Raw genomic sequence first — 1,153,433 nt, 5'->3', positions numbered from 1 at the left:
CCCCTACCCCACCGTCTGTGCTGGTCTTTCTTATTCCTCCCCTGAGAACTGACCTTTCCTGTTGAAACTCCAGATTCTCTTCAGCTGGTAAGTCCTGCTTCCAGTCCTTGTGGTATCTATCAGTCCTGAGCTAATTTTGAGACTTAATTTATCTAATTGGTTGTGAGGGAGTGAGGACGTTCACTGAGTCGTGTGTTTCCTCTCCGCCATCTTGGCTCCGCCCCCCGTCTCTAGGTCTTCTTTCTAGAAAGAAATCTTTTCTAGATGACTTTCTAGAGCTGCAATCGAAAAAACATTCTTTTCTAGATCCTCTCTCTAGAAACAACTCTTTTCTAGATTCTTTTCTAGAGCCTCAATCTAGAAAACATACTTTTCTAGATTTTTTATGGATCTCACTAGAAACAAAGTTTTTGGAAATTCTTTTCTAGTGCCACCTTCTAGAAAATGATTTTCTAGATGATTTTCTATTTCTTCTTTCTAGAAACAAATCTTTTCTAGATGATTCTCTCGAGCTGAAATCTAAAAATCATTCTTTTCTGCATCCTCTCTCTAGAAACAACTATTTTCTAGATAATTTTGTAGAGCGTCAATCTACAAAAGTTACTATTCTTGATTCTTTTATGGATCATCTCTCTAGAAACAAAGTTTTTGTAGATTCTTCTCGAGTGCCTCATTCTAGAAAATGATTTTCTAGATAATTTCCTACGTCTTTTCTCTAGAAACAAATCTTTTCCAGTTGATTTTCTAGAGCTGCAATCTAAAAATCATTCTTTCCTGGATCCTCTCTCCAGAAACAACTATTTTCTAGATTATTTTCTAGAGCCTCAATCTAGAAAAGTTACTATTCTCGATTCTTTTCTGGATCATCTCTCTAGAAACAAAGTTTTTGTAGATTCTTTTCGAGTGCCTCCTTCTAGAAAATGATTTTCTAGAAACTTTTGTACGTTTTCTTGTTAGAAACAACCCTTTTCTAGATGATTTTCTAGAGCTGCAATCGAAAAAACATTCTTTTCTAGATCCTATATCTAGAAACAACTCTTTTCTAGATTCGTTTCTAGAGCCTCAATCTAGAAAATTTACTATTCTCGATTCTTTTATGGATCATCTCTCTAGAAACAAAGTTTTTCTAGATTCTTTTCGAGTGCCTCCTTCTAGAAAATGATTTTCTAGATAATTTTCTAGGTCTTCTTTCTAGAAAGAAATCTTTTCTAGATGACTTTCTAGAGCTGCAATCGAAAAAACATTCTTTACTAGATCCTCTCTCTAGAAACAACTCTTTTCTAGATTCTTTTCTAGAGCCTCAATCTAGAAAACATACTTTTCTACATTTTTTATGGATCTCTCTAGAAACAAAGTTTTTGTAGATTCTTTTCGAGTGCCTCATTCTAGAAAATGATTTTCTAGAAACTTTTCTACGTCTTCTTTCTAGAAAGAAATCTTTTCTAGATGACTTTCTAGAGCTGCAATCGAAAAAACATTCTTTTCTTGATCCTCTCTCTAGAAACAACTCTTTTCTAGATTCTTTTCTAGAGCCTCAATCTAGAAAACATACTTTTCTAGATTTTTTATAGATCTCTCTAGAAACAAAGTTTTTGTAAATTCTTTTCTAGTGCCACCTTCTTGAAATGATTTTCTAGAAACTTTTTTACGTCTTCTTTCTAGAAACAAATATTTTCCAGTTGATTTTCTAGATCTGCAATCGAAAAATCATTCTTTTCTGGATCCTCTCTCTAGAAACAACTCTTTTCTAGATTCTTTTCTAGAGCCTCAATCTAGAAAACATACTTTTCTCGATTCTTTTATGGATCATCTCTCAAGAAACAATGTTTTTATAGATTCTTTTCGAGTGCCTCCTTCTAGAAAATGATTTTCTAGATAATTTTCTAGGTCTTCTTTCTAGAAAGAAATCTTTTCTAGATGACTTTCTAGAACTGCAATCGAAAAAACATTCTTTTCTAGATCCTCTCTCTAGAAACAACTCTTTTCTAGATTCTTTTCTAGAGCCTCAATCTAGAAAACATACTTTTCTACATTTTTTATGGATCTCTCTAGAAACAAAGTTTTTGTAGATTCTTTTCGAGTGCCTCATTCTAGAAAATGATTTTCTAGAAACTTTTCTACGTCTTCTTTCTAGAAAAAAATCTTTTCTAGATGATTTTCTAGAGCTGCAATCGAAAAAACATTATTTTCTAGATCCTATCTCTAGAAACAACTCTTTTCTAGATTCTTTTCTAGAGCCTCAATCTAGAAAAGCTACTATTCTCGATTCTTTTATGGATCATCTCTCTAGAAACAAAGTTTTTGTAGATTCTTTTCGAGTGCCTCATTCTAGAAAATGATTTTCTAGAAACTTTTCTACGTCTTCTTTCTAGAAAAAAATCTTTTCTAGATGACTTTCTAGAGCTGCAATCGAAAAAACATTCTTTTCTAGATCCTCTCTCTAGAAACAACTCTTTTCTAGATTCTTTTCTAGAGCCTCAATCTAGAAAACATACTTTTCTAGATTTTTTATGGATCTCACTAGAAACAAAGTTTTTGGAAATTCTTTTCTAGTGCCACCTTCTAGAAAATGATTTTCTAGATGATTTTGTATTTCTTCTTTCTAGAAACAACTCTTTTCTAGATGATTCTCTCGAGCTGAAATCTAAAAATCATTCTTTTCTGCATCCTCTCTCTAGAAACAACTATTTTCTAGATAATTTTGTAGAGCGTCAATCTACAAAAGTTACTATTCTTGATTCTTTTATGGATCATCTCTCTAGAAACAAAGTTTTTGTAGATTCTTCTCGAGTGCCTCATTCTAGAAAATGATTTTCTAGATAATTTCCTACGTCTTTTCTCTAGAAACAAATCTTTTCCAGTTGATTTTCTAGAGCTGCAATCTAAAAATCATTCTTTCCTGGATCCTCTCTCCAGAAACAACTATTTTCTAGATTATTTTCTAGAGCCTCAATCTAGAAAAGTTACTATTCTCGATTCTTTTCTGGATCATCTCTCTAGAAACAAAGTTTTTGTAGATTCTTTTCGAGTGCCTCCTTCTAGAAAATGATTTTCTAGAAACTTTTGTACGTTTTCTTGTTAGAAACAACCCTTTTCTAGATGATTTTCTAGAGCTGCAATCGAAAAAACATTCTTTTCTAGATCCTATATCTAGAAACAACTCTTTTCTAGATTCGTTTCTAGAGCCTCAATCTAGAAAATTTACTATTCTCGATTCTTTTATGGATCATCTCTCTAGAAACAAAGTTTTTCTAGATTCTTTTCGAGTGCCTCCTTCTAGAAAATGATTTTCTAGATAATTTTCTAGGTCTTCTTTCTAGAAAGAAATCTTTTCTAGATGACTTTCTAGAGCTGCAATCGAAAAAACATTCTTTTCTAGATCCTCTCTCTAGAAACAACTCTTTTCTAGATTCTTTTCTAGAGCCTCAATCTAGAAAACATACTTTTCTACATTTTTTATGGATCTCTCTAGAAACAAAGTTTTTGTAGATTCTTTTCGAGTGCCTCATTCTAGAAAATGATTTTATAGAAACTTTTCTACGTCTTCTTTCTAGAAAGAAATCTTTTCTAGATGACTTTCTAGAGCTGCAATCGAAAAAACATTCTTTTCTAGATCCTCTCTCTAGAAACAACTCTTTTCTAGATTCTTTTCTAGAGCCTCAATCTAGAAAACATACTTTTCTAGATTTTTTATGGATCTCTCTAGAAACAAAGTTTTTGTAAATTCTTTTCTAGTGCCACCTTCTTGAAATGATTTTCTAGAAACTTTTTTACGTCTTCTTTCTAGAAACAAATATTTTCCAGTTGATTTTCTAGATCTGCAATCGAAAAATCATTCTTTTCTGGATCCTCTCTCTAGAAATAACTCTTTTCTAGATTACTTTCTAGAGCCTCAATCTAGAAAAGTTACTATTCTCGATTCTTTTATGGATCATCTCTCAAGAAACAATGTTTTTGTAGATTCTTTTCGAGTGCCTCATTCTAGAAAATGATTTTCTAGAAACTTTTCTACGTCTTCTTTCTAGAAAAAAATCTTTTCTAGATGATTTTATAGAGCTGCAATCGAAAAAAACATTCTTTTCTAGATCCTCTCTCTAGAAACAACTCTTTTCTAGATTCTTTTCTAGAGCCTCAATCTAGAAAACATACTTTTCTAGATTCTTTTATGGATCATCTCTCTAGAAACAAAGTTTGTGTACATTCTTTTCTAGTGTCACCTTCGAAAACATGATTTTCTAGATACTTTTCTTGGTCTTCTCTCTAGAAACAAATCTTTTCCAGTTGATTTTCTAGAGCTGCAATCTAAAAATCATTGTTTTCTGGATCCTCTCTCTAGAAACAACTATTTTCTAGATTATTTTCTAGAGCCTCAATCTAGAAAAGTTACTATTCTTGATTCTTTTATGGATCATCTCTCTAGAAACAAAGTTTTTGTAGATTCTTTTCGAGTGCCTCATTGTAGAAAAGGATTTTTTAGAAACTTTTCTACATCTTCTTTCTAGAAACAAATCTTTTCTAGATGATTTTCTAGAGCTGCAATCGAAATAACATTCTTTTCTAGATCCTCTCTCTAGAAACAACTCTTTTCTAGATTCTTTTCTAGAGCCTCAGTCTAGAAATTGTACTTTTCTAGATTCTTTTATGGATCATCTCTCTAGAAACACGGCTTTTCTAGATGATTTTTTAGAAACTCAATCTAGAACACGTACTTTTCTAGATTCTTTTATGCATCATCTCTTTTGAAAATACGATTTGGAGATTCTTTCCCAGAGCCCTATTCTCGATAAAATTTTTCTAGATCCTTTTCTTCATCATCTCTCTAGAAACAGCTCTTCTCCAGATTCTTTACTAGAACCCATTCAAGTAAATATTTTTCAAGATTCTTTTCTGGTTCTTCTCTTTAGGAACAGCCCTTCTCTAGATTCTTTTCTAGAGCCTCAATCTAGAAAACATACTTTTATAGATTTTTTATGGATCTCTCTAGAAACAAAGTTTTTGTAAATTCTTTTCTAGTGCCAGCTTCTAGAAAATGATTTTCTAGAAACTTTTCTACGTATTCTTTCTAGAAAGAAATCTTTTCCAGTTGATTTTCTAGAGCTGCAATCTAAAAATCATTCTTTTTTGGATCCTCTCTCTAGAAACAACTATTTTCTAGATTATTTTCTAGAGCCTCAATCTAGAAAAGTTACTATTCTCGATTCTTTTATGGATCATCTCTTTAGAAACAAAGTTTTGTACATTCTTTTTGAGTGCCTCATTCGAGAAAATGATTTTCTAGAAACTTTTCTACGTCTTCTTTCTAGAAACAACTCTTTTCTAGATGATTTTCTAGAGCTGCAATCGAAAAAAACATTGTTTTCTAGATCCTCTCTCTAGAAACAACTCTCTTTTAGATTCTTTTCTAGAGCCTCAATCTAGAAAACTTACTTTTCTAGATTCTTTTAGCGATCATCTCTCTATAAACAAATTTTTGTACATTCTTTTCTAGTGTCACCTTTAAAACATGATTTTCAAGATACTTTATTCGGTCTTCTCTCTAGAAAGAAATCTTTATCAGTTGAGTTTCTAGAGCTGCAAACTGAAATCATCCTTTTCTGGATCCTCTCTCTAGAAACAACTATTTTCTAGATTATTTTCTAGAGCCTCAATCTAGAAAAGTTACTATTCTCGATTCTTTTATGGATCATCTCTCTAGAAACAAAGTTTTGTACATTCTTTTTGAGTGCCTCATTTGAGAAAATGATTTTCTAGAAACTTTTCTACGTCTTCTTTCTAGAAACAACTCTTTTCTAGATGATTTTCTAGAGCTGCAATCGAAAAAAGCATTCTTTTCTAGATCCTCTCTCTAGAAACAACTCTCTTTTAGATTCTTTTCTAGAGCCTCAATCTAGAAAACTTACTTTTCTAGATTCTTTTAGCGATCATCTCTCGATAAACAAATTTTTGTACATTCTTTTCTAGTGTCACCTTTAAAACATGATTTTCTAGATACTTTTCTAGGTCTTCTCTCTAGAAACAAATCTTTTCCAGTTGATTTTCTAGAGCTGCAAACTGAAATCATTCTTTTCTGGATCATCTCTCTAGAAACAACTATTTTCTAGATTATTTTCTAGAGCCTCAATCTAGAAAAGTTACTATTCTCGATTCTTTTATGGATCATCTCTCTAGAAACAAAGTTTTGTACATTCTTTTTGAGTGCCTCATTCTAGAAAATGATTTTCTAGAAACTTTTCTACGTCTTCTTTCTAGAAATAACTCTTTTCTAGATGATTTTCTAGAGCTGCAATCGAAAAAAACATTCTTTTCTAGATCCTCTCTCTAGAAACAACTCTCTTTTAGATTCTTTTCTAGAGCCTCAATCTAGAAAACTTACTTTTCTAGATTCTTTTATGGATCATCTCTCTAGAAACAAAGTTTTTGTAGATTCTTTTCTAGTGTCACCTTCTAAAACATGATTTTCTAGATACTTTTCTAGGTATTCTCTCTAGAAACAAATCTTTTCCAGTTGATTTTCTAGAGCTGCAATCTAAAAATCATTCTTTTCTGGATCCTCTCTCTAGAAACAACTATTTTCTAGATTATTTTCTAGAGCTTCAATATAAAAAAGTTAATATTCTCGATTCTTTTATGGATCATCTCTCTAGAAACAAAGTTTTTGTAGATTCTTTTCGAGTGCCTCATTCTACAAAATGATTTTCTAGAAAGTTTTCCATGTCTTCCTTCTAGAAACAACTCTTTTCTAGATGATTTTCTAGAGCTGCAATCGAAAAAACATTCTTTTCTAGATCCTCTCTCTAGAAACAACTCTTTTCTAGATTCTTTTCTGGAGCCTCAATCTAGAAAACATACTTTTCTAGATTTTTTATGGATCTCTCTAGAAACAAAGTTTTTGTAAATTCTTTTCTAGTGCCACCTTCTTGAAATGATTTTCTAGAAACTTTTCTACGTCTTCTTTCTAGAAACAAATATTTCCAGTTGATTTTCTAGATTTGCAATCGAAAAATCATTCTTTTCTGCATCCTCTCTCTAGAAACAACTATTTTCTAGATAATTTTGTAGAGCGTCAATCTACAAAAGTTACTATTCTTGATTCTTTTATGGATCATCTCTCTAGAAACAAAGTTTTTGTAGATTCTTCTCGAGTGCCTCATTCTAGAAAATGATTTTCTAGATAATTTCCTACGTCTTTTCTCTAGAAACAAATCTTTTCCAGTTGATTTTCTAGAGCTGCAATCTAAAAATCATTCTTTCCTGGATCCTCTCTCCAGAAACAACTATTTTCTAGATTATTTTCTAGAGCCTCAATCTAGAAAAGTTGCTATTCTCGATTCTTTTCTGGATCATCTCTCTAGAAACAAAGTTTTTGTAGATTCTTTTCGAGTGCCTCCTTCTAGAAAATGATTTTCTAGAAACTTTTGTACGTTTTCTTGTTAGAAACAACCCTTTTCTAGATGATTTTCTAGAGCTGCAATCGAAAAAACATTCTTTTCTAGATCCTATATCTAGAAACAACTCTTTTCTAGATTCGTTTCTAGAGCCTCAATCTAGAAAATTTACTATTCTCGATTCTTTTATGGATCATCTCTCTAGAAACAAAGTTTTTCTAGATTCTTTTCGAGTGCCTCCTTCTAGAAAATGATTTTCTAGATAATTTTCTAGGTCTTCTTTCTAGAAAGAAATCTTTTCTAGATGACTTTCTAGAGCTGCAATCGAAAAAACATTCTTTTCTAGATCCTCTCTCTAGAAACAACTCTTTTCTAGATTCTTTTCTAGAGCCTCAATCTAGAAAACATACTTTTCTACATTTTTTATGGATCTCTCTAGAAACAAAGTTTTTGTAGATTCTTTTCGAGTGCCTCATTCTAGAAAATGATTTTATAGAAACTTTTCTACGTCTTCTTTCTAGAAAGAAATCTTTTCTAGATGACTTTCTAGAGCTGCAATCGAAAAAACATTCTTTTCTAGATCCTCTCTCTAGAAACAACTCTTTTCTAGATTCTTTTCTAGAGCCTCAATCTAGAAAACATACTTTTCTAGATTTTTTATGGATCTCTCTAGAAACAAAGTTTTTGTAAATTCTTTTCTAGTGCCACCTTCTTGAAATGATTTTCTAGAAACTTTTTTACGTCTTCTTTCTAGAAACAAATATTTTCCAGTTGATTTTCTAGATCTGCAATCGAAAAATCATTCTTTTCTGGATCCTCTCTCTAGAAATAACTCTTTTCTAGATTACTTTCTAGAGCCTCAATCTAGAAAAGTTACTATTCTCGATTCTTTTATGGATCATCTCTCAAGAAACAATGTTTTTGTAGATTCTTTTCGAGTGCCTCATTCTAGAAAATGATTTTCTAGAAACTTTTCTACGTCTTCTTTCTAGAAAAAAATCTTTTCTAGATGATTTTATAGAGCTGCAATCGAAAAAAACATTCTTTTCTAGATCCTCTCTCTAGAAACAACTCTTTTCTAGATTCTTTTCTAGAGCCTCAATCTAGAAAACATACTTTTCTAGATTCTTTTATGGATCATCTCTCTAGAAACAAAGTTTGTGTACATTCTTTTCTAGTGTCACCTTCGAAAACATGATTTTCTAGATACTTTTCTTGGTCTTCTCTCTAGAAACAAATCTTTTCCAGTTGATTTTCTAGAGCTGCAATCTAAAAATCATTGTTTTCTGGATCCTCTCTCTAGAAACAACTATTTTCTAGATTATTTTCTAGAGCCTCAATCTAGAAAAGTTACTATTCTTGATTCTTTTATGGATCATCTCTCTAGAAACAAAGTTTTTGTAGATTCTTTTCGAGTGCCTCATTGTAGAAAAGGATTTTTTAGAAACTTTTCTACATCTTCTTTCTAGAAACAAATCTTTTCTAGATGATTTTCTAGAGCTGCAATCGAAATAACATTCTTTTCTAGATCCTCTCTCTAGAAACAACTCTTTTCTAGATTCTTTTCTAGAGCCTCAGTCTAGAAATTGTACTTTTCTAGATTCTTTTATGGATCATCTCTCTAGAAACACGGCTTTTCTAGATGATTTTTTAGAAACTCAATCTAGAACACGTACTTTTCTAGATTCTTTTATGCATCATCTCTTTTGAAAATACGATTTGGAGATTCTTTCCCAGAGCCCTATTCTCGATAAAATTTTTCTAGATCCTTTTCTTCATCATCTCTCTAGAAACAGCTCTTCTCCAGATTCTTTACTAGAACCCATTCAAGTAAATATTTTTCAAGATTCTTTTCTGGTTCTTCTCTTTAGGAACAGCCCTTCTCTAGATTCTTTTCTAGAGCCTCAATCTAGAAAACATACTTTTATAGATTTTTTATGGATCTCTCTAGAAACAAAGTTTTTGTAAATTCTTTTCTAGTGCCAGCTTCTAGAAAATGATTTTCTAGAAACTTTTCTACGTATTCTTTCTAGAAAGAAATCTTTTCCAGTTGATTTTCTAGAGCTGCAATCTAAAAATCATTCTTTTTTGGATCCTCTCTCTAGAAACAACTATTTTCTAGATTATTTTCTAGAGCCTCAATCTAGAAAAGTTACTATTCTCGATTCTTTTATGGATCATCTCTTTAGAAACAAAGTTTTGTACATTCTTTTTGAGTGCCTCATTCGAGAAAATGATTTTCTAGAAACTTTTCTACGTCTTCTTTCTAGAAACAACTCTTTTCTAGATGATTTTCTAGAGCTGCAATCGAAAAAAACATTGTTTTCTAGATCCTCTCTCTAGAAACAACTCTCTTTTAGATTCTTTTCTAGAGCCTCAATCTAGAAAACTTACTTTTCTAGATTCTTTTAGCGATCATCTCTCTATAAACAAATTTTTGTACATTCTTTTCTAGTGTCACCTTTAAAACATGATTTTCAAGATACTTTATTCGGTCTTCTCTCTAGAAAGAAATCTTTATCAGTTGAGTTTCTAGAGCTGCAAACTGAAATCATCCTTTTCTGGATCCTTTCTCTAGAAACAACTATTTTCTAGATTATTTTCTAGAGCCTCAATCTAGAAAAGTTACTATTCTCGATTCTTTTATGGATCATCTCTCTAGAAACAAAGTTTTTGTAGATTCTTTTCGAGGGCCTCATTCTAGAAAATGATTTTCTAGAAACTTTTCTAGGTCTTCTCTCTAGAAACAAATCTTTTCCAGTTGATTTTCTAGAGCTGCAATCTAAAAATCAATCTTTTCTGGATCCTCCCTCTAAAAACAACTATTTTCTCGATTATTTTCTACAGCCTCAATCTAGAAAAGTTACTATTCTCGATTCTTTTATGGATCATCTCTCTAGAAACAAAGTTTTTGTAGATTCTTTTCGAGTGCCTCATTCTAGAAAATGATTTTCTAGAAACTTTTCTACGTCTTCTTTCTAGAAACAACTCTTTTCTAGATGATTTTCTAGAGCTGCAATCGAAAAAAACATTCTTTTCTAGATCCTCTCTCTAGAAACAACTCTCTTTTAGATTCTTTTCTAGAGCCTCAATCTAGAAAACTTACTTTTCTAGATTCTTTTAGCGATCATCTATCGATAAACAAATTTTTGTACATTCTTTTCTAGTGTCACCTTTAAAACATGATTTTCTAGATACTTTTCTAGGTCTTCTCTCTAGAAACAAATCTTTTCCAGTTGATTTTCTAGAGCTGCAAACTGAAATCATTCTTTTCTGGATCATCTCTCTAGAAACAACTATTTTCTAGATTATTTTCTAGAGCCTCAATCTAGAAAAGTTACTATTCTCGATTCTTTTATGGATCATCTCTCTAGAAACAAAGTTTTGTACATTCTTTTTGAGTGCCTCATTCTAGAAAATGATTTTCTAGAAACTTTTCTACGTCTTCTTTCTAGAAATAACTCTTTTCTAGATGATTTTCTAGAGCTGCAATCGAAAAAAACATTCTTTTCTAGATCCTCTCTCTAGAAACAACTCTCTTTTAGATTCTTTTCTAGAGCCTCAATCTAGAAAACTTACTTTTCTAGATTCTTTTATGGATCATCTCTCTAGAAACAAAGTTTTTGTAGATTCTTTTCTAGTGTCACCTTCTAAAACATGATTTTCTAGATACTTTTCTAGGTATTCTCTCTAGAAACAAATCTTTTCCAGTTGATTTTCTAGAGCTGCAATCTAAAAATCATTCTTTTCTGGATCCTCTCTCTAGAAACAACTATTTTCTAGATTATTTTCTAGAGCTTCAATATAAAAAAGTTAATATTCTCGATTCTTTTATGGATCATCTCTCTAGAAACAAAGTTTTTGTAGATTCTTTTCGAGTGCCTCATTCTACAAAATGATTTTCTAGAAAGTTTTCCATGTCTTCCTTCTAGAAACAACTCTTTTCTAGATGATTTTCTAGAGCTGCAATCGAAAAAACATTCTTTTCTAGATCCTCTCTCTAGAAACAACTCTTTTCTAGATTCTTTTCTGGAGCCTCAATCTAGAAAACATACTTTTCTAGATTTTTTATGGATCTCTCTAGAAACAAAGTTTTTGTAAATTCTTTTCTAGTGCCACCTTCTTGAAATGATTTTCTAGAAACTTTTCTACGTCTTCTTTCTAGAAACAAATATTTCCAGTTGATTTTCTAGATTTGCAATCGAAAAATCATTCTTTTCTGGATCCTCTCTCTAGAAACAACTCTTTTCTAGATTCTTTTCTAGAGCCTCAATCTAGAAAACTTACTATTCTCGATTCTTTTATGGATCATCTCTCAATAAACAAATTTTTGTACATTCTTTTCTAGTGTCACCTTCTAAAACATTATATTCTAGATACTTTTCTAGGTCTTCTCTCTAGAAAAAAATCTTTTCCAGTTGATTTTCTAGAGCTGCAATCTAAAAATCATTCTTTTCTGGATCCTCTCTCTAGAAACAACTATTTTCTAGATTATTTTCTAGAGCCTCAATCTAGAAAAGTTACTATTCTCGATTCTTTTATGGATCATCTCTCTAGAAACAAAGTTTTTGTAGATTCTTTTCGAGGGCCTCATTCTAGAAAATGATTTTCTAGAAACTTTTCTAGGTCTTCTCTCTAGAAACAAATCTTTTCCAGTTGATTTTCTAGAGCTGCAATCTAAAAATCAATCTTTTCTGGATCCTCCCTCTAAAAACAACTATTTTCTCGATTATTTTCTACAGCCTCAATCTAGAAAAGTTACTATTCTCGATTCTTTTATGGATCATCTCTCTAGAAACAAAGTTTTTGTAGATTCTTTTCGAGTGCCTCATTCTAGAAAATGATTTTCTAGAAATTTTTCTACATCTTCTTTCTAGAAACAAATCTTTTCTAGATGATTTTCTAGAGCTGCAATCGAAAAAACATTCTTTTCTAGATCCTCTCTCTAGAAACAACTCTTTTCTAGATTCTTTTCTAGAGCCTCAATCTAGAAAACATACTTTTCTAGATTCTTTTATGGATCATCTCTCTATAAACAAATTTTTGTACATTCTTTTCTAGTGTAACCTTCGAAAACATAATTTTCTAGATACTTTTCTTGGTCTTCTCTCTAGAAACAAATCTTTTCCAGTTGATTTTCTAGAGCTGCAATGTAAAAATCATTCTTTTCTGGATCCTCTCTCTAAAAACAACTATTTTCTAGATTATTTTCTACAGGCTCAATATAGAAAAGTTACTATTCTCGATTGTTTTATGGATCATCTCTCTAGAAACAATGTTTTTGTAGATTCTTTTCGAGTGCCTCATTCTAGAAAATGATTTTCTAGAAACTATTCTAGATCTTCTTTCTAGAAACAAATCTTTTCTAGATGATTTTCTAGAGCTGCAATCGAAAAAACATTCTTTTCTAGATCCTCTCTCTAGAAACAACTCTTTTCTAGATTCTTTTCTAGAGCTTCAATCTAGAAAACATACTTTTCTAGATTCGTTTATGGATCATCTTTCTATAAACAAATTTTTGTACATTCTTTTCTAGTGTCACCTTCGAAAACATGATTTTCTAGATACTTTTCTTGGTCTTCTCTCTAGAAACAAATCTTTTTTAGTTGATTTTCTAGAGCTGCAATCTAAAAATCATTCTTTTCTGGATCCTCTCTCTAGAAACAATTATTATCTAGATTATTTTCTAGAGCCTCAATCTAGAAAAGTTACTATTCTCGATTCTTTTCTGGATCATCTCTCTAGAAACAAAGTTTTTGTAAATTCTTTTCTAGTGCCACCTTCTTGAAATGATTTTCTAGAAACTATTCTACGTCTTCTTTCTAGAAACAAATATTTTCCAGTAGATTTTCTAGATCTGCAATCGAAAAATCATTCTTTTCTGGATCCTCTCTCTAGAAACAACTCTTTTCTAGATTCTTTTCTAGAGCTTCAATCTAGAAAACATACTTTTCTAGATTCGTTTATGGATCATCTCTCTATAAACAAATTTTTGTACATTCTTTTCTAGTGTCACCTTCTAAAACATGATATTCTAGATACTTTTCTAGGTCTTCTCTCTAGAAACAAATCTATTCCAGTTGATTCTCTAGAGCTGCAATCTAAAAATCATTCTTTTCTGGATCATCTCTCTAGAAACAACTCTTTTCTAGATGATTTTCTAGAGCTGCAATCGAAAAAAACATTCTTTTCTAGATCCTCTCTCTAGAAACAACTCTCTTTTAGATTCTTTTCTAGAGCCTCAATCTAGAAAATTACTATTCTCGATTCTTTTCTGGATCATCTCTCTAGAAACAAAGTTTGTGTACATTCTTTTCTAGTGTCACCTTCGAAAACATGATTTTCTAGATACTTTTCTTGGTCTTCTCTCTAGAAACAAATCTTTTCCAGTTGATTTTCTAGAGCTGCAATCTAAAAATCATTCTTTTCTGGATCCTCTCTCTAGAAACAACTATTTTCTAGATTATTTTCTAGAGCCTCAATCTAGAAAAGTTACTATTCTCGATTCTTTTATGGATCATCTCTCTAGAAACATAGTTTTTGTAGATCCTTTTCGAGTGCCTCATTCTAGAAAAGGATTTTTTAGAAACTTTTCTTCATATCTTTCTAGAAACAAATCTTTTCTAGATGATTTTCTAGAGCTGCAATCGAAATAACATTCTTTTCTAGATCCTCTCTCTAGAAACAACTCTTTTCTAGATTCTTTTCTAGAGCCTCAGTCTAGAAATTGTACTTTTCTAGATTCTTTTATGGATCATCTCTCTAGAAACACGGGTTTTCTAGATGATTTTTTAGAAACTCAATCTAGAACACGTACTTTTCTAGATTCTTTTATGCATCATCTCTTTTGAAAATACGATTTGGAGATTCTTTTCCAGAGCCCTATTCTCGATAAATTTTTTCTAGATCCTTTTCTTCATCATCTCTCTAGAAACAGCTCTTCTCCAGATTCTTTACTAGAACCCATTCAAGTAAACATTTTTCAAGATTCTTTTCTGGTTCTTCTCTTTAGGAACAGCCCTTCTCTAGATTCTTTTCTAGAGCCTCAAGCTAGAAAACATACTTTTATAGATTTTTTATGGATCTCTCTAGAAACAAAGTTTTTGTAAATTCTTTTCTAGTGCCAGCTTCTAGAAAATGATTTTCTAGAAACTTTTCTACGTCTTCTTTCTAGAAAGAAATCTTTTCCAGTGTATTTTCTAGAGCTGCAAACTGAAATCATTCCTTCTGGATCCTCTCTCTAGAAACAACTATTTTCTAGATTATTTTCTAGAGCCTCAATCTAGAAAAGTTACTATTCTCGATTCTTTTCTGGATCATCTCTCTAGAAATAAAGTTTGTGTAGATTCTTTTCTAGTGTCACCTTCTAAAACATGATTTTCTAGATACTTTTCTAGGTCTTCTCTCTAGAAACAACTCTTTTCCAGTTGATTTTCTAGAGCTGGAATCTAAAAAACATTCTTTTCTCGATCTTCTCTATAGAAACAACTATTTTCTAGATTATTTTCTAGAGCCTCAATCTAGAAAAGTTACTATTCTCGATTCTTTTATGGATCATCTCTCTAGAAACAAAGTTTTTGTAGATTCTTTTCGAGTGCCTCATTCTACAAAATGATTTTCTAGAAACTTTTCTACGTCTTCTTTCTAGAAACAAATATTTCCAGTTGATTTTCTAGATTTGCAATCGAAAAATCATTCTTTTCTGGATCCTCTCTCTAGAAACAACTCTTTTCTAGATTCTTTTCTAGAGCCTCAATCTAGAAAACTTACTATTCTCGATTCTTTTATGGATCATCTCTCAATAAACAAATTTTTGTACATTCTTTTCTAGTGTCACCTTCTAAAACATTATATTCTAGATACTTTTCTAGGTCTTCTCTCTAGAAACAAATCTTTTCCAGTTGATTTTCTAGAGCTGCAATCTAAAAATCATTCTTTTCTGGATCCTCTCTCTAGAAACAACTATTTTCTAGATTATTTTCTAGAGCCTCAATCTAGAAAAGTTACTATTCTCGATTCTTTTATGGATCATCTCTCTAGAAACAAAGTTTTTGTAGATTCTTTTCGAGGGCCTCATTCTAGAAAATGATTTTCTAGAAACTTTTCTACGTCTTCTCTCTAGAAACAAATCTTTTCCAGTTGATTTTCTAGAGCTGCAATCTAAAAATCAATCTTTTCTGGATCCTCCCTCTAAAAACAACTATTTTCTCGATTATTTTCTACAGCCTCAATCTAGAAAAGTTACTATTCTCGATTCTTTTATGGATCATCTCTCTAGAAACAAAGTTTTTGTAGATTCTTTTCGAGTGCCTCATTCTAGAAAATGATTTTCTAGAAATTTTTCTACATCTTCTTTCTAGAAACAAATCTTTTCTAGATGATTTTCTAGAGCTGCAATCGAAAAAACATTCTTTTCTAGATCCTCTCTCTAGAAACAACTCTTTTCTAGATTCTTTTCTAGAGCCTCAATCTAGAAAACATACTTTTCTAGATTCTTTTATGGATCATCTCTCTATAAACAAATTTTTGTACATTCTTTTCTAGTGTAACCTTCGAAAACATAATTTTCTAGATACTTTTCTTGGTCTTCTCTCTAGAAACAAATCTTTTCCAGTTGATTTTCTAGAGCTGCAATGTAAAAATCATTCTTTTCTGGATCCTCTCTCTAAAAACAACTATTTTCTAGATTATTTTCTACAGGCTCAATCTAGAAAAGTTACTATTCTCGATTGTTTTATGGATCATCTCTCTAGAAACAATGTTTTTGTAGATTCTTTTCGAGTGCCTCATTCTAGAAAATGATTTTCTAGAAACTATTCTAGATCTTCTTTCTAGAAACAAATCTTTTCTAGATGATTTTCTAGAGCTGCAATCGAAAAAACATTCTTTTCTAGATCCTCTCTCTAGAAACAACTCTTTTCTAGATTCTTTTCTAGAGCTTCAATCTAGAAAACATACTTTTCTAGATTCGTTTATGGATCATCTTTCTATAAACAAATTTTTGTACATTCTTTTCTAGTGTCACCTTCGAAAACATGATTTTCTAGATACTTTTCTTGGTCTTCTCTCTAGAAACAAATCTTTTTTAGTTGATTTTCTAGAGCTGCAATCTAAAAATCATTCTTTTCTGGATCCTCTCTCTAGAAACAATTATTATCTAGATTATTTTCTAGAGCCTCAATCTAGAAAAGTTACTATTCTCGATTCTTTTCTGGATCATCTCTCTAGAAACAAAGTTTTTGTAAATTCTTTTCTAGTGCCACCTTCTTGAAATGATTTTCTAGAAACTTTTCTACGTCTTCTTTCTAGAAACAAATATTTTCCAGTAGATTTTCTAGATCTGCAATCGAAAAATCATTCTTTTCTGGATCCTCTCTCTAGAAACAACTCTTTTCTAGATTCTTTTCTAGAGCTTCAATCTAGAAAACATACTTTTCTAGATTCGTTTATGGATCATCTCTCTATAAACAAATTTTTGTACATTCTTTTCTAGTGTCACCTTCTAAAACATGATATTCTAGATACTTTTCTAGGTCTTCTCTCTAGAAACAAATCTATTCCAGTTGATTCTCTAGAGCTGCAATCTAAAAATCATTCTTTTCTGGATCATCTCTCTAGAAACAACTCTTTTCTAGATGATTTTCTAGAGCTGCAATCGAAAAAAACATTCTTTTCTAGATCCTCTCTCTAGAAACAACTCTCTTTTAGATTCTTTTCTAGAGCCTCAATCTAGAAAATTACTATTCTCGATTCTTTTCTGGATCATCTCTCTAGAAACAAAGTTTGTGTACATTCTTTTCTAGTGTCACCTTCGAAAACATGATTTTCTAGATACTTTTCTTGGTCTTCTCTCTAGAAACAAATCTTTTCCAGTTGATTTTCTAGAGCTGCAATCTAAAAATCATTCTTTTCTGGATCCTCTCTCTAGAAACAACTATTTTCTAGATTATTTTCTAGAGCCTCAATCTAGAAAAGTTACTATTCTCGATTCTTTTCTGGATCATCTCTCTAGAAATAAAGTTTGTGTAGATTCTTTTCTAGTGTCACCTTCTAAAACATGATTTTCTAGATACTTTTCTAGGTCTTCTCTCTAGAAACAACTCTTTTCCAGTTGATTTTCTAGAGCTGGAATCTAAAAAACATTCTTTTCTCGATCTTCTCTATAGAAACAACTATTTTCTAGATTATTTTCTAGAGCCTCAATCTAGAAAAGTTACTATTCTCGATTCTTTTATGGATCATCTCTCTAGAAACAAAGTTTTTGTAGATTCTTTTCGAGTGCCTCATTCTACAAAATGATTTTCTAGAAACTTTTCTACGTCTTCTTTCTAGAAAGAAATCTTTTCCAGTTTATTTTCTAGAGCTGCAATCTAAAAATCATTCTTTTTTGGATCCTCTCTCTAGAAACAACTATTTTCTAGATTATTTTCTAGAGCCTCAATCTAGAAAAGTTACTATTCTCGATTCTTTTATGGATCATCTCTCTAGAAACAAAGTTTTGTACATTCTTTTTGGGTGCCTCATTCTAGAAAATGATTTTCTAGAAACTTTTCTACGTCTTCTTTCTAGAAACAACTCTTTTCTAGATGATTTTCTAGAGCTGCAATCGGAAAAACATTCTTTTCTAGATCCTCTCTCTAGAAACAACTCTCTTTTAGATTCTTTTCTAGAGCCTCAAACTAGAAAACTTACTTTTCTAGATTCTTTTAGCGATCATCTCTCTATAAACAAATTTTTGTACATTCTTTTCTAGTGTCACCTTTAAAACATGATTTTCTAGATACTTTATTCGGTCTTCTCTCTAGAAACAAATCTTTTCCAGTTGATTTTCTAGAGCTGCAAACTGAAATCATTCTTTTCTGGATCCTCTCTCTAGAAAAAACTATTTTCTAGATTATTTTCTACAGCCTCAATCTAGAAAAGTTACTATTCTCGATTCTTTTATGGATCATCTCTCTAGAAACAATGTTTTTGTAGATTCTTTTCGAGTTCCTCATTCTAGAAAATGATTTTCTAGAAACTATTCTAGATCTTCTTTGTAGAAACAAATCTTTTCTAGATGATTTTCTAGAGCTGCAATCGAAAAAATATTCTTTTCTAGATCCTCTCTCTAGAAACAACTCTTTTCTAGATTCTTTTCTAGAGCCTCAATCTAGAAAACTTACTTTTCTAGATTCTTTTATGGATCATCTCTATATAAACAAATTTTTGTACATTCTTTTCTAGTGTCACCTTCGAAAACATGATTTTCTAGATACTTTTCTTGGTCTTCTCTCTAGAAACAAATCTTTTCCAGTTGATTTTCTAGAGCTGCAATCTAAAAATCATTCTTTTCTGGATCCTCTCTCTAGAAACAACTATTTTCAAATTATTTTCTAGAGCCTCAATCTAGAAAAGTTACTATTCTCGATTCTTTTATGGATCATCTCTCTAGAAACATAGTTTTTGTAGATTCTTTTCGAGTGCCTCATTCTAGAAAAGGATTTTTTAGAAACTTTTCTACATCTTCTTTCTAGAAACAAATCTTTTCTAGATGATTTTCTAGAGCTGCAATCGAAATAACATTCTTTACTAGATCCTCTCTCTAGAAACAACTCTTTTCCAGATTCTTTTCTAGAGCCTCAGTCTAGAAATTGTACTTTTCTAGATTCTTTTATGGATCATCTCTCTAGAAACACGGCTTTTCTAGATGATTTTTTAGAAACTCAATCTAGAACATGTACTTTTCTAGATTCTTTTATGCATCATCTCTTTTGAAAATACGATTTGGAGATTCTTTCCCAGAGCCCTATTCTCGATAAAATTTTTCTAGATCCTTTTCTTCATCATCTCTCTAGAAACAGCTCTTCTACAGATTCTTTACTAGAACCCATTCAAGTAAATATTTTTCAAGATTCTTTTTTGGTTCTTCTCTTTAGGAACAGCTCTTCTCTAGATTCTTTTCTAGAGCCTCAATCTAGAAAACATACTGTTATAGAGTTTTTTTTATGGATCTCTCTAGAAACAAAGTTTTTGTAAATTCTTTTCTAGTGCCAGCTTCTAGAAAATGATTTTCTAGAAACTTTTCTACGTCTTCTTTCTAGAAAGAAATCTTTTCCAGTTGATTTTCTAGAGCTGCAATCTAAAAATCATTCTTTTTTGGATCCTCTCTCTAGAAACAACTATTTTCTAGATTATTTTCTAGAGCCTCAATCTAGAAAAGTTACTATTCTCGATTCTTTTATGGATCATCTCTCTAGAAACAAAGTTTTTGTAGATTCTTTTCGAGTGCCTCATTCTACAAAATGATTTTCTAGAAAGTTTTCTATGTCTTCCTTTTAGAAATAACTCTTTTCTAGATGATTTTCTAGAGCTGCAATCGAAAAAACATTCTTTTCTAGATCCTCTCTCTAGAAACAACTCTTTTCTAGATTCTTTTCTAGAGCCTCAATCTAGAAAACTTACTTTTATAGATTTTTTATGGATCTCTCTAGAAACAAAGTTTTTGTAAATTCTTTTCTAGTGCCAGCTTCTAGAAAATGATTTTCTAGAAACTTTTCTACGTCTTCTTTCTAGAAAGAAATCTTTTCCAGTTGATTTTCTAGAGCTGCAATCTAAAAATCAATCTTTCCTGGATCCTCTCTCTAGAAACAACTATTTTCTAGATTATTTTCTAGAGCCTCAATCTAGAAAACATACTTTTCTAGATTTTTTATGGATCTCTCTAGAAACAAAGTTTTTGTAAATTCTTTTCTAGTGCCACCTTCTAGACAATGATTTTCTAGATGATTTTCTATTTCTTCTTTCTAGAAACAAATCTTTTCTAGATGATTCTCTCGAGCTGAAATCTAAAAATCATTCTTTTCGGCATCCTCTCTCTAGAAACAACTATTTTCTAGATAATTTTCTAGAGCCTCAATCTAGAAAACATACTTTTCTAGATTCTTTTATGGATCATCTCTCTAGAAACAAAGTTTGTGTACATTCTTTTCTAGTGTCACCTTCGAAAACATGATTTTCTAGATACTTTTCTTGGTCTTCTCTCTAGAAACAAATCTTTTCCAGTTGATTTTCTAGAGCTGCAATCTAAAAATCATTCTTTTCTGGATCCTCTCTCTAGAAAGAACTATTTTCTAGATTATTTTCTAGAGCCTCAATCTAGAAAAGTTACTATTCTTGATTCTTTTATGGATCATCTCTCTAGAAAAATAGTTTTTGTAGATTCTTTTCGAATGCCTCATTCTACAAAATGATTTTCTAGAAAGTTTTCTATGTCTTCTTTCTAGAAACAAGTCTTTTCTAGATGATTTTCTAGAGCTGCAATCGAAAAAACATTCTTTTCTAGATCCTCTCTCTAGAAACAACTCTTTTCTAGATTCTTTTCTAGAGCCTCAATCTAGAAAACTTACTTTTATAGATTTTTTATGGATCTCTCTAGAAACAAAGTTTTTGTAAATTCTTTTCTAGTGCCAGCTTCTAGAAAATGATTTTCTAGAAACTTTTCTACGTCTTCTTTCTAGAAAGAAATCTTTTCCAGTTGATTTTCTAGAGCTGCAATCTAAAAATCAATCTTTCCTGGATCCTCTCTCTAGAAACAACTATTTTCTAGATTATTTTCTAGAGCCTCAATCTAGAAAACATACTTTTCTAGATTTTTTATGGATCTCTCTAGAAACAAAGTTTTTGTAAATTCTTTTCTAGTGCCACCTTCTAGACAATGATTTTCTAGATGATTTTCTATTTCTTCTTTCTAGAAACAAATCTTTTCTAGATGATTCTCTCGAGCTGAAATCTAAAAATCATTCTTTTCGGCATCCTCTCTCTAGAAACAACTATTTTCTAGATAATTTTGTAGAGCGTCAATCTACAAAAGTTACTATTCTCGATTCTTTTCTGGATCATCTTTCTAGAAACAAATTTTTTGTAGATTCTTCTCGAGTGCCTCATTCTAGAAAATGATTTTCTAGATAATTTTCTAGATCTTCTCTCTAGAAACAAATCTTTTCCAGTTGATTTTCTAGAGCTGCAATCTAAAAATCAATCTTTCCTGGATCCTCTCTCTAGAAACAACTATTTTCTAGATTATTTTCTGGAGCCTCAATCTAGAAAAGTTACTATTCTCGATTCTTTTCTGGATCATCTCTCTAGAAACAAAGTTTTTGTAGATTCTTTTCGAATGCCCCCTTCTAGAAAATGATTTTCTAGAAACTTTTCTGCGTCTTCTTTCTAGAAACAAATCTTTTCTAATTGATTTTATAGAGCTGCAATCGAAAAAACATTCTTTTCTAGATCCTATCTCTAGAAACAACTTTTTTCTAGATTCTTTTCTAGAGCCTCAATCTAGAAAAGTTATTATTCTCGATTATTTTATGGATCATCTCTCTAGAAACAAAGTTTTTCTAGATTCTTTTAGAGTGCCTCCTTCTAGAAAATGATTTTCTAGATAATTTTCTAGGTCTTCTTTCTAGAAAGAAATCTTTTCTAGATGACTTTCTAGAGCTGCAATCGAAAAAACATTCTTTTCTAGATCCTATCTCTAGAAACAACTCTTTTCTAGATTCTTTTCTAGAGCCTCATTCTAGAAAACATACTTTTCTACATTTTTTATGGATCTCTCTAGAAACAAAGTTTTTGTAGATTCTTTTCGAGTGCCTCATTCTAGAAAATGATTTTCTAGAAACTTTTCTACGTCTTCTTTCTAGAAAGAAATCTTTTCTAGATGATTTTATAGAGCTGCAATCGAAAAAACATTCTCTTCTAGATCCTCTCTCTAGAAACAACTCTTTTCTAGATTCTTTTCTAGAGCCTCAATCTAGAAAACTTACTTTTCTAGATTTTTTATGGATCTCTCTAGAATCAAAGTTTTTGGAAATTCTTTTCTAGTGCCACCTTCTAGAAAATGATTTTCTAGAAACTTTTCTACGTCTTCTTTCTAGAAAGAAATCTTTTCTAGATGACTTTCTAGAGCTGCAATTGAAAAAAACATTCTTTTCTAGATCCTCTCTGTAGAAACAACTCTTTTCTAGATTCTTTTCTAGAGCCTCAATCTAGAAAACATACTTTTCTAGATTTTTTATGGATCTCTCTAGAATCAACGTTTTTGGAAATTCTTTTCTAGTGCCACGTTCTAGAAAATGATTTTCTAGAAACTTTTCTACGTCTTCTTTCTAGAAACCAATCTTTTCTAGATGACTTTCTAGAGCTGCAATCGAAAAAACATTCTTTTCTAGATCCTCTTTCTAGAAACAACTCTTTTCTAGATTCTTTTCTAGAGCCTCAATCTAGAAAACTTACTCTTCTTGATTCTTTTATGGATCATCTCTCTATAAACAAATTTTTGTACCTTCTGTTCTAGTGTCACCTTCTAAAACATGATTTTGTAGATACTTTTCTAGGTCTTCTCTCTAGAAACAAATCTTTTCCAGTTGATTTTCTAGAGCTGCAATCTAAAAATCAATCTTTTCTGGATCCTCCCTCTAAAAACAACTATTTTCTCGATTATTTTCTACAGCCTCAATCTAGAAAAGTTACTATTCTCGATTCTATTATGGATCATCTCTCTAGAAACAAAGTTTTTGTAGATTCTTTTCGAGTGCCTCATTCTAGAAAATGATTTTCTAGAAATTTTTCTACATCTTCTTTCTAGAAACAAATCTTTTCTAGATGATTTTCTAGAGCTGCAATCGAAAAAACATTCTTTTCTAGATCCTCTCTCTAGAAACAACTCTTTTCTAGATTCTTTTCTAGAGCCTCAATCTAGAAAACATACTTTTCTAGATTCTTTTATGGATCATCTCTCTATAAACAAATTTTTGTACATTCTTTTCTAGTGTCACCTTCGAAAACATAATTTTCTAGATACTTTTCTTGGTCTTCTCTCTAGAAACAAATCTTTTCCAGTTGATTTTCTAGAGCTGCAATGTAAAAATCATTCTTTTCTGGATCCTCTCTCTAAAAACAACTATTTTCTAGATTATTTTCTACAGCCTCAATCTAGAAAAGTTACTATTCTCGATTGTTTTATGGATCATCTCTCTAGAAACAATGTTTTTGTAGATTCTTTTCGAGTGCCTCCTTCTAGAAAATGATTTTCTAGAAACTATTCTAGATCTTCTTTCTAGAAACAAATCTTTTCTAGATGATTTTCTAGAGCTGCAATCGAAAAAACATTCTTTTCTAGATCCTCTCTCTAGAAACAACTCTTTTCTAGATTTTTTTCTAGAGCCTCAATCTAGAAAAGTTACTTTTCTAGATTTTTTATGCATCTCTCTAGAATCAAAGTTTTTGGAAATTCTTTTCTAGTGCCTCATTCTAGAAAATGATTTTCTAGAAACTTTTCTACGTCTTCTTTCTGGAAAGAAATCTTTTCTAGATGACTTTCTAGAGCTGCAATCGAAAAAACATTCTTTTCTAGATCCTCTCTCTAGAAACAACTCTCTTCTAGATTCTTTTCTAGAGCCTCAATCTAGAAAACATACTTTTCTAGATTTTTTATGGATCTCTCAAGAAACAAAGTTTTTGTAAATTCTTTTCTAGTGCCACCTTCTAGAAAATGATTTTCTAGATGATTTTCTATTTCTTCTTTCTAGAAACAAATCTTTTCTAGATGATTCTCTCGAGCTGAAATCTAAAAATCATTCTTTTCTGCATCCTCTCTCTAGAAACAACTATTTTCCAGATAATTTTCTAGAGCGTCAATCTACAAAAGTTACTATTCTCGATTCTTTTCTGGATCATCTCTCTAGAAACAAATTTTTTGTAGATTCTTCTCGAGTGCCTCATTCTAGAAAATGATTTTCTAGATAATTTTCTAGGTCTTCTCTCTAGAAACAAATCTTTTCCAGTTGATTTTCTAGAGCTGCAATCTAAAAATCAATCTTTCCTGGATCCTCTCTCTAGAAACAACTATTTTCTAGATTATTTTCTAGAGCCTCAATCTAGAAAAGTTACTAATCTCGATTCTTTTCTGGATCATCTCTCTAGAAACAAAGTTTTTGTAGATTCTTTTCGAGTGCCCCCTTCTAGAAAATGATTTTCTAGAAACTTTTCTGCGTCTTCTTTCTAGAAACAAATCTTTTCTAGTTGATTTTATAGAGCTGCAATCGAAAAAACATTCTTTTCTAGATCCTATCTCTAGAAACAACTTTTTTCTAGATTCTTTTCTAGAGCCTCAATCTAGAAAAGTTATTATTCTCGATTCTTTTATGGATCATCTCTCTAGAAACAAAGTTTTTCTAGATTCTTTTAGAGTGCCTCCTTCTATAAAATGATTTTCTTGATAATTTTCTAGGTCTTCTTTCTAGAAAGAAATCTTTTCTAGATGACTTTCTAGAGCTGCAATCGAAAAAACATTCTTTTCTAGATCCTATCTCTAGAAACAACTCTTTTCTAGATTCTTTTCTAGAGCCTCATTCTAGAAAACATACTTTTCTACATTTTTTATGGATCTCTCTAGAAACAAAGTTTTTGTAGATTCTTTTCGAGTGCCTCATTCTAGAAAATGATTTTCTAGAAACTTTTCTACGTCTTCTTTCTAGAAAGAAATCTTTTCTAGATCATTTTATAGAGCTGCAATCGAAAAAACATTCTTTTCTAGATCCTCTCTCTAGAAACAACTCTTTTCTAGATTCTTTTCTAGAGCCTCAATCTAGAAAACTTACTTTTCTAGATTTTTTATGGATCTCTCTAGAATCAAAGTTTTTGGAAATTCTTTTCTAGTGCCACCTTCTAGAAAATGATTTTCTAGAAACTTTTCTACGTCTTCTTTCTAGAAAGAAATCTTTTCTAGATGACTTTCTAGAGCTGCAATCGAAAAAACATTCTTTTCTAGATCCTCTCTCTAGAAACAACTCTTTTCTAGATTCTTTTCTAGAGCCTCAATCTAGAAAACATACTTTTCTAGATTTTTTATGGATCTCTCTAGAATCAACGTTTTTGGAAATTCTTTTCTAGTGCCACGTTCTAGAAAATGATTTTCTAGAAACTTTTCTACGTCTTCTTTCTAGAAACCAATCTTTTCTAGATGACTTTCTAGAGCTGCAATCGAAAAAACATTCTTTTCTAGATCCTCTTTCTAGAAACAACTCTTTTCTAGATTCTTTTCTAGAGCCTCAATCTAGAAAACTTACTCTTCTTGATTCTTTTATGGATCATCTCTCTATAAACAAATTTTTGTACCTTCTGTTCTAGTGTCACCTTCTAAAACATGATTTTGTAGATACTTTTCTAGGTCTTCTCTCTAGAAACAAATCTTTTCCAGTTGATTTTCTAGAGCTGCAATCTAAAAATCAATCTTTTCTGGATCCTCCCTCTAAAAACAACTATTTTCTCGATTATTTTCTACAGCCATAATCTAGAAAAGTTACTATTCTCGATTCTTTTATGGATCATCTCTCTAGAAACAAAGTTTTTGTAGATTCTTTTCGAGTGCCTCATTCTAGAAAATGATTTTCTAGAAATTTTTCTACATCTTCTTTCTAGAAACAAATCTTTTCTAGATGATTTTCTAGAGCTGCAATCGAAAAAACATTCTTTTCTAGATCCTCTCTCTAGAAACAACTCTTTTCTAGATTCTTTTCTAGAGCCTCAATCTAGAAAACATACTTTTCTAGATTCTTTTATGGATCATCTCTCTATAAACAAATTTTTGTACATTCTTTTCTAGTGTCACCTTCGAAAACATAATTTTCTAGATACTTTTCTTGGTCTTCTCTCTAGAAACAAATCTTTTCCAGTTGATTTTCTAGAGCTGCAATGTAAAAATCATTCTTTTCTGGATCCTCTCTCTAAAAACAACTATTTTCTAGATTATTTTCTACAGCCTCAATCTAGAAAAGTTACTATTCTCGATTGTTTTATGGATCATCTCTCTAGAAACAATGTTTTTGTAGATTCTTTTCGAGTGCCTCATTCTAGAAAATGATTTTCTAGAAACTATTCTAGATCTTCTTTCTAGAAACAAATCTTTTCTAGATGATTTTCTAGAGCTGCAATCGAAAAAACATTCTTTTCTAGATCCTCTCTCTAGAAACAACTCTTTTCTAGATTTTTTTCTAGAGCCTCAATCTAGAAAAGTTACTTTTCTAGATTTTTTATGCATCTCTCTAGAATCAAAGTTTTTGGAAATTCTTTTCTAGTGCCTCATTCTAGAAAATGATTTTCTAGAAACTTTTCTACGTCTTCTTTCTGGAAAGAAATCTTTTCTAGATGACTTTCTAGAGCTGCAATCGAAAAAACATTCTTTTCTAGATCCTCTCTCTAGAAACAACTCTCTTCTAGATTCTTTTCTAGAGCCTCAATCTAGAAAACATACTTTTCTAGATTTTTTATGGATCTCTCAAGAAACAAAGTTTTTGTAAATTCTTTTCTAGTGCCACCTTCTAGAAAATGATTTTCTAGATGATTTTCTATTTCTTCTTTCTAGAAACAAATCTTTTCTAGATGATTCTCTCGAGCTGAAATCTAAAAATCATTCTTTTCTGCATCCTCTCTCTAGAAACAACTATTTTCCAGATAATTTTCTAGAGCGTCAATCTACAAAAGTTACTATTCTCGATTCTTTTCTGGATCATCTCTTTAGAAACAAATTTTTTGTAGATTCTTCTCGAGTGCCTCATTCTAGAAAATGATTTTCTAGATAATATTCTAGGTCTTCTCTCTAGAAACAAATCTTTTCCAGTTGATTTTCTAGAGCTGCAATCTAAAAATCATTCTTTCCTGGATCCTCTCTCTAGAAACAACTATTTTCTAGATTATTTTCTAGAGCCTCAATCTAGAAAAGTTACTATTCTCGATTCTTTTCTGGATCATCTCTCTAGAAACAAAGTTTTTGTAGATTCTTTTCGAGTGCCTCATTCTAGGAAATGATTTTCTAGAAACTTTTCTAGTTCTTCTTTCTAGAAACAACACTTTTCTAAATGATTTTCTGAAGCTGCAATCAAAAAAACATTCTTTTCTAGATCCTCTCTCTAGAAACAACTCTTTTCTAGATTCTTTTCTAGAGCCTCAATCTAGAAAACATACTTTTCTAGATTTTTTATGGATCTCTCTAGAATCAAAGTTTTTGGAAATTCTTTTCTAGTGCCACGTTCTAGAAAATGATTTTCTAGAAACTTTTCTACGTCTTCTTTCTAGAAAGAAATCTTTTCTAGATGACTTTCTAGAGCTGCAATCGAAAAAACATTCTTTTCTAGATCCTCTTTCTAGAAACAATTCTTTTCTAGATTCTTTTCTAGAGCCTCAATCTAGAAAACTTACTTTTCTCGATTCTTTTATGGATCATCTCTCTATAAACAAATTTTTGTATTTTCTGTTCTAGTGTCACCTTCTAAAACATGATTTTGTAGATACTTTTCTACGTCTTCTCTCTAGAAACAAATCTTTTCCTGTTGATTTTCTAGAGCTGCAATCTAAAAATCATTCTTTTCTGGATCCTCTCTCTGGAAACAACTATTTTCTAGATACTTTTCTAGAGCCTCAATCTAGAAAACATACTTTTCTAGATTTTTTATGGATCTCGCTAGAAACAAAGTTTTTGTAAATTCTTTTCTAGTGCCACCTTCTAGAAAATGATTTTCTAGATGATTTTCTATTTCTTCTTTCTAGAAACAAATCTTTTCTAGATGATTCTCTCGAGCTGAAATCTAAAAATCATTCTTTTCTGCATCCTCTCTCTAGAAATAACTATTTTCTAGATTATTTTCTAGAGCCTCAATCTAGAAAAGTTACTATTCTCGATTCTTTTCTGGATCATCTCTCTAGAAACAAAGTTTTTGTAGATTCTTTTCGAGTGCCACCTTCTAGAAAATGATTTTCTAGAAACTTTTCTGCGTCTTCTTTCTAGAAACAAATCTTTTCTAGTTGATTTTGTAGAGCTGCAATCGAAAAAACATTCTTTTCTAGATCCTATCTCTAGAAACAACTCTTTTCTAGATTCTTTTCTAGAGCCTCAATCTAGAAAAGTTACTATTCTCGATTCTTTTATGGATCATCTCTCTAGAAACAAAATTTTTGTAGATTCTTTTCGAGTGCCACCTTCTAGAAAATGATTTTCTAGATGATTTTCTATTTCTTCTTTCTAGAAACAAATCTTTTCTAGATGATTTTCTAGAGCTGCAATCGAAAAAACATTCTTTTCTAGATACTATCTCTACAAACAACTCTTTTCTAGATTCTTTTCTAGAGCCTCAACCTAGAAAACATACTTTTCTACATTTTTATGGATCTCCCTAGAAACAAAGTTTTTGTAGATTCTTTTCGAGTGCCTCATTCTAGAAAATGATTTTCTAGAAACTTTTCTACGTCTTCTTTTTAGAAAGAAATCTTTTCTAGATGATTTTATAGAGCTGCAATCGAAAAAACATTCTTTTCTAGATCCCCTCCCTAGAAACAACTCTTTTCTAGATTCTTTTCTAGAGCCTCAATCTAGAAAAGTTACTTTTCTAGATTTTTTATGGATCTCTCTAGAATCAAAGTTTTTGGAAATTCTTTTCAAGTGCCTCCTTCTAGAAAATGATTTTCTAGAAACTTTTCTACGTCTTCTTTCTAGAAAGAAATCTTTTCTAGATGACTTTCTAGAGCTGCAATCGAAAAAACATTTTTTCTAGATCCTCTCTCTAGAAACAACTCTTTTCTAGATTCTTTTCTAGAGCCTCAATCTAGAAAACATAGTTTTCTAGATTTTTTATGGATCTCGCTAGAAACAAAATTTTTGGAAATTCTTTTCTAGTGCCACCTTCTAGAAAATGATTTTCTAGATGATTTTCTATTTCTTCTTTCTAGAAACAAATCTTTTCTAGATGATTCTCTCGAGCTGAAATCTAAAAATCATTCTTTTCTGCATCCTCTCTCTAGAAACAACTATTTTCTAGATAATTTTGTAGAGCGTCAATCTACAAAAGTTACTATTCTCGATTCTTTTCTGGATCATCTCTCTAGAAACAAATTTTTTGTAGATTCTTCTCGAGTGCCTCATTCTAGAAAATGATTTTCTAGATAATTTTCTACGTCTTTTCTCTAGAAACAAATCTTTTCCAGTTGATTTTCTAGAGCAGCAATCTAAAAATCATTCTTTCCTGGATCCTCTCTCCAGAAACAACTATTTTCTAGATTATTTTCTAGAGCCTCAATCTAGAAAAGTTACTATTCTCGATTCTTTTCTGGATCATCTCTCTAGAAACAAAGTTTTTGTAGATTCTTTTCGAGTGCCTCATTCTAGAAAATGATTTTCTAGAAAATTTTCTACGTCTTCTTTCTAGAAACAACACTTTTCTAGATGATTTTCTAGAGCTGCAATCGAAAAAACATTCTTTTCTAGATCCTATCGCCAGAAACAACTCTTTTTAAGATTCTTTTCTAGAGCCTCAATCTAGAAAACATACTTTTCTAGATTTTTTATGGATCTCGGTAGAAACAAAGTTTTTGTAAATTATTTTCTAGTGCCACCTTCTAGAAAATGATTTTCTAGATGATTTTCTATTTCTTCTTTCTAGAAACAAATCTTTTCTAGATGATTCTCTCGAGCTGAAATCTAAAAATCATTCTTTTCGGCATCCTCTCTCTAGAAACAACTATTTTCTAGATAATTTTCTAGAGCGTCAATCTACAAAAGTTACTATTCTCGATTCTTTTCTGGATCATCTCTCTAGAAACAAATTTTTTGTAGATTCTTCTCGAGTGCCTCATTCTAGAAAATGATTTTCTAAATAATATTCTAGGTCTTCTCTCTAGAAACAAATCTTTTCCAGTTGATTTTCTAGAGCTGCAATCTAAAAATCATTCTTTCCTGGATCCTCTCTCTAGAAACAACTATTTTCTAGATTATTTTCTAGAACCTCAATCTAGAAAAGTTACTATTCTCGATTCTTTTCTGGATCATCTCTCTAGAAACAAAGTTTTTGTAGATTCTTTTCGAGTGCCTCCTTCTAGAAAATGATTTTCTAGAAACTTTTGTACGTTTTCTTGTTAGAAACAACCCTTTTCTAGATGATTTTCTAGAGCTGCAATCGAAAAAACATTCTTTTCTAGATCCTATATCTAGAAACAACTCTTTTCTAGATTCGTTTCTAGAGCCTCAATCTAGAAAATTTACTATTCTCGATACTTTTATGGATCATCTCTCTAGAAACAAAGTTTTTCTAGATTCTTTTCGAGTGCCTCCTTCTAGAAAATGATTTTCTAGATAATTTTCTAGGTCTTCTTTCTAGAAAGAAATCTTTTCTAGATGACTTTCTAGAGCTGCAATCGAAAAAACATTCTTTTCTAGATCCTCTCTCTAGAAACAACTCTTTTCTAGATTCTTTTCTAGAACCTCAATCTAGAAAACATACTTTTCTACATTTTTTATGGATCTCTCTAGAAACAAAGTTTTTGTAGATTCTTTTCGAGTGCCTCATTCTAGAAAATGATTTTCTAGAAACTTTTCTACGTCTTCTTTCTAGAAAAAAATCTTTTCTAGATGATTTTATAGAGCTGCAATCGAAAAAACATTATTTTCTAGATCCTATCTCTAGAAACAACTCTTTTCTAGATTCTTTTCTAGAGCCTCAATCTAGAAAAGTTACTATTCTCGATTCTTTTATGGATCATCTCTCTAGAAACAAAGTTTTTGTAGATTCTTTTCAAGTGCCTCCTTCTAGAAAATGATTTTCTAGAAACTTTTCTACGTCTTCTTTCTAGAAAGAAATCTTTTCTAGATGACTTTCTAGAGCTGCAATCGAAAAAACATTTTTTCTAGATCCTCTCTCTAGAAACAACTCTTTTCTAGATTCTTTTCTAGAGCCTCAATCTAGAAAACATAGTTTTCTAGATTTTTTATGGATCTCGCTAGAAACAAAATTTTTGGAAATTCTTTTCTAGTGCCACCTTCTAGAAAATGATTTTCTAGATGATTTTCTATTTCTTCTTTCTAGAAACAAATCTTTTCTAGATGATTCTCTCGAGCTGAAATCTAAAAATCATTCTTTTCTGCATCCTCTCTCTAGAAACAACTATTTTCTAGATAATTTTGTAGAGCGTCAATCTACAAAAGTTACTATTCTCGATTCTTTTCTGGATCATCTCTCTAGAAACAAATTTTTTGTAGATTCTTCTCGAGTGCCTCATTCTAGAAAATGATTTTCTAGATAATTTTCTACGTCTTTTCTCTAGAAACAAATCTTTTCCAGTTGATTTTCTAGAGCAGCAATCTAAAAATCATTCTTTCCTGGATCCTCTCTCCAGAAACAACTATTTTCTAGATTATTTTCTAGAGCCTCAATCTAGAAAAGTTACTATTCTCGATTCTTTTCTGGATCATCTCTCTAGAAACAAAGTTTTTGTAGATTCTTTTCGAGTGCCTCATTCTAGAAAATGATTTTCTAGAAAATTTTCTACGTCTTCTTTCTAGAAACAACACTTTTCTAGATGATTTTCTAGAGCTGCAATCGAAAAAACATTCTTTTCTAGATCCTATCTCTAGAAACAACTCTTTTCTAGATTCTTTTCTAGAGCCTCATTCTAGAAAACATACTTTTCTACATTTTTTATGGATCTCTCTAGAAACAAAGTTTTTGTAGATTCTTTTCGAGTGCCTCATTCTAGAAAATGATTTTCTAGAAACTTTTCTACGTCTTCTTTCTAGAAAGAAATCTTTTCTAGATGATTTTATAGAGCTGCAATCGAAAAAACATTCTCTTCTAGATCCTCTCTCTAGAAACAACTCTTTTCTAGATTCTTTTCTAGAGCCTCAATCTAGAAAACTTACTTTTCTAGATTTTTTATGGATCTCTCTAGAATCAAAGTTTTTGGAAATTCTTTTCTAGTGCCTCATTCTAGAAAATGATTTTCTAGAAACTTTTCTACGTCTTCTTTCTAGAAAGAAATCTTTTCTAGATGACTTTCTAGAGCTGCAATCGAAAAAAACATTCTTTTCTAGATCCTCTCTGTAGAAACAACTCTTTTCTAGATTCTTTTCTAGAGCCTCAATCTAGAAAACATACTTTTCTAGATTTTTTATGGATCTCTCTAGAATCAACGTTTTTGGAAATTCTTTTCTAGTGCCACGTTCTAGAAAATGATTTTCTAGAAACTTTTCTACGTCTTCTTTCTAGAAACCAATCTTTTCTAGATGACTTTCTAGAGCTGCAATCGAAAAAACATTCTTTTCTAGATCCTCTTTCTAGAAACAACTCTTTTCTAGATTCTTTTCTAGAGCCTCAATCTAGAAAACTTACTCTTCTTGATTCTTTTATGGATCATCTCTCTATAAACAAATTTTTGTACCTTCTGTTCTAGTGTCACCTTCTAAAACATGATTTTGTAGATACTTTTCTAGGTCTTCTCTCTAGAAACAAATCTTTTCCAGTTGATTTTCTAGAGCTGCAATCTAAAAATCAATCTTTTCTGGATCCTCCCTCTAAAAACAACTATTTTCTCGATTATTTTCTACAGCCTCAATCTAGAAAAGTTACTATTCTCGATTCTATTATGGATCATCTCTCTAGAAACAAAGTTTTTGTAGATTCTTTTCGAGTGCCTCATTCTAGAAAATGATTTTCTAGAAATTTTTCTACATCTTCTTTCTAGAAACAAATCTTTTCTAGATGATTTTCTAGAGCTGCAATCGAAAAAACATTCTTTTCTAGATCCTCTCTCTAGAAACAACTCTTTTCTAGATTCTTTTCTAGAGCCTCAATCTAGAAAACATACTTTTCTAGATTCTTTTATGGATCATCTCTCTATAAACAAATTTTTGTACATTCTTTTCTAGTGTCACCTTCGAAAACATAATTTTCTAGATACTTTTCTTGGTCTTCTCTCTAGAAACAAATCTTTTCCAGTTGATTTTCTAGAGCTGCAATGTAAAAATCATTCTTTTCTGGATCCTCTCTCTAAAAACAACTATTTTCTAGATTATTTTCTACAGCCTCAATCTAGAAAAGTTACTATTCTCGATTGTTTTATGGATCATCTCTCTAGAAACAATGTTTTTGTAGATTCTTTTCGAGTGCCTCCTTCTAGAAAATGATTTTCTAGAAACTATTCTAGATCTTCTTTCTAGAAACAAATCTTTTCTAGATGATTTTCTAGAGCTGCAATCGAAAAAACATTCTTTTCTAGATCCTCTCTCTAGAAACAACTCTTTTCTAGATTTTTTTCTAGAGCCTCAATCTAGAAAAGTTACTTTTCTAGATTTTTTATGGATCTCTCTAGAATCAAAGTTTTTGGAAATTCTTTTCTAGTGCCTCATTCTAGAAAATGATTTTCTAGAAACTTTTCTACGTCTTCTTTCTGGAAAGAAATCTTTTCTAGATGACTTTCTAGAGCTGCAATCGAAAAAACATTCTTTTCTAGATCCTCTCTCTAGAAACAACTCTCTTCTAGATTCTTTTCTAGAGCCTCAATCTAGAAAACATACTTTTCTAGATTTTTTATGGATCTCTCAAGAAACAAAGTTTTTGTAAATTCTTTTCTAGTGCCACCTTCTAGAAAATGATTTTCTAGATGATTTTCTATTTCTTCTTTCTAGAAACAAATCTTTTCTAGATGATTCTCTCGAGCTGAAATCTAAAAATCATTCTTTTCTGCATCCTCTCTCTAGAAACAACTATTTTCCAGATAATTTTCTAGAGCGTCAATCTACAAAAGTTACTATTCTCGATTCTTTTCTGGATCATCTCTCTAGAAACAAATTTTTTGTAGATTCTTCTCGAGTGCCTCATTCTAGAAAATGATTTTCTAGATAATTTTCTAGGTCTTCTCTCTAGAAACAAATCTTTTCCAGTTGATTTTCTAGAGCTGCAATCTAAAAATCAATCTTTCCTGGATCCTCTCTCTAGAAACAACTATTTTCTAGATTATTTTCTAGAGCCTCAATCTAGAAAAGTTACTAATCTCGATTCTTTTCTGGATCATCTCTCTAGAAACAAAGTTTTTGTAGATTCTTTTCGAGTGCCCCCTTCTAGAAAATGATTTTCTAGAAACTTTTCTGCGTCTTCTTTCTAGAAACAAATCTTTTCTAGTTGATTTTATAGAGCTGCAATCGAAAAAACATTCTTTTCTAGATCCTATCTCTAGAAACAACTTTTTTCTAGATTCTTTTCTAGAGCCTCAATCTAGAAAAGTTATTATTCTCGATTCTTTTATGGATCATCTCTCTAGAAACAAAGTTTTTCTAGATTCTTTTAGAGTGCCTCCTTCTATAAAATGATTTTCTTGATAATTTTCTAGGTCTTCTTTCTAGAAAAAAATCTTTTCTAGATGACTTTCTAGAGCTGCAATCGAAAAAACATTCTTTTCTAGATCCTATCTCTAGAAACAACTCTTTTCTAGATTCTTTTCTAGAGCCTCATTCTAGAAAACATACTTTTCTACATTTTTTATGGATCTCTCTAGAAACAAAGTTTTTGTAGATTCTTTTCGAGTGCCTCATTCTAGAAAATGATTTTCTAGAAACTTTTCTACGTCTTCTTTCTAGAAAGAAATCTTTTCTACATCATTTTATAGAGCTGCAATCGAAAAAACATTCTTTTCTAGATCCTCTCTCTAGAAACAACTCTTTTCTAGATTCTTTTCTAGAGCCTCAATCTAGAAAACTTACTTTTCTAGATTTTTTATGGATCTCTCTAGAATCAAAGTTTTTGGAAATTCTTTTCTAGTGCCACCTTCTAGAAAATGATTTTCTAGAAACTTTTCTACGTCTTCTTTCTAGAAAGAAATCTTTTCTAGATGACTTTCTAGAGCTGCAATCGAAAAAACATTCTTTTCTAGATCCTCTCTCTAGAAACAACTCTTTTCTAGATTCTTTTCTAGAGCCTCAATCTAGAAAACATACTTTTCTAGATTTTTTATGGATCTCTCTAGAATCAACGTTTTTGGAAATTCTTTTCTAGTGCCACGTTCTAGAAAATGATTTTCTAGAAACTTTTCTACGTCTTCTTTCTAGAAACCAATCTTTTCTAGATGACTTTCTAGAGCTGCAATCGAAAAAACATTCTTTTCTAGATCCTCTTTCTAGAAACAACTCTTTTCTAGATTCTTTTCTAGAGCCTCAATCTAGAAAACTTACTCTTCTTGATTCTTTTATGGATCATCTCTCTATAAACAAATTTTTGTACCTTCTGTTCTAGTGTCACCTTCTAAAACATGATTTTGTAGATACTTTTCTAGGTCTTCTCTCTAGAAACAAATCTTTTCCAGTTGATTTTCTAGAGCTGCAATCTAAAAATCAATCTTTTCTGGATCCTCCCTCTAAAAACAACTATTTTCTCGATTATTTTCTACAGCCATAATCTAGAAAAGTTACTATTCTCGATTCTTTTATGGATCATCTCTCTAGAAACAAAGTTTTTGTAGATTCTTTTCGAGTGCCTCATTCTAGAAAATGATTTTCTAGAAATTTTTCTACATCTTCTTTCTAGAAACAAATCTTTTCTAGATGATTTTCTAGAGCTGCAATCGAAAAAACATTCTTTTCTAGATCCTCTCTCTAGAAACAACTCTTTTCTAGATTCTTTTCTAGAGCCTCAATCTAGAAAACATACTTTTCTAGATTCTTTTATGGATCATCTCTCTATAAACAAATTTTTGTACATTCTTTTCTAGTGTCACCTTCGAAAACATAATTTTCTAGATACTTTTCTTGGTCTTCTCTCTAGAAACAAATCTTTTCCAGTTGATTTTCTAGAGCTGCAATGTAAAAATCATTCTTTTCTGGATCCTCTCTCTAAAAACAACTATTTTCTAGATTATTTTCTACAGCCTCAATCTAGAAAAGTTACTATTCTCGATTGTTTTATGGATCATCTCTCTAGAAACAATGTTTTTGTAGATTCTTTTCGAGTGCCTCATTCTAGAAAATGATTTTCTAGAAACTATTCTAGATCTTCTTTCTAGAAACAAATCTTTTCTAGATGATTTTCTAGAGCTGCAATCGAAAAAACATTCTTTTCTAGATCCTCTCTCTAGAAACAACTATTTTCCAGATAATTTTCTAGAGCGTCAATCTACAAAAGTTACTATTCTCGATTCTTTTCTGGATCATCTCTTTAGAAACAAATTTTTTGTAGATTCTTCTCGAGTGCCTCATTCTAGAAAATGATTTTCTAGATAATATTCTAGGTCTTCTCTCTAGAAACAAATCTTTTCCAGTTGATTTTCTAGAGCTGCAATCTAAAAATCATTCTTTCCTGGATCCTCTCTCTAGAAACAACTATTTTCTAGATTATTTTCTAGAGCCTCAATCTAGAAAAGTTACTATTCTCGATTCTTTTCTGGATCATCTCTCTAGAAACAAAGTTTTTGTAGATTCTTTTCGAGTGCCTCATTCTAGGAAATGATTTTCTAGAAACTTTTCTAGTTCTTCTTTCTAGAAACAACACTTTTCTAGATGATTTTCTGAAGCTGCAATCAAAAAAACATTCTTTTCTAGATCCTCTCTCTAGAAACAACTCTTTTCTAGATTCTTTTCTAGAGCCTCAATCTAGAAAACATACTTTTCTAGATTTTTTATGGATCTCTCTAGAATCAAAGTTTTTGGAAATTCTTTTCTAGTGCCACGTTCTAGAAAATGATTTTCTAGAAACTTTTCTACGTCTTCTTTCTAGAAAGAAATCTTTTCTAGATGACTTTCTAGAGCTGCAATCGAAAAAACATTCTTTTCTAGATCCTCTTTCTAGAAACAATTCTTTTCTAGATTCTTTTCTAGAGCCTCAATCTAGAAAACTTACTTTTCTCGATTCTTTTATGGATCATCTCTCTATAAACAAATTTTTGTATTTTCTGTTCTAGTGTCACCTTCTAAAACATGATTTTGTAGATACTTTTCTACGTCTTCTCTCTAGAAACAAATCTTTTCCTGTTGATTTTCTAGAGCTGCAATCTAAAAATTATTCTTTTCTGGATCCTCTCTCTGGAAACAACTATTTTCTAGATACTTTTCTAGAGCCTCAATCTAGAAAACATACTTTTCTAGATTTTTTATGGATCTCGCTAGAAACAAAGTTTTTGTAAATTCTTTTCTAGTGCCACCTTCTAGAAAATGATTTTCTAGATGATTTTCTATTTCTTCTTTCTAGAAACAAATCTTTTCTAGATGATTCTCTCGAGCTGAAATCTAAAAATCATTCTTTTCTGCATCCTCTCTCTAGAAATAACTATTTTCTAGATTATTTTCTAGAGCCTCAATCTAGAAAAGTTACTATTCTCGATTCTTTTCTGGATCATCTCTCTAGAAACAAAGTTTTTGTAGATTCTTTTCGAGTGCCACCTTCTAGAAAATGATTTTCTAGAAACTTTTCTGCGTCTTCTTTCTAGAAACAAATCTTTTCTAGTTGATTTTGTAGAGCTGAAATCGAAAAAACATTCTTTTCTAGATCCTATCTCTAGAAACAACTCTTTTCTAGATTCTTTTCTAGAGCCTCAATCTAGAAAAGTTACTATTCTCGATTCTTTTATGGATCATCTCTCTAGAAACAAAGTTTTTGTAGATTCTTTTCAAGTGCCTCCTTCTAGAAAATGATTTTCTAGAAACTTTTCTACGTCTTCTTTCTAGAAAGAAATCTTTTCTAGATGACTTTCTAGAGCTGCAATCGAAAAAACATTTTTTCTAGATCCTCTCTCTAGAAACAACTCTTTTCTAGATTCTTTTCTAGAGCCTCAATCTAGAAAACATAGTTTTCTAGATTTTTTATGGATCTCGCTAGAAACAAAATTTTTGGAAATTCTTTTCTAGTGCCACCTTCTAGAAAATGATTTTCTAGATGATTTTCTATTTCTTCTTTCTAGAAACAAATCTTTTCTAGATGATTCTCTCGAGCTGAAATCTAAAAATCATTCTTTTCTGCATCCTCTCTCTAGAAACAACTATTTTCTAGATAATTTTGTAGAGCGTCAATCTACAAAAGTTACTATTCTCGATTCTTTTCTGGATCATCTCTCTAGAAACAAATTTTTTGTAGATTCTTCTCGAGTGCCTCATTCTAGAAAATGATTTTCTAGATAATTTTCTACGTCTTTTCTCTAGAAACAAATCTTTTCCAGTTGATTTTCTAGAGCAGCAATCTAAAAATCATTCTTTCCTGGATCCTCTCTCCAGAAACAACTATTTTCTAGATTATTTTCTAGAGCCTCAATCTAGAAAAGTTACTATTCTCGATTCTTTTCTGGATCATCTCTCTAGAAACAAAGTTTTTGTAGATTCTTTTCGAGTGCCTCATTCTAGAAAATGATTTTCTAGAAAATTTTCTACGTCTTCTTTCTAGAAACAACACTTTTCTAGATGATTTTCTAGAGCTGCAATCGAAAAAACATTCTTTTCTAGATCCTATCGCCAGAAACAACTCTTTTTAAGATTCTTTTCTAGAGCCTCAATCTAGAAAACATACTTTTCTAGATTTTTTATGGATCTCGGTAGAAACAAAGTTTTTGTAAATTATTTTCTAGTGCCACCTTCTAGAAAATGATTTTCTAGATGATTTTCTATTTCTTCTTTCTAGAAACAAATCTTTTCTAGATGATTCTCTCGAGCTGAAATCTAAAAATCATTCTTTTCGGCATCCTCTCTCTAGAAACAACTATTTTCTAGATAATTTTCTAGAGCGTCAATCTACAAAAGTTACTATTCTCGATTCTTTTCTGGATCATCTCTCTAGAAACAAATTTTTTGTAGATTCTTCTCGAGTGCCTCATTCTAGAAAATGATTTTCTAAATAATATTCTAGGTCTTCTCTCTAGAAACAAATCTTTTCCAGTTGATTTTCTAGAGCTGCAATCTAAAAATCATTCTTTCCTGGATCCTCTCTCTAGAAACAACTATTTTCTAGATTATTTTCTAGAACCTCAATCTAGAAAAGTTACTATTCTCGATTCTTTTCTGGATCATCTCTCTAGAAACAAAGTTTTTGTAGATTCTTTTCGAGTGCCTCCTTCTAGAAAATGATTTTCTAGAAACTTTTGTACGTTTTCTTGTTAGAAACAACCCTTTTCTAGATGATTTTCTAGAGCTGCAATCGAAAAAACATTCTTTTCTAGATCCTATATCTAGAAACAACTCTTTTCTAGATTCGTTTCTAGAGCCTCAATCTAGAAAATTTACTATTCTCGATACTTTTATGGATCATCTCTCTAGAAACAAAGTTTTTCTAGATTCTTTTCGAGTGCCTCCTTCTAGAAAATGATTTTCTAGATAATTTTCTAGGTCTTCTTTCTAGAAAGAAATCTTTTCTAGATGACTTTCTAGAGCTGCAATCGAAAAAACATTCTTTTCTAGATCCTCTCTCTAGAAACAACTCTTTTCTAGATTCTTTTCTAGAACCTCAATCTAGAAAACATACTTTTCTACATTTTTTATGGATCTCTCTAGAAACAAAGTTTTTGTAGATTCTTTTCGAGTGCCTCATTCTAGAAAATGATTTTCTAGAAACTTTTCTACGTCTTCTTTCTAGAAAAAAATCTTTTCTAGATGATTTTATAGAGCTGCAATCGAAAAAACATTATTTTCTAGATCCTATCTCTAGAAACAACTCTTTTCTAGATTCTTTTCTAGAGCCTCAATCTAGAAAAGTTACTATTCTCGATTCTTTTATGGATCATCTCTCTAGAAACAAAGTTTTTGTAGATTCTTTTCAAGTGCCTCCTTCTAGAAAATGATTTTCTAGAAACTTTTCTACGTCTTCTTTCTAGAAAGAAATCTTTTCTAGATGACTTTCTAGAGCTGCAATCGAAAAAACATTTTTTCTAGATCCTCTCTCTAGAAACAACTCTTTTCTAGATTCTTTTCTAGAGCCTCAATCTAGAAAACATAGTTTTCTAGATTTTTTATGGATCTCGCTAGAAACAAAATTTTTGGAAATTCTTTTCTAGTGCCACCTTCTAGAAAATGATTTTCTAGATGATTTTCTATTTCTTCTTTCTAGAAACAAATCTTTTCTAGATGATTCTCTCGAGCTGAAATCTAAAAATCATTCTTTTCTGCATCCTCTCTCTAGAAACAACTATTTTCTAGATAATTTTGTAGAGCGTCAATCTACAAAAGTTACTATTCTCGATTCTTTTCTGGATCATCTCTCTAGAAACAAATTTTTTGTAGATTCTTCTCGAGTGCCTCATTCTAGAAAATGATTTTCTAGATAATTTTCTACGTCTTTTCTCTAGAAACAAATCTTTTCCAGTTGATTTTCTAGAGCAGCAATCTAAAAATCATTCTTTCCTGGATCCTCTCTCCAGAAACAACTATTTTCTAGATTATTTTCTAGAGCCTCAATCTAGAAAAGTTACTATTCTCGATTCTTTTCTGGATCATCTCTCTAGAAACAAAGTTTTTGTAGATTCTTTTCGAGTGCCTCATTCTAGAAAATGATTTTCTAGAAAATTTTCTACGTCTTCTTTCTAGAAACAACACTTTTCTAGATGATTTTCTAGAGCTGCAATCGAAAAAACATTCTTTTCTAGATCCTATCGCCAGAAACAACTCTTTTTAAGATTCTTTTCTAGAGCCTCAATCTAGAAAACATACTTTTCTATATTTTTTATGGATCTCGGTAGAAACAAAGTTTTTGTAAATTCTTTTCTAGTGCCACGTTCTAGAAAATGATTTTCTAGAAACTTTTCTACGTCTTCTTTCTAGAAACAAATCTTTTCTAGATGATTTTCTAGAGGTGCAATCGAAAAAACATTCTTTTCTAGATCCTCTTTCTAGAAACAACTCTTTTCTAGATTCTTTTCTAGAGCCTCAATCTAGAAAACATACTTTTCTAGATTTTTTATGGATCTCTCTAGAATCAAAGTTTTTGGAAATTCTTTTCTAGTGCCACCTTCTAGAAAATGATTTTCTAGAAAACTTTCTACGTCTTCTTTCAAGAAAGACATCTTTTCTAGAAGACTTTCTAGAGCTGCAAACGAAAAAACATTCTTTTCTAGATCCTCTCTCTAGAAACAACTCTTTTCTAGATTCTTTTCTAGAGCCTCAATCTAGAAAACATACTTTTCTAAATTTTTTATGGATCTCGCTAGAAACAAAGTTTTTGGAAATTCTTTTCTAGTGCCACCTTCTAGAAAATGATTTTCTAGATGATTTTCTATTTCTTCTTTCTAGAAACAAATCTTTTCTAGATGATTCTCTCGAGCTGAAATCTAAAAATCATTCTTTTCTGCATCCTCTCTCTAGAAACAACTATTTTCTAGATAATTTTCTAGAGCGTCAATCTACAAAAGTTACTATTCTCGATTCTTTTCTGGATCATCTCTCTAGAAACAAAGTTTTTGTAGATTCTCCTCGAGTGCCTCATTCTAGAAAATGATTTTCTAGATAATTTTCTAGGTCTTCTCTCTAGAAACAAATCTTTTCCAGTTGATTTTCTAGAGCTGCAATCTAAAAATCATTCTTTCCTGGATCCTCTCTCTAGAAACAACTATTTTCTAGATTATTTTCTAGAGCCTCAATCTAGAAAAGTTACTATTCTCGATTCTTTTATCGATCATCTCTCTAGAAACAAAGTTTTTGTAGATTCTTTTCTAGTGCCTCATTCTAGAAAATGATTTTCTAGAAACTTTTCTACGTCTTCTTTCTAGAAAGAAATCTTTTCTAGATGATTTTATAGAGCTGCAATCGAAAAAACATTCTTTTCTAGATCCTCTCTCTAGAAACAACTCTTTTCTAGATTCTTTTCTAGAGCCTCAATCTAGAAAAGTTACTTTTCTAAATTTTTTATGGATCTCGCTAGAAACAAAGTTTTTGTAAATTATTTTCTAGTGCCACCTTCTAGAAAATGATTTTCTAGATGATTTTCTATTTCTTCTTTCTAGAAACAAATCTTTTCTAGATGATTCTCTCGAGCTGAAATCTAAAAATCATTCTTTTCGGCATCCTCTCTCTAGAAACAACTATTTTCTAGATAATTTTCTAGAGCGTCAATCTACAAAAGTTACTATTCTCGATTCTTTTCTGGATCATCTCTCTAGAAACAAATTTTTTGTAGATTCTTCTCGAGTGCCTCATTCTAGAAAATGATTTTCTAAATAATATTCTAGGTCTTCTCTCTAGAAACAAATCTTTTCCAGTTGATTTTCTAGAGCTGCAATCTAAAAATCATTCTTTCCTGGATCCTCTCTCTAGAAACAACTATTTTCTAGATTATTTTCTAGAACCTCAATCTAGAAAAGTTACTATTCTCGATTCTTTTCTGGATCATCTCTCTAGAAACAAAGTTTTTGTAGATTCTTTTCGAGTGCCTCCTTCTAGAAAATGTTTTTCTAGAAACTTTTCTACGTTTTCTTGTTAGAAACAACCCTTTTCTAGATGATTTTCTAGAGCTGCAATCGAAAAAACATTCTTTTCTAGATCCTATATCTAGAAACAACTCTTTTCTAGATTCGTTTCTAGAGCCTCAATCTAGAAAATTTACTATTCTCGATACTTTTATGGATCATCTCTCTAGAAACAAAGTTTTTCTAGATTCTTTTCGAGTGCCTCCTTCTAGAAAATGATTTTCTAGATAATTTTCTAGGTCTTCTTTCTAGAAAGAAATCTTTTCTAGATGACTTTCTAGAGCTGCAATCGAAAAAACATTCTTTTCTAGATCCTCTCTCTAGAAACAACTCTTTTCTAGATTCTTTTCTAGAACCTCAATCTAGAAAACATACTTTTCTACATTTTTTATGGATCTCTCTAGAAACAAAGTTTTTGTAGATTCTTTTCGAGTGCCTCATTCTAGAAAATGATTTTCTAGAAACTTTTCTACGTCTTCTTTCTAGAAAAAAATCTTTTCTAGATGATTTTATAGAGCTGCAATCGAAAAAACATTATTTTCTAGATCCTATCTCTAGAAACAACTCTTTTCTAGATTCTTTTCTAGAGCCTCAATCTAGAAAAGTTACTATTCTCGATTCTTTTATGGATCATCTCTCTAGAAACAAAGTTTTTGTAGATTCTTTTCAAGTGCCTCCTTCTAGAAAATGATTTTCTAGAAACTTTTCTACGTCTTCTTTCTAGAAAGAAATCTTTTCTAGATGACTTTCTAGAGCTGCAATCGAAAAAACATTTTTTCTAGATCCTCTCTCTAGAAACAACTCTTTTCTAGATTCTTTTCTAGAGCCTCAATCTAGAAAACATAGTTTTCTAGATTTTTTATGGATCTCGCTAGAAACAAAATTTTTGGAAATTCTTTTCTAGTGCCACCTTCTAGAAAATGATTTTCTAGATGATTTTCTATTTCTTCTTTCTAGAAACAAATCTTTTCTAGATGATTCTCTCGAGCTGAAATCTAAAAATCATTCTTTTCTGCATCCTCTCTCTAGAAACAACTATTTTCTAGATAATTTTGTAGAGCGTCAATCTACAAAAGTTACTATTCTCGATTCTTTTCTGGATCATCTCTCTAGAAACAAATTTTTTGTAGATTCTTCTCGAGTGCCTCATTCTAGAAAATGATTTTCTAGATAATTTTCTACGTCTTTTCTCTAGAAACAAATCTTTTCCAGTTGATTTTCTAGAGCAGCAATCTAAAAATCATTCTTTCCTGGATCCTCTCTCCAGAAACAACTATTTTCTAGATTATTTTCTAGAGCCTCAATCTAGAAAAGTTACTATTCTCGATTCTTTTCTGGATCATCTCTCTAGAAACAAAGTTTTTGTAGATTCTTTTCGAGTGCCTCATTCTAGAAAATGATTTTCTAGAAAATTTTCTACGTCTTCTTTCTAGAAACAACACTTTTCTAGATGATTTTCTAGAGCTGCAATCGAAAAAACATTCTTTTCTAGATCCTATCGCCAGAAACAACTCTTTTTAAGATTCTTTTCTAGAGCCTCAATCTAGAAAACATACTTTTCTATATTTTTTATGGATCTCGGTAGAAACAAAGTTTTTGTAAATTCTTTTCTAGTGCCACGTTCTAGAAAATGATTTTCTAGAAACTTTTCTACGTCTTCTTTCTAGAAACAAATCTTTTCTAGATGATTTTCTAGAGGTGCAATCGAAAAAACATTCTTTTCTAGATCCTCTTTCTAGAAACAACTCTTTTCTAGATTCTTTTCTAGAGCCTCAATCTAGAAAACATACTTTTCTAGATTTTTTATGGATCTCTCTAGAATCAAAGTTTTTGGAAATTCTTTTCTAGTGCCACCTTCTAGAAAATGATTTTCTAGAAAACTTTCTACGTCTTCTTTCAAGAAAGACATCTTTTCTAGAAGACTTTCTAGAGCTGCAAACGAAAAAACATTCTTTTCTAGATCCTCTCTCTAGAAACAACTCTTTTCTAGATTCTTTTCTAGAGCCTCAATCTAGAAAACATACTTTTCTAAATTTTTTATGGATCTCGCTAGAAACAAAGTTTTTGGAAATTCTTTTCTAGTGCCACCTTCTAGAAAATGATTTTCTAGATGATTTTCTATTTCTTCTTTCTAGAAACAAATCTTTTCTAGATGATTCTCTCGAGCTGAAATCTAAAAATCATTCTTTTCTGCATCCTCTCTCTAGAAACAACTATTTTCTAGATAATTTTCTAGAGCGTCAATCTACAAAAGTTACTATTCTCGATTCTTTTCTGGATCATCTCTCTAGAAACAAAGTTTTTGTAGATTCTCCTCGAGTGCCTCATTCTAGAAAATGATTTTCTAGATAATTTTCTAGGTCTTCTCTCTAGAAACAAATCTTTTCCAGTTGATTTTCTAGAGCTGCAATCTAAAAATCATTCTTTCCTGGATCCTCTCTCTAGAAACAACTATTTTCTAGATTATTTTCTAGAGCCTCAATCTAGAAAAGTTACTATTCTCGATTCTTTTATCGATCATCTCTCTAGAAACAAAGTTTTTGTAGATTCTTTTCTAGTGCCTCATTCTAGAAAATGATTTTCTAGAAACTTTTCTACGTCTTCTTTCTAGAAAGAAATCTTTTCTAGATGATTTTATAGAGCTGCAATCGAAAAAACATTCTTTTCTAGATCCTCTCTCTAGAAACAACTCTTTTCTAGATTCTTTTCTAGAGCCTCAATCTAGAAAACTTACTTTTCTAGATTCTTTTATGGATCATCTCTCTATAAACAAATTTTTGTACCTTCTGTTCTAGTGTCACCTTCTAAAACATGATTTTGTAGATACTTTTCTAGGTCTTCTCTCTAGAAACAAATGTTTTCCAGGTGATTTTCTAGAGCTGCAATCTAAAAATCATTCTTTTCTGGATCCTCTCTCTAGAAACAACTCTTTTCTAGATTACTTTCTATAGCCTCAATCTAGAAAACATACTTTTCTAGATTTTTTGTGGATCTCGTTAGAAACAAAGTTTTTGTAAATTCTTTTCTAGTGCCACCTTATAGAAAATGATTTTCTAGATGATTTTCTATGTCTTCTTTCTAGAAAAAATCTTTTCTAGATGATTCTCTCGAGCTGAAATCTAAAAATCATTCTTTTCTGCCTCCTCTCTCTAGAAACAACTATTTTCTAGATAATTTTCTAGAGCGTCAATCTACAAAAGTTACTATTCTCGATTCTTTTCTGGATCATCTCTCTAGAAACAAATTTTTTGTAGATTCTTCTCGAGTGCCTCATTCTAGAAAATGATTTTCTAGATAATTTTCTAGGTCTTCTCTCTACAAAAAAATCTTTTCCAGTTGATTTTCTAGACCTGCAATCTAAAAATCATTCTTTCCTGGATCCTCTCTCTAGAAACAACTATTTTCTAGATTATTTTCTAGAGCCTCAATCTAGAAAAGTTACTATTCTCGATTCTTTTATCGATCATCTCTCTAGAAACAAAGTTTTTGTAGATTCTTTTCGAGTGCCTCATTCTAGAAAATGATTTTCTAGAAACTTTTCTACGTCTTTTTTTTAGAAACAAATCTTTTCTAGATGATTTTCTAGAGCTGCAATCGAAAAAACATTCTTTTCTAGATCCTCTCTCTAGAAACAACTCTTTTCTAGATTCTTTTCTAGAGCCTCAATCTAGAAAACATACTTTTCTAGATTTTTTATGGATCTCTCTACAATCAAAGTTTTTGTAAATTCTTTTCTAGTGCCACCTTCTAGAAAATGATTTTCTAGAAACTTTTCTACGTCTTCTTTCTAGAAAGAAATCTTTTCTAGATGACTTTCTAGAGCTGCAATCGAAAAAACATTCTTTTCTAGATCCTCTTTCTAGAAACAACTCTTTTCTAGATTCTTTTATAGAGCCTCAATCTAGAAAACATACTTTTCTAGATTTTTTATGGATCTCTCGAGAATCAACGTTTTTAGAAATTCTTTTCTAGTGCCACCTTCTAGAAAATGATTTTCTAGAAAATTTTCTACGTCTTCTTTCAAGAAAGAAATCTTTTCTTGATTACTTTCTAGAGCTGCAAACGAAAAAACATTCTTTTCTAGATCCTATCGCTAGAAACAACTCTTTTCTAGATTCTTTTCTAGAGCCTCAATCTAGAACACATACTTTTCTAGATTTTTTATGGATCATCTCTTTATAAGCAAATTTTTGTACAATCTTTTCTAGAGTCTCCTTCTAACACATGATTTTCTAGATACTTTTCTAGGTCTTCTCTTTAGAAACAAATGTTTTCCAGTTGATTTTCTAGAGCTGCAATCTAAAAATCATTCTTCCTGGATCCTCTCTCTAGAAACAACTCTTTTCTAGATTCTTTTCTAGAGCCTCAATCTAGAAAAGTTACTATTCTCGATTCTTTTATGGATCATCTCTGTAGAAACAAAGTTTTTGTAGATTATTTTCGAGTGCCTCATTCTAGAAAATGAATTTGTAGAAACTTTTCTACGTCTTCTTTCTAGAAACAACTCTTTTCTAGATGATTTTCTAGAGCTGCAATCGAAAAAACATTCTTTTCTAGATCCTCTCTCTAGAAACAACTCTTTTATAGATACTTTTCTAGAGCCTCAATCTAGAAAACTTACTTTTCTTGATTCTTTTATGGATCATCTCTCTAGAAACAAAGTTTTGTACATTCTTTTCGAGTGCCTCATTCTAGAAAATGATTTTCTAGAAACTTTTCTACGTCTTCTTTTTAGAAAGAAATCTTTTCTAGATGATTTTATAGAGCTGCAATCGAAAAAACATTCTTTTCTAGATCCCCTCCCTAGAAACAACTCTTTTCTAGATTCTTTTCTAGAGCCTCAATCTAGAAAAGTTACTTTTCTAGATTTTTTATGGATCTCTCTAGAATCAAAGTTTTTGGAAATTCTTTTCTAGTGCCACCTTCTAGAAAATGATTTTCTAGAAACTTTTCTACGTCTTCTTGCTAGAAAGAAATCTTTTCTAGATGACTTTCTAGAGCTGCAATCGAAAAAACATTCTTTTCTAGATCCTCTCTCTAGAAACAACTCTTTTCTAGATTCTTTTCTAGAGCCTCAATCTAGAAAACATACTTTTCTAGATTTTTTATGGATCTCTCTAGAAACAAAGTTTTTGTAAATTATTTTCTAGTGCCACCTTCTAGAAAATGATTTTCTAGATGATTTTCTATTTCTTCTTTCTAGAAACAAATCTTTTCTAGATGATTCTCTCGAGCTGAAATCTAAAAATCATTCTTTTCGGCATCCTCTCTCTAGAAACAACTATTTTCTAGATAATTTTCTAGAGCGTCAATCTACAAAAGTTACTATTCTCGATTCTTTTCTGGATCATCTCTCTAGAAACAAATTTTTTGTAGATTCTTCTCGAGTGCCTCATTCTAGAAAATGATTTTCTAAATAATATTCTAGGTCTTCTCTCTAGAAACAAATCTTTTCCAGTTGATTTTCTAGAGCTGCAATCTAAAAATCATTCTTTCCTGGATCCTCTCTCTAGAAACAACTATTTTCTAGATTATTTTCTAGAACCTCAATCTAGAAAAGTTACTATTCTCGATTCTTTTCTGGATCATCTCTCTAGAAACAAAGTTTTTGTAGATTCTTTTCGAGTGCCTCCTTCTAGAAAATGATTTTCTAGAAACTTTTGTACGTTTTCTTGTTAGAAACAACCCTTTTCTAGATGATTTTCTAGAGCTGCAATCGAAAAAACATTCTTTTCTAGATCCTATATCTAGAAACAACTCTTTTCTAGATTCGTTTCTAGAGCCTCAATCTAGAAAATTTACTATTCTCGATACTTTTATGGATCATCTCTCTAGAAACAAAGTTTTTCTAGATTCTTTTCGAGTGCCTCCTTCTAGAAAATGATTTTCTAGATAATTTTCTAGGTCTTCTTTCTAGAAAGAAATCTTTTCTAGATGACTTTCTAGAGCTGCAATCGAAAAAACATTCTTTTCTAGATCCTCTCTCTAGAAACAACTCTTTTCTAGATTCTTTTCTAGAACCTCAATCTAGAAAACATACTTTTCTACATTTTTTATGGATCTCTCTAGAAACAAAGTTTTTGTAGATTCTTTTCGAGTGCCTCATTCTAGAAAATGATTTTCTAGAAACTTTTCTACGTCTTCTTTCTAGAAAAAAATCTTTTCTAGATGATTTTATAGAGCTGCAATCGAAAAAACATTATTTTCTAGATCCTATCTCTAGAAACAACTCTTTTCTAGATTCTTTTCTAGAGCCTCAATCTAGAAAAGTTACTATTCTCGATTCTTTTATGGATCATCTCTCTAGAAACAAAGTTTTTGTAGATTCTTTTCAAGTGCCTCCTTCTAGAAAATGATTTTCTAGAAACTTTTCTACGTCTTCTTTCTAGAAAGAAATCTTTTCTAGATGACTTTCTAGAGCTGCAATCGAAAAAACATTTTTTCTAGATCCTCTCTCTAGAAACAACTCTTTTCTAGATTCTTTTCTAGAGCCTCAATCTAGAAAACATAGTTTTCTAGATTTTTTATGGATCTCGCTAGAAACAAAATTTTTGGAAATTCTTTTCTAGTGCCACCTTCTAGAAAATGATTTTCTAGATGATTTTCTATTTCTTCTTTCTAGAAACAAATCTTTTCTAGATGATTCTCTCGAGCTGAAATCTAAAAATCATTCTTTTCTGCATCCTCTCTCTAGAAACAACTATTTTCTAGATAATTTTGTAGAGCGTCAATCTACAAAAGTTACTATTCTCGATTCTTTTCTGGATCATCTCTCTAGAAACAAATTTTTTGTAGATTCTTCTCGAGTGCCTCATTCTAGAAAATGATTTTCTAGATAATTTTCTACGTCTTTTCTCTAGAAACAAATCTTTTCCAGTTGATTTTCTAGAGCAGCAATCTAAAAATCATTCTTTCCTGGATCCTCTCTCCAGAAACAACTATTTTCTAGATTATTTTCTAGAGCCTCAATCTAGAAAAGTTACTATTCTCGATTCTTTTCTGGATCATCTCTCTAGAAACAAAGTTTTTGTAGATTCTTTTCGAGTGCCTCATTCTAGAAAATGATTTTCTAGAAAATTTTCTACGTCTTCTTTCTAGAAACAACACTTTTCTAGATGATTTTCTAGAGCTGCAATCGAAAAAACATTCTTTTCTAGATCCTATCGCCAGAAACAACTCTTTTTAAGATTCTTTTCTAGAGCCTCAATCTAGAAAACATACTTTTCTATATTTTTTATGGATCTCGGTAGAAACAAAGTTTTTGTAAATTCTTTTCTAGTGCCACGTTCTAGAAAATGATTTTCTAGAAACTTTTCTACGTCTTCTTTCTAGAAACAAATCTTTTCTAGATGATTTTCTAGAGGTGCAATCGAAAAAACATTCTTTTCTAGATCCTCTTTCTAGAAACAACTCTTTTCTAGATTCTTTTCTAGAGCCTCAATCTAGAAAACATACTTTTCTAGATTTTTTATGGATCTCTCTAGAATCAAAGTTTTTGGAAATTCTTTTCTAGTGCCACCTTCTAGAAAATGATTTTCTAGAAAACTTTCTACGTCTTCTTTCAAGAAAGACATCTTTTCTAGAAGACTTTCTAGAGCTGCAAACGAAAAAACATTCTTTTCTAGATCCTCTCTCTAGAAACAACTCTTTTCTAGATTCTTTTCTAGAGCCTCAATCTAGAAAACATACTTTTCTAAATTTTTTATGGATCTCGCTAGAAACAAAGTTTTTGGAAATTCTTTTCTAGTGCCACCTTCTAGAAAATGATTTTCTAGATGATTTTCTATTTCTTCTTTCTAGAAACAAATCTTTTCTAGATGATTCTCTCGAGCTGAAATCTAAAAATCATTCTTTTCTGCATCCTCTCTCTAGAAACAACTATTTTCTAGATAATTTTCTAGAGCGTCAATCTACAAAAGTTACTATTCTCGATTCTTTTCTGGATCATCTCTCTAGAAACAAAGTTTTTGTAGATTCTCCTCGAGTGCCTCATTCTAGAAAATGATTTTCTAGATAATTTTCTAGGTCTTCTCTCTAGAAACAAATCTTTTCCAGTTGATTTTCTAGAGCTGCAATCTAAAAATCATTCTTTCCTGGATCCTCTCTCTAGAAACAACTCTTTTCTAGATTCTTTTCTAGAGCCTCAATCTAGAAAACTTACTTTTCTAGATTCTTTTATGGATCATCTCTCTATAAACAAATTTTTGTACCTTCTGTTCTAGTGTCACCTTCTAAAACATGATTTTGTAGATACTTTTCTAGGTCTTCTCTCTAGAAACAAATGTTTTCCAGGTGATTTTCTAGAGCTGCAATCTAAAAATCATTCTTTTCTGGATCCTCTCTCTAGAAACAACTCTTTTCTAGATTACTTTCTATAGCCTCAATCTAGAAAACATACTTTTCTAGATTTTTTGTGGATCTCGTTAGAAACAAAGTTTTTGTAAATTCTTTTCTAGTGCCACCTTATAGAAAATGATTTTCTAGATGATTTTCTATTTCTTCTTTCTAGAAAAAATCTTTTCTAGATGATTCTCTCGAGCTGAAATCTAAAAATCATTCTTTTCTGCCTCCTCTCTCTAGAAACAACTATTTTCTAGATAATTTTCTAGAGCGTCAATCTACAAAAGTTACTATTCTCGATTCTTTTCTGGATCATCTCTCTAGAAACAAATTTTTTGTAGATTCTTCTCGAGTGCCTCATTCTAGAAAATGATTTTCTAGATAATTTTCTAGGTCTTCTCTCTACAAAAAAATCTTTTCCAGTTGATTTTCTAGACCTGCAATCTAAAAATCATTCTTTCCTGGATCCTCTCTCTAGAAACAACTATTTTCTAGATTATTTTCTAGAGCCTCAATCTAGAAAAGTTACTATTCTCGATTCTTTTATCGATCATCTCTCTAGAAACAAAGTTTTTGTAGATTCTTTTCGAGTGCCTCATTCTAGAAAATGATTTTCTAGAAACTTTTCTACGTCTTTTTTTTAGAAACAAATCTTTTCTAGATGATTTTCTAGAGCTGCAATCGAAAAAACATTCTTTTCTAGATCCTCTCTCTAGAAACAACTCTTTTCTAGATTCTTTTCTAGAGCCTCAATCTAGAAAACATACTTTTCTAGATTTTTTATGGATCTCTCTACAATCAAAGTTTTTGTAAATTCTTTTCTAGTGCCACCTTCTAGAAAATGATTTTCTAGAAACTTTTCTACGTCTTCTTTCTAGAAAGAAATCTTTTCTAGATGACTTTCTAGAGCTGCAATCGAAAAAACATTCTTTTCTAGATCCTCTTTCTAGAAACAACTCTTTTCTAGATTCTTTTATAGAGCCTCAATCTAGAAAACATACTTTTCTAGATTTTTTATGGATCTCTCGAGAATCAACGTTTTTAGAAATTCTTTTCTAGTGCCACCTTCTAGAAAATGATTTTCTAGAAAATTTTCTACGTCTTCTTTCAAGAAAGAAATCTTTTCTTGATTACTTTCTAGAGCTGCAAACGAAAAAACATTCTTTTCTAGATCCTATCGCTAGAAACAACTCTTTTCTAGATTCTTTTCTAGAGCCTCAATCTAGAACACATACTTTTCTAGATTTTTTATGGATCATCTCTTTATAAGCAAATTTTTGTACATTCTTTTCTAGAGTCTCCTTCTAACACATGATTTTCTAGATACTTTTCTAGGTCTTCTCTTTAGAAACAAATGTTTTCCAGTTGATTTTCTAGAGCTGCAATCTAAAAATCATTCTTCCTGGATCCTCTCTCTAGAAACAACTCTTTTCTAGATTCTTTTCTAGAGCCTCAATCTAGAAAAGTTACTATTCTCGATTCTTTTATGGATCATCTCTGTAGAAACAAAGTTTTTGTAGATTATTTTCGAGTGCCTCATTCTAGAAAATGAATTTGTAGAAACTTTTCTACGTCTTCTTTCTAGAAACAACTCTTTTCTAGATGATTTTCTAGAGCTGCAATCGAAAAAACATTCTTTTCTAGATCCTCTCTCTAGAAACAACTCTTTTCTAGATACTTTTCTAGAGCCTCAATCTAGAAAACTTACTTATCTTGATTCTTTTATGGATCATCTCTCTAGAAACAAAGTTTTGTACATTCTTTTCGAGTGCCTCATTCTAGAAAATGATTTTCTAGAAACTTTTCTACGTCTTCTTTTTAGAAAGAAATCTTTTCTAGATGATTTTATAGAGCTGCAATCGAAAAAACATTCTTTTCTAGATCCCCTCCCTAGAAACAACTCTTTTCTAGATTCTTTTCTAGAGCCTCAATCTAGAAAAGTTACTTTTCTAGATTTTTTATGGATCTCTCTAGAATCAAAGTTTTTGGAAATTCTTTTCTAGTGCCACCTTCTAGAAAATGATTTTCTAGAAACTTTTCTACGTCTTCCTTCTAGAAAGAAATCTTTTCTAGATGACTTTCTAGAGCTGCAATCGAAAAAACATTCTTTTCTAGATCCTCTCTCTAGAAACAACTCTTTTCTAGATTCTTTTCTAGAGCCTCAATCTAGAAAACATACTTTTCTAGATTTTTTATGGATCTCTCTAGAAACAAAGTTTTTGTAAATTATTTTCTAGTGCCACATTCTAGAAAATGATTTTCTAGATGATTTTCTATTTCTTCTTTCTAGAAACAAATCTTTTCTAGATGATTCTCTCGAGCTGAAATCTAAAAATCATTCTTTTCGGCATCCTCTCTCTAGAAACAACTATTTTCTAGATAATTTTCTAGAGCGTCAATCTACAAAAGTTACTATTCTCGATTCTTTTCTGGATCATCTCTCTAGAAACAAATTTTTTGTAGATTCTTCTCGAGTGCCTCATTCTAGAAAATGATTTTCTAGATAATATTCTAGGTCTTCTCTCTAGAAACAAATCTTTTCCAGTTGATTTTCTAGAGCTGCAATCTAAAAATCATTCTTTCCTGGATCCTCTCTCTAGAAACAACTATTTTCTAGATTATTTTCTAGAACCTCAATCTAGAAAAGTTACTATTCTCGATTCTTTTCTGGATCATCTCTCTAGAAACAAAGTTTTTGTAGATTCTTTTCGAGTGCCTCCTTCTAGAAAATGATTTTCTAGAAACTTTTGTACGTTTTCTTGTTAGAAACAACCCTTTTCTAGATGATTTTCTAGAGCTGCAATCGAAAAAACATTCTTTTCTAGATCCTATATCTAGAAACAACTCTTTTCTAGATTCGTTTCTAGAGCCTCAATCTAGAAAATTTACTATTCTCGATACTTTTATGGATCATCTCTCTAGAAACAAAGTTTTTCTAGATTCTTTTCGAGTGCCTCCTTCTAGAAAATGATTTTCTAGATAATTTTCTAGGTCTTCTTTCTAGAAAGAAATCTTTTCTAGATGACTTTCTAGAGCTGCAATCGAAAAAACATTCTTTTCTAGATCCTCTCTCTAGAAACAACTCTTTTCTAGATTCTTTTCTAGAACCTCAATCTAGAAAACATACTTTTCTACATTTTTTATGGATCTCTCTAGAAACAAAGTTTTTGTAGATTCTTTTCGAGTGCCTCATTCTAGAAAATGATTTTCTAGAAACTTTTCTACGTCTTCTTTCTAGAAAAAAATCTTTTCTAGATGATTTTATAGAGCTGCAATCGAAAAAACATTATTTTCTAGATCCTATCTCTAGAAACAACTCTTTTCTAGATTCTTTTCTAGAGCCTCAATCTAGAAAAGTTACTATTCTCGATTCTTTTATGGATCATCTCTCTAGAAACAAAGTTTTTGTAGATTCTTTTCAAGTGCCTCCTTCTAGAAAATGATTTTCTAGAAACTTTTCTACGTCTTCTTTCTAGAAAGAAATCTTTTCTAGATGACTTTCTAGAGCTGCAATCGAAAAAACATTTTTTCTAGATCCTCTCTCTAGAAACAACTCTTTTCTAGATTCTTTTCTAGAGCCTCAATCTAGAAAACATAGTTTTCTAGATTTTTTATGGATCTCGCTAGAAACAAAATTTTTGGAAATTCTTTTCTAGTGCCACCTTCTAGAAAATGATTTTCTAGATGATTTTCTATTTCTTCTTTCTAGAAACAAATCTTTTCTAGATGATTCTCTCGAGCTGAAATCTAAAAATCATTCTTTTCTGCATCCTCTCTCTAGAAACAACTATTTTCTAGATAATTTTGTAGAGCGTCAATCTACAAAAGTTACTATTCTCGATTCTTTTCTGGATCATCTCTCTAGAAACAAATTTTTTGTAGATTCTTCTCGAGTGCCTCATTCTAGAAAATGATTTTCTAGATAATTTTCTACGTCTTTTCTCTAGAAACAAATCTTTTCCAGTTGATTTTCTAGAGCAGCAATCTAAAAATCATTCTTTCCTGGATCCTCTCTCCAGAAACAACTATTTTCTAGATTATTTTCTAGAGCCTCAATCTAGAAAAGTTACTATTCTCGATTCTTTTCTGGATCATCTCTCTAGAAACAAAGTTTTTGTAGATTCTTTTCGAGTGCCTCATTCTAGAAAATGATTTTCTAGAAAATTTTCTACGTCTTCTTTCTAGAAACAACACTTTTCTAGATGATTTTCTAGAGCTGCAATCGAAAAAACATTCTTTTCTAGATCCTATCGCCAGAAACAACTCTTTTTAAGATTCTTTTCTAGAGCCTCAATCTAGAAAACATACTTTTCTATATTTTTTATGGATCTCGGTAGAAACAAAGTTTTTGTAAATTCTTTTCTAGTGCCACGTTCTAGAAAATGATTTTCTAGAAACTTTTCTACGTCTTCTTTCTAGAAACAAATCTTTTCTAGATGATTTTCTAGAGGTGCAATCGAAAAAACATTCTTTTCTAGATCCTCTTTCTAGAAACAACTCTTTTCTAGATTCTTTTCTAGAGCCTCAATCTAGAAAACATACTTTTCTAGATTTTTTATGGATCTCTCTAGAATCAAAGTTTTTGGAAATTCTTTTCTAGTGCCACCTTCTAGAAAATGATTTTCTAGAAAACTTTCTACGTCTTCTTTCAAGAAAGACATCTTTTCTAGAAGACTTTCTAGAGCTGCAAACGAAAAAACATTCTTTTCTAGATCCTCTCTCTAGAAACAACTCTTTTCTAGATTCTTTTCTAGAGCCTCAATCTAGAAAACATACTTTTCTAAATTTTTTATGGATCTCGCTAGAAACAAAGTTTTTGGAAATTCTTTTCTAGTGCCACCTTCTAGAAAATGATTTTCTAGATGATTTTCTATTTCTTCTTTCTAGAAACAAATCTTTTCTAGATGATTCTCTCGAGCTGAAATCTAAAAATCATTCTTTTCTGCATCCTCTCTCTAGAAACAACTATTTTCTAGATAATTTTCTAGAGCGTCAATCTACAAAAGTTACTATTCTCGATTCTTTTCTGGATCATCTCTCTAGAAACAAAGTTTTTGTAGATTCTCCTCGAGTGCCTCATTCTAGAAAATGATTTTCTAGATAATTTTCTAGGTCTTCTCTCTAGAAACAAATCTTTTCCAGTTGATTTTCTAGAGCTGCAATCTAAAAATCATTCTTTCCTGGATCCTCTCTCTAGAAACAACTATTTTCTAGATTATTTTCTAGAGCCTCAATCTAGAAAAGTTACTATTCTCGATTCTTTTATCGATCATCTCTCTAGAAACAAAGTTTTTGTAGATTCTTTTCTAGTGCCTCATTCTAGAAAATGATTTTCTAGAAACTTTTCTACGTCTTCTTTCTAGAAAGAAATCTTTTCTAGATGATTTTATAGAGCTGCAATCGAAAAAACATTCTTTTCTAGATCCTCTCTCTAGAAACAACTCTTTTCTAGATTCTTTTCTAGAGCCTCAATCTAGAAAACTTACTTTTCTAGATTCTTTTATGGATCATCTCTCTATAAACAAATTTTTGTACCTTCTGTTCTAGTGTCACCTTCTAAAACATGATTTTGTAGATACTTTTCTAGGTCTTCTCTCTAGAAACAAATGTTTTCCAGGTGATTTTCTAGAGCTGCAATCTAAAAATCATTCTTTTCTGGATCCTCTCTCTAGAAACAACTCTTTTCTAGATTACTTTCTATAGCCTCAATCTAGAAAACATACTTTTCTAGATTTTTTGTGGATCTCGTTAGAAACAAAGTTTTTGTAAATTCTTTTCTAGTGCCACCTTATAGAAAATGATTTTCTAGATGATTTTCTATTTCTTCTTTCTAGAAAAAATCTTTTCTAGATGATTCTCTCGAGCTGAAATCTAAAAATCATTCTTTTCTGCCTCCTCTCTCTAGAAACAACTATTTTCTAGATAATTTTCTAGAGCGTCAATCTACAAAAGTTACTATTCTCGATTCTTTTCTGGATCATCTCTCTAGAAACAAATTTTTTGTAGATTCTTCTCGAGTGCCTCATTCTAGAAAATGATTTTCTAGATAATTTTCTAGGTCTTCTCTCTACAAAAAAATCTTTTCCAGTTGATTTTCTAGACCTGCAATCTAAAAATCATTCTTTCCTGGATCCTCTCTCTAGAAACAACTATTTTCTAGATTATTTTCTAGAGCCTCAATCTAGAAAAGTTACTATTCTCGATTCTTTTATCGATCATCTCTCTAGAAACAAAGTTTTTGTAGATTCTTTTCGAGTGCCTCATTCTAGAAAATGATTTTCTAGAAACTTTTCTACGTCTTTTTTTTAGAAACAAATCTTTTCTAGATGATTTTCTAGAGCTGCAATCGAAAAAACATTCTTTTCTAGATCCTCTCTCTAGAAACAACTCTTTTCTAGATTCTTTTCTAGAGCCTCAATCTAGAAAACATACTTTTCTAGATTTTTTATGGATCTCTCTACAATCAAAGTTTTTGTAAATTCTTTTCTAGTGCCACCTTCTAGAAAATGATTTTCTAGAAACTTTTCTACGTCTTCTTTCTAGAAAGAAATCTTTTCTAGATGACTTTCTAGAGCTGCAATCGAAAAAACATTCTTTTCTAGATCCTCTTTCTAGAAACAACTCTTTTCTAGATTCTTTTATAGAGCCTCAATCTAGAAAACATACTTTTCTAGATTTTTTATGGATCTCTCGAGAATCAACGTTTTTAGAAATTCTTTTCTAGTGCCACCTTCTAGAAAATGATTTTCTAGAAAATTTTCTACGTCTTCTTTCAAGAAAGAAATCTTTTCTTGATTACTTTCTAGAGCTGCAAACGAAAAAACATTCTTTTCTAGATCCTATCGCTAGAAACAACTCTTTTCTAGATTCTTTTCTAGAGCCTCAATCTAGAACACATACTTTTCTAGATTTTTTATGGATCATCTCTTTATAAGCAAATTTTTGTACAATCTTTTCTAGAGTCTCCTTCTAACACATGATTTTCTAGATACTTTTCTAGGTCTTCTCTTTAGAAACAAATGTTTTCCAGTTGATTTTCTAGAGCTGCAATCTAAAAATCATTCTTCCTGGATCCTCTCTCTAGAAACAACTCTTTTCTAGATTCTTTTCTAGAGCCTCAATCTAGAAAAGTTACTATTCTCGATTCTTTTATGGATCATCTCTGTAGAAACAAAGTTTTTGTAGATTATTTTCGAGTGCCTCATTCTAGAAAATGAATTTGTAGAAACTTTTCTACGTCTTCTTTCTAGAAACAACTCTTTTCTAGATGATTTTCTAGAGCTGCAATCGAAAAAACATTCTTTTCTAGATCCTCTCTCTAGAAACAACTCTTTTATAGATACTTTTCTAGAGCCTCAATCTAGAAAACTTACTTTTCTTGATTCTTTTATGGATCATCTCTCTAGAAACAAAGTTTTGTACATTCTTTTCGAGTGCCTCATTCTAGAAAATGATTTTCTAGAAACTTTTCTACGTCTTCTTTTTAGAAAGAAATCTTTTCTAGATGATTTTATAGAGCTGCAATCGAAAAAACATTCTTTTCTAGATCCCCTCCCTAGAAACAACTCTTTTCTAGATTCTTTTCTAGAGCCTCAATCTAGAAAAGTTACTTTTCTAGATTTTTTATGGATCTCTCTAGAATCAAAGTTTTTGGAAATTCTTTTCTAGTGCCACCTTCTAGAAAATGATTTTCTAGAAACTTTTCTACGTCTTCTTGCTAGAAAGAAATCTTTTCTAGATGACTTTCTAGAGCTGCAATCGAAAAAACATTCTTTTCTAGATCCTCTCTCTAGAAACAACTCTTTTCTAGATTCTTTTCTAGAGCCTCAATCTAGAAAACATACTTTTCTAGATTTTTTATGGATCTCTCTAGAAACAAAGTTTTTGTAAATTATTTTCTAGTGCCACCTTCTAGAAAATGATTTTCTAGATGATTTTCTATTTCTTCTTTCTAGAAACAAATCTTTTCTAGATGATTCTCTCGAGCTGAAATCTAAAAATCATTCTTTTCGGCATCCTCTCTCTAGAAACAACTATTTTCTAGATAATTTTCTAGAGCGTCAATCTACAAAAGTTACTATTCTCGATTCTTTTCTGGATCATCTCTCTAGAAACAAATTTTTTGTAGATTCTTCTCGAGTGCCTCATTCTAGAAAATGATTTTCTAAATAATATTCTAGGTCTTCTCTCTAGAAACAAATCTTTTCCAGTTGATTTTCTAGAGCTGCAATCTAAAAATCATTCTTTCCTGGATCCTCTCTCTAGAAACAACTATTTTCTAGATTATTTTCTAGAACCTCAATCTAGAAAAGTTACTATTCTCGATTCTTTTCTGGATCATCTCTCTAGAAACAAAGTTTTTGTAGATTCTTTTCGAGTGCCTCCTTCTAGAAAATGATTTTCTAGAAACTTTTGTACGTTTTCTTGTTAGAAACAACCCTTTTCTAGATGATTTTCTAGAGCTGCAATCGAAAAAACATTCTTTTCTAGATCCTATATCTAGAAACAACTCTTTTCTAGATTCGTTTCTAGAGCCTCAATCTAGAAAATTTACTATTCTCGATACTTTTATGGATCATCTCTCTAGAAACAAAGTTTTTCTAGATTCTTTTCGAGTGCCTCCTTCTAGAAAATGATTTTCTAGATAATTTTCTAGGTCTTCTTTCTAGAAAGAAATCTTTTCTAGATGACTTTCTAGAGCTGCAATCGAAAAAACATTCTTTTCTAGATCCTCTCTCTAGAAACAACTCTTTTCTAGATTCTTTTCTAGAACCTCAATCTAGAAAACATACTTTTCTACATTTTTTATGGATCTCTCTAGAAACAAAGTTTTTGTAGATTCTTTTCGAGTGCCTCATTCTAGAAAATGATTTTCTAGAAACTTTTCTACGTCTTCTTTCTAGAAAAAAATCTTTTCTAGATGATTTTATAGAGCTGCAATCGAAAAAACATTATTTTCTAGATCCTATCTCTAGAAACAACTCTTTTCTAGATTCTTTTCTAGAGCCTCAATCTAGAAAAGTTACTATTCTCGATTCTTTTATGGATCATCTCTCTAGAAACAAAGTTTTTGTAGATTCTTTTCAAGTGCCTCCTTCTAGAAAATGATTTTCTAGAAACTTTTCTACGTCTTCTTTCTAGAAAGAAATCTTTTCTAGATGACTTTCTAGAGCTGCAATCGAAAAAACATTTTTTCTAGATCCTCTCTCTAGAAACAACTCTTTTCTAGATTCTTTTCTAGAGCCTCAATCTAGAAAACATAGTTTTCTAGATTTTTTATGGATCTCGCTAGAAACAAAATTTTTGGAAATTCTTTTCTAGTGCCACCTTCTAGAAAATGATTTTCTAGATGATTTTCTATTTCTTCTTTCTAGAAACAAATCTTTTCTAGATGATTCTCTCGAGCTGAAATCTAAAAATCATTCTTTTCTGCATCCTCTCTCTAGAAACAACTATTTTCTAGATAATTTTGTAGAGCGTCAATCTACAAAAGTTACTATTCTCGATTCTTTTCTGGATCATCTCTCTAGAAACAAATTTTTTGTAGATTCTTCTCGAGTGCCTCATTCTAGAAAATGATTTTCTAGATAATTTTCTACGTCTTTTCTCTAGAAACAAATCTTTTCCAGTTGATTTTCTAGAGCAGCAATCTAAAAATCATTCTTTCCTGGATCCTCTCTCCAGAAACAACTATTTTCTAGATTATTTTCTAGAGCCTCAATCTAGAAAAGTTACTATTCTCGATTCTTTTCTGGATCATCTCTCTAGAAACAAAGTTTTTGTAGATTCTTTTCGAGTGCCTCATTCTAGAAAATGATTTTCTAGAAAATTTTCTACGTCTTCTTTCTAGAAACAACACTTTTCTAGATGATTTTCTAGAGCTGCAATCGAAAAAACATTCTTTTCTAGATCCTATCGCCAGAAACAACTCTTTTTAAGATTCTTTTCTAGAGCCTCAATCTAGAAAACATACTTTTCTATATTTTTTATGGATCTCGGTAGAAACAAAGTTTTTGTAAATTCTTTTCTAGTGCCACGTTCTAGAAAATGATTTTCTAGAAACTTTTCTACGTCTTCTTTCTAGAAACAAATCTTTTCTAGATGATTTTCTAGAGGTGCAATCGAAAAAACATTCTTTTCTAGATCCTCTTTCTAGAAACAACTCTTTTCTAGATTCTTTTCTAGAGCCTCAATCTAGAAAACATACTTTTCTAGATTTTTTATGGATCTCTCTAGAATCAAAGTTTTTGGAAATTCTTTTCTAGTGCCACCTTCTAGAAAATGATTTTCTAGAAAACTTTCTACGTCTTCTTTCAAGAAAGACATCTTTTCTAGAAGACTTTCTAGAGCTGCAAACGAAAAAACATTCTTTTCTAGATCCTCTCTCTAGAAACAACTCTTTTCTAGATTCTTTTCTAGAGCCTCAATCTAGAAAACATACTTTTCTAAATTTTTTATGGATCTCGCTAGAAACAAAGTTTTTGGAAATTCTTTTCTAGTGCCACCTTCTAGAAAATGATTTTCTAGATGATTTTCTATTTCTTCTTTCTAGAAACAAATCTTTTCTAGATGATTCTCTCGAGCTGAAATCTAAAAATCATTCTTTTCTGCATCCTCTCTCTAGAAACAACTATTTTCTAGATAATTTTCTAGAGCGTCAATCTACAAAAGTTACTATTCTCGATTCTTTTCTGGATCATCTCTCTAGAAACAAAGTTTTTGTAGATTCTCCTCGAGTGCCTCATTCTAGAAAATGATTTTCTAGATAATTTTCTAGGTCTTCTCTCTAGAAACAAATCTTTTCCAGTTGATTTTCTAGAGCTGCAATCTAAAAATCATTCTTTCCTGGATCCTCTCTCTAGAAACAACTCTTTTCTAGATTCTTTTCTAGAGCCTCAATCTAGAAAACTTACTTTTCTAGATTCTTTTATGGATCATCTCTCTATAAACAAATTTTTGTACCTTCTGTTCTAGTGTCACCTTCTAAAACATGATTTTGTAGATACTTTTCTAGGTCTTCTCTCTAGAAACAAATGTTTTCCAGGTGATTTTCTAGAGCTGCAATCTAAAAATCATTCTTTTCTGGATCCTCTCTCTAGAAACAACTCTTTTCTAGATTACTTTCTATAGCCTCAATCTAGAAAACATACTTTTCTAGATTTTTTGTGGATCTCGTTAGAAACAAAGTTTTTGTAAATTCTTTTCTAGTGCCACCTTATAGAAAATGATTTTCTAGATGATTTTCTATTTCTTCTTTCTAGAAAAAATCTTTTCTAGATGATTCTCTCGAGCTGAAATCTAAAAATCATTCTTTTCTGCCTCCTCTCTCTAGAAACAACTATTTTCTAGATAATTTTCTAGAGCGTCAATCTACAAAAGTTACTATTCTCGATTCTTTTCTGGATCATCTCTCTAGAAACAAATTTTTTGTAGATTCTTCTCGAGTGCCTCATTCTAGAAAATGATTTTCTAGATAATTTTCTAGGTCTTCTCTCTACAAAAAAATCTTTTCCAGTTGATTTTCTAGACCTGCAATCTAAAAATCATTCTTTCCTGGATCCTCTCTCTAGAAACAACTATTTTCTAGATTATTTTCTAGAGCCTCAATCTAGAAAAGTTACTATTCTCGATTCTTTTATCGATCATCTCTCTAGAAACAAAGTTTTTGTAGATTCTTTTCGAGTGCCTCATTCTAGAAAATGATTTTCTAGAAACTTTTCTACGTCTTTTTTTTAGAAACAAATCTTTTCTAGATGATTTTCTAGAGCTGCAATCGAAAAAACATTCTTTTCTAGATCCTCTCTCTAGAAACAACTCTTTTCTAGATTCTTTTCTAGAGCCTCAATCTAGAAAACATACTTTTCTAGATTTTTTATGGATCTCTCTACAATCAAAGTTTTTGTAAATTCTTTTCTAGTGCCACCTTCTAGAAAATGATTTTCTAGAAACTTTTCTACGTCTTCTTTCTAGAAAGAAATCTTTTCTAGATGACTTTCTAGAGCTGCAATCGAAAAAACATTCTTTTCTAGATCCTCTTTCTAGAAACAACTCTTTTCTAGATTCTTTTATAGAGCCTCAATCTAGAAAACATACTTTTCTAGATTTTTTATGGATCTCTCGAGAATCAACGTTTTTAGAAATTCTTTTCTAGTGCCACCTTCTAGAAAATGATTTTCTAGAAAATTTTCTACGTCTTCTTTCAAGAAAGAAATCTTTTCTTGATTACTTTCTAGAGCTGCAAACGAAAAAACATTCTTTTCTAGATCCTATCGCTAGAAACAACTCTTTTCTAGATTCTTTTCTAGAGCCTCAATCTAGAACACATACTTTTCTAGATTTTTTATGGATCATCTCTTTATAAGCAAATTTTTGTACATTCTTTTCTAGAGTCTCCTTCTAACACATGATTTTCTAGATACTTTTCTAGGTCTTCTCTTTAGAAACAAATGTTTTCCAGTTGATTTTCTAGAGCTGCAATCTAAAAATCATTCTTCCTGGATCCTCTCTCTAGAAACAACTCTTTTCTAGATTCTTTTCTAGAGCCTCAATCTAGAAAAGTTACTATTCTCGATTCTTTTATGGATCATCTCTGTAGAAACAAAGTTTTTGTAGATTATTTTCGAGTGCCTCATTCTAGAAAATGAATTTGTAGAAACTTTTCTACGTCTTCTTTCTAGAAACAACTCTTTTCTAGATGATTTTCTAGAGCTGCAATCGAAAAAACATTCTTTTCTAGATCCTCTCTCTAGAAACAACTCTTTTCTAGATACTTTTCTAGAGCCTCAATCTAGAAAACTTACTTATCTTGATTCTTTTATGGATCATCTCTCTAGAAACAAAGTTTTGTACATTCTTTTCGAGTGCCTCATTCTAGAAAATGATTTTCTAGAAACTTTTCTACGTCTTCTTTTTAGAAAGAAATCTTTTCTAGATGATTTTATAGAGCTGCAATCGAAAAAACATTCTTTTCTAGATCCCCTCCCTAGAAACAACTCTTTTCTAGATTCTTTTCTAGAGCCTCAATCTAGAAAAGTTACTTTTCTAGATTTTTTATGGATCTCTCTAGAATCAAAGTTTTTGGAAATTCTTTTCTAGTGCCACCTTCTAGAAAATGATTTTCTAGAAACTTTTCTACGTCTTCCTTCTAGAAAGAAATCTTTTCTAGATGACTTTCTAGAGCTGCAATCGAAAAAACATTCTTTTCTAGATCCTCTCTCTAGAAACAACTCTTTTCTAGATTCTTTTCTAGAGCCTCAATCTAGAAAACATACTTTTCTAGATTTTTTATGGATCTCTCTAGAAACAAAGTTTTTGTAAATTATTTTCTAGTGCCACATTCTAGAAAATGATTTTCTAGATGATTTTCTATTTCTTCTTTCTAGAAACAAATCTTTTCTAGATGATTCTCTCGAGCTGAAATCTAAAAATCATTCTTTTCGGCATCCTCTCTCTAGAAACAACTATTTTCTAGATAATTTTCTAGAGCGTCAATCTACAAAAGTTACTATTCTCGATTCTTTTCTGGATCATCTCTCTAGAAACAAATTTTTTGTAGATTCTTCTCGAGTGCCTCATTCTAGAAAATGATTTTCTAGATAATATTCTAGGTCTTCTCTCTAGAAACAAATCTTTTCCAGTTGATTTTCTAGAGCTGCAATCTAAAAATCATTCTTTCCTGGATCCTCTCTCTAGAAACAACTATTTTCTAGATTATTTTCTAGAACCTCAATCTAGAAAAGTTACTATTCTCGATTCTTTTCTGGATCATCTCTCTAGAAACAAAGTTTTTGTAGATTCTTTTCGAGTGCCTCCTTCTAGAAAATGATTTTCTAGAAACTTTTGTACGTTTTCTTGTTAGAAACAACCCTTTTCTAGATGATTTTCTAGAGCTGCAATCGAAAAAACATTCTTTTCTAGATCCTATATCTAGAAACAACTCTTTTCTAGATTCGTTTCTAGAGCCTCAATCTAGAAAATTTACTATTCTCGATACTTTTATGGATCATCTCTCTAGAAACAAAGTTTTTCTAGATTCTTTTCGAGTGCCTCCTTCTAGAAAATGATTTTCTAGATAATTTTCTAGGTCTTCTTTCTAGAAAGAAATCTTTTCTAGATGACTTTCTAGAGCTGCAATCGAAAAAACATTCTTTTCTAGATCCTCTCTCTAGAAACAACTCTTTTCTAGATTCTTTTCTAGAACCTCAATCTAGAAAACATACTTTTCTACATTTTTTATGGATCTCTCTAGAAACAAAGTTTTTGTAGATTCTTTTCGAGTGCCTCATTCTAGAAAATGATTTTCTAGAAACTTTTCTACGTCTTCTTTCTAGAAAAAAATCTTTTCTAGATGATTTTATAGAGCTGCAATCGAAAAAACATTATTTTCTAGATCCTATCTCTAGAAACAACTCTTTTCTAGATTCTTTTCTAGAGCCTCAATCTAGAAAAGTTACTATTCTCGATTCTTTTATGGATCATCTCTCTAGAAACAAAGTTTTTGTAGATTCTTTTCAAGTGCCTCCTTCTAGAAAATGATTTTCTAGAAACTTTTCTACGTCTTCTTTCTAGAAAGAAATCTTTTCTAGATGACTTTCTAGAGCTGCAATCGAAAAAACATTTTTTCTAGATCCTCTCTCTAGAAACAACTCTTTTCTAGATTCTTTTCTAGAGCCTCAATCTAGAAAACATAGTTTTCTAGATTTTTTATGGATCTCGCTAGAAACAAAATTTTTGGAAATTCTTTTCTAGTGCCACCTTCTAGAAAATGATTTTCTAGATGATTTTCTATTTCTTCTTTCTAGAAACAAATCTTTTCTAGATGATTCTCTCGAGCTGAAATCTAAAAATCATTCTTTTCTGCATCCTCTCTCTAGAAACAACTATTTTCTAGATAATTTTGTAGAGCGTCAATCTACAAAAGTTACTATTCTCGATTCTTTTCTGGATCATCTCTCTAGAAACAAATTTTTTGTAGATTCTTCTCGAGTGCCTCATTCTAGAAAATGATTTTCTAGATAATTTTCTACGTCTTTTCTCTAGAAACAAATCTTTTCCAGTTGATTTTCTAGAGCAGCAATCTAAAAATCATTCTTTCCTGGATCCTCTCTCCAGAAACAACTATTTTCTAGATTATTTTCTAGAGCCTCAATCTAGAAAAGTTACTATTCTCGATTCTTTTCTGGATCATCTCTCTAGAAACAAAGTTTTTGTAGATTCTTTTCGAGTGCCTCATTCTAGAAAATGATTTTCTAGAAAATTTTCTACGTCTTCTTTCTAGAAACAACACTTTTCTAGATGATTTTCTAGAGCTGCAATCGAAAAAACATTCTTTTCTAGATCCTATCGCCAGAAACAACTCTTTTTAAGATTCTTTTCTAGAGCCTCAATCTAGAAAACATACTTTTCTATATTTTTTATGGATCTCGGTAGAAACAAAGTTTTTGTAAATTCTTTTCTAGTGCCACGTTCTAGAAAATGATTTTCTAGAAACTTTTCTACGTCTTCTTTCTAGAAACAAATCTTTTCTAGATGATTTTCTAGAGGTGCAATCGAAAAAACATTCTTTTCTAGATCCTCTTTCTAGAAACAACTCTTTTCTAGATTCTTTTCTAGAGCCTCAATCTAGAAAACATACTTTTCTAGATTTTTTATGGATCTCTCTAGAATCAAAGTTTTTGGAAATTCTTTTCTAGTGCCACCTTCTAGAAAATGATTTTCTAGAAAACTTTCTACGTCTTCTTTCAAGAAAGACATCTTTTCTAGAAGACTTTCTAGAGCTGCAAACGAAAAAACATTCTTTTCTAGATCCTCTCTCTAGAAACAACTCTTTTCTAGATTCTTTTCTAGAGCCTCAATCTAGAAAACATACTTTTCTAAATTTTTTATGGATCTCGCTAGAAACAAAGTTTTTGGAAATTCTTTTCTAGTGCCACCTTCTAGAAAATGATTTTCTAGATGATTTTCTATTTCTTCTTTCTAGAAACAAATCTTTTCTAGATGATTCTCTCGAGCTGAAATCTAAAAATCATTCTTTTCTGCATCCTCTCTCTAGAAACAACTATTTTCTAGATAATTTTCTAGAGCGTCAATCTACAAAAGTTACTATTCTCGATTCTTTTCTGGATCATCTCTCTAGAAACAAAGTTTTTGTAGATTCTCCTCGAGTGCCTCATTCTAGAAAATGATTTTCTAGATAATTTTCTAGGTCTTCTCTCTAGAAACAAATCTTTTCCAGTTGATTTTCTAGAGCTGCAATCTAAAAATCATTCTTTCCTGGATCCTCTCTCTAGAAACAACTATTTTCTAGATTATTTTCTAGAGCCTCAATCTAGAAAAGTTACTATTCTCGATTCTTTTATCGATCATCTCTCTAGAAACAAAGTTTTTGTAGATTCTTTTCTAGTGCCTCATTCTAGAAAATGATTTTCTAGAAACTTTTCTACGTCTTCTTTCTAGAAAGAAATCTTTTCTAGATGATTTTATAGAGCTGCAATCGAAAAAACATTCTTTTCTAGATCCTCTCTCTAGAAACAACTCTTTTCTAGATTCTTTTCTAGAGCCTCAATCTAGAAAACTTACTTTTCTAGATTCTTTTATGGATCATCTCTCTATAAACAAATTTTTGTACCTTCTGTTCTAGTGTCACCTTCTAAAACATGATTTTGTAGATACTTTTCTAGGTCTTCTCTCTAGAAACAAATGTTTTCCAGGTGATTTTCTAGAGCTGCAATCTAAAAATCATTCTTTTCTGGATCCTCTCTCTAGAAACAACTCTTTTCTAGATTACTTTCTATAGCCTCAATCTAGAAAACATACTTTTCTAGATTTTTTGTGGATCTCGTTAGAAACAAAGTTTTTGTAAATTCTTTTCTAGTGCCACCTTATAGAAAATGATTTTCTAGATGATTTTCTATTTCTTCTTTCTAGAAAAAATCTTTTCTAGATGATTCTCTCGAGCTGAAATCTAAAAATCATTCTTTTCTGCCTCCTCTCTCTAGAAACAACTATTTTCTAGATAATTTTCTAGAGCGTCAATCTACAAAAGTTACTATTCTCGATTCTTTTCTGGATCATCTCTCTAGAAACAAATTTTTTGTAGATTCTTCTCGAGTGCCTCATTCTAGAAAATGATTTTCTAGATAATTTTCTAGGTCTTCTCTCTACAAAAAAATCTTTTCCAGTTGATTTTCTAGACCTGCAATCTAAAAATCATTCTTTCCTGGATCCTCTCTCTAGAAACAACTATTTTCTAGATTATTTTCTAGAGCCTCAATCTAGAAAAGTTACTATTCTCGATTCTTTTATCGATCATCTCTCTAGAAACAAAGTTTTTGTAGATTCTTTTCGAGTGCCTCATTCTAGAAAATGATTTTCTAGAAACTTTTCTACGTCTTTTTTTTAGAAACAAATCTTTTCTAGATGATTTTCTAGAGCTGCAATCGAAAAAACATTCTTTTCTAGATCCTCTCTCTAGAAACAACTCTTTTCTAGATTCTTTTCTAGAGCCTCAATCTAGAAAACATACTTTTCTAGATTTTTTATGGATCTCTCTACAATCAAAGTTTTTGTAAATTCTTTTCTAGTGCCACCTTCTAGAAAATGATTTTCTAGAAACTTTTCTACGTCTTCTTTCTAGAAAGAAATCTTTTCTAGATGACTTTCTAGAGCTGCAATCGAAAAAACATTCTTTTCTAGATCCTCTTTCTAGAAACAACTCTTTTCTAGATTCTTTTATAGAGCCTCAATCTAGAAAACATACTTTTCTAGATTTTTTATGGATCTCTCGAGAATCAACGTTTTTAGAAATTCTTTTCTAGTGCCACCTTCTAGAAAATGATTTTCTAGAAAATTTTCTACGTCTTCTTTCAAGAAAGAAATCTTTTCTTGATTACTTTCTAGAGCTGCAAACGAAAAAACATTCTTTTCTAGATCCTATCGCTAGAAACAACTCTTTTCTAGATTCTTTTCTAGAGCCTCAATCTAGAACACATACTTTTCTAGATTTTTTATGGATCATCTCTTTATAAGCAAATTTTTGTACATTCTTTTCTAGAGTCTCCTTCTAACACATGATTTTCTAGATACTTTTCTAGGTCTTCTCTTTAGAAACAAATGTTTTCCAGTTGATTTTCTAGAGCTGCAATCTAAAAATCATTCTTCCTGGATCCTCTCTCTAGAAACAACTCTTTTCTAGATTCTTTTCTAGAGCCTCAATCTAGAAAAGTTACTATTCTCGATTCTTTTATGGATCATCTCTGTAGAAACAAAGTTTTTGTAGATTATTTTCGAGTGCCTCATTCTAGAAAATGAATTTGTAGAAACTTTTCTACGTCTTCTTTCTAGAAACAACTCTTTTCTAGATGATTTTCTAGAGCTGCAATCGAAAAAACATTCTTTTCTAGATCCTCTCTCTAGAAACAACTCTTTTCTAGATACTTTTCTAGAGCCTCAATCTAGAAAACTTACTTTTCTTGATTCTTTTATGGATCATCTCTCTAGAAACAAAGTTTTGTACATTCTTTTCGAGTGCCTCATTCTAGAAAATGATTTTCTAGAAACTTTTCTACGTCTTTTTTCTAGAAACAACTCTTTTCTAGATGATTTTCTAGAGCTGCAATCGAAAAAAACATTCTTTTCTAGATCCTCTCTCTAGAAACAACTCTCTTTTAGATTCTTTTCTAGAGCCTCAATCTAGAAAACTTACTTTTTTAGATACTTTTATGTATCATCTCTCTTGAAACAAAGATTTGGAGATTCTTTCCTAGAAGCCCATTCTCGATAACATTTTTCTAGACATTTTTCTTCAACATCTCTCTAGAAACAGCTCTTTTCTAGCATCTTGACTAGAGCCTCATTCCAGAAAATATTTTTTAGATTCATTTCTGGATCCTCTCTCTAGGAACACCACTTTTCTAGATTCTTTTCTAGAGCCTCAATCTAGACAACTTACTTTTATAGATTTTTTTTATGGATCTCTCTAGAAACAAAGTTTCCATAAATTCTTTTCTAGTGCCACCTTCCAGAAAATGATTTTCTAGATGATTTTCTAGGTCTTCTTTCGGGAAACAGAACTTTTCTAGATGATTTTCTGGGGTTAAATGTAAAAAGCATTCTTTTCTGGATCCTTTCTCTAGAAAAACTCTTTTCTAGATTCTTTTCTAGAGCCTCAATCTAGAAATTGTACATTTCTAGCTTCTTTTATATATCATCTCTCTTGAAAAAAAGATTTGGAGTTTCTTTTCTAGAGCCCCATTCTCGATAACATTTTTCTAGATATTTTCCTTCATCATCACTCTAGAAACAAAGTTTGTGTAGATTCTTTTCTAGTGCCACCTTCTAGACAATGATTTTCTAGATGCTTTTCTAGCTCTTCTCTTTAGAAACAAATCTTTTCCAGATAATTTTGTAGAGCTGCAATCTAAAAATCATTCTTTCGTGGATCCTCTCTCTAGAAACAACTATTTTCTAGATTATTTTCCAGAGCCTCAATCTAGAAAATTTACCATTGTCGATTCTGTTATGGATCATCTCTCTAGAAACAAAGTTTGTGTAGATTCTTTTCTAGGGCCACCTTCTACAAAATGATTTTCTAGATGCTTTTCTAGCTCTTTATAAACAAATCTTTTCCAGATAATTTTCTAGAGCTGCAATCTAAAAATCATTCTTTAGTGGATCCTCCTCTCTCTATAAACAACTATTTCTAGATTACATTCTAGATCCTCAATCTAGAAAGTTATTATTGTCGATTCTTTTATGGATCATCACTCTAGAAACAAAGTTTTTGTAGATTCTTTTCGAGTGCCTCATTCTAGAAAATGATTTTCTAGAAACTTTTCTATGTCTTCTTTCTAGAAACAAATCTTTTCTAGATGATTTTCTAGAGCTGCAATCGAAAAAACATTCTTTCTAGATCCTCTCTCTAGGAACAACACTTTTCTAGATTCTTTTCTAGAACCTCAGTCTAAAAATTGTACTTTTCTACATTCTTTTATCGATCATCTCTCTAGAAACCCGGCTTTTCTAGATGATTTTTTAGAAACTCAATCTAGAACACGAACTTTCCTAGATTCTTTTATGCATCATCTCTTTTGAAACTATGATTTTGAGATTCTTTCCTAGGGCCCCATTCTCGATAACATTTTTCTAGATCCTTTTCTTCTTCATCTCTCTAGAAACAGCTCTTCTCCAGATTCTTTACTAGAACCCATTCAAGAAAACAATTTTTAAGATTCTTTTCTGGTTCTTCTCTCTAGGAACAGCTCTTCTCTAGATTCTTTTCTGGAGCCTCAATCTAGAAAACTTACTTTTCTAGATTCTTTTATGGATCATCTCTTTATAAACAAATTTTTGTACATTCTTTTCCAGAGTCACCTTATAAAACATGATTTTCTAGATACTTTTCTTGGTCTTCTCTCTAGAAACAAATCTTTTCCTGTTGATTTTCTAGAGCTGCAATCTAAAAATCATTCTTTCCTGGATCCTCTCTCTAGAAACAACTATTTTCTAGATTATTTTCTAGAGCCTCAATCTAGAAAAGTTACTATTCTCGATTCTTTTATGGATCATCTCTCTAGAAACAAAGTTTTTGTAGATTCTTTTCGAGTGCCTCATTCTAGAAAATGATTTTCTAGAAACTTTTCTATGTCTTCTTAGTAGAAACAACACTTTTCTAGATCATTTTCTAGAGCTGCAATCGAAAAAACATTCTTTCCTAGATCCTATCTCTAGACACAACTCTTTCCTAGATTCTTTTCTAGAGCCTCAATCTAGAAAACATACTTTTCTACATTTTTTAGGGATCTCGCTAGAAAGAAAGTTTTTGTAAATTCTTTTGGAGTGCCACCTTCTAGAAAATGATTTTCTAGAAATTTTTCTACGTCTTCTTTCTAGAAACAAATCTTTTCTAGATGATTTTCTAGAGCTGCAATCGAAAAAACATTCATTTCTAAATCCTCTTTCTAGAAACAACTCTTTTCTAGATTCTTTTCTAGAGCCTCAAGCTAGAAAACTTACTTTTCTAGATTCTTTTATGGATCATCTCTCTATAAACAAATTTTTGTACCTTCTGTTCTAGTGTCACCTTCTAAACCATGATTTTGTAGATGCTTTTCTAGGTCTTCTCTCTAGAAACAAATCTTTTCCAGTTGATTTTCTAGAGCTGCAATCTAAAAATCATTCTTTTCTGGAACCTATCTCTAGAAACAACGCTTTTCTAGATTCTTTTCTAGAGCCTCAATCTAGAAAACTTACTTTTCTAGATTTTTTATGCATCATCTCTGTATAAATAAATTTTTGTACATTCTTTTCTAGCGTCACCTTCTAAAACATGATTTTGTAGATACTTTTCTTGGTCTTCTCTCTAGAAACAAATCTTTTCCAGTTGAGTTTCTAGAGCTGCAATCTAAAAATCATTCTTTTCTGGATCCTCTCTCTAGAAACAACTATTTTCTAGATTATTTTCTAGAGCCTCAATCTAGAAAAGTTACTATTCTCGATTCTTTTATGGATCATCTCTCTAGAAACAAAGTTTTTGTAGATTCTTTTCGAGTGCCTCATTCTAGAAAATGATTTTCTAGAAACTTTTCTACGTCTTCTTTCTAGAAACAACACTTTTCTAGATGATTTCCTAGAGCTGCAATCGAAAAAACATTCTTTTCCAGATCCTCTCTCTAGAAACAACTCTTTTCTAGATTCTTTTCTAGAGCCTCAGTCTAGAAATTGTACTTTTAGAGATTTTTTTATGGATCATCTCTCTAGAAACACGGCTTTTCTAGATGATTTTCTAGAAAATCAATCTAGAACACGTACTTTTCTAGATTCTTTTATGCATCATCTCTTTTGAATCATCAATTTGGAGATTCTTTCCTAGAGCCCGATTCACGATAACATTTTTCTGGACCCTTTTCTTCATCACCTCTCTAGAAAAAACTCTTCTCCAGATTCTTTTTAGAACCCATTTAAGAAAACATTTTTCAAGATTCTTTTCTGGATCCTCTCTCAAGGAACACCTCTTTTCTAGATTCCTTCTGGAGCCTCAATCTAGAAAACTTACTTTTCTAGATTCTTTTATGGATCATCTCTCTATAAACACATTTTTGTACATTCTTTTCTACTGTCACCTTCTAAAACATGATTTTCTAGATACTTTTCTAGGTCTTCTCTCTAGAAACAAATCTTTTCCAGTTGATTTTCTAGAGCTGCAATCTAAAAATCATTCTTTTCTGGATCCTATCTCTAGAAACAACTCTTTTCTAGATTCTTTTCTAGAGCCTCAATCTAGAAAACATACTTTTCTACATTTTTTATGGATCTCGCTAGAAACAAAGTTTTTGTAAATTATTTTCGAGTTCCTCATTCTAGAAAATGATTTTCTAGAAACTTTTCTACGTCTTCTTTCTAGAAACAAATCTTTTCTAGATGATTTTCTAGAGCTGCAATCGAAATAACATTCTTTTCCAGATCCTCTCTCTAGAAACAACTCTTTTCTAGATTCTTTTCTAGAGCCTCAGTCTAGAAATTGTACTTTTAGAGATTCTTTTATGGATCATCTCTCTAGGAACACGCCTTTTCTAGATGATTTTCTAGAAACTCAATCTAGAACACGTACTTTTCTAGATTCTTTTATGCATCATCTCTTTTGAATCAACGATTTGGAGATTCTTTCCTAGAGCCCGATTCTCGATAACATTTTTCTGGATCCTTTTCTTCATCACCTCTCTAGAAACAACTCTTCTCCAGATTCTTTTTAGAACCCAATTAAGAAAACATTTTTCAAGATTCTTTTCTGGATCCTCTCTCAAGGAACACCTCTTTTCTAGATTCTTTTCTGGAGCCTCAATCTAGAAAACTTACTTTTCTAGATTCTTTTATGGATCATCTCTCTATAAACAAATATTTGTACATTCTTTTCTACTGTCACCTTCTAAAACATGATTTTCTAGATATTTTTCTAGGTCTTCTCTCTAGAAACAAATCTTTTCCAGTTGATTTTCTAGAGCTGCAATCTAAAAATCATTCTTTTCTGCATCCTCTCTCTGGAAACAACTCTGTTCTAGATACTTTTCTAGAGCCTCCATCTAGAAAACTTACTTTTCTAGATTTTTAAATGGATCTCACTAGAAACAAAGTTTCTGTAAATTCTTTTCTAGTGCCACCTTCCAGAAAATGATTTTCTAGATGATTTTCTAGGTCTTTCGGGAAACAACTCTTTTCTAGATGATTATCTAGAGCTGCAATCGAAATAACATTCTTTTCTAGATCCTCTCTCTAGAAACAACTCTTTTCTAGATTCTTTTCTAGAGCCTCAATCTAGAAAACATACTTTTCTACATTTTTTTATGGATCTCTCTAGAATCAAAGTTTTTGGAAATTCTTTTGTAGTGCCACCTTCTAGAAAATGATTTTCTAGATGATTTTCTATTTCTTCTTTCTAGAAACAAATCTTTTCTAGATGATTCTCTCGAGCTGAAATCTAAAAATCATTCTTTTCTGCATCCTCTCTCTTGAAACAACTATTTTCTAGATAATTTTCTAGAGCCTCAATCTAGAAAAGTTACTATTCTCGATTCTTTTCTGGATCATCTCTCTAGAAACAAAGTTTTTGTAGATTCTTCTCGAGTGCCTCATTCTAGAAAATGATTTTCTAGATAATTTTCTAGGTCTTCTCTCTAGAAACAAATCTTTTCCAGTTGATTTTATAGAGCTGCAATCTAAAAATCCTTCTTTCCTGGATCCTCTCTCTAGAAACAACTATTTTCTAGATTATTTTCTAGAGCCTCAATCTAGAAAAGTTACTATTCTCGATTCTTTTATGGATCATCTCTCAAGAAACAAAGTTTTTGTAGATTCTTTTCGAGTGCCTCATTCTAGAAAATGATTTTCTAGAAACTTTTCTATGTCTTCTTCTTAGAAACAACACTTTTCTAGATCATTTTCTAGAGCTGCAATCGAAAAAACATTCTTTCCTAGATCCTATCTCTAGACACAACTCTTTCCTAGATTCTTTTCTAGAGCCTCAATCTAGAAAACATACTTTTCTACATTTTTTAGGGATCTCGCTAGAAAAAAAGTTTTTGTAAATTCTTTTCGAGTGCCACCTTCTAGAAAATGATTTTCTAGAAATTTTTCTACGTCTTCTTTCTAGAAACAAATCTTTTCTAGATGATTTTCTAGAGCTGCAATCGAAAAAACATTCTTTTCTAAATCCTCTTTCTAGAAACAACTCTTTTCTAGATTCTTTTCTATAGCCTCAATCTAGAAAACTTACTTTTCTAGATTCTTTTTTGGATCATCTCTCTATAAACAAATTTTTGTACCTTTTGTTCTAGTGTCACCTTCTAAACCATGATTTTGTAGATGCTTTTCTAGGTCTTCTCTCTAGAAACAAATCTTTTCCAGTTGATTTTCTAGAGCTGCAATCTAAAAATCATTCTTTTCTGGATCCTATCTCTAGAAACAACTCTTTTCTAGATTCCTTCTGGAGCCTCAATCTAGAAAACTTACTTTTCTAGATTTTTTATGCATCATCTCTCTATAAACCAATTTTTGTACATTCTTTTTTAGCGTCACCTTCTAAATCATGATTTTCTAGATACTTTTCTTGGTCTTCTCTCTAGAAACAAATATTTTCTAGTTGAATTTCTAGAGCTGCAATCTAAAAATCATTCTTTTCTGGATCCTCTCTCTAGAAACAACTATTTTCTAGATTATTTTCTAGAGCCTCAATCTAGAAAAGTTACTATTCTCGATTCTTTTATGGATCATCTCTCTAGAAACAAAGTTTTTGTAGATTCTTTTCGAATGCCTCATTCTAGAAAATGATTTTCTAGAAACTTTTCTACGTCTTCTTTCTAGAAACAACACTTTTCTAGATGATTTCCTAGAGCTGCAATCGAAAAAACATTCTTTTCCAGATCCTCTCTCTAGAAACAACTCTTTTCTGGATTCTTTTCTAGAGCCTCAGTCTAGAAATTGTACTTTTCTAGATTCTTTTATGGATCATCTCTCTAGAAACACGGCTTTTCTAGATGATTTTCTAGAAAATCAATCTAGAACACGTACTTTTCTAGATTCTTTTATGCATCATCTCTTTTGAATCATCAATTTGGAGATTCTTTCCTAGAGCCCGATTCACGATAACATTTTTCTGGACCCTTTTCTTCATCACCTCTCTAGAAAAAACTCTTCTCCAGATTCTTTTTAGAACCCATTTAAGAAAACATTTTTCAAGATTCTTTTCTGGATCCTCTCTCAAGGAACACCTCTTTTCTAGATTCCTTCTGGAGCCTCAATCTAGAAAACTTACTTTTCTAGATTCTTTTATGGATCATCTCTCTATAAACAAATTTTTGTACATTCTTTTCTACTGTCACCTTCTAAAACATGATTTTCTAGATACTTTTCTAGGTCTTCTCTCTAGAAACAAATCTTTTCCAGTTGATTTTCTAGAGCTGCAATCTAAAAATCATTCTTTTCTGCATCCTCTCTCTAGAAACAACTCTTTTCTAGATTCTTTTCTAGAGCCTCAATCTAGAAAACTTACTTTTCTAGATTCTTTTATGGATCATCTCTTTATAAACAAATTTTTGTACATTCTTTTCTAGAGTCACCTTCTAAAACATGATTTTCTAGATACTTTTCTAGGTCTTCTCTATAGAAACACATCTTTTACAGTTGATTTTCTAGAGCTGCAATCTAAAAATCATTCTTTTCTGCATCCTCTCTCTAGAAACAACTCTTTTTTAGATACTTTTCTAGAGCCTCCATCTAGAAAACTTACTTTTCTAGATTTTTAAATGGATCTCACTAGAAACAAAGTTTCTGTAAATTCTTTTCTAGTGCCACCTTCCAGAAAATGATTTTCTAGATGATTTTCTAGGTCTTTCGGGAAACAAATCTTTGCTAGATGATTTTCTGGGCGTGATATCTAAAAAGCTTTCTTTTCTAGATCCTCTCTCTAGAAACAACTCTTTCCTAGATTCTTTTCTAGAGCCTCAATCTAGTAAATTACTTTTCTAGATTTTCTATGCATCATCTCTCTATAAACAAATTTTTGTACATTCTTTTCTAGCGTCACCTTCTAAAACATGATTTTCTAGATACTTTTCTTGGTCTTCTCTCTAGAAACAAATATTTTCCAGATGAATTTCTAGAGTTGCAATCTAAAAATCATTCTTTTCTGGATCCTCTCTCTAGAAACAACTATTTTCTAGATTATTTTCTAGAGCCTCAATCTAGAAAAGTTACTATTCTCGATTCTTTTATGGATCATCTCTCTAGAAACAAAGTTTTTGTAGATTCTTTTCGAGTGCTTCATTCTAAAACATGATTTTCTAGATACTATTCTTGGTCTTCTCTCTAGAAACAAATCTATTCCAGTTGATTCTCTAGAGCTGCAATCTAAGAATCATTCTTTTCTGGATCATCTCTCTAGAAACAACTATTTTCTAGATTATTTTCTAGAGCCTCAATCTAGAAAAGTTACTATTCTCGATTCTTTTATGGATCATCTCTCTAGAAACAAAGTTTTTGTAGATTCTTTTCGAGTAATTGTCCAATTGAGTTTTTATCTTCTATGGAATTTTTTTCCATTTTATCCATTTTATTTTTTAGAGAGCTGATTTCTTTTTCCAGCTCACTAATCCTGTTTTCCTTGGAGTTGTTTACCTTTTCCAGCTCACTAATCTTGTTTCTCAATGATTTGATTTCTTTATCCACTCTGTCTTTGAATGCATGGGATGACTTCTCCAGGCTCTCTTGCCAAGCTTCCCTTTCCTTTTCCCATTTCTCTTCCAGCTCTCTTGTGAGAGCCTTTTTGATTTCCTCTATGAGGTTCTTTTGTATTGAGGAGCAGCTTATATCCCTCCCAGGGGATACATCTGGGGACATTCTGTTCCTAGTCTCCTCAGCATTTGAAGTCTGCTCCCTCTCCACACAAAAGCTGTCAATGGTTAGAGCCCTTTTGAATTTTTTATTCATTTTGTCAGAATCAAAGAAAACAAACTGACAAGAGAAGCAATTGGTCTGTTTTGCGGGGGATAGGGCTGGATGTTATTAATGGGCTTCCTCTACAGACTGGGGATAGGGCAGCAGAGAGCCACTAACAGAACAGCAATGACTGTACTGAGTCTGCGCTCTGAGGCTCCGAGAACGCACCGAGTCAGTCCAGGTGGGGGTTGGGGGTGGCCGGGCTCTGAGAGACGCTGGCTTTCTGGGGTTTTAATCTTCACCTCCGGTGTTTACACCCTCTCTGCTGCTCCTGGCTTGCTGCCAAGACGGAGCATCCACACTGGGGCAAAAGCCCTTTCGCAGAAACTGCAGAGATCACACCCCTCCCCCTCCGGTCTGAGCTGTGTGAGCTGCCTGTCTTGCTCTGGCTGTCTGCCCTCAGTCTGCGCCCAGTCTGATTGACCCTCCCCCGAACAAACACAGACCTTTTCTGGCGACTTTCAAGGATGTCTTCTCTTGGTGATAATTTGTGGATTTCTTTCTGGGTCAAGCATTAAGTCAGAGGCTTGTCATGAAGAAAGTTCTGAGAGAAAGCGAGGAGCTCAAGCAGCTGTCTGCCTCCACGCCGCCATCTTAGCCGGAAATCAAGCCATTCTCCAATTGATAAATGGTCAAAGGATATGAACAGACAATTTTCAGATGATGAAATTAAAACTATTTCCACTCATATGAAAGAGTGTTCCAAATCACTATTGATCAGAGAAATACAAATTAAGACAACTCTGAGGTATCATTACACACCTGTCAGATTGGCTAAAATGACAGGAACAAATAACGATGAATGTTGGAGGGGCTGTGGGAAAACTGGGACACTGATGCATTGTTGGTGGAGTTGTGAAAGAATCCAACCATTCTGGAGAGCAATCTGGAATTATGCCCAAAAAGTTATCAAAATGTGCATACCCTTTGACCCAGCCATACTACTACTGGGCTTATACCCCAAGGAACTACTAGAGAAGGGAAAGGGTCCTGTATGTGCCAAAATGTTTGTGGCAGCCCTTTTCATAGTGGCTAGAAGCTGGAAGATGAATGGATGTCCATCAATTGGAGAATGGTTGGGTAAACTATGGTATATGAATGTTATGGAATATTACTGTTCTATAAGAAATGACCAACAGGAGAAATACAGAGAGGCTTGGAGAGACTTACATCAACTGATGCTGAGTGAAACGAGCAGAACCAGAAGATCATTATACACTTCAACAATGATACTGTACGAGGATGTATGCTGATGGAAGTGGATTTCTACAACATAGAGAAGAGCTAATCCAATTCCAATTGATTAATGATGGACAGAACCAGCTACATCCAGAAAAGGACTGGGAAATGAATGTAAACTGTTATTTTTACCTTCTGAATCCAATTCTTCCTGTGCAACAAAAAATTCGGTTCTACACACATATATTGTATCTAAATTATACTGTAATATATTTAACATATATAAGACTGTTTGCCATCAGGAAGGGGGGGTTGGGGGAGGAAGGGAAAAAATCTGAATAGAAGTAAGTGCAAGGGATAATGTTGTAAAAAATTACCCATGCATATGTACTGTCAAAAAATGTTATAATTATAAAATAAAATAAAAAATTAAAAAAAAAAACAAAAACAAAACAAAAAAAAAAAACAAAAAAAAAACAAAAAAAAAAAACAACTCTTTTCTAGATGATTTTCTAGAGCTGCAATCGAAAAAACATTCTTTTCTAGATCCACTCTCTAGAAACAACTCTTTTCTAGATTCTTTTCTAGAGCCTTCATCTAGAAAACATACTTTTCTAGATTTTTTATGGATCTCTCTAGAAACAAAGTTTTTGTAAATTCTTTTCTAGTGCCACCTTCTTGAAATGATTTTCTAGAAACTTTTCTACGTCTTCTTTCTAGAAACAAATATTTTCCAGTTGATTTTCTAGATCTGCAATCGAAAAATTATTCTTTTCTGGATCCTCTCTCTAGAAACAACTCTTTTCTAGATTATTTTCTAGAGCCTCAATCTAGAAAACTTACTATTCTCGATTCTTTATGGATCATCTCTCAATAAACAAATTTTTGTACATTCTTTTCTAGTGTCACCTTCTAAAACATGATATTCTAGATACTTTTCTAGGTCTTCTCTCTAGAAACAAATCTATTCCAGTTGATTCTCTAGAGCTGCAATCTAAGAATCATTCTTTTCTGGATCATCTCTCTAGAAACAACTATTTTCTAGATTATTTTCTAGAGCCTCAATCTAGAAAAGTTACTATTCTCAATTCTTTTATGGATCATCTCTCTAGAAACAAAGTTTTTCTAGATTCTTTTCGAGGGCCTCATTCTAGAAAATGATTTTCTAGAAACTTTTCCAGGTCTTCTTTCTAGAAACAACTCTTTTCTAGATGATTTTCTAATGCTGCAATCGAAAAAACATTCTTTTCTAGATCCTCTCTTTAGAATCAACTATTTTCTAGATTCTTTTCTAGAGCCTCAATCTAGAAAACATACTTTTCTAGATTCTTTTACGGATCATCTCTCTATAAACAAATTTTTGTACATTATTTTCTAGTGTCACCTTCTAAAACATGATTTTCTATATACTTTTCTAGGTCTTCTCTCTTGAAATAAATCTTTTCCAGTTGATTTTCTAGAGCTGCAATCTAAAAATCATTCTTTTTTGGATCCTCTCTCTAGAAACAACTATTCTAGATTATTTTCTAGAGCCTCAATCTAGAAAAGTTACTATTCTCGATTCTTTTATGGATCATCTCTCTAGAAACAAAGTTTTGTACATTCATTTTGAGTGCCTCATTCTAGAAAATGATTTTCTAGAAACTTTTCTACGTCTTTTTTCTAGAAACAACTCTTTTCTAGATGATTTTCTAGAGCTGCAATCGAAAAAAACATTCTTTTCTAGATCCTCTCTCTAGAAACAACTCTCTTTTAGATTCTTTTCTAGAGCCTCAATCTAGAAAACTTACTTTTTTAGATACTTTTATGGATCATCTCTCTATAAACAAATTTTTGTACATTCTTTTCTAGTGTCACCTTCTAAAACATGATTTTCTAGATACTTTTCTAGGTCTTCTCTCTAGAAACAAATCTTTTCCAGTTGATTTTCTAGAGCTGCAATCTAAAAATCATTCTTTTCTGGATCCTCTCTCTAGAAACAACTATTTTCTAGATTATTTTCTAGAGCTTCAATATAAAAAAGTTAATATTCTCGATTCTTTTATGGATCATCTCTCTAGAAACAAAGTTTTTGTAGATTCTTTTCGAGTGCCTCATTCTACAAAATGATTTTCTAGAAAGTTTTCTATGTCTTCCTTCTAGAAACAACTCTTTTCTAGGACTTCCGTCTAAGATGGCGGCGTGGAGGCAGACAGCTGCTTGAGCTCCTCGCTTTCTCTCAGAACTTACTTCATGACAAGCCTCTGACTTAATGCTTGACCCAGAAAGAAATCCACAAATTATCACCAAGAGAAGACATCCTTGAAAGTCGCCAGAAAAGGTCTGTGTTTGTTCGGGGGAGGGTCAATCAGACTGGGCGCAGACTGAGGGCAGACAGCCAGAGCAAGACAGGCAGCTCACACAGCTCAGACCGGAGGGGGAGGGGTGTGATCTCTGCAGTTTCTGCGAAAGGGCTTTTGCCCCAGTGTGGATGCTCCGTCTTGGCAGCAAGCCAGGAGCAGCAGAGAGGGTGTAAACACCGGAGGTGAAGATCAAAACCCCAGAAAGCCAGCGTCTCTCAGAGCCCGGCCACCCCCAACCCCCACCTGGACTGACTCGGTGCGTTCTCAGAGCCTCAGAGCGCAGACTCAGTACAGTCATTGCTGTTCTGTTAGTGGCTCTCTGCTGCCCTATCCCCAGTCTGTAGAGGAAGCCCATTAATAACATCCAGCCCTATCCCCCGCAAAACAGACCAATTGCTTCTCTTGTCAGTTTGTTTTCTTTGATTCTGACAAAATGAATAAAAAATTCAAAAGGGCTCTAACCATTGACAGCTTTTGTGTGGAGAGGGAGCAGACTTCAAATGCTGAGGAGACTAGGAACAGAATGTCCCCAGATGTATCCCCTGGGAGGGATATAAGCTGCTCCTCAATACAAAAGAACCTCATAGAGGAAATAAAAAAGGCTCTCACAAGAGAGCTGGAAGAGAAATGGGAAAAGGAAAGGGAAGCTTGGCAAGAGAGCCTGGAGAAGTCATCCCATGCATTCAAAGACAGAATGGATAAAGAAATCAAATCATTGAGAAACAAGATTAGTGAGCTGGAAAAGGTAAACAACTCCAAGGAAAACAGGATTAGTGAGCTGGAAAAAGAAATCAGCTCTCTAAAAAATAAAATGGATAAAATGGAAAAAAATTCCATAGAAGATAAAAACTCAATTGGACAATTACAAAGAGATATAAAAAAAGTGAGTGAAGAAAATACATCATTGAAAATTAGACTGGAACAAGTAGAAATGAATGACTCAAGGAGAAACCAAGAGGGAGTCAAGCAAAACCAGAGAAATGAGACAATTGAAAAGACTGTCAAGTACCTTACCAGAAGGACAACAGACCTGGAAAACAGATCCAGGAGAGACAATTTGAGAATAATCGGACTCCCTGAAAAATGGGAGGAAAAAAAGAGCTTGGACACCATTTTCGAGGAAATTATCAAAGAGAACTGCCCAGACGTTTTGGAAACAGAGGGTAAAATAGACATTGAGAAAATTCATCGATCACCTACTGAAAGGGACCCTAAAATCAAAACGCCAAGAAATATAGTGGCCAAGTTCAAGAACCATCAGACAAAGGAAAAGATATTGGAAGCTGCTAGAAAAAAACAATTCAGATATGGAGGATCCACAATAAGGATAACACAGGATCTAGCAGCGTCCACATTAAAAGAACGCAGGGCCTGGAACATGATATTCCGAAAGGCTAAGGAACTTGGTATGCAGCCAAGAATAACTTACCCAGCAAGAATGAGCATCGTTTTCCAGGGAAGAAGATGGACATTTAACGAAATAAATGAATTCCATCTATTTTTGATGAAAAAACCAGACCTACATAAGAGGTTTGATCTTCAAATACAGAACTCAAGAGACTTCTAAAAAAGGTAAAAAGAAACCTTGAGAACTATACTTCTGTCAAAAAAATATATAAAGAACATATGTACAATTTGTCTTAGAAAATAGAGGTGGAAAGGAGATTATATCATAAAAAAGTACAAAGTGGTGGTACTACATCTCATGAAGAGGCAAAGGTAACCTATTATATCTGAGAGAAAGAAAGGAGGGAGATGAACATAGCGTGTATCAATAGACATATTCGATTTATGGTGAAACTTCTTCCACTTCATTGAAAAGTGAAAGGGAAGGAGTAAGCTAAGGGGAAGGGAATACAGTAATTTCGAGGAAAAGGGGTAAAATAAGGGGAGGATCTTTAAGGTGGGGGAGGGATCCTAAAAAGGGAGGGCTGTGAAAAGCAAGTGGTGTTTACCAGTTTAATACTGGATAGGAGGGTAAAAGGGAAGGAAAGGGGAAAAGCATAAGCAGGGGTTAATAGGATGGCAAGCAATATAGAATTAGTCCTTCTAACCATAAATGTGAATGGGGCAAACTGCCTCATAAAGAGGAAGCAGTTAGCAGACTGGATTAAAAGTCAGAATCCTACTATATGTTGTTTACAGGAAACACACCTGAAACAGGATGAGACATTCAAACTAAAAGTAAAAGGGTGGAGCAGAATCTATTATGCTTCAGGCAAAACCAAAAAAGCAGGAGTAGCCATCCTCATCTCAGATCAAGCAAAAACAAAAATTGATCTAATTAAAAGAGATAAGGAAGGGCATTATATCCTGCTAAAGGGAAGCATCAATAGTGAAGCAGTATCAATATTAAACATGTATGCACCAAGTGGTGCAGCATCTAAATTCTTAAAAGAGAAATTAAGAGAGCTGCAAGAGGAAATAGATAGCAAAACTATAATAGCGGGAGATCTCAACCTTGCACTCTCAGAATTAGATAAATCAAACCACAAAATAAATAAGAAAGAAGTCAAAGAGGTAAATAGAATACTAGAAAAGTTTGATATGATAGATCTTTGGCGAAAGCTAAATGGAGACAGAAAGGAATATACTTTCTTCTCAGCAGTTCATGGAACCTATACAAAAATTGATCATATACTAGGGCATAAAAACCTCAAAATCAAATGCAGTAAGGCAGAAATAGTAAATGCATCCTTTTCAGACCATAATGCAATCAAAATAACATTTAATAAAAAGCCAGGGGAAAATAGACCAAAAAATAATTGGAAACTAAATAATCTTATACTAAAGAATGATTGGGTAAAACAGCAAATCATAGACATAATAAATAACTTCACCCAAGAAAATGACAATAATGAGACATCATACCAAAATGTGTGGGATACAGCCAAAGCAGTAATTAGGGGAAGTTTTATATCTCTACAGGCCTACCTGCATAAAATAGAGAAAGAGAGGGCCAACGAATTGGGTTTACAACTAAAATTGCTAGAAAAGGAACAAATTAAAAACCCCCAGACAAACACAAAACTTGAAATTCAAAAAATAAAAGGTGAGATTAATAAAATTGAAAGTAAAAAAACTATTGAATTAATTAATAAAACTAAGAGTTGGTTTTATAAAAAAACCAACAAAATAGACAAACCCTTAGTAAACCTGATTAAAAAAAGGAAAGAGAAAAAGCAAATTGATAGTCTTGAAAATGAAAAGGGTGAACTCACCACTAATGAAGAGGAAATTAGAACAATAGTTAGGAGCTACTTTGCTCAACTTTATGCCGATAAATTCGATAACTTAAATGAAATGGAAGAATACCTTCAAAAATATAGCTTGCCCAGATTAACAGAGGAAGAAGTAAGTAGTTTAAATAGTCCCATCTCAGAAAAAGAAATAGACCAAGCTATTAACCAACTTCCTAAGAAAAAGTCCCCAGGACCAGATGGATTTACAGGTGAATTCTACCAAACATTTAAAGAACAACTAACTCCAATGCTATGTAAACTATTTGAAAAAATAGGGATTGAAGGAGTCCTACCAAATTCCTTCTATGACACAGACATGGTACTGATACCTAAACCAGGTAGATCAAAAACTGAGAAAGAAAACTATAGACCAATTTCCTTAATGAATATTGATGCTAAAATCTTAAATAAGATATTAGCAAATAGACTTCAGAAAATCATCCCCAGGATAATACACTATGACCAAGTGGGATTTATACCAGGAATGCAGGGATGGTTTAATATTAGGAAAACTATTAGTATAATTGACCATATTAATAATCAAATTAATAAAAACCATATGATCATCTCAATAGATGCAGAAAAGGCATTTGATAAAATCCAACATCCATTCCTACTAAAAACGCTTGAGAGTATAGGAATAAATGGACTATTCCTTAAAATAATAAGGAGCATATATTTAAAACCTTCAGTAAACATCATATGTAATGGTGATAAGATCAGGAGTGAAACAAGGTTGCCCACTATCACCATTACTATTCAATATAGTACTAGAAACTCTAGCCTTGGCAATAAGAGCCGAGAAAGAGATCCAAGGAATTAGAGTAGGAAATGAAGAAATCAAATTGTCACTTTTCGCAGATGACATGATGGTATACTTAGAGAACCCCAAAGACTCTGCTAAAAAGCTATTAGAAATAATTCAGAATTTTAGCAAAGTCGCAGGATACAAAATAAATCCACATAAATCCTCAGGATTTTTATACATTACCAACACAATCCAACAGCAAGAGATACAAAGAGAAATTCCATTCAAAATAACAGTCGATAGTATCAAATATTTGGGAATATATCTACCAAAGGAGAGTCAGGAATTATATGAGCAAAATTACAAAACACTTGCCACAAAAATAAAGTCAGATTTAAATAATTGGAAACACATTCAGTGTTCTTGGATAGGCCGAGCGAATATAATAAAGATGACAATACTCCCCAAACTAATCTATTTATTTAGTGCTATACCAATCAGACTCCCAAGAAACTATTTTAATGACCTAGAAAAAAATAACAACAAAATTCATATGGAAGAATAAAAGGTCGAGAATTGCAAGGGAACTAATGAAAAAAAAGTCAGAGGAAGGTGGTCTAAGTGTACCTGATTTAAAGCTATATTATAAAGCAACAGTCACCAAAACCATTTGGTATTGGCTAAGAAATAGACTAGTTGATCAGTGGCATAGGTTAGGTTCACAGGACAAGATAGTGAATAAAAATAGCAATCTAATCTTTGACAAACCCAAAGATCCCAAATTTTGGGATAAGAATTCATTATTTAACAAAAACTGCTGGGAAAACTGGAAATTAGTATGGCAGAAACTAGGCATGGACCCACATTTAACACCACATACTAAGATTAGATCAAAATGGGTCCAAGATTTAGGCATAAAGAACGAAATCATAAATAAATTGGAGGAACATGGGATGGTTTACCTCTCAGACTTGTGGAGGAGGAAGGAGTTTGTGTCCAAGGGAGAACTAGAGACCATTATTGATCACAAAATAGAACATTTTGATTACACCAAATTAAAAAGTTTCTGCACAAACAAAACTAATGCAAACAAGATTAGAAGGGAAGTAACAAATTGGGAAAAAATTTTTACAGTTAAAGGTTCTGATAAAGGCCTCATCTCCAAAATATACAGAGAATTGACTTTAATTTATAAGAAATCAAGCCATTCTCCAATTGATAAATGGTCAAAGGATATGAACAGACAATTTTCAGATGATGAAATTAAAACTATTTCCACTCATATGAAAGAGTGTTCCAAATCACTATTGATCAGAGAAATGCAAATTAAGACAACTCTGAGGTATCATTACACACCTGTCAGATTGGCTAAAATGACAGGAACAAATAACGATGAATGTTGGAGGGGCTGTGGGAAAACTGGGACACTGATGCATTGTTGGTGGAGTTGTGAAAGAATCCAACCATTCTGGAGAGCAATCTGGAATTATGCCCAAAAAGTTATCAAAATGTGCATACCCTTTGACCCAGCCATACTACTACTGGGCTTATACCCCAAGGAACTACTAGAGAAGGGAAAGGGTCCTGTATGTGCCAAAATGTTTGTGGCAGCCCTTTTCATAGTGGCTAGAAGCTGGAAGATGAATGGATGTCCATCAATTGGAGAATGGTTGGGTAAACTATGGTATATGAATGTTATGGAATATTACTGTTCTATAAGAAATGACCAACAGGAGAAATACAGAGAGGCTTGGAGAGACTTACATCAACTGATGCTGAGTGAAACAAGCAGAACCAGAAGATCATTATACACTTCAACAATGATACTGTACGAGGATGTATGCTGATGGAAGTGGATTTCTACAACATAGAGAAGAGCTAATCCAATTCCAATTGATTAATGATGGACAGAACCAGCTACATCCAGAAAAGGACTGGGAAATGAATGTAAACTGTTATTTTTACCTTCTGAATCCAATTCTTCCTGTGCAACAAAAAATTCGGTTCTACACACATATATTGTATCTAAATTATACTGTAATATATTTAACATATATAAGACTGCTTGCCATCAGGGGGAGGGGGTGGGGGGAGGAAGGGAAAAAATCTGAATAGAAGTAAGTGCAAGGGATAATGTTGTAAAAAATTACCCATGCATATGTACTGTCAAAAAATGTTATAATTATAAAATAAAATAAAAAATTAAAAAAAAAACAAAAACAAAAAAAAAAAAAACAAAAAAAAAACAAAAAAAAAAACCAACTCTTTTCTAGATGATTTTCTAGAGCTGCAATCGAAAAAACATTCTTTTCTAGATCCACTCTCTAGAAACAACTCTTTTCTAGATTCTTTTCTAGAGCCTTCATCTAGAAAATATACTTTTCTAGATTTTTTATGGATCTCTCTAGAAACAAAGTTTTTGTAAATTCTTTTCTAGTGCCACCTTCTTGAAATGATTTTCTAGAAACTTTTCTACGTCTTCTTTCTAGAAACAAATATTTTCCAGTTGATTTTCTAGATCTGCAATCGAAAAATTATTCTTTTCTGGATCCTCTCTCTAGAAACAACTCTTTTCTAGATTATTTTCTAGAGCCTCAATCTAGAAAACTTACTATTCTCGATTCTTTATGGATCATCTCTCAATAAACAAATTTTTGTACATTCTTTTCTAGTGTCACCTTCTAAAACATGATATTCTAGATACTTTTCTAGGTCTTCTCTCTAGAAACAAATCTATTCCAGTTGATTCTCTAGAGCTGCAATCTAAGAATCATTCTTTTCTGGATCATCTCTCTAGAAACAACTATTTTCTAGATTATTTTCTAGAGCCTCAATCTAGAAAAGTTACTATTCTCAATTCTTTTATGGATCATCTCTCTAGAAACAAAGTTTTTGTAGATTCTTTTCGAGGGCCTCATTCTAGAAAATGATTTCCTAGAAACTTCTAGTTCTTCTTTCTAGAAACAACTCTTTTCTAGATGATTATCTAGAACTGCAATCGAAAAAACATTCTTTTCTAGATCCTCTCTTTAGAATCAACTCTTTTCTAGATTCTTTTCTAGAGCCTCAATCTAGAAAACATACTTTTCTAGATTCTTTTATGGATCATCTCTCTATAAACACATTTTTGTACATTCTTTTCTAGTGTCACCTTCGAAAACATAATTTTCTAGATACTTTTCTTGGTCTTCTCTCTAGAAACAAATCTTTTCCAGTTGATTTTCTAGAGCTGCAATCTAAAAATCAATCTTTTCTGGATCCTCCCTCTAAAAACAACTATTTTCTCGATTATTTTCTACAGCCTCAACCTAGAAAAGTTACTATTCTCGATTCTTTTATGGATCATCTCTCTAGAAACAAAGTTTTGTACATTCTTTTCGAGTGCCTCATTCTAGAAAATGATTTTCTAGAAACTTTTCTACGTCTTCTTTCTAGAAACAACTCTTTTCTAGATGATTTTCTAGAGCTGCAATCGAAAAAAAACATTCTTTTCTAGATCCTCTCTCTAGAAACAACTCTCTTTTAGATTCTTTTCTAGAGCCTCAATCTAGAAAACTTACTTTTTTAGATACTTTTATGGATCATCTCTCAATAAACAAATTTTTGTACATTCTTTTCTAGTGTCACCTTCTAAAACATGATTTTCTAGATACTTTTCTAGGTCTTCTCTCTAGAAACAAATCTTTTCCAGTTGATTTTCTAGAGCTGCAATCTAAAAATCATTCTTTTCTGGATCCTCTCTCTAGAAACAACTATTTTCTAGATTATTTTCTAGAGCTTCAATATAAAAAAGTTAATATTCTCGATTCTTTTATGGATCATCTCTCTAGAAACAAAGTTTTTGTAGATTCTTTTCGAGTGCCTCATTCTACAAAATGATTTTCTAGAAAGTTTTCTATGTCTTCCTTCTAGAAACAACTCTTTTCTAGATGATTTTCTAGAGCTGCAATCGAAAAAACATTCTTTTCTAGATCCTCTCTCTAGAAACAACTCTTTTCTAGATTCTTTTCTAGAGCCTTAATCTAGAAAACATACTATTCTAGATTTTTTATGGATCTCTCTAGAAACAAAGTTTTTGTAAATTCTTTTCTAGTGCCACCTTCTTGAAATGATTTTCTAGAAACTTTTCTACGTCTTCTTTCTAGAAACAAATATTTTCCAGTTGATTTTCTAGATCTGCAATCGAAAAATTATTCTTTTCTGGATCCTCTCTCTAGAAACAACTCTTTTCTAGATTATTTTCTAGAGCCTCAATCTAGAAAACTTACTATTCTCGATTCTTTTATGGATCATCTCTCAATAAACAAATTTTTGTACATTCTTTTGTAGTGTCACCTTCTAAAACATGATATTCTAGATACTTTTCTAGGTCTTCTCTCTAGAAACAAATCTATTCCAGTTGATTCTCTAGAGCTGCAATCTAAAAATCATTCTTTTCTGGATCATCTCTCTAGAAACAACTATTTTCTAGATTATTTTCTAGAGCCTCAATCTAGAAAAGTTACTATTCTCGATTGTTTTATGGATCATCTCTCTAGAAACAAAGTTTTTGTAGATTCTTTTCGAGGGCCTCATTCTAGAAAATGATTTTCTAGAAACTTTTCTAGTTCTTCTTTCTAGAAACAACTCTTTTCTAGATGATTATCTAGAGCTGCAATCGAAAAGACATTCTTTTCTAGATCCTCTCTCTAGAAACAACTCTTTTCTAGATCCTTTTCTAGAGCCTCAATCTAGAAAACATACTTTTCTAGATTCTTTTATGGATCATCTCTCTATAAACAAATTTTTGTACATTCTTTTCTAGTGTCACCTTCGAAAACATAATTTTCTAGATACTTTTCTTGGTCTTCTCTCTAGAAACAAATCTTTTCCAGTTGATTTTCTAGAGCTGCAATGTAAAAATCATTCTTTTCTGGATCCTCTATCTAAAAACAACTATTTTCTAGATTATTTTCTAGAGCCTCAATCTAGAAAAGTTACTATTCTCGATTCTTTTATGGATCATCTCTCTAGAAACAAAGTTTTGTACATTCTTTTTGAGTTCCTCATTCTAGAAAATGATTTTCTAGAAACTTTTCTACGTCTTCTTTCTAGAAACAACTCTTTTCTAGATGATTTTCTAGAGCTGAAATCGAAAAAAAACATTCTTTTCTAGATCCTCTCTCTAGAAACAATTCTCTTTTAGATTCTTTTCTAGAGCCTCAATCTAGAAAACTTACTTTTTTAGATACTTTTATGGATCATCTCTCTATAAACAAATTTTTGTACATTCTTTTCTAGTGTCACCTTCTAAAACATGATATTCTAGATACTTTTCTAGGTCTTCTCTCTAGAAACAAATCTATTCCAGTTGATTCTCTAGAGCTGCAATCTAAGAATCATTCTTTTCTGGATCCTCTCTCTAGAAACAACTCTTTTCTAGATTACTTTCTATAGCCTCAATCTAGAAAACATACTTTTCTAGATTTTTTGTGGATCTCGTTAGAAACAAAGTTTTTGTAAATTCTTTTCTAGTGCCACCTTATAGAAAATGATTTTCTAGATGATTTTCTATTTCTTCTTTCTAGAAAAAAATCTTTTCTAGATGATTCTCTCGAGCTGAAATCTAAAAATCATTCTTTTCTGCCTCCTCTCTCTAGAAACAACTATTTTCTAGATAATTTTCTAGAGCGTCAATCTACAAAAGTTACTATTCTCGATTCTTTTCTGGATCATCTCTCTAGAAACAAATTTTTTGTAGATTCTTCTCGAGTGCCTCATTCTAGAAAATGATTTTCTAGATAATTTTCTAGGTCTTCTCTCTACAAAAAAATCTTTTCCAGTTGATTTTCTAGACCTGCAATCTAAAAATCATTCTTTCCTGGATCCTCTCTCTAGAAACAACTATTTTCTAGATTATTTTCTAGAGCCTCAATCTAGAAAAGTTACTATTCTCGATTCTTTTATCGATCATCTCTCTAGAAACAAAGTTTTTGTAGATTCTTTTCGAGTGCCTCATTCTAGAAAATGATTTTCTAGAAACTTTTCTACGTCTTTTTTTTAGAAACAAATCTTTTCTAGATGATTTTCTAGAGCTGCAATCGAAAAAACATTCTTTTCTAGATCCTCTCTCTAGAAACAACTCTTTTCTAGATTCTTTTCTAGAGCCTCAATCTAGAAAACATACTTTTCTAGATTTTTTATGGATCTCTCTACAATCAAAGTTTTTGTAAATTCTTTTCTAGTGCCACCTTCTAGAAAATGATTTTCTAGAAACTTTTCTACGTCTTCTTTCTAGAAAGAAATCTTTTCTAGATGACTTTCTAGAGCTGCAATCGAAAAAACATTCTTTTCTAGATCCTCTTTCTAGAAACAACTCTTTTCTAGATTCTTTTATAGAGCCTCAATCTAGAAAACATACTTTTCTAGATTTTTTATGGATCTCTCGAGAATCAACGTTTTTAGAAATTCTTTTCTAGTGCCACCTTCTAGAAAATGATTTTCTAGAAAATTTTCTACGTCTTCTTTCAAGAAAGAAATCTTTTCTTGATTACTTTCTAGAGCTGCAAACGAAAAAACATTCTTTTCTAGATCCTATCGCTAGAAACAACTCTTTTCTAGATTCTTTTCTAGAGCCTCAATCTAGAACACATACTTTTCTAGATTTTTTATGGATCATCTCTTTATAAGCAAATTTTTGTACATTCTTTTCTAGAGTCTCCTTCTAACACATGATTTTCTAGATACTTTTCTAGGTCTTCTCTTTAGAAACAAATGTTTTCCAGTTGATTTTCTAGAGCTGCAATCTAAAAATCATTCTTCCTGGATCCTCTCTCTAGAAACAACTCTTTTCTAGATTCTTTTCTAGAGCCTCAATCTAGAAAAGTTACTATTCTCGATTCTTTTATGGATCATCTCTGTAGAAACAAAGTTTTTGTAGATTATTTTCGAGTGCCTCATTCTAGAAAATGAATTTGTAGAAACTTTTCTACGTCTTCTTTCTAGAAACAACTCTTTTCTAGATGATTTTCTAGAGCTGCAATCGAAAAAACATTCTTTTCTAGATCCTCTCTCTAGAAACAACTCTTTTCTAGATACTTTTCTAGAGCCTCAATCTAGAAAACTTACTTTTCTTGATTCTTTTATGGATCATCTCTCTAGAAACAAAGTTTTGTACATTCTTTTCGAGTGCCTCATTCTAGAAAATGATTTTCTAGAAACTTTTCTACGTCTTTTTTCTAGAAACAACTCTTTTCTAGATGATTTTCTAGAGCTGCAATCGAAAAAAACATTCTTTTCTAGATCCTCTCTCTAGAAACAACTCTCTTTTAGATTCTTTTCTAGAGCCTCAATCTAGAAAACTTACTTTTTTAGATACTTTTATGTATCATCTCTCTTGAAACAAAGATTTGGAGATTCTTTCCTAGAAGCCCATTCTCGATAACATTTTTCTAGACATTTTTCTTCAACATCTCTCTAGAAACAGCTCTTTTCTAGCATCTTGACTAGAGCCTCATTCCAGAAAATATTTTTTAGATTCATTTCTGGATCCTCTCTCTAGGAACACCACTTTTCTAGATTCTTTTCTAGAGCCTCAATCTAGACAACTTACTTTTATAGATTTTTTTTATGGATCTCTCTAGAAACAAAGTTTCCATAAATTCTTTTCTAGTGCCACCTTCCAGAAAATGATTTTCTAGATGATTTTCTAGGTCTTCTTTCGGGAAACAGAACTTTTCTAGATGATTTTCTGGGGTTAAATGTAAAAAGCATTCTTTTCTGGATCCTTTCTCTAGAAAAACTCTTTTCTAGATTCTTTTCTAGAGCCTCAATCTAGAAATTGTACATTTCTAGCTTCTTTTATATATCATCTCTCTTGAAAAAAAGATTTGGAGTTTCTTTTCTAGAGCCCCATTCTCGATAACATTTTTCTAGATATTTTCCTTCATCATCACTCTAGAAACAAAGTTTGTGTAGATTCTTTTCTAGTGCCACCTTCTAGACAATGATTTTCTAGATGCTTTTCTAGCTCTTCTCTTTAGAAACAAATCTTTTCCAGATAATTTTGTAGAGCTGCAATCTAAAAATCATTCTTTCGTGGATCCTCTCTCTAGAAACAACTATTTTCTAGATTATTTTCCAGAGCCTCAATCTAGAAAATTTACCATTGTCGATTCTGTTATGGATCATCTCTCTAGAAACAAAGTTTGTGTAGATTCTTTTCTAGGGCCACCTTCTACAAAATGATTTTCTAGATGCTTTTCTAGCTCTTTATAAACAAATCTTTTCCAGATAATTTTCTAGAGCTGCAATCTAAAAATCATTCTTTAGTGGATCCTCCTCTCTCTATAAACAACTATTTCTAGATTACATTCTAGATCCTCAATCTAGAAAGTTATTATTGTCGATTCTTTTATGGATCATCACTCTAGAAACAAAGTTTTTGTAGATTCTTTTCGAGTGCCTCATTCTAGAAAATGATTTTCTAGAAACTTTTCTATGTCTTCTTTCTAGAAACAAATCTTTTCTAGATGATTTTCTAGAGCTGCAATCGAAAAAACATTCTTTCTAGATCCTCTCTCTAGGAACAACACTTTTCTAGATTCTTTTCTAGAACCTCAGTCTAAAAATTGTACTTTTCTACATTCTTTTATCGATCATCTCTCTAGAAACCCGGCTTTTCTAGATGATTTTTTAGAAACTCAATCTAGAACACGAACTTTCCTAGATTCTTTTATGCATCATCTCTTTTGAAACTATGATTTTGAGATTCTTTCCTAGGGCCCCATTCTCGATAACATTTTTCTAGATCCTTTTCTTCTTCATCTCTCTAGAAACAGCTCTTCTCCAGATTCTTTACTAGAACCCATTCAAGAAAACAATTTTTAAGATTCTTTTCTGGTTCTTCTCTCTAGGAACAGCTCTTCTCTAGATTCTTTTCTGGAGCCTCAATCTAGAAAACTTACTTTTCTAGATTCTTTTATGGATCATCTCTTTATAAACAAATTTTTGTACATTCTTTTCCAGAGTCACCTTATAAAACATGATTTTCTAGATACTTTTCTTGGTCTTCTCTCTAGAAACAAATCTTTTCCTGTTGATTTTCTAGAGCTGCAATCTAAAAATCATTCTTTCCTGGATCCTCTCTCTAGAAACAACTATTTTCTAGATTATTTTCTAGAGCCTCAATCTAGAAAAGTTACTATTCTCGATTCTTTTATGGATCATCTCTCTAGAAACAAAGTTTTTGTAGATTCTTTTCGAGTGCCTCATTCTAGAAAATGATTTTCTAGAAACTTTTCTATGTCTTCTTAGTAGAAACAACACTTTTCTAGATCATTTTCTAGAGCTGCAATCGAAAAAACATTCTTTCCTAGATCCTATCTCTAGACACAACTCTTTCCTAGATTCTTTTCTAGAGCCTCAATCTAGAAAACATACTTTTCTACATTTTTTAGGGATCTCGCTAGAAAGAAAGTTTTTGTAAATTCTTTTGGAGTGCCACCTTCTAGAAAATGATTTTCTAGAAATTTTTCTACGTCTTCTTTCTAGAAACAAATCTTTTCTAGATGATTTTCTAGAGCTGCAATCGAAAAAACATTCATTTCTAAATCCTCTTTCTAGAAACAACTCTTTTCTAGATTCTTTTCTAGAGCCTCAAGCTAGAAAACTTACTTTTCTAGATTCTTTTATGGATCATCTCTCTATAAACAAATTTTTGTACCTTCTGTTCTAGTGTCACCTTCTAAACCATGATTTTGTAGATGCTTTTCTAGGTCTTCTCTCTAGAAACAAATCTTTTCCAGTTGATTTTCTAGAGCTGCAATCTAAAAATCATTCTTTTCTGGAACCTATCTCTAGAAACAACGCTTTTCTAGATTCTTTTCTAGAGCCTCAATCTAGAAAACTTACTTTTCTAGATTTTTTATGCATCATCTCTGTATAAATAAATTTTTGTACATTCTTTTCTAGCGTCACCTTCTAAAACATGATTTTGTAGATACTTTTCTTGGTCTTCTCTCTAGAAACAAATCTTTTCCAGTTGAGTTTCTAGAGCTGCAATCTAAAAATCATTCTTTTCTGGATCCTCTCTCTAGAAACAACTATTTTCTAGATTATTTTCTAGAGCCTCAATCTAGAAAAGTTACTATTCTCGATTCTTTTATGGATCATCTCTCTAGAAACAAAGTTTTTGTAGATTCTTTTCGAGTGCCTCATTCTAGAAAATGATTTTCTAGAAACTTTTCTACGTCTTCTTTCTAGAAACAACACTTTTCTAGATGATTTCCTAGAGCTGCAATCGAAAAAACATTCTTTTCCAGATCCTCTCTCTAGAAACAACTCTTTTCTAGATTCTTTTCTAGAGCCTCAGTCTAGAAATTGTACTTTTAGAGATTTTTTTATGGATCATCTCTCTAGAAACACGGCTTTTCTAGATGATTTTCTAGAAAATCAATCTAGAACACGTACTTTTCTAGATTCTTTTATGCATCATCTCTTTTGAATCATCAATTTGGAGATTCTTTCCTAGAGCCCGATTCACGATAACATTTTTCTGGACCCTTTTCTTCATCACCTCTCTAGAAAAAACTCTTCTCCAGATTCTTTTTAGAACCCATTTAAGAAAACATTTTTCAAGATTCTTTTCTGGATCCTCTCTCAAGGAACACCTCTTTTCTAGATTCCTTCTGGAGCCTCAATCTAGAAAACTTACTTTTCTAGATTCTTTTATGGATCATCTCTCTATAAACACATTTTTGTACATTCTTTTCTACTGTCACCTTCTAAAACATGATTTTCTAGATACTTTTCTAGGTCTTCTCTCTAGAAACAAATCTTTTCCAGTTGATTTTCTAGAGCTGCAATCTAAAAATCATTCTTTTCTGGATCCTATCTCTAGAAACAACTCTTTTCTAGATTCTTTTCTAGAGCCTCAATCTAGAAAACATACTTTTCTACATTTTTTATGGATCTCGCTAGAAACAAAGTTTTTGTAAATTATTTTCGAGTTCCTCATTCTAGAAAATGATTTTCTAGAAACTTTTCTACGTCTTCTTTCTAGAAACAAATCTTTTCTAGATGATTTTCTAGAGCTGCAATCGAAATAACATTCTTTTCCAGATCCTCTCTCTAGAAACAACTCTTTTCTAGATTCTTTTCTAGAGCCTCAGTCTAGAAATTGTACTTTTAGAGATTCTTTTATGGATCATCTCTCTAGGAACACGCCTTTTCTAGATGATTTTCTAGAAACTCAATCTAGAACACGTACTTTTCTAGATTCTTTTATGCATCATCTCTTTTGAATCAACGATTTGGAGATTCTTTCCTAGAGCCCGATTCTCGATAACATTTTTCTGGATCCTTTTCTTCATCACCTCTCTAGAAACAACTCTTCTCCAGATTCTTTTTAGAACCCAATTAAGAAAACATTTTTCAAGATTCTTTTCTGGATCCTCTCTCAAGGAACACCTCTTTTCTAGATTCTTTTCTGGAGCCTCAATCTAGAAAACTTACTTTTCTAGATTCTTTTATGGATCATCTCTCTATAAACAAATATTTGTACATTCTTTTCTACTGTCACCTTCTAAAACATGATTTTCTAGATATTTTTCTAGGTCTTCTCTCTAGAAACAAATCTTTTCCAGTTGATTTTCTAGAGCTGCAATCTAAAAATCATTCTTTTCTGCATCCTCTCTCTGGAAACAACTCTGTTCTAGATACTTTTCTAGAGCCTCCATCTAGAAAACTTACTTTTCTAGATTTTTAAATGGATCTCACTAGAAACAAAGTTTCTGTAAATTCTTTTCTAGTGCCACCTTCCAGAAAATGATTTTCTAGATGATTTTCTAGGTCTTTCGGGAAACAACTCTTTTCTAGATGATTATCTAGAGCTGCAATCGAAATAACATTCTTTTCTAGATCCTCTCTCTAGAAACAACTCTTTTCTAGATTCTTTTCTAGAGCCTCAATCTAGAAAACATACTTTTCTACATTTTTTTATGGATCTCTCTAGAATCAAAGTTTTTGGAAATTCTTTTGTAGTGCCACCTTCTAGAAAATGATTTTCTAGATGATTTTCTATTTCTTCTTTCTAGAAACAAATCTTTTCTAGATGATTCTCTCGAGCTGAAATCTAAAAATCATTCTTTTCTGCATCCTCTCTCTTGAAACAACTATTTTCTAGATAATTTTCTAGAGCCTCAATCTAGAAAAGTTACTATTCTCGATTCTTTTCTGGATCATCTCTCTAGAAACAAAGTTTTTGTAGATTCTTCTCGAGTGCCTCATTCTAGAAAATGATTTTCTAGATAATTTTCTAGGTCTTCTCTCTAGAAACAAATCTTTTCCAGTTGATTTTATAGAGCTGCAATCTAAAAATCCTTCTTTCCTGGATCCTCTCTCTAGAAACAACTATTTTCTAGATTATTTTCTAGAGCCTCAATCTAGAAAAGTTACTATTCTCGATTCTTTTATGGATCATCTCTCAAGAAACAAAGTTTTTGTAGATTCTTTTCGAGTGCCTCATTCTAGAAAATGATTTTCTAGAAACTTTTCTATGTCTTCTTCTTAGAAACAACACTTTTCTAGATCATTTTCTAGAGCTGCAATCGAAAAAACATTCTTTCCTAGATCCTATCTCTAGACACAACTCTTTCCTAGATTCTTTTCTAGAGCCTCAATCTAGAAAACATACTTTTCTACATTTTTTAGGGATCTCGCTAGAAAAAAAGTTTTTGTAAATTCTTTTCGAGTGCCACCTTCTAGAAAATGATTTTCTAGAAATTTTTCTACGTCTTCTTTCTAGAAACAAATCTTTTCTAGATGATTTTCTAGAGCTGCAATCGAAAAAACATTCTTTTCTAAATCCTCTTTCTAGAAACAACTCTTTTCTAGATTCTTTTCTATAGCCTCAATCTAGAAAACTTACTTTTCTAGATTCTTTTTTGGATCATCTCTCTATAAACAAATTTTTGTACCTTTTGTTCTAGTGTCACCTTCTAAACCATGATTTTGTAGATGCTTTTCTAGGTCTTCTCTCTAGAAACAAATCTTTTCCAGTTGATTTTCTAGAGCTGCAATCTAAAAATCATTCTTTTCTGGATCCTATCTCTAGAAACAACTCTTTTCTAGATTCCTTCTGGAGCCTCAATCTAGAAAACTTACTTTTCTAGATTTTTTATGCATCATCTCTCTATAAACCAATTTTTGTACATTCTTTTTTAGCGTCACCTTCTAAATCATGATTTTCTAGATACTTTTCTTGGTCTTCTCTCTAGAAACAAATATTTTCTAGTTGAATTTCTAGAGCTGCAATCTAAAAATCATTCTTTTCTGGATCCTCTCTCTAGAAACAACTATTTTCTAGATTATTTTCTAGAGCCTCAATCTAGAAAAGTTACTATTCTCGATTCTTTTATGGATCATCTCTCTAGAAACAAAGTTTTTGTAGATTCTTTTCGAATGCCTCATTCTAGAAAATGATTTTCTAGAAACTTTTCTACGTCTTCTTTCTAGAAACAACACTTTTCTAGATGATTTCCTAGAGCTGCAATCGAAAAAACATTCTTTTCCAGATCCTCTCTCTAGAAACAACTCTTTTCTGGATTCTTTTCTAGAGCCTCAGTCTAGAAATTGTACTTTTCTAGATTCTTTTATGGATCATCTCTCTAGAAACACGGCTTTTCTAGATGATTTTCTAGAAAATCAATCTAGAACACGTACTTTTCTAGATTCTTTTATGCATCATCTCTTTTGAATCATCAATTTGGAGATTCTTTCCTAGAGCCCGATTCACGATAACATTTTTCTGGACCCTTTTCTTCATCACCTCTCTAGAAAAAACTCTTCTCCAGATTCTTTTTAGAACCCATTTAAGAAAACATTTTTCAAGATTCTTTTCTGGATCCTCTCTCAAGGAACACCTCTTTTCTAGATTCCTTCTGGAGCCTCAATCTAGAAAACTTACTTTTCTAGATTCTTTTATGGATCATCTCTCTATAAACAAATTTTTGTACATTCTTTTCTACTGTCACCTTCTAAAACATGATTTTCTAGATACTTTTCTAGGTCTTCTCTCTAGAAACAAATCTTTTCCAGTTGATTTTCTAGAGCTGCAATCTAAAAATCATTCTTTTCTGCATCCTCTCTCTAGAAACAACTCTTTTCTAGATTCTTTTCTAGAGCCTCAATCTAGAAAACTTACTTTTCTAGATTCTTTTATGGATCATCTCTTTATAAACAAATTTTTGTACATTCTTTTCTAGAGTCACCTTCTAAAACATGATTTTCTAGATACTTTTCTAGGTCTTCTCTATAGAAACACATCTTTTACAGTTGATTTTCTAGAGCTGCAATCTAAAAATCATTCTTTTCTGCATCCTCTCTCTAGAAACAACTCTTTTTTAGATACTTTTCTAGAGCCTCCATCTAGAAAACTTACTTTTCTAGATTTTTAAATGGATCTCACTAGAAACAAAGTTTCTGTAAATTCTTTTCTAGTGCCACCTTCCAGAAAATGATTTTCTAGATGATTTTCTAGGTCTTTCGGGAAACAAATCTTTGCTAGATGATTTTCTGGGCGTGATATCTAAAAAGCTTTCTTTTCTAGATCCTCTCTCTAGAAACAACTCTTTCCTAGATTCTTTTCTAGAGCCTCAATCTAGTAAATTACTTTTCTAGATTTTCTATGCATCATCTCTCTATAAACAAATTTTTGTACATTCTTTTCTAGCGTCACCTTCTAAAACATGATTTTCTAGATACTTTTCTTGGTCTTCTCTCTAGAAACAAATATTTTCCAGATGAATTTCTAGAGTTGCAATCTAAAAATCATTCTTTTCTGGATCCTCTCTCTAGAAACAACTATTTTCTAGATTATTTTCTAGAGCCTCAATCTAGAAAAGTTACTATTCTCGATTCTTTTATGGATCATCTCTCTAGAAACAAAGTTTTTGTAGATTCTTTTCGAGTGCTTCATTCTAAAACATGATTTTCTAGATACTATTCTTGGTCTTCTCTCTAGAAACAAATCTATTCCAGTTGATTCTCTAGAGCTGCAATCTAAGAATCATTCTTTTCTGGATCATCTCTCTAGAAACAACTATTTTCTAGATTATTTTCTAGAGCCTCAATCTAGAAAAGTTACTATTCTCGATTCTTTTATGGATCATCTCTCTAGAAACAAAGTTTTTGTAGATTCTTTTCGAGTAATTGTCCAATTGAGTTTTTATCTTCTATGGAATTTTTTTCCATTTTATCCATTTTATTTTTTAGAGAGCTGATTTCTTTTTCCAGCTCACTAATCCTGTTTTCCTTGGAGTTGTTTACCTTTTCCAGCTCACTAATCTTGTTTCTCAATGATTTGATTTCTTTATCCACTCTGTCTTTGAATGCATGGGATGACTTCTCCAGGCTCTCTTGCCAAGCTTCCCTTTCCTTTTCCCATTTCTCTTCCAGCTCTCTTGTGAGAGCCTTTTTGATTTCCTCTATGAGGTTCTTTTGTATTGAGGAGCAGCTTATATCCCTCCCAGGGGATACATCTGGGGACATTCTGTTCCTAGTCTCCTCAGCATTTGAAGTCTGCTCCCTCTCCACACAAAAGCTGTCAATGGTTAGAGCCCTTTTGAATTTTTTATTCATTTTGTCAGAATCAAAGAAAACAAACTGACAAGAGAAGCAATTGGTCTGTTTTGCGGGGGATAGGGCTGGATGTTATTAATGGGCTTCCTCTACAGACTGGGGATAGGGCAGCAGAGAGCCACTAACAGAACAGCAATGACTGTACTGAGTCTGCGCTCTGAGGCTCCGAGAACGCACCGAGTCAGTCCAGGTGGGGGTTGGGGGTGGCCGGGCTCTGAGAGACGCTGGCTTTCTGGGGTTTTAATCTTCACCTCCGGTGTTTACACCCTCTCTGCTGCTCCTGGCTTGCTGCCAAGACGGAGCATCCACACTGGGGCAAAAGCCCTTTCGCAGAAACTGCAGAGATCACACCCCTCCCCCTCCGGTCTGAGCTGTGTGAGCTGCCTGTCTTGCTCTGGCTGTCTGCCCTCAGTCTGCGCCCAGTCTGATTGACCCTCCCCCGAACAAACACAGACCTTTTCTGGCGACTTTCAAGGATGTCTTCTCTTGGTGATAATTTGTGGATTTCTTTCTGGGTCAAGCATTAAGTCAGAGGCTTGTCATGAAGAAAGTTCTGAGAGAAAGCGAGGAGCTCAAGCAGCTGTCTGCCTCCACGCCGCCATCTTAGCCGGAAATCAAGCCATTCTCCAATTGATAAATGGTCAAAGGATATGAACAGACAATTTTCAGATGATGAAATTAAAACTATTTCCACTCATATGAAAGAGTGTTCCAAATCACTATTGATCAGAGAAATACAAATTAAGACAACTCTGAGGTATCATTACACACCTGTCAGATTGGCTAAAATGACAGGAACAAATAACGATGAATGTTGGAGGGGCTGTGGGAAAACTGGGACACTGATGCATTGTTGGTGGAGTTGTGAAAGAATCCAACCATTCTGGAGAGCAATCTGGAATTATGCCCAAAAAGTTATCAAAATGTGCATACCCTTTGACCCAGCCATACTACTACTGGGCTTATACCCCAAGGAACTACTAGAGAAGGGAAAGGGTCCTGTATGTGCCAAAATGTTTGTGGCAGCCCTTTTCATAGTGGCTAGAAGCTGGAAGATGAATGGATGTCCATCAATTGGAGAATGGTTGGGTAAACTATGGTATATGAATGTTATGGAATATTACTGTTCTATAAGAAATGACCAACAGGAGAAATACAGAGAGGCTTGGAGAGACTTACATCAACTGATGCTGAGTGAAACGAGCAGAACCAGAAGATCATTATACACTTCAACAATGATACTGTACGAGGATGTATGCTGATGGAAGTGGATTTCTACAACATAGAGAAGAGCTAATCCAATTCCAATTGATTAATGATGGACAGAACCAGCTACATCCAGAAAAGGACTGGGAAATGAATGTAAACTGTTATTTTTACCTTCTGAATCCAATTCTTCCTGTGCAACAAAAAATTCGGTTCTACACACATATATTGTATCTAAATTATACTGTAATATATTTAACATATATAAGACTGTTTGCCATCAGGAAGGGGGGGTTGGGGGAGGAAGGGAAAAAATCTGAATAGAAGTAAGTGCAAGGGATAATGTTGTAAAAAATTACCCATGCATATGTACTGTCAAAAAATGTTATAATTATAAAATAAAATAAAAAATTAAAAAAAAAAACAAAAACAAAACAAAAAAAAAAAACAAAAAAAAAACAAAAAAAAAAAACAACTCTTTTCTAGATGATTTTCTAGAGCTGCAATCGAAAAAACATTCTTTTCTAGATCCACTCTCTAGAAACAACTCTTTTCTAGATTCTTTTCTAGAGCCTTCATCTAGAAAACATACTTTTCTAGATTTTTTATGGATCTCTCTAGAAACAAAGTTTTTGTAAATTCTTTTCTAGTGCCACCTTCTTGAAATGATTTTCTAGAAACTTTTCTACGTCTTCTTTCTAGAAACAAATATTTTCCAGTTGATTTTCTAGATCTGCAATCGAAAAATTATTCTTTTCTGGATCCTCTCTCTAGAAACAACTCTTTTCTAGATTATTTTCTAGAGCCTCAATCTAGAAAACTTACTATTCTCGATTCTTTATGGATCATCTCTCAATAAACAAATTTTTGTACATTCTTTTCTAGTGTCACCTTCTAAAACATGATATTCTAGATACTTTTCTAGGTCTTCTCTCTAGAAACAAATCTATTCCAGTTGATTCTCTAGAGCTGCAATCTAAGAATCATTCTTTTCTGGATCATCTCTCTAGAAACAACTATTTTCTAGATTATTTTCTAGAGCCTCAATCTAGAAAAGTTACTATTCTCAATTCTTTTATGGATCATCTCTCTAGAAACAAAGTTTTTCTAGATTCTTTTCGAGGGCCTCATTCTAGAAAATGATTTTCTAGAAACTTTTCCAGGTCTTCTTTCTAGAAACAACTCTTTTCTAGATGATTTTCTAATGCTGCAATCGAAAAAACATTCTTTTCTAGATCCTCTCTTTAGAATCAACTATTTTCTAGATTCTTTTCTAGAGCCTCAATCTAGAAAACATACTTTTCTAGATTCTTTTACGGATCATCTCTCTATAAACAAATTTTTGTACATTATTTTCTAGTGTCACCTTCTAAAACATGATTTTCTATATACTTTTCTAGGTCTTCTCTCTTGAAATAAATCTTTTCCAGTTGATTTTCTAGAGCTGCAATCTAAAAATCATTCTTTTTTGGATCCTCTCTCTAGAAACAACTATTCTAGATTATTTTCTAGAGCCTCAATCTAGAAAAGTTACTATTCTCGATTCTTTTATGGATCATCTCTCTAGAAACAAAGTTTTGTACATTCATTTTGAGTGCCTCATTCTAGAAAATGATTTTCTAGAAACTTTTCTACGTCTTTTTTCTAGAAACAACTCTTTTCTAGATGATTTTCTAGAGCTGCAATCGAAAAAAACATTCTTTTCTAGATCCTCTCTCTAGAAACAACTCTCTTTTAGATTCTTTTCTAGAGCCTCAATCTAGAAAACTTACTTTTTTAGATACTTTTATGGATCATCTCTCTATAAACAAATTTTTGTACATTCTTTTCTAGTGTCACCTTCTAAAACATGATTTTCTAGATACTTTTCTAGGTCTTCTCTCTAGAAACAAATCTTTTCCAGTTGATTTTCTAGAGCTGCAATCTAAAAATCATTCTTTTCTGGATCCTCTCTCTAGAAACAACTATTTTCTAGATTATTTTCTAGAGCTTCAATATAAAAAAGTTAATATTCTCGATTCTTTTATGGATCATCTCTCTAGAAACAAAGTTTTTGTAGATTCTTTTCGAGTGCCTCATTCTACAAAATGATTTTCTAGAAAGTTTTCTATGTCTTCCTTCTAGAAACAACTCTTTTCTAGGACTTCCGTCTAAGATGGCGGCGTGGAGGCAGACAGCTGCTTGAGCTCCTCGCTTTCTCTCAGAACTTACTTCATGACAAGCCTCTGACTTAATGCTTGACCCAGAAAGAAATCCACAAATTATCACCAAGAGAAGACATCCTTGAAAGTCGCCAGAAAAGGTCTGTGTTTGTTCGGGGGAGGGTCAATCAGACTGGGCGCAGACTGAGGGCAGACAGCCAGAGCAAGACAGGCAGCTCACACAGCTCAGACCGGAGGGGGAGGGGTGTGATCTCTGCAGTTTCTGCGAAAGGGCTTTTGCCCCAGTGTGGATGCTCCGTCTTGGCAGCAAGCCAGGAGCAGCAGAGAGGGTGTAAACACCGGAGGTGAAGATCAAAACCCCAGAAAGCCAGCGTCTCTCAGAGCCCGGCCACCCCCAACCCCCACCTGGACTGACTCGGTGCGTTCTCAGAGCCTCAGAGCGCAGACTCAGTACAGTCATTGCTGTTCTGTTAGTGGCTCTCTGCTGCCCTATCCCCAGTCTGTAGAGGAAGCCCATTAATAACATCCAGCCCTATCCCCCGCAAAACAGACCAATTGCTTCTCTTGTCAGTTTGTTTTCTTTGATTCTGACAAAATGAATAAAAAATTCAAAAGGGCTCTAACCATTGACAGCTTTTGTGTGGAGAGGGAGCAGACTTCAAATGCTGAGGAGACTAGGAACAGAATGTCCCCAGATGTATCCCCTGGGAGGGATATAAGCTGCTCCTCAATACAAAAGAACCTCATAGAGGAAATAAAAAAGGCTCTCACAAGAGAGCTGGAAGAGAAATGGGAAAAGGAAAGGGAAGCTTGGCAAGAGAGCCTGGAGAAGTCATCCCATGCATTCAAAGACAGAATGGATAAAGAAATCAAATCATTGAGAAACAAGATTAGTGAGCTGGAAAAGGTAAACAACTCCAAGGAAAACAGGATTAGTGAGCTGGAAAAAGAAATCAGCTCTCTAAAAAATAAAATGGATAAAATGGAAAAAAATTCCATAGAAGATAAAAACTCAATTGGACAATTACAAAGAGATATAAAAAAAGTGAGTGAAGAAAATACATCATTGAAAATTAGACTGGAACAAGTAGAAATGAATGACTCAAGGAGAAACCAAGAGGGAGTCAAGCAAAACCAGAGAAATGAGACAATTGAAAAGACTGTCAAGTACCTTACCAGAAGGACAACAGACCTGGAAAACAGATCCAGGAGAGACAATTTGAGAATAATCGGACTCCCTGAAAAATGGGAGGAAAAAAAGAGCTTGGACACCATTTTCGAGGAAATTATCAAAGAGAACTGCCCAGACGTTTTGGAAACAGAGGGTAAAATAGACATTGAGAAAATTCATCGATCACCTACTGAAAGGGACCCTAAAATCAAAACGCCAAGAAATATAGTGGCCAAGTTCAAGAACCATCAGACAAAGGAAAAGATATTGGAAGCTGCTAGAAAAAAACAATTCAGATATGGAGGATCCACAATAAGGATAACACAGGATCTAGCAGCGTCCACATTAAAAGAACGCAGGGCCTGGAACATGATATTCCGAAAGGCTAAGGAACTTGGTATGCAGCCAAGAATAACTTACCCAGCAAGAATGAGCATCGTTTTCCAGGGAAGAAGATGGACATTTAACGAAATAAATGAATTCCATCTATTTTTGATGAAAAAACCAGACCTACATAAGAGGTTTGATCTTCAAATACAGAACTCAAGAGACTTCTAAAAAAGGTAAAAAGAAACCTTGAGAACTATACTTCTGTCAAAAAAATATATAAAGAACATATGTACAATTTGTCTTAGAAAATAGAGGTGGAAAGGAGATTATATCATAAAAAAGTACAAAGTGGTGGTACTACATCTCATGAAGAGGCAAAGGTAACCTATTATATCTGAGAGAAAGAAAGGAGGGAGATGAACATAGCGTGTATCAATAGACATATTCGATTTATGGTGAAACTTCTTCCACTTCATTGAAAAGTGAAAGGGAAGGAGTAAGCTAAGGGGAAGGGAATACAGTAATTTCGAGGAAAAGGGGTAAAATAAGGGGAGGATCTTTAAGGTGGGGGAGGGATCCTAAAAAGGGAGGGCTGTGAAAAGCAAGTGGTGTTTACCAGTTTAATACTGGATAGGAGGGTAAAAGGGAAGGAAAGGGGAAAAGCATAAGCAGGGGTTAATAGGATGGCAAGCAATATAGAATTAGTCCTTCTAACCATAAATGTGAATGGGGCAAACTGCCTCATAAAGAGGAAGCAGTTAGCAGACTGGATTAAAAGTCAGAATCCTACTATATGTTGTTTACAGGAAACACACCTGAAACAGGATGAGACATTCAAACTAAAAGTAAAAGGGTGGAGCAGAATCTATTATGCTTCAGGCAAAACCAAAAAAGCAGGAGTAGCCATCCTCATCTCAGATCAAGCAAAAACAAAAATTGATCTAATTAAAAGAGATAAGGAAGGGCATTATATCCTGCTAAAGGGAAGCATCAATAGTGAAGCAGTATCAATATTAAACATGTATGCACCAAGTGGTGCAGCATCTAAATTCTTAAAAGAGAAATTAAGAGAGCTGCAAGAGGAAATAGATAGCAAAACTATAATAGCGGGAGATCTCAACCTTGCACTCTCAGAATTAGATAAATCAAACCACAAAATAAATAAGAAAGAAGTCAAAGAGGTAAATAGAATACTAGAAAAGTTTGATATGATAGATCTTTGGCGAAAGCTAAATGGAGACAGAAAGGAATATACTTTCTTCTCAGCAGTTCATGGAACCTATACAAAAATTGATCATATACTAGGGCATAAAAACCTCAAAATCAAATGCAGTAAGGCAGAAATAGTAAATGCATCCTTTTCAGACCATAATGCAATCAAAATAACATTTAATAAAAAGCCAGGGGAAAATAGACCAAAAAATAATTGGAAACTAAATAATCTTATACTAAAGAATGATTGGGTAAAACAGCAAATCATAGACATAATAAATAACTTCACCCAAGAAAATGACAATAATGAGACATCATACCAAAATGTGTGGGATACAGCCAAAGCAGTAATTAGGGGAAGTTTTATATCTCTACAGGCCTACCTGCATAAAATAGAGAAAGAGAGGGCCAACGAATTGGGTTTACAACTAAAATTGCTAGAAAAGGAACAAATTAAAAACCCCCAGACAAACACAAAACTTGAAATTCAAAAAATAAAAGGTGAGATTAATAAAATTGAAAGTAAAAAAACTATTGAATTAATTAATAAAACTAAGAGTTGGTTTTATAAAAAAACCAACAAAATAGACAAACCCTTAGTAAACCTGATTAAAAAAAGGAAAGAGAAAAAGCAAATTGATAGTCTTGAAAATGAAAAGGGTGAACTCACCACTAATGAAGAGGAAATTAGAACAATAGTTAGGAGCTACTTTGCTCAACTTTATGCCGATAAATTCGATAACTTAAATGAAATGGAAGAATACCTTCAAAAATATAGCTTGCCCAGATTAACAGAGGAAGAAGTAAGTAGTTTAAATAGTCCCATCTCAGAAAAAGAAATAGACCAAGCTATTAACCAACTTCCTAAGAAAAAGTCCCCAGGACCAGATGGATTTACAGGTGAATTCTACCAAACATTTAAAGAACAACTAACTCCAATGCTATGTAAACTATTTGAAAAAATAGGGATTGAAGGAGTCCTACCAAATTCCTTCTATGACACAGACATGGTACTGATACCTAAACCAGGTAGATCAAAAACTGAGAAAGAAAACTATAGACCAATTTCCTTAATGAATATTGATGCTAAAATCTTAAATAAGATATTAGCAAATAGACTTCAGAAAATCATCCCCAGGATAATACACTATGACCAAGTGGGATTTATACCAGGAATGCAGGGATGGTTTAATATTAGGAAAACTATTAGTATAATTGACCATATTAATAATCAAATTAATAAAAACCATATGATCATCTCAATAGATGCAGAAAAGGCATTTGATAAAATCCAACATCCATTCCTACTAAAAACGCTTGAGAGTATAGGAATAAATGGACTATTCCTTAAAATAATAAGGAGCATATATTTAAAACCTTCAGTAAACATCATATGTAATGGTGATAAGATCAGGAGTGAAACAAGGTTGCCCACTATCACCATTACTATTCAATATAGTACTAGAAACTCTAGCCTTGGCAATAAGAGCCGAGAAAGAGATCCAAGGAATTAGAGTAGGAAATGAAGAAATCAAATTGTCACTTTTCGCAGATGACATGATGGTATACTTAGAGAACCCCAAAGACTCTGCTAAAAAGCTATTAGAAATAATTCAGAATTTTAGCAAAGTCGCAGGATACAAAATAAATCCACATAAATCCTCAGGATTTTTATACATTACCAACACAATCCAACAGCAAGAGATACAAAGAGAAATTCCATTCAAAATAACAGTCGATAGTATCAAATATTTGGGAATATATCTACCAAAGGAGAGTCAGGAATTATATGAGCAAAATTACAAAACACTTGCCACAAAAATAAAGTCAGATTTAAATAATTGGAAACACATTCAGTGTTCTTGGATAGGCCGAGCGAATATAATAAAGATGACAATACTCCCCAAACTAATCTATTTATTTAGTGCTATACCAATCAGACTCCCAAGAAACTATTTTAATGACCTAGAAAAAAATAACAACAAAATTCATATGGAAGAATAAAAGGTCGAGAATTGCAAGGGAACTAATGAAAAAAAAGTCAGAGGAAGGTGGTCTAAGTGTACCTGATTTAAAGCTATATTATAAAGCAACAGTCACCAAAACCATTTGGTATTGGCTAAGAAATAGACTAGTTGATCAGTGGCATAGGTTAGGTTCACAGGACAAGATAGTGAATAAAAATAGCAATCTAATCTTTGACAAACCCAAAGATCCCAAATTTTGGGATAAGAATTCATTATTTAACAAAAACTGCTGGGAAAACTGGAAATTAGTATGGCAGAAACTAGGCATGGACCCACATTTAACACCACATACTAAGATTAGATCAAAATGGGTCCAAGATTTAGGCATAAAGAACGAAATCATAAATAAATTGGAGGAACATGGGATGGTTTACCTCTCAGACTTGTGGAGGAGGAAGGAGTTTGTGTCCAAGGGAGAACTAGAGACCATTATTGATCACAAAATAGAACATTTTGATTACACCAAATTAAAAAGTTTCTGCACAAACAAAACTAATGCAAACAAGATTAGAAGGGAAGTAACAAATTGGGAAAAAATTTTTACAGTTAAAGGTTCTGATAAAGGCCTCATCTCCAAAATATACAGAGAATTGACTTTAATTTATAAGAAATCAAGCCATTCTCCAATTGATAAATGGTCAAAGGATATGAACAGACAATTTTCAGATGATGAAATTAAAACTATTTCCACTCATATGAAAGAGTGTTCCAAATCACTATTGATCAGAGAAATGCAAATTAAGACAACTCTGAGGTATCATTACACACCTGTCAGATTGGCTAAAATGACAGGAACAAATAACGATGAATGTTGGAGGGGCTGTGGGAAAACTGGGACACTGATGCATTGTTGGTGGAGTTGTGAAAGAATCCAACCATTCTGGAGAGCAATCTGGAATTATGCCCAAAAAGTTATCAAAATGTGCATACCCTTTGACCCAGCCATACTACTACTGGGCTTATACCCCAAGGAACTACTAGAGAAGGGAAAGGGTCCTGTATGTGCCAAAATGTTTGTGGCAGCCCTTTTCATAGTGGCTAGAAGCTGGAAGATGAATGGATGTCCATCAATTGGAGAATGGTTGGGTAAACTATGGTATATGAATGTTATGGAATATTACTGTTCTATAAGAAATGACCAACAGGAGAAATACAGAGAGGCTTGGAGAGACTTACATCAACTGATGCTGAGTGAAACAAGCAGAACCAGAAGATCATTATACACTTCAACAATGATACTGTACGAGGATGTATGCTGATGGAAGTGGATTTCTACAACATAGAGAAGAGCTAATCCAATTCCAATTGATTAATGATGGACAGAACCAGCTACATCCAGAAAAGGACTGGGAAATGAATGTAAACTGTTATTTTTACCTTCTGAATCCAATTCTTCCTGTGCAACAAAAAATTCGGTTCTACACACATATATTGTATCTAAATTATACTGTAATATATTTAACATATATAAGACTGCTTGCCATCAGGGGGAGGGGGTGGGGGGAGGAAGGGAAAAAATCTGAATAGAAGTAAGTGCAAGGGATAATGTTGTAAAAAATTACCCATGCATATGTACTGTCAAAAAATGTTATAATTATAAAATAAAATAAAAAATTAAAAAAAAAACAAAAACAAAAAAAAAAAAAAACAAAAAAAAAACAAAAAAAAAACCAACTCTTTTCTAGATGATTTTCTAGAGCTGCAATCGAAAAAACATTCTTTTCTAGATCCACTCTCTAGAAACAACTCTTTTCTAGATTCTTTTCTAGAGCCTTCATCTAGAAAATATACTTTTCTAGATTTTTTATGGATCTCTCTAGAAACAAAGTTTTTGTAAATTCTTTTCTAGTGCCACCTTCTTGAAATGATTTTCTAGAAACTTTTCTACGTCTTCTTTCTAGAAACAAATATTTTCCAGTTGATTTTCTAGATCTGCAATCGAAAAATTATTCTTTTCTGGATCCTCTCTCTAGAAACAACTCTTTTCTAGATTATTTTCTAGAGCCTCAATCTAGAAAACTTACTATTCTCGATTCTTTTATGGATCATCTCTCAATAAACAAATTTTTGTACATTCTTTTCTAGTGTCACCTTCTAAAACATGATATTCTAGATACTTTTCTAGGTCTTCTCTCTAGAAACAAATCTATTCCAGTTGATTCTCTAGAGCTGCAATCTAAGAATCATTCTTTTCTGGATCATCTCTCTAGAAACAACTATTTTCTAGATTATTTTCTAGAGCCTCAATCTAGAAAAGTTACTATTCTCAATTCTTTTATGGATCATCTCTCTAGAAACAAAGTTTTTGTAGATTCTTTTCGAGGGCCTCATTCTAGAAAATGATTTCCTAGAAACTTCTAGTTCTTCTTTCTAGAAACAACTCTTTTCTAGATGATTATCTAGAACTGCAATCGAAAAAACATTCTTTTCTAGATCCTCTCTTTAGAATCAACTCTTTTCTAGATTCTTTTCTAGAGCCTCAATCTAGAAAACATACTTTTCTAGATTCTTTTATGGATCATCTCTCTATAAACACATTTTTGTACATTCTTTTCTAGTGTCACCTTCGAAAACATAATTTTCTAGATACTTTTCTTGGTCTTCTCTCTAGAAACAAATCTTTTCCAGTTGATTTTCTAGAGCTGCAATCTAAAAATCAATCTTTTCTGGATCCTCCCTCTAAAAACAACTATTTTCTCGATTATTTTCTACAGCCTCAATCTAGAAAAGTTACTATTCTCGATTCTTTTATGGATCATCTCTCTAGAAACAAAGTTTTGTACATTCTTTTCGAGTGCCTCATTCTAGAAAATGATTTTCTAGAAACTTTTCTACGTCTTCTTTCTAGAAACAACTCTTTTCTAGATGATTTTCTAGAGCTGCAATCGAAAAAAAAACATTCTTTTCTAGATCCTCTCTCTAGAAACAACTCTCTTTTAGATTCTTTTCTAGAGCCTCAATCTAGAAAACTTACTTTTTTAGATACTTTTATGGATCATCTCTCAATAAACAAATTTTTGTACATTCTTTTCTAGTGTCACCTTCTAAAACATGATTTTCTAGATACTTTTCTAGGTCTTCTCTCTAGAAACAAATCTTTTCCAGTTGATTTTCTAGAGCTGCAATCTAAAAATCATTCTTTTCTGGATCCTCTCTCTAGAAACAACTATTTTCTAGATTATTTTCTAGAGCTTCAATATAAAAAAGTTAATATTCTCGATTCTTTTATGGATCATCTCTCTAGAAACAAAGTTTTTGTAGATTCTTTTCGAGTGCCTCATTCTACAAAATGATTTTCTAGAAAGTTTTCTATGTCTTCCTTCTAGAAACAACTCTTTTCTAGATGATTTTCTAGAGCTGCAATCGAAAAAACATTCTTTTCTAGATCCTCTCTCTAGAAACAACTCTTTTCTAGATTCTTTTCTAGAGCCTTAATCTAGAAAACATACTATTCTAGATTTTTTATGGATCTCTCTAGAAACAAAGTTTTTGTAAATTCTTTTCTAGTGCCACCTTCTTGAAATGATTTTCTAGAAACTTTTCTACGTCTTCTTTCTAGAAACAAATATTTTCCAGTTGATTTTCTAGATCTGCAATCGAAAAATTATTCTTTTCTGGATCCTCTCTCTAGAAACAACTCTTTTCTAGATTATTTTCTAGAGCCTCAATCTAGAAAACTTACTATTCTCGATTCTTTTATGGATCATCTCTCAATAAACAAATTTTTGTACATTCTTTTGTAGTGTCACCTTCTAAAACATGATATTCTAGATACTTTTCTAGGTCTTCTCTCTAGAAACAAATCTATTCCAGTTGATTCTCTAGAGCTGCAATCTAAAAATCATTCTTTTCTGGATCATCTCTCTAGAAACAACTATTTTCTAGATTATTTTCTAGAGCCTCAATCTAGAAAAGTTACTATTCTCGATTGTTTTATGGATCATCTCTCTAGAAACAAAGTTTTTGTAGATTCTTTTCGAGGGCCTCATTCTAGAAAATGATTTTCTAGAAACTTTTCTAGTTCTTCTTTCTAGAAACAACTCTTTTCTAGATGATTATCTAGAGCTGCAATCGAAAAGACATTCTTTTCTAGATCCTCTCTCTAGAAACAACTCTTTTCTAGATCCTTTTCTAGAGCCTCAATCTAGAAAACATACTTTTCTAGATTCTTTTATGGATCATCTCTCTATAAACAAATTTTTGTACATTCTTTTCTAGTGTCACCTTCGAAAACATAATTTTCTAGATACTTTTCTTGGTCTTCTCTCTAGAAACAAATCTTTTCCAGTTGATTTTCTAGAGCTGCAATGTAAAAATCATTCTTTTCTGGATCCTCTATCTAAAAACAACTATTTTCTAGATTATTTTCTAGAGCCTCAATCTAGAAAAGTTACTATTCTCGATTCTTTTATGGATCATCTCTCTAGAAACAAAGTTTTGTACATTCTTTTTGAGTTCCTCATTCTAGAAAATGATTTTCTAGAAACTTTTCTACGTCTTCTTTCTAGAAACAACTCTTTTCTAGATGATTTTCTAGAGCTGAAATCGAAAAAAAACATTCTTTTCTAGATCCTCTCTCTAGAAACAATTCTCTTTTAGATTCTTTTCTAGAGCCTCAATCTAGAAAACTTACTTTTTTAGATACTTTTATGGATCATCTCTCTATAAACAAATTTTTGTACATTCTTTTCTAGTGTCACCTTCTAAAACATGATATTCTAGATACTTTTCTAGGTCTTCTCTCTAGAAACAAATCTATTCCAGTTGATTCTCTAGAGCTGCAATCTAAAAATCATTCTTTTCTGGATCCTCTCTCTAGAAACAACTATTTTCTAGATTATTTTCTAGAGCTTCAATATAAAAAAGTTAATATTCTCGATTCTTTTATGGATCATCTCTCTAGAAACAAAGTTTTTGTAGATTCTTTTCGAGTGCCTCATTCTACAAAATGATTTTCTAGAAAGTTTTCTATGTCTTCCTTCTAGAAACAACTCTTTTCTAGATGATTTTCTAGAGCTGCAATCGAAAAAACATTCTTTTCTAGATCCTCTCTCTAGAAACAACTCTTTTCTAGATTCTTTTCTAGAGCCTTAATCTAGAAAACATACTTTTCTAGATTTTTTATGGATCTCTCTAGAAACAAAGTTTTTGTAAATTCTTTTCTAGTGCCACCTCCTTGAAATGATTTTCTAGAAACTTTTCTACGTCTTCTTTCTAGAAACAAATATTTTCCAGTTGATTTTCTAGATCTGCAATCGAAAAATTATTCTTTTCTGGATCCTCTCTCTAGAAACAACTCTTTTCTAGATTATTTTCTAGAGCCTCAATCTAGAAAACTTACTATTCTCGATTCTTTTATGGATCATCTCTCAATAAACAAATTTTTGTACATTCTTTTCTAGTGTCACCTTCTAAAACATGATATTCTAGATACTTTTCTAGGTCTTCTCTCTAGAAACAAATCTATTCCAGTTGATTCTCTAGAGCTGCAATCTAAAAATCATTCTTTTCTGGATCATCTCTCTAGAAACAACTATTTTCTAGATTATTTTCTAGAGCCTCAATCTAGAAAAGTTACTATTCTCGATTCTTTTATGGATCATCTCTCTAGAAACAAAGTTTTTGTAGATTCTTTTCGAGGGCCTCATTCTAGAAAATGATTTTCTAGAAACTTTTCTAGTTCTTCTTTCTAGAAACAACTCTTTTCTAGATGATTATCTAGAGCTGCAATCGAAAAAACATTCTTTTCTAGATCCTCTCTCTAGAAACAACTCTTTTCTAGATCCTTTTCTAGAGCCTCAATCTAGAAAACATACTTTTCTAGATTCTTTTATGGATCATCTCTCTATAAACAAATTTTTGTACATTCTTTTCTAGTGTCACCTTCGAAAACATAATTTTCTAGATACTTTTCTTGGTCTTCTCTCTAGAAACAAATCTTTTCCAGTTGATTTTCTAGAGCTGCAATCTAAAAATCAATCTTTTCTGGATCCTCCCTCTAAAAACAACTATTTTCTCGATTATTTTCTACAGCCTCAATCTAGAAAAGTTACTATTCTCGATTCTTTTATGGATTATCTCTCTAGAAACAAAGTTTTGTACATTCTTTTTGAGTTCCTCATTCTAGAAAATGATTTTCTAGAAACTTTTCTACGTCTTCTTTCTAGAAACAACTCTTTTCTAGATGATTTTCTAGAGCTGCAATCGAAAAAAACATTCTTTTCTAGATCCTCTCTCTAGAAACAACTCTCTTTTAGATTCTTTTCTAGAGGCTCAATCTAGAAAACTTACTTTTTTAGATACTTTTATGGATCATCTCTCTATAAACAAATTTTTGTACATTCTTTTCTAGTGTCTTCTTCTAAAACATGATTTTCTAGATACTTTTCTAGGTCTTCTCTCTAGAAACAAATCTTTTCCAGTTGATTTTCTAGAGCTGCAATCTAAAAATCATTCTTTTCTGGATCCTCTCTCTAGAAACAACTATTTTCTAGATTATTTTCTAGAGCTTCAATATAAAAAAGTTAATATTCTCGATTCTTTTATGGATCATCTCTCTAGAAACAAAGTTTTTGTAGATTCTTTTCGAGTGCCTCATTCTACAAAATGATTTTCTAGAAAGTTTTCTATGTCTTCCTTCTAGAAACAACTCTTTTCTAGATGATTTTCTAGAGCTGCAATCGAAAAAACATTCTTTTCTAGATCCTCTCTCTAGAAACAACTCTTTTCTAGATTCTTTTCTAGAGCCTTAATCTAGAAAACATACTTTTCTAGATTTTTTATGGATCTCTCTAGAAACAAAGTTTTTGTAAATTCTTTTCTAGTGCCACCTCCTTGAAATGATTTTCTAGAAACTTTTCTACGTCTTCTTTCTAGAAACAAATATTTTCCAGTTGATTTTCTAGATCTGCAATCGAAAAATTATTCTTTTCTGGATCCTCTCTCTAGAAACAACTCTTTTCTAGATTATTTTCTAGAGCCTCAATCTAGAAAACTTACTATTCTCGATTCTTTTATGGATCATCTCTCAATAAACAAATTTTTGTACATTCTTTTCTAGTGTCACCTTCTAAAACATGATATTCTAGATACTTTTCTAGGTCTTCTCTCTAGAAACAAATCTATTCCAGTTGATTCTCTAGAGCTGCAATCTAAAAATCATTCTTTTCTGGATCATCTCTCTAGAAACAACTATTTTCTAGATTATTTTCTAGAGCCTCAATCTAGAAAAGTTACTATTCTCGATTCTTTTATGGATCATCTCTCTAGAAACAAAGTTTTTGTAGATTCTTTTCGAGGGCCTCATTCTAGAAAATGATTTTCTAGAAACTTTTCTAGTGCTTCTTTCTAGAAACAACTCTTTTCTAGATGATTATCTAGAGCTGCAATCGAAAAGACATTCTTTTCTAGATCCTCTCTCTAGAAACAACTCTTTTCTAGATTCTTTTCTAGAGCCTCAATCTAGAAAACATACTTTTCTAGATTCTTTTATGGATCATCTCTCTATAAACAAATTTTTGTACATTCTTTTCTAGTGTCACCTTCGAAAACATAATTTTCTAGATACTTTTCTTGGTCTTCTCTATAGAAACAAATCTTTTCCAGTTGATTTTCTAGAGCTGCAATGTAAAAATCATTCTTTTCTGGATCCTCTATCTAAAAACAACTATTTTCTAGATTATTTTCTAGAGCCTCAATCTAGAAAAGTTACTATTCTCGATTCTTTTATGGATCATCTCTCTAGAAACAAAGTTTTTGTAGATTCTTTTCGAGGGCCTCATTCTAGAAAATGATTTTCTAGAAAGTTTTCTATGTCTTCCTTCTAGTAACAACTCTTTTCTAGATGATTTTCTAGAGCTGCAATCGAAAAAACATTCTTTTCTAGATCCTCTCTCTAGAAACAACTCTTTTCTAGATTCTTTTCTAGAGCCTTAATCTAGAAAACATACTTTTCTAGATTTTTTATGTATCTCTCTAGAAACAAAGTTTTTGTAAATTCTTTTCTAGTGCCACCTCCTTGAAATGATTTTCTAGAAACTTTTCTACGTCTTCTTTCTAGAAACAAATATTTTCCAGTTGATTTTCTAGATCTGCAATCGAAAAATTATTCTTTTCTGGATCCTCTCTCTAGAAACAACTCTTTTCTAGATTATTTTCTAGAGCCTCAATCTAGAAAACTTACTATTCTCTATTCTTTTATGGATCATCTCTCAATAAACAAATTTTTGTACATTCTTTTCTAGTGCCACCTTCTAAAACATGATATTCTAGATACTTTTCTACGTCTTCTCTCTAGAAACAAATCTATTCCAGTTGATTCTCTAGAGCTGCAATCTAAAAATCATTCTTTTCTGGATCATCTCTCTAGAAACAACTATTTTCTAGATTATTTTCTAGAGCCTCAATCTAGAAAAGTTACTATTCTCGATTCTTTTATGGATCATCTCTCTAGAAACAAAGTTTTTGTAGATTCTTTTCGAGGGCCTCATTCTAGAAAATGATTTTCTAGAAACTTTTCTAGTTCTTCTTTCTAGAAACAACTCTTTTCTAGATGATTATCTAGAGCTGCAATCGAAAAGACATTCTTTTCTAGATCCTCTCTCTAGAAACAACTCTTTTCTAGATTCTTTTCTAGAGCCTCAATCTAGAAAACATACTTTTCTAGATTCTTTTATGGATCATCTCTCTATAAACAAATTTTTGTACATTCTTTTCTAGTGTCACCTTCGAAAACATAATTTTCTAGATCCTTTTCTTGGTCTTCTCTCTAGAAACAAATCTTTTCCAGTTGATTTTCTAGAGCTGCAATGTAAAAATCATTCTTTTCTGGATCCTCTATCTAAAAACAACTATTTTCTAGATTATTTTCTAGAGCCTCAATCTAGAAAAGTTACTATTCTCGATTCTTTTATGGATCATCTCTCTAGAAACAAAGTTTTGTACATTCTTTTTGAGTGCCTCATTCTAGAAAATGATTTTCTAGAAACTTTTCTACGTCTTCTTTCTAGAAACAACTCTTTTCTAGATGATATTCTAGAGCTGCAATCGAAAAAAAACATTCTTTTCTAGATCCTCTCTCTAGAAACAACTCTCTTTTAGATTCTTTTCTAGAGCCTCAATCTAGAAAACTTACTTTTTTAGATACTTTTATGGATCATCTCTCTATAAACAAATTTTTGTACATTCTTTTCTAGTGTCACCTTCTAAAACATGATTTTCTAGATACTTTTCTAGGTCTTCTCTCTAGAAACAAATCTTTTCCAGTTGATTTTCTAGAGCTGCAATCTAAAAATCATTCTTTTCTGGATCCTCTCTCTAGAAACAACTATTTTCTAGATTATTTTCTAGAGCTTCAATATAAAAAAGTTAATATTCTCGATTCTTTTATGGATCATCTCTCTAGAAACAAAGTTTTTGTAGATTCTTTTCGAGTGCCTCATTCTACAAAATGATTTTCTAGAAAGTTTTCTATGTCTTCCTTCTAGAAACAACTCTTTTCTAGATGATTTTCTAGAGCTGCAATCGAAAAAACATTCTTTTCTAGATCCTCTCTCTAGAAACAACTCTTTTCTAGATTCTTTTCTAGAGCCTTAATCTAGAAAACATACTTTTCTAGATTTTTTATGGATCTCTCTAGAAACAAAGTTTTTGTAAATTCTTTTCTAGTGCCACCTCCTTGAAATGATTTTCTAGAAACTTTTCTACGTCTTCTTTCTAGAAACAAATATTTTCCAGTTGATTTTCTAGATCTGCAATCGAAAAATTATTCTTTTCTGGATCCTCTCTCTAGAAACAACTCTTTTCTAGATTATTTTCTAGAGCCTCAATCTAGAAAACTTACTATTCTCGATTCTTTTATGGATCATCTCTCAATAAACAAATTTTTGTACATTCTTTTCTAGTGTCACCTTCTAAAACATGATATTCTAGATACTTTTCTAGGTCTTCTCTCTAGAAACAAATCTATTCCAGTTGACTCTCTAGAGCTGCAATCTAAAAATCATTCTTTTCTGGATCATCTCTCTAGAAACAACTATTTTCTAGATTATTTTCTAGAGCCTCAATCTAGAAAAGTTACTATTCTTGATTCCTTTATGGATCATCTCTCTAGAAACAAAGTTTTTGTAGATTCTTTTCGAGGGCCTCATTCTAGAAAATGATTTTCTAGAAACTTTTCTAGTTCTTCTTTCTAGAAACAACTCTTTTCTAGATGATTATCTAGAGCTGCAATCGAAAAAACATTCTTTTCTAGATCCTCTCTCTAGAAACAACTCTTTTCTAGATCCTTTTCTAGAGCCTCAATCTAGAAAACATACTTTTCTAGATTCTTTTATGGATCATCTCTCTATAAACAAATTTTTGTACATTCTTTTCTAGAGTCACCTTCGAAAACATAATTTTCTAGATCCTTTTCTTGGTCTTCTCTCTAGAAACAAATCTTTTCCAGTTGATTTTCTAGAGCTGCAATCTAAAAATCAATCTTTTCTGGATCCTCCCTCTAAAAACAACTATTTTCTCGATTATTTTCTACAGCCTCAATCTAGAAAAGTTACTATTCTCGATTCTTTTATGGATCATCTCTCTAGAAACAAAGTTTTGTACATTCTTTTCGAGTGCCTCATTCTAGAAAATGATTTTCTAGAAACTTTTCTACGTCTTCTTTCTAGAAACAACTCTTTTCTAGATGATTTTCTAGAGCTGCAATCGAAAAAAAACATTCTTTTCTAGATCCTCTCTCTAGAAACAACTCTCTTTTAGATTCTTTTCTAGAGCCTCAATCTAGAAAACTTACTTTTTTAGATACTTTTACGGATCATCTCTCAATAAACAAATTTTTGTACATTCTTTTCTAGTGTCACCTTCTAAAACATGATTTTCTAGATACTTTTCTAGGTCTTCTCTCTAGAAACAAATCTTTTCCAGTTGATTTTCTAGAGCTGCAATCTAAAAATCATTCTTTTCTGGATCCTCTCTCTAGAAACAACTATTTTCTAGATTATTTTCTAGAGCTTCAATATAAAAAAGTTAATATTCTCGATTCTTTTATGGATCATCTCTCTAGAAACAAAGTTTTTGTAGATTCTTTTCGAGTGCCTCATTCTACAAAATGATTTTCTAGAAAGTTTTCTATGTCTTCCTTCTAGAAACAACTCTTTTCTAGATGATTTTCTAGAGCTGCAATCGAAAAAACATTCTTTTCTAGATCCTCTCTCTAGAAACAACTCTTTTCTAGATTCTTTTCTAGAGCCTTAATCTAGAAAACATACTTTTCTAGATTTTTTATGGATCTCTCTAGAAACAAAGTTTTTGTAAATTCTTTTCTAGTGCCACCTCCTTGAAATGATTTTCTAGAAACTTTTCTACATCTTCTTTCTAGAAACAAATATTTTCCAGTTGATTTTCTAGATCTGCAATCGAAAAATTATTCTTTTCTGGATCCTCTCTCTAGAAACAACTCTTTTCTAGATTATTTTCTAGAGCCTCAATCTAGAAAACTTACTATTCTCGATTCTTTTATGGATCATCTCTCAATAAACAAATTTTTGTACATTCTTTTCTAGTGTCACCTTCTAAAACATGATATTCTAGATACTTTTCTAGGTCTTCTCTCTAGAAACAAATCTATTCCAGTTGATTCTCTAGAGCTGCAATCTAAAAATCATTCTTTTCTGGATCATCTCTCTAGAAACAACTATTTTCTAGATTATTTTCTAGAGCCTCAATCTAGAAAAGTTACTATTCTCGATTGTTTTATGGATCATCTCTCTAGAAACAAAGTTTTTGTAGATTCTTTTCGAGGGCCTCATTCTAGAAAATGATTTTCTAGAAACTTTTCTAGTTCTTCTTTCTATAAACAACTCTTTTCTAGATGATTATCTAGAGCTGCAATGGAAAAGACATTCTTTTCTAGATCCTCTCTCTAGAAACAACTCTTTTCTAGATTCTTTTCTAGAGCCTCAATCTAGAAAACATACTTTTCTAGATTCTTTTATGGATCATCTCTCTATAAACAAATTTTTGTACATTCTTTTCTAGTGTCACCTTCGAAAACATAATTTTCTAGATCCTTTTCTTGGTCTTCTCTCTAGAAACAAATCTTTTCCAGTTGATTTTCTAGAGCTGCAATGTAAAAATCATTCTTTTCTGGATCCTCTATCTAAAAACAACTATTTTCTAGATTATTTTCTAGAGCCTCAATCTAGAAAAGTTACTATTCTCGATTCTTTTATGGATCATCTCTCTAGAAACAAAGTTTTGTACATTCTTTTTGAGTTCCTCATTCTAGAAAATGATTTTCTAGAAACTTTTCTACGTCTTCTTTCTAGAAACAACTCTTTTCTAGATGATATTCTAGAGCTGCAATCGAAAAAAAACATTCTTTTCTAGATCCTCTCTCTAGAAACAACTCTCTTTTAGATTCTTTTCTAGAGCCTCAATCTAGAAAACTTACTTTTTTAGATACTTTTATGGATCATCTCTCTATAAACAAATTTTTGTACATTCTTTTCTAGTGTCACCTTCTAAAACATGATTTTCTAGATACTTTTCTAGGTCTTCTCTCTAGAAACAAATCTTTTCCAGTTGATTTTCTAGAGCTGCAATCTAAAAATCATTCTTTTCTGGATCCTCTCTCTAGAAACAACTATTTTCTAGATTATTTTCTAGAGCTTCAATATAAAAAAGTTAATATTCTCGATTCTTTTATGGATCATCTCTCTAGAAACAAAGTTTTTGTAGATTCTTTTCGAGTGCCTCATTCTACAAAATGATTTTCTAGAAAGTTTTCTATGTCTTCCTTCTAGAAACAACTCTTTTCTAGATGATTTTCTAGAGCTGCAATCGAAAAAACATTCTTTTCTAGATCCTCTCTCTAGAAACAACTCTTTTCTAGATTCTTTTCTAGAGCCTTAATCTAGAAAACATACTTTTCTAGATTTTTTATGGATCTCTCTAGAAACAAAGTTTTTGTAAATTCTTTTCTAGTGCCACCTCCTTGAAATGATTTTCTAGAAACTTTTCTACGTCTTCTTTCTAGAAACAAATATTTTCCAGTTGATTTTCTAGATCTGCAATCGAAAAATTATTCTTTTCTGGATCCTCTCTCTAGAAACAACTCTTTTCTAGATTATTTTCTAGAGCCTCAATCTAGAAAACTTACTATTCTCGATTCTTTTATGGATCATCTCTCAATAAACAAATTTTTGTACATTCTTTTCTAGTGTCACCTTCTAAAACATGATATTCTAGATACTTTTCTAGGTCTTCTCTCTAGAAACAAATCTATTCCAGTTGATTCTCTAGAGCTGCAATCTAAAAATCATTCTTTTCTGGATCATCTCTCTAGAAACAACTATTTTCTAGATTATTTTCTAGAGCCTCAATCTAGAAAAGTTACTATTCTCGATTCCTTTATGGATCATCTCTCTAGAAACAAAGTTTTTGTAGATTCTTTTCGAGGGCCTCATTCTAGAAAATGATTTTCTAGAAACTTTTCTAGTGCTTCTTTCTAGAAACAACTCTTTTCTAGATGATTATCTAGAGCTGCAATCGAAAAGACATTCTTTTCTAGATCCTCTCTCTAGAAACAACTCTTTTCTAGATCCTTTTCTACAGCCTCAATCTAGAAAACATACTTTTCTAGATTCTTTTATGGATCATCTCTCTATAAACAAATTTTTGTACATTCTTTTCTAGTGTCACCTTCGAAAACATAATTTTCTAGATACTTTTCTTGGTCTTCTCTCTAGAAACAAATCTTTTCCAGTTGATTTTCTAGAGCTGCAATCTAAAAATCAATCTTTTCTGGATCCTCCCTCTAAAAACAACTATTTTCTCGATTATTTTCTACAGCCTCAATCTAGAAAAGTTACTATTCTCGATTCTTTTATGGATCATCTCTCTAGAAACAAAGTTTTGTACATTCTTTTCGAGTGCCTCATTCTAGAAAATGATTTTCTAGAAACTTTTCTACGTCTTCTTTCTAGAAACAACTCTTTTCTAGATGATTTTCTAGAGCTGCAATCGAAAAAAAACATTCTTTTCTAGATCCTCTCTCTAGAAACAACTCTCTTTTAGATTCTTTTCTAGAGCCTCAATCTAGAAAACTTACTTTTTTAGATACTTTTATGGATCATCTCTCAATAAACAAATTTTTGTACATTCTTTTCTAGTGTCACCTTCTAAAACATGATTTTCTAGATACTTTTCTAGGTCTTCTCTCTAGAAACAAATCTTTTCCAGTTGATTTTCTAGAGCTGCAATCTAAAAATCATTCTTTTCTGGATCCTCTCTCTAGAAACAACTATTTTCTAGATTATTTTCTAGAGCTTCAATATAAAAAAGTTAATATTCTCGATTCTTTTATGGATCATCTCTCTAGAAACAAAGTTTTTGTAGATTCTTTTCGAGTGCCTCATTCTACAAAATGATTTTCTAGAAAGTTTTCTATGTCTTCCTTCTAGAAACAACTCTTTTCTAGATGATTTTCTAGAGCTGCAATCGAAAAAACATTCTTTTCTAGATCCTCTCTCTAGAAACAACTCTTTTCTAGATTCTTTTCTAGAGCCTTAATCTAGAAAACATACTTTTCTAGATTTTTTATGGATCTCTCTAGAAACAAAGTTTTTGTAAATTCTTTTCTAGTGCCACCTCCTTGAAATGATTTTCTAGAAACTTTTCTACGTCTTCTTTCTAGAAACAAATATTTTCCAGTTGATTTTCTAGATCTGCAATCGAAAAATTATTCTTTTCTGGATCCTCTCTCTAGAAACAACTCTTTTCTAGATTATTTTCTAGAGCCTCAATCTAGAAAACTTACTATTCTCGATTCTTTTATGGATCATCTCTCAATAAACAAATTTTTGTACATTCTTTTCTAGTGTCACCTTCTAAAACATGATATTCTAGATACTTTTCTAGGTCTTCTCTCTAGAAACAAATCTATTCCAGTTGATTCTCTAGAGCTGCAATCTAAAAATCATTCTTTTCTGGATCATCTCTCTAGAAACAACTATTTTCTAGATTATTTTCTAGAGCCTCAATCTAGAAAAGTTACTATTCTTGATTCCTTTATGGATCATCTCTCTAGAAACAAAGTTTTTGTAGATTCTTTTCGAGGGCCTCATTCTAGAAAATGATTTTCTAGAAACTTTTCTAGTTCTTCTTTCTAGAAACAACTCTTTTCTAGATGATTATCTAGAGCTGCAATCGAAAAAACATTCTTTTCTAGATCCTCTCTCTAGAAACAACTCTTTTCTAGATCCTTTTCTAGAGCCTCAATCTAGAAAACATACTTTTCTAGATTCTTTTATGGATCATCTCTCTATAAACAAATTTTTGTACATTCTTTTCTAGTGTCACCTTCGAAAACATAATTTTCTAGATACTTTTCTTGGTCTTCTCTCTAGAAACAAATCTTTTCCAGTTGATTTTCTAGAGCTGCAATCTAAAAATCAATCTTTTCTGGATCCTCCCTCTAAAAACAACTATTTTCTCGATTATTTTCTACAGCCTCAATCTAGAAAAGTTACTATTCTCGATTCTTTTATGGATCATCTCTCTAGAAACAAAGTTTTGTGCATTCTTTTCGAGTGCCTCATTCTAGAAAATGATTTTCTAGAAACTTTTCTACGTCTTCTTTCTAGAAACAACTCTTTTCTAGATGATTTTCTAGAGCTGCAATCGAAAAAAAACATTCTTTTCTAGATCCTCTCTCTAGAAACAACTCTCTTTTAGATTCTTTTCTAGAGCCTCAATCTAGAAAACTTACTTTTTTAGATACTTTTATGGATCATCTCTCAATAAACAAATTTTTGTACATTCTTTTCTAGTGTCACCTTCTAAAACATGATTTTCTAGATACTTTTCTACGTCTTCTCTCTAGAAACAAATCTTTTCCAGTTGATTTTCTAGAGCTGCAATCTAAAAATCATTCTTTTCTGGATCCTCTCTTTAGAAACAACTATTTTCTAGATTATTTTCTAGAGCTTCAATATAAAAAAGTTAATATTCTCGATTCTTTTATGGATCATCTCTCTAGAAACAAAGTTTTTGTAGATTCTTTTCGAGTGCCTCATTCTACAAAATGATTTTCTAGAAAGTTTTCTATGTCTTCCTTCTAGAAACAACTCTTTTCTAGATGATTTTCTAGAGCTGCAATCGAAAAAACATTCTTTTCTAGATCCTCTCTCTAGAAACAACTCTTTTCTAGATTCTTTTCTAGAGCCTTAATCTAGAAAACATACTTTTCTAGATTTTTTATGGATCTCTCTAGAAACAAAGTTTTTGTAAATTCTTTTCTAGTGCCACCTCCTTGAAATGATTTTCTAGAAACTTTTCTACGTCTTCTTTCTAGAAACAAATATTTTCCAGTTGATTTTCTAGATCTGCAATCGAAAAATTATTCTTTTCTGGATCCTCTCTCTAGAAACAACTCTTTTCTAGATTATTTTCTAGAGCCTCAATCTAGAAAACTTACTATTCTCGATTCTTTTATGGATCATCTCTCAATAAACAAATTTTTGTACATTCTTTTCTAGTGTCACCTTCTAAAACATGATATTCTAGATACTTTTCTAGGTCTTCTCTCTAGAAACAAATCTATTCCAGTTGATTCTCTAGAGCTGCAATCTAAAAATCATTCTTTTCTGGATCATCTCTCTAGAAACAACTATTTTCTAGATTATTTTCTAGAGCCTCAATCTAGAAAAGTTACTATTCTCGATTGTTTTATGGATCATCTCTCTAGAAGCAAAGTTTTTGTAGATTCTTTTCGAGGGCCTCATTCTAGAAAATGATTTTCTAGAAACTTTTCTAGTTCTTCTTTCTAGAAACAACTCTTTTCTAGATGATTATCTAGAGCTGCAATCGAAAAGACATTCTTTTCTAGATCCTCTCTCTAGAAACAACTCTTTTCTAGATTCTTTTCTAGAGCCTCAATCTAGAAAACATACTTTTCTAGATTCTTTTATGGATCATCTCTCTATAAACAAATTTTTGTACATTCTTTTCTAGTGTCACCTTCGAAAACATAATTTTCTAGATCCTTTTCTTGGTCTTCTCTCTAGAAACAAATCTTTTCCAGTTGATTTTCTAGAGCTGCAATGTAAAAATCATTCTTTTCTGGATCCTCTATCTAAAAACAACTATTTTCTAGATTATTTTCTAGAGCCTCAATCTAGAAAAGTTACTATTCTCGATTCTTTTATGGATCATCTCTCTAGAAACAAAGTTTTGTACATTCTTTTTGAGTTCCTCATTCTAGAAAATGATTTTCTAGAAACTTTTCTACGTCTTCTTTCTAGAAACAACTCTTTTCTAGATGATTTTCTAGAGCTGCAATCGAAAAAAAACATTCTTTTCTAGATCCTCTCTCTAGAAACAACTCTCTTTTAGATTCTTTTCTAGAGCCTCAATCTAGAAAACTTACTTTTTTAGATACTTTTATGGATCATCTCTCTATAAACAAATTTTTGTACATTCTTTTCTAGTGTCACCTTCTAAAACATGATTTTCTAGATACTTTTCTAGGTCTTCTCTCTAGAAACAAATCTTTTCCAGTTGATTTTCTAGAGCTGCAATCTAAAAATCATTCTTTTCTGGATCCTCTCTCTAGAAACAACTATTTTCTAGATTATTTTCTAGAGCTTCAATATAAAAAAGTTAATATTCTCGATTCTTTTATGGATCATCTCTCTAGAAACAAAGTTTTTGTAGATTCTTTTCGAGTGCCTCATTCTACAAAATGATTTTCTAGAAAGTTTTCTATGTCTTCCTTCTAGAAACAACTCTTTTCTAGATGATTTTCTAGAGCTGCAATCGAAAAAACATTCTTTTCTAGATCCTCTCTCTAGAAACAACTCTTTTCTAGATTCTTTTCTAGAGCCTTAATCTAGAAAACATACTTTTCTAGATTTTTTATGGATCTCTCTAGAAACAAAGTTTTTGTAAATTCTTTTCTAGTGCCACCTCCTTGAAATGATTTTCTAGAAACTTTTCTACGTCTTCTTTCTAGAAACAAATATTTTCCAGTTGATTTTCTAGATCTGCAATCGAAAAATTATTCTTTTCTGGATCCTCTCTCTAGAAACAACTCTTTTCTAGATTATTTTCTAGAGCCTCAATCTAGAAAACTTACTATTCTCGATTCTTTTATGGATCATCTCTCAATAAACAAATTTTTGTACATTCTTTTCTAGTGTCACCTTCTAAAACATGATATTCTAGATACTTTTCTAGGTCTTCTCTCTAGAAACAAATCTATTCCAGTTGATTCTCTAGAGCTGCAATCTAAAAATCATTCTTTTCTGGATCATCTCTCTAGAAACAACTATTTTCTAGATTATTTTCTAGAGCCTCAATCTAGAAAAGTTACTATTCTCGATTCCTTTATGGATCATCTCTCTAGAAACAAAGTTTTTGTAGATTCTTTTCGAGGGCCTCATTCTAGAAAATGATTTTCTAGAAACTTTTCTAGTGCTTCTTTCTAGAAACAACTCTTTTCTAGATGATTATCTAGAGCTGCAATCGAAAAGACATTCTTTTCTAGATCCTCTCTCTAGAAACAACTCTTTTCTAGATCCTTTTCTACAGCCTCAATCTAGAAAACATACTTTTCTAGATTCTTTTATGGATCATCTCTCTATAAACAAATTTTTGTACATTCTTTTCTAGTGTCACCTTCGAAAACATAATTTTCTAGATACTTTTCTTGGTCTTCTCTCTAGAAACAAATCTTTTCCAGTTGATTTTCTAGAGCTGCAATCTAAAAATCAATCTTTTCTGGATCCTCCCTCTAAAAACAACTATTTTCTCGATTATTTTCTACAGCCTCAATCTAGAAAAGTTACTATTCTCGATTCTTTTATGGATCATCTCTCTAGAAACAAATTTTTGTACATTCTTTTCTAGTGTCACCTTCTAAAACATGATATTCTAGATACTTTTCTAGGTCTTCTCTCTAGAAACAAATCTATTCCAGTTGATTCTCTAGAGCTGCAATCTAAAAATCATTCTTTTCTGGATCATCTCTCTAGAAACAACTATTTTCTAGATTATTTTCTAGAGCCTCAATCTAGAAAAGTTACTATTCTCGATTCCTTTATGGATCATCTCTCTAGAAACAAAGTTTTTGTAGATTCTTTTCGAGGGCCTCATTCTAGAAAATGATTTTCTAGAAACTTTTCTACGTCTTCTTTCTAGAAACAACTCTTTTCTAGATGATTTTCTAGAGCTGCAATCGAAAAAAAACATTCTTTTCTAGATCCTCTCTCTAGAAACAACTCTCTTTTAGATTCTTTTCTAGAGCCTCAATCTAGAAAACTTACTTTTTTAGATACTTTTATGGATCATCTCTCAATAAACAAATTTTTGTACATTCTTTTCTAGTGTCACCTTCTAAAACATGATTTTCTAGATACTTTTCTAGGTCTTCTCTCTAGAAACAAATCTTTTCCAGTTGATTTTCTAGAGCTGCAATCTAAAAATCATTCTTTTCTGGATCCTCTCTCTAGAAACAACTATTTTCTAGATTATTTTCTAGAGCTTCAATATAAAAAAGTTAATATTCTCGATTCTTTTATGGATCATCTCTCTAGAAACAAAGTTTTTGTAGATTCTTTTCGAGTGCCTCATTCTACAAAATGATTTTCTAGAAAGTTTTCTATGTCTTCCTTCTAGAAACAACTCTTTTCTAGATGATTTTCTAGAGCTGCAATCGAAAAAACATTCTTTTCTAGATCCTCTCTCTAGAAACAACTCTTTTCTAGATTCTTTTCTAGAGCCTTAATCTAGAAAACATACTTTTCTAGATTTTTTATGGATCTCTCTAGAAACAAAGTTTTTGTAAATTCTTTTCTAGTGCCACCTCCTTGAAATGATTTTCTAGAAACTTTTCTACGTCTTCTTTCTAGAAACAAATATTTTCCAGTTGATTTTCTAGATCTGCAATCGAAAAATTATTCTTTTCTGGATCCTCTCTCTAGAAACAACTCTTTTCTAGATTATTTTCTAGAGCCTCAATCTAGAAAACTTACTATTCTCGATTCTTTTATGGATCATCTCTCAATAAACAAATTTTTGTACATTCTTTTCTAGTGTCACCTTCTAAAACATGATATTCTAGATACTTTTCTAGGTCTTCTCTCTAGAAACAAATCTATTCCAGTTGATTCTCTAGAGCTGCAATCTAAAAATCATTCTTTTCTGGATCATCTCTCTAGAAACAACTATTTTCTAGATTATTTTCTAGAGCCTCAATCTAGAAAAGTTACTATTCTCGATTGTTTTATGGATCATCTCTCTAGAAGCAAAGTTTTTGTAGATTCTTTTCGAGGGCCTCATTCTAGAAAATGATTTTCTAGAAACTTTTCTAGTTCTTCTTTCTAGAAACAACTCTTTTCTAGATGATTATCTAGAGCTGCAATCGAAAAGACATTCTTTTCTAGATCCTCTCTCTAGAAACAACTCTTTTCTAGATCCTTTTCTAGAGCCTCAATCTAGAAAACATACTTTTCTAGATTCTTTTATGGATCATCTCTCTATAAACAAATTTTTGTACATTCTTTTCTAGTGTCACCTTCGAAAACATAATTTTCTAGATCCTTTTCTTGGTCTTCTCTCTAGAAACAAATCTTTTCCAGTTGATTTTCTAGAGCTGCAATGTAAAAATCATTCTTTTCTGGATCCTCTATCTAAAAACAACTATTTTCTAGATTATTTTCTAGAGCCTCAATCTAGAAAAGTTACTATTCTCGATTCTTTTATGGATCATCTCTCTAGAAACAAAGTTTTGTACATTCTTTTTGAGTTCCTCATTCTAGAAAATGATTTTCTAGAAACTTTTCTACGTCTTCTTTCTAGAAACAACTCTTTTCTAGATGATTTTCTAGAGCTGCAATCGAAAAAAAACATTCTTTTCTAGATCCTCTCTCTAGAAACAACTCTCTTTTAGATTCTTTTCTAGAGCCTCAATCTAGAAAACTTACTTTTTTAGATACTTTTATGGATCATCTCTCTATAAACAAATTTTTGTACATTCTTTTCTAGTGTCACCTTCTAAAACATGATTTTCTAGATACTTTTCTAGGTCTTCTCTCTAGAAACAAATCTTTTCCAGTTGATTTTCTAGAGCTGCAATCTAAAAATCATTCTTTTCTGGATCCTCTCTCTAGAAACAACTATTTTCTAGATTATTTTCTAGAGCTTCAATATAAAAAAGTTAATATTCTCGATTCTTTTATGGATCATCTCTCTAGAAACAAAGTTTTTGTAGATTCTTTTCGAGTGCCTCATTCTACAAAATGATTTTCTAGAAAGTTTTCTATGTCTTCCTTCTAGAAACAACTCTTTTCTAGATGATTTTCTAGAGCTGCAATCGAAAAAACATTCTTTTCTAGATCCTCTCTCTAGAAACAACTCTTTTCTAGATTCTTTTCTAGAGCCTTAATCTAGAAAACATACTTTTCTAGATTTTTTATGGATCTCTCTAGAAACAAAGTTTTTGTAAATTCTTTTCTAGTGCCACCTCCTTGAAATGATTTTCTAGAAACTTTTCTACGTCTTCTTTCTAGAAACAAATATTTTCCAGTTGATTTTCTAGATCTGCAATCGAAAAATTATTCTTTTCTGGATCCTCTCTCTAGAAACAACTCTTTTCTAGATTATTTTCTAGAGCCTCAATCTAGAAAACTTACTATTCTCGATTCTTTTATGGATCATCTCTCAATAAACAAATTTTTGTACATTCTTTTCTAGTGTCACCTTCTAAAACATGATATTCTAGATACTTTTCTAGGTCTTCTCTCTAGAAACAAATCTATTCCAGTTGATTCTCTAGAGCTGCAATCTAAAAATCATTCTTTTCTGGATCATCTCTCTAGAAACAACTATTTTCTAGATTATTTTCTAGAGCCTCAATCTAGAAAAGTTACTATTCTTGATTCCTTTATGGATCATCTCTCTAGAAACAAAGTTTTTGTAGATTCTTTTCGAGGGCCTCATTCTAGAAAATGATTTTCTAGAAACTTTTCTAGTTCTTCTTTCTAGAAACAACTCTTTTCTAGATGATTATCTAGAGCTGCAATCGAAAAAACATTCTTTTCTAGATCCTCTCTCTAGAAACAACTCTTTTCTAGATCCTTTTCTAGAGCCTCAATCTAGAAAACATACTTTTCTAGATTCTTTTATGGATCATCTCTCTATAAACAAATTTTTGTACATTCTTTTCTAGTGTCACCTTCGAAAACATAATTTTCTAGATCCTTTTCTTTGTCTTCTCTCTAGAAACAAATCTTTTCCAGTTGATTTTCTAGAGCTGCAATCTAAAAATCAATCTTTTCTGGATCCTCCCTCTAAAAACAATTATTTTCTCGATTATTTTCTACAGCCTCAATCTAGAAAAGTTACTATTCTCGATTCTTTTATGGATCATCTCTCTAGAAACAAAGTTTTGTACATTCTTTTCGAGTGCCTCATTCTAGAAAATGATTTTCTAGAAACTTTTCTACGTCTTCTTTCTAGAAACAACTCTTTTCTAGATGATTTTCTAGAGCTGCAATCGAAAAAAAACATTCTTTTCTAGATCCTCTCTCTAGAAACAACTCTCTTTTAGATTCTTTTCTAGAGCCTCAATCTAGAAAACTTACTTTTTTAGATACTTTTATGGATCATCTCTCAATAAACAAATTTTTGTACATTCTTTTCTAGTGTCACCTTCTAAAACATGATTTTCTAGATACTTTTCTAGGTCTTCTCTCTAGAAACAAATCTTTTCCAGTTGATTTTCTAGAGCTGCAATCTAAAAATCATTCTTTTCTGGATCCTCTCTCTAGAAACAACTATTTTCTAGATTATTTTCTAGAGCTTCAATATAAAAAAGTTAATATTCTCGATTCTTTTATGGATCATCTCTCTAGAAACAAAGTTTTTGTAGATTCTTTTCGAGTGCCTCATTCTACAAAATGATTTTCTAGAAAGTTTTCTATGTCTTCCTTCTAGAAACAACTCTTTTCTAGATGATTTTCTAGAGCTGCAATCGAAAAAACATTCTTTTCTAGATCCTCTCTCTAGAAACAACTCTTTTCTAGATTCTTTTCTAGAGCCTTAATCTAGAAAACATACTTTTCTAGATTTTTTATGGATCTCTCTAGAAACAAAGTTTTTGTAAATTCTTTTCTAGTGCCACCTCCTTGAAATGATTTTCTAGAAACTTTTCTACGTCTTCTTTCTAGAAACAAATATTTTCCAGTTGATTTTCTAGATCTGCAATCGAAAAATTATTCTTTTCTGGATCCTCTCTCTAGAAACAACTCTTTTCTAGATTATTTTCTAGAGCCTCAATCTAGAAAACTTACTATTCTCGATTCTTTTATGGATCATCTCTCAATAAACAAATTTTTGTACATTCTTTTCTAGTGTCACCTTCTAAAACATGATATTCTAGATACTTTTCTAGGTCTTCTCTCTAGAAACAAATCTATTCCAGTTGATTCTCTAGAGCTGCAATCTAAAAATCATTCTTTTCTGGATCATCTCTCTAGAAACAACTATTTTCTAGATTATTTTCTAGAGCCTCAATCTAGAAAAGTTACTATTCTCGATTGTTTTATGGATCATCTCTCTAGAAACAAAGTTTTTGTAGATTCTTTTCGAGGGCCTCATTCTAGAAAATGATTTTCTAGAAACTTTTCTAGTTCTTCTTTCTAGAAACAACTCTTTTCTAGATGATTATCTAGAGCTGCAATCGAAAAGACATTCTTTTCTAGATCCTCTCTCTAGAAACAACTCTTTTCTAGATTCTTTTCTAGAGCCTCAATCTAGAAAACATACTTTTCTAGATTCTTTTATGGATCATCTCTCTATAAACAAATTTTTGTACATTCTTTTCTAGTGTCACCTTCGAAAACATAATTTTCTAGATCCTTTTCTTGGTCTTCTCTCTAGAAACAAATCTTTTCCAGTTGATTTTCTAGAGCTGCAATGTAAAAATCATTCTTTTCTGGATCCTCTATCTAAAAACAACTATTTTCTAGATTATTTTCTAGAGCCTCAATCTAGAAAAGTTACTATTCTCGATTCTTTTATGGATCATCTCTCTAGAAACAAAGTTTTGTACATTCTTTTTGAGTTCCTCATTCTAGAAAATGATTTTCTAGAAACTTTTCTACGTCTTCTTTCTAGAAACAACTCTTTTCTAGATGATATTCTAGAGCTGCAATCGAAAAAAAACATTCTTTTCTAGATCCTCTCTCTAGAAACAACTCTCTTTTAGATTCTTTTCTAGAGCCTCAATCTAGAAAACTTACTTTTTTAGATACTTTTATGGATCATCTCTCTATAAACAAATTTTTGTACATTCTTTTCTAGTGTCACCTTCTAAAACATGATTTTCTAGATACTTTTCTAGGTCTTCTCTCTAGAAACAAATCTTTTCCAGTTGATTTTCTAGAGCTGCAATCTAAAAATCATTCTTTTCTGGATCCTCTCTCTAGAAACAACTATTTTCTAGATTATTTTCTAGAGCTTCAATATAAAAAAGTTAATATTCTCGATTCTTTTATGGATCATCTCTCTAGAAACAAAGTTTTTGTAGATTCTTTTCGAGTGCCTCATTCTACAAAATGATTTTCTAGAAAGTTTTCTATGTCTTCCTTCTAGAAACAACTCTTTTCTAGATGATTTTCTAGAGCTGCAATCGAAAAAACATTCTTTTCTAGATCCTCTCTCTAGAAACAACTCTTTTCTAGATTCTTTTCTAGAGCCTTAATCTAGAAAACATACTTTTCTAGATTTTTTATGGATCTCTCTAGAAACAAAGTTTTTGTAAATTCTTTTCTAGTGCCACCTCCTTGAAATGATTTTCTAGAAACTTTTCTACGTCTTCTTTCTAGAAACAAATATTTTCCAGTTGATTTTCTAGATCTGCAATCGAAAAATTATTCTTTTCTGGATCCTCTCTCTAGAAACAACTCTTTTCTAGATTATTTTCTAGAGCCTCAATCTAGAAAACTTACTATTCTCGATTCTTTTATGGATCATCTCTCAATAAACAAATTTTTGTACATTCTTTTCTAGTGTCACCTTCTAAAACATGATATTCTAGATACTTTTCTAGGTCTTCTCTCTAGAAACAAATCTATTCCAGTTGATTCTCTAGAGCTGCAATCTAAAAATCATTCTTTTCTGGATCATCTCTCTAGAAACAACTATTTTCTAGATTATTTTCTAGAGCCTCAATCTAGAAAAGTTACTATTCTCGATTGTTTTATGGATCATCTCTCTAGAAACAAAGTTTTTGTAGATTCTTTTCGAGGGCCTCATTCTAGAAAATGATTTTCTAGAAACTTTTCTAGTTCTTCTTTCTAGAAACAACTCTTTTCTAGATGATTATCTAGAGCTGCAATCGAAAAGACATTCTTTTCTAGATCCTCTCTCTAGAAACAACTCTTTTCTAGATTCTTTTCTAGAGCCTCAATCTAGAAAACATACTTTTCTAGATTCTTTTATGGATCATCTCTCTATAAACAAATTTTTGTACATTCTTTTCTAGTGTCACCTTCGAAAACATAATTTTCTAGATCCTTTTCTTGGTCTTCTCTCTAGAAACAAATCTTTTCCAGTTGATTTTCTAGAGCTGCAATGTAAAAATCATTCTTTTCTGGATCCTCTATCTAAAAACAACTATTTTCTAGATTATTTTCTAGAGCCTCAATCTAGAAAAGTTACTATTCTCGATTCTTTTATGGATCATCTCTCTAGAAACAAAGTTTTGTACATTCTTTTTGAGTTCCTCATTCTAGAAAATGATTTTCTAGAAACTTTTCTACGTCTTCTTTCTAGAAACAACTCTTTTCTAGATGATATTCTAGAGCTGCAATCGAAAAAAAACATTCTTTTCTAGATCCTCTCTCTAGAAACAACTCTCTTTTAGATTCTTTTCTAGAGCCTCAATCTAGAAAACTTACTTTTTTAGATACTTTTATGGATCATCTCTCTATAAACAAATTTTTGTACATTCTTTTCTAGTGTCACCTTCTAAAACATGATTTTCTAGATACTTTTCTAGGTCTTCTCTCTAGAAACAAATCTTTTCCAGTTGATTTTCTAGAGCTGCAATCTAAAAATCATTCTTTTCTGGATCCTCTCTCTAGAAACAACTATTTTCTAGATTATTTTCTAGAGCTTCAATATAAAAAAGTTAATATTCTCGATTCTTTTATGGATCATCTCTCTAGAAACAAAGTTTTTGTAGATTCTTTTCGAGTGCCTCATTCTACAAAATGATTTTCTAGAAAGTTTTCTATGTCTTCCTTCTAGAAACAACTCTTTTCTAGATGATTTTCTAGAGCTGCAATCGAAAAAACATTCTTTTCTAGATCCTCTCTCTAGAAACAACTCTTTTCTAGATTCTTTTCTAGAGCCTTAATCTAGAAAACATACTTTTCTAGATTTTTTATGGATCTCTCTAGAAACAAAGTTTTTGTAAATTCTTTTCTAGTGCCACCTCCTTGAAATGATTTTCTAGAAACTTTTCTACGTCTTCTTTCTAGAAACAAATATTTTCCAGTTGATTTTCTAGATCTGCAATCGAAAAATTATTCTTTTCTGGATCCTCTCTCTAGAAACAACTCTTTTCTAGATTATTTTCTAGAGCCTCAATCTAGAAAACTTACTATTCTCGATTCTTTTATGGATCATCTCTCAATAAACAAATTTTTGTACATTCTTTTCTAGTGTCACCTTCTAAAACATGATATTCTAGATACTTTTCTAGGTCTTCTCTCTAGAAACAAATCTATTCCAGTTGATTCTCTAGAGCTGCAATCTAAAAATCATTCTTTTCTGGATCATCTCTCTAGAAACAACTATTTTCTAGATTATTTTCTAGAGCCTCAATCTAGAAAAGTTACTATTCTTGATTCCTTTATGGATCATCTCTCTAGAAACAAAGTTTTGTACATTCTTTTTGAGTTCCTCATTCTAGAAAATGATTTTCTAGAAACTTTTCTACGTCTTCTTTCTAGAAACAACTCTTTTCTAGATGATATTCTAGAGCTGCAATCGAAAAAAACATTCTTTTCTAGATCCTCTCTCTAGAAACAACTCTCTTTTAGATTCTTTTCTAGAGCCTCAATCTAGAAAACTTACTTTTTTAGATACTTTTATGGATCATCTCTCTATAAACAAATTTTTGTACATTCTTTTCTAGTGTCACCTTCTAAAACATGATTTTCTAGATACTTTTCTAGGTCTTCTCTCTAGAAACAAATCTTTTCCAGTTGATTTTCTAGAGCTGCAATCTAAAAATCATTCTTTTCTGGATCCTCTCTCTAGAAACAACTATTTTCTAGATTATTTTCTAGAGCTTCAATATAAAAAAGTTAATATTCTCGATTCTTTTATGGATCATCTCTCTAGAAACAAAGTTTTTGTAGATTCTTTTCGAGTGCCTCATTCTACAAAATGATTTTCTAGAAAGTTTTCTATGTCTTCCTTCTAGAAACAACTCTTTTCTAGATGATTTTCTAGAGCTGCAATCGAAAAAACATTCTTTTCTAGATCCTCTCTCTAGAAACAACTCTTTTCTAGATTCTTTTCTAGAGCCTTAATCTAGAAAACATACTTTTCTAGATTTTTTATGGATCTCTCTAGAAACAAAGTTTTTGTAAATTCTTTTCTAGTGCCACCTCCTTGAAATGATTTTCTAGAAACTTTTCTACGTCTTCTTTCTGGAAACAAATATTTTCCAGTTGATTTTCTAGATCTGCAATCGAAAAATTATTCTTTTCTGGATCCTCTCTCTAGAAACAACTCTTTTCTAGATTATTTTCTAGAGCCTCAATCTAGAAAACTTACTATTCTCGATTCTTTTATGGATCATCTCTCAATAAACAAATTTTTGTACATTCTTTTCTAGTGTCACCTTCTAAAACATGATATTCTAGATACTTTTCTAGGTCTTCTCTCTAGAAACAAATCTATTCCAGTTGATTCTCTAGAGCTGCAATCTAAAAATCATTCTTTTCTGGATCATCTCTCTAGAAACAACTATTTTCTAGATTATTTTCTAGAGCCTCAATCTAGAAAAGTTACTATTCTCGATTGTTTTATGGATCATCTCTCTAGAAACAAAGTTTTTGTAGATTCTTTTCGAGGGCCTCATTCTAGAAAATGATTTTCTAGAAACTTTTCTAGTTCTTCTTTCTAGAAACAACTCTTTTCTAGATGATTATCTAGAGCTGCAATCGAAAAGACATTCTTTTCTAGATCCTCTCTCTAGAAACAACTCTTTTCTAGATTCTTTTCTAGAGCCTCAATCTAGAAAACATACTTTTCTAGATTGTTTTATGGATCATCTCTCTATAAACAAATTTTTGTACATTCTTTTCTAGTGTCACCTTCGAAAACATAATTTTCTAGATCCTTTTCTTGGTCTTCTCTCTAGAAACAAATCTTTTCCAGTTGATTTTCTAGAGCTGCAATGTAAAAATCATTCTTTTCTGGATCCTCTATCTAAAAACAACTATTTTCTAGATTATTTTCTAGAGCCTCAATCTAGAAAAGTTACTATTCTCGATTCTTTTATGGATCATCTCTCTAGAAACAAAGTTTTGTACATTCTTTTTGAGTTCCTCATTCTAGAAAATGATTTTCTAGAAACTTTTCTACGTCTTCTTTCTAGAAACAACTCTTTTCTAGATGATATTCTAGAGCTGCAATCGAAAAAAAACATTCTTTTCTAGATCCTCTCTCTAGAAACAACTCTCTTTTAGATTCTTTTCTAGAGCCTCAATCTAGAAAACTTACTTTTTTAGATACTTTTATGGATCATCTCTCTATAAACAAATTTTTGTACATTCTTTTCTAGTGTCACCTTCTAAAACATGATTTTCTAGATACTTTTCTAGGTCTTCTCTCTAGAAACAAATCTTTTCCAGTTGATTTTCTAGAGCTGCAATCTAAAAATCATTCTTTTCTGGATCCTCTCTCTAGAAACAACTATTTTCTAGATTATTTTCTAGAGCTTCAATATAAAAAAGTTAATATTCTCGATTCTTTTATGGATCATCTCTCTAGAAACAAAGTTTTTGTAGATTCTTTTCGAGTGCCTCATTCTACAAAATGATTTTCTAGAAAGTTTTCTATGTCTTCCTTCTAGAAACAACTCTTTTCTAGATGATTTTCTAGAGCTGCAATCGAAAAAACATTCTTTTCTAGATCCTCTCTCTAGAAACAACTCTTTTCTAGATTCTTTTCTAGAGCCTTAATCTAGAAAACATACTTTTCTAGATTTTTTATGGATCTCTCTAGAAACAAAGTTTTTGTAAATTCTTTTCTAGTGCCACCTCCTTGAAATGATTTTCTAGAAACTTTTCTACGTCTTCTTTCTAGAAACAAATATTTTCCAGTTGATTTTCTAGATCTGCAATCGAAAAATTATTCTTTTCTGGATCCTCTCTCTAGAAACAACTCTTTTCTAGATTATTTTCTAGAGCCTCAATCTAGAAAACTTACTATTCTCGATTCTTTTATGGATCATCTCTCAATAAACAAATTTTTGTACATTCTTTTCTAGTGTCACCTTCTAAAACATGATATTCTAGATACTTTTCTAGGTCTTCTCTCTAGAAACAAATCTATTCCAGTTGATTCTCTAGAGCTGCAATCTAAAAATCATTCTTTTCTGGATCATCTCTCTAGAAACAACTATTTTCTAGATTATTTTCTAGAGCCTCAATCTAGAAAAGTTACTATTCTTGATTCCTTTATGGATCATCTCTCTAGAAACAAAGTTTTTGTAGATTCTTTTCGAGGGCCTCATTCTAGAAAATGATTTTCTAGAAACTTTTCTAGTTCTTCTTTCTAGAAACAACTCTTTTCTAGATGATTATCTAGAGCTGCAATCGAAAAAACATTCTTTTCTAGATCCTCTCTCTAGAAACAACTCTTTTCTAGATCCTTTTCTAGAGCCTCAATCTAGAAAACATACTTTTCTAGATTGTTTTATGGATCATCTCTCTATAAACAAATTTTTGTACATTCTTTTCTAGTGTCACCTTCGAAAACATAATTTTCTAGATCCTTTTCTTGGTCTTCTCTCTAGAAACAAATCTTTTCCAGTTGATTTTCTAGAGCTGCAATCTAAAAATCAATCTTTTCTGGATCCTCCCTCTAAAAACAACTATTTTCTCGATTATTTTCTACAGCCTCAATCTAGAAAAGTTACTATTCTCGATTCTTTTATGGATCATCTCTCTAGAAACAAAGTTTTGTACATTCTTTTCGAGTGCCTCATTCTAGAAAATGATTTTCTAGAAACTTTTCTACGTCTTCTTTCTAGAAACAACTCTTTTCTAGATGATTTTCTAGAGCTGCAATCGAAAAAAAACATTCTTTTCTAGATCCTCTCTCTAGAAACAACTCTCTTTTAGATTCTTTTCTAGAGCCTCAATCTAGAAAACTTACTTTTTTAGATACTTTTATGGATCATCTCTCAATAAACAAATTTTTGTACATTCTTTTCTAGTGTCACCTTCTAAAACATGATTTTCTAGATACTTTTCTAGGTCTTCTCTCTAGAAACAAATCTTTTCCAGTTGATTTTCTAGAGCTGCAATCTAAAAATCATTCTTTTCTGGATCCTCTCTTTAGAAACAACTATTTTCTAGATTATTTTCTAGAGCTTCAATATAAAAAAGTTAATATTCTCGATTCTTTTATGGATCATCTCTCTAGAAACAAAGTTTTTGTAGATTCTTTTCGAGTGCCTCATTCTACAAAATGATTTTCTAGAAAGTTTTCTATGTCTTCCTTCTAGAAACAACTCTTTTCTAGATGATTTTCTAGAGCTGCAATCGAAAAAACATTCTTTTCTAGATCCTCTCTCTAGAAACAACTCTTTTCTAGATTCTTTTCTAGAGCCTTAATCTAGAAAACATACTTTTCTAGATTTTTTATGGATCTCTCTAGAAACAAAGTTTTTGTAAATTCTTTTCTAGTGCCACCTCCTTGAAATGATTTTCTAGAAACTTTTCTACGTCTTCTTTCTAGAAACAAATATTTTCCAGTTGATTTTCTAGATCTGCAATCGAAAAATTATTCTTTTCTGGATCGTCTCTCTAGAAACAACTCTTTTCTAGATTATTTTCTAGAGCCTCAATCTAGAAAACTTACTATTCTCGATTCTTTTATGGATCATCTCTCAATAAACAAATTTTTGTACATTCTTTTCTAGTGTCACCTTCTAAAACATGATATTCTAGATACTTTTCTAGGTCTTCTCTCTAGAAACAAATCTATTCCAGTTGATTCTGTAGAGCTGCAATCTAAAAATCATTCTTTTCTGGATCATCTCTCTAGAAACAACTATTTTCTAGATTATTTTCTAGAGCCTCCATCTAGAAAAGTTACTATTCTCGATTGTTTTATGGATCATCTCTCTAGAAACAAAGTTTTTGTAGATTCTTTTCGAGGGCCTCATTCTAGAAAATGATTTTCTAGAAACTTTTCTAGTTCTTCTTTCTAGAAACAACTCTTTTCTAGATGATTATCTAGAGCTGCAATCGAAAAGACATTCTTTTCTAGATCCTCTCTCTAGAAACAACTCTTTTCTAGATTCTTTTCTAGAGCCTCAATCTAGAAAACATACTTTTCTAGATTCTTTTATGGATCATCTCTCTATAAACAAATTTTTGTACATTCTTTTCTAGTGTCACCTTCGAAAACATAATTTTCTAGATCCTTTTCTTGGTCTTCTCTCTAGAAACAAATCTTTTCCAGTTGATTTTCTAGAGCTGCAATGTAAAAATCATTCTTTTCTGGATCCTCTATCTAAAAACAACTATTTTCTAGATTATTTTCTAGAGCCTCAATCTAGAAAAGTTACTATTCTCGATTCTTTTATGGATCATCTCTCTAGAAACAAAGTTTTGTACATTCTTTTCGAGTGCCTCATTCTAGAAAATGATTTTCTAGAAACTTTTCTACGTCTTCTTTCTAGAAACAACTCTTTTCTAGATGATTTTCTAGAGCTGCAATCGAAAAAAAACATTCTTTTCTAGATCCTCTCTCTAGAAACAACTCTCTTTTAGATTCTTTTCTAGAGCCTCAATCTAGAAAACTTACTTTTTTAGATACTTTTATGGATCATCTCTCTATAAACAAATTTTTGTACATTCTTTTCTAGTGTCACCTTCTAAAACATGATTTTCTAGATACTTTTCTAGGTCTTCTCTCTAGAAACAAATCTTTTCCAGTTGATTTTCTAGAGCTGCAATCTAAAAATCATTCTTTTCTGGATCCTCTCTCTAGAAACAACTATTTTCTAGATTATTTTCTAGAGCTTCAATATAAAAAAGTTAATATTCTCGATTCTTTTATGGATCATCTCTCTAGAAACAAAGTTTTTGTAGATTCTTTTCGAGTGCCTCATTCTACAAAATGATTTTCTAGAAAGTTTTCTATGTCTTCCTTCTAGAAACAACTCTTTTCTAGATGATTTTCTAGAGCTGCAATCGAAAAAACATTCTTTTCTAGATCCTCTCTCTAGAAACAACTCTTTTCTAGATTCTTTTCTAGAGCCTTAATCTAGAAAACATACTTTTCTAGATTTTTTATGGATCTCTCTAGAAACAAAGTTTTTGTAAATTCTTTTCTAGTGCCACCTCCTTGAAATGATTTTCTAGAAACTTTTCTACGTCTTCTTTCTAGAAACAAATATTTTCCAGTTGATTTTCTAGATCTGCAATCGAAAAATTATTCTTTTCTGGATCGTCTCTCTAGAAACAACTCTTTTCTAGATTATTTTCTAGAGCCTCAATCTAGAAAACTTACTATTCTCGATTCTTTTATGGATCATCTCTCAATAAACAAATTTTTGTACATTCTTTTCTAGTGTCACCTTCTAAAACATGATATTCTAGATACTTTTCTAGGTCTTCTCTCTAGAAACAAATCTATTCCAGTTGATTCTCTAGAGCTGCAATCTAAAAATCATTCTTTTCTGGATCATCTCTCTAGAAACAACTATTTTCTAGATTATTTTCTAGAGCCTCCACTTAGAAAAGTTACTATTCTCGATTGTTTTATGGATCATCTCTCTAGAAACAAAGTTTTTGTAGATTCTTTTCGAGGGCCTCATTCTAGAAAATGATTTTCTAGAAACTTTTCTAGTTCTTCTTTCTAGAAACAACTCTTTTCTAGATGATTATCTAGAGCTGCAATCGAAAAGACATTCTTTTCTAGATCCTCTCTCTAGAAACAACTCTTTTCTAGATTCTTTTCTAGAGCCTCAATCTAGAAAACATACTTTTCTAGATTCTTTTATGGATCATCTCTCTATAAACAAATTTTTGTACATTCTTTTCTAGTGTCACCTTCGAAAACATAATTTTCTAGATACTTTTCTTGGTCTTCTCTCTAGAAACAAATCTTTTCCAGTTGATTTTCTAGAGCTGCAATGTAAAAATCATTCTTTTCTGGATCCTCTATCTAAAAACAACTATTTTCTAGATTATTTTCTAGAGCCTCAATCTAGAAAAGTTACTATTCTCGATTCTTTTATGGATCATCTCTCTAGAAACAAAGTTTTGTACATTCTTTTTGAGTTCCTCATTCTAGAAAATGATTTTCTAGAAACTTTTCTACGTCTTCTTTCTAGAAACAACTCTTTTCTAGATGATTTTCTAGAGCTGCAATCGAAAAAAAACATTCTTTTCTAGATCCTCTCTCTAGAAACAACTCTCTTTTAGATTCTTTTCTAGAGCCTCAATCTAGAAAACTTACTTTTTTAGATACTTTTATGGATCATCTCTCTATAAACAAATTTTTGTACATTCTTTTCTAGTGTCACCTTCTAAAACATGATTTTCTAGATACTTTTCTAGGTCTTCTCTCTAGAAACAAATCTTTTCCAGTTGATTTTCTAGAGCTGCAATCTAAAAATCATTCTTTTCTGGATCCTCTCTCTAGAAACAACTATTTTCTAGATTATTTTCTAGAGCTTCAATATAAAAAAGTTAATATTCTCGATTCTTTTATGGATCATCTCTCTAGAAACAAAGTTTTTGTAGATTCTTTTCGAGTGCCTCATTCTACAAAATGATTTTCTAGAAAGTTTTCTATGTCTTCCTTCTAGAAACAACTCTTTTCTAGATGATTTTCTAGAGCTGCAATCGAAAAAACATTCTTTTCTAGATCCTCTCTCTAGAAACAACTCTTTTCTAGATTCTTTTCTAGAGCCTTAATCTAGAAAACATACTTTTCTAGATTTTTTATGGATCTCTCTAGAAACAAAGTTTTTGTAAATTCTTTTCTAGTGCCACCTCCTTGAAATGATTTTCTAGAAACTTTTCTACGTCTTCTTTCTAGAAACAAATATTTTCCAGTTGATTTTCTAGATCTGCAATCGAAAAATTATTCTTTTCTGGATCCTCTCTCTAGAAACAACTCTTTTCTAGATTATTTTCTAGAGCCTCAATCTAGAAAACTTACTATTCTCGATTCTTTTATGGATCATCTCTCAATAAACAAATTTTTGTACATTCTTTTCTAGTGTCACCTTCTAAAACATGATATTCTAGATACTTTTCTAGGTCTTCTCTCTAGAAACAAATCTATTCCAGTTGATTCTCTAGAGCTGCAATCTAAAAATCATTCTTTTCTGGATCATCTCTCTAGAAACAACTATTTTCTAGATTATTTTCTAGAGCCTCAATCTAGAAAAGTTACTATTCTTGATTCCTTTATGGATCATCTCTCTAGAAACAAAGTTTTTGTAGATTCTTTTCGAGGGCCTCATTCTAGAAAATGATTTTCTAGAAACTTTTCTAGTTCTTCTTTCTAGAAACAACTCTTTTCTAGATGATTATCTAGAGCTGCAATCGAAATAACATTCTTTTCTAGATCCTCTCTCTAGAAACAACTCTTTTCTAGATCCTTTTCTAGAGCTTCAATCTAGAAAACATACTTTTCTAGATTCTTTTATGGATCATCTCTCTATAAACAAATTTTTGTACATTCTTTTCTAGTGTCACCTTCGAAAACATGATTTTCTAGATACTTTTCTTGGTCTTCTCTCTAGAAACAAATCTTTTCCAGTTGATTTTCTAGAGCTGCAATGTAAAAATCATTCTTTTCTGGATCCTCTCTCTAAAAACAACTATTTTCTAGATTATTTTCTACAGCCTCAATCTATAAAAGTTACTATTCTCGATTCTTTTATGGATCATCTCTCTAGAAACAATGTTTTTGTAGATTCTTTTCGAGTGCCTCATTCTAGAAAAAGATTTTCTAGAAATTTTTCTACATCTTCTTTCTAGAAACAAATCTTTTCTAGATGATTTTCTAGAGCTGCAATCGAAAAAACATTCTTTTCTAGATCCTCTCTCTAGAAACAACTCTTTTCTAGATTCTTTTCTAGAGCCTCAATCTAGAAAACATTCTTTTCTAGGTTCTTTTATGGATCATCTCTCTATAAACAAATTTTTGTACATTCTTTTCTAGTGTCACCTTCTAAAACATAATTTTCTAGATACTTTTTCTAGGTCTTCTCTCTAGAAACAAATCTTTTCCAGTTGATTTTCTAGAGCTGCAATCTAAAAATCATTCTTTTCTGGATCCTCTCTCTAAAAACAACTATTTTCTAGATTATTTTCTAGAGCCTCAATCTAGAAAAGTTACTATTCTCGTTTCTTTTATGGATCATCTCTCTAGAAACAATGTTTTTGTAGATTCTTTTCGAGTGCCTCATTCTACAAAATGATTTTCTAGAAAGTTTTCTATGTCTTCCTTCTAGAAACAACTCTTTTCTAGATGATTTTCTAGAGCTGCAATCGAAAAAACATTCTTTTCTAGATCCTTTCTCTAGAAACAACTCTTTTCTAGATTCTTTTCTAGAGCCTCAATCTAGAAAACATACTTTTCTAGATTTTTTATGGATCTCTCTAGAAATTTTTTGTAAATTCTTTTCTAGTGCTACCTTCTTGAAATGATTTTCTAGAAAATTTTCTAAGTCTTCTTTCTAGAAACAAATATTTTCCAGTTGATTTTCTAGATCTGCAATCGAAAAATCATTCTTTTCTGGATCCTCTCTCTAGAAACAACTCTTTTCTAGATTATTTTCTAGAGCCTCAATCTAGAAAACTTACTATTCTCAATTCTTTTATGGATCATCTCTCAATAAACAAAATTTTGTACATTCTTTTCTAGTGTCACCTTCTAAAACATGATATTCTAGATACTTTTCTAGGTCTTCTCTCTAGAAAGAAATCTATTCCAGTTGATTCTCTAGAGCTGCAATCTAAAAATCATTCTTATCTGGATCATCTCTCTAGAAACAATTATTTTCTAGATTATTTTCTACAGCCTCCATCTAGAAAAGTTACTATTCTCGATTCTTTTATGGATCATCTCTCTAGAAACAATGTTTTTGTAGATTCTTTTCGAGTGCCTCATTCTAGAAAATGATTTTCTAGAAATTTTTCTACATCTTCTTTCTAGAAACAAATCTTTTCTAGATGATTTTCTAGAGCTGCAATCGAAAAAACATTCTTTTCTAGATCCTCTCGCTAGAAACAACTTTTTTCTAGATTCTTTTCTAGAGCCTCAATCTAGAAAACATAATTTTCTAGATTCTTTTATGGATCATCTCTCTATAAACAAATTTTTGTACATTCTTTTCTAGTGTCACCTTCGAAAACATAATTTTCTAGATACTTTTCTTGGTCTTCTCTCTAGAAACAAATCTTTTCCAGTTGATTTTCTAGAGCTGCAATGTAAAAATCATTCTTTTCTGGATCCTCTCTCTAAAAACAACTATTTTCTATATTATTTTCTACAGCCTCAATGTAGAATAGTTACTATTCTCGATTCTTTTATGGATCATCTCTCTAGAAACAAATTTTTGTATATTCTTTTCTAGTGTCACCTTCGAAAACATGATTTTCTAGATACTTTTCTTGGTCTTCTCTCCAGAAACAAATCTTTTCCAGTTGATTTTCTAGAGCTGCAATCTAAAAATCATTCTTTTCTGGATCCTCTCTCTAGAAACAACTATTTTCTAGATAATTTTCTAGAGCCTCAATCTAGAAAAGTTACTATTCTCGATTCTTTTAGGGATCATCTCTCTAGAAACATAGTTTTTGTAGATTCTTTTCGAGTGCCTCATTCTAGAAAAGGATTTTTTAGAAACTTTTCTACATCTTCTTTCTAGAAACAAATCTTTTCTAGATGATTTTCTAGAGCTGCAATCGAAATAACATTCTTTTCTAGATCCTCTCTCTAGAAACAACTCTTTTCTAGATTCTTTTCTAGAGCCTCAGTCTAGAAATTGTACTTTTCTAGATTATTTTATGGATCATCTCTCTAGAAACACGGCTTTTCTAGATGATTTTTTAGAAACTCAATCTAGAACACGTACTTTTCTAGATTCTTTTATGCATCATCTCTTTTGAAAATACGATTTGGAGATTCTTTTCCAGAGCCCTATTCTTGATAAAATTTTTCTAGATCCTTTTCTTCATCATCTCTCTAGAAACAGCTCTTCTCCAGATTCTTTACTAGAACCCATTCAAGTAAACATTTTTCAAGATTCTTTTCTGGTTCTTCTCTTTAGGAACAGCCCTTCTCTAGATTCTTTTCTAGAGCCTCAATCTAGAAAACATACTTTTATAGAGTTTTTTTATGGATCTCTCTAGAAACAAAGTTTTTGTAAATTCTTTTCTAGTGCCAGCTTCTGGAAAATGATTTTCTAGAAACTTTTCTACGTCTTCTTTCTAGAAAGAAATCTTTTCCAGTTGATTTTCTAGAGCTGCAATCTAAAAATCATTCTTTTTTGGATCCTCTCTCTAGAAACAACTATTTTCTAGATTATTTTCTAGAGCCTCAATCTAGAAAAGTTACTATTCTCGATTCTTTTATGGATCATCTCTCTAGAAACAAAGTTTTGTACATTCTTTTTGAGTGCCTCATTCTAGAAAATGATTTTCTAGAAACTTTTCTACGTCTTCTTTCTAGAAACAACTCTTTTCTAGATGATTTTCTAGAGATGCAATCGAAAAAAACATTCTTTTCTAGATCCTCTCTCTAGAAACAACTCTCTTTTAGATTCTTTTCTAGAGCCTCAATCTAGAAAACATACTTTTCTAGATTTTTTATGGATCTCGCTAGAAACAAAATTTTTGTAAATTCTGTTCTAGTGCCACTTTCTAGAAAATGATTTTCTAGATGATTTTCTATTTCTTCTTTCTAGAAACAAATCTTTTCTAGATGATTCTCTCGAGCTGAAATCTAAAAATCATTCTTTTCTGCATCCTCTCTCTAGAAACAACTATTTTCTAGATAATTTTCTAGAGCGTCAATCTACAAAAGTTACTATTCTCGATTCTTTTCTGGATCATCTCTCTAGAAACAAATTTTTTGTAGATTCTTCTCGAGTGCCTCATTCTAGAAAATGATTTCCTAGATAATTTTCTAGGTCTTCTCTCTAGAAACAAATCTTTTCCAGTTGATTTTCTAGAGCTGCAATCTAAAAATCATTCTTTCCTGCATCCTCTCTCTAGAAACAACTATTTTCTAGATTATTTTCTGGAGCTTCAATCTAGAAAAGTTACTATTCTCGATTCTTTTATGGATCATCTCTCTAGAAAAAAAGTTTTTGTAGATTCTTTTCGAGTGCTACCTTCTAGAAAATGATTTTCTAGAAACGTTTCTACGTCTTCTTTCAAGAAACAAATCTTTTCTTGTGGATTTTATAGAGCTGCAATCGAAAAAACATTCTTTTCTAGATCCTATCTCTACAAACAACTCTTTTCTAGATTCTTTTCTAGAGCCTCAATCTAGAAAAGTTACTATTCTCGATTCTTTTATGGATCATCTCTCTAGAAAAAAAGTTTTTGTAGATTCTTTTCGAGTGCCTCCTTCTAGAAAATTATTTTCTAGAAACTTTTCTATCTCTTCTTTCTAGAAAGAAATCTTTTCTAGATGACTTTCTAGAGCTGCAATCGAAAAAACATTCTTTTCTAGATCCTCTCTCTAGAAACAACTCTTTTCTAGATTCTTATCTAGAGCCTCAATCTAGAAAAGTTACTATTCTCGATTCTTTTATGGATCATCTCTCTAGAAACAATGTTTTTGTAGATTCTTTTCGAGTGCCTCATTCTAGAAAATGATTTTCTAGAAATTTTTCTACATCTTCTTTCTAGAAACAAATCTTTTCTAGATGATTTTCTAGAGCTGCAATCGAAAAAACATTCTTTTCTAGATCCTCTCGCTAGAAACAACTTTTTTCTAGATTCTTTTCTAGAGCCTCAATCTAGAAAACATACTTTTCTAGATTTTTTATGGATCTCGCTAGAAACAAAATTTTTGTAAATTCTGTTCTAGTGCCACTTTCTAGAAAATGATTTTCTAGATGATTTTCTATTTCTTCTTTCTAGAAACAAATCTTTTCTAGATGATTCTCTCGAGCTGCAATCTAAAAATTATCCTTTTCTGCATCCTCTCTCTAGAAACAACTATTTTCTAGATAATTTTCTAGAGCGTCAATCTACAAAAGTTACTATTCTCGATTCTTTTCTGGATCATCTCTCTAGAAACAAATTTTTTGTAGATTCTTCTCGAGTGCCTCATTCTAGAAAATGATTTTCTAGATAATTTTCTAGGTCTTCTCTCTAGAAACAAATCTTTTCCAGTTGATTTTCTAGAGCTGCAATCTAAAAATCATTCTTTCCTGGATCCTCTCTCTAGAAACAACTATTTTCTAGATTATTTTCTAGAGCCTCAATCTAGAAAAGTTACTATTCTCGATTCTTTTATGGATCATCTCTCTAGAAACAAAGTTTTTGTAGATTCCTTTAGAGTGCCTCCTTCTAGAAAATGATTTTCTAGAAACTTTTCTGCATCTTCTTCCTAGAAAGAAATCTTTTCTAGATGACTTTCTAGAGCTGCAATCGAAAAAACATTCTTTTCTAGATCCTCTCTCTAGAAACAAATCTTTTCTAGATTCTTTTCTAGAGCCTCAATCTAGAAAACATACTTTTCTAGATTTTTTATGGATCTCTCTAGAAACAAAGTTTTTGTAAATTCTTTTCTAGTGCCACCTTCTAGAAAATGATTTTCTAGAAACTTTTCTACGTCTTCTTTCTAGAAAGAAATCTTTTCTAGATGACTTTCTAGAGCTGCAATCGAAAAAACATTCTTTTCTAGATCCTCAATCTAGAAACAACTCTTTTCTAGATTCTTTTCTAGAGCCTCAATCTAGAAACCATACTTTTCTAGATTTTTTATGTATCTCTCTAGAAACAAAGTTTTTGGAAATTTTTTTCCAGTGCCACCTTCTAGAAAATGATTTTCTAGAAACTTTTCTACGTCTTCTTTCTAGAAACAAATCTTTTCTAGAATATTTTATAGAGCGGCAATCGAAAAAACATTCTTTTCTAGATCCTCTCTCTAGAAACAACTCTTTTCTAGATTCTTTTCTAGAGCCTCAATCTAGAAAACATACTTTTCTACATTTTTTATGGATCTCTCTTGAATCAAAGTTTTTGGAAATTCTTTTCTAGTGCCACCTTCTAGAAAATGATTTTCTAGAAACTTTTCTACGTCTTCTTTCTAGAAAGAAATCTTTTCTAGATGACTTTCTAGAGCTGCAATCGAAAAAACATTCTTTTCTAGATCCTCTCTCTAGAAACAACTCTTTTCTAGATTCTTTTCTAGAGCCTCAATCTAGAAAACATACTTTTTTTAGATTTTTTATGGATCTCTCTAGAAACAAAGTTTTTGTAAATTCTTTTCTAGTGCCACCTTCTAGAAAATGATTTTCTAGATGATTTTATATTTCTTCTTTCTAGAAACAAATCTTTTCTAGATGATTCTCTCGACCTGAAATCTAAAAATCATTCTTTTCTGCATCCTCTCTCTAGAAACAACTATTTTCTAGATAATTTTCTAGAGCGTCAATCTACAAAAGTTACTATTCTCGATTCTTTTCTGGATCATCTCTCTAGAAACAAAGTTTTTGTAGATTCTTTTCGAGTGCCACCTTCTAGAAAATGATTTTCTAGAAACTTTTCTGCGTCTTCTTTCTAGAAACAAATCTTTTCTAGTTGATTTTATAGAGCTGCAATCGAAAAAACATTCTTTTCTAGATCCCATCTCTAGAAACAACTATTTTCTAGATTATTTTCTAGAGCCTCAAACTAGAAGAGTTACTATTCTCGATTCTTTTATGGATCATCTTTCTAGAAACAAAGTTTTTGGAAATTCTTTTCTAGTGCCACCTTCTAGAAAATGATTTTCTAGAAACTTTTCTACGTCTTCTTTCTAGAAAGAAATCTTTTCTAGATGACTTTGTAGAGCTGCAATCGAAAAAACATTCTTTTCTAGATCCCCTCTCTAGAAACAACTCTTTTCTAGATTCTTTTCTAGAGCCTCAATCTAGAAAACATACTTTTCTACATTTTTTATGGATCTCTCTAGAAACAAAGTTTTTGTAAATTCTTTTCTAGTGCCACCTTCTAGAAAATGATTTTCTTGATGATTTTCTATTTCTTCTTTCTAGAAACAAATCTTTTCTAGATGATTCTCTCGAGCTGAAATCTAAAAATCATGCTTTTCTGCATCCTCTCTCTAGAAACAACTATTTTCTAGATAATTTTCTAGAGCGTCAATCTACAAAAGTTACTATTCTCGATTCTTTTCTGGATCATCTCTCCAGAAACAAAGTTTTTGTAGATTCTTCTCGAGTGCCTCATTCTAGAAAATGATTTTCTAGATAATTTCCTAGGTCTTCTCTCTAGAAACAAATCTTTTCCAGTTGATTTTCTAGAGCTGCAATCTAAAAATCATTCTTTCCTGGATCCTCTCTCTAGAAACAACTATTTTCTAGATTATTTTCTAGAGCCTCAATCTAGAAAAGTTACTATTCTCGATTCTTTTATGGATCATCTCTCTAGAAACAAAGTTTTTGTAAATTCTTTTCTAGTGCCACCTTCTAGAAAATGATTTTCTTGATGATTTTCTATTTCTTCTTTCTAGAAACAAATCTTTTCTAGATGATTCTCTCGAGCTGAAATCTAAAAATCATTCTTTTCTGCATCCTCTCTCTAGAAACAATTATTTTCTAGATAATTTTCTAGAGCGTCAATCTACAAAAGTTACTATTCTCGATTCTTTTCTGGATCATCTCTCTAGAAACAAAGTTTTTGTAGATTCTTCTCGAGTGCCTCATTCGAGAAAATGATTTTCTAGATAATTTTCTAGGTCTTCTCTCTAGAAACAAATCTTTTCCAGTTGATTTTCTAGAGCTGCAATCTAAAAAACATTCTTTTCTAGATCCCATCTCTAGAAACAACTATTTTCTAGATTCTTTTCTAGAGCCTCAATCTAGAAAAGTTACTATTCTCGATTCTTTTATGGATTATCTCTCTAGAAACAAAGTTTTTGTACATTCTTTTCGAGTGCCTCATTCTAGAAAATGATTTTCTAGAAAGTTTTCTACGTCTTCTTTCTAGAAACAAATCTTTTCTAGACGACTTTCTAGAGCTGCAAACGAAAAAACATTCTTTTCTAGATCCTCTCTCTAGAAACAACTCTTTTCTAGATTCTTTTCTAGAGCCTCAATCTAGAAAACATACTTTTCTAGATTTTTTATGGATCTCTCTAGAAACAAAGTTTTTGGAAATTCTTTTCTAGTGCCACCTTCTAGAAAATGATTTTCTAGAAACTTTTCTACGTCTTCTTTCTAGAAACAAATCTTTTCTAGATGATTTTATAGAGCTGCAATCGAATAAACATTCTTTTCTAGATCCTCCCTCTAGAAACAACTCTTTTCTAGATTCTTTTCTAGAGCCTCAATCTAGAAAACATACTTTTCTAGATTTTTTATGGATGTCTCTAGAAACAAAGTTTTTGTAAATTCTTTTCTAGTGCCACCTTCTAGAAAATGATTTTCTTGATGATTTTCTATTTCTTCTTTCTAGAAACAAATCTTTTCTAGATGATTCTCTCGAGCTGAAATCTAAAAATCATTCTTTTCTGCATCCTCTCTCTAGAAACAACTATTTTCTAGATAATTTTCTAGAGCGTCAATCTACAAAAGTTACTATTCTCGATTCTTTTCTGGATCTTCTCTCTAGAAACAAATTTTTTGTAGATTCTTCTCGAGTGCCTCATTCTAGAAAATGATTTTCTAGATAATTTTCTAGGTCTTCTCTCTAGAAACAAATCTTTTCCAGTTGATTTTCTAGAGCTGCAATCTAAAAATCATTCTTTCCTGGATCCTCTCTCTAGAAACAACTATTTTCTAGATTATTTTCTAGAGCCTCAATCTAGAAAAGTTACTATTCTCGATTCTTTTATGGATCATCTCTCTAGAAACAAAGTTTTTGTAAATTCTTTTCTAGTGCCACCTTCTAGAAAATGATTTTCTTGATGATTTTCTATTTCTTCTTTCTAGAAACAAATCTTTTCTAGATGATTCTCTCGAGCTGAAATCTAAAAATCATTCTTTTCTGCATCCTCTCTCTAGAAACAATTATTTTCTAGATAATTTTCTAGAGCGTCAATCTACAAAAGTTACTATTCTCGATTCTTTTCTGGATCATCTCTCTAGAAACAAAGTTTTTGTAGATTCTTCTCGAGTGCCTCATTCGAGAAAATGATTTTCTAGATAATTTTCTAGGTCTTCTCTCTAGAAACAAATCTTTTCCAGTTGATTTTCTAGAGCTGCAATCTAAAAAACATTCTTTTCTAGATCCCATCTCTAGAAACAACTATTTTCTAGATTCTTTTCTAGAGCCTCAATCTAGAAAAGTTACTATTCTCGATTCTTTTATGGATCATCTCTCTATAAACAAAGTTTTTGTACATTCTTTTCGAGTGCCTCATTCTAGAAAATGATTTTCTAGAAAGTTTTCTACGTCTTCTTTCTAGAAACAAATCTTTTCTAGATGACTTTCTAGAGCTGCAATCGAAAAAACATTCTTTTCTAGATCCTCTTTCTAGAAACAACTCTTTTCTAGATTCTTTTCTAGAGCCTCAATCTAGAAAACATACTTTTCTCGATTTTTTATGGATCTCTCTAGAAGCAAAGTTTTTGGAAATTCTTTTCTAGTGCCACCTTCTAGAAAATGATTTTCTAGAAACTTTTCTACGTCTTCTTTCTAGAAACAAATCTTTTCTAGATGATTTTATAGAGCTGCAATCGAATAAACATTCTTTTCTAGATCCTCCCTCTAGAAACAACTCTTTTCTAGATTCTTTTCTAGAGCCTCAATCTAGAAAACATACTTTTCTCCATTTTTTATGGATCTCTCTAGAAACAAAGTTTTTGTAAATTCTTTTCTAGTGCCACCTTCTAGAAAATGATTTTCTTGATGATTTTCTATTTCTTCTTTCTAGAAACAAATCTTTTCTAGATGATTTTCTCGAGCTGAAATCTAAAAATCATTCTTTTCTGCATCCTCTCTCTAGAAACAACTATTTTCTAGATAATTTTCTAGAGCGTCAATCTACAAAAGTTACTATTCTCGATTCTTTTCTGGATCTTCTCTCTAGAAACAAATTTTTTGTAGATTCTTCTCGAGTGCATCATTCTAGAAAATGATTTTCTAGATAATTTTCTAGGTCTTCTCTCTAGAAACAAATCTTTTCCAGTTGATTTTCTAGAGCTGCAATCTAAAAATCATTCTTTCCTGGATCCTCTCTCTAGAAACAACTATTTTCTAGATTATTTTCTAGAGCCTCAATCTAGAAAAGTTACTATTCTCGATTCTTTTATGGATCATCTCTCTAGAAACAAAGTTTTTGTACATTCTTTTCGAGTGCCTCATTCTAGAAAATGATTTTCTAGAAACTTTTCTATGCCTTCTTTCTAGAAACACATCTTTTCTAGATGATTTTCTAGAGCTGCAATCGAAAAAACATTCTTTTCTAGATCCTCCCTCTAGAAACAACTCTTTTCTAGATAATTTTCTAGAGCGTCAATCTACAAAAGTTACTATTCTCGATTCTTTTCTGGATCATCTCTTTAGAAACAAAGTTTTTGGAAATTCTTTTCTAGTGCCACCTTCTAGAAAATGATTTTCTAGAAACTTTTCTACGTCTTCTTTCTAGAAACAAATCTTTTCTATATGATTTTCTAGAGCTGCAATCGAAAAAACATTCTTTTCTAGATCCTCTCTCTAGAAACAACTCTTTTCTAGATTCTTTTCAAGAGCCTCAATCTAGAAAACATACTTTTCTAGATTTTTTATGGATCTCTCTAGAAACAAAGTTTTTGTAAATTCTTTTCTAGTGCCACCTTCTAGAAAATGATTTTCTAGAAACTTTTCTACGTCTTCTTTCTAGAAAGAAATCTTTTCTAGATGACTTTGTAGAGCTGCAATCGAAAAAACATTCTTTTCTAGATCCCCTCTCTAGAAACAACTCTTTTCTAGATTCTTTTCTAGAGCCTCAATCTAGAAAACATACTTTTCTACATTTTTTATGGATCTCTCTAGAAACAAAGTTTTTGTAAATTCTTTTCTAGTGCCACCTTCTAGAAAATGATTTTCTTGATGATTTTCTATTTCTTCTTTCTAGAAACAAATCTTTTCTAGATGATTCTCTCGAGCTGAAATATAAAAATCATTCTTTTCTGCATCCTCTCTCTAGAAACAATTATTTTCTAGATAATTTTCTAGAGCGTCAATCTACAAAAGTTACTATTCTCGATTCTTTTCTGGATCATCTCTCTAGAAACAAAGTTTTTGTAGATTCTTCTCGAGTGCCTCATTCGAGAAAATGATTTTCTAGATAATTTTCTAGGTCTTCTCTCTAGAAACAAATCTTTTCCAGTTGATTTTCTAGAGCTGCAATCTAAAAAACATTCTTTTCTAGATCCCATCTCTAGAAACAACTATTTTCTAGATTCTTTTCTAGAGCCTCAATCTAGAAAAGTTACTATTCTCGATTCTTTTATGGATCATCTCTCTAGAAACAAAGTTTTTGTAAATTCTTTTCTAGTGCCACCTTCTAGAAAATGATTTTCTTGATGATTTTCTATTTCTTCTTTCTAGAAACAAATCTTTTCTAGATGATTCTCTCGAGCTGAAATCTAAAAATCATTCTTTTCTGCATCCTCTCTCTAGAAACAATTATTTTCTAGATAATTTTCTAGAGCGTCAATCTACAAAAGTTACTATTCTCGATTCTTTTCTAGATCATCTCTCTAGAAACAAAGTTTTTGTAGATTCTTCTCGAGTGCCTCATTCGAGAAAATGATTTTCTAGATAATTTTCTAGGTCTTCTCTCTAGAAACAAATCTTTTCCAGTTGATTTTCTAGAGCTGCAATCTAAAAAACATTCTTTTCTAGATCCCATCTCTAGAAACAACTATTTTCTAGATTCTTTTCTAGAGCCTCAATCTAGAAAAGTTACTATCCTCGATTCTTTTCTGGATCATCTCTCTAGAAACAAAGTTTTTGTAGATTCTTTTCGAGTGCCACCTTCTAGGAAATGATTTTCTAGAAACTTTTCTTCGTCTTCTCTCTAGAAACAAATCTTTTCCAGTTGATTTTCTACAGCTGCAATCTAAAAATCATTCTTTCCTGGATCCTCTCTCTAGAAACAACTCTTTTCTAGATTCTTTTCTAGAGCCTCAATCTAGAAAACATACTTTTCTAGATTTTTTATGGATCTCTCTAGAAACAAAGTTTTTGTACATTCTTTTCTAGTGTCACCTTTAAAACATGATTTTCTAGATACTTTATTCGGTCTTCTCTCTAGAAAGAAATCTTTATCAGTTGAGTTTCTAGAGCTGCAAACTGAAATCATTCTTTTCTGGATCCTCTCTCTAGAAACAACTATTTTCTAGATTATTTTCTAGAGCCTCAATCTAGAAAAGTTACTATTCTCGATTTTTTATGGATCATCTCTCTAGAAACAAAGTTTTGTACATTCTTTTTGAGTGCCTCATTCTAGAAAATGATTTTCTAGAAACTTTTCTACGTCTTCTTTCTAGAAACAACTCTTTTCTAGATGATTTTCTAGAGCTGCAATCGAAAAAAACATTCTTTTCTAGATCCTCTCTCTAGAAACAACTCTCTTTTAGATTCTTTTCTAGAGCCTCAATCTAGAAAACTTACTTTTCTAGATTCTTTTATGGATCATCTCTCTATAAACAAATTTTTGTACATTCTTTTCTAGTGTCACCTTCTAAAACATGATTTTCTAGATACTTTTCTAGGTCTTCTCTCTAGAAACAAATCTTTTCCAGTTTTTTTCTAGAGCTGCAATCTAAAAATCATTCTTTTCTGGATCCTCTCTCTGGAAACAACTATTTTCTAGATTATTTTCTAGAGCTTCAATATAAAAAAGTTAATATTCTCGATTCTTTTATGGATCATCTCTCTAGAAACAAAGTTTTTGTAGATTCTTTTCGAGTGCCTCATTCTACAAAATGATTTTATAGAAAGTTTTCTATGTCTTCCTTCTAGAAACAACTCTTTTCTAGATGATTTTCTAGAGCTGCAATCGAAAAAACATACTTTTCTAGATCCTCTCTCTAGAAACAACTCTTTTCTAGATTCTTTTCTAGAGCCTCAATCTAGAAAACATACTTTTCTAGATTTTTTATGGATCTCTCTAGAAACAAAGTTTTTGTAAATTCTTTTCTAGTGCCACCTTCTTGAAATGATTTTCTAGAAACTTTTTTACGTCTTGTTTCTAGAAACAAATATTTTCCAGTTGATTTTCTAGATCTGCAATCGAAAAATCATTCTTTTCTGGATCCTCTCTCTAGAAACAACTCTTTTCTAGATTATTTTCTAGAGCCTCAATCTAGAAAACTTACTATTCTCGATTCTTTTATGGATCATCTCTCAAGAAACAATGTTTTTGTAGATTCTTTTCGAGTGCCTCATTCTAGAAAATGATTTTCTAGAAACTTTTCTACGTCTTCTTTCTAGAAACTAATCTTTTCTAGATGATTTTCTAGAGCTGCAATCGAAAAAACATTCTTTTCTAGATCCTCTCTCTAGAAACAACTCTTTTCTAGATTCTTTTCTAGAGCCTCAATCTAGAAAACATACTTTTCTAGATTCTTTTATGGATCATCTCTCTAGAAACAAAGTTTGAGTACATTCTTTTCTAGTGTCACCTTCGAAAACATGATTTTCTAGATACTTTTCTTGGTCTTCTCTCTAGAAACAAATCTTTTCCAGTTGATTTTCTAGAGCTGCAATCTAAAAATCATTCTTTTCTGGATCCTCTCTCTAGAAACAACTATTTTCAAATTATTTTCTAGAGCCTCAATCTAGAAAAGTTACTATTCTCGATTCTTTTATGGATCATCTCTCTAGAAACATAGTTTTTGTAGATTCTTTTCGAGTGCCTCATTCTAGAAAAGGATTTTTTAGAAACTTTTCTACATCTTCTTTCTAGAAACAAATCTTTTCTAGATGATTTTCTAGAGCTGCAATCGAAATAACATTCTTTTCTAGATCCTCTCTCTAGAAACAACTCTTTTCCAGATTCTTTTCTAGAGCCTCAGTCTAGAAATTGTACTTTTCTAGATTCTTTTATGGATCATCTCTCTAGAAACACGGCTTTTCTAGATGATTTTTTAGAAACTCAATCTAGAACATGTACTTTTCTAGATTCTTTTATGCATCATCTCTTTTGAAAATACGATTTGGAGATTCTTTCCCAGAACCCTATTCTCGATAAAATTTTTCTAGATCCTTTTCTTCATCATCTCTCTAGAAACAGCTCTTCTACAGATTCTTTACTAGAACCCATTCAAGTAAATATTTTTCAAGATTCTTTTCTGGTTCTTCTCTTTAGGAACAGCTCTTCTCTAGATTCTTTTCTAGAGCCTCAATCTAGAAAACATACTTTTATAGAGTTTTTTTATGGATCTCTCTTGAAACAAAGTTTTTGTAAATTCTTTTCTAGTGCCAGCTTCTAGAAAATGATTTTCTAGAAACTTTTCTACGTCTTCTTTCTAGAAAGAAATCTTTTCCAGTTGATTTTCTAGAGCTGCAATCTAAAAATCATTCTTTTTTGGATCCTCTCTCCAGAAACAACTATTATCTAGATTATTTTTTAGAGCCTCAATCTAGAAAAGTTACTATTCTCGATTATTTTATGGATCATCTCTCTAGAAACATAGTTTTTGTAGATTCTTTTCGAGTGCCTCATTCTAGAAAAGGATTTTTTAGAATCTTTTCTACATCTTCTTTCTAGAAACAACTCGTTTCTAGATGATTTTCTAGAGCTGCAATCTAAAAATCAATCTTTTTTGGATCCTCTCTCTGGAAACAACTATTTTCTAGATTATTTTCTAGAGCTTCAATATAAAAAAGTTAATATTCTCGATTCTTTTATGGATCATCTCTCTAGAAACAAAGTTTTTGTAGATTCTTTTCGAGTGCCTCATTCTACAAAATGATTTTCTAGAAAGTTTTCTATGTCTTCCTTCTAGAAACAACTCTTTTCTAGATGATTTTCTAGAGCTGCAATCGAAAAAACATTCTTTTCTAGATCCTCTCTCTAGAAACAACTCTTCTCTAGATTCTTTTCTAGAGCCTCAATCTAGAAAACATACTTTTATAGATTTTTTATGCATCTCTCTAGAAACAAAGTTTTTGTAAATTCTTTTCTAGTGTCACCTTCGAAAACATGATTTTCTAGATACTTTTCTTGGTCTTCTCTCTAGAAACAAATCTTTTCCAGTTGATTTTCTAGAGCTGCAATCTAAAAATCATTCTTTTCTGGATCCTCTCTCTAGAAACAACTATTTTCTAGATTATTTTCTAGAGCCTCAATCTAGAAAAGTTACTATTCTCGATTCTTTTATGGATCATCTCTCTAGAAACAAAGTTTTGTACATTCTTTTTGAGTGCCTCATTCCAGAAAATGATTTTCTAGAAACTTTTCTACGTCTTCTTTCTAGAAACAACTCTTTTCCAGATGATTTTCTAGAGCTGCAATCGAAAAAAACATTCTTTTCTAGATCCTCTCTCTAGAAACAACTCTCTTTTAGATTCTTTTCTAGAGCCTCAATCTAGAAAACTTACTTTTCTAAATTCTTTTAGCGATCATCTCTCTATAAACAAATTTTTGTACATTCTTTTCTAGTGTCACCTTTAAAACATGATTTTCTAGATACTTTATTCGGTCTTCTCTCTAGAAACAAATCTTTTCCAGTTGATTTTCTAGAGCTGCAAACTGAAATCATTCTTTTCTGGATCATCTCTCTAGAAACAACTATTTTCTAGATTATTTTCTAGAGCCTCAATCTAGAAAAGTTATTATTCTCGATTCTTTTATGGATCATCTCTCTAGAAACAAAGTTTTGTACATTCTTTTTGAGTGCCTCATTCTAGAAAATGATTTTCTAGAAACTTTTCTACGTCTTCTTTCTAGAAATAACTCTTTTCTAGATGATTTTCTAGAGCTGCAATCGAAAAAAACATTCTTTTCTAGATCCTCTCTCTAGAAACAACTCTCTTTTAGATTCTTTTCTAGAGCCTCAATCTAGAAAACTTACTTTTCTAAATTCTTTTAGCGATCATCTCTCTATAAACAAATTTTTGTACATTCTTTTCTAGTGTCACCTTTAAAACATGATTTTCTAGATACTTTATTCGGTCTTCTCTCTAGAAACAAATCTTTTCCAGTTGATTTTCTAGAGCTGCAAACTGAAATCATTCTTTTCTGGATCATCTCTCTAGAAACAACTATTTTCTAGATTATTTTCTAGAGCCTCAATCTAGAAAAGTTACTATTCTCGATTCTTTTATGGATCATCTCTCTAGAAACAAAGTTTTGTACATTCTTTTTGAGTGCCTCATTCAAGAAAATGATTTTCTAGAAACTTTTCTACGTCTTCTTTCTAGAAATAACTCTTTTCTAGATGATTTTCTAGAGCTGCAATCGAAAAAAACATTCTTTTCTAGATCCTCTCTCTAGAAACAACTCTCTTTTAGATTCTTTTCTAGAGCCTCAATCTAGAAAACTTACTTTTCTAGATTCTTTTATGGATCATCTCTCAATAAACAAAGTTTTTGTAGATTCTTTTCTAGTGTCACCTTCTAAAACATGATTTTCTAGATACTTTTCTAGGTCTTCTCTCTAGAAACAAATCTTTTCCAGTTGATTTTCTAGAGCTGCAATCTAAAAATTATTCTTTTCTGGATCCTCTCTCTAGAAACAACTATTTTCTAGATTATTTTCTAGAGCTTCAATATAAAAAAGTTAATATTCTCGATTCTTTTATGGATCATCTCTCTAGAAACAAAGTTTTTGTAGATTCTTTTCGAGTGCCTCATTCTACAAAATGATTTTCTAGAAAGTTTTCTATGTCTTCCTTCTAGAAACAACTCTTTTCTAGATGATTTTCTAGAACTGCAATCTAAAAATCATTCTTTTTTGGATCCTCTCTCTAGAAACAACTATTTTCTAGATTATTTTCTAGAGCCTCAATCTAGAAAAGTTACTATTCTCGATTCTTTTATGGATCATCTCTCTAGAAACAAAGTTTTGTACATTCTTTTTGGGTGCCTCATTCTAGAAAATGATTTTCTAAAAACTTTTCTACGTCTTCTTTCTAGAAACAACTCTTTTCTACATGATTTTCTAGAGATGCAATCGGAAAAACATTCTTTTCTAGATCCTCTCTCTAGAAACAACTCTCTTTTAGATTCTTTTCTAGAGCCTCAAACTAGAAAACTTACTTTTCTAGATTCTTTTAGCGATCATCTCTGTATAAACAAATTTTTGTACATTCTTTTCTAGTGTCACCTTTAAAACATGATTTTCTAGATACTTTATTCGGTCTTCTCTCTAGAAACAAATCTTTTCCAGTTGATTTTCCAGAGCTGCAAACTGAAATCATTCTTTTCTGGATCCTCTCTCTAGAAAAAACTATTTTCTAGATTATTTTCTAGAGCCTCAATCTAGAAAAGTTACTATTCTCGATTCTTTTCTGGATCATCTCTCTAGAAACAAAGTTTGTGTAGATTCTTTTCTAGTGTCACCTTCTAAAACATGATTTTCTAGATACTTTTCTAGGTCTTCTCTCTAGAAACAAATCTTTTCCAGTTGATTTTCTAGAGCTGCAATCTAAAAATCATTCTTTTCTGGATCCTCTCTCTAGAAACAACTATTTTCTAGATTATTTTCTAGAGCCTCAATATAAAAAAGTTAATATTCTCGATTCTTTTATGGATCATCTCTCTAGAAACAAAGTTTTTGTAGATTCTTTTCGAGTGCCTCATTCTACAAAATGATTTTCTAGAAAGTTTTCTATGTCTTCCTTCTAGAAAGAAATCTTTTCTAGATGATTTTCTAGAGCTGCAATCGAAAAAACATTCTTTTCTGGATCCTCTCTCTAGAAACAACTCTTTTCTAGATTCTTTCTAGAGCCTCAATCTAGAAAACATACTTTTCTAGATTTTTTATGGATCTCTCTAGAAACAAAGTTTTTGTAAATTCTTTTCTAGTGCCACCTTCTTGAAATGATTTTCTAGAAACTTTTTTACGTCTTCTTTCTAGAAACAAATATTTTCCAGTTGATTTTCTAGATCTGCAATCGAAAAATCATTCTTTTCTGGATCCTCTCTCTAGAAACAACTCTTTTCTAGATTATTTTCTAGAGCCTCAATCTAGAAAATTTACTATTCTTGATTCTTTTATGGATCATCTCTCTAGAAAAATAGTTTTTGTAGATTCTTTTCGAGTGCCTCATTGTAGAAAAGGATTTTTTAGAAACTTTTCTACGTCTTCTTTCTAGAAACAACTCTTTTCCAGATGATTTTCTAGAGCTGCAATCGAAAAAAACATTCTTTTCTAGATCCTCTCTCTAGAAACAACTCTCTTTTAGATTCTTTTCTAGAGCCTCAATCTAGAAAACTTACTTTTCTAAATTCTTTTAGCGATCATCTCTCTATAAACAAATTTTTGTACATTCTTTTCTAGTGTCACCTTTAAAACATGATTTTCTAGATACTTTATTCAGTCTTCTCTCTAGAAACAAATCTTTTCCAGTTGATTTTCTAGAGCTGCAAACTGAAATCATTCTTTTCTGGATCATCTCTCTAGAAACAACTATTTTCTAGATTATTTTCTAGAGCCTCAATCTAGAAAAGTTACTATTCTCGATTCTTTTATGGATCATCTCTCTAGAAACAAAGTTTTGTACATTCTTTTTGAGTGCCTCATTCTAGAAAATGATTTTCTAGAAACTTTTCTACGTCTTCTTTCTAGAAATAACTCTTTTCTAGATGATTTTCTAGAGCTGCAATCGAAAAAAACATTCTTTTCTAGATCCTCTCTCTAGAAACAACTCTCTTTTAGATTCTTTTCTAGAGCCTCAATCTAGAAAACTTACTTTTCTAGATACTTTTATGGATCATCTCTCTAGAAATAAAGTTTTTGTAGATTCTTTTCTAGTGTCACCTTCTAAAACATGATTTTCTAGATACTTTTCTAGGTCTTCTCTCTAGAAACAAATCTTTTCCAGTTGATTTTCTAGAGCTGCAATCTAAAAATCATTCTTTTCTGGATCCTCTCTCTAGAAACAACTATTTTCTAGATTATTTTCTAGAGCTTCAATATAAAAAAGTTAATATTCTCGATTCTTTTATGGATCATCTTTCTAGAAACAAAGTTTTTGTAGATTCTTTTCGAGTGCCTCATTCTACATAATGATTTTCTAGAAAGTTTTCTATGTCTTCCTTCTAGAAACAACTCTTTTCTAGATGATTTTCTAGAGCTGCAATCGAAAAAACATTCATTTCTAGATCCTCTCTCTAGAAACAACTCTTTTCTAGATTCTTTTCTAGAGCCTCAATCTAGAAAACATACTTTTCTAGATTTTTTTATGGATCTCTCTAGAAACAAAGTTTTTGTAGATTCTTTTCGAGTGCCTCATTCTACAAAATGATTTTCTAGAAAGTTTTCTATGTCTTCCTTCTAGAAAGAAATCTTTTCTAGATGATTTTCTAGAGCTGCAATCGAAAAAACATTCTTTTCTGGATCCTCTCTCTAGAAACAACTCTTTTCTAGATTCTTTTCTAGAGCCTCAATCTAGAAAACTTACTATTCTCGATTCTTTTATGGATCATCTCTCAATAAACAAATTTTTGTACATTCTTTTCTAGTGTCACCTTCTAAAACATGATATTCTAGATAATTTTCTAGATCTTCTCTCTAGAAACAAATTTTTTCCAGTTGATTTTCTAGAGCTGCAATCTAAAAATCATTCTTTTCTGGATCTTCTCTCTAGAAACAACTATTTTCTAGATTATTTTCGAGAGCCTCAATCTAGAAAAGTTACTATTCTCGATTCTTTTGTGGATCATCTCTCTAGATACAAAGTTTTTGTAGATTCTTTTCGAGGGCCTCATTCTAGAAAATGATTTTCTAGAAACTTTTCTAGGTCTTCTCTCTAGAAACAAATCTTTTCCAGTTGATTTTCTAGAGCTGCAATCTAAAAATCAATCTTTTCTGGATCCTCCCTCTAAAAACAACTATTTTCTAGATTATTTTCTACAGCCTCAATCTAGAAAAGTTATTATTCTCGATTCTTTTATGGATCATCTCTCTAGAAACAAAGTTTTTGTAGATTCTTTTCGAGTGCCTCATTCTAGAAAATGATTTTCTAGAAATTTTTCTACATCTTCTTTCTAGAAACAAATCTTTTCTAGATGATTTTCTAGAGCTGCAATCGAAAAAACATTCTTTTCTAGATCCTCTCTCTAGAAACAACTCTTTTCTAGATTCTTTTCTAGAGCCTCAATCTAGAAAACATACTTTTCTAGATTCTTTTATGGAACATCTCTCCATAAACAAATTTTTGTACATTCTTTTCTAGTGTCACCTTCGAAAACATGATTTTCTAGATACCTTTCTTGGTCTTCTCTCTAGAAACAAATCTTTTCCAGTTGATTTTCTAGAGCTGCAATCTAAAAATCATTCTTTCCTGCATCCTCTCTCTAGAAACAACTATTTTCTAGATTATTTTCTAGAGCTTCAATATAAAAAAGTTAATATTCTCGATTCTTTTATGGATCATCTCTCTAGAAACAAAGTTTTTGTAGATTCTTTTCGAGTGCCTCATTCTACAAAATGATTTTCTAGAAAGTTTTCTATGTCTTCCTTCTAGAAACAACTCTTTTCTAGATGATTTTCTAGAGCTGCAATCTAAAAATCATTCTTTTTTGGATCCTCTCTCTAGAAACAACTATTTTCTAGATTATTTTCTAGAGCCTCAATCTAGAAAAGTTACTATTCTCGATTCTTTTATGGATCATCTCTCTAGAAAAAAAGTTTTGTACATTCTTTTTGGGTGCCTCATTCTAGAAAATGATTTTCTAAAAACTTTTCTACGTCTTCTTTCTAGGAACAACTCTTTTCTAGATGATTTTCTAGAGATGCAATCGGAAAAACATTCTTTTCTAGATCCTCTCTCTAGAAACAACTCTCTTTTAGATTCTTTTCTAGAGACTCAAACTAGAAAACTTACTTTTCTAGATTCTTTTAGCGATCATCTCTCTATAAACAAATTTTTGTACATTCTTTTCTAGTGTCACCTTTAAAACATGATTTTCTAGATACTTTATTCGGTCTTCTCTCTAGAAACAAATCTTTTCCAGTTGATTTTCCAGAGCTGCAAACTGAAATCATTCTTTTCTGGATCCTCTCTCTAGAAAAAACTATTTTCTAGATTATTTTCTAGAGCCTCAATCTAGAAAAGTTACTATTCTCGATTCTTTTCTGGATCATCTCTCTAGAAACAAAGTTTGTGTAGATTCTTTTCTAGTGTCACCTTCTAAAACATGATTTTCTAGATACTTTTCTAGGTCTTCTCTCTAGAAACAAATCTTTTCCAGTTGATTTTCTAGAGCTGCAATCTAAAAATCATTCTTTTCTGGATCCTCTCTCTAGAAACAACTATTTTCTAGATTATTTTCTAGAGCCTCAATATAAAAAAGTTAATATTCTCGATTCTTTTATGGATCATCTCTCTAGAAACAAAGTTTTTGTAGATTCTTTTCGAGTGCCTCATTCTACAAAATGATTTTCTAGAAAGTTTTCTATGTCTTCCTTCTAGAAAGAAATCTTTTCTAGATGATTTTCTAGAGCTGCAATTGAAAAAACATTCTTTTCTGGATCCTCTCTCTAGAAACAACTCTTTTCTAGATTCTTTTCTAGAGCCTCAATCTAGAAAACATACTTTTCTAGATTTTTTATGGATCTCTCTAGAAACAAAGTTTTTGTAAATTCTTTTCTAGTGCCACCTTCTTGAAATGATTTTCTAGAAACTTTTTTACATCTTCTTTCTAGAAACAAATATTTTCCAGTTGATTTTCTAGATCTGCAATCGAAAAATCATTCTTTTCTGGATCCTCTCTCTAGAAACAACTCTTTTCTAGATTATTTTCTAGAGCCTCAATCTAGAAAACTTACTATTCTTGATTCTTTTATGGATCATCTCTCTAGAAAAATAGTTTTTGTAGATTCTTTTCGAGTGCCTCATTGTAGAAAAGGATTTTTTAGAAACTTTTCTACGTCTTCTTTCTAGAAACAACTCTTTTCCAGATGATTTTCTAGAGCTGCAATCGAAAAAAACATTCTTTTCTAGATCCTCTCTCTAGAAACAACTCTCTTTTAGATTCTTTTCTAGAGCCTCAATCTAGAAAACTTACTTTTCTAAATTCTTTTAGCGATCATCTCTCTATAAACAAATTTTTGTACATTCTTTTCTAGTGTCACCTTTAAAACATGATTTTCTAGATACTTTATTCGGTCTTCTCTCTAGAAACAAATCTTTTCCAGTTGATTTTCTAGAGTTGCAAACTGAAATCATTCTTTTCTGGATCATCTCTCTAGAAACAACTATTTTCTAGATTATTTTCTAGAGCCTCAATCTAGAAAAGTTACTATTCTCGATTCTTTTATGGATCATCTCTCTAGAAACAAAGTTTTGTACATTCTTTTTGAGTGCCTCATTCTAGAAAATGATTTTCTAGAAACTTTTCTACGTCTTCTTTCTAGAAATAACTCTTTTCTAGATGATTTTCTAGAGCTGCAATCGAAAAAAACATTCTTTTCTAGATCCTCTCTCTAGAAACAACTCTCTTTTAGATTCTTTTCTAGAGCCTCAATCTAGAAAACTTACTTTTCTAGATACTTTTATGGATCATCTCTCTAGAAACAAAGTTTTTGTAGATTCTTTTCTAGTGTCACCTTCTAAAACATGATTTTCTAGATACTTTTCTAGGTCTTCTCTCTAGAAACAAATCTTTTCCAGTTGATTTTCTAGAGCTGCAATCTAAAAATCATTCTTTTCTGGATCCTCTCTCTAGAAACAACTATTTTCTAGATTATTTTCTAGAGCTTCAATATAAAAAAGTTAATATTCTCGATTCTTTTATGGATCATCTTTCTAGAAACAAAGTTTTTGTAGATTCTTTTCGAGTGCCTCATTCTACATAATGATTTTCTAGAAAGTTTTCTATGTCTTCCTTCTAGAAACAACTCTTTTCTAGATGATTTTCTAGAGCTGCAATCGAAAAAACATTCTTTTCTAGATCCTCTCTCTAGAAACAACTCTTTTCTAGATTCTTTTCTAGAGCCTCAATCTAGAAAACATACTTTTCTAGATTTTTTATGGATCTCTCTAGAAACAAAGTTTTTGTAAATTCTTTTCTAGTGCCACCTTCTTGAAATGATTTTCTAGAAACTTTTCTACGTCTTCTTTCTAGAAACAAATATTTTCCAGTTGAATTTCTAGATCTGCAATCGAAAAATCATTCTTTTCTGGATCCTCTCTCTAGAAACAACTCTTTTCTAGATTCTTTTCTAGAGCCTCAATCTAGAAAACTTACTATTCTCGATTCTTTTATGGATCATCTCTCAATAAACAAATTTTTGTACATTCTTTTCTAGTGTCACCTTCTAAAACATGATATTCTAGATAATTTTCTAGGTCTTCTCTCTAGAAACAAATTTTTTCCAGTTGATTTTCTAGAGCTGCAATCTAAAAATCATTCTTTTCTGGATCTTCTCTCTAGAAACAACTATTTTCTAGATTATTTTCTAGAGCCTCAATCTAGAAAAGTTACTATTCTCGATTCTTTTGTGGATCATCTCTCTAGAAACAAAGTTTTTGTAGATTCTTTTCGAGGGCCTCATTCTAGAAAATGATTTTCTAGAAACTTTTCTAGGTCTTCTCTCTAGAAACAAATCTTTTCCAGTTGATTTTCTAGAGCTGCAATCTAAAAATCATTCTTTTCTGGATCCTCTCTCTAGAAACAACTATTTTCTAGATTATTTTCTAGAGCCTCAATATAAAAAAGTTAATATTCTCGATTCTTTTATGGATCATCTCTCTAGAAACAAAGTTTTTGTAGATTCTTTTCGAGTGCCTCATTCTACAAAATGATTTTCTAGAAAGTTTTCTATGTCTTCCTTCTAGAAAGAAATCTTTTCTAGATGATTTTCTAGAGCTGCAATTGAAAAAACATTCTTTTCTGGATCCTCTCTCTAGAAACAACTCTTTTCTAGATTCTTTTCTAGAGCCTCAATCTAGAAAACATACTTTTCTAGATTTTTTATGGATCTCTCTAGAAACAAAGTTTTTGTAAATTCTTTTCTAGTGCCACCTTCTTGAAATGATTTTCTAGAAACTTTTTTACATCTTCTTTCTAGAAACAAATATTTTCCAGTTGATTTTCTAGATCTGCAATCGAAAAATCATTCTTTTCTGGATCCTCTCTCTAGAAACAACTCTTTTCTAGATTATTTTCTAGAGCCTCAATCTAGAAAACTTACTATTCTTGATTCTTTTATGGATCATCTCTCTAGAAAAATAGTTTTTGTAGATTCTTTTCGAGTGCCTCATTGTAGAAAAGGATTTTTTAGAAACTTTTCTACGTCTTCTTTCTAGAAACAACTCTTTTCCAGATGATTTTCTAGAGCTGCAATCGAAAAAAACATTCTTTTCTAGATCCTCTCTCTAGAAACAACTCTCTTTTAGATTCTTTTCTAGAGCCTCAATCTAGAAAACTTACTTTTCTAAATTCTTTTAGCGATCATCTCTCTATAAACAAATTTTTGTACATTCTTTTCTAGTGTCACCTTTAAAACATGATTTTCTAGATACTTTATTCGGTCTTCTCTCTAGAAACAAATCTTTTCCAGTTGATTTTCTAGAGTTGCAAACTGAAATCATTCTTTTCTGGATCATCTCTCTAGAAACAACTATTTTCTAGATTATTTTCTAGAGCCTCAATCTAGAAAAGTTACTATTCTCGATTCTTTTATGGATCATCTCTCTAGAAACAAAGTTTTGTACATTCTTTTTGAGTGCCTCATTCTAGAAAATGATTTTCTAGAAACTTTTCTACGTCTTCTTTCTAGAAATAACTCTTTTCTAGATGATTTTCTAGAGCTGCAATCGAAAAAAACATTCTTTTCTAGATCCTCTCTCTAGAAACAACTCTCTTTTAGATTCTTTTCTAGAGCCTCAATCTAGAAAACTTACTTTTCTAGATACTTTTATGGATCATCTCTCTAGAAACAAAGTTTTTGTAGATTCTTTTCTAGTGTCACCTTCTAAAACATGATTTTCTAGATACTTTTCTAGGTCTTCTCTCTAGAAACAAATCTTTTCCAGTTGATTTTCTAGAGCTGCAATCTAAAAATCATTCTTTTCTGGATCCTCTCTCTAGAAACAACTATTTTCTAGATTATTTTCTAGAGCTTCAATATAAAAAAGTTAATATTCTCGATTCTTTTATGGATCATCTTTCTAGAAACAAAGTTTTTGTAGATTCTTTTCGAGTGCCTCATTCTACATAATGATTTTCTAGAAAGTTTTCTATGTCTTCCTTCTAGAAACAACTCTTTTCTAGATGATTTTCTAGAGCTGCAATCGAAAAAACATTCTTTTCTAGATCCTCTCTCTAGAAACAACTCTTTTCTAGATTCTTTTCTAGAGCCTCAATCTAGAAAACATACTTTTCTAGATTTTTTATGGATCTCTCTAGAAACAAAGTTTTTGTAAATTCTTTTCTAGTGCCACCTTCTTGAAATGATTTTCTAGAAACTTTTCTACGTCTTCTTTCTAGAAACAAATATTTTCCAGTTGAATTTCTAGATCTGCAATCGAAAAATCATTCTTTTCTGGATCCTCTCTCTAGAAACAACTCTTTTCTAGATTCTTTTCTAGAGCCTCAATCTAGAAAACTTACTATTCTCGATTCTTTTATGGATCATCTCTCAATAAACAAATTTTTGTACATTCTTTTCTAGTGTCACCTTCTAAAACATGATATTCTAGATAATTTTCTAGGTCTTCTCTCTAGAAACAAATTTTTTCCAGTTGATTTTCTAGAGCTGCAATCTAAAAATCATTCTTTTCTGGATCTTCTCTCTAGAAACAACTATTTTCTAGATTATTTTCTAGAGCCTCAATCTAGAAAAGTTACTATTCTCGATTCTTTTGTGGATCATCTCTCTAGAAACAAAGTTTTTGTAGATTCTTTTCGAGGGCCTCATTCTAGAAAATGATTTTCTAGAAACTTTTCTAGGTCTTCTCTCTAGAAACAAATCTTTTCCAGTTGATTTTCTAGAGCTGCAATCTAAAAATCAATCTTTTCTGGATCCTCCCTCTAAAAACAACTATTTTCTAGATTATTTTCTACAGCCTCAATCTAGAAAAGTTATTATTCTCGATTCTTTTATGGATCATCTCTCTAGAAACAAAGTTTTTGTAGATTCTTTTCGAGTGCCTCATTCTAGAAAATGATTTTCTAGAAATTTTTCTACATCTTCTTTCTAGAAACAAATCTTTTCTAGATGATTTTCTAGAGCTGCAATCGAAAAAACATTCTTTTCTAGATCCTCTCTCTAGAAACAACTCTTTTCTAGATTCTTTTCTAGAGCCTCAATCTAGAAAACATACTTTTCTAGATTCTTTTATGGATCATCTCTCCATAAACAAATTTTTGTACATTCTTTTCTAGTGTCACCTTCGAAAACATGATTTCTAGATACCTTTCTTGGTCTTCTCTCTAGAAACAAATCTTTTCCAGTTGATTTTCTAGAGCTGCAATATAAAAATCATTCTTTCCTGCATCCTCTCTCTAGAAACAACTATTTTCTAGATTATTTTCTAGAGCCTCAATCTAGAAAAGTTACTATTCTCGATTCTTTTCTGGATCATCTCTCTAGAAACAAAGTTTTTGTAGATTCTTTTCGAGTGCCTCATTCTACAAAATGATTTTCTAGAAAGTTTTCTATGTCTTCCTTCTAGAAACAACTCTTTTCTAGATGATTTTCTAGAGTTGCAATCTAAAAATCATTCTTTTTTGGATCCTCTCTCTAGAAACAACTATTTTCTAGATTATTTTCTAGAGCCTCAATCTAGAAAAGTTACTATTCTCGATTCTTTTATGGATCATCTCTCTAGAAACAAAGTTTTGTACATTCTTTTTGGGTGCCTCATTCTAGAAAATGATTTTCTAAAAACTTTTCTACGTCTTCTTTCTAGGAACAACTCTTTTCTAGATGATTTTCTAGAGATGCAATCGGAAAAACATTCTTTTCTAGATCCTCTCTCTAGAAACAACTCTTTTAGATTCTTTTCTAGAGACTCAAACTAGAAAACTTACTTTTCTAGATTCTTTTAGCGATCATCTCTCTATAAACAAATTTTTGTACATTCTTTTCTAGTGTCACCTTTAAAACATGATTTTCTAGATACTTTATTGGGTCTTCTCTCTAGAAACAAATCTTTTCCAGTTGATTTTCCAGAGCTGCAAACTGGAATCATTCTTTTCTGGATCCTCTCTCTAGAAAAAACTATTTTCTAGATTATTTTCTAGAGCCTCAATCTAGAAAAGTTACTATTCTCGATTCTTTTCTGGATCATCTCTCTAGAAACAAAGTTTGTGTAGATTCTTTTCTAGTGTCACCTTCTAAAACATGATTTTCTAGATACTTTTCTAGGTCTTCTCTCTAGAAACAAATCTTTTCCAGTTGATTTTCTAGAGCTGCAATCTAAAAATCATTCTTTTCTGGATCCTCTCTCTAGAAACAACTATTTTCTAGATTATTTTCTAGAGCCTCAATATAAAAAAGTTAATATTCTCGATTCTTTTATGGATCATCTCTCTAGAAACAAAGTTTTTGTAGATTCTTTTCGAGTGCCTCATTCTACAAAATGATTTTCTAGAAAGTTTTCTATGTCTTCCTTCTAGAAAGAAATCTTTTCTAGATGATTTTCTAGAGCTGCAATCGAAAAAACATTCTTTTCTGGATCCTCTCTCTAGAAACAACTCTTTTCTAGATTCTTTTCTAGAGCCTCAATCTAGAAAACATACTTTTCTAGATTTTTTATGGATCTCTCTAGAAACAAAGTTTTTGTAAATTCTTTTCTAGTGCCACCTTCTTGAAATGATTTTCTAGAAACTTTTTTACGTCTTCTTTCTAGAAACAAATATTTTCCAGTTGATTTTCTAGATCTGCAATCGAAAAATCATTCTTTTCTGGATCCTCTCTCTAGAAACAACTCTTTTCTAGATTATTTTCTAGAGCCTCAATCTAGAAAATTTACTATTCTTGATTCTTTTATGGATCATCTCTCTAGAAAAATAGTTTTTGTAGATTCTTTTCGAGTGCCTCATTGTAGAAAAGGATTTTTTAGAAACTTTTCTACGTCTTCTTTCTAGAAACAACTCTTTTCCAGATGATTTTCTAGAGCTGCAATCGAAAAAAACATTCTTTTCTAGATCCTCTCTCTAGAAACAACTCTCTTTTAGATTCTTTTCTAGAGCCTCAATCTAGAAAACTTACTTTTCTAAATTCTTTTAGCGATCATCTCTCTATAAACAAATTTTTGTACATTCTTTTCTAGTGTCACCTTTAAAACATGATTTTCTAGATACTTTATTCGGTCTTCTCTCTAGAAACAAATCTTTTCCAGTTGATTTTCTAGAGTTGCAAACTGAAATCATTCTTTTCTGGATCATCTCTCTAGAAACAACTATTTTCTAGATTATTTTCTAGAGCCTCAATCTAGAAAAGTTACTATTCTCGATTCTTTTATGGATCATCTCTCTAGAAACAAAGTTTTGTACATTCTTTTTGAGTGCCTCATTCTAGAAAATGATTTTCTAGAAACTTTTCTACGTCTTCTTTCTAGAAATAACTCTTTTCTAGATGATTTTCTAGAGCTGCAATCGAAAAAAACATTCTTTTCTAGATCCTCTCTCTAGAAACAACTCTCTTTTAGATTCTTTTCTAGAGCCTCAATCTAGAAAACTTACTTTTCTAGATACTTTTATGGATCATCTCTCTAGAAACAAAGTTTTTGTAGATTCTTTTCTAGTGTCACCTTCTAAAACATGATTTTCTAGATACTTTTCTAGGTCTTCTCTCTAGAAACAAATCTTTTCCAGTTGATTTTCTAGAGCTGCAATCTAAAAATCATTCTTTTCTGGATCCTCTCTCTAGAAACAACTATTTTCTAGATTATTTTCTAGAGCTTCAATATAAAAAAGTTAATATTCTCGATTCTTTTATGGATCATCTTTCTAGAAACAAAGTTTTTGTAGATTCTTTTCGAGTGCCTCATTCTACATAATGATTTTCTAGAAAGTTTTCTATGTCTTCCTTCTAGAAACAACTCTTTTCTAGATGATTTTCTAGAGCTGCAATCGAAAAAACATTCTTTTCTAGATCCTCTCTCTAGAAACAACTCTTTTCTAGATTCTTTTCTAGAGCCTCAATCTAGAAAACATACTTTTCTAGATTTTTTATGGATCTCTCTAGAAACAAAGTTTTTGTAAATTCTTTTCTAGTGCCACCTTCTTGAAATGATTTTCTAGAAACTTTTCTACGTCTTCTTTCTAGAAACAAATATTTTCCAGTTGAATTTCTAGATCTGCAATCGAAAAATCATTCTTTTCTGGATCCTCTCTCTAGAAACAACTCTTTTCTAGATTCTTTTCTAGAGCCTCAATCTAGAAAACTTACTATTCTCGATTCTTTTATGGATCATCTCTCAATAAACAAATTTTTGTACATTCTTTTCTAGTGTCACCTTCTAAAACATGATATTCTAGATAATTTTCTAGGTCTTCTCTCTAGAAACAAATTTTTTCCAGTTGATTTTCTAGAGCTGCAATCTAAAAATCATTCTTTTCTGGATCTTCTCTCTAGAAACAACTATTTTCTAGATTATTTTCTAGAGCCTCAATCTAGAAAAGTTACTATTCTCGATTCTTTTGTGGATCATCTCTCTAGAAACAAAGTTTTTGTAGATTCTTTTCGAGGGCCTCATTCTAGAAAATGATTTTCTAGAAACTTTTCTAGGTCTTCTCTCTAGAAACAAATCTTTTCCAGTTGATTTTCTAGAGCTGCAATCTAAAAATCAATCTTTTCTGGATCCTCCCTCTAAAAACAACTATTTTCTAGATTATTTTCTACAGCCTCAATCTAGAAAAGTTATTATTCTCGATTCTTTTATGGATCATCTCTCTAGAAACAAAGTTTTTGTAGATTCTTTTCGAGTGCCTCATTCTAGAAAATGATTTTCTAGAAATTTTTCTACATCTTCTTTCTAGAAACAAATCTTTTCTAGATGATTTTCTAGAGCTGCAATCGAAAAAACATTCTTTTCTAGATCCTCTCTCTAGAAACAACTCTTTTCTAGATTCTTTTCTAGAGCCTCAATCTAGAAAACATACTTTTCTAGATTCTTTTATGGATCATCTCTCCATAAACAAATTTTTGTACATTCTTTTCTAGTGTCACCTTCGAAAACATGATTTCTAGATACCTTTCTTGGTCTTCTCTCTAGAAACAAATCTTTTCCAGTTGATTTTCTAGAGCTGCAATCTAAAAATCATTCTTTCCTGCATCCTCTCTCTAGAAACAACTATTTTCTAGATTATTTTCTAGAGCCTCAATCTAGAAAAGTTACTATTATCGATTCTTTTCTGGATCATCTCTCTAGAAACAAAGTTTTTGTAGATTCTTTTCGAGTGCCTCCTTCTAGAAAATGATTTTCTAGAAACTTTACTATGTCTTCTTTCTAGAAACAAATCTTTTCTAGATGATTTTCTAGAGTTGCAATCTAAAAAACATTCTTTTCTAGATCCTCTCTCTGGAAATAACTCTTTTCTAGATTCTTTTCTAGACCCTCAATCTAGAAAACATACTTTTCTACATTTTTTATGGATCTCGCTAGAAACAAAGTTTTTGTAAATTCTTTTCTAGTGCCACGTTCTAGAAAATGATTTTCTAGAAACTTTTCTACGTCTTCTTTCTAGAAAGAAATCTTTTCTAGATGACTTTCTAGAGCTGCAATCGAAAAAACATTCTTTTCTAGATCCTCTCTCTAGAAACAACTCTTTTCTAGATTCTTTTCTAGAGCCTCAATCTAGAAAACATACTTTTCTAGATTTTTTATGGATCTCTCTAGAAACAAAGTTTTTGTAAATTCTTTTCTAGTGCCACCTTCTTGAAATGATTTTCTAGAAACTTTTCTACGTCTTCTTTCTAGAAACAAATATTTTCCAGTTGAATTTCTAGATCTGCAATCGAAAAATCATTCTTTTCTGGATCCTCTCTCTAGAAACAACTCTTTTCTAGATTCTTTTCTAGAGCCTCAATCTAGAAAACTTACTATTCTCGATTCTTTTATGGATCATCTCTCAATAAACAAATTTTTGTACATTCTTTTCTAGTGTCACCTTCTAAAACATGATATTCTAGATAATTTTCTAGGTCTTCTCTCTAGAAACAAATTTTTTCCAGTTGATTTTCTAGAGCTGCAATCTAAAAATCATTCTTTTCTGGATCTTCTCTCTAGAAACAACTATTTTCTAGATTATTTTCTAGAGCCTCAATCTAGAAAAGTTACTATTCTCGATTCTTTTGTGGATCATCTCTCTAGAAACAAAGTTTTTGTAGATTCTTTTCGAGGGCCTCATTCTAGAAAATGATTTTCTAGAAACTTTTCTAGGTCTTCTCTCTAGAAACAAATCTTTTCCAGTTGATTTTCTAGAGCTGCAATCTAAAAATCAATGTTTTCTGGATCCTCCCTCTAAAAACAACTATTTTCTAGATTATTTTCTACAGCCTCAATCTAGAAAAGTTATTATTCTCGATTCTTTTATGGATCATCTCTCTAGAAACAAAGTTTTTGTAGATTCTTTTCGAGTGCCTCATTCTAGAAAATGATTTTCTAGAAATTTTTCTACATCTTCTTTCTAGAAACAAATCTTTTCTAGATGATTTTCTAGAGCTGCAATCGAAAAAACATTCTTTTCTAGATCCTCTCTCTAGAAACAACTCTTTTCTAGATTCTTTTCTAGAGCTTCAATCTAGAAAACATACTTTTCTAGATTCTTTTATGGATCATCTCTCCATAAACAAATTTTTGTACATTCTTTTCTAGTGTCACCTTCGAAAACATGATTTCTAGATACCTTTCTTGGTCTTCTCTCTAGAAACAAATCTTTTCCAGTTGATTTTCTAGAGCTGCAATCTAAAAATCATTCTTTCCTGCATCCTCTCTCTAGAAACAACTATTTTCTAGATTATTTTCTAGAGCCTCAATCTAGAAAAGTTACTATTATCGATTCTTTTCTGGATCATCTCTCTAGAAACAAAGTTTTTGTAGATTCTTCTCGAGTGCCTCATTCTAGAAAATGATTTTCTAGAAACTTTACTATGTCTTCTTTCTAGAAACAAATCTTTTCTAGATGATTTTCTAGAGTTGCAATCTAAAAAACATTCTTTTCTAGATCCTCTCTCTGGAAATAACTCTTTTCTAGATTCTTTTCTAGACCCTCAATCTAGAAAACATACTTTTCTACATTTTTTATGGATCTCGCTAGAAACAAAGTTTTTGTAAATTCTTTTCTAGTGCCACGTTCTAGAAAATGATTTTCTAGAAACTTTTCTACGTCTTCTTTCTAGAAAGAAATCTTCTCTAGATGACTTTCTAGAGCTGCAATCGAAAAAACATTCCTTTCTAGATCCTCTCTCTAGAAACAACTCTTTTCTAGATTCTTTTCTAGAGCCTCAATCTAGAAAACATACTTTTCTAGATTTTTTATGGATCTCTCTAGAAACAAAGTTTTTGTAAATTCTTTTCTAGTGCCACTTTCTAGAAAATGATTTTCTAGATGATTTTCTATTTCTGCTTTCTAGAAACAAATCTTTTCTAGATGATTCTCTCGAGCTGAAATCTAAAAATCATTCTTTTCTGCATCCTCTCTCTAGAAACAACTATTTTCTAGATAATTTTGTAGAGCGTCAATCTACAAAAGTTACTATTCTCGATTCTTTTCTGGATCATCTCTCTAGAAACAAATTTTTGTAGATTATTCTCGAGTGCCTCATTCTAGAAAATGATTTTCTAGATAATTTTCTAGGTCTTCTGTCTAGAAACAAATCTTTTCCAGTTGATTTTCTAGAGCTGCAATCTAAAAATCATTCTTTCCTGGATCCTCTCTCTAGAAACAACTATTTTCTAGATTATTTTCTAGAGCCTCAATCTAGAAAAGTTACTATTCTTGATTCTTTTCTGGATCATCTCTCTAGAAACAAAGTTTTTGTAGATTCTTTTCGAGTGCCACCTTCTAGAAAATGATTTTCTAGAAACTTTTCTGCGTCTTCTTTCTAGAAAAAAATCTTTTCTAGTTGAATTTATAGAGCTGCAATAGAAAAAACATTCTTTTCTAGATCCTATCTCTAGAAACAACTCTTTTCTAGATTCTTTTCTAGAGCCTCAATCTAGAAAACATACTTTTCTAGATTTTTTATGGATCTCTCTAGAAACAAAGTTTTTGTAAATTCTTTTTTAGTTCCACCTTCTAGAAAATGATTTTCTAGATGATTTTCTATTTCTTCCTTCTAGAAACAAATCTTTTCTAGATGATTCTCTCGAGCTGAAATCTAAAAATTATTCTTTTCGGCATCCTCTCTCTAGAAACAACTATTTTCTAGATAATTTTCTAGAGCGTCAATCTACAAAAGTTACTATTCTCGATTCTTTTCTGGATCATCTCTCTAGAAAAAAATTTTTTGTAGATTCTTCTCGAGTGCCTCATTCTAGAAAATGATTTTCTAGATAATTTTCTAGGTCTTCTCTCTAGAAACAAATCTTTTCCAGTTGATTTTCTAGAGCTGCAATCTAAAAATCATTCTTTCCTGCATCCTCTCTCTAGAAACAACTATTTTCTAGATTATTTTCTAGAGCCTCAATCTAGAAAAGTTACTATTCTCGATTCTTTTCTGGATCATCTCTCTAGAAACAAAGTTTTTGTAGATTCTTTTCGAGTGCCACCTTCTAGAAAATGATTTTCTAGAAACTTTTCTGCGTCTTCTTTCTAGAAACAAATCTTTTCTAGTTGATTTTATAGAGCTGCAATCGAAAAAACATTCTTTTCTAGATCCTCTCTCTAGAAACAACTCTATTCTAGATTCTTTTCTAGAGCCTCAATCTAGAAAAGTTATTATTCTCGATTCTTTTCTGGATCATCTCTCTAGAAACAAAGTTTTTGTAGATTCTTTTCGAGTGCCACCTTCTAGAAAATGATTTTCTAGAAACTTTTCTATGTCTTCTTTCTAGAAAGAAATCTTTTCTAGAAGACTTTCTAGAGCTGCAATCGAAAAAACATTCTTTTCTAGATCCTCTCTCTAGAAACAACTCTTTTCTAGATTCTTTTCTAGAGCCTCAATCTAGAAAACATACTTTTCTAGATTTTTTATGGATCTCTCTAGAAACAAAGTTTTTGTAAATTCTTTTTTAGTTCCACCTTCTAGAAAATGATTTTCTAGATGATTTTCTATTTCTTCCTTCTAGAAACAAATCTTTTCTAGATGATTCTCTCGAGCTGAAATCTAAAAATTATTCTTTTCGGCATCCTCTCTCTAGAAACAACTATTTTCTAGATAATTTTCTAGAGCGTCAATCTACAAAAGTTACTATTCTCGATTCTTTTCTGGATCATCTCTCTAGAAAAAAAATTTTGTAGATTCTTCTCGAGTGCCTCATTCTAGAAAATGATTTTCTAGATAATTTTCTAGGTCTTCTCTCTAGAAACAAATCTTTTCCAGTTGATTTTCTAGAACTGCAATCTAAAAATCAATCTTTTCTGGATCCTCCCTCTAAAAACAACTATTTTCTAGATTATTTTCTACAGCCTCAATCTAGAAAAGTTATTATTCTCGATTCTTTTATGGATCATCTCTCTAGAAACAAAGTTTTTGTAGATTCTTTTCGAGTGCCTCATTCTAGAAAATGATTTTCTAGAAATTTTTCTACATCTTCTTTCTAGAAACAAATCTTTTCTAGATGATTTTCTAGAGCTGCAATCGAAAAAACATTCTTTTCTAGATCCTCTCTCTAGAAACAACTCTTTTCTAGATTCTTTTCTAGAGCCTCAATCTAGAAAACATACTTTTCTAGATTCTTTTATGGATCATCTCTCCATAAACAAATTTTTGTACATTCTTTTCTAGTGTCACCTTCGAAAACATGATTTCTAGATACCTTTCTTGGTCTTCTCTCTAGAAACAAATCTTTTCCAGTTGATTTTCTAGAGCTGCAATCTAAAAATCATTCTTTCCTGCATCCTCTCTCTAGAAACAACTATTTTCTAGATTATTTTCTAGAGCCTCAATCTAGAAAAGTTACTATTATCGATTCTTTTCTGGATCATCTCTCTAGAAACAAAGTTTTTGTAGATTCTTTTCGAGTGCCTCCTTCTAGAAAATGATTTTCTAGAAACTTTACTATGTCTTCTTTCTAGAAACAAATCTTTTCTAGATGATTTTCTAGAGTTGCAATCTAAAAAACATTCTTTTCTAGATCCTCTCTCTGGAAATAACTCTTTTCTAGATTCTTTTCTAGACCCTCAATCTAGAAAACATACTTTTCTACATTTTTTATGGATCTCGCTAGAAACAAAGTTTTTGTAAATTCTTTTCTAGTGCCACGTTCTAGAAAATGATTTTCTAGAAACTTTTCTACGTCTTCTTTCTAGAAAGAAATCTTTTCTAGATGACTTTCTAGAGCTGCAATCGAAAAAACATTCCTTTCTAGATCCTCTCTCTAGAAACAACTCTTTTCTAGATTCTTTTCTAGAGCCTCAATCTAGAAAACATACTTTTCTAGATTTTTTATGGATCTCTCTAGAAACAAAGTTTTTGTAAATTCTTTTCTAGTGCCACTTTCTAGAAAATGATTTTCTAGATGATTTTCTATTTCTGCTTTCTAGAAACAAATCTTTTCTAGATGATTCTCTCGAGCTGAAATCTAAAAATCATTCTTTTCTGCATCCTCTCTCTAGAAACAACTATTTTCTAGATAATTTTGTAGAGCGTCAATCTACAAAAGTTACTATTCTCGATTCTTTTCTGGATCATCTCTCTAGAAACAAATTTTTGTAGATTATTCTCGAGTGCCTCATTCTAGAAAATGATTTTCTAGATAATTTTCTAGGTCTTCTGTCTAGAAACAAATCTTTTCCAGTTGATTTTCTAGAGCTGCAATCTAAAAATCATTCTTTCCTGGATCCTCTCTCTAGAAACAACTATTTTCTAGATTATTTTCTAGAGCCTCAATCTAGAAAAGTTACTATTCTCGATTCTTTTCTGGATCATCTCTCTAGAAAAAAAATTTTGTAGATTCTTCTCGAGTGCCTCATTCTAGAAAATGATTTTCTAGATAATTTTCTAGGTCTTCTCTCTAGAAACAAATCTTTTCCAGTTGATTTTCTAGAGCTGCAATCTAAAAATCAATCTTTTCTGGATCCTCCCTCTAAAAACAACTATTTTCTAGATTATTTTCTACAGCCTCAATCTAGAAAAGTTATTATTCTCGATTCTTTTATGGATCATCTCTCTAGAAACAAAGTTTTTGTAGATTCTTTTCGAGTGCCTCATTCTAGAAAATGATTTTCTAGAAATTTTTCTACATCTTCTTTCTAGAAACAAATCTTTTCTAGATGATTTTCTAGAGCTGCAATCGAAAAAACATTCTTTTCTAGATCCTCTCTCTAGAAACAACTCTTTTCTAGATTCTTTTCTAGAGCCTCAATCTAGAAAACATACTTTTCTAGATTCTTTTATGGATCATCTCTCCATAAACAAATTTTTGTACATTCTTTTCTAGTGTCACCTTCGAAAACATGATTTCTAGATACCTTTCTTGGTCTTCTCTCTAGAAACAAATCTTTTCCAGTTGATTTTCTAGAGCTGCAATCTAAAAATCATTCTTTCCTGCATCCTCTCTCTAGAAACAACTATTTTCTAGATAATTTTGTAGAGCGTCAATCTACAAAAGTTACTATTCTCGATTCTTTTCTGGATCATCTCTCTAGAAACAAATTTTTGTAGATTATTCTCGAGTGCCTCATTCTAGAAAATGATTTTCTAGATAATTTTCTAGGTCTTCTGTCTAGAAACAAATCTTTTCCAGTTGATTTTCTAGAGCTGCAATCTAAAAATCATTCTTTCCTGGATCCTCTCTCTAGAAACAACTATTTTCTAGATTATTTTCTAGAGCCTCAATCTAGAAAAGTTACTATTCTTGATTCTTTTCTGGATCATCTCTCTAGAAACAAAGTTTTTGTAGATTCTTTTCGAGTGCCACCTTCTAGAAAATGATTTTCTAGAAACTTTTCTGCGTCTTCTTTCTAGAAAAAAATCTTTTCTAGTTGATTTTATAGAGCTGCAATAGAAAAAACATTCTTTTCTAGATCCTATCTCTAGAAACAACTCTTTTCTAGATTCTTTTCTAGAGCCTCAATCTAGAAAACATACTTTTCTAGATTTTTTATGGATCTCTCTAGAAACAAAGTTTTTGGAAATTCTTTTCTAGTGCCACCTTCTAGAAAATGATTTTCTAGATGATTTTCTATTTCTTCTTTCTAGAAACAAATCTTTTCTAGATGATTCTCTCGAGCTGAAATCTAAAAATCATTCTTTTCTGCATCCTCTCTCTAGAAACAACTATTTTCTAGATAATTTTGTAGAGCGTCAATCTACAAAATTTACTATTCTCGATTCTTTTCTGGATCATCTCTCTAGAAACAAATTTTTTAGATTCTTCTCCAGTGCCTCATTCTACAAAATGATTTTCTAGATAATTTTCTAAGTCTTCTCTCTAGAAACAAATCTTTTCCAGTTGATTTTCTAGAGCTGCAATCTAAAAATCATTCTTTCCTGCATCCTCTCTCTAGAAACAACTATTTTCTAGATTATTTTCTAGATCCTCAATCTAGAAAAGTTACTATTTTCGATTCTTTTCTGGATCATCTCTCTAGAAACAAAGTTTTTGTAGATTGTTTTCGAGTGCCACCTTCTAGAAAATGATTTTCTAGAAACTTTTCTATGTCTTCTTTCTAGAAAGAAATCTTTTCTAGAAGACTTTCTAGAGCTGCAATCGAAAAAACATTCTTTTCTAGATCCTCTCTCTAGAAACAACTCTTTTCTAGATTCTTTTCTAGAGCCTCAATCTAGAAAACATACTTTTCTAGATTTTTTATGGATCTCTCTAGAAACAAAGTTTTTGTAAATTCTTTTTTAGTTCCACCTTCTAGAAAATGATTTTCTAGATGATTTTCTATTTCTTCCTTCTAGAAACAAATCTTTTCTAGATGATTCTCTCGAGCTGAAATCTAAAAATTATTCTTTTCGGCATCCTCTCTCTAGAAACAACTATTTTCTAGATAATTTTCTAGAGCGTCAATCTACAAAAGTTACTATTCTCGATTCTTTTCTGGATCACCTCTCTAGAAAAAAATTTTTTGTAGATTCTTCTCGAGTGCCTTATTCTAGAAAATGATTTTCTAGATAATTTTCTAGGTCTTCTCTCTAGAAACAAATCTTTTCCAGTTGATTTTCTAGAGCTGAAATCTAAAAATCAATCTTTCCTGCATCCTCTCTCTAGAAACAACTATTTTCTAGATTATTTTCTAGAGCCTCAATCTAGAAAAGTTACTATTCTCGATTCTTTTCTGGATCATCTCTCTAGAAACAAAGTTTTTGTAGATTCTTTTCGAGTGCCACCTTCTAGAAAATGATTTTCTAGAAACTTTTCTGCGTCTTCTTTCTAGAAACAAATCTTTTCTAGTTGATTTTATAGAGCTGCAATCGAAAAAACATTCTTTTCTAGATCCTCTCTCTAGAAACAACTCTATTCTAGATTCTTTTCTAGAGCCTCAATCTAGAAAAGTTATTATTCTCGATTCTTTTCTGGATCATCTCTCTAGAAACAAAGTTTTTGTAGATTCTTTTCGAGTGCCACCTTCTAGAAAATGATTTTCTAGAAACTTTTCTATGTCTTCTTTCTAGAAAGAAATCTTTTCTAGATGACTTTCTAGAGCTGCAATCGAAAAAACATTCTTTTCTAGATCCTCTCTCTAGAAACAACTCTTTTCTAGATTCTTTTCTAGAGCCTCAATCTAGAAAACATACTTTTCTAGATTTTTTATGGATCTCTCTAGAAACAAAGTTTTTGTAAATTCTTTTTTAGTTCCACCTTCTAGAAAATGATTTTCTAGATGATTTTCTATTTCTTCCTTCTAGAAACAAATCTTTTCTAGATGATTCTCTCGAGCTGAAATCTAAAAATTATTCTTTTCGGCATCCTCTCTCTAGAAACAACTATTTTCTAGATAATTTTCTAGAGCGTCAATCTACAAAAGTTACTATTCTCGATTCTTTTCTGGATCATCTCTCTAGAAAAAAAATTTTGTAGATTCTTCTCGAGTGCCTCATTCTAGAAAATGATTTTCTAGATAATTTTCTAGGTCTTCTCTCTAGAAACAAATCTTTTCCAGTTGATTTTCTAGAGCTGCAATCTAAAAATCAATCTTTTCTGGATCCTCCCTCTAAAAACAACTATTTTCTAGATTATTTTCTACAGCCTCAATCTAGAAAAGTTATTATTCTCGATTCTTTTATGGATCATCTCTCTAGAAACAAAGTTTTTGTAGATTCTTTTCGAGTGCCTCATTCTAGAAAATGATTTTCTAGAAATTTTTCTACATCTTCTTTCTAGAAACAAATCTTTTCTAGATGATTTTCTAGAGCTGCAATCGAAAAAACATTCTTTTCTAGATCCTCTCTCTAGAAACAACTCTTTTCTAGATTCTTTTCTAGAGCCTCAATCTAGAAAACATACTTTTCTAGATTCTTTTATGGATCATCTCTCCATAAACAAATTTTTGTACATTCTTTTCTAGTGTCACCTTCGAAAACATGATTTCTAGATACCTTTCTTGGTCTTCTCTCTAGAAACAAATCTTTTCCAGTTGATTTTCTAGAGCTGCAATCTAAAAATCATTCTTTCCTGCATCCTCTCTCTAGAAACAACTATTTTCTAGATTATTTTCTAGAGCCTCAATCTAGAAAAGTTACTATTATCGATTCTTTTCTGGATCATCTCTCTAGAAACAAAGTTTTTGTAGATTCTTTTCGAGTGCCTCCTTCTAGAAAATGATTTTCTAGAAACTTTACTATGTCTTCTTTCTAGAAACAAATCTTTTCTAGATGATTTTCTAGAGTTGCAATCTAAAAAACATTCTTTTCTAGATCCTCTCTCTGGAAATAACTCTTTTCTAGATTCTTTTCTAGACCCTCAATCTAGAAAACATACTTTTCTACATTTTTTATGGATCTCGCTAGAAACAAAGTTTTTGTAAATTCTTTTCTAGTGCCACGTTCTAGAAAATGATTTTCTAGAAACTTTTCTACGTCTTCTTTCTAGAAAGAAATCTTTTCTAGATGACTTTCTAGAGCTGCAATCGAAAAAACATTCTTTTCTAGATCCTCTCTCTAGAAACAACTCTTTTCTAGATTCTTTTCTAGAGCCTCAATCTAGAAAACATACTTTTCTAGATTTTTTATGGATCTCTCTAGAAACAAAGTTTTTGTAAATTCTTTTCTAGTGCCACTTTCTAGAAAATGATTTTCTAGATGATTTTCTATTTCTACTTTCTAGAAACAAATCTTTTCTAGATGATTCTCTCGAGCTGAAATCTAAAAATCATTCTTTTCTGCATCCTCTCTCTAGAAACAACTATTTTCTAGATAATTTTGTAGAGCGTCAATCTACAAAAGTTACTATTCTCGATTCTTTTCTGGATCATCTCTCTAGAAACAAATTTTTGTAGATTATTCTCGAGTGCCTCATTCTAGAAAATGATTTTCTAGATAATTTTCTAGGTCTTCTGTCTAGAAACAAATCTTTTCCAGTTGATTTTCTAGAGCTGCAATCTAAAAATCATTCTTTCCTGGATCCTCTCTCTAGAAACAACTATTTTCTAGATTATTTTCTAGAGCCTCAATCTAGAAAAGTTACTATTCTTGATTCTTTTCTGGATCATCTCTCTAGAAACAAAGTTTTTGTAGATTCTTTTCGAGTGCCACCTTCTAGAAAATGATTTTCTAGAAACTTTTCTGCGTCTTCTTTCTAGAAAAAAATCTTTTCTAGTTGATTTTATAGAGCTGCAATAGAAAAAACATTTTTTTCTAGATCCTATCTCTAGAAACAACTCTTTTCTAGATTCTTTTCTAGAGCCTCAATCTAGAAAACATACTTTTCTAGATTTTTTATGGATCTCTCTAGAAACAAAGTTTTTGGAAATTCTTTTCTAGTGCCACCTTCTAGAAAATGATTTTCTAGATGATTTTCTATTTCTTCTTTCTAGAAACAAATCTTTTCTAGATGATTCTCTCGAGCTGAAATCTAAAAATCATTCTTTTCTGCATCCTCTCTCTAGAAACAACTATTTTCTAGATAATTTTGTAGAGCGTCAATCTACAAAATTTACTATTCTCGATTCTTTTCTGGATCATCTCTCTAGAAACAAATTTTTTAGATTCTTCTCCAGTGCCTCATTCTACAAAATGATTTTCTAGATAATTTTCTAAGTCTTCTCTCTAGAAACAAATCTTTTCCAGTTGATTTTCGAGAGCTGCAGTCTAAAAATCATTCTTTCCTGCATCCTCTCTCTAGAAACAACTATTTTCTAGATTATTTTCTAGATCCTCAATCTAGAAAAGTTACTATTTTCGATTCTTTTCTGGATCATCTCTCTAGAAACAAAGTTTTTGTAGATTGTTTTCGAGTGCCACCTTCTAGAAAATGATTTTCTAGAAACTTTTCTATGTCTTCTTTCTAGAAAGAAATCTTTTCTAGAAGACTTTCTAGAGCTGCAATCGAAAAAACATTCTTTTCTAGATCCTCTCTCTAGAAACAACTCTTTTCTAGATTCTTTTCTAGAGCCTCAATCTAGAAAACATACTTTTCTAGATTTTTTATGGATCTCTCTAGAAACAAAGTTTTTATAAATTCTTTTTTAGTTCCACCTTCTAGAAAATGATTTTCTAGATGATTTTCTATTTCTTCCTTCTAGAAACAAATCTTTTCTAGATGATTCTCTCGAGCTGAAATCTAAAAATTATTCTTTTCGGCATCCTCTCTCTAGAAACAACTATTTTCTAGATAATTTTCTAGAGCGTCAATCTACAAAAGTTACTATTCTCGATTCTTTTCTGGATCATCTCTCTAGAAAAAAATTTTTTGTAGATTCTTCTCGAGTGCCTCATTCTAGAAAATGATTTTCTAGATAATTTTCTAGGTCTTCTCTCTAGAAACAAATCTTTTCCAGTTGATTTTCTAGAGCTGCAATCTAAAAATCAATCTTTTCTGGATCCTCCCTCTAAAAACAACTATTTTCTAGATTATTTTCTACAGCCTCAATCTAGAAAAGTTATTATTCTCGATTCTTTTATGGATCATCTCTCTAGAAACAAAGTTTTTGTAGATTCTTTTCGAGTGCCTCATTCTAGAAAATGATTTTCTAGAAATTTTTCTACATCTTCTTTCTAGAAACAAATCTTTTCTAGTTGATTTTATAGAGCTGCAATCGAAAAAACATTCTTTTCTAGATCCTCTCTCTAGAAACAACTCTATTCTAGATTCTTTTCTAGAGCCTCAATCTAGAAAAGTTATTATTCTCGATTCTTTTATGGATCATCTCTCTAGAAACAAAGTTTTTGTAGATTCTTTTCGAGTGCCACCTTCTAGAAAATGATTTTCTAGAAACTTTTCTATGTCTTCTTTCTAGAAAGAAATCTTTTCTAGATGACTTTCTAGAGCTGCAATCGAAAAAACATTCTTTTCTAGATCCTCTCTCTAGAAACAACTCTTTTCTAGATTCTTTTCTAGAGCCTCAATCTAGAAAACATACTTTTCTAGATTTTTTATGGATCTCTCTAGAAACAAAGTTTTTGTAAATTCTTTTCTAGTTCCACCTTCTAGAAAATGATTTTCTAGATGATTTTCTATTTCTTCCTTCTAGAAACAAATCTTTTCTAGATGATTCTCTCGAGCTGAAATCTAAAAATCATTCTTTTCGGCATCGTCTCTCTAGAAACAACTATTTTCTAGATAATTTTCTAGAGCGTCAATCTACAAAAGTTACTATTCTCGATTCTTTTCTGGATCATCTCTCTAGAAACAAATTTTTTGTAGATTCTTCTCGAGTGCCTCATTCTAGAAAATGATTTTCTAGATAATTTTCTAGGTCTTCTGTCTAGAAACAAATCTTTTCCAGTTGATTTTCTAGAGCTGCAATCTAAAAATCATTCTTTCCTGCATCCTCTCTCTAGAAACAACTATTTTCTAGATTATTTTCTAGAGCCTCAATCTAGAAAAGTTACTATTTTCGATTCTTTTATGGATCATCTCTCTAGAAACAAAGTTTTTGTAGATTCTTTTCGAGTGCCACCTTCTAGAAAATGATTTTCTAGAAACTTTTCTGCGTCTTCTTTCTAGAAACAAATCTTTTCTAGTTGATTTTATAGAGCTGCAATCGAAAAAACATTCTTTTCTAGATCCTCTCTCTAGAAACAACTCTATTCTAGATTCTTTTCTAGAGCCTCAATCTAGAAAAGTTATTATTCTCGATTCTTTTATGGATCATCTCTCTAGAAACAAAGTTTTTGTAGATTCTTTTCGAGTGCCTCCTTCTAGAAAATGATTTTCCAGAAACTTATCTATGTCTTCTTTCTAGAAAGAAATCTTTTCTAGATGACTTTCTAGAGCTGCAAAAGAAAAAACATTCTTTTCTAGATCCTTTCTCTAGAAACAACTCTTTTCTAGATTCTTTTCTAAAGCCTCAAACTAGAATACATACTTTTCTATATTTTTTATGGATCTCGGTAGAAACAAAGTTTTTGTAAATTCTTTTCTAGTGCCACCATCTAGAAAATGATTTTCTAGATGATTTTCTATTTCTTCTTTCTAGAAACAAATCTTTTCTAGATGATTCTCTCGAGCTGAAATCTAAAAATCATTCTTTTCTGCATCCTCTCTCTAGAAATAACTATTTTCTAGATAATTTTCTAGAGCGTCAATCTACAAAAGTTAGTATTCTCGATTCTTTTCTGGATCATCTCTCTAGAAACAAATTTTTGTAGATTCTTCTCGAGTGCCTCATTCTAGAAAATGATTTTCTAGATAATTTTTTAAGTCTTCTCTCTAGAAACAAATCTTTTCCATTTGATTTTCTAGAGTTGCAATCTAAAAATCATTCTTTCCTGCATCCTCTCTCTAGAAACAACTATTTTCTAGATTATTTTCCAGTGCCTCAATCTAGAAAAGTTACTATTCTCGATTCTTTTCTGGATCATCTCTCAAGAAACAAAGTTTTTGTAGATTCTTTTCGAGTGCCACCTTCTAGAAAATGATTTTCTAGAAACTTTTCTGCGTCTTCTCTCTAGAAACAAATCTTTTCCAGTTGATTTTCTAGAGCTGCAATCTAAAAATCATTCTTTCCTGCATCCTCTCTCTAGAAACAACTATTTTCTAGATTATTTTCTAGATCCTCAATCTAGAAAAGTTACTATTTTCGATTCTTTTCTGGATCATCTCTCTAGAAACAAAGTTTTTGTAGATTGTTTTCGAGTGCCACCTTCTAGAAAATGATTTTCTAGAAACTTTTCTATGTCTTCTTTCTAGAAAGAAATCTTTTCTAGAAGACTTTCTAGAGCTGCAATCGAAAAAACATTCTTTTCTAGATCCTCTCTCTAGAAACAACTCTTTTCTAGATTCTTTTCTAGAGCCTCAATCTAGAAAACATACTTTTCTAGATTTTTTATGGATCTCTCTAGAAACAAAGTTTTTTTAAATTCTTTTTTAGTTCCACCTTCTAGAAAATGATTTTCTAGATGATTTTCTATTTCTTCCTTCTAGAAACAAATCTTTTCTAGATGATTCTCTCGAGCTGAAATCTAAAAATTATTCTTTTCGGCATCCTCTCTCTAGAAACAACTATTTTCTAGATAATTTTCTAGAGCGTCAATCTACAAAAGTTACTATTCTCGATTCTTTTCTGGATCATCTCTCTAGAAAAAAATTTTTTGTAGATTCTTCTCGAGTGCCTCATTCTAGAAAATGATTTTCTAGATAATTTTCTAGGTCTTCTGTCTAGAAACAAATCTTTTCCAGTTGATTTTCTAGAGCTGCAATCTAAAAATCATTCTTTCCTGCATCCTCTCTCTAGAAACAACTATTTTCTAGATTATTTTCTAGAGCCTCAATCTAGAAAAGTTACTATTCTCGATTCTTTTCTGGATCATCTCTCTAGAAACAAAGTTTTTGTAGATTCTTTTCGAGTGCCACCTTCTAGAAAATGATTTTCTAGAAACTTTTCTGCGTCTTCTTTCTAGAAACAAATCTTTTCTAGTTGATTTTATAGAGCTGCAATCGAAAAAACATTCTTTTCTAGATCCTCTCTCTAGAAACAACTCTATTCTAGATTCTTTTCTAGAGCCTCAATCTAGAAAAGTTATTATTCTCGATTCTTTTCTGGATCATCTCTCTAGAAACAAAGTTTTTGTAGATTCTTTTCGAGTGCCACCTTCTAGAAAATGATTTTCTAGAAACTTTTCTATGTCTTCTTTCTAGAAAGAAATCTTTTCTAGATGACTTTCTAGAGCTGCAATCGAAAAAACATTCTTTTCTAGATCCTCTCTCTAGAAACAACTCTTTTCTAGATTCTTTTCTAGAGCCTCAATCTAGAAAACATACTTTTCTAGATTTTTTATGGATCTCTCTAGAAACAAAGTTTTTGTAAATTCTTTTTTAGTTCCACCTTCTAGAAAATGATTTTCTAGATGATTTTCTATTTCTTCCTTCTAGAAACAAATCTTTTCTAGATGATTCTCTCGAGCTGAAATCTAAAAATTATTCTTTTCGGCATCCTCTCTCTAGAAACAACTATTTTCTAGATAATTTTCTAGAGCGTCAATCTACAAAAGTTACTATTCTCGATTCTTTTCTGGATCATCTCTCTAGAAAAAAAATTTTGTAGATTCTTCTCGAGTGCCTCATTCTAGAAAATGATTTTCTAGATAATTTTCTAGGTCTTCTCTCTAGAAACAAATCTTTTCCAGTTGATTTTCTAGAGCTGCAATCTAAAAATCATTCTTTCCTGCATCCTCTCTCTAGAAACAACTATTTTCTAGATTATTTTCTAGAGCCTCAATCTAGAAAAGTTACTATTCTCGATTCTTTTCTGGATCATCTCTCTAGAAACAAAGTTTTTGTAGATTCTTTTCGAGTGCCACCTTCTAGAAAATGATTTTCTAGAAACTTTTCTGCGTCTTCTTTCTAGAAACAAATCTTTTCTAGTTGATTTTATAGAGCTGCAATCGAAAAAACATTCTTTTCTAGATCCTCTCTCTAGAAACAACTCTATTCTAGATTCTTTTCTAGAGCCTCAATCTAGAAAAGTTATTATTCTCGATTCTTTTATGGATCATCTCTCTAGAAACAAAGTTTTTGTAGATTCTTTTCGAGTGCCTCCTTCTAGAAAATGATTTTCCAGAAACTTTTCTATGTCTTCTTTCTAGAAAGAAATCTTTTCTAGATGACTTTCTAGAGCTGCAAAAGAAAAAACATTCTTTTCTAGATCCTTTCTCTAGAAACAACTCTTTTCTAGATTCTTTTCTAAAGCCTCAAACTAGAAAACATACTTTTCTATATTTTTTATGGATCTCGGTAGAAACAAAGTTTTTGTAAATTCTTTTCTAGTGCCACCATCTAGAAAATGATTTTCTAGATGATTTTCTATTTCTTCTTTCTAGAAACAAATCTTTTCTAGATGATTCTCTCGAGCTGAAATCTAAAAATCATTCTTTTCTGCATCCTCTCTCTAGAAATAACTATTTTCTAGATAATTTTCTAGAGCGTCAATCTACAAAAGTTAGTATTCTCGATTCTTTTCTGGATCATCTCTCTAGAAACAAATTTTTGTAGATTCTTCTCGAGTGCCTCATTCTAGAAAATGATTTTCTAGATAATTTTCTAAGTCTTCTCTCTAGAAACAAATCTTCTCCATTTGATTTTCTAGAGTTGCAATCTAAAAATCATTCTTTCCTGCATCCTCTCTCTAGAAACAACTATTTTCTAGATTATTTTCCAGAGCCTCAATCTAGAAAAGTTACTATTCTCGATTCTTTTCTGGATCATCTCTCAAGAAACAAAGTTTTTGTAGATTCTTTTCGAGTGCCACCTTCTAGAAAATGATTTTCTAGAAACTTTTCTGCGTCTTCTTTCTAGAAACAAATCTTTTCTAGTTGATTTTATAGAGCTGCAATCGAAAAAACATTCTTTTCTAGATCCTTTCTCTAGAAACAACTCTTTTCTAGATTCTTTTCTAGAGCCTCAATCTAGAAAACATACTTTTCTACATTTTTTATGGATCTCTCTAGAAACAAAGTTTTTGGAAATTCTTTTCTAATGCCACCTTCTAGAAAATTATTTTCTAGAAACTTTTCTACGTCTTCTTTCTAGAAACAAATCTTTTCTAGATGATTTTCTAGAGCTGCAATCGAAAAAAACATTCTTTTCTAGATCCTCTCTCTAGAAACAACTCTTTTCTAGATTCTTTTCTAGAGCCTCAATCTAGAAAACATACATTTCTAGATTTTTTATGGATCTCTCTAGAAACAAAGTTTTTGTAAATTCTTTTCTAGTGCCACCTTCTAGAAAATGATTTTCTAGATGATTTTCTATTTCTTCTTTCTAGAAACAAATCTTTTCTAGATGATTCTCTCGAGCTGAAATCTAAAAATCATTCTTTTCGGCATCCTCTCTCTAGAAACAACTATTTTCTAAATAATTTTGTAAAGCGTCAATCTACAAAAGTTACTATTCTCGATTCTTTTCTGGATCATCTCTCTAAAAACAAATTTTTTAGATTCTTCTCGAGTGCCTCATTCTAGAAAATGATTTTCTAGATAATTTTCTAAGTCTTCTCTCTAGAAACAAATCGTTTCCATTTGATTTTCTAAAGCTGCAATCTAAAAATCATTCTTTCCCGCATCCTCTCTCTAGAAACAACTATTTTCTAGATTATTTTCTAGAGCCTCAATCTAGAAAAGTTACTATTCTCGATTCTTTTCTGGATCATCTCTCTAGAAACAAAGTTTTTGTAGATTCTTTTCGAATGCCTCATTCTAGAAAATGATTTTCTAGAAACTTTTCTACGTCTTCTTTCTAGAAACAACACTTTTCTAGATGATTTTCTAGAGCTGCAATCGAAAAAACATTCTTTTCTAGATCCTCTCTCTAGAAACAACTCTTTTCTAGATTCTTTTCTAGACCCTCAATCTAGAAAATTTACTATTCTCGATTCTTTTATGGATCATCTCTCTAGAAACAAAGTTTTTCTAGATTCTTTTCGAGTGCCTCCTTCTAGAAAATGATTTTCTAGATAATTTTCTAGGTCTTCTTTCTAGAAAGAAATCTTTTCTAGATGACTTTCTAGAGCTGCAATCGAAAAAAACATTCTTTTCTAGATCCTCTCTCTAGAAACAACTCTTTTCTAGATTCTTTTCTAGAGCTTCAATCTAGAAAACATACTTTTCTACATTTTTTATGGATCTCTCTAGAAACAAAGTTTTTGGAAATTCTTTTCTAATGCCACCTTCTAGAAAATTATTTTCTAGAAACTTTTCTACGTCTTCTTTCTAGAAACAAATCTTTTCTAGATGATTTTCTAGAGCTGCAATCGAAAAAAACATTCTTTTCTAGATCCTCTCTCTAGAAACAACTCTTTTCTAGATTCTTTTCTAGAGCCTCAATCTAGAAAACATACATTTCTAGATTTTTTATGGATCTCTCTAGAAACAAAGTTTTTGTAAATTCTTTTCTAGTGCCACCTTCTAGAAAATGATTTTCTAGATGATTTTCTATTTCTTCTTTCTAGAAACAAATCTTTTCTAGATGATTCTCTCGAGCTGAAATCTAAAAATCATTCTTTTCTGCATCCTCTCTCTAGAAACAACTATTTTCTAAATAATTTTGTAAAGCGTCAATCTACAAAAGTTACTATTCTCGATTCTTTTCTGGATCATCTCTCTAGAAACAAATTTTTGTAGATTCTTCTCGAGTGCCTCATTCTAGAAAATGATTTTCTAGATAATTTTCTAAGTCTTCTCTCTAGAAACAAATCGTTTCCATTTGATTTTCTAAAGCTGCAATCTAAAAATCATTCTTTCCTGCATCCTCTCTCTAGAAACAACTATTTTCTAGATTATTTTCTAGAGCCTCAATCTAGAAAAGTTACTATTCTCGATTCTTTTCTGGATCATCTCTCTAGAAACAAAGTTTTTGTAGATTCTTTTCGAATGCCTCATTCTAGAAAATGATTTTCTAGAAACTTTTCTACGTCTTCTTTCTAGAAACAACACTTTTCTAGATGATTTTCTAGAGCTGCAATCGAAAAAACATTCTTTTCTAGATCCTCTCTCTAGAAACAACTCTTTTCTAGATTCTTTTCTAGACCCTCAATCTAGAAAACATACTTTTCTAGATTTTTTATGGATCTCTCTAGAATCAAAGTTTTTGGAAATTCTTTTCTAGTGCCACGTTCTAGAAAATGATTTTCTAGAAACTTTTCTACGTCTTCTTTCTAGAAAGAAATCTTTTCTAGATGACTTTCTAGAGCTGCAATCGAAAAAACATTCTTGTCTAGATCCTCTCTCTAGAAACAACTCTTTTCTAGATTCTTTTCTAGAGCCTCAATCTAGAAAACATACTTTTCTACATTTTTTATGGATCTCTCTAGAAACAAAGTTTTTGGAAATTCTTTTCTAGTGCCACCTTCTAGAAAATGATTTTCTATTTCTTCTTTCTAGAAACAAATCTTTTCTAGATGATTCTCTCGAGCTGAAATCTAAAAATCATTCTTTTCTGCATCCTCTCCCTAGAAACAACTATTTTCTAGATAATTTTCTAGAGCGTCAATCGACAAAAGTTACTATTCTCGATTCTTTTCTGGATCATCTCTCTAGAAACAAATTTTTTGTAGATTCTTCTCGAGTGCCTCATTGTAGAAAATGATTTTCTAGATAATATTCTAGGTCTTCTCTCTAGAAACAAATCTTTTCCAGTTGATTTTCTAGAGCTGCAATCTAAAAATCATTCTTTCCTGGATCCTCTCTCTAGAAACAACTATTTTCTAGATTATTTTCTAGAGCCTCAATCAAGAAAAGTTACTATTCTCGATTCTTTTCTGGATCATCTCTCTAGAAACAAAGTTTTTGTAGATTCTTTTCGAATGCCTCATTCTAGAAAATGATTTTCTAGAAACTTTTCTACGTCTTCTTTCTAGAAACAACACTTTTCTAGATGATTTTCTAGAGCTGCAATCGAAAAAACATTCTTTTCTAGATCCTCTCTCTAGAAACAACTCTTTTCTAGATTCTTTTCTAGACCCTCAATCTAGAAAACATACTTTTCTAGATTTTTTATGGATCTCTCTAGAATCAAAGTTTTTGGAAATTCTTTTCTAGTGCCACGTTCTAGAAAATGATTTTCTAGAAACTTTTCTACGTCTTCTTTCTAGAAAGAAATCTTTTCTAGATGACTTTCTAGAGCTGCAATCGAAAAAACATTCTTGTCTACATCCTCTCTCTAGAAACAACTCTTTTCTAGATTCTTTTCTAGAGCCTCAATCTAGAAAACATACTTTTCTACATTTTTTATGGATCTCTGTAGAAACAAAGTTTTTGGAAATTCTTTTCTAGTGCCACCTTCTAGAAAATGATTTTCTATTTCTTCTTTCTAGAAACAAATCTTTTCTAGATGATTCTCTCGAGCTGAAATCTAAAAATCATTCTTTTCTGCATCCTCTCTCTAGAAACAACTATTTTCTAGATTATTTTCTAGAGCCTCAATCTAGAAAAGTTACTATTCTCGATTCTTTTCTGGATCATCTCTCTAGAAACAAAGTTTTTGTAGATTCTTTTCGAGTGCCACCTTCTAGAAAATGATTTTCTAGAAACTTTTCTGCGTCTTCTTTCTAGAAACAAATCTTTTCTAGTTGATTTTATAGAGCTGCAATCGAAAAAACATTCTTTTCTAGATCCTATCTCTAGAAACAACTCTTTTCTAGATTCTTTTCTAGAGCCTCAATCTAGAAAATTTACTATTCTCGATTCTTTTATGGATCATCTCTCTAGAAACAAAGTTTTTCTAGATTCTTTTCGAGTGCCTCCTTCTAGAAAATGATTTTCTAGATAATTTTCTAGGTCTTCTTTCTAGAAAGAAATCTTTTCTAGATGACTTTCTAGAGCTGCAATCGAAAAAACATTCTTTTCTAGATCCTCTCTCTAGAAACAACTCTTTTCTAGATTCTTTTCTAGAGCCTCAATCTAGAAAACATACTTTTCTACATTTTTTATGGATCTCTCTAGAAACAAAATTTTTGTAGATTTTTTTCGAGTACCTTATTCTAGAAAATGATTTTCTAGAAACTTTTCTACGTCTTCTTTCTAGAAAGAAATCTTTTCTAGATGACTTTCTAGAGCTGCAATCGAAAAAACATTCTTTTCTAGATCCTCTCTCTAGAAACAACTCTTTTCTAGATTCTTTTCTAGAGCCTCAATCTAGAAAACATACTTTTCTACATTTTTTATGGATCAACTCTCTAGAAACAAAGTTTTTGTAGATTCTTTTCGAGTGCCTCCTTCTAGAAAATGATTTTCTAGAAACTTTTCTACGTCTTCTTTCTAGAAAGAAATCTTTTCTAGATGACTTTCTAGAGCTGCAATCGAAAAAACATTCTTTTCTAGATCCTCTCTCTAGAAACAACTCTCTTCTAGATTCTTTTCTAGAGCCTCAATCTAGAAAACATACTTTTCTAGATTTTTTATGGATCTCTCAAGAAACAAAGTTTTTGGAAATTCTTTTCTAGTGCCACCTTCTAGAAAATGATTTTCTAGATGATTTTCTATTTCTTCTTTCTAGAAACAAATCTTTTCTAGATGATTCTCTCGAGCTGAAATCTAAAAATCATTCTTTTCTGCATCCTCTCTCTAGAAACAACTATTTTCCAGATAATTTTCTAGAGCGTCAATCTACAAAAGTTACTATTCTCGATTCTTTTCTGGATCATCTCTCTAGAAACAAATTTTTTGTAGATTCTTCTCGAGTGCCTCATTCTAGAAAATGATTTTCTAGATAATATTCTAGGTCTTCTCTCTAGAAACAAATCTTTTCCAGTTGATTTTCTAGAGCTGCAATCTAAAAACCATTCTTTCCTGGATCCTCTCTCTAGAAACAACTATTTTCTAGATTATTTTCTAGAGCCTCAATCTAGAAAAGTTACTATTCTCGATTCTTTTCTGGATCATCTCTCTAGAAACAAATTTTTTGTAGATTCTTTTCGAATGCCTCATTCTAGGAAATGATTTTCTAGAAACTTTTCTACGTCTTCTTTCTAGAAACAACACTTTTCTAGATGATTTTCTGAAGCTGCAATCAAAAAAACATTCTTTTCTAGATCCTCTCTCTAGAAACAACTCTTTTCTAGATTCTTTTCTAGAGCCTCAATCTAGAAAACATACTTTTCTAGATTTTTTATGGATCTCTCTAGAATCAAAGTTTTTGGAAATTCTTTTCTAGTGCCACGTTCTAGAAAATGATTTTCTAGAAACTTTTCTACGTCTTCTTTCTAGAAAGAAATCTTTTCTAGATGACTTTCTAGAGCTGCAATTGAAAAAACATTCTTTTCTAGATCCTCTTTCTAGAAACAACTCTTTTCTAGATTCTTTTCTAGAGCCTCAATCTAGAAAACTTACTTTTCTCGATTCTTTTATGGATCATCTCTCTATAAACAAATTTTTGTATTTTCTGTTCTAGTGTCACCTTCTAAAACATGATTTTGTAGATACTTTTCTACGTCTTCTCTCTAGAAACAAATCTTTTCCTGTTGATTTTCTAGAGCTGCAATCTAAAAATCATTCTTTTCTGGATCCTCTCTCTAGAAACAACTCTTTTCTAGATTCTTTTCTTGAGCCTCAATCTAGAAAACATACTTTTCTAGATTTTTTATGGATCTCTCTAGAAACAAAGTTTTTGTAAATTCTTTTCTAGTGCCACCTTCTAGAAAATGATTTTCTAGATGATTTTCTATTTCTTCTTTCTAGAAACAAATCTTTTCTAGATGATTCTCTCGAGCTGAAATCTAAAAATCATTCTTTTCGGCATCCTCTCTCTAGAAACAACTATTTTCTAGATAATTTTCTAGAGCGTCAATCTACAAAAGTTACTATTCTCGATTCTTTTCTGGATCATCTCTCTAGAAACAAATTTTTTGTAGATTCTTCTCGAGTGCCTCATTCTAGAAAATGATTTTCTTGATAATTTTCTAGGTCTTCTCTCTAGAAACAAATCTTTTCCAGTTGATTTTCTAGAGCTGCAATCTAAAAATCATTCTTTCCTGGATCCTCTCTCTAGAAACAACTATTTTCTAGATTATTTTCTAGAGCCTCAATCTAGAAAAGTTACTATTCTCGATTCTTTTCTGGATCATCTCTCTAGAAACAAAGTTTTTGTAGATTCTTTTCGAGTGCCACCTTCTAGAAAATGATTTTCTAGAAACTTTTCTCCGTCTTCTTTCTAGAAACAAATCTTTTCTAGATGATTTTATAGAGCTGCAATCGAAAAAAACATTCTTTCTAGATCCTCTCTCTAGAAACAACTCTTTTCTAGATTCTTTTCTAGAGCCTCAATCTAGAAAAGTTACTTTTCTAGATTTTTTATGGATCTCTCTAGAATCAAAGTTTTTGGAAATTCTTTTCTAGTGCCTCATTCTAGAAAATGATTTTCTAGAAACTTTTCTACGTCTTCTGTCTGGAAAGAAATCTTTTCTAGATGACTTTCTAGAGCTGCAATCGAAAAAACATTCTTTTCTAGATCCTCTCTCTAGAAACAACTCTCTTCTAGATTCTTTTCTAGAGCCTCAATCTAGAAAACATACTTTTCTAGATTTTTTATGGATCTCTCAAGAAACAAAGTTTTTGGAAATTCTTTTCTAGTGCCACCTTCTAGAAAATGATTTTCTAGATGATTTTCTATTTCTTCTTTCTAGAAACAAATCTTTTCTAGATGATTCTCTCGAGCTGAAATCTAAAAATCATTCTTTTCTGCATCCTCTCTCTAGAAACAACTATTTTCCAGATAATTTTCTAGAGCGTCAATCTACAAAAGTTACTATTCTCGATTCTTTTCTGGATCATCTCTCTAGAAACAAATTTTTTGTAGATTCTTCTCGAGTGCCTCATTCTAGAAAATGATTTTCTAGATAATATTCTAGGTCTTCTCTCTAGAAACAAATCTTTTCCAGTTGATTTTCTAGAGCTGCAATCTAAAAACCATTCTTTCCTGGATCCTCTCTCTAGAAACAACTATTTTCTAGATTATTTTCTAGAGCCTCAATCTAGAAAAGTTACTATTCTCGATTCTTTTCTGGATCATCTCTCTAGAAACAAATTTTTTGTAGATTCTTTTCGAATGCCTCATTCTAGGAAATGATTTTCTAGAAACTTTTCTACGTCTTCTTTCTAGAAACAACACTTTTCTAGATGATTTTCTGAAGCTGCAATCAAAAAAACATTCTTTTCTACATCCTCTCTCTAGAAACAACTCTTTTCTAGATTCTTTTCTAGAGCCTCAATCTAGAAAACATACTTTTCTAGATTTTTTATGGATCTCTCTAGAATCAAAGTTTTTGGAAATACTTTTCTAGTGCCACGTTCTAGAAAATGATTTTCTAGAAACTTTTCTACGTCTTCTTTCTAGAAAGAAATCTTTTCTAGATGACTTTCTAGAGCTGCAATTGAAAAAACATTCTTTTCTAGATCCTCTTTCTAGAAACAACTCTTTTCTAGATTCTTTTCTAGAGCCTCAATCTAGAAAACTTACTTTTCTCGATTCTTTTATGGATCATCTCTCTATAAACAAATTTTTGTATTTTCTGTTCTAGTGTCACCTTCTAAAACATGATTTTGTAGATACTTTTCTACGTCTTCTCTCTAGAAACAAATCTTTTCCTGTTGATTTTCTAGAGCTGCAATCTAAAAATCATTCTTTTCTGGATCCTCTCTCTAGAAACAACTCTTTTCTAGATTCTTTTCTTGAGCCTCAATCTAGAAAACATACTTTTCTAGATTTTTTATGGATCTCTCTAGAAACAAAGTTTTTGTAAATTCTTTTCTAGTGCCACCTTCTAGAAAATGATTTTCTAGATGATTTTCTATTTCTTCTTTCTAGAAACAAATCTTTTCTAGATGATTCTCTCGAGCTGAAATCTAAAAATCATTCTTTTCGGCATCCTCTCTCTAGAAACAACTATTTTCTAGATAATTTTCTAGAGCGTCAATCTACAAAAGTTACTATTCTCGATTCTTTTCTGGATCATCTCTCTAGAAACAAATTTTTTGTAGATTCTTCTCGAGTGCCTCATTCTAGAAAATGATTTTCTTGATAATTTTCTAGGTCTTCTCTCTAGAAACAAATCTTTTCCAGTTGATTTTCTAGAGCTGCAATCTAAAAATCATTCTTTCCTGGATCCTCTCTCTAGAAACAACTATTTTCTAGATTATTTTCTAGAGCCTCAATCTAGAAAAGTTACTATTCTCGATTCTTTTCTGGATCATCTCTCTAGAAACAAAGTTTTTGTAGATTCTTTTCGAGTGCCACCTTCTAGAAAATGATTTTCTAGAAACTTTTCTCCGTCTTCTTTCTAGAAACAAATCTTTTCTAGATGATTTTATAGAGCTGCAATCGAAAAAAACATTCTTTCTAGATCCTCTCTCTAGAAACAACTCTTTTCTAGATTCTTTTCTAGAGCCTCAATCTAGAAAAGTTACTTTTCTAGATTTTTTATGGATCTCTCTAGAATCAAAGTTTTTGGAAATTCTTTTCTAGTGCCTCATTCTAGAAAATGATTTTCTAGAAACTTTTCTACGTTTTCTGTCTGGAAAGAAATCTTTTCTAGATGACTTTCTAGAGCTGCAATCGAAAAAACATTCTTTTCTAGATCCTCTCTCTAGAAACAACTCTCTTCTAGATTCTTTTCTAGAGCCTCAATCTAGAAAACATACTTTTCTAGATTTTTTATGGATCTCTCAAGAAACAAAGTTTTTGGAAATTCTTTTCTAGTGCCACCTTCTAGAAAATGATTTTCTAGATGATTTTCTATTTCTTCTTTCTAGAAACAAATCTTTTCTAGATGATTCTCTCGAGCTGAAATCTAAAAATCATTCTTTTCTGCATCCTCTCTCTAGAAACAACTATTTTCCAGATAATTTTCTAGAGCGTCAATCTACAAAAGTTACTATTCTCGATTCTTTTCTGGATCATCTCTCTAGAAACAAATTTTTTGTAGATTCTTCTCGAGTGCCTCATTCTAGAAAATGATTTTCTAGATAATATTCTAGGTCTTCTCTCTAGAAACAAATCTTTTCCAGTTGATTTTCTAGAGCTGCAATCTAAAAACCATTCTTTCCTGGATCCTCTCTCTAGAAACAACTATTTTCTAGATTATTTTCTAGAGCCTCAATCTAGAAAAGTTACTATTCTCGATTCTTTTCTGGATCATCTCTCTAGAAACAAATTTTTTGTAGATTCTTTTCGAATGCCTCATTCTAGGAAATGATTTTCTAGAAACTTTTCTACGTCTTCTTTCTAGAAACAACACTTTTCTAGATGATTTTCTGAAGCTGCAATCAAAAAAACATTCTTTTCTACATCCTCTCTCTAGAAACAACTCTTTTCTAGATTCTTTTCTAGAGCCTCAATCTAGAAAACATACTTTTCTAGATTTTTTATGGATCTCTCTAGAATCAAAGTTTTTGGAAATTCTTTTCTAGTGCCACGTTCTAGAAAATGATTTTCTAGAAACTTTTCTACGTCTTCTTTCTAGAAAGAAATCTTTTCTAGATGACTTTCTAGAGCTGCAATTGAAAAAACATTCTTTTCTAGATCCTCTTTCTAGAAACAACTCTTTTCTAGATTCTTTTCTAGAGCCTCAATCTAGAAAACTTACTTTTCTCGATGCTTTTATGGATCATCTCTCTATAAACAAATTTTTGTATTTTCTGTTCTAGTGTCACCTTCTAAAACATGATTTTGTAGATACTTTTCTACGTCTTCTCTCTAGAAACAAATCTTTTCCTGTTGATTTTCTAGAGCTGCAATCTAAAAATCATTCTTTTCTGGATCCTCTCTCTAGAAACAACTCTTTTCTAGATTCTTTTCTTGAGCCTCAATCTAGAAAACATACTTTTCTAGATTTTTTATGGATCTCTCTAGAAACAAAGTTTTTGTAAATTCTTTTCTAGTGCCACCTTCTAGAAAATGATTTTCTAGATGATTTTCTATTTCTTCTTTCTAGAAACAAATCTTTTCTAGATGATTCTCTCGAGCTGAAATCTAAAAATCATTCTTTTCGGCATCCTCTCTCTAGAAACAACTATTTTCTAGATAATTTTCTAGAGCGTCAATCTACAAAAGTTACTATTCTCGATTCTTTTCTGGATCATCTCTCTAGAAACAAATTTTTTGTAGATTCTTCTCGAGTGCCTCATTCTAGAAAATGATTTTCTTGATAATTTTCTAGGTCTTCTCTCTAGAAACAAATCTTTTCCAGTTGATTTTCTAGAGCTGCAATCTAAAAATCATTCTTTCCTGGATCCTCTCTCTAGAAACAACTATTTTCTAGATTATTTTCTAGAGCCTCAATCTAGAAAAGTTACTATTCTCGATTCTTTTCTGGATCATCTCTCTAGAAACAAAGTTTTTGTAGATTCTTTTCGAGTGCCTCATTCTAGAAAATGATTTTCTAGAAACTTTTCTATGTCTTCTTTCTAGAAAGAAATCTTTTCTAGATGACTTTCTAGAGCTGCAATCGAAAAAACATTCTTTTCTAGATCCTCTCTCTAGAAACAACTCTTTTCTAGATTCTTTTCTAGAGCCTCAATCTAGAAAACATACTTTTCTAGATTTTTTATGGATCTCGCTAGAAACAAAGTTTTTGGAAATTCTTTTCTAGTGCCACCTTCCAGAAAATGATTTTCTAGATGATTTTCTATTTCTTCTTTCTAGAAACAAATCTTTTCTAGATGATTCTCTCGAGCTGAAATCTAAAAATCATTCTTTTCTGCATCCTCTCTCTAGAAACAACTATTTTCTAGATAATTTTCTAGAGCGTCAATCTACAAAAGTTACTATTCTCGATTCTTTTCTGGATCATCTCTCTAGAAACAAATTTTTTGTAGATTCTTCTCGAGTGCCTCATTCTAGAAAATGATTTTCTAGATAATTTTCTAGGTCTTCTCTCTAGAAACAAATCTTTTCCAGTTGATTTTCTAGAGCTGCAATCTAAAAATCATTCTTTCCTGGATCCTCTCTTTAGAAACAACTATTTTCTAGATTATTTTCTAGAGCCTCAATCTAGAAAAGTTACTATTCTCGATTCTTTTCTGGATCATCTCTCTAGAAACAAAGTTTTTGTAGATTCTTTTCGAGTGCCACCTTCTAGAAAATGATTTTCTAGAAACTTTTCTCCGTCTTCTTTCTAGAAACAAATCTTTTCTAGTTGATTTTATAGAGCTGCAATCGAAAAAACCTTCTTTTCTAGATCCTATCTCTAGAAACAATTCTTTTCTAGATTCTTTTCTCGAGCGTCAATCTAGAAAAGTTACTTTTCTCGATTCTTTTATGGATCAACTCTCTAGAAACAAAGTTTTTGTAGATTCTTTTCGAGTGCCTCCTTCTAGAAAATGATTTTCTAGAAACTTTTCTACGTCTTCTTTCTAGAAAGAAATCTTTTCTAGATGACTTTCTAGAGCTGCAATCGAAAAAACATTCTTTTCTAGATCCTCTCTCTAGAAACAACTCTTTTCTAGATTCTTTTCTAGAGCCTCAATCTAGAAAACATACTTTTCTACATTTTTTATGGATCTCTCTAGAAACAAAGTTTTTGTAGATTCTTTTCGAGTGCCTCATTCTAGAAAATGATTTTCTAGAAACTTTTCTACGTCTTCTTTCTAGAAAGAAATCTTTTCTAGATGATTTTATAGAGCTGCAATCGAAAAAAACATTCTTTTCTAGATCCTCTCTCTAGAAACAACTCTTTTCTAGATTCTTTTCTAGAGCCTCAATCTAGAAAAGTTACTTTTCTAGATTTTTTATGGATCTCTCTAGAATCAAAGTTTTTGGAAATTCTTTTCTAGTGCCTCATTCTAGAAAATGATTTTCTAGAAACTTTTCTACGTCTTCTTTCTGGAAAGAAATCTTTTCTAGATGACTTTCTAGAGCTGCAATCGAAAAAACATTCTTTTCTAGATCCTCTCTCTAGAAACAACTCTTTTCTAGATTCTTTTCTAGAGCCTCAATCTAGAAAACATACTTTTCTAGATTTTTTATGGATCTCTCTAGAAACAAAGTTTTTGGAAATTCTTTTCTAGTGCCACCTTCTAGAAAATGATTTTCTAGATGATTTTCTATTTCTTCTTTCTAGAAACAAATCTTTTCTAGATGATTCTCTCGAGCTGAAATCTAAAAATCATTCTTTTCTGCATCCTCTCTCTAGAAACAACTATTTTCCACATAATTTTCTAGAGCGTCAATCTACAAAAGTTACTATTCTCGATTCTTTTCTGGATCATCTCTCTAGAAACAAATTTTTTGTAGATTCTTCTCGAGTGCCTCATTCTAGAAAATGATTTTCTAGATAATATTCTAGGTCTTCTCTCTAGAAACAAATCTTTTCCAGTTGATTTTCTAGAGCTGCAATCTAAAAACCATTCTTTCCTGGATCCTCTCTCTAGAAACAACTCTTTTCTAGATTCTTTTCTAGAGCCTCAATCTAGAAAACTTACTTTTCTCGATTCTTTTATGGATCATCTCTCTATAAACAAATTTTTGTATTTTCTGTTCTAGTGTCACCTTCTAAAACATGATTTTGTAGATACTTTTCTACGTCTTCTCTCTAGAAACAAATCTTTTCCTGTTGATTTTCTAGAGCTGCAATCTAAAAATCATTCTTTTCTGGATCCTCTCTCTAGAAACAACTCTTTTCTAGATTCTTTTCTAGAGCCTCAATCTAGAAAACATACTTTTCTAGATTTTTTATGGATCTCTCTAGAAACAAAGTTTTTGTAAATTCTTTTCTAGTGCCACCTTCTAGAAAATGATTTTCTAGATGATTTTCTATTTCTTCTTTCTAGAAACAAATCTTTTCTAGATGATTCTCTCGAGCTGAAATCTAAAAATCATTCTTTTCGGCATCCTCTCTCTAGAAACAACTATTTTCTAGATAATTTTCTAGAGCGTCAATCTACAAAAGTTACTATTCTCGATTCTTTCTGGATCATCTCTCTAGAAACAAATTTTTTGTAGATTCTTCTCGAGTGCCTCATTCTAGAAAATGATTTTCTAGATAATTTTCTAGGTCTTCTCTCTAGAAACAAATCTTTTCCAGTTGCTTTTCTAGAGCTGCAATCTAAAAATCATTCTTTCCTGGATCCTCTCTCTAGAAACAACTATTTTCTAGATTATTTTCTAGAGCCTCAATCTAGAAAAGTTACTATTCTCGATTCTTTTCTGGATCATCTCTCTAGAAACAAAGTTTTTGTAGATTCTTTTCGAGTGCCACCTTCTAGAAAATGATTTGCTAGAAACTTTTCTGCGTCTTCTTTCTAGAAACACATCTTTTCTAGTTGATTTTATAGATCTGCAATCGAAAAAACATTCTTTTCTAGATCCTATCTCTAGAAACAACTTTTTTCTAGATTCTTTTCTAGAGCCTCAATCTAGAAAAGTTATTATTCTCGATTCTTTTATGGATCATCTCTCTAGAAACAAAGTTTTTCTAGATTCTTTTCGAGTGCCTCCTTCTAGAAAATGATTTTCTAGATAATTTTCTAGGTCTTCTTTCTAGAAAGAAATCTTTTATAGATGACTTTCTAGAGCTGCAATCGAAAAAACATTCTTTTCTAGATCCTATCTCTAGAAACAACTCTTTTCTAGATTCTTTTCTAGAGCCTCATTCTAGAAAACATACTTTTCTATATTTTTTATGGATCTCTCTAGAAACAAAGTTTTTGTAGATTCTTTTCGAGTGCCTCATTCTAGAAAATGATTTTCTAGAAACTTTTCTACGTCTTCTTTCTAGAAAGAAATCTATTCTAGATGATTTTATAGAGCTGCAATCGAAAAAACATTCTTTTCTAGATCCTCTCTCTAGAAACAACTCTTTTCTAGATTCTTTTCTAGAGCCTCAATCTAGAAAACTTACTTTTCTAGATTTTTTATGGATCTCTCTAGAATCAAAGTTTTTGGAAATTCTTTTCTAGTGCCACGTTCTAGAAAATGATTTTCTAGAAACTTTTCTACGTCTTCTTTCTAGAAAGAAATCTTTTCTAGATGACTTTCTAGAGCTGCAATTGAAAAAACATTCTTTTCTAGATCCTCTTTCTAGAAACAACTCTTTTCTAGATTCTTTTCTAGAGCCTCAATCTAGAAAACTTACTTTTCTCGATTCTTTTATGGATCATCTCTCTATAAACAAATTTTTGTATTTTCTGTTCTAGTGTCACCTTCTAAAACATGATTTTGTAGATACTTTTCTACGTCTTCTCTCTAGAAACAAATCTTTTCCTGTTGATTTTCTAGAGCTGCAATCTAAAAATCATTCTTTTCTGGATCCTCTCTCTAGAAACAACTCTTTTCTAGATTCTTTTCTAGAGCCTCAATCTAGAAAACATACTTTTCTAGATTTTTTATGGATCTCTCTAGAAACAAAGTTTTTGTAAATTCTTTTCTAGTGCCACCTTCTAGAAAATGATTTTCTAGATGATTTTCTATTTCTTCTTTCTAGAAACAAATCTTTTCTAGATGATTCTCTCGAGCTGAAATCTAAAAATCATTCTTTTCGGCATCCTCTCTCTAGAAACAACTATTTTCTAGATAATTTTCTAGAGCGTCAATCTACAAAAGTTACTATTCTCGATTCTTTTCTGGATCATCTCTCTAGAAACAAATTTTTTGTAGATTCTTCTCGAGTGCCTCATTCTAGAAAATGATTTTCTTGATAATTTTCTAGGTCTTCTCTCTAGAAACAAATCTTTTCCAGTTGATTTTCTAGAGCTGCAATCTAAAAATCATTCTTTCCTGGATCCTCTCTCTAGAAACAACTATTTTCTAGATTATTTTCTAGAGCCTCAATCTAGAAAAGTTACTATTCTCGATTCTTTTCTGGATCATCTCTCTAGAAACAAAGTTTTTGTAGATTCTTTTCGAGTGCCACCTTCTAGAAAATGATTTTCTAGAAACTTTTCTCCGTCTTCTTTCTAGAAACAAATCTTTTCTAGATGATTTTATAGAGCTGCAATCGAAAAAAACATTCTTTCTAGATCCTCTCTCTAGAAACAACTCTTTTCTAGATTCTTTTCTAGAGCCTCAATCTAGAAAAGTTACTTTTCTAGATTTTTTATGGATCTCTCTAGAATCAAAGTTTTTGGAAATTCTTTTCTAGTGCCTCATTCTAGAAAATGATTTTCTAGAAACTTTTCTACGTCTTCTTTCTGGAAAGAAATCTTTTCTAGATGACTTTCTAGAGCTGCAATCGAAAAAACATTCTTTTCTAGATCCTCTCTCTAGAAACAACTCTCTTCTAGATTCTTTTCTAGAGCCTCAATCTAGAAAACATACTTTTCTAGATTTTTTATGGATCTCTCAAGAAACAAAGTTTTTGGAAATTCTTTTCTAGTGCCACCTTCTAGAAAATGATTTTCTAGATGATTTTCTATTTCTTCTTTCTAGAAACAAATCTTTTCTAGATGATTCTCTCGAGCTGAAATCTAAAAATCATTCTTTTCTGCATCCTCTCTCTAGAAACAACTATTTTCCAGATAATTTTCTAGAGCGTCAATCTACAAAAGTTACTATTCTCGATTCTTTTCTGGATCATCTCTCTAGAAACAAATTTTTTGTAGATTCTTCTCGAGTGCCTCATTCTAGAAAATGATTTTCTAGATAATATTCTAGGTCTTCTCTCTAGAAACAAATCTTTTCCAGTTGATTTTCTAGAGCTGCAATCTAAAAACCATTCTTTCCTGGATCCTCTCTCTAGAAACAACTATTTTCTAGATTATTTTCTAGAGCCTCAATCTAGAAAAGTTACTATTCTCGATTCTTTTCTGGATCATCTCTCTAGAAACAAATTTTTTGTAGATTCTTTTCGAATGCCTCATTCTAGGAAATGATTTTCTAGAAACTTTTCTACGTCTTCTTTCTAGAAACAACACTTTTCTAGATGATTTTCTGAAGCTGCAATCAAAAAAACATTCTTTTCTACATCCTCTCTCTAGAAACAACTCTTTTCTAGATTCTTTTCTAGAGCCTCAATCTAGAAAACATACTTTTCTAGATTTTTTATGGATCTCTCTAGAATCAAAGTTTTTGGAAATTCTTTTCTAGTGCCACGTTCTAGAAAATGATTTTCTAGAAACTTTTCTACGTCTTCTTTCTAGAAAGAAATCTTTTCTAGATGACTTTCTAGAGCTGCAATTGAAAAAACATTCTTTTCTAGATCCTCTTTCTAGAAACAACTCTTTTCTAGATTCTTTTCTAGAGCCTCAATCTAGAAAACTTACTTTTCTCGATTCTTTTATGGATCATCTCTCTATAAACAAATTTTTGTATTTTCTGTTCTAGTGTCACCTTCTAAAACATGATTTTGTAGATACTTTTCTACTTCTTCTCTCTAGAAACAAATCTTTTCCTGTTGATTTTCTAGAGCTGCAATCTAAAAATCATTCTTTTCTGGATCCTCTCTCTAGAAACAACTCTTTTCTAGATTCTTTTCTTGAGCCTCAATCTAGAAAACATACTTTTCTAGATTTTTTATGGATCTCTCTAGAAACAAAGTTTTTGTAAATTCTTTTCTAGTGCCACCTTCTAGAAAATGATTTTCTAGATGATTTTCTATTTCTTCTTTCTAGAAACAAATCTTTTCTAGATGATTCTCTCGAGCTGAAATCTAAAAATCATTCTTTTCGGCATCCTCTCTCTAGAAACAACTATTTTCTAGATAATTTTCTAGAGCGTCAATCTACAAAAGTTACTATTCTCGATTCTTTTCTGGATCATCTCTCTAGAAACAAATTTTTTGTAGATTCTTCTCGAGTGCCTCATTCTAGAAAATGATTTTCTTGATAATTTTCTAGGTCTTCTCTCTAGAAACAAATCTTTTCCAGTTGATTTTCTAGAGCTGCAATCTAAAAATCATTCTTTCCTGGATCCTCTCTCTAGAAACAACTATTTTCTAGATTATTTTCTAGAGCCTCAATCTAGAAAAGTTACTATTCTCGATTCTTTTCTGGATCATCTCTCTAGAAACAAAGTTTTTGTAGATTCTTTTCGAGTGCCACCTTCTAGAAAATGATTTTCTAGAAACTTTTCTCCGTCTTCTTTCTAGAAACAAATCTTTTCTAGATGATTTTATAGAGCTGCAATCGAAAAAAACATTCTTTCTAGATCCTCTCTCTAGAAACAACTCTTTTCTAGATTCTTTTCTAGAGCCTCAATCTAGAAAAGTTACTTTTCTAGATTTTTTATGGATCTCTCTAGAATCAAAGTTTTTGGAAATTCTTTTCTAGTGCCTCATTCTAGAAAATGATTTTCTAGAAACTTTTCTACGTCTTCTGTCTGGAAAGAAATCTTTTCTAGATGACTTTCTAGAGCTGCAATCGAAAAAACATTCTTTTCTAGATCCTCTCTCTAGAAACAACTCTCTTCTAGATTCTTTTCTAGAGCCTCAATCTAGAAAACATACTTTTCTAGATTTTTTATGGATCTCTCAAGAAACAAAGTTTTTGGAAATTCTTTTCTAGTGCCACCTTCTAGAAAATGATTTTCTAGATGATTTTCTATTTCTTCTTTCTAGAAACAAATCTTTTCTAGATGATTCTCTCGAGCTGAAATCTAAAAATCATTCTTTTCTGCATCCTCTCTCTAGAAACAACTATTTTCCAGATAATTTTCTAGAGCGTCAATCTACAAAAGTTACTATTCTCGATTCTTTTCTGGATCATCTCTCTAGAAACAAATTTTTTGTAGATTCTTCTCGAGTGCCTCATTCTAGAAAATGATTTTCTAGATAATATTCTAGGTCTTCTCTCTAGAAACAAATCTTTTCCAGTTGATTTTCTAGAGCTGCAATCTAAAAACCATTCTTTCCTGGATCCTCTCTCTAGAAACAACTATTTTCTAGATTATTTTCTAGAGCCTCAATCTAGAAAAGTTACTATTCTCGATTCTTTTCTGGATCATCTCTCTAGAAACAAATTTTTTGTAGATTCTTTTCGAATGCCTCATTCTAGGAAATGATTTTCTAGAAACTTTTCTACGTCTTCTTTCTAGAAACAACACTTTTCTAGATGATTTTCTGAAGCTGCAATCAAAATAACATTCTTTTCTACATCCTCTCTCTAGAAACAACTCTTTTCTAGATTCTTTTCTAGAGCCTCAATCTAGAAAACATACTTTTCTACATTTTTTATGGATCTCTCTAGAAACAAAGTTTTTGTAGATTCTTTTCGAGTGCCTCGTTCTAGAAAATGATTTTCTAGAAACTTTTCTACGTCTTCTTTCTAGAAAGAAATCTTTTCTAGATGACTTTCTAGAGCTGCAATTGAAAAAACATTCTTTTCTAGATCCTCTTTCTAGAAACAACTCTTTTCTAGATTCTTTTCTAGAGCCTCAATCTAGAAAACTTACTTTTCTCGATTCTTTTATGGATCATCTCTCTATAAACAAATTTTTGTATTTTCTGTTCTAGTGTCACCTTCTAAAACATGATTTTGTAGATACTTTTCTACGTCTTCTCTCTAGAAACAAATCTTTTCCTGTTGATTTTCTAGAGCTGCAATCTAAAAATCATTCTTTTCTGGATCCTCTCTCTAGAAACAACTCTTTTCTAGATTCTTTTCTTGAGCCTCAATCTAGAAAACATACTTTTCTAGATTTTTTATGGATCTCTCTAGAAACAAAGTTTTTGGAAATTCTTTTCTAGTGCCACCTTCCAGAAAATGATTTTCTAGATGATTTTCTATTTCTTCTTTCTAGAAACAAATCTTTTCTAGATGATTCTCTCGAGCTGAAATCTAAAAATCATTCTTTTCGGCATCCTCTCTCTAGAAACAACTATTTTCTAGATAATTTTCTAGAGCGTCAATCTACAAAAGTTACTATTCTCGATTCTTTTCTGGATCATCTCTCTAGAAACAAATTTTTTGTAGATTCTTCTCGAGTGCCTCATTCTAGAAAATGATTTTCTTGATAATTTTCTAGGTCTTCTCTCTAGAAACAAATCTTTTCCAGTTGATTTTCTAGAGCTGCAATCTAAAAATCATTCTTTCCTGGATCCTCTCTCTAGAAACAACTATTTTCTAGATTATTTTCTAGAGCCTCAATCTAGAAAAGTTACTATTCTCGATTCTTTTCTGGATCATCTCTCTAGAAACAAAGTTTTTGTAGATTCTTTTCGAGTGCCACCTTCTAGAAAATGATTTTCTAGAAACTTTTCTCCGTCTTCTTTCTAGAAACAAATCTTTTCTAGATGATTTTATAGAGCTGCAATCGAAAAAAACATTCTTTCTAGATCCTCTCTCTAGAAACAACTCTTTTCTAGATTCTTTTCTAGAGCCTCAATCTAGAAAAGTTACTTTTCTAGATTTTTTATGGATCTCTCTAGAATCAAAGTTTTTGGAAATTCTTTTCTAGTGCCTCATTCTAGAAAATGATTTTCTAGAAACTTTTCTACGTTTTCTGTCTGGAAAGAAATCTTTTCTAGATGACTTTCTAGAGCTGCAATCGAAAAAACATTCTTTTCTAGATCCTCTCTCTAGAAACAACTCTCTTCTAGATTCTTTTCTAGAGCCTCAATCTAGAAAACATACTTTTCTAGATTTTTTATGGATCTCTCAAGAAACAAAGTTTTTGGAAATTCTTTTCTAGTGCCACCTTCTAGAAAATGATTTTCTAGATGATTTTCTATTTCTTCTTTCTAGAAACAAATCTTTTCTAGATGATTCTCTCGAGCTGAAATCTAAAAATCATTCTTTTCTGCATCCTCTCTCTAGAAACAACTATTTTCCAGATAATTTTCTAGAGCGTCAATCTACAAAAGTTACTATTCTCGATTCTTTTCTGGATCATCTCTCTAGAAACAAATTTTTTGTAGATTCTTCTCGAGTGCCTCATTCTAGAAAATGATTTTCTAGATAATATTCTAGGTCTTCTCTCTAGAAACAAATCTTTTCCAGTTGATTTTCTAGAGCTGCAATCTAAAAACCATTCTTTCCTGGATCCTCTCTCTAGAAACAACTATTTTCTAGATTATTTTCTAGAGCCTCAATCTAGAAAAGTTACTATTCTCGATTCTTTTCTGGATCATCTCTCTAGAAACAAATTTTTTGTAGATTCTTTTCGAATGCCTCATTCTAGGAAATGATTTTCTAGAAACTTTTCTACGTCTTCTTTCTAGAAACAACACTTTTCTAGATGATTTTCTGAAGCTGCAATCAAAAAAACATTCTTTTCTACATCCTCTCTCTAGAAACAACTCTTTTCTAGATTCTTTTCTAGAGCCTCAATCTAGAAAACATACTTTTCTAGATTTTTTATGGATCTCTCTAGAATCAAAGTTTTTGGAAATTCTTTTCTAGTGCCACGTTCTAGAAAATGATTTTCTAGAAACTTTTCTACGTCTTCTTTCTAGAAAGAAATCTTTTCTAGATGACTTTCTAGAGCTGCAATTGAAAAAACATTCTTTTCTAGATCCTCTTTCTAGAAACAACTCTTTTCTAGATTCTTTTCTAGAGCCTCAATCTAGAAAACTTACTTTTCTCGATTCTTTTATGGATCATCTCTCTATAAACAAATTTTTGTATTTTCTGTTCTAGTGTCACCTTCTAAAACATGATTTTGTAGATACTTTTCTACGTCTTCTCTCTAGAAACAAATCTTTTCCTGTTGATTTTCTAGAGCTGCAATCTAAAAATCATTCTTTTCTGGATCCTCTCTCTAGAAACAACTCTTTTCTAGATTCTTTTCTTGAGCCTCAATCTAGAAAACATACTTTTCTAGATTTTTTATGGATCTCTCTAGAAACAAAGTTTTTGTAAATTCTTTTCTAGTGCCACCTTCTAGAAAATGATTTTCTAGATGATTTTCTATTTCTTCTTTCTAGAAACAAATCTTTTCTAGATGATTCTCTCGAGCTGAAATCTAAAAATCATTCTTTTCGGCATCCTCTCTCTAGAAACAACTATTTTCTAGATAATTTTCTAGAGCGTCAATCTACAAAAGTTACTATTCTCGATTCTTTTCTGGATCATCTCTCTAGAAACAAATTTTTTGTAGATTCTTCTCGAGTGCCTCATTCTAGAAAATGATTTTCTTGATAATTTTCTAGGTCTTCTCTCTAGAAACAAATCTTTTCCAGTTGATTTTCTAGAGCTGCAATCTAAAAATCATTCTTTCCTGGATCCTCTCTCTAGAAACAACTATTTTCTAGATTATTTTCTAGAGCCTCAATCTAGAAAAGTTACTATTCTCGATTCTTTTCTGGATCATCTCTCTAGAAACAAAGTTTTTGTAGATTCTTTTCGAGTGCCTCATTCTAGAAAATGATTTTCTAGAAACTTTTCTATGTCTTCTTTCTAGAAAGAAATCTTTTCTAGATGACTTTCTAGAGCTGCAATCGAAAAAACATTCTTTTCTAGATCCTCTCTCTAGAAACAACTCTTTTCTAGATTCTTTTCTAGAGCCTCAATCTAGAAAACATACTTTTCTAGATTTTTTATGGATCTCGCTAGAAACAAAGTTTTTGGAAATTCTTTTCTAGTGCCACCTTCCAGAAAATGATTTTCTAGATGATTTTCTATTTCTTCTTTCTAGAAACAAATCTTTTCTAGATGATTCTCTCGAGCTGAAATCTAAAAATCATTCTTTTCTGCATCCTCTCTCTAGAAACAACTATTTTCTAGATAATTTTCTAGAGCGTCAATCTACAAAAGTTACTATTCTCGATTCTTTTCTGGATCATCTCTCTAGAAACAAATTTTTTGTAGATTCTTCTCGAGTGCCTCATTCTAGAAAATGATTTTCTAGATAATTTTCTAGGTCTTCTCTCTAGAAACAAATCTTTTCCAGTTGATTTTCTAGAGCTGCAATCTAAAAATCATTCTTTCCTGGATCCTCTCTTTAGAAACAACTATTTTCTAGATTATTTTCTAGAGCCTCAATCTAGAAAAGTTACTATTCTCGATTCTTTTCTGGATCATCTCTCTAGAAACAAAGTTTTTGTAGATTCTTTTCGAGTGCCACCTTCTAGAAAATGATTTTCTAGAAACTTTTCTCCGTCTTCTTTCTAGAAACAAATCTTTTCTAGTTGATTTTATAGAGCTGCAATCGAAAAAACCTTCTTTTCTAGATCCTATCTCTAGAAACAACTCTTTTCTAGATTCTTTTCTCGAGCGTCAATCTAGAAAAGTTACTTTTCTCGATTCTTTTATGGATCAACTCTCTAGAAACAAAGTTTTTGTAGATTCTTTTCGAGTGCCTCCTTCTAGAAAATGATTTTCTAGAAACTTTTCTACGTCTTCTTTCTAGAAAGAAATCTTTTCTAGATGACTTTCTAGAGCTGCAATCGAAAAAACATTCTTTTCTAGATCCTCTCTCTAGAAACAACTCTTTTCTAGATTCTTTTCTAGAGCCTCAATCTAGAAAACATACTTTTCTACATTTTTTATGGATCTCTCTAGAAACAAAGTTTTTGTAGATTCTTTTCGAGTGCCTCATTCTAGAAAATGATTTTCTAGAAACTTTTCTACGTCTTCTTTCTAGAAAGAAATCTTTTCTAGATGATTTTATAGAGCTGCAATCGAAAAAAACATTCTTTTCTAGATCCTCTCTCTAGAAACAACTCTTTTCTAGATTCTTTTCTAGAGCCTCAATCTAGAAAAGTTACTTTTCTAGATTTTTTATGGATCTCTCTAGAATCAAAGTTTTTGGAAATTCTTTTCTAGTGCCTCATTCTAGAAAATGATTTTCTAGAAACTTTTCTACGTCTTCTTTCTGGAAAGAAATCTTTTCTAGATGACTTTCTAGAGCTGCAATCGAAAAAACATTCTTTTCTAGATCCTCTCTCTAGAAACAACTCTTTTCTAGATTCTTTTCTAGAGCCTCAATCTAGAAAACATACTTTTCTAGATTTTTTATGGATCTCTCTAGAAACAAAGTTTTTGTAAATTCTTTTCTAGTGCCACCTTCTAGAAAATGATTTTCTAGATGATTTTCTATTTCTTCTTTCTAGAAACAAATCTTTTCTAGATGATTCTCTCGAGCTGAAATCTAAAAATCATTCTTTTCGGCATCCTCTCTCTAGAAACAACTATTTTCTAGATAATTTTCTAGAGCGTCAATCTACAAAAGTTACTATTCTCGATTCTTTTCTGGATCATCTCTCTAGAAACAAATTTTTTGTAGATTCTTCTCGAGTGCCTCATTCTAGAAAATGATTTTCTTGATAATTTTCTAGGTCTTCTCTCTAGAAACAAATCTTTTCCAGTTGATTTTCTAGAGCTGCAATCTAAAAATCATTCTTTCCTGGATCCTCTCTCTAGAAACAACTATTTTCTAGATTATTTTCTAGAGCCTCAATCTAGAAAAGTTACTATTCTCGATTCTTTTCTGGATCATCTCTCTAGAAACAAAGTTTTTGTAGATTCTTTTCGAGTGCCTCATTCTAGAAAATGATTTTCTAGAAACTTTTCTATGTCTTCTTTCTAGAAAGAAATCTTTTCTAGATGACTTTCTAGAGCTGCAATCGAAAAAACATTCTTTTCTAGATCCTCTCTCTAGAAACAACTCTTTTCTAGATTCTTTTCTAGAGCCTCAATCTAGAAAACATACTTTTCTAGATTTTTTATGGATCTCGCTAGAAACAAAGTTTTTGGAAATTCTTTTCTAGTGCCACCTTCCAGAAAATGATTTTCTAGATGATTTTCTATTTCTTCTTTCTAGAAACAAATCTTTTCTAGATGATTCTCTCGAGCTGAAATCTAAAAATCATTCTTTTCTGCATCCTCTCTCTAGAAACAACTATTTTCTAGATAATTTTCTAGAGCGTCAATCTACAAAAGTTACTATTCTCGATTCTTTTCTGGATCATCTCTCTAGAAACAAATTTTTTGTAGATTCTTCTCGAGTGCCTCATTCTAGAAAATGATTTTCTAGATAATTTTCTAGGTCTTCTCTCTAGAAACAAATCTTTTCCAGTTGATTTTCTAGAGCTGCAATCTAAAAATCATTCTTTCCTGGATCCTCTCTTTAGAAACAACTATTTTCTAGATTATTTTCTAGAGCCTCAATCTAGAAAAGTTACTATTCTCGATTCTTTTCTGGATCATCTCTCTAGAAACAAAGTTTTTGTAGATTCTTTTCGAGTGCCACCTTCTAGAAAATGATTTTCTAGAAACTTTTCTCCGTCTTCTTTCTAGAAACAAATCTTTTCTAGTTGATTTTATAGAGCTGCAATCGAAAAAACCTTCTTTTCTAGATCCTATCTCTAGAAACAACTCTTTTCTAGATTCTTTTCTCGAGCGTCAATCTAGAAAAGTTACTTTTCTCGATTCTTTTATGGATCAACTCTCTAGAAACAAAGTTTTTGTAGATTCTTTTCGAGTGCCTCCTTCTAGAAAATGATTTTCTAGAAACTTTTCTACGTCTTCTTTCTAGAAAGAAATCTTTTCTAGATGACTTTCTAGAGCTGCAATCGAAAAAACATTCTTTTCTAGATCCTCTCTCTAGAAACAACTCTTTTCTAGATTCTTTTCTAGAGCCTCAATCTAGAAAACATACTTTTCTACATTTTTTATGGATCTCTCTAGAAACAAAGTTTTTGTAGATTCTTTTCGAGTGCCTCATTCTAGAAAATGATTTTCTAGAAACTTTTCTACGTCTTCTTTCTAGAAAGAAATCTTTTCTAGATGATTTTATAGAGCTGCAATCGAAAAAAACATTCTTTTCTAGATCCTCTCTCTAGAAACAACTCTTTTCTAGATTCTTTTCTAGAGCCTCAATCTAGAAAAGTTACTTTTCTAGATTTTTTATGGATCTCTCTAGAATCAAAGTTTTTGGAAATTCTTTTCTAGTGCCTCATTCTAGAAAATGATTTTCTAGAAACTTTTCTACGTCTTCTTTCTGGAAAGAAATCTTTTCTAGATGACTTTCTAGAGCTGCAATCGAAAAAACATTCTTTTCTAGATCCTCTCTCTAGAAACAACTCTTTTCTAGATTCTTTTCTAGAGCCTCAATCTAGAAAACATACTTTTCTAGATTTTTTATGGATCTCTCTAGAAACAAAGTTTTTGGAAATTCTTTTCTAGTGCCACCTTCTAGAAAATGATTTTCTAGATGATTTTCTATTTCTTCTTTCTAGAAACAAATCTTTTCTAGATGATTCTCTCGAGCTGAAATCTAAAAATCATTCTTTTCTGCATCCTCTCTCTAGAAACAACTATTTTCCACATAATTTTCTAGAGCGTCAATCTACAAAAGTTACTATTCTCGATTCTTTTCTGGATCATCTCTCTAGAAACAAATTTTTTGTAGATTCTTCTCGAGTGCCTCATTCTAGAAAATGATTTTCTAGATAATATTCTAGGTCTTCTCTCTAGAAACAAATCTTTTCCAGTTGATTTTCTAGAGCTGCAATCTAAAAACCATTCTTTCCTGGATCCTCTCTCTAGAAACAACTCTTTTCTAGATTCTTTTCTAGAGCCTCAATCTAGAAAACTTACTTTTCTCGATTCTTTTATGGATCATCTCTCTATAAACAAATTTTTGTATTTTCTGTTCTAGTGTCACCTTCTAAAACATGATTTTGTAGATACTTTTCTACGTCTTCTCTCTAGAAACAAATCTTTTCCTGTTGATTTTCTAGAGCTGCAATCTAAAAATCATTCTTTTCTGGATCCTCTCTCTAGAAACAACTCTTTTCTAGATTCTTTTCTAGAGCCTCAATCTAGAAAACATACTTTTCTAGATTTTTTATGGATCTCTCTAGAAACAAAGTTTTTGTAAATTCTTTTCTAGTGCCACCTTCTAGAAAATGATTTTCTAGATGATTTTCTATTTCTTCTTTCTAGAAACAAATCTTTTCTAGATGATTCTCTCGAGCTGAAATCTAAAAATCATTCTTTTCGGCATCCTCTCTCTAGAAACAACTATTTTCTAGATAATTTTCTAGAGCGTCAATCTACAAAAGTTACTATTCTCGATTCTTTCTGGATCATCTCTCTAGAAACAAATTTTTTGTAGATTCTTCTCGAGTGCCTCATTCTAGAAAATGATTTTCTAGATAATTTTCTAGGTCTTCTCTCTAGAAACAAATCTTTTCCAGTTGCTTTTCTAGAGCTGCAATCTAAAAATCATTCTTTCCTGGATCCTCTCTCTAGAAACAACTATTTTCTAGATTATTTTCTAGAGCCTCAATCTAGAAAAGTTACTATTCTCGATTCTTTTCTGGATCATCTCTCTAGAAACAAAGTTTTTGTAGATTCTTTTCGAGTGCCACCTTCTAGAAAATGATTTGCTAGAAACTTTTCTGCGTCTTCTTTCTAGAAACACATCTTTTCTAGTTGATTTTATAGATCTGCAATCGAAAAAACATTCTTTTCTAGATCCTATCTCTAGAAACAACTTTTTTCTAGATTCTTTTCTAGAGCCTCAATCTAGAAAAGTTATTATTCTCGATTCTTTTATGGATCATCTCTCTAGAAACAAAGTTTTTCTAGATTCTTTTCGAGTGCCTCCTTCTAGAAAATGATTTTCTAGATAATTTTCTAGGTCTTCTTTCTAGAAAGAAATCTTTTCTAGATGACTTTCTAGAGCTGCAATCGAAAAAACATTCTTTTCTAGATCCTATCTCTAGAAACAACTCTTTTCTAGATTCTTTTCTAGAGCCTCATTCTAGAAAACATACTTTTCTATATTTTTTATGGATCTCTCTAGAAACAAAGTTTTTGTAGATTCTTTTCGAGTGCCTCATTCTAGAAAATGATTTTCTAGAAACTTTTCTACGTCTTCTTTCTAGAAAGAAATCTTTTCTAGATGATTTTATAGAGCTGCAATCGAAAAAACATTCTTTTCTAGATCCTCTCTCTAGAAACAACTCTTTTCTAGATTCTTTTCTAGAGCCTCAATCTAGAAAACTTACTTTTCTAGATTTTTTATGGATCTCTCTAGAATCAAAGTTTTTGGAAATTCTTTTCTAGTGCCACCTTCTAGAAAATGATTTTCTAGAAACTTTTCTACGTCTTCTTTCTAGAAAGAAATCTTTTCTAAATGACTTTCTAGAGCTGCAATCGAAAAAAACATTCTTTTCTAGATCCTCTCTCTAGAAACAACTCTTTTCTAGATTCTTTTCTAGAGCCTCAATCTATAAAACATACTTTTCTAGATTTTTTATGGATCTCGCTAGAAACAAAGTTTTTGGAAATTATTTTCTAGTGCCACCTTCTAGAAAATGATTTTCTAGATGATTTTCTATTTCTTCTTTCTAGAAACAAATCTTTTCTAGATGATTCTCTCGAGCTGAAATCTAAAAATCATTCTTTTCTGCATCCTCTCTCTAGAAACAACTATTTTCTAGATAATTTTGTAGAGCGTCAATCTACAAAAGTTACTATTCTCGATTCTTTTCTGGATCATCTCTCTAGAAACAAATTTTTTGTAGATTCTTCTCGAGTGCCTCATTCTAGAAAATGATTTTCTAGATAATTTTCTACGTCTTTTCTCTAGAAACAAATCTTTTCCAGTTGATTTTCTAGAGCTGCAATCTAAAAATCATTCTTTCCTGGATCCTCTCTCCAGAAACAACTATTTTCTAGATTATTTTCTAGAGCCTCAATCTAGAAAAGTTACTATTCTCGATTCTTTTCTGGATCATCTCTCTAGAAACAAAGTTTTTGTAGATTCTTTTCGAGTGCCTCCTTCTAGAAAATGTTTTTTTTGAAACTTTTCTACGTCTTCTTTCTAGAAACAACACTTTTCTAGATGATTTTCTAGAGCTGCAATCGAAAAAACATTCTTTTCTAGATCCTATCGCCAGAAACATCTCTTTTTAAGATTCTTTTCTAGAGCCTCAATCTAGAAAACATAGTTTTCTATATTTTTTATGGATCTCTCTAGAATCAAAGTTTTTGGAAATTCTTTTCTAGTGCCACGTTCTAGAAAATGATTTTCTAGAAACTTTTCTACGTCTTCTTTCTAGAAACAAATCTTTTCTAGATGATTTTCTAGAGGTGCAATCGAAAAAACATTCTTTTCTACATCCTCTTTCTAGAAACAACTCTTTTCTAGATTCTTTTCTAGAGCCTCAATCTAGAAAACATACTTTTCTAGATTTTTTATGGATCTCTCTAGAATCAAAGTTTTTGGAAATTCTTTTCTAGTGCCACTTTCTAGAAAATGATTTTCTAGAAAACTTTCTACGTCTTCTTTCAAGAAAGACATCTTTTCTAGATGACTTTCTAGAGCTGCAAACGAAAAAACATTCTTTTCTAGATCCTCTCTCTAGAAACAACTCTTTTCTAGATTCTTTTCTAGAGCCTCAATCTAGAAAACATACTTTTCTAAATTTTTTATGGATCTCGCTAGAAACAAAGTTTTTGTAGATTCTCCTCGAGTGCCTCATTCAAGAAAATGATTTTCTAGATAATTTTCTAGGTCTTCTCTCTAGAAACAAATCTTTTCCAGTTGATTTTCTAGAGCTGCAATCTAAAAATCATTCTTTCCTGGATCCTCTCTCTAGAATCAACTATTTTCTAGATTATTTTCTAGAGCCTCAATCTAGAAAAGTTACTATTCTCGATTCTTTTATCGATCATCTCTCTAGAAACAAAGTTTTTGTAGATTCTTTTCGAGTGCCTCATTCTAGAAAATGATTTTCTAGAAACTTTTCTACGTCTTCTTTCTAGAAAGAAATCTTTTCTAGATGATTTTCTAGAGCTGCAATCGAAAAAACATTCTTTTCTAGATCCTCTCTCTAGAAACAACTCTTTTCTAGATTCTTTTCTAGAGCCTCAATCTAGAAAACTTACTTTTCTTGATTCTTTTATGGATCATCTCTCTATAAACAAATTTTTGTACCTTCTGTTCTAGTGTCACCTTCTAAAACATGATTTTGTAGATACTTTTCTAGGTCTTCTCTCTAGAAACAAATGTTTTCCAGGTGATTTTCTAGAGCTGCAATCTAAAAATCATTCTTTTCTGGATCCTCTCTCTAGAAACAACTCTTTTCTAGATTACTTTCTAGAGCCTCAATCTAGAAGACATACTTTTCTAGATTTTTTGTGGATCTCGTTAGAAACAAAGTTTTTGTAAATTCTTTTCTAGTGCCACCTTATAGAAAATGATTTTCTAGATGATTTTCTATTTCTTCTTTCTAGAAACAAATCTTTTCTAGATGATTCTCTCGAGCTGAAATCTTAAATCATTCTTTTCTGCATCCTCTCTCTAGAAACAACTATTTTCTAGATAATTTTCTAGAGCGTCAATCTACAAAAGTTACTATTCTCGATTCTTTTCTGGATCATCTCTCTAGAAACAAATTTTTTGTAGATTATTCTCGAGTGCCTCATTCTAGAAAATGATTTTCTAGATAATTTTCTAGGTCTTCTCTCTAGAAAAAAATCTCTTCCAGTTGATTTTCTAGACCTGCAATCTAAAAATCATTCTTTCCTGGATCCTCTCTCTAGAAACAACTATTTTCTAGATTATTTTCTAGAGCCTCAATCTAGAAAAGTTACTATTCTCGATTCTTTTCTGGATCATCTCTCTAGAAACAAAGTTTTTGTAGATTCTCCTCGAGTGCCTCATTCAAGAAAATGATTTTCTAGATAATTTTCTAGGTCTTCTCTCTAGAAACAAATCTTTTCCAGTTGATTTTCTAGAGCTGCAATCTAAAAATCATTCTTTCCTGGATCCTCTCTCTAGAATCAACTATTTTCTAGATTATTTTCTAGAGCCTCAATCTAGAAAAGTTACTATTCTCGATTCTTTTATCGATCATCTCTCTAGAAACAAAGTTTTTGTAGATTCTTTTCGAGTGCCTCATTCTAGAAAATGATTTTCTAGAAACTTTTCTACGTCTTCTTTCTAGAAAGAAATCTTTTCTAGATGATTTTCTAGAGCTGCAATCGAAAAAACATTCTTTTCTAGATCCTCTCTCTAGAAACAACTCTTTTCTAGATTCTTTTCTAGAGCCTCAATCTAGAAAACTTACTTTTCTTGATTCTTTTATGGATCATCTCTCTATAAACAAATTTTTGTACCTTCTGTTCTAGTGTCACCTTCTAAAACATGATTTTGTAGATACTTTTCTAGGTCTTCTCTCTAGAAACAAATGTTTTCCAGGTGATTTTCTAGAGCTGCAATCTAAAAATCATTCTTTTCTGGATCCTCTCTCTAGAAACAACTCTTTTCTAGATTACTTTCTAGAGCCTCAATCTAGAAGACATACTTTTCTAGATTTTTTGTGGATCTCGTTAGAAACAAAGTTTTTGTAAATTCTTTTCTAGTGCCACCTTATAGAAAATGATTTTCTAGATGATTTTCTATTTCTTCTTTCTAGAAACAAATCTTTTCTAGATGATTCTCTCGAGCTGAAATCTTAAATCATTCTTTTCTGCATCCTCTCTCTAGAAACAACTATTTTCTAGATAATTTTCTAGAGCGTCAATCTACAAAAGTTACTATTCTCGATTCTTTTCTGGATCATCTCTCTAGAAACAAATTTTTTGTAGATTATTCTCGAGTGCCTCATTCTAGAAAATGATTTTCTAGATAATTTTCTAGGTCTTCTCTCTAGAAAAAAATCTCTTCCAGTTGATTTTCTAGACCTGCAATCTAAAAATCATTCTTTCCTGGATCCTCTCTCTAGAAACAACTATTTTCTAGATTATTTTCTAGAGCCTCAATCTAGAAAAGTTACTATTCTCGATTCTTTTCTGGATCATCTCTCTAGAAACAAAGTTTTTGTAGATTCTTTTCGAGTGCCTCATTCTAGAAAATGATTTTCTAGAAACTTTTCTACGTCTTCTTTCAAGAAACAAATCTTTTCTAGATGATTTTCTAGAGCTGCAATCGAAAAAACATTCTTTTCTAGATCCTATCTCTAGACACAACTCTTTCCTAGATTCTTTTCTAGAGCCTCAATCTAGAAAACAAACTTTTCTACATTTTTTATGGATCTCTCTAGAATCAAAGTGTTTGTAAATTCTTTTCTAGTGCCACGTTCTAGAAAATGATTTTCTAGAAACTTTTCTACGTCTTCTTTCTAGAAAGAAATCTTTTCTAGATGACTTTCTAGAGCTGCAATCTAAAAATCATTCTTTCCTGGATCCTCTCTCTAGAAACAACTATTTTCTAGATTATTTTCTAGAGCCTCAATCTAGAAAAGTTACTATTCTCGATTCTTTCTGGATCATCTCTCTAGAAACAAAGTTTTTGTAGATTCTTTTCGAGTGCCTCATTCTAGAAAATGATTTTCTAGAAACTTTTCTACGTCTTCTTTCTAGAAACAACACTTTTCTAGATGATTTTCTAGAGCTGCAATCGAAAAAACATTCTTTTCTAGATCCTATCTCTAGTAACAACTCTTTTCTAGATTCTTTTCTAGAGCCTCAATCTAGAAAACATACTTTTCTACATTTTTTATGGATCTCTCTAGAATCAAAGTGTTTGTAAATTCTTTTCTAGTGCCACGTTCTAGAAAATGATTTTCTAGAAACTTTTCTACGTCTTCTTTCTAGAAAGAAATCTTTTCTAGATGACTTTCTAGAGCTGCAATCTAAAAATCATTCTTTCCTGGATCCTCTCTCTAGAAACAACTATTTTCTAGATTATTTTCTAGAGCCTCAATCTAGAAAAGTTACTATTCTCGATTCTTTTCTGGATCATCTCTCTAGAAACAAATTTTTTGTAGATTCTTCTCGAGTGCCTCATTCTAGAAAATGATTTTCTAGAAACTTTTCTACGTCTTTTTTTAGAAACAAATCTTTTCTAGATGATTTTCTAGAGCTGCAATCGAAAAAACATTGTTTTCTAGATCCTCTCTCTAGAAACAACTCTTTTCTAGATTCTTTTCTAGAGCCTCAATCTAGAAAACATACTTTTCTAGATTTTTTATGGATCTCTCTACAATCAAAGTTTTTGTAAATTCTTTTCTAGTGCCACCTTCTAGAAAATGATTTTCTAGAAACTTTTCTACGTCTTCTTTCTAGAAAGAAATCTTTTCTAGATGACTTTCTAGAGCTGCAATCGAAAAAACATTCTTTTCTATATCCTCTTTCTAGAAACAACTCTTTTCTAGATTCTTTTATAGAGCCTCAATCTAGAAAACATACTTTTCTAGATTTTTTATGGATCTCTCGAGAATCAACGTTTTTAGAAATTCTTTTCTAGTGCCACCTTCTAGAAAATGATTTTCTAGAAAATTTTCTACGTCTTCTTTCAAGAAAGAAATCTTTTCTTGATTACTTTCTAGAGCTGCAAACGAAAAAACATTCTTTTCTAGATCCTATCTCTAGAAACAACTCTTTTCTAGATTCTTTTCTAGAGCCTCAATCTAGAACACATACTTTTCTAGATTTTTTATGGATCATCTCTTTATAAGCAAATTTTTGTACATTCTTTTCTAGAGTCACCTTCTAAAACATGATTTTCTAGATACTTTTCTAGGTCTTCTCTCTAGAAACAAATGTTTTCCAGTTGATTTTCTAGAGCTGCAATCTAAAAATCATTCTTCCTGGATCCTCTCTCTAGAAACAACTCTTTTCTAGATTCTTTTCTAGAGCCTCAATCTAGAAAAGTTACTATTCTCGATTCTTTTATGGATCATCTCTGTAGAAACAAAGTTTTTGTAGATTCTTTTCGAGTGCCTCATTCTAGAAAATGAATTTGTAGAAACTTTTCTACGTCTTCTTTCTAGAAACAACTCTTTTCTAGATGATTTTCTAGAGCTGCAATCGCAAAAACATTCTTTTCTAGATCCTCTCTCTAGAAACAACTCTTTTCTAGATACTTTTCTAGAGCCTCAATCTAGAAAACTTACTTTTCTTGATTCTTTTATGGATCATGTCTCTATAAACAAATTTTTGTACCTTCTGTTCCAGTGTCACCTTCTAAAACATGATTTTCTAGATACTTTTCTAGGTCTTCTCTCTAGAAACAAATCTTTTCTAGATGATTTTCTAGAGCTGCAATCTAAAAATCATTCTTCCTGGATCCTCTCTCTAGAAACAACTCTTTTCTAGATTCTTTTCTAGAGCCTCAATCTAGAAAACATACTTTTCTAGATTTTTTATGGATCTCTCTAGAATCAAAGTTTTTGGAAATTCTTTTCTAGTGCCACGTTCTAGAAAATGATTTTCTAGAAACTTTTCTACGTCTTCTTTCTAGAAAGAAATCTTTTCTAGATGACTTTCTAGAGCTGCAATTGAAAAAACATTCTTTTCTAGATCCTCTTTCTAGAAACAACTCTTTTCTAGATTCTTTTCTAGAGCCTCAATCTAGAAAACTTACTTTTCTCGATTCTTTTATGGATCATCTCTCTATAAACAAATTTTTGTATTTTCTGTTCTAGTGTCACCTTCTAAAACATGATTTTGTAGATACTTTTCTACGTCTTCTCTCTAGAAACAAATCTTTTCCTGTTGATTTTCTAGAGCTGCAATCTAAAAATCATTCTTTTCTGGATCCTCTCTCTAGAAACAACTCTTTTCTAGATTCTTTTCTTGAGCCTCAATCTAGAAAACATACTTTTCTAGATTTTTTATGGATCTCTCTAGAAACAAAGTTTTTGTAAATTCTTTTCTAGTGCCACCTTCTAGAAAATGATTTTCTAGATGATTTTCTATTTCTTCTTTCTAGAAACAAATCTTTTCTAGATGATTCTCTCGAGCTGAAATCTAAAAATCATTCTTTTCGGCATCCTCTCTCTAGAAACAACTATTTTCTAGATAATTTTCTAGAGCGTCAATCTACAAAAGTTACTATTCTCGATTCTTTTCTGGATCATCTCTCTAGAAACAAATTTTTTGTAGATTCTTCTCGAGTGCCTCATTCTAGAAAATGATTTTCTTGATAATTTTCTAGGTCTTCTCTCTAGAAACAAATCTTTTCCAGTTGATTTTCTAGAGCTGCAATCTAAAAATCATTCTTTCCTGGATCCTCTCTCTAGAAACAACTATTTTCTAGATTATTTTCTAGAGCCTCAATCTAGAAAAGTTACTATTCTCGATTCTTTTCTGGATCATCTCTCTAGAAACAAATTTTTTGTAGATTCTTTTCGAATGCCTCATTCTAGGAAATGATTTTCTAGAAACTTTTCTACGTCTTCTTTCTAGAAACAACACTTTTCTAGATGATTTTCTGAAGCAGCAATCAAAAAAACATTCTTTTCTACATCCTCTCTCTAGAAACAACTCTTTTCTAGATTCTTTTCTAGAGCCTCAATCTAGAAAACATACTTTTCTAGATTTTTTATGGATCTCTCTAGAATCAAAGTTTTTGGAAATTCTTTTCTAGTGCCACGTTCTAGAAAATGATTTTCTAGAAACTTTTCTACGTCTTCTTTCTAGAAAGAAATCTTTTCTAGATGACTTTCTAGAGCTGCAATTGAAAAAACATTCTTTTCTAGATCCTCTTTCTAGAAACAACTCTTTTCTAGATTCTTTTCTAGAGCCTCAATCTAGAAAACTTACTTTTCTCGATTCTTTTATGGATCATCTCTCTATAAACAAATTTTTGTATTTTCTGTTCTAGTGTCACCTTCTAAAACATGATTTTGTAGATACTTTTCTACGTCTTCTCTCTAGAAACAAATCTTTTCCTGTTGATTTTCTAGAGCTGCAATCTAAAAATCATTCTTTTCTGGATCCTCTCTCTAGAAACAACTCTTTTCTAGATTCTTTTCTTGAGCCTCAATCTAGAAAACATACTTTTCTAGATTTTTTATGGATCTCTCTAGAAACAAAGTTTTTGTAAATTCTTTTCTAGTGCCACCTTCTAGAAAATGATTTTCTAGATGATTTTCTATTTCTTCTTTCTAGAAACAAATCTTTTCTAGATGATTCTCTCGAGCTGAAATCTAAAAATCATTCTTTTCGGCATCCTCTCTCTAGAAACAACTATTTTCTAGATAATTTTCTAGAGCGTCAATCTACAAAAGTTACTATTCTCGATTCTTTTCTGGATCATCTCTCTAGAAACAAATTTTTTGTAGATTCTTCTCGAGTGCCTCATTCTAGAAAATGATTTTCTTGATAATTTTCTAGGTCTTCTCTCTAGAAACAAATCTTTTCCAGTTGATTTTCTAGAGCTGCAATCTAAAAATCATTCTTTCCTGGATCCTCTCTCTAAAAACAACTATTTTCTAGATTATTTTCTAGAGCCTCAATCTAGAAAAGTTACTATTCTCGATTCTTTTCTGGATCATCTCTCTAGAAACAAAGTTTTTGTAGATTCTTTTCGAGTGCCACCTTCTAGAAAATGATTTTCTAGAAACTTTTCTCCGTCTTCTTTCTAGAAACAAATCTTTTCTAGATGATTTTATAGAGCTGCAATCGAAAAAAACATTCTTTCTAGATCCTCTCTCTAGAAACAACTCTTTTCTAGATTCTTTTCTAGAGCCTCAATCTAGAAAAGTTACTTTTCTAGATTTTTTATGGATCTCTCTAGAATCAAAGTTTTTGGAAATTCTTTTCTAGTGCCTCATTCTAGAAAATGATTTTCTAGAAACTTTTCTACGTTTTCTGTCTGGAAAGAAATCTTTTCTAGATGACTTTCTAGAGCTGCAATCGAAAAAACATTCTTTTCTAGATCCTCTCTCTAGAAACAACTCTCTTCTAGATTCTTTTCTAGAGCCTCAATCTAGAAAACATACTTTTCTAGATTTTTTATGGATCTCTCAAGAAACAAAGTTTTTGGAAATTCTTTTCTAGTGCCACCTTCTAGAAAATGATTTTCTAGATGATTTTCTATTTCTTCTTTCTAGAAACAAATCTTTTCTAGATGATTCTCTCGAGCTGAAATCTAAAAATCATTCTTTTCTGCATCCTCTCTCTAGAAACAACTATTTTCCAGATAATTTTCTAGAGCGTCAATCTACAAAAGTTACTATTCTCGATTCTTTTCTGGATCATCTCTCTAGAAACAAATTTTTTGTAGATTCTTCTCGAGTGCCTCATTCTAGAAAATGATTTTCTAGATAATATTCTAGGTCTTCTCTCTAGAAACAAATCTTTTCCAGTTGATTTTCTAGAGCTGCAATCTAAAAACCATTCTTTCCTGGATCCTCTCTCTAGAAACAACTATTTTCTAGATTATTTTCTAGAGCCTCAATCTAGAAAAGTTACTATTCTCGATTCTTTTCTGGATCATCTCTCTAGAAACAAATTTTTTGTAGATTCTTTTCGAATGCCTCATTCTAGGAAATGATTTTCTAGAAACTTTTCTACGTCTTCTTTCTAGAAACAACACTTTTCTAGATGATTTTCTGAAGCTGCAATCAAAAAAACATTCTTTTCTACATCCTCTCTCTAGAAACAACTCTTTTCTAGATTCTTTTCTAGAGCCTCAATCTAGAAAACATACTTTTCTAGATTTTTTATGGATCTCTCTAGAATCAAAGTTTTTGGAAATTCTTTTCTAGTGCCACGTTCTAGAAAATGATTTTCTAGAAACTTTTCTACGTCTTCTTTCTAGAAAGAAATCTTTTCTAGTTGATTTTATAGAGCTGCAATCGAAAAAACCTTCTTTTCTAGATCCTATCTCTAGAAACAATTCTTTTCTAGATTCTTTTCTCGAGCGTCAATCTAGAAAAGTTACTTTTCTCGATTCTTTTATGGATCAACTCTCTAGAAACAAAGTTTTTGTAGATTCTTTTCGAGTGCCTCCTTCTAGAAAATGATTTTCTAGAAACTTTTCTACGTCTTCTTTCTAGAAAGAAATCTTTTCTAGATGACTTTCTAGAGCTGCAATCGAAAAAACATTCTTTTCTAGATCCTCTCTCTAGAAACAACTCTTTTCTAGATTCTTTTCTAGAGCCTCAATCTAGAAAACATACTTTTCTACATTTTTTATGGATCTCTCTAGAAACAAAGTTTTTGTAGATTCTTTTCGAGTGCCTCATTCTAGAAAATGATTTTCTAGAAACTTTTCTATGTCTTCTTTCTAGAAAGAAATCTTTTCTAGATGATTTTATAGAGCTGCAATCGAAAAAAACATTCTTTTCTAGATCCTCTCTCTAGAAACAACTCTTTTCTAAATTCTTTTCTAGAGCCTCAATCTAGAAAAGTTACTTTTCTAGATTTTTTATGGATCTCTCTAGAATCAAAGTTTTTGGAAATTCTTTTCTAGTGCCTCATTCTAGAAAATGATTTTCTAGAAACTTTTCTACGTCTTCTTTCTGGAAAGAAATCTTTTCTAGATGACTTTCTAGAGCTGCAATCGAAAAAACATTCTTTTCTAGATCCTCTCTCTAGAAACAACTCTTTTCTAGATTCTTTTCTAGAGCCTCAATCTAGAAAACATACTTTTCTAGATTTTTTATGGATCTCTCTAGAAACAAAGTTTTTGGAAATTCTTTTCTAGTGCCACCTTCTAGAAAATGATTTTCTAGATGATTTTCTATTTCTTCTTTCTAGAAACAAATCTTTTCTAGATGATTCTCTCGAGCTGAAATCCAAAAATCATTCTTTTCTGCATCCTCTCTCTAGAAACAACTATTTTCCACATAATTTTCTAGAGCGTCAATCTACAAAAGTTACTATTCTCGATTCTTTTCTGGATCATCTCTCTAGAAACAAATTTTTTGTAGATTCTTCTCGAGTGCCTCATTCTAGAAAATGATTTTCTAGATAATATTCTAGGTCTTCTCTCTAGAAACAAATCTTTTCCAGTTGATTTTCTAGAGCTGCAATCTAAAAACCATTCTTTCCTGGATCCTCTCTCTAGAAACAACTCTTTTCTAGATTCTTTTCTAGAGCCTCAATCCAGAAAACTTACTTTTCTCGATTCTTTTATGGATCATCTCTCTATAAACAAATTTTTGTATTTTCTGTTCTAGTGTCACCTTCTAAAACATGATTTTGTAGATACTTTTCTATGTCTTCTCTCTAGAAACAAATCTTTTCCTGTTGATTTTCTAGAGCTGCAATCTAAATATCATTCTTTTCTGGATCCTCTCTCTAGAAACAACTCTTTTCTAGATTCTTTTCTAGAGCCTCAATCTAGAAAACATACTTTTCTAGATTTTTTATGGATCTCTCTAGAAACAAAGTTTTTGTAAATTCTTTTCTAGTGCCACCTTCTAGAAAATGATTTTCTAGATGATTTTCTATTTCTTCTTTCTAGAAACAAATCTTTTCTAGATGATTCTCTCGAGCTGAAATCTAAAAATCATTCTTTTCGGCATCCTCTCTCTAGAAACAACTATTTTCTAGATAATTTTCTAGAGCGTCAATCTACAAAAGTTACTATTCTCGATTCTTTCTGGATCATCTCTCTAGAAACAAATTTTTTGTAGATTCTTCTCGAGTGCCTCATTCTAGAAAATGATTTTCTAGATAATTTTCTAGGTCTTCTCTCTAGAAACAAATCTTTTCCAGTTGCTTTTCTAGAGCTGCAATCTAAAAATCATTCTTTCCTGGATCCTCTCTCTAGAAACAACTATTTTCTAGATTATTTTCTAGAGCCTCAATCTAGAAAAGTTACTATTCTCGATTCTTTTCTGGATCATCTCTCTAGAAACAAAGTTTTTGTAGATTCTTTTCGAGTGCCACCTTCTAGAAAATGATTTGCTAGAAACTTTTCTGCGTCTTCTTTCTAGAAACACATCTTTTCTAGTTGATTTTATAGATCTGCAATCGAAAAAACATTCTTTTCTAGATCCTATCTCTAGAAACAACTTTTTTCTAGATTCTTTTCTAGAGCCTCAATCTAGAAAAGTTATTATTCTCGATTCTTTTATGGATCATCTCTCTAGAAACAAAGTTTTTCTAGATTCTTTTCGAGTGCCTCCTTCTAGAAAATGATTTTCTAGATAATTTTCTAGGTCTTCTTTCTAGAAAGAAATCTTTTCTAGATGACTTTCTAGAGCTGCAATCGAAAAAACATTCTTTTCTAGATCCTATCTCTAGAAACAACTCTTTTCTAGATTCTTTTCTAGAGCCTCATTCTAGAAAACATACTTTTCTATATTTTTTATGGATCTCTCTAGAAACAAAGTTTTTGTAGATTCTTTTCGAGTGCCTCATTCTAGAAAATGATTTTCTAGAAATTTTTCTACGTCTTCTTTCTAGAAAGAAATCTTTTCTAGATGATTTTATAGAGCTGCAATCGAAAAAACATTCTTTTCTAGATCCTCTCTCTAGAAACAACTCTTTTCTAGATTCTTTTCTAGAGCCTCAATCTAGAAAACTTACTTTTCTAGATTTTTTATGGATCTCTCTAGAATCAAAGTTTTTGGAAATTCTTTTCTAGTGCCACCTTCTAGAAAATGATTTTCTAGAAACTTTTCTACGTCTTCTTTCTAGAAAGAAATCTTTTCTAGATGACTTTCTAGAGCTGCAATCGAAAAAAACATTCTTTTCTAGATCCTCTCTCTAGAAACAACTCTTTTCTAGATTCTTTTCTAGAGCCTCAATCTATAAAACATACTTTTCTAGATTTTTTATGGATCTCGCTAGAAACAAAGTTTTTGGAAATTATTTTCTAGTGCCACCTTCTAGAAAATGATTTTCTAGATGATTTTCTATTTCTTCTTTCTAGAAACAAATCTTTTCTAGATGATTCTCTCGAGCTGAAATCTAAAAATCATTCTTTTCTGCATCCTCTCTCTAGAAACAACTATTTTCTAGATAATTTTGTAGAGCGTCAATCTACAAAAGTTACTATTCTCGATTCTTTTCTGGATCATCTCTCTAGAAACAAATTTTTTGTAGATTCTTCTCGAGTGCCTCATTCTAGAAAATGATTTTCTAGATAATTTTCTACGTCTTTTCTCTAGAAACAAATCTTTTCCAGTTGATTTTCTAGAGCTGCAATCTAAAAATCATTCTTTCCTGGATCCTCTCTCCAGAAACAACTATTTTCTAGAATATTTTCTAGAGCCTCAATCTAGAAAAGTTACTATTCTCGATTCTTTTATGGATCATCTCTCTAGAAACAAAGTTTTTGTAGATTCTTTTCGAGTGCCTCCTTCTAGAAAATGTTTTTTTTGAAACTTTTCTACGTCTTCTTTCTAGAAACAACACTTTTCTAGATGATTTTCTAGAGCTGCAATCGAAAAAACATTCTTTTCTAGATCCTATCGCCAGAAACATCTCTTTTTAAGATTCTTTTCTAGAGCCTCAATCTAGAAAACATAGTTTTCTATATTTTTTATGGATCTCTCTAGAATCAAAGTTTTTGGAAATTCTTTTCTAGTGCCACGTTCTAGAAAATGATTTTCTAGAAACTTTTCTACGTCTTCTTTCTAGAAACAAATCTTTTCTAGATGATTTTCTAGAGGTGCAATCGAAAAAACATTCTTTTCTACATCCTCTTTCTAGAAACAACTCTTTTCTAGATTCTTTTCTAGAGCCTCAATCTAGAAAACATACTTTTCTAGATTTTTTATGGATCTCTCTAGAATCAAAGTTTTTGGAAATTCTTTTCTAGTGCCACCTTCTAGAAAATGATTTTCTAGAAAACTTTCTACGTCTTCTTTCAAGAAAGACATCTTTTCTAGATGACTTTCTAGAGCTGCAAACGAAAAAACATTCTTTTCTAGATCCTCTCTCTAGAAACAACTCTTTTCTAGATTCTTTTCTAGAGCCTCAATCTAGAAAACATACTTTTCTAAATTTTTTATGGATCTCGCTAGAAACAAAGTTTTTGTAGATTCTCCTCGAGTGCCTCATTCAAGAAAATGATTTTCTAGATAATTTTCTAGGTCTTCTCTCTAGAAACAAATCTTTTCCAGTTGATTTTCTAGAGCTGCAATCTAAAAATCATTCTTTCCTGGATCCTCTCTCTAGAATCAACTATTTTCTAGATTATTTTCTAGAGCCTCAATCTAGAAAAGTTACTATTCTCGATTCTTTTATCGATCATCTCTCTAGAAACAAAGTTTTTGTAGATTCTTTTCGAGTGCCTCATTCTAGAAAATGATTTTCTAGAAACTTTTCTACGTCTTCTTTCTAGAAAGAAATCTTTTCTAGATGATTTTCTAGAGCTGCAATCGAAAAAACATTCTTTTCTAGATCCTCTCTCTAGAAACAACTCTTTTCTAGATTCTTTTCTAGAGCCTCAATCTAGAAAACTTACTTTTCTTGATTCTTTTATGGATCATCTCTCTATAAACAAATTTTTGTACCTTCTGTTCTAGTGTCACCTTCTAAAACATGATTTTGTAGATACTTTTCTAGGTCTTCTCTCTAGAAACAAATGTTTTCCAGGTGATTTTCTAGAGCTGCAATCTAAAAATCATTCTTTTCTGGATCCTCTCTCTAGAAACAACTCTTTTCTAGATTACTTTCTAGAGCCTCAATCTAGAAGACATACTTTTCTAGATTTTTTGTGGATCTCGTTAGAAACAAAGTTTTTGTAAATTCTTTTCTAGTGCCACCTTATAGAAAATGATTTTCTAGATGATTTTCTATTTCTTCTTTCTAGAAACAAATCTTTTCTAGATGATTCTCTCGAGCTGAAATCTTAAATCATTCTTTTCTGCATCCTCTCTCTAGAAACAACTATTTTCTAGATTATTTTCTAGAGCCTCAATCTAGAAAAGTTACTATTCTCGATTCTTTTCTGGATCATCTCTCTAGAAACAAAGTTTTTGTAGATTCTTCTCGAGTGCCTCATTCTAGAAAATGATTTTCTAGAAACTTTTCTACGTCTTCTTTCTAGAAACAACACTTTTCTAGATGATTTTCTAGAGCTGCAATCGAAAAAACATTCTTTTCTAGATCCTATCTCTAGTAACAACTCTTTTCTAGATTCTTTTCTAGAGCCTCAATCTAGAAAACATACTTTTCTACATTTTTTATGGATCTCTCTAGAATCAAAGTGTTTGTAAATTCTTTTCTAGTGCCACGTTCTAGAAAATGATTTTCTAGAAACTTTTCTACGTCTTCTTTCTAGAAAGAAATCTTTTCTAGATGACTTTCTAGAGCTGCAATCTAAAAATCATTCTTTCCTGGATCCTCTCTCTAGAAACAACTATTTTCTAGATTATTTTCTAGAGCCTCAATCTAGAAAAGTTACTATTCTCGATTCTTTTCTGGATCATCTCTCTAGAAACAAATTTTTTGTAGATTCTTCTCGAGTGCCTCATTCTAGAAAATGATTTTCTAGAAACTTTTCTACGTCTTTTTTTAGAAACAAATCTTTTCTAGATGATTTTCTAGAGCTGCAATCGAAAAAACATTGTTTTCTAGATCCTCTCTCTAGAAACAACTCTTTTCTAGATTCTTTTCTAGAGCCTCAATCTAGAAAACATACTTTTCTAGATTTTTTATGGATCTCTCTACAATCAAAGTTTTTGTAAATTCTTTTCTAGTGCCACCTTCTAGAAAATGATTTTCTAGAAACTTTTCTACGTCTTCTTTCTAGAAAGAAATCTTTTCTAGATGACTTTCTAGAGCTGCAATCGAAAAAACATTCTTTTCTATATCCTCTTTCTAGAAACAACTCTTTTCTAGATTCTTTTATAGAGCCTCAATCTAGAAAACATACTTTTCTAGATTTTTTATGGATCTCTCGAGAATCAACGTTTTTAGAAATTCTTTTCTAGTGCCACCTTCTAGAAAATGATTTTCTAGAAAATTTTCTACGTCTTCTTTCAAGAAAGAAATCTTTTCTTGATTACTTTCTAGAGCTGCAAACGAAAAAACATTCTTTTCTAGATCCTATCTCTAGAAACAACTCTTTTCTAGATTCTTTTCTAGAGCCTCAATCTAGAACACTACTTTTCTAGATTTTTTATGGATCATCTCTTTATAAGCAAATTTTTGTACATTCTTTTCTAGAGTCACCTTCTAAAACATGATTTTCTAGATACTTTTCTAGGTCTTCTCTCTAGAAACAAATGTTTTCCAGTTGATTTTGTAGAGCTGCAATCTAAAAATCATTCTTCCTGGATCCTCTCTCTAGAAACAACTCTTTTCTAGATTCTTTTCTAGAGCCTCAATCTAGAAAAGTTACTATTCTCGATTCTTTTATGGATCATCTCTGTAGAAACAAAGTTTTTGTAGATTCTTTTCGAGTGCCTCATTCTAGAAAATGAATTTGTAGAAACTTTTCTACGTCTTCTTTCTAGAAACAACTCTTTTCTAGATGATTTTCTAGAGCTGCAATCGAAAAAACATTCTTTTCTAGATCCTCTCTCTAGAAACAACTCTTTTCTAGATACTTTTCTAGAGCCTCAATCTAGAAAACTTACTTTTCTTGATTCTTTTATGGATCATGTCTCTATAAACAAATTTTTGTACCTTCTGTTCTAGTGTCACCTTCTAAAACATGATTTTCTAGATACTTTTCTAGGTCTTCTCTCTAGAAACAAATCTTTTCTAGATGATTTTCTAGAGCTGCAATCTAAAAATCATTCTTCCTGGATCCTCTCTCTAGAAACAACTCTTTTCTAGATTCTTTTCTAGAGCCTCAATCTAGAAAACATACTTTTCTACATTTTTTTATGGATCTCATTAGAATCAAAGTTTTTGGAAATTCTTTTGTAGTGCCACCTTCTAGAAAATGATTTTCTAGATGATTTTCTATTTCTTCTTTCTAGAAACAAATCTTTTCTAGATGATTCTCTCGAGCTGAAATCTAAAAATCATTCTTTTCTGCATCCTCTCTCTTGAAACAACTATTTTCTAGATAATTTTCTAGAGCCTCAATCTAGAAAAGTTACTATTCTCGATTCTTTTCTGGATCATCTCTCTAGAAACAAAGTTTTTGTAGATTCTTCTCGAGTGCCTCATTCTAGAAAATGATTTTCTAGATAATTTTCTAGGTCTTCTCTCTAGAAACAAATCTTTTCCAGTTGATTTTATAGAGCTGCAATCTAAAAATCCTTCTTTCCTGGATCCTCTCTCTAGAAACAACTATTTTCTAGATTGTTTTCTAGAGCCTCAATCTAGAAAAGTTACTATTCTCGATTCTTTTATGGATCATCTCTCTAGAAACAAAGTTTTTGTAGATTCTTTTCGAGGGCCTCATTCTAGAAAATGATTTTCTAGAAACTTTTCTATGTCTTCTTCTTAGAAACAACACTTTTCTAGATCATTTTCTAGAGCTGCAATCGAAAAAACATTCTTTCCTAGATCCTATCTCTAGACACAACTCTTTCCTAGATTCTTTTCTAGAGCCTCAATCTAGAACACATAGTTTTCTAGATTTTTTATGGATCATCTCTTTATAAGCAAATTTTTGTACATTCTTTTCTAGAGTCACCTTCTAAAACATGATTTTCTAGATACTTTTCTAGGTCTTCTCTCTAGAAACAAATGTTTTCCAGTTGATTTTCTAGAGCTGCAATCTAAAAATCATTCTTCCTGGATCCTCTCTCTAGAAACAACTCTTTTCTAGATTCTTTTCTAGAGCCTCAATCTAGAAAAGTTACTATTCTCGATTCTTTTATGGATCATCTCTGTAGAAACAAAGTTTTTGTAGATTATTTTCGAGTGCCTCATTCTAGAAAATGAATTTGTAGAAACTTTTCTACGTCTTCTTTCTAGAAACAACTCTTTTCTAGATGATTTTCTAGAGCTGCAATCGAAAAAACATTCTTTTCTAGATCCTCTCTCTAGAAACAACTCTTTTCTAGATACTTTTCTAGAGCCTCAATCTAGAAAACTTACTTTTCTTGATTCTTTTATGGATCATGTCTCTATAAACAAATTTTTGTACCTTCTGTTCTAGTGTCACCTTCTAAAACATGATTTTCTAGATACTTTTCTAGGTCTTCTCTCTAGAAACAAATCTTTTCTAGATGATTTTCTAGAGCTGCAATCTAAAAATCATTCTTCGGGGGCGGAGCCAAGATGGCGGAGAGGAAACACACGACTCAGTGAACGTCCTCACTCCCTCACAACCAATTAGATAAATTAAGTCTCAAAATTAGCTCAGGACTGATAGATACCACAAGGACTGGAAGCACAACTTACCAGCTGAAGAGAATCTGGAGTTTCAACAGGAAAGGTCAGTTCTCAGGGGAGGAATAAGAAAGACCAGCACAGACGGTGGGGTAGGGGCACACTGCGCCCATTGCGCTGGGAGGGGCTCTGGGATCAGAGAAGCCACTGAGGTAAAGGAATCTGGCACAGGCTGTTAGCTCTTCTCTGCTAATTATTTAGCAGTTCAGAAGAGAAAGCCAAAATATTTTAAAACTCAGATTAGATTTTCCCCGATCCTGGGGGTGACTCAGGCACAGATCTCGGCACCAGGGGGTGTGGCCTCAGCTACCTCCTGAGAATAGTTAAGAGACTGACAAGTGGGTGGATACGGCCCAAGGCAACACACACAGCCTAGCTTAGCTGGAGGGAGTGGAACTCAGCTCCAGGAAGTCCCAGAGAAGCGGAACCTTTGAACTAGGGACCGCGGTTTCTGGCAGACACTTCCAGTTTGAGCACAGGGGCTTCTCACGTCACCTGCTGCAGACACCCACTCCCCACCCGGACACATAGGCTGAGCTTCTTGCTGTCTTCACTATTCTACGCCCTCGAAGCACAGCAGTGCTAATCACCTCTGAGGCACTTCCAGGGAGGGGGTGGGGAACTCTCTCCCAGAGCTCTATCTTAGCGCGGGCGCAGGGGCGGCTGCATCCATCCGGTCTGGGAGGAAGCTGGTAAAGAAGTAAATAATTTCCTACCCCAGGGACAGACCCCAAAACATTTTTTAAGTATGAGCAAAAAAGCTAGAAAAACTATAGATTCCTTCTATACAGAGAAAGAGCGGGTACCCAACCCCGAGGAAGTTAACAGCAAAGATTCAGAAGATAACAACCTAAAGGGGAACGATTCCTGCCCCCCATCACATAACTCTCTCCTAGAAGAAGCTCTTAAGAAATTGAGGGAGATCGAAGAAAAATGGGGAAAGGAAAGAGAAGTTATGATAGAGAATAACAATGTCCTGAAATTGGAGTTGGAAAAAATAAAGAATTCACAGGAGATGCAGGGAAACAAAATTAGTGAATTAGAAAAGGTTAAAAAAACACAGGAAAGTAGGATTTCTGAATTGGAAAAGATAAAAAAGTCTCAAGAAAATAGAATTTCTGAATTGGAAAAAGAAAATAATTCTCAAAAAAAAAAATTAGGGAAATGGAAAAAAACTCAATAGAGCAAAATAATTCATTTAAAAACGAAATTGGGCATTTACAAAAAGAACTAAAAACTGTGAAAGAAGAAAATAACTCCTTAAAAGTCAGGATGGAACAAATAGAAATGAATGATTCACAGAGAACCCAAGAATCATTCAAACAAAACAAAAAAAATGAGAAGCTGTAGAACAACGTCAAATACTTACTGGGAAAATCTATAGACCTGGAAAATAGATCTAGGAGAGATAATCTGCGGATTATTGGACTTCCAGAAAACTATGACCAAAAAAAGAGCCTAGATTCTATTTTACAGGAAATTATCAAAGAGAACTGTCCAGAGATAATAGAAACAGAAGGGAAAGTAGATGTGGAAAGAATTCATCGAACTCCTTCTGAAATAGACCCTAAAAAAAGAACACCACGGAATATTGTGGCTAAGCTGCAGAATTACCACACAAAGGAGAAAATCCTGCAAGCAGCTAGAAAAAAACAATTTAAATACCAAGGTGCCACAATAAGGGTCACCCAAGATCTGGCTGCCTCCACATTAAAAGATAGAAGGGCCTGGAACCTGATATTCCGAAAGGCAAAAGATCAAGGACTGCAACCAAGAATGAACTACCCAGCTAAGTTTAGCATCTTTTTCCATGGAAGAAGATGGTCATTCAATGAAACAGAGGAATTCTATATGTTTCTAAGAAAAAAACCAGACTTAAACAAAAAATTTGATCTACATCCACAAGACTGAAGAGAAACAGAAAAAGGTACACAGAACCCTTGAGAACTGTAACTCTGTTGTGGGTATATAAAAAATACTCAAGGATAATTTGATTTTACTGATATAAAAGAAAAAAAGGGGAGTGTGGTAAAGGGAAGGAGGTCGGTTCAGAAAAAGGGGAAGGAGTGATAAAAAGAGGGAAACTACATCCCAGGAAGAGACATAGAAAATACACCATATCTGAGGGAACTTAGTGAGGGGGAGAATCATTGTGTGAATCTTACTCTCATCAGAAGAGGCTCAAAGAGTAAATAATTAACATATTTGTTTTTCAGAGAATTTTCTCTCACCTCATTAAAAGGGGGGAGAGGAAAAGGGGAAAGGAAAAGGAGAACAAGTGAAGGGACTTGGAGGGAGGGGGGAGGGATCCTAAAAAAAAAAAAAAAAGAGGGAGGGTTGCGCGTCACAAGGGGGGTCTGTAAATTAAATATCGGGGAGGGGGGTCAGGGGGGTCAAGGGAAAAAAGTATAATCTGGGGATAATACGATGGCAGGAAATACAGAATTAGTAATTTTAACTGTAAATGTAAATGGGATGAACGATCCCATCAAACGGAGACGGATAGCAGATTGGATCAAAAAGCAGAACCCCACAATATGTTGTCTACAGGAAACACACTTAAAGCAGGGAGATACATACAGAGTAAAGGTAAAAGGTTGGAACAGAGCTTATTATGCTTCAGGTAAAGCCAAAAAAGCAGGGGTAGCTATCCTTATCTCAGATCAAGCAAAAGCAGAAGTAGATCTCGTTAAAAAAGATAAGGAAGGAAACTATATCCTGCTGAAAGGTAGCATAAATAATGAAGCCATATCAATACTAAACATATATGCATCAAGTGGTATAGCATCTAACTTTCTAAAGGAAAAGTTAAGAGAACTGCAAGAAGAAATAGACAGTAAAACTATAATAGTGGGAGATCTCAACCTTGCACTCTCAGATTTAGACAAATCAAACCACAAAACAAACAAGAAAGAAATTAAAAAAGTAAATAGAACATTAGAAAAACTAGGTATGATAGACCTTTGGAGAAAACTGAATGGCAATAGGAAGGAATATACTTTCTTCTCAGCAGTTCATGGATCCTATACAAAAATAGACCATATATTAGGACATAAAGATCTCAAAATTAAATGTAGGAAGGCAGAAATAATAAATGCCTTCTTCTCAGATCACAATGCAATAAAAGCTACATTCAGTAAAAAGTTAGGGGTAAATAGACCAAAAAGTAATTGGAAACTGAATAATCTCATCTTAAAGAATGATTTTCTAGATAATTTTCTAGGTCTTCTCTCTAGAAAAAAATCTCTTCCAGTTGATTTTCTAGACCTGCAATCTAAAAATCATTCTTTCCTGGATCCTCTCTCTAGAAACAACTATTTTCTAGATTATTTTCTAGAGCCTCAATCTAGAAAAGTTACTATTCTCGATTCTTTTCTGGATCATCTCTCTAGAAACAAAGTTTTTGTAGATTCTTTTCGAGTGCCTCATTCTAGAAAATGATTTTCTAGAAACTTTTTTACGTCTTCTTTCAAGAAACAAATCTTTTCTAGATGATTTTCTAGAGCTGCAATCGAAAAAACATTCTTTTCTAGATCCTATCTCTAGACACAACTCTTTTCTAGATTCTTTTCTAGAGCCTCAATCTAGAAAACATACTTTTCTACATTTTTTATGGATCTCGCTAGAAACAAAGTTTTTGTAAATTATTTTCGAGTGCTTCATTCTAGAAAATGATTTTCTAGAAACTTTTCTACGTCTTCCTTCTAGAAATAAATCTTTTCTAGATGATTTTCTAGAGCTGCAATCGAAATAACATTCTTTTCTAGATCTTCTCTCTAGAAACAACTCTTTTCTAGATTCTTTTCTAGAGCCTCAATCTAGAAACATACTTTTCTACATTTTTTTATGGTTCTCTCTAGAATCAAAGTTTTTGGAAATTCTTTTGTAGTGCCACCTTCTAGAAAATGATTTTCTAGATGATTTTCTATTTCTTCTTTCTAGAAACAAATCTTTTCTAGATGATTCTCTCGAGCTGAAATCTAAAAATCATTCTTTTCTGCATCCTCTCTCTAGAAACAACTATTTTCTAGATTATTTTCTAGAGCCTCAATCTAGAAAAGTTACTATTCTCGATTCTTTTCTGGATTATCTCTCTAGAAACAAATTTTTTGTAGATTCTTCTCGAGTGCCTCATTCTAGAAAATGATTTTCTAGATAATTTTCTAGGTCTTCTCTCTAGAAACAAATCTTTTCCAGTTGATTTTATAGAGCTGCAATCTAAAAATCATTCTTTCCTGGATCCTCTCTCCAGAAACAACTCTTTTCTAGAGCCTCAATCTAGAAATATTACTATTCTCGATTCTTTTATGGATCATCTCTCTAGAAACAAAGTTTTTGTAGATTCTTTTCGAGTGCCTCATTCTAGAAAATGATTTTCTAGAAACTTTTCTACGTCTTTTTTGTAGAAACAACTCTTTTCTAGATGATTTTCTAGAGCTGCAATCGAAAAAACCATTCTTTTCTAGATCCTCTCTCTAGAAACAACTCTTTTCTAGAATCATTTCTAGAGCCTAAATCTAGAAAACATACTTTTCTACATTTTTTATGGATCTCGCTAGAAACAAAGTTTTTGTAAATTCTTTTCTACTGCCACCTTCCAGAAATGATTTTCTAGAAACTTTTCTAAGTCTTCTTTCTAGAAACAAATCTTTTCTAGATGATTTTCTAGAGCTCCAATCGAAAAAACATTCTTTTCTAGATCCTCTCTTGAGAAACAAATCTTTTCTAGATTCTTTTCTAGAGCCTCAATCTAGAAAACTTACTTTTCTAGATTTTTTATGCATCATCTCTCTATAAACAAATTTTTGTACCTTCTGTTCTAGAGTCACCTTCTAAAGCATGTTTTTCTAGATACTTTTCTTGGTCTTCTCTCTAGAAACAAATCTTTTCCAGTTGATTTTTTAGAGCTACAATCTAAAAATCATTCTTTTCTGGATCCTCTTTCTAGAAACAACTATTTGCTAGATTATTTTCTAGAGCCTCAATCTAGAAAAGTTACTATTCTCGATTCTTTTAGGGATCATCTCTCTAGAAACAAAGTTTTTGTAGATTCTTTTCAAGTGCCTCATTCTAGAAAATTATTTTCTAGAAACTTTTCTACGTCTTCTTTCTAGAAACAACACTTTTCTAGATGATTTTCTGGGCGTGATATCTAAAAAGCATTCTTTTCTGGATCCTCTCTCTAGAAACAACTCTTTTCTAGATTCTTTTTTAGAGCCTCAGTCTAGAAATTGTACTTTTCTAGATTCTTTTATGGATAATCTCTCTAGAAACACGGCTTTTCTAGATGATTTTTTTAGAAACTCAATCTAGAACACGTACTTTTCTAGATTCTTTTATGCATCATCTCTTTTGAAACTACGATTTGGAGATTCCTTCCTAGAGCCCCATTCTCGATAACATTTTTCTAGATCCTTTTCTTCATCATCTCTCTAGAAACAGCTCTTCTCCAGATTCTTTACTAGAACCCATTCAAGAAAACATTTTTCAAGATTCTTTTTTGGTTCTTCTCTCTAGGAACAGCTCTTCTCTAGATTCTTTTCTAGAGCCTCAATCTAGAAAACATACTTTTCTAGATTTTCATGGATCTCTCTAGAATCAAGGTTTTTGTAAATTCTTTTCTAGTGCCACCTTCTAGAAAATGATTTTCTAGAAACTTTTCTACGTCTTCTTTCTAGAAACAAGTCTTTTCTAGGTGATTTTCTAGAGCTGCAATCGAAAAAAAAAACATTCTTTTCTAGATCCTCTCTCTAGAAACAACACTTTTCTAGATTCTTTTCTAGAGCCTCAATCTAGAAAACTTACTTTTCTAGATTCTTTTATGGATCATCTCTCTATAAACAAATTTTTGTACATTCTTTTGTAGTGTCACCATCTAAAACATGATTTTCTAGATACTTTTCTAGGTCTTCTCTATAGAAACAAATCTTTTCCAGTTGATTTTCTAGAGCTGCAATCTAAAAATCATTCTTTTCTGCATCCTCTCTCTAGAAACAACCCTTTTCTAGATTCTTTTCTAGAGCCTCATTCTAGAAAACTTACTTTTCTAGATTCTTTTATGGATCATCTCTTTATAAACAAATTTTTGTACATTCTTTTCCAGAATCACCTTATAAAACATGATTTTCTAGATACTTTTCTTGGTCTTCTCTCTAGAAACAAATCTCTTCCTGTTGATTTTCTAGAGCTGCAATCTAAAAATCATTTTTTCCTGGATCCTCTCTCTAGAAACAACTATTTTCTAGATTATTTTCTAGAGCCTCAATCTAGAAAAGTTACTATTCTCGATTCTTTTAGGGATCATCTCTCTAGAAACAAAGTTTTTGTAGATTTTTTTCGAGTGCCTCATTCTAGAAAATGATTTTCTAGAAACTTTTCTACGTCTTCTTTCTAGAAACAAATCTTTTCTAGATGATTTTCTAGAGCTACAATCGAAATAACATTCCTTTCTCGATCCTCTCTCAAGAAACAACTCTTTTCTAGATTCTTTTCTATAGCCTCAGTGTAGAAATTGTACTTTTCTAGATTCTTTTATGGATCATCTCTCTAGAAACACGGCTTTTTTAGATGATTTTTAGAAACTCAATCTAGAACACGTACTTTTCTAGATTCTTTTATGCGTCATCTCTTTTGAAACTACGATTTGGAGATTCTTTCCTAGAGCCCCATTCTCGATAACATTTTTCTAGATCCTTTTCTTCATCATCTCTCTAGAAACAGCTCTTCTCCAGATTCTTTACTAGAACCCATTCAAGAAAACAATTTTCAAGATTCTTTTCTGGTTCTTCTCTCTAGGAACAGCTCTTCTCTAGATTCTTTTCTAGAGCCTCAATCGAGAAAACATACTTTTCTAGATTTTTCATGGATCTCTCTAGAATCAAAGTTTTTGTAAATTCTTTTCTAGTGCCACCTTCTGTAAAATGATTTTCTAGAAACTTTTCTACGTCTTCTTTCTTGAAAGAAAACTTTTCTACATGATTTTCTAGAGCTGCAATCGAAAACACATTCTTTTCTAGATCCTCTCTCTAGAAACCACTCTTTTCTAGATTCTTTTCTAGATCCTCTCTCTAGAAACAACTCTTTTCTAGATCCTTTTCAAGAGCCTCAATCTAGAAAACTTACTTTTCTAGATTCTTTTATGGATCATCTCTGTATAAACAAATTTTTGTACATTCTTTTCTAGTGTCACCTTCTAAAACATGATTTTCTAGATACTTTGCTTGGTCTTATCTCTAGAAACAAATCTTTTCCAGTTGATTTTCTAGAGCTGCAATCTAAAACTCATTCTTTTCTGGATCCTCTCTCTAGAAACAACTCTTTTCTAGATTCTTTTCTAGAGCCTCAATCTAGAAAAGTTACTATTCTCGATTCTTTTATGGATCATCTCTCTAGAAACAAAGTTTTTGTAGATTCTTTTCGAGTGCCTCATTCTAGAAAATGATTTTCTAGAAACTTTTCTACGTCTTCTTTCTAGAAACAACACTTTTCTAGATGATTTTCTAGAGCTGCAATCGAAAAAACATTCTTTTCTAGATCCTCTCTCTAGAAACAACTCTTTTCTAGATTCTTTTCTAGAGCCTCAGTCTAGAAATTGTACTTTTCTAGATTCTTTTATGCATCATCTCTTTTGAATCAACGATTTGGAGATTCTTTCCTAGAGCCCGATTCTCGATAACATTTTTCTGGATCCTTTTCTTCATCACCTCTCTAGAAACAACTCTTCTCCAGATTCTTTTTAGAATCCATTTAAGAAAACATTTTTCAAGATTCTTTTCTGGATCCTATCTCAAGGAACACCTCTTTTCCAGATTCTTTTCTGGAGCCTCAATCTAGAAAACTTACTTTTCTAGATTCTTTTATGGATCATCTCTCTATAAACAAATTTTTGTACATTCTTTTCTAGTATCACCTTCTAAAACATGATTTTCTAGATACTTTTCTAGATCTTCTCTCTAGAAACAAATCTTTTCCAGTTGATTTTCTAGAGCTGCAATCTAAAAATCATTCTTTTCTGGATCCTATCTCTAGAAACAACTCTTTTCTAGATTCTTTTATAGAGCCTCAATCTAGAAAACATACTTTTCTACATTTTTTATGGATCTCGCTAGAAACAAAGTTTTTGTAAATTATTTTCTAGTGCCTCATTCTAGAAATTGATTTTCTAGAAACTTTTCTACGTCTTCTTTCTAGAAACAAATCTTTTCTAGATGATTTTCTAGAGCTGCAATCGAAATAACATTCTTTTCCAGATCCTCTCTCTAGAAACAACTCTTTTCTAGATTCTTTTCTAGAGCCTCAGTCTAGAAATTGTACTTTTCTAGATTCTTTTATCGATCATCTCTCTAGAAACACGCCTTTTCTAGATGATTTTCTAGAAACTCAATCTAGAACACGTACTTTTCTAGATTCTTTTATGCATCATCTCTTTTGAATCAACGATTTGGAGATTCTTTCCTAGAGCCCGATTCTCGATAACATTTTTCTGGATCCTTTTCTTCATCACCTCTCTAGAAACAACTCTTCTCCAGATTCTTTTTAGAATCCATTTAAGAAAACATTTTTCAAGATTCTTTTCTGGATCCTCTCTCAAGGAACACGTCTTTTCTAGATTCTTTTCTGGAGCCTCAATCTAGAAAACTTACTTTTCTAGATTCTTTTATGGATCATCTCTCTATAAACAAATTTTTGTACATTCTTTTCTAGTATCACCTTCTAAAACATGATTTTCTAGATACTTTTCTAGATCTTCTCTCTAGAAACAAATCTTTTCCAGTTGATTTTCTAGAGCTGCAATTTAAAAATCATTCTTTTCTGGATCGTATCTCTAGAAACAACTATTTTCTAGATTATTTTCTAGAGACCTCAATCTAGAAAAGTTACTATTCTCGATTCTTTTATGGATCATCTCTCTAGAAACAAAGTTTTCATAGATTATTTTCGAGTGCCTCATTCTAGAAAATGATTTTCTAGAAACTTTTCTACGTCTTCTTTCTAGAAACAACTCTTTTCTAGATGATTTTATAGAGCTGCAATCGAAAAAACATTCTTTTCTAGATCCTATCTCTAGAAACAACTCTTTTCTAGATTCTTTTCTAGAGCCTCAATCTAGAAAACATACTTTTCTACATTTTTTATGGATCTCGCTAGAAACAAAGTTTTTGTAAATTATTTTCGAGTGCCTCATTCTAGAAAATGATTTTCTAGAAACTTTTCTACGTCTTCCTTCTAGAAATAAATCTTTTCTAGATGATTTTCTAGAGCTGCAATCGAAATAACATTCTTTTCTAGATCTTCTCTCTAGAAACAACTCTTTTCTAGATTCTTTTCTAGAGCCTCAATCTAGAAACATACTTTTCTACATTTTTTTATGGTTCTCTCTAGAATCAAAGTTTTTTGAAATTCTTTTGTAGTGCCACCTTCTAGAAAATGATTTTCTAGATGATTTTCTATTTCTTCTTTCTAGAAACAAATCTTTTCTAGATGATTCTCTCGAGCTGAAATCTAAAAATCATTCTTTTCTGCATCCTCTCTCTAGAAACAACTATTTTCTAGATTATTTTCTAGAGCCTCAATCTAGAAAAGTTACTATTCTCGATTCTTTTAGGGATCATCTCTCTAGAAACAAAGTTTTTGTAGATTTTTTTCGAGTGCCTCATTCTAGAAAATGATTTTCTAGAAACTTTTCTACGTCTTCTTTCTAGAAACAAATCTTTTCTAGATGATTTTCTAGAGCTACAATCGAAATAACATTCCTTTCTCGATCCTCTCTCAAGAAACAACTCTTTTCTAGATTCTTTTCTATAGCCTCAGTGTAGAAATTGTACTTTTCTAGATTCTTTTATGGATCATCTCTCTAGAAACACGGCTTTTTTAGATGATTTTTAGAAACTCAATCTAGAACACGTACTTTTCTAGATTCTTTTATGCGTCATCTCTTTTGAAACTACGATTTGGAGATTCTTTCCTAGAGCCCCATTCTCGATAACATTTTTCTAGATCCTTTTCTTCATCATCTCTCTAGAAACAGCTCTTCTCCAGATTCTTTACTAGAACCCATTCAAGAAAACAATTTTCAAGATTCTTTTCTGGTTCTTCTCTCTAGGAACAGCTCTTCTCTAGATTCTTTTCTAGAGCCTCAATCGAGAAAACATACTTTTCTAGATTTTTCATGGATCTCTCTAGAATCAAAGTTTTTGTAAATTCTTTTCTAGTGCCACCTTCTGTAAAATGATTTTCTAGAAACTTTTCTACGTCTTCTTTCTTGAAAGAAAACTTTTCTACATGATTTTCTAGAGCTGCAATCGAAAACACATTCTTTTCTAGATCCTCTCTCTAGAAACCACTCTTTTCTAGATTCTTTTCTAGATCCTCTCTCTAGAAACAACTCTTTTCTAGATCCTTTTCAAGAGCCTCAATCTAGAAAACTTACTTTTCTAGATTCTTTTATGGATCATCTCTGTATAAACAAATTTTTGTACATTCTTTTCTAGTGTCACCTTCTAAAACATGATTTTCTAGATACTTTGCTTGGTCTTATCTCTAGAAACAAATCTTTTCCAGTTGATTTTCTAGAGCTGCAATCTAAAACTCATTCTTTTCTGGATCCTCTCTCTAGAAACAACTCTTTTCTAGATTCTTTTCTAGAGCCTCAATCTAGAAAAGTTACTATTCTCGATTCTTTTATGGATCATCTCTCTAGAAACAAAGTTTTTGTAGATTCTTTTCGAGTGCCTCATTCTAGAAAATGATTTTCTAGAAACTTTTCTACGTCTTCTTTCTAGAAACAACACTTTTCTAGATGATTTTCTAGAGCTGCAATCGAAAAAACATTCTTTTCTAGATCCTCTCTCTAGAAACAACTCTTTTCTAGATTCTTTTCTAGAGCCTCAGTCTAGAAATTGTACTTTTCTAGATTCTTTTATGCATCATCTCTTTTGAATCAACGATTTGGAGATTCTTTCCTAGAGCCCGATTCTCGATAACATTTTTCTGGATCCTTTTCTTCATCACCTCTCTAGAAACAACTCTTCTCCAGATTCTTTTTAGAATCCATTTAAGAAAACATTTTTCAAGATTCTTTTCTGGATCCTATCTCAAGGAACACCTCTTTTCCAGATTCTTTTCTGGAGCCTCAATCTAGAAAACTTACTTTTCTAGATTCTTTTATGGATCATCTCTCTATAAACAAATTTTTGTACATTCTTTTCTAGTATCACCTTCTAAAACATGATTTTCTAGATACTTTTCTAGATCTTCTCTCTAGAAACAAATCTTTTCCAGTTGATTTTCTAGAGCTGCAATCTAAAAATCATTCTTTTCTGGATCCTATCTCTAGAAACAACTCTTTTCTAGATTCTTTTATAGAGCCTCAATCTAGAAAACATACTTTTCTACATTTTTTATGGATCTCGCTAGAAACAAAGTTTTTGTAAATTATTTTCTAGTGCCTCATTCTAGAAATTGATTTTCTAGAAACTTTTCTACGTCTTCTTTCTAGAAACAAATCTTTTCTAGATGATTTTCTAGAGCTGCAATCGAAATAACATTCTTTTCCAGATCCTCTCTCTAGAAACAACTCTTTTCTAGATTCTTTTCTAGAGCCTCAGTCTAGAAATTGTACTTTTCTAGATTCTTTTATCGATCATCTCTCTAGAAACACGCCTTTTCTAGATGATTTTCTAGAAACTCAATCTAGAACACGTACTTTTCTAGATTCTTTTATGCATCATCTCTTTTGAATCAACGATTTGGAGATTCTTTCCTAGAGCCCGATTCTCGATAACATTTTTCTGGATCCTTTTCTTCATCACCTCTCTAGAAACAACTCTTCTCCAGATTCTTTTTAGAATCCATTTAAGAAAACATTTTTCAAGATTCTTTTCTGGATCCTCTCTCAAGGAACACGTCTTTTCTAGATTCTTTTCTGGAGCCTCAATCTAGAAAACTTACTTTTCTAGATTCTTTTATGGATCATCTCTCTATAAACAAATTTTTGTACATTCTTTTCTAGTATCACCTTCTAAAACATGATTTTCTAGATACTTTTCTAGATCTTCTCTCTAGAAACAAATCTTTTCCAGTTGATTTTCTAGAGCTGCAATTTAAAAATCATTCTTTTCTGGATCGTATCTCTAGAAACAACTATTTTCTAGATTATTTTCTAGAGACCTCAATCTAGAAAAGTTACTATTCTCGATTCTTTTATGGATCATCTCTCTAGAAACAAAGTTTTCATAGATTATTTTCGAGTGCCTCATTCTAGAAAATGATTTTCTAGAAACTTTTCTACGTCTTCTTTCTAGAAACAACTCTTTTCTAGATGATTTTATAGAGCTGCAATCGAAAAAACATTCTTTTCTAGATCCTATCTCTAGAAACAACTCTTTTCTAGATTCTTTTCTAGAGCCTCAATCTAGAAAACATACTTTTCTACATTTTTTATGGATCTCGCTAGAAACAAAGTTTTTGTAAATTATTTTCGAGTGCCTCATTCTAGAAAATGATTTTCTAGAAACTTTTCTACGTCTTCCTTCTAGAAATAAATCTTTTCTAGATGATTTTCTAGAGCTGCAATCGAAATAACATTCTTTTCTAGATCTTCTCTCTAGAAACAACTCTTTTCTAGATTCTTTTCTAGAGCCTCAATCTAGAAACATACTTTTCTACATTTTTTTATGGTTCTCTCTAGAATCAAAGTTTTTTGAAATTCTTTTGTAGTGCCACCTTCTAGAAAATGATTTTCTAGATGATTTTCTATTTCTTCTTTCTAGAAACAAATCTTTTCTAGATGATTCTCTCGAGCTGAAATCTAAAAATCATTCTTTTCTGCATCCTCTCTCTAGAAACAACTATTTTCTAGATTATTTTCTAGAGCCTCAATCTAGAAAAGTTACTATTCTCCATTCTTTTCTGGATTATCTCTCTAGAAACAAATTTTTTGTAGATTCTTCTCGAGTGCCTCATTCTAGAAAATGATTTTCTAGATAATTTTCTAGGTCTTCTCTCTAGAAACAAATCTTTTCCAGTTGATTTTATAGAGCTGCAATCTAAAAATCATTCTTTCCTGGATCCTCTCTCCAGAAACAACTCTTTTCTAGAGCCTCAATCTAGAAATATTACTATTCTCGATTCTTTTATGGATCATCTCTCTAGAAACAAAGTTTTTGTAGATTCTTTTCGAGTGCCTCATTCTAGAAAATGATTTTCTAGAAACTTTTCTACGTCTTTTTTGTAGAAACAACTCTTTTCTAGATGATTTTCTACAGCTGCAATCGAAAAAACCATTCTTTTCTAGATCCTCTCTCTAGAAACAACTCTTTTCTAGAATCATTTCTAGAGCCTAAATCTAGAAAACATACTTTTCTACATTTTTTATGGATCTCGCTAGAAACAAAGTTTTTGTAAATTCTTTTCTACTGCCACCTTCCAGAAATGATTTTCTAGAAACTTTTCTAAGTCTTCTTTCTAGAAACAAATCTTTTCTAGATGATTTTCTAGAGCTCCAATCGAAAAAACATTCTTTTCTAGATCCTCTCTCGAGAAACAAATCTTTTCTAGATTCTTTTCTAGAGCCTCAATCTAGAAAACTTACTTTTCTAGATTTTTTATGCATCATCTCTCTATAAACAAATTTTTGTACCTTCTGTTCTAGTGTCACCTTCTAAAACATGTTTTTCTAGATACTTTTCTTGGTCTTCTCTCTAGAAACAAATCTTTTCCAGTTGATTTTTTAGAGCTACAATCTAAAAATCATTCTTTTCTGGATCCTCTTTCTAGAAACAACTATTTGCTAGATTATTTTCTAGAGCCTCAATCTAGAAAAGTTACTATTCTCGATTCTTTTAGGGATCATCTCTCTAGAAACAAAGTTTTTGTAGATTCTTTTCAAGTGCCTCATTCTAGAAAATTATTTTCTAGAAACTTTTCTACGTCTTCTTTCTAGAAACAACACTTTTCTAGATGATTTTCTGGGCGTGATATCTAAAAAGCATTCTTTTCTGGATCCTCTCTCTAGAAACAACTCTTTTCTAGATTCTTTTTTAGAGCCTCAGTCTAGAAATTGTACTTTTCTAGATTCTTTTATGGATAATCTCTCTAGAAACACGGCTTTTCTAGATGATTTTTTAGAAACTCAATCTAGAACACGTACTTTTCTAGATTCTTTTATGCATCATCTCTTTTGAAACTACGATTTGGAGATTCCTTCCTAGAGCCCCATTCTCGATAACATTTTTCTAGATCCTTTTCTTCATCATCTCTCTAGAAACAGCTCTTCTCCAGATTCTTTACTAGAACCCATTCAAGAAAACATTTTTCAAGATTCTTTTTTGGTTCTTCTCTCTAGGAACAGCTCTTCTCTAGATTCTTTTCTAGAGCCTCAATCTAGAAAACATACTTTTCTAGATTTTCATGGATCTCTCTAGAATCAAGGTTTTTGTAAATTCTTTTCTAGTGCCACCTTCTAGAAAATGATTTTCTAGAAACTTTTCTACGTCTTCTTTCTAGAAACAAGTCTTTTCTAGGTGATTTTCTAGAGCTGCAATCGAAAAAAAAAAACATTCTTTTCTAGATCCTCTCTCTAGAAACAACACTTTTCTAGATTCTTTTCTAGAGCCTCAATCTAGAAAACTTACTTTTCTAGATTCTTTTATGGATCATCTCTCTATAAACAAATTTTTGTACATTCTTTTGTAGTGTCACCATCTAAAACATGATTTTCTAGATACTTTTCTAGGTCTTCTCTATAGAAACAAATCTTTTCCAGTTGATTTTCTAGAGCTGCAATCTAAAAATCATTCTTTTCTGCATCCTCTCTCTAGAAACAACCCTTTTCTAGATTCTTTTCTAGAGCCTCATTCTAGAAAACTTACTTTTCTAGATTCTTTTATGGATCATCTCTTTATAAACAAATTTTTGTACATTCTTTTCCAGAATCACCTTATAAAACATGATTTTCTAGATACTTTTCTTGGTCTTCTCTCTAGAAACAAATCTCTTCCTGTTGATTTTCTAGAGCTGCAATCTAAAAATCATTTTTTCCTGGATCCTCTCTCTAGAAACAACTATTTTCTAGATTATTTTCTAGAGCCTCAATCTAGAAAAGTTACTATTCTCGATTCTTTTAGGGATCATCTCTCTAGAAACAAAGTTTTTGTAGATTTTTTTCGAGTGCCTCATTCTAGAAAATGATTTTCTAGAAACTTTTCTACGTCTTCTTTCTAGAAACAAATCTTTTCTAGATGATTTTCTAGAGCTACAATCGAAATAACATTCCTTTCTCGATCCTCTCTCAAGAAACAACTCTTTTCTAGATTCTTTTCTATAGCCTCAGTGTAGAAATTGTACTTTTCTAGATTCTTTTATGGATCATCTCTCTAGAAACACGGCTTTTTTAGATGATTTTTAGAAACTCAATCTAGAACACGTACTTTTCTAGATTCTTTTATGCGTCATCTCTTTTGAAACTACGATTTGGAGATTCTTTCCTAGAGCCCCATTCTCGATAACATTTTTCTAGATCCTTTTCTTCATCATCTCTCTAGAAACAGCTCTTCTCCAGATTCTTTACTAGAACCCATTCAAGAAAACAATTTTCAAGATTCTTTTCTGGTTCTTCTCTCTAGGAACAGCTCTTCTCTAGATTCTTTTCTAGAGCCTCAATCGAGAAAACATACTTTTCTAGATTTTTCATGGATCTCTCTAGAATCAAAGTTTTTGTAAATTCTTTTCTAGTGCCACCTTCTGTAAAATGATTTTCTAGAAACTTTTCTACGTCTTCTTTCTTGAAAGAAAACTTTTCTACATGATTTTCTAGAGCTGCAATCGAAAACACATTCTTTTCTAGATCCTCTCTCTAGAAACCACTCTTTTCTAGATTCTTTTCTAGATCCTCTCTCTAGAAACAACTCTTTTCTAGATCCTTTTCAAGAGCCTCAATCTAGAAAACTTACTTTTCTAGATTCTTTTATGGATCATCTCTGTATAAACAAATTTTTGTACATTCTTTTCTAGTGTCACCTTCTAAAACATGATTTTCTAGATACTTTGCTTGGTCTTATCTCTAGAAACAAATCTTTTCCAGTTGATTTTCTAGAGCTGCAATCTAAAACTCATTCTTTTCTGGATCCTCTCTCTAGAAACAACTCTTTTCTAGATTCTTTTCTAGAGCCTCAATCTAGAAAAGTTACTATTCTCGATTCTTTTATGGATCATCTCTCTAGAAACAAAGTTTTTGTAGATTCTTTTCGAGTGCCTCATTCTAGAAAATGATTTTCTAGAAACTTTTCTACGTCTTCTTTCTAGAAACAACACTTTTCTAGATGATTTTCTAGAGCTGCAATCGAAAAAAAACATTCTTTTCTAGATCCTTTCTCTAGAACCAACTCTTTTCTAGATTCTTTTCAAGAGCCTCAATCTAGAAAACTTATTTTTCTAGATTCTTTTATGGATCATCTTCCTATAAACAAAGTTTTTGTAAATTCTTTTCTAGTGCCACCTTCTAGAAAATGATTTTCTAGATGATTTTCTTTTTCTTCTTTCTAGAAACAAATCTTTTCTAGAAGATTCTCTCGAGCTGAAATCTAAAAATCATTCTTTTCTGCATCCTCTCTCTAGAAACAACTATTTTCTAGATAATTTTCTAGAGAGTCAATCTACAAAAGTTACTATTCTCGATTGTTTTCTGGATCATCTCTCTAGAAACAATTTTTTTGTAGATTCTTCTCGAGTGCCTCATTCTAGAAAATGATTTTCTAGATAATTTTCTAGGTCTTCTCTCTAGAAACAAATCTTGTCCAGTTGATTTTCTAGAGCTGCAATCTAAAAATCATTCTTTCCTGGATCCTCTCTCTAGAAACAACTATTTTCTAGATTATTTTCTAGAGCCTCAATCTAGAAAAGATACTATTCTCGATTCTTTTCTGGATCATCTCTCTAGAAACAAAGTTTTTGTAGATTCTTTTCGAGTGCCTCATTCTAGAAAATGATTTTCTAGAAACTTTTCTACGTCTTTTTTCTAGAAACAAATCTTTTCTAGATGATTTTCTAGAGCTGCAATCGAAAAAACATTCTTTTCTAGATCCTCTCTCTAGAAACAACTCTTTTCTAGATTCTTTTCTAGAGCCTCAGTCTAGAAATTGTACTTTTCTAGATTCTTTTCTGGATCATCTCTCTAGAAACACGGCTTTTCTGGATGATTTTCTAGAAACTCAATCCAGAACACGTACTTTTCTCGATTCTTTTATGCATCATCTCTTTTGAAACTACGATTTGCAGATTCTTTCCTAGAGCCCCATTCTCGATAACATTTTTCTAGATCCTTTTCTTCATCATCTCTCTAGAAACAGATCTTTTCTAAATTCTTAACTAGAGCCCCATTCCAGAAAATATTTTTTTATTCTTTTCTGGATCCTCTCTATAGGAACAACACTTTTCTAGATTCTTTTCTAGAGCCTCAATCTAGAAAAACATACTTTTCTAGATTTTTTATGGATCTCTCTAGAAACAAAGTTTTTGTAAATTCTTTTCTAGTGCCATCTTCTAGAAAATGATTTTCTAGATGATTTTCTATTTCTTCTTTCTAGAAACAAATCTTTTCTAGATGATTCTCTCGAGCTGAAATCTAAAAATCATTCTTTCCTGCATCCTCTCCCTAGAAACAACTATTTCCTAGATAATTTTCTAGAGCGTCAATCTACAAAAGTTACTATTCTCGATTCTTTTCTGGATCATCTCCCTAGAAACAAAGTTTTTGTAGATTCTTCTCGAGTGCCTCATTCTAGAAAATGATTTTCTAGATACCTTTCTAGGTCTTTTCTCTAGAAACAAATCTTTTCCAGGTGATTTTCTAGATCTGCAATCTAAAAATCATTCTTTTCTGGATCCTCTCTCTAGAAACAACTATTTTCTAGATTATTTTCTAGAGCTTCAATCTAGAAAAGTTATTATTCTCGATTCTTTTATGGATCATCTCTCTAGAAACAAAGTTTTTCTAGATTCTTTTAGAGTGCCTCCTTCTAGAAAATGATTTTCTAGATAATTTTCTAGGTCTTCTTTCTAGAAAGAAATCTTTTCTAGATGACTTTCTAGAGCTGCAATCGAAAAAACATTCTTTTCTAGATCCTATCTCTAGAAACAACTCTTTTCTAGATTCTTTTCTAGAGCCTCATTCTAGAAAACATACTTTTCTACATTTTTATGGATCTCTCTAGAAACAAAGTTTTTGTAGATTCTTTTCGAGTGCCTCATTCTAGAAAATGATTTTCTAGAAACTTTTCTACGTCTTCTTTCTAGAAAGAAATCTTTTCTAGATGATTTTATAGAGCTGCAATCGAAAAAACATTCTTTTCTAGATCCTCTCTCTAGAAACAACTCTTTTCTAGATTCTTTTCTAGAGCCTCAATCTAGAAAACTTACTTTTCTAGATTTTTTATGGATCTCTCTAGAATCAAAGTTTTTGGAAATTCTTTTCTAGTGCCACGTTCTAGAAAATGATTTTCTAGAAACTTTTCTACGTCTTCTTTCTAGAAAGAAATCTTTTCTAGATGACTTTCTAGAGCTGCAATCGAAAAAACATTCTTTTCTAGATCCTCTCTCTAGAAACAACTCTTTTCTAGATTCTTTTCTAGAGCCTCAATCTAGAAAACATACTTTTCTAGATTTTTTATGGATCTCTCTAGAATCAACGTTTTTGGAAATTCTTTTCTAGTGCCACGTTCTAGAAAATGATTTTCTAGAAACTTTTCTACGTCTTCTTTCTAGAAACCAATCTTTTCTAGATGACTTTCTAGAGCTGCAATCGAAAAAACATTCTTTTCTAGATCCTCTTTCTAGAAACAACTCTTTTCTAGATTCTTTTCTAGAGCCTCAATCTAGAAAACTTACTCTTCTTGATTCTTTTATGGATCATCTCTCTATAAACAAATTTTTGTACCTTCTGTTCTAGTGTCACCTTCTAAAACATGATTTTGTAGATACTTTTCTAGGTCTTCTCTCTAGAAACAAATCTTTTCCAGTTGATTTTCTAGAGCTGCAATCTAAAAATCAATCTTTTCTGGATCCTCCCTCTAAAAACAACTATTTTCTCGATTATTTTCTACAGCCTCAATCTAGAAAAGTTACTATTCTCGATTCTTTTATGGATCATCTCTCTAGAAACAAAGTTTTTGTAGATTCTTTTCGAGTGCCTCATTCTAGAAAATGATTTTCTAGAAATTTTTCTACATCTTCTTTCTAGAAACAAATCTTTTCTAGATGATTTTCTAGAGCTGCAATCGAAAAAACATTCTTTTCTAGATCCTCTCTCTAGAAACAACTCTTTTCTAGATTCTTTTCTAGAGCCTCAATCTAGAAAACATACTTTTCTAGATTCTTTTATGGATCATCTCTCTATAAACAAATTTTTGTACATTCTTTTCTAGTGTCACCTTCGAAAACATAATTTTCTAGATACTTTTCTTGGTCTTCTCTCTAGAAACAAATCTTTTCCAGTTGATTTTCTAGAGCTGCAATGTAAAAATCATTCTTTTCTGGATCCTCTCTCTAAAAACAACTATTTTCTAGATTATTTTCTACAGCCTCAATCTAGAAAAGTTACTATTCTCGATTGTTTTATGGATCATCTCTCTAGAAACAATGTTTTTGTAGATTCTTTTCGAGTGCCTCATTCTAGAAAATGATTTTCTAGAAACTATTCTAGATCTTCTTTCTAGAAACAAATCTTTTCTAGATGATTTTCTAGAGCTGCAATCGAAAAAACATTCTTTTCTAGATCCTCTCTCTAGAAACAACTCTTTTCTAGATTTTTTTCTAGAGCCTCAATCTAGAAAAGTTACTTTTCTAGATTTTTTATGGATCTCTCTAGAATCAAAGTTTTTGGAAATTCTTTTCTAGTGCCTCATTCTAGAAAATGATTTTCTAGAAACTTTTCTATGTCTTCTTTCTGGAAAGAAATCTTTTCTAGATGACTTTCTAGAGCTGCAATCGAAAAAACATTCTTTTCTAGATCCTCTCTCTAGAAACAACTCTATTCTAGATTCTTTTCTAGAGCCTCAATCTAGAAAACATACTTTTCTAGATTTTTTATGGATCTCTCAAGAAACAAAGTTTTTGTAAATTCTTTTCTAGTGCCACCTTCTAGAAAATGATTTTCTAGATGATTTTCTATTTCTTCTTTCTAGAAACAAATCTTTTCTAGATGATTCTCTCGAGCTGAAATCTAAAAATCATTCTTTTCTGCATCCTCTCTCTAGAAACAACTATTTTCCAGATAATTTTCTAGAGCGTCAATCTACAAAAGTTACTATTCTCGATTCTTTTCTGGATCATCTCTTTAGAAACAAATTTTTTGTAGATTCTTCTCGAGTGCCTCATTCTAGAAAATGATTTTCTAGATAATATTCTAGGTCTTCTCTCTAGAAACAAATCTTTTCCAGTTGATTTTCTAGAGCTGCAATCTAAAAATCATTCTTTCCTGGATCCTCTCTCTAGAAACAACTATTTTCTAGATTATTTTCTAGAGCCTCAATCTAGAAAAGATACTATTCTCGATTCTTTTCTGGATCATCTCTCTAGAAACAAAGTTTTTGTAGATTCTTTTCGAGTGCCTCATTCTAGGAAATGATTTTCTAGAAACTTTTCTACGTCTTCTTTCTAGAAACAACACTTTTCTAGATGATTTTCTGAAGCTGCAATCAAAAAAACATTCTTTTCTAGATCCTCTCTCTAGAAACAACTCTTTTCTAGATTCTTTTCTAGAGCCTCAATCTAGAAAACATACTTTTCTAGATTTTTTATGGATCTCTCTAGAATCAAAGTTTTTGGAAATTCTTTTCTAGTGCCACGTTCTAGAAAATGATTTTCTAGAAACTTTTCTACGTCTTCTTTCTAGAAAGAAATCTTTTCTAGATGACTTTCTAGAGCTGCAATCGAAAAAACATTCTTTTCTAGATCCTCTCTCTAGAAACAACACTTTTCTAGATTCTTTTCTAGAGCCTCAATCTAGAAAACTTACTTTTCTAGATTCTTTTATGGATCATCTCTCTATAAACAAATTTTTGTACATTCTTTTGTAGTGTCACCATCTAAAACATGATTTTCTAGATACTTTTCTAGGTCTTCTCTATAGAAACAAATCTTTTCCAGTTGATTTTCTAGAGCTGCAATCTAAAAATCATTCTTTTCTGCATCCTCTCTCTAGAAACAACCCTTTTCTAGATTCTTTTCTAGAGCCTCATTCTAGAAAACTTACTTTTCTAGATTCTTTTATGGATCATCTCTTTATAAACAAATTTTTGTACATTCTTTTCCAGAATCACCTTATAAAACATGATTTTCTAGATACTTTTCTTGGTCTTCTCTCTAGAAACAAATCTCTTCCTGTTGATTTTCTAGAGCTGCAATCTAAAAATCATTTTTTCCTGGATCCTCTCTCTAGAAACAACTATTTTCTAGATTATTTTCTAGAGCCTCAATCTAGAAAAGTTACTATTCTCGATTCTTTTAGGGATCATCTCTCTAGAAACAAAGTTTTTGTAGATTTTTTTCGAGTGCCTCATTCTAGAAAATGATTTTCTAGAAACTTTTCTACGTCTTCTTTCTAGAAACAAATCTTTTCTAGATGATTTTCTAGAGCTACAATCGAAATAACATTCCTTTCTCGATCCTCTCTCAAGAAACAACTCTTTTCTAGATTCTTTTCTATAGCCTCAGTGTAGAAATTGTACTTTTCTAGATTCTTTTATGGATCATCTCTCTAGAAACACGGCTTTTTTAGATGATTTTTAGAAACTCAATCTAGAACACGTACTTTTCTAGATTCTTTTATGCGTCATCTCTTTTGAAACTACGATTTGGAGATTCTTTCCTAGAGCCCCATTCTCGATAACATTTTTCTAGATCCTTTTCTTCATCATCTCTCTAGAAACAGCTCTTCTCCAGATTCTTTACTAGAACCCATTCAAGAAAACAATTTTCAAGATTCTTTTCTGGTTCTTCTCTCTAGGAACAGCTCTTCTCTAGATTCTTTTCTAGAGCCTCAATCGAGAAAACATACTTTTCTAGATTTTTCATGGATCTCTCTAGAATCAAAGTTTTTGTAAATTCTTTTCTAGTGCCACCTTCTGTAAAATGATTTTCTAGAAACTTTTCTACGTCTTCTTTCTTGAAAGAAAACTTTTCTACATGATTTTCTAGAGCTGCAATCGAAAACACATTCTTTTCTAGATCCTCTCTCTAGAAACCACTCTTTTCTAGATTCTTTTCTAGATCCTCTCTCTAGAAACAACTCTTTTCTAGATCCTTTTCAAGAGCCTCAATCTAGAAAACTTACTTTTCTAGATTCTTTTATGGATCATCTCTGTATAAACAAATTTTTGTACATTCTTTTCTAGTGTCACCTTCTAAAACATGATTTTCTAGATACTTTGCTTGGTCTTATCTCTAGAAACAAATCTTTTCCAGTTGATTTTCTAGAGCTGCAATCTAAAACTCATTCTTTTCTGGATCCTCTCTCTAGAAACAACTCTTTTCTAGATTCTTTTCTAGAGCCTCAATCTAGAAAAGTTACTATTCTCGATTCTTTTATGGATCATCTCTCTAGAAACAAAGTTTTTGTAGATTCTTTTCGAGTGCCTCATTCTAGAAAATGATTTTCTAGAAACTTTTCTACGTCTTCTTTCTAGAAACAACACTTTTCTAGATGATTTTCTAGAGCTGCAATCGAAAAAACATTCTTTTCTAGATCCTCTCTCTAGAAACAACTCTTTTCTAGATTCTTTTCTAGAGCCTCAGTCTAGAAATTGTACTTTTCTAGATTCTTTTATGCATCATCTCTTTTGAATCAACGATTTGGAGATTCTTTCCTAGAGCCCGATTCTCGATAACATTTTTCTGGATCCTTTTCTTCATCACCTCTCTAGAAACAACTCTTCTCCAGATTCTTTTTAGAATCCATTTAAGAAAACATTTTTCAAGATTCTTTTCTGGATCCTATCTCAAGGAACACCTCTTTTCCAGATTCTTTTCTGGAGCCTCAATCTAGAAAACTTACTTTTCTAGATTCTTTTATGGATCATCTCTCTATAAACAAATTTTTGTACATTCTTTTCTAGTATCACCTTCTAAAACATGATTTTCTAGATACTTTTCTAGATCTTCTCTCTAGAAACAAATCTTTTCCAGTTGATTTTCTAGAGCTGCAATCTAAAAATCATTCTTTTCTGGATCCTATCTCTAGAAACAACTCTTTTCTAGATTCTTTTATAGAGCCTCAATCTAGAAAACATACTTTTCTACATTTTTTATGGATCTCGCTAGAAACAAAGTTTTTGTAAATTATTTTCTAGTGCCTCATTCTAGAAATTGATTTTCTAGAAACTTTTCTACGTCTTCTTTCTAGAAACAAATCTTTTCTAGATGATTTTCTAGAGCTGCAATCGAAATAACATTCTTTTCCAGATCCTCTCTCTAGAAACAACTCTTTTCTAGATTCTTTTCTAGAGCCTCAGTCTAGAAATTGTACTTTTCTAGATTCTTTTATCGATCATCTCTCTAGAAACACGCCTTTTCTAGATGATTTTCTAGAAACTCAATCTAGAACACGTACTTTTCTAGATTCTTTTATGCATCATCTCTTTTGAATCAACGATTTGGAGATTCTTTCCTAGAGCCCGATTCTCGATAACATTTTTCTGGATCCTTTTCTTCATCACCTCTCTAGAAACAACTCTTCTCCAGATTCTTTTTAGAATCCATTTAAGAAAACATTTTTCAAGATTCTTTTCTGGATCCTCTCTCAAGGAACACGTCTTTTCTAGATTCTTTTCTGGAGCCTCAATCTAGAAAACTTACTTTTCTAGATTCTTTTATGGATCATCTCTCTATAAACAAATTTTTGTACATTCTTTTCTAGTATCACCTTCTAAAACATGATTTTCTAGATACTTTTCTAGATCTTCTCTCTAGAAACAAATCTTTTCCAGTTGATTTTCTAGAGCTGCAATTTAAAAATCATTCTTTTCTGGATCGTATCTCTAGAAACAACTATTTTCTAGATTATTTTCTAGAGACCTCAATCTAGAAAAGTTACTATTCTCGATTCTTTTATGGATCATCTCTCTAGAAACAAAGTTTTCATAGATTATTTTCGAGTGCCTCATTCTAGAAAATGATTTTCTAGAAACTTTTCTACGTCTTCTTTCTAGAAACAACTCTTTTCTAGATGATTTTATAGAGCTGCAATCGAAAAAACATTCTTTTCTAGATCCTATCTCTAGAAACAACTCTTTTCTAGATTCTTTTCTAGAGCCTCAATCTAGAAAACATACTTTTCTACATTTTTTATGGATCTCGCTAGAAACAAAGTTTTTGTAAATTATTTTCGAGTGCCTCATTCTAGAAAATGATTTTCTAGAAACTTTTCTACGTCTTCCTTCTAGAAATAAATCTTTTCTAGATGATTTTCTAGAGCTGCAATCGAAATAACATTCTTTTCTAGATCTTCTCTCTAGAAACAACTCTTTTCTAGATTCTTTTCTAGAGCCTCAATCTAGAAACATACTTTTCTACATTTTTTTATGGTTCTCTCTAGAATCAAAGTTTTTTGAAATTCTTTTGTAGTGCCACCTTCTAGAAAATGATTTTCTAGATGATTTTCTATTTCTTCTTTCTAGAAACAAATCTTTTCTAGATGATTCTCTCGAGCTGAAATCTAAAAATCATTCTTTTCTGCATCCTCTCTCTAGAAACAACTATTTTCTAGATTATTTTCTAGAGCCTCAATCTAGAAAAGTTACTATTCTCGATTCTTTTCTGGATTATCTCTCTAGAAACAAATTTTTTGTAGATTCTTCTCGAGTGCCTCATTCTAGAAAATGATTTTCTAGATAATTTTCTAGGTCTTCTCTCTAGAAACAAATCTTTTCCAGTTGATTTTATAGAGCTGCAATCTAAAAATCATTCTTTCCTGGATCCTCTCTCCAGAAACAACTCTTTTCTAGAGCCTCAATCTAGAAATATTACTATTCTCGATTCTTTTATGGATCATCTCTCTAGAAACAAAGTTTTTGTAGATTCTTTTCGAGTGCCTCATTCTAGAAAATGATTTTCTAGAAACTTTTCTACGTCTTTTTTGTAGAAACAACTCTTTTCTAGATGATTTTCTAGAGCTGCAATCGAAAAAACCATTCTTTTCTAGATCCTCTCTCTAGAAACAACTCTTTTCTAGAATCATTTCTAGAGCCTAAATCTAGAAAACATACTTTTCTACATTTTTTATGGATCTCGCTAGAAACAAAGTTTTTGTAAATTCTTTTCTACTGCCACCTTCCAGAAATGATTTTCTAGAAACTTTTCTAAGTCTTCTTTCTAGAAACAAATCTTTTCTAGATGATTTTCTAGAGCTCCAATCGAAAAAACATTCTTTTCTAGATCCTCTCTCGAGAAACAAATCTTTTCTAGATTCTTTTCTAGAGCCTCAATCTAGAAAACTTACTTTTCTAGATTTTTTATGCATCATCTCTCTATAAACAAATTTTTGTACCTTCTGTTCTAGTGTCACCTTCTAAAACATGTTTTTCTAGATACTTTTCTTGGTCTTCTCTCTAGAAACAAATCTTTTCCAGTTGATTTTTTAGAGCTACAATCTAAAAATCATTCTTTTCTGGATCCTCTTTCTAGAAACAACTATTTGCTAGATTATTTTCTAGAGCCTCAATCTAGAAAAGTTACTATTCTCGATTCTTTTAGGGATCATCTCTCTAGAAACAAAGTTTTTGTAGATTCTTTTCAAGTGCCTCATTCTAGAAAATTATTTTCTAGAAACTTTTCTACGTCTTCTTTCTAGAAACAACACTTTTCTAGATGATTTTCTGGGCGTGATATCTAAAAAGCATTCTTTTCTGGATCCTCTCTCTAGAAACAACTCTTTTCTAGATTCTTTTTTAGAGCCTCAGTCTAGAAATTGTACTTTTCTAGATTCTTTTATGGATAATCTCTCTAGAAACACGGCTTTTCTAGATGATTTTTTAGAAACTCAATCTAGAACACGTACTTTTCTAGATTCTTTTATGCATCATCTCTTTTGAAACTACGATTTGGAGATTCCTTCCTAGAGCCCCATTCTCGATAACATTTTTCTAGATCCTTTTCTTCATCATCTCTCTAGAAACAGCTCTTCTCCAGATTCTTTACTAGAACCCATTCAAGAAAACATTTTTCAAGATTCTTTTTTGGTTCTTCTCTCTAGGAACAGCTCTTCTCTAGATTCTTTTCTAGAGCCTCAATCTAGAAAACATACTTTTCTAGATTTTCATGGATCTCTCTAGAATCAAGGTTTTTGTAAATTCTTTTCTAGTGCCACCTTCTAGAAAATGATTTTCTAGAAACTTTTCTACGTCTTCTTTCTAGAAACAAGTCTTTTCTAGGTGATTTTCTAGAGCTGCAATCGAAAAAAAAAAACATTCTTTTCTAGATCCTCTCTCTAGAAACAACACTTTTCTAGATTCTTTTCTAGAGCCTCAATCTAGAAAACTTACTTTTCTAGATTCTTTTATGGATCATCTCTCTATAAACAAATTTTTGTACATTCTTTTGTAGTGTCACCATCTAAAACATGATTTTCTAGATACTTTTCTAGGTCTTCTCTATAGAAACAAATCTTTTCCAGTTGATTTTCTAGAGCTGCAATCTAAAAATCATTCTTTTCTGCATCCTCTCTCTAGAAACAACCCTTTTCTAGATTCTTTTCTAGAGCCTCATTCTAGAAAACTTACTTTTCTAGATTCTTTTATGGATCATCTCTTTATAAACAAATTTTTGTACATTCTTTTCCAGAATCACCTTATAAAACATGATTTTCTAGATACTTTTCTTGGTCTTCTCTCTAGAAACAAATCTCTTCCTGTTGATTTTCTAGAGCTGCAATCTAAAAATCATTTTTTCCTGGATCCTCTCTCTAGAAACAACTATTTTCTAGATTATTTTCTAGAGCCTCAATCTAGAAAAGTTACTATTCTCGATTCTTTTAGGGATCATCTCTCTAGAAACAAAGTTTTTGTAGATTTTTTTCGAGTGCCTCATTCTAGAAAATGATTTTCTAGAAACTTTTCTACGTCTTCTTTCTAGAAACAAATCTTTTCTAGATGATTTTCTAGAGCTACAATCGAAATAACATTCCTTTCTCGATCCTCTCTCAAGAAACAACTCTTTTCTAGATTCTTTTCTATAGCCTCAGTGTAGAAATTGTACTTTTCTAGATTCTTTTATGGATCATCTCTCTAGAAACACGGCTTTTTTAGATGATTTTTAGAAACTCAATCTAGAACACGTACTTTTCTAGATTCTTTTATGCGTCATCTCTTTTGAAACTACGATTTGGAGATTCTTTCCTAGAGCCCCATTCTCGATAACATTTTTCTAGATCCTTTTCTTCATCATCTCTCTAGAAACAGCTCTTCTCCAGATTCTTTACTAGAACCCATTCAAGAAAACAATTTTCAAGATTCTTTTCTGGTTCTTCTCTCTAGGAACAGCTCTTCTCTAGATTCTTTTCTAGAGCCTCAATCGAGAAAACATACTTTTCTAGATTTTTCATGGATCTCTCTAGAATCAAAGTTTTTGTAAATTCTTTTCTAGTGCCACCTTCTGTAAAATGATTTTCTAGAAACTTTTCTACGTCTTCTTTCTTGAAAGAAAACTTTTCTACATGATTTTCTAGAGCTGCAATCGAAAACACATTCTTTTCTAGATCCTCTCTCTAGAAACCACTCTTTTCTAGATTCTTTTCTAGATCCTCTCTCTAGAAACAACTCTTTTCTAGATCCTTTTCAAGAGCCTCAATCTAGAAAACTTACTTTTCTAGATTCTTTTATGGATCATCTCTGTATAAACAAATTTTTGTACATTCTTTTCTAGTGTCACCTTCTAAAACATGATTTTCTAGATACTTTGCTTGGTCTTATCTCTAGAAACAAATCTTTTCCAGTTGATTTTCTAGAGCTGCAATCTAAAACTCATTCTTTTCTGGATCCTCTCTCTAGAAACAACTCTTTTCTAGATTCTTTTCTAGAGCCTCAATCTAGAAAAGTTACTATTCTCGATTCTTTTATGGATCATCTCTCTAGAAACAAAGTTTTTGTAGATTCTTTTCGAGTGCCTCATTCTAGAAAATGATTTTCTAGAAACTTTTCTACGTCTTCTTTCTAGAAACAACACTTTTCTAGATGATTTTCTAGAGCTGCAATCGAAAAAAAACATTCTTTTCTAGATCCTTTCTCTAGAACCAACTCTTTTCTAGATTCTTTTCAAGAGCCTCAATCTAGAAAACTTATTTTTCTAGATTCTTTTATGGATCATCTTCCTATAAACAAAGTTTTTGTAAATTCTTTTCTAGTGCCACCTTCTAGAAAATGATTTTCTAGATGATTTTCTTTTTCTTCTTTCTAGAAACAAATCTTTTCTAGAAGATTCTCTCGAGCTGAAATCTAAAAATCATTCTTTTCTGCATCCTCTCTCTAGAAACAACTATTTTCTAGATAATTTTCTAGAGAGTCAATCTACAAAAGTTACTATTCTCGATTGTTTTCTGGATCATCTCTCTAGAAACAATTTTTTTGTAGATTCTTCTCGAGTGCCTCATTCTAGAAAATGATTTTCTAGATAATTTTCTAGGTCTTCTCTCTAGAAACAAATCTTGTCCAGTTGATTTTCTAGAGCTGCAATCTAAAAATCATTCTTTCCTGGATCCTCTCTCTAGAAACAACTATTTTCTAGATTATTTTCTAGAGCCTCAATCTAGAAAACTTACTATTCTCTATTCTTTTCTGGATCATCTCTCTAGAAACAAAGTTTTTGTAGATTCTTTTCGAGTGCCTCATTCTAGAAAATGATTTTCTAGAAACTTTTCTACGTCTTTTTTCTAGAAACAAATCTTTTCTAGATGATTTTCTAGAGCTGCAATCGAAAAAACATTCTTTTCTAGATCCTCTCTCTAGAAACAACTCTTTTCTAGATTCTTTTCTAGAGCCTCAGTCTAGAAATTGTACTTTTCTAGATTCTTTTCTGGATCATCTCTCTAGAAACACGGCTTTTCTGGATGATTTTCTAGAAACTCAATCCAGAACACGTACTTTTCTCGATTCTTTTATGCATCATCTCTTTTGAAACTACGATTTGCAGATTCTTTCCTAGAGCCCCATTCTCGATAACATTTTTCTAGATCCTTTTCTTCATCATCTCTCTAGAAACAGATCTTTTCTAAATTCTTAACTAGAGCCCCATTCCAGAAAATATTTTTTTATTCTTTTCTGGATCCTCTCTATAGGAACAACACTTTTCTAGATTCTTTTCTAGAGCCTCAATCTAGAAAAACATACTTTTCTAGATTTTTTATGGATCTCTCTAGAAACAAAGTTTTTGTAAATTCTTTTCTAGTGCCATCTTCTAGAAAATGATTTTCTAGATGATTTTCTATTTCTTCTTTCTAGAAACAAATCTTTTCTAGATGATTCTCTCGAGCTGAAATCTAAAAATCATTCTTTCCTGCATCCTCTCCCTAGAAACAACTATTTCCTAGATAATTTTCTAGAGCGTCAATCTACAAAAGTTACTATTCTCGATTCTTTTCTGGATCATCTCCCTAGAAACAAAGTTTTTGTAGATTCTTCTCGAGTGCCTCATTCTAGAAAATGATTTTCTAGATACCTTTCTAGGTCTTTTCTCTAGAAACAAATCTTTTCCAGGTGATTTTCTAGATCTGCAATCTAAAAATCATTCTTTTCTGGATCCTCTCTCTAGAAACAACTATTTTCTAGATTATTTTCTAGAGCTTCAATCTAGAAAAGTTATTATTCTCGATTCTTTTATGGATCATCTCTCTAGAAACAAAGTTTTTCTAGATTCTTTTAGAGTGCCTCCTTCTAGAAAATGATTTTCTAGATAATTTTCTAGGTCTTCTTTCTAGAAAGAAATCTTTTCTAGATGACTTTCTAGAGCTGCAATCGAAAAAACATTCTTTTCTAGATCCTATCTCTAGAAACAACTCTTTTCTAGATTCTTTTCTAGAGCCTCATTCTAGAAAACATACTTTTCTACATTTTTATGGATCTCTCTAGAAACAAAGTTTTTGTAGATTCTTTTCGAGTGCCTCATTCTAGAAAATGATTTTCTAGAAACTTTTCTACGTCTTCTTTCTAGAAAGAAATCTTTTCTAGATGATTTTATAGAGCTGCAATCGAAAAAACATTCTTTTCTAGATCCTCTCTCTAGAAACAACTCTTTTCTAGATTCTTTTCTAGAGCCTCAATCTAGAAAACTTACTTTTCTAGATTTTTTATGGATCTCTCTAGAATCAAAGTTTTTGGAAATTCTTTTCTAGTGCCACGTTCTAGAAAATGATTTTCTAGAAACTTTTCTACGTCTTCTTTCTAGAAAGAAATCTTTTCTAGATGACTTTCTAGAGCTGCAATCGAAAAAACATTCTTTTCTAGATCCTCTCTCTAGAAACAACTCTTTTCTAGATTCTTTTCTAGAGCCTCAATCTAGAAAACATACTTTTCTAGATTTTTTATGGATCTCTCTAGAATCAACGTTTTTGGAAATTCTTTTCTAGTGCCACGTTCTAGAAAATGATTTTCTAGAAACTTTTCTACGTCTTCTTTCTAGAAACCAATCTTTTCTAGATGACTTTCTAGAGCTGCAATCGAAAAAACATTCTTTTCTAGATCCTCTTTCTAGAAACAACTCTTTTCTAGATTCTTTTCTAGAGCCTCAATCTAGAAAACTTACTCTTCTTGATTCTTTTATGGATCATCTCTCTATAAACAAATTTTTGTACCTTCTGTTCTAGTGTCACCTTCTAAAACATGATTTTGTAGATACTTTTCTAGGTCTTCTCTCTAGAAACAAATCTTTTCCAGTTGATTTTCTAGAGCTGCAATCTAAAAATCAATCTTTTCTGGATCCTCCCTCTAAAAACAACTATTTTCTCGATTATTTTCTACAGCCTCAATCTAGAAAAGTTACTATTCTCGATTCTTTTATGGATCATCTCTCTAGAAACAAAGTTTTTGTAGATTCTTTTCGAGTGCCTCATTCTAGAAAATGATTTTCTAGAAATTTTTCTACATCTTCTTTCTAGAAACAAATCTTTTCTAGATGATTTTCTAGAGCTGCAATCGAAAAAACATTCTTTTCTAGATCCTCTCTCTAGAAACAACTCTTTTCTAGATTCTTTTCTAGAGCCTCAATCTAGAAAACATACTTTTCTAGATTCTTTTATGGATCATCTCTCTATAAACAAATTTTTGTACATTCTTTTCTAGTGTCACCTTCGAAAACATAATTTTCTAGATACTTTTCTTGGTCTTCTCTCTAGAAACAAATCTTTTCCAGTTGATTTTCTAGAGCTGCAATGTAAAAATCATTCTTTTCTGGATCCTCTCTCTAAAAACAACTATTTTCTAGATTATTTTCTACAGCCTCAATCTAGAAAAGTTACTATTCTCGATTGTTTTATGGATCATCTCTCTAGAAACAATGTTTTTGTAGATTCTTTTCGAGTGCCTCATTCTAGAAAATGATTTTCTAGAAACTATTCTAGATCTTCTTTCTAGAAACAAATCTTTTCTAGATGATTTTCTAGAGCTGCAATCGAAAAAACATTCTTTTCTAGATCCTCTCTCTAGAAACAACTCTTTTCTAGATTTTTTTCTAGAGCCTCAATCTAGAAAAGTTACTTTTCTAGATTTTTTATGGATCTCTCTAGAATCAAAGTTTTTGGAAATTCTTTTCTAGTGCCTCATTCTAGAAAATGATTTTCTAGAAACTTTTCTATGTCTTCTTTCTGGAAAGAAATCTTTTCTAGATGACTTTCTAGAGCTGCAATCGAAAAAACATTCTTTTCTAGATCCTCTCTCTAGAAACAACTCTATTCTAGATTCTTTTCTAGAGCCTCAATCTAGAAAACATACTTTTCTAGATTTTTTATGGATCTCTCAAGAAACAAAGTTTTTGTAAATTCTTTTCTAGTGCCACCTTCTAGAAAATGATTTTCTAGATGATTTTCTATTTCTTCTTTCTAGAAACAAATCTTTTCTAGATGATTCTCTCGAGCTGAAATCTAAAAATCATTCTTTTCTGCATCCTCTCTCTAGAAACAACTATTTTCCAGATAATTTTCTAGAGCGTCAATCTACAAAAGTTACTATTCTCGATTCTTTTCTGGATCATCTCTTTAGAAACAAATTTTTTGTAGATTCTTCTCGAGTGCCTCATTCTAGAAAATGATTTTCTAGATAATATTCTAGGTCTTCTCTCTAGAAACAAATCTTTTCCAGTTGATTTTCTAGAGCTGCAATCTAAAAATCATTCTTTCCTGGATCCTCTCTCTAGAAACAACTATTTTCTAGATTATTTTCTAGAGCCTCAATCTAGAAAAGATACTATTCTCGATTCTTTTCTGGATCATCTCTCTAGAAACAAAGTTTTTGTAGATTCTTTTCGAGTGCCTCATTCTAGGAAATGATTTTCTAGAAACTTTTCTACGTCTTCTTTCTAGAAACAACACTTTTCTAGATGATTTTCTGAAGCTGCAATCAAAAAAACATTCTTTTCTAGATCCTCTCTCTAGAAACAACTCTTTTCTAGATTCTTTTCTAGAGCCTCAATCTAGAAAACATACTTTTCTAGATTTTTTATGGATCTCTCTAGAATCAAAGTTTTTGGAAATTCTTTTCTAGTGCCACGTTCTAGAAAATGATTTTCTAGAAACTTTTCTACGTCTTCTTTCTAGAAAGAAATCTTTTCTAGATGACTTTCTAGAGCTGCAATCGAAAAAACATTCTTTTCTAGATCCTCTTTCTAGAAACAACTCTTTTCTAGATTCTTTTCTAGAGCCTCAATCTAGAAAACTTACTTTTCTCGATTCTTTTATGGATCATCTCTCTATAAACAAATTTTTGTATTTTCTGTTCTAGTGTCACCTTCTAAAACATGATTTTGTAGATACTTTTCTACGTCTTCTCTCTAGAAACAAATCTTTTCCTGTTGATTTTCTAGAGCTGCAATCTAAAAATCATTCTTTTCTGGATCCTCTCTCTGGAAACAACTATTTTCTAGATTCTTTTCTAGAGCCTCAATCTAGAAAAGTTACTATTCTCGATTCTTTTCTGGATCATCTCTCTAGAAATAAAGTTTGTGTAGATTCCATTCAAAATAACAGTTGATAGTATCAAATATTTGGGAATATATCTACCAAAGGAGAGTCAGGAATTATATGAGCAAAATTACAAAACACTTGCCACAAAAATAAAGTCAGATTTAAATAATTGGAAAGACATTCAATGTTCTTGGATAGGCCGAGCGAATATAATAAAGATGACAATACTCCCCAAACTAATCTATTTATTTAGTGCTATACCAATCAGACTCCCAAGAAACTATTTTAATGACCTAGAAAAAATAACAACAAAATTCATATGGAAGAATAAAAGGTCGAGAATTGCAAGGGAACTAATGAAAAAAAAGTCAGAGGAAGGTGGTCTAAGTGTCCCTGATTTAAAGCTATATTATAAAGCAACAGTCACCAAAACCATTTGGTATTGGCTAAGAAATAGACTAGTTGATCAGTGGCATAGGTTAGGTTCACAGGACAAGATAGTGAATAAAAATAGCAATCTAATCTTTGACAAACCCAAAGATCCCAAATTTTGGGATAAGAATTCATTATTTAACAAAAACTGCTGGGAAAACTGGAAATTAGTATGGCAGAAACTAGGCATGGACCCACATTTAACACCACATACTAAGATTAGATCAAAATGGGTCCAAGATTTAGGCATAAAGAACGAAATCATAAATAAATTGGAGGAACATGGGATGGTTTACCTCTCAGACTTGTGGAGGAGGAAGGAGTTTGTATCCAAGGGAGAACTAGAGACCATTATTGATCACAAAATAGAACATTTTGATTACACCAAATTAAAAAGTTTCTGCACAAACAAAACTAATGCAAACAAGATTAGAAGGGAAGTAACAAATTGGGAAAAATTTTTACAGTTAAAGGTTCTGATAAAGGCCTCATCTCCAAAATATACAGAGAATTGACTTTAATTTATAAGAAATCAAGCCATTCTCCAATTGATAAATGGTCAAAGGATATGAACAGACAATTTTCAGATGATGAAATTAAAACTATTTCCACTCATATGAAAGAGTGTTCCAAATCACTATTGATCAGAGAAATACAAATTAAGACAACTCTGAGGTATCATTACACACCTGTCAGATTGGCTAAAATGACAGGAACAAATAACGATGAATGTTGGAGGGGCTGTGGGAAAACTGGGACACTGATGCATTGTTGGTGGAGTTGTGAAAGAATCCAGCCATTCTGGAGAGCAATCTGGAATTATGCCCAAAAAGTTATCAAAATGTGCATACCCTTTGACCCAGCCATACTACTACTGGGCTTATACCCCAAGGAACTACTAGAGAAGGGAAAGGGTCCTGTATGTGCCAAAATGTTTGTGGCAGCCCTTTTCATAGTGGCTAGAAGCTGGAAGATGAATGGATGTCCATCAATTGGAGAATGGTTGGGTAAACTATGGTATATGAATGTTATGGAATATTACTGTTCTATAAGAAATGACCAACAGGAGAAATACAGAGAGGCTTGGAGAGACTTACATCAACTGATGCTGAGTGAAACGAGCAGAACCAGAAGATCATTATACACTTCAACAATGATACTGTACGAGGATGTATGCTGATGGAAGTGGATTTCTTCAACATAGAGAAGAGCTAATCCAATTCCAATTGATTAATGATGGACAGAACCAGCTACATCCAGAAAAGGACTGGGAAATGAATGTAAACTGTTATTTTTACCTTCTGAATCCAATTCTTCCTGTGCAACAAAAAATTCGGTTCTACACACATATATTGTATCTAAATTATACTGTAATATATTTAACATATATAAGACTGCTTGCCATCAGGGGGAGGGGGTTGGGGGAGGAAGGGAAAAAATCTGAATAGAAGTAAGTGCAAGGGATAATGTTGTAAAAAATTACCCATGCATATGTACTGTCAAAAAATGTTATAATTATAAAATAAAATAAAAAATTAAAAAAAAAAAAAATCTTTCCTGGATCCTCTCTCTAGAAACAACTATTTTCTAGATTATTTTCTAGAGCCTCAATCTAGAAAAGTTACTATTCTCGATTCTTTTCTGGATCATCTCTCTAGAAACAAAGTTTTTGTAGATTCTTTTCGAGTGCCCCCTTCTAGAAAATGATTTTCTAGAAACTTTTCTGCGTCTTCTTTCTAGAAACAAATCTTTTCTAGTTGATTTTCTAGAGCTGCAATCGAAAAAACATTCTTTTCTAGATCCTATCTCTAGAAACAACTCTTTTCTAGATTCTTTTCTAGAGCCTCAATCTAGAAAAGTTACTATTCTCGATTCTTTTCTGGATCATCTCTCTAGAAACAAAGTTTTTGTAGATTCTTTTCGAGTGCCACCTTCTAGAAAATGATTTTCTAGAAACTTTTCTGCGTCTTCTTTCTAGAAACAAATCTTTTCTAGTTGATTTTGTAGAGCTGCAATCGAAAAAACATTCTTTTCTAGATCCTATCTCTAGAAACAACTCTTTTCTAGATTCTTTTCTAGAGCCTCAATCTAGAAAAGTTACTATTCTCGATTCTTTTATGGATCATCTCTCTAGAAACAAAGTTTTTGTAGATTCTTTTCGAGTGCCACCTTCTAGAAAATGATTTTCTAGATGATTTTCTATTTCTTCTTTCTAGAAACAAATCTTTTCTAGATGATTTTCTAGAGCTGCAATCGAAAAAACATTCTTTTCTAGATACTATCTCTACAAACAACTCTTTTCTAGATTCTTTTCTAGAGCCTCAACCTAGAAAACATACTTTTCTACATTTTTATGGATCTCCCTAGAAACAAAGTTTTTGTAGATTCTTTTCGAGTGCCTCATTCTAGAAAATGATTTTCTAGAAACTTTTCTACGTCTTCTATTTAGAAAGAAATCTTTTCTAGATGATTTTATAGAGCTGCAATCGAAATAACATTCTTTTCTAGATCACCTCCCTAGAAACAACTCTTTTCTAGATTCTTTTCTAGAGCCTCAATCTAGAAAAGTTACTTTTCTAGATTTTTTATGGATCTCTCTAGAATCAAAGTTTTTGGAAATTCTTTTCTAGTGCCACCTTCTAGAAAATGATTTTCTAGAAACTTTTCTACGTCTTCTTTCTAGAAAGAAATCTTTTCTAGATGACTTTCTAGAGCTGCAATCGAAAAAACATTCTTTTCTAGATCCTCTCTCTAGAAACAACTCTTTTCTAGATTCTTTTCTAGAGCCTCAATCTAGAAAACATACTTTTCTAGATTTTTTATGGATCTCTCTAGAAACAAAGTTTTTGTAAATTATTTTCTAGTGCCACCTTCTAGAAAATGATTTTCTAGATGATTTTCTATTTCTTCTTTCTAGAAACAAATCTTTTCTAGATGATTCTCTCGAGCTGAAATCTAAAAATCATTCTTTTCGGCATCCTCTCTCTAGAAACAACTATTTTCTAGATAATTTTCTAGAGCGTCAATCTAGAAAAGTTACTATTCTCGATTCTTTTCTGGATCATCTCTCTAGAAACAAATTTTTTGTAGATTCTTCTCGAGTGCCTCATTCTAGAAAATGATTTTCTAGATAATATTCTAGGTCTTCTCTCTAGAAACAAATCTTTTCCAGTTGATTTTCTAGAGCTGCAATCTAAAAATCATTCTTTCCTGGATCCTCTCTCTAGAAACAACTTTTTTCTAGATTCTTTTCTAGAGCCTCAATCTAGAAAAGCTATTATTCTCGATTCTTTTATGGATCATCTCTCTAGAAACAAAGTTTTTCTAGATTCTTTTCGAGTGCCTCCTTCTAGAAAATGATTTTCTAGATAATTTTCTAGGTTTTCTTTCTAGAAAGAAATCTTTTCTAGATGACTTTCTAGAGCTGCAATCGAAAAAACATTCTTTTCTAGATCCTATCTCTAGAAACAACTCTTTTCTAGATTCTTTTCTAGAGCCTCATTCTAGAAAACATACTTTTCTACATTTTTTATGGATCTCTCTAGAAACAAAGTTTTTGTAGATTCTTTTCGAGTGCCTCATTCTAGAAAATGATTTTCTAGAAACTTTTCTACGTCTTCTTTCTAGAAAGAAATCTTTTCTAGATGATTTTATAGAGCTGCAATCGAAAAAACATTCTTTTCTAGATCCTCTCTCTAGAAACAACTCTTTTCTAGATTCTTTTCTAGAGCCTCAATCTAGAAAACTTACTTTTCTAGATTTTTTATGGATCTCTCTAGAATCAAAGTTTTTGGAAATTCTTTTCTAGTGCCACCTTCTAGAAAATGATTTTCTAGAAACATTTCTACGTCTTCTTTCTAGAAAGAAATCTTTTCTAGATGACTTTCTAGAGCTGCAATCGAAAAAACATTCTTTTCTAGATCCTCTCTCTAGAAACAACTCTTTTCTAGATTCTTTTCTAGAGCCTCAATCTAGAAAACATACTTTTCTAGATTTTTTATGGATCTCTCTAGAATCAACGTTTTTGGAAATTCTTTTCTAGTGCCACGTTCTAGAAAATGATTTTCTAGAAACTTTTCTACGTCTTCTTTCTAGAAACCAATCTTTTCTAGATGACTTTCTAGAGCTACAATCGAAAAAACATTCTTTTCTAGATCCTCTTTCTAGAAACAACTCTTTTCTAGATTCTTTTCTAGAACCTCAATCTAGAAAACTTACTCTTCTTGATTCTTTTATGGATCATCTCTCTATAAACAAATTTTTGTACCTTCTGTTCTAGTGTCACCTTCTAAAACATGATTTTGTAGATACTTTTCTAGGTCTTCTCTCTAGAAACAAATCTTTTCCTGTTGATTTTCTAGAGCTGCAATCTAAAAATCATTCTTTTCTGGATCCTCTCTCTAGAAACAACTATTTTCTAGATACTTTTCTAGTGCCTCAATCTAGAAAACATACTTTTCTAGATTTTTTATGGATCTCGCTAGAAACAAAGTTTTTGTAAATTCTTTTCTAGTGCCACCTTCTAGAAAATGATTTTCTAGATGATTTTCTATTTCTTCTTTCTAGAAACAAATCTTTTCTAGATGATTCTCTCGAGCTGAAATCTAAAAATCATTCTTTTCTGCATCCTCTCTCTAGAAATAACTATTTTCTAGATTATTTTCTAGAGCCTCAATCTAGAAAAGTTACTATTCTCGATTCTTTTCTGGATCATCTCTCTAGAAACAAAGTTTTTGTAGATTCTTTTCGAGTGCCACCTTCTAGAAAATGATTTTCTAGAAACTTTTCTGCGTCTTCTTTCTAGAAACAAATCTTTTCTAGTTGATTTTGTAGAGCTGCAATCGAAAAAACATTCTTTTCTAGATCCTATCTCTAGAAACAACTCTTTTCTAGATTCTTTTCTAGAGCCTCAATCTAGAAAAGTTACTATTCTCGATTCTTTTATGGATCATCTCTCTAGAAACAAAGTTTTTGTAGATTCTTTTCGAGTTCCACCTTCTAGAAAATGATTTTCTAGATGATTTTCTATTTCTTCTTTCTAGAAACAAATCTTTTCTAGTTGATTTTCTAGAGCTGCAATCGAAAAAACATTCTTTTCTAGATACTATCTCTACAAACAACTCTTTTCTAGATTCTTTTCTAGAGCCTCAACCTAGAAAACATACTTTTCTACATTTTTATGGATCTCCCTAGAAACAAAGTTTTTGTAGATTCTTTTCGAGTGCCTCATTCTAGAAAATGATTTTCTAGAAACTTTTCTACGTCTTCTTTTTAGAAAGAAATCTTTTCTAGATGATTTTATAGAGCTGCAATCGAAAAAACATTCTTTTCTAGATCCCCTCCCTAGAAACAACTCTTTTCTAGATTCTTTTCTAGAGCCTCAATCTAGAAAAGTTACTTTTCTAGATTTTTTATGGATCTCTCTAGAATCAAAGTTTTTGGAAATTCTTTTCTAGTGCCACCTTCTAGAAAATGATTTTCTAGAAACATTTCTACGTCTTCTTTCTAGAAAGAAATCTTTTCTAGATGACTTTCTAGAGCTGCAATCGAAAAAACATTCTTTTCTAGATCCTCTCTCTAGAAACAACTCTTTTCTAGATTCTTTTCTAGAGCCTCAATCTAGAAAACATACTTTTCTAGATTTTTTATGGATCTCTCTAGAAACAAAGTTTTTGTAAATTATTTTCTAGTGCCACCTTCTAGAAAATGATTTTCTAGATGATTTTCTATTTCTTCTTTCTAGAAACAAATCTTTTCTAGATGATTCTCTCGAGGTGAAATCTAAAAATCATTCTTTTCGGCATCCTCACTCTAGAAACAACTATTTTCTAGATAATTTTCTAGAGCGTCAATCTACAAAAGTTACTATTCTCGATTCTTTTCTGGATCATCTCTCTAGAAACAAATTTTTTGTAGATTCTTCTCGAGTGCCTCATTCTAGAAAATGATTTTCTAGATAATATTCTAGGTCTTCTCTCTAGAAACAAATCTTTTCCAGTTGATTTTCTAGAGCTGCAATCTAAAAATCATTCTTTCCTGGATCCTCTCTCTAGAAACAACTATTTTCTAGATTATTTTCTAGAACCTCAATCTAGAAAAGTTACTATTCTCGATTCTTTTCTGGATCATCTCTCTAGAAACAAAGTTTTTGTAGATTCTTTTCGAATGCCTCATTCTAGAAAATGATTTTCTAGAAACTTTTCTACGTCTTCTTTCTAGAAACAACACTTTTCTAGATGACTTTTTAGAGCTGCAATCGAAAAACCATTCTTTTCTAGATCCTTTTTCTAGAAACAACTCTTTTCTAGATTCTTTTCTAGAGCCTCAATCTAGAAAACTTACTTTTCTTGATTCTTTTATGGATCATCTCTCTATAAACAAATTTTTGTACCTTCTGTTCTAGTGTCACCTTCTAAAACATGATTTTGTAGATACTTTTCTAGGTCTTCTCTCTAGAAACAAATGTTTTCCAGGTGATTTTCTAGAGCTGCAATCTAAAAATCATTCTTTTCTTTATCCTTTCTCTAGAAACAACTATTTTCTAGATTACTTTCTAGAGCCTCAATCTAGAAAACATACTTTTCTAGATTTTTTGTGGATCTCGCTAGAAACAAAGTTTTTGTAAATTCTTTTCTAGTGCCACCTTATAGAAAATGATTTTCTAGATGATTTTCTATTTCTTCTTTCTAGAAACAAATATTTTCTAGATGATTCTCTCGAGTTGAAATCTAAAAATCATTCTTTTCTGCATCCTCTCTCTAGAAACAACTATTTTCTAGATAATTTTATAGAGCGTCAATCTACAAAAGTTACTATTCTCGATTCTTTTCTCGATCATCTCTCTAGAAACAAAGTTTTTGTAGATTCTTCTCGAGTGCCTCATTCTAGAAAATGATTTTCTAGATAATTTCCTAGGTCTTCTCTCTAGAAACAAATCTTTTCCAGTTGATTTTCTAGAGCTGCAATCTAAAAATCATTCTTTCCTGGATCCTCTCTCTAGAAACAACTATTTTCTAGATTCTTTTCTAGAGCCTCAATCTAGAAAACTTACTTTTCTAGATTTTTTATGGATCTCTCTAGAATCAAAGTTTTTGGAAATTCTTTTCTAGTGCCACCTTCTAGAAAATGATTTTCTAGAAACTTTTCTGCGTCTTCTTTCTAGAGACAAATCTTTTCTAGTTGATTTTATAGAGCTGTAATCGAAAAAACATTCTTTTCTAGATCCTATATCTAGAAACAACTCTTTTCTAGATTCGTTTCTAGAGCCTCAATCTAGAAAATTTACTATTCTCGATTCTTTTATGGATCATCTCTCTAGAAACAAAGGTTTTCTAGATTCTTTTCGAGTGCCTCCTTCTAGAAAATGATTTTCTAGATAATTTTCTAGGTCTTCTTTCTAGAAAGAAATCTTTTCTAGATGACTTTCTAGAGCTGCAATCGAAAAAACATTCTTTTCTAGATCCTCTCTCTAGAAACAACTCTTTTCTAGATTCTTTTCTAGAGCCTCAATCTAGAAAACATACTTTTCTACATTTTTTATGGATCTCTCTAGAAACAAAGTTTTTGTAGATTCTTTTCGAGTGCCTCATTCTAGAAAATGATTTTCTAGAAACTTTTCTACGTCTTCTTTCTAGAAAAAAATCTTTTCTAGATGATTTTATAGAGCTGCAATCGAAAAAACATTATTTTCTAGATCCTATCTCTAGAAACAACTCTTTTCTAGATTCTTTTCTAGAGCCTCAATCTAGAAAAGTTACTATTCTCGATTCTTTTATGGATCATCTCTCTAGAAACAAAGTTTTTGTAGATTCTTTTCGAGTGCCTCCTTCTAGAAAATGATTTTCTAGAAACTTTTCTACGTCTTCTTTCTAGAAAGAAATCTTTTCTAGATGACTTTCTAGAGCTGCAATCGAAAAAACATTCTTTTCTAGATCCTCTCTCTAGAAACAACTCTTTTCTACATTCTTTTCTAGAGCCTCAATCTAGAAAACATACTTTTCTAGATTTTTTATGGATCTCGCTAGAAACAAAGTTTTTGGAAATTCTTTTCTTGTGCCACCTTCTAGAAAATGATTTTCTAGATGATTTTCTATTTCTTCTTTCTAGAAACAAATCTTTTCTAGATGATTCTCTCGAGCTGAAATCTAAAAATCATTCTTTTCTGCATCCTCTCTCTAGAAACAACTATTTTCTAGATAATTTTGTAGAGCGTCAATCTACAAAAGTTACTATTCTCGATTCTTTTCTGGATCATCTCTCTAGAAACAAATTTTTTGTAGATTCTTCTCGAGTGCCTCATTCTAGAAAATGATTTTCTAGATAATTTTCTACGTCTTTTCTCTAGAAACAAATCTTTTCCAGTTGATTTTCTAGAGCTGCAATCTAAAAATCATTCTTTCCTAAATCCTCTCTCCAGAAACAACTATTTTCTAGATTATTTTCTAGAGCCTCAATCTAGAAAAGTTACTATTCTCGATTCTTTTATGGATCATCTCTCTAGAAACAAAGTTTTTGTAGATTCTTTTCGAGTGCCTCCTTCTAGAAAATGATTTTCTAGAAACTTTTGTACGTTTTCTTGTTAGAAACAACCCTTTTCTAGATGATTTTCTAGAGCTGCAATCGAAAAAACATTCTTTTCTAGATCCTATATCTAGAAACAACTCTTTTCTAGATTCGTTTCTAGAGCCTCAATCTAGAAAATTTACTATTCTCGATTCTTTTATGGATCATCTCTCTAGAAACAAAGTTTTTCTAGATTCTTTTCGAGTGCCTCCTTCTAGAAAATGATTTTCTAGATAATTTTCTAGGTCTTCTTTCTAGAAAGAAATCTTTTCTAGATGACTTTCTAGAGCTGCAATCGAAAAAACATTCTTTACTAGATCCTCTCTCTAGAAACAACTCTTTTCTAGATTCTTTTCTAGAGCCTCAATCTAGAAAACATACTTTTCTACATTTTTTATGGATCTCTCTAGAAACAAAGTTTTTGTAGATTCTTTTCGAGTGCCTCATTCTAGAAAATGATTTTCTAGAAACTTTTCTACGTCTTCTTTCTAGAAAAAAATCTTTTCTAGATGATTTTATAGAGCTGCAATCGAAAAAACATTATTTTCTAGATCCTATCTCTAGAAACAACTCTTTTCTAGATTCTTTTCTAGAGCCTCAATCTAGAAAAGTTACTATTCTCGATTCTTTTATGGATCATCTCTCTAGAAACAAAGTTTTTGTAGATTCTTTTCGAGTGCCTCCTTCTAGAAAATGATTTTCTAGAAACTTTTCTACGTCTTCTTTCTAGAAAGAAATCTTTTCTAGATGACTTTCTAGAGCTGCAATCGAAAAAACATTCTTTTCTAGATCCTCTCTCTAGAAACAACTCTTTTCTACATTCTTTTCTAGAGCCTCAATCTAGAAAACATACTTTTCTAGATTTTTTATGGATCTCGCTAGAAACAAAGTTTTTAGAAATTCTTTTCTTGTGCCACCTTCTAGAAAATGATTTTCTAGATGATTTTCTATTTCTTCTTTCTAGAAACAAATCTTTTCTAGATGATTCTCTCGAGCTGAAATCTAAAAATCATTCTTTTCTGCATCCTCTCTCTAGAAACAACTATTTTCTAGATAATTTTGTAGAGCGTCAATCTACAAAAGTTACTATTCTCGATTCTTTTCTGGATCATCTCTCTAGAAACAAATTTTTTGTAGATTCTTCTCGAGTGCCTCATTATAGCAAATGATTTTCTAGATAATTTTCTACGTCTTTTCTCTAGAAACAAATCTTTTCCAGTTGATTTTCTAGAGCAGCAATCTAAAAATCATTCTTTCCTGGATCCTCTCTCCAGAAACAACTATTTTCTAGATTATTTTCTAGAGCCTCAATCTAGAAAAGTTACTATTCTCGATTCTTTTATGGATCATCTCTCTAGAAACAAAGTTTTTGTAGATTCTTTTCGAGTGCCTCCTTCTAGAAAATGATTTTCTAGAAAATTTTCTACGTCTTCTTTCTAGAAACAACACTTTTCTAGATGATTTTCTAGAGCTGCAATCGAAAAAAACATTCTTTTCTAGATCCTATCGCCAGAAACAACTCTTTTTAAGATTCTTTTCTAGAGCCTCAATCTAGAAAACATACTTTTCTATATTTTTTATGGATCTCGGTAGAAACAAAGTTTTTGTAAATTCTTTTCTAGTGCCACGTTCTAGAAAATGATTTTCTAGAAACTTTTCTACGTCTTCTTTCTAGAAACAAATCTTTTCTAGATGATTCTCTCGAGCTGAAATCTAAAAATCATTCTTTTCTGCATCCTCTCTCTAGAAACAACTATTTTCTAGATTCTTTTCTAGAGCCTCAATCTAGAAAACATACTTTTCTAGATTTTTTATGGATCTCTCTAGAATCAAAGTTTTTGGAAATTCTTTTCTAGTGCCACCTTCTAGAAAATGATTTTCTAGAAAACTTTCTACGTCTTCTTTCAAGAAAGACATCTTTTCTAGAAGACTTTCTAGAGCTGCAAACGAAAAAACATTCTTTTTTAGATCCTCTCTCTAGAAACAACTCTTTTCTAGATTCTTTTCTAGAGCCTCAATCTAGAAAACATACTTTTCTAAATTTTTTATGGATCTCGCTAGAAACAAAGTTTTTGGAAATTCTTTTCTAGTGCCACCTTCTAGAAAATGATTTTCTAGATGATTTTCTATTTCTTCTTTCTAGAAACAAATCTTTTCTAGATGATTCTCTCGAGCTGAAATCTAAAAATCATTCTTTTCTGCATCCTCTCTCTAGAAACAACTATTTTCTAGATAATTTTCTAGAGCGTCAATCTACAAAAGTTACTATTCTCGATTCTTTTCTGGATCATCTCTCTAGAAACAAAGTTTTTGTAGATTCTCCTCGAGTGCCTCATTCTAGAAAATGATTTTCTAGATAATTTTCTAGGTCTTCTCTCTAGAAACAAATCTTTTCCAGTTGATTTTCTAGAGCTGCAATCTAAAAATCATTCTTTCCTGGATCCTCTCTCTAGAAACAACTATTTTCTAGATTCTTTTCTAGACCCTCAATCTAGAAAACATACTTTTCTAGATTTTTTATGGATCTCTCTAGAATCAAAGTTTTTGGAAATTCTTTTCTAGTGCCACGTTCTAGAAAATGATTTTCTAGAAACTTTTCTACGTCTTCTTTCTAGAAAGAAATCTTTTCTAGATGATTTTCTAGAGCTGCAATCGAAAAAATATTGTTTTCTAGATCCTCTCTCTAGAAACAACTCTTTTCTAGATTCTTTTCTAGAGCCTCAATCTAGAAAACTTACTATTCTTGATTCTTTTATGGATCATCTCTCTATAAACAAATTTTTGTACCTTCTGTTCTAGTGTCACCTTCTAAAACATGATTTTGTAGATACTTTTCTAGGTCTTCTCTCTAGAAACAAATGTTTTCCAGGTGATTTTCTAGAGCTGCAATCTAAAAATCATTCTTTTCTGGATCCTCTCTCTAGAAACAACTCTTTTCTAGATTACTTTCTAGAGCCTCAATCTAGAAAACATACTTTTCTAGATTTTTTGTGGATCTCGTTAGAAACAAAGTTTTTGTAAATTCTTTTCTAGTGCCACCTTATAGAAAATGATTTTCTAGATGATTTTCTATTTCTTCTTTCTAGAAACAAATCTTTTCTAGATGATTCTCTCGAGCTGAAATCTAAAAATCATTCTTTTCTGCCTCCTCTCTCTAGAAACAACTATTTTCTAGATAATTTTCTAGAGCGTCAATCTACAAAAGTTACTATTCTCGATTCTTTTCTGGATCATCTCTCTAGAAACAAATTTTTTGTAGATTCTTCTCGAGTGCCTCATTCTAGAAAATGATTTTCTAGATAATTTTCTAGGTCTTCTCTCTAGAAACAAATCTTTTCCAGTTGATTTTCTAGACCTGCAATCTAAAAATCATTCTTTCCTGGATCCTCTCTCTAGAAACAACTATTTTCTAGATTATTTTCTAGAGCCTCAATCTAGAAAAGTTACTATTCTCGATTCTTTTCTGGATCATCTCTCTAGAAACAAAGTTTTTGTAAATTCTTTTCTAGTGCCACGTTCTAGAAAATGATTTTCTAGAAACTTTTCTACGTCTTCTTTCTAGAAAGAAATCTTTTCTAGATGACTTTCTAGAGCTGCAATCTAAAAATCATTCTTTCCTGGATCCTCTCTCTAGAAACAACTATATTCTAGATTATTTTCTAGAGCCTCAATCTAGAAAAGTTACTATTCTCGATTCTTTTATCGATCATCTCTCTAGAAACAAAGTTTTTGTAGATTCTTTTCGAGTGCCTCATTCTAGAAAATGATTTTCTAGAAACTTTTCTACGTCTTCTTTCTAGAAAGAAATCTTTTCTAGATGACTTTCTAGAGCTGCAATCGAAAAAACATTCTTTTCTAGGTCCTCTCTCTAGAAACAACTCTTTTCTAGATTCTTTTCTAGAGCCTCAATCTAGAAAACATACTTTTCTAGATTTTTTATGGATCTCTCTACAATCAAAGTTTTTGTAAATTCTTTTCTAGTGCCACCTTCTAGAAAATGATTTTCTAGAAACTTTTCTACGTCTTCTTTCTAGAAAGAAATCTTTTCTAGATGACTTTCTAGAGCTGCAATCGAAAAAACATTCTTTTCTAGATCCTCTTTCTAGAAACAACTCTTTTCTAGATTCTTTTATAGAGCCTCAATCTAGAAAACATACTTTTCTAGATTTTTTATGGATCTCTCGAGAATCAACGTTTTTAGAAATTCTTTTCTAGTGCCACCTTCTAGAAAATGATTTTCTAGAAAATTTTCTACGTCTTCTTTCAAGAAAGAAATCTTTTCTTGATTACTTTCTAGAGCTGCAAACGAAAAAACATTCTTTTCTAGATCCTATCGCTAGAAACAACTCTTTTCTAGATTCTTTTCTAGAGCCTCAATCTAGAACACATACTTTTCTAGATTTTTTATGGATCATCTCTTTATAAGCAAATTTTTGTACATTCTTTTCTAGAGTCTCCTTCTAACACATGATTTTCTAGATACTTTTCTAGGTCTTCTCTTTAGAAACAAATGTTTTCCAGTTGATTTTCTAGAGCTGCAATCTAAAAATCATTCTTCCTGGATCCTCTCTCTAGAAACAACTCTTTTCTAGATTCTTTTCTAGAGCCTCAATCTAGAAAAGTTACTATTCTCGATTCTTTTATGGATCATCTCTGTAGAAACAAAGTTTTTGTAGATTATTTTCGAGTGCCTCATTCTAGAAAATGAATTTGTAGAAACTTTTCTACGTCTTCTTTCTAGAAACAACTCTTTTCTAGATGATTTTCTAGAGCTGCAATCGAAAAAACATTCTTTTCTAGATCCTCTCTCTAGAAACAACTCTTTTCTAGATACTTTTCTAGAGCCTCAATCTAGAAAACTTACTTTTCTTGATTCTTTTATGGATCATCTCTCTAGAAACAAAGTTTTGTACATTCTTTTCGAGTGCCTCATTCTAGAAAATGATTTTCTAGAAACTTTTCTACGTCTTTTTTCTAGAAACAACTCTTTTCTAGATGATTTTCTAGAGCTGCAATCGAAAAAAACATTCTTTTCTAGATCCTGTCTCTAGAAACAACTCTCTTTTAGATTCTTTTCTAGAGCCTCAATCTAGAAAACTTACTTTTTTAGATACTTTTATGTATCATCTCTCTTGAAACAAAGATTTGGAGATTCTTCCCTAGAAGCCCATTCTCGATAACATTTTTCTAGACATTTTTCTTCAACATCTCTCTAGAAACAGCTCTTTTCTAGCATCTTGACTAGAGCCTCATTCCAGAAAATATTTTTTAGATTCATTTCTGGATCCTCTCTCTAGGAACACCACTTTTCTAGATTCTTTTCTAGAGCCTCAATCTAGACAACTTACTTTTATAGATTTTTTTTATGGATCTCTCTAGAAACAAAGTTTCCATAAATTCTTTTCTAGTGCCACCTTCCAGAAAATGATTTTCTTCTTTCGGGAAACAGAACTTTTCTAGATGATTTTCTGGGGTTAAATGTAAAAAGCATTCTTTTCTGGATCCTTTCTCTAGAAAAACTCTTTTCTAGATTCTTTTCTAGAGCCTCAATCTAGAAATTGTACATTTCTAGCTTCTTTTATATATCATCTCTCTTGAAAAAAAGATTTGGAGTTTCTTTTCTAGAGCCCCATTCTCGATAACATTTTTCTAGATATTTTCCTTCATCATCACTCTAGAAACAAAGTTTGTGTAGATTCTTTTCTAGTGCCACCTTCTAGACAATGATTTTCTAGATGCTTTTCTAGCTCTTCTCTTTAGAAACAAATCTTTTCCAGATAATTTTGTAGAGCTGCAATCTAAAAATCATTCTTTCGTGGATCCTCTCTCTAGAAACAACTATTTTCTAGATTATTTTCCAGAGCCTCAATCTAGAAAATTTACCATTGTCGATTCTGTTATGGATCATCTCTCTAGAAACAAAGTTTGTGTAGATTCTTTTCTAGGGCCACCTTCTACAAAATGATTTTCTAGATGCTTTTCTAGCTCTTTATAAACAAATCTTTTCCAGATAATTTTCTAGAGCTGCAATCTAAAAATCATTCTTTAGTGGATCCTCCTCTCTCTATAAACAACTATTTCTAGATTACATTCTAGATCCTCAATCTAGAAAGTTATTATTGTCGATTCTTTTATGGATCATCACTCTAGAAACAAAGTTTTTGTAGATTCTTTTCGAGTGCCTCATTCTAGAAAATGATTTTCTAGAAACTTTTCTATGTCTTCTTTCTAGAAACAAATCTTTTCTAGATGATTTTCTAGAGCTGCAATCGAAAAAACATTCTTTCTAGATCCTCTCTCTAGGAACAACACTTTTCTAGATTCTTTTCTAGAACCTCAGTCTAAAAATTGTACTTTTCTACATTCTTTTATCGATCATCTCTCTAGAAACCCGGCTTTTCTAGATGATTTTTTAGAAACTCAATCTAGAACACGAACTTTCCTAGATTCTTTTATGCATCATCTCTTTTGAAACTATGATTTTGAGATTCTTTCCTAGGGCCCCATTCTCGATAACATTTTTCTAGATCCTTTTCTTCATCATCTCTCTAGAAACAGCTCTTCTCCAGATTCTTTACTAGAACCCATTCAAGAAAACAATTTTTAAGATTCTTTTCTGGTTCTTCTCTCTAGGAACAGCTCTTCTCTAGATTCTTTTCTGGAGCCTCAATCTAGAAAACTTACTTTTCTAGATTCTTTTATGGATCATCTCTTTATAAACAAATTTTTGTACATTCTTTTCCAGAGTCACCTTATAAAACATGATTTTCTAGATACTTTTCTTGGTCTTCTCTCTAGAAACAAATCTTTTCCTGTTGATTTTCTAGAGCTGCAATCTAAAAATCATTCTTTCCTGGATCCTCTCTCTAGAAACAACTATTTTCTAGATTATTTTCTAGAGCCTCAATCTAGAAAAGTTACTATTCTCGATTCTTTTATGGATCATCTCTCTAGAAACAAAGTTTTTGTAGATTCTTTTCGAGTGCCTCATTCTAGAAAATGATTTTCTAGAAACTTTTCTATGTCTTCTTAGTAGAAACAACACTTTTCTAGATCATTTTCTAGAGCTGCAATCGAAAAAACATTCTTTCCTAGATCCTATCTCTAGACACAACTCTTTCCTAGATTCTTTTCTAGAGCCTCAATCTAGAAAACATACTTTTCTACATTTTTTAGGGATCTCGCTAGAAAGAAAGTTTTTGTAAATTCTTTTCGAGTGCCACCTTCTAGAAAATGATTTTCTAGAAATTTTTCTACGTCTTCTTTCTAGAAACAAATCTTTTCTAGATGATTTTCTAGAGCTGCAATCGAAAAAACATTCTTTTCTAAATCCTCTTTCTAGAAACAACTCTTTTCTAGATTCTTTTCTAGAGCCTCAATCTAGAAAACTTACTTTTCTAGATTCTTTTATGGATCATCTCTCTATAAACAAATTTTTGTACCTTCTGTTCTAGTGTCACCTTCTAAACCATGATTTTGTAGATGCTTTTCTAGGTCTTCTCTCTAGAAACAAATCTTTTCCAGTTGATTTTCTAGAGCTGCAATCTAAAAATCATTCTTTTCTGGATCCTCTCTCTAGAAACAACTCTTTTCTAGATTACTTTCTAGAGCCTCAATCTAGAAAACATACTTTTCTAGATTTTTTGTGGATCTCGTTAGAAACAAAGTTTTTGTAAATTCTTTTCTAGTGCCACCTTATAGAAAATGATTTTCTAGATGATTTTCTATTTCTTCTTTCTAGAAACAAATCTTTTCTAGATGATTCTCTCGAGCTGAAATCTAAAAATCATTCTTTTCTGCCTCCTCTCTCTAGAAACAACTATTTTCTAGATAATTTTCTAGAGCGTCAATCTACAAAAGTTACTATTCTCGATTCTTTTCTGGATCATCTCTCTAGAAACAAATTTTTTGTAGATTCTTCTCGAGTGCCTCATTCTAGAAAATGATTTTCTAGATAATTTTCTAGGTCTTCTCTCTAGAAACAAATCTTTTCCAGTTGATTTTCTAGACCTGCAATCTAAAAATCATTCTTTCCTGGATCCTCTCTCTAGAAACAACTATTTTCTAGATTATTTTCTAGAGCCTCAATCTAGAAAAGTTACTATTCTCGATTCTTTTCTGGATCATCTCTCTAGAAACAAAGTTTTTGTAAATTCTTTTCTAGTGCCACGTTCTAGAAAATGATTTTCTAGAAACTTTTCTACGTCTTCTTTCTAGAAAGAAATCTTTTCTAGATGACTTTCTAGAGCTGCAATCTAAAAATCATTCTTTCCTGGATCCTCTCTCTAGAAACAACTATTTTCTAGATTATTTTCTAGAGCCTCAATCTAGAAAAGTTACTATTCTCGATTCTTTTATCGATCATCTCTCTAGAAACAAAGTTTTTGTAGATTCTTTTCGAGTGCCTCATTCTAGAAAATGATTTTCTAGAAACTTTTCTACGTCTTCTTTCTAGAAAGAAATCTTTTCTAGATGACTTTCTAGAGCTGCAATCGAAAAAACATTCTTTTCTAGATCCTCTCTCTAGAAACAACTCTTTTCTAGATTCTTTTCTAGAGCCTCAATCTAGAAAACATACTTTTCTAGATTTTTTATGGATCTCTCTACAATCAAAGTTTTTGTAAATTCTTTTCTAGTGCCACCTTCTAGAAAATGATTTTCTAGAAACTTTTCTACGTCTTCTTTCTAGAAAGAAATCTTTTCTAGATGACTTTCTAGAGCTGCAATCGAAAAAACATTCTTTTCTAGATCCTCTTTCTAGAAACAACTCTTTTCTAGATTCTTTTATAGAGCCTCAATCTAGAAAACATACTTTTCTAGATTTTTTATGGATCTCTCGAGAATCAACGTTTTTAGAAATTCTTTTCTAGTGCCACCTTCTAGAAAATGATTTTCTAGAAAATTTTCTACGTCTTCTTTCAAGAAAGAAATCTTTTCTTGATTACTTTCTAGAGCTGCAAACGAAAAAACATTCTTTTCTAGATCCTATCGCTAGAAACAACTCTTTTCTAGATTCTTTTCTAGAGCCTCAATCTAGAACACATACTTTTCTAGATTTTTTATGGATCATCTCTTTATAAGCAAATTTTTGTACATTCTTTTCTAGAGTCTCCTTCTAACACATGATTTTCTAGATACTTTTCTAGGTCTTCTCTTTAGAAACAAATGTTTTCCAGTTGATTTTCTAGAGCTGCAATCTAAAAATCATTCTTCCTGGATCCTCTCTCTAGAAACAACTCTTTTCTAGATTCTTTTCTAGAGCCTCAATCTAGAAAAGTTACTATTCTCGATTCTTTTATGGATCATCTCTGTAGAAACAAAGTTTTTGTAGATTATTTTCGAGTGCCTCATTCTAGAAAATGAATTTGTAGAAACTTTTCTACGTCTTCTTTCTAGAAACAACTCTTTTCTAGATGATTTTCTAGAGCTGCAATCGAAAAAACATTCTTTTCTAGATCCTCTCTCTAGAAACAACTCTTTTCTAGATACTTTTCTAGAGCCTCAATCTAGAAAACTTACTTTTCTTGATTCTTTTATGGATCATCTCTCTAGAAACAAAGTTTTGTACATTCTTTTCGAGTGCCTCATTCTAGAAAATGATTTTCTAGAAACTTTTCTACGTCTTTTTTCTAGAAACAACTCTTTTCTAGATGATTTTCTAGAGCTGCAATCGAAAAAAACATTCTTTTCTAGATCCTGTCTCTAGAAACAACTCTCTTTTAGATTCTTTTCTAGAGCCTCAATCTAGAAAACTTACTTTTTTAGATACTTTTATGTATCATCTCTCTTGAAACAAAGATTTGGAGATTCTTCCCTAGAAGCCCATTCTCGATAACATTTTTCTAGACATTTTTCTTCAACATCTCTCTAGAAACAGCTCTTTTCTAGCATCTTGACTAGAGCCTCATTCCAGAAAATATTTTTTAGATTCATTTCTGGATCCTCTCTCTAGGAACACCACTTTTCTAGATTCTTTTCTAGAGCCTCAATCTAGACAACTTACTTTTATAGATTTTTTTTATGGATCTCTCTAGAAACAAAGTTTCCATAAATTCTTTTCTAGTGCCACCTTCCAGAAAATGATTTTCTTCTTTCGGGAAACAGAACTTTTCTAGATGATTTTCTGGGGTTAAATGTAAAAAGCATTCTTTTCTGGATCCTTTCTCTAGAAAAACTCTTTTCTAGATTCTTTTCTAGAGCCTCAATCTAGAAATTGTACATTTCTAGCTTCTTTTATATATCATCTCTCTTGAAAAAAAGATTTGGAGTTTCTTTTCTAGAGCCCCATTCTCGATAACATTTTTCTAGATATTTTCCTTCATCATCACTCTAGAAACAAAGTTTGTGTAGATTCTTTTCTAGTGCCACCTTCTAGACAATGATTTTCTAGATGCTTTTCTAGCTCTTCTCTTTAGAAACAAATCTTTTCCAGATAATTTTGTAGAGCTGCAATCTAAAAATCATTCTTTCGTGGATCCTCTCTCTAGAAACAACTATTTTCTAGATTATTTTCCAGAGCCTCAATCTAGAAAATTTACCATTGTCGATTCTGTTATGGATCATCTCTCTAGAAACAAAGTTTGTGTAGATTCTTTTCTAGGGCCACCTTCTACAAAATGATTTTCTAGATGCTTTTCTAGCTCTTTATAAACAAATCTTTTCCAGATAATTTTCTAGAGCTGCAATCTAAAAATCATTCTTTAGTGGATCCTCCTCTCTCTATAAACAACTATTTCTAGATTACATTCTAGATCCTCAATCTAGAAAGTTATTATTGTCGATTCTTTTATGGATCATCACTCTAGAAACAAAGTTTTTGTAGATTCTTTTCGAGTGCCTCATTCTAGAAAATGATTTTCTAGAAACTTTTCTATGTCTTCTTTCTAGAAACAAATCTTTTCTAGATGATTTTCTAGAGCTGCAATCGAAAAAACATTCTTTCTAGATCCTCTCTCTAGGAACAACACTTTTCTAGATTCTTTTCTAGAACCTCAGTCTAAAAATTGTACTTTTCTACATTCTTTTATCGATCATCTCTCTAGAAACCCGGCTTTTCTAGATGATTTTTTAGAAACTCAATCTAGAACACGAACTTTCCTAGATTCTTTTATGCATCATCTCTTTTGAAACTATGATTTTGAGATTCTTTCCTAGGGCCCCATTCTCGATAACATTTTTCTAGATCCTTTTCTTCATCATCTCTCTAGAAACAGCTCTTCTCCAGATTCTTTACTAGAACCCATTCAAGAAAACAATTTTTAAGATTCTTTTCTGGTTCTTCTCTCTAGGAACAGCTCTTCTCTAGATTCTTTTCTGGAGCCTCAATCTAGAAAACTTACTTTTCTAGATTCTTTTATGGATCATCTCTTTATAAACAAATTTTTGTACATTCTTTTCCAGAGTCACCTTATAAAACATGATTTTCTAGATACTTTTCTTGGTCTTCTCTCTAGAAACAAATCTTTTCCTGTTGATTTTCTAGAGCTGCAATCTAAAAATCATTCTTTCCTGGATCCTCTCTCTAGAAACAACTATTTTCTAGATTATTTTCTAGAGCCTCAATCTAGAAAAGTTACTATTCTCGATTCTTTTATGGATCATCTCTCTAGAAACAAAGTTTTTGTAGATTCTTTTCGAGTGCCTCATTCTAGAAAATGATTTTCTAGAAACTTTTCTATGTCTTCTTAGTAGAAACAACACTTTTCTAGATCATTTTCTAGAGCTGCAATCGAAAAAACATTCTTTCCTAGATCCTATCTCTAGACACAACTCTTTCCTAGATTCTTTTCTAGAGCCTCAATCTAGAAAACATACTTTTCTACATTTTTTAGGGATCTCGCTAGAAAGAAAGTTTTTGTAAATTCTTTTCGAGTGCCACCTTCTAGAAAATGATTTTCTAGAAATTTTTCTACGTCTTCTTTCTAGAAACAAATCTTTTCTAGATGATTTTCTAGAGCTGCAATCGAAAAAACATTCTTTTCTAAATCCTCTTTCTAGAAACAACTCTTTTCTAGATTCTTTTCTAGAGCCTCAATCTAGAAAACTTACTTTTCTAGATTCTTTTATGGATCATCTCTCTATAAACAAATTTTTGTACCTTCTGTTCTAGTGTCACCTTCTAAACCATGATTTTGTAGATGCTTTTCTAGGTCTTCTCTCTAGAAACAAATCTTTTCCAGTTGATTTTCTAGAGCTGCAATCTAAAAATCATTCTTTTCTGGAACCTATCTCTAGAAACAACGCTTTTCTAGATTCTTTTCTAGAGCCTCAATCTAGAAAACTTACTTTTCTAGATTTTTTATGCATCATCTCTGTATAAATAAATTTTTGTACATTCTTTTCTAGCGTCACCTTCTAAAACATGATTTTGTAGATACTTTTCTTGGTCTTCTCTCTAGAAACAAATCTTTTCCAGTTGAGTTTCTAGAGCTGCAATCTAAAAATCATTCTTTTCTGGATCCTCTCTCTAGAAACAACTATTTTCTAGATTATTTTCTAGAGCCTCAATCTAGAAAAGTTACTATTCTCGATTCTTTTATGGATCATCTCTCTAGAAACAAAGTTTTTGTAGATTCTTTTCGAGTGCCTCATTCTAGAAAATGATTTTCTACAAACTTTTCTACGTATTCTTTCTAGAAACAACACTTTTCTAGATGATTTCCTAGAGCTGCAATCGAAAAAACATTCTTTTCCAGATCCTCTCTCTAGAAACAACTCTTTTCTAGATTCTTTTCTAGAGCCTCAGTCTAGAAATTGTACTTTTAGAGATTTTTTTATGGATCATCTCTCTAGAAACACGGCTTTTCTAGATGATTTTCTAGAAAATCAATCTAGAACACGTACTTTTCTAGATTCTTTTATGCATCATCTCTTTTGAATCATCAATTTGGAGATTCTTTCCTAGAGCCCGATTCACGATAACATTTTTCTGGACCCTTTTCTTCATCACCTCTCTAGAAACAACTCTTCTCCAGATTCTTTTTAGAACCCAATTAAGAAAACATTTTTCAAGATTCTTTTCTGGATCCTCTCTCAAGGAACACCTCTTTTCTAGATTCCTTCTGGAGCCTCAATCTAGAAAACTTACTTTTCTAGATTCTTTTATGGATCATCTCTCTATAAACACATTTTTGTACATTCTTTTCTACTGTCACCTTCTAAAACATGATTTTCTAGATACTTTTCTAGGTCTTCTCTCTAGAAACAAATCTTTTCCAGTTGATTTTCTAGAGCTGCAATCTAAAAATCATTCTTTTCTGGATCCTATCTCTAGAAACAACTCTTTTCTAGATTCTTTTCTAGAGCCTCAATCTAGAAAACATACTTTTCTACATTTTTTATGGATCTCGCTAGAAACAAAGTTTTTGTAATTTATTTTCGAGTTCCTCATTCTAGAAAATGATTTTCTAGAAACTTTTCTACGTCTTCTTTCTAGAAACAAATCTTTTCTAGATGATTTTCTAGAGCTGCAATCGAAATAACATTCTTTTCCAGATCCTCTCTCTAGAAACAACTCTTTTCTAGATTCTTTTCTAGAGCCTCAGTCTAGAAATTGTACTTTTAGAGATTCTTTTATGGATCATCTCTCTAGGAACACGCCTTTTCTAGATGATTTTCTAGAAACTCAATCTAGAACACGTACTTTTCTAGATTCTTTTATGCATCATCTCTTTTGAATCAACGATTTGGAGATTCTTTCCTAGAGCCCGATTCTCGATAACATTTTTCTGGATCCTTTTCTTCATCACCTCTCTAGAAACAACTCTTCTCCAGATTCTTTTTAGAACCCAATTAAGAAAACATTTTTCAAGATTCTTTTCTGGATCCTCTCTCAAGGAACACCTCTTTTCTAGATTCTTTTCTGGAGCCTCAATCTAGAAAACTTACTTTTCTAGATTCTTTTATGGATCATCTCTCTATAAACAAATATTTGTACATTCTTTTCTACTGTCACCTTCTAAAACATGATTTTCTAGATATTTTTCTAGGTCTTCTCTCTAGAAACAAATCTTTTCCAGTTGATTTTCTAGAGCTGCAATCTAAAAATCATTCTTTTCTGCATCCTCTCTCTGGAAACAACTCTGTTCTAGATACTTTTCTAGAGCCTCCATCTAGAAAACTTACTTTTCTAGATTTTTAAATGGATCTCACTAGAAACAAAGTTTCTGTAAATTCTTTTCTAGTGCCACCTTCCAGAAAATGATTTTCTAGATGATTTTCTAGGTCTTTCGGGAAACAAATCTTTGCTAGATGATTTTCTGGGCGTGATATCTAAAAAGCTTTCTTTTCTAGATCCTCTCTCTAGAAACAACTCTTTTCTAGATTCTTTTCTAGAGCCTCAATCTAGAAAACTTACTTTTCTAGATTTTTTATGCATCATCTCTCTATAAACAAATTTTTGTACATTCTTTTCTAGCGTCACCTTCTAAAACATGATTTTCTAGATACTTTTCTTGGTCTTCTCTCTAGAAACAAATATTTTCCAGTTGAATTTCTAGAGCTGCAATCTAAAAATCATTCTTTTCTGGATCCTCTCTCTAGAAACAACTATTTTCTAGATTATTTTCTAGAGCCTCAATCTAGAAAAGTTACTATTCTCGATTCTTTTATGGATCATCTCTCTAGAAACAAAGTTTTTATAGATTATTTTCGAGTGCCTCATTCTAGAAAATGATTTTCTAGAAACTTTTCTACGTCTTCTTTCTAGAAACAACTCTTTTCTAGATGATTTTATAGAGCTGCAATCGAAAAAACATTCTTTTCTAGATCCTCTCTCTAGAAACAACTCTTTTCTAGATTCTTTTCTAGAGCCTCAATGTAGAAAACATACTTTTCTACATTTTTTATGGATCTCGCTAGAAACCAAGTTTTTGTAAATTATTTTCGAGTGCCTCATTCAAGAAAATGATTTTCTAGAAACTTTTCTACGTCTTCTTTCTAGAAACAAATCTTTTCTAGATGATTTTCTAGAGCTGCAATCGAAATAACATTCTTTTCTAGATCCTCTCTCTAGAAACAACTCTTTTCTAGATTCTTTTCTAGAGCCTCAATCTAGAAAACATACTTTTCTACATTTTTTTATGGATCTCTCTAGAATCAAAGTTTTTGGAAATTCTTTTGTAGTGCCACCTTCTAGAAAATGATTTTCGAGATGATTTTCTATTTCTTCTTTCTAGAAACAAATCTTTTCTAGATGATTCTCTCGAGCTGAAATCTAAATAACATTCTTTTCTAGATCCTCTCTCTAGAAACAACTCTTTTCTAGATTCTTTTTTAGAGCCTCAATCTAGAAAACATACTTTTCTACATTTTTTTATGGATCTCTCTAGAATCAAAGTTTTTGGAAATTCTTTTGTAGTGCCACCTTCTAGAAAATGATTTTCTAGATGATTTTCTATTTCTTCTTTCTAGAAACAAATCTTTTCTAGATGATTCTCTCGAGCTGAAATCTAAAAATCATTCTTTTCTGCATCCTCTCTCTTGAAACAACTATTTTATAGATAATTTTCTAGAGCCTCAATCTAGAAAAGTTACTATTCTCGATTCTTTTCTGGATCATCTCTCTAGAAACAAAGTTTTTGTAGATTCTTCTCGAGTGCCTCATTCTAGAAAATGATTTTCTAGATAATTTTCTAGGTCTTCTCTCTAGAAACAATTCTTTTCCAGTTGATTTTATAGAGCTGCAATCTAAAAATCCTTCTTTCCTGGATCCTCTCTCTAGAAACAACTATTTTCTAGATTATTTTCTAGAGCCTCAATCTAGAAAAGTTACTATTCTCGATTCTTTTATGGATCATCTCTCAAGAAACAAAGTTTTTGTAGATTCTTTTCGAGTGCCTCATTCTAGAAAATGATTTTCTAGAAACTTTTCTATGTCTTCTTCTTAGAAACAACACTTTTCTAGATCATTTTCTAGAGCTGCAATCGAAAAAACATTCTTTCCTAGATCCTATCTCTAGACACAACTCTTTCCTAGATTCTTTTCTAGAGCCTCAATCTAGAAAACATACTTTTCTACATTTTTTAGGGATCTCGCTAGAAAAAAAGTTTTTGTAAATTCTTTTCGAGTGCCACCTTCTAGAAAATGATTTTCTAGAAATTTTTCTACGTCTTCTTTCTAGAAACAAATCTTTTCTAGATGATTTTCTAGAGCTGCAATCGAAAAAACATTCTTTTCTAAATCCTCTTTCTAGAAACAACTCTTTTCTAGATTCTTTTCTATAGCCTCAATCTAGAAAACTTACTTTTCTAGATTCTTTTTTGGATCATCTCTCTATAAACAAATTTTTGTACCTTTTGTTCTAGTGTCACCTTCTAAACCATGATTTTGTAGATGCTTTTCTAGGTCTTCTCTCTAGAAACAAATCTTTTCCAGTTGATTTTCTAGAGCTGCAATCTAAAAATCATTCTTTTCTGGATCCTATCTCTAGAAACAACTCTTTTCTAGATTCCTTCTGGAGCCTCAATCTAGAAAACTTACTTTTCTAGATTTTTTATGCATCATCTCTCTATAAACACATTTTTGTACATTCTTTTTTAGCGTCACCTTCTAAATCATGATTTTCTAGATACTTTTCTTGGTCTTCTCTCTAGAAACAAATATTTTCCAGTTGAATTTCTAGAGCTGCAATCTAAAAATCATTCTTTTCTGGATCCTCTCTCTAGAAACAACTATTTTCTAGATTATTTTCTAGAGCCTCAATCTAGAAAAGTTACTATTCTCGATTCTTTTATGGATCATCTCTCTAGAAACAACGTTTTTGTAGATTCTTTTCGAATGCCTCATTCTAGAAAATGATTTTCTAGAAACTTTTCTACGTCTTCTTTCTAGAAACAACACTTTTCTAGATGATTTCCTAGAGCTGCAATCGAAAAAACATTCTTTTCCAGATCCTCTCTCTAGAAACAACTCTTTTCTGGATTCTTTTCTAGAGCCTCAGTCTAGAAATTGTACTTTTCTAGATTCTTTTATGGATCATCTCTCTAGAAACACGGCTTTTCTAGATGATTTTCTAGAAAATCAATCTAGAACACGTACTTTTCTAGATTCTTTTATGCATCATCTCTTTTGAATCATCAATTTGGAGATTCTTTCCTAGAGCCCGATTCACGATAACATTTTTCTGGACCCTTTTCTTCATCACCTCTCTAGAAAAAACTCTTCTCCAGATTCTTTTTAGAACCCATTTAAGAAAACATTTTTCAAGATTCTTTTCTGGATCCTCTCTCAAGGAACACCTCTTTTCTAGATTCCTTCTGGAGCCTCAATCTAGAAAACTTACTTTTCTAGATTCTTTTATGGATCATCTCTCTATAAACAAATTTTTGTACATTCTTTTCTACTGTCACCTTCTAAAACATGATTTTCTAGATACTTTTCTAGGTCTTCTCTCTAGAAACAAATCTTTTCCAGTTGATTTTCTAGAGCTGCAATCTAAAAATCATTCTTTTCTGCATCCTCTCTCTAGAAACAACTCTTTTCTAGATTCTTTTCTAGAGCCTCAATCTAGAAAACTTACTTTTCTAGATTCTTTTATGGATCATCTCTTTATAAACAAATTTTTGTACATTCTTTTCTAGAGTCACCTTCTAAAACATGATTTTCTAGATACTTTTCTAGGTCTTCTCTATAGAAACACATCTTTTCCAGTTGATTTTCTAGAGCTGCAATCTAAAAATCATTCTTTTCTGCATCCTCTCTCTAGAAACAACTCTTTTCTAGATACTTTTCTAGAGCCTCCATCTAGAAAACTTACTTTTCTAGATTTTTAAATGGATCTCACTAGAAACAAAGTTTCTGTAAATTCTTTTCTAGTGCCACCTTCCAGAAAATGATTTTCTAGATGATTTTCTAGGTCTTTCGGGAAACAAATCTTTGCTAGATGATTTTCTGGGCGTGATATCTAAAAAGCTTTCTTTTCTAGATCCTCTCTCTAGAAACAACTCTTTCCTAGATTCTTTTCTAGAGCCTCAATCTAGTAAATTACTTTTCTAGATTTTCTATGCATCATCTCTCTATAAACAAATTTTTGTACATTCTTTTCTAGCGTCACCTTCTAAAACATGATTTTTTAGATACTTTTCTTGGTCTTCTCTCTAGAAACAAATATTTTCCAGATGAATTTCTAGAGTTGCAATCTAAAAATCATTCTTTTCTGGATCCTCTCTCTAGAAACAACTATTTTCTAGATTATTTTCTAGAGCCTCAATCTAGAAAAGTTACTATTCTCGATTCTTTTATGGATCATCTCTCTAGAAACAAAGTTTTTGTAGATTCTTTTCGAGTGCTTCATTCTAAAACATGATTTTCTAGATACTATTCTTGGTCTTCTCTCTAGAAACAAATCTTTTCCAGTTGAGTTTCTAGAGCTGCAATCTAAAAGTCATTCTTTTCTGGATCCTCTCTCTAGAAACAACTATTTTCTAGATTATTTTCTAGAGCCTCAATCTAGAAAAGTTACTATTCTCGATTCTTTTATGGATCATCTCTCTAGAAACAAAGTTTTTGTAGATTCTTTTCGAGTAATTGTCCAATTGAGTTTTTATCTTCTATGGAATTTTTTTCCATTTTATCCATTTTATTTTTTAGAGAGCTGATTTCTTTTTCCAGCTCACTAATCCTGTTTTCCTTGGAGTTGTTTACCTTTTCCAGCTCACTAATCTTGTTTCTCAATGATTTGATTTCTTTATCCACTCTGTCTTTGAATGCATGGGATGACTTCTCCAGGCTCTCTTGCCAAGCTTCCCTTTCCTTTTCCCATTTCTCTTCCAGCTCTCTTGTGAGAGCCTTTTTGATTTCCTCTATGAGGTTCTTTTGTATTGAGGAGCAGCTTATATCCCTCCCAGGGGATACATCTGGGGACATTCTGTTCCTAGTCTCCTCAGCATTTGAAGTCTGCTCCCTCTCCACACAAAAGCTGTCAATGGTTAGAGCCCTTTTGAATTTTTTATTCATTTTGTCAGAATCAAAGAAAACAAACTGACAAGAGAAGCAATTGGTCTGTTTTGCGGGGGATAGGGCTGGATGTTATTAATGGGCTTCCTCTACAGACTGGGGATAGGGCAGCAGAGAGCCACTAACAGAACAGCAATGACTGTACTGAGTCTGCGCTCTGAGGCTCCGAGAACGCACCGAGTCAGTCCAGGTGGGGGTTGGGGGTGGCCGGGCTCTGAGAGACGCTGGCTTTCTGGGGTTTTAATCTTCACCTCCGGTGTTTACACCCTCTCTGCTGCTCCTGGCTTGCTGCCAAGACGGAGCATCCACACTGGGGCAAAAGCCCTTTCGCAGAAACTGCAGAGATCACACCCCTCCCCCTCCGGTCTGAGCTGTGTGAGCTGCCTGTCTTGCTCTGGCTGTCTGCCCTCAGTCTGCGCCCAGTCTGATTGACCCTCCCCCGAACAAACACAGACCTTTTCTGGCGACTTTCAAGGATGTCTTCTCTTGGTGATAATTTGTGGATTTCTTTCTGGGTCAAGCATTAAGTCAGAGGCTTGTCATGAAGAAAGTTCTGAGAGAAAGCGAGGAGCTCAAGCAGCTGTCTGCCTCCACGCCGCCATCTTAGCCGGAAATCAAGCCATTCTCCAATTGATAAATGGTCAAAGGATATGAACAGACAATTTTCAGATGATGAAATTAAAACTATTTCCACTCATATGAAAGAGTGTTCCAAATCACTATTGATCAGAGAAATACAAATTAAGACAACTCTGAGGTATCATTACACACCTGTCAGATTGGCTAAAATGACAGGAACAAATAACGATGAATGTTGGAGGGGCTGTGGGAAAACTGGGACACTGATGCATTGTTGGTGGAGTTGTGAAAGAATCCAACCATTCTGGAGAGCAATCTGGAATTATGCCCAAAAAGTTAGCAAAATGTGCATACCCTTTGACCCAGCCATACTACTACTGGGCTTATACCCCAAGGAACTACTAGAGAAGGGAAAGGGTCCTGTATGTGCCAAAATGTTTGTGGCAGCCCTTTTCATAGTGGCTAGAAGCTGGAAGATGAATGGATGTCCATCAATTGGAGAATGGTTGGGTAAACTATGGTATATGAATGTTATGGAATATTACTGTTCTATAAGAAATGACCAACAGGAGAAATACAGAGAGGCTTGGAGAGACTTACATCAACTGATGCTGAGTGAAACGAGCAGAACCAGAAGATCATTATACACTTCAACAATGATACTGTACGAGGATGTATGCTGATGGAAGTGGATTTCTACAACATAGAGAAGAGCTAATCCAATTCCAATTGATTAATGATGGACAGAACCAGCTACATCCAGAAAAGGACTGGGAAATGAATGTAAACTGTTATTTTTACCTTCTGAATCCAATTCTTCCTGTGCAACAAAAAATTCGGTTCTACACACATATATTGTATCTAAATTATACTGTAATATATTTAACATATATAAGACTGCTTGCCATCAGGGGGAGGGGGTTGGTGGAGGAAGGGAAAAAATCTGAATAGAAGTAAGTGCAAGGGATAATGTTGTAAAAAATTACCCATGCATATGTACTGTCAAAAAATGTTATAATTATAAAATAAAATAAAAAATTAAAAAAAAAAAAAAAGATTCTTTTCGAGTGCCTCATTCTAGAAAGTGATTTTCTAGAAACTTTTCTACGTCTTCTTTCTAGAAACAAATCTTTTCTAGATGATTTTCTAGAGCTTCAATCGAAATAACATTCTCTTCTAGATCCTCTCTCTAGAAACAACTCTTTTCTAGATTCTTTTCTAGAGCCTCAGTCTAGAAATTGTACTTTTCTAGATTCTTTTATGGATCATCTCTCTAGAAACACGGCTTTTCTAGATGATTTTCTAGAAAATCAATCTAGAACACCTACTTTTCTAGATTCTTTTATGCATCATCTCCTTTGAATCATCAATTTGGAGATTCTTTCCTAGAGCCCGATTCACGATAACATTTTTCTGGACCCTTTTCTTCATCACCTCTCTGGAAAAAACTCTTCTCCAGATTCTTTTTAGAAACCATTTAAGAAAACATTTTTCAAGATTCTTTTCTGGATCCTCTCTCAAGGAACACCTCTTTTCTAGATTCCTTCTGGAGCCTCAATCTAGAAAACTTACTTTTCTAGATTCTTTTATGGATCATCTCTCTATAAACAAATTTTTGTACATTCTTTTCTAGTGTCACCTTCTAAAACATGATTTTCTAGATACTTTTCTAGGTCTTCTCTCTAGAAACAAATCTTTTCCAGTTGATTTTCTAGAGCTGCAATCTAAAAATCATTCTTTTCTGGATCCTCTCTCTAGAAACAACTATTTTCTAGATTATTTTCTAGAGCTTCAATATAAAAAAGTTAATATTCTCGATTCTTTTATGGATCATCTCTCTAGAAACAAAGTTTTTGTAGATTCTTTTCGAGTGCCTCATTCTACAAAATGATTTTCTAGAAAGTTTTCTATGTCTTCCTTCTAGAAACAACTCTTTTCTAGATGATTTTCTAGAGCTGCAATCGAAAAAACATTCTTTTCTAGATCCTCTCTCTAGAAACAACTCTTTTCTAGATTCTTTTCTAGAGCCTCAATCTAGAAAACATACTTTTCTAGATTTTTTATGGATCTCTCTAGAAACAAAGTTTTTGTAAATTCTTTTCTAGTGCCACCTTCTTGAAATGATTTTCTAGAAACTTTTCTACGTCTTCTTTCTAGAAACAAATATTTTCCAGTTGATTTTCTAGATCTGCAATCGAAAAATCATTCTTTTCTGGATCCTCTCTCTAGAAACAACTCTTTTCTAGATTCTTTTCTAGAGCCTCAATCTAGAAAACTTACTATTCTCGATTCTTTTATGGATCATCTCTCAATAAACAAATTTTTGTACATTCTTTTCTAGTGTCACCTTCTAAAACATGATATTCTAGATACTTTTCTAGGTCTTCTCTCTAGAAACAAATCTTTTCCAGTTGATTTTCTAGAGCTGCAATCTAAAAATCATTCTTTTCTGGATCATCTCTCTAGAAACAACTATTTTCTAGATTATTTTCTAGAGCCTCAATCTAGAAAAGTTACTATTCTCGATTCTTTTATGGATCATCTCTCTAGAAACAAAGTTTTTGTAGATTCTTTTCGAGGGCCTCATTCTAGAAAATGATTTTCTAGAAACTTTTCTAGGTCTTCTCTCTAGAAACAAATCTTTTCCAGTTGATTTTCTAGAGCTGCAATCTAAAAATCAATCTTTTCTGGATCCTCCCTCTAAAAACAACTATTTTCTCGATTATTTTCTACAGCCTCAATCTAGAAAAGTTACTATTCTCGATTCTTTTATGGATCATCTCTCTAGAAACAAAGTTTTTGTAGATTCTTTTCGAGTGCCTCATTCTAGAAAATGATTTTCTAGAAACTTTTCTACGTCTTCTTTCTAGAAATAAATCTTTTCTAGATGATTTTCTAGACCTGCAATCGAAAAAACATTCTTTTCTAGATCCTCTCTCTAGAAAAACTCTTTTCTAGATTCTTTTCTAGAGCCTCAATCTAGAAAACATACTTTTCTAGATTCTTTTATGGATCATCTCTCTATAAACAAATTTTTGTACATTCTTTTCTAGTGTCACCTACGAAAACATAATTTTCTAGATACTTTTCTTGGTCTTCTCTCTAGAAACAAATCTTTTCCAGTTGATTTTCTAGAGCTGCAATGTAAAAATCATATTTTTCTGGATCCTCTCTCTAAAAACAACTATTTTCTAGATTATTTTCTACAGCCTCAATCTAGAAAAGTTACTATTCTCGATTCTTTTATGGATCATCTATCTAGAAACAATGTTTTTGTAGATTCTTTTCGAGTGCCTCATTCTAGAAAATGATTTTCTAGAAACTTTTCTACATCTTCTTTCTAGAAACAAATCTTTTCTAGATGATTTTCTAGAGCTGCAATTGAAAAAACATTCTTTTCTAGATCCTCTCTCTAGAAATAACTCTTTTTTAGATCCTTTTCTAGAGCCTCAATCTAGAAAACATACTTTTCTAGATTCTTTTATGGATCATCTCTCTAGAAACAAAGTTTGTGTAGATTCTTTTCTAGTGTCACCTTCGAAAACATGATTTTCTAGATACTTTTCTTGGTCTTCTCTCTAGAAACAAATCTTTTCCAGTTGATTTTCTAGAGCTGCAATCTAAAAATCATTCTTTTCTGGATCCTCTCTCTAGAAACAACTATTTTCTAGATTATTTTCTAGAGCCTCAATCTAGAAAAGTTACTATTCTTGATTCTTTTATGGATCATCTCTCTAGAAAAATAGTTTTTGTAGATTCTTTTCGAGTGCCTCATTGTAGAAAAGGATTTTTTAGAAACTTTTCTACATCTTCTTTCTAGAAACAAATCTTTTCTAGATGATTTTCTAGAGCTGCAATCGAAATAACATTCTTTTCTAGATCCTCTCTCTCGAAACAACTCTTTTCTAGATTCTTTTCTAGAGCCTCAATCTAGAAAAGTTATTATTCTCGATTCTTTTATGGATCGTCTCTCTAGAAACAAAGTTTTGTACATTCCTTTTGAGTGCCTCATTAGAGAAAATGATTTTCTAGAAACTTTTCTACGTCTTCTTTCTAGAAACAACTCTTTTCTAGATGATTTTCTAGAGCTGCAATCGAAAAAAACATTCTTTTCTAGATCCTCTCTCTAGAAACAACTCTCTTTTAGATTCTTTTCTAGAGCCTCAATCTAGAAAACTTACTTTTCTAGATTCTTTTAGCGATCATCTCTCTATAAACAAATTTTTGTACATTCTTTTCTAGTGTCACCTTTAAAACATGATTTTCTAGATACTTTATTCGGTCTTCTCTCTAGAAACAAATCTTTTCCAGTTGATTTTCTAGAGCTGCAAACTGAAATCATTCTTTTCTGGATCCTCTCTCTAGAAACAACTATTTTCTAGATTATTTTCTAGAGCCTCAATCTAGAAAAGTTACTATTCTCGATTCTTTTATGGATCATCTCTCTAGAAACAAAGTTTTGTACATTCTTTTTGAGTGCCTCATTCTAGAAAATGATTTTCTAGAAACTTTTCTACGTCTTCTTTCTAGAAACAACTGTTTTCTAGATGATTTTCTAGAGCTGCAATCTAAAAATCATTCTTTTCTGGATCCTCTCTATAGAAACAACTGTTTTTTAGATTATTTTCTAGAGCCTCAATCTAGAAAAGTTACTATTCTCGATTCTTTTATGGATCATCTCTCTAGAAACAAAGTTTTTGTAGATTCTTTTCTAGTGTCACCTTCTAAAACATGATTTTCTAGATACTTTTCTAGGTTTTCTCTCTAGAAACAAATCTTTTCCAGTTGATTTTCTAGAGCTGCAATCTAAAAATCATTCTTTTCTGGATCCTCTCTCTAGAAACAACTATTTTCTAGATTATTTTCTAGAGCCTCAATCTAGAAAAGTTACTATTCTCGATTCTGTTATGGATCCTCTCTCTAGAAACAAAGTTTTTGTAGATTCTTTTCGAGTGCCTCATTCTACAAAATGATTTTCTAGAAAGTTTTCTATGTCTTCCTTCTAGAAACAACTCTTTTCTAGATGATTTTCTAGGGCTGCAATCGAAAAAACATTCTTTTCTAGATCCTCTCTCTAGAAACAACTCTTTTCTAGATTCTTTTCTAGAGCATCAATCTAGAAAACATACTTTTCTAGATTTTTTATGTATCTCTCTAGAAACAAAGTTTTTGTAAATACTTTTCTAGTGCCACCTTCTTGAAATGATTTTCTAGAAACTTTTATACGTCTTGTTTCTAGAAACAAATATTTTCCAGTTGATTTTCTAGATCTGCAATCGAAAAATCATTCTTTTCTGGATCCTCTCTCTAGAAACAACTCTTTTCTAGATTCTTTTCTAGAGCCTCAATCTAGAAAAGTTACTATTCTTGATTCTTTTATGGATCATCTCTCTAGAAAAATAGTTTTTGTAGATTCTTTTCGAATGCCTCATTGTAGAAAAGGATTTTTTAGAAACTTTTCTACGTCTTCTTTATAGAAACAAATATTTTCCAGTTGATTTTCTAGATCTGCAATCGAAAAATCATTCTTTTCTGGATCCTCTCTCTAGACACAACTCTTTTCTAGATTATTTTCTAGAGCCTCAATCTAGAAAACTTACTATTCTCGATTCTTTTATGGATCATCTCTCAAGAAACAATGTTTTTGTAGATTCTTTTCGAGTGCCTCATTCTAGAAAATGATTTTCTAGAAACTTTTCTACGTCTTCTTTCTAGAAACAAATCTTTTCTAGCTGATTTTCTAGAGCTGCAATCGAAAAAACATTCTTTTCTAGATCCTCTCTCTAGAAACAACTCTTTTCTAGATTCTTTTCTAGAGCCTCAATCTAGAAAACATACTTTTCTAGATTCTTTTATGGATCATCTCTCCATAAACAAATTTTTGTACATTCTTTCCTAGTGTCACCTTTGAAAACATGATTTTCTAGATACTTTTCTTGGTCTTCTCAATAGAAACAAATCTTTTCCAGTTGATTTTCTAGAGCTGCAATCTAAAAATCATTCTTTTCTGGATCCTCTCTCTAGAAACAACTATTTTCTAGATTATTTTCTAGAGCCTCAATATAAAAAAGTTAATATTCTCGATTCTTTTATGGATCATCTCTCTAGAAACAAAGTTTTTGTAGATTCTTTTCGAGTGCCTCATTCTACAAAATGATTTTCTAGAAAGTTTTCTATGTCTTCCTTCTAGAAATAACTCTTTTCTAGATGATTTTCTAGAGCTGCAATCGAAAAAACATTCTTTTCTAGATCCTCTCTCTAGAAAAAACTCTTTTCTAGATTCTTTTCTAGAGCCTCAATCTAGAAAACATACTTTTCTAGATTTTTTATGGATCTCTCTAGAAACAAAGTTTTTGCAAATTCTTTTCTAGTGCCACCTTCTTGAAATGATTTTCTAGAAACTTTTTTACGTCTTCTTTCTAGAAACAAATCTTTTCCAGTTGATTTTCTAGATCTGCAATCGAAAAATCATTCTTTCCTGGATCCTCTCTTTAGAAACAACTATTTTCTAGATTATTTTCTAGAGCCTCAATCTAGAAAAGTTACTATTCTTGATTCTTTCCTGGATCATCTCTCTAGAAACAAAGTTTTTGTAGATTCTTTTCGAGTGCCACCTTCTAGAAAATGATTTTCTAGAAACTTTTCTGCGTCTTCTTTCTAGAAACAAATCTTTTCTAGTTGATTTTATAGAGCTGCAATCGAAAAAACATTCTTTTCTAGATCCTCTCTCTAGAAACAACTCTTTTCTAGATTCTTTTCTAGACCCTCAATCTAGAAAACATACTTTTCTAGATTTTTTATGGATCTCGCTAGAAACAAAGTTTTTGTAAATTCTTTTCTAGTGCCACGTTCTAGAAAATGATTTTCTAGAAACTTTTCTACGTCTTCTTTCTAGAAAGAAATATTTTCTAGATGACTTTCTAGAGCTGCAATCGAAAAAACATTCCTTTCTAGATCCTCTCTCTAGAAACAACTCTTTTCTAGATTCTTTTCTAGAGCCTCAATCTAGAAAACATACTTTTCTAGATTTTTTATGGATCTCTCTAGAAACAAAGTTTTTGTAAATTCTTTTCTAGTGCCACTTTCTAGAAAATGATTTTCTAGATGATTTTCTATTTCTACTTTCTAGAAACAAATCTTTTCTAGATGATTCTCTCGAGCTGAAATCTAAAAATCATTCTTTTCTGCATCCTCTCTCTAGAAACAACTATTTTCTAGATAATTTTCTAGAGCGTCAATTTACAAAAGTTACTATTCTCGATTCTTTTCTGGACCATCTCTCTAGAAACAAATTTTTGTAGATTCTTCTCGAGGGCCTCATTCTAGAAAATGATTTTCTAGATAATTTTCTAGGTCTTCTCTCTAGAAACAAATCTTTTCCAGTTGATTTTCTAGAGGTGCAATCTAAAAATCATTCTTTCCTGGATCCTCTCTTTAGAAACAACTATTTTCTAGATTATTTTCTAGAGCCTCAATCTAGAAAAGTTACTATTCTTGATTCTTTCCTGGATCATCTCTCTAGAAACAAAGTTTTTGTAGATTCTTTTCGAGTGCCACCTTCTAGAAAATGATTTTCTAGAAACTTTTCTGCGTCTTCTTTCTAGAAACAAATCTTTTCTAGTTGATTTTATAGAGCTGCAATCGAAAAAACATTCTTTTCTAGATCCTCTCTCTAGAAACAACTCTTTTCTAGATTCTTTTCTAGAGCCTCAATCTAGAAAATTTACTATTCTCGATTCTTTTATGCATCATCTCTATACAAACAAAGTTTTTCTAGATTCTTTTCGAGTGCCTCCTTCTAGAAAATGATTTTCTAGAAACTTTTCTATGTCTTCTTTCTAGAAAGAAATCTTTTCTAGATGACTTTCTAGAGCTGCAATCGAAAAAACATTCTTTTCTAGATCCTCTCTCTAGAAACAACTCTTTTCTAGATTACTTTCTAGAGCCTCAATCTAGAAAACATACTTTTCTAGATTTTTTGTGGATCTCGTTAGAAACAAAGTTTTTGTAAATTCTTTTCTAGTGCCACCTTCTAGAAAATGATTTTCTAGATGATTTTCTATTTCTTCCTTCTAGAAACAAACCTTTTCTAGATGATTCTCTCGAGCTGAAATCTAAAAATCATTCTTTTCGGCATCCTCTCTCTAGAAACAACTATTTTCAAGATAATTTTCTAGAGCGTCAATCTACTAAAGTTACTATTCTCGATTCTTTTCTGGATCATCTCTCTAGAAACAAATTTTTTGTAGATTCTTCTCGAGTGCCTCATTCTAGAAAATGATTTTCTAGATAATTTTCTAGGTCTTCTCTCTAGAAACAAATCTTTTCCAGTTGATTTTCTAGAGCTGCAATCTAAAAATCATTCTTTCCTGCATCCTCTCTCTAGAAACAACTATTTTCTAGATTATTTTCTAGAGCCTCAATCTAGAAAAGTTACTATTCTCGATTCTTTTCTGGATCATCTCTCTAGAAACAAAGTTTTTATAGATTCTTTTCGAGTGCCTTATTCTAGAAAATGATTTTCTAGAAACTTTTCTACGTCTTCTTTCTAGAAAGAAATCTTTTCTAGATGATTTTCTAGAGCTGCAATCGAAAAAACATTCTTTTCTAGATCCTCTCTCTAGAAACAACTCTTTTCTAGATTCTTTTCTAGAGCCTCAATCTAGAAAACTTACTTTTCTAGATTTTTTATGGATCTTGCTAGAATCAAAGTTTTTGGAAATTCTTTTCTAGTGCCACCTTCTAGAAAATGATTTTCTAGAATCTTTTCTACGTCTTCTTTCTGGGAAGAAATCTTTTCTAGATGACTTTCTAGAGCTGCAATCGAAAAAACATTCTTTTCTAGATCCTCTCTCTAGAAACAACTTTTTTCTAGATTCTTTTCTAGAGCCTCAATCTAGAAAACATACTTTTCTACATTTTTTATGGATCTCTCTAGAAACAAAGTTTTTGTAGATTCTTTTCGAGTGCCTCATTCTAGAAAATGATTTTCTAGAAACTTTTCTGCGTCTTCTTTCTAGAAACAAATCTTTTCTAGTTGATTTTATAGAGCTGCAATCGAAAAAACATTCTTTTCTACATCCTATCTCTAGAAACAACACTTTTCTAGATTCTTTTCTAGAGCCTCAATCTAGAAAACATATTTTCTACATTTTTTAAGGATCTCGCTAGAAACAAAGTTTTTGGAAATTCTTTTCTAATGCCACGTTCTAGAAAATTATTTTCTAGAAACTTTTCTACGTCTTCTTTCTAGAAACAAATCTTTTCTAGATGATTTTCTAGAGCTGCAATCGAAAAAACATTCTTTTCTAGATCCTCTCTCTAGAAACAACTCTTTTCTAGATTCTTTTCTAGAGCCTCAATCTAGAAAACATACTTTTCTAGATTTTTTATGGATCTCTCTAGAAACAAAGTTTTTGTAAATTCTTTTCTAGTGCCACCTTCTAGAAAATTATTTTCTAGATGATTTTCTATTTCTTCTTTCTAGAAACAAATCTTTTCTAGATGATTCTCTCGAGCTGAAAACTAAAAAACATTCTTTTCTGCATCCTCTCTCTAGAAACAACTATTTTCTAAATAATTTTGTAAAGCGTCAATCTACAAAAGTTACTATTCTCGATTCTTTTCTGGATCATCTCTCTAGAAACAAATTTTTGTAGATTCTTCTCGAGTGCCTCATTCTAGAAAATGATTTTCTAGATAATTTTCTAAGTCTTCTCTCTAGAAACAAATCTTTTCCATTTGATTTTCTAGAGCTGCAATCTAAAAATCATTCTTTCCTACATCCTCTCTCTAGAAACAACTATTTTCTAGATTATTTTCTAGAGCCTCAATCTAGAAAAGTTACTATTCTCGATTCTTTTCTGGATCATCTCTCTAGAAACAAAGTTTTTGTAGATTCTTTTCGAGTGCCACCTTCTAGAAAATGATTTTCTAGAAACTTTTCTGCGTCTTCTTTCTAGAAACAAATCTTTTCTAGTTGATTTTATAGAGCTGCAATCGAAAAAACATTCTTTTCTAGATCCCATCTCTAGAAACAACTATTTTCTAGATTATTTTTTAGAGCCTTAAACTAGAAGAGTTACTATTCTCGATTCTTTTATGGATCATCTCTCTAGAAACAAAGTTTTTGTAGATTCTTTTCGAGTGCCTCCTTCTAGAAAATGATTTTCTAGATAATTTTCTAGGTCTTCTTTCTAGAAAGAAATCTTTTCTAGATGACTTTCTAGAGCTGCAATCGAAAAAACATTCTTTTCTAGATCCTCTCTCTAGAAACAGCTCTTTTCTAGATTCTTTTCTAGAGCCTCAATCTAGAAAACATACTTTTCTACATTTTTTATGGATCTCTCTAGAAACAAAGTTTTTGTAGATTCTTTTCGAATGCCTTATTCTAGAAAATGATTTTCTAGAAACTTTTCTACGTCTTCTTTCTAGAAAGAAATCTTTTCTAGATGATTTTCTAGAGCTGCAATCGAAAAAACATTCTTTTCTAGATCCTCTCTCTAGAAACAACTCTTTTCTAGATTCTTTTCTAGAGCCTCAATCTAGAAAACTTACTTTTCTAGATTTTTTATGGATCTCTCTAGAATCAAAGTTTTTGGAAATTCTTTTCTAGTGCCACCTTCTAGAAAATGATTTTCTAGAATCTTTTCTACGTCTACTTTCTGGAAAGAAATCTTTTCTAGATGACTTTCTAGAGCTGCAATCGAAAAAACATTCTTTTCTAGATCCTCTCTCTAGAAACAACTTTTTTCTAGATTCTTTTCTAGAGCCTCAATCTAGAAAACATACTTTTCTAGATTTTTTATGAATCTCTCTAGAAACAAAGTTTTTGGAAATTCATTTCTAGTGCCACCTTCTAGAAAATGATTTTCTAGATGATTTTCTATTTCTTCTTTCTAGAAACAAATCTTTTCTAGATGATTCTCTCGAGCTGAAATCTAAAAATCATTCTTTTCTGCATCCTCTCCCTAGAAACAACTATTTCCTAGATAATTTTCTAGACCGTCAATCTACAAAAGTTACTATTCTCGATTCTTTTCTGGATCATCTCTCTAGAAACAAATTTTTTGTAGATTCTTCTCGAGTGCCTCATTCTAGAAAATGATTTTCTAGATAATATTCTAGGTCTTCTCTCTAGAAACCAATCTTTTCCAGTTGATTTTCTAGAGCTGCAATCTAAAAATCATTCTTTCCTGGATCCTCTCTCTAGAAACAACTATTTTCTAGATTATTTTCTGGAGCCTCAATCTAGAAAAGTTACTATTCTCGATTCTTTTCTGGATCATCTCTCTAGAAATAAAGTTTTTGTAGATTCTTTTCGAATGCCTCATTCTAGAAAATGATTTTCTAGAAACTTTTCTACGTCTTCTTTCTAGAAACAAATCTTTTCTAGATGATTTTCTAGAGCTGCAATCGAAAAAACATTCTTTTCTAGATCCTCTCTCTAGAAACAACTCTTTTCTAGATTCTTTTCTAGAGCCTCAATCTAGAAAACATACTTTTCTAGATTCTTTTATGGATCATCTCTCCATAAATAAATTTTTGTACATTCTTTCCTAGTGTCACCTTTGAAAACATGATTTTCTAGATACTTTTCTTGGTCTTCTCAATAGAAACAAATCTTTTCCAGTTGATTTTCTAGAGCTGAAATAGAAAAATCATTCTTTTCTGGATCCTCTCTTTAGAAACAACTATTTTCTAGATTATTTTCTAGAGCCTCAATATAAAAAAGTTAATATTCTCGATTCTTTTATGGATCATCTCTCTAGAAACAAAGTTTTTGTAGATTCTTTTCGAGTGCCTCATTCTACAAAATGATTTTCTAGAAAGTTTTCTATGTCTTCCTTCTAGAAATAACTCTTTTCTAGATGATTTTCTAGAGCTGCAATCGAAAAAACATTCTTTTCTAGATCCTCTCTCTAGAAACAACTCTTTTCTAGATTCTTTTCTAGAGCCTCAATCTAGAAAACATACTTTTCTAGATTTTTTATGGATCTCTCTAGAAACAAAGTTTTTGTAAATTCTTTTCTAGTGCCACCTTCTTGAAATGATTTTCTAGAAACTTTTTTACGTCTTCTTTCTAGAAACAAATATTTTCCAGTTGATTTTCTAGATCTGCAATAGAAAAATCATTCTTTTCTGGATCCTCTCTCTAGAAACAACTCTTTTCTAGATTATTTTCTAGAGCCTCAATCTAGAAAACTTACTATTCTCGATTCTTTTATGGATCATCTCTCAAGAAACAATGTTTTTGTAGATTCTTTTCTAGTGCCACCTTCTAGAAAATTATTTTCTAGATGATTTTCTATTTCTTCTTTCTAGAAACAAATCTTTTCTAGATGATTCTCTCGAGCTGAAATCTAAAAATCATTCTTTTCTGCATCCTCTCTCTAGAAACAACTATTTTCTAAATAATTTTGTAAAGCGTCAATCTACAAAAGTTACTATTCTCGATTCTTTTCTGGATCATCTCTCTAGAAACAAATTTTTGTAGATTCTTCTCGAGTGCCTCATTCTAGAAAATGATTTTCTAGATAATTTTCTAAGTCTTCTCTCTAGAAACAAATCTTTTCCATTTGATTTTCTAGAGCTGCAATCTAAAAATCATTCTTTCCTGCATCCTCTCTCTAGAAACAACTATTTTCTAGATTATTTTCTAGAGCCTCAATCTAGAAAAGTTACTATTCTCGATTCTTTTCTGGATCATCTCTCTAGAAACAAAGTTTTTGTAGATTCTTTTCGAGTGCCACCTTCTAGAAAATGATTTTCTAGAAACTTTTCTGCGTCTTCTTTCTAGAAACAAATCTTTTCTAGTTGATTTTATAGAGCTGCAATCGAAAAAACATTCTTTTCTAGATCCCATCTCTAGAAACAACTATTTTCTAGATTATTTTCTAGAGCCTCAAACTAGAAGAGTTACTATTCTCGATTCTTTTATGGATCATCTCTCTAGAAACAAAGTTTTTGTAGATTCTTTTCGAGTGCCTCCTTCTAAAAATGATTTTCTAGATAATTTTCTAGGTCTTCTTTCTAGAAAGAAATCTTTTCTAGATGACTTTCTAGAGTTGCAATCGAAAAAACATTCTTTTCTAGATCCTCTCTCTAGAAACAACTCTTTTCTAGATTCTTTTCTAGAGCCTCAATCTAGAAAACATACTTTTCTACATTTTTTATGGATCTCTCTAGAAACAAAGTTTTTGTAGATTCTTTTCGAGTGCCTTATTCTAGAAAATGATTTTCTAGAAACTTTTCTACGTCTTCTTTCTAGAAAGAAATCTTTTCTAGATGATTTTGTAGAGCTGCAATCGAAAAAACATTCTTTTCTAGATCCTCTCTCTAGAAACAACTCTTTTCTAGATTCTTTTCTAGAGCCTCAATCTAGAAAACTTACTTTTCTAGATTTTTTATGGATCTCTCTAGAATCAAAGTTTTTGGAAATTCTTTTCTAGTGCCACCTTCTAGAAAATGATTTTCTAGAATCTTTTCTACGTCTTCTTTCTGGAAAGAAATCTTTTCTAGATGACTTTCTAGAGCTGCAATCGAAAAAACATTCTTTTCTAGATCCTCTCTCTAGAAACAACTCTTTTCTAGATTCTTTTCTAGAGCCTCAATCTAGAAAACATACTTTTCTAGATTTTTTATGGATCTCTCTAGAAACAAAGTTTTTGGAAATTCTTTTCTAGTGCCACGTTCTAGAAAATGATTTTCTAGAAACTTTTCTACGTCTTCTTTCGAGAAAGAAATCTTTTCTAGATGATTTTGTAGAGCTGCAATCGAAAAAACATTCTTTTCTAGATCCTCTCTCTAGAAACAACTCTTTTCTAGATTCTTTTCTAGAGCCTCAATCTAGAAAACTTACTTTTCTAGATTTTTTATGGATCTCTCTAGAATCAAAGTTTTTGGAAATTCTTTTCTAGTGCCACCTTCTAGAAAATGATTTTCTAGAATCTTTTCTACGTCTTCTTTCTGGAAAGAAATCTTTTCTAGATGACTTTCTAGAGCTGCAATCGAAAAAACATTCTTTTCTAGATCCTCTCTCTAGAAACAACTTTTTTCTAGATTCTTTTCTAGAGCCTCAATCTAGAAAACATACTTTTCTACATTTTTTATGGATCTCTCTAGAAACAAAGTTTTTGTAGATTCTTTTCGAGTGCCTCATTCTAGAAAATGATTTTCTAGAAACTTTTCTGCGTCTTCTTTCTAGAAACAAATCTTTTCTAGTTGATTTTATAGAGCTGCAATCGAAAAAACATTCTTTTCTAGATCCCATCTCTAGAAACAACTATTTTCTAGATTATTTTCTAGAGCCTCAAACTAGAAGAGTTACTATTCTCGATTCTTTTATGGATCATCTCTCTAGAAACAAAGTTTTTGTAGATTCTTTTCGAGTGCCTCCTTCTAAAAATGATTTTCTAGATAATTTTCTAGGTCTTCTTTCTAGAAAGAAATCTTTTCTAGATGACTTTCTAGAGTTGCAATCGAAAAAACATTCTTTTCTAGATCCTCTCTCTAGAAACAACTCTTTTCTAGATTCTTTTCTAGAGCCTCAATCTAGAAAAGTTACTATTCTCGATTCTTTTCTGGATCATCTCTCTAGAAACAAAGTTTTTATAGATTCTTTTCGAGTGCCTTATTCTAGAAAATGATTTTCTAGAAACTTTTCTACGTCTTCTTTCTAGAAAGAAATCTTTTCTAGATGATTTTCTAGAGCTGCAATCGAAAAAACATTCTTTTCTAGATCCTCTCTCTAGAAACAACTCTTTTCTAGATTCTTTTCTAGAGCCTCAATCTAGAAAACTTACTTTTCTAGATTTTTTATGGATCTCTCTAGAATCAAAGTTTTTGGAAATTCTTTTCTAGTGCCACCTTCTAGAAAATGATTTTCTAGAATCTTTTCTACGTCTTCTTTCTGGAAAGAAATCTTTTCTAGATGACTTTCTAGAGCTGCAATCGAAAAAACATTCTTTTCTAGATCCTCTCTCTAGAAACAACTTTTTTCTAGATTCTTTTCTAGAGCCTCAATCTAGAAAACATACTTTTCTACATTTTTTATGGATCTCTCTAGAAACAAAGTTTTTGTAGATTCTTTTCGAGTGCCTCATTCTAGAAAATGATTTTCTAGAAACTTTTCTGCGTCTTCTTTCTAGAAACAAATCTTTTCTAGTTGATTTTATAGAGCTGCAATCGAAAAAACATTCTTTTCTAGATCCCATCTCTAGAAACAACTATTTTCTAGATTATTTTCTAGAGCCTCAAACTAGAAGAGTTACTATTCTCGATTCTTTTATGGATCATCTCTCTAGAAACAAAGTTTTTGTAGATTCTTTTCGAGTGCCTCCTTCTAAAAATGATTTTCTAGATAATTTTCTAGGTCTTCTTTCTAGAAAGAAATCTTTTCTAGATGACTTTCTAGAGTTGCAATCGAAAAAACATTCTTTTCTAGATCCTCTCTCTAGAAACAACTCTTTTCTAGATTCTTTTCTAGAGCCTCAATCTAGAAAAGTTACTATTCTCGATTCTTTTCTGGATCATCTCTCTAGAAACAAAGTTTTTATAGATTCTTTTCGAGTGCCTTATTCTAGAAAATGATTTTCTAGAAACTTTTCTACGTCTTCTTTCTAGAAAGAAATCTTTTCTAGATGATTTTCTAGAGCTGCAATCGAAAAAACATTCTTTTCTAGATCCTCTCTCTAGAAACAACTTTTTTCTAGATTCTTTTCTAGAGCCTCAATCTAGAAAACATACTTTTCTAGATTTTTTATGGATCTCTCTAGAAACAAAGTTTTTGGAAATTCTTTTCTAGTGCCACGTTCTAGAAAATGATTTTCTAGAAACTTTTCTACGTCTTCTTTCTAGAAAGAAATCTTTTCTAGATGATTTTGTAGAGCTGCAATCGAAAAAACATTCTTTTCTAGATCCTCTCTCTAGAAACAACTCTTTTCTAGATTCTTTTCTAGAGCCTCAATCTAGAAAACTTACTTTTCTAGATTTTTTATGGATCTCTCTAGAATCAAAGTTTTTGGAAATTCTTTTCTAGTGCCACCTTCTAGAAAATGATTTTCTAGAATCTTTTCTATGTCTTCTTTCTGGAAAGAAATCTTTTCTAGATGACTTTCTAGAGCTGCAATCGAAAAAACATTCTTTTCTAGATCCTCTCTCTAGAAACAACTTTTTTCTAGATTCTTTTCTAGAGCCTCAATCTAGAAAACATACTTTTCTACATTTTTTATGGATCTCTCTAGAAACAAAGTTTTTGTAGATTCTTTTCGAGTGCCTCATTCTAGAAAATGATTTTCTAGAAACTTTTCTGCGTCTTCTTTCTAGAAACAAATCTTTTCTAGTTGATTTTATAGAGCTGCAATCGAAAAAACATTCTTTTCTAGATCCCATCTCTAGAAACAACTATTTTCTAGATTATTTTCTAGAGCCTCAAACTAGAAGAGTTACTATTCTCGATTCTTTTATGGATCATCTCTCTAGAAACAAAGTTTTTGTAGATTCTTTTCGAGTGCCTCCTTCTAAAAATGATTTTCTAGATAATTTTCTAGGTCTTCTTTCTAGAAAGAAATCTTTTCTAGATGACTTTCTAGAGTTGCAATCGAAAAAACATTCTTTTCTAGATCCTCTCTCTAGAAACAACTCTTTTCTAGATTCTTTTCTAGAGCCTCAATCTAGAAAAGTTACTATTCTCGATTCTTTTCTGGATCATCTCTCTAGAAACAAAGTTTTTATAGATTCTTTTCGAGTGCCACCTTCTAGAAAATGATTTTCTAGAAACTTTTCTACGTCTTCTTTCTAGAAAGAAATCTTTTCTAGATGATTTTGTAGAGCTGCAATCGAAAAAACATTCTTTTCTAGATCCTCTCTCTAGAAACAACTCTTTTCTAGATTCTTTTCTAGAGCCTCAATCTAGAAAACTTACTTTTCTAGATTTTTTATGGATCTCTCTAGAATCAAAGTTTTTGGAAATTCTTTTCTAGTGCCACCTTCTAGAAAATGATTTTCTAGAATCTTTTCTACGTCTTCTTTCTGGAAAGAAATCTTTTCTAGATGACTTTCTAGAGCTGCAATCGAAAAAACATTCTTTTCTAGATCCTCTCTCTAGAAACAACTTTTTTCTAGATTCTTTTCTAGAGCCTCAATCTAGAAAACATACTTTTCTACATTTTTTATGGATCTCTCTAGAAACAAAGTTTTTGTAGATTCTTTTCGAGTGCCTCATTCTAGAAAATGATTTTCTAGAAACTTTTCTGCGTCTTCTTTCTAGAAACAAATCTTTTCTAGTTGATTTTATAGAGCTGCAATCGAAAAAACATTCTTTTCTAGATCCCATCTCTAGAAACAACTATTTTCTAGATTATTTTCTAGAGCCTCAAACTAGAAGAGTTACTATTCTCGATTCTTTTATGGATCATCTCTCTAGAAACAAAGTTTTTGTAGATTCTTTTCGAGTGCCTCCTTCTAAAAATGATTTTCTAGATAATTTTCTAGGTCTTCTTTCTAGAAAGAAATCTTTTCTAGATGACTTTCTAGAGTTGCAATCGAAAAAACATTCTTTTCTAGATCCTCTCTCTAGAAACAACTCTTTTCTAGATTCTTTTCTAGAGCCTCAATCTAGAAAACTTACTTTTCTAGATTTTTTATGGATCATCTCTCTAGAATCAAAGTTTTTGGAAATTCTTTTCTAGTGCCACCTTCTAGAAAATGATTTTCTAGAATCTTTTCTACGTCTTCTTTCTGGAAAGAAATCTTTTCTAGATGACTTTCTAGAGCTGCAATCGAAAAAACATTCTTTTCTAGATCCTCTCTCTAGAAACAACTCTTTTCTAGATTCTTTTCTAGAGCCTCAATCTAGAAAACTTACTTTTCTAGATTTTTTATGGATCTCTCTAGAATCAAAGTTTTTGGAAATTCTTTTCTAGTGCCACCTTCTAGAAAATGATTTTCTAGAATCTTTTCTACGTCTTCTTTCTGGAAAGAAATCTTTTCTAGATGACTTTCTAGAGCTGCAATCGAAAAAACATTCTTTTCTAGATCCTCTCTCTAGAAACAACTTTTTTCTAGATTCTTTTCTAGAGCCTCAATCTAGAAAACATACTTTTCTAGATTTTTTATGGATCTCTCTAGAAACAAAGTTTTTGTAGATTCTTTTCGAGTGCCTCATTCTAGAAAATGATTTTCTAGAAACTTTTCTGCGTCTTCTTTCTAGAAACAAATCTTTTCTAGTTGATTTTATAGAGCTGCAATCGAAAAAACATTCTTTTCTAGATCCCATCTCTAGAAACAACTATTTTCTAGATTATTTTCTAGAGCCTCAAACTAGAAGAGTTACTATTCTCGATTCTTTTATGGATCATCTCTCTAGAAACAAAGTTTTTGTAGATTCTTTTCGAGTGCCTCCTTCTAAAAATGATTTTCTAGATAATTTTCTAGGTCTTCTTTCTAGAAAGAAATCTTTTCTAGATGACTTTCTAGAGTTGCAATCGAAAAAACATTCTTTTCTAGATCCTCTCTCTAGAAACAACTCTTTTCTAGATTCTTTTCTAGAGCCTCAATCTAGAAAAGTTACTATTCTCGATTCTTTTCTGGATCATCTCTCTAGAAACAAAGTTTTTGTAAATTCTTTTCTAGTGCCACCTTCTAGAAAATTATTTTCTAGATGATTTTCTATTTCTTCTTTCTAGAAACAAATCTTTTCTAGATGATTCTCTCGAGCTGAAATCTAAAAATCATTCTTTTCTGCATCCTCTCCCTAGAAACAACTATTTCCTAGATAATTTTCTAGACCGTCAATCTACAAAAGTTACTATTCTCGATTCTTTTCTGGATCATCTCTCTAGAAACAAATTTTTTGTAGATTCTTCTCGAGTGCCTCATTCTAGAAAATGATTTTCTAGATAATATTCTAGGTCTTCTCTCTAGAAACAAATCTTTTCCAGTTGATTTTCTAGAGCTGCAATCTAAAAATCATTCTTTCCTGGATCCTCTCTCTAGAAACAACTATTTTCTAGATTATTTTCTGGAGCCTCAATCTAGAAAAGTTACTATTCTCGATTCTTTTCTGGATCATCTCTCTAGAAACAAAGTTTTTGTAGATTCTTTTCGAATGCCTCATTCTAGAAAATGATTTTCTAGAAACTTTTCTACGTCTTCTTTCTAGAAACAACACTTTTCTAGATGATTTTCTAGAGCTGCAATCGAAAAAACATTCTTTTCTAGATCCTCTCTCTAGAAACAACTCTTTTCTAGATTCTTTTCTAGACCCTCAATCTAGAAAACATACTTTTCTAGATTTTTTATGGATCTCTCTAGAATCAAAGTTTTTGGAAATTCTTTTCTAGTGCCACGTTCTAGAAAATGATTTTCTAGAAACTTTTCTACGTCTTCTTTCTAGAAAGAAATCTTTTCTAGATGACTTTCTAGAGCTGCAATCGAAAAAACATTCTTTTCTAGATCCTCTCTCTAGAAACAAGTCTTTTCTAGATTCTTTTCTAGAGCCTCAATCTAGAAAACATACTTTTCTACATTTTTTATGGATCTCTCTAGAAACAAAGTTTTTGGAAATTCTTTTCTAGTGCCACCTTCTAGAAAATGATTTTCTATTTCTTCTTTCTAGAAACAAATCTTTTCTAGATAATTTTGTAGAGCGTCAATCAACAAAAGTTACTATTCTCGATTCTTTTCTGGATCATCTCTCTAGAAACAAATTTTTTAGATTCTTCTCGAGTGCCTCATTCTAGAAAATGATTTTCTAGATAATTTTCTAAGTCTTCTCTCTAGAAACAAATCTTTTCCAGTTGATTCTCTAGAGGTGCAATCTAAAAATCATTCTTTCCTGCATCCTCTCTCTAGAAACAACTATTTTCTAGATTATTTTCTAGAGCCTCAATCTAGAAAAGTTACTATTCTCGATTCTTTTCTGGATCATCTCTCTAGAAACAAAGTTTTTGTAGATTCTTTTCGAGTGCCACCTTCTAGAAAATGATTTTCTAGAAACTTTTCTATGTTTTCTTTCTAGAAAGAAATCTTTTCTAGATGACTTTCTAGAGCTGCAATCGAAAAAACATTCTTTTCTAGATCCTCTCTCTAGAAACAACTCTTTTCTAGATTCTTTTCTAGAGCCTCAATCTAGAAAACATACTTTTCTAGATTTTTTATGGATCTCTCTAGAAACAAAGTTTTTGTAAATTCTTTTCTAGTGCCACCTTTTAGAAAATGATTTTCTAGATGATTTTCTATTTCTTCCTTCTAGAAACAAACCTTTTCTAGATGATTCTCTCGAGCTGAAATCTAAAAATCATTCTTTTCGGCATCCTCTCTCTAGAAACAACTATTTTCTAGATAATTTTCTAGAGCGTCAATCTACAAAAGTTACTATTCTCGATTCTTTTCTGGATCATCTCTCTAGAAACAAATTTTTTGTAAATTCTTCTCGAGTGCCTCATTCTAGAAAATGATTTTCTAGATAATTTTCTAGGTCTTCTCTCTAGAAACAAATCTTTTCCAGTTGATTTTCTAGAGCTGCAATCTAAAAATCATTCTTTCCTGCATCCTCTCTCTAGAAACAACTATTTTCTAGATTATTTTCTAGACCGTCAATCTACAAAAGTTACTATTCTCGATTCTTTTCTGGATCATCTCTCTAGAAACAAATTTTTTGTAGATTCTTTTCTAGTGCCACCTTTTAGAAAATGATTTTCTAGAAACTTTTCTGCGTCTTCTTTCTAGAAACAAATCTTTTCTAGTTGCTTTTATAGAGCTGCAATCGAAAAAACATTCTTTTCTAGATCCTATCTCTAGAAACAACTCTTTTCTAGATTCTTTTCTAGAGCCTCCATCTAGAAAACATACTTTTCCACATTTTTTATGGATCTCGCTAGAAAGAAAGTTTTTGTAAATTCTTTTCTAGTGCCACCTTCTAGAAAATTATTTTCTAGAAACTTTTCTACGTCTTCTTTCTAGAAACAAATCTTTTCTAGATGATTTTCTAGAGCTGCAATCGAAAAAATATTCTTTTCTAGATCCTCTCTCTAGAAACAACTCTTTTCTAGATTCTTTTCTAGAGCCTCAATCTAGAAAACATACTTTTCTAGATTTTTTATGGATCTCTCTAGAAACAAAGTTTTTGTAAATTCTTTTCTAGTGCCACCTTCTAGAAAATTATTTTCTAGATGATTTTCTATTTCTTCTTTCTAGAAACAAATCTTTTCTAGATGATTCTCTCGAGCTGAAATCTAAAAATCATTCTTTTCTGCATCCTCTCTCTAGAAACAACTATTTTCTAGATAATTTTGTAGAGCGTCAATCTACAAAAGTTACTATTCTCGATTCTTTTCTGGATCATCTCTCTAGAAACAAATTTTTTAGATTCTTCTCGAGTGCCTCATTCTAGAAAATGATTTTCTAGATAATTTTCTAAGTCTTCTCTCTAGAAACAAATCTTTTCCAGTTGATTTTCTAGAGCTGCAATCTAAAAATCATTCTTTCCTGCATCCTCTCTCTAGAAACAACTATTTTCTAGATTATTTTCTAGAGCCTCAATCTAGAAAAGTTACTATTTTCGATTCTTTTCTGGATCATCTCTCTAGAAACAAAGTTTTTGTAGATTCTTTTCTAGTGCCACCTTCTAGAAAATGATTTTCTAGAAACTTTTCTGCGTCTTCTTTCTAGAAACAAATCTTTTCTAGATGACTTTCTAGAGCTGCAATCGAAAAAAAACATTCTTTTCTAGATCCTCTCTCTAGAAACAACTCTTTTCTAGATTCTTTTCTAGACCCTCAATCTAGAAAACATACTTTTCTAGATTTTTTATGGATCTCGCTAGAAACAAAGTTTTTGTAAATTCTTTTCTAGTGCCACGTTCTAGAAAATGATTTTCTAGAAACTTTTCTACGTCTTCTTTCTAGAAAGAAATATTTTCTAGATGACTTTCTAGAGCTGCAATCGAAAAAACATTCCTTTCTAGATCCTCTCTCTAGAAACAACTCTTTTCTAGATTCTTTTCTAGAGCCTCAATCTAGAAAACATACTTTTCTAGATTTTTTATGGATCTCTCTAGAAACAAAGTTTTTGTAAATTCTTTTCTAGTGCCACTTTCTAGAAAATGATTTTCTAGATGATTTTCTATTTCTACTTTCTAGAAACAAATCTTTTCTAGATGATTCTCTCGAGCTGAAATCTAAAAATCATTCTTTTCTGCATCCTCTCTCTAGAAACAACTATTTTCTAGATAATTTTCTAGAGCGTCAATTTACAAAAGTTACTATTCTCGATTCTTTTCTGGACCATCTCTCTAGAAACAAATTTCTGTAGATTCTTCTCGAGGGCCTCATTCTAGAAAATGATTTTCTAGATAATTTTCTAGGTCTTCTCTCTAGAAACAAATCTTTTCCAGTTGATTTTCTAGAGGTGCAATCTAAAAATCATTCTTTCCTGGATCCTCTCTTTAGAAACAACTATTTTCTAGATTATTTTCTAGAGCCTCAATCTAGAAAAGTTACTATTCTTGATTCTTTCCTGGATCATCTCTCTAGAAACAAAGTTTTTGTAGATTCTTTTCGAGTGCCACCTTCTAGAAAATGATTTTCTAGAAACTTTTCTGCGTCTTCTTTCTAGAAACAAATCTTTTCTAGTTGATTTTATAGAGCTGCAATCGAAAAAACATTCTTTTCTAGATCCTCTCTCTAGAAACAACTCTTTTCTAGATTCTTTTCTAGAGCCTCAATCTAGAAAATTTACTATTCTCGATTCTTTTATGGATCATCTCTATACAAACAAAGTTTTTCTAGATTCTTTTCGAGTGCCTCCTTCTAGAAAATGATTTTCTAGAAACTTTTCTATGTCTTCTTTCTAGAAAGAAATCTTTTCTAGATGACTTTCTAGAGCTGCAATCGAAAAAACATTCTTTTCTAGATCCTCTCTCTAGAAACAACTCTTTTCTAGATTACTTTCTAGAGCCTCAATCTAGAAAACATACTTTTCTAGATTTTTTGTGGATCTCGTTAGAAACAAAGTTTTTGTAAATTCTTTTCTAGTGCCACCTTCTAGAAAATGATTTTCTAGATGATTTTCTATTTCTTCCTTCTAGAAACAAACCTTTTCTAGATGATTCTCTCGAGCTGAAATCTAAAAATCATTCTTTTCGGCATCCTCTCTCTAGAAACAACTATTTTCAAGATAATTTTCTAGAGCGTCAATCTACAAAAGTTACTATTCTCGATTCCTTTCTGGATCATCTCTCTAGAAACAAATTTTTTGTAGATTCTTCTCGAGTGCCTCATTCTAGAAAATGATTTTCTAGATAATTTTCTAGGTCTTCTCTCTAGAAACAAATCTTTTCCAGTTGATTTTCTAGAGCTGCAATCTAAAAATCATTCTTTCCTGCATCCTCTCTCTAGAAACAACTATTTTCTAGATTATTTTCTAGAGCCTCAATCTAGAAAAGTTACTATTCTCGATTCTTTTCTGGATCATCTCTCTAGATACAAAGTTTTTATAGATTCTTTTCGAGTGCCTTATTCTAGAAAATGATTTTCTAGAAACTTTTCTAAGTCTTCTTTCTAGAAAGAAATCTTTTCTAGATGATTTTCTAGAGCTGCAATCGAAAAAACATTCTTTTCTAGATCCTCTCTCTAGAAACAACTCTTTTCTAGATTCTTTTCTAGAGCCTCAATCTAGAAAACTTACTTTTCTAGATTTTTTATGGATCTTGCTAGAATCAAAGTTTTTGGAAATTCTTTTCTAGTGCCACCTTCTAGAAAATGATTTTCTAGAATCTTTTCTACGTCTTCTTTCTGGAAAGAAATCTTTTCTAGATGACTTTCTAGAGCTGCAATCGAAAAAACATTCTTTTCTAGATCCTCTCTCTAGAAACAACTTTTTTCTAGATTCTTTTCTAGAGCCTCAATCTAGAAAACATACTTTTCTACATTTTTTATGGATCTCTCTAGAAACAAAGTTTTTGTAGATTCTTTTCGAGTGCCTCATTCTAGAAAATGATTTTCTAGAAACTTTTCTGCGTCTTCTTTCTAGAAACAAATCTTTTCTAGTTGATTTTATAGAGCTGCAATCGAAAAAACATTCTTTTCTACATCCTATCTCTAGAAACAACTCTTTTCTAGATTCTTTTCTAGAGCCTCAATCTAGAAAACATACTTTTCTACATTTTTTAAGGATCTCGCTAGAAACAAAGTTTTTGGAAATTCTTTTCTAATGCCACGTTCTAGAAAATGATTTTCTAGAAACTTTTCTACGTCTTCTTTCTAGAAACAAATCTTTTCTAGATGATTTTCTAGAGCTGCAATCGAAAAAACATTCTTTTCTAGATCCTCTCTCTAGAAACAACTCTTTTCTAGATTCTTTTCTAGAGCCTCAATCTAGAAAACTTACTTTTCTAGATTTTTTATGGATCTCTCTAGAATCAAAGTTTTTGGAAATTCTTTTCTAGTGCCACCTTCTAGAAAATGATTTTCTAGAATCTTTTCTACGTCTACTTTCTGGAAAGAAATCTTTTCTAGATGACTTTCTAGAGCTGCAATCGAAAAAACATTCTTTTCTAGATCCTCTCTCTAGAAACAACTTTTTTCTAGATTCTTTTCTAGAGCCTCAATCTAGAAAACATACTTTTCTAGATTTTTTATGAATCTCTCTAGAAACAAAGTTTTTGGAAATTCTTTTCTAGTGCCACCTTCTAGAAAATGATTTTCTAGATGATTTTCTATTTCTTCTTTCTAGAAACAAATCTTTTCTAGATGATTCTCTCGAGCTGAAATCTAAAAATCATTCTTTTCTGCATCCTCTCCCTAGAAACAACTATTTCCTAAATAATTTTCTAGACCGTCAATCTACAAAAGTTACTATTCTCGATTCTTTTCTGGATCATCTCTCTAGAAACAAATTTTTTGTAGATTCTTCTCGAGTGCCTCATTCTAGAAAATGATTTTCTAGATAATATTCTAGGTCTTCTCTCTAGAAACCAATCTTTTCCAGTTGATTTTCTAGAGCTGCAATCTAAAAATCATTCTTTCCTGGATCCTCTCTCTAGAAACAACTATTTTCTAGATTATTTTCTGGAGCCTCAATCTAGGAAAGTTACTATTCTCGATTCTTTTCTGGATCATCTCTCTAGAAATAAAGTTTTTGTAGATTCTTTTCGAATGCCTCATTCTAGAAAATGATTTTCTAGAAATTTTCTACGTCTTCTTTCTAGAAACAAATCTTTTCTAGATGATTTTCTTGAGCTGCAATCGAAAAAACATTCTTTTCTAGATCCTCTCTCTAGAAACAACTCTTTTCTAGATTCTTTTCTAGAGCCTCAATCTAGAAAACATACTTTTCTAGATTTTTTATGGATCTCTCTAGAATCAAAGTTTTTGGAAATTCTTTTCTAGTGCCACGTTCTAGAAAATGATTTTCTAGAAACTTTTCTACGTCTTCTTTCTAGAAAGAAATCTTTTCTAGATGACTTTCTAGAGCTGCAATCGAAAAAACATTCTTTTCTAGATCCTCTCTCTAGAAACAACTCTTTTCTAGATTCTTTTCTAGAGCCTCAATCTAGAAAACATACTTTTCTAGATTTTTTATGGATCTCTCTAGAAACAAAGTTTTTGGAAATTCTTTTCTAGTGCCACCTTCTAGAAAATGATTTTCTATTTCTTCTTTCTAGAAACAAATCTTTTCTAGATAATTTTGTAGAGCGTCAATCAACAAAAGTTACTATTCTCGATTCTTTTCTGGATCATCTCTCTAGAAACAAATTTTTTAGATTCTTCTCGAGTGCCTCATTCTAGAAAATGATTTTCTAGATAATTTTCTAAGTCTTCTCTCTAGAAACAAATCTTTTCCAGTTGATTCTCTAGAGGTGCAATCTAAAAATCATTCTTTCCTGCATCCTCTCTCTAGAAAAAACTCTTTTCTAGATTCTTTTCTAGAGCCTCAATCTAGAAAAGTTACTATTCTCGATTCTTTTCTGGATCATCTCTCTAGAAACAAAGTTTTTGTAGATTCTTTTCGAGTGCCACCTTCTAGAAAATGATTTTCTAGAAACTTTTCTACGTCTTCTTTCTAGAAAGAAATCTTTTCTAGATGACTTTCTAGAGCTGCAATCGAAAAAACATTCTTTTCTAGATCCTCTCTCTAGAAACAACTCTTTTCTAGATTCTTTTCTAGAGCATCAATCTAGAAAACATACTTTTCTAGATTTTTTATGGATCTCTCTAGAAACAAAGTTTTTGTAAATTCTTTTCTAGTGCCACTTTCTAGAAAATGATTTTCTAGATGATTTTCTATTTCTACTTTCTAGAAACAAATCTTTTCTAGATGATTCTCTCGAGCTGAAATCTAAAAATCATTCTTTTCTGCATCCTCTCTCTAGAAACAACTATTTTCTAGATTATTTTCTAGAGCCTCAATCTAGAAAAGTTACTATTCTTGATTCTTTTCTGGATCATCTCTCTAGAAACAAAGTTTTTGTAGATTCTTTTCGAGTGCCACCTTCTAGAAAATGATTTTCTAGAAACTTTTCTGCGTCTTCTTTCTAGAAACAAATCTTTTCTAGTTGATTTTATAGAGCTGCAATCGAAAAAACATTCTTTTCTAGATCCTTTCTCTAGAAACAACTCTTTTCTAGATTCTTTTCTAGAGCCTCAATCTATTAAACATACTTTTCTACATTTTTTATGGATCTCGCTAGAAACAAAATATTTGGAAATTCTTTTCTAATGCCACCTTCTAGAAAATTATTTTCTAGAAACTTTTCTACGTCTTCTTTCTAGAAACAAATCTTTTCTAGATGATTTTCTAGAGCTGCAATCGAAAAAACATTCTTTTCTAGATCCTCTCTCTAGAAACAACTCTTTTCTAGATTCTTTTCTAGAGCCTCAATCTAGAAAACATACTTTTCTAGATTTTTTATGGATCTCTCTAGAAACAAAGTTTTTGTAAATTCTTTTCTAGTGCCACCTTCTAGAAAATTATTTTCTAGATGATTTTCTATTTCTTCTTTCTAGAAACAAATCTTTTCTAGATGATTCTCTCGAGCTGAAATCTAAAAATCATTCTTTTCTGCATCCTCTCTCTAGAAACAACTATTTTCTAGATAATTTTGTAGAGCGTCAATCTACAAAAGTTACTATTCTCGATTCTTTTCTGGATCATCTCTCTAGAAACAAATTTTTTAGATTCTTCTCGAGTGCCTCATTCTAGAAAATGATTTTCTTGATAATTTTCTAAGTCTTCTCTCTAGAAACAAATCTTTTCCAGTTGATTTTCTAGAGCTGCAATCTAAAAATCATTCTTTCCTGCATCCTCTCTCTAGAAACAGCTATTTTCTAGATTATTTTCTAGAGCCTCAATCTAGAAAAGTTACTATTTTCGATTCTTTTCTGGATCATCTCTCTAGAAACAAAGTTTTTTTAGATTCTTTTCTAGTGCCACCTTCTAGAAAATGATTTTCTAGAAACTTTTCTGCGTCTTCTTTCTAGAAACAAATCTTTTCTAGATGACTTTCTAGAGCTGCAATCGAAAAAAACATTCTTTTCTAGATCCTCTCTCTAGAAACAACTCTTTTCTAGATTCTTTTCTAGACCCTCAATCTAGAAAACATACTTTTCTAGATTTTTTATGGATCTCGCTAGAAACAAAGTTTTTGTAAATTCTTTTCTAGTGCCACGTTCTAGAAAATGATTTTCTAGAAACTTTTCTACGTCTTCTTTCTAGAAAGAAATCTTTTCTAGATGACTTTCTAGAGCTGCAATCGAAAAAACATTCCTTTCTAGATCCTCTCTCTAGAAACAACTGTTTTCTAGATTCTTTTCTAGAGCCTCAATCTAGAAAACATACTTTTCTAGATTTTTTATGGATCTCTCTAGAAACAAAGTTTTTGTAAATTCTTTTCTAGTGCCACTTTCTAGAAAATGATTTTCTAGATGATTTTCTATTTCTACTTTCTAGAAACAAATCTTTTCTAGATGATTCTCTCGAGCTGAAATCTAAAAATCATTCTTTTCTGCATCCTCTCTCTAGAAACAACTATTTTCTTTTTTTTTTTTTTTTTTTTTAGTATGTAAATTTGCTTTCATCTTTAATAAATGGTAAAATTATATGTATACTAAGAACTTTTTTTTTTTTTTTTAACTTTTTAACTTTATTTTTCTTGAGGGTTTTTTTTTTTTTATAAATTTTTTATTTTATTTTATAATTATAACATTTTTGACAGTACATATGCATGGGTAATTTTTTACAACATTATCCCTTGCACTTACTTCTATTCAGATTTTTTCCCTTCCTCCCCCAACCCCCTCCCCCAGATGGCAAGCAGTCTTATATATGTAAATATATTACAGTATAATTTAGATACAATATATGTGTGTAGAACCGAATTTTTTGTTGCACAGGAAGAATTGGATTCAGAAGGTAAAAATAACAGTTTACATTCATTTCCCAGTGTTCCTTTTCTGGATGTAGCTGGTTCTGTTCATCATTAATCATTGGAATTGGATTAGCTCTTCTCTATGTTGAAGAAATCCACTTCCATCAGCATACATCCTCGTACAGTATCATTGTTGAAGTGTATAATGATCTTCTGGTTCTGCTCGTTTCATTCAGCATCAGTTGATGTAAGTCTCTCCAAGCCTCTCTGTATTTCTCCTGTTGGTCATTTCTTATAGAACAATAATATTCCATAACATTCATATACCATAGTTTACCCAACCATTCTCCAATTGATGGACATCCATTCATCTTCCAGCTTCTAGCCACTATGAAAAGGGCTGCCACAAACATTTTGGCACATACAGGTCCCTTTCCCTTCTTTAGTAGTTCCTTGGGGTATAAGCCCAGTAGTAGTATGGCTGGGTCAAAGGGTATGCACATTTTGATAACTTTTTGGGCATAATTCCAGATTGCTCTCCAGAATGGTTGGATTCTTTCACAACTCCACCAACAATGCATCAGTGTCCCAGTTTTCCCACAGCCCCTCCAACATTCATCGTTATTTGTTCCTGTCATCTTAGCCAATCTGACAGGTGTGTAATGATACCTCAGAGTTGTCTTAATTTGCATTTCTCTGATCAATAGTGATTTGGAACACTCTTTCATGTGAGTGGAAATAGTTTTAATTTCATCATCTGAAAATTGTCTGTTCATATCCTTTGACCATTTATCAATTGGAGAATGGCTTGATTTCTTATAAATTAAAGTCAATTCTCTGTATATTTTGGAGATGAGGCCTTTATCAGAACCTTTAACTGTAAAAATTTTTTCCCAATATGTTACTTCCCTTCTAATCTTGTTTGCATTAGTTTTGTTTGTGCAGAAACTTTTTAATTTGGTGTAATCAAAATGTTCTATTTTGTGATCAATAATGGTCTCTAGTTCTCCCTTGGACACAAACTCCTTCCTCCTCCACAAGTCTGAGAGGTAAACCATCCCATGTTCCTCCAATTTATTTATGATTTCGTTCTTTATGCCTAAATCTTGGACCCATTTTGATCTAATCTTAGTATGTGGTGTTAAATGTGGGTCCATGCCTAATTTCTGCCATACTAATTTCCAGTTTTCCCAGCAGTTTTTGTCAAATAATGAATTCTTATCCCAAAATTTGGGATCTTTGGGTTTGTCAAACACTAGATTGCTATTTTTATTCACTATCTTGTCCTGTGAACCTAACCTATGCCACTGATCAACTAGTCTATTTCTTAGCCAATACCAAATGGTTTTGGTGACTGTTGCTTTATAATATAGCTTTAAATCAGGTACACTTAGACCACCTTCCTCTGACTTTTTTTTCATTAGTTCCCTTGCAATTCTCGACCTTTTATTCTTCCATATGAATTTTGTTGTTATTTTTTCTAGGTCATTAAAATAGTTTCTTGGGAGTCTGATTGGTATAGCACTAAATAAATAGATTAGTTTGGGGAGTATTGTCATCTTTATTATATTCGCTCGGCCTATCCAAGAACATTGAATGTCTTTCCAATTATTTAAATCTGACTTTATTTTTGTGGCAAGTGTTTTGTAATTTTGCTCATATAATTCCTGACTCTCCTTTGGTAGATATATTCCCAAATATTTTATACTATCGACTGTTATTTTGAATGGAACTTCTCTTTGTATCTCTTGCTGTTGGATTGTGTTGGTAATGTATAAAAATCCTGAGGATTTATGTGGATTTATTTTGTATCCTGCGACTTTGCTAAAATTCTGAATTATTTCTAATAGCTTTTTAGCAGAGTCTTTGGGGTTCTCTAAGTATACCATCATGTCATCTGCGAAAAGTGACAATTTGATTTCTTCATTTCCTACTCTAATTCCTTGGATCTCTTTCTCGGCTCTTATTGCCAAGGCTAGTTTCTAGTACTATATTGAATAGTAATGGTGATAATGGGCAACCTTGTTTCACTCCTGATCTTACAGGGAAAGGTTCTAGTTTATCACCATTACATATGATGTTTACTGAAGGTTTTAAATATATGCTCCTTATTATTTTAAGGAATAGTCCATTTATTCCTATACTCTCAAGCGTTTTTAGTAGGAATGGATGTTGGATTTTATCAAATGCCTTTTCTGCATCTATTGAGATGATCATATGGTTTTTATTAATTTGATTATTAATATGGTCAATTATACTAATAGTTTTCCTAATATTAAACCAGCCCTGCATTCCTGGTATAAATCCCACTTGGTCACAGTGTATTATCCTGGGGATGATTTTCTGAAGTCTATTTGCTAATATCTTATTTAAGATTTTAGCATCAATATTCATTAAGGAAATTGGTCTATAGTTTTCTTTCTCAGTTTTCGATCTACCTGGTTTAGGTATCAGTACCATGTCTGTGTCATAGAAGGAATTTGGTAGGACTCCTTCAATCCCTATTTTTTCAAATAGTTTACATAGCATTGGAGTTAGTTGTTCTTTAAATGTTTGGTAGAATTCACCTGTAAATCCATCTGGTCCTGGGGACTTTTTCTTAGGAAGTTGGTTAATAGCTTGGTCTATTTCTTTTTCTGAGATGGTACTATTTAGACTACTTACTTCTTCCTCTGTTAATCTGGGCAAGCTATATTTTTGAAGGTATTCTTCCATTTCATTTAAGTTATCGAATTTATCGGCATAAAGTTGAGCAAAGTAGCTCCTAACTATTGTTCTAATTTCCTCTTCATTAGTGGTGAGTTCACCCTTTTCATTTTCAAGACTATCAATTTGCTTTTTCTCTTTCCTTTTTTTAATCAGGTTTACTAAGGGTTTGTCTATTTTGTTGGTTTTTTCATAAAACCAACTCTTAGTTTTATTAATTAATTCAATAGTTTTTTTACTTTCAATTTTATTAATCTCACCTTTTATTTTTTGAATTTCAAGTTTTGTGTTTGTCTGGGGGTTTTTAATTTGTTCCTTTTCTAGCAATTTTAGTTGTAAGCCCAATTCATTGATCCTCTCTTTCTCTATTTTATGCAAGTAGGCCTGTAGAGATATAAAACTTCCCCTAATTACTGCTTTGGCTGTATCCCACACATTTTGGTATGATGTCTCATTATTGTCATTTTCTTGGGTGAAGTTATTTATTATGTCTATGATTTGCTGTTTTACCCAATCATTCTTTAGTATAAGATTATTTAGTTTCCAATTATTTTTTGGTCTATTTTCCCCTGGCTTTTTATTAAATGTTATTTTGATTGCATTATGGTCTGAAAAGGATGCATTTACTATTTCTGCCTTACTGCATTTGATTTTGAGGTTTTTATGCCCTAGTATATGATCAATTTTTGTATAGGTTCCATGAACTGCTGAGAAGAAAGTATATTCCTTTCTGTCTCCATTTAGCTTTCGCCAAAGATCTATCATATCAAACTTTTCTAGTATTCTATTTACCTCTTTGACTTCTTTCTTATTTATTTTGTGGTTTGATTTATCTAATTCTGAGAGTGCAAGGTTGAGATCTCCCGCTATTATAGTTTTGCTATCTATTTCCTCTTGCAGCTCTCTTAATTTCTCTTTTAAGAATTTAGATGCTGCACCACTTGGTGCATACATGTTTAATATTGATACTGCTTCACTATTGATGCTTCCCTTTAGCAGGATATAATGCCCTTCCTTATCTCTTTTAATTAGATCAATTTTTGTTTTTGCTTGATCTGAGATGAGGATGGCTACTCCTGCTTTTTTGGTTTTGCCTGAAGCATAATAGATTCTGCTCCACCCTTTTACTTTTAGTTTGAATGTCTCATCCTGTTTCAGGTGTGTTTCCTGTAAACAACATATAGTAGGATTCTGACTTTTAATCCAGTCTGCTAACTGCTTCCTCTTTATGAGGCAGTTTGCCCCATTCACATTTATGGTTAGAAGGACTAATTCTATATTGCTTGCCATCCTATTAACCCCTGCTTATGCTTTTCCCCTTTCCTTCCCTTTTACCCTCCTATCCAGTATTAAACTGGTAAACACCACTTGCTTTTCACAGCCCTCCCTTTTTAGGATCCCTCCCCCACCTTAAAGATCATCCCCTTATTTTACCCCTTTTCCTCGAAATTACTGTATTCCTTTCCCCTTAGTTTACTCCTTCCCTTTCACTTTTCAATGAAGTGGAAGAAGTTTCACCATAAATCGAATATGTCTATTGATACACGCTATGTTCATCTCTCTCCTTTCTTTCTCTCAGATATAATAGGTTACCTTTGCCTCTTCATGAGATGTAGTACCACCACTTTACACTTTTTTATGATATAATCTCCTTTCCACCTCTAATTTCTAAGACAAATTGTACATATGTTCTTTACATATTTTTTTGACAGAAGTATAGTTCTCAAGATTTCTTTTTACCTTTTTTAGAAGTCTCTTGAGTTCTGTATTTGAAGATCAAACCTCTTATGTAGGTCTGGTTTTTTCATCAAAAATAGATGGAATTCATTTATTTCGTTAAATGTCCATCTTCTTCCCTGGAAAACGATGCTCATTCTTGCTGGGTAAGTTATTCTTGGCTGCATACCAAGTTCCTTAGCCTTTCGGAATATCATGTTCCAGGCCCTGCGTTCTTTTAATGTGGACGCTGCTAGATCCTGTGTTATCCTTATTGTGGATCCTCCATATCTGAATTGTTTTTTTCTAGCAGCTTCCAATATCTTTTCCTTTGTCTGATGGTTCTTGAACTTGGCCACTATATTTCTTGGCGTTTTGATTTTAGGGTCCCTTTCAGTAGGTGATCGATGAATTTTCTCAATGTCTATTTTACCCTCTGTTTCCAAAACGTCTGGGCAGTTCTCTTTGATAACTTCCTCGAAAATGGTGTCCAAGCTCTTTTTTTCCTCCCATTTTTCAGGGAGTCCGATTATTCTCAAATTGTCTCTCCTGGATCTGTTTTCCAGGTCTGTTGTCTTTCTGGTAAGGTACTTGACAGTCTTTTCAATTGTTTCATTTCTCTGGTTTTGCTTGACTCCCTCTTGGTTTCTCCTTGAGTCATTCATTTCTACTTGTTCCAGTCTAATTTTCAATGATGTATTTTCTTCACTCACTTTTTTTATATCTCTTTGTAATTGTCCAATTGAGTTTTTATCTTCTATGGAATTTTTTTCCATTTTATCCATTTTATTTTTTAGAGAGCTGATTTCTTTTTCCAGCTCTCTAATCCTGTTTTCCTTGGAGTTGTTTACCTTTTCCAGCTCACTAATCCTGTTTTCCTTGGAGTTGTTTACCTTTTCCAGCTCACTAATCTTGTTTCTCAATGATTTGATTTCTTTATCCATTCTGTCTTTGAATGCATGGGATGACTTCTCCAGGCTCTCTTGCCAAGCTTCCCTTTCCTTTTCCCATTTCTCTTCCAGCTCTCTTGTGAGAGCCTTTTTGATTTCCTCTATGAGGTTCTTTTGTATTGAGGAGCAGCTTATATCCCTCCCAGGGGATACATCTGGGGACATTCTGTTCCTAGTCTCCTCAGCATTTGAAGTCTGCTCCCTCTCCACACAGAAGCTATCAATGGTTAGAGCCCTTTTGAATTTTTTGTTCATTTTGTCAGAGCAGGAATCAAAGAAAACAAACTGACAAGAGAAACAATTGGTCTGTTTTGCGGGGGATAGGGCTGGATGTTGTTAATGGGCTTCCTCTACAGACTGGGGGTAGGGCAGCAGAGAGCCACTAACAGAACAGCAATGACTGTACTGAGTCTGCGCTCTGAGGCTCTGAGAACGCACCGAGTCAGTCCAGGTGGGGATTGGGGGTGGCCGGGCTCTGAGAGACGCTGGCTTTCTGGGGTTTTAATCCTCACCTCCGGTGTTTACACCCTCTCTGCTGCTCCTGGCTTGCTGCCAAGACGGAGCATCCACACTGGGGCAAAAGCCCTTTCACAGAAACGGCAGAGATCACACCCCTCCCCCTCCGGTCTGAGCTGTGTGAGCTGCCTGTCTTGCTCTGGTTGTCTGCCCTCAGTCTGCGCCCAGTCTGATTGCCCCTCCCCCGAACAAACACAGACCTTTTCTGGCGACTTTCAAGGATGTCTTCTCTTGGTGATAATTTGTGGATTTCTTTCTGGGTCAAGCATTAAGTCAGAGGCTTGTCATGAAGTAAGTTCTGAGAGAAAACGAGGAGCTCAAGCAGCTGTCTGCCTCCACGCCGCCATCTTGGCCGGAAGTCCAGAAACAACTATTTTCTAGATAATTTTCTAGAGCGTCAATCTACAAAAGTTACTATTCTCGATTCTTTTCTGGATCATCTCTCTAGAAACAAATTTTTTAGATTCTTCTCGAGTGCCTCATTCTAGAAAATGATTTTCTACATAATTTTCTAAGTCTTCTCTCTAGAAACAAATCTTTTCCAGTTGATTTTCTAGAGCTGCAATCTAAAATTCATTCTTTCCTGCATCCTCTCTCTAGAAACAACTATTTTCTAGATTATTTTCTAGAGCCTCAATCTAGAAAAGTTACTATTTTCGATTCTTTTCTGGATCATCTCTCTAGAAACAAAGTTTTTTTAGATTCTTTTCTAGTGCCACCTTCTAGAAAATGATTTTCTAGAAACTTTTCTGCGTCTTCTTTCTAGAAACAAATCTTTTCTAGATGACTTTCTAGAGCTGCAATCGAAAAAAACATTCTTTTCTAGATCCTCTCTCTAGAAACAACTCTTTTCTAGATTCTTTTCTAGACCCTCAATCTAGAAAACATACTTTTCTAGATTTTTTATGGATCTCGCTAGAAACAAAGTTTTTGTAAATTCTTTTCTAGTGCCACGTTCTAGAAAATGATTTTCTAGAAACTTTTCTACGTCTTCTTTCTAGAAAGAAATCTTTTCTAGATGACTTTCTAGAGCTGCAATCGAAAAAACATTCCTTTCTAGATCCTCTCTCTAGAAACAACTCTTTTCTAGATTCGTTTCTAGAGCCTCAATCTAGAAAACATACTTTTCTAGATTTTTTATGGATCTCTCTAGAAACAAAGTTTTTGTAAATTCTTTTCTAGTGCCACTTTCTAGAAAATGATTTTCTAGATGATTTTCTATTTCTACTTTCTAGAAACAAATCTTTTCTAGATGATTCTCTCGAGCTGAAATCTAAAAATCATTCTTTTCTGTATCCTCTCTCTAGAAACAACTATTTTCTAGATAATTTTGTAGAGCGTCAATCTACAAAAGTTAATATTCTCGATTCTTTTCTGGATCATCTCTCTAGAAACAAATATTTGTAGATTCTTCTCGAGTGCCTCATTCTAGAAAATGATTTTCTAGATGATTTTCTATTTCTACTTTCTAGAAACAAATCTTTTCTAGATGATTCTCTCGAGCTGAAATCTAAAAATCATTCTTTTCTGCATCCTCTCTCTAGAAACAACTATTTTCTAGATAATTTTCTAGAGCGTCAATCTACAAAAGTTACTATTCTCGATTCTTTTCTGGATCATCTCTCTAGAAACAAATTTTTGTAGATTCTTCTCGAGGGCCTCATTCTTAAAAATGATTTTCTAGATAATTTTCTAGGTCTTCTCTCTAGAAACAAATCTTTTCCAGTTGATTTTCTAGAGGTGCAATCTAAAAATCATTCTTTCCTGGATCCTCTCTCTAGAAACAACTCTTTTCTAGATTCTTTTCTAGAGCCTCAATCTAGAAAATTTACTATTCTCGATTCTTTTATGGATCATCTCTATACAAACAAAGTTTTTCTAGATTCTTTTCGAGTGCCTCCTTCTAGAAAATGATTTTCTAGATAATTTTCTAGGTCTTCTTTCTAGAAAGAAATCTTTTCTAGATGACTTTCTAGAGCTGCAATCGAAAAAACATTCTTTTCTAGATCCTCTCTCTAGAAACAACTCTTTTCTAGATTCTTTTCTAGAGCCTCAATCTAGAAAACTTACTTTTCTAGATTTTTTATGGATCTTGCTAGAATCAAAGTTTTTGGAAATTCTTTTCTAGTGCCACCTTCTAGAAAATGATTTTCTAGAATCTTTTCTACGTCTTCTTTCTGGAAAGAAATCTTTTCTAGATGACTTTCTAGAGCTGCAATCGAAAAAACATTCTTTTCTAGATCCTCTCTCTAGAAACAACTTTTTTCTAGATTCTTTTCTAGAGCCTCAATCTAGAAAACATACTTTTCTACATTTTTTATGGATCTCTCTAGAAACAAAGTTTTTGTAGATTCTTTTCGAGTGCCTCATTCTAGAAAATGATTTTCTAGAAAATTTTCTGCGTCTTCTTTCTAGAAACAAATCTTTTCTAGTTGATTTTATAGAGCTGCAATCGAAAAAACATTCTTTTCTAGATCCTATCTCTAGAAACAACTCTTTTCTAGATTCTTTTCTAGAGCCTCAATCTAGAAAACATACTTTTCTACATTTTTTATGGATCTCGCTAGAAACAAAGTTTTTGGAAATTCTTTTCTAATGCCACGTTCTAGAAAATTATTTTCTAGAAACTTTTCTACGTCTTCTTTCTAGAAAGAAATCTTTTCTAGATGATTTTGTAGAGCTGCAATCGAAAAAACATTCTTTTCTAGATCCTCTCTCTAGAAACAACTCTTTTCTAGATTCTTTTCTAGAGCCCCAATCTAGAAAACATACTTTTCTAGATTTTTTATGGATCTCTCTAGAAACAAAGTTTTTGTAAATTCTTTTCTAGTGCCACCTTCTAGAAAATTATTTTCTAGATGATTTTCTATTTCTTCTTTCTAGAAACAAATCTTTTCTAGATGATTCTCTCGAGCTGAAATCTAAAAATCATTCTTTTCTGCATCCTCTCTCTAGAAACAACTATTTTCTAAATAATTTTGTAAAGCGTCAATCTACAAAAGTTACTCTTCTCGATTCTTTTCTGGATCATCTCTCTAGAAACAAATTTTTGTAGATTCTTCTCGAGTGCCTCATTCTAGAAAATGATTTTCTAGATAATTTTCTAAGTCTTCTCTCTAGAAACAAATCTTTTCCAGTTGATTTTCTAGAGCTGCAATCTAAAAATCATTCTTTCCTGGATCCTCTCTCTAGAAACAACTATTTTCTAGATTATTTTCTGGAGCCTCAATCTAGAACAGTTACTATTCTCGATTCTTTTCTGGATCATCTCTCTAGAAACAAAGTTTTTGTAGATTCTTTTCGAATGCCTCATTCTAGAAAATGATTTTCTAGAAACTTTTCTACGTCTTCTTTCTAGAAACAACACTTTTCTAGATGATTTTCTAGAGCTGCAATCGAAAAAACATTCTTTTCTAGATCCTCTCTCTAGAAACAACTCTTTTCTAGATTCTTTTCTAGAGCCTCAATCTAGAAAACATACTTTTCTACATTTTTTATGGATCTCTCTAGAATCAAAGTTTTTGGAAATTCTTTTCTAGTGCCACCTTCTAGAAAATGATTTTCTATTTCTTCTTTCTAGAAACAAATCTTTTCTAGATGATTCTCTCGAGCTGAAATCTAAAAATCATTCTTTCCTGCATCCTCTCTCTACAAACAACTATTTTCTAGATTATTTTCTAGAGCCTCAATCTAGAAAAGTTACTATTCTCGATTCTTTTCTGGATCATCTCTCTAGAAACAAAGTTTTTGTAGATTCTTTTCGAGTGCCACCTTCTAGAAAATGATTTTCTAGAAACTTTTCTATGTCTTCCTTCTAGAAAGAAATCTTTTCTAGATGACTTTCTAGAGCTGCAATCGAAAAATCATTCTTTTCTGCATCCTCTCCCTAGACACAACTATTTCCTAGATAATTTTCTAGACCGTCAATCTACAAAAGTTACTATTCTCGATTCTTTTCTGGATCATCTCTCTAGAAACAAATTTTTTGTATATTCTTCTCGAGTGCCTCATTCTAGAAAATGATTTTCTAGATAATATTCTAGGTCTTCTCTCTAGAAACAAATCTTTTCCAGTTGATTTTCTAGAGCTGCAATCTAAAAATCATTCTTTCCTGGATCCTCTCTCTAGAAACAACTATTTTCTAGATTATTTTCTGGAGCCTCAATCTAGAAAAGTTACTATTCTCGATTCTTTTCTGGATCATCTCTCTAGAAACAAAGTTTTTGTAGATTCTTTTCGAATGCCTCATTCTAGAAAATGATTTTCTAGAAATTTTCTACGTCTTCTTTCTAGAAACAACACTTTTCTAGATGATTTTCTAGAGCTGCAATCGAAAAAACATTCTTTTCTAGATCCTCTCTCTAGAAACAACTCTTTTCTAGATTCTTTTCTAGACCCTCAATCTAGAAAACATACTTTTCTAGATTTTTTATGGATCTCTCTAGAATCAAAGTTTTTGGAAATTCTTTTCTAGTGCCACGTTCTAGAAAATGATTTTCTAGAAACTTTTCTACGTCTTCTTTCTAGAAAGAAATCTTTTCTAGATGACTTTCTAGAGCTGCAATCGAAAAAACATTCTTTTCTAGATCCTCTCTCTAGAAACAACTCTTTTCTAGATTCTTTTCTAGAGCCTCAATCTAGAAAACATACTTTTCTACATTTTTTATGGATCTCTCTAGAAACAAAGTTTTTGGAAATTCTTTTCTAGTGCCACCTTCTAGAAAATGATTTTCTATTTCTTCTTTCTAGAAACAAATCTTTTCTAGATGATTCTCTCGAGCTGAAATCTAAAAATCATTCTTTTCTGCATCCTCTCCCTAGAAACAACTATTTTCTAGATAATTTTCTAGAGCGTCAATCTACAAAAGTTACTATTCTCGATTCTTTTCTGGATCATCTCTCTAGAAACAAATTTTTTGTAGATTCTTCTCGAGTGCCTCATTCTAGAAAATGATTTTCTAGATAATATTCTAGGTCTTCTCTCTAGAAACAAATCTTTTCCAGTTGATTTTCTAGAGCTGCAATCTAAAAATCATTCTTTCCTGGATCCTCTCTCTAGAAACAACTATTTTCTAGATTATTTTCTAGAGCCTCAATCAAGAAAAGTTACTATTCTCGATTCTTTTCTGGATCATCTCTCTAGAAACAAAGTTTTTGTAGATTCTTTTCGAATGCCTCATTCTAGAAAATGATTTTCTAGAAACTTTTCTACGTCTTCTTTCTAGAAACAACACTTTTCTAGATGATTTTCTAGAGCTGCAATCGAAAAAACATTCTTTTCTATATCCTCTCTCTAGAAACAACTCTTTTCTAGATTCTTTTCTAGAACCTCAATCTAGAAAACATACTTTTCTAGATTTTTTATCGATCTCTCTAGAATCAAAGTTTTTGGAAATTCTTTTCTAGTGCCACGTTCTAGAAAATGATTTTCTAGAAACTTTTCTACGTCTTCTTTCTAGAAAGAAATCTTTTCTAGGTGACTTTCTAGAGCTGCAATCGAAAAAACATTCTTTTCTAGATCCTCTCTCTAGAAACAACTCTTTTCCAGATTCTTTTCTAGAGCCTCAGTCTAGAAATTGTACTTTTCTAGATTCTTTTATGGATCATCTCTCTAGAAACACGGCTTTTCTAGATGATTTTTTAGAAACTCAATCTAGAACATGTACTTTTCTAGATTCTTTTATGCATCATCTCTTTTGAAAATACGATTTGGAGATTCTTTCCCAGAGCCCTATTCTCGATAAAATTTTTCAAGATCCTTTTCTTCATCATCTCTCTAGAAACAGCTCTTCTACAGATTCTTTACTAGAACCCATTTAAATAAATATTTTTCAAGATTCTTTTTTGGTTCTTCTCTTTAGGAACAGCTCTTCTCTAGATTCTTTTCTAGAGCCTCAATCTAGAAAACATACTTTTATAGAGTTTTTTTATGGATCTCTCTTGAAACAAAGTTTTTGTAAATTCTTTTCTAGTGCCAGCTTCTAGAAAATGATTTTCTAGAAACTTTTCTACGTCTTCTTTCTAGAAAGAAATCTTTTCCAGTTGATTTTCTAGAGCTGCAATCTAAAAATCATTCTTTTTTGGATCCTCTCTCCAGAAACAACTATTTTCTAGATTATTTTCTAGAGCCTCAATCTAGAAAAGTTACTATTCTCGATTCTTTTATGGATCATCTCTCTAGAAACAAAGTTTTGTACATTCTTTTTGAGTGCCTCATTCTAGAAAATGATTTTCTAGAAACTTTTCTATGTCTTCTTTCTAGAAACAACTCTTTTCTAGATGATTTTCTAGAGCTGCAATCAAAAAAAACATTCTTTTCTAGATCCTCTCTCTAGAAACAACTCTCTTTTAGATTCTTTTCTAGATCCTCAATCTAGAAAATTACTATTCTCGATTCTTTTCTGGATCATCTCTCTAGAAACAAAGTTTGTGTACATTCTTTTCTAGTGTCACCTTCGAAAACTTGATTTACTAGATACTTTTCTTGGTCTTCTCTCTAGAAACAAATCTTTTCCAGTTGATTTTCTAGAGCTGCAATCTAAAAATCATTCTTTTCTGGATCCTCTCTCTAGAAACAACTCTTTTCTAGATTCTTTTCTAGAGCCTCAATCTAGAAAACATACTTTTCTAGATTCTTTTATGGATCATCTCTCTATAAACAAATTTTTGTACATTCTTTTCTAGTGTCACCTTCTAAAACATGATTTTGTAGATACTTTTCTAGGTCTTCTCTCTAGAAACAACTCTTTTTCAGTTGATTTTCTAGAGCTGCAAACTGAAATCATTCTTTTCTGGATCCTCTCTCTAGAAAAAACTATTTTCTAGATTATTTTCTAGAGCCTCAATCTAGAAAACTTACTGTTCTCGATTCTTTTATGGATCATCTCTCAAGAAACAATGTTTTTGTAGATTCTTTTCGAGTGCCTCATTCTAGAAAATGATTTTCTAGAAACTATTCTAGATCTTCTTTCTAGAAACAAATCTTTTCTAGATGATTTTCTAGAGCTGCAATCGAAAAAACATTCTTTTCTAGATCCTCTCTCTAGAAACAACTCTTTTCTAGATTCTTTTCTAGAGCCTCAGTCTAGAAATTGTACTTTTCTAGATTCTTTTATGGATCATCTCTCTAGAAACACGGCTTTTCTAGATGATTTTTTAGAAACTCAATCTAGAACACGTACTTTTCTAGATTCTTTTATGCATCATCTCTTTTGAAAATACGATTTGGAGATTCTTTCCCAGAGCCCTATTCTCGATAAAATTTTTCTAGATCCTTTTCTTCATCATCTCTCTAGAAACAGCTCTTCTCCAGATTCTTTACTAGAACCCATTCAAGTAAACATTTTTCAAGATTCTTTTCTGGTTCTTCTCTTTAGGAACAGCTCTTCTCTAGATTCTTTTCTAGAGCCTCAATCTAGAAAACATACTTTTATAGATTTTTTTATGGATCTCTCTAGAAACAAAGTTTTTGTAAATTCTTTTGTAGTGCCAGCTTCTAGAAAATGATTTTCTAGAAACTTTTCTACGTCTTCTTTCTAGAAAGAAATCTTTTCCAGTTGATTTTCTAGAGCTGCAATCTAAAAATCATTCTTTTTTGGATCCTCTCTCTAGAAACAACTATTTTCTAGATTATTTTCTAGAGCCTCAATCTAGAAAAGTTACTATTCTCGATTCTTTTATGGATCATCTCTCTAGAAACAAAGTTTTGTACATTCTTTTTGAGTTCCTCATTCTAGAAAATGATTTTCTAGAAACTTTTCTACGTCTTCTTTCTAGAAACAACTCTTTTCTAGATGATTTTCTAGAGCTGCAATCGAAAAAAAACATTCTTTCCTAGATCCTCTCTCTAGAAACAACTCTCTTTTAGATTCTTTTCTAGAGCCTCAATCTAGAAAACTTACTTTTCTAGATTCTTTTATGGATCATCTCTCTATAAACAAATTTTTGTACATTCTTTTCTAGTGTCACCTTCTAAAACATAATTTTCTAGATAGTTTTCTAGGTCTTCTCTCTAGAAACAAATCTTTTCCAGTTGATTTTCTAGAGCTGCAATCTAAAAATCATTCTTTTCTGGATCCTCTCTCTAGAAACAACTATTTTCTAGATTATTTTCCAGAGCTTCAATATAAAAAAGTTAATATTCTCGATTCTTTTATGGATCATCTCTCTAGAAACAAAGTTTTTGTAGATTCTTTTCGAGTGCCTCATTCTACAAAATGATTTTCTAGAAAGTTTTCTATGGCTTCCTTCTAGAAACAACTCTTTTCTAGATGATTGTCTAGAGCTGCAATCGAAAAAACATTCTTTTCTAGATCCTCTCTCTAGAAACAACTCTTTTCTAGATTCTTTTCTAGAGCCTCAATCTAGTAAACATACTTTTCTAGATTTTTTATGGATCTCTCTAGAAACAAAGTTTTTGTAAATTCTTTTCTAGTGCCACCTTCTTGAAATGATTTTCTAGAAAATTTTCTACGTCTTCTTTCTAGAAACAAATATTTTCCAGTTGATTTTCTAGATCTGCAATCGAAAAATCATTCTTTTCTGGATCCTCTCTCTAGAAACAACTCTTTTCTAGATTATTTTCTAGAGCCTCAATCTAGAAAACTTACTATTCTCGATTCTTTTATGGATCATCTCTCTAGAAACAAATTTTTGTACATTCTTTTCTAGTGTCACCTTCTAAAACATGATATTCTAGATACTTTTCTAGGTCTTCTCTCTAGAAACAAATCTATTCCAGTTGATTCTCTAGAGCTGCAATCTAAAAATCATTCTTATCTGGATCCTCTCTCTAGAAACAACTATTTTCTAGATTATTTTCTAGAGCCTCAATCTAGAAAAGTTACTATTCTCGATTCTTTTATGGATCATCTCTCTAGAAACAAAGTTTTTCTAGATTCTTTTCGAGGGCCTCATTCTAGAAAATGATTTTCTAGAAACTTTTCCAGGTCTTCTTTCTAGAAACAACTCTTTTCTAGATGATTTTCTAATGCTGCAATCGAAAAAACATTCTTTTCTAGATCCTCTCTTTAGAATCAACTATTTTCTAGATTCTTTTCTAGAGCCTCAATCTAGAAAACATACTTTTCTAGATTCTTTTACGGATCATCTCTCTATAAACAAATTTTTGTACATTATTTTCTAGTGTCACCTTCTAAAACATGATTTTCTATATACTTTTCTAGGTCTTCTCTCTTGAAATAAATCTTTTCCAGTTGATTTTCTAGAGCTGCAATCTAAAAATCATTCTTTTTTGGATCCTCTCTCTAGAAACAACTATTTTCTAGATTATTTTCTAGAGCCTCAATCTAGAAAAGTTACTATTCTCGATTCTTTTATGGATCATCTCTCTAGAAACAAAGTTTTGTACATTCATTTTGAGTGCCTCATTCTAGAAAATGATTTTCTAGAAACTTTTCTACGTCTTTTTTCTAGAAACAACTCTTTTCTAGATGATTTTCTAGAGCTGCAATCGAAAAAAACATTCTTTTCTAGATCCTCTCTCTAGAAACAACTCTCTTTTAGATTCTTTTCTAGAGCCTCAATCTAGAAAACTTACTTTTTTAGATACTTTTATGGATCATCTCTCTATAAACAAATTTTTGTACATTCTTTTCTAGTGTCACCTTCTAAAACATGATTTTCTAGATACTTTTCTAGGTCTTCTCTCTAGAAACAAATCTTTTCCAGTTGATTTTCTAGAGCTGCAATCTAAAAATCATTCTTTTCTGGATCCTCTCTCTAGAAACAACTCTTTTCTAGATTATTTTCTAGAGCTTCAATATAAAAAAGTTAATATTCTCGATTCTTTTATGGATCATCTCTCTAGAAACAAAGTTTTTGTAGATTCTTTTCGAGTGCCTCATTCTACAAAATGATTTTCTAGAAAGTTTTCTATGTCTTCCTTCTAGAAACAACTCTTTTCTAGGACTTCCGGCTAAGATGGCGGCGTGGAGGCAGACAGCTGCTTGAGCTCCTCGCTTTCTCTCAGAACTTACTTCATGACAAGCCTCTGACTTAATGCTTGACCCAGAAAGAAATCCACAAATTATCACCAAGAGAAGACATCCTTGAAAGTCGCCAGAAAAGGTCTGTGTTTGTTCGGGGGAGGGTCAATCAGACTGGGCGCAGACTGAGGGCAGACAGCCAGAGCAAGACAGGCAGCTCACACAGCTCAGACCGGAGGGGGAGGGGTGTGATCTCTGCAGTTTCTGCGAAAGGGCTTTTGCCCCAGTGTGGATGCTCCGTCTTGGCAGCAAGCCAGGAGCAGCAGAGAGGGTGTAAACACCGGAGGTGAAGATTAAAACCCCAGAAAGCCAGCGTCTCTCAGAGCCCGGCCACCCCCAACCCCCACCTGGACTGACTCGGTGCGTTCTCAGAGCCTCAGAGCGCAGACTCAGTACAGTCATTGCTGTTCTGTTAGTGGCTCTCTGCTGCCCTATCCCCAGTCTGTAGAGGAAGCCCATTAATAACATCCAGCCCTATCCCCCGCAAAACAGACCAATTGCTTCTCTTGTCAGTTTGTTTTCTTTGATTCTGACAAAATGAATAAAAAATTCAAAAGGGCTCTAACCATTGACAGCTTTTGTGTGGAGAGGGAGCAGACTTCAAATGCTGAGGAGACTAGGAACAGAATGTCCCCAGATGTATCCCCTGGGAGGGATATAAGCTGCTCCTCAATACAAAAGAACCTCATAGAGGAAATCAAAAAGGCTCTCACAAGAGAGCTGGAAGAGAAATGGGAAAAGGAAAGGGAAGCTTGGCAAGAGAGCCTGGAGAAGTCATCCCATGCATTCAAAGACAGAATGGATAAAGAAATCAAATCATTGAGAAACAAGATTAGTGAGCTGGAAAAGGTAAACAACTCCAAGGAAAACAGGATTAGTGAGCTGGAAAAAGAAATCAGCTCTCTAAAAAATAAAATGGATAAAATGGAAAAAAATTCCATAGAAGATAAAAACTCAATTGGACAATTACAAAGAGATATAAAAAAAGTGAGTGAAGAAAATACATCATTGAAAATTAGACTGGAACAAGTAGAAATGAATGACTCAAGGAGAAACCAAGAGGGAGTCAAGCAAAACCAGAGAAATGAGACAATTGAAAAGACTGTCAAGTACCTTACCAGAAGGACAACAGACCTGGAAAACAGATCCAGGAGAGACAATTTGAGAATAATCGGACTCCCTGAAAAATGGGAGGAAAAAAAGAGCTTGGACACCATTTTCGAGGAAATTATCAAAGAGAACTGCCCAGACGTTTTGGAAACAGAGGGTAAAATAGACATTGAGAAAATTCATCGATCACCTACTGAAAGGGACCCTAAAATCAAAACGCCAAGAAATATAGTGGCCAAGTTCAAGAACCATCAGACAAAGGAAAAGATATTGGAAGCTGCTAGAAAAAAACAATTCAGATATGGAGGATCCACAATAAGGATAACACAGGATCTAGCAGCGTCCACATTAAAAGAACGCAGGGCCTGGAACATGATATTCCGAAAGGCTAAGGAACTTGGTATGCAGCCAAGAATAACTTACCCAGCAAGAATGAGCATCGTTTTCCAGGGAAGAAGATGGACATTTAACGAAATAAATGAATTCCATCTATTTTTGATGAAAAAACCAGACCTACATAAGAGGTTTGATCTTCAAATACAGAACTCAAGAGACTTCTAAAAAAGGTAAAAAGAAACCTTGAGAACTATACTTCTGTCAAAAAAATATATAAAGAACATATGTACAATTTGTCTTAGAAAATAGAGGTGGAAAGGAGATTATATCATAAAAAAGTACAAAGTGGTGGTACTACATCTCATGAAGAGGCAAAGGTAACCTATTATATCTGAGAGAAAGAAAGGAGGGAGATGAACATAGCGTGTATCAATAGACATATTCGATTTATGGTGAAACTTCTTCCACTTCATTGAAAAGTGAAAGGGAAGGAGTAAGCTAAGGGGAAGGGAATACAGTAATTTCGAGGAAAAGGGGTAAAATAAGGGGAGGATCTTTAAGGTGGGGGAGGGATCCTAAAAAGGGAGGGCTGTGAAAAGCAAGTGGTGTTTACCAGTTTAATACTGGATAGGAGGGTAAAAGGGAAGGAAAGGGGAAAAGCATAAGCAGGGGTTAATAGGATGGCAAGCAATATAGAATTAGTCCTTCTAACCATAAATGTGAATGGGGCAAACTGCCTCATAAAGAGGAAGCAGTTAGCAGACTGGATTAAAAGTCAGAATCCTACTATATGTTGTTTACAGGAAACACACCTGAAACAGGATGAGACATTCAAACTAAAAGTAAAAGGGTGGAGCAGAATCTATTATGCTTCAGGCAAAACCAAAAAAGCAGGAGTAGCCATCCTCATCTCAGATCAAGCAAAAACAAAAATTGATCTAATTAAAAGAGATAAGGAAGGGCATTATATCCTGCTAAAGGGAAGCATCAATAGTGAAGCAGTATCAATATTAAACATGTATGCACCAAGTGGTGCAGCATCTAAATTCTTAAAAGAGAAATTAAGAGAGCTGCAAGAGGAAATAGATAGCAAAACTATAATAGCGGGAGATCTCAACCTTGCACTCTCAGAATTAGATAAATCAAACCACAAAATAAATAAGAAAGAAGTCAAAGAGGTAAATAGAATACTAGAAAAGTTTGATATGATAGATCTTTGGCGAAAGCTAAATGGAGACAGAAAGGAATATACTTTCTTCTCAGCAGTTCATGGAACCTATACAAAAATTGATCATATACTAGGGCATAAAAACCTCAAAATCAAATGCAGTAAGGCAGAAATAGTAAATGCATCCTTTTCAGACCATAATGCAATCAAAATAACATTTAATAAAAAGCCAGGGGAAAATAGACCAAAAAATAATTGGAAACTAAATAATCTTATACTAAAGAATGATTGGGTAAAACAGCAAATCATAGACATAATTAATAACTTCACCCAAGAAAATGACAATAATGAGACATCATACCAAAATGTGTGGGATACAGCCAAAGCAGTAATTAGGGGAAGTTTTATATCTCTACAGGCCTACCTGCATAAAATAGAGAAAGAGAGGGCCAACGAATTGGGTTTACAACTAAAATTGCTAGAAAAGGAACAAATTAAAAACCCCCAGACAAACACAAAACTTGAAATTCAAAAAATAAAAGGTGAGATTAATAAAATTGAAAGTAAAAAAACTATTGAATTAATTAATAAAACTAAGAGTTGGTTTTATAAAAAAACCAACAAAATAGACAAACCCTTAGTAAACCTGATTAAAAAAAGGAAAGAGAAAAAGCAAATTGATAGTCTTGAAAATGAAAAGGGTGAACTCACCACTAATGAAGAGGAAATTAGAACAATAGTTAGGAGCTACTTTGCTCAACTTTATGCCGATAAATTCGATAACTTAAATGAAATGGAAGAATACCTTCAAAAATATAGCTTGCCCAGATTAACAGAGGAAGAAGTAAGTAGTTTAAATAGTCCCATCTCAGAAAAAGAAATAGACCAAGCTATTAACCAACTTCCTAAGAAAAAGTCCCCAGGACCAGATGGATTTACAGGTGAATTCTACCAAACATTTAAAGAACAACTAACTCCAATGCTATGTAAACTATTTGAAAAAATAGGGATTGAAGGAGTCCTACCAAATTCCTTCTATGACACAGACATGGTACTGATACCTAAACCAGGTAGATCAAAAACTGAGAAAGAAAACTATAGACCAATTTCCTTAATGAATATTGATGCTAAAATCTTAAATAAGATATTAGCAAATAGACTTCAGAAAATCATCCCCAGGATAATACACTATGACCAAGTGGGATTTATACCAGGAATGCAGGGATGGTTTAATATTAGGAAAACTATTAGTATAATTGACCATATTAATAATCAAATTAATAAAAACCATATGATCATCTCAATAGATGCAGAAAAGGCATTTGATAAAATCCAACATCCATTCCTACTAAAAACGCTTGAGAGTATAGGAATAAATGGACTATTCCTTAAAATAATAAGGAGCATATATTTAAAACCTTCAGTAAACATCATATGTAATGGTGATAAGATCAGGAGTGAAACAAGGTTGCCCACTATCACCATTACTATTCAATATAGTACTAGAAACTCTAGCCTTGGCAATAAGAGCCGAGAAAGAGATCCAAGGAATTAGAGTAGGAAATGAAGAAATCAAATTGTCACTTTTCGCAGATGACATGATGGTATACTTAGAGAACCCCAAAGACTCTGCTAAAAAGCTATTAGAAATAATTCAGAATTTTAGCAAAGTCGCAGGATACAAAATAAATCCACATAAATCCTCAGGATTTTTATACATTACCAACACAATCCAACAGCAAGAGATACAAAGAGAAATTCCATTCAAAATAACAGTCGATAGTATCAAATATTTGGGAATATATCTACCAAAGGAGAGTCAGGAATTATATGAGCAAAATTACAAAACACTTGCCACAAAAATAAAGTCAGATTTAAATAATTGGAAAGACATTCAGTGTTCTTGGATAGGCCGAGCGAATATAATAAAGATGACAATACTCCCCAAACTAATCTATTTATTTAGTGCTATACCAATCAGACTCCCAAGAAACTATTTTAATGACCTAGAAAAAAATAACAACAAAATTCATATGGAAGAATAAAAGGTCGAGAATTGCAAGGGAACTAATGAAAAAAAAGTCAGAGGAAGGTGGTCTAAGTGTACCTGATTTAAAGCTATATTATAAAGCAACAGTCACCAAAACCATTTGGTATTGGCTAAGAAATAGACTAGTTGATCAGTGGCATAGGTTAGGTTCACAGGACAAGATAGTGAATAAAAATAGCAATCTAATCTTTGACAAACCCAAAGATCCCAAATTTTGGGATAAGAATTCATTATTTGACAAAAACTGCTGGGAAAACTGGAAATTAGTATGGCAGAAACTAGGCATGGACCCACATTTAACACCACATACTAAGATTAGATCAAAATGGGTCCAAGATTTAGGCATAAAGAACGAAATCATAAATAAATTGGAGGAACATGGGATGGTTTACCTCTCAGACTTGTGGAGGAGGAAGGAGTTTGTGTCCAAGGGAGAACTAGAGACCATTATTGATCACAAAATAGAACATTTTGATTACACCAAATTAAAAAGTTTCTGCACAAACAAAACTAATGCAAACAAGATTAGAAGGGAAGTAACAAATTGGGAAAAAATTTTTACAGTTAAAGGTTCTGATAAAGGCCTCATCTCCAAAATATACAGAGAATTGACTTTAATTTATAAGAAATCAAGCCATTCTCCAATTGATAAATGGTCAAAGGATATGAACAGACAATTTTCAGATGATGAAATTAAAACTATTTCCACTCATATGAAAGAGTGTTCCAAATCACTATTGATCAGAGAAATGCAAATTAAGACAACTCTGAGGTATCATTACACACCTGTCAGATTGGCTAAAATGACAGGAACAAATAACGATGAATGTTGGAGGGGCTGTGGGAAAACTGGGACACTGATGCATTGTTGGTGGAGTTGTGAAAGAATCCAACCATTCTGGAGAGCAATCTGGAATTATGCCCAAAAAGTTATCAAAATGTGCATACCCTTTGACCCAGCCATACTACTACTGGGCTTATACCCCAAGGAACTACTAGAGAAGGGAAAGGGTCCTGTATGTGCCAAAATGTTTGTGGCTGCCCTTTTCATAGTGGCTAGAAGCTGGAAGATGAATGGATGTCCATCAATTGGAGAATGGTTGGGTAAACTATGGTATATGAATGTTATGGAATATTACTGTTCTATAAGAAATGACCAACAGGAGAAATACAGAGAGGCTTGGAGAGACTTACATCAACTGATGCTGAGTGAAACAAGCAGAACCAGAAGATCATTATACACTTCAACAATGATACTGTACGAGGATGTATGCTGATGGAAGTGGATTTCTACAACATAGAGAAGAGCTAATCCAATTCCAATTGATTAATGATGGACAGAACCAGCTACATCCAGAAAAGGACTGGGAAATGAATGTAAACTGTTATTTTTACCTTCTGAATCCAATTCTTCCTGTGCAACAAAAAATTCGGTTCTACACACATATATTGTATCTAAATTATACTGTAATATATTTAACATATATAAGACTGCTTGCCATCAGGGGGAGGGGGTGGGCGGAGGAAGGGAAAAAATCTGAATAGAAGTAAGTGCAAGGGATAATGTTGTAAAAAATTACCCATGCATATGTACTGTCAAAAAATGTTATAATTATAAAATAAAATAAAAAATTAAAAAAAAAACAAAAACAAAAAAAAAAAAAAACAAAAACAAAAAAAAAACAAAAAAAAAACAACTCTTTTCTAGATGATTTTCTAGAGCTGCAATCGAAAAAACATTCTTTTCTAGATCCACTCTCTAGAAACAACTCTTTTCTAGATTCTTTTCTAGAGCCTTCATCTAGAAAACATACTTTTCTAGATTTTTTATGGATCTCTCTAGAAACAAAGTTTTTGTAAATTCTTTTCTAGTGCCACCTTCTTGAAATGATTTTCTAGAAACTTTTCTACGTCTTCTTTCTAGAAACAAATATTTTCCAGTTGATTTTCTAGATCTGTAATCGAAAAATTATTCTTTTCTGGATCCTCTCTCTAGAAACAACTCTTTTCTAGATTATTTTCTAGAGCCTCAATCTAGAAAACTTACTATTCTCGATTCTTTATGGATCATCTCTCAATAAACAAATTTTTGTACATTCTTTTCTAGTGTCACCTTCTAAAACATGATATTCTAGATACTTTTCTAGGTCTTCTCTCTAGAAATAAATCTATTCCAGTTGATTCTCTAGAGCTGCAATCTAAGAATCATTCTTTTCTGGATCATCTCTCTAGAAACAACTATTTTCTAGATTATTTTCTAGAGCCTCAATCTAGAAAAGTTACTATTCTCAATTCTTTTATGGATCATCTCTCTAGAAACAAAGTTTTTGTAGATTCTTTTCGAGGGCCTCATTCTAGAAAATGATTTCCTAGAAACTTCTAGTTCTTCTTTCTAGAAACAACTCTTTTCTAGATGATTATCTAGAACTGCAATCGAAAAAACATTCTTTTCTAGATCCTCTCTTTAGAATCAACTCTTTTCTAGATTCTTTTCTAGAGCCTCAATCTAGAAAACATACTTTTCTAGATTCTTTTATGGATCATCTCTCTATAAACAAATTTTTGTACATTCTTTTCTAGTGTCACCTTCGAAAACATAATTTTCTAGATACTTTTCTTGGTCTTCTCTCTAGAAACAAATCTTTTCCAGTTGATTTTCTAGAGCTGCAATCTAAAAATCAATCTTTTCTGGATCCTCCCTCTAAAAACAACTATTTTCTCGATTATTTTCTACAGCCTCAATCTAGAAAAGTTACTATTCTCGATTCTTTTATGGATCATCTCTCTAGAAACAAAGTTTTGTACATTCTTTTCGAGTGCCTCATTCTAGAAAATGATTTTCTAGAAACTTTTCTACGTCTTATTTCTAGAAACAACTCTTTTCTAGATGATTTTCTAGAGCTGCAATCGAAAAAAAACATTCTTTTCTAGATCCTCTCTCTAGAAACAACTCTCTTTTAGATTCTTTTCTAGAGCCTCAATCTAGAAAACTTACTTTTTTAGATACTTTTATGGATCATCTCTCAATAAACAAATTTTTGTACATTCTTTTCTAGTGTCACCTTCTAAAACATGATTTTCTAGATACTTTTCTAGGTCTTCTCTCTAGAAACAAATCTTTTCCAGTTGATTTTCTAGAGCTGCAATCTAAAAATCATTCTTTTCTGGATCCTCTCTCTAGAAACAACTATTTTCTAGATTATTTTCTAGAGCTTCAATATAAAAAAGTTAATATTCTCGATTCTTTTATGGATCATCTCTCTAGAAACAAAGTTTTTGTAGATTCTTTTCGAGTGCCTCATTCTACAAAATGATTTTCTAGAAAGTTTTCTATGTCTTCCTTCTAGAAACAACTCTTTTCTAGATGATTTTCTAGAGCTGCAATCGAAAAAACATTCTTTTCTAGATCCTCTCTCTAGAAACAACTCTTTTCTAGATTCTTTTCTAGAGCCTTAATCTAGAAAACATACTTTTCTAGATTTTTTATGGATCTCTCTAGAAATAAAGTTTTTGTAAATTCTTTTCTAGTGCCACCTCCTTGAAATGATTTTCTAGAAACTTTTCTACGTCTTCTTTATAGAAACAAATATTTTCCAGTTGATTGTCTAGATCTGCAATCGAAAAATTATTCTTTTCTGGATCCTCTCTCTAGAAACAACTCTTTTCTAGATTATTTTCTAGAGCCTCAATCTAGAAAACTTACTATTCTCGATTCTTTTATGGATCATCTCTCAATAAACAAATTTTTGTACATTCTTTTCTAGTGTCACCTTCTAAAACATGATATTCTAGATACTTTTCTAGGTCTTCTCTCTAGAAACAAATCTATTCCAGTTGATTCTCTAGAGCTGCAATCTAAAAATCATTCTTTTCTGGATCATCTCTCTAGAAACAACTATTTTCTAGATTATTTTCTAGAGCCTCAATCTAGAAAAGTTACTATTCTCGATTCTTTTATGGATCATCTCTCTAGAAACAAAGTTTTTGTAGATTCTTTTCGAGGGCCTCATTCTAGAAAATGATTTTCTAGAAACTTTTCTAGTTCTTCTTTCTAGAAACAACTCTTTTCTAGATGATTATCTAGAGCTGCAATCGAAAAGACATTCTTTTCTAGATCCTCTCTCTAGAAACAACTCTTTTCTAGATTCTTTTCTAGAGCCTCAATCTAGAAAACATACTTTTCTAGATTCTTTTATGGATCATCTCTCTATAAACAAATTTTTGTACATTCTTTTCTAGTGTCACCTTCGAAAACATAATTTTCTAGATACTTTTCTTGGTCTTCTCTCTAGAAACAAATCTTTTCCAGTTGATTTTCTAGAGCTGCAATGTAAAAATCATTCTTTTCTGGATCCTCTATCTAAAAACAACTATTTTCTAGATTATTTTCTAGAGCCTCAATCTAGAAAAGTTACTATTCTCGATTCTTTTATGGATCATCTCTCTAGAAACAAAGTTTTGTACATTCTTTTTGAGTTCCTCATTCTAGAAAATGATTTTCTAGAAACTTTTCTACGTCTTCTTTCTAGAAACAACTCTTTTCTAGATGATTTTCTAGAGCTGCAATCGAAAAAAAACATTCTTTACTGCATCCTCTCTCTAGAAACAACTATTTTCTAGATAATTTTCTAGAGCGTCAATCTACAAAAGTTACTATTCTCGGTTCTTTTCTGGATCATCTCTCTAGAAACAAATTTTTGTAGATTCTTCTCGAGTGCCTCATTCTAGAAAATGATTTTCTAGATAATTTTCTAGGTCTTCTCTCTAGAAACAAATCTTTTCCAGTTGAATTTCTAGAGCTGCAATCTAAAAATCATTCTTTCCTGGATCCTCTTTCTAGAAACAACTATTTTCTAGATCATTTTCTAGAGCCTCAATCTAGAAAAGTTACTATTCTCGATTCTCTTCTGGATCATTTCTCTAGAAACAAAGTTTTTGTAGATTCTTTTCGAGTGCCACCTTCTAGAAAATGATTTTCTAGAAACTTTTCTGCGTCTTCTTTCTAGAAACAAATCTTTTCTAGTTGATTTTATAGAGCTGCAATCGAAAAAACATTCTTTTCTAGATCCTCTCTCTAGAAACAACTCTTTTCTAGATTCTTTTCTAGAGCCTCAATCTAGAAAACATACTTTTCTAGATTTTTTATGGATCTCTCTAGAAACAAAGTTTTTGTAAATTCTTTTTTAGTTCCACCTTCTAGAAAATGATTTTCTAGATGATTTTCTATTTCTTCCTTCTAGAAACAAATCTTCTCTAGATGATTCTCTTGAGCTGAAATCTAAAAATTATTCTTTTCGGCATCCTCTCTCTAGAAACAACTATTTTCTAGATAATTTTCTAGAGCGTCAATCTACAAAAGTTACTATTCTCGATTCTTTTCTGGATCATCTCTCTAGAAAAAAATTTTTTGTAGATTCTTCTCGAGTGCCTCATTCTAGAAAATGATTTTCTAGATAATTTTCTAGGTCTTCTCTCTAGAAACAAATCTTTTCCAGTTGATTTTCTAGAGCTGCAATCTAAAAATCATTCTTTCCTGCATCCTCTGTCTAGAAACAACTATTTTCTAGATTATTTTCTAGAGCCTCAATCTAGAAAAGTTACTATTCTCGATTCTTTTCTGGATCATCTCTCTAGAAACAAAGTTTTTGTAGATTCTTTTCGAGTGCCACCTTCTAGAAAATGATTTTCTAGAAACTTTTCTGCGTCTTCTTTCTAGAAACAAATCTTTTCTAGTTGATTTTATAGAGCTGCAATCGAAAAAACATTCTTTTCTAGATCCTCTCTCTAGAAACAACTCTATTCTAGATTCTTTTCTAGAGCCTCAATCTAGAAAAGTTATTATTCTCGATTCTTTTCTGGATCATCTCTCTAGAAACAAATTATTTGTAGATTCTTCTCGAGTGCCTCATTCTAGAAAATGATTTCCTAGATAATTTTCTAGGTCTTCTCTCTAGAAACCAATCTTTTCCAGTTGATTTTCTAGAGCTGCAATCGAAAAATCATTCTTTCCTGGATCCTCTCTCTAGAAACAACTATTTTCTAGATTATTTTCTAGAGCCTCAATCTACAAAAGTTACTATTCTCGATTCTTTTCTGGGTCATCCCTCTAGAAACAAAGTTTTTGTAGATTCTTTTCGAGTGCCTCATTCTAGAAAATGATTTTCTAGAAACGTTTGTACGTTTTCTTGTTAGAAACAACCCTTTTCTAGATGATTTTCTAGAGCTGCAATCGAAAAAACATTCTTTTCTAGATCCTCTCTCTAGAAACAACTCTTTTCTAGATTCTTTTCTAGAGCCTCAATCTAGAAAACATACTTTTCTAGATTTTTTATGGATCTCTCTAGAAACAAAGTTTTTGTAAATTCTTTTCTAGTGCCACCTTCTAGAAAATGATTTTCTAGATGATTTTCTATTTCTTCTTTCTAGAAACAAATCTTTTCTAGATGATTCTTTCGAGCTGAAATCTAAAAATCATTCTTTTCGGCATCCTCTCTCTAGAAACAACTATTTTCTAGATAATTTTCTAGAGCGTCAATCTACAAAAGTTACTATTCTCGGTTCTTTTCTGGATCATCTCTCTAGAAACAAATTTTTGTAGATTCTTCTCGAGTGCCTCATTCTAGAAAATGATTTTCTAGATAATTTTCTAGGTCTTCTCTCTAGAAACAAATCTTTTCCAGTTGAATTTCTAGAGCTGCAATCTAAAAATCATTCTTTCCTGCATCCTCTCTCTAGAAACAACTATTTTCTAGATTATTTTCTAGAGCCTCAATCTAGAAAAGTTACTATTCTCGATTCTTTTCTGGATCATCTCTCTAGAAACAAAGTTTTTGTAGATTCTTTTCGAGTGCCACCTTCTAGAAAATGATTTTCTAGAAACTTTTCTTCGTCTTCTTTCTAGAAACAAATCTTTTCTAGTTGATTTTATAGAGCTGCAATCGAAAAAACATTCTTTTCTAGATCCTCTCTCTAGAAACAACTCTATTCTAGATTCTTTTCTAGAGCCTCAATCTAGAAAAGTTATTATTCTCGATTCTTTTATGGATCATCTCTCTAGAAACAAAGTTTTTGTAGATTCTTTTCGAGTGCCACCTTCTAGAAAATGATTTTCTAGAAACTTTTCTATGTCTTCTTTCTAGAAAGAAATCTTTTCTAGATGACTTTCTAGAGCTGCAATCGAAAAAACATTCTTTTCTAGATCCTCTCTCTAGAAACAACTCTTTTCTAGATTATTTTCTAGAGCCTCAATCTAGAAAACATACTTTTCTAGATTTTTTATGGATCTCTCTAGAAACAAAGTTTTTGTAAATTCTTTTCTAGTTCCACCTTCTAGAAAATGATTTTCTAGATGATTTTCTATTTCTTCCTTCTAGAAACAAATCTTTTCTAGATGATTCTCTCGAGCTGAAATCTAAAAATCATTCTTTTCGGCATCCTCTCTCTAGAAACAACTATTTTCTAGATAATTTTCTAGAGCGTCAATCTACAAAAGTTATTATTCTCGATTCTTTTATGGATCATCTCTCTAGAAACAAAGTTTTTGTAGATTCTTTTCGAGTGCCTCCTTCTAGAAAATGATTTTCCAGAAACTTTTCTACGTCTTCTTTCTAGAAAGAAATCTTTTCTAGATGACTTTCTAGAGCTGCAAAAGAAAAAACATTATTTCTAGATCCTTTCTCTAGAAACAACTCTTTTCTAGATTCTTTTCTAAAGCCTCAAACTAGAAAACATACTTTTCTATATTTTTTATGGATCTCGGTAGAAACAAAGTTTTTGTAAATTCTTTTCTAGTGCCACCTTCTAGAAAATGATTTTCTAGATGATTTTCTATTTCTTCTTTCTAGAAACAAATCTTTTCTAGATGATTTTATAGAGCTGCAATCGAAAAAACATTCTTTTCTAGATCCTATCTCTAGAAACAACTCTTTTCTAGATTCTTTTCTAGAGCCTCAATCTAGAAAACATACTTTTCCACATTTTTTATGGATCTCGCTAGAAACAAAGTTTTTCTAAATTCTTTTCTAGTGCCACGTTCTAGAAAATTATTTTCTAGAAACTTTTCTACGTCTTCTTTCTAGAAACAAATCTTTTCTAGATGATTTTCTAGAGCTGCAATCGAAAAAACATTCTTTTCTAGATCCTCTCCCTAGAAACAACTCTTTTCTAGATTCTTTTCTAGAGCCTCAATCTAGAAAACATACTTTTCTAGATTTTTTATGGATCTCTCTAGAAACAAAGTTTTTGTAAATTCTTTTCTAGTGCCACTTTCTAGAAAATGATTTTCTAGATGATTTTCTATTTCTTCTTTCTAGAAACAAATCTTTTCTAGATGATTCTCTCGAGCTGAAATCTAAAAATCATTCTTTCCTGCATCCTCTCTCTAGAAACAACTATTTTCTAGATTATTTTCTAGAGCCTCAATCAGAAAAGTTACTATTCTCGATCCTTTTCTGGATCATCTCTCTAGAAACAAAGTTTTTGTAGATTCTTTTCGAGTGCCACCTTCTAGAAAATGATTTTTTAGAAACTTTTCTATGTCTTCTTTCTAGAAAGAAATCTTTTCTAGATGACTTTCTAGAGCTGCAATCGAAAAAACATTCTTTTCTAGATCCTCTCTCTAGAAACAAATCTTTTCTAGATTCTTTTCTAGACCCTCAATCTAGAAAACATACTTTTCTAGATTTTTTATGGATCTCGCTAGAAACAAAGTTTTTGTAAGTTCTTTTCTAGTGCCACGTTCTAGAAAATGATTTTCTAGAAACTTTTCTACGTCTTCTTTCTAGAAAGAAATCTTTTCTAGATGACTTTCTAGAGCTGCAATCGAAAAAACATTCCTTTCTAGATCCTCTCTCTAGAAACAACTCTTTTCTAGATTCTTTTCTAGAGCCTCAATCTAGAAAACATACTTTTCTAGATTTTTTATGGATCTCTCTAGAAACAAAGTTTTTGTAAATTCTTTTCTAGTGCCACCTTCTAGAAAATGATTTTCTAGATGATTTTCTATTTCTTCTTTCTAGAAACAAATCTTTTCTAGATGATTCTCTCGAGCTGAAATCTAAAAATCATTCTTTTCTGCATCCTCTCTCTAGAAACAACTATTTTCTAGATAATTTTCTAGAGCGTCAATCTACAAAAGTTACTATTCTCGATTCTTTTCTGGATCATCTCTCTAGAAACAAATTTTTGTAGATTCTTCTCGAGTGCCTCATTCTAGAAAATGATTTTCTAGATAATTTTCTAAGTCTTCTCTCTAGAAACAAATCTTTTCCATTTGATTTTCTAGAGATGCAATCTAAAAATCATTCTTTCCTGCATCCTCTCTCTAGAAACAACTATTTTCTAGATCATTTTCTAGAGCCTCAATCTAGAAAAGTTACTATTTTCGATTCTTTTCTGGATCATCTCTCTAGAAACAAAGTTTTTGTAGATTCTTTTCGAGTGCCACCTTCTAGAAAATGATTTTCTAGAAACTTTTCTATGTCTTCTTTCTAGAAAGAAATCTTTTCTAGATGACTTTCTAGAGCTGCAATCGAAAAAACATTCTTTTCTAGATCCTCTCTCTAGAAACAACTCTTTTCTAGATTCTTTTCTAGAGCCTCAATCTAGAAAACATACTTTTCTAGATTTTTTATGGATCTCTCTAGAAACAAAGTTTTTGTAAATTCTTTTTTAGTTCCACCTTCTAGAAAATGATTTTCTAGATGATTTTCTATTTCTTCCTTCTAGAAACAAATCTTTTCTAGATGATTCTCTCGAGCTGAAATCTAAAAATTATTCTTTTCGGCATCCTCTCTCTAGAAACAACTATTTTCTAGATAATTTTCTAGAGCGTCAATCTATAAAAGTTACTATTCTCGATTCTTTTATGGATCATCTCTCTAGAAACAAAGTTTTTGTAGATTCTTCTCGAGTGCCTCATTCTAGAAAATGATTTTCTAGATAATTTTCTAGGTCTTCTCTCTAGAAACAAATCTTTTCCAGTTGATTTTCTAGAGCTGCAATCTAAAAATCATTCTTTCCTGCATCCTCTCTCTAGAAACAACTATTTTCTAGATTATTTTCTAGAGCCTCAATCTAGAAAAGTTACTATTCTCGATTCTTTTCTGGATCATCTCTCTAGAAACAAAGTTTTTGTAGATTCTTTTCGAGTGCCACCTTCTAGAAAATGATTTTCTAGAAACTTTTCTGCGTCTTCTTTCTAGAAACAAATCTTTTCTAGTTGATTTTATAGAGCTGCAATCGAAAAAACATTCTTTTCTAGATCCTCTCTCTAGAAACAACTCTATTCTAGATTCTTTTCTAGAGCCTCAATCTAGAAAAGTTATTATTCTCGATTCTTTTCTGGATCATCTCTCTAGAAACAAAGTTTTTGTAGATTCTTTTCGAGTGCCACCTTCTAGAAAATGATTTTCTAGAAACTTTTCTATGTCTTCTTTCTAGAAAGAAATCTTTTCTAGATGACTTTCTAGAGCTGCAATCGAAAAAACATTCTTTTCTAGATCCTCTCTCTAGAAACAACTCTTTTCTAGATTCTTTTCTAGAGCCTCAATCTAGAAAACATACTTTTCTAGATTTTTTATGGATCTCTCTAGAAACAAAGTTTTTGTAAATTCTTTTTTAGTTCCACCTTCTAGAAAATGATTTTCTAGATGATTTTCTATTTCTTCCTTCTAGAAACAAATCTTTGCTAGATGATTCTCTCGAGCTGAAATCTAAAAATTATTCTTTTCGGCATCCTCTCTCTAGAAACAACTATTTTCTAGATAATTTTCTAGAGCGTCAATCTACAAAAGTTACTATTCTCGATTCTTTTCTGGATCATCTCTCTAGAAAAAAAATTTTTGTAGATTCTTCTCGAGTGCCTCATTCTAGAAAATGATTTTCTAGATAATTTTCTAGGTCTTCTCTTTAGAAACAAATCTTTTCCAGTTGATTTTCTAGAGCTGCAATCTAAAAATCATTCTTTCCTGCATCCTCTGTCTAGAAACAACTATTTTCTAGATTATTTTCTAGAGCCTCAATCTAGAAAAGTTACTATTCTCGATTCTTTTCTGGATCATCTCTCTAGAAACAAAGTTTTTGTAGATTCTTTTCGAGTGCCACCTTCTAGAAAATGATTTTCTAGAAACTTTTCTGCGTCTTCTTTCTAGAAACAAATCTTTTCTAGTTGATTTTATAGAGCTGCAATCGAAAAAACATTCTTTTCTAGATCCTCTCTCTAGAAACAACTCTATTCTAGATTCTTTTCTAGAGCCTCAATCTAGAAAAGTTATTATTCTCGATTCTTTTATGGATCATCTCTCTAGAAACAAAGTTTTTGTAGATTATTTTCGAGTGCCTCATTCTAGAAAATGATTTTCTAGAAACTTTTCTACGTCTTTTTTCTAGAAACAACTCTTTTCTAGATGATTTTCTAGAGCTGCAATCGAAAAAAACATTCTTTTCTAGATCCTGTCTCTAGAAACAACTCTCTTTTAGATTCTTTTCTAGAGCCTCAATCTAGAAAACTTACTTTTTTAGATACTTTTATGTATCATCTCTCTTGAAACAAAGATTTGGAGATTCTTCCCTAGAAGCCCATTCTCGATAACATTTTTCTAGACATTTTTCTTCAACATCTCTCTAGAAACAGCTCTTTTCTAGCATCTTGACTAGAGCCTCATTCCAGAAAATATTTTTTAGATTCATTTCTGGATCCTCTCTCTAGGAACACCACTTTTCTAGATTCTTTTCTAGAGCCTCAATCTAGACAACTTACTTTTATAGATTTTTTTTATGGATCTCTCTAGAAACAAAGTTTCCATAAATTCTTTTCTAGTGCCACCTTCCAGAAAATGATTTTCTTCTTTCGGGAAACAGAACTTTTCTAGATGATTTTCTGGGGTTAAATGTAAAAAGCATTCTTTTCTGGATCCTTTCTCTAGAAAAACTCTTTTCTAGATTCTTTTCTAGAGCCTCAATCTAGAAATTGTACATTTCTAGCTTCTTTTATATATCATCTCTCTTGAAAAAAAGATTTGGAGTTTCTTTTCTAGAGCCCCATTCTCGATAACATTTTTCTAGATATTTTCCTTCATCATCACTCTAGAAACAAAGTTTGTGTAGATTCTTTTCTAGTGCCACCTTCTAGACAATGATTTTCTAGATGCTTTTCTAGCTCTTCTCTTTAGAAACAAATCTTTTCCAGATAATTTTGTAGAGCTGCAATCTAAAAATCATTCTTTCGTGGATCCTCTCTCTAGAAACAACTATTTTCTAGATTATTTTCCAGAGCCTCAATCTAGAAAATTTACCATTGTCGATTCTGTTATGGATCATCTCTCTAGAAACAAAGTTTGTCTAGATTCTTTTCTAGGGCCACCTTCTACAAAATGATTTTCTAGATGCTTTTCTAGCTCTTTATAAACAAATCTTTTCCAGATAATTTTCTAGAGCTGCAATCTAAAAATCATTCTTTAGTGGATCCTCCTCTCTCTATAAACAACTATTTCTAGATTACATTCTAGATCCTCAATCTAGAAAGTTATTATTGTCGATTCTTTTATGGATCATCACTCTAGAAACAAAGTTTTTGTAGATTCTTTTCGAGTGCCTCATTCTAGAAAATGATTTTCTAGAAACTTTTCTATGTCTTCTTTCTAGAAACAAATCTTTTCTAGATGATTTTCTAGAGCTGCAATCGAAAAAACATTCTTTCTAGATCCTCTCTCTAGGAACAACACTTTTCTAGATTCTTTTCTAGAACCTCAGTCTAAAAATTGTACTTTTCTACATTCTTTTATCGATCATCTCTCTAGAAACCCGGCTTTTCTAGATGATTTTTTAGAAACTCAATCTAGAACACGAACTTTCCTAGATTCTTTTATGCATCATCTCTTTTGAAACTATGATTTTGAGATTCTTTCCTAGGGCCCCATTCTCGATAACATTTTTCTAGATCCTTTTCTTCATCATCTCTCTAGAAACAGCTCTTCTCCAGATTCTTTACTAGAACCCATTCAAGAAAACAATTTTTAAGATTCTTTTCTGGTTCTTCTCTCTAGGAACAGCTCTTCTCTAGATTCTTTTCTGGAGCCTCAATCTAGAAAACTTACTTTTCTAGATTCTTTTATGGATCATCTCTTTATAAACAAATTTTTGTACATTCTTTTCCAGAGTCACCTTATAAAACATGATTTTCTAGATACTTTTCTTGGTCTTCTCTCTAGAAACAAATCTTTTCCTGTTGATTTTCTAGAGCTGCAATCTAAAAATCATTCTTTCCTGGATCCTCTCTCTAGAAACAACTATTTTCTAGATTATTTTCTAGAGCCTCAATCTAGAAAAGTTACTATTCTCGATTCTTTTATGGATCATCTCTCTAGAAACAAAGTTTTTGTAGATTCTTTTCGAGTGCCTCATTCTAGAAAATGATTTTCTAGAAACTTTTCTATGTCTTCTTAGTAGAAACAACACTTTTCTAGATCATTTTCTAGAGCTGCAATCGAAAAAACATTCTTTCCTAGATCCTATCTCTAGACACAACTCTTTCCTAGATTCTTTTCTAGAGCCTCAATCTAGAAAACATACTTTTCTACATTTTTTAGGGATCTCGCTAGAAAGAAAGTTTTTGTAAATTCTTTTCGAGTGCCACCTTCTAGAAAATGATTTTCTAGAAATTTTTCTACGTCTTCTTTCTAGAAACAAATCTTTTCTAGATGATTTTCTAGAGCTGCAATCGAAAAAACATTCTTTTCTAAATCCTCTTTCTAGAAACAACTCTTTTCTAGATTCTTTTCTAGAGCCTCAATCTAGAAAACTTACTTTTCTAGATTCTTTTATGGATCATCTCTCTATAAACAAATTTTTGTACCTTCTGTTCTAGTGTCACCTTCTAAACCATGATTTTGTAGATGCTTTTCTAGGTCTTCTCTCTAGAAACAAATCTTTTCCAGTTGATTTTCTAGAGCTGCAATCTAAAAATCATTCTTTTCTGGAACCTATCTCTAGAAACAACGCTTTTCTAGATTCTTTTCTAGAGCCTCAATCTAGAAAACTTACTTTTCTAGATTTTTTATGCATCATCTCTGTATAAATAAATTTTTGTACATTCTTTTCTAGCGTCACCTTCTAAAACATGATTTTGTAGATACTTTTCTTGGTCTTCTCTCTAGAAACAAATCTTTTCCAGTTGAGTTTCTAGAGCTGCAATCTAAAAATCATTCTTTTCTGGATCCTCTCTCTAGAAACAACTATTTTCTAGATTATTTTCTAGAGCCTCAATCTAGAAAAGTTACTATTCTCGATTCTTTTATGGATCATCTCTCTAGAAACAAAGTTTTTGTAGATTCTTTTCGAGTGCCTCATTCTAGAAAATGATTTTCTACAAACTTTTCTATGTATTCTTTCTAGAAACAACACTTTTCTAGATGATTTCCTAGAGCTGCAATCGAAAAAACATTCTTTTCCAGATCCTCTCTCTAGAAACAACTCTTTTCTAGATTCTTTTCTAGAGCCTCAGTCTAGAAATTGTACTTTTAGAGATTTTTTTATGGATCATCTCTCTAGAAACACGGCTTTTCTAGATGATTTTCTAGAAAATCAATCTAGAACACGTACTTTTCTAGATTCTTTTATGCATCATCTCTTTTGAATCATCAATTTGGAGATTCTTTCCTAGAGCCCGATTCACGATAACATTTTTCTGGACCCTTTTCTTCATCACCTCTCTAGAAACAACTCTTCTCCAGATTCTTTTTAGAACCCAATTAAGAAAACATTTTTCAAGATTCTTTTCTGGATCCTCTCTCAAGGAACACCTCTTTTCTAGATTCCTTCTGGAGCCTCAATCTAGAAAACTTACTTTTCTAGATTCTTTTATGGATCATCTCTCTATAAACACATTTTTGTACATTCTTTTCTACTGTCACCTTCTAAAACATGATTTTCTAGATACTTTTCTAGGTCTTCTCTCTAGAAACAAATCTTTTCCAGTTGATTTTCTAGAGCTGCAATCTAAAAATCATTCTTTTCTGGATCCTATCTCTAGAAACAACTCTTTTCTAGATTCTTTTCTAGAGCCTCAATCTAGAAAACATACTTTTCTACATTTTTTATGGATCTCGCTAGAAACAAAGTTTTTGTAATTTATTTTCGAGTTCCTCATTCTAGAAAATGATTTTCTAGAAACTTTTCTACGTCTTCTTTCTAGAAACAAATCTTTTCTAGATGATTTTCTAGAGCTGCAATCGAAATAACATTCTTTTCCAGATCCTCTCTCTAGAAACAACTCTTTTCTAGATTCTTTTCTAGAGCCTCAGTCTAGAAATTGTACTTTTAGAGATTCTTTTATGGATCATCTCTCTAGGAACACGCCTTTTCTAGATGATTTTCTAGAAACTCAATCTAGAACACGTACTTTTCTAGATTCTTTTATGCATCATCTCTTTTGAATCAACGATTTGGAGATTCTTTCCTAGAGCCCGATTCTCGATAACATTTTTCTGGATCCTTTTCTTCATCACCTCTCTAGAAACAACTCTTCTCCAGATTCTTTTTAGAACCCAATTAAGAAAACATTTTTCAAGATTCTTTTCTGGATCCTCTCTCAAGGAACACCTCTTTTCTAGATTCTTTTCTGGAGCCTCAATCTAGAAAACTTACTTTTCTAGATTCTTTTATGGATCATCTCTCTATAAACAAATATTTGTACATTCTTTTCTACTGTCACCTTCTAAAACATGATTTTCTAGATATTTTTCTAGGTCTTCTCTCTAGAAACAAATCTTTTCCAGTTGATTTTCTAGAGCTGCAATCTAAAAATCATTCTTTTCTGCATCCTCTCTCTGGAAACAACTCTGTTCTAGATACTTTTCTAGAGCCTCCATCTAGAAAACTTACTTTTCTAGATTTTTAAATGGATCTCACTAGAAACAAAGTTTCTGTAAATTCTTTTCTAGTGCCACCTTCCAGAAAATGATTTTCTAGATGATTTTCTAGGTCTTTCGGGAAACAAATCTTTGCTAGATGATTTTCTGGGCGTGATATCTAAAAAGCTTTCTTTTCTAGATCCTCTCTCTAGAAACAACTCTTTTCTAGATTCTTTTCTAGAGCCTCAATCTAGAAAACTTACTTTTCTAGATTTTTTATGCATCATCTCTCTATAAACAAATTTTTGTACATTCTTTTCTAGCGTCACCTTCTAAAACATGATTTTCTAGATACTTTTCTTGGTCTTCTCTCTAGAAACAAATATTTTCCAGTTGAATTTCTAGAGCTGCAATCTAAAAATCATTCTTTTCTGGATCCTCTCTCTAGAAACAACTATTTTCTAGATTATTTTCTAGAGCCTCAATCTAGAAAAGTTACTATTCTCGATTCTTTTATGGATCATCTCTCTAGAAACAAAGTTTTTATAGATTATTTTCGAGTGCCTCATTCTAGAAAATGATTTTCTAGAAACTTTTCTACGTCTTCTTTCTAGAAACAACTCTTTTCTAGATGATTTTATAGAGCTGCAATCGAAAAAACATTCTTTTCTAGATCCTCTCTCTAGAAACAACTCTTTTCTAGATTCTTTTCTAGAGCCTCAATGTAGAAAACATACTTTTCTACATTTTTTATGGATCTCGCTAGAAACCAAGTTTTTGTAAATTATTTTCGAGTGCCTCATTCAAGAAAATGATTTTCTAGAAACTTTTCTACGTCTTCTTTCTAGAAACAAATCTTTTCTAGATGATTTTCTAGAGCTGCAATCGAAATAACATTCTTTTCTAGATCCTCTCTCTAGAAACAACTCTTTTCTAGATTCTTTTCTAGAGCCTCAATCTAGAAAACATACTTTTCTACATTTTTTTATGGATCTCTCTAGAATCAAAGTTTTTGGAAATTCTTTTGTAGTGCCACCTTCTAGAAAATGATTTTCGAGATGATTTTCTATTTCTTCTTTCTAGAAACAAATCTTTTCTAGATGATTCTCTCGAGCTGAAATCTAAATAACATTCTTTTCTAGATCCTCTCTCTAGAAACAACTCTTTTCTAGATTCTTTTTTAGAGCCTCAATCTAGAAAACATACTTTTCTACATTTTTTTATGGATCTCTCTAGAATCAAAGTTTTTGGAAATTCTTTTGTAGTGCCACCTTCTAGAAAATGATTTTCTAGATGATTTTCTATTTCTTCTTTCTAGAAACAAATCTTTTCTAGATGATTCTCTCGAGCTGAAATCTAAAAATCATTCTTTTCTGCATCCTCTCTCTTGAAACAACTATTTTCTAGATAATTTTCTAGAGCCTCAATCTAGAAAAGTTACTATTCTCGATTCTTTTCTGGATCATCTCTCTAGAAACAAAGTTTTTGTAGATTCTTCTCGAGTGCCTCATTCTAGAAAATGATTTTCTAGATAATTTTCTAGGTCTTCTCTCTAGAAACAATTCTTTTCCAGTTGATTTTATAGAGCTGCAATCTAAAAATCCTTCTTTCCTGGATCCTCTCTCTAGAAACAACTATTTTCTAGATTATTTTCTAGAGCCTCAATCTAGAAAAGTTACTATTCTCGATTCTTTTATGGATCATCTCTCAAGAAACAAAGTTTTTGTAGATTCTTTTCGAGTGCCTCATTCTAGAAAATGATTTTCTAGAAACTTTTCTATGTCTTCTTCTTAGAAACAACACTTTTCTAGATCATTTTCTAGAGCTGCAATCGAAAAAACATTCTTTCCTAGATCCTATCTCTAGACACAACTCTTTCCTAGATTCTTTTCTAGAGCCTCAATCTAGAAAACATACTTTTCTACATTTTTTAGGGATCTCGCTAGAAAAAAAGTTTTTGTAAATTCTTTTCGAGTGCCACCTTCTAGAAAATGATTTTCTAGAAATTTTTCTACGTCTTCTTTCTAGAAACAAATCTTTTCTAGATGATTTTCTAGAGCTGCAATCGAAAAAACATTCTTTTCTAAATCCTCTTTCTAGAAACAACTCTTTTCTAGATTCTTTTCTATAGCCTCAATCTAGAAAACTTACTTTTCTAGATTCTTTTTTGGATCATCTCTCTATAAACAAATTTTTGTACCTTTTGTTCTAGTGTCACCTTCTAAACCATGATTTTGTAGATGCTTTTCTAGGTCTTCTCTCTAGAAACAAATCTTTTCCAGTTGATTTTCTAGAGCTGCAATCTAAAAATCATTCTTTTCTGGATCCTATCTCTAGAAACAACTCTTTTCTAGATTCCTTCTGGAGCCTCAATCTAGAAAACTTACTTTTCTAGATTTTTTATGCATCATCTCTCTATAAACACATTTTTGTACATTCTTTTTTAGCGTCACCTTCTAAATCATGATTTTCTAGATACTTTTCTTGGTCTTCTCTCTAGAAACAAATATTTTCCAGTTGAATTTCTAGAGCTGCAATCTAAAAATCATTCTTTTCTGGATCCTCTCTCTAGAAACAACTATTTTCTAGATTATTTTCTAGAGCCTCAATCTAGAAAAGTTACTATTCTCGATTCTTTTATGGATCATCTCTCTAGAAACAACGTTTTTGTAGATTCTTTTCGAATGCCTCATTCTAGAAAATGATTTTCTAGAAACTTTTCTACGTCTTCTTTCTAGAAACAACACTTTTCTAGATGATTTCCTAGAGCTGCAATCGAAAAAACATTCTTTTCCAGATCCTCTCTCTAGAAACAACTCTTTTCTGGATTCTTTTCTAGAGCCTCAGTCTAGAAATTGTACTTTTCTAGATTCTTTTATGGATCATCTCTCTAGAAACACGGCTTTTCTAGATGATTTTCTAGAAAATCAATCTAGAACACGTACTTTTCTAGATTCTTTTATGCATCATCTCTTTTGAATCATCAATTTGGAGATTCTTTCCTAGAGCCCGATTCACGATAACATTTTTCTGGACCCTTTTCTTCATCACCTCTCTAGAAAAAACTCTTCTCCAGATTCTTTTTAGAACCCATTTAAGAAAACATTTTTCAAGATTCTTTTCTGGATCCTCTCTCAAGGAACACCTCTTTTCTAGATTCCTTCTGGAGCCTCAATCTAGAAAACTTACTTTTCTAGATTCTTTTATGGATCATCTCTCTATAAACAAATTTTTGTACATTCTTTTCTACTGTCACCTTCTAAAACATGATTTTCTAGATACTTTTCTAGGTCTTCTCTCTAGAAACAAATCTTTTCCAGTTGATTTTCTAGAGCTGCAATCTAAAAATCATTCTTTTCTGCATCCTCTCTCTAGAAACAACTCTTTTCTAGATTCTTTTCTAGAGCCTCAATCTAGAAAACTTACTTTTCTAGATTCTTTTATGGATCATCTCTTTATAAACAAATTTTTGTACATTCTTTTCTAGAGTCACCTTCTAAAACATGATTTTCTAGATACTTTTCTAGGTCTTCTCTATAGAAACACATCTTTTCCAGTTGATTTTCTAGAGCTGCAATCTAAAAATCATTCTTTTCTGCATCCTCTCTCTAGAAACAACTCTTTTCTAGATACTTTTCTAGAGCCTCCATCTAGAAAACTTACTTTTCTAGATTTTTAAATGGATCTCACTAGAAACAAAGTTTCTGTAAATTCTTTTCTAGTGCCACCTTCCAGAAAATGATTTTCTAGATGATTTTCTAGGTCTTTCGGGAAACAAATCTTTGCTAGATGATTTTCTGGGCGTGATATCTAAAAAGCTTTCTTTTCTAGATCCTCTCTCTAGAAACAACTCTTTCCTAGATTCTTTTCTAGAGCCTCAATCTAGTAAATTACTTTTCTAGATTTTCTATGCATCATCTCTCTATAAACAAATTTTTGTACATTCTTTTCTAGCGTCACCTTCTAAAACATGATTTTTTAGATACTTTTCTTGGTCTTCTCTCTAGAAACAAATATTTTCCAGATGAATTTCTAGAGTTGCAATCTAAAAATCATTCTTTTCTGGATCCTCTCTCTAGAAACAACTATTTTCTAGATTATTTTCTAGAGCCTCAATCTAGAAAAGTTACTATTCTCGATTCTTTTATGGATCATCTCTCTAGAAACAAAGTTTTTGTAGATTCTTTTCGAGTGCTTCATTCTAAAACATGATTTTCTAGATACTATTCTTGGTCTTCTCTCTAGAAACAAATCTTTTCCAGTTGAGTTTCTAGAGCTGCAATCTAAAAGTCATTCTTTTCTGGATCCTCTCTCTAGAAACAACTATTTTCTAGATTATTTTCTAGAGCCTCAATCTAGAAAAGTTACTATTCTCGATTCTTTTATGGATCATCTCTCTAGAAACAAAGTTTTTGTAGATTCTTTTCGAGTAATTGTCCAATTGAGTTTTTATCTTCTATGGAATTTTTTTCCATTTTATCCATTTTATTTTTTAGAGAGCTGATTTCTTTTTCCAGCTCACTAATCCTGTTTTCCTTGGAGTTGTTTACCTTTTCCAGCTCACTAATCTTGTTTCTCAATGATTTGATTTCTTTATCCACTCTGTCTTTGAATGCATGGGATGACTTCTCCAGGCTCTCTTGCCAAGCTTCCCTTTCCTTTTCCCATTTCTCTTCCAGCTCTCTTGTGAGAGCCTTTTTGATTTCCTCTATGAGGTTCTTTTGTATTGAGGAGCAGCTTATATCCCTCCCAGGGGATACATCTGGGGACATTCTGTTCCTAGTCTCCTCAGCATTTGAAGTCTGCTCCCTCTCCACACAAAAGCTGTCAATGGTTAGAGCCCTTTTGAATTTTTTATTCATTTTGTCAGAATCAAAGAAAACAAACTGACAAGAGAAGCAATTGGTCTGTTTTGCGGGGGATAGGGCTGGATGTTATTAATGGGCTTCCTCTACAGACTGGGGATAGGGCAGCAGAGAGCCACTAACAGAACAGCAATGACTGTACTGAGTCTGCGCTCTGAGGCTCCGAGAACGCACCGAGTCAGTCCAGGTGGGGGTTGGGGGTGGCCGGGCTCTGAGAGACGCTGGCTTTCTGGGGTTTTAATCTTCACCTCCGGTGTTTACACCCTCTCTGCTGCTCCTGGCTTGCTGCCAAGACGGAGCATCCACACTGGGGCAAAAGCCCTTTCGCAGAAACTGCAGAGATCACACCCCTCCCCCTCCGGTCTGAGCTGTGTGAGCTGCCTGTCTTGCTCTGGCTGTCTGCCCTCAGTCTGCGCCCAGTCTGATTGACCCTCCCCCGAACAAACACAGACCTTTTCTGGCGACTTTCAAGGATGTCTTCTCTTGGTGATAATTTGTGGATTTCTTTCTGGGTCAAGCATTAAGTCAGAGGCTTGTCATGAAGAAAGTTCTGAGAGAAAGCGAGGAGCTCAAGCAGCTGTCTGCCTCCACGCCGCCATCTTAGCCGGAAATCAAGCCATTCTCCAATTGATAAATGGTCAAAGGATATGAACAGACAATTTTCAGATGATGAAATTAAAACTATTTCCACTCATATGAAAGAGTGTTCCAAATCACTATTGATCAGAGAAATACAAATTAAGACAACTCTGAGGTATCATTACACACCTGTCAGATTGGCTAAAATGACAGGAACAAATAACGATGAATGTTGGAGGGGCTGTGGGAAAACTGGGACACTGATGCATTGTTGGTGGAGTTGTGAAAGAATCCAACCATTCTGGAGAGCAATCTGGAATTATGCCCAAAAAGTTAGCAAAATGTGCATACCCTTTGACCCAGCCATACTACTACTGGGCTTATACCCCAAGGAACTACTAGAGAAGGGAAAGGGTCCTGTATGTGCCAAAATGTTTGTGGCTGCCCTTTTCATAGTGGCTAGAAGCTGGAAGATGAATGGATGTCCATCAATTGGAGAATGGTTGGGTAAACTATGGTATATGAATGTTATGGAATATTACTGTTCTATAAGAAATGACCAACAGGAGAAATACAGAGAGGCTTGGAGAGACTTACATCAACTGATGCTGAGTGAAACGAGCAGAACCAGAAGATCATTATACACTTCAACAATGATACTGTACGAGGATGTATGCTGATGGAAGTGGATTTCTACAACATAGAGAAGAGCTAATCCAATTCCAATTGATTAATGATGGACAGAACCAGCTACATCCAGAAAAGGACTGGGAAATGAATGTAAACTGTTATTTTTACCTTCTGAATCCAATTCTTCCTGTGCAACAAAAAATTCGGTTCTACACACATATATTGTATCTAAATTATACTGTAATATATTTAACATATATAAGACTGCTTGCCATCAGGGGGAGGGGGTTGGTGGAGGAAGGGAAAAAATCTGAATAGAAGTAAGTGCAAGGGATAATGTTGTAAAAAATTACCCATGCATATGTACTGTCAAAAAATGTTATAATTATAAAATAAAATAAAAAATTAAAAAAAAAAAAAAAAAGATTCTTTTCGAGTGCCTCATTCTAGAAAGTGATTTTCTAGAAACTTTTCTACGTCTTCTTTCTAGAAACAAATCTTTTCTAGATGATTTTCTAGAGCTTCAATCGAAATAACATTCTCTTCTAGATCCTCTCTCTAGAAACAACTCTTTTCTAGATTCTTTTCTAGAGCCTCAGTCTAGAAATTGTACTTTTCTAGATTCTTTTATGGATCATCTCTCTAGAAACACGGCTTTTCTAGATGATTTTCTAGAAAATCAATCTAGAACACCTACTTTTCTAGATTCTTTTATGCATCATCTCCTTTGAATCATCAATTTGGAGATTCTTTCCTAGAGCCCGATTCACGATAACATTTTTCTGGACCCTTTTCTTCATCACCTCTCTGGAAAAAACTCTTCTCCAGATTCTTTTTAGAAACCATTTAAGAAAACATTTTTCAAGATTCTTTTCTGGATCCTCTCTCAAGGAACACCTCTTTTCTAGATTCCTTCTGGAGCCTCAATCTAGAAAACTTACTTTTCTAGATTCTTTTATGGATCATCTCTCTATAAACAAATTTTTGTACATTCTTTTCTAGTGTCACCTTCTAAAACATGATTTTCTAGATACTTTTCTAGGTCTTCTCTCTAGAAACAAATCTTTTCCAGTTGATTTTCTAGAGCTGCAATCTAAAAATCATTCTTTTCTGGATCCTCTCTCTAGAAACAACTATTTTCTAGATTATTTTCTAGAGCTTCAATATAAAAAAGTTAATATTCTCGATTCTTTTATGGGTCATCTCTCTAGAAACAAAGTTTTTGTAGATTCTTTTCGAGTGCCTCATTCTACAAAATGATTTTCTAGAAAGTTTTCTATGTCTTCCTTCTAGAAACAACTCTTTTCTAGATGATTTTCTAGAGCTGCAATCGAAAAAACATTCTTTTCTAGATCCTCTCTCTAGAAACAACTCTTTTCTAGATTCTTTTCTAGAGCCTCAATCTAGAAAACATACTTTTCTAGATTTTTTATGGATCTCTCTAGAAACAAAGTTTTTGTAAATTCTTTTCTAGTGCCACCTTCTTGAAATGATTTTCTAGAAACTTTTCTACGTCTTCTTTCTAGAAACAAATATTTTCCAGTTGATTTTCTAGATCTGCAATCGAAAAATCATTCTTTTCTGGATCCTCTCTCTAGAAACAACTCTTTTCTAGATTCTTTTCTAGAGCCTCAATCTAGAGAACTTACTATTCTCGATTCTTTTATGGATCATCTCTCAATAAACAAATTTTTGTACATTCTTTTCTAGTGTCACCTTCTAAAACATGATATTCTAGATACTTTTCTAGGTCTTCTCTCTAGAAACAAATCTTTTCCAGTTGATTTTCTAGAGCTGCAATCTAAAAATCATTCTTTTCTGGATCATCTCTCTAGAAACAACTATTTTCTAGATTATTTTCTAGAGCCTCAATCTAGAAAAGTTACTATTCTCGATTCTTTTATGGATCATCTCTCTAGAAACAAAGTTTTTGTAGATTCTTTTCGAGGGCCTCATTCTAGAAAATGATTTTCTAGAAACTTTTCTAGGTCTTCTCTCTAGAAACAAATCTTTTCCAGTTGATTTTCTAGAGCTGCAATCTAAAAATCAATCTTTTCTGGATCCTCCCTCTAAAAACAACTATTTTCTCGATTATTTTCTACAGCCTCAATCTAGAAAAGTTACTATTCTCGATTCTTTTATGGATCATCTCTCTAGAAACAAAGTTTTTGTAGATTCTTTTCGAGTGCCTCATTCTAGAAAATGATTTTCTAGAAACTTTTCTACGTCTTCTTTCTAGAAATAAATCTTTTCTAGATGATTTTCTAGACCTGCAATCGAAAAAACATTCTTTTCTAGATCCTCTCTCTAGAAAAACTCTTTTCTAGATTCTTTTCTAGAGCCTCAATCTAGAAAACATACTTTTCTAGATTCTTTTATGGATCATCTCTCTATAAACAAATTTTTGTACATTCTTTTCTAGTGTCACCTACGAAAACATAATTTTCTAGATACTTTTCTTGGTCTTCTCTCTAGAAACAAATCTTTTCCAGTTGATTTTCTAGAGCTGCAATGTAAAAATCATATTTTTCTGGATCCTCTCTCTAAAAACAACTATTTTCTAGATTATTTTCTACAGCCTCAATCTAGAAAAGTTACTATTCTCGATTCTTTTATGGATCATCTGTCTAGAAACAATGTTTTTGTAGATTCTTTTCGAGTGCCTCATTCTAGAAAATGATTTTCTAGAAACTTTTCTACATCTTCTTTCTAGAAACAAATCTTTTCTAGATGATTTTCTAGAGCTGCAATTGAAAAAACATTCTTTTCTAGATCCTCTCTCTAGAAATAACTCTTTTTTAGATCCTTTTCTAGAGCCTCAATCTAGAAAACATACTTTTCTAGATTCTTTTATGGATCATCTCTCTAGAAACAAAGTTTGTGTAGATTCTTTTCTAGTGTCACCTTCGAAAACATGATTTTCTAGATACTTTTCTTGGTCTTCTCTCTAGAAACAAATCTTTTCCAGTTGATTTTCTAGAGCTGCAATCTAAAAATCATTCTTTTCTGGATCCTCTCTCTAGAAACAACTATTTTCTAGATTATTTTCTAGAGCTTCAATATAAAAAAGTTAATATTCTCGATTCTTTTATGGATCATCTCTCTAGAAAAATAGTTTTTGTAGATTCTTTTCGAGTGCCTCATTGTAGAAAAGGATTTTTTAGAAACTTTTCTACATCTTCTTTCTAGAAACAAATCTTTTCTAGATGATTTTCTAGAGCTGCAATCGAAATAACATTCTTTTCTAGATCCTCTCTCTCGAAACAACTCTTTTCTAGATTCTTTTCTAGAGCCTCAATCTAGAAAAGTTATTATTCTCGATTCTTTTATGGATCGTCTCTCTAGAAACAAAGTTTTGTACATTCCTTTTGAGTGCCTCATTAGAGAAAATGATTTTCTAGAAACTTTTCTACGTCTTCTCTCTAGAAACAACTCTTTTCTAGATGATTTTCTAGAGCTGCAATCGAAAAAAACATTCTTTTCTAGATCCTCTCTCTAGAAACAACTCTCTTTTAGATTCTTTTCTAGAGCCTCAATCTAGAAAACTTACTTTTCTAGATTCTTTTAGCGATCATCTCTCTATAAACAAATTTTTGTACATTCTTTTCTAGTGTCACCTTTAAAACATGATTTTCTAGATACTTTATTCGGTCTTCTCTCTAGAAACAAATCTTTTCCAGTTGATTTTCTAGAGCTGCAAACTGAAATCATTCTTTTCTGGATCCTCTCTCTAGAAACAACTATTTTCTAGATTATTTTCTAGAGCCTCAATCTAGAAAAGTTACTATTCTCGATTCTTTTATGGATCATCTCTCTAGAAACAAAGTTTTGTACATTCTTTTTGAGTGCCTCATTCTAGAAAATGATTTTCTAGAAACTTTTCTACGTCTTCTTTCTAGAAACAACTGTTTTCTAGATGATTTTCTAGAGCTGCAATCTAAAAATCATTCTTTTCTGGATCCTCTCTATAGAAACAACTGTTTTTTAGATTATTTTCTAGAGCCTCAATCTAGAAAAGTTACTATTCTCGATTCTTTTATGGATCATCTCTCTAGAAACAAAGTTTTTGTAGATTCTTTTCTAGTGTCACCTTCTAAAACATGATTTTCTAGATACTTTTCTAGGTTTTCTCTCTAGAAACAAATCTTTTCCAGTTGATTTTCTAGAGCTGCAATCTAAAAATCATTCTTTTCTGGATCCTCTCTCTAGAAACAACTATTTTCTAGATTATTTTCTAGAGCCTCAATCTAGAAAAGTTACTATTCTCGATTCTGTTATGGATCCTCTCTCTAGAAACAAAGTTTTTGTAGATTCTTTTCGAGTGCCTCATTCTACAAAATGATTTTCTAGAAAGTTTTCTATGTCTTCCTTCTAGAAACAACTCTTTTCTAGATGATTTTCTAGGGCTGCAATCGAAAAAACATTCTTTTCTAGATCCTCTCTCTAGAAACAACTCTTTTCTAGATTCTTTTCTAGAGCATCAATCTAGAAAACATACTTTTCTAGATTTTTTATGTATCTCTCTAGAAACAAAGTTTTTGTAAATTCTTTTCTAGTGCCACCTTCTTGAAATGATTTTCTAGAAACTTTTATACGTCTTCTTTCTAGAAAGAAATATTTTCCAGTTGATTTTCTAGATCTGCAATCGAAAAATCATTCTTTTCTGGATCCTCTCTCTAGAAACAACTCTTTTCTAGATTCTTTTCTAGAGCCTCAATCTAGAAAAGTTACTATTCTTGATTCTTTTATGGATCATCTCTCTAGAAAAATAGTTTTTGTAGATTCTTTTCGAATGCCTCATTGTAGAAAAGGATTTTTTAGAAACTTTTCTACGTCTTCTTTATAGAAACAAATATTTTCCAGTTGATTTTCTAGATCTGCAATCGAAAAATCATTCTTTTCTGGATCCTCTCTCTAGACACAACTCTTTTCTAGATTATTTTCTAGAGCCTCAATCTAGAAAACTTACTATTCTCGATTCTTTTATGGATCATCTCTCAAGAAACAATGTTTTTGTAGATTCTTTTCGAGTGCCTCATTCTAGAAAATGATTTTCTAGAAACTTTTCTACGTCTTCTTTCTAGAAACAAATCTTTTCTAGCTGATTTTCTAGAGCTGCAATCGAAAAAACATTCTTTTCTAGATCCTCTCTCTAGAAACAACTCTTTTCTAGATTCTTTTCTAGAGCCTCAATCTAGAAAACATACTTTTCTAGATTCTTTTATGGATCATCTCTCCATAAACAAATTTTTGTACATTCTTTCCTAGTGTCACCTTTGAAAACATGATTTTCTAGATACTTTTCTTGGTCTTCTCAATAGAAACAAATCTTTTCCAGTTGATTTTCTAGAGCTGCAATCTAAAAATCATTCTTTTCTGGATCCTCTCTCTAGAAACAACTATTTTCTAGATTATTTTCTAGAGCCTCAATATAAAAAAGTTAATATTCTCGATTCTTTTATGGATCATCTCTCTAGAAACAAAGTTTTTGTAGATTCTTTTCGAGTGCCTCATTCTACAAAATGATTTTCTAGAAAGTTTTCTATGTCTTCCTTCTAGAAATAACTCTTTTCTAGATGATTTTCTAGAGCTGCAATCGAAAAAACATTCTTTTCTAGATCCTCTCTCTAGAAAAAACTCTTTTCTAGATTCTTTTCTAGAGCCTCAATCTAGAAAACATACTTTTCTAGATTTTTTATGGATCTCTCTAGAAACAAAGTTTTTGCAAATTCTTTTCTAGTGCCACCTTCTTGAAATGATTTTCTAGAAACTTTTTTACGTCTTCTTTCTAGAAACAAATATTTTCCAGTTGATTTTCTAGATCTGCAATCGAAAAATCATTCTTTCCTGGATCCTCTCTTTAGAAACAACTATTTTCTAGATTATTTTCTAGAGCCTCAATCTAGAAAAGTTACTATTCTTGATTCTTTCCTGGATCATCTCTCTAGAAACAAAGTTTTTGTAGATTCTTTTCGAGTGCCACCTTCTAGAAAATGATTTTCTAGAAACTTTTCTGCGTCTTCTTTCTAGAAACAAATCTTTTCTAGTTGATTTTATAGAGCTGCAATCGAAAAAACATTCTTTTCTAGATCCTCTCTCTAGAAACAACTCTTTTCTAGATTCTTTTCTAGACCCTCAATCTAGAAAACATACTTTTCTAGATTTTTTATGGATCTCGCTAGAAACAAAGTTTTTGTAAATTCTTTTCTAGTGCCACGTTCTAGAAAATGATTTTCTAGAAACTTTTCTACGTCTTCTTTCTAGAAAGAAATATTTTCTAGATGACTTTCTAGAGCTGCAATCGAAAAAACATTCCTTTCTAGATCCTCTCTCTAGAAACAACTCTTTTCTAGATTCTTTTCTAGAGCCTCAATCTAGAAAACATACTTTTCTAGATTTTTTATGGATCTCTCTAGAAACAAAGTTTTTGTAAATTCTTTTCTAGTGCCACTTTCTAGAAAATGATTTTCTAGATGATTTTCTATTTCTACTTTCTAGAAACAAATCTTTTCTAGATGATTCTCTCGAGCTGAAATCTAAAAATCATTCTTTTCTGCATCCTCTCTCTAGAAACAACTATTTTCTAGATAATTTTCTAGAGCGTCAATTTACAAAAGTTACTATTCTCGATTCTTTTCTGGACCATCTCTCTAGAAACAAATTTTTGTAGATTCTTCTCGAGGGCCTCATTCTAGAAAATGATTTTCTAGATAATTTTCTAGGTCTTCTCTCTAGAAACAAATCTTTTCCAGTTGATTTTCTAGAGGTGCAATCTAAAAATCATTCTTTCTTGGATCCTCTCTTTAGAAACAACTATTTTCTAGATTATTTTCTAGAGCCTCAATCTAGAAAAGTTACTATTCTTGATTCTTTCCTGGATCATCTCTCTAGAAACAAAGTTTTTGTAGATTCTTTTCGAGTGCCACCTTCTAGAAAATGATTTTCTAGAAACTTTTCTGCGTCTTCTTTCTAGAAAGAAATCTTTTCTAGATGACTTTCTAGAGCTGCAATCGAAAAAACATTCTTTTCTAGATCCTCTCTCTAGAAACAGCTCTTTTCTAGATTCTTTTCTAGAGCCTCAATCTAGAAAACATACTTTTCTACATTTTTTATGGATCTCTCTAGAAACAAAGTTTTTGTAGATTCTTTTCGAATGCCTTATTCTAGAAAATGATTTTCTAGAAACTTTTCTACGTCTTCTTTCTAGAAAGAAATCTTTTCTAGATGATTTTCTAGAGCTGCAATCGAAAAAACATTCTTTTCTAGATCCTCTCTCTAGAAACAACTCTTTTCTAGATTCTTTTCTAGAGCCTCAATCTAGAAAACTTAGTTTTCTAGATTTTTTATGGATCTCTCTAGAATCAAAGTTTTTGGAAATTCTTTTCTAGTGCCACCTTCTAGAAAATGATTTTCTAGAATCTTTTCTACGTCTACTTTCTGGAAAGAAATCTTTTCTAGATGACTTTCTAGAGCTGCAATCGAAAAAACATTCTTTTCTAGATCCTCTCTCTAGAAACAACTTTTTTCTAGATTCTTTTCTAGAGCCTCAATCTAGAAAACATACTTTTCTACATTTTTTATGGATCTCTCTAGAAACAAAGTTTTTGTAGATTCTTTTCGAGTGCCTCATTCTAGAAAATGATTTTCTAGAAACTTTTCTGCGTCTTCTTTCTAGAAACAAATCTTTTCTAGTTGATTTTATAGAGCTGCAATCGAAAAAACATTCTTTTCTAGATCCCATCTCTAGAAACAACTATTTTCTAGATTCTTTTCTAGAGCCTCAATCTAGAAAACATACTTTTCTAGATTTTTTATGAATCTCTCTAGAAACAAAGTTTTTGGAAATTCTTTTCTAGTGCCACCTTCTAGAAAATGATTTTCTAGATGATTTTCTATTTCTTCTTTCTAGAAACAAATCTTTTCTAGATGATTCTCTCGAGCTGAAATCTAAAAATCATTCTTTTCTGCATCCTCTCCCTAGAAACAACTATTTCCTAGATAATTTTCTAGACCGTCAATCTACAAAAGTTACTATTCTCGATTCTTTTCTGGATCATCTCTCTAGAAACAAATTTTTTGTAGATTCTTCTCGAGTGCCTCATTCTAGAAAATGATTTTCTAGATAATATTCTAGGTCTTCTCTCTAGAAACCAATCTTTTCCAGTTGATTTTCTAGAGCTGCAATCTAAAAATCATTCTTTCCTGGATCCTCTCTCTAGAAACAACTATTTTCTAGATTATTTTCTGGAGCCTCAATCTAGAAAAGTTACTATTCTCGATTCTTTTCTGGATCATCTCTCTAGAAATAAAGTTTTTGTAGATTCTTTTCGAATGCCTCATTCTAGAAAATGATTTTCTAGAAACTTTTCTACGTCTTCTTTCTAGAAACAAATCTTTTCTAGATGATTTTCTAGAGCTGCAATCGAAAAAACATTCTTTTCTAGATCCTCTCTCTAGAAACAACTCTTTTCTAGATTCTTTTCTAGAGCCTCAATCTAGAAAACATACTTTTCTAGATTCTTTTATGGATCATCTCTCCATAAATAAATTTTTGTACATTCTTTCCTAGTGTCACCTTTGAAAACATGATTTTCTAGATACTTTTCTTGGTCTTCTCTATAGAAACAAATCTTTTCCAGTTGATTTTCTAGAGCTGAAATAGAAAAATCATTCTTTTCTGGATCCTCTCTTTAGAAACAACTATTTTCTAGATTATTTTCTAGAGCCTCAATATAAAAAAGTTAATATTCTCGATTCTTTTATGGATCATCTCTCTAGAAACAAAGTTTTTGTAGATTCTTTTCGAGTGCCTCATTCTACAAAATGATTTTCTAGAAAGTTTTCTATGTCTTCCTTCTAGAAATAACTCTTTTCTAGATGATTTTCTAGAGCTGCAATCGAAAAAACATTCTTTTCTAGATCCTCTCTCTAGAAACAACTCTTTTCTAGATTCTTTTCTAGAGCCTCAATCTAGAAAACATACTTTTCTAGATTTTTTATGGATCTCTCTAGAAACAAAGTTTTTGTAAATTCTTTTCTAGTGCCACCTTCTTGAAATGATTTTCTAGAAACTTTTTTACGTCTTCTTTCTAGAAACAAATATTTTCCAGTTGATTTTCTAGATCTGCAATAGAAAAATCATTCTTTTCTGGATCCTCTCTCTAGAAACAACTCTTTTCTAGATTATTTTCTAGAGCCTCAATCTAGAAAACTTACTATTCTCGATTCTTTTATGGATCATCTCTCAAGAAACAATGTTTTTGTAGATTCTTTTCTAGTGCCACTTTCTAGAAAATTATTTTCTAGATGATTTTCTATTTCTTCTTTCTAGAAACAAATCTTTTCTAGATGATTCTCTCGAGCTGAAATCTAAAAATCATTCTTTTCTGCATCCTCTCTCTAGAAACAACTATTTTCTAAATAATTTTGTAAAGCGTCAATCTACAAAAGTTACTATTCTCGATTCTTTTCTGGATCATCTCTCTAGAAACAAATTTTTGTAGATTCTTCTCGAGTGCCTCATTCTAGAAAATGATTTTCTAGATAATTTTCTAAGTCTTCTCTCTAGAAACAAATCTTTTCCATTTGATTTTCTAGAGCTGCAATCTAAAAATCATTCTTTCCTGCATCCTCTCTCTAGAAACAACTATTTTCTAGATTATTTTCTAGAGCCTCAATCTAGAAAAGTTACTATTCTCGATTCTTTTCTGGATCATCTCTCTAGAAACAAAGTTTTTGTAGATTCTTTTCGAGTGCCACCTTCTAGAAAATGATTTTCTAGAAACTTTTCTGCGTCTTCTTTCTAGAAACAAATCTTTTCTAGTTGATTTTATAGAGCTGCAATCGAAAAAACATTCTTTTCTAGATCCCATCTCTAGAAACAACTATTTTCTAGATTATTTTCTAGAGCCTCAAACTAGAAGAGTTACTATTCTCGATTCTTTTATGGATCATCTCTCTAGAAACAAAGTTTTTGTAGATTCTTTTCGAGTGCCTCCTTCTAAAAATGATTTTCTAGATAATTTTCTAGGTCTTCTTTCTAGAAAGAAATCTTTTCTAGATGACTTTCTAGAGTTGCAATCGAAAAAACATTCCTTTCTAGATCCTCTCTCTAGAAACAACTCTTTTCTAGATTCTTTTCTAGAGCCTCAATCTAGAAAACATACTTTTCTAGATTTTTTATGGATCTCTCTAGAAACAAAGTTTTTGGAAATTCTTTTCTAGTGCCACCTTCTAGAAAATGATTTTCTAGATGATTTTCTATTTCTTCTTTCTAGAAACAAATCTTTTCTAGATGATTCTCTCGAGCTGAAATCTAAAAATCATTCTTTTCTGCATCCTCTCCCTAGAAACAACTATTTCCTAGATAATTTTCTAGACCGTCAATCTACAAAAGTTACTATTCTCGATTCTTTTCTGGATCATCTCTCTAGAAACAAATTTTTTGTAGATTCTTCTCGAGTGCCTCATTCTAGAAAATGATTTTCTAGAAACTTTTCTACGTCTTCTCTCTAGAAACAAATCTTTTCCAGTTGATTTTCTAGAGGTGCAATCGAAAAAACATTCTTTTCTAGATCCCATCTCTAGAAACAACTATTTTCTAGATTATTTTCTAGAGCCTCAATCTAGAAAAGTTACTATTCTTGATTCTTTCCTGGATCATCTCTCTAGAAACAAAGTTTTTGTAGATTCTTTTCGAGTGCCACCTTCTAGAAAATGATTTTCTAGAAACTTTTCTGCGTCTTCTTTCTAGAAACAAATCTTTTCTAGTTGATTTTATAGAGCTGCAATCGAAAAAACATTCTTTTCTAGATCCTCTCTCTAGAAACAACTCTTTTCTAGATTCTTTTCTAGACCCTCAATCTAGAAAACATACTTTTCTAGATTTTTTATGGATCTCGCTAGAAACAAAGTTTTTGTAAATTCTTTTCTAGTGCCACGTTCTAGAAAATGATTTTCTAGAAACTTTTCTACGTCTTCTTTCTAGAAAGAAATATTTTCTAGATGACTTTCTAGAGCTGCAATCGAAAAAACATTCCTTTCTAGATCCTCTCTCTAGAAACAACTCTTTTCTAGATTCTTTTCTAGAGCCTCAATCTAGAAAACATACTTTTCTAGATTTTTTATGGATCTCTCTAGAAACAAAGTTTTTGTAAATTCTTTTCTAGTGCCACTTTCTAGAAAATGATTTTCTAGATGATTTTCTATTTCTACTTTCTAGAAACAAATCTTTTCTAGATGATTCTCTCGAGCTGAAATCTAAAAATCATTCTTTTCTGCATCCTCTCTCTAGAAACAACTATTTTCTAGATAATTTTCTAGAGCGTCAATTTACAAAAGTTACTATTCTCGATTCTTTTCTGGACCATCTCTCTAGAAACAAATTTTTGTAGATTCTTCTCGAGGGCCTCATTCTAGAAAATGATTTTCTAGATAATTTTCTAGGTCTTCTCTCTAGAAACAAATCTTTTCCAGTTGATTTTCTAGAGGTGCAATCTAAAAATCATTCTTTCCTGGATCCTCTCTTTAGAAACAACTATTTTCTAGATTATTTTCTAGAGCCTCAATCTAGAAAAGTTACTATTCTTGATTCTTTCCTGGATCATCTCTCTAGAAACAAAGTTTTTGTAGATTCTTTTCGAGTGCCACCTTCTAGAAAATGATTTTCTAGAAACATTTCTGCGTCTTCTTTCTAGAAACAAATCTTTTCTAGTTGATTTTATAGAGCTGCAATCGAAAAAACATTCTTTTCTGATTCCTCTCTCTAGAAACAACTCTTTTCTAGATTCTTTTCTAGAGCCTCAATCTAGAAAATTTACTATTCTCGATTCTTTTATGCATCATCTCTATACAAACAAAGTTTTTCTAGATTCTTTTCGAGTGCCTCCTTCTAGAAAATGATTTTCTAGAAACTTTTCTATGTCTTCTTTCTAGAAAGAAATCTTTTCTAGATGACTTTCTAGAGCTGCAATCGAAAAAACATTCTTTTCTAGATCCTCTCTCTAGAAACAACTCTTTTCTAGATTACTTTCTAGAGCCTCAATCTAGAAAACATACTTTTCTAGATTTTTTGTGGATCTCGTTAGAAACAAAGTTTTTGTAAATTCTTTTCTAGTGCCACCTTCTAGAAAATGATTTTCTAGATGATTTCCTATTTCTTCCTTCTAGAAACAAACCTTTTCTAGATGATTCTCTCGAGCTGAAATCTAAAAATCATTCTTTTCGGCATCCTCTCTCTAGAAACAACTATTTTCAAGATAATTTTCTAGAGCGTCAATCTACTAAAGTTACTATTCTCGATTCTTTTCTGGATCATCTCTCTAGAAACAAATTTTTTGTAGATTCTTCTCGAGTGCCTCATTCTAGAAAATGATTTTCTAGATAATTTTCTAGGTCTTCTCTCTAGAAACAAATCTTTTCCAGTTGATTTTCTAGAGCTGCAATCTAAAAATCATTCTTTCCTGCATCCTCTCTCTAGAAACAACTATTTTCTAGATTATTTTCTAGAGCCTCAATCTAGAAAAGTTACTATTCTCGATTCTTTTCTGGATCATCTCTCTAGAAACAAAGTTTTTATAGATTCTTTTCGAGTGCCTTATTCTAGAAAATGATTTTCTAGAAACTTTTCTACGTCTTCTTTCTAGAAAGAAATCTTTTCTAGATGATTTTCTAGAGCTGCAATCGAAAAAACATTCTTTTCTAGATCCTCTCTCTAGAAACAACTCTTTTCTAGATTCTTTTCTAGAGCCTCAATCTAGAAAACTTACTTTTCTAGATTTTTTATGGATCTTGCTAGAATCAAAGTTTTTGGAAATTCTTTTCTAGTGCCACCTTCTAGAAAATGATTTTCTAGAATCTTTTCTACGTCTTCTTTCTGGAAAGAAATCTTTTCTAGATGACTTTCTAGAGCTGCAATCGAAAAAACATTCTTTTCTAGATCCTCTCTCTAGAAACAACTTTTTTCTAGATTCTTTTCTAGAGCCTCAATCTAGAAAACATACTTTTCTACATTTTTTATGGATCTCTCTAGAAACAAAGTTTTTGTAGATTCTTTTCGAGTGCCTCATTCTAGAAAATGATTTTCTAGAAACTTTTCTGTGTCTTCTTTCTAGAAACAAATCTTTTCTAGTTGATTTTATAGAGCTGCAATCGAAAAAAACATTCTTTTCTACATCCTATCTCTAGAAACAACTCTTTTCTAGATTCTTTTCTAGAGCCTCAATCTAGAAAACATATTTTCTACATTTTTTAAGGATCTCGCTAGAAACAAAGTTTTTGGAAATTCTTTTCTAATGCCACGTTCTAGAAAATTATTTTCTAGAAACTTTTCTACGTCTTCTTTCTAGAAACAAATCTTTTCTAGATGATTTTCTAGAGCTGCAATCGAAAAAACATTCTTTTCTAGATCCTCTCTCTAGAAACAACTCTTTTCTAGATTCTTTTCTAGAGCCTCAATCTAGAAAACATACTTTTCTAGATTTTTTATGGATCTCTCTAGAAACAAAGTTTTTGTAAATTCTTTTCTAGTGCCACCTTCTAGAAAATTATTTTCTAGATGATTTTCTATTTCTTCTTTCTAGAAACAAATCTTTTCTAGATGATTCTCTCGAGCTGAAAACTAAAAAACATTCTTTTCTGCATCCTCTCTCTAGAAACAACTATTTTCTAAATAATTTTGTAAAGCGTCAATCTACAAAAGTTACTATTCTCGATTCTTTTCTGGATCATCTCTCTAGAAACAAATTTTTGTAGATTCTTCTCGAGTGCCTCATTCTAGAAAATGATTTTCTAGATAATTTTCTAAGTCTTCTCTCTAGAAACAAATCTTTTCCATTTGATTTTCTAGAGCTGCAATCTAAAAATCATTCTTTCCTACATCCTCTCTCTAGAAACAACTATTTTCTAGATTATTTTCTAGAGCCTCAATCTAGAAAAGTTACTATTCTCGATTCTTTTCTGGATCATCTCTCTAGAAACAAAGTTTTTGTAGATTCTTTTCGAGTGCCACCTTCTAGAAAATGATTTTCTAGAAACTTTTCTGCGTCTTCTTTCTAGAAACAAATCTTTTCTAGTTGATTTTATAGAGCTGCAATCGAAAAAACATTCTTTTCTAGATCCCATCTCTAGAAACAACTATTTTCTAGATTATTTTTTAGAGCCTTAAACTAGAAGAGTTACTATTCTCGATTCTTTTATGGATCATCTCTCTAGAAACAAAGTTTTTGTAGATTCTTTTCGAGTGCCTCCTTCTAGAAAATGATTTTCTAGATAATTTTCTAGGTCTTCTTTCTAGAAAGAAATCTTTTCTAGATGACTTTCTAGAGCTGCAATCGAAAAAACATTCTTTTCTAGATCCTCTCTCTAGAAACAACTCTTTTCTAGATTCTTTTCTAGAGCCTCAATCTAGAAAACATACTTTTCTACATTTTTTATGGATCTCTCTAGAAACAAAGTTTTTGTAGATTCTTTTCGAATGCCTTATTCTAGAAAATGATTTTCTAGAAACTTTTCTACGTCTTCTTTCTAGAAAGAAATCTTTTCTAGATGATTTTCTAGAGCTGCAATCGAAAAAACATTCTTTTCTAGATCCTCTCTCTAGAAACAACTCTTTTCTAGATTCTTTTCTAGAGCCTCAATCTAGAAAACTTACTTTTCTAGATTTTTTATGGATCTCTCTAGAATCAAAGTTTTTGGAAATTCTTTTCTAGTGCCACCTTCTAGAAAATGATTTTCTAGAATCTTTTCTACGTCTACTTTCTGGAAAGAAATCTTTTCTAGATGACTTTCTAGAGCTGCAATCGAAAAAACATTCTTTTCTAGATCCTCTCTCTAGAAACAACTTTTTTCTAGATTCTTTTCTAGAGCCTCAATCTAGAAAACATACTTTTCTAGATTTTTTATGAATCTCTCTAGAAACAAAGTTTTTGGAAATTCTTTTCTAGTGCCACCTTCTAGAAAATGATTTTCTAGATGATTTTCTATTTCTTCTTTCTAGAAACAAATCTTTTCTAGATGATTCTCTCGAGCTGAAATCTAAAAATCATTCTTTTCTGCATCCTCTCCCTAGAAACAACTATTTCCTAGATAATTTTCTAGACCGTCAATCTACAAAAGTTACTATTCTCGATTCTTTTCTGGATCATCTCTCTAGAAACAAATTTTTTGTAGATTCTTCTCGAGTGCCTCATTCTAGAAAATGATTTTCTAGATAATATTCTAGGTCTTCTCTCTAGAAACCAATCTTTTCCAGTTGATTTTCTAGAGCTGCAATCTAAAAATCATTCTTTCCTGGATCCTCTCTCTAGAAACAACTATTTTCTAGATTATTTTCTGGAGCCTCAATCTAGAAAAGTTACTATTCTCGATTCTTTTCTGGATCATCTCTCTAGAAATAAAGTTTTTGTAGATTCTTTTCGAATGCCTCATTCTAGAAAATGATTTTCTAGAAACTTTTCTACGTCTTCTTTCTAGAAACAAATCTTTTCTAGATGATTTTCTAGAGCTGCAATCGAAAAAACATTCTTTTCTAGATCCTCTCTCTAGAAACAACTCTTTTCTAGATTCTTTTCTAGAGCCTCAATCTAGAAAACATACTTTTCTAGATTCTTTTATGGATCATCTCTCCATAAACAAATTTTTGTACATTCTTTCCTAGTGTCACCTTTGAAAACATGATTTTCTAGATACTTTTCTTGGTCTTCTCAATAGAAACAAATCTTTTCCAGTTGATTTTCTAGAGCTGAAATAGAAAAATCATTCTTTTCTGGATCCTCTCTTTAGAAACAACTATTTTCTAGATTATTTTCTAGAGCCTCAATATAAAAAAGTTAATATTCTCGATTCTTTTATGGATCATCTCTCTAGAAACAAAGTTTTTGTAGATTCTTTTCGAGTGCCTCATTCTACAAAATGATTTTCTAGAAAGTTTTCTATGTCTTCCTTCTAGAAATAACTCTTTTCTAGATGATTTTCTAGAGCTGCAATCGAAAAAACATTCTTTTCTAGATCCTCTCTCTAGAAACAACTCTTTTCTAGATTCTTTTCTAGAGCCTCAATCTAGAAAACATACTTTTCTAGATTTTTTATGGATCTCTCTAGAAACAAAGTTTTTGTAAATTCTTTTCTAGTGCCACCTTCTTGAAATGATTTTCTAGAAACTTTTTTACGTCTTCTTTCTAGAAACAAATATTTTCCAGTTGATTTTCTAGATCTGCAATAGAAAAATCATTCTTTTCTGGATCCTCTCTCTAGAAACAACTCTTTTCTAGATTATTTTCTAGAGCCTCAATCTAGAAAACTTACTATTCTCGATTCTTTTATGGATCATCTCTCAAGAAACAATGTTTTTGTAGATTCTTTTCTAGTGCCACCTTCTAGAAAATTATTTTCTAGATGATTTTCTATTTCTTCTTTCTAGAAACAAATCTTTTCTAGATGATTCTCTCGAGCTGAAATCTAAAAATCATTCTTTTCTGCATCCTCTCTCTAGAAACAACTATTTTCTAAATAATTTTGTAAAGCGTCAATCTACAAAAGTTACTATTCTCGATTCTTTTCTGGATCATCTCTCTAGAAACAAATTTTTGTAGATTCTTCTCGAGTGCCTCATTCTAGAAAATGATTTTCTAGATAATTTTCTAAGTCTTCTCTCTAGAAACAAATCTTTTCCATTTGATTTTCTAGAGCTGCAATCTAAAAATCATTCTTTCCTGCATCCTCTCTCTAGAAACAACTATTTTCTAGATTATTTTCTAGAGCCTCAATCTAGAAAAGTTACTATTCTCGATTCTTTTCTGGATCATCTCTCTAGAAACAAAGTTTTTGTAGATTCTTTTCGAGTGCCACCTTCTAGAAAATGATTTTCTAGAAACTTTTCTGCGTCTTCTTTCTAGAAACAAATCTTTTCTAGTTGATTTTATAGAGCTGCAATCGAAAAAACATTCTTTTCTAGATCCCATCTCTAGAAACAACTATTTTCTAGATTATTTTCTAGAGCCTCAAACTAGAAGAGTTACTATTCTCGATTCTTTTATGGATCATCTCTCTAGAAACAAAGTTTTTGTAGATTCTTTTCGAGTGCCTCCTTCTAAAAATGATTTTCTAGATAATTTTCTAGGTCTTCTTTCTAGAAAGAAATCTTTTCTAGATGACTTTCTAGAGTTGCAATCGAAAAAACATTCTTTTCTAGATCCTCTCTCTAGAAACAACTCTTTTCTAGATTCTTTTCTAGAGCCTCAATCTAGAAAACATACTTTTCTACATTTTTTATGGATCTCTCTAGAAACAAAGTTTTTGTAGATTCTTTTCGAGTGCCTTATTCTAGAAAATGATTTTCTAGAAACTTTTCTACGTCTTCTTTCTAGAAAGAAATCTTTTCTAGATGATTTTGTAGAGCTGCAATCGAAAAAACATTCTTTTCTAGATCCTCTCTCTAGAAACAACTCTTTTCTAGATTCTTTTCTAGAGCCTCAATCTAGAAAACTTACTTTTCTAGATTTTTTATGGATCTCTCTAGAATCAAAGTTTTTGGAAATTCTTTTCTAGTGCCACCTTCTAGAAAATGATTTTCTAGAATCTTTTCTACGTCTTCTTTCTGGAAAGAAATCTTTTCTAGATGACTTTCTAGAGCTGCAATCGAAAAAACATTCTTTTCTAGATCCTCTCTCTAGAAACAACTCTTTTCTAGATTCTTTTCTAGAGCCTCAATCTAGAAAACATACTTTTCTAGATTTTTTATGGATCTCTCTAGAAACAAAGTTTTTGGAAATTCTTTTCTAGTGCCACGTTCTAGAAAATGATTTTCTAGAAACTTTTCTACGTCTTCTTTCTAGAAAGAAATCTTTTCTAGATGATTTTGTAGAGCTGCAATCGAAAAAACATTCTTTTCTAGATCCTCTCTCTAGAAACAACTCTTTTCTAGATTCTTTTCTAGAGCCTCAATCTAGAAAACTTACTTTTCTAGATTTTTTATGGATCTCTCTAGAATCAAAGTTTTTGGAAATTCTTTTCTAGTGCCACCTTCTAGAAAATGATTTTCTAGAATCTTTTCTACGTCTTCTTTCTGGAAAGAAATCTTTTCTAGATGACTTTCTAGAGCTGCAATCGAAAAAACATTCTTTTCTAGATCCTCTCTCTAGAAACAACTTTTTTCTAGATTCTTTTCTAGAGCCTCAATCTAGAAAACATACTTTTCTACATTTTTTATGGATCTCTCTAGAAACAAAGTTTTTGTAGATTCTTTTCGAGTGCCTCATTCTAGAAAATGATTTTCTAGAAACTTTTCTGCGTCTTCTTTCTAGAAACAAATCTTTTCTAGTTGATTTTATAGAGCTGCAATCGAAAAAACATTCTTTTCTAGATCCCATCTCTAGAAACAATTATTTTCTAGATTATTTTCTAGAGCCTCAAACTAGAAGAGTTACTATTCTCGATTCTTTTATGGATCATCTCTCTAGAAACAAAGTTTTTGTAGATTCTTTTCGAGTGCCTCCTTCTAAAAATGATTTTCTAGATAATTTTCTAGGTCTTCTTTCTAGAAAGAAATCTTTTCTAGATGACTTTCTAGAGTTGCAATCGAAAAAACATTCTTTTCTAGATCCTCTCTCTAGAAACAACTCTTTTCTAGATTCTTTTCTAGAGCCTCAATCTAGAAAAGTTACTATTCTCGATTCTTTTCTGGATCATCTCTCTAGAAACAAAGTTTTTATAGATTCTTTTCGAGTGCCTTATTCTAGAAAATGATTTTCTAGAAACTTTTCTACGTCTTCTTTCTAGAAAGAAATCTTTTCTAGATGATTTTCTAGAGCTGCAATCGAAAAAACATTCTTTTCTAGATCCTCTCTCTAGAAACAACTCTTTTCTAGATTCTTTTCTAGAGCCTCAATCTAGAAAACTTACTTTTCTAGATTTTTTATGGATCTCTCTAGAATCAAAGTTTTTGGAAATTCTTTTCTAGTGCCACCTTCTAGAAAATGATTTTCTAGAATCTTTTCTACGTCTTCTTTCTGGAAAGAAATCTTTTCTAGATGACTTTCTAGAGCTGCAATCGAAAAAACATTCTTTTCTAGATCCTCTCTCTAGAAACAACTTTTTTCTAGATTCTTTTCTAGAGCCTCAATCTAGAAAACATACTTTTCTACATTTTTTATGGATCTCTCTAGAAACAAAGTTTTTGTAGATTCTTTTCGAGTGCCTCATTCTAGAAAATGATTTTCTAGAAACTTTTCTGCGTCTTCTTTCTAGAAACAAATCTTTTCTAGTTGATTTTATAGAGCTGCAATCGAAAAAACATTCTTTTCTAGATCCCATCTCTAGAAACAACTATTTTCTAGATTATTTTCTAGAGCCTCAAACTAGAAGAGTTACTATTCTCGATTCTTTTATGGATCATCTCTCTAGAAACAAAGTTTTTGTAGATTCTTTTCGAGTGCCTCCTTCTAAAAATGATTTTCTAGATAATTTTCTAGGTCTTCTTTCTAGAAAGAAATCTTTTCTAGATGACTTTCTAGAGTTGCAATCGAAAAAACATTCTTTTCTAGATCCTCTCTCTAGAAACAACTCTTTTCTAGATTCTTTTCTAGAGCCTCAATCTAGAAAAGTTACTATTCTCGATTCTTTTCTGGATCATCTCTCTAGAAACAAAGTTTTTATAGATTCTTTTCGAGTGCCACCTTCTAGAAAATGATTTTCTAGAAACTTTTCTACGTCTTCTTTCTAGAAAGAAATCTTTTCTAGATGATTTTGTAGAGCTGCAATCGAAAAAACATTCTTTTCTAGATCCTCTCTCTAGAAACAACTCTTTTCTAGATTCTTTTCTAGAGCCTCAATCTAGAAAACTTACTTTTCTAGATTTTTTATGGATCTCTCTAGAATCAAAGTTTTTGGAAATTCTTTTCTAGTGCCACCTTCTAGAAAATGATTTTCTAGAATCTTTTCTACGTCTTCTTTCTGGAAAGAAATCTTTTCTAGATGACTTTCTAGAGCTGCAATCGAAAAAACATTCTTTTCTAGATCCTCTCTCTAGAAACAACTCTTTTCTAGATTCTTTTCTAGAGCCTCAATCTAGAAAACATACTTTTCTAGATTTTTTATGGATCTCTCTAGAAACAAAGTTTTTGGAAATTCTTTTCTAGTGCCACGTTCTAGAAAATGATTTTCTAGAAACTTTTCTACGTCTTCTTTCTAGAAAGAAATCTTTTCTAGATGATTTTGTAGAGCTGCAATCGAAAAAACATTCTTTTCTAGATCCTCTCTCTAGAAACAACTCTTTTCTAGATTCTTTTCTAGAGCCTCAATCTAGAAAACTTACTTTTCTAGATTTTTTATGGATCTCTCTAGAATCAAAGTTTTTGGAAATTCTTTTCTAGTGCCACCTTCTAGAAAATGATTTTCTAGAATCTTTTCTACGTCTTCTTTCTGGAAAGAAATCTTTTCTAGATGACTTTCTAGAGCTGCAATCGAAAAAACATTCTTTTCTAGATCCTCTCTCTAGAAACAACTTTTTTCTAGATTCTTTTCTAGAGCCTCAATCTAGAAAACATACTTTTCTAGATTTTTTATGGATCTCTCTAGAAACAAAGTTTTTGTAGATTCTTTTCGAGTGCCTCATTCTAGAAAATGATTTTCTAGAAACTTTTCTGCGTCTTCTTTCTAGAAACAAATCTTTTCTAGTTGATTTTATAGAGCTGCAATCGAAAAAACATTCTTTTCTAGATCCCATCTCTAGAAACAACTATTTTCTAGATTATTTTCTAGAGCCTCAAACTAGAAGAGTTACTATTCTCGATTCTTTTATGGATCATCTCTCTAGAAACAAAGTTTTTGTAGGTTCTTTTCGAGTGCCTCCTTCTAAAAATGATTTTCTAGATAATTTTCTAGGTCTTCTTTCTAGAAAGAAATCTTTTCTAGATGACTTTCTAGAGTTGCAATCGAAAAAACATTCTTTTCTAGATCCTCTCTCTAGAAACAACTCTTTTCTAGATTCTTTTCTAGAGCCTCAATCTAGAAAAGTTACTATTCTCGATTCTTTTCTGGATCATCTCTCTAGAAACAAAGTTTTTGTAAATTCTTTTCTAGTGCCACCTTCTAGAAAATTATTTTCTAGATGATTTTCTATTTCTTCTTTTTGAAACAAATCTTTTCTAGATGATTCTCTCGAGCTGAAATCTAAAAATCATTCTTTTCTGCATCCTCTCCCTAGAAACAACTATTTCCTAGATAATTTTCTAGACCGTCAATCTACAAAAGTTACTATTCTCGATTCTTTTCTGGATCATCTCTCTAGAAACAAATTTTTTGTAGATTCTTCTCGAGTGCCTCATTCTAGAAAATGATTTTCTAGATAATATTCTAGGTCTTCTCTCTAGAAACAAATCTTTTCCAGTTGATTTTCTAGAGCTGCAATCTAAAAATCATTCTTTCCTGGATCCTCTCTCTAGAAACAACTATTTTCTAGATTATTTTCTGGAGCCTCAATCTAGAAAAGTTACTATTCTCGATTCTTTTCTGGATCATCTCTCTAGAAACAAAGTTTTTGTAGATTCTTTTCGAATGCCTCATTCTAGAAAATGATTTTCTAGAAACTTTTCTACGTCTTCTTTCTAGAAACAACACTTTTCTAGATGATTTTCTAGAGCTGCAATCGAAAAAACATTCTTTTCTAGATCCTCTCTCTAGAAACAACTCTTTTCTAGATTCTTTTCTAGACCCTCAATCTAGAAAACATACTTTTCTAGATTTTTTATGGATCTCTCTAGAATCAAAGTTTTTGGAAATTCTTTTCTAGTGCCACGTTCTAGAAAATGATTTTCTAGAAACTTTTCTACGTCTTCTTTCTAGAAAGAAATCTTTTCTAGATGACTTTCTAGAGCTGCAATCGAAAAAACATTCTTTTCTAGATCCTCTCTCTAGAAACAAGTCTTTTCTAGATTCTTTTCTAGAGCCTCAATCTAGAAAACATACTTTTCTACATTTTTTATGGATCTCTCTAGAAACAAAGTTTTTGGAAATTCTTTTCTAGTGCCACCTTCTAGAAAATGATTTTCTATTTCTTCTTTCTAGAAACAAATCTTTTCTAGATAATTTTGTAGAGCGTCAATCAACAAAAGTTACTATTCTCGATTCTTTTCTGGATCATCTCTCTAGAAACAAATTTTTTAGATTCTTCTCGAGTGCCTCATTCTAGAAAATGATTTTCTAGATAATTTTCTAAGTCTTCTCTCTAGAAACAAATCTTTTCCAGTTGATTCTCTAGAGGTGCAATCTAAAAATCATTCTTTCCTGCATCCTCTCTCTAGAAACAACTATTTTCTAGATTATTTTCTAGAGCCTCAATCTAGAAAAGTTACTATTCTCGATTCTTTTCTGGATCATCTCTCTAGAAACAAAGTTTTTGTAGATTCTTTTCGAGTGCCACCTTCTAGAAAATGATTTTCTAGAAACTTTTCTATGTTTTCTTTCTAGAAAGAAATCTTTTCTAGATGACTTTCTAGAGCTGCAATCGAAAAAACATTCTTTTCTAGATCCTCTCTCTAGAAACAACTCTTTTCTAGATTCTTTTCTAGAGCCTCAATCTAGAAAACATACTTTTCTAGATTTTTTATGGATCTCTCTAGAAACAAAGTTTTTGTAAATTCTTTTCTAGTGCCACCTTCTAGAAAATGATTTTCTAGATGATTTTCTATTTCTTCCTTCTAGAAACAAACCTTTTCTAGATGATTCTCTCGAGCTGAAATCTAAAAATCATTCTTTTCGGCATCCTCTCTCTAGAAACAACTATTTTCTAGATAATTTTCTAGAGCGTCAATCTACAAAAGTTACTATTCTCGATTCTTTTCTGGATCATCTCTCTAGAAACAAATTTTTTGTAAATTCTTCTCGAGTGCCTCATTCTAGAAAATGATTTTCTAGATAATTTTCTAGGTCTTCTCTCTAGAAACAAATCTTTTCCAGTTGATTTTCTAGAGCTGCAATCTAAAAATCATTCTTTCCTGCATCCTCTCTCTAGAAACAACTATTTTCTAGATTATTTTCTAGACCGTCAATCTACAAAAGTTACTATTCTCGATTCTTTTCTGGATCATCTCTCTAGAAACAAATTTTTTGTAGATTCTTTTCTAGTGCCACCTTTTAGAAAATGATTTTCTAGAAACTTTTCTGCGTCTTCTTTCTAGAAACAAATCTTTTCTAGTTGCTTTTATAGAGCTGCAATCGAAAAAACATTCTTTTCTAGATCCTATCTCTAGAAACAACTCTTTTCTAGATTCTTTTCTAGAGCCTCCATCTAGAAAACATACTTTTCCACATTTTTTATGGATCTCGCTAGAAACAAAGTTTTTGTAAATTCTTTTCTAGTGCCACCTTCTAGAAAATTATTTTCTAGAAACTTTTCTACGTCTTCTTTCTAGAAACAAATCTTTTCTAGATGATTTTCTAGAGCTGCAATCGAAAAAATATTCTTTTCTAGATCCTCTCTCTAGAAACAACTCTTTTCTAGATTCTTTTCTAGAGCCTCAATCTAGAAAACATACTTTTCTAGATTTTTTATGGATCTCTCTAGAAACAAAGTTTTTGTAAATTCTTTTCTAGTGCCACCTTCTAGAAAATTATTTTCTAGATGATTTTCTATTTCTTCTTTCTAGAAACAAATCTTTTCTAGATGATTCTCTCGAGCTGAAATCTAAAAATCATTCTTTTCTGCATCCTCTCTCTAGAAACAACTATTTTCTAGATAATTTTGTAGAGCGTCAATCTACAAAAGTTACTATTCTCGATTCTTTTCTGGATCATCTCTCTAGAAACAAATTTTTTAGATTCTTCTCGAGTGCCTCATTCTAGAAAATGATTTTCTAGATAATTTTCTAAGTCTTCTCTCTAGAAACAAATCTTTTCCAGTTGATTTTCTAGAGCTGCAATCTAAAAATCATTCTTTCCTGCATCCTCTCTCTAGAAACAACTATTTTCTAGATTATTTTCTAGAGCCTCAATCTAGAAAAGTTACTATTTTCGATTCTTTTCTGGATCATCTCTCTAGAAACAAAGTTTTTGTAGATTCTTTTCTAGTGCCACCTTCTAGAAAATGATTTTCTAGAAACTTTTCTGCGTCTTCTTTCTAGAAACAAATCTTTTCTAGATGACTTTTTAGAGCTGCAATCGAAAAAAACATTCTTTTCTAGATCCTCTCTCTAGAAACAACTCTTTTCTAGATTCTTTTCTAGACCCTCAATCTAGAAAACATACTTTTCTAGATTTTTTATGGATCTCGCTAGAAACAAAGTTTTTGTAAATTCTTTTCTAGTGCCACGTTCTAGAAAATGATTTTCTAGAAACTTTTCTACGTCTTCTTTCTAGAAAGAAATATTTTCTAGATGACTTTCTAGAGCTGCAATCGAAAAAACATTCCTTTCTAGATCCTCTCTCTAGAAACAACTCTTTTCTAGATTCTTTTCTAGAGCCTCAATCTAGAAAACATACTTTTCTAGATTTTTTATGGATCTCTCTAGAAACAAAGTTTTTGTAAATTCTTTTCTAGTGCCACTTTCTAGAAAATGATTTTCTAGATGATTTTCTATTTCTACTTTCTAGAAACAAATCTTTTCTAGATGATTCTCTCGAGCTGAAATCTAAAAATCATTCTTTTCTGCATCCTCTCTCTAGAAACAACTATTTTCTAGATAATTTTCTAGAGCGTCAATTTACAAAAGTTACTATTCTCGATTCTTTTCTGGACCATCTCTCTAGAAACAAATTTTTGTAGATTCTTCTCGAGGGCCTCATTCTAGAAAATGATTTTCTAGATAATTTTCTAGGTCTTCTCTCTAGAAACAAATCTTTTCCAGTTGATTTTCTAGAGGTGCAATCTAAAAATCATTCTTTCCTGGATCCTCTCTTTAGAAACAACTATTTTCTAGATTATTTTCTAGAGCCTCAATCTAGAAAAGTTACTATTCTTGATTCTTTCCTGGATCATCTCTCTAGAAACAAAGTTTTTGTAGATTCTTTTCGAGTGCCACCTTCTAGAAAATGATTTTCTAGAAACTTTTCTGCGTCTTCTTTCTAGAAACAAATCTTTTCTAGTTGATTTTATAGAGCTGCAATCGAAAAAACATTCTTTTCTAGATCCTCTCTCTAGAAACAACTCTTTTCTAGATTCTTTTCTAGACCCTCAATCTAGAAAACATACTTTTCTAGATTTTTTATGGATCTCGCTAGAAACAAAGTTTTTGTAAATTCTTTTCTAGTGCCACGTTCTAGAAAATGATTTTCTAGAAACTTTTCTACGTCTTCTTTCTAGAAAGAAATATTTTCTAGATGACTTTCTAGAGCTGCAATCGAAAAAACATTCCTTTCTAGATCCTCTCTCTAGAAACAACTCTTTTCTAGATTCTTTTCTAGAGCCTCAATCTAGAAAACATACTTTTCTAGATTTTTTATGGATCTCTCTAGAAACAAAGTTTTTGTAAATTCTTTTCTAGTGCCACTTTCTAGAAAATGATTTTCTAGATGATTTTCTATTTCTACTTTCTAGAAACAAATCTTTTCTAGATGATTCTCTCGAGCTGAAATCTAAAAATCATTCTTTTCTGCATCCTCTCTCTAGAAACAACTATTTTCTAGATAATTTTCTAGAGCGTCAATTTACAAAAGTTACTATTCTCGATTCTTTTCTGGACCATCTCTCTAGAAACAAATTTCTGTAGATTCTTCTCGAGGGCCTCATTCTAGAAAATGATTTTCTAGATAATTTTCTAGGTCTTCTCTCTAGAAACAAATCTTTTCCAGTTGATTTTCTAGAGGTGCAATCTAAAAATCATTCTTTCCTGGATCCTCTCTTTAGAAACAACTATTTTCTAGATTATTTTCTAGAGCCTCAATCTAGAAAAGTTACTATTCTTGATTCTTTCCTGGATCATCTCTCTAGAAACAAAGTTTTTGTAGATTCTTTTCGAGTGCCACCTTCTAGAAAATGATTTTCTAGAAACTTTTCTGCGTCTTCTTTCTAGAAACAAATCTTTTCTAGTTGATTTTATAGAGCTGCAATCGAAAAAACATTCTTTTCTAGATCCTCTCTCTAGAAACAACTCTTTTCTAGATTCTTTTCTAGAGCCTCAATCTAGAAAATTTACTATTCTCGATTCTTTTATGGATCATCTCTATACAAACAAAGTTTTTCTAGATTCTTTTCGAGTGCCTCCTTCTAGAAAATGATTTTCTAGAAACTTTTCTATGTCTTCTTTCTAGAAAGAAATCTTTTCTAGATGACTTTCTAGAGCTGCAATCGAAAAAACATTCTTTTCTAGATCCTCTCTCTAGAAACAACTCTTTTCTAGATTACTTTCTAGAGCCTCAATCTAGAAAACATACTTTTCTAGATTTTTTGTGGATCTCGTTAGAAACAAAGTTTTTGTAAATTCTTTTCTAGTGCCACCTTCTAGAAAATGATTTTCTAGATGATTTTCTATTTCTTCCTTCTAGAAACAAACCTTTTCTAGATGATTCTCTCGAGCTGAAATCTAAAAATCATTCTTTTCGGCATCCTCTCTCTAGAAACAACTATTTTCAAGATAATTTTCTAGAGCGTCAATCTACAAAAGTTACTATTCTCGATTCCTTTCTGGATCATCTCTCTAGAAACAAATTTTTTGTAGATTCTTCTCGAGTGCCTCATTCTAGAAAATGATTTTCTAGATAATTTTCTAGGTCTTCTCTCTAGAAACAAATCTTTTCCAGTTGATTTTCTAGAGCTGCAATCTAAAAATCATTCTTTCCTGCATCCTCTCTCTAGAAACAACTATTTTCTAGATTATTTTCTAGAGCCTCAATCTAGAAAAGTTACTATTCTCGATTCTTTTCTGGATCATCTCTCTAGAAACAAAGTTTTTATAGATTCTTTTCGAGTGCCTTATTCTAGAAAATGATTTTCTAGAAACTTTTCTAAGTCTTCTTTCTAGAAAGAAATCTTTTCTAGATGATTTTCTAGAGCTGCAATCGAAAAAACATTCTTTTCTAGATCCTCTCTCTAGAAACAACTCTTTTCTAGATTCTTTTCTAGAGCCTCAATCTAGAAAACTTACTTTTCTAGATTTTTTATGGATCTTGCTAGAATCAAAGTTTTTGGAAATTCTTTTCCAGTGCCACCTTCTAGAAAATGATTTTCTAGAATCTTTTCTACGTCTTCTTTCTGGAAAGAAATCTTTTCTAGATGACTTTCTAGAGCTGCAATCGAAAAAACATTCTTTTCTAGATCCTCTCTCTAGAAACAACTTTTTTCTAGATTCTTTTCTAGAGCCTCAATCTAGAAAACATACTTTTCTACATTTTTTATGGATCTCTCTAGAAACAAAGTTTTTGTAGATTCTTTTCGAGTGCCTCATTCTAGAAAATGATTTTCTAGAAACTTTTCTGCGTCTTCTTTCTAGAAACAAATCTTTTCTAGTTGATTTTATAGAGCTGCAATCGAAAAAACATTCTTTTCTACATCCTATCTCTAGAAACAACTCTTTTCTAGATTCTTTTCTAGAGCCTCAATCTAGAAAACATACTTTTCTACATTTTTTAAGGATCTCGCTAGAAACAAAGTTTTTGGAAATTCTTTTCTAATGCCACGTTCTAGAAAATGATTTTCTAGAAACTTTTCTACGTCTTCTTTCTAGAAACAAATCTTTTCTAGATGATTTTCTAGAGCTGCAATCGAAAAAACATTCTTTTCTAGATCCTCTCTCTAGAAACAACTCTTTTCTAGATTCTTTTCTAGAGCCTCAATCTAGAAAACTTACTTTTCTAGATTTTTTATGGATCTCTCTAGAATCAAAGTTTTTGGAAATTCTTTTCTAGTGCCACCTTCTAGAAAATGATTTTCTAGAATCTTTTCTACGTCTACTTTCTGGAAAGAAATCTTTTCTAGATGACTTTCTAGAGCTGCAATCGAAAAAACATTCTTTTCTAGATCCTCTCTCTAGAAACAACTCTTTTCTAGATTCTTTTCTAGAGCCTCAATCTAGAAAACATACTTTTCTAGATTTTTTATGAATCTCTCTAGAAACAAAGTTTTTGGAAATTCTTTTCTAGTGCCACCTTCTAGAAAATGATTTTCTAGATGATTTTCTATTTCTTCTTTCTAGAAACAAATCTTTTCTAGATGATTCTCTCGAGCTGAAATCTAAAAATCATTCTTTTCTGCATCCTCTCCCTAGAAACAACTATTTCCTAGATAATTTTCTAGACCGTCAATCTACAAAAGTTACTCTTCTCGATTCTTTTCTGGATCATCTCTCTAGAAACAAATTTTTTGTAGATTCTTCTCGAGTGCCTCATTCTAGAAAATGATTTTCTAGATAATATTCTAGGTCTTCTCTCTAGAAACCAATCTTTTCCAGTTGATTTTCTAGAGCTGCAATCTAAAAATCATTCTTTCCTGGATCCTCTCTCTAGAAACAACTATTTTCTAGATTATTTTCTGGAGCCTCAATCTAGAAAAGTTACTATTCTCGATTCTTTTCTGGATCATCTCTCTAGAAATAAAGTTTTTGTAGATTCTTTTCGAATGCCTCATTCTAGAAAATGATTTTCTAGAAATTTTCTACGTCTTCTTTCTAGAAACAAATCTTTTCTAGATGATTTTCTTGAGCTGCAATCGAAAAAAACATTCTTTTCTAGATCCTCTCTCTAGAAACAACTCTTTTCTAGATTCTTTTCTAGAGCCTCAATCTAGAAAACATACTTTTCTAGATTTTTTATGGATCTCTCTAGAATCAAAGTTTTTGGAAATTCTTTTCTAGTGCCACGTTCTAGAAAATGATTTTCTAGAAACTTTTCTACGTCTTCTTTCTAGAAAGAAATCTTTTCTAGATGACTTTCTAGAGCTGCAATCGAAAAAACATTCTTTTCTAGATCCTCTCTCTAGAAACAACTCTTTTCTAGATTCTTTTCTAGAGCCTCAATCTAGAAAACATACTTTTCTACATTTTTTATGGATCTCTCTAGAAACAAAGTTTTTGGAAATTCTTTTCTAGTGCCACCTTCTAGAAAATGATTTTCTATTTCTTCTTTCTAGAAACAAATCTTTTCTAGATAATTTTGTAGAGCGTCAATCAACAAAAGTTACTATTCTCGATTCTTTTCTGGATCATCTCTCTAGAAACAAATTTTTTAGATTCTTCTCGAGTGCCTCATTCTAGAAAATGATTTTCTAGATAATTTTCTAAGTCTTCTCTCTAGAAACAAATCTTTTCCAGTTGATTCTCTAGAGGTGCAATCTAAAAATCATTCTTTCCTGCATCCTCTCTCTAGAAAAAACTCTTTTCTAGATTCTTTTCTAGAGCCTCAATCTAGAAAAGTTACTATTCTCGATTCTTTTCTGGATCATCTCTCTAGAAACAAAGTTTTTGTAGATTCTTTTCGAGTGCCACCTTCTAGAAAATGATTTTCTAGAAACTTTTCTATGTCTTCTTTCTAGAAAGAAATCTTTTCTAGATGACTTTCTAGAGCTGCAATCGAAAAAATATTCTTTTCTAGATCCTCTCTCTAGAAACAACTCTTTTCTAGATTCTTTTCTAGAGCATCAATCTAGAAAACATACTTTTCTAGATTTTTTATGGATCTCTCTAGAAACAAAGTTTTTGTAAATTCTTTTCTAGTGCCACTTTCTAGAAAATGATTTTCTAGATGATTTTCTATTTCTACTTTCTAGAAACAAATCTTTTCTAGATGATTCTCTCGAGCTGAAATCTAAAAATCATTCTTTTCTGCATCCTCTCTCTAGAAACAACTATTTTCTAGATTATTTTCTAGAGCCTCAATCTAGAAAAGTTACTATTCTTGATTCTTTTCTGGATCATCTCTCTAGAAACAAAGTTTTTGTAGATTCTTTTCGAGTGCCACCTTCTAGAAAATGATTTTCTAGAAACTTTTCTGCGTCTTCTTTCTAGAAACAAATCTTTTCTAGTTGATTTTATAGAGCTGCAATCGAAAAAACATTCTTTTCTAGATCCTTTCTCTAGAAACAACTCTTTTCTAGATTCTTTTCTAGAGCCTCAATCTATTAAACATACTTTTCTACATTTTTTATGGATCTCGCTAGAAACAAAATATTTGGAAATTCTTTTCTAATGCCACCTTCTAGAAAATTATTTTCTAGAAACTTTTCTACGTCTTCTTTCTAGAAACAAATCTTTTCTAGATGATTTTCTAGAGCTGCAATCGAAAAAACATTCTTTTCTAGATCCTCTCTCTAGAAACAACTCTTTTCTAGATTCTTTTCTAGAGCCTCAATCTAGAAAACATACTTTTCTAGATTTTTTATGGATCTCTCTAGAAACAAAGTTTTTGTAAATTCTTTTCTAGTGCCACCTTCTAGAAAATTATTTTCTAGATGATTTTCTATTTCTTCTTTCTAGAAACAAATCTTTTCTAGATGATTCTCTCGAGCTGAAATCTAAAAATCATTCTTTTCTGCATCCTCTCTCTAGAAACAACTATTTTCTAGATAATTTTGTAGAGCGTCAATCTACAAAAGTTACTATTCTCGATTCTTTTCTGGATCATCTCTCTAGAAACAAATTTTTTAGATTCTTCTCGAGTGCCTCATTCTAGAAAATGATTTTCTTGATAATTTTCTAAGTCTTCTCTCTAGAAACAAATCTTTTCCAGTTGATTTTCTAGAGCTGCAATCTAAAAATCATTCTTTCCTGCATCCTCTCTCTAGAAACAGCTATTTTCTAGATTATTTTCTAGAGCCTCAATCTAGAAAAGTTACTATTTTCGATTCTTTTCTGGATCATCTCTCTAGAAACAAAGTTTTTTTAGATTCTTTTCTAGTGCCACCTTCTAGAAAATGATTTTCTAGAAACTTTTCTGCGTCTTCTTTCTAGAAACAAATCTTTTCTAGATGACTTTCTAGAGCTGCAATCGAAAAAAACATTCTTTTCTAGATCCTCTCTCTAGAAACAACTCTTTTCTAGATTCTTTTCTAGACCCTCAATCTAGAAAACATACTTTTCTAGATTTTTTATGGATCTCGCTAGAAACAAAGTTTTTGTAAATTCTTTTCTAGTGCCACGTTCTAGAAAATGATTTTCTAGAAACTTTTCTACGTCTTCTTTCTAGAAAGAAATCTTTTCTAGATGACTTTCTAGAGCTGCAATCGAAAAAACATTCCTTTCTAGATCCTCTCTCTAGAAACAACTGTTTTCTAGATTCTTTTCTAGAGCCTCAATCTAGAAAACATACTTTTCTAGATTTTTTATGGATCTCTCTAGAAACAAAGTTTTTGTAAATTCTTTTCTAGTGCCACTTTCTAGAAAATGATTTTCTAGATGATTTTCTATTTCTACTTTCTAGAAACAAATCTTTTCTAGATGATTCTCTCGAGCTGAAATCTAAAAATCATTCTTTTCTGCATCCTCTCTCTAGAAACAACTATTTTCTTTTTTTTTTTTTTTTTTTTTTTAGTATGTAAATTTGCTTTCATCTTTAATAAATGGTAAAATTATATGTATACTAAGAACTTTTTTTTTTTTTTAACTTTTTAACTTTATTTTTCTTGAGGGTTTTTTTTTTTATAAATTTTTTATTTTATTTTATAATTATAACATTTTTGACAGTACATATGCATGGGTAATTTTTTACAACATTATCCCTTGCACTTACTTCTATTCAGATTTTTTCCCTTCCTCCCCCAACCCCCTCCCCCAGATGGCAAGCAGTCTTATATATGTAAATATATTACAGTATAATTTAGATACAATATATGTGTGTAGAACCGAATTTTTTGTTGCACAGGAAGAATTGGATTCAGAAGGTAAAAATAACAGTTTACATTCATTTCCCAGTGTTCCTTTTCTGGATGTAGCTGGTTCTGTTCATCATTAATCATTGGAATTGGATTAGCTCTTCTCTATGTTGAAGAAATCCACTTCCATCAGCATACATCCTCGTACAGTATCATTGTTGAAGTGTATAATGATCTTCTGGTTCTGCTCGTTTCATTCAGCATCAGTTGATGTAAGTCTCTCCAAGCCTCTCTGTATTTCTCCTGTTGGTCATTTCTTATAGAACAATAATATTCCATAACATTCATATACCATAGTTTACCCAACCATTCTCCAATTGATGGACATCCATTCATCTTCCAGCTTCTAGCCACTATGAAAAGGGCTGCCACAAACATTTTGGCACATACAGGTCCCTTTCCCTTCTTTAGTAGTTCCTTGGGGTATAAGCCCAGTAGTAGTATGGCTGGGTCAAAGGGTATGCACATTTTGATAACTTTTTGGGCATAATTCCAGATTGCTCTCCAGAATGGTTGGATTCTTTCACAACTCCACCAACAATGCATCAGTGTCCCAGTTTTCCCACAGCCCCTCCAACATTCATCGTTATTTGTTCCTGTCATCTTAGCCAATCTGACAGGTGTGTAATGATACCTCAGAGTTGTCTTAATTTGCATTTCTCTGATCAATAGTGATTTGGAACACTCTTTCATGTGAGTGGAAATAGTTTTAATTTCATCATCTGAAAATTGTCTGTTCATATCCTTTGACCATTTATCAATTGGAGAATGGCTTGATTTCTTATAAATTAAAGTCAATTCTCTGTATATTTTGGAGATGAGGCCTTTATCAGAACCTTTAACTGTAAAAATTTTTTCCCAATATGTTACTTCCCTTCTAATCTTGTTTGCATTAGTTTTGTTTGTGCAGAAACTTTTTAATTTGGTGTAATCAAAATGTTCTATTTTGTGATCAATAATGGTCTCTAGTTCTCCCTTGGACACAAACTCCTTCCTCCTCCACAAGTCTGAGAGGTAAACCATCCCATGTTCCTCCAATTTATTTATGATTTCGTTCTTTATGCCTAAATCTTGGACCCATTTTGATCTAATCTTAGTATGTGGTGTTAAATGTGGGTCCATGCCTAATTTCTGCCATACTAATTTCCAGTTTTCCCAGCAGTTTTTGTCAAATAATGAATTCTTATCCCAAAATTTGGGATCTTTGGGTTTGTCAAACACTAGATTGCTATTTTTATTCACTATCTTGTCCTGTGAACCTAACCTATGCCACTGATCAACTAGTCTATTTCTTAGCCAATACCAAATGGTTTTGGTGACTGTTGCTTTATAATATAGCTTTAAATCAGGTACACTTAGACCACCTTCCTCTGACTTTTTTTTCATTAGTTCCCTTGCAATTCTCGACCTTTTATTCTTCCATATGAATTTTGTTGTTATTTTTTCTAGGTCATTAAAATAGTTTCTTGGGAGTCTGATTGGTATAGCACTAAATAAATAGATTAGTTTTGGGAGTATTGTCATCTTTATTATATTCGCTCGGCCTATCCAAGAACATTGAATGTCTTTCCAATTATTTAAATCTGACTTTATTTTTGTGGCAAGTGTTTTGTAATTTTGCTCATATAATTCCTGACTCTCCTTTGGTAGATATATTCCCAAATATTTTATACTATCGACTGTTATTTTGAATGGAACTTCTCTTTGTATCTCTTGCTGTTGGATTGTGTTGGTAATGTATAAAAATCCTGAGGATTTATGTGGATTTATTTTGTATCCTGCGACTTTGCTAAAATTCTGAATTATTTCTAATAGCTTTTTAGCAGAGTCTTTGGGGTTCTCTAAGTATACCATCATGTCATCTGCGAAAAGTGACAATTTGATTTCTTCATTTCCTACTCTAATTCCTTGGATCTCTTTCTCGGCTCTTATTGCCAAGGCTAGAGTTTCTAGTACTATATTGAATAGTAATGGTGATAATGGGCAACCTTGTTTCACTCCTGATCTTACAGGGAAAGGTTCTAGTTTATCACCATTACATATGATGTTTACTGAAGGTTTTAAATATATGCTCCTTATTATTTTAAGGAATAGTCCATTTATTCCTATACTCTCAAGCGTTTTTAGTAGGAATGGATGTTGGATTTTATCAAATGCCTTTTCTGCATCTATTGAGATGATCATATGGTTTTTATTAATTTGATTATTAATATGGTCAATTATACTAATAGTTTTCCTAATATTAAACCAGCCCTGCATTCCTGGTATAAATCCCACTTGGTCACAGTGTATTATCCTGGGGATGATTTTCTGAAGTCTATTTGCTAATATCTTATTTAAGATTTTAGCATCAATATTCATTAAGGAAATTGGTCTATAGTTTTCTTTCTCAGTTTTCGATCTACCTGGTTTAGGTATCAGTACCATGTCTGTGTCATAGAAGGAATTTGGTAGGACTCCTTCAATCCCTATTTTTTCAAATAGTTTACATAGCATTGGAGTTAGTTGTTCTTTAAATGTTTGGTAGAATTCACCTGTAAATCCATCTGGTCCTGGGGACTTTTTCTTAGGAAGTTGGTTAATAGCTTGGTCTATTTCTTTTTCTGAGATGGTACTATTTAGACTACTTACTTCTTCCTCTGTTAATCTGGGCAAGCTATATTTTTGAAGGTATTCTTCCATTTCATTTAAGTTATCGAATTTATCGGCATAAAGTTGAGCAAAGTAGCTCCTAACTATTGTTCTAATTTCCTCTTCATTAGTGGTGAGTTCACCCTTTTCATTTTCAAGACTATCAATTTGCTTTTTCTCTTTCCTTTTTTTAATCAGGTTTACTAAGGGTTTGTCTATTTTGTTGGTTTTTTCATAAAACCAACTCTTAGTTTTATTAATTAATTCAATAGTTTTTTTACTTTCAATTTTATTAATCTCACCTTTTATTTTTTGAATTTCAAGTTTTGTGTTTGTCTGGGGGTTTTTAATTTGTTCCTTTTCTAGCAATTTTAGTTGTAAGCCCAATTCATTGATCCTCTCTTTCTCTATTTTATGCAAGTAGGCCTGTAGAGATATAAAACTTCCCCTAATTACTGCTTTGGCTGTATCCCACACATTTTGGTATGATGTCTCATTATTGTCATTTTCTTGGGTGAAGTTATTTATTATGTCTATGATTTGCTGTTTTACCCAATCATTCTTTAGTATAAGATTATTTAGTTTCCAATTATTTTTTGGTCTATTTTCCCCTGGCTTTTTATTAAATGTTATTTTGATTGCATTATGGTCTGAAAAGGATGCATTTACTATTTCTGCCTTACTGCATTTGATTTTGAGGTTTTTATGCCCTAGTATATGATCAATTTTTGTATAGGTTCCATGAACTGCTGAGAAGAAAGTATATTCCTTTCTGTCTCCATTTAGCTTTCGCCAAAGATCTATCATATCAAACTTTTCTAGTATTCTATTTACCTCTTTGACTTCTTTCTTATTTATTTTGTGGTTTGATTTATCTAATTCTGAGAGTGCAAGGTTGAGATCTCCCGCTATTATAGTTTTGCTATCTATTTCCTCTTGCAGCTCTCTTAATTTCTCTTTTAAGAATTTAGATGCTGCACCACTTGGTGCATACATGTTTAATATTGATACTGCTTCACTATTGATGCTTCCCTTTAGCAGGATATAATGCCCTTCCTTATCTCTTTTAATTAGATCAATTTTTGTTTTTGCTTGATCTGAGATGAGGATGGCTACTCCTGCTTTTTTGGTTTTGCCTGAAGCATAATAGATTCTGCTCCACCCTTTTACTTTTAGTTTGAATGTCTCATCCTGTTTCAGGTGTGTTTCCTGTAAACAACATATAGTAGGATTCTGACTTTTAATCCAGTCTGCTAACTGCTTCCTCTTTATGAGGCAGTTTGCCCCATTCACATTTATGGTTAGAAGGACTAATTCTATATTGCTTGCCATCCTATTAACCCCTGCTTATGCTTTTCCCCTTTCCTTCCCTTTTACCCTCCTATCCAGTATTAAACTGGTAAACACCACTTGCTTTTCACAGCCCTCCCTTTTTAGGATCCCTCCCCCACCTTAAAGATCCTCCCCTTATTTTACCCCTTTTCCTCGAAATTACTGTATTCCTTTCCCCTTAGTTTACTCCTTCCCTTTCACTTTTCAATGAAGTGGAAGAAGTTTCACCATAAATCGAATATGTCTATTGATACACGCTATGTTCATCTCTCTCCTTTCTTTCTCTCAGATATAATAGGTTACCTTTGCCTCTTCATGAGATGTAGTACCACCACTTTACACTTTTTTATGATATAATCTCCTTTCCACCTCTAATTTCTAAGACAAATTGTACATATGTTCTTTACATATTTTTTTGACAGAAGTATAGTTCTCAAGATTTCTTTTTACCTTTTTTAGAAGTCTCTTGAGTTCTGTATTTGAAGATCAAACCTCTTATGTAGGTCTGGTTTTTTCATCAAAAATAGATGGAATTCATTTATTTCGTTAAATGTCCATCTTCTTCCCTGGAAAACGATGCTCATTCTTGCTGGGTAAGTTATTCTTGGCTGCATACCAAGTTCCTTAGCCTTTCGGAATATCATGTTCCAGGCCCTGCGTTCTTTTAATGTGGATGCTGCTAGATCCTGTGTTATCCTTATTGTGGATCCTCCATATCTGAATTGTTTTTTTCTAGCAGCTTCCAATATCTTTTCCTTTGTCTGATGGTTCTTGAACTTGGCCACTATATTTCTTGGCGTTTTGATTTTAGGGTCCCTTTCAGTAGGTGATCGATGAATTTTCTCAATGTCTATTTTACCCTCTGTTTCCAAAACGTCTGGGCAGTTCTCTTTGATAACTTCCTCGAAAATGGTGTCCAAGCTCTTTTTTTCCTCCCATTTTTCAGGGAGTCCGATTATTCTCAAATTGTCTCTCCTGGATCTGTTTTCCAGGTCTGTTGTCTTTCTGGTAAGGTACTTGACAGTCTTTTCAATTGTTTCATTTCTCTGGTTTTGCTTGACTCCCTCTTGGTTTCTCCTTGAGTCATTCATTTCTACTTGTTCCAGTCTAATTTTCAATGATGTATTTTCTTCACTCACTTTTTTTATATCTCTTTGTAATTGTCCAATTGAGTTTTTATCTTCTATGGAATTTTTTTCCATTTTATCCATTTTATTTTTTAGAGAGCTGATTTCTTTTTCCAGCTCTCTAATCCTGTTTTCCTTGGAGTTGTTTACCTTTTCCAGCTCACTAATCCTGTTTTCCTTGGAGTTGTTTACCTTTTCCAGCTCACTAATCTTGTTTCTCAATGATTTGATTTCTTTATCCATTCTGTCTTTGAATGCATGGGATGACTTCTCCAGGCTCTCTTGCCAAGCTTCCCTTTCCTTTTCCCATTTCTCTTCCAGCTCTCTTGTGAGAGCCTTTTTGATTTCCTCTATGAGGTTCTTTTGTATTGAGGAGCAGCTTATATCCCTCCCAGGGGATACATCTGGGGACATTCTGTTCCTAGTCTCCTCAGCATTTGAAGTCTGCTCCCTCTCCACACAGAAGCTATCAATGGTTAGAGCCCTTTTGAATTTTTTGTTCATTTTGTCAGAGCAGGAATCAAAGAAAACAAACTGACAAGAGAAACAATTGGTCTGTTTTGCGGGGGATAGGGCTGGATGTTGTTAATGGGCTTCCTCTACAGACTGGGGGTAGGGCAGCAGAGAGCCACTAACAGAACAGCAATGACTGTACTGAGTCTGCGCTCTGAGGCTCTGAGAACGCACCGAGTCAGTCCAGGTGGGGATTGGGGGTGGCCGGGCTCTGAGAGACGCTGGCTTTCTGGGGTTTTAATCCTCACCTCCGGTGTTTACACCCTCTCTGCTGCTCCTGGCTTGCTGCCAAGACGGAGCATCCACACTGGGGCAAAAGCCCTTTCACAGAAACGGCAGAGATCACACCCCTCCCCCTCCGGTCTGAGCTGTGTGAGCTGCCTGTCTTGCTCTGGTTGTCTGCCCTCAGTCTGCGCCCAGTCTGATTGCCCCTCCCCCGAACAAACACAGACCTTTTCTGGCGACTTTCAAGGATGTCTTCTCTTGGTGATAATTTGTGGATTTCTTTCTGGGTCAAGCATTAAGTCAGAGGCTTGTCATGAAGTAAGTTCTGAGAGAAAACGAGGAGCTCAAGCAGCTGTCTGCCTCCACGCCGCCATCTTGGCCGGAAGTCCAGAAACAACTATTTTCTAGATAATTTTCTAGAGCGTCAATCTACAAAAGTTACTATTCTCGATTCTTTTCTGGATCATCTCTCTAGAAACAAATTTTTTAGATTCTTCTCGAGTGCCTCATTCTAGAAAATGATTTTCTACATAATTTTCTAAGTCTTCTCTCTAGAAACAAATCTTTTCCAGTTGATTTTCTAGAGCTGCAATCTAAAATTCATTCTTTCCTGCATCCTCTCTCTAGAAACAACTATTTTCTAGATTATTTTCTAGAGCCTCAATCTAGAAAAGTTACTATTTTCGATTCTTTTCTGGATCATCTCTCTAGAAACAAAGTTTTTTTAGATTCTTTTCTAGTGCCACCTTCTAGAAAATGATTTTCTAGAAACTTTTCTGCGTCTTCTTTCTAGAAACAAATCTTTTCTAGATGACTTTCTAGAGCTGCAATCGAAAAAAACATTCTTTTCTAGATCCTCTCTCTAGAAACAACTCTTTTCTAGATTCTTTTCTAGACCCTCAATCTAGAAAACATACTTTTCTAGATTTTTTATGGATCTCGCTAGAAACAAAGTTTTTGTAAATTCTTTTCTAGTGCCACGTTCTAGAAAATGATTTTCTAGAAACTTTTCTACGTCTTCTTTCTAGAAAGAAATCTTTTCTAGATGACTTTCTAGAGCTGCAATCGAAAAAACATTCCTTTCTAGATCCTCTCTCTAGAAACAACTCTTTTCTAGATTCGTTTCTAGAGCCTCAATCTAGAAAACATACTTTTCTAGATTTTTTATGGATCTCTCTAGAAACAAAGTTTTTGTAAATTCTTTTCTAGTGCCACTTTCTAGAAAATGATTTTCTAGATGATTTTCTATTTCTACTTTCTAGAAACAAATCTTTTCTAGATGATTCTCTCGAGCTGAAATCTAAAAATCATTCTTTTCTGTATCCTCTCTCTAGAAACAACTATTTTCTAGATAATTTTGTAGAGCGTCAATCTACAAAAGTTAATATTCTCGATTCTTTTCTGGATCATCTCTCTAGAAACAAATTTTTGTAGATTCTTCTCGAGTGCCTCATTCTAGAAAATGATTTTCTAGATGATTTTCTATTTCTACTTTCTAGAAACAAATCTTTTCTAGATGATTCTCTCGAGCTGAAATCTAAAAATCATTCTTTTCTGCATCCTCTCTCTAGAAACAACTATTTTCTAGATAATTTTCTAGAGCGTCAATCTACAAAAGTTACTATTCTCGATTCTTTTCTGGATCATCTCTCTAGAAACAAATTTTTGTAGATTCTTCTCGAGGGCCTCATTCTTAAAAATGATTTTCTAGATAATTTTCTAGGTCTTCTCTCTAGAAACAAATCTTTTCCAGTTGATTTTCTAGAGGTGCAATCTAAAAATCATTCTTTCCTGGATCCTCTCTCTAGAAACAACTCTTTTCTAGATTCTTTTCTAGAGCCTCAATCTAGAAAATTTACTATTCTCGATTCTTTTATGGATCATCTCTATACAAACAAAGTTTTTCTAGATTCTTTTCGAGTGCCTCCTTCTAGAAAATGATTTTCTAGATAATTTTCTAGGTCTTCTTTCTAGAAAGAAATCTTTTCTAGATGACTTTCTAGAGCTGCAATCGAAAAAACATTCTTTTCTAGATCCTCTCTCTAGAAACAACTCTTTTCTAGATTCTTTTCTAGAGCCTCAATCTAGAAAACATACTTTTCTACATTTTTTATGGATCTCTCTAGAAACAAAGTTTTTGTAGATTCTTTTCGAGTGCCTTATTCTAGAAAATGATTTTCTAGAAACTTTTCTACGTCTTCTTTCTAGAAAGAAATCTTTTCTAGATGATTTTCTAGAGCTGCAATCGAAAAAACATTCTTTTCTAGATCCTCTCTCTAGAAACAACTCTTTTCTAGATTCTTTTCTAGAGCCTCAATCTAGAAAACTTACTTTTCTAGATTTTTTATGGATCTTGCTAGAATCAAAGTTTTTGGAAATTCTTTTCTAGTGCCACCTTCTAGAAAATGATTTTCTAGAATCTTTTCTACGTCTTCTTTCTGGAAAGAAATCTTTTCTAGATGACTTTCTAGAGCTGCAATCGAAAAAACATTCTTTTCTAGATCCTCTCTCTAGAAACAACTTTTTTCTAGATTCTTTTCTAGAGCCTCAATCTAGAAAACATACTTTTCTACATTTTTTATGGATCTCTCTAGAAACAAAGTTTTTGTAGATTCTTTTCGAGTGCCTCATTCTAGAAAATGATTTTCTAGAAAATTTTCTGCGTCTTCTTTCTAGAAACAAATCTTTTCTAGTTGATTTTATAGAGCTGCAATCGAAAAAACATTCTTTTCTAGATCCTATCTCTAGAAACAACTCTTTTCTAGATTCTTTTCTAGAGCCTCAATCTAGAAAACATACTTTTCTACATTTTTTATGGATCTCGCTAGAAACAAAGTTTTTGGAAATTCTTTTCTAATGCCACGTTCTAGAAAATTATTTTCTAGAAACTTTTCTACGTCTTCTTTCTAGAAAGAAATCTTTTCTAGATGATTTTGTAGAGCTGCAATCGAAAAAACATTCTTTTCTAGATCCTCTCTCTAGAAACAACTCTTTTCTAGATTCTTTTCTAGAGCCCCAATCTAGAAAACATACTTTTCTAGATTTTTTATGGATCTCTCTAGAAACAAAGTTTTTGTAAATTCTTTTCTAGTGCCAACTTCTAGAAAATTATTTTCTAGATGATTTTCTATTTCTTCTTTCTAGAAACAAATCTTTTCTAGATGATTCTCTCGAGCTGAAATCTAAAAATCATTCTTTTCTGCATCCTCTCTCTAGAAACAACTATTTTCTAAATAATTTTGTAAAGCGTCAATCTACAAAAGTTACTCTTCTCGATTCTTTTCTGGATCATCTCTCTAGAAACAAATTTTTGTAGATTCTTCTCGAGTGCCTCATTCTAGAAAATGATTTTCTAGATAATTTTCTAAGTCTTCTCTCTAGAAACAAATCTTTTCCAGTTGATTTTCTAGAGCTGCAATCTAAAAATCATTCTTTCCTGGATCCTCTCTCTAGAAACAACTATTTTCTAGATTATTTTCTGGAGCCTCAATCTAGAACAGTTACTATTCTCGATTCTTTTCTGGATCATCTCTCTAGAAACAAAGTTTTTGTAGATTCTTTTCGAATGCCTCATTCTAGAAAATGATTTTCTAGAAACTTTTCTACGTCTTCTTTCTAGAAACAACACTTTTCTAGATGATTTTCTAGAGCTGCAATCGAAAAAACATTCTTTTCTAGATCCTCTCTCTAGAAACAACTCTTTTCTAGATTCTTTTCTAGAGCCTCAATCTAGAAAACATACTTTTCTAGATTTTTTATGGATCTCTCTAGAATCAAAGTTTTTGGAAATTCTTTTCTAGTGCCACCTTCTAGAAAATGATTTTCTATTTCTTCTTTCTAGAAACAAATCTTTTCTAGATGATTCTCTCGAGCTGAAATCTAAAAATCATTCTTTCCTGCATCCTCTCTCTACAAACAACTATTTTCTAGATTATTTTCTAGAGCCTCAATCTAGAAAAGTTACTATTCTCGATTCTTTTCTGGATCATCTCTCTAGAAACAAAGTTTTTGTAGATTCTTTTCGAGTGCCACCTTCTAGAAAATGATTTTCTAGAAACTTTTCTATGTCTTCCTTCTAGAAAGAAATCTTTTCTAGATGACTTTCTAGAGCTGCAATCGAAAAATCATTCTTTTCTGCATCCTCTCCCTAGACACAACTATTTCCTAGATAATTTTCTAGACCGTCAATCTACAAAAGTTACTATTCTCGATTCTTTTCTGGATCATCTCTCTAGAAACAAATTTTTTGTATATTCTTCTCGAGTGCCTCATTCTAGAAAATGATTTTCTAGATAATATTCTAGGTCTTCTCTCTAGAAACAAATCTTTTCCAGTTGATTTTCTAGAGCTGCAATCTAAAAATCATTCTTTCCTGGATCCTCTCTCTAGAAACAACTATTTTCTAGATTATTTTCTGGAGCCTCAATCTAGAAAAGTTACTATTCTCGATTCTTTTCTGGATCATCTCTCTAGAAACAAAGTTTTTGTAGATTCTTTTCGAATGCCTCATTCTAGAAAATGATTTTCTAGAAATTTTCTACGTCTTCTTTCTAGAAACAACACTTTTCTAGATGATTTTCTAGAGCTGCAATCGAAAAAACATTCTTTTCTAGATCCTCTCTCTAGAAACAACTCTTTTCTAGATTCTTTTCTAGACCCTCAATCTAGAAAACATACTTTTCTAGATTTTTTATGGATCTCTCTAGAATCAAAGTTTTTGGAAATTCTTTTCTAGTGCCACGTTCTAGAAAATGATTTTCTAGAAACTTTTCTACGTCTTCTTTCTAGAAAGAAATCTTTTCTAGATGACTTTCTAGAGCTGCAATCGAAAAAACATTCTTTTCTAGATCCTCTCTCTAGAAACAACTCTTTTCTAGATTCTTTTCTAGAGCCTCAATCTAGAAAACATACTTTTCTACATTTTTTATGGATCTCTCTAGAAACAAAGTTTTTGGAAATTCTTTTCTAGTGCCACCTTCTAGAAAATGATTTTCTATTTCTTCTTTCTAGAAACAAATCTTTTCTAGATGATTCTCTCGAGCTGAAATCTAAAAATCATTCTTTTCTGCATCCTCTCCCTAGAAACAACTATTTTCTAGATAATTTTCTAGAGCGTCAATCTACAAAAGTTACTATTCTCGATTCTTTTCTGGATCATCTCTCTAGAAACAAATTTTTTGTAGATTCTTCTCGAGTGCCTCATTCTAGAAAATGATTTTCTAGATAATATTCTAGGTCTTCTCTCTAGAAACAAATCTTTTCCAGTTGATTTTCTAGAGCTGCAATCTAAAAATCATTCTTTCCTGGATCCTCTCTCTAGAAACAACTATTTTCTAGATTATTTTCTAGAGCCTCAATCAAGAAAAGTTACTATTCTCGATTCTTTTCTGGATCATCTCTCTAGAAACAAAGTTTTTGTAGATTCTTTTCGAATGCCTCATTCTAGAAAATGATTTTCTAGAAACTTTTCTACGTCTTCTTTCTAGAAACAACACTTTTCTAGATGATTTTCTAGAGCTGCAATCGAAAAAACATTCTTTTCTATATCCTCTCTCTAGAAACAACTCTTTTCTAGATTCTTTTCTAGAACCTCAATCTAGAAAACATACTTTTCTAGATTTTTTATCGATCTCTCTAGAATCAAAGTTTTTGGAAATTCTTTTCTAGTGCCACGTTCTAGAAAATGATTTTCTAGAAACTTTTCTACGTCTTCTTTCTAGAAAGAAATCTTTTCTAGGTGACTTTCTAGAGCTGCAATCGAAAAAACATTCTTTTCTAGATCCTCTCTCTAGAAACAACTCTTTTCCAGATTCTTTTCTAGAGCCTCAGTCTAGAAATTGTACTTTTCTAGATTCTTTTATGGATCATCTCTCTAGAAACACGGCTTTTCTAGATGATTTTTTAGAAACTCAATCTAGAACATGTACTTTTCTAGATTCTTTTATGCATCATCTCTTTTGAAAATACGATTTGGAGATTCTTTCCCAGAGCCCTATTCTCGATAAAATTTTTCAAGATCCTTTTCTTCATCATCTCTCTAGAAACAGCTCTTCTACAGATTCTTTACTAGAACCCATTTAAATAAATATTTTTCAAGATTCTTTTTTGGTTCTTCTCTTTAGGAACAGCTCTTCTCTAGATTCTTTTCTAGAGCCTCAATCTAGAAAACATACTTTTATAGAGTTTTTTTATGGATCTCTCTTGAAACAAAGTTTTTGTAAATTCTTTTCTAGTGCCAGCTTCTAGAAAATGATTTTCTAGAAACTTTTCTACGTCTTCTTTCTAGAAAGAAATCTTTTCCAGTTGATTTTCTAGAGCTGCAATCTAAAAATCATTCTTTTTTGGATCCTCTCTCCAGAAACAACTATTTTCTAGATTATTTTCTAGAGCCTCAATCTAGAAAAGTTACTATTCTCGATTCTTTTATGGATCATCTCTCTAGAAACAAAGTTTTGTACATTCTTTTTGAGTGCCTCATTCTAGAAAATGATTTTCTAGAAACTTTTCTATGTCTTCTTTCTAGAAACAACTCTTTTCTAGATGATTTTCTAGAGCTGCAATCAAAAAAAACATTCTTTTCTAGATCCTCTCTCTAGAAACAACTCTCTTTTAGATTCTTTTCTAGATCCTCAATCTAGAAAATTACTATTCTCGATTCTTTTCTGGATCATCTCTCTAGAAACAAAGTTTGTGTACATTCTTTTCTAGTGTCACCTTCGAAAACTTGATTTACTAGATACTTTTCTTGGTCTTCTCTCTAGAAACAAATCTTTTCCAGTTGATTTTCTAGAGCTGCAATCTAAAAATCATTCTTTTCTGGATCCTCTCTCTAGAAACAACTCTTTTCTAGATTCTTTTCTAGAGCCTCAATCTAGAAAACATACTTTTCTAGATTCTTTTATGGATCATCTCTCTATAAACAAATTTTTGTACATTCTTTTCTAGTGTCACCTTCTAAAACATGATTTTGTAGATACTTTTCTAGGTCTTCTCTCTAGAAACAACTCTTTTTCAGTTGATTTTCTAGAGCTGCAAACTGAAATCATTCTTTTCTGGATCCTCTCTCTAGAAAAAACTATTTTCTAGATTATTTTCTAGAGCCTCAATCTAGAAAACTTACTGTTCTCGATTCTTTTATGGATCATCTCTCAAGAAACAATGTTTTTGTAGATTCTTTTCGAGTGCCTCATTCTAGAAAATGATTTTCTAGAAACTATTCTAGATCTTCTTTCTAGAAACAAATCTTTTCTAGATGATTTTCTAGAGCTGCAATCGAAAAAACATTCTTTTCTAGATCCTCTCTCTAGAAACAACTCTTTTCTAGATTCTTTTCTAGAGCCTCAGTCTAGAAATTGTACTTTTCTAGATTCTTTTATGGATCATCTCTCTAGAAACACGGCTTTTCTAGATGATTTTTTAGAAACTCAATCTAGAACACGTACTTTTCTAGATTCTTTTATGCATCATCTCTTTTGAAAATACGATTTGGAGATTCTTTCCCAGAGCCCTATTCTCGATAAAATTTTTCTAGATCCTTTTCTTCATCATCTCTCTAGAAACAGCTCTTCTCCAGATTCTTTACTAGAACCCATTCAAGTAAACATTTTTCAAGATTCTTTTCTGGTTCTTCTCTTTAGGAACAGCTCTTCTCTAGATTCTTTTCTAGAGCCTCAATCTAGAAAACATACTTTTATAGATTTTTTTATGGATCTCTCTAGAAACAAAGTTTTTGTAAATTCTTTTGTAGTGCCAGCTTCTAGAAAATGATTTTCTAGAAACTTTTCTACGTCTTCTTTCTAGAAAGAAATCTTTTCCAGTTGATTTTCTAGAGCTGCAATCTAAAAATCATTCTTTTTTGGATCCTCTCTCTAGAAACAACTATTTTCTAGATTATTTTCTAGAGCCTCAATCTAGAAAAGTTACTATTCTCGATTCTTTTATGGATCATCTCTCTAGAAACAAAGTTTTGTACATTCTTTTTGAGTTCCTCATTCTAGAAAATGATTTTCTAGAAACTTTTCTACGTCTTCTTTCTAGAAACAACTCTTTTCTAGATGATTTTCTAGAGCTGCAATCGAAAAAAAACATTCTTTCCTAGATCCTCTCTCTAGAAACAACTCTCTTTTAGATTCTTTTCTAGAGCCTCAATCTAGAAAACTTACTTTTCTAGATTCTTTTATGGATCATCTCTCTATAAACAAATTTTTGTACATTCTTTTCTAGTGTCACCTTCTAAAACATAATTTTCTAGATAGTTTTCTAGGTCTTCTCTCTAGAAACAAATCTTTTCCAGTTGATTTTCTAGAGCTGCAATCTAAAAATCATTCTTTTCTGGATCCTCTCTCTAGAAACAACTATTTTCTAGATTATTTTCCAGAGCTTCAATATAAAAAAGTTAATATTCTCGATTCTTTTATGGATCATCTCTCTAGAAACAAAGTTTTTGTAGATTCTTTTCGAGTGCCTCATTCTACAAAATGATTTTCTAGAAAGTTTTCTATGGCTTCCTTCTAGAAACAACTCTTTTCTAGATGATTGTCTAGAGCTGCAATCGAAAAAACATTCTTTTCTAGATCCTCTCTCTAGAAACAACTCTTTTCTAGATTCTTTTCTAGAGCCTCAATCTAGTAAACATACTTTTCTAGATTTTTTATGGATCTCTCTAGAAACAAAGTTTTTGTAAATTCTTTTCTAGTGCCACCTTCTTGAAATGATTTTCTAGAAAATTTTCTACGTCTTCTTTCTAGAAACAAATATTTTCCAGTTGATTTTCTAGATCTGCAATCGAAAAATCATTCTTTTCTGGATCCTCTCTCTAGAAACAACTCTTTTCTAGATTATTTTCTAGAGCCTCAATCTAGAAAACTTACTATTCTCGATTCTTTTATGGATCATCTCTCTAGAAACAAATTTTTGTACATTCTTTTCTAGTGTCACCTTCTAAAACATGATATTCTAGATACTTTTCTAGGTCTTCTCTCTAGAAACAAATCTATTCCAGTTGATTCTCTAGAGCTGCAATCTAAAAATCATTCTTATCTGGATCCTCTCTCTAGAAACAACTATTTTCTAGATTATTTTCTAGAGCCTCAATCTAGAAAAGTTACTATTCTCGATTCTTTTATGGATCATCTCTCTAGAAACAAAGTTTTTCTAGATTCTTTTCGAGGGCCTCATTCTAGAAAATGATTTTCTAGAAACTTTTCCAGGTCTTCTTTCTAGAAACAACTCTTTTCTAGATGATTTTCTAATGCTGCAATCGAAAAAACATTCTTTTCTAGATCCTCTCTTTAGAATCAACTATTTTCTAGATTCTTTTCTAGAGCCTCAATCTAGAAAACATACTTTTCTAGATTCTTTTACGGATCATCTCTCTATAAACAAATTTTTGTACATTATTTTCTAGTGTCACCTTCTAAAACATGATTTTCTATATACTTTTCTAGGTCTTCTCTCTTGAAATAAATCTTTTCCAGTTGATTTTCTAGAGCTGCAATCTAAAAATCATTCTTTTTTGGATCCTCTCTCTAGAAACAACTATTTTCTAGATTATTTTCTAGAGCCTCAATCTAGAAAAGTTACTATTCTCGATTCTTTTATGGATCATCTCTCTAGAAACAAAGTTTTGTACATTCATTTTGAGTGCCTCATTCTAGAAAATGATTTTCTAGAAACTTTTCTACGTCTTTTTTCTAGAAACAACTCTTTTCTAGATGATTTTCTAGAGCTGCAATCGAAAAAAACATTCTTTTCTAGATCCTCTCTCTAGAAACAACTCTCTTTTAGATTCTTTTCTAGAGCCTCAATCTAGAAAACTTACTTTTTTAGATACTTTTATGGATCATCTCTCTATAAACAAATTTTTGTACATTCTTTTCTAGTGTCACCTTCTAAAACATGATTTTCTAGATACTTTTCTAGGTCTTCTCTCTAGAAACAAATCTTTTCCAGTTGATTTTCTAGAGCTGCAATCTAAAAATCATTCTTTTCTGGATCCTCTCTCTAGAAACAACTCTTTTCTAGATTATTTTCTAGAGCTTCAATATAAAAAAGTTAATATTCTCGATTCTTTTATGGATCATCTCTCTAGAAACAAAGTTTTTGTAGATTCTTTTCGAGTGCCTCATTCTACAAAATGATTTTCTAGAAAGTTTTCTATGTCTTCCTTCTAGAAACAACTCTTTTCTAGGACTTCCGGCTAAGATGGCGGCGTGGAGGCAGACAGCTGCTTGAGCTCCTCGCTTTCTCTCAGAACTTACTTCATGACAAGCCTCTGACTTAATGCTTGACCCAGAAAGAAATCCACAAATTATCACCAAGAGAAGACATCCTTGAAAGTCGCCAGAAAAGGTCTGTGTTTGTTCGGGGGAGGGTCAATCAGACTGGGCGCAGACTGAGGGCAGACAGCCAGAGCAAGACAGGCAGCTCACACAGCTCAGACCGGAGGGGGAGGGGTGTGATCTCTGCAGTTTCTGCGAAAGGGCTTTTGCCCCAGTGTGGATGCTCCGTCTTGGCAGCAAGCCAGGAGCAGCAGAGAGGGTGTAAACACCGGAGGTGAAGATTAAAACCCCAGAAAGCCAGCGTCTCTCAGAGCCCGGCCACCCCCAACCCCCACCTGGACTGACTCGGTGCGTTCTCAGAGCCTCAGAGCGCAGACTCAGTACAGTCATTGCTGTTCTGTTAGTGGCTCTCTGCTGCCCTATCCCCAGTCTGTAGAGGAAGCCCATTAATAACATCCAGCCCTATCCCCCGCAAAACAGACCAATTGCTTCTCTTGTCAGTTTGTTTTCTTTGATTCTGACAAAATGAATAAAAAATTCAAAAGGGCTCTAACCATTGACAGCTTTTGTGTGGAGAGGGAGCAGACTTCAAATGCTGAGGAGACTAGGAACAGAATGTCCCCAGATGTATCCCCTGGGAGGGATATAAGCTGCTCCTCAATACAAAAGAACCTCATAGAGGAAATCAAAAAGGCTCTCACAAGAGAGCTGGAAGAGAAATGGGAAAAGGAAAGGGAAGCTTGGCAAGAGAGCCTGGAGAAGTCATCCCATGCATTCAAAGACAGAATGGATAAAGAAATCAAATCATTGAGAAACAAGATTAGTGAGCTGGAAAAGGTAAACAACTCCAAGGAAAACAGGATTAGTGAGCTGGAAAAAGAAATCAGCTCTCTAAAAAATAAAATGGATAAAATGGAAAAAAATTCCATAGAAGATAAAAACTCAATTGGACAATTACAAAGAGATATAAAAAAAGTGAGTGAAGAAAATACATCATTGAAAATTAGACTGGAACAAGTAGAAATGAATGACTCAAGGAGAAACCAAGAGGGAGTCAAGCAAAACCAGAGAAATGAGACAATTGAAAAGACTGTCAAGTACCTTACCAGAAGGACAACAGACCTGGAAAACAGATCCAGGAGAGACAATTTGAGAATAATCGGACTCCCTGAAAAATGGGAGGAAAAAAAGAGCTTGGACACCATTTTCGAGGAAATTATCAAAGAGAACTGCCCAGACGTTTTGGAAACAGAGGGTAAAATAGACATTGAGAAAATTCATCGATCACCTACTGAAAGGGACCCTAAAATCAAAACGCCAAGAAATATAGTGGCCAAGTTCAAGAACCATCAGACAAAGGAAAAGATATTGGAAGCTGCTAGAAAAAAACAATTCAGATATGGAGGATCCACAATAAGGATAACACAGGATCTAGCAGCGTCCACATTAAAAGAACGCAGGGCCTGGAACATGATATTCCGAAAGGCTAAGGAACTTGGTATGCAGCCAAGAATAACTTACCCAGCAAGAATGAGCATCGTTTTCCAGGGAAGAAGATGGACATTTAACGAAATAAATGAATTCCATCTATTTTTGATGAAAAAACCAGACCTACATAAGAGGTTTGATCTTCAAATACAGAACTCAAGAGACTTCTAAAAAAGGTAAAAAGAAACCTTGAGAACTATACTTCTGTCAAAAAAATATATAAAGAACATATGTACAATTTGTCTTAGAAAATAGAGGTGGAAAGGAGATTATATCATAAAAAAGTACAAAGTGGTGGTACTACATCTCATGAAGAGGCAAAGGTAACCTATTATATCTGAGAGAAAGAAAGGAGGGAGATGAACATAGCGTGTATCAATAGACATATTCGATTTATGGTGAAACTTCTTCCACTTCATTGAAAAGTGAAAGGGAAGGAGTAAGCTAAGGGGAAGGGAATACAGTAATTTCGAGGAAAAGGGGTAAAATAAGGGGAGGATCTTTAAGGTGGGGGAGGGATCCTAAAAAGGGAGGGCTGTGAAAAGCAAGTGGTGTTTACCAGTTTAATACTGGATAGGAGGGTAAAAGGGAAGGAAAGGGGAAAAGCATAAGCAGGGGTTAATAGGATGGCAAGCAATATAGAATTAGTCCTTCTAACCATAAATGTGAATGGGGCAAACTGCCTCATAAAGAGGAAGCAGTTAGCAGACTGGATTAAAAGTCAGAATCCTACTATATGTTGTTTACAGGAAACACACCTGAAACAGGATGAGACATTCAAACTAAAAGTAAAAGGGTGGAGCAGAATCTATTATGCTTCAGGCAAAACCAAAAAAGCAGGAGTAGCCATCCTCATCTCAGATCAAGCAAAAACAAAAATTGATCTAATTAAAAGAGATAAGGAAGGGCATTATATCCTGCTAAAGGGAAGCATCAATAGTGAAGCAGTATCAATATTAAACATGTATGCACCAAGTGGTGCAGCATCTAAATTCTTAAAAGAGAAATTAAGAGAGCTGCAAGAGGAAATAGATAGCAAAACTATAATAGCGGGAGATCTCAACCTTGCACTCTCAGAATTAGATAAATCAAACCACAAAATAAATAAGAAAGAAGTCAAAGAGGTAAATAGAATACTAGAAAAGTTTGATATGATAGATCTTTGGCGAAAGCTAAATGGAGACAGAAAGGAATATACTTTCTTCTCAGCAGTTCATGGAACCTATACAAAAATTGATCATATACTAGGGCATAAAAACCTCAAAATCAAATGCAGTAAGGCAGAAATAGTAAATGCATCCTTTTCAGACCATAATGCAATCAAAATAACATTTAATAAAAAGCCAGGGGAAAATAGACCAAAAAATAATTGGAAACTAAATAATCTTATACTAAAGAATGATTGGGTAAAACAGCAAATCATAGACATAATTAATAACTTCACCCAAGAAAATGACAATAATGAGACATCATACCAAAATGTGTGGGATACAGCCAAAGCAGTAATTAGGGGAAGTTTTATATCTCTACAGGCCTACCTGCATAAAATAGAGAAAGAGAGGGCCAACGAATTGGGTTTACAACTAAAATTGCTAGAAAAGGAACAAATTAAAAACCCCCAGACAAACACAAAACTTGAAATTCAAAAAATAAAAGGTGAGATTAATAAAATTGAAAGTAAAAAAACTATTGAATTAATTAATAAAACTAAGAGTTGGTTTTATAAAAAAACCAACAAAATAGACAAACCCTTAGTAAACCTGATTAAAAAAAGGAAAGAGAAAAAGCAAATTGATAGTCTTGAAAATGAAAAGGGTGAACTCACCACTAATGAAGAGGAAATTAGAACAATAGTTAGGAGCTACTTTGCTCAACTTTATGCCGATAAATTCGATAACTTAAATGAAATGGAAGAATACCTTCAAAAATATAGCTTGCCCAGATTAACAGAGGAAGAAGTAAGTAGTTTAAATAGTCCCATCTCAGAAAAAGAAATAGACCAAGCTATTAACCAACTTCCTAAGAAAAAGTCCCCAGGACCAGATGGATTTACAGGTGAATTCTACCAAACATTTAAAGAACAACTAACTCCAATGCTATGTAAACTATTTGAAAAAATAGGGATTGAAGGAGTCCTACCAAATTCCTTCTATGACACAGACATGGTACTGATACCTAAACCAGGTAGATCAAAAACTGAGAAAGAAAACTATAGACCAATTTCCTTAATGAATATTGATGCTAAAATCTTAAATAAGATATTAGCAAATAGACTTCAGAAAATCATCCCCAGGATAATACACTATGACCAAGTGGGATTTATACCAGGAATGCAGGGATGGTTTAATATTAGGAAAACTATTAGTATAATTGACCATATTAATAATCAAATTAATAAAAACCATATGATCATCTCAATAGATGCAGAAAAGGCATTTGATAAAATCCAACATCCATTCCTACTAAAAACGCTTGAGAGTATAGGAATAAATGGACTATTCCTTAAAATAATAAGGAGCATATATTTAAAACCTTCAGTAAACATCATATGTAATGGTGATAAGATCAGGAGTGAAACAAGGTTGCCCACTATCACCATTACTATTCAATATAGTACTAGAAACTCTAGCCTTGGCAATAAGAGCCGAGAAAGAGATCCAAGGAATTAGAGTAGGAAATGAAGAAATCAAATTGTCACTTTTCGCAGATGACATGATGGTATACTTAGAGAACCCCAAAGACTCTGCTAAAAAGCTATTAGAAATAATTCAGAATTTTAGCAAAGTCGCAGGATACAAAATAAATCCACATAAATCCTCAGGATTTTTATACATTACCAACACAATCCAACAGCAAGAGATACAAAGAGAAATTCCATTCAAAATAACAGTCGATAGTATCAAATATTTGGGAATATATCTACCAAAGGAGAGTCAGGAATTATATGAGCAAAATTACAAAACACTTGCCACAAAAATAAAGTCAGATTTAAATAATTGGAAAGACATTCAGTGTTCTTGGATAGGCCGAGCGAATATAATAAAGATGACAATACTCCCCAAACTAATCTATTTATTTAGTGCTATACCAATCAGACTCCCAAGAAACTATTTTAATGACCTAGAAAAAAATAACAACAAAATTCATATGGAAGAATAAAAGGTCGAGAATTGCAAGGGAACTAATGAAAAAAAAGTCAGAGGAAGGTGGTCTAAGTGTACCTGATTTAAAGCTATATTATAAAGCAACAGTCACCAAAACCATTTGGTATTGGCTAAGAAATAGACTAGTTGATCAGTGGCATAGGTTAGGTTCACAGGACAAGATAGTGAATAAAAATAGCAATCTAATCTTTGACAAACCCAAAGATCCCAAATTTTGGGATAAGAATTCATTATTTGACAAAAACTGCTGGGAAAACTGGAAATTAGTATGGCAGAAACTAGGCATGGACCCACATTTAACACCACATACTAAGATTAGATCAAAATGGGTCCAAGATTTAGGCATAAAGAACGAAATCATAAATAAATTGGAGGAACATGGGATGGTTTACCTCTCAGACTTGTGGAGGAGGAAGGAGTTTGTGTCCAAGGGAGAACTAGAGACCATTATTGATCACAAAATAGAACATTTTGATTACACCAAATTAAAAAGTTTCTGCACAAACAAAACTAATGCAAACAAGATTAGAAGGGAAGTAACAAATTGGGAAAAAATTTTTACAGTTAAAGGTTCTGATAAAGGCCTCATCTCCAAAATATACAGAGAATTGACTTTAATTTATAAGAAATCAAGCCATTCTCCAATTGATAAATGGTCAAAGGATATGAACAGACAATTTTCAGATGATGAAATTAAAACTATTTCCACTCATATGAAAGAGTGTTCCAAATCACTATTGATCAGAGAAATGCAAATTAAGACAACTCTGAGGTATCATTACACACCTGTCAGATTGGCTAAAATGACAGGAACAAATAACGATGAATGTTGGAGGGGCTGTGGGAAAACTGGGACACTGATGCATTGTTGGTGGAGTTGTGAAAGAATCCAACCATTCTGGAGAGCAATCTGGAATTATGCCCAAAAAGTTATCAAAATGTGCATACCCTTTGACCCAGCCATACTACTACTGGGCTTATACCCCAAGGAACTACTAGAGAAGGGAAAGGGTCCTGTATGTGCCAAAATGTTTGTGGCTGCCCTTTTCATAGTGGCTAGAAGCTGGAAGATGAATGGATGTCCATCAATTGGAGAATGGTTGGGTAAACTATGGTATATGAATGTTATGGAATATTACTGTTCTATAAGAAATGACCAACAGGAGAAATACAGAGAGGCTTGGAGAGACTTACATCAACTGATGCTGAGTGAAACAAGCAGAACCAGAAGATCATTATACACTTCAACAATGATACTGTACGAGGATGTATGCTGATGGAAGTGGATTTCTACAACATAGAGAAGAGCTAATCCAATTCCAATTGATTAATGATGGACAGAACCAGCTACATCCAGAAAAGGACTGGGAAATGAATGTAAACTGTTATTTTTACCTTCTGAATCCAATTCTTCCTGTGCAACAAAAAATTCGGTTCTACACACATATATTGTATCTAAATTATACTGTAATATATTTAACATATATAAGACTGCTTGCCATCAGGGGGAGGGGGTGGGCGGAGGAAGGGAAAAAATCTGAATAGAAGTAAGTGCAAGGGATAATGTTGTAAAAAATTACCCATGCATATGTACTGTCAAAAAATGTTATAATTATAAAATAAAATAAAAAATTAAAAAAAAAACAAAAACAAAAAAAAAAAAAAACAAAAACAAAAAAAAAACAAAAAAAAAACAACTCTTTTCTAGATGATTTTCTAGAGCTGCAATCGAAAAAACATTCTTTTCTAGATCCACTCTCTAGAAACAACTCTTTTCTAGATTCTTTTCTAGAGCCTTCATCTAGAAAACATACTTTTCTAGATTTTTTATGGATCTCTCTAGAAACAAAGTTTTTGTAAATTCTTTTCTAGTGCCACCTTCTTGAAATGATTTTCTAGAAACTTTTCTACGTCTTCTTTCTAGAAACAAATATTTTCCAGTTGATTTTCTAGATCTGTAATCGAAAAATTATTCTTTTCTGGATCCTCTCTCTAGAAACAACTCTTTTCTAGATTATTTTCTAGAGCCTCAATCTAGAAAACTTACTATTCTCGATTCTTTATGGATCATCTCTCAATAAACAAATTTTTGTACATTCTTTTCTAGTGTCACCTTCTAAAACATGATATTCTAGATACTTTTCTAGGTCTTCTCTCTAGAAATAAATCTATTCCAGTTGATTCTCTAGAGCTGCAATCTAAGAATCATTCTTTTCTGGATCATCTCTCTAGAAACAACTATTTTCTAGATTATTTTCTAGAGCCTCAATCTAGAAAAGTTACTATTCTCAATTCTTTTATGGATCATCTCTCTAGAAACAAAGTTTTTGTAGATTCTTTTCGAGGGCCTCATTCTAGAAAATGATTTCCTAGAAACTTCTAGTTCTTCTTTCTAGAAACAACTCTTTTCTAGATGATTATCTAGAACTGCAATCGAAAAAACATTCTTTTCTAGATCCTCTCTTTAGAATCAACTCTTTTCTAGATTCTTTTCTAGAGCCTCAATCTAGAAAACATACTTTTCTAGATTCTTTTATGGATCATCTCTCTATAAACAAATTTTTGTACATTCTTTTCTAGTGTCACCTTCGAAAACATAATTTTCTAGATACTTTTCTTGGTCTTCTCTCTAGAAACAAATCTTTTCCAGTTGATTTTCTAGAGCTGCAATCTAAAAATCAATCTTTTCTGGATCCTCCCTCTAAAAACAACTATTTTCTCGATTATTTTCTACAGCCTCAATCTAGAAAAGTTACTATTCTCGATTCTTTTATGGATCATCTCTCTAGAAACAAAGTTTTGTACATTCTTTTCGAGTGCCTCATTCTAGAAAATGATTTTCTAGAAACTTTTCTACGTCTTATTTCTAGAAACAACTCTTTTCTAGATGATTTTCTAGAGCTGCAATCGAAAAAAAACATTCTTTTCTAGATCCTCTCTCTAGAAACAACTCTCTTTTAGATTCTTTTCTAGAGCCTCAATCTAGAAAACTTACTTTTTTAGATACTTTTATGGATCATCTCTCAATAAACAAATTTTTGTACATTCTTTTCTAGTGTCACCTTCTAAAACATGATTTTCTAGATACTTTTCTAGGTCTTCTCTCTAGAAACAAATCTTTTCCAGTTGATTTTCTAGAGCTGCAATCTAAAAATCATTCTTTTCTGGATCCTCTCTCTAGAAACAACTATTTTCTAGATTATTTTCTAGAGCTTCAATATAAAAAAGTTAATATTCTCGATTCTTTTATGGATCATCTCTCTAGAAACAAAGTTTTTGTAGATTCTTTTCGAGTGCCTCATTCTACAAAATGATTTTCTAGAAAGTTTTCTATGTCTTCCTTCTAGAAACAACTCTTTTCTAGATGATTTTCTAGAGCTGCAATCGAAAAAACATTCTTTTCTAGATCCTCTCTCTAGAAACAACTCTTTTCTAGATTCTTTTCTAGAGCCTTAATCTAGAAAACATACTTTTCTAGATTTTTTATGGATCTCTCTAGAAATAAAGTTTTTGTAAATTCTTTTCTAGTGCCACCTCCTTGAAATGATTTTCTAGAAACTTTTCTACGTCTTCTTTCTAGAAACAAATATTTTCCAGTTGATTGTCTAGATCTGCAATCGAAAAATTATTCTTTTCTGGATCCTCTCTCTAGAAACAACTCTTTTCTAGATTATTTTCTAGAGCCTCAATCTAGAAAACTTACTATTCTCGATTCTTTTATGGATCATCTCTCAATAAACAAATTTTTGTACATTCTTTTCTAGTGTCACCTTCTAAAACATGATATTCTAGATACTTTTCTAGGTCTTCTCTCTAGAAACAAATCTATTCCAGTTGATTCTCTAGAGCTGCAATCTAAAAATCATTCTTTTCTGGATCATCTCTCTAGAAACAACTATTTTCTAGATTATTTTCTAGAGCCTCAATCTAGAAAAGTTACTATTCTCGATTCTTTTATGGATCATCTCTCTAGAAACAAAGTTTTTGTAGATTCTTTTCGAGGGCCTCATTCTAGAAAATGATTTTCTAGAAACTTTTCTAGTTCTTCTTTCTAGAAACAACTCTTTTCTAGATGATTATCTAGAGCTGCAATCGAAAAGACATTCTTTTCTAGATCCTCTCTCTAGAAACAACTCTTTTCTAGATTCTTTTCTAGAGCCTCAATCTAGAAAACATACTTTTCTAGATTCTTTTATGGATCATCTCTCTATAAACAAATTTTTGTACATTCTTTTCTAGTGTCACCTTCGAAAACATAATTTTCTAGATACTTTTCTTGGTCTTCTCTCTAGAAACAAATCTTTTCCAGTTGATTTTCTAGAGCTGCAATGTAAAAATCATTCTTTTCTGGATCCTCTATCTAAAAACAACTATTTTCTAGATTATTTTCTAGAGCCTCAATCTAGAAAAGTTACTATTCTCGATTCTTTTATGGATCATCTCTCTAGAAACAAAGTTTTGTACATTCTTTTTGAGTTCCTCATTCTAGAAAATGATTTTCTAGAAACTTTTCTACGTCTTCTTTCTAGAAACAACTCTTTTCTAGATGATTTTCTAGAGCTGCAATCGAAAAAAAACATTCTTTACTGCATCCTCTCTCTAGAAACAACTATTTTCTAGATAATTTTCTAGAGCGTCAATCTACAAAAGTTACTATTCTCGGTTCTTTTCTGGATCATCTCTCTAGAAACAAATTTTTGTAGATTCTTCTCGAGTGCCTCATTCTAGAAAATGATTTTCTAGATAATTTTCTAGGTCTTCTCTCTAGAAACAAATCTTTTCCAGTTGAATTTCTAGAGCTGCAATCTAAAAATCATTCTTTCCTGGATCCTCTTTCTAGAAACAACTATTTTCTAGATCATTTTCTAGAGCCTCAATCTAGAAAAGTTACTATTCTCGATTCTCTTCTGGATCATTTCTCTAGAAACAAAGTTTTTGTAGATTCTTTTCGAGTGCCACCTTCTAGAAAATGATTTTCTAGAAACTTTTCTGCGTCTTCTTTCTAGAAACAAATCTTTTCTAGTTGATTTTATAGAGCTGCAATCGAAAAAACATTCTTTTCTAGATCCTCTCTCTAGAAACAACTCTTTTCTAGATTCTTTTCTAGAGCCTCAATCTAGAAAACATACTTTTCTAGATTTTTTATGGATCTCTCTAGAAACAAAGTTTTTGTAAATTCTTTTTTAGTTCCACCTTCTAGAAAATGATTTTCTAGATGATTTTCTATTTCTTCCTTCTAGAAACAAATCTTCTCTAGATGATTCTCTTGAGCTGAAATCTAAAAATTATTCTTTTCGGCATCCTCTCTCTAGAAACAACTATTTTCTAGATAATTTTCTAGAGCGTCAATCTACAAAAGTTACTATTCTCGATTCTTTTCTGGATCATCTCTCTAGAAAAAAATTTTTTGTAGATTCTTCTCGAGTGCCTCATTCTAGAAAATGATTTTCTAGATAATTTTCTAGGTCTTCTCTCTAGAAACAAATCTTTTCCAGTTGATTTTCTAGAGCTGCAATCTAAAAATCATTCTTTCCTGCATCCTCTGTCTAGAAACAACTATTTTCTAGATTATTTTCTAGAGCCTCAATCTAGAAAAGTTACTATTCTCGATTCTTTTCTGGATCATCTCTCTAGAAACAAAGTTTTTGTAGATTCTTTTCGAGTGCCACCTTCTAGAAAATGATTTTCTAGAAACTTTTCTGCGTCTTCTTTCTAGAAACAAATCTTTTCTAGTTGATTTTATAGAGCTGCAATCGAAAAAACATTCTTTTCTAGATCCTCTCTCTAGAAACAACTCTATTCTAGATTCTTTTCTAGAGCCTCAATCTAGAAAAGTTATTATTCTCGATTCTTTTCTGGATCATCTCTCTAGAAACAAATTATTTGTAGATTCTTCTCGAGTGCCTCATTCTAGAAAATGATTTCCTAGATAATTTTCTAGGTCTTCTCTCTAGAAACCAATCTTTTCCAGTTGATTTTCTAGAGCTGCAATCGAAAAATCATTCTTTCCTGGATCCTCTCTCTAGAAACAACTATTTTCTAGATTATTTTCTAGAGCCTCAATCTACAAAAGTTACTATTCTCGATTCTTTTCTGGGTCATCCCTCTAGAAACAAAGTTTTTGTAGATTCTTTTCGAGTGCCTCATTCTAGAAAATGATTTTCTAGAAACGTTTGTACGTTTTCTTGTTAGAAACAACCCTTTTCTAGATGATTTTCTAGAGCTGCAATCGAAAAAACATTCTTTTCTAGATCCTCTCTCTAGAAACAACTCTTTTCTAGATTCTTTTCTAGAGCCTCAATCTAGAAAACATACTTTTCTAGATTTTTTATGGATCTCTCTAGAAACAAAGTTTTTGTAAATTCTTTTCTAGTGCCACCTTCTAGAAAATGATTTTCTAGATGATTTTCTATTTCTTCTTTCTAGAAACAAATCTTTTCTAGATGATTCTTTCGAGCTGAAATCTAAAAATCATTCTTTTCGGCATCCTCTCTCTAGAAACAACTATTTTCTAGATAATTTTCTAGAGCGTCAATCTACAAAAGTTACTATTCTCGGTTCTTTTCTGGATCATCTCTCTAGAAACAAATTTTTGTAGATTCTTCTCGAGTGCCTCATTCTAGAAAATGATTTTCTAGATAATTTTCTAGGTCTTCTCTCTAGAAACAAATCTTTTCCAGTTGAATTTCTAGAGCTGCAATCTAAAAATCATTCTTTCCTGCATCCTCTCTCTAGAAACAACTATTTTCTAGATTATTTTCTAGAGCCTCAATCTAGAAAAGTTACTATTCTCGATTCTTTTCTGGATCATCTCTCTAGAAACAAAGTTTTTGTAGATTCTATTCGAGTGCCACCTTCTAGAAAATGATTTTCTAGAAACTTTTCTTCGTCTTCTTTCTAGAAACAAATCTTTTCTAGTTGATTTTATAGAGCTGCAATCGAAAAAACATTCTTTTCTAGATCCTCTCTCTAGAAACAACTCTATTCTAGATTCTTTTCTAGAGCCTCAATCTAGAAAAGTTATTATTCTCGATTCTTTTATGGATCATCTCTCTAGAAACAAAGTTTTTGTAGATTCTTTTCGAGTGCCACCTTCTAGAAAATGATTTTCTAGAAACTTTTCTATGTCTTCTTTCTAGAAAGAAATCTTTTCTAGATGACTTTCTAGAGCTGCAATCGAAAAAACATTCTTTTCTAGATCCTCTCTCTAGAAACAACTCTTTTCTAGATTATTTTCTAGAGCCTCAATCTAGAAAACATACTTTTCTAGATTTTTTATGGATCTCTCTAGAAACAAAGTTTTTGTAAATTCTTTTCTAGTTCCACCTTCTAGAAAATGATTTTCTAGATGATTTTCTATTTCTTCCTTCTAGAAACAAATCTTTTCTAGATGATTCTCTCGAGCTGAAATCTAAAAATCATTCTTTTCGGCATCCTCTCTCTAGAAACAACTATTTTCTAGATAATTTTCTAGAGCGTCAATCTACAAAAGTTATTATTCTCGATTCTTTTATGGATCATCTCTCTAGAAACAAAGTTTTTGTAGATTCTTTTCGAGTGCCTCCTTCTAGAAAATGATTTTCCAGAAACTTTTCTACGTCTTCTTTCTAGAAAGAAATCTTTTCTAGATGACTTTCTAGAGCTGCAAAAGAAAAAACATTATTTCTAGATCCTTTCTCTAGAAACAACTCTTTTCTAGATTCTTTTCTAAAGCCTCAAACTAGAAAACATACTTTTCTATATTTTTTATGGATCTCGGTAGAAACAAAGTTTTTGTAAATTCTTTTCTAGTGCCACCTTCTAGAAAATGATTTTCTAGATGATTTTCTATTTCTTCTTTCTAGAAACAAATCTTTTCTAGATGATTTTATAGAGCTGCAATCGAAAAAACATTCTTTTCTAGATCCTATCTCTAGAAACAACTCTTTTCTAGATTCTTTTCTAGAGCCTCAATCTAGAAAACATACTTTTCCACATTTTTTATGGATCTCGCTAGAAACAAAGTTTTTCTAAATTCTTTTCTAGTGCCACGTTCTAGAAAATTATTTTCTAGAAACTTTTCTACGTCTTCTTTCTAGAAACAAATCTTTTCTAGATGATTTTCTAGAGCTGCAATCGAAAAAACATTCTTTTCTAGATCCTCTCCCTAGAAACAACTCTTTTCTAGATTCTTTTCTAGAGCCTCAATCTAGAAAACATACTTTTCTAGATTTTTTATGGATCTCTCTAGAAACAAAGTTTTTGTAAATTCTTTTCTAGTGCCACTTTCTAGAAAATGATTTTCTAGATGATTTTCTATTTCTTCTTTCTAGAAACAAATCTTTTCTAGATGATTCTCTCGAGCTGAAATCTAAAAATCATTCTTTCCTGCATCCTCTCTCTAGAAACAACTATTTTCTAGATTATTTTCTAGAGCCTCAATCAGAAAAGTTACTATTCTCGATCCTTTTCTGGATCATCTCTCTAGAAACAAAGTTTTTGTAGATTCTTTTCGAGTGCCACCTTCTAGAAAATGATTTTTTAGAAACTTTTCTATGTCTTCTTTCTAGAAAGAAATCTTTTCTAGATGACTTTCTAGAGCTGCAATCGAAAAAAACATTCTTTTCTAGATCCTCTCTCTAGAAACAAATCTTTTCTAGATTCTTTTCTAGACCCTCAATCTAGAAAACATACTTTTCTAGATTTTTTATGGATCTCGCTAGAAACAAAGTTTTTGTAAGTTCTTTTCTAGTGCCACGTTCTAGAAAATGATTTTCTAGAAACTTTTCTACGTCTTCTTTCTAGAAAGAAATCTTTTCTAGATGACTTTCTAGAGCTGCAATCGAAAAAACATTCCTTTCTAGATCCTCTCTCTAGAAACAACTCTTTTCTAGATTCTTTTCTAGAGCCTCAATCTAGAAAACATACTTTTCTAGATTTTTTATGGATCTCTCTAGAAACAAAGTTTTTGTAAATTCTTTTCTAGTGCCACCTTCTAGAAAATGATTTTCTAGATGATTTTCTATTTCTTCTTTCTAGAAACAAATCTTTTCTAGATGATTCTCTCGAGCTGAAATCTAAAAATCATTCTTTTCTGCATCCTCTCTCTAGAAACAACTATTTTCTAGATAATTTTCTAGAGCGTCAATCTACAAAAGTTACTATTCTCGATTCTTTTCTGGATCATCTCTCTAGAAACAAATTTTTGTAGATTCTTCTCGAGTGCCTCATTCTAGAAAATGATTTTCTAGATAATTTTCTAAGTCTTCTCTCTAGAAACAAATCTTTTCCATTTGATTTTCTAGAGATGCAATCTAAAAATCATTCTTTCCTGCATCCTCTCTCTAGAAACAACTATTTTCTAGATCATTTTCTAGAGCCTCAATCTAGAAAAGTTACTATTTTCGATTCTTTTCTGGATCATCTCTCTAGAAACAAAGTTTTTGTAGATTCTTTTCGAGTGCCACCTTCTAGAAAATGATTTTCTAGAAACTTTTCTATGTCTTCTTTCTAGAAAGAAATCTTTTCTAGATGACTTTCTAGAGCTGCAATCGAAAAAACATTCTTTTCTAGATCCTCTCTCTAGAAACAACTCTTTTCTAGATTCTTTTCTAGAGCCTCAATCTAGAAAACATACTTTTCTAGATTTTTTATGGATCTCTCTAGAAACAAAGTTTTTGTAAATTCTTTTTTAGTTCCACCTTCTAGAAAATGATTTTCTAGATGATTTTCTATTTCTTCTTTCTAGAAACAAATCTTTTCTAGATGATTCTCTCGAGCTGAAATCTAAAAATTATTCTTTTCGGCATCCTCTCTCTAGAAACAACTATTTTCTAGATAATTTTCTAGAGCGTCAATCTATAAAAGTTACTATTCTCGATTCTTTTATGGATCATCTCTCTAGAAACAAAGTTTTTGTAGATTCTTCTCGAGTGCCTCATTCTAGAAAATGATTTTCTAGATAATTTTCTAGGTCTTCTCTCTAGAAACAAATCTTTTCCAGTTGATTTTCTAGAGCTGCAATCTAAAAATCATTCTTTCCTGCATCCTCTCTCTAGAAACAACTATTTTCTAGATTATTTTCTAGAGCCTCAATCTAGAAAAGTTACTATTCTCGATTCTTTTCTGGATCATCTCTCTAGAAACAAAGTTTTTGTAGATTCTTTTCGAGTGCCACCTTCTAGAAAATGATTTTCTAGAAACTTTTCTGCGTCTTCTTTCTAGAAACAAATCTTTTCTAGTTGATTTTATAGAGCTGCAATCGAAAAAACATTCTTTTCTAGATCCTCTCTCTAGAAACAACTCTATTCTAGATTCTTTTCTAGAGCCTCAATCTAGAAAAGTTATTATTCTCGATTCTTTTCTGGATCATCTCTCTAGAAACAAAGTTTTTGTAGATTCTTTTCGAGTGCCACCTTCTAGAAAATGATTTTCTAGAAACTTTTCTATGTCTTCTTTCTAGAAAGAAATCTTTTCTAGATGACTTTCTAGAGCTGCAATCGAAAAAACATTCTTTTCTAGATCCTCTCTCTAGAAACAACTCTTTTCTAGATTCTTTTCTAGAGCCTCAATCTAGAAAACATACTTTTCTAGATTTTTTATGGATCTCTCTAGAAACAAAGTTTTTGTAAATTCTTTTTTAGTTCCACCTTCTAGAAAATGATTTTCTAGATGATTTTCTATTTCTTCCTTCTAGAAACAAATCTTTGCTAGATGATTCTCTCGAGCTGAAATCTAAAAATTATTCTTTTCGGCATCCTCTCTCTAGAAACAACTATTTTCTAGATAATTTTCTAGAGCGTCAATCTACAAAAGTTACTATTCTCGATTCTTTTCTGGATCATCTCTCTAGAAAAAAAATTTTTGTAGATTCTTCTCGAGTGCCTCATTCTAGAAAATGATTTTCTAGATAATTTTCTAGGTCTTCTCTTTAGAAACAAATCTTTTCCAGTTGATTTTCTAGAGCTGCAATCTAAAAATCATTCTTTCCTGCATCCTCTCTCTAGAAACAACTATTTTCTAGATTATTTTCTAGAGCCTCAATCTAGAAAAGTTACTATTCTCGATTCTTTTCTGGATCATCTCTCTAGAAACAAAGTTTTTGTAGATTCTTTTCGAGTGCCACCTTCTAGAAAATGATTTTCTAGAAACTTTTCTGCGTCTTCTTTCTAGAAACAAATCTTTTCTAGTTGATTTTATAGAGCTGCAATCGAAAAAACATTCTTTTCTAGATCCTCTCTCTAGAAACAACTCTATTCTAGATTCTTTTCTAGAGCCTCAATCTAGAAAAGTTATTATTCTCGATTCTTTTATGGATCATCTCTCTAGAAACAAAGTTTTTGTAGATTATTTTCGAGTGCCACCTTCTAGAAAATGATTTTCTAGAAACTTTTCTACGTCTTCTTTCTAGAAAGAAATCTTTTCTAGATGATTTTCTAGAGCTGCAATCGAAAAAACATTCTTTTCTAGATCCTCTCTCTAGAAACAACTCTTTTCTAGATTCTTTTCTAGAGCCTCAATCTAGAAAACTTACTTTTCTAGATTTTTTATGGATCTCTCTAGAATCAAAGTTTTTGGAAATTCTTTTCTAGTGGCACCTTCTAGAAAATGATTTTCTAGAATCTTTTCTACGTCTTCTTTCTGGAAAGAAATCTTTTCTAGATGACTTTCTAGAGCTGCAATCGAAAAAACATTCTTTTCTAGATCCTCTCTCTAGAAACAACTTTTTTCTAGATTCTTTTCTAGAGCCTCAATCTAGAAAACATACTTTTCTAGATTTTTTATAGATGTCTCTAGAAACAAAGTTTTTGGAAATTCTTTTCTAGTGCCACCTTCTAGAAAATGATTTTCTAGATGATTTTCTATTTCTTCTTTCTAAAAACAAATCTTTTCCAGTTGATTTTCTAGAGCTGCAATCTAAAAATCATTCTTTCCTGGATCCTCTCTCTAGAAACAACTATTTTCTAGATTATTTTCTGGAGCCTCAATCTAGAAAAGTTACTATTCTCGATTCTTTTCTGGATCATCTCTCTAGAAACAAAGTTTTTGTAGATTCTTTTCGAATGCCTCATTCTAGAAAATGATTTTCTAGAAACTTTTCTACGTCTTCTTTCTAGAAACAACACTTTTCTAGATGATTTTCTAGAGCTGCAATCGAAAAAACATTCTTTTCTAGATCCTCTCTCTAGAAAACACTCTTTTCTAGATTCTTTTCTAGACCCTCAATCTAGAAAACATACTTTTCTAGATTTTTTATGGATCTCTCTAGAATCAAAGTTTTTGGAAATTCTTTTCTAGTGCCACGTTATAGAAAATGATTTTCTAGAAACTTTTCTACGTCTTCTTTCTAGAAAGAAATCTTTTCTGGATGACTTTCTAGAGCTGCAATCGAAAAAACATTCTTGTCTACATCCTCTCTCTAGAAACAACTCTTTTCTAGATTCTTTTCTAGAGCCTCAATCTAGAAAACATACTTTTCTACATTTTTTATGGATCTCTCTAGAAACAAAGTTTTTGGAAATTCTTTTCTATTGCCACCTTCTAGAAAATGATTTTCTATTTCTTCTTTCTAGAAACAAATCTTTTCTAGATGATTCTCTCGAGCTGAAATCTAAAAATCATTCTTTTCTGCATCCTCTCTCTAGAAACAACTATTTTCTAAATAATTTTGTAAAGCGTCAATCTACAAAAGTTACTATTCTCGATTCTTTTCTGGATCATCTCTCTAGAAACAAATTTTTATAGATTCTTCTCGAGTGCCTCATTCTAGAAAATGATTTTCTAGATAATTTTCTAAGTCTTCTCTCTAGAAACAAATCTTTTCCATTTGATTTTCTAGAGCTGCAATCTAAAAATCATTCTTTCCTGCATCCTCTCTCTAGAAACAACTATTTTCTAGATTCTTTTCTAGAGCCTCAATCTAGAAAACATACTTTTCTAGATTTTTTATGGATCTCTCTAGAAACAAAGTTTTTGTAAATTCTTTTTTAGTTCCACCTTCTAGAAAATGATTTTCTAGATGATTTTCTATTTCTTCCTTCTAGAAACAAATCTTTTCTAGATGATTCTCTCGAGCTGAAATCTAAAAATTATTCTTTTCGGCATCCTCTCTCTAGAAACAACTATTTTCTAGATAATTTTCTAGAGCGTCAATCTACAAAAGTTACTATTCTCGATTCTTTTCTGGATCATCTCTCTAGAAAAAAATTTTTTGTAGATTCTTCTCGAGTGCCTCATTCTAGAAAATGATTTTCTAGATAATTTTCTAGGTCTTCTCTTTAGAAACAAATCTTTTCCAGTTGATTTTCTAGAGCTGCAATCTAAAAATCATTCTTTCCTGCATCCTCTCTCTAGAAACAACTATTTTCTAGATTATTTTCTAGAGCCTCAATCTAGAAAAGTTACTATTCTCGATTCTTTTCTGGATCATCTCTCTAGAAACAAAGTTTTTGTAGATTCTTTTCGAGTGCCACCTTCTAGAAAATGATTTTCTAGAAACTTTTCTGCGTCTTCTTTCAAGAAACAAATCTTTTCTAGTTGATTTTATAGAGCTGCAATCGAAAAAACATTCTTTTCTAGATCCTCTCTCTAGAAACAACTCTATTCTAGATTCTTTTCTAGAGCCTCAATCTAGAAAAGTTATTATTCTCGATTCTTTTATGGATCATCTCTCTAGAAACAAAGTTTTTGTAGATTCTTTTCGAGTGCCACCTTCTAGAAAATGATTTTCTAGAAACTTTTCTACGTCTTCTTTCTAGAAAGAAATCTTTTCTAGATGATTTTCTAGAGCTGCAATCGAAAAAACATTCTTTTCTAGATCCCCTCTCTAGAAACAACTCTTTTCTAGATTCTTTTCTAGAGCCTCAATCTAGAAAACATACTTTTCTACATTTTTTATGGATCTCTCTAGAAACAAAGTTTTTGTAGATTCTTTTCGAGTGCCTCATTCTAGAAAATGATTTTCTAGAAACTTTTCTACGTCTTCTTTCTAGAAAGAAATCTTTTCTAGATGATTTTATAGAGCTGCAATCGAAAAAAACATTCTTTTCTAGATCCTCTCTCTAGAAACAACTCTTTTCTAGATTCTTTTCTAGAGCCTCAATCTAGAAAAGTTACTTTTCTAGATTTTTTATGGATCTCTCTAGAATCAAAGTTTTTGGAAATTCTTTTCTAGTGCCTCATTCTAGAAAATGATTTTCTAGAAACTTTTCTACGTCTTCTTTCTGGAAAGAAATCTTTTCTAGATGACTTTCTAGAGCTGCAATCGAAAAAACATTCTTTTCTAGATCCTCTCTCTAGAAACAACTCTCTTCTAGATTCTTTTCTAGAGCCTCAATCTAGAAAACATACTTTTCTAGATTTTTTATGGATCTCTCAAGAAACAAAGTTTTTGGAAATTCTTTTCTAGTGCCACCTTCTAGAAAATGATTTTCTAGATGATTTTCTATTTCTTCTTTCTAGAAACAAATCTTTTCTAGGTGATTCTCTCGAGCTGAAATCTAAAAATCATTCTTTTCTGCATCCTCTCTCTAGAAACAACTATTTTCCAGATAATTTTCTAGAGCGTCAATCTACAAAAGTTACTATTCTCGATTCTTTTCTGGATCATCTCTCTAGAAACAAATTTTTTGTAGATTCTTCTCGAGTGCCTCATTCTAGAAAATGATTTTCTAGATAATATTCTAGGTCTTCTCTCTAGAAACAAATCTTTTCCAGTTGATTTTCTAGAGCTGCAATCTAAAAACCATTCTTTCCTGGATCCTCTCTCTAGAAACAACTATTTTCTAGATTATTTTCTAGAGCCTCAATCTAGAAAAGTTACTATTCTCGATTCTTTTCTGGATCATCTCTCTAGAAACAAAGTTTTTGTAGATTCTTTTCGAATGCCTCATTCTAGGAAATGATTTTCTAGAAACTTTTCTACGTCTTCTTTCTAGAAACAACACTTTTCTAGATGATTTTCTGAAGCTGCAATCAAAAAAACATTCTTTTCTACATCCTCTCTCTAGAAACAACTCTTTTCTAGATTCTTTTCTAGAGCCTCAATCTAGAAAACATACTTTTCTAGATTTTTTATGGATCTCTCTAGAATCAAAGTTTTTGGAAATTCTTTTCTAGTGCCACGTTCTAGAAAATGATTTTCTAGAAACTTTTCTACGTCTTCTTTCTAGAAAGAAATCTTTTCTAGATGACTTTCTAGAGCTGCAATTGAAAAAACATTCTTTTCTAGATCCTCTTTCTAGAAACAACTCTTTTCTAGATTCTTTTCTAGAGCCTCAATCTAGAAAACTTACTTTTCTCGATTCTTTTATGGATCATCTCTCTATAAACAAATTTTTGTATTTTCTGTTCTAGTGTCACCTTCTAAAACATGATTTTGTAGATACTTTTCTACGTCTTCTCTCTAGAAACAAATCTTTTCCTGTTGATTTTCTAGAGCTGCAATCTAAAAATCATTCTTTTCTGGATCCTCTCTCTAGAAACAACTCTTTTCTAGATTCTTTTCTAGAGCCTCAATCTAGAAAACATACTTTTCTAGATTTTTTATGGATCTCTCTAGAAACAAAGTTTTTGTAAATTCTTTTCTAGTGCCACCTTCTAGAAAATGATTTTCTAGATGATTTTCTATTTCTTCTTTCTAGAAACAAATCTTTTCTAGATGATTCTCTCGAGCTGAAATCTAAAAATCATTCTTTTCGGCATCCTCTCTCTAGAAACAACTATTTTCTAGATAATTTTCTAGAGCGTCAATCTACAAAAGTTACTATTCTCGATTCTTTTCTGGATCATCTCTCTAGAAAAAAATTTTTTGTAGATTCTTCTCGAGTGCCTCATTCTAGAAAATGATTTTCTAGATAATTTTCTAGGTCTTCTCTTTAGAAACAAATCTTTTCCAGTTGATTTTCTAGAGCTGCAATCTAAAAATCATTCTTTCCTGCATCCTCTCTCTAGAAACAACTATTTTCTAGATTATTTTCTAGAGCCTCAATCTAGAAAAGTTACTATTCTCGATTCTTTTCTGGATCATCTCTCTAGAAACAAAGTTTTTGTAGATTCTTTTCGAGTGCCACCTTCCAGAAAATGATTTTCTAGAAACTTTTCTGCGTCTTCTTTCAAGAAACAAATCTTTTCTAGTTGATTTTATAGAGCTGCAATCGAAAAAACATTCTTTTCTAGATCCTCTCTCTAGAAACAACTCTATTCTAGATTCTTTTCTAGAGCCTCAATCTAGAAAAGTTATTATTCTCGATTCTTTTATGGATCATCTCTCTAGAAACAAAGTTTTTGTAGATTCTTTTCGAGTGCCACCTTCTAGAAAATGATTTTCTAGAAACTTTTCTACGTCTTCTTTCTAGAAAGAAATCTTTTCTAGATGATTTTCTAGAGCTGCAATCGAAAAAACATTCTTTTCTAGATCCCCTCTCTAGAAACAACTCTTTTCTAGATTCTTTTCTAGAGCCTCAATCTAGAAAACATACTTTTCTACATTTTTTATGGATCTCTCTAGAAACAAAGTTTTTGTAGATTCTTTTCGAGTGCCTCATTCTAGAAAATGATTTTCTAGAAACTTTTCTACGTCTTCTTTCTAGAAAGAAATCTTTTCTAGATGATTTTATAGAGCTGCAATCGAAAAAAACATTCTTTTCTAGATCCTCTCTCTAGAAACAACTCTTTTCTAGATTCTTTTCTAGAGCCTCAATCTAGAAAAGTTACTTTTCTAGATTTTTTATGGATCTCTCTAGAATCAAAGTTTTTGGAAATTCTTTTCTAGTGCCTCATTCTAGAAAATGATTTTCTAGAAACTTTTCTACGTCTTCTTTCTGGAAAGAAATCTTTTCTAGATGACTTTCTAGAGCTGCAATCGAAAAAACATTCTTTTCTAGATCCTCTCTCTAGAAACAACTCTCTTCTAGATTCTTTTCTAGAGCCTCAATCTAGAAAACATACTTTTCTAGATTTTTTATGGATCTCTCAAGAAACAAAGTTTTTGGAAATTCTTTTCTAGTGCCACCTTCTAGAAAATGATTTTCTAGATGATTTTCTATTTCTTCTTTCTAGAAACAAATCTTTTCTAGATGATTCTCTCGAGCTGAAATCTAAAAATCATTCTTTTCTGCATCCTCTCTCTAGAAACAACTATTTTCCAGATAATTTTCTAGAGCGTCAATCTACAAAAGTTACTATTCTCGATTCTTTTCTGGATCATCTCTCTAGAAACAAATTTTTTGTAGATTCTTCTCGAGTGCCTCATTCTAGAAAATGATTTTCTAGATAATATTCTAGGTCTTCTCTCTAGAAACAAATCTTTTCCAGTTGATTTTCTAGAGCTGCAATCTAAAAACCATTCTTTCCTGGATCCTCTCTCTAGAAACAACTATTTTCTAGATTATTTTCTAGAGCCTCAATCTAGAAAAGTTACTATTCTCGATTCTTTTCTGGATCATCTCTCTAGAAACAAAGTTTTTGTAGATTCTTTTCGAATGCCTCATTCTAGGAAATGATTTTCTAGAAACTTTTCTACGTCTTCTTTCTAGAAACAACACTTTTCTAGATGATTTTCTGAAGCTGCAATCAAAAAAACATTCTTTTCTACATCCTCTCTCTAGAAACAACTCTTTTCTAGATTCTTTTCTAGAGCCTCAATCTAGAAAACATACTTTTCTAGATTTTTTATGGATCTCTCTAGAATCAAAGTTTTTGGAAATTCTTTTCTAGTGCCACGTTCTAGAAAATGATTTTCTAGAAACTTTTCTACGTCTTCTTTCTAGAAAGAAATCTTTTCTAGATGACTTTCTAGAGCTGCAATTGAAAAAACATTCTTTTCTAGATCCTCTTTCTAGAAACAACTCTTTTCTAGATTCTTTTCTAGAGCCTCAATCTAGAAAACTTACTTTTCTCGATTCTTTTATGGATCATCTCTCTATAAACAAATTTTTGTATTTTCTGTTCTAGTGTCACCTTCTAAAACATGATTTTGTAGATACTTTTCTACGTCTTCTCTCTAGAAACAAATCTTTTCCTGTTGATTTTCTAGAGCTGCAATCTAAAAATCATTCTTTTCTGGATCCTCTCTCTAGAAACAACTCTTTTCTAGATTCTTTTCTAGAGCCTCAATCTAGAAAACATACTTTTCTAGATTTTTTATGGATCTCTCTAGAAACAAAGTTTTTGTAAATTCTTTTCTAGTGCCACCTTCTAGAAAATGATTTTCTAGATGATTTTCTATTTCTTCTTTCTAGAAACAAATCTTTTCTAGATGATTCTCTCGAGCTGAAATCTAAAAATCATTCTTTTCGGCATCCTCTCTCTAGAAACAACTATTTTCTAGATAATTTTCTAGAGCGTCAATCTACAAAAGTTACTATTCTCGATTCTTTTCTGGATCATCTCTCTAGAAACAAATTTTTTGTAGATTCTTCTCGAGTGCCTCATTCTAGAAAATGATTTTCTTGATAATTTTCTAGGTCTTCTCTCTAGAAACAAATCTTTTCCAGTTGATTTTCTAGAGCTGCAATCTAAAAATAATTCTTTCCTGGATCCTCTCTCTAGAAACAACTATTTTCTAGATTATTTTCTAGAGCCTCAATCTAGAAAAGTTACTATTCCCGATTCTTTTCTGGATCATCTCTCTAGAAACAAAGTTTTTGTAGATTCTTTTCGAGTGCCACCTTCTAGAAAATGATTTTCTAGAAACTTTTCTATGTCTTCTTTCTAGAAAGAAATCTTTTCTAGATGACTTTCTAGAGCTGCAATCGAAAAAACATTCTTTTCTAGATCCTCTCTCTAGAAACAACTCTTTTCTAGATTCTTTTCTAGAGCCTCAATCTAGAAAACATACTTTTCTAGATTTTTTATGGATCTCGCTAGAAACAAAGTTTTTGGAAATTCTTTTCTAGTGCCACCTTCTAGAAAATGATTTTCTAGATGATTTTCTATTTCTTCTTTCTAGAAACAAATCTTTTCTAGATGATTCTCTCGAGCTGAAATCTAAAAATCATTCTTTTCTGCATCCTCTCTCTAGAAACAACTATTTTCTAGATAATTTTCTAGAGCGTCAATCTACAAAAGTTACTATTCTCGATTCTTTTCTGGATCATCTCTCTAGAAACAAATTTTTTGTAGATTCTTCTCGAGTGCCTATTACCCATGCATATGTACAGTCAAAAAATGTTATAATTATAAAATAAAATAAAAAATTAAAAAAAATATGTATAGTAAAGCCAAAAAAAAAAATAAATTGATTATTCATTATCCAGAAAAAAAAAAAAAAAAATTTTTGTAGATTCTTCTCGAGTGCCTCATTCTAGAAAATGATTTTCTTGATAATTTTCTAGGTCTTCTCTCTAGAAACAAATCTTTTCCAGTTGATTTTCTAGAGCTGCAATCTAAAAATCATTCTTTCCTGGATCCTCTCTCTAGAAACAACTATTTTCTAGATTATTTTCTAGAGCCTCAATCTAGAAAAGTTACTATTCCCGATTCTTTTCTGGATCATCTCTCTAGAAACAAAGTTTTTGTAGATTCTTTTCGAGTGCCACCTTCTAGAAAATGATTTGCTAGAAACTTTTCTGCGTCTTCTTTCTAGAAACACATCTTTTCTAGTTGATTTTATAGATCTGCAATCTAAAAATCATTCTTTTCTGGATCCTCTCTCTAGAAACAACTCTTTTCTAGATTACTTTCTAGAGCCTCAATCTAGAAAACATACTTTTCTAGATTTTTTGTGGATCTCGTTAGAAACAAAGTTTTTGTAAATTCTTTTCTAGTGCCACCTTATAGAAAATGATTTTCTAGATGATTTTCTATTTCTTCTTTCTAGAAACAAATCTTTTCTAGATGATTCTCTCGAGCTGAAATCTTAAATCATTCTTTTCTGCATCCTCTCTCTAGAAACAACTATTTTCTAGATAATTTTCTAGAGCGTCAATCTACAAAAGTTACTATTCTCGATTCTTTTCTGGATCATCTCTCTAGAAACAAATTTTTTGTAGATTCTTCTCGAGTGCCTCATTCTAGAAAATGATTTTCTAGATAATTTTCTAGGTCTTCTCTCTAGAAAAAAATCTCTTCCAGTTGATTTTCTAGACCTGCAATCTAAAAATCATTCTTTCCTGGATCCTCTCTCTAGAAACAACTATTTTCTAGATTATTTTCTAGAGCCTCAATCTAGAAAAGTTACTATTCTCGATTCTTTTCTGGATCATCTCTCTAGAAACAAAGTTTTTTTAGATTCTTTTCGAGTGCCTCATTCTAGAAAATGATTTTCTAGAAACTTTTCTACGTCTTCTTTCAAGAAACAAATCTTTTCTAGATGATTTTCTAGAGCTGCAATCGAAAAAACATTCTTTTCTAGATCCTATCTCTAGACACAACTCTTTCCTAGATTCTTTTCTAGAGCCTCAATCTAGAAAACAAACTTTTCTACATTTTTTATGGATCTCTCTAGAATCAAAGTGTTTGTAAATTCTTTTCTAGTGCCACGTTCTAGAAAATGATTTTCTAGAAACTTTTCTACGTCTTCTTTCTAGAAAGAAATCTTTTCTAGATGACTTTCTAGAGCTGCAATCTAAAAATCATTCTTTCCTGGATCCTCTCTCTAGAAACAACTATTTTCTAGATTATTTTCTAGAGCCTCAATCTAGAAAAGTTACTATTCTCGATTCTTTTCTGGATCATCTCTCTAGAAACAAAGTTTTTGTAGATTCTTTTCGAGTGCCTCATTCTAGAAAATGATTTTCTAGAAACTTTTCTACGTCTTCTTTCAAGAAACAAATCTTTTCTAGATGATTTTCTAGTGCTGCAATCGAAAAAACATTCTTTTCTAGATCCTATCTCTAGACACAACTCTTTCCTAGATTCTTTTCTAGAGCCTCAATCTAGAAAACAAACTTTTCTACATTTTTTATGGATCTCTCTAGAATCAAAGTGTTTGTAAATTCTTTTCTAGTGCCACGTTCTAGAAAATGATTTTCTAGAAACTTTTCTACGTCTTCTTTCTAGAAAGAAATCTTTTCTAGATGACTTTCTAGAGCTGCAATCTAAAAATCATTCTTTCCTGGATCCTCTCTCTAGAAACAACTATTTTCTAGATTATTTTCTAGAGCCTCAATCTAGAAAAGTTACTATTCTCGATTCTTTTCTGGATCATCTCTCTAGAAACAAATTTTTTGTAGATTCTTCTCGAGTGCCTCATTCTAGAAAATGATTTTCTAGAAACTTTTCTACGTCTTTTTTTAGAAACAAATCTTTTCTAGATGATTTTCTAGAGCTGCAATCGAAAAAACATTGTTTTCTAGATCCTCTCTCTAGAAACAACTCTTTTCTAGATTCTTTTCTAGAGCCTCAATCTAGAAAACATACTTTTCTAGATTTTTTATGGATCTCTCTACAATCAAAGTTTTTGTAAATTCTTTTCTAGTGCCACCTTCTAGAAAATGATTTTCTAGAAACTTTTCTACGTCTTCTTTCTAGAAAGAAATCTTTTCTAGATGACTTTCTAGAGCTGCAATCGAAAAAACATTCTTTTCTAGATCCTCTTTCTAGAAACAACTCTTTTCTAGATTCTTTTATAGAGCCTCAATCTAGAAAACATACTTTTCTAGATTTTTTATGGATCTCTCGAGAATCAACGTTTTTAGAAATTCTTTTCTAGTGCCACCTTCTAGAAAATGATTTTCTAGAAAATTTTCTACGTCTTCTTTCAAGAAAGAAATCTTTTCTTGATTACTTTCTAGAGCTGCAAACGAAAAAACATTCTTTTCTAGATCCTATCTCTAGAAAGAACTCTTTTCTAGATTCTTTTCTAGAGCCTCAATCTAGAACACATACTTTTCTAGATTTTTTATGGATCATCTCTTTATAAGCAAATTTTTGTACATTCTTTTCTAGAGTCACCTTCTAAAACATGATTTTCTAGATACTTTTCTAGGTCTTCTCTCTAGAAACAAATGTTTTCCAGTTGATTTTCTATAGCTGCAATCTAAAAATCATTCTTCCTGGATCCTCTCTCTAGAAACAACTCTTTTCTAGATTCTTTTCTAGAGCCTCAATCTAGAAAAGTTACTATTCTCGATTCTTTTATGGATCATCTCTGTAGAAACAAAGTTTTTGTAGATTATTTTCGAGTGCCTCATTCTAGAAAATGAATTTGTAGAAACTTTTCTACGTCTTCTTTCTAGAAACAACTCTTTTCTAGATGATTTTCTAGAGCTGCAATCGAAAAAACATTCTTTTCTAGATCCTCTCTCTAGAAACAACTCTTTTCTAGATACTTTTCTAGAGCCTCAATCTAGAAAACTTACTTTTCTTGATTCTTTTATGGATCATGTCTCTATAAACAAATTTTTGTACCTTCTGTTCTAGTGTCACCTTCTAAAACATGATTTTCTAGATACTTTTCTAGGTCTTCTCTCTAGAAACAAATCTTTTCTAGATGATTCTCTCGAGCTGAAATCTAAAAATCATTCTTTTCTGCATCCTCTCTCTAGAAACAACTATTTTCTAGATATTTTTCTAGAGCGTCAATCTACAAAAGTTACTATTCTCGATTCTTTTCTGGATCATTTCTCTAGAAACAAAGTTTTTGTAGATTCTCCTCGAGTGCCTCATTCAAGAAAATGATTTTCTAGATAATTTTCTAGGTCTTCTCTCTAGAAACAAATCTTTTCCAGTTGATTTTCTAGAGCTGCAATCTAAAAATCATTCTTTCCTGGATCCTCTCTCTAGAAACAACTATTTTCTAGATTATTTTCTAGAGCCTCAATCTAGAAAAGTTACTATTCTCGATTCTTTTATCGATCATCTCTCTAGAAACAAAGTTTTTGTAGATTCTTTTCGAGTGCCCCATTCTAGAAAATGATTTTCTAGATGATTTTCTATTTCTTCTTTCTAGAAACAAATCTTTTCTAGATGATTTTATAGAGCTGCAATCGAAAAAACATTCTTTTCTAGATCCTATCTCTAGAAACAACTCTTTTCTAGATTCTTTTCTAGAGCCTCAATCTAGAAAACATACTTTTCCACATTTTTTATGGATCTCGCTAGAAACAAAGTTTTTCTAAATTCTTTTCTAGTGCCACGTTCTAGAAAATTATTTTCTAGAAACTTTTCTACGTCTTCTTTCTAGAAACAAATCTTTTCTAGATGATTTTCTAGAGCTGCAATCGAAAAAACATTCTTTTCTAGATCCTCTCCCTAGAAACAACTCTTTTCTAGATTCTTTTCTAGAGCCTCAATCTAGAAAACATACTTTTCTAGATTTTTTATGGATCTCTCTAGAAACAAAGTTTTTGTAAATTCTTTTCTAGTGCCACTTTCTAGAAAATGATTTTCTAGATGATTTTCTATTTCTTCTTTCTAGAAACAAATCTTTTCTAGATGATTCTCTCGAGCTGAAATCTAAAAATCATTCTTTCCTGCATCCTCTCTCTAGAAACAACTATTTTCTAGATTATTTTCTAGAGCCTCAATCAGAAAAGTTACTATTCTCGATCCTTTTCTGGATCATCTCTCTAGAAACAAAGTTTTTGTAGATTCTTTTCGAGTGCCACCTTCTAGAAAATGATTTTTTAGAAACTTTTCTATGTCTTCTTTCTAGAAAGAAATCTTTTCTAGATGACTTTCTAGAGCTGCAATCGAAAAAACATTCTTTTCTAGATCCTCTCTCTAGAAACAAATCTTTTCTAGATTCTTTTCTAGACCCTCAATCTAGAAAACATACTTTTCTAGATTTTTTATGGATCTCGCTAGAAACAAAGTTTTTGTAAGTTCTTTTCTAGTGCCACGTTCTAGAAAATGATTTTCTAGAAACTTTTCTACGTCTTCTTTCTAGAAAGAAATCTTTTCTAGATGACTTTCTAGAGCTGCAATCGAAAAAACATTCCTTTCTAGATCCTCTCTCTAGAAACAACTCTTTTCTAGATTCTTTTCTAGAGCCTCAATCTAGAAAACATACTTTTCTAGATTTTTTATGGATCTCTCTAGAAACAAAGTTTTTGTAAATTCTTTTCTAGTGCCACCTTCTAGAAAATGATTTTCTAGATGATTTTCTATTTCTTCTTTCTAGAAACAAATCTTTTCTAGATGATTCTCTCGAGCTGAAATCTAAAAATCATTCTTTTCTGCATCCTCTCTCTAGAAACAACTATTTTCTAGATAATTTTCTAGAGCGTCAATCTACAAAAGTTACTATTCTCGATTCTTTTCTGGATCATCTCTCTAGAAACAAATTTTTGTAGATTCTTCTCGAGTGCCTCATTCTAGAAAATGATTTTCTAGATAATTTTCTAAGTCTTCTCTCTAGAAACAAATCTTTTCCATTTGATTTTCTAGAGATGCAATCTAAAAATCATTCTTTCCTGCATCCTCTCTCTAGAAACAACTATTTTCTAGATCATTTTCTAGAGCCTCAATCTAGAAAAGTTACTATTTTCGATTCTTTTCTGGATCATCTCTCTAGAAACAAAGTTTTTGTAGATTCTTTTCGAGTGCCACCTTCTAGAAAATGATTTTCTAGAAACTTTTCTATGTCTTCTTTCTAGAAAGAAATCTTTTCTAGATGACTTTCTAGAGCTGCAATCGAAAAAACATTCTTTTCTAGATCCTCTCTCTAGAAACAACTCTTTTCTAGATTCTTTTCTAGAGCCTCAATCTAGAAAACATACTTTTCTAGATTTTTTATGGATCTCTCTAGAAACAAAGTTTTTGTAAATTCTTTTTTAGTTCCACCTTCTAGAAAATGATTTTCTAGATGATTTTCTATTTCTTCCTTCTAGAAACAAATTAGATGATTCTCTCGAGCTGAAATCTAAAAATTATTCTTTTCGGCATCCTCTCTCTAGAAACAACTATTTTCTAGATAATTTTCTAGAGCGTCAATCTATAAAAGTTACTATTCTCGATTCTTTTATGGATCATCTCTCTAGAAACAAAGTTTTTGTAGATTCTTCTCGAGTGCCTCATTCTAGAAAATGATTTTCTAGATAATTTTCTAGGTCTTCTCTCTAGAAACAAATCTTTTCCAGTTGATTTTCTAGAGCTGCAATCTAAAAATCATTCTTTCCTGCATCCTCTCTCTAGAAACAACTATTTTCTAGATTATTTTCTAGAGCCTCAATCTAGAAAAGTTACTATTCTCGATTCTTTTCTGGATCATCTCTCTAGAAACAAAGTTTTTGTAGATTCTTTTCGAGTGCCACCTTCTAGAAAATGATTTTCTAGAAACTTTTCTGCGTCTTCTTTCTAGAAACAAATCTTTTCTAGTTGATTTTATAGAGCTGCAATCGAAAAAACATTCTTTTCTAGATCCTCTCTCTAGAAACAACTCTATTCTAGATTCTTTTCTAGAGCCTCAATCTAGAAAAGTTATTATTCTCGATTCTTTTCTGGATCATCTCTCTAGAAACAAAGTTTTTGTAGATTCTTTTCGAGTGCCACCTTCTAGAAAATGATTTTCTAGAAACTTTTCTATGTCTTCTTTCTAGAAAGAAATCTTTTCTAGATGACTTTCTAGAGCTGCAATCGAAAAAACATTCTTTTCTAGATCCTCTCTCTAGAAACAACTCTTTTCTAGATTCTTTTCTAGAGCCTCAATCTAGAAAACTTACTTTTCTAGATTTTTTATGGATCTCTCTAGAATCAAAGTTTTTGGAAATTCTTTTCTAGTGGCACCTTCTAGAAAATGATTTTCTAGAATCTTTTCTACGTCTTCTTTCTGGAAAGAAATCTTTTCTAGATGACTTTCTAGAGCTGCAATCGAAAAAACATTCTTTTCTAGATCCTCTCTCTAGAAACAACTTTTTTCTAGATTCTTTTCTAGAGCCTCAATCTAGAAAACATACTTTTCTAGATTTTTTATAGATGTCTCTAGAAACAAAGTTTTTGGAAATTCTTTTCTAGTTCCACCTTCTAGAAAATGATTTTCTAGATGATTTTCTATTTCTTCTTTCTAAAAACAAATCTTTTCCAGTTGATTTTCTAGAGCTGCAATCTAAAAATCATTCTTTCCTGGATCCTCTCTCTAGAAACAACTATTTTCTAGATTATTTTCTGGAGCCTCAATCTAGAAAAGTTACTATTCTCGATTCTTTTCTGGATCATCTCTCTAGAAACAAAGTTTTTGTAGATTCTTTTCGAATGCCTCATTCTAGAAAATGATTTTCTAGAAACTTTTCTACGTCTTCTTTCTAGAAACAACACTTTTCTAGATGATTTTCTAGAGCTGCAATCGAAAAAACATTCTTTTCTAGATCCTCTCTCTAGAAAACACTCTTTTCTAGATTCTTTTCTAGACCCTCAATCTAGAAAACATACTTTTCTAGATTTTTTATGGATCTCTCTAGAATCAAAGTTTTTGGAAATTCTTTTCTAGTGCCACGTTATAGAAAATGATTTTCTAGAAACTTTTCTACGTCTTCTTTCTAGAAAGAAATCTTTTCTGGATGACTTTCTAGAGCTGCAATCGAAAAAACATTCTTGTCTACATCCTCTCTCTAGAAACAACTCTTTTCTAGATTCTTTTCTAGAGCCTCAATCTAGAAAACATACTTTTCTACATTTTTTATGGATCTCTCTAGAAACAAAGTTTTTGGAAATTCTTTTCTATTGCCACCTTCTAGAAAATGATTTTCTATTTCTTCTTTCTAGAAACAAATCTTTTCTAGATGATTCTCTCGAGCTGAAATCTAAAAATCATTCTTTTCTGCATCCTCTCTCTAGAAACAACTATTTTCTAAATAATTTTGTAAAGCGTCAATCTACAAAAGTTACTATTCTCGATTCTTTTCTGGATCATCTCTCTAGAAACAAATTTTTGTAGATTCTTCTCGAGTGCCTCATTCTAGAAAATGATTTTCTAGATAATTTTCTAAGTCTTCTCTCTAGAAACAAATCTTTTCCATTTGATTTTCTAGAGCTGCAATCTAAAAATCATTCTTTCCTGCATCCTCTCTCTAGAAACAACTATTTTCTAGATTCTTTTCTAGAGCCTCAATCTAGAAAACATACTTTTCTAGATTTTTTATGGATCTCTCTAGAAACAAAGTTTTTGTAAATTCTTTTTTAGTTCCACCTTCTAGAAAATGATTTTCTAGATGATTTTCTATTTCTTCCTTCTAGAAACAAATCTTTTCTAGATGATTCTCTCGAGCTGAAATCTAAAAATTATTCTTTTCGGCATCCTCTCTCTAGAAACAACTATTTTCTAGATAATTTTCTAGAGCGTCAATCTACAAAAGTTACTATTCTCGATTCTTTTCTGGATCATCTCTCTAGAAAAAAATTTTTTGTAGATTCTTCTCGAGTGCCTCATTCTAGAAAATGATTTTCTAGATAATTTTCTAGGTCTTCTCTTTAGAAACAAATCTTTTCCAGTTGATTTTCTAGAGCTGCAATCTAAAAATCATTCTTTCCTGCATCCTCTCTCTAGAAACAACTATTTTCTAGATTATTTTCTAGAGCCTCAATCTAGAAAAGTTACTATTCTCGATTCTTTTCTGGATCATCTCTCTAGAAACAAAGTTTTTGTAGATTCTTTTCGAGTGCCACCTTCTAGAAAATGATTTTCTAGAAACTTTTCTGCGTCTTCTTTCAAGAAACAAATCTTTTCTAGTTGATTTTATAGAGCTGCAATCGAAAAAACATTCTTTTCTAGATCCTCTCTCTAGAAACAACTCTATTCTAGATTCTTTTCTAGAGCCTCAATCTAGAAAAGTTATTATTCTCGATTCTTTTATGGATCATCTCTCTAGAAACAAAGTTTTTGTAGATTCTTTTCGAGTGCCACCTTCTAGAAAATGATTTTCTAGAAACTTTTCTACGTCTTCTTTCTAGAAAGAAATCTTTTCTAGATGATTTTCTAGAGCTGCAATCGAAAAAACATTCTTTTCTAGATCCCCTCTCTAGAAACAACTCTTTTCTAGATTCTTTTCTAGAGCCTCAATCTAGAAAACATACTTTTCTACATTTTTTATGGATCTCTCTAGAAACAAAGTTTTTGTAGATTCTTTTCGAGTGCCTCATTCTAGAAAATGATTTTCTAGAAACTTTTCTACGTCTTCTTTCTAGAAAGAAATCTTTTCTAGATGATTTTATAGAGCTGCAATCGAAAAAAACATTCTTTTCTAGATCCTCTCTCTAGAAACAACTCTTTTCTAGATTCTTTTCTAGAGCCTCAATCTAGAAAAGTTACTTTTCTAGATTTTTTATGGATCTCTCTAGAATCAAAGTTTTTGGAAATTCTTTTCTAGTGCCTCATTCTAGAAAATGATTTTCTAGAAACTTTTCTACGTCTTCTTTCTGGAAAGAAATCTTTTCTAGATGACTTTCTAGAGCTGCAATCGAAAAAACATTCTTTTCTAGATCCTCTCTCTAGAAACAACTCTCTTCTAGATTCTTTTCTAGAGCCTCAATCTAGAAAACTTACTTTTCTCGATTCTTTTATGGATCATCTCTCTATAAACAAATTTTTGTATTTTCTGTTCTAGTGTCACCTTCTAAAACATGATTTTGTAGATACTTTTCTACGTCTTCTCTCTAGAAACAAATCTTTTCCTGTTGATTTTCTAGAGCTGCAATCTAAAAATCATTCTTTTCTGGATCCTCTCTCTAGAAACAACTCTTTTCTAGATTCTTTTCTAGAGCCTCAATCTAGAAAACATACTTTTCTAGATTTTTTATGGATCTCTCTAGAAACAAAGTTTTTGTAAATTCTTTTCTAGTGCCACCTTCTAGAAAATGATTTTCTAGATGATTTTCTATTTCTTCTTTCTAGAAACAAATCTTTTCTAGATGATTCTCTCGAGCTGAAATCTAAAAATCATTCTTTTCGGCATCCTCTCTCTAGAAACAACTATTTTCTAGATAATTTTCTAGAGCGTCAATCTACAAAAGTTACTATTCTCGATTCTTTTCTGGATCATCTCTCTAGAAACAAATTTTTTGTAGATTCTTCTCGAGTGCCTCATTCTAGAAAATGATTTTCTTGATAATTTTCTAGGTCTTCTCTCTAGAAACAAATCTTTTCCAGTTGATTTTCTAGAGCTGCAATCTAAAAATCATTCTTTCCTGGATCCTCTCTCTAGAAACAACTATTTTCTAGATTATTTTCTAGAGCCTCAATCTAGAAAAGTTACTATTCCCGATTCTTTTCTGGATCATCTCTCTAGAAACAAAGTTTTTGTAGATTCTTTTCGAGTGCCACCTTCTAGAAAATGATTTTCTAGAAACTTTTCTATGTCTTCTTTCTAGAAAGAAATCTTTTCTAGATGACTTTCTAGAGCTGCAATCGAAAAAACATTCTTTTCTAGATCCTCTCTCTAGAAACAACTCTTTTCTAGATTCTTTTCTAGAGCCTCAATCTAGAAAACATACTTTTCTAGATTTTTTATGGATCTCGCTAGAAACAAAGTTTTTGGAAATTCTTTTCTAGTGCCACCTTCTAGAAAATGATTTTCTAGATGATTTTCTATTTCTTCTTTCTAGAAACAAATCTTTTCTAGATGATTCTCTCGAGCTGAAATCTAAAAATCATTCTTTTCTGCATCCTCTCTCTAGAAACAACTATTTTCTAGATAATTTTCTAGAGCGTCAATCTACAAAAGTTACTATTCTCGATTCTTTTCTGGATCATCTCTCTAGAAACAAATTTTTTGTAGATTCTTCTCGAGTGCCTATTACCCATGCATATGTACAGTCAAAAAATGTTATAATTATAAAATAAAATAAAAAATTAAAAAAAAATATGTATAGTAAAGCCAAAAAAAAAAATAAATTGATTATTCATTATCCAGAAAAAAAAAAAAAAAATTTTTGTAGATTCTTCTCGAGTGCCTCATTCTAGAAAATGATTTTCTTGATAATTTTCTAGGTCTTCTCTCTAGAAACAAATCTTTTCCAGTTGATTTTCTAGAGCTGCAATCTAAAAATCATTCTTTCCTGGATCCTCTCTCTAGAAACAACTATTTTCTAGATTATTTTCTAGAGCCTCAATCTAGAAAAGTTACTATTCCCGATTCTTTTCTGGATCATCTCTCTAGAAACAAAGTTTTTGTAGATTCTTTTCGAGTGCCACCTTCTAGAAATTGATTTGCTAGAAACTTTTCTGCGTCTTCTTTCTAGAAACACATCTTTTCTAGTTGATTTTATAGATCTGCAATCGAAAAAACATTCTTTTCTAGATCCTATCTCTAGAAACAACTCTTTTTAAGATTCTTTTCTAGAGCCTCAATCTAGAAAACATACTTTTCAATATTTTTTATGGATATCTCTAGAATCAAAGTTTTTGGAAATTCTTTTCTAGTGCCACGTTCTAGAAAATGATTTTCTAGAAACTTTTCTACGTCTTCTTTCAAGAAACAAATCTTTTCTAGATGATTTTCTAGAGGTGCAATCGAAAAAACATTCTTTTCTACATCCTCTTTCTAGAAACAACTCTTTTCTAGATTCTTTTCTAGAGCCTCAATCTAGAAAACATACTTTTCTAGATTTTTTATGGATCTCTCTAGAATCAAAGTTTTTGGAAATTCTTTTCTATTGCCACCTTCTAGAAAATGATTTTCTAGAAAACTTTTTACGTCTTCTTTCAAGAAAGACATCTTTTCTAGATGACTTTCTAGAGCTGCAAACGAAAAAACATTCTTTTCTAGATCCTCTCTCTAGAAACAACTCTTTTCTAGATTCTTTTCTAGAGCCTCAATCTAGAAAACATACTTTTCTAAATTTTTTATGGATCTCGCTAGAAACAAAGTTTTTGGAAATTCTTTTCTAGTGCCACCTTCTAGAAAATGATTTTCTAGATGATTTTCTATTTCTTCTTTCTAGAAACAAATCTTTTCTAGATGATTCTCTCGAGCTGAAATCTAAAAATCATTCTTTTCTGCATCCTCTCTCTAAAAACAACTATTTTCTTGATAATTTTCTAGAGCGTCAATCTACAAAAGTTACTATTCTCTATTCTTTTCTGGATCATCTCTCTAGAAACAAAGTTTTTGTAGATTCTCCTCGAGTGCCTTATTCTAGAAAATGATTTTCTAGATAATTTTCTAGGTCTTCTCTCTAGAAACAAATCTTTTCCAGTTGATTTTCTAGAGCTGCAATCTAAAAATCATTCTTTCCTGGATCCTCTCTCTAGAAACAACTATTTTCTAGATTATTTTCTAGAGCCTCAATCTAGAAAAGTTACTATTCTCGATTCTTTTATCGATCATCTCTCTAGAAACAAAGTTTTTGTAGATTCTTTTCGAGTGCCTCATTCTAGAAAATGATTTTCTAGAAACTTTTCTACGTCTTCTTTCTAGAAAGAAATGTTTTCTAGATGATTTTCTAGAGCTGCAATCGAAAAAACATTGTTTTCTAGATCCTCTCTCTAGAAACAACTCTTTTCTAGATTCTTTTCTAGAGCCTCAATCTAGAAAACTTACTTTTCTTGATTCTTTTATGGATCATCTCTCTATAAACAAATTTTTGTACCTTCTGTTCTAGTGTCACCTTCTAAAACATGATTTTGTAGATACTTTTCTAGGTCTTCTCTCTAGAAACAAATGTTTTCCAGGTGATTTTCTAGAGCTGCAATCTAAAAATCATTCTTTTCTGGATCCTCTCTCTAGAAACAACTCTTTTCTAGATTACTTTCTAGAGCCTCAATCTAGAAAACATACTTTTCTAGATTTTTTGTGGATCTCGTTAGAAACAAAGTTTTTGTAAATTCTTTTCTAGTGCCACCTTATAGAAAATGATTTTCTAGATGATTTTCTATTTCTTCTTTCTAGAAACAAATCTTTTCTAGATGATTCTCTCGAGCTGAAATCTTAAATCATTCTTTTCTGCATCCTCTCTCTAGAAACAACTATTTTCTAGATAATTTTCTAGAGCGTCAATCTACAAAAGTTACTATTCTCGATTCTTTTCTGGATCATCTCTCTAGAAACAAATTTTTTGTAGATTCTTCTCGAGTGCCTCATTCTAGAAAATGATTTTCTAGATAATTTTCTAGGTCTTCTCTCTAGAAAAAAATCTCTTCCAGTTGATTTTCTAGACCTGCAATCTAAAAATCATTCTTTCCTGGATCCTCTCTCTAGAAACAACTATTTTCTAGATTATTTTCTAGAGCTTCAATCTAGAAAAGTTACTATTCTCGATTCTTTTCTGGATCATCTCTCTAGAAACAAAGTTTTTTTAGATTCTTTTCGAGTGCCTCATTCTAGAAAATGATTTTCTAGAAACTTTTCTACGTCTTCTTTCAAGAAACAAATCTTTTCTAGATGATTTTCTAGAGCTGCAATCGAAAAAACATTCTTTTCTAGATCCTATCTCTAGACACAACTCTTTCCTAGATTCTTTTCTAGAGCCTCAATCTAGAAAACAAACTTTTCTACATTTTTTATGGATCTCTCTAGAATCAAAGTGTTTGTAAATTCTTTTCTAGTGCCACGTTCTAGAAAATGATTTTCTAGAAACTTTTCTACGTCTTCTTTCTAGAAAGAAATCTTTTCTAGATGACTTTCTAGAGCTGCAATCTAAAAATCATTCTTTCCTGGATCCTCTCTCTAGAAACAACTATTTTCTAGATTATTTTCTAGAGCCTCAATCTAGAAAAGTTACTATTCTCGATTCTTTTCTGGATCATCTCTCTAGAAACAAAGTTTTTGTAGATTCTTTTCGAGTGCCTCATTCTAGAAAATGATTTTCTAGAAACTTTTCTACGTCTTCTTTCAAGAAACAAATCTTTTCTAGATGATTTTCTAGAGCTGCAATCGAAAAAACATTCTTTTCTAGATCCTATCTCTAGACACAACTCTTTCCTAGATTCTTTTCTAGAGCCTCAATCTAGAAAACAAACTTTTCTACATTTTTTATGGATCTCTCTAGAATCAAAGTGTTTGTAAATTCTTTTCTAGTGCCACGTTCTAGAAAATGATTTTCTAGAAACTTTTCTACGTCTTCTTTCTAGAAAGAAATCTTTTCTAGATGATTTTCTAGAGCTGCAATCTAAAAATCATTCTTTCCTGGATCCTCTCTCTAGAAACAACTATTTTCTAGATTATTTTCTAGAGCCTCAATCTAGAAAAGTTACTATTCTCGATTCTTTTCTGGATCATCTCTCTAGAAACAAATTTTTTGTAGATTCTTCTCGAGTGCCTCATTCTAGAAAATGATTTTCTAGAAACTTTTCTACGTCTTTTTTTAGAAACAAATCTTTTCTAGATGATTTTCTAGAGCTGCAATCGAAAAAACATTGTTTTCTAGATCCTCTCTCTAGAAACAACTCTTTTCTAGATTCTTTTCTAGAGCCTCAATCTAGAAAACATACTTTTCTAGATTTTTTATGGATCTCTCTACAATCAAAGTTTTTGTAAATTCTTTTCTAGTGCCACCTTCTAGAAAATGATTTTCTAGAAACTTTTCTACGTCTTCTTTCTAGAAAGAAATCTTTTCTAGATGACTTTCTAGAGCTGCAATCGAAAAAACATTCTTTTCTAGATCCTCTTTCTAGAAACAACTCTTTTCTAGATTCTTTTATAGAGCCTCAATCTAGAAAACATACTTTTCTAGATTTTTTATGGATCTCTCGAGAATCAACGTTTTTAGAAATTCTTTTCTAGTGCCACCTTCTAGAAAATGATTTTCTAGAAAATTTTCTACGTCTTCTTTCAAGAAAGAAATCTTTTCTTGATTACTTTCTAGAGCTGCAAACGAAAAAACATTCTTTTCTAGATCCTATCTCTAGAAAGAACTCTTTTCTAGATTCTTTTCTAGAGCCTCAATCTAGAACACATACTTTTCTAGATTTTTTATGGATCATCTCTTTATAAGCAAATTTTTGTACATTCTTTTCTAGAGTCACCTTCTAAAACATGATTTTCTAGATACTTTTCTAGGTCTTCTCTCTAGAAACAAATGTTTTCCAGTTGATTTTCTATAGCTGCAATCTAAAAATCATTCTTCCTGGATCCTCTCTCTAGAAACAACTCTTTTCTAGATTCTTTTCTAGAGCCTCAATCTAGAAAAGTTACTATTCTCGATTCTTTTATGGATCATCTCTGTAGAAACAAAGTTTTTGTAGATTATTTTCGAGTGCCTCATTCTAGAAAATGAATTTGTAGAAACTTTTCTACGTCTTCTTTCTAGAAACAACTCTTTTCTAGATGATTTTCTAGAGCTGCAATCGAAAAAACATTCTTTTCTAGATCCTCTCTCTAGAAACAACTCTTTTCTAGATACTTTTCTAGAGCCTCAATCTAGAAAACTTACTTTTCTTGATTCTTTTATGGATCATGTCTCTATAAACAAATTTTTGTACCTTCTGTTCTAGTGTCACCTTCTAAAACATGATTTTCTAGATACTTTTCTAGGTCTTCTCTCTAGAAACAAATCTTTTCTAGATGATTCTCTCGAGCTGAAATCTAAAAATCATTCTTTTCTGCATCCTCTCTCTAGAAACAACTATTTTCTAGATAATTTTCTAGAGCGTCAATCTACAAAAGTTACTATTCTCGATTCTTTTCTGGATCATCTCTCTAGAAACAAAGTTTTTGTAGATTCTCCTCGAGTGCCTCATTCAAGAAAATGATTTTCTAGATAATTTTCTAGGTCTTCTCTCTAGAAACAAATCTTTTCCAGTTGATTTTCTAGAGCTGCAATCTAAAAATCATTCTTTCCTGGATCCTCTCTCTAGAAACAACTATTTTCTAGATTATTTTCTAGAGCCTCAATCTAGAAAAGTTACTATTCTCGATTCTTTTATCGATCATCTCTCTAGAAACAAAGTTTTTGTAGATTCTTTTCGAGTGCCCCATTCTAGAAAATGATTTTCTAGAAACTTTTCTACGTCTTCTTTCTAGAAAGAAATCTTTTCTAGATGATTTTCTAGAGCTGCAATCGAAAAAACATTGTTTTCTAGATCCTCTCTCTAGAAACAACTCTTTTCTAGATTCTTTTCTAGAGCCTCAATCTAGAAAACTTACTTTTCTTGATTCTTTTATGGATCATCTCTCTATAAACAAATTTTTGTACCTTCTGTTCTAGTGTCACCTTCTAAAACATGATTTTGTAGATACTTTTCTAGGTCTTCTCTCTAGAAACAAATGTTTTCCAGGTGATTTTCTAGAGCTGCAATCTAAAAATCATTCTTTTCTGGATCCTCTCTCTAGAAACTACTCTTTTCTAGATTACTTTCTAGAGCCTCAATCTAGAAAACATACTTTTCTAGATTTTTTGTGGATCTCGTTAGAAACAAAGTTTTTGTAAATTCTTTTCTAGTGCCACCTTATAGAAAATGATTTTCTAGATGATTTTCTATTTCTTCTTTCTAGAAACAAATCTTTTCTAGATGATTCTCTCGAGCTGAAATCTTAAATCATTCTTTTCTGCATCCTCTCTCTAGAAACAACTATTTTCTAGATAATTTTCTAGAGCGTCAATCTACAAAAGTTACTAATCTCGATTCTTTTCTGGATCATCTCTCTAGAAACAAATTTTTTGTAGATTCTTCTCGAGTGCCTCATTCTAGAAAATGATTTTCTAGATAATTTTCTAGGTCTTCTCTCTAGAAAAAAATCTCTTCCAGTTGATTTTCTAGACCTGCAATCTAAAAATCATTCTTTCCTGGATCCTCTCTATAGAAACAACTATTTTCTAGATTATTTTCTAGAGCCTCAATCTAGAAAAGTTACTATTCTCGATTCTTTTCTGGATCATCTCTCTAGAAACAAAGTTTTTGTAGATTCTTTTCGAGTGCCTCATTCTAGAAAATGATTTTCTAGATAATTTTCTAAGTCTTCTCTCTAGAAACAAATCTTTTCCATTTGATTTTCTAGAGATGCAATCTAAAAATCATTCTTTCCTGCATCCTCTCTCTAGAAACAACTATTTTCTAGATCATTTTCTAGAGCCTCAATCTAGAAAAGTTACTATTTTCGATTCTTTTCTGGATCATCTCTCTAGAAACAAAGTTTTTGTAGATTCTTTTCGAGTGCCACCTTCTAGAAAATGATTTTCTAGAAACTTTTCTATGTCTTCTTTCTAGAAAGAAATCTTTTCTAGATGACTTTCTAGAGCTGCAATCGAAAAAACATTCTTTTCTAGATCCTCTCTCTAGAAACAACTCTTTTCTAGATTCTTTTCTAGAGCCTCAATCTAGAAAACATACTTTTCTAGATTTTTTATGGATCTCTCTAGAAACAAAGTTTTTGTAAATTCTTTTTTAGTTCCACCTTCTAGAAAATGATTTTCTAGATGATTTTCTATTTCTTCCTTCTAGAAACAAATCTTTTCTAGATGATTCTCTCGAGCTGAAATCTAAAAATTATTCTTTTCGGCATCCTCTCTCTAGAAACAACTATTTTCTAGATAATTTTCTAGAGCGTCAATCTATAAAAGTTACTATTCTCGATTCTTTTATGGATCATCTCTCTAGAAACAAAGTTTTTGTAGATTCTTCTCGAGTGCCTCATTCTAGAAAATGATTTTCTAGATAATTTTCTAGGTCTTCTCTCTAGAAACAAATCTTTTCCAGTTGATTTTCTAGAGCTGCAATCTAAAAATCATTCTTTCCTGCATCCTCTCTCTAGAAACAACTATTTTCTAGATTATTTTCTAGAGCCTCAATCTAGAAAAGTTACTATTCTCGATTCTTTTCTGGATCATCTCTCTAGAAACAAAGTTTTTGTAGATTCTTTTCGAGTGCCACCTTCTAGAAAATGATTTTCTAGAAACTTTTCTGCGTCTTCTTTCTAGAAACAAATCTTTTCTAGTTGATTTTATAGAGCTGCAATCGAAAAAACATTCTTTTCTAGATCCTCTCTCTAGAAACAACTCTATTCTAGATTCTTTTCTAGAGCCTCAATCTAGAAAAGTTATTATTCTCGATTCTTTTCTGGATCATCTCTCTAGAAACAAAGTTTTTGTAGATTCTTTTCGAGTGCCACCTTCTAGAAAATGATTTTCTAGAAACTTTTCTATGTCTTCTTTCTAGAAAGAAATCTTTTCTAGATGACTTTCTAGAGCTGCAATCGAAAAAACATTCTTTTCTAGATCCTCTCTCTAGAAACAACTCTTTTCTAGATTCTTTTCTAGAGCCTCAATCTAGAAAACATACTTTTCTAGATTTTTTATGGATCTCTCTAGAAACAAAGTTTTTGTAAATTCTTTTTTAGTTCCACCTTCTAGAAAATGATTTTCTAGATGATTTTCTATTTCTTCCTTCTAGAAACAAATCTTTGCTAGATGATTCTCTCGAGCTGAAATCTAAAAATTATTCTTTTCGGCATCCTCTCTCTAGAAACAACTATTTTCTAGATAATTTTCTAGAGCGTCAATCTACAAAAGTTACTATTCTCGATTCTTTTCTGGATCATCTCTCTAGAAAAAAAATTTTTGTAGATTCTTCTCGAGTGCCTCATTCTAGAAAATGATTTTCTAGATAATTTTCTAGGTCTTCTCTTTAGAAACAAATCTTTTCCAGTTGATTTTCTAGAGCTGCAATCTAAAAATCATTCTTTCCTGCATCCTCTCTCTAGAAACAACTATTTTCTAGATTATTTTCTAGAGCCTCAATCTAGAAAAGTTACTATTCTCGATTCTTTTCTGGATCATCTCTCTAGAAACAAAGTTTTTGTAGATTCTTTTCGAGTGCCACCTTCTAGAAAATGATTTTCTAGAAACTTTTCTGCGTCTTCTTTCTAGAAACAAATCTTTTCTAGTTGATTTTATAGAGCTGCAATCGAAAAAACATTCTTTTCTAGATCCTCTCTCTAGAAACAACTCTATTCTAGATTCTTTTCTAGAGCCTCAATCTAGAAAAGTTATTATTCTCGATTCTTTTATGGATCATCTCTCTAGAAACAAAGTTTTTGTAGATTATTTTCGAGTGCCACCTTCTAGAAAATGATTTTCTAGAAACTTTTCTACGTCTTCTTTCTAGAAAGAAATCTTTTCTAGATGATTTTCTAGAGCTGCAATCGAAAAAACATTCTTTTCTAGATCCTCTCTCTAGAAACAACTCTTTTCTAGATTCTTTTCTAGAGCCTCAATCTAGAAAACTTACTTTTCTAGATTTTTTATGGATCTCTCTAGAATCAAAGTTTTTGGAAATTCTTTTCTAGTGGCACCTTCTAGAAAATGATTTTCTAGAATCTTTTCTACGTCTTCTTTCTGGAAAGAAATCTTTTCTAGATGACTTTCTAGAGCTGCAATCGAAAAAACATTCTTTTCTAGATCCTCTCTCTAGAAACAACTTTTTTCTAGATTCTTTTCTAGAGCCTCAATCTAGAAAACATACTTTTCTAGATTTTTTATGGATGTCTCTAGAAACAAAGTTTTTGGAAATTCTTTTCTAGTGCCACCTTCTAGAAAATGATTTTCTAGATGATTTTCTATTTCTTCTTTCTAAAAACAAATCTTTTCCAGTTGATTTTCTAGAGCTGCAATCTAAAAATCATTCTTTCCTGGATCCTCTCTCTAGAAACAACTATTTTCTAGATTATTTTCTGGAGCCTCAATCTAGAAAAGTTACTATTCTCGATTCTTTTCTGGATCATCTCTCTAGAAACAAAGTTTTTGTAGATTCTTTTCGAATGCCTCATTCTAGAAAATGATTTTCTAGAAACTTTTCTACGTCTTCTTTCTAGAAACAACACTTTTCTAGATGATTTTCTAGAGCTGCAATCGAAAAAACATTCTTTTCTAGATCCTCTCTCTAGAAAACACTCTTTTCTAGATTCTTTTCTAGACCCTCAATCTAGAAAACATACTTTTCTAGATTTTTTATGGATCTCTCTAGAATCAAAGTTTTTGGAAATTCTTTTCTAGTGCCACGTTATAGAAAATGATTTTCTAGAAACTTTTCTACGTCTTCTTTCTAGAAAGAAATCTTTTCTGGATGACTTTCTAGAGCTGCAATCGAAAAAACATTCTTGTCTACATCCTCTCTCTAGAAACAACTCTTTTCTAGATTCTTTTCTAGAGCCTCAATCTAGAAAACATACTTTTCTACATTTTTTATGGATCTCTCTAGAAACAAAGTTTTTGGAAATTCTTTTCTATTGCCACCTTCTAGAAAATGATTTTCTATTTCTTCTTTCTAGAAACAAATCTTTTCTAGATGATTCTCTCGAGCTGAAATCTAAAAATCATTCTTTTCTGCATCCTCTCTCTAGAAACAACTATTTTCTAGATAATTTTCTAGAGCGTCAATCTACAAAAGTTACTATTCTCGATTCTTTTATGGATCATCTCTCTAGAAACAAAGTTTTTATACATTCTTTTCGAGTGCCACCTTCTAGAAAATGATTTTCTAGAAACTTTTCTACGTCTTCTTTCTAGAAACAAATATTTTCTAGATGATTTTCTAGAGCTGCAATCGAAAAAACATTCTTTTCTAGATCCTCTCTCTAGAAACAACTCTTTTCTTGATTCTTTTCTAGAGCCTCAATCTAGAAAACATACTTTTCTAGATTTTTTATGGATCTCTCTAGAAACAAAGTTTTTGGAAATTCTTTTCTAGTGCCACCTTCTAGAAAATGATTTTCTAGATGATTTTCTATTTCTTCCTTCTAGAAACAAATCTTTTCTAGATGATTCTCTCGAGCTGAAATCTAAAAATTATTCTTTTCGGCATCCTCTCTCTAGAAACAACTATTTTCTAGATAATTTTCTAGAGCGTCAATCTACAAAAGTTACTATTCTCGATTCTTTTCTGGATCATCTCTCTAGAAAAAAATTTTTTGTAGATTCTTCTCGAGTGCCTCATTCTAGAAAATGATTTTCTAGATAATTTTCTAGGTCTTCTCTTTAGAAACAAATCTTTTCCAGTTGATTTTCTAGAGCTGCAATCTAAAAATCATTCTTTCCTGCATCCTCTCTCTAGAAACAACTATTTTCTAGATTATTTTCTAGAGCCTCAATCTAGAAAAGTTACTATTCTCGATTCTTTTCTGGATCATCTCTCTAGAAACAAAGTTTTTGTAGATTCTTTTCGAGTGCCACCTTCTAGAAAATGATTTTCTAGAAACTTTTCTGCGTCTTCTTTCAAGAAACAAATCTTTTCTAGTTGATTTTATAGAGCTGCAATCGAAAAAACATTCTTTTCTAGATCCTCTCTCTAGAAACAACTCTATTCTAGATTCTTTTCTAGAGCCTCAATCTAGAAAAGTTATTATTCTCGATTCTTTTATGGATCATCTCTCTAGAAACAAAGTTTTTGTAGATTCTTTTCGAGTGCCACCTTCTAGAAAATGATTTTCTAGAAACTTTTCTACGTCTTCTTTCTAGAAAGAAATCTTTTCTAGATGATTTTCTAGAGCTGCAATCGAAAAAACATTCTTTTCTAGATCCCCTCTCTAGAAACAACTCTTTTCTAGATTCTTTTCTAGAGCCTCAATCTAGAAAACATACTTTTCTACATTTTTTATGGATCTCTCTAGAAACAAAGTTTTTGTAGATTCTTTTCGAGTGCCTCATTCTAGAAAATGATTTTCTAGAAACTTTTCTACGTCTTCTTTCTGGAAAGAAATCTTTTCTAGATGACTTTCTAGAGCTGCAATCGAAAAAACATTCTTTTCTAGATCCTCTCTCTAGAAACAACTCTCTTCTAGATTCTTTTCTAGAGCCTCAATCTAGAAAACATACTTTTCTAGATTTTTTATGGATCTCTCAAGAAACAAAGTTTTTGGAAATTCTTTTCTAGTGCCACCTTCTAGAAAATGATTTTCTAGATGATTTTCTATTTCTTCTTTCTAGAAACAAATCTTTTCTAGATGATTCTCTCGAGCTGAAATCTAAAAATCATTCTTTTCTGCATCCTCTCTCTAGAAACAACTATTTTCCAGATAATTTTCTAGAGCGTCAATCTACAAAAGTTACTATTCTCGATTCTTTTCTGGATCATCTCTCTAGAAACAAATTTTTTGTAGATTCTTCTCGAGTGCCTCATTCTAGAAAATGATTTTCTAGATAATATTCTAGGTCTTCTCTCTAGAAACAAATCTTTTCCAGTTGATTTTCTAGAGCTGCAATCTAAAAACCATTCTTTCCTGGATCCTCTCTCTAGAAACAACTATTTTCTAGATTATTTTCTAGAGCCTCAATCTAGAAAACTTACTTTTCTCGATTCTTTTATGGATCATCTCTCTATAAACAAATTTTTGTATTTTCTTTTCTAGTGTCACCTTCTAAAACATGATTTTGTAGATACTTTTCTACGTCTTCTCTCTAGAAACAAATCTTTTCCTGTTGATTTTCTAGAGCTGCAATCTAAAAATCATTCTTTTCTGGATCCTCTCTCTAGAAACAACTCTTTTCTAGATTCTTTTCTAGAGCCTCAATCTAGAAAACATACTTTTCTAGATTTTTTATGGATCTCTCTAGAAACAAAGTTTTTGTAAATTCTTTTCTAGTGCCACCTTCTAGAAAATGATTTTCTAGATGATTTTCTATTTCTTCTTTCTAGAAACAAATCTTTTCTAGATGATTCTCTCGAGCTGAAATCTAAAAATCATTCTTTTCGGCATCCTCTCTCTAGAAACAACTATTTTCTAGATAATTTTCTAGAGCGTCAATCTACAAAAGTTACTATTCTCGATTCTTTTCTGGATCATCTCTCTAGAAACAAATTTTTTGTAGATTCTTCTCGAGTGCCTCATTCTAGAAAATGATTTTCTTGATAATTTTCTAGGTCTTCTCTCTAGAAACAAATCTTTTCCAGTTGATTTTCTAGAGCTGCAATCTAAAAATCATTCTTTCCTGGATCCTCTCTCTAGAAACAACTATTTTCTAGATTATTTTCTAGAGCCTCAATCTAGAAAAGTTACTATTCCCGATTCTTTTCTGGATCATCTCTCTAGAAACAAAGTTTTTGTAGATTCTTTTCGAGTGCCACCTTCTAGAAAATGATTTTCTAGAAACTTTTCTACGTCTTCTTTCTAGAAAGAAATCTTTTCTAGATGACTTTCTAGAGCTGCAATCGAAAAAACATTCTTTTCTAGATCCTCTCTCTAGAAACAACTCTTTTCTAGATTCTTTTCTAGAGCCTCAATCTAGAAAACATACTTTTCTAGATTTTTTATGGATCTCGCTAGAAACAAAGTTTTTGGAAATTCTTTTCTAGTGCCACCTTCTAGAAAATGATTTTCTAGATGATTTTCTATTTCTTCTTTCTAGAAACAAATCTTTTCTAGATGATTCTCTCGAGCTGAAATCTAAAAATCATTCTTTTCTGCATCCTCTCTCTAGAAACAACTATTTTCTAGATAATTTTCTAGAGCGTTAATCTACAAAAGTTACTATTCTCGATTCTTTTCTGGATCATCTCTCTAGAAACAAATTTTTTGTAGATTCTTCTCGAGTGCCTATTACCCATGCATATGTACAGTCAAAAAATGTTATAATTATAAAATAAAATAAAAAATTAAAAAAAAAATATGTATAGTAAAGCCAAAAAAAAAATAAATTGATTATTCATTATCCAGAAAAAAAAAAAAAAATTTTTGTAGATTCTTCTCGAGTGCCTCATTCTAGAAAATGATTTTCTTGATAATTTTCTAGGTCTTCTCTCTAGAAACAAATCTTTTCCAGTTGATTTTCTAGAGCTGCAATCTAAAAATCATTCTTTCCTGGATCCTCTCTCTAGAAACAACTATTTTCTAGATTATTTTCTAGAGCCTCAATCTAGAAAAGTTACTATTCCCGATTCTTTTCTGGATCATCTCTCTAGAAACAAAGTTTTTGTAGATTCTTTTCGAGTGCCACCTTCTAGAAAATGATTTGCTAGAAACTTTTCTGCGTCTTCTTTCTAGAAACACATCTTTTCTAGTTGATTTTATAGATCTGCAATCGAAAAAACATTCTTTTCTAGATCCTATCTCTAGAAACAACTCTTTTTAAGATTCTTTTCTAGAGCCTCAATCTAGAAAACATACTTTTCTATATTTTTTATGGATATCTCTAGAATCAAAGTTTTTGGAAATTCTTTTCTAGTGCCTCGTTCTAGAAAATGATTTTCTAGAAACTTTTCTACGTCTTCTTTCTAGAAACAAATCTTTTCTAGATGATTTTCTAGAGGTGCAATCGAAAAAACATTCTTTTCTACATCCTCTTTCTAGAAACAACTCTTTTCTAGATTCTTTTCTAGAGCCTCAATCTAGAAAACATACTTTTCTAGATTTTTTATGGATCTCTCTAGAATCAAAGTTTTTGGAAATTCTTTTCTATTGCCACCTTCTAGAAAATGATTTTCTAGAAAACTTTTTACGTCTTCTTTCAAGAAAGACATCTTTTCTAGATGACTTTCTAGAGCTGCAAACGAAAAAACATTCTTTTCTAGATCCTCTCTCTAGAAACAACTCTTTTCTAGATTCTTTTCTAGAGCCTCAATCTAGAAAACATACTTTTCTAAATTTTTTATGGATCTCGCTAGAAACAAAGTTTTTGGAAATTCTTTTCTAGTGCCACCTTCTAGAAAATGATTTTCTAGATGATTTTCTATTTCTTCTTTCTAGAAACAAATCTTTTCTAGATGATTCTCTCGAGCTGAAATCTAAAAATCATTCTTTTCTGCATCCTCTCTCTAAAAACAACTATTTTCTTGATAATTTTCTAGAGCGTCAATCTACAAAAGTTACTATTCTCTATTCTTTTCTGGATCATCTCTCTAGAAACAAAGTTTTTGTAGATTCTCCTCGAGTGCCTTATTCTAGAAAATGATTTTCTAGATAATTTTCTAGGTCTTCTCTCTAGAAACAAATCTTTTCCAGTTGATTTTCTAGAGCTGCAATCTAAAAATCATTCTTTCCTGGATCCTCTCTCTAGAAACAACTATTTTCTAGATTATTTTCTAGAGCCTCAATCTAGAAAAGTTACTATTCTCGATTCTTTTATCGATCATCTCTCTAGAAACAAAGTTTTTGTAGATTCTTTTCGAGTGCCTCATTCTAGAAAATGATTTTCTAGAAACTTTTCTACGTCTTCTTTCTAGAAAGAAATCTTTTCTAGATGATTTTCTAGAGCTGCAATCGAAAAAACATTGTTTTCTAGATCCTCTCTCTAGAAACAACTCTTTTCTAGATTCTTTTCTAGAGCCTCAATCTAGAAAACTTACTTTTCTTGATTCTTTTATGGATCATCTCTCTATAAACAAATTTTTGTACCTTCTGTTCTAGTGTCACCTTCTAAAACATGATTTTGTAGATACTTTTCTAGGTCTTCTCTCTAGAAACAAATGTTTTCCAGGTGATTTTCTAGAGCTGCAATCTAAAAATCATTCTTTTCTGGATCCTCTCTCTAGAAACAACTCTTTTCTAGATTACTTTCTAGAGCCTCAATCTAGAAAACATACTTTTCTAGATTTTTTGTGGATCTCGTTAGAAACAAAGTTTTTGTAAATTCTTTTCTAGTGCCACCTTATAGAAAATGATTTTCTAGATGATTTTCTATTTCTTCTTTCTAGAAACAAATCTTTTCTAGATGATTCTCTCGAGCTGAAATCTTAAATCATTCTTTTCTGCATCCTCTCTCTAGAAACAACTATTTTCTAGATAATTTTCTAGAGCGTCAATCTACAAAAGTTACTATTCTCGATTCTTTTCTGGATCATCTCTCTAGAAACAAATTTTTTGTAGATTCTTCTCGAGTGCCTCATTCTAGAAAATGATTTTCTAGATAATTTTCTAGGTCTTCTCTCTAGAAAAAAATCTCTTCCAGTTGATTTTCTAGACCTGCAATCTAAAAATCATTCTTTCCTGGATCCTCTCTCTAGAAACAACTATTTTCTAGATTATTTTCTAGAGCCTCAATCTAGAAAAGTTACTATTCTCGATTCTTTTCTGGATCATCTCTCTAGAAACAAAGTTTTTGTAGATTGTTTTCGAGTGCCTCATTCTAGAAAATGATTTTCTAGAAACTTTTCTACGTCTTCTTTCAAGAAACAAATCTTTTCTAGATGATTTTCTAGAGCTGCAATCGAAAAAACATTCTTTTCTAGATCCTATCTCTAGACACAACTCTTTCCTAGATTCTTTTCTAGAGCCTCAATCTAGAAAACAAACTTTTCTACATTTTTTATGGATCTCTCTAGAATCAAAGTGTTTGTAAATTCTTTTCTAGTGCCACGTTCTAGAAAATGATTTTCTAGAAACTTTTCTACGTCTTCTTTCTAGAAAGAAATCTTTTCTAGATGACTTTCTAGAGCTGCAATCTAAAAATCATTCTTTCCTGGATCCTCTCTCTAGAAACAACTATTTTCTAGATTATTTTCTAGAGCCTCAATCTAGAAAAGTTACTATTCTCGATTCTTTTCTGGATCATCTCTCTAGAAACAAAGTTTTTGTAGATTCTTTTCGAGTGCCTCATTCTAGAAAATGATTTTCTAGAAACTTTTCTACGTCTTCTTTCAAGAAACAAATCTTTTCTAGATGATTTTCTAGAGCTGCAATCGAAAAAACATTCTTTTCTAGATCCTATCTCTAGACACAACTCTTTCCTAGATTCTTTTCTAGAGCCTCAATCTAGAAAACAAACTTTTCTACATTTTTTATGGATCTCTCTAGAATCAAAGTGTTTGTAAATTCTTTTCTAGTGCCACGTTCTAGAAAATGATTTTCTAGAAACTTTTCTACGTCTTCTTTCTAGAAAGAAATCTTTTCTAGATGACTTTCTAGAGCTGCAATCTAAAAATCATTCTTTCCTGGATCCTCTCTCTAGAAACAACTATTTTCTAGATTATTTTCTAGAGCCTCAATATAGAAAAGTTACTATTCTCGATTCTTTTCTGGATCATCTCTCTAGAAACAAATTTTTTGTAGATTCTTCTCGAGTGCCTCATTCTAGAAAATGATTTTCTAGAAACTTTTCTACGTCTTTTTTTAGAAACAAATCTTTTCTAGATGATTTTCTAGAGCTGCAATCGAAAAAACATTGTTTTCTAGATCCTCTCTCTAGAAACAACTCTTTTCTAGATTCTTTTCTAGAGCCTCAATCTAGAAAACATACTTTTCTAGATTTTTTATGGATCTCTCTACAATCAAAGTTTTTGTAAATTCTTTTCTAGTGCCACCTTCTAGAAAATGATTTTCTAGAAACTTTTCTACGTCTTCTTTCTAGAAAGAAATCTTTTCTAGATGACTTTCTAGAGCTGCAATCGAAAAAACATTCTTTTCTAGATCCTCTTTCTAGAAACAACTCTTTTCTAGATTCTTTTATAGAGCCTCAATCTAGAAAACATACTTTTCTAGATTTTTTATGGATCTCTCGAGAATCAACGTTTTTAGAAATTCTTTTCTAGTGCCACCTTCTAGAAAATGATTTTCTAGAAAATTTTCTACGTCTTCTTTCAAGAAAGAAATCTTTTCTTGATTACTTTCTAGAGCTGCAAACGAAAAAACATTCTTTTCTAGATCCTATCTCTAGAAACAACTCTTTTCTAGATTCTTTTCTAGAGCCTCAATCTAGAAAACATACTTTTCTAAATTTTTTATGGATCTCGCTAGAAACAAAGTTTTTGGAAATTCTTTTCTAGTGCCACCTTCTAGAAAATGATTTTCTAGATGATTTTCTATTTCTTCTTTCTAGAAACAAATCTTTTCTAGATGATTCTCTCGAGCTGAAATCTAAAAATCATTCTTTTCTGCATCCTCTCTCTAAAAACAACTATTTTCTTGATAATTTTCTAGAGCGTCAATCTACAAAAGTTACTATTCTCTATTCTTTTCTGGATCATCTCTCTAGAAACAAAGTTTTTGTAGATTCTCCTCGAGTGCCTTATTCTAGAAAATGATTTTCTAGATAATTTTCTAGGTCTTCTCTCTAGAAACAAATCTTTTCCAGTTGATTTTCTAGAGCTGCAATCTAAAAATCATTCTTTCCTGGATCCTCTCTCTAGAAACAACTATTTTCTAGATTATTTTCTAGAGCCTCAATCTAGAAAAGTTACTATTCTCGATTCTTTTATCGATCATCTCTCTAGAAACAAAGTTTTTGTAGATTCTTTTCGAGTGCCTCATTCTAGAAAATGATTTTCTAGAAACTTTTCTACGTCTTCTTTCTAGAAAGAAATCTTTTCTAGATGATTTTCTAGAGCTGCAATCGAAAAAACATTGTTTTCTAGATCCTCTCTCTAGAAACAACTCTTTTCTAGATTCTTTTCTAGAGCCTCAATCTAGAAAACTTACTTTTCTTGATTCTTTTATGGATCATCTCTCTATAAACAAATTTTTGTACCTTCTGTTCTAGTGTCACCTTCTAAAACATGATTTTGTAGATACTTTTCTAGGTCTTCTCTCTAGAAACAAATGTTTTCCAGGTGATTTTCTAGAGCTGCAATCTAAAAATCATTCTTTTCTGGATCCTCTCTCTAGAAACAACTCTTTTCTAGATTACTTTCTAGAGCCTCAATCTAGAAAACATACTTTTCTAGATTTTTTGTGGATCTCGTTAGAAACAAAGTTTTTGTAAATTCTTTTCTAGTGCCACCTTATAGAAAATGATTTTCTAGATGATTTTCTATTTCTTCTTTCTAGAAACAAATCTTTTCTAGATGATTCTCTCGAGCTGAAATCTTAAATCATTCTTTTCTGCATCCTCTCTCTAGAAACAACTATTTTCTAGATAATTTTCTAGAGCGTCAATCTACAAAAGTTACTATTCTCGATTCTTTTCTGGATCATCTCTCTAGAAACAAATTTTTTGTAGATTCTTCTCGAGTGCCTCATTCTAGAAAATGATTTTCTAGATAATTTTCTAGGTCTTCTCTCTAGAAAAAAATCTCTTCCAGTTGATTTTCTAGACCTGCAATCTAAAAATCATTCTTTCCTGGATCCTCTCTCTAGAAACAACTATTTTCTAGATTATTTTCTAGAGCCTCAATCTAGAAAAGTTACTATTCTCGATTCTTTTCTGGATCATCTCTCTAGAAACAAAGTTTTTGTAGATTGTTTTCGAGTGCCTCATTCTAGAAAATGATTTTCTAGAAACTTTTCTACGTCTTCTTTCAAGAAACAAATCTTTTCTAGATGATTTTCTAGAGCTGCAATCGAAAAAACATTCTTTTCTAGATCCTATCTCTAGACACAACTCTTTCCTAGATTCTTTTCTAGAGCCTCAATCTAGAAAACAAACTTTTCTACATTTTTTATGGATCTCTCTAGAATCAAAGTGTTTGTAAATTCTTTTCTAGTGCCACGTTCTAGAAAATGATTTTCTAGAAACTTTTCTACGTCTTCTTTCTAGAAAGAAATCTTTTCTAGATGACTTTCTAGAGCTGCAATCTAAAAATCATTCTTTCCTGGATCCTCTCTCTAGAAACAACTATTTTCTAGATTATTTTCTAGAGCCTCAATCTAGAAAAGTTACTATTCTCGATTCTTTTCTGGATCATCTCTCTAGAAACAAAGTTTTTGTAGATTCTTTTCGAGTGCCTCATTCTAGAAAATGATTTTCTAGAAACTTTTCTACGTCTTCTTTCAAGAAACAAATCTTTTCTAGATGATTTTCTAGAGCTGCAATCGAAAAAACATTCTTTTCTAGATCCTATCTCTAGACACAACTCTTTCCTAGATTCTTTTCTAGAGCCTCAATCTAGAAAACAAACTTTTCTACATTTTTTATGGATCTCTCTAGAATCAAAGTGTTTGTAAATTCTTTTCTAGTGCCACGTTCTAGAAAATGATTTTCTAGAAACTTTTCTACGTCTTCTTTCTAGAAAGAAATCTTTTCTAGATGACTTTCTAGAGCTGCAATCTAAAAATCATTCTTTCCTGGATCCTCTCTCTAGAAACAACTATTTTCTAGATTATTTTCTAGAGCCTCAATATAGAAAAGTTACTATTCTCGATTCTTTTCTGGATCATCTCTCTAGAAACAAATTTTTTGTAGATTCTTCTCGAGTGCCTCATTCTAGAAAATGATTTTCTAGAAACTTTTCTACGTCTTTTTTTAGAAACAAATCTTTTCTAGATGATTTTCTAGAGCTGCAATCGAAAAAACATTGTTTTCTAGATCCTCTCTCTAGAAACAACTCTTTTCTAGATTCTTTTCTAGAGCCTCAATCTAGAAAACATACTTTTCTAGATTTTTTATGGATCTCTCTACAATCAAAGTTTTTGTAAATTCTTTTCTAGTGCCACCTTCTAGAAAATGATTTTCTAGAAACTTTTCTACGTCTTCTTTCTAGAAAGAAATCTTTTCTAGATGACTTTCTAGAGCTGCAATCGAAAAAACATTCTTTTCTAGATCCTCTTTCTAGAAACAACTCTTTTCTAGATTCTTTTATAGAGCCTCAATCTAGAAAACATACTTTTCTAGATTTTTTATGGATCTCTCGAGAATCAACGTTTTTAGAAATTCTTTTCTAGTGCCACCTTCTAGAAAATGATTTTCTAGAAAATTTTCTACGTCTTCTTTCAAGAAAGAAATCTTTTCTTGATTACTTTCTAGAGCTGCAAACGAAAAAACATTCTTTTCTAGATCCTATCTCTAGAAACAACTCTTTTCTAGATTCTTTTCTAGAGCCTCAATCTAGAACACATACTTTTCTAGATTTTTTATGGATCATCTCTTTATAAGCAAATTTTTGTACATTCTTTTCTAGAGTCACCTTCTAAAACATGATTTTCTAGATACTTTTCTAGGTCTTCTCTCTAGAAACAAATGTTTTCCAGTTGATTTTCTATAGCTGCAATCTAAAAATCATTCTTCCTGGATCCTCTCTCTAGAAACAACTCTTTTCTAGATTCTTTTCTAGAGCCTCAATCTAGAAAAGTTACTATTCTCAATTCTTTTATGGATCATCTCTGTAGAAACAAAGTTTTTGTAGATTATTTTCGAGTGCCTCATTCTAGAAAATGAATTTGTAGAAACTTTTCTACGTCTTCTTTCTAGAAACAACTCTTTTCTAGATGATTTTCTAGAGCTGCAATCGAAAAAACATTCTTTTCTAGATCCTCTCTGTAGAAACAACTCTTTTCTAGATACTTTTCTAGAGCCTCAATCTAGAAAACTTACTTTTCTTGATTCTTTTATGGATCATGTCTCTATAAACAAATTTTTGTACCTTCTGTTCTAGTGTCACCTTCTAAAACATGATTTTCTAGATACTTTTCTAGGTCTTCTCTCTAGAAACAAATCTTTTCTAGATGATTCTCTCGAGCTGAAATCTAAAAATCATTCTTTTCTGCATCCTCTCTCTAGAAACAACTATTTTCTAGATAATTTTCTAGAGCGTCAATCTACAAAAGTTACTATTCTCGATTCTTTTCTGGATCATCTCTCTAGAAACAAAGTTTTTGTAGATTCTCCTCGAGTGCCTCATTCAAGAAAATGATTTTCTAGATAATTTTCTAGGTCTTCTCTCTAGAAACAAATCTTTTCCAGTTGATTTTCTAGAGCTGCAATCTAAAAATCATTCTTTCCTGGATCCTCTCTCTAGAAACAACTATTTTCTAGATTATTTTCTAGAGCCTCAATCTAGAAAAGTTACTATTCTCGATTCTTTTATCGATCATCTCTCTAGAAACAAAGTTTTTGTAGATTCTTTTCGAGTGCCCCATTCTAGAAAATGATTTTCTAGAAACTTTTCTACGTCTTCTTTCTAGAAAGAAATCTTTTCTAGATGATTTTCTAGAGCTGCAATCGAAAAAAACATTGTTTTCTAGATCCTCTCTCTAGAAACAACTCTTTTCTAGATTCTTTTCTAGAGCCTCAATCTAGAAAACTTACTTTTCTTGATTCTTTTATGGATCATCTCTCTATAAACAAATTTTTGTACCTTCTGTTCTAGTGTCACCTTCTAAAACATGATTTTGTAGATACTTTTCTAGGTCTTCTCTCTAGAAACAAATGTTTTCCAGGTGATTTTCTAGAGCTGCAATCTAAAAATCATTCTTTTCTGGATCCTCTCTCTAGAAACTACTCTTTTCTAGATTACTTTCTAGAGCCTCAATCTAGAAAACATACTTTTCTAGATTTTTTGTGGATCTCGTTAGAAACAAAGTTTTTGTAAATTCTTTTCTAGTGCCACCTTATAGAAAATGATTTTCTAGATGATTTTCTATTTCTTCTTTCTAGAAACAAATCTTTTCTAGATGATTCTCTCGAGCTGAAATCTTAAATCATTCTTTTCTGCATCCTCTCTCTAGAAACAACTATTTTCTAGATAATTTTCTAGAGCGTCAATCTACAAAAGTTACTATTCTCGATTCTTTTCTGGATCATCTCTCTAGAAACAAATTTTTTGTAGATTCTTCTCGAGTGCCTCATTCTAGAAAATGATTTTCTAGATAATTTTCTAGGTATTCTCTCTAGAAAAAAATCTCTTCCAGTTGATTTTCTAGACCTGCAATCTAAAAATCATTCTTTCCTGGATCCTCTCTATAGAAACAACTATTTTCTAGATTATTTTCTAGAGCCTCAATCTAGAAAAGTTACTATTCTCGATTCTTTTCTGGATCATCTCTCTAGAAACAAAGTTTTTGTAGATTCTTTTCGAGTGCCTCATTCTAGAAAATGATTTTCTAGAAACTTTTCTACGTCTTCTTTCAAGAAACAAATCTTTTCTAGATGATTTTCTAGAGCTGCAATCGAAAAAACATTCTTTTCTAGATCCTATCTCTAGACACAACTCTTTCCTAGATTCTTTTCTAGAGCCTCAATCTAGAAAACATACTTTTCTACATTTTTTATGGATCTCTCTTGAATCAAAGTGTTTGTAAATTCTTTTCTAGTGCCACGTTCTAGAAAATGATTTTCTAGAAACTTTTCTACGTCTTCTTTCTAGAAAGAAATCTTTTCTAGATGACTTTCTAGAGGTGCAATCTAAAAATCATTCTTTCCTGGATCCTCTCTCTAGAAACAACTATTTTCTAGATTATTTTCTAGAGCCTCAATCTAGAAAAGTTACTATTCTCGATTCTTTTATCGATCATCTCTCTAGAAACAAAGTTTTTGTAGATTCTTTTCGAGTGCCTCATTCTAGAAAATGATTTTCTAGAAACTTTTCTACGTCTTTTTTTTAGAAACAAATCTTTTCTAGATGATTTTCTAGAGCTGCAATCGAAAAAACATTGTTTTCTAGATCCTCTCTCTAGAAACAACTCTTTTCTAGATTCTTTTCTAGAGCCTCAATCTAGAAAACATACTTTTCTAGATTTTTTATGGATCTCTCTACAATCAAAGTTTTTGTAAATTCTTTTCTAGTGCCACCTTCTAGAAAATGATTTTCTAGAAACTTTTCTACGTCTTCTTTCTAGAAAGAAATCTTTTCTAGATGACTTTCTAGAGCTGCAATCGAAAAAACATTCTTTTCTAGATCCTCTTTCTAGAAACAACTCTTTTCTAGATTCTTTTATAGAGCCTCAATCTAGAAAACATACTTTTCTAGATTTTTTATGGATCTCTCGAGAATCAACGTTTTTAGAAATTCTTTTCTAGTGCCACCTTCTAGAAAATGATTTTCTAGAAAATTTTCTACGTCTTCTTTCAAGAAAGAAATCTTTTCTTGATTACTTTCTGGAGCTGCAAACGAAAAAACATTCTTTTCTAGATCCTATCTCTAGAAACAACTCTTTTCTAGATTCTTTTCTAGAGCCTCAATCTAGAACACATACTTTTCTAGATTTTTTATGGATCATCTCTTTATAAGCAAATTTTTGTACATTCTTTTCTAGAGTCACCTTCTAAAACATGATTTTCTAGATACTTTTCTAGGTCTTCTCTCTAGAAACAAATGTTTTCCAGTTGATTTTCTAGAGCTGCAATCTAAAAATCATTCTTCCTGGATCCTCTCTCTAGAAACAACTCTTTTCTAGATTCTTTTCTAGAGCCTCAATCTAGAAAAGTTACTATTCTCGATTCTTTTATGGATCATCTCTGTAGAAACAAAGTTTTTGTAGATTATTTTCGAGTGCCTCATTCTAGAAAATGAATTTGTAGAAACTTTTCTACGTCTTCTTTCTAGAAACAACTCTTTTCTAGATGATTTTCTAGAGCTGCAATCGAAAAAACATTCTTTTCTAGATCCTCTCTCTAGAAACAACTCTTTTCTAGATACTTTTCTAGAGCCTCAATCTAGAAAACTTACTTTTCTTGATTCTTTTATGGATCATGTCTCTATAAACAAATTTTTGTACCTTCTGTTCTAGTGTCACCTTCTAAAACATGATTTTCTAGATACTTTTCTAGGTCTTCTCTCTAGAAACAAATCTTTTCTAGATGATTTTCTAGAGCTGCAATCTAAAAATCATTCTTCCTGGATCCTCTCTCTAGAAACAACTCTTTTCTAGATTCTTTTCTAGAGCCTCAATCTAGAAAACATACTTTTCTACATTTTTTTATGGATCTCTCTAGAATCAAAGTTTTTGGAAATTCTTTTGTAGTGCCACCTTCTAGAAAATGATTTTCTAGATGATTTTCTATTTCTTCTTTCTAGAAACAAATCTTTTCTAGATGATTCTCTCGAGCTGAAATCTAAAAATCATTCTTTTCTGCATCCTCTCTCTTGAAACAACTATTTTCTAGATAATTTTCTAGAGCCTCAATCTAGAAAAGTTACTATTCTCGATTCTTTTCTGGATCATCTCTCTAGAAACAAAGTTTTTGTAGATTCTTCTCGAGTGCCTCATTCTAGAAAATGATTTTCTAGATAATTTTCTAGGTCTTCTCTCTAGAAACAAATCTTTTCCAGTTGATTTTATAGAGCTGCAATCTAAAAATCCTTCTTTCCTGGATCCTCTCTCTAGAAACAACTATTTTCTAGATTGTTTTCTAGAGCCTCAATCTAGAAAAGTTACTATTCTCGATTCTTTTATGGATCATCTCTCTAGAAACAAAGTTTTTGTAGATTCTTTTCGAGTGCCTCATTCTAGAAAATGATTTTCTAGAAACTTTTCTATGTCTTCTTCTTAGAAACAACACTTTTCTAGATCATTTTCTAGAGCTGCAATCGAAAAAACATTCTTTCCTAGATCCTATCTCTAGACACAACTCTTTCCTAGATTCTTTTCTAGAGCCTCAATCTAGAAAACATACTTTTCTACATTTTTTAGGGATCTCGCTAGAAAGAAAGTTTTTGTAAATTCTTTTCGAGTGCCACCTTCTAGAAAATGATTTTCTAGAAATTTTTCTACGTCTTCTTTCTAGAAACAAATCTTTTCTAGATGATTTTCTAGAGCTGCAATTCAAAAAACATTCTTTCCTAGATCCTATCTCTAGACACAACTCTTTCCCAGATTCTTTTCTAGAGCCTCAATCTAGAAAACTTACTTTTCTAGATTCTTTTATGGATCATCTCTCTATAAACAAATTTTTGTACCTTCTGTTCTAGTGTCACCTTCTAAACCATGATTTTGTAGATGCTTTTCTAGGTCTTCTCTCTAGAAACAAATCTTTTCCAGTTGATTTTCTAGAGCTGCAATCTAAAAATCATTCTTTTCTGGATCCTATCTCTAGAAACAACTCTTTTCTAGATTCCTTCTGGAGCCTCAATCTAGAAAACTTACTTTTCTAGATTTTTTATGCATCACCTCTCTATAAACAAATTTTTGTACATTCTTTTTTAGCGTCACCTTCTAAATCATGATTTTCTAGATACTTTTCTTGGTCTTCTCTCTAGAAACAAATCTTTTCCAGTTGATTTTCTAGAGCTGCAATCTAAAAATCATTCTTTTCTGGATCCTCTCTCTAGAAACAACTATTTTCTAGATTATTTTCTAGAGCCTCAATCTAGAAAAGTTCTATTCTCGATTCTTTTATGGATCATCTCTCTAGAAACAAAGTTTTTGTAGATTCTTTTCGAGTGCTTCATTCTAGAAAATGATTTTCTAGAAACTTTTCTACGTCTTCTTTACAGAAACAAATCTTTTCTAGATGATTTTCTAGAGCTGCAATCGAAATAACATTCCTTTCCAGATCCTCTCTCTAGAAACAACTCTTTTCTAGATACTTTTCTAGAGCCTCAGTCTAGAAATTGTACTTTTCTAGATTCTTTTATGGATCATCTCTCTAGAAACACGGGTTTTCTAGATGATTTTTTAGAAACTCAATCTAGAACACGTACTTTTCTAGATTCTTTTATGCATCATCTCTTTTGAAACTACGATTTGGAGATTCTTTCCTAGAGCCCCATTTTCGATAACATTTTTCTAGATCCTTTTCTTCATCATCTCTCTAGAAACAGCTCTTCTCCAGATTCTTTACTAGAACCCATTCAAGAAAACATTTTTCAAGATTCTTTTCTGTTTCTTCTCTCTAGGAACAGCTCTTCTCTAGATTCTTTTCTAGAGCCTCAATCTAGAAAACATACTTTTCTAGATTTTTTATGGATCTCTCTAGAATCAAGGTTTTTGTAAATTCTTTTCTAGTGCCACCTTCTAGAAAATGATTTTCTAGAAACTTTTCTACGTCTTCTTTCTAGAAACAAGTCTTTTCTAGATGATTTTCTAGAGCTGCAATCGAAAAAATACATTCTTTTCTAGATCCTCTCTCTAGAAACAACTCTTTTCTAGATTCTTTTCTAGAGCCTCAATCTAGGAAACTTACTTTTCTAGATTCTTTTATGGATCATCTCTCTATAAACAAATTTTTGTACCTTCTGTTCTAGTGTCACCTTCTAAACCATGATTTTGTAGATACTTTTCTAGGTCTTCTCTCTAGAAACAAATCTTTTCCAGTTGATTTTCTAGAGCTGCAATCTAAAAATCATTCTTTTCTGGATCCTCTCTCTAGAAACAACTATTTTCTAGATTATTTTCTAGAGCCTCAATCCAAAAAAGTTACTATTCTCGATTCTTTTATGGATCATCTCTCTAGAAACAAAGTTTTTGTAGATTCTTTTCGAGTGCCTCATTCTAGAAAATGATTTTCTACAAACTTTTCTACGTCTTCTTTCTAGAAACAACACTTTTCTAGATGATTTCCTAGAGCTACAATCGAAAAAACATTCTTTTCTGGATCCTCTCTCTAGAAACAACTCTTTTCTAGATTCTTTTCTAGAGCCTCAATCTAGAAAACTTACTTTTCTAGATTTTTTATGCATTATCTCTCTATAAACAAATTTTTGTACATTCTTTTCTAGCGTCACCTTCTAAAACATGATTTTCTAGATACTTTTCTTAGTCTTCTCTCTAGAAACAAATCTTTTCCAGTTGATTTTCTAGAGCTGCAATCTAAAAATCATTCTTTTCTGGATCCTCTCTCTAGAAACAACTATTTTCTAGATTATTTTCTAGAGCCTCAATCTAGAAAAGTTACTATTCTCGATTCTTTTATGGATCATCTCTCTAGAAACAAAGTTTTTGTAGATTCTTTTCGAGTGCCTCATTCTAGAAAATGATTTTCTAGAAAATTTTCTACGTCTTCTTTCTAGAAACACTTTTCTAGATGATTTCCTAGAGCTGCAATTGAAAAAACATTCTTTTCTAGATCCTCTCTCTAGAAACAACTCTTTTCTAGATTCTTTTCTAGAGCCTCAGTCTAGAAGTTGTACTTTTCTAGATTCTTTTATGGATCATCTCTCTAGAAACACGGCTTTTCTAGATGATTTTCTAGAAAATCAATCTAGAACACGTATTTTTCTAGATTCTTTTATGCATCATCTCTTTTGAATCAACAATTTGGAGATTCTTTCCTAGGTCCCGATTCACGATAACATTTTTTCTGGATCTTTTTCTTCATCACCTCTCTAGAAACAACTCTTCTCCAGATTCTTTTTAGAACCCATTTAAGAAAACATTTTTTAAGATTCTTTTCTGGATCCTCTCTCAAGGAACACCTCTTTTCTAGATTCCTTCTGGAGCCTCAATCTAGAAAACTTACTTTTCTAGATTCTTTTATGGATCATCTCTCTATAAACAAATTTTTGTACGTTCTTTTCTACTGTCACCTTCTAAAACATGATTTTCTAGAAACTTTTCTACGTCTTCTTTCTAGAAAGAAATCTTTTCTAGATGACTTTCTAGAGCTGCAATCGAAAAAACATTCTTTTCTAGATCCTCTTTCTAGAAACAACTCTTTTCTAGATTCTTTTATAGAGCCTCAATCTAGAAAACATACTTTTCTAGATTTTTTATGGATCTCTCGAGAATCAACGTTTTTAGAAATTCTTTTCTAGTGCCACCTTCTAGAAAATGATTTTCTAGAAAATTTTCTACGTCTTCTTTCAAGAAAGAAATCTTTTCTTGATTACTTTCTAGAGCTGCAAACGAAAAAACATTCTTTTCTAGATCCTATCTCTAGAAACAACTCTTTTCTAGATTCTTTTCTAGAGCCTCAATCTAGAACACATACTTTTCTAGATTTTTTATGGATCATCTCTTTATAAGCAAATTTTTGTACATTCTTTTCTAGAGTCACCTTCTAAAACATGATTTTCTAGATACTTTTCTAGGTCTTCTCTCTAGAAACAAATGTTTTCCAGTTGATTTTCTAGAGCTGCAATCTAAAAATCATTCTTTTCTGGATCCTCTCTCTAGAAACAACTATTTTCTAGATTATTTTCTAGAGCCTCAATCTAGAAAAGTTACTATTCTCGATTCTTTTATGGATCATCTCTCTAGAAACAAAGTTTTTGTAGATTCTTTTCGAGTGCCTCATTCTAGAAAATGATTTTCTAGAAAATTTTCTACGTCTTCTTTCTAGAAACACTTTTCTAGATGATTTCCTAGAGCTGCAATTGAAAAAACATTCTTTTCTAGATCCTCTCTCTAGAAACAACTCTTTTCTAGATTCTTTTCTAGAGCCTCAGTCTAGAAGTTGTACTTTTCTAGATTCTTTTATGGATCATCTCTCTAGAAACACGGCTTTTCTAGATGATTTTCTAGAAAATCAATCTAGAACACGTACTTTTCTAGATTCTTTTATGCATCATCTCTTTTGAATCAACAATTTGGAGATTCTTTCCTAGATCCCGATTCACGATAACATTTTTTCTGGATCTTTTTCTTCATCACCTCTCTAGAAACAACTCTTCTCCAGATTCTTTTTAGAACCCATTTAAGAAAACATTTTTTGAGATTCTTTTCTGGATCCTCTCTCAAGGAACACCTCTTTTCTAGATTCCTTCTGGAGCCTCAATCTAGAAAACTTACTTTTCTAGATTCTTTTATGGATCATCTCTCTATAAACAAATTTTTGTACATTCTTTTCTACTGTCACCTTCTAAAACATGATTTTCTAGAAACTTTTCTACGTCTTCTTTCTAGAAAGAAATCTTTTCTAGATGACTTTCTAGAGCTGCAATCGAAAAAACATTCTTTTCTAGATCCTCTTTCTAGAAACAACTCTTTTCTAGATTCTTTTATAGAGCCTCAATCTAGAAAACATACTTTTCTAGATTTTTTATGGATCTCTCGAGAATCAACGTTTTTAGAAATTCTTTTCTAGTGCCACCTTCTAGAAAATGATTTTCTAGAAAATTTTCTACGTCTTCTTTCAAGAAAGAAATCTTTTCTTGATTACTTTCTAGAGCTGCAAACGAAAAAACATTCTTTTCTAGATCCTATCTCTAGAAACAACTCTTTTCTAGATTCTTTTCTAGAGCCTCAATCTAGAACACATACTTTTCTAGATTTTTTATGGATCATCTCTTTATAAGCAAATTTTTGTACATTCTTTTCTAGAGTCACCTTCTAAAACATGATTTTCTAGATACTTTTCTAGGTCTTCTCTCTAGAAACAAATGTTTTCCAGTTGATTTTCTAGAGCTGCAATCTAAAAATCATTCTTCCTGGATCCTCTCTCTAGAAACAACTCTTTTCTAGATTCTTTTCTAGAGCCTCAATCTAGAAAAGTTACTATTCTCGATTCTTTTATGGATCATCTCTGTAGAAACAAAGTTTTTGTAGATTATTTTCGAGTGCCTCATTCTAGAAAATGAATTTGTAGAAACTTTTCTACGTCTTCTTTCTAGAAACAACTCTTTTCTAGATGATTTTCTAGAGCTGCAATCGAAAAAACATTCTTTTCTAGATCCTCTCTCTAGAAACAACTCTTTTCTAGATACTTTTCTAGAGCCTCAATCTAGAAAACTTACTTTTCTTGATTCTTTTATGGATCATGTCTCTATAAACAAATTTTTGTACCTTCTGTTCTAGTGTCACCTTCTAAAACATGATTTTCTAGATACTTTTCTAGGTCTTCTCTCTAGAAACAAATCTTTTCTAGATGATTTTCTAGAGCTGCAATCTAAAAATCATTCTTCCTGGATCCTCTCTCTAGAAACAACTCTTTTCTAGATTCTTTTCTAGAGCCTCAATCTAGAAAACATACTTTTCTACATTTTTTTATGGATCTCTCTAGAATCAAAGTTTTTGGAAATTCTTTTGTAGTGCCACCTTCTAGAAAATGATTTTCTAGATGATTTTCTATTTCTTCTTTCTAGAAACAAATCTTTTCTAGATGATTCTCTCGAGCTGAAATCTAAAAATCATTCTTTTCTGCATCCTCTCTCTTGAAACAACTATTTTCTAGATAATTTTCTAGAGCCTCAATCTAGAAAAGTTACTATTCTCGATTCTTTTCTGGATCATCTCTCTAGAAACAAAGTTTTTGTAGATTCTTCTCGAGTGCCTCATTCTAGAAAATGATTTTCTAGATAATTTTCTAGGTCTTCTCTCTAGAAACAAATCTTTTCCAGTTGATTTTATAGAGCTGCAATCTAAAAATCCTTCTTTCCTGGATCCTCTCTCTAGAAACAACTATTTTCTAGATTGTTTTCTAGAGCCTCAATCTAGAAAAGTTACTATTCTCGATTCTTTTATGGATCATCTCTCTAGAAACAAAGTTTTTGTAGATTCTTTTCGAGTGCCTCATTCTAGAAAATGATTTTCTAGAAACTTTTCTATGTCTTCTTCTTAGAAACAACACTTTTCTAGATCATTTTCTAGAGCTGCAATCGAAAAAACATTCTTTCCTAGATCCTATCTCTAGACACAACTCTTTCCTAGATTCTTTTCTAGAGCCTCAATCTAGAAAACATACTTTTCTACATTTTTTAGGGATCTCGCTAGAAAGAAAGTTTTTGTAAATTCTTTTCGAGTGCCACCTTCTAGAAAATGATTTTCTAGAAATTTTTCTACGTCTTCTTTCTAGAAACAAATCTTTTCTAGATGATTTTCTAGAGCTGCAATTCAAAAAACATTCTTTCCTAGATCCTATCTCTAGACACAACTCTTTCCCAGATTCTTTTCTAGAGCCTCAATCTAGAAAACTTACTTTTCTAGATTCTTTTATGGATCATCTCTCTATAAACAAATTTTTGTACCTTCTGTTCTAGTGTCACCTTCTAAACCATGATTTTGTAGATGCTTTTCTAGGTCTTCTCTCTAGAAACAAATCTTTTCCAGTTGATTTTCTAGAGCTGCAATCTAAAAATCATTCTTTTCTGGATCCTATCTCTAGAAACAACTCTTTTCTAGATTCCTTCTGGAGCCTCAATCTAGAAAACTTACTTTTCTAGATTTTTTATGCATCACCTCTCTATAAACAAATTTTTGTACATTCTTTTTTAGCGTCACCTTCTAAATCATGATTTTCTAGATACTTTTCTTGGTCTTCTCTCTAGAAACAAATCTTTTCCAGTTGATTTTCTAGAGCTGCAATCTAAAAATCATTCTTTTCTGGATCCTCTCTCTAGAAACAACTATTTTCTAGATTATTTTCTAGAGCCTCAATCTAGAAAAGTTCTATTCTCGATTCTTTTATGGATCATCTCTCTAGAAACAAAGTTTTTGTAGATTCTTTTCGAGTGCTTCATTCTAGAAAATGATTTTCTAGAAACTTTTCTACGTCTTCTTTACAGAAACAAATCTTTTCTAGATGATTTTCTAGAGCTGCAATCGAAATAACATTCCTTTCCAGATCCTCTCTCTAGAAACAACTCTTTTCTAGATACTTTTCTAGAGCCTCAGTCTAGAAATTGTACTTTTCTAGATTCTTTTATGGATCATCTCTCTAGAAACACGGGTTTTCTAGATGATTTTTTAGAAACTCAATCTAGAACACGTACTTTTCTAGATTCTTTTATGCATCATCTCTTTTGAAACTACGATTTGGAGATTCTTTCCTAGAGCCCCATTTTCGATAACATTTTTCTAGATCCTTTTCTTCATCATCTCTCTAGAAACAGCTCTTCTCCAGATTCTTTACTAGAACCCATTCAAGAAAACATTTTTCAAGATTCTTTTCTGTTTCTTCTCTCTAGGAACAGCTCTTCTCTAGATTCTTTTCTAGAGCCTCAATCTAGAAAACATACTTTTCTAGATTTTTTATGGATCTCTCTAGAATCAAGGTTTTTGTAAATTCTTTTCTAGTGCCACCTTCTAGAAAATGATTTTCTAGAAACTTTTCTACGTCTTCTTTCTAGAAACAAGTCTTTTCTAGATGATTTTCTAGAGCTGCAATCGAAAAAATACATTCTTTTCTAGATCCTCTCTCTAGAAACAACTCTTTTCTAGATTCTTTTCTAGAGCCTCAATCTAGGAAACTTACTTTTCTAGATTCTTTTATGGATCATCTCTCTATAAACAAATTTTTGTACCTTCTGTTCTAGTGTCACCTTCTAAACCATGATTTTGTAGATACTTTTCTAGGTCTTCTCTCTAGAAACAAATCTTTTCCAGTTGATTTTCTAGAGCTGCAATCTAAAAATCATTCTTTTCTGGATCCTCTCTCTAGAAACAACTATTTTCTAGATTATTTTCTAGAGCCTCAATCCAAAAAAGTTACTATTCTCGATTCTTTTATGGATCATCTCTCTAGAAACAAAGTTTTTGTAGATTCTTTTCGAGTGCCTCATTCTAGAAAATGATTTTCTACAAACTTTTCTACGTCTTCTTTCTAGAAACAACACTTTTCTAGATGATTTCCTAGAGCTACAATCGAAAAAACATTCTTTTCTGGATCCTCTCTCTAGAAACAACTCTTTTCTAGATTCTTTTCTAGAGCCTCAATCTAGAAAACTTACTTTTCTAGATTTTTTATGCATTATCTCTCTATAAACAAATTTTTGTACATTCTTTTCTAGCGTCACCTTCTAAAACATGATTTTCTAGATACTTTTCTTGGTCTTCTCTCTAGAAACAAATCTTTTCCAGTTGATTTTCTAGAGCTGCAATCTAAAAATCATTCTTTTCTGGATCCTCTCTCTAGAAACAACTATTTTCTAGATTATTTTCTAGAGCCTCAATCTAGAAAAGTTACTATTCTCGATTCTTTTATGGATCATCTCTCTAGAAACAAAGTTTTTGTAGATTCTTTTCGAGTGCCTCATTCTAGAAAATGATTTTCTAGAAAATTTTCTACGTCTTCTTTCTAGAAACACTTTTCTAGATGATTTCCTAGAGCTGCAATTGAAAAAACATTCTTTTCTAGATCCTCTCTCTAGAAACAACTCTTTTCTAGATTCTTTTCTAGAGCCTCAGTCTAGAAGTTGTACTTTTCTAGATTCTTTTATGGATCATCTCTCTAGAAACACGGCTTTTCTAGATGATTTTCTAGAAAATCAATCTAGAACACGTACTTTTCTAGATTCTTTTATGCATCATCTCTTTTGAATCAACAATTTGGAGATTCTTTCCTAGATCCCGATTCACGATAACATTTTTTCTGGATCTTTTTCTTCATCACCTCTCTAGAAACAACTCTTCTCCAGATTCTTTTTAGAACCCATTTAAGAAAACATTTTTTAAGATTCTTTTCTGGATCCTCTCTCAAGGAACACCTCTTTTCTAGATTCCTTCTGGAGCCTCAATCTAGAAAACTTACTTTTCTAGATTCTTTTATGGATCATCTCTCTATAAACAAATTTTTGTACATTCTTTTCTACTGTCACCTTCTAAAACATGATTTTCTAGATACTTTTCTAGGTCTTCTCTCTAGAAACAAATCTTTTCCAGTTGATTTTCTAGAGCTGCAATCTAAAAATCATTCTTTTCTGCATCCTCTCTCTAGAAACAACTCTTTTCTAGATTCTTTTCTAGAGCCTCAATCTAGAAAACTTACTTTTCTAGATTCTTTTATGGATCATCTCTTTATAAACAAATTTTTGTACATTCTTTTCTAGAGTCACCTTCTAAAACATGATTTTCTAGATACTTTTCTAGGTCTTCTCTCTAGAAACAAATCTTTTCCAGTTGATTTTCTAGAGCTGCAATCTAAAAATCATTCTTTTCTGCATCCTCTCTCTAGAAACAACTCTTTTCTAAATACTTTTCTAGAGCCTCCATCTAGAAAACTTACTTTTCTAGATTTTTTAATGGATCTCACTAGAAACAAAGTTTCTGTAAATTCTTTTCTAGTGCCACCTTCCAGAAAATGATTTTCTAGATAATTTTCTAGGTCTTTCGGGAAACAAATCTTTGCTAGATGATTTTCTGGGCATGATATCTAAAAAGCTTTCTTTTCTAGATCCTCTCTCTAGAAACAACTCTTTTCTAGATTCTTTTCTAGAGCCTCAATCTAGAAAACATACTTTTCTAGATTTTTTGTGGATCTCGTTAGAAACAAAGTTTTTGTAAATTCTTTTCTAGTGCCACCTTATAGAAAATGATTTTCTAGATGATTTTCTATTTCTTCTTTCTAGAAACAAATCTTTTCTAGATGATTCTCTCGAGCTGAAATCTTAAATCATTCTTTTCTGCATCCTCTCTCTAGAAACAACTATTTTCTAGATAATTTTCTAGAGCGTCAATCTACAAAAGTTACTATTCTCGATTCTTTTCTGGATCATCTCTCTAGAAACAAATTTTTTGTAGATTCTTCTCGAGTGCCTCATTCTAGAAAATGATTTTCTAGATAATTTTCTAGGTCTTCTCTCTAGAAAAAAATCTCTTCCAGTTGATTTTCTAGACCTGCAATCTAAAAATCATTCTTTCCTGGATCCTCTCTCTAGAAACAACTATTTTCTAGATTATTTTCTAGAGCCTCAATCTAGAAAAGTTACTATTCTCGATTCTTTTCTGGATCATCTCTCTAGAAACAAAGTTTTTGTAGATTCTTTTCGAGTTCCTCATTCTAGAAAATGATTTTCTAGAAACTTTTTTACGTCTTCTTTCAAGAAACAAATCTTTTCTAGATGATTTTCTAGAGCTGCAATCGAAAAAACATTCTTTTCTAGATCCTATCTCTAGACACAACTCTTTCCTAGATTCTTTTCTAGAGCCTCAATCTAGAAAACATACTTTTCTACATTTTTTATGGATCTCTCTAGAATCAAAGTGTTTGTAAATTCTTTTCTAGTGCCACGTTCTAGAAAATGATTTTCTAGAAACTTTTCTACGTCTTCTTTCTAGAAAGAAATCTTTTCTAGATGACTTTCTAGAGCTGCAATCTAAAAATCATTCTTTCCTGGATCCTCTCTCTAGAAACAACTATTTTCTAGATTATTTTCTAGAGCCTCAATCTAAAAAAGTTACTATTCTCGATTCTTTTCTGGATCATCTCTCTAGAAACAAAGTTTTTGTAGATTCTTTTCGAGTGCCTCATTCTAGAAAATGATTTTCTAGAAACTTTTCTACGTCTTCTTTCAAGAAACAAATCTTTTCTAGATGATTTTCTAGAGCTGCAATCGAAAAAACATTCTTTTCTAGATCCTATCTCTAGTAACAACTCTTTTCTAGATTCTTTTCTAGAGCCTCAATCTAGAAAACATACTTTTCTACATTTTTTATGGATCTCTCTAGAATCAAAGTGTTTGTAAATTCTTTTCTAGTGCCACGTTCTAGAAAATGATTTTCTAGAAACTTTTCTACGTCTTCTTTCTAGAAAGAAATCTTTTCTAGATGACTTTCTAGAGGTGCAATCTAAAAATCATTCTTTCCTGGATCCTCTCTCTAGAAACAACTATTTTCTAGATTATTTTCTAGAGCCTCAATCTAGAAAAGTTACTATTCTCGATTCTTTTATCGATCATCTCTCTAGAAACAAAGTTTTTGTAGATTCTTTTCGAGTGCCTCATTCTAGAAAATGATTTTCTAGAAACTTTTCTACGTCTTTTTTTTAGAAACAAATCTTTTCTAGATGATTTTCTAGAGCTGCAATCGAAAAAACATTGTTTTCTAGATCCTCTCTCTAGAAACAACTCTTTTCTAGATTCTTTTCTAGAGCCTCAATCTAGAAAACATACTTTTCTAGATTTTTTATGGATCTCTCTACAATCAAAGTTTTTGTAAATTCTTTTCTAGTGCCACCTTCTAGAAAATGATTTTCTAGAAACTTTTCTACGTCTTATTTCTAGAAAGAAATCTTTTCTAGATGACTTTCTAGAGCTGCAATCGAAAAAACATTCTTTTCTAGATGCTCTTTCTAGAAACAACTCTTTTCTAGATTCTTTTATAGAGCCTCAATCTAGAAAACATACTTTTCTAGATTTTTTATGGATCTCTCGAGAATCAACGTTTTTAGAAATTCTTTTCTAGTGCCACCTTCTAGAAAATGATTTTCTAGAAAATTTTCTACGTCTTCTTTCAAGAAAGAAATCTTTTCTTGATTACTTTCTAGAGCTGCAAACGAAAAAACATTCTTTTCTAGATCCTATCTCTAGAAACAACTCTTTTCTAGATTCTTTTCTAGAGCCTCAATCTAGAACACATACTTTTCTAGATTTTTTATGGATCATCTCTTTATAAGCAAATTTTTGTACATTCTTTTCTAGAGTCACCTTCTAAAACATGATTTTCTAGATACTTTTCTAGGTCTTCTCTCTAGAAACAAATGTTTTCCAGTTGATTTTCTAGAGCTGCAATCTAAAAATCATTCTTCCTGGATCCTCTCTCTAGAAACAACTCTTTTCTAGATTCTTTTCTAGAGCCTCAATCTAGAAAAGTTACTATTCTCGATTCTTTTATGGATCATCTCTGTAGAAACAAAGTTTTTGTAGATTATTTTCGAGTGCCTCATTCTAGAAAATGAATTTGTAGAAACTTTTCTACGTCTTCTTTCTAGAAACAACTCTTTTCTAGATGATTTTCTAGAGCTGCAATCGAAAAAACATTCTTTTCTAGATCCTCTCTCTAGAAACAACTCTTTTCTAGATACTTTTCTAGAGCCTCAATCTAGAAAACTTACTTTTCTTGATTCTTTTATGGATCATGTCTCTATAAACAAATTTTTGTACCTTCTGTTCTAGTGTCACCTTCTAAAACATGATTTTCTAGATACTTTTCTAGGTCTTCTCTCTAGAAACAAATCTTTTCTAGATGATTTTCTAGAGCTGCAATCTAAAAATCATTCTTCCTGGATCCTCTCTCTAGAAACAACTCTTTTCTAGATTCTTTTCTAGAGCCTCAATCTAGAAAACATACTTTTCTACATTTTTTTATGGATCTCTCTAGAATCAAAGTTTTTGGAAATTCTTTTGTAGTGCCACCTTCTAGAAAATGATTTTCTAGATGATTTTCTATTTCTTCTTTCTAGAAACAAATCTTTTCTAGATGATTCTCTCGAGCTGAAATCTAAAAATCATTCTTTTCTGCATCCTCTCTCTTGAAACAACTATTTTCTAGATAATTTTCTAGAGCCTCAATCTAGAAAAGTTACTATTCTCGATTCTTTTCTGGATCATCTCTCTAGAAACAAAGTTTTTGTAGATTCTTCTCGAGTGCCTCATTCTAGAAAATGATTTTCTAGATAATTTTCTAGGTCTTCTCTCTAGAAACAAATCTTTTCCAGTTGATTTTATAGAGCTGCAATCTAAAAATCCTTCTTTCCTGGATCCTCTCTCTAGAAACAACTATTTTCTAGATTGTTTTCTAGAGCCTCAATCTAGAAAAGTTACTATTCTCGATTCTTTTATGGATCATCTCTCTAGAAACAAAGTTTTTGTAGATTCTTTTCGAGTGCCTCATTCTAGAAAATGATTTTCTAGAAACTTTTCTATGTCTTCTTCTTAGAAACAACACTTTTCTAGATCATTTTCTAGAGCTGCAATCGAAAAAACATTCTTTCCTAGATCCTATCTCTAGACACAACTCTTTCCTAGATTCTTTTCTAGAGCCTCAATCTAGAAAACATACTTTTCTACATTTTTTAGGGATCTCGCTAGAAAGAAAGTTTTTGTAAATTCTTTTCGAGTGCCACCTTCTAGAAAATGATTTTCTAGAAATTTTTCTACGTCTTCTTTCTAGAAACAAATCTTTTCTAGATGATTTTCTAGAGCTGCAATTCAAAAAACATTCTTTCCTAGATCCTATCTCTAGACACAACTCTTTCCCAGATTCTTTTCTAGAGCCTCAATCTAGAAAACTTACTTTTCTAGATTCTTTTATGGATCATCTCTCTATAAACAAATTTTTGTACCTTCTGTTCTAGTGTCACCTTCTAAACCATGATTTTGTAGATGCTTTTCTAGGTCTTCTCTCTAGAAACAAATCTTTTCCAGTTGATTTTCTAGAGCTGCAATCTAAAAATCATTCTTTTCTGGATCCTATCTCTAGAAACAACTCTTTTCTAGATTCCTTCTGGAGCCTCAATCTAGAAAACTTACTTTTCTAGATTTTTTATGCATCACCTCTCTATAAACAAATTTTTGTACATTCTTTTTTAGCGTCACCTTCTAAATCATGATTTTCTAGATACTTTTCTTGGTCTTCTCTCTAGAAACAAATCTTTTCCAGTTGATTTTCTAGAGCTGCAATCTAAAAATCATTCTTTTCTGGATCCTCTCTCTAGAAACAACTATTTTCTAGATTATTTTCTAGAGCCTCAATCTAGAAAAGTTCTATTCTCGATTCTTTTATGGATCATCTCTCTAGAAACAAAGTTTTTGTAGATTCTTTTCGAGTGCTTCATTCTAGAAAATGATTTTCTAGAAACTTTTCTACGTCTTCTTTACAGAAACAAATCTTTTCTAGATGATTTTCTAGAGCTGCAATCGAAATAACATTCCTTTCCAGATCCTCTCTCTAGAAACAACTCTTTTCTAGATACTTTTCTAGAGCCTCAGTCTAGAAATTGTACTTTTCTAGATTCTTTTATGGATCATCTCTCTAGAAACACGGGTTTTCTAGATGATTTTTTAGAAACTCAATCTAGAACACGTACTTTTCTAGATTCTTTTATGCATCATCTCTTTTGAAACTACGATTTGGAGATTCTTTCCTAGAGCCCCATTTTCGATAACATTTTTCTAGATCCTTTTCTTCATCATCTCTCTAGAAACAGCTCTTCTCCAGATTCTTTACTAGAACCCATTCAAGAAAACATTTTTCAAGATTCTTTTCTGTTTCTTCTCTCTAGGAACAGCTCTTCTCTAGATTCTTTTCTAGAGCCTCAATCTAGAAAACATACTTTTCTAGATTTTTTATGGATCTCTCTAGAATCAAGGTTTTTGTAAATTCTTTTCTAGTGCCACCTTCTAGAAAATGATTTTCTAGAAACTTTTCTACGTCTTCTTTCTAGAAACAAGTCTTTTCTAGATGATTTTCTAGAGCTGCAATCGAAAAAATACATTCTTTTCTAGATCCTCTCTCTAGAAACAACTCTTTTCTAGATTCTTTTCTAGAGCCTCAATCTAGGAAACTTACTTTTCTAGATTCTTTTATGGATCATCTCTCTATAAACAAATTTTTGTACCTTCTGTTCTAGTGTCACCTTCTAAACCATGATTTTGTAGATACTTTTCTAGGTCTTCTCTCTAGAAACAAATCTTTTCCAGTTGATTTTCTAGAGCTGCAATCTAAAAATCATTCTTTTCTGGATCCTCTCTCTAGAAACAACTATTTTCTAGATTATTTTCTAGAGCCTCAATCCAAAAAAGTTACTATTCTCGATTCTTTTATGGATCATCTCTCTAGAAACAAAGTTTTTGTAGATTCTTTTCGAGTGCCTCATTCTAGAAAATGATTTTCTACAAACTTTTCTACGTCTTCTTTCTAGAAACAACACTTTTCTAGATGATTTCCTAGAGCTACAATCGAAAAAACATTCTTTTCTGGATCCTCTCTCTAGAAACAACTCTTTTCTAGATTCTTTTCTAGAGCCTCAATCTAGAAAACTTACTTTTCTAGATTTTTTATGCATTATCTCTCTATAAACAAATTTTTGTACATTCTTTTCTAGCGTCACCTTCTAAAACATGATTTTCTAGATACTTTTCTTGGTCTTCTCTCTAGAAACAAATCTTTTCCAGTTGATTTTCTAGAGCTGCAATCTAAAAATCATTCTTTTCTGGATCCTCTCTCTAGAAACAACTATTTTCTAGATTATTTTCTAGAGCCTCAATCTAGAAAAGTTACTATTCTCGATTCTTTTATGGATCATCTCTCTAGAAACAAAGTTTTTGTAGATTCTTTTCGAGTGCCTCATTCTAGAAAATGATTTTCTAGAAAATTTTCTACGTCTTCTTTCTAGAAACACTTTTCTAGATGATTTCCTAGAGCTGCAATTGAAAAAACATTCTTTTCTAGATCCTCTCTCTAGAAACAACTCTTTTCTAGATTCTTTTCTAGAGCCTCAGTCTAGAAGTTGTACTTTTCTAGATTCTTTTATGGATCATCTCTCTAGAAACACGGCTTTTCTAGATGATTTTCTAGAAAATCAATCTAGAACACGTACTTTTCTAGATTCTTTTATGCATCATCTCTTTTGAATCAACAATTTGGAGATTCTTTCCTAGATCCCGATTCACGATAACATTTTTTCTGGATCTTTTTCTTCATCACCTCTCTAGAAACAACTCTTCTCCAGATTCTTTTTAGAACCCATTTAAGAAAACATTTTTTAAGATTCTTTTCTGGATCCTCTCTCAAGGAACACCTCTTTTCTAGATTCCTTCTGGAGCCTCAATCTAGAAAACTTACTTTTCTAGATTCTTTTATGGATCATCTCTCTATAAACAAATTTTTGTACATTCTTTTCTACTGTCACCTTCTAAAACATGATTTTCTAGATACTTTTCTAGGTCTTCTCTCTAGAAACAAATCTTTTCCAGTTGATTTTCTAGAGCTGCAATCTAAAAATCATTCTTTTCTGCATCCTCTCTCTAGAAACAACTCTTTTCTAGATTCTTTTCTAGAGCCTCAATCTAGAAAACTTACTTTTCTAGATTCTTTTATGGATCATCTCTTTATAAACAAATTTTTGTACATTCTTTTCTAGAGTCACCTTCTAAAACATGATTTTCTAGATACTTTTCTAGGTCTTCTCTCTAGAAACAAATCTTTTCCAGTTGATTTTCTAGAGCTGCAATCTAAAAATCATTCTTTTCTGCATCCTCTCTCTAGAAACAACTCTTTTCTAAATACTTTTCTAGAGCCTCCATCTAGAAAACTTACTTTTCTAGATTTTTTAATGGATCTCACTAGAAACAAAGTTTCTGTAAATTCTTTTCTAGTGCCACCTTCCAGAAAATGATTTTCTAGATAATTTTCTAGGTCTTTCGGGAAACAAATCTTTGCTAGATGATTTTCTGGGCATGATATCTAAAAAGCTTTCTTTTCTAGATCCTCTCTCTAGAAACAACTCTTTTCTAGATTCTTTTCTAGAGCCTCAATCTAGAAAACATACTTTTCTAGATTTTTTGTGGATCTCGTTAGAAACAAAGTTTTTGTAAATTCTTTTCTAGTGCCACCTTATAGAAAATGATTTTCTAGATGATTTTCTATTTCTTCTTTCTAGAAACAAATCTTTTCTAGATGATTCTCTCGAGCTGAAATCTTAAATCATTCTTTTCTGCATCCTCTCTCTAGAAACAACTATTTTCTAGATAATTTTCTAGAGCGTCAATCTACAAAAGTTACTATTCTCGATTCTTTTCTGGATCATCTCTCTAGAAACAAATTTTTTGTAGATTCTTCTCGAGTGCCTCATTCTAGAAAATGATTTTCTAGATAATTTTCTAGGTCTTCTCTCTAGAAAAAAATCTCTTCCAGTTGATTTTCTAGACCTGCAATCTAAAAATCATTCTTTCCTGGATCCTCTCTCTAGAAACAACTATTTTCTAGATTATTTTCTAGAGCCTCAATCTAGAAAAGTTACTATTCTCGATTCTTTTCTGGATCATCTCTCTAGAAACAAAGTTTTTGTAGATTCTTTTCGAGTTCCTCATTCTAGAAAATGATTTTCTAGAAACTTTTTTACGTCTTCTTTCAAGAAACAAATCTTTTCTAGATGATTTTCTAGAGCTGCAATCGAAAAAACATTCTTTTCTAGATCCTATCTCTAGACACAACTCTTTCCTAGATTCTTTTCTAGAGCCTCAATCTAGAAAACATACTTTTCTACATTTTTTATGGATCTCTCTAGAATCAAAGTGTTTGTAAATTCTTTTCTAGTGCCACGTTCTAGAAAATGATTTTCTAGAAACTTTTCTACGTCTTCTTTCTAGAAAGAAATCTTTTCTAGATGACTTTCTAGAGCTGCAATCTAAAAATCATTCTTTCCTGGATCCTCTCTCTAGAAACAACTATTTTCTAGATTATTTTCTAGAGCCTCAATCTAAAAAAGTTACTATTCTCGATTCTTTTCTGGATCATCTCTCTAGAAACAAAGTTTTTGTAGATTCTTTTCGAGTGCCTCATTCTAGAAAATGATTTTCTAGAAACTTTTCTACGTCTTCTTTCAAGAAACAAATCTTTTCTAGATGATTTTCTAGAGCTGCAATCGAAAAAACATTCTTTTCTAGATCCTATCTCTAGTAACAACTCTTTTCTAGATTCTTTTCTAGAGCCTCAATCTAGAAAACATACTTTTCTACATTTTTTATGGATCTCTCTAGAATCAAAGTGTTTGTAAATTCTTTTCTAGTGCCACGTTCTAGAAAATGATTTTCTAGAAACTTTTCTACGTCTTCTTTCTAGAAAGAAATCTTTTCTAGATGACTTTCTAGAGGTGCAATCTAAAAATCATTCTTTCCTGGATCCTCTCTCTAGAAACAACTATTTTCTAGATTATTTTCTAGAGCCTCAATCTAGAAAAGTTACTATTCTCGATTCTTTTATCGATCATCTCTCTAGAAACAAAGTTTTTGTAGATTCTTTTCGAGTGCCTCATTCTAGAAAATGATTTTCTAGAAACTTTTCTACGTCTTTTTTTTAGAAACAAATCTTTTCTAGATGATTTTCTAGAGCTGCAATCGAAAAAACATTGTTTTCTAGATCCTCTCTCTAGAAACAACTCTTTTCTAGATTCTTTTCTAGAGCCTCAATCTAGAAAACATACTTTTCTAGATTTTTTATGGATCTCTCTACAATCAAAGTTTTTGTAAATTCTTTTCTAGTGCCACCTTCTAGAAAATGATTTTCTAGAAACTTTTCTACGTCTTATTTCTAGAAAGAAATCTTTTCTAGATGACTTTCTAGAGCTGCAATCGAAAAAACATTCTTTTCTAGATGCTCTTTCTAGAAACAACTCTTTTCTAGATTCTTTTATAGAGCCTCAATCTAGAAAACATACTTTTCTAGATTTTTTATGGATCTCTCGAGAATCAACGTTTTTAGAAATTCTTTTCTAGTGCCACCTTCTAGAAAATGATTTTCTAGAAAATTTTCTACGTCTTCTTTCAAGAAAGAAATCTTTTCTTGATTACTTTCTAGAGCTGCAAACGAAAAAACATTCTTTTCTAGATCCTATCTCTAGAAACAACTCTTTTCTAGATTCTTTTCTAGAGCCTCAATCTAGAACACATACTTTTCTAGATTTTTTATGGATCATCTCTTTATAAGCAAATTTTTGTACATTCTTTTCTAGAGTCACCTTCTAAAACATGATTTTCTAGATACTTTTCTAGGTCTTCTCTCTAGAAACAAATGTTTTCCAGTTGATTTTCTAGAGCTGCAATCTAAAAATCATTCTTCCTGGATCCTCTCTCTAGAAACAACTCTTTTCTAGATTCTTTTCTAGAGCCTCAATCTAGAAAAGTTACTATTCTCGATTCTTTTATGGATCATCTCTGTAGAAACAAAGTTTTTGTAGATTATTTTCGAGTGCCTCATTCTAGAAAATGAATTTGTAGAAACTTTTCTACGTCTTCTTTCTAGAAACAACTCTTTTCTAGATGATTTTCTAGAGCTGCAATCGAAAAAACATTCTTTTCTAGATCCTCTCTCTAGAAACAACTCTTTTCTAGATACTTTTCTAGAGCCTCAATCTAGAAAACTTACTTTTCTTGATTCTTTTATGGATCATGTCTCTATAAACAAATTTTTGTACCTTCTGTTCTAGTGTCACCTTCTAAAACATGATTTTCTAGATACTTTTCTAGGTCTTCTCTCTAGAAACAAATCTTTTCTAGATGATTTTCTAGAGCTGCAATCTAAAAATCATTCTTCCTGGATCCTCTCTCTAGAAACAACTCTTTTCTAGATTCTTTTCTAGAGCCTCAATCTAGAAAACATACTTTTCTACATTTTTTTATGGATCTCTCTAGAATCAAAGTTTTTGGAAATTCTTTTGTAGTGCCACCTTCTAGAAAATGATTTTCTAGATGATTTTCTATTTCTTCTTTCTAGAAACAAATCTTTTCTAGATGATTCTCTCGAGCTGAAATCTAAAAATCATTCTTTTCTGCATCCTCTCTCTTGAAACAACTATTTTCTAGATAATTTTCTAGAGCCTCAATCTAGAAAAGTTACTATTCTCGATTCTTTTCTGGATCATCTCTCTAGAAACAAAGTTTTTGTAGATTCTTCTCGAGTGCCTCATTCTAGAAAATGATTTTCTAGATAATTTTCTAGGTCTTCTCTCTAGAAACAAATCTTTTCCAGTTGATTTTATAGAGCTGCAATCTAAAAATCCTTCTTTCCTGGATCCTCTCTCTAGAAACAACTATTTTCTAGATTGTTTTCTAGAGCCTCAATCTAGAAAAGTTACTATTCTCGATTCTTTTATGGATCATCTCTCTAGAAACAAAGTTTTTGTAGATTCTTTTCGAGTGCCTCATTCTAGAAAATGATTTTCTAGAAACTTTTCTATGTCTTCTTCTTAGAAACAACACTTTTCTAGATCATTTTCTAGAGCTGCAATCGAAAAAACATTCTTTCCTAGATCCTATCTCTAGACACAACTCTTTCCTAGATTCTTTTCTAGAGCCTCAATCTAGAAAACATACTTTTCTACATTTTTTAGGGATCTCGCTAGAAAGAAAGTTTTTGTAAATTCTTTTCGAGTGCCACCTTCTAGAAAATGATTTTCTAGAAATTTTTCTACGTCTTCTTTCTAGAAACAAATCTTTTCTAGATGATTTTCTAGAGCTGCAATTCAAAAAACATTCTTTCCTAGATCCTATCTCTAGACACAACTCTTTCCCAGATTCTTTTCTAGAGCCTCAATCTAGAAAACTTACTTTTCTAGATTCTTTTATGGATCATCTCTCTATAAACAAATTTTTGTACCTTCTGTTCTAGTGTCACCTTCTAAACCATGATTTTGTAGATGCTTTTCTAGGTCTTCTCTCTAGAAACAAATCTTTTCCAGTTGATTTTCTAGAGCTGCAATCTAAAAATCATTCTTTTCTGGATCCTATCTCTAGAAACAACTCTTTTCTAGATTCCTTCTGGAGCCTCAATCTAGAAAACTTACTTTTCTAGATTTTTTATGCATCACCTCTCTATAAACAAATTTTTGTACATTCTTTTTTAGCGTCACCTTCTAAATCATGATTTTCTAGATACTTTTCTTGGTCTTCTCTCTAGAAACAAATCTTTTCCAGTTGATTTTCTAGAGCTGCAATCTAAAAATCATTCTTTTCTGGATCCTCTCTCTAGAAACAACTATTTTCTAGATTATTTTCTAGAGCCTCAATCTAGAAAAGTTCTATTCTCGATTCTTTTATGGATCATCTCTCTAGAAACAAAGTTTTTGTAGATTCTTTTCGAGTGCTTCATTCTAGAAAATGATTTTCTAGAAACTTTTCTACGTCTTCTTTACAGAAACAAATCTTTTCTAGATGATTTTCTAGAGCTGCAATCGAAATAACATTCCTTTCCAGATCCTCTCTCTAGAAACAACTCTTTTCTAGATACTTTTCTAGAGCCTCAGTCTAGAAATTGTACTTTTCTAGATTCTTTTATGGATCATCTCTCTAGAAACACGGGTTTTCTAGATGATTTTTTAGAAACTCAATCTAGAACACGTACTTTTCTAGATTCTTTTATGCATCATCTCTTTTGAAACTACGATTTGGAGATTCTTTCCTAGAGCCCCATTTTCGATAACATTTTTCTAGATCCTTTTCTTCATCATCTCTCTAGAAACAGCTCTTCTCCAGATTCTTTACTAGAACCCATTCAAGAAAACATTTTTCAAGATTCTTTTCTGTTTCTTCTCTCTAGGAACAGCTCTTCTCTAGATTCTTTTCTAGAGCCTCAATCTAGAAAACATACTTTTCTAGATTTTTTATGGATCTCTCTAGAATCAAGGTTTTTGTAAATTCTTTTCTAGTGCCACCTTCTAGAAAATGATTTTCTAGAAACTTTTCTACGTCTTCTTTCTAGAAACAAGTCTTTTCTAGATGATTTTCTAGAGCTGCAATCGAAAAAATACATTCTTTTCTAGATCCTCTCTCTAGAAACAACTCTTTTCTAGATTCTTTTCTAGAGCCTCAATCTAGGAAACTTACTTTTCTAGATTCTTTTATGGATCATCTCTCTATAAACAAATTTTTGTACCTTCTGTTCTAGTGTCACCTTCTAAACCATGATTTTGTAGATACTTTTCTAGGTCTTCTCTCTAGAAACAAATCTTTTCCAGTTGATTTTCTAGAGCTGCAATCTAAAAATCATTCTTTTCTGGATCCTCTCTCTAGAAACAACTATTTTCTAGATTATTTTCTAGAGCCTCAATCCAAAAAAGTTACTATTCTCGATTCTTTTATGGATCATCTCTCTAGAAACAAAGTTTTTGTAGATTCTTTTCGAGTGCCTCATTCTAGAAAATGATTTTCTACAAACTTTTCTACGTCTTCTTTCTAGAAACAACACTTTTCTAGATGATTTCCTAGAGCTACAATCGAAAAAACATTCTTTTCTGGATCCTCTCTCTAGAAACAACTCTTTTCTAGATTCTTTTCTAGAGCCTCAATCTAGAAAACTTACTTTTCTAGATTTTTTATGCATTATCTCTCTATAAACAAATTTTTGTACATTCTTTTCTAGCGTCACCTTCTAAAACATGATTTTCTAGATACTTTTCTTGGTCTTCTCTCTAGAAACAAATCTCTTCCTGTTGATTTTCTAGAGCTGCAATCTAAAAATCATTTTTTCCTGGATCCTCTCTCTAGAAACAACTATTTTCTAGATTATTTTCTAGAGCCTCAATCTAGAAAAGTTACTATTCTCGATTCTTTTAGGGATCATCTCTCTAGAAACAAAGTTTTTGTAGATTTTTTTCGAGTGCCTCATTCTAGAAAATGATTTTCTAGAAACTTTTCTACGTCTTCTTTCTAGAAACAAATCTTTTCTAGATGATTTTCTAGAGCTACAATCGAAATAACATTCCTTTCTCGATCCTCTCTCAAGAAACAACTCTTTTCTAGATTCTTTTCTATAGCCTCAGTGTAGAAATTGTACTTTTCTAGATTCTTTTATGGATCATCTCTCTAGAAACACGGCTTTTTTAGATGATTTTTAGAAACTCAATCTAGAACACGTACTTTTCTAGATTCTTTTATGCGTCATCTCTTTTGAAACTACGATTTGGAGATTCTTTCCTAGAGCCCCATTCTCGATAACATTTTTCTAGATCCTTTTCTTCATCATCTCTCTAGAAACAGCTCTTCTCCAGATTCTTTACTAGAACCCATTCAAGAAAACAATTTTCAAGATTCTTTTCTGGTTCTTCTCTCTAGGAACAGCTCTTCTCTAGATTCTTTTCTAGAGCCTCAATCGAGAAAACATACTTTTCTAGATTTTTCATGGATCTCTCTAGAATCAAAGTTTTTGTAAATTCTTTTCTAGTGCCACCTTCTGTAAAATGATTTTCTAGAAACTTTTCTACGTCTTCTTTCTAGAAAGAAAACTTTTCTACATGATTTTCTAGAGCTGCAATCGAAAACACATTCTTTTCTAGATCCTCTCTCTAGAAACCACTCTTTTCTAGATTCTTTTCTAGATCCTCTCTCTAGAAACAACTCTTTTCTAGATCCTTTTCAAGAGCCTCAATCTAGAAAACTTACTTTTCTAGATTCTTTTATGGATCATCTCTGTATAAACAAATTTTTGTACATTCTTTTCTAGTGTCACCTTCTAAAACATGATTTTCTAGATACTTTGCTTGGTCTTATCTCTAGAAACAAATCTTTTCCAGTTGATTTTCTAGAGCTGCAATCTAAAAATCATTCTTTTCTGGATCCTCTCTCTAGAAACTACTCTTTTCTAGATTACTTTCTAGAGCCTCAATCTAGAAAACATACTTTTCTAGATTTTTTGTGGATCTCGTTAGAAACAAAGTTTTTGTAAATTCTTTTCTAGTGCCACCTTATAGAAAATGATTTTCTAGATGATTTTCTATTTCTTCTTTCTAGAAACAAATCTTTTCTAGATGATTCTCTCGAGCTGAAATCTTAAATCATTCTTTTCTGCATCCTCTCTCTAGAAACAACTATTTTCTAGATAATTTTCTAGAGCGTCAATCTACAAAAGTTACTATTCTCGATTCTTTTCTGGATCATCTCTCTAGAAACAAATTTTTTGTAGATTCTTCTCGAGTGCCTCATTCTAGAAAATGATTTTCTAGATAATTTTCTAGGTATTCTCTCTAGAAAAAAATCTCTTCCAGTTGATTTTCTAGACCTGCAATCTAAAAATCATTCTTTCCTGGATCCTCTCTATAGAAACAACTATTTTCTAGATTATTTTCTAGAGCCTCAATCTAGAAAAGTTACTATTCTCGATTCTTTTCTGGATCATCTCTCTAGAAACAAAGTTTTTGTAGATTCTTTTCGAGTGCCTCATTCTAGAAAATGATTTTCTAGAAACTTTTCTACGTCTTCTTTCAAGAAACAAATCTTTTCTAGATGATTTTCTAGAGCTGCAATCGAAAAAACATTCTTTTCTAGATCCTATCTCTAGACACAACTCTTTCCTAGATTCTTTTCTAGAGCCTCAATCTAGAAAACATACTTTTCTACATTTTTTATGGATCTCTCTTGAATCAAAGTGTTTGTAAATTCTTTTCTAGTGCCACGTTCTAGAAAATGATTTTCTAGAAACTTTTCTACGTCTTCTTTCTAGAAAGAAATCTTTTCTAGATGACTTTCTAGAGGTGCAATCTAAAAATCATTCTTTCCTGGATCCTCTCTCTAGAAACAACTATTTTCTAGATTATTTTCTAGAGCCTCAATCTAGAAAAGTTACTATTCTCGATTCTTTTATCGATCATCTCTCTAGAAACAAAGTTTTTGTAGATTCTTTTCGAGTGCCTCATTCTAGAAAATGATTTTCTAGAAACTTTTCTACGTCTTTTTTTTAGAAACAAATCTTTTCTAGATGATTTTCTAGAGCTGCAATCGAAAAAACATTGTTTTCTAGATCCTCTCTCTAGAAACAACTCTTTTCTAGATTCTTTTCTAGAGCCTCAATCTAGAAAACATACTTTTCTAGATTTTTTATGGATCTCTCTACAATCAAAGTTTTTGTAAATTCTTTTCTAGTGCCACCTTCTAGAAAATGATTTTCTAGAAACTTTTCTACGTCTTCTTTCTAGAAAGAAATCTTTTCTAGATGACTTTCTAGAGCTGCAATCGAAAAAACATTCTTTTCTAGATCCTCTTTCTAGAAACAACTCTTTTCTAGATTCTTTTATAGAGCCTCAATCTAGAAAACATACTTTTCTAGATTTTTTATGGATCTCTCGAGAATCAACGTTTTTAGAAATTCTTTTCTAGTGCCACCTTCTAGAAAATGATTTTCTAGAAAATTTTCTACGTCTTCTTTCAAGAAAGAAATCTTTTCTTGATTACTTTCTGGAGCTGCAAACGAAAAAACATTCTTTTCTAGATCCTATCTCTAGAAACAACTCTTTTCTAGATTCTTTTCTAGAGCCTCAATCTAGAACACATACTTTTCTAGATTTTTTATGGATCATCTCTTTATAAGCAAATTTTTGTACATTCTTTTCTAGAGTCACCTTCTAAAACATGATTTTCTAGATACTTTTCTAGGTCTTCTCTCTAGAAACAAATGTTTTCCAGTTGATTTTCTAGAGCTGCAATCTAAAAATCATTCTTCCTGGATCCTCTCTCTAGAAACAACTCTTTTCTAGATTCTTTTCTAGAGCCTCAATCTAGAAAAGTTACTATTCTCGATTCTTTTATGGATCATCTCTGTAGAAACAAAGTTTTTGTAGATTATTTTCGAGTGCCTCATTCTAGAAAATGAATTTGTAGAAACTTTTCTACGTCTTCTTTCTAGAAACAACTCTTTTCTAGATGATTTTCTAGAGCTGCAATCGAAAAAACATTCTTTTCTAGATCCTCTCTCTAGAAACAACTCTTTTCTAGATACTTTTCTAGAGCCTCAATCTAGAAAACTTACTTTTCTTGATTCTTTTATGGATCATGTCTCTATAAACAAATTTTTGTACCTTCTGTTCTAGTGTCACCTTCTAAAACATGATTTTCTAGATACTTTTCTAGGTCTTCTCTCTAGAAACAAATCTTTTCTAGATGATTTTCTAGAGCTGCAATCTAAAAATCATTCTTCCTGGATCCTCTCTCTAGAAACAACTCTTTTCTAGATTCTTTTCTAGAGCCTCAATCTAGAAAACATACTTTTCTACATTTTTTTATGGATCTCTCTAGAATCAAAGTTTTTGGAAATTCTTTTGTAGTGCCACCTTCTAGAAAATGATTTTCTAGATGATTTTCTATTTCTTCTTTCTAGAAACAAATCTTTTCTAGATGATTCTCTCGAGCTGAAATCTAAAAATCATTCTTTTCTGCATCCTCTCTCTTGAAACAACTATTTTCTAGATAATTTTCTAGAGCCTCAATCTAGAAAAGTTACTATTCTCGATTCTTTTCTGGATCATCTCTCTAGAAACAAAGTTTTTGTAGATTCTTCTCGAGTGCCTCATTCTAGAAAATGATTTTCTAGATAATTTTCTAGGTCTTCTCTCTAGAAACAAATCTTTTCCAGTTGATTTTATAGAGCTGCAATCTAAAAATCCTTCTTTCCTGGATCCTCTCTCTAGAAACAACTATTTTCTAGATTGTTTTCTAGAGCCTCAATCTAGAAAAGTTACTATTCTCGATTCTTTTATGGATCATCTCTCTAGAAACAAAGTTTTTGTAGATTCTTTTCGAGTGCCTCATTCTAGAAAATGATTTTCTAGAAACTTTTCTATGTCTTCTTCTTAGAAACAACACTTTTCTAGATCATTTTCTAGAGCTGCAATCGAAAAAACATTCTTTCCTAGATCCTATCTCTAGACACAACTCTTTCCTAGATTCTTTTCTAGAGCCTCAATCTAGAAAACATACTTTTCTACATTTTTTAGGGATCTCGCTAGAAAGAAAGTTTTTGTAAATTCTTTTCGAGTGCCACCTTCTAGAAAATGATTTTCTAGAAATTTTTCTACGTCTTCTTTCTAGAAACAAATCTTTTCTAGATGATTTTCTAGAGCTGCAATTCAAAAAACATTCTTTCCTAGATCCTATCTCTAGACACAACTCTTTCCCAGATTCTTTTCTAGAGCCTCAATCTAGAAAACTTACTTTTCTAGATTCTTTTATGGATCATCTCTCTATAAACAAATTTTTGTACCTTCTGTTCTAGTGTCACCTTCTAAACCATGATTTTGTAGATGCTTTTCTAGGTCTTCTCTCTAGAAACAAATCTTTTCCAGTTGATTTTCTAGAGCTGCAATCTAAAAATCATTCTTTTCTGGATCCTATCTCTAGAAACAACTCTTTTCTAGATTCCTTCTGGAGCCTCAATCTAGAAAACTTACTTTTCTAGATTTTTTATGCATCACCTCTCTATAAACAAATTTTTGTACATTCTTTTTTAGCGTCACCTTCTAAATCATGATTTTCTAGATACTTTTCTTGGTCTTCTCTCTAGAAACAAATCTTTTCCAGTTGATTTTCTAGAGCTGCAATCTAAAAATCATTCTTTTCTGGATCCTCTCTCTAGAAACAACTATTTTCTAGATTATTTTCTAGAGCCTCAATCTAGAAAAGTTCTATTCTCGATTCTTTTATGGATCATCTCTCTAGAAACAAAGTTTTTGTAGATTCTTTTCGAGTGCTTCATTCTAGAAAATGATTTTCTAGAAACTTTTCTACGTCTTCTTTACAGAAACAAATCTTTTCTAGATGATTTTCTAGAGCTGCAATCGAAATAACATTCCTTTCCAGATCCTCTCTCTAGAAACAACTCTTTTCTAGATACTTTTCTAGAGCCTCAGTCTAGAAATTGTACTTTTCTAGATTCTTTTATGGATCATCTCTCTAGAAACACGGGTTTTCTAGATGATTTTTTAGAAACTCAATCTAGAACACGTACTTTTCTAGATTCTTTTATGCATCATCTCTTTTGAAACTACGATTTGGAGATTCTTTCCTAGAGCCCCATTTTCGATAACATTTTTCTAGATCCTTTTCTTCATCATCTCTCTAGAAACAGCTCTTCTCCAGATTCTTTACTAGAACCCATTCAAGAAAACATTTTTCAAGATTCTTTTCTGTTTCTTCTCTCTAGGAACAGCTCTTCTCTAGATTCTTTTCTAGAGCCTCAATCTAGAAAACATACTTTTCTAGATTTTTTATGGATCTCTCTAGAATCAAGGTTTTTGTAAATTCTTTTCTAGTGCCACCTTCTAGAAAATGATTTTCTAGAAACTTTTCTACGTCTTCTTTCTAGAAACAAGTCTTTTCTAGATGATTTTCTAGAGCTGCAATCGAAAAAATACATTCTTTTCTAGATCCTCTCTCTAGAAACAACTCTTTTCTAGATTCTTTTCTAGAGCCTCAATCTAGGAAACTTACTTTTCTAGATTCTTTTATGGATCATCTCTCTATAAACAAATTTTTGTACCTTCTGTTCTAGTGTCACCTTCTAAACCATGATTTTGTAGATACTTTTCTAGGTCTTCTCTCTAGAAACAAATCTTTTCCAGTTGATTTTCTAGAGCTGCAATCTAAAAATCATTCTTTTCTGGATCCTCTCTCTAGAAACAACTATTTTCTAGATTATTTTCTAGAGCCTCAATCCAAAAAAGTTACTATTCTCGATTCTTTTATGGATCATCTCTCTAGAAACAAAGTTTTTGTAGATTCTTTTCGAGTGCCTCATTCTAGAAAATGATTTTCTACAAACTTTTCTACGTCTTCTTTCTAGAAACAACACTTTTCTAGATGATTTCCTAGAGCTACAATCGAAAAAACATTCTTTTCTGGATCCTCTCTCTAGAAACAACTCTTTTCTAGATTCTTTTCTAGAGCCTCAATCTAGAAAACTTACTTTTCTAGATTTTTTATGCATTATCTCTCTATAAACAAATTTTTGTACATTCTTTTCTAGCGTCACCTTCTAAAACATGATTTTCTAGATACTTTTCTTAGTCTTCTCTCTAGAAACAAATCTTTTCCAGTTGATTTTCTAGAGCTGCAATCTAAAAATCATTCTTTTCTGGATCCTCTCTCTAGAAACAACTATTTTCTAGATTATTTTCTAGAGCCTCAATCTAGAAAAGTTACTATTCTCGATTCTTTTATGGATCATCTCTCTAGAAACAAAGTTTTTGTAGATTCTTTTCGAGTGCCTCATTCTAGAAAATGATTTTCTAGAAAATTTTCTACGTCTTCTTTCTAGAAACACTTTTCTAGATGATTTCCTAGAGCTGCAATTGAAAAAACATTCTTTTCTAGATCCTCTCTCTAGAAACAACTCTTTTCTAGATTCTTTTCTAGAGCCTCAGTCTAGAAGTTGTACTTTTCTAGATTCTTTTATGGATCATCTCTCTAGAAACACGGCTTTTCTAGATGATTTTCTAGAAAATCAATCTAGAACACGTATTTTTCTAGATTCTTTTATGCATCATCTCTTTTGAATCAACAATTTGGAGATTCTTTCCTAGGTCCCGATTCACGATAACATTTTTTCTGGATCTTTTTCTTCATCACCTCTCTAGAAACAACTCTTCTCCAGATTCTTTTTAGAACCCATTTAAGAAAACATTTTTTAAGATTCTTTTCTGGATCCTCTCTCAAGGAACACCTCTTTTCTAGATTCCTTCTGGAGCCTCAATCTAGAAAACTTACTTTTCTAGATTCTTTTATGGATCATCTCTCTATAAACAAATTTTTGTACGTTCTTTTCTACTGTCACCTTCTAAAACATGATTTTCTAGAAACTTTTCTACGTCTTCTTTCTAGAAAGAAATCTTTTCTAGATGACTTTCTAGAGCTGCAATCGAAAAAACATTCTTTTCTAGATCCTCTTTCTAGAAACAACTCTTTTCTAGATTCTTTTATAGAGCCTCAATCTAGAAAACATACTTTTCTAGATTTTTTATGGATCTCTCGAGAATCAACGTTTTTAGAAATTCTTTTCTAGTGCCACCTTCTAGAAAATGATTTTCTAGAAAATTTTCTACGTCTTCTTTCAAGAAAGAAATCTTTTCTTGATTACTTTCTAGAGCTGCAAACGAAAAAACATTCTTTTCTAGATCCTATCTCTAGAAACAACTCTTTTCTAGATTCTTTTCTAGAGCCTCAATCTAGAACACATACTTTTCTAGATTTTTTATGGATCATCTCTTTATAAGCAAATTTTTGTACATTCTTTTCTAGAGTCACCTTCTAAAACATGATTTTCTAGATACTTTTCTAGGTCTTCTCTCTAGAAACAAATGTTTTCCAGTTGATTTTCTAGAGCTGCAATCTAAAAATCATTCTTTTCTGGATCCTCTCTCTAGAAACAACTATTTTCTAGATTATTTTCTAGAGCCTCAATCTAGAAAAGTTACTATTCTCGATTCTTTTATGGATCATCTCTCTAGAAACAAAGTTTTTGTAGATTCTTTTCGAGTGCCTCATTCTAGAAAATGATTTTCTAGAAAATTTTCTACGTCTTCTTTCTAGAAACACTTTTCTAGATGATTTCCTAGAGCTGCAATTGAAAAAACATTCTTTTCTAGATCCTCTCTCTAGAAACAACTCTTTTCTAGATTCTTTTCTAGAGCCTCAGTCTAGAAGTTGTACTTTTCTAGATTCTTTTATGGATCATCTCTCTAGAAACACGGCTTTTCTAGATGATTTTCTAGAAAATCAATCTAGAACACGTACTTTTCTAGATTCTTTTATGCATCATCTCTTTTGAATCAACAATTTGGAGATTCTTTCCTAGATCCCGATTCACGATAACATTTTTTCTGGATCTTTTTCTTCATCACCTCTCTAGAAACAACTCTTCTCCAGATTCTTTTTAGAACCCATTTAAGAAAACATTTTTTGAGATTCTTTTCTGGATCCTCTCTCAAGGAACACCTCTTTTCTAGATTCCTTCTGGAGCCTCAATCTAGAAAACTTACTTTTCTAGATTCTTTTATGGATCATCTCTCTATAAACAAATTTTTGTACATTCTTTTCTACTGTCACCTTCTAAAACATGATTTTCTAGAAACTTTTCTACGTCTTCTTTCTAGAAAGAAATCTTTTCTAGATGACTTTCTAGAGCTGCAATCGAAAAAACATTCTTTTCTAGATCCTCTTTCTAGAAACAACTCTTTTCTAGATTCTTTTATAGAGCCTCAATCTAGAAAACATACTTTTCTAGATTTTTTATGGATCTCTCGAGAATCAACGTTTTTAGAAATTCTTTTCTAGTGCCACCTTCTAGAAAATGATTTTCTAGAAAATTTTCTACGTCTTCTTTCAAGAAAGAAATCTTTTCTTGATTACTTTCTAGAGCTGCAAACGAAAAAACATTCTTTTCTAGATCCTATCTCTAGAAACAACTCTTTTCTAGATTCTTTTCTAGAGCCTCAATCTAGAACACATACTTTTCTAGATTTTTTATGGATCATCTCTTTATAAGCAAATTTTTGTACATTCTTTTCTAGAGTCACCTTCTAAAACATGATTTTCTAGATACTTTTCTAGGTCTTCTCTCTAGAAACAAATGTTTTCCAGTTGATTTTCTAGAGCTGCAATCTAAAAATCATTCTTCCTGGATCCTCTCTCTAGAAACAACTCTTTTCTAGATTCTTTTCTAGAGCCTCAATCTAGAAAAGTTACTATTCTCGATTCTTTTATGGATCATCTCTGTAGAAACAAAGTTTTTGTAGATTATTTTCGAGTGCCTCATTCTAGAAAATGAATTTGTAGAAACTTTTCTACGTCTTCTTTCTAGAAACAACTCTTTTCTAGATGATTTTCTAGAGCTGCAATCGAAAAAACATTCTTTTCTAGATCCTCTCTCTAGAAACAACTCTTTTCTAGATACTTTTCTAGAGCCTCAATCTAGAAAACTTACTTTTCTTGATTCTTTTATGGATCATGTCTCTATAAACAAATTTTTGTACCTTCTGTTCTAGTGTCACCTTCTAAAACATGATTTTCTAGATACTTTTCTAGGTCTTCTCTCTAGAAACAAATCTTTTCTAGATGATTTTCTAGAGCTGCAATCTAAAAATCATTCTTCCTGGATCCTCTCTCTAGAAACAACTCTTTTCTAGATTCTTTTCTAGAGCCTCAATCTAGAAAACATACTTTTCTACATTTTTTTATGGATCTCTCTAGAATCAAAGTTTTTGGAAATTCTTTTGTAGTGCCACCTTCTAGAAAATGATTTTCTAGATGATTTTCTATTTCTTCTTTCTAGAAACAAATCTTTTCTAGATGATTCTCTCGAGCTGAAATCTAAAAATCATTCTTTTCTGCATCCTCTCTCTTGAAACAACTATTTTCTAGATAATTTTCTAGAGCCTCAATCTAGAAAAGTTACTATTCTCGATTCTTTTCTGGATCATCTCTCTAGAAACAAAGTTTTTGTAGATTCTTCTCGAGTGCCTCATTCTAGAAAATGATTTTCTAGATAATTTTCTAGGTCTTCTCTCTAGAAACAAATCTTTTCCAGTTGATTTTATAGAGCTGCAATCTAAAAATCCTTCTTTCCTGGATCCTCTCTCTAGAAACAACTATTTTCTAGATTGTTTTCTAGAGCCTCAATCTAGAAAAGTTACTATTCTCGATTCTTTTATGGATCATCTCTCTAGAAACAAAGTTTTTGTAGATTCTTTTCGAGTGCCTCATTCTAGAAAATGATTTTCTAGAAACTTTTCTATGTCTTCTTCTTAGAAACAACACTTTTCTAGATCATTTTCTAGAGCTGCAATCGAAAAAACATTCTTTCCTAGATCCTATCTCTAGACACAACTCTTTCCTAGATTCTTTTCTAGAGCCTCAATCTAGAAAACATACTTTTCTACATTTTTTAGGGATCTCGCTAGAAAGAAAGTTTTTGTAAATTCTTTTCGAGTGCCACCTTCTAGAAAATGATTTTCTAGAAATTTTTCTACGTCTTCTTTCTAGAAACAAATCTTTTCTAGATGATTTTCTAGAGCTGCAATTCAAAAAACATTCTTTCCTAGATCCTATCTCTAGACACAACTCTTTCCCAGATTCTTTTCTAGAGCCTCAATCTAGAAAACTTACTTTTCTAGATTCTTTTATGGATCATCTCTCTATAAACAAATTTTTGTACCTTCTGTTCTAGTGTCACCTTCTAAACCATGATTTTGTAGATGCTTTTCTAGGTCTTCTCTCTAGAAACAAATCTTTTCCAGTTGATTTTCTAGAGCTGCAATCTAAAAATCATTCTTTTCTGGATCCTATCTCTAGAAACAACTCTTTTCTAGATTCCTTCTGGAGCCTCAATCTAGAAAACTTACTTTTCTAGATTTTTTATGCATCACCTCTCTATAAACAAATTTTTTTACATTCTTTTTTAGCGTCACCTTCTAAATCATGATTTTCTAGATACTTTTCTTGGTCTTCTCTCTAGAAACAAATCTTTTCCAGTTGATTTTCTAGAGCTGCAATCTAAAAATCATTCTTTTCTGGATCCTCTCTCTAGAAACAACTATTTTCTAGATTATTTTCTAGAGCCTCAATCTAGAAAAGTTCTATTCTCGATTCTTTTATGGATCATCTCTCTAGAAACAAAGTTTTTGTAGATTCTTTTCGAGTGCTTCATTCTAGAAAATGATTTTCTAGAAACTTTTCTACGTCTTCTTTACAGAAACAAATCTTTTCTAGATGATTTTCTAGAGCTGCAATCGAAATAACATTCCTTTCCAGATCCTCTCTCTAGAAACAACTCTTTTCTAGATACTTTTCTAGAGCCTCAGTCTAGAAATTGTACTTTTCTAGATTCTTTTATGGATCATCTCTCTAGAAACACGGGTTTTCTAGATGATTTTTTAGAAACTCAATCTAGAACACGTACTTTTCTAGATTCTTTTATGCATCATCTCTTTTGAAACTACGATTTGGAGATTCTTTCCTAGAGCCCCATTTTCGATAACATTTTTCTAGATCCTTTTCTTCATCATCTCTCTAGAAACAGCTCTTCTCCAGATTCTTTACTAGAACCCATTCAAGAAAACATTTTTCAAGATTCTTTTCTGTTTCTTCTCTCTAGGAACAGCTCTTCTCTAGATTCTTTTCTAGAGCCTCAATCTAGAAAACATACTTTTCTAGATTTTTTATGGATCTCTCTAGAATCAAGGTTTTTGTAAATTCTTTTCTAGTGCCACCTTCTAGAAAATGATTTTCTAGAAACTTTTCTACGTCTTCTTTCTAGAAACAAGTCTTTTCTAGATGATTTTCTAGAGCTGCAATCGAAAAAATACATTCTTTTCTAGATCCTCTCTCTAGAAACAACTCTTTTCTAGATTCTTTTCTAGAGCCTCAATCTAGGAAACTTACTTTTCTAGATTCTTTTATGGATCATCTCTCTATAAACAAATTTTTGTACCTTCTGTTCTAGTGTCACCTTCTAAACCATGATTTTGTAGATACTTTTCTAGGTCTTCTCTCTAGAAACAAATCTTTTCCAGTTGATTTTCTAGAGCTGCAATCTAAAAATCATTCTTTTCTGGATCCTCTCTCTAGAAACAACTATTTTCTAGATTATTTTCTAGAGCCTCAATCCAAAAAAGTTACTATTCTCGATTCTTTTATGGATCATCTCTCTAGAAACAAAGTTTTTGTAGATTCTTTTCGAGTGCCTCATTCTAGAAAATGATTTTCTACAAACTTTTCTACGTCTTCTTTCTAGAAACAACACTTTTCTAGATGATTTCCTAGAGCTACAATCGAAAAAACATTCTTTTCTGGATCCTCTCTCTAGAAACAACTCTTTTCTAGATTCTTTTCTAGAGCCTCAATCTAGAAAACTTACTTTTCTAGATTTTTTATGCATTATCTCTCTATAAACAAATTTTTGTACATTCTTTTCTAGCGTCACCTTCTAAAACATGATTTTCTAGATACTTTTCTTGGTCTTCTCTCTAGAAACAAATCTTTTCCAGTTGATTTTCTAGAGCTGCAATCTAAAAATCATTCTTTTCTGGATCCTCTCTCTAGAAACAACTATTTTCTAGATTATTTTCTAGAGCCTCAATCTAGAAAAGTTACTATTCTCGATTCTTTTATGGATCATCTCTCTAGAAACAAAGTTTTTGTAGATTCTTTTCGAGTGCCTCATTCTAGAAAATGATTTTCTAGAAAATTTTCTACGTCTTCTTTCTAGAAACACTTTTCTAGATGATTTCCTAGAGCTGCAATTGAAAAAACATTCTTTTCTAGATCCTCTCTCTAGAAACAACTCTTTTCTAGATTCTTTTCTAGAGCCTCAGTCTAGAAGTTGTACTTTTCTAGATTCTTTTATGGATCATCTCTCTAGAAACACGGCTTTTCTAGATGATTTTCTAGAAAATCAATCTAGAACACGTACTTTTCTAGATTCTTTTATGCATCATCTCTTTTGAATCAACAATTTGGAGATTCTTTCCTAGATCCCGATTCACGATAACATTTTTTCTGGATCTTTTTCTTCATCACCTCTCTAGAAACAACTCTTCTCCAGATTCTTTTTAGAACCCATTTAAGAAAACATTTTTTAAGATTCTTTTCTGGATCCTCTCTCAAGGAACACCTCTTTTCTAGATTCCTTCTGGAGCCTCAATCTAGAAAACTTACTTTTCTAGATTCTTTTATGGATCATCTCTCTATAAACAAATTTTTGTACATTCTTTTCTACTGTCACCTTCTAAAACATGATTTTCTAGATACTTTTCTAGGTCTTCTCTCTAGAAACAAATCTTTTCCAGTTGATTTTCTAGAGCTGCAATCTAAAAATCATTCTTTTCTGCATCCTCTCTCTAGAAACAACTCTTTTCTAGATTCTTTTCTAGAGCCTCAATCTAGAAAACTTACTTTTCTAGATTCTTTTATGGATCATCTCTTTATAAACAAATTTTTGTACATTCTTTTCTAGAGTCACCTTCTAAAACATGATTTTCTAGATACTTTTCTAGGTCTTCTCTCTAGAAACAAATCTTTTCCAGTTGATTTTCTAGAGCTGCAATCTAAAAATCATTCTTTTCTGCATCCTCTCTCTAGAAACAACTCTTTTCTAAATACTTTTCTAGAGCCTCCATCTAGAAAACTTACTTTTCTAGATTTTTTAATGGATCTCACTAGAAACAAAGTTTCTGTAAATTCTTTTCTAGTGCCACCTTCCAGAAAATGATTTTCTAGATAATTTTCTAGGTCTTTCGGGAAACAAATCTTTGCTAGATGATTTTCTGGGCATGATATCTAAAAAGCTTTCTTTTCTAGATCCTCTCTCTAGAAACAACTCTTTTCTAGATTCTTTTCTAGAGCCTCAATCTAGAAAACATACTTTTCTAGATTTTTTGTGGATCTCGTTAGAAACAAAGTTTTTGTAAATTCTTTTCTAGTGCCACCTTATAGAAAATGATTTTCTAGATGATTTTCTATTTCTTCTTTCTAGAAACAAATCTTTTCTAGATGATTCTCTCGAGCTGAAATCTTAAATCATTCTTTTCTGCATCCTCTCTCTAGAAACAACTATTTTCTAGATAATTTTCTAGAGCGTCAATCTACAAAAGTTACTATTCTCGATTCTTTTCTGGATCATCTCTCTAGAAACAAATTTTTTGTAGATTCTTCTCGAGTGCCTCATTCTAGAAAATGATTTTCTAGATAATTTTCTAGGTCTTCTCTCTAGAAAAAAATCTCTTCCAGTTGATTTTCTAGACCTGCAATCTAAAAATCATTCTTTCCTGGATCCTCTCTCTAGAAACAACTATTTTCTAGATTATTTTCTAGAGCCTCAATCTAGAAAAGTTACTATTCTCGATTCTTTTCTGGATCATCTCTCTAGAAACAAAGTTTTTGTAGATTCTTTTCGAGTTCCTCATTCTAGAAAATGATTTTCTAGAAACTTTTTTACGTCTTCTTTCAAGAAACAAATCTTTTCTAGATGATTTTCTAGAGCTGCAATCGAAAAAACATTCTTTTCTAGATCCTATCTCTAGACACAACTCTTTCCTAGATTCTTTTCTAGAGCCTCAATCTAGAAAACATACTTTTCTACATTTTTTATGGATCTCTCTAGAATCAAAGTGTTTGTAAATTCTTTTCTAGTGCCACGTTCTAGAAAATGATTTTCTAGAAACTTTTCTACGTCTTCTTTCTAGAAAGAAATCTTTTCTAGATGACTTTCTAGAGCTGCAATCTAAAAATCATTCTTTCCTGGATCCTCTCTCTAGAAACAACTATTTTCTAGATTATTTTCTAGAGCCTCAATCTAAAAAAGTTACTATTCTCGATTCTTTTCTGGATCATCTCTCTAGAAACAAAGTTTTTGTAGATTCTTTTCGAGTGCCTCATTCTAGAAAATGATTTTCTAGAAACTTTTCTACGTCTTCTTTCAAGAAACAAATCTTTTCTAGATGATTTTCTAGAGCTGCAATCGAAAAAACATTCTTTTCTAGATCCTATCTCTAGTAACAACTCTTTTCTAGATTCTTTTCTAGAGCCTCAATCTAGAAAACATACTTTTCTACATTTTTTATGGATCTCTCTAGAATCAAAGTGTTTGTAAATTCTTTTCTAGTGCCACGTTCTAGAAAATGATTTTCTAGAAACTTTTCTACGTCTTCTTTCTAGAAAGAAATCTTTTCTAGATGACTTTCTAGAGGTGCAATCTAAAAATCATTCTTTCCTGGATCCTCTCTCTAGAAACAACTATTTTCTAGATTATTTTCTAGAGCCTCAATCTAGAAAAGTTACTATTCTCGATTCTTTTATCGATCATCTCTCTAGAAACAAAGTTTTTGTAGATTCTTTTCGAGTGCCTCATTCTAGAAAATGATTTTCTAGAAACTTTTCTACGTCTTTTTTTTAGAAACAAATCTTTTCTAGATGATTTTCTAGAGCTGCAATCGAAAAAACATTGTTTTCTAGATCCTCTCTCTAGAAACAACTCTTTTCTAGATTCTTTTCTAGAGCCTCAATCTAGAAAACATACTTTTCTAGATTTTTTATGGATCTCTCTACAATCAAAGTTTTTGTAAATTCTTTTCTAGTGCCACCTTCTAGAAAATGATTTTCTAGAAACTTTTCTACGTCTTATTTCTAGAAAGAAATCTTTTCTAGATGACTTTCTAGAGCTGCAATCGAAAAAACATTCTTTTCTAGATGCTCTTTCTAGAAACAACTCTTTTCTAGATTCTTTTATAGAGCCTCAATCTAGAAAACATACTTTTCTAGCTTTTTTATGGATCTCTCGAGAATCAACGTTTTTAGAAATTCTTTTCTAGTGCCACCTTCTAGAAAATGATTTTCTAGAAAATTTTCTACGTCTTCTTTCAAGAAAGAAATCTTTTCTTGATTACTTTCTAGAGCTGCAAACGAAAAAACATTCTTTTCTAGATCCTATCTCTAGAAACAACTCTTTTCTAGATTCTTTTCTAGAGCCTCAATCTAGAACACATACTTTTCTAGATTTTTTATGGATCATCTCTTTATAAGCAAATTTTTGTACATTCTTTTCTAGAGTCACCTTCTAAAACATGATTTTCTAGATACTTTTCTAGGTCTTCTCTCTAGAAACAAATGTTTTCCAGTTGATTTTCTAGAGCTGCAATCTAAAAATCATTCTTCCTGGATCCTCTCTCTAGAAACAACTCTTTTCTAGATTCTTTTCTAGAGCCTCAATCTAGAAAAGTTACTATTCTCGATTCTTTTATGGATCATCTCTGTAGAAACAAAGTTTTTGTAGATTATTTTCGAGTGCCTCATTCTAGAAAATGAATTTGTAGAAACTTTTCTACGTCTTCTTTCTAGAAACAACTCTTTTCTAGATGATTTTCTAGAGCTGCAATCGAAAAAACATTCTTTTCTAGATCCTCTCTCTAGAAACAACTCTTTTCTAGATACTTTTCTAGAGCCTCAATCTAGAAAACTTACTTTTCTTGATTCTTTTATGGATCATGTCTCTATAAACAAATTTTTGTACCTTCTGTTCTAGTGTCACCTTCTAAAACATGATTTTCTAGATACTTTTCTAGGTCTTCTCTCTAGAAACAAATCTTTTCTAGATGATTTTCTAGAGCTGCAATCTAAAAATCATTCTTCCTGGATCCTCTCTCTAGAAACAACTCTTTTCTAGATTCTTTTCTAGAGCCTCAATCTAGAAAACATACTTTTCTACATTTTTTTATGGATCTCTCTAGAATCAAAGTTTTTGGAAATTCTTTTGTAGTGCCACCTTCTAGAAAATGATTTTCTAGATGATTTTCTATTTCTTCTTTCTAGAAACAAATCTTTTCTAGATGATTCTCTCGAGCTGAAATCTAAAAATCATTCTTTTCTGCATCCTCTCTCTTGAAACAACTATTTTCTAGATAATTTTCTAGAGCCTCAATCTAGAAAAGTTACTATTCTCGATTCTTTTCTGGATCATCTCTCTAGAAACAAAGTTTTTGTAGATTCTTCTCGAGTGCCTCATTCTAGAAAATGATTTTCTAGATAATTTTCTAGGTCTTCTCTCTAGAAACAAATCTTTTCCAGTTGATTTTATAGAGCTGCAATCTAAAAATCCTTCTTTCCTGGATCCTCTCTCTAGAAACAACTATTTTCTAGATTGTTTTCTAGAGCCTCAATCTAGAAAAGTTACTATTCTCGATTCTTTTATGGATCATCTCTCTAGAAACAAAGTTTTTGTAGATTCTTTTCGAGTGCCTCATTCTAGAAAATGATTTTCTAGAAACTTTTCTATGTCTTCTTCTTAGAAACAACACTTTTCTAGATCATTTTCTAGAGCTGCAATCGAAAAAACATTCTTTCCTAGATCCTATCTCTAGACACAACTCTTTCCTAGATTCTTTTCTAGAGCCTCAATCTAGAAAACATACTTTTCTACATTTTTTAGGGATCTCGCTAGAAAGAAAGTTTTTGTAAATTCTTTTCGAGTGCCACCTTCTAGAAAATGATTTTCTAGAAATTTTTCTACGTCTTCTTTCTAGAAACAAATCTTTTCTAGATGATTTTCTAGAGCTGCAATTCAAAAAACATTCTTTCCTAGATCCTATCTCTAGACACAACTCTTTCCCAGATTCTTTTCTAGAGCCTCAATCTAGAAAACTTACTTTTCTAGATTCTTTTATGGATCATCTCTCTATAAACAAATTTTTGTACCTTCTGTTCTAGTGTCACCTTCTAAACCATGATTTTGTAGATGCTTTTCTAGGTCTTCTCTCTAGAAACAAATCTTTTCCAGTTGATTTTCTAGAGCTGCAATCTAAAAATCATTCTTTTCTGGATCCTATCTCTAGAAACAACTCTTTTCTAGATTCCTTCTGGAGCCTCAATCTAGAAAACTTACTTTTCTAGATTTTTTATGCATCACCTCTCTATAAACAAATTTTTGTACATTCTTTTTTAGCGTCACCTTCTAAATCATGATTTTCTAGATACTTTTCTTGGTCTTCTCTCTAGAAACAAATCTTTTCCAGTTGATTTTCTAGAGCTGCAATCTAAAAATCATTCTTTTCTGGATCCTCTCTCTAGAAACAACTATTTTCTAGATTATTTTCTAGAGCCTCAATCTAGAAAAGTTCTATTCTCGATTCTTTTATGGATCATCTCTCTAGAAACAAAGTTTTTGTAGATTCTTTTCGAGTGCTTCATTCTAGAAAATGATTTTCTAGAAACTTTTCTACGTCTTCTTTACAGAAACAAATCTTTTCTAGATGATTTTCTAGAGCTGCAATCGAAATAACATTCCTTTCCAGATCCTCTCTCTAGAAACAACTCTTTTCTAGATACTTTTCTAGAGCCTCAGTCTAGAAATTGTACTTTTCTAGATTCTTTTATGGATCATCTCTCTAGAAACACGGGTTTTCTAGATGATTTTTTAGAAACTCAATCTAGAACACGTACTTTTCTAGATTCTTTTATGCATCATCTCTTTTGAAACTACGATTTGGAGATTCTTTCCTAGAGCCCCATTTTCGATAACATTTTTCTAGATCCTTTTCTTCATCATCTCTCTAGAAACAGCTCTTCTCCAGATTCTTTACTAGAACCCATTCAAGAAAACATTTTTCAAGATTCTTTTCTGTTTCTTCTCTCTAGGAACAGCTCTTCTCTAGATTCTTTTCTAGAGCCTCAATCTAGAAAACATACTTTTCTAGATTTTTTATGGATCTCTCTAGAATCAAGGTTTTTGTAAATTCTTTTCTAGTGCCACCTTCTAGAAAATGATTTTCTAGAAACTTTTCTACGTCTTCTTTCTAGAAACAAGTCTTTTCTAGATGATTTTCTAGAGCTGCAATCGAAAAAATACATTCTTTTCTAGATCCTCTCTCTAGAAACAACTCTTTTCTAGATTCTTTTCTAGAGCCTCAATCTAGGAAACTTACTTTTCTAGATTCTTTTATGGATCATCTCTCTATAAACAAATTTTTGTACCTTCTGTTCTAGTGTCACCTTCTAAACCATGATTTTGTAGATACTTTTCTAGGTCTTCTCTCTAGAAACAAATCTTTTCCAGTTGATTTTCTAGAGCTGCAATCTAAAAATCATTCTTTTCTGGATCCTCTCTCTAGAAACAACTATTTTCTAGATTATTTTCTAGAGCCTCAATCCAAAAAAGTTACTATTCTCGATTCTTTTATGGATCATCTCTCTAGAAACAAAGTTTTTGTAGATTCTTTTCGAGTGCCTCATTCTAGAAAATGATTTTCTACAAACTTTTCTACGTCTTCTTTCTAGAAACAACACTTTTCTAGATGATTTCCTAGAGCTACAATCGAAAAAACATTCTTTTCTGGATCCTCTCTCTAGAAACAACTCTTTTCTAGATTCTTTTCTAGAGCCTCAATCTAGAAAACTTACTTTTCTAGATTTTTTATGCATTATCTCTCTATAAACAAATTTTTGTACATTCTTTTCTAGCGTCACCTTCTAAAACATGATTTTCTAGATACTTTTCTTGGTCTTCTCTCTAGAAACAAATCTCTTCCTGTTGATTTTCTAGAGCTGCAATCTAAAAATCATTTTTTCCTGGATCCTCTCTCTAGAAACAACTATTTTCTAGATTATTTTCTAGAGCCTCAATCTAGAAAAGTTACTATTCTCGATTCTTTTAGGGATCATCTCTCTAGAAACAAAGTTTTTGTAGATTTTTTTCGAGTGCCTCATTCTAGAAAATGATTTTCTAGAAACTTTTCTACGTCTTCTTTCTAGAAACAAATCTTTTCTAGATGATTTTCTAGAGCTACAATCGAAATAACATTCCTTTCTCGATCCTCTCTCAAGAAACAACTCTTTTCTAGATTCTTTTCTATAGCCTCAGTGTAGAAATTGTACTTTTCTAGATTCTTTTATGGATCATCTCTCTAGAAACACGGCTTTTTTAGATGATTTTTAGAAACTCAATCTAGAACACGTACTTTTCTAGATTCTTTTATGCGTCATCTCTTTTGAAACTACGATTTGGAGATTCTTTCCTAGAGCCCCATTCTCGATAACATTTTTCTAGATCCTTTTCTTCATCATCTCTCTAGAAACAGCTCTTCTCCAGATTCTTTACTAGAACCCATTCAAGAAAACAATTTTCAAGATTCTTTTCTGGTTCTTCTCTCTAGGAACAGCTCTTCTCTAGATTCTTTTCTAGAGCCTCAATCGAGAAAACATACTTTTCTAGATTTTTCATGGATCTCTCTAGAATCAAAGTTTTTGTAAATTCTTTTCTAGTGCCACCTTCTGTAAAATGATTTTCTAGAAACTTTTCTACGTCTTCTTTCTAGAAAGAAAACTTTTCTACATGATTTTCTAGAGCTGCAATCGAAAACACATTCTTTTCTAGATCCTCTCTCTAGAAACCACTCTTTTCTAGATTCTTTTCTAGATCCTCTCTCTAGAAACAACTCTTTTCTAGATCCTTTTCAAGAGCCTCAATCTAGAAAACTTACTTTTCTAGATTCTTTTATGGATCATCTCTGTATAAACAAATTTTTGTACATTCTTTTCTAGTGTCACCTTCTAAAACATGATTTTCTAGATACTTTGCTTGGTCTTATCTCTAGAAACAAATCTTTTCCAGTTGATTTTCTAGAGCTGCAATCTAAAACTCATTCTTTTCTGGATCCTCTCTCTAGAAACAACTCTTTTCTAGATTCTTTTCTAGAGCCTCAATCTAGAAAAGTTACTATTCTCGATTCTTTTATGGATCATCTCTCTAGAAACAAAGTTTTTATAGATTCTTTTCGAGTGCCTCATTCTAGAAAATGATTTTCTAGAAACTTTTCTACGTCTTCTTTCTAGAAACAACACTTTTCTAGATGATTTTCTAGAGCTGCAATCGAAAAAACATTCGTTTCTAGATCCTATCTCTAGACACAACTCTTTTCTAGATTCTTTTCTAGAGCCGCAATCTAGAAAACATACTTTTCTACATTTTTTATGGATCTCGCTAGAAACAAAGTTTTTGTAAATTCTTTTCTAGTGCCACCTTCTAGAAAATGATTTTCTAGAAACTTTTCTACGTCTTCTTTCTAGAAACAAATCTTTTCTAGATGATTTTCTAGAGCTGCAATCGAAAAAAAACATTCTTTTCTAGATCCTTTCTCTAGAACCAACTCTTTTCTAGATTCTTTTCAAGAGCCTCAATCTAGAAAACTTATTTTTCTAGATTCTTTTATGGATCATCTTCCTATAAACAAAGTTTTTGTAAATTCTTTTCTAGTGCCACCTTCTAGAAAATGATTTTCTAGATGATTTTCTTTTTCTTCTTTCTAGAAACAAATCTTTTCTAGAAGATTCTCTCGAGCTGAAATCTAAAAATCATTCTTTTCTGCATCCTCTCTCTAGAAACAACTATTTTCTAGATAATTTTCTAGAGAGTCAATCTACAAAAGTTACTATTCTCGATTGTTTTCTGGATCATCTCTCTAGAAACAATTTTTTTGTAGATTCTTCTCGAGTGCCTCATTCTAGAAAATGATTTTCTAGATAATTTTCTAGGTCTTCTCTCTAGAAACAAATCTTTTCCAGTTGATTTTTTAGAGCTGCAATCTAAAAATCATTCTTTCCTGGATCCTCTCTCTAGAAACAACTATTTTCTAGATTATTTTCTAGAGCCTCAATCTAGAAAACTTACTATTCTCTATTCTTTTCTGGATCATCTCTCTAGAAACAAAGTTTTTGTAGATTCTTTTCGAGTGCCTCATTCTAGAAAATGATTTTCTAGAAACTTTTCTACGTCTTTTTTCTAGAAACAAATCTTTTCTAGATGATTTTCTAGAGCTGCAATCGAAAAAACATTCTTTTCTAGATCCTCTCTCTAGAAACAACTCTTTTCTAGATTCTTTTCTAGAGCCTCAGTCTAGAAATTGTACTTTTCTAGATTCTTTTCTGGATCATCTCTCTAGAAACACGGCTTTTCTGGATGATTTTCTAGAAACTCAATCCAGAACACGTACTTTTCTCGATTCTTTTATGCATCATCTCTTTTGAAACTACGATTTGCAGATTCTTTCCTAGAGCCCCATTCTCGATAACATTTTTCTAGATCCTTTTCTTCATCATCTCTCTAGAAACAGATCTTTTCTAAATTCTTAACTAGAGCCCCATTCCAGAAAATATTTTTTTATTCTTTTCTGGATCCTCTCTATAGGAACAACACTTTTCTAGATTCTTTTCTAGAGCCTCAATCTAGAAAAACATACTTTTCTAGATTTTTTATAGATCTCTATAGAAACAAAGTTTTTGTAAATTCTTTTCTAGTGCCATCTTCTAGAAAATGATTTTCTAGATGATTTTCTATTTCTTCTTTATAGAAACAAATCTTTTCTAGATGATTCTCTCGAGCTGCAATCTAAAAATCATTCTTTTCTGCATCCTCTCTCTAGAAAAAACGATTTTCAGATAATTTTCTAGAGCGTCAATCTACAAAAGTTACTATTCTCGATTCTTTTCTGGATCATCTCCCTAGAAACAAAGTTTTTGTAGATTCTTCTCGAGTGCCTCATTCTAGAAAATGATTTTCTAGATACCTTTCTAGGTCTTCTCTCTAGAAACAAATCTTTTCCAGGTGATTTTCTAGATCTGCAATCTAAAAATCATTCTTTTCTGGATCCTCTCTCTAGAAACAACTATTTTCTAGATTATTTTCTAGAGCTTCAATCTAGAAAAGTTACTATTCTCGATTTTTTTCTGGATCATCTCTCTAGAAACAAAGTTTTTGTAGATTCTTTTCGAGTGCCTCATTCCAGAAAATTATTTTCTAGATACTTTTCTAGGTCTTCTATCTAGAAACAAATCTTTTCCAGTTGATTTTCTAGAGCTGCAACCTAAAAATCATTATTTTCTGGATCCTCTCTCTAGAAACAACTATTTTCTAGATTATTTTCTAGAGCCTCAATTTAGAAAAGTAACTATTCTCGATTCTTTTCTGGATCATCTCTCTAGAAACAAAGTTTTTGTAGATTCTTTTCGAGTGCCTCATTCTAGAAAATGATTTTCTAGAAACTTTTCTACGTCTTCTTTCCAGAAACAACTCTTTTCTAGATGATTTTCTAGAGCTACAATCGAAAAAAACATTCTTTTCTACATCCTCTCTCTAGAAACAACTCTTTTCTAGATTCTTTTCAAGAGCCTCAATCTAGAAAACTTATTTTTCTAGATTCTTTTATGGATCATCTTCCTATAAACAAAATTTTTGTAAATTCTTTTCTAGTGCCACCTTCTAGAAAATGATTTTCTAGATGATTTTCTATTTCTTCTTTCTAGAAACAAATCTTTTCTAGAAGATTCTCTCGAGCTGAAATCTAAAAATCATTCTTTTCTGCATCCTCTCTCTAGAAAAAACGATTTTCAGATAATTTTCTAGAGCGTCAATCTACAAAAGTTACTATTCTCGATTCTTTTCTGGATCATCTCCCTAGAAACAAAGTTCTTGTAGATTCTTCTCGAGTGCCTCATTCTAGAAAATGATTTTCTAGATACCTTTCTAGGTCTTCTCTCTAGAAACAAATCTTTTCCAGGTGATTTTCTAGATCTGCAGTCTAAAAATCATTCTTTTCTGGATCCTCTCTCTAGAAACAACTCTTTTCTAGATTCTTTTCTAGAGCCTCAATCTAGAAAACTTACTTTTCTAGATTTTTTATGCATTATCTCTCTATAAACAAATTTTTGTACATTCTTTTCTAGCGTCACCTTCTAAAACATGATTTTCTAGATACTTTTCTTGGTCTTCTCTCTAGAAACAAATCTCTTCCTGTTGATTTTCTAGAGCTGCAATCTAAAAATCATTTTTTCCTGGATCCTCTCTCTAGAAACAACTATTTTCTAGATTATTTTCTAGAGCCTCAATCTAGAAAAGTTACTATTCTCGATTCTTTTAGGGATCATCTCTCTAGAAACAAAGTTTTTGTAGATTTTTTTCGAGTGCCTCATTCTAGAAAATGATTTTCTAGAAACTTTTCTACGTCTTCTTTCTAGAAACAAATCTTTTCTAGATGATTTTCTAGAGCTACAATCGAAATAACATTCCTTTCTCGATCCTCTCTCAAGAAACAACTCTTTTCTAGATTCTTTTCTATAGCCTCAGTGTAGAAATTGTACTTTTCTAGATTCTTTTATGGATCATCTCTCTAGAAACACGGCTTTTTTAGATGATTTTTAGAAACTCAATCTAGAACACGTACTTTTCTAGATTCTTTTATGCGTCATCTCTTTTGAAACTACGATTTGGAGATTCTTTCCTAGAGCCCCATTCTCGATAACATTTTTCTAGATCCTTTTCTTCATCATCTCTCTAGAAACAGCTCTTCTCCAGATTCTTTACTAGAACCCATTCAAGAAAACAATTTTCAAGATTCTTTTCTGGTTCTTCTCTCTAGGAACAGCTCTTCTCTAGATTCTTTTCTAGAGCCTCAATCGAGAAAACATACTTTTCTAGATTTTTCATGGATCTCTCTAGAATCAAAGTTTTTGTAAATTCTTTTCTAGTGCCACCTTCTGTAAAATGATTTTCTAGAAACTTTTCTACGTCTTCTTTCTAGAAAGAAAACTTTTCTACATGATTTTCTAGAGCTGCAATCGAAAACACATTCTTTTCTAGATCCTCTCTCTAGAAACCACTCTTTTCTAGATTCTTTTCTAGATCCTCTCTCTAGAAACAACTCTTTTCTAGATCCTTTTCAAGAGCCTCAATCTAGAAAACTTACTTTTCTAGATTCTTTTATGGATCATCTCTGTATAAACAAATTTTTGTACATTCTTTTCTAGTGTCACCTTCTAAAACATGATTTTCTAGATACTTTGCTTGGTCTTATCTCTAGAAACAAATCTTTTCCAGTTGATTTTCTAGAGCTGCAATCTAAAACTCATTCTTTTCTGGATCCTCTCTCTAGAAACAACTCTTTTCTAGATTCTTTTCTAGAGCCTCAATCTAGAAAAGTTACTATTCTCGATTCTTTTATGGATCATCTCTCTAGAAACAAAGTTTTTGTAGATTCTTTTCGAGTGCCTCATTCTAGAAAATGATTTTCTAGAAACTTTTCTACGTCTTCTTTCTAGAAACAACACTTTTCTAGATGATTTTCTAGAGCTGCAATCGAAAAAACATTCGTTTCTAGATCCTATCTCTAGACACAACTCTTTTCTAGATTCTTTTCTAGAGCCGCAATCTAGAAAACATACTTTTCTACATTTTTTATGGATCTCGCTAGAAACAAAGTTTTTGTAAATTCTTTTCTAGTGCCACCTTCTAGAAAATGATTTTCTAGAAACTTTTCTACGTCTTCTTTCTAGAAACAAATCTTTTCTAGATGATTTTCTAGAGCTGCAATCGAAAAAAAACATTCTTTTCTAGATCCTTTCTCTAGAACCAACTCTTTTCTAGATTCTTTTCAAGAGCCTCAATCTAGAAAACTTATTTTTCTAGATTCTTTTATGGATCATCTTCCTATAAACAAAGTTTTTGTAAATTCTTTTCTAGTGCCACCTTCTAGAAAATGATTTTCTAGATGATTTTCTTTTTCTTCTTTCTAGAAACAAATCTTTTCTAGAAGATTCTCTCGAGCTGAAATCTAAAAATCATTCTTTTCTGCATCCTCTCTCTAGAAACAACTATTTTCTAGATAATTTTCTAGAGAGTCAATCTACAAAAGTTACTATTCTCGATTGTTTTCTGGATCATCTCTCTAGAAACAATTTTTTTGTAGATTCTTCTCGAGTGCCTCATTCTAGAAAATGATTTTCTAGATAATTTTCTAGGTCTTCTCTCTAGAAACAAATCTTTTCCAGTTGATTTTTTAGAGCTGCAATCTAAAAATCATTCTTTCCTGGATCCTCTCTCTAGAAACAACTATTTTCTAGATTATTTTCTAGAGCCTCAATCTAGAAAACTTACTATTCTCTATTCTTTTCTGGATCATCTCTCTAGAAACAAAGTTTTTGTAGATTCTTTTCGAGTGCCTCATTCTAGAAAATGATTTTCTAGAAACTTTTCTACGTCTTTTTTCTAGAAACAAATCTTTTCTAGATGATTTTCTAGAGCTGCAATCGAAAAAACATTCTTTTCTAGATCCTCTCTCTAGAAACAACTCTTTTCTAGATTCTTTTCTAGAGCCTCAGTCTAGAAATTGTACTTTTCTAGATTCTTTTCTGGATCATCTCTCTAGAAACACGGCTTTTCTGGATGATTTTCTAGAAACTCAATCCAGAACACGTACTTTTCTCGATTCTTTTATGCATCATCTCTTTTGAAACTACGATTTGCAGATTCTTTCCTAGAGCCCCATTCTCGATAACATTTTTCTAGATCCTTTTCTTCATCATCTCTCTAGAAACAGATCTTTTCTAAATTCTTAACTAGAGCCCCATTCCAGAAAATATTTTTTTATTCTTTTCTGGATCCTCTCTATAGGAACAACACTTTTCTAGATTCTTTTCTAGAGCCTCAATCTAGAAAAACATACTTTTCTAGATTTTTTATGGATCTCTCTAGAAACAAAGTTTTTGTAAATTCTTTTCTAGTGCCATCTTCTAGAAAATGATTTTCTAGATGATTTTCTATTTCTTCTTTATAGAAACAAATCTTTTCTAGATGATTCTCTCGAGCTGCAATCTAAAAATCATTCTTTTCTGCATCCTCTCTCTAGAAAAAACGATTTTCAGATAATTTTCTAGAGCGTCAATCTACAAAAGTTACTATTCTCGATTCTTTTCTGGATCATCTCCCTAGAAACAAAGTTTTTGTAGATTCTTCTCGAGTGCCTCATTCTAGAAAATGATTTTCTAGATACCTTTCTAGGTCTTCTCTCTAGAAACAAATCTTTTCCAGGTGATTTTCTAGATCTGTAATCTAAAAATCATTCTTTTCTGGATCCTCTCTCTAGAAACAACTATTTTCTAGATTATTTTCTAGAGCTTCAATCTAGAAAAGTTACTATTCTCGATTTTTTTCTGGATCATCTCTCTAGAAACAAAGTTTTTGTAGATTCTTTTCGAGTGCCTCATTCCAGAAAATTATTTTCTAGATACTTTTCTAGGTCTTCTATCTAGAAACAAATCTTTTCCAGTTGATTTTCTAGAGCTGCAACCTAAAAATCATTATTTTCTGGATCCTCTCTCTAGAAACAACTATTTTCTAGATTATTTTCTAGAGCCTCAATTTAGAAAAGTAACTATTCTCGATTCTTTTCTGGATCATCTCTCTAGAAACAAAGTTTTTGTAGATTCTTTTCGAGTGCCTCATTCTAGAAAATGATTTTCTAGAAACTTTTCTACGTCTTTTTTCCAGAAACAACTCTTTTCTAGATGATTTTCTAGAGCTACAATCGAAAAAAACATTCTTTTCTACATCCTCTCTCTAGAAACAACTCTTTTCTAGATTCTTTTCAAGAGCCTCAATCTAGAAAACTTATTTTTCTAGATTCTTTTATGGATCATCTTCCTATAAACAAAATTTTTGTAAATTCTTTTCTAGTGCCACCTTCTAGAAAATGATTTTCTAGATGATTTTCTATTTCTTCTTTCTAGAAACAAATCTTTTCTAGAAGATTCTCTCGAGCTGAAATCTAAAAATCATTCTTTTCTGCATCCTCTCTCTAGAAAAAACGATTTTCAGATAATTTTCTAGAGCGTCAATCTACAAAAGTTACTATTCTCGATTCTTTTCTGGATCATCTCCCTAGAAACAAAGTTCTTGTAGATTCTTCTCGAGTGCCTCATTCTAGAAAATGATTTTCTAGATACCTTTCTAGGTCTTCTCTCTAGAAACAAATCTTTTCCAGGTGATTTTCTAGATCTGCAGTCTAAAAATCATTCTTTTCTGGATCCTCTCTCTAGAAACAACTATTTTCTAGATTATTTTCTAGAGCTTCAATCTAGAAAAGTTATTATTCTCGATTTTTTTCTGGATCATCTCTCTAGAAACAAAGTTTTTGTAGATTCTTTTCGAGTGCCTCATTCCAGAAAATTATTTTCTAGATACTTTTCTAGGTCTTCTATCTAGAAACAAATCTTTTCCAGTTGATTTTCTAGAGCTGCAACCTAAAAATCATTATTTTCTGGATCCTCTCTCTAGAAACAACTATTTTCTAGATTATTTTCTAGAGCCTCAATCTAGAAAAGTAACTATTCTCGATTCTTTTCTGGATCATCTCTCTAGAAACAAAGTTTTTGTAGATTCTTTTCGAGTGCCTCATTCTAGAAAATGATTTTCTAGAAACTTTTCTACGTCTTCTTTCCAGAAACAACTCTTTTCTAGATGATTTTCTAGAGCTGCAATCGAAAAAAACATTCTTTTCTACATCCTCTCTCTAGAAACAACTCTTTTCTAGATTCTTTTCAAGAGCCTCAATCTAGAAAACTTATTTTTCTAGATTCTTTTATGGATCATCTTCCTACAAACAAAATTTTTGTAAATTCTTTTCTAGTGCCACCTTCTAGAAAATGATTTTCTAGATGATTTTCTATTTCTTCTTTCTAGAAACAAATCTTTTCTAGAAGATTCTCTCGAGCTGAAATCTAAAAATCATTCTTTTCTGCATCCTCTCTCTAGAAAAAACGATTTTCAGATAATTTTCTAGAGCGTCAATCTACAAAAGTTACTATTCTCGATTCTTTTCTGGATCATCTCCCTAGAAACAAAGTTTTTGTAGATTCTCCTCGAGTGCTTCATTCCAGAAAATTATTTTCTAGATACTTTTCTAGGTCTTCTATCTAGAAACAAATCTTTTCCAGTTGATTTTCTAGAACTTCAACCTAAAAATCATTATTTTCTGGATCCTCTCACTAGAAACAACTATTTTCTAGATTATTTTCTAGAGCCTCAATCTAGAAAAGTAACTATTCTCGATTCTTTTCTGGATCATCTCTCTAGAAACAAAGTTTTTGTAGATTCTTTTCGAGTGCCTCATTCTAGAAAATGATTTTCTAGAAACTTTTCTACGTCTTCTTTCCAGAAACAACACTTTTCTAGATGATTTCCTAGAGCTACAATCGAAAAAACATTCTTTTCCAGATCCTCTCTTTAGAAACAACTCTTTTCTAGATTCTTTTTTGTATCATCTCTCTTGAAAGATAGATTTGGAGATTCTTTTCTAGAGCCCCATTGTCTATAACATTTTTCTAGATATTTTTCTTCATCATCTCTCTAGTAACTGCTCTTTTCTAGATTCTTAACTAGAGCCCAATTCCAGAAAACCTTTTTCTAGATGCTTTTCTGGATCTTCTCTCTAGGAACACCACTTTTCTAGATTCTTTTTTGGAGCCTCAATCTAGACAACTTACTTTTCTAGATTTTTTATGGATCTCTCTAGAAACAAAGTTTTTTGTAAATTCTTTTCTAGTGGCACCTTCTAGAAAATGATTTTCTAGATGATTTTCCAAGTCTTCTTTCGAGAAACAAATCTTTTCTAGTTGATTTTCTAGGGGTGCTATCTAAAAAGCATTCTTTTCTGGATACTCTCTCTAGAAACTGCTCTTTTCTAGATTCTTAACTAGAGCCCCATTCCAGAAAACCTTTTTCTAGATGCTTTTCTAGATCCTCTCTCTAGGAACAAAACTTTTCTAGATTCTTTTCTAGAGCCTCAATCTAGACAACTTACTTTTCTAGATTCTTTTATGGATCATCTCTCTAGAAACACGGCTTTTTTTAGATGATTTTTTAGAAACTCAATCTAGAACACGTACTTTTCTAGATTCTTTTATGCGTCATCTCTTTTGAAACTACGATTTGGAGATTCTTTCCTAGAGCCCCATTCTCGATAACATACTTTTCTAGATTTTTTATGGATCTCTCTAGAATCAAAGTTTTTGTAAATTCTTTTCTAGTGCCACCTTCTATAAAATGATTTTCTAGAAACTTTTCTACGTCTTCTTTCTAGAAAGAAAACTTTTCTACATGATTTTCTATAGCTAAAATCGAAAACACATTCTTTTCTAGATCCTCTCTCTAGAAACAACTCTTTCTAGATTCTTTTCAAGAGCCTCAATCTAGAAAACTTACTTTTCTAGATTCTTTTATGGAGCTGCAATCGAAATAACATTCCTTTCTAGATCCTCTCTCTAGAAACAACTCTTTTCTAGATACTTTTCTAGAGCCTCAGTCTAGAAATTGTACTTTTCTAGATTCTTTTATGGATCATCTCTCTAGAAACACGGCTTTTCTAGATGATTTTTAAGAAACTCAAAGGTTTATCTATTTTATTGGCTTTTTCATAAAACCAACTCTTGGTTTTATTTATTAATTCAATAGTTTTTTTACTTTCAATTTTATTGATTTCTCCTTTTAATTTTTGTATTTCGAGTTTAATTTTTGGTTGTTGGTTTATAATTTGGTCTTTTTCTAGCCTTTTAAGTTGTAAGCCCAATTCGTTAATCTTCTCTTTCTCAATTTTCTTCAAATAAGCCTCTAAAGATATAAAATTTCCCCGTATTACTGCTTTAGCTGCATCCCACAGATTTTGGTATGATGTCTCATCATTGTTATTATCTTGGGTGAAATTGTTAATTGTTTCTATAATTTGCTCTTTCACCCAGTCATTCTTTAAGATGAGATTATTCAGTTTCCAATTACTTTTTGGTCTATTTACCCCTAACTTTTTACTGAATGTAGCTTTTATTGCATTGTGATCTGAGAAGAAGGTATTTATTATTTCTGCCTTCCTACATTTAATTTTGAGATCTTTATGTCCTAATATATGGTCAATTTTTGTATAGGATCCATGAACTGCTGAGAAGAAAGTGTATTCCTTCCTATTGCCATTCAGTTTTCTCCAAAGGTCTATCATATCTAGTTTTTCTAATGTTCTATTTACTTTTTTAATTTCTTTCTTGTTTGTTTTGTGGTTTGATTTGTCTAAATCTGAGAGTGCAAGGTTGAGATCTCCCACTATTATAGTTTTACTGTCTATTTCTTCTTGCAGTTCTCTTAACTTTTCCTTTAGAAAGTTAGATGCTATACCACTTGGTGCATATATGTTTAGTATTGATATGGCTTCATTATTTATGCTACCTTTCAGCAGGATATAGTTTCCTTCCTTATCTTTTTTAACGAGATCTACTTCTGCTTTTGCTTGATCTGAGATAAGGATAGCTACCCCTGCTTTTTTGGCTTTACCTGAAGCATAATAGGCTCTGTTCCAACCTTTTACCTTTACTCTGTATGTATCTCCCTGCTTTAAGTGTGTTTCCTGTAGACAACATATTGTAGGGTTCTGCTTTTTGATCCAATCTGCTATCCGTCTCCGTTTGATGGGATCGTTCATCCCATTTACATTTACAGTTAAAATTACTAATTCTGTGTTTCCTGCCATCGTATTATCCCCAGATTATACTTTTTTCCCTTGACCCCCCTGATCCCCCTCCCCGATATTTAATTTACAGACCCCCCTTGTGACGCGCAACCCTCCCTCTTTTTTTTTTTTTAGGATCCCTCCCCCCTCCCTCCAAGTCCCTTCACTTATTCTCCTTTTCCTTTCCCCTTTTCCTCTCCCCCCTTTTAATGAGGTGAGAGAAAATTCTCTGAAAAACAAATATGTTAATTATTTACTCTTTGAGCCTCTTCTGATGAGAGTAAGATTCACATAATGATTCTCCCCCTCACTAAGTTCCCTCAGATATGGTGTATTTTCTATGTCTCTTCCTGGGATGTAGTTTCCCTCTTTTTATCACTCCTTCCCCTTTTTCTGAACCGACCTCCTTCCCTTTACCACACCCCCCTTTTTTTCTTTTATATCAGTAAAATCAAATTATCCTTGAGTATTTTTTATATACCCACAACAGAGTTACAGTTCTCAAGGGTTCTGTGTACCTTTTTCTGTTTCTCTTCAGTCTTGTGGATGTAGATCAAATTTTTTGTTTAAGTCTGGTTTTTTTCTTAGAAACATATAGAATTCCTCTGTTTCATTGAATGACCATCTTCTTCCATGGAAAAAGATGCTAAACTTAGCTGGGTAGTTCATTCTTGGTTGCAGTCCTTGATCTTTTGCCTTTCGGAATATCAGGTTCCAGGCCCTTCTATCTTTTAATGTGGAGGCAGCCAGATCTTGGGTGACCCTTATTGTGGCACCTTGGTATTTAAATTGTTTTTTTCTAGCTGCTTGCAGGATTTTCTCCTTTGTGTGGTAATTCTGCAGCTTAGCCACAATATTCCGTGGTGTTCTTTTTTTAGGGTCTATTTCAGAAGGAGTTCGATGAATTCTTTCCACATCTACTTTCCCTTCTGTTTCTATTATCTCTGGACAGTTCTCTTTGATAATTTCCTGTAAAATAGAATCTAGGCTCTTTTTTTGGTCATAGTTTTCTGGAAGTCCAATAATCCGCAGATTATCTCTCCTAGATCTATTTTCCAGGTCTATAGATTTTCCCAGTAAGTATTTGACGTTGTTCTCCAGCTTCTCATTTTTTTTGTTTTGTTTGACTGATTCTTGGGTTCTCTGTGAATCATTCATTTCTATTTGTTCCATCCTGACTTTTAAGGAGTTATTTTCTTCTTTCACAGTTTTTAGTTCTTTTTGTAAATGCCCAATTTCGTTTTTAAATGAATTATTTTGCTCTATTGAGTTTTTTTCCATTTCCCTAATTTTTTTTTTGAGAATTATTTTCTTTTTCCAATTCAGAAATTCTATTTTCTTGAGACATTTTTATCTTTTCCAATTCAGAAATCCTACTTTCCTGTGTTTTTTTAACCTTTTCTAATTCACTAATTTTGTTTCCCTGCATCTCCTGTGAATTCTTTATTTTTTCCAACTCCAATTTCAGGACGTTGTTATTCTCTATCATAACTTCCCTTTCCTTGCCCCATTTTTCTTCGATCTCCCTCAATTTTTTAAGAGCTTCTTCTAGGAGAGAGTTATGTGATGGGGGGCAGGAATCGTTCCCCTTTAAGTTGTTGTCTGCTGATTCTCTGCTGTCAACTTCCTCGGGGTTGGTTACCCGCTCTTTCTCTGTATAGAAGGAATCTATAGTTTTTCTAGCTTTTTTGCTCATACTTAAAAAAATCTTTTGGGGTCTGTCCCTGGGGTAGGAAATTATTTACTTCTTTACCAGCTTCCTCCCAGACCGGATGGATGCAGCGGCTCCTGTGCCTGAGCTAAGATAGAGCTCTGGGAGAGAGTTCCCCACCCCCTCCCTGGAGGTGCCTCAGAGGTGATTAGCACTACTGTGCTTAGAGGGCGTAGAATAGTGAAGACAGCACGAAGCCCAGCCTATGTGTCTGGGTGGGGAGTGGATGTCTGCAGCAGGTGACGTGAGAAGCCCCTGCGCTCAAACTGGAAGTGTCTGCCAGAAACCGCGGTCCCCAGTTCAAAGGTTCCGCTTCTCTGGGACTTCCTGGAGCTGAGTTCCACTCCCTCCAGCTATGCTAGGCAGTGTGTGTTGCCTTGGGCCGTATCCACCCACTTGTCAATCTCTTAACTATTCTCAGGTGGTAGCTGAGGCCACACCCCCTGGTGCCGAGTCAGCTGAGTCACACACCCCCCCCCCCGGATCGGGGAAAATCTAATTTGAGTTTTAAAATATTTTGGCTTTCTCTTCTGAACTGCTAAATAATTAGCAGAGAAGAGCTAACAGCCTGTGCCAGATTCCTTTACCTCAGTGGCTTCTCTGATCCCAGAGCCCTTCCCAGCGCAATGGGCGCAGTGTGCCCCTACCCCACCGTCTGTGCTGGTCTTTCTTATTCCTCCCCTGAGAACTGACCTTTCCTGTTGAAACTCCAGATTCTCTTCAGCTGGTAAGTCGTGCTTCCAGTCCTTGTGGTATCTATCAGTCCTGAGCTAATTTTGAGACTTAATTTATCTAATTGGTTGTGAGGGAGTGAGGACGTTCACTGAGTCGTGTGTTTCCTCTCCGCCATCTTCGATACCCGATCAAAGGATTCTTAACAGGAAACATATAAAGTTGAATGAGTGAATGTGCAGGCAATACTTCCAGTTATTCCCTTTGGGAAAATCCATTCCTTTTCTTACTTGTTCCTCTCTATTTCCAATTCTATTGAGTCTATTGTTCCTTTTGTTTCCTCTTCAATTGGGAACTTTATACTTGATGTTAATTCTCTCCTATTTGCATCAATGGAACTTTTTGGGCAAAATCCATCATCTTCTTTATAACTAAAGCTGATCAATGGATTCTTAACAGGAATCCTATACAGTGGAATGCGTCAATGTGCAGGCAATAGTTCCAGTTATTCCCTTTGGGAAAATCCATTCCTTTGGATACTTGTTCCTCTCTATTTCCAATTCAATTGAGTCCAGTGTTCCGGTTGTTTCTTCTTCAATTGGCACCTTTATAGTTGATGTTAATTCTCTCCTATTGGCTTCAATGGAAATTTTTGGGCAACATCCATCAACAAACAAGAGGAACACTAGACTCAATAGAATGGGAAATAGAGAGGAACAAGTATCCAAAGGAATGGATTTCCCAAAGGGAATAACTGGAACTATTGCCTGCACATTGACGCATTCCACTGTATAGGGTTCCTGTTAAGAATCATGTGATCAGCTTTAACTCTAAAGAAGATGATGGATTTTGCCCACAAATAACCATTGAAGCAAATAGGAGGTAATTAACTATAAAGTTCCCAATTGAAGAGGAAGCAATAAGAACACTAGACTCAATAGAATTTGAAATAGAGAGGAACAAGGATCCAAAGGAATGGATTTTCCCAAAGGGAATACCTGGAAGTATTGCCCGCACATTCCCGCATTCCACTGTATTGGGTTCCTGGTAAGAATCCATTGATCAGCTTTAGCTATAAAGAAGATGATGGATTTTGCCCTAAAAGTTCCATTGAAGCAAATAGGGGAGAATTAACATCAACTATAAAGTTCCCAATTGAAGAGGAAGCAAAAGGAACACTAGACTCAAAAGAATTGGAAATAGAGAGGAACAAGTATGCAAAGGAAAGGATTTTCCCAAAGGGAATAACAGGAAGTATTGCCTGCACATTCACTCATTCAACTTTATATGATTCCTGTTAAGAATCCTTTGATCAGCTTAAGATATATAGTAGATGATGGATTTTGCCCAAAAAATTAAATTGAAGCAAATAGGAGAGAATTCACATCAACTATAAAGTTGCCAATTGAAAAGGAAACAAAATGAACACTGGACTCAATAGAATTGGAAATAGAGAAACAAGTATCCAAAGGAATGGATTTTCCCAAAGGAAATAACTGGACTTATTGCCTGCACATTCACGCATTCCACTGTATTGGGTTCCTGGTAAGAATCCATTGATCAGCTTTAGCTATAAAGAAGATGATGGATTTTGCCCAAAAAGTTCCATTGAAGCAAATAGGAGAGAATTAACATCAACTATAAAGTTCCCAATTGAAGAGGAAACAAAAGGAACAATAGACTCAATAGAATTGGAAAAAGAGAGAAACAAGGATCCAAAGGAATGGATTTTCTCAAAGGAAAATAACTGGACTTATTGCCTGCACATTCACTCATTCAACTGTATAGGATTCCTGTTAAGAATCCATTGATCAGCTTTAGCAATAAAGAAGATGATGGATGTTGCCCAAAAATTTCCATTGAAGCAAATAGGAGAGAATTAACATCAACTATAAAGGTCCCAATTGAAGAGGAAAGAAAAGGAACAATAGACTCAATAGAATGGGAAATAGAGAGGAACAAGTATCCAAAGGAATGGATTTTCACAAAGGGAATAACTGGAAGTATTGCTTGCACATTCACTCATTCAACTTTATATGATTCCTGTTAAAAATCCTTTGATCAGCTTTAGATATAAAGGAGATGATGGATTTTTCACAAAAAGTTAAATTGAAGCAAATAGGAGAGAATTAACATCAACTATAAAGTTGCCAATTGAAAAGGAAACAACCGGAACACTGGAGTGAATAGAATTGGAAATAGAGAGAAACAAGTATCCAAAGGAATGGATTTTCCCAAAGGAAATAACTGGAACTATTGCCTGCACATTAACTCATTCAACTGTATACGATTCCTGTTAAGAATCCTTTGATCAGCTTTAGCTATAATGAAGATAATGCATCTTGTACAGAAAGTCCAATTAAAGCAAATAGTAGAGAATTAATATCAACTATAAAGGTTCCAATTGAAGAGGAAAGAAAAGGAACAATAGACTCAATAGAATTGGAAATAGAGAGGAACAAGTATCCAAAGGTATGGATTTTCCCAAAGGGAATAACTGGAACTATTGCCTGCACATTTACGCATTCCACTGTATAGGGTTCCTGTTAAGAATCCATTGATCAGCTTTAGCTATAAAGAAGATGATGGATTTTGCCCAAAAAGTTCCACTGAAGCAAATAGGAGAGAATTAACATCAACTATAAATTTCCCAATTGAAGAGGAAACAAAAGGAACAATAGACTCAATAGAATTGGAAATAGAGAGAAACAAGTATCCAAAGGAATGGATTTTCTCACATTAAATAACTGCAACTATTGCCTGCACATTCACTCATTCAACTGTATAGGATTCCTGTTAAGAATCCATTGATCAGCTTTAGCAATAAAGAAGATGATGGATGTTGCCCAAAAATTTCCATTGAAGCAAATAGGAGAGAATTAACATCAACTATAAAGGTCCCAATTGAAGAGGAAAGAAAAGGAACAATAGACTCAATAGAATGGGAAATAGAGAGGAACAAGTATCCAAAGGAATGGATTTTCACAAAGGGAATAACTGGAAGTACTGCTTGCACATTCACTCATTCAACTTTATATGATATCTGTTAAGAATCCTTTGATCAGCTTTAGATATAAAGGAGATGATGGATTTTTCGCAAAAAGTTAAATTGAAGGAAATAGGAGAGAATTAACATCAACTATAAAGTTGCCAATTGAAAAGGAAACAACCTGAACACTGGACTGAATAGAATTGGAAATAGAGAGAAACAAGTATCCAAAGGAATGGATTTTCCCAAAGGAAATAACTGGAACTATTGCCTGCACATTCACTCATTCAACTGCATACGATTCCTGTTAAGAATCCTTTGATCAGCTTTAGCTATAATGAAGATAATGCATCTTGTACAGAAAGTCCAATTAAAGCAAATAGGAGAGAATTAACATCAACTATAAAGTTCCCAATTGAAGAGGAAGCAAGAGGAACACTAGACTCAATAGAATTGGAAATAGAGAGGAACAAGTATCCAAAGGAATGGATTTTCCCAAAGGGAATACCTGGAAGTATTGACTTCACATTCACACATTCCACTGTATAGGGTTCCTGTTAAGAATCATGTGATCAGCTTTAACTCTAAAGAAAATGACGGATTTTGCCCAAAAAGTTCTATTGAAGCAAATAGGAGAGAATTAAGATCAACTATAAAGTTCCCAATTAAAGAGGAAACAAGAGGAACAATAGGCTCAATAGACTTGGAAATAGAGAGGAACAAGTATCCAAAGGAATGGATTTTCCCAAAGGAAATAACTGGAACTATTGCCTGCACATTGACGCATTCCACTGTATAGGGTTCCTGTTAAGAATCCTTTGATCAGCTTTAGCTCTAAAGAAGATGATGGATTTTGCCCACAAATAACCATTGAAGCAAATAGGAGAGAATTAACTATAAAGGTCCCAATTGAAGAGGAAAGAAAAGGAACACTAGACTCAATAGAATTGGAAATAGATAGGAACAAGGATCCAAAGGAATGGATTTTCCCAAAGGGAATAACTGGAACTATTGCCTGCACATTCACGCATTCCACAGTATAGGGTTCCTGTTAAGAATCCATTGATCAGCTTTAGCTATAAAGAAGATGATGGATTTTGCCCAAAAAGTTCCATTGAAGCAAATAGGAGAGAATTAACATCAACTATAAAGTTCCCAATTGAAGAGGAAACAAAAGGAACAATAGACTCAATAGAATTGGAAATAGAGAGAAACAAGTATCCAAAGGAATGGATTTTCTCAAAGGAAATAACTGGACTTATTGCCTGCACATTCACTCATTCAACTGTATAGGGTTCCTGTTAAGAATAGATTGATCAGCTTTAGCAATAAAGAAGATGATGGATGTTGCCCAAAATTTCCATTGAAGCAAATAGGAGATAATTAACATCAACTATAAAGGTCCCAATTGAAGAGGAAAGAAAAGGAACAATAGACTCAATAGAATGGGAAATAGAGAGGAACAAGTATCCAAAGGAATGGATTTTCACAAAGGGAATAACTGGAAGTACTGCTTGCACATTCACTCATTCAACTTTATATGATTCCTGTTAAGAATCCTTTGATCAGCTTTAGATATAAAGGAGATGATGGATTTTTCCCAAAAAGTTAAATTGAAGCAAATAGGAGAGAATTAACATCAACTATAAAGTTGCCAATTGAAAAGGAAACAACCGGAACACTAGACTGAATAGAATTGGAAATAGAGAGAAACAAGTATCCAAAGGAATGGATTTTCCCAAAGGAAATAACTGGAAGTATTGACTGCATATTCACTCATTCAACTGTATACGATTCCTGTTAAGAATCCTTTGATTAGCTTTAGCTATAATGAAGATAATGCATCTTGTACAGAAAGTCCAATTAAAGCAAATAGGAGAGAATTAACATCAACTATAAAGTTCCCAATTGAAGAGGAAGCAAGAGGAACACTAGACTCAATAGAATTGGAAATAGAGAGGAACAAGTATCCAAAGGAATGGATTTTCCCAAAGGGAATACCTGGAAGTATTGACTTCACATTCACACATTCCACTGTATAGGATTCCTGTTAAGAATATTTTGATCAGCTTTAGCTATAAAGAAGATGATGGATGTTGCCCAAAAATTTCCATTGAAGCAAATAGGAGAGAATTAACATCAACTATAAAGGTCCCAATTGAAGAGGAAAGAAAAGGAACAATAGACTCAATAGAATGGGAAATAGAGAGGAACAAGTATCCAAAGGAATGGATTTTCACAAAGGGAATAACTGGAAGTATTGCTTGCACATTCACTCATTCAACTTTATATGATTCCTGTTAAGAATCCTTTGATCAGCTTTAGATATAAAGGAGATGATGGATTTTTCCCAAAAAGTTAAATTGAAGGAAATAGGAGAGAATTAACATCAACTATAAAGTTGCCAATTGAAAAGGAAACAACCGGAACACTGGTCTGAATAGAATTGGAAATAGAGAGAAACAAGTATCCAAAGGAATGGATTTTCCCAAAGGAAATAACTGGAACTATTGCCTGCACATTGACGCATTCCACTGTATAGGGTTCCTGTTAAGAATCCATTGATCAGCTTTAGCTATAAAGAAGATGATGGATTTTGCCCACAAATAACCATTGAAGCAAATAGGAGAGAATTAACTATAAAGGGCCCAATTGAAGAGGAAAGAAAAGGAACAATAGACTCAATAGAATTGGAAATAGAGAGGAACAAGGATCCAAAGGAATGGATTTTCCCAAAGGGAAAAACTGGAACTATTGCCTGCACATTCACGCATTCCACTGTATTGGGTTCCTGGTAAGAATCCATTGATCAGCTTTAGCTATAAAGAAGATGATGGATTTTGCCCAAAAAGTTCCATTGAAGCAAACAGGAGAGAATTAACATCAACTATAAAGTTCCCAATTGAAGAGCAAGCAAAAGGAACACTAGACTCAATACAATTGGAAATAGAGAGGAACAAGTATGCAAAGGAATGGATTTTCCCAAAGGGAATAACTGGAAGTATTGCCTGCACATTCACTCATTCAACTTTTTATCTTTCCTGTTAAGAATCCTTTGATCAGCTTTAGGTATATAGTAGATGATGGATTTTGCCCAAAAAATTAAATTGAAGCAAATAGAAGAGAATTCACATCAACTATAAAGTTGCCAATTGAAAAGGAAACAAAATGAACACTGGACTCAATAGAATTGAAAATAGAGAGAAACAAGTATCCAAAGGAATGGATTTTCCCAAAGGGAATAACTGGAACTATTGCCTGCACATTGACGCATTCCACTGTATAGGGTTCCTGTTAAGAATCTATTGATCAGCTTTAGCTATAAAGAAGATGATGGATGTTGCCCAAAAATTTCCATTGAAGCAAATAGGAGAGAATTAATATCAACTATAAAGGTCCCCATTGAAGAGGAAAGAAAAGGAACAATAGACTCAATAGAATTGGTAATAGAGAGGAACAAGTATCCAAAGGAATGGATTTTCCCAAAGGGAATAACTGGAACTATTGCCTGCACATTGACGCATTCCACTGTATAGGGTTCCTGTTAAGAATCATGTGATCAGCTTTAACTCTAAAGAAGATGATGGATTTTGCCCAAAAAGTTCTATTGAAGCAAATAGGAGAGAATTAAGATCAACTATAAAGTTCCCAATTGAAGAGGAAACAAGAGGAACAATAGGCTCAATAGAATTGGAAATAGAGAGGAACAAGTATCCAAAGGAATGGATTTTCCCAAAGGGAATAATTGGAACTATTGCCTGCACATTGTCGCATTCCACTATATAGGGTTCCTGTTAAGAATCCTTTGATCAGCTTTAGCTATAAAGAAGATGATGGATTTTGCCCACAAATAACCATTGAAGCAAATAGGAGAGAATTAACTATAAAGTTCCCAATTGAAGAAGAAGCAATAGGAACACTAGACTCAATAGAATTGGAAATAGAGAGGAACAAGTATGCAAAGGAATGGATTTTCCCAAAGGGAATAACTGGAAGTATTGCCTGCACATTCACTCATTCAACTTTATATGTTTCCTGATAAGAATCCTTTGATCAGCTTTAGATATATAGGAGATGATGGATTTTGCCCAAAAAATTAAATTGAAGCAAAGAGGAGAGAATTCACATCAACTATAAAGTTGCCAATTGAAAAGGAAACAAAATGAACACTGGACTCAATAGAATTGGAAATAGAGAGAAACAAGTATCCAAAGGAATGGATTATCCCAAAGGAAATAACTGGACTTATTGCCTGCACATTCACGCATTCCAATGTATTGGGTTCCTGGTAAGAATCCATTGATCAGCTTTAGCTATAAAGAAGATGATGGATGTTGCCCAAAAAGTTCCATTGAAGCAAATAGGAGAGAATTAACATCAACTATAAAGTTCCCAATTGAAGAGGAAACAACCGGAACACTAGACTGAATAGAATTGGAAATAGAGAGAAACAAGTATCCAAAGGAATGGATTTTCCCAAAGGAAATAACTGGAACTATTGCCTGCACATTGACGCATTCCACTGTATTGGGTTCCTGGTAAGAATCCATTGATCAGCTTTAGCTATAAAGAAGATGATGGATTTTGCCCAAAAAGTTCCATTGAAGCAAACAGGAGAGAATTAACATCAACTATAAAGTTCCCAATTGAAGAGGAAGCAAGAGGAACACTAGACTCAATAGAATTGGAAATAGAGAGGAACAAGTATCCAAAGGAATGGATTTTCCCAAAGGGAATACCTGGAAGTATTGACTTCACATTCACACATTCCACTGTATAGGATTCCTGTTAAAAATATTTTGATCAGCTTTAGCTATAAAGAAAATGAAGGATTTTACCCAAAAAGTTCCATTGAAGCAAATAGGAGAGAATTAACATCAACTATAAAGTTCCCAATTGAAGAGGAAAGAATAGGAACACTGGATTCAATAGACTTGGAAATAGAGAGGAACAAGTATCCAACGGAATGGATTTTCCCAAAGGAAATAACTGGAACTATTGCCTGCACATTCATTCATTCATCTGTATAGTATTCCTGTTAAGAATCCTTTGATCAGCTTTAGCAATAAAGAAGATGATGGATTTTGCCCAAAAATTTCCATTGAAGCAAATAGGAGAGAAATAATACCAACTATAAAGGTTCCAATTGAAGAGGAAAGAAAAGGAACAATAGACTCAATAGAATTGGAAATAGAGAGGAACAAGGATCCAAAGGAATGGATTTTCCCAAAGGGAATAACTGGAACTATTGCCTGCACATTCACGCATTCCACTGTATTGGGTTCCTGGTAAGAATCCATTGATCAGCTTTAGCAATAAAGAAGATGATGGATGTTGCCCAAAAATTTCCATTGAAGCAAATAGGAGAGAATTAACATCAACTATAAAGGTCCCAATTGAAGAGGAAAGAAAAGGAACAATAGACTCAATAGAATGGGAAATAGAGAGGAACAAGTATCCAAAGGAATGGATTTTCACAAAGGGAATAACTGGAAGTATTGCTTGCACATTCACTCATTCAACTTTATATGATTCCTGTTAAGAATCCTTTGATCAGCTTTAGATATAAAGAAGATGATGGATGTTGCCCAAAAAGTTCCATTGAAGCAAATAGGAGAGAATTCACATCAACTATAAAGTTGCCAATTGAAAAGGAAACAACCTGAACACTGGACTCAATAGAATTGAAAATAGAGAGGAACAAGTATGCAAAGGAATGGATTTTACCAAAGGGAATAACTGGAAGTATTGCCTGCACATTCACTCATTCCACTTTTTATGTTTCCTGTTAAGAATCCTTTGATCAGCTTTAGATATATAGTAGATGATGGATTTTGCCCAAAAAATTAAATTGAAGCAAATAGGAGAGAATTCACATCAACTATAAAGTTTCCAATTGAAAAGGAAACAACCTGAACACTGGACTCAATAGAATTGGAAATAGAGAGAAACAAGTATCCAAAGGAATGGATTTTCCCAAAGGAAATAACTGGACTTATTGCCTGCACATTCACGCATTCCACAGTATAGGGTTCCTGTTAAGAATCCATTGATCATCTTTAGCTATAAAGATAATGGATGTTGCCCAAAAATTTCCATTGAAGAAAATACGAGAGAATTAATATCAACTATAAAGGTCCCAATTGAAGAGGAAAGAAAAGGAACAATAGACTCAATAGAATTGGCAATAGAGAGAAACAAGTATCCAAAGGAATGGATTTTCTCAAAGGAAATAACTGGACTTATTGCCTGCACATTCACTCATTCAAATGTATAGGGTTCCTGTTAAGAATAGATTAATCAGCTTTAGCAATAAAGAAGATGATGGATGTTGCCCAAAATTTCCATTGAAGCAAATAGGAGAGAATTAACATCAACTATAAAGGTCCCAATTGAAGAGGAAAGAAAAGGAACACTAGACTGAATAGAATTGGAAATAGAGAGAAACAAGTATCCAAAGGAATGGATTTTCCCAAAGGAAATTACTGGAACTATTGCCTGCACATTCACTCATTCAACTGTATACGATTCCTGTTAAGAATCCTTTGATCAGCGTTAGCTATAATGAAGATAATGCATCTTGTACAGAAAGTCCAATTAAAGCAAATAGGAGAGAATTAACATCAACTATAAAGTTCCCAATTGAAGAGGAAGCAAGAGGAACACTAGACTCAATAGAATTGGAAATAGAGAGGAACAAGTATCCAAAGGAATGGATTTTCCCAAAGGGAATACCTGGAAGTATTGAATTCACATTCACACATTCCACTGTGTAGGATTCCTGTTAAGAATATTTTGATCAGCTTTAGCTATAAAGAAGATGAAGGATTTTACCCAAAAAGTTCCATTGAAGCAAATAGGAGAGAATTCACATCAACTATAAAGTTGCCAATTGAAAAGGAAACAACCTGAACACTGGACTCAATAGAATTGGAAATAGAGCGGAACAAGTATCCAAAGGAATGGATTTTCCCAAAGGAAATAACTGGAACTATTGCCTGCACATTGACGCATTCCACTGTATAGGTTTCCTGTTAAGAATCGATTGATCAGCTTTAGCTATAAAGAAGATGATGTATGTTGCCCAAAAATTTCCATTGAAGCAAATAGGAGAGAATTAACATCAACTATGAAGGTCCCCATTGAAGAGGAAAGAAAAGGAACAATAGACTCAATAGAATTTGAAATAGAGAAAAACAAGTATCCAAAGGAATGGATTTTCCCAAAGGGAATAACTGGAACTATTGCCTGCACATTGACGCATTCCACTGTATAGGCTTCCTGTTAAGAATCATGTGATCAGCTTTAACTCTAAAGAAGATGATGGATTTTGCCCAAAAAGTTCTATTGAAGCAAATAGGAGAGAATTAAGATCAACTATAAAGTTCCCCATTGAAGAGGAAACAAGAGGAACAATAGGCTCAATAGACTTGGAAATAGAGAGGAACAAGTATCCAAAGGAATGGATTTTCCCAAAGGAAATAACTGGAACAATTGCCTGCACATTGACGCATTCCACTGTATTGGGTTCCTGGTAAGAATCCATTGATCAGCTTTAGCTATAAAGAAGATGATGGATTTTGCCCAAAAAGTTCCATTGAAGCAAACAGGAGAGAATTAACATCAACTATAAAGTTCCCAATTGAAGAGCAAGCAAAAGGAACACTAGACTCAATAGAATTGGAAATAGAGAGGAACAAGTATGCAAAGGAATGGATTTTCCCAAAGGAAATAACTGGAACTATTGCCTGACCATTCACTCATTCAACTGTATACGATTCCTGTTAAGAATCCTTTGATCAGCTTTAGAGATATAGTAGATGATGGATTTTGCCCAAAAAATTAAATTGAAGCAAATAGGAGAGAATTCACATCAACTATAAATTTGCCAATTGAAAAGGAAACAAAATGAACACTGGACTCAATAGAATTGAAAATAGAGAGAAACAAGTATCCAAAGGAATGGATTTTCCCAAAGGAAATAACTGGACTTATTGCCTGCACATTCACGCATTCCACTGTATTGGGTTCCTGGTAAGAATCCATTGATCAGCTTTAGCTATAAAGAAGATGATGGATGTTGCCCAAAAAGTTCCATTGAAGCAAATAGGAGAGAATTCACATCAACTATAAAGTTGCCAATTGAAAAGGAAACAACCTGAACACTGGACTCAATAGAATTGAAAATAGAGAGGAACAAGTATGCAAAGGAATGGATTTTACCAAAGGGAATAACTGGAAGTATTGCCTGCACATTCACTCATTCCACTTTTTATGTTTCCTGTTAAGAATCCTTTGATCAGCTTTAGATATATAGTAGATGATGGATTTTGCCCAAAAAATTAAATTGAAGCAAATAGGAGAGAATTCACATCAACTATAAAGTTTCCAATTGAAAAGGAAACAACCTGAACACTGGACTCAATAGAATTGGAAATAGAGAGAAACAAGTATCCAAAGGAATGGATTTTCCCAAAGGAAATAACTGGACTTATTGCCTGCACATTCACGCATTCCACAGTATAGGGTTCCTGTTAAGAATCCATTGATCAGCTTTAGCTATAAAGATGATGGATGTTGCCCAAAAATTTCCATTGAAGCAAATAGGAGAGAATTAATATCAACTATAAAGGTCCCAATTGAAGAGGAAAGAAAAGGAACAATAGACTCAATAGAATTGGAAATAGAGAGGAACAAGTATCCAAAGGAATGGATTTTCCCAAAGGGAATAACTGGAACTATTGCCTGCACATTGACGCATTCCACTGTATAGGGTTCCTGTTAAGAATCCATTGATCAGCTTTAGCTATAAAGAAGATGATGGATGTTGCCCAAAAAGTTCCATTGAAGCAAATAGGAGAGAATTAAGATCAACTATAAAGTTCCCAATTGAAGAGGAAACAAGAGGAACAATAGGCTCAATAGAATTGGAAATAGAGAGGAACAAGTATCCAAAGGAATGGATTTTCCCAAAGGGAATAATTGGAACTATTGCCTGCACATTGTCGCATTCCACTATATAGGGTTCCTGTTAAGAATCCTTTGATCAGCTTTAGCTATAAAGAAGATGATGGATTTTGCCCACAACAACCATTGAGCAAATAGGAGAGAATTAACTATAAAGTTCCCAATTGAAGAGGAAGCAATAGGAACACTAGACTCAATAGAATTGGAAATAGTGAGGAACAAGGATCCAAAGGAATGGATTTTCCCAAAGGGAATAACTGGAACTATTGCCTGCACATTCATTCATTCATCTGTATAGTATTCCTGTTAAGAATCCTTTGTTCAGCTTTAGCAATAAAGAAGATGATGGATTTTGCCCAAAAATTTCCATTGAAGCAAATAGGAGAGAAATAATATCAACTATAAAGGTTCCAATTGAAGAGGAAAGAAAAGGAACAATAGACTCAATAGAATTGGAAATAGAGAGGAACAAGGATCCAAAGGAATGGATTTTCCCAAAGGGAATAACTGGAACTATTGCCTGCACATTCACGCATTCCACTGTATTGGGTTCCTGGTAAGAATCCATTGATCAGCTTTAGCTATAAAGAAGATGATGGATTTTGCCCAAAAAGTTCCATTGAAGCAAATAGGAGAGAATTCACATCAACTATAAAGTTGCCAATTGAAAAGGAAACAACCTGAACACTGGACTCAATAGAATTGAAAATAGAGAGGAACAAGTATGCAAAGGAATGGATTTTACCAAAGGGAATAACTGGAAGTATTGCCTGCACATTCACTCATTCCACTTTTTATGTTTCCTGTTAAGAATCCTTTGATCAGCTTTAGATATATAGTAGATGATGGATTTTGCCCAAAAAATTAAATTGAAGCAAATAGGAGAGAATTCACATCAACTATAAAGTTTCCAATTGAAAAGGAAACAACCTGAACACTGGACTCAATAGAATTGGAAATAGAGAGAAACAAGTATCCAAAGGAATGGATTTTCCCAAAGGAAATAACTGGACTTATTGCCTGCACATTCACGCATTCCACAGTATAGGGTTCCTGTTAAGAATCCATTGATCATCTTTAGCTATAAAGATAATGGATGTTGCCCAAAAATTTCCATTGAAGAAAATACGAGAGAATTAATATCAACTATAAAGGTCCCAATTGAAGAGGAAAGAAAAGGAACAATAGACTCAATAGAATTGGAAATAGAGAGAAACAAGTATCCAAAGGAATGGATTTTCTCAAAGGAAATAACTGGACTTATTGCCTGCACATTCACTCATTCAAATGTATAGGGTTCCTGTTAAGAATAGATTAATCAGCTTTAGCAATAAAGAAGATGATGGATGTTGCCCAAAATTTCCATTGAAGCAAATAGGAGAGAATTAACATCAACTATAAAGGTCCCAATTGAAGAGGAAAGAAAAGGAACAATAGACTCAATAGAATGGGAAATAGAGAGGAACAAGTATCCAAAGGAATGGATTTTCACAAAGGGAATAACTGGAAGTATTGCTTGCACATTCACTCATTCAACTTTATATGATTCCTGTTAAGAATCCTTTGATCAGCTTTAGATATAAAGGAGATGATGGATTTTTCCCAAAAAGTTAAATTGAAGCAAATAGGAGAGAATTAACATCAACTATAAAGTTGCCAATTGAAAAGGAAACAACCTGAACACTGGACTCAATAGAATTGGAAATAGAGAGAAATAAGTATCCAAAGGAATGGATTTTCCCAAAGGAAATAACTGGACTTATTGCCTGCACATTCACGCATTCCACAGTATAGGGTTCCTGTTAAGAATCCATTGATCATCTTTAGCTATAAAGATAATGGATGTTGCCCAAAAATTTCCATTGAAGAAAATACGAGAGAATTAATATCAACTATAAAGGTCCCAATTGAAGAGGAAAGAAAAGGAACAATAGACTCAATAGAATTGGAAATAGAGAGAAACAAGTATCCAAAGGAATGGATTTTCTCAAAGGAAATAACTGGACTTATTGCCTGCACATTCACTCATTCAAATGTATAGGGTTCCTGTTAAGAATAGATTGATCAGCTTTAGCAATAAAGAAGATGATGGATGTTGCCCAAAATTTCCATTGAAGCAAATAGGAGAGAATTAACATCAACTATAAAGGTCCCAATTGAAGAGGAAAGAAAAGGAACACTAGACTGAATAGAATTGGAAATAGAGAGAAACAAGTATCCAAAGGAATGGATTTTCCCAAAGGAAATTACTGGAACTATTGCCTGCACATTCACTCATTCAACTGTATACGATTCCTGTTAAGAATCCTTTGATCAGCTTTAGCTATAATGAAGATAATGCATCTTGTACAGAAAGTCCAATTAAAGCAAATAGGAGAGAATTAACATCAACTATAAAGTTCCCAATTGAAGAGGAAGCAAGAGGAACACTAGACTCAATAGAATTGGAAATAGAGAGGAACAAGTATCCAAAGGAATGGATTTTCCCAAAGGGAATACCTGGAAGTATTGAATTCACATTCACACATTCCACTGTGTAGGATTCCTGTTAAGAATATTTTGATCAGCTTTAGCTATAAAGAAGATGAAGGATTTTACCCAAAAAGTTCCATTGAAGCAAATAGGAGAGAATTCACATCAACTATAAAGTTGCCAATTGAAAAGGAAACAACCTGAACACTGGACTCAATAGAATTGGAAATAGAGAGAAACAAGTATCCAAAGGAATGGATTTTCCCAAAGGAAATAACTGGACTTATTGCCTGCACATTCACGCATTCCACAGTATAGGGTTCCTGTTAAGAATCCATTGATCATCTTTAGCTATAAAGATAATGGATGTTGCCCAAAAATTTCCATTGAAGAAAATACGAGAGAATTAATATCAACTATAAAGGTCCCAATTGAAGAGGAAAGAAAAGGAACAATAGACTCAATAGAATTGGAAATAGAGAGAAACAAGTATCCAAAGGAATGGATTTTCTCAAAGGAAATAACTGGACTTATTGCCTGCACATTCACTCATTCAAATGTATAGGGTTCCTGTTAAGAATAGATTGATCAGCTTTAGCAATAAAGAAGATGATGGATGTTGCCCAAAATTTCCATTGAAGCAAATAGGAGAGAATTAACATCAACTATAAAGGTCCCAATTGAAGAGGAAAGAAAAGGAACACTAGACTGAATAGAATTGGAAATAGAGAGAAACAAGTATCCAAAGGAATGGATTTTCCCAAAGGAAATTACTGGAACTATTGCCTGCACATTCACTCATTCAACTGTATACGATTCCTGTTAAGAATCCTTTGATCAGCTTTAGCTATAATGAAGATAATGCATCTTGTACAGAAAGTCCAATTAAAGCAAATAGGAGAGAATTAACATCAACTATAAAGTTCCCAATTGAAGAGGAAGCAAGAGGAACACTAGACTCAATAGAATTGGAAATAGAGAGGAACAAGTATCCAAAGGAATGGATTTTCCCAAAGGGAATACCTGGAAGTATTGAATTCACATTCACACATTCCACTGTGTAGGATTCCTGTTAAGAATATTTTGATCAGCTTTAGCTATAAAGAAGATGAAGGATTTTACCCAAAAAGTTCCATTGAAGCAAATAGGAGAGAATTCACATCAACTATAAAGTTGCCAATTGAAAAGGAAACAACCTGAACACTGGACTCAATAGAATTGGAAATAGAGCGGAACAAGTATCCAAAGGAATGGATTTTCCCAAAGGAAATAACTGGAACTATTGCCTGCACATTGACGCATTCCACTGTATAGGGTTCCTGTTAAGAATCCATTGATCATCTTTAGCTATAAAGATAATGGATGTTGCCCAAAAATTTCCATTGAAGAAAATACGAGAGAATTAATATCAACTATAAAGGTCCCAATTGAAGAGGAAAGAAAAGGAACAATAGACTCAATAGAATTGGAAATAGAGAGAAACAAGTATCCAAAGGAATGGATTTTCTCAAAGGAAATAACTGGACTTATTGCCTGCACATTCACTCATTCAAATGTATAGGGTTCCTGTTAAGAATAGATTGATCAGCTTTAGCAATAAAGAAGATGATGGATGTTGCCCAAAATTTCCATTGAAGCAAATAGGAGAGAATTAACATCAACTATAAAGGTCCCAATTGAAGAGGAAAGAAAAGGAACACTAGACTGAATAGAATTGGAAATAGAGAGAAACAAGTATCCAAAGGAATGGATTTTCCCAAAGGAAATTACTGGAACTATTGCCTGCACATTCACTCATTCAACTGTATACGATTCCTGTTAAGAATCCTTTGATCAGCTTTAGCTATAATGAAGATAATGCATCTTGTACAGAAAGTCCAATTAAAGCAAATAGGAGAGAATTAACATCAACTATAAAGTTCCCAATTGAAGAGGAAGCAAGAGGAACACTAGACTCAATAGAATTGGAAATAGAGAGGAACAAGTATCCAAAGGAATGGATTTTCCCAAAGGGAATACCTGGAAGTATTGAATTCACATTCACACATTCCACTGTGTAGGATTCCTGTTAAGAATATTTTGATCAGCTTTAGCTATAAAGAAGATGAAGGATTTTACCCAAAAAGTTCCATTGAAGCAAATAGGAGAGAATTCACATCAACTATAAAGTTGCCAATTGAAAAGGAAACAACCTGAACACTGGACTCAATAGAATTGGAAATAGAGCGGAACAAGTATCCAAAGGAATGGATTTTCCCAAAGGAAATAACTGGAACTATTGCCTGCACATTGACGCATTCCACTGTATAGGGTTCCTGTTAAGACTCCATTGATCAGCTTTAGCTATAAAGAAGATGATGGATGTTGCCCAAAAATTTCCATTGAAGCAAATAGGAGAGAATTAACATCAACTATGAAGGTCCCCATTGAAGAGGAAAGAAAAGGAACAATAGACTCAATAGAATTTGAAATAGAGAGAAACAAGTATCCAAAGGAATGGATTTTCCCAAAGGGAATAACTGGAACTATTGCCTGCACATTGACGCATTCCACTGTATAGGCTTCCTGTTAAGAATCATGTGATCAGCTTTAACTCTAAAGAAGATGATGGATTTTGCCCAAAAAGTTCTATTGAAGCAAATAGGAGAGAATTAAGATCAACTATAAAGTTCCCCATTGAAGAGGAAACAAGAGGAACAATAGGCTCAATAGACTTGGAAATAGAGAGGAACAAGTATCCAAAGGAATGGATTTTCCCAAAGGAAATAACTGGAACTATTGCCTGCACATTGACGCATTCCACTGTATTGGGTTCCTGGTAAGAATCCATTGATCAGCTTTAGCTATAAAGAAGATGATGGATTTTGCCCAAAAAGTTCCATTGAAGCAAACAGGAGAGAATTAACATCAACTATAAAGTTCCCAATTGAAGAGCAAGCAAAAGGAACACTAGACTCAATAGAATTGGAAATAGAGAGGGACAAGTATGCAAAGGAATGGATTTTCCCAAAGGAAATAACTGGAACTATTGCCTGACCATTCACTCATTCAACTGTATACGATTCCTGTTAAGAATCCTTTGATCAGCTTTAGAGATATAGTAGATGATGGATTTTGCCCAAAAAATTAAATTGAAGCAAATAGGAGAGAATTCACATCAACTATAAATTTGCCAATTGAAAAGGAAACAAAATGAACACTGGACTCAATAGAATTGAAAATAGAGAGAAACAAGTATCCAAAGGAATGGATTTTCCCAAAGGAAATAACTGGACTTATTGCCTGCACATTCACGCATTCCACTGTATTGGGTTCCTGGTAAGAATCCATTGATCCGCTTTAGCTATAAAGAAGATGATGGATTTTGCCCAAAAAGTTCCATTGAAGCAAATAGGAGAGAATTCACATCAACTATAAAGTTGCCAATTGAAAAGGAAACAACCTGAACACTGGACTCAATAGAATTGGAAATAGAGAGAAACAAGTATCCAAAGGAATGGATTTTCCCAAAGGAAATAACTGGACTTATTGCCTGCACATTCACGCATTCCACAGTATAGGGTTCCTGTTAAGAATCCATTGATCAGCTTTAGCTATAAAGATGATGGATGTTGCCCAAAAATTTCCATTGAAGCAAATAGGAGAGAATTAATATCAACTATAAAGGTCCCAATTGAAGAGGAAAGAAAAGGAACAATAGACTCAATAGAATTGGAAATAGAGAGGAACAAGTATCCAAAGGAATGGATTTTCCCAAAGGGAATAACTGGAACTATTGCCTGCACATTGACGCATTCCACTGTATAGGGTTCCTGTTAAGAATCATGTGATCAGCTTTAGCTATAAAGAAGATGATGGATGTTGCCCAAAAATTTCCATTGAAGCAAATAGGAGAGAATTAAGATCAACTATAAAGTTCCCAATTGAAGAGGAAACAAGAGGAACAATAGGCTCAATAGAATTGGAAATAGAGAGGAACAAGTATCCAAAGGAATGGATTTTCCCAAAGGGAATAATTGGAACTATTGCCTGCACATTGTCGCATTCCACTATATAGGGTTTCTGTTAAGAATCCTTTGATCAGCTTTCGCTATAAAGAAGATGATGGATTTTGCCCACAAATAACCATTGAGCAAATAGGAGAGAATTAACTATAAAGTTCCCAATTGAAGAGGAAGCAATAGGAACACTAGACTCAATAGAATTGGAAATAGTGAGGAACAAGGATCCAAAGGAATGGATTTTCCCAAAGGGAATAACTGGAACTATTGCCTGCACATTCACGCATTCCACTGTATTGGGTTCCTGGTAAGAATCCATTGATCAGCTTTAGCTATAAAGAAGATGATGGATTTTGCCCTAAAAGTTCCATTGAAGCAAATAGGAGAGAATTAACATCAACTATAAAGTTCCCAATTGAAGAGGAAGCAAAAGGAACACTAGACTCAATAGAATTGGAAATAGAGAGGAACAAGTATGCAAAGGAATGGATTTTCCCAAAGGGAATAACTGGAAGTATTGCCTGCACATTCACTCATTCAACTATTTATCTTTCCTGTTAAGAATCCTTTGATCAACTTTAGATATATAGTAGATGATGGATTTTGCCCAAAAAATTAAATTGAAGCAAATAGGAGAGAATTCACATCAACTATAAAGTTGCCAATTGAAAAGGAAACAAAATGAACACTGGACTCAATAGAATTGGAAATAGAGAGAAACAAGTATCAAAAGGAATGGATTTTCCCAAAGGAAATAACTGGACTTATTGCCTGCACATTCACGCATTCCACTGTATTGGGTTCCTGGTAAGAATCCATTGATCAGCTTTAGCTATAAAGAAGAGGATGGATTTTGCCCAAAAAGTTCCATTGAAGCAAATAGGAGAGAATTAACATCAACTATAAAGTTCCCAATTGAAGAGGAAACAAAAGGAACAATAGACTCAATAGAATGGGAAATAGAGAGAAACAAGTATCCAAAGGAATGGATTTTCTCAAAGGAAATAACTGGACTTATTGCCTGCACATTCACTCATTCAACTGTATAGGATTCCTGTTAAGAATCCATTGATCAGCTTTAGCAATAAAGAAGATGATGGATGTTGCCCAAAAATTTCCATTGAAGCAAATAGGAGAGAATTAACATCAACTATAAAGGTCCCAATTGAAGAGGAAACAAAAGGAACAATAGACTCAATAGAATGGGAAATAGAGAGGAACAAGTATCCAAAGGAATGGATTTTCCCAAAGGGAATAACTGGACTTATTGCCTGCACATTCACGCATTCCACTGTATTGGGTTCCTGGTAAGAATCCATTGATCAGCTTTAGCTATAAAGAAGAGGATGGATTTTGCCCAAAAAGTTCCATTGAAGCAAATAGGAGAGAATTAACATCAACTATAAAGGTCCCAATTGAAGAGGAAACAAAAGGAACAATAGACTCAATAGAATGGGAAATAGAGAGAAACAAGTATCCAAAGGAATGGATTTTCCCAAAGGAAATAACTGGACTTATTGCCTGCACATTCACGCATTCCACTGTATTGGGTTCCTGGTAAGAATCCATTGATCAGCTTTAGCTATAAAGAAGATGATAGATGTTGCCCAAAAAGTTCCATTGAAGCAAATAGGAGAGAATTCACATCAACTATAAAGTTGCCAATTGAAAAGGAAACAACCTGAACACTGGACTCAATAGAATTGAAAATAGAGAGGAACAAGTATGCAAAGGAATGGATTTTACCAAAGGGAATAACTGGAAGTATTGCCTGCACATTCACTCATTCCACTTTTTATGTTTCCTGTTAAGAATCCTTTGATCAGCTTTAGATATATAGTAGATGATGGATTTTGCCCAAAAAATTAAATTGAAGCAAATAGGAGAGAATTCACATCAACTATAAAGTTTCCATTTGAAAAGGAAACAACCTGAACACTGGACTCAATAGAATTGGAAATAGAGAGAAACAAGTATCCAAAGGAATGGATTTTCCCAAAGGAAATAACTGGACTTATTTCCTGCACATTCACGCATTCCACAGTATAGGGTTCCTGTTAAGAATCCATTGATCATCTTTAGCTATAAAGATAATGGATGTTGCCCAAAAATTTCCATTGAAGAAAATAGGAGAGAATTAACATCAACTATAAAGTTCCCAATTGAAGAGGAAGCAAGAGGAACACTAGACTCAATAGAATTGGAAATAGAGAGGAAAAGTATCCAAAGGAATGGATTTTTCCAAAGGGAATACCTGGAAGTATTGACTTCACATTCACACATTCCACTGTATAGGATTCCTGTTAAGAATATTTTGATCAGCTTTAGCTATAAAGAAAATGAAGGATTTTACCCAAAAAGTTCCATTGAAGCAAATAGGAGAGAATTAACATCAACTATAAAGTTCCCAATTGAAGAGGAAAGAAGAGGAACCCTGGATTCAATAGACTTGGAAATAGAGAGACACAAGTATCCAACGGAATGGATTTTCCCAAAGGAAATAACTGGAACTATTGCCTGCACATTCACTCATTCATCTGTATAGTATTCCTGTTAAGAATCCTTTGATCAGCTTTAGCAATAAAGAAGATGATGGATTTTGCCCAAAAATTTCCATTGAAGCAAATAGGAGAGAATTAACATCAACTATAAAGTTCCCAATTGAAGAGGAAACAAAAGGAACAATAGACTCAATAGAATGGGAAATAGAGAGGAACAAGTATCCAAAGGAATGGATTTTCACAAAGGGAATAATTGGAAGTATTGCTTGCACATTCACTCATTCAACTTTATATGATTCCTGTTAAGAATCCTTTGATCAGCTTTAGATATAAAGGAGATGATGGATTTTTCCCAAAAAGTTAAATTGAAGGAAATAGGAGAGAATTAACATCAACTATAAAGTTGCCAATTGAAAAGGAAACAACCGGAACACATTACTGAATAGAATTGGAAACAGAGAGAAACAAGTATCCAAAGGAATGGATTTTCCCAAAGGAAATAACTGGAACTATTGCCTGCACATTCATTCATTCAACTGTATACGATTCCTGTTAAGAATCCTTTGATCAGCTTTAGCTATAATGAAGATAATGCATCTTGTACAGAAAGTCCAATTAAAGCAAATAGGAGAGAATTAACATCAACTATAAAGTTCCCAATTGAAGAGGAAGCAAGAGGAACACTAGATTCAATAGAATTGGAAATAGAGAGGAACAAGTATCCAAAGGAATGGATTTTCCCAAAGGGAATACCTGGAAGTATTGAATTCACATTCACACATTCCACTGTGTAGGATTCCTGTTAAGAATATTTTGATCAGCTATAGCTATAAAGAAGATGAAGGATTTTACCCAAAAAGTTCCATTGAAGCAAATAGGAGAGAATTCACATCAACTATAAAGTTGCCAATTGAAAAGGAAACAACCTGAACACTGGACTCAATAGAATTGGAAATAGAGCGGAACAAGTATCCAAAGGAATGGATTTTCCCAAAGGAAATAACTGGAACTATTGCCTGCACATTGACGCATTCCACTGTATAGGGTTCCTGTTAAGAATCCATTGATCAGCTTTAGCTATAAAGAAGATGATGGATGTTGCCCAAAAATTTACATTGAAGCAAATAGGAGAGAATTAACATCAACTATAAAGTTCCCAATTGAAGAGGAAACAAAAGGAACAATAGACTCAATAGAATGGAAAATAGAGAGAAACAAGTATCCAAAGGAATGGATTTTCTCAAAGGAAATAACTGGACTTATTGCCTGCACATTCACGCATTCCACTGTATTGGGTTCCTGGTAAGAATCCATTGATCAGCTTTAGCAATAAAGAAGATGATGGATGTTGCCCAAAAATTTCCATTGAAGCAAATAGGAGAGAATTAACATCAACTATAAAGGTCCCAATTGAAGAGGAAACAAAAGGAACAATAGACTCAATAGAATGGGAAATAGAGAGGAACAAGTATCCAAAGGAATGGATTTTCCCAAAGGAAATAACTGGAACTATTGCCTGCACATTGACGCATTCCACTGTATTGGGTTCCTGGTAAGAATCCATTGATCAGCTTTAGCTATAAAGAAGATGATGGATTTTGCCCAAAAAGTTCCATTGAAGCAAACAGGAGAGAATTAACATCAACTATAAAGTTCCCAATTGAAGAGCAAGCAAAAGGAACACTAGACTCAATAGAATTGGAAATAGAGAGGAACAAGTATGCAAAGGAATGGATTTTCCCAAAGGGAATAACGAAGTATTGCCTGCACATTCACTCATTCAACTTTTTATCTTTCCTGTTAAGAATCCTTTGATCAGCTTTAGAGATATAGTAGATGATGGATTTTGCCCAAAAAATTAAATTGAAGCAAATAGGAGAGAATTCACATCAACTATAAATTTGCCAATTGAAAAGGAAACAAAATGAACACTGGACTCAATAGAATTGAAAATAGAGAGAAACAAGTATCCAAAGGAATGGATTTTCCCAAAGGAAATAACTGGACTTATTGCCTGCACATTCACGCATTCCACTGTATTGGGTTCCTGGTAAGAATCCATTGATCCGCTTTAGCTATAAAGAAGATGATGGATTTTGCCCAAAAAGTTCCATTGAAGCAAATAGGAGAGAATTCACATCAACTATAAAGTTGCCAATTGAAAAGGAAACAACCTGAACACTGGACTCAATAGAATTGGAAATAGAGAGAAACAAGTATCCAAAGGAATGGATTTTCCCAAAGGAAATAACTGGACTTATTGCCTGCACATTCACGCATTCCACAGTATAGGGTTCCTGTTAAGAATCCATTGATCAGCTTTAGCTATAAAGATGATGGATGTTGCCCAAAAATTTCCATTGAAGCAAATAGGAGAGAATTAAGATCAACTATAAAGTTCCCAATTGAAGAGGAAACAAGAGGAACAATAGGCTCAATAGAATTGGAAATAGAGAGGAACAAGTATCCAAAGGAATGGATTTTCCCAAAGGGAATAATTGGAACTATTGCCTGCACATTGTCGCATTCCACTATATAGGGTTCCTGTTAAGAATCCTTTGATCAGCTTTAGCTATAAAGAAGATGATGGATTTTGCCCACAAATAACCATTGAGCAAATAGGAGAGAATTAACTATAAAGTTCCCAATTGAAGAGGAAGCAATAGGAACACTAGACTCAATAGAATTGGAAATAGTGAGGAACAAGGATCCAAAGAAATGGATTTTCCCAAAGGGAATAACTGGAACTATTGCCTGCACATTCACGCATTCCACTGTATTGGGTTCCTGGTAAGAATCCATTGATCAGCTTTAGCTATAAAGAAGATGATGGATTTTGCCCTAAAAGTTCCATTGAAGCAAATAGGAGAGAATTAAGATCAACTATAAAGTTCCCAATTGAAGAGGAAACAAGAGGAACAATAGACTCAATAGAATTGGAAAAAGTGAGGAACAAGTATCCAAAGGAATGCATTTTCCCAAAGGGAATAACTGGAAGTATTGCCTGCACATTGTCGCATTCCACTGTATAGGGTTCCTGTTAAGATTCCTTTGATCAGCTTTAGATATAAAGAAGATGATGGATTTTTCCCAAAAAGTTAAATTGAAGCAAATAGGAGGGAATTAACATCAACTATAAAGTTCCCAATTGAAGAGGAAACAAAAGGAACAATAGACTCAATAGAATTGGAAATAGAGAGGAACAAGTAAGCAAAGGAATTGATTTTCCCAAAGGAAATAACTGGAACTATTGCCTGCACATTCACTCATTCCACTGTATAGGATTCCTTTTAAGAATCCTTTGATCAGCGTTAGCTATAAAGAAGATAATGCATCTTGTACAGAAAGTCCAATTAAAGTAAATAGGTTAGAATTAACATCAACTATAAAGTTCCCAATTGAAGAGGAAACAAGAGGAACACTCGACTCAATAGAATTGGAAATAGAGAGGAACAAGTATCCAAAGTAATGGATTTTCCCAAACGGAATAACTGGAACTATTGCCTGCACATTCACACATTCCACTGTATAGGGTTCCTGTTAAGAATCCATTGATCAGCTTTAGCTATAAAGAAGATAATGCATCCTGTACAGAAAGTCCCATTAAAGTAAATAGGAGAGAATTAACAGCAACTATAAGGTTCCCAATTAAAGAGGAAACAAGAGGAAAAATATGCTCAAGAGAATTGGAAATAGAGAGGAACAAGTATCCAAAGGAATGGATATAACTGGAACTATTGCCTGCACATTGACGCATTCCACTGTATAGGGTTCCTGTTAAGAATCCATTGATCAGCTTTAGCTATAAAGAAGATAATGCATCCTGTACAGAAAGTCCCATTAAAGTAAATAGGAGAGAATTAACATCAACTAAAAGGTTCCCAATTAAAGAGGAAACAAGAGGAAAAATATGCTCAAGAGAATTGGAAATAGAGAGGAACAAGTATCCAAAGGAATGGATATAACTGGAACTATTGCCTGCACATTGACGCATTCCACTGTATAGGGTTCCTGTTAAGAATCCATTCATTAGCTTTAGCAATAAAGAAGATGATTGATGTTGCCCAAAAATTTCCATTGAAGCAAATAGGAGAGAATTAACAACAACTATAAAGGTCCCAATTGAAGAGGAAACAACCGGAACACTGGACTCAATAGAATTGGAAATAGAGAGGAACAAGTATCCAAAGGAATGGATTTTCCCAAAGGGAATAACTGGAACTATTGCCTGCACATTCCCTCATTCATCTGTATAGGATTCCTGTTAAGAATCCTTTGATCAGCGTTAGCTATAAAGAAGATAATGCATCTTGTACAGAAAGTCCCATTAAAGTAAATAGGAGAGAATTAAGATCAACTATAAAGTTCCCAATTGAAGAGGAAACAAGAGGAACAATAGACTCAATAGAATTGGAAATAGAGAGGAACAAGTATCCAAAGGAATGGATTTTCCCAAACGGAATAACTGGAAGTATTGCCTGCACATTAACACATTCCACTGTATAGGGTTCCTGTTAAAAATCCAGTGATCAGCTTTAGCTATAAAGAAGATAATGCATCTTGTACAGAAAGTCCCATTAAAGTAAATAGGAGAGAATTAACATCAACTAAAAGGTTCCCAATTAAAGAGGAAACAAGAGGAAAAATAGGCTCAATAGAATTGGAAATAGAGAGGAAAAAGTATCCAAAGGTATGGATTTTCCCAAAGGGAATAACTGGAACTATTGCCTGCACATTGACGCATTCCACTGTATAGGGTTCCCAATTGAAGAGGAAACAAGAGGAAAAATAGGCTCAATAGAATTGGAAATAGAGAGGAACAAGTATCCAAAGGAATGGATTTTCCCAAACGGAATAACTGGAACTATTGCCTGCACATTCACACATTCCACTGTATAGGGTTCCTGTTAAGAATCCATTGATCAGCTTTAGCTATAAAGAAGATAATGCATCTTGTACAGAAAGTCCAATTAAAGTAAATAGGTTAGAATTAACATCAACTATAAAGTTCCCAATTGAAGAGGAAACAAGAGGAACATTCGACTCAATAGAATTGGAAATAGAGAGGAACAATTATCCAAAGGAATGGATTTTCCCAAAGGGAATAACTGGAACTATTGCCTGCACATTGACAGATTCCACTGTATAGGGTTCCTGTTAAGAATCCATTGATCAGCTTTAGCAATAAAGAAGATGATGGATGTTGCCCAAAAATTTCCATTGAAGCAAATAGGAGAGAATTAACATCAACTATAAAGGTGCCAAAGGAAAAGAAAACAACCTGAACACTGGACTCAATAGAATTGGAATTAGAGAGGAACAAGTAAGCAAAGGAATTGATTTTCCCCAAAGGGAATAACTGGAACTATTGCCTGCACATTCACTCATTCATCTGTATAGTATTCCTGTTAAGAATCCTTTGATCAGCGTTAGCTATAAAGAAGATAATGCATCTTGTACAGAAAGTCCAATTAAAGTAAATAGGTTAGAATTAACATCAACTATAAAGTTCCCAATGGAAGAGGAAACAAGAGGAACACTCGACTCAATAGAATTGGAAATAGAGAGGAACAAGTATCCAAAGGAATGGATATAACTGGAACTATTGCCTGCACATTGACGCATTCCACTGTATAAGGTTCCTGTTAAGAATCCATTGATTAGCTTTAGCAATAAAGAAGATGATTGATGTTGCCCAAAAATTTCCATTGAAGCAAATAGGAGAGAATTAACATCAACTATAAAGTTGCCAATTGAAGAGGAAAGAAAAGGAACAATAGACTCAATAGAATTGGAAATAGAGAGGAACAAGTATCCAAAGGAATGGATTTTCCCAAAGGGAATAACTGGAACTATTGCCTGCACATTGACGCATTCCACTGTATGGGTTCCTGTTAAGAATCCATTGATCAGCTTTAGCTATAAAGAAGAGGATGGATTTTTCCCAAAAAGTTAAATTGAAGCAAATAGGAGAGAATTAACATCAACTATAAGGTTCCCAATTGAAGAGGAAACAAGAGGAAAAATAGGCTCAATAGAATTGGAAATAGAGAGGAACAAGTATCCAAAGGAATGGATTTTCCCAAACGGAATAACTGGAACTGTTGCCTGCACATTCACACATTCCACTGTATAGGGTTCCTGTTAAGAATCCATTGATCAGCTTTAGCTATAAAGAAGATGATGGATTTTGCCCAAAAAATTCCATTGAAGCAAATAGGAGAGAATTAACATCAAGTATAAAGTTCCCAATTGAAGAGGAAACAAAAGGAACAATAGACTCAATAGAATTGGAAATAGAGAGGAACAAGTCAGCAAAGGAATGGATTTTCCCAAAGGGAATAACTGGAAGTATTGCCTGCACATTCACTCATTCAACTTTATATGTTTCCTGTTAAGAATCCTTTGATCAGCTTTAGATATATAGGAGATGATGGATTTTGCCCAAAATATTAAATTGAAGTAAATAGGAGTGAATTAACATCAACTATAAAGTTGCCAAATGAAAAGGAAACAATCTGAACACTGGACTCAATAGAATTGGAAATAGAGAGAAACAAGTATGCAAAGGAATGGATTTTCTCAAAGGAAATAACTGGAAGTATTGCTTGCACATTCACTCATTCAACTTTATATGATTCCTGTTAAGAATCCTTTGATCAGCTTCAGATATAAAGGAGATGATGGATTTTTCCCAAAAAGTTAAATTGAAGCAAATAGGAGAGAATTAACATCAACTATAAAGTTGCCAATTGAAAAGGAAACAACCGGAACACTAGACTGAATAGAATTCGAAATAGAGAGAAACAAGTATCCAAAGGAATGGATTTTCCCAAAGGATATAACTTGAACTATTGCGTGCACATTCCCTCATTCATCTGTATAGGATTCCTGTTAAGAATCCTTTAATCAACGTTAGCTATAAAGAAGATAATGCATCTTGTACAGAAAGTCCCATTAAAGTAAATAGGAGAGAATTAAGATCAACTATAAAGTTCCCAATTGAAGAGGAAACAAGAGGAACATTCGACTCAATAGAATAGGAAATAGAGAGGAACAATTATCCAAAGGAATGGATTTTCCCAAAGGGAATAAATGGAACTATTGCCTGCACATTGACAGATTCCACTGTATAGGGTTCCTGTTAAGAATCCATTGATCAGCTTTAGCAATAAAGAAGATGATGGATGTTGCCCAAAAATTTCCATTGAAGCAAATAGGAGTGAATTAACATCAACTATAAAGGTGCCAAAGGAAAAGAAAACAACCTGAACACTGGACTCAATAGAATTGGAATTAGAGAGGAACAAGTAAGCAAAGGAATTGATTTTCCCCAAAGGGAATAACTGGAAGTATTGCCTGCACATTCACTCATTCCACTGTATAGGATTCCTTTTAAGAAGCCTTTGATAAGCGTTAGCTATAAAGAAGATAATGCATCTTGTACAGAAAGTCCAATTAAAGTAAATAGGTTAGAATTAACATCAACTATAAAGTTCCCAATTGAAGAGGAAACAAGAGGAACATTCGACTAATTAGAATTGGAAATAGAGAGGAACAAGTATCCAAAGGAATGGATTTTCCCAAAGGGAATAACTGGAACTATTGCCTGCACATTGACGCATTCCACTGTATAGGGTTCCTGTTAAGAATCCATTGATCAGCTTTAGCAATAAATAAGATGATGGATTTTGCCCAAAAATTTCCATTGAAGCAAATAGGAGAGAATTAACATCAACTATAAAGGTGCCAATTGAAGAGGAAACACCCGGAACACTGGACTCAATAGAATTGGAAATAGAGAGGAACAAGTATCCAAAGGAATGGATTTTCCCAAAGGATATAACTGGAACTATTGCCTGCACAGTGTCGCTTTCCACTGTACAGGGTTCCTGTTAAGAATCCATTGATCAGCTTTAGCTATAAAGAAGATGATGGATTTTGCCCAAAAAGTTCCATTGAATCAAATAGGAGAGAATTAACATCAACTATAAAGTTCCCAATTGAAGAGGAAACAAAAGGAACAATAGACTCAATAGAATTGGAAATAGAGAGGAACAAGTAAGCAAAGGAATTGATTTTCCCAAAGGAAATAACTGGAAGTATTGCCTGCACATTCGCTCATTCCACTGTATAGGATTCCTTTTAAGAATCCTTTGATCAGCGTTAGCTATAAAGAAGATAATGCATCTTGTACAGAAAGTCCAATTAAAGTAAATAGGTTCGAATTAACATCAACTATAAAGTTCCCAATTGAAGAGGAAACAAGAGGAACACTCGACTCAATAGAATTGGAAATAGAGAGCAACAAGTGTCCAAAGGAATGGATTTTCCCAAAGGGAATAACTGGAACTATTGCCTGCACATTGACGCATTCCACTGTATAGGGTTCCTGTTAAGAATCCATTGATCAGCTTTAGCAATAAAGAAGATGATGGATGTTGGCCAAAAATTTCCATTGTAGCAAATAGGAGAGAATTAACATCAACTATAAAGGTGCCAATTGAAGAAGAAACAACCGGAACACTGGACTCAATTGAATTGGAAATAGAGAGGAACAAGTATCCAAAGGAATGGATTTTCCCAAAGGGAATAACTGGAACTATTGCCTGCATATTGACGCATTCCACTATATAGGGTTCCTGTTAAGAATCCATTGATCAGCTTTAGCTATAAAGAAGATGATGGATTTTGCCCAAAAAGTTCCATTGATGCAACTAGGAGAGAATTAACATCAACTATAAAGTTCCCAATTGAAGAGGAAAGAAAAGGAACAATAGACTCAATAGAATTGGAAACAGAGAGAAACAATAATCCAAAGGATTGGATTTTCCCAAAGGAAATAACTGGAACTATTGCGTGCACATTCACTCATTCATCTGTATAGGATTCCTGTTAAGAATCCTTTCATCAGCTTTAGCTATAAAGAAGATAATGCATCTTGTACAGAAAGTCCCATTAAAGTAAATAGGAGAGAATTAAGATCAACTATAAAGTTCCCAATTGAAGAGGAAACAAGAGGAACAATAGACTCAATAGAATTGGAAAAAGTGAGAAACAAGTATCCAAAGGAATGGATTTTCTCAAAGGAAATAACTAGACTTATTGCCTGCACATTGTCGCATTCCACTGTATCGGGTTCCTGCTAAGAATCCATTGATCAGCTTTAGGTATAAAGAAGATGATGGATGTTGCCCAAAAATTTCCATTGAAGCAAATAGGAGAGAATTAACATCAACTATAAAGTTGCCAATGGAAAAGGAAACAACCGAAACACTGGACTCAATAGAATGGGAAATAGAGAGAAACAAGTATCCAAAGGAATGGATTTTCACAAAGGGAATAACTGGAAGTATTGTTTGCACATTCACTCATTCAACTTTATATGATTCCTGTTAAGAATCCTTTGATCAGCTTTAGATATAAAGAAGATGATGAATTTTTCCCAAAAAGTTAAATTGAAGCAAATAGGAGAGAATTAACATCAACTATAAAGTTGTTAATGGAAAAGGAAACAACCTGAACACTGGACTCAATAGAATTGGAAATAGAGAGAAACAAGTATCCAAAGGAATGGATTTTCTCAAAGGAAATAACTGGACTTATTGCCTGCACATTCACTCATTCCACTGTATAGGATTCCTTTTAAGAAGCCTTTGATCAGCGTTAGCTATAAAGAAGATAATGCTTCTTGTACAGAAAGTCCAATTAAAGTAAATAGGTTAGAATTAACATCAACTATAAAGTTCCCAATTGAAGAGGAAACAAGAGGAACACTAGACTCAATAGAATTGGAAATAGAGAGGAACAAGTATCCAAAGGAATTGATTTTCCCAAAGGGAATAACTGGAACTATTGCCTGAACAGTGACGCATTCCACTGTATAGGGTTCCTGTTAAGAATCCATTGATCAGCTTTAGCAATAAAGAAGATGATGGATGTTGCCCAAAAATTTCCATTGAAGCAAATAGGAGAGAATTAACATCAACTATAAAGGTGCCAATTGAAGAAGAAACAACCGGAACACTGGACTCAATTGAATTGGAAATAGAGAGGAACAAGTATCCAAAGGAATGGATTTTCCCAAAGGGAATAACTGGAACTATTGCCTGCACATTGACGCATTCCACTATATAGGGTTCCTGTTAAGAATCCATTGATCAGCTTTAGTTATAAAGAAGATGATGGATTTTGCCCAAAAAGTTCCATTGATGCAAATAGGAGAGAATTAACATCAAGTATAAAGTTCCCAATTGAAGAGGAAACAAAAGGAACAATAGACTCAATAGAATTGGAAATAGAGAGGAACAAGTAAGCAAAGGAATGGATTTTCCCAAAGGGAATAACTGGAAGTATTGCCTGCACATTCACTCATTCAACTTTATATGTTTCCTGTTAAGAATCCTTTGATCGGGTATCGAAGATGGCGGAGAGGAAACACACGACTCAGTGAACGTCCTCACTCCCTCACAACCAATTAGATAAATTAAGTCTCAAAATTAGCTCAGGACTGATAGATACCACAAGGACTGGAAGCACGACTTACCAGCTGAAGAGAATCTGGAGTTTCAACAGGAAAGGTCAGTTCTCAGGGGAGATATAAGAAAGACCAGCACAGACGGTGGGGTAGGGGCACACTGCGCCCATTGCGCTGGGAAGGGCTCTGGGATCAGAGAAGCCACTGAGGTAAAGGAATCTGGCACATGCTGTTAGCTCTTCTCTGCTAATTATTTAGCAGTTCAGAAGAGAAAGCCAAAATATTTTAAAACTCAGATTAGATTTTCCCTGGACCCTGGGGGTGACTCAGGCACCAGGGGGTGTGGCCTCAGCTACCGCCTGAGAATAGTTAAGAGACTGACAAGTGGGTGGATACGGCCCAAGGCAACACACACTGCCTAGCTTAGCTGGAGGGAGTGGAACTCAGCTCCAGGAAGTCCCAGAGAAGCGGAACCTTTGAACTAGGGACCGCGGTTTCTGGCAGACACTTCCAGTTTGAGCGCAGGGGCTTCTTACATCACCTGCTGCAGACACCCACTCCCCACCCGGACACATAGGCTGGGCTTCTTGCTGTCTTCACTATTCTACGCCCTCGAAGCACAGTAGTGCTAATCACCTCTGAGGCACTCCCAGGGAGAGGGTGGGGAACTCTCTCCCAGAGCTCTCTCTTAGCTCAGGCTCAGGAGCCGCTGCATCCATCCCGTCTGGGAGGAAGCTGGTAAAGAAGTAAATAATTTCCTACCCCAGAGACAGACCCCAAAAGATTTTTTTTAAGTATGAGCAAAAAAGCTAGAAAAACTATAGATTCCTTCTATACAGAGAAAGAGCGGGTGTCCAACCCCGAGGAAGTTGACAGCAGAGAATCAGATAACAACCTAAAGGGGAACGATTCCTGCCCCCCATCACATAACTCTCTCCTAGAAGAAGCTCTTAAGAAATTGAGGGAGATCGAAGAAAAATGGGGAAAAGAAAGGGAAGTTATGATAGAGAATAATAATGTCCTGAAATTGGAGTTGGAAAAAATAAAGAATTCACAGGAGATGCAGGGAAACAAAATTAGTGAATTAGAAAAGGTTAAAAAAACACAGGAAAGTAGGATTTCTGAATTGGAAAAGATAAAAAAGTCTCAAGAAAATAGAATTTCTGAATTGGAAAAAGAAAATAATTCTCAAAAAAAAAAATTAGGGAAATGGAAAAAAACTCAATAGAGCAAAATAATTCATTTAAAAACGAAATTGGGCATTTACAAAAAGAACTAAAAACTGTGAAAGAAGAAAATAACTCCTTAAAAGTCAGGATGGAACAAATAGAAATGAATGATTCACAGAGAACCCAAGAATCATTCAAACAAAACAAAAAAAATGAGAAGCTGTAGAACAACGTCAAATACTTACTGGGAAAATCTATAGACCTGGAAAATAGATCTAGGAGAGATAATCTGCGGATTATTGGACTTCCAGAAAACTATGACCAAAAAAAGAGCCTAGATTCTATTTTACAGGAAATTATCAAAGAGAACTGTCCAGAGATAATAGAAACAGAAGGGAAAGTAGATGTGGAAAGAATTCATCGAACTCCTTCTGAAATAGACCCTAAAAAAAGAACACCACGGAATATTGTGGCTAAGCTGCAGAATTACCACACAAAGGAGAAAATCCTGCAAGCAGCTAGAAAAAAACAATTTAAATACCAAGGTGCCACAATAAGGGTCACCCAAGATCTGGCTGCCTCCACATTAAAAGATAGAAGGGCCTGGAACCTGATATTCCGAAAGGCAAAAGATCAAGGACTGCAACCAAGAATGAACTACCCAGCTAAGTTTAGCATCTTTTTCCATGGAAGAAGATGGTCATTCAATGAAACAGAGGAATTCTATATGTTTCTAAGAAAAAAACCAGACTTAAACAAAAAATTTGATCTACATCCACAAGACTGAAGAGAAACAGAAAAAGGTACACAGAACCCTTGAGAACTGTAACTCTGTTGTGGGTATATAAAAAATACTCAAGGATAATTTGATTTTACTGATATAAAAGAAAAAAAGGGGAGTGTGGTAAAGGGAAGGAGGTCGGTTCAGAAAAAGGGGAAGGAGTGATAAAAAGAGGGAAACTACATCCCAGGAAGAGACATAGAAAATACACCATATCTGAGGGAACTTAGTGAGGGGGAGAATCATTGTGTGAATCTTACTCTCATCAGAAGAGGCTCAAAGAGTAAATAATTAACATATTTGTTTTTCAGAGAATTTTCTCTCACCTCATTAAAAGGGGGGAGAGGAAAAGGGGAAAGGAAAAGGAGAACAAGTGAAGGGACTTGGAGGGAGGGGGGAGGGATCCTAAAAAAAAAAAAAAAAGAGGGAGGGTTGCGCGTCACAAGGGGGGTCTGTAAATTAAATATCGGGGAGGGGGGTCAGGGGGGTCAAGGGAAAAAAGTATAATCTGGGGATAATACGATGGCAGGAAATACAGAATTAGTAATTTTAACTGTAAATGTAAATGGGATGAACGATCCCATCAAACGGAGACGGATAGCAGATTGGATCAAAAAGCAGAACCCCACAATATGTTGTCTACAGGAAACACACTTAAAGCAGGGAGATACATACAGAGTAAAGGTAAAAGGTTGGAACAGAGCTTATTATGCTTCAGGTAAAGCCAAAAAAGCAGGGGTAGCTATCCTTATCTCAGATCAAGCAAAAGCAGAAGTAGATCTCGTTAAAAAAGATAAGGAAGGAAACTATATCCTGCTGAAAGGTAGCATAAATAATGAAGCCATATCAATACTAAACATATATGCATCAAGTGGTATAGCATCTAACTTTCTAAAGGAAAAGTTAAGAGAACTGCAAGAAGAAATAGACAGTAAAACTATAATAGTGGGAGATCTCAACCTTGCACTCTCAGATTTAGACAAATCAAACCACAAAACAAACAAGAAAGAAATTAAAAAAGTAAATAGAACATTAGAAAAACTAGGTATGATAGACCTTTGGAGAAAACTGAATGGCAATAGGAAGGAATATACTTTCTTCTCAGCAGTTCATGGATCCTATACAAAAATTGACCATATATTAGGACATAAAGATCTCAAAATTAAATGTAGGAAGGCAGAAATAATAAATGCCTTCTTCTCAGATCACATTGCAATAAAAGCTACATTCAGTAAAAAGTTAGGGGTAAATAGACCAAAAAGTAATTGGAAACTGAATAATCTCATCTTAAAGAATGACTGGGTGAAAGAGCAAATTATAGAAACAATTAACAATTTCACCCAAGATAATGATAATGATGAGACATCATATCAAAATCTTTGGGATGCAGCTAAAGCAGTAATAAGGGGAAATTTTATATCTTTAGAGGCTTATTTGAAGAAAATTGAGAAAGAGAAGATTAACGAATTGGGCTTACAACTTAAAAGGCTAGAAAAAGACCAAATTATAAACCCCCAACCAAAAATTAAACTCGAAATACAAAAATTAAAAGGAGAAATCAATAAAATTGAAAGTAAAAAAACTATTGAATTAATAAATAAAACCAAGAGTTGGTTTTATGAAAAAGCCAATAAAATAGATAAACCTTTGGTAAATTTGATCAAAAAAAAGAAAGAGGAAAATCAAATTGATAGTCTTACAAATGAAAAGGGGGATCTTTCCACCAATGAAGAGGAAATTAGAGAAATAATAAGGAGTTACTTTGCCCAACTTTATGCCAATAAATTTGATAACTTAAGTGAAATGGATGACTTTCTCCAAAAATATAGGCTCCCTAGATTAACAGAGGAGGAGATAAATTGCTTAAATAGTCCCATTTCAGAAAAAGAAATAGAACAAGCTATTAATCAACTCCCCAGGAAAAAATCCCCAGGGCCAGATGGATTCACATGTGAATTCTACCAAACATTTAAAGAACAATTAGCCCCAATGTTATATAAATTATTTGAAAAAATAGGGGATGAAGGAGTCCTACCAAACTCCTTTTATGACACAGACATGGTACTGATACCTAAACCTGGTAGATCGAAAACTGAGAAAGAAAATTATAGACCAATCTCCTTAATGAATATTGATGCTAAAATCTTAAATAAGATATTAGCAAAAAGACTTCAGAAAATCATCTCCAAGATAATACACTATGATCAAGTAGGATTTATTCCAGGAATGCAGGGCTGGTTTAATATTAGGAAAACTATTAATATAATTGACCATATTAATAATCAAATTAATAAGAACCATATGATCATCTCAATAGATGCAGAAAAAGCATTTGACAAAATCCAACATCCATTCCTACTAAAAACTCTTGAGAGTATAGGAATAAATGGATTATTCCTTAGAATAATCAGGAGTATATATTTAAGACCGTCAGTAAGCATAATATGCAATAGAAATAAACTGCAACCTTTCCCAGTAAGATCAGGAGTGAAACAAGGTTGCCCACTATCACCATTACTATTCAATATAGTACTAGAAACGCTAGCCTCGGCAATAAGAGCCGAGAAAGAGATTCAAGGAATTAGAGTAGGAAATGAGGAAATCAAACTATCACTTTTTGCAGATGACATGATGGTATACTTAGAGAACCCCAAAGACTCTGCTAAAAAGCTACTAGAAATAATTCAAAATTTCAGCAAAGTGGCAGGATACAAAATAAATCCACATAAATCCTCGGCATTTTTATATATCACTAACAAAATGCAACAGCAAGAGATACAAAGAGAAATTCCATTCCAAACAAATGTTGAGAGTATAAAATATTTGGGAATCCATCTACCAAAGAAAAGTCAGGAATTATATGAGAAAAATTACAAAACACTTGCCACAAAAATAAAATCAGATTTAAATAATTGGAAAGACATTCAGTGCTCTTGGATAGGCCGAGCGAATATAATAAAGATGACAATACTCCCCAAACTAATCTATTTATTTAGTGCTATACCAATCAGACTCCCAAGAAACTATTTTAATGACCTAGAAAAAATAACAACAAAATTCATATGGAAGAATAAAAGGTCAAGAATCGCAAGGGAACTAATGAAAAAAAACTCAGAGGAAGGTGGTCTAAGTGTACCTGATCTAAAGCTATATTATATAGCAGCAGTCACCAAAACCATTTGGTATTGGCTAAGAAATAGACCGGTAGATCAGTGGAACAGATTAGATACAAAGGACAAAAAAGGGTACATCTATAGCAATCTAATCTTTGACAAACCCAAAGATTCCAACATTAGGGATAAAAATTCATTATTCGGAAAAAACTGTTGGGAAAACTGGAAATTAGTATGGCAGAAATTAGATATGGATCCACACTTAACACCATATACCAAGATAAGATCAAAATGGGTCCATGATTTAGGCATAAAGAGGGAGATAATAAATAGATTAGAGGAACAGAGGATAATCTACCTCTCAGACTTGTGGAGGAGGAAGGAATTTATGACCAGAGGAGAACTAGAGATCATTATTGATCACAAAATAGAAGATTTTGATTACATCAAACTAAAAAGTTTCTGTACAAATAATACTAATGCAAACAAGATTAGAAGGGAAGTAACAAATTGGGAAAATATTTTTAAAAACAAAGGTTCTGACAAAGGTCTCATTTCCAAAATATATAGAGAACTGACCATAATTTATAAGAAACCGAACCATTCTCCAATTGATAAATGGTCAAAGGATATGAACAGACAATTCTCAGAGGAAGAAATTGAAACTATATCCACTCACATGAAAGAGTGTTCCAAATCACTACCGATCAGAGAAATGCAAATTAAGACCACTCTGAGATACCATTACACACCTGACAGATTGGCTAAGATGACAGGAACAAATAATGACAAATGTTGGAGGGGATGTGGGGAAATTGGGACACTAATACATTGCTGGTGGAGTTGTGAAAGAATCCAGCCATTCTGGAGAGCAATCTGGAATTATGCCCAAAAAGTTATCAAACTGTGCATACCCTTTGACCCAGCAGCGCTACTACTGGGATTATATCCCAAAGAAATACTAAAGAGCGGAAAGAGACATATATGTGCCAAAATGTTTGTGGCAGCTCTTTTTGTTGTAGCTAGAAACTGGAAGATGAATGGATGTCCATCAGTTGGAGAATGGTTGGGCAAATTGTGGTATATGAAAGTTATGGAATATTATTGCTCAGTAAGAGATGACCAGCAGGAGGAATACAGAGAGGGTTGGAGAGACTTAAATCAACTGATGCTGAGTGAAATGAGCAGAACCAGAAGATCACTGTATACTTCAACAACGATACTGTATGAGGATGTATTCTGATGGAAGTGGAAATCTTCAACATAAAGAAGATCCAACTCACTTCCAGTTGATCAATGATGGACAGAGGTAGATACACCCAGAGAAGAAACACTGGGAGGGGAATGTAAATTGTTAGCACTAATATCTGTCTGCCCAGGTTGCATGTACCTTCGGATTCTAATGTTTATTGTGCAACAAGAAAATGATATTCACACACATGTATTGTACTTAGACTATATTGTAACACATGTAAAATGTATGGGATTGCCTGTCGTCGGGGGGAGGGAATAAGGGAGGGGGGGTAATTTGGAAAAATGAATACAAGGGATAATATTATAAAATATATATATATATATAATAAAAAAAAATTAAAAAAAAAAGAATCCTTTGATCAGCTTTAGATATATAGGAGATGATGGATTTTGCCCAAAATATTGAATTGAAGCAAATAGGAGAAAATTAACATCAACTATAAAGTTGCCAATTGAAAAGGAAACAATCTGAACACTGGACTCAATAGAATTGGAAATAGAGAGAAACAAGTATCCATAGGAATGGATTTTCTCAAAGGAAATAACTGGAAGTATTGCTTGCACATTCACTCATTCAACTTTATATGATTCCTGTTAAGAATCCTTTGATCAGCTTTAGATATAAAGGAGATGATGGATTTTTCCCAAAAAGTTAAATTGAAGCAAATAGGAGAGAATTAACATCAACTATAAGCTTCCCAATTGAAGAGGAAACAAGAGGAAAAATAGGCTCAATAGAATTGGAAATAGAGAGGAACAAGTATTCAAAGGAATGGATTTTCCCAAAGGGAATAACTGGAACTATTGCCTGCACATTGACACATTCAACTGTATAGGGTTCCTATTAAGAATCCATTGATCAGCTTTAGCAATAAAGAAGATGATGGATGTTGCCCAAAAATTTCCATTGAAGCAAATAGGAGAGAATTAACATCAACTTTAAAGGTGCCAATTGAAGAGGAAACAACCAGAACACTGGACTCAATAGAATTGGAAATAGAGAGGAACAAGTATCCAAAGGAATGGATTTTCCCAAAGGATATAACTGGAACTATTGCCTGCACAGTGTCGCATTCCACTGTATAGGGTTCCTGTTTAGAATCCATTTATCAGCTTTAGCTATAAAGAAGATGATGGATTTTGCCCAAAAAGTTCCATTGAAGCAAATAGGAGAGAATTAACATCAACTATAAAGTTCCCAATTGAAGAGGAAACAAAAGGAACAATAGACTCAATAGAATTGGAAATAGAGAGGAACAAGTAAGCAAAGGAATTGATTTTCCCAAAGGGAATAACTGGAACTATTGCCTGCACATTGACGCATTCCACTGTATAGGGTTCCTGTTAAGAATCCATTGATCAGCTTTAGCAATAAAGATGATGGACGTTGCCCAAAAATTTCCATTGAAGCAAATAGGAGAGAATTAACATCAACTATAAAGGTGCCAATTGAAGAAGAAACAACCGGAACACTGGACTCAATTGAATTGGAAATAGAGAGGAACAAGTATCCAAAGGAATGGATTTTCCCAAAGGGAATAACTGGAACTATTGCCTGCACATTGACGCATTCCACTATATAGGGTTCCTGTTAAGAATCCATTGATCAGCTTTAGCTATAAAGAAGATGATGGATTTTGCCCAAAATGTTCCATTGATGCAACTAGGAGAGAATTAACATCAACTATAAAGTTCCCAATTGAAGAGGAAAGAAAAGGAACAATAGACTCAATAGAATTGGAAATAGAGAGGAACAAGTATCCAAAGGAATGGATTTTCCCAAAGGGAATAACTGGAACTATTGCCTGCACATTGACGCATTCCACTATATAGGGTTCCTGTTAAGAATCCATTGATCAGCTCTAGATATAAAGGAGATGATGGATTTTTCCCAAAAAGTTAAATTGAAGCAAATAGGAGAGAATTAACATCAACTATAAAGTTGCCAATTGAAAAGGAAACAACCGGAACACTGGACTGAATAGAATTGGAAATAGAGAGAAACAAGTATCCAAAGGAATGGATTTTCCCAAAGGAAATAACTGGAACTATTGCGTGCACATTCCCTCATTCATCTGTACAGGATTCCTGTTAAGAATCCTTTGATCAGCGTTAGCTATAAAGAAGATAATGCATCTTGTACAGAAAGTCCCATTAAAGTAAATAGGAGAGAATTAAGATCAACTATAAAGTTCCCAATTGAAGAGGAAACAAGAGGAACAATAGACTCAATAGAATTGGAAAAAGTGAGGAACAAGTATCCAAAGGAATGCATTTTCCCAAAGGGAATAACTGGAAGTATTGCCTGCACATTGTCGCATTCCACTGTATAGGGTTCCTGTTAAGATTCCTTTGATCAGCTTTAGATATAAAGAAGATGATGGATTTTTCCCAAAAAGTTAAATTGAAGCAAATAGGAGGGAATTAACATCAACTATAAGGTTCCCAATTGAAGAGGAAACAAGAGGAAAAATAGGCTCAATAGAATTGGAAATAGAGAGGAACAAGTATCCAAAGGAATGGATTTTCCCCAACGGAATAACTGGAAGTATTGCCTGCACATTAACACATTCCACTGTATAGGGTTCCTGTTAAAAATCCAGTGATCAGCTTTAGCTATAAAGAAGATAATGCATCTTGTACAGAAAGTCCCATTAAAGTAAATAGGAGAGAATTAACATCAACTAAAAGGTTCCCAATTAAAGAGGAAACAAGAGGAAAAATAGGCTCAATAGAATTGGAAATAGAGAGGAAAAAGTATCCAAAGGTATGGATTTTCCCAAAGGGAATAACTGGAACTATTGCCTGCACATTGACGCATTCCACTGTATAGGGTTCCCAATTGAAGAGGAAACAAGAGGAAAAATAGGCTCAATAGAATTGGAAATAGAGAGGAACAAGTATCCAAAGGAATGGATTTTCCCAAACGGAATAACTGGAACTATTGCCTGCACATTCACACATTCCACTGTATAGGGTTCCTGTTAAGAATCCATTGATCAGCTTTAGCTATAAAGAAGATAATGCATCTTGTACAGAAAGTCCAATTAAAGTAAATAGGTTAGAATTAACATCAACTATAAAGTTCCCAATTGAAGAGGAAACAAGAGGAACATTCGACTCAATAGAATTGGAAATAGAGAGGAACAATTATCCAAAGGAATGGATTTTCCCAAAGGGAATAACTGGAACTATTGCCTGCACATTGACAGATTCCACTGTATAGGGTTCCTGTTAAGAATCCATTGATCAGCTTTAGCAATAAAGAAGATGATGGATGTTGCCCAAAAATTTCCATTGAAGCAAATAGGAGAGAATTAACATCAACTATAAAGGTGCCAAAGGAAAAGAAAACAACCTGAACACTGGACTCAATAGAATTGGAATTAGAGAGGAACAAGTAAGCAAAGGAATTGATTTTCCCCAAAGGGAATAACTGGAACTATTGCCTGCACATTCACTCATTCATCTGTATAGTATTCCTGTTAAGAATCCTTTGATCAGCGTTAGCTATAAAGAAGATAATGCATCTTGTACAGAAAGTCCAATTAAAGTAAATAGGTTAGAATTAACATCAACTATAAAGTTCCCAATGGAAGAGGAAACAAGAGGAACACTCGACTCAATAGAATTGGAAATAGAGAGGAACAAGTATCCAAAGGAATGGATATAACTGGAACTATTGCCTGCACATTGACGCATTCCACTGTATAAGGTTCCTGTTAAGAATCCATTGATTAGCTTTAGCAATAAAGAAGATGATTGATGTTGCCCAAAAATTTCCATTGAAGCAAATAGGAGAGAATTAACATCAACTATAAAGTTGCCAATTGAAGAGGAAAGAAAAGGAACAATAGACTCAATAGAATTGGAAATAGAGAGGAACAAGTATCCAAAGGAATGGATTTTCCCAAAGGGAATAACTGGAACTATTGCCTGCACATTGACGCATTCCACTGTATGGGTTCCTGTTAAGAATCCATTGATCAGCTTTAGCTATAAAGAAGAGGATGGATTTTTCCCAAAAAGTTAAATTGAAGCAAATAGGAGAGAATTAACATCAACTATAAGGTTCCCAATTGAAGAGGAAACAAGAGGAAAAATAGGCTCAATAGAATTGGAAATAGAGAGGAACAAGTCAGCAAAGGAATGGATTTTCCCAAAGGGAATAACTGGAAGTATTGCCTGCACATTCACTCATTCAACTTTATATGTTTCCTGTTAAGAATCCTTTGATCAGCTTTAGATATATAGGAGATGATGGATTTTGCCCAAAATATTAAATTGAAGTAAATAGGAGTGAATTAACATCAACTATAAAGTTGCCAAATGAAAAGGAAACAATCTGAACACTGGACTCAATAGAATTGGAAATAGAGAGAAACAAGTATGCAAAGGAATGGATTTTCTCAAAGGAAATAACTGGAAGTATTGCTTGCACATTCACTCATTCAACTTTATATGATTCCTGTTAAGAATCCTTTGATCAGCTTCAGATATAAAGGAGATGATGGATTTTTCCCAAAAAGTTAAATTGAAGCAAATAGGAGAGAATTAACATCAACTATAAAGTTGCCAATTGAAAAGGAAACAACCGGAACACTAGACTGAATAGAATTCGAAATAGAGAGAAACAAGTATCCAAAGGAATGGATTTTCCCAAAGGATATAACTTGAACTATTGCGTGCACATTCCCTCATTCATCTGTATAGGATTCCTGTTAAGAATCCTTTAATCAACGTTAGCTATAAAGAAGATAATGCATCTTGTACAGAAAGTCCCATTAAAGTAAATAGGAGAGAATTAAGATCAACTATAAAGTTCCCAATTGAAGAGGAAACAAGAGGAACATTCGACTCAATAGAATAGGAAATAGAGAGGAACAATTATCCAAAGGAATGGATTTTCCCAAAGGGAATAAATGGAACTATTGCCTGCACATTGACAGATTCCACTGTATAGGGTTCCTGTTAAGAATCCATTGATCAGCTTTAGCAATAAAGAAGATGATGGATGTTGCCCAAAAATTTCCATTGAAGCAAATAGGAGAGAATTAACATCAACTATAAAGGTGCCAAAGGAAAAGAAAACAACCTGAACACTGGACTCAATAGAATTGGAATTAGAGAGGAACAAGTAAGCAAAGGAATTGATTTTCCCCAAAGGGAATAACTGGAAGTATTGCCTGCACATTCACTCATTCCACTGTATAGGATTCCTTTTAAGAAGCCTTTGATAAGCGTTAGCTATAAAGAAGATAATGCATCTTGTACAGAAAGTCCAATTAAAGTAAATAGGTTAGAATTAACATCAACTATAAAGTTCCCAATTGAAGAGGAAACAAGAGGAACATTCGACTAATTAGAATTGGAAATAGAGAGGAACAAGTATCCAAAGGAATGGATTTTCCCAAAGGGAATAACTGGAACTATTGCCTGCACATTGACGCATTCCACTGTATAGGGTTCCTGTTAAGAATCCATTGATCAGCTCTAGATATAAAGGAGATGATGGATTTTTCCCAAAAAGTTAAATTGAAGCAAATAGGAGAGAATTAACATCAACTATAAAGTTGCCAATTGAAAAGGAAACAACCGGAACACTGGACTGAATAGAATTGGAAATAGAGAGAAACAAGTATCCAAAGGAATGGATTTTCCCAAAGGAAATAACTGGAACTATTGCGTGCACATTCCCTCATTCATCTGTACAGGATTCCTGTTAAGAATCCTTTGATCAGCGTTAGCTATAAAGAAGATAATGCATCTTGTACAGAAAGTCCCATTAAAGTAAATAGGAGAGAATTAAGATCAACTATAAAGTTCCCAATTGAAGAGGAAACAAGAGGAACAATAGACTCAATAGAATTGGAAAAAGTGAGGAACAAGTATCCAAAGGAATGCATTTTCCCAAAGGGAATAACTGGAAGTATTGCCTGCACATTGTCGCATTCCACTGTATAGGGTTCCTGTTAAGATTCCTTTGATCAGCTTTAGATATAAAGAAAATGATGGATTTTTCCCAAAAAGTTAAATTGAAGCAAATAGGAGGGAATTAACATCAACTATAAGGTTCCCAATTGAAGAGGAAACAAGAGGAAAAATAGGCTCAATAGAATTGGAAATAGAGAGGAACAAGTATCCAAAGGAATGGATTTTCCCCAACGGAATAACTGGAAGTATTGCCTGCACATTAACACATTCCACTGTATAGGGTTCCTGTTAAAAATCCAGTGATCAGCTTTAGCTATAAAGAAGATAATGCATCTTGTACAGAAAGTCCCATTAAAGTAAATAGGAGAGAATTAACATCAACTAAAAGGTTCCCAATTAAAGAGGAAACAAGAGGAAAAATAGGCTCAATAGAATTGGAAATAGAGAGGAAAAAGTATCCAAAGGTATGGATTTTCCCAAAGGGAATAACTGGAACTATTGCCTGCACATTGACGCATTCCACTGTATAGGGTTCCCAATTGAAGAGGAAACAAGAGGAAAAATAGGCTCAATAGAATTGGAAATAGAGAGGAACAAGTATCCAAAGGAATGGATTTTCCCAAACGGAATAACTGGAACTATTGCCTGCACATTCACACATTCCACTGTATAGGGTTCCTGTTAAGAATCCATTGATCAGCTTTAGCTATAAAGAAGATAATGCATCTTGTACAGAAAGTCCAATTAAAGTAAATAGGTTAGAATTAACATCAACTATAAAGTTCCCAATTGAAGAGGAAACAAGAGGAACATTCGACTCAATAGAATTGGAAATAGAGAGGAACAATTATCCAAAGGAATGGATTTTCCCAAAGGGAATAACTGGAACTATTGCCTGCACATTGACAGATTCCACTGTATAGGGTTCCTGTTAAGAATCCATTGATCAGCTTTAGCAATAAAGAAGATGATGGATGTTGCCCAAAAATTTCCATTGAAGCAAATAGGAGAGAATTAACATCAACTATAAAGGTGCCAAAGGAAAAGAAAACAACCTGAACACTGGACTCAATAGAATTGGAATTAGAGAGGAACAAGTAAGCAAAGGAATTGATTTTCCCCAAAGGGAATAACTGGAACTATTGCCTGCACATTCACTCATTCATCTGTATAGTATTCCTGTTAAGAATCCTTTGATCAGCGTTAGCTATAAAGAAGATAATGCATCTTGTACAGAAAGTCCAATTAAAGTAAATAGGTTAGAATTAACATCAACTATAAAGTTCCCAATGGAAGAGGAAACAAGAGGAACACTCGACTCAATAGAATTGGAAATAGAGAGGAACAAGTATCCAAAGGAATGGATATAACTGGAACTATTGCCTGCACATTGACGCATTCCACTGTATAAGGTTCCTGTTAAGAATCCATTGATTAGCTTTAGCAATAAAGAAGATGATTGATGTTGCCCAAAAATTTCCATTGAAGCAAATAGGAGAGAATTAACATCAACTATAAAGTTGCCAATTGAAGAGGAAAGAAAAGGAACAATAGACTCAATAGAATTGGAAATAGAGAGGAACAAGTATCCAAAGGAATGGATTTTCCCAAAGGGAATAACTGGAACTATTGCCTGCACATTGACGCATTCCACTGTATGGGTTCCTGTTAAGAATCCATTGATCAGCTTTAGCTATAAAGAAGAGGATGGATTTTTCCCAAAAAGTTAAATTGAAGCAAATAGGAGAGAATTAACATCAACTATAAGGTTCCCAATTGAAGAGGAAACAAGAGGAAAAATAGGCTCAATAGAATTGGAAATAGAGAGGAACAAGTATCCAAAGGAATGGATTTTCCCAAACGGAATAACTGGAACTGTTGCCTGCACATTCACACATTCCACTGTATAGGGTTCCTGTTAAGAATCCATTGATCAGCTTTAGCTATAAAGAAGATGATGGATTTTGCCCAAAAAATTCCATTGAAGCAAATAGGAGAGAATTAACATCAAGTATAAAGTTCCCAATTGAAGAGGAAACAAAAGGAACAATAGACTCAATAGAATTGGAAATAGAGAGGAACAAGTCAGCAAAGGAATGGATTTTCCCAAAGGGAATAACTGGAAGTATTGCCTGCACATTCACTCATTCAACTTTATATGTTTCCTGTTAAGAATCCTTTGATCAGCTTTAGATATATAGGAGATGATGGATTTTGCCCAAAATATTAAATTGAAGTAAATAGGAGTGAATTAACATCAACTATAAAGTTGCCAAATGAAAAGGAAACAATCTGAACACTGGACTCAATAGAATTGGAAATAGAGAGAAACAAGTATCCAAAGGAATGGATTTTCCCAAAGGATATAACTTGAACTATTGCGTGCACATTCCCTCATTCATCTGTATAGGATTCCTGTTAAGAATCCTTTAATCAACGTTAGCTATAAAGAAGATAATGCATCTTGTACAGAAAGTCCCATTAAAGTAAATAGGAGAGAATTAAGATCAACTATAAAGTTCCCAATTGAAGAGGAAACAAGAGGAACATTCGACTCAATAGAATAGGAAATAGAGAGGAACAATTATCCAAAGGAATGGATTTTCCCAAAGGGAATAAATGGAACTATTGCCTGCACATTGACAGATTCCACTGTATAGGGTTCCTGTTAAGAATCCATTGATCAGCTTTAGCAATAAAGAAGATGATGGATGTTGCCCAAAAATTTCCATTGAAGCAAATAGGAGAGAATTAACATCAACTATAAAGGTGCCAAAGGAAAAGAAAACAACCTGAACACTGGACTCAATAGAATTGGAATTAGAGAGGAACAAGTAAGCAAAGGAATTGATTTTCCCCAAAGGGAATAACTGGAAGTATTGCCTGCACATTCACTCATTCCACTGTATAGGATTCCTTTTAAGAAGCCTTTGATAAGCGTTAGCTATAAAGAAGATAATGCATCTTGTACAGAAAGTCCAATTAAAGTAAATAGGTTAGAATTAACATCAACTATAAAGTTCCCAATTGAAGAGGAAACAAGAGGAACATTCGACTAATTAGAATTGGAAATAGAGAGGAACAAGTATCCAAAGGAATGGATTTTCCCAAAGGGAATAACTGGAACTATTGCCTGCACATTGACGCATTCCACTGTATAGGGTTCCTGTTAAGAATCCATTGATCAGCTTTAGCAATAAATAAGATGATGGATGTTGCCCAAAAATTTCCATTGAAGCAAATAGGAGAGAATTAACATCAACTATAAAGGTGCCAATTGAAGAGGAAACACCCGGAACACTGGACTCAATAGAATTGGAAATAGAGAGGAACAAGTATCCAAAGGAATGGATTTTCCCAAAGGATATAACTGGAACTATTGCCTGCAGAGTGTCGCTTTCCACTGTACAGGGTTCCTGTTAAGAATCCATTGATCAGCTTTATCTATAAAGAAGATGATGGATTTTGCCCAAAAAGTTCCATTGAATCAAATAGGAGAGAATTAACATCAACTATAAAGTTCCCAATTGAAGAGGAAACAAAAGGAACAATAGACTCAATAGAATTGGAAATAGAGAGGAACAAGTAAGCAAAGGAATTGATTTTCCCAAAGGAAATAACTGGAAGTATTGCCTGCACATTCACTCATTCCACTGTATAGGATTCCTTTTAAGAATCCTTTGATCAGCGTTAGCTATAAAGAAGATAATGCATCTTGTACAGAAAGTCCAATTAAAATAATAGGTTAGAATTAACATCAACTATAAAGTTCCCAATTGAAGAGGAAACAAGAGGAACATTCGACTCAATAGAATTGGAAATAGAGAGGAACAATTATCCAAAGGAATGGATTTTCCCAAAGGGAATAAATGGAACTATTGCCTGCACATTGACAGATTCCACTGTATAGGGTTCCTGTTAAGAATCCATTGATCAGCTTTAGCAATAAAGAAGATGATGGATGTTGCCCAAAAATTTCCATTGAAGCAAATAGGAGAGAATTAACATCAACTATAAAGGTGCCAAAGGAAAAGAAAACAACCTGAACACTGGACTCAATAGAATTGGAATTAGAGAGGAACAAGTAAGCAAAGGAATTGATTTTCCCCAAAGGGAATAACTGGAAGTATTGCCTGCACATTCACTCATTCCACTGTATAGGATTCCTTTTAAGAAGCCTTTGATAAGCGTTAGCTATAAAGAAGATAATGCATCTTGTACAGAAAGTCCAATTAAAGTAAATAGGTTAGAATTAACATCAACTATAAAGTTCCCAATTGAAGAGGAAACAAGAGGAACATTCGACTCAATAGAATTGGAAATAGAGAGGAACAAGTATCCAAAGGAATGGATTTTCCCAAAGGGAATAACTGGAACTATTGCCTGCACATTGACGCATTCCACTGTATAGGGTTCCTGTTAAGAATCCATTGATTAGCTTTAGCAATAAATAAGATGATGGATTTTGCCCAAAAATTTCCATTGAAGCAAATAGGAGAGAATTAACATCAACTATAAAGGTGCCAATTGAAGAGGAAACACCCGGAACACTGGACTCAATAGAATTGGAAATAGAGAGGAACAAGTATCCAAAGGAATGGATTTTCCCAAAGGATATAACTGGAACTATTGCCTGCACAGTGTCGCTTTCCACTGTACAGGGTTCCTGTTAAGAATCCATTGATCAGCTTTATCTATAAAGAAGATGATGGATTTTGCCCAAAAAGTTCCATTGAATCAAATAGAAGAGAATTAACATCAACTATAAAGTTCCCAATTGAAGAGGAAACAAAAGGAACAATAGACTCAATAGAATTGGAAATAGAGAGGAACAAGTAAGCAAAGGAATTGATTTTCCCAAAGGAAATAACTGGAAGTATTGCCTGCACATTCACTCATTCCACTGTATAGGATTCCTTTTAAGAATCCTTTGATCAGCGTTAGCTATAAAGAATATAATGCATCTTGTACAGAAAGTCCAATTAAAATAATAGGTTAGAATTAACATCAACTATAAAGTTCCCAATTGAAGAGGAAACAAGAGGAACACTCGACTCAATAGAATTGGAAATAGAGAGGAACAAGTATCCAAAGTAATGGATTTTCCCAAACGGAATAACTGGAACTATTGCCTGCACATTCACACATTCCACTGTATAGGGTTCCTGTTAAGAATCCATTGATCAGCTTTAGCTATAAAGAAGATAATGCATCCTGTACAGAAAGTCCCATTAAAGTAAATAGGAGAGAATTAACAGCAACTATAAGGTTCCCAATTAAAGAGGAAACAAGAGGAAAAATATGCTCAAGAGAATTGGAAATAGAGAGGAACAAGTATCCAAAGGAATGGATATAACTGGAACTATTGCCTGCACATTGACGCATTCCACTGTATAAGGTTCCTGTTAAGAATCCATTGATCAGCTTTAGCTATAAAGAAGATAATGCATCCTGTACAGAAAGTCCCATTAAAGTAAATAGGAGAGAATTAACATCAACTAAAAGGTTCCCAATTAAAGAGGAAACAAGAGGAAAAATATGCTCAAGAGAATTGGAAATAGAGAGGAACAAGTATCCAAAGGAATGGATATAACTGGAACTATTGCCTGCACATTGACGCATTCCACTGTATAGGGTTCCTGTTAAGAATCCATTGATTAGCTTTAGCAATAAAGAAGATGATTGATGTTGCCCAAAAATTTCCATTGAAGCAAATAGGAGAGAATTAACAACAACTATAAAGGTCCCAATTGAAGAGGAAACAAGAGGAACAATAGACTCAATAGAATTGGAAATAGAGAGGAACAAGTATCCAAAGGAATGGATTTTCCCAAAGGGAATAACTGGAACTATTGCCTGCACATTGACGCATTCCACTATATAGGGTTCCTGTTAAGAATCCATTGATCAGCTCTAGATATAAAGGAGATGATGGATTTTTCCCAAAAATTTCCATTGAAGCAAATAGGAGACAATTAACATCAACTATAAAGTTGCCAATTGAAAAAGAAACAACCGGAACACTAGACTGAATAGAATTCGAAATAGAGAGAAACAAGTATCCAAATGAATGGATTTTCCCAAAGGAAATAACTGGAACTATTGCGTGCACATTCCCTCATTCATCTGTATAGGATTCCTGTTAAGAATCCTTTGATCAGCGTTAGCTATAAAGAAGATAATGCATCTTGTACAGAAAGTCCCATTAAAGTAAATAGGAGAGAATTAAGATCAACTATAAAGTTCCCAATTGAAGAGGAAACAAGAGGAACAATAGACTCAATAGAATTGGAAAAAGTGAGGAACAAGTATCCAAAGGAATGCATTTTCCCAAAGGGAATAACTGGAAGTATTGCCTGCACATTGTCGCATTCCACTGTATAGGGTTCCTGTTAAGATTCCTTTGATCAGCTTTAGATATAAAGAAGATGATGGATTTTTCCCAAAAAGTTAAATTGAAGCAAATAGGAGGGAATTAACATCAACTATAAGGTTCCCAATTGAAGAGGAAACAAGAGGAAAAATAGGCTCAATAGAATTGGAAATAGAGAGGAACAAGTATCCAAAGGAATGGATTTTCCCCAACGGAATAACTGGAAGTATTGCCTGCACATTAACACATTCCACTGTATAGGGTTCCTGTTAAAAATCCAGTGATCAGCTTTAGCTATAAAGAAGATAATGCATCTTGTACAGAAAGTCCCATTAAAGTAAATAGGAGAGAATTAACATCAACTAAAAGGTTCCCAATTAAAGAGGAAACAAGAGGAAAAATAGGCTCAATAGAATTGGAAATAGAGAGGAAAAAGTATCCAAAGGTATGGATTTTCCCAAAGGGAATAACTGGAACTATTGCCTGCACATTGACGCATTCCACTGTATAGGGTTCCCAATTGAAGAGGAAACAAGAGGAAAAATAGGCTCAATAGAATTGGAAATAGAGAGGAACAAGTATCCAAAGGAATGGATTTTCCCAAACGGAATAACTGGAACTATTGCCTGCACATTCACACATTCCACTGTATAGGGTTCCTGTTAAGAATCCATTGATCAGCTTTAGCTATAAAGAAGATAATGCATCTTGTACAGAAAGTCCAATTAAAGTAAATAGGTTAGAATTAACATCAACTATAAAGTTCCCAATTGAAGAGGAAACAAGAGGAACATTCGACTCAATAGAATTGGAAATAGAGAGGAACAATTATCCAAAGGAATGGATTTTCCCAAAGGGAATAACTGGAACTATTGCCTGCACATTGACAGATTCCACTGTATAGGGTTCCTGTTAAGAATCCATTGATCAGCTTTAGCAATAAAGAAGATGATGGATGTTGCCCAAAAATTTCCATTGAAGCAAATAGGAGAGAATTAACATCAACTATAAAGGTGCCAAAGGAAAAGAAAACAACCTGAACACTGGACTCAATAGAATTGGAATTAGAGAGGAACAAGTAAGCAAAGGAATTGATTTTCCCCAAAGGGAATAACTGGAACTATTGCCTGCACATTCACTCATTCATCTGTATAGTATTCCTGTTAAGAATCCTTTGATCAGCGTTAGCTATAAAGAAGATAATGCATCTTGTACAGAAAGTCCAATTAAAGTAAATAGGTTAGAATTAACATCAACTATAAAGTTCCCAATGGAAGAGGAAACAAGAGGAACACTCGACTCAATAGAATTGGAAATAGAGAGGAACAAGTATCCAAAGGAATGGATATAACTGGAACTATTGCCTGCACATTGACGCATTCCACTGTATAAGGTTCCTGTTAAGAATCCATTGATTAGCTTTAGCAATAAAGAAGATGATTGATGTTGCCCAAAAATTTCCATTGAAGCAAATAGGAGAGAATTAACATCAACTATAAAGTTGCCAATTGAAGAGGAAAGAAAAGGAACAATAGACTCAATAGAATTGGAAATAGAGAGGAACAAGTCAGCAAAGGAATGGATTTTCCCAAAGGGAATAACTGGAAGTATTGCCTGCACATTCACTCATTCAACTTTATATGTTTCCTGTTAAGAATCCTTTGATCAGCTTTAGATATATAGGAGATGATGGATTTTGCCCAAAATATTAAATTGAAGTAAATAGGAGTGAATTAACATCAACTATAAAGTTGCCAAATGAAAAGGAAACAATCTGAACACTGGACTCAATAGAATTGGAAATAGAGAGAAACAAGTATGCAAAGGAATGGATTTTCTCAAAGGAAATAACTGGAAGTATTGCTTGCACATTCACTCATTCAACTTTATATGATTCCTGTTAAGAATCCTTTGATCAGCTTCAGATATAAAGGAGATGATGGATTTTTCCCAAAAAGTTAAATTGAAGCAAATAGGAGAGAATTAACATCAACTATAAAGTTCCCAATTGAAGAGGAAACACCCGGAACACTGGACTCAATAGAATTGGAAATAGAGAGGAACAAGTATCCAAAGGAATGGATTTTCCCAAAGGATATAACTGGAACTATTGCCTGCAGAGTGTCGCTTTCCACTGTACAGGGTTCCTGTTAAGAATCCATTGATCAGCTTTATCTATAAAGAAGATGATGGATTTTGCCCAAAAAGTTCCATTGAATCAAATAGGAGAGAATTAACATCAACTATAAAGTTCCCAATTGAAGAGGAAACAAAAGGAACAATAGACTCAATAGAATTGGAAATAGAGAGGAACAAGTAAGCAAAGGAATTGATTTTCCCAAAGGAAATAACTGGAAGTATTGCCTGCACATTCACTCATTCCACTGTATAGGATTCCTTTTAAGAATCCTTTGATCAGCGTTAGCTATAAAGAAGATAATGCATCTTGTACAGAAAGTCCAATTAAAATAATAGGTTAGAATTAACATCAACTATAAAGTTCCCAATTGAAGAGGAAACAAGAGGAACATTCGACTCAATAGAATTGGAAATAGAGAGGAACAATTATCCAAAGGAATGGATTTTCCCAAAGGGAATAAATGGAACTATTGCCTGCACATTGACAGATTCCACTGTATAGGGTTCCTGTTAAGAATCCATTGATCAGCTTTAGCAATAAAGAAGATGATGGATGTTGCCCAAAAATTTCCATTGAAGCAAATAGGAGAGAATTAACATCAACTATAAAGGTGCCAAAGGAAAAGAAAACAACCTGAACACTGGACTCAATAGAATTGGAATTAGAGAGGAACAAGTAAGCAAAGGAATTGATTTTCCCCAAAGGGAATAACTGGAAGTATTGCCTGCACATTCACTCATTCCACTGTATAGGATTCCTTTTAAGAAGCCTTTGATAAGCGTTAGCTATAAAGAAGATAATGCATCTTGTACAGAAAGTCCAATTAAAGTAAATAGGTTAGAATTAACATCAACTATAAAGTTCCCAATTGAAGAGGAAACAAGAGGAACATTCGACTCAATAGAATTGGAAATAGAGAGGAACAAGTATCCAAAGGAATGGATTTTCCCAAAGGGAATAACTGGAACTATTGCCTGCACATTGACGCATTCCACTGTATAGGGTTCCTGTTAAGAATCCATTGATCAGCTTTAGCAATAAATAAGATGATGGATTTTGCCCAAAAATTTCCATTGAAGCAAATAGGAGAGAATTAACATCAACTATAAAGGTGCCAATTGAAGAGGAAACACCCGGAACACTGGACTCAATAGAATTGGAAATAGAGAGGAACAAGTATCCAAAGGAATGGATTTTCCCAAAGGATATAACTGGAACTATTGCCTGCACAGTGTCGCTTTCCACTGTACAGGGTTCCTGTTAAGAATCCATTGATCAGCTTTATCTATAAAGAAGATGATGGATTTTGCCCAAAAAGTTCCATTGAATCAAATAGGAGAGAATTAACATCAACTATAAAGTTCCCAATTGAAGAGGAAACAAAAGGAACAATAGACTCAATAGAATTGGAAATAGAGAGGAACAAGTAAGCAAAGGAATTGATTTTCCCAAAGGAAATAACTGGAAGTATTGCCTGCACATTCACTCATTCCACTGTATAGGATTCCTTTTAAGAATCCTTTGATCAGCGTTAGCTATAAAGAATATAATGCATCTTGTACAGAAAGTCCAATTAAAATAATAGGTTAGAATTAACATCAACTATAAAGTTCCCAATTGAAGAGGAAACAAGAGGAACACTCGACTCAATAGAATTGGAAATAGAGAGGAACAAGTATCCAAAGTAATGGATTTTCCCAAACGGAATAACTGGAACTATTGCCTGCACATTCACACATTCCACTGTATAGGGTTCCTGTTAAGAATCCATTGATCAGCTTTAGCTATAAAGAAGATAATGCATCCTGTACAGAAAGTCCCATTAAAGTAAATAGGAGAGAATTAACAGCAACTATAAGGTTCCCAATTAAAGAGGAAACAAGAGGAAAAATATGCTCAAGAGAATTGGAAATAGAGAGGAACAAGTATCCAAAGGAATGGATATAACTGGAACTATTGCCTGCACATTGACGCATTCCACTGTATAAGGTTCCTGTTAAGAATCCATTGATCAGCTTTAGCTATAAAGAAGATAATGCATCCTGTACAGAAAGTCCCATTAAAGTAAATAGGAGAGAATTAACATCAACTAAAAGGTTCCCAATTAAAGAGGAAACAAGAGGAAAAATATGCTCAAGAGAATTGGAAATAGAGAGGAACAAGTATCCAAAGGAATGGATATAACTGGAACTATTGCCTGCACATTGACGCATTCCACTGTATAGGGTTCCTGTTAAGAATCCATTGATTAGCTTTAGCAATAAAGAAGATGATTGATGTTGCCCAAAAATTTCCATTGAAGCAAATAGGAGAGAATTAACAACAACTATAAAGGTCCCAATTGAAGAGGAAACAAGAGGAACAATAGACTCAATAGAATTGGAAATAGAGAGGAACAAGTATCCAAAGGAATGGATTTTCCCAAAGGGAATAACTGGAACTATTGCCTGCACATTGACGCATTCCACTATATAGGGTTCCTGTTAAGAATCCATTGATCAGCTCTAGATATAAAGGAGATGATGGATTTTTCCCAAAAATTTCCATTGAAGCAAATAGGAGACAATTAACATCAACTATAAAGTTGCCAATTGAAAAAGAAACAACCGGAACACTAGACTGAATAGAATTCGAAATAGAGAGAAACAAGTATCCAAATGAATGGATTTTCCCAAAGGAAATAACTGGAACTATTGCGTGCACATTCCCTCATTCATCTGTATAGGATTCCTGTTAAGAATCCTTTGATCAGCGTTAGCTATAAAGAAGATAATGCATCTTGTACAGAAAGTCCCATTAAAGTAAATAGGAGAGAATTAAGATCAACTATAAAGTTCCCAATTGAAGAGGAAACAAGAGGAACAATAGACTCAATAGAATTGGAAAAAGTGAGGAACAAGTATCCAAAGGAATGCATTTTCCCAAAGGGAATAACTGGAAGTATTGCCTGCACATTGTCGCATTCCACTGTATAGGGTTCCTGTTAAGATTCCTTTGATCAGCTTTAGATATAAAGAAGATGATGGATTTTTCCCAAAAAGTTAAATTGAAGCAAATAGGAGGGAATTAACATCAACTATAAGGTTCCCAATTGAAGAGGAAACAAGAGGAAAAATAGGCTCAATAGAATTGGAAATAGAGAGGAACAAGTATCCAAAGGAATGGATTTTCCCCAACGGAATAACTGGAAGTATTGCCTGCACATTAACACATTCCACTGTATAGGGTTCCTGTTAAAAATCCAGTGATCAGCTTTAGCTATAAAGAAGATAATGCATCTTGTACAGAAAGTCCCATTAAAGTAAATAGGAGAGAATTAACATCAACTAAAAGGTTCCCAATTAAAGAGGAAACAAGAGGAAAAATAGGCTCAATAGAATTGGAAATAGAGAGGAAAAAGTATCCAAAGGTATGGATTTTCCCAAAGGGAATAACTGGAACTATTGCCTGCACATTGACGCATTCCACTGTATAGGGTTCCCAATTGAAGAGGAAACAAGAGGAAAAATAGGCTCAATAGAATTGGAAATAGAGAGGAACAAGTATCCAAAGGAATGGATTTTCCCAAACGGAATAACTGGAACTATTGCCTGCACATTCACACATTCCACTGTATAGGGTTCCTGTTAAGAATCCATTGATCAGCTTTAGCTATAAAGAAGATAATGCATCTTGTACAGAAAGTCCAATTAAAGTAAATAGGTTAGAATTAACATCAACTATAAAGTTCCCAATTGAAGAGGAAACAAGAGGAACATTCGACTCAATAGAATTGGAAATAGAGAGGAACAATTATCCAAAGGAATGGATTTTCCCAAAGGGAATAACTGGAACTATTGCCTGCACATTGACAGATTCCACTGTATAGGGTTCCTGTTAAGAATCCATTGATCAGCTTTAGCAATAAAGAAGATGATGGATGTTGCCCAAAAATTTCCATTGAAGCAAATAGGAGAGAATTAACATCAACTATAAAGGTGCCAAAGGAAAAGAAAACAACCTGAACACTGGACTCAATAGAATTGGAATTAGAGAGGAACAAGTAAGCAAAGGAATTGATTTTCCCCAAAGGGAATAACTGGAACTATTGCCTGCACATTCACTCATTCATCTGTATAGTATTCCTGTTAAGAATCCTTTGATCAGCGTTAGCTATAAAGAAGATAATGCATCTTGTACAGAAAGTCCAATTAAAGTAAATAGGTTAGAATTAACATCAACTATAAAGTTCCCAATGGAAGAGGAAACAAGAGGAACACTCGACTCAATAGAATTGGAAATAGAGAGGAACAAGTATCCAAAGGAATGGATATAACTGGAACTATTGCCTGCACATTGACGCATTCCACTGTATAAGGTTCTGTTAAGAATCCATTGATTAGCTTTAGCAATAAAGAAGATGATTGATGTTGCCCAAAAATTTCCATTGAAGCAAATAGGAGAGAATTAACATCAACTATAAAGTTGCCAATTGAAGAGGAAAGAAAAGGAACAATAGACTCAATAGAATTGGAAATAGAGAGGAACAAGTATCCAAAGGAATGGATTTTCCCAAAGGGAATAACTGGAACTATTGCCTGCACATTGACGCATTCCACTGTATGGGTTCCTGTTAAGAATCCATTGATCAGCTTTAGCTATAAAGAAGAGGATGGATTTTTCCCAAAAAGTTAAATTGAAGCAAATAGGAGAGAATTAACATCAACTATAAGGTTCCCAATTGAAGAGGAAACAAGAGGAAAAATAGGCTCAATAGAATTGGAAATAGAGAGGAACAAGTATCTAAAGGAATGGATTTTCCCAAACGGAATAACTGGAACTATTGCCTGCACATTCACACATTCCACTGTATAGGGTTCCTGTTAAGAATCCATTGATCAGCTTTAGCTATAAAGAAGATGATGGATTTTGCCCAAAAACTTCCATTGAAGCAAATAGGAGAGAATTAACATCAAGTATAAAGTTCCCAATTGAAGAGGAAACAAAAGGAACAATAGACTCAATAGAATTGGAAATAGAGAGGAACAAGTCAGCAAAGGAATGGATTTTCCCAAAGGGAATAACTGGAAGTATTGCCTGCACATTCACTCATTCAACTTTATATGTTTCCTGTGAAGAATCCTTTGATCAGCTTTAGATATATAGGAGATGATGGATTTTGCCCAAAATATTAAATTGAAGTAAATAGGAGTGAATTAACATCAACTATAAAGTTGCCAAATGAAAAGGAAACAATCTGAACACTGGACTCAATAGAATTGGAAATAGAGAGAAACAAGTATGCAAAGGAATGGATTTTCTCAAAGGAAATAACTGGAAGTATTGCTTGCACATTCACTCATTCAACTTTATATGATTCCTGTTAAGAATCCTTTGATCAGCTTCAGATATAAAGGAGATGATGGATTTTTCCCAAAAAGTTAAATTGAAGCAAATAGGAGAGAATTAACATCAACTATAAAGTTGCCAATTGAAAAGGAAACAACCGGAACACTAGACTGAATAGAATTCGAAATAGAGAGAAACAAGTATCCAAAGGAATGGATTTTCCCAAAGGATATAACTTGAACTATTGCGTGCACATTCCCTCATTCATCTGTATAGGATTCCTGTTAAGAATCCTTTAATCAACGTTAGCTATAAAGAAGATAATGCATCTTGTACAGAAAGTCCCATTAAAGTAAATAGGAGAGAATTAAGATCAACTATAAAGTTCCCAATTGAAGAGGAAACAAGAGGAACATTCGACTCAATAGAATTGGAAATAGAGAGGAACAATTATCCAAAGGAATGGATTTTCCCAAAGGGAATAAATGGAACTATTGCCTGCACATTGACAGATTCCACTGTATAGGGTTCCTGTTAAGAATCCATTGATCAGCTTTAGCAATAAAGAAGATGATGGATGTTGCCCAAAAATTTCCATTGAAGCAAATAGGAGAGAATTAACATCAACTATAAAGGTGCCAAAGGAAAAGAAAACAACCTGAACACTGGACTCAATAGAACTGGAATTAGAGAGGAACAAGTAAGCAAAGGAATTGATTTTCCCCAAAGGGAATAACTGGAAGTATTGCCTGCACATTCACTCATTCCACTGTATAGGATTCCTTTTAAGAAGCCTTTGATAAGCGTTAGCTATAAAGAAGATAATGCATCTTGTACAGAAAGTCCAATTAAAGTAAATAGGTTAGAATTAACATCAACTATAAAGTTCCCAATGGAAGAGGAAACAAGAGGAACACTCGACTCAATAGAATTGGAAATAGAGAGGAACAAGTATCCAAAGGAATGGATTTTCCCAAAGGGAATAACTGGAACTATTGCCTGCACATTGACGCATTCCACTGTATAGGGTTCCTGTTAAGAATCCATTGATCAGCTTTAGCAATAAATAAGATGATGGATGTTGCCCAAAAATTTCCATTGAAGCAAATAGGAGAGAATTAACATCAACTATAAAAGTGCCAATTGAAGAGGAAACACCCGGAACACTGGACTCAATAGAATTGGAAATAGAGAGGAACAAGTATCCAAAGGAATGGATTTTCCCAAAGGATATAACTGGAACTATTGCCTGCAGAGTGTCGCTTTCCACTGTACAGGGTTCCTGTTAAGAATCCATTGATCAGCTTTATCTATAAAGAAGATGATGGATTTTGCCCAAAAAGTTCCATTGAATCAAATAGGAGAGAATTAACATCAACTATAAAGTTCCCAATTGAAGAGGAAACAAAAGGAACAATAGACTCAATAGAATTGGAAATAGAGAGGAACAAGTAAGCAAAGGAATTGATTTTCCCAAAGGAAATAACTGGAAGTATTGCCTGCACATTCACTCATTCCACTGTATAGGATTCCTTTTAAGAATCCTTTGATCAGCGTTAGCTATAAAGAAGATAATGCATCTTGTACAGAAAGTCCAATTAAAATAATAGGTTAGAATTAACATCAACTATAAAGTTCCCAATTGAAGAGGAAACAAGAGGAACATTCGACTCAATAGAATTGGAAATAGAGAGGAACAATTATCCAAAGGAATGGATTTTCCCAAAGGGAATAAATGGAACTATTGCCTGCACATTGACAGATTCCACTGTATAGGGTTCCTGTTAAGAATCCATTGATCAGCTTTAGCAATAAAGAAGATGATGGATGTTGCCCAAAAATTTCCATTGAAGCAAATAGGAGAGAATTAACATCAACTATAAAGGTGCCAAAGGAAAAGAAAACAACCTGAACACTGGACTCAATAGAATTGGAATTAGAGAGGAACAAGTAAGCAAAGGAATTGATTTTCCCCAAAGGGAATAACTGGAAGTATTGCCTGCACATTCACTCATTCCACTGTATAGGATTCCTTTTAAGAAGCCTTTGATAAGCGTTAGCTATAAAGAAGATAATGCATCTTGTACAGAAAGTCCAATTAAAGTAAATAGGTTAGAATTAACATCAACTATAAAGTTCCCAATGGAAGAGGAAACAAGAGGAACATTCGACTCAATAGAATTGGAAATAGAGAGGAACAAGTATCCAAAGGAATGGATTTTCCCAAAGGGAATAACTGGAACTATTGCCTGCACATTGACGCATTCCACTGTATAGGGTTCCTGTTAAGAATCCATTGATCAGCTTTAGCAATAAATAAGATGATGGATTTTGCCCAAAAATTTCCATTGAAGCAAATAGGAGAGAATTAACATCAACTATAAAGGTGCCAATTGAAGAGGAAACACCCGGAACACTGGACTCAATAGAATTGGAAATAGAGAGGAACAAGTATCCAAAGGAATGGATTTTCCCAAAGGATATAACTGGAACTATTGCCTGCACAGTGTCGCTTTCCACTGTACAGGGTTCCTGTTAAGAATCCATTGATCAGCTTTATCTATAAAGAAGATGATGGATTTTGCCCAAAAAGTTCCATTGAATCAAATAGGAGAGAATTAACATCAACTATAAAGTTCCCAATTGAAGAGGAAACAAAAGGAACAATAGACTCAATAGAATTGGAAATAGAGAGGAACAAGTAAGCAAAGGAATTGATTTTCCCAAAGGAAATAACTGGAAGTATTGCCTGCACATTCACTCATTCCACTGTATAGGATTCCTTTTAAGAATCCTTTGATCAGCGTTAGCTATAAAGAATATAATGCATCTTGTACAGAAAGTCCAATTAAAATAATAGGTTAGAATTAACATCAACTATAAAGTTCCCAATTGAAGAGGAAACAAGAGGAACACTCGACTCAATAGAATTGGAAATAGAGAGGAACAAGTATCCAAAGTAATGGATTTTCCCAAACGGAATAACTGGAACTATTGCCTGCACATTCACACATTCCACTGTATAGGGTTCCTGTTAAGAATCCATTGATCAGCTTTAGCTATAAAGAAGATAATGCATCCTGTACAGAAAGTCCCATTAAAGTAAATAGGAGAGAATTAACAGCAACTATAAGGTTCCCAATTAAAGAGGAAACAAGAGGAAAAATATGCTCAAGAGAATTGGAAATAGAGAGGAACAAGTATCCAAAGGAATGGATATAACTGGAACTATTGCCTGCACATTGACGCATTCCACTGTATAAGGTTCCTGTTAAGAATCCATTGATCAGCTTTAGCTATAAAGAAGATAATGCATCCTGTACAGAAAGTCCCATTAAAGTAAATAGGAGAGAATTAACATCAACTAAAAGGTTCCCAATTAAAGAGGAAACAAGAGGAAAAATATGCTCAAGAGAATTGGAAATAGAGAGGAACAAGTATCCAAAGGAATGGATATAACTGGAACTATTGCCTGCACATTGACGCATTCCACTGTATAGGGTTCCTGTTAAGAATCCATTGATTAGCTTTAGCAATAAAGAAGATGATTGATGTTGCCCAAAAATTTCCATTGAAGCAAATAGGAGAGAATTAACAACAACTATAAAGGTCCCAATTGAAGAGGAAACAAGAGGAACAATAGACTCAATAGAATTGGAAATAGAGAGGAACAAGTATCCAAAGGAATGGATTTTCCCAAAGGGAATAACTGGAACTATTGCCTGCACATTGACGCATTCCACTGTATAGGGTTCCTGTTAAGAATCCATTGATCAGCTTTAGCAATAAATAAGATGATGGATGTTGCCCAAAAATTTCCATTGAAGCAAATAGGAGAGAATTAACATCAACTATAAAGGTGCCAATTGAAGAGGAAACACCCGGAACACTGGACTCAATAGAATTGGAAATAGAGAGGAACAAGTATCCAAAGGAATGGATTTTCCCAAAGGATATAACTGGAACTATTGCCTGCAGAGTGTCGCTTTCCACTGTACAGGGTTCCTGTTAAGAATCCATTGATCAGCTTTATCTATAAAGAAGATGATGGATTTTGCCCAAAAAGTTCCATTGAATCAAATAGGAGAGAATTAACATCAACTATAAAGTTCCCAATTGAAGAGGAAACAAAAGGAACAATAGACTCAATAGAATTGGAAATAGAGAGGAACAAGTAAGCAAAGGAATTGATTTTCCCAAAGGAAATAACTGGAAGTATTGCCTGCACATTCACTCATTCCACTGTATAGGATTCCTTTTAAGAATCCTTTGATCAGCGTTAGCTATAAAGAAGATAATGCATCTTGTACAGAAAGTCCAATTAAAATAATAGGTTAGAATTAACATCAACTATAAAGTTCCCAATTGAAGAGGAAACAAGAGGAACATTCGACTCAATAGAATTGGAAATAGAGAGGAACAATTATCCAAAGGAATGGATTTTCCCAAAGGGAATAAATGGAACTATTGCCTGCACATTGACAGATTCCACTGTATAGGGTTCCTGTTAAGAATCCATTGATCAGCTTTAGCAATAAAGAAGATGATGGATGTTGCCCAAAAATTTCCATTGAAGCAAATAGGAGAGAATTAACATCAACTATAAAGGTGCCAAAGGAAAAGAAAACAACCTGAACACTGGACTCAATAGAATTGGAATTAGAGAGGAACAAGTAAGCAAAGGAATTGATTTTCCCCAAAGGGAATAACTGGAAGTATTGCCTGCACATTCACTCATTCCACTGTATAGGATTCCTTTTAAGAAGCCTTTGATAAGCGTTAGCTATAAAGAAGATAATGCATCTTGTACAGAAAGTCCAATTAAAGTAAATAGGTTAGAATTAACATCAACTATAAAGTTCCCAATTGAAGAGGAAACAAGAGGAACATTCGACTCAATAGAATTGGAAATAGAGAGGAACAAGTATCCAAAGGAATGGATTTTCCCAAAGGGAATAACTGGAACTATTGCCTGCACATTGACGCATTCCACTGTATAGGGTTCCTGTTAAGAATCCATTGATCAGCTTTAGCAATAAATAAGATGATGGATTTTGCCCAAAAATTTCCATTGAAGCAAATAGGAGAGAATTAACATCAACTATAAAGGTGCCAATTGAAGAGGAAACACCCGGAACACTGGACTCAATAGAATTGGAAATAGAGAGGAACAAGTATCCAAAGGAATGGATTTTCCCAAAGGATATAACTGGAACTATTGCCTGCACAGTGTCGCTTTCCACTGTACAGGGTTCCTGTTAAGAATCCATTGATCAGCTTTATCTATAAAGAAGATGATGGATTTTGCCCAAAAAGTTCCATTGAATCAAATAGGAGAGAATTAACATCAACTATAAAGTTCCCAATTGAAGAGGAAACAAAAGGAACAATAGACTCAATAGAATTGGAAATAGAGAGGAACAAGTAAGCAAAGGAATTGATTTTCCCAAAGGAAATAACTGGAAGTATTGCCTGCACATTCACTCATTCCACTGTATAGGATTCCTTTTAAGAATCCTTTGATCAGCGTTAGCTATAAAGAATATAATGCATCTTGTACAGAAAGTCCAATTAAAATAATAGGTTAGAATTAACATCAACTATAAAGTTCCCAATTGAAGAGGAAACAAGAGGAACACTCGACTCAATAGAATTGGAAATAGAGAGGAACAAGTATCCAAAGTAATGGATTTTCCCAAACGGAATAACTGGAACTATTGCCTGCACATTCACACATTCCACTGTATATTGTTCCTGTTAAGAATCCATTGATCAGCTTTAGCTATAAAGAAGATAATGCATCCTGTACAGAAAGTCCCATTAAAGTAAATAGGAGAGAATTAACAGCAACTATAAGGTTCCCAATTAAAGAGGAAACAAGAGGAAAAATATGCTCAAGAGAATTGGAAATAGAGAGGAACAAGTATCCAAAGGAATGGATATAACTGGAACTATTGCCTGCACATTGACGCATTCCACTGTATAAGGTTCCTGTTAAGAATCCATTGATCAGCTTTAGCTATAAAGAAGATAATGCATCCTGTACAGAAAGTCCCATTAAAGTAAATAGGAGAGAATTAACATCAACTAAAAGGTTCCCAATTAAAGAGGAAACAAGAGGAAAAATATGCTCAAGAGAATTGGAAATAGAGAGGAACAAGTATCCAAAGGAATGGATATAACTGGAACTATTGCCTGCACATTGACGCATTCCACTGTATAGGGTTCCTGTTAAGAATCCATTGATTAGCTTTAGCAATAAAGAAGATGATTGATGTTGCCCAAAAATTTCCATTGAAGCAAATAGGAGAGAATTAACAACAACTATAAAGGTCCCAATTGAAGAGGAAACAAGAGGAACAATAGACTCAATAGAATTGGAAATAGAGAGGAACAAGTATCCAAAGGAATGGATTTTCCCAAAGGGAATAACTGGAACTATTGCCTGCACATTGACGCATTCCACTATATAGGGTTCCTGTTAAGAATCCATTGATCAGCTCTAGATATAAAGGAGATGATGGATTTTTCCCAAAAATTTCCATTGAAGCAAATAGGAGACAATTAACATCAACTATAAAGTTGCCAATTGAAAAAGAAACAACCGGAACACTAGACTGAATAGAATTCGAAATAGAGAGAAACAAGTATCCAAATGAATGGATTTTCCCAAAGGAAATAACTGGAACTATTGCGTGCACATTCCCTCATTCATCTGTATAGGATTCCTGTTAAGAATCCTTTGATCAGCGTTAGCTATAAAGAAGATAATGCATCTTGTACAGAAAGTCCCATTAAAGTAAATAGGAGAGAATTAAGATCAACTATAAAGTTCCCAATTGAAGAGGAAACAAGAGGAACAATAGACTCAATAGAATTGGAAAAAGTGAGGAACAAGTATCCAAAGGAATGCATTTTCCCAAAGGGAATAACTGGAAGTATTGCCTGCACATTGTCGCATTCCACTGTATAGGGTTCCTGTTAAGATTCCTTTGATCAGCTTTAGATATAAAGAAGATGATGGATTTTTCCCAAAAAGTTAAATTGAAGCAAATAGGAGGGAATTAACATCAACTATAAGGTTCCCAATTGAAGAGGAAACAAGAGGAAAAATAGGCTCAATAGAATTGGAAATAGAGAGGAACAAGTATCCAAAGGAATGGATTTTCCCCAACGGAATAACTGGAAGTATTGCCTGCACATTAACACATTCCACTGTATAGGGTTCCTGTTAAAAATCCAGTGATCAGCTTTAGCTATAAAGAAGATAATGCATCTTGTACAGAAAGTCCCATTAAAGTAAATAGGAGAGAATTAACATCAACTAAAAGGTTCCCAATTAAAGAGGAAACAAGAGGAAAAATAGGCTCAATAGAATTGGAAATAGAGAGGAAAAAGTATCCAAAGGTATGGATTTTCCCAAAGGGAATAACTGGAACTATTGCCTGCACATTGACGCATTCCACTGTATAGGGTTCCCAATTGAAGAGGAAACAAGAGGAAAAATAGGCTCAATAGAATTGGAAATAGAGAGGAACAAGTATCCAAAGGAATGGATTTTCCCAAACGGAATAACTGGAACTATTGCCTGCACATTCACACATTCCACTGTATAGGGTTCCTGTTAAGAATCCATTGATCAGCTTTAGCTATAAAGAAGATAATGCATCTTGTACAGAAAGTCCAATTAAAGTAAATAGGTTAGAATTAACATCAACTATAAAGTTCCCAATTGAAGAGGAAACAAGAGGAACATTCGACTCAATAGAATTGGAAATAGAGAGGAACAATTATCCAAAGGAATGGATTTTCCCAAAGGGAATAACTGGAACTATTGCCTGCACATTGACAGATTCCACTGTATAGGGTTCCTGTTAAGAATCCATTGATCAGCTTTAGCAATAAAGAAGATGATGGATGTTGCCCAAAAATTTCCATTGAAGCAAATAGGAGAGAATTAACATCAACTATAAAGGTGCCAAAGGAAAAGAAAACAACCTGAACACTGGACTCAATAGAATTGGAATTAGAGAGGAACAAGTAAGCAAAGGAATTGATTTTCCCCAAAGGGAATAACTGGAACTATTGCCTGCACATTCACTCATTCATCTGTATAGTATTCCTGTTAAGAATCCTTTGATCAGCGTTAGCTATAAAGAAGATAATGCATCTTGTACAGAAAGTCCAATTAAAGTAAATAGGTTAGAATTAACATCAACTATAAAGTTCCCAATGGAAGAGGAAACAAGAGGAACACTCGACTCAATAGAATTGGAAATAGAGAGGAACAAGTATCCAAAGGAATGGATATAACTGGAACTATTGCCTGCACATTGACGCATTCCACTGTATAAGGTTCTGTTAAGAATCCATTGATTAGCTTTAGCAATAAAGAAGATGATTGATGTTGCCCAAAAATTTCCATTGAAGCAAATAGGAGAGAATTAACATCAACTATAAAGTTGCCAATTGAAGAGGAAAGAAAAGGAACAATAGACTCAATAGAATTGGAAATAGAGAGGAACAAGTATCCAAAGGAATGGATTTTCCCAAAGGGAATAACTGGAACTATTGCCTGCACATTGACGCATTCCACTGTATGGGTTCCTGTTAAGAATCCATTGATCAGCTTTAGCTATAAAGAAGAGGATGGATTTTTCCCAAAAAGTTAAATTGAAGCAAATAGGAGAGAATTAACATCAACTATAAGGTTCCCAATTGAAGAGGAAACAAGAGGAAAAATAGGCTCAATAGAATTGGAAATAGAGAGGAACAAGTATCTAAAGGAATGGATTTTCCCAAACGGAATAACTGGAACTATTGCCTGCACATTCACACATTCCACTGTATAGGGTTCCTGTTAAGAATCCATTGATCAGCTTTAGCTATAAAGAAGATGATGGATTTTGCCCAAAAACTTCCATTGAAGCAAATAGGAGAGAATTAACATCAAGTATAAAGTTCCCAATTGAAGAGGAAACAAAAGGAACAATAGACTCAATAGAATTGGAAATAGAGAGGAACAAGTCAGCAAAGGAATGGATTTTCCCAAAGGGAATAACTGGAAGTATTGCCTGCACATTCACTCATTCAACTTTATATGTTTCCTGTGAAGAATCCTTTGATCAGCTTTAGATATATAGGAGATGATGGATTTTGCCCAAAATATTAAATTGAAGTAAATAGGAGTGAATTAACATCAACTATAAAGTTGCCAAATGAAAAGGAAACAATCTGAACACTGGACTCAATAGAATTGGAAATAGAGAGAAACAAGTATGCAAAGGAATGGATTTTCTCAAAGGAAATAACTGGAAGTATTGCTTGCACATTCACTCATTCAACTTTATATGATTCCTGTTAAGAATCCTTTGATCAGCTTCAGATATAAAGGAGATGATGGATTTTTCCCAAAAAGTTAAATTGAAGCAAATAGGAGAGAATTAACATCAACTATAAAGTTGCCAATTGAAAAGGAAACAACCGGAACACTAGACTGAATAGAATTCGAAATAGAGAGAAACAAGTATCCAAAGGAATGGATTTTCCCAAAGGATATAACTTGAACTATTGCGTGCACATTCCCTCATTCATCTGTATAGGATTCCTGTTAAGAATCCTTTAATCAACGTTAGCTATAAAGAAGATAATGCATCTTGTACAGAAAGTCCCATTAAAGTAAATAGGAGAGAATTAAGATCAACTATAAAGTTCCCAATTGAAGAGGAAACAAGAGGAACATTCGACTCAATAGAATTGGAAATAGAGAGGAACAATTATCCAAAGGAATGGATTTTCCCAAAGGGAATAAATGGAACTATTGCCTGCACATTGACAGATTCCACTGTATAGGGTTCCTGTTAAGAATCCATTGATCAGCTTTAGCAATAAAGAAGATGATGGATGTTGCCCAAAAATTTCCATTGAAGCAAATAGGAGAGAATTAACATCAACTATAAAGGTGCCAATTGAAGAGGAAACACCCGGAACACTGGACTCAATAGAATTGGAAATAGAGAGGAACAAGTATCCAAAGGAATGGATTTTCCCAAAGGATATAACTGGAACTATTGCCTGCAGAGTGTCGCTTTCCACTGTACAGGGTTCCTGTTAAGAATCCATTGATCAGCTTTATCTATAAAGAAGATGATGGATTTTGCCCAAAAAGTTCCATTGAATCAAATAGGAGAGAATTAACATCAACTATAAAGTTCCCAATTGAAGAGGAAACAAAAGGAACAATAGACTCAATAGAATTGGAAATAGAGAGGAACAAGTAAGCAAAGGAATTGATTTTCCCAAAGGAAATAACTGGAAGTATTGCCTGCACATTCACTCATTCCACTGTATAGGATTCCTTTTAAGAATCCTTTGATCAGCGTTAGCTATAAAGAAGATAATGCATCTTGTACAGAAAGTCCAATTAAAATAATAGGTTAGAATTAACATCAACTATAAAGTTCCCAATTGAAGAGGAAACAAGAGGAACATTCGACTCAATAGAATTGGAAATAGAGAGGAACAATTATCCAAAGGAATGGATTTTCCCAAAGGGAATAAATGGAACTATTGCCTGCACATTGACAGATTCCACTGTATAGGGTTCCTGTTAAGAATCCATTGATCAGCTTTAGCAATAAAGAAGATGATGGATGTTGCCCAAAAATTTCCATTGAAGCAAATAGGAGAGAATTAACATCAACTATAAAGGTGCCAAAGGAAAAGAAAACAACCTGAACACTGGACTCAATAGAATTGGAATTAGAGAGGAACAAGTAAGCAAAGGAATTGATTTTCCCCAAAGGGAATAACTGGAAGTATTGCCTGCACATTCACTCATTCCACTGTATAGGATTCCTTTTAAGAAGCCTTTGATAAGCGTTAGCTATAAAGAAGATAATGCATCTTGTACAGAAAGTCCAATTAAAGTAAATAGGTTAGAATTAACATCAACTATAAAGTTCCCAATGGAAGAGGAAACAAGAGGAACATTCGACTCAATAGAATTGGAAATAGAGAGGAACAAGTATCCAAAGGAATGGATTTTCCCAAAGGGAATAACTGGAACTATTGCCTGCACATTGACGCATTCCACTGTATAGGGTTCCTGTTAAGAATCCATTGATCAGCTTTAGCAATAAATAAGATGATGGATTTTGCCCAAAAATTTCCATTGAAGCAAATAGGAGAGAATTAACATCAACTATAAAGGTGCCAATTGAAGAGGAAACACCCGGAACACTGGACTCAATAGAATTGGAAATAGAGAGGAACAAGTATCCAAAGGAATGGATTTTCCCAAAGGATATAACTGGAACTATTGCCTGCACAGTGTCGCTTTCCACTGTACAGGGTTCCTGTTAAGAATCCATTGATCAGCTTTATCTATAAAGAAGATGATGGATTTTGCCCATAAAGTTCCATTGAATCAAATAGGAGAGAATTAACATCAACTATAAAGTTCCCAATTGAAGAGGAAACAAAAGGAACAATAGACTCAATAGAATTGGAAATAGAGAGGAACAAGTAAGCAAAGGAATTGATTTTCCCAAAGGAAATAACTGGAAGTATTGCCTGCACATTCACTCATTCCACTGTATAGGATTCCTTTTAAGAATCCTTTGATCAGCGTTAGCTATAAAGAATATAATGCATCTTGTACAGAAAGTCCAATTAAAATAATAGGTTAGAATTAACATCAACTATAAAGTTCCCAATTGAAGAGGAAACAAGAGGAACACTCGACTCAATAGAATTGGAAATAGAGAGGAACAAGTATCCAAAGTAATGGATTTTCCCAAACGGAATAACTGGAACTATTGCCTGCACATTCACACATTCCACTGTATAGGGTTCCTGTTAAGAATCCATTGATCAGCTTTAGCTATAAAGAAGATAATGCATCCTGTACAGAAAGTCCCATTAAAGTAAATAGGAGAGAATTAACAGCAACTATAAGGTTCCCAATTAAAGAGGAAACAAGAGGAAAAATATGCTCAAGAGAATTGGAAATAGAGAGGAACAAGTATCCAAAGGAATGGATATAACTGGAACTATTGCCTGCACATTGACGCATTCCACTGTATAAGGTTCCTGTTAAGAATCCATTGATCAGCTTTAGCTATAAAGAAGATAATGCATCCTGTACAGAAAGTCCCATTAAAGTAAATAGGAGAGAATTAACATCAACTAAAAGGTTCCCAATTAAAGAGGAAACAAGAGGAAAAATATGCTCAAGAGAATTGGAAATAGAGAGGAACAAGTATCCAAAGGAATGGATATAACTGGAACTATTGCCTGCACATTGACGCATTCCACTGTATAGGGTTCCTGTTAAGAATCCATTGATTAGCTTTAGCAATAAAGAAGATGATTGATGTTGCCCAAAAATTTCCATTGAAGCAAATAGGAGAGAATTAACAACAACTATAAAGGTCCCAATTGAAGAGGAAACAAGAGGAACAATAGACTCAATAGAATTGGAAATAGAGAGGAACAAGTATCCAAAGGAATGGATTTTCCCAAAGGGAATAACTGGAACTATTGCCTGCACATTGACGCATTCCACTGTATAGGGTTCCTGTTAAGAATCCATTGATCAGCTTTAGCAATAAATAAGATGATGGATGTTGCCCAAAAATTTCCATTGAAGCAAATAGGAGAGAATTAACATCAACTATAAAGGTGCCAATTGAAGAGGAAACACCCGGAACACTGGACTCAATAGAATTGGAAATAGAGAGGAACAAGTATCCAAAGGAATGGATTTTCCCAAAGGATATAACTGGAACTATTGCCTGCAGAGTGTCGCTTTCCACTGTACAGGGTTCCTGTTAAGAATCCATTGATCAGCTTTATCTATAAAGAAGATGATGGATTTTGCCCAAAAAGTTCCATTGAATCAAATAGGAGAGAATTAACATCAACTATAAAGTTCCCAATTGAAGAGGAAACAAAAGGAACAATAGACTCAATAGAATTGGAAATAGAGAGGAACAAGTAAGCAAAGGAATTGATTTTCCCAAAGGAAATAACTGGAAGTATTGCCTGCACATTCACTCATTCCACTGTATAGGATTCCTTTTAAGAATCCTTTGATCAGCGTTAGCTATAAAGAAGATAATGCATCTTGTACAGAAAGTCCAATTAAAATAATAGGTTAGAATTAACATCAACTATAAAGTTCCCAATTGAAGAGGAAACAAGAGGAACATTCGACTCAATAGAATTGGAAATAGAGAGGAACAATTATCCAAAGGAATGGATTTTCCCAAAGGGAATAAATGGAACTATTGCCTGCACATTGACAGATTCCACTGTATAGGGTTCCTGTTAAGAAGCCATTGATCAGCTTTAGCAATAAAGAAGATGATGGATGTTGCCCAAAAATTTCCATTGAAGCAAATAGGAGAGAATTAACATCAACTATAAAGGTGCCAAAGGAAAAGAAAACAACCTGAACACTGGACTCAATAGAATTGGAATTAGAGAGGAACAAGTAAGCAAAGGAATTGATTTTCCCCAAAGGGAATAACTGGAAGTATTGCCTGCACATTCACTCATTCCACTGTATAGGATTCCTTTTAAGAAGCCTTTGATAAGCGTTAGCTATAAAGAAGATAATGCATCTTGTACAGAAAGTCCAATTAAAGTAAATAGGTTAGAATTAACATCAACTATAAAGTTCCCAATTGAAGAGGAAACAAGAGGAACATTCGACTCAATAGAATTGGAAATAGAGAGGAACAAGTATCCAAAGGAATGGATTTTCCCAAAGGGAATAACTGGAACTATTGCCTGCACATTGACGCATTCCACTGTATAGGGTTCCTGTTAAGAATCCATTGATCAGCTTTAGCAATAAATAAGATGATGGATTTTGCCCAAAAATTTCCATTGAAGCAAATAGGAGAGAATTAACATCAACTATAAAGGTGCCAATTGAAGAGGAAACACCCGGAACACTGGACTCAATAGAATTGGAAATAGAGAGGAACAAGTATCCAAAGGAATGGATTTTCCCAAAGGATATAACTGGAACTATTGCCTGCACAGTGTCGCTTTCCACTGTACAGGGTTCCTGTTAAGAATCCATTGATCAGCTTTATCTATAAAGAAGATGATGGATTTTGCCCAAAAAGTTCCATTGAATCAAATAGGAGAGAATTAACATCAACTATAAAGTTCCCAATTGAAGAGGAAACAAAAGGAACAATAGACTCAATAGAATTGGAAATAGAGAGGAACAAGTAAGCAAAGGAATTGATTTTCCCAAAGGAAATAACTGGAAGTATTGCCTGCACATTCACTCATTCCACTGTATAGGATTCCTTTTAAGAATCCTTTGATCAGCGTTAGCTATAAAGAATATAATGCATCTTGTACAGAAAGTCCAATTAAAATAATAGGTTAGAATTAACATCAACTATAAAGTTCCCAATTGAAGAGCAAACAAGAGGAACACTCGACTCAATAGAATTGGAAATAGAGAGGAACAAGTATCCAAAGGAATGGATTTTCCCAAAGGGAATAACTGGAACTATTGCCTGCACATTGACGCATTCCACTGTATAGGGTTCCTGTTAAGAATCCATTGATCAGCTTTAGCTATAAAGAAGATAATGCATCCTGTACAGAAAGTCCCATTAAAGTAAATAGGAGAGAATTAACAGCAACTATAAGGTTCCCAATTAAAGAGGAAACAAGAGGAAAAATATGCTCAAGAGAATTGGAAATAGAGAGGAACAAGTATCCAAAGGAATGGATATAACTGGAACTATTGCCTGCACATTGACGCATTCCACTGTATAAGGTTCCTGTTAAGAATCCATTGATCAGCTTTAGCTATAAAGAAGATAATGCATCCTGTACAGAAAGTCCCATTAAAGTAAATAGGAGAGAATTAACATCAACTAAAAGGTTCCCAATTAAAGAGGAAACAAGAGGAAAAATATGCTCAAGAGAATTGGAAATAGAGAGGAACAAGTATCCAAAGGAATGGATATAACTGGAACTATTGCCTGCACATTGACGCATTCCACTGTATAGGGTTCCTGTTAAGAATCCATTGATTAGCTTTAGCAATAAAGAAGATGATTGATGTTGCCCAAAAATTTCCATTGAAGCAAATAGGAGAGAATTAACAACAACTATAAAGGTCCCAATTGAAGAGGAAACAAGAGGAACAATAGACTCAATAGAATTGGAAATAGAGAGGAACAAGTATCCAAAGGAATGGATTTTCCCAAAGGGAATAACTGGAACTATTGCCTGCACATTGACGCATTCCACTATATAGGGTTCCTGTTAAGAATCCATTGATCAGCTCTAGATATAAAGGAGATGATGGATTTTTCCCAAAAATTTCCATTGAAGCAAATAGGAGACAATTAACATCAACTATAAAGTTGCCAATTGAAAAAGAAACAACCGGAACACTAGACTGAATAGAATTCGAAATAGAGAGAAACAAGTATCCAAATGAATGGATTTTCCCAAAGGAAATAACTGGAACTATTGCGTGCACATTCCCTCATTCATCTGTATAGGATTCCTGTTAAGAATCCTTTGATCAGCGTTAGCTATAAAGAAGATAATGCATCTTGTACAGAAAGTCCCATTAAAGTAAATAGGAGAGAATTAAGATCAACTATAAAGTTCCCAATTGAAGAGGAAACAAGAGGAACAATAGACTCAATAGAATTGGAAAAAGTGAGGAACAAGTATCCAAAGGAATGCATTTTCCCAAAGGGAATAACTGGAAGTATTGCCTGCACATTGTCGCATTCCACTGTATAGGGTTCCTGTTAAGATTCCTTTGATCAGCTTTAGATATAAAGAAGATGATGGATTTTTCCCAAAAAGTTAAATTGAAGCAAATAGGAGGGAATTAACATCAACTATAAGGTTCCCAATTGAAGAGGAAACAAGAGGAAAAATAGGCTCAATAGAATTGGAAATAGAGAGGAACAAGTATCCAAAGGAATGGATTTTCCCCAACGGAATAACTGGAAGTATTGCCTGCACATTAACACATTCCACTGTATAGGGTTCCTGTTAAAAATCCAGTGATCAGCTTTAGCTATAAAGAAGATAATGCATCTTGTACAGAAAGTCCCATTAAAGTAAATAGGAGAGAATTAACATCAACTAAAAGGTTCCCAATTAAAGAGGAAACAAGAGGAAAAATAGGCTCAATAGAATTGGAAATAGAGAGGAAAAAGTATCCAAAGGTATGGATTTTCCCAAAGGGAATAACTGGAACTATTGCCTGCACATTGACGCATTCCACTGTATAGGGTTCCCAATTGAAGAGGAAACAAGAGGAAAAATAGGCTCAATAGAATTGGAAATAGAGAGGAACAAGTATCCAAAGGAATGGATTTTCCCAAACGGAATAACTGGAACTATTGCCTGCACATTCACACATTCCACTGTATAGGGTTCCTGTTAAGAATCCATTGATCAGCTTTAGCTATAAAGAAGATAATGCATCTTGTACAGAAAGTCCAATTAAAGTAAATAGGTTAGAATTAACATCAACTATAAAGTTCCCAATTGAAGAGGAAACAAGAGGAACATTCGACTCAATAGAATTGGAAATAGAGAGGAACAATTATCCAAAGGAATGGATTTTCCCAAAGGGAATAACTGGAACTATTGCCTGCACATTGACAGATTCCACTGTATAGGGTTCCTGTTAAGAATCCATTGATCAGCTTTAGCAATAAAGAAGATGATGGATGTTGCCCAAAAATTTCCATTGAAGCAAATAGGAGAGAATTAACATCAACTATAAAGGTGCCAAAGGAAAAGAAAACAACCTGAACACTGGACTCAATAGAATTGGAATTAGAGAGGAACAAGTAAGCAAAGGAATTGATTTTCCCCAAAGGGAATAACTGGAACTATTGCCTGCACATTCACTCATTCATCTGTATAGTATTCCTGTTAAGAATCCTTTGATCAGCGTTAGCTATAAAGAAGATAATGCATCTTGTACAGAAAGTCCAATTAAAGTAAATAGGTTAGAATTAACATCAACTATAAAGTTCCCAATGGAAGAGGAAACAAGAGGAACACTCGACTCAATAGAATTGGAAATAGAGAGGAACAAGTATCCAAAGGAATGGATATAACTGGAACTATTGCCTGCACATTGACGCATTCCACTGTATAAGGTTCTGTTAAGAATCCATTGATTAGCTTTAGCAATAAAGAAGATGATTGATGTTGCCCAAAAATTTCCATTGAAGCAAATAGGAGAGAATTAACATCAACTATAAAGTTGCCAATTGAAGAGGAAAGAAAAGGAACAATAGACTCAATAGAATTGGAAATAGAGAGGAACAAGTATCCAAAGGAATGGATTTTCCCAAAGGGAATAACTGGAACTATTGCCTGCACATTGACGCATTCCACTGTATGGGTTCCTGTTAAGAATCCATTGATCAGCTTTAGCTATAAAGAAGAGGATGGATTTTTCCCAAAAAGTTAAATTGAAGCAAATAGGAGAGAATTAACATCAACTATAAGGTTCCCAATTGAAGAGGAAACAAGAGGAAAAATAGGCTCAATAGAATTGGAAATAGAGAGGAACAAGTATCTAAAGGAATGGATTTTCCCAAACGGAATAACTGGAACTATTGCCTGCACATTCACACATTCCACTGTATAGGGTTCCTGTTAAGAATCCATTGATCAGCTTTAGCTATAAAGAAGATGATGGATTTTGCCCAAAAACTTCCATTGAAGCAAATAGGAGAGAATTAACATCAAGTATAAAGTTCCCAATTGAAGAGGAAACAAAAGGAACAATAGACTCAATAGAATTGGAAATAGAGAGGAACAAGTCAGCAAAGGAATGGATTTTCCCAAAGGGAATAACTGGAAGTATTGCCTGCACATTCACTCATTCAACTTTATATGTTTCCTGTGAAGAATCCTTTGATCAGCTTTAGATATATAGGAGATGATGGATTTTGCCCAAAATATTAAATTGAAGTAAATAGGAGTGAATTAACATCAACTATAAAGTTGCCAAATGAAAAGGAAACAATCTGAACACTGGACTCAATAGAATTGGAAATAGAGAGAAACAAGTATGCAAAGGAATGGATTTTCTCAAAGGAAATAACTGGAAGTATTGCTTGCACATTCACTCATTCAACTTTATATGATTCCTGTTAAGAATCCTTTGATCAGCTTCAGATATAAAGGAGATGATGGATTTTTCCCAAAAAGTTAAATTGAAGCAAATAGGAGAGAATTAACATCAACTATAAAGTTGCCAATTGAAAAGGAAACAACCGGAACACTAGACTGAATAGAATTCGAAATAGAGAGAAACAAGTATCCAAAGGAATGGATTTTCCCAAAGGATATAACTTGAACTATTGCGTGCACATTCCCTCATTCATCTGTATAGGATTCCTGTTAAGAATCCTTTAATCAACGTTAGCTATAAAGAAGATAATGCATCTTGTACAGAAAGTCCCATTAAAGTAAATAGGAGAGAATTAAGATCAACTATAAAGTTCCCAATTGAAGAGGAAACAAGAGGAACATTCGACTCAATAGAATTGGAAATAGAGAGGAACAATTATCCAAAGGAATGGATTTTCCCAAAGGGAATAAATGGAACTATTGCCTGCACATTGACAGATTCCACTGTATAGGGTTCCTGTTAAGAATCCATTGATCAGCTTTAGCAATAAAGAAGATGATGGATGTTGCCCAAAAATTTCCATTGAAGCAAATAGGAGAGAATTAACATCAACTATAAAGGTGCCAATTGAAGAGGAAACACCCGGAACACTGGACTCAATAGAATTGGAAATAGAGAGGAACAAGTATCCAAAGGAATGGATTTTCCCAAAGGATATAACTGGAACTATTGCCTGCAGAGTGTCGCTTTCCACTGTACAGGGTTCCTGTTAAGAATCCATTGATCAGCTTTATCTATAAAGAAGATGATGGATTTTGCCCAAAAAGTTCCATTGAATCAAATAGGAGAGAATTAACATCAACTATAAAGTTCCCAATTGAAGAGGAAACAAAAGGAACAATAGACTCAATAGAATTGGAAATAGAGAGGAACAAGTAAGCAAAGGAATTGATTTTCCCAAAGGAAATAACTGGAAGTATTGCCTGCACATTCACTCATTCCACTGTATAGGATTCCTTTTAAGAATCCTTTGATCAGCGTTAGCTATAAAGAAGATAATGCATCTTGTACAGAAAGTCCAATTAAAATAATAGGTTAGAATTAACATCAACTATAAAGTTCCCAATTGAAGAGGAAACAAGAGGAACATTCGACTCAATAGAATTGGAAATAGAGAGGAACAATTATCCAAAGGAATGGATTTTCCCAAAGGGAATAAATGGAACTATTGCCTGCACATTGACAGATTCCACTGTATAGGGTTCCTGTTAAGAATCCATTGATCAGCTTTAGCAATAAAGAAGATGATGGATGTTGCCCAAAAATTTCCATTGAAGCAAATAGGAGAGAATTAACATCAACTATAAAGGTGCCAAAGGAAAAGAAAACAACCTGAACACTGGACTCAATAGAATTGGAATTAGAGAGGAACAAGTAAGCAAAGGAATTGATTTTCCCCAAAGGGAATAACTGGAAGTATTGCCTGCACATTCACTCATTCCACTGTATAGGATTCCTTTTAAGAAGCCTTTGATAAGCGTTAGCTATAAAGAAGATAATGCATCTTGTACAGAAAGTCCAATTAAAGTAAATAGGTTAGAATTAACATCAACTATAAAGTTCCCAATGGAAGAGGAAACAAGAGGAACATTCGACTCAATAGAATTGGAAATAGAGAGGAACAAGTATCCAAAGGAATGGATTTTCCCAAAGGGAATAACTGGAACTATTGCCTGCACATTGACGCATTCCACTGTATAGGGTTCCTGTTAAGAATCCATTGATCAGCTTTAGCAATAAATAAGATGATGGATTTTGCCCAAAAATTTCCATTGAAGCAAATAGGAGAGAATTAACATCAACTATAAAGGTGCCAATTGAAGAGGAAACACCCGGAACACTGGACTCAATAGAATTGGAAATAGAGAGGAACAAGTATCCAAAGGAATGGATTTTCCCAAAGGATATAACTGGAACTATTGCCTGCACAGTGTCGCTTTCCACTGTACAGGGTTCCTGTTAAGAATCCATTGATCAGCTTTATCTATAAAGAAGATGATGGATTTTGCCCATAAAGTTCCATTGAATCAAATAGGAGAGAATTAACATCAACTATAAAGTTCCCAATTGAAGAGGAAACAAAAGGAACAATAGACTCAATAGAATTGGAAATAGAGAGGAACAAGTAAGCAAAGGAATTGATTTTCCCAAAGGAAATAACTGGAAGTATTGCCTGCACATTCACTCATTCCACTGTATAGGATTCCTTTTAAGAATCCTTTGATCAGCGTTAGCTATAAAGAATATAATGCATCTTGTACAGAAAGTCCAATTAAAATAATAGGTTAGAATTAACATCAACTATAAAGTTCCCAATTGAAGAGGAAACAAGAGGAACACTCGACTCAATAGAATTGGAAATAGAGAGGAACAAGTATCCAAAGTAATGGATTTTCCCAAACGGAATAACTGGAACTATTGCCTGCACATTCACACATTCCACTGTATAGGGTTCCTGTTAAGAATCCATTGATCAGCTTTAGCTATAAAGAAGATAATGCATCCTGTACAGAAAGTCCCATTAAAGTAAATAGGAGAGAATTAACAGCAACTATAAGGTTCCCAATTAAAGAGGAAACAAGAGGAAAAATATGCTCAAGAGAATTGGAAATAGAGAGGAACAAGTATCCAAAGGAATGGATATAACTGGAACTATTGCCTGCACATTGACGCATTCCACTGTATAAGGTTCCTGTTAAGAATCCATTGATCAGCTTTAGCTATAAAGAAGATAATGCATCCTGTACAGAAAGTCCCATTAAAGTAAATAGGAGAGAATTAACATCAACTAAAAGGTTCCCAATTAAAGAGGAAACAAGAGGAAAAATATGCTCAAGAGAATTGGAAATAGAGAGGAACAAGTATCCAAAGGAATGGATATAACTGGAACTATTGCCTGCACATTGACGCATTCCACTGTATAGGGTTCCTGTTAAGAATCCATTGATTAGCTTTAGCAATAAAGAAGATGATTGATGTTGCCCAAAAATTTCCATTGAAGCAAATAGGAGAGAATTAACAACAACTATAAAGGTCCCAATTGAAGAGGAAACAAGAGGAACAATAGACTCAATAGAATTGGAAATAGAGAGGAACAAGTATCCAAAGGAATGGATTTTCCCAAAGGGAATAACTGGAACTATTGCCTGCACATTGACGCATTCCACTGTATAGGGTTCCTGTTAAGAATCCATTGATCAGCTTTAGCAATAAATAAGATGATGGATGTTGCCCAAAAATTTCCATTGAAGCAAATAGGAGAGAATTAACATCAACTATAAAGGTGCCAATTGAAGAGGAAACACCCGGAACACTGGACTCAATAGAATTGGAAATAGAGAGGAACAAGTATCCAAAGGAATGGATTTTCCCAAAGGATATAACTGGAACTATTGCCTGCAGAGTGTCGCTTTCCACTGTACAGGGTTCCTGTTAAGAATCCATTGATCAGCTTTATCTATAAAGAAGATGATGGATTTTGCCCAAAAAGTTCCATTGAATCAAATAGGAGAGAATTAACATCAACTATAAAGTTCCCAATTGAAGAGGAAACAAAAGGAACAATAGACTCAATAGAATTGGAAATAGAGAGGAACAAGTAAGCAAAGGAATTGATTTTCCCAAAGGAAATAACTGGAAGTATTGCCTGCACATTCACTCATTCCACTGTATAGGATTCCTTTTAAGAATCCTTTGATCAGCGTTAGCTATAAAGAAGATAATGCATCTTGTACAGAAAGTCCAATTAAAATAATAGGTTAGAATTAACATCAACTATAAAGTTCCCAATTGAAGAGGAAACAAGAGGAACATTCGACTCAATAGAATTGGAAATAGAGAGGAACAATTATCCAAAGGAATGGATTTTCCCAAAGGGAATAAATGGAACTATTGCCTGCACATTGACAGATTCCACTGTATAGGGTTCCTGTTAAGAAGCCATTGATCAGCTTTAGCAATAAAGAAGATGATGGATGTTGCCCAAAAATTTCCATTGAAGCAAATAGGAGAGAATTAACATCAACTATAAAGGTGCCAAAGGAAAAGAAAACAACCTGAACACTGGACTCAATAGAATTGGAATTAGAGAGGAACAAGTAAGCAAAGGAATTGATTTTCCCCAAAGGGAATAACTGGAAGTATTGCCTGCACATTCACTCATTCCACTGTATAGGATTCCTTTTAAGAAGCCTTTGATAAGCGTTAGCTATAAAGAAGATAATGCATCTTGTACAGAAAGTCCAATTAAAGTAAATAGGTTAGAATTAACATCAACTATAAAGTTCCCAATTGAAGAGGAAACAAGAGGAACATTCGACTCAATAGAATTGGAAATAGAGAGGAACAAGTATCCAAAGGAATGGATTTTCCCAAAGGGAATAACTGGAACTATTGCCTGCACATTGACGCATTCCACTGTATAGGGTTCCTGTTAAGAATCCATTGATCAGCTTTAGCAATAAATAAGATGATGGATTTTGCCCAAAAATTTCCATTGAAGCAAATAGGAGAGAATTAACATCAACTATAAAGGTGCCAATTGAAGAGGAAACACCCGGAACACTGGACTCAATAGAATTGGAAATAGAGAGGAACAAGTATCCAAAGGAATGGATTTTCCCAAAGGATATAACTGGAACTATTGCCTGCACAGTGTCGCTTTCCACTGTACAGGGTTCCTGTTAAGAATCCATTGATCAGCTTTATCTATAAAGAAGATGATGGATTTTGCCCAAAAAGTTCCATTGAATCAAATAGGAGAGAATTAACATCAACTATAAAGTTCCCAATTGAAGAGGAAACAAAAGGAACAATAGACTCAATAGAATTGGAAATAGAGAGGAACAAGTAAGCAAAGGAATTGATTTTCCCAAAGGAAATAACTGGAAGTATTGCCTGCACATTCACTCATTCCACTGTATAGGATTCCTTTTAAGAATCCTTTGATCAGCGTTAGCTATAAAGAATATAATGCATCTTGTACAGAAAGTCCAATTAAAATAATAGGTTAGAATTAACATCAACTATAAAGTTCCCAATTGAAGAGCAAACAAGAGGAACACTCGACTCAATAGAATTGGAAATAGAGAGGAACAAGTATCCAAAGGAATGGATTTTCCCAAAGGGAATAACTGGAACTATTGCCTGCACATTGACGCATTCCACTGTATAGGGTTCCTGTTAAGAATCCATTGATCAGCTTTAGCTATAAAGAAGATAATGCATCCTGTACAGAAAGTCCCATTAAAGTAAATAGGAGAGAATTAACAGCAACTATAAGGTTCCCAATTAAAGAGGAAACAAGAGGAAAAATATGCTCAAGAGAATTGGAAATAGAGAGGAACAAGTATCCAAAGGAATGGATATAACTGGAACTATTGCCTGCACATTGACGCATTCCACTGTATAAGGTTCCTGTTAAGAATCCATTGATCAGCTTTAGCTATAAAGAAGATAATGCATCCTGTACAGAAAGTCCCATTAAAGTAAATAGGAGAGAATTAACATCAACTAAAAGGTTCCCAATTAAAGAGGAAACAAGAGGAAAAATATGCTCAAGAGAATTGGAAATAGAGAGGAACAAGTATCCAAAGGAATGGATATAACTGGAACTATTGCCTGCACATTGACGCATTCCACTGTATAGGGTTCCTGTTAAGAATCCATTGATTAGCTTTAGCAATAAAGAAGATGATTGATGTTGCCCAAAAATTTCCATTGAAGCAAATAGGAGAGAATTAACAACAACTATAAAGGTCCCAATTGAAGAGGAAACAAGAGGAACAATAGACTCAATAGAATTGGAAATAGAGAGGAACAAGTATCCAAAGGAATGGATTTTCCCAAAGGGAATAACTGGAACTATTGCCTGCACATTGACGCATTCCACTATATAGGGTTCCTGTTAAGAATCCATTGATCAGCTCTAGATATAAAGGAGATGATGGATTTTTCCCAAAAATTTCCATTGAAGCAAATAGGAGACAATTAACATCAACTATAAAGTTGCCAATTGAAAAAGAAACAACCGGAACACTAGACTGAATAGAATTCGAAATAGAGAGAAACAAGTATCCAAATGAATGGATTTTCCCAAAGGAAATAACTGGAACTATTGCGTGCACATTCCCTCATTCATCTGTATAGGATTCCTGTTAAGAATCCTTTGATCAGCGTTAGCTATAAAGAAGATAATGCATCTTGTACAGAAAGTCCCATTAAAGTAAATAGGAGAGAATTAAGATCAACTATAAAGTTCCCAATTGAAGAGGAAACAAGAGGAACAATAGACTCAATAGAATTGGAAAAAGTGAGGAACAAGTATCCAAAGGAATGCATTTTCCCAAAGGGAATAACTGGAAGTATTGCCTGCACATTGTCGCATTCCACTGTATAGGGTTCCTGTTAAGATTCCTTTGATCAGCTTTAGATATAAAGAAGATGATGGATTTTTCCCAAAAAGTTAAATTGAAGCAAATAGGAGGGAATTAACATCAACTATAAGGTTCCCAATTGAAGAGGAAACAAGAGGAAAAATAGGCTCAATAGAATTGGAAATAGAGAGGAACAAGTATCCAAAGGAATGGATTTTCCCCAACGGAATAACTGGAAGTATTGCCTGCACATTAACACATTCCACTGTATAGGGTTCCTGTTAAAAATCCAGTGATCAGCTTTAGCTATAAAGAAGATAATGCATCTTGTACAGAAAGTCCCATTAAAGTAAATAGGAGAGAATTAACATCAACTAAAAGGTTCCCAATTAAAGAGGAAACAAGAGGAAAAATAGGCTCAATAGAATTGGAAATAGAGAGGAAAAAGTATCCAAAGGTATGGATTTTCCCAAAGGGAATAACTGGAACTATTGCCTGCACATTGACGCATTCCACTGTATAGGGTTCCCAATTGAAGAGGAAACAAGAGGAAAAATAGGCTCAATAGAATTGGAAATAGAGAGGAACAAGTATCCAAAGGAATGGATTTTCCCAAACGGAATAACTGGAACTATTGCCTGCACATTCACACATTCCACTGTATAGGGTTCCTGTTAAGAATCCATTGATCAGCTTTAGCTATAAAGAAGATAATGCATCTTGTACAGAAAGTCCAATTAAAGTAAATAGGTTAGAATTAACATCAACTATAAAGTTCCCAATTGAAGAGGAAACAAGAGGAACATTCGACTCAATAGAATTGGAAATAGAGAGGAACAATTATCCAAAGGAATGGATTTTCCCAAAGGGAATAACTGGAACTATTGCCTGCACATTGACAGATTCCACTGTATAGGGTTCCTGTTAAGAATCCATTGATCAGCTTTAGCAATAAAGAAGATGATGGATGTTGCCCAAAAATTTCCATTGAAGCAAATAGGAGAGAATTAACATCAACTATAAAGGTGCCAAAGGAAAAGAAAACAACCTGAACACTGGACTCAATAGAATTGGAATTAGAGAGGAACAAGTAAGCAAAGGAATTGATTTTCCCCAAAGGGAATAACTGGAACTATTGCCTGCACATTCACTCATTCATCTGTATAGTATTCCTGTTAAGAATCCTTTGATCAGCGTTAGCTATAAAGAAGATAATGCATCTTGTACAGAAAGTCCAATTAAAGTAAATAGGTTAGAATTAACATCAACTATAAAGTTCCCAATGGAAGAGGAAACAAGAGGAACACTCGACTCAATAGAATTGGAAATAGAGAGGAACAAGTATCCAAAGGAATGGATATAACTGGAACTATTGCCTGCACATTGACGCATTCCACTGTATAAGGTTCTGTTAAGAATCCATTGATTAGCTTTAGCAATAAAGAAGATGATTGATGTTGCCCAAAAATTTCCATTGAAGCAAATAGGAGAGAATTAACATCAACTATAAAGTTGCCAATTGAAGAGGAAAGAAAAGGAACAATAGACTCAATAGAATTGGAAATAGAGAGGAACAAGTATCCAAAGGAATGGATTTTCCCAAAGGGAATAACTGGAACTATTGCCTGCACATTGACGCATTCCACTGTATGGGTTCCTGTTAAGAATCCATTGATCAGCTTTAGCTATAAAGAAGAGGATGGATTTTTCCCAAAAAGTTAAATTGAAGCAAATAGGAGAGAATTAACATCAACTATAAGGTTCCCAATTGAAGAGGAAACAAGAGGAAAAATAGGCTCAATAGAATTGGAAATAGAGAGGAACAAGTATCTAAAGGAATGGATTTTCCCAAACGGAATAACTGGAACTATTGCCTGCACATTCACACATTCCACTGTATAGGGTTCCTGTTAAGAATCCATTGATCAGCTTTAGCTATAAAGAAGATGATGGATTTTGCCCAAAAACTTCCATTGAAGCAAATAGGAGAGAATTAACATCAAGTATAAAGTTCCCAATTGAAGAGGAAACAAAAGGAACAATAGACTCAATAGAATTGGAAATAGAGAGGAACAAGTCAGCAAAGGAATGGATTTTCCCAAAGGGAATAACTGGAAGTATTGCCTGCACATTCACTCATTCAACTTTATATGTTTCCTGTGAAGAATCCTTTGATCAGCTTTAGATATATAGGAGATGATGGATTTTGCCCAAAATATTAAATTGAAGTAAATAGGAGTGAATTAACATCAACTATAAAGTTGCCAAATGAAAAGGAAACAATCTGAACACTGGACTCAATAGAATTGGAAATAGAGAGAAACAAGTATGCAAAGGAATGGATTTTCTCAAAGGAAATAACTGGAAGTATTGCTTGCACATTCACTCATTCAACTTTATATGATTCCTGTTAAGAATCCTTTGATCAGCTTCAGATATAAAGGAGATGATGGATTTTTCCCAAAAAGTTAAATTGAAGCAAATAGGAGAGAATTAACATCAACTATAAAGTTGCCAATTGAAAAGGAAACAACCGGAACACTAGACTGAATAGAATTCGAAATAGAGAGAAACAAGTATCCAAAGGAATGGATTTTCCCAAAGGATATAACTTGAACTATTGCGTGCACATTCCCTCATTCATCTGTATAGGATTCCTGTTAAGAATCCTTTAATCAACGTTAGCTATAAAGAAGATAATGCATCTTGTACAGAAAGTCCCATTAAAGTAAATAGGAGAGAATTAAGATCAACTATAAAGTTCCCAATTGAAGAGGAAACAAGAGGAACATTCGACTCAATAGAATTGGAAATAGAGAGGAACAATTATCCAAAGGAATGGATTTTCCCAAAGGGAATAAATGGAACTATTGCCTGCACATTGACAGATTCCACTGTATAGGGTTCCTGTTAAGAATCCATTGATCAGCTTTAGCAATAAAGAAGATGATGGATGTTGCCCAAAAATTTCCATTGAAGCAAATAGGAGAGAATTAACATCAACTATAAAGGTGCCAAAGGAAAAGAAAACAACCTGAACACTGGACTCAATAGAACTGGAATTAGAGAGGAACAAGTAAGCAAAGGAATTGATTTTCCCCAAAGGGAATAACTGGAAGTATTGCCTGCACATTCACTCATTCCACTGTATAGGATTCCTTTTAAGAAGCCTTTGATAAGCGTTAGCTATAAAGAAGATAATGCATCTTGTACAGAAAGTCCAATTAAAGTAAATAGGTTAGAATTAACATCAACTATAAAGTTCCCAATGGAAGAGGAAACAAGAGGAACACTCGACTCAATAGAATTGGAAATAGAGAGGAACAAGTATCCAAAGGAATGGATTTTCCCAAAGGGAATAACTGGAACTATTGCCTGCACATTGACGCATTCCACTGTATAGGGTTCCTGTTAAGAATCCATTGATCAGCTTTAGCAATAAATAAGATGATGGATGTTGCCCAAAAATTTCCATTGAAGCAAATAGGAGAGAATTAACATCAACTATAAAGGTGCCAATTGAAGAGGAAACACCCGGAACACTGGACTCAATAGAATTGGAAATAGAGAGGAACAAGTATCCAAAGGAATGGATTTTCCCAAAGGATATAACTGGAACTATTGCCTGCAGAGTGTCGCTTTCCACTGTACAGGGTTCCTGTTAAGAATCCATTGATCAGCTTTATCTATAAAGAAGATGATGGATTTTGCCCAAAAAGTTCCATTGAATCAAATAGGAGAGAATTAACATCAACTATAAAGTTCCCAATTGAAGAGGAAACAAAAGGAACAATAGACTCAATAGAATTGGAAATAGAGAGGAACAAGTAAGCAAAGGAATTGATTTTCCCAAAGGAAATAACTGGAAGTATTGCCTGCACATTCACTCATTCCACTGTATAGGATTCCTTTTAAGAATCCTTTGATCAGCGTTAGCTATAAAGAAGATAATGCATCTTGTACAGAAAGTCCAATTAAAATAATAGGTTAGAATTAACATCAACTATAAAGTTCCCAATTGAAGAGGAAACAAGAGGAACATTCGACTCAATAGAATTGGAAATAGAGAGGAACAATTATCCAAAGGAATGGATTTTCCCAAAGGGAATAAATGGAACTATTGCCTGCACATTGACAGATTCCACTGTATAGGGTTCCTGTTAAGAATCCATTGATCAGCTTTAGCAATAAAGAAGATGATGGATGTTGCCCAAAAATTTCCATTGAAGCAAATAGGAGAGAATTAACATCAACTATAAAGGTGCCAAAGGAAAAGAAAACAACCTGAACACTGGACTCAATAGAATTGGAATTAGAGAGGAACAAGTAAGCAAAGGAATTGATTTTCCCCAAAGGGAATAACTGGAAGTATTGCCTGCACATTCACTCATTCCACTGTATAGGATTCCTTTTAAGAAGCCTTTGATAAGCGTTAGCTATAAAGAAGATAATGCATCTTGTACAGAAAGTCCAATTAAAGTAAATAGGTTAGAATTAACATCAACTATAAAGTTCCCAATGGAAGAGGAAACAAGAGGAACATTCGACTCAATAGAATTGGAAATAGAGAGGAACAAGTATCCAAAGGAATGGATTTTCCCAAAGGGAATAACTGGAACTATTGCCTGCACATTGACGCATTCCACTGTATAGGGTTCCTGTTAAGAATCCATTGATCAGCTTTAGCAATAAATAAGATGATGGATTTTGCCCAAAAATTTCCATTGAAGCAAATAGGAGAGAATTAACATCAACTATAAAGGTGCCAATTGAAGAGGAAACACCCAGAACACTGGACTCAATAGAATTGGAAATAGAGAGGAACAAGTATCCAAAGGAATGGATTTTCCCAAAGGGAATAACTGGAACTATTGCCTGCACATTGACGCATTCCACTATATAGGGTTCCTGTTAAGAATCCATTGATCAGCTCTAGATATAAAGGAGATGATGGATTTTTCCCAAAAATTTCCATTGAAGCAAATAGGAGACAATTAACATCAACTATAAAGTTGCCAATTGAAAAAGAAACAACCGGAACACTAGACTGAATAGAATTCGAAATAGAGAGAAACAAGTATCCAAAGGAATGGATTTTCCCAAAGGAAATAACTGGAACTATTGCGTGCACATTCCCTCATTCATCTGTATAGGATTCCTGTTAAGAATCCTTTGATCAGCGTTAGCTATAAAGAAGATAATGCATCTTGTACAGAAAGTCCCATTAAAGTAAATAGGAGAGAATTAAGATCAACTATAAAGTTCCCAATTGAAGAGGAAACAAGAGGAACAATAGACTCAATAGAATTGGAAAAAGTGAGGAACAAGTATCCAAAGGAATGCATTTTCCCAAAGGGAATAACTGGAAGTATTGCCTGCACATTGTCGCATTCCACTGTATAGGGTTCCTGTTAAGATTCCTTTGATCAGCTTTAGATATAAAGAAGATGATGGATTTTTCCCAAAAAGTTAAATTGAAGCAAATAGGAGGGAATTAACATCAACTATAAGGTTCCCAATTGAAGAGGAAACAAGAGGAAAAATAGGCTCAATAGAATTGGAAATAGAGAGGAACAAGTATCCAAAGGAATGGATTTTCCCCAACGGAATAACTGGAAGTATTGCCTGCACATTAACACATTCCACTGTATAGGGTTCCTGTTAAAAATCCAGTGATCAGCTTTAGCTATAAAGAAGATAATGCATCTTGTACAGAAAGTCCCATTAAAGTAAATAGGAGAGAATTAACATCAACTAAAAGGTTCCCAATTAAAGAGGAAACAAGAGGAAAAATAGGCTCAATAGAATTGGAAATAGAGAGGAAAAAGTATCCAAAGGTATGGATTTTCCCAAAGGGAATAACTGGAACTATTGCCTGCACATTGACGCATTCCACTGTATAGGGTTCCCAATTGAAGAGGAAACAAGAGGAAAAATAGGCTCAATAGAATTGGAAATAGAGAGGAACAAGTATCCAAAGGAATGGATTTTCCCAAACGGAATAACTGGAACTATTGCCTGCACATTCACACATTCCACTGTATAGGGTTCCTGTTAAGAATCCATTGATCAGCTTTAGCTATAAAGAAGATAATGCATCTTGTACAGAAAGTCCAATTAAAGTAAATAGGTTAGAATTAACATCAACTATAAAGTTCCCAATTGAAGAGGAAACAAGAGGAACATTCGACTCAATAGAATTGGAAATAGAGAGGAACAATTATCCAAAGGAATGGATTTTCCCAAAGGGAATAACTGGAACTATTGCCTGCACATTGACAGATTCCACTGTATAGGGTTCCTGTTAAGAATCCATTGATCAGCTTTAGCAATAAAGAAGATGATGGATGTTGCCCAAAAATTTCCATTGAAGCAAATAGGAGAGAATTAACATCAACTATAAAGGTGCCAAAGGAAAAGAAAACAACCTGAACACTGGACTCAATAGAATTGGAATTAGAGAGGAACAAGTAAGCAAAGGAATTGATTTTCCCCAAAGGGAATAACTGGAACTATTGCCTGCACATTCACTCATTCATCTGTATAGTATTCCTGTTAAGAATCCTTTGATCAGCGTTAGCTATAAAGAAGATAATGCATCTTGTACAGAAAGTCCAATTAAAGTAAATAGGTTAGAATTAACATCAACTATAAAGTTCCCAATGGAAGAGGAAACAAGAGGAACACTCGACTCAATAGAATTGGAAATAGAGAGGAACAAGTATCCAAAGGAATGGATATAACTGGAACTATTGCCTGCACATTGACGCATTCCACTGTATAAGGTTCCTGTTAAGAATCCATTGATTAGCTTTAGCAATAAAGAAGATGATTGATGTTGCCCAAAAATTTCCATTGAAGCAAATAGGAGAGAATTAACATCAACTATAAAGTTGCCAATTGAAGAGGAAAGAAAAGGAACAATAGACTCAATAGAATTGGAAATAGAGAGGAACAAGTATCCAAAGGAATGGATTTTCCCAAAGGGAATAACTGTAACTATTGCCTGCACATTGACGCATTCCACTGTATGGGTTCCTGTTAAGAATCCATTGATCAGCTTTAGCTATAAAGAAGAGGATGGATTTTTCCCAAAAAGTTAAATTGAAGCAAATAGGAGAGAATTAACATCAACTATAAGGTTCCCAATTGAAGAGGAAACAAGAGGAAAAATAGGCTCAATAGAATTGGAAATAGAGAGGAACAAGTATCCAAAGGAATGGATTTTCCCAAACGGAATAACTGGAACTATTGCCTGCACATTCACACATTCCACTGTATAGGGTTCCTGTTAAGAATCCATTGATCAGCTTTAGCTATAAAGAAGATGATGGATTTTGCCCAAAAACTTCCATTGAAGCAAATAGGAGAGAATTAACATCAAGTATAAAGTTCCCAATTGAAGAGGAAACAAAAGGAACAATAGACTCAATAGAATTGGAAATAGAGAGGAACAAGTATCCAAAGGAATGGATTTTCCCAAAGGATATAACTGGAACTATTGCCTGCACAGTGTCGCTTTCCACTGTACAGGGTTCCTGTTAAGAATCCATTGATCAGCTTTATCTATAAAGAAGATGATGGATTTTGCCCAAAAAGTTCCATTGAATCAAATAGGAGAGAATTAACATCAAGTATAAAGTTCCCAATTGAAGAGGAAACAAAAGGAACAATAGACTCAATAGAATTGGAAATAGAGAGGAACAAGTAAGCAAAGGAATGGATTTTCCCAAAGGGAATAACTGGAAGTATTGCCTGCACATTCACTCATTCAACTTTATATGTTTCCTGTTAAGAATCCTTTGATCAGCTTTAGATATATAGGAGATGATGGATTTTGCCCAAAATATTAAATTGAAGTAAATAGGAGTGAATTAACATCAACTATAAAGTTGCCAAATGAAAAGGAAACAATCTGAACACTGGACTCAATAGAATTGGAAATAGAGAGAAACAAGTATGCAAAGGAATGGATTTTCTCAAAGGAAATAACTGGAAGTATTGCTTGCACATTCACTCATTCAACTTTATATGATTCCTGTTAAGAATCCTTTGATCAGCTTCAGATATAAAGGAGATGATGGATTTTTCCCAAAAAGTTAAATTGAAGCAAATAGGAGAGAATTAACATCAACTATAAAGTTGCCAATTGAAAAGGAAACAACCGGAACACTAGACTGAATAGAATTCGAAATAGAGAGAAACAAGTATCCAAAGGAATGGATTTTCCCAAAGGATATAACTTGAACTATTGCGTGCACATTCCCTCATTCATCTGTATAGGATTCCTGTTAAGAATCCTTTAATCAACGTTAGCTATAAAGAAGATAATGCATCTTGTACAGAAAGTCCCATTAAAGTAAATAGGAGAGAATTAAGATCAACTATAAAGTTCCCAATTGAAGAGGAAACAAGAGGAACATTCGACTCAATAGAATTGGAAATAGAGAGGAACAATTATCCAAAGGAATGGATTTTCCCAAAGGGAATAAATGGAACTATTGCCTGCACATTGACAGATTCCACTGTATAGGGTTCCTGTTAAGATTCCTTTGATCAGCTTTAGCAATAAAGAAGATGATGGATGTTGCCCAAAAATTTCCATTGAAGCAAATAGGAGAGAATTAACATCAACTATAAAGGTGCCAAAGGAAAAGAAAACAACCTGAACACTGGACTCAATAGAATTGGAATTAGAGAGGAACAAGTAAGCAAAGGAATTGATTTTCCCCAAAGGGAATAACTGGAAGTATTGCCTGCACATTCACTCATTCCACTGTATAGGATTCCTTTTAAGAAGCCTTTGATAAGCGTTAGCTATAAAGAAGATAATGCATCTTGTACAGAAAGTCCAATTAAAGTAAATAGGTTAGAATTAACATCAACTATAAAGTTCCCAATGGAAGAGGAAACAAGAGGAACACTCGACTCAATAGAATTGGAAATAGAGAGGAACAAGTATCCAAAGGAATGGATTTTCCCAAAGGGAATAACTGGAACTATTGCCTGCACATTGATGCATTCCACTGTATAGGGTTCCTGTTAAGAATCCATTGATCAGCTTTAGCAATAAATAAGATGATGGATGTTGCCCAAAAATTTCCATTGAAGCAAATAGGAGAGAATTAACATCAACTATAAAGGTGCCAATTGAAGAGGAAACACCCGGAACACTGGACTCAATAGAATTGGAAATAGAGAGGAACAAGTATCCAAAGGAATGGATTTTCCCAAAGGATATAACTGGAACTATTGCCTGCACAGTGTCGCTTTCCACTGTACAGGGTTCCTGTTAAGAATCCATTGATCAGCTTTATCTATAAAGAAGATGATGGATTTTGCCCAAAAAGTTCCATTGAATCAAATAGGAGAGAATTAACATCAACTATAAAGTTCCCAATTGAAGAGGAAACAAAAGGAACAATAGACTCAATAGAATTGGAAATAGAGAGGAACAAGTAAGCAAAGGAATTGATTTTCCCAAAGGAAATAACTGGAAGTATTGCCTGCACATTCACTCATTCCACTGTATAGGATTCCTTTTAAGAATCCTTTGATCAGCGTTAGCTATAAAGAAGATAATGCATCTTGTACAGAAAGTCCAATTAAAGTAAATAGGTTAGAATTAACATCAACTATAAAGTTCCCAATGGAAGAGGAAACAAGAGGAACACTAGACTCAATAGAATTGGAAATAGAGAGGAACAAGTATCCAAAGGAATGGATATAACTGGAACTATTGCCTGCACATTGACGCATTCCACTGTATAGGGTTCCTGTTAAGAATCCATTGATCAGCTTTAGCTATAAAGAAGATAATGCATCCTGTACAGAAAGTCCCATTAAAGTAAATAGGAGAGAATTAACAGCAACTATAAGGTTCCCAATTAAAGAGGAAACAAGAGGAAAAATATGCTCAAGAGAATTGGAAATAGAGAGGAACAAGTATCCAAAGGAATGGATATAACTGGAACTATTGCCTGCACATTGACGCATTCCACTGTATAGGATTCCTGTTAAGAATCCATTGATTAGCTTTAGCAATAAAGAAGATGATTGATGTTGCCCAAAAATTTCCATTGAAGCAAATAGGAGAGAATTAACAACAACTATAAAGGTCCCAATTGAAGAGGAAACAACCGGAACACTGGACTCAATAGAATTGGAAATAGAGAGGAACAAGTATCCAAAGGAATGGATTTTCCCAAAGGGAATAACTGGAACTATTGCCTGCACATTCACACATTCATCTGTATAGGGTTCCTGTTAAGAATCCATTGATCAGCTTTAGCTATAAAGAAGATGATCGATTTTGCCCAAAAACTTCCATTGAAGCAAATAGGAGAGAATTAACATCAAGTATAAAGTTCCCAATTGAAGAGGAAACAAAAGGAACAATAGACTCAATAGAATTGGAAATAGAGAGGAACAAGTAAGCAAAGGAATGGATTTTCCCAAAGGGAATAACTGGAAGTATTGCCTGCACATTCACTCATTCAACTTTATATGTTTCCTGTTAAGAATCCTTTGATCAGCTTTAGATATATAGGAGATGATGGATTTTGCCCAAAATATTAAATTGAAGTAAATAGGAGTGAATTAACATCAACTATAAAGTTGCCAAATGAAAAGGAAACAATCTGAACACTGGACTCAATAGAATTGGAAATAGAGAGAAACAAGTATGCAAAGGAATGGATTTTCTCAAAGGAAATAACGAAGTATTGCTTGCACATTCACTCATTCAACTTTATATGATTCCTGTTAAGAATCCTTTGATCAGCTTCAGATATAAAGGAGATGATGGATTTTTCCCAAAAAGTTAAATTGAAGCAAATAGGAGACAATTAACATCAACTATAAAGTTGCCAATTGAAAACGAAACAACCGGAACACTAGACTGAATAGAATTCGAAATAGAGAGAAACAAGTATCCAAAGGAATGGATTTTCCCAAAGGATATAACTTGAACTATTGCGTGCACATTCCCTCATTCATCTGTATAGGATTCCTGTTAAGAATCCTTTAATCAACGTTAGCTATAAAGAAGATAATGCATCTTGTACAGAAAGTCCCATTAAAGTAAATAGGAGAGAATTAAGATCAACTATAAAGTTCCCAATTGAAGAGGAAACAAGAGGAACATTCGACTCAATAGAATTGGAAATAGAGAGGAACAAGTATCCAAAGGAATGGATTTTCCCAAAGGGAATAACTGGAACTATTGCCTGCACATTGACGCATTCCACTGTATAGGGTTCCTGTTAAGAATCCATTGATCAGCTTTAGCAATAAATAAGATGATGGATGTTGCCCAAAAATTTCCATTGAAGCAAATAGGAGAGAATTAACATCAACTATAAAGTTGCCAATTGAAGAGGAAACACCCGGAACACTGGACTCAATAGAATTGGAAATAGAGAGGAACAAGTATCCAAAGGAATGGATTTTCCCAAAGGATATAACTGGAACTATTGCCTGCACAGTGTCGCTTTCCACTGTACAGGGTTCCTGTTAAGAATCCATTGATCAGCTTTATCTATAAAGAAGATGATGGATTTTGCCCAAAAAGTTCCATTGAATCAAATAGGAGAGAATTAACATCAACTATAAAGTTCCCAATTGAAGAGGAAACAAAAGGAACAATAGACTCAATAGAATTGGAAATAGAGAGCAACAAGTAAGCAAAGGAATTGATTTTCCCAAAGGAAATAACTGGAAGTATTGCCTGCACATTCACTCATTCCACTGTATAGGATTCCTTTTAAGAATCCTTTGATCAGCGTTAGCTATAAAGAAGATAATGCATCTTGTACAGAAAGTCCAATTAAAGTAAATAGGTTAGAATTAACATCAACTATAAAGTTCCCAATTGAATTGGAAACAAGAGGAACACTCGACTCAATAGAATTGGAAATAGAGAGGAACAAGTATCCAAAGTAATGGATTTTCCCAAACGGAATAACTGGAACTATTGCCTGCACATTCACACATTCCACTGTATAGGGTTCCTGTTAAGAATCCATTGATCAGCTTTAGCTATAAAGAAGATAATGCATCCTGTACAGAAAGTCCCATTAAAGTAAATAGGAGAGAATTAACAGCAACTATAAGGTTCCCAATTAAAGAGGAAACAAGAGGAAAAATATGCTCAAGAGAATTGGAAATAGAGAGGAACAAGTATCCAAAGGAATGGATATAACTGGAACTATTGCCTGCACATTGACGCATTCCACTGTATAGGGTTCCTGTTAAGAATCCATTGATTAGCTTTAGCTATAAAGAAGATAATGCATCCTGTACAGAAAGTCCCATTAAAGTAAATAGGAGAGAATTAACAGCAACTATAAGGTTCCCAATTAAAGAGGAAACAAGAGGAAAAATATGCTCAAGAGAATTGGAAATAGAGAGGAACAAGTATCCAAAGGAATGGATATAACTGGAACTATTGCCTGCACATTGACGCATTCCACTGTATAGGGTTCCTGTTAAGAATCCATTGATTAGCTTTAGCAATAAAGAAGATGATTGATGTTGCCCAAAAATTTCCATTGAAGCAAATAGGAGAGAATTAACAACAACTATAAAGGTCCCAATTGAAGAGGAAACAACCGGAACACAGGACTCAATAGAATTGGAAATAGAGAGGAACAAGTATCCAAAGGAATGGATTTTCCCAAAGGGAATAACTGGAACTATTGCCTGCACATTGACGCATTCCACTATATAGGGTTCCTGTTAAGAATCCATTGATCAGCTCTAGATATAAAGGAGATGATGGATTTTTCCCAAAAATTTCCATTGAAGCAAATAGGAGACAATTAACATCAACTATAAAGTTGCCAATTGAAGAGGAAAGAAAAGGAACAATAGACTCAATAGAATTGGAAATAGAGAGGAACAATTATCCAAAGGAATGGATTTTCCCAAAGGAAATAACTGGAACTATTGCGTGCACATTCCCTCATTCATCTGTATAGGATTCCTGTTAAGAATCCTTTGATCAGCGTTAGCTATAAAGAAGATAATGCATCTTGTACAGAAAGTCCCATTAAAGTAAATAGGAGAGAATTAAGATCAACTATAAAGTTCCCAATTGAAGAGGAAACAAGAGGAACAATAGACTCAATAGAATTGGAAAAAGTGAGGAACAAGTATCCAAAGGAATGCATTTTCCCAAAGGGAATAACTGGAAGTATTGCCTGCACATTGTCGCATTCCACTGTATAGGGTTCCTGTTAAGATTCCTTTGATCAGCTTTAGATATAAAGAAGATGATGGATTTTTCCCAAAAATTTCCATTGAAGCAAATAGGAGGGAATTAACATCAACTATAAGGTTCCCAATTGAAGAGGAAACAAGAGGAAAAATAGGCTCAATAGAATTGGAAATAGAGAGGAACAAGTATCCAAAGGAATGGATTTTCCCAAACGGAATAACTGGAGCTATTGCCTGCACATTCACACATTCCACTGTATAGGGTTCCTGTTAAGAATCCATTGATCAGCTTTAGCTATAAAGAAGATAATGCATCTTGTACAGAAAGTCCAATTAAAGTAAATAGGTTAGAATTAACATCAATTATAAAGTTCCCAATTGAAGAGGAAACAAGAGGAACATTCGACTCAATAGAATTGGAAATAGAGAGGAACAAGTATCCAAAGGAATGGATTTTCCCAAAGGATATAACTGGAACTATTGCCTGCACAGTGTCGCTTTCCACTGTACAGGGTTCCTGTTAAGAATCCATTGATCAGCTTTATCTATAAAGAAGATGATGGATTTTGCCCAAAAAGTTCCATTGAATCAAATAGGAGAGAATTAACATCAACTATAAAGTTCCCAATTGAAGAGGAAACAAAAGGAACAATAGACTCAATAGAATTGGAAATAGAGAGGAACAAGTAAGCAAAGGAATTGATTTTCCCAAAGGAAATAACTGGAAGTATTGCCTGCACATTCACTCATTCCACTGTATAGGATTCCTTTTAAGAATCCTTTGATCAGCGTTAGCTATAAAGAAGATAATGCATCTTGTACAGAAAGTCCAATTAAAGTAAATAGGTTAGAATTAACATCAACTATAAAGTTCCCAATTGAAGAGGAAACAAGAGGAACACTCGACTCAATAGAATTGGAAATAGAGAGGAACAAGTATCCAAAGTAATGGATTTTCCCAAACGGAATAACTGGAACTATTGCCTGCACATTCACTCATTCAACTTTATATGTTTCCTGTTAAGAATCCTTTGATCAGCTTTAGATATATAGAAGATGATGGATTTTGCCCAAAATATTAAATTGAAGTAAATAGGAGTGAATTAACATCAACTATAAAGTTGCCAAATGAAAAGGAAACAATCTGAACACTGGACTCAATAGAATTGGAAAGAGAGAGAAACAAGTATGCAAAGGAATGGATTTTCTCAAAGGAAATAACTGGAAGTATTGCTTGCACATTCATTCATTCAACTTTATATGATTCCTGTTAAGAATCCTTTGATCAGCTTCAGATATAAAGGAGATGATGGATTTTTCCCAAAAAGTTAAATTGAAGCAAATAGGAGAGAATTAACATCAACTATAAAGTTGCCAATTGAAAAGGAAACAACCGGAACACTAGACTGAATAGAATTCGAAATAGAGAGAAACAAGTATCCAAAGGAATGGATTTTCCCAAAGGATATAACTTGAACTATTGCGTGCACATTCCCTCATTCATCTGTATAGGATTCCTGTTAAGAATCCTTTAATCAACGTTAGCTATAAAGAAGATAATGCATCTTGTACAGAAAGTCCCATTAAAGTAAATAGGAGAGAATTAAGATCAACTATAAAGTTCCCAATTGAAGAGGAAACAAGAGGAACATTCGACTCAATAGAATTGGAAATAGAGAGGAACAATTATCCAAAGGAATGGATTTTCCCAAAGGGAATAAATGGAACTATTGCCTGCACATTGACAGATTCCACTGTATAGGGTTCCTGTTAAGAATCCATTGATCAGCTTTAGCAATAAAGAAGATGATGGATGTTGCCCAAAAATTGCCATTGAAGCAAATAGGAGAGAATTAACATCAACTATAAAGGTGCCAAAGGAAAAGAAAACAACCTGAACACTGGACTCAATAGAATTGGAATTAGAGAGGAACAAGTAAGCAAAGGAATTGATTTTCCCCAAAGGGAATAACTGGAAGTATTGCCTGCACATTCACTCATTCCACTGTATAGGATTCCTTTTAAGAAGCCTTTGATAAGCGTTAGCTATAAAGAAGATAATGCATCTTGTACAGAAAGTCCAATTAAAGTAAATAGGTTAGAACTAACATCAACTATAAAGTTCCCAATGGAAGAGGAAACAAGAGGAACAATAGACTCAATAGAATTGGAAAAAGTGAGGAACAAGTATCCAAAGGAATGGATTTTCCCAAAGGATATAACTGGAACTATTGCCTGCACAGTGTCGCTTTCCACTGTACAGGGTTCCTGTTAAGAATCCATTGATCAGCTTTATCTATAAAGAAGATGATGGATTTTGCCCAAAAAGTTCCATTGAATCAAATAGGAGAGAATTAACATCAACTATAAAGTTCCCAATTGAAGAGGAAACAAAAGGAACAATAGACTCAATAGAATTGGAAATAGAGAGGAACAAGTATCCAAAGGAATGGATTTTCCCAAAGGAAATAACTGGAAGTATTGCCTGCACATTCACTCATTCCACTGTATAGGATTCCTTTTAAGAATCCTTTGATCAGCGTTAGCTATAAAGAAGATAATGCATCTTGTACAGAAAGTCCAATTAAAGTAAATAGGTTAGAATTAACATCAACTATAAAGTTCCCAATTGAAGAGGAAACAAGAGGAACACTCGACTCAATAGAATTGGAAATAGAGAGGAACAAGTATGCAAAGGAATGGATTTTCTCAAAGGAAATAACTGGAAGTATTGCTTGCACATTCACTCATTCAACTTTATATGATTCCTGTTAAGAATCCTTTGATCAGCTTCAGATATAAAGGAGATGATGGATTTTTCCCAAAAAGTTAAATTGAAGCAAATAGGAGAGAATTAACATCAACTATAAAGTTGCCAATTGAAAAGGAAACAACCGGAACACTAGACTGAATAGAATTCGAAATAGAGAGAAACAAGTATCCAAAGGAATGGATTTTCCCAAAGGATATAACTTGAACTATTGCGTGCACATTCCCTCATTCATCTGTATAGGATTCCTGTTAAGAATCCTTTAATCAACGTTAGCTATAAAGAAGATAATGCATCTTGTACAGAAAGTCCCATTAAAGTAAATAGGAGAGAATTAAGATCAACTATAAAGTTCCCAATTGAAGAGGAAACAAGAGGAACATTCGACTCAATAGAATTGGAAATAGAGAGGAACAATTATCCAAAGGAATGGATTTTCCCAAAGGGAATAAATGGAACTATTGCCTGCACATTGACAGATTCCACTGTATAGGGTTCCTGTTAAGAATCCATTGATCAGCTTTAGCAATAAAGAAGATGATGGATGTTGCCCAAAAATTGCCATTGAAGCAAATAGGAGAGAATTAACATCAACTATAAAGGTGCCAAAGGAAAAGAAAACAACCTGAACACTGGACTCAATAGAATTGGAATTAGAGAGGAACAAGTAAGCAAAGGAATTGATTTTCCCAAAGGGAATAACTGGAAGTATTGCCTGCACATTCACTCATTCCACTGTATAGGATTCCTTTTAAGAAGCCTTTGATAAGCGTTAGCTATAAAGAAGATAATGCATCTTGTACAGAAAGTCCAATTAAAGTAAATAGGTTAGAACTAACATCAACTATAAAGTTCCCAATTGAAGAGGAAACAAGAGGAACATTCGACTCAATAGAATTGGAAATAGAGAGGAACAAGTATCCAAAGGAATGGATTTTCCCAAAGGATATAACTGGAACTATTGCCTGCACAATGTCGCTTTCCACTGTACAGGGTTCCTGTTAAGAATCCATTGATCAGCTTTATCTATAAAGAAGATGATGGATTTTGCCCAAAAAGTTCCATTGAATCAAATAGGAGAGAATTAACATCAACTATAAAGTTCCCAATTGAAGAGGAAACAAAAGGAACAATAGACTCAATAGAATTGGAAATAGAGAGGAACAAGTAAGCAAAGGAATTGATTTTCCCAAAGGAAATAACTGGAAGTATTGCCTGCACATTCACTCATTCCACTGTATAGGATTCCTTTTAAGAATCCTTTGATCAGCGTTAGCTATAAAGAAGATAATGCATCTTGTACAGAAAGTCCAATTAAAGTAAATAGGTTAGAATTAACATCAACTATAAAGTTCCCAATGGAAGAGGAAACAAGAGGAACACTCGACTCAATAGAATTGGAAATAGAGAGGAACAAGTATCCAAAGTAATGGATTTTCCCAAACGGAATAACTGGAACTATTGCCTGCACATTCACACATTCCACTGTATAGGGTTCCTGTTAAGAATCCATTGATCAGCTTTAGCTATAAAGAAGATAATGCATCCTGTACAGAAAGTCCCATTAAAGTAAATAGAGAATTAACAGCAACTATAAGGTTCCCAATTAAAGAGGAAACAAGAGGAAAAATATGCTCAAGAGAATTGGAAATAGAGAGGAACAAGTATCCAAAGGAATGGATTTTCCCAAAGGATATAACTGGAACTATTGCGTGCACATTCCCTCATTCATCTGTATAGGATTCCTGTTAAGAATCCTTTAATCAACGTTAGCTATAAAGAAGATAATGCATCTTGTACAGAAAGTCCCATTAAAGTAAATAGGAGAGAATTAAGATCAACTATAAAGTTCCCAATTGAAGAGGAAACAAGAGGAACATTCGACTCAATAGAATTGGAAATAGAGAGGAACAAGTATCCAAAGGAATGGATTTTCCCAAAGGGAATAACTGGAACTATTGCCTGCACATTGACGCATTCCACTGTATAGGGTTCCTGTTAAGAATCCATTGATCAGCTTTAGCAATAAATAAGATGATGGATGTTGCCCAAAAATTTCCATTGAAGCAAATAGGAGAGAATTAACATCAACTATAAAGTTGCCAATTGAAGAGGAAACACCCGGAACACTGGACTCAATAGAATTGGAAATAGAGAGGAACAAGTATCCAAAGGAATGGATTTTCCCAAAGGATATAACTGGAACTATTGCCTGCACAGTGTCGCTTTCCACTGTACAGGGTTCCTGTTAAGAATCCATTGATCAGCTTTATCTATAAAGAAGATGATGGATTTTGCCCAAAAAGTTCCATTGAATCAAATAGGAGAGAATTAACATCAACTATAAAGTTCCCAATTGAAGAGGAAACAAAAGGAACAATAGACTCAATAGAATTGGAAATAGAGAGGAACAAGTAAGCAAAGGAATTGATTTTCCCAAAGGAAATAACTGGAAGTATTGCCTGCACATTCACTCATTCCACTGTATAGGATTCCTTTTAAGAATCCTTTGATCAGCGTTAGCTATAAAGAAGATAATGCATCTTGTACAGAAAGTCCAATTAAAGTAAATAGGTTAGAATTAACATCAACTATAAAGTTCCCAATTGAATTGGAAACAAGAGGAACACTCGACTCAATAGAATTGGAAATAGAGAGGAACAAGTATCCAAAGTAATGGATTTTCCCAAACGGAATAACTGGAACTATTGCCTGCACATTCACACATTCCACTGTATAGGGTTCCTGTTAAGAATCCATTGATCAGCTTTAGCTATAAAGAAGATAATGCATCCTGTACAGAAAGTCCCATTAAAGTAAATAGGAGAGAATTAACAGCAACTATAAGGTTCCCAATTAAAGAGGAAACAAGAGGAAAAATATGCTCAAGAGAATTGGAAATAGAGAGGAATAAGTATCCAAAGGAATGGATATAACTGGAACTATTGCCTGCACATTGACGCATTCCACTGTATAGGGTTCCTGTTAAGAATCCATTGATTAGCTTTAGCTATAAAGAAGATAATGCATCCTGTACAGAAAGTCCCATTAAAGTAAATAGGAGAGAATTAACAGCAACTATAAGGTTCCCAATTAAAGAGGAAACAAGAGGAAAAATATGCTCAAGAGAATTGGAAATAGAGAGGAACAAGTATCCAAAGGAATGGATATAACTGGAACTATTGCCTGCACATTGACGCATTCCACTGTATAGGGTTCCTGTTAAGAATCCATTGATTAGCTTTAGCAATAAAGAAGATGATTGATGTTGCCCAAAAATTTCCATTGAAGCAAATAGGAGAGAATTAACAACAACTATAAAGGTCCCAATTGAAGAGGAAACAACCGGAACACTGGACTCAATAGAATTGGAAATAGAGAGGAACAAGTATCCAAAGGAATGGATTTTCCCAAAGGGAATAACTGGAACTATTGCCTGCACATTGACGCATTCCACTATATAGGGTTCCTGTTAAGAATCCATTGATCAGCTCTAGATATAAAGGAGATGATGGATTTTTCCCAAAAATTTCCATTGAAGCAAATAGGAGACAATTAACATCAACTATAAAGTTGCCAATTGAAGAGGAAAGAAAAGGAACAATAGACTCAATAGAATTGGAAATAGAGAGGAACAATTATCCAAAGGAATGGATTTTCCCAAAGGAAATAACTGGAACTATTGCGTGCACATTCCCTCATTCATCTGTATAGGATTCCTGTTAAGAATCCTTTGATCAGCGTTAGCTATAAAGAAGATAATGCATCTTGTACAGAAAGTCCCATTAAAGTAAATAGGAGAGAATTAAGATCAACTATAAAGTTCCCAATTGAAGAGGAAACAAGAGGAACAATAGACTCAATAGAATTGGAAAAAGTGAGGAACAAGTATCCAAAGGAATGCATTTTCCCAAAGGGAATAACTGGAAGTATTGCCTGCACATTGTCGCATTCCACTGTATAGGGTTCCTGTTAAGATTCCTTTGATCAGCTTTAGATATAAAGAAGATGATGGATTTTTCCCAAAAATTTCCATTGAAGCAAATAGGAGGGAATTAACATCAACTATAAGGTTCCCAATTGAAGAGGAAACAAGAGGAAAAATAGGCTCAATAGAATTGGAAATAGAGAGGAACAAGTATCCAAAGGAATGGATTTTCCCAAACGGAATAACTGGAGCTATTGCCTGCACATTCACACATTCCACTGTATAGGGTTCCTGTTAAGAATCCATTGATCAGCTTTAGCTATAAAGAAGATAATGCATCTTGTACAGAAAGTCCAATTAAAGTAAATAGGTTAGAATTAACATCAATTATAAAGTTCCCAATTGAAGAGGAAACAAGAGGAACATTCGACTCAATAGAATTGGAAATAGAGAGGAACAAGTATCCAAAGGAATGGATTTTCCCAAAGGATATAACTGGAACTATTGCCTGCACAGTGTCGCTTTCCACTGTACAGGGTTCCTGTTAAGAATCCATTGATCAGCTTTATCTATAAAGAAGATGATGGATTTTGCCCAAAAAGTTCCATTGAATCAAATAGGAGAGAATTAACATCAACTATAAAGTTCCCAATTGAAGAGGAAACAAAAGGAACAATAGACTCAATAGAATTGGAAATAGAGAGGAACAAGTAAGCAAAGGAATTGATTTTCCCAAAGGAAATAACTGGAAGTATTGCCTGCACATTCACTCATTCCACTGTATAGGATTCCTTTTAAGAATCCTTTGATCAGCGTTAGCTATAAAGAAGATAATGCATCTTGTACAGAAAGTCCAATTAAAGTAAATAGGTTAGAATTAACATCAACTATAAAGTTCCCAATTGAAGAGGAAACAAGAGGAACACTCGACTCAATAGAATTGGAAATAGAGAGGAACAAGTATCCAAAGTAATGGATTTTCCCAAACGGAATAACTGGAACTATTGCCTGCACATTCACTCATTCAACTTTATATGTTTCCTGTTAAGAATCCTTTGATCAGCTTTAGATATATAGAAGATGATGGATTTTGCCCAAAATATTAAATTGAAGTAAATAGGAGTGAATTAACATCAACTATAAAGTTGCCAAATGAAAAGGAAACAATCTGAACACTGGACTCAATAGAATTGGAAAGAGAGAGAAACAAGTATGCAAAGGAATGGATTTTCTCAAAGGAAATAACTGGAAGTATTGCTTGCACATTCATTCATTCAACTTTATATGATTCCTGTTAAGAATCCTTTGATCAGCTTCAGATATAAAGGAGATGATGGATTTTTCCCAAAAAGTTAAATTGAAGCAAATAGGAGAGAATTAACATCAACTATAAAGTTGCCAATTGAAAAGGAAACAACCGGAACACTAGACTGAATAGAATTCGAAATAGAGAGAAACAAGTATCCAAAGGAATGGATTTTCCCAAAGGATATAACTTGAACTATTGCGTGCACATTCCCTCATTCATCTGTATAGGATTCCTGTTAAGAATCCTTTAATCAACGTTAGCTATAAAGAAGATAATGCATCTTGTACAGAAAGTCCCATTAAAGTAAATAGGAGAGAATTAAGATCAACTATAAAGTTCCCAATTGAAGAGGAAACAAGAGGAACATTCGACTCAATAGAATTGGAAATAGAGAGGAACAATTATCCAAAGGAATGGATTTTCCCAAAGGGAATAAATGGAACTATTGCCTGCACATTGACAGATTCCACTGTATAGGGTTCCTGTTAAGAATCCATTGATCAGCTTTAGCAATAAAGAAGATGATGGATGTTGCCCAAAAATTGCCATTGAAGCAAATAGGAGAGAATTAACATCAACTATAAAGGTGCCAAAGGAAAAGAAAACAACCTGAACACTGGACTCAATAGAATTGGAATTAGAGAGGAACAAGTAAGCAAAGGAATTGATTTTCCCCAAAGGGAATAACTGGAAGTATTGCCTGCACATTCACTCATTCCACTGTATAGGATTCCTTTTAAGAAGCCTTTGATAAGCGTTAGCTATAAAGAAGATAATGCATCTTGTACAGAAAGTCCAATTAAAGTAAATAGGTTAGAACTAACATCAACTATAAAGTTCCCAATGGAAGAGGAAACAAGAGGAACATTCGACTCAATAGAATTGGAAATAGAGAGGAACAAGTATCCAAAGGAATGGATTTTCCCAAAGGGAATAACTGGAACTATTGCCTGCACATTGACGCATTCCACTGTATAGGGTTCCTGTTAAGAATCCATTGATCAGCTTTAGCAATAAATAAGATGATGGATGTTGCCCAAAAATTTCCATTGAAGCAAATAGGAGAGAATTAACATCAACTATAAAGGTGCCAATTGAAGAGGAAACACCCGGAACACTGGACTCAATAGAATTGGAAATAGAGAGGAACAAGTATCCAAAGGAATGGATTTTCCCAAAGGATATAACTGGAACTATTGCCTGCACAGTGTCGCTTTCCACTGTACAGGGTTCCTGTTAAGAATCGATTGATCAGCTTTATCTATGAAGAAGATGATGGATTTTGCCCAAAAAGTTCCATTGAATCAAATAGGAGAGAATTAACATCAACTATAAAGTTCCCAATTGAAGAGGAAACAAAAGGAACAATAGACTCAATAGAATTGGAAATAGAGAGGAACAAGTATCCAAAGGAATGGATTTTCCCAAAGGAAATAACTGGAAGTATTGCCTGCACATTCACTCATTCCACTGTATAGGATTCCTTTTAAGAATCCTTTGATCAGCGTTAGCTATAAAGAAGATAATGCATCTTGTACAGAAAGTCCAATTAAAGTAAATAGGTTAGAATTAACATCAACTATAAAGTTCCCAATTGAAGAGGAAACAAGAGGAACACTCGACTCAATAGAATTGGAAATAGAGAGGAACAAGTATGCAAAGGAATGGATTTTCTCAAAGGAAATAACTGGAAGTATTGCTTGCACATTCACTCATTCAACTTTATATGATTCCTGTTAAGAATCCTTTGATCAGCTTCAGATATAAAGGAGATGATGGATTTTTCCCAAAAAGTTAAATTGAAGCAAATAGGAGAGAATTAACATCAACTATAAAGTTGCCAATTGAAAAGGAAACAACCGGAACACTAGACTGAATAGAATTCGAAATAGAGAGAAACAAGTATCCAAAGGAATGGATTTTCCCAAAGGATATAACTTGAACTATTGCGTGCACATTCCCTCATTCATCTGTATAGGATTCCTGTTAAGAATCCTTTAATCAACGTTAGCTATAAAGAAGATAATGCATCTTGTACAGAAAGTCCCATTAAAGTAAATAGGAGAGAATTAAGATCAACTATAAAGTTCCCAATTGAAGAGGAAACAAGAGGAACATTCGACTCAATAGAATTGGAAATAGAGAGGAACAATTATCCAAAGGAATGGATTTTCCCAAAGGGAATAAATGGAACTATTGCCTGCACATTGACAGATTCCACTGTATAGGGTTCCTGTTAAGAATCCATTGATCAGCTTTAGCAATAAAGAAGATGATGGATGTTGCCCAAAAATTGCCATTGAAGCAAATAGGAGAGAATTAACATCAACTATAAAGGTGCCAAAGGAAAAGAAAACAACCTGAACACTGGACTCAATAGAATTGGAATTAGAGAGGAACAAGTAAGCAAAGGAATTGATTTTCCCCAAAGGGAATAACTGGAAGTATTGCCTGCACATTCACTCATTCCACTGTATAGGATTCCTTTTAAGAAGCCTTTGATAAGCGTTAGCTATAAAGAAGATAATGCATCTTGTACAGAAAGTCCAATTAAAGTAAATAGGTTAGAACTAACATCAACTATAAAGTTCCCAATTGAAGAGGAAACAAGAGGAACATTCGACTCAATAGAATTGGAAATAGAGAGGAACAAGTATCCAAAGGAATGGATTTTCCCAAAGGATATAACTGGAACTATTGCCTGCACAATGTCGCTTTCCACTGTACAGGGTTCCTGTTAAGAATCCATTGATCAGCTTTATCTATAAAGAAGATGATGGATTTTGCCCAAAAAGTTCCATTGAATCAAATAGGAGAGAATTAACATCAACTATAAAGTTCCCAATTGAAGAGGAAACAAAAGGAACAATAGACTCAATAGAATTGGAAATAGAGAGGAACAAGTAAGCAAAGGAATTGATTTTCCCAAAGGAAATAACTGGAAGTATTGCCTGCACATTCACTCATTCCACTGTATAGGATTCCTTTTAAGAATCCTTTGATCAGCGTTAGCTATAAAGAAGATAATGCATCTTGTACAGAAAGTCCAATTAAAGTAAATAGGTTAGAATTAACATCAACTATAAAGTTCCCAATGGAAGAGGAAACAAGAGGAACACTCGACTCAATAGAATTGGAAATAGAGAGGAACAAGTATCCAAAGTAATGGATTTTCCCAAACGGAATAACTGGAACTATTGCCTGCACATTCACACATTCCACTGTATAGGGTTCCTGTTAAGAATCCATTGATCAGCTTTAGCTATAAAGAAGATAATGCATCCTGTACAGAAAGTCCCATTAAAGTAAATAGAGAATTAACAGCAACTATAAGGTTCCCAATTAAAGAGGAAACAAGAGGAAAAATATGCTCAAGAGAATTGGAAATAGAGAGGAACAAGTATCCAAAGGAATGGATTTTCCCAAAGGATATAACTGGAACTATTGCGTGCACATTCCCTCATTCATCTGTATAGGATTCCTGTTAAGAATCCTTTAATCAACGTTAGCTATAAAGAAGATAATGCATCTTGTACAGAAAGTCCCATTAAAGTAAATAGGAGAGAATTAAGATCAACTATAAAGTTCCCAATTGAAGAGGAAACAAGAGGAACATTCGACTCAATAGAATTGGAAATAGAGAGGAACAAGTATCCAAAGGAATGGATTTTCCCAAAGGGAATAACTGGAACTATTGCCTGCACATTGACGCATTCCACTGTATAGGGTTCCTGTTAAGAATCCATTGATCAGCTTTAGCAATAAATAAGATGATGGATGTTGCCCAAAAATTTCCATTGAAGCAAATAGGAGAGAATTAAGATCAACTATAAAGTTGCCAATTGAAGAGGAAACACCCGGAACACTGGACTCAATAGAATTGGAAATAGAGAGGAACAAGTATCCAAAGGAATGGATTTTCCCAAAGGATATAACTGGAACTATTGCCTGCACAGTGTCGCTTTCCACTGTACAGGGTTCCTGTTAAGAATCCATTGATCAGCTTTATCTATAAAGAAGATGATGGATTTTGCCCCAAAAGTTCCATTGAATCAAATAGGAGAGAATTAACATCAACTATAAAGTTCCCAATTGAAGAGGAAACAAAAGGAACAATAGACTCAATAGAATTGGAAATAGAGAGGAACAAGTAAGCAAAGGAATTGATTTTCCCAAAGGAAATAACTGGAAGTATTGCCTGCACATTCACTCATTCCACTGTATAGGATTCCTTTTAAGAATCCTTTGATCAGCGTTAGCTATAAAGAAGATAATGCATCTTGTACAGAAAGTCCAATTAAAGTAAATAGGTTAGAATTAACATCAACTATAAAGTTCCCAATTGAATTGGAAACAAGAGGAACACTCGACTCAATAGAATTGGAAATAGAGAGGAACAAGTATCCAAAGTAATGGATTTTCCCAAACGGAATAACTGGAACTATTGCCTGCACATTCACACATTCCACTGTATAGGGTTCCTGTTAAGAATCCATTGATCAGCTTTAGCTATAAAGAAGATAATGCATCCTGTACAGAAAGTCCCATTAAAGTAAATAGGAGAGAATTAACAGCAACTATAAGGTTCCCAATTAAAGAGGAAACAAGAGGAAAAATATGCTCAAGAGAATTGGAAATAGAGAGGAATAAGTATCCAAAGGAATGGATATAACTGGAACTATTGCCTGCACATTGACGCATTCCACTGTATAGGGTTCCTGTTAAGAATCCATTGATTAGCTTTAGCTATAAAGAAGATAATGCATCCTGTACAGAAAGTCCCATTAAAGTAAATAGGAGAGAATTAACAGCAACTATAAGGTTCCCAATTAAAGAGGAAACAAGAGGAAAAATATGCTCAAGAAAATTGGAAAAGAGAGGAACAAGTATCCAAAGGAATGGATATAACTGGAACTATTGCCTGCACATTGACGCATTCCACTGTATAGGGTTCCTGTTAAGAATCCATTGATTAGCTTTAGCAATAAAGAAGATGATTGATGTTGCCCAAAAATTTCCATTGAAGCAAATAGGAGAGAATTAACAACAACTATAAAGGTCCCAATTGAAGAGGAAACAACCGGAACACTGGACTCAATAGAATTGGAAATAGAGAGGAACAAGTATCCAAAGGAATGGATTTTCCCAAAGGGAATAACTGGAACTATTGCCTGCACATTGACGCATTCCACTATATAGGGTTCCTGTTAAGAATCCATTGATCAGCTCTAGATATAAAGGAGATGATGGATTTTTCCCAAAAATTTCCATTGAAGCAAATAGGAGACAATTAACATCAACTATAAAGTTGCCAATTGAAGAGGAAAGAAAAGGAACAATAGACTCAATAGAATTGGAAATAGAGAGGAACAATTATCCAAAGGAATGGATTTTCCCAAAGGAAATAACTGGAACTATTGCGTGCACATTCCCTCATTCATCTGTATAGGATTCCTGTTAAGAATCCTTTGATCAGCGTTAGCTATAAAGAAGATAATGCATCTTGTACAGAAAGTCCCATTAAAGTAAATAGGAGAGAATTAAGATCAACTATAAAGTTCCCAATTGAAGAGGAAACAAGAGGAACAATAGACTCAATAGAATTGGAAAAAGTGAGGAACAAGTATCCAAAGGAATGCATTTTCCCAAAGGGAATAACTGGAAGTATTGCCTGCACATTGTCGCATTCCACTGTATAGGGTTCCTGTTAAGATTCCTTTGATCAGCTTTAGATATAAAGAAGATGATGGATTTTTCCCAAAAATTTCCATTGAAGCAAATAGGAGGGAATTAACATCAACTATAAGGTTCCCAATTGAAGAGGAAACAAGAGGAAAAATAGGCTCAATAGAATTGGAAATAGAGAGGAACAAGTATCCAAAGGAATGGATTTTCCCAAACGGAATAACTGGAGCTATTGCCTGCACATTCACACATTCCACTGTATAGGGTTCCTGTTAAGAATCCATTGATCAGCTTTAGCTATAAAGAAGATAATGCATCTTGTACAGAAAGTCCAATTAAAGTAAATAGGTTAGAATTAACATCAATTATAAAGTTCCCAATTGAAGAGGAAACAAGAGGAACATTCGACTCAATAGAATTGGAAATAGAGAGGAACAAGTATCCAAAGGAATGGATTTTCCCAAAGGATATAACTGGAACTATTGCCTGCACAGTGTCGCTTTCCACTGTACAGGGTTCCTGTTAAGAATCCATTGATCAGCTTTATCTATAAAGAAGATGATGGATTTTGCCCAAAAAGTTCCATTGAATCAAATAGGAGAGAATTAACATCAACTATAAAGTTCCCAATTGAAGAGGAAACAAAAGGAACAATAGACTCAATAGAATTGGAAATAGAGAGGAACAAGTAAGCAAAGGAATTGATTTTCCCAAAGGAAATAACTGGAAGTATTGCCTGCACATTCACTCATTCCACTGTATAGGATTCCTTTTAAGAATCCTTTGATCAGCGTTAGCTATAAAGAAGATAATGCATCTTGTACAGAAAGTCCAATTAAAGTAAATAGGTTAGAATTAACATCAACTATAAAGTTCCCAATTGAAGAGGAAACAAGAGGAACACTCGACTCAATAGAATTGGAAATAGAGAGGAACAAGTATCCAAAGTAATGGATTTTCCCAAACGGAATAACTGGAACTATTGCCTGCACATTCACTCATTCAACTTTATATGTTTCCTGTTAAGAATCCTTTGATCAGCTTTAGATATATAGAAGATGATGGATTTTGCCCAAAATATTAAATTGAAGTAAATAGGAGTGAATTAACATCAACTATAAAGTTGCCAAATGAAAAGGAAACAATCTGAACACTGGACTCAATAGAATTGGAAAGAGAGAGAAACAAGTATGCAAAGGAATGGATTTTCTCAAAGGAAATAACTGGAAGTATTGCTTGCACATTCATTCATTCAACTTTATATGATTCCTGTTAAGAATCCTTTGATCAGCTTCAGATATAAAGGAGATGATGGATTTTTCCCAAAAAGTTAAATTGAAGCAAATAGGAGAGAATTAACATCAACTATAAAGTTGCCAATTGAAAAGGAAACAACCGGAACACTAGACTGAATAGAATTCGAAATAGAGAGAAACAAGTATCCAAAGGAATGGATTTTCCCAAAGGATATAACTTGAACTATTGCGTGCACATTCCCTCATTCATCTGTATAGGATTCCTGTTAAGAATCCTTTAATCAACGTTAGCTATAAAGAAGATAATGCATCTTGTACAGAAAGTCCCATTAAAGTAAATAGGAGAGAATTAAGATCAACTATAAAGTTCCCAATTGAAGAGGAAACAAGAGGAACATTCGACTCAATAGAATTGGAAATAGAGAGGAACAATTATCCAAAGGAATGGATTTTCCCAAAGGGAATAAATGGAACTATTGCCTGCACATTGACAGATTCCACTGTATAGGGTTCCTGTTAAGAATCCATTGATCAGCTTTAGCAATAAAGAAGATGATGGATGTTGCCCAAAAATTGCCATTGAAGCAAATAGGAGAGAATTAACATCAACTATAAAGGTGCCAAAGGAAAAGAAAACAACCTGAACACTGGACTCAATAGAATTGGAATTAGAGAGGAACAAGTAAGCAAAGGAATTGATTTTCCCCAAAGGGAATAACTGGAAGTATTGCCTGCACATTCACTCATTCCACTGTATAGGATTCCTTTTAAGAAGCCTTTGATAAGCGTTAGCTATAAAGAAGATAATGCATCTTGTACAGAAAGTCCAATTAAAGTAAATAGGTTAGAACTAACATCAACTATAAAGTTCCCAATGGAAGAGGAAACAAGAGGAACATTCGACTCAATAGAATTGGAAATAGAGAGGAACAAGTATCCAAAGGAATGGATTTTCCCAAAGGGAATAACTGGAACTATTGCCTGCACATTGACGCATTCCACTGTATAGGGTTCCAGTTAAGAATCCATTGATCAGCTTTAGCAATAAATAAGATGATGGATGTTGCCCAAAAATTTCCATTGAAGCAAATAGGAGAGAATTAACATCAACTATAAAGGTGCCAATTGAAGAGGAAACACCCGGAACACTGGACTCAATAGAATTGGAAATAGAGAGGAACAAGTATCCAAAGGAATGGATTTTCCCAAAGGATATAACTGGAACTATTGCCTGCACAGTGTCGCTTTCCACTGTACAGGGTTCCTGTTAAGAATCGATTGATCAGCTTTATCTATGAAGAAGATGATGGATTTTGCCCAAAAAGTTCCATTGAATCAAATAGGAGAGAATTAACATCAACTATAAAGTTCCCAATTGAAGAGGAAACAAAAGGAACAATAGACTCAATAGAATTGGAAATAGAGAGGAACAAGTATCCAAAGGAATGGATTTTCCCAAAGGAAATAACTGGAAGTATTGCCTGCACATTCACTCATTCCACTGTATAGGATTCCTTTTAAGAATCCTTTGATCAGCGTTAGCTATAAAGAAGATAATGCATCTTGTACAGAAAGTCCAATTAAAGTAAATAGGTTAGAATTAACATCAACTATAAAGTTCCCAATTGAAGAGGAAACAAGAGGAACACTCGACTCAATAGAATTGGAAATAGAGAGGAACAAGTATGCAAAGGAATGGATTTTCTCAAAGGAAATAACTGGAAGTATTGCTTGCACATTCACTCATTCAACTTTATATGATTCCTGTTAAGAATCCTTTGATCAGCTTCAGATATAAAGGAGATGATGGATTTTTCCCAAAAAGTTAAATTGAAGCAAATAGGAGAGAATTAACATCAACTATAAAGTTGCCAATTGAAAAGGAAACAACCGGAACACTAGACTGAATAGAATTCGAAATAGAGAGAAACAAGTATCCAAAGGAATGGATTTTCCCAAAGGATATAACTTGAACTATTGCGTGCACATTCCCTCATTCATCTGTATAGGATTCCTGTTAAGAATCCTTTAATCAACGTTAGCTATAAAGAAGATAATGCATCTTGTACAGAAAGTCCCATTAAAGTAAATAGGAGAGAATTAACATCAACTATAAAGTTCCCAATTGAAGAGGAAACAAGAGGAACATTCGACTCAATAGAATTGGAAATAGAGAGGAACAATTATCCAAAGGAATGGATTTTCCCAAAGGGAATAAATGGAACTATTGCCTGCACATTGACAGATTCCACTGTATAGGGTTCCTGTTAAGAATCCATTGATCAGCTTTAGCAATAAAGAAGATGATGGATGTTGCCCAAAAATTGCCATTGAAGCAAATAGGAGAGAATTAACATCAACTATAAAGGTGCCAAAGGAAAAGAAAACAACCTGAACACTGGACTCAATAGAATTGGAATTAGAGAGGAACAAGTAAGCAAAGGAATTGATTTTCCCCAAAGGGAATAACTGGAAGTATTGCCTGCACATTCACTCATTCCACTGTATAGGATTCCTTTTAAGAAGCCTTTGATAAGCGTTAGCTATAAAGAAGATAATGCATCTTGTACAGAAAGTCCAATTAAAGTAAATAGGTTAGAACTAACATCAACTATAAAGTTCCCAATTGAAGAGGAAACAAGAGGAACATTCGACTCAATAGAATTGGAAATAGAGAGGAACAAGTATCCAAAGGAATGGATTTTCCCAAAGGATATAACTGGAACTATTGCCTGCACAATGTCGCTTTCCACTGTACAGGGTTCCTGTTAAGAATCCATTGATCAGCTTTATCTATAAAGAAGATGATGGATTTTGCCCAAAAAGTTCCATTGAATCAAATAGGAGAGAATTAACATCAACTATAAAGTTCCCAATTGAAGAGGAAACAAAAGGAACAATAGACTCAATAGAATTGGAAATAGAGAGGAACAAGTAAGCAAAGGAATTGATTTTCCCAAAGGAAATAACTGGAAGTATTGCCTGCACATTCACTCATTCCACTGTATAGGATTCCTTTTAAGAATCCTTTGATCAGCGTTAGCTATAAAGAAGATAATGCATCTTGTACAGAAAGTCCAATTAAAGTAAATAGGTTAGAATTAACATCAACTATAAAGTTCCCAATGGAAGAGGAAACAAGAGGAACACTCGACTCAATAGAATTGGAAATAGAGAGGAACAAGTATCCAAAGTAATGGATTTTCCCAAACGGAATAACTGGAACTATTGCCTGCACATTCACACATTCCACTGTATAGGGTTCCTGTTAAGAATCCATTGATCAGCTTTAGCTATAAAGAAGATAATGCATCCTGTACAGAAAGTCCCATTAAAGTAAATAGAGAATTAACAGCAACTATAAGGTTCCCAATTAAAGAGGAAACAAGAGGAAAAATATGCTCAAGAGAATTGGAAATAGAGAGGAACAAGTATCCAAAGGAATGGATATAACTGGAACTATTGCCTGCACATTGACGCATTCCACTGTATAGGGTTCCTGTTAAGAATCCATTGATCAGCTTTAGCTATAAAGAAGATAATGCATCCTGTACAGAAAGTCCCATTAAAGTAAATAGGAGAGAATTAACAGCAACTATAAGGTTCCCAATTAAAGAGGAAACAAGAGGAAAAATATGCTCAAGAGAATTGGAAATAGAGAGGAACAAGTATCCAAAGGAATGGATATAACTGGAACTATTGCCTGCACATTGACGCATTCCACTGTATAGGGTTCCTGTTAAGAATCCATTGATTAGCTTTAGCAATAAAGAAGATGATTGATGTTGCCCAAAAATTTCCATTGAAGCAAATAGGAGAGAATTAACAACAACTATAAAGGTCCCAATTGAAGAGGAAACAACCGGAGCACTGGACTCAATAGAATTGGAAATAGAGAGGAACAAGTATCCAAAGGAATGGATTTTCCCAAAGGGAATAACTGGAACTATTGCCTGCACATTGACGCATTCCACTATATAGGGTTCCTGTTAAGAATCCATTGATCAGCTCTAGATATAAAGGAGATGATGGATTTTTCCCAAAAATTTCCATTGAAGCAAATAGGAGACAATTAACATCAACTATAAAGTTGCCAATTGAAAAGGAAACAACCGGAACACTAGACTGAATAGAATTCGAAATAGAGAGAAAGAAGTATCCAAAGGAATGGATTTTCCCAAAGGAAATAACTGGAACTATTGCGTGCACATTCCCTCATTCATCTGTATAGGATTCCTGTTAAGAATCCTTTGATCAGCGTTAGCTATAAAGAAGATAATGCATCTTGTACAGAAAGTCCCATTAAAGTAAATAGGAGAGAATTAAGATCAACTATAAAGTTCCCAATTGAAGAGGAAACAAGAGGAACAATAGACTCAATAGAATTGGAAAAAGTGAGGAACAAGTATCCAAAGGAATGCATTTTCCCAAAGGGAATAACTGGAAGTATTGCCTGCACATTGTCGCATTCCACTGTATAGGGTTCCTGTTAAGATTCCTTTGATCAGCTTTAGATATAAAGAAGATGATGGATTTTTCCCAAAAAGTTAAATTGAAGCAAATAGGAGGGAATTAACATCAACTATAAGGTTCCCAATTGAAGAGGAAACAAGAGGAAAAATAGGCTCAATAGAATTGGAAATAGAGAGGAACAAGTATCCAAAGGAATGGATTTTCCCAAACGGAATAACTGGAAGTATTGCCTGCACATTAACACATTCCACTGTATAGGGTTCCTGTTAAAAATCCAGTGATCAGCTTTAGCTATAAAGAAGATAATGCATCTTGTACAGAAAGTCCCATTAAAGTAAATAGGAGAGAATTAACATCAACTAAAAGGTTCCCAATTAAAGAGGAAACAAGAGGAACATTCGACTCAATAGAATTGGAAATAGAGAGGAACAATTATCCAAAGGAATGGATTTTCCCAAAGGGAATAACTGGAACTATTGCCTGCACATTGACGCATTCCACTGTATAGGGTTCCCAATTGAAGAGGAAACAAGAGGAAAAATAGGCTCAATAGAATTGGAAATAGAGAGGAACAAGTATCCAAAGGAATGGATTTTCCCAAACGGAATAACTGGAACTATTGCCTGCACATTCACACATTCCACTGTATAGGGTTCCTGTTAAGAATCCATTGATCAGCTTTAGCTATAAAGAAGATAATGCATCTTGTACAGAAAGTCCAATTAAAGTAAATAGGTTAGAATTAACATCAACTATAAAGTTCCCAATTGAAGAGGAAACAAGAGGAACATTCGACTCAATAGAATTGGAAATAGAGAGGAACAATTATCCAAAGGAATGGATTTTCCCAAAGGGAATAACTGGAACTATTGCCTGCACATTGACAGATTCCACTGTATAGGGTTCCTGTTAAGAATCCATTGATCAGCTTTAGCAATAAAGAAGATGATGGATGTTGCCCAAAAATTTCCATTGAAGCAAATAGGAGAGAATTAACATCAACTATAAAGGTGCCAAAGGAAAAGAAAACAACCTGAACACTGGACTCAATAGAATTGGAATTAGAGAGGAACAAGTAAGCAAAGGAATTGATTTTCCCAAAGGAAATAACTGGAAGTATTGCCTGCACATTCACTCATTCCACTGTATAGGATTCCTTTTAAGAATCCTTTGATCAGCGTTAGCTATAAAGAAGATAATGCATCTTGTACAGAAAGTCCAATTAAAGTAAATAGGTTAGAATTAACATCAACTATAAAGTTCCCAATTGAAGAGGAAACAAGAGGAACACTCGACTCAATAGAATTGGAAATAGAGAGGAACAAGTATCCAAAGTAATGGATTTTCCCAAACGGAATAACTGGAACTATTGCCTGCACATTCACACATTCCACTGTATAGGGTTCCTGTTAAGAATCCATTGATCAGCTTTAGCTATAAAGAAGATAATGCATCCTGTACAGAAAGTCCCATTAAAGTAAATAGGAGAGAATTAACAGCAACTATAAGGTTCCCAATTAAAGAGGAAACAAGAGGAAAAATATGCTCAAGAGAATTGGAAATAGAGAGGAACAAGTATCCAAAGGAATGGATATAACTGGAACTATTGCCTGCACATTGACGCATTCCACTGTATAAGGTTCCTGTTAAGAATCCATTGATCAGCTTTAGCTATAAAGAAGATAATGCATCCTGTACAGAAAGTCCCATTAAAGTAAATAGGAGAGAATTAACAGCAACTATAAGGTTCCCAATTAAAGAGGAAACAAGAGGAAAAATATGCTCAAGAGAATTGGAAATAGAGAGGAACAAGTATCCAAAGGAATGGATATAACTGGAACTATTGCCTGCACATTGACGCATTCCACTGTATAGGGTTCCTGTTAAGAATCCATTGATTAGCTTTAGCAATAAAGAAGATGATTGATGTTGCCCAAAAATTTCCATTGAAGCAAATAGGAGAGAATTAACAACAACTATAAAGGTCCCAATTGAAGAGGAAACAACCGGAACACTGGACTCAATAGAATTGGAAATAGAGAGGAACAAGTATCCAAAGGAATGGATTTTCCCAAAGGGAATAACTGGAACTATTGCCTGCACATTGACGCATTCCACTATATAGGGTTCCTGTTAAGAATCCATTGATCACCTCTAGATATAAAGGAGATGATGGATTTTTCCCAAAAATTTCCATTGAAGCAAATAGGAGACAATTAACATCAACTATAAAGTTACCAATTGAAAAGGAAACAACCGGAACACTAGACTGAATAGAATTCGAAATAGAGAGAAACAAGTATCCAAAGGAATGGATTTTCCCAAAGGAAATAACTTGAACTATTGCGTGCACATTCCCTCATTCATCTGTATAGGATTCCTGTTAAGAATCCTTTGATCAGCGTTAGCTATAAAGAAGATAATGCATCTTGTACAGAAAGTCCCATTAAAGTAAATAGGAGAGAATTAAGATCAACTATAAAGTTCCCAATTGAAGAGGAAACAAGAGGAACAATAGACTCAATAGAATTGGAAAAAGTGAGGAACAATTATCCAAAGGAATGGATTTTCCCAAAGGGAATAAATGGAACTATTGCCTGCACATTGACAGATTCCACTGTATAGGGTTCCTGTTAAGATTCCTTTGATCAGCTTTAGATATAAAGAAGATGATGGATTTTTCCCAAAAAGTTAAATTGAAGCAAATAGGAGGGAATTAACATCAACTATAAGGTTCCCAATTGAAGAGGAAACAAGAGGAAAAATATGCTCAATAGAATTGGAAATAGAGAGGAACAAGTATCCAAAGGAATGGATTTTCCCAAACGGAATAACTGGAAGTATTGCCTGCACATTAACACATTCCACTGTATAGTGTTCCTGTTAAAAATCCAGTGATCAGCTTTAGCTATAAAGAAGATAATGCATCTTGTACAGAAAGTCCCATTAAAGTAAATAGGAGAGAATTAACATCAACTAAAAGGTTCCCAATTAAAGAGGAAACAAGAGGAAAAATAGGCTCAATAGAATTGGAAATAGAGAGGAAAAAGTATCCAAAGGTATGGATTTTCCCAAAGGGAATAACTGGAACTATTGCCTGCACATTGACGCATTCCACTGTATAGGGTTCCCAATTGAAGAGGAAACAAGAGGAAAAATAGGCTCAATAGAATTGGAAATAGAGAGGAACAAGTATCCAAAGGAATGGATTTTCCCAAACGGAATAACTGGAACTATTGCCTGCACATTCACACATTCCACTGTATAGGGTTCCTTTTAAGAAGCCTTTGATAAGCGTTAGCTATAAAGAAGATAATGCATCTTGTACAGAAAGTCCAATTAAAGTAAATAGGTTAGAATTAACATCAACTATAAAGTTCCCAATTGAAGAGGAAACAAGAGGAACATTCAACTCAATAGAATTGGAAATAGAGAGGAACAAGTATCCAAAGGAATGGATTTTCCCAAAGGGAATAACTGGAACTATTGCCTGCACATTGACGCATTCCACTGTATAGGGTTCCTGTTAAGAATCCATTGATCAGCTTTAGCAATAAATAAGATGATGGATGTTGCCCAAAAATTTCCATTGAAGCAAATAGGAGAGAATTAACATCAACTATAAAGGTGCCAATTGAAGAGGAAACACCCGGAACACTGGACTCAATAGAATTGGAAATAGAGAGGAACAAGTATCCAAAGGAATGGATTTTCCCAAAGGATATAACTGGAACTATTGCCTGCACAGTGTCGCTTTCCACTGTACAGGGTTCCTGTTAAGAATCCATTGATCAGCTTTATCTATAAAGAAGATGATGGATTTTGCCCAAAAAGTTCCATTGAATCAAATAGGAGAGAATTAACATCAACTATAAAGTTCCCAATTGAAGAGGAAACAAAAGGAACAATAGACTCAATAGAATTGGAAATAGAGAGGAACAAGTAAGCAAAGGAATTGATTTTCCCAAAGGAAATAACTGGAAGTATTGCCTGCACATTCACTCATTCCACTGTATAGGATTCCTTTTAAGAATCCTTTGATCAGCGTTAGCTATAAAGAAGATAATGCATCTTGTACAGAAAGTCCAATTAAAGTAAATAGGTTAGAATTAACATCAACTATAAAGTTCCCAATTGAAGAGGAAACAAGAGGAACACTCGACTCAATAGAATTGGAAATAGAGAGGAACAAGTATCCAAAGTAATGGATTTTCCCAAACGGAATAACTGGAACTATTGCCTGCACATTCACACATTCCACTGTATAGGGTTCCTGTTAAGAATCCATTGATCAGCTTTAGCTATAAAGAAGATAATGCATCCTGTACAGAAAGTCCCATTAAAGTAAATAGAGAATTAACAGCAACTATAAGGTTCCCAATTAAAGAGGAAACAAGAGGAAAAATATGCTCAAGAGAATTGGAAATAGAGAGGAACAAGTATCCAAAGGAATGGATATAACTGGAACTATTGCCTGCACATTGACGCATTCCACTGTATAGGGTTCCTGTTAAGAATCCATTGATCAGCTTTAGCTATAAAGAAGATAATGCATCCTGTACAGAAAGTCCCATTAAAGTAAATAGGAGAGAATTAACAGCAACTATAAGGTTCCCAATTAAAGAGGAAACAAGAGGAAAAATATGCTCAAGAGAATTGGAAATAGAGAGGAACAAGTATCCAAAGGAATGGATATAACTGGAACTATTGCCTGCACATTGACGCATTCCACTGTATAGGGTTCCTGTTAAGAATCCATTGATTAGCTTTAGCAATAAAGAAGATGATTGATGTTGCCCAAAAATTTCCATTGAAGCAAATAGGAGAGAATTAACAACAACTATAAAGGTCCCAATTGAAGAGGAAACAACCGGAGCACTGGACTCAATAGAATTGGAAATAGAGAGGAACAAGTATCCAAAGGAATGGATTTTCCCAAAGGGAATAACTGGAACTATTGCCTGCACATTGACGCATTCCACTATATAGGGTTCCTGTTAAGAATCCATTGATCAGCTCTAGATATAAAGGAGATGATGGATTTTTCCCAAAAATTTCCATTGAAGCAAATAGGAGACAATTAACATCAACTATAAAGTTGCCAATTGAAAAGGAAACAACCGGAACACTAGACTGAATAGAATTCGAAATAGAGAGAAAGAAGTATCCAAAGGAATGGATTTTCCCAAAGGAAATAACTGGAACTATTGCGTGCACATTCCCTCATTCATCTGTATAGGATTCCTGTTAAGAATCCTTTGATCAGCGTTAGCTATAAAGAAGATAATGCATCTTGTACAGAAAGTCCCATTAAAGTAAATAGGAGAGAATTAACATCAACTAAAAGGTTCCCAATTAAAGAGGAAACAAGAGGAAAAATAGGCTCAATAGAATTGGAAATAGAGAGGAAAAAGTATCCAAAGGTATGGATTTTCCCAAAGGGAATAACTGGAACTATTGCCTGCACATTGACGCATTCCACTGTATAGGGTTCCCAATTGAAGAGGAAACAAGAGGAAAAATAGGCTCAATAGAATTGGAAATAGAGAGGAACAAGTATCCAAAGGAATGGATTTTCCCAAACGGAATAACTGGAACTATTGCCTGCACATTCACACATTCCACTGTATAGGGTTCCTTTTAAGAAGCCTTTGATAAGCGTTAGCTATAAAGAAGATAATGCATCTTGTACAGAAAGTCCAATTAAAGTAAATAGGTTAGAATTAACATCAACTATAAAGTTCCCAATTGAAGAGGAAACAAGAGGAACATTCAACTCAATAGAATTGGAAATAGAGAGGAACAAGTATCCAAAGGAATGGATTTTCCCAAAGGGAATAACTGGAACTATTGCCTGCACATTGACGCATTCCACTGTATAGGGTTCCTGTTAAGAATCCATTGATCAGCTTTAGCAATAAATAAGATGATGGATGTTGCCCAAAAATTTCCATTGAAGCAAATAGGAGAGAATTAACATCAACTATAAAGGTGCCAATTGAAGAGGAAACACCCGGAACACTGGACTCAATAGAATTGGAAATAGAGAGGAACAAGTATCCAAAGGAATGGATTTTCCCAAAGGATATAACTGGAACTATTGCCTGCACAGTGTCGCTTTCCACTGTACAGGGTTCCTGTTAAGAATCCATTGATCAGCTTTATCTATAAAGAAGATGATGGATTTTGCCCAAAAAGTTCCATTGAATCAAATAGGAGAGAATTAACATCAAGTATAAAGTTCCCAATTGAAGAGGAAACAAAAGGAACAATAGACTCAATAGAATTGGAAATAGAGAGGAACAAGTAAGCAAAGGAATGGATTTTCCCAAAGGGAATAACTGGAAGTATTGCCTGCACATTCACTCATTCAACTTTATATGTTTCCTGTTAAGAATCCTTTGATCAGCTTTAGATATATAGGAGATGATGGATTTTGCCCAAAATATTAAATTGAAGTAAATAGGAGTGAATTAACATCAACTATAAAGTTGCCAAATGAAAAGGAAACAATCTGAACACTGGACTCAATAGAATTGGAAATAGAGAGAAACAAGTATGCAAAGGAATGGATTTTCTCAAAGGAAATAACTGGAAGTATTGCTTGCACATTCACTCATTCAACTTTATATGATTCCTGTTAAGAATCCTTTGATCAGCTTCAGATATAAAGGAGATGATGGATTTTTCCCAAAAAGTTAAATTGAAGCAAATAGGAGAGAATTAACATCAACCATAAAGTTGCCAATTGAAAAGGAAACAACCGGAACACTAGACTGAATAGAATTCGAAATAGAGAGAAACAAGTATCCAAAGGAATGGATTTTCCCAAAGGATATAACTTGAACTATTGCGTGCACATTCCCTCATTCATCTGTATAGGATTCCTGTTAAGAATCCTTTAATCAACGTTAGCTATAAAGAAGATAATGCATCTTGTACAGAAAGTCCCATTAAAGTAAATAGGAGAGAATTAAGATCAACTATAAAGTTCCCAATTGAAGAGGAAACAAGAGGAACATTCGACTCAATAGAATTGGAAATAGAGAGGAACAATTATCCAAAGGAATGGATTTTCCCAAAGGGAATAAATGGAACTATTGCCTGCACATTGACAGATTCCACTGTATAGGGTTCCTGTTAAGATTCCTTTGATCAGCTTTAGCAATAAAGAAGATGATGGATGTTGCCCAAAAATTTCCATTGAAGCAAATAGGAGAGAATTAACATCAACTATAAAGGTGCCAAAGGAAAAGAAAACAACCTGAACACTGGACTCAATAGAATTGGAATTAGAGAGGAACAAGTAAGCAAAGGAATTGATTTTCCCCAAAGGGAATAACTGGAAGTATTGCCTGCACATTCACTCATTCCACTGTATAGGATTCCTTTTAAGAAGCCTTTGATAAGCGTTAGCTATAAAGAAGATAATGCATCTTGTACAGAAAGTCCAATTAAAGTAAATAGGTTAGAATTAACATCAACTATAAAGTTCCCAATGGAAGAGGAAACAAGAGGAACACTCGACTCAATAGAATTGGAAATAGAGAGGAACAAGTATCCAAAGGAATGGATTTTCCCAAAGGGAATAACTGGAACTATTGCCTGCACATTGATGCATTCCACTGTATAGGGTTCCTGTTAAGAATCCATTGATCAGCTTTAGCAATAAATAAGATGATGGATGTTGCCCAAAAATTTCCATTGAAGCAAATAGGAGAGAATTAACATCAACTATAAAGGTGCCAATTGAAGAGGAAACACCCGGAACACTGGACTCAATAGAATTGGAAATAGAGAGGAACAAGTATCCAAAGGAATGGATTTTCCCAAAGGATATAACTGGAACTATTGCCTGCACAGTGTCGCTTTCCACTGTACAGGGTTCCTGTTAAGAATCCATTGATCAGCTTTATCTATAAAGAAGATGATGGATTTTGCCCAAAAAGTTCCATTGAATCAAATAGGAGAGAATTAACATCAACTATAAAGTTCCCAATTGAAGAGGAAACAAAAGGAACAATAGACTCAATAGAATTGGAAATAGAGAGGAACAAGTAAGCAAAGGAATTGATTTTCCCAAAGGAAATAACTGGAAGTATTGCCTGCACATTCACTCATTCCACTGTATAGGATTCCTTTTAAGAATCCTTTGATCAGCGTTAGCTATAAAGAAGATAATGCATCTTGTACAGAAAGTCCAATTAAAGTAAATAGGTTAGAATTAACATCAACTATAAAGTTCCCAATGGAAGAGGAAACAAGAGGAACACTAGACTCAATAGAATTGGAAATAGAGAGGAACAAGTATCCAAAGGAATGGATATAACTGGAACTATTGCCTGCACATTGACGCATTCCACTGTATAGGGTTCCTGTTAAGAATCCATTGATCAGCTTTAGCTATAAAGAAGATAATGCATCCTGTACAGAAAGTCCCATTAAAGTAAATAGGAGAGAATTAACAGCAACTATAAGGTTCCCAATTAAAGAGGAAACAAGAGGAAAAATATGCTCAAGAGAATTGGAAATAGAGAGGAACAAGTATCCAAAGGAATGGATATAACTGGAACTATTGCCTGCACATTGACGCATTCCACTGTATAGGATTCCTGTTAAGAATCCATTGATTAGCTTTAGCAATAAAGAAGATGATTGATGTTGCCCAAAAATTTCCATTGAAGCAAATAGGAGAGAATTAACAACAACTATAAAGGTCCCAATTGAAGAGGAAACAACCGGAACACTGGACTCAATAGAATTGGAAATAGAGAGGAACAAGTATCCAAAGGAATGGATTTTCCCAAAGGGAATAACTGGAACTATTGCCTGCACATTCACACATTCATCTGTATAGGGTTCCTGTTAAGAATCCATTGATCAGCTTTAGCTATAAAGAAGATGATCGATTTTGCCCAAAAACTTCCATTGAAGCAAATAGGAGAGAATTAACATCAAGTATAAAGTTCCCAATTGAAGAGGAAACAAAAGGAACAATAGACTCAATAGAATTGGAAATAGAGAGGAACAAGTAAGCAAAGGAATGGATTTTCCCAAAGGGAATAACTGGAAGTATTGCCTGCACATTCACTCATTCAACTTTATATGTTTCCTGTTAAGAATCCTTTGATCAGCTTTAGATATATAGGAGATGATGGATTTTGCCCAAAATATTAAATTGAAGTAAATAGGAGTGAATTAACATCAACTATAAAGTTGCCAAATGAAAAGGAAACAATCTGAACACTGGACTCAATAGAATTGGAAATAGAGAGAAACAAGTATGCAAAGGAATGGATTTTCTCAAAGGAAATAACGAAGTATTGCTTGCACATTCACTCATTCAACTTTATATGATTCCTGTTAAGAATCCTTTGATCAGCTTCAGATATAAAGGAGATGATGGATTTTTCCCAAAAAGTTAAATTGAAGCAAATAGGAGAGAATTAACATCAACTATAAAGTTGCCAATTGAAAACGAAACAACCGGAACACTAGACTGAATAGAATTCGAAATAGAGAGAAACAAGTATCCAAAGGAATGGATTTTCCCAAAGGATATAACTTGAACTATTGCGTGCACATTCCCTCATTCATCTGTATAGGATTCCTGTTAAGAATCCTTTAATCAACGTTAGCTATAAAGAAGATAATGCATCTTGTACAGAAAGTCCCATTAAAGTAAATAGGAGAGAATTAAGATCAACTATAAAGTTCCCAATTGAAGAGGAAACAAGAGGAACATTCGACTCAATAGAATTGGAAATAGAGAGGAACAAGTATCCAAAGGAATGGATTTTCCCAAAGGGAATAACTGGAACTATTGCCTGCACATTGACGCATTCCACTGTATAGGGTTCCTGTTAAGAATCCATTGATCAGCTTTAGCAATAAATAAGATGATGGATGTTGCCCAAAAATTTCCATTGAAGCAAATAGGAGAGAATTAACATCAACTATAAAGTTGCCAATTGAAGAGGAAACACCCGGAACACTGGACTCAATAGAATTGGAAATAGAGAGGAACAAGTATCCAAAGGAATGGATTTTCCCAAAGGATATAACTGGAACTATTGCCTGCACAGTGTCGCTTTCCACTGTACAGGGTTCCTGTTAAGAATCCATTGATCAGCTTTATCTATAAAGAAGATGATGGATTTTGCCCAAAAAGTTCCATTGAATCAAATAGGAGAGAATTAACATCAACTATAAAGTTCCCAATTGAAGAGGAAACAAAAGGAACAATAGACTCAATAGAATTGGAAATAGAGAGGAACAAGTAAGCAAAGGAATTGATTTTCCCAAAGGAAATAACTGGAAGTATTGCCTGCACATTCACTCATTCCACTGTATAGGATTCCTTTTAAGAATCCTTTGATCAGCGTTAGCTATAAAGAAGATAATGCATCTTGTACAGAAAGTCCAATTAAAGTAAATAGGTTAGAATTAACATCAACTATAAAGTTCCCAATTGAAGAGGAAACAAGAGGAACACTCGACTCAATAGAATTGGAAATAGAGAGGAACAAGTATCCAAAGTAATGGATTTTCCCAAACGGAATAACTGGAACTATTGCCTGCACATTCAAACATTCCACTGTATAGGGTTCCTGTTAAGAATCCATTGATCAGCTTTAGCTATAAAGAAGATAATGCATCCTGTACAGAAAGTCCCATTAAAGTAAATAGGAGAGAATTAACAGCAACTATAAGGTTCCCAATTAAAGAGGAAACAAGAGGAAAAATATGCTCAAGAGAATTGGAAATAGAGAGGAACAAGTATCCAAAGGAATGGATATAACTGGAACTATTGCCTGCACATTGACGCATTCCACTGTATAGGGTTCCTGTTAAGAATCCATTGATTAGCTTTAGCTATAAAGAAGATAATGCATCCTGTACAGAAAGTCCCATTAAAGTAAATAGGAGAGAATTAACAGCAATTATAAGGTTCCCAATTAAAGAGGAAACAAGAGGAAAAATATGCTCAAGAGAATTGGAAATAGAGAGGAACAAGTATCCAAAGGAATGGATATAACTGGAACTATTGCCTGCACATTGACGCATTCCACTGTATAGGGTTCCTGTCAAGAATCCATTGATTAGCTTTAGCAATAAAGAAGATGATTGATGTTGCCCAAAAATTTCCATTGAAGCAAATAGGAGAGAATTAACAACAACTATAAAGGTCCCAATTGAAGAGGAAACAACCGGAACACTGGACTCAATAGAATTGGAAATAGAGAGGAACAAGTATCCAAAGGAATGGATTTTCCCAAAGGGAATAACTGGAACTATTGCCTGCACATTGACGCATTCCACTATATAGGGTTCCTGTTAAGAATCCATTGATCAGCTCTAGATATAAAGGAGATGATGGATTTTTCCCAAAAATTTCCATTGAAGCAAATAGGAGACAATTAACATCAACTATAAAGTTGCCAATTGAAGAGGAAAGAAAAGGAACAATAGACTCAATAGAATTGGAAATAGAGAGGAACAATTATCCAAAGGAATGGATTTTCCCAAAGGAAATAACTGGAACTATTGCGTGCACATTCCCTCATTCATCTGTATAGGATTCCTGTTAAGAATCCTTTGATCAGCGTTAGCTATAAAGAAGATAATGCATCTTGTACAGAAAGTCCCATTAAAGTAAATAGGAGAGAATTAAGATCAACTATAAAGTTCCCAATTGAAGAGGAAACAAGAGGAACATTCGACTCAATAGAATTGGAAATAGAGAGGAACAAGTATCCAAAGGAATGGATTTTCCCAAAGGGAATAACTGGAACTATTGCCTGCACATTGACGCATTCCACTGTATAGGGTTCCTGTTAAGAATCCATTGATCAGCTTTAGCAATAAATAAGATGATGGATGTTGCCCAAAAATTTCCATTGAAGCAAATAGGAGAGAATTAACATCAACTATAAAGTTGCCAATTGAAGAGGAAACACCCGGAACACTGGACTCAATAGAATTGGAAATAGAGAGGAACAAGTATCCAAAGGAATGGATTTTCCCAAAGGATATAACTGGAACTATTGCCTGCACAGTGTCGCTTTCCACTGTACAGGGTTCCTGTTAAGAATCCATTGATCAGCTTTATCTATAAAGAAGATGATGGATTTTGCCCAAAAAGTTCCATTGAATCAAATAGGAGAGAATTAACATCAACTATAAAGTTCCCAATTGAAGAGGAAACAAAAGGAACAATAGACTCAATAGAATTGGAAATAGAGAGGAACAAGTAAGCAAAGGAATTGATTTTCCCAAAGGAAATAACTGGAAGTATTGCCTGCACATTCACTCATTCCACTGTATAGGATTCCTTTTAAGAATCCTTTGATCAGCGTTAGCTATAAAGAAGATAATGCATCTTGTACAGAAAGTCCAATTAAAGTAAATAGGTTAGAATTAACATCAACTATAAAGTTCCCAATTGAAGAGGAAACAAGAGGAACACTCGACTCAATAGAATTGGAAATAGAGAGGAACAAGTATCCAAAGTAATGGATTTTCCCAAACGGAATAACTGGAACTATTGCCTGCACATTCACACATTCCACTGTATAGGGTTCCTGTTAAGAATCCATTGATCAGCTTTAGCTATAAAGAAGATAATGCATCCTGTACAGAAAGTCCCATTAAAGTAAATAGGAGAGAATTAACAGCAACTATAAGGTTCCCAATTAAAGAGGAAACAAGAGGAAAAATATGCTCAAGAGAATTGGAAATAGAGAGGAACAAGTATCCAAAGGAATGGATATAACTGGAACTATTGCCTGCACATTGACGCATTCCACTGTATAGGGTTCCTGTTAAGAATCCATTGATTAGCTTTAGCAATAAAGAAGATGATTGATGTTGCCCAAAAATTTCCATTGAAGCAAATAGGAGAGAATTAACAACAACTATAAAGGTCCCAATTGAAGAGGAAACAACCGGAGCACTGGACTCAATAGAATTGGAAATAGAGAGGAACAAGTATCCAAAGGAATGGATTTTCCCAAAGGGAATAACTGGAACTATTGCCTGCACATTGACGCATTCCACTATATAGGGTTCCTGTTAAGAATCCATTGATCAGCAGTAGCTATAAAGAAGATGATCGATTTTGCCCAAAAACTTCCATTGAAGCAAATAGGAGAGAATTAACATCAAGTATAAAGTTCCCAATTGAAGAGGAAACAAAAGGAACAATAGACTCAATAGAATTGGAAATAGAGAGGAACAAGTAAGCAAAGGAATGGATTTTCCCAAAGGGAATAACTGGAAGTATTGCCTGCACATTCACTCATTCAACTTTATATGTTTCCTGTTAAGAATCCTTTGATCAGCTTTAGATATATAGGAGATGATGGATTTTGCCCAAAATATTAAATTGAAGTAAATAGGAGTGAATTAACATCAACTATAAAGTTGCCAAATGAAAAGGAAACAATCTGAACACTGGACTCAATAGAATTGGAAATAGAGAGAAACAAGTATGCAAAGGAATGGATTTTCTCAAAGGAAATAACGAAGTATTGCTTGCACATTCACTCATTCAACTTTATATGATTCCTGTTAAGAATCCTTTGATCAGCTTCAGATATAAAGGAGATGATGGATTTTTCCCAAAAAGTTAAATTGAAGCAAATAGGAGAGAATTAACATCAACTATAAAGTTGCCAATTGAAAACGAAACAACCGGAACACTAGACTGAATAGAATTCGAAATAGAGAGAAACAAGTATCCAAAGGAATGGATTTTCCCAAAGGATATAACTTGAACTATTGCGTGCACATTCCCTCATTCATCTGTATAGGATTCCTGTTAAGAATCCTTTAATCAACGTTAGCTATAAAGAAGATAATGCATCTTGTACAGAAAGTCCCATTAAAGTAAATAGGAGAGAATTAAGATCAACTATAAAGTTCCCAATTGAAGAGGAAACAAGAGGAACATTCGACTCAATAGAATTGGAAATAGAGAGGAACAAGTATCCAAAGGAATGGATTTTCCCAAAGGGAATAACTGGAACTATTGCCTGCACATTGACGCATTCCACTGTATAGGGTTCCTGTTAAGAATCCATTGATCAGCTTTAGCAATAAATAAGATGATGGATGTTGCCCAAAAATTTCCATTGAAGCAAATAGGAGAGAATTAACATCAACTATAAAGTTGCCAATTGAAGAGGAAACACCCGGAACACTGGACTCAATAGAATTGGAAATAGAGAGGAACAAGTATCCAAAGGAATGGATTTTCCCAAAGGATATAACTGGAACTATTGCCTGCACAGTGTCGCTTTCCACTGTACAGGGTTCCTGTTAAGAATCCATTGATCAGCTTTATCTATAAAGAAGATGATGGATTTTGCCCAAAAAGTTCCATTGAATCAAATAGGAGAGAATTAACATCAACTATAAAGTTCCCAATTGAAGAGGAAACAAAAGGAACAATAGACTCAATAGAATTGGAAATAGAGAGGAACAAGTAAGCAAAGGAATTGATTTTCCCAAAGGAAATAACTGGAAGTATTGCCTGCACATTCACTCAGTCCACTGTATAGGATTCCTTTTAAGAATCCTTTGATCAGCGTTAGCTATAAAGAAGATAATGCATCTTGTACAGAAAGTCCAATTAAAGTAAATAGGTTAGAATTAACATCAACTATAAAGTTCCCAATGGAAGAGGAAACAAGAGGAACACTCGACTCAATAGAATTGGAAATAGAGAGGAACAAGTATCCAAAGTAATGGATTTTCCCAAACGGAATAACTGGAACTATTGCCTGCACATTCACACATTCCACTGTATAGGGTTCCTGTTAAGAATCCATTGATCAGCTTTAGCTATAAAGAAGATAATGCATCCTGTACAGAAAGTCCCATTAAAGTAAATAGAGAATTAACAGCAACTATAAGGTTCCCAATTAAAGAGGAAACAAGAGGAAAAATATGCTCAAGAGAATTGGAAATAGAGAGGAACAAGTATCCAAAGGAATGGATATAACTGGAAGTATTGCCTGCACATTCACTCATTCCACTGTATAGGGTTCCTGTTAAGAATCCATTGATCAGCTTTAGCTATAAAGAAGATAATGCATCCTGTACAGAAAGTCCCATTAAAGTAAATAGGAGAGAATTAACAGCAACTATAAGGTTCCCAATTAAAGAGGAAACAAGAGGAAAAATATGCTCAAGAGAATTGGAAATAGAGAGGAACAAGTATCCAAAGGAATGGATATAACTGGAACTATTGCCTGCACATTGACGCATTCCACTGTATAGGGTTCCTGTTAAGAATCCATTGATTAGCTTTAGCAATAAAGAAGATGATTGATGTTGCCCAAAAATTTCCATTGAAGCAAATAGGAGAGAATTAACAACAACTATAAAGGTCCCAATTGAAGAGGAAACAACCGGAGCACTGGACTCAATAGAATTGGAAATAGAGAGGAACAAGTATCCAAAGGAATGGATTTTCCCAAAGGGAATAACTGGAACTATTGCCTGCACATTGACGCATTCCACTATATAGGGTTCCTGTTAAGAATCCATTGATCAGCTCTAGATATAAAGGAGATGATGGATTTTTCCCAAAAATTTCCATTGAAGCAAATAGGAGACAATTAACATCAACTATAAAGTTGCCAATTGAAAAGGAAACAACCGGAACACTAGACTGAATAGAATTCGAAATAGAGAGAAACAAGTATCCAAAGGAATGGATTTTCCCAAAGGAAATAACTGGAACTATTGCGTGCACATTCCCTCATTCATCTGTATAGGATTCCTGTTAAGAATCCTTTGATCAGCGTTAGCTATAAAGAAGATAATGCATCTTGTACAGAAAGTCCCATTAAAGTAAATAGGAGAGAATTAAGATCAACTATAAAGTTCCCAATTGAAGAGGAAACAAGAGGAACAATAGACTCAATAGAATTGGAAAAAGTGAGGAACAAGTATCCAAAGGAATGCATTTTCCCAAAGGGAATAACTGGAAGTATTGCCTGCACATTGTCGCATTCCACTGTATAGGGTTCCTGTTAAGATTCCTTTGATCAGCTTTAGATATAAAGAAGATGATGGATTTTTCCCAAAAAGTTAAATTGAAGCAAATAGGAGGGAATTAACATCAACTATAAGGTTCCCAATTGAAGAGGAAACAAGAGGAAAAATAGGCTCAATAGAATTGGAAATAGAGAGGAACAAGTATCCAAAGGAATGGATTTTCCCAAACGGAATAACTGGAAGTATTGCCTGCACATTAACACATTCCACTGTATAGGGTTCCTGTTAAAAATCCAGTGATCAGCTTTAGCTATAAAGAAGATAATGCATCTTGTACAGAAAGTCCCATTAAAGTAAATAGGAGAGAATTAACATCAACTAAAAGGTTCCCAATTAAAGAGGAAACAAGAGAAAAAATAGGCTCAATAGAATTGGAAATAGAGAGGAAAAAGTATCCAAAGGTATGGATTTTCCCAAAGGGAATAACTGGAACTATTGCCTGCACATTGACGCATTCCACTGTATAGGGTTCCCAATTGAAGAGGAAACAAGAGGAAAAATAGGCTCAATAGAATTGGAAATAGAGAGGAACAAGTATCCAAAGGAATGGATTTTCCCAAACGGAATAACTGGAACTATTGCCTGCACATTCACACATTCCACTGTATAGGGTTCCTGTTAAGAATCCATTGATCAGCTTTAGCTATAAAGAAGATAATGCATCTTGTACAGAAAGTCCAATTAAAGTAAATAGGTTAGAATTAACATCAACTATAAAGTTCCCAATTGAAGAGGAAACAAGAGGAACATTCGACTCAATAGAATTGGAAATAGAGAGGAACAATTATCCAAAGGAATGGATTTTCCCAAAGGGAATAACTGGAACTATTGCCTGCACATTGACAGATTCCACTGTATAGGGTTCCTGTTAAGAATCCATTGATCAGCTTTAGCAATAAAGAAGATGATGGATGTTGCCCAAAAATTTCCATTGAAGCAAATAGGAGAGAATTAACATCAACTATAAAGGTGCCAAAGGAAAAGAAAACAACCTGAACACTGGACTCAATAGAATTGGAATTAGAGAGGAACAAGTAAGCAAAGGAATTGATTTTCCCCAAAGGGAATAACTGGAACTATTGCCTGCACATTCACTCATTCATCTGTATAGTATTCCTGTTAAGAATCCTTTGATCAGCGTTAGCTATAAAGAAGATAATGCATCTTGTACAGAAAGTCCAATTAAAGTAAATAGGTTAGAATTAACATCAACTATAAAGTTCCCAATGGAAGAGGAAACAAGAGGAACACTCGACTCAATAGAATTGGAAATAGAGAGGAACAAGTATCCAAAGGAATGGATATAACTGGAACTATTGCCTGCACATTGACGCATTCCACTGTATAAGGTTCCTGTTAAGAATCCATTGATTAGCTTTAGCAATAAAGAAGATGATTGATGTTGCCCAAAAATTTCCATTGAAGCAAATAGAAGAGAATTAACATCAACTATAAAGTTGCCAATTGAAGAGGAAAGAAAAGGAACAATAGACTCAATAGAATTGGAAATAGAGAGGAACAAGTATCCAAAGGAATGGATTTTCCCAAAGGGAATAACTGGAACTATTGCCTGCACATTGACGCATTCCACTGTATGGGTTCCTGTTAAGAATCCATTGATCAGCTTTAGCTATAAAGAAGAGGATGGATTTTTCCCAAAAAGTTAAATTGAAGCAAATAGGAGAGAATTAACATCAACTATAAGGTTCCCAATTGAAGAGGAAACAAGAGGAAAAATAGGCTCAATAGAATTGGAAATAGAGAGGAACAAGTATCCAAAGGAATGGATTTTCCCAAACGGAATAACTGGAACTATTGCCTGCACATTCACACATTCCACTGTATAGGGTTCCTGTTAAGAATCCATTGATCAGCTTTAGCTATAAAGAAGATGATGGATTTTGCCCAAAAACTTCCATTGAAGCAAATAGGAGAGAATTAACATCAAGTATAAAGTTCCCAATTGAAGAGGAAACAAAAGGAACAATAGACTCAATAGAATTGGAAATAGAGAGGAACAAGTAAGCAAAGGAATGGATTTTCCCAAAGGGAATAACTGGAAGTATTGCCTGCACATTCACTCATTCAACTTTATATGTTTCCTGTTAAGAATCCTTTGATCAGCTTTAGATATATAGGAGATGATGGATTTTGCCCAAAATATTAAATTGAAGTAAATAGGAGTGAATTAACATCAACTATAAAGTTGCCAAATGAAAAGGAAACAATCTGAACACTGGACTCAATAGAATTGGAAATAGAGAGAAACAAGTATGCAAAGGAATGGATTTTCTCAAAGGAAATAACTGGAAGTATTGCTTGCACATTCACTCATTCAACTTTATATGATTCCTGTTAAGAATCCTTTGATCAGCTTCAGATATAAAGGAGATGATGGATTTTTCCCAAAAAGTTAAATTGAAGCAAATAGGAGAGAATTAACATCAACTATAAAGTTGCCAATTGAAAAGGAAACAACCGGAACACTAGACTGAATAGAATTCGAAATAGAGAGAAACAAGTATCCAAAGGAATGGATTTTCCCAAAGGATATAACTTGAACTATTGCGTGCACATTCCCTCATTCATCTGTATAGGATTCCTGTTAAGAATCCTTTAATCAACGTTAGCTATAAAGAAGATAATGCATCTTGTACAGAAAGTCCCATTAAAGTAAATAGGAGAGAATTAAGATCAACTATAAAGTTCCCAATTGAAGAGGAAACAAGAGGAACATTCGACTCAATAGAATTGGAAATAGAGAGGAACAATTATCCAAAGGAATGGATTTTCCCAAAGGGAATAAATGGAACTATTGCCTGCACATTGACAGATTCCACTGTATAGGGTTCCTGTTAAGATTCCTTTGATCAGCTTTAGCAATAAAGAAGATGATGGATGTTGCCCAAAAATTTCCATTGAAGCAAATAGGAGAGAATTAACATCAACTATAAAGGTGCCAAAGGAAAAGAAAACAACCTGAACACTGGACTCAATAGAATTGGAATTAGAGAGGAACAAGTAAGCAAAGGAATTGATTTTCCCCAAAGGGAATAACTGGAAGTATTGCCTGCACATTCACTCATTCCACTGTATAGGATTCCTTTTAAGAAGCCTTTGATAAGCGTTAGCTATAAAGAAGATAATGCATCTTGTACAGAAAGTCCAATTAAAGTAAATAGGTTAGAATTAACATCAACTATAAAGTTCCCAATGGAAGAGGAAACAAGAGGAACACTCGACTCAATAGAATTGGAAATAGAGAGGAACAAGTATCCAAAGGAATGGATTTTCCCAAAGGGAATAACTGGAACTATTGCCTGCACATTGATGCATTCCACTGTATAGGGTTCCTGTTAAGAATCCATTGATCAGCTTTAGCAATAAATAAGATGATGGATGTTGCCCAAAAATTTCCATTGAAGCAAATAGGAGAGAATTAACATCAACTATAAAGGTGCCAATTGAAGAGGAAACACCCGGAACACTGGACTCAATAGAATTGGAAATAGAGAGGAACAAGTATCCAAAGGAATGGATTTTCCCAAAGGATATAACTGGAACTATTGCCTGCACAGTGTCGCTTTCCACTGTACAGGGTTCCTGTTAAGAATCCATTGATCAGCTTTATCTATAAAGAAGATGATGGATTTTGCCCAAAAAGTTCCATTGAATCAAATAGGAGAGAATTAACATCAACTATAAAGTTCCCAATTGAAGAGGAAACAAAAGGAACAATAGACTCAATAGAATTGGAAATAGAGAGGAACAAGTAAGCAAAGGAATTGATTTTCCCAAAGGAAATAACTGGAAGTATTGCCTGCACATTCACTCATTCCACTGTATAGGATTCCTTTTAAGAATCCTTTGATCAGCGTTAGCTATAAAGAAGATAATGCATCTTGTACAGAAAGTCCAATTAAAGTAAATAGGTTAGAATTAACATCAACTATAAAGTTCCCAATGGAAGAGGAAACAAGAGGAACACTAGACTCAATAGAATTGGAAATAGAGAGGAACAAGTATCCAAAGGAATGGATATAACTGGAACTATTGCCTGCACATTGACGCATTCCACTGTATAGGGTTCCTGTTAAGAATCCATTGATCAGCTTTAGCTATAAAGAAGATAATGCATCCTGTACAGAAAGTCCCATTAAAGTAAATAGGAGAGAATTAACAGCAACTATAAGGTTCCCAATTAAAGAGGAAACAAGAGGAAAAATATGCTCAAGAGAATTGGAAATAGAGAGGAACAAGTATCCAAAGGAATGGATATAACTGGAACTATTGCCTGCACATTGACGCATTCCACTGTATAGGATTCCTGTTAAGAATCCATTGATTAGCTTTAGCAATAAAGAAGATGATTGATGTTGCCCAAAAATTTCCATTGAAGCAAATAGGAGAGAATTAACAACAACTATAAAGGTCCCAATTGAAGAGGAAACAACCGGAACACTGGACTCAATAGAATTGGAAATAGAGAGGAACAAGTATCCAAAGGAATGGATTTTCCCAAAGGGAATAACTGGAACTATTGCCTGCACATTCACACATTCATCTGTATAGGGTTCCTGTTAAGAATCCATTGATCAGCTTTAGCTATAAAGAAGATGATCGATTTTGCCCAAAAACTTCCATTGAAGCAAATAGGAGAGAATTAACATCAAGTATAAAGTTCCCAATTGAAGAGGAAACAAAAGGAACAATAGACTCAATAGAATTGGAAATAGAGAGGAACAAGTAAGCAAAGGAATGGATTTTCCCAAAGGGAATAACTGGAAGTATTGCCTGCACATTCACTCATTCAACTTTATATGTTTCCTGTTAAGAATCCTTTGATCAGCTTTAGATATATAGGAGATGATGGATTTTGCCCAAAATATTAAATTGAAGTAAATAGGAGTGAATTAACATCAACTATAAAGTTGCCAAATGAAAAGGAAACAATCTGAACACTGGACTCAATAGAATTGGAAATAGAGAGAAACAAGTATGCAAAGGAATGGATTTTCTCAAAGGAAATAACGAAGTATTGCTTGCACATTCACTCATTCAACTTTATATGATTCCTGTTAAGAATCCTTTGATCAGCTTCAGATATAAAGGAGATGATGGATTTTTCCCAAAAAGTTAAATTGAAGCAAATAGGAGACAATTAACATCAACTATAAAGTTGCCAATTGAAAACGAAACAACCGGAACACTAGACTGAATAGAATTCGAAATAGAGAGAAACAAGTATCCAAAGGAATGGATTTTCCCAAAGGATATAACTTGAACTATTGCGTGCACATTCCCTCATTCATCTGTATAGGATTCCTGTTAAGAATCCTTTAATCAACGTTAGCTATAAAGAAGATAATGCATCTTGTACAGAAAGTGCCATTAAAGTAAATAGGAGAGAATTAAGATCAACTATAAAGTTCCCAATTGAAGAGGAAACAAGAGGAACATTCGACTCAATAGAATTGGAAATAGAGAGGAACAAGTATCCAAAGGAATGGATTTTCCCAAAGGGAATAACTGGAACTATTGCCTGCACATTGACGCATTCCACTGTATAGGGTTCCTGTTAAGAATCCATTGATCAGCTTTAGCAATAAATAAGATGATGGATGTTGCCCAAAAATTTCCATTGAAGCAAATAGGAGAGAATTAACATCAACAATAAAGTTGCCAATTGAAGAGGAAACACCCGGAACACTGGACTCAATAGAATTGGAAATAGAGAGGAACAAGTATCCAAAGGAATGGATTTTCCCAAAGGATATAACTGGAACTATTGCCTGCACAGTGTCGCTTTCCACTGTACAGGGTTCCTGTTAAGAATCCATTGATCAGCTTTATCTATAAAGAAGATGATGGATTTTGCCCAAAAAGTTCCATTGAATCAAATAGGAGAGAATTAACATCAACTATAAAGTTCCCAATTGAAGAGGAAACAAAAGGAACAATAGACTCAATAGAATTGGAAATAGAGAGGAACAAGTAAGCAAAGGAATTGATTTTCCCAAAGGAAATAACTGGAAGTATTGCCTGCACATTCACTCATTCCACTGTATAGGATTCCTTTTAAGAATCCTTTGATCAGCGTTAGCTATAAAGAAGATAATGCATCTTGTACAGAAAGTCCAATTAAAGTAAATAGGTTAGAATTAACATCAACTATAAAGTTCCCAATTGAAGAGGAAACAAGAGGAACACTCGACTCAATAGAATTGGAAATAGAGAGGAACAAGTATCCAAAGTAATGGATTTTCCCAAACGGAATAACTGGAACTATTGCCTGCACATTCACACATTCCACTGTATAGGGTTCCTGTTAAGAATCCATTGATCAGCTTTAGCTATAAAGAAGATAATGCATCCTGTACAGAAAGTCCCATTAAAGTAAATAGGAGAGAATTAACAGCAACTATAAGGTTCCCAATTAAAGAGGAAACAAGAGGAAAAATATGCTCAAGAGAATTGGAAATAGAGAGGAACAAGTATCCAAAGGAATGGATATAACTGGAACTATTGCCTGCACATTGACGCATTCCACTGTATAGGGTTCCTGTTAAGAATCCATTGATTAGCTTTAGCTATAAAGAAGATAATGCATCCTGTACAGAAAGTCCCATTAAAGTAAATAGGAGAGAATTAACAGCAACTATAAGGTTCCCAATTAAAGAGGAAACAAGAGGAAAAATATGCTCAAGAGAATTGGAAATAGAGAGGAACAAGTATCCAAAGGAATGGATATAACTGGAACTATTGCCTGCACATTGACGCATTCCACTGTATAGGGTTCCTGTCAAGAATCCATTGATTAGCTTTAGCAATAAAGAAGATGATTGATGTTGCCCAAAAATTTCCATTGAAGCAAATAGGAGAGAATTAACAACAACTATAAAGGTCCCAATTGAAGAGGAAACAACCGGAACACTGGACTCAATAGAATTGGAAATAGAGAGGAACAAGTATCCAAAGGAATGGATTTTCCCAAAGGGAATAACTGGAACTATTGCCTGCACATTGACGCATTCCACTATATAGGGTTCCTGTTAAGAATCCATTGATCAGCTCTAGATATAAAGGAGATGATGGATTTTTCCCAAAAATTTCCATTGAAGCAAATAGGAGACAATTAACATCAACTATAAAGTTGCCAATTGAAGAGGAAAGAAAAGGAACAATAGACTCAATAGAATTGGAAATAGAGAGGAACAATTATCCAAAGGAATGGATTTTCCCAAAGGAAATAACTGGAACTATTGCGTGCACATTCCCTCATTCATCTGTATAGGATTCCTGTTAAGAATCCTTTGATCAGCGTTAGCTATAAAGAAGATAATGCATCTTGTACAGAAAGTCCCATTAAAGTAAATAGGAGAGAATTAAGATCAACTATAAAGTTCCCAATTGAAGAGGAAACAAGAGGAACAATAGACTCAATAGAATTGGAAAAAGTGAGGAACAAGTATCCAAAGGAATGCATTTTCCCAAAGGGAATAACTGGAAGTATTGCCTGCACATTGTCGCATTCCACTGTATAGGGTTCCTGTTAAGATTCCTTTGATCAGCTTTAGATATAAAGAAGATGATGGATTTTTCCCAAAAATTTCCATTGAAGCAAATAGGAGGGAATTAACATCAACTATAAGGTTCCCAATTGAAGAGGAAACAAGAGGAAAAATAGGCTCAATAGAATTGGAAATAGAGAGGAACAAGTATCCAAAGGAATGGATTTTCCCAAACGGAATAACTGGAGCTATTGCCTGCACATTCACACATTCCACTGTATAGGGTTCCTGTTAAGAATCCATTGATCAGCTTTAGCTATAAAGAAGATAATGCATCTTGTACAGAAAGTCCAATTAAAGTAAATAGGTTAGAATTAACATCAATTATAAAGTTCCCAATTGAAGAGGAAACAAGAGGAACATTCGACTCAATAGAATTGGAAATAGAGAGGAACAAGTATCCAAAGGAATGGATTTTCCCAAAGGATATAACTGGAACTATTGCCTGCACAGTGTCGCTTTCCACTGTACAGGGTTCCTGTTAAGAATCCATTGATCAGCTTTATCTATAAAGAAGATGATGGATTTTGCCCAAAAAGTTCCATTGAATCAAATAGGAGAGAATTAACATCAACTATAAAGTTCCCAATTGAAGAGGAAACAAAAGGAACAATAGACTCAATAGAATTGGAAATAGAGAGGAACAAGTAAGCAAAGGAATTGATTTTCCCAAAGGAAATAACTGGAAGTATTGCCTGCACATTCACTCATTCCACTGTATAGGATTCCTTTTAAGAATCCTTTGATCAGCGTTAGCTATAAAGAAGATAATGCATCTTGTACAGAAAGTCCAATTAAAGTAAATAGGTTAGAATTAACATCAACTATAAAGTTCCCAATTGAAGAGGAAACAAGAGGAACACTCGACTCAATAGAATTGGAAATAGAGAGGAACAAGTATCCAAAGTAATGGATTTTCCCAAACGGAATAACTGGAACTATTGCCTGCACATTCACTCATTCAACTTTATATGTTTCCTGTTAAGAATCCTTTGATCAGCTTTAGATATATAGAAGATGATGGATTTTGCCCAAAATATTAAATTGAAGTAAATAGGAGTGAATTAACATCAACTATAAAGTTGCCAAATGAAAAGGAAACAATCTGAACACTGGACTCAATAGAATTGGAAAGAGAGAGAAACAAGTATGCAAAGGAATGGATTTTCTCAAAGGAAATAACTGGAAGTATTGCTTGCACATTCATTCATTCAACTTTATATGATTCCTGTTAAGAATCCTTTGATCAGCTTCAGATATAAAGGAGATGATGGATTTTTCCCAAAAAGTTAAATTGAAGCAAATAGGAGAGAATTAACATCAACTATAAAGTTGCCAATTGAAAAGGAAACAACCGGAACACTAGACTGAATAGAATTCGAAATAGAGAGAAACAAGTATCCAAAGGAATGGATTTTCCCAAAGGATATAACTTGAACTATTGCGTGCACATTCCCTCATTCATCTGTATAGGATTCCTGTTAAGAATCCTTTAATCAACGTTAGCTATAAAGAAGATAATGCATCTTGTACAGAAAGTCCCATTAAAGTAAATAGGAGAGAATTAAGATCAACTATAAAGTTCCCAATTGAAGAGGAAACAAGAGGAACATTCGACTCAATAGAATTGGAAATAGAGAGGAACAATTATCCAAAGGAATGGATTTTCCCAAAGGGAATAAATGGAACTATTGCCTGCACATTGACAGATTCCACTGTATAGGGTTCCTGTTAAGAATCCATTGATCAGCTTTAGCAATAAAGAAGATGATGGATGTTGCCCAAAAATTGCCATTGAAGCAAATAGGAGAGAATTAACATCAACTATAAAGGTGCCAAAGGAAAAGAAAACAACCTGAACACTGGACTCAATAGAATTGGAATTAGAGAGGAACAAGTAAGCAAAGGAATTGATTTTCCCCAAAGGGAATAACTGGAAGTATTGCCTGCACATTCACTCATTCCACTGTATAGGATTCCTTTTAAGAAGCCTTTGATAAGCGTTAGCTATAAAGAAGATAATGCATCTTGTACAGAAAGTCCAATTAAAGTAAATAGGTTAGAACTAACATCAACTATAAAGTTCCCAATGGAAGAGGAAACAAGAGGAACATTCGACTCAATAGAATTGGAAATAGAGAGGAACAAGTATCCAAAGGAATGGATTTTCCCAAAGGGAATAACTGGAACTATTGCCTGCACATTGACGCATTGCACTGTATAGGGTTCCTGTTAAGAATCCATTGATCAGCTTTAGCAATAAATAAGATGATGGATGTTGCCCAAAAATTTCCATTGAAGCAAATAGGAGAGAATTAACATCAACTATAAAGGTGCCAATTGAAGAGGAAACACCCGGAACACTGGACTCAATAGAATTGGAAATAGAGAGGAACAAGTATCCAAAGGAATGGATTTTCCCAAAGGATATAACTGGAACTATTGCCTGCACAGTGTCGCTTTCCACTGTACAGGGTTCCTGTTAAGAATCCATTGATCAGCTTTATCTATAAAGAAGATGATGGATTTTGCCCAAAAAGTTCCATTGAATCAAATAGGAGAGAATTAACATCAACTATAAAGTTCCCAATTGAAGAGGAAACAAAAGGAACAATAGACTCAATAGAATTGGAAATAGAGAGGAACAAGTAAGCAAAGGAATTGATTTTCCCAAAGGAAATAACTGGAAGTATTGCCTGCACATTCACTCATTCCACTGTATAGGATTCCTTTTAAGAATCCTTTGATCAGCGTTAGCTATAAAGAAGATAATGCATCTTGTACAGAAAGTCCAATTAAAGTAAATAGGTTAGAATTAACATCAACTATAAAGTTCCCAATTGAAGAGGAAACAAGAGGAACACTCGACTCAATAGAATTGGAAATAGAGAGGAACAAGTATCCAAAGTAATGGATTTTCCCAAACGGAATAACTGGAACTATTGCCTGCACATTCACTCATTCAACTTTATATGTTTCCTGTTAAGAATCCTTTGATCAGCTTTAGATATATAGAAGATGATGGATTTTGCCCAAAATATTAAATTGAAGTAAATAGGAGTGAATTAACATCAACTATAAAGTTGCCAAATGAAAAGGAAACAATCTGAACACTGGACTCAATAGAATTGGAAAGAGAGAGAAACAAGTATGCAAAGGAATGGATTTTCTCAAAGGAAATAACTGGAAGTATTGCTTGCACATTCATTCATTCAACTTTATATGATTCCTGTTAAGAATCCTTTGATCAGCTTCAGATATAAAGGAGATGATGGATTTTTCCCAAAAAGTTAAATTGAAGCAAATAGGAGAGAATTAACATCAACTATAAAGTTGCCAATTGAAAAGGAAACAACCGGAACACTAGACTGAATAGAATTCGAAATAGAGAGAAACAAGTATCCAAAGGAATGGATTTTCCCAAAGGATATAACTTGAACTATTGCGTGCACATTCCCTCATTCATCTGTATAGGATTCCTGTTAAGAATCCTTTAATCAACGTTAGCTATAAAGAAGATAATGCATCTTGTACAGAAAGTCCCATTAAAGTAAATAGGAGAGAATTAAGATCAACTATAAAGTTCCCAATTGAAGAGGAAACAAGAGGAACATTCGACTCAATAGAATTGGAAATAGAGAGGAACAATTATCCAAAGGAATGGATTTTCCCAAAGGGAATAAATGGAACTATTGCCTGCACATTGACAGATTCCACTGTATAGGGTTCCTGTTAAGAATCCATTGATCAGCTTTAGCAATAAAGAAGATGATGGATGTTGCCCAAAAATTGCCATTGAAGCAAATAGGAGAGAATTAACATCAACTATAAAGGTGCCAAAGGAAAAGAAAACAACCTGAACACTGGACTCAATAGAATTGGAATTAGAGAGGAACAAGTAAGCAAAGGAATTGATTTTCCCCAAAGGGAATAACTGGAAGTATTGCCTGCACATTCACTCATTCCACTGTATAGGATTCCTTTTAAGAAGCCTTTGATAAGCGTTAGCTATAAAGAAGATAATGCATCTTGTACAGAAAGTCCAATTAAAGTAAATAGGTTAGAACTAACATCAACTATAAAGTTCCCAATTGAAGAGGAAACAAGAGGAACATTCGACTCAATAGAATTGGAAATAGAGAGGAACAAGTATCCAAAGGAATGGATTTTCCCAAAGGATATAACTGGAACTATTGCCTGCACAGTGTCGCTTTCCACTGTACAGGGTTCCTGTTAAGAATCCATTGATCAGCTTTATCTATAAAGAAGATGATGGATTTTGCCCAAAAAGTTCCATTGAATCAAATAGGAGAGAATTAACATCAACTATAAAGTTCCCAATTGAAGAGGAAACAAAAGGAACAATAGACTCAATAGAATTGGAAATAGAGAGGAACAAGTAAGCAAAGGAATTGATTTTCCCAAAGGAAATAACTGGAAGTATTGCCTGCACATTCACTCATTCCACTGTATAGGATTCCTTTTAAGAATCCTTTGATCAGCGTTAGCTATAAAGAAGATAATGCATCTTGTACAGAAAGTCCAATTAAAGTAAATAGGTTAGAATTAACATCAACTATAAAGTTCCCAATTGAAGAGGAAACAAGAGGAACACTCGACTCAATAGAATTGGAAATAGAGAGGAACAAGTATCCAAAGTAATGGATTTTCCCAAACGGAATAACTGGAACTATTGCCTGCACATTCACTCATTCAACTTTATATGTTTCCTGTTAAGAATCCTTTGATCAGCTTTAGATATATAGAAGATGATGGATTTTGCCCAAAATATTAAATTGAAGTAAATAGGAGTGAATTAACATCAACTATAAAGTTGCCAAATGAAAAGGAAACAATCTGAACACTGGACTCAATAGAATTGGAAATAGAGAGAAACAAGTATGCAAAGGAATGGATTTTCTCAAAGGAAATAACTGGAAGTATTGCTTGCACATTCATTCATTCAACTTTATATGATTCCTGTTAAGAATCCTTTGATCAGCTTCAGATATAAAGGAGATGATGGATTTTTCCCAAAAAGTTAAATTGAAGCAAATAGGAGAGAATTAACATCAACTATAAAGTTGCCAATTGAAAAGGAAACAACCGGAACACTAGACTGAATAGAATTCGAAATAGAGAGAAACAAGTATCCAAAGGAATGGATTTTCCCAAAGGATATAACTTGAACTATTGCGTGCACATTCCCTCATTCATCTGTATAGGATTCCTGTTAAGAATCCTTTAATCAACGTTAGCTATAAAGAAGATAATGCATCTTGTACAGAAAGTCCCATTAAAGTAAATAGGAGAGAATTAAGATCAACTATAAAGTTCCCAATTGAAGAGGAAACAAGAGGAACATTCGACTCAATAGAATTGGAAATAGAGAGGAACAATTATCCAAAGGAATGGATTTTCCCAAAGGGAATAAATGGAACTATTGCCTGCACATTGACAGATTCCACTGTATAGGGTTCCTGTTAAGAATCCATTGATCAGCTTTATCAATAAAGAAGATGATGGATGTTGCCCAAAAATTGCCATTGAAGCAAATAGGAGAGAATTAACATCAACTATAAAGGTGCCAAAGGAAAAGAAAACAACCTGAACACTGGACTCAATAGAATTGGAATTAGAGAGGAACAAGTAAGCAAAGGAATTGATTTTCCCCAAAGGGAATAACTGGAAGTATTGCCTGCACATTCACTCATTCCACTGTATAGGATTCCTTTTAAGAAGCCTTTGATAAGCGTTAGCTATAAAGAAGATAATGCATCTTGTACAGAAAGTCCAATTAAAGTAAATAGGTTAGAACTAACATCAACTATAAAGTTCCCAATGGAAGAGGAAACAAGAGGAACATTCGACTCAATAGAATTGGAAATAGAGAGGAACAAGTATCCAAAGGAATGGATTTTCCCAAAGGGAATAACTGGAACTATTGCCTGCACATTGACGCATTCCACTGTATAGGGTTCCTGTTAAGAATCCATTGATCAGCTTTAGCAATAAATAAGATGATGGATGTTGCCCAAAAATTTCCATTGAAGCAAATAGGAGAGAATTAACATCAACTATAAAGGTGCCAATTGAAGAGGAAACACCCGGAACACTGGACTCAATAGAATTGGAAATAGAGAGGAACAAGTATCCAAAGGAATGGATTTTCCCAAAGGATATAACTGGAACTATTGCCTGCACAGTGTCGCTTTCCACTGTACAGGGTTCCTGTTAAGAATCCATTGATCAGTTTTATCTATAAAGAAGATGATGGATTTTGCCCAAAAAGTTCCATTGAATCAAATAGGAGAGAATTAACATCAACTATAAAGTTCCCAATTGAAGAGGAAACAAAAGGAACAATAGACTCAATAGAATTGGAAATAGAGAGGAACAAGTAAGCAAAGGAATTGATTTTCCCAAAGGAAATAACTGGAAGTATTGCCTGCACATTCACTCATTCCACTGTATAGGATTCCTTTTAAGAATCCTTTGATCAGCGTTAGCTATAAAGAAGATAATGCATCTTGTACAGAAAGTCCAATTAAAGTAAATAGGTTAGAATTAACATCAACTATAAAGTTCCCAATTGAAGAGGAAACAAGAGGAACACTCGACTCAATAGAATTGGAAATAGAGAGGAACAAGTATCCAAAGTAATGGATTTTCCCAAACGGAATAACTGGAACTATTGCCTGCACATTCACTCATTCAACTTTATATGTTTCCTGTTAAGAATCCTTTGATCAGCTTTAGATATATAGAAGATGATGGATTTTGCCCAAAATATTAAATTGAAGTAAATAGGAGTGAATTAACATCAACTATAAAGTTGCCAAATGAAAAGGAAACAATCTGAACACTGGACTCAATAGAATTGGAAATAGAGAGAAACAAGTATGCAAAGGAATGGATTTTCTCAAAGGAAATAACTGGAAGTATTGCTTGCACATTCACTCATTCAACTTTATATGATTCCTGTTAAGAATCCTTTGATCAGCTTCAGATATAAAGGAGATGATGGATTTTTCCCAAAAAGTTAAATTGAATCAAATAGGAGAGAATTAACATCAACTATAAAGTTGCCAATTGAAAAGGAAACAACCGGAACACTAGACTGAATAGAATTCGAAATAGAGAGAAACAAGTATCCAAAGGAATGGATTTTCCCAAAGGATATAACTTGAACTATTGCGTGCACATTCCCTCATTCATCTGTATAGGATTCCTGTTAAGAATCCTTTAATCAACGTTAGCTATAAAGAAGATAATGCATCTTGTACAGAAAGTCCCATTAAAGTAAATAGGAGAGAATTAAGATCATCTATAAAGTTCCCAATTGAAGAGGAAACAAGAGGAACATTCGACTCAATAGAATTGGAAATAGAGAGGAACAATTATCCAAAGGAATGGATTTTCCCAAAGGGAATAAATGGAACTATTGCCTGCACATTGACAGATTCCACTGTATAGGGTTCCTGTTAAGAATCCATTGATCAGCTTTAGCAATAAAGAAGATAATGGATGTTGCCCAAAAATTGCCATTGAAGCAAATAGGAGAGAATTAACATCAACTATAAAGGTGCCAAAGGAAAAGAAAACAACCTGAACACTGGACTCAATAGAATTGGAATTAGAGAGGAACAAGTAAGCAAAGGAATTGATTTTCCCCAAAGGGAATAACTGGAAGTATTGCCTGCACATTCACTCATTCCACTGTATAGGATTCCTTTTAAGAAGCCTTTGATAAGCGTTAGCTATAAAGAAGATAATGCATCTTGTACAGAAAGTCCAATTAAAGTAAATAGGTTAGAACTAACATCAACTATAAAGTTCCCAATTGAAGAGGAAACAAGAGGAACATTCGACTCAATAGAATTGGAAATAGAGAGGAACAAGTATCCAAAGGAATGGATTTTCCCAAAGGATATAACTGGAACTATTGCCTGCACAGTGTCGCTTTCCACTGTACAGGGTTCCTGTTAAGAATCCATTGATCAGCTTTATCTATAAAGAAGATGATGGATTTTGCCCAAAAAGTTCCATTGAATCAAATAGGAGAGAATTAACATCAACTATAAAGTTCCCAATTGAAGAGGAAACAAAAGGAACAATAGACTCAATAGAATTGGAAATAGAGAGGAACAAGTAAGCAAAGGAATTGATTTTCCCAAAGGAAATAACTGGAAGTATTGCCTGCACATTCACTCATTCCACTGTATAGGATTCCTTTTAAGAATCCTTTGATCAGCGTTAGCTATAAAGAAGATAATGCATCTTGTACAGAAAGTCCAATTAAAGTAAATAGGTTAGAATTAACATCAACTATAAAGTTCCCAATTGAAGAGGAAACAAGAGGAACACTCGACTCAATAGAATTGGAAATAGAGAGGAACAAGTATCCAAAGTAATGGATTTTCCCAAACGGAATAACTGGAAGTATTGCCTGCACATTCACACATTCCACTGTATAGGGTTCCTGTTAAGAATCCATTGATCAGCTTTAGCTATAAAGAAGATAATGCATCCTGTACAGAAAGTCCCATTAAAGTAAATAGAGAATTAACAGCAACTATAAGGTTCCCAATTAAAGAGGAAACAAGAGGAAAAATATGCTCAAGAGAATTGGAAATAGAGAGGAACAAGTATCCAAAGGAATGGATATAACTGGAACTATTGCCTGCACATTGACGCATTCCACTGTATAGGGTTCCTGTTAAGAATCCATTGATCAGCTTTAGCTATAAAGAAGATAATGCATCCTGTACAGAAAGTCCCATTAAAGTAAATAGGAGAGAATTAACAGCAACTATAAGGTTCCCAATTAAAGAGGAAACAAGAGGAAAAATATGCTCAAGAGAATTGGAAATAGAGAGGAACAAGTATCCAAAGGAATGGATATAACTGGAACTATTGCCTGCACATTGACGCATTCCACTGTATAGGGTTCCTGTTAAGAATCCATTGATTAGCTTTAGCAGTAAAGAAGATGATTGATGTTGCCCAAAAATTTCCATTGAAGCAAATAGGAGAGAATTAACAACAACTATAAAGGTCCCAATTGAAGAGGAAACAACCGGAGCACTGGACTCAATAGAATTGGAAATAGAGAGGAACAAGTATCCAAAGGAATGGATTTTCCCAAAGGGAATAACTGGAACTATTGCCTGCACATTGACGCATTCCACTATATAGGGTTCCTGTTAAGAATCCATTGATCAGCTCTAGATATAAAGGAGATGATGGATTTTTCCCAAAAATTTCCATTGAAGCAAATAGGAGACAATTAACATCAACTATAAAGTTACCAATTGAAAAGGAAACAACTGGAACACTAGACTGAATAGAATTCGAAATAGAGAGAAACAAGTATCCAAAGGAATGGATTTTCCCAAAGGAAATAACTTGAACTATTGCGTGCACATTCCCTCATTCATCTGTATAGGATTCCTGTTAAGAATCCTTTGATCAGCGTTAGCTATAAAGAAGATAATGCATCTTGTACAGAAAGTCCCATTAAAGTAAATAGGAGAGAATTAAGATCAACTATAAAGTTCCCAATTGAAGAGGAAACAAGAGGAACAATAGACTCAATAGAATTGGAAAAAGTGAGGAACAAGTATCCAAAGGAATGCATTTTCCCAAAGGGAATAACTGGAAGTATTGCCTGCACATTGTCGCATTCCACTGTATAGGGTTCCTGTTAAGATTCCTTTGATCAGCTTTAGATATAAAGAAGATGATGGATTTTTCCCAAAAAGTTAAATTGAAGCAAATAGGAGGGAATTAACATCAACTATAAGGTTCCCAATTGAAGAGGAAACAAGAGGAAAAATAGGCTCAATAGAATTGGAAATAGAGAGGAACAAGTATCCAAAGGAATGGATTTTCCCAAACGGAATAACTGGAAGTATTGCCTGCACATTAACACATTCCACTGTATAGGGTTCCTGTTAAAAATCCAGTGATCAGCTTTAGCTATAAAGAAGATAATGCATCTTGTACAGAAAGTCCCATTAAAGTAAATAGGAGAGAATTAACATCAACTAAAAGGTTCCCAATTAAAGAGGAAACAAGAGGAAAAATAGGCTCAATAGAATTGGAAATAGAGAGGAAAAAGTATCCAAAGGTATGGATTTTCCCAAAGGGAATAACTGGAACTATTGCCTGCACATTGACGCATTCCACTGTATAGGGTTCCCAATTGAAGAGGAAACAAGAGGAAAAATAGGCTCAATAGAATTGGAAATAGAGAGGAACAAGTATCCAAAGGAATGGATTTTCCCAAACGGAATAATTGGAACTATTGCCTGCACATTCACACATTCCACTGTATAGGGTTCCTTTTAAGAAGCCTTTGATAAGCGTTAGCTATAAAGAAGATAATGCATCTTGTACAGAAAGTCCAATTAAAGTAAATAGGTTAGAATTAACATCAACTATAAAGTTCCCAATTGAAGAGGAAACAAGAGGAACATTCAACTCAATAGAATTGGAAATAGAGAGGAACAAGTATCCAAAGGAATGGATTTTCCCAAAGGGAATAACTGGAACTATTGCCTGCACATTGACGCATTCCACTGTATAGGGTTCCTGTTAAGAATCCATTGATCAGCTTTAGCAATAAATAAGATGATGGATGTTGCCCAAAAATTTCCATTGAAGCAAATAGGAGAGAATTAACATCAACTATAAAGGTGCCAATTGAAGAGGAAACACCCGGAACACTGGACTCAATAGAATTGGAAATAGAGAGGAACAAGTATCCAAAGGAATGGATTTTCCCAAAGGATATAACTGGAACTATTGCCTGCACAGTGTCGCTTTCCACTGTACAGGGTTCCTGTTAAGAATCCATTGATCAGCTTTATCTATAAAGAAGATGATGGATTTTGCCCAAAAAGGTCCATTGAATCAAATAGGAGAGAATTAACATCAACTATAAAGTTCCCAATTGAAGAGGAAACAAAAGGAACAATAGACTCAATAGAATTGGAAATAGAGAGGAACAAGTAAGCAAAGGAATTGATTTTCCCAAAGGAAATAACTGGAAGTATTGCCTGCACATTCACTCATTCCACTGTATAGGATTCCTTTTAAGAATCCTTTGATCAGCGTTAGCTATAAAGAAGATAATGCATCTTGTACAGAAAGTCCAATTAAAGTAAATAGGTTAGAATTAAGATCAACTATAAAGTTCCCAATTGAAGAGGAAACAAGAGGAACACTCGACTCAATAGAATTGGAAATAGAGAGGAACAAGTATCCAAAGTAATGGATTTTCCCAAACGGAATAACTGGAACTATTGCCTGCACATTCACACATTCCACTGTATAGGGTTCCTGTTAAGAATCCATTGATCAGCTTTAGCTATAAAGAAGATAATGCATCCTGTACAGAAAGTCCCATTAAAGTAAATAGGAGAGAATTAACAGCAACTATAAGGTTCCCAATTAAAGAGGAAACAAGAGGAAAAATATGCTCAAGAGAATTGGAAATAGAGAGGAACAAGTATCCAAAGGAATGGATATAACTGGAACTATTGCCTGCACATTGACGCATTCCACTGTATAGGGTTCCTGTTAAGAATCCATTGATCAGCTTTAGCTATAAAGAAGATAATGCATCCTGTACAGAAAGTCCCATTAAAGTAAATAGGAGAGAATTAACAGCAACTATAAGGTTCCCAATTAAAGAGGAAACAAGAGGAAAAATATGCTCAAGAGAATTGGAAATAGAGAGGAACAAGTATCCAAAGGAATGGATATAACTGGAACTATTGCCTGCACATTGACGCATTCCACTGTATAGGGTTCCTGTTAAGAATCCATTGATCAGCTTTAGCAATAAATAAGATGATGGATGTTGCCCAAAAATTTCCATTGAAGCAAATAGGAGAGAATTAACATCAACTATAAAGGTGCCAATTGAAGAGGAAACACCCGGAACACTGGACTCAATAGAATTGGAAATAGAGAGGAACAAGTATCCAAAGGAATGGATTTTCCCAAAGGATATAACTGGAACTATTGCCTGCACAGTGTCGCTTTCCACTGTACAGGGTTCCTGTTAAGAATCCATTGATCAGCTTTATCTATAAAGAAGATGATGGATTTTGCCCAAAAAGTTCCATTGAATCAAATAGGAGAGAATTAACATCAACTATAAAGTTCCCAATTGAAGAGGAAACAAAGGGAACAATAGACTCAATAGAATTGGAAATAGAGAGGAACAAGTAAGCAAAGGAATTGATTTTCCCAAAGGAAATAACTGGAAGTATTGCCTGCACATTCACTCATTCCACTGTATAGGATTCCTTTTAAGAATCCTTTGATCAGCGTTAGCTATAAAGAAGATAATGCATCTTGTACAGAAAGTCCAATTAAAGTAAATAGGTTAGAATTAACATCAACTATAAAGTTCCCAATTGAAGAGGAAACAAGAGGAACACTCGACTCAATAGAATTGGAAATAGAGAGGAACAAGTATCCAAAGTAATGGATTTTCCCAAACGGAATAACTGGAACTATTGCCTGCACATTCACACATTCCACTGTATAGGGTTCCTGTTAAGAATCCATTGATCAGCTTTAGCTATAAAGAAGATAATGCATCCTGTACAGAAAGTCCCATTAAAGTAAATAGGAGAGAATTAACAGCAACTATAAGGTTCCCAATTAAAGAGGAAACAAGAGGAAAAATATGCTCAAGAGAATTGGAAATAGAGAGGAACAAGTATCCAAAGGAATGGATATAACTGGAACTATTGCCTGCACATTGACGCATTCCACTGTATAGGGTTCCTGTTAAGAATCCATTGATCAGCTTTAGCAATAAATAAGATGATGGATGTTGCCCAAAAATTTCCATTGAAGCAAATAGGAGAGAATTAACATCAACTATAAAGGTGCCAATTGAAGAGGAAACACCCGGAACACTGGACTCAATAGAATTGGAAATAGAGAGGAACAAGTATCCAAAGGAATGGATTTTCCCAAAGGATATAACTGGAACTATTGCCTGCACAGTGTCGCTTTCCACTGTATAGGGTTCCTGTTAAGAATCCATTGATTAGCTTTAGCAATAAAGAAGATGATTGATGTTGCCCAAAAATTTCCATTGAAGCAAATAGGAGAGAATTAACAACAACTATAAAGGTCCCAATTGAAGAGGAAACAACCGGAGCACTGGACTCTATAGAATTGGAAATAGAGAGGAACAAGTATCCAAAGGAATGGATTTTCCCAAAGGGAATAACTGGAACTATTGCCTGCACATTGACGCATTCCACTATATAGGGTTCCTGTTAAGAATCCATTGATCAGCTCTAGATATAAAGGAGATGATGGATTTTTCCCAAAAATTTCCATTGAAGCAAATAGGAGACAATTAACATCAACTATAAAGTTACCAATTGAAAAGGAAACAACTGGAACACTAGACTGAATAGAATTCGAAATAGAGAGAAACAAGTATCCAAAGGAATGGATTTTCCCAAAGGAAATAACTTGAACTATTGCGTGCACATTCCCTCATTCATCTGTATAGGATTCCTGTTAAGAATCCTTTGATCAGCGTTAGCTATAAAGAAGATAATGCATCTTGTAGAGAAAGTCCCATTAAAGTAAATAGGAGAGAATTAAGATCAACTATAAAGTTCCCAATTGAAGAGGAAACAAGAGGAACAATAGACTCAATAGAATTGGAAAAAGTGAGGAACAAGTATCCAAAGGAATGCATTTTCCCAAAGGGAATAACTGGAAGTATTGCCTGCACATTGTCGCATTCCACTGTATAGGGTTCCTGTTAAGATTCCTTTGATCAGCTTTAGATATAAAGAAGATGATGGATTTTTCCCAAAAAGTTAAATTGAAGCAAATAGGAGGGAATTAACATCAACTATAAGGTTCCCAATTGAAGAGGAAACAAGAGGAAAAATAGGCTCAATAGAATTGGAAATAGAGAGGAACAAGTATCCAAAGGAATGGATTTTCCCAAACGGAATAACTGGAAGTATTGCCTGCACATTAACACATTCCACTGTATAGGGTTCCTGTTAAAAATCCAGTGATCAGCTTTAGCTATAAAGAAGATAATGCATCTTGTACAGAAAGTCCCATTAAAGTAAATAGGAGAGAATTAACATCAACTAAAAGGTTCCCAATTAAAGAGGAAACAAGAGGAAAAATAGGCTCAATAGAATTGGAAATAGAGAGGAAAAAGTATCCAAAGGTATGGATTTTCCCAAAGGGAATAACTGGAACTATTGCCTGCACATTGACGCATTCCACTGTATAGGGTTCCCAATTGAAGAGGAAACAAGAGGAAAAATAGGCTCAATAGAATTGGAAATAGAGAGGAACAAGTATCCAAAGGAATGGATTTTCCCAAACGGAATAACTGGAACTATTGCCTGCACATTCACACATTCCACTGTATAGGGTTCCTTTTAAGAAGCCTTTGATAAGCGTTAGCTATAAAGAAGATAATGCATCTTGTACAGAAAGTCCAATTAAAGTAAATAGGTTAGAATTAACATCAACTATAAAGTTCCCAATTGAAGAGGAAACAAGAGGAACATTCAACTCAATAGAATTGGAAATAGAGAGGAACAAGTATCCAAAGGAATGGATTTTCCCAAAGGGAATAACTGGAACTATTGCCTGCACATTGACGCATTCCACTGTATAGGGTTCCTGTTAAGAATCCATTGATCAGCTTTAGCAATAAATAAGATGATGGATGTTGCCCAAAAATTTCCATTGAAGCAAATAGGAGAGAATTAACATCAACTATAAAGGTGCCAATTGAAGAGGAAACACCCGGAACACTGGACTCAATAGAATTGGAAATAGAGAGGAACAAGTATCCAAAGGAATGGATTTTCCCAAAGGATATAACTGGAACTATTGCCTGCACAGTGTCGCTTTCCACTGTACAGGGTTCCTGTTAAGAATCCATTGATCAGCTTTATCTATAAAGAAGATGATGGATTTTGCCCAAAAAGTTCCATTGAATCAAATAGGAGAGAATTAACATCAACTATAAAGTTCCCAATTGAAGAGGAAACAAAAGGAACAATAGACTCAATAGAATTGGAAATAGAGAGGAACAAGTAAGCAAAGGAATTGATTTTCCCAAAGGAAATAACTGGAAGTATTGCCTGCACATTCACTCATTCCACTGTATAGGATTCCTTTTAAGAATCCTTTGATCAGCGTTAGCTATAAAGAAGATAATGCATCTTGTACAGAAAGTCCAATTAAAGTAAATAGGTTAGAATTAACATCAACTATAAAGTTCCCAATTGAAGAGGAAACAAGAGGAACACTCGACTCAATAGAATTGGAAATAGAGAGGAACAAGTATCCAAAGTAATGGATTTTCCCAAACGGAATAACTGGAACTATTGCCTGCACATTCACACATTCCACTGTATAGGGTTCCTGTTAAGAATCCATTGATCAGCTTTAGCTATAAAGAAGATAATGCATCCTGTACAGAAAGTCCCATTAAAGTAAATAGGAGAGAATTAACAGCAACTATAAGGTTCCCAATTAAAGAGGAAACAAGAGGAAAAATATGCTCAAGAGAATTGGAAATAGAGAGGAACAAGTATCCAAAGGAATGGATATAACTGGAACTATTGCCTGCACATTGACGCATTCCACTGTATAGGGTTCCTGTTAAGAATCCATTGATCAGCTTTAGCTATAAAGAAGATAATGCATCCTGTACAGAAAGTCCCATTAAAGTAAATAGGAGAGAATTAACAGCAACTATAAGGTTCCCAATGAAAGAGGAAACAAGAGGAAAAATATGCTCAAGAGAATTGGAAATAGAGAGGAACAAGTATCCAAAGGAATGGATATAACTGGAACTATTGCCTGCACATTGACGCATTCCACTGTATAGGGTTCCTGTTAAGAATCCATTGATCAGCTTTAGCAATAAATAAGATGATGGATGTTGCCCAAAAATTTCCATTGAAGCAAATAGGAGAGAATTAACATCAACTATAAAGGTGCCAATTGAAGAGGAAACACCCGGAACACTGGACTCAATAGAATTGGAAATAGAGAGGAACAAGTATCCAAAGGAATGGATTTTCCCAAAGGATATAACAGGAACTATTGCCTGCACAGTTTCGCTTTCCACTGTACAGGGTTCTGTTAAGAATCCATTGATCAGCTTTATCTATAAAGAAGATGATGGATTTTGCCCAAAAAGTTCCATTGAATCAAATAGGAGAGAATTAACATCAACTATAAAGTTCCCAATTGAAGAGGAAACAAAAGGAACAATAGACTCAATAGAATTGGAAATAGAGAGGAACAAGTAAGCAAAGGAATTGATTTTCCCAAAGGAAATAACTGGAAGTATTGCCTGCACATTCACTCATTCCACTGTATAGGATTCCTTTTAAGAATCCTTTGATCAGCGTTAGCTATAAAGAAGATAATGCATCTTGTACAGAAAGTCCAATTAAAGTAAATAGGTTAGAATTAACATCAACTATAAAGTTCCCTATTGAAGAGGAAACAAGAGGAACACTCGACTCAATAGAATTGGAAATAGAGAGGAACAAGTATCCAAAGTAATGGATTTTCCCAAACGGAATAACTGGAACTATTGCCTGCACATTCACACATTCCACTGTATAGGGTTCCTGTTAAGAATCCATTGATCAGCTTTAGCTATAAAGAAGATAATGCATCCTGTACAGAAAGTCCCATTAAAGTAAATAGGAGAGAATTAACAGCAACTATAAGGTTCCCAATTAAAGAGGAAACAAGAGGAAAAATATGCTCAAGAGAATTGGAAATAGAGAGGAACAAGTATCCAAAGGAATGGATATAACTGGAACTATTGCCTGCACATTGACGCATTCCACTTTATAGGGTTCCTGTTAAAAATCCATTGATCAGCTTTAGCTATAAAGAAGATAATGCATCCTGTACAGAAAGTCCCATTAAAGTAAATAGGAGAGAATTAACAGCAACTATAAGGTTCCCAATTAAAGAGGAAACAAGAGGAAAAATATGCTCAAGAGAATTGGAAATAGAGAGGAACAAGTATCCAAAGGAATGGATATAACTGGAACTATTGCCTGCACATTGACGCATTCCACTGTATAGGGTTCCTGTTAAGAATCCATTGATTAGCTTTAGCAATAAAGAAGATGATTGATGTTGCCCAAAAATTTCCATTGAAGCAAATAGGAGAGAATTAACAACAACTATAAAGGTCCCAATTGAAGAGGAAACAACCGGAACACTGGACTCAATAGAATTGGAAATAGAGAGGAACAAGTATCCAAAGGAATGGATTTTCCCAAAGGGAATAACTGGAACTATTGCCTGCACATTGACGCATTCCACTATATAGGGTTCCTGTTAAGAATCCATTGATCAGCTCTAGATATAAAGGAGATGATGGATTTTTCCCAAAAATTTCCATTGAAGCAAATAGGAGACAATTAACATCAACTATAAAGTTACCAATTGAAAAGGAAACAACCGGAACACTAGACTGAATAGAATTCGAAATAGAGAGAAACAAGTATCCAAAGGAATGGATTTTCCCAAAGGAAATAACTTGAACTATTGCGTGCACATTCCCTCATTCATCTGTATAGGATTCCTGTTAAGAATCCTTTGATCAGCGTTAGCTATAAAGAAGATAATGCATCTTGTACAGAAAGTCCCATTAAAGTAAATAGGAGAGAATTAAGATCAACTATAAAGTTCCCAATTGAAGAGGAAACAAGAGGAACAATAGACTCAATAGAATTGGAAAAAGTGAGGAACAAGTATCCAAAGGAATGCATTTTCCCAAAGGGAATAACTGGAAGTATTGCCTGCACATTGTCGCATTCCACTGTATAGGGTTCCTGTTAAGATTCCTTTGATCAGCTTTAGATATAAAGAAGATGATGGATTTTTCCCAAAAAGTTAAATTGAAGCAAATAGGAGGGAATTAACATCAACTATAAGGTTCCCAATTGAAGAGGAAACAAGAGGAAAAATAGGCTCAATAGAATTGGAAATAGAGAGGAACAAGTATCCAAAGGAATGGATTTTCCCAAACGGAATAACTGGAAGTATTGCCTGCACATTAACACATTCCACTGTATAGGGTTCCTGTTAAAAATCCAGTGATCAGCTTTAGCTATAAAGAAGATAATGCATCTTGTACAGAAAGTCCCATTAAAGTAAATAGGAGAGAATTAACATCAACTAAAAGGTTCCCAATTAAAGAGGAAACAAGAGGAAAAATAGGCTCAATAGAATTGGAAATAGAGAGGAAAAAGTATCCAAAGGTATGGATTTTCCCAAAGGGAATAACTGGAACTATTGCCTGCACATTGACGCATTCCACTGTATAGGGTTCCCAATTGAAGAGGAAACAAGAGGAAAAATAGGCTCAATAGAATTGGAAATAGAGAGGAACAAGTATCCAAAGTAATGGATTTTCCCAAACGGAATAACTGGAACTATTGCCTGCACATTCACACATTCCACTGTATAGGGTTCCTGTTAAGAATCCATTGATCAGCTTTAGCTATAAAGAAGATAATGCATCCTGTACAGAAAGTCCCATTAAAGTAAATAGGAGAGAATTAACAGCAACTATAAGGTTCCCAATTAAAGAGGAAACAAGAGGAAAAATATGCTCAAGAGAATTGGAAATAGAGAGGAACAAGTATCCAAAGGAATGGATATAACTGGAACTATTGCCTGCACATTGACGCATTCCACTGTATAGGGTTCCTGTTAAGAATCCATTGATCAGCTTTAGCTATAAAGAAGATAATGCATCCTGTACAGAAAGTCCCATTAAAGTAAATAGGAGAGAATTAACAGCAACTATAAGGTTCCCAATGAAAGAGGAAACAAGAGGAAAAATATGCTCAAGAGAATTGGAAATAGAGAGGAACAAGTATCCAAAGGAATGGATATAACTGGAACTATTGCCTGCACATTGACGCATTCCACTGTATAGGGTTCCTGTTAAGAATCCATTGATCAGCTTTAGCAATAAATAAGATGATGGATGTTGCCCAAAAATTTCCATTGAAGCAAATAGGAGAGAATTAACATCAACTATAAAGGTGCCAATTGAAGAGGAAACACCCGGAACACTGGACTCAATAGAATTGGAAATAGAGAGGAACAAGTATCCAAAGGAATGGATTTTCCCAAAGGATATAACAGGAACTATTGCCTGCACAGTTTCGCTTTCCACTGTACAGGGTTCTGTTAAGAATCCATTGATCAGCTTTATCTATAAAGAAGATGATGGATTTTGCCCAAAAAGTTCCATTGAATCAAATAGGAGAGAATTAACATCAACTATAAAGTTCCCAATTGAAGAGGAAACAAAAGGAACAATAGACTCAATAGAATTGGAAATAGAGAGGAACAAGTAAGCAAAGGAATTGATTTTCCCAAAGGAAATAACTGGAAGTATTGCCTGCACATTCACTCATTCCACTGTATAGGATTCCTTTTAAGAATCCTTTGATCAGCGTTAGCTATAAAGAAGATAATGCATCTTGTACAGAAAGTCCAATTAAAGTAAATAGGTTAGAATTAACATCAACTATAAAGTTCCCTATTGAAGAGGAAACAAGAGGAACACTCGACTCAATAGAATTGGAAATAGAGAGGAACAAGTATCCAAAGTAATGGATTTTCCCAAACGGAATAACTGGAACTATTGCCTGCACATTCACACATTCCACTGTATAGGGTTCCTGTTAAGAATCCATTGATCAGCTTTAGCTATAAAGAAGATAATGCATCCTGTACAGAAAGTCCCATTAAAGTAAATAGGAGAGAATTAACAGCAACTATAAGGTTCCCAATTAAAGAGGAAACAAGAGGAAAAATATGCTCAAGAGAATTGGAAATAGAGAGGAACAAGTATCCAAAGGAATGGATATAACTGGAACTATTGCCTGCACATTGACGCATTCCACTTTATAGGGTTCCTGTTAAAAATCCATTGATCAGCTTTAGCTATAAAGAAGATAATGCATCCTGTACAGAAAGTCCCATTAAAGTAAATAGGAGAGAATTAACAGCAACTATAAGGTTCCCAATTAAAGAGGAAACAAGAGGAAAAATATGCTCAAGAGAATTGGAAATAGAGAGGAACAAGTATCCAAAGGAATGGATATAACTGGAACTATTGCCTGCACATTGACGCATTCCACTGTATAGGGTTCCTGTTAAGAATCCATTGATTAGCTTTAGCAATAAAGAAGATGATTGATGTTGCCCAAAAATTTCCATTGAAGCAAATAGGAGAGAATTAACAACAACTATAAAGGTCCCAATTGAAGAGGAAACAACCGGAACACTGGACTCAATAGAATTGGAAATAGAGAGGAACAAGTATCCAAAGGAATGGATTTTCCCAAAGGGAATAACTGGAACTATTGCCTGCACATTGACGCATTCCACTATATAGGGTTCCTGTTAAGAATCCATTGATCAGCTCTAGATATAAAGGAGATGATGGATTTTTCCCAAAAATTTCCATTGAAGCAAATAGGAGACAATTAACATCAACTATAAAGTTACCAATTGAAAAGGAAACAACCGGAACACTAGACTGAATAGAATTCGAAATAGAGAGAAACAAGTATCCAAAGGAATGGATTTTCCCAAAGGAAATAACTTGAACTATTGCGTGCACATTCCCTCATTCATCTGTATAGGATTCCTGTTAAGAATCCTTTGATCAGCGTTAGCTATAAAGAAGATAATGCATCTTGTACAGAAAGTCCCATTAAAGTAAATAGGAGAGAATTAAGATCAACTATAAAGTTCCCAATTGAAGAGGAAACAAGAGGAACAATAGACTCAATAGAATTGGAAAAAGTGAGGAACAAGTATCCAAAGGAATGCATTTTCCCAAAGGGAATAACTGGAAGTATTGCCTGCACATTGTCGCATTCCACTGTATAGGGTTCCTGTTAAGATTCCTTTGATCAGCTTTAGATATAAAGAAGATGATGGATTTTTCCCAAAAAGTTAAATTGAAGCAAATAGGAGGGAATTAACATCAACTATAAGGTTCCCAATTGAAGAGGAAACAAGAGGAAAAATAGGCTCAATAGAATTGGAAATAGAGAGGAACAAGTATCCAAAGGAATGGATTTTCCCAAACGGAATAACTGGAAGTATTGCCTGCACATTAACACATTCCACTGTATAGGGTTCCTGTTAAAAATCCAGTGATCAGCTTTAGCTATAAAGAAGATAATGCATCTTGTACAGAAAGTCCCATTAAAGTAAATAGGAGAGAATTAACATCAACTAAAAGGTTCCCAATTAAAGAGGAAACAAGAGGAAAAATAGGCTCAATAGAATTGGAAATAGAGAGGAAAAAGTATCCAAAGGTATGGATTTTCCCAAAGGGAATAACTGGAACTATTGCCTGCACATTGACGCATTCCACTGTATAGGGTTCCCAATTGAAGAGGAAACAAGAGGAAAAATAGGCTCAATAGAATTGGAAATAGAGAGGAACAAGTATCCAAAGGAATGGATTTTCCCAAACGGAATAACTGGAACTATTGCCTGCACATTCACACATTCCACTGTATAGGGTTCCTTTTAAGAAGCCTTTGATAAGCGTTAGCTATAAAGAAGATAATGCATCTTGTACAGAAAGTCCAATTAAAGTAAATAGGTTAGAATTAACATCAACTATAAAGTTCCCAATTGAAGAGGAAACAAGAGGAACATTCAACTCAATAGAATTGGAAATAGAGAGGAACAAGTATCCAAAGGAATGGATTTTCCCAAAGGGAATAACTGGAACTATTGCCTGCACATTGACGCATTCCACTGTATAGGGTTCCTGTTAAGAATCCATTGATCAGCTTTAGCAATAAATAAGATGATGGATGTTGCCCAAAAATTTCCATTGAAGCAAATAGGAGAGAATTAACATCAACTATAAAGGTGCCAATTGAAGAGGAAACACCCGGAACACTGGACTCAATAGAATTGGAAATAGAGAGGAACAAGTATCCAAAGGATTGGATTTTCCCAAGGGATATAACAGGAACTATTGCCTGCACAGTTTCGCTTTCCACTGTACAGGGTTCTGTTAAGAATCCATTGATCAGCTTTATCTATAAAGAAGATGATGGATTTTGCCCAAAAAGTTCCATTGAATCAAATAGGAGAGAATTAACATCAACTATAAAGTTCCCAATTGAAGAGGAAACAAAAGGAACAATAGACTCAATAGAATTGGAAATAGAGAGGAACAAGTAAGCAAAGGAATTGATTTTCCCAAAGGAAATAACTGGAAGTATTGCCTGCACATTCACTCATTCCACTGTATAGGATTCCTTTTAAGAATCCTTTGATCAGCGTTAGCTATAAAGAAGATAATGCATCTTGTACAGAAAGTCCAATTAAAGTAAATAGGTTAGAATTAACATCAACTATAAAGTTCCCAATTGAAGAGGAAACAAGAGGAACACTCGACTCAATAGAATTGGAAATAGAGAGGAACAAGTATCCAAAGTAATGGATTTTCCCAAACGGAATAACTGGAACTATTGCCTGCACATTCACACATTCCACTGTATAGGGTTCCTGTTAAGAATCCATTGATCAGCTTTAGCTATAAAGAAGATAATGCATCCTGTACAGAAAGTCCCATTAAAGTAAATAGGAGAGAATTAACAGCAACTATAAGGTTCCCAATTAAAGAGGAAACAAGAGGAAAAATATGCTCAAGAGAATTGGAAATAGAGAGGAACAAGTATCCAAAGGAATGGATATAACTGGAACTATTGCCTGCACATTGACGCATTCCACTGTATAGGGTTCCTGTTAAGAATCCATTGATCAGCTTTAGCTATAAAGAAGATAATGCATCCTGTACAGAAAGTCCCATTAAAGTAAATAGGAGAGAATTAACAGCAACTATAAGGTTCCCAATTAAAGAGGAAACAAGAGGAAAAATATGCTCAAGAGAATTGGAAATAGAGAGGAACAAGTATCCAAAGGAATGGATATAACTGGAACTATTGCCTGCACATTGACGCATTCCACTGTATAGGGTTCCTGTTAAGAATCCATTGATTAGCTTTAGCAATAAAGAAGATGATTGATGTTGCCCAAAAATTTCCATTGAAGCAAATAGGAGAGAATTAACAACAACTATAAAGGTCCCAATTGAAGAGGAAACAACCGGAACACTGGACTCAATAGAATTGGAAATAGAGAGGAACAAGTATCCAAAGGAATGGATTTTCCCAAAGGGAATAACTGGAACTATTGCCTGCACATTGACGCATTCCACTATATAGGGTTCCTGTTAAGAATCCATTGATCAGCTCTAGATATAAAGGAGATGATGGATTTTTCCCAAAAATTTCCATTGAAGCAAATAGGAGACAATTAACATCAACTATAAAGTTACCAATTGAAAAGGAAACAACCGGAACACTAGACTGAATAGAATTCGAAATAGAGAGAAACAAGTATCCAAAGGAATGGATTTTCCCAAAGGAAATAACTTGAACTATTGCGTGCACATTCCCTCATTCATCTGTATAGGATTCCTGTTAAGAATCCTTTGATCAGCGTTAGCTATAAAGAAGATAATGCATCTTGTACAGAAAGTCCCATTAAAGTAAATAGGAGAGAATTAAGATCAACTATAAAGTTCCCAATTGAAGAGGAAACAAGAGGAACAATAGACTCAATAGAATTGGAAAAAGTGAGGAACAAGTATCCAAAGGAATGCATTTTCCCAAAGGGAATAACTGGAAGTATTGCCTGCACATTGTCGCATTCCACTGTATAGGGTTCCTGTTAAGATTCCTTTGATCAGCTTTAGATATAAAGAAGATGATGGATTTTTCCCAAAAAGTTAAATTGAAGCAAATAGGAGGGAATTAACATCAACTATAAGGTTCCCAATTGAAGAGGAAACAAGAGGAAAAATAGGCTCAATAGAATTGGAAATAGAGAGGAACAAGTATCCAAAGGAATGGATTTTCCCAAACGGAATAACTGGAAGTATTGCCTGCACATTAACACATTCCACTGTATAGGGTTCCTGTTAAAAATCCAGTGATCAGCTTTAGCTATAAAGAAGATAATGCATCTTGTACAGAAAGTCCCATTAAAGTAAATAGGAGAGAATTAACATCAACTAAAAGGTTCCCAATTAAAGAGGAAACAAGAGGAAAAATAGGCTCAATAGAATTGGAAATAGAGAGGAAAAAGTATCCAAAGGTATGGATTTTCCCAAAGGGAATAACTGGAACTATTGCCTGCACATTGACGCATTCCACTGTATAGGGTTCCCAATTGAAGAGGAAACAAGAGGAAAAATAGGCTCAATAGAATTGGAAATAGAGAGGAACAAGTATCCAAAGGAATGGATTTTCCCAAACGGAATAACTGGAACTATTGCCTGCACATTCACACATTCCACTGTATAGGGTTCCTTTTAAGAAGCCTTTGATAAGCGTTAGCTATAAAGAAGATAATGCATCTTGTACAGAAAGTCCAATTAAAGTAAATAGGTTAGAATTAACATCAACTATAAAGTTCCCAATTGAAGAGGAAACAAGAGGAACATTCAACTCAATAGAATTGGAAATAGAGAGGAACAAGTATCCAAAGGAATGGATTTTCCCAAAGGGAATAACTGGAACTATTGCCTGCACATTGACGCATTCCACTGTATAGGGTTCCTGTTAAGAATCCATTGATCAGCTTTAGCAATAAATAAGATGATGGATGTTGCCCAAAAATTTCCATTGAAGCAAATAGGAGAGAATTAACATCAACTATAAAGGTGCCAATTGAAGAGGAAACACCCGGAACACTGGACTCAATAGAATTGGAAATAGAGAGGAACAAGTATCCAAAGGATTGGATTTTCCCAAGGGATATAACAGGAACTATTGCCTGCACAGTTTCGCTTTCCACTGTACAGGGTTCTGTTAAGAATCCATTGATCAGCTTTATCTATAAAGAAGATGATGGATTTTGCCCAAAAAGTTCCATTGAATCAAATAGGAGAGAATTAACATCAACTATAAAGTTCCCAATTGAAGAGGAAACAAAAGGAACAATAGACTCAATAGAATTGGAAATAGAGAGGAACAAGTAAGCAAAGGAATTGATTTTCCCAAAGGAAATAACTGGAAGTATTGCCTGCACATTCACTCATTCCACTGTATAGGATTCCTTTTAAGAATCCTTTGATCAGCGTTAGCTATAAAGAAGATAATGCATCTTGTACAGAAAGTCCAATTAAAGTAAATAGGTTAGAATTAACATCAACTATAAAGTTCCCAATTGAAGAGGAAACAAGAGGAACACTCGACTCAATAGAATTGGAAATAGAGAGGAACAAGTATCCAAAGTAATGGATTTTCCCAAACGGAATAACTGGAACTATTGCCTGCACATTCACACATTCCACTGTATAGGGTTCCTGTTAAGAATCCATTGATCAGCTTTAGCTATAAAGAAGATAATGCATCCTGTACAGAAAGTCCCATTAAAGTAAATAGGAGAGAATTAACAGCAACTATAAGGTTCCCAATTAAAGAGGAAACAAGAGGAAAAATATGCTCAAGAGAATTGGAAATAGAGAGGAACAAGTATCCAAAGGAATGGATATAACTGGAACTATTGCCTGCACATTGACGCATTCCACTGTATAGGGTTCCTGTTAAGAATCCATTGATCAGCTTTAGCTATAAAGAAGATAATGCATCCTGTACAGAAAGTCCCATTAAAGTAAATAGGAGAGAATTAACAGCAACTATAAGGTTCCCAATTAAAGAGGAAACAAGAGGAAAAATATGCTCAAGAGAATTGGAAATAGAGAGGAACAAGTATCCAAAGGAATGGATATAACTGGAACTATTGCCTGCACATTGACGCATTCCACTGTATAGGGTTCCTGTTAAGAATCCATTGATTAGCTTTAGCAATAAAGAAGATGATTGATGTTGCCCAAAAATTTCCATTGAAGCAAATAGGAGAGAATTAACAACAACTATAAAGGTCCCAATTGAAGAGGAAACAACCGGAACACTGGACTCAATAGAATTGGAAATAGAGAGGAACAAGTATCCAAAGGAATGGATTTTCCCAAAGGGAATAACTGGAACTATTGCCTGCACATTGACGCATTCCACTATATAGGGTTCCTGTTAAGAATCCATTGATCAGCTCTAGATATAAAGGAGATGATGGATTTTTCCCAAAAATTTCCATTGAAGCAAATAGGAGACAATTAACATCAACTATAAAGTTACCAATTGAAAAGGAAACAACCGGAACACTAGACTGAATAGAATTCGAAATAGAGAGAAACAAGTATCCAAAGGAATGGATTTTCCCAAAGGAAATAACTTGAACTATTGCGTGCACATTCCCTCATTCATCTGTATAGGATTCCTGTTAAGAATCCTTTGATCAGCGTTAGCTATAAAGAAGATAATGCATCTTGTACAGAAAGTCCCATTAAAGTAAATAGGAGAGAATTAAGATCAACTATAAAGTTCCCAATTGAAGAGGAAACAAGAGGAACAATAGACTCAATAGAATTGGAAAAAGTGAGGAACAAGTATCCAAAGGAATGCATTTTCCCAAAGGGAATAACTGGAACTATTGCCTGCACATTGACGCATTCCACTGTATGGGTTCCTGTTAAGAATCCATTGATCAGCTTTAGATATAAAGAAGATGATGGATTTTTCCCAAAAAGTTAAATTGAAGCAAATAGGAGGGAATTAACATCAACTATAAGGTTCCCAATTGAAGAGGAAACAAGAGGAAAAATAGGCTCAATAGAATTGGAAATAGAGAGGAACAAGTATCCAAAGGAATGGATTTTCCCAAACGGAATAACTGGAAGTATTGCCTGCACATTAACACATTCCACTGTATAGGGTTCCTGTTAAAAATCCAGTGATCAGCTTTAGCTATAAAGAAGATAATGCATCTTGTACAGAAAGTCCCATTAAAGTAAATAGGAGAGAATTAACATCAACTAAAAGGTTCCCAATTAAAGAGGAAACAAGAGGAAAAATAGGCTCAATAGAATTGGAAATAGAGAGGAAAAAGTATCCAAAGGTATGGATTTTCCCAAAGGGAATAACTGGAACTATTGCCTGCACATTGACGCATTCCACTGTATAGGGTTCCCAATTGAAGAGGAAACAAGAGGAAAAATAGGCTCAATAGAATTGGAAATAGAGAGGAACAAGTATCCAAAGGAATGGATTTTCCCAAACGGAATAACAGGAACTATTGCCTGCACAGTTTCGCTTTCCACTGTACAGGGTTCTGTTAAGAATCCATTGATCAGCTTTATCTATAAAGAAGATGATGGATTTTGCCCAAAAATTTCCATTGAAGCAAATAGGAGAGAATTAACATCAACTATAAAGGTGCCAAAGGAAAAGAAAACAACCTGAACACTGGACTCAATAGAATTGGAATTAGAGAGGAACAAGTAAGCAAAGGAATTGATTTTCCCCAAAGGGAATAACTGGAACTATTGCCTGCACATTCACTCATTCATCTGTATAGTATTCCTGTTAAGAATCCTTTGATCAGCGTTAGCTATAAAGAAGATAATGCATCTTGTACAGAAAGTCCAATTAAAGTAAATAGGTTAGAATTAACATCAACTATAAAGTTCCCAATGGAAGAGGAAACAAGAGGAACACTCGACTCAATAGAATTGGAAATAGAGAGGAACAAGTATCCAAAGGAATGGATATAACTGGAACTATTGCCTGCACATTGACGCATTCCACTGTATAAGGTTCCTGTTAAGAATCCATTGATTAGCTTTAGCAATAAAGAAGATGATTGATGTTGCCCAAAAATTTCCATTGAAGCAAATAGGAGAGAATTAACATCAACTATAAAGTTGCCAATTGAAGAGGAAAGAAAAGGAACAATAGACTCAATAGAATTGGAAATAGAGAGGAACAAGTATCCAAAGGAATGGATTTTCCCAAAGGGAATAACTGGAACTATTGCCTGCACATTGACGCATTCCACTGTATGGGTTCCTGTTAAGAATCCATTGATCAGCTTTAGCTATAAAGAAGAGGATGGATTTTTCCCAAAAAGTTAAATTGAAGCAAATAGGAGAGAATTAACATCAACTATAAGGTTCCCAATTGAAGAGGAAACAAGAGGAAAAATAGGCTCAATAGAATTGGAAATAGAGAGGAACAAGTATCCAAAGGAATGGATTTTCCCAAACGGAATAACTGGAACTATTGCCTGCACATTCACACATTCCACTGTATAGGGTTCCTGTTAAGAATCCATTGATCAGCTTTAGCTATAAAGAAGATGATGGATTTTGCCCAAAAACTTCCATTGAAGCAAATAGGAGAGAATTAACATCAAGTATAAAGTTCCCAATTGAAGAGGAAACAAAAGGAACAATAGACTCAATAGAATTGGAAAAAGAGAGGAACAAGTAAGCAAAGGAATGGATTTTCCCAAAGGGAATAACTGGAAGTATTGCCTGCACATTCACTCATTCAACTTTATATGTTTCCTGTTAAGAATCCTTTGATCAGCTTTAGATATATAGGAGATGATGGATTTTGCCCAAAATATTAAATTGAAGTAAATAGGAGTGAATTAACATCAACTATAAAGTTGCCAAATGAAAAGGAAACAATCTGAACACTGGACTCAATAGAATTGGAAATAGAGAGAAACAAGTATGCAAAGGAATGGATTTTCTCAAAGGAAATAACTGGAAGTATTGCTTGCACATTCACTCATTCAACTTTATATGATTCCTGTTAAGAATCCTTTGATCAGCTTCAGATATAAAGGAGATGATGGATTTTTCCCAAAAAGTTAAATTGAAGCAAATAGGAGAGAATTAACATCAACTATAAAGTTGCCAATTGAAAAGGAAACAACCGGAACACTAGACTGAATAGAATTCGAAATAGAGAGAAACAAGTATCCAAAGGAATGGATTTTCCCAAAGGATATAACTTGAACTATTGCGTGCACATTCCCTCATTCATCTGTATAGGATTCCTGTTAAGAATCCTTTAATCAACGTTAGCTATAAAGAAGATAATGCATCTTGTACAGAAAGTCCCATTAAAGTAAATAGGAGAGAATTAAGATCAACTATAAAGTTCCCAATTGAAGAGGAAACAAGAGGAACATTCGACTCAATAGAATTGGAAATAGAGAGGAACAATTATCCAAAGGAATGGATTTTCCCAAAGGGAATAAATGGAACTATTGCCTGCACATTGACAGATTCCACTGTATAGGGTTCCTGTTAAGATTCCTTTGATCAGCTTTAGCAATAAAGAAGATGATGGATGTTGCCCAAAAATTTCCATTGAAGCAAATAGGAGAGAATTAACATCAACTATAAAGGTGCCAAAGGAAAAGAAAACAACCTGAACACTGGACTCAATAGAATTGGAATTAGAGAGGAACAAGTAAGCAAAGGAATTGATTTTCCCCAAAGGGAATAACTGGAAGTATTGCCTGCACATTCACTCATTCCACTGTATAGGATTCCTTTTAAGAAGCCTTTGATAAGCGTTAGCTATAAAGAAGATAATGCATCTTGTACAGAAAGTCCAATTAAAGTAAATAGGTTAGAATTAACATCAACTATAAAGTTCCCAATGGAAGAGGAAACAAGAGGAACACTAGACTCAATAGAATTGGAAATAGAGAGGAACAAGTATCCAAAGGAATGGATATAACTGGAACTATTGCCTGCACATTGACGCATTCCACTGTATAGGGTTCCTGTTAAGAATCCATTGATCACCTCTAGATATAAAGGAGATGATGGATTTTTCCCAAAAATTTCCATTGAAGCAAATAGGAGACAATTAACATCAACTATAAAGTTACCAATTGAAAAGGAAACAACCGGAACACTAGACTGAATAGAATTCGAAATAGAGAGAAACAAGTATCCAAAGGAATGGATTTTCCCAAAGGAAATAACTTGAACTATTGCGTGCACATTCCCTCATTCATCTGTATAGGATTCCTGTTAAGAATCCTTTGATCAGCGTTAGCTATAAAGAAGATAATGCATCTTGTACAGAAAGTCCCATTAAAGTAAATAGGAGAGAATTAAGATCAACTATAAAGTTCCCAATTGAAGAGGAAACAAGAGGAACAATAGACTCAATAGAATTGGAAAAAGTGAGGAACAAGTATCCAAAGGAATGCATTTTCCCAAAGGGAATAACTGGAAGTATTGCCTGCACATTGTCGCATTCCACTGTATAGGGTTCCTGTTAAGAATCCATTGATCAGCTTTAGCTATAAAGAAGATAATGCATCCTGTACAGAAAGTCCCATTAAAGTAAATAGGAGAGAATTAACAGCAACTATAAGGTTCCCAATTAAAGAGGAAACAAGAGGAAAAATATGCTCAAGAGAATTGGAAATAGAGAGGAACAAGTATCCAAAGGAATGGATATAACTGGAACTATTGCCTGCACATTGACGCATTCCACTGTATAGGGTTCCTGTTAAGAATCCATTGATCAGCTTTAGCAATAAATAAGATGATGGATGTTGCCCAAAAATTTCCATTGAAGCAAATAGGAGAGAATTAACATCAACTATAAAGGTGCCAATTGAAGAGGAAACACCCGGAACACTGGACTCAATAGAATTGGAAATAGAGAGGAACAAGTATCCAAAGGAATGGATTTTCCCAAAGGATATAACAGGAACTATTGCCTGCACAGTTTTGCTTTCCACTGTACAGGGTTCTGTTAAGAATCCATTGATCAGCTTTATCTATAAAGAAGATGATGGATTTTGCCCAAAAAGTTCCATTGAATCAAATAGGAGAGAATTAACATCAACTATAAAGTTCCCAATTGAAGAGGAAACAAAAGGAACAATAGACTCAATAGAATTGGAAATAGAGAGGAACAAGTAAGCAAAGGAATTGATTTTCCCAAAGGAAATAACTGGAAGTATTGCCTGCACATTCACTCATTCCACTGTATAGGATTCCTTTTAAGAATCCTTTGATCAGCGTTAGCTATAAAGAAGATAATGCATCTTGTACAGAAAGTCCAATTAAAGTAAATAGGTTAGAATTAACATCAACTATAAAGTTCCCAATTGAAGAGGAAACAAGAGGAACACTCGACTCAATAGAATTGGAAATAGAGAGGAACAAGTATCCAAAGTAATGGATTTTCCCAAACGGAATAACTGGAACTATTGCCTGCACATTCACACATTCCACTGTATAGGGTTCCTGTTAAGAATCCATTGATCAGCTTTAGCTATAAAGAAGATAATGCATCCTGTACAGAAAGTCCCATTAAAGTAAATAGGAGAGAATTAACAGCAACTATAAGGTTCCCAATTAAAGAGGAAACAAGAGGAAAAATATGCTCAAGAGAATTGGAAATAGAGAGGAACAAGTATCCAAAGGAATGGATATAACTGGAACTATTGCCTGCACATTGACGCATTCCACTGTATAGGGTTCCTGTTAAGAATCCATTGATCAGCTTTAGCTATAAAGAAGATAATGCATCCTGTACAGAAAGTCCCATTAAAGTAAATAGGAGAGAATTAACAGCAACTATAAGGTTCCCAATTAAAGAGGAAACAAGAGGAAAAATATGCTCAAGAGAATTGGAAATAGAGAGGAACAAGTATCCAAAGGAATGGATATAACTGGAACTATTGCCTGCACATTGACGCATTCCACTGTATAGGGTTCCTGTTAAGAATCCATTGATTAGCTTTAGCAATAAAGAAGATGATTGATGTTGCCCAAAAATTTCCATTGAAGCAAATAGGAGAGAATTAACAACAACTATAAAGGTCCCAATTGAAGAGGAAACAACCGGAACACTGGACTCAATAGAATTGGAAATAGAGAGGAACAAGTATCCAAAGGAATGGATTTTCCCAAAGGGAATAACTGGAACTATTGCCTGCACATTGACGCATTCCACTATATAGGGTTCCTGTTAAGAATCCATTGATCAGCTCTAGATATAAAGGAGATGATGGATTTTTCCCAAAAATTTCCATTGAAGCAAATAGGAGACAATTAACATCAACTATAAAGTTACCAATTGAAAAGGAAACAACCGGAACACTAGACTGAATAGAATTCGAAATAGAGAGAAACAAGTATCCAAAGGAATGGATTTTCCCAAAGGAAATAACTTGAACTATTGCGTGCACATTCCCTCATTCATCTGTATAGGATTCCTGTTAAGAATCCTTTGATCAGCGTTAGCTATAAAGAAGATAATGCATCTTGTACAGAAAGTCCCATTAAAGTAAATAGGAGAGAATTAAGATCAACTATAAAGTTCCCAATTGAAGAGGAAACAAGAGGAACAATAGACTCAATAGAATTGGAAAAAGTGAGGAACAAGTATCCAAAGGAATGCATTTTCCCAAAGGGAATAACTGGAACTATTGCCTGCACATTGACGCATTCCACTGTATGGGTTCCTGTTAAGAATCCATTGATCAGCTTTAGATATAAAGAAGATGATGGATTTTTCCCAAAAAGTTAAATTGAAGCAAATAGGAGGGAATTAACATCAACTATAAGGTTCCCAATTGAAGAGGAAACAAGAGGAAAAATAGGCTCAATAGAATTGGAAATAGAGAGGAACAAGTATCCAAAGGAATGGATTTTCCCAAACGGAATAACTGGAAGTATTGCCTGCACATTAACACATTCCACTGTATAGGGTTCCTGTTAAAAATCCAGTGATCAGCTTTAGCTATAAAGAAGATAATGCATCTTGTACAGAAAGTCCCATTAAAGTAAATAGGAGAGAATTAACATCAACTAAAAGGTTCCCAATTAAAGAGGAAACAAGAGGAAAAATAGGCTCAATAGAATTGGAAATAGAGAGGAAAAAGTATCCAAAGGTATGGATTTTCCCAAAGGGAATAACTGGAACTATTGCCTGCACATTGACGCATTCCACTGTATAGGGTTCCCAATTGAAGAGGAAACAAGAGGAAAAATAGGCTCAATAGAATTGGAAATAGAGAGGAACAAGTATCCAAAGGAATGGATTTTCCCAAACGGAATAACAGGAACTATTGCCTGCACAGTTTCGCTTTCCACTGTACAGGGTTCTGTTAAGAATCCATTGATCAGCTTTATCTATAAAGAAGATGATGGATTTTGCCCAAAAATTTCCATTGAAGCAAATAGGAGAGAATTAACATCAACTATAAAGGTGCCAAAGGAAAAGAAAACAACCTGAACACTGGACTCAATAGAATTGGAATTAGAGAGGAACAAGTAAGCAAAGGAATTGATTTTCCCCAAAGGGAATAACTGGAACTATTGCCTGCACATTCACTCATTCATCTGTATAGTATTCCTGTTAAGAATCCTTTGATCAGCGTTAGCTATAAAGAAGATAATGCATCTTGTACAGAAAGTCCAATTAAAGTAAATAGGTTAGAATTAACATCAACTATAAAGTTCCCAATGGAAGAGGAAACAAGAGGAACACTCGACTCAATAGAATTGGAAATAGAGAGGAACAAGTATCCAAAGGAATGGATATAACTGGAACTATTGCCTGCACATTGACGCATTCCACTGTATAAGGTTCCTGTTAAGAATCCATTGATTAGCTTTAGCAATAAAGAAGATGATTGATGTTGCCCAAAAATTTCCATTGAAGCAAATAGGAGAGAATTAACATCAACTATAAAGTTGCCAATTGAAGAGGAAAGAAAAGGAACAATAGACTCAATAGAATTGGAAATAGAGAGGAACAAGTATCCAAAGGAATGGATTTTCCCAAAGGGAATAACTGGAACTATTGCCTGCACATTGACGCATTCCACTGTATGGGTTCCTGTTAAGAATCCATTGATCAGCTTTAGCTATAAAGAAGAGGATGGATTTTTCCCAAAAAGTTAAATTGAAGCAAATAGGAGAGAATTAACATCAACTATAAGGTTCCCAATTGAAGAGGAAACAAGAGGAAAAATAGGCTCAATAGAATTGGAAATAGAGAGGAACAAGTATCCAAAGGAATGGATTTTCCCAAACGGAATAACTGGAACTATTGCCTGCACATTCACACATTCCACTGTATAGGGTTCCTGTTAAGAATCCATTGATCAGCTTTAGCTATAAAGAAGATGATGGATTTTGCCCAAAAACTTCCATTGAAGCAAATAGGAGAGAATTAACATCAAGTATAAAGTTCCCAATTGAAGAGGAAACAAAAGGAACAATAGACTCAATAGAATTGGAAAAAGAGAGGAACAAGTAAGCAAAGGAATGGATTTTCCCAAAGGGAATAACTGGAAGTATTGCCTGCACATTCACTCATTCAACTTTATATGTTTCCTGTTAAGAATCCTTTGATCAGCTTTAGATATATAGGAGATGATGGATTTTGCCCAAAATATTAAATTGAAGTAAATAGGAGTGAATTAACATCAACTATAAAGTTGCCAAATGAAAAGGAAACAATCTGAACACTGGACTCAATAGAATTGGAAATAGAGAGAAACAAGTATGCAAAGGAATGGATTTTCTCAAAGGAAATAACTGGAAGTATTGCTTGCACATTCACTCATTCAACTTTATATGATTCCTGTTAAGAATCCTTTGATCAGCTTCAGATATAAAGGAGATGATGGATTTTTCCCAAAAAGTTAAATTGAAGCAAATAGGAGAGAATTAACATCAACTATAAAGTTGCCAATTGAAAAGGAAACAACCGGAACACTAGACTGAATAGAATTCGAAATAGAGAGAAACAAGTATCCAAAGGAATGGATTTTCCCAAAGGATATAACTTGAACTATTGCGTGCACATTCCCTCATTCATCTGTATAGGATTCCTGTTAAGAATCCTTTAATCAACGTTAGCTATAAAGAAGATAATGCATCTTGTACAGAAAGTCCCATTAAAGTAAATAGGAGAGAATTAAGATCAACTATAAAGTTCCCAATTGAAGAGGAAACAAGAGGAACATTCGACTCAATAGAATTGGAAATAGAGAGGAACAATTATCCAAAGGAATGGATTTTCCCAAAGGGAATAAATGGAACTATTGCCTGCACATTGACAGATTCCACTGTATAGGGTTCCTGTTAAGATTCCTTTGATCAGCTTTAGCAATAAAGAAGATGATGGATGTTGCCCAAAAATTTCCATTGAAGCAAATAGGAGAGAATTAACATCAACTATAAAGGTGCCAAAGGAAAAGAAAACAACCTGAACACTGGACTCAATAGAATTGGAATTAGAGAGGAACAAGTAAGCAAAGGAATTGATTTTCCCCAAAGGGAATAACTGGAAGTATTGCCTGCACATTCACTCATTCCACTGTATAGGATTCCTTTTAAGAAGCCTTTGATAAGCGTTAGCTATAAAGAAGATAATGCATCTTGTACAGAAAGTCCAATTAAAGTAAATAGGTTAGAATTAACATCAACTATAAAGTTCCCAATGGAAGAGGAAACAAGAGGAACACTAGACTCAATAGAATTGGAAATAGAGAGGAACAAGTATCCAAAGGAATGGATATAACTGGAACTATTGCCTGCACATTGACGCATTCCACTGTATAGGGTTCCTGTTAAGAATCCATTGATCACCTCTAGATATAAAGGAGATGATGGATTTTTCCCAAAAATTTCCATTGAAGCAAATAGGAGACAATTAACATCAACTATAAAGTTACCAATTGAAAAGGAAACAACCGGAACACTAGACTGAATAGAATTCGAAATAGAGAGAAACAAGTATCCAAAGGAATGGATTTTCCCAAAGGAAATAACTTGAACTATTGCGTGCACATTCCCTCATTCATCTGTATAGGATTCCTGTTAAGAATCCTTTGATCAGCGTTAGCTATAAAGAAGATAATGCATCTTGTACAGAAAGTCCCATTAAAGTAAATAGGAGAGAATTAAGATCAACTATAAAGTTCCCAATTGAAGAGGAAACAAGAGGAACAATAGACTCAATAGAATTGGAAAAAGTGAGGAACAAGTATCCAAAGGAATGCATTTTCCCAAAGGGAATAACTGGAAGTATTGCCTGCACATTGTCGCATTCCACTGTATAGGGTTCCTGTTAAGAATCCATTGATCAGCTTTAGCTATAAAGAAGATAATGCATCCTGTACAGAAAGTCCCATTAAAGTAAATAGGAGAGAATTAACAGCAACTATAAGGTTCCCAATTAAAGAGGAAACAAGAGGAAAAATATGCTCAAGAGAATTGGAAATAGAGAGGAACAAGTATCCAAAGGAATGGATATAACTGGAACTATTGCCTGCACATTGACGCATTCCACTGTATAGGGTTCCTGTTAAGAATCCATTGATCAGCTTTAGCAATAAATAAGATGATGGATGTTGCCCAAAAATTTCCATTGAAGCAAATAGGAGAGAATTAACATCAACTATAAAGGTGCCAATTGAAGAGGAAACACCCGGAACACTGGACTCAATAGAATTGGAAATAGAGAGGAACAAGTATCCAAAGGAATGGATTTTCCCAAAGGATATAACAGGAACTATTGCCTGCACAGTTTTGCTTTCCACTGTACAGGGTTCTGTTAAGAATCCATTGATCAGCTTTATCTATAAAGAAGATGATGGATTTTGCCCAAAAAGTTCCATTGAATCAAATAGGAGAGAATTAACATCAACTATAAAGTTCCCAATTGAAGAGGAAACAAAAGGAACAATAGACTCAATAGAATTGGAAATAGAGAGGAACAAGTAAGCAAAGGAATTGATTTTCCCAAAGGAAATAACTGGAAGTATTGCCTGCACATTCACTCATTCCACTGTATAGGATTCCTTTTAAGAATCCTTTGATCAGCGTTAGCTATAAAGAAGATAATGCATCTTGTACAGAAAGTCCAATTAAAGTAAATAGGTTAGAATTAACATCAACTATAAAGTTCCCAATTGAAGAGGAAACAAGAGGAACACTCGACTCAATAGAATTGGAAATAGAGAGGAACAAGTATCCAAAGTAATGGATTTTCCCAAACGGAATAACTGGAACTATTGCCTGCACATTCACACATTCCACTGTATAGGGTTCCTGTTAAGAATCCATTGATCAGCTTTAGCTATAAAGAAGATAATGCATCCTGTACAGAAAGTCCCATTAAAGTAAATAGGAGAGAATTAACAGCAACTATAAGGTTCCCAATTAAAGAGGAAACAAGAGGAAAAATATGCTCAAGAGAATTGGAAATAGAGAGGAACAAGTATCCAAAGGAATGGATATAACTGGAACTATTGCCTGCACATTGACGCATTCCACTGTATAGGGTTCCTGTTAAGAATCCATTGATCAGCTTTAGCTATAAAGAAGATAATGCATCCTGTACAGAAAGTCCCATTAAAGTAAATAGGAGAGAATTAACAGCAACTATAAGGTTCCCAATTAAAGAGGAAACAAGAGGAAAAATATGCTCAAGAGAATTGGAAATAGAGAGGAACAAGTATCCAAAGGAATGGATATAACTGGAACTATTGCCTGCACATTGACGCATTCCACTGTATAGGGTTCCTGTTAAGAATCCATTGATTAGCTTTAGCAATAAAGAAGATGATTGATGTTGCCCAAAAATTTCCATTGAAGCAAATAGGAGAGAATTAACAACAACTATAAAGGTCCCAATTGAAGAGGAAACAACCGGAACACTGGACTCAATAGAATTGGAAATAGAGAGGAACAAGTATCCAAAGGAATGGATTTTCCCAAAGGGAATAACTGGAACTATTGCCTGCACATTGACGCATTCCACTATATAGGGTTCCTGTTAAGAATCCATTGATCAGCTCTAGATATAAAGGAGATGATGGATTTTTCCCAAAAATTTCCATTGAAGCAAATAGGAGACAATTAACATCAACTATAAAGTTACCAATTGAAAAGGAAACAACCGGAACACTAGACTGAATAGAATTCGAAATAGAGAGAAAGAAGTATCCCAAGGAATGGATTTTCCCAAAGGAAATAACTTGAACTATTGCGTGCACATTCCCTCATTCATCTGTATAGGATTCCTGTTAAGAATCCTTTGATCAGCGTTAGCTATAAAGAAGATAATGCATCTTGTACAGAAAGTCCCATTAAAGTAAATAGGAGAGAATTAAGATCAACTATAAAGTTCCCAATTGAAGAGGAAACAAGAGGAACAATAGACTCAATAGAATTGGAAAAAGTGAGGAACAAGTATCCAAAGGAATGCATTTTCCCAAAGGGAATAACTGGAAGTATTGCCTGCACATTGTCGCATTCCACTGTATAGGGTTCCTGTTAAGATTCCTTTGATCAGCTTTAGATATAAAGAAGATGATGGATTTTTCCCAAAAAGTTAAATTGAAGCAAATAGGAGGGAATTAACATCAACTATAAGGTTCCCAATTGAAGAGGAAACAAGAGGAAAAATAGGCTCAATAGAATTGGAAATAGAGAGGAACAAGTATCCAAAGGAATGGATTTTCCCAAACGGAATAACTGGAAGTATTGCCTGCACATTAACACATTCCACTGTATAGGGTTCCTGTTAAAAATCCAGTGATCAGCTTTAGCTATAAAGAAGATAATGCATCTTGTACAGAAAGTCCCATTAAAGTAAATAGGAGAGAATTAACATCAACTAAAAGGTTCCCAATTAAAGAGGAAACAAGAGGAAAAATAGGCTCAATAGAATTGGAAATAGAGAGGAAAAAGTATCCAAAGGTATGGATTTTCCCAAAGGGAATAACTGGAACTATTGCCTGCACATTGACGCATTCCACTGTATAGGGTTCCCAATTGAAGAGGAAACAAGAGGAAAAATAGGCTCAATAGAATTGGAAATAGAGAGGAACAAGTATCCAAAGGAATGGATTTTCCCAAACGGAATAACTGGAACTATTGCCTGCACATTCACACATTCCACTGTATAGGGTTCCTGTTAAGAATCCATTGATCAGCTTTAGCTATAAAGAAGATAATGCATCTTGTACAGAAAGTCCAATTAAAGTAAATAGGTTAGAATTAACATCAACTATAAAGTTCCCAATTGAAGAGGAAACAAGAGGAACATTCGACTCAATAGAATTGGAAATAGAGAGGAACAATTATCCAAAGGAATGGATTTTCCCAAAGGGAATAACTGGAACTATTGCCTGCACATTGACAGATTCCACTGTATAGGGTTCCTGTTAAGAATCCATTGATCAGCTTTAGCAATAAAGAAGATGATGGATGTTGCCCAAAAATTTCCATTGAAGCAAATAGGAGAGAATTAACATCAACTATAAAGGTGCCAAAGGAAAAGAAAACAACCTGAACACTGGACTCAATAGAATTGGAATTAGAGAGGAACAAGTAAGCAAAGGAATTGATTTTCCCCAAAGGGAATAACTGGAACTATTGCCTGCACATTCACTCATTCATCTGTATAGTATTCCTGTTAAGAATCCTTTGATCAGCGTTAGCTATAAAGAAGATAATGCATCTTGTACAGAAAGTCCAATTAAAGTAAATAGGTTAGAATTAACATCAACTATAAAGTTCCCAATGGAAGAGGAAACAAGAGGAACACTCGACTCAATAGAATTGGAAATAGAGAGGAACAAGTATCCAAAGGAATGGATATAACTGGAACTATTGCCTGCACATTGACGCATTCCACTGTATAAGGTTCCTGTTAAGAATCCATTGATTAGCTTTAGCAATAAAGAAGATGATTGATGTTGCCCAAAAATTTCCATTGAAGCAAATAGGAGAGAATTAACATCAACTATAAAGTTGCCAATTGAAGAGGAAAGAAAAGGAACAATAGACTCAATAGAATTGGAAATAGAGAGGAACAAGTATCCAAAGGAATGGATTTTCCCAAAGGGAATAACTGGAACTATTGCCTGCACATTGACGCATTCCACTGTATGGGTTCCTGTTAAGAATCCATTGATCAGCTTTAGCTATAAAGAAGAGGATGGATTTTTCCCAAAAAGTTAAATTGAAGCAAATAGGAGAGAATTAACATCAACTATAAGGTTCCCAATTGAAGAGGAAACAAGAGGAAAAATAGGCTCAATAGAATTGGAAATAGAGAGGAACAAGTATCCAAAGGAATGGATTTTCCCAAACGGAATAACTGGAACTATTGCCTGCACATTCACACATTCCACTGTATAGGGTTCCTGTTAAGAATCCATTGATCAGCTTTAGCTATAAAGAAGATGATGGATTTTGCCCAAAAACTTCCATTGAAGCAAATAGGAGAGAATTAACATCAAGTATAAAGTTCCCAATTGAAGAGGAAACAAAAGGAACAATAGACTCAATAGAATTGGAAAAAGAGAGGAACAAGTAAGCAAAGGAATGGATTTTCCCAAAGGGAATAACTGGAAGTATTGCCTGCACATTCACTCATTCAACTTTATATGTTTCCTGTTAAGAATCCTTTGATCAGCTTTAGATATATAGGAGATGATGGATTTTGCCCAAAATATTAAATTGAAGTAAATAGGAGTGAATTAACATCAACTATAAAGTTGCCAAATGAAAAGGAAACAATCTGAACACTGGACTCAATAGAATTGGAAATAGAGAGAAACAAGTATGCAAAGGAATGGATTTTCTCAAAGGAAATAACTGGAAGTATTGCTTGCACATTCACTCATTCAACTTTATATGATTCCTGTTAAGAATCCTTTGATCAGCTTCAGATATAAAGGAGATGATGGATTTTTCCCAAAAAGTTAAATTGAAGCAAATAGGAGAGAATTAACATCAACTATAAAGTTGCCAATTGAAAAGGAAACAACCGGAACACTAGACTGAATAGAATTCGAAATAGAGAGAAACAAGTATCCAAAGGAATGGATTTTCCCAAAGGATATAACTTGAACTATTGCGTGCACATTCCCTCATTCATCTGTATAGGATTCCTGTTAAGAATCCTTTAATCAACGTTAGCTATAAAGAAGATAATGCATCTTGTACAGAAAGTCCCATTAAAGTAAATAGGAGAGAATTAAGATCAACTATAAAGTTCCCAATTGAAGAGGAAACAAGAGGAACATTCGACTCAATAGAATTGGAAATAGAGAGGAACAATTATCCAAAGGAATGGATTTTCCCAAAGGGAATAAATGGAACTATTGCCTGCACATTGACAGATTCCACTGTATAGGGTTCCTGTTAAGATTCCTTTGATCAGCTTTAGCAATAAAGAAGATGATGGATGTTGCCCAAAAATTTCCATTGAAGCAAATAGGAGAGAATTAACATCAACTATAAAGGTGCCAAAGGAAAAGAAAACAACCTGAACACTGGACTCAATAGAATTGGAATTAGAGAGGAACAAGTAAGCAAAGGAATTGATTTTCCCCAAAGGGAATAACTGGAAGTATTGCCTGCACATTCACTCATTCCACTGTATAGGATTCCTTTTAAGAAGCCTTTGATAAGCGTTAGCTATAAAGAAGATAATGCATCTTGTACAGAAAGTCCAATTAAAGTAAATAGGTTAGAATTAACATCAACTATAAAGTTCCCAATGGAAGAGGAAACAAGAGGAACACTCGACTCAATAGAATTGGAAATAGAGAGGAACAAGTATCCAAAGGAATGGATTTTCCCAAAGGGAATAACTGGAACTATTGCCTGCACATTGATGCATTCCACTGTATAGGGTTCCTGTTAAGAATCCATTGATCAGCTTTAGCAATAAATAAGATGATGGATGTTGCCCAAAAATTTCCATTGAAGCAAATAGGAGAGAATTAACATCAACTATAAAGGTGCCAATTGAAGAGGAAACACCCGGAACACTGGACTCAATAGAATTGGAAATAGAGAGGAACAAGTATCCAAAGGAATGGATTTTCCCAAAGGATATAACTGGAACTATTGCCTGCACAGTGTCGCTTTCCACTGTACAGGGTTCCTGTTAAGAATCCATTGATCAGCTTTATCTATAAAGAAGATGATGGATTTTGCCCAAAAAGTTCCATTGAATCAAATAGGAGAGAATTAACATCAACTATAAAGTTCCCAATTGAAGAGGAAACAAAAGGAACAATAGACTCAATAGAATTGGAAATAGAGAGGAACAAGTAAGCAAAGGAATTGATTTTCCCAAAGGAAATAACTGGAAGTATTGCCTGCACATTCACTCATTCCACTGTATAGGATTCCTTTTAAGAATCCTTTGATCAGCGTTAGCTATAAAGAAGATAATGCATCTTGTACAGAAAGTCCAATTAAAGTAAATAGGTTAGAATTAACATCAACTATAAAGTTCCCAATTGAAGAGGAAACAAGAGGAACACTCGACTCAATAGAATTGGAAATAGAGAGGAACAAATATCCAAAGTAATGGATTTTCCCAAACGGAATAACTGGAACTATTGCCTGCACATTCACACATTCCACTGTATAGGGTTCCTGTTAAGAATCCATTGATCAGCTTTAGCTATAAAGAAGATAATGCATCCTGTACAGAAAGTCCCATTAAAGTAAATAGGAGAGAATTAACAGCAACTATAAGGTTCCCAATTAAAGAGGAAACAAGAGGAAAAATATGCTCAAGAGAATTGGAAATAGAGAGGAACAAGTATCCAAAGGAATGGATATAACTGGAACTATTGCCTGCACATTGACGCATTCCACTGTATAGGGTTCCTGTTAAGAATCCATTGATTAGCTTTAGCAATAAAGAAGATGATTGATGTTGCCCAAAAATTTCCATTGAAGCAAATAGGAGAGAATTAACAACAACTATAAAGGTCCCAATTGAAGAGGAAACAACCGGAACACTGGACTCAATAGAATTGGAAATAGAGAGGAACAAGTATCCAAAGGAATGGATTTTCCCAAAGGGAATAACTGGAACTATTGCCTGCACATTGACGCATTCCACTATATAGGGTTCCTGTTAAGAATCCATTGATCAGCTCTAGATATAAAGGAGATGATGGATTTTTCCCAAAAATTTCCATTGAAGCAAATAGGAGACAATTAACATCAACTATAAAGTTACCAATTGAAAAGGAAACAACCGGAACACTAGACTGAATAGAATTCGAAATAGAGAGAAACAAGTATCCAAAGGAATGGATTTTCCCAAAGGAAATAACTTGAACTATTGCGTGCACATTCCCTCATTCATCTGTATAGGATTCCTGTTAAGAATCCTTTGATCAGCGTTAGCTATAAAGAAGATAATGCATCTTGTACAGAAAGTCCCATTAAAGTAAATAGGAGAGAATTAAGATCAACTATAAAGTTCCCAATTGAAGAGGAAACAAGAGGAACAATAGACTCAATAGAATTGGAAAAAGTGAGGAACAAGTATCCAAAGGAATGCATTTTCCCAAAGGGAATAACTGGAACTATTGCCTGCACATTGACGCATTCCACTGTATGGGTTCCTGTTAAGAATCCATTGATCAGCTTTAGATATAAAGAAGATGATGGATTTTTCCCAAAAAGTTAAATTGAAGCAAATAGGAGGGAATTAACATCAACTATAAGGTTCCCAATTGAAGAGGAAACAAGAGGAAAAATAGGCTCAATAGAATTGGAAATAGAGAGGAAAAAGTATCCAAAGGTATGGATTTTCCCAAAGGGAATAACTGGAACTATTGCCTGCACATTGACGCATTCCACTGTATAGGGTTCCCAATTGAAGAGGAAACAAGAGGAAAAATAGGCTCAATAGAATTGGAAATAGAGAGGAACAAGTATCCAAAGGAATGGATTTTCCCAAACGGAATAACTGGAAGTATTGCCTGCACATTAACACATTCCACTGTATAGGGTTCCTGTTAAAAATCCAGTGATCAGCTTTAGCTATAAAGAAGATAATGCATCTTGTACAGAAAGTCCCATTAAAGTAAATAAGAGAGAATTAACATCAACTAAAAGGTTCCCAATTAAAGAGGAAACAAGAGGAAAAATAGGCTCAATAGAATTGGAAATAGAGAGGAAAAAGTATCCAAAGGTATGGATTTTCCCAAAGGGAATAACTGGAACTATTGCCTGCACATTGACGCATTCCACTGTATAGGGTTCCCAATTGAAGAGGAAACAAGAGGAAAAATAGGCTCAATAGAATTGGAAATAGAGAGGAACAAGTATCCAAAGGAATGGATTTTCCCAAACGGAATAACTGGAACTATTGCCTGCACATTCACACATTCCACTGTATAGGGTTCCTGTTAAGAAGCCTTTGATCAGCTTTAGCTATAAAGAAGATAATGCATCTTGTACAGAAAGTCCAATTAAAGTAAATAGGTTAGAAATAACATCAACTATAAAGTTCCCAATTGAAGAGGAAACAAGAGGAACATTCGACTCAATAGAATTGGAAATAGAGAGGAACAATTATCCAAAGGAATGGATTTTCCCAAAGGGAATAACTGGAACTATTGCCTGCACATTGACAGATTCCACTGTATAGGGTTCCTGTTAAGAATCCATTGATCAGCTTTAGCAATAAAGAAGATGATGGATGTTGCCCAAAAATTTCCATTGAAGCAAATAGGAGAGAATTAACATCAACTATAAAGGTGCCAAAGGAAAAGAAAACAACCTGAACACTGGACTCAATAGAATTGGAATTAGAGAGGAACAAGTAAGCAAAGGAATTGATTTTCCCCAAAGGGAATAACTGGAACTATTGCCTGCACATTCACTCATTCATCTGTATAGTATTCCTGTTAAGAATCCTTTGATCAGCGTTAGCTATAAAGAAGATAATGCATCTTGTACAGAAAGTCCAATTAAAGTAAATAGGTTAGAATTAACATCAACTATAAAGTTCCCAATGGAAGAGGAAACAAGAGGAACACTCGACTCAATAGAATTGGAAATAGAGAGGAACAAGTATCCAAAGGAATGGATATAACTGGAACTATTGCCTGCACATTGACGCATTCCACTGTATAGGGTTCCTGTTAAGAATCCATTGATCAGCTTTAGCTATAAAGAAGATAATGCATCCTGTACAGAAAGTCCCATTAAAGTAAATAGGAGAGAATTAACAGCAACTATAAGGTTCCCAATTAAAGAGGAAACAAGAGGAAAAATATGCTCAAGAGAATTGGAAATAGAGAGGAACAAGTATCCAAAGGAATGGATATAACTGGAACTATTGCCTGCACATTGACGCATTCCACTGTATAGGGTTCCTGTTAAGAATCCATTGATCAGCTTTAGCAATAAATAAGATGATGGATGTTGCCCAAAAATTTCCATTGAAGCAAATAGGAGAGAATTAACATCAACTATAAAGGTGCCAATTGAAGAGGAAACACCCGGAACACTGGACTCAATAGAATTGGAAATAGAGAGGAACAAGTATCCAAAGGAATGGATTTTCCCAAAGGATATAACAGGAACTATTGCCTGCACAGTTTTGCTTTCCACTGTACAGGGTTCTGTTAAGAATCCATTGATCAGCTTTATCTATAAAGAAGATGATGGATTTTGCCCAAAAAGTTCCATTGAATCAAATAGGAGAGAATTAACATCAACTATAAAGTTCCCAATTGAAGAGGAAACAAAAGGAACAATAGACTCAATAGAATTGGAAATAGAGAGGAACAAGTAAGCAAAGGAATTGATTTTCCCAAAGGAAATAACTGGAAGTATTGCCTGCACATTCACTCATTCCACTGTATAGGATTCCTTTTAAGAATCCTTTGATCAGCGTTAGCTATAAAGAAGATAATGCATCTTGTACAGAAAGTCCAATTAAAGTAAATAGGTTAGAATTAACATCAACTATAAAGTTCCCAATTGAAGAGGAAACAAGAGGAACACTCGACTCAATAGAATTGGAAATAGAGAGGAACAAGTATCCAAAGTAATGGATTTTCCCAAACGGAATAACTGGAACTATTGCCTGCACATTCACACATTCCACTGTATAGGGTTCCTGTTAAGAATCCATTGATCAGCTTTAGCTATAAAGAAGATAATGCATCCTGTACAGAAAGTCCCATTAAAGTAAATAGGAGAGAATTAACAGCAACTATAAGGTTCCCAATTAAAGAGGAAACAAGAGGAAAAATATGCTCAAGAGAATTGGAAATAGAGAGGAACAAGTATCCAAAGGAATGGATATAACTGGAACTATTGCCTGCACATTGACGCATTCCACTGTATAGGGTTCCTGTTAAGAATCCATTGATCAGCTTTAGCTATAAAGAAGATAATGCATCCTGTACAGAAAGTCCCATTAAAGTAAATAGGAGAGAATTAACAGCAACTATAAGGTTCCCAATTAAAGAGGAAACAAGAGGAAAAATATGCTCAAGAGAATTGGAAATAGAGAGGAACAAGTATCCAAAGGAATGGATATAACTGGAACTATTGCCTGCACATTGACGCATTCCACTGTATAGGGTTCCTGTTAAGAATCCATTGATTAGCTTTAGCAATAAAGAAGATGATTGATGTTGCCCAAAAATTTCCATTGAAGCAAATAGGAGAGAATTAACAACAACTATAAAGGTCCCAATTGAAGAGGAAACAACCGGAACACTGGACTCAATAGAATTGGAAATAGAGAGGAACAAGTATCCAAAGGAATGGATTTTCCCAAAGGGAATAACTGGAACTATTGCCTGCACATTGACGCATTCCACTATATAGGGTTCCTGTTAAGAATCCATTGATCAGCTCTAGATATAAAGGAGATGATGGATTTTTCCCAAAAATTTCCATTGAAGCAAATAGGAGACAATTAACATCAACTATAAAGTTACCAATTGAAAAGGAAACAACCGGAACACTAGACTGAATAGAATTCGAAATAGAGAGAAACAAGTATCCAAAGGAATGGATTTTCCCAAAGGAAATAACTTGAACTATTGCGTGCACATTCCCTCATTCATCTGTATAGGATTCCTGTTAAGAATCCTTTGATCAGCGTTAGCTATAAAGAAGATAATGCATCTTGTACAGAAAGTCCCATTAAAGTAAATAGGAGAGAATTAAGATCAACTATATAGTTCCCAATTGAAGAGGAAACAAGAGGAACAATAGACTCAATAGAATTGGAAAAAGTGAGGAACAAGTATCCAAAGGAATGCATTTTCCCAAAGGGAATAACTGGAAGTATTGCCTGCACATTGTCGCATTCCACTGTATAGGGTTCCTGTTAAGATTCCTTTGATCAGCTTTAGATATAAAGAAGATGATGGATTTTTCCCAAAAAGTTAAATTGAAGCAAATAGGAGGGAATTAACATCAACTATAAGGTTCCCAATTGAAGAGGAAACAAGAGGAAAAATAGGCTCAATAGAATTGGAAATAGAGAGGAACAAGTATCCAAAGGAATGGATTTTCCCAAACGGAATAACTGGAAGTATTGCCTGCACATTAACACATTCCACTGTATAGGGTTCCTGTTAAAAATCCAGTGATCAGCTTTAGCTATAAAGAAGATAATGCATCTTGTACAGAAAGTCCCATTAAAGTAAATAGGAGAGAATTAACATCAACTAAAAGGTTCCCAATTAAAGAGGAAACAAGAGGAAAAATAGGCTCAATAGAATTGGAAATAGAGAGGAAAAAGTATCCAAAGGTATGGATTTTCCCAAAGGGAATAACTGGAACTATTGCCTGCACATTGACGCATTCCACTGTATAGGGTTCCCAATTGAAGAGGAAACAAGAGGAAAAATAGGCTCAATAGAATTGGAAATAGAGAGGAACAAGTATCCAAAGGAATGGATTTTCCCAAACGGAATAACTGGAACTATTGCCTGCACATTCACACATTCCACTGTATAGGGTTCCTGTTAAGAATCCATTGATCAGCTTTAGCTATAAAGAAGATAATGCATCTTGTACAGAAAGTCCAATTAAAGTAAATAGGTTAGAATTAACATCAACTATAAAGTTCCCAATTGAAGAGGAAACAAGAGGAACATTCGACTCAATAGAATTGGAAATAGAGAGGAACAATTATCCAAAGGAATGGATTTTCCCAAAGGGAATAACTGGAACTATTGCCTGCACATTGACAGATTCCACTGTATAGGGTTCCTGTTAAGAATCCATTGATCAGCTTTAGCAATAAAGAAGATGATGGATGTTGCCCAAAAATTTCCATTGAAGCAAATAGGAGAGAATTAACATCAACTATAAAGGTGCCAAAGGAAAAGAAAACAACCTGAACACTGGACTCAATAGAATTGGAATTAGAGAGGAACAAATAAGCAAAGGAATTGATTTTCCCCAAAGGGAATAACTGGAACTATTGCCTGCACATTCACTCATTCATCTGTATAGTATTCCTGTTAAGAATCCTTTGATCAGCGTTAGCTATAAAGAAGATAATGCATCTTGTACAGAAAGTCCAATTAAAGTAAATAGGTTAGAATTAACATCAACTATAAAGTTCCCAATGGAAGAGGAAACAAGAGGAACACTCGACTCAATAGAATTGGAAATAGAGAGGAACAAGTATCCAAAGGAATGGATATAACTGGAACTATTGCCTGCACATTGACGCATTCCACTGTATAAGGTTCCTGTTAAGAATCCATTGATTAGCTTTAGCAATAAAGAAGATGATTGATGTTGCCCAAAAATTTCCATTGAAGCAAATAGGAGAGAATTAACATCAACTATAAAGTTGCCAATTGAAGAGGAAAGAAAAGGAACAATAGACTCAATAGAATTGGAAATAGAGAGGAACAAGTATCCAAAGGAATGGATTTTCCCAAAGGGAATAACTGGAACTATTGCCTGCACATTGACGCATTCCACTGTATGGGTTCCTGTTAAGAATCCATTGATCAGCTTTAGCTATAAAGAAGAGGATGGATTTTTCCCAAAAAGTTAAATTGAAGCAAATAGGAGAGAATTAACATCAACTATAAGGTTCCCAATTGAAGAGGAAACAAGAGGAAAAATAGGCTCAATAGAATTGGAAATAGAGAGGAACAAGTATCCAAAGGAATGGATTTTCCCAAACGGAATAACTGGAACTATTGCCTGCACATTCACACATTCCACTGTATAGGGTTCCTGTTAAGAATCCATTGATCAGCTTTAGCTATAAAGAAGATGATGGATTTTGCCCAAAAACTTCCATTGAAGCAAATAGGAGAGAATTAACATCAAGTATAAAGTTCCCAATTGAAGAGGAAACAAAAGGAACAATAGACTCAATAGAATTGGAAATAGAGAGGAACAAGTAAGCAAAGGAATGGATTTTCCCAAAGGGAATAACTGGAAGTATTGCCTGCACATTCACTCATTCAACTTTATATGTTTCCTGTTAAGAATCCTTTGATCAGCTTTAGATATATAGGAGATGATGGATTTTGCCCAAAATATTAAATTGAAGTAAATAGGAGTGAATTAACATCAACTATAAAGTTGCCAAATGAAAAGGAAACAATCTGAACACTGGACTCAATAGAATTGGAAATAGAGAGAAACAAGTATGCAAAGGAATGGATTTTCTCAAAGGAAATAACTGGAAGTATTGCTTGCACATTCACTCATTCAACTTTATATGATTCCTGTTAAGAATCCTTTGATCAGCTTCAGATATAAAGGAGATGATGGATTTTTCCCAAAAAGTTAAATTGAAGCAAATAGGAGAGAATTAACATCAACTATAAAGTTGCCAATTGAAAAGGAAACAACCGGAACACTAGACTGAATAGAATTCGAAATAGAGAGAAACAAGTATCCAAAGGAATGGATTTTCCCAAAGGATATAACTTGAACTATTGCGTGCACATTCCCTCATTCATCTGTATAGGATTCCTGTTAAGAATCCTTTAATCAACGTTAGCTATAAAGAAGATAATGCATCTTGTACAGAAAGTCCCATTAAAGTAAATAGGAGAGAATTAAGATCAACTATAAAGTTCCCAATTGAAGAGGAAACAAGAGGAAAAATAGGCTCAATAGAATTGGAAATAGAGAGGAACAAGTATCCAAAGGAATGGATTTTCCCAAACGGAATAACTGGAAGTATTGCCTGCACATTAACACATTCCACTGTATAGGGTTCCTGTTAAAAATCCAGTGATCAGCTTTAGCTATAAAGAAGATAATGCATCTTGTACAGAAAGTCCCATTAAAGTAAATAGGAGAGAATTAACATCAACTAAAAGGTTCCCAATTAAAGAGGAAACAAGAGGAAAAATAGGCTCAATAGAATTGGAAATAGAGAGGAAAAAGTATCCAAAGATATGGATTTTCCCAAAGGGAATAACTGGAACTATTGCCTGCACATTGACGCATTCCACTGTATAGGGTTCCCAATTGAAGAGGAAACAAGAGGAAAAATAGGCTCAATAGAATTGGAAATAGAGAGGAACAAGTATCCAAAGGAATGGATTTTCCCAAACGGAATAACTGGAACTATTGCCTGCACATTCACACATTCCACTGTATAGGGTTCCTTTTAAGAAGCCTTTGATAAGCGTTAGCTATAAAGAAGATAATGCATCTTGTACAGAAAGTCCAATTAAAGTAAATAGGTTAGAATTAACATCAACTATAAAGTTCCCAATTGAAGAGGAAACAAGAGGAACATTCAACTCAATAGAATTGGAAATAGAGAGGAACAAGTATCCAAAGGAATGGATTTTCCCAAAGGGAATAACTGGAACTATTGCCTGCACATTGACGCATTCCACTGTATAGGGTTCCTGTTAAGAATCCATTGATCAGCTTTAGCAATAAATAAGATGATGGATGTTGCCCAAAAATTTCCATTGAAGCAAATAGGAGAGAATTAACATCAACTATAAAGGTGCCAATTGAAGAGGAAACACCCGGAACACTGGACTCAATAGAATTGGAAATAGAGAGGAACAAGTATCCAAAGGAATGGATTTTCCCAAAGGATATAACTGGAACTATTGCCTGCACAGTGTCGCTTTCCACTGTACAGGGTTCCTGTTAAGAATCCATTGATCAGCTTTATCTATAAAGAAGATGATGGATTTTGCCCAAAAAGTTCCATTGAATCAAATAGGAGAGAATTAACATCAACTATAAAGTTCCCAATTGAAGAGGAAACAAAAGGAACAATAGACTCAATAGAATTGGAAATAGAGAGGAACAAGTAAGCAAAGGAATTGATTTTCCCAAAGGAAATAACTGGAAGTATTGCCTGCACATTCACTCATTCCACTGTATAGGATTCCTTTTAAGAATCCTTTGATCAGCGTTAGCTATAAAGAAGATAATGCATCTTGTACAGAAAGTCCAATTAAAGTAAATAGGTTAGAATTAACATCAACTATAAAGTTCCCAATTGAAGAGGAAACAAGAGGAACACTCGACTCAATAGAATTGGAAATAGAGAGGAACAAATATCCAAAGTAATGGATTTTCCCAAACGGAATAACTGGAACTATTGCCTGCACATTCACACATTCCACTGTATAGGGTTCCTGTTAAGAATCCATTGATCAGCTTTAGCTATAAAGAAGATAATGCATCCTGTACAGAAAGTCCCATTAAAGTAAATAGGAGAGAATTAACAGCAACTATAAGGTTCCCAATTAAAGAGGAAACAAGAGGAAAAATATGCTCAAGAGAATTGGAAATAGAGAGGAACAAGTATCCAAAGGAATGGATATAACTGGAACTATTGCCTGCACATTGACGCATTCCACTGTATAGGGTTCCTGTTAAGAATCCATTGATTAGCTTTAGCAATAAAGAAGATGATTGATGTTGCCCAAAAATTTCCATTGAAGCAAATAGGAGAGAATTAACAACAACTATAAAGGTCCCAATTGAAGAGGAAACAACCGGAACACTGGACTCAATAGAATTGGAAATAGAGAGGAACAAGTATCCAAAGGAATGGATTTTCCCAAAGGGAATAACTGGAACTATTGCCTGCACATTGACGCATTCCACTATATAGGGTTCCTGTTAAGAATCCATTGATCAGCTCTAGATATAAAGGAGATGATGGATTTTTCCCAAAAATTTCCATTGAAGCAAATAGGAGACAATTAACATCAACTATAAAGTTACCAATTGAAAAGGAAACAACCGGAACACTAGACTGAATAGAATTCGAAATAGAGAGAAACAAGTATCCAAAGGAATGGACTTTCCCAAAGGAAATAACTTGAACTATTGCGTGCACATTCCCTCATTCATCTGTATAGGATTCCTGTTAAGAATCCTTTGATCAGCGTTAGCTATAAAGAAGATAATGCATCTTGTACAGAAAGTCCCATTAAAGTAAATAGGAGAGAATTAAGATCAACTATAAAGTTCCCAATTGAAGAGGAAACAAGAGGAACAATAGACTCAATAGAATTGGAAAAAGTGAGGAACAAGTATCCAAAGGAATGCATTTTCCCAAAGGGAATAACTGGAACTATTGCCTGCACATTGACGCATTCCACTGTATGGGTTCCTGTTAAGAATCCATTGATCAGCTTTAGATATAAAGAAGATGATGGATTTTTCCCAAAAAGTTAAATTGAAGCAAATAGGAGGGAATTAACATCAACTATAAGGTTCCCAATTGAAGAGGAAACAAGAGGAAAAATAGGCTCAATAGAATTGGAAATAGAGAGGAAAAAGTATCCAAAGGTATGGATTTTCCCAAAGGGAATAACTGGAACTATTGCCTGCACATTGACGCATTCCACTGTATAGGGTTCCCAATTGAAGAGGAAACAAGAGGAAAAATAGGCTCAATAGAATTGGAAATAGAGAGGAACAAGTATCCAAAGGAATGGATTTTCCCAAACGGAATAACTGGAAGTATTGCCTGCACATTAACACATTCCACTGTATAGGGTTCCTGTTAAAAATCCAGTGATCAGCTTTAGCTATAAAGAAGATAATGCATCTTGTACAGAAAGTCCCATTAAAGTAAATAAGAGAGAATTAACATCAACTAAAAGGTTCCCAATTAAAGAGGAAACAAGAGGAAAAATAGGCTCAATAGAATTGGAAATAGAGAGGAAAAAGTATCCAAAGGTATGGATTTTCCCAAAGGGAATAACTGGAACTATTGCCTGCACATTGACGCATTCCACTGTATAGGGTTCCCAATTGAAGAGGAAACAAGAGGAAAAATAGGCTCAATAGAATTGGAAATAGAGAGGAACAAGTATCCAAAGGAATGGATTTTCCCAAACGGAATAACTGGAACTATTGCCTGCACATTCACACATTCCACTGTATAGGGTTCCTGTTAAGAAGCCTTTGATCAGCTTTAGCTATAAAGAAGATAATGCATCTTGTACAGAAAGTCCAATTAAAGTAAATAGGTTAGAATTAACATCAACTATAAAGTTCCCAATTGAAGAGGAAACAAGAGGAACATTCGACTCAATAGAATTGGAAATAGAGAGGAACAATTATCCAAAGGAATGGATTTTCCCAAAGGGAATAACTGGAACTATTGCCTGCACATTGACAGATTCCACTGTATAGGGTTCCTGTTAAGAATCCATTGATCAGCTTTAGCAATAAAGAAGATGATGGATGTTGCCCAAAAATTTCCATTATAGCAAATAGGAGAGAATTAACATCAACTATAAAGGTGCCAAAGGAAAAGAAAACAACCTGAACACTGGACTCAATAGAATTGGAATTAGAGAGGAACAAGTAAGCAAAGGAATTGATTTTCCCCAAAGGGAATAACTGGAACTATTGCCTGCACATTCACTCATTCATCTGTATAGTATTCCTGTTAAGAATCCTTTGATCAGCGTTAGCTATAAAGAAGATAATGCATCTTGTACAGAAAGTCCAATTAAAGTAAATAGGTTAGAATTAACATCAACTATAAAGTTCCCAATGGAAGAGGAAACAAGAGGAACACTCGACTCAATAGAATTGGAAATAGAGAGGAACAAGTATCCAAAGGAATGGATATAACTGGAACTATTGCCTGCACATTGACGCATTCCACTGTATAAGGTTCCTGTTAAGAATCCATTGATTAGCTTTAGCAATAAAGAAGATGATTGATGTTGCCCAAAAATTTCCATTGAAGCAAATAGGAGAGAATTAACATCAACTATAAAGTTGCCAATTGAAGAGGAAAGAAAAGGAACAATAGACTCAATAGAATTGGAAATAGAGAGGAACAAGTATCCAAAGGAATGGATTTTCCCAAAGGGAATAACTGGAACTATTGCCTGCACATTGACGCATTCCACTGTATGGGTTCCTGTTAAGAATCCATTGATCAGCTTTAGCTATAAAGAAGAGGATGGATTTTTCCCAAAAAGTTAAATTGAAGCAAATAGGAGAGAATTAACATCAACTATAAGGTTCCCAATTGAAGAGGAAACAAGAGGAAAAATAGGCTCAATAGAATTGGAAATAGAGAGGAACAAGTATCCAAAGGAATGGATTTTCCCAAAGGGAATAACTAAAACTATTGCCTGCACATTGATGCATTCCACTGTATAGGGTTCCTGTTAAGAATCCATTGATCAGCTTTAGCAATAAATAAGATGATGGATGTTGCCCAAAAATTTCCATTGAAGCAAATAGGAGAGAATTAACATCAACTATAAAGGTGCCAATTGAAGAGGAAACACCCGGAACACTGGACTCAATAGAATTGGAAATAGAGAGGAAGAAGTATCCAAAGGAATGGATTTTCCCAAAGGATATAACTGGAACTATTGCCTGCACAGTGTCGCTTTCCACTGTACAGGGTTCCTGTTAAGAATCCATTGATCAGCTTTATCTATAAAGAAGATGATGGATTTTGCCCAAAAAGTTCCATTGAATCAAATAGGAGAGAATTAACATCAACTATAAAGTTCCCAATTGAAGAGGAAACAAAAGGAACAATAGACTCAATAGAATTGGAAATAGAGAGGAACAAGTAAGCAAAGGAATTGATTTTCCCAAAGGAAATAACTGGAAGTATTGCCTGCACATTCACTCATTCCACTGTATAGGATTCCTTTTAAGAATCCTTTGATCAGCGTTAGCTATAAAGAAGATAATGCATCTTGTACAGAAAGTCCAATTAAAGTAAATAGGTTAGAATTAACATCAACTATAAAGTTCCCAATTGAAGAGGAAACAAGAGGAACACTCGACTCAATAGAATTGGAAATAGAGAGGAACAAGTATCCAAAGTAATGGATTTTCCCAAACGGAATAACTGGAACTATTGCCTGCAAATTCACACATTCCACTGTATAGGGTTCCTGTTAAGAATCCATTGATCAGCTTTAGCTATAAAGAAGATAATGCATCCTGTACAGAAAGTCCCATTAAAGTAAATAGGAGAGAATTAACAGCAACTATAAGGTTCCCAATTAAAGAGGAAACAAGAGGAAAAATATGCTCAAGAGAATTGGAAATAGAGAGGAACAAGTATCCAAAGGAATGGATATAACTGGAACTATTGCCTGCACATTGACGCATTCCACTGTATAGGGTTCCTGTTAAGAATCCATTGATTAGCTTTAGCAATAAAGAAGATGATTGATGTTGCCCAAAAATTTCCATTGAAGCAAATAGGAGAGAATTAACAACAACTATAAAGGTCCCAATTGAAGAAGAAACAACCGGAACACTGGACTCAATAGAATTGGAAATAGAGAGGAACAAGTATCCAAAGGAATGGATTTTCCCAAAGGGAATAACTGGAACTATTGCCTGCACATTGACGCATTCCACTATATAGGGTTCCTGTTAAGAATCCATTGATCAGCTCTAGATATAAAGGAGATGATGGATTTTTCCCAAAAATTTCCATTGAAGCAAATAGGAGACAATTAACATCAACTATAAAGTTGCCAATTGAAGAGGAAAGAAAAGGAACAATAGACTCAATAGAATTGGAAATAGAGAGGAACAATTATCCAAAGGAATGGATTTTCCCAAAGGAAATAACTGGAACTATTGCGTGCACATTCCCTCATTCATCTGTATAGGATTCCTGTTAAGAATCCTTTGATCAGCGTTAGCTATAAAGAAGATAATGCATCTTGTACAGAAAGTCCCATTAAAGTAAATAGGAGAGAATTAAGATCAACTATAAAGTTCCCAATTGAAGAGGAAACAAGAGGAACAATAGACTCAATAGAATTGGAAAAAGTGAGGAACAAGTATCCAAAGGAATGCATTTTCCCAAAGGGAATAACTGGAAGTATTGCCTGCACATTGTCGCATTCCACTGTATAGGGTTCCTGTTAAGATTCCTTTGATTAGCTTTAGATATAAAGAAGATGATGGATTTTTCCCAAAAAGTTAAATTGAAGCAAATAGTAGGGAATTAACATCAACTATAAGGTTCCCAATTGAAGAGGAAACAAGAGGAAAAATAGGCTCAATAGAATTGGAAATAGAGAGGAACAAGTATCCAAAGGAATGGATTTTCCCAAACGGAATAACTGGAGCTATTGCCTGCACATTCACACATTCCACTGTATAGGGTTCCTGTTAAGAATCCATTGATCAGCTTTAGCTATAAAGAAGATAATGCATCTTGTACAGAAAGTCCAATTAAAGTAAATAGGTTAGAATTAACATCAATTATAAAGTTCCCAATTGAAGAGGAAACAAGAGGAACATTCGACTCAATAGAATTGGAAATAGAGAGGAACAAGTATCCAAAGGAATGGATTTTCCCAAAGGATATAACTGGAACTATTGCCTGCACAGTGTCGCTTTCCACTGTACAGGGTTCCTGTTAAGAATCCATTGATCAGCTTTATCTATAAAGAAGATGATGGATTTTGCCCAAAAAGTTCCATTGAATCAAATAGGAGAGAATTAACATCAACTATAAAGTTCCCAATTGAAGAGGAAACAAAAGGAACAATAGACTCAATAGAATTGGAAATAGAGAGGAACAAGTAAGCAAAGGAATTGATTTTCCCAAAGGAAATAACTGGAAGTATTGCCTGCACATTCACTCATTCCACTGTATAGGATTCCTTTTAAGAATCCTTTGATCAGCGTTAGCTATAAAGAAGATAATGCATCTTGTACAGAAAGTCCAATTAAAGTAAATAGGTTAGAATTAACATCAACTATAAAGTTCCCAATTGAAGAGGAAACAAGAGGAACACTCGACTCAATAGAATTGGAAATAGAGAGGAACAAGTATCCAAAGTAATGGATTTTCCCAAACGGAATAACTGGAACTATTGCCTGCACATTCACTCATTCAACTTTATATGTTTCCTGTTAAGAATCCTTTGATCAGCTTTAGATATATAGAAGATGATGGATTTTGCCCAAAATATTAAATTGAAGTAAATAGGAGTGAATTAACATCAACTATAAAGTTGCCAAATGAAAAGGAAACAATCTGAACACTGGACTCAATAGAATTGGAAATAGAGAGAAACAAGTATGCAAAGGAATGGATTTTCTCAAAGGAAATAACTGGAAGTATTGCTTGCACATTCACTCATTCAACTTTATATGATTCCTGTTAAGAATCCTTTGATCAGCTTCAGATATAAAGGAGATGATGGATTTTTCCCAAAAAGTTAAATTGAAGCAAATAGGAGAGAATTAACATCAACTATAAAGTTGCCAATTGAAAAGGAAACAACCGGAACACTAGACTGAATAGAATTCGAAATAGAGAGAAACAAGTATCCAAAGGAATGGATTTTCCCAAAGGATATAACTTGAACTATTGCGTGCACATTCCCTCATTCATCTGTATAGGATTCCTGTTAAGAATCCTTTAATCAACGTTAGCTATAAAGAAGATAATGCATCTTGTACAGAAAGTCCCATTAAAGTAAATAGGAGAGAATTAAGATCAACTATAAAGTTCCCAATTGAAGAGGAAACAAGAGGAACATTCGACTCAATAGAATTGGAAATAGAGAGGAACAATTATCCAAAGGAATGGATTTTCCCAAAGGGAATAAATGGAACTATTGCCTGCACATTGACAGATTCCACTGTATAGGGTTCCTGTTAAGATTCCTTTGATCAGCTTTAGCAATAAAGAAGATGATGGATGTTGCCCAAAAATTTCCATTGAAGCAAATAGGAGAGAATTAACATCAACTATAAAGGTGCCAAAGGAAAAGAAAACAACCTGAACACTGGACTCAATAGAATTGGAATTAGAGAGGAACAAGTAAGCAAAGGAATTGATTTTCCCCAAAGGGAATAACTGGAAGTATTGCCTGCACATTCACTCATTCCACTGTATAGGATTCCTTTTAAGAAGCCTTTGATAAGCGTTAGCTATAAAGAAGATAATGCATCTTGTACAGAAAGTCCAATTAAAGTAAATAGGTTAGAATTAACATCAACTATAAAGTTCCCAATGGAAGAGGAAACAAGAGGAACACTAGACTCAATAGAATTGGAAATAGAGAGGAACAAGTATCCAAAGGAATGGATATAACTGGAACTATTGCCTGCACATTGACGCATTCCACTGTATAGGGTTCCTGTTAAGAATCCATTGATCACCTCTAGATATAAAGGAGATGATGGATTTTTCCCAAAAATTTCCATTGAAGCAAATAGGAGACAATTAACATCAACTATAAAGTTACCAATTGAAAAGGAAACAACCGGAACACTAGACTGAATAGAATTCGAAATAGAGAGAAACAAGTATCCAAAGGAATGGATTTTCCCAAAGGAAATAACTTGAACTATTGCGTGCACATTCCCTCATTCATCTGTATAGGATTCCTGTTAAGAATCCTTTGATCAGCGTTAGCTATAAAGAAGATAATGCATCTTGTACAGAAAGTCCCATTAAAGTAAATAGGAGAGAATTAAGATCAACTATAAAGTTCCCAATTGAAGAGGAAACAAGAGGAACAATAGACTCAATAGAATTGGAAAAAGTGAGGAACAAGTATCCAAAGGAATGCATTTTCCCAAAGGGAATAACTGGAAGTATTGCCTGCACATTGTCGCATTCCACTGTATAGGGTTCCTGTTAAGAATCCATTGATCAGCTTTAGCTATAAAGAAGATAATGCATCCTGTACAGAAAGTCCCATTAAAGTAAATAGGAGAGAATTAACAGCAACTATAAGGTTCCCAATTAAAGAGGAAACAAGAGGAAAAATATGCTCAAGAGAATTGGAAATAGAGAGGAACAAGTATCCAAAGGAATGGATATAACTGGAACTATTGCCTGCACATTGACGCATTCCACTGTATAGGGTTCCTGTTAAGAATCCATTGATCAGCTTTAGCAATAAATAAGATGATGGATGTTGCCCAAAAATTTCCATTGAAGCAAATAGGAGAGAATTAACATCAACTATAAAGGTGCCAATTGAAGAGGAAACACCCGGAACACTGGACTCAATAGAATTGGAAATAGAGAGGAACAAGTATCCAAAGGAATGGATTTTCCCAAAGGATATAACAGGAACTATTGCCTGCACAGTTTTGCTTTCCACTGTACAGGGTTCTGTTAAGAATCCATTGATCAGCTTTATCTATAAAGAAGATGATGGATTTTGCCCAAAAAGTTCCATTGAATCAAATAGGAGAGAATTAACATCAACTATAAAGTTCCCAATTGAAGAGGAAACAAAAGGAACAATAGACTCAATAGAATTGGAAATAGAGAGGAACAAGTAAGCAAAGGAATTGATTTTCCCAAAGGAAATAACTGGAAGTATTGCCTGCACATTCACTCATTCCACTGTATAGGATTCCTTTTAAGAATCCTTTGATCAGCGTTAGCTATAAAGAAGATAATGCATCTTGTACAGAAAGTCCAATTAAAGTAAATAGGTTAGAATTAACATCAACTATAAAGTTCCCAATTGAAGAGGAAACAAGAGGAACACTCGACTCAATAGAATTGGAAATAGAGAGGAACAAGTATCCAAAGTAATGGATTTTCCCAAACGGAATAACTGGAACTATTGCCTGCACATTCACACATTCCACTGTATAGGGTTCCTGTTAAGAATCCATTGATCAGCTTTAGCTATAAAGAAGATAATGCATCCTGTACAGAAAGTCCCATTAAAGTAAATAGGAGAGAATTAACAGCAACTATAAGGTTCCCAATTAAAGAGGAAACAAGAGGAAAAATATGCTCAAGAGAATTGGAAATAGAGAGGAACAAGTATCCAAAGGAATGGATATAACTGGAACTATTGCCTGCACATTGACGCATTCCACTGTATAGGGTTCCTGTTAAGAATCCATTGATCAGCTTTAGCTATAAAGAAGATAATGCATCCTGTACAGAAAGTCCCATTAAAGTAAATAGGAGAGAATTAACAGCAACTATAAGGTTCCCAATTAAAGAGGAAACAAGAGGAAAAATATGCTCAAGAGAATTGGAAATAGAGAGGAACAAGTATCCAAAGGAATGGATATAACTGGAACTATTGCCTGCACATTGACGCATTCCACTGTATAGGGTTCCTGTTAAGAATCCATTGATCAGCTTTAGCAATAAAGAAGATGATTGATGTTGCCCAAAAATTTCCATTGAAGCAAATAGGAGAGAATTAACAACAACTATAAAGGTCCCAATTGAAGAGGAAACAACCTGAACACTGGACTCAATAGAATTGGAATTAGAGAGGAACAAGTAAGCAAAGGAATTGATTTTCCCCAAAGGGAATAACTGGAAGTATTGCCTGCACATTCACTCATTCCACTGTATAGGATTCCTTTTAAGAAGCCTTTGATAAGCGTTAGCTATAAAGAAGATAATGCATCTTGTACAGAAAGTCCAATTAAAGTAAATAGGTTAGAATTAACATCAACTATAAAGTTCCCAATGGAAGAGGAAACAAGAGGAACACTAGACTCAATAGAATTGGAAATAGAGAGGAACAAGTATCCAAAGGAATGGATATAACTGGAACTATTGCCTGCACATTGACGCATTCCACTGTATAGGGTTCCTGTTAAGAATCCATTGATCACCTCTAGATATAAAGGAGATGATGGATTTTTCCCAAAAATTTCCATTGAAGCAAATAGGAGACAATTAACATCAACTATAAAGTTACCAATTGAAAAGGAAACAACCGGAACACTAGACTGAATAGAATTCGAAATAGAGAGAAACAAGTATCCAAAGGAATGGATTTTCCCAAAGGAAATAACTTGAACTATTGCGTGCACATTCCCTCATTCATCTGTATAGGATTCCTGTTAAGAATCCTTTGATCAGCGTTAGCTATAAAGAAGATAATGCATCTTGTACAGAAAGTCCCATTAAAGTAAATAGGAGAGAATTAAGATCAACTATAAAGTTCCCAATTGAAGAGGAAACAAGAGGAACAATAGACTCAATAGAATTGGAAAAAGTGAGGAACAAGTATCCAAAGGAATGCATTTTCCCAAAGGGAATAACTGGAAGTATTGCCTGCACATTGTCGCATTCCACTGTATAGGGTTCCTGTTAAGAATCCATTGATCAGCTTTAGCTATAAAGAAGATAATGCATCCTGTACAGAAAGTCCCATTAAAGTAAATAGGAGAGAATTAACAGCAACTATAAGGTTCCCAATTAAAGAGGAAACAAGAGGAAAAATATGCTCAAGAGAATTGGAAATAGAGAGGAACAAGTATCCAAAGGAATGGATATAACTGGAACTATTGCCTGCACATTGACGCATTCCACTGTATAGGGTTCCTGTTAAGAATCCATTGATCAGCTTTAGCAATAAATAAGATGATGGATGTTGCCCAAAAATTTCCATTGAAGCAAATAGGAGAGAATTAACATCAACTATAAAGGTGCCAATTGAAGAGGAAACACCCGGAACACTGGACTCAATAGAATTGGAAATAGAGAGGAACAAGTATCCAAAGGAATGGATTTTCCCAAAGGATATAACAGGAACTATTGCCTGCACAGTTTTGCTTTCCACTGTACAGGGTTCTGTTAAGAATCCATTGATCAGCTTTATCTATAAAGAAGATGATGGATTTTGCCCAAAAAGTTCCATTGAATCAAATAGGAGAGAATTAACATCAACTATAAAGTTCCCAATTGAAGAGGAAACAAAAGGAACAATAGACTCAATAGAATTGGAAATAGAGAGGAACAAGTAAGCAAAGGAATTGATTTTCCCAAAGGAAATAACTGGAAGTATTGCCTGCACATTCACTCATTCCACTGTATAGGATTCCTTTTAAGAATCCTTTGATCAGCGTTAGCTATAAAGAAGATAATGCATCTTGTACAGAAAGTCCAATTAAAGTAAATAGGTTAGAATTAACATCAACTATAAAGTTCCCAATTGAAGAGGAAACAAGAGGAACACTCGACTCAATAGAATTGGAAATAGAGAGGAACAAGTATCCAAAGTAATGGATTTTCCCAAACGGAATAACTGGAACTATTGCCTGCACATTCACACATTCCACTGTATAGGGTTCCTGTTAAGAATCCATTGATCAGCTTTAGCTATAAAGAAGATAATGCATCCTGTACAGAAAGTCCCATTAAAGTAAATAGGAGAGAATTAACAGCAACTATAAGGTTCCCAATTAAAGAGGAAACAAGAGGAAAAATATGCTCAAGAGAATTGGAAATAGAGAGGAACAAGTATCCAAAGGAATGGATATAACTGGAACTATTGCCTGCACATTGACGCATTCCACTGTATAGGGTTCCTGTTAAGAATCCATTGATCAGCTTTAGCTATAAAGAAGATAATGCATCCTGTACAGAAAGTCCCATTAAAGTAAATAGGAGAGAATTAACAGCAACTATAAGGTTCCCAATTAAAGAGGAAACAAGAGGAAAAATATGCTCAAGAGAATTGGAAATAGAGAGGAACAAGTATCCAAAGGAATGGATATAACTGGAACTATTGCCTGCACATTGACGCATTCCACTGTATAGGGTTCCTGTTAAGAATCCATTGATTAGCTTTAGCAATAAAGAAGATGATTGATGTTGCCCAAAAATTTCCATTGAAGCAAATAGGAGAGAATTAACAACAACTATAAAGGTCCCAATTGAAGAGGAAACAACCGGAACACTGGACTCAATAGAATTGGAAATAGAGAGGAACAAGTATCCAAAGGAATGGATTTTCCCAAAGGGAATAACTGGAACTATTGCCTGCACATTGACGCATTCCACTATATAGGGTTCCTGTTAAGAATCCATTGATCAGCTCTAGATATAAAGGAGATGATGGATTTTTCCCAAAAATTTCCATTGAAGCAAATAGGAGACAATTAACATCAACTATAAAGTTACCAATTGAAAAGGAAACAACCGGAACACTAGACTGAATAGAATTCGAAATAGAGAGAAAGAAGTATCCAAAGGAATGGATTTTCCCAAAGGAAATAACTTGAACTATTGCGTGCACATTCCCTCATTCATCTGTATAGGATTCCTGTTAAGAATCCTTTGATCAGCGTTAGCTATAAAGAAGATAATGCATCTTGTACAGAAAGTCCCATTAAAGTAAATAGGAGAGAATTAAGATCAACTATAAAGTTCCCAATTGAAGAGGAAACAAGAGGAACAATAGACTCAATAGAATTGGAAAAAGTGAGGAACAAGTATCCAAAGGAATGCATTTTCCCAAAGGGAATAACTGGAAGTATTGCCTGCACATTGTCGCATTCCACTGTATAGGGTTCCTGTTAAGATTCCTTTGATCAGCTTTAGATATAAAGAAGATGATGGATTTTTCCCAAAAAGTTAAATTGAAGCAAATAGGAGGGAATTAACATCAACTATAAGGTTCCCAATTGAAGAGGAAACAAGAGGAAAAATAGGCTCAATAGAATTGGAAATAGAGAGGAACAAGTATCCAAAGGAATGGATTTTCCCAAACGGAATAACTGGAAGTATTGCCTGCACATTAACACATTCCACTGTATAGGGTTCCTGTTAAAAATCCAGTGATCAGCTTTAGCTATAAAGAAGATAATGCATCTTGTACAGAAAGTCCCATTAAAGTAAATAGGAGAGAATTAACATCAACTAAAAGGTTCCCAATTAAAGAGGAAACAAGAGGAAAAATAGGCTCAATAGAATTGGAAATAGAGAGGAAAAAGTATCCAAAGGTATGGATTTTCCCAAAGGGAATAACTGGAACTATTGCCTGCACATTGACGCATTCCACTGTATAGGGTTCCCAATTGAAGAGGAAACAAGAGGAAAAATAGGCTCAATAGAATTGGAAATAGAGAGGAACAAGTATCCAAAGGAATGGATTTTCCCAAACGGAATAACTGGAACTATTGCCTGCACATTCACACATTCCACTGTATAGGGTTCCTGTTAAGAATCCATTGATCAGCTTTAGCTATAAAGAAGATAATGCATCTTGTACAGAAAGTCCAATTAAAGTAAATAGGTTAGAATTAACATCAACTATAAAGTTCCCAATTGAAGAGGAAACAAGAGGAACATTCGACTCAATAGAATTGGAAATAGAGAGGAACAATTATCCAAAGGAATGGATTTTCCCAAAGGGAATAACTGGAACTATTGCCTGCACATTGACAGATTCCACTGTATAGGGTTCCTGTTAAGAATCCATTGATCAGCTTTAGCAATAAAGAAGATGATGGATGTTGCCCAAAAATTTCCATTGAAGCAAATAGGAGAGAATTAACATCAACTATAAAGGTGCCAAAGGAAAAGAAAACAACCTGAACACTGGACTCAATAGAATTGGAATTAGAGAGGAACAAGTAAGCAAAGGAATTGATTTTCCCCAAAGGGAATAACTGGAACTATTGCCTGCACATTCACTCATTCATCTGTATAGTATTCCTGTTAAGAATCCTTTGATCAGCGTTAGCTATAAAGAAGATAATGCATCTTGTACAGAAAGTCCAATTAAAGTAAATAGGTTAGAATTAACATCAACTATAAAGTTCCCAATGGAAGAGGAAACAAGAGGAACACTCGACTCAATAGAATTGGAAATAGAGAGGAACAAGTATCCAAAGGAATGGATATAACTGGAACTATTGCCTGCACATTGACGCATTCCACTGTATAAGGTTCCTGTTAAGAATCCATTGATTAGCTTTAGCAATAAAGAAGATGATTGATGTTGCCCAAAAATTTCCATTGAAGCAAATAGGAGAGAATTAACATCAACTATAAAGTTGCCAATTGAAGAGGAAAGAAAAGGAACAATAGACTCAATAGAATTGGAAATAGAGAGGAACAAGTATCCAAAGGAATGGATTTTCCCAAAGGGAATAACTGGAACTATTGCCTGCACATTGACGCATTCCACTGTATGGGTTCCTGTTAAGAATCCATTGATCAGCTTTAGCTATAAAGAAGAGGATGGATTTTTCCCAAAAAGTTAAATTGAAGCAAATAGGAGAGAATTAACATCAACTATAAGGTTCCCAATTGAAGAGGAAACAAGAGGAAAAATAGGCTCAATAGAATTGGAAATAGAGAGGAACAAGTATCCAAAGGAATGGATTTTCCCAAACGGAATAACTGGAACTATTGCCTGCACATTCACACATTCCACTGTATAGGGTTCCTGTTAAGAATCCATTGATCAGCTTTAGCTATAAAGAAGATGATGGATTTTGCCCAAAAACTTCCATTGAAGCAAATAGGAGAGAATTAACATCAAGTATAAAGTTCCCAATTGAAGAGGAAACAAAAGGAACAATAGACTCAATAGAATTGGAAAAAGAGAGGAACAAGTAAGCAAAGGAATGGATTTTCCCAAAGGGAATAACTGGAAGTATTGCCTGCACATTCACTCATTCAACTTTATATGTTTCCTGTTAAGAATCCTTTGATCAGCTTTAGATATATAGGAGATGATGGATTTTGCCCAAAATATTAAATTGAAGTAAATAGGAGTGAATTAACATCAACTATAAAGTTGCCAAATGAAAAGGAAACAATCTGAACACTGGACTCAATAGAATTGGAAATAGAGAGAAACAAGTATCCAAAGGAATGGATTTTCCCAAAGGATATAACTTGAACTATTGCGTGCACATTCCCTCATTCATCTGTATAGGATTCCTGTTAAGAATCCTTTAATCAACGTTAGCTATAAAGAAGATAATGCATCTTGTACAGAAAGTCCCATTAAAGTAAATAGGAGAGAATTAAGATCAACTATAAAGTTCCCAATTGAAGAGGAAACAAGAGGAACATTCGACTCAATAGAATTGGAAATAGAGAGGAACAATTATCCAAAGGAATGGATTTTCCCAAAGGGAATAAATGGAACTATTGCCTGCACATTGACAGATTCCACTGTATAGGGTTCCTGTTAAGATTCCTTTGATCAGCTTTAGCAATAAAGAAGATGATGGATGTTGCCCAAAAATTTCCATTGAAGCAAATAGGAGAGAATTAACATCAACTATAAAGGTGCCAAAGGAAAAGAAAACAACCTGAACACTGGACTCAATAGAATTGGAATTAGAGAGGAACAAGTAAGCAAAGGAATTGATTTTCCCCAAAGGGAATAACTGGAAGTATTGCCTGCACATTCACTCATTCCACTGTATAGGATTCCTTTTAAGAAGCCTTTGATAAGCGTTAGCTATAAAGAAGATAATGCATCTTGTACAGAAAGTCCAATTAAAGTAAATAGGTTAGAATTAACATCAACTATAAAGTTCCCAATGGAAGAGGAAACAAGAGGAACACTCGACTCAATAGAATTGGAAATAGAGAGGAACAAGTATCCAAAGGAATGGATTTTCCCAAAGGGAATAACTGGAACTATTGCCTGCACATTGATGCATTCCACTGTATAGGGTTCCTGTTAAGAATCCATTGATCAGCTTTAGCAATAAATAAGATGATGGATGTTGCCCAAAAATTTCCATTGAAGCAAATAGGAGAGAATTAACATCAACTATAAAGGTGCCAATTGAAGAGGAAACACCCGGAACACTGGACTCAATAGAATTGGAAATAGAGAGGAACAAGTATCCAAAGGAATGGATTTTCCCAAAGGATATAACTGGAACTATTGCCTGCACAGTGTCGCTTTCCACTGTACAGGGTTCCTGTTAAGAATCCATTGATCAGCTTTATCTATAAAGAAGATGATGGATTTTGCCCAAAAAGTTCCATTGAATCAAATAGGAGAGAATTAACATCAACTATAAAGTTCCCAATTGAAGAGGAAACAAAAGGAACAATAGACTCAATAGAATTGGAAATAGAGAGGAACAAGTAAGCAAAGGAATTGATTTTCCCAAAGGAAATAACTGGAAGTATTGCCTGCACATTCACTCATTCCACTGTATAGGATTCCTTTTAAGAATCCTTTGATCAGCGTTAGCTATAAAGAAGATAATGCATCTTGTACAGAAAGTCCAATTAAAGTAAATAGGTTAGAATTAACATCAACTATAAAGTTCCCAATGGAAGAGGAAACAAGAGGAACACTAGACTCAATAGAATTGGAAATAGAGAGGAACAAGTATCCAAAGGAATGGATATAACTGGAACTATTGCCTGCACATTGACGCATTCCACTGTATAGGGTTCCTGTTAAGAATCCATTGATCAGCTTTAGCTATAAAGAAGATAATGCATCCTGTACAGAAAGTCCCATTAAAGTAAATAGGAGAGAATTAACAGCAACTATAAGGTTCCCAATTAAAGAGGAAACAAGAGGAAAAATATGCTCAAGAGAATTGGAAATAGAGAGGAACAAGTATCCAAAGGAATGGATATAACTGGAACTATTGCCTGCACATTGACGCATTCCACTGTATAGGGTTCCTGTTAAGAATCCATTGATCAGCTTTAGCAATAAATAAGATGATGGATGTTGTCCAAAAATTTCCATTGAAGCAAATAGGAGAGAATTAACATCAACTATAAAGGTGCCAATTGAAGAGGAAACACCCGGAACACTGGACTCAATAGAATTGGAAATAGAGAGGAACAAGTATCCAAAGGAATGGATTTTCCCAAAGGATATAACAGGAACTATTGCCTGCACAGTTTTGCTTTCCACTGTACAGGGTTCTGTTAAGAATCCATTGATCAGCTTTATCTATAAAGAAGATGATGGATTTTGCCCAAAAAGTTCCATTGAATCAAATAGGAGAGAATTAACATCAACTATAAAGTTCCCAATTGAAGAGGAAACAAGAGGAACATTCGACTCAATAGAATTGGAAATAGAGAGGAACAATTATCCAAAGGAATGGATTTTCCCAAAGGGAATAAATGGAACTATTGCCTGCACATTGACAGATTCCACTGTATAGGGTTCCTGTTAAGATTCCTTTGATCAGCTTTAGCAATAAAGAAGATGATGGATGTTGCCCAAAAATTTCCATTGAAGCAAATAGGAGAGAATTAACATCAACTATAAAGTTCCCAATGGAAGAGGAAACAAGAGGAAAAATAGGCTCAATAGAATTGGAAATAGAGAGGAAAAAGTATCCAAAGGTATGGATTTTCCCAAAGGGAATAACTGGAAGTATTGCCTGCACATTGTCGCATTCCACTGTATAGGGTTCCTGTTAAGATTCCTTTGATCAGCTTTAGATATAAAGAAGATGATGGATTTTTCCCAAAAAGTTAAATTGAAGCAAATAGGAGGGAATTAACATCAACTATAAGGTTCCCAATTGAAGAGGAAACAAGAGGAAAAATAGGCTCAATAGAATTGGAAATAGAGAGGAACAAGTATCCAAAGGAATGGATTTTCCCAAACGGAATAACTGGAAGTATTGCCTGCACATTAACACATTCCACTGTATAGGGTTCCTGTTAAAAATCCAGTGATCAGCTTTAGCTATAAAGAAGATAATGCATCTTGTACAGAAAGTCCCATTAAAGTAAATAGGAGAGAATTAACATCAACTAAAAGGTTCCCAATTAAAGAGGAAACAAGAGGAAAAATAGGCTCAATAGAATTGGAAATAGAGAGGAAAAAGTATCCAAAGGTATGGATTTTCCCAAAGGGAATAACTGGAACTATTGCCTGCACATTGACGCATTCCACTGTATAGGGTTCCCAATTGAAGAGGAAACAAGAGGAAAAATAGGCTCAATAGAATTGGAAATAGAGAGGAACAAGTATCCAAAGGAATGGATTTTCCCAAACGGAATAACTGGAACTATTGCCTGCACATTCACACATTCCACTGTATAGGGTTCCTTTTAAGAAGCCTTTGATAAGCGTTAGCTATAAAGAAGATAATGCATCTTGTACAGAAAGTCCAATTAAAGTAAATAGGTTAGAATTAACATCAACTATAAAGTTCCCAATTGAAGAGGAAACAAGAGGAACATTCAACTCAATAGAATTGGAAATAGAGAGGAACAAGTATCCAAAGGAATGGATTTTCCCAAAGGGAATAACTGGAACTATTGCCTGCACATTGACGCATTCCACTGTATAGGGTTCCTGTTAAGAATCCATTGATCAGCTTTAGCAATAAATAAGATGATGGATGTTGCCCAAAAATTTCCATTGAAGCAAATAGGAGAGAATTAACATCAACTATAAAGGTGCCAATTGAAGAGGAAACACCCGGAACACTGGACTCAATAGAATTGGAAATAGAGAGGAACAAGTATCCAAAGGAATGGATTTTCCCAAAGGATATAACTGGAACTATTGCCTGCACAGTGTCGCTTTCCACTGTACAGGGTTCCTGTTAAGAATCCATTGATCAGCTTTATCTATAAAGAAGATGATGGATTTTGCCCAAAAAGTTCCATTGAATCAAATAGGAGAGAATTAACATCAACTATAAAGTTCCCAATTGAAGAGGAAACAAAAGGAACAATAGACTCAATAGAATTGGAAATAGAGAGGAACAAGTAAGCAAAGGAATTGATTTTCCCAAAGGAAATAACTGGAAGTATTGCCTGCACATTCACTCATTCCACTGTATAGGATTCCTTTTAAGAATCCTTTGATCAGCGTTAGCTATAAAGAAGATAATGCATCTTGTACAGAAAGTCCAATTAAAGTAAATAGGTTAGAATTAACATCAACTATAAAGTTCCCAATTGAAGAGGAAACAAGAGGAACACTCGACTCAATAGAATTGGAAATAGAGAGGAACAAATATCCAAAGTAATGGATTTTCCCAAACGGAATAACTGGAACTATTGCCTGCACATTCACACATTCCACTGTATAGGGTTCCTGTTAAGAATCCATTGATCAGCTTTAGCTATAAAGAAGATAATGCATCCTGTACAGAAAGTCCCATTAAAGTAAATAGGAGAGAATTAACAGCAACTATAAGGTTCCCAATTAAAGAGGAAACAAGAGGAAAAATATGCTCAAGAGAATTGGAAATAGAGAGGAACAAGTATCCAAAGGAATGGATATAACTGGAACTATTGCCTGCACATTGACGCATTCCACTGTATAGGGTTCCTGTTAAGAATCCATTGATTAGCTTTAGCAATAAAGAAGATGATTGATGTTGCCCAAAAATTTCCATTGAAGCAAATAGGAGAGAATTAACAACAACTATAAAGGTCCCAATTGAAGAGGAAACAACCGGAACACTGGACTCAATAGAATTGGAAATAGAGAGGAACAAGTATCCAAAGGAATGGATTTTCCCAAAGGGAATAACTGGAACTATTGCCTGCACATTGACGCATTCCACTATATAGGGTTCCTGTTAAGAATCCATTGATCAGCTCTAGATATAAAGGAGATGATGGATTTTTCCCAAAAATTTCCATTGAAGCAAATAGGAGACAATTAACATCAACTATAAAGTTACCAATTGAAAAGGAAACAACCGGAACACTAGACTGAATAGAATTCGAAATAGAGAGAAACAAGTATCCAAAGGAATGGATTTTCCCAAAGGAAATAACTTGAACTATTGCGTGCACATTCCCTCATTCATCTGTATAGGATTCCTGTTAAGAATCCTTTGATCAGCGTTAGCTATAAAGAAGATAATGCATCTTGTACAGAAAGTCCCATTAAAGTAAATAGGAGAGAATTAAGATCAACTATAAAGTTCCCAATTGAAGAGGAAACAAGAGGAACAATAGACTCAATAGAATTGGAAAAAGTGAGGAACAAGTATCCAAAGGAATGCATTTTCCCAAAGGGAATAACTGGAACTATTGCCTGCACATTGACGCATTCCACTGTATGGGTTCCTGTTAAGAATCCATTGATCAGCTTTAGATATAAAGAAGATGATGGATTTTTCCCAAAAAGTTAAATTGAAGCAAATAGGAGGGAATTAACATCAACTATAAGGTTCCCAATTGAAGAGGAAACAAGAGGAAAAATAGGCTCAATAGAATTGGAAATAGAGAGGAAAAAGTATCCAAAGGTATGGATTTTCCCAAAGGGAATAACTGGAACTATTGCCTGCACATTGACGCATTCCACTGTATAGGGTTCCCAATTGAAGAGGAAACAAGAGGAAAAATAGGCTCAATAGAATTGGAATTAGAGAGGAACAAGTAAGCAAAGGAATTGATTTTCCCCAAAGGGAATAACTGGAAGTATTGCCTGCACATTCACTCATTCCACTGTATAGGATTCCTTTTAAGAAGCCTTTGATAAGCGTTAGCTATAAAGAAGATAATGCATCTTGTACAGAAAGTCCAATTAAAGTAAATAGGTTAGAATTAACATCAACTATAAAGTTCCCAATGGAAGAGGAAACAAGAGGAACACTCGACTCAATAGAATTGGAAATAGAGAGGAACAAGTATCCAAAGGAATGGATTTTCCCAAAGGGAATAACTGGAACTATTGCCTGCACATTGATGCATTCCACTGTATAGGGTTCCTGTTAAGAATCCATTGATCAGCTTTAGCAATAAATAAGATGATGGATGTTGCCCAAAAATTTCCATTGAAGCAAATAGGAGAGAATTAACATCAACTATAAAGGTGCCAATTGAAGAGGAAACACCCGGAACACTGGACTCAATAGAATTGGAAATAGAGAGGAAGAAGTATCCAAAGGAATGGATTTTCCCAAAGGATATAACTGGAACTATTGCCTGCACAGTGTCGCTTTCCACTGTACAGGGTTCCTGTTAAGAATCCATTGATCAGCTTTATCTATAAAGAAGATGATGGATTTTGCCCAAAAAGTTCCATTGAATCAAATAGGAGAGAATTAACATCAACTATAAAGTTCCCAATTGAAGAGGAAACAAAAGGAACAATAGACTCAATAGAATTGGAAATAGAGAGGAACAAGTAAGCAAAGGAATTGATTTTCCCAAAGGAAATAACTGGAAGTATTGCCTGCACATTCACTCATTCCACTGTATAGGATTCCTTTTAAGAATCCTTTGATCAGCGTTAGCTATAAAGAAGATAATGCATCTTGTACAGAAAGTCCAATTAAAGTAAATAGGTTAGAATTAACATCAACTATAAAGTTCCCAATGGAAGAGGAAACAAGAGGAACACTAGACTCAATAGAATTGGAAATAGAGAGGAACAAGTATCCAAAGGAATGGATATAACTGGAACTATTGCCTGCACATTGACGCATTCCACTGTATAGGGTTCCTGTTAAGAATCCATTGATCAGCTTTAGCTATAAAGAAGATAATGCATCCTGTACAGAAAGTCCCATTAAAGTAAATAGGAGAGAATTAACAGCAACTATAAGGTTCCCAATTAAAGAGGAAACAAGAGGAAAAATATGCTCAAGAGAATTGGAAATAGAGAGGAACAAGTATCCAAAGGAATGGATATAACTGGAACTATTGCCTGCACATTGACGCATTCCACTGTATAGGGTTCCTGTTAAGAATCCATTGATCAGCTTTAGCAATAAATAAGATGATGGATGTTGTCCAAAAATTTCCATTGAAGCAAATAGGAGAGAATTAACATCAACTATAAAGGTGCCAATTGAAGAGGAAACACCCGGAACACTGGACTCAATAGAATTGGAAATAGAGAGGAACAAGTATCCAAAGGAATGGATTTTCCCAAAGGATATAACAGGAACTATTGCCTGCACAGTTTTGCTTTCCACTGTACAGGGTTCTGTTAAGAATCCATTGATCAGCTTTATCTATAAAGAAGATGATGGATTTTGCCCAAAAAGTTCCATTGAATCAAATAGGAGAGAATTAACATCAACTATAAAGTTCCCAATTGAAGAGGAAACAAAAGGAACAATAGACTCAATAGAATTGGAAATAGAGAGGAACAAGTAAGCAAAGGAATTGATTTTCCCAAAGGAAATAACTGGAAGTATTGCCTGCACATTCACTCATTCCACTGTATAGGATTCCTTTTAAGAATCCTTTGATCAGCGTTAGCTATAAAGAAGATAATGCATCTTGTACAGAAAGTCCAATTAAAGTAAATAGGTTAGAATTAACATCAACTATAAAGTTCCCAATTGAAGAGGAAACAAGAGGAACACTCGACTCAATAGAATTGGAAATAGAGAGGAACAAGTATCCAAAGTAATGGATTTTCCCAAACGGAATAACTGGAACTATTGCCTGCACATTCACACATTCCACTGTATAGGGTTCCTGTTAAGAATCCATTGATCAGCTTTAGCTATAAAGAAGATAATGCATCCTGTACAGAAAGTCCCATTAAAGTAACTAGGAGAGAATTAACAGCAACTATAAGGTTCCCAATTAAAGAGGAAACAAGAGGAAAAATATGCTCAAGAGAATTGGAAATAGAGAGGAACAAGTATCCAAAGGAATGGATATAACTGGAACTATTGCCTGCACATTGACGCATTCCACTGTATAGGGTTCCTGTTAAGAATCCATTGATTAGCTTTAGCAATAAAGAAGATGATTGATGTTGCCCAAAAATTTCCATTGAAGCAAATAGGAGAGAATTAACATCAACTATAAAGGTGCCAAAGGAAAAGAAAACAACCTGAACACTGGACTCAATAGAATTGGAATTAGAGAGGAACAAGTAAGCAAAGGAATTGATTTTCCCCAAAGGGAATAACTGGAACTATTGCCTGCACATTCACTCATTCATCTGTATAGTATTCCTGTTAAGAATCCTTTGATCAGCGTTAGCTATAAAGAAGATAATGCATCTTGTACAGAAAGTCCAATTAAAGTAAATAGGTTAGAATTAACATCAACTATAAAGTTCCCAATGGAAGAGGAAACAAGAGGAACACTCGACTCAATAGAATTGGAAATAGAGAGGAACAAGTATCCAAAGGAATGGATATAACTGGAACTATTGCCTGCACATTGACGCATTCCACTGTATAAGGTTCCTGTTAAGAATCCATTGATTAGCTTTAGCAATAAAGAAGATGATTGATGTTGCCCAAAAATTTCCATTGAAGCAAATAGGAGAGAATTAACATCAACTATAAAGTTGCCAATTGAAGAGGAAAGAAAAGGAACAATAGACTCAATAGAATTGGAAATAGAGAGGAACAAGTATCCAAAGGAATGGATTTTCCCAAAGGGAATAACTGGAACTATTGCCTGCACATTGACGCATTCCACTGTATGGGTTCCTGTTAAGAATCCATTGATCAGCTTTAGCTATAAAGAAGAGGATGGATTTTTCCCAAAAAGTTAAATTGAAGCAAATAGGAGAGAATTAACATCAACTATAAGGTTCCCAATTGAAGAGGAAACAAGAGGAAAAATAGGCTCAATAGAATTGGAAATAGAGAGGAACAAGTATCCAAAGGAATGGATTTTCCCAAACGGAATAACTGGAACTATTGCCTGCACATTCACACATTCCACTGTATAGGGTTCCTGTTAAGAATCCATTGATCAGCTTTAGCTATAAAGAAGATGATGGATTTTGCCCAAAAACTTCCATTGAAGCAAATAGGAGAGAATTAACATCAAGTATAAAGTTCCCAATTGAAGAGGAAACAAAAGGAACAATAGACTCAATAGAATTGGAAAAAGAGAGGAACAAGTAAGCAAAGGAATGGATTTTCCCAAAGGGAATAACTGGAAGTATTGCCTGCACATTCACTCATTCAACTTTATATGTTTCCTGTTAAGAATCCTTTGATCAGCTTTAGATATATAGGAGATGATGGATTTTGCCCAAAATATTAAATTGAAGTAAATAGGAGTGAATTAACATCAACTATAAAGTTGCCAAATGAAAAGGAAACAATCTGAACACTGGACTCAATAGAATTGGAAATAGAGAGAAACAAGTATCCAAAGGAATGGATTTTCCCAAAGGATATAACTTGAACTATTGCGTGCACATTCCCTCATTCATCTGTATAGGATTCCTGTTAAGAATCCTTTAATCAACGTTAGCTATAAAGAAGATAATGCATCTTGTACAGAAAGTCCCATTAAAGTAAATAGGAGAGAATTAAGATCAACTATAAAGTTCCCAATTGAAGAGGAAACAAGAGGAACATTCGACTCAATAGAATTGGAAATAGAGAGGAACAATTATCCAAAGGAATGGATTTTCCCAAAGGGAATAAATGGAACTATTGCCTGCACATTGACAGATTCCACTGTATAGGGTTCCTGTTAAGATTCCTTTGATCAGCTTTAGCAATAAAGAAGATGATGGATGTTGCCCAAAAATTTCCATTGAAGCAAATAGGAGAGAATTAACATCAACTATAAAGGTGCCAAAGGAAAAGAAAAAAACCTGAACACTGGACTCAATAGAATTGGAATTAGAGAGGAACAAGTAAGCAAAGGAATTGATTTTCCCCAAAGGGAATAACTGGAAGTATTGCCTGCACATTCACTCATTCCACTGTATAGGATTCCTTTTAAGAAGCCTTTGATAAGCGTTAGCTATAAAGAAGATAATGCATCTTGTACAGAAAGTCCAATTAAAGTAAATAGGTTAGAATTAACATCAACTATAAAGTTCCCAATGGAAGAGGAAACAAGAGGAACACTCGACTCAATAGAATTGGAAATAGAGAGGAACAAGTATCCAAAGGAATGGATTTTCCCAAAGGGAATAACTGGAACTATTGCCTGCACATTGATGCATTCCACTGTATAGGGTTCCTGTTAAGAATCCATTGATCAGCTTTAGCAATAAATAAGATGATGGATGTTGCCCAAAAATTTCCATTGAAGCAAATAGGAGAGAATTAACATCAACTATAAAGGTGCCAATTGAAGAGGAAACACCCGGAACACTGGACTCAATAGAATTGGAAATAGAGAGGAACAAGTATCCAAAGGAATGGATTTTCCCAAAGGATATAACTGGAACTATTGCCTGCACAGTGTCGCTTTCCACTGTACAGGGTTCCTGTTAAGAATCCATTGATCAGCTTTATCTATAAAGAAGATGATGGATTTTGCCCAAAAAGTTCCATTGAATCAAATAGGAGAGAATTAACATCAACTATAAAGTTCCCAATTGAAGAGGAAACAAAAGGAACAATAGACTCAATAGAATTGGAAATAGAGAGGAACAAGTAAGCAAAGGAATTGATTTTCCCAAAGGAAATAACTGGAAGTATTGCCTGCACATTCACTCATTCCACTGTATAGGATTCCTTTTAAGAATCCTTTGATCAGCGTTAGCTATAAAGAAGATAATGCATCTTGTACAGAAAGTCCAATTAAAGTAAATAGGTTAGAATTAACATCAACTATAAAGTTCCCAATGGAAGAGGAAACAAGAGGAACACTAGACTCAATAGAATTGGAAATAGAGAGGAACAAGTATCCAAAGGAATGGATATAACTGGAACTATTGCCTGCACATTGACGCATTCCACTGTATAGGGTTCCTGTTAAGAATCCATTGATCAGCTTTAGCTATAAAGAAGATAATGCATCCTGTACAGAAAGTCCCATTAAAGTAAATAGGAGAGAATTAACAGCAACTATAAGGTTCCCAATTAAAGAGGAAACAAGAGGAAAAATATGCTCAAGAGAATTGGAAATAGAGAGGAACAAGTATCCAAAGGAATGGATATAACTGGAACTATTGCCTGCACATTGACGCATTCCACTGTATAGGGTTCCTGTTAAGAATCCATTGATCAGCTTTAGCAATAAATAAGATGATGGATGTTGTCCAAAAATTTCCATTGAAGCAAATAGGAGAGAATTAACATCAACTATAAAGGTGCCAATTGAAGAGGAAACACCCGGAACACTGGACTCAATAGAATTGGAAATAGAGAGGAACAAGTATCCAAAGGAATGGATTTTCCCAAAGGATATAACAGGAACTATTGCCTGCACAGTTTTGCTTTCCACTGTACAGGGTTCTGTTAAGAATCCATTGATCAGCTTTATCTATAAAGAAGATGATGGATTTTGCCCAAAAAGTTCCATTGAATCAAATAGGAGAGAATTAACATCAACTATAAAGTTCCCAATTGAAGAGGAAACAAAAGGAACAATAGACTCAATAGAATTGGAAATAGAGAGGAACAAGTAAGCAAAGGAATTGATTTTCCCAAAGGAAATAACTGGAAGTATTGCCTGCACATTCACTCATTCCACTGTATAGGATTCCTTTTAAGAATCCTTTGATCAGCGTTAGCTATAAAGAAGATAATGCATCTTGTACAGAAAGTCCAATTAAAGTAAATAGGTTAGAATTAACATCAACTATAAAGTTCCCAATTGAAGAGGAAACAAGAGGAACACTCGACTCAATAGAATTGGAAATAGAGAGGAACAAGTATCCAAAGTAATGGATTTTCCCAAACGGAATAACTGGAACTATTGCCTGCACATTCACACATTCCACTGTATAGGGTTCCTGTTAAGAATCCATTGATCAGCTTTAGCTATAAAGAAGATAATGCATCCTGTACAGAAAGTCCCATTAAAGTAACTAGGAGAGAATTAACAGCAACTATAAGGTTCCCAATTAAAGAGGAAACAAGAGGAAAAATATGCTCAAGAGAATTGGAAATAGAGAGGAACAAGTATCCAAAGGAATGGATATAACTGGAACTATTGCCTGCACATTGACGCATTCCACTGTATAGGGTTCCTGTTAAGAATCCATTGATTAGCTTTAGCAATAAAGAAGATGATTGATGTTGCCCAAAAATTTCCATTGAAGCAAATAGGAGAGAATTAACATCAACTATAAAGGTGCCAAAGGAAAAGAAAACAACCTGAACACTGGACTCAATAGAATTGGAATTAGAGAGGAACAAGTAAGCAAAGGAATTGATTTTCCCCAAAGGGAATAACTGGAACTATTGCCTGCACATTCACTCATTCATCTGTATAGTATTCCTGTTAAGAATCCTTTGATCAGCGTTAGCTATAAAGAAGATAATGCATCTTGTACAGAAAGTCCAATTAAAGTAAATAGGTTAGAATTAACATCAACTATAAAGTTCCCAATGGAAGAGGAAACAAGAGGAACACTCGACTCAATAGAATTGGAAATAGAGAGGAACAAGTATCCAAAGGAATGGATATAACTGGAACTATTGCCTGCACATTGACGCATTCCACTGTATAAGGTTCCTGTTAAGAATCCATTGATTAGCTTTAGCAATAAAGAAGATGATTGATGTTGCCCAAAAATTTCCATTGAAGCAAATAGGAGAGAATTAACATCAACTATAAAGTTGCCAATTGAAGAGGAAAGAAAAGGAACAATAGACTCAATAGAATTGGAAATAGAGAGGAACAAGTATCCAAAGGAATGGATTTTCCCAAAGGGAATAACTGGAACTATTGCCTGCACATTGACGCATTCCACTGTATGGGTTCCTGTTAAGAATCCATTGATCAGCTTTAGCTATAAAGAAGAGGATGGATTTTTCCCAAAAAGTTAAATTGAAGCAAATAGGAGAGAATTAACATCAACTATAAGGTTCCCAATTGAAGAGGAAACAAGAGGAAAAATAGGCTCAATAGAATTGGAAATAGAGAGGAACAAGTATCCAAAGGAATGGATTTTCCCAAACGGAATAACTGGAACTATTGCCTGCACATTCACACATTCCACTGTATAGGGTTCCTGTTAAGAATCCATTGATCAGCTTTAGCTATAAAGAAGATGATGGATTTTGCCCAAAAACTTCCATTGAAGCAAATAGGAGAGAATTAACATCAAGTATAAAGTTCCCAATTGAAGAGGAAACAAAAGGAACAATAGACTCAATAGAATTGGAAAAAGAGAGGAACAAGTAAGCAAAGGAATGGATTTTCCCAAAGGGAATAACTGGAAGTATTGCCTGCACATTCACTCATTCAACTTTATATGTTTCCTGTTAAGAATCCTTTGATCAGCTTTAGATATATAGGAGAAGATGGATTTTGCCCAAAATATTAAATTGAAGTAAATAGGAGTGAATTAACATCAACTATAAAGTTGCCAAATGAAAAGGAAACAATCTGAACACTGGACTCAATAGAATTGGAAATAGAGAGAAACAAGTATCCAAAGGAATGGATTTTCCCAAAGGATATAACTTGAACTATTGCGTGCACATTCCCTCATTCATCTGTATAGGATTCCTGTTAAGAATCCTTTAATCAACGTTAGCTATAAAGAAGATAATGCATCTTGTACAGAAAGTCCCATTAAAGTAAATAGGAGAGAATTAAGATCAACTATAAAGTTCCCAATTGAAGAGGAAACAAGAGGAACATTCGACTCAATAGAATTGGAAATAGAGAGGAACAATTATCCAAAGGAATGGATTTTCCCAAAGGGAATAAATGGAACTATTGCCTGCACATTGACAGATTCCACTGTATAGGGTTCCTGTTAAGATTCCTTTGATCAGCTTTAGCAATAAAGAAGATGATGGATGTTGCCCAAAAATTTCCATTGAAGCAAATAGGAGAGAATTAACATCAACTATAAAGGTGCCAAAGGAAAAGAAAACAACCTGAACACTGGACTCAATAGAATTGGAATTAGAGAGGAACAAGTAAGCAAAGGAATTGATTTTCCCCAAAGGGAATAACTGGAAGTATTGCCTGCACATTCACTCATTCCACTGTATAGGATTCCTTTTAAGAAGCCTTTGATAAGCGTTAGCTATAAAGAAGATAATGCATCTTGTACAGAAAGTCCAATTAAAGTAAATAGGTTAGAATTAACATCAACTATAAAGTTCCCAATGGAAGAGGAAACAAGAGGAACACTCGACTCAATAGAATTGGAAATAGAGAGGAACAAGTATCCAAAGGAATGGATTTTCCCAAAGGGAATAACTGGAACTATTGCCTGCACATTGATGCATTCCACTGTATAGGGTTCCTGTTAAGAATCCATTGATCAGCTTTAGCAATAAATAAGATGATGGATGTTGCCCAAAAATTTCCATTGAAGCAAATAGGAGAGAATTAACATCAACTATAAAGGTGCCAATTGAAGAGGAAACACCCGGAACACTGGACTCAATAGAATTGGAAATAGAGAGGAACAAGTATCCAAAGGAATGGATTTTCCCAAAGGATATAACTGGAACTATTGCCTGCACAGTGTCGCTTTCCACTGTACAGGGTTCCTGTTAAGAATCCATTGATCAGCTTTATCTATAAAGAAGATGATGGATTTTGCCCAAAAAGTTCCATTGAATCAAATAGGAGAGAATTAACATCAACTATAAAGTTCCCAATTGAAGAGGAAACAAAAGGAACAATAGACTCAATAGAATTGGAAATAGAGAGGAACAAGTAAGCAAAGGAATTGATTTTCCCAAAGGAAATAACTGGAAGTATTGCCTGCACATTCACTCATTCCACTGTATAGGATTCCTTTTAAGAATCCTTTGATCAGCGTTAGCTATAAAGAAGATAATGCATCTTGTACAGAAAGTCCAATTAAAGTAAATAGGTTAGAATTAACATCAACTATAAAGTTCCCAATGGAAGAGGAAACAAGAGGAACACTAGACTCAATAGAATTGGAAATAGAGAGGAACAAGTATCCAAAGGAATGGATATAACTGGAACTATTGCCTGCACATTGACGCATTCCACTGTATAGGGTTCCTGTTAAGAATCCATTGATCAGCTTTAGCTATAAAGAAGATAATGCATCCTGTACAGAAAGTCCCATTAAAGTAAATAGGAGAGAATTAACAGCAACTATAAGGTTCCCAATTAAAGAGGAAACAAGAGGAAAAATATGCTCAAGAGAATTGGAAATAGAGAGGAACAAGTATCCAAAGGAATGGATATAACTGGAACTATTGCCTGCACATTGACGCATTCCACTGTATAGGGTTTCTGTTAAGAATCCATTGATCAGCTTTAGCAATAAATAAGATGATGGATGTTGTCCAAAAATTTCCATTGAAGCAAATAGGAGAGAATTAACATCAACTATAAAGGTGCCAATTGAAGAGGAAACACCCGGAACACTGGACTCAATAGAATTGGAAATAGAGAGGAACAAGTATCCAAAGGAATGGATTTTCCCAAAGGATATAACAGGAACTATTGCCTGCACAGTTTTGCTTTCCACTGTACAGGGTTCTGTTAAGAATCCATTGATCAGCTTTATCTATAAAGAAGATGATGGATTTTGCCCAAAAAGTTCCATTGAATCAAATAGGAGAGAATTAACATCAACTATAAAGTTCCCAATTGAAGAGGAAACAAAAGGAACAATAGACTCAATAGAATTGGAAATAGAGAGGAACAAGTAAGCAAAGGAATTGATTTTCCCAAAGGAAATAACTGGAAGTATTGCCTGCACATTCACTCATTCCACTGTATAGGATTCCTTTTAAGAATCCTTTGATCAGCGTTAGCTATAAAGAAGATAATGCATCTTGTACAGAAAGTCCAATTAAAGTAAATAGGTTAGAATTAACATCAACTATAAAGTTCCCAATTGAAGAGGAAACAAGAGGAACACTCGACTCAATAGAATTGGAAATAGAGAGGAACAAGTATCCAAAGTAATGGATTTTCCCAAACGGAATAACTGGAACTATTGCCTGCACATTCACACATTCCACTGTATAGGGTTCCTGTTAAGAATCCATTGATCAGCTTTAGCTATAAAGAAGATAATGCATCCTGTACAGAAAGTCCCATTAAAGTAAATAGGAGAGAATTAACAGCAACTATAAGGTTCCCAATTAAAGAGGAAACAAGAGGAAAAATATGCTCAAGAGAATTGGAAATAGAGAGGAACAAGTATCCAAAGGAATGGATATAACTGGAACTATTGCCTGCACATTGACGCATTCCACTGTATAGGGTTCCTGTTAAGAATCCATTGATCAGCTTTAGCTATAAAGAAGATAATGCATCCTGTACAGAAAGTCCCATTAAAGTAAATAGGAGAGAATTAACAGCAACTATAAGGTTCCCAATTAAAGAGGAAACAAGAGGATAAATATGCTCAAGAGAATTGGAAATAGAGAGGAACAAGTATCCAAAGGAATGGATATAACTGGAACTATTGCCTGCACATTGACGCATTCCACTGTATAGGGTTCCTGTTAAGAATCCATTGATTAGCTTTAGCAATAAAGAAGATGATTGATGTTGCCCAAAAATTTCCATTGAAGCAAATAGGAGAGAATTAACAACAACTATAAAGGTCCCAATTGAAGAGGAAACAACCGGAACACTGGACTCAATAGAATTGGAAATAGAGAGGAACAAGTATCCAAAGGAATGGATTTTCCCAAAGGGAATAACTGGAACTATTGCCTGCACATTGACGCATTCCACTATATAGGGTTCCTGTTAAGAATCCATTGATCAGCTCTAGATATAAAGGAGATGATGGATTTTTCCCAAAAATTTCCATTGAAGCAAATAGGAGACAATTAACATCAACTATAAAGTTACCAATTGAAAAGGAAACAACCGGAACACTAGACTGAATAGAATTCGAAATAGAGAGAAACAAGTATCCAAAGGAATGGATTTTCCCAAAGGAAATAACTTGAACTATTGCGTGCACATTCCCTCATTCATCTGTATAGGATTCCTGTTAAGAATCCTTTGATCAGCGTTAGCTATAAAGAAGATAATGCATCTTGTACAGAAAGTCCCATTAAAGTAAATAGGAGAGAATTAAGATCAACTATAAAGTTCCCAATTGAAGAGGAAACAAGAGGAACAATAGACTCAATAGAATTGGAAAAAGTGAGGAACAAGTATCCAAAGGAATGCATTTTCCCAAAGGGAATAACTGGAAGTATTGCCTGCACATTGTCGCATTCCACTGTATAGGGTTCCTGTTAAGATTCCTTTGATCAGCTTTAGATATAAAGAAGATGATGGATTTTTCCCAAAAAGTTAAATTGAAGCAAATAGGAGGGAATTAACATCAACTATAAGGTTCCCAATTGAAGAGGAAACAAGAGGAAAAATAGGCTCAATAGAATTGGAAATAGAGAGGAACAAGTATCCAAAGGAATGGATTTTCCCAAACGGAATAACTGGAAGTATTGCCTGCACATTAACACATTCCACTGTATAGGGTTCCTGTTAAAAATCCAGTGATCAGCTTTAGCTATAAAGAAGATAATGCATCTTGTACAGAAAGTCCCATTAAAGTAAATAGGAGAGAATTAACATCAACTAAAAGGTTCCCAATTAAAGAGGAAACAAGAGGAAAAATAGGCTCAATAGAATTGGAAATAGAGAGGAAAAAGTATCCAAAGGTATGGATTTTCCCAAAGGGAATAACTGGAACTATTGCCTGCACATTGACGCATTCCACTGTATAGGGTTCCCAATTGAAGAGGAAACAAGAGGAAAAATAGGCTCAATAGAATTGGAAATAGAGAGGAACAAGTATCCAAAGGAATGGATTTTCCCAAACGGAATAACTGGAACTATTGCCTGCACATTCACACATTCCACTGTATAGGGTTCCTTTTAAGAAGCCTTTGATAAGCGTTAGCTATAAAGAAGATAATGCATCTTGTACAGAAAGTCCAATTAAAGTAAATAGGTTAGAATTAACATCAACTATAAAGTTCCCAATTGAAGAGGAAACAAGAGGAACATTCAACTCAATAGAATTGGAAATAGAGAGGAACAAGTATCCAAAGGAATGGATTTTCCCAAAGGGAATAACTGGAACTATTGCCTGCACATTGACGCATTCCACTGTATAGGGTTCCTGTTAAGAATCCATTGATCAGCTTTAGCAATAAATAAGATGATGGATGTTGCCCAAAAATTTCCATTGAAGCAAATAGGAGAGAATTAACATCAACTATAAAGGTGCCAATTGAAGAGGAAACACCCGGAACACTGGACTCAATAGAATTGGAAATAGAGAGGAACAAGTATCCAAAGGAATGGATTTTCCCAAAGGATATAACTGGAACTATTGCCTGCACAGTGTCGCTTTCCACTGTACAGGGTTCCTGTTAAGAATCCATTGATCAGCTTTATCTATAAAGAAGATGATGGATTTTGCCCAAAAAGTTCCATTGAATCAAATAGGAGAGAATTAACATCAACTATAAAGTTCCCAATTGAAGAGGAAACAAAAGGAACAATAGACTCAATAGAATTGGAAATAGAGAGGAACAAGTAAGCAAAGGAATTGATTTTCCCAAAGGAAATAACTGGAAGTATTGCCTGCACATTCACTCATTCCACTGTATAGGATTCCTTTTAAGAATCCTTTGATCAGCGTTAGCTATAAAGAAGATAATGCATCTTGTACAGAAAGTCCAATTAAAGTAAATAGGTTAGAATTAACATCAACTATAAAGTTCCCAATTGAAGAGGAAACAAGAGGAACACTCGACTCAATAGAATTGGAAATAGAGAGGAACAAATATCCAAAGTAATGGATTTTCCCAAACGGAATAACTGGAACTATTGCCTGCACATTCACACATTCCACTGTATAGGGTTCCTGTTAAGAATCCATTGATCAGCTTTAGCTATAAAGAAGATAATGCATCCTGTACAGAAAGTCCCATTAAAGTAAATAGGAGAGAATTAACAGCAACTATAAGGTTCCCAATTAAAGAGGAAACAAGAGGAAAAATATGCTCAAGAGAATTGGAAATAGAGAGGAACAAGTATCCAAAGGAATGGATATAACTGGAACTATTGCCTGCACATTGACGCATTCCACTGTATAGGGTTCCTGTTAAGAATCCATTGATTAGCTTTAGCAATAAAGAAGATGATTGATGTTGCCCAAAAATTTCCATTGAAGCAAATAGGAGAGAATTAACAACAACTATAAAGGTCCCAATTGAAGAGGAAACAACCGGAACACTGGACTCAATAGAATTGGAAATAGAGAGGAACAAGTATCCAAAGGAATGGATTTTCCCAAAGGGAATAACTGGAACTATTGCCTGCACATTGACGCATTCCACTATATAGGGTTCCTGTTAAGAATCCATTGATCAGCTCTAGATATAAAGGAGATGATGGATTTTTCCCAAAAATTTCCATTGAAGCAAATAGGAGACAATTAACATCAACTATAAAGTTACCAATTGAAAAGGAAACAACCGGAACACTAGACTGAATAGAATTCGAAATAGAGAGAAACAAGTATCCAAAGGAATGGATTTTCCCAAAGGAAATAACTTGAACTATTGCGTGCACATTCCCTCATTCATCTGTATAGGATTCCTGTTAAGAATCCTTTGATCAGCGTTAGCTATAAAGAAGATAATGCATCTTGTACAGAAAGTCCCATTAAAGTAAATAGGAGAGAATTAAGATCAACTATAAAGTTCCCAATTGAAGAGGAAACAAGAGGAACAATAGACTCAATAGAATTGGAAAAAGTGAGGAACAAGTATCCAAAGGAATGCATTTTCCCAAAGGGAATAACTGGAACTATTGCCTGCACATTGACGCATTCCACTGTATGGGTTCCTGTTAAGAATCCATTGATCAGCTTTAGATATAAAGAAGATGATGGATTTTTCCCAAAAAGTTAAATTGAAGCAAATAGGAGGGAATTAACATCAACTATAAGGTTCCCAATTGAAGAGGAAACAAGAGGAAAAATAGGCTCAATAGAATTGGAAATAGAGAGGAAAAAGTATCCAAAGGTATGGATTTTCCCAAAGGGAATAACTGGAACTATTGCCTGCACATTGACGCATTCCACTGTATAGGGTTCCCAATTGAAGAGGAAACAAGAGGAAAAATAGGCTCAATAGAATTGGAAATAGAGAGGAACAAGTATCCAAAGGAATGGATTTTCCCAAACGGAATAACTGGAAGTATTGCCTGCACATTAACACATTCCACTGTATAGGGTTCCTGTTAAAAATCCAGTGATCAGCTTTACCTATAAAGAAGATAATGCATCTTGTACAGAAAGTCCCATTAAAGTAAATAAGAGAGAATTAACATCAACTAAAAGGTTCCCAATTAAAGAGGAAACAAGAGGAAAAATAGGCTCAATAGAATTGGAAATAGAGAGGAAAAAGTATCCAAAGGTATGGATTTTCCCAAAGGGAATAACTGGAACTATTGCCTGCACATTGACGCATTCCACTGTATAGGGTTCCCAATTGAAGAGGAAACAAGAGGAAAAATAGGCTCAATAGAATTGGAAATAGAGAGGAACAAGTATCCAAAGGAATGGATTTTCCCAAACGGAATAACTGGAACTATTGCCTGCACATTCACACATTCCACTGTATAGGGTTCCTGTTAAGAAGCCTTTGATCAGCTTTAGCTATAAAGAAGATAATGCATCTTGTACAGAAAGTCCAATTAAAGTAAATAGGTTAGAATTAACATCAACTATAAAGTTCCCAATTGAAGAGGAAACAAGAGGAACATTCGACTCAATAGAATTGGAAATAGAGAGGAACAATTATCCAAAGGAATGGATTTTCCCAAAGGGAATAACTGGAACTATTGCCTGCACATTGACAGATTCCACTGTATAGGGTTCCTGTTAAGAATCCATTGATCAGCATTAGCAATAAAGAAGATGATGGATGTTGCCCAAAAATTTCCATTGAAGCAAATAGGAGAGAATTAACATCAACTATAAAGGTGCCAAAGGAAAAGAAAACAACCTGAACACTGGACTCAATAGAATTGGAATTAGAGAGGAACAAGTAAGCAAAGGAATTGATTTTCCCCAAAGGGAATAACTGGAACTATTGCCTGCACATTCACTCATTCATCTGTATAGTATTCCTGTTAAGAATCCTTTGATCAGCGTTAGCTATAAAGAAGATAATGCATCTTGTACAGAAAGTCCAATTAAAGTAAATAGGTTAGAATTAACATCAACTATAAAGTTCCCAATGGAAGAGGAAACAAGAGGAACACTCGACTCAATAGAATTGGAAATAGAGAGGAACAAGTATCCAAAGGAATGGATATAACTGGAACTATTGCCTGCACATTGACGCATTCCACTGTATAGGGTTCCTGTTAAGAATCCATTGATCAGCTTTAGCTATAAAGAAGATAATGCATCCTGTACAGAAAGTCCCATTAAAGTAAATAGGAGAGAATTAACAGCAACTATAAGGTTCCCAATTAAAGAGGAAACAAGAGGAAAAATATGCTCAAGAGAATTGGAAATAGAGAGGAACAAGTATCCAAAGGAATGGATATAACTGGAACTATTGCCTGCACATTGACGCATTCCACTGTATAGGGTTCCTGTTAAGAATCCATTGATCAGCTTTAGCAATAAATAAGATGATGGATGTTGTCCAAAAATTTCCATTGAAGCAAATAGGAGAGAATTAACATCAACTATAAAGGTGCCAATTGAAGAGGAAACACCCGGAACACTGGACTCAATAGAATTGGAAATAGAGAGGAACAAGTATCCAAAGGAATGGATTTTCCCAAAGGATATAACAGGAACTATTGCCTGCACAGTTTCGCTTTCCACTGTACAGGGTTCTGTTAAGAATCCATTGATCAGCTTTATCTATAAAGAAGATGATGGATTTTGCCCAAAAAGTTCCATTGAATCAAATAGGAGAGAATTAACATCAACTATAAAGTTCCCAATTGAAGAGGAAACAAAAGGAACAATAGACTCAATAGAATTGGAAATAGAGAGGAACAAGTAAGCAAAGGAATTGATTTTCCCAAAGGAAATAACTGGAAGTATTGCCTGCACATTCACTCATTCCACTGTATAGGATTCCTTTTAAGAATCCTTTGATCAGCGTTAGCTATAAAGAAGATAATGCATCTTGTACAGAAAGTCCAATTAAAGTAAATAGGTTAGAATTAACATCAACTATAAAGTTCCCAATTGAAGAGGAAACAAGAGGAACACTCGACTCAATAGAATTGGAAATAGAGAGGAACAAGTATCCAAAGTAATGGATTTTCCCAAACGGAATAACTGGAACTATTGCCTGCACATTCACACATTCCACTGTATAGGGTTCCTGTTAAGAATCCATTGATCAGCTTTAGCTATAAAGAAGATAATGCATCCTGTACAGAAAGTCCCATTAAAGTAAATAGGAGAGAATTAACAGCAACTATAAGGTTCCCAATTAAAGAGGAAACAAGAGGAAAAATATGCTCAAGAGAATTGGAAATAGAGAGGAACAAGTATCCAAAGGAATGGATATAACTGGAACTATTGCCTGCACATTGACGCATTCCACTGTATAGGGTTCCTGTTAAGAATCCATTGATCAGCTTTAGCTATAAAGAAGATAATGCATCCTGTACAGAAAGTCCCATTAAAGTAAATAGGAGAGAATTAACAGCAACTATAAGGTTCCCAATTAAAGAGGAAACAAGAGGAAAAATATGCTCAAGAGAATTGGAAATAGAGAGGAACAAGTATCCAAAGGAATGGATATAACTGGAACTATTGCCTGCACATTGACGCATTCCACTGTATAGGGTTCCTGTTAAGAATCCATTGATTAGCTTTAGCAATAAAGAAGATGATTGATGTTGCCCAAAAATTTCCATTGAAGCAAATAGGAGAGAATTAACAACAACTATAAAGGTCCCAATTGAAGAGGAAACAACCGGAACACTGGACTCAATAGAATTGGAAATAGAGAGGAACAAGTATCCAAAGGAATGGATTTTCCCAAAGGGAATAACTGGAACTATTGCCTGCACATTGACGCATTCCACTATATAGGGTTCCTGTTAAGAATCCATTGATCAGCTCTAGATATAAAGGAGATGATGGATTTTTCCCAAAAATTTCCATTGAAGCAAATAGGAGAGAATTAACATCAACTATAAAGGTGCCAATTGAAGAGGAAACACCCGGAACACTGGACTCAATAGAATTGGAAATAGAGAGGAACAAGTATCCAAAGGAATGGATTTTCCCAAAGGATATAACTGGAACTATTGCCTGCACAGTGTCGCTTTCCACTGTACAGGGTTCCTGTTAAGAATCCATTGATCAGCTTTATCTATAAAGAAGATGATGGATTTTGCCCAAAAAGTTCCATTGAATCAAATAGGAGAGAATTAACATCAACTATAAAGTTCCCAATTGAAGAGGAAACAAAAGGAACAATAGACTCAATAGAATTGGAAATAGAGAGGAACAAGTAAGCAAAGGAATTGATTTTCCCAAAGGAAATAACTGGAAGTATTGCCTGCACATTCACTCATTCCACTGTATAGGATTCCTTTTAAGAATCCTTTGATCAGCGTTAGCTATAAAGAAGATAATGCATCTTGTACAGAAAGTCCAATTAAAGTAAATAGGTTAGAATTAACATCAACTATAAAGTTCCCAATGGAAGAGGAAACAAGAGGAACACTAGACTCAATAGAATTGGAAATAGAGAGGAACAAGTATCCAAAGGAATGGATATAACTGGAACTATTGCCTGCACATTGACGCATTCCACTGTATAGGGTTCCTGTTAAGAATCCATTGATCAGCTTTAGCTATAAAGAAGATAATGCATCCTGTACAGAAAGTCCCATTAAAGTAAATAGGAGAGAATTAACAGCAACTATAAGGTTCCCAATTAAAGAGGAAACAAGAGGAAAAATATGCTCAAGAGAATTGGAAATAGAGAGGAACAAGTATCCAAAGGAATGGATATAACTGGAACTATTGCCTGCACATTGACGCATTCCACTGTATAGGGTTCCTGTTAAGAATCCATTGATCAGCTTTAGCAATAAATAAGATGATGGATGTTGTCCAAAAATTTCCATTGAAGCAAATAGGAGAGAATTAACATCAACTATAAAGGTGCCAATTGAAGAGGAAACACCCGGAACACTGGACTCAATAGAATTGGAAATAGAGAGGAACAAGTATCCAAAGGAATGGATTTTCCCAAAGGATATAACAGGAACTATTGCCTGCACAGTTTCGCTTTCCACTGTACAGGGTTCTGTTAAGAATCCATTGATCAGCTTTATCTATAAAGAAGATGATGGATTTTGCCCAAAAAGTTCCATTGAATCAAATAGGAGAGAATTAACATCAACTATAAAGTTCCCAATTGAAGAGGAAACAAAAGGAACAATAGACTCAATAGAATTGGAAATAGAGAGGAACAAGTAAGCAAAGGAATTTATTTTCCCAAAGGAAATAACTGGAAGTATTGCCTGCACATTCACTCATTCCACTGTATAGGATTCCTTTTAAGAATCCTTTGATCAGCTTTAGCAATAAAGAAGATGATGGATGTTGCCCAAAAATTTCCATTGAAGCAAATAGGAGAGAATTAACATCAACTATAAAGGTGCCAAAGGAAAAGAAAACAACCTGAACACTGGACTCAATAGAATTGGAATTAGAGAGGAACAAGTAAGCAAAGGAATTGATTTTCCCCAAAGGGAATAACTGGAACTATTGCCTGCACATTCACTCATTCATCTGTATAGTATTCCTGTTAAGAATCCTTTGATCAGCGTTAGCTATAAAGAAGATAATGCATCTTGTACAGAAAGTCCAATTAAAGTAAATAGGTTAGAATTAACATCAACTATAAAGTTCCCAATGGAAGAGGAAACAAGAGGAACACTCGACTCAATAGAATTGGAAATAGAGAGGAACAAGTATCCAAAGGAATGGATATAACTGGAACTATTGCCTGCACATTGACGCATTCCACTGTATAGGGTTCCTGTTAAGAATCCATTGATCAGCTTTAGCTATAAAGAAGATAATGCATCCTGTACAGAAAGTCCCATTAAAGTAAATAGGAGAGAATTAACAGCAACTATAAGGTTCCCAATTAAAGAGGAAACAAGAGGAAAAATATGCTCAAGAGAATTGGAAATAGAGAGGAACAAGTATCCAAAGGAATGGATATAACTGGAACTATTGCCTGCACATTGACGCATTCCACTGTATAGGGTTCCTGTTAAGAATCCATTGATCAGCTTTAGCAATAAATAAGATGATGGATGTTGTCCAAAAATTTCCATTGAAGCAAATAGGAGAGAATTAACATCAACTATAAAGGTGCCAATTGAAGAGGAAACACCCGGAACACTGGACTCAATAGAATTGGAAATAGAGAGGAACAAGTATCCAAAGGAATGGATTTTCCCAAAGGATATAACAGGAACTATTGCCTGCACAGTTTCGCTTTCCACTGTACAGGGTTCCTGTTAAGAATCCATTGATCAGCTTTATCTATAAAGAAGATGATGGATTTTGCCCAAAAAGTTCCATTGAATCAAATAGGAGAGAATTAACATCAACTATAAAGTTCCCAATTGAAGAGGAAACAAAAGGAACAATAGACTCAATAGAATTGGAAATAGAGAGGAACAAGTAAGCAAAGGAATTTATTTTCCCAAAGGAAATAACTGGAAGTATTGCCTGCACATTCACTCATTCCACTGTATAGGATTCCTTTTAAGAATCCTTTGATCAGCGTTAGCTATAAAGAAGATAATGCATCTTGTACAGAAAGTCCAATTAAAGTAAATAGGTTAGAATTAACATCAACTATAAAGTTCCCAATTGAAGAGGAAACAAGAGGAACACTCGACTCAATAGAATTGGAAATAGAGAGGAACAAGTATCCAAAGTAATGGATTTTCCCAAACGGAATAACTGGAACTATTGCCTGCACATTCACACATTCCACTGTATAGGGTTCCTGTTAAGAATCCATTGATCAGCTTTAGCTATAAAGAAGATAATGCATCCTGTACAGAAAGTCCCATTAAAGTAAATAGGAGAGAATTAACAGCAACTATAAGGTTCCCAATTAAAGAGGAAACAAGAGGAAAAATATGCTCAAGAGAATTGGAAATAGAGAGGAACAAGTATCCAAAGGAATGGATATAACTGGAACTATTGCCTGCACATTGACGCATTCCACTGTATAGGGTTCCTGTTAAGAATCCATTGATCAGCTTTAGCTATAAAGAAGATAATGCATCCTGTACAGAAAGTCCCATTAAAGTAAATAGGAGAGAATTAACAGCAACTATAAGGTTCCCAATTAAAGAGGAAACAAGAGGAAAAATATGCTCAAGAGAATTGGAAATAGAGAGGAACAAGTATCCAAAGGAATGGATATAACTGGAACTATTGCCTGCACATTGACGCATTCCACTGTATAGGGTTCCTGTTAAGAATCCATTGATTAGCTTTAGCAATAAAGAAGATGATTGATGTTGCCCAAAAATTTCCATTGAAGCAAATAGGAGAGAATTAACAACAACTATAAAGGTCCCAATTGAAGAGGAAACAACCGGAACACTGGACTCAATAGAATTGGAAATAGAGAGGAACAAGTATCCAAAGGAATGGATTTTCCCAAAGGGAATAACTGGAACTATTGCCTGCACATTGACGCATTCCACTATATAGGGTTCCTGTTAAGAATCCATTGATCAGCTCTAGATATAAAGGAGATGATGGATTTTTCCCAAAAATTTCCATTGAAGCAAATAGGAGAGAATTAACATCAACTATAAAGGTGCCAATTGAAGAGGAAACACCCGGAACACTGGACTCAATAGAATTGGAAATAGAGAGGAACAAGTATCCAAAGGAATGGATTTTCCCAAAGGATATAACTGGAACTATTGCCTGCACAGTGTCGCTTTCCACTGTACAGGGTTCCTGTTAAGAATCCATTGATCAGCTTTATCTATAAAGAAGATGATGGATTTTGCCCAAAAAGTTCCATTGAATCAAATAGGAGAGAATTAACATCAACTATAAAGTTCCCAATTGAAGAGGAAACAAAAGGAACAATAGACTCAATAGAATTGGAAATAGAGAGGAACAAGTAAGCAAAGGAATTGATTTTCCCAAAGGAAATAACTGGAAGTATTGCCTGCACATTCACTCATTCCACTGTATAGGATTCCTTTTAAGAATCCTTTGATCAGCGTTAGCTATAAAGAAGATAATGCATCTTGTACAGAAAGTCCAATTAAAGTAAATAGGTTAGAATTAACATCAACTATAAAGTTCCCAATGGAAGAGGAAACAAGAGGAACACTAGACTCAATAGAATTGGAAATAGAGAGGAACAAGTATCCAAAGGAATGGATATAACTGGAACTATTGCCTGCACATTGACGCATTCCACTGTATAGGGTTCCTGTTAAGAATCCATTGATCAGCTTTAGCTATAAAGAAGATAATGCATCCTGTACAGAAAGTCCCATTAAAGTAAATAGGAGAGAATTAACAGCAACTATAAGGTTCCCAATTAAAGAGGAAACAAGAGGAAAAATATGCTCAAGAGAATTGGAAATAGAGAGGAACAAGTATCCAAAGGAATGGATATAACTGGAACTATTGCCTGCACATTGACGCATTCCACTGTATAGGGTTCCTGTTAAGAATCCATTGATCAGCTTTAGCAATAAATAAGATGATGGATGTTGTCCAAAAATTTCCATTGAAGCAAATAGGAGAGAATTAACATCAACTATAAAGGTGCCAATTGAAGAGGAAACACCCGGAACACTGGACTCAATAGAATTGGAAATAGAGAGGAACAAGTATCCAAAGGAATGGATTTTCCCAAAGGATATAACAGGAACTATTGCCTGCACAGTTTCGCTTTCCACTGTACAGGGTTCTGTTAAGAATCCATTGATCAGCTTTATCTATAAAGAAGATGATGGATTTTGCCCAAAAAGTTCCATTGAATCAAATAGGAGAGAATTAACATCAACTATAAAGTTCCCAATTGAAGAGGAAACAAAAGGAACAATAGACTCAATAGAATTGGAAATAGAGAGGAACAAGTAAGCAAAGGAATTGATTTTCCCAAAGGAAATAACTGGAAGTATTGCCTGCACATTCACTCATTCCACTGTATAGGATTCCTTTTAAGAATCCTTTGATCAGCGTTAGCTATAAAGAAGATAATGCATCTTGTACAGAAAGTCCAATTAAAGTAAATAGGTTAGAATTAACATCAACTATAAAGTTCCCAATTGAAGAGGAAACAAGAGGAACACTCGACTCAATAGAATTGGAAATAGAGAGGAACAAGTATCCAAAGTAATGGATTTTCCCAAACGGAATAACTGGAACTATTGCCTGCACATTCACACATTCCACTGTATAGGGTTCCTGTTAAGAATCCATTGATCAGCTTTAGCTATAAAGAAGATAATGCATCCTGTACAGAAAGTCCCATTAAAGTAAATAGGAGAGAATTAACAGCAACTATAAGGTTCCCAATTAAAGAGGAAACAAGAGGAAAAATATGCTCAAGAGAATTGGAAATAGAGAGGAACAAGTATCCAAAGGAATGGATATAACTGGAACTATTGCCTGCACATTGACGCATTCCACTGTATAGGGTTCCTGTTAAGAATCCATTGATCAGCTTTAGCTATAAAGAAGATAATGCATCCTGTACAGAAAGTCCCATTAAAGTAAATAGGAGAGAATTAACAGCAACTATAAGGTTCCCAATTAAAGAGGAAACAAGAGGAAAAATATGCTCAAGAGAATTGGAAATAGAGAGGAACAAGTATCCAAAGGAATGGATATAACTGGAACTATTGCCTGCACATTGACGCATTCCACTGTATAGGGTTCCTGTTAAGAATCCATTGATTAGCTTTAGCAATAAAGAAGATGATTGATGTTGCCCAAAAATTTCCATTGAAGCAAATAGGAGAGAATTAACAACAACTATAAAGGTCCCAATTGAAGAGGAAACAACCGGAACACTGGACTCAATAGAATTGGAAATAGAGAGGAACAAGTATCCAAAGGAATGGATTTTCCCAAAGGGAATAACTGGAACTATTGCCTGCACATTGACGCATTCCACTATATAGGGTTCCTGTTAAGAATCCATTGATCAGCTCTAGATATAAAGGAGATGATGGATTTTTCCCAAAAATTTCCATTGAAGCAAATAGGAGACAATTAACATCAACTATAAAGTTACCAATTGAAAAGGAAACAACCGGAACACTAGACTGAATAGAATTCGAAATAGAGAGAAACAAGTATCCAAAGGAATGGATTTTCCCAAAGGAAATAACTTGAACTATTGCGTGCACATTCCCTCATTCATCTGTATAGGATTCCTGTTAAGAATCCTTTGATCAGCGTTAGCTATAAAGAAGATAATGCATCTTGTACAGAAAGTCCCATTAAAGTAAATAGGAGAGAATTAAGATCAACTATAAAGTTCCCAATTGAAGAGGAAACAAGAGGAACAATAGACTCAATAGAATTGGAAAAAGTGAGGAACAAGTATCCAAAGGAATGCATTTTCCCAAAGGGAATAACTGGAAGTATTGCCTGCACATTGTCGCATTCCACTGTATAGGGTTCCTGTTAAGATTCCTTTGATCAGCTTTAGATATAAAGAAGATGATGGATTTTTCCCAAAAAGTTAAATTGAAGCAAATAGGAGGGAATTAACATCAACTATAAGGTTCCCAATTGAAGAGGAAACAAGAGGAAAAATAGGCTCAATAGAATTGGAAATAGAGAGGAACAAGTATCCAAAGGAATGGATTTTCCCAAACGGAATAACTGGAAGTATTGCCTGCACATTAACACATTCCACTGTATAGGGTTCCTGTTAAAAATCCAGTGATCAGCTTTAGCTATAAAGAAGATAATGCATCTTGTACAGAAAGTCCCATTAAAGTAAATAGGAGAGAATTAACATCAACTAAAAGGTTCCCAATTAAAGAGGAAACAAGAGGAAAAATAGGCTCAATAGAATTGGAAATAGAGAGGAAAAAGTATCCAAAGGTATGGATTTTCCCAAAGGGAATAACTGGAACTATTGCCTGCACATTGACGCATTCCACTGTATAGGGTTCCCAATTGAAGAGGAAACAAGAGGAAAAATAGGCTCAATAGAATTGGAAATAGAGAGGAACAAGTATCCAAAGGAATGGATTTTCCCAAACGGAATAACTGGAACTATTGCCTGCACATTCACACATTCCACTGTATAGGGTTCCTGTTAAGAATCCATTGATCAGCTTTAGCTATAAAGAAGATAATGCATCTTGTACAGAAAGTCCAATTAAAGTAAATAGGTTAGAATTAACATCAACTATAAAGTTCCCAATTGAAGAGGAAACAAGAGGAACATTCGACTCAATAGAATTGGAAATAGAGAGGAACAATTATCCAAAGGAATGGATTTTCCCAAAGGGAATAACTGGAACTATTGCCTGCACATTGACAGATTCCACTGTATAGGGTTCCTGTTAAGAATCCATTGATCAGCTTTAGCAATAAAGAAGATGATGGATGTTGCCCAAAAATTTCCATTGAAGCAAATAGGAGAGAATTAACATCAACTATAAAGGTGCCAAAGGAAAAGAAAACAACCTGAACACTGGACTCAATAGAATTGGAATTAGAGAGGAACAAGTAAGCAAAGGAATTGATTTTCCCCAAAGGGAATAACTGGAACTATTGCCTGCACATTCACTCATTCATCTGTATAGTATTCCTGTTAAGAATCCTTTGATCAGCGTTAGCTATAAAGAAGATAATGCATCTTGTACAGAAAGTCCAATTAAAGTAAATAGGTTAGAATTAACATCAACTATAAAGTTCCCAATGGAAGAGGAAACAAGAGGAACACTCGACTCAATAGAATTGGAAATAGAGAGGAACAAGTATCCAAAGGAATGGATATAACTGGAACTATTGCCTGCACATTGACGCATTCCACTGTATAAGGTTCCTGTTAAGAATCCATTGATTAGCTTTAGCAATAAAGAAGATGATTGATGTTGCCCAAAAATTTCCATTGAAGCAAATAGGAGAGAATTAACATCAACTATAAAGTTGCCAATTGAAGAGGAAAGAAAAGGAACAATAGACTCAATAGAATTGGAAATAGAGAGGAACAAGTATCCAAAGGAATGGATTTTCCCAAAGGGAATAACTGGAACTATTGCCTGCACATTGACGCATTCCACTGTATGGGTTCCTGTTAAGAATCCATTGATCAGCTTTAGCTATAAAGAAGAGGATGGATTTTTCCCAAAAAGTTAAATTGAAGCAAATAGGAGAGAATTAACATCAACTATAAGGTTCCCAATTGAAGAGGAAACAAGAGGAAAAATAGGCTCAATAGAATTGGAAATAGAGAGGAACAAGTATCCAAAGGAATGGATTTTCCCAAACGGAATAACTGGAACTATTGCCTGCACATTCACACATTCCACTGTATAGGGTTCCTGTTAAGAATCCATTGATCAGCTTTAGCTATAAAGAAGATGATGGATTTTGCCCAAAAACTTCCATTGAAGCAAATAGGAGAGAATTAACATCAAGTATAAAGTTCCCAATTGAAGAGGAAACAAAAGGAACAATAGACTCAATAGAATTGGAAAAAGAGAGGAACAAGTAAGCAAAGGAATGGATTTTCCCAAAGGGAATAACTGGAAGTATTGCCTGCACATTCACTCATTCAACTTTATATGTTTCCTGTTAAGAATCCTTTGATCAGCTTTAGATATATAGGAGATGATGGATTTTGCCCAAAATATTAAATTGAAGTAAATAGGAGTGAATTAACATCAACTATAAAGTTGCCAAATGAAAAGGAAACAATCTGAACACTGGACTCAATAGAATTGGAAATAGAGAGAAACAAGTATGCAAAGGAATGGATTTTCTCAAAGGAAATAACTGGAAGTATTGCTTGCACATTCACTCATTCAACTTTATATGATTCCTGTTAAGAATCCTTTGATCAGCTTCAGATATAAAGGAGATGATGGATTTTTCCCAAAAAGTTAAATTGAAGCAAATAGGAGAGAATTAACATCAACTATAAAGTTGCCAATTGAAAAGGAAACAACCGGAACACTAGACTGAATAGAATTCGAAATAGAGAGAAACAAGTATCCAAAGGAATGGATTTTCCCAAAGGATATAACTTGAACTATTGCGTGCACATTCCCTCATTCATCTGTATAGGATTCCTGTTAAGAATCCTTTAATCAACGTTAGCTATAAAGAAGATAATGCATCTTGTACAGAAAGTCCCATTAAAGTAAATAGGAGAGAATTAAGATCAACTATAAAGTTCCCAATTGAAGAGGAAACAAGAGGAACATTCGACTCAATAGAATTGGAAATAGAGAGGAACAATTATCCAAAGGAATGGATTTTCCCAAAGGGAATAAATGGAACTATTGCCTGCACATTGACAGATTCCACTGTATAGGGTTCCTGTTAAGATTCCTTTGATCAGCTTTAGCAATAAAGAAGATGATGGATGTTGCCCAAAAATTTCCATTGAAGCAAATAGGAGAGAATTAACATCAACTATAAAGGTGCCAAAGGAAAAGAAAACAACCTGAACACTGGACTCAATAGAATTGGAATTAGAGAGGAACAAGTAAGCAAAGGAATTGATTTTCCCCAAAGGGAATAACTGGAAGTATTGCCTGCACATTCACTCATTCCACTGTATAGGATTCCTTTTAAGAAGCCTTTGATAAGCGTTAGCTATAAAGAAGATAATGCATCTTGTACAGAAAGTCCAATTAAAGTAAATAGGTTAGAATTAACATCAACTATAAAGTTCCCAATGGAAGAGGAAACAAGAGGAACACTCGACTCAATAGAATTGGAAATAGAGAGGAACAAGTATCCAAAGGAATGGATTTTCCCAAAGGGAATAACTGGAACTATTGCCTGCACATTGATGCATTCCACTGTATAGGGTTCCTGTTAAGAATCCATTGATCAGCTTTAGCAATAAATAAGATGATGGATGTTGCCCAAAAATTTCCATTGAAGCAAATAGGAGAGAATTAACATCAACTATAAAGGTGCCAATTGAAGAGGAAACACCCGGAACACTGGACTCAATAGAATTGGAAATAGAGAGGAACAAGTATCCAAAGGAATGGATTTTCCCAAAGGATATAACTGGAACTATTGCCTGCACAGTGTCGCTTTCCACTGTACAGGGTTCCTGTTAAGAATCCATTGATCAGCTTTATCTATAAAGAAGATGATGGATTTTGCCCAAAAAGTTCCATTGAATCAAATAGGAGAGAATTAACATCAACTATAAAGTTCCCAATTGAAGAGGAAACAAAAGGAACAATAGACTCAATAGAATTGGAAATAGAGAGGAACAAGTAAGCAAAGGAATTGATTTTCCCAAAGGAAATAACTGGAAGTATTGCCTGCACATTCACTCATTCCACTGTATAGGATTCCTTTTAAGAATCCTTTGATCAGCGTTAGCTATAAAGAAGATAATGCATCTTGTACAGAAAGTCCAATTAAAGTAAATAGGTTAGAATTAACATCAACTATAAAGTTCCCAATTGAAGAGGAAACAAGAGGAACACTCGACTCAATAGAATTGGAAATAGAGAGGAACAAATATCCAAAGTAATGGATTTTCCCAAACGGAATAACTGGAACTATTGCCTGCACATTCACACATTCCACTGTATAGGGTTCCTGTTAAGAATCCATTGATCAGCTTTAGCTATAAAGAAGATAATGCATCCTGTACAGAAAGTCCCATTAAAGTAAATAGGAGAGAATTAACAGCAACTATAAGGTTCCCAATTAAAGAGGAAACAAGAGGAAAAATATGCTCAAGAGAATTGGAAATAGAGAGGAACAAGTATCCAAAGGAATGGATATAACTGGAACTATTGCCTGCACATTGACGCATTCCACTGTATAGGGTTCCTGTTAAGAATCCATTGATTAGCTTTAGCAATAAAGAAGATGATTGATGTTGCCCAAAAATTTCCATTGAAGCAAATAGGAGAGAATTAACAACAACTATAAAGGTCCCAATTGAAGAGGAAACAACCGGAACACTGGACTCAATAGAATTGGAAATAGAGAGGAACAAGTATCCAAAGGAATGGATTTTCCCAAAGGGAATAACTGGAACTATTGCCTGCACATTGACGCATTCCACTATATAGGGTTCCTGTTAAGAATCCATTGATCAGCTCTAGATATAAAGGAGATGATGGATTTTTCCCAAAAATTTCCATTGAAGCAAATAGGAGACAATTAACATCAACTATAAAGTTACCAATTGAAAAGGAAACAACCGGAACACTAGACTGAATAGAATTCGAAATAGAGAGAAACAAGTATCCAAAGGAATGGATTTTCCCAAAGGAAATAACTTGAACTATTGCGTGCACATTCCCTCATTCATCTGTATAGGATTCCTGTTAAGAATCCTTTGATCAGCGTTAGCTATAAAGAAGATAATGCATCTTGTACAGAAAGTCCCATTAAAGTAAATAGGAGAGAATTAAGATCAACTATAAAGTTCCCAATTGAAGAGGAAACAAGAGGAACAATAGACTCAATAGAATTGGAAAAAGTGAGGAACAAGTATCCAAAGGAATGCATTTTCCCAAAGGGAATAACTGGAACTATTGCCTGCACATTGACGCATTCCACTGTATGGGTTCCTGTTAAGAATCCATTGATCAGCTTTAGATATAAAGAAGATGATGGATTTTTCCCAAAAAGTTAAATTGAAGCAAATAGGAGGGAATTAACATCAACTATAAGGTTCCCAATTGAAGAGGAAACAAGAGGAAAAATAGGCTCAATAGAATTGGAAATAGAGAGGAAAAAGTATCCAAAGGTATGGATTTTCCCAAAGGGAATAACTGGAACTATTGCCTGCACATTGACGCATTCCACTGTATAGGGTTCCCAATTGAAGAGGAAACAAGAGGAAAAATAGGCTCAATAGAATTGGAAATAGAGAGGAACAAGTATCCAAAGGAATGGATTTTCCCAAACGGAATAACTGGAAGTATTGCCTGCACATTAACACATTCCACTGTATAGGGTTCCTGTTAAAAATCCAGTGATCAGCTTTAGCTATAAAGAAGATAATGCATCTTGTACAGAAAGTCCCATTAAAGTAAATAAGAGAGAATTAACATCAACTAAAAGGTTCCCAATTAAAGAGGAAACAAGAGGAAAAATAGGCTCAATAGAATTGGAAATAGAGAGGAAAAAGTATCCAAAGGTATGGATTTTCCCAAAGGGAATAACTGGAACTATTGCCTGCACATTGACGCATTCCACTGTATAGGGTTCCCAATTGAAGAGGAAACAAGAGGAAAAATAGGCTCAATAGAATTGGAAATAGAGAGGAACAAGTATCCAAAGGAATGGATTTTCCCAAACGGAATAACTGGAACTATTGCCTGCACATTCACACATTCCACTGTATAGGGTTCCTGTTAAGAAGCCTTTGATCAGCTTTAGCTATAAAGAAGATAATGCATCTTGTACAGAAAGTCCAATTAAAGTAAATAGGTTAGAATTAACATCAACTATAAAGTTCCCAATTGAAGAGGAAACAAGAGGAACATTCGACTCAATAGAATTGGAAATAGAGAGGAACAATTATCCAAAGGAATGGATTTTCCCAAAGGGAATAACTGGAACTATTGCCTGCACATTGACAGATTCCACTGTATAGGGTTCCTGTTAAGAATCCATTGATCAGCTTTAGCAATAAAGAAGATGATGGATGTTGCCCAAAAATTTCCATTGAAGCAAATAGGAGAGAATTAACATCAACTATAAAGGTGCCAAAGGAAAAGAAAACAACCTGAACACTGGACTCAATAGAATTGGAATTAGAGAGGAACAAGTAAGCAAAGGAATTGATTTTCCCCAAAGGGAATAACTGGAACTATTGCCTGCACATTCACTCATTCATCTGTATAGTATTCCTGTTAAGAATCCTTTGATCAGCGTTAGCTATAAAGAAGATAATGCATCTTGTACAGAAAGTCCAATTAAAGTAAATAGGTTAGAATTAACATCAACTATAAAGTTCCCAATGGAAGAGGAAACAAGAGGAACACTCGACTCAATAGAATTGGAAATAGAGAGGAACAAGTATCCAAAGGAATGGATATAACTGGAACTATTGCCTGCACATTGACGCATTCCACTGTATAGGGTTCCTGTTAAGAATCCATTGATCAGCTTTAGCTATAAAGAAGATAATGCATCCTGTACAGAAAGTCCCATTAAAGTAAATAGGAGAGAATTAACAGCAACTATAAGGTTCCCAATTAAAGAGGAAACAAGAGGAAAAATATGCTCAAGAGAATTGGAAATAGAGAGGAACAAGTATCCAAAGGAATGGATATAACTGGAACTATTGCCTGCACATTGACGCATTCCACTGTATAGGGTTCCTGTTAAGAATCCATTGATCAGCTTTAGCAATAAATAAGATGATGGATGTTGTCCAAAAATTTCCATTGAAGCAAATAGGAGAGAATTAACATCAACTATAAAGGTGCCAATTGAAGAGGAAACACCCGGAACACTGGACTCAATAGAATTGGAAATAGAGAGGAACAAGTATCCAAAGGAATGGATTTTCCCAAAGGATATAACAGGAACTATTGCCTGCACAGTTTCGCTTTCCACTGTACAGGGTTCTGTTAAGAATCCATTGATCAGCTTTATCTATAAAGAAGATGATGGATTTTGCCCAAAAAGTTCCATTGAATCAAATAGGAGAGAATTAACATCAACTATAAAGTTCCCAATTGAAGAGGAAACAAAAGGAACAATAGACTCAATAGAATTGGAAATAGAGAGGAACAAGTAAGCAAAGGAATTGATTTTCCCAAAGGAAATAACTGGAAGTATTGCCTGCACATTCACTCATTCCACTGTATAGGATTCCTTTTAAGAATCCTTTGATCAGCGTTAGCTATAAAGAAGATAATGCATCTTGTACAGAAAGTCCAATTAAAGTAAATAGGTTAGAATTAACATCAACTATAAAGTTCCCAATTGAAGAGGAAACAAGAGGAACACTCGACTCAATAGAATTGGAAATAGAGAGGAACAAGTATCCAAAGTAATGGATTTTCCCAAACGGAATAACTGGAACTATTGCCTGCACATTCACACATTCCACTGTATAGGGTTCCTGTTAAGAATCCATTGATCAGCTTTAGCTATAAAGAAGATAATGCATCCTGTACAGAAAGTCCCATTAAAGTAAATAGGAGAGAATTAACAGCAACTATAAGGTTCCCAATTAAAGAGGAAACAAGAGGAAAAATATGCTCAAGAGAATTGGAAATAGAGAGGAACAAGTATCCAAAGGAATGGATATAACTGGAACTATTGCCTGCACATTGACGCATTCCACTGTATAGGGTTCCTGTTAAGAATCCATTGATCAGCTTTAGCTATAAAGAAGATAATGCATCCTGTACAGAAAGTCCCATTAAAGTAAATAGGAGAGAATTAACAGCAACTATAAGGTTCCCAATTAAAGAGGAAACAAGAGGAAAAATATGCTCAAGAGAATTGGAAATAGAGAGGAACAAGTATCCAAAGGAATGGATATAACTGGAACTATTGCCTGCACATTGACGCATTCCACTGTATAGGGTTCCTGTTAAGAATCCATTGATTAGCTTTAGCAATAAAGAAGATGATTGATGTTGCCCAAAAATTTCCATTGAAGCAAATAGGAGAGAATTAACAACAACTATAAAGGTCCCAATTGAAGAGGAAACAACCGGAACACTGGACTCAATAGAATTGGAAATAGAGAGGAACAAGTATCCAAAGGAATGGATTTTCCCAAAGGGAATAACTGGAACTATTGCCTGCACATTGACGCATTCCACTATATAGGGTTCCTGTTAAGAATCCATTGATCAGCTCTAGATATAAAGGAGATGATGGATTTTTCCCAAAAATTTCCATTGAAGCAAATAGGAGACAATTAACATCAACTATAAAGTTACCAATTGAAAAGGAAACAACCGGAACACTAGACTGAATAGAATTCGAAATAGAGAGAAACAAGTATCCAAAGGAATGGATTTTCCCAAAGGAAATAACTTGAACTATTGCGTGCACATTCCCTCATTCATCTGTATAGGATTCCTGTTAAGAATCCTTTGATCAGCGTTAGCTATAAAGAAGATAATGCATCTTGTACAGAAAGTCCCATTAAAGTAAATAGGAGAGAATTAAGATCAACTATAAAGTTCCCAATTGAAGAGGAAACAAGAGGAACAATAGACTCAATAGAATTGGAAAAAGTGAGGAACAAGTATCCAAAGGAATGCATTTTCCCAAAGGGAATAACTGGAAGTATTGCCTGCACATTGTCGCATTCCACTGTATAGGGTTCCTGTTAAGATTCCTTTGATCAGCTTTAGATATAAAGAAGATGATGGATTTTTCCCAAAAAGTTAAATTGAAGCAAATAGGAGGGAATTAACATCAACTATAAGGTTCCCAATTGAAGAGGAAACAAGAGGAAAAATAGGCTCAATAGAATTGGAAATAGAGAGGAACAAGTATCCAAAGGAATGGATTTTCCCAAACGGAATAACTGGAAGTATTGCCTGCACATTAACACATTCCACTGTATAGGGTTCCTGTTAAAAATCCAGTGATCAGCTTTAGCTATAAAGAAGATAATGCATCTTGTACAGAAAGTCCCATTAAAGTAAATAGGAGAGAATTAACATCAACTAAAAGGTTCCCAATTAAAGAGGAAACAAGAGGAAAAATAGGCTCAATAGAATTGGAAATAGAGAGGAAAAAGTATCCAAAGGTATGGATTTTCCCAAAGGGAATAACTGGAACTATTGCCTGCACATTGACGCATTCCACTGTATAGGGTTCCCAATTGAAGAGGAAACAAGAGGAAAAATAGGCTCAATAGAATTGGAAATAGAGAGGAACAAGTATCCAAAGGAATGGATTTTCCCAAACGGAATAACTGGAACTATTGCCTGCACATTCACACATTCCACTGTATAGGGTTCCTTTTAAGAAGCCTTTGATAAGCGTTAGCTATAAAGAAGATAATGCATCTTGTACAGAAAGTCCAATTAAAGTAAATAGGTTAGAATTAACATCAACTATAAAGTTCCCAATTGAAGAGGAAACAAGAGGAACATTCAACTCAATAGAATTGGAAATAGAGAGGAACAAGTATCCAAAGGAATGGATTTTCCCAAAGGGAATAACTGGAACTATTGCCTGCACATTGACGCATTCCACTGTATAGGGTTCCTGTTAAGAATCCATTGATCAGCTTTAGCAATAAATAAGATGATGGATGTTGCCCAAAAATTTCCATTGAAGCAAATAGGAGAGAATTAACATCAACTATAAAGGTGCCAATTGAAGAGGAAACACCCGGAACACTGGACTCAATAGAATTGGAAATAGAGAGGAACAAGTATCCAAAGGAATGGATTTTCCCAAAGGATATAACTGGAACTATTGCCTGCACAGTGTCGCTTTCCACTGTACAGGGTTCCTGTTAAGAATCCATTGATCAGCTTTATCTATAAAGAAGATGATGGATTTTGCCCAAAAAGTTCCATTGAATCAAATAGGAGAGAATTAACATCAACTATAAAGTTCCCAATTGAAGAGGAAACAAAAGGAACAATAGACTCAATAGAATTGGAAATAGAGAGGAACAAGTAAGCAAAGGAATTGATTTTCCCAAAGGAAATAACTGGAAGTATTGCCTGCACATTCACTCATTCCACTGTATAGGATTCCTTTTAAGAATCCTTTGATCAGCGTTAGCTATAAAGAAGATAATGCATCTTGTACAGAAAGTCCAATTAAAGTAAATAGGTTAGAATTAACATCAACTATAAAGTTCCCAATTGAAGAGGAAACAAGAGGAACACTCGACTCAATAGAATTGGAAATAGAGAGGAACAAATATCCAAAGTAATGGATTTTCCCAAACGGAATAACTGGAACTATTGCCTGCACATTCACACATTCCACTGTATAGGGTTCCTGTTAAGAATCCATTGATCAGCTTTAGCTATAAAGAAGATAATGCATCCTGTACAGAAAGTCCCATTAAAGTAAATAGGAGAGAATTAACAGCAACTATAAGGTTCCCAATTAAAGAGGAAACAAGAGGAAAAATATGCTCAAGAGAATTGGAAATAGAGAGGAACAAGTATCCAAAGGAATGGATATAACTGGAACTATTGCCTGCACATTGACGCATTCCACTGTATAGGGTTCCTGTTAAGAATCCATTGATTAGCTTTAGCAATAAAGAAGATGATTGATGTTGCCCAAAAATTTCCATTGAAGCAAATAGGAGAGAATTAACAACAACTATAAAGGTCCCAATTGAAGAGGAAACAACCGGAACACTGGACTCAATAGAATTGGAAATAGAGAGGAACAAGTATCCAAAGGAATGGATTTTCCCAAAGGGAATAACTGGAACTATTGCCTGCACATTGACGCATTCCACTATATAGGGTTCCTGTTAAGAATCCATTGATCAGCTCTAGATATAAAGGAGATGATGGATTTTTCCCAAAAATTTCCATTGAAGCAAATAGGAGACAATTAACATCAACTATAAAGTTACCAATTGAAAAGGAAACAACCGGAACACTAGACTGAATAGAATTCGAAATAGAGAGAAACAAGTATCCAAAGGAATGGATTTTCCCAAAGGAAATAACTTGAACTATTGCGTGCACATTCCCTCATTCATCTGTATAGGATTCCTGTTAAGAATCCTTTGATCAGCGTTAGCTATAAAGAAGATAATGCATCTTGTACAGAAAGTCCCATTAAAGTAAATAGGAGAGAATTAAGATCAACTATAAAGTTCCCAATTGAAGAGGAAACAAGAGGAACAATAGACTCAATAGAATTGGAAAAAGTGAGGAACAAGTATCCAAAGGAATGCATTTTCCCAAAGGGAATAACTGGAACTATTGCCTGCACATTGACGCATTCCACTGTATGGGTTCCTGTTAAGAATCCATTGATCAGCTTTAGATATAAAGAAGATGATGGATTTTTCCCAAAAAGTTAAATTGAAGCAAATAGGAGGGAATTAACATCAACTATAAGGTTCCCAATTGAAGAGGAAACAAGAGGAAAAATAGGCTCAATAGAATTGGAAATAGAGAGGAAAAAGTATCCAAAGGTATGGATTTTCCCAAAGGGAATAACTGGAACTATTGCCTGCACATTGACGCATTCCACTGTATAGGGTTCCCAATTGAAGAGGAAACAAGAGGAAAAATAGGCTCAATAGAATTGGAAATAGAGAGGAACAAGTATCCAAAGGAATGGATTTTCCCAAACGGAATAACTGGAAGTATTGCCTGCACATTAACACATTCCACTGTATAGGGTTCCTGTTAAAAATCCAGTGATCAGCTTTAGCTATAAAGAAGATAATGCATCTTGTACAGAAAGTCCCATTAAAGTAAATAAGAGAGAATTAACATCAACTAAAAGGTTCCCAATTAAAGAGGAAACAAGAGGAAAAATAGGCTCAATAGAATTGGAAATAGAGAGGAAAAAGTATCCAAAGGTATGGATTTTCCCAAAGGGAATAACTGGAACTATTGCCTGCACATTGACGCATTCCACTGTATAGGGTTCCCAATTGAAGAGGAAACAAGAGGAAAAATAGGCTCAATAGAATTGGAAATAGAGAGGAACAAGTATCCAAAGGAATGGATTTTCCCAAACGGAATAACTGGAACTATTGCCTGCACATTCACACATTCCACTGTATAGGGTTCCTGTTAAGAAGCCTTTGATCAGCTTTAGCTATAAAGAAGATAATGCATCTTGTACAGAAAGTCCAATTAAAGTAAATAGGTTAGAATTAACATCAACTATAAAGTTCCCAATTGAAGAGGAAACAAGAGGAACATTCGACTCAATAGAATTGGAAATAGAGAGGAACAATTATCCAAAGGAATGGATTTTCCCAAAGGGAATAACTGGAACTATTGCCTGCACATTGACAGATTCCACTGTATAGGGTTCCTGTTAAGAATCCATTGATCAGCTTTAGCAATAAAGAAGATGATGGATGTTGCCCAAAAATTTCCATTGAAGCAAATAGGAGAGAATTAACATCAACTATAAAGGTGCCAAAGGAAAAGAAAACAACCTGAACACTGGACTCAATAGAATTGGAATTAGAGAGGAACAAGTAAGCAAAGGAATTGATTTTCCCCAAAGGGAATAACTGGAACTATTGCCTGCACATTCACTCATTCATCTGTATAGTATTCCTGTTAAGAATCCTTTGATCAGCGTTAGCTATAAAGAAGATAATGCATCTTGTACAGAAAGTCCAATTAAAGTAAATAGGTTAGAATTAACATCAACTATAAAGTTCCCAATGGAAGAGGAAACAAGAGGAACACTCGACTCAATAGAATTGGAAATAGAGAGGAACAAGTATCCAAAGGAATGGATATAACTGGAACTATTGCCTGCACATTGACGCATTCCACTGTATAGGGTTCCTGTTAAGAATCCATTGATCAGCTTTAGCTATAAAGAAGATAATGCATCCTGTACAGAAAGTCCCATTAAAGTAAATAGGAGAGAATTAACAGCAACTATAAGGTTCCCAATTAAAGAGGAAACAAGAGGAAAAATATGCTCAAGAGAATTGGAAATAGAGAGGAACAAGTATCCAAAGGAATGGATATAACTGGAACTATTGCCTGCACATTGACGCATTCCACTGTATAGGGTTCCTGTTAAGAATCCATTGATCAGCTTTAGCAATAAATAAGATGATGGATGTTGTCCAAAAATTTCCATTGAAGCAAATAGGAGAGAATTAACATCAACTATAAAGGTGCCAATTGAAGAGGAAACACCCGGAACACTGGACTCAATAGAATTGGAAATAGAGAGGAACAAGTATCCAAAGGAATGGATTTTCCCAAAGGATATAACAGGAACTATTGCCTGCACAGTTTCGCTTTCCACTGTACAGGGTTCTGTTAAGAATCCATTGATCAGCTTTATCTATAAAGAAGATGATGGATTTTGCCCAAAAAGTTCCATTGAATCAAATAGGAGAGAATTAACATCAACTATAAAGTTCCCAATTGAAGAGGAAACAAAAGGAACAATAGACTCAATAGAATTGGAAATAGAGAGGAACAAGTAAGCAAAGGAATTGATTTTCCCAAAGGAAATAACTGGAAGTATTGCCTGCACATTCACTCATTCCACTGTATAGGATTCCTTTTAAGAATCCTTTGATCAGCGTTAGCTATAAAGAAGATAATGCATCTTGTACAGAAAGTCCAATTAAAGTAAATAGGTTAGAATTAACATCAACTATAAAGTTCCCAATTGAAGAGGAAACAAGAGGAACACTCGACTCAATAGAATTGGAAATAGAGAGGAACAAGTATCCAAAGTAATGGATTTTCCCAAACGGAATAACTGGAACTATTGCCTGCACATTCACACATTCCACTGTATAGGGTTCCTGTTAAGAATCCATTGATCAGCTTTAGCTATAAAGAAGATAATGCATCCTGTACAGAAAGTCCCATTAAAGTAAATAGGAGAGAATTAACAGCAACTATAAGGTTCCCAATTAAAGAGGAAACAAGAGGAAAAATATGCTCAAGAGAATTGGAAATAGAGAGGAACAAGTATCCAAAGGAATGGATATAACTGGAACTATTGCCTGCACATTGACGCATTCCACTGTATAGGGTTCCTGTTAAGAATCCATTGATCAGCTTTAGCTATAAAGAAGATAATGCATCCTGTACAGAAAGTCCCATTAAAGTAAATAGGAGAGAATTAACAGCAACTATAAGGTTCCCAATTAAAGAGGAAACAAGAGGAAAAATATGCTCAAGAGAATTGGAAATAGAGAGGAACAAGTATCCAAAGGAATGGATATAACTGGAACTATTGCCTGCACATTGACGCATTCCACTGTATAGGGTTCCTGTTAAGAATCCATTGATTAGCTTTAGCAATAAAGAAGATGATTGATGTTGCCCAAAAATTTCCATTGAAGCAAATAGGAGAGAATTAACAACAACTATAAAGGTCCCAATTGAAGAGGAAACAACCGGAACACTGGACTCAATAGAATTGGAAATAGAGAGGAACAAGTATCCAAAGGAATGGATTTTCCCAAAGGGAATAACTGGAACTATTGCCTGCACATTGACGCATTCCACTATATAGGGTTCCTGTTAAGAATCCATTGATCAGCTCTAGATATAAAGGAGATGATGGATTTTTCCCAAAAATTTCCATTGAAGCAAATAGGAGACAATTAACATCAACTATAAAGTTACCAATTGAAAAGGAAACAACCGGAACACTAGACTGAATAGAATTCGAAATAGAGAGAAACAAGTATCCAAAGGAATGGATTTTCCCAAAGGAAATAACTTGAACTATTGCGTGCACATTCCCTCATTCATCTGTATAGGATTCCTGTTAAGAATCCTTTGATCAGCGTTAGCTATAAAGAAGATAATGCATCTTGTACAGAAAGTCCCATTAAAGTAAATAGGAGAGAATTAAGATCAACTATAAAGTTCCCAATTGAAGAGGAAACAAGAGGAACAATAGACTCAATAGAATTGGAAAAAGTGAGGAACAAGTATCCAAAGGAATGCATTTTCCCAAAGGGAATAACTGGAAGTATTGCCTGCACATTGTCGCATTCCACTGTATAGGGTTCCTGTTAAGATTCCTTTGATCAGCTTTAGATATAAAGAAGATGATGGATTTTTCCCAAAAAGTTAAATTGAAGCAAATAGGAGGGAATTAACATCAACTATAAGGTTCCCAATTGAAGAGGAAACAAGAGGAAAAATAGGCTCAATAGAATTGGAAATAGAGAGGAACAAGTATCCAAAGGAATGGATTTTCCCAAACGGAATAACTGGAAGTATTGCCTGCACATTAACACATTCCACTGTATAGGGTTCCTGTTAAAAATCCAGTGATCAGCTTTAGCTATAAAGAAGATAATGCATCTTGTACAGAAAGTCCCATTAAAGTAAATAGGAGAGAATTAACATCAACTAAAAGGTTCCCAATTAAAGAGGAAACAAGAGGAAAAATAGGCTCAATAGAATTGGAAATAGAGAGGAAAAAGTATCCAAAGGTATGGATTTTCCCAAAGGGAATAACTGGAACTATTGCCTGCACATTGACGCATTCCACTGTATAGGGTTCCCAATTGAAGAGGAAACAAGAGGAAAAATAGGCTCAATAGAATTGGAAATAGAGAGGAACAAGTATCCAAAGGAATGGATTTTCCCAAACGGAATAACTGGAACTATTGCCTGCACATTCACACATTCCACTGTATAGGGTTCCTTTTAAGAAGCCTTTGATAAGCGTTAGCTATAAAGAAGATAATGCATCTTGTACAGAAAGTCCAATTAAAGTAAATAGGTTAGAATTAACATCAACTATAAAGTTCCCAATTGAAGAGGAAACAAGAGGAACATTCAACTCAATAGAATTGGAAATAGAGAGGAACAAGTATCCAAAGGAATGGATTTTCCCAAAGGGAATAACTGGAACTATTGCCTGCACATTGACGCATTGCACTGTATAGGGTTCCTGTTAAGAATCCCTTGATCAGCTTTAGCAATAAATAAGATGATGGATGTTGCCCAAAAATTTCCATTGAAGCAAATAGGAGAGAATTAACATCAACTATAAAGGTGCCAATTGAAGAGGAAACACCCGGAACACTGGACTCAATAGAATTGGAAATAGAGAGGAACAAGTATCCAAAGGATTGGATTTTCCCAAGGGATATAACAGGAACTATTGCCTGCACAGTTTCGCTTTCCACTGTACAGGGTTCTGTTAAGAATCCATTGATCAGCTTTATCTATAAAGAAGATGATGGATTTTGCCCAAAAAGTTCCATTGAATCAAATAGGAGAGAATTAACATCAACTATAAAGTTCCCAATTGAAGAGGAAACAAAAGGAACAATAGACTCAATAGAATTGGAAATAGAGAGGAACAAGTAAGCAAAGGAATTGATTTTCCCAAAGGAAATAACTGGAAGTATTGCCTGCACATTCACTCATTCCACTGTATAGGATTCCTTTTAAGAATCCTTTGATCAGCGTTAGCTATAAAGAAGATAATGCATCTTGTACAGAAAGTCCAATTAAAGTAAATAGGTTAGAATTAACATCAACTATAAAGTTCCCAATTGAAGAGGAAACAAGAGGAACACTCGACTCAATAGAATTGGAAATAGAGAGGAACAAGTATCCAAAGTAATGGATTTTCCCAAACGGAATAACTGGAACTATTGCCTGCACATTCACACATTCCACTGTATAGGGTTCCTGTTAAGAATCCATTGATCAGCTTTAGCTATAAAGAAGATAATGCATCCTGTACAGAAAGTCCCATTAAAGTAAATAGGAGAGAATTAACAGCAACTATAAGGTTCCCAATTAAAGAGGAAACAAGAGGAAAAATATGCTCAAGAGAATTGGAAATAGAGAGGAACAAGTATCCAAAGGAATGGATATAACTGGAACTATTGCCTGCACATTGACGCATTCCACTGTATAGGGTTCCTGTTAAGAATCCATTGATTAGCTTTAGCAATAAAGAAGATGATTGATGTTGCCCAAAAATTTATATTGAAGCAAATAGGAGAGTATTAACATCAACTATAAAGGTGCCAAAGGAAAAGAAAACAACCTGAACACTGGACTCAATAGAATTGGAATTAGAGAGGAACAAGTAAGCAAAGGAATTGATTTTCCCCAAAGGGAATAACTGGAACTATTGCCTGCACATTCACTCATTCATCTGTATAGTATTCCTGTTAAGAATCCTTTGATCAGCGTTAGCTATAAAGAAGATAATGCATCTTGTACAGAAAGTCCAATTAAAGTAAATAGGTTAGAATTAACATCAACTATAAAGTTCCCAATGGAAGAGGAAACAAGAGGAACACTCGACTCAATAGAATTGGAAATAGAGAGGAACAAGTATCCAAAGGAATGGATATAACTGGAACTATTGCCTGCACATTGACGCATTCCACTGTATAAGGTTCCTGTTAAGAATCCATTGATTAGCTTTAGCAATAAAGAAGATGATTGATGTTGCCCAAAAATTTCCATTGAAGCAAATAGGAGAGAATTAACATCAACTATAAAGTTGCCAATTGAAGAGGAAAGAAAAGGAACAATAGACTCAATAGAATTGGAAATAGAGAGGAACAAGTATCCAAAGGAATGGATTTTCCCAAAGGGAATAACTGGAACTATTGCCTGCACATTGACGCATTCCACTGTATGGGTTCCTGTTAAGAATCCATTGATCAGCTTTAGCTATAAAGAAGAGGATGGATTTTTCCCAAAAAGTTAAATTGAAGCAAATAGGAGAGAATTAACATCAACTATAAGGTTCCCAATTGAAGAGGAAACAAGAGGAAAAATAGGCTCAATAGAATTGGAAATAGAGAGGAACAAGTATCCAAAGGAATGGATTTTCCCAAACGGAATAACTGGAACTATTGCCTGCACATTCACACATTCCACTGTATAGGGTTCCTGTTAAGAATCCATTGATCAGCTTTAGCTATAAAGAAGATGATGGATTTTGCCCAAAAACTTCCATTGAAGCAAATAGGAGAGAATTAACATCAAGTATAAAGTTCCCAATTGAAGAGGAAACAAAAGGAACAATAGACTCAATAGAATTGGAAAAAGAGAGGAACAAGTAAGCAAAGGAATGGATTTTCCCAAAGGGAATAACTGGAAGTATTGCCTGCACATTCACTCATTCAACTTTATATGTTTCCTGTTAAGAATCCTTTGATCAGCTTTAGATATATAGGAGATGATGGATTTTGCCCAAAATATTAAATTGAAGTAAATAGGAGTGAATTAACATCAACTATAAAGTTGCCAAATGAAAAGGAAACAATCTGAACACTGGACTCAATAGAATTGGAAATAGAGAGAAACAAGTATCCAAAGGAATGGATTTTCCCAAAGGATATAACTTGAACTATTGCGTGCACATTCCCTCATTCATCTGTATAGGATTCCTGTTAAGAATCCTTTAATCAACGTTAGCTATAAAGAAGATAATGCATCTTGTACAGAAAGTCCCATTAAAGTAAATAGGAGAGAATTAAGATCAACTATAAAGTTCCCAATTGAAGAGGAAACAAGAGGAACATTCGACTCAATAGAATTGGAAATAGAGAGGAACAATTATCCAAAGGAATGGATTTTCCCAAAGGGAATAAATGGAACTATTGCCTGCACATTGACAGATTCCACTGTATAGGGTTCCTGTTAAGATTCCTTTGATCAGCTTTAGCAATAAAGAAGATGATGGATGTTGCCCAAAAATTTCCATTGAAGCAAATAGGAGAGAATTAACATCAACTATAAAGGTGCCAAAGGAAAAGAAAACAACCTGAACACTGGACTCAATAGAATTGGAATTAGAGAGGAACAAGTAAGCAAAGGAATTGATTTTCCCCAAAGGGAATAACTGGAAGTATTGCCTGCACATTCACTCATTCCACTGTATAGGATTCCTTTTAAGAAGCCTTTGATAAGCGTTAGCTATAAAGAAGATAATGCATCTTGTACAGAAAGTCCAATTAAAGTAAATAGGTTAGAATTAACATCAACTATAAAGTTCCCAATGGAAGAGGAAACAAGAGGAACACTTGACTCAATAGAATTGGAAATAGAGAGGAACAAGTATCCAAAGGAATGGATTTTCCCAAAGGGAATAACTGGAACTATTGCCTGCACATTGACGCATTCCACTGTATAGGGTTCCTGTTAAGAATCCATTGATCAGCTTTAGCAATAAATAAGATGATGGATGTTGCCCAAAAATTTCCATTGAAGCAAATAGGAGAGAATTAACATCAACTATAAAGGTGCCAATTGAAGAGGAAACACCCGGAACACTGGACTCAATAGAATTGGAAATAGAGAGGAACAAGTATCCAAAGGAATGGATTTTCCCAAAGGATATAACTGGAACTATTGCCTGCACAGTGTCGCTTTCCACTGTACAGGGTTCCTGTTAAGAATCCATTGATCAGCTTTATCTATAAAGAAGATGATGGATTTTGCCCAAAAAGTTCCATTGAATCAAATAGGAGAGAATTAACATCAACTATAAAGTTCCCAATTGAAGAGGAAACAAAAGGAACAATAGACTCAATAGAATTGGAAATAGAGAGGAACAAGTAAGCAAAGGAATTGATTTTCCCAAAGGAAATAACTGGAAGTATTGCCTGCACATTCACTCATTCCACTGTATAGGATTCCTTTTAAGAATCCTTTGATCAGCGTTAGCTATAAAGAAGATAATGCATCTTGTACAGAAAGTCCAATTAAAGTAAATAGGTTAGAATTAACATCAACTATAAAGTTCCCAATTGAAGAGGAAACAAGAGGAACACTCGACTCAATAGAATTGGAAATAGAGAGGAACAAGTATCCAAAGTAATGGATTTTCCCAAACGGAATAACTGGAACTATTGCCTGCACATTCACACATTCCACTGTATAGGGTTCCTGTTAAGAATCCATTGATCAGCTTTAGCTATAAAGAAGATAATGCATCCTGTACAGAAAGTCCCATTAAAGTAAATAGGAGAGAATTAACAGCAACTATAAGGTTCCCAATTAAAGAGGAAACAAGAGGAAAAATATGCTCAAGAGAATTGGAAATAGAGAGGAACAAGTATCCAAAGGAATGGATATAACTGGAACTATTGCCTGCACATTGACGCATTCCACTGTATAGGGTTCCTGTTAAGAATCCATTGATCAGCTTTAGCTATAAAGAAGATAATGCATCCTGTACAGAAAGTCCCATTAAAGTAAATAGGAGAGAATTAACAGCAACTATAAGGTTCCCAATTAAAGAGGAAACAAGAGGAAAAATATGCTCAAGAGAATTGGAAATAGAGAGGAACAAGTATCCAAAGGAATGGATATAACTGGAACTATTGCCTGCACATTGACGCATTCCACTGTATAGGGTTCCTGTTAAGAATCCATTGATTAGCTTTAGCAATAAAGAAGATGATTGATGTTGCCCAAAAATTTCCATTGAAGCAAATAGGAGAGAATTAACAACAACTATAAAGGTCCCAATTGAAGAGGAAACAACCGGAACACTGGACTCAATAGAATTGGAAATAGAGAGGAACAAGTATCCAAAGGAATGGATTTTCCCAAAGGGAATAACTGGAACTATTGCCTGCACATTGACGCATTCCACTATATAGGGTTCCTGTTAAGAATCCATTGATCAGCTCTAGATATAAAGGAGATGATGGATTTTTCCCAAAAATTTCCATTGAAGCAAATAGGAGACAATTAACATCAACTATAAAGTTACCAATTGAAAAGGAAACAACCGGAACACTAGACTGAATAGAATTCGAAATAGAGAGAAACAAGTATCCAAAGGAATGGATTTTCCCAAAGGAAATAACTTGAACTATTGCGTGCACATTCCCTCATTCATCTGTATAGGATTCCTGTTAAGAATCCTTTGATCAGCGTTAGCTATAAAGAAGATAATGCATCTTGTACAGAAAGTCCCATTAAAGTAAATAGGAGAGAATTAAGATCAACTATAAAGTTCCCAATTGAAGAGGAAACAAGAGGAACAATAGACTCAATAGAATTGGAAAAAGTGAGGAACAAGTATCCAAAGGAATGCATTTTCCCAAAGGGAATAACTGGAAGTATTGCCTGCACATTGTCGCATTCCACTGTATAGGGTTCCTGTTAAGATTCCTTTGATCAGCTTTAGATATAAAGAAGATGATGGATTTTTCCCAAAAAGTTAAATTGAAGCAAATAGGAGGGAATTAACATCAACTATAAGGTTCCCAATTGAAGAGGAAACAAGAGGAAAAATAGGCTCAATAGAATTGGAAATAGAGAGGAACAAGTATCCAAAGGAATGGATTTTCCCAAACGGAATAACTGGAAGTATTGCCTGCACATTAACACATTCCACTGTATAGGGTTCCTGTTAAAAATCCAGTGATCAGCTTTAGCTATAAAGAAGATAATGCATCTTGTACAGAAAGTCCCATTAAAGTAAATAGGAGAGAATTAACATCAACTAAAAGGTTCCCAATTAAAGAGGAAACAAGAGGAAAAATAGGCTCAATAGAATTGGAAATAGAGAGGAAAAAGTATCCAAAGGTATGGATTTTCCCAAAGGGAATAACTGGAACTATTGCCTGCACATTGACGCATTCCACTGTATAGGGTTCCCAATTGAAGAGGAAACAAGAGGAAAAATAGGCTCAATAGAATTGGAAATAGAGAGGAACAAGTATCCAAAGGAATGGATTTTCCCAAACGGAATAACTGGAACTATTGCCTGCACATTCACACATTCCACTGTATAGGGTTCCTTTTAAGAAGCCTTTGATAAGCGTTAGCTATAAAGAAGATAATGCATCTTGTACAGAAAGTCCAATTAAAGTAAATAGGTTAGAATTAACATCAACTATAAAGTTCCCAATTGAAGAGGAAACAAGAGGAACATTCAACTCAATAGAATTGGAAATAGAGAGGAACAAGTATCCAAAGGAATGGATTTTCCCAAAGGGAATAACTGGAACTATTGCCTGCACATTGACGCATTCCACTGTATAGGGTTCCTGTTAAGAATCCATTGATCAGCTTTAGCAATAAATAAGATGATGGATGTTGCCCAAAAATTTCCATTGAAGCAAATAGGAGAGAATTAACATCAACTATAAAGGTGCCAATTGAAGAGGAAACACCCGGAACACTGGACTCAATAGAATTGGAAATAGAGAGGAACAAGTATCCAAAGGATTGGATTTTCCCAAGGGATATAACAGGAACTATTGCCTGCACAGTTTCGCTTTCCACTGTACAGGGTTCTGTTAAGAATCCATTGATCAGCTTTATCTATAAAGAAGATGATGGATTTTGCCCAAAAAGTTCCATTGAATCAAATAGGAGAGAATTAACATCAACTATAAAGTTCCCAATTGAAGAGGAAACAAAAGGAACAATAGACTCAATAGAATTGGAAATAGAGAGGAACAAGTAAGCAAAGGAATTGATTTTCCCAAAGGAAATAACTGGAAGTATTGCCTGCACATTCACTCATTCCACTGTATAGGATTCCTTTTAAGAATCCTTTGATCAGCGTTAGCTATAAAGAAGATAATGCATCTTGTACAGAAAGTCCAATTAAAGTAAATAGGTTAGAATTAACATCAACTATAAAGTTCCCAATTGAAGAGGAAACAAGAGGAACACTCGACTCAATAGAATTGGAAATAGAGAGGAACAAGTATCCAAAGTAATGGATTTTCCCAAACGGAATAACTGGAACTATTGCCTGCACATTCACACATTCCACTGTATAGGGTTCCTGTTAAGAATCCATTGATCAGCTTTAGCTATAAAGAAGATAATGCATCCTGTACAGAAAGTCCCATTAAAGTAACTAGGAGAGAATTAACAGCAACTATAAGGTTCCCAATTAAAGAGGAAACAAGAGGAAAAATATGCTCAAGAGAATTGGAAATAGAGAGGAACAAGTATCCAAAGGAATGGATATAACTGGAACTATTGCCTGCACATTGACGCATTCCACTGTATAGGGTTCCTGTTAAGAATCCATTGATCAGCTTTAGCTATAAAGAAGATAATGCATCCTGTACAGAAAGTCCCATTAAAGTAAATAGGAGAGAATTAACAGCAACTATAAGGTTCCCAATTAAAGAGGAAACAAGAGGAAAAATATGCTCAAGAGAATTGGAAATAGAGAGGAACAAGTATCCAAAGGAATGGATATAACTGGAACTATTGCCTGCACATTGACGCATTCCACTGTATAGGGTTCCTGTTAAGAATCCATTGATTAGCTTTAGCAATAAAGAAGATGATTGATGTTGCCCAAAAATTTCCATTGAAGCAAATAGGAGAGAATTAACAACAACTATAAAGGTCCCAATTGAAGAGGAAACAACCGGAACACTGGACTCAATAGAATTGGAAATAGAGAGGAACAAGTATCCAAAGGAATGGATTTTCCCAAAGGGAATAACTGGAACTATTGCCTGCACATTGACGCATTCCACTATATAGGGTTCCTGTTAAGAATCCATTGATCACCTCTAGATATAAAGGAGATGATGGATTTTTCCCAAAAATTTCCATTGAAGCAAATAGGAGACAATTAACATCAACTATAAAGTTACCAATTGAAAAGGAAACAACCGGAACACTAGACTGAATAGAATTCGAAATAGAGAGAAACAAGTATCCAAAGGAATGGATTTTCCCAAAGGAAATAACTTGAACTATTGCGTGCACATTCCCTCATTCATCTGTATAGGATTCCTGTTAAGAATCCTTTGATCAGCGTTAGCTATAAAGAAGATAATGCATCTTGTACAGAAAGTCCCATTAAAGTAAATAGGAGAGAATTAAGATCAACTATAAAGTTCCCAATTGAAGAGGAAACAAGAGGAACAATAGACTCAATAGAATTGGAAAAAGTGAGGAACAAGTATCCAAAGGAATGCATTTTCCCAAAGGGAATAACTGGAAGTATTGCCTGCACATTGTCGCATTCCACTGTATAGGGTTCCTGTTAAGAATCCATTGATCAGCTTTAGCTATAAAGAAGATAATGCATCCTGTACAGAAAGTCCCATTAAAGTAAATAGGAGAGAATTAACAGCAACTATAAGGTTCCCAATTAAAGAGGAAACAAGAGGAAAAATATGCTCAAGAGAATTGGAAATAGAGAGGAACAAGTATCCAAAGGAATGGATATAACTGGAACTATTGCCTGCACATTGACGCATTCCACTGTATAGGGTTCCTGTTAAGAATCCATTGATCAGCTTTAGCAATAAATAAGATGATGGATGTTGCCCAAAAATTTCCATTGAAGCAAATAGGAGAGAATTAACATCAACTATAAAGGTGCCAATTGAAGAGGAAACACCCGGAACACTGGACTCAATAGAATTGGAAATAGAGAGGAACAAGTATCCAAAGGAATGGATTTTCCCAAAGGATATAACAGGAACTATTGCCTGCACAGTTTTGCTTTCCACTGTACAGGGTTCTGTTAAGAATCCATTGATCAGCTTTATCTATAAAGAAGATGATGGATTTTGCCCAAAAAGTTCCATTGAATCAAATAGGAGAGAATTAACATCAACTATAAAGTTCCCAATTGAAGAGGAAACAAAAGGAACAATAGACTCAATAGAATTGGAAATAGAGAGGAACAAGTAAGCAAAGGAATTGATTTTCCCAAAGGAAATAACTGGAAGTATTGCCTGCACATTCACTCATTCCACTGTATAGGATTCCTTTTAAGAATCCTTTGATCAGCGTTAGCTATAAAGAAGATAATGCATCTTGTACAGAAAGTCCAATTAAAGTAAATAGGTTAGAATTAACATCAACTATAAAGTTCCCAATTGAAGAGGAAACAAGAGGAACACTCGACTCAATAGAATTGGAAATAGAGAGGAACAAGTATCCAAAGTAATGGATTTTCCCAAACGGAATAACTGGAACTATTGCCTGCACATTCACACATTCCACTGTATAGGGTTCCTGTTAAGAATCCATTGATCAGCTTTAGCTATAAAGAAGATAATGCATCCTGTACAGAAAGTCCCATTAAAGTAAATAGGAGAGAATTAACAGCAACTATAAGGTTCCCAATTAAAGAGGAAACAAGAGGAAAAATATGCTCAAGAGAATTGGAAATAGAGAGGAACAAGTATCCAAAGGAATGGATATAACTGGAACTATTGCCTGCACATTGACGCATTCCACTGTATAGGGTTCCTGTTAAGAATCCATTGATCAGCTTTAGCTATAAAGAAGATAATGCATCCTGTACAGAAAGTCCCATTAAAGTAAATAGGAGAGAATTAACAGCAACTATAAGGTTCCCAATTAAAGAGGAAACAAGAGGAAAAATATGCTCAAGAGAATTGGAAATAGAGAGGAACAAGTATCCAAAGGAATGGATATAACTGGAACTATTGCCTGCACATTGACGCATTCCACTGTATAGGGTTCCTGTTAAGAATCCATTGATTAGCTTTAGCAATAAAGAAGATGATTGATGTTGCCCAAAAATTTCCATTGAAGCAAATAGGAGAGAATTAACAACAACTATAAAGGTCCCAATTGAAGAGGAAACAACCGGAACACTGGACTCAATAGAATTGGAAATAGAGAGGAACAAGTATCCAAAGGAATGGATTTTCCCAAAGGGAATAACTGGAACTATTGCCTGCACATTGACGCATTCCACTATATAGGGTTCCTGTTAAGAATCCATTGATCAGCTCTAGATATAAAGGAGATGATGGATTTTTCCCAAAAATTTCCATTGAAGCAAATAGGAGACAATTAACATCAACTATAAAGTTACCAATTGAAAAGGAAACAACCGGAACACTAGACTGAATAGAATTCGAAATAGAGAGAAACAAGTATCCAAAGGAATGGATTTTCCCAAAGGAAATAACTTGAACTATTGCGTGCACATTCCCTCATTCATCTGTATAGGATTCCTGTTAAGAATCCTTTGATCAGCGTTAGCTATAAAGAAGATAATGCATCTTGTACAGAAAGTCCCATTAAAGTAAATAGGAGAGAATTAAGATCAACTATATAGTTCCCAATTGAAGAGGAAACAAGAGGAACAATAGACTCAATAGAATTGGAAAAAGTGAGGAACAAGTATCCAAAGGAATGCATTTTCCCAAAGGGAATAACTGGAAGTATTGCCTGCACATTGTCGCATTCCACTGTATAGGGTTCCTGTTAAGATTCCTTTGATCAGCTTTAGATATAAAGAAGATGATGGATTTTTCCCAAAAAGTTAAATTGAAGCAAATAGGAGGGAATTAACATCAACTATAAGGTTCCCAATTGAAGAGGAAACAAGAGGAAAAATAGGCTCAATAGAATTGGAAATAGAGAGGAACAAGTATCCAAAGGAATGGATTTTCCCAAACGGAATAACTGGAAGTATTGCCTGCACATTAACACATTCCACTGTATAGGGTTCCTGTTAAAAATCCAGTGATCAGCTTTAGCTATAAAGAAGATAATGCATCTTGTACAGAAAGTCCCATTAAAGTAAATAGGAGAGAATTAACATCAACTAAAAGGTTCCCAATTAAAGAGGAAACAAGAGGAAAAATAGGCTCAATAGAATTGGAAATAGAGAGGAAAAAGTATCCAAAGGTATGGATTTTCCCAAAGGGAATAACTGGAACTATTGCCTGCACATTGACGCATTCCACTGTATAGGGTTCCCAATTGAAGAGGAAACAAGAGGAAAAATAGGCTCAATAGAATTGGAAATAGAGAGGAACAAGTATCCAAAGGAATGGATTTTCCCAAACGGAATAACTGGAACTATTGCCTGCACATTCACACATTCCACTGTATAGGGTTCCTGTTAAGAATCCATTGATCAGCTTTAGCTATAAAGAAGATAATGCATCTTGTACAGAAAGTCCAATTAAAGTAAATAGGTTAGAATTAACATCAACTATAAAGTTCCCAATTGAAGAGGAAACAAGAGGAACATTCGACTCAATAGAATTGGAAATAGAGAGGAACAATTATCCAAAGGAATGGATTTTCCCAAAGGGAATAACTGGAACTATTGCCTGCACATTGACAGATTCCACTGTATAGGGTTCCTGTTAAGAATCCATTGATCAGCTTTAGCAATAAAGAAGATGATGGATGTTGCCCAAAAATTTCCATTGAAGCAAATAGGAGAGAATTAACATCAACTATAAAGGTGCCAAAGGAAAAGAAAACAACCTGAACACTGGACTCAATAGAATTGGAATTAGAGAGGAACAAATAAGCAAAGGAATTGATTTTCCCCAAAGGGAATAACTGGAACTATTGCCTGCACATTCACTCATTCATCTGTATAGTATTCCTGTTAAGAATCCTTTGATCAGCGTTAGCTATAAAGAAGATAATGCATCTTGTACAGAAAGTCCAATTAAAGTAAATAGGTTAGAATTAACATCAACTATAAAGTTCCCAATGGAAGAGGAAACAAGAGGAACACTCGACTCAATAGAATTGGAAATAGAGAGGAACAAGTATCCAAAGGAATGGATATAACTGGAACTATTGCCTGCACATTGACGCATTCCACTGTATAAGGTTCCTGTTAAGAATCCATTGATTAGCTTTAGCAATAAAGAAGATGATTGATGTTGCCCAAAAATTTCCATTGAAGCAAATAGGAGAGAATTAACATCAACTATAAAGTTGCCAATTGAAGAGGAAAGAAAAGGAACAATAGACTCAATAGAATTGGAAATAGAGAGGAACAAGTATCCAAAGGAATGGATTTTCCCAAAGGGAATAACTGGAACTATTGCCTGCACATTGACGCATTCCACTGTATGGGTTCCTGTTAAGAATCCATTGATCAGCTTTAGCTATAAAGAAGAGGATGGATTTTTCCCAAAAAGTTAAATTGAAGCAAATAGGAGAGAATTAACATCAACTATAAGGTTCCCAATTGAAGAGGAAACAAGAGGAAAAATAGGCTCAATAGAATTGGAAATAGAGAGGAACAAGTATCCAAAGGAATGGATTTTCCCAAACGGAATAACTGGAACTATTGCCTGCACATTCACACATTCCACTGTATAGGGTTCCTGTTAAGAATCCATTGATCAGCTTTAGCTATAAAGAAGATGATGGATTTTGCCCAAAAACTTCCATTGAAGCAAATAGGAGAGAATTAACATCAAGTATAAAGTTCCCAATTGAAGAGGAAACAAAAGGAACAATAGACTCAATAGAATTGGAAATAGAGAGGAACAAGTAAGCAAAGGAATGGATTTTCCCAAAGGGAATAACTGGAAGTATTGCCTGCACATTCACTCATTCAACTTTATATGTTTCCTGTTAAGAATCCTTTGATCAGCTTTAGATATATAGGAGATGATGGATTTTGCCCAAAATATTAAATTGAAGTAAATAGGAGTGAATTAACATCAACTATAAAGTTGCCAAATGAAAAGGAAACAATCTGAACACTGGACTCAATAGAATTGGAAATAGAGAGAAACAAGTATGCAAAGGAATGGATTTTCTCAAAGGAAATAACTGGAAGTATTGCTTGCACATTCACTCATTCAACTTTATATGATTCCTGTTAAGAATCCTTTGATCAGCTTCAGATATAAAGGAGATGATGGATTTTTCCCAAAAAGTTAAATTGAAGCAAATAGGAGAGAATTAACATCAACTATAAAGTTGCCAATTGAAAAGGAAACAACCGGAACACTAGACTGAATAGAATTCGAAATAGAGAGAAACAAGTATCCAAAGGAATGGATTTTCCCAAAGGATATAACTTGAACTATTGCGTGCACATTCCCTCATTCATCTGTATAGGATTCCTGTTAAGAATCCTTTAATCAACGTTAGCTATAAAGAAGATAATGCATCTTGTACAGAAAGTCCCATTAAAGTAAATAGGAGAGAATTAAGATCAACTATAAAGTTCCCAATTGAAGAGGAAACAAGAGGAAAAATAGGCTCAATAGAATTGGAAATAGAGAGGAACAATTATCCAAAGGAATGGATTTTCCCAAACGGAATAACTGGAAGTATTGCCTGCACATTAACACATTCCACTGTATAGGGTTCCTGTTAAAAATCCAGTGATCAGCTTTAGCTATAAAGAAGATAATGCATCTTGTACAGAAAGTCCCATTAAAGTAAATAGGAGAGAATTAACATCAACTAAAAGGTTCCCAATTAAAGAGGAAACAAGAGGAAAAATAGGCTCAATAGAATTGGAAATAGAGAGGAAAAAGTATCCAAAGATATGGATTTTCCCAAAGGGAATAACTGGAACTATTGCCTGCACATTGACGCATTCCACTGTATAGGGTTCCCAATTGAAGAGGAAACAAGAGGAAAAATAGGCTCAATAGAATTGGAAATAGAGAGGAACAAGTATCCAAAGGAATGGATTTTCCCAAACGGAATAACTGGAACTATTGCCTGCACATTCACACATTCCACTGTATAGGGTTCCTTTTAAGAAGCCTTTGATAAGCGTTAGCTATAAAGAAGATAATGCATCTTGTACAGAAAGTCCAATTAAAGTAAATAGGTTAGAATTAACATCAACTATAAAGTTCCCAATTGAAGAGGAAACAAGAGGAACATTCAACTCAATAGAATTGGAAATAGAGAGGAACAAGTATCCAAAGGAATGGATTTTCCCAAAGGGAATAACTGGAACTATTGCCTGCACATTGACGCATTCCACTGTATAGGGTTCCTGTTAAGAATCCATTGATCAGCTTTAGCAATAAATAAGATGATGGATGTTGCCCAAAAATTTCCATTGAAGCAAATAGGAGAGAATTAACATCAACTATAAAGGTGCCAATTGAAGAGGAAACACCCGGAACACTGGACTCAATAGAATTGGAAATAGAGAGGAACAAGTATCCAAAGGAATGGATTTTCCCAAAGGATATAACTGGAACTATTGCCTGCACAGTGTCGCTTTCCACTGTACAGGGTTCCTGTTAAGAATCCATTGATCAGCTTTATCTATAAAGAAGATGATGGATTTTGCCCAAAAAGTTCCATTGAATCAAATAGGAGAGAATTAACATCAACTATAAAGTTCCCAATTGAAGAGGAAACAAAAGGAACAATAGACTCAATAGAATTGGAAATAGAGAGGAACAAGTAAGCAAAGGAATTGATTTTCCCAAAGGAAATAACTGGAAGTATTGCCTGCACATTCACTCATTCCACTGTATAGGATTCCTTTTAAGAATCCTTTGATCAGCGTTAGCTATAAAGAAGATAATGCATCTTGTACAGAAAGTCCAATTAAAGTAAATAGGTTAGAATTAACATCAACTATAAAGTTCCCAATTGAAGAGGAAACAAGAGGAACACTCGACTCAATAGAATTGGAAATAGAGAGGAACAAATATCCAAAGTAATGGATTTTCCCAAACGGAATAACTGGAACTATTGCCTGCACATTCACACATTCCACTGTATAGGGTTCCTGTTAAGAATCCATTGATCAGCTTTAGCTATAAAGAAGATAATGCATCCTGTACAGAAAGTCCCATTAAAGTAAATAGGAGAGAATTAACAGCAACTATAAGGTTCCCAATTAAAGAGGAAACAAGAGGAAAAATATGCTCAAGAGAATTGGAAATAGAGAGGAACAAGTATCCAAAGGAATGGATATAACTGGAACTATTGCCTGCACATTGACGCATTCCACTGTATAGGGTTCCTGTTAAGAATCCATTGATTAGCTTTAGCAATAAAGAAGATGATTGATGTTGCCCAAAAATTTCCATTGAAGCAAATAGGAGAGAATTAACAACAACTATAAAGGTCCCAATTGAAGAGGAAACAACCGGAACACTGGACTCAATAGAATTGGAAATAGAGAGGAACAAGTATCCAAAGGAATGGATTTTCCCAAAGGGAATAACTGGAACTATTGCCTGCACATTGACGCATTCCACTATATAGGGTTCCTGTTAAGAATCCATTGATCAGCTCTAGATATAAAGGAGATGATGGATTTTTCCCAAAAATTTCCATTGAAGCAAATAGGAGACAATTAACATCAACTATAAAGTTACCAATTGAAAAGGAAACAACCGGAACACTAGACTGAATAGAATTCGAAATAGAGAGAAACAAGTATCCAAAGGAATGGATTTTCCCAAAGGAAATAACTTGAACTATTGCGTGCACATTCCCTCATTCATCTGTATAGGATTCCTGTTAAGAATCCTTTGATCAGCGTTAGCTATAAAGAAGATAATGCATCTTGTACAGAAAGTCCCATTAAAGTAAATAGGAGAGAATTAAGATCAACTATAAAGTTCCCAATTGAAGAGGAAACAAGAGGAACAATAGACTCAATAGAATTGGAAAAAGTGAGGAACAAGTATCCAAAGGAATGCATTTTCCCAAAGGGAATAACTGGAAGTATTGCCTGCACATTGTCGCATTCCACTGTATAGGGTTCCTGTTAAGATTCCTTTGATCAGCTTTAGATATAAAGAAGATGATGGATTTTTCCCAAAAAGTTAAATTGAAGTAAATAGGAGGGAATTAACATCAACTATAAGGTTCCCAATTGAAGAGGAAACAAGAGGAAAAATAGGCTCAATAGAATTGGAAATAGAGAGGAACAAGTATCCAAAGGAATGGATTTTCCCAAACGGAATAACTGGAAGTATTGCCTGCACATTAACACATTCCACTGTATAGGGTTCCTGTTAAAAATCCAGTGATCAGCTTTAGCTATAAAGAAGATAATGCATCTTGTACAGAAAGTCCCATTAAAGTAAATAGGAGAGAATTAACATCAACTAAAAGGTTCCCAATTAAAGAGGAAACAAGAGGAAAAATAGGCTCAATAGAATTGGAAATAGAGAGGAAAAAGTATCCAAAGGTATGGATTTTCCCAAAGTTAATAACTGGAACTATTGCCTGCACATTGACGCATTCCACTGTATAGGGTTCCCAATTGAAGAGGAAACAAGAGGAAAAATAGGCTCAATAGAATTGGAAATAGAGAGGAACAAGTATCCAAAGGAATGGATTTTCCCAAACGGAATAACTGGAACTATTGCCTGCACATTCACACATTCCACTGTATAGGGTTCCTTTTAAGAAGCCTTTGATAAGCGTTAGCTATAAAGAAGATAATGCATCTTGTACAGAAAGTCCAATTAAAGTAAATAGGTTAGAATTAACATCAACTATAAAGTTCCCAATTGAAGAGGAAACAAGAGGAACATTCAACTCAATAGAATTGGAAATAGAGAGGAACAAGTATCCAAAGGAATGGATTTTCCCAAAGGGAATAACTGGAACTATTGCCTGCACATTGACGCATTCCACTGTATAGGGTTCCTGTTAAGAATCCATTGATCAGCTTTAGCAATAAATAAGATGATGGATGTTGCCCAAAAATTTCCATTGAAGCAAATAGGAGAGAATTAACATCAACTATAAAGGTGCCAATTGAAGAGGAAACACCCGGAACACTGGACTCAATAGAATTGGAAATAGAGAGGAACAAGTATCCAAAGGAATGGATTTTCCCAAAGGATATAACTGGAACTATTGCCTGCACAGTGTCGCTTTCCACTGTACAGGGTTCCTGTTAAGAATCCATTGATCAGCTTTATCTATAAAGAAGATGATGGATTTTGCCCAAAAAGTTCCATTGAATCAAATAGGAGAGAATTAACATCAACTATAAAGTTCCCAATTGAAGAGGAAACAAAAGGAACAATAGACTCAATAGAATTGGAAATAGAGAGGAACAAGTAAGCAAAGGAATTGATTTTCCCAAAGGAAATAACTGGAAGTATTGCCTGCACATTCACTCATTCCACTGTATAGGATTCCTTTTAAGAATCCTTTGATCAGCGTTAGCTATAAAGAAGATAATGCATCTTGTACAGAAAGTCCAATTAAAGTAAATAGGTTAGAATTAACATCAACTATAAAGTTCCCAATTGAAGAGGAAACAAGAGGAACACTCGACTCAATAGAATTGGAAATAGAGAGGAACAAGTATCCAAAGTAATGGATTTTCCCAAACGGAATAACTGGAACTATTGCCTGCACATTCACACATTCCACTGTATAGGGTTCCTGTTAAGAATCCATTGATCAGCTTTAGCTATAAAGAAGATAATGCATCCTGTACAGAAAGTCCCATTAAAGTAAATAGGAGAGAATTAACAGCAACTATAAGGTTCCCAATTAAAGAGGAAACAAGAGGAAAAATATGCTCAAGAGAATTGGAAATAGAGAGGAACAAGTATCCAAAGGAATGGATATAACTGGAACTATTGCCTGCACATTGACGCATTCCACTGTATAGGGTTCCTGTTAAGAATCCATTGATCAGCTTTAGCTATAAAGAAGATAATGCATCCTGTACAGAAAGTCCCATTAAAGTAAATAGGAGAGAATTAACAGCAACTATAAGGTTCCCAACTAAAGAGGAAACAAGAGGAAAAATATGCTCAAGAGAATTGGAAATAGAGAGGAACAAGTATCCAAAGGAATGGATATAAATGGAACTATTGCCTGCACATTGACGCATTCCACTGTATAGGGTTCCTGTTAAGAATCCATTGATCAGCTTTAGCAATAAATAAGATGATGGATGTTGCCCAAAAATTTCCATTGAAGCAAATAGGAGAGAATTAACATCAACTATAAAGGTGCCAATTGAAGAGGAAACACCCGGAACACTGGACTCAATAGAATTGGAAATAGAGAGGAACAAGTATCCAAAGGAATGGATATAACTGGAACTATTGCCTGCACATTGACGCATTCCACTGTATAGGGTTCCTGTTAAGAATCCATTGATCAGCTTTAGCAATAAAGAAGATGATTGATGTTGCCCAAAAATTTCCATTGAAGCAAATAGGAGAGAATTAACAACAACTATAAAGGTCCCAATTGAAGAGGAAACAACCGGAACACTGGACTCAATAGAATTGGAAATAGAGAGGAACAAGTATCCAAAGGAATGGATTTTCCCAAAGGGAATAACTGGAACTATTGCCTGCACATTGACGCATTCCACTATATAGGGTTCCTGTTAAGAATCCATTGATCAGCTCTAGATATAAAGGAGATGATGGATTTTTCCCAAAAATTTCCATTGAAGCAAATAGGAGACAATTAACATCAACTATAAAGTTGCCAATTGAAAAGGAAACAACCGGAACACTAGACTGAATAGAATTCGAAATAGAGAGAAACAAGTATCCAAAGGAATGGATTTTCCCAAAGGAAATAACTGGAACTATTGCGTGCACATTCCCTCATTCATCTGTATAGGATTCCTGTTAAGAATCCTTTGATCAGCGTTAGCTATAAAGAAGATAATGCATCTTGTACAGAAAGTCCCATTAAAGTAAATAGGAGAGAATTAAGATCAACTATAAAGTTCCCAATTGAAGAGGAAACAAGAGGAACAATAGACTCAATAGAATTGGAAAAAGTGAGGAACAAGTATCCAAAGGAATGCATTTTCCCAAAGGGAATAACTGGAAGTATTGCCTGCACATTGTCGCATTCCACTGTATAGGGTTCCTGTTAAGATTCCTTTGATCAGCTTTAGATATAAAGAAGATGATGGATTTTTCCCAAAAAGTTAAATTGAAGCAAATAGGAGGGAATTAACATCAACTATAAGGTTCCCAATTGAAGAGGAAACAAGAGGAAAAATAGGCTCAATAGAATTGGAAATAGAGAGGAAAAAGTATCCAAAGGTATGGATTTTCCCAAAGGGAATAACTGGAACTATTGCCTGCACATTGACGCATTCCACTGTATAGGGTTCCCAATTGAAGAGGAAACAAGAGGAAAAATAGGCTCAATAGAATTGGAAATAGAGAGGAACAAGTATCCAAAGGAATGGATTTTCCCAAACGGAATAACTGGAACTATTGCCTGCACATTCACACATTCCACTGTATAGGGTTCCTGTTAAGAAGCCTTTGATCAGCTTTAGCTATAAAGAAGATAATGCATCTTGTACAGAAAGTCCAATTAAAGTAAATAGGTTAGAATTAACATCAACTATAAAGTTCCCAATTGAAGAGGAAACAAGAGGAACATTCGACTCAATAGAATTGGAAATAGAGAGGAACAATTATCCAAAGGAATGGATTTTCCCAAAGGGAATAACTGGAACTATTGCCTGCACATTGACAGATTCCACTGTATAGGGTTCCTGTTAAGAATCCATTGATCAGCTTTAGCAATAAAGAAGATGATGGATGTTGCCCAAAAATTTCCATTGAAGCAAATAGGAGAGAATTAACATCAACTATAAAGGTGCCAAAGGAAAAGAAAACAACCTGAACACTGGACTCAATAGAATTGGAATTAGAGAGGAACAAGTAAGCAAAGGAATTGATTTTCCCCAAAGGGAATAACTGGAACTATTGCCTGCACATTCACTCATTCATCTGTATAGTATTCCTGTTAAGAATCCTTTGATCAGCGTTAGCTATAAAGAAGATAATGCATCTTGTACAGAAAGTCCCATTAAAGTAAATAGGAGAGAATTAACATCAACTAAAAGGTTCCCAATTAAAGAGGAAACAAGAGGAAAAATAGGCTCAATAGAATTGGAAATAGAGAGGAAAAAGTATCCAAAGGTATGGATTTTCCCAAAGGGAATAACTGGAACTATTGCCTGCACATTGACGCATTCCACTGTATAGGGTTCCCAATTGAAGAGGAAACAAGAGGAAAAATAGGCTCAATAGAATTGGAAATAGAGAGGAACAAGTATCCAAAGGAATGGATTTTCCCAAACGGAATAACTGGAACTATTGCCTGCACATTCACACATTCCACTGTATAGGGTTCCTGTTAAGAATCCATTGATCAGCTTTAGCTATAAAGAAGATAATGCATCTTGTACAGAAAGTCCAATTAAAGTAAATAGGTTAGAATTAACATCAACTATAAAGTTCCCAATTGAAGAGGAAACAAGAGGAACATTCGACTCAATAGAATTGGAAATAGAGAGGAACAATTATCCAAAGGAATGGATTTTCCCAAAGGGAATAACTGGAACTATTGCCTGCACATTGACAGATTCCACTGTATAGGGTTCCTGTTAAGAATCCATTGATCAGCTTTAGCAATAAAGAAGATGATGGATGTTGCCCAAAAATTTCCATTGAAGCAAATAGGAGAGAATTAACATCAACTATAAAGGTGCCAAAGGAAAAGAAAACAACCTGAACACTGGACTCAATAGAATTGGAATTAGAGAGGAACAAGTAAGCAAAGGAATTGATTTTCCCCAAAGGGAATAACTGGAACTATTGCCTGCACATTCACTCATTCATCTGTATAGTATTCCTGTTAAGAATCCTTTGATCAGCGTTAGCTATAAAGAAGATAATGCATCTTGTACAGAAAGTCCAATTAAAGTAAATAGGTTAGAATTAACATCAACTATAAAGTTCCCAATGGAAGAGGAAACAAGAGGAACACTCGACTCAATAGAATTGGAAATAGAGAGGAACAAGTATCCAAAGGAATGGATATAACTGGAACTATTGCCTGCACATTGACGCATTCCACTGTATAAGGTTCCTGTTAAGAATCCATTGATTAGCTTTAGCAATAAAGAAGATGATTGATGTTGCCCAAAAATTTCCATTGAAGCAAATAGGAGAGAATTAACATCAACTATAAAGTTGCCAATTGAAGAGGAAAGAAAAGGAACAATAGACTCAATAGAATTGGAAATAGAGAGGAACAAGTATCCAAAGGAATGGATTTTCCCAAAGGGAATAACTGGAACTATTGCCTGCACATTGACGCATTCCACTGTATGGGTTCCTGTTAAGAATCCATTGATCAGCTTTAGCTATAAAGAAGAGGATGGATTTTTCCCAAAAAGTTAAATTGAAGCAAATAGGAGAGAATTAACATCAACTATAAGGTTCCCAATTGAAGAGGAAACAAGAGGAAAAATAGGCTCAATAGAATTGGAAATAGAGAGGAACAAGTATCCAAAGGAATGGATTTTCCCAAACGGAATAACTGGAACTATTGCCTGCACATTCACACATTCCACTGTATAGGGTTCCTGTTAAGAATCCATTGATCAGCTTTAGCTATAAAGAAGATGATGGATTTTGCCCAAAAACTTCCATTGAAGCAAATAGGAGACAATTAACATCAACTATAAAGTTGCCAATTGAAAAGGAAACAACCGGAACACTAGACTGAATAGAATTCGAAATAGAGAGAAAGAAGTATCCAAAGGAATGGATTTTCCCAAACGGAATAACTGGAGCTATTGCCTGCACATTCACACATTCCACTGTATAGGGTTCCTGTTAAGAATCCATTGATCAGCTTTAGCTATAAAGAAGATAATGCATCTTGTACAGAAAGTCCAATTAAAGTAAATAGGTTAGAATTAACATCAATTATAAAGTTCCCAATTGAAGAGGAAACAAGAGGAACATTCGACTCAATAGAATTGGAAATAGAGAGGAACAAGTATCCAAAGGAATGGATTTTCCCAAAGGATATAACTGGAACTATTGCCTGCACAGTGTCGCTTTCCACTGTACAGGGTTCCTGTTAAGAATCCATTGATCAGCTTTATCTATAAAGAAGATGATGGATTTTGCCCAAAAAGTTCCATTGAATCAAATAGGAGAGAATTAACATCAACTATAAAGTTCCCAATTGAAGAGGAAACAAAAGGAACAATAGACTCAATAGAATTGGAAATAGAGAGGAACAAGTAAGCAAAGGAATTGATTTTCCCAAAGGAAATAACTGGAAGTATTGCCTGCACATTCACTCATTCCACTGTATAGGATTCCTTTTAAGAATCCTTTGATCAGCGTTAGCTATAAAGAAGATAATGCATCTTGTACAGAAAGTCCAATTAAAGTAAATAGGTTAGAATTAACATCAACTATAAAGTTCCCAATTGAAGAGGAAACAAGAGGAACACTCGACTCAATAGAATTGGAAATAGAGAGGAACAAGTATCCAAAGTAATGGATTTTCCCAAACGGAATAACTGGAACTATTGCCTGCACATTCACTCATTCAACTTTATATGTTTCCTGTTAAGAATCCTTTGATCAGCTTTAGATATATAGAAGATGATGGATTTTGCCCAAAATATTAAATTGAAGTAAATAGGAGTGAATTAACATCAACTATAAAGTTGCCAAATGAAAAGGAAACAATCTGAACACTGGACTCAATAGAATTGGAAATAGAGAGAAACAAGTATGCAAAGGAATGGATTTTCTCAAAGGAAATAACTGGAAGTATTGCTTGCACATTCACTCATTCAACTTTATATGATTCCTGTTAAGAATCCTTTGATCAGCTTCAGATATAAAGGAGATGATGGATTTTTCCCAAAAAGTTAAATTGAAGCAAATAGGAGAGAATTAACATCAACTATAAAGTTGCCAATTGAAAAGGAAACAACCGGAACACTAGACTGAATAGAATTCGAAATAGAGAGAAACAAGTATCCAAAGGAATGGATTTTCCCAAAGGATATAACTTGAACTATTGCGTGCACATTCCCTCATTCATCTGTATAGGATTCCTGTTAAGAATCCTTTAATCAACGTTAGCTATAAAGAAGATAATGCATCTTGTACAGAAAGTCCCATTAAAGTAAATAGGAGAGAATTAAGATCAACTATAAAGTTCCCAATGGAAGAGGAAACAAGAGGAACACTCGACTCAATAGAATTGGAAATAGAGAGGAACAAGTATCCAAAGGAATGGATATAACTGGAACTATTGCCTGCACATTGTCGCATTCCACTGTATAGGGTTCCTGTTAAGATTCCTTTGATCAGCTTTAGATATAAAGAAGATGATGGATTTTTCCCAAAAAGTTAAATTGAAGCAAATAGGAGGGAATTAACATCAACTATAAGGTTCCCAATTGAAGAGGAAACAAGAGGAAAAATAGGCTCAATAGAATTGGAAATAGAGAGGAACAAGTATCCAAAGGAATGGATTTTCCCAAACGGAATAACTGGAACTATTGCCTGCACATTAACACATTCCACTGTATAGGGTTCCTGTTAAAAATCCATTGATCAGCTTTAGCTATAAAGAAGATAATGCATCTTGTACAGAAAGTCCCATTAAAGTAAATAGGAGAGAATTAACATCAACTAAAAGGTTCCCAATTAAAGAGGAAACAAGAGGAAAAATAGGCTCAATAGAATTGGAAATAGAGAGGAAAAAGTATCCAAAGGTATGGATTTTCCCAAAGGGAATAACTGGAACTATTGCCTGCACATTGACGCATTCCACTGTATAGGGTTCCTGTTAAGAATCCATTGATCAGCTTTAGCTATAAAGAAGATAATGCATCCTGTACAGAAAGTCCCATTAAAGTAAATAGGAGAGAATTAACAGCAACTATAAGGTTCCCAATTAAAGAGGAAACAAGAGGAAAAATATGCTCAAGAGAATTGGAAATAGAGAGGAACAAGTATCCAAAGGAATGGATATAACTGGAACTATTGCCTGCACATTGACGCATTCCACTGTATAGGGTTCCTGTTAAGAATCCATTGATCAGCTTTAGCTATAAAGAAGATAATGCATCCTGTACAGAAAGTCCCATTAAAGTAAATAGGAGAGAATTAACAGCAACTATAAGGTTCCCAATTAAAGAGGAAACAAGAGGAAAAATATGCTCAAGAGAATTGGAAATAGAGAGGAACAAGTATCCAAAGGAATGGATATAACTGGAACTATTGCCTGCACATTGACGCATTCCACTGTATAGGGTTCCTGTTAAGAATCCATTGATTAGCTTTAGCAATAAAGAAGATGATTGATGTTGCCCAAAAATTTCCATTGAAGCAAATAGGAGAGAATTAACAACAACTATAAAGGTCCCAATTGAAGAGGAAACAACCGGAACACTGGACTCAATAGAATTGGAAATAGAGAGGAACAAGTATCCAAAGGAATGGATTTTCCCAAAGGGAATAACTGGAACTATTGCCTGCACATTCACACATTCATCTGTATAGGGTTCCGGTTAAGAATCCATTGATCAGCTTTAGCTATAAAGAAGATGATCGATTTTGCCCAAAAACTTCCATTGAAGCAAATAGGAGAGAATTAACATCAAGTATAAAGTTCCCAATTGAAGAGGAAACAAAAGGAACAATAGACTCAATAGAATTGGAAATAGAGAGGAACAAGTAAGCAAAGGAATGGATTTTCCCAAAGGGAATAACTGGAAGTATTGCCTGCACATTCACTCATTCAACTTTATATGTTTCCTGTTAAGAATCCTTTGATCAGCTTTAGATATATAGGAGATGATGGATTTTGCCCAAAATATTAAATTGAAGTAAATAGGAGTGAATTAACATCAACTATAAAGTTGCCAAATGAAAAGGAAACAATCTGAACACTGGACTCAATAGAATTGGAAATAGAGAGAAACAAGTATGCAAAGGAATGGATTTTCTCAAAGGAAATAACTGGAAGTATTGCTTGCACATTCACTCATTCAACTTTATATGATTCCTGTTAAGAATCCTTTAATCAGCTTCAGATATAAAGGAGATGATGGATTTTTCCCAAAAAGTTAAATTGAAGCAAATAGGAGAGAATTAACATCAACTATAAAGTTGCCAATTGAAAACGAAACAACCGGAACACTAGACTGAATAGAATTCGAAATAGAGAGAAACAAGTATCCAAAGGAATGGATTTTCCCAAAGGATATAACTTGAACTATTGCGTGCACATTCCCTCATTCATCTGTATAGGATTCCTGTTAAGAATCCTTTAATCAACGTTAGCTATAAAGAAGATAATGCATCTTGTACAGAAAGTCCCATTAAAGTAAATAGGAGAGAATTAAGATCAACTATAAAGTTCCCAATGGAAGAGGAAACAAGAGGAACACTCGACTCAATAGAATTGGAAATAGAGAGGAACAATTATCCAAAGGAATGGATTTTCCCAAAGGGAATAAATGGAACTATTGCCTGCACATTGACAGATTCCACTGTATAGGGTTCCTGTTAAGAATCCATTGATCAGCTTTAGCAATAAATAAGATGATGGATGTTGCCCAAAAATTTCCATTGAAGCAAATAGGAGAGAATTAACATCAACTATAAAGTTGCCAATTGAAGAGGAAACACCCGGAACACTGGACTCAATAGAATTGGAAATAGAGAGGAACAAGTATCCAAAGGAATGGATTTTCCCAAAGGATATAACTGGAACTATTGCCTGCACAGTGTCGCTTTCCACTGTACAGGGTTCCTGTTAAGAATCCATTGATCAGCTTTATCTATAAAGAAGATGATGGATTTTGCCCAAAAAGTTCCATTGAATCAAATAGGAGAGAATTAACATCAACTATAAAGTTCCCAATTGAAGAGGAAACAAAAGGAACAATAGACTCAATAGAATTGGAAATAGAGAGGAACAAGTAAGCAAAGGAATTGATTTTCCCAAAGGAAATAACTGGAAGTATTGCCTGCACATTCACTCATTCCACTGTATAGGATTCCTTTTAAGAATCCTTTGATCAGCGTTAGCTATAAAGAAGATAATGCATCTTGTACAGAAAGTCCAATTAAAGTAAATAGGTTAGAATTAACATCAACTATAAAGTTCCCAATTGAAGAGGAAACAAGAGGAACACTCGACTCAATAGAATTGGAAATAGAGAGGAACAAGTATCCAAAGTAATGGATTTTCCCAAACGGAATAACTGGAACTATTGCCTGCACATTCACACATTCCACTGTATAGGGTTCCTGTTAAGAATCCATTGATCAGCTTTAGCTATAAAGAAGATAATGCATCCTGTACAGAAAGTCCCATTAAAGTAAATAGGAGAGAATTAACAGCAACTATAAGGTTCCCAATTAAAGAGGAAACAAGAGGAAAAATATGCTCAAGAGAATTGGAAATAGAGAGGAACAAGTATCCAAAGGAATGGATATAACTGGAACTATTGCCTGCACATTGACGCATTCCACTGTATAGGGTTCCTGTTAAGAATCCATTGATCAGCTTTAGCTATAAAGAAGATAATGCATCCTGTACAGAAAGTCCCATTAAAGTAAATAGGAGAGAATTAACAGCAACTATAAGGTTCCCAATTAAAGAGGAAACAAGAGGAAAAATATGCTCAAGAGAATTGGAAATAGAGAGGAACAAGTATCCAAAGGAATGGATATAACTGGAACTATTGCCTGCACATTGACGCATTCCACTGTATAGGGTTCCTGTTAAGAATCCATTGATCAGCTTTAGCTATAAAGAAGATAATGCATCCTGTACAGAAAGTCCCATTAAAGTAAATAGGAGAGAATTAAGATCAACTATAAAGTTCCCAATTGAAGAGGAAACAAGAGGAACAATAGACTCAATAGAATTGGAAAAAGTGAGGAACAAGTATCCAAAGGAATGCATTTTCCCAAAGGGAATAACTGGAAGTATTGCCTGCACATTGTCGCATTCCACTGTATAGGGTTCCTGTTAAGATTCCTTTGATCAGCTTTAGATATAAAGAAGATGATGGATTTTTCCCAAAAATTTCCATTGAAGCAAATAGGAGGGAATTAACATCAACTATAAGGTTCCCAATTGAAGAGGAAACAAGAGGAAAAATAGGCTCAATAGAATTGGAAATAGAGAGGAACAAGTATCCAAAGGAATGGATTTTCCCAAACGGAATAACTGGAGCTATTGCCTGCACATTCACACATTCCACTGTATAGGGTTCCTGTTAAGAATCCATTGATCAGCTTTAGCTATAAAGAAGATAATGCATCTTGTACAGAAAGTCCAATTAAAGTAAATAGGTTAGAATTAACATCAATTATAAAGTTCCCAATTGAAGAGGAAACAAGAGGAACATTCGACTCAATAGAATTGGAAATAGAGAGGAACAAGTATCCAAAGGAATGGATTTTCCCAAAGGATATAACTGGAACTATTGCCTGCACAGTGTCGCTTTCCACTGTACAGGGTTCCTGTTAAGAATCCATTGATCAGCTTTATCTATAAAGAAGATGATGGATTTTGCCCAAAAAGTTCCATTGAATCAAATAGGAGAGAATTAACATCAACTATAAAGTTCCCAATTGAAGAGGAAACAAAAGGAACAATAGACTCAATAGAATTGGAAATAGAGAGGAACAAGTAAGCAAAGGAATTGATTTTCCCAAAGGAAATAACTGGAAGTATTGCCTGCACATTCACTCATTCCACTGTATAGGATTCCTTTTAAGAATCCTTTGATCAGCGTTAGCTATAAAGAAGATAATGCATCTTGTACAGAAAGTCCAATTAAAGTAAATAGGTTAGAATTAACATCAACTATAAAGTTCCCAATTGAAGAGGAAACAAGAGGAACACTCGACTCAATAGAATTGGAAATAGAGAGGAACAAGTATCCAAAGTAATGGATTTTCCCAAACGGAATAACTGGAACTATTGCCTGCACATTCACTCATTCAACTTTATATGTTTCCTGTTAAGAATCCTTTGATCAGCTTTAGATATATAGAAGATGATGGATTTTGCCCAAAATATTAAATTGAAGTAAATAGGAGTGAATTAACATCAACTATAAAGTTGCCAAATGAAAAGGAAACAATCTGAACACTGGACTCAATAGAATTGGAAATAGAGAGAAACAAGTATGCAAAGGAATGGATTTTCTCAAAGGAAATAACTGGAAGTATTGCTTGCACATTCACTCATTCAACTTTATATGATTCCTGTTAAGAATCCTTTGATCAGCTTCAGATATAAAGGAGATGATGGATTTTTCCCAAAAAGTTAAATTGAAGCAAATAGGAGAGAATTAACATCAACTATAAAGTTGCCAATTGAAAAGGAAACAACCGGAACACTAGACTGAATAGAATTCGAAATAGAGAGAAACAAGTATCCAAAGGAATGGATTTTCCCAAAGGATATAACTTGAACTATTGCGTGCACATTCCCTCATTCATCTGTATAGGATTCCTGTTAAGAATCCTTTAATCAACGTTAGCTATAAAGAAGATAATGCATCTTGTACAGAAAGTCCCATTAAAGTAAATAGGAGAGAATTAAGATCAACTATAAAGTTCCCAATGGAAGAGGAAACAAGAGGAACACTCGACTCAATAGAATTGGAAATAGAGAGGAACAAGTATCCAAAGGAATGGATATAACTGGAACTATTGCCTGCACATTGTCGCATTCCACTGTATAGGGTTCCTGTTAAGATTCCTTTGATCAGCTTTAGATATAAAGAAGATGATGGATTTTTCCCAAAAAGTTAAATTGAAGCAAATAGGAGGGAATTAACATCAACTATAAGGTTCCCAATTGAAGAGGAAACAAGAGGAAAAATAGGCTCAATAGAATTGGAAATAGAGAGGAACAAGTATCCAAAGGAATGGATTTTCCCAAACGGAATAACTGGAACTATTGCCTGCACATTAACACATTCCACTGTATAGGGTTCCTGTTAAAAATCCATTGATCAGCTTTAGCTATAAAGAAGATAATGCATCTTGTACAGAAAGTCCCATTAAAGTAAATAGGAGAGAATTAACATCAACTAAAAGGTTCCCAATTAAAGAGGAAACAAGAGGAAAAATAGGCTCAATAGAATTGGAAATAGAGAGGAAAAAGTATCCAAAGGTATGGATTTTCCCAAAGGGAATAACTGGAACTATTGCCTGCACATTGACGCATTCCACTGTATAGGGTTCCTGTTAAGAATCCATTGATCAGCTTTAGCTATAAAGAAGATAATGCATCCTGTACAGAAAGTCCCATTAAAGTAAATAGGAGAGAATTAACAGCAACTATAAGGTTCCCAATTAAAGAGGAAACAAGAGGAAAAATATGCTCAAGAGAATTGGAAATAGAGAGGAACAAGTATCCAAAGGAATGGATATAACTGGAACTATTGCCTGCACATTGACGCATTCCACTGTATAGGGTTCCTGTTAAGAATCCATTGATCAGCTTTAGCTATAAAGAAGATAATGCATCCTGTACAGAAAGTCCCATTAAAGTAAATAGGAGAGAATTAACAGCAACTATAAGGTTCCCAATTAAAGAGGAAACAAGAGGAAAAATATGCTCAAGAGAATTGGAAATAGAGAGGAACAAGTATCCAAAGGAATGGATATAACTGGAACTATTGCCTGCACATTGACGCATTCCACTGTATAGGGTTCCTGTTAAGAATCCATTGATTAGCTTTAGCAATAAAGAAGATGATTGATGTTGCCCAAAAATTTCCATTGAAGCAAATAGGAGAGAATTAACAACAACTATAAAGGTCCCAATTGAAGAGGAAACAACCGGAACACTGGACTCAATAGAATTGGAAATAGAGAGGAACAAGTATCCAAAGGAATGGATTTTCCCAAAGGGAATAACTGGAACTATTGCCTGCACATTCACACATTCATCTGTATAGGGTTCCGGTTAAGAATCCATTGATCAGCTTTAGCTATAAAGAAGATGATCGATTTTGCCCAAAAACTTCCATTGAAGCAAATAGGAGAGAATTAACATCAAGTATAAAGTTCCCAATTGAAGAGGAAACAAAAGGAACAATAGACTCAATAGAATTGGAAATAGAGAGGAACAAGTAAGCAAAGGAATGGATTTTCCCAAAGGGAATAACTGGAAGTATTGCCTGCACATTCACTCATTCAACTTTATATGTTTCCTGTTAAGAATCCTTTGATCAGCTTTAGATATATAGGAGATGATGGATTTTGCCCAAAATATTAAATTGAAGTAAATAGGAGTGAATTAACATCAACTATAAAGTTGCCAAATGAAAAGGAAACAATCTGAACACTGGACTCAATAGAATTGGAAATAGAGAGAAACAAGTATGCAAAGGAATGGATTTTCTCAAAGGAAATAACTGGAAGTATTGCTTGCACATTCACTCATTCAACTTTATATGATTCCTGTTAAGAATCCTTTAATCAGCTTCAGATATAAAGGAGATGATGGATTTTTCCCAAAAAGTTAAATTGAAGCAAATAGGAGAGAATTAACATCAACTATAAAGTTGCCAATTGAAAACGAAACAACCGGAACACTAGACTGAATAGAATTCGAAATAGAGAGAAACAAGTATCCAAAGGAATGGATTTTCCCAAAGGATATAACTTGAACTATTGCGTGCACATTCCCTCATTCATCTGTATAGGATTCCTGTTAAGAATCCTTTAATCAACGTTAGCTATAAAGAAGATAATGCATCTTGTACAGAAAGTCCCATTAAAGTAAATAGGAGAGAATTAAGATCAACTATAAAGTTCCCAATGGAAGAGGAAACAAGAGGAACACTCGACTCAATAGAATTGGAAATAGAGAGGAACAATTATCCAAAGGAATGGATTTTCCCAAAGGGAATAAATGGAACTATTGCCTGCACATTGACAGATTCCACTGTATAGGGTTCCTGTTAAGAATCCATTGATCAGCTTTAGCAATAAATAAGATGATGGATGTTGCCCAAAAATTTCCATTGAAGCAAATAGGAGAGAATTAACATCAACTATAAAGTTGCCAATTGAAGAGGAAACACCCGGAACACTGGACTCAATAGAATTGGAAATAGAGAGGAACAAGTATCCAAAGGAATGGATTTTCCCAAAGGATATAACTGGAACTATTGCCTGCACAGTGTCGCTTTCCACTGTACAGGGTTCCTGTTAAGAATCCATTGATCAGCTTTATCTATAAAGAAGATGATGGATTTTGCCCAAAAAGTTCCATTGAATCAAATAGGAGAGAATTAACATCAACTATAAAGTTCCCAATTGAAGAGGAAACAAAAGGAACAATAGACTCAATAGAATTGGAAATAGAGAGGAACAAGTAAGCAAAGGAATTGATTTTCCCAAAGGAAATAACTGGAAGTATTGCCTGCACATTCACTCATTCCACTGTATAGGATTCCTTTTAAGAATCCTTTGATCAGCGTTAGCTATAAAGAAGATAATGCATCTTGTACAGAAAGTCCAATTAAAGTAAATAGGTTAGAATTAACATCAACTATAAAGTTCCCAATTGAAGAGGAAACAAGAGGAACACTCGACTCAATAGAATTGGAAATAGAGAGGAACAAGTATCCAAAGTAATGGATTTTCCCAAACGGAATAACTGGAACTATTGCCTGCACATTCACACATTCCACTGTATAGGGTTCCTGTTAAGAATCCATTGATCAGCTTTAGCTATAAAGAAGATAATGCATCCTGTACAGAAAGTCCCATTAAAGTAAATAGGAGAGAATTAACAGCAACTATAAGGTTCCCAATTAAAGAGGAAACAAGAGGAAAAATATGCTCAAGAGAATTGGAAATAGAGAGGAACAAGTATCCAAAGGAATGGATATAACTGGAACTATTGCCTGCACATTGACGCATTCCACTGTATAGGGTTCCTGTTAAGAATCCATTGATCAGCTTTAGCTATAAAGAAGATAATGCATCCTGTACAGAAAGTCCCATTAAAGTAAATAGGAGAGAATTAACAGCAACTATAAGGTTCCCAATTAAAGAGGAAACAAGAGGAAAAATATGCTCAAGAGAATTGGAAATAGAGAGGAACAAGTATCCAAAGGAATGGATATAACTGGAACTATTGCCTGCACATTGACGCATTCCACTGTATAGGGTTCCTGTTAAGAATCCATTGATCAGCTTTAGCTATAAAGAAGATAATGCATCCTGTACAGAAAGTCCCATTAAAGTAAATAGGAGAGAATTAAGATCAACTATAAAGTTCCCAATTGAAGAGGAAACAAGAGGAACAATAGACTCAATAGAATTGGAAAAAGTGAGGAACAAGTATCCAAAGGAATGCATTTTCCCAAAGGGAATAACTGGAAGTATTGCCTGCACATTGTCGCATTCCACTGTATAGGGTTCCTGTTAAGATTCCTTTGATCAGCTTTAGATATAAAGAAGATGATGGATTTTTCCCAAAAATTTCCATTGAAGCAAATAGGAGGGAATTAACATCAACTATAAGGTTCCCAATTGAAGAGGAAACAAGAGGAAAAATAGGCTCAATAGAATTGGAAATAGAGAGGAACAAGTATCCAAAGGAATGGATTTTCCCAAACGGAATAACTGGAGCTATTGCCTGCACATTCACACATTCCACTGTATAGGGTTCCTGTTAAGAATCCATTGATCAGCTTTAGCTATAAAGAAGATAATGCATCTTGTACAGAAAGTCCAATTAAAGTAAATAGGTTAGAATTAACATCAATTATAAAGTTCCCAATTGAAGAGGAAACAAGAGGAACATTCGACTCAATAGAATTGGAAATAGAGAGGAACAAGTATCCAAAGGAATGGATTTTCCCAAAGGATATAACTGGAACTATTGCCTGCACAGTGTCGCTTTCCACTGTACAGGGTTCCTGTTAAGAATCCATTGATCAGCTTTATCTATAAAGAAGATGATGGATTTTGCCCAAAAAGTTCCATTGAATCAAATAGGAGAGAATTAACATCAACTATAAAGTTCCCAATTGAAGAGGAAACAAAAGGAACAATAGACTCAATAGAATTGGAAATAGAGAGGAACAAGTAAGCAAAGGAATTGATTTTCCCAAAGGAAATAACTGGAAGTATTGCCTGCACATTCACTCATTCCACTGTATAGGATTCCTTTTAAGAATCCTTTGATCAGCGTTAGCTATAAAGAAGATAATGCATCTTGTACAGAAAGTCCAATTAAAGTAAATAGGTTAGAATTAACATCAACTATAAAGTTCCCAATTGAAGAGGAAACAAGAGGAACACTCGACTCAATAGAATTGGAAATAGAGAGGAACAAGTATCCAAAGTAATGGATTTTCCCAAACGGAATAACTGGAACTATTGCCTGCACATTCACTCATTCAACTTTATATGTTTCCTGTTAAGAATCCTTTGATCAGCTTTAGATATATAGAAGATGATGGATTTTGCCCAAAATATTAAATTGAAGTAAATAGGAGTGAATTAACATCAACTATAAAGTTGCCAAATGAAAAGGAAACAATCTGAACACTGGACTCAATAGAATTGGAAATAGAGAGAAACAAGTATGCAAAGGAATGGATTTTCTCAAAGGAAATAACTGGAAGTATTGCTTGCACATTCACTCATTCAACTTTATATGATTCCTGTTAAGAATCCTTTGATCAGCTTCAGATATAAAGGAGATGATGGATTTTTCCCAAAAAGTTAAATTGAAGCAAATAGGAGAGAATTAACATCAACTATAAAGTTGCCAATTGAAAAGGAAACAACCGGAACACTAGACTGAATAGAATTCGAAATAGAGAGAAACAAGTATCCAAAGGAATGGATTTTCCCAAAGGATATAACTTGAACTATTGCGTGCACATTCCCTCATTCATCTGTATAGGATTCCTGTTAAGAATCCTTTAATCAACGTTAGCTATAAAGAAGATAATGCATCTTGTACAGAAAGTCCCATTAAAGTAAATAGGAGAGAATTAAGATCAACTATAAAGTTCCCAATGGAAGAGGAAACAAGAGGAACACTCGACTCAATAGAATTGGAAATAGAGAGGAACAAGTATCCAAAGGAATGGATATAACTGGAACTATTGCCTGCACATTGTCGCATTCCACTGTATAGGGTTCCTGTTAAGATTCCTTTGATCAGCTTTAGATATAAAGAAGATGATGGATTTTTCCCAAAAAGTTAAATTGAAGCAAATAGGAGGGAATTAACATCAACTATAAGGTTCCCAATTGAAGAGGAAACAAGAGGAAAAATAGGCTCAATAGAATTGGAAATAGAGAGGAACAAGTATCCAAAGGAATGGATTTTCCCAAACGGAATAACTGGAACTATTGCCTGCACATTAACACATTCCACTGTATAGGGTTCCTGTTAAAAATCCATTGATCAGCTTTAGCTATAAAGAAGATAATGCATCTTGTACAGAAAGTCCCATTAAAGTAAATAGGAGAGAATTAACATCAACTAAAAGGTTCCCAATTAAAGAGGAAACAAGAGGAAAAATAGGCTCAATAGAATTGGAAATAGAGAGGAAAAAGTATCCAAAGGTATGGATTTTCCCAAAGGGAATAACTGGAACTATTGCCTGCACATTGACGCATTCCACTGTATAGGGTTCCTGTTAAGATTCCTTTGATCAGCTTTAGCAATAAAGAAGATGATGGATGTTGCCCAAAAATTTCCATTGAAGCAAATAGGAGAGAATTCACATCAACTATAAAAGTGCCAATTGAAGAGGAAACAACCGGAACACTGGATTCAATAGAATTGGAAATAGAGAGGAACAAGTATCCAAAGGAATGGATTTGACCTAAGGGAATAACTGGAACTATTGCCTGCACATTGACGCATTCCACTGTATAGGGTTCCTGTTAAGAATCCATTGATCAGCTTTAGCTATAAAGAAGAGGATGGATTTTTCCCAAAAAGTTAAATTGAAGCAAATAGGAGAGAATTAACATCAACTATAAGGTTCCCAATTGAAGAGGAAACAAGAGGAAAAATAGGCTCAATAGAATTGGAAATAGAGAGGAACAAGTATCCAAAGGAATGGATTTTCCCAAAGGGAATAACTGGAACTATTGCCTGCACATTCACACATTCATCTGTATAGGGTTCCTGTTAAGAATCCATTGATCAGCTTTATCTATAAAGAAGATGATGGATTTTGCCCAAAAAGTTCCATTGAAGCAAATAGGAGAGAATTAACATCAAGTATAAAGTTCCCAATTGAAGAGGAAACAAAAGGAACAATAGACTCAATAGAATTGGAAATAGAGAGGAACAAGTAAGCAAAGGAATGGATTTTCCCAAAGGGAATAACTGGAAGTATTGCCTGCACATTCACTCATTCAACTTTATATGTTTCCTGTTAAGAATCCTTTGATCAGCTTTAGATATATAGGAGATGATGGATTTTGCCCAAAATATTAAATTGAAGTAAATAGGAGTGAATTAACATCAACTATAAAGTTGCCAAATGAAAAGGAAACAATCTGAACACTGGACTCAATAGAATTGGAAATAGAGAGAAACAAGTATGCAAAGGAATGGATTTTCTCAAAGGAAATAACGAAGTATTGCTTGCACATTCACTCATTCAACTTTATATGATTCCTGTTAAGAATCCTTTGATCAGCTTCAGATATAAAGGAGATGATGGATTTTTCCCAAAAAGTTAAATTGAAGCAAATAGGAGAGAATTAACATCAACTATAAAGTTGCCAATTGAAAACGAAACAACCGGAACACTAGACTGAATAGAATTCGAAATAGAGAGAAACAAGTATCCAAAGGAATGGATTTTCCCAAAGGATATAACTTGAACTATTGCGTGCACATTCCCTCATTCATCTGTATAGGATTCCTGTTAAGAATCCTTTAATCAACGTTAGCTATAAAGAAGATAATGCATCTTGTACAGAAAGTCCCATTAAAGTAAATAGGAGAGAATTAAGATCAACTATAAAGTTCCCAATTGAAGAGGAAACAAGAGGAACATTCGACTCAATAGAATTGGAAATAGAGAGGAACAAGTATCCAAAGGAATGGATTTTCCCAAAGGGAATAACTGGAACTATTGCCTGCACATTGACGCATTCCACTGTATAGGGTTCCTGTTAAGAATCCATTGATCAGCTTTAGCAATAAATAAGATGATGGATGTTGCCCAAAAATTTCCATTGAAGCAAATAGGAGAGAATTAACATCAACTATAAAGTTGCCAATTGAAGAGGAAACACCCGGAACACTGGACTCAATAGAATTGGAAATAGAGAGGAACAAGTATCCAAAGGAATGGATTTTCCCAAAAGATATAACTGGAACTATTGCCTGCACAGTGTCGCTTTCCACTGTACAGGGTTCCTGTTAAGAATCCATTGATCAGCTTTATCTATAAAGAAGATGATGGATTTTGCCCAAAAAGTTCCATTGAATCAAATAGGAGAGAATTAACATCAACTATAAAGTTCCCAATTGAAGAGGAAACAAAAGGAACAATAGACTCAATAGAATTGGAAATAGAGAGGAACAAGTAAGCAAAGGAATTGATTTTCCCAAAGGAAATAACTGGAAGTATTGCCTGCACATTCACTCATTCCACTGTATAGGATTCCTTTTAAGAATCCTTTGATCAGCGTTAGCTATAAAGAAGATAATGCATCTTGTACAGAAAGTCCAATTAAAGTAAATAGGTTAGAATTAACATCAACTATAAAGTTCCCAATTGAAGAGGAAACAAGAGGAACACTCGACTCAATAGAATTGGAAATAGAGAGGAACAAGTATCCAAAGTAATGGATTTTCCCAAACGGAATAACTGGAACTATTGCCTGCACATTCACACATTCCACTGTATAGGGTTCCTGTTAAGAATCCATTGATCAGCTTTAGCTATAAAGAAGATAATGCATCCTGTACAGAAAGTCCCATTAAAGTAAATAGGAGAGAATTAACAGCAACTATAAGGTTCCCAATTAAAGAGGAAACAAGAGGAAAAATATGCTCAAGAGAATTGGAAATAGAGAGGAACAAGTATCCAAAGGAATGGATATAACTGGAACTATTGCCTGCACATTGACGCATTCCACTGTATAGGGTTCCTGTTAAGAATCCATTGATCAGCTTTAGCTATAAAGAAGATAATGCATCCTGTACAGAAAGTCCCATTAAAGTAAATAGGAGAGAATTAACAGCAACTATAAGGTTCCCAATTAAAGAGGAAACAAGAGGAAAAATATGCTCAAGAGAATTGGAAATAGAGAGGAACAAGTATCCAAAGGAATGGATATAACTGGAACTATTGCCTGCACATTGACGCATTCCACTGTATAGGGTTCCTGTTAAGAATCCATTGATTAGCTTTAGCAATAAAGAAGATGATTGATGTTGCCCAAAAATTTCCATTGAAGCAAATAGGAGAGAATTAACAACAACTATAAAGGTCCCAATTGAAGAGGAAACAACCGGAACACTGGACTCAATAGAATTGGAAATAGAGAGGAACAAGTATCCAAAGGAATGGATTTTCCCAAAGGGAATAACTGGAACTATTGCCTGCACATTGACGCATTCCACTATATAGGGTTCCTGTTAAGAATCCATTGATCAGCTCTAGATATAAAGGAGATGATGGATTTTTCCCAAAAATTTCCATTGAAGCAAATAGGAGACAATTAACATCAACTATAAAGTTGCCAATTGAAGAGGAAAGAAAAGGAACAATAGACTCAATAGAATTGGAAATAGAGAGGAACAATTATCCAAAGGAATGGATTTTCCCAAAGGAAATAACTGGAACTATTGCGTGCACATTCCCTCATTCATCTGTATAGGATTCCTGTTAAGAATCCTTTGATCAGCGTTAGCTATAAAGAAGATAATGCATCTTGTACAGAAAGTCCCATTAAAGTAAATAGGAGAGAATTAAGATCAACTATAAAGTTCCCAATTGAAGAGGAAACAAGAGGAACAATAGACTCAATAGAATTGGAAAAAGTGAGGAACAAGTATCCAAAGGAATGCATTTTCCCAAAGGGAATAACTGGAAGTATTGCCTGCACATTGTCGCATTCCACTGTATAGGGTTCCTGTTAAGATTCCTTTGATCAGCTTTAGATATAAAGAAGATGATGGATTTTTCCCAAAAATTTCCATTGAAGCAAATAGGAGGGAATTAACATCAACTATAAGGTTCCCAATTGAAGAGGAAACAAGAGGAAAAATAGGCTCAATAGAATTGGAAATAGAGAGGAACAAGTATCCAAAGGAATGGATTTTCCCAAACGGAATAACTGGAGCTATTGCCTGCACATTCACACATTCCACTGTATAGGGTTCCTGTTAAGAATCCATTGATCAGCTTTAGCTATAAAGAAGATAATGCATCTTGTACAGAAAGTCCAATTAAAGTAAATAGGTTAGAATTAACATCAATTATAAAGTTCCCAATTGAAGAGGAAACAAGAGGAACATTCGACTCAATAGAATTGGAAATAGAGAGGAACAAGTATCCAAAGGAATGGATTTTCCCAAAGGATATAACTGGAACTATTGCCTGCACAGTGTCGCTTTCCACTGTACAGGGTTCCTGTTAAGAATCCATTGATCAGCTTTATCTATAAAGAAGATGATGGATTTTGCCCAAAAAGTTCCATTGAATCAAATAGGAGAGAATTAACATCAACTATAAAGTTCCCAATTGAAGAGGAAACAAAAGGAACAATAGACTCAATAGAATTGGAAATAGAGAGGAACAAGTAAGCAAAGGAATTGATTTTCCCAAAGGAAATAACTGGAAGTATTGCCTGCACATTCACTCATTCCACTGTATAGGATTCCTTTTAAGAATCCTTTGATCAGCGTTAGCTATAAAGAAGATAATGCATCTTGTACAGAAAGTCCAATTAAAGTAAATAGGTTAGAATTAACATCAACTATAAAGTTCCCAATTGAAGAGGAAACAAGAGGAACACTCGACTCAATAGAATTGGAAATAGAGAGGAACAAGTAAGCAAAGGAATGGATTTTCCCAAAGGGAATAACTGGAACTATTGCCTGCACATTCACTTATTCAACTTTATATGTTTCCTGTTAAGAATCCTTTGATCAGCTTTAGATATATAGGAGATGATGGATTTTGCCCAAAATATTAAATTGAAGTAAATAGGAGTGAATTAACATCAACTATAAAGTTGCCAAATGAAAAGGAAACAATCTGAACACTGGACTCAATAGAATTGGAAATAGAGAGAAACAAGTATGCAAAGGAATGGATTTTCTCAAAGGAAATAACGAAGTATTGCTTGCACATTCACTCATTCAACTTTATATGATTCCTGTTAAGAATCCTTTGATCAGCTTCAGATATAAAGGAGATGATGGATTTTTCCCAAAAAGTTAAATTGAAGCAAATAGGAGAGAATTAACATCAACTATAAAGTTGCCAATTGAAAACGAAACAACCGGAACACTAGACTGAATAGAATTCGAAATAGAGAGAAACAAGTATCCAAAGGAATGGATTTTCCCAAAGGATATAACTTGAACTATTGCGTGCACATTCCCTCATTCATCTGTATAGGATTCCTGTTAAGAATCCTTTAATCAACGTTAGCTATAAAGAAGATAATGCATCTTGTACAGAAAGTCCCATTAAAGTAAATAGGAGAGAATTAAGATCAACTATAAAGTTCCCAATTGAAGAGGAAACAAGAGGAACATTCGACTCAATAGAATTGGAAATAGAGAGGAACAAGTATCCAAAGGAATGGATTTTCCCAAAGGGAATAACTGGAACTATTGCCTGCACATTGACGCATTCCACTGTATAGGGTTCCTGTTAAGAATCCATTGATCAGCTTTAGCAATAAATAAGATGATGGATGTTGCCCAAAAATTTCCATTGAAGCAAATAGGAGAGAATTAACATCAACTATAAAGTTGCCAATTGAAGAGGAAACACCCGGAACACTGGACTCAATAGAATTGGAAATAGAGAGGAACAAGTATCCAAAGGAATGGATTTTCCCAAAAGATATAACTGGAACTATTGCCTGCACAGTGTCGCTTTCCACTGTACAGGGTTCCTGTTAAGAATCCATTGATCAGCTTTATCTATAAAGAAGATGATGGATTTTGCCCAAAAAGTTCCATTGAATCAAATAGGAGAGAATTAACATCAACTATAAAGTTCCCAATTGAAGAGGAAACAAAAGGAACAATAGACTCAATAGAATTGGAAATAGAGAGGAACAAGTAAGCAAAGGAATTGATTTTCCCAAAGGAAATAACTGGAAGTATTGCCTGCACATTCACTCATTCCACTGTATAGGATTCCTTTTAAGAATCCTTTGATCAGCGTTAGCTATAAAGAAGATAATGCATCTTGTACAGAAAGTCCAATTAAAGTAAATAGGTTAGAATTAACATCAACTATAAAGTTCCCAATTGAAGAGGAAACAAGAGGAACACTCGACTCAATAGAATTGGAAATAGAGAGGAACAAGTATCCAAAGTAATGGATTTTCCCAAACGGAATAACTGGAACTATTGCCTGCACATTCACACATTCCACTGTATAGGGTTCCTGTTAAGAATCCATTGATCAGCTTTAGCTATAAAGAAGATAATGCATCCTGTACAGAAAGTCCCATTAAAGTAAATAGGAGAGAATTAACAGCAACTATAAGGTTCCCAATTAAAGAGGAAACAAGAGGAAAAATATGCTCAAGAGAATTGGAAATAGAGAGGAACAAGTATCCAAAGGAATGGATATAACTGGAACTATTGCCTGCACATTGACGCATTCCACTGTATAGGGTTCCTGTTAAGAATCCATTGATCAGCTTTAGCTATAAAGAAGATAATGCATCCTGTACAGAAAGTCCCATTAAAGTAAATAGGAGAGAATTAACAGCAACTATAAGGTTCCCAATTAAAGAGGAAACAAGAGGAAAAATATGCTCAAGAGAATTGGAAATAGAGAGGAACAAGTATCCAAAGGAATGGATATAACTGGAACTATTGCCTGCACATTGACGCATTCCACTGTATAGGGTTCCTGTTAAGAATCCATTGATTAGCTTTAGCAATAAAGAAGATGATTGATGTTGCCCAAAAATTTCCATTGAAGCAAATAGGAGAGAATTAACAACAACTATAAAGGTCCCAATTGAAGAGGAAACAACCGGAACACTGGACTCAATAGAATTGGAAATAGAGAGGAACAAGTATCCAAAGGAATGGATTTTCCCAAAGGGAATAACTGGAACTATTGCCTGCACATTGACGCATTCCACTATATAGGGTTCCTGTTAAGAATCCATTGATCAGCTCTAGATATAAAGGAGATGATGGATTTTTCCCAAAAATTTCCATTGAAGCAAATAGGAGACAATTAACATCAACTATAAAGTTGCCAATTGAAGAGGAAAGAAAAGGAACAATAGACTCAATAGAATTGGAAATAGAGAGGAACAATTATCCAAAGGAATGGATTTTCCCAAAGGAAATAACTGGAACTATTGCGTGCACATTCCCTCATTCATCTGTATAGGATTCCTGTTAAGAATCCTTTGATCAGCGTTAGCTATAAAGAAGATAATGCATCTTGTACAGAAAGTCCCATTAAAGTAAATAGGAGAGAATTAAGATCAACTATAAAGTTCCCAATTGAAGAGGAAACAAGAGGAACAATAGACTCAATAGAATTGGAAAAAGTGAGGAACAAGTATCCAAAGGAATGCATTTTCCCAAAGGGAATAACTGGAAGTATTGCCTGCACATTGTCGCATTCCACTGTATAGGGTTCCTGTTAAGATTCCTTTGATCAGCTTTAGATATAAAGAAGATGATGGATTTTTCCCAAAAATTTCCATTGAAGCAAATAGGAGGGAATTAACATCAACTATAAGGTTCCCAATTGAAGAGGAAACAAGAGGAAAAATAGGCTCAATAGAATTGGAAATAGAGAGGAACAAGTATCCAAAGGAATGGATTTTCCCAAACGGAATAACTGGAGCTATTGCCTGCACATTCACACATTCCACTGTATAGGGTTCCTGTTAAGAATCCATTGATCAGCTTTAGCTATAAAGAAGATAATGCATCTTGTACAGAAAGTCCAATTAAAGTAAATAGGTTAGAATTAACATCAATTATAAAGTTCCCAATTGAAGAGGAAACAAGAGGAACATTCGACTCAATAGAATTGGAAATAGAGAGGAACAAGTATCCAAAGGAATGGATTTTCCCAAAGGATATAACTGGAACTATTGCCTGCACAGTGTCGCTTTCCACTGTACAGGGTTCCTGTTAAGAATCCATTGATCAGCTTTATCTATAAAGAAGATGATGGATTTTGCCCAAAAAGTTCCATTGAATCAAATAGGAGAGAATTAACATCAACTATAAAGTTCCCAATTGAAGAGGAAACAAAAGGAACAATAGACTCAATAGAATTGGAAATAGAGAGGAACAAGTAAGCAAAGGAATTGATTTTCCCAAAGGAAATAACTGGAAGTATTGCCTGCACATTCACTCATTCCACTGTATAGGATTCCTTTTAAGAATCCTTTGATCAGCGTTAGCTATAAAGAAGATAATGCATCTTGTACAGAAAGTCCAATTAAAGTAAATAGGTTAGAATTAACATCAACTATAAAGTTCCCAATTGAAGAGGAAACAAGAGGAACACTCGACTCAATAGAATTGGAAATAGAGAGGAACAAGTATCCAAAGTAATGGATTTTCCCAAACGGAATAACTGGAACTATTGCCTGCACATTCACTTATTCAACTTTATATGTTTCCTGTTAAGAATCCTTTGATCAGCTTTAGATATATAGAAGATGATGGATTTTGCCCAAAATATTAAATTGAAGTAAATAGGAGTGAATTAACATCAACTATAAAGTTGCCAAATGAAAAGGAAACAATCTGAACACTGGACTCAATAGAATTGGAAATAGAGAGAAACAAGTATGCAAAGGAATGGATTTTCTCAAAGGAAATAACTGGAAGTATTGCTTGCACATTCACTCATTCAACTTTATATGATTCCTGTTAAGAATCCTTTGATCAGCTTCAGATATAAAGGAGATGATGGATTTTTCCCAAAAAGTTAAATTGAAGCAAATAGGAGAGAATTAACATCAACTATAAAGTTGCCAATTGAAAAGGAAACAACCGGAACACTAGACTGAATAGAATTCGAAATAGAGAGAAACAAGTATCCAAAGGAATGGATTTTCCCAAAGGATATAACTTGAACTATTGCGTGCACATTCCCTCATTCATCTGTATAGGATTCCTGTTAAGAATCCTTTAATCAACGTTAGCTATAAAGAAGATAATGCATCTTGTACAGAAAGTCCCATTAAAGTAAATAGGAGAGAATTAAGATCAACTATAAAGTTCCCAATGGAAGAGGAAACAAGAGGAACACTCGACTCAATAGAATTGGAAATAGAGAGGAACAAGTATCCAAAGGAATGGATATAACTGGAACTATTGCCTGCACATTGTCGCATTCCACTGTATAGGGTTCCTGTTAAGATTCCTTTGATCAGCTTTAGATATAAAGAAGATGATGGATTTTTCCCAAAAAGTTAAATTGAAGCAAATAGGAGGGAATTAACATCAACTATAAGGTTCCCAATTGAAGAGGAAACAAGAGGAAAAATAGGCTCAATAGAATTGGAAATAGAGAGGAACAAGTATCCAAAGGAATGGATTTTCCCAAACGGAATAACTGGAACTATTGCCTGCACATTAACACATTCCACTGTATAGGGTTCCTGTTAAAAATCCATTGATCAGCTTTAGCTATAAAGAAGATAATGCATCTTGTACAGAAAGTCCCATTAAAGTAAATAGGAGAGAATTAACATCAACTAAAAGGTTCCCAATTAAAGAGGAAACAAGAGGAAAAATAGGCTCAATAGAATTGGAAATAGAGAGGAAAAAGTATCCAAAGGTATGGATTTTCCCAAAGGGAATAACTGGAACTATTGCCTGCACATTGACGCATTCCACTGTATAGGGTTCCTGTTAAGATTCCTTTGATCAGCTTTAGCAATAAAGAAGATGATGGATGTTGCCCAAAAATTTCCATTGAAGCAAATAGGAGAGAATTCACATCAACTATAAAAGTGCCAATTGAAGAGGAAACAACCGGAACACTGGATTCAATAGAATTGGAAATAGAGAGGAACAAGTATCCAAAGGAATGGATTTGACCTAAGGGAATAACTGGAACTATTACCTGCACATTGACGCATTCCACTGTATAGGGTTCCTGTTAAGAATCCATTGATCAGCTTTAGCTATAAAGAAGAGGATGGATTTTTCCCAAAAAGTTAAATTGAAGCAAATAGGAGAGAATTAACATCAACTATAAGGTTCCCAATTGAAGAGGAAACAAGAGGAAAAATAGGCTCAATAGAATTGGAAATAGAGAGGAACAAGTATCCAAAGGAATGGATTTTCCCAAACGGAATAACTGGAACTATTGCCTGCACATTCACACATTCCACTGTATAGGGTTCCTGTTAAGAATCCATTGATCAGCTTTAGCTATAAAGAAGATGATGGATTTTGCCCAAAAACTTCCATTGAAGCAAATAGGAGAGAATTAACATCAAGTATAAAGTTCCCAATTGAAGAGGAAACAAGAGGAAAAATAGGCTCAATAGAATTGGAAATAGAGAGGAAAAAGTATCCAAAGGTATGGATTTTCCCAAAGGGAATAACTGGAACTATTGCCTGCACATTGACAGATTCCACTGTATAGGGTTCCTGTTAAGAATCCATTGATCAGCTTTAGCAATAAAGAAGATGATGGATGTTGCCCAAAAATTTCCATTGAAGCAAATAGGAGAGAATTAACATCAACTATAAAGGTGCCAAAGGAAAAGAAAACAACCTGAACACTGGACTCAATAGAATTGGAATTAGAGAGGAACAAGTAAGCAAAGGAATTGATTTTCCCCAAAGGGAATAACTGGAACTATTGCCTGCACATTCACTCATTCATCTGTATAGTATTCCTGTTAAGAATCCTTTGATCAGCGTTAGCTTTGAAGAAGATAATGCATCTTGTACAGAAAGTCCAATTAAAGTAAATAGGTTAGAATTAACATCAACTATAAAGTTCCCAATGGAAGAGGAAACAAGAGGAACACTCGACTCAATAGAATTGGAAATAGAGAGGAACAAGTATCCAAAGGAATGGATATAACTGGAACTATTGCCTGCACATTGTCGCATTCCACTGTATAGGGTTCCTGTTAAGATTCCTTTGATCAGCTTTAGATATAAAGAAGATGATGGATTTTTCCCAAAAAGTTAAATTGAAGCAAATAGGAGGGAATTAACATCAACTATAAGGTTCCCAATTGAAGAGGAAACAAGAGGAAAAATACGCTCAATAGAATTGGAAATAGAGAGGAACAAGTATCCAAAGGAATGGATTTTCCCAAACGGAATAACTGGAACTATTGCCTGCACATTAACACATTCCACTGTATAGGGTTCCTGTTAAAAATCCATTGATCAGCTTTAGCTATAAAGAAGATAATGCATCTTGTACAGAAAGTCCCATTAAAGTAAATAGGAGAGAATTAACATCAACTAAAAGGTTCCCAATTAAAGAGGAAACAAGAGGAAAAATAGGCTCAATAGAATTGGAAATAGAGAGGAAAAAGTATCCAAAGGTATGGATTTTCCCAAAGGGAATAACTGGAACTATTGCCTGCACATTGACGCATTCCACTGTATAGGGTTCCTGTTAAGATTCCTTTGATCAGCTTTAGCAATAAAGAAGATGATGGATGTTGCCCAAAAATTTCCATTGAAGCAAATAGGAGAGAATTCACATCAACTATAAAAGTGCCAATTGAAGAGGAAACAACCGGAACACTGGATTCAATAGAATTGGAAATAGAGAGGAACAAGTATCCAAAGGAATGGATTTGACCTAAGGGAATAACTGGAACTATTGCCTGCACATTGACGCATTCCACTGTATAGGGTTCCTGTTAAGAATCCATTGATCAGCTTTAGCTATAAAGAAGAGGATGGATTTTTCCCAAAAAGTTAAATTGAAGCAAATAGGAGAGAATTAACATCAACTATAAGGTTCCCAATTGAAGAGGAAACAAGAGGAAAAATAGGCTCAATAGAATTGGAAATAGAGAGGAACAAGTATCCAAAGGAATGGATTTTCCCAAACGGAATAACTGGAACTATTGCCTGCACATTCACACATTCCACTGTATAGGGTTCCTGTTAAGAATCCATTGATCAGCTTTAGCTATAAAGAAGATGATGGATTTTGCCCAAAAACTTCCATTGAAGCAAATAGGAGAGAATTAACATCAAGTATAAAGTTCCCAATTGAAGAGGAAACAAGAGGAAAAATAGGCTCAATAGAATTGGAAATAGAGAGGAAAAAGTATCCAAAGGAATGGATTTTCCCAAAGGGAATAACTGGAACTATTGCCTGCACATTGACGCATTCCACTGTATAGGGTTCCCAATTGAAGAGGAAACAAGAGGAAAAATAGGCTCAATAGAATTGGAAATAGAGAGGAACAAGTATCCAAAGGAATGGATTTTCCCAAACGGAATAACTGGAACTATTGCCTGCACATTCACACATTCCACTGTATAGGGTTCCTGTTAAGAATCCATTGATCAGCTTTAGCTATAAAGAAGATGATGGATTTTGCCCAAAAACTTCCATTGAAGCAAATAGGAGAGAATTAACATCAAGTATAAAGTTCCCAATTGAAGAGGAAACAAAAGGAACAATAGACTCAATAGAATTGGAAATAGAGAGGAACAAGTAAGCAAAGGAATGGATTTTCCCAAAGGGAATAACTGGAAGTATTGCCTGCACATTCACTCATTCAACTTTATATGTTTCCTGTTAAGAATCCTTTGATCAGCTTTAGATATATAGGAGATGATGGATTTTGCCCAAAATATTAAATTGAAGTAAATAGGAGTGAATTAACATCAACTACAAAGTTGCCAAATGAAAAGGAAACAATCTGAACACTGGACTCAATAGAATTGGAAATAGAGAGAAACAAGTATGCAAAGGAATGGATTTTCTCAAAGGAAATAACTGGAAGTATTGCTTGCACATTCACTCATTCATCTTTATATGATTCCTGTTAAGAATCCTTTGATCAGCTTCAGATATAAAGGAGATGATGGATTTTTCCCAAAAAGTTAAATTGAAGCAAATAGGAGAGAATTAACATCAACTATAAAGTTGCCAATTGAAAAGGAAACAACCGGAACACTAGACTGAATAGAATTCTGTAACGAGCTGCCGTCTCCAGAAGCTGCCAGATCGCTCTCTGGGAAGAGATCTGCTGTGTCTACTCAAATCTCTCAGACAGATTCTTCTTCCTGTAATGAACCGTTGTCTCCAGGCAGTTGCTGTTAACTCTTGTCCTTAGAAGTGACTTCCCTTCCTGCAGAGAGCCCCGTCAGGCCTGATGTAATGCAGAGAGTCTTCCTTCTTGAATCCTGGCTCTGAATCTCCTCCAGCTCTTATCCTTCTCCAGGCCGATCTGCTCTCTGCGCCCATTGCTGTCTCTTTTTATCCTCCCAGAGAAATGGGCGTGGGATAATGCAAGGGCTTCTGGGAAGAACCACCCCAGCCAATGAGCTTGCCCCCTCTATCAAGTCAACCTGAGTTCTCACCTTGTAATTGTCCAGAAAACCTCAGTTCTCACTTAGTAATCCTAACATCTCCCCCTTTCTTTTGATTTAGAACATAGGACAGTCATGACCTTGAAACATAAATCCATCAATATGGGAAGTATTACAGATAATTACATAAATTACATAAGCACATAGTAACATAGTAACGTAACACATGCTAGAAGTATATAACATAATCATAATCATAAATTGAAAATTTATAAATGTCCATAAGTCCATTGTCCATTATTCTCATCTTGTGTGAGGAAGTCCAATGATTCCTGCTGGTTTTTAAAGTTCTTTAACAGTCTTCTTATTATCCATGCTCTTTCAGTGTCAGATGTTTCTTAGATCTTCTCCTTTATTTTGAGGTCTTTCTCTTTTTCTGTCTCTCTCTGATGGACAAGGTGAATATGACTCGTTGGCACCCATCTGATTCCTTTTCCTGCTGAAGAAATACAAGCAAACCCTCTCTCCCAGGCAGCTAACCTATCTAATTACCTTCTATTTACCGCTTTCTAAATATCTTCTCATCATTTGGCAATTACATTGGAATTGTTTGCACTGGACACAGCCCTGTTGGTTTAAAAGGCCTGTATTCTCCCCAAGTGTAATCCATTTTTGCAATCTGATTGCCTTTTGGCTCACTTATCAGGTAATCCCTTTCTACCATGTGATTACTTTTCTGCTGGTTGATCAAATCAGAGTCCTGACCTTCTAAAGGCTCTTTAGGTGTAACATCAGCTGCCATCATGCCCCAAGTCTTTTTTGCCTGGGGCCCTGGATCTGGGCCCCTCATCCTATTTCCCTGAATTGGTTTACACTCTGATGCCCAATGGAGTCCTCTGTTGCATTTTGGACATGGGGTTTTAGGTCTTCTCTCACCCTGTCTTCTCACTGTATCTCCATACCTACACTGAGCTCTTAGATGTCCAATTTTTCCACATTGAAAACATCGCCGAGTTTCTCTAGAAGGCCCTTGCCATGAGGGACCCTGTCTTTCCACATTCATCATTGTCCGGGTGTAAAAAGCATTTGTTCCCACTGTAGCACAGCGTCTTATGATCTCCTCTAAAGGAGCATCTTTGTCTAATCCCCATATAATTCTTTTGCAAATCTCATTGGCATTTTCCTTAGCCAGATGTCTGGTCATTATTTCTGTAGCTGAATTTTCTCCAATAGTTCTTTTGACAGCAGTTTGCAAACGTCCCACAAAATCTGCAAAAGGTTCATTGGGACCTTGCTGTATTTTAGTGAAAGCCTCTCCACGATCTTTCTGTCCAGGAAGGACACCCCAAGCTTTTATTGCAGCCTTAGCAATTTGTTCATATATTGTCATGGTATAATTAATCTGTTCCGAATTCTCTCCATACCGACCTTCACCAGCCAAGTGCTCAAAAGTGAATTGTGTGTTAACTCCTATTTCCAAATTGCATCTGACTTGAATTTTACATAATTCATGAAATTCCGCAAGCCATAATAAATTTTCTCCAGGTTCCAGGCATATCCTTGCTATGGATTTCCAATCATTCGGGGTTAGGACTTCATAAGACAAACCATCTAGTAACATTTTAACATAAGCTGATGTAGCCCCATAAAGGGTACAACCTTTTTTCAAATCCTTAATTTTATTCAAATCTAAAGGTGCATATCTTCTCCTTTTTTTACCTACAGAGTCAATATTTTCAATCACAGGATATGCATGTATAAAATCACTTATATCCTGTCCTTCTCTCTTAGCTTTAACCAATGCTTTTTCTAATCTTGTCATAGGCTTAGGCTGCTTCACAGGAGATTCTGTTTGTGTTTCTGCCTCTTCCTCTCCTCCTTCTTGCTCCACCCCTGAAGGGTTAATTGAGGGAGGAGATGGGAGGTGCTCCTGTTGCTGTTGCTCAGAATTGTACTTAACTTCATTGTTATCTGATTCATCCTTTTCACCTAGTTTAGTTGACACCTCCCCATTTTGCTCTTTCACCTCTTCCTTTAGAATAACATTTTTTAAAGCCATTTGGATTAAATTGTAGGTATGAATTGTATCTTTGGAAACTGAGTTTGGTCTGGAACCAAAGGGTAAAATGTCACAAAGACAATTGTAGTGTTCACCTAATTGCTCTCCTACTAATTTCCACTCATCTGGATCCAATTCTTTTTCCAGAGAGAAACAAGGACATATAACCTTCACAGTTCTTAAAAGTTCAGTAATCTCTTCCAAAATTATAATCATTCCTTGGCTTTTCATAACCTTGATGATGCTCTCTAAACATTTTCCTTGAACAGAAGGTGTTTGCCCCATTTCACTATAAGAGATTCCTGGTTTAGCCCTTAACAAGTTAAGTTCCTTATTTATCTATTAGCACGCTCACTTAATCTTTAACAAAGTTTCCTCGTTACTCACGGTTCTGGGTCAGAGAGACTGAGATCTAGATCGGAAGCTTTTCCACTGGAATCAGGACTGTGTCTGTCCCTGTTCGGGCGCCAAATTGCAAAGGTCTGGTCTAGCTCCTCTTGTCAGGATAAGCAAAAGTCCTTGCCCCACGTTGGGCGCCAATTGTAACGAGCTGTCGTCTCCAGAAGCTGCCGGATCGCTCTCTGGGAAGAGATCTGCTGTGTCTACTCAAATCTCTCAGACAGATTCTTCTTCCTGTAATGAACCGTTGTCTCCAGGCAGTTGCTGTTAACTCTTGTCCTTAGAAGTGACTTCCCTTCCTGCAGAGAGCCCCGTCAGGCCTGATGTAATGCAGAGAGTCTTTCTTCTTGAATCCTGGCTCTGAATCTCCTCCAGCTCTTATCCTTCTCCAGGCCGATCTGCCCTCTGCGCCCATTGCTGTCTCTTTTTATCCTCCCAGAGAAATGGGCGTGGGATAATGCAAGGGCTTCTGGGAAGAACCACCCCAGCCAATGAGCTTGCCCCCTCTATCAAGTCAACCTGAGTTCTCACCTTGTAATTGTCCAGAAAACCTCAGTTCTCACTTAGTAATCCTAACAGAATTCGAAATAGAAACAAGTATCCAAAGGAATGGATTTTCCCAAAGGATATAACTTGAACTATTGCGTGCACATTCCCTCATTCATCTGTATAGGATTCCTGTTAAGAATCCTTTAATCAACGTTAGCTATAAAGAAGATAATGCATCTTGTACAGAAAGTCCCATTAAAGTAAATAGGAGAGAATTAAGATCAACTATAAAGTTCCCAATGGAAGAGGAAACAAGAGGAACACTCGACTCAATAGAATTGGAAATAGAGAGGAACAAGTATCCAAAGGAATGGATATAACTGGAACTATTGCCTGCACATTGTCGCATTCCACTGTATAGGGTTCCTGTTAAGATTCCTTTGATCAGCTTTAGATATAAAGAAGATGATGGATTTTTCCCAAAAAGTTAAATTGAAGCAAATAGGAGGGAATTAACATCAACTATAAGGTTCCCAATTGAAGAGGAAACAAGAGGAAAAATAGGCTCAATAGAATTGGAAATAGAGAGGAACAAGTATCCAAAGGAATGGATTTTCCCAAACGGAATAACTGGAACTATTGCCTGCACATTAACACATTCCACTGTATAGGGTTCCTGTTAAAAATCCATTGATCAGCTTTAGCTATAAAGAAGATAATGCATCTTGTACAGAAAGTCCCATTAAAGTAAATAGGAGAGAATTAACATCAACTAAAAGGTTCCCAATTAAAGAGGAAACAAGAGGAAAAATAGGCTCAATAGAATTGGAAATAGAGAGGAAAAAGTATCCAAAGGTATGGATTTTCCCAAAGGGAATAACTGGAACTATTGCCTGCACATTGACGCATTCCACTGTATAGGGTTCCTGTTAAGATTCCTTTGATCAGCTTTAGCAATAAAGAAGATGATGGATGTTGCCCAAAAATTTCCATTGAAGCAAATAGGAGAGAATTCACATCAACTATAAAAGTGCCAATTGAAGAGGAAACAACCGGAACACTGGATTCAATAGAATTGGAAATAGAGAGGAACAAGTATCCAAAGGAATGGATTTGACCTAAGGGAATAACTGGAACTATTGCCTGCACATTGACGCATTCCACTGTATAGGGTTCCTGTTAAGAATCCATTGATCAGCTTTAGCTATAAAGAAGAGGATGGATTTTTCCCAAAAAGTTAAATTGAAGCAAATAGGAGAGAATTAACATCAACTATAAGGTTCCCAATTGAAGAGGAAACAAGAGGAAAAATAGGCTCAATAGAATTGGAAATAGAGAGGAACAAGTATCCAAAGGAATGGATTTTCCCAAACGGAATAACTGGAACTATTGCCTGCACATTCACACATTCCACTGTATAGGGTTCCTGTTAAGAATCCATTGATCAGCTTTAGCTATAAAGAAGATAATGCATCTTGTACAGAAAGTCCAATTAAAGTAAATAGGTTAGAATTAACATCAATTATAAAGTTCCCAATTGAAGAGGAAACAAGAGGAACATTCGACTCAATAGAATTGGAAATAGAGAGGAACAATTATCCAAAGGAATGGATTTTCCCAAAGGGAATAACTGGAACTATTGCCTGCACATTGACAGATTCCACTGTATAGGGTTCCAGTTAAGAATCCATTGATCAGCTTTAGCAATAAAGAAGATGATGGATGTTGCCCAAAAATTTCCATTGAAGCAAATAGGAGAGAATTAACATCAACTATAAAGGTGCCAAAGGAAAAGGAAACAACCTGAACACTGGACTCAATAGAATTGGAAATAGAGAGAAACAAGTATCCAAAGGAATGGATTTTCTCAAAGGAAATAACTGGACTTATTGCCTGCACATTCACTCATTCCACTGTATAGGATTCCTTTTAAGAAGCCTTTGATAAGCGTTAGCTATAAAGAAGATAATGCATCTTGTACAGAAAGTCCAATTAAAGTAAATAGGTTAGAATTAACATCAACTATAAAGTTCCCAATTGAAGAGGAAACAAGAGGAACATTCGACTCAATAGAATTGGAAATAGAGAGGAACAAGTATCCAAAGGAATGGATTTTCCCAAAGGGAATAACTGGAACTATTGCCTGCACATTGACACATTCCACTGTATAGGGTTCCTGTTAAGAATCCATTGATCAGCTTTAGCAATAAAGAAGATGATGGATTTTGCCCAAAAATTTCCATTGAAGCAAATAGGAGAGAATTAACATCAACTATAAAGGTGCCAATTGAAGAGGAAACAACCGGAACACTTGACTCAATAGAATTGGAAATAGAGAGGAACAAGTATCCAAAGGAATGGATTTTCCCAAAGGATATAACTGGAACTATTGCCTGCACAGTGTCGCATTCCACTGTATAGGGTTCCTGTTAAGTGTTAGGATTACTAAGTGAGAACTCAGGTTGTCTGGACAGTGACAAGGTGAGAATTCAGGTTTTCTGGACAATCACAAGGTGAGAACTCAGGTTGACTTGATAGAGGGGGCAAGCTCATTGGCTGGGGTGGTTCTTCCCAGAAGCCCTTGCATTATCCCACGCCCATTCTCTGGGAGGATAAAAGACACAGCACTGGGCGCAGAGAGAGATCGGCCTGGAGAAGGATAAGAGCTGGAGGAGATTCAGAACCAGGATTCAAGAGAAAGACTCTGCATTGCATCAGGCTTGACGGGGCTCTCTGCAGGAAGGGAAGTCACTTCTAAGGACAAGAGTTAACAGCAACTGCCTGGAGACAACGGTTCACTACAGGAAGAAGAATCTGTCTGAGAGATTTGAGTAGACACAGCAGATCTCTTCCCAGAGAGCGATCCAGCAGCTTCTGGAGACGACAACTCGCTACAATTGGCGTCCACACGTGGGGCAAGGACTTTTGCTTATCCTGACAAGAGGAGCTAGACCAGACCTTCGCAATTTGGCGCCCGAACAGGGACAGACACAGTCCTGATTCCAGTGGAAAAGCTTCCGATCTAGATCTCAGTCTCTCTGACCCAGAACCGTGAGTAACGAGGAAACGTTGTTAAAGATTAAGTGAGCATGCTAATAGATAAATAAGGAACTTAACTTGTTAAGGGCTAAACCAGGAATCTCTTATAGCTGAAATGGGGCAGATGTTAGCTATATTCAATCCCTGGACCTCAGCCGCCTCAACCCCAGACCCAGAAGCAACCTCAGCTCCATTCAGGAGTGGTACTATAGAGAGTATAATCAAGATAATTTAGGAGCAGAGTTTACTTGTAACCTGGGTACAGATTGCTAAACTCTTGGCTGCATTAAGACGCACATCCCCTTGGTTCTTAGAGGAAGAAAAGATAGATGTAGATAAATGGAAGCTAGTGGGATATGAAATGAAAGAATTTCAAGCAAAAAATGGGCCTCGTTCAATTTCTGCAGAAGTATTTTATATCTACAACATAGTTCAATTAGCCTTAAACTATCAAGCAAGTTGTAGGAGAAGGAAAAGTTCTAAAAATGAACAGAGGAGGAAGTGTGAGGAAAAAAGGAAAAATCAAGATCTTTCCCTAGAGCAAGAGGATTTAAATGAGGAATTATGGTATGATTCTCTTGAAGAAGCTTCAACCCTGCCTAGAGAACAGATTATTGACAGGCTCACATCAACCCCACCTTCAGAGATGGAGGAAGAAAGAGGGGAAGAGGCAGAAACACAAACAGAATTGCCTGTGAAGAAGCCTAAGCCTATGACAAGATTAGAAAAAGCATTGGTTAAAGCTAAGAGAGAAGGACAGGATATAAGTGATTTTATACATGCATATCCTGTGATTGAAAATACTGACTCTGTAGGTAAAAAAAGGAGAAGATATGCACCTTTAGATTTGAATAAAATTAAGGATTTGAAAAAAGGTTGTACCCTTTATGGGGCTACATCAGCTTATGTCAAAATGTTACTAGATGGTTTGTCTTATGAAGTCCTAACCCCGAATGATTGGAAATCCATAGCAAGGACATGTCTGGAACCTGGAGAAAATTTATTATGGCTTGCGGAATTTCATGAATTATGTAACATTCAAATCAGATGCAATTTGGAAATAGGAGTTAACACACAATTCACTTTTGAGCACTTAGCTGGTGAAGGTCAGTATGGAGAGAATTCGGAACAGATTAATTATACCATGACAATATATGAGCAAATTGCTAAGGCTGCAATAAAAGCTTGGGGTGTCCTTCCTGGACAGAAAGATCGTGGAGAGGCTTTCACTAAAATACAGCAAGGTCCCAATGAACCTTTTGCAGATTTTGTGGGACGTTTGCAAACTGCTGTCAAAAGAACTATTGGAGAAAATTCAGCTACAGAAATAATGACCAGACATCTGGCTAAGGAAAATGCCAATGAGATTTGCAAAAGAATTATATGGGGATTAGACAAAGATGCTCCTTTAGAGGAGATCATAAGACGCTGTGCTACAGTGGGAACAAATGCTTTTTACACCCGGACAATGATGAATGTGGAAAGACAGGGTCCCTCCTGGCAAAGGCCTTCTAGAGAAACTCGGCGATGTTTTCAATGTGGAAAAATTGGACATCTAAGAGCTCAGTGTAGGTATGGAGATACAGTGAGAAGACAGGGTGAGAGAAGACCTAAAACCCCATGTCCAAAATGCAACAGAGGACTCCATTGGGCATCAGAGTGTAGAATAATTCAGGGAAATGGGATGAGGGGCCCAGGTCCAGGGCCCCAGGCAAAAAAGACTTGGGGCATGATGGCAGCTGATGTTATACCCAAAGAACCTTTAGAAGGCCAGGACTCTGATTTAATCAATCAGCAGAGAAGCAATCACATGGCAGAAAGGGATTACCTGATAAGTCAGTCAAAAGGCAATCAGATTGCAAAAATGGATTACACTTGGGGAGAATACAGGCCTTTTAAACCAACAGGGCTGTGCCCAGTGCAAACAACTCCAATGTAATTGTCAGATGATGAGAAGAGATTTAGAAAGTGGTAAATAGAAGGAAATTAGATAGGTTAACTGCCTGGGAGAGAGGGTTTGCTTGTATTTCTTCAGCAGGAGAAGGAATCAGATGGGTGCCAACGAGTCATATTCGCCTTGTCCATCAGAGAGAGACAGAAAAAGAGAAAAACCTCAAAATAAAGGAGAAGATCTAAGAAACATCTGACACTGAAAGAGCATGGCTAATAAAAAGACTGTTAAAGAACTTTAAAACCAGCAGGAATCGTTGGACTTCCTCACACAAGATGAGACTAATGGACAATGGACTTATGGACATTTATAAATTTTCAATTTATGATTATTTGATTATGTTATTTGTCATATACTTCTAGCATGTATTATGTTACTATGTTACTATGTTACTATGTGCTTATGTAATTTATGTAATTATCTGTAATACTTCCCCTATTGATGGATTTATGTTTCAAGGTCATTTATGTAATTATCTGTAATACTTCCCATATTGATGGATTTATGTTTGAAGGTCATGACTGTCCTATGTTCTAAATCAAAAGAAAGGGGGAGATGTTAGGATTACTAAGTGAGAACTCAGGTTGTCTGGACAGTGACAAGGTGAGAATTCAGGTTTTCTGGACAATTACAAGGTGAGAACTCAGGTTGACTTGATAGAGGGGGCAAGTTCATTGGCTGGGGTGGTTCTTCCCAGAAGCCCTTGCATTATCCCACGCCCATTCTCTGGGAGGATAAAAGACACAACATTGGGCGCAGAGAGAGATCGGCCTGGAGAAGGATAAGAGCTGGAGGAGATTCAGAGCCAGGATTCAAGAGAAAGACTCTGCATTGCATCAGGCTTGACGGGGCTCTCTGCAGGAAGGGAAGTCACTTCTAAGGACAAGAGTTAACAGCAACTGCCTGGAGACAACGGTTCACTACAGGAAGAAGAATCTGTCTGAGAGATTTGAGTAGACACAGAAGATCTCTTCCCAGAGAGCGATCCAGCAGCTTCTGGAGACAACAACTCGCTACAGTTAAGAATCCATTGATCAGCTTTAGCTATAAAGAAGATGATGGATTTTGCCCAAAAAGTTCCATTGAAGCAAATAGGAGAGAATTAACATCAACTATAAAGTTCCCAATTGAAGAGGAAACAAAAGGAACAATAGACTCAATAGAATTGGAAATAGAGAGGAACAAGTAAGCAAAGGAATTGATTTTCCCAAAGGGAATAACTGGAAGTATTGCCTGCACATTCACTCATTCCACTGTATAGGATTCCTTTTAAGAATCCTTTGATCAGCTTTAGCTATAAAGAAGAAAATGCATCTTGTACAGAAAATCCAATTAAAGTAAATAGGTTAGAATTAACATCAACTATAAAGTTCCCAATTGAAGAGGAAACAAGAGGAACACTCGACTCAATAGAATTGGAAATAGAGAGGAACAAGTATCCAAAGGAATGGATATAACTGGAACTATTGCCTGCACATTGACGCATTCCACTGTATAGGGTTCCTGTTAAGAATCCATTGATTAGCTTTAGCAATAAAGAAGATGATTGATGTTGCCCAAAAATTTCCATTGAAGCAAATAGGAGAGAATTAACAACAACTATAAAGTTCCCAATTGAAGAGGAAAGAAAAGGAACAATAGACTCAATAGAATTGGAAATAGAGATTAACAAGTATCCAAAGGAATGGATTTTCACAAAGGGAATAACTGGAAGTATTGCTTTCACATTCACTCATTCAACTTTATATGATTCCTGTTAAGAATCCTTTGATCAGCTTTAGATATAAAGGAGATGATGGATTTTTCCCAAAAAGTTAAATTGAAGAAAATAGGAGAGAATTAATATCAACTATAAAGTTGCCAATTGAAAAGGAAACAACCGGAACACTGGACTGAATAGAATTGGAAATAGAGAGAAACAAGTATCCAAAGGAATGGATTTTCCCAAAGGAAATAACTGGAACTATTGCGTGCACATTCACTCATTCATCTGTATAGGATTCGTGTTAAGAATCCTTTGATCAGCTTTAGCTATAAAGAAGATAATGCATCTTGTACAGAAAGTCCCATTAAAGTAAATAGGAGAGAATTAAGATCAACTATAAAGTTCCCAATTGAAGAGGAAACAAGAGGAACAATAGACTCAATAGAATTGGAAAAAGTGAGGAACAAGTATCCAAAGGAATGGATTTTCTCAAAAGAAATAACTGGACTTATTGCCTACACATTGTCGCATTCCACTGTATCGGGTTCCTGCTAAGAATCCATTGATCAGCTTTAGGTATAAAGAAGATGATGGATGTTGCCCAAAAATTTCCATTGAAGCAAATAGAGAATTAACATCAACTATAAAGTTGCCAATGGAAAAGGAAACAACCGGAACACTGGATTCAATAGAATGGGAAATAGAGAGAAACAAGTATCCAAAGGAATGGATTTTCACAAAGGGAATAACTGGAAGTATTGCTTTCACATTCACTCATTCAACTTTATATGATTCCTGTTAAGAATCCTTTGATCAGCTTTAGATATAAAGGAGATGATGGATTTTTCCCAAAAAGTTAAATTGAAGCAAATAGGAGAGAATTAACATCAACTATAAGGTTCCCCATTGAAGAGGAAACAAGAGGAAAAATAGGCTCAATAGAATTGGAAATAGAGAGGAACAAGTATCCAAAGGAATGGATTTTCCCAAACGGAATAACTGGAACTATTGCCTGCACATTCACACATTCCACTTTATAGGGTTCCTGTTAAGAATCCATTGATTAGCTTTAGCTCTAAAGAAGATAATGCATCTTGTACAGAAAGTCCAATTAAAGTAAATAGGTTAGAATTAACATCAACTATCAAGTTCCCAATTGAAGAGGAAACAAGAGGAACATTCGACTCAATAGAATTGGAAATAGAGAGGAACAATTATCCAAAGGAATGGATTTTCCCAAAGGGAATAAGTGGAACTATTGCCTGCACATTGACACATTCCACTGTATAGGGTTCCTGTTAAGAATCCATTGATCAGCTTTAGCAATAAAGAAGATGATGGATTTTGCCCAAAAATTTCCATTGAAGCAAATAGGAGAGAATTAACATCAACTATAAAGGTGCCAATTGAAGAGGAAACAACCGGAACACTGGACTCAATAGAATTGGAAATAGAGAGGAACAAGTAAGCAAAGGAATTGATTTTCCCAAAGGGAATAACTGGAAGTATTGCCTGCACATTCACTCATTCCACTGTATAGGATTCCTTTTAAGAATCCTTTGATCAGCTTTAGCTATAAAGAAGAAAATGCATCTTGTACAGAAAATCCAATTAAAGTAAATAGGTTAGAATTAACATCAACTATAAAGTTCCCAATTGAAGAGGAAACAAGAGGAACACTCGACTCAATAGAATTGGAAATAGAGAGGAACAAGTATCCAAAGGAATGGATATAACTGGAACTATTGCCTGCACATTGACGCATTCCACTGTATAGGGTTCCTGTTAAGAATCCATTGATTAGCTTTAGCAATAAAGAAGATGATTGATGTTGCCCAAAAATTTCCATTGAAGCAAATAGGAGAGAATTAACAACAACTATAAAGTTCCCAATTGAAGAGGAAAGAAAAGGAACAATAGACTCAATAGAATTGGAAATAGAGATTAACAAGTATCCAAAGGAATGGATTTTCACAAAGGGAATAACTGGAAGTATTGCTTTCACATTCACTCATTCAACTTTATATGATTCCTGTTAAGAATCCTTTGATCAGCTTTAGATATAAAGGAGATGATGGATTTTTCCCAAAAAGTTAAATTGAAGAAAATAGGAGAGAATTAATATCAACTATAAAGTTGCCAATTGAAAAGGAAACAACCGGAACACTGGACTGAATAGAATTGGAAATAGAGAGAAACAAGTATCCAAAGGAATGGATTTTCCCAAAGGAAATAACTGGAACTATTGCGTGCACATTCACTCATTCATCTGTATAGGATTCGTGTTAAGAATCCTTTGATCAGCTTTAGCTATAAAGAAGATAATGCATCTTGTACAGAAAGTCCCATTAAAGTAAATAGGAGAGAATTAAGATCAACTATAAAGTTCCCAATTGAAGAGGAAACAAGAGGAACAATAGACTCAATAGAATTGGAAAAAGTGAGGAACAAGTATCCAAAGGAATGGATTTTCTCAAAAGAAATAACTGGACTTATTGCCTACACATTGTCGCATTCCACTGTATCGGGTTCCTGCTAAGAATCCATTGATCAGCTTTAGGTATAAAGAAGATGATGGATGTTGCCCAAAAATTTCCATTGAAGCAAATAGAGAATTAACATCAACTATAAAGTTGCCAATGGAAAAGGAAACAACCGGAACACTGGATTCAATAGAATGGGAAATAGAGAGAAACAAGTATCCAAAGGAATGGATTTTCACAAAGGGAATAACTGGAAGTATTGCTTTCACATTCACTCATTCAACTTTATATGATTCCTGTTAAGAATCCTTTGATCAGCTTTAGATATAAAGGAGATGATGGATTTTTCCCAAAAAGTTAAATTGAAGCAAATAGGAGAGAATTAACATCAACTATAAGGTTCCCCATTGAAGAGGAAACAAGAGGAAAAATAGGCTCAATAGAATTGGAAATAGAGAGGAACAAGTATCCAAAGGAATGGATTTTCCCAAACGGAATAACTGGAACTATTGCCTGCACATTCACACATTCCACTTTATAGGGTTCCTGTTAAGAATCCATTGATTAGCTTTAGCTCTAAAGAAGATAATGCATCTTGTACAGAAAGTCCAATTAAAGTAAATAGGTTAGAATTAACATCAACTATCAAGTTCCCAATTGAAGAGGAAACAAGAGGAACATTCGACTCAATAGAATTGGAAATAGAGAGGAACAATTATCCAAAGGAATGGATTTTCCCAAAGGGAATAAGTGGAACTATTGCCTGCACATTGACACATTCCACTGTATAGGGTTCCTGTTAAGAATCCATTGATCAGCTTTAGCAATAAAGAAGATGATGGATTTTGCCCAAAAATTTCCATTGAAGCAAATAGGAGAGAATTAACATCAACTATAAAGGTGCCAATTGAAGAGGAAACAACCGGAACACTGGACTTAATAGAATTGGAAATAGAGAGGAACAAGTAAGCAAAGGAATGGATTTTCCCAAAGGGAATAACTGGACTTATTGCCTGCACATTCACTCATTTCACTGTATAGGATTCCTGTTAAGAATCCATTGATCAGCTCTAGCTATAAAGAAGATGATGGATGTTGCCCAAAAATTTCCATTGAAGCAAATAGGAGAGAATTAACATCAACTATAAAGGTCCCAATTGAAGAGGAAAGAAAAGGAACACTAGACTCAATAGAATTGGAAATAGAGAGGAACAAGTAACCAAAGGAATGGATTTTTCCAAAGGGAATAACTGGAACTATTGCCTGCACATTCACGCATTCCACAGTATTGGGTTCCTGGTAAGAATCCATTGATCAGCTTTAGCTATAAAGAAGATGATGGATTTTGCCCAAAAAGTTCCATTGAAGCAAATAGGAGAGAATTAACATCAACTATAAAGTTCCCAATTGAAGAGGAAACAAAAGGAACAATAGACTCAATAGAATTGGAAATAGAGAGGAACAAGTATCCAAAGGAATGGATTTTCCCAAAGGAAATAACTGGAACTATTGCCTGCACATTGACGCATTCCACTGTATAGGGTTCCTGTTAAGAATCCTTTGATCAGCTTTAGCAATAAAGAAGATGATTGATGTTGCCCAAAAATTTCCATTGAAGCAAATAGGAGAGAATTAACTTCAACTATAAAGGTCCCAATTGAAGAGGAAAGAAAAGGAACAATAGACTCAATAGAATGGGAAATAGAGAGGAACAAGTATCCAAAGGAATGGATTTTCACAAAGGGAATAACTGGAAGTATTGCCTGCACATTCACTCATTCAACTTTATATGATTCCTGTTAAGAATCCTTTGATCAGCTTTAGATATATAGGAGATGATGGATTTTGCCCAAAATATTAAATTGAAGTAAATAGGAGTGAATTAACATCAACTATAAAGTTGCCAAATGAAAAGGAAACAATCTGAACACTGGACTCAATAGAATTGGAAATAGAGAGAAACAAGTATGCAAAGGAATGGATTTTCTCAAAGGAAATAACTGGAAGTATTGCTTGCACATTCACTCATTCAACTTTATATGATTCCTGTTAAGAATCCTTTGATCAGCTTCAGATATAAAGGAGATGATGGATTTTTCCCAAAAAGTTAAATTGAAGCAAATAGGAGAGAATTAACATCAACTATAAAGTTGCCAATTGAAAAGGAAACAACCGGAACACTAGACTGAATAGAATTCGAAATAGAGAGAAACAAGTATCCAAAGGAATGGATTTTCCCAAAGGATATAACTTGAACTATTGCGTGCACATTCCCTCATTCATCTGTATAGGATTCCTGTTAAGAATCCTTTAATCAACGTTAGCTATAAAGAAGATAATGCATCTTGTACAGAAAGTCCCATTAAAGTAAATAGGAGAGAATTAAGATCAACTATAAAATTCCCAATTGAAGAGGAAACAAGAGGAACATTCGACTCAATAGAATTGGAAATAGAGAGGAACAATTATCCAAAGGAATGGATTTTCCCAAAGGGAATAACTGGAACTATTGCCTGCACATTGACAGATTCCACTGTATAGGGTTCCTGTTAAGAATCCATTGATCAGCTTTAGCAATAAAGAAGATGATGGATGTTGCCCAAAAATTTCCATTGAAGCAAATAGGAGAGAATTAACATCAACTATAAAGGTGCCAAAGGAAAAGAAAACAACCTGAACACTGGACTCAATAGAATTGGAATTAGAGAGGAACAAGTAAGCAAAGGAATTGATTTTCCCCAAAGGGAATAACTGGAACTATTGCCTGCACATTCACTCATTCATCTGTATAGTATTCCTGTTAAGAATCCTTTGATCAGCGTTAGCTTTGAAGAAGATAATGCATCTTGTACAGAAAGTCCAATTAAAGTAAATAGGTTAGAATTAACATCAACTATAAAGTTCCCAATGGAAGAGGAAACAAGAGGAACATTCGACTCAATAGAATTGGAAATAGAGAGGAACAAGTATCCAAAGGAATGGATATAACTGGAACTATTGCCTGCACATTGACGCATTCCACTGTATAGGGTTCCTGTTAAGAATCCATTGATTAGCTTTAGCAATAAAGAAGATGATTGATGTTGCCCAAAAATTTCCATTGAAGCAAATAGGAGAGAATTAACATCAACTATAAAGTTGCCAATTGAAGAGGAAAGAAAAGGAACAATAGACTCAATAGAATTGGAAATAGAGAGGAACAAGTATCCAAAGGAATGGATTTTCCCAAAGGGAATAACTGGAACTATTGCCTGCACATTGACGCATTCCACTATATAGGGTTCCTGTTAAGAATCCATTGATCAGCTTTAGCTATAAAGAAGAGGATGGATTTTTCCCAAAAAGTTAAATTGAAGCAAATAGGAGAGAATTAACATCAACTATAAGGTTCCCAATTGAAGAGGAAACAAGAGGAAAAATAGGCTCAATAGAATTGGAAATAGAGAGGAACAAGTATCCAAAGGAATGGATTTTCCCAAACGGAATAACTGGAACTATTGCCTGCACATTCACACATTCCACTGTATAGGGTTCCTGTTAAGAATCCATTGATTAGCTTTAGCAATAAAGAAGATGATTGATGTTGCCCAAAAATTTCCATTGAAGCAAATAGGAGAGAATTAACAACAACTATAAAGGTCCCAATTGAAGAGGAAACAACCGGAACACTGGACTCAATAGAATTGGAAATAGAGAGGAACAAGTATCCAAAGGAATGGATTTTCCCAAAGGGAATAACTGGAACTATTGCCTGCACATTGACGCATTCCACTATATAGGGTTCCTGTTAAGAATCCATTGATCAGCTCTAGATATAAAGGAGATGATGGATTTTTCCCAAAAATTTCCATTGAAGCAAATAGGAGACAATTAACATCAACTATAAAGTTGCCAATTGAAAAGGAAACAACCGGAACACTAGACTGAATAGAATTCGAAATAGAGAGAAACAAGTATCCAAAGGAATGGATTTTCCCAAAGGAAATAACTGGAACTATTGCGTGCACATTCCCTCATTCATCTGTATAGGATTCCTGTTAAGAATCCTTTGATCAGCGTTAGCTATAAAGAAGATAATGCATCTTGTACAGAAAGTCCCATTAAAGTAAATAGGAGAGAATTAAGATCAACTATAAAGTTCCCAATTGAAGAGGAAACAAGAGGAACAATAGACTCAATAGAATTGGAAAAAGTGAGGAACAAGTATCCAAAGGAATGCATTTTCCCAAAGGGAATAACTGGAAGTATTGCCTGCACATTGTCGCATTCCACTGTATAGGGTTCCTGTTAAGATTCCTTTGATCAGCTTTAGATATAAAGAAGATGATTGATGTTGCCCAAAAATTTCCATTGAAGCAAATAGGAGAGAATTAACAACAACTATAAAGGTCCCAATTGAAGAGGAAACAACCGGAACACTGGACTCAATAGAATTGGAAATAGAGAGGAACAATTATCCAAAGGAATGGATTTTCCCAAAGGGAATAACTGGAACTATTGCCTGCACATTGACAGATTCCACTGTATAGGGTTCCTGTTAAGAATCCATTGATCAGCTTTAGCAATAAAGAAGATGATGGATGTTGCCCAAAAATTTCCATTGAAGCAAATAGGAGAGAATTAACATCAACTATAAAGGTGCCAAAGGAAAAGAAAACAACCTGAACACTGGACTCAATAGAATTGGAATTAGAGAGGAACAAGTAAGCAAAGGAATTGATTTTCCCCAAAGGGAATAACTGGAACTATTGCCTGCACATTCACTCATTCATCTGTATAGTATTCCTGTTAAGAATCCTTTGATCAGCGTTAGCTTTGAAGAAGATAATGCATCTTGTACAGAAAGTCCAATTAAAGTAAATAGGTTAGAATTAACATCAACTATAAAGTTCCCAATGGAAGAGGAAACAAGAGGAACACTCGACTCAATAGAATTGGAAATAGAGAGGAACAAGTATCCAAAGGAATGGATATAACTGGAACTATTGCCTGCACATTGACGCATTCCACTGTATAGGGTTCCTGTTAAGAATCCATTGATTAGCTTTAGCAATAAAGAAGATGATTGATGTTGCCCAAAAATTTCCATTGAAGCAAATAGGAGAGAATTAACATCAACTATAAAGTTGCCAATTGAAGAGGAAAGAAAAGGAACAATAGACTCAATAGAATTGGAAATAGAGAGGAACAAGTATCCAAAGGAATGGATTTTCCCAAAGGGAATAACTGGAACTATTGCCTGCACATTGACGCATTCCACTATATAGGGTTCCTGTTAAGAATCCATTGATCAGCTTTAGCTATAAAGAAGAGTATGGATTTTTCCCAAAAAGTTAAATTGAAGCAAATAGGAGAGAATTAACATCAACTATAAGGTTCCCAATTGAAGAGGAAACAAGAGGAAAAATAGGCTCAATAGAATTGGAAATAGAGAGGAACAAGTATCCAAAGGAATGGATTTTCCCAAACGGAATAACTGGAACTATTGCCTGCACATTCACACATTCCACTGTATAGGGTTCCTGTTAAGAATCCATTGATCAGCTTTAGCTATAAAGAAGATGATGGATTTTGCCCAAAAATTTCCATTGAAGCAAATAGGAGAGAATTAACATCAAGTATAAAGTTCCCATTTGAAGAGGAAACAAAAGGAACAATAGACTCAATAGAATTGGAAATAGAGAGGAACAAGTAAGCAAAGGAATGGATTTTCCCAAAGGGAATAACTGGAAGTATTGCCTGCACATTCACTCATTCAACTTTATATGTTTCCTGTTAAGAATCCTTTGATCAGCTTTAGATATATAGGAGATGATGGATTTTGCCCAAAATATTAAACTGAAGTAAATAGGAGTGAATTAACATCAACTATAAAGTTGCCAAATGAAAAGGAAACAATCTGAACACTGGACTCAATAGAATTGGAAATAGAGAGAAACAAGTATGCAAAGGAATGGATTTTCTCAAAGGAAATAACTGGAAGTATTGCTTGCACATTCACTCATTCATCTTTATATGATTCCTGTTAAGAATCCTTTGATCAGCTTCAGATATAAAGGAGATGATGGATTTTTCCCAAAAAGTTAAATTGAAGCAAATAGGAGAGAATTAACATCAACTATAAAGTTGCCAATTGAAAAGGAAACAACCGGAACACTAGACTGAATAGAATTCGAAATAGAGAGAAACAAGTATCCAAAGGAATGGATTTTCCCAAAGGATAAAACTTGAACTATTGCGTGCACATTCCCTCATTCATCTGTATAGGATTCCTGTTAAGAATCCTTTAATCATCGTTAGCTATAAAGAAGATAATGCATCTTGTACAGAAAGTCCCATTAAAGTAAATAGGAGAGAATTAAGATCAACTATAAAGTTCCCAATGGAAGAGGAAACAAGAGGAACACTCGACTCAATAGAATTGGAAATAGAGAGGAACAAGTATCCAAAGGAATGGATATAACTGGAACTATTGCCTGCACATTGTCGCATTCCACTGTATAGGGTTCCAGTTAAGATTCCTTTGATCAGCTTTAGATATAAAGATGATGGATTTTTCCCAAAAAGTTAAATTGAAGCAAATAGGAGGGAATTAACATCAACTATAAGGTTCCCAATTGAAGAGGAAACAAGAGGAAAAATAGGCTCAATAGAATTGGAAATAGAGAGGAACAAGTATCAAAAGGAATGGATTTTCCCAAACGGAATAACTGGAACTATTGCCTGCACATTAACACATTCCACTGTATAGGGTTCCTGTTAAAAATCCATTGATCAGCTTTAGCTATAAAGAAGATAATGCATCTTGTAAAGAAAGTCCCATTAAAGTAAATAGGAGAGAATTAACATCAACTAAAAGGTTCCCAATTAAAGAGGAAACAAGAGGAAAAATAGGCTCAATAGAATTGGAAATAGAGAGGAAAAAGTATCCAAAGGTATGGATTTTCCCAAAGGGAATAACTGGAACTATTGCCTGCACATTGACGCATTCCACTGTATAGGGTTCCTGTTAAGATTCCTTTGATCAGCTTTAGCAATAAAGAAGATGATGGATGTTGCCCAAAAATTTCCATTGAAGCAAATAGGAGAGAATTCACATCAACTATAAAAGTGCCAATTGAAGAGGAAACAACCGGAACACTGGATTCAATAGAATTGGAAATAGAGAGGAACAAGTATCCAAAGGAATGGATTTGACCTAAGGGAATAACTGGAACTATTGCCTGCACATTGACGCATTCCACTGTATAGGGTTCCTGTTAAGAATCCATTGATCAGCTTTAGCTATAAAGAAGAGGATGGATTTTTCCCAAAAAGTTAAATTGAAGCAAATAGGAGAGAATTAACATCAACTATAAGGTTCCCAATTGAAGAGGAAACAAGAGGAAAAATAGGCTCAATAGAATTGGAAATAGAGAGGAACAAGTATCCAAAGGAATGGATTTTCCCAAACGGAATAACTGGAACTATTGCCTGCACATTCACACATTCCACTGTATAGGGTTCCTGTTAAGAATCCATTGATCAGCTTTAGCTATAAAGAAGATAATGCATCTTGTACAGAAAGTCCAATTAAAGTAAATAGTTTAGAATTAACATCAATTATAAAGTTCCCAATTGAAGAGGAAACAAGAGGAACATTCGACTCAATAGAATTGGAAATAGAGAGGAACAAGTATCCAAAGGAATGGATTTTCCCAAAGGATATAACTGGAACTATTGCCTGCACAGTGTCGCTTTCCACTGTACAGGGTTCCTGTTAAGAATCCATTGATCAGCTTTATCTATACAGAAGATGATGGATTTTGCCCAAAAAGTTCCATTGAATCAAATAGGAGAGAATTAACATCAACTATAAAGTTCCCAATTGAAGAGGAAACAAAAGGAACAATAGACTCAATAGAATTGGAAATAGAGAGGAACAAGTAAGCAAAGGAATTGATTTTCCCAAAGGAAATAACTGGAAGTATTGCCTGCACATTGACGCATTCCACTATATAGGGTTCCTGTTAAGAATCCATTGATCAGCGTTAGCTATAAAGAAGATAATGCATCTTGTACAGAAAGTCCAATTAAAGTAAATAGGTTAGAATTAACATCAACTATAAAGTTCCCAATTGAAGAGGAAACAAGAGGAACACTCGACTCAATAGAATTGGAAATAGAGAGGAACAAGTATCCAAAGTAATGGATTTTCCCAAACGGAATAACTGGAACTATTGCCTGCACATTCACACATTCCACTGTATAGGGTTCCTGTTAAGAATCCATTGATCAGCTTTAGCTATAAAGAAGATAATGCATCCTGTACAGAAAGTCCCATTAAAGTAAATAGGAGAGAATTAACAGCAACTATAAGGTTCCCAATTAAAGAGGAAACAAGAGGAAAAATATGCTCAAGAGAATTGGAAATAGAGAGGAACAAGTATCCAAAGGAATGGATATAACTGGAACTATTGCCTGCACATTGACGCATTCCACTGTATAGGGTTCCTGTTAAGAATCCATTGATCAGCTTTAGCTATAAAGAAGATAATGCATCCTGTACAGAAAGTCCCATTAAAGTAAATAGGAGAGAATTAACAGCAACTATAAGGTTCCCAATTAAAGAGGAAACAAGAGGAAAAATATGCTCAAGAGAATTGGAAATAGAGAGGAACAAGTATCCAAAGGAATGGATATAACTGGAACTATTGCCTGCACATTGACGCATTCCACTGTATAGGGTTCCTGTTAAGAATCCATTGATTAGCTTTAGCAATAAAGAAGATGATTGATGTTGCCCAAAAATTTCCATTGAAGCAAATAGGAGAGAATTAACAACAACTATAAAGGTCCCAATTGAAGAGGAAACAACCGGAACACTGGACTCAATAGAATTGGAAATAGAGAGGAACAAGTATCCAAAGGAATGGATTTTCCCAAAGGGAATAACTGGAACTATTGCCTGCACATTGACGCATTCCACTATATAGGGTTCCTGTTAAGAATCCATTGATCAGCTCTAGATATAAAGGAGATGATGGATTTTTCCCAAAAATTTCCATTGAAGCAAATAGGAGACAATTAACATCAACTATAAAGTTGCCAATTGAAAAGGAAACAACCGGAACACTAGACTGAATAGAATTCGAAATAGAGAGAAACAAGTATCCAAAGGAATGGATTTTCCCAAAGGAAATAACTGGAACTATTGCGTGCACATTCCCTCATTCATCTGTATAGGATTCCTGTTAAGAATCCTTTGATCAGCGTTAGCTATAAAGAAGATAATGCATCTTGTACAGAAAGTCCCATTAAAGTAAATAGGAGAGAATTAAGATCAACTATAAAGTTCCCAATTGAAGAGGAAACAAGAGGAACAATAGACTCAATAGAATTGGAAAAAGTGAGGAACAAGTATCCAAAGGAATGCATTTTCCCAAAGGGAATAACTGGAACTATTGCCTGCACATTGACGCATTCCACTGTATGGGTTCCTGTTAAGAATCCATTGATCAGCTTTAGCTATAAAGAAGAGGATGGATTTTTCCCAAAAAGTTAAATTGAAGCAAATAGGAGAGAATTAACATCAACTATAAGGTTCCCAATTGAAGAGGAAACAAGAGGAAAAATAGGCTCAATAGAATTGGAAATAGAGAGGAACAAGTATCCAAAGGAATGGATTTTCCCAAACGGAATAACTGGAACTATTGCCTGCACATTCACACATTCCACTGTATAGGGTTCCTGTTAAGAATCCATTGATCAGCTTTAGCTATAAAGAAGATGATGGATTTTGCCCAAAAACTTCCATTGAAGCAAATAGGAGAGAATAAACATCAAGTATAAAGTTCCCAATTGAAGAGGAAACAAGAGGAAAAATAGGCTCAATAGAATTGGAAATAGAGAGGAAAAAGTATCCAAAGGTATGGATTTTCCCAAAGGGAATAACTGGAACTATTGCCTGCACATTGACGCATTCCACTGTATAGGGTTCCCAATTGAAGAGGAAACAAGAGGAAAAATAGGCTCAATAGAATTGGAAATAGAGAGGAACAAGTATCCAAAGGAATGGATTTTGCCAAACGGAATAACTGGAACTATTACCTGCACATTCACACATTCCACTGTATAGGGTTCCTGTTAAGAATCCATTGATCAGCTTTAGCTATAAAGAAGATAATGCATCTTGTACAGAAAGTCCAATTAAAGTAAATAGGTTAGAATTAACATCAACTATAAAGTTCCCAATTGAAGAGGAAACAAGAGGAACATTCGACTCAATAGAATTGGAAATAGAGAGGAACAATTATCCAAAGGAATGGATTTTCCCAAAGGGAATAACTGGAACTATTGCCTGCACATTGACAGATTCCACTGTATAGGGTTCCTGTTAAGAATCCATTGATCAGCTTTAGCAATAAAGAAGATGATGGATGTTGCCCAAAAATTTCCATTGAAGCAAATAGGAGAGAATTAACATCAACTATAAAGGTGCCAAAGGAAAAGAAAACAACCTGAACACTGGACTCAATAGAATTGGAATTAGAGAGGAACAAGTAAGCAAAGGAATTGATTTTCCCCAAAGGGAATAACTGGATAAATAAGGAACTTAACTTGTTAAGGGCTAAACCAGGAATCTCTTATAGCTGAAATGGGGCAGATGTTAGCTATATTCAATCCCTGGACCTCAGCCGCCTCAACCCCAGACCCAGAAGCAACCTCAGCTCCATTCAGGAGTGGTACTATAGAGAGTATAATCAAGATAATTTAGGAGCAGAGTTTACTTGTAACCTGGGTACAGATTGCTAAACTCTTGGCTGCATTAAGACGCACATCCCCTTGGTTCTTAGAGGAAGAAAAGATAGATGTAGATAAATGGAAGCTAGTGGGATATGAAATGAAAGAATTTCAAGCAAAAAATGGGCCTCGTTCAATTTCTGCAGAAGTATTTTATATCTACAACATAGTTCAATTAGCCTTAAACTATCAAGCAAGTTGTAGGAGAAGGAAAAGTTCTAAAAATGAACAGAGGAGGAAGTGTGAGGAAAAAAGGAAAAATCAAGATCTTTCCCTAGAGCAAGAGGATTTAAATGAGGAATTATGGTATGATTCTCTTGAAGAAGCTTCAACCCTGCCTAGAGAACAGATTATTGACAGGCTCACATCAACCCCACCTTCAGAGATGGAGGAAGAAAGAGGGGAAGAGGCAGAAACACAAACAGAATTGCCTGTGAAGAAGCCTAAGCCTATGACAAGATTAGAAAAAGCATTGGTTAAAGCTAAGAGAGAAGGACAGGATATAAGTGATTTTATACATGCATATCCTGTGATTGAAAATACTGACTCTGTAGGTAAAAAAAGGAGAAGATATGCACCTTTAGATTTGAATAAAATTAAGGATTTGAAAAAAGGTTGTACCCTTTATGGGGCTACATCAGCTTATGTCAAAATGTTACTAGATGGTTTGTCTTATGAAGTCCTAACCCCGAATGATTGGAAATCCATAGCAAGGACATGTCTGGAACCTGGAGAAAATTTATTATGGCTTGCGGAATTTCATGAATTATGTAACATTCAAATCAGATGCAATTTGGAAATAGGAGTTAACACACAATTCACTTTTGAGCACTTAGCTGGTGAAGGTCAGTATGGAGAGAATTCGGAACAGATTAATTATACCATGACAATATATGAGCAAATTGCTAAGGCTGCAATAAAAGCTTGGGGTGTCCTTCCTGGACAGAAAGATCGTGGAGAGGCTTTCACTAAAATACAGCAAGGTCCCAATGAACCTTTTGCAGATTTTGTGGGACGTTTGCAAACTGCTGTCAAAAGAACTATTGGAGAAAATTCAGCTACAGAAATAATGACCAGACATCTGGCTAAGGAAAATGCCAATGAGATTTGCAAAAGAATTATATGGGGATTAGACAAAGATGCTCCTTTAGAGGAGATCATAAGACGCTGTGCTACAGTGGGAACAAATGCTTTTTACACCCGGACAATGATGAATGTGGAAAGACAGGGTCCCTCCTGGCAAAGGCCTTCTAGAGAAACTCGGCGATGTTTTCAATGTGGAAAAATTGGACATCTAAGAGCTCAGTGTAGGTATGGAGATACAGTGAGAAGACAGGGTGAGAGAAGACCTAAAACCCCATGTCCAAAATGCAACAGAGGACTCCATTGGGCATCAGAGTGTAGAATAATTCAGGGAAATGGGATGAGGGGCCCAGGTCCAGGGCCCCAGGCAAAAAAGACTTGGGGCATGATGGCAGCTGATGTTATACCCAAAGAACCTTTAGAAGGCCAGGACTCTGATTTAATCAATCAGCAGAGAAGCAATCACATGGCAGAAAGGGATTACCTGATAAGTCAGTCAAAAGGCAATCAGATTGCAAAAATGGATTACACTTGGGGAGAATACAGGCCTTTTAAACCAACAGGGCTGTGCCCAGTGCAAACAACTCCAATGTAATTGTCAGATGATGAGAAGAGATTTAGAAAGTGGTAAATAGAAGGAAATTAGATAGGTTAACTGCCTGGGAGAGAGGGTTTGCTTGTATTTCTTCAGCAGGAGAAGGAATCAGATGGGTGCCAACGAGTCATATTCGCCTTGTCCATCAGAGAGAGACAGAAAAAGAGAAAAACCTCAAAATAAAGGAGAAGATCTAAGAAACATCTGACACTGAAAGAGCATGGCTAATAAAAAGACTGTTAAAGAACTTTAAAACCAGCAGGAATCGTTGGACTTCCTCACACAAGATGAGACTAATGGACAATGGACTTATGGACATTTATAAATTTTCAATTTATGATTATTTGATTATGTTATTTGTCATATATTTCTAGCATGTATTATGTTACTATGTTACTATGTTACTATGTGCTTATGTAATTTATGTAATTATCTGTAATACTTCCCCTATTGATGGATTTATGTTTCAAGGTCATTTATGTAATTATCTGTAATACTTCCCATATTGATGGATTTATGTTTGAAGGTCATGACTGTCCTATGTTCTAAATCAAAAGAAAGGGGGAGATGTTAGGATTACTAAGTGAGAACTCAGGTTGTCTGGACAGTGACAAGGTGAGAATTCAGGTTTTCTGGACAATTACAAGGTGAGAACTCAGGTTGACTTGATAGAGGGGGCAAGTTCATTGGCTGGGGTGGTTCTTCCCAGAAGCCCTTGCATTATCCCACGCCCATTCTCTGGGAGGATAAAAGACACAACATTGGGCGCAGAGAGAGATCGGCCTGGAGAAGGATAAGAGCTGGAGGAGATTCAGAGCCAGGATTCAAGAGAAAGACTCTGCATTGCATCAGGCTTGACGGGGCTCTCTGCAGGAAGGGAAGTCACTTCTAAGGACAAGAGTTAACAGCAACTGCCTGGAGACAACGGTTCACTACAGGAAGAAGAATCTGTCTGAGAGATTTGAGTAGACACAGAAGATCTCTTCCCAGAGAGCGATCCAGCAGCTTCTGGAGACAACAACTCGCTACAGTTAAGAATCCATTGATCAGCTTTAGCTATAAAGAAGATGATGGATTTTGCCCAAAAAGTTCCATTGAAGCAAATAGGAGAGAATTAACATCAACTATAAAGTTCCCAATTGAAGAGGAAACAAAAGGAACAATAGACTCAATAGAATTGGAAATAGAGAGGAACAAGTAAGCAAAGGAATTGATTTTCCCAAAGGGAATAACTGGAAGTATTGCCTGCACATTCACTCATTCCACTGTATAGGATTCCTTTTAAGAATCCTTTGATCAGCTTTAGCTATAAAGAAGAAAATGCATCTTGTACAGAAAATCCAATTAAAGTAAATAGGTTAGAATTAACATCAACTATAAAGTTCCCAATTGAAGAGGAAACAAGAGGAACACTCGACTCAATAGAATTGGAAATAGAGAGGAACAAGTATCCAAAGGAATGGATATAACTGGAACTATTGCCTGCACATTGACGCATTCCACTGTATAGGGTTCCTGTTAAGAATCCATTGATTAGCTTTAGCAATAAAGAAGATGATTGATGTTGCCCAAAAATTTCCATTGAAGCAAATAGGAGAGAATTAACAACAACTATAAAGTTCCCAATTGAAGAGGAAAGAAAAGGAACAATAGACTCAATAGAATTGGAAATAGAGATTAACAAGTATCCAAAGGAATGGATTTTCACAAAGGGAATAACTGGAAGTATTGCTTTCACATTCACTCATTCAACTTTATATGATTCCTGTTAAGAATCCTTTGATCAGCTTTAGATATAAAGGAGATGATGGATTTTTCCCAAAAAGTTAAATTGAAGAAAATAGGAGAGAATTAATATCAACTATAAAGTTGCCAATTGAAAAGGAAACAACCGGAACACTGGACTGAATAGAATTGGAAATAGAGAGAAACAAGTATCCAAAGGAATGGATTTTCCCAAAGGAAATAACTGGAACTATTGCGTGCACATTCACTCATTCATCTGTATAGGATTCGTGTTAAGAATCCTTTGATCAGCTTTAGCTATAAAGAAGATAATGCATCTTGTACAGAAAGTCCCATTAAAGTAAATAGGAGAGAATTAAGATCAACTATAAAGTTCCCAATTGAAGAGGAAACAAGAGGAACAATAGACTCAATAGAATTGGAAAAAGTGAGGAACAAGTATCCAAAGGAATGGATTTTCTCAAAAGAAATAACTGGACTTATTGCCTACACATTGTCGCATTCCACTGTATCGGGTTCCTGCTAAGAATCCATTGATCAGCTTTAGGTATAAAGAAGATGATGGATGTTGCCCAAAAATTTCCATTGAAGCAAATAGAGAATTAACATCAACTATAAAGTTGCCAATGGAAAAGGAAACAACCGGAACACTGGATTCAATAGAATGGGAAATAGAGAGAAACAAGTATCCAAAGGAATGGATTTTCACAAAGGGAATAACTGGAAGTATTGCTTTCACATTCACTCATTCAACTTTATATGATTCCTGTTAAGAATCCTTTGATCAGCTTTAGATATAAAGGAGATGATGGATTTTTCCCAAAAAGTTAAATTGAAGCAAATAGGAGAGAATTAACATCAACTATAAGGTTCCCAATTGAAGAGGAAACAAGAGGAAAAATAGGCTCAATAGAATTGGAAATAGAGAGGAACAAGTATCCAAAGGAATGGATTTTCCCAAACGGAATAACTGGAACTATTGCCTGCACATTCACACATTCCACTTTATAGGGTTCCTGTTAAGAATCCATTGATTAGCTTTAGCTCTAAAGAAGATAATGCATCTTGTACAGAAAGTCCAATTAAAGTAAATAGGTTAGAATTAACATCAACTATCAAGTTCCCAATTGAAGAGGAAACAAGAGGAACATTCGACTCAATAGAATTGGAAATAGAGAGGAACAATTATCCAAAGGAATGGATTTTCCCAAAGGGAATAAGTGGAACTATTGCCTGCACATTGACACATTCCACTGTATAGGGTTCCTGTTAAGAATCCATTGATCAGCTTTAGCAATAAAGAAGATGATGGATTTTGCCCAAAAATTTCCATTGAAGCAAATAGGAGAGAATTAACATCAACTATAAAGGTGCCAATTGAAGAGGAAACAACCGGAACACTGGACTTAATAGAATTGGAAATAGAGAGGAACAAGTAAGCAAAGGAATGGATTTTCCCAAAGGGAATAACTGGACTTATTGCCTGCACATTCACTCATTTCACTGTATAGGATTCCTGTTAAGAATCCATTGATCAGCTCTAGCTATAAAGAAGATGATGGATGTTGCCCAAAAATTTCCATTGAAGCAAATAGGAGAGAATTAACATCAACTATAAAGGTCCCAATTGAAGAGGAAAGAAAAGGAACAATAGACTCAATAGAATTGGAAATAGAGAGGAACAAGTATCCAAAGGAATGGATTTTCACAAAGGGAATAACTGGAACTATTGCCTGCACATTCACACATTCCACTGTATAGGGTTCCTGTTAAGAAACCTTTGATCAGCTTTAGCTATAAAGAAGATGATGGATTTTGCCCACAAATAACCATTGAAGCAAATAGGAGAGAATTAACTATAAAGTTCCCAATTGAAGAGAAAGTAATAGGAACACTAGACTCAATAGAATTGGAAATAGAGAGGAACAAGTAACCAAAGGAATGGATTTTTCCAAAGGGAATAACTGGAACTATTGCCTGCACATTCACGCATTCCACAGTATTGGGTTCCTGGTAAGAATCCATTGATCAGCTTTAGCTATAAAGAAGATGATGGATTTTGCCCAAAAAGTTCCATTGAAGCAAATAGGAGAGAATTAACATCAACTATAAAGTTCCCAATTGAAGAGGAAACAAAAGGAACAATAGACTCAATAGAATTGGAAATAGAGAGGAACAAGTATCCAAAGGAATGGATTTTCCCAAAGGAAATAACTGGAACTACTGCCTGCACATTGACGCATTCCACTGTATAGCGTTCCTGTTAAGAATCCTTTGATCAGCTTTAGCAATAAAGAAGATGATGGATGTTGCCCAAAAATTTCCATTGAAGCAAATAGGAGAGAATTAACTTCAACTAAAAAGGTCCCAATTGAAGAGGAAAGAAAAGGAACAATAGACTCAATAGAATGGGAAATAGAGAGGAACAAGTATCCAAAGGAATGGATTTTCACAAAGGGAATAACTGGAAGTATTGCCTGCACATTCACTCATTCAACTTTATATGATTCCTGTTAAGAATCCTTTGATCAGCTTTAGCTATAAAGAAGATGATGGATGTTGCCCAAAAATTTCCATTGAAGCAAATAGGAGAGAATTAACAACAACTATAAAGGTCCCAATTGAAGAGGAAACAACCGGAACACTGGACTCAATAGAATGGGAAATAGAGAGAAACAAGTATCCAAAGGAATGGATTTTCACAAAGGGAATAACTGGAAGTATTGCTTGCACATTCAGTCATTCAACTTTATATGATTCCTGTTAAGAATCCTTTGATCAGCTTTAGATATAAAGGAGATGATGGATTTTTCCCAAAAAGTTAAATTGAAGCAAATAGGAGAGAATTAACATCAAGTATAAAGTTGCCAATTGAAAAGGAAACAACAGGAACACTGGACTGAATAGAATTGGAAATAGAGAGAAACAAGGATCCAAAGGAATGGATTTTCCCAAAGGAAATAACTGGAACTATTGCCTGCACATTCACTCATTCATCTGTATAGGATTCCTGTTAAGAATCTTTTGATAAGCTTTAGCTATAAAGAAGATAATGCATCTTGTACAGAAAGTCCTATTAAAGCAAATAGTAGAGAATTAACATCAACTATAAAGTTCCCAATTGAAGAGGAATCAAGAGGAACACTATACTCAATAGAATTGGAAATAGAGAGGAACAAGTATCCAAAGGAATGGATTTTCCCAATGGGAATAACTGGAACTATTGCCTGCACATGGTCGCATTCCACTATATAGGGTTCCTGTTAAGAATCCTTTGATCAGCTTTAGCTATAAAGAAGATGATGGATTTTGCCCACAAATAACCATTGAAGCAAATAGGAGAGAATTAACATCAACTATAAAGTTCCCAATTGAAGAGGAAGCAATAGGAACACTAGACTCAATAGAATTGGAAATAGAGAGGAACAAGTATCCAAAGGAATGGATTTTCCCAAAGGGAATAACTGGAACTATTGCCTGCACATTCATGCATTCCACTGTATTGGGTTCCTGGTAAGAATCCATTGATCAGCTTTAGCTATAAAGAACATGATGGATTTTGCACAAAAAGTTCCATTGAAGCAAATAGGTGAGAATTAACGTCAACTATAAAGTTCCCAATTGAAGAGGAAGCAATAGGAACACTAGACTCTATAGAATTGGAAATAGAGAGGAACAAGTATCCAAAGGAATGGATTTTTCCAAAGGGAATAACTGGAACTGTTGCCTGCACATTCACGCATTCCACTGTATAGGGTTCCTGTTAAGAATCCATTGATCAGCTCTAGCTATAAAGAAGATGATGGATGTTGCCCAAAAAGTTCCATTGAAGCAAATAGAAGAGAATTAACATCAACTATAAAATTCCCAATTGAAGAGGAAACAAAAGGAACAATAGACTCAATAGAATTGGAATTAGAGAGGAACAAGTAAGCAAAGGAATTGATTTTCCCAAAGGGAATAACTGGAAGTATTGCCTGCACATTCACTCATTCCACTGTATAGGATTCCTTTTAAGAATCCTTTGATCAGCGTTAGCTATAAAGAAGATAATGCATCTTGTACAGAAAGTCCAATTAAAGTAAATAGGTTAGAATTAACATCAACTATAAAGTTCCCAATGGAAGAGGAAACAAGAGGAACACTCGACTCAATAGAATTGGAAATAGAGAGGAACAAGTATCCAAAGGAATGGATTTTCCCAAAGGGAATACCTGGAAGTATTGAATTCACATTCACACATTCCACTGTATAGGGTTCCTGTTAAGAATCCATTGATCAGCTTTAGCTATAAAGAAGATGATGGATGTTGCCCAAAAATTTCCATTGAAGCACATAGGAGAGAATTAACATCAACTATAAAGTTCCCAATTGAAGAGCAAACAAGAGGAACAATAGACTCAATAGAATTGGAAATAGAGAAAACAACTATCCAAAGGAATGGGTTTTCCGAAAGGGAATAACTGGAACTATTGCCTGCACATTGTTGCATTCCACTGTATAGGGTTCCTGTTAAGAATCCTTTGATCAGCTTTAGCTATAAAGAAGATGATGGATTTTACCCACAAATATCCATTGAACTAAATAGGAGAGAATTAACATAAAATATAAAGTTCCCAATTGAAGAGCAAACAAGAGGAACAATAGACTCAATAGAATTGAAAATAGAGAAGAATAAGTATCCAACGGAATGGATTTTCCCAAAGGGAATAACTGGAACAATTGCCTGCACATTGACGCATTCCACTGTATAGGGTTCCTGTTAAGAATCCACTGATCAGCTTTAGCTATAAAGAAGAGGATGGATTTTTCCCAAAAAGTTAAATTGAAGCAAATAGGAGAGAATTAACATCAACTATAAGGTTCCCAATTGAAGAGGAAACAAGAGGAAAAATAGGCTCAATAGAATTGGAAATAGAGAGGAACAAGTATCCAAAGGAATGGATTTTCCCAAACGGAATAACTGGAACTATTGCCTGCACATTCACACATTCCACTGTATAGGGTTCCTGTTAAGAATCCATTGATCAGCTTTAGCTATAAAGAAGATAATGCATCTTGTACAGAAAGTCCAATTAAAGTAAATAGGTTAGAATTAACATCAACTATAAAGTTCCCAATTGAAGAGGAAAGAAGAGGAACATTTGACTCAATAGAATTGGAAATAGAAAGGAACAAGTATCCAAAGGAATGGATTTTCCCAAAGGGAATAACTGGAACTATTGTCTGCACATTGACACATTCCACTGTATAGGGTTCCTGTTAAGAATCCATTGATCAGCTTTAGCAATAAAGAAGATGATGGATGTTGCCCAAAAATTTCCATTGAAGCAAATAGGAGAGAATTAACTTCAACTATAAAGGTGCCAATTGAAGAGGAAACAACCGGAACACTTGACTCAATAGAATTGGAAATAGAGATGAACAAGTATCCAAAGGAATGGATTTTCCCAAAGGATATAACTGGAACTATTGCCTGCACAGTGTCGCATTCCACTGTATAGGATTCCTGTTCAGAATCCTTGATCAGCTTTAGCTATAAAGAAGATAATGCATCTTGTACAGAAAGTCCAATTAAACCAAATAGTAGAGAATTAACATCAACTATAAAGTTCCCAATTGAAGAGGAACCAAGAGGAACACTAGACCCAATAGACTTGGAAATAGAGAGGAACAAGTATCCAAAGGAATGGATTTTCCCAAAGGAAATAACTGGAACTATTGCCTGCACATTGACGCATTCCACTGTATAGGGTTCCTGTTAAGAATCCATTGATCAGCTTTAGCTATAAAGAAGATGATAGATGTTGCCCAAAAATTTCCATTGAAGCAAATAGGAGAGAATTAACGTCAACTATAAAGGTCCCAATTGAAGAGGAAAGAAAAGGAACAATAGACTCAATAGAATTGGAAATAGAGAGGAACAAGTATCCAAAGGAATGGATTTTCCCAAAGGGAATAACTGGAACTATTGCCTGCACATTGACGCATTCCCCTGTATAGGGGGAATAGCAATATAGAAGGGAATATAGAAGCAATATAGAAGCAATATAGGGGGAATATAGAATATATAGAAGCAATATAGGGGGAATAGCAATAAAGAAGATGATGGATGTTGCCCAAAAATTTCCATTGAAGCAAATAGGAGAGAATTAACATCAACTATAAAGGTCCCAATTGAAGAGGAAACAAAAGGAACAGTAGACTCAATAGAATTGGAAATAGAGACGAACAAGTATCCAAAGGAATGGATTTTCCCAAAGGGAATACCTGGAAGTATTGCCTGCACATTCACTCATTCAACTATATAGGATTCCTGTTAAGAATCCTTTGATCAGCTTTAGCTATAAAGAAGATGATGGATTTTGCCCAAAAATTTCATTGAAACAAATAGAGAATTAACATCAACTATAAAGTTCCCAATTGAAGAGGAAACAAGAGGAACATTCGACTCAATAGAATTGGAAATAGAGAGGAACAAGTATCCAAAGGAATGGATTTTCCCAAAGGGAATAACTGGAACTATTGCCTGCACATTGACAGATTCCACTGTATAGGGTTCCTGTTAAGAATCCATTGATCAGCTTTAGCAATAAAGAAGATGATGGATGTTGCCCAAAAATTTCCATTGAAGCAAATAGGAGAGAATTAACATCAACTATAAAGGTGCCAAAGGAAAAGAAAACAACCTGAACACTGGACTCAATAGAATTGGAATTAGAGAGGAACAAGTAAGCAAAGGAATTGATTTTCCCCAAAGGGAATAACTGGAACTATTGCCTGCACATTCACTCATTCATCTGTATAGTATTCCTGTTAAGAATCATTTGATCAGCGTTAGCTTTGAAGAAGATAATGCATCTTGTACAGAAAGTCCAATTAAAGTAAATAGGTTAGAATTAACATCAACTATAAAGTTCCCAATGGAAGAGGAAACAAGAGGAACACTCGACTCAATAGAATTTGAAATAGAGAGGAACAAGTATCCAAAGGAATGGATATAACTGGAACTATTGCCTGCACATTGACGCATTCCACTGTATAGGGTTCCTGTTAAGAATCCATTGATTAGCTTTAGCAATAAAGAAGATGATTGATGTTGCCCAAAAATTTCCATTGAAGCAAATAGGAGAGAATTAACATCAACTATAAAGTTGCCAATTGAAGAGGAAAGAAAAGGAACAATAGACTCAATAGAATTGGAAATAGAGAGGAACAAGTATCCAAAGGAATGGATTTTCCCAAAGGGAATAACTGGAACTATTGCCTGCACATTGACGCATTCCACTATATAGGGTTCCTGTTAAGCATCCATTGATCAGCTTTAGCTATAAAGAAGATAATGCATCTTGTACAGAAAGTCCAATTAAAGTAAATAGGTTAGAATTAACATCAACTATAAAGTTCCCAATTGAAGAGGAAAGAAGAGGAACATTTGACTCAATAGAATTGGAAATAGAAAGGAACAAGTATCCAAAGGAATGGATTTTCCCAAAGGGAATAACTGGAACTATTGTCTGCACATTGACACATTCCACTGTATAGGGTTCCTGTTAAGAATCCATTGATCAGCTTTAGCAATAAAGAAGATGATGGATGTTGCCCAAAAATTTCCATTGAAGCAAATAGGAGAGAATTAACTTCAACTATAAAGGTGCCAATTGAAGAGGAAACAACCGGAACACTTGACTCAATAGAATTGGAAATAGAGATGAACAAGTATCCAAAGGAATGGATTTTCCCAAAGGATATAACTGGAACTATTGCCTGCACAGTGTCGCATTCCACTGTATAGGATTCCTGTTCAGAATCCTTGATCAGCTTTAGCTATAAAGAAGATAATGCATCTTGTACAGAAAGTCCAATTAAACCAAATAGTAGAGAATTAACATCAACTATAAAGTTCCCAATTGAAGAGGAACCAAGAGGAACACTAGACCCAATAGACTTGGAAATAGAGAGGAACAAGTATCCAAAGGAATGGATTTTCCCAAAGGAAATAACTGGAACTATTGCCTGCACATTGACGCATTCCACTGTATAGGGTTCCTGTTAAGAATCCATTGATCAGCTTTAGCTATAAAGAAGATGATAGATGTTGCCCAAAAATTTCCATTGAAGCAAATAGGAGAGAATTAACGTCAACTATAAAGGTCCCAATTGAAGAGGAAAGAAAAGGAACAATAGACTCAATAGAATTGGAAATAGAGAGGAACAAGTATCCAAAGGAATGGATTTTCCCAAAGGGAATAACTGGAACTATTGCCTGCACATTGACGCATTCCCCTGTATAGGGGGAATAGCAATATAGAAGGGAATATAGAAGCAATATAGAAGCAATATAGGGGGAATATAGAATATATAGAAGCAATATAGGGGGAATAGCAATAAAGAAGATGATGGATGTTGCCCAAAAATTTCCATTGAAGCAAATAGGAGAGAATTAACATCAACTATAAAGGTCCCAATTGAAGAGGAAACAAAAGGAACAGTAGACTCAATAGAATTGGAAATAGAGACGAACAAGTATCCAAAGGAATGGATTTTCCCAAAGGGAATACCTGGAAGTATTGCCTGCACATTCACTCATTCAACTATATAGGATTCCTGTTAAGAATCCTTTGATCAGCTTTAGCTATAAAGAAGATGATGGATTTTGCCCAAAAATTTCATTGAAACAAATAGAGAATTAACATCAACTATAAAGTTCCCAATTGAAGAGGAAACAAGAGGAACATTCGACTCAATAGAATTGGAAATAGAGAGGAACAAGTATCCAAAGGAATGGATTTTCCCAAAGGGAATACCTGGAACTATTGCCTGCACATTGACAGATTCCACTGTATAGGGTTCCTGTTAAGAATCCATTGATCAGCTTTAGCAATAAAGAAGATGATGGATGTTGCCCAAAAATTTCCATTGAGGCAAATAGGAGAGAATTAACATCAACTATAAAGGTGCCAAAGGAAAAGAAAACAACCTGAACACTGGACTCAATAGAATTGGAATTAGAGAGGAACAAGTAAGCAAAGGAATTGATTTTCCCCAAAGGGAATAACTGGAACTATTGCCTGCACATTCACTCATTCATCTGTATAGTATTCCTGTTAAGAATCATTTGATCAGCGTTAGCTTTGAAGAAGATAATGCATCTTGTACAGAAAGTCCAATTAAAGTAAATAGGTTAGAATTAACATCAACTATAAAGTTCCCAATGGAAGAGGAAACAAGAGGAACACTCGACTCAATAGAATTGGAAATAGAGAGGAACAAGTATCCAAAGGAATGGATATAACTGGAACTATTGCCTGCACATTGACGCATTCCACTGTATAGGGTTCCTGTTAAGAATCCATTGATTAGCTTTAGCAATAAAGAAGATGATTGATGTTGCCCAAAAATTTCCATTGAAGCAAATAGGAGAGAATTAACATCAACTATAAAGTTGCCAATTGAAGAGGAAAGAAAAGGAACAATAGACTCAATAGAATTGGAAATAGAGAGGAACAAGTATCCAAAGGAATGGATTTTCCCAAAGGGAATAACTGGAACTATTGCCTGCACATTGACGCATTCCACTATATAGGGTTCCTGTTAAGCATCCATTGATCAGCTTTAGCTATAAAGAAGAGGATGGATTTTTCCCAAAAAGTTAAATTGAAGCAAATAGGAGAGAATTAACATCAACTATAAGGTTCCCAATTGAAGAGGAAACAAGAGGAAAAATAGGCTCAATAGAATTGGAAATAGAGAGGAACAAGTATCCAAAGGAATGGATTTTCCCAAACGGAATAACTGGAACTATTGCCTGCACATTCACACATTCCACTGTATAGGGTTCCTGTTAAGAATCCATTGATCAGCTTTAGCTATAAAGAAGATAATGCATCTTGTACAGAAAGTCCAATTAAAGTAAATAGGTTAGAATTAACATCAACTATAAAGTTCCCAATTGAAGAGGAAAGAAGAGGAACATTTGACTCAATAGAATTGGAAATAGAAAGGAACAAGTATCCAAAGGAATGGATTTTCCCAAAGGGAATAACTGGAACTATTGTCTGCACATTGACACATTCCACTGTATAGGGTTCCTGTTAAGAATCCATTGATCAGCTTTAGCAATAAAGAAGATGATGGATGTTGCCCAAAAATTTCCATTGAAGCAAATAGGAGAGAATTAACTTCAACTATAAAGGTGCCAATTGAAGAGGAAACAACCGGAACACTTGACTCAATAGAATTGGAAATAGAGATGAACAAGTATCCAAAGGAATGGATTTTCCCAAAGGATATAACTGGAACTATTGCCTGCACAGTGTCGCATTCCACTGTATAGGATTCCTGTTCAGAATCCTTGATCAGCTTTAGCTATAAAGAAGATAATGCATCTTGTACAGAAAGTCCAATTAAACCAAATAGTAGAGAATTAACATCAACTATAAAGTTCCCAATTGAAGAGGAATCAAGAGGAACACTAGACCCAATAGACTTGGAAATAGAGAGGAACAAGTATCCAAAGGAATGGATTTTCCCAAAGGAAATAACTGGAACTATTGCCTGCACATTGACGCATTCCACTGTATAGGGTTCCTGTTAAGAATCCATTGATCAGCTTTAGCTATAAAGAAGATGATAGATGTTGCCCAAAAATTTCCATTGAAGCAAATAGGAGAGAATTAACGTCAACTATAAAGGTCCCAATTGAAGAGGAAAGAAAAGGAACAATAGACTCAATAGAATTGGAAATAGAGAGGAACAAGTATCCAAAGGAATGGATTTTCCCAAAGGGAATAACTGGAACTATTGCCTGCACATTGACGCATTCCCCTGTATAGGGGGAATAGCAATATAGAAGGGAATATAGAAGCAATATAGAAGCAATATAGGGGGAATATAGAATATATAGAAGCAATATAGGGGGAATAGCAATAAAGAAGATGATGGATGTTGCCCAAAAATTTCCATTGAAGCAAATAGGAGAGAATTAACATCAACTATAAAGGTCCCAATTGAAGAGGAAACAAAAGGAACAGTAGACTCAATAGAATTGGAAATAGAGACGAACAAGTATCCAAAGGAATGGATTTTCCCAAAGGGAATACCTGGAAGTATTGCCTGCACATTCACTCATTCAACTATATAGGATTCCTGTTAAGAATCCTTTGATCAGCTTTAGCTATAAAGAAGATGATGGATTTTGCCCAAAAATTTCATTGAAACAAATAGAGAATTAACATCAACTATAAAGTTCCCAATTGAAGAGGAAACAAGAGGAACATTCGACTCAATAGAATTGGAAATAGAGAGGAACAAGTATCCAAAGGAATGGATTTTCCCAAAGGGAATAACTGGAACTATTGCCTGCATATTGTCGCATTCCACTGTTTAGGGCTCCTTTAAGAATCCATTGATCAGCTTTAGCTATTAAGAAGATGATGGATTTTGCCCAAAATTTTCTATTGAAGCAAATAGGAGAGAATTAACATCAACTATAAAGGTCCCAATTGAAGAGCAAACATGAGGAACACTAGACTCAGTAGAATTGGAAATAGAGAAGAACAAGTATCCAAAGGAATGGATTTTCCCAAAGGGAATAACTGGAACTATTGCCTGCACATTCACTCATTCCATTGTATAGGGTTCCTGAAAAGAATCGATTATCCAGATTTAGCTATAAAGAAGATGATGGATTTTGCCCAAAAAGTTCCATTGAAGCAAATAGGTGAGAATTAACATCAACTATAAAGTTCCCAATTGAAGAGGAAGCAAGAGGAACACTAGACTCAATAGAATTGGAAATAGAGAGGAACAAGTATCCAAAGGAATGGATTTTCCCAAAGGGAATAACTGGAAGTATTACCTGAACATTCACTCATTCCACTGTATAGGGTTCCTGTTAAGAATCCACTGATCAGCTTTAGCTATAAAGAAGAGGATGGATTTTTCCCAAAAAGTTAAATTGAAGCAAATAGGAGAGAATTAACATCAACTATAAGGTTCCCAATTGAAGAGGAAAGAAAAGGAACAATAGACTCAATATAATTGGAAATAGAGAGGAACAAGTATCCAAAGGAATGGATTTTCCCAAACGGAATAACTGGAACTATTGCCTGCACATTCACACATTCCACTGTATAGGGTTCCTGTTAAGAATCCATTGATCAGCTTTAGCTATAAAGAAGATAATGCATCTTGTACAGAAAGTCCAATTAAAGTAAATAGGTTAGAATTAACATCAACTATAAAGTTCCCAATTGAAGAGGAAAGAAGAGGAACATTTGACTCAATAGAATTGGAAATAGAAAGGAACAAGTATCCAAAGGAATGGATTTTCCCAAAGGGAATAACTGGAACTATTGTCTGCACATTGACACATTCCACTGTATAGGGTTCCTGTTAAGAATCCATTGATCAGCTTTAGCAATAAAGAAGATGATGGATGTTGCCCAAAAATTTCCATTGAAGCAAATAGGAGAGAATTAACTTCAACTATAAAGGTGCCAATTGAAGAGGAAACAACCGGAACACTTGACTCAATAGAATTGGAAATAGAGAGGAACAAGTATCCAAAGGAATGGATTTTCCCAAAGGATATAACTGGAACTATTGCCTGCACAGTGTCGCATTCCACTGTATAGGATTCCTGTTCAGAATCCTTGATCAGCTTTAGCTATAAAGAAGATAATGCATCTTGTACAGAAAGTCCAATTAAACCAAATAGTAGAGAATTAACATCAACTATAAAGTTCCCAATTGAAGAGGAATCAAGAGGAACACTAGACCCAATAGACTTGGAAATAGAGAGGAACAAGTATCCAAAGGAATGGATTTTCCCAAAGGAAATAACTGGAACTATTGCCTGCACATTGACGCATTCCACTGTATAGGGTTCCTGTTAAGAATCCATTGTTCAGCTTTAGCTATAAAGAAGATGATAGATGTTGCCCAAAAATTTCCATTGAAGCAAATAGGAGAGAATTAACGTCAACTATAAAGGTCCCAATTGAAGAGGAAAGAAAAGGAACAATAGACTCAATAGAATTGGAAATAGAGAGGAACAAGTATCCAAAGGAATGGATTTTCCCAAAGGGAATAACTGGAACTATTGCCTGCACATTGACGCATTCCCCTGTATAGGGGGAATAGCAATATAGAAGGGAATACAGAAGCAATATAGAAGCAATATAGGGGGAATATAGAATATATAGAAGCAATATAGGGGGAATAGCAATAAAGAAGATGATGGATGTTGCCCAAAAATTTCCATTGAAGCAAATAGGAGAGAATTAACATCAACTATAAAGGTCCCAATTGAAGAGGAAACAAAAGGAACAGTAGACTCAATAGAATTGGAAATAGAGACGAACAAGTATCCAAAGGAATGGATTTTCCCAAGGGAATACCTGGAAGTATTGCCTGCACATTCACTCATTCAACTATATAGGATTCCTGTTAAGAATCCTTTGATCAGCTTTAGCTATAAAGAAGATGATGGATTTTGCCCAAAAATTTCATTGAAACAAATAGAGAATTAACATCAACTATAAAGTTCCCAATTGAAGAGGAAACAAGAGGAACATTCGACTCAATAGAATTGGAAATAGAGAGGAACAAGTATCCAAAGGAATGGATTTTCCCAAAGGGAATAACTGGAACTATTGCCTGCATATTGTCGCATTCCACTGTTTAGGGCTCCTTTAAGAATCCATTGATCAGCTTTAGCTATAAAGAAGATGATGGATTTTGCCCAAAATTTTCTATTGAAGCAAATAGGAGAGAATTAACATCAACTATAAAGGTCCCAATTGAAGAGCAAACATGAGGAACACTAGACTCAGTAGAATTGGAAATAGAGAAGAACAAGTATCCAAAGGAATGGATTTTCCCAAAGGGAATAACTGGAACTATTGCCTGCACATTCACTCATTCCATTGTATAGGGTTCCTGAAAAGAATCGATTATCCAGATTTAGCTATAAAGAAGATGATGGATTTTGCCCAAAAAGTTCCATTGAAGCAAATAGGTGAGAATTAACATCAACTATAAAGTTCCCAATTGAAGAGGAAGCAAGAGGAACACTAGACTCAATAGAATTGGAAATAGAGAGGAACAAGTATCCAAAGGAATGGATTTTCCGAAAGGGAATAACTGGAAGTATTACCTGAACATTCACTCATTCAACTTTATATGATTCCTTTTAAGAATCCTTTGATCAGCTTTAGATATATAGGAGATGATGGATTTTGCCCAAAATTTTCTATTGAAGCAAATAGGAGAGAATTAATATCAACTATAAAGGTCCCAATTGAAGAGCAAACATGAGGAACACTAGACTCAGTAGAATTGGAAATAGAGAAGAACAAGTATCCAAAGGAATGGATTTTCCCAAAGGGAATAACTGGAAATATTGCCTGCACATTCACGCATTCCATTGTATAGGGTTCCTGATAAGAATCGATTATTCAGCTTTAGCTATAAAGAAGATGATGGATTTTGCCCAAAAAGTTCCATTGAAGCAAATAGGAGAGAATTAACATCAACTATAAAGTTCCCAATTGAAGATGAAACACAAGGAACAATAGACTCAATAGAATTGGAAGTAGAGAGGAACAAGTATCCAAAGGAATGGATTTTCCCAAAGGGAATAACTGGAAGTATTACCTGAACATACACTCATTCATTCCTGTTAAGAATCCTTTGATCAGCTTTAGCTATAAAGAAGATGATGGATTTTGCCCAGAAAATTTCATTGAAGCAAATAGGAGAGAATTAACATCAACTATAAAGTTCCCAATTGAAGAGGAAGCAAGAGGAACACTAGACTCAATAGAATTGGAAATATAGAAGAACAAGTATCCAAAAGAATGGATTTTCGCAAAGGGAATAACTGGAACTATTGCCTGCACATTCACTCATTCAACTATATAGGATTCCTGTTAAGAATCCTTTGATCAGCTTTAGCTATAAAGAAGATGATGGATTTTGCCCAAAAAATTTCATTGAAGCAAATAGAGAATTAACATCAACTATAAAGTTCCCAATTGAAGACGAAGCAAGAGGAACACTAGACTCAATAGAATTGGAAATACAGAAGAACAAGTATCCAAAAGAATGGATTTTCCCAAAGGGAATAATTGGAAGTATTGCCTGCACATTCACACATTCCACTGTATAGGGTTCCTGTTAAGAATCCATTGATCAGCTTTAGCTATAAAGAAGATGATGGATTTTGCTCAAAAATTTCCACTGAACTAAATAGGAGAGAAGTAACATCAACTACAAAGTTCCCCATTGAGGAGGAAGCAAGAGGAACACTGGACTCAATAGAATTGGAAATAGAGAGGAACAAGTATCCAAAGGAATGGATTTTCCCAAAGGGATTAATGGAACTATTGCCTGCACATTCACGCATTCCACTGTATGGGATTCCTGTTAAGAATCCATTGATCAGCTTTAGCTATAAAGAAGATGATGGATTTTGCAAAAAAATTTCCATTGAAGCAAATAGGAGAGAATTAACAACAACTATAAAGTTCCCAATTGAAGAGCAAACAAGAGGAACAATAGATTCAATAGAATTGGAAATAGAGAGGAACAAGTATCCAAAGTAATGGATTTTCCCAAAGGGAATAACTGGAACTATTGCCTGCACATTCACGCATTCCACTGTATCGGAATCCTGTTAAGAATCCTTTGATCAGCTTTAGCTATAAAGAAGATGATGGATTTTGCCCAAAAATTTCCATTGAAGCAAATAGGAGAGAATTAACATCAACTATAAAGGTTCCAATTGAGATGAAACGAAAGGAACAATAGACTCAATAGAATTGGAAAAAGAGTGGAACAAGTATCCAAAGGAATGGATTTTCCCAAAGGGAATAACTGGAAGTATTGCCTGCACATTCACTCATTCAACTCTATAGGATTCCTGTTAAGAATCCTTTGATCAGCTTTAGCTATAAAGAAGATGATGGATTTTGCAAAAAAATTTCCATTGAAGCAAATAGGAGAGAATTAACAACAACTATAAAGTTCCCAATTGAAGAGCAAACAAGAGGAACAATAGATTCAATAGAATTGGAAATAGAGAGGAACAAGTATCCAAAGTAATGGATTTTCCCAAAGGGAATAACTGGAACTATTGCCTGCACATTCACGCATTCCACTGTATTGGAATCCTGTTAAGAATCCTTTGATCAGCTTTAGCTATAAAGAAGATGATGGATTTTGCCCAAAAATTTCCATTGAAGCAAATAGGAGAGAATTAACATCAACTATAAAGGTTCCAATTGAAGATGAAACGAAAGGAACAATAGACTCAATAGAATTGGAAAAAGAGTGGAACAAGTATCCAAAGGAATGGATTTTCCCAAAAGGAATAACTGGAAGTATTGCCTGCACATTCACTCATTCAACTCTATAGGATTTCTGTTAAGAATCCTTTGATCAACTTTAGCTATAAAGAAGATGATGGATTTTGCAAAAAAAATTTCATTGAAGCAAATAGAGAATTAACATCAACATTAAAGTTCCCAATTGAAGAGGAAGCAAGAGGAACACTAGACTCAATAGAATTGGAAATACAGAAGAACAAGTATCCAAAGGAATGGATTTTCCCAAAGGCAATAACTGGAACTATTGAGTGCACATTCACGCATTCCATTGTATAGGGTTCCTGTTAAGAATCCATTGATCAGCTTTAGCTATAAAGAAGATGATGGAATTTGCCCAAAAATTTCCATTGAAGCACATAGGAGAGAATTAACATCAACTATAAAGTTCCCAATTGAAGAGCAAACAAGAGGAACAATAGACTCAATAGAATTGGAAATAGAGAAAACAACTATCCAAAGGAATGGGTTTTCCGAAAGGGAATAACTGGAACTATTGCCTGCACATTGTTGCATTCCACTGTATAGGGTTCCTGTTAAGAATCCTTTGATCAGCTTTAGCTATAAAGAAGATGATGGATTTTACCCACAAATATCCATTGAACTAAATAGGAGAGAATTAACATAAACTATAAAGTTCCCAATTGAAGAGCAAACAAGAGGAACAATAGACTCAATAGAATTGAAAATAGAGAAGAATAAGTATCCAACGGAATGGATTTTCCCAAAGGGAATAACTGGAACTATTGCCTGCACATTGTCGCATTCCACTGTATAGGGTTCCTGTTAAGAATCCTTTGATCAGCTTTAGTTACAAAGAAGATGATGGATTTTGCCCAAAAATTTCCATTGAAGCAAATAGGAGAGAATTAACTTCAACTATAAAGTTCCCAATTGAAGAGCACACAAGAGGAACCCTAGACTCAATAGAATTGGAAATAGACAGGAACAAGTATCCAAAGGAATGGATTTTCCCAAAGGGAATAACTAGGACTATGTCCTGCATATTGTCGCATTCCACTTATTAGGGTTCCTGTTAAGAATCCATTGATCAGCTTTAGCTATAAAGAAGATGATGGATTTTGCCCAAAATTTTCCATTGAAGCAAATAGGAGAGAATTGAAATCAACTATAAAGTTCCCAATTGAAGAGCAAACAAGAGGAACATTAGACTCAATAGAATTGGAAATAGAGAAGAACAAGTATCCAAAGGAATGGATTTTCCCAAAGGGAATAACTGGAACTATTGCCTGCACATTGTCGCATTCCACTGTATAGGGTTGCTGTTAAGAATCCTTTGATCAAACAGCTTTAGCTATAAAGAAGATGATGGATTTTGCCCACAAATATCCATTGAACTAAATAGGAGAGAATTAACATCAACTATAAAGTTCCCAATTGAGGAGGAAGCAAGAGGAAAACTCGACTCAATAGAATTGGAAAAAGAGTGGAACAAGTATCCAAAGGAATGCATTTTCCCAAAGGGAATAACTGGAAATATTGCCTGTACATTCACTCATTCAACTATATAGGATTCCTGTTAAGAATCCATTGATCAGCTTTAGCTATAAAGAAGATGATGGATTTTGCCCAAAAATTTCCATTGAAGCAAATAGGAGAGAATTAACATCAACTATAAAGTTACCAATTGAAGAGGAAGCAAGAGGAACAATAGACTCAACAGAATTGGAAAAAGAGTGGAACAAGTGTCCAAAGGAATGGATTTTCCCAAAGGGAATACCTGGAAGTATTGCCTGCACATTCACTCATTCAACTATATAGGATTCCTGTTAAGAATCCATTGATCAGCTTTAGCTATAAAGAAGATGATGGATTTTGCCCAAAAATTTCCATTGAAGCAAAAAAGAGAGAATTAACATCAACTATAAAGTTCCCAATTGAAGAGCAAACAAGAGGAACAATAGACTCAATAGAATTGGAAATAGAGAGGAACAAGGATCCAAAAGAATGGATTTTCCCAAAGGCAATAACTGGAACTATTGCGTGCACATTCACGCATTCCATTGTATAGGGTTCCTGTTAAGAATCCATTGATCAGCTTTAGCTATAAAGAAGATGATGGATTTTGAAAAAAAATTCCATTGAAGCAAATAGGAGAGAATTAACATCAACTATAAAGTTCCCAATTGAAGAGCAAACAAGAGGAACACTAGATTCAATTGAATTGGAAATAGAGAAGAACAAGTATACAAAAGAATAGATTTTCCCAAAGGGAAAAACTGGAACTATTGCCTGCACATTGTCGCATTCCACTCTATAGGGTTCCTGTTAAGAATCCATTGATCAGTTTTAGCTATAAAGAAGATGATTGATTTTGCCCAAAAATTTCCATTAAAGCAAATAGGAGAGAATTAACATCAACTATAAAGTTCCCAATTGAAGAGGAAACACAAGGAACAATAGACTTAATAGAATTGGAAATAGAGAGGAACTAGTACCCAAAGGAATGGATTTTCCCAAAGGGAATAACTGGAAGTATTACCTGAACATTAACTCATTCAACTTTATATGATTCCTTTTAAGAATCCTTTGATCAGCTTTAGATATATAGGAGATGATGGATTTTGCCCACAAATATCCATTGAAGCAAAGAGGAGAGAATTAACATCAACTATAAAGTTCCCAGTTGAAAAGGAAACAACCGGAACACTGGACTCAATAGAATTGGAAATAGAGAGGAACAAGTATCCAAAGGAATGGATTTTCCCAAAGGAAATATTTGGAACTATTGCCTGCACATTCACTCATTCAACTGTATAGGATTCCTGTTAAGAATCCTTTGATCAGCTTTAGCTATAAAGAAGATGATGGATTTTTCCCACAAATATCCATTGAAGCATATAGGAGAGAATTAACATCAACTATAAAGTTCCCAGTTGAAGAGGAAACAAGAGGAACACTAGACACAATAGAATTGGAAACAGAGTGGAACAAGGATCCAAAAGAATGGATTTTCCCAAAGGGAATAACTGGAACTATTGCCTGCACATTCACGCATTCCACTGTATAGGGTTCCTATTAAGAATCCATTGATAAGCTTTAGCTATAAAGAAGATGATGGATTTTGCCCAAAAATTTCCATTGAACTAAATAGGAGAGAATTAACATCAACTATAAAGTTCCCAATTGAAGAGCAAACAAGAGGAAAAATAGACTCAATAGAATTGGAAATAGAGAGGAACAAGTATCCAAAGGAATGGATTTTCCCAAGGGGAATAACTGGAACTATTGCCTGCACATTGTTGCATTCCACTCTATAGGGTTCCTGTTAAGAATCCTTTGATCAGCTTTAGATATAAAGAAGATGATGGATTTTGCCCAAAAAGTTCCATTGAAGCAAATAGGTGAGAATTAACATCAACTATAAAGTTCCCAATTGAAGAGGAAGCAAGAGGAACAGTAGACTCAATAGAATTGGAAATAGACAGGAACAAGTATCCAAAGGAATGGATTTTCCCAAAGGGAACAACTGGAACTATTGCATGCACATTTTCGCATTCCACTCTATAGGGTTCCTGGTAAGAATCAACTGATCAGCTTTAGCTATAAAGAAGATGATGGATTTTGCCCAAAAATTTCCATTGAAGTACATAGGAGAGAATTAACATCAACTGTAAATGTCCCAATTGAAGAGGAAACAAAAGGAACAGTAGACTCAATAGAATTGGAAATAGAGACGAACAAGTATCCAAAGGAATGGATTTTCCCAAAGGGAATAACTGGAACTATTGCCTGCACATTCACGCATTCCACTGTATAGGGTTCCTGTTAAGAATCCATTGATCAGCTTTAGGTATAAAGAAGATAATGGATTTTGCCCCAAAATTTACATTGAACTAAATAGGAGAGAATTAACATCAACTATAAAGTTCCCAATTGAAGAGCAAACAAGAGGAAAAATAGACTCAAAAAAATTGAAAATAGAGTGGAACAAGTATCCAAAGGAATGGATTTTCCCAAAGGGAATAAGTGGAACTATTGCATGCACATTCACGCATTCCACTGTATAGGGTTCCTGTTAAGAATCCTTTGATCAGCTTTAGCTATAAAGAAGATGATGGATTTTGCCCAAAAATTTCCATTGAAGCAAATAGGAGAGAATTAACATCAACTATAAAGGTCCCAATTGAAGATGAAACAAAAGGAACAATAGACTCAATAGAATTGGAAAAAGAGTGGAACAAGTATCCAAAGGAATGGATTTTCCCAAAGGGAATACCTGGAAGTATTGCCTGCAAATTCACTCATTCAACTATATAGGATTCCTGTTAAGAATCCTTTGATCAGCTTTAGCTATAAAGAAGATGATGGACTTTGCAAAAAAAAATTTCATTGAAGCAAATAGAGAATTAACATCAACATTAAAGTTCCCAATTGAAGAGGAAGCAAGAGGAACACTAGACTCAATAGAATTGGAAATACAGAAGAACAAGTATCCAAAGGAATGGATTTTCCCAAAGGGAATAACTGGAACTATTGCCTGCACATTCACGCATTCCACTGTATAGGGTTCCTGTTAAGAATCCATTGATCAGCTTTAGCTATAAAGAAGATGATGGACTTTGCCCAAAAATTTCCATTGAAGCACATAGGAGAGAATTAACATTAACTATAAAGTTCCCAATTGAAGAGCAAACAAGAGGAACAATAGACTCAATAGAATTGGAAATAGAGAAGACCAAGTGTTAGGATTACTAAGTGAGAACTCAGGTTGTGTGGACAATTACAAGGTGAGAACTCAGGTTGCCTTGATAGAGAGGGCTAGCTCATTGGCTGGGGTGGTTCTTCCCAGAAACCCTTGCATTATCCCACGCCCATTCTCTGGGAGGATAAAAGAGATAGCACTGGGCCCAGAGAGCAGATCGGCCTGGAGAAGGATAAGAGCTGGAGGAGATTCAGAGCTAGGATTCAAGAAGAAGACTCTGAATTGCATCAGGCTTGACGGGGCTCTCTGCAGGAAGGGAAGTCACTTCTTTGGACAAGAGTTAACAGCAACTGCCTGGAGACAACGGTTCGTTACAGGAAGAAGAATCTGTCTGAGAGATTTGAGTAGACACAGCAGATCTCTTCCCAGAGAGCGATCCAGCAGCTTCTGGAGACGACAGCTCGCTACAAGCAAGTATCCAAATGAATGGATTTTCCCAAAGGGAATAACTGGAATTATTGCCTGCACATTGTCGCATTCCACTGTATAGGGTTCCTGTTAAGAATCCTTTGATCAGCTTTAGGTACAAAGAAGATGATGGATTTTGCCCAAAATTTTCCATTGAAGCAAATAGGAGAGAATTAACTTCAACTATAAAGTTCCCAATTGAAGAGCAAACAAGAGGAACACTAGACTCAATAGAATTGGAAATAGAGAGGAACAAGTTTCCAAAGGAATGGATTTTCCCAAAGGGAATAACTAGAACTATTGCCTGCACATTGTCGCATTCCACTGATTAGTTTCCTGTTAAGAATCCATTGATCAGCTTTAGCTATAAAGAAGATGATGGATTTTGCCCAAAATTTTCCATTGAAGCAAATAGGAGAGAATTGACATCAAGTATAAAGTTCCCAATTGAAGAGCAAGCAAGAGGAACACTAGACTCAATAGAATTGGAAATAGAGAAGAACAAGTATCCAAAGGAATGGATTTTCCCAAAGGAAATAACTGGAAGTATTGCCTGCACATTCACTCATTCCACTGTATAGGATCCCTGTTAAGAATCCTTTGATCAGCTTTAGATATACAGAAGATAATGCATCTTGTACTGAAAGTCCAATTGAAGCAAATAGGAGAGAATTAACATCAACTATAAAGTTCCCAATTGAAAAGGAAACATCTGGAACATTGTACTCCAAAGAATGGGAAATAGAGAGGAACAAGTATCCAAAGGAATGGATTTTCCTTAAGGGAATAACTGGAACTATTGCCTGCACATTCACACATTCCACTGTATAAGATTCCTGTTAAGAATCCTTTGATCAGCTTTAGTTATAAAGAAGATGATGGATTTTGCCCAAAAAGTTCCATTGACACAAATAGGAGAGAATTAAGATCAACTATAAAGTTCCCAATTGAAGAGGAAACAAGAGGAACACTAGACTCAATAGAATTGGAAATAGAGAGGAACAACTATCCAAAGGAATAGATTTTCCCAAAGGAAATACCTGGAACTATTGCCTGCACATTCACTCATTCCACTGTATAGGATCCCTGTTAAGAATCCTTTGATCAGCTTTAGATATACAGAAGATAATGCATCTTGTACTGAAAGTCCAATTGAAGCAAATAGGAGAGAATTAACATCAAATATAAAGTTCATAATTGAAAAGGAAACATCAAGAAAAATTGAGAGGAACAAGTATCCAAAGGAATGGATTTTCCCTAAGGGAATAACTGGAACTATTGCCTGCACATTCAGGCATTCCACTGTATAGGATTCCTATTAAGAATCCTTTGATCAGCTTTAGATATACAGAAGATAATGGATCATGTACAGAAAGTCCAGTTGAAGGAAATAGGAGGAAATTAACATCAACTATAAGGTTACTAAAGGCAGAGGAAACAAAGGGAAAACTACACTTAATAGAATGGGAAATAGAGAGGAACAAGTATCCAAAGGAAGGGATTTTCCCAAAGGAAATTACTGGAACTATTGCGTACACATTCACTCATTCCACTGTATAAGATTCTTGTTAAGAATCCTTTGATCATCTATAAATTAACTATTGGGGAAGGGGTTCAGGGGGGTCAAGGGAAAAAGCATAATCTGGGGATAATATGATGGCAGGAAATACAAAATTAATAATTTTAACTGTAAATGTGAATGGGATGAAGGCTCGCACCCAACGGAGACGGATAGCACACTGGATCAAAAATCAGAACCCTACAATATGTTGTTTACAGGAAACACACTTAAAGCAGGGAGATACATATAGAGTAAAGGTAAAAGGTTGGAGCAGAATCTATTATGCTTCAGGTAAAGCCAAAAAAGCAGGGGTAGCTATCCTTATCTCAGATCAAGCAACAGCAGAAGTTGATCTAATTAAAAGAGATAAGAAGGAAACTATATCCTGCTGAAAGGTAGCATAAATAATGAAGCCATATCGATACTAAACATATATGCACCAAGTGGTATAGCATCTAACTTTCTAAAGGAAAAGTTAAGAGAGTTGCAAGAAGAAATAGACAATAAAACTATAATAGTGGGAGATCTCAACCTTGCACTCCCAGATTTAGACACATCAAACCACAAAACAAACAAGAAACAAATTAAAAAGTAAATAGAACATTAGAAAAACTAGGTATGATAGACCTTTGGAGAAAACTGAATGGCAATATAAAGAAATATACTTTCTTCTCAGCAGTTCATGGATCCTATACAAAAATTGATCATACATTAGGACATAAAGATCTCAAAATTAAATGTAGGAAGGCAGAAATAATAAATGCCTTCTTCTCAGACCACAATGCAATAAAATTCAGTAAAAAGGTAGGGATAAATAGACCAAAAAGTAATTGGAAACTGAATAATCTCATCTTAAAGAATGACTGGGTGAAAGAGCAAATTATAGAAACAATTAATAATTTCACCCAAGATAATGACAATGATGAGACATCATACCAAAATCTGTGGGAGGCAGCTAAAGCAGTAATAAGGGGAAATTTTATATCTTTAGAGGCTTATTTGAAGAAAATAGAGAAAGAGAAGATTAACGAATTGGGCTTGTAACTTAAAAGGCTAGAAAAAGACCAAATTAAAACCCCCAACCAAAAATTAATTGACCTAGAAAAAATAACAACAAAATTCATATGGAAGAATAAAAGGTCGAGAATTGCAAGGGAACTAATGAAAAAAAAACTCAGAGGAAGGTGGTCTAAGTGTACCTGATCTAAAGCTATATTATATAGCAGCAGTCACCAAAACCATTTGGTATTGGCTAAGAAATAGACCGGTAGATCAGTGGAACAGATTAGATACAAGGGACAAAAAAGGGTACATCTATAGCAATCTAATCTTTGAGAAACCCAAAGATACCAACATTAGGGACAAAAATTCATTTTTCGGAAAAAAACTGTTGGGAAAACTGGAAATTAGTTTAGCAGAAATTAGATAGGGACCCACACTTAACACCATATACCAAGATAAGATCAAAATGGGTCCATGATTTAGGTATAAAGAATGAGATCATAAATAGATTAGAGGAACAGAGGATAATCTACCTCTCAGACCTGTGGAGGAGGAAGGAATTTATGACCAGAGGAGAACTAGAGATCATTATTGATCACAAAATAGAAGATTTTGATTACATCAAACTAAAAAGTTTCTGTACAAATAATACTAATGCAAACAAGATTAGAAGGGAAGTAACAAATTGGGGAAAATATTTTTAAAAACAAAGGTTCTGACAAAGGTCTCATTTCCAAAATATATAGAGAACTGACCCTAATTTATAAGAAACCGAACCATGTTCCAATTGATAAATGGTCAAAGGATATGAACAGACAATTCTCAGATGATGAAATTGAAACTATTTCCACTCATATGAAAGACTGTTTCAAATCACTACTGATCAGAGAAATGCAAATTAAGACAACTCTGAGATACCACTATACACCTGTCAGATTGGCTAAAATGACAGGAACAAATAATGATGAATGTTGGAGGGGATGTGGGAAAACTGGGACACTGATACATTGTTGGTGGAGTTGTGAAAGAATCCAGCCATTCTGGAGAGCAATTTGGAACTATGCCCAAAAAGTTGTCAAACTGTGCATACCCTTTGACCCAGCATTGCTGTATTGGGATTATATCCCAAAGAAATACTAAAGAGTGGAAAGGGACCTGTATGTGCCAAAATGTTTGTGGCAGCTCTTTTTGCTGTAGCTAGAAACTGGAAGTTGAATAGATGTCCATCCATTGGAGAATGGTTGGGTAAATTGTGGTATATGAAGGTTATGGAATATTATTGCTCTGTAAGAAATGACCAGCAGGAGGAATACAGAGAGGCTTGGAGAGACTTAAATCAACTCTTGCTGAGTGAAATGAGCAGAACCAGAAGATCGCTGTACACTTCAACAACAATACTGTATGAGGATGTATTCTGATGGAAGTGGAAATCTTCAACATAAAGAAGAGCCAACTCACTTCCAGTTGATCAATGATGGACAGAAATAACTATACCCAGAGAAGGAACACTGGGAAGTGAATGTAAATTGTTAGTACTACTGTCTATCTACCCAGGTTACTTATACCTTCAGGAGCTAATAATTAATGTGCAACAAGAAAATGGTATTTACACACATATATTGTGTCTAGGTTATATTGTAACACATGTAAAATGTATGGGATTACCTGTCATCGGGGGGAGGGAGTGGAGGGAAGGAGGGGATAATTTGGAAAAATGAATTTAAAAAAAAAAAAAAAGATTTTTGCATTGATGTTCATTAGGTGATGTTCATTAGGGAGATTGGTCTACAATTTTTTTATGACCTGCTTATGGGAGCAGTGAAGTATTTCCTAGCTTCCTCTACAGACAACAGGAAGTGGCAGTGAACAACAGTGGGACAGCCACTGGCTGTGCTGGAATTAGCAGTTATGCTGAAATAAGCAGCAATAGAAAGGCAGCTACTAGGACTTTGCTGGAACCAACTACTGCAGCTGTGCTTGGAATCATACTGAGTCACTCTGGGTGTTGGGTAGGTGTGGCCAGGTCTAGAGAGACCCTAGTGTTTTGGAATTATAGTCTTTACTTCCTGTGTTTATAGCTTTTATGCTGATCTACTGGCTTGCTGCTAGGGCAAAGTAGGTCATACTGTGAAAAATTCTGCCCTGCAGATTTTCTGCTGAGACCACACCCCGTCCCTCCTTGTGGTCTGTTTCCTGTGCTCTCACTGCCAACTTGCCTGAAGGCTGCACCTGAAGTATCCTTGTTCTGTTTGCACCAGCAAGCAAAAACAGACCTTTTCTGGAAATTTTTGAGAATATCTTCTGTTGGTAATGTATTGTAATCCCAATATTCATGAGTTCTGACAGTCAAGCATTAATTCCAAGGCTGAATATTGTTAAAATAGATTGAGGGCAAAGGAGAGTTTAGGAAGATATCTGTGTCCTCTCTGCCATCTTGTCTCTGCCATTGGCTCCTCCCTGTTTCAGATACTTCTTTCTCAAATTATGTTCCTCACTTCAATCATCATCATCATCATAATCATCATACAAATTTAGGAATTGAACTGTGGTTTCATTGGTAAAGGAACTTCCAAGTGAGAAACCGCTATTTACTAATGCAGCTCAACACTATCTCTGAAATATATAGTTTTAAAAGAGATGCTGGGGGCAGTAGGATATTAAGACTTTCCTGGTGTCATTTGGCAAATAAATGTCAGAAGGGGACGTTGAATCTGACTATTCATTAATAGAGTGCCAGGCCTGAAGTCATGAAGACTTGTATATCCCCTCAAATTCAAATCTGACTTCAGATATTTATTAGTTGTAAACTCCCTCAATCATATTTTCTCATCTGTAAAATAAGTGGAAGAGAAAATGGCAAACCATCCTAGTATCTTCTCCCTTCTCTCTGGTATCTCTAGTATCTAGTATCTTCTAAGGCCCACTGTCTCTTTATTAGACCAATCCTGTTTGTATCAACATCATAATCTTAATAATAATATATAATTCTGGAGAGCAATTTGGAACTATGCTCAAAAAGTTATCAAACTGTGTATATCCTTTGATCTAGCAGTGTTTCTACTGGGCTTATATCCCAGAGATATTAAAGAAGGGAAAGGGACCTGTATGTGCAAAAATGTTTGTGGCAACCCTTTTCATAGTGGGTAGAAACTGGAAATTGAAGTGATGCCCATGAATTGGAGAATGGCTGAATAAATTGTGGTATATGAATATTATGGAATATTATTGTTCTGTAAGAAATGACCAGCAGGATGATTTCAGAAAGGCCTGGAGAGACTTATATGAACTGATGCTGAGTGAAATGAGCAGAAGTAAGAGATCATTATATACTTCAACAACAATATTATATGATGGTCAATTCTGATGGACATGGCCATCTTCAACAATGAGATGAACCAAATCAGTTCCAGTTGTTCAGTAATGAAGAGAACCCAGTGAAAGAACTGTGGGAAATGAGGGTGATCCACCACATAGCATTTCTACTCCTTCTCTTATTGTCCACTTGCATGTGAATGCTCACAAGGCATTCACTACTTTTTTGAATACCCTTGTTAATGCCCACTCTGCATTCACTACTACCAATCTCTCCTAATTCCCAGGCCTTCAGAGAAGTTAGAGTCTTTTGTAGTGCTTACAAGAATTTTACCAAGCTTACCTCTGTCTGAGGTCTTCAGAGATCTCTGGCCATCATTTCATAGGAAAGATGGTTTAAATACACGACAGAGTGCTTGAGAACAGCTATGTGCAAGCTCAAGATCTTTTATTCACGTGTTCACATCCTGTTTCTAGCTAACCTCTTGCTGACTTTCAGTAAACTCCTGATGAACTCAAGCTCAAAGAGGATCTGCTTCCTTGTCCCCACAGCTTAAATTGGGTCTATGAAGTCAAACACACAGCCAATTAGAGAAGGAGACACTTCTCATTGATGATGCAATCTCAATTCGACCAGAGTTCCTGCCCATAAGGTGGTCTCTGTTTACTCACAGCAAATCACATCCGGGGGTCTCAGGCTTTCTTTGACCGTTTACTACCTGACTATAGAGTGCCTGATTCCTCTGACCCTTGCAATTTCCTTCTCTTGTAAAGTGGGGGGACCACTCATCACATCAAGCTGACTTTAGCATCAACAATAGCTTGACTAATCAATGAGATTACAGAATGTATATAACATAACAAAGGCAAACAAAAGTAAAACAATAACAACTAAGCCAAACAGTGGCCAAAACCAAGCATGCAGCATGGTGTTCATCCCATTCAATAAAGTCATGCTCAAGGAAGTGGGATGTCAAAGAAGTGGGATGTCAAAGTCTGTAGTTTCAATTGTATACATCTTTTAGTAAAGAAAGGCACAGAGGAAGATGTATACAAGAAAATTCATGTCCTGTAGCACTGCCTCACTAACTTTGGCAGGTGGAGGTGTTGGTTTTTCACCCACTAATTTAGAGACATTGTCTATAAGTGGAAAACAGGGTGAAGTCTCTCCCCAGGCCACCATATGAACAGTGAGTAGCCATGGGAGAAACACACAAGCTCATTGTCCAATTAGATCAGTCTGTAGGTATTGCACATCACCCAAGACAGTCCAATTGAGCTACTACACTAGTGCTGTATCTGCTGTGTCTGGTGTCATGGTCATGAGGGACACGGATGCTATCAGTGTCTGGAAGGCTGCTAACCTCTGGCCGATCCCTCTGGGCTGTCGTCCAGTCCTTTTCTTCTTGTTTCCCCAAGTCACTGATGTGTCTGGTTGGGATTCATTTCTCTGCTGTTGGGTCTGCCCCTGGAATCACAAGAACATATCCGGACTCCAAACCTTGACCCAACCCAGCCCTTTCAGATACCATCTAAGCCCTTCTACATCACTGTGGAGAAAGGGTTCTTGTCCTTGTCAGCCAGTCTGTTGTTTAGCCACACATTCTGCATGTGTCAGAAGCACATTGCTGGGGTAAAATCCAAAGAATTTAAAAATTGCAGGCAATTACATGTAGCTATTGCTACATCTCGTACAAATCCCACAATTCCCTTCTCTGGCATGGACAGGAATATCTTGGGGATTTAAATAGTCTGTCCAATGATGATATGGGATGCCAGTGAATGTGCAATGCCAAATTCAATGCAAAAGGACCTACAGGCAGAAGATGTATAAGCTGGTACATTACCTATCTAAAGTGCATGTGAGATTCCTACAATGGAAAGATGGCTGACTGCTTCTCCTGATTGGAATGAAGCCATAAGGAATTGAGAATGTATATCCATGGTTTTATACCCATGGTTACATGGATTCTCTGCCTCTTAACTCTCTTAACATGAGTGATGTCCATTTACCATAGAGCAGCATAGGAATGTGAAAAGGCAAGTTACACATCCTTTTGCTGTGCTTCTAGCTTCCTCTTTAGTTATCACAATTTGCAAATGTAAAGCTCTAGCAGCCTGATGATAAAAGATAGGATCTGAAAGTCCACTATGAAAATGGACATGCAGGATATAATACTTACCTTAGTGCCTTCTCACTTGCACTTGAACTTCTTTAAAGAGCTTGTGATATATTTAAAAAACTACAAATTTTACTTAGGCTGTGGCAATTCTTTGTACCACATCTACTGAATAAGCCATATTAAACATTATATTTACATACCCATGTGCAAGGCTTGGAGCTGTGGACAATAAATTTTTCCACTCTGGGAACACACATCAATGTTCCACAACACACATCAATTTTGCATTGGCATAAGAGGTATATATTTTGCCAGGTCTTGTACCGGAAAATTGTAGTACTCTCTTAATGGCTTTTATTGAAATTCTATCCACAAGCACTGGGTAAGAAATAAAAGAAATAAAATTTTGTTCTGATTGTGCTGGGAGGTTCATATTTTCATCTCTTTTAGAGTCTCTTGAGCTTTTTTTACAAGCTGGCATGGCGAGTCTAAAGCACTGTCTTCTCTTAATGGTGGTTACAACATAACTTTTGGAGATGCTATTCTTACAGGAGTAAGGTCAGCAGCCACATTCACATTGACACACACTAGGGCTATTCTTCATACCCTATTGTAAGAGGCTCTGGACCTGACCCTCCTGGGGGAGAGTTAAGACGCCTTTGTGTCAGGACCCGCCCGAACCCAGATCTGTCACCATGGCAACTGACAAGGTAGGATCTGGGTGGGTGCAGGAGAGGCACAGTAAGGACTGGCTCCACCTTTGGGGAGGAATTGGGGAGGAGTCCAAACTCTAAAGGGGAAATATGCAAAAAAGACAAATGGGCTATAAAAGAGCAAACAGGGAAGGGCTGGGTGAGACACTACTGACTTGTAACATCAATAAACATCACTGTGTTCTATCCATCTCGGCTCTCAGTCTGGTGATTCCCTCCTCCCGTCTCCACAAGGAGGGCTGGAGACGTCCAAAGCCCCGTTGAGTCGGGGAAGCTGGAAGAGGCAGTCACTATTGGGGTTTCTTGTGAACGGTCCCGGCCCCTAAGACCCTATGGCAAAATTGTCCATTCAAATTCTTTATAAGGCTGAGCTAGATTAATGCTGGGCACTGAAAAGACAAATCCCTTCATATTCTCCTTATCTAGAGGGATAGAATAGAAATAATCTTTAATCCAAAGAGACCATTCCCTAGGCAGTTGAGGAGATGGAAGCCCAAACTGAAGAGCTTCCCTTGTCTCCATCTGTCCATTTATTTATCTTGAATCAATAACAAATTTAGGGGAATTCCAAGGACTTAGAGAAGCTTGTTAATGTACTTGATTAAGTTGCTCCTGTCCTATATAAAAATGAGGTGTGAATTTTTTCACTTTGTAAGATGTCTCCCACCGATGGGGAATCTTTCAACTATAAAATAAATAAAAATTTCTGTCTTCATCCAACCATTCTGGAGAGCAATCTGGAATTACGCCCAAAAAGTTATCAAAATGTGCATACCCTTTGACCCAGCAGTGCTACTACTGGGCTTATACCCCAAAGAGATAATAAAGAAGGGAAAGGGACCTGTATGTGCCAAAATGTTTGTGGCAGCCCTTTTTGTAGTGGCTAGAAACTGGAAAATGAATGGATGTCCATCAATGGGAGAATGGTTGGATAAATTATGATATATGAATGTTATGGAATATTATTGTTCTGTAAGAAATGACCAACAGGAGGAATACAGAGAGGCTTGGAGAGATGCGGAGTGAAACGAGCAGAACTAAGAGATCATTATACACTTCAACAATGATACTGTACGAGGATGTATTCTGATGGAAGTGGATATCTTCAACATAGGGAAGAGCTAATCCAATTCCAATTGATCAATGATGGACAGAAAAGGAACACTGGGAAATGAGTGTAAACTGTGAGCATTATTATTATTATTTTTTTTCTTCCCAGATTATTTTTACCTTCCCAATACAATTCTTGCTTTGAAACAATAACAACAAAATTCCGTTCTGCACATATATATTGTACCTAGGATATACTATAAGATATTTAATATGTATGGGAATGCCTGCCATCTAGGGGAGGGGGTGGAGGGAAGGAGGGGAAAAATTCAGAACAGAAGGGAGTACAAGGGATAATGTTGTAAAAAAAAAAAAAAAAAAAATTACCTATGCATATGTACTGTCAAAAAAAAATGTTATAATTATAAAAATTAATTAAAAAAAAAAAAAAAAAAGAACTGAACGATAAAAAACCTGTTTTACCTTACCCCACATGGATGAAAAAAAAAAAGGCATCCTGAGTAGGTATTTCAGAGACAGAGATTTCACTTCCTGCAATAAATCTGAACTAACTATAGTGGAAGATGCTCCTTTGGAGCCTCACTTCAATGTTTCACAAAATGATAGAAGCTTACTTGTTGAGAATGTGGTAGAGGAAATGCCTGCTGCCTTTGAACTCATTGATGGCAAGGACCAGGTTTTTACCTATTTGTATTTCCATCATTTTGCACTATTTCTGCTATACAGTAGGCACTTAATATATGCATGTTATCTTGACAAGACTTATGGTTTTGACTAGACAACCTTTAGGGACATTCCAAAACTGAACTTCTGACAGCCTGTAATGAGAGAACTTTATTAATATTTGCCTTTACTTTTCCTAGACCCTATGCAGACTACTTACTTATGTCATTAAAAAAATACCTTATACACATTATAATTAATTAAATCATGTTATTTTAATTATTAAAAAACAAACAAACAAAAAAACTTCTGTCTTATCTTTAAATTCCCATCTCAAAGAGGTAGCACTACTTTTAGCTACTATAGAGCCTTTTATTGCAGACATATAGGTGTTTACTGTAATCTTTAGCCAATTACTAGACCAGCTGGCATTTCTAATAGCTGTACGATCTACATCTGTGTCTAACAATCTTTTCAATGGTATGTCATTCATACAGATAATGAACAAAGGACATTCAACTCTGTGCAAAAGCAAAAGAAAGATCTATAAGATGAACAAAGGCAAGTTTCAGCTCCCCAGATAATATCTTTTAGTCTTTGAATAAGAAATTAAAATTTCATATTAGAATTGTAAGCTCACTCAAATCTAACAGGCCTGAGCTTCTAAATTATGGGAATTTGACCGTTCCATGAACTCTATACGTCCTTGACAATAGATACCAGGAACTAGCCATTCCTAGGAATGTCTATGCTTAGGGCTGGGTGGCTTCTTCCCGGAGCATATACAATTACTAAGGAAACACGTCAAGGTATAGACATATGGAATGAGTCAAATCACTAGGTAGTCACATATTTTACACATATATATGTCAAGATGATATATGGAGTGAGTCAAAACACTAGATGGTCATGTATTTTACACATGTATACGTGCCAGACTTCTTGGCTGAAAGCCCTCTTTGTCTAAGAGGGGTATATAAGATTGAGTCCTACAACTCCACTGAGTCTCATCCATGGGGAGGACGCTTCACCCGGAAAAATCTTTACACAATTCAAGTTGATTGAGGCTGAAACGGGACTCCCAGCCATTTGATTTTTTGAGGTTCCCTTGAATTGGTGATGTATTCTTTTCCTCTGCTATAATTGTCATGTTGTTAATTGTTCTTATTTCTATTTGTTTGTTTGTGTAAATCTAAATTGTCTGTACCTTGTCTTGTTTGATTAAAACTTTTTACTTTTAGTTTTTAATTGAGCTTGAGAGCCTCATTTATAGGAGCGAATCCGAACTTTTCTTTAAAATCATAATACAATCCTGTAGGCATAAAACTCTACTTTCTCTAACTGCAATCTGTTATCCTCACAGGTTTGCTTAGAGACTAACTGATCAGGTTGGAGTGCTGCATTTTCAAAAACTCTCTGAGCATAATAACAGGTACACTTAAAACACAAGTCTCCTTTGCCTCTGGCCCTGAAGCCTCATCCCTCCTTTTGTAATGATGATGTAGGGGGTTGGAATTGGTTAGTGAGCAGTGCTGATAATATCATCACCCCTCCCATTCTTCCTCCTCCTCCCACCCATGAAGGTGGAGTTGAGGGAGGAAGATGAAGAAATGGGAAATTCTCCAAAGGTGCATCATTGGTGGTAGGCAGAATTAAAGCCAAAACCAAGTTTTGTGTATGAATAGATCCAAACCCCTTCCCATTAGCAGGGTGTTTAATTCTTTTCTCTATAGATCCCCTAAAGCAATAGCAGATGAGATAAATTAACAAAATACTAAAGAATATTTCTCTGGTTAACTTCCACATGGTATGTTCACCAACTTTCTGCTTGTTTTTTTCCTTCTCAGTTTCAGCTAGTAGGCTGAACTTTGTTCTTTTTGTCTTTTCTCTAACTCGACCTGTAACTCAGCCTGTAATTCTTTTATCTCTCTTTGTTATTGTCTGTAATGTAATTTTTCATTTTACCTCTACCTCAACCTTTAGTGCTTATATTTTTTGATCTATATTCTCAACCATCTCTATTAGCTTTAGATTTTTTCTTTGCTGAGCTATACTTAATAGGCGTGGGAGCAAATACCTCCCAGCTTGAAAGCAAGCTCCTTGCTATTCTTCAGAGGTGATCCATCTGGCTCTTTAACCTATTTACTTGAGCTGCATGCACAGCTATGTCCTTTGATGAGAGGGAAACCAGACAGCCCTATAAAGTTATGTAAAATCGCCAACAAAACATTATACAAACTTAAATGGCCCCACATCCTTTGAAAGCATCCTTTGAAACCTTTTCAGATACAAACTTAAGTAGTATTGCTTATTCTGTTCTATTATTCTGTTTCTGTATAAAGTAGGCCTACAAATTATGTTTCTTTGCAAAATCACTTCTCTCTTGAGTGACTTGCCTGCCAAGACATCTAGGTGCCTTTCTTACCAATAAATGCTTTTCTTATCACAGCTTTGATTACATGAAATTCTTTTGCTACAGACCCACCCAAAAGCTTTGGAGACAAGGACAGCAGATCCATCCCTGCCCCAAATCACACCCTCATCATCCTTGACCTTGATCTTAAGTAGACTTATGCCTAGATCCATAATGCTTGCCTCCCAGATGGAGTACTGTCTTCCTGATAAATGGGGGCTCTGGCAATCTACAATGCATTCATGCTGGCACCACTTGTAAATGCCCACAAAGCATTCACTACTTTTGTGAATACCCTTGTTAATGCCCACTCTGCATTCACTATTGCCAGTCTCTCCTAATTCCCAGGGCCTCAGAGAAATCTCTGGTCACTGTCTTTTGTAGTATTTAAACCAATTTTACCCAGCTTGCCTCTGTCTGAAATCTTCAGAGATCTCTGGCCATCCTTTCATAGGAAAGATGAATTAAATACATGATAGAGTACTTGAGAATAGCCTTTAGAACAGCTCAAGATCTTTTATTCACGTGTTCACATCCTGTTCCTAGCTAACTTTTGCTGACTCCCAGTGAACTCCTGATGAACTCTAGGTCAAAGAGGACCTGCTTCCTCTTCCCCACAGCTTAAGGTCATACACATAATCAGAGAAGGAGATGATGCAATCTCAATGTAATCAGAGTTGCCCCCATGAGGGCTTCTCTGTTTACTCACAGCAAATTACATCTGAGGGTCTCAGGCTTTATTTGCCTGTTTACTTCATGACTGTGGAGTGCCTGATTCCTCCTCTGACCCTTACACTTGCATTTTTATTTTCCTTCTAAGGTTATTTTTACCTTCTTTCTAAATCTGATTTTTCTTGTTTAACATGCATTTACCTTTCATCTAAGGGAGGGGGTGGGGGGAAGGAGGGGAAAAGTTGGAACAGAAGGTTTTACAAGGGTCAATGTTGAAAAATTATCCATGCATATGTCTTGTAAATAAAAAGCTATAATAAAAAAGTTGAACTTTAAAAAATTAAATTAAATTAAAATTAAATAATGATATATTGATATGATAAATATATATATATATATCATATATATATATATATATATATATATATATATATATATAATGATATAATGATATGATAAATAAGGCATGATTTGGCAACTAGACTAATATACAAGAATCTCACCATATTTCAAATATCGACACACAAAAGCTCATAATGCAAATAAAAGACTTCAAAATATTCTTGGGAATTCAGCCAATAAAATATCCCATTATCACAGACTAAACGATTGTACATATTCATCAGTACTTAACATTGTCCCATAAAATCTTGAAAAACTGTTATTTAATTGATGTTGTTTTGCCAAATACTCATAATTTCTAAGTTAAAAGGAACTAAACATTTCTAGAAAATAGAAACAGAAAAGATTAAAATGGTTTGGGAATAAGAAGAGGCATTTAGCATCCCTCTTCCTTTTACCTCAGTTATGTCAAGCATATTTATAGTGAGTATACAATGAACTCAAATTCTAAGATTTTAATTTTTTTCAATTAACATCTCCATGAAGATAATTTTCAACTATATTTAATTTCATACCTTTCTTTTGGCCTCCAGTCTCACATCTACAACTGCCTATCAGACATCTTGAGCTAAATTTCCTATAGATATCTTAAACTCAATATCTTTCTTCCAAAATTGTCCCCTCTCCCTAACTTCCTGATTACTGTCAAGGACACCAACATTCTTAATCATTCAAGCCTAAAATTTATGTAGTCATCTTTGCCTCCTCACTATCATTTTTTTTTTTTTTTTTTTTTTTTTTGCTGAGGCAATTGGGGTTAAATGACTTGGCCAAGGTCATACAGACAAGAAATGTTAAATGTCTAAAGTCAAATTTGAACTCAGGTCTTCCTGACTTCAAGGCTGATTGCTCTATCCACTGCACCAACTAGCTGCCCCAACTTTCATCTTTCTTATCCACTCTATTGCCAAGTCCTAATGATTGCACTTTAGTAACAGCTCTCATTTATACTCTTTATCCTCTTGGACATTATATCACAACACTGATGCAGGTCCTCACCATCTCATGCTTAGACTATTGCAATAGCCTCTTGGTTGATCTCTATGTCCAAAGTCTCTTCCTACTCCTGTCCACCTTTCACTTGTCTGTCAAACTGATCTTCCTCAAATGTAATTCTGACCATGTCACCCTCGTATTTATTGAATTTCAGTGTCTCCAGTGCCAGGCACTATATTAAGTTAACATAACCCCAAAGTTTGGAATCTCAGTCAAGAATCACCAACCATATTTAAGACAAAAATAAAACAAAGTGTTCCAGGTATATAGCAGACACTGAATAAACACTTGTTGACTGGATTTTGACTATAAAAAGCAGGCATTTTTATTTGATCAATACAATTCAAGTAACAATAAATGTTAGACAATAATACTAAGATCTGTCTGAATCCCATTGATAATGAAAAAAATAACATTGCTATTATTATCCTATAAAAGCTATTTTCCATTTCATATCTGCTAACAACATAATAATGTTAAGATATTTTTAATTGTGTATTTCAGGAATATAGCCTAAGAATCTTATTGTTCTGCCTATTCAATATGATCTGCTTGGATATAAAACTAGATACGACTTCCACATTTAAAAGACACTCAAATCAAACAGACCACTAAGTATTCAATGTATATGGATAACATCTATCTGTATGGATCCACTAAAAATAAATAATAAATATCTTTATCTTATGGAATCTTTCTCCAGTTGTTTTGATAAATGTAAAGCATTAAATGTGCCTATCAGGGAAATAAAGACTGAGGTACTGAGCTTGAAGCTAAAGGTCAAAGGGGAATGGACAAGAATGCTTAGAAATATCTTGGTTTCTTTCAGACAAGGAGAAATTGAAGGTAAATTTGTTGAGACTTTTGGAATCCAGAAATAAAAAGTAAATGATAATAATGCATTACAAGTAAAAACTACATGTACACATTGGGAACTGCAAAATATACCTTAACAAACTTGAAAAGTAGAGTACAAGAATCCATAGAATTTTTTTTTAATAATATTATCCCTTGTATTCATTTTTCCAAATTATCCCTCCCCCTCCCTCCATTCCCTCCCCCCGATGACAGGCAATCCCATACATTTTACATGTATTACAATAAAACCTAGATACAATATATGTGTGTAAATACCATTTTCTTGTTGCACATTAAGTATTAGATTCCGAAGGTATAAGTAACCTGGGTAGATAGACAGTAGTGCTAACAATTTACATTCACTTCCCAGTGTTCCTTCTCTGGGTGTAGGTATTTCTGTCCATCATTGATCAACTGGAAGTGAGTTGGATCTTCTTTATGTTGAAGATATCCACTTCCATCAGAATATATCTTCATACAGCATTGAAGTGTACAGCGATCTTCTGGTTCTGCTCATTTCACTCAGCATCAGTTGATGTAAGTCTCTCTAAGCCTCTCTGTATTCCTCCTGCTGGTCATTTCTTACAGATCAATAATATTCCATAACCTCCATAACCTTCATATACCATAATTTACCCAACCATTCTCCAATTGATGGGCATCCATTCAACTTCCAGTTTCTAGCTACAACAAAAAGAGCTGCCACAAACATTTTGGCACATACAGGTCCCTTTCCACTCTTTAGTATTTCTTTGGGATATAAGCCCAGTAGTAGTACAGCTGGGTCAAAGGGTATGCACAGTTTGATAACTTTTGGGGCATAGCTCCAAATTGCTCTCCAGAATGGCTGGATTCTTTCACAACTCCACCAACAATGTATCAGTGTCCCAGTTCTCCCACATCCCCTCCAACATTCATCATTATTTCTTCCTGTCATCTTAGCTAATCTGACAGGTGTGTAGTGGTATCTCAGAGTTGTCTTAATTTGCATTTCTCTAATCAGTAGTGATTTGGAACACTCTTTCATATGAGTGGATATAGTTTCAATTTCATCATCTGAGAATTGTCTGTTCATATCCTTTGACCATTTATCAATTAGAGAATGGTTTGGTTTCCTATAAACCAGGGTCAGTTCTCTATATATTTTGGAAATGAGACCTTTGTCAGAACCTTTACTTTTAAAAATATTTTCCCAATTTGTTACTTCCCTTCTAATCTTGTTTGCATTAGTATTGTTTGTACAGAAACTTTTTAGTTTGATGTAATCAAAATCTTCTATTTTGTAATCAATAATGATCTCTAGTTCTCCTCTGGTCATAAATTCCTTCTTCTTCCACAGGTCTGAGAGGTAGACTATTCTCTGATCCTCTAATCTATTTATTATCTCATTCTATATGCCTAAATCATGGACCCATTTTGATCTTATCTTGGGATATGGTGTTAAGTGTGGATCCATATCTAATTTCTGCCATACTAATTTTCAGTTTTCTCAACAGTTTTTTCCGAATAATGAATTTTTATCCCTAATGTTGGTATCTTTGGGTTTGTCAAAGATTAGATTGCTATAGATGTACCCTGTTTTGTCCTTTGTATCTAATCTGTTCCACTGATCGACCGGTCTATTTCTTAGCCAATACCAAATGGTTTTGGTGACTGCTGCTATATAATATAGCTTTAGATCAGGTACACTTAGACCACCTTCCTCTGAGTTTTTTTTTTTTCATTAGTTCCCTTGCAATTCTCGACCTTTTATTCTTCCATATGAATTTTGTTGTTATTTTTCCTAGGTCATTGAAATAGTTTCTTGGGAGTCTATTTGGTATAGCACTAAATAAATAGATTAGTTTGGGGAGTATTGTCATCTTTATTATATTCGCTCGGCCTATCCAAGAGCACTGAATGTCTTTCCAATTATTTAAATCTGACTTTATTTTTGTGGCAAGAGTTTTGTAATTTTTCTCATATAATTCCTGACTATTCTTTGGTAGATGGATTCCCAAATACTTTATACTCTCAACATTTGTTTGGAATGGAATTTCTCTTTGTATCTCTTGCTGTTGCATTTTGTTGGTGATGTATAAGAATGCCGAGGATTTATGTGGATTTATTTTGTATCCTGCCACTTTGCTAAAATTCTGAATTATTTCTAATAGCTTTTTAGCAGAGTCTTTGGGGAGGAATCCATAGAATTTTGACAAAACACAAGGCTCTTCACCCTAAGGCAGTAAGAAAAGATAAATCCTCACTCTCCAAAAAAGAGGAAAAGTCTTGATAAACATTCTCAGAATATATGATAAACTAGTCAAAAAGCTATAAAAATACTTTTTGAATAACTGTACATTATTTCAATAATCAATAGTAAATGTTAATAAAAAGTACACACCACGGTACTTATCAAAATTAGTTTATATCCAGATAGAGCTTATAAAATAGCTAAAATCCAAATCTAAGAATCAGAGATATTCATATGAACTCTGACAATGATATGTTCACTGCCTAACATATGCCTAAACCATGTGAATTTTTTTTTTTTGTAAAAAAAAAAAAAGAGTAATTTATCATAACAAATCAGGATTAGGTTATTACTATCTAGATGGAAGAAAATGGTAAAACTGTATAATATCATTTGAAGCTATACAAATCTAATACCTAGCAAATATCTAGCAGATTATGGCCAAGTGGAGAGAAATGTTTATCAGATGTAATCAGTATATCATGAAATAATGAATAACAGATTCCATGATACAAATATAGACCTGAAAATATTCTTGAGAATTCAATCAATAAACTGTATTGTAACTAGAGCATTATCATAGATTCCACATTATTTACTTACATTTATCCTCCTTGATCCATAAAAATGTAGAAATATTTTGAACAGAATTTTAATATAAAATGCTCATAATCTTCAAAATATGTGGAACAAAAATCAAATGTGGAGGCCTAGAAAAAAAGAAATCTAAATCATATGTTAATGATTTATCCCTTGTTTACTTATGTTTCAGTTTTCTGGATTTCCTTTGGAATTTTCCTGGCAAAGATACTGGATTGATTTTCTGTTTCCTTCTCCAGCTCATTTTACAGATGAGGAAACTGAGGCTAACAGGGGTAAATGACTTGAGCTGGATCACATAGCTAGTAAGTATCTGAAGCCAGATTTGAACTCATAAATAAGATGAATCTTTCTTACTCCACATCTGACATTCTATCCACTGAGCTTTCTATCTAGTAATAATTCAAGGTACATATTATTCTTAATATGCTATTTTTCTTTCAGCAAGTGTACAGAAAATGCATTTACCTTCCAATATATTAATTCAATTATTAAAAGCAAATATTTTATCAACCTGGGTAATACTCCATAGAATATTAAATATTAAAATAATAGTAAAATAGAACTTGTTCTAGGAACATTTTAATCTGAACTACACTGAATAAGATGAGAAAAAAGATCGCCCTGGTGCAGAGACTAACTGACCTAAATTGGACAGGCAGGAAAAGGGATTACCCATTTGTGCTTGGGATGTTCACTTACTCTCTTTGCATAGAGCAGGAAGTATGTAGCTGTACCAAGCGTTTGCATCATAAATTCAGCTTGCCCCAACTACAAACAGGAAGAATTTATAACATGACAGAAAACAGGAGAGGAGATAGAAAGAGTGACAAAAAGGGAGTTGATACTCCAAGTAAGAAAGGATATAGGGTACTTAGCTTCCCTGGTTGAATTCAACAAGTTGTCAAATACTTTTTAGATGATCCTTTCTTCTCCACTCCTTCAGGGGCACAAGACGCGTCTACTCTGCCCTCCGGTTCTCAGCAGAACGCTTGCACTCCAGAACCTCCTCCTTATCAGAAACAGGATCCGTGATCCCAAGATATAGGACTCCCCTCTCCACGGGAGTTGAGTTCTGGAAATGCCCAATCCCCCCTTCTTAGTCCTTCTCATACACGAAGTGGGCTGCCTATCTCCTCAACCAGCCTCCCTCTGAGGCCGGCCAATCTCAAAGCCTTTGCCCTCTTCGGGCTAAAGCTGTAGATTCCCCTACTCCTCCACGGGAGCCTAATCCTGCTACAGCTGTGGATCAGGAGCCTCCTTCCAATCTCTTCCCCTAGAGGGAAGTTGCCGACCTTCAGGGAGGAGTACTCAGAGTACAAGTGCCCTTTTCCATGTCGGATCGCTCCCAAATCAAGAAAAATTGGGCAGATATTCTGAGGATCTTACTAAATATATTGAGGGATTCAAAGCCATCACCCTCCAATATATTTTTCCTGGGGAGATATTAATATAATCTCCTCTTCTTGTACCATAGAGGAGAAAAGGCGAATCTGGGATTTAGCTCAGAAATTCGGGGACGATATGGCTTCCTCCTCCCCTGCTAGGTACCAGGCAGGGGCTGTTGCTGTACCTCTATCAGACCCTTCATGGAACTATCAGGAGGGAAGCAGGGATAGAGAGAGGAGAGACCACTTACTAATCTGCCTCATTGAGGGCATGAGGAAAGCAATCAAAAAGCAAGTCAATTATGACAAGCTCAGGGAGATCACTCAAACAGCTGAGGAAAATCCTGCCCTCTTCCAAGGTCAATTGGAAGAGGCCCTGAGAAAATACACTAATCTGGACCCCACTTCTCAGGAGGGCGCCACAGTTCTTAGCATGCATGTTATTAACCAGTCTGCCCCAGATATCAGAAGGAAGCTACAAAAATTGGCCCTAGGGCCTCAAACCCCCATGACTCAATTATTAGAAGTTGCTTTTGGGGTGTTTAATAATAGAGACCAAGCAGCAGCAATGGAAAAGGATCACAGGGCCAGAGCCAGAAATAAAGAACAGGCTCAGCTTTTAGTGGCCGCCATTTCTAGAGATCAGACCCATTCATGCTTTAGATGCAAGAGACAGGGTCACCGGGAGAGAACATGCTCCCAGAAAAAGCCTCCAGGTCCTTGTCCTAAATGCCACAAGGAAGGACACTAGAAAAGGGACTGCCCAGAAAGGGGTAGAGCCACTGCCTCAAACCTCACCCTCCAGTCCTCTCAGGACTTGGAATGATGGGGCCCGGGGTTTGGTGAGGCCCCCCCCCTTTCTCCATCAGTGCAGCTGAAGCCAGGGTGACTCTAGACATGGCAGGTAAGCACATTAATTTTCTATTTGATACTGGGGCCTCTTTTTCAGTTCTGTTATCCCACTCTGGTCCAACGCTCCCCTCCCCCGGTAAAGTAATGGGGATTGAAGGGAACCTCCAGAGCTGCTTGGAAACTTTTCCTTTACCTTGTAGATATGGAGATTTGCTGTTTCCACACTCCTTTTTAATTATTCCTTCCTGTCCCACTCCTCTATTGGGTCAGGATTTAATGGAAAAACTGGGAACCCAATTCTCTCTGCTCAAATCTCCAAGTGATATATTTGTGCTCCTTCTGAGAGCTTCCCATGTTCCTTATGAAATCTGGGAGGACATAGACTCTTCCGTCTGGGATCAGGGCATTCCCAGAAGGGCAACGTGTGTTACACCAGCCCTCATTAAGCTACAGGATCCTACTGTGTTCCCACAGAGACGGCAGTATCCAATTAAGCAGGAAGACAGGATTGGGTTACAACCTTTGATTGAGAAGTTTCTTAAGTTTAAAGTTCTGGCCCACTGCCAATCACTCCTATCCTTCCTGTATGGTACAGGATTTAAGGGCAATTAATGAAGCAGTTATCCCAATCCATCCCATAGTACCTAATCCCTACACTAACACAAATTCCAGGAAATAATAAATGGTTCACCACCCTGGACTTAAAAGATGCTTTCTTTTGTATTCCTCTGCAGGAGGACTGCCAATTTCTCTTTGCCTTTGAATGGGTAAAGCCAGGGTGGACTTCCTGGCCAATTAACCTGGGCAGTTTCCGAGACAGTCCACATCTATTCAGGCAAGCCTTAGCTAAAGATTTGAGAGATCTTGAGCTGCCCGGCAGCAGCCTTATTCAATAATTCAATATTCAATTCTTGCTCTGTAGCCCTACTAGGGAAGAGTCTCTGGCAGCCACTGTAAAGACCGTGAATTTCTTAGCTTCAAGAGGTTACAGGGTCTCTATCTAAGGCTCACATTGCCTGCCAATCTGTCAAATATTTGGGTCACAATCTCACCCCCACCTCTCGCTCTCTAACTGAGGAGAGGAAGCAGGCTATTCTAAGTATCCCCCCTCCTGTTTCTAAGAAACAGCTGAGAATCTTCTTAGGTATGGCAGGCTTCTGTAGAATCTGGATTCCAAACTTTGGGATTATTGTTAAACCCTCTATGATTCTATTCAAGGTCCCGATAATCTCCCTCTCGAATGGAGACCTGAGCAGGCCAATGCTTTTAAAACCTTGAAGGCTAAGTTAACCTCTGTCCCTGCTCTTGTCCTGCCTGACTTACAGAAACCTTTCACTCAGTATGTAGATGAAAGGCTGGGCAGGCTTTGGGAGTCCTTACTCAGTCTCTGGGACCAGATCCCAGGCCAGTGGCCTATTTTTCAAAGAAGCTGGACTCGGTTTCTCTAGGATGGCCTTCCTGCCTTAGGGCAGTAGCTGCGACCACCCTCTTAATAAGGGAAGCCTCTAAACTGACCTTGGGGTCGCCATTAGAGGTTTTAACCCCCCACCGGGTCCAAAGCATTCTAGAATCCAAAGGCCATCAGTGGCTCTCAAGTGAGAGACTTACTAAATACCAGGCTCTCCTGCTAGATACCCCGGACCTGACTCTTTGAATTTGCCACACCCTAAATCCTGCCACCCTCCTCCCTAATGTCTCTCAATCTGGAGAGACTATCCATAATTGCGAGGAAATTATAGACTCTATATACTCTAGCAGAGCTGACTTGAAGGAAATTCCTCTTGATAACCCAGACGAGGAATATTTCACAGATGGGTCTAATTTCCTCAAGGATGGGGAGAGAAAGGCGGGTTATGCAGTGGTATCTCTTTATAACACCCTGGAAGCTAAGCCATTGCCTACTGGCACCTCGGCACAGAAATCCGAACTTATAGCCTTAACCAGGGCTTTAGAACTGGGGAAGGGGGTGAGAGTCAATATTTACACTGATTCCAAATATGTTTTTCATGTTTTGCATGCTCATGGAGCTATTTGGAAAGAAAGGGGCTTGTTAACAGCAAGGAATTCTCCCATTAAACACTCGGGAGAAATTCTACGTCTATTACAAGCTGTCCATGAACCCAAGGAGGTCTCTGCTATATTTTGCAGAGGGCACCAGAAGGGAGAGTCACTTCAGGCTAAGGGAAATAGGCTGGCAGATGCAGCTGCTAAAACAGCTGCCCTTACGCCCCTACTGACACCTTTAATTCCCCAGTTAAGTGAGTCTTTTACTCCTTCCTATAGCACACAGGAGAAAGCTCTCTCAGAACAAAGGGAAGACACATTTTCTCCCTCTGGTTGGTTTCAGACTTCCTCAGACCACCTCTTTGTTCCAGAGGCAAATCAGTAGAAACTGATTTCTGGTCTGCACCAGGCTATGCGTCTGGGGAGGAGTGCCCTCCGATCCTTGATTGAAACTCGTTTTCACTGGCCATAAACTGGGGGAAACAATCAGGCAAGTCTGCCAGGCCTGTCCAATTTGTGCCCAAATGAATCCTGAGGGAGCTGTTAAGCCCCCACCTCTCCTGAAGCCAATTCAGAGGAAAGGCACTTACCCTGGCGAGGACTGGCAACTAGATTTCATGCATATGTCCCCCTATAGAGGTTTCAGGTTGCTTCTAGTGTCTGTGGACACATTTACTATCTGGGTAGAAGCATTTCCTTGCAGGACTGAGAAAGCCCACGAGGTATCCAAATGCCTGTTAAACGAAATTATACCTAGCTTTGGTTTACCTGCCTCGTTACAGAGCGATAATGGGTCTGCCTTTATTTCCCAGGTGACCCAAATTGTAGCAAAAGCTCTTAAAATTACTTACTATCTCCACACTTTGTGGAGACCCCAAGCCTCAGGGAAGGTGGAGAAAAGGAATCATTCCCTTAAGGGAGTCCTCTCTAAATTATGTCTTGAGACATTTATTGGATTAAAAATCTCCGAATCTGGCTTCTTAGAATCAGAATTGCCCCCAGGGAAGCTATTAAGCTCTGTCCATTTGAGCTCTTGTATGGAAGGCCTTTTCTAACAACTGATATTCTTGTTGACCCCAAACAGCATCTGGTCACTCGATTTGCTTCAAGACTGAGTGCAATCCAGAAGGCCCTTTCTGAATATGCAAACAAGCATCTCCCTAAACCTACAGATGCCCCTGCACAGGTTAACTCCCCTGTAAATCCTGGGGATATGGTATATTTAAAGAGCTGGAAATCCCAGGGGTCTGACCCTCTAGGCATGAAGTGGAAAGGGCCATACAAGGTCATCTTAACTGCTCCAAATGCAGTTAAACTGTAAGGGTCCCCCAGCTGGACTCATATTTCTAGGATTAAAAATGTTGCTTCTGTTTCAGATAATCCAGTTTATTCCTGTGAGCCCATAGAGGACCTGAAGTTACTCTTTTGCAAGACACTGGAGAAAGAAGCCTCTCGTGCTAATCTTTCTTTCTCCTTATGAGGACTCTACTCTTGATACTTTCTCTCCAGCTTTCTTGGTCCTTCTCTGTGGGTCCTGGGAAATTGGGTGACAACTTCCTAATCAGACTTGGGAACTCTGCGGGAAATGGGGATGTCCAGGACTGCTGGGTGTGCCATCACCACCCCCAGGGTGGGTCACAGATGTGGCCTAATGCATTCTTTGCAAAGGCTCCATTCCCATGGGCCACCAGCTCCTCAGTAGATGCCACCCCCTTTGTATTGTTCCCTGCTTTCTGGCTGGGAAGGATCTCATATCTACCCATCACCACACCACAGAGACAGTGATTGTCACCGTGGCCCCTAATGGCCATGTTCAAATCCCTGATGTGGGAATATTGACCTGTACCACCAATACTGTGGGTGCCAGCGAGTGTCACTCGTTTCAAAACTGCCGAAATTTCACCTTGGCAACTTGCACGAGCTGCCCAGGTGCACTTATGATTACGCACCCCCCAAGAAGGTAATTGTAGGGAACCCATTTAGGGATTATCCTGGCAAGCTCACCCATAGTGCTAATAGCACCTTCCTTGAAACTTCTCCATAACCTCCTCAGGACTAACATTCCAATCGATAGGATGTTACGCGATTATAATCATCCATGGGGACAAACAACCAGGGCACTGCTATAAAATACAACTTCAGGGACCATCGGTGCGCCAAGGAGGTATACATTCCTCTGTAAAGTAAGTCTTCCACTCTACCTTAATGGTTCTGAGGGTCCTGTTAGGAAAAACACCTCTGACTGGAACCCTCCCCCACATGTGATTCTGTCCACTCTCTGCCTTACACCCTTTAAACACCATGGATCCTGCACCCTGGGTTACCTAAGCATCCCTTTCACGGTATATAATGCCAGCACCTCCGATCCTACCCCTTCAAATAGACCAAGGAGAGGGCTTTGGGAAAATGTTCTATGTTACTTGTGGAAAGGCACTTCAATGCTAGTGCCCTTCATAGGGTACTTAGGTTGGAAAGAACACTTTCATGTTCTAACAGCCACTATTAACCAGCTGGCAAATGAGACTGCACATTCTCTCCAGGAGATTCAAGAATCTCTGGACTCCCTTGCCAACATGGTTCTGGATAATTGTCTGGCCTTAGATTACCTCCTAGCTTCTAGGGTGGAATTTGTGCCCTGGTCAATACTTCTTGCTGTATGTATATTAATAATTCCAGGGAAATTGAACTTAGCACTGAAAGAATTTTAGAAAAAGCTGGCTGGATGAAGGACATTCAAGAGAAAATCCTTACTCCTCCAGACTCTTCCTTTGGGTGGGGCTCCTGGATATGGTCTCTCTTAACCCCCATCCTAAATCCACTTTTAATAATTGTCTTATTACTCATATTTGGTCCTTGTATTTTCAGACTACTGGTGGGAGTCGTTTCTTCTAGGCTTCGAGCTTCAAACTTTCAGCTGCTTCTTACAGCCTGCAGACTCTGGGACTCAAGGAGACACACACCCTCTAGACTCAGGTGCTGCCATCTTCAAATCCCGTGTTTCCTTTCCTGACATGGACCCCCCCCCCCCAATGAACTAGGGACAGCTCTACGACCCCTGCCAGCTTGAAGAAGCTATAGAAGATGAGACCTTCGTCCGTTCCCCCCCCCAAAAAAAAAGTATTTGGGGGGACTTGTCTCAGGGGGGAATCTGACGAGGGAAACTGAGGTGGGAGACCCTAAAAAGTTAACCTTAGCTCGACCTAGAAGCCAAACCCACCTCTGTTAAGTACCACTAATTAACCTTTCTGTAGAGGTCAGCTGATACTACCCAAGTTTTCTATAGAGCTGAACTAAAGCTAAGTACTCCTACTTAACTTTCAATAGAACTGAATTAATATTAAGTACCACCACTTAATCTTTTTATAATTTGAACTATCACTAACCAAACTTTCTATAACTTTACTGAAGCCAATTCAAACCCAAAACCTCTCTATTGTCTCAAAAGCCCTCAAGATTTAACTCTGATCATATAACTAAGTACTCTGACTGTACCAGGGTGGGCAGAATAGACAGAACTCTCTAATCCCATCTGGGAGTTCCTGTCCACCTGAGATCTCTCGGTGATTTAAAACAAACTTTTTACTTTTAATTGAGTAAGTTCTTTTACCTCACCGGAGCCTGGTCTCACTCACCATAAAGCCTGGAAATCCCCCAACAGTTTGCTGTTTCCTATTCCAGTTCATTCTACAGATGAGAAAACTGAGGCAAACAGATTTAAATGATTTACCCAGGGTCACAAAGATAGTAAGTGTCAGAGGCCAGATTCAAATTTATGAAGATGAGTCTTCCTGACCTTAGTAACACAACACTCTTATCTACTATAACACCAAACTGCCTATATAATGATTTATCCCTTTTTTTAAACAGCCATGCCTATGATTAAAGAGGATACACAATAAGATTGCTCAGTAATTCGTTTGTCTCACTGATTCCTTTGAGCCCTTTTCAAGTGCCTACTTCTAAACAAAACAAGAGATCCAAAATGTAAGGAGAAAATCAGTGTTTTTTGTGTAGGTTTTTTTCAAGTTGCTTAAGACCTTTCTGAAATTTTCTGGGTTTGCATGGAATTTTTTTCAAGTATATTTTGTTATTTGGGTATATAATTATTTTCTTTTTTTTTATTTCAGTCTGCTAGGAATCCTCTTTTGAATTAAATTTTTGTGTTTCACAACACTTAAATGTCTACTAATGATCTAACTTTGTAGGACACCTACATAATTGCCTAAATTTTCATAATTTTGCTGCACATTGAAATTGTGCTCTGATCTTGGACTAATTCTTCAGTTTAATTGTTGTAGTCTTTATTATTGATGTTTGTTATGTTACTATATGCACAATGAGTTTTATTTAAACGAAATGAACGGATATTAAACGAAATGAATGGATATTAAAACTTAACCTCACATGATAGTCCTGACTAACAGCATTGAAGACAAAGTAATAGAGGAGAACTTAAGTGGGGTATAGATGACATGGGGAGATGTTTATTGCTTGTTATAGGGGAGGCAGTGGCCTGTAAATTATTTAAATGAACAATATCCTTAAAGATATAATAGGAAGTTTACATGGGCAACTAGTTAGTAAATCCATCACTGATGAGAAACAGATAAGGATAAGGTAGGATTTTTTTTTTCAAGTAGAATAATGTAATAAAATTATAATGCAGTGCATTGTGAAGAGGGGAGAAATGACAACTGGAAGTAGAAAGGAACGTGGATGCAATGGTTTAATTTTGGCAATCAGTTCTTTGGGGAGAAGAATTGCTGAAGTCAATTTATGAGGAGCCATTCAATTCCTAAATTGCCATTTAAATTCTAAAAGTAGGATATGTCAAAGAAATAACAGTGGTAGGTGAGCAATATGAAGAAAGAGAGGGGCCAACTTCAATTTGGTGTATTGTCTGAAAGTAAACAGTACTGAGTTCATAGTATAGAAATGTTTGGAATGTATGAAGTATTCAAAGAGGACCAGAACCTCTGGGATTAGGGGGTGAGCCCTAATGAGCCCTTTTCAGCATTGCTTATCCTTCTTTGGTATTCACCTTTCACCCAACTCTCATTAATGGCTCCAATGTACATTACTCAAGGGCCACACCTTAGTAAAACCACCTTAGTAGATGGCCTAATTCAGCTTGAGGATAACTGAGAAGCCTCAAAACTGTCAGCAAATTAGGGGAATGTCTACCCCATGTATGTGAAAAATTCTCCTGGTAGAATGATCAGATGAGATTCATTTGTTCCAGCAATCATGAAGGCAGTTGAAGCAGGTGCTGTGCAATACCTCAAGCTTGGTGAGAGACTGAATAAGTCAAGGTCATCTATTGTATCCCAGATTTTTGCCAGTCATCTTAACTTTTCTCTTGACCCTAACTGATTCTGAAAAAGAGATTAAGCTAGATGCCTTTGTGCATCTCTACCTAACTTAAATCCAATTCATATATCACCCCATGATGTCATTAGTCTTTTTCAAAAATGAAGCATAAACAGCATTGTAATTGGAACAGGATTGGAATGCTTGTAAAAGTGGGACATCTGATAGACCCATTAGCCTGGAGTCAGGAAGATGGGAATCCAAATCCAGTTTCAGATGCTAGTTGTCTATCCGTGAAAAAAGTCATCTTATCTCCATCTTGTTGGAACTATTGCCTGCACATTCACTCATTCACCTGTATAGGATTCCTGTTAAGAATCCTTTGATCAGCTTTAGATATACAGAAGATAATGCATCTTATACAGAAAGTCCAGTTGAAGCAAATAGGACAGAATTCACATCAACTATAAACTTCCCAATTGAAAAGGAAACATCAGGAACACTAGACTCAATAGAATGGGAAATAGAGAGGAACAAGTATCCAAAGGAATGGATTTTCCCAAAGGAAATAACTGGAACTATTGCCTGCACATTCACTCATTCCACTTTATATGGTTCCTGTTAAGAATCCTTTGATCAGCTTTAGATATAAAGAAGATGATGGATTTTGCCCCAAAAGTTCCTTTGAAGCAAATAGGAGAGAATTGACATCAACTATAAGTGGTGCACTGGGGAGGGCTCTGGGATCAGAGAATCCACTGACATAAAGGAATCTGGCACAGGCTGTTGCCTCTACTCTGCTTATAAAACAGCAGATCACAGGAGAAATATAAGCCACTTTGGAATTTGGAACTGGATTGGATCTTCCCGGATCCCAGGGGTGACTCAGGGGATCTGGGCACCAGGACATGGGAGGTCCAGGCTTTCGCCTTGGGGTAGTTAAGAGATTGACGAGAGGGCGGGGCGGTAACTCACAGTGCCTGGCTGGGCTGGAGGCTGTGGAATGGAAGTCCCAGAGAAGCAGAAGCTTTGAACTAGGGACCTTGGTTTCTGGCAGACACTTACAGTTTGAGCACAGGGGCTTTTCACTTCACCTGCTGCAGACATCCAAGCCCCACCGGGAAGCATAGGCTAGGCTTTGAGTAGCCTTTGCTGTTCAGTCTCAACCTCAGGGAAGGCCCTAAAACACAGCGCCCTTGGGGCACAGCAGTGATAGTCACCACTGAGGCACTTCCAGGGAGGGGGTGGGGAACTCTCTCCCAGAGCTCTCTCTTAGCTCAGGCATGAATTGCCTGCACATTCATTCATTCCACTGCTTAGGATTCCTGTTAAGAATCCTTTGATCAGCTTTAGATATAAAGAAGATGATGGATTTCGTCCAAAAAGTTCCTTTGTAGCAAATAGGAGAGAATTAACATCAACTATAAAGTACCCAATTGCAAAGGAAACAACAGGAACACTAGACTCAATAGAATAGGAAATAGAGAGGAACAAGTATCCAAAGGTACGGATATTTCCAAAGGGAATAACTGGAAGATTTACCTGCACATTCACTCATTCCACTGCATGGGGTTCCTGTTAAGGATCCTTTGATCAGCTTTAGCTATAAAAAAGATGATGGATTTTGCACAAAATGTTCCACTGAAGCCAATAGGCGAGAATTATCAGCAACTATAATGTTCCCAATTGAAAAGGTAACAAGAGGAACACTAGACTCAATAGAATCGGAAATAGAGAGGAACAAGTATCCAAAGGTACGGATTTTCTCAAATGGAATAACTGGAAGAATTGCCTGCACATTCACTCATTCCACTGTATAGGGTTCCTGTTAAGAATCATTTGATCAGCTTTAGATATAAAGAAGATGATGAATTTTGCCTAAAATGTTCCATTGAAGCAAATTGGAGAGAACTAACATCAAGTACAAAGTTCCAAATTGAACAGGAAATAAAGTGAAAACTAGACTCAACAGAATGGGAAATAGAGAGGAACAAGTATCCAAAGGAATGGATTTTCCCAAAGGCAATACCTGGAATTATTGCCTGCACATTCACTCATTCCACTGCATGGGATTCCAGTTAAGAATCCTTTGATCAGCTTAAGATATAAAGAAGATGATGGATTTTGCCCAAAATGTTCCTTTGTAGCAAATAGGAGAGAATTTACATCAACTATAAAGTTCCCAATTGGAAAGGAAACAACAGGAACACTAGACTCAATACAATGGGAAATAGAGAGGAGCAAGTATCCAAAGTTATGGATTTTCCCAAAGGAAATAACTGGAACTATTGCCTGCACATTCACTCATTCCACTGTATAGGACTCCTGTTAAGAATCCTTTGATCAGCTTTAGATATACAGAAGATAATGGATCATGTACAAAAAGTCCAGTTGAAGGAAATAGGAGGGAATTAACATCAACTATAAGGTTACTGAATGCAGAGGAAACAAAGGGAAAACTACACTTAATAGAATGGGAAATAGAGAGGAACAAGTATCCAAAGGAAGGGATTTTCCCAAAGGAAATTACTGGAACTATTGCGTACACATTCACTCATTCCACTGTATAAGATTCTTGTTAAGAATCCTTTGATCATCTATAAATTAACTATTGGGGAAGGGGTTCAGGGGGGTCAAGGGAAAAAGCATAATGTGGGGATAATATGATGGCAGGAAATACAGAATTAGTAATTTTCACTGTAAATGTGAATGGGATGAACGCTCGCATCCAACGGAGACCGATAGCACACTGGATCAAAAATCAGAACCCTACAATATGTTGTTTACAGGAAACACACTTAAAGCAGGGAGATACATATAGAGTAAAGGTAAAAGGTTGGAGCAGAATCTATTATGCTTCAGGTAAAGCCAAAAAAGCAGGGGTAGCTATCCTTATCTCAGATCAAGCAACAGCAGAAGTTGATCTAATTAAAAGAGATAAGAAGGAAACTATATCCTGCTGAAAGGTAGCATAAATAATGAAGCCATATCGATACTAAACATATATGCACCAAGTGGTATAGCATCTAACTTTCTAAAGGAAAAGTTAAGAGAGTTGCAAGAAGAAATAGACAGTAAAACTATAATAGTGGGAGATCTCAACCTTGCACTCCCAGATTTAGACACATCAAACCACAAAACAAACAAGAAACAAATTAAAAAGTAAATAGAACATTAGAAAAACTAGGTATGATAGACCTTTGGAGAAAACTGAATGGCAATATAAAGAAATATACTTTCTTCTCAGCAGTTCATGGATCCTATACAAAAATTGATCATACATTAGGACATAAAGATCTCAAAATTAAATGTAGGAAGGCAGAAATAATAAATGCCTTCTTCTCAGACCACAATGCAATAAAATTCAGTAAAAAGGTAGGGATAAATAGACCAAAAAGTAATTGGAAACTGAATAATCTCATCTTAAAGAATGACTGGGTGAAAGAGCCAATTATAGAAACAATTAATAATTTCACCCAAGATAATGACAATGATGAGACATCATACCAAAATCTGTGGGAGGCAGCTAAAGCAGTAATAAGGGGAAATTTTATATCTTTAGAGGCTTATTTGAAGAAAATAGAGAAAGAGAAGATTAACGAATTGGGCTTGTAACTTAAAAGGCTAGAAAAAGACCAAATTAAAACCCCCAACCAAAAATTAATTGACCTAGAAAAAATAACAACAAAATTCATATGGAAGAATAAAAGGTCGAGAATTGCAAGGGAACTAATGAAAAAAAAACTCAGAGGAAGGTGGTCTAAGTGTACCTGATCTAAAGCTATATTATATAGCAGCAGTCACCAAAACCATTTGGTATTGGCTAAGAAATAGACCGGTAGATCAGTGGAACAGATTAGATACAAGGGACAAAAAAGGGTACATCTATAGCAATCTAATCTTTGAGAAACCCAAAGATACCAACATTAGGGACAAAAATTCATTTTTCGGAAAAAAACTGTTGGGAAAACTGGAAATTAGTTTAGCAGAAATTAGATAGGGACCCACACTTAACACCATATACCAAGATAAGATCAAAATGGGTCCATGATTTAGGTATAAAGAATGAGATCATAAATAGATTAGAGGAACAGAGGATAATCTACCTCTCAGACCTGTGGAGGAGGAAGGAATTTATGACCAGAGGAGAACTAGAGATCATTATTGATCACAAAATAGAAGATTTTGATTACATCAAACTAAAAAGTTTCTGTACAAATAATACTAATGCAAACAAGATTAGAAGGGAAGTAACAAATTGGGGAAAATATTTTTAAAAACAAAGGTTCTGACAAAGGTCTCATTTCCAAAATATATAGAGAACTGACCCTAATTTATAAGAAACCGAACCATGTTCCAATTGATAAATGGTCAAAGGATATGAACAGACAATTCTCAGATGATGAAATTGAAACTATTTCCACTCATATGAAAGACTGTTTCAAATCACTACTGATCAGAGAAATGCAAATTAAGACAACTCTGAGATACCACTATACACCTGTCAGATTGGCTAAAATGACAGGAACAAATAATGATGAATGTTGGAGGGGATGTGGGAAAACTGGGACACTGATACATTGTTGGTGGAGTTGTGAAAGAATCCAGCCATTCTGGAGAGCAATTTGGAACTATGCCCAAAAAGTTGTCAAACTGTGCATACCCTTTGACCCAGCATTGCTGTATTGGGATTATATCCCAAAGAAATACTAAAGAGTGGAAAGGGACCTGTATGTGCCAAAATGTTTGTGGCAGCTCTTTTTGCTGTAGCTAGAAACTGGAAGTTGAATAGATGTCCATCCATTGGAGAATGGTTGGGTAAATTGTGGTATATGAAGGTTATGGAATATTATTGCTCTGTAAGAAATGACCAGCAGGAGGAATACAGAGAGGCTTGGAGAGACTTAAATCAACTCTTGCTGAGTGAAATGAGCAGAACCAGAAGATCGCTGTACACTTCAACAACAATACTGTATGAGGATGTATTCTGATGGAAGTGGAAATCTTCAACATAAAGAAGAGCCAACTCACTTCCAGTTGATCAATGATGGACAGAAATAACTATACCCAGAGAAGGAACACTGGGAAGTGAATGTAAATTGTTAGTACTACTGTCTATCTACCCAGGTTACTTATACCTTCAGGAGCTAATAATTAATGTGCAACAAGAAAATGGTATTTACACACATATATTGTGTCTAGGTTATATTGTAACACATGTAAAATGTATGGGATTACCTGTCATCGGGGGGAGGGAGTGGAGGGAAGGAGGGGATAATTTGGAAAAATGAATTTAAAAAAAAAAAAAAAGATTTTTGCATTGATGTTCATTAGGTGATGTTCATTAGGGAGATTGGTCTACAATTTTTTTATGACCTGCTTATGGGAGCAGTGAAGTATTTCCTAGCTTCCTCTACAGACAACAGGAAGTGGCAGTGAACAACAGTGGGACAGCCACTGGCTGTGCTGGAATTAGCAGTTATGCTGAAATAAGCAGCAATAGAAAGGCAGCTACTAGGACTTTGCTGGAACCAACTACTGCAGCTGTGCTTGGAATCATACTGAGTCACTCTGGGTGTTGGGTAGGTGTGGCCAGGTCTAGAGAGACCCTAGTGTTTTGGAATTATAGTCTTTACTTCCTGTGTTTATAGCTTTTATGCTGATCTACTGGCTTGCTGCTAGGGCAAAGTAGGTCATACTGTGAAAAATTCTGCCCTGCAGATTTTCTGCTGAGACCACACCCCGTCCCTCCTTGTGGTCTGTTTCCTGTGCTCTCACTGCCAACTTGCCTGAAGGCTGCACCTGAAGTATCCTTGTTCTGTTTGCACCAGCAAGCAAAAACAGACCTTTTCTGGAAATTTTTGAGAATATCTTCTGTTGGTAATGTATTGTAATCCCAATATTCATGAGTTCTGACAGTCAAGCATTAATTCCAAGGCTGAATATTGTTAAAATAGATTGAGGGCAAAGGAGAGTTTAGGAAGATATCTGTGTCCTCTCTGCCATCTTGTCTCTGCCATTGGCTCCTCCCTGTTTCAGATACTTCTTTCTCAAATTATGTTCCTCACTTCAATCATCATCATCATCATAATCATCATACAAATTTAGGAATTGAACTGTGGTTTCATTGGTAAAGGAACTTCCAAGTGAGAAACCGCTATTTACTAATGCAGCTCAACACTATCTCTGAAATATATAGTTTTAAAAGAGATGCTGGGGGCAGTAGGATATTAAGACTTTCCTGGTGTCATTTGGCAAATAAATGTCAGAAGGGGACGTTGAATCTGACTATTCATTAATAGAGTGCCAGGCCTGAAGTCATGAAGACTTGTATATCCCCTCAAATTCAAATCTGACTTCAGATATTTATTAGTTGTAAACTCCCTCAATCATATTTTCTCATCTGTAAAATAAGTGGAAGAGAAAATGGCAAACCATCCTAGTATCTTCTCCCTTCTCTCTGGTATCTCTAGTATCTAGTATCTTCTAAGGCCCACTGTCTCTTTATTAGACCAATCCTGTTTGTATCAACATCATAATCTTAATAATAATATATAATTCTGGAGAGCAATTTGGAACTATGCTCAAAAAGTTATCAAACTGTGTATATCCTTTGATCTAGCAGTGTTTCTACTGGGCTTATATCCCAGAGATATTAAAGAAGGGAAAGGGACCTGTATGTGCAAAAATGTTTGTGGCAACCCTTTTCATAGTGGGTAGAAACTGGAAATTGAAGTGATGCCCATGAATTGGAGAATGGCTGAATAAATTGTGGTATATGAATATTATGGAATATTATTGTTCTGTAAGAAATGACCAGCAGGATGATTTCAGAAAGGCCTGGAGAGACTTATATGAACTGATGCTGAGTGAAATGAGCAGAAGTAAGAGATCATTATATACTTCAACAACAATATTATATGATGGTCAATTCTGATGGACATGGCCATCTTCAACAATGAGATGAACCAAATCAGTTCCAGTTGTTCAGTAATGAAGAGAACCCAGTGAAAGAACTGTGGGAAATGAGGGTGATCCACCACATAGCATTTCTACTCCTTCTCTTATTGTCCACTTGCATGTGAATGCTCACAAGGCATTCACTACTTTTTTGAATACCCTTGTTAATGCCCACTCTGCATTCACTACTACCAATCTCTCCTAATTCCCAGGCCTTCAGAGAAGTTAGAGTCTTTTGTAGTGCTTACAAGAATTTTACCAAGCTTACCTCTGTCTGAGGTCTTCAGAGATCTCTGGCCATCATTTCATAGGAAAGATGGTTTAAATACACGACAGAGTGCTTGAGAACAGCTATGTGCAAGCTCAAGATCTTTTATTCACGTGTTCACATCCTGTTTCTAGCTAACCTCTTGCTGACTTTCAGTAAACTCCTGATGAACTCAAGCTCAAAGAGGATCTGCTTCCTTGTCCCCACAGCTTAAATTGGGTCTATGAAGTCAAACACACAGCCAATTAGAGAAGGAGACACTTCTCATTGATGATGCAATCTCAATTCGACCAGAGTTCCTGCCCATAAGGTGGTCTCTGTTTACTCACAGCAAATCACATCCGGGGGTCTCAGGCTTTCTTTGACCGTTTACTACCTGACTATAGAGTGCCTGATTCCTCTGACCCTTGCAATTTCCTTCTCTTGTAAAGTGGGGGGACCACTCATCACATCAAGCTGACTTTAGCATCAACAATAGCTTGACTAATCAATGAGATTACAGAATGTATATAACATAACAAAGGCAAACAAAAGTAAAACAATAACAACTAAGCCAAACAGTGGCCAAAACCAAGCATGCAGCATGGTGTTCATCCCATTCAATAAAGTCATGCTCAAGGAAGTGGGATGTCAAAGAAGTGGGATGTCAAAGTCTGTAGTTTCAATTGTATACATCTTTTAGTAAAGAAAGGCACAGAGGAAGATGTATACAAGAAAATTCATGTCCTGTAGCACTGCCTCACTAACTTTGGCAGGTGGAGGTGTTGGTTTTTCACCCACTAATTTAGAGACATTGTCTATAAGTGGAAAACAGGGTGAAGTCTCTCCCCAGGCCACCATATGAACAGTGAGTAGCCATGGGAGAAACACACAAGCTCATTGTCCAATTAGATCAGTCTGTAGGTATTGCACATCACCCAAGACAGTCCAATTGAGCTACTACACTAGTGCTGTATCTGCTGTGTCTGGTGTCATGGTCATGAGGGACACGGATGCTATCAGTGTCTGGAAGGCTGCTAACCTCTGGCCGATCCCTCTGGGCTGTCGTCCAGTCCTTTTCTTCTTGTTTCCCCAAGTCACTGATGTGTCTGGTTGGGATTCATTTCTCTGCTGTTGGGTCTGCCCCTGGAATCACAAGAACATATCCGGACTCCAAACCTTGACCCAACCCAGCCCTTTCAGATACCATCTAAGCCCTTCTACATCACTGTGGAGAAAGGGTTCTTGTCCTTGTCAGCCAGTCTGTTGTTTAGCCACACATTCTGCATGTGTCAGAAGCACATTGCTGGGGTAAAATCCAAAGAATTTAAAAATTGCAGGCAATTACATGTAGCTATTGCTACATCTCGTACAAATCCCACAATTCCCTTCTCTGGCATGGACAGGAATATCTTGGGGATTTAAATAGTCTGTCCAATGATGATATGGGATGCCAGTGAATGTGCAATGCCAAATTCAATGCAAAAGGACCTACAGGCAGAAGATGTATAAGCTGGTACATTACCTATCTAAAGTGCATGTGAGATTCCTACAATGGAAAGATGGCTGACTGCTTCTCCTGATTGGAATGAAGCCATAAGGAATTGAGAATGTATATCCATGGTTTTATACCCATGGTTACATGGATTCTCTGCCTCTTAACTCTCTTAACATGAGTGATGTCCATTTACCATAGAGCAGCATAGGAATGTGAAAAGGCAAGTTACACATCCTTTTGCTGTGCTTCTAGCTTCCTCTTTAGTTATCACAATTTGCAAATGTAAAGCTCTAGCAGCCTGATGATAAAAGATAGGATCTGAAAGTCCACTATGAAAATGGACATGCAGGATATAATACTTACCTTAGTGCCTTCTCACTTGCACTTGAACTTCTTTAAAGAGCTTGTGATATATTTAAAAAACTACAAATTTTACTTAGGCTGTGGCAATTCTTTGTACCACATCTACTGAATAAGCCATATTAAACATTATATTTACATACCCATGTGCAAGGCTTGGAGCTGTGGACAATAAATTTTTCCACTCTGGGAACACACATCAATGTTCCACAACACACATCAATTTTGCATTGGCATAAGAGGTATATATTTTGCCAGGTCTTGTACCGGAAAATTGTAGTACTCTCTTAATGGCTTTTATTGAAATTCTATCCACAAGCACTGGGTAAGAAATAAAAGAAATAAAATTTTGTTCTGATTGTGCTGGGAGGTTCATATTTTCATCTCTTTTAGAGTCTCTTGAGCTTTTTTTACAAGCTGGCATGGCGAGTCTAAAGCACTGTCTTCTCTTAATGGTGGTTACAACATAACTTTTGGAGATGCTATTCTTACAGGAGTAAGGTCAGCAGCCACATTCACATTGACACACACTAGGGCTATTCTTCATACCCTATTGTAAGAGGCTCTGGACCTGACCCTCCTGGGGGAGAGTTAAGACGCCTTTGTGTCAGGACCCGCCCGAACCCAGATCTGTCACCATGGCAACTGACAAGGTAGGATCTGGGTGGGTGCAGGAGAGGCACAGTAAGGACTGGCTCCACCTTTGGGGAGGAATTGGGGAGGAGTCCAAACTCTAAAGGGGAAATATGCAAAAAAGACAAATGGGCTATAAAAGAGCAAACAGGGAAGGGCTGGGTGAGACACTACTGACTTGTAACATCAATAAACATCACTGTGTTCTATCCATCTCGGCTCTCAGTCTGGTGATTCCCTCCTCCCGTCTCCACAAGGAGGGCTGGAGACGTCCAAAGCCCCGTTGAGTCGGGGAAGCTGGAAGAGGCAGTCACTATTGGGGTTTCTTGTGAACGGTCCCGGCCCCTAAGACCCTATGGCAAAATTGTCCATTCAAATTCTTTATAAGGCTGAGCTAGATTAATGCTGGGCACTGAAAAGACAAATCCCTTCATATTCTCCTTATCTAGAGGGATAGAATAGAAATAATCTTTAATCCAAAGAGACCATTCCCTAGGCAGTTGAGGAGATGGAAGCCCAAACTGAAGAGCTTCCCTTGTCTCCATCTGTCCATTTATTTATCTTGAATCAATAACAAATTTAGGGGAATTCCAAGGACTTAGAGAAGCTTGTTAATGTACTTGATTAAGTTGCTCCTGTCCTATATAAAAATGAGGTGTGAATTTTTTCACTTTGTAAGATGTCTCCCACCGATGGGGAATCTTTCAACTATAAAATAAATAAAAATTTCTGTCTTCATCCAACCATTCTGGAGAGCAATCTGGAATTACGCCCAAAAAGTTATCAAAATGTGCATACCCTTTGACCCAGCAGTGCTACTACTGGGCTTATACCCCAAAGAGATAATAAAGAAGGGAAAGGGACCTGTATGTGCCAAAATGTTTGTGGCAGCCCTTTTTGTAGTGGCTAGAAACTGGAAAATGAATGGATGTCCATCAATGGGAGAATGGTTGGATAAATTATGATATATGAATGTTATGGAATATTATTGTTCTGTAAGAAATGACCAACAGGAGGAATACAGAGAGGCTTGGAGAGATGCGGAGTGAAACGAGCAGAACTAAGAGATCATTATACACTTCAACAATGATACTGTACGAGGATGTATTCTGATGGAAGTGGATATCTTCAACATAGGGAAGAGCTAATCCAATTCCAATTGATCAATGATGGACAGAAAAGGAACACTGGGAAATGAGTGTAAACTGTGAGCATTATTATTATTATTTTTTTTCTTCCCAGATTATTTTTACCTTCCCAATACAATTCTTGCTTTGAAACAATAACAACAAAATTCCGTTCTGCACATATATATTGTACCTAGGATATACTATAAGATATTTAATATGTATGGGAATGCCTGCCATCTAGGGGAGGGGGTGGAGGGAAGGAGGGGAAAAATTCAGAACAGAAGGGAGTACAAGGGATAATGTTGTAAAAAAAAAAAAAAAAAAAATTACCTATGCATATGTACTGTCAAAAAAAAATGTTATAATTATAAAAATTAATTAAAAAAAAAAAAAAAAAAGAACTGAACGATAAAAAACCTGTTTTACCTTACCCCACATGGATGAAAAAAAAAAAGGCATCCTGAGTAGGTATTTCAGAGACAGAGATTTCACTTCCTGCAATAAATCTGAACTAACTATAGTGGAAGATGCTCCTTTGGAGCCTCACTTCAATGTTTCACAAAATGATAGAAGCTTACTTGTTGAGAATGTGGTAGAGGAAATGCCTGCTGCCTTTGAACTCATTGATGGCAAGGACCAGGTTTTTACCTATTTGTATTTCCATCATTTTGCACTATTTCTGCTATACAGTAGGCACTTAATATATGCATGTTATCTTGACAAGACTTATGGTTTTGACTAGACAACCTTTAGGGACATTCCAAAACTGAACTTCTGACAGCCTGTAATGAGAGAACTTTATTAATATTTGCCTTTACTTTTCCTAGACCCTATGCAGACTACTTACTTATGTCATTAAAAAAATACCTTATACACATTATAATTAATTAAATCATGTTATTTTAATTATTAAAAAACAAACAAACAAAAAAACTTCTGTCTTATCTTTAAATTCCCATCTCAAAGAGGTAGCACTACTTTTAGCTACTATAGAGCCTTTTATTGCAGACATATAGGTGTTTACTGTAATCTTTAGCCAATTACTAGACCAGCTGGCATTTCTAATAGCTGTACGATCTACATCTGTGTCTAACAATCTTTTCAATGGTATGTCATTCATACAGATAATGAACAAAGGACATTCAACTCTGTGCAAAAGCAAAAGAAAGATCTATAAGATGAACAAAGGCAAGTTTCAGCTCCCCAGATAATATCTTTTAGTCTTTGAATAAGAAATTAAAATTTCATATTAGAATTGTAAGCTCACTCAAATCTAACAGGCCTGAGCTTCTAAATTATGGGAATTTGACCGTTCCATGAACTCTATACGTCCTTGACAATAGATACCAGGAACTAGCCATTCCTAGGAATGTCTATGCTTAGGGCTGGGTGGCTTCTTCCCGGAGCATATACAATTACTAAGGAAACACGTCAAGGTATAGACATATGGAATGAGTCAAATCACTAGGTAGTCACATATTTTACACATATATATGTCAAGATGATATATGGAGTGAGTCAAAACACTAGATGGTCATGTATTTTACACATGTATACGTGCCAGACTTCTTGGCTGAAAGCCCTCTTTGTCTAAGAGGGGTATATAAGATTGAGTCCTACAACTCCACTGAGTCTCATCCATGGGGAGGACGCTTCACCCGGAAAAATCTTTACACAATTCAAGTTGATTGAGGCTGAAACGGGACTCCCAGCCATTTGATTTTTTGAGGTTCCCTTGAATTGGTGATGTATTCTTTTCCTCTGCTATAATTGTCATGTTGTTAATTGTTCTTATTTCTATTTGTTTGTTTGTGTAAATCTAAATTGTCTGTACCTTGTCTTGTTTGATTAAAACTTTTTACTTTTAGTTTTTAATTGAGCTTGAGAGCCTCATTTATAGGAGCGAATCCGAACTTTTCTTTAAAATCATAATACAATCCTGTAGGCATAAAACTCTACTTTCTCTAACTGCAATCTGTTATCCTCACAGGTTTGCTTAGAGACTAACTGATCAGGTTGGAGTGCTGCATTTTCAAAAACTCTCTGAGCATAATAACAGGTACACTTAAAACACAAGTCTCCTTTGCCTCTGGCCCTGAAGCCTCATCCCTCCTTTTGTAATGATGATGTAGGGGGTTGGAATTGGTTAGTGAGCAGTGCTGATAATATCATCACCCCTCCCATTCTTCCTCCTCCTCCCACCCATGAAGGTGGAGTTGAGGGAGGAAGATGAAGAAATGGGAAATTCTCCAAAGGTGCATCATTGGTGGTAGGCAGAATTAAAGCCAAAACCAAGTTTTGTGTATGAATAGATCCAAACCCCTTCCCATTAGCAGGGTGTTTAATTCTTTTCTCTATAGATCCCCTAAAGCAATAGCAGATGAGATAAATTAACAAAATACTAAAGAATATTTCTCTGGTTAACTTCCACATGGTATGTTCACCAACTTTCTGCTTGTTTTTTTCCTTCTCAGTTTCAGCTAGTAGGCTGAACTTTGTTCTTTTTGTCTTTTCTCTAACTCGACCTGTAACTCAGCCTGTAATTCTTTTATCTCTCTTTGTTATTGTCTGTAATGTAATTTTTCATTTTACCTCTACCTCAACCTTTAGTGCTTATATTTTTTGATCTATATTCTCAACCATCTCTATTAGCTTTAGATTTTTTCTTTGCTGAGCTATACTTAATAGGCGTGGGAGCAAATACCTCCCAGCTTGAAAGCAAGCTCCTTGCTATTCTTCAGAGGTGATCCATCTGGCTCTTTAACCTATTTACTTGAGCTGCATGCACAGCTATGTCCTTTGATGAGAGGGAAACCAGACAGCCCTATAAAGTTATGTAAAATCGCCAACAAAACATTATACAAACTTAAATGGCCCCACATCCTTTGAAAGCATCCTTTGAAACCTTTTCAGATACAAACTTAAGTAGTATTGCTTATTCTGTTCTATTATTCTGTTTCTGTATAAAGTAGGCCTACAAATTATGTTTCTTTGCAAAATCACTTCTCTCTTGAGTGACTTGCCTGCCAAGACATCTAGGTGCCTTTCTTACCAATAAATGCTTTTCTTATCACAGCTTTGATTACATGAAATTCTTTTGCTACAGACCCACCCAAAAGCTTTGGAGACAAGGACAGCAGATCCATCCCTGCCCCAAATCACACCCTCATCATCCTTGACCTTGATCTTAAGTAGACTTATGCCTAGATCCATAATGCTTGCCTCCCAGATGGAGTACTGTCTTCCTGATAAATGGGGGCTCTGGCAATCTACAATGCATTCATGCTGGCACCACTTGTAAATGCCCACAAAGCATTCACTACTTTTGTGAATACCCTTGTTAATGCCCACTCTGCATTCACTATTGCCAGTCTCTCCTAATTCCCAGGGCCTCAGAGAAATCTCTGGTCACTGTCTTTTGTAGTATTTAAACCAATTTTACCCAGCTTGCCTCTGTCTGAAATCTTCAGAGATCTCTGGCCATCCTTTCATAGGAAAGATGAATTAAATACATGATAGAGTACTTGAGAATAGCCTTTAGAACAGCTCAAGATCTTTTATTCACGTGTTCACATCCTGTTCCTAGCTAACTTTTGCTGACTCCCAGTGAACTCCTGATGAACTCTAGGTCAAAGAGGACCTGCTTCCTCTTCCCCACAGCTTAAGGTCATACACATAATCAGAGAAGGAGATGATGCAATCTCAATGTAATCAGAGTTGCCCCCATGAGGGCTTCTCTGTTTACTCACAGCAAATTACATCTGAGGGTCTCAGGCTTTATTTGCCTGTTTACTTCATGACTGTGGAGTGCCTGATTCCTCCTCTGACCCTTACACTTGCATTTTTATTTTCCTTCTAAGGTTATTTTTACCTTCTTTCTAAATCTGATTTTTCTTGTTTAACATGCATTTACCTTTCATCTAAGGGAGGGGGTGGGGGGAAGGAGGGGAAAAGTTGGAACAGAAGGTTTTACAAGGGTCAATGTTGAAAAATTATCCATGCATATGTCTTGTAAATAAAAAGCTATAATAAAAAAGTTGAACTTTAAAAAATTAAATTAAATTAAAATTAAATAATGATATATTGATATGATAAATATATATATATATATCATATATATATATATATATATATATATATATATATATATATGATATAATGATATGATAAATAAGGCATGATTTGGCAACTAGACTAATATACAAGAATCTCACCATATTTCAAATATCGACACACAAAAGCTCATAATGCAAATAAAAGACTTCAAAATATTCTTGGGAATTCAGCCAATAAAATATCCCATTATCACAGACTAAACGATTGTACATATTCATCAGTACTTAACATTGTCCCATAAAATCTTGAAAAACTGTTATTTAATTGATGTTGTTTTGCCAAATACTCATAATTTCTAAGTTAAAAGGAACTAAACATTTCTAGAAAATAGAAACAGAAAAGATTAAAATGGTTTGGGAATAAGAAGAGGCATTTAGCATCCCTCTTCCTTTTACCTCAGTTATGTCAAGCATATTTATAGTGAGTATACAATGAACTCAAATTCTAAGATTTTAATTTTTTTCAATTAACATCTCCATGAAGATAATTTTCAACTATATTTAATTTCATACCTTTCTTTTGGCCTCCAGTCTCACATCTACAACTGCCTATCAGACATCTTGAGCTAAATTTCCTATAGATATCTTAAACTCAATATCTTTCTTCCAAAATTGTCCCCTCTCCCTAACTTCCTGATTACTGTCAAGGACACCAACATTCTTAATCATTCAAGCCTAAAATTTATGTAGTCATCTTTGCCTCCTCACTATCATTTTTTTTTTTTTTTTTTTTTTTTTTGCTGAGGCAATTGGGGTTAAATGACTTGGCCAAGGTCATACAGACAAGAAATGTTAAATGTCTAAAGTCAAATTTGAACTCAGGTCTTCCTGACTTCAAGGCTGATTGCTCTATCCACTGCACCAACTAGCTGCCCCAACTTTCATCTTTCTTATCCACTCTATTGCCAAGTCCTAATGATTGCACTTTAGTAACAGCTCTCATTTATACTCTTTATCCTCTTGGACATTATATCACAACACTGATGCAGGTCCTCACCATCTCATGCTTAGACTATTGCAATAGCCTCTTGGTTGATCTCTATGTCCAAAGTCTCTTCCTACTCCTGTCCACCTTTCACTTGTCTGTCAAACTGATCTTCCTCAAATGTAATTCTGACCATGTCACCCTCGTATTTATTGAATTTCAGTGTCTCCAGTGCCAGGCACTATATTAAGTTAACATAACCCCAAAGTTTGGAATCTCAGTCAAGAATCACCAACCATATTTAAGACAAAAATAAAACAAAGTGTTCCAGGTATATAGCAGACACTGAATAAACACTTGTTGACTGGATTTTGACTATAAAAAGCAGGCATTTTTATTTGATCAATACAATTCAAGTAACAATAAATGTTAGACAATAATACTAAGATCTGTCTGAATCCCATTGATAATGAAAAAAATAACATTGCTATTATTATCCTATAAAAGCTATTTTCCATTTCATATCTGCTAACAACATAATAATGTTAAGATATTTTTAATTGTGTATTTCAGGAATATAGCCTAAGAATCTTATTGTTCTGCCTATTCAATATGATCTGCTTGGATATAAAACTAGATACGACTTCCACATTTAAAAGACACTCAAATCAAACAGACCACTAAGTATTCAATGTATATGGATAACATCTATCTGTATGGATCCACTAAAAATAAATAATAAATATCTTTATCTTATGGAATCTTTCTCCAGTTGTTTTGATAAATGTAAAGCATTAAATGTGCCTATCAGGGAAATAAAGACTGAGGTACTGAGCTTGAAGCTAAAGGTCAAAGGGGAATGGACAAGAATGCTTAGAAATATCTTGGTTTCTTTCAGACAAGGAGAAATTGAAGGTAAATTTGTTGAGACTTTTGGAATCCAGAAATAAAAAGTAAATGATAATAATGCATTACAAGTAAAAACTACATGTACACATTGGGAACTGCAAAATATACCTTAACAAACTTGAAAAGTAGAGTACAAGAATCCATAGAATTTTTTTTTAATAATATTATCCCTTGTATTCATTTTTCCAAATTATCCCTCCCCCTCCCTCCATTCCCTCCCCCCGATGACAGGCAATCCCATACATTTTACATGTATTACAATAAAACCTAGATACAATATATGTGTGTAAATACCATTTTCTTGTTGCACATTAAGTATTAGATTCCGAAGGTATAAGTAACCTGGGTAGATAGACAGTAGTGCTAACAATTTACATTCACTTCCCAGTGTTCCTTCTCTGGGTGTAGGTATTTCTGTCCATCATTGATCAACTGGAAGTGAGTTGGATCTTCTTTATGTTGAAGATATCCACTTCCATCAGAATATATCTTCATACAGCATTGAAGTGTACAGCGATCTTCTGGTTCTGCTCATTTCACTCAGCATCAGTTGATGTAAGTCTCTCTAAGCCTCTCTGTATTCCTCCTGCTGGTCATTTCTTACAGATCAATAATATTCCATAACCTCCATAACCTTCATATACCATAATTTACCCAACCATTCTCCAATTGATGGGCATCCATTCAACTTCCAGTTTCTAGCTACAACAAAAAGAGCTGCCACAAACATTTTGGCACATACAGGTCCCTTTCCACTCTTTAGTATTTCTTTGGGATATAAGCCCAGTAGTAGTACAGCTGGGTCAAAGGGTATGCACAGTTTGATAACTTTTGGGGCATAGCTCCAAATTGCTCTCCAGAATGGCTGGATTCTTTCACAACTCCACCAACAATGTATCAGTGTCCCAGTTCTCCCACATCCCCTCCAACATTCATCATTATTTCTTCCTGTCATCTTAGCTAATCTGACAGGTGTGTAGTGGTATCTCAGAGTTGTCTTAATTTGCATTTCTCTAATCAGTAGTGATTTGGAACACTCTTTCATATGAGTGGATATAGTTTCAATTTCATCATCTGAGAATTGTCTGTTCATATCCTTTGACCATTTATCAATTAGAGAATGGTTTGGTTTCCTATAAACCAGGGTCAGTTCTCTATATATTTTGGAAATGAGACCTTTGTCAGAACCTTTACTTTTAAAAATATTTTCCCAATTTGTTACTTCCCTTCTAATCTTGTTTGCATTAGTATTGTTTGTACAGAAACTTTTTAGTTTGATGTAATCAAAATCTTCTATTTTGTAATCAATAATGATCTCTAGTTCTCCTCTGGTCATAAATTCCTTCTTCTTCCACAGGTCTGAGAGGTAGACTATTCTCTGATCCTCTAATCTATTTATTATCTCATTCTATATGCCTAAATCATGGACCCATTTTGATCTTATCTTGGGATATGGTGTTAAGTGTGGATCCATATCTAATTTCTGCCATACTAATTTTCAGTTTTCTCAACAGTTTTTTCCGAATAATGAATTTTTATCCCTAATGTTGGTATCTTTGGGTTTGTCAAAGATTAGATTGCTATAGATGTACCCTGTTTTGTCCTTTGTATCTAATCTGTTCCACTGATCGACCGGTCTATTTCTTAGCCAATACCAAATGGTTTTGGTGACTGCTGCTATATAATATAGCTTTAGATCAGGTACACTTAGACCACCTTCCTCTGAGTTTTTTTTTTTTCATTAGTTCCCTTGCAATTCTCGACCTTTTATTCTTCCATATGAATTTTGTTGTTATTTTTCCTAGGTCATTGAAATAGTTTCTTGGGAGTCTATTTGGTATAGCACTAAATAAATAGATTAGTTTGGGGAGTATTGTCATCTTTATTATATTCGCTCGGCCTATCCAAGAGCACTGAATGTCTTTCCAATTATTTAAATCTGACTTTATTTTTGTGGCAAGAGTTTTGTAATTTTTCTCATATAATTCCTGACTATTCTTTGGTAGATGGATTCCCAAATACTTTATACTCTCAACATTTGTTTGGAATGGAATTTCTCTTTGTATCTCTTGCTGTTGCATTTTGTTGGTGATGTATAAGAATGCCGAGGATTTATGTGGATTTATTTTGTATCCTGCCACTTTGCTAAAATTCTGAATTATTTCTAATAGCTTTTTAGCAGAGTCTTTGGGGAGGAATCCATAGAATTTTGACAAAACACAAGGCTCTTCACCCTAAGGCAGTAAGAAAAGATAAATCCTCACTCTCCAAAAAAGAGGAAAAGTCTTGATAAACATTCTCAGAATATATGATAAACTAGTCAAAAAGCTATAAAAATACTTTTTGAATAACTGTACATTATTTCAATAATCAATAGTAAATGTTAATAAAAAGTACACACCACGGTACTTATCAAAATTAGTTTATATCCAGATAGAGCTTATAAAATAGCTAAAATCCAAATCTAAGAATCAGAGATATTCATATGAACTCTGACAATGATATGTTCACTGCCTAACATATGCCTAAACCATGTGAATTTTTTTTTTTTGTAAAAAAAAAAAAAGAGTAATTTATCATAACAAATCAGGATTAGGTTATTACTATCTAGATGGAAGAAAATGGTAAAACTGTATAATATCATTTGAAGCTATACAAATCTAATACCTAGCAAATATCTAGCAGATTATGGCCAAGTGGAGAGAAATGTTTATCAGATGTAATCAGTATATCATGAAATAATGAATAACAGATTCCATGATACAAATATAGACCTGAAAATATTCTTGAGAATTCAATCAATAAACTGTATTGTAACTAGAGCATTATCATAGATTCCACATTATTTACTTACATTTATCCTCCTTGATCCATAAAAATGTAGAAATATTTTGAACAGAATTTTAATATAAAATGCTCATAATCTTCAAAATATGTGGAACAAAAATCAAATGTGGAGGCCTAGAAAAAAAGAAATCTAAATCATATGTTAATGATTTATCCCTTGTTTACTTATGTTTCAGTTTTCTGGATTTCCTTTGGAATTTTCCTGGCAAAGATACTGGATTGATTTTCTGTTTCCTTCTCCAGCTCATTTTACAGATGAGGAAACTGAGGCTAACAGGGGTAAATGACTTGAGCTGGATCACATAGCTAGTAAGTATCTGAAGCCAGATTTGAACTCATAAATAAGATGAATCTTTCTTACTCCACATCTGACATTCTATCCACTGAGCTTTCTATCTAGTAATAATTCAAGGTACATATTATTCTTAATATGCTATTTTTCTTTCAGCAAGTGTACAGAAAATGCATTTACCTTCCAATATATTAATTCAATTATTAAAAGCAAATATTTTATCAACCTGGGTAATACTCCATAGAATATTAAATATTAAAATAATAGTAAAATAGAACTTGTTCTAGGAACATTTTAATCTGAACTACACTGAATAAGATGAGAAAAAAGATCGCCCTGGTGCAGAGACTAACTGACCTAAATTGGACAGGCAGGAAAAGGGATTACCCATTTGTGCTTGGGATGTTCACTTACTCTCTTTGCATAGAGCAGGAAGTATGTAGCTGTACCAAGCGTTTGCATCATAAATTCAGCTTGCCCCAACTACAAACAGGAAGAATTTATAACATGACAGAAAACAGGAGAGGAGATAGAAAGAGTGACAAAAAGGGAGTTGATACTCCAAGTAAGAAAGGATATAGGGTACTTAGCTTCCCTGGTTGAATTCAACAAGTTGTCAAATACTTTTTAGATGATCCTTTCTTCTCCACTCCTTCAGGGGCACAAGACGCGTCTACTCTGCCCTCCGGTTCTCAGCAGAACGCTTGCACTCCAGAACCTCCTCCTTATCAGAAACAGGATCCGTGATCCCAAGATATAGGACTCCCCTCTCCACGGGAGTTGAGTTCTGGAAATGCCCAATCCCCCCTTCTTAGTCCTTCTCATACACGAAGTGGGCTGCCTATCTCCTCAACCAGCCTCCCTCTGAGGCCGGCCAATCTCAAAGCCTTTGCCCTCTTCGGGCTAAAGCTGTAGATTCCCCTACTCCTCCACGGGAGCCTAATCCTGCTACAGCTGTGGATCAGGAGCCTCCTTCCAATCTCTTCCCCTAGAGGGAAGTTGCCGACCTTCAGGGAGGAGTACTCAGAGTACAAGTGCCCTTTTCCATGTCGGATCGCTCCCAAATCAAGAAAAATTGGGCAGATATTCTGAGGATCTTACTAAATATATTGAGGGATTCAAAGCCATCACCCTCCAATATATTTTTCCTGGGGAGATATTAATATAATCTCCTCTTCTTGTACCATAGAGGAGAAAAGGCGAATCTGGGATTTAGCTCAGAAATTCGGGGACGATATGGCTTCCTCCTCCCCTGCTAGGTACCAGGCAGGGGCTGTTGCTGTACCTCTATCAGACCCTTCATGGAACTATCAGGAGGGAAGCAGGGATAGAGAGAGGAGAGACCACTTACTAATCTGCCTCATTGAGGGCATGAGGAAAGCAATCAAAAAGCAAGTCAATTATGACAAGCTCAGGGAGATCACTCAAACAGCTGAGGAAAATCCTGCCCTCTTCCAAGGTCAATTGGAAGAGGCCCTGAGAAAATACACTAATCTGGACCCCACTTCTCAGGAGGGCGCCACAGTTCTTAGCATGCATGTTATTAACCAGTCTGCCCCAGATATCAGAAGGAAGCTACAAAAATTGGCCCTAGGGCCTCAAACCCCCATGACTCAATTATTAGAAGTTGCTTTTGGGGTGTTTAATAATAGAGACCAAGCAGCAGCAATGGAAAAGGATCACAGGGCCAGAGCCAGAAATAAAGAACAGGCTCAGCTTTTAGTGGCCGCCATTTCTAGAGATCAGACCCATTCATGCTTTAGATGCAAGAGACAGGGTCACCGGGAGAGAACATGCTCCCAGAAAAAGCCTCCAGGTCCTTGTCCTAAATGCCACAAGGAAGGACACTAGAAAAAGGACTGCCCAGAAAGGGGTAGAGCCACCGCCTCAAACCTCACCCTCCAGTCCTCTCAGGACTTGGAATGATGGGGCCCGGGGTTTGGTGAGGCCCCCCCCCCTTTCTCCATCAGTGCAGCTGAAGCCAGGGTGACTCTAGACATGGCAGGTAAGCACATTAATTTTCTATTTGATACTGGGGCCTCTTTTTCAGTTCTGTTATCCCACTCTGGTCCAACGCTCCCCTCCCCCGGTAAAGTAATGGGGATTGAAGGGAACCTCCAGAGCTGCTTGGAAACTTTTCCTTTACCTTGTAGATATGGAGATTTGCTGTTTCCACACTCCTTTTTAATTATTCCTTCCTGTCCCACTCCTCTATTGGGTCAGGATTTAATGGAAAAACTGGGAACCCAATTCTCTCTGCTCAAATCTCCAAGTGATATATTTGTGCTCCTTCTGAGAGCTTCCCATGTTCCTTATGAAATCTGGGAGGACATAGACTCTTCCGTCTGGGATCAGGGCATTCCCAGAAGGGCAACGTGTGTTACACCAGCCCTCATTAAGCTACAGGATCCTACTGTGTTCCCACAGAGACGGCAGTATCCAATTAAGCAGGAAGACAGGATTGGGTTACAACCTTTGATTGAGAAGTTTCTTAAGTTTAAAGTTCTGGCCCACTGCCAATCACTCCTATCCTTCCTGTATGGTACAGGATTTAAGGGCAATTAATGAAGCAGTTATCCCAATCCATCCCATAGTACCTAATCCCTACACTAACACAAATTCCAGGAAATAATAAATGGTTCACCACCCTGGACTTAAAAGATGCTTTCTTTTGTATTCCTCTGCAGGAGGACTGCCAATTTCTCTTTGCCTTTGAATGGGTAAAGCCAGGGTGGACTTCCTGGCCAATTAACCTGGGCAGTTTCCGAGACAGTCCACATCTATTCAGGCAAGCCTTAGCTAAAGATTTGAGAGATCTTGAGCTGCCCGGCAGCAGCCTTATTCAATAATTCAATATTCAATTCTTGCTCTGTAGCCCTACTAGGGAAGAGTCTCTGGCAGCCACTGTAAAGACCGTGAATTTCTTAGCTTCAAGAGGTTACAGGGTCTCTATCTAAGGCTCACATTGCCTGCCAATCTGTCAAATATTTGGGTCACAATCTCACCCCCACCTCTCGCTCTCTAACTGAGGAGAGGAAGCAGGCTATTCTAAGTATCCCCCCTCCTGTTTCTAAGAAACAGCTGAGAATCTTCTTAGGTATGGCAGGCTTCTGTAGAATCTGGATTCCAAACTTTGGGATTATTGTTAAACCCTCTATGATTCTATTCAAGGTCCCGATAATCTCCCTCTCGAATGGAGACCTGAGCAGGCCAATGCTTTTAAAACCTTGAAGGCTAAGTTAACCTCTGTCCCTGCTCTTGTCCTGCCTGACTTACAGAAACCTTTCACTCAGTATGTAGATGAAAGGCTGGGCAGGCTTTGGGAGTCCTTACTCAGTCTCTGGGACCAGATCCCAGGCCAGTGGCCTATTTTTCAAAGAAGCTGGACTCGGTTTCTCTAGGATGGCCTTCCTGCCTTAGGGCAGTAGCTGCGACCACCCTCTTAATAAGGGAAGCCTCTAAACTGACCTTGGGGTCGCCATTAGAGGTTTTAACCCCCCACCGGGTCCAAAGCATTCTAGAATCCAAAGGCCATCAGTGGCTCTCAAGTGAGAGACTTACTAAATACCAGGCTCTCCTGCTAGATACCCCGGACCTGACTCTTTGAATTTGCCACACCCTAAATCCTGCCACCCTCCTCCCTAATGTCTCTCAATCTGGAGAGACTATCCATAATTGCGAGGAAATTATAGACTCTATATACTCTAGCAGAGCTGACTTGAAGGAAATTCCTCTTGATAACCCAGACGAGGAATATTTCACAGATGGGTCTAATTTCCTCAAGGATGGGGAGAGAAAGGCGGGTTATGCAGTGGTATCTCTTTATAACACCCTGGAAGCTAAGCCATTGCCTACTGGCACCTCGGCACAGAAATCCGAACTTATAGCCTTAACCAGGGCTTTAGAACTGGGGAAGGGGGTGAGAGTCAATATTTACACTGATTCCAAATATGTTTTTCATGTTTTGCATGCTCATGGAGCTATTTGGAAAGAAAGGGGCTTGTTAACAGCAAGGAATTCTCCCATTAAACACTCGGGAGAAATTCTACGTCTATTACAAGCTGTCCATGAACCCAAGGAGGTCTCTGCTATATTTTGCAGAGGGCACCAGAAGGGAGAGTCACTTCAGGCTAAGGGAAATAGGCTGGCAGATGCAGCTGCTAAAACAGCTGCCCTTACGCCCCTACTGACACCTTTAATTCCCCAGTTAAGTGAGTCTTTTACTCCTTCCTATAGCACACAGGAGAAAGCTCTCTCAGAACAAAGGGAAGACACATTTTCTCCCTCTGGTTGGTTTCAGACTTCCTCAGACCACCTCTTTGTTCCAGAGGCAAATCAGTAGAAACTGATTTCTGGTCTGCACCAGGCTATGCGTCTGGGGAGGAGTGCCCTCCGATCCTTGATTGAAACTCGTTTTCACTGGCCATAAACTGGGGGAAACAATCAGGCAAGTCTGCCAGGCCTGTCCAATTTGTGCCCAAATGAATCCTGAGGGAGCTGTTAAGCCCCCACCTCTCCTGAAGCCAATTCAGAGGAAAGGCACTTACCCTGGCGAGGACTGGCAACTAGATTTCATGCATATGTCCCCCTATAGAGGTTTCAGGTTGCTTCTAGTGTCTGTGGACACATTTACTATCTGGGTAGAAGCATTTCCTTGCAGGACTGAGAAAGCCCACGAGGTATCCAAATGCCTGTTAAACGAAATTATACCTAGCTTTGGTTTACCTGCCTCGTTACAGAGCGATAATGGGTCTGCCTTTATTTCCCAGGTGACCCAAATTGTAGCAAAAGCTCTTAAAATTACTTACTATCTCCACACTTTGTGGAGACCCCAAGCCTCAGGGAAGGTGGAGAAAAGGAATCATTCCCTTAAGGGAGTCCTCTCTAAATTATGTCTTGAGACATTTATTGGATTAAAAATCTCCGAATCTGGCTTCTTAGAATCAGAATTGCCCCCAGGGAAGCTATTAAGCTCTGTCCATTTGAGCTCTTGTATGGAAGGCCTTTTCTAACAACTGATATTCTTGTTGACCCCAAACAGCATCTGGTCACTCGATTTGCTTCAAGACTGAGTGCAATCCAGAAGGCCCTTTCTGAATATGCAAACAAGCATCTCCCTAAACCTACAGATGCCCCTGCACAGGTTAACTCCCCTGTAAATCCTGGGGATATGGTATATTTAAAGAGCTGGAAATCCCAGGGGTCTGACCCTCTAGGCATGAAGTGGAAAGGGCCATACAAGGTCATCTTAACTGCTCCAAATGCAGTTAAACTGTAAGGGTCCCCCAGCTGGACTCATATTTCTAGGATTAAAAATGTTGCTTCTGTTTCAGATAATCCAGTTTATTCCTGTGAGCCCATAGAGGACCTGAAGTTACTCTTTTGCAAGACACTGGAGAAAGAAGCCTCTCGTGCTAATCTTTCTTTCTCCTTATGAGGACTCTACTCTTGATACTTTCTCTCCAGCTTTCTTGGTCCTTCTCTGTGGGTCCTGGGAAATTGGGTGACAACTTCCTAATCAGACTTGGGAACTCTGCGGGAAATGGGGATGTCCAGGACTGCTGGGTGTGCCATCACCACCCCCAGGGTGGGTCACAGATGTGGCCTAATGCATTCTTTGCAAAGGCTCCATTCCCATGGGCCACCAGCTCCTCAGTAGATGCCACCCCCTTTGTATTGTTCCCTGCTTTCTGGCTGGGAAGGATCTCATATCTACCCATCACCACACCACAGAGACAGTGATTGTCACCGTGGCCCCTAATGGCCATGTTCAAATCCCTGATGTGGGAATATTGACCTGTACCACCAATACTGTGGGTGCCAGCGAGTGTCACTCGTTTCAAAACTGCCGAAATTTCACCTTGGCAACTTGCACGAGCTGCCCAGGTGCACTTATGATTACGCACCCCCCAAGAAGGTAATTGTAGGGAACCCATTTAGGGATTATCCTGGCAAGCTCACCCATAGTGCTAATAGCACCTTCCTTGAAACTTCTCCATAACCTCCTCAGGACTAACATTCCAATCGATAGGATGTTACGCGATTATAATCATCCATGGGGACAAACAACCAGGGCACTGCTATAAAATACAACTTCAGGGACCATCGGTGCGCCAAGGAGGTATACATTCCTCTGTAAAGTAAGTCTTCCACTCTACCTTAATGGTTCTGAGGGTCCTGTTAGGAAAAACACCTCTGACTGGAACCCTCCCCCACATGTGATTCTGTCCACTCTCTGCCTTACACCCTTTAAACACCATGGATCCTGCACCCTGGGTTACCTAAGCATCCCTTTCACGGTATATAATGCCAGCACCTCCGATCCTACCCCTTCAAATAGACCAAGGAGAGGGCTTTGGGAAAATGTTCTATGTTACTTGTGGAAAGGCACTTCAATGCTAGTGCCCTTCATAGGGTACTTAGGTTGGAAAGAACACTTTCATGTTCTAACAGCCACTATTAACCAGCTGGCAAATGAGACTGCACATTCTCTCCAGGAGATTCAAGAATCTCTGGACTCCCTTGCCAACATGGTTCTGGATAATTGTCTGGCCTTAGATTACCTCCTAGCTTCTAGGGTGGAATTTGTGCCCTGGTCAATACTTCTTGCTGTATGTATATTAATAATTCCAGGGAAATTGAACTTAGCACTGAAAGAATTTTAGAAAAAGCTGGCTGGATGAAGGACATTCAAGAGAAAATCCTTACTCCTCCAGACTCTTCCTTTGGGTGGGGCTCCTGGATATGGTCTCTCTTAACCCCCATCCTAAATCCACTTTTAATAATTGTCTTATTACTCATATTTGGTCCTTGTATTTTCAGACTACTGGTGGGAGTCGTTTCTTCTAGGCTTCGAGCTTCAAACTTTCAGCTGCTTCTTACAGCCTGCAGACTCTGGGACTCAAGGAGACACACACCCTCTAGACTCAGGTGCTGCCATCTTCAAATCCCGTGTTTCCTTTCCTGACATGGACCCCCCCCCCCCAATGAACTAGGGACAGCTCTACGACCCCTGCCAGCTTGAAGAAGCTATAGAAGATGAGACCTTCGTCCGTTCCCCCCCCCAAAAAAAAAGTATTTGGGGGGACTTGTCTCAGGGGGGAATCTGACGAGGGAAACTGAGGTGGGAGACCCTAAAAAGTTAACCTTAGCTCGACCTAGAAGCCAAACCCACCTCTGTTAAGTACCACTAATTAACCTTTCTGTAGAGGTCAGCTGATACTACCCAAGTTTTCTATAGAGCTGAACTAAAGCTAAGTACTCCTACTTAACTTTCAATAGAACTGAATTAATATTAAGTACCACCACTTAATCTTTTTATAATTTGAACTATCACTAACCAAACTTTCTATAACTTTACTGAAGCCAATTCAAACCCAAAACCTCTCTATTGTCTCAAAAGCCCTCAAGATTTAACTCTGATCATATAACTAAGTACTCTGACTGTACCAGGGTGGGCAGAATAGACAGAACTCTCTAATCCCATCTGGGAGTTCCTGTCCACCTGAGATCTCTCGGTGATTTAAAACAAACTTTTTACTTTTAATTGAGTAAGTTCTTTTACCTCACCGGAGCCTGGTCTCACTCACCATAAAGCCTGGAAATCCCCCAACAGTTTGCTGTTTCCTATTCCAGTTCATTCTACAGATGAGAAAACTGAGGCAAACAGATTTAAATGATTTACCCAGGGTCACAAAGATAGTAAGTGTCAGAGGCCAGATTCAAATTTATGAAGATGAGTCTTCCTGACCTTAGTAACACAACACTCTTATCTACTATAACACCAAACTGCCTATATAATGATTTATCCCTTTTTTTAAACAGCCATGCCTATGATTAAAGAGGATACACAATAAGATTGCTCAGTAATTCGTTTGTCTCACTGATTCCTTTGAGCCCTTTTCAAGTGCCTACTTCTAAACAAAACAAGAGATCCAAAATGTAAGGAGAAAATCAGTGTTTTTTGTGTAGGTTTTTTTCAAGTTGCTTAAGACCTTTCTGAAATTTTCTGGGTTTGCATGGAATTTTTTTCAAGTATATTTTGTTATTTGGGTATATAATTATTTTCTTTTTTTTTATTTCAGTCTGCTAGGAATCCTCTTTTGAATTAAATTTTTGTGTTTCACAACACTTAAATGTCTACTAATGATCTAACTTTGTAGGACACCTACATAATTGCCTAAATTTTCATAATTTTGCTGCACATTGAAATTGTGCTCTGATCTTGGACTAATTCTTCAGTTTAATTGTTGTAGTCTTTATTATTGATGTTTGTTATGTTACTATATGCACAATGAGTTTTATTTAAACGAAATGAACGGATATTAAACGAAATGAATGGATATTAAAACTTAACCTCACATGATAGTCCTGACTAACAGCATTGAAGACAAAGTAATAGAGGAGAACTTAAGTGGGGTATAGATGACATGGGGAGATGTTTATTGCTTGTTATAGGGGAGGCAGTGGCCTGTAAATTATTTAAATGAACAATATCCTTAAAGATATAATAGGAAGTTTACATGGGCAACTAGTTAGTAAATCCATCACTGATGAGAAACAGATAAGGATAAGGTAGGATTTTTTTTTTCAAGTAGAATAATGTAATAAAATTATAATGCAGTGCATTGTGAAGAGGGGAGAAATGACAACTGGAAGTAGAAAGGAACGTGGATGCAATGGTTTAATTTTGGCAATCAGTTCTTTGGGGAGAAGAATTGCTGAAGTCAATTTATGAGGAGCCATTCAATTCCTAAATTGCCATTTAAATTCTAAAAGTAGGATATGTCAAAGAAATAACAGTGGTAGGTGAGCAATATGAAGAAAGAGAGGGGCCAACTTCAATTTGGTGTATTGTCTGAAAGTAAACAGTACTGAGTTCATAGTATAGAAATGTTTGGAATGTATGAAGTATTCAAAGAGGACCAGAACCTCTGGGATTAGGGGGTGAGCCCTAATGAGCCCTTTTCAGCATTGCTTATCCTTCTTTGGTATTCACCTTTCACCCAACTCTCATTAATGGCTCCAATGTACATTACTCAAGGGCCACACCTTAGTAAAACCACCTTAGTAGATGGCCTAATTCAGCTTGAGGATAACTGAGAAGCCTCAAAACTGTCAGCAAATTAGGGGAATGTCTACCCCATGTATGTGAAAAATTCTCCTGGTAGAATGATCAGATGAGATTCATTTGTTCCAGCAATCATGAAGGCAGTTGAAGCAGGTGCTGTGCAATACCTCAAGCTTGGTGAGAGACTGAATAAGTCAAGGTCATCTATTGTATCCCAGATTTTTGCCAGTCATCTTAACTTTTCTCTTGACCCTAACTGATTCTGAAAAAGAGATTAAGCTAGATGCCTTTGTGCATCTCTACCTAACTTAAATCCAATTCATATATCACCCCATGATGTCATTAGTCTTTTTCAAAAATGAAGCATAAACAGCATTGTAATTGGAACAGGATTGGAATGCTTGTAAAAGTGGGACATCTGATAGACCCATTAGCCTGGAGTCAGGAAGATGGGAATCCAAATCCAGTTTCAGATGCTAGTTGTCTATCCGTGAAAAAAGTCATCTTATCTCCATCTTGTTGGAACTATTGCCTGCACATTCACTCATTCACCTGTATAGGATTCCTGTTAAGAATCCTTTGATCAGCTTTAGATATACAGAAGATAATGCATCTTATACAGAAAGTCCAGTTGAAGCAAATAGGACAGAATTCACATCAACTATAAACTTCCCAATTGAAAAGGAAACATCAGGAACACTAGACTCAATAGAATGGGAAATAGAGAGGAACAAGTATCCAAAGGAATGGATTTTCCCAAAGGAAATAACTGGAACTATTGCCTGCACATTCACTCATTCCACTTTATATGGTTCCTGTTAAGAATCCTTTGATCAGCTTTAGATATAAAGAAGATGATGGATTTTGCCCCAAAAGTTCCTTTGAAGCAAATAGGAGAGAATTGACATCAACTATAAGTGGTGCACTGGGGAGGGCTCTGGGATCAGAGAATCCACTGACATAAAGGAATCTGGCACAGGCTGTTGCCTCTACTCTGCTTATAAAACAGCAGATCACAGGAGAAATATAAGCCACTTTGGAATTTGGAACTGGATTGGATCTTCCCGGATCCCAGGGGTGACTCAGGGGATCTGGGCACCAGGACATGGGAGGTCCAGGCTTTCGCCTTGGGGTAGTTAAGAGATTGACGAGAGGGCGGGGCGGTAACTCACAGTGCCTGGCTGGGCTGGAGGCTGTGGAATGGAAGTCCCAGAGAAGCAGAAGCTTTGAACTAGGGACCTTGGTTTCTGGCAGACACTTACAGTTTGAGCACAGGGGCTTTTCACTTCACCTGCTGCAGACATCCAAGCCCCACCGGGAAGCATAGGCTAGGCTTTGAGTAGCCTTTGCTGTTCAGTCTCAACCTCAGGGAAGGCCCTAAAACACAGCGCCCTTGGGGCACAGCAGTGATAGTCACCACTGAGGCACTTCCAGGGAGGGGGTGGGGAACTCTCTCCCAGAGCTCTCTCTTAGCTCAGGCATGAATTGCCTGCACATTCATTCATTCCACTGCTTAGGATTCCTGTTAAGAATCCTTTGATCAGCTTTAGATATAAAGAAGATGATGGATTTCGTCCAAAAAGTTCCTTTGTAGCAAATAGGAGAGAATTAACATCAACTATAAAGTACCCAATTGCAAAGGAAACAACAGGAACACTAGACTCAATAGAATAGGAAATAGAGAGGAACAAGTATCCAAAGGTACGGATATTTCCAAAGGGAATAACTGGAAGATTTACCTGCACATTCACTCATTCCACTGCATGGGGTTCCTGTTAAGGATCCTTTGATCAGCTTTAGCTATAAAAAAGATGATGGATTTTGCACAAAATGTTCCACTGAAGCCAATAGGCGAGAATTATCAGCAACTATAATGTTCCCAATTGAAAAGGTAACAAGAGGAACACTAGACTCAATAGAATCGGAAATAGAGAGGAACAAGTATCCAAAGGTACGGATTTTCTCAAATGGAATAACTGGAAGAATTGCCTGCACATTCACTCATTCCACTGTATAGGGTTCCTGTTAAGAATCATTTGATCAGCTTTAGATATAAAGAAGATGATGAATTTTGCCTAAAATGTTCCATTGAAGCAAATTGGAGAGAACTAACATCAAGTACAAAGTTCCAAATTGAACAGGAAATAAAGTGAAAACTAGACTCAACAGAATGGGAAATAGAGAGGAACAAGTATCCAAAGGAATGGATTTTCCCAAAGGCAATACCTGGAATTATTGCCTGCACATTCACTCATTCCACTGCATGGGATTCCAGTTAAGAATCCTTTGATCAGCTTAAGATATAAAGAAGATGATGGATTTTGCCCAAAATGTTCCTTTGTAGCAAATAGGAGAGAATTTACATCAACTATAAAGTTCCCAATTGGAAAGGAAACAACAGGAACACTAGACTCAATACAATGGGAAATAGAGAGGAGCAAGTATCCAAAGTTATGGATTTTCCCAAAGGAAATAACTGGAACTATTGCCTGCACATTCACTCATTCCACTGTATAGGACTCCTGTTAAGAATCCTTTGATCAGCTTTAGATATACAGAAGATAATGGATCATGTACAAAAAGTCCAGTTGAAGGAAATAGGAGGGAATTAACATCAACTATAAGGTTACTGAATGCAGAGGAAACAAAGGGAAAACTACACTTAATAGAATGGGAAATAGAGAGGAACAAGTATCCAAAGGAAGGGATTTTCCCAAAGGAAATTACTGGAACTATTGCGTACACATTCACTCATTCCACTGTATAAGATTCTTGTTAAGAATCCTTTGATCATCTATAAATTAACTATTGGGGAAGGGGTTCAGGGGGGTCAAGGGAAAAAGCATAATGTGGGGATAATATGATGGCAGGAAATACAGAATTAGTAATTTTCACTGTAAATGTGAATGGGATGAACGCTCGCATCCAACGGAGACCGATAGCACACTGGATCAAAAATCAGAACCCTACAATATGTTGTTTACAGGAAACACACTTAAAGCAGGGAGATACATATAGAGTAAAGGTAAAAGGTTGGAGCAGAATCTATTATGCTTCAGGTAAAGCCAAAAAAGCAGGGGTAGCTATCCTTATCTCAGATCAAGCAACAGCAGAAGTTGATCTAATTAAAAGAGATAAGAAGGAAACTATATCCTGCTGAAAGGTAGCATAAATAATGAAGCCATATCGATACTAAACATATATGCACCAAGTGGTATAGCATCTAACTTTCTAAAGGAAAAGTTAAGAGAGTTGCAAGAAGAAATAGACAGTAAAACTATAATAGTGGGAGATCTCAACCTTGCACTCTCAGATTTAGACAAATCAAACCACAAAACAAACAAGAAAGAAATTAAAAAAGTAAATAGAACATTAGAAAAACTAGGTATGATAGACCTTTGGAGAAAACTGAATGGCAATAGGAAGGAATATACTTTCTTCTCAGCAGTTCATGGATCCTATACAAAAATTGATCATATATTAGGACATAAAGATCTCAAAATTAAATGTAAGAAGGCAGAAATAATAAATGCCTTCTTCTCAGACCACAATGCAATAAAATTCAGTACAAAGTTAGGGATAAATAGACCAAAAAGTAATTGGAAACTGAATAATCTCATCTTAAAGAATGACTGGGTGAAAGAGCCAATTATAGAAACAATTAATAATTTCACCCAAGATAATGACAATGATGAGACATCATACCAAAATCTGTGGGATGCAGCTAAAGCAGTAATAAGGGGAAATTTTATATCTTTAGAGGCTTATTTGAAGAAAATAGAGAAAGAGAAGACTAACGAATTGGGCTTACAACTTAAAAGGCTAGAAAAAGACCAAATTAAAACCCCCCAACCAAAAATTAAACTTGAAATACAAAAATTAAAAGGAGAAATCAACAATATTGAAAGTAAAAAAAACTATTGAATTAATAAATAAAACCAAGAGTTGGTTTTATGAAAAAGCCAATAAAATAGATAAACCTTTGGTAAATGTGATCAGAAAAAAGAAAGAGGAAAATCAAATTGTTAGTCTTACAAATGAAAAGGGGGATCTTTGCACCAATGAAGAGGAAATTAGAGAAATAATAAGGAGTTACTTTGCCCAACTTTATGCCAATAAATTTGATAACTTAAGTGAAATGGATGACTTCCTCCAAAAATATAGGCTCCCTAGATTAACAGAGGAGGAGATAAATTGCTTAAATAGTCCCATTTCAGAAAAAGAAAAAGAACAAGCTATTAATCAACTCCCCAGGAAAAAATCTCCAGGGCCAGATGGATTTACATGTGAATTCTACCAAACATTTAAAGAACAATTAGCCCCAATGTTATATAAATTATTTGAAAAAATAGGGGATGAAGGAGACCTACCAAACTCCTTTTATGACACAGACATGGTAGTGATACCTAAACCAGGTAGATCGAAAACTGAGAAAGAAAATTATAGACCAATCTCCTTAACGAATATTGATGCTAAAATCTTAAATAAGATATTAGCAAAAAGACTTCAGAAAATCATCTCCAGGATAATACACTATGATCAAGTAGGATTCATACCAGGAATGCAGGGCTGGTTTAATATTAGGAAAACTATTAATATAATTGACCATATTAATAATCAAATTAATAAGAACCATATGATCATCTCAATAGATGCAGAAAAAGCATTTGACAAAATCCAACATCCATTCCTACTAAAAACTCTTGAGAGTATAGGAATAAATGGACTATTCCTTAGAATAATCAGGAGCATATATTTAAGACCTTCAGTAAGCATAATATGCAATAGAAATAAACTGCAACCTTTCCCAGTAAGATCAGGAGTGAAACAAGGTTGCCCACTATCACCATTACTCTTCAATATAGTACTAGAAACGCTAGCCTCAGCAATAAGAGCCGAGAAAGAGATTCAAGGAATTAGAGTAGGAAACGAGGAAATCAAACTATCACTCTTTGCAGATGACATGATGGTATACTTAGAGAACCCCAAAGACTCTGCTAAAAAGCTACTAGAAATAATTCAAAATTTCAGCAATGTGGCAGCATACAAAATAAATCCACATAAATCCTCGGCATTTTTATATATCACTAACAAAATGCAACAGCAAGAGATAAAAAGAGAAATTCCATTCCAAACAAATGTTGAGAGTATAAAGTATTTGGGAATCCATCTACCAAAGAAAAGTCAGGAATTATATGAGAAAAATTACAAAACTCTTGCCACAAAAATAAAGTCAGATTTAAATAATTGGAAAGACATTCAGTGCTCTTGGATAGGCCGAGCGAATATAATAAAGATGACAATACTCCCCAAACTAATCTATTTATTTAGTGCTATACCAATCAGACTCCCAAGAAACTATTTCAATGACCTAGAAAAAATAACAACAAAATTCATATGGAAGAATAAAAGGTCGAGAATTGCAAGAAAACTAATGAAAAAAAAAAACTCAGAGGAAGGTGGTCTAAGTGTACCTGATCTAAAGCTATATTATATAGCAGCAGTCACCAAAACCATTTGGTATTGGCTAAGAAATAGACCGGTAGATCAGTGGAACAGATTAGATACAAAGCACAAAAAACGGTACATCTATAGCAATCTAATCTTTGACAAACTGAAGATACTAACATTAGGGATAAAAATTCATTATTTCTGTACCAGATGCATTATCTTCTGTATATCTAAAGCTGATCAAGGGATTCTTAACAGGAATCCTTTCCAGTGGAATGAGTGAATGTCCAGGCAATAGTTCAAGTTATTTCCTTAGGGAAAATCCATTCCTTCGGATACTTGTTCCTCTCTATTTCCCATTCTATTGAGGCTAGTGTTCCTGATGTTTCCTTTTCAATTAGGAACTTTATAGTTGATGATAATTCTCTCCTATTTGTTTCCACTAGAATTTCTGTACCAGATGCATCATCTTCTGTATATCTAAAGCTGATCAAGGGATTCTTAACAGGAATCCTTTACAGTGGAATGAGTGAATGTGCAGGCTGTAGTTCCAGTTATTTCCTTAGGGAAAATCCATTCCTACGGATACTTGACTGAAGAGAAACAGAAAAAGGTACACAGAACCCTTGAGAACTGTAACTCTGTTGTGGGTATATAAAAAGTACTCAAGGATAATTTGATTTTACTGATATAAAAGAAAAAAAGGGGGGTGTAGTAAAGGGAAGGAGGTCGGTTCAGAAAAAGGGGAAGGAGTGATAAAAAGAGGGAAACTACATCCCAGGAAGAGACATAGAAAATACACCATATCTGAGGGAACTTAGTGAGGGGGAGAATCATTGTGTGAATCTTACTCTCATCAGAAGAGGCTCAAAGAGTAAATAATTAACATATTTGTTTTTCAGAGAATTTTCTCTCACCTCATTAAAAGGGGGGAGAGGAAAAGGGAAAAGGAAAAGGAGAATAAGTGAAGGGACTTGGAGGGAGGGGGGAGGGATCCAAAAAAAAAGAGGGAGGGTTGTGCGGCACAAGGGGGGTCTGTAAATTAAATATCGGGGAGGGGGATCAGGGGGGTCAAGGGAAAAAAGCATAAGCTGGGGATAATACGATGGCAGGAAATACAGAATTAGTAATTTTAACTGTAAATGTAAATGGGATGAACGATCCCATCAAACGGAGACGGATAGCAGATTGGATCAAAAAGCAGAACCCTACAATATGTTGTCTACAGGAAACACACTTAAAGCAGGGAGATACATACAGAGTAAAGGTAAAAGGTTGGAACAGAGCCTACTATGCTTCAGGTAAAACCAAAAAAGCAGGGGTAGCTATCCTTATCTCAGATCAAGCAAAAGCAGAAGTAGATCTTGTTAAAAAAGATAAGGAAGGAAACTATATCCTGCTGAAAGGTAGCATAAATAATGAAGCCATATCAATACTAAACATATATGCACCAAGTGGTATAGCATCTAACTTTCTAAAGGAAAAGTTAGGAGAACTGCAAGAAGAAATAGACAGTAAAACTATAATAGTGGGAGATCTCAACCTTGCACTCTCAGATTTAGACAAATCAAACCACAAAACAAACAAGAAAGAAATTAAAAAAGTAAATAGAACATTAGAAAAACTAGGTATGATAGACCTTTGGAGAAAACTGAATGGCAATAGGAAGGAATATACTTTCTTCTCAGCAGTTCATGGATCCTATACAAAAATTGACCATATACTAGGACATAAAGATCTCAAAATTAAATGTAGGAAGGCAGAAATAATAAATGCCTTCTTCTCAGATCACAATGCAATAAAAGCTACATTCAGTAAAAAGTTAGGGGTAAATAGACCAAAAAGTAATTGGAAACTGAATAATCTCATCTTAAAGAATGACTGGGTGAAAGAGCAAATTATAGAAACAATTAATAATTTCACCCAAGATAATGATAATGATGAGACATCATATCAAAATCTTTGGGATGCAGCTAAAGCAGTAATAAGGGGAAATTTTATATCTTTAGAGGCTTATTTGAAGAAAATTGAGAAAGAGAAGATTAAGGAATTGGGCTTACAACTTAAAAGGCTAGAAAAAGACCAAATTATAAACCCCCAACCAAAAATTAAACTCGAAATACAAAAATTAAAAGGAGAAATCAATAAAATTGAAAGTAAAAAAACTATTGAATTAATAAATAAAACCAAGAGTTGGTTTAATGAAAAAGCCAATAAAATAGATAAACCTTTGGTAAATTTGATCAAAAAAAAGAAAGAGGAAATTCAAATTGATAGTGATACAAATGAAAGGGGGGATCTTTCCACCAATGAAGAGGAAATTAGAGAAATAATAAGGAGTTACTTTGCCCAACTTTATGCCAATAAATTTGATAACTTAAGTGAAATGGATGACTTCCTCCAAAAATATAGGCTCCCTAGATTAACAGAGGAGGAGATAAATTGCTTAAATAGTCCCATTTCAGAAAAAGAAATAGAACAAGCTATTAATCAACTCCCCAGGAAAAAATCCCCAGGGCCAGATGGATTAACATGTGAATTCTACCAAACATTTAAAGAACAATTAGCCCCAATGATGTTTCATTTTCAATTAGGAACTTTATAGTTGATAATTCTCTCCTATTTGCTTCCACTGGCCTTTCTGTACCAGATGCATTATCTTCTGTATATGTAAAGCTCATCAAGGGATTCTTAACAGGAATCCTTTACAGTGGAATGAGTCAATGTGCAGGCAATAGTTCCAGTTATTTCCTTAGGAAAAATCCATTCCTTAGGATACTTGTTCCTCTCTATTTCCCATTCTATTGAGGCTAGTGTGCCTGATGTTTCCTTTTCAATTAGGAACTTTATAGTTGATGATAATTCTCTCCGATTTGCTTCCACTGGCCTTTCTGTACCAGATGCATTATCTTCTGTATATCTAAAGCTGATCAAGGGATTCTTAACAGGAATCCTTTACAGTGGAATGAGTGAATGTGCAGGCAATAGTTCAAGTTATTTCCTTAGGGAAAATCCATTTCTTTGGATACTTGTTCCTCTCTATTTCCCATTCTATTGAGGCTAGTGGGCCTGATGTTTCCTTTTCAATTAGGAACTTTATAGTTGATGATAATTCTCTCCTATTTGCTTCCACTGGCCTTTCTGTACCAGATGCATCATCTTCTGTATATCTAAAGCTGATCAAGGGATTCTTAACATGAATCCTTTACAGTGGAATGAGTGAATGTGCAGGCAATAGTTCAAGTTATTTCCTTAGGGAAAATCCATTCCTTCAGATACTTGTTCCTCTCTATTTCCCATTCTATTGAGGCTAGTGTGCCTGATGTTTCCTTTTCAATTAGGAACTTTATACTTGATAATTCTCTCCTATTTGCTTCCACTGGCCTTTCTGTACCAGATGCATTATCTTCTGTATATCTAAAGCTGATCAAGGGATTCTTAACAGGAATCCTTTACAGTGGAATGAGTGAATGTGCAGGCTATAGTTCCAGATATTTCCTTAGGGAAAATCCATTCCTTCTGATACTTGTTCCTCTCTATTTCCCATTCTATTGAGGCTAGTGTGCCTGATGTTTCCTTTTCAATGAGGAACTTTATAGTTGATGATAATTCTCTCCTATTTGCTTCCACTGGCCTTTCTGTACCAGATGCATCATCTTCTGTATATCTAAAGCTGATCAAGGGATTCTTAACACGAATCCTTTACAGTGGAATGAGTGAATGTGCAGGCTATAGTTCCAGTTATTTCCTTAGGGAAAATCCATTCCTTCGGATACTTGTTCCTCTCTATTTCCCATTCTATTGAGGCTAGTGTGCCTGATGTTTCCTTTTCAATTAGGAACTTTATAGTTGATGATAATTCTCTCCTATTTGCTTCCACTGGCCTTTCTGTACCAGATGCATTATCTTCTGTATATCTAAAGCTGATCAAGGGATTCTTAACAGGAATCCTTTACAGTGGAATGAGTGAGTGTGCAGGCTATAGTTCCAGTTATTTCCTTAGGGAAAATCCATTCCTTCGGATACTTGTTCCTCTCTATTTCCCATTCTATTGAGGCTAGTGTGCCTGATGTTTCCTTTTCAATAAGGAACTTTATAGTTGATGATAATTTTCTCCTATTTGCTTCCACTGGCCTTTCTGTACCAGATGCATTATCTTCTGTATATCTAAAGCTGATCAAGGGATTCTTAACAGGAATCCTTTACAGTGGAATGAGTGAATGTGCAGGCAATAGTTCAAGTTATTTCCTTAGGGAAAATCCATTCCTTCGGATACTTGTTCCTCTCTATTTCCCATTCTATTGAGGCTAGTGTGCCTGATGTTTCCTTTTCAATTAGGAACTTTATAGTTGATGATAATTCTCTCCTATTTGCTTCCACTGGCCTTTCTGTACCAGATGCATTATCTTCTGTATATCTAAAGCTGATCAAGGGATTCTTAACACGAATCCTTTACAGTGGAATGAGTGAATGTGCAGGCAATAGTTCGAGTTATTTCCTTAGGGAAAATACATTCCTTCGGATACTTGTTCCTCTCTATTTCCCATTCTATTGAGGCTAGTGTGCCTGATGTTTCCTTTTCAATTAGGAACTTTATACTTGATAATTCCCTCCTATTTGCTTCCACTGGCCTTTCTGTACCAGATGCATTATCTTCTGTATATCTAAAGCTGATCAAGGGATTCTTAACAGGAATCCTTTACAGTGGAATGAGTGAATGTGCAGGCAATAGTTCAAGTTATTTCCTTAGGGAAAATCCATTCCTTCAGATACTTGTTCCTCTCTATTTCCCATTCTATTGAGGCTAGTGTGCCTGATGTTTCCTTTTCAATTAGGAACTTTATACTTGATAATTCTCTCCTATTTGCTTCCACTGGCCTTTCTGTACCAGATGCATTATCTTCTGTATATCTAAAGCTGATCAAGGGATTCTTAACAGGAATCCTTTACAGTGGAATGAGTGAATGTGCAGGCTATAGTTCCAGATATTTCCTTAGGGAAAATCCATTCCTTCGGATACTTGTTCCTCTCTATTTCCCATTCTATTGAGGCTAGTGTGCCTGATGTTTCCTTTTCAATTAGGAACTTTATAGTTGATGATAATTCTCTCCTATTTGCTTCCACTGGCCTTTCTGTACCAGATGCATTATCTTCTGTATATCTAAAGCTGATCAAGGGATTCTTAACAGGAATCCTTTACAGTGGAATGAGTGAGTGTGCAGGCTATAGTTCCAGTTATTTCCTTAGGGAAAATCCATTCCTTCGGATACTTGTTCCTCTCTATTTCCCATTCTATTGAGGCTAGTGTGCCTGATGTTTCCTTTTCAATAAGGAACTTTATAGTTGATGATAATTTTCTCCTATTTGCTTCCACTGGCCTTTCTGTACCAGATGCATTATCTTCTGTATATCTAAAGCTGATCAAGGGATTCTTAACAGGAATCCTTTACAGTGGAATGAGTGAATGTGCAGGCAATAGTTCAAGTTATTTCCTTAGGGAAAATCCATTCCTTCAGATACTTGTTCCTCTCTATTTCCCATTCTATTGAGGCTAGTGTGCCTGATGTTTCCTTTTCAATTAGGAACTTTATAGTTGATGATAATTCTCTCCTATTTGCTTCCACTGGCCTTTCTGTACCAGATGCATTATCTTCTGTATATCTAAAGCTGATCAAGGGATTCTTAACAGGAATCCTTTACAGTGGAATGAGTGAATGTGCAGGCAATAGTTCGAGTTATTTCCTTAGGGAAAATACATTCCTTCGGATACTTGTTCCTCTCTATTTCCCATTCTATTGAGGCTAGTGTGCCTGATGTTTCCTTTTCAATTAGGAACTTTATACTTGATAATTCCCTCCTATTTGCTTCCACTGGCCTTTCTGTACCAGATGCATTATCTTCTGTATATCTAAAGCTGATCAAGGGATTCTTAACAGGAATCCTTTACAGTGGAATGAGTGAATGTGCAGGCTATAGTTCCAGTTATTGCCTAAAGCAAAATCCATTCCTTCTGATACTTGTTCCTCTCTATTTCCCATTCTATTGAGGCTAGTGTGCCTGATTTTTCCTTTTCAAATAGGAACTTTATACTTGATAATTCTCTCCTATTTGCTTCCACTGTCCTTTCTGTACCAGATGCATTATCTTCTGTATATCTAAACCTGATCAAGGGATTCTTAACAAGAATCCTTTAAAGTGGAAAGAGTGAATGTGCAGGCAATAGTTCGAGTTATTTCCTTAGGGAAAATCCATTCCTTCGGATACTTGTTCCTCTCTATTTCCCATTCTATTGAGGCTAGTGTGCCTGATGTTTCCATTTCAATTAGGAACTTTATAGTTGATGATAATTCTCTCCTATTTGCTTCCACTGGCCTTTCTGTACCAGATGCATTATCTTCTGTATATCTAAAGCTGATCAAGGGATTCTTAACAGGAATCCTTTACAGTGGAATGAGTGAATGTGCAGGCTATAGTTCAAGTTATTTCCTTACGGAAAATCCATTCTTTCGGATACTTGTTCCTCTCTATTTCCCATTCTATTGAGGCTAGTGTGCCTGATGTTTCCTTTTCAATTAGGAACTTTAGAGTTGATAATTCTCTCCTATTTGCTTCCACTGGCCTTTCTGTACCAGATGCATTATCTTCTGTATATCTAAAGCTGATCAAGGGATTCTTAACAGGAATCCTTTACAGTGGAATGAGTGAATGTGCAGGCTATAGTTCCAGTTATTGTCTAAGGCAAAATCCATTCCTTCGGATACTTGTTCCTCTCTATTTCCCATTCTATTGAGGCTAGTGTGCCTGATGTTTCCTTTTCAATTAGGAACTTTATACTTGATAATTCTCTCCTATTTGCTTCCACTGGCCTTTCTGTACCAGATGCATTATCTTCTGTATATCTAAAGCTGATCAAGGGATTCTTAACAGGAATCCTTTACAGTGGAATGAGTGAATGTGCAGGCAATAGTTCAAGTTATTTCCTTAGGGAAAATCCATTTCTTCGGATACTTGTTCCTCTCTATTTCCCATTCTATTGAGGCTAGTGTGCCTGATGTTTCCTTTTCAATTAGGAAATTTATAGTTGATGATAATTCTCTCCTATTTGCTTCCACTGGCCTTTCTGTACCACAAGGATCATCTTTTGTATATCTAAAGCTGATCAAGGGATTCTTAACAGGAATCCTTTACAGTGGAATTAGTGAATGTGTAGGCAATAGTTCAAGTTATTTCCTTAGGGAAAATCCATTCCTTCGGATACTTGTTCCTCTCTATTTCCCATTCTATTGAGGCTAGTGTGCCTGATGTTTCCTTTTCAATGAGGAACTTTATAGTTGATGATAATTCTCTCCGATTTGCTTCCACTGGCCTTTCTGTACCAGATGCATTATCTTCTGTATATCTAAAGCTGATCAAGGGATTCTTAACACGAATCCTTTACAGTGGAATGAGTGAATGTGCCGGCAATAGTTCCAGTTATTTCCTTAGGGAAAATCCATTCCTTAGGATACTTGTTCCTCTCTATTTCCCATTCTATTGAGGCTAGTGTACCTGATGTTTCCTTTTCAATTAGGAACTCTATAGTTGATGATAATTCTCTCCGATTTGCTTCCACTGGACTTTCTGTACCAGATGCATTATCTTCTGTATATCTAAAGCTGATCAAGGGATTCTTAACAGGAATCCTTTACAGTGGAATGAGTGAATGTGCAGGCTATAGTTCCAGTTATTGTCTAAGGCAAAATCCATTCCTTAGGATACTTGTTCCTCTCTATATCCCATTCTATTGAGGCTAGTGTGCCTGATGTTTCCTTTTCAATTAGGAACTTTATAGTTGATAATTCTCTCCGATTTGCTTCCACTGGCCTTTCTGTACCAGATGCATCATCTTCTGTATATCTAAAGCTGATCAAGGGATTCTTAAGAGGAATCCTTTACAGTGGAATGAGTGAATGTGCAGGCTATAGTTCCAGTTATTTCCTTAGGGAAAATCCATTTCTTCGGATACTTGTTCCTCTCTATTTCCCATTCTATTGAGGCTAGTGTGCCTGATGTTTCCTTTTCAATTAGGAACTTTATAGTTGATGATAATTCTCTCCTATTTGCTTCCATTGGCCTTTCTGTACCACATGGATCAGCTTCTGTATATCTAAAGCTGATCAAGGGAATCTTAACAGGAATCCTTTACAGGGGAATGAGTGAATGTGCAGGCTATAGTTCCAGTTATTTCCTTAGGGAAAATCCATTCCTTCTGATACTTGTTCCTCTCTATTTCCCATTCTATTGAGGCTAGTGTGCCTGATGTTTCCTATTCAATTAGGAACTTTATACTTGATAATTCTCTCCTATTTGCTTCCACTGGCCTTTCTGTACCAGATGCATTATCTTCTGTATATCTAAAGCTGATCAAGGGATTCTTAACAGGAATCCTTTACAGTGGAATGAGTGAATGTGCAGGCTATAGTTCCAGTTATTTCCTTAGGGAAAATCCCTTTCTTCGGATACTTGTTCCTCTCTATTTCCCATTCTATTGAGGCTAGTGTGCCTGATGTTTCCTTTTCAAGTAGGAACTCTATAGTTGATGATAATTCTCTCCTATTTGCTTCCACTGGCCTTTCTGTACCAGATGCATCATCTTCTGTATATCTAAAGCTGATCAAGGGATTCTTAACAGGAATCCTTTACAGTGGAATGAGTGAATGTGCAGGCAATAGTTCCAGTTATTTCCTTAGCGCAAATCCATTCCTTCGGATACTTGTTCCTCTCTATTTCCCATTCTATTGAGGCTAGTGTGCCTGATGTTTCATTTTCAATTAGGAACTTTATAGTTGATAATTCTCTCCGATTTGCTTCCACTGGCCTTTCTGTACCAGATGCATTATCTTCTGTATATCTAAAGCTCATCAAGGGATTCTTAACAGGAATCCTTTACAGTGGAATGAGTCAATGTGCAGGCAATAGTTCCAGTTATTTCCTTAGGAAAAATCCATTCCTTAGGATACTTGTTCCTCTCTATTTCCCATTCTATTGAGGCTAGTGTGCCTGATGTTTCCATTTCAATTAGGAACTTTATAGTTGATGATAATTCTCTCCTATTTGCTTCCACTGGCCTTTCTGTACCAGATGCATTATCTTCTGTATATCTAAAGCTGATCAAGGGATTCTTAAGAGGAATCCTTTACAGTGGAATGAGTGAATGTGTCCGCAATAGTTCGATTTATTTCCTTCGGGAAAATCCATTCCTTCGGATACTTGTTCCTCTACATTTCCCATTCTATTGAGGCTAGTGTGCCTGATGTTTCCTTTTCAATTACGAACTTTATAGTTGATGATAATTTTCTCCTATTTGCTTCCACTGGCCTTTCTGTACCAGATGCATTATCTTCTGTATATCTAAAGCTGATCAAGGGATTCTTAACAGGAATCCTTTACAGTGGAATGAGTGAATGTGCCGGCAATAGTTCCAGTTATTTCCTTAGGGAAAATCCATTCCTTAGGATACTTGTTCCTCTCTATTTCCCATTCTATTGAGGCTAGTGTACCTGATGTTTCCTTTTCAATTAGGAACTTTATAGTTGATGATAATTCTCTCCTATTTGCTTCCACTGGCCTTTCTGTACCAGATGCATTATCTTCTGTATATCTAAAGCTGATCAAGGGATTCTTAAGAGGAATCCTTTACAGTGGAATGAGTGAATGTGTCCGCAATAGTTCGATTTATTTCCTTCGGGAAAATCCATTCCTTCGGATACTTGTTCCTCTCCATTTCCCATTCTATTGAGGCTAGTGTGCCTGATGTTTCCTTTTCAATTAGGAACTTTATAGTTGATGATAATTCTCTCCGATTTGCTTCCACTGGCCTTTCTGTACCAGATGCATTATCTTCTGTATATCTAAAGCTGATCAAGGGATTCTTAACAGGAATCCTTTACAGTGGAATGAGTGAATGTGCAGGCAATAGTTCAAGTTATTTCCTTAGGGAAAATCCATTTCTTCGGATACTTGTTCCTCTCTATTTCCCATTCTATTGAGGCTAGTGGGCCTGATGTTTCCTTTTCAATTAGGAACTTTATAGTTGATGATAATTCTCTCCTATTTGCTTCCACTGGCCTTTCTGTACCAGATACATTATCTTCTGTATATCTAAAGCTGATCAAGGGATTCTTAAGAGGAATCCTTTACAGTGGAATGAGTGAATGTGTCCGCAATAGTTCGATTTATTTCCTTAGGGAAAATCCATTCCTTCGGGTACTTGTTCCTCTCCATTTCCCATTCTATTGAGGCTAGTGTGCCTGATGTTTCCTTTTCAATTACGAACTTTATAGTTGATGATAATTTTCTCCTATTTGCTTCCACTGGCCTTTCTGTACCAGATGCATCATCTTCTGTATATCTAAAGCTGATCAAGGGATTCTTAACAGGAATCCTTTACAGTGGAATGAGTGAATGTGCAGGCTATAGTTCCAGTTATTTACTTAGCGCAAATCCATTCCTTCGGATACTTGTTCCTCTCTATTTCCCATTCTATTGAGGCTAGTGTGCCTGATGTTTCCTATTCAATTAGGAACTTTATACTTGATAATTCTCTCCTATTTGCTTCCACTGGCCTTTCTGTACCAGATGCATTATCTTCTGTATATCTAAAGCTGATCAAGGGATTCTTAACAGGAATCCTTTACAGTGGAATGAGTGAATGTGCAGGCTATAGTTCCAGTTATTTCCTTAGGGAAAATCCCTTCCTTCGGATACTTGTTCCTCTCTATTTCCCATTCTATTGAGGCTAGTGTGCCTGATATTTCCTTTTCAATTAGGAACTCTATAGTTGATGATAATTCTCTCCTATTTGCTTCCACTGGCCTTTCTGTACCAGATGCATCATCTTCTGTATATCTAAAGCTGATCAAGGGATTCTTAACAGGAATCCTTTACAGTGGAATGAGTGAATGTGCAGGCTATAGTTCCAGTTATTTACTTAGCGCAAATCCATTCCTTCGGATACTTGTTCCTCTCTATTTCCCATTCTATTGAGGCTAGTGTGCCTGATGTTTCATTTTCAATTAGGAACTTTATAGTTGATAATTCTCTCCGATTTGCTTCCACTGGCCTTTCTGTACCAGATGCATTATCTTCTGTATATCTAAAGCTCATCAAGGGATTCTTAACAGGAATCCTTTACAGTGGAATGAGTCAATGTGCAGGCAATAGTTCCAGTTATTTCCTTAGGAAAAATCCATTCCTTAGGATACTTGTTCCTCTCTATTTCCCATTCTATTGAGGCTAGTGTGCCTGATGTTTCCTTTTCAATTACGAACTTTATAGTTGATGATAATTTTCTCCTATTTGCTTCCACTGGCCTTTCTGTACCAGATGCATTATCTTCTGTATATCTAAAGCTGATCAAGGGATTCTTAACAGGAATCCTTTACAGTGGAATGAGTGAATGTGCCGGCAATAGTTCCAGTTATTTCCTTAGGGAAAATCCATTCCTTAGGATACTTGTTCCTCTCTATTTCCCATTCTATTGAGGCTAGTGTACCTGATGTTTCCTTTTCAATTAGGAACTTTATAGTTGATGATAATTCTCTCCTATTTGCTTCCACTGGCCTTTCTGTACCAGATGCATTATCTTCTGTATATCTAAAGCTGATCAAGGGATTCTTAAGAGGAATCCTTTACAGTGGAATGAGTGAATGTGTCCGCAATAGTTCGATTTATTTCCTTCGGGAAAATCCATTCCTTCGGATACTTGTTCCTCTCCATTTCCCATTCTATTGAGGCTAGTGTGCCTGATGTTTCCTTTTCAATTAGGAACTTTATAGTTGATGATAATTCTCTCCGATTTGCTTCCACTGGCCTTTCTGTACCAGATGCATTATCTTCTGTATATCTAAAGCTGATCAAGGGATTCTTAACAGGAATCCTTTACAGTGGAATTAGTGAATGTGTAGGCAATAGTTCAAGTTATTTCCTTAGGGAAAATCCATTCCTTCGGATACTTGTTCCTCTCTATTTCCCATTCTATTGAGGCTAGTGTGCCTGATGTTTCCTTTTCAATGAGGAACTTTATAGTTGATGATAATTCTCTCCGATTTGCTTCCACTGGCCTTTCTGTACCAGATGCATTATCTTCTGTATATCTAAAGCTGATCAAGGGATTCTTAACACGAATCCTTTACAGTGGAATGAGTGAATGTGCCGGCAATAGTTCCAGTTATTTCCTTAGGGAAAATCCATTCCTTAGGATACTTGTTCCTCTCTATTTCCCATTCTATTGAGGCTAGTGTACCTGATGTTTCCTTTTCAATTAGGAACTCTATAGTTGATGATAATTCTCTCCGATTTGCTTCCACTGGACTTTCTGTACCAGATGCATTATCTTCTGTATATCTAAAGCTGATCAAGGGATTCTTAACAGGAATCCTTTACAGTGGAATGAGTGAATGTGCAGGCTATAGTTCCAGTTATTGTCTAAGGCAAAATCCATTCCTTAGGATACTTGTTCCTCTCTATATCCCATTCTATTGAGGCTAGTGTGCCTGATGTTTCCTTTTCAATTAGGAACTTTATAGTTGATAATTCTCTCCGATTTGCTTCCACTGGCCTTTCTGTACCAGATGCATCATCTTCTGTATATCTAAAGCTGATCAAGGGATTCTTAAGAGGAATCCTTTACAGTGGAATGAGTGAATGTGCAGGCTATAGTTCCAGTTATTTCCTTAGGGAAAATCCATTTCTTCGGATACTTGTTCCTCTCTATTTCCCATTCTATTGAGGCTAGTGTGCCTGATGTTTCCTTTTCAATTAGGAACTTTATAGTTGATGATAATTCTCTCCTATTTGCTTCCATTGGCCTTTCTGTACCACATGGATCAGCTTCTGTATATCTAAAGCTGATCAAGGGAATCTTAACAGGAATCCTTTACAGGGGAATGAGTGAATGTGCAGGCTATAGTTCCAGTTATTTCCTTAGGGAAAATCCATTCCTTCTGATACTTGTTCCTCTCTATTTCCCATTCTATTGAGGCTAGTGTGCCTGATGTTTCCTATTCAATTAGGAACTTTATACTTGATAATTCTCTCCTATTTGCTTCCACTGGCCTTTCTGTACCAGATGCATTATCTTCTGTATATCTAAAGCTGATCAAGGGATTCTTAACAGGAATCCTTTACAGTGGAATGAGTGAATGTGCAGGCTATAGTTCCAGTTATTTCCTTAGGGAAAATCCCTTTCTTCGGATACTTGTTCCTCTCTATTTCCCATTCTATTGAGGCTAGTGTGCCTGATGTTTCCTTTTCAAGTAGGAACTCTATAGTTGATGATAATTCTCTCCTATTTGCTTCCACTGGCCTTTCTGTACCAGATGCATCATCTTCTGTATATCTAAAGCTGATCAAGGGATTCTTAACAGGAATCCTTTACAGTGGAATGAGTGAATGTGCAGGCAATAGTTCCAGTTATTTCCTTAGCGCAAATCCATTCCTTCGGATACTTGTTCCTCTCTATTTCCCATTCTATTGAGGCTAGTGTGCCTGATGTTTCATTTTCAATTAGGAACTTTATAGTTGATAATTCTCTCCGATTTGCTTCCACTGGCCTTTCTGTACCAGATGCATTATCTTCTGTATATCTAAAGCTCATCAAGGGATTCTTAACAGGAATCCTTTACAGTGGAATGAGTCAATGTGCAGGCAATAGTTCCAGTTATTTCCTTAGGAAAAATCCATTCCTTAGGATACTTGTTCCTCTCTATTTCCCATTCTATTGAGGCTAGTGTGCCTGATGTTTCCATTTCAATTAGGAACTTTATAGTTGATGATAATTCTCTCCTATTTGCTTCCACTGGCCTTTCTGTACCAGATGCATTATCTTCTGTATATCTAAAGCTGATCAAGGGATTCTTAAGAGGAATCCTTTACAGTGGAATGAGTGAATGTGTCCGCAATAGTTCGATTTATTTCCTTCGGGAAAATCCATTCCTTCGGATACTTGTTCCTCTACATTTCCCATTCTATTGAGGCTAGTGTGCCTGATGTTTCCTTTTCAATTACGAACTTTATAGTTGATGATAATTTTCTCCTATTTGCTTCCACTGGCCTTTCTGTACCAGATGCATTATCTTCTGTATATCTAAAGCTGATCAAGGGATTCTTAACAGGAATCCTTTACAGTGGAATGAGTGAATGTGCCGGCAATAGTTCCAGTTATTTCCTTAGGGAAAATCCATTCCTTAGGATACTTGTTCCTCTCTATTTCCCATTCTATTGAGGCTAGTGTACCTGATGTTTCCTTTTCAATTAGGAACTTTATAGTTGATGATAATTCTCTCCTATTTGCTTCCACTGGCCTTTCTGTACCAGATGCATTATCTTCTGTATATCTAAAGCTGATCAAGGGATTCTTAAGAGGAATCCTTTACAGTGGAATGAGTGAATGTGTCCGCAATAGTTCGATTTATTTCCTTCGGGAAAATCCATTCCTTCGGATACTTGTTCCTCTCCATTTCCCATTCTATTGAGGCTAGTGTGCCTGATGTTTCCTTTTCAATTAGGAACTTTATAGTTGATGATAATTCTCTCCGATTTGCTTCCACTGGCCTTTCTGTACCAGATGCATTATCTTCTGTATATCTAAAGCTGATCAAGGGATTCTTAACAGGAATCCTTTACAGTGGAATGAGTGAATGTGCAGGCAATAGTTCAAGTTATTTCCTTAGGGAAAATCCATTTCTTCGGATACTTGTTCCTCTCTATTTCCCATTCTATTGAGGCTAGTGGGCCTGATGTTTCCTTTTCAATTAGGAACTTTATAGTTGATGATAATTCTCTCCTATTTGCTTCCACTGGCCTTTCTGTACCAGATACATTATCTTCTGTATATCTAAAGCTGATCAAGGGATTCTTAAGAGGAATCCTTTACAGTGGAATGAGTGAATGTGTCCGCAATAGTTCGATTTATTTCCTTAGGGAAAATCCATTCCTTCGGGTACTTGTTCCTCTCCATTTCCCATTCTATTGAGGCTAGTGTGCCTGATGTTTCCTTTTCAATTACGAACTTTATAGTTGATGATAATTTTCTCCTATTTGCTTCCACTGGCCTTTCTGTACCAGATGCATCATCTTCTGTATATCTAAAGCTGATCAAGGGATTCTTAACAGGAATCCTTTACAGTGGAATGAGTGAATGTGCAGGCTATAGTTCCAGTTATTTACTTAGCGCAAATCCATTCCTTCGGATACTTGTTCCTCTCTATTTCCCATTCTATTGAGGCTAGTGTGCCTGATGTTTCCTATTCAATTAGGAACTTTATACTTGATAATTCTCTCCTATTTGCTTCCACTGGCCTTTCTGTACCAGATGCATTATCTTCTGTATATCTAAAGCTGATCAAGGGATTCTTAACAGGAATCCTTTACAGTGGAATGAGTGAATGTGCAGGCTATAGTTCCAGTTATTTCCTTAGGGAAAATCCCTTCCTTCGGATACTTGTTCCTCTCTATTTCCCATTCTATTGAGGCTAGTGTGCCTGATATTTCCTTTTCAATTAGGATCTCTATAGTTGATGATAATTCTCTCCTATTTGCTTCCACTGGCCTTTCTGTACCAGATGCATCATCTTCTGTATATCTAAAGCTGATCAAGGGATTCTTAACAGGAATCCTTTACAGTGGAATGAGTGAATGTGCAGGCTATAGTTCCAGTTATTTACTTAGCGCAAATCCATTCCTTCGGATACTTGTTCCTCTCTATTTCCCATTCTATTGAGGCTAGTGTGCCTGATGTTTCATTTTCAATTAGGAACTTTATAGTTGATAATTCTCTCCGATTTGCTTCCACTGGCCTTTCTGTACCAGATGCATTATCTTCTGTATATCTAAAGCTCATCAAGGGATTCTTAACAGGAATCCTTTACAGTGGAATGAGTCAATGTGCAGGCAATAGTTCCAGTTATTTCCTTAGGAAAAATCCATTCCTTAGGATACTTGTTCCTCTCTATTTCCCATTCTATTGAGGCTAGTGTGCCTGATGTTTCCTTTTCAATTACGAACTTTATAGTTGATGATAATTTTCTCCTATTTGCTTCCACTGGCCTTTCTGTACCAGATGCATTATCTTCTGTATATCTAAAGCTGATCAAGGGATTCTTAACAGGAATCCTTTACAGTGGAATGAGTGAATGTGCCGGCAATAGTTCCAGTTATTTCCTTAGGGAAAATCCATTCCTTAGGATACTTGTTCCTCTCTATTTCCCATTCTATTGAGGCTAGTGTACCTGATGTTTCCTTTTCAATTAGGAACTTTATAGTTGATGATAATTCTCTCCTATTTGCTTCCACTGGCCTTTCTGTACCAGATGCATTATCTTCTGTATATCTAAAGCTGATCAAGGGATTCTTAAGAGGAATCCTTTACAGTGGAATGAGTGAATGTGTCCGCAATAGTTCGATTTATTTCCTTCGGGAAAATCCATTCCTTCGGATACTTGTTCCTCTCCATTTCCCATTCTATTGAGGCTAGTGTGCCTGATGTTTCCTTTTCAATTAGGAACTTTATAGTTGATGATAATTCTCTCCGATTTGCTTCCACTGGCCTTTCTGTACCAGATGCATTATCTTCTGTATATCTAAAGCTGATCAAGGGATTCTTAACAGGAATCCTTTACAGTGGAATGAGTGAATGTGCAGGCAATAGTTCAAGTTATTTCCTTAGGGAAAATCCATTTCTTCGGATACTTGTTCCTCTCTATTTCCCATTCTATTGAGGCTAGTGGGCCTGATGTTTCCTTTTCAATTAGGAACTTTATAGTTGATGATAATTCTCTCCTATTTGCTTCCACTGGCCTTTCTGTACCAGATACATTATCTTCTGTATATCTAAAGCTGATCAAGGGATTCTTAAGAGGAATCCTTTACAGTGGAATGAGTGAATGTGTCCGCAATAGTTCGATTTATTTCCTTAGGGAAAATCCATTCCTTCGGGTACTTGTTCCTCTCCATTTCCCATTCTATTGAGGCTAGTGTGCCTGATGTTTCCTTTTCAATTACGAACTTTATAGTTGATGATAATTTTCTCCTATTTGCTTCCACTGGCCTTTCTGTACCAGATGCATCATCTTCTGTATATCTAAAGCTGATCAAGGGATTCTTAACAGGAATCCTTTACAGTGGAATGAGTGAATGTGCAGGCTATAGTTCCAGTTATTTACTTAGCGCAAATCCATTCCTTCGGATACTTGTTCCTCTCTATTTCCCATTCTATTGAGGCTAGTGTGCCTGATGTTTCCTATTCAATTAGGAACTTTATACTTGATAATTCTCTCCTATTTGCTTCCACTGGCCTTTCTGTACCAGATGCATTATCTTCTGTATATCTAAAGCTGATCAAGGGATTCTTAACAGGAATCCTTTACAGTGGAATGAGTGAATGTGCAGGCTATAGTTCCAGTTATTTCCTTAGGGAAAATCCCTTCCTTCGGATACTTGTTCCTCTCTATTTCCCATTCTATTGAGGCTAGTGTGCCTGATATTTCCTTTTCAATTAGGAACTCTATAGTTGATGATAATTCTCTCCTATTTGCTTCCACTGGCCTTTCTGTACCAGATGCATCATCTTCTGTATATCTAAAGCTGATCAAGGGATTCTTAACAGGAATCCTTTACAGTGGAATGAGTGAATGTGCAGGCTATAGTTCCAGTTATTTACTTAGCGCAAATCCATTCCTTCGGATACTTGTTCCTCTCTATTTCCCATTCTATTGAGGCTAGTGTGCCTGATGTTTCATTTTCAATTAGGAACTTTATAGTTGATAATTCTCTCCGATTTGCTTCCACTGGCCTTTCTGTACCAGATGCATTATCTTCTGTATATCTAAAGCTCATCAAGGGATTCTTAACAGGAATCCTTTACAGTGGAATGAGTCAATGTGCAGGCAATAGTTCCAGTTATTTCCTTAGGAAAAATCCATTCCTTAGGATACTTGTTCCTCTCTATTTCCCATTCTATTGAGGCTAGTGTGCCTGATGTTTCCATTTCAATTAGGAACTTTATAGTTGATGATAATTCTCTCCTATTTGCTTCCACTGGCCTTTCTGTACCAGATGCATTATCTTCTGTATATCTAAAGCTGATCAAGGGATTCTTAAGAGGAATCCTTTACAGTGGAATGAGTGAATGTGTCCGCAATAGTTCGATTTATTTCCTTCGGGAAAATCCATTCCTTCGGATACTTGTTCCTCTACATTTCCCATTCTATTGAGGCTAGTGTGCCTGATGTTTCCTTTTCAATTACGAACTTTATAGTTGATGATAATTTTCTCCTATTTGCTTCCACTGGGCTTTCTGTACCAGATGCATTATCTTCTGTATATCTAAAGCTGATCAAGGGATTCTTAACAGGAATCCTTTACAGTGGAATGAGTGAATGTGCCGGCAATAGTTCCAGTTATTTCCTTAGGGAAAATCCATTCCTTAGGATACTTGTTCCTCTCTATTTCCCATTCTATTGAGGCTAGTGTACCTGATGTTTCCTTTTCAATTAGGAACTTTATAGTTGATGATAATTCTCTCCTATTTGCTTCCACTGGCCTTTCTGTACCAGATGCATTATCTTCTGTATATCTAAAGCTGATCAAGGGATTCTTAAGAGGAATCCTTTACAGTGGAATGAGTGAATGTGTCCGCAATAGTTCGATTTATTTCCTTCGGGAAAATCCATTCCTTCGGATACTTGTTCCTCTCCATTTCCCATTCTATTGAGGCTAGTGTGCCTGATGTTTCCTTTTCAATTAGGAACTTTATAGTTGATGATAATTCTCTCCGATTTGCTTCCACTGGCCTTTCTGTACCAGATGCATTATCTTCTGTATATCTAAAGCTGATCAAGGGATTCTTAACAGGAATCCTTTACAGTGGAATGAGTGAATGTGCAGGCAATAGTTCAAGTTATTTCCTTAGGGAAAATCCATTTCTTCGGATACTTGTTCCTCTCTATTTCCCATTCTATTGAGGCTAGTGGGCCTGATGTTTCCTTTTCAATTAGGAACTTTATAGTTGATGATAATTCTCTCCTATTTGCTTCCACTGGCCTTTCTGTACCAGATGCATTATCTTCTGTATATCTAAAGCTGATCAAGGGATTCTTAACAGGAATCCTTTACAGTGGAATGAGTGAATGTGCAGGCTATAGTTCCAGTTATTTCCTTAGGGAAAATCCCTTCCTTCGGATACTTGTTCCTCTCTATTTCCCATTCTATTGAGGCTAGTGTGCCTGATATTTCCTTTTCAATTAGGAACTCTATAGTTGATGATAATTCTCTCCTATTTGCTTCCACTGGCCTTTCTGTACCAGATGCATCATCTTCTGTATATCTAAAGCTGATCAAGGGATTCTTAACAGGAATCCTTTACAGTGGAATGAGTGAATGTGCAGGCTATAGTTCCAGTTATTTACTTAGCGCAAATCCATTCCTTCGGATACTTGTTCCTCTCTATTTCCCATTCTATTGAGGCTAGTGTGCCTGATGTTTCATTTTCAATTAGGAACTTTATAGTTGATAATTCTCTCCGATTTGCTTCCACTGGCCTTTCTGTACCAGATGCATTATCTTCTGTATATCTAAAGCTCATCAAGGGATTCTTAACAGGAATCCTTTACAGTGGAATGAGTCAATGTGCAGGCAATAGTTCCAGTTATTTCCTTAGGAAAAATCCATTCCTTAGGATACTTGTTCCTCTCTATTTCCCATTCTATTGAGGCTAGTGTGCCTGATGTTTCCATTTCAATTAGGAACTTTATAGTTGATGATAATTCTCTCCTATTTGCTTCCACTGGCCTTTCTGTACCAGATGCATTATCTTCTGTATATCTAAAGCTGATCAAGGGATTCTTAAGAGGAATCCTTTACAGTGGAATGAGTGAATGTGTCCGCAATAGTTCGATTTATTTCCTTCGGGAAAATCCATTCCTTCGGATACTTGTTCCTCTACATTTCCCATTCTATTGAGGCTAGTGTGCCTGATGTTTCCTTTTCAATTACGAACTTTATAGTTGATGATAATTTTCTCCTATTTGCTTCCACTGGCCTTTCTGTACCAGATGCATTATCTTCTGTATATCTAAAGCTGATCAAGGGATTCTTAACAGGAATCCTTTACAGTGGAATGAGTGAATGTGCCGGCAATAGTTCCAGTTATTTCCTTAGGGAAAATCCATTCCTTAGGATACTTGTTCCTCTCTATTTCCCATTCTATTGAGGCTAGTGTACCTGATGTTTCCTTTTCAATTAGGAACTTTATAGTTGATGATAATTCTCTCCTATTTGCTTCCACTGGCCTTTCTGTACCAGATGCATTATCTTCTGTATATCTAAAGCTGATCAAGGGATTCTTAAGAGGAATCCTTTACAGTGGAATGAGTGAATGTGTCCGCAATAGTTCGATTTATTTCCTTCGGGAAAATCCATTCCTTCGGATACTTGTTCCTCTCCATTTCCCATTCTATTGAGGCTAGTGTGCCTGATGTTTCCTTTTCAATTAGGAACTTTATAGTTGATGATAATTCTCTCCGATTTGCTTCCACTGGCCTTTCTGTACCAGATGCATTATCTTCTGTATATCTAAAGCTGATCAAGGGATTCTTAACAGGAATCCTTTACAGTGGAATGAGTGAATGTGCAGGCAATAGTTCAAGTTATTTCCTTAGGGAAAATCCATTTCTTCGGATACTTGTTCCTCTCTATTTCCCATTCTATTGAGGCTAGTGGGCCTGATGTTTCCTTTTCAATTAGGAACTTTATAGTTGATGATAATTCTCTCCTATTTGCTTCCACTGGCCTTTCTGTACCAGATGCATCATCTTCTGTATATCTAAAGCTGATCAAGGGATTCTTAACACGAATCCTTTACAGTGGAATGAGTGAATGTGCAGGCAATAGTTCAAGTTATTTCCTTAGGGAAAATCCATTCCTTCAGATACTTGTTCCTCTCTATTTCCCATTCTATTGAGGCTAGTGTGCCTGATGTTTCCTTTTCAATTAGGAACTTTATACTTGATAATTCTCTCCTATTTGCTTCCACTGGCCTTTCTGTACCAGATGCATTATCTTCTGTATATCTAAAGCTGATCAAGGGATTCTTAACAGGAATCCTTTACAGTGGAATGAGTGAATGTGCAGGCTATAGTTCCAGATATTTCCTTAGGGAAAATCCATTCCTTCGGATACTTGTTCCTCTCTATTTCCCATTCTATTGAGGCTAGTGTGCCTGATGTTTCCTTTTCAATGAGGAACTTTATAGTTGATGATAATTCTCTCCTATTTGCTTCCACTGGCCTTTCTGTACCAGATGCATCATCTTCTGTATATCTAAAGCTGATCAAGGGATTCTTAACACGAATCCTTTACAGTGGAATGAGTGAATGTGCAGGCTATAGTTCCAGTTATTTCCTTAGGGAAAATCCATTCCTTCGGATACTTGTTCCTCTCTATTTCCCATTCTATTGAGGCTAGTGTGCCTGATGTTTCCTTTTCAATTAGGAACTTTATAGTTGACGATAATTCTCTCCTATTTGCTTCCACTGGCCTTTCTGTACCAGATGCATTATCTTCTGTATATCTAAAGCTGATCAAGGGATTCTTAACAGGAATCCTTTACAGTGGAATGAGTGAATGTGCAGGCAATAGTTCGAGTTATTTCCTTAGGGAAAATACATTCCTTCGGATACTTGTTCCTCTCTATTTCCCATTCTACTGAGGCTAGTGTGCCTGATGTTTCCTTTTCAATTACGAACTTTATATTTGATGATAATTTTCTCCTATTTGCTTCCACTGGCCTTTCTGTACCAGATGCATCATCTTCTGTATATCTAAAGCTGATCAAGGGATTCTTAACAGGAATCCTTTACAGTGGAATGAGTGAATGTGCAGGCTATAGTTCCAGTTATTTACTTAGCGCAAATCCATTCCTTCGGATACTTGTTCCTCTCTATTTCCCATTCTATTGAGGCTAGTGTGCCTGATGTTTCCTATTCAATTAGGAACTTTATACTTGATAATTCTCTCCTATTTGCTTCCACTGGCCTTTCTGTACCAGATGCATTATCTTCTGTATATCTAAAGCTGATCAAGGGATTCTTAACAGGAATCCTTTACAGTGGAATGAGTGAATGTGCAGGCTATAGTTCCAGTTATTTCCTTAGGGAAAATCCCTTCCTTCGGATACTTGTTCCTCTCTATTTCCCATTCTATTGAGGCTAGTGTGCCTGATATTTCCTTTTCAATTAGGAACTCTATAGTTGATGATAATTCTCTCCTATTTGCTTCCACTGGCCTTTCTGTACCAGATGCATCATCTTCTGTATATCTAAAGCTGATCAAGGGATTCTTAACAGGAATCCTTTACAGTGGAATGAGTGAATGTGCAGGCTATAGTTCCAGTTATTTACTTAGCGCAAATCCATTCCTTCGGATACTTGTTCCTCTCTATTTCCCATTCTATTGAGGCTAGTGTGCCTGATGTTTCATTTTCAATTAGGAACTTTATAGTTGATAATTCTCTCCGATTTGCTTCCACTGGCCTTTCTGTACCAGATGCATTATCTTCTGTATATCTAAAGCTCATCAAGGGATTCTTAACAGGAATCCTTTACAGTGGAATGAGTCAATGTGCAGGCAATAGTTCCAGTTATTTCCTTAGGAAAAATCCATTCCTTAGGATACTTGTTCCTCTCTATTTCCCATTCTATTGAGGCTAGTGTGCCTGATGTTTCCTTTTCAATTACGAACTTTATAGTTGATGATAATTTTCTCCTATTTGCTTCCACTGGCCTTTCTGTACCAGATGCATTATCTTCTGTATATCTAAAGCTGATCAAGGGATTCTTAACAGGAATCCTTTACAGTGGAATGAGTGAATGTGCCGGCAATAGTTCCAGTTATTTCCTTAGGGAAAATCCATTCCTTAGGATACTTGTTCCTCTCTATTTCCCATTCTATTGAGGCTAGTGTACCTGATGTTTCCTTTTCAATTAGGAACTTTATAGTTGATGATAATTCTCTCCTATTTGCTTCCACTGGCCTTTCTGTACCAGATGCATTATCTTCTGTATATCTAAAGCTGATCAAGGGATTCTTAAGAGGAATCCTTTACAGTGGAATGAGTGAATGTGTCCGCAATAGTTCGATTTATTTCCTTCGGGAAAATCCATTCCTTCGGATACTTGTTCCTCTCCATTTCCCATTCTATTGAGGCTAGTGTGCCTGATGTTTCCTTTTCAATTAGGAACTTTATAGTTGATGATAATTCTCTCCGATTTGCTTCCACTGGCCTTTCTGTACCAGATGCATTATCTTCTGTATATCTAAAGCTGATCAAGGGATTCTTAACAGGAATCCTTTACAGTGGAATGAGTGAATGTGCAGGCAATAGTTCAAGTTATTTCCTTAGGGAAAATCCATTTCTTCGGATACTTGTTCCTCTCTATTTCCCATTCTATTGAGGCTAGTGGGCCTGATGTTTCCTTTTCAATTAGGAACTTTATAGTTGATGATAATTCTCTCCTATTTGCTTCCACTGGCCTTTCTGTACCAGATGCATCATCTTCTGTATATCTAAAGCTGATCAAGGGATTCTTAACACGAATCCTTTACAGTGGAATGAGTGAATGTGCAGGCAATAGTTCAAGTTATTTCCTTAGGGAAAATCCATTCCTTCAGATACTTGTTCCTCTCTATTTCCCATTCTATTGAGGCTAGTGTGCCTGATGTTTCCTTTTCAATTAGGAACTTTATACTTGATAATTCTCTCCTATTTGCTTCCACTGGCCTTTCTGTACCAGATGCATTATCTTCTGTATATCTAAAGCTGATCAAGGGATTCTTAACAGGAATCCTTTACAGTGGAATGAGTGAATGTGCAGGCTATAGTTCCAGATATTTCCTTAGGGAAAATCCATTCCTTCGGATACTTGTTCCTCTCTATTTCCCATTCTATTGAGGCTAGTGTGCCTGATGTTTCCTTTTCAATGAGGAACTTTATAGTTGATGATAATTCTCTCCTATTTGCTTCCACTGGCCTTTCTGTACCAGATGCATCATCTTCTGTATATCTAAAGCTGATCAAGGGATTCTTAACACGAATCCTTTACAGTGGAATGAGTGAATGTGCAGGCTATAGTTCCAGTTATTTCCTTAGGGAAAATCCATTCCTTCGGATACTTGTTCCTCTCTATTTCCCATTCTATTGAGGCTAGTGTGCCTGATGTTTCCTTTTCAATTAGGAACTTTATAGTTGATGATAATTCTCTCCTATTTGCTTCCACTGGCCTTTCTGTACCAGATGCATTATCTTCTGTATATCTAAAGCTGATCAAGGGATTCTTAACAGGAATCCTTTACAGTGGAATGAGTGAGTGTGCAGGCTATAGTTCCAGTTATTTCCTTAGGGAAAATCCATTCCTTCGGATACTTGTTCCTCTCTATTTCCCATTCTATTGAGGCTAGTGTGCCTGATGTTTCCTTTTCAATAAGGAACTTTATAGTTGATGATAATTTTCTCCTATTTGCTTCCACTGGCCTTTCTGTACCAGATGCATTATCTTCTGTATATCTAAAGCTGATCAAGGGATTCTTAACAGGAATCCTTTACAGTGGAATGAGTGAATGTGCAGGCAATAGTTCAAGTTATTTCCTTAGGGAAAATACATTCCTTCGGATACTTGTTCCTCTCTATTTCCCATTCTACTGAGGCTAGTGTGCCTGATGTTTCCTTTTCAATTAGGAACTTTATACTTGATAATTCCCTCCTATTTGCTTCCACTGGCCTTTCTGTACCAGATGCATTATCTTCTGTATATCTAAAGCTGATCAAGGGATTCTTAACAGGAATCCTTTACAGTGGAATGAGTGAATGTGCAGGCAATAGTTCAAGTTATTTCCTTAGGGAAAATCCATTCCTTCAGATACTTGTTCCTCTCTATTTCCCATTCTATTGAGGCTAGTGTGCCTGATGTTTCCTTTTCAATTAGGAACTTTATACTTGATAATTCTCTCCTATTTGCTTCCACTGGCCTTTCTGTACCAGATGCATTATCTTCTGTATATCTAAAGCTGATCAAGGGATTCTTAACAGGAATCCTTTACAGTGGAATGAGTGAATGTGCAGGCTATAGTTCCAGATATTTCCTTAGGGAAAATCCATTCCTTCGGATACTTGTTCCTCTCTATTTCCCATTCTATTGAGGCTAGTGTGCCTGATGTTTCCTTTTCAATGAGGAACTTTATAGTTGATGATAATTCTCTCCTATTTGCTTCCACTGGCCTTTCTGTACCAGATGCATCATCTTCTGTATATCTAAAGCTGATCAAGGGATTCTTAACACGAATCCTTTACAGTGGAATGAGTGAATGTGCAGGCTATAGTTCCAGTTATTTCCTTAGGGAAAATCCATTCCTTCGGATACTTGTTCCTCTCTATTTCCCATTCTATTGAGGCTAGTGTGCCTGATGTTTCCTTTTCAATTAGGAACTTTATAGTTGATGATAATTCTCTCCTATTTGCTTCCACTGGCCTTTCTGTACCAGATGCATTATCTTCTGTATATCTAAAGCTGATCAAGGGATTCTTAACAGGAATCCTTTACAGTGGAATGAGTGAGTGTGCAGGCTATAGTTCCAGTTATTTCCTTAGGGAAAATCCATTCCTTCGGATACTTGTTCCTCTCTATTTCCCATTCTATTGAGGCTAGTGTGCCTGATGTTTCCTTTTCAATTAGGAACTTTATAGTTGATGATAATTCTCTCCTATTTGCTTCCACTGGCCTTTCTGTACCAGATGCATTATCTTCTGTATATCTAAAGCTGATCAAGGGATTCTTAACAGGAATCCTTTACAGTGGAATGAGTGAATGTGCAGGCTATAGTTCCAGTTATTGCCTAAAGCAAAATCCATTCCTTCTGATACTTGTTCCTCTCTATTTCCCATTCTATTGAGGCTAGTGTGCCTGATTTTTCCTTTTCAAATAGGAACTTTATACTTGATAATTCTCTCCTATTTGCTTCCACTGTCCTTTCTGTACCAGATGCATTATCTTCTGTATATCTAAACCTGATCAAGGGATTCTTAACAAGAATCCTTTAAAGTGGAAAGAGTGAATGTGCAGGCAATAGTTCGAGTTATTTCCTTAGGGAAAATCCATTCCTTCGGATACTTGTTCCTCTCTATTTCCCATTCTATTGAGGCTAGTGTGCCTGATGTTTCCATTTCAATTAGGAACTTTATAGTTGATGATAATTCTCTCCTATTTGCTTCCACTGGCCTTTCTGTACCAGATGCATTATCTTCTGTATATCTAAAGCTGATCAAGGGATTCTTAACAGGAATCCTTTACAGTGGAATGAGTGAATGTGCAGGCTATAGTTCAAGTTATTTCCTTACGGAAAATCCATTCTTTCGGATACTTGTTCCTCTCTATTTCCCATTCTATTGAGGCTAGTGTGCCTGATGTTTCCTTTTCAATTAGGAACTTTAGAGTTGATAATTCTCTCCTATTTGCTTCCACTGGCCTTTCTGTACCAGATGCATTATCTTCTGTATATCTAAAGCTGATCAAGGGATTCTTAACAGGAATCCTTTACAGTGGAATGAGTGAATGTGCAGGCTATAGTTCCAGTTATTGTCTAAGGCAAAATCCATTCCTTCGGATACTTGTTCCTCTCTATTTCCCATTCTATTGAGGCTAGTGTGCCTGATGTTTCCTTTTCAATTAGGAACTTTATACTTGAGAATTCTCTCCTATTTGCTTCCACTGGCCTTTCTGTACCAGATGCATTATCTTCTGTATATCTAAAGCTGATCAAGGGATTCTTAACAGGAATCCTTTACAGTGGAATGAGTGAATGTGCAGGCAATAGTTCAAGTTATTTCCTTAGGGAAAATCCATTTCTTCGGATACTTGTTCCTCTCTATTTCCCATTCTATTGAGGCTAGTGTGCCTGATGTTTCCTTTTCAATTAGGAAATTTATAGTTGATGATAATTCTCTCCTATTTGCTTCCACTGGCCTTTCTGTACCACATGGATCATCTTTTGTATATCTAAAGCTGATCAAGGGATTCTTAACAGGAATCCTTTACAGTGGAATTAGTGAATGTGTAGGCAATAGTTCAAGTTATTTCCTTAGGGAAAATCCATTCCTTCGGATACTTGTTCCTCTCTATTTCCCATTCTATTGAGGCTAGTGTGCCTGATGTTTCCTTTTCAATGAGGAACTTTATAGTTGATGATAATTCTCTCCGATTTGCTTCCACTGGCCTTTCTGTACCAGATGCATTATCTTCTGTATATCTAAAGCTGATCAAGGGATTCTTAACACGAATCCTTTACAGTGGAATGAGTGAATGTGCCGGCAATAGTTCCAGTTATTTCCTTAGGGAAAATCCATTCCTTAGGATACTTGTTCCTCTCTATTTCCCATTCTATTGAGGCTAGTGTACCTGATGTTTCCTTTTCAATTAGGAACTCTATAGTTGATGATAATTCTCTCCGATTTGCTTCCACTGGACTTTCTGTACCAGATGCATTATCTTCTGTATATCTAAAGCTGATCAAGGGATTCTTAACAGGAATCCTTTACAGTGGAATGAGTGAATGTGCAGGCTATAGTTCCAGTTATTGTCTAAGGCAAAATCCATTCCTTAGGATACTTGTTCCTCTCTATATCCCATTCTATTGAGGCTAGTGTGCCTGATGTTTCCTTTTCAATTAGGAACTTTATAGTTGATAATTCTCTCCGATTTGCTTCCACTGGCCTTTCTGTACCAGATGCATCATCTTCTGTATATCTAAAGCTGATCAAGGGATTCTTAAGAGGAATCCTTTACAGTGGAATGAGTGAATGTGCAGGCTATAGTTCCAGTTATTTCCTTAGGGAAAATCCATTTCTTCGGATACTTGTTCCTCTCTATTTCCCATTCTATTGAGGCTAGTGTGCCTGATGTTTCCTTTTCAATTAGGAACTTTATAGTTGATGATAATTCTCTCCTATTTGCTTCCATTGGCCTTTCTGTACCACATGGATCAGCTTCTGTATATCTAAAGCTGATCAAGGGAATCTTAACAGGAATCCTTTACAGGGGAATGAGTGAATGTGCAGGCTATAGTTCCAGTTATTTCCTTAGGGAAAATCCATTCCTTCTGATACTTGTTCCTCTCTATTTCCCATTCTATTGAGGCTAGTGTGCCTGATGTTTCCTATTCAATTAGGAACTTTATACTTGATAATTCTCTCCTATTTGCTTCCACTGGCCTTTCTGTACCAGATGCATTATCTTCTGTATATCTAAAGCTGATCAAGGGATTCTTAACAGGAATCCTTTACAGTGGAATGAGTGAATGTGCAGGCTATAGTTCCAGTTATTTCCTTAGGGAAAATCCCTTTCTTCGGATACTTGTTCCTCTCTATTTCCCATTCTATTGAGGCTAGTGTGCCTGATGTTTCCTTTTCAAGTAGGAACTCTATGGTTGATGATAATTCTCTCCTATTTGCTTCCACTGGCCTTTCTGTACCAGATGCATCATCTTCTGTATATCTAAAGCTGATCAAGGGATTCTTAACAGGAATCCTTTACAGTGGAATGAGTGAATGTGCAGGCAATAGTTCCAGTTATTTCCTTAGCGCAAATCCATTCCTTCGGATACTTGTTCCTCTCTATTTCCCATTCTATTGAGGCTAGTGTGCCTGATGTTTCATTTTCAATTAGGAACTTTATAGTTGATAATTCTCTCCGATTTGCTTCCACTGGCCTTTCTGTACCAGATGCATTATCTTCTGTATATCTAAAGCTCATCAAGGGATTCTTAACAGGAATCCTTTACAGTGGAATGAGTCAATGTGCAGGCAATAGTTCCAGTTATTTCCTTAGGAAAAATCCATTCCTTAGGATACTTGTTCCTCTCTATTTCCGATTCTATTGAGGATAGTGTGCCTGATGTTTCCATTTCAATTAGGAACTTTATAGTTGATGATAATTCTCTCCTATTTGCTTCCACTGGCCTTTCTGTACCAGATGCATTATCTTCTGTATATCTAAAGCTGATCAAGGGATTCTTAAGAGGAATCCTTTACAGTGGAATGAGTGAATGTGCAGGCTATAGTTCCAGTTATTTCCTTAGGGAAAATCCATTTCTTCGGATACTTGTTCCTCTCTATTTCCCATTCTATTGAGGCTAGTGTGCCTGATGTTTCCTTTTCAATTAGGAACTTTATAGTTGATGATAATTCTCTCCTATTTGCTTCCACTGGCCTTTCTGTACCAGATGCATTATCTTCTGTATATCTAAAGCTGATCAAGGGATTCTTAACAGGAATCCTTTACAGTGGAATGAGTGAATGTGCAGGCAATAGTTCAAGTTATTTCCTTAGGGAAAATCCATTTCTTCTGATACTTGTTCCTCTCTATTTCCCATTCTATTGAGGTTAGTGTGCCTGATGTTTCCTTTTCAATTAGGAACTTTATACTTGATGATAATTCTCTCCTATTTGCTTCCACTGGCCTTTCTGTACCAGATACATTATCTTCTGTATATCTAAAGCTGATCAAGGGATTCTTAAGAGGAATCCTTTACAGTGGAATGAGTGAATGTGTCCGCAATAGTTCGATTTATTTCCTTAGGGAAAATCCATTCCTTCGGGTACTTGTTCCTCTCCATTTCCCATTCTATTGAGGCTAGTGTGCCTGATGTTTCCTTTTCAATTACGAACTTTATAGTTGATGATAATTTTCTCCTATTTGCTTCCACTGGCCTTTCTGTACCAGATGCATCATCTTCTGTATATCTAAAGCTGATCAAGGGATTCTTAACAGGAATCCTTTACAGTGGAATGAGTGAATGTGCAGGCTATAGTTCCAGTTATTTACTTAGCGCAAATCCATTCCTTCGGATACTTGTTCCTCTCTATTTCCCATTCTATTGAGGCTAGTGTGCCTGATGTTTCCTATTCAATTAGGAACTTTATACTTGATAATTCTCTCCTATTTGCTTCCACTGGCCTTTCTGTACCAGATGCATTATCTTCTGTATATCTAAAGCTGATCAAGGGATTCTTAACAGGAATCCTTTACAGTGGAATGAGTGAATGTGCAGGCTATAGTTCCAGTTATTTCCTTAGGGAAAATCCCTTCCTTCGGATACTTGTTCCTCTCTATTTCCCATTCTATTGAGGCTAGTGTGCCTGATATTTCCTTTTCAATTAGGAACTCTATAGTTGATGATAATTCTCTCCTATTTGCTTCCACTGGCCTTTCTGTACCAGATGCATCATCTTCTGTATATCTAAAGCTGATCAAGGGATTCTTAACAGGAATCCTTTACAGTGGAATGAGTGAATGTGCAGGCTATAGTTCCAGTTATTTACTTAGCGCAAATCCATTCCTTCGGATACTTGTTCCTCTCTATTTCCCATTCTATTGAGGCTAGTGTGCCTGATGTTTCATTTTCAATTAGGAACTTTATAGTTGATGATAATTCTCTCCTATTTGCTTCCACTGGCCTTTCTGTACCAGATGCATTATCTTCTGTATATCTAAAGCTGATCAAGGGATTCTTAAGAGGAATCCTTTACAGTGGAATGAGTGAATGTGTCCGCAATAGTTCGATTTATTTCCTTCGGGAAAATCCATTCCTTCGGATACTTGTTCCTCTCCATTTCCCATTCTATTGAGGCTAGTGTGCCTGATGTTTCCTTTTCAATTACGAACTTTATAGTTGATGATAATTTTCTCCTATTTGCTTCCACTGGCCTTTCTGTACCAGATGCATTATCTTCTGTATATCTAAAGCTGATCAAGGGATTCTTAACAGGAATCCTTTACAGTGGAATGAGTGAATGTGCCGGCAATAGTTCCAGTTATTTCCTTAGGGAAAATCCATTCCTTAGGATACTTGTTCCTCTCTATTTCCCATTCTATTGAGGCTAGTGTACCTGATGTTTCCTTTTCAATTAGGAACTTTATAGTTGATAATTCTCTCCGATTTGCTTCCACTGGACTTTCTGTACCAGATGCATTATCTTCTGTATATCTAAAGCTGATCAAGGGATTCTTAACAGGAATCCTTTACAGTGGAATGAGTGAATGTGCAGGCTATAGTTCCAGTTATTGTCTAAGGCAAAATCCATTCCTTAGGATACTTGTTCCTCTCTATTTCCCATTCTATTGAGGCTAGTGTGCCTGATGTTTCCTTTTCAATTAGGAACTTTATAGTTGATGATAATTCTCTCCTATTTGATTCCACTGGCCTTTCTGTACCAGATGCATCATCTTCTGTATATCTAAAGCTGATCAAGGGATTCTTAACACGAATCCTTTACAGTGGAATGAGTGAATGTGCAGGCAATAGTTCAAGTTATTTCCTTAGGGAAAATCCATTTCTTCGGATACTTGTTCCTCTCTATTTCCCATTCTATTGAGGCTAGTGTGCCTGATGTTTCCTTTTCAATTAGGAACTTTATAGTTGATGACAATTCTCTCCTATTTGATTCCACTGGCCTTTCTGTACCAGATGCATCATCTTCTGTATATCTAAAGCTGATCAAGGGATTCTTAACACGAATCCTTTACAGTGGAATGAGTGAATGTGCAGGCTATAGTTCCAGTTATTTCCTTAGGGAAAATCCCTTCCTTCGGATACTTGTTCCTCTCTATTTCCCATTCTATTGAGGCTAGTGTGCCTGATGTTTCCTTTTCAATTAGGAACTCTATAGTTGATGATAATTCTCTCCTATTTGCTTCCACTGGCCTTTCTGTACCAGATGCATTATCTTCTGTATATCTAAAGCTGATCAAGGGATTCTTAACAGGAATCCTTTACAGTGGAATGAGTGAATGTGCAGGCAATAGTTCCAGTTATTTCCTTAGGGAAAATCCATTTCTTCGGATACTTGTTCCTCTCTATTTCCCATTCTATTGAGGCTAGTGTGCCTGATGTTTCCATTTCAATTAGGAACTTTATAGTTGATGATAATTCTCTCCTATTTGCTTCCACTGGCCTTTCTGTACCAGATGCATTATCTTCTGTATATCTAAAGCTGATCAAGGGATTCTTAACAGGAATCCTTTACAGTGGAATGAGTGAATGTGCAGGCAATAGTTCAAGTTATTTCCTTAGGGAAAATCCATTTCTTCGGATACTTGTTCCTCTCTATTTCCCATTCTATTGAGGCTAGTGTGCCTGATGTTTCCTTTTCAATTAGGAACTTTATAGTTGATGATAATTCTCTCCTATTTGCTTCCATTGGCCTTTCTGTACCACAAGGATCATCTTCTGTATATCTAAAGCTGATCAAGGGAATCTTAACAGGAATCCTTTACAGGGGAATGAGTGAATGTGCAGGCAATAGTTCCAGTTATTTCCTTAGGGAAAATCCATTCCTTCGGATACTTGTTCCTCTCTATTTCCCATTCTATTGAGGCTAGTGTGCCTGATGTTTCCTATTCAATTAGGAACTTTATACTTGATAATTCTCTCCTATTTGCTTCCACGGGCCTTTCTGTACCAGATGCATTATCTTCTGTATATCTAAAGCTGATCAAGGGATTCTTAACAGGAATCCTTTACAGTGGAATGAGTGAATGTGCAGGCTATAGTTCCAGTTATTTCCTTAGGGAAAATCCCTTCCTTCGGATACTTGTTCCTCTCTATTTCCCATTCTATTGAGGCTAGTGTGCCTGATGTTTCCTTTTCAATTAGGAACTCTATAGTTGATGATAATTCTCTCCTATTTGCTTCCACTGGCCTTTCTGTACCAGATGCATCATCTTCTGTATATCTAAAGCTGATCAAGGGATTCTTAACAGAAATCCTTTACAGTGGAATGAGTGAATGTGCAGGCAATAGTTCCAGTTATTTCCTTAGCGCAAATCCATTCCTTCGGATACTTGTTCCTCTCTATTTCCCATTCTATTGAGGCTAGTGTGCCTGATGTTTCATTTTCAATTAGGAACTTTATAGTTGATAATTCTCTCCGATTTGCTTCCACTGGCCTTTCTGTACCAGATGCATTATCTTCTGTATATCTAAAGCTCATCAAGGGATTCTTAACAGGAATCCTTTACAGTGGAATGAGTCAATGTGCAGGCAATAGTTCCAGTTATTTCCTTAGGAAAAATCCATTCCTTAGGATACTTGTTCCTCTCTATTTCCCATTCTATTGAGGCTAGTGTGCCTGATGTTTCCATTTCAATTAGGAACTTTATAGTTGATGATAATTCTCTCCTATTTGCTTCCACTGGCCTTTCTGTACCAGATGCATCATCTTCTGTATATCTAAAGCTGATCAAGGGATTCTTAACACGAATCCTTTACAGTGGAATGAGTGAATGTGCAGGCTATAGTTCCAGTTATTTCCTTAGGGAAAATCCCTTCCTTCGGATACTTGTTCCTCTCTATTTCCCATTCTATTGAGGCTAGTGTGCCTGATGTTTCCTTTTCAATTAGGAACTCTATAGTTGATGATAATTCTCTCCTATTTGCTTCCACTGGCCTTTCTGTACCAGATGCATTATCTTCTGTATATCTAAAGCTGATCAAGGGATTCTTAACAGGAATCCTTTACAGTGGAATGAGTGAATGTGCAGGCAATAGTTCCAGTTATTTCCTTAGGGAAAATCCATTTCTTCGGATACTTGTTCCTCTCTATTTCCCATTCTATTGAGGCTAGTGTGCCTGATGTTTCCATTTCAATTAGGAACTTTATAGTTGATGATAATTCTCTCCTATTTGCTTCCACTGGACTTTCTGTACCAGATGCATTATCTTCTGTATATCTAAAGCTGATCAAGGGAATCTTAACAGGAATCCTTTACAGGGGAATGAGTGAATGTGCAGGCTATAGTTCCAGTTATTTCCTTAGGGAAAATCCATTCCTTCTGATACTTGTTCCTCTCTATTTCCCATTCTATTGAGGCTAGTGTGCCTGATGTTTCCTTTTCAATTAGGAACTTTATAGTTGATGATAATTCTCTCCTATTTGATTCCACTGGCCTTTCTGTACCAGATGCATCATCTTCTGTATATCTAAAGCTGATCAAGGGATTCTTAACAGGAATCCTTTACAGTGGAATGAGTGAATGTGCAGGCAATAGTTCCAGTTATTTCCTTAGGGAAAATCCATTCCTTCTGATACTTGTTCCTCTCTATTTCCCATTCTATTGAGGCTAGTGTGCCTGATGTTTCCTTTTCAATTAGGAACTTTATAGTTGATGATAATTCTCTCCTATTTGCTTCCACTGGCCTTTCTGTACCAGATGCATCATCTTCTGTATATCTAAAGCTGATCAAGGGATTCTTAACACGAATCCTTTACAGTGGAATGAGTGAATGTGCAGGCAATAGTTCAAGTTATTTCCTTAGGGAAAATCCATTCCTTCAGATACTTGTTCCTCTCTATTTCCCATTCTATTGAGGCTAGTGTGCCTGATGTTTCCTTTTCAATTAGGAACTTTATACTTGATAATTCTCTCCTATTTGCTTCCACTGGCCTTTCTGTACCAGATGCATTATCTTCTGTATATCTAAAGCTGATCAAGGGATTCTTAACAGGAATCCTTTACAGTGGAATGAGTGAATGTGCAGGCTATAGTTCCAGATATTTCCTTAGGGAAAATCCATTCCTTCTGATACTTGTTCCTCTCTATTTCCCATTCTATTGAGGCTAGTGTGCCTGATGTTTCCTTTTCAATGAGGAACTTTATAGTTGATGATAATTCTCTCCTATTTGCTTCCACTGGCCTTTCTGTACCAGATGCATCATCTTCTGTATATCTAAAGCTGATCAAGGGATTCTTAACACGAATCCTTTACAGTGGAATGAGTGAATGTGCAGGCTATAGTTCCAGTTATTTCCTTAGGGAAAATCCATTCCTTCGGATACTTGTTCCTCTCTATTTCCCATTCTATTGAGGCTAGTGTGCCTGATGTTTCCTTTTCAATTAGGAACTTTATAGTTGATGATAATTCTCTCCTATTTGCTTCCACTGGCCTTTCTGTACCAGATGCATTATCTTCTGTATATCTAAAGCTGATCAAGGGATTCTTAACAGGAATCCTTTACAGTGGAATGAGTGAGTGTGCAGGCTATAGTTCCAGTTATTTCCTTAGGGAAAATCCATTCCTTCGGATACTTGTTCCTCTCTATTTCCCATTCTATTGAGGCTAGTGTGCCTGATGTTTCCTTTTCAATAAGGAACTTTATAGTTGATGATAATTTTCTCCTATTTGCTTCCACTGGCCTTTCTGTACCAGATGCATTATCTTCTGTATATCTAAAGCTGATCAAGGGATTCTTAACAGGAATCCTTTACAGTGGAATGAGTGAATGTGCAGGCAATAGTTCAAGTTATTTCCTTAGGGAAAATCCATTCCTTCGGATACTTGTTCCTCTCTATTTCCCATTCTATTGAGGCTAGTGTGCCTGATGTTTCCTTTTCAATTAGGAACTTTATAGTTGATGATAATTCTCTCCTATTTGCTTCCACTGTCCTTTCTGTACCAGATGCATTATCTTCTGTATATCTAAAGCTGATCAAGGGATTCTTAACACGAATCCTTTACAGTGGAATGAGTGAATGTGCAGGCAATAGTTCGAGTTATTTCCTTAAGGAAAATACATTCCTTCGGATACTTGTTCCTCTCTATTTCCCATTCTATTGAGGCTAGTGTGCCTGATGTTTCCTTTTCAATTAGGAACTTTATACTTGATAATTCCCTCCTATTTGCTTCCACTGGCCTTTCTGTACCAGATGCATTATCTTCTGTATATCTAAAGCTGATCAAGGGATTCTTAACAGGAATCCTTTACAGTGGAATGAGTGAATGTGCAGGCAATAGTTCAAGTTATTTCCTTAGGGAAAATCCATTCCTTCAGATACTTGTTCCTCTCTATTTCCCATTCTATTGAGGCTAGTGTGCCTGATGTTTCCTTTTCAATTAGGAACTTTATACTTGATAATTCTCTCCTATTTGCTTCCACTGGCCTTTCTGTACCAGATGCATTATCTTCTGTATATCTAAAGCTGATCAAGGGATTCTTAACAGGAATCCTTTACAGTGGAATGAGTGAATGTGCAGGCTATAGTTCCAGATATTTCCTTAGGGAAAATCCATTCCTTCGGATACTTGTTCCTCTCTATTTCCCATTCTATTGAGGCTAGTGTGCCTGATGTTTCCTTTTCAATTAGGAACTTTATAGTTGATGATAATTCTCTCCTATTTGCTTCCACTGGCCTTTCTGTACCAGATGCATCATCTTCTGTATATCTAAAGCTGATCAAGGGATTCTTAACACGAATCCTTTACAGTGGAATGAGTGAATGTGCAGGCTATAGTTCCAGTTATTTCCTTAGGGAAAATCCATTCCTTCGGATACTTGTTCCTCTCTATTTCCCATTCTATTGAGGCTAGTGTGCCTGATGTTTCCTTTTCAATTAGGAACTTTATAGTTGATGATAATTCTCTCCTATTTGCTTCCACTGGCCTTTCTGTACCAGATGCATTATCTTCTGTATATCTAAAGCTGATCAAGGGATTCTTAACAGGAATCCTTTACAGTGGAATGAGTGAGTGTGCAGGCTATAGTTCCAGTTATTTCCTTAGGGAAAATCCATTCCTTCGGATACTTGTTCCTCTCTATTTCCCATTCTATTGAGGCTAGTGTGCCTGATGTTTCCTTTTCAATAAGGAACTTTATAGTTGATGATAATTTTCTCCTATTTGCTTCCACTGGCCTTTCTGTACCAGATGCATTATCTTCTGTATATCTAAAGCTGATCAAGGGATTCTTAACAGGAATCCTTTACAGTGGAATGAGTGAATGTGCAGGCAATAGTTCAAGTTATTTCCTTAGGGAAAATCCATTCCTTCGGATACTTGTTCCTCTCTATTTCCCATTCTATTGAGGCTAGTGTGCCTGATGTTTCCTTTTCAATTAGGAACTTTATAGTTGATGATAATTCTCTCCTATTTGCTTCCACTGGCCTTTCTGTACCAGATGCATTATCTTCTGTATATCTAAAGCTGATCAAGGGATTCTTAACAGGAATCCTTTACAGTGGAATGAGTGAATGTGCAGGCAATAGTTCAAGTTATTTCCTTAGGGAAAATCCATTCCTTCGGATACTTGTTCCTCTCTATTTCCCATTCTATTGAGGCTAGTGTGCCTGATGTTTCCTTTTCAATTAGGAACTTTATACTTGATAATTCTCTCCTATTTGCTTCCACTAGCCTTTCTGTACCAGATGCATTATCTTCTGTATATCTAAAGCTGATCAAGGGATTCTTAACAGGAATCCTTTACAGAGGAATGAGTGAATGTGCAGGCTATAGTTCCAGATATTTCCTTAGGGAAAATCCATTCCTTCGGATACTTGTTCCTCTCTATTTCCCATTCTATTGAGGCTAGTGTGCCTGATGTTTCCTTTTCAATTAGGAACTTTATAGTTGATGATAATTCTCTCCTATTTGCTTCCACTGGCCTTTCTGTACCAGATGCATTATCTTCTGTATATCTAAAGCTGATCAAGGGATTCTTAACAGGAATCCTTTACAGTGGAATGAGTGAATGTGCAGGCAATAGTTCAAGTTATTTCCTTAGGGAAAATCCATTCCATAGGATACTTGTTCCTCTCTATTTCCCATTCTATTGAGGCTAGTGTGCCTGATGTTTCCTTTTCAATTAGGAACTTTATAGTTGATGATAATTCTCTCCTATTTGATTCCACTGGCCTTTCTGTACCAGATGCATTATCTTCTGTATATCTAAAGCTGATCAAGGGATTCTTAACAGGAATCCTTTACAGTGGAATGAGTGAATGTGCAGGCTATAGTTCCAGTTATTGCCTAAAGCAAAATCCATTCCTTCTGATACTTGTTCCTCTCTATTTCCCATTCTATTGAGGCTAGTGTGCCTGATGTTTCCTTTTCAATTAGGAACTTTATAGTTGATAATTCTCTCCGATTTGCTTCCACTGGCCTTTCTGTACCAGATGCATCATCTTCTGTATATCTAAAGCTGATCAAGGGATTCTTAAGAGGAATCCTTTACAGTGGAATGAGTGAATGTGCAGGCTATAGTTCCAGTTATTTCCTTAGGGAAAATCCATTTCTTCGGATACTTGTTCCTCTCTATTTCCCATTCTATTGAGGCTAGTGTGCCTGATGTTTCCTTTTCAATTAGGAACTTTATAGTTGATGATAATTCTCTCCTATTTGCTTCCATTGGCCTTTCTGTACCACAAGGATCATCTTCTGTATATCTAAAGCTGATCAAGGGAATCTTAACAGGAATCCTTTACAGGGGAATGAGTGAATGTGCAGGCAATAGTTCCAGTTATTTCCTTAGGGAAAATCCATTCCTTCGGATACTTGTTCCTCTCTATTTCCCATTCTATTGAGGCTAGTGTGCCTGATGTTTCCTATTCAATTAGGAACTCTATACTTGATAATTCTCTCCTATTTGCTTCCACGGGCCTTTCTGTACCAGATGCATTATCTTCTGTATATCTAAAGCTGATCAAGGGATTCTTAACAGGAATCCTTTACAGTGGAATGAGTGAATGTGCAGGCTATAGTTCCAGTTATTTCCTTAGGGAAAATCCCTTCCTTCGGATACTTGTTCCTCTCTATTTCCCATTCTATTGAGGCTAGTGTGCCTGATGTTTCCTTTTCAATTAGGAACTCTATAGTTGATGATAATTCTCTCCTATTTGCTTCCACTGGCCTTTCTGTACCAGATGCATCATCTTCTGTATATCTAAAGCTGATCAAGGGATTCTTAACAGAAATCCTTTACAGTGGAATGAGTGAATGTGCAGGCAATAGTTCCAGTTATTTCCTTAGCGCAAATCCATTCCTTCGGATACTTGTTCCTCTCTATTTCCCATTCTATTGAGGCTAGTGTGCCTGATGTTTCATTTTCAATTAGGAACTTTATAGTTGATAATTCTCTCCGATTTGCTTCCACTGGCCTTTCTGTACCAGATGCATTATCTTCTGTATATCTAAAGCTCATCAAGGGATTCTTAACAGGAATCCTTTACAGTGGAATGAGTCAATGTGCAGGCAATAGTTCCAGTTATTTCCTTAGGAAAAATCCATTCCTTAGGATACTTGTTCCTCTCTATTTCCCATTCTATTGAGGCTAGTGTGCCTGATGTTTCCATTTCAATTAGGAACTTTATAGTTGATGATAATTCTCTCCTATTTGCTTCCACTGGCCTTTCTGTACCAGATGCATTATCTTCTGTATATCTAAAGCTGATCAAGGGATTCTTAACAGGAATCCTTTACAGTGGAATGAGTGAATGTGCAGGCAATAGTTCAAGTTATTTCCTTAGGGAAAATCCATTTCTTCGGATACTTGTTCCTCTCTATTTCCCATTCTATTGAGGCTAGTGTGCCTGATGTTTCCTTTTCAATTAGGAACTTTATAGTTGATGATAATTCTCTCCTATTTGATTCCACTGGCCTTTCTGTACCAGATGCATCATCTTCTGTATATCTAAAGCTGATCAAGGGATTCTTAACACGAATCCTTTACAGTGGAATGAGTGAATGTGCAGGCAATAGTTCAAGTTATTTCCTTAGGGAAAATCCATTCCTTCGGATACTTGTTCCTCTCTATTTCCCATTCTATTGAGGCTAGTGTGCCTGATGTTTCCTTTTCAATTAGGAACTTTATAGTTGATGATAATTCTCTCCTATTTGCTTCCATTGGCCTTTCTGTACCACATGGATCAGCTTCTGTATATCTAAAGCTGATCAAGGGAATCTTAACAGGAATCCTTTACAGGGGAATGAGTGAATGTGCAGGCTATAGTTCCAGTTATTTCCTTAGGGAAAATCCATTCCTTCTGATACTTGTTCCTCTCTATTTCCCATTCTATTGAGGCTAGTGTGCCTGATGTTTCCTTTTCAATTAGGAACTTTATAGTTGATGATAATTCTCTCCTATTTGATTCCACTGGCCTTTCTGTACCAGATGCATCATCTTCTGTATATCTAAAGCTGATCAAGGGATTCTTAACACGAATCCTTTACAGTGGAATGAGTGAATGTGCAGGCTATAGTTCCAGTTATTTCCTTAGGGAAAATCCCTTCCTTCGGATACTTGTTCCTCTCTATTTCCCATTCTATTGAGGCTAGTGTGCCTGATGTTTCCTTTTCAATTAGGAACTCTATAGTTGATGATAATTCTCTCCTATTTGCTTCCACTGGCCTTTCTGTACCAGATGCATTATCTTCTGTATATCTAAAGCTGATCAAGGGATTCTTAACAGGAATCCTTTACAGTGGAATGAGTGAATGTGCAGGCAATAGTTCCAGTTATTTCCTTAGGGAAAATCCATTTCTTCGGATACTTGTTCCTCTCTATTTCCCATTCTATTGAGGCTAGTGTGCCTGATGTTTCCATTTCAATTAGGAACTTTATAGTTGATGATAATTCTCTCCTATTTGCTTCCACTGGACTTTCTGTACCAGATGCATTATCTTCTGTATATCTAAAGCTGATCAAGGGAATCTTAACAGGAATCCTTTACAGGGGAATGAGTGAATGTGCAGGCTATAGTTCCAGTTATTTCCTTAGGGAAAATCCATTCTTTCTGATACTTGTTCCTCTCTATTTCCCATTCTATTGAGGCTAGTGTGCCTGATGTTTCCTTTTCAATTAGGAACTTTATAGTTGATGATAATTCTCTCCTATTTGATTCCACTGGCCTTTCTGTACCAGATGCATCATCTTCTGTATATCTAAAGCTGATCAAGGGATTCTTAACAGGAATCCTTTACAGTGGGATGAGTGAATGTGCAGGCAATAGTTCCAGTTATTTCCTTAGGGAAAATCCATTCCTTCTGATACTTGTTCCTCTCTATTTCCCATTCTATTGAGGCTAGTGTGCCTGATGTTTCCTTTTCAATTAGGAACTTTATAGTTGATGATAATTCTCTCCTATTTGCTTCCACTGGCCTTTCTGTACCAGATGCATCATCTTCTGTATATCTAAAGCTGATCAAGGGATTCTTAACACGAATCCTTTACAGTGGAATGAGTGAATGTGCAGGCAATAGTTCAAGTTATTTCCTTAGGGAAAATCCATTCCTTCAGATACTTGTTCCTCTCTATTTCCCATTCTATTGAGGCTAGTGTGCCTGATGTTTCCTTTTCAATTAGGAACTTTATACTTGATAATTCTCTCCTATTTGCTTCCACTGGCCTTTCTGTACCAGATGCATTATCTTCTGTATATCTAAAGCTGATCAAGGGATTCTTAACAGGAATCCTTTACAGTGGAATGAGTGAATGTGCAGGCTATAGTTCCAGATATTTCCTTAGGGAAAATCCATTCCTTCTGATACTTGTTCCTCTCTATTTCCCATTCTATTGAGGCTAGTGTGCCTGATGTTTCCTTTTCAATGAGGAACTTTATAGTTGATGATAATTCTCTCCTATTTGCTTCCACTGGCCTTTCTGTACCAGATGCATCATCTTCTGTATATCTAAAGCTGATCAAGGGATTCTTAACACGAATCCTTTACAGTGGAATGAGTGAATGTGCAGGCTATAGTTCCAGTTATTTCCTTAGGGAAAATCCATTCCTTCGGATACTTGTTCCTCTCTATTTCCCATTCTATTGAGGCTAGTGTGCCTGATGTTTCCTTTTCAATTAGGAACTTTATAGTTGATGATAATTCTCTCCTATTTGCTTCCACTGGCCTTTCTGTACCAGATGCATTATCTTCTGTATATCTAAAGCTGATCAAGGGATTCTTAACAGGAATCCTTTACAGTGGAATGAGTGAGTGTGCAGGCTATAGTTCCAGTTATTTCCTTAGGGAAAATCCATTCCTTCGGATACTTGTTCCTCTCTATTTCCCATTCTATTGAGGCTAGTGTGCCTGATGTTTCCTTTTCAATAAGGAACTTTATAGTTGATGATAATTTTCTCCTATTTGCTTCCACTGGCCTTTCTGTACCAGATGCATTATCTTCTGTATATCTAAAGCTGATCAAGGGATTCTTAACAGGAATCCTTTACAGTGGAATGAGTGAATGTGCAGGCAATAGTTCAAGTTATTTCCTTAGGGAAAATCCATTCCTTCGGATACTTGTTCCTCTCTATTTCCCATTCTATTGAGGCTAGTGTGCCTGATGTTTCCTTTTCAATTAGGAACTTTATAGTTGATGATAATTCTCTCCTATTTGCTTCCACTGGCCTTTCTGTACCAGATGCATTATCTTCTGTATATCTAAAGCTGATCAAGGGATTCTTAACACGAATCCTTTACAGTGGAATGAGTGAATGTGCAGGCAATAGTTCGAGTTATTTCCTTAGGGAAAATACATTCCTTCGGATACTTGTTCCTCTCTATTTCCCATTCTATTGAGGCTAGTGTGCCTGATGTTTCCTTTTCAATTAGGAACTTTATACTTGATAATTCCCTCCTATTTGCTTCCACTGGCCTTTCTGTACCAGATGCATTATCTTCTGTATATCTAAAGCTGATCAAGGGATTCTTAACAGGAATCCTTTACAGTGGAATGAGTGAATGTGCAGGCAATAGTTCAAGTTATTTCCTTAGGGAAAATCCATTCCTTCAGATACTTGTTCCTCTCTATTTCCCATTCTATTGAGGCTAGTGTGCCTGATGTTTCCTTTTCAATTAGGAACTTTATACTTGATAATTCTCTCCTATTTGCTTCCACTGGCCTTTCTGTACCAGATGCATTATCTTCTGTATATCTAAAGCTGATCAAGGGATTCTTAACAGGAATCCTTTACAGTGGAATGAGTGAATGTGCAGGCTATAGTTCCAGATATTTCCTTAGGGAAAATCCATTCCTTCGGATACTTGTTCCTCTCTATTTCCCATTCTATTGAGGCTAGTGTGCCTGATGTTTCCTTTTCAATGAGGAACTTTATAGTTGATGATAATTCTCTCCTATTTGCTTCCACTGGCCTTTCTGTACCAGATGCATCATCTTCTGTATATCTAAAGCTGATCAAGGGATTCTTAACACGAATCCTTTACAGTGGAATGAGTGAATGTGCAGGCTATAGTTCCAGTTATTTCCTTAGGGAAAATCCATTCCTTCGGATACTTGTTCCTCTCTATTTCCCATTCTATTGAGGCTAGTGTGCCTGATGTTTCCTTTTCAATTAGGAACTTTATAGTTGATGATAATTCTCTCCTATTTGCTTCCACTGGCCTTTCTGTACCAGATGCATTATCTTCTGTATATCTAAAGCTGATCAAGGGATTCTTAACAGGAATCCTTTACAGTGGAATGAGTGAGTGTGCAGGCTATAGTTCCAGTTATTTCCTTAGGGAAAATCCATTCCTTCGGATACTTGTTCCTCTCTATTTCCCATTCTATTGAGGCTAGTGTGCCTGATGTTTCCTTTTCAATAAGGAACTTTATAGTTGATGATAATTTTCTCCTATTTGCTTCCACTGGCCTTTCTGTACCAGATGCATTATCTTCTGTATATCTAAAGCTGATCAAGGGATTCTTAACAGGAATCCTTTACAGTGGAATGAGTGAATGTGCAGGCAATAGTTCAAGTTATTTCCTTAGGGAAAATCCATTCCTTCGGATACTTGTTCCTCTCTATTTCCCATTCTATTGAGGCTAGTGTGCCTGATGTTTCCTTTTCAATTAGGAACTTTATAGTTGATGATAATTCTCTCCTATTTGCTTCCACTGGCCTTTCTGTACCAGATGCATTATCTTCTGTATATCTAAAGCTGATCAAGGGATTCTTAACAGGAATCCTTTACAGTGGAATGAGTGAATGTGCAGGCAATAGTTCGAGTTATTTCCTTAGGGAAAATACATTCCTTCGGATACTTGTTCCTCTCTATTTCCCATTCTATTGAGGCTAGTGTGCCTGATGTTTCCTTTTCAATTAGGAACTTTATACTTGATAATTCCCTCCTATTTGCTTCCACTGGCCTTTCTGTACCAGATGCATTATCTTCTGTATATCTAAAGCTGATCAAGGGATTCTTAACAGGAATCCTTTACAGTGGAATGAGTGAATGTGCAGGCTATAGTTCCAGTTATTGCCTAAAGCAAAATCCATTCCTTCTGATACTTGTTCCTCTCTATTTCCCATTCTATTGAGGCTAGTGTGCCTGATGTTTCCTTTTCAATTAGGAACTTTAGAGTTGATAATTCTCTCCTATTTGCTTCCACTGGCCTTTCTGTACCAGATGCATTATCTTCTGTATATCTAAAGCTGATCAAGGGATTCTTAACAGGAATCCTTTACAGTGGAATGAGTGAATGTGCAGGCTATAGTTCCAGTTATTGTCTAAGGCAAAATCCATTCCTTCGGATACTTGTTCCTCTCTATTTCCCATTCTATTGAGGCTAGTGTGCCTGATGTTTCCATTTCAATTAGGAACTTTATAGTTGATGATAATTCTCTCCTATTTGCTTCCACTGGCCTTTCTGTACCAGATGCATTATCTTCTGTATATCTAAAGCTGATCAAGGGATTCTTAACAGGAATCCTTTACAGTGGAATGAGTGAATGTGCAGGCTATAGTTCAAGTTATTTCCTTACGGAAAATCCATTCTTTCGGATACTTGTTCCTCTCTATTTCCCATTCTATTGAGGCTAGTGTGCCTGATGTTTCCTTTTCAATTAGGAACTTTAGAGTTGATAATTCTCTCCTATTTGCTTCCACTGGCCTTTCTGTACCAGATGCATTATCTTCTGTATATCTAAAGCTGATCAAGGGATTCTTAACAGGAATCCTTTACAGTGGAATGAGTGAATGTGCAGGCTATAGTTCCAGTTATTGTCTAAGGCAAAATCCATTCCTTCGGATACTTGTTCCTCTCTATTTCCCATTCTATTGAGGCTAGTGTGCCTGATGTTTCCTTTTCAATTAGGAACTTTATACTTGATAATTCTCTCCTATTTGCTTCCACTGGCCTTTCTGTACCAGATGCATTATCTTCTGTATATCTAAAGCTGAACAAGGGATTCTTAACAGGAATCCTTTACAGTGGAATGAGTGAATGTGCAGGCAATAGTTCAAGTTATTTCCTTAGGGAAAATCCATTTCTTCGGATACTTGTTCCTCTCTATTTCCCATTCTATTGAGGCTAGTGTGCCTGATGTTTCCTTTTCAATTAGGAAATTTATAGTTGATGATAATTCTCTCCTATTTGCTTCCACTGGCCTTTCTGTACCACATGGATCATCTTTTGTATATCTAAAGCTGATCAAGGGATTCTTAACAGGAATCCTTTACAGTGGAATTAGTGAATGTGTAGGCAATAGTTCAAGTTATTTCCTTAGGGAAAATCCATTCCTTCGGATACTTGTTCCTCTCTATTTCCCATTCTATTGAGGCTAGTGTGCCTGATGTTTCCTTTTCAATGAGGAACTTTATAGTTGATGATAATTCTCTCCGATTTGCTTCCACTGGCCTTTCTGTACCAGATGCATTATCTTCTGTATATCTAAAGCTGATCAAGGGATTCTTAACACGAATCCTTTACAGTGGAATGAGTGAATGTGCCGGCAATAGTTCCAGTTATTTCCTTAGGGAAAATCCATTCCTTAGGATACTTGTTCCTCTCTATTTCCCATTCTATTGAGGCTAGTGTACCTGATGTTTCCTTTTCAATTAGGAACTCTATAGTTGATGATAATTCTCTCCGATTTGCTTCCACTGGACTTTCTGTACCAGATGCATTATCTTCTGTATATCTAAAGCTGATCAAGGGATTCTTAACAGGAATCCTTTACAGTGGAATGAGTGAATGTGCAGGCTATAGTTCCAGTTATTGTCTAAGGCAAAATCCATTCCTTAGGATACTTGTTCCTCTCTATATCCCATTCTATTGAGGCTAGTGTGCCTGATGTTTCCTTTTCAATTAGGAACTTTATAGTTGATAATTCTCTCCGATTTGCTTCCACTGGCCTTTCTGTACCAGATGCATCATCTTCTGTATATCTAAAGCTGATCAAGGGATTCTTAAGAGGAATCCTTTACAGTGGAATGAGTGAATGTGCAGGCTATAGTTCCAGTTATTTCCTTAGGGAAAATCCATTTCTTCGGATACTTGTTCCTCTCTATTTCCCATTCTATTGAGGCTAGTGTGCCTGATGTTTCCTTTTCAATTAGGAACTTTATAGTTGATGATAATTCTCTCCTATTTGCTTCCATTGGCCTTTCTGTACCACATGGATCAGCTTCTGTATATCTAAAGCTGATCAAGGGAATCTTAACAGGAATCCTTTACAGGGGAATGAGTGAATGTGCAGGCTATAGTTCCAGTTATTTCCTTAGGGAAAATCCATTCCTTCTGATACTTGTTCCTCTCTATTTCCCATTCTATTGAGGCTAGTGTGCCTGATGTTTCCTATTCAATTAGGAACTTTATACTTGATAATTCTCTCCTATTTGCTTCCACTGGCCTTTCTGTACCAGATGCATTATCTTCTGTATATCTAAAGCTGATCAAGGGATTCTTAACAGGAATCCTTTACAGTGGAATGAGTGAATGTGCAGGCTATAGTTCCAGTTATTTCCTTAGGGAAAATCCCTTTCTTCGGATACTTGTTCCTCTCTATTTCCCATTCTATTGAGGCTAGTGTGCCTGATGTTTCCTTTTCAAGTAGGAACTCTATAGTTGATGATAATTCTCTCCTATTTGCTTCCACTGGCCTTTCTGTACCAGATGCATCATCTTCTGTATATCTAAAGCTGATCAAGGGATTCTTAACAGGAATCCTTTACAGTGGAATGAGTGAATGTGCAGGCAATAGTTCCAGTTATTTCCTTAGCGCAAATCCATTCCTTCGGATACTTGTTCCTCTCTATTTCCCATTCTATTGAGGCTAGTGTGCCTGATGTTTCATTTTCAATTAGGAACTTTATAGTTGATAATTCTCTCCGATTTGCTTCCACTGGCCTTTCTGTACCAGATGCATTATCTTCTGTATATCTAAAGCTCATCAAGGGATTCTTAACAGGAATCCTTTACAGTGGAATGAGTCAATGTGCAGGCAATAGTTCCAGTTATTTCCTTAGGAAAAATCCATTCCTTAGGATACTTGTTCCTCTCTATTTCCCATTCTATTGAGGATAGTGTGCCTGATGTTTCCATTTCAATTAGGAACTTTATAGTTGATGATAATTCTCTCCTATTTGCTTCCACTGGCCTTTCTGTACCAGATGCATTATCTTCTGTATATCTAAAGCTGATCAAGGGATTCTTAAGAGGAATCCTTTACAGTGGAATGAGTGAATGTGCAGGCTATAGTTCCAGTTATTTCCTTAGGGAAAATCCATTTCTTCGGATACTTGTTCCTCTCTATTTCCCATTCTATTGAGGCTAGTGTGCCTGATGTTTCCTTTTCAATTAGGAACTTTATAGTTGATGATAATTCTCTCCTATTTGCTTCCACTGGCCTTTCTGTACCAGATGCATTATCTTCTGTATATCTAAAGCTGATCAAGGGATTCTTAACAGGAATCCTTTACAGTGGAATGAGTGAATGTGCAGGCAATAGTTCAAGTTATTTCCTTAGGGAAAATCCATTTCTTCTGATACTTGTTCCTCTCTATTTCCCATTCTATTGAGGCTAGTGTGCCTGATGTTTCCTTTTCAATTAGGAACTTTATACTTGATGATAATTCTCTCCTATTTGCTTCCACTGGCCTTTCTGTACCAGATACATTATCTTCTGTATATCTAAAGCTGATCAAGGGATTCTTAAGAGGAATCCTTTACAGTGGAATGAGTGAATGTGTCCGCAATAGTTCGATTTATTTCCTTAGGGAAAATCCATTCCTTCGGGTACTTGTTCCTCTCCATTTCCCATTCTATTGAGGCTAGTGTGCCTGATGTTTCCTTTTCAATTACGAACTTTATAGTTGATGATAATTTTCTCCTATTTGCTTCCACTGGCCTTTCTGTACCAGATGCATCATCTTCTGTATATCTAAAGCTGATCAAGGGATTCTTAACAGGAATCCTTTACAGTGGAATGAGTGAATGTGCAGGCTATAGTTCCAGTTATTTACTTAGCGCAAATCCATTCCTTCGGATACTTGTTCCTCTCTATTTCCCATTCTATTGAGGCTAGTGTGCCTGATGTTTCCTATTCAATTAGGAACTTTATACTTGATAATTCTCTCCTATTTGCTTCCACTGGCCTTTCTGTACCAGATGCATTATCTTCTGTATATCTAAAGCTGATCAAGGGATTCTTAACAGGAATCCTTTACAGTGGAATGAGTGAATGTGCAGGCTATAGTTCCAGTTATTTCCTTAGGGAAAATCCCTTCCTTCGGATACTTGTTCCTCTCTATTTCCCATTCTATTGAGGCTAGTGTGCCTGATATTTCCTTTTCAATTAGGAACTCTATAGTTGATGATAATTCTCTCCTATTTGCTTCCACTGGCCTTTCTGTACCAGATGCATCATCTTCTGTATATCTAAAGCTGATCAAGGGATTCTTAACAGGAATCCTTTACAGTGGAATGAGTGAATGTGCAGGCTATAGTTCCAGTTATTTACTTAGCGCAAATCCATTCCTTCGGATACTTGTTCCTCTCTATTTCCCATTCTATTGAGGCTAGTGTGCCTGATGTTTCATTTTCAATTAGGAACTTTATAGTTGATAATTCTCTCCGATTTGCTTCCACTGGCCTTTCTGTACCAGATGCATTATCTTCTGTATATCTAAAGCTCATCAAGGGATTCTTAACAGGAATCCTTTACAGTGGAATGAGTCAATGTGCAGGCAATAGTTCCAGTTATTTCCTTAGGAAAAATCCATTCCTTAGGATGCTTGTTCCTCTCTATTTCCCATTCTATTGAGGCTAGTGTGCCTGATGTTTCCATTTCAATTAGGAACTTTATAGTTGATGATAATTCTCTCCTATTTGCTTCCACTGGCCTTTCTGTACCAGATGCATTATCTTCTGTATATCTAAAGCTGATCAAGGGATTCTTAAGAGGAATCCTTTACAGTGGAATGAGTGAATGTGTCCGCAATAGTTCGATTTATTTCCTTCGGGAAAATCCATTCCTTCGGATACTTGTTCCTCTCCATTTCCCATTCTATTGAGGCTAGTGTGCCTGATGTTTCCTTTTCAATTACGAACTTTATAGTTGATGATAATTTTCTCCTATTTGCTTCCACTGGCCTTTCTGTACCAGATGCATTATCTTCTGTATATCTAAAGCTGATCAAGGGATTCTTAACAGGAATCCTTTACAGTGGAATGAGTGAATGTGCCGGCAATAGTTCCAGTTATTTCCTTAGGGAAAATCCATTCCTTAGGATACTTGTTCCTCTCTATTTCCCATTCTATTGAGGCTAGTGTACCTGATGTTTCCTTTTCAATTAGGAACTTTATAGTTGATGATAATTCTCTCCTATTTGCTTCCACTGGCCTTTCTGTACCAGATGCATCATCTTCTGTATATCTAAAGCTGATCAAGGGATTCTTAAGAGGAATCCTTTACAGTGGAATGAGTGAATGTGTCCGCAATAGTTCGATTTATTTCCTTCGGGAAAATCCATTCCTTCGGATACTTGTTCCTCTCCATTTCCCATTCTATTGAGGCTAGTGTGCCTGATGTTTCCTTTTCAATTAGGAACTTTATAGTTGATGATAATTCTCTCCGATTTGCTTCCACTGGCCTTTCTGTACCAGATGCATTATCTTCTGTATATCTAAAGCTGATCAAGGGATTCTTAACAGGAATCCTTTACAGTGGAATGAGTGAATGTGCAGGCAATAGTTCAAGTTATTTCCTTAGGGAAAATCCATTTCTTCGGATACTTGTTCCTCTCTATTTCCCATTCTATTGAGGCTAGTGGGCCTGATGTTTCCTTTTCAATTAGGAACTTTATAGTTGATGATAATTCTCTCCTATTTGCTTCCACTGGCCTTTCTGTACCAGATGCATCATCTTCTGTATATCTAAAGCTGATCAAGGGATTCTTAACACGAATCCTTTACAGTGGAATGAGTGAATGTGCAGGCAATAGTTCAAGTTATTTCCTTAGGGAAAATCCATTCCTTCAGATACTTGTTCCTCTCTATTTCCCATTCTATTGAGGCTAGTGTGCCTGATGTTTCCTTTTCAATTAGGAACTTTATACTTGATAATTCTCTCCTATTTGCTTCCACTGGCCTTTCTGTACCAGATGCATTATCTTCTGTATATCTAAAGCTGATCAAGGGATTCTTAACAGGAATCCTTTACAGTGGAATGAGTGAATGTGCAGGCTATAGTTCCAGATATTTCCTTAGGGAAAATCCATTCCTTCGGATACTTGTTCCTCTCTATTTCCCATTCTATTGAGGCTAGTGTGCCTGATGTTTCCTTTTCAATTAGGAACTTTATAGTTGATGATAATTCTCTCCTATTTGCTTCCACTGGCCTTTCTGTACCAGATGCATCATCTTCTGTATATCTAAAGCTGATCAAGGGATTCTTAACACGAATCCTTTACAGTGGAATGAGTGAATGTGCAGGCTATAGTTCCAGTTATTTCCTTAGGGAAAATCCATTCCTTCGGATACTTGTTCCTCTCTATTTCCCATTCTATTGAGGCTAGTGTGCCTAATGTTTCCTTTTCAATTAGGAACTTTATAGTTGATGATAATTCTCTCCTATTTGCTTCCACTGGCCTTTCTGTACCAGATGCATTATCTTCTGTATATCTAAAGCTGATCAAGGGATTCTTAACAGGAATCCTTTACAGTGGAATGAGTGAGTGTGCAGGCTATAGTTCCAGTTATTTCCTTAGGGAAAATCCATTCCTTCGGATACTTGTTCCTCTCTATTTCCCATTCTATTGAGGCTAGTGTGCCTGATGTTTCCTTTTCAATAAGGAACTTTATAGTTGATGATAATTTTCTCCTATTTGCTTCCACTGGCCTTTCTGTACCAGATGCATTATCTTCTGTATATCTAAAGCTGATCAAGGGATTCTTAACAGCAATCCTTTACAGTGGAATGAGTGAATGTGCAGGCAATAGTTCAAGTTATTTCCTTAGGGAAAATCCATTCCTTCGGATACTTGTTCCTCTCTATTTCCCATTCTATTGAGGCTAGTGTGCCTGATGTTTCCTTTTCAATTAGGAACTTTATAGTTGATGATAATTCTCTCCTATTTGCTTCCACTGGCCTTTCTGTACCAGATGCATTATCTTCTGTATATCTAAAGCTGATCAAGGGATTCTTAACACGAATCCTTTACAGTGGAATGAGTGAATGTGCAGGCAATAGTTCGAGTTATTTCCTTAGGGAAAATACATTCCTTCGGATACTTGTTCCTCTCTATTTCCCATTCTACTGAGGCTAGTGTGCCTGATGTTTCCTTTTCAATTAGGAACTTTATACTTGATAATTCCCTCCTATTTGCTTCCACTGGCCTTTCTGTACCAGATGCATTATCTTCTGTATATCTAAAGCTGATCAAGGGATTCTTAACAGGAATCCTTTACAGTGGAATGAGTGAATGTGCAGGCAATAGTTCAAGTTATTTCCTTAGGGAAAATCCATTCCTTCAGATACTTGTTCCTCTCTATTTCCCATTCTATTGAGGCTAGTGTGCCTGATGTTTCCTTTTCAATTAGGAACTTTATACTTGATAATTCTCTCCTATTTGCTTCCACTGGCCTTTCTGTACCAGATGCATTATCTTCTGTATATCTAAAGCTGATCAAGGGATTCTTAACAGGAATCCTTTACAGTGGAATGAGTGAATGTGCAGGCTATAGTTCCAGATATTTCCTTAGGGAAAATCCATTCCTTCGGATACTTGTTCCTCTCTATTTCCCATTCTATTGAGGCTAGTGTGCCTGATGTTTCCTTTTCAATGAGGAACTTTATAGTTGATGATAATTCTCTCCTATTTGCTTCCACTGGCCTTTCTGTACCAGATGCATCATCTTCTGTATATCTAAAGCTGATCAAGGGATTCTTAACAGGAATCCTTTACAGTGGAATGAGTGAGTGTGCAGGCTATAGTTCCAGTTATTTCCTTAGGGAAAATCCATTCCTTCGGATACTTGTTCCTCTCTATTTCCCATTCTACTGAGGCTAGTGTGCCTGATGTTTCCTTTTCAATTAGGAACTTTATACTTGATAATTCCCTCCTATTTGCTTCCACTGGCCTTTCTGTACCAGATGCATTATCTTCTGTATATCTAAAGCTGATCAAGGGATTCTTAACAGGAATCCTTTACAGTGGAATGAGTGAATGTGCAGGCAATAGTTCAAGTTATTTCCTTAGGGAAAATCCATTCCTTCAGATACTTGTTCCTCTCTATTTCCCATTCTATTGAGGCTAGTGTGCCTGATGTTTCCTTTTCAATTAGGAACTTTATACTTGATAATTCTCTCCTATTTGCTTCCACTGGCCTTTCTGTACCAGATGCATTATCTTCTGTATATCTAAAGCTGATCAAGGGATTCTTAACACGAATCCTTTACAGTGGAATGAGTGAATGTGCAGGCTATAGTTCCAGTTATTTCCTTAGGGAAAATCCATTCCTTCGGATACTTGTTCCTCTCTATTTCCCATTCTATTGAGGCTAGTGTGCCTGATGTTTCCTTTTCAATTAGGAACTTTATAGTTGATGATAATTCTCTCCTATTTGCTTCCACTGGCCTTTCTGTACCAGATGCATTATCTTCTGTATATCTAAAGCTGATCAAGGGATTCTTAACAGGAATCCTTTACAGTGGAATGAGTGAGTGTGCAGGCTATAGTTCCAGTTATTTCCTTAGGGAAAATCCATTCCTTCGGATACTTGTTCCTCTCTATTTCCCATTCTATTGAGGCTAGTGTGCCTGATGTTTCCTTTTCAATAAGGAACTTTATAGTTGATGATAATTTTCTCCTATTTGCTTCCACTGGCCTTTCTGTACCAGATGCATTATCTTCTGTATATCTAAAGCTGATCAAGGGATTCTTAACAGGAATCCTTTACAGTGGAATGAGTGAATGTGCAGGCAATAGTTCAAGTTATTTCCTTAGGGAAAATCCATTCCTTCGGATACTTGTTCCTCTCTATTTCCCATTCTATTGAGGCTAGTGTGCCTGATGTTTCCTTTTCAATTAGGAACTTTATAGTTGATGATAATTCTCTCCTATTTGCTTCCACTGGCCTTTCTGTACCAGATGCATTATCTTCTGTATATCTAAAGCTGATCAAGGGATTCTTAACAGGAATCCTTTACAGTGGAATGAGTGAATGTGCAGGCTATAGTTCCAGTTATTGCCTAAAGCAAAATCCATTCCTTCTGATACTTGTTCCTCTCTATTTCCCATTCTATTGAGGCTAGTGTGCCTGATTTTTCCTTTTCAAATAGGAACTTTATACTTGATAATTCTCTCCTATTTGCTTCCACTGTCCTTTCTGTACCAGATGCATTATCTTCTGTATATCTAAACCTGATCAAGGGATTCTTAACAAGAATCCTTTAAAGTGGAAAGAGTGAATGTGCAGGCAATAGTTCGAGTTATTTCCTTAGGGAAAATCCATTCCTTCGGATACTTGTTCCTCTCTATTTCCCATTCTATTGAGGCTCGTGTGCCTGATGTTTCCATTTCAATTAGGAACTTTATAGTTGATGATAATTCTCTCCTATTTGCTTCCACTGGCCTTTCTGTACCAGATGCATTATCTTCTGTATATCTAAAGCTGATCAAGGGATTCTTAACAGGAATCCTTTACAGTGGAATGAGTGAATGTGCAGGCTATAGTTCAAGTTATTTCCTTACGGAAAATCCATTCTTTCGGATACTTGTTCCTCTCTATTTCCCATTCTATTGAGGCTAGTGTGCCTGATGTTTCCTTTTCAATTAGGAACTTTAGAGTTGATAATTCTCTCCTATTTGCTTCCACTGGCCTTTCTGTACCAGATGCATTATCTTCTGTATATCTAAAGCTGATCAAGGGATTCTTAACAGGAATCCTTTACAGTGGAATGAGTGAATGTGCAGGCTATAGTTCCAGTTATTGTCTAAGGCAAAATCCATTCCTTCGGATACTTGTTCCTCTCTATTTCCCATTCTATTGAGGCTAGTGTGCCTGATGTTTCCTTTTCAATTAGGAACTTTATACTTGATAATTCTCTCCTATTTGCTTCCACTGGCCTTTCTGTACCAGATGCATTATCTTCTGTATATCTAAAGCTGATCAAGGGATTCTTAACAGGAATCCTTTACAGTGGAATGAGTGAATGTGCAGGCAATAGTTCAAGTTATTTCCTTAGGGAAAATCCATTTCTTCGGATACTTGTTCCTCTCTATTTCCCATTCTATTGAGGCTAGTGTGCCTGATGTTTCCTTTTCAATTAGGAAATTTATAGTTGATGATAATTCTCTCCTATTTGCTTCCACTGGCCTTTCTGTACCACATGGATCATCTTTTGTATATCTAAAGCTGATCAAGGGATTCTTAACAGGAATCCTTTACAGTGGAATTAGTGAATGTGTAGGCAATAGTTCAAGTTATTTCCTTAGGGAAAATCCATTCCTTCGGATACTTGTTCCTCTCTATTTCCCATTCTATTGAGGCTAGTGTGCCTGATGTTTCCTTTTCAATGAGGAACTTTATAGTTGATGATAATTCTCTCCGATTTGCTTCCACTGGCCTTTCTGTACCAGATGCATTATCTTCTGTATATCTAAAGCTGATCAAGGGATTCTTAACACGAATCCTTTACAGTGGAATGAGTGAATGTGCCGGCAATAGTTCCAGTTATTTCCTTAGGGAAAATCCATTCCTTAGGATACTTGTTCCTCTCTATTTCCCATTCTATTGAGGCTAGTGTACCTGATGTTTCCTTTTCAATTAGGAACTCTATAGTTGATGATAATTCTCTCCGATTTGCTTCCACTGGACTTTCTGTACCAGATGCATTATCTTCTGTATATCTAAAGCTGATCAAGGGATTCTTAACAGGAATCCTTTACAGTGGAATGAGTGAATGTGCAGGCTATAGTTCCAGTTATTGTCTAAGGCAAAATCCATTCCTTAGGATACTTGTTCCTCTCTATATCCCATTCTATTGAGGCTAGTGTGCCTGATGTTTCCTTTTCAATTAGGAACTTTATAGTTGATAATTCTCTCCGATTTGCTTCCACTGGCCTTTCTGTACCAGATGCATCATCTTCTGTATATCTAAAGCTGATCAAGGGATTCTTAAGAGGAATCCTTTACAGTGGAATGAGTGAATGTGCAGGCTATAGTTCCAGTTATTTCCTTAGGGAAAATCCATTTCTTCGGATACTTGTTCCTCTCTATTTCCCATTCTATTGAGGCTAGTGTGCCTGATGTTTCCTTTTCAATTAGGAACTTTATAGTTGATGATAATTCTCTCCTATTTGCTTCCATTGGCCTTTCTGTACCACATGGATCAGCTTCTGTATATCTAAAGCTGATCAAGGGAATCTTAACAGGAATCCTTTACAGGGGAATGAGTGAATGTGCAGGCTATAGTTCCAGTTATTTCCTTAGGGAAAATCCATTCCTTCTGATACTTGTTCCTCTCTATTTCCCATTCTATTGAGGCTAGTGTGCCTGATGTTTCCTATTCAATTAGGAACTTTATACTTGATAATTCTCTCCTATTTGCTTCCACTGGCCTTTCTGTACCAGATGCATTATCTTCTGTATATCTAAAGCTGATCAAGGGATTCTTAACAGGAATCCTTTACAGTGGAATGAGTGAATGTGCAGGCTATAGTTCCAGTTATTTCCTTAGGGAAAATCCCTTTCTTCGGATACTTGTTCCTCTCTATTTCCCATTCTATTGAGGCTAGTGTGCCTGATGTTTCCTTTTCAAGTAGGAACTCTATAGTTGATGATAATTCTCTCCTATTTGCTTCCACTGGCCTTTCTGTACCAGATGCATCATCTTCTGTATATCTAAAGCTGATCAAGGGATTCTTAACAGGAATCCTTTACAGTGGAATGAGTGAATGTGCAGGCAATAGTTCCAGTTATTTCCTTAGCGCAAATCCATTCCTTCGGATACTTGTTCCTCTCTATTTCCCATTCTATTGAGGCTAGTGTGCCTGATGTTTCATTTTCAATTAGGAACTTTATAGTTGATAATTCTCTCCGATTTGCTTCCACTGGCCTTTCTGTACCAGATGCATTATCTTCTGTATATCTAAAGCTCATCAAGGGATTCTTAACAGGAATCCTTTACAGTGGAATGAGTCAATGTGCAGGCAATAGTTCCAGTTATTTCCTTAGGAAAAATCCATTCCTTAGGATACTTGTTCCTCTCTATTTCCCATTCTATTGAGGATAGTGTGCCTGATGTTTCCATTTCAATTAGGAACTTTATAGTTGATGATAATTCTCTCCTATTTGCTTCCACTGGCCTTTCTGTACCAGATGCATTATCTTCTGTATATCTAAAGCTGATCAAGGGATTCTTAAGAGGAATCCTTTACAGTGGAATGAGTGAATGTGCAGGCTATAGTTCCAGTTATTTCCTTAGGGAAAATCCATTTCTTCGGATACTTGTTCCTCTCTATTTCCCATTCTATTGAGGCTAGTGTGCCTGATGTTTCCTTTTCAATTAGGAACTTTATAGTTGATGATAATTCTCTCCTATTTGCTTCCACTGGCCTTTCTGTACCAGATGCATTATCTTCTGTATATCTAAAGCTGATCAAGGGATTCTTAACAGGAATCCTTTACAGTGGAATGAGTGAATGTGCAGGCAATAGTTCAAGTTATTTCCTTAGGGAAAATCCATTTCTTCTGATACTTGTTCCTCTCTATTTCCCATTCTATTGAGGCTAGTGTGCCTGATGTTTCCTTTTCAATTAGGAACTTTATACTTGATGATAATTCTCTCCTATTTGCTTCCACTGGCCTTTCTGTACCAGATACATTATCTTCTGTATATCTAAAGCTGATCAAGGGATTCTTAAGAGGAATCCTTTACAGTGGAATGAGTGAATGTGTCCGCAATAGTTCGATTTATTTCCTTAGGGAAAATCCATTCCTTCGGGTACTTGTTCCTCTCCATTTCCCATTCTATTGAGGCTAGTGTGCCTGATGTTTCCTTTTCAATTACGAACTTTATAGTTGATGATAATTTTCTCCTATTTGCTTCCACTGGCCTTTCTGTACCAGATGCATCATCTTCTGTATATCTAAAGCTGATCAAGGGATTCTTAACAGGAATCCTTTACAGTGGAATGAGTGAATGTGCAGGCTATAGTTCCAGTTATTTACTTAGCGCAAATCCATTCCTTCGGATACTTGTTCCTCTCTATTTCCCATTCTATTGAGGCTAGTGTGCCTGATGTTTCCTATTCAATTAGGAACTTTATACTTGATAATTCTCTCCTATTTGCTTCCACTGGCCTTTCTGTACCAGATGCATTATCTTCTGTATATCTAAAGCTGATCAAGGGATTCTTAACAGGAATCCTTTACAGTGGAATGAGTGAATGTGCAGGCTATAGTTCCAGTTATTTCCTTAGGGAAAATCCCTTCCTTCGGATACTTGTTCCTCTCTATTTCCCATTCTATTGAGGCTAGTGTGCCTGATATTTCCTTTTCAATTAGGAACTCTATAGTTGATGATAATTCTCTCCTATTTGCTTCCACTGGCCTTTCTGTACCAGATGCATCATCTTCTGTATATCTAAAGCTGATCAAGGGATTCTTAACAGGAATCCTTTACAGTGGAATGAGTGAATGTGCAGGGTATAGTTCCAGTTATTTACTTAGCGCAAATCCATTCCTTCGGATACTTGTTCCTCTCTATTTCCCATTCTATTGAGGCTAGTGTGCCTGATGTTTCATTTTCAATTAGGAACTTTATAGTTGATAATTCTCTCCGATTTGCTTCCACTGGACTTTCTGTACCAGATGCATTATCTTCTGTATATCTAAAGCTGATCAAGGGATTCTTAACAGGAATCCTTTACAGTGGAATGAGTGAATGTGCAGGCTATAGTTCCAGTTATTGTCTAAGGCAAAATCCATTCCTTAGGATACTTGTTCCTCTCTATTTCCCATTCTATTGAGGCTAGTGTGCCTGATGTTTCCTTTTCAATTAGGAACTTTATAGTTGATGATAATTCTCTCCTATTTGATTCCACTGGCCTTTCTGTACCAGATGCATCATCTTCTGTATATCTAAAGCTGATCAAGGGATTCTTAACACGAATCCTTTACAGTGGAATGAGTGAATGTGCAGGCAATAGTTCAAGTTATTTCCTTAGGGAAAATCCATTTCTTCGGATACTTGTTCCTCTCTATTTCCCATTCTATTGAGGCTAGTGTGCCTGATGTTTCCTTTTCAATTAGGAACTTTATAGTTGATGATAATTCTCTCCTATTTGATTCCACTGGCCTTTCTGTACCAGATGCATCATCTTCTGTATATCTAAAGCTGATCAAGGGATTCTTAACACGAATCCTTTACAGTGGAATGAGTGAATGTGCAGGCTATAGTTCCAGTTATTTCCTTAGGGAAAATCCCTTCCTTCGGATACTTGTTCCTCTCTATTTCCCATTCTATTGAGGCTAGTGTGCCTGATGTTTCCTTTTCAATTAGGAACTCTATAGTTGATGATAATTCTCTCCTATTTGCTTCCACTGGCCTTTCTGTACCAGATGCATTATCTTCTGTATATCTAAAGCTGATCAAGGGATTCTTAACAGGAATCCTTTACAGTGGAATGAGTGAATGTGCAGGCAATAGTTCCAGTTATTTCCTTAGGGAAAATCCATTTCTTCGGATACTTGTTCCTCTCTATTTCCCATTCTATTGAGGCTAGTGTGCCTGATGTTTCCATTTCAATTAGGAACTTTATAGTTGATGATAATTCTCTCCTATTTGCTTCCACTGGCCTTTCTGTACCAGATGCATTATCTTCTGTATATCTAAAGCTGATCAAGGGATTCTTAACAGGAATCCTTTACAGTGGAATGAGTGAATGTGCAGGCAATAGTTCAAGTTATTTCCTTAGGGAAAATCCATTTCTTCGGATACTTGTTCCTCTCTATTTCCCATTCTATTGAGGCTAGTGTGCCTGATGTTTCCTTTTCAATTAGGAACTTTATAGTTGATGATAATTCTCTCCTATTTGATTCCACTGGCCTTTCTGTACCAGATGCATCATCTTCTGTATATCTAAAGCTGATCAAGGGATTCTTAACACGAATCCTTTACATTGGAATGAGTGAATGTGCAGGCAATAGTTCAAGTTATTTCCTTAGGGAAAATCCATTCCTTCGGATACTTGTTCCTCTCTATTTCCCATTCTATTGAGGCTAGTGTGCCTGATGTTTCCTTTTCAATTAGGAACTTTATACTTGATAATTCTCTCCTATTTGCTTCCACTAGCCTTTCTGTACCAGATGCATTATCTTCTGTATATCTAAAGCTGATCAAGGGATTCTTAACAGGAATCCTTTACAGTGGAATGAGTGAATGTGCAGGCTATAGTTCCAGATATTTCCTTAGGGAAAATCCATTCCTTCGGATACTTGTTCCTCTCTATTTCCCATTCTATTGAGGCTAGTGTGCCTGATGTTTCCTTTTCAATTAGGAACTTTATAGTTGATGATAATTCTCTCCTATTTGCTTCCACTGGCCTTTCTGTACCAGATGCATTATCTTCTGTATATCTAAAGCTGATCAAGGGATTCTTAACAGGAATCCTTTACAGTGGAATGAGTGAATGTGCAGGCAATAGTTCAAGTTATTTCCTTAGGGAAAATCCATTTCTTCTGATACTTGTTCCTCTCTATTTCCCATTCTATTGAGGCTAGTGTGCCTGATGTTTCCTTTTCAATTAGGAACTTTATACTTGATGATAATTCTCTCCTATTTGCTTCCACTGGCCTTTCTGTACCACATGGATCATCTTTTGTATATCTAAAGCTGATCAAGGGATTCTTAACAGGAATCCTTTACAGTGGAATGAGTGAATGTGCCGGCAATAGTTCCAGTTATTTCCTTAGGGAAAATCCATTCCATAGGATACTTGTTCCTCTCTATTTCCCATTCTATTGAGGCTAGTGTGCCTGATGTTTCCATTTCAATTAGGAACTTTATAGTTGATAATTCTCTCCGATTTGCTTCCACTGGACTTTCTGTACCAGATGCATTATCGTCTGTATATCTAAAGCTGATCAAGGGATTCTTAACAGGAATCCTTTACAGTGGAATGAGTGAATGTGCAGGCTATAGTTCCAGTTATTGCCTAAAGCAAAATCCATTCCTTCTGATACTTGTTCCTCTCTATTTCCCATTCTATTGAGGCTAGTGTGCCTGATGTTTCCTTTTCAATTAGGAACTTTATAGTTGATAATTCTCTCCGATTTGCTTCCACTGGCCTTTCTGTACCAGATGCATCATCTTCTGTATATCTAAAGCTGATCAAGGGATTCTTAAGAGGAATCCTTTACAGTGGAATGAGTGAATGTGCAGGCTATAGTTCCAGTTATTTCCTTAGGGAAAATCCATTTCTTCGGATACTTGTTCCTCTCTATTTCCCATTCTATTGAGGCTAGTGTGCCTGATGTTTCCTTTTCAATTAGGAACTTTATAGTTGATGATAATTCTCTCCTATTTGCTTCCATTGGCCTTTCTGTACCACATGGATCATCTTCTGTATATCTAAAGCTGATCAAGGGAATCTTAACAGGAATCCTTTACAGGGGAATGAGTGAATTTGCAGGCAATAGTTCCAGTTATTTCCTTAGGGAAAATCCATTCCTTCGGATACTTGTTCCTCTCTATTTCCCATTCTATTGAGGCTAGTGTGCCTGATGTTTCCTATTCAATTAGGAACTTTATACTTGATAATTCTCTCCTATTTGCTTCCACGGGCCTTTCTGTACCAGATGCATTATCTTCTGTATATCTAAAGCTGATCAAGGGATTCTTAACAGGAATCCTTTACAGTGGAATGAGTGAATGTGCAGGCTATAGTTCCAGTTATTTCCTTAGGGAAAATCCCTTCCTTCGGATACTTGTTCCTCTCTATTTCCCATTCTATTGAGGCTAGTGTGCCTGATGTTTCCTTTTCAATTAGGAACTCTATAGTTGATGATAATTCTCTCCTATTTGCTTCCACTGGCCTTTCTGTACCAGATGCATCATCTTCTGTATATCTAAAGCTGATCAAGGGATTCTTAACAGAAATCCTTTACAGTGGAATGAGTGAATGTGCAGGCAATAGTTCCAGTTATTTCCTTAGCGCAAATCCATTCCTTCGGATACTTGTTCCTCTCTATTTCCCATTCTATTGAGGCTAGTGTGCCTGATGTTTCATTTTCAATTAGGAACTTTATAGTTGATGATAATTCTCTCCGATTTGCTTCCACTGGCCTTTCTGTACCAGATGCATTATCTTCTGTATATCTAAAGCTGATCAAGGGATTCTTAACAGGAATCCTTTACAGTGGAATGAGTGAATGTGCAGGCAATAGTTCAAGTTATTTCCTTAGGGAAAATCCATTTCTTCGGATACTTGTTCCTCTCTATTTCCCATTCTATTGAGGCTAGTGTGCCTGATGTTTCCTTTTCAATTAGGAACTTTATAGTTGATGATAATTCTCTCCTATTTGATTCCACTGGCCTTTCTGTACCAGATGCATCATCTTCTGTATATCTAAAGCTGATCAAGGGATTCTTAACACGAATCCTTTACAGTGGAATGAGTGAATGTGCAGGCAATAGTTCAAGTTATTTCCTTAGGGAAAATCCATTCCTTCGGATACTTGTTCCTCTCTATTTCCCATTCTATTGAGGCTAGTGTGCCTGATGTTTCCTTTTCAATTAGGAACTTTATAGTTGATGATAATTCTCTCCTATTTGCTTCCATTGGCCTTTCTGTACCACATGGATCAGCTTCTGTATATCTAAAGCTGATCAAGGGAATCTTAACAGGAATCCTTTACAGGGGAATGAGTGAATGTGCAGGCTATAGTTCCAGTTATTTCCTTAGGGAAAATCCATTCCTTCTGATACTTGTTCCTCTCTATTTCCCATTCTATTGAGGCTAGTGTGCCTGATGTTTCCTTTTCAATTAGGAACTTTATAGTTGATGATAATTCTCTCCTATTTGATTCCACTGGCCTTTCTGTACCAGATGCATCATCTTCTGTATATCTAAAGCTGATCAAGGGATTCTTAACACGAATCCTTTACAGTGGAATGAGTGAATGTGCAGGCAATAGTTCAAGTTATTTCCTTAGGGAAAATCCATTTCTTCGGATACTTGTTCCTCTCTATTTCCCATTCTATTGAGGCTAGTGTGCCTGATGTTTCCTTTTCAATTAGGAACTTTATAGTTGATGATAATTCTCTCCTATTTGATTCCACTGGCCTTTCTGTACCAGATGCATCATCTTCTGTATATCTAAAGCTGATCAAGGGATTCTTAACACGAATCCTTTACAGTGGAATGAGTGAATGTGCAGGCTATAGTTCCAGTTATTTCCTTAGGGAAAATCCCTTCCTTCGGATACTTGTTCCTCTCTATTTCCCATTCTATTGAGGCTAGTGTGCCTGATGTTTCCTTTTCAATTAGGAACTCTATAGTTGATGATAATTCTCTCCTATTTGCTTCCACTGGCCTTTCTGTACCAGATGCATTATCTTCTGTATATCTAAAGCTGATCAAGGGATTCTTAACAGGAATCCTTTACAGTGGAATGAGTGAATGTGCAGGCAATAGTTCCAGTTATTTCCTTAGGGAAAATCCATTTCTTCGGATACTTGTTCCTCTCTATTTCCCATTCTATTGAGGCTAGTGTGCCTGATGTTTCCATTTCAATTAGGAACTTTATAGTTGATGATAATTCTCTCCTATTTGCTTCCACTGGACTTTCTGTACCAGATGCATTATCTTCTGTATATCTAAAGCTGATCAAGGGATTCTTAACAGGAATCCTTTACAGTGGAATGAGTGAATGTGCAGGCTATAGTTCCAGTTATTGCCTAAAGCAAAATCCATTCCTTCTGATACTTGTTCCTCTCTATTTCCCATTCTATTGAGGCTAGTGTGCCTGATGTTTCCTTTTCAATTAGGAACTTTATAGTTGATAATTCTCTCCGATTTGCTTCCACTGGCCTTTCTGTACCAGATGCATCATCTTCTGTATATCTAAAGCTGATCAAGGGATTCTTAAGAGGAATCCTTTACAGTGGAATGAGTGAATGTGCAGGCTATAGTTCCAGTTATTTCCTTAGGGAAAATCCATATCTTCGGATACTTGTTCCTCTCTATTTCCCATTCTATTGAGGCTAGTGTGCCTGATGTTTCCTTTTCAATTAGGAACTTTATAGTTGATGATAATTCTCTCCTATTTGCTTCCATTGGCCTTTCTGTACCACATGGATCATCTTCTGTATATCTAAAGCTGATCAAGGGAATCTTACAGGAATCCTTTACAGGGGAATGAGTGAATGTGCAGGCTATAGTTCCAGTTATTTCCTTAGGGAAAATCCATTCCTTCGGATACTTGTTCCTCTCTATTTCCCATTCTATTGAGGCTAGTGTGCCTGATGTTTCCTATTCAATTAGGAACTTTATACTTGATAATTCTCTCCTATTTGCTTCCACTGGCCTTTCTGTACCAGATGCATTATCTTCTGTATATCTAAAGCTGATCAAGGGATTCTTAACAGGAATCCTTTACAGTGGAATGAGTGAATGTGCAGGCTATAGTTCCAGATATTTCCTTAGGGAAAATCCATTCCTTCGGATACTTGTTCCTCTCTATTTCCCATTCTATTGAGGCTAGTGTACCTGATGTTTCCATTTCAATTAGGAACTTTATAGTTGATGATAATTCTCTCCTATTTGCTTCCACTGGCCTTTCTGTACCAGATGCATCATCTTCTGTATATCTAAAGCTGATCAAGGGATTCTTAACAGAAATCCTTTACAGTGGAATGAGTGAATGTGCAGGCAATAGTTCCAGTTATTTCCTTAGCGCAAATCCATTCCTTCGGATACTTGTTCCTCTCTATTTCCCATTCTATTGAGGCTAGTGTGCCTGATGTTTCATTTTCAATTAGGAACTTTATAGTTGATAATTGTCTCCGATTTGCTTCCACTGGGCTTTCTGTACCAGATGCATTATCTTCTGTATATCTAAAGCTGATCAAGGGATTCTTAACAGGAATCCTTTACAGTGGAATGAGTGAATGTGCAGGCAATAGTTCAAGTTATTTCCTTAGGGAAAATCCATTCCTTCGGATACTTGTTCCTCTCTATTTCCCATTCTATTGAGGCTAGTGTGCCTGATGTTTCCTTTTCAATTAGGAACTTTATAGTTGATGATAATTCTCTCCTATTTGCTTCCACTGGCCTTTCTGTACCAGATGCATTATCTTCTGTATATCTAAAGCTGATCAAGGGATTCTTAACAGGAATCCTTTACAGTGGAATGAGTGAATGTGCAGGCAATTGTTCAAGTTATTTCCTTAGGGAAAATCCATTTCTTCTGATACTTGTTCCTCTCCATTTCCCATTCTATTGAGGCTAGTGTGCCTGATGTTTCCTTTTCAATTAGGAACTTTATACTTGATGATAATTCTCTCCTATTTGCTTCCACTGGCCTTTCTGTACCACATGGATCATCTTTTGTATATCTAAAGCTGATCAAGGGATTCTTAACAGGAATCCTTTACAGTGGAATGAGTGAATGTGCCGGCAATAGTTCCAGTTATTTCCTTAGGGAAAATCCATTCCATAGGATACTTGTTCCTCTCTATTTCCCATTCTATTGAGGCTAGTGTGCCTGATGTTTCCATTTCAATTAGGAACTTTATAGTTGATAATTCTCTCCGATTTGCTTCCACTGGACTTTCTGTACCAGATGCATTATCTTCTGTATATCTAAAGCTGATCAAGGGATTCTTAACAGGAATCCTTTACAGTGGAATGAGTGAATGTGCAGGCTATAGTTCCAGTTATTGCCTAAAGCAAAATCCATTCCTTCTGATACTTGTTCCTCTCTATTTCCCATTCTATTGAGGCTAGTGTGCCTGATGTTTCCTTTTCAATTAGGAACTTTATAGTTGATAATTCTCTCCGATTTGCTTCCACTGGCCTTTGTGTACCAGATGCATCATCTTCTGTATATCTAAAGCTGATCAAGGGATTCTTAAGAGGAATCCTTTACAGTGGAATGAGTGAATGTGCAGGCTATAGTTCCAGTTATTTCCTTAGGGAAAATCCCTTCCTTCGGATACATGTTCCTCTCTATTTCCCATTCTATTGAGGCTAGTGTGCCTGATGTTTCCTTTTCAATTAGGAACTCTATAGTTGATGATAATTCTCTCCTATTTGCTTCCACTGGCCTTTCTGTACCAGATGCATCATCTTCTGTATATCTAAAGCTGATCAAGGGATTCTTAACAGAAATCCTTTACAGTGGAATGAGTGAATGTGCAGGCAATAGTTCCAGTTATTTCCTTAGCGCAAATCCATTCCTTCGGATACTTGTTCCTCTCTATTTCCCATTCTATTGAGGCTAGTGTGCCTGATGTTTCATTTTCAATTAGGAACTTTATAGTTGATAATTCTCTCCGATTTGCTTCCACTGGCCTTTCTGTACCAGATGCATTATCTTCTGTATATCTAAAGCTCATCAAGGGATTCTTAACAGGAATCCTTTACAGTGGAATGAGTCAATGTGCAGGCAATAGTTCCAGTTATTTCCTTAGGAAAAATCCATTCCTTAGGATACTTGTTCCTCTCTATTTCCCATTCTATTGAGGCTAGTGTGCCTGATGTTTCCATTTCAATTAGGAACTTTATAGTTGATGATAATTCTCTCCTATTTGCTTCCACTGGCCTTTCTGTACCAGATGCATTATCTTCTGTATATCTAAAGCTGATCAAGGGATTCTTAACAGGAATCCTTTACAGTGGAATGAGTGAATGTGCAGGCAATAGTTCAAGTTATTTCCTTAGGGAAAATCCATTTCTTCGGATACTTGTTCCTCTCTATTTCCCATTCTATTGAGGCTAGTGTGCCTGATGTTTCCTTTTCAATTAGGAACTTTATAGTTGATGATAATTCTCTCCTATTTGATTCCACTGGCCTTTCTGTACCAGATGCATCATCTTCTGTATATCTAAAGCTGATCAAGGGATTCTTAACACGAATCCTTTACAGTGGAATGAGTGAATGTGCAGGCAATAGTTCAAGTTATTTCCTTAGGGAAAATCCATTCCTTCCGATACTTGTTCCTCTCTATTTCCCATTCTATTGAGGCTAGTGTGCCTGATGTTTCCTTTTCAATTAGGAACTTTATACTTGATAATTCTCTCCTATTTGTTTCCACTGGCCTTTCTGTACCAGATGCATTATCTTCTGTATATCTAAAGCTGATCAAGGGATTCTTAACAGGAATCCTTTACAGTGGAATGAGTGAATGTGCAGGCTATAGTTCCAGTTATTGCCTAAAGCAAAATCCATTCCTTCTGATACTTGTTCCTCTCTATTTCCCATTCTATTGAGGCTAGTGTGCCTGATGTTTCCTTTTCAATTAGGAACTTTATAGTTGATAATTCTCTCCTATTTGCTTCCACTGGCCATTCTGTACCAGATGCATTATCTTCTGTATATCTAAAGCTGATCAAGGGATTCTTAAGAGGAATCCTTTACAGTGGAATGAGTGAATGTGTCCGCAATAGTTCGATTTATTTCCTTAGGGAAAATCCATTCCTTCGGATACTTGTTCCTCTCTATTTCCCATTCTATTGAGGCTAGTGTGCCTGATGTTTCCTTTTCAATTAGGAACTTTATAGTTGATGATAATTCTCTCCTATTTGATTCCACTGGCCTTTCTGTACCAGATGCATCATCTTCTGTATATCTAAAGCTGATCAAGGGATTCTTAACACGAATCCTTTACAGTGGAATGAGTGAATGTGCAGGCAATAGTTCAAGTTATTTCCTTAGGGAAAATCCATTCCTTCCGATACTTGTTCCTCTCTATTTCCCATTCTATTGAGGCTAGTGTGCCTGATGTTTCCTTTTCAATTAGGAACTTTATACTTGATAATTCTCTCCTATTTGTTTCCACTGGCCTTTCTGTACCAGATGCATTATCTTCTGTATATCTAAAGCTGATCAAGGGATTCTTAACAGGAATCCTTTACAGTGGAATGAGTGAATGTGCAGGCTATAGTTCCAGTTATTGCCTAAAGCAAAATCCATTCCTTCTGATACTTGTTCCTCTCTATTTCCCATTCTATTGAGGCTAGTGTGCCTGATGTTTCCTTTTCAATTAGGAACTTTATAGTTGATAATTCTCTCCTATTTGCTTCCACTGGCCATTCTGTACCAGATGCATTATCTTCTGTATATCTAAAGCTGATCAAGGGATTCTTAAGAGGAATCCTTTACAGTGGAATGAGTGAATGTGTCCGCAATAGTTCGATTTATTTCCTTAGGGAAAATCCATTCCTTCGGATACTTGTTCCTCTCTATTTCCCATTCTATTGAGGCTAGTGTGCCTGATGTTTCCTTTTCAATTAGGAACTTTATAGTTGAAGATAATTCTCTCCTATTTGATTCCACTGGCCTTTCTGTACCAGATGCATCATCTTCTGTATATCTAAAGCTGATCAAGGGATTCTTAACACGAATCCTTTACAGTGGAATGAGTGAATGTGCAGGCAATAGTTCAAGTTATTTCCTTAGGGAAAATCCATTCCTTCCGATACTTGTTCCTCTCTATTTCCCATTCTATTGAGGCTAGTGTGCCTGATGTTTCCTTTTCAATTAGGAACTTTATACTTGATAATTCTCTCCTATTTGTTTCCACTGGCCTTTCTGTACCAGATGCATTATCTTCTGTATATCTAAAGCTGATCAAGGGATTCTTAACAGGAATCCTTTACAGTGGAATGAGTGAATGTGCAGGCTATAGTTCCAGATATTTCCTTAGGGAAAATCCATTCCTTCGGATACTTGTTCCTCTCTATTTCCCATTCTATTGAGGCTAGTGTGCCTGATGTTTCCTTTTCAATTAGGAACTTTATAGTTGATGATAATTCTCTCCTATTTGCTTCCACTGGCCTTTCTGTACCAGATGCATTATCTTCTGTATATCTAAAGCTGATCAAGGGATTCTTAACAGGAATCCTTTACAGTGGAATGAGTGAATGTGCAGGCTATAGTTCCAGTTATTGCCTAAAGCAAAATCCATTCCTTCTGATACTTGTTCCTCTTATTTCCCATTCTATTGAGGCTAGTGTGCCTGATGTTTCCTTTTCAATTAGGAACTTTATAGTTGATAATTCTCTCCTATTTGCTTCCACTGGCCATTCTGTACCAGATGCATTATCTTCTGTATATCTAAAGCTGATCAAGGGATTCTTAAGAGGAATCCTTTACAGTGGAATGAGTGAATGTGTCCGCAATAGTTCGATTTATTTCCTTAGGGAAAATCCATTCCTTCGGATACTTGTTCCTCTCTATTTCCCATTCTATTGAGGCTAGTGTGCCTGATGTTTCCTTTTCAATTAGGAACTTTATAGTTGATGATAATTCTCTCCTATTTGATTCCACTGGCCTTTCTGTACCAGATGCATCATCTTCTGTATATCTAAAGCTGATCAAGGGATTCTTAACACGAATCCTTTACAGTGGAATGAGTGAATGTGCAGGCAATAGTTCAAGTTATTTCCTTAGGGAAAATCCATTTCTTCGGATACTTGTTCCTCTCTATTTCCCATTCCATTGAGGCTAGTGTGCCTGATGTTTCCTTTTCAATTAGGAACTTTATAGTTGATGATAATTCTCTCCTATTTGATTCCACTGGCCTTTCTGTACCAGATGCATCATCTTCTGTATATCTAAAGCTGATCAAGGGATTCTTAACAGGAATCCTTTACAGTGGAATGAGTGAATGTGCAGGCAATAGTTCCAGTTATTTCCTTAGGGAAAATCCATTTCTTCGGATACTTGTTCCTCTCTATTTCCCATTCTATTGAGGCTAGTGTGCCTGATGTTTCCATTTCAATTAGGAACTTTATAGTTGATGATAATTCTCTCCTATTTGCTTCCACTGGCCTTTCTGTACCAGATGCATTATCTTCTGTATATCTAAAGCTGATCAAGGGATTCTTAACAGGAATCCTTTACAGTGGAATGAGTGAATGTGCAGGCTATAGTTCCAGTTATTGCCTAAAGCAAAATCCATTCCTTCTGATACTTGTTCCTCTTATTTCCCATTCTATTGAGGCTAGTGTGCCTGATGTTTCCTTTTCAATTAGGAACTTTATAGTTGATAATTCTCTCCTATTTGCTTCCACTGGCCATTCTGTACCAGATGCATTATCTTCTGTATATCTAAAGCTGATCAAGGGATTCTTAAGAGGAATCCTTTACAGTGGAATGAGTGAATGTGCAGGCAATAGTTCAAGTTATTTCCTTAGGGAAAATCCATTCCTTCGGATACTTGTTCCTCTCTATTTCCCATTCTATTGAGGCTAGTGTGCCTGATGTTTCCTTTTCAATTAGGAACTTTATAGTTGATGATAATTCTCTCCTATTTGATTCCACTGGCCTTTCTGTACCAGATGCATCATCTTCTGTATATCTAAAGCTGATCAAGGGATTCTTAACACGAATCCTTTACAGTGGAATGAGTGAATGTGCAGGCAATAGTTCAAGTTATTTCCTTAGGGAAAATCCATTTCTTCGGATACTTGTTCCTCTCTATTTCCCATTCCATTGAGGCTAGTGTGCCTGATGTTTCCTTTTCAATTAGGAACTTTATAGTTGATGATAATTCTCTCCTATTTGATTCCACTGGCCTTTCTGTACCAGATGCATCATCTTCTGTATATCTAAAGCTGATCAAGGGATTCTTAACAGGAATCCTTTACAGTGGAATGAGTGAATGTGCAGGCAATAGTTCCAGTTATTTCCTTAGGGAAAATCCATTTCTTCGGATACTTGTTCCTCTCTATTTCCCATTCTATTGAGGCTAGTGTGCCTGATGTTTCCATTTCAATTAGGAACTTTATAGTTGATGATAATTCTCTCCTATTTGCTTCCACTGGACTTTCTGTACCAGATGCATTATCTTCTGTATATCTAAAGCTGATCAAGGGATTCTTAACAGGAATCCTTTACAGTGGAATGAGTGAATGTGCAGGCTATAGTTCCAGTTATTGCCTAAAGCAAAATCCATTCCTTCTGATACTTGTTCCTCTCTATTTCCCATTCTATTGAGGCTAGTGTGCCTGATGTTTCCTTTTCAATTAGGAACTTTATAGTTGATAATTCTCTCCGATTTGCTTCCACTGGCCTTTCTGTACCAGATGCATCATCTTCTGTATATCTAAAGCTGATCAAGGGATTCTTAAGAGGAATCCTTTACAGTGGAATGAGTGAATGTGCAGGCTATAGTTCCAGTTATTTCCTTAGGGAAAATCCATTTCTTCGGATACTTGTTCCTCTCTATTTCCCATTCTATTGAGGCTAGTGTGCCTGATGTTTCCTTTTCAATTAGGAACTTTATAGTTGATGATAATTCTCTCCTATTTGCTTCCATTGGCCTTTCTGTACCACATGGATCATCTTCTGTATATCTAAAGCTGATCAAGGGAATCTTACAGGAATCCTTTACAGGGGAATGAGTGAATGTGCAGGCTATAGTTCCAGTTATTTCCTTAGGGAAAATCCATTCCTTCGGATACTTGTTCCTCTCTATTTCCCATTCTATTGAGGCTAGTGTGCCTGATGTTTCCTATTCAATTAGGAACTTTATACTTGACAATTCTCTCCTATTTGCTTCCACTGGCCTTTCTGTACCAGATGCATTATCTTCTGTATATCTAAAGCTGATCAAGGGATTCTTAACAGGAATCCTTTACAGTGGAATGAGTGAATGTGCAGGCTATAGTTCCAGATATTTCCTTAGGGAAAATCCATTCCTTCGGATACTTGTTCCTCTCTATTTCCCATTCTATTGAGGCTAGTGTACCTGATGTTTCCATTTCAATTAGGAACTTTATAGTTGATGATAATTCTCTCCTATTTGCTTCCACTGGCCTTTCTGTACCAGATGCATCATCTTCTGTATATCTAAAGCTGATCAAGGGATTCTTAACAGAAATCCTTTACAGTGGAATGAGTGAATGTGCAGGCAATAGTTCCAGTTATTTCCTTAGCGCAAATCCATTCCTTCGGATACTTGTTCCTCTCTATTTCCCATTCTATTGAGGCTAGTGTGCCTGATGTTTCATTTTCAATTAGGAACTTTATAGTTGATAATTGTCTCCGATTTGCTTCCACTGGGCTTTCTGTACCAGATGCATTATCTTCTGTATATCTAAAGCTGATCAAGGGATTCTTAACAGGAATCCTTTACAGTGGAATGAGTGAATGTGCAGGCAATAGTTCAAGTTATTTCCTTAGGGAAAATCCATTCCTTCGGATACTTGTTCCTCTCTATTTCCCATTCTATTGAGGCTAGTGTGCCTGATGTTTCCTTTTCAATTAGGAACTTTATAGTTGATGATAATTCTCTCCTATTTGCTTCCACTGGCCTTTCTGTACCAGATGCATTATCTTCTGTATATCTAAAGCTGATCAAGGGATTCTTAACAGGAATCCTTTACAGTGGAATGAGTGAATGTGCAGGCAATTGTTCAAGTTATTTCCTTAGGGAAAATCCATTTCTTCTGATACTTGTTCCTCTCCATTTCCCATTCTATTGAGGCTAGTGTGCCTGATGTTTCCTTTTCAATTAGGAACTTTATACTTGATGATAATTCTCTCCTATTTGCTTCCACTGGCCTTTCTGTACCACATGGATCATCTTTTGTATATCTAAAGCTGATCAAGGGATTCTTAACAGGAATCCTTTACAGTGGAATGAGTGAATGTGCCGGCAATAGTTCCAGTTATTTCCTTAGGGAAAATCCATTCCATAGGATACTTGTTCCTCTCTATTTCCCATTCTATTGAGGCTAGTGTGCCTGATGTTTCCATTTCAATTAGGAACTTTATAGTTGATAATTCTCTCCGATTTGCTTCCACTGGACTTTCTGTACCAGATGCATTATCTTCTGTATATCTAAAGCTGATCAAGGGATTCTTAACAGGAATCCTTTACAGTGGAATGAGTGAATGTGCAGGCTATAGTTCCAGTTATTGCCTAAAGCAAAATCCATTCCTTCTGATACTTGTTCCTCTCTATTTCCCATTCTATTGAGGCTAGTGTGCCTGATGTTTCCTTTTCAATTAGGAACTTTATAGTTGATAATTCTCTCCGATTTGCTTCCACTGGCCTTTCTGTACCAGATGCATCATCTTCTGTATATCTAAAGCTGATCAAGGGATTCTTAAGAGGAATCCTTTACAGTGGAATGAGTGAATGTGCAGGCTATAGTTCCAGTTATTTCCTTAGGGAAAATCCCTTCCTTCGGATACTTGTTCCTCTCTATTTCCCATTCTATTGAGGCTAGTGTGCCTGATGTTTCCTTTTCAATTAGGAACTCTATAGTTGATGATAATTCTCTCCTATTTGCTTCCACTGGCCTTTCTGTACCAGATGCATCATCTTCTGTATATCTAAAGCTGATCAAGGGATTCTTAACAGAAATCCTTTACAGTGGAATGAGTGAATGTGCAGGCAATAGTTCCAGTTATTTCCTTAGCGCAAATCCATTCCTTCGGATACTTGTTCCTCTCTATTTCCCATTCTATTGAGGCTAGTGTGCCTGATGTTTCATTTTCAATTAGGAACTTTATAGTTGATAATTCTCTCCGATTTGCTTCCACTGGCCTTTCTGTACCAGATGCATTATCTTCTGTATATCTAAAGCTCATCAAGGGATTCTTAACAGGAATCCTTTACAGTGGAATGAGTCAATGTGCAGGCAATAGTTCCAGTTATTTCCTTAGGAAAAATCCATTCCTTAGGATACTTGTTCCTCTCTATTTCCCATTCTATTGAGGCTAGTGTGCCTGATGTTTCCATTTCAATTAGGAACTTTATAGTTGATGATAATTCTCTCCTATTTGCTTCCACTGGCCTTTCTGAACCAGATGCATTATCTTCTGTATATCTAAAGCTGATCAAGGGATTCTTAACAGGCATCCTTTACAGTGGAATGAGTGAATGTGCAGGCAATAGTTCAAGTTATTTCCTTAGGGAAAATCCATTTCTTCGGATACTTGTTCCTCTCTATTTCCCATTCTATTGAGGCTAGTGTGCCTGATGTTTCCTTTTCAATTAGGAACTTTATAGTTGATGATAATTCTCTCCTATTTGATTCCACTGGCCTTTCTGTACCAGATGCATCATCTTCTGTATATCTAAAGCTGATCAAGGGATTCTTAACACGAATCCTTTACAGTGGAATGAGTGAATGTGCAGGCAATAGTTCCAGTTATTTCCTTAGCGCAAATCCATTCCTTCGGATACTTGTTCCTCTCTATTTCCCATTCTATTGAGGCTAGTGTGCCTGATGTTTCATTTTCAATTAGGAACTTTATAGTTGATAATTCTCTCCGATTTGCTTCCACTGGACTTTCTGTACCAGATGCATTATCTTCTGTATATCTAAAGCTGATCAAGGGATTCTTAACAGGAATCCTTTACAGTGGAATGAGTGAATGTGCAGGCTATAGTTCCAGTTATTGCCTAAAGCAAAATCCATTCCTTCTGATACTTGTTCCTCTCTATTTCCCATTCTATTGAGGCTAGTGTGCCTGATGTTTCCTTTTCAATTAGGAACTTTATAGTTGATAATTCTCTCCGATTTGCTTCCACTGGCCTTTCTGTACCAGATGCATCATCTTCTGTATATCTAAAGCTGATCAAGGGATTCTTAAGAGGAATCCTTTACAGTGGAATGAGTGAATGTGCAGGCTATAGTTCCAGTTATTTCCTTAGGGAAAATCCCTTCCTTCGGATACTTGTTCCTCTCTATTTCCCATTCTATTGAGGCTAGTGTGCCTGATGTTTCCTTTTCAATTAGGAACTCTATAGTTGATGATAATTCTCTCCTATTTGCTTCCACTGGCCTTTCTGTACCAGATGCATCATCTTCTGTATATCTAAAGCTGATCAAGGGATTCTTAACAGAAATCCTTTACAGTGGAATGAGTGAATGTGCAGGCAATAGTTCCAGTTATTTCCTTAGCGCAAATCCATTCCTTCGGATACTTGTTCCTCTCTATTTCCCATTCTATTGAGGCTAGTGTGCCTGATGTTTCATTTTCAATTAGGAACTTTATAGTTGATAATTCTCTCCGATTTGCTTCCACTGGCCTTTCTGTACCAGATGCATTATCTTCTGTATATCTAAAGCTCATCAAGGGATTCTTAACAGGAATCCTTTACAGTGGAATGAGTCAATGTGCAGGCAATAGTTCCAGTTATTTCCTTAGGAAAAATCCATTCCTTAGGATACTTGTTCCTCTCTATTTCCCATTCTATTGAGGCTAGTGTGCCTGATGTTTCCATTTCAATTAGGAACTTTATAGTTGATGATAATTCTCTCCTATTTGCTTCCACTGGCCTTTCTGTACCAGATGCATTATCTTCTGTATATCTAAAGCTGATCAAGGGATTCTTAACAGGCATCCTTTACAGTGGAATGAGTGAATGTGCAGGCAATAGTTCAAGTTATTTCCTTAGGGAAAATCCATTTCTTCGGATACTTGTTCCTCTCTATTTCCCATTCTATTGAGGCTAGTGTGCCTGATGTTTCCTTTTCAATTAGGAACTTTATAGTTGATGATAATTCTCTCCTATTTGATTCCACTGGCCTTTCTGTACCAGATGCATCATCTTCTGTATATCTAAAGCTGATCAAGGGATTCTTAACACGAATCCTTTACAGTGGAATGAGTGAATGTGCAGGCAATAGTTCAAGTTATTTCCTTAGGGAAAATCCATTCCTTCCGATACTTGTTCCTCTCTATTTCCCATTCTATTGAGGCTAGTGTGCCTGATGTTTCCTTTTCAATTAGGAACTTTATACTTGATAATTCTCTCCTATTTGTTTCCACTGGCCTTTCTGTACCAGATGCATTATCTTCTGTATATCTAAAGCTGATCAAGGGATTCTTAACAGGAATCCTTTACAGTGGAATGAGTGAATGTGCAGGCTATAGTTCCAGATATTTCCTTAGGGAAAATCCATTCCTTCGGATACTTGTTCCTCTCTATTTCCCATTCTATTGAGGCTAGTGTGCCTGATGTTTCCTTTTCAATTAGGAACTTTATAGTTGATGATAATTCTCTCCTATTTGCTTCCACTGGCCTTTCTGTACCAGATGCATTATCTTCTGTATATCTAAAGCTGATCAAGGGATTCTTAACAGGAATCCTTTACAGTGGAATGAGTGAATGTGCAGGCTATAGTTCCAGTTATTGCCTAAAGCAAAATCCATTCCTTCTGATACTTGTTCCTCTCTATTTCCCATTCTATTGAGGCTAGTGTGCCTGATGTTTCCTTTTCAATTAGGAACTTTATAGTTGATAATTCTCTCCTATTTGCTTCCACTGGCCATTCTGTACCAGATGCATTATCTTCTGTATATCTAAAGCTGATCAAGGGATTCTTAAGAGGAATCCTTTACAGTGGAATGAGTGAATGTGTCCGCAATAGTTCGATTTATTTCCTTAGGGAAAATCCATTCCTTCGGATACTTGTTCCTCTCTATTTCCCATTCTATTGAGGCTAGTGTGCCTGATGTTTCCTTTTCAATTAGGAACTTTATAGTTGATGATAATTCTCTCCTATTTGATTCCACTGGCCTTTCTGTACCAGATGCATCATCTTCTGTATATCTAAAGCTGATCAAGGGATTCTTAACACGAATCCTTTACAGTGGAATGAGTGAATGTGCAGGCAATAGTTCAAGTTATTTCCTTAGGGAAAATCCATTCCTTCCGATACTTGTTCCTCTCTATTTCCCATTCTATTGAGGCTAGTGTGCCTGATGTTTCCTTTTCAATTAGGAACTTTATACTTGATAATTCTCTCCTATTTGTTTCCACTGGCCTTTCTGTACCAGATGCATTATCTTCTGTATATCTAAAGCTGATCAAGGGATTCTTAACAGGAATCCTTTACAGTGGAATGAGTGAATGTGCAGGCTATAGTTCCAGATATTTCCTTAGGGAAAATCCATTCCTTCGGATACTTGTTCCTCTCTATTTCCCATTCTATTGAGGCTAGTGTGCCTGATGTTTCCTTTTCAATTAGGAACTTTATAGTTGATGATAATTCTCTCCTATTTGCTTCCACTGGCCTTTCTGTACCAGATGCATTATCTTCTGTATATCTAAAGCTGATCAAGGGATTCTTAACAGGAATCCTTTACAGTGGAATGAGTGAATGTGCAGGCTATAGTTCCAGTTATTGCCTAAAGCAAAATCCATTCCTTCTGATACTTGTTCCTCTCTATTTCCCATTCTATTGAGGCTAGTGTGCCTGATGTTTCCTTTTCAATTAGGAACTTTATAGTTGATAATTCTCTCCTATTTGCTTCCACTGGCCATTCTGTACCAGATGCATTATCTTCTGTATATCTAAAGCTGATCAAGGGATTCTTAAGAGGAATCCTTTACAGTGGAATGAGTGAATGTGTCCGCAATAGTTCGATTTATTTCCTTAGGGAAAATCCATTCCTTCGGATACTTGTTCCTCTCTATTTCCCATTCTATTGAGGCTAGTGTGCCTGATGTTTCCTTTTCAATTAGGAACTTTATAGTTGATGATAATTCTCTCCTATTTGATTCCACTGGCCTTTCTGTACCAGATGCATCATCTTCTGTATATCTAAAGCTGATCAAGGGATTCTTAACACGAATCCTTTACAGTGGAATGAGTGAATGTGCAGGCAATAGTTCAAGTTATTTCCTTAGGGAAAATCCATTTCTTCGGATACTTGTTCCTCTCTATTTCCCATTCCATTGAGGCTAGTGTGCCTGATGTTTCCTTTTCAATTAGGAACTTTATAGTTGATGATAATTCTCTCCTATTTGATTCCACTGGCCTTTCTGTACCAGATGCATCATCTTCTGTATATCTAAAGCTGATCAAGGGATTCTTAACACGAATCCTTTACAGTGGAATGAGTGAATGTGCAGGCTATAGTTCCAGTTATTTCCTTAGGGAAAATCCCTTCCTTCGGATACTTGTTCCTCTCTATTTCCCATTCTATTGAGGCTAGTGTGCCTGATGTTTCCTTTTCAATTAGGAACTCTATAGTTGATGATAATTCTCTCCTATTTGCTTCCACTGGCCTTTCTGTACCAGATGCATTATCTTCTGTATATCTAAAGCTGATCAAGGGATTCTTAACAGGAATCCTTTACAGTGGAATGAGTGAATGTGCAGGCAATAGTTCCAGTTATTTCCTTAGGGAAAATCCATTTCTTCGGATACTTGTTCCTCTCTATTTCCCATTCTATTGAGGCTAGTGTGCCTGATGTTTCCATTTCAATTAGGAACTTTATAGTTGATGATAATTCTCTCCTATTTGCTTCCACTGGACTTTCTGTACCAGATGCATTATCTTCTGTATATCTAAAGCTGATCAAGGGATTCTTAACAGGAATCCTTTACAGTGGAATGAGTGAATGTGCAGGCTATAGTTCCAGTTATTGCCTAAAGCAAAATCCATTCCTTCTGATACTTGTTCCTCTCTATTTCCCATTCTATTGAGGCTAGTGTGCCTGATGTTTCCTTTTCAATTAGGAACTTTATAGTTGATAATTCTCTCCGATTTGCTTCCACTGGCCTTTCTGTACCAGATGCATCATCTTCTGTATATCTAAAGCTGATCAAGGGATTCTTAAGAGGAATCCTTTACAGTGGAATGAGTGAATGTGCAGGCTATAGTTCCAGTTATTTCCTTAGGGAAAATCCATTTCTTCGGATACTTGTTCCTCTCTATTTCCCATTCTATTGAGGCTAGTGTGCCTGATGTTTCCTTTTCAATTAGGAACTTTATAGTTGATGATAATTCTCTCCTATTTGCTTCCATTGGCCTTTCTGTACCACATGGATCATCTTCTGTATATCTAAAGCTGATCAAGGGAATCTTACAGGAATCCTTTACAGGGGAATGAGTGAATGTGCAGGCTATAGTTCCAGTTATTTCCTTAGGGAAAATCCATTCCTTCGGATACTTGTTCCTCTCTATTTCCCATTCTATTGAGGCTAGTGTGCCTGATGTTTCCTATTCAATTAGGAACTTTATACTTGACAATTCTCTCCTATTTGCTTCCACTGGCCTTTCTGTACCAGATGCATTATCTTCTGTATATCTAAAGCTGATCAAGGGATTCTTAACAGGAATCCTTTACAGTGGAATGAGTGAATGTGCAGGCTATAGTTCCAGATATTTCCTTAGGGAAAATCCATTCCTTCGGATACTTGTTCCTCTCTATTTCCCATTCTATTGAGGCTAGTGTACCTGATGTTTCCATTTCAATTAGGAACTTTATAGTTGATGATAATTCTCTCCTATTTGCTTCCACTGGCCTTTCTGTACCAGATGCATCATCTTCTGTATATCTAAAGCTGATCAAGGGATTCTTAACAGAAATCCTTTACAGTGGAATGAGTGAATGTGCAGGCAATAGTTCCAGTTATTTCCTTAGCGCAAATCCATTCCTTCGGATACTTGTTCCTCTCTATTTCCCATTCTATTGAGGCTAGTGTGCCTGATGTTTCATTTTCAATTAGGAACTTTATAGTTGATAATTGTCTCCGATTTGCTTCCACTGGGCTTTCTGTACCAGATGCATTATCTTCTGTATATCTAAAGCTGATCAAGGGATTCTTAACAGGAATCCTTTACAGTGGAATGAGTGAATGTGCAGGCAATAGTTCAAGTTATTTCCTTAGGGAAAATCCATTCCTTCGGATACTTGTTCCTCTCTATTTCCCATTCTATTGAGGCTAGTGTGCCTGATGTTTCCTTTTCAATTAGGAACTTTATAGTTGATGATAATTCTCTCCTATTTGCTTCCACTGGCCTTTCTGTACCAGATGCATTATCTTCTGTATATCTAAAGCTGATCAAGGGATTCTTAACAGGAATCCTTTACAGTGGAATGAGTGAATGTGCAGGCAATTGTTCAAGTTATTTCCTTAGGGAAAATCCATTTCTTCTGATACTTGTTCCTCTCCATTTCCCATTCTATTGAGGCTAGTGTGCCTGATGTTTCCTTTTCAATTAGGAACTTTATACTTGATGATAATTCTCTCCTATTTGCTTCCACTGGCCTTTCTGTACCACATGGATCATCTTTTGTATATCTAAAGCTGATCAAGGGATTCTTAACAGGAATCCTTTACAGTGGAATGAGTGAATGTGCCGGCAATAGTTCCAGTTATTTCCTTAGGGAAAATCCATTCCATAGGATACTTGTTCCTCTCTATTTCCCATTCTATTGAGGCTAGTGTGCCTGATGTTTCCATTTCAATTAGGAACTTTATAGTTGATAATTCTCTCCGATTTGCTTCCACTGGACTTTCTGTACCAGATGCATTATCTTCTGTATATCTAAAGCTGATCAAGGGATTCTTAACAGGAATCCTTTACAGTGGAATGAGTGAATGTGCAGGCTATAGTTCCAGTTATTGCCTAAAGCAAAATCCATTCCTTCTGATACTTGTTCCTCTCTATTTCCCATTCTATTGAGGCTAGTGTGCCTGATGTTTCCTTTTCAATTAGGAACTTTATAGTTGATAATTCTCTCCGATTTGCTTCCACTGGCCTTTCTGTACCAGATGCATCATCTTCTGTATATCTAAAGCTGATCAAGGGATTCTTAAGAGGAATCCTTTACAGTGGAATGAGTGAATGTGCAGGCTATAGTTCCAGTTATTTCCTTAGGGAAAATCCCTTCCTTCGGATACTTGTTCCTCTCTATTTCCCATTCTATTGAGGCTAGTGTGCCTGATGTTTCCTTTTCAATTAGGAACTCTATAGTTGATGATAATTCTCTCCTATTTGCTTCCACTGGCCTTTCTGTACCAGATGCATCATCTTCTGTATATCTAAAGCTGATCAAGGGATTCTTAACAGAAATCCTTTACAGTGGAATGAGTGAATGTGCAGGCAATAGTTCCAGTTATTTCCTTAGCGCAAATCCATTCCTTCGGATACTTGTTCCTCTCTATTTCCCATTCTATTGAGGCTAGTGTGCCTGATGTTTCATTTTCAATTAGGAACTTTATAGTTGATAATTCTCTCCGATTTGCTTCCACTGGCCTTTCTGTACCAGATGCATTATCTTCTGTATATCTAAAGCTCATCAAGGGATTCTTAACAGGAATCCTTTACAGTGGAATGAGTCAATGTGCAGGCAATAGTTCCAGTTATTTCCTTAGGAAAAATCCATTCCTTAGGATACTTGTTCCTCTCTATTTCCCATTCTATTGAGGCTAGTGTGCCTGATGTTTCCATTTCAATTAGGAACTTTATAGTTGATAATTCTCTCCGATTTGCTTCCACTGGCCTTTCTGTACCAGATGCATCATCTTCTGTATATCTAAAGCTGATCAAGGGATTCTTAAGAGGAATCCTTTACAGTGGAATGAGTGAATGTGCAGGCTATAGTTCCAGTTATTTCCTTAGGGAAAATCCATTTCTTCGGATACTTGTTCCTCTCTATTTCCCATTCTATTGAGGCTAGTGTGCCTGATGTTTCCTTTTCAATTAGGAACTTTATAGTTGATGATAATTCTCTCCTATTTGCTTCCATTGGCCTTTCTGTACCACATGGATCATCTTCTGTATATCTAAAGCTGATCAAGGGAATCTTACAGGAATCCTTTACAGGGGAATGAGTGAATGTGCAGGCTATAGTTCCAGTTATTTCCTTAGGGAAAATCCATTCCTTCTGATACTTGTTCCTCTCTATTTCCCATTCTATTGAGGCTAGTGTGCCTGATGTTTCCTTTTCAATTAGGAACTTTATAGTTGATAATTCTCTCCGATTTGCTTCCACTGGCCTTTCTGTACCAGATGCATCATCTTCTGTATATCTAAAGCTGATCAAGGGATTCTTAAGAGGAATCCTTTACAGTGGAATGAGTGAATGTGCAGGCTATAGTTCCAGTTATTTCCTTAGGGAAAATCCCTTCCTTCGGATACTTGTTCCTCTCTATTTCCCATTCTATTGAGGCTAGTGTGCCTGATGTTTCCTTTTCAATTAGGAACTCTATAGTTGATGATAATTCTCTCCTATTTGCTTCCACTGGCCTTTCTGTACCAGATGCATCATCTTCTGTATATCTAAAGCTGATCAAGGGATTCTTAACAGAAATCCTTTACAGTGGAATGAGTGAATGTGCAGGCAATAGTTCCAGTTATTTCCTTAGCGCAAATCCATTCCTTCGGATACTTGTTCCTCTCTATTTCCCATTCTATTGAGGCTAGTGTGCCTGATGTTTCATTTTCAATTAGGAACTTTATAGTTGATAATTCTCTCCGATTTGCTTCCACTGGCCTTTCTGTACCAGATGCATTATCTTCTGTATATCTAAAGCTCATCAAGGGATTCTTAACAGGAATCCTTTACAGTGGAATGAGTCAATGTGCAGGCAATAGTTCCAGTTATTTCCTTAGGAAAAATCCATTCCTTAGGATACTTGTTCCTCTCTATTTCCCATTCTATTGAGGCTAGTGTGCCTGATGTTTCCATTTCAATTAGGAACTTTATAGTTGATAATTCTCTCCGATTTGCTTCCACTGGCCTTTCTGTACCAGATGCATCATCTTCTGTATATCTAAAGCTGATCAAGGGATTCTTAAGAGGAATCCTTTACAGTGGAATGAGTGAATGTGCAGGCTATAGTTCCAGTTATTTCCTTAGGGAAAATCCATTTCTTCGGATACTTGTTCCTCTCTATTTCCCATTCTATTGAGGCTAGTGTGCCTGATGTTTCCTTTTCAATTAGGAACTTTATAGTTGATGATAATTCTCTCCTATTTGCTTCCATTGGCCTTTCTGTACCACATGGATCATCTTCTGTATATCTAAAGCTGATCAAGGGAATCTTACAGGAATCCTTTACAGGGGAATGAGTGAATGTGCAGGCTATAGTTCCAGTTATTTCCTTAGGGAAAATCCATTCCTTCGGATACTTGTTCCTCTCTATTTCCCATTCTATTGAGGCTAGTGTGCCTGATGTTTCCTATTCAATTAGGAACTTTATACTTGACAATTCTCTCCTATTTGCTTCCACTGGCCTTTCTGTACCAGATGCATTATCTTCTGTATATCTAAAGCTGATCAAGGGATTCTTAACAGGAATCCTTTACAGTGGAATGAGTGAATGTGCAGGCTATAGTTCCAGATATTTCCTTAGGGAAAATCCATTCCTTCGGATACTTGTTCCTCTCTATTTCCCATTCTATTGAGGCTAGTGTACCTGATGTTTCCATTTCAATTAGGAACTTTATAGTTGATGATAATTCTCTCCTATTTGCTTCCACTGGCCTTTCTGTACCAGATGCATCATCTTCTGTATATCTAAAGCTGATCAAGGGATTCTTAACAGAAATCCTTTACAGTGGAATGAGTGAATGTGCAGGCAATAGTTCCAGTTATTTCCTTAGCGCAAATCCATTCCTTCGGATACTTGTTCCTCTCTATTTCCCATTCTATTGAGGCTAGTGTGCCTGATGTTTCATTTTCAATTAGGAACTTTATAGTTGATAATTGTCTCCGATTTGCTTCCACTGGGCTTTCTGTACCAGATGCATTATCTTCTGTATATCTAAAGCTGATCAAGGGATTCTTAACAGGAATCCTTTACAGTGGAATGAGTGAATGTGCAGGCAATAGTTCAAGTTATTTCCTTAGGGAAAATCCATTCCTTCGGATACTTGTTCCTCTCTATTTCCCATTCTATTGAGGCTAGTGTGCCTGATGTTTCCTTTTCAATTAGGAACTTTATAGTTGATGATAATTCTCTCCTATTTGCTTCCACTGGCCTTTCTGTACCAGATGCATTATCTTCTGTATATCTAAAGCTGATCAAGGGATTCTTAACAGGAATCCTTTACAGTGGAATGAGTGAATGTGCAGGCAATTGTTCAAGTTATTTCCTTAGGGAAAATCCATTTCTTCTGATACTTGTTCCTCTCCATTTCCCATTCTATTGAGGCTAGTGTGCCTGATGTTTCCTTTTCAATTAGGAACTTTATACTTGATGATAATTCTCTCCTATTTGCTTCCACTGGCCTTTCTGTACCACATGGATCATCTTTTGTATATCTAAAGCTGATCAAGGGATTCTTAACAGGAATCCTTTACAGTGGAATGAGTGAATGTGCCGGCAATAGTTCCAGTTATTTCCTTAGGGAAAATCCATTCCATAGGATACTTGTTCCTCTCTATTTCCCATTCTATTGAGGCTAGTGTGCCTGATGTTTCCATTTCAATTAGGAACTTTATAGTTGATAATTCTCTCCGATTTGCTTCCACTGGACTTTCTGTACCAGATGCATTATCTTCTGTATATCTAAAGCTGATCAAGGGATTCTTAACAGGAATCCTTTACAGTGGAATGAGTGAATGTGCAGGCTATAGTTCCAGTTATTGCCTAAAGCAAAATCCATTCCTTCTGATACTTGTTCCTCTCTATTTCCCATTCTATTGAGGCTAGTGTGCCTGATGTTTCCTTTTCAATTAGGAACTTTATAGTTGATAATTCTCTCCGATTTGCTTCCACTGGCCTTTCTGTACCAGATGCATCATCTTCTGTATATCTAAAGCTGATCAAGGGATTCTTAAGAGGAATCCTTTACAGTGGAATGAGTGAATGTGCAGGCTATAGTTCCAGTTATTTCCTTAGGGAAAATCCCTTCCTTCGGATACTTGTTCCTCTCTATTTCCCATTCTATTGAGGCTAGTGTGCCTGATGTTTCCTTTTCAATTAGGAACTCTATAGTTGATGATAATTCTCTCCTATTTGCTTCCACTGGCCTTTCTGTACCAGATGCATCATCTTCTGTATATCTAAAGCTGATCAAGGGATTCTTAACAGAAATCCTTTACAGTGGAATGAGTGAATGTGCAGGCAATAGTTCCAGTTATTTCCTTAGCGCAAATCCATTCCTTCGGATACTTGTTCCTCTCTATTTCCCATTCTATTGAGGCTAGTGTGCCTGATGTTTCATTTTCAATTAGGAACTTTATAGTTGATAATTCTCTCCGATTTGCTTCCACTGGCCTTTCTGTACCAGATGCATTATCTTCTGTATATCTAAAGCTCATCAAGGGATTCTTAACAGGAATCCTTTACAGTGGAATGAGTCAATGTGCAGGCAATAGTTCCAGTTATTTCCTTAGGAAAAATCCATTCCTTAGGATACTTGTTCCTCTCTATTTCCCATTCTATTGAGGCTAGTGTGCCTGATGTTTCCATTTCAATTAGGAACTTTATAGTTGATGATAATTCTCTCCTATTTGCTTCCACTGGCCTTTCTGTACCAGATGCATTATCTTCTGTATATCTAAAGCTGATCAAGGGATTCTTAACAGGCATCCTTTACAGTGGAATGAGTGAATGTGCAGGCAATAGTTCAAGTTATTTCCTTAGGGAAAATCCATTTCTTCGGATACTTGTTCCTCTCTATTTCCCATTCTATTGAGGCTAGTGTGCCTGATGTTTCCTTTTCAATTAGGAACTTTATAGTTGATGATAATTCTCTCCTATTTGATTCCACTGGCCTTTCTGTACCAGATGCATCATCTTCTGTATATCTAAAGCTGATCAAGGGATTCTTAACACGAATCCTTTACAGTGGAATGAGTGAATGTGCAGGCAATAGTTCCAGTTATTTCCTTAGCGCAAATCCATTCCTTCGGATACTTGTTCCTCTCTATTTCCCATTCTATTGAGGCTAGTGTGCCTGATGTTTCATTTTCAATTAGGAACTTTATAGTTGATAATTCTCTCCGATTTGCTTCCACTGGACTTTCTGTACCAGATGCATTATCTTCTGTATATCTAAAGCTGATCAAGGGATTCTTAACAGGAATCCTTTACAGTGGAATGAGTGAATGTGCAGGCTATAGTTCCAGTTATTGCCTAAAGCAAAATCCATTCCTTCTGATACTTGTTCCTCTCTATTTCCCATTCTATTGAGGCTAGTGTGCCTGATGTTTCCTTTTCAATTAGGAACTTTATAGTTGATAATTCTCTCCGATTTGCTTCCACTGGCCTTTCTGTACCAGATGCATCATCTTCTGTATATCTAAAGCTGATCAAGGGATTCTTAAGAGGAATCCTTTACAGTGGAATGAGTGAATGTGCAGGCTATAGTTCCAGTTATTTCCTTAGGGAAAATCCCTTCCTTCGGATACTTGTTCCTCTCTATTTCCCATTCTATTGAGGCTAGTGTGCCTGATGTTTCCTTTTCAATTAGGAACTCTATAGTTGATGATAATTCTCTCCTATTTGCTTCCACTGGCCTTTCTGTACCAGATGCATCATCTTCTGTATATCTAAAGCTGATCAAGGGATTCTTAACAGAAATCCTTTACAGTGGAATGAGTGAATGTGCAGGCAATAGTTCCAGTTATTTCCTTAGCGCAAATCCATTCCTTCGGATACTTGTTCCTCTCTATTTCCCATTCTATTGAGGCTAGTGTGCCTGATGTTTCATTTTCAATTAGGAACTTTATAGTTGATAATTCTCTCCGATTTGCTTCCACTGGCCTTTCTGTACCAGATGCATTATCTTCTGTATATCTAAAGCTCATCAAGGGATTCTTAACAGGAATCCTTTACAGTGGAATGAGTCAATGTGCAGGCAATAGTTCCAGTTATTTCCTTAGGAAAAATCCATTCCTTAGGATACTTGTTCCTCTCTATTTCCCATTCTATTGAGGCTAGTGTGCCTGATGTTTCCATTTCAATTAGGAACTTTATAGTTGATGATAATTCTCTCCTATTTGCTTCCACTGGCCTTTCTGTACCAGATGCATTATCTTCTGTATATCTAAAGCTGATCAAGGGATTCTTAACAGGAATCCTTTACAGTGGAATGAGTGAATGTGCAGGCAATAGTTCAAGTTATTTCCTTAGGGAAAATCCATTTCTTCGGATACTTGTTCCTCTCTATTTCCCATTCTATTGAGGCTAGTGTGCCTGATGTTTCCTTTTCAATTAGGAACTTTATAGTTGATGATAATTCTCTCCTATTTGATTCCACTGGCCTTTCTGTACCAGATGCATCATCTTCTGTATATCTAAAGCTGATCAAGGGATTCTTAACACGAATCCTTTACAGTGGAATGAGTGAATGTGCAGGCAATAGTTCAAGTTATTTCCTTAGGGAAAATCCATTCCTTCCGATACTTGTTCCTCTCTATTTCCCATTCTATTGAGGCTAGTGTGCCTGATGTTTCCTTTTCAATTAGGAACTTTATACTTGATAATTCTCTCCTATTTGTTTCCACTGGCCTTTCTGTACCAGATGCATTATCTTCTGTATATCTAAAGCTGATCAAGGGATTCTTAACAGGAATCCTTTACAGTGGAATGAGTGAATGTGCAGGCTATAGTTCCAGATATTTCCTTAGGGAAAATCCATTCCTTCGGATACTTGTTCCTCTCTATTTCCCATTCTATTGAGGCTAGTGTGCCTGATGTTTCCTTTTCAATTAGGAACTTTATAGTTGATGATAATTCTCTCCTATTTGCTTCCACTGGCCTTTCTGTACCAGATGCATTATCTTCTGTATATCTAAAGCTGATCAAGGGATTCTTAACAGGAATCCTTTACAGTGGAATGAGTGAATGTGCAGGCTATAGTTCCAGTTATTGCCTAAAGCAAAATCCATTCCTTCTGATACTTGTTCCTCTCTATTTCCCATTCTATTGAGGCTAGTGTGCCTGATGTTTCCTTTTCAATTAGGAACTTTATAGTTGATAATTCTCTCCTATTTGCTTCCACTGGCCATTCTGTACCAGATGCATTATCTTCTGTATATCTAAAGCTGATCAAGGGATTCTTAAGAGGAATCCTTTACAGTGGAATGAGTGAATGTGTCCGCAATAGTTCGATTTATTTCCTTAGGGAAAATCCATTCCTTCGGATACTTGTTCCTCTCTATTTCCCATTCTATTGAGGCTAGTGTGCCTGATGTTTCCTTTTCAATTAGGAACTTTATAGTTGATGATAATTCTCTCCTATTTGATTCCACTGGCCTTTCTGTACCAGATGCATCATCTTCTGTATATCTAAAGCTGATCAAGGGATTCTTAACACGAATCCTTTACAGTGGAATGAGTGAATGTGCAGGCAATAGTTCAAGTTATTTCCTTAGGGAAAATCCATTCCTTCCGATACTTGTTCCTCTCTATTTCCCATTCTATTGAGGCTAGTGTGCCTGATGTTTCCTTTTCAATTAGGAACTTTATACTTGATAATTCTCTCCTATTTGTTTCCACTGGCCTTTCTGTACCAGATGCATTATCTTCTGTATATCTAAAGCTGATCAAGGGATTCTTAACAGGAATCCTTTACAGTGGAATGAGTGAATGTGCAGGCTATAGTTCCAGATATTTCCTTAGGGAAAATCCATTCCTTCGGATACTTGTTCCTCTCTATTTCCCATTCTATTGAGGCTAGTGTGCCTGATGTTTCCTTTTCAATTAGGAACTTTATAGTTGATGATAATTCTCTCCTATTTGCTTCCACTGGCCTTTCTGTACCAGATGCATTATCTTCTGTATATCTAAAGCTGATCAAGGGATTCTTAACAGGAATCCTTTACAGTGGAATGAGTGAATGTGCAGGCTATAGTTCCAGTTATTGCCTAAAGCAAAATCCATTCCTTCTGATACTTGTTCCTCTCTATTTCCCATTCTATTGAGGCTAGTGTGCCTGATGTTTCCTTTTCAATTAGGAACTTTATAGTTGATAATTCTCTCCTATTTGCTTCCACTGGCCATTCTGTACCAGATGCATTATCTTCTGTATATCTAAAGCTGATCAAGGGATTCTTAAGAGGAATCCTTTACAGTGGAATGAGTGAATGTGTCCGCAATAGTTCGATTTATTTCCTTAGGGAAAATCCATTCCTTCGGATACTTGTTCCTCTCTATTTCCCATTCTATTGAGGCTAGTGTGCCTGATGTTTCCTTTTCAATTAGGAACTTTATAGTTGATGATAATTCTCTCCTATTTGATTCCACTGGCCTTTCTGTACCAGATGCATCATCTTCTGTATATCTAAAGCTGATCAAGGGATTCTTAACACGAATCCTTTACAGTGGAATGAGTGAATGTGCAGGCAATAGTTCAAGTTATTTCCTTAGGGAAAATCCATTTCTTCGGATACTTGTTCCTCTCTATTTCCCATTCCATTGAGGCTAGTGTGCCTGATGTTTCCTTTTCAATTAGGAACTTTATAGTTGATGATAATTCTCTCCTATTTGATTCCACTGGCCTTTCTGTACCAGATGCATCATCTTCTGTATATCTAAAGCTGATCAAGGGATTCTTAACACGAATCCTTTACAGTGGAATGAGTGAATGTGCAGGCTATAGTTCCAGTTATTTCCTTAGGGAAAATCCCTTCCTTCGGATACTTGTTCCTCTCTATTTCCCATTCTATTGAGGCTAGTGTGCCTGATGTTTCCTTTTCAATTAGGAACTCTATAGTTGATGATAATTCTCTCCTATTTGCTTCCACTGGCCTTTCTGTACCAGATGCATTATCTTCTGTATATCTAAAGCTGATCAAGGGATTCTTAACAGGAATCCTTTACAGTGGAATGAGTGAATGTGCAGGCAATAGTTCCAGTTATTTCCTTAGGGAAAATCCATTTCTTCGGATACTTGTTCCTCTCTATTTCCCATTCTATTGAGGCTAGTGTGCCTGATGTTTCCATTTCAATTAGGAACTTTATAGTTGATGATAATTCTCTCCTATTTGCTTCCACTGGACTTTCTGTACCAGATGCATTATCTTCTGTATATCTAAAGCTGATCAAGGGATTCTTAACAGGAATCCTTTACAGTGGAATGAGTGAATGTGCAGGGTATAGTTCCAGTTATTGCCTAAAGCAAAATCCATTCCTTCTGATACTTGTTCCTCTCTATTTCCCATTCTATTGAGGCTAGTGTGCCTGATGTTTCCATTTCAATTAGGAACTTTATAGTTGATGATAATTCTCTCCTATTTGCTTCCACTGGCCTTTCTGTACCAGATGCATTATCTTCTGTATATCTAAAGCTGATCAAGGGATTCTTAAGAGGAATCCTTTACAGTGGAATGAGTGAATGTGTCCGCAATAGTTCGATTTATTTCCTTCGGGAAAATCCATTCCTTCGGATACTTGTTCCTCTACATTTCCCATTCTATTGAGGCTAGTGTGCCTGATGTTTCCTTTTCAATTACGAACTTTATAGTTGATGATAATTTTCTCCTATTTGCTTCCACTGGCCTTTCTGTACCAGATGCATTATCTTCTGTATATCTAAAGCTGATCAAGGGATTCTTAACAGGAATCCTTTACAGTGGAATGAGTGAATGTGCCGGCAATAGTTCCAGTTATTTCCTTAGGGAAAATCCATTCCTTAGGATACTTGTTCCTCTCTATTTCCCATTCTATTGAGGCTAGTGTACCTGATGTTTCCTTTTCAATTAGGAACTTTATAGTTGATGATAATTCTCTCCTATTTGCTTCCACTGGCCTTTCTGTACCAGATGCATTATCTTCTGTATATCTAAAGCTGATCAAGGGATTCTTAAGAGGAATCCTTTACAGTGGAATGAGTGAATGTGTCCGCAATAGTTCGATTTATTTCCTTCGGGAAAATCCATTCCTTCGGATACTTGTTCCTCTCCATTTCCCATTCTATTGAGGCTAGTGTGCCTGATGTTTCCTTTTCAATTAGGAACTTTATAGTTGATGATAATTCTCTCCGATTTGCTTCCACTGGCCTTTCTGTACCAGATGCATTATCTTCTGTATATCTAAAGCTGATCAAGGGATTCTTAACAGGAATCCTTTACAGTGGAATGAGTGAATGTGCAGGCAATAGTTCAAGTTATTTCCTTAGGGAAAATCCATTTCTTCGGATACTTGTTCCTCTCTATTTCCCATTCTATTGAGGCTAGTGGGCCTGATGTTTCCTTTTCAATTAGGAACTTTATAGTTGATGATAATTCTCTCCTATTTGCTTCCACTGGCCTTTCTGTACCAGATACATTATCTTCTGTATATCTAAAGCTGATCAAGGGATTCTTAAGAGGAATCCTTTACAGTGGAATGAGTGAATGTGTCCGCAATAGTTCGATTTATTTCCTTAGGGAAAATCCATTCCTTCGGGTACTTGTTCCTCTCCATTTCCCATTCTATTGAGGCTAGTGTGCCTGATGTTTCCTTTTCAATTACGAACTTTATAGTTGATGATAATTTTCTCCTATTTGCTTCCACTGGCCTTTCTGTACCAGATGCATCATCTTCTGTATATCTAAAGCTGATCAAGGGATTCTTAACAGGAATCCTTTACAGTGGAATGAGTGAATGTGCAGGCTATAGTTCCAGTTATTTACTTAGCGCAAATCCATTCCTTCGGATACTTGTTCCTCTCTATTTCCCATTCTATTGAGGCTAGTGTGCCTGATGTTTCCTATTCAATTAGGAACTTTATACTTGATAATTCTCTCCTATTTGCTTCCACTGGCCTTTCTGTACCAGATGCATTATCTTCTGTATATCTAAAGCTGATCAAGGGATTCTTAACAGGAATCCTTTACAGTGGAATGAGTGAATGTGCAGGCTATAGTTCCAGTTATTTCCTTAGGGAAAATCCCTTCCTTCGGATACTTGTTCCTCTCTATTTCCCATTCTATTGAGGCTAGTGTGCCTGATATTTCCTTTTCAATTAGGAACTCTATAGTTGATGATAATTCTCTCCTATTTGCTTCCACTGGCCTTTCTGTACCAGATGCATCATCTTCTGTATATCTAAAGCTGATCAAGGGATTCTTAACAGGAATCCTTTACAGTGGAATGAGTGAATGTGCAGGCTATAGTTCCAGTTATTTACTTAGCGCAAATCCATTCCTTCGGATACTTGTTCCTCTCTATTTCCCATTCTATTGAGGCTAGTGTGCCTGATGTTTCATTTTCAATTAGGAACTTTATAGTTGATAATTCTCTCCGATTTGCTTCCACTGGCCTTTCTGTACCAGATGCATTATCTTCTGTATATCTAAAGCTCATCAAGGGATTCTTAACAGGAATCCTTTACAGTGGAATGAGTCAATGTGCAGGCAATAGTTCCAGTTATTTCCTTAGGAAAAATCCATTCCTTAGGATACTTGTTCCTCTCTATTTCCCATTCTATTGAGGCTAGTGTGCCTGATGTTTCCTTTTCAATTACGAACTTTATAGTTGATGATAATTTTCTCCTATTTGCTTCCACTGACCTTTCTGTACCAGATGCATTATCTTCTGTATATCTAAAGCTGATCAAGGGATTCTTAACAGGAATCCTTTACAGTGGAATGAGTGAATGTGCCGGCAATAGTTCCAGTTATTTCCTTAGGGAAAATCCATTCCTTAGGATACTTGTTCCTCTCTATTTCCCATTCTATTGAGGCTAGTGTACCTGATGTTTCCTTTTCAATTAGGAACTTTATAGTTGATGATAATTCTCTCCTATTTGCTTCCACTGGCCTTTCTGTACCAGATGCATTATCTTCTGTATATCTAAAGCTGATCAAGGGATTCTTAAGAGGAATCCTTTACAGTGGAATGAGTGAATGTGTCCGCAATAGTTCGATTTATTTCCTTCGGGAAAATCCATTCCTTCGGATACTTGTTCCTCTCCATTTCCCATTCTATTGAGGCTAGTGTGCCTGATGTTTCCTTTTCAATTAGGAACTTTATAGTTGATGATAATTCTCTCCGATTTGCTTCCACTGGCCTTTCTGTACCAGATGCATTATCTTCTGTATATCTAAAGCTGATCAAGGGATTCTTAACAGGAATCCTTTACAGTGGAATGAGTGAATGTGCAGGCAATAGTTCAAGTTATTTCCTTAGGGAAAATCCATTTCTTCGGATACTTGTTCCTCTCTATTTCCCATTCTATTGAGGCTAGTGGGCCTGATGTTTCCTTTTCAATTAGGAAATTTATAGTTGATGATAATTCTCTCCTATTTGCTTCCACTGGCCTTTCTGTACCACATGGATCATCTTTTGTATATCTAAAGCTGATCAAGGGATTCTTAACAGGAATCCTTTACAGTGGAATTAGTGAATGTGTAGGCAATAGTTCAAGTTATTTCCTTAGGGAAAATCCATTCCTTCGGATACTTGTTCCTCTCTATTTCCCATTCTATTGAGGCTAGTGTGCCTGATGTTTCCTTTTCAATGAGGAACTTTATAGTTGATGATAATTCTCTCCGATTTGCTTCCACTGGCCTTTCTGTACCAGATGCATTATCTTCTGTATATCTAAAGCTGATCAAGGGATTCTTAACACGAATCCTTTACAGTGGAATGAGTGAATGTGCCGGCAATAGTTCCAGTTATTTCCTTAGGGAAAATCCATTCCTTAGGATACTTGTTCCTCTCTATTTCCCATTCTATTGAGGCTAGTGTACCTGATGTTTCCTTTTCAATTAGGAACTCTATAGTTGATGATAATTCTCTCCGATTTGCTTCCACTGGACTTTCTGTACCAGATGCATTATCTTCTGTATATCTAAAGCTGATCAAGGGATTCTTAACAGGAATCCTTTACAGTGGAATGAGTGAATGTGCAGGCTATAGTTCCAGTTATTGTCTAAGGCAAAATCCATTCCTTAGGATACTTGTTCCTCTCTATATCCCATTCTATTGAGGCTAGTGTGCCTGATGTTTCCTTTTCAATTAGGAACTTTATAGTTGATAATTCTCTCCGATTTGCTTCCACTGGCCTTTCTGTACCAGATGCATCATCTTCTGTATATCTAAAGCTGATCAAGGGATTCTTAAGAGGAATCCTTTACAGTGGAATGAGTGAATGTGCAGGCTATAGTTCCAGTTATTTCCTTAGGGAAAATCCATTTCTTCGGATACTTGTTCCTCTCTATTTCCCATTCTATTGAGGCTAGTGTGCCTGATGTTTCCTTTTCAATTAGGAACTTTATAGTTGATGATAATTCTCTCCTATTTGCTTCCATTGGCCTTTCTGTACCACATGGATCAGCTTCTGTATATCTAAAGCTGATCAAGGGAATCTTAACAGGAATCCTTTACAGGGGAATGAGTGAATGTGCAGGCTATAGTTCCAGTTATTTCCTTAGGGAAAATCCATTCCTTCTGATACTTGTTCCTCTCTATTTCCCATTCTATTGAGGCTAGTGTGCCTGATGTTTCCTATTCAATTAGGAACTTTATACTTGATAATTCTCTCCTATTTGCTTCCACTGGCCTTTCTGTACCAGATGCATTATCTTCTGTATATCTAAAGCTGATCAAGGGATTCTTAACAGGAATCCTTTACAGTGGAATGAGTGAATGTGCAGGCTATAGTTCCAGTTATTTCCTTAGGGAAAATCCCTTTCTTCGGATACTTGTTCCTCTCTATTTCCCATTCTATTGAGGCTAGTGTGCCTGATGTTTCCTTTTCAAGTAGGAACTCTATAGTTGATGATAATTCTCTCCTATTTGCTTCCACTGGCCTTTCTGTACCAGATGCATCATCTTCTGTATATCTAAAGCTGATCAAGGGATTCTTAACAGGAATCCTTTACAGTGGAATGAGTGAATGTGCAGGCAATAGTTCCAGTTATTTCCTTAGCGCAAATCCATTCCTTCGGATACTTGTTCCTCTCTATTTCCCATTCTATTGAGGCTAGTGTGCCTGATGTTTCATTTTCAATTAGGAACTTTATAGTTGATAATTCTCTCCGATTTGCTTCCACTGGCCTTTCTGTACCAGATGCATTATCTTCTGTATATCTAAAGCTCATCAAGGGATTCTTAACAGGAATCCTTTACAGTGGAATGAGTCAATGTGCAGGCAATAGTTCCAGTTATTTCCTTAGGAAAAATCCATTCCTTAGGATACTTGTTCCTCTCTATTTCCCATTCTATTGAGGCTAGTGTGCCTGATGTTTCCATTTCAATTAGGAACTTTATAGTTGATGATAATTCTCTCCTATTTGCTTCCACTGGCCTTTCTGTACCAGATGCATTATCTTCTGTATATCTAAAGCTGATCAAGGGATTCTTAAGAGGAATCCTTTACAGTGGAATGAGTGAATGTGTCCGCAATAGTTCGATTTATTTCCTTCGGGAAAATCCATTCCTTCGGATACTTGTTCCTCTACATTTCCCATTCTATTGAGGCTAGTGTGCCTGATGTTTCCTTTTCAATTACGAACTTTATAGTTGATGATAATTTTCTCCTATTTGCTTCCACTGGCCTTTCTGTACCAGATGCATTATCTTCTGTATATCTAAAGCTGATCAAGGGATTCTTAACAGGAATCCTTTACAGTGGAATGAGTGAATGTGCCGGCAATAGTTCCAGTTATTTCCTTAGGGAAAATCCATTCCTTAGGATACTTGTTCCTCTCTATTTCCCATTCTATTGAGGCTAGTGTACCTGATGTTTCCTTTTCAATTAGGAACTTTATAGTTGATGATAATTCTCTCCTATTTGCTTCCACTGGCCTTTCTGTACCAGATGCATTATCTTCTGTATATCTAAAGCTGATCAAGGGATTCTTAAGAGGAATCCTTTACAGTGGAATGAGTGAATGTGTCCGCAATAGTTCGATTTATTTCCTTCGGGAAAATCCATTCCTTCGGATACTTGTTCCTCTCCATTTCCCATTCTATTGAGGCTAGTGTGCCTGATGTTTCCTTTTCAATTAGGAACTTTATAGTTGATGATAATTCTCTCCGATTTGCTTCCACTGGCCTTTCTGTACCAGATGCATTATCTTCTGTATATCTAAAGCTGATCAAGGGATTCTTAACAGGAATCCTTTACAGTGGAATGAGTGAATGTGCAGGCAATAGTTCAAGTTATTTCCTTAGGGAAAATCCATTTCTTCGGATACTTGTTCCTCTCTATTTCCCATTCTATTGAGGCTAGTGGGCCTGATGTTTCCTTTTCAATTAGGAACTTTATAGTTGATGATAATTCTCTCCTATTTGCTTCCACTGGCCTTTCTGTACCAGATACATTATCTTCTGTATATCTAAAGCTGATCAAGGGATTCTTAAGAGGAATCCTTTACAGTGGAATGAGTGAATGTGTCCGCAATAGTTCGATTTATTTCCTTAGGGAAAATCCATTCCTTCGGGTACTTGTTCCTCTCCATTTCCCATTCTATTGAGGCTAGTGTGCCTGATGTTTCCTTTTCAATTACGAACTTTATAGTTGATGATAATTTTCTCCTATTTGCTTCCACTGGCCTTTCTGTACCAGATGCATCATCTTCTGTATATCTAAAGCTGATCAAGGGATTCTTAACAGGAATCCTTTACAGTGGAATGAGTGAATGTGCAGGCTATAGTTCCAGTTATTTACTTAGCGCAAATCCATTCCTTCGGATACTTGTTCCTCTCTATTTCCCATTCTATTGAGGCTAGTGTGCCTGATGTTTCCTATTCAATTAGGAACTTTATACTTGATAATTCTCTCCTATTTGCTTCCACTGGCCTTTCTGTACCAGATGCATTATCTTCTGTATATCTAAAGCTGATCAAGGGATTCTTAACAGGAATCCTTTACAGTGGAATGAGTGAATGTGCAGGCTATAGTTCCAGTTATTTCCTTAGGGAAAATCCCTTCCTTCGGATACTTGTTCCTCTCTATTTCCCATTCTATTGAGGCTAGTGTGCCTGATATTTCCTTTTCAATTAGGATCTCTATAGTTGATGATAATTCTCTCCTATTTGCTTCCACTGGCCTTTCTGTACCAGATGCATCATCTTCTGTATATCTAAAGCTGATCAAGGGATTCTTAACAGGAATCCTTTACAGTGGAATGAGTGAATGTGCAGGCTATAGTTCCAGTTATTTACTTAGCGCAAATCCATTCCTTCGGATACTTGTTCCTCTCTATTTCCCATTCTATTGAGGCTAGTGTGCCTGATGTTTCATTTTCAATTAGGAACTTTATAGTTGATAATTCTCTCCGATTTGCTTCCACTGGCCTTTCTGTACCAGATGCATTATCTTCTGTATATCTAAAGCTCATCAAGGGATTCTTAACAGGAATCCTTTACAGTGGAATGAGTCAATGTGCAGGCAATAGTTCCAGTTATTTCCTTAGGAAAAATCCATTCCTTAGGATACTTGTTCCTCTCTATTTCCCATTCTATTGAGGCTAGTGTGCCTGATGTTTCCTTTTCAATTACGAACTTTATAGTTGATGATAATTTTCTCCTATTTGCTTCCACTGGCCTTTCTGTACCAGATGCATTATCTTCTGTATATCTAAAGCTGATCAAGGGATTCTTAACAGGAATCCTTTACAGTGGAATGAGTGAATGTGCCGGCAATAGTTCCAGTTATTTCCTTAGGGAAAATCCATTCCTTAGGATACTTGTTCCTCTCTATTTCCCATTCTATTGAGGCTAGTGTACCTGATGTTTCCTTTTCAATTAGGAACTTTATAGTTGATGATAATTCTCTCCTATTTGCTTCCACTGGCCTTTCTGTACCAGATGCATTATCTTCTGTATATCTAAAGCTGATCAAGGGATTCTTAAGAGGAATCCTTTACAGTGGAATGAGTGAATGTGTCCGCAATAGTTCGATTTATTTCCTTCGGGAAAATCCATTCCTTCGGATACTTGTTCCTCTCCATTTCCCATTCTATTGAGGCTAGTGTGCCTGATGTTTCCTTTTCAATTAGGAACTTTATAGTTGATGATAATTCTCTCCGATTTGCTTCCACTGGCCTTTCTGTACCAGATGCATTATCTTCTGTATATCTAAAGCTGATCAAGGGATTCTTAACAGGAATCCTTTACAGTGGAATGAGTGAATGTGCAGGCAATAGTTCAAGTTATTTCCTTAGGGAAAATCCATTTCTTCGGATACTTGTTCCTCTCTATTTCCCATTCTATTGAGGCTAGTGGGCCTGATGTTTCCTTTTCAATTAGGAACTTTATAGTTGATGATAATTCTCTCCTATTTGCTTCCACTGGCCTTTCTGTACCAGATACATTATCTTCTGTATATCTAAAGCTGATCAAGGGATTCTTAAGAGGAATCCTTTACAGTGGAATGAGTGAATGTGTCCGCAATAGTTCGATTTATTTCCTTAGGGAAAATCCATTCCTTCGGGTACTTGTTCCTCTCCATTTCCCATTCTATTGAGGCTAGTGTGCCTGATGTTTCCTTTTCAATTACGAACTTTATAGTTGATGATAATTTTCTCCTATTTGCTTCCACTGGCCTTTCTGTACCAGATGCATCATCTTCTGTATATCTAAAGCTGATCAAGGGATTCTTAACAGGAATCCTTTACAGTGGAATGAGTGAATGTGCAGGCTATAGTTCCAGTTATTTACTTAGCGCAAATCCATTCCTTCGGATACTTGTTCCTCTCTATTTCCCATTCTATTGAGGCTAGTGTGCCTGATGTTTCCTATTCAATTAGGAACTTTATACTTGATAATTCTCTCCTATTTGCTTCCACTGGCCTTTCTGTACCAGATGCATTATCTTCTGTATATCTAAAGCTGATCAAGGGATTCTTAACAGGAATCCTTTACAGTGGAATGAGTGAATGTGCAGGCTATAGTTCCAGTTATTTCCTTAGGGAAAATCCCTTCCTTCGGATACTTGTTCCTCTCTATTTCCCATTCTATTGAGGCTAGTGTGCCTGATATTTCCTTTTCAATTAGGAACTCTATAGTTGATGATAATTCTCTCCTATTTGCTTCCACTGGCCTTTCTGTACCAGATGCATCATCTTCTGTATATCTAAAGCTGATCAAGGGATTCTTAACAGGAATCCTTTACAGTGGAATGAGTGAATGTGCAGGCTATAGTTCCAGTTATTTACTTAGCGCAAATCCATTCCTTCGGATACTTGTTCCTCTCTATTTCCCATTCTATTGAGGCTAGTGTGCCTGATGTTTCATTTTCAATTAGGAACTTTATAGTTGATAATTCTCTCCGATTTGCTTCCACTGGCCTTTCTGTACCAGATGCATTATCTTCTGTATATCTAAAGCTCATCAAGGGATTCTTAACAGGAATCCTTTACAGTGGAATGAGTCAATGTGCAGGCAATAGTTCCAGTTATTTCCTTAGGAAAAATCCATTCCTTAGGATACTTGTTCCTCTCTATTTCCCATTCTATTGAGGCTAGTGTGCCTGATGTTTCCATTTCAATTAGGAACTTTATAGTTGATGATAATTCTCTCCTATTTGCTTCCACTGGCCTTTCTGTACCAGATGCATTATCTTCTGTATATCTAAAGCTGATCAAGGGATTCTTAAGAGGAATCCTTTACAGTGGAATGAGTGAATGTGTCCGCAATAGTTCGATTTATTTCCTTCGGGAAAATCCATTCCTTCGGATACTTGTTCCTCTACATTTCCCATTCTATTGAGGCTAGTGTGCCTGATGTTTCCTTTTCAATTACGAACTTTATAGTTGATGATAATTTTCTCCTATTTGCTTCCACTGGGCTTTCTGTACCAGATGCATTATCTTCTGTATATCTAAAGCTGATCAAGGGATTCTTAACAGGAATCTTTTACAGTGGAATGAGTGAATGTGCCGGCAATAGTTCCAGTTATTTCCTTAGGGAAAATCCATTCCTTAGGATACTTGTTCCTCTCTATTTCCCATTCTATTGAGGCTAGTGTACCTGATGTTTCCTTTTCAATTAGGAACTTTATAGTTGATGATAATTCTCTCCTATTTGCTTCCACTGGCCTTTCTGTACCAGATGCATTATCTTCTGTATATCTAAAGCTGATCAAGGGATTCTTAAGAGGAATCCTTTACAGTGGAATGAGTGAATGTGTCCGCAATAGTTCGATTTATTTCCTTCGGGAAAATCCATTCCTTCGGATACTTGTTCCTCTCCATTTCCCATTCTATTGAGGCTAGTGTGCCTGATGTTTCCTTTTCAATTAGGAACTTTATAGTTGATGATAATTCTCTCCGATTTGCTTCCACTGGCCTTTCTGTACCAGATGCATTATCTTCTGTATATCTAAAGCTGATCAAGGGATTCTTAACAGGAATCCTTTACAGTGGAATGAGTGAATGTGCAGGCAATAGTTCAAGTTATTTCCTTAGGGAAAATCCATTTCTTCGGATACTTGTTCCTCTCTATTTCCCATTCTATTGAGGCTAGTGGGCCTGATGTTTCCTTTTCAATTAGGAACTTTATAGTTGATGATAATTCTCTCCTATTTGCTTCCACTGGCCTTTCTGTACCAGATGCATTATCTTCTGTATATCTAAAGCTGATCAAGGGATTCTTAACAGGAATCCTTTACAGTGGAATGAGTGAATGTGCAGGCTATAGTTCCAGTTATTTCCTTAGGGAAAATCCCTTCCTTCGGATACTTGTTCCTCTCTATTTCCCATTCTATTGAGGCTAGTGTGCCTGATATTTCCTTTTCAATTAGGAACTCTATAGTTGATGATAATTCTCTCCTATTTGCTTCCACTGGCCTTTCTGTACCAGATGCATCATCTTCTGTATATCTAAAGCTGATCAAGGGATTCTTAACAGGAATCCTTTACAGTGGAATGAGTGAATGTGCAGGCTATAGTTCCAGTTATTTACTTAGCGCAAATCCATTCCTTCGGATACTTGTTCCTCTCTATTTCCCATTCTATTGAGGCTAGTGTGCCTGATGTTTCATTTTCAATTAGGAACTTTATAGTTGATAATTCTCTCCGATTTGCTTCCACTGGCCTTTCTGTACCAGATGCATTATCTTCTGTATATCTAAAGCTCATCAAGGGATTCTTAACAGGAATCCTTTACAGTGGAATGAGTCAATGTGCAGGCAATAGTTCCAGTTATTTCCTTAGGAAAAATCCATTCCTTAGGATACTTGTTCCTCTCTATTTCCCATTCTATTGAGGCTAGTGTGCCTGATGTTTCCATTTCAATTAGGAACTTTATAGTTGATGATAATTCTCTCCTATTTGCTTCCACTGGCCTTTCTGTACCAGATGCATTATCTTCTGTATATCTAAAGCTGATCAAGGGATTCTTAAGAGGAATCCTTTACAGTGGAATGAGTGAATGTGTCCGCAATAGTTCGATTTATTTCCTTCGGGAAAATCCATTCCTTCGGATACTTGTTCCTCTACATTTCCCATTCTATTGAGGCTAGTGTGCCTGATGTTTCCTTTTCAATTACGAACTTTATAGTTGATGATAATTTTCTCCTATTTGCTTCCACTGGCCTTTCTGTACCAGATGCATTATCTTCTGTATATCTAAAGCTGATCAAGGGATTCTTAACAGGAATCCTTTACAGTGGAATGAGTGAATGTGCCGGCAATAGTTCCAGTTATTTCCTTAGGGAAAATCCATTCCTTAGGATACTTGTTCCTCTCTATTTCCCATTCTATTGAGGCTAGTGTACCTGATGTTTCCTTTTCAATTAGGAACTTTATAGTTGATGATAATTCTCTCCTATTTGCTTCCACTGGCCTTTCTGTACCAGATGCATTATCTTCTGTATATCTAAAGCTGATCAAGGGATTCTTAAGAGGAATCCTTTACAGTGGAATGAGTGAATGTGTCCGCAATAGTTCGATTTATTTCCTTCGGGAAAATCCATTCCTTCGGATACTTGTTCCTCTCCATTTCCCATTCTATTGAGGCTAGTGTGCCTGATGTTTCCTTTTCAATTAGGAACTTTATAGTTGATGATAATTCTCTCCGATTTGCTTCCACTGGCCTTTCTGTACCAGATGCATTATCTTCTGTATATCTAAAGCTGATCAAGGGATTCTTAACAGGAATCCTTTACAGTGGAATGAGTGAATGTGCAGGCAATAGTTCAAGTTATTTCCTTAGGGAAAATCCATTTCTTCGGATACTTGTTCCTCTCTATTTCCCATTCTATTGAGGCTAGTGGGCCTGATGTTTCCTTTTCAATTAGGAACTTTATAGTTGATGATAATTCTCTCCTATTTGCTTCCACTGGCCTTTCTGTACCAGATGCATCATCTTCTGTATATCTAAAGCTGATCAAGGGATTCTTAACACGAATCCTTTACAGTGGAATGAGTGAATGTGCAGGCAATAGTTCAAGTTATTTCCTTAGGGAAAATCCATTCCTTCAGATACTTGTTCCTCTCTATTTCCCATTCTATTGAGGCTAGTGTGCCTGATGTTTCCTTTTCAATTAGGAACTTTATACTTGATAATTCTCTCCTATTTGCTTCCACTGGCCTTTCTGTACCAGATGCATTATCTTCTGTATATCTAAAGCTGATCAAGGGATTCTTAACAGGAATCCTTTACAGTGGAATGAGTGAATGTGCAGGCTATAGTTCCAGATATTTCCTTAGGGAAAATCCATTCCTTCGGATACTTGTTCCTCTCTATTTCCCATTCTATTGAGGCTAGTGTGCCTGATGTTTCCTTTTCAATGAGGAACTTTATAGTTGATGATAATTCTCTCCTATTTGCTTCCACTGGCCTTTCTGTACCAGATGCATCATCTTCTGTATATCTAAAGCTGATCAAGGGATTCTTAACACGAATCCTTTACAGTGGAATGAGTGAATGTGCAGGCTATAGTTCCAGTTATTTCCTTAGGGAAAATCCATTCCTTCGGATACTTGTTCCTCTCTATTTCCCATTCTATTGAGGCTAGTGTGCCTGATGTTTCCTTTTCAATTAGGAACTTTATAGTTGACGATAATTCTCTCCTATTTGCTTCCACTGGCCTTTCTGTACCAGATGCATTATCTTCTGTATATCTAAAGCTGATCAAGGGATTCTTAACAGGAATCCTTTACAGTGGAATGAGTGAGTGTGCAGGCTATAGTTCCAGTTATTTCCTTAGGGAAAATCCATTCCTTCGGATACTTGTTCCTCTCTATTTCCCATTCTATTGAGGCTAGTGTGCCTGATGTTTCCTTTTCAATAAGGAACTTTATAGTTGATGATAATTTTCTCCTATTTGCTTCCACTGGCCTTTCTGTACCAGATGCATTATCTTCTGTATATCTAAAGCTGATCAAGGGATTCTTAACAGGAATCCTTTACAGTGGAATGAGTGAATGTGCAGGCAATAGTTCAAGTTATTTCCTTAGGGAAAATCCATTCCTTCGGATACTTGTTCCTCTCTATTTCCCATTCTATTGAGGCTAGTGTGCCTGATGTTTCCTTTTCAATTAGGAACTTTATAGTTGATGATAATTCTCTCCTATTTGCTTCCACTGGCCTTTCTGTACCAGATGCATTATCTTCTGTATATCTAAAGCTGATCAAGGGATTCTTAACACGAATCCTTTACAGTGGAATGAGTGAATGTGCAGGCAATAGTTCGAGTTATTTCCTTAGGGAAAATACATTCCTTCGGATACTTGTTCCTCTCTATTTCCCATTCTACTGAGGCTAGTGTGCCTGATGTTTCCTTTTCAATTAGGAACTTTATACTTGATAATTCCCTCCTATTTGCTTCCACTGGCCTTTCTGTACCAGATGCATTATCTTCTGTATATCTAAAGCTGATCAAGGGATTCTTAACAGGAATCCTTTACAGTGGAATGAGTGAATGTGCAGGCAATAGTTCAAGTTATTTCCTTAGGGAAAATCCATTCCTTCAGATACTTGTTCCTCTCTATTTCCCATTCTATTGAGGCTAGTGTGCCTGATGTTTCCTTTTCAATTAGGAACTTTATACTTGATAATTCTCTCCTATTTGCTTCCACTGGCCTTTCTGTACCAGATGCATTATCTTCTGTATATCTAAAGCTGATCAAGGGATTCTTAACAGGAATCCTTTACAGTGGAATGAGTGAATGTGCAGGCTATAGTTCCAGATATTTCCTTAGGGAAAATCCATTCCTTCGGATACTTGTTCCTCTCTATTTCCCATTCTATTGAGGCTAGTGTGCCTGATGTTTCCTTTTCAATGAGGAACTTTATAGTTGATGATAATTCTCTCCTATTTGCTTCCACTGGCCTTTCTGTACCAGATGCATCATCTTCTGTATATCTAAAGCTGATCAAGGGATTCTTAACACGAATCCTTTACAGTGGAATGAGTGAATGTGCAGGCTATAGTTCCAGTTATTTCCTTAGGGAAAATCCATTCCTTCGGATACTTGTTCCTCTCTATTTCCCATTCTATTGAGGCTAGTGTGCCTGATGTTTCCTTTTCAATTACGAACTTTATAGTTGATGATAATTTTCTCCTATTTGCTTCCACTGGCCTTTCTGTACCAGATGCATCATCTTCTGTATATCTAAAGCTGATCAAGGGATTCTTAACAGGAATCCTTTACAGTGGAATGAGTGAATGTGCAGGCTATAGTTCCAGTTATTTACTTAGCGCAAATCCATTCCTTCGGATACTTGTTCCTCTCTATTTCCCATTCTATTGAGGCTAGTGTGCCTGATGTTTCCTATTCAATTAGGAACTTTATACTTGATAATTCTCTCCTATTTGCTTCCACTGGCCTTTCTGTACCAGATGCATTATCTTCTGTATATCTAAAGCTGATCAAGGGATTCTTAACAGGAATCCTTTACAGTGGAATGAGTGAATGTGCAGGCTATAGTTCCAGTTATTTCCTTAGGGAAAATCCCTTCCTTCGGATACTTGTTCCTCTCTATTTCCCATTCTATTGAGGCTAGTGTGCCTGATATTTCCTTTTCAATTAGGAACTCTATAGTTGATGATAATTCTCTCCTATTTGCTTCCACTGGCCTTTCTGTACCAGATGCATCATCTTCTGTATATCTAAAGCTGATCAAGGGATTCTTAACAGGAATCCTTTACAGTGGAATGAGTGAATGTGCAGGCTATAGTTCCAGTTATTTACTTAGCGCAAATCCATTCCTTCGGATACTTGTTCCTCTCTATTTCCCATTCTATTGAGGCTAGTGTGCCTGATGTTTCATTTTCAATTAGGAACTTTATAGTTGATAATTCTCTCCGATTTGCTTCCACTGGCCTTTCTGTACCAGATGCATTATCTTCTGTATATCTAAAGCTCATCAAGGGATTCTTAACAGGAATCCTTTACAGTGGAATGAGTCAATGTGCAGGCAATAGTTCCAGTTATTTCCTTAGGAAAAATCCATTCCTTAGGATACTTGTTCCTCTCTATTTCCCATTCTATTGAGGCTAGTGTGCCTGATGTTTCCTTTTCAATTACGAACTTTATAGTTGATGATAATTTTCTCCTATTTGCTTCCACTGGCCTTTCTGTACCAGATGCATTATCTTCTGTATATCTAAAGCTGATCAAGGGATTCTTAACAGGAATCCTTTACAGTGGAATGAGTGAATGTGCCGGCAATAGTTCCAGTTATTTCCTTAGGGAAAATCCATTCCTTAGGATACTTGTTCCTCTCTATTTCCCATTCTATTGAGGCTAGTGTACCTGATGTTTCCTTTTCAATTAGGAACTTTATAGTTGATGATAATTCTCTCCTATTTGCTTCCACTGGCCTTTCTGTACCAGATGCATTATCTTCTGTATATCTAAAGCTGATCAAGGGATTCTTAAGAGGAATCCTTTACAGTGGAATGAGTGAATGTGTCCGCAATAGTTCGATTTATTTCCTTCGGGAAAATCCATTCCTTCGGATACTTGTTCCTCTCCATTTCCCATTCTATTGAGGCTAGTGTGCCTGATGTTTCCTTTTCAATTAGGAACTTTATAGTTGATGATAATTCTCTCCGATTTGCTTCCACTGGCCTTTCTGTACCAGATGCATTATCTTCTGTATATCTAAAGCTGATCAAGGGATTCTTAACAGGAATCCTTTACAGTGGAATGAGTGAATGTGCAGGCAATAGTTCAAGTTATTTCCTTAGGGAAAATCCATTTCTTCGGATACTTGTTCCTCTCTATTTCCCATTCTATTGAGGCTAGTGGGCCTGATGTTTCCTTTTCAATTAGGAACTTTATAGTTGATGATAATTCTCTCCTATTTGCTTCCACTGGCCTTTCTGTACCAGATGCATCATCTTCTGTATATCTAAAGCTGATCAAGGGATTCTTAACACGAATCCTTTACAGTGGAATGAGTGAATGTGCAGGCAATAGTTCAAGTTATTTCCTTAGGGAAAATCCATTCCTTCAGATACTTGTTCCTCTCTATTTCCCATTCTATTGAGGCTAGTGTGCCTGATGTTTCCTTTTCAATTAGGAACTTTATACTTGATAATTCTCTCCTATTTGCTTCCACTGGCCTTTCTGTACCAGATGCATTATCTTCTGTATATCTAAAGCTGATCAAGGGATTCTTAACAGGAATCCTTTACAGTGGAATGAGTGAATGTGCAGGCTATAGTTCCAGATATTTCCTTAGGGAAAATCCATTCCTTCGGATACTTGTTCCTCTCTATTTCCCATTCTATTGAGGCTAGTGTGCCTGATGTTTCCTTTTCAATGAGGAACTTTATAGTTGATGATAATTCTCTCCTATTTGCTTCCACTGGCCTTTCTGTACCAGATGCATCATCTTCTGTATATCTAAAGCTGATCAAGGGATTCTTAACACGAATCCTTTACAGTGGAATGAGTGAATGTGCAGGCTATAGTTCCAGTTATTTCCTTAGGGAAAATCCATTCCTTCGGATACTTGTTCCTCTCTATTTCCCATTCTATTGAGGCTAGTGTGCCTGATGTTTCCTTTTCAATTAGGAACTTTATAGTTGATGATAATTCTCTCCTATTTGCTTCCACTGGCCTTTCTGTACCAGATGCATTATCTTCTGTATATCTAAAGCTGATCAAGGGATTCTTAACAGGAATCCTTTACAGTGGAATGAGTGAGTGTGCAGGCTATAGTTCCAGTTATTTCCTTAGGGAAAATCCATTCCTTCGGATACTTGTTCCTCTCTATTTCCCATTCTATTGAGGCTAGTGTGCCTGATGTTTCCTTTTCAATAAGGAACTTTATAGTTGATGATAATTTTCTCCTATTTGCTTCCACTGGCCTTTCTGTACCAGATGCATTATCTTCTGTATATCTAAAGCTGATCAAGGGATTCTTAACAGGAATCCTTTACAGTGGAATGAGTGAATGTGCAGGCAATAGTTCAAGTTATTTCCTTAGGGAAAATACATTCCTTCGGATACTTGTTCCTCTCTATTTCCCATTCTACTGAGGCTAGTGTGCCTGATGTTTCCTTTTCAATTAGGAACTTTATACTTGATAATTCCCTCCTATTTGCTTCCACTGGCCTTTCTGTACCAGATGCATTATCTTCTGTATATCTAAAGCTGATCAAGGGATTCTTAACAGGAATCCTTTACAGTGGAATGAGTGAATGTGCAGGCAATAGTTCAAGTTATTTCCTTAGGGAAAATCCATTCCTTCAGATACTTGTTCCTCTCTATTTCCCATTCTATTGAGGCTAGTGTGCCTGATGTTTCCTTTTCAATTAGGAACTTTATACTTGATAATTCTCTCCTATTTGCTTCCACTGGCCTTTCTGTACCAGATGCATTATCTTCTGTATATCTAAAGCTGATCAAGGGATTCTTAACAGGAATCCTTTACAGTGGAATGAGTGAATGTGCAGGCTATAGTTCCAGATATTTCCTTAGGGAAAATCCATTCCTTCGGATACTTGTTCCTCTCTATTTCCCATTCTATTGAGGCTAGTGTGCCTGATGTTTCCTTTTCAATGAGGAACTTTATAGTTGATGATAATTCTCTCCTATTTGCTTCCACTGGCCTTTCTGTACCAGATGCATCATCTTCTGTATATCTAAAGCTGATCAAGGGATTCTTAACACGAATCCTTTACAGTGGAATGAGTGAATGTGCAGGCTATAGTTCCAGTTATTTCCTTAGGGAAAATCCATTCCTTCGGATACTTGTTCCTCTCTATTTCCCATTCTATTGAGGCTAGTGTGCCTGATGTTTCCTTTTCAATTAGGAACTTTATAGTTGATGATAATTCTCTCCTATTTGCTTCCACTGGCCTTTCTGTACCAGATGCATTATCTTCTGTATATCTAAAGCTGATCAAGGGATTCTTAACAGGAATCCTTTACAGTGGAATGAGTGAGTGTGCAGGCTATAGTTCCAGTTATTTACTTAGCGCAAATCCATTCCTTCGGATACTTGTTCCTCTCTATTTCCCATTCTATTGAGGCTAGTGTGCCTGATGTTTCCTTTTCAATTAGGAACTTTATAGTTGATGATAATTCTCTCCTATTTGCTTCCACTGGCCTTTCTGTACCAGATGCATTATCTTCTGTATATCTAAAGCTGATCAAGGGATTCTTAACAGGAATCCTTTACAGTGGAATGAGTGAATGTGCAGGCTATAGTTCCAGTTATTGCCTAAAGCAAAATCCATTCCTTCTGATACTTGTTCCTCTCTATTTCCCATTCTATTGAGGCTAGTGTGCCTGATTTTTCCTTTTCAAATAGGAACTTTATACTTGATAATTCTCTCCTATTTGCTTCCACTGTCCTTTCTGTACCAGATGCATTATCTTCTGTATATCTAAACCTGATCAAGGGATTCTTAACAAGAATCCTTTAAAGTGGAAAGAGTGAATGTGCAGGCAATAGTTCGAGTTATTTCCTTAGGGAAAATCCATTCCTTCGGATACTTGTTCCTCTCTATTTCCCATTCTATTGAGGCTAGTGTGCCTGATGTTTCCATTTCAATTAGGAACTTTATAGTTGATGATAATTCTCTCCTATTTGCTTCCACTGGCCTTTCTGTACCAGATGCATTATCTTCTGTATATCTAAAGCTGATCAAGGGATTCTTAACAGGAATCCTTTACAGTGGAATGAGTGAATGTGCAGGCTATAGTTCAAGTTATTTCCTTACGGAAAATCCATTCTTTCGGATACTTGTTCCTCTCTATTTCCCATTCTATTGAGGCTAGTGTGCCTGATGTTTCCTTTTCAATTAGGAACTTTAGAGTTGATAATTCTCTCCTATTTGCTTCCACTGGCCTTTCTGTACCAGATGCATTATCTTCTGTATATCTAAAGCTGATCAAGGGATTCTTAACAGGAATCCTTTACAGTGGAATGAGTGAATGTGCAGGCTATAGTTCCAGTTATTGTCTAAGGCAAAATCCATTCCTTCGGATACTTGTTCCTCTCTATTTCCCATTCTATTGAGGCTAGTGTGCCTGATGTTTCCTTTTCAATTAGGAACTTTATACTTGAGAATTCTCTCCTATTTGCTTCCACTGGCCTTTCTGTACCAGATGCATTATCTTCTGTATATCTAAAGCTGATCAAGGGATTCTTAACAGGAATCCTTTACAGTGGAATGAGTGAATGTGCAGGCAATAGTTCAAGTTATTTCCTTAGGGAAAATCCATTTCTTCGGATACTTGTTCCTCTCTATTTCCCATTCTATTGAGGCTAGTGTGCCTGATGTTTCCTTTTCAATTAGGAAATTTATAGTTGATGATAATTCTCTCCTATTTGCTTCCACTGGCCTTTCTGTACCACATGGATCATCTTTTGTATATCTAAAGCTGATCAAGGGATTCTTAACAGGAATCCTTTACAGTGGAATTAGTGAATGTGTAGGCAATAGTTCAAGTTATTTCCTTAGGGAAAATCCATTCCTTCGGATACTTGTTCCTCTCTATTTCCCATTCTATTGAGGCTAGTGTGCCTGATGTTTCCTTTTCAATGAGGAACTTTATAGTTGATGATAATTCTCTCCGATTTGCTTCCACTGGCCTTTCTGTACCAGATGCATTATCTTCTGTATATCTAAAGCTGATCAAGGGATTCTTAACACGAATCCTTTACAGTGGAATGAGTGAATGTGCCGGCAATAGTTCCAGTTATTTCCTTAGGGAAAATCCATTCCTTAGGATACTTGTTCCTCTCTATTTCCCATTCTATTGAGGCTAGTGTACCTGATGTTTCCTTTTCAATTAGGAACTCTATAGTTGATGATAATTCTCTCCGATTTGCTTCCACTGGACTTTCTGTACCAGATGCATTATCTTCTGTATATCTAAAGCTGATCAAGGGATTCTTAACAGGAATCCTTTACAGTGGAATGAGTGAATGTGCAGGCTATAGTTCCAGTTATTGTCTAAGGCAAAATCCATTCCTTAGGATACTTGTTCCTCTCTATATCCCATTCTATTGAGGCTAGTGTGCCTGATGTTTCCTTTTCAATTAGGAACTTTATAGTTGATAATTCTCTCCGATTTGCTTCCACTGGCCTTTCTGTACCAGATGCATCATCTTCTGTATATCTAAAGCTGATCAAGGGATTCTTAAGAGGAATCCTTTACAGTGGAATGAGTGAATGTGCAGGCTATAGTTCCAGTTATTTCCTTAGGGAAAATCCATTTCTTCGGATACTTGTTCCTCTCTATTTCCCATTCTATTGAGGCTAGTGTGCCTGATGTTTCCTTTTCAATTAGGAACTTTATAGTTGATGATAATTCTCTCCTATTTGCTTCCATTGGCCTTTCTGTACCACATGGATCAGCTTCTGTATATCTAAAGCTGATCAAGGGAATCTTAACAGGAATCCTTTACAGGGGAATGAGTGAATGTGCAGGCTATAGTTCCAGTTATTTCCTTAGGGAAAATCCATTCCTTCTGATACTTGTTCCTCTCTATTTCCCATTCTATTGAGGCTAGTGTGCCTGATGTTTCCTATTCAATTAGGAACTTTATACTTGATAATTCTCTCCTATTTGCTTCCACTGGCCTTTCTGTACCAGATGCATTATCTTCTGTATATCTAAAGCTGATCAAGGGATTCTTAACAGGAATCCTTTACAGTGGAATGAGTGAATGTGCAGGCTATAGTTCCAGTTATTTCCTTAGGGAAAATCCCTTTCTTCGGATACTTGTTCCTCTCTATTTCCCATTCTATTGAGGCTAGTGTGCCTGATGTTTCCTTTTCAAGTAGGAACTCTATGGTTGATGATAATTCTCTCCTATTTGCTTCCACTGGCCTTTCTGTACCAGATGCATCATCTTCTGTATATCTAAAGCTGATCAAGGGATTCTTAACAGGAATCCTTTACAGTGGAATGAGTGAATGTGCAGGCAATAGTTCCAGTTATTTCCTTAGCGCAAATCCATTCCTTCGGATACTTGTTCCTCTCTATTTCCCATTCTATTGAGGCTAGTGTGCCTGATGTTTCATTTTCAATTAGGAACTTTATAGTTGATAATTCTCTCCGATTTGCTTCCACTGGCCTTTCTGTACCAGATGCATTATCTTCTGTATATCTAAAGCTCATCAAGGGATTCTTAACAGGAATCCTTTACAGTGGAATGAGTCAATGTGCAGGCAATAGTTCCAGTTATTTCCTTAGGAAAAATCCATTCCTTAGGATACTTGTTCCTCTCTATTTCCGATTCTATTGAGGATAGTGTGCCTGATGTTTCCATTTCAATTAGGAACTTTATAGTTGATGATAATTCTCTCCTATTTGCTTCCACTGGCCTTTCTGTACCAGATGCATTATCTTCTGTATATCTAAAGCTGATCAAGGGATTCTTAAGAGGAATCCTTTACAGTGGAATGAGTGAATGTGCAGGCTATAGTTCCAGTTATTTCCTTAGGGAAAATCCATTTCTTCGGATACTTGTTCCTCTCTATTTCCCATTCTATTGAGGCTAGTGTGCCTGATGTTTCCTTTTCAATTAGGAACTTTATAGTTGATGATAATTCTCTCCTATTTGCTTCCACTGGCCTTTCTGTACCAGATGCATTATCTTCTGTATATCTAAAGCTGATCAAGGGATTCTTAACAGGAATCCTTTACAGTGGAATGAGTGAATGTGCAGGCAATAGTTCAAGTTATTTCCTTAGGGAAAATCCATTTCTTCTGATACTTGTTCCTCTCTATTTCCCATTCTATTGAGGTTAGTGTGCCTGATGTTTCCTTTTCAATTAGGAACTTTATACTTGATGATAATTCTCTCCTATTTGCTTCCACTGGCCTTTCTGTACCAGATACATTATCTTCTGTATATCTAAAGCTGATCAAGTGATTCTTAAGAGGAATCCTTTACAGTGGAATGAGTGAATGTGTCCGCAATAGTTCGATTTATTTCCTTAGGGAAAATCCATTCCTTCGGGTACTTGTTCCTCTCCATTTCCCATTCTATTGAGGCTAGTGTGCCTGATGTTTCCTTTTCAATTACGAACTTTATAGTTGATGATAATTTTCTCCTATTTGCTTCCACTGGCCTTTCTGTACCAGATGCATCATCTTCTGTATATCTAAAGCTGATCAAGGGATTCTTAACAGGAATCCTTTACAGTGGAATGAGTGAATGTGCAGGCTATAGTTCCAGTTATTTACTTAGCGCAAATCCATTCCTTCGGATACTTGTTCCTCTCTATTTCCCATTCTATTGAGGCTAGTGTGCCTGATGTTTCCTATTCAATTAGGAACTTTATACTTGATAATTCTCTCCTATTTGCTTCCACTGGCCTTTCTGTACCAGATGCATTATCTTCTGTATATCTAAAGCTGATCAAGGGATTCTTAACAGGAATCCTTTACAGTGGAATGAGTGAATGTGCAGGCTATAGTTCCAGTTATTTCCTTAGGGAAAATCCCTTCCTTCGGATACTTGTTCCTCTCTATTTCCCATTCTATTGAGGCTAGTGTGCCTGATATTTCCTTTTCAATTAGGAACTCTATAGTTGATGATAATTCTCTCCTATTTGCTTCCACTGGCCTTTCTGTACCAGATGCATCATCTTCTGTATATCTAAAGCTGATCAAGGGATTCTTAACAGGAATCCTTTACAGTGGAATGAGTGAATGTGCAGGCTATAGTTCCAGTTATTTACTTAGCGCAAATCCATTCCTTCGGATACTTGTTCCTCTCTATTTCCCATTCTATTGAGGCTAGTGTGCCTGATGTTTCATTTTCAATTAGGAACTTTATAGTTGATGATAATTCTCTCCTATTTGCTTCCACTGGCCTTTCTGTACCAGATGCATTATCTTCTGTATATCTAAAGCTGATCAAGGGATTCTTAAGAGGAATCCTTTACAGTGGAATGAGTGAATGTGTCCGCAATAGTTCGATTTATTTCCTTCGGGAAAATCCATTCCTTCGGATACTTGTTCCTCTCCATTTCCCATTCTATTGAGGCTAGTGTGCCTGATGTTTCCTTTTCAATTACGAACTTTATAGTTGATGATAATTTTCTCCTATTTGCTTCCACTGGCCTTTCTGTACCAGATGCATTATCTTCTGTATATCTAAAGCTGATCAAGGGATTCTTAACAGGAATCCTTTACAGTGGAATGAGTGAATGTGCCGGCAATAGTTCCAGTTATTTCCTTAGGGAAAATCCATTCCTTAGGATACTTGTTCCTCTCTATTTCCCATTCTATTGAGGCTAGTGTACCTGATGTTTCCTTTTCAATTAGGAACTTTATAGTTGATAATTCTCTCCGATTTGCTTCCACTGGACTTTCTGTACCAGATGCATTATCTTCTGTATATCTAAAGCTGATCAAGGGATTCTTAACAGGAATCCTTTACAGTGGAATGAGTGAATGTGCAGGCTATAGTTCCAGTTATTGTCTAAGGCAAAATCCATTCCTTAGGATACTTGTTCCTCTCTATTTCCCATTCTATTGAGGCTAGTGTGCCTGATGTTTCCTTTTCAATTAGGAACTTTATAGTTGATGATAATTCTCTCCTATTTGATTCCACTGGCCTTTCTGTACCAGATGCATCATCTTCTGTATATCTAAAGCTGATCAAGGGATTCTTAACACGAATCCTTTACAGTGGAATGAGTGAATGTGCAGGCAATAGTTCAAGTTATTTCCTTAGGGAAAATCCATTTCTTCGGATACTTGTTCCTCTCTATTTCCCATTCTATTGAGGCTAGTGTGCCTGATGTTTCCTTTTCAATTAGGAACTTTATAGTTGATGACAATTCTCTCCTATTTGATTCCACTGGCCTTTCTGTACCAGATGCATCATCTTCTGTATATCTAAAGCTGATCAAGGGATTCTTAACACGAATCCTTTACAGTGGAATGAGTGAATGTGCAGGCTATAGTTCCAGTTATTTCCTTAGGGAAAATCCCTTCCTTCGGATACTTGTTCCTCTCTATTTCCCATTCTATTGAGGCTAGTGTGCCTGATGTTTCCTTTTCAATTAGGAACTCTATAGTTGATGATAATTCTCTCCTATTTGCTTCCACTGGCCTTTCTGTACCAGATGCATTATCTTCTGTATATCTAAAGCTGATCAAGGGATTCTTAACAGGAATCCTTTACAGTGGAATGAGTGAATGTGCAGGCAATAGTTCCAGTTATTTCCTTAGGGAAAATCCATTTCTTCGGATACTTGTTCCTCTCTATTTCCCATTCTATTGAGGCTAGTGTGCCTGATGTTTCCTTTTCAATTAGGAACTTTATAGTTGATGATAATTCTCTCCTATTTGCTTCCATTGGCCTTTCTGTACCACAAGGATCATCTTCTGTATATCTAAAGCTGATCAAGGGAATCTTAACAGGAATCCTTTACAGGGGAATGAGTGAATGTGCAGGCAATAGTTCCAGTTATTTCCTTAGGGAAAATCCATTCCTTCGGATACTTGTTCCTCTCTATTTCCCATTCTATTGAGGCTAGTGTGCCTGATGTTTCCTATTCAATTAGGAACTTTATACTTGATAATTCTCTCCTATTTGCTTCCACGGGCCTTTCTGTACCAGATGCATTATCTTCTGTATATCTAAAGCTGATCAAGGGATTCTTAACAGGAATCCTTTACAGTGGAATGAGTGAATGTGCAGGCTATAGTTCCAGTTATTTCCTTAGGGAAAATCCCTTCCTTCGGATACTTGTTCCTCTCTATTTCCCATTCTATTGAGGCTAGTGTGCCTGATGTTTCCTTTTCAATTAGGAACTCTATAGTTGATGATAATTCTCTCCTATTTGCTTCCACTGGCCTTTCTGTACCAGATGCATCATCTTCTGTATATCTAAAGCTGATCAAGGGATTCTTAACAGAAATCCTTTACAGTGGAATGAGTGAATGTGCAGGCAATAGTTCCAGTTATTTCCTTAGCGCAAATCCATTCCTTCGGATACTTGTTCCTCTCTATTTCCCATTCTATTGAGGCTAGTGTGCCTGATGTTTCATTTTCAATTAGGAACTTTATAGTTGATAATTCTCTCCGATTTGCTTCCACTGGCCTTTCTGTACCAGATGCATTATCTTCTGTATATCTAAAGCTCATCAAGGGATTCTTAACAGGAATCCTTTACAGTGGAATGAGTCAATGTGCAGGCAATAGTTCCAGTTATTTCCTTAGGAAAAATCCATTCCTTAGGATACTTGTTCCTCTCTATTTCCCATTCTATTGAGGCTAGTGTGCCTGATGTTTCCATTTCAATTAGGAACTTTATAGTTGATGATAATTCTCTCCTATTTGCTTCCACTGGCCTTTCTGTACCAGATGCATCATCTTCTGTATATCTAAAGCTGATCAAGGGATTCTTAACACGAATCCTTTACAGTGGAATGAGTGAATGTGCAGGCTATAGTTCCAGTTATTTCCTTAGGGAAAATCCCTTCCTTCGGATACTTGTTCCTCTCTATTTCCCATTCTATTGAGGCTAGTGTGCCTGATGTTTCCTTTTCAATTAGGAACTCTATAGTTGATGATAATTCTCTCCTATTTGCTTCCACTGGCCTTTCTGTACCAGATGCATTATCTTCTGTATATCTAAAGCTGATCAAGGGATTCTTAACAGGAATCCTTTACAGTGGAATGAGTGAATGTGCAGGCAATAGTTCCAGTTATTTCCTTAGGGAAAATCCATTTCTTCGGATACTTGTTCCTCTCTATTTCCCATTCTATTGAGGCTAGTGTGCCTGATGTTTCCATTTCAATTAGGAACTTTATAGTTGATGATAATTCTCTCCTATTTGCTTCCACTGGACTTTCTGTACCAGATGCATTATCTTCTGTATATCTAAAGCTGATCAAGGGAATCTTAACAGGAATCCTTTACAGGGGAATGAGTGAATGTGCAGGCTATAGTTCCAGTTATTTCCTTAGGGAAAATCCATTCCTTCTGATACTTGTTCCTCTCTATTTCCCATTCTATTGAGGCTAGTGTGCCTGATGTTTCCTTTTCAATTAGGAACTTTATAGTTGATGATAATTCTCTCCTATTTGATTCCACTGGCCTTTCTGTACCAGATGCATCATCTTCTGTATATCTAAAGCTGATCAAGGGATTCTTAACAGGAATCCTTTACAGTGGAATGAGTGAATGTGCAGGCAATAGTTCCAGTTATTTCCTTAGGGAAAATCCATTCCTTCTGATACTTGTTCCTCTCTATTTCCCATTCTATTGAGGCTAGTGTGCCTGATGTTTCCTTTTCAATTAGGAACTTTATAGTTGATGATAATTCTCTCCTATTTGCTTCCACTGGCCTTTCTGTACCAGATGCATCATCTTCTGTATATCTAAAGCTGATCAAGGGATTCTTAACACGAATCCTTTACAGTGGAATGAGTGAATGTGCAGGCAATAGTTCAAGTTATTTCCTTAGGGAAAATCCATTCCTTCAGATACTTGTTCCTCTCTATTTCCCATTCTATTGAGGCTAGTGTGCCTGATGTTTCCTTTTCAATTAGGAACTTTATACTTGATAATTCTCTCCTATTTGCTTCCACTGGCCTTTCTGTACCAGATGCATTATCTTCTGTATATCTAAAGCTGATCAAGGGATTCTTAACAGGAATCCTTTACAGTGGAATGAGTGAATGTGCAGGCTATAGTTCCAGATATTTCCTTAGGGAAAATCCATTCCTTCTGATACTTGTTCCTCTCTATTTCCCATTCTATTGAGGCTAGTGTGCCTGATGTTTCCTTTTCAATGAGGAACTTTATAGTTGATGATAATTCTCTCCTATTTGCTTCCACTGGCCTTTCTGTACCAGATGCATCATCTTCTGTATATCTAAAGCTGATCAAGGGATTCTTAACACGAATCCTTTACAGTGGAATGAGTGAATGTGCAGGCTATAGTTCCAGTTATTTCCTTAGGGAAAATCCATTCCTTCGGATACTTGTTCCTCTCTATTTCCCATTCTATTGAGGCTAGTGTGCCTGATGTTTCCTTTTCAATTAGGAACTTTATAGTTGATGATAATTCTCTCCTATTTGCTTCCACTGGCCTTTCTGTACCAGATGCATTATCTTCTGTATATCTAAAGCTGATCAAGGGATTCTTAACAGGAATCCTTTACAGTGGAATGAGTGAGTGTGCAGGCTATAGTTCCAGTTATTTCCTTAGGGAAAATCCATTCCTTCGGATACTTGTTCCTCTCTATTTCCCATTCTATTGAGGCTAGTGTGCCTGATGTTTCCTTTTCAATAAGGAACTTTATAGTTGATGATAATTTTCTCCTATTTGCTTCCACTGGCCTTTCTGTACCAGATGCATTATCTTCTGTATATCTAAAGCTGATCAAGGGATTCTTAACAGGAATCCTTTACAGTGGAATGAGTGAATGTGCAGGCAATAGTTCAAGTTATTTCCTTAGGGAAAATCCATTCCTTCGGATACTTGTTCCTCTCTATTTCCCATTCTATTGAGGCTAGTGTGCCTGATGTTTCCTTTTCAATTAGGAACTTTATAGTTGATGATAATTCTCTCCTATTTGCTTCCACTGTCCTTTCTGTACCAGATGCATTATCTTCTGTATATCTAAAGCTGATCAAGGGATTCTTAACACGAATCCTTTACAGTGGAATGAGTGAATGTGCAGGCAATAGTTCGAGTTATTTCCTTAAGGAAAATACATTCCTTCGGATACTTGTTCCTCTCTATTTCCCATTCTATTGAGGCTAGTGTGCCTGATGTTTCCTTTTCAATTAGGAACTTTATACTTGATAATTCCCTCCTATTTGCTTCCACTGGCCTTTCTGTACCAGATGCATTATCTTCTGTATATCTAAAGCTGATCAAGGGATTCTTAACAGGAATCCTTTACAGTGGAATGAGTGAATGTGCAGGCAATAGTTCAAGTTATTTCCTTAGGGAAAATCCATTCCTTCAGATACTTGTTCCTCTCTATTTCCCATTCTATTGAGGCTAGTGTGCCTGATGTTTCCTTTTCAATTAGGAACTTTATACTTGATAATTCTCTCCTATTTGCTTCCACTGGCCTTTCTGTACCAGATGCATTATCTTCTGTATATCTAAAGCTGATCAAGGGATTCTTAACAGGAATCCTTTACAGTGGAATGAGTGAATGTGCAGGCTATAGTTCCAGATATTTCCTTAGGGAAAATCCATTCCTTCGGATACTTGTTCCTCTCTATTTCCCATTCTATTGAGGCTAGTGTGCCTGATGTTTCCTTTTCAATGAGGAACTTTATAGTTGATGATAATTCTCTCCTATTTGCTTCCACTGGCCTTTCTGTACCAGATGCATCATCTTCTGTATATCTAAAGCTGATCAAGGGATTCTTAACACGAATCCTTTACAGTGGAATGAGTGAATGTGCAGGCTATAGTTCCAGTTATTTCCTTAGGGAAAATCCATTCCTTCGGATACTTGTTCCTCTCTATTTCCCATTCTATTGAGGCTAGTGTGCCTGATGTTTCCTTTTCAATTAGGAACTTTATAGTTGATGATAATTCTCTCCTATTTGCTTCCACTGGCCTTTCTGTACCAGATGCATTATCTTCTGTATATCTAAAGCTGATCAAGGGATTCTTAACAGGAATCCTTTACAGTGGAATGAGTGAGTGTGCAGGCTATAGTTCCAGTTATTTCCTTAGGGAAAATCCATTCCTTCGGATACTTGTTCCTCTCTATTTCCCATTCTATTGAGGCTAGTGTGCCTGATGTTTCCTTTTCAATAAGGAACTTTATAGTTGATGATAATTTTCTCCTATTTGCTTCCACTGGCCTTTCTGTACCAGATGCATTATCTTCTGTATATCTAAAGCTGATCAAGGGATTCTTAACAGGAATCCTTTACAGTGGAATGAGTGAATGTGCAGGCAATAGTTCAAGTTATTTCCTTAGGGAAAATCCATTCCTTCGGATACTTGTTCCTCTCTATTTCCCATTCTATTGAGGCTAGTGTGCCTGATGTTTCCTTTTCAATTAGGAACTTTATAGTTGATGATAATTCTCTCCTATTTGCTTCCACTGGCCTTTCTGTACCAGATGCATTATCTTCTGTATATCTAAAGCTGATCAAGGGATTCTTAACAGGAATCCTTTACAGTGGAATGAGTGAATGTGCAGGCAATAGTTCAAGTTATTTCCTTAGGGAAAATCCATTCCTTCGGATACTTGTTCCTCTCTATTTCCCATTCTATTGAGGCTAGTGTGCCTGATGTTTCCTTTTCAATTAGGAACTTTATACTTGATAATTCTCTCCTATTTGCTTCCACTAGCCTTTCTGTACCAGATGCATTATCTTCTGTATATCTAAAGCTGATCAAGGGATTCTTAACAGGAATCCTTTACAGAGGAATGAGTGAATGTGCAGGCTATAGTTCCAGATATTTCCTTAGGGAAAATCCATTCCTTCGGATACTTGTTCCTCTCTATTTCCCATTCTATTGAGGCTAGTGTGCCTGATGTTTCCTTTTCAATTAGGAACTTTATAGTTGATGATAATTCTCTCCTATTTGCTTCCACTGGCCTTTCTGTACCAGATGCATTATCTTCTGTATATCTAAAGCTGATCAAGGGATTCTTAACAGGAATCCTTTACAGTGGAATGAGTGAATGTGCAGGCAATAGTTCAAGTTATTTCCTTAGGGAAAATCCATTCCATAGGATACTTGTTCCTCTCTATTTCCCATTCTATTGAGGCTAGTGTGCCTGATGTTTCCTTTTCAATTAGGAACTTTATAGTTGATGATAATTCTCTCCTATTTGATTCCACTGGCCTTTCTGTACCAGATGCATTATCTTCTGTATATCTAAAGCTGATCAAGGGATTCTTAACAGGAATCCTTTACAGTGGAATGAGTGAATGTGCAGGCTATAGTTCCAGTTATTGCCTAAAGCAAAATCCATTCCTTCTGATACTTGTTCCTCTCTATTTCCCATTCTATTGAGGCTAGTGTGCCTGATGTTTCCTTTTCAATTAGGAACTTTATAGTTGATAATTCTCTCCGATTTGCTTCCACTGGCCTTTCTGTACCAGATGCATCATCTTCTGTATATCTAAAGCTGATCAAGGGATTCTTAAGAGGAATCCTTTACAGTGGAATGAGTGAATGTGCAGGCTATAGTTCCAGTTATTTCCTTAGGGAAAATCCATTTCTTCGGATACTTGTTCCTCTCTATTTCCCATTCTATTGAGGCTAGTGTGCCTGATGTTTCCTTTTCAATTAGGAACTTTATAGTTGATGATAATTCTCTCCTATTTGCTTCCATTGGCCTTTCTGTACCACAAGGATCATCTTCTGTATATCTAAAGCTGATCAAGGGAATCTTAACAGGAATCCTTTACAGGGGAATGAGTGAATGTGCAGGCAATAGTTCCAGTTATTTCCTTAGGGAAAATCCATTCCTTCGGATACTTGTTCCTCTCTATTTCCCATTCTATTGAGGCTAGTGTGCCTGATGTTTCCTATTCAATTAGGAACTTTATACTTGATAATTCTCTCCTATTTGCTTCCACGGGCCTTTCTGTACCAGATGCATTATCTTCTGTATATCTAAAGCTGATCAAGGGATTCTTAACAGGAATCCTTTACAGTGGAATGAGTGAATGTGCAGGCTATAGTTCCAGTTATTTCCTTAGGGAAAATCCCTTCCTTCGGATACTTGTTCCTCTCTATTTCCCATTCTATTGAGGCTAGTGTGCCTGATGTTTCCTTTTCAATTAGGAACTCTATAGTTGATGATAATTCTCTCCTATTTGCTTCCACTGGCCTTTCTGTACCAGATGCATCATCTTCTGTATATCTAAAGCTGATCAAGGGATTCTTAACAGAAATCCTTTACAGTGGAATGAGTGAATGTGCAGGCAATAGTTCCAGTTATTTCCTTAGCGCAAATCCATTCCTTCGGATACTTGTTCCTCTCTATTTCCCATTCTATTGAGGCTAGTGTGCCTGATGTTTCATTTTCAATTAGGAACTTTATAGTTGATAATTCTCTCCGATTTGCTTCCACTGGCCTTTCTGTACCAGATGCATTATCTTCTGTATATCTAAAGCTCATCAAGGGATTCTTAACAGGAATCCTTTACAGTGGAATGAGTCAATGTGCAGGCAATAGTTCCAGTTATTTCCTTAGGAAAAATCCATTCCTTAGGATACTTGTTCCTCTCTATTTCCCATTCTATTGAGGCTAGTGTGCCTGATGTTTCCATTTCAATTAGGAACTTTATAGTTGATGATAATTCTCTCCTATTTGCTTCCACTGGCCTTTCTGTACCAGATGCATTATCTTCTGTATATCTAAAGCTGATCAAGGGATTCTTAACAGGAATCCTTTACAGTGGAATGAGTGAATGTGCAGGCAATAGTTCAAGTTATTTCCTTAGGGAAAATCCATTTCTTCGGATACTTGTTCCTCTCTATTTCCCATTCTATTGAGGCTAGTGTGCCTGATGTTTCCTTTTCAATTAGGAACTTTATAGTTGATGATAATTCTCTCCTATTTGATTCCACTGGCCTTTCTGTACCAGATGCATCATCTTCTGTATATCTAAAGCTGATCAAGGGATTCTTAACACGAATCCTTTACAGTGGAATGAGTGAATGTGCAGGCAATAGTTCAAGTTATTTCCTTAGGGAAAATCCATTCCTTCGGATACTTGTTCCTCTCTATTTCCCATTCTATTGAGGCTAGTGTGCCTGATGTTTCCTTTTCAATTAGGAACTTTATAGTTGATGATAATTCTCTCCTATTTGCTTCCATTGGCCTTTCTGTACCACATGGATCAGCTTCTGTATATCTAAAGCTGATCAAGGGAATCTTAACAGGAATCCTTTACAGGGGAATGAGTGAATGTGCAGGCTATAGTTCCAGTTATTTCCTTAGGGAAAATCCATTCCTTCTGATACTTGTTCCTCTCTATTTCCCATTCTATTGAGGCTAGTGTGCCTGATGTTTCCTTTTCAATTAGGAACTTTATACTTGAGAATTCTCTCCTATTTGCTTCCACTGGCCTTTCTGTACCAGATGCATTATCTTCTGTATATCTAAAGCTGATCAAGGGATTCTTAACAGGAATCCTTTACAGTGGAATGAGTGAATGTGCAGGCAATAGTTCAAGTTATTTCCTTAGGGAAAATCCATTTCTTCGGATACTTGTTCCTCTCTATTTCCCATTCTATTGAGGCTAGTGTGCCTGATGTTTCCTTTTCAATTAGGAACTTTATAGTTGATGATAATTCTCTCCTATTTGATTCCACTGGCCTTTCTGTACCAGATGCATCATCTTCTGTATATCTAAAGCTGATCAAGGGATTCTTAACACGAATCCTTTACAGTGGAATGAGTGAATGTGCAGGCAATAGTTCAAGTTATTTCCTTAGGGAAAATCCATTCCTTCGGATACTTGTTCCTCTCTATTTCCCATTCTATTGAGGCTAGTGTGCCTGATGTTTCCTTTTCAATTAGGAACTTTATAGTTGATGATAATTCTCTCCTATTTGCTTCCATTGGCCTTTCTGTACCACATGGATCAGCTTCTGTATATCTAAAGCTGATCAAGGGAATCTTAACAGGAATCCTTTACAGGGGAATGAGTGAATGTGCAGGCTATAGTTCCAGTTATTTCCTTAGGGAAAATCCATTCCTTCTGATACTTGTTCCTCTCTATTTCCCATTCTATTGAGGCTAGTGTGCCTGATGTTTCCTTTTCAATTAGGAACTTTATACTTGAGAATTCTCTCCTATTTGCTTCCACTGGCCTTTCTGTACCAGATGCATTATCTTCTGTATATCTAAAGCTGATCAAGGGATTCTTAACAGGAATCCTTTACAGTGGAATGAGTGAATGTGCAGGCAATAGTTCAAGTTATTTCCTTAGGGAAAATCCATTTCTTCGGATACTTGTTCCTCTCTATTTCCCATTCTATTGAGGCTAGTGTGCCTGATGTTTCCTTTTCAATTAGGAAATTTATAGTTGATGATAATTCTCTCCTATTTGCTTCCACTGGCCTTTCTGTACCACATGGATCATCTTTTGTATATCTAAAGCTGATCAAGGGATTCTTAACAGGAATCCTTTACAGTGGAATTAGTGAATGTGTAGGCAATAGTTCAAGTTATTTCCTTAGGGAAAATCCATTCCTTCGGATACTTGTTCCTCTCTATTTCCCATTCTATTGAGGCTAGTGTGCCTGATGTTTCCTTTTCAATGAGGAACTTTATAGTTGATGATAATTCTCTCCGATTTGCTTCCACTGGCCTTTCTGTACCAGATGCATTATCTTCTGTATATCTAAAGCTGATCAAGGGATTCTTAACACGAATCCTTTACAGTGGAATGAGTGAATGTGCCGGCAATAGTTCCAGTTATTTCCTTAGGGAAAATCCATTCCTTAGGATACTTGTTCCTCTCTATTTCCCATTCTATTGAGGCTAGTGTACCTGATGTTTCCTTTTCAATTAGGAACTCTATAGTTGATGATAATTCTCTCCGATTTGCTTCCACTGGACTTTCTGTACCAGATGCATTATCTTCTGTATATCTAAAGCTGATCAAGGGATTCTTAACAGGAATCCTTTACAGTGGAATGAGTGAATGTGCAGGCTATAGTTCCAGTTATTGTCTAAGGCAAAATCCATTCCTTAGGATACTTGTTCCTCTCTATATCCCATTCTATTGAGGCTAGTGTGCCTGATGTTTCCTTTTCAATTAGGAACTTTATAGTTGATAATTCTCTCCGATTTGCTTCCACTGGCCTTTCTGTACCAGATGCATCATCTTCTGTATATCTAAAGCTGATCAAGGGATTCTTAAGAGGAATCCTTTACAGTGGAATGAGTGAATGTGCAGGCTATAGTTCCAGTTATTTCCTTAGGGAAAATCCATTTCTTCGGATACTTGTTCCTCTCTATTTCCCATTCTATTGAGGCTAGTGTGCCTGATGTTTCCTTTTCAATTAGGAACTTTATAGTTGATGATAATTCTCTCCTATTTGCTTCCATTGGCCTTTCTGTACCACATGGATCAGCTTCTGTATATCTAAAGCTGATCAAGGGAATCTTAACAGGAATCCTTTACAGGGGAATGAGTGAATGTGCAGGCTATAGTTCCAGTTATTTCCTTAGGGAAAATCCATTCCTTCTGATACTTGTTCCTCTCTATTTCCCATTCTATTGAGGCTAGTGTGCCTGATGTTTCCTATTCAATTAGGAACTTTATACTTGATAATTCTCTCCTATTTGCTTCCACTGGCCTTTCTGTACCAGATGCATTATCTTCTGTATATCTAAAGCTGATCAAGGGATTCTTAACAGGAATCCTTTACAGTGGAATGAGTGAATGTGCAGGCTATAGTTCCAGTTATTTCCTTAGGGAAAATCCCTTTCTTCGGATACTTGTTCCTCTCTATTTCCCATTCTATTGAGGCTAGTGTGCCTGATGTTTCCTTTTCAAGTAGGAACTCTATGGTTGATGATAATTCTCTCCTATTTGCTTCCACTGGCCTTTCTGTACCAGATGCATCATCTTCTGTATATCTAAAGCTGATCAAGGGATTCTTAACAGGAATCCTTTACAGTGGAATGAGTGAATGTGCAGGCAATAGTTCCAGTTATTTCCTTAGCGCAAATCCATTCCTTCGGATACTTGTTCCTCTCTATTTCCCATTCTATTGAGGCTAGTGTGCCTGATGTTTCATTTTCAATTAGGAACTTTATAGTTGATAATTCTCTCCGATTTGCTTCCACTGGCCTTTCTGTACCAGATGCATTATCTTCTGTATATCTAAAGCTCATCAAGGGATTCTTAACAGGAATCCTTTACAGTGGAATGAGTCAATGTGCAGGCAATAGTTCCAGTTATTTCCTTAGGAAAAATCCATTCCTTAGGATACTTGTTCCTCTCTATTTCCGATTCTATTGAGGATAGTGTGCCTGATGTTTCCATTTCAATTAGGAACTTTATAGTTGATGATAATTCTCTCCTATTTGCTTCCACTGGCCTTTCTGTACCAGATGCATTATCTTCTGTATATCTAAAGCTGATCAAGGGATTCTTAAGAGGAATCCTTTACAGTGGAATGAGTGAATGTGCAGGCTATAGTTCCAGTTATTTCCTTAGGGAAAATCCATTTCTTCGGATACTTGTTCCTCTCTATTTCCCATTCTATTGAGGCTAGTGTGCCTGATGTTTCCTTTTCAATTAGGAACTTTATAGTTGATGATAATTCTCTCCTATTTGCTTCCACTGGCCTTTCTGTACCAGATGCATTATCTTCTGTATATCTAAAGCTGATCAAGGGATTCTTAACAGGAATCCTTTACAGTGGAATGAGTGAATGTGCAGGCAATAGTTCAAGTTATTTCCTTAGGGAAAATCCATTTCTTCTGATACTTGTTCCTCTCTATTTCCCATTCTATTGAGGTTAGTGTGCCTGATGTTTCCTTTTCAATTAGGAACTTTATACTTGATGATAATTCTCTCCTATTTGCTTCCACTGGCCTTTCTGTACCAGATACATTATCTTCTGTATATCTAAAGCTGATCAAGGGATTCTTAAGAGGAATCCTTTACAGTGGAATGAGTGAATGTGTCCGCAATAGTTCGATTTATTTCCTTAGGGAAAATCCATTCCTTCGGGTACTTGTTCCTCTCCATTTCCCATTCTATTGAGGCTAGTGTGCCTGATGTTTCCTTTTCAATTACGAACTTTATAGTTGATGATAATTTTCTCCTATTTGCTTCCACTGGCCTTTCTGTACCAGATGCATCATCTTCTGTATATCTAAAGCTGATCAAGGGATTCTTAACAGGAATCCTTTACAGTGGAATGAGTGAATGTGCAGGCTATAGTTCCAGTTATTTACTTAGCGCAAATCCATTCCTTCGGATACTTGTTCCTCTCTATTTCCCATTCTATTGAGGCTAGTGTGCCTGATGTTTCCTATTCAATTAGGAACTTTATACTTGATAATTCTCTCCTATTTGCTTCCACTGGCCTTTCTGTACCAGATGCATTATCTTCTGTATATCTAAAGCTGATCAAGGGATTCTTAACAGGAATCCTTTACAGTGGAATGAGTGAATGTGCAGGCTATAGTTCCAGTTATTTCCTTAGGGAAAATCCCTTCCTTCGGATACTTGTTCCTCTCTATTTCCCATTCTATTGAGGCTAGTGTGCCTGATATTTCCTTTTCAATTAGGAACTCTATAGTTGATGATAATTCTCTCCTATTTGCTTCCACTGGCCTTTCTGTACCAGATGCATCATCTTCTGTATATCTAAAGCTGATCAAGGGATTCTTAACAGGAATCCTTTACAGTGGAATGAGTGAATGTGCAGGCTATAGTTCCAGTTATTTACTTAGCGCAAATCCATTCCTTCGGATACTTGTTCCTCTCTATTTCCCATTCTATTGAGGCTAGTGTGCCTGATGTTTCATTTTCAATTAGGAACTTTATAGTTGATGATAATTCTCTCCTATTTGCTTCCACTGGCCTTTCTGTACCAGATGCATTATCTTCTGTATATCTAAAGCTGATCAAGGGATTCTTAAGAGGAATCCTTTACAGTGGAATGAGTGAATGTGTCCGCAATAGTTCGATTTATTTCCTTCGGGAAAATCCATTCCTTCGGATACTTGTTCCTCTCCATTTCCCATTCTATTGAGGCTAGTGTGCCTGATGTTTCCTTTTCAATTACGAACTTTATAGTTGATGATAATTTTCTCCTATTTGCTTCCACTGGCCTTTCTGTACCAGATGCATTATCTTCTGTATATCTAAAGCTGATCAAGGGATTCTTAACAGGAATCCTTTACAGTGGAATGAGTGAATGTGCCGGCAATAGTTCCAGTTATTTCCTTAGGGAAAATCCATTCCTTAGGATACTTGTTCCTCTCTATTTCCCATTCTATTGAGGCTAGTGTACCTGATGTTTCCTTTTCAATTAGGAACTTTATAGTTGATAATTCTCTCCGATTTGCTTCCACTGGACTTTCTGTACCAGATGCATTATCTTCTGTATATCTAAAGCTGATCAAGGGATTCTTAACAGGAATCCTTTACAGTGGAATGAGTGAATGTGCAGGCTATAGTTCCAGTTATTGTCTAAGGCAAAATCCATTCCTTAGGATACTTGTTCCTCTCTATTTCCCATTCTATTGAGGCTAGTGTGCCTGATGTTTCCTTTTCAATTAGGAACTTTATAGTTGATGATAATTCTCTCCTATTTGATTCCACTGGCCTTTCTGTACCAGATGCATCATCTTCTGTATATCTAAAGCTGATCAAGGGATTCTTAACAGGAATCCTTTACAGTGGAATGAGTGAATGTGCAGGCAATAGTTCCAGTTATTTCCTTAGGGAAAATCCATTTCTTCGGATACTTGTTCCTCTCTATTTCCCATTCTATTGAGGCTAGTGTGCCTGATGTTTCCATTTCAATTAGGAACTTTATAGTTGATGATAATTCTCTCCTATTTGCTTCCACTGGCCTTTCTGTACCAGATGCATTATCTTCTGTATATCTAAAGCTGATCAAGGGATTCTTAACAGGAATCCTTTACAGTGGAATGAGTGAATGTGCAGGCAATAGTTCCAGTTATTTCCTTAGGGAAAATCCATTTCTTCGGATACTTGTTCCTCTCTATTTCCCATTCTATTGAGGCTAGTGTGCCTGATGTTTCCATTTCAATTAGGAACTTTATAGTTGATGATAATTCTCTCCTATTTGCTTCCACTGGACTTTCTGTACCAGATGCATTATCTTCTGTATATCTAAAGCTGATCAAGGGAATCTTAACAGGAATCCTTTACAGGGGAATGAGTGAATGTGCAGGCTATAGTTCCAGTTATTTCCTTAGGGAAAATCCATTCTTTCTGATACTTGTTCCTCTCTATTTCCCATTCTATTGAGGCTAGTGTGCCTGATGTTTCCTTTTCAATTAGGAACTTTATAGTTGATGATAATTCTCTCCTATTTGATTCCACTGGCCTTTCTGTACCAGATGCATCATCTTCTGTATATCTAAAGCTGATCAAGGGATTCTTAACAGGAATCCTTTACAGTGGAATGAGTGAATGTGCAGGCAATAGTTCCAGTTATTTCCTTAGGGAAAATCCATTCCTTCTGATACTTGTTCCTCTCTATTTCCCATTCTATTGAGGCTAGTGTGCCTGATGTTTCCTTTTCAATTAGGAACTTTATAGTTGATGATAATTCTCTCCTATTTGCTTCCACTGGCCTTTCTGTACCAGATGCATCATCTTCTGTATATCTAAAGCTGATCAAGGGATTCTTAACACGAATCCTTTACAGTGGAATGAGTGAATGTGCAGGCAATAGTTCAAGTTATTTCCTTAGGGAAAATCCATTCCTTCAGATACTTGTTCCTCTCTATTTCCCATTCTATTGAGGCTAGTGTGCCTGATGTTTCCTTTTCAATTAGGAACTTTATACTTGATAATTCTCTCCTATTTGCTTCCACTGGCCTTTCTGTACCAGATGCATTATCTTCTGTATATCTAAAGCTGATCAAGGGATTCTTAACAGGAATCCTTTACAGTGGAATGAGTGAATGTGCAGGCTATAGTTCCAGATATTTCCTTAGGGAAAATCCATTCCTTCTGATACTTGTTCCTCTCTATTTCCCATTCTATTGAGGCTAGTGTGCCTGATGTTTCCTTTTCAATGAGGAACTTTATAGTTGATGATAATTCTCTCCTATTTGCTTCCACTGGCCTTTCTGTACCAGATGCATCATCTTCTGTATATCTAAAGCTGATCAAGGGATTCTTAACACGAATCCTTTACAGTGGAATGAGTGAATGTGCAGGCTATAGTTCCAGTTATTTCCTTAGGGAAAATCCATTCCTTCGGATACTTGTTCCTCTCTATTTCCCATTCTATTGAGGCTAGTGTGCCTGATGTTTCCTTTTCAATTAGGAACTTTATAGTTGATGATAATTCTCTCCTATTTGCTTCCACTGGCCTTTCTGTACCAGATGCATTATCTTCTGTATATCTAAAGCTGATCAAGGGATTCTTAACAGGAATCCTTTACAGTGGAATGAGTGAGTGTGCAGGCTATAGTTCCAGTTATTTCCTTAGGGAAAATCCATTCCTTCGGATACTTGTTCCTCTCTATTTCCCATTCTATTGAGGCTAGTGTGCCTGATGTTTCCTTTTCAATAAGGAACTTTATAGTTGATGATAATTTTCTCCTATTTGCTTCCACTGGCCTTTCTGTACCAGATGCATTATCTTCTGTATATCTAAAGCTGATCAAGGGATTCTTAACAGGAATCCTTTACAGTGGAATGAGTGAATGTGCAGGCAATAGTTCAAGTTATTTCCTTAGGGAAAATCCATTCCTTCGGATACTTGTTCCTCTCTATTTCCCATTCTATTGAGGCTAGTGTGCCTGATGTTTCCTTTTCAATTAGGAACTTTATAGTTGATGATAATTCTCTCCTATTTGCTTCCACTGGCCTTTCTGTACCAGATGCATTATCTTCTGTATATCTAAAGCTGATCAAGGGATTCTTAACACGAATCCTTTACAGTGGAATGAGTGAATGTGCAGGCAATAGTTCGAGTTATTTCCTTAGGGAAAATACATTCCTTCGGATACTTGTTCCTCTCTATTTCCCATTCTATTGAGGCTAGTGTGCCTGATGTTTCCTTTTCAATTAGGAACTTTATACTTGATGATAATTCTCTCCTATTTGCTTCCATTGGCCTTTCTGTACCACAAGGATCATCTTCTGTATATCTAAAGCTGATCAAGGGAATCTTAACAGGAATCCTTTACAGGGGAATGAGTGAATGTGCAGGCAATAGTTCCAGTTATTTCCTTAGGGAAAATCCATTCCTTCGGATACTTGTTCCTCTCTATTTCCCATTCTATTGAGGCTAGTGTGCCTGATGTTTCCTATTCAATTAGGAACTTTATACTTGATAATTCTCTCCTATTTGCTTCCACGGGCCTTTCTGTACCAGATGCATTATCTTCTGTATATCTAAAGCTGATCAAGGGATTCTTAACAGGAATCCTTTACAGTGGAATGAGTGAATGTGCAGGCTATAGTTCCAGTTATTTCCTTAGGGAAAATCCCTTCCTTCGGATACTTGTTCCTCTCTATTTCCCATTCTATTGAGGCTAGTGTGCCTGATGTTTCCTTTTCAATTAGGAACTCTATAGTTGATGATAATTCTCTCCTATTTGCTTCCACTGGCCTTTCTGTACCAGATGCATCATCTTCTGTATATCTAAAGCTGATCAAGGGATTCTTAACAGAAATCCTTTACAGTGGAATGAGTGAATGTGCAGGCAATAGTTCCAGTTATTTCCTTAGCGCAAATCCATTCCTTCGGATACTTGTTCCTCTCTATTTCCCATTCTATTGAGGCTAGTGTGCCTGATGTTTCATTTTCAATTAGGAACTTTATAGTTGATAATTCTCTCCGATTTGCTTCCACTGGCCTTTCTGTACCAGATGCATTATCTTCTGTATATCTAAAGCTGATCAAGGGAATCTTAACAGGAATCCTTTACAGGGGAATGAGTGAATGTGCAGGCTATAGTTCCAGTTATTTCCTTAGGGAAAATCCATTCTTTCTGATACTTGTTCCTCTCTATTTCCCATTCTATTGAGGCTAGTGTGCCTGATGTTTCCTTTTCAATTAGGAACTTTATAGTTGATGATAATTCTCTCCTATTTGATTCCACTGGCCTTTCTGTACCAGATGCATCATCTTCTGTATATCTAAAGCTGATCAAGGGATTCTTAACAGGAATCCTTTACAGTGGAATGAGTGAATGTGCAGGCAATAGTTCCAGTTATTTCCTTAGGGAAAATCCATTCCTTCTGATACTTGTTCCTCTCTATTTCCCATTCTATTGAGGCTAGTGTGCCTGATGTTTCCTTTTCAATTAGGAACTTTATAGTTGATGATAATTCTCTCCTATTTGCTTCCACTGGCCTTTCTGTACCAGATGCATCATCTTCTGTATATCTAAAGCTGATCAAGGGATTCTTAACACGAATCCTTTACAGTGGAATGAGTGAATGTGCAGGCAATAGTTCAAGTTATTTCCTTAGGGAAAATCCATTCCTTCAGATACTTGTTCCTCTCTATTTCCCATTCTATTGAGGCTAGTGTGCCTGATGTTTCCTTTTCAATTAGGAACTTTATACTTGATAATTCTCTCCTATTTGCTTCCACTGGCCTTTCTGTACCAGATGCATTATCTTCTGTATATCTAAAGCTGATCAAGGGATTCTTAACAGGAATCCTTTACAGTGGAATGAGTGAATGTGCAGGCTATAGTTCCAGATATTTCCTTAGGGAAAATCCATTCCTTCTGATACTTGTTCCTCTCTATTTCCCATTCTATTGAGGCTAGTGTGCCTGATGTTTCCTTTTCAATGAGGAACTTTATAGTTGATGATAATTCTCTCCTATTTGCTTCCACTGGCCTTTCTGTACCAGATGCATCATCTTCTGTATATCTAAAGCTGATCAAGGGATTCTTAACACGAATCCTTTACAGTGGAATGAGTGAATGTGCAGGCTATAGTTCCAGTTATTTCCTTAGGGAAAATCCATTCCTTCGGATACTTGTTCCTCTCTATTTCCCATTCTATTGAGGCTAGTGTGCCTGATGTTTCCTTTTCAATTAGGAACTTTATAGTTGATGATAATTCTCTCCTATTTGCTTCCACTGGCCTTTCTGTACCAGATGCATTATCTTCTGTATATCTAAAGCTGATCAAGGGATTCTTAACAGGAATCCTTTACAGTGGAATGAGTGAGTGTGCAGGCTATAGTTCCAGTTATTTCCTTAGGGAAAATCCATTCCTTCGGATACTTGTTCCTCTCTATTTCCCATTCTATTGAGGCTAGTGTGCCTGATGTTTCCTTTTCAATAAGGAACTTTATAGTTGATGATAATTTTCTCCTATTTGCTTCCACTGGCCTTTCTGTACCAGATGCATTATCTTCTGTATATCTAAAGCTGATCAAGGGATTCTTAACAGGAATCCTTTACAGTGGAATGAGTGAATGTGCAGGCAATAGTTCAAGTTATTTCCTTAGGGAAAATCCATTCCTTCGGATACTTGTTCCTCTCTATTTCCCATTCTATTGAGGCTAGTGTGCCTGATGTTTCCTTTTCAATTAGGAACTTTATAGTTGATGATAATTCTCTCCTATTTGCTTCCACTGGCCTTTCTGTACCAGATGCATTATCTTCTGTATATCTAAAGCTGATCAAGGGATTCTTAACACGAATCCTTTACAGTGGAATGAGTGAATGTGCAGGCAATAGTTCGAGTTATTTCCTTAGGGAAAATACATTCCTTCGGATACTTGTTCCTCTCTATTTCCCATTCTATTGAGGCTAGTGTGCCTGATGTTTCCTTTTCAATTAGGAACTTTATACTTGATGATAATTCTCTCCTATTTGCTTCCATTGGCCTTTCTGTACCACAAGGATCATCTTCTGTATATCTAAAGCTGATCAAGGGAATCTTAACAGGAATCCTTTACAGGGGAATGAGTGAATGTGCAGGCAATAGTTCCAGTTATTTCCTTAGGGAAAATCCATTCCTTCGGATACTTGTTCCTCTCTATTTCCCATTCTATTGAGGCTAGTGTGCCTGATGTTTCCTATTCAATTAGGAACTTTATACTTGATAATTCTCTCCTATTTGCTTCCACGGGCCTTTCTGTACCAGATGCATTATCTTCTGTATATCTAAAGCTGATCAAGGGATTCTTAACAGGAATCCTTTACAGTGGAATGAGTGAATGTGCAGGCTATAGTTCCAGTTATTTCCTTAGGGAAAATCCCTTCCTTCGGATACTTGTTCCTCTCTATTTCCCATTCTATTGAGGCTAGTGTGCCTGATGTTTCCTTTTCAATTAGGAACTCTATAGTTGATGATAATTCTCTCCTATTTGCTTCCACTGGCCTTTCTGTACCAGATGCATCATCTTCTGTATATCTAAAGCTGATCAAGGGATTCTTAACAGAAATCCTTTACAGTGGAATGAGTGAATGTGCAGGCAATAGTTCCAGTTATTTCCTTAGCGCAAATCCATTCCTTCGGATACTTGTTCCTCTCTATTTCCCATTCTATTGAGGCTAGTGTGCCTGATGTTTCATTTTCAATTAGGAACTTTATAGTTGATAATTCTCTCCGATTTGCTTCCACTGGCCTTTCTGTACCAGATGCATTATCTTCTGTATATCTAAAGCTCATCAAGGGATTCTTAACAGGAATCCTTTACAGTGGAATGAGTCAATGTGCAGGCAATAGTTCCAGTTATTTCCTTAGGAAAAATCCATTCCTTAGGATACTTGTTCCTCTCTATTTCCCATTCTATTGAGGCTAGTGTGCCTGATGTTTCCATTTCAATTAGGAACTTTATAGTTGATGATAATTCTCTCCTATTTGCTTCCACTGGCCTTTCTGTACCAGATGCATTATCTTCTGTATATCTAAAGCTGATCAAGGGATTCTTAACAGGAATCCTTTACAGTGGAATGAGTGAATGTGCAGGCAATAGTTCAAGTTATTTCCTTAGGGAAAATCCATTTCTTCGGATACTTGTTCCTCTCTATTTCCCATTCTATTGAGGCTAGTGTGCCTGATGTTTCCTTTTCAATTAGGAACTTTATAGTTGATGATAATTCTCTCCTATTTGATTCCACTGGCCTTTCTGTACCAGATGCATCATCTTCTGTATATCTAAAGCTGATCAAGGGATTCTTAACACGAATCCTTTACAGTGGAATGAGTGAATGTGCAGGCAATAGTTCAAGTTATTTCCTTAGGGAAAATCCATTCCTTCGGATACTTGTTCCTCTCTATTTCCCATTCTATTGAGGCTAGTGTGCCTGATGTTTCCTTTTCAATTAGGAACTTTATAGTTGATGATAATTCTCTCCTATTTGCTTCCATTGGCCTTTCTGTACCACATGGATCAGCTTCTGTATATCTAAAGCTGATCAAGGGAATCTTAACAGGAATCCTTTACAGGGGAATGAGTGAATGTGCAGGCTATAGTTCCAGTTATTTCCTTAGGGAAAATCCATTCCTTCTGATACTTGTTCCTCTCTATTTCCCATTCTATTGAGGCTAGTGTGCCTGATGTTTCCTTTTCAATTAGGAACTTTATACTTGAGAATTCTCTCCTATTTGCTTCCACTGGCCTTTCTGTACCAGATGCATTATCTTCTGTATATCTAAAGCTGATCAAGGGATTCTTAACAGGAATCCTTTACAGTGGAATGAGTGAATGTGCAGGCAATAGTTCAAGTTATTTCCTTAGGGAAAATCCATTTCTTCGGATACTTGTTCCTCTCTATTTCCCATTCTATTGAGGCTAGTGTGCCTGATGTTTCCTTTTCAATTAGGAAATTTATAGTTGATGATAATTCTCTCCTATTTGCTTCCACTGGCCTTTCTGTACCACATGGATCATCTTTTGTATATCTAAAGCTGATCAAGGGATTCTTAACAGGAATCCTTTACAGTGGAATTAGTGAATGTGTAGGCAATAGTTCAAGTTATTTCCTTAGGGAAAATCCATTCCTTCGGATACTTGTTCCTCTCTATTTCCCATTCTATTGAGGCTAGTGTGCCTGATGTTTCCTTTTCAATGAGGAACTTTATAGTTGATGATAATTCTCTCCGATTTGCTTCCACTGGCCTTTCTGTACCAGATGCATTATCTTCTGTATATCTAAAGCTGATCAAGGGATTCTTAACACGAATCCTTTACAGTGGAATGAGTGAATGTGCCGGCAATAGTTCCAGTTATTTCCTTAGGGAAAATCCATTCCTTAGGATACTTGTTCCTCTCTATTTCCCATTCTATTGAGGCTAGTGTACCTGATGTTTCCTTTTCAATTAGGAACTCTATAGTTGATGATAATTCTCTCCGATTTGCTTCCACTGGACTTTCTGTACCAGATGCATTATCTTCTGTATATCTAAAGCTGATCAAGGGATTCTTAACAGGAATCCTTTACAGTGGAATGAGTGAATGTGCAGGCTATAGTTCCAGTTATTGTCTAAGGCAAAATCCATTCCTTAGGATACTTGTTCCTCTCTATATCCCATTCTATTGAGGCTAGTGTGCCTGATGTTTCCTTTTCAATTAGGAACTTTATAGTTGATAATTCTCTCCGATTTGCTTCCACTGGCCTTTCTGTACCAGATGCATCATCTTCTGTATATCTAAAGCTGATCAAGGGATTCTTAAGAGGAATCCTTTACAGTGGAATGAGTGAATGTGCAGGCTATAGTTCCAGTTATTTCCTTAGGGAAAATCCATTTCTTCGGATACTTGTTCCTCTCTATTTCCCATTCTATTGAGGCTAGTGTGCCTGATGTTTCCTTTTCAATTAGGAACTTTATAGTTGATGATAATTCTCTCCTATTTGCTTCCATTGGCCTTTCTGTACCACATGGATCAGCTTCTGTATATCTAAAGCTGATCAAGGGAATCTTAACAGGAATCCTTTACAGGGGAATGAGTGAATGTGCAGGCTATAGTTCCAGTTATTTCCTTAGGGAAAATCCATTCCTTCTGATACTTGTTCCTCTCTATTTCCCATTCTATTGAGGCTAGTGTGCCTGATGTTTCCTATTCAATTAGGAACTTTATACTTGATAATTCTCTCCTATTTGCTTCCACTGGCCTTTCTGTACCAGATGCATTATCTTCTGTATATCTAAAGCTGATCAAGGGATTCTTAACAGGAATCCTTTACAGTGGAATGAGTGAATGTGCAGGCTATAGTTCCAGTTATTTCCTTAGGGAAAATCCCTTTCTTCGGATACTTGTTCCTCTCTATTTCCCATTCTATTGAGGCTAGTGTGCCTGATGTTTCCTTTTCAAGTAGGAACTCTATGGTTGATGATAATTCTCTCCTATTTGCTTCCACTGGCCTTTCTGTACCAGATGCATCATCTTCTGTATATCTAAAGCTGATCAAGGGATTCTTAACAGGAATCCTTTACAGTGGAATGAGTGAATGTGCAGGCAATAGTTCCAGTTATTTCCTTAGCGCAAATCCATTCCTTCGGATACTTGTTCCTCTCTATTTCCCATTCTATTGAGGCTAGTGTGCCTGATGTTTCATTTTCAATTAGGAACTTTATAGTTGATAATTCTCTCCGATTTGCTTCCACTGGCCTTTCTGTACCAGATGCATTATCTTCTGTATATCTAAAGCTCATCAAGGGATTCTTAACAGGAATCCTTTACAGTGGAATGAGTCAATGTGCAGGCAATAGTTCCAGTTATTTCCTTAGGAAAAATCCATTCCTTAGGATACTTGTTCCTCTCTATTTCCGATTCTATTGAGGATAGTGTGCCTGATGTTTCCATTTCAATTAGGAACTTTATAGTTGATGATAATTCTCTCCTATTTGCTTCCACTGGCCTTTCTGTACCAGATGCATTATCTTCTGTATATCTAAAGCTGATCAAGGGATTCTTAAGAGGAATCCTTTACAGTGGAATGAGTGAATGTGCAGGCTATAGTTCCAGTTATTTCCTTAGGGAAAATCCATTTCTTCGGATACTTGTTCCTCTCTATTTCCCATTCTATTGAGGCTAGTGTGCCTGATGTTTCCTTTTCAATTAGGAACTTTATAGTTGATGATAATTCTCTCCTATTTGCTTCCACTGGCCTTTCTGTACCAGATGCATTATCTTCTGTATATCTAAAGCTGATCAAGGGATTCTTAACAGGAATCCTTTACAGTGGAATGAGTGAATGTGCAGGCAATAGTTCAAGTTATTTCCTTAGGGAAAATCCATTTCTTCTGATACTTGTTCCTCTCTATTTCCCATTCTATTGAGGTTAGTGTGCCTGATGTTTCCTTTTCAATTAGGAACTTTATACTTGATGATAATTCTCTCCTATTTGCTTCCACTGGCCTTTCTGTACCAGATACATTATCTTCTGTATATCTAAAGCTGATCAAGGGATTCTTAAGAGGAATCCTTTACAGTGGAATGAGTGAATGTGTCCGCAATAGTTCGATTTATTTCCTTAGGGAAAATCCATTCCTTCGGGTACTTGTTCCTCTCCATTTCCCATTCTATTGAGGCTAGTGTGCCTGATGTTTCCTTTTCAATTACGAACTTTATAGTTGATGATAATTTTCTCCTATTTGCTTCCACTGGCCTTTCTGTACCAGATGCATCATCTTCTGTATATCTAAAGCTGATCAAGGGATTCTTAACAGGAATCCTTTACAGTGGAATGAGTGAATGTGCAGGCTATAGTTCCAGTTATTTCCTTAGGGAAAATCCCTTCCTTCGGATACTTGTTCCTCTCTATTTCCCATTCTATTGAGGCTAGTGTGCCTGATATTTCCTTTTCAATTAGGAACTCTATAGTTGATGATAATTCTCTCCTATTTGCTTCCACTGGCCTTTCTGTACCAGATGCATCATCTTCTGTATATCTAAAGCTGATCAAGGGATTCTTAACAGGAATCCTTTACAGTGGAATGAGTGAATGTGCAGGCTATAGTTCCAGTTATTTACTTAGCGCAAATCCATTCCTTCGGATACTTGTTCCTCTCTATTTCCCATTCTATTGAGGCTAGTGTGCCTGATGTTTCATTTTCAATTAGGAACTTTATAGTTGATGATAATTCTCTCCTATTTGCTTCCACTGGCCTTTCTGTACCAGATGCATTATCTTCTGTATATCTAAAGCTGATCAAGGGATTCTTAAGAGGAATCCTTTACAGTGGAATGAGTGAATGTGTCCGCAATAGTTCGATTTATTTCCTTCGGGAAAATCCATTCCTTCGGATACTTGTTCCTCTCCATTTCCCATTCTATTGAGGCTAGTGTGCCTGATGTTTCCTTTTCAATTACGAACTTTATAGTTGATGATAATTTTCTCCTATTTGCTTCCACTGGCCTTTCTGTACCAGATGCATTATCTTCTGTATATCTAAAGCTGATCAAGGGATTCTTAACAGGAATCCTTTACAGTGGAATGAGTGAATGTGCCGGCAATAGTTCCAGTTATTTCCTTAGGGAAAATCCATTCCTTAGGATACTTGTTCCTCTCTATTTCCCATTCTATTGAGGCTAGTGTACCTGATGTTTCCTTTTCAATTAGGAACTTTATAGTTGATAATTCTCTCCGATTTGCTTCCACTGGACTTTCTGTACCAGATGCATTATCTTCTGTATATCTAAAGCTGATCAAGGGATTCTTAACAGGAATCCTTTACAGTGGAATGAGTGAATGTGCAGGCTATAGTTCCAGTTATTGTCTAAGGCAAAATCCATTCCTTAGGATACTTGTTCCTCTCTATTTCCCATTCTATTGAGGCTAGTGTGCCTGATGTTTCCTTTTCAATTAGGAACTTTATAGTTGATGATAATTCTCTCCTATTTGATTCCACTGGCCTTTCTGTACCAGATGCATCATCTTCTGTATATCTAAAGCTGATCAAGGGATTCTTAACACGAATCCTTTACAGTGGAATGAGTGAATGTGCAGGCTATAGTTCCAGTTATTTCCTTAGGGAAAATCCCTTCCTTCGGATACTTGTTCCTCTCTATTTCCCATTCTATTGAGGCTAGTGTGCCTGATGTTTCCTTTTCAATTAGGAACTCTATAGTTGATGATAATTCTCTCCTATTTGCTTCCACTGGCCTTTCTGTACCAGATGCATTATCTTCTGTATATCTAAAGCTGATCAAGGGATTCTTAACAGGAATCCTTTACAGTGGAATGAGTGAATGTGCAGGCAATAGTTCCAGTTATTTCCTTAGGGAAAATCCATTTCTTCGGATACTTGTTCCTCTCTATTTCCCATTCTATTGAGGCTAGTGTGCCTGATGTTTCCATTTCAATTAGGAACTTTATAGTTGATGATAATTCTCTCCTATTTGCTTCCACTGGACTTTCTGTACCAGATGCATTATCTTCTGTATATCTAAAGCTGATCAAGGGAATCTTAACAGGAATCCTTTACAGGGGAATGAGTGAATGTGCAGGCTATAGTTCCAGTTATTTCCTTAGGGAAAATCCATTCTTTCTGATACTTGTTCCTCTCTATTTCCCATTCTATTGAGGCTAGTGTGCCTGATGTTTCCTTTTCAATTAGGAACTTTATAGTTGATGATAATTCTCTCCTATTTGATTCCACTGGCCTTTCTGTACCAGATGCATCATCTTCTGTATATCTAAAGCTGATCAAGGGATTCTTAACAGGAATCCTTTACAGTGGAATGAGTGAATGTGCAGGCAATAGTTCCAGTTATTTCCTTAGGGAAAATCCATTCCTTCTGATACTTGTTCCTCTCTATTTCCCATTCTATTGAGGCTAGTGTGCCTGATGTTTCCTTTTCAATTAGGAACTTTATAGTTGATGATAATTCTCTCCTATTTGCTTCCACTGGCCTTTCTGTACCAGATGCATCATCTTCTGTATATCTAAAGCTGATCAAGGGATTCTTAACACGAATCCTTTACAGTGGAATGAGTGAATGTGCAGGCAATAGTTCAAGTTATTTCCTTAGGGAAAATCCATTCCTTCAGATACTTGTTCCTCTCTATTTCCCATTCTATTGAGGCTAGTGTGCCTGATGTTTCCTTTTCAATTAGGAACTTTATACTTGATAATTCTCTCCTATTTGCTTCCACTGGCCTTTCTGTACCAGATGCATTATCTTCTGTATATCTAAAGCTGATCAAGGGATTCTTAACAGGAATCCTTTACAGTGGAATGAGTGAATGTGCAGGCTATAGTTCCAGATATTTCCTTAGGGAAAATCCATTCCTTCTGATACTTGTTCCTCTCTATTTCCCATTCTATTGAGGCTAGTGTGCCTGATGTTTCCTTTTCAATGAGGAACTTTATAGTTGATGATAATTCTCTCCTATTTGCTTCCACTGGCCTTTCTGTACCAGATGCATCATCTTCTGTATATCTAAAGCTGATCAAGGGATTCTTAACACGAATCCTTTACAGTGGAATGAGTGAATGTGCAGGCTATAGTTCCAGTTATTTCCTTAGGGAAAATCCATTCCTTCGGATACTTGTTCCTCTCTATTTCCCATTCTATTGAGGCTAGTGTGCCTGATGTTTCCTTTTCAATTAGGAACTTTATAGTTGATGATAATTCTCTCCTATTTGCTTCCACTGGCCTTTCTGTACCAGATGCATTATCTTCTGTATATCTAAAGCTGATCAAGGGATTCTTAACAGGAATCCTTTACAGTGGAATGAGTGAGTGTGCAGGCTATAGTTCCAGTTATTTCCTTAGGGAAAATCCATTCCTTCGGATACTTGTTCCTCTCTATTTCCCATTCTATTGAGGCTAGTGTGCCTGATGTTTCCTTTTCAATAAGGAACTTTATAGTTGATGATAATTTTCTCCTATTTGCTTCCACTGGCCTTTCTGTACCAGATGCATTATCTTCTGTATATCTAAAGCTGATCAAGGGATTCTTAACAGGAATCCTTTACAGTGGAATGAGTGAATGTGCAGGCAATAGTTCAAGTTATTTCCTTAGGGAAAATCCATTCCTTCGGATACTTGTTCCTCTCTATTTCCCATTCTATTGAGGCTAGTGTGCCTGATGTTTCCTTTTCAATTAGGAACTTTATAGTTGATGATAATTCTCTCCTATTTGCTTCCACTGGCCTTTCTGTACCAGATGCATTATCTTCTGTATATCTAAAGCTGATCAAGGGATTCTTAACACGAATCCTTTACAGTGGAATGAGTGAATGTGCAGGCAATAGTTCGAGTTATTTCCTTAGGGAAAATACATTCCTTCGGATACTTGTTCCTCTCTATTTCCCATTCTATTGAGGCTAGTGTGCCTGATGTTTCCTTTTCAATTAGGAACTTTATACTTGATAATTCCCTCCTATTTGCTTCCACTGGCCTTTCTGTACCAGATGCATTATCTTCTGTATATCTAAAGCTGATCAAGGGATTCTTAACAGGAATCCTTTACAGTGGAATGAGTGAATGTGCAGGCAATAGTTCAAGTTATTTCCTTAGGGAAAATCCATTCCTTCAGATACTTGTTCCTCTCTATTTCCCATTCTATTGAGGCTAGTGTGCCTGATGTTTCCTTTTCAATTAGGAACTTTATACTTGATAATTCTCTCCTATTTGCTTCCACTGGCCTTTCTGTACCAGATGCATTATCTTCTGTATATCTAAAGCTGATCAAGGGATTCTTAACAGGAATCCTTTACAGTGGAATGAGTGAATGTGCAGGCTATAGTTCCAGATATTTCCTTAGGGAAAATCCATTCCTTCGGATACTTGTTCCTCTCTATTTCCCATTCTATTGAGGCTAGTGTGCCTGATGTTTCCTTTTCAATGAGGAACTTTATAGTTGATGATAATTCTCTCCTATTTGCTTCCACTGGCCTTTCTGTACCAGATGCATCATCTTCTGTATATCTAAAGCTGATCAAGGGATTCTTAACACGAATCCTTTACAGTGGAATGAGTGAATGTGCAGGCTATAGTTCCAGTTATTTCCTTAGGGAAAATCCATTCCTTCGGATACTTGTTCCTCTCTATTTCCCATTCTATTGAGGCTAGTGTGCCTGATGTTTCCTTTTCAATTAGGAACTTTATAGTTGATGATAATTCTCTCCTATTTGCTTCCACTGGCCTTTCTGTACCAGATGCATTATCTTCTGTATATCTAAAGCTGATCAAGGGATTCTTAACAGGAATCCTTTACAGTGGAATGAGTGAGTGTGCAGGCTATAGTTCAAGTTATTTCCTTAGGGAAAATCCATTCCTTCGGATACTTGTTCCTCTCTATTTCCCATTCTATTGAGGCTAGTGTGCCTGATGTTTCCTTTTCAATTAGGAACTTTATAGTTGATGATAATTCTCTCCTATTTGCTTCCACTGGCCTTTCTGTACCAGATGCATTATCTTCTGTATATCTAAAGCTGATCAAGGGATTCTTAACAGGAATCCTTTACAGTGGAATGAGTGAATGTGCAGGCAATAGTTCGAGTTATTTCCTTAGGGAAAATACATTCCTTCGGATACTTGTTCCTCTCTATTTCCCATTCTATTGAGGCTAGTGTGCCTGATGTTTCCTTTTCAATTAGGAACTTTATACTTGATAATTCCCTCCTATTTGCTTCCACTGGCCTTTCTGTACCAGATGCATTATCTTCTGTATATCTAAAGCTGATCAAGGGATTCTTAACAGGAATCCTTTACAGTGGAATGAGTGAATGTGCAGGCTATAGTTCCAGTTATTGCCTAAAGCAAAATCCATTCCTTCTGATACTTGTTCCTCTCTATTTCCCATTCTATTGAGGCTAGTGTGCCTGATGTTTCCTTTTCAATTAGGAACTTTAGAGTTGATAATTCTCTCCTATTTGCTTCCACTGGCCTTTCTGTACCAGATGCATTATCTTCTGTATATCTAAAGCTGATCAAGGGATTCTTAACAGGAATCCTTTACAGTGGAATGAGTGAATGTGCAGGCTATAGTTCCAGTTATTGTCTAAGGCAAAATCCATTCCTTCGGATACTTGTTCCTCTCTATTTCCCATTCTATTGAGGCTAGTGTGCCTGATGTTTCCATTTCAATTAGGAACTTTATAGTTGATGATAATTCTCTCCTATTTGCTTCCACTGGCCTTTCTGTACCAGATGCATTATCTTCTGTATATCTAAAGCTGATCAAGGGATTCTTAACAGGAATCCTTTACAGTGGAATGAGTGAATGTGCAGGCTATAGTTCAAGTTATTTCCTTACGGAAAATCCATTCTTTCGGATACTTGTTCCTCTCTATTTCCCATTCTATTGAGGCTAGTGTGCCTGATGTTTCCTTTTCAATTAGGAACTTTAGAGTTGATAATTCTCTCCTATTTGCTTCCACTGGCCTTTCTGTACCAGATGCATTATCTTCTGTATATCTAAAGCTGATCAAGGGATTCTTAACAGGAATCCTTTACAGTGGAATGAGTGAATGTGCAGGCTATAGTTCCAGTTATTGTCTAAGGCAAAATCCATTCCTTCGGATACTTGTTCCTCTCTATTTCCCATTCTATTGAGGCTAGTGTGCCTGATGTTTCCTTTTCAATTAGGAACTTTATACTTGATAATTCTCTCCTATTTGCTTCCACTGGCCTTTCTGTACCAGATGCATTATCTTCTGTATATCTAAAGCTGAACAAGGGATTCTTAACAGGAATCCTTTACAGTGGAATGAGTGAATGTGCAGGCAATAGTTCAAGTTATTTCCTTAGGGAAAATCCATTTCTTCGGATACTTGTTCCTCTCTATTTCCCATTCTATTGAGGCTAGTGTGCCTGATGTTTCCTTTTCAATTAGGAAATTTATAGTTGATGATAATTCTCTCCTATTTGCTTCCACTGGCCTTTCTGTACCACATGGATCATCTTTTGTATATCTAAAGCTGATCAAGGGATTCTTAACAGGAATCCTTTACAGTGGAATTAGTGAATGTGTAGGCAATAGTTCAAGTTATTTCCTTAGGGAAAATCCATTCCTTCGGATACTTGTTCCTCTCTATTTCCCATTCTATTGAGGCTAGTGTGCCTGATGTTTCCTTTTCAATGAGGAACTTTATAGTTGATGATAATTCTCTCCGATTTGCTTCCACTGGCCTTTCTGTACCAGATGCATTATCTTCTGTATATCTAAAGCTGATCAAGGGATTCTTAACACGAATCCTTTACAGTGGAATGAGTGAATGTGCCGGCAATAGTTCCAGTTATTTCCTTAGGGAAAATCCATTCCTTAGGATACTTGTTCCTCTCTATTTCCCATTCTATTGAGGCTAGTGTACCTGATGTTTCCTTTTCAATTAGGAACTCTATAGTTGATGATAATTCTCTCCGATTTGCTTCCACTGGACTTTCTGTACCAGATGCATTATCTTCTGTATATCTAAAGCTGATCAAGGGATTCTTAACAGGAATCCTTTACAGTGGAATGAGTGAATGTGCAGGCTATAGTTCCAGTTATTGTCTAAGGCAAAATCCATTCCTTAGGATACTTGTTCCTCTCTATATCCCATTCTATTGAGGCTAGTGTGCCTGATGTTTCCTTTTCAATTAGGAACTTTATAGTTGATAATTCTCTCCGATTTGCTTCCACTGGCCTTTCTGTACCAGATGCATCATCTTCTGTATATCTAAAGCTGATCAAGGGATTCTTAAGAGGAATCCTTTACAGTGGAATGAGTGAATGTGCAGGCTATAGTTCCAGTTATTTCCTTAGGGAAAATCCATTTCTTCGGATACTTGTTCCTCTCTATTTCCCATTCTATTGAGGCTAGTGTGCCTGATGTTTCCTTTTCAATTAGGAACTTTATAGTTGATGATAATTCTCTCCTATTTGCTTCCATTGGCCTTTCTGTACCACATGGATCAGCTTCTGTATATCTAAAGCTGATCAAGGGAATCTTAACAGGAATCCTTTACAGGGGAATGAGTGAATGTGCAGGCTATAGTTCCAGTTATTTCCTTAGGGAAAATCCATTCCTTCTGATACTTGTTCCTCTCTATTTCCCATTCTATTGAGGCTAGTGTGCCTGATGTTTCCTATTCAATTAGGAACTTTATACTTGATAATTCTCTCCTATTTGCTTCCACTGGCCTTTCTGTACCAGATGCATTATCTTCTGTATATCTAAAGCTGATCAAGGGATTCTTAACAGGAATCCTTTACAGTGGAATGAGTGAATGTGCAGGCTATAGTTCCAGTTATTTCCTTAGGGAAAATCCCTTTCTTCGGATACTTGTTCCTCTCTATTTCCCATTCTATTGAGGCTAGTGTGCCTGATGTTTCCTTTTCAAGTAGGAACTCTATAGTTGATGATAATTCTCTCCTATTTGCTTCCACTGGCCTTTCTGTACCAGATGCATCATCTTCTGTATATCTAAAGCTGATCAAGGGATTCTTAACAGGAATCCTTTACAGTGGAATGAGTGAATGTGCAGGCAATAGTTCCAGTTATTTCCTTAGCGCAAATCCATTCCTTCGGATACTTGTTCCTCTCTATTTCCCATTCTATTGAGGCTAGTGTGCCTGATGTTTCATTTTCAATTAGGAACTTTATAGTTGATAATTCTCTCCGATTTGCTTCCACTGGCCTTTCTGTACCAGATGCATTATCTTCTGTATATCTAAAGCTCATCAAGGGATTCTTAACAGGAATCCTTTACAGTGGAATGAGTCAATGTGCAGGCAATAGTTCCAGTTATTTCCTTAGGAAAAATCCATTCCTTAGGATACTTGTTCCTCTCTATTTCCCATTCTATTGAGGATAGTGTGCCTGATGTTTCCATTTCAATTAGGAACTTTATAGTTGATGATAATTCTCTCCTATTTGCTTCCACTGGCCTTTCTGTACCAGATGCATTATCTTCTGTATATCTAAAGCTGATCAAGGGATTCTTAAGAGGAATCCTTTACAGTGGAATGAGTGAATGTGCAGGCTATAGTTCCAGTTATTTCCTTAGGGAAAATCCATTTCTTCGGATACTTGTTCCTCTCTATTTCCCATTCTATTGAGGCTAGTGTGCCTGATGTTTCCTTTTCAATTAGGAACTTTATAGTTGATGATAATTCTCTCCTATTTGCTTCCACTGGCCTTTCTGTACCAGATGCATTATCTTCTGTATATCTAAAGCTGATCAAGGGATTCTTAACAGGAATCCTTTACAGTGGAATGAGTGAATGTGCAGGCAATAGTTCAAGTTATTTCCTTAGGGAAAATCCATTTCTTCTGATACTTGTTCCTCTCTATTTCCCATTCTATTGAGGCTAGTGTGCCTGATGTTTCCTTTTCAATTAGGAACTTTATACTTGATGATAATTCTCTCCTATTTGCTTCCACTGGCCTTTCTGTACCAGATACATTATCTTCTGTATATCTAAAGCTGATCAAGGGATTCTTAAGAGGAATCCTTTACAGTGGAATGAGTGAATGTGTCCGCAATAGTTCGATTTATTTCCTTAGGGAAAATCCATTCCTTCGGGTACTTGTTCCTCTCCATTTCCCATTCTATTGAGGCTAGTGTGCCTGATGTTTCCTTTTCAATTACGAACTTTATAGTTGATGATAATTTTCTCCTATTTGCTTCCACTGGCCTTTCTGTACCAGATGCATCATCTTCTGTATATCTAAAGCTGATCAAGGGATTCTTAACAGGAATCCTTTACAGTGGAATGAGTGAATGTGCAGGCTATAGTTCCAGTTATTTACTTAGCGCAAATCCATTCCTTCGGATACTTGTTCCTCTCTATTTCCCATTCTATTGAGGCTAGTGTGCCTGATGTTTCCTATTCAATTAGGAACTTTATACTTGATAATTCTCTCCTATTTGCTTCCACTGGCCTTTCTGTACCAGATGCATTATCTTCTGTATATCTAAAGCTGATCAAGGGATTCTTAACAGGAATCCTTTACAGTGGAATGAGTGAATGTGCAGGCTATAGTTCCAGTTATTTCCTTAGGGAAAATCCCTTCCTTCGGATACTTGTTCCTCTCTATTTCCCATTCTATTGAGGCTAGTGTGCCTGATATTTCCTTTTCAATTAGGAACTCTATAGTTGATGATAATTCTCTCCTATTTGCTTCCACTGGCCTTTCTGTACCAGATGCATCATCTTCTGTATATCTAAAGCTGATCAAGGGATTCTTAACAGGAATCCTTTACAGTGGAATGAGTGAATGTGCAGGCTATAGTTCCAGTTATTTACTTAGCGAAAATCCATTCCTTCGGATACTTGTTCCTCTCTATTTCCCATTCTATTGAGGCTAGTGTGCCTGATGTTTCATTTTCAATTAGGAACTTTATAGTTGATAATTCTCTCCGATTTGCTTCCACTGGCCTTTCTGTACCAGATGCATTATCTTCTGTATATCTAAAGCTCATCAAGGGATTCTTAACAGGAATCCTTTACAGTGGAATGAGTCAATGTGCAGGCAATAGTTCCAGTTATTTCCTTAGGAAAAATCCATTCCTTAGGATGCTTGTTCCTCTCTATTTCCCATTCTATTGAGGCTAGTGTGCCTGATGTTTCCATTTCAATTAGGAACTTTATAGTTGATGATAATTCTCTCCTATTTGCTTCCACTGGCCTTTCTGTACCAGATGCATTATCTTCTGTATATCTAAAGCTGATCAAGGGATTCTTAAGAGGAATCCTTTACAGTGGAATGAGTGAATGTGTCCGCAATAGTTCGATTTATTTCCTTCGGGAAAATCCATTCCTTCGGATACTTGTTCCTCTCCATTTCCCATTCTATTGAGGCTAGTGTGCCTGATGTTTCCTTTTCAATTACGAACTTTATAGTTGATGATAATTTTCTCCTATTTGCTTCCACTGGCCTTTCTGTACCAGATGCATTATCTTCTGTATATCTAAAGCTGATCAAGGGATTCTTAACAGGAATCCTTTACAGTGGAATGAGTGAATGTGCCGGCAATAGTTCCAGTTATTTCCTTAGGGAAAATCCATTCCTTAGGATACTTGTTCCTCTCTATTTCCCATTCTATTGAGGCTAGTGTACCTGATGTTTCCTTTTCAATTAGGAACTTTATAGTTGATGATAATTCTCTCCTATTTGCTTCCACTGGCCTTTCTGTACCAGATGCATCATCTTCTGTATATCTAAAGCTGATCAAGGGATTCTTAAGAGGAATCCTTTACAGTGGAATGAGTGAATGTGTCCGCAATAGTTCGATTTATTTCCTTCGGGAAAATCCATTCCTTCGGATACTTGTTCCTCTCCATTTCCCATTCTATTGAGGCTAGTGTGCCTGATGTTTCCTTTTCAATTAGGAACTTTATAGTTGATGATAATTCTCTCCGATTTGCTTCCACTGGCCTTTCTGTACCAGATGCATTATCTTCTGTATATCTAAAGCTGATCAAGGGATTCTTAACAGGAATCCTTTACAGTGGAATGAGTGAATGTGCAGGCAATAGTTCAAGTTATTTCCTTAGGGAAAATCCATTTCTTCGGATACTTGTTCCTCTCTATTTCCCATTCTATTGAGGCTAGTGGGCCTGATGTTTCCTTTTCAATTAGGAACTTTATAGTTGATGATAATTCTCTCCTATTTGCTTCCACTGGCCTTTCTGTACCAGATGCATCATCTTCTGTATATCTAAAGCTGATCAAGGGATTCTTAACACGAATCCTTTACAGTGGAATGAGTGAATGTGCAGGCAATAGTTCAAGTTATTTCCTTAGGGAAAATCCATTCCTTCAGATACTTGTTCCTCTCTATTTCCCATTCTATTGAGGCTAGTGTGCCTGATGTTTCCTTTTCAATTAGGAACTTTATACTTGATAATTCTCTCCTATTTGCTTCCACTGGCCTTTCTGTACCAGATGCATTATCTTCTGTATATCTAAAGCTGATCAAGGGATTCTTAACAGGAATCCTTTACAGTGGAATGAGTGAATGTGCAGGCTATAGTTCCAGATATTTCCTTAGGGAAAATCCATTCCTTCGGATACTTGTTCCTCTCTATTTCCCATTCTATTGAGGCTAGTGTGCCTGATGTTTCCTTTTCAATTAGGAACTTTATAGTTGATGATAATTCTCTCCTATTTGCTTCCACTGGCCTTTCTGTACCAGATGCATCATCTTCTGTATATCTAAAGCTGATCAAGGGATTCTTAACACGAATCCTTTACAGTGGAATGAGTGAATGTGCAGGCTATAGTTCCAGTTATTTCCTTAGGGAAAATCCATTCCTTCGGATACTTGTTCCTCTCTATTTCCCATTCTATTGAGGCTAGTGTGCCTAATGTTTCCTTTTCAATTAGGAACTTTATAGTTGATGATAATTCTCTCCTATTTGCTTCCACTGGCCTTTCTGTACCAGATGCATTATCTTCTGTATATCTAAAGCTGATCAAGGGATTCTTAACAGGAATCCTTTACAGTGGAATGAGTGAGTGTGCAGGCTATAGTTCCAGTTATTTCCTTAGGGAAAATCCATTCCTTCGGATACTTGTTCCTCTCTATTTCCCATTCTATTGAGGCTAGTGTGCCTGATGTTTCCTTTTCAATAAGGAACTTTATAGTTGATGATAATTTTCTCCTATTTGCTTCCACTGGCCTTTCTGTACCAGATGCATTATCTTCTGTATATCTAAAGCTGATCAAGGGATTCTTAACAGCAATCCTTTACAGTGGAATGAGTGAATGTGCAGGCAATAGTTCAAGTTATTTCCTTAGGGAAAATCCATTCCTTCGGATACTTGTTCCTCTCTATTTCCCATTCTATTGAGGCTAGTGTGCCTGATGTTTCCTTTTCAATTAGGAACTTTATAGTTGATGATAATTCTCTCCTATTTGCTTCCACTGGCCTTTCTGTACCAGATGCATTATCTTCTGTATATCTAAAGCTGATCAAGGGATTCTTAACACGAATCCTTTACAGTGGAATGAGTGAATGTGCAGGCAATAGTTCGAGTTATTTCCTTAGGGAAAATACATTCCTTCGGATACTTGTTCCTCTCTATTTCCCATTCTACTGAGGCTAGTGTGCCTGATGTTTCCTTTTCAATTAGGAACTTTATACTTGATAATTCCCTCCTATTTGCTTCCACTGGCCTTTCTGTACCAGATGCATTATCTTCTGTATATCTAAAGCTGATCAAGGGATTCTTAACAGGAATCCTTTACAGTGGAATGAGTGAATGTGCAGGCAATAGTTCAAGTTATTTCCTTAGGGAAAATCCATTCCTTCAGATACTTGTTCCTCTCTATTTCCCATTCTATTGAGGCTAGTGTGCCTGATGTTTCCTTTTCAATTAGGAACTTTATACTTGATAATTCTCTCCTATTTGCTTCCACTGGCCTTTCTGTACCAGATGCATTATCTTCTGTATATCTAAAGCTGATCAAGGGATTCTTAACAGGAATCCTTTACAGTGGAATGAGTGAATGTGCAGGCTATAGTTCCAGATATTTCCTTAGGGAAAATCCATTCCTTCGGATACTTGTTCCTCTCTATTTCCCATTCTATTGAGGCTAGTGTGCCTGATGTTTCCTTTTCAATGAGGAACTTTATAGTTGATGATAATTCTCTCCTATTTGCTTCCACTGGCCTTTCTGTACCAGATGCATCATCTTCTGTATATCTAAAGCTGATCAAGGGATTCTTAACAGGAATCCTTTACAGTGGAATGAGTGAGTGTGCAGGCTATAGTTCCAGTTATTTCCTTAGGGAAAATCCATTCCTTCGGATACTTGTTCCTCTCTATTTCCCATTCTACTGAGGCTAGTGTGCCTGATGTTTCCTTTTCAATTAGGAACTTTATACTTGATAATTCCCTCCTATTTGCTTCCACTGGCCTTTCTGTACCAGATGCATTATCTTCTGTATATCTAAAGCTGATCAAGGGATTCTTAACAGGAATCCTTTACAGTGGAATGAGTGAATGTGCAGGCAATAGTTCAAGTTATTTCCTTAGGGAAAATCCATTCCTTCAGATACTTGTTCCTCTCTATTTCCCATTCTATTGAGGCTAGTGTGCCTGATGTTTCCTTTTCAATTAGGAACTTTATACTTGATAATTCTCTCCTATTTGCTTCCACTGGCCTTTCTGTACCAGATGCATTATCTTCTGTATATCTAAAGCTGATCAAGGGATTCTTAACACGAATCCTTTACAGTGGAATGAGTGAATGTGCAGGCTATAGTTCCAGTTATTTCCTTAGGGAAAATCCATTCCTTCGGATACTTGTTCCTCTCTATTTCCCATTCTATTGAGGCTAGTGTGCCTGATGTTTCCTTTTCAATTAGGAACTTTATAGTTGATGATAATTCTCTCCTATTTGCTTCCACTGGCCTTTCTGTACCAGATGCATTATCTTCTGTATATCTAAAGCTGATCAAGGGATTCTTAACAGGAATCCTTTACAGTGGAATGAGTGAGTGTGCAGGCTATAGTTCCAGTTATTTCCTTAGGGAAAATCCATTCCTTCGGATACTTGTTCCTCTCTATTTCCCATTCTATTGAGGCTAGTGTGCCTGATGTTTCCTTTTCAATAAGGAACTTTATAGTTGATGATAATTTTCTCCTATTTGCTTCCACTGGCCTTTCTGTACCAGATGCATTATCTTCTGTATATCTAAAGCTGATCAAGGGATTCTTAACAGGAATCCTTTACAGTGGAATGAGTGAATGTGCAGGCAATAGTTCAAGTTATTTCCTTAGGGAAAATCCATTCCTTCGGATACTTGTTCCTCTCTATTTCCCATTCTATTGAGGCTAGTGTGCCTGATGTTTCCTTTTCAATTAGGAACTTTATAGTTGATGATAATTCTCTCCTATTTGCTTCCACTGGCCTTTCTGTACCAGATGCATTATCTTCTGTATATCTAAAGCTGATCAAGGGATTCTTAACAGGAATCCTTTACAGTGGAATGAGTGAATGTGCAGGCTATAGTTCCAGTTATTGCCTAAAGCAAAATCCATTCCTTCTGATACTTGTTCCTCTCTATTTCCCATTCTATTGAGGCTAGTGTGCCTGATTTTTCCTTTTCAAATAGGAACTTTATACTTGATAATTCTCTCCTATTTGCTTCCACTGTCCTTTCTGTACCAGATGCATTATCTTCTGTATATCTAAACCTGATCAAGGGATTCTTAACAAGAATCCTTTAAAGTGGAAAGAGTGAATGTGCAGGCAATAGTTCGAGTTATTTCCTTAGGGAAAATCCATTCCTTCGGATACTTGTTCCTCTCTATTTCCCATTCTATTGAGGCTAGTGTGCCTGATGTTTCCATTTCAATTAGGAACTTTATAGTTGATGATAATTCTCTCCTATTTGCTTCCACTGGCCTTTCTGTACCAGATGCATTATCTTCTGTATATCTAAAGCTGATCAAGGGATTCTTAACAGGAATCCTTTACAGTGGAATGAGTGAATGTGCAGGCTATAGTTCAAGTTATTTCCTTACGGAAAATCCATTCTTTCGGATACTTGTTCCTCTCTATTTCCCATTCTATTGAGGCTAGTGTGCCTGATGTTTCCTTTTCAATTAGGAACTTTAGAGTTGATAATTCTCTCCTATTTGCTTCCACTGGCCTTTCTGTACCAGATGCATTATCTTCTGTATATCTAAAGCTGATCAAGGGATTCTTAACAGGAATCCTTTACAGTGGAATGAGTGAATGTGCAGGCTATAGTTCCAGTTATTGTCTAAGGCAAAATCCATTCCTTCGGATACTTGTTCCTCTCTATTTCCCATTCTATTGAGGCTAGTGTGCCTGATGTTTCCTTTTCAATTAGGAACTTTATACTTGATAATTCTCTCCTATTTGCTTCCACTGGCCTTTCTGTACCAGATGCATTATCTTCTGTATATCTAAAGCTGATCAAGGGATTCTTAACAGGAATCCTTTACAGTGGAATGAGTGAATGTGCAGGCAATAGTTCAAGTTATTTCCTTAGGGAAAATCCATTTCTTCGGATACTTGTTCCTCTCTATTTCCCATTCTATTGAGGCTAGTGTGCCTGATGTTTCCTTTTCAATTAGGAAATTTATAGTTGATGATAATTCTCTCCTATTTGCTTCCACTGGCCTTTCTGTACCACATGGATCATCTTTTGTATATCTAAAGCTGATCAAGGGATTCTTAACAGGAATCCTTTACAGTGGAATTAGTGAATGTGTAGGCAATAGTTCAAGTTATTTCCTTAGGGAAAATCCATTCCTTCGGATACTTGTTCCTCTCTATTTCCCATTCTATTGAGGCTAGTGTGCCTGATGTTTCCTTTTCAATGAGGAACTTTATAGTTGATGATAATTCTCTCCGATTTGCTTCCACTGGCCTTTCTGTACCAGATGCATTATCTTCTGTATATCTAAAGCTGATCAAGGGATTCTTAACACGAATCCTTTACAGTGGAATGAGTGAATGTGCCGGCAATAGTTCCAGTTATTTCCTTAGGGAAAATCCATTCCTTAGGATACTTGTTCCTCTCTATTTCCCATTCTATTGAGGCTAGTGTACCTGATGTTTCCTTTTCAATTAGGAACTCTATAGTTGATGATAATTCTCTCCGATTTGCTTCCACTGGACTTTCTGTACCAGATGCATTATCTTCTGTATATCTAAAGCTGATCAAGGGATTCTTAACAGGAATCCTTTACAGTGGAATGAGTGAATGTGCAGGCTATAGTTCCAGTTATTGTCTAAGGCAAAATCCATTCCTTAGGATACTTGTTCCTCTCTATATCCCATTCTATTGAGGCTAGTGTGCCTGATGTTTCCTTTTCAATTAGGAACTTTATAGTTGATAATTCTCTCCGATTTGCTTCCACTGGCCTTTCTGTACCAGATGCATCATCTTCTGTATATCTAAAGCTGATCAAGGGATTCTTAACAGGAATCCTTTACAGTGGAATGAGTGAATGTGCAGGCTATAGTTCCAGTTATTTACTTAGCGCAAATCCATTCCTTCGGATACTTGTTCCTCTCTATTTCCCATTCTATTGAGGCTAGTGTGCCTGATGTTTCCTATTCAATTAGGAACTTTATACTTGATAATTCTCTCCTATTTGCTTCCACTGGCCTTTCTGTACCAGATGCATTATCTTCTGTATATCTAAAGCTGATCAAGGGATTCTTAACAGGAATCCTTTACAGTGGAATGAGTGAATGTGCAGGCTATAGTTCCAGTTATTTCCTTAGGGAAAATCCCTTCCTTCGGATACTTGTTCCTCTCTATTTCCCATTCTATTGAGGCTAGTGTGCCTGATATTTCCTTTTCAATTAGGAACTCTATAGTTGATGATAATTCTCTCCTATTTGCTTCCACTGGCCTTTCTGTACCAGATGCATCATCTTCTGTATATCTAAAGCTGATCAAGGGATTCTTAACAGGAATCCTTTACAGTGGAATGAGTGAATGTGCAGGGTATAGTTCCAGTTATTTACTTAGCGCAAATCCATTCCTTCGGATACTTGTTCCTCTCTATTTCCCATTCTATTGAGGCTAGTGTGCCTGATGTTTCATTTTCAATTAGGAACTTTATAGTTGATAATTCTCTCCGATTTGCTTCCACTGGCCTTTCTGTACCAGATGCATTATCTTCTGTATATCTAAAGCTCATCAAGGGATTCTTAACAGGAATCCTTTACAGTGGAATGAGTCAATGTGCAGGCAATAGTTCCAGTTATTTCCTTAGGAAAAATCCATTCCTTAGGATACTTGTTCCTCTCTATTTCCCATTCTATTGAGGCTAGTGTGCCTGATGTTTCCATTTCAATTAGGAACTTTATAGTTGATGATAATTCTCTCCTATTTGCTTCCACTGGCCTTTCTGTACCAGATGCATTATCTTCTGTATATCTAAAGCTGATCAAGGGATTCTTAACAGGAATCCTTTACAGTGGAATGAGTGAATGTGCCGGCAATAGTTCCAGTTATTTCCTTAGGGAAAATCCATTCCTTAGGATACTTGTTCCTCTCTATTTCCCATTCTATTGAGGCTAGTGTACCTGATGTTTCCTTTTCAATTAGGAACTTTATAGTTGATAATTCTCTCCGATTTGCTTCCACTGGACTTTCTGTACCAGATGCATTATCTTCTGTATATCTAAAGCTGATCAAGGGATTCTTAACAGGAATCCTTTACAGTGGAATGAGTGAATGTGCAGGCTATAGTTCCAGTTATTGTCTAAGGCAAAATCCATTCCTTAGGATACTTGTTCCTCTCTATTTCCCATTCTATTGAGGCTAGTGTGCCTGATGTTTCCTTTTCAATTAGGAACTTTATAGTTGATGATAATTCTCTCCTATTTGATTCCACTGGCCTTTCTGTACCAGATGCATCATCTTCTGTATATCTAAAGCTGATCAAGGGATTCTTAACACGAATCCTTTACAGTGGAATGAGTGAATGTGCAGGCAATAGTTCAAGTTATTTCCTTAGGGAAAATCCATTTCTTCGGATACTTGTTCCTCTCTATTTCCCATTCTATTGAGGCTAGTGTGCCTGATGTTTCCTTTTCAATTAGGAACTTTATAGTTGATGATAATTCTCTCCTATTTGATTCCACTGGCCTTTCTGTACCAGATGCATCATCTTCTGTATATCTAAAGCTGATCAAGGGATTCTTAACACGAATCCTTTACAGTGGAATGAGTGAATGTGCAGGCTATAGTTCCAGTTATTTCCTTAGGGAAAATCCCTTCCTTCGGATACTTGTTCCTCTCTATTTCCCATTCTATTGAGGCTAGTGTGCCTGATGTTTCCTTTTCAATTAGGAACTCTATAGTTGATGATAATTCTCTCCTATTTGCTTCCACTGGCCTTTCTGTACCAGATGCATTATCTTCTGTATATCTAAAGCTGATCAAGGGATTCTTAACAGGAATCCTTTACAGTGGAATGAGTGAATGTGCAGGCAATAGTTCCAGTTATTTCCTTAGGGAAAATCCATTTCTTCGGATACTTGTTCCTCTCTATTTCCCATTCTATTGAGGCTAGTGTGCCTGATGTTTCCATTTCAATTAGGAACTTTATAGTTGATGATAATTCTCTCCTATTTGCTTCCACTGGCCTTTCTGTACCAGATGCATTATCTTCTGTATATCTAAAGCTGATCAAGGGATTCTTAACAGGAATCCTTTACAGTGGAATGAGTGAATGTGCAGGCAATAGTTCAAGTTATTTCCTTAGGGAAAATCCATTTCTTCGGATACTTGTTCCTCTCTATTTCCCATTCTATTGAGGCTAGTGTGCCTGATGTTTCCTTTTCAATTAGGAACTTTATAGTTGATGATAATTCTCTCCTATTTGATTCCACTGGCCTTTCTGTACCAGATGCATCATCTTCTGTATATCTAAAGCTGATCAAGGGATTCTTAACACGAATCCTTTACATTGGAATGAGTGAATGTGCAGGCAATAGTTCAAGTTATTTCCTTAGGGAAAATCCATTCCTTCGGATACTTGTTCCTCTCTATTTCCCATTCTATTGAGGCTAGTGTGCCTGATGTTTCCTTTTCAATTAGGAACTTTATACTTGATAATTCTCTCCTATTTGCTTCCACTAGCCTTTCTGTACCAGATGCATTATCTTCTGTATATCTAAAGCTGATCAAGGGATTCTTAACAGGAATCCTTTACAGTGGAATGAGTGAATGTGCAGGCTATAGTTCCAGATATTTCCTTAGGGAAAATCCATTCCTTCGGATACTTGTTCCTCTCTATTTCCCATTCTATTGAGGCTAGTGTGCCTGATGTTTCCTTTTCAATTAGGAACTTTATAGTTGATGATAATTCTCTCCTATTTGCTTCCACTGGCCTTTCTGTACCAGATGCATTATCTTCTGTATATCTAAAGCTGATCAAGGGATTCTTAACAGGAATCCTTTACAGTGGAATGAGTGAATGTGCAGGCAATAGTTCAAGTTATTTCCTTAGGGAAAATCCATTTCTTCTGATACTTGTTCCTCTCTATTTCCCATTCTATTGAGGCTAGTGTGCCTGATGTTTCCTTTTCAATTAGGAACTTTATACTTGATGATAATTCTCTCCTATTTGCTTCCACTGGCCTTTCTGTACCACATGGATCATCTTTTGTATATCTAAAGCTGATCAAGGGATTCTTAACAGGAATCCTTTACAGTGGAATGAGTGAATGTGCCGGCAATAGTTCCAGTTATTTCCTTAGGGAAAATCCATTCCATAGGATACTTGTTCCTCTCTATTTCCCATTCTATTGAGGCTAGTGTGCCTGATGTTTCCATTTCAATTAGGAACTTTATAGTTGATAATTCTCTCCGATTTGCTTCCACTGGACTTTCTGTACCAGATGCATTATCGTCTGTATATCTAAAGCTGATCAAGGGATTCTTAACAGGAATCCTTTACAGTGGAATGAGTGAATGTGCAGGCTATAGTTCCAGTTATTGCCTAAAGCAAAATCCATTCCTTCTGATACTTGTTCCTCTCTATTTCCCATTCTATTGAGGCTAGTGTGCCTGATGTTTCCTTTTCAATTAGGAACTTTATAGTTGATAATTCTCTCCGATTTGCTTCCACTGGCCTTTCTGTACCAGATGCATCATCTTCTGTATATCTAAAGCTGATCAAGGGATTCTTAAGAGGAATCCTTTACAGTGGAATGAGTGAATGTGCAGGCTATAGTTCCAGTTATTTCCTTAGGGAAAATCCATTTCTTCGGATACTTGTTCCTCTCTATTTCCCATTCTATTGAGGCTAGTGTGCCTGATGTTTCCTTTTCAATTAGGAACTTTATAGTTGATGATAATTCTCTCCTATTTGCTTCCATTGGCCTTTCTGTACCACATGGATCATCTTCTGTATATCTAAAGCTGATCAAGGGAATCTTAACAGGAATCCTTTACAGGGGAATGAGTGAATTTGCAGGCAATAGTTCCAGTTATTTCCTTAGGGAAAATCCATTCCTTCGGATACTTGTTCCTCTCTATTTCCCATTCTATTGAGGCTAGTGTGCCTGATGTTTCCTATTCAATTAGGAACTTTATACTTGATAATTCTCTCCTATTTGCTTCCACGGGCCTTTCTGTACCAGATGCATTATCTTCTGTATATCTAAAGCTGATCAAGGGATTCTTAACAGGAATCCTTTACAGTGGAATGAGTGAATGTGCAGGCTATAGTTCCAGTTATTTCCTTAGGGAAAATCCCTTCCTTCGGATACTTGTTCCTCTCTATTTCCCATTCTATTGAGGCTAGTGTGCCTGATGTTTCCTTTTCAATTAGGAACTCTATAGTTGATGATAATTCTCTCCTATTTGCTTCCACTGGCCTTTCTGTACCAGATGCATCATCTTCTGTATATCTAAAGCTGATCAAGGGATTCTTAACAGAAATCCTTTACAGTGGAATGAGTGAATGTGCAGGCAATAGTTCCAGTTATTTCCTTAGCGCAAATCCATTCCTTCGGATACTTGTTCCTCTCTATTTCCCATTCTATTGAGGCTAGTGTGCCTGATGTTTCATTTTCAATTAGGAACTTTATAGTTGATGATAATTCTCTCCGATTTGCTTCCACTGGCCTTTCTGTACCAGATGCATTATCTTCTGTATATCTAAAGCTGATCAAGGGATTCTTAACAGGAATCCTTTACAGTGGAATGAGTGAATGTGCAGGCAATAGTTCAAGTTATTTCCTTAGGGAAAATCCATTTCTTCGGATACTTGTTCCTCTCTATTTCCCATTCTATTGAGGCTAGTGTGCCTGATGTTTCCTTTTCAATTAGGAACTTTATAGTTGATGATAATTCTCTCCTATTTGATTCCACTGGCCTTTCTGTACCAGATGCATCATCTTCTGTATATCTAAAGCTGATCAAGGGATTCTTAACACGAATCCTTTACAGTGGAATGAGTGAATGTGCAGGCAATAGTTCAAGTTATTTCCTTAGGGAAAATCCATTCCTTCGGATACTTGTTCCTCTCTATTTCCCATTCTATTGAGGCTAGTGTGCCTGATGTTTCCTTTTCAATTAGGAACTTTATAGTTGATGATAATTCTCTCCTATTTGCTTCCATTGGCCTTTCTGTACCACATGGATCAGCTTCTGTATATCTAAAGCTGATCAAGGGAATCTTAACAGGAATCCTTTACAGGGGAATGAGTGAATGTGCAGGCTATAGTTCCAGTTATTTCCTTAGGGAAAATCCATTCCTTCTGATACTTGTTCCTCTCTATTTCCCATTCTATTGAGGCTAGTGTGCCTGATGTTTCCTTTTCAATTAGGAACTTTATAGTTGATGATAATTCTCTCCTATTTGATTCCACTGGCCTTTCTGTACCAGATGCATCATCTTCTGTATATCTAAAGCTGATCAAGGGATTCTTAACACGAATCCTTTACAGTGGAATGAGTGAATGTGCAGGCAATAGTTCAAGTTATTTCCTTAGGGAAAATCCATTTCTTCGGATACTTGTTCCTCTCTATTTCCCATTCTATTGAGGCTAGTGTGCCTGATGTTTCCTTTTCAATTAGGAACTTTATAGTTGATGATAATTCTCTCCTATTTGATTCCACTGGCCTTTCTGTACCAGATGCATCATCTTCTGTATATCTAAAGCTGATCAAGGGATTCTTAACACGAATCCTTTACAGTGGAATGAGTGAATGTGCAGGCTATAGTTCCAGTTATTTCCTTAGGGAAAATCCCTTCCTTCGGATACTTGTTCCTCTCTATTTCCCATTCTATTGAGGCTAGTGTGCCTGATGTTTCCTTTTCAATTAGGAACTCTATAGTTGATGATAATTCTCTCCTATTTGCTTCCACTGGCCTTTCTGTACCAGATGCATTATCTTCTGTATATCTAAAGCTGATCAAGGGATTCTTAACAGGAATCCTTTACAGTGGAATGAGTGAATGTGCAGGCAATAGTTCCAGTTATTTCCTTAGGGAAAATCCATTTCTTCGGATACTTGTTCCTCTCTATTTCCCATTCTATTGAGGCTAGTGTGCCTGATGTTTCCATTTCAATTAGGAACTTTATAGTTGATGATAATTCTCTCCTATTTGCTTCCACTGGACTTTCTGTACCAGATGCATTATCTTCTGTATATCTAAAGCTGATCAAGGGATTCTTAACAGGAATCCTTTACAGTGGAATGAGTGAATGTGCAGGCTATAGTTCCAGTTATTGCCTAAAGCAAAATCCATTCCTTCTGATACTTGTTCCTCTCTATTTCCCATTCTATTGAGGCTAGTGTGCCTGATGTTTCCTTTTCAATTAGGAACTTTATAGTTGATAATTCTCTCCGATTTGCTTCCACTGGCCTTTCTGTACCAGATGCATCATCTTCTGTATATCTAAAGCTGATCAAGGGATTCTTAAGAGGAATCCTTTACAGTGGAATGAGTGAATGTGCAGGCTATAGTTCCAGTTATTTCCTTAGGGAAAATCCATATCTTCGGATACTTGTTCCTCTCTATTTCCCATTCTATTGAGGCTAGTGTGCCTGATGTTTCCTTTTCAATTAGGAACTTTATAGTTGATGATAATTCTCTCCTATTTGCTTCCATTGGCCTTTCTGTACCACATGGATCATCTTCTGTATATCTAAAGCTGATCAAGGGAATCTTACAGGAATCCTTTACAGGGGAATGAGTGAATGTGCAGGCTATAGTTCCAGTTATTTCCTTAGGGAAAATCCATTCCTTCGGATACTTGTTCCTCTCTATTTCCCATTCTATTGAGGCTAGTGTGCCTGATGTTTCCTATTCAATTAGGAACTTTATACTTGATAATTCTCTCCTATTTGCTTCCACTGGCCTTTCTGTACCAGATGCATTATCTTCTGTATATCTAAAGCTGATCAAGGGATTCTTAACAGGAATCCTTTACAGTGGAATGAGTGAATGTGCAGGCTATAGTTCCAGATATTTCCTTAGGGAAAATCCATTCCTTCGGATACTTGTTCCTCTCTATTTCCCATTCTATTGAGGCTAGTGTACCTGATGTTTCCATTTCAATTAGGAACTTTATAGTTGATGATAATTCTCTCCTATTTGCTTCCACTGGCCTTTCTGTACCAGATGCATCATCTTCTGTATATCTAAAGCTGATCAAGGGATTCTTAACAGAAATCCTTTACAGTGGAATGAGTGAATGTGCAGGCAATAGTTCCAGTTATTTCCTTAGCGCAAATCCATTCCTTCGGATACTTGTTCCTCTCTATTTCCCATTCTATTGAGGCTAGTGTGCCTGATGTTTCATTTTCAATTAGGAACTTTATAGTTGATAATTGTCTCCGATTTGCTTCCACTGGGCTTTCTGTACCAGATGCATTATCTTCTGTATATCTAAAGCTGATCAAGGGATTCTTAACAGGAATCCTTTACAGTGGAATGAGTGAATGTGCAGGCAATAGTTCAAGTTATTTCCTTAGGGAAAATCCATTCCTTCGGATACTTGTTCCTCTCTATTTCCCATTCTATTGAGGCTAGTGTGCCTGATGTTTCCTTTTCAATTAGGAACTTTATAGTTGATGATAATTCTCTCCTATTTGCTTCCACTGGCCTTTCTGTACCAGATGCATTATCTTCTGTATATCTAAAGCTGATCAAGGGATTCTTAACAGGAATCCTTTACAGTGGAATGAGTGAATGTGCAGGCAATTGTTCAAGTTATTTCCTTAGGGAAAATCCATTTCTTCTGATACTTGTTCCTCTCCATTTCCCATTCTATTGAGGCTAGTGTGCCTGATGTTTCCTTTTCAATTAGGAACTTTATACTTGATGATAATTCTCTCCTATTTGCTTCCACTGGCCTTTCTGTACCACATGGATCATCTTTTGTATATCTAAAGCTGATCAAGGGATTCTTAACAGGAATCCTTTACAGTGGAATGAGTGAATGTGCCGGCAATAGTTCCAGTTATTTCCTTAGGGAAAATCCATTCCATAGGATACTTGTTCCTCTCTATTTCCCATTCTATTGAGGCTAGTGTGCCTGATGTTTCCATTTCAATTAGGAACTTTATAGTTGATAATTCTCTCCGATTTGCTTCCACTGGACTTTCTGTACCAGATGCATTATCTTCTGTATATCTAAAGCTGATCAAGGGATTCTTAACAGGAATCCTTTACAGTGGAATGAGTGAATGTGCAGGCTATAGTTCCAGTTATTGCCTAAAGCAAAATCCATTCCTTCTGATACTTGTTCCTCTCTATTTCCCATTCTATTGAGGCTAGTGTGCCTGATGTTTCCTTTTCAATTAGGAACTTTATAGTTGATAATTCTCTCCGATTTGCTTCCACTGGCCTTTCTGTACCAGATGCATCATCTTCTGTATATCTAAAGCTGATCAAGGGATTCTTAAGAGGAATCCTTTACAGTGGAATGAGTGAATGTGCAGGCTATAGTTCCAGTTATTTCCTTAGGGAAAATCCCTTCCTTCGGATACTTGTTCCTCTCTATTTCCCATTCTATTGAGGCTAGTGTGCCTGATGTTTCCTTTTCAATTAGGAACTCTATAGTTGATGATAATTCTCTCCTATTTGCTTCCACTGGCCTTTCTGTACCAGATGCATCATCTTCTGTATATCTAAAGCTGATCAAGGGATTCTTAACAGAAATCCTTTACAGTGGAATGAGTGAATGTGCAGGCAATAGTTCCAGTTATTTCCTTAGCGCAAATCCATTCCTTCGGATACTTGTTCCTCTCTATTTCCCATTCTATTGAGGCTAGTGTGCCTGATGTTTCATTTTCAATTAGGAACTTTATAGTTGATAATTCTCTCCGATTTGCTTCCACTGGCCTTTCTGTACCAGATGCATTATCTTCTGTATATCTAAAGCTCATCAAGGGATTCTTAACAGGAATCCTTTACAGTGGAATGAGTCAATGTGCAGGCAATAGTTCCAGTTATTTCCTTAGGAAAAATCCATTCCTTAGGATACTTGTTCCTCTCTATTTCCCATTCTATTGAGGCTAGTGTGCCTGATGTTTCCATTTCAATTAGGAACTTTATAGTTGATGATAATTCTCTCCTATTTGCTTCCACTGGCCTTTCTGTACCAGATGCATTATCTTCTGTATATCTAAAGCTGATCAAGGGATTCTTAACAGGAATCCTTTACAGTGGAATGAGTGAATGTGCAGGCAATAGTTCAAGTTATTTCCTTAGGGAAAATCCATTTCTTCGGATACTTGTTCCTCTCTATTTCCCATTCTATTGAGGCTAGTGTGCCTGATGTTTCCTTTTCAATTAGGAACTTTATAGTTGATGATAATTCTCTCCTATTTGATTCCACTGGCCTTTCTGTACCAGATGCATCATCTTCTGTATATCTAAAGCTGATCAAGGGATTCTTAACACGAATCCTTTACAGTGGAATGAGTGAATGTGCAGGCAATAGTTCAAGTTATTTCCTTAGGGAAAATCCATTCCTTCCGATACTTGTTCCTCTCTATTTCCCATTCTATTGAGGCTAGTGTGCCTGATGTTTCCTTTTCAATTAGGAACTTTATACTTGATAATTCTCTCCTATTTGTTTCCACTGGCCTTTCTGTACCAGATGCATTATCTTCTGTATATCTAAAGCTGATCAAGGGATTCTTAACAGGAATCCTTTACAGTGGAATGAGTGAATGTGCAGGCTATAGTTCCAGTTATTGCCTAAAGCAAAATCCATTCCTTCTGATACTTGTTCCTCTCTATTTCCCATTCTATTGAGGCTAGTGTGCCTGATGTTTCCTTTTCAATTAGGAACTTTATAGTTGATAATTCTCTCCTATTTGCTTCCACTGGCCATTCTGTACCAGATGCATTATCTTCTGTATATCTAAAGCTGATCAAGGGATTCTTAAGAGGAATCCTTTACAGTGGAATGAGTGAATGTGTCCGCAATAGTTCGATTTATTTCCTTAGGGAAAATCCATTCCTTCGGATACTTGTTCCTCTCTATTTCCCATTCTATTGAGGCTAGTGTGCCTGATGTTTCCTTTTCAATTAGGAACTTTATAGTTGATGATAATTCTCTCCTATTTGATTCCACTGGCCTTTCTGTACCAGATGCATCATCTTCTGTATATCTAAAGCTGATCAAGGGATTCTTAACACGAATCCTTTACAGTGGAATGAGTGAATGTGCAGGCAATAGTTCAAGTTATTTCCTTAGGGAAAATCCATTCCTTCCGATACTTGTTCCTCTCTATTTCCCATTCTATTGAGGCTAGTGTGCCTGATGTTTCCTTTTCAATTAGGAACTTTATACTTGATAATTCTCTCCTATTTGTTTCCACTGGCCTTTCTGTACCAGATGCATTATCTTCTGTATATCTAAAGCTGATCAAGGGATTCTTAACAGGAATCCTTTACAGTGGAATGAGTGAATGTGCAGGCTATAGTTCCAGTTATTGCCTAAAGCAAAATCCATTCCTTCTGATACTTGTTCCTCTCTATTTCCCATTCTATTGAGGCTAGTGTGCCTGATGTTTCCTTTTCAATTAGGAACTTTATAGTTGATAATTCTCTCCTATTTGCTTCCACTGGCCATTCTGTACCAGATGCATTATCTTCTGTATATCTAAAGCTGATCAAGGGATTCTTAAGAGGAATCCTTTACAGTGGAATGAGTGAATGTGTCCGCAATAGTTCGATTTATTTCCTTAGGGAAAATCCATTCCTTCGGATACTTGTTCCTCTCTATTTCCCATTCTATTGAGGCTAGTGTGCCTGATGTTTCCTTTTCAATTAGGAACTTTATAGTTGAAGATAATTCTCTCCTATTTGATTCCACTGGCCTTTCTGTACCAGATGCATCATCTTCTGTATATCTAAAGCTGATCAAGGGATTCTTAACACGAATCCTTTACAGTGGAATGAGTGAATGTGCAGGCAATAGTTCAAGTTATTTCCTTAGGGAAAATCCATTCCTTCCGATACTTGTTCCTCTCTATTTCCCATTCTATTGAGGCTAGTGTGCCTGATGTTTCCTTTTCAATTAGGAACTTTATACTTGATAATTCTCTCCTATTTGTTTCCACTGGCCTTTCTGTACCAGATGCATTATCTTCTGTATATCTAAAGCTGATCAAGGGATTCTTAACAGGAATCCTTTACAGTGGAATGAGTGAATGTGCAGGCTATAGTTCCAGATATTTCCTTAGGGAAAATCCATTCCTTCGGATACTTGTTCCTCTCTATTTCCCATTCTATTGAGGCTAGTGTGCCTGATGTTTCCTTTTCAATTAGGAACTTTATAGTTGATGATAATTCTCTCCTATTTGCTTCCACTGGCCTTTCTGTACCAGATGCATTATCTTCTGTATATCTAAAGCTGATCAAGGGATTCTTAACAGGAATCCTTTACAGTGGAATGAGTGAATGTGCAGGCTATAGTTCCAGTTATTGCCTAAAGCAAAATCCATTCCTTCTGATACTTGTTCCTCTTATTTCCCATTCTATTGAGGCTAGTGTGCCTGATGTTTCCTTTTCAATTAGGAACTTTATAGTTGATAATTCTCTCCTATTTGCTTCCACTGGCCATTCTGTACCAGATGCATTATCTTCTGTATATCTAAAGCTGATCAAGGGATTCTTAAGAGGAATCCTTTACAGTGGAATGAGTGAATGTGTCCGCAATAGTTCGATTTATTTCCTTAGGGAAAATCCATTCCTTCGGATACTTGTTCCTCTCTATTTCCCATTCTATTGAGGCTAGTGTGCCTGATGTTTCCTTTTCAATTAGGAACTTTATAGTTGATGATAATTCTCTCCTATTTGATTCCACTGGCCTTTCTGTACCAGATGCATCATCTTCTGTATATCTAAAGCTGATCAAGGGATTCTTAACACGAATCCTTTACAGTGGAATGAGTGAATGTGCAGGCAATAGTTCAAGTTATTTCCTTAGGGAAAATCCATTTCTTCGGATACTTGTTCCTCTCTATTTCCCATTCCATTGAGGCTAGTGTGCCTGATGTTTCCTTTTCAATTAGGAACTTTATAGTTGATGATAATTCTCTCCTATTTGATTCCACTGGCCTTTCTGTACCAGATGCATCATCTTCTGTATATCTAAAGCTGATCAAGGGATTCTTAACACGAATCCTTTACAGTGGAATGAGTGAATGTGCAGGCTATAGTTCCAGTTATTTCCTTAGGGAAAATCCCTTCCTTCGGATACTTGTTCCTCTCTATTTCCCATTCTATTGAGGCTAGTGTGCCTGATGTTTCCTTTTCAATTAGGAACTCTATAGTTGATGATAATTCTCTCCTATTTGCTTCCACTGGCCTTTCTGTACCAGATGCATTATCTTCTGTATATCTAAAGCTGATCAAGGGATTCTTAACAGGAATCCTTTACAGTGGAATGAGTGAATGTGCAGGCAATAGTTCCAGTTATTTCCTTAGGGAAAATCCATTTCTTCGGATACTTGTTCCTCTCTATTTCCCATTCTATTGAGGCTAGTGTGCCTGATGTTTCCATTTCAATTAGGAACTTTATAGTTGATGATAATTCTCTCCTATTTGCTTCCACTGGACTTTCTGTACCAGATGCATTATCTTCTGTATATCTAAAGCTGATCAAGGGATTCTTAACAGGAATCCTTTACAGTGGAATGAGTGAATGTGCAGGCTATAGTTCCAGTTATTGCCTAAAGCAAAATCCATTCCTTCTGATACTTGTTCCTCTCTATTTCCCATTCTATTGAGGCTAGTGTGCCTGATGTTTCCTTTTCAATTAGGAACTTTATAGTTGATAATTCTCTCCGATTTGCTTCCACTGGCCTTTCTGTACCAGATGCATCATCTTCTGTATATCTAAAGCTGATCAAGGGATTCTTAAGAGGAATCCTTTACAGTGGAATGAGTGAATGTGCAGGCTATAGTTCCAGTTATTTCCTTAGGGAAAATCCATTTCTTCGGATACTTGTTCCTCTCTATTTCCCATTCTATTGAGGCTAGTGTGCCTGATGTTTCCTTTTCAATTAGGAACTTTATAGTTGATGATAATTCTCTCCTATTTGCTTCCATTGGCCTTTCTGTACCACATGGATCATCTTCTGTATATCTAAAGCTGATCAAGGGAATCTTACAGGAATCCTTTACAGGGGAATGAGTGAATGTGCAGGCTATAGTTCCAGTTATTTCCTTAGGGAAAATCCATTCCTTCGGATACTTGTTCCTCTCTATTTCCCATTCTATTGAGGCTAGTGTGCCTGATGTTTCCTATTCAATTAGGAACTTTATACTTGACAATTCTCTCCTATTTGCTTCCACTGGCCTTTCTGTACCAGATGCATTATCTTCTGTATATCTAAAGCTGATCAAGGGATTCTTAACAGGAATCCTTTACAGTGGAATGAGTGAATGTGCAGGCTATAGTTCCAGATATTTCCTTAGGGAAAATCCATTCCTTCGGATACTTGTTCCTCTCTATTTCCCATTCTATTGAGGCTAGTGTACCTGATGTTTCCATTTCAATTAGGAACTTTATAGTTGATGATAATTCTCTCCTATTTGCTTCCACTGGCCTTTCTGTACCAGATGCATCATCTTCTGTATATCTAAAGCTGATCAAGGGATTCTTAACAGAAATCCTTTACAGTGGAATGAGTGAATGTGCAGGCAATAGTTCCAGTTATTTCCTTAGCGCAAATCCATTCCTTCGGATACTTGTTCCTCTCTATTTCCCATTCTATTGAGGCTAGTGTGCCTGATGTTTCATTTTCAATTAGGAACTTTATAGTTGATAATTGTCTCCGATTTGCTTCCACTGGGCTTTCTGTACCAGATGCATTATCTTCTGTATATCTAAAGCTGATCAAGGGATTCTTAACAGGAATCCTTTACAGTGGAATGAGTGAATGTGCAGGCAATAGTTCAAGTTATTTCCTTAGGGAAAATCCATTCCTTCGGATACTTGTTCCTCTCTATTTCCCATTCTATTGAGGCTAGTGTGCCTGATGTTTCCTTTTCAATTAGGAACTTTATAGTTGATGATAATTCTCTCCTATTTGCTTCCACTGGCCTTTCTGTACCAGATGCATTATCTTCTGTATATCTAAAGCTGATCAAGGGATTCTTAACAGGAATCCTTTACAGTGGAATGAGTGAATGTGCAGGCAATTGTTCAAGTTATTTCCTTAGGGAAAATCCATTTCTTCTGATACTTGTTCCTCTCCATTTCCCATTCTATTGAGGCTAGTGTGCCTGATGTTTCCTTTTCAATTAGGAACTTTATACTTGATGATAATTCTCTCCTATTTGCTTCCACTGGCCTTTCTGTACCACATGGATCATCTTTTGTATATCTAAAGCTGATCAAGGGATTCTTAACAGGAATCCTTTACAGTGGAATGAGTGAATGTGCCGGCAATAGTTCCAGTTATTTCCTTAGGGAAAATCCATTCCATAGGATACTTGTTCCTCTCTATTTCCCATTCTATTGAGGCTAGTGTGCCTGATGTTTCCATTTCAATTAGGAACTTTATAGTTGATAATTCTCTCCGATTTGCTTCCACTGGACTTTCTGTACCAGATGCATTATCTTCTGTATATCTAAAGCTGATCAAGGGATTCTTAACAGGAATCCTTTACAGTGGAATGAGTGAATGTGCAGGCTATAGTTCCAGTTATTGCCTAAAGCAAAATCCATTCCTTCTGATACTTGTTCCTCTCTATTTCCCATTCTATTGAGGCTAGTGTGCCTGATGTTTCCTTTTCAATTAGGAACTTTATAGTTGATAATTCTCTCCGATTTGCTTCCACTGGCCTTTCTGTACCAGATGCATCATCTTCTGTATATCTAAAGCTGATCAAGGGATTCTTAAGAGGAATCCTTTACAGTGGAATGAGTGAATGTGCAGGCTATAGTTCCAGTTATTTCCTTAGGGAAAATCCCTTCCTTCGGATACTTGTTCCTCTCTATTTCCCATTCTATTGAGGCTAGTGTGCCTGATGTTTCCTTTTCAATTAGGAACTCTATAGTTGATGATAATTCTCTCCTATTTGCTTCCACTGGCCTTTCTGTACCAGATGCATCATCTTCTGTATATCTAAAGCTGATCAAGGGATTCTTAACAGAAATCCTTTACAGTGGAATGAGTGAATGTGCAGGCAATAGTTCCAGTTATTTCCTTAGCGCAAATCCATTCCTTCGGATACTTGTTCCTCTCTATTTCCCATTCTATTGAGGCTAGTGTGCCTGATGTTTCATTTTCAATTAGGAACTTTATAGTTGATAATTCTCTCCGATTTGCTTCCACTGGCCTTTCTGTACCAGATGCATTATCTTCTGTATATCTAAAGCTCATCAAGGGATTCTTAACAGGAATCCTTTACAGTGGAATGAGTCAATGTGCAGGCAATAGTTCCAGTTATTTCCTTAGGAAAAATCCATTCCTTAGGATACTTGTTCCTCTCTATTTCCCATTCTATTGAGGCTAGTGTGCCTGATGTTTCCATTTCAATTAGGAACTTTATAGTTGATGATAATTCTCTCCTATTTGCTTCCACTGGCCTTTCTGAACCAGATGCATTATCTTCTGTATATCTAAAGCTGATCAAGGGATTCTTAACAGGCATCCTTTACAGTGGAATGAGTGAATGTGCAGGCAATAGTTCAAGTTATTTCCTTAGGGAAAATCCATTTCTTCGGATACTTGTTCCTCTCTATTTCCCATTCTATTGAGGCTAGTGTGCCTGATGTTTCCTTTTCAATTAGGAACTTTATAGTTGATGATAATTCTCTCCTATTTGATTCCACTGGCCTTTCTGTACCAGATGCATCATCTTCTGTATATCTAAAGCTGATCAAGGGATTCTTAACACGAATCCTTTACAGTGGAATGAGTGAATGTGCAGGCAATAGTTCCAGTTATTTCCTTAGCGCAAATCCATTCCTTCGGATACTTGTTCCTCTCTATTTCCCATTCTATTGAGGCTAGTGTGCCTGATGTTTCATTTTCAATTAGGAACTTTATAGTTGATAATTCTCTCCGATTTGCTTCCACTGGACTTTCTGTACCAGATGCATTATCTTCTGTATATCTAAAGCTGATCAAGGGATTCTTAACAGGAATCCTTTACAGTGGAATGAGTGAATGTGCAGGCTATAGTTCCAGTTATTGCCTAAAGCAAAATCCATTCCTTCTGATACTTGTTCCTCTCTATTTCCCATTCTATTGAGGCTAGTGTGCCTGATGTTTCCTTTTCAATTAGGAACTTTATAGTTGATAATTCTCTCCGATTTGCTTCCACTGGCCTTTCTGTACCAGATGCATCATCTTCTGTATATCTAAAGCTGATCAAGGGATTCTTAAGAGGAATCCTTTACAGTGGAATGAGTGAATGTGCAGGCTATAATTCCAGTTATTTCCTTAGGGAAAATCCCTTCCTTCGGATACTTGTTCCTCTCTATTTCCCATTCTATTGAGGCTAGTGTGCCTGATGTTTCCTTTTCAATTAGGAACTCTATAGTTGATGATAATTCTCTCCTATTTGCTTCCACTGGCCTTTCTGTACCAGATGCATCATCTTCTGTATATCTAAAGCTGATCAAGGGATTCTTAACAGAAATCCTTTACAGTGGAATGAGTGAATGTGCAGGCAATAGTTCCAGTTATTTCCTTAGCGCAAATCCATTCCTTCGGATACTTGTTCCTCTCTATTTCCCATTCTATTGAGGCTAGTGTGCCTGATGTTTCATTTTCAATTAGGAACTTTATAGTTGATAATTCTCTCCGATTTGCTTCCACTGGCCTTTCTGTACCAGATGCATTATCTTCTGTATATCTAAAGCTCATCAAGGGATTCTTAACAGGAATCCTTTACAGTGGAATGAGTCAATGTGCAGGCAATAGTTCCAGTTATTTCCTTAGGAAAAATCCATTCCTTAGGATACTTGTTCCTCTCTATTTCCCATTCTATTGAGGCTAGTGTGCCTGATGTTTCCATTTCAATTAGGAACTTTATAGTTGATGATAATTCTCTCCTATTTGCTTCCACTGGCCTTTCTGTACCAGATGCATTATCTTCTGTATATCTAAAGCTGATCAAGGGATTCTTAACAGGCATCCTTTACAGTGGAATGAGTGAATGTGCAGGCAATAGTTCAAGTTATTTCCTTAGGGAAAATCCATTTCTTCGGATACTTGTTCCTCTCTATTTCCCATTCTATTGAGGCTAGTGTGCCTGATGTTTCCTTTTCAATTAGGAACTTTATAGTTGATGATAATTCTCTCCTATTTGATTCCACTGGCCTTTCTGTACCAGATGCATCATCTTCTGTATATCTAAAGCTGATCAAGGGATTCTTAACACGAATCCTTTACAGTGGAATGAGTGAATGTGCAGGCAATAGTTCAAGTTATTTCCTTAGGGAAAATCCATTCCTTCCGATACTTGTTCCTCTCTATTTCCCATTCTATTGAGGCTAGTGTGCCTGATGTTTCCTTTTCAATTAGGAACTTTATACTTGATAATTCTCTCCTATTTGTTTCCACTGGCCTTTCTGTACCAGATGCATTATCTTCTGTATATCTAAAGCTGATCAAGGGATTCTTAACAGGAATCCTTTACAGTGGAATGAGTGAATGTGCAGGCTATAGTTCCAGATATTTCCTTAGGGAAAATCCATTCCTTCGGATACTTGTTCCTCTCTATTTCCCATTCTATTGAGGCTAGTGTGCCTGATGTTTCCTTTTCAATTAGGAACTTTATAGTTGATGATAATTCTCTCCTATTTGCTTCCACTGGCCTTTCTGTACCAGATGCATTATCTTCTGTATATCTAAAGCTGATCAAGGGATTCTTAACAGGAATCCTTTACAGTGGAATGAGTGAATGTGCAGGCTATAGTTCCAGTTATTGCCTAAAGCAAAATCCATTCCTTCTGATACTTGTTCCTCTCTATTTCCCATTCTATTGAGGCTAGTGTGCCTGATGTTTCCTTTTCAATTAGGAACTTTATAGTTGATAATTCTCTCCTATTTGCTTCCACTGGCCATTCTGTACCAGATGCATTATCTTCTGTATATCTAAAGCTGATCAAGGGATTCTTAAGAGGAATCCTTTACAGTGGAATGAGTGAATGTGTCCGCAATAGTTCGATTTATTTCCTTAGGGAAAATCCATTCCTTCGGATACTTGTTCCTCTCTATTTCCCATTCTATTGAGGCTAGTGTGCCTGATGTTTCCTTTTCAATTAGGAACTTTATAGTTGATGATAATTCTCTCCTATTTGATTCCACTGGCCTTTCTGTACCAGATGCATCATCTTCTGTATATCTAAAGCTGATCAAGGGATTCTTAACACGAATCCTTTACAGTGGAATGAGTGAATGTGCAGGCAATAGTTCAAGTTATTTCCTTAGGGAAAATCCATTCCTTCCGATACTTGTTCCTCTCTATTTCCCATTCTATTGAGGCTAGTGTGCCTGATGTTTCCTTTTCAATTAGGAACTTTATACTTGATAATTCTCTCCTATTTGTTTCCACTGGCCTTTCTGTACCAGATGCATTATCTTCTGTATATCTAAAGCTGATCAAGGGATTCTTAACAGGAATCCTTTACAGTGGAATGAGTGAATGTGCAGGCTATAGTTCCAGATATTTCCTTAGGGAAAATCCATTCCTTCGGATACTTGTTCCTCTCTATTTCCCATTCTATTGAGGCTAGTGTGCCTGATGTTTCCTTTTCAATTAGGAACTTTATAGTTGATGATAATTCTCTCCTATTTGCTTCCACTGGCCTTTCTGTACCAGATGCATTATCTTCTGTATATCTAAAGCTGATCAAGGGATTCTTAACAGGAATCCTTTACAGTGGAATGAGTGAATGTGCAGGCTATAGTTCCAGTTATTGCCTAAAGCAAAATCCATTCCTTCTGATACTTGTTCCTCTCTATTTCCCATTCTATTGAGGCTAGTGTGCCTGATGTTTCCTTTTCAATTAGGAACTTTATAGTTGATAATTCTCTCCTATTTGCTTCCACTGGCCATTCTGTACCAGATGCATTATCTTCTGTATATCTAAAGCTGATCAAGGGATTCTTAAGAGGAATCCTTTACAGTGGAATGAGTGAATGTGTCCGCAATAGTTCGATTTATTTCCTTAGGGAAAATCCATTCCTTCGGATACTTGTTCCTCTCTATTTCCCATTCTATTGAGGCTAGTGTGCCTGATGTTTCCTTTTCAATTAGGAACTTTATAGTTGATGATAATTCTCTCCTATTTGATTCCACTGGCCTTTCTGTACCAGATGCATCATCTTCTGTATATCTAAAGCTGATCAAGGGATTCTTAACACGAATCCTTTACAGTGGAATGAGTGAATGTGCAGGCAATAGTTCCAGTTATTTCCTTAGGGAAAATCCATTTCTTCGGATACTTGTTCCTCTCTATTTCCCATTCTATTGAGGCTAGTGTGCCTGATGTTTCCATTTCAATTAGGAACTTTATAGTTGATGATAATTCTCTCCTATTTGCTTCCACTGGACTTTCTGTACCAGATGCATTATCTTCTGTATATCTAAAGCTGATCAAGGGATTCTTAACAGGAATCCTTTACAGTGGAATGAGTGAATGTGCAGGCTATAGTTCCAGTTATTGCCTAAAGCAAAATCCATTCCTTCTGATACTTGTTCCTCTCTATTTCCCATTCTATTGAGGCTAGTGTGCCTGATGTTTCCTTTTCAATTAGGAACTTTATAGTTGATAATTCTCTCCGATTTGCTTCCACTGGCCTTTCTGTACCAGATGCATCATCTTCTGTATATCTAAAGCTGATCAAGGGATTCTTAAGAGGAATCCTTTACAGTGGAATGAGTGAATGTGCAGGCTATAGTTCCAGTTATTTCCTTAGGGAAAATCCATTTCTTCGGATACTTGTTCCTCTCTATTTCCCATTCTATTGAGGCTAGTGTGCCTGATGTTTCCTTTTCAATTAGGAACTTTATAGTTGATGATAATTCTCTCCTATTTGCTTCCATTGGCCTTTCTGTACCACATGGATCATCTTCTGTATATCTAAAGCTGATCAAGGGAATCTTACAGGAATCCTTTACAGGGGAATGAGTGAATGTGCAGGCTATAGTTCCAGTTATTTCCTTAGGGAAAATCCATTCCTTCGGATACTTGTTCCTCTCTATTTCCCATTCTATTGAGGCTAGTGTGCCTGATGTTTCCTATTCAATTAGGAACTTTATACTTGACAATTCTCTCCTATTTGCTTCCACTGGCCTTTCTGTACCAGATGCATTATCTTCTGTATATCTAAAGCTGATCAAGGGATTCTTAACAGGAATCCTTTACAGTGGAATGAGTGAATGTGCAGGCTATAGTTCCAGATATTTCCTTAGGGAAAATCCATTCCTTCGGATACTTGTTCCTCTCTATTTCCCATTCTATTGAGGCTAGTGTACCTGATGTTTCCATTTCAATTAGGAACTTTATAGTTGATGATAATTCTCTCCTATTTGCTTCCACTGGCCTTTCTGTACCAGATGCATCATCTTCTGTATATCTAAAGCTGATCAAGGGATTCTTAACAGAAATCCTTTACAGTGGAATGAGTGAATGTGCAGGCAATAGTTCCAGTTATTTCCTTAGCGCAAATCCATTCCTTCGGATACTTGTTCCTCTCTATTTCCCATTCTATTGAGGCTAGTGTGCCTGATGTTTCATTTTCAATTAGGAACTTTATAGTTGATAATTGTCTCCGATTTGCTTCCACTGGGCTTTCTGTACCAGATGCATTATCTTCTGTATATCTAAAGCTGATCAAGGGATTCTTAACAGGAATCCTTTACAGTGGAATGAGTGAATGTGCAGGCAATAGTTCAAGTTATTTCCTTAGGGAAAATCCATTCCTTCGGATACTTGTTCCTCTCTATTTCCCATTCTATTGAGGCTAGTGTGCCTGATGTTTCCTTTTCAATTAGGAACTTTATAGTTGATGATAATTCTCTCCTATTTGCTTCCACTGGCCTTTCTGTACCAGATGCATTATCTTCTGTATATCTAAAGCTGATCAAGGGATTCTTAACAGGAATCCTTTACAGTGGAATGAGTGAATGTGCAGGCAATTGTTCAAGTTATTTCCTTAGGGAAAATCCATTTCTTCTGATACTTGTTCCTCTCCATTTCCCATTCTATTGAGGCTAGTGTGCCTGATGTTTCCTTTTCAATTAGGAACTTTATACTTGATGATAATTCTCTCCTATTTGCTTCCACTGGCCTTTCTGTACCACATGGATCATCTTTTGTATATCTAAAGCTGATCAAGGGATTCTTAACAGGAATCCTTTACAGTGGAATGAGTGAATGTGCCGGCAATAGTTCCAGTTATTTCCTTAGGGAAAATCCATTCCATAGGATACTTGTTCCTCTCTATTTCCCATTCTATTGAGGCTAGTGTGCCTGATGTTTCCATTTCAATTAGGAACTTTATAGTTGATAATTCTCTCCGATTTGCTTCCACTGGACTTTCTGTACCAGATGCATTATCTTCTGTATATCTAAAGCTGATCAAGGGATTCTTAACAGGAATCCTTTACAGTGGAATGAGTGAATGTGCAGGCTATAGTTCCAGTTATTGCCTAAAGCAAAATCCATTCCTTCTGATACTTGTTCCTCTCTATTTCCCATTCTATTGAGGCTAGTGTGCCTGATGTTTCCTTTTCAATTAGGAACTTTATAGTTGATAATTCTCTCCGATTTGCTTCCACTGGCCTTTCTGTACCAGATGCATCATCTTCTGTATATCTAAAGCTGATCAAGGGATTCTTAAGAGGAATCCTTTACAGTGGAATGAGTGAATGTGCAGGCTATAGTTCCAGTTATTTCCTTAGGGAAAATCCCTTCCTTCGGATACTTGTTCCTCTCTATTTCCCATTCTATTGAGGCTAGTGTGCCTGATGTTTCCTTTTCAATTAGGAACTCTATAGTTGATGATAATTCTCTCCTATTTGCTTCCACTGGCCTTTCTGTACCAGATGCATCATCTTCTGTATATCTAAAGCTGATCAAGGGATTCTTAACAGAAATCCTTTACAGTGGAATGAGTGAATGTGCAGGCAATAGTTCCAGTTATTTCCTTAGCGCAAATCCATTCCTTCGGATACTTGTTCCTCTCTATTTCCCATTCTATTGAGGCTAGTGTGCCTGATGTTTCATTTTCAATTAGGAACTTTATAGTTGATAATTCTCTCCGATTTGCTTCCACTGGCCTTTCTGTACCAGATGCATTATCTTCTGTATATCTAAAGCTCATCAAGGGATTCTTAACAGGAATCCTTTACAGTGGAATGAGTCAATGTGCAGGCAATAGTTCCAGTTATTTCCTTAGGAAAAATCCATTCCTTAGGATACTTGTTCCTCTCTATTTCCCATTCTATTGAGGCTAGTGTGCCTGATGTTTCCATTTCAATTAGGAACTTTATAGTTGATAATTCTCTCCGATTTGCTTCCACTGGCCTTTCTGTACCAGATGCATCATCTTCTGTATATCTAAAGCTGATCAAGGGATTCTTAAGAGGAATCCTTTACAGTGGAATGAGTGAATGTGCAGGCTATAGTTCCAGTTATTTCCTTAGGGAAAATCCATTTCTTCGGATACTTGTTCCTCTCTATTTCCCATTCTATTGAGGCTAGTGTGCCTGATGTTTCCTTTTCAATTAGGAACTTTATAGTTGATGATAATTCTCTCCTATTTGCTTCCATTGGCCTTTCTGTACCACATGGATCATCTTCTGTATATCTAAAGCTGATCAAGGGAATCTTACAGGAATCCTTTACAGGGGAATGAGTGAATGTGCAGGCTATAGTTCCAGTTATTTCCTTAGGGAAAATCCATTCCTTCGGATACTTGTTCCTCTCTATTTCCCATTCTATTGAGGCTAGTGTGCCTGATGTTTCCTATTCAATTAGGAACTTTATACTTGACAATTCTCTCCTATTTGCTTCCACTGGCCTTTCTGTACCAGATGCATTATCTTCTGTATATCTAAAGCTGATCAAGGGATTCTTAACAGGAATCCTTTACAGTGGAATGAGTGAATGTGCAGGCTATAGTTCCAGATATTTCCTTAGGGAAAATCCATTCCTTCGGATACTTGTTCCTCTCTATTTCCCATTCTATTGAGGCTAGTGTACCTGATGTTTCCATTTCAATTAGGAACTTTATAGTTGATGATAATTCTCTCCTATTTGCTTCCACTGGCCTTTCTGTACCAGATGCATCATCTTCTGTATATCTAAAGCTGATCAAGGGATTCTTAACAGAAATCCTTTACAGTGGAATGAGTGAATGTGCAGGCAATAGTTCCAGTTATTTCCTTAGCGCAAATCCATTCCTTCGGATACTTGTTCCTCTCTATTTCCCATTCTATTGAGGCTAGTGTGCCTGATGTTTCATTTTCAATTAGGAACTTTATAGTTGATAATTGTCTCCGATTTGCTTCCACTGGGCTTTCTGTACCAGATGCATTATCTTCTGTATATCTAAAGCTGATCAAGGGATTCTTAACAGGAATCCTTTACAGTGGAATGAGTGAATGTGCAGGCAATAGTTCAAGTTATTTCCTTAGGGAAAATCCATTCCTTCGGATACTTGTTCCTCTCTATTTCCCATTCTATTGAGGCTAGTGTGCCTGATGTTTCCTTTTCAATTAGGAACTTTATAGTTGATGATAATTCTCTCCTATTTGCTTCCACTGGCCTTTCTGTACCAGATGCATTATCTTCTGTATATCTAAAGCTGATCAAGGGATTCTTAACAGGAATCCTTTACAGTGGAATGAGTGAATGTGCAGGCAATTGTTCAAGTTATTTCCTTAGGGAAAATCCATTTCTTCTGATACTTGTTCCTCTCCATTTCCCATTCTATTGAGGCTAGTGTGCCTGATGTTTCCTTTTCAATTAGGAACTTTATACTTGATGATAATTCTCTCCTATTTGCTTCCACTGGCCTTTCTGTACCACATGGATCATCTTTTGTATATCTAAAGCTGATCAAGGGATTCTTAACAGGAATCCTTTACAGTGGAATGAGTGAATGTGCCGGCAATAGTTCCAGTTATTTCCTTAGGGAAAATCCATTCCATAGGATACTTGTTCCTCTCTATTTCCCATTCTATTGAGGCTAGTGTGCCTGATGTTTCCATTTCAATTAGGAACTTTATAGTTGATAATTCTCTCCGATTTGCTTCCACTGGACTTTCTGTACCAGATGCATTATCTTCTGTATATCTAAAGCTGATCAAGGGATTCTTAACAGGAATCCTTTACAGTGGAATGAGTGAATGTGCAGGCTATAGTTCCAGTTATTGCCTAAAGCAAAATCCATTCCTTCTGATACTTGTTCCTCTCTATTTCCCATTCTATTGAGGCTAGTGTGCCTGATGTTTCCTTTTCAATTAGGAACTTTATAGTTGATAATTCTCTCCGATTTGCTTCCACTGGCCTTTCTGTACCAGATGCATCATCTTCTGTATATCTAAAGCTGATCAAGGGATTCTTAAGAGGAATCCTTTACAGTGGAATGAGTGAATGTGCAGGCTATAGTTCCAGTTATTTCCTTAGGGAAAATCCCTTCCTTCGGATACTTGTTCCTCTCTATTTCCCATTCTATTGAGGCTAGTGTGCCTGATGTTTCCTTTTCAATTAGGAACTCTATAGTTGATGATAATTCTCTCCTATTTGCTTCCACTGGCCTTTCTGTACCAGATGCATCATCTTCTGTATATCTAAAGCTGATCAAGGGATTCTTAACAGAAATCCTTTACAGTGGAATGAGTGAATGTGCAGGCAATAGTTCCAGTTATTTCCTTAGCGCAAATCCATTCCTTCGGATACTTGTTCCTCTCTATTTCCCATTCTATTGAGGCTAGTGTGCCTGATGTTTCATTTTCAATTAGGAACTTTATAGTTGATAATTCTCTCCGATTTGCTTCCACTGGCCTTTCTGTACCAGATGCATTATCTTCTGTATATCTAAAGCTCATCAAGGGATTCTTAACAGGAATCCTTTACAGTGGAATGAGTCAATGTGCAGGCAATAGTTCCAGTTATTTCCTTAGGAAAAATCCATTCCTTAGGATACTTGTTCCTCTCTATTTCCCATTCTATTGAGGCTAGTGTGCCTGATGTTTCCATTTCAATTAGGAACTTTATAGTTGATGATAATTCTCTCCTATTTGCTTCCACTGGCCTTTCTGTACCAGATGCATTATCTTCTGTATATCTAAAGCTGATCAAGGGATTCTTAACAGGCATCCTTTACAGTGGAATGAGTGAATGTGCAGGCAATAGTTCAAGTTATTTCCTTAGGGAAAATCCATTTCTTCGGATACTTGTTCCTCTCTATTTCCCATTCTATTGAGGCTAGTGTGCCTGATGTTTCCTTTTCAATTAGGAACTTTATAGTTGATGATAATTCTCTCCTATTTGATTCCACTGGCCTTTCTGTACCAGATGCATCATCTTCTGTATATCTAAAGCTGATCAAGGGATTCTTAACACGAATCCTTTACAGTGGAATGAGTGAATGTGCAGGCAATAGTTCCAGTTATTTCCTTAGCGCAAATCCATTCCTTCGGATACTTGTTCCTCTCTATTTCCCATTCTATTGAGGCTAGTGTGCCTGATGTTTCATTTTCAATTAGGAACTTTATAGTTGATAATTCTCTCCGATTTGCTTCCACTGGACTTTCTGTACCAGATGCATTATCTTCTGTATATCTAAAGCTGATCAAGGGATTCTTAACAGGAATCCTTTACAGTGGAATGAGTGAATGTGCAGGCTATAGTTCCAGTTATTGCCTAAAGCAAAATCCATTCCTTCTGATACTTGTTCCTCTCTATTTCCCATTCTATTGAGGCTAGTGTGCCTGATGTTTCCTTTTCAATTAGGAACTTTATAGTTGATAATTCTCTCCGATTTGCTTCCACTGGCCTTTCTGTACCAGATGCATCATCTTCTGTATATCTAAAGCTGATCAAGGGATTCTTAAGAGGAATCCTTTACAGTGGAATGAGTGAATGTGCAGGCTATAGTTCCAGTTATTTCCTTAGGGAAAATCCCTTCCTTCGGATACTTGTTCCTCTCTATTTCCCATTCTATTGAGGCTAGTGTGCCTGATGTTTCCTTTTCAATTAGGAACTCTATAGTTGATGATAATTCTCTCCTATTTGCTTCCACTGGCCTTTCTGTACCAGATGCATCATCTTCTGTATATCTAAAGCTGATCAAGGGATTCTTAACAGAAATCCTTTACAGTGGAATGAGTGAATGTGCAGGCAATAGTTCCAGTTATTTCCTTAGCGCAAATCCATTCCTTCGGATACTTGTTCCTCTCTATTTCCCATTCTATTGAGGCTAGTGTGCCTGATGTTTCATTTTCAATTAGGAACTTTATAGTTGATAATTCTCTCCGATTTGCTTCCACTGGCCTTTCTGTACCAGATGCATTATCTTCTGTATATCTAAAGCTCATCAAGGGATTCTTAACAGGAATCCTTTACAGTGGAATGAGTCAATGTGCAGGCAATAGTTCCAGTTATTTCCTTAGGAAAAATCCATTCCTTAGGATACTTGTTCCTCTCTATTTCCCATTCTATTGAGGCTAGTGTGCCTGATGTTTCCATTTCAATTAGGAACTTTATAGTTGATGATAATTCTCTCCTATTTGCTTCCACTGGCCTTTCTGTACCAGATGCATTATCTTCTGTATATCTAAAGCTGATCAAGGGATTCTTAACAGGAATCCTTTACAGTGGAATGAGTGAATGTGCAGGCAATAGTTCAAGTTATTTCCTTAGGGAAAATCCATTTCTTCGGATACTTGTTCCTCTCTATTTCCCATTCTATTGAGGCTAGTGTGCCTGATGTTTCCTTTTCAATTAGGAACTTTATAGTTGATGATAATTCTCTCCTATTTGATTCCACTGGCCTTTCTGTACCAGATGCATCATCTTCTGTATATCTAAAGCTGATCAAGGGATTCTTAACACGAATCCTTTACAGTGGAATGAGTGAATGTGCAGGCAATAGTTCAAGTTATTTCCTTAGGGAAAATCCATTCCTTCCGATACTTGTTCCTCTCTATTTCCCATTCTATTGAGGCTAGTGTGCCTGATGTTTCCTTTTCAATTAGGAACTTTATACTTGATAATTCTCTCCTATTTGTTTCCACTGGCCTTTCTGTACCAGATGCATTATCTTCTGTATATCTAAAGCTGATCAAGGGATTCTTAACAGGAATCCTTTACAGTGGAATGAGTGAATGTGCAGGCTATAGTTCCAGATATTTCCTTAGGGAAAATCCATTCCTTCGGATACTTGTTCCTCTCTATTTCCCATTCTATTGAGGCTAGTGTGCCTGATGTTTCCTTTTCAATTAGGAACTTTATAGTTGATGATAATTCTCTCCTATTTGCTTCCACTGGCCTTTCTGTACCAGATGCATTATCTTCTGTATATCTAAAGCTGATCAAGGGATTCTTAACAGGAATCCTTTACAGTGGAATGAGTGAATGTGCAGGCTATAGTTCCAGTTATTGCCTAAAGCAAAATCCATTCCTTCTGATACTTGTTCCTCTCTATTTCCCATTCTATTGAGGCTAGTGTGCCTGATGTTTCCTTTTCAATTAGGAACTTTATAGTTGATAATTCTCTCCTATTTGCTTCCACTGGCCATTCTGTACCAGATGCATTATCTTCTGTATATCTAAAGCTGATCAAGGGATTCTTAAGAGGAATCCTTTACAGTGGAATGAGTGAATGTGTCCGCAATAGTTCGATTTATTTCCTTAGGGAAAATCCATTCCTTCGGATACTTGTTCCTCTCTATTTCCCATTCTATTGAGGCTAGTGTGCCTGATGTTTCCTTTTCAATTAGGAACTTTATAGTTGATGATAATTCTCTCCTATTTGATTCCACTGGCCTTTCTGTACCAGATGCATCATCTTCTGTATATCTAAAGCTGATCAAGGGATTCTTAACACGAATCCTTTACAGTGGAATGAGTGAATGTGCAGGCAATAGTTCAAGTTATTTCCTTAGGGAAAATCCATTCCTTCCGATACTTGTTCCTCTCTATTTCCCATTCTATTGAGGCTAGTGTGCCTGATGTTTCCTTTTCAATTAGGAACTTTATACTTGATAATTCTCTCCTATTTGTTTCCACTGGCCTTTCTGTACCAGATGCATTATCTTCTGTATATCTAAAGCTGATCAAGGGATTCTTAACAGGAATCCTTTACAGTGGAATGAGTGAATGTGCAGGCTATAGTTCCAGATATTTCCTTAGGGAAAATCCATTCCTTCGGATACTTGTTCCTCTCTATTTCCCATTCTATTGAGGCTAGTGTGCCTGATGTTTCCTTTTCAATTAGGAACTTTATAGTTGATGATAATTCTCTCCTATTTGCTTCCACTGGCCTTTCTGTACCAGATGCATTATCTTCTGTATATCTAAAGCTGATCAAGGGATTCTTAACAGGAATCCTTTACAGTGGAATGAGTGAATGTGCAGGCTATAGTTCCAGTTATTGCCTAAAGCAAAATCCATTCCTTCTGATACTTGTTCCTCTCTATTTCCCATTCTATTGAGGCTAGTGTGCCTGATGTTTCCTTTTCAATTAGGAACTTTATAGTTGATAATTCTCTCCTATTTGCTTCCACTGGCCATTCTGTACCAGATGCATTATCTTCTGTATATCTAAAGCTGATCAAGGGATTCTTAAGAGGAATCCTTTACAGTGGAATGAGTGAATGTGTCCGCAATAGTTCGATTTATTTCCTTAGGGAAAATCCATTCCTTCGGATACTTGTTCCTCTCTATTTCCCATTCTATTGAGGCTAGTGTGCCTGATGTTTCCTTTTCAATTAGGAACTTTATAGTTGATGATAATTCTCTCCTATTTGATTCCACTGGCCTTTCTGTACCAGATGCATCATCTTCTGTATATCTAAAGCTGATCAAGGGATTCTTAACACGAATCCTTTACAGTGGAATGAGTGAATGTGCAGGCAATAGTTCAAGTTATTTCCTTAGGGAAAATCCATTTCTTCGGATACTTGTTCCTCTCTATTTCCCATTCCATTGAGGCTAGTGTGCCTGATGTTTCCTTTTCAATTAGGAACTTTATAGTTGATGATAATTCTCTCCTATTTGATTCCACTGGCCTTTCTGTACCAGATGCATCATCTTCTGTATATCTAAAGCTGATCAAGGGATTCTTAACACGAATCCTTTACAGTGGAATGAGTGAATGTGCAGGCTATAGTTCCAGTTATTTCCTTAGGGAAAATCCCTTCCTTCGGATACTTGTTCCTCTCTATTTCCCATTCTATTGAGGCTAGTGTGCCTGATGTTTCCTTTTCAATTAGGAACTCTATAGTTGATGATAATTCTCTCCTATTTGCTTCCACTGGCCTTTCTGTACCAGATGCATTATCTTCTGTATATCTAAAGCTGATCAAGGGATTCTTAACAGGAATCCTTTACAGTGGAATGAGTGAATGTGCAGGCAATAGTTCCAGTTATTTCCTTAGGGAAAATCCATTTCTTCGGATACTTGTTCCTCTCTATTTCCCATTCTATTGAGGCTAGTGTGCCTGATGTTTCCATTTCAATTAGGAACTTTATAGTTGATGATAATTCTCTCCTATTTGCTTCCACTGGACTTTCTGTACCAGATGCATTATCTTCTGTATATCTAAAGCTGATCAAGGGATTCTTAACAGGAATCCTTTACAGTGGAATGAGTGAATGTGCAGGGTATAGTTCCAGTTATTGCCTAAAGCAAAATCCATTCCTTCTGATACTTGTTCCTCTCTATTTCCCATTCTATTGAGGCTAGTGTGCCTGATGTTTCCTTTTCAATTAGGAACTTTATAGTTGATAATTCTCTCCGATTTGCTTCCACTGGCCTTTCTGTACCAGATGCATCATCTTCTGTATATCTAAAGCTGATCAAGGGATTCTTAAGAGGAATCCTTTACAGTGGAATGAGTGAATGTGCAGGCTATAGTTCCAGTTATTTCCTTAGGGAAAATCCATTTCTTCGGATACTTGTTCCTCTCTATTTCCCATTCTATTGAGGCTAGTGTGCCTGATGTTTCCTTTTCAATTAGGAACTTTATAGTTGATGATAATTCTCTCCTATTTGCTTCCATTGGCCTTTCTGTACCACATGGATCATCTTCTGTATATCTAAAGCTGATCAAGGGAATCTTACAGGAATCCTTTACAGGGGAATGAGTGAATGTGCAGGCTATAGTTCCAGTTATTTCCTTAGGGAAAATCCATTCCTTCGGATACTTGTTCCTCTCTATTTCCCATTCTATTGAGGCTAGTGTGCCTGATGTTTCCTATTCAATTAGGAACTTTATACTTGACAATTCTCTCCTATTTGCTTCCACTGGCCTTTCTGTACCAGATGCATTATCTTCTGTATATCTAAAGCTGATCAAGGGATTCTTAACAGGAATCCTTTACAGTGGAATGAGTGAATGTGCAGGCTATAGTTCCAGATATTTCCTTAGGGAAAATCCATTCCTTCGGATACTTGTTCCTCTCTATTTCCCATTCTATTGAGGCTAGTGTACCTGATGTTTCCATTTCAATTAGGAACTTTATAGTTGATGATAATTCTCTCCTATTTGCTTCCACTGGCCTTTCTGTACCAGATGCATCATCTTCTGTATATCTAAAGCTGATCAAGGGATTCTTAACAGAAATCCTTTACAGTGGAATGAGTGAATGTGCAGGCAATAGTTCCAGTTATTTCCTTAGCGCAAATCCATTCCTTCGGATACTTGTTCCTCTCTATTTCCCATTCTATTGAGGCTAGTGTGCCTGATGTTTCATTTTCAATTAGGAACTTTATAGTTGATAATTGTCTCCGATTTGCTTCCACTGGGCTTTCTGTACCAGATGCATTATCTTCTGTATATCTAAAGCTGATCAAGGGATTCTTAACAGGAATCCTTTACAGTGGAATGAGTGAATGTGCAGGCAATAGTTCAAGTTATTTCCTTAGGGAAAATCCATTCCTTCGGATACTTGTTCCTCTCTATTTCCCATTCTATTGAGGCTAGTGTGCCTGATGTTTCCTTTTCAATTAGGAACTTTATAGTTGATGATAATTCTCTCCTATTTGCTTCCACTGGCCTTTCTGTACCAGATGCATTATCTTCTGTATATCTAAAGCTGATCAAGGGATTCTTAACAGGAATCCTTTACAGTGGAATGAGTGAATGTGCAGGCAATTGTTCAAGTTATTTCCTTAGGGAAAATCCATTTCTTCTGATACTTGTTCCTCTCCATTTCCCATTCTATTGAGGCTAGTGTGCCTGATGTTTCCTTTTCAATTAGGAACTTTATACTTGATGATAATTCTCTCCTATTTGCTTCCACTGGCCTTTCTGTACCACATGGATCATCTTTTGTATATCTAAAGCTGATCAAGGGATTCTTAACAGGAATCCTTTACAGTGGAATGAGTGAATGTGCCGGCAATAGTTCCAGTTATTTCCTTAGGGAAAATCCATTCCATAGGATACTTGTTCCTCTCTATTTCCCATTCTATTGAGGCTAGTGTGCCTGATGTTTCCATTTCAATTAGGAACTTTATAGTTGATAATTCTCTCCGATTTGCTTCCACTGGACTTTCTGTACCAGATGCATTATCTTCTGTATATCTAAAGCTGATCAAGGGATTCTTAACAGGAATCCTTTACAGTGGAATGAGTGAATGTGCAGGCTATAGTTCCAGTTATTGCCTAAAGCAAAATCCATTCCTTCTGATACTTGTTCCTCTCTATTTCCCATTCTATTGAGGCTAGTGTGCCTGATGTTTCCTTTTCAATTAGGAACTTTATAGTTGATAATTCTCTCCGATTTGCTTCCACTGGCCTTTCTGTACCAGATGCATCATCTTCTGTATATCTAAAGCTGATCAAGGGATTCTTAAGAGGAATCCTTTACAGTGGAATGAGTGAATGTGCAGGCTATAGTTCCAGTTATTTCCTTAGGGAAAATCCCTTCCTTCGGATACTTGTTCCTCTCTATTTCCCATTCTATTGAGGCTAGTGTGCCTGATGTTTCCTTTTCAATTAGGAACTCTATAGTTGATGATAATTCTCTCCTATTTGCTTCCACTGGCCTTTCTGTACCAGATGCATCATCTTCTGTATATCTAAAGCTGATCAAGGGATTCTTAACAGAAATCCTTTACAGTGGAATGAGTGAATGTGCAGGCAATAGTTCCAGTTATTTCCTTAGCGCAAATCCATTCCTTCGGATACTTGTTCCTCTCTATTTCCCATTCTATTGAGGCTAGTGTGCCTGATGTTTCATTTTCAATTAGGAACTTTATAGTTGATAATTCTCTCCGATTTGCTTCCACTGGCCTTTCTGTACCAGATGCATTATCTTCTGTATATCTAAAGCTCATCAAGGGATTCTTAACAGGAATCCTTTACAGTGGAATGAGTCAATGTGCAGGCAATAGTTCCAGTTATTTCCTTAGGAAAAATCCATTCCTTAGGATACTTGTTCCTCTCTATTTCCCATTCTATTGAGGCTAGTGTGCCTGATGTTTCCATTTCAATTAGGAACTTTATAGTTGATGATAATTCTCTCCTATTTGCTTCCACTGGCCTTTCTGTACCAGATGCATTATCTTCTGTATATCTAAAGCTGATCAAGGGATTCTTAACAGGCATCCTTTACAGTGGAATGAGTGAATGTGCAGGCAATAGTTCAAGTTATTTCCTTAGGGAAAATCCATTTCTTCGGATACTTGTTCCTCTCTATTTCCCATTCTATTGAGGCTAGTGTGCCTGATGTTTCCTTTTCAATTAGGAACTTTATAGTTGATGATAATTCTCTCCTATTTGATTCCACTGGCCTTTCTGTACCAGATGCATCATCTTCTGTATATCTAAAGCTGATCAAGGGATTCTTAACACGAATCCTTTACAGTGGAATGAGTGAATGTGCAGGCAATAGTTCAAGTTATTTCCTTAGGGAAAATCCATTCCTTCCGATACTTGTTCCTCTCTATTTCCCATTCTATTGAGGCTAGTGTGCCTGATGTTTCCTTTTCAATTAGGAACTTTATACTTGATAATTCTCTCCTATTTGTTTCCACTGGCCTTTCTGTACCAGATGCATTATCTTCTGTATATCTAAAGCTGATCAAGGGATTCTTAACAGGAATCCTTTACAGTGGAATGAGTGAATGTGCAGGCTATAGTTCCAGATATTTCCTTAGGGAAAATCCATTCCTTCGGATACTTGTTCCTCTCTATTTCCCATTCTATTGAGGCTAGTGTGCCTGATGTTTCCTTTTCAATTAGGAACTTTATAGTTGATGATAATTCTCTCCTATTTGCTTCCACTGGCCTTTCTGTACCAGATGCATTATCTTCTGTATATCTAAAGCTGATCAAGGGATTCTTAACAGGAATCCTTTACAGTGGAATGAGTGAATGTGCAGGCTATAGTTCCAGTTATTGCCTAAAGCAAAATCCATTCCTTCTGATACTTGTTCCTCTCTATTTCCCATTCTATTGAGGCTAGTGTGCCTGATGTTTCCTTTTCAATTAGGAACTTTATAGTTGATAATTCTCTCCTATTTGCTTCCACTGGCCATTCTGTACCAGATGCATTATCTTCTGTATATCTAAAGCTGATCAAGGGATTCTTAAGAGGAATCCTTTACAGTGGAATGAGTGAATGTGTCCGCAATAGTTCGATTTATTTCCTTAGGGAAAATCCATTCCTTCGGATACTTGTTCCTCTCTATTTCCCATTCTATTGAGGCTAGTGTGCCTGATGTTTCCTTTTCAATTAGGAACTTTATAGTTGATGATAATTCTCTCCTATTTGATTCCACTGGCCTTTCTGTACCAGATGCATCATCTTCTGTATATCTAAAGCTGATCAAGGGATTCTTAACACGAATCCTTTACAGTGGAATGAGTGAATGTGCAGGCAATAGTTCAAGTTATTTCCTTAGGGAAAATCCATTCCTTCCGATACTTGTTCCTCTCTATTTCCCATTCTATTGAGGCTAGTGTGCCTGATGTTTCCTTTTCAATTAGGAACTTTATACTTGATAATTCTCTCCTATTTGTTTCCACTGGCCTTTCTGTACCAGATGCATTATCTTCTGTATATCTAAAGCTGATCAAGGGATTCTTAACAGGAATCCTTTACAGTGGAATGAGTGAATGTGCAGGCTATAGTTCCAGATATTTCCTTAGGGAAAATCCATTCCTTCGGATACTTGTTCCTCTCTATTTCCCATTCTATTGAGGCTAGTGTGCCTGATGTTTCCTTTTCAATTAGGAACTTTATAGTTGATGATAATTCTCTCCTATTTGCTTCCACTGGCCTTTCTGTACCAGATGCATTATCTTCTGTATATCTAAAGCTGATCAAGGGATTCTTAACAGGAATCCTTTACAGTGGAATGAGTGAATGTGCAGGCTATAGTTCCAGTTATTGCCTAAAGCAAAATCCATTCCTTCTGATACTTGTTCCTCTCTATTTCCCATTCTATTGAGGCTAGTGTGCCTGATGTTTCCTTTTCAATTAGGAACTTTATAGTTGATAATTCTCTCCTATTTGCTTCCACTGGCCATTCTGTACCAGATGCATTATCTTCTGTATATCTAAAGCTGATCAAGGGATTCTTAAGAGGAATCCTTTACAGTGGAATGAGTGAATGTGTCCGCAATAGTTCGATTTATTTCCTTAGGGAAAATCCATTCCTTCGGATACTTGTTCCTCTCTATTTCCCATTCTATTGAGGCTAGTGTGCCTGATGTTTCCTTTTCAATTAGGAACTTTATAGTTGATGATAATTCTCTCCTATTTGATTCCACTGGCCTTTCTGTACCAGATGCATCATCTTCTGTATATCTAAAGCTGATCAAGGGATTCTTAACACGAATCCTTTACAGTGGAATGAGTGAATGTGCAGGCAATAGTTCAAGTTATTTCCTTAGGGAAAATCCATTTCTTCGGATACTTGTTCCTCTCTATTTCCCATTCCATTGAGGCTAGTGTGCCTGATGTTTCCTTTTCAATTAGGAACTTTATAGTTGATGATAATTCTCTCCTATTTGATTCCACTGGCCTTTCTGTACCAGATGCATCATCTTCTGTATATCTAAAGCTGATCAAGGGATTCTTAACACGAATCCTTTACAGTGGAATGAGTGAATGTGCAGGCTATAGTTCCAGTTATTTCCTTAGGGAAAATCCCTTCCTTCGGATACTTGTTCCTCTCTATTTCCCATTCTATTGAGGCTAGTGTGCCTGATGTTTCCTTTTCAATTAGGAACTCTATAGTTGATGATAATTCTCTCCTATTTGCTTCCACTGGCCTTTCTGTACCAGATGCATTATCTTCTGTATATCTAAAGCTGATCAAGGGATTCTTAACAGGAATCCTTTACAGTGGAATGAGTGAATGTGCAGGCAATAGTTCCAGTTATTTCCTTAGGGAAAATCCATTTCTTCGGATACTTGTTCCTCTCTATTTCCCATTCTATTGAGGCTAGTGTGCCTGATGTTTCCATTTCAATTAGGAACTTTATAGTTGATGATAATTCTCTCCTATTTGCTTCCACTGGACTTTCTGTACCAGATGCATTATCTTCTGTATATCTAAAGCTGATCAAGGGATTCTTAACAGGAATCCTTTACAGTGGAATGAGTGAATGTGCAGGCTATAGTTCCAGTTATTGCCTAAAGCAAAATCCATTCCTTCTGATACTTGTTCCTCTCTATTTCCCATTCTATTGAGGCTAGTGTGCCTGATGTTTCCTTTTCAATTAGGAACTTTATAGTTGATAATTCTCTCCGATTTGCTTCCACTGGCCTTTCTGTACCAGATGCATCATCTTCTGTATATCTAAAGCTGATCAAGGGATTCTTAAGAGGAATCCTTTACAGTGGAATGAGTGAATGTGCAGGCTATAGTTCCAGTTATTTCCTTAGGGAAAATCCATTTCTTCGGATACTTGTTCCTCTCTATTTCCCATTCTATTGAGGCTAGTGTGCCTGATGTTTCCTTTTCAATTAGGAACTTTATAGTTGATGATAATTCTCTCCTATTTGCTTCCATTGGCCTTTCTGTACCACATGGATCATCTTCTGTATATCTAAAGCTGATCAAGGGAATCTTACAGGAATCCTTTACAGGGGAATGAGTGAATGTGCAGGCTATAGTTCCAGTTATTTCCTTAGGGAAAATCCATTCCTTCGGATACTTGTTCCTCTCTATTTCCCATTCTATTGAGGCTAGTGTGCCTGATGTTTCCTATTCAATTAGGAACTTTATACTTGACAATTCTCTCCTATTTGCTTCCACTGGCCTTTCTGTACCAGATGCATTATCTTCTGTATATCTAAAGCTGATCAAGGGATTCTTAACAGGAATCCTTTACAGTGGAATGAGTGAATGTGCAGGCTATAGTTCCAGATATTTCCTTAGGGAAAATCCATTCCTTCGGATACTTGTTCCTCTCTATTTCCCATTCTATTGAGGCTAGTGTACCTGATGTTTCCATTTCAATTAGGAACTTTATAGTTGATGATAATTCTCTCCTATTTGCTTCCACTGGCCTTTCTGTACCAGATGCATCATCTTCTGTATATCTAAAGCTGATCAAGGGATTCTTAACAGAAATCCTTTACAGTGGAATGAGTGAATGTGCAGGCAATAGTTCCAGTTATTTCCTTAGCGCAAATCCATTCCTTCGGATACTTGTTCCTCTCTATTTCCCATTCTATTGAGGCTAGTGTGCCTGATGTTTCATTTTCAATTAGGAACTTTATAGTTGATAATTGTCTCCGATTTGCTTCCACTGGGCTTTCTGTACCAGATGCATTATCTTCTGTATATCTAAAGCTGATCAAGGGATTCTTAACAGGAATCCTTTACAGTGGAATGAGTGAATGTGCAGGCAATAGTTCAAGTTATTTCCTTAGGGAAAATCCATTCCTTCGGATACTTGTTCCTCTCTATTTCCCATTCTATTGAGGCTAGTGTGCCTGATGTTTCCTTTTCAATTAGGAACTTTATAGTTGATGATAATTCTCTCCTATTTGCTTCCACTGGCCTTTCTGTACCAGATGCATTATCTTCTGTATATCTAAAGCTGATCAAGGGATTCTTAACAGGAATCCTTTACAGTGGAATGAGTGAATGTGCAGGCAATTGTTCAAGTTATTTCCTTAGGGAAAATCCATTTCTTCTGATACTTGTTCCTCTCCATTTCCCATTCTATTGAGGCTAGTGTGCCTGATGTTTCCTTTTCAATTAGGAACTTTATACTTGATGATAATTCTCTCCTATTTGCTTCCACTGGCCTTTCTGTACCACATGGATCATCTTTTGTATATCTAAAGCTGATCAAGGGATTCTTAACAGGAATCCTTTACAGTGGAATGAGTGAATGTGCCGGCAATAGTTCCAGTTATTTCCTTAGGGAAAATCCATTCCATAGGATACTTGTTCCTCTCTATTTCCCATTCTATTGAGGCTAGTGTGCCTGATGTTTCCATTTCAATTAGGAACTTTATAGTTGATAATTCTCTCCGATTTGCTTCCACTGGACTTTCTGTACCAGATGCATTATCTTCTGTATATCTAAAGCTGATCAAGGGATTCTTAACAGGAATCCTTTACAGTGGAATGAGTGAATGTGCAGGCTATAGTTCCAGTTATTGCCTAAAGCAAAATCCATTCCTTCTGATACTTGTTCCTCTCTATTTCCCATTCTATTGAGGCTAGTGTGCCTGATGTTTCCTTTTCAATTAGGAACTTTATAGTTGATAATTCTCTCCGATTTGCTTCCACTGGCCTTTCTGTACCAGATGCATCATCTTCTGTATATCTAAAGCTGATCAAGGGATTCTTAAGAGGAATCCTTTACAGTGGAATGAGTGAATGTGCAGGCTATAGTTCCAGTTATTTCCTTAGGGAAAATCCCTTCCTTCGGATACTTGTTCCTCTCTATTTCCCATTCTATTGAGGCTAGTGTGCCTGATGTTTCCTTTTCAATTAGGAACTCTATAGTTGATGATAATTCTCTCCTATTTGCTTCCACTGGCCTTTCTGTACCAGATGCATCATCTTCTGTATATCTAAAGCTGATCAAGGGATTCTTAACAGAAATCCTTTACAGTGGAATGAGTGAATGTGCAGGCAATAGTTCCAGTTATTTCCTTAGCGCAAATCCATTCCTTCGGATACTTGTTCCTCTCTATTTCCCATTCTATTGAGGCTAGTGTGCCTGATGTTTCATTTTCAATTAGGAACTTTATAGTTGATAATTCTCTCCGATTTGCTTCCACTGGCCTTTCTGTACCAGATGCATTATCTTCTGTATATCTAAAGCTCATCAAGGGATTCTTAACAGGAATCCTTTACAGTGGAATGAGTCAATGTGCAGGCAATAGTTCCAGTTATTTCCTTAGGAAAAATCCATTCCTTAGGATACTTGTTCCTCTCTATTTCCCATTCTATTGAGGCTAGTGTGCCTGATGTTTCCATTTCAATTAGGAACTTTATAGTTGATGATAATTCTCTCCTATTTGATTCCACTGGCCTTTCTGTACCAGATGCATCATCTTCTGTATATCTAAAGCTGATCAAGGGATTCTTAACACGAATCCTTTACAGTGGAATGAGTGAATGTGCAGGCAATAGTTCAAGTTATTTCCTTAGGGAAAATCCATTTCTTCGGATACTTGTTCCTCTCTATTTCCCATTCCATTGAGGCTAGTGTGCCTGATGTTTCCTTTTCAATTAGGAACTTTATAGTTGATGATAATTCTCTCCTATTTGATTCCACTGGCCTTTCTGTACCAGATGCATCATCTTCTGTATATCTAAAGCTGATCAAGGGATTCTTAACACGAATCCTTTACAGTGGAATGAGTGAATGTGCAGGCTATAGTTCCAGTTATTTCCTTAGGGAAAATCCCTTCCTTCGGATACTTGTTCCTCTCTATTTCCCATTCTATTGAGGCTAGTGTGCCTGATGTTTCCTTTTCAATTAGGAACTCTATAGTTGATGATAATTCTCTCCTATTTGCTTCCACTGGCCTTTCTGTACCAGATGCATTATCTTCTGTATATCTAAAGCTGATCAAGGGATTCTTAACAGGAATCCTTTACAGTGGAATGAGTGAATGTGCAGGCAATAGTTCCAGTTATTTCCTTAGGGAAAATCCATTTCTTCGGATACTTGTTCCTCTCTATTTCCCATTCTATTGAGGCTAGTGTGCCTGATGTTTCCATTTCAATTAGGAACTTTATAGTTGATGATAATTCTCTCCTATTTGCTTCCACTGGACTTTCTGTACCAGATGCATTATCTTCTGTATATCTAAAGCTGATCAAGGGATTCTTAACAGGAATCCTTTACAGTGGAATGAGTGAATGTGCAGGGTATAGTTCCAGTTATTGCCTAAAGCAAAATCCATTCCTTCTGATACTTGTTCCTCTCTATTTCCCATTCTATTGAGGCTAGTGTGCCTGATGTTTCCTTTTCAATTAGGAACTTTATAGTTGATAATTCTCTCCGATTTGCTTCCACTGGCCTTTCTGTACCAGATGCATCATCTTCTGTATATCTAAAGCTGATCAAGGGATTCTTAAGAGGAATCCTTTACAGTGGAATGAGTGAATGTGCAGGCTATAGTTCCAGTTATTTCCTTAGGGAAAATCCATTTCTTCGGATACTTGTTCCTCTCTATTTCCCATTCTATTGAGGCTAGTGTGCCTGATGTTTCCTTTTCAATTAGGAACTTTATAGTTGATGATAATTCTCTCCTATTTGCTTCCATTGGCCTTTCTGTACCACATGGATCATCTTCTGTATATCTAAAGCTGATCAAGGGAATCTTACAGGAATCCTTTACAGGGGAATGAGTGAATGTGCAGGCTATAGTTCCAGTTATTTCCTTAGGGAAAATCCATTCCTTCGGATACTTGTTCCTCTCTATTTCCCATTCTATTGAGGCTAGTGTGCCTGATGTTTCCTATTCAATTAGGAACTTTATACTTGACAATTCTCTCCTATTTGCTTCCACTGGCCTTTCTGTACCAGATGCATTATCTTCTGTATATCTAAAGCTGATCAAGGGATTCTTAACAGGAATCCTTTACAGTGGAATGAGTGAATGTGCAGGCTATAGTTCCAGATATTTCCTTAGGGAAAATCCATTCCTTCGGATACTTGTTCCTCTCTATTTCCCATTCTATTGAGGCTAGTGTACCTGATGTTTCCATTTCAATTAGGAACTTTATAGTTGATGATAATTCTCTCCTATTTGCTTCCACTGGCCTTTCTGTACCAGATGCATCATCTTCTGTATATCTAAAGCTGATCAAGGGATTCTTAACAGAAATCCTTTACAGTGGAATGAGTGAATGTGCAGGCAATAGTTCCAGTTATTTCCTTAGCGCAAATCCATTCCTTCGGATACTTGTTCCTCTCTATTTCCCATTCTATTGAGGCTAGTGTGCCTGATGTTTCATTTTCAATTAGGAACTTTATAGTTGATAATTGTCTCCGATTTGCTTCCACTGGGCTTTCTGTACCAGATGCATTATCTTCTGTATATCTAAAGCTGATCAAGGGATTCTTAACAGGAATCCTTTACAGTGGAATGAGTGAATGTGCAGGCAATAGTTCAAGTTATTTCCTTAGGGAAAATCCATTCCTTCGGATACTTGTTCCTCTCTATTTCCCATTCTATTGAGGCTAGTGTGCCTGATGTTTCCTTTTCAATTAGGAACTTTATAGTTGATGATAATTCTCTCCTATTTGCTTCCACTGGCCTTTCTGTACCAGATGCATTATCTTCTGTATATCTAAAGCTGATCAAGGGATTCTTAACAGGAATCCTTTACAGTGGAATGAGTGAATGTGCAGGCAATTGTTCAAGTTATTTCCTTAGGGAAAATCCATTTCTTCTGATACTTGTTCCTCTCCATTTCCCATTCTATTGAGGCTAGTGTGCCTGATGTTTCCTTTTCAATTAGGAACTTTATACTTGATGATAATTCTCTCCTATTTGCTTCCACTGGCCTTTCTGTACCACATGGATCATCTTTTGTATATCTAAAGCTGATCAAGGGATTCTTAACAGGAATCCTTTACAGTGGAATGAGTGAATGTGCCGGCAATAGTTCCAGTTATTTCCTTAGGGAAAATCCATTCCATAGGATACTTGTTCCTCTCTATTTCCCATTCTATTGAGGCTAGTGTGCCTGATGTTTCCATTTCAATTAGGAACTTTATAGTTGATAATTCTCTCCGATTTGCTTCCACTGGACTTTCTGTACCAGATGCATTATCTTCTGTATATCTAAAGCTGATCAAGGGATTCTTAACAGGAATCCTTTACAGTGGAATGAGTGAATGTGCAGGCTATAGTTCCAGTTATTGCCTAAAGCAAAATCCATTCCTTCTGATACTTGTTCCTCTCTATTTCCCATTCTATTGAGGCTAGTGTGCCTGATGTTTCCTTTTCAATTAGGAACTTTATAGTTGATAATTCTCTCCGATTTGCTTCCACTGGCCTTTCTGTACCAGATGCATCATCTTCTGTATATCTAAAGCTGATCAAGGGATTCTTAAGAGGAATCCTTTACAGTGGAATGAGTGAATGTGCAGGCTATAGTTCCAGTTATTTCCTTAGGGAAAATCCCTTCCTTCGGATACTTGTTCCTCTCTATTTCCCATTCTATTGAGGCTAGTGTGCCTGATGTTTCCTTTTCAATTAGGAACTCTATAGTTGATGATAATTCTCTCCTATTTGCTTCCACTGGCCTTTCTGTACCAGATGCATCATCTTCTGTATATCTAAAGCTGATCAAGGGATTCTTAACAGAAATCCTTTACAGTGGAATGAGTGAATGTGCAGGCAATAGTTCCAGTTATTTCCTTAGCGCAAATCCATTCCTTCGGATACTTGTTCCTCTCTATTTCCCATTCTATTGAGGCTAGTGTGCCTGATGTTTCATTTTCAATTAGGAACTTTATAGTTGATAATTCTCTCCGATTTGCTTCCACTGGCCTTTCTGTACCAGATGCATTATCTTCTGTATATCTAAAGCTCATCAAGGGATTCTTAACAGGAATCCTTTACAGTGGAATGAGTCAATGTGCAGGCAATAGTTCCAGTTATTTCCTTAGGAAAAATCCATTCCTTAGGATACTTGTTCCTCTCTATTTCCCATTCTATTGAGGCTAGTGTGCCTGATGTTTCCATTTCAATTAGGAACTTTATAGTTGATGATAATTCTCTCCTATTTGCTTCCACTGGCCTTTCTGTACCAGATGCATTATCTTCTGTATATCTAAAGCTGATCAAGGGATTCTTAACAGGCATCCTTTACAGTGGAATGAGTGAATGTGCAGGCAATAGTTCAAGTTATTTCCTTAGGGAAAATCCATTTCTTCGGATACTTGTTCCTCTCTATTTCCCATTCTATTGAGGCTAGTGTGCCTGATGTTTCCTTTTCAATTAGGAACTTTATAGTTGATGATAATTCTCTCCTATTTGATTCCACTGGCCTTTCTGTACCAGATGCATCATCTTCTGTATATCTAAAGCTGATCAAGGGATTCTTAACACGAATCCTTTACAGTGGAATGAGTGAATGTGCAGGCAATAGTTCAAGTTATTTCCTTAGGGAAAATCCATTCCTTCCGATACTTGTTCCTCTCTATTTCCCATTCTATTGAGGCTAGTGTGCCTGATGTTTCCTTTTCAATTAGGAACTTTATACTTGATAATTCTCTCCTATTTGTTTCCACTGGCCTTTCTGTACCAGATGCATTATCTTCTGTATATCTAAAGCTGATCAAGGGATTCTTAACAGGAATCCTTTACAGTGCAATGAGTGAATGTGCAGGCTATAGTTCCAGATATTTCCTTAGGGAAAATCCATTCCTTCGGATACTTGTTCCTCTCTATTTCCCATTCTATTGAGGCTAGTGTGCCTGATGTTTCCTTTTCAATTAGGAACTTTATAGTTGATGATAATTCTCTCCTATTTGCTTCCACTGGCCTTTCTGTACCAGATGCATTATCTTCTGTATATCTAAAGCTGATCAAGGGATTCTTAACAGGAATCCTTTACAGTGGAATGAGTGAATGTGCAGGCTATAGTTCCAGTTATTGCCTAAAGCAAAATCCATTCCTTCTGATACTTGTTCCTCTCTATTTCCCATTCTATTGAGGCTAGTGTGCCTGATGTTTCCTTTTCAATTAGGAACTTTATAGTTGATAATTCTCTCCTATTTGCTTCCACTGGCCATTCTGTACCAGATGCATTATCTTCTGTATATCTAAAGCTGATCAAGGGATTCTTAAGAGGAATCCTTTACAGTGGAATGAGTGAATGTGTCCGCAATAGTTCGATTTATTTCCTTAGGGAAAATCCATTCCTTCGGATACTTGTTCCTCTCTATTTCCCATTCTATTGAGGCTAGTGTGCCTGATGTTTCCTTTTCAATTAGGAACTTTATAGTTGATGATAATTCTCTCCTATTTGATTCCACTGGCCTTTCTGTACCAGATGCATCATCTTCTGTATATCTAAAGCTGATCAAGGGATTCTTAACACGAATCCTTTACAGTGGAATGAGTGAATGTGCAGGCAATAGTTCAAGTTATTTCCTTAGGGAAAATCCATTCCTTCCGATACTTGTTCCTCTCTATTTCCCATTCTATTGAGGCTAGTGTGCCTGATGTTTCCTTTTCAATTAGGAACTTTATACTTGATAATTCTCTCCTATTTGTTTCCACTGGCCTTTCTGTACCAGATGCATTATCTTCTGTATATCTAAAGCTGATCAAGGGATTCTTAACAGGAATCCTTTACAGTGGAATGAGTGAATGTGCAGGCTATAGTTCCAGATATTTCCTTAGGGAAAATCCATTCCTTCGGATACTTGTTCCTCTCTATTTCCCATTCTATTGAGGCTAGTGTGCCTGATGTTTCCTTTTCAATTAGGAACTTTATAGTTGATGATAATTCTCTCCTATTTGCTTCCACTGGCCTTTCTGTACCAGATGCATTATCTTCTGTATATCTAAAGCTGATCAAGGGATTCTTAACAGGAATCCTTTACAGTGGAATGAGTGAATGTGCAGGCTATAGTTCCAGTTATTGCCTAAAGCAAAATCCATTCCTTCTGATACTTGTTCCTCTCTATTTCCCATTCTATTGAGGCTAGTGTGCCTGATGTTTCCTTTTCAATTAGGAACTTTATAGTTGATAATTCTCTCCTATTTGCTTCCACTGGCCATTCTGTACCAGATGCATTATCTTCTGTATATCTAAAGCTGATCAAGGGATTCTTAAGAGGAATCCTTTACAGTGGAATGAGTGAATGTGTCCGCAATAGTTCGATTTATTTCCTTAGGGAAAATCCATTCCTTCGGATACTTGTTCCTCTCTATTTCCCATTCTATTGAGGCTAGTGTGCCTGATGTTTCCTTTTCAATTAGGAACTTTATAGTTGATGATAATTCTCTCCTATTTGATTCCACTGGCCTTTCTGTACCAGATGCATCATCTTCTGTATATCTAAAGCTGATCAAGGGATTCTTAACACGAATCCTTTACAGTGGAATGAGTGAATGTGCAGGCAATAGTTCAAGTTATTTCCTTAGGGAAAATCCATTTCTTCGGATACTTGTTCCTCTCTATTTCCCATTCCATTGAGGCTAGTGTGCCTGATGTTTCCTTTTCAATTAGGAACTTTATAGTTGATGATAATTCTCTCCTATTTGATTCCACTGGCCTTTCTGTACCAGATGCATCATCTTCTGTATATCTAAAGCTGATCAAGGGATTCTTAACACGAATCCTTTACAGTGGAATGAGTGAATGTGCAGGCTATAGTTCCAGTTATTTCCTTAGGGAAAATCCCTTCCTTCGGATACTTGTTCCTCTCTATTTCCCATTCTATTGAGGCTAGTGTGCCTGATGTTTCCTTTTCAATTAGGAACTCTATAGTTGATGATAATTCTCTCCTATTTGCTTCCACTGGCCTTTCTGTACCAGATGCATTATCTTCTGTATATCTAAAGCTGATCAAGGGATTCTTAACAGGAATCCTTTACAGTGGAATGAGTGAATGTGCAGGCAATAGTTCCAGTTATTTCCTTAGGGAAAATCCATTTCTTCGGATACTTGTTCCTCTCTATTTCCCATTCTATTGAGGCTAGTGTGCCTGATGTTTCCATTTCAATTAGGAACTTTATAGTTGATGATAATTCTCTCCTATTTGCTTCCACTGGACTTTCTGTACCAGATGCATTATCTTCTGTATATCTAAAGCTGATCAAGGGATTCTTAACAGGAATCCTTTACAGTGGAATGAGTGAATGTGCAGGCTATAGTTCCAGTTATTGCCTAAAGCAAAATCCATTCCTTCTGATACTTGTTCCTCTCTATTTCCCATTCTATTGAGGCTAGTGTGCCTGATGTTTCCTTTTCAATTAGGAACTTTATAGTTGATAATTCTCTCCGATTTGCTTCCACTGGCCTTTCTGTACCAGATGCATCATCTTCTGTATATCTAAAGCTGATCAAGGGATTCTTAAGAGGAATCCTTTACAGTGGAATGAGTGAATGTGCAGGCTATAGTTCCAGTTATTTCCTTAGGGAAAATCCATTTCTTCGGATACTTGTTCCTCTCTATTTCCCATTCTATTGAGGCTAGTGTGCCTGATGTTTCCTTTTCAATTAGGAACTTTATAGTTGATGATAATTCTCTCCTATTTGCTTCCATTGGCCTTTCTGTACCACATGGATCATCTTCTGTATATCTAAAGCTGATCAAGGGAATCTTACAGGAATCCTTTACAGGGGAATGAGTGAATGTGCAGGCTATAGTTCCAGTTATTTCCTTAGGGAAAATCCATTCCTTCGGATACTTGTTCCTCTCTATTTCCCATTCTATTGAGGCTAGTGTGCCTGATGTTTCCTATTCAATTAGGAACTTTATACTTGACAATTCTCTCCTATTTGCTTCCACTGGCCTTTCTGTACCAGATGCATTATCTTCTGTATATCTAAAGCTGATCAAGGGATTCTTAACAGGAATCCTTTACAGTGGAATGAGTGAATGTGCAGGCTATAGTTCCAGATATTTCCTTAGGGAAAATCCATTCCTTCGGATACTTGTTCCTCTCTATTTCCCATTCTATTGAGGCTAGTGTACCTGATGTTTCCATTTCAATTAGGAACTTTATAGTTGATGATAATTCTCTCCTATTTGCTTCCACTGGCCTTTCTGTACCAGATGCATCATCTTCTGTATATCTAAAGCTGATCAAGGGATTCTTAACAGAAATCCTTTACAGTGGAATGAGTGAATGTGCAGGCAATAGTTCCAGTTATTTCCTTAGCGCAAATCCATTCCTTCGGATACTTGTTCCTCTCTATTTCCCATTCTATTGAGGCTAGTGTGCCTGATGTTTCATTTTCAATTAGGAACTTTATAGTTGATAATTGTCTCCGATTTGCTTCCACTGGGCTTTCTGTACCAGATGCATTATCTTCTGTATATCTAAAGCTGATCAAGGGATTCTTAACAGGAATCCTTTACAGTGGAATGAGTGAATGTGCAGGCAATAGTTCAAGTTATTTCCTTAGGGAAAATCCATTCCTTCGGATACTTGTTCCTCTCTATTTCCCATTCTATTGAGGCTAGTGTGCCTGATGTTTCCTTTTCAATTAGGAACTTTATAGTTGATGATAATTCTCTCCTATTTGCTTCCACTGGCCTTTCTGTACCAGATGCATTATCTTCTGTATATCTAAAGCTGATCAAGGGATTCTTAACAGGAATCCTTTACAGTGGAATGAGTGAATGTGCAGGCAATTGTTCAAGTTATTTCCTTAGGGAAAATCCATTTCTTCTGATACTTGTTCCTCTCCATTTCCCATTCTATTGAGGCTAGTGTGCCTGATGTTTCCTTTTCAATTAGGAACTTTATACTTGATGATAATTCTCTCCTATTTGCTTCCACTGGCCTTTCTGTACCACATGGATCATCTTTTGTATATCTAAAGCTGATCAAGGGATTCTTAACAGGAATCCTTTACAGTGGAATGAGTGAATGTGCCGGCAATAGTTCCAGTTATTTCCTTAGGGAAAATCCATTCCATAGGATACTTGTTCCTCTCTATTTCCCATTCTATTGAGGCTAGTGTGCCTGATGTTTCCATTTCAATTAGGAACTTTATAGTTGATAATTCTCTCCGATTTGCTTCCACTGGACTTTCTGTACCAGATGCATTATCTTCTGTATATCTAAAGCTGATCAAGGGATTCTTAACAGGAATCCTTTACAGTGGAATGAGTGAATGTGCAGGCTATAGTTCCAGTTATTGCCTAAAGCAAAATCCATTCCTTCTGATACTTGTTCCTCTCTATTTCCCATTCTATTGAGGCTAGTGTGCCTGATGTTTCCTTTTCAATTAGGAACTTTATAGTTGATAATTCTCTCCGATTTGCTTCCACTGGCCTTTCTGTACCAGATGCATCATCTTCTGTATATCTAAAGCTGATCAAGGGATTCTTAAGAGGAATCCTTTACAGTGGAATGAGTGAATGTGCAGGCTATAGTTCCAGTTATTTCCTTAGGGAAAATCCCTTCCTTCGGATACTTGTTCCTCTCTATTTCCCATTCTATTGAGGCTAGTGTGCCTGATGTTTCCTTTTCAATTAGGAACTCTATAGTTGATGATAATTCTCTCCTATTTGCTTCCACTGGCCTTTCTGTACCAGATGCATCATCTTCTGTATATCTAAAGCTGATCAAGGGATTCTTAACAGAAATCCTTTACAGTGGAATGAGTGAATGTGCAGGCAATAGTTCCAGTTATTTCCTTAGCGCAAATCCATTCCTTCGGATACTTGTTCCTCTCTATTTCCCATTCTATTGAGGCTAGTGTGCCTGATGTTTCATTTTCAATTAGGAACTTTATAGTTGATAATTCTCTCCGATTTGCTTCCACTGGCCTTTCTGTACCAGATGCATTATCTTCTGTATATCTAAAGCTCATCAAGGGATTCTTAACAGGAATCCTTTACAGTGGAATGAGTCAATGTGCAGGCAATAGTTCCAGTTATTTCCTTAGGAAAAATCCATTCCTTAGGATACTTGTTCCTCTCTATTTCCCATTCTATTGAGGCTAGTGTGCCTGATGTTTCCATTTCAATTAGGAACTTTATAGTTGATGATAATTCTCTCCTATTTGATTCCACTGGCCTTTCTGTACCAGATGCATCATCTTCTGTATATCTAAAGCTGATCAAGGGATTCTTAACACGAATCCTTTACAGTGGAATGAGTGAATGTGCAGGCAATAGTTCAAGTTATTTCCTTAGGGAAAATCCATTTCTTCGGATACTTGTTCCTCTCTATTTCCCATTCCATTGAGGCTAGTGTGCCTGATGTTTCCTTTTCAATTAGGAACTTTATAGTTGATGATAATTCTCTCCTATTTGATTCCACTGGCCTTTCTGTACCAGATGCATCATCTTCTGTATATCTAAAGCTGATCAAGGGATTCTTAACACGAATCCTTTACAGTGGAATGAGTGAATGTGCAGGCTATAGTTCCAGTTATTTCCTTAGGGAAAATCCCTTCCTTCGGATACTTGTTCCTCTCTATTTCCCATTCTATTGAGGCTAGTGTGCCTGATGTTTCCTTTTCAATTAGGAACTCTATAGTTGATGATAATTCTCTCCTATTTGCTTCCACTGGCCTTTCTGTACCAGATGCATTATCTTCTGTATATCTAAAGCTGATCAAGGGATTCTTAACAGGAATCCTTTACAGTGGAATGAGTGAATGTGCAGGCAATAGTTCCAGTTATTTCCTTAGGGAAAATCCATTTCTTCGGATACTTGTTCCTCTCTATTTCCCATTCTATTGAGGCTAGTGTGCCTGATGTTTCCATTTCAATTAGGAACTTTATAGTTGATGATAATTCTCTCCTATTTGCTTCCACTGGACTTTCTGTACCAGATGCATTATCTTCTGTATATCTAAAGCTGATCAAGGGATTCTTAACAGGAATCCTTTACAGTGGAATGAGTGAATGTGCAGGGTATAGTTCCAGTTATTGCCTAAAGCAAAATCCATTCCTTCTGATACTTGTTCCTCTCTATTTCCCATTCTATTGAGGCTAGTGTGCCTGATGTTTCCTTTTCAATTAGGAACTTTATAGTTGATAATTCTCTCCGATTTGCTTCCACTGGCCTTTCTGTACCAGATGCATCATCTTCTGTATATCTAAAGCTGATCAAGGGATTCTTAAGAGGAATCCTTTACAGTGGAATGAGTGAATGTGCAGGCTATAGTTCCAGTTATTTCCTTAGGGAAAATCCATTTCTTCGGATACTTGTTCCTCTCTATTTCCCATTCTATTGAGGCTAGTGTGCCTGATGTTTCCTTTTCAATTAGGAACTTTATAGTTGATGATAATTCTCTCCTATTTGCTTCCATTGGCCTTTCTGTACCACATGGATCATCTTCTGTATATCTAAAGCTGATCAAGGGAATCTTACAGGAATCCTTTACAGGGGAATGAGTGAATGTGCAGGCTATAGTTCCAGTTATTTCCTTAGGGAAAATCCATTCCTTCGGATACTTGTTCCTCTCTATTTCCCATTCTATTGAGGCTAGTGTGCCTGATGTTTCCTATTCAATTAGGAACTTTATACTTGACAATTCTCTCCTATTTGCTTCCACTGGCCTTTCTGTACCAGATGCATTATCTTCTGTATATCTAAAGCTGATCAAGGGATTCTTAACAGGAATCCTTTACAGTGGAATGAGTGAATGTGCAGGCTATAGTTCCAGATATTTCCTTAGGGAAAATCCATTCCTTCGGATACTTGTTCCTCTCTATTTCCCATTCTATTGAGGCTAGTGTACCTGATGTTTCCATTTCAATTAGGAACTTTATAGTTGATGATAATTCTCTCCTATTTGCTTCCACTGGCCTTTCTGTACCAGATGCATCATCTTCTGTATATCTAAAGCTGATCAAGGGATTCTTAACAGAAATCCTTTACAGTGGAATGAGTGAATGTGCAGGCAATAGTTCCAGTTATTTCCTTAGCGCAAATCCATTCCTTCGGATACTTGTTCCTCTCTATTTCCCATTCTATTGAGGCTAGTGTGCCTGATGTTTCATTTTCAATTAGGAACTTTATAGTTGATAATTGTCTCCGATTTGCTTCCACTGGGCTTTCTGTACCAGATGCATTATCTTCTGTATATCTAAAGCTGATCAAGGGATTCTTAACAGGAATCCTTTACAGTGGAATGAGTGAATGTGCAGGCAATAGTTCAAGTTATTTCCTTAGGGAAAATCCATTCCTTCGGATACTTGTTCCTCTCTATTTCCCATTCTATTGAGGCTAGTGTGCCTGATGTTTCCTTTTCAATTAGGAACTTTATAGTTGATGATAATTCTCTCCTATTTGCTTCCACTGGCCTTTCTGTACCAGATGCATTATCTTCTGTATATCTAAAGCTGATCAAGGGATTCTTAACAGGAATCCTTTACAGTGGAATGAGTGAATGTGCAGGCAATTGTTCAAGTTATTTCCTTAGGGAAAATCCATTTCTTCTGATACTTGTTCCTCTCCATTTCCCATTCTATTGAGGCTAGTGTGCCTGATGTTTCCTTTTCAATTAGGAACTTTATACTTGATGATAATTCTCTCCTATTTGCTTCCACTGGCCTTTCTGTACCACATGGATCATCTTTTGTATATCTAAAGCTGATCAAGGGATTCTTAACAGGAATCCTTTACAGTGGAATGAGTGAATGTGCCGGCAATAGTTCCAGTTATTTCCTTAGGGAAAATCCATTCCATAGGATACTTGTTCCTCTCTATTTCCCATTCTATTGAGGCTAGTGTGCCTGATGTTTCCATTTCAATTAGGAACTTTATAGTTGATAATTCTCTCCGATTTGCTTCCACTGGACTTTCTGTACCAGATGCATTATCTTCTGTATATCTAAAGCTGATCAAGGGATTCTTAACAGGAATCCTTTACAGTGGAATGAGTGAATGTGCAGGCTATAGTTCCAGTTATTGCCTAAAGCAAAATCCATTCCTTCTGATACTTGTTCCTCTCTATTTCCCATTCTATTGAGGCTAGTGTGCCTGATGTTTCCTTTTCAATTAGGAACTTTATAGTTGATAATTCTCTCCGATTTGCTTCCACTGGCCTTTCTGTACCAGATGCATCATCTTCTGTATATCTAAAGCTGATCAAGGGATTCTTAAGAGGAATCCTTTACAGTGGAATGAGTGAATGTGCAGGCTATAGTTCCAGTTATTTCCTTAGGGAAAATCCCTTCCTTCGGATACTTGTTCCTCTCTATTTCCCATTCTATTGAGGCTAGTGTGCCTGATGTTTCCTTTTCAATTAGGAACTCTATAGTTGATGATAATTCTCTCCTATTTGCTTCCACTGGCCTTTCTGTACCAGATGCATCATCTTCTGTATATCTAAAGCTGATCAAGGGATTCTTAACAGAAATCCTTTACAGTGGAATGAGTGAATGTGCAGGCAATAGTTCCAGTTATTTCCTTAGCGCAAATCCATTCCTTCGGATACTTGTTCCTCTCTATTTCCCATTCTATTGAGGCTAGTGTGCCTGATGTTTCATTTTCAATTAGGAACTTTATAGTTGATAATTCTCTCCGATTTGCTTCCACTGGCCTTTCTGTACCAGATGCATTATCTTCTGTATATCTAAAGCTCATCAAGGGATTCTTAACAGGAATCCTTTACAGTGGAATGAGTCAATGTGCAGGCAATAGTTCCAGTTATTTCCTTAGGAAAAATCCATTCCTTAGGATACTTGTTCCTCTCTATTTCCCATTCTATTGAGGCTAGTGTGCCTGATGTTTCCATTTCAATTAGGAACTTTATAGTTGATGATAATTCTCTCCTATTTGCTTCCACTGGCCTTTCTGTACCAGATGCATTATCTTCTGTATATCTAAAGCTGATCAAGGGATTCTTAACAGGCATCCTTTACAGTGGAATGAGTGAATGTGCAGGCAATAGTTCAAGTTATTTCCTTAGGGAAAATCCATTTCTTCGGATACTTGTTCCTCTCTATTTCCCATTCTATTGAGGCTAGTGTGCCTGATGTTTCCTTTTCAATTAGGAACTTTATAGTTGATGATAATTCTCTCCTATTTGATTCCACTGGCCTTTCTGTACCAGATGCATCATCTTCTGTATATCTAAAGCTGATCAAGGGATTCTTAACACGAATCCTTTACAGTGGAATGAGTGAATGTGCAGGCAATAGTTCAAGTTATTTCCTTAGGGAAAATCCATTCCTTCCGATACTTGTTCCTCTCTATTTCCCATTCTATTGAGGCTAGTGTGCCTGATGTTTCCTTTTCAATTAGGAACTTTATACTTGATAATTCTCTCCTATTTGTTTCCACTGGCCTTTCTGTACCAGATGCATTATCTTCTGTATATCTAAAGCTGATCAAGGGATTCTTAACAGGAATCCTTTACAGTGGAATGAGTGAATGTGCAGGCTATAGTTCCAGATATTTCCTTAGGGAAAATCCATTCCTTCGGATACTTGTTCCTCTCTATTTCCCATTCTATTGAGGCTAGTGTGCCTGATGTTTCCTTTTCAATTAGGAACTTTATAGTTGATGATAATTCTCTCCTATTTGCTTCCACTGGCCTTTCTGTACCAGATGCATTATCTTCTGTATATCTAAAGCTGATCAAGGGATTCTTAACAGGAATCCTTTACAGTGGAATGAGTGAATGTGCAGGCTATAGTTCCAGTTATTGCCTAAAGCAAAATCCATTCCTTCTGATACTTGTTCCTCTCTATTTCCCATTCTATTGAGGCTAGTGTGCCTGATGTTTCCTTTTCAATTAGGAACTTTATAGTTGATAATTCTCTCCTATTTGCTTCCACTGGCCATTCTGTACCAGATGCATTATCTTCTGTATATCTAAAGCTGATCAAGGGATTCTTAAGAGGAATCCTTTACAGTGGAATGAGTGAATGTGTCCGCAATAGTTCGATTTATTTCCTTAGGGAAAATCCATTCCTTCGGATACTTGTTCCTCTCTATTTCCCATTCTATTGAGGCTAGTGTGCCTGATGTTTCCTTTTCAATTAGGAACTTTATAGTTGATGATAATTCTCTCCTATTTGATTCCACTGGCCTTTCTGTACCAGATGCATCATCTTCTGTATATCTAAAGCTGATCAAGGGATTCTTAACACGAATCCTTTACAGTGGAATGAGTGAATGTGCAGGCAATAGTTCAAGTTATTTCCTTAGGGAAAATCCATTCCTTCCGATACTTGTTCCTCTCTATTTCCCATTCTATTGAGGCTAGTGTGCCTGATGTTTCCTTTTCAATTAGGAACTTTATACTTGATAATTCTCTCCTATTTGTTTCCACTGGCCTTTCTGTACCAGATGCATTATCTTCTGTATATCTAAAGCTGATCAAGGGATTCTTAACAGGAATCCTTTACAGTGGAATGAGTGAATGTGCAGGCTATAGTTCCAGATATTTCCTTAGGGAAAATCCATTCCTTCGGATACTTGTTCCTCTCTATTTCCCATTCTATTGAGGCTAGTGTGCCTGATGTTTCCTTTTCAATTAGGAACTTTATAGTTGATGATAATTCTCTCCTATTTGCTTCCACTGGCCTTTCTGTACCAGATGCATTATCTTCTGTATATCTAAAGCTGATCAAGGGATTCTTAACAGGAATCCTTTACAGTGGAATGAGTGAATGTGCAGGCTATAGTTCCAGTTATTGCCTAAAGCAAAATCCATTCCTTCTGATACTTGTTCCTCTCTATTTCCCATTCTATTGAGGCTAGTGTGCCTGATGTTTCCTTTTCAATTAGGAACTTTATAGTTGATAATTCTCTCCTATTTGCTTCCACTGGCCATTCTGTACCAGATGCATTATCTTCTGTATATCTAAAGCTGATCAAGGGATTCTTAAGAGGAATCCTTTACAGTGGAATGAGTGAATGTGTCCGCAATAGTTCGATTTATTTCCTTAGGGAAAATCCATTCCTTCGGATACTTGTTCCTCTCTATTTCCCATTCTATTGAGGCTAGTGTGCCTGATGTTTCCTTTTCAATTAGGAACTTTATAGTTGATGATAATTCTCTCCTATTTGATTCCACTGGCCTTTCTGTACCAGATGCATCATCTTCTGTATATCTAAAGCTGATCAAGGGATTCTTAACACGAATCCTTTACAGTGGAATGAGTGAATGTGCAGGCAATAGTTCAAGTTATTTCATTAGGGAAAATCCATTTCTTCGGATACTTGTTCCTCTCTATTTCCCATTCCATTGAGGCTAGTGTGCCTGATGTTTCCTTTTCAATTAGGAACTTTATAGTTGATGATAATTCTCTCCTATTTGATTCCACTGGCCTTTCTGTACCAGATGCATCATCTTCTGTATATCTAAAGCTGATCAAGGGATTCTTAACACGAATCCTTTACAGTGGAATGAGTGAATGTGCAGGCTATAGTTCCAGTTATTTCCTTAGGGAAAATCCCTTCCTTCGGATACTTGTTCCTCTCTATTTCCCATTCTATTGAGGCTAGTGTGCCTGATGTTTCCTTTTCAATTAGGAACTCTATAGTTGATGATAATTCTCTCCTATTTGCTTCCACTGGCCTTTCTGTACCAGATGCATTATCTTCTGTATATCTAAAGCTGATCAAGGGATTCTTAACAGGAATCCTTTACAGTGGAATGAGTGAATGTGCAGGCAATAGTTCCAGTTATTTCCTTAGGGAAAATCCATTTCTTCGGATACTTGTTCCTCTCTATTTCCCATTCTATTGAGGCTAGTGTGCCTGATGTTTCCATTTCAATTAGGAACTTTATAGTTGATGATAATTCTCTCCTATTTGCTTCCACTGGACTTTCTGTACCAGATGCATTATCTTCTGTATATCTAAAGCTGATCAAGGGATTCTTAACAGGAATCCTTTACAGTGGAATGAGTGAATGTGCAGGCTATAGTTCCAGTTATTGCCTAAAGCAAAATCCATTCCTTCTGATACTTGTTCCTCTCTATTTCCCATTCTATTGAGGCTAGTGTGCCTGATGTTTCCTTTTCAATTAGGAACTTTATAGTTGATAATTCTCTCCGATTTGCTTCCACTGGCCTTTCTGTACCAGATGCATCATCTTCTGTATATCTAAAGCTGATCAAGGGATTCTTAAGAGGAATCCTTTACAGTGGAATGAGTGAATGTGCAGGCTATAGTTCCAGTTATTTCCTTAGGGAAAATCCATTTCTTCGGATACTTGTTCCTCTCTATTTCCCATTCTATTGAGGCTAGTGTGCCTGATGTTTCCTTTTCAATTAGGAACTTTATAGTTGATGATAATTCTCTCCTATTTGCTTCCATTGGCCTTTCTGTACCACATGGATCATCTTCTGTATATCTAAAGCTGATCAAGGGAATCTTACAGGAATCCTTTACAGGGGAATGAGTGAATGTGCAGGCTATAGTTCCAGTTATTTCCTTAGGGAAAATCCATTCCTTCGGATACTTGTTCCTCTCTATTTCCCATTCTATTGAGGCTAGTGTGCCTGATGTTTCCTATTCAATTAGGAACTTTATACTTGACAATTCTCTCCTATTTGCTTCCACTGGCCTTTCTGTACCAGATGCATTATCTTCTGTATATCTAAAGCTGATCAAGGGATTCTTAACAGGAATCCTTTACAGTGGAATGAGTGAATGTGCAGGCTATAGTTCCAGATATTTCCTTAGGGAAAATCCATTCCTTCGGATACTTGTTCCTCTCTATTTCCCATTCTATTGAGGCTAGTGTACCTGATGTTTCCATTTCAATTAGGAACTTTATAGTTGATGATAATTCTCTCCTATTTGCTTCCACTGGCCTTTCTGTACCAGATGCATCATCTTCTGTATATCTAAAGCTGATCAAGGGATTCTTAACAGAAATCCTTTACAGTGGAATGAGTGAATGTGCAGGCAATAGTTCCAGTTATTTCCTTAGCGCAAATCCATTCCTTCGGATACTTGTTCCTCTCTATTTCCCATTCTATTGAGGCTAGTGTGCCTGATGTTTCATTTTCAATTAGGAACTTTATAGTTGATAATTGTCTCCGATTTGCTTCCACTGGGCTTTCTGTACCAGATGCATTATCTTCTGTATATCTAAAGCTGATCAAGGGATTCTTAACAGGAATCCTTTACAGTGGAATGAGTGAATGTGCAGGCAATAGTTCAAGTTATTTCCTTAGGGAAAATCCATTCCTTCGGATACTTGTTCCTCTCTATTTCCCATTCTATTGAGGCTAGTGTGCCTGATGTTTCCTTTTCAATTAGGAACTTTATAGTTGATGATAATTCTCTCCTATTTGCTTCCACTGGCCTTTCTGTACCAGATGCATTATCTTCTGTATATCTAAAGCTGATCAAGGGATTCTTAACAGGAATCCTTTACAGTGGAATGAGTGAATGTGCAGGCAATTGTTCAAGTTATTTCCTTAGGGAAAATCCATTTCTTCTGATACTTGTTCCTCTCCATTTCCCATTCTATTGAGGCTAGTGTGCCTGATGTTTCCTTTTCAATTAGGAACTTTATACTTGATGATAATTCTCTCCTATTTGCTTCCACTGGCCTTTCTGTACCACATGGATCATCTTTTGTATATCTAAAGCTGATCAAGGGATTCTTAACAGGAATCCTTTACAGTGGAATGAGTGAATGTGCCGGCAATAGTTCCAGTTATTTCCTTAGGGAAAATCCATTCCATAGGATACTTGTTCCTCTCTATTTCCCATTCTATTGAGGCTAGTGTGCCTGATGTTTCCATTTCAATTAGGAACTTTATAGTTGATAATTCTCTCCGATTTGCTTCCACTGGACTTTCTGTACCAGATGCATTATCTTCTGTATATCTAAAGCTGATCAAGGGATTCTTAACAGGAATCCTTTACAGTGGAATGAGTGAATGTGCAGGCTATAGTTCCAGTTATTGCCTAAAGCAAAATCCATTCCTTCTGATACTTGTTCCTCTCTATTTCCCATTCTATTGAGGCTAGTGTGCCTGATGTTTCCTTTTCAATTAGGAACTTTATAGTTGATAATTCTCTCCGATTTGCTTCCACTGGCCTTTCTGTACCAGATGCATCATCTTCTGTATATCTAAAGCTGATCAAGGGATTCTTAAGAGGAATCCTTTACAGTGGAATGAGTGAATGTGCAGGCTATAGTTCCAGTTATTTCCTTAGGGAAAATCCCTTCCTTCGGATACTTGTTCCTCTCTATTTCCCATTCTATTGAGGCTAGTGTGCCTGATGTTTCCTTTTCAATTAGGAACTCTATAGTTGATGATAATTCTCTCCTATTTGCTTCCACTGGCCTTTCTGTACCAGATGCATCATCTTCTGTATATCTAAAGCTGATCAAGGGATTCTTAACAGAAATCCTTTACAGTGGAATGAGTGAATGTGCAGGCAATAGTTCCAGTTATTTCCTTAGCGCAAATCCATTCCTTCGGATACTTGTTCCTCTCTATTTCCCATTCTATTGAGGCTAGTGTGCCTGATGTTTCATTTTCAATTAGGAACTTTATAGTTGATAATTCTCTCCGATTTGCTTCCACTGGCCTTTCTGTACCAGATGCATTATCTTCTGTATATCTAAAGCTCATCAAGGGATTCTTAACAGGAATCCTTTACAGTGGAATGAGTCAATGTGCAGGCAATAGTTCAAGTTATTTCCTTAGGGAAAATCCATTTCTTAGGATACTTGTTCCTCTCTATTTCCCATTCTATTGAGGCTAGTGTGCCTGATGTTTCCATTTCAATTAGGAACTTTATAGTTGATGATAATTCTCTCCTATTTGCTTCCACTGGCCTTTCTGTACCAGATGCATTATCTTCTGTATATCTAAAGCTGATCAAGGGATTCTTAACAGGCATCCTTTACAGTGGAATGAGTGAATGTGCAGGCAATAGTTCAAGTTATTTCCTTAGGGAAAATCCATTTCTTCGGATACTTGTTCCTCTCTATTTCCCATTCTATTGAGGCTAGTGTGCCTGATGTTTCCTTTTCAATTAGGAACTTTATAGTTGATGATAATTCTCTCCTATTTGATTCCACTGGCCTTTCTGTACCAGATGCATCATCTTCTGTATATCTAAAGCTGATCAAGGGATTCTTAACACGAATCCTTTACAGTGGAATGAGTGAATGTGCAGGCAATAGTTCAAGTTATTTCCTTAGGGAAAATCCATTTCTTCGGATACTTGTTCCTCTCTATTTCCCATTCCATTGAGGCTAGTGTGCCTGATGTTTCCTTTTCAATTAGGAACTTTATAGTTGATGATAATTCTCTCCTATTTGATTCCACTGGCCTTTCTGTACCAGATGCATCATCTTCTGTATATCTAAAGCTGATCAAGGGATTCTTAACACGAATCCTTTACAGTGGAATGAGTGAATGTGCAGGCTATAGTTCCAGTTATTTCCTTAGGGAAAATCCCTTCCTTCGGATACTTGTTCCTCTCTATTTCCCATTCTATTGAGGCTAGTGTGCCTGATGTTTCCTTTTCAATTAGGAACTCTATAGTTGATGATAATTCTCTCCTATTTGCTTCCACTGGCCTTTCTGTACCAGATGCATTATCTTCTGTATATCTAAAGCTGATCAAGGGATTCTTAACAGGAATCCTTTACAGTGGAATGAGTGAATGTGCAGGCAATAGTTCCAGTTATTTCCTTAGGGAAAATCCATTTCTTCGGATACTTGTTCCTCTCTATTTCCCATTCTATTGAGGCTAGTGTGCCTGATGTTTCCATTTCAATTAGGAACTTTATAGTTGATGATAATTCTCTCCTATTTGCTTCCACTGGACTTTCTGTACCAGATGCATTATCTTCTGTATATCTAAAGCTGATCAAGGGATTCTTAACAGGAATCCTTTACAGTGGAATGAGTGAATGTGCAGGCTATAGTTCCAGTTATTGCCTAAAGCAAAATCCATTCCTTCTGATACTTGTTCCTCTCTATTTCCCATTCTATTGAGGCTAGTGTGCCTGATGTTTCCTTTTCAATTAGGAACTTTATAGTTGATAATTCTCTCCGATTTGCTTCCACTGGCCTTTCTGTACCAGATGCATCATCTTCTGTATATCTAAAGCTGATCAAGGGATTCTTAAGAGGAATCCTTTACAGTGGAATGAGTGAATGTGCAGGCTATAGTTCCAGTTATTTCCTTAGGGAAAATCCATTTCTTCGGATACTTGTTCCTCTCTATTTCCCATTCTATTGAGGCTAGTGTGCCTGATGTTTCCTTGTCAATTAAGGACTTTATAAGTGATGATAATTCTTTCCTATTTGCTTCAATGGGACTTTTTGGGCAAAATCCATCATCTTCTTTATATCTAAAGCTGATCAAGGGATTCTTAACAGGAATCCTTTACAGTGGAATGAATTAATGTGCAGGCAATTGTTCCAGTTATTTCCTTTGGGAAAATCCATTCCTTTGGATACTTGTTCCTCTCTATTTCCCATTCTATTGAATCTAGTTTTCCCATTGTTTCCTATTCAATTAGGAACTGTATAGTTGATGTTAATTCTCCCCTATTTGCTTCATTGGGACTTTCGGTACAAGATGCATTCTCTTCTGTATATCTAAAGCTGATCAAGAGATTTTTAACAGGAATCCTTTACAGTGGAATGAGTGAATGTGCAGGCAATAGTTCCAGTTATTTCCTTTGGGAAAATCCATTCCTTTGGTTACTTGTTCCTCTCTATTTCCCATTCTATTGAGCCTAGTTTTCCCATTGTTTCCTTGTCAATTAAGAACTTTATAGTTGATGATAATTCTCTCCTATTTGCTTCAATGGGACGTTTTGGGCAAAATCCCTTATCTTCTTTATATCTAAACGTGATCAAAGGATTCTTAACAGGAATCCTATACAGTGGAATGAGTGAATGTGCAAGCAATAGTTCCAGTTATTTCCTTTTGGAAAATCCACTCCTTTGGATACATGTTCCTCTCTATTTCCCTTTCTATTGAGCATAGTTTTCCTTTTGTTTCCTTTTCAATGAGGAACTTAATAGTTGATGTTAATTCTCTCCTATTTGCTTCAACTGGACTTTCTGTACAGGATGCATTATCTTCTGTATATCTAAAGCTGATCAAGGGATTCTTAACAGGAATCCTTTACAGTGGAATAAGTGAATGTGCAGGCAATAGTTCCATTTATTTCCTTTAGGAAAATGCATTCCTTTGGATACTTGTTCCTCTCTATTTCCCATTCTATTGAGTCTAGTTTTCCCTTTGTTGCCTTTTCAATTAGGAACTTTATAGTTGATGTTAATTCTCTCCCATTTGCTTCAATGGGACTTTTTGGGCAAAATCCATCATCTTCTTTATATCTAAAGCTGATCAAATGATTCTTAACAGGAATCCTATACAGTCGAATGAGTGAATGTGCAAGCAACAGTTCCAGTTATTTCCTTTGGGAAAATCCATTCCTTTGGATACTTGTTCCTCTCTATTTCCCATTCTATATTATACTTTTCCTTTTGTTTCCTTTTCAATTAGGAACTTTATAGTTGATGTTAATTCTCCCCTATTTGCTTCAATGGGACTTTCTGTACAAGATGCATTATCTTCTTTATAGCTAAAGCTGATCAAGGGATTCTTAACAGGAATCCTTTATAGTGGAATGAGTGAATGTTCAGGCAATAGTTCCAGTTATTTCCTTTGGGAAAATCCTTTCCTTTGGATACTTGTTCATCTCTATTTCCCATTCTATTGAGCATAGTTTTCCTTTTGTTTCCTTTTCAATTAGGAAGTTTATAGTTGATGATAATTCTCTCCTATTTGCTTCAACTGGACTTTCTGTACAAGTTGCATTATCTTCTGTATATCTAGAGCTGATCAAGGGATTCTTAACAGGAATCCTTTACAGTGGAATGAGTGAATGTCCAAGCAATACTTCCAGTTATTTCCTTTTGGAACATCCATTCCTTCGGATACTTGTTCCTCTCTGTTTCCCATTCTATTGAGTCTAGTTTTCCCATTGGTTCCTTGTCAATTAAGAACTTTATAGTTGATGATAATTCTCTCCTATTTGCTTTAATGGGACTTTTTGGGCAAAATCCATCATCTTCTTTATATCTAAACCTGATCAAAGGATTCTTAACAGGAATCCTATACAGTGGAATGAGTGAATGTTCAGGCAATAGTTCCAGTTATTTCCTTTGGGAAAATCCTTTCCTTTGGATACTTGTTCCTCTCTATTTCCCATTCTATTGAGCCTAGTTTTCCCTTTGTTGCCTTTTCAATTAGGAACTTTATAGTTGATGTTAATTCTCTCCCATTTGCTTCAATGGGACTTTTTGGGCAAAATCCATCATCTTCTTTATATCTAAAGCTGATCAAAGGATTCTTAACAGGAATCCTATACAGTCGAATGAGTGAATGTGCAAGCAACAGTTCCAGTTATTTCCTTTGGGAAAATCCATTCCTTTGGATACTTGTTCCTCTCTATTTCCCATTCTATATTATACTTTTCCTTTTGTTTCCTTTTCAATTAGGAACTTTATATTTGATGTTAATTCTCCCCTATTTGCTTCAATGGGACTTTCTGTACAAGATGCATTATATTGTGTATATCTAAAGCTGATCAAGGGATTCTTAACAGGAATCCTTTACAGTGGAATGAATGAATGTGCAGGCAATTGTTCCAGTTATTTCCTTTGGGAAAATCCATTCCTTTGGATACTTGTTCCTCTCTATTTCCCATTCTATTGAGTCTAGTTTTCCCATTGTTTCCTATTCAATTAGGAACTGTATAGTTGATGTTAATTCTCCCCTATTTGCTTCATTGGGACTTTCGGTACAAGATGCATTCTCTTCTGTATATCTAAAGCTGATCAAGAGATTTTTAACAGGAATCCTTTACAGTG

The sequence above is a fragment of the Sminthopsis crassicaudata genome, chromosome X (assembly GCF_048593235.1).
Source record: "Sminthopsis crassicaudata isolate SCR6 chromosome X, ASM4859323v1, whole genome shotgun sequence".
Classification (NCBI taxonomy): domain Eukaryota; kingdom Metazoa; phylum Chordata; class Mammalia; order Dasyuromorphia; family Dasyuridae; genus Sminthopsis; species Sminthopsis crassicaudata.
Note: the sequence above shows the minus strand (reverse complement) of the source record.